Genomic DNA, 1,067,231 nt, shown 5'->3' with positions numbered 1-1,067,231 from the left:
TGCGTGGTAATGGACGACGAAACCTACGTCAAAGCCGACTACAAGCAGCTTCCGGGACAGGAGTTTTATACGGCAAAAGGAAGGGGAAAGGTAGCATATATTTTCAAGCACATGAAACTGTCAAAGTTCGCGAAGAAATATATGGTTTTTCAAGCCATCTGTACCTGTGGCTTGAAAAGCAGCATTTTCATAGCTTCCGGGACTGTCAACCAAGAAATTTACGTGAAAGAGTGTTTGAATAAACGTCTGCTGCCTTTCCTGAAGAAACACGGTTGTTCCGTACTGTTTTGGCCGGATTTGGCATCTTGCCATTACGGTAAAATTGCCATGGAGTGGTACGCCGCCAACAACGTGCAGGTGGTTCCCAAGGACAAGAACCCTCCCAACACGCCAGAGCTCCGCCCAATTGAGAAATACTGGGCTATTGTCAAGCGGAACCTAAAGAAGACCAAAAAATTGCTAAGGACGAGCAGCAGTGCAAGGCAAACTGGCTTTCTGCGGCGAAGAAGGTGGACTTCATACTAATAAAACTTGAAAAAGAAATTTAATTTGATTTTTTAAATAAACGATTTCACTGATTTACACGCGTTTTCCCTTGACCAAATTTTGACCGTATCACTCTTTATTCCGATTTCCACATATTGGGCCCGAAGCAAAAATTGTTCCTGATTGACAAAACAGCTTATACCCAATAAACGGGTTCGGCAAATAGTAACTTTTATTTAGATCAGTGGTTTTATAAGTGGTCCCTATCGCCTTCTTGGGGGCGTTTAGTGCTGGCTGAAATTTGACGGGCGTTGTAAGGGATCAGGTGGGCGGTAAAGTCGTAATTCACATTTTCACGAAACAACGTGGATTTGAAATAACAACGAGTTAGTTGAATGAAATTATTGAAACATCAGGTTCAGGACTTAAATATCTATAAATTTACAGAGCTGCAAGTAAATTTTTGTTCCAGCATCTCAATTTTTTTTTTAAATGTATCCAAAAGATTTTTTAAATTGTAACAGATTTTGTACACGCTTAACATGTTGGAAAAAATTATTTTGCTTGATCAATGCTTGATAATTTTTAAAATGTATTGTCTCAAAAAATCTGCTAAACTGAAAAAAACCTTCGAAAAAATCTGCGCCTTCTGTGATTTGATGATAGATTTTTTGGAAAGAAAATATGACAGAATTTTTTAAGATAAGAGAATTGTTATTCTAAGCATTTATTTGTTCGTCTTCATTTCAATCGATTCAAAAAATCAATAGTGCCATTTGCAATGGATAAACTTTTAATCTATTTGGTTATCACTAACATAAGTTATAAGAATCTAATTTAAACTTTAAGATCCGTGAAGGCTGCATAACTTTGAACAGGACTCAAATTCAGATATTAAGAAATAATACAATTTTTTACGTTATTCATCGGCTAAACAGTAATTAATTTGTTTTCTATAATGCAAATTAATGGTGAATATAGAATACTGTTTACCACAATTTAAGTTTAAAGAACTAATCAATTAGTTTAAGTTATTGTCCCGGAAACTTCACTTAGAATACTGAAGGTTTGAAGCAATTTGAGGCCCTTGGAGTCAAAAGGGTATAAGTACATAGAAGCTAATTTCGAGAAAACACGGTTTTTAGTTGTTATGTTTGGCAATTTTCCATATATTTTTCGAAAATTTGCATTTTTCTTTCGAATGAAATAGCGTGCAGATAAAATTTAAAAAAAATCTGAAAAAAATCACGAAATTTAGTTTGAAATATGAAGAATCGTTTGACATTATTAAATAAAAATCGACCATTTTTACACTTAAAATACCCCTTTGGCTCTGAGGGCTTCATATAAATTTAAAAGAATTTTGAGTTAAGTCTTACAACAACAAAGCCTATTGGTTTTTCAACGATCCAGATTATCATTTTTTTAGGATTTCTAAAAAATTGCCCAGGGGGGCGTTGAGCTCGGAAATTGTGCATAAGGGGGCGGTGAGTGAAAAAAGTTTGAAAACCACTGATTTAGATGAATTGTACAGTTTTGTTCAGCTCAATAGATCGATTCACTCACTGCCTGGCCTCACTGTTTTTGACACTTCGCGATTCCTGTTTTGATTCCTTATTTTCCAATTCTACACGCTGAGGAAGCAAAGCAAACATTACGGGCCTCATTGAATTCTCATTCACACGTTTTTAGCAAAAGTTCTCAGCTCAATTTTGGGATAAAGGGGGATAAAAAAAAGAAAATTAGATGTTTTAAATATCAAATAATGAACAATCAATAATTTTGTTTGTTAATCCAGCTGAAATCCAGCTGGTAAGTCCATTTATTAACTTAAAAATTAACTGACCGGACACTCGATTTCGATTTTGGGCGCTGCTCGAAAGTTAACGGAAATGTCGATACCAGTACAATTTTCATGCTCGAATTGCTGCCGCGCAATGTCGCCAATAGGAGGCTTCTAGCCAAAAACTGAGAGGAATTTTGTACTTTAAGTCTCATGTCAGTGTGATTAGTGGTTTATCTGACGTTATTTTTATTCCTCGAACATATCATATCGTACAAATTTATAATAGTGAAGCCTTTTCTTTCGGAATGTTTTCCGGAGAATTTTTTTATACTATATTCTTCTGTCCCTGAATAGTGTTGTCGTATAAGTATGTGGATTTGTTTTACAACTTCCGGTCAAAATAATACAAGAAATTTCCGGACAATCGATTCGGCACATTCAAATTCTTTAGAAGTTTGCACATTAGGACATTTGATGGGATTTTTTGTTTCAGGTGGACGCGCTTTCCCAGAATATTCAATGCAAAGTGGGTTGGTCCAGAACAAATTTGTTAAAGAAGGGTTTTGAAAACATTTTAAAACATTTTAATAAACAAACCTCCTTTTCGAATTTTTTTTACGAATTTTCAATTTTCTGTTAATTTCCAAAGAGATAAACATGAGAAACCAAAAACTGCGCTAAATTTAATTCACAAAATGGAACTTGGTTTTTTGCTATCCTTAAACTGCCGCAGCCTTAAGCTGTGCCGCAGCCCGTGGCTTAGAGGATAGCCTTCCAGTCTTCTAAGCCAGCGGGTATGAGATCGAGTCCCGGTCACGGCACACATAGTACACTTTCTGTGGTTTGGTGGTTTTAGCATTTGTAAGATGCTAGCCATCATATCCTTGAAAGATGTACGCTTAGAATTAAGAAAAAGGGAATCTCTTCGAGGAAACATCAAGTTTCATTGAAATCCTGTATGTGTTTGTGTTCGTTTTAAAAAAAACTGAGTTTTGAGTTAAATTTCTTGATTGTGCAGCTACACGAAAAATTTCGCCGCACCCCATTTCACGTTCGTAAAATTTTGTAAACAGGACGTGCGAACTGTCACCACAAAAGGGAGAATACGTCATCGTGAATCGACCCATCCAGGTCAACTCCACCTCGCTACGAGGTAAGCTTTACCTTTTTATCTAGGTAAACTGAACTTTTTCATTCAGCTCAATTCAGGAGAATTCTACCTCGCTAAGAGGTAAGATTTACCTTTTTTGGATTCACCTTTTTCTCGGTGAATTGTACCTTTTTCCAGGTCGATTCAGGTAAGCTATACCTGAGGCTGGGTCATTCGGCCGAAAGTCATGAGGCCGAAAGCCATTCGGCCGAAGGTCATTCAGCCGATGAACGTTAGGCCGAATGGGCTATCTGGCCGAACAGGCCACTAGGCCGAATGGGTTATTCGGCCGACGGTTATCCAGCCGAATGCTGTTAGGCCGAAAGGACGCAAGGCCGAAAGGATATTCGGCCGAATGATCACTAGGCCGAAAGGTCGTAAAGCCGAATGGTTATTAGGCCGAATGGTCATTAGGCCGAATGGTCATTAGGCCGAATGGTTATTAGAAGCATCTTTCGGCCTATCGGCCTTCGGCCGAATGTCCGGCCCCCGCTTTACCTCACTGTGAGGTGAGTTTCACCTCGAAAAGATAGAAGTCCACGAGCGTTCACCTTGCTATCTCGGTAAATTTTACCTTTCTATTATTTTTCGTGTAATTGTTTTTCTTCAAATTTCAGTGTTGCGTGTTTAATTGAACTGCTTGCAATGCTAAAAGTATCACTCGGTTATATCATAGAGAACAGACGTACAAGCTCAATCAAAAAATCTTTAAAAAAAAGTTTGTAAAGTTTCAAATGCTGACATCCAAATAATATGTTGAAAATTGGCTTGAAACAGTGCCATCTATTGCGCCGTTCAAAAGTTACAAATCAAATTTTTAAGTGACCAGTTTTCGAAAAGGCGTGATTGTATATGAACTCATTAATAATTAAACTAATGGCGCTTTAAAATAGACGGGTGTAATTTATTGCTAGATAAATGCAATAGGAGTTCCCTTTGGTTGGATAGAATTTCACTTCCTTTATTTTTGCACTACTGAGGCAATCAAAATTACTTACAGTTTTCGAATAAGTTTTTTCACTTATTGGATGGTTATCGTGATCGGCTATATCCAGTCAAATAAGAACATTCTTGACGATCAGGGGTACCTATCAGAACTGATTCTTGATATCTCAAAGCGGGTTGCTTTCAAGTATCGCGTTTGCATCCCATTGTTCCAAATTTGATACTTCTATATTGAAAGAAATAGCGTTTAACTTTTAAGATATTTCTCCGTTATTCAACGTGTCGAAAGTGTCACCAAACTTCAACAGGGATTTTCTTCAAATATGCCAAACAGTAAATACGACCTGTTCAAAACTGACCAAAATTTTGTTTTTTTTTTCTAAGTTTGGTTTTGACAGTTGTCTTTGGTGTGTTTGAAGACATCTGGTGGCTCAGCCAAAAATTAAAATTGGTTCAAAATGGACGTTGGAAATTTTATGCAAGTTCCGTACGCTAGCTTGTACGTCTGTTCTCTGTGTTCTATGCAAAGATACTAAGTTACGATGTTTGATAATTTTTTTTATTTGAGACGTTTTAACCATCTTTTGGTTATTCGCGTTTGATAAAGTTGTTCAGCAGAAAGTTGCATTAAGTTTGAGAAAAATACACTTGGGAACTTTTCTGAAACTCATGCACTCACAAACTACAGTACGTATCATGAAATTTGAACTTTAATCTTTTAGCATAACATTATTGGTATGTATTCAAATAAATAGATCGCTATTCGTTCAAAGCTCTTCATAGTTGTAACTGAACATTGTGTGAAAAAAAAGATTTTATCGTTTTGGTTGATATTTATCGGTGAAAACAAAGTCAGTTCCAAAAAACTTCTTAACGCTTTAGTAGTTCAATAAATTAAAAAAAAAAATAAAGTGACCAAATTAGAATGGGAGATTTACAAAATTTTCTGTCACTTTTATGCAGGTACACTAGAAAAACTTGCAATTGCTTCGCCGTGGGTTTTCCTGATGGCTGTCTAACTTACTTGAGTCAGATTTTGAATCGTTTTTATATAGCAGCATGCTTCCTGCATTCTTGGTGACGTCGTGAAGTCGGTTTCTGTCGTCGTGTTTGGGGACGTCGTTTTTAAATTTTTGGCGGGTCTCGTAGTTTTTTGATTATTGAACTGCAATTTTAGAAATCTTTAGATTTGTTTATGTTTTGTTTTATGTTCACTGTATTTCCTTTATTGAGTCTAATATCTACCGATAATAACAATAAGCGGTGTTCGAAAATCGTCTAACATTATCAAAAACTTTCTCTAACATTTTCGTTTCAGGAGCTTCACGTGCAACATGCACGCATTCGGACTAAGTCGTGAACTTTGCCACGAGTTTCTCATGAAACAGTGCGTGATTGCTAACCTCAACTCAGGTAGAAAATAATAGTGTTGTTAAAAGTATTTTGCTTAAAATTTCTTATTTTCCTTTCTATTACCCAGAGCAACAGCGGCTGCTGATCGACAACGTTAACCGGATGTACCGGGAAACGGATCCTTGGCGTGAAAACTAGCTGGAATGCTGTTTGTACCGACCACAGCACAGATAAGATATAGCAAATCCCTAGCAAATAGGTAACACCAAAATGAACGAATCGATGGCTGTTGAACCAAAATGAGCAAATTTATAATAAGTACCGTGTTTCAGTATTTCTCAGCTATCGAATTTCTCTGCATACAATTTAAAGAACCAAACCAGTTGTTTCTACTAAACTCTTCTAAGCATATAGGCACGTTAATCGATTGTTTTCATTATGCGTACTTTAGAATCTCAACTTGTTACTACGCTCCATCATGACACGAGTTTTAATCTTTGAAGATGCGAGACGGAATCGGTAATTGAAGCTTTATTAAGGATATTTAAAAACAACAAAAAAGAGGCAAAAGTGACAAACAAGTTTGTGATATATTTTGTGATTTTTAGCCTGAAAAAGTGTGTCTGTTGACGTTGTTGAGTTGTTATGAGGGCATCGGACACATGATAACAACAACAAATAAAAAAACCATAAATACCAAAACCTTAGCAACATAAAACATTTAGTAATTTTTTACACTAAACATTGTTTCGGCTTAGCCGTAATCGTCGATCGATTTGAAGCTATAGCAACAAAAATGAAATGATAAATGCCTACAACAATGATTATAGTATTTTCTACTCATTCCAATACAAGCATTAGATTTACTAAGCAACAAAGTATTATACCAACCAAGCATCTATAGAATTAAGACGATACACCAAAAAACATTGAACAAGCAGAACCGAGTGATAGTAAACTAAGGATGACCGGTAAGAGTAAGGATCTATGGAAGACCAATCGGATAGAAAAGGGATAAGCTCCCGGATTTGGAAGTTCAACCGGAATGAGACAATAAGAAAAAAAGATCTACAGACGATTGGTAAGCAATAGCAATGCTTTTGAAAGCAAACAAAATCTTGAATATAGAGGTTTAACTTATTTTAAATTGAAAATTATGAATCAAAATAAAAAAAATCTATTGTATTTTAAATTCTGAAAGAGAATCATGTTATCGGAAACGAAGTGATTGAAAGCACGAAGAAAGGGTGGTGTTCTGTAAAAGTTTCAGCAGATCGGCACCATTCGAGCTGTATACATAGGTACATACTACTGATTGAAAATTGTTAAATTTTACATCTTTGTTACCATTTCAGAGAGAGAAGTCTTGACCATGAGTATAGAAATGAATAAAATAAACACATTATAAGACCATATTTAACGTTTGTTTTTATTGTTTCTCCGTATTCGAAAAATAACTCGTTTTGATGCCTCCCAAGTAAGATGAATTCATTTCTTTAACTTATCTTACTTGGAATAATGGAACCCAAATTGTTATTTAATTTAATGTATGAAGTAGACAGTCATGACACTTTTTCGAAAACTTCAATAACACCAAACTCAGAACTGAAACGCAAAAACTAGGGTAGAGTATAAAGGTCAATTTAATTATAGGAATGGCCCTTGCCCAGAGATTTGATGAATCGATACTTTGAACTTACTGCATGCAGTTTTTTAGGAACCTCATTGATAAATTTTCCCGTGTTGAAAATGATAAAAATATCCAAATTTGTTTAACAATGTCTAAATATTGAGTATTGTTGAACACACATTTAAGTTCTTTTTATGGAATACTCATTCAAGATAAAATATCTTTTAAAACTGGGTTGAATGAAAAAATTTATAGAAAAATAGGATTTAGTGAGTTACAAAACTGAAATTTACACAAATTTATTTACAAATAAAGTAAGTTATATTTTTGGATAAATTCATGAATTAAAATAAATAATTCTAGTTCATTCCAGAAGCTGTTAAAAAATAAATTTATAAATAAAATTACTGGAAAAAGGAGCTATTTTTCCACGAGCTTGTACTGCTCTCAAGTGATTTTTATCCGTTCCGTCCGTAATTTTGATAATTCAAATCACACAAAATGAACGGTAAAAGAGGAAAAAAAATTTCAACATTTTTTTTTATCGATGTAAAAAATATTATGAAAAAAGTGTAAATTTTGAAAAATTTCAAAAACTTACTGATTGAAAATTTATGGGTTGATCTGGAAGCTAGTAAATGCAGCTTCATTGTGTAGAAAATTACAATCTAAATATGCAACTGCAAAAACTGCAAAAAAGTTGTGAAATTACGACATGTGATAAAAAAATCAAGTTTTGCTACAGGTTGCATACCCAGTTTTTTTCAATACCACAACATCGCAAAATACCGTTCAGAATCAAGTTTTTGAACATGAATAAACAGACTGTAATTTATTCTTTGGAATCAAAAGACTGTTGAAAAGTGTTACTAGCGTTGCTAGAGTGTTACTAGAGTTGCGAAAGAGAATTTGTTTATATAAGAAAAAATCGATCAAAAACAGACGCAAAAAATTAATTTGCGTCACAATAAAAGGAACTCCAAGTTGGATTAAGTACTTCGTTGAGAAGTTTAACATTTATAATCAACATTCACAATTCACGTGTGAAGAGGAAGTCTTTTGGTACCGGAACACTTTCGGAACTAGATTTAGAACTCGCGATTAGCTTTAATTTAACATAAAAACGACACCTTTATTTTCGATCTTAATGACTATAAAACCCCAATCGAACCGAAAATACAGGTGTCTTTTTTTAAGTTAAGTTAAAACTAATCGCGAGTTCTAAATCTAGTTCCTAAAGTGCTCCGGTTCCAAAACATTTGGTCCTTCGAACGGGATGACCGTCCGGAAAGTAGTTCCGGAGCATAAAAACGGACTTTAAGTGAAGACCGCCGATCGGCGAGCAGCAGAAGTGTGAATCATTTTGCACTCAGAAAATCGCCATACCAGTTGGCTCTTAAGAACTTAAGTAGGGGAAAGCTGCACAAGACGCACCAGCGGGGTGAGATGGCCCATGCCAATCTTTCTCAAAAATACACTGGCTTCTAATGATGTTTTTCTTCATGTTTATGGTGGTAAACAAGGTTTTTCATCATTTATTGCATGAAAAGTCCATTTAAATGAATTTAGTTCTTAAAAACAGAAGGATTAAAGAACCAACATGAAACTTGTTGTTTTTCATGGATAATACATGAGGTTTTATGGTAAACCTGCCTGCGCAATCTGATGAAACTACAGCTCATCGTTTTTCCACTTGTACGCACTTTCGGGAGACTATAAATATTTTGTTGTGTTTTACTAACTTCTCACAAATTTTAACTAAAATCAATCATAGGTGTGTTCAACGAAACCCAATCGAAATCAATTGAAATGGATTGACAGTTGATCAGCTGTTTTTTTCAATTGACTTCGATCGATTTCTATTAGGCTGTTGATTGAACACCCCTTCACTAATACTAACGCACTGGCGCAAGGTTTTCAGATGTAATTTTCTTTATCAGCTTCGTTCAGAATTCAAAAAGGCGTTTACTCAAGGCAAATTGTAATGAATCCATCATTTTGGCCATCTCAATGGCAATTCTTTCCCGTATACAAGCAAGCAAGCAAATTTCAGATTAGAAAGTTTGTTGTTCGACTCGAACTATGTTAGAATACTAAAATGGAATTTGTTTAGAATAATGAGGAATTTTTAGGGAAAAGAAAAGCACAAAAGCGAAAAATTGTTGCTATAGGAAAAAAATTATTATTTTTAAAACATGCAATCATGATATTTTGAAATAAAATACAGTGGATCGATAAATTTTATATTTTATTTGACATTTTATCGTATTTCACAACATAGACCAAATTGTAGGAAATATTGTTAGGTGACTCTAGTAAAACTAAATGATTTACACACAAATTTCACTTCCTATTTATTTACATAGTATAGTTGGTCACTTTCTATTTGATTATTTTAAAAATCCAAGACCGACTGACAGATGTATTGTGAAAATGAAGTCCTAACAGAATAGCACAGAACAGCGACGCCACATCGACCGACATCTCTTTCAACACCACGGACCAGCACGACTAGCACAGCACCACCGACTCAGGATACCTGGCACAGCAATACCGACTCAGCATGACTGGCACAGCACCACAGACCCAGCATGTCTGACACCTCCAGACCAGCGCGTCTAGCACAGCACCACCAATCCAGAATACCTGGCACAGCCATACCGACTCAGAATGACTGGCACAACACCACCGATCCAGCATGGCTGACATAGCACCACCGATCAGCACCACTGACTCCGCACGACTAGCACTGCACCACCGACTCAGCGCACGACAGAAAACACCGCACCGAATGACACCGCTTTCATTTCTTCTAATAATTTTTTCACAACAAACCAAATCAGCTGTTTTTGACAGAAAACAACTGCATTTGTGTTAGTGTAATAGAAATCGATAGAAACGAATCCTGCCTCCGAGCTTGATCGTTTTCGATTGGTTTCGATCGATTTCGATTGGCTTCAATGAACGTCAATTGGATTAGTTTCAACCAAAACATTGGCTGAGTGAACAACCATTTACCAATCGAAATCGATTAAAACCAATTTCAATTGGCTATTGAACGGCCTCATATCAACATTAGGGCAACATGCTTACAGGACCACGTGTTTTACGCTCAAATTTTGAATGGTATTAACTTTTGTGAAATTCGAATATCAAAACAAAATGCCATTCTTTTTATTTGTTGACTCCCAAATTACGATCACAATGCATAATTCTAACAAATTTCGTCCTTGTTCGAGTACAATACTCGATTCGAAAAAGATAACCGCCGCCATATTTGCCGCAATATTATGGCGTATTTTTTTTTTTGATTCCGGATTTGGCTCTGGAACCGTTCGAATAAAAAAACGACTTTCGAGTTTCGAGTTATTCCATACGTAGGTGTGCGTGAGAACGAGTGCACTGTTTACATGCAGCTGTCATTTTGTTCTCCCTTCTGGATGTCTTCACTCGGTTCTTCACATCCGGATTGCCTTTTTTCGTGTCCGGTTTGCACTGGACAGTAGATAGTACGATTTTGCTTGGCTGAGAAGTTCAAAATCGCGGCAATAATCATTTTTCGTTCATCATTTCAACTGTTTTGCTTTCAGCCTAGTTTGCCTTTGGATTGCCTCCAGGTGAAAAAAAAATACGGTATTAGTCAAGAAATTTAGCTTCGTTGCCTAAACACTCAGGATGCGTTTCCTGTTGGATACATTCTGATTGTATAATGGGATAGCGCCTCTCGCAACTGCTTCGCCTGGCTGGTATGCAATCTCGATCAGCGCTCCAATCAGCTAAGCTAACCGAGTCGCATCATTCAGAATCATCGGTTTAGCAAACATCGCATATCGGAGATGAGTGAGATACAAACTGATCCATTCTGAATGTCATTCACTCAGTATCCGCCTGGCTGATTAGAAATTGAAAAGACGGCGGAAGTGACCATCTTTCCATCACAAACACAACACAAATTTAAACACAAATTTAAAAATCAAACAACATTTGCTAATGATCGGTTACATGTATCACTCGCTCACTGCCTGAACCATTCACTCCTGATCCTAGCCCAACATGATTCGCCGTATGCATCGCTCAATGGTGAGATTCAAATTTAATGATAGTGCTGCACTGTTTTGACAGCTAGCATCGTGCGAGGCGATCTGTATTTTAGCGATGAATAGAACGATCGATGATCGGATAAGTCCAGTAGCAATCAATAACAAAACCCGATCGCTGTACGTTCAGTTGCGAAGTGCAATCAGGAACATTCATTGAAAATAAGTGATTTTCGGAACACTGGTTTTAACTATTAGGATATAGAAAAGTGTTTTTTGAAATGCGAAATGTTTGATAAGTTCAGCAATAATGAATAATTTTTTGCCAAAGTCTGGTTGGTGTACAAAAATACGATGAACATGTAACTAAACATTAGATGTATCAATTATTACATCTTATATATATATAAAAATGGAAGCGTTTTCTTTGTAACAACATCTCGTATGAATAGTTAGTCGGAATGAAGTGAAATTTGGTATCTAAGGGTTTTTCGGGTCAAAGATGGTTTGCATAATAGTTTTCAGAATCTCACTTTTTATAAAACGGGAGTCCCCATACAAAGTTATCTCTTTTCCACATCTTATATTTAAAAATGTAAGCGTTTTCTTTGTAACACCATCACGTATGAATGGTTGGTCGTAACTATGTGAAATTAAGAATCCGTGGGTTTTTCGGGTCAGAGATGGTTTGTACAATAGTTTCGAGATTATTAATTATTTGGAAGTGGGGCTCCTATACTAAATCAACTAGAAACGGGACAAAACTCGAACAACTTGAAGGCAATTTTCATGAAAACTGATGCACGAGCACGAAGAAGTTAAAGAACTGTAAACATTTTCCAACGATTTATTGAGTAACGGGTAAAACGAAGTTTACTGGGTCAGCTAGTTTCGTATAATCATTGTTCTTTTCTCTTCACCATTTCCATATGGTGCGTTCTGTCCACTAGGTTTGGCGTTCTACCCCGCGGTTTGTTTTCAGGCTGTTTAAGTTTTTTACAAAAATATAATCGAAATCATGTTTTTATCATATTTTTTTCTTTATGATAATACGTAAATCTGATCCCTGAATCAACATAAACTTTCAATTTGGTTCGTAGATGATTGGTATCGCTGTAAATAGCAATTATGCTTAACTGGTGCGTCTTGTACAGTATTCCCCTAATTGTTTACAAAGCGAGTGCCTTTTTTGAGACGCTTGCCTTGAGTGCACTTTTGTGCATTGTTCTGCGGAAATCAGCCATAAAAAAGGGACAAGTGGATTAAGGATACTTGAAATCAAAATAGCAGTGAAGTCGATACCTCGAGCGTATTGACCAGCAACGAAACGAAAGGACATCTTACTGCAGACCAGCAGACAACGCAACAGATTAAGAAGCAGTTTATCGAAACATAGCTGGAAGTATTGAAAAAGGCTTGATGCATGATGCTTGAATTAATAAAGATTTGAAATGTGAATTGTTTCTTTAGTTGCATGAAGTGTGTGCCCTGTCCGTAAACTAGAATTGGTCTTGGTATTCTATCGGAATTTTTACTTTGCTTTTTTTGTACACTGGATGTGCCTTCTCGCTGCTGTCAATATCGGGTTGCTTGTCTCGGAAATTCGAGTCGCAATTGGATGAAACGTAGAGTTGATCAAAAGTAAGTGCATATACCATAGTAAGTGCATATACCACAGCTAATAAGGTGCCTTTCAGAAGCTCTGAAGGTACATGTCAGATTTTTCAATCTTATTTTGATCGCCGCTGGCAAGGAATATTTAAAGAAGGTAGTGCCAAAGCAGCCCTGCTTTTATTGCTACAGACTGTGACGTCACAATCAGGAAAAATCTGTTAATTTACTAGGAAACGTGCCTTTTTCGTTGATAATTCGAAAAATCTGCTGGAAATTTTCCACTTTAAATACATGTTATTCTAGAAAGATTCTTGTTCTTAATGATCGGTAACAAAAGTTGCTTTTTCGAATAAATTTGTCTATGAAATAGACCATTGAAGTTCGAAAAAATAATGGACTTTCCCCACTTAAATTTACAAAACTTTAAAATTAGTTCAAAGTCTTCCATGAAGTTAGTGCAGTTTAAGCTCCTCATTACAATAAAGGGTGATACGGTCAAAATTGGGTCAAAGGAAAACGCGTGTGAATCGGTGAAATCGTTTAGAAAAAAATCAAATTAAATATCTTTTTCAAGTTTAATTAGTATACAATTCAGGAAAAATATTCAGTTAGGCTTTCGCTTTTCCAAATCCGAATTGCCGGGCCTTACGCTTAACCCCTGCCATCAGATTTTGTACAGCCACCTTGTCCACCTTCTTCGCCGCAGAAAGCCAGTTTGCCTTGAACTGCTGCTCGTCCTTAGCAGTTTTTTTTGGTCTTTTTTAGGTTCCGCTTGACAAAAGCCCAGTATTTCTCAATTGGGCGGAGCTCTGGCGTGTTGGGAGGGTTCTTGTCCTTGGGAACCACCTGCACGTTGTTGGCGGCGTACCACTTCATGTCAATTTTACCGTAATCCGGCCAAAAGAGTACGGAACAACCGTGTTTCTTCAGGAAAGGCAGCAGACGTTTATTCAAATAATCTTTCACGTAAATTTCTTGGTTAACAGTCCCGGAAGCTATGAAAATGCTGCTTTTCAAGCCACAGGTACAGATGGCTTGCCAAACCAGATATTTCTTCGTGAACTTTGACAGTTTCATGTGCTTGAAAATATCTGCTACCTTTTCCCTTCCTTTTGCCGTATAAAACTCCTGTCCCGGAAGCTGCTTGTAGTCGGCTTTGACGTAGGTTTCGTCGTCCATTACGACGCAGTCAAACTTCGTAAGCATCGTCGTGTACAGCCTCCAGGATCACGCTTTGGGCGTCGTATTTTGTTTATCATCGCGATTTGGAGTCACTTCCTTCTTGTAAGTCGATAATCCGGCTCGTTTTTTGGCTCGATGCACGGTTGTAGACGATACACCCAGCTTATTTGCGGCATCTCGGAGAGAGAGGTTAGGGTTTCACTTGTTACCATTCATTTAATGGTTACAATAAAAATTGTGATTTTTGGGCCAGTTTGGATGAAAACTTTGTAAATATTGTAAATAAAAATTATTGTTCGTAAATGTCTAAAATTAGGATAAAATATCTACATGTTTGTGTGGTGTCTTGTCCTAGTTTTAATAGCAATCGGCTGGTGTCACTTAGGGATTTAGTTTTTGTTTATTTATTTATTTGTTTAATGTTTAATTTTTCGTTATTTATTTATTTATTAATTTATTTATTTATTCATTTGCATATTTATTCATTTTCGCGTTTATTATTTAGTCATTTAGTTTATAGTTATTTGTTAGGTATTTGTTTGTTTATTTAATATATTATGTTATGGAATGCACGCCATAAAAAGAGATGTTAGAAAATAAGACACCAGCCCTCTATATGTCAGTTCCTGTATTGTTTCTGTCATGTTGCTGTCATCGGAGGGGATGAGAACATCACAGACGGGAAATGGGAACAGGGCTGAAATGAGAGGCAGAAAATGCATAAATAGAAGGAGCTCGCAAGACGCGAGGCTTTTTGATGAAGTTCCGGTCCGAGGTGGAGCAGCAAATGCGCGGTCACACACCCAACGTGACGATCGTTTCAAACCGTAATTGGGTGGCTCTGACCCCCTTCCCCGTTAGTAAGGATCTAGTAGAGATTCCCGTGAAAAAACAACGGCCAACTGGAAGACTTCACACCGTTATTTCCCGGTTGGTCGGTCGAGTGTGGCTTCTGTGAAGTGAACCAAGGGACAATAGTCTTCCCCCAGTGCCGCGAATCACCATCAGCCTTCTCGAGAACACACCGGTGTCCCGTGAGTGCTAAGGTCGTGCAAGTGCCAGTGCCCCAACCCGTTACAACCCCCTTCGGGGCACTTCGTGCTGTGGTGAGGCCTGGTGGGAATTCCCACCTTGAGTTCTTGTGCCGACCGAAAAGCTAGAGCCCCTCGATTGAAGTGAGACACTCGCGTGGTAACCAGTGCACGAAATCAAGCTCCCCGGACCGCGTTGTGAACGATAGGCCTACGCCCAACAGGCCGAGTAGTTGCGGGAATTGCCCGAAGAGCGATTCCGGATTCCACCCTGTTCCTGTTTTCGTCTGATCCCGTTACGTCGTTCCAGTAGACGTCCCCCAACGAGTCGACCATCGAGAAACGGCCGCAACGAGATCATCGAGATTAAAAATAAAAAGCGCAAGTACAAAACCAAACCAACCATCTTATAATTTTCCTATCGAATCAATTTAAATTAGAGAAACAAACAACGAAAGAAAAGTGGATTTAAAAGTTTCCCAAAATAAAATTATGGTCTTTTTCTATCCAAATTGTTGAGACTTTCTTTAGTTAAATGTGCATTCCCTAAAATCTAAAAATATTTCTCTGTTTTTGTTCTTATAAAGTTTCAAAAGGTTTTAAAAGTCCGCCCATTAATCATGATTTACTAGTTGTTGTTGAATATTTCTCCGGTGATCACTTTAATTTCCCCTGTTGAGCTAGCGCAGGGAAGTAGGGTCTCTATGATTCTAACACACTTGAAACTACCGGCAACTCTCTTTGTCGTCTCAGAGGCTTCCGGTTTTCGATTCCCCCCGATCCAGACTTCCTGGCTGTCGACAAACGTTCCCCAAACACTTTAATTACATTTGTAATGGTTGATTTGGCAACTTTAAGCGATTTTGCCAGTTTTGCGTGCGAGTAGCTCGGATTTTCGCGATGCGCGAGTAAAATTTTGATACGCTGCTCTTCTTCCTTGGACGGCATTTTGACAGCTGAAGAGTGATTTCCAAAATCAAAATAGGAGCAACATTCTACACTCACACACATCTTCAAAATGAGGGGTGTTCAGGTTTTTTAAATGCAAAATTGAAAGAAATACGTCAAGTTAATACTGACCAAATTTTGACCGTATCACCCTTTAAAGTTATCAGAACACAAACTTTATACAAAATCACAATCTTTATTGGCATTTTAGTAAACTGAGTTCACAATCATGTTTTGAAGCTTGTTGCCCTACATAGGAATGATATATAGTAAAACGGTCGTGTAAAAATCATGACAATCAGTTGAACACTCAATAACTATCAGCCAGACCTTTTCAAAGCTTAATTTTTCTTCATTTTTTGCACGCTTTAGCTTCAAGGTGACATTGCCTTCATAAATAAAATAAGAAAAAAAACATAACGCAATCTCCAAAGAAACAAATAACTTCAAAACATATTGAATCAATCGAAAACGCTCACTGAAGAAGGTAGTAAGTTGCTATCGAAATACCGGTATATGAAGTTCTCATTTACCGTGGTTGAATTAAAAGGAATCTTTCGATTGCTTTGATTCAGTTGAATCATTCAACCAAGTAGGCTCACAACACAACAGAGCACAATCTCATGAGATTTCGTAACCTTGGTTACGTTTAATTCAATCTCTGCTTTCTATAGTTTCTGTTAAGTCACGTGAGTTCCAATGTGCTCCGAGAACCAAATAATGCTCATCTGAATTGTGAATTTCTGCAGATATTAATATTATAAGTTGGAATTGCAGTGTCATCAAAAGAGTATTACATCTTCCGAAGCTGTTTTGATGTATCAATCCATTACAAGTCTTAAACGTCATCCAAAAATAGATAAGTTGAGTTGAATCGTCACCTGATAATTTATTTTTAATTCATTTTTGGGTATGTCATCTTTACTACACCCACCAGTTAGTATTGTTAACTTCAAGTTTATTCGACAATTACAATTAATTATTACTATTTATTAACTATTTTTTATTAGGTTTTAAAAAATTGCAAAAAATAAGCGTTGATTAAAGAGTATCATTCAACTAACAAAGCAAAAGCAAACGAGCCTTGTCTATGTGCAGAACCTCCTCGATAGAACATATTCTTGGCCCACGCTCGACATTCGATGTTTATTGCCTGTTTCACTGCAAGAAACATTTAGTAAGATTAATTTTAAGTCAATTATTTTGAAAAGTACTCCTCGTTCAAAACAGGCTTCGCAGTTTTGATGGGATTACTTACGTTTTGGACGCTCAAACTGCACCGCAATAATGGGACTCAAATAACCGGGCTGATTCAGGTACGGATAGTAGTAGCCAGGAATTCCTGGCTCTGGATGGTATGAAACGGGTCCCATTGCTTCATTATCCCAGCTATAAATGCCATTACAAGAAACCCAAATTTTGTTCCGTTTCTTTTCTGGTAATGATTTGATGTGTTCCACCAAATCATGTGGCATTTCATCGGGAAGATCTTCCACGTCATCAAATGGCTCCGGAACCCAACCGTAGATCTGAAAGTTTTGGTAATTTAGAAGTTGAAGGTAGTTTTTTTTTTGTTTACTTACTCTGTTAAGCTTTATGATGACACATGGAGACGATTGATTATATCCGAATCCATTTTCGGAAGTGCAGGGGCTCATTGCTGTTATATCAACCTTACAGACTTCCCCAGAAGCTGGCGGCTTATCGAAATCACAATTCACATGATTTTGACCACCCATTGGAAGCAGCGACAGATTTTTATAAGCTGAAATTTGTGTAACAGATCAACATATTTTAATCACTCCTCATCTCCATGATCATGACATACGTTCCAGATAACTGTTTATTCGACCCACCCAATACTTTGTCTCCGTTTTGTTTCTGGCTCGATATTTAATAAATCCTGCATCTTCCGGATCTTCCGGAATGGGCCGATATCCCATGCCAGGGTTTGTACCGATAAGAGAATCCGCGAGCTGATATTTGGGATATTGATCACTGAGTGTTGCAAACAATCCTTGAAAACAGGCCCAAGTCAAGGCACCCAAAACGATGAAGTAAACGGCGTAGAAAAGTGCCAATCGTGCTGTACAAAGCAAATGGTACAAATTAAAGAATTTAAATTTAAAACTGTTTTTTTTTTATTTTACCCCAGCTGCCTTTCGTACGATCCATTACAGTATGGGTTCGCTTATCATACAGGTATTGCCAAAAAGTCCTATCCGGTGGTTTCACCGGAAACTGGAACCCTTCCTTCGTTGCAACTTTTTCCAACATGGTTCTGTTTTTGTGTGATAACTCTGCCATAATAAAAATTATTATGAATATCCGCTGCGCTTCACTGAAGAGCTTGACTAAGAATCTTCTGCCGGAATTTCCATCACTTACCCGTTGCGTACCAAACGAATGGAAACTATCAATTGGAATCAAGATCGAGATGAGCTTTTATTAATGTCCGCGGATTAGTGTTTTTGTGTACAACGCATCGATTCGGTTGCCTACTGGGATAAACTAGTTTAACCTAACCTGAATATTCATGCTGAATTCGTTTTTCGTCGAATCGATCAATGGGTGATTTGGTTTTAATTGGTTCGATCAAGGTGTGATTGATTCGGATTAGTGGTATACACGTAGTTTCTCAACACTGATGGTAAACCTGCATGGTAACAAAGGTGATAGTTTCGAATTCAATGCGATGCGCCGTGATGAAAGCGTAAACACATGCTAGTGATAAAAACGCGAAAGAGAATTTATGAAACCAAAATGACAAAAAATATCTATTGGAAAGACTGGAACAATCATTTATTCCATATTTCAAGTAAAAAAAAGTTTCGCTAAAAAATCGTTGAATTTTCAAGCGATTTTTTGCTATTTAGGTCTTGTTAAAATAGTGAAATTTGAATATTAAAAAAATATCACAAGGTTATAACAGCGAAATTTGTGTATAGTACGCACAAATTCCCTAAAACAAATTTATTCTAGATCCTTATAAACCTTTTTTGGACGGCAAAATGGATTGCTCTGCAACTTATTTTATTTCCATTCATTCCATAACTTTTAACGGGGTTTCATTAGAATGGTCTAATCGCGTGAAGTACTTGGGACTCACACTTGATCAGAATCTTACTTTCAAAAATCACATTGAAGATATTCAATCAAAATGTAATAAATATACTAAATCTCTTTATTCTCTCATCAACAGGAAATCCAAGTTGTGTCTGCGAAATAAGATGCTGATATATAAACAGGTGTTCCGACCAGTGATAATGTATGCAGTTCCGATTTGGTCTAGCTGTTGCGCTACGAGGAAGAAAGCCATCCGGAGGATTGAGAATAAGGTGATTTTGCGGCTCCCACCTTGGCACAGCACCGAAGATCTTCATCGGATTGCGGGCATTGAATCGATCGAAGAGATGGCCAACTAAATCATCTCCAACTTCAGAGGCAAATCGATGCAGTCTTCCACCGCAGAGATTCGTTCTCTTTACAATTAAGTTAGTATTTAGGATATAGTTTAGGCTTAAGTTTATAAACAAATTTTTTTTTCTCTACAGGATATTTTCCAATAAATCTTATAATTTATTGCTCTAGCAAATTTAAATCAAATAAACAATGTTTAATATTTACTTAATTAAAGAATAGAACTGATCATCATTGATATCTTCTATTATATAAAATTCTCTTGTAACGGTGTTTGTAGTACTACTCCTCTGGAATGGCCGAAAAGATTCAAATGAAATTATTTTTAGAATATTCTGTAGCCATGCGAATCGGTTCATATCGAATAAAAATAACAAAAAGTCGAATTAATTGTCCATAATAATTAAATTTGTAGTTTTTTGAATCAAATCAAAGTCATGGCATCCATTTTTTCGAGAATTTCTTTCCTTTTGGGTGGTTTGTTTTTCGTCTCCAAGGTCCAGGCGTCGCGAGCCAACGTCGCTAGAGGATAGTAAGTAGTAACCATAGCATAGCATACTGATCAGTGAGAATATTTTGGAGCGTATTTCTCAACCAAGCATATTTTCAATGCAAGGGGTGGCGATATGAAGCCTTGATGTGATTTCCCAAGCAACCAAAAGTCGCATAGTTACTTAATCGTGTGCATTCAAAGTTCACATTTGGCTGAGTAAAAGGTACTCGAGAGCAAATAGCAATCATTTTTTGTAAGTTCTCAATTTAGACTTCTGAACGCCAAATTATATCTATTGGACACCGGGACGCACCACCCATGCCAATTCGGAAGTTCTCTTCTCTGACCACCAACGGCCGATCGTTCCTGCTGCAAGTCGTCCCGTTTATCGGTCAGGTGGTTCAGGGGGAGGCTTCCAATTGCCATGTAACGGCAAGAATTCTTTTACCTTGGATTTTTCTCCCAGTCATGCATTCCTGCCTTCTAGCCACACCTCGAATCGTTATTTGGGTTGTTTTACCCGCTATGGTGAGCAAATTCATGTTGACACCAACTTGGTGCTGCAGTATGCTGCTGATGATATTTCGGAAACCGGCTCTATCTCGTCGAATTCAAACTGGACATCGGGACGCATTACTTCTCATGCCAATTCGGAAGTTCTCTTCTCTGGTCACCAACGACCGACTGTTCCTGTTACAAGTCGTCCCGTTGTTTGGTCAGGTGGTTCAGAGGGAGGCTTCCAATTGCCATGTCACGGCAAGTATTCGTCTGCTTCGAGCACTTCACCCAGTGATGCATTTTTGCCTTCTAGCCTTGCATCAAACAGGATTCCTTGCAATGACGCAGCTTGGTGCTATTACCAAAACGTTCGGGGCCTACGCACCAAAACAGAGGACTTCTATTTGGCAACCACCGATTGCAGCTACGATGTCATCATACTGACCGAAACTGGCTTGACGGATTCAATCAATGCTGCCCAACTTTTCGGCAATAGGTATTCCGTTTTTCGTTGCGACCGCAGCTCAAGAAATAGTTCAAAAAAAAGCTTTGGTGGAGTTTTGATTGCTGTTAAACAACACCACGTGAGCAGCTTCGTCTCTACTGATAGCGGAAATGATTTGGAACAAGTCTGTGTTGCAGCGAATATCAACGGGAAAAAATTTATTTTCTGTGCCATATACGTGCCTCCTGACAAAAGCAATTGTATGCACATTTTGGAGTCCCATGTGGCCACCGTACGCGAGTTGTGCACCCGTGCTTCTCCTGGGAGTCCGTCTTGGTATGTGGCGATTATAACCAACCTCGTTTGTTGTGGGAGGCGAGTGATGCAGGTGCGATTCTCTTGAATGTTACACCCATCAGTGCTGCCGCTGCCTCATTGATCGATGGAATGAATTCACTAAATCTGAATCAATTCAACGCTATTTGCAATCATCTCGGTCGGATACTGGATCTTGTTTTTGGTTCTAGTGAGGAACTAATTTTAATTAGAAATGCTCCCGATGTACTCGTACCGATAGACTTGCATCACCCACCTATCGTCTTCGATTTACCTGCTACTATGTCTACAAATTACGATTCTCGAAAAACCTCCGAACCTAGGAATAGGCCTTTAAATTTTCGGAAGACGGACTTTTCGTTGCTCTTTCAATATTTGAACAGTGTTGACTGGGATGCAGTTTTCGGAGATTCATCAGTTGATGCTATGACAGAATCGTTCTGCAACTTGATCTGTACCTGGTTGGATTCGCACGTTCCCAGATTTAAAGCGCCTATGACACCAGCTTGGAGCACGCCCACGTTGCGGCAACTACGACGGGAAAAAAATGCTTGTCTTCGCAGACTGAGAAAAAATCGAACAGAGAATTTTCAACAACAGTTCAAAACAGCAAGCGTCGCTTACCGTAGACTAAACGCATCATTATATAAGCTCCACGTCCTACGCTTACAATCTAGTTTACGCAGTAATCCGCGAAGTTTTTGGACTTTCGTAAACTCAAAACGTAAAACGAGCTCTTTACCTACTTCCGTTTTCTACCATGATGCTGTTGGTAACTCCCCGGATACCTGTTGCAACTTATTTGCAGAGCATTTCCGATCGGTGTTTTCAGACACTGTTTCTTCCGAAACTGAGTGCAGCGAAGCCAATTATCATGTCCCAGTCGATGCTATCGAACTTAACACTTTTGTGATAAACCAAGAGCTAATTGTACACGCCGCGAGGAAATTGAAAACCTCATTCGCTCCTGGACCTGATGGAATTCCAGCTGTAATTTATTGCCGCTGCATCGAAGCTCTTTCAATGCCTCTAGCACGAATTTACAACAGATCTTTTCAGCAACGTAAATTTCCTGAAAAATGGAAAAATTCGTTTATGTTTCCAGTGTTTAAAAATGGCGATCGAAGAGACGTAAAGCAGTATCGAGGTATAACCAGTTTGTCGGCAGGTTCTAAACTTTTCGAAATCATCGTGAGTGGCGCTCTATTGCGAGCTTCATCCCAATATATTGCGGCTGACCAGCACGGGTTTATGCCTGGTAGATCGGTGAGTACAAACCTTTTGCAATACACATCGTTTTGCCTGAACCAGATGGAGTGTAAAAACCAAGTAGATGCTGTTTACACCGACATCAAGGCTGCATTTGACAGGATTGATCACAGAATATTGCTTGCCAAACTATCTAAACTTGGTGTTCATGAGAACATGGTTGTTTGGTTGGAATCCTTCCTCACAGATCGGTGTATCAGAATTCAATTTGGTGATAGCATATCCTTTCCTTTCATAAATCGGTCTGGGGTGCCTCAGGGAAGCAATCTTGGGCCTCTGCTGTTTGTATTGTTTTTCAACGATCTGATAATCAGTTTGGATGATGGAACTAAGATTGCATATGCTGATGATTTGAAAATATATGTCCCAATAAGATGCACCGAGGATTGTGCCCAGCTCCAATCGCTGCTCGATCGGTTTAGTGAATGGTGTAGACTGAATAAGTTATCGGTTAGTATCCCTAAATGCTATGTAATAACCTTCCATCGAAAAAAATCACCCATTCTACACGACTATAGCATCGATCATCAGCATCTTAAAAGGGTATTGGAAGTTGACGATCTAGGTGTTACCCTTGATGCACAGCTCACGTTCAACAGCCATCGAACTACCGTTATAAATAAAGCCAATCGACAACTTGGTTTCATTTCAAAAATAGCACGAGAATTTACTGATCCGCTGTGCTTGAAGTCGCTCTACTGTGCACTCGTCCGATCCATAATAGAACATGCTGCAATTGTCTGGGCCCCCTACCAGCTGTGTTGGATCTTACGAATAGAGCGCATACAGAAGCGTTTTTTAAGATTCGCCCTACGACATCTACCATGGCACCATCCTGAGGATCTTCCCGCTTATCCTAATCGCTGCCAGCTTCTGGGTATTGAAACACTGGAACGCCGCCGAAGGATTCAACAAGCAACATTCGTCGCTAAAGTATTGAACGGTGAGGTCCAGTCACCACACTTGCTGGAAATGATATGCTTTAGTGCGCCATTAAGGACCTTACGATCTCACTCGTTACTATCAAATCGAGTCCACCGAACATCCTACGGCTATAATGAGCCATTGAGTGCGATGATGCGAGTATTCCAGGACGCTGAACATCTGCACCAGTTCAATGAACCAGCTAGTCGTTTTATTCGTCGTGTTAGCCAGTCCAGTCTATTTAATTCTATCTGATTGATGTTTGTTCTATATTCTAATTCATTTAAACAAAATGTTCGATGAATAAATATTATAATAATATAATAATAATAATAATAATAATAATAACATGAAAAGTCCATAGAAGTATCATAGAACATTTGTGTGCGTTCTAAGCGACTTAAAGAATTTGAAAATCATATGTAACTATCGTGCTTTCTTATGAACTTCTAACGAACTTTTTAGTTCCGTGTGGAACTTCAAAAGAACTTTTAAGTTCAATGAGGAACTTCGTACGAACTTTTACGTTTCATGCAGAACTTCTTTACAGCTTTTGTGTTATTCGAGTTGTGTCGAAATTTTTCACCTCAATTTTTCATATGGCTTAGAATTTTTTATCAAAGGCATTATTAATTAGTAACAGTTTGATGTATCTTGTTGGTCTAGATATTTCACCAAAACAAAGTTGCTTTTTTCTATGTCAATGATAAACATGACAAAACTAGGTGAATGGAGGAACATAAAACCGTTAAAAGTAATTTAGGAAATGAATGTTTATTTTATATTCGTAACTTATGTATATATTTAAATTACTATATTCACAATCTTTCTACATTTCAAAGTTTTTACGTTTTCCACACCGATTCCGACTCTTCTTATTTTCTTCCTCAATGAAAGTAACGTCAACGGCAATAGCACATAAAGCTCCTTAAATATTAAATACAACAAACAGCTTGGATCGAATGGAAATTCATCGATGAAAACTGTAAACAATGTGGGCAGTGGCTTGCACCGAAGGTAGTTTCATGCGACCGGAAGCACTCAAATCATCAATATTACGTGCTCATAGATTTACGTTTCCGCTAAGAGCAACCAAAAATTATGCGTCCTTTCAACTTTTTTTTCTGATAAATTTTGAAGAATTGTGATTGTTTTCTCCCATCAAGAATCTAGAATTTACAAAATTATCGTTAGCGGTGCAGTACAAAATAAAACTCCTTAAAAAAATCCATACTTCTTCACGAGCTCAATTTGGCTTTCTTGTACTCTTATTGTAATAGATTCCGCAGCACTTCGTTGTCGGATGTTTTTTAAAAGATCTTGCTGATCAACCGCTTGGAGTTATTTTTTCCGAAATTAGAATTTTAAGAAAAAGTGAGCGCACTTATTACAAAAAGCAAAACAAAACTTTGAAAAACTTACGTTTGATTTCGAATCGTTTGAGTCTGGTTTGAAAGAAGTGAATGGATCATTTAATGAATACAAATGTTTACATTTTTTTTAATTTAGCCTACTTTGAAAAGACGATAATCATGAATCAACTTTAAATTGATGTTTAAAATCACTTCAATTTAAGCATTGCTCATGGTACAGAGGTAGCGTGTTCAGTTCTCACCACGAAGGTCCAGGTTCAAATCTACAAACATACACATTTTTAAAGTAAGTATGAAATTTATTTAAAGAAGAGGTATGTAATAGCCTTACACAGATTTAAGAAGATGATAGATTTCAAGTTAAGTATTATGTGTATAGCACCAAACCGAATAGCGACAGTAGGACTAGCGACGCTTTTTTACTAGCGAGATTCCTGTCATCCACAGGTTTGATTTTCTTTTTTCAGTCCAGTAGGCGATTTCGATGTAGTACTCGAACATTGTTTATGTTATTTACTGTTCGTTTTTCTTAGGCCATCAATCGCATGCTCCAGGTCTCCCAGGAAACTTGCGGTGCGTCGTTATTATTTTCAACGTCGCGACGTATTCGACGTGTCGCTAGTAGGCAAAGCTGCTATGATTATTAGCGCTCATATTTTGTATTTTTCCTGCATGCATAATATAAAAGTACGCGAACGCGTTATTTATTTTTTTACTTTTTCTGTTTTATTGACAGTTTCATACAAAGGCTGAGTAGCCTTCTACTCAGCTTTAATTATAGAACTTAAAAGTGTGGATAAGAACTTAAATTTTCAGCTGAATAGAATGCTATACAGCGCTCGAGCAGGGCTGAGTAAGCTTTTAAGAGTCTGTTTTAAAGAACTTCTGGTTACTAGGGTTTTTTCTAATTGATTCCTAGCTCATTTGTACAGCATATGGTTATGAATGACGCCTCGATGTGACTCAGATTGACATTTTGCCGATCAAATAAAACAAATAAATTTAGTTTTGTCAAAATCTGAAATTGAAAAGTCAGGCATCCATTTTTAGAGATTTTCTTTTCTTCGAGGGGTTTGTTTTTCGTCTCCATTGGGCGAGGCGTCGCGAGCAAACGTCATTGCAAGATAATAGTAACCAAAGCATACTTTTCATTGATCGTTGGAAAAAAATTAAAAATTAGGCGCCTGTTTCTTAACCAAGTACCTATATCTCTTATGCACGTGGGCCGATATGCAACCTAGATGTGTTTTTTTCCTTGCTTATTTGTACACAGAACATGGTAATAAATGACGCCTAGATGTGACACGGACCACACGGATTGATATTTTATCGATCGAATCAAAACCATATAAACGATTTCAAATATTAAAACCATTTTAAATTCGTGTTAATTTAAGTAGTAAATTGTTTTCCAAAAAATATGAATTTGGTTATGACGCATATGAAATAATTTTATAACACTTTGCAGACGTTTGAAAAAAAGAAATTGGGAAGCTTTACAATCAATTTCGTATAATCCAATACGCCTAGAACGCTAGACACATTAACTGAACCAGAGTTTGTCCTTTGAAATAGACTAGATAGGATTGAAGTTTTTAAAGGACTTTTTGAGTTTTTGCAAACGTAAGTTGAAGTTATCAATAAAATATTCAATTTTTTATAACACAAACTGAGGATATGCATTTTCCGGAAGAATTTTCAATTAAGAAAGTAGACAGCAAGTGCATACATTCAATTTTTACAAAAAATGTATGCATTATTTCTTCATCAAACAATTGTTGGGCTCAAAAATACAATCTGATTAAATGAACTCAACTCTTTTTTTCAAATCATTCACCAAAAAACTGTTTGCACGTTTACTGTTTGTTCAAGTACGAACTTAACATGAAAAGTGTGTTTTTGTTTTACATATTTTGGCTACATAGAAGAGACTTTTAATTCACTTTTTGTTGAAAAGTTTTTTTAGTGATTGATATTCCAGAGGCAACAGATTTTTATGATGAACTTTTAATATGACCTGAAAGTGTTAAGAGTAATATAAATTCCTGTAATTTCTGAGGTGGAATAAGTGAAAACGCGCCATTTAGCAATGAAACATCTACAATTCAAGAATTTTATCTTCAAAATGGACAGAAAGGATATCCCGAGTGTTGAATCTGAAGCGGATATTCAAAATTATTATAAAGGTATTTTGGTTGAACAGCATTCAGTGAAATTGATGTACCAAGCATTAATTTATTCCGTAGAAAAAATTACGATATATCAATGAAAGTTGATAAAACAGACAAACAAGAACAAGTATTAAATTCATTTTAAAGTCTTTTCAATGACGCATCTGAAAAATACCTATGTGTTTTCACTTGCCCTAATAAATGGGTCAAATGTATGCTTCGATATTTCTTTTTGTCAACATAACTAATATTTTTTTTGAAAATATTATTTTTTTCAGAAAAAATGAAAGTTGAACTGTGGTGATATTCGTTGCATTTGCCCCGGCGTTTCATTTTTGAAATGAACTCACGAAACCATCGGAGCCTGAACAGATTATTTCATTTAGATCTATTAAATTTTAAAAAATCTGCTTTTCAATTAAATTTTATTCAATCTTAAAAACATTACATAATCCTAAATGAAATCACAGATCACCACCAACAATGTTAAGGAAATTTTGAAATCAGACATCCCAATGCTTCAATTAGAATCTTAAAATAATGGGTGAATATATCTTAACATATGTTTTCCTCTTTTCAAAACGAATCGTTTCGTTGATTCATTGGGTTAAAGTTCAAAGGAACAAATTTGCATTTTTTGCTTGAATAAAAAGAAAGGAATTTTCCGTATACAAAATCGTCAGATTTAATGCCATGACAAGCAAGGTTGCCGAAATCACAGAAAAATCTGTAATTTCACAGAATTTTGAGCAAATTTTCGTCACAGAATCTGTGTCACAGAACACAGAGTTTTGGGAATATTCACAGATTTCACAGATTTTCTAAATTTTGTTCGTGTTTTCAAAACTTTAATTTTTGATGGCAATATAAATTTTTGATTTCTAGGTTTAGATTGGAAGAACATGATAAGATTAGTAAGGTTAATTGATTTTGCTTAAGTAAAATGTAAAAAAGACCCAATTTTTCATGAACATTCAATGAAACTTAAGGAAGAAGCGTCACAGAATACGATCACAGAATTTCGAGGTAAAATCACAGAAACTCAGAATTTTTTTTCGCCAAAACACAGAATTTTTTTCGGCAACCTTGATGACAAGTGCTGTTTGGGAACATTTTAAGTTGAAATGTGCAAAGTCTATAACTTAAGTATCAGGCGAAACTTTTTGGAAATGATTTTGGTGGAAAGATGGATTTTAATTCAAACTGCTTCGAACCATGAGGATGGTGAATAAAAAACTTTTTGAAAATGGTTAGTAAAAAATCTTTTCTTATGTGTTTCATTTCTTTAGCTCTAAATAATACACTATCCAAAACTAATTGGGAGCTGAAAGCGGTGCGTTAGGCAAAATATTCGGCAAATACTCCAAAAATTGTCCCGATTCTCAAAATTTCATTTTAAAAAAGATACATGAGCAATATATCCCAATAAATGAGAAACTTTTTATTTCGATTTAAACCTTAATGTGAACTCGAACAAAACGGAATAAATCTAATAAATGGAATATGTACAGCAAATGAAGCATACATATTATCAACATACAGTTATTTATGGAACAAGTTACATAAATTGGAATTCAAAAGACCCTTTGAGTTAAAATTCTTAGGTTAATTTTGATAGAAGTAAGCGGGACGATTCGAGTAAAGGGAAAGAAAGGAAATGTAAAGAAAACTAGGAAAAATGGAAAATAGACGCCAAGTTGAACATGGTAAGACGAAGTTTACCGGGTCTGCTAGTAATATAATATAACTTGAATGTAATGATTAAAAGGCTAATAAAGACTTATTTAAAAAAACACATGACTTGAAAATCTCAATGAATTGAATCTGGAGAAAAAAAGGTTAAAATCATTGAAATTTTCATGATAAGAAAATCACTCACTGATATTAGCAACTCAACTATGAGATCGTTTTAATGATAAAGCCGGAATAAATTTCAAATCCTTCTATTGTCACTCAGAGTTGGAACATCGCAAGGAGTGGGACAATAAAAAATAATGCGAAGAACAAATAAAGTGGAATAAATTGCACGAAAGCTTGTATGCAACTAAATTGCATACTATATCATTGCACAAAACCTATAAATCAATTAATTTTTATCAAATAATTCAATAAAATCAAGAATACAAAAACTTCCATCTTCCAAAATTTGTATTTTGGTCTTATAATCTTTCGGATATTTAAATATTTTATCGAAAATTACATAAAATACTTCAAATTTTATTTATTCCCCTCTTCGGGTTTTTTGCAAATTTTAAAGGGGGGGTGTCAAAAGAAGAAATTGATATTTGTTCCAACCTAATTTGAAAATGATCATTTGGAAAATGATTTGCTGAATTTAGTATATTCGCTTCAGTAGATGATAGAATTTTGGTTTAATCAGTTGAAAATGTTTCAATACGAATTTCAAGTCTAAGACAGAAAATGGGATGGAAATTCAATAAAGAAACTCAGTACTGCCGATTGGGCCAATTTAAGCAACTACAGTTTTTTTTAAATAGATTCAATTTTCAAAAATAGGGAGAGAAAAGGGCTTAAAATTTATAAGCAAACGGAAATTTCAAAAATAATAATGGAAAAGAGAAAAGTTTTAATAATATCCGGTTTTTACCCGGATACTGCCCGGGTTAAATTCTGAAATGTTAATCATAAAGCTTCTGTGTTCTCTCTTAGCACTGTGGCCCAGTTTTAGCGAAATTAGCTGCTTTTTAGTGTAGTAACCATTACTTGGAAGTTAACGTAATAATAAACATTATTATTGTGCAAGACGTTTATTTATAACGAAATGAGGAGATTTTTTTTTCTTTATTTTACCTGTTCTGACATCGAAAAAATAAATACTAAAATTTGAGGTGTTTTTTCTCATGTTCCTCTTAATTTTATTCGATTTTTTTTCGAATTCAGTTTACATTATATATGTTCAGATTTTGGGATGAAAATTTTGAAATTCAATATCAAGATTTTTATATTCTCAGCCTTAATGCGGCCTTGCAGGTGCGCAGGTATGAACTCCGGAAAAAAATCCACTTAGAATTATTTTTGGACATTCATCCTGAGGATTCGAATTTTTGGGGAGTTTCAAAATTTCCTAATATTTCAATTGGGGGGCAGTAGGGACAACTTTGCAAATCACTAGGGAAATGACAGATGAGTACAAATGATTAATATTATAAAAACCAATAATGTGATCCAAAATCAAAAGTTTTACAATAAATGACAAATTTAATTTTCTGCAATTTTTTTCAAGTCAGACACGTCGTTTTTTGGAAGACCGTAATTTTTTTCAGAAGGTACCTGAAAAACAGTCTTCACCTAATTTCGGGTGAAAATTTATCATCCATTGAGATGCTTCCAGATTGAAACTGGTTCATTGCGGAAAATAGGTTCCAAATAAACCAACGTGCGTTAAAACTAGACAAATCCGAACTTACTTGTCTGGATACTGCAGGTTGAAAAATCACACCGATGTGTAAAATTATGCCAAGGTGGTGCTGAAATGTTGAGCTACCAAAAAAGATCCCTTATTCAGTTATCAACTGCCTGCTGAAGAAAGTGTTTGTTCAAAAGTAGCATTATAGGATTCCAAAGCTAACGACACTTGGATAGTGCTTGGAGAAAAATTTGACGAAAGTAAGTTTAATTGAATTTTACATGTAAGTTTATTTTATCCAACTACACGACATACTTCTAGCTATATGAAGTAAAACATTCATAATTACCTAAAATTTGAAATTCGAGTAAAAATTCAGAAAATAAGTTTTCTGAAATTTATAATCAGTTGTATTTTTTTGTGTAATTTAAAAAGTGTTTTACATATGTACCATTGTTTGATTATTTTTACCATGTGATCACTGGGTGACAGCCAAAAAATAGTCTGGGGTTTCTCAGTTGATTTAGACTAATTTTTGTGTCCTGAGTTAGAATATCACATTGATGTTACTGTATCAGGTCAACTTTTTGAGATACAGTATCCTAATATTCTGACCTGATTGAACAAAACCATGGTCATTTTCGGACTCAGGGCATCAATATTAGTCTAATTCAGTTGGAATACCCTGGACTATTTTCAAAAAATCTTTTTTTGTTACTCAGTGTAATTAAATGTAGTTATTAAAAAAGCTGGTGAAATTTATTATTGTGATATTACCCAAAACGAATTTGAAAAATAGGACCTAGTTCTAAGACGCTTTATTTTCTATTAAATTTCAAATCACATTGTATTTAAGTCAACACATTCATCATAAGATGGCTTGCTAGCAGGTTTTTTTTATTTCATAGGGTGGGACTAATGTACGAAAATCTACATCTAGCCAAATCGACTATCGTTATTGTTATTTCCGACACTTTGATGAAGTTAAGATGATGCTTAAGGCAAGGCATACGCGAAAATTAGTCAAAAATAACAATAATAGATTTAAAACGATTAACATTCTGGGCACAATCATCTGTCACTCACTAAATCACATTCACACCGAAACATACCTATGATGAGAAACTCTTTACTAAAATCGCTACTACTTTTGCCGTTCTCTAGCATTCATTGTAACTATTCGGAAGTTGGAATTGACACCATTTAATCGACCAGAAGAGCGAAGTAGATGGATCCCTGACGATCTCTGTACCCGCCTCGGTAGTGAATGTTCTTGGCCCACGCTCTGCACTCGATGTTGATGGACCGTTGCACTGGAACAAAATTTAAATAAACAAAAATGTAAGTATCTACATTTGTGGCAATTTTCAAACACTGAGACTGGTTGAAACAAAAATCTTCAAACAATTATATTCTGCCATTGGTTCTGCCATATTATAAAACCCTGTTTTTTCGATTTTTTTTTAGATATTGGTGAAATAGATTTTCTACGTTCATTTCCACGTGAACTGTAAATTGGTCTTAAATTGAAAATAATCCACTAAGTGGTCTTACAATTTGAAAGTTTACATAATTAGTGAAATAAATCATTTATTAAAAAAATCATATTTCACAACTTATCCAACTATTTCTACCTCTCTAAAAAAATCAACCAAAGAAAACGAAGTGATACGACTGTAATAAAAAAAAATATTAAGTCGCAATCCGTGTAATTATTTCGTCAAAACGAAACTTACAACAGTTCGTGGAAACTAAGTGCCCTTGACGTTTTAGAAAGAAGAGCCTTAAAATGTTCATAGCTTTGTACACAGTTCAGCACACTTCAGCAGGCAAAAAGATTTCATATTGTTTCGAGTAGAAAAAACTGTCTTTTGATTTTGCGGAAAATTGAATAATCCATTCTTTTCGCAAAGAATCATGTGAGAGCTATGCAAAAGTAAGATTTACTTCTTTTTTAATCGTCTCACGTTAAATCAAACATATAACAGGAAAGGAAAAATGCCTCATTTCTATTTTATTTATCCTATATTTGACTCAGCTTTCTCATGGAGTGATTAATGAAGTGTTTCAAAATTGTTCATTTCGTAAAAATCAGTTGCTGGATTACAAACGTTGTGGAAGAATGGGGAGGGGGGGGGGGGGGGTGGTGAATTTTACAAAAGGAAAATTGGATATTTGTGCCTGCCCTATTGCAAAATTATAAATTTTTTAAACAACTGTGCCAATTTTTATCCTGATATCAGCGTTCTAAGGCTTCACAGGCAGTTGCTTAGTCGTTAAAAAACAATTTTATTTCGTTACACGATCAGCAATTGAGAAATATTTTTTCATTTTTATTCTTTGTCCTTTCCAAAATTTATATCACATCACATTAAATACATGAACTCAGCAGTTTTTTATTGAGAAATTTTCCAAAAATCAGTCCATCCTCATGGAATTCATACACAATAAAGAGTGTATTCGAACAAAAAAAAATGCTACACTTTGTTTTGTGAATATCTTTTGAATGCATGGAAGGAAATTGACGAAATTTTAAGGTGAAGCTTCCTAGTAATGTAATGTGTACGTACGTGTACAAAATTTCTGTCCATCTGTCAAGTGGTTTTTGAGATAGCGTTCAATACTGAAGTTCATTGATAATTTTTTTTTGGGCAGGATCGAGAAAAATTTAGAAAAATTCCAGTGAGAGACTAAATTAACTATTTGACCCAAGTTCACATGGTAAATCGTATAATAAGTCGTAGTGGACTCATTAGTGAGCAAAACTTTGAATAAAAGTGAAGACTTTTGATTCCATGAAGTGAGAGAAATATTAAATGTTTTTTTAAAGCTCAATCCTTAAATATGAGGCCCTTGGAGCCAAAGGGGTATAAGTGCATAAAAGCTTATTTCGAGAAAACACGGTTTTAAGTTGTTGTGTATGGCAATTTTCCATATATTTTCGAATATTTGTATTTTGCTTTGGAACATAAAAGTATGTTAATAAAATTATAAAAATCTGAAAAAAATCATCAAATATAGTTTGAAATATTAAGAATCGTTTGGCATCTTTAACTCAAAATCGACCATTTTGTCACTTATACCCCTTTGGCTCTGAGGGCCTCATATGTATAGAGGAAGTGATAAAATGTCCAATTTATCTGGTTCGTCTAGCTGACTTATAAATTGACCTGACTTAATTTCGAGAAGGTAGAAAAGCTGCCCTTCGTTAAAATAAACAGAATATGGTCAAATCGTGTGCAAAATATTTGGACTGCTTGTGAGGAGATATTTAAAAAAAATCGTTATGAACAGCAAAAGGAACACTTTAGCGGTCACCTGGAAGCTTTCCAACCAGAATTCTTATCAATAAAAAGTCTCGCCTGTATTTCCCGAAGCTAAACAAGAAAAAAAATAAAAAAAATAAAGGCTAGTACTTGAGGAGGCTAACCATCTGTGGAAACTGCAAATAACTCAGTCTTTCATAACGTTGTTTTTGTAGCGAAGGAGGACAAATAGCTAAATTTGATATAACTTCGGTCAAATTTAAAATTTTGAGTTATTTTGAAGGAATCAGCATACGTAACCAAAAAAAAGCCTTGATTTAAAAAAAAGGTGGTTCACAATATGCATTAAAGATGGAAACTTGTAGTGCAAACAAACGAACGAACATGTGGGGCGAACCACGCTTGGCCTACTAATGTGTGATGGTAGATGCAACTCTATCTGTATCTACCACTTCATAGTAGTAGGCCCGTGAGCAACAAAAAATTTGATATGTGATGATAATGCTTCTCAATAAATTTTATCCGCTCATTTTCACCATCTTTCATTTCATCTAAGCTTCTATCCATCTATAAAAAAAATCATAATCTTTAGATGTTCCTACTAAAAAGGACATCACTTTTCCCCGATAAGGTCGATAAATTATAGTAACAAACATAAATTACGGTGATTAATACATCATAAAATTTGGATTACCTTTTATTATAATAACTATTAATTTGTATAGAAAATTATCAAACTCTTAAATTTTTTCTCGAGTTTTAAAAATAACATACCTCGCATAAATTCACAATCAAATATTTGATATTCAAATTAAATAATGCCGTCATAAAACAATTTTTCGGTTTGCACCAATCCGAGATATGACAGTATAAAAATTACAAGTTTTTGAAAGAAAATCCCTTACAACTAACGAACGCCTCCAGATACAAGTTTGCGCTTTCAGATAAAAATGTGCGAATTTTATTGTAAACAAATACTTGAAGACAGTTTGATTGTATGAATTCATTCACAATAGTTAAAGCCGGAATACCCAGATCCAGAATACTGTTTTTTCGACACACCCTAAGATTTTAATTTTCAAAAATCATAATTCGCTTACAAAATGTCATATGTATATGGTGTTCTGGGTAAAGTTGCCTCAAAAACCGTTGGCTACAACTTTGTAGAAAACAGTTTGTTTCTGGAAAAAGTTTTTGATCATGCAAAAATGACACAACCTAATATTTGATTTAAGATTTTCAAAGCGCATGGTTTAATGCGGAAGCTGTTCAGGATGACGGCAAGGCAGGTGATCCTGAACAGCTTACTGCTTATCCCGACCGGTGCACAGTGGTTCAAAATCAAAAAAAGTTGGAAAATAATTAATAAACAGCTTTTTTGTCAAAGATTATAGGTGGAAAGTTGAAAAAAAAAAATAAGAAATTGAATATTTTCAAAGTTTGCTATTTTTTCTATAACTGCCAAAACTGAATTTGAGCTTTATACTAGAAAATTGAATCTTTTTCAATTATTTATAAATATTTTTGTTAAAATTTAGTATGGACCCCAACATTCCTCTAGGTTAGTTGTATCAATACTTAAACTGATGTTTTATGGTGAAGTTGCATATATATCGAAGCAAACAATGCTTGGTTTACTCTGTATAAAAACTTTAAAATTTCCATTTTTAAACCAAATAGCGTTCCACTCCAAGATATCGTATTCAAAATATAGCAGAATCTTGCAGCTGATTTTAAGATATGTTTTTGATTAGGATTTCACCTGTATAACGGTATATAATTAACCACGGCGATCGGCAGCGCAAGCTATATTTTTTTGCTTCCGAAAAATAAACAGAGTAAATCGAAAAAATGTTATCATCATATTTTGGGTTCTAAATCAAGCGAAACTTTATTATTTCATGATATTGAGGACGTTTATCATCTCCAAACTGTGAAATAGATTATAATAGGTATATCACTTAGGTAAAGACATTTATAAATTTCTAAAGATTTGTATGCTTTTTTTAAGTTGTTTGGGTTTGAGAAAAAATCGTGCTTTTAATTCTTGTGTTTAAGTTGTCGTTCATGTTTGTTCCATGGAAGGTGTAAAAAAGGTCCTAGAAAGTATTTTATTACGTCATAACGTTCCTTGAATATTGGAGATTCCACTGTGCGGAGTCTGCTTTTGGGATTAGATAGCCTTGAACGCTGCCGAAAAATCCAACAAGACGCATTCGTCACCAAGATATTGAATGGAGAAGTACATTCACAAACTTAATCAGAACGATCAACTTTAGTGCCCCATCGAGAACCTTGCGGTCCTAGATTGGCTACCAAACAAATTCACCTCAAATTAAGCTCATCCAACTCGCAAATGTTGATAGCAGCTGCTCAATTGGTTTGGCGCGAGAATGAGCATCAAGCCATCCAATGAAGGCTGGGCGCCTTTGTTAAAGCCCATTAGGTAGTAAGCGAATAGTAGCCCTTTGTCAAGCGCTGTGATAGCTAAAACTCCGTCAGAATAAGGTTCGGGTGCCTTTATAAAAACCTATAAAACGTTGTAATTGTACGGTTAAGCTAAATATAAGTGCTTTAGTTAAAACAAGTGTACTCAATCGAAGTGACATATCGATGTATCACGGCCAATATTTAGTTCACAAATTTAGTTCTTCGTGATAAAGCATGGATCACTACAAATCTGGACGTGTTAAAACGTGTCTATCTCGAAGCTATGTAAACGAAATAAAAATATTTTGTAATCAAAATGTAAGGTTTTTACTGCACTTCAAAGGAAAAATAAGAAAAAAAATATTTCGATGTTTTTTTTTTATAAAATTTCGAACTTTTCGTTTAGAGCCACTCATCAAAGTTTGGACACCCTATTCACTGACCTTAGCGGTCATTTTGTTCCACAATCTCTTCATCTCTGAGGCTTCCCGAGTCGTCCTACCATTCTTCTTCATCTTCTGTTTGACAATTGCTCAAAAATTTTCAATAGGGTGGAATTAAGGGCAGTTAGGTGGGTTGATGTCCTTTTCGACAAAATCCACCCGTTGGCCCAATACCACTGTAGTACCTCCTAGCTGTAGTGGCAGCATGCCAAATCTGGCGAAAACTTAACTGGTCTTTTGTAAAATCTAATGTACGAAAAAAAAAAAGTTTTTTAGGCACTCCTTTTTGTACATTTCGGAGTCCATGGTCTTGTTTTTCACAAAAACCGGGGGTTTTCGTCCGCAGCTGCAAATAACTTGCCAGATCAAACACTTTCTTGTCAACTTATCGGCAAAAACGAATTTGAACTTGGCGGGGACATCACCCTGACCAGTGCAGTGCACCACTTCAGTGGCATTAGGGGGAAGTGTTCCTAAATGCGCATGTTGGGTAATATGCGCATACAGCCGATTGATGATATGGCCGGAGATTCATCATATCTAATCAGTGCAGTTTGAGGGTAATACGCTTTTAACACATGGCATGAAAAAAATAAATTGTTATATAAAGTCGAAAAAATTTAAAAATTCAAACAAGATTTTTGTCAGTTTTGTTAAAATATATTGAACTTTAATTATCGTGCGTACAGATTCTGTAAACAAAAATTTTGATGGTATTCCTTTCTCATTCATCTGGAAATCAGAAATTCAGCAAATTGAAGCTTCTGGCAAAGCTGTAAATGATAAGATATTGGAATAAGAGACAGTTTCTGAATGCCCATATCAAGGCAGGTTAAATGCCTATATCAAGAAAAATAGATTAGTCTTATAAATTTTTTACTTTTTATCATTTAAACATTAAATCTACGCTCAAATCACGATCTTGCAGCGAAAAAAAGAAGAACTTCATACTGATCCGATAAAAATACGATATGAACAAAATATTACCATGAAATATGGCCATATGGCATACTTAACTATGTTTCATGCAAAAGAACTAGTGATGTACAAATTTTCACCAAAATTTCAGCCTTGACGTATGCTTAACATCCGTCCATACCATTTTCAATTAAATGAAATCATAATATTGCAAGTGTAAATGAAATATAGCTAAAAACATAAATATGCGCATTTAGCCCGCCAGTTTCGGAAATCGGCTATTTTGACTTCTTTTATTATAAAATTATTTGCACAAAAACTGCAAAAGATTTTAACAGAAAAAATGCTCTGACTTATATAAAACAGATGTCCGCTCATGTGTATATAGTTTTCGGACTCCTATCTATTGGAATATGGCAGAAAATGAGTGCTTTCCTTAATATGCGCATATAGCCCGCCTCTCCCCTATAAAATTTTTGGCCAGGAAGCTGCCCAAAATCCATCTTCGCGTACGTTTCGTCATCCATGAGGATGCATCCGTCGTACTTCGTTGGAATCTTGTTGTATAACTTCCGGGCACGTCCTTTGGCTACTAAATTCTGCTTCAATGTCCGGTTTGGTTGCTTACTGGCCCGATGGATCGTATTCCTTCGAGCAGACGAATCCTTCTGACGGTGCACCGGTCGGCGTTGAATTTCTTGGCAATGTCATAGTCCGACTACCCTGTGTTTGCTTTGATCGTTCTCAACACCTTCAAATGCAGTTTCTGATTCTTAGGTCCACTATAACGCCTGGTATGAACCTGCCGATTTATAGTATGAATCTCACGAAAACGTTTGAGAACGCAGCACACGGTTGATTTGAGCATTTTTAACGATTTCGTGATGTTTTAACCCGACCACGTCGGTTTTTAACGTGGGTGTCCATCACGTGTAACTTTTTTGGAACAAAACGAATCGTAATGAAATTTTCAGCACTGATAGAGGAAACATTTCCGAACAAAGTATTGTCAAAACATTCCAGATCCAACAACTAGGAGCGCAATGGTATAATAAACAGTGCGTCCAGATTCATGGTGATCCATGCTTTATGGTGTGAATTTATCCCTGCCCGCAGTGATTCCCATCTATCGAGATCCGATCCAAAGCTATCGGCGTCCGCCTTCTTTTGCTAAATTTTTGAAAAACCTATCCGGTACATCTATGATCGATGTTTACTCTTAGGCTCGAACTCACGGACAGCGGCTCAGGAAGCAACTGACTTACCAACTGAGCTATATCACAAGCCTGCGGCCAAACCATTACCTTTTGACATTTCATTGTATTATAATTAGAAACATTTGATGAAGCACATATAAAAAGTATTGCGATTTACTTCAGAAAACCGAACAGCCAACATAAAACAATTGTAGCAAACCAAAATTAAAGTTTATTCAAAATCAAATTGCGTCAAACCTTAAACTTAGTAAAATTTAAAATTTCCAGGACAAATACATAAGCATGAAAAAAAAATTGTCTGAATGCATAACGCCTTTCTTTATTTTGGTAAACAAAATTCTTAGCAATCGATTTGGCTATTTATGTTATAAAAATGATGACTGTTATTATTATAAAATGGCATTGAAAAGTATAATTCAAAGTATTATTTTTCGTTCAACTAATTTTAAGACTTTCATTTATGAAACATGAAAAATTTAATTGTAGATTTAATTTGAATATTAATCAAAATTTGAAATAGGTTCCGATAGCTGGACTCCGACAATTTTAGGGAATATAAAAAACCTATAGAGTTTTATCCTGGGAATCTGAAAAATTACATTTTTTAACTGATTGAATTAAAGATCATCAAATCAGAACTAAGCATTCTGTATTTTTTTCATTCAATTTCATGATCAAATCCATGACGCATTTTCAACACATGGTCTATTCGAAAGTTTTTTAAATTTTTAAAGCTTCGTTCATTTAGAAAAATGGCAGCGCGTACTTTTTTTCAGTCATGATATTGATCAGTTTTTAACACATATCTATACTTTCTTCAAATCTGTATTTTGGGTGGCTGCATCCTGCTCTTTCATTTTCCGTTTCTTTTTTGAAAGGAACTAAGGGGAATTTGGTGGATCCATCTGTATCGATATTTGCAAAACTTGATTATTCTTGTGCAACTAAGAAACGTTTTTACTGGTATGTCTGCTGACAAAAACTAAGCCAAACCATCATGAGATTGAACTTAAAGTTATCATCGTACGTTGCGAAATATACATAAAAGGGTACTTATTGTAAGCTTTTAAAAACAGCGAAAACCAAAGTATTTGTTTAGAGTTTTTTTTTCACAGGAACAGAGTCTTAGCAAATAATTATTTGTTACAAAACAACCAGCAAACACATACTTTAATCTGCTAGAGACCTTGCCACGAGCAGAAACGTTTAAGGATTCAACTGCTGTATTTGTATAAAATAGGGTTTTTCCAAGTTCTGTCGTCCATCAGAATTCGTCTGTCTAATTGCCCCGGTACCGGCTCTACAGCTTACAACCTCTGGGACTAGCAAAAATTTGTTGTTCGAGGAAAGGTTTTAATGACTCATAGCTAGGCAATACTTTCAGCTTATCGGAGAAAAATTTGCGGGACATTTCAGCGATCTACACTTAAGGGGGGGGGTAGGGTCTAACACTTTCAAAAAATCGATTTTTTTATTTTTTTATTTTCTTATTGTAAAACATTTCAAGAATGTTGTGTCAAATTTTCAAGTCAATTGAAGCAAAACTGTAGAAGTTATAGGCCTTTATCTCCTCCTATCTTATACTGCAAGAAAGCAAGAGCAGAAATTTCAAACGCGTTTTTCTCGAAAGCACATTTTTAAAGTCCGTGGACATCGTCATTTGAAAACTACTTATCCGATTCTTTTCAAATTTGGAACATATTTTTTACATATAAAATACCAGACCCCAACGTTTTTCTTTTTTGATTTTTTTACTTTGGGGAGATTTTAGAGGGTAAAAATGGCGGATTTTTTCGTGAAAAATCGTAGTTTTTACTTCAAACAGCCACAAAAATTTCATAAAAATATTTTTAAGTTAAATAAAAACGTTGGGGTCCAGAAAAACATCTATTAAAAATATTTTGCTCTGATTTTTTCACTTCAGATGATTCTGTGCTGAGATACAGTGTCCACCGCAAATCCTGTTTTCTAAAAAGCATCCTCGAAAATGCTCCGTCACCGGCTCATTTTTCAATATTTTTCTACGAAAAAATTACTAAATGCCCTTTTAACAATGCTTTGTATAATGCAAAAAATTTGAATACATTTGTTTGAACGACAGCTCTAGAAAAAAATCGTGAAAATGTTGTTTTTTTATACCCGTTAGACCCTACCCCCCCCCCCCCCCCCCCCTAAAATCCTCACTCAAAATTAAAAATTCTGGTATGAGCTTCGACTTCCGTGATGACGCTTAACCGTAGTAATCGATCATGTGCTTCACCCCAACACATGATTCGAGCTTTGCGGACATTTTTAACAGTGTTTGCATACTTCTTCACCACTCACGCATATATTTTTTATTGCATAGCCAACGGTTGTGCCAGTTATCGATTTGATAAATATGGATTTTGAAGAAAATTGTGTAGAATATATTTTTTCTTTTTCTCTTGCGTCGTTAATATCTGCGTTAATTTTAAATTAAAAAAAAAGAAGAAAGTATCCCATTTCTAAATGAACTTGGCTTTAAGACTATGCTCTTAAAAGATTTTCAAGCTTTGTCAATGATGTTTTATATAAACCAAAAAAGCTTTCAAAACCAGATCATCATTCTGTGCACTTGTAGATATTTTGTCTCAAATCTGGCTATAGTTTGGTTTTAATAATTCTTCAATGTCGTATAATAAACTTTCATTGATGGGCATTTCACGTACTCGTTGTCATTTTAATTCTTAGTTGTTTCTTGGTTTGTGAAAATGTGAATTTTAAAATGATTACACCGCCCCCCAAATTTAAAAGATGAGCTCATCGCTCCCCTAGGAGCTCTCATCGCCCCCAGAGGGCGGCAGGGACCACTTTGAAAACCACTGTCCAAAAATGACTCCTGCTTATAGAGGTTTAAAATTTTCCCTTATATAGTTTTTTGTCTAAGAAAATCATTGGACCAAGCATTTTCTCTCGCTTCTAGAAGTTTCTCGTTTATCTAGGTTCGACTGTTTCGATTTTCTTTAATTATAAGCTAAACGTTTATCCAAAAATGTCGCAAGACACGATTCAGAGCTACTGATAACCGTTAAAAAATCCTTAAAAAAAGAACTACCACCTGGAAGTTTTTTTCCTTATTCGAAATCATTTCTTTGGCATCGGTTCTCGAAAGTTTTGTACAACCACCATCTAGGTCTTATAAAATTGTCACATCATCGGATACCAACCTGTGGGACGAGCAAACTGCACCGCAACGATAGGACTCAGATATCCTGGCTGATTGAGGAAGGGATAGTAATATCCGGCAATCCCTCGGCCCGGGTAGTACTCAACGGGACCGATGGCTTCATTATCCATGGGATTCACTCCGTTACAGGACACCCAAATCTGATTCCGCTCCACCTTTGGCAGCGAGTTGATGTGCTGAACCAGATCCTGTGGCATATCGTCCGGCAAATCTTCCACATCGTCGTAGAACTCCGGCAACCAATTGTAAATCTGTATGATAGAAAGGAATTGATAATTTAAATTTTCTGATAATATTATAAATTTTTTAAACATTACCCTATTCAACTTGATGAAAATGCAGGGAGCCGATTTGTTGAAACCGTATCCATGATTAGCAGTGCAAGGTCCCATTTGGGACACATCGACAGCACAGACATTTCCAGCCGATGGAGGACTGTTAAAGTCACAGATTACCTGATTTTTGCCACCAGTTACCAGTAGCGATTGGTTCTTATATGCTGTAAATAATGAAATCTTTAAAAATTAGGCTTCATTCATCGGTTTTCAATCCAACTCACGCTGCAGGAAATCCTCGACTCGTCCTACCCAGTATTTGACTTCGGTTTTGTTCTTAGCCCGGTAGTGAATCATGCCACCCTGTTCCGGATCTTCCGGCATCGGTCGGAACCCAACGCCGGGATTGGTTCCGATGAGAGATTGTTCCAGCTGATACTTGGGATACTGGTCACTCAGCGTTGATAGAAGTCCCTCGAAGCAAACGGCAGTTAGGGCACCCAGGACGAAGTAGAAAATCACGTAGAAAATGAGAAGTTTCACTGTTGATACGAGAAAAAATGATTCGAGCAAAAAAAGGTTTCGATTATTCAATGGTCTGTTTTATTACCCATTATCTCGATGCATCAATAAGACCTCGCTTTTGCTATTGATTTTTAATGATCGGTCAATCAAAATCAACGTCGTGATAATACCGTGGAACAATCATGCTGTTTTTTGCTTTACGAAGACCTTCGTTGTCACTTTGATGAATTTTTTCTAGCATGCCACCAATTGGTTTGCAAGTACATTGACATTTCTATTTTTGACTTATGAACTTAGCGACTGATTCAACAGTTGTATCTCGGGTTCTTTAATATTAGAATTGTTTTGGCTCAGCTTTTTTTTAAAGGTATAGATTTAGGATAAAGTCCAGCATCCATCATTCTGATTCATTTCGAGCTCTACGATGATTTAAGAGTGAAACTATGAACTCTTAATCTGGTCTAGGATTTTGATATTTTTAAGACGTTTACCTTGACGTTGATATTTCAAGGCTTTATATGATTGATATTTTTTAGACGTCGAAAATATAAACCTTTAAATTTTGAAAACGATAAACGAATAATTTTAAAATTCTCGTCTTGCGTGTGATTAGATTTATCGGCTCAGATTATTTTTGCATCGTACAAATTAAAATTTCAACAGCTGAATTTCTGAAAAAAATTCATTTCAAAATTATTCTGAACAATTTTTTCTATCCTTAAAAGCATTCTCAAAAAACATCAGAATTTAGCCCTCTATTTTTACACTTTTAAGGCCTAATTCAGAAGTGTTTCAAACTTTTTAAACCAACCCCCCTCCGTCCCATGAAGGTCCAAAGATGCCAAGTGAATTTTTTTTATTAAACGTAAAATTTGAAATTTCTAATCAAATTTTGATGAACTACTGAAATGATTCAAAAGTAACAATAGTGTAACAATTTTGACTCTTAAACCTCGAAATTTTATTCCAAGACCACAATACTTCAACAGTTGATCAAAAAATTCTCACTTGTTGATAGGAATTGAGTCCCAAATATGGAATCCCAATAAAGTTAGACTCTGCTTACCAGATTGTACGGATTTTGACCAGATTTTCTCACTCTATTTGTAAAATCACACGAAAATTTCAATTGAGTCCTTAGAACTATATATCTTGTGTTCAAATCATTTTTTTAAACAAATTTGATCAAAAAAATCATAAACGATTTTTTGCGAGCCTGATGTTTCTAATGATTTTGAATCGCCTGATGTGTTTCGAAAAAATTAAAAACAGTATTCCGTGTGTTTTTCTTCTTTATTTTAATGGAATAATTCCGAAATTCGCCTGTATATTGGACGGATTTTAAAGAAAAACTTGAAAGAATATGCCCTTATTTCGCAAGGTTTTGGGATAAAATTGCCTGGATTTGCCCAGCCCAGATACTTGCGGAAAAATATATAGTAAGTATCGAGTTTGTTCTTGATTTTCAGTTTGGATCATCATTGGTATAGAATCTTGATTCCAACATTAGTGTAGCATTTCAATCTAAAATGTGATGAATTTTCCATATTCAAAACTCTGAATTTCGGAATATGAAAAAAATAATTGAAATTCATACCATTTTTAAGATTTGGATCTGAAATTTTTATCCTAAATTTATGTGCATAGTTGAAATATAAGAAAGTTTCATGAGTCCAGAATTGAGAAATCTGTAAAAATTTCGTCATTCACAATTCTATTAAAATTTTTCAAGTTCAATCACGAATAAATAATTGAAAAAAATCATAATGAAAACCATAAATTCTAATTCAAATAAAAGATTTCTGGTCAAGGGTTCTGATACAAATTTCGGTCTCAAATTCATTGGATTTCTTATCCGGAATTTAGATTCAGGTTTTGAATTTGGGTTCAAAATGCAGAATTCAAACTAGGAACTAAAATTCAAGGTTTGTATTCAGATTAAGTTCAAATTTTAGTTTTATGATTAATATTATAATATCGATGTTAAAATTTCATCAGAGATTCAAATTGCAGGAGATCTCAGTTTCATAACTTTGATTCTTGATTAAAAATTAAAATTTTAAATTCATCAAAGTCAGATAAGAAAAACAAACCTGGTGAAAATCACATGTAAACAATAAGATCTGCATTTATTTCAAAGAATTTGTTTTTTGAAAATATAGATTTTAATGGTATTGATTTTCTTTTTTGAAATCGGCACTGCAGTCCATTTTCGAAAAGATGATCGTTTTATTTCATCCAACGTTTCGAGACTAGGTTGGTCTCATCCTCAGGGAAAACTACAAAGTTGTTTATATTTTTTTGAGATAATGGATTTGAGCATAATCTGTTTTGTCCTACTTACAGATTTTAATTATGAAAACTTTAATTACAGGATTTAAAATATGAAATATAAAATATTGAATGATAATTTTTGAACTTGTTTTTTATCTTTATGTAAAAACTCAGCTGGAATTTTATCTACAAAATTTACATACATTGCCGATTCTTCAAAATCAAAGGTTCTAACTAAGTCTTAAATTTTAAACCAGTTTGCAAGAGTAGTAAATATTTGATTCGTGAACCTTATTTTTTACTTTTATTTCTGAATACTAGATACATTTTCACCCAATGCTTAAAATGGTTATGTTTATGGTTCAGAAGAATTAGCTTGTTAAGATAAGTTAGTTAAAAAAAATCTGGATGAAGGTTCAAAATCCTTTTTTTGTTTCGATTCTCGATGCAGTTGGCGCACCAGTTATTGAAAAACCTATCTGGAACAACTGTGATCGATGTTTACTCTTTGGCTCGAACTCACGGATTTCAGCTCAGGAGGCAACTTTAGAAGAATTTACCAAGCTTCATGAACAATATTGGCTACTCCTTGGACTTATTTTCAAAAATAAATAACTTTTAATGCAAAATAACTTTAACCTGAATAATTTGTGCTTAGTACATATTAGACTAGTTCACTTTTCGGCTTTTTTCGCTAATCACAACGCCACTTACAGGGTTTGATCGTCATTCATTTTCAAGTACTCTGGCAAAATTTGAGCTCATTTGAGTAAGTTTCCAGCGTGCGCTTGGAGTTTTATTGAAAAAAGTCAATTTTTCTGGAAAATTTTCGTAGATGTGTTCTAATAAGCTGTTATTAATATGAAATGATAGTTTTATAGTGCACAATGATTGGTATGACAAGCATCTGTATAGACCTGTTTTAGATAATTGACTAAATCAAACCGAAAAAAATTTAAAATTCATAAACTATCAACTTGTACAGAAAATTTACTTACAAGTTGAGAGCTTAAAATCAGCAGTAAATTGAAAAAAAATATTTTCGATATAAAATTTCCATAAAAATATAGCCTTATTTATAACCTGTAATTTGATGTATTATACTTAATTATTGCAACAGTGCAAGTAAAGTTGCCAAATAAAGTGAACAAATCCGGGCAAAATCTGGGCATTTTTCAATAAAATCCGGGAAACCGGGCCGGGCTTAACTGTTCCCATATTTTGTATTAAATATCCGGACAAACCCGGACAAAACCGGGCAATCTGGCAACCTTACAATAGTGTTTATGCACAAGCTGTATTTCTTGTTTTGCTTATTTGAAAAATGATCTTCTATATGGTCGCGATTCGACCAGACCGAACTGAACGCCATAAACTTGATTTCGAGAAAATCGAGTTCGAAGTTCACAGCCCTACCAATTGATACCATTTCATCAGATATCTTATTTAATCATTTTACCATCACATTTAGACTCTTATAAAGCCATCGAGGTTATACTGGTCGATTTCTGATTACACATCAAGCAGAAAACTGAACTTTAATAGCATTATGTTTGCACCCAGTTCACTCTGGTCGAACAAAAATGTTTAAAAAATTGTCATGCACTATCATTTGACTGGGCAATTTGTTCTAAACGTAGGAGCCTACTTATAGGCGGTTTACAAGCAGCACCCAACGAGTATGGCTGATGCTTGAAAAATGTTTTTTTTCGTTGAGCCAGAGTGAACCGAGCCATACAAATTTTGCACTTTTGAAAAGCGGAATATGTGTGATTTTAACTTACCGTTTGCGTTCTGAACGACAGTAAGCAATAAAATGAAGCATCTTTTATCGTTTAATGTCAAAAATCTTAACATTCCCTTAAGTAAATTGGAAAACAAAATTTAAGGGATTCGGTTCAGTTTGGCTGAACGAGATTTTAATAAATGTTAACAATCCGCAACATGAAATTTTTAGCTACGGGAACGTTTCTTACCATTTAATTTACTAGATATTAGTTCCTGACAAACCGAAGAACTGTTTTGAAAAGAAAAAAAACCAACACACATAAGCTTATTTCGCACAAAATCAGTTTCATGACCAAAACATGCTTTTCATCTTCACCTCAAAGCTGGCTCTCAGTTCACTTTGGCGCAACGCATTTTTGCCATTTCTACTGTCTGCAACATTGAAATTTTCTAATAAAATCAGTAAAAATAGTAAAAACGTTCTGATTTTCATTGGATAGGTAGTTTATCATGTTTCGCATCCGTTGCAATAGATAACTCAATTTTTTTCAAATTGGCGTTCAGTTCGGTCTGGTCGAATTGCGACCATATAAAGAACCTTTTTCCATGCCTGGTAACTCTGTTTCAATAATAGTGTCCTACCCAGGATTTCTCGGATTTCTGGAATTTAAAATCCCGGGAATATCCCGGGAATCACGAAGCCAATCAAAGGTGCTAAATGACTAAAATTTTACACGATCTAAATTGGAAAAATGGATTAGACTGAGCAAGGAAAATGAAAGTTCTACATTGATATATGGCTTAAACTTAAACTTTTTTCTTTAAACTGGTTAATACATTGAATTTGTTTAAAAATAAATTAAGTTCGTCGACCTACTTAGTGTAAAAGTGAAGACGACAAATAATCTATAAAAGCGCACGTTACGCAACGTTACGAAAAGAATCTAAATATTCTATTTTGAAACGCTCATCATTTAGAACTTCCGTTTCGCAAACTGTTGTTAGTAGCAAAATCATCGGCAAATAAATGACATATTTTGAAACAAAAGATAGCTCTAGAGAAATAGAGAAATTTATGAAATTTGAAGAACAACCTGAAATCTAGCTAACCTATCAACAGTAAAAAATTTTCCTCAATCATTCCAATTTTTGCAGCAAGTATCGATCAAGTTTGGCGGTTAAAGTACTTTTATAGTTAGGGGAGAATGAGGATACTTGATCCCCGGGGGTACTTGATTCCTTAGCTATATCTCGAAACTGGAATGTCTTACAAAGATCAAATGTTCTAGAAAAATGTGCCAAAATGAGCAAAATAACAATGTTTTTAGTTTAAATTTTTTTAACAAAATAATTGTTTGAGTAATTGAACTTTGTTTGAAAAATTTCACAAAATGTAACCTGAAGATCTTTTTTTCATAACTTTAAAATGTTCCTTACATGGAAAAATTATGAAAAAAATATTTGTTCCAATGTATCAATCGTTCGAGCGTAAAATGAACTTCATAATGCCATATTTTCAAAGCAATGGAAAACTCTCAACTTTTTTCAGGAAAAGTTTTCTAAAATGTTGATTATGGGTACAATTGATCCCCCCTTCCAAACGGCATATTCTTCTTCTGAATTGATCGTTATGATTGCTGATTACGAAATTACTAATATTTATTCAAAAACTAATATTTATCAAACAATTATCTGAAGAAAAGAGCAAAAATAATTAATTTTCTCTTAATTATAAAAAATAGCGCCTTTAAGTATGCAATGTTATAAGCGTTGAGACAAAGTTATAGAATTTTCTTCTTATGTCTGCTATAAATTGTGGAATGAGAACAAACATGACCAAAATAGTCAATTAACAATCTATCTTGGGGTTTTGTTTGATTTTTATACGAGGATTAGGGCTTCCTGAATAAAAGATCAAGTCTAATTCAATAGGGGATCAAGTCTCCCCTAACTTCAGAAAAATCGAAATTTTTTTACTCCCACGAAAATGCTTCTAGTTCATCAACGGGCTCAAGTATCGCTCTAATCTTTGGAGCATAGAAACTTGAAGTTACAAGCTGTCAGAAAATGTCAAAGACGACGAGTTGCTAAATTTTTCCAAAAAGATATGATGAAAATAAGAAAAGGGGATCAAGTATCCCCACTCTCCCCTACTTATTTAATTTTTGAGGCATTAATAATGTTTGAAATTTTTTTCAAAACTAACTATTATCTAAAAATAAAAAAAGACCATATAGATAAGGATTCGTATGCAGCAGAGTGTTACAATCTACGATTTCTATTTTTCTCGAGATCCCGAGAATTCCCTGGAAAAGGACCAGCAAATCACCCATAGAAGAGGTTGCAAAAATCCAATGCCTATTTCGCAAATCTCTGTGCCGAAAATGTGCTGAAATGTGCACTGTGCCGAAGACGGTATGTTTGAAAAAGCACTATTGGCACAAGGACTCGAGCTCCCAACCAAAATTATGCATGACCACTATAATCAAGTGGAACAAGAAAAACATTTTATGGGATTTTTTTCTTATTACAGTTCAAGAGAAAGATGTTTGGTGTCTTGAACAAAGTTCCATGAATTATAATGTTTTGCAATATTGTAGAATAATTTAGGCCTCTATCTTGTCACAGTTAGGTAATAATTTTCGTATCTCAGAAATATTATTAACACTCCTAAATTGTTTATCAGTCAAAATTACCGCCTTCAGCTATTGTAAAAGAATGTGTTCGGCGATTAATACGTGCAACTTAAGGGGAAGGTGCTAATAATGCTGTCTAGGGACCGTCAACAGTTTTTAAAATTTCTCCGGTCATTACCAAATAAAGAAAAAAATGTTTCCCGCTAAATTTTATTTCTGGACCACTGTGAAATGGTATTTTCATTGTTGGCAATCTGTTAATATTCACCAATTTGAAATCATACAAAAAATTGCTCTAAATTACATCAGTTAACATCAAGTGAAATTGTTCGTGTTTTTTTTGTATAAACACAGGTTTCCACACGCAAAATAATTGCAAAATATTTTTCGATTACAGGATTTTGGAAACCAAAGTGAACTAGGCCGCAAGAGCAAACGGAATTCAAATGTTCATATTTCCGTCACCCAATATGGGCAGTAGAAACAAGTGCAGTGATAGTGGTTGCGTTTTGTATCGAAATCAAAGAATAGTGAAAATAAATTAAATTTAATTATATTTTCATTGTTTTCATTTCAACCAAATAAAAAAAAACAATAATTATAATTGTTTAAGAACTATTACCTATCTATAGTTATTTATTGAATTTTACTAAAACCAATGGTGTCAAAATGTCATACGAATTTATGGTTGTGTAAGATACCCCTTGAAAATTGGCTTGGATCTTCTTTACAAGGCAAGGAGAAATTCATATTTTTTCCTTTTTATCACATTTGAATTAAAAAAAATGTAATATCGTCAACTGGGGCAACATGCAACATTTTTCAACTTCAATGGCTTCTAAAATCTTAATGCCTACAGATAATCATTCCTCTTGTACATCAAAAGTTTTAAGGTTGATGGGACACCAAATCGACTTAGTCAGAAAAATTAATGGTTTTACCAGTTATTTTTAAATTTTCAAAAACGTGCGATTTTCACCCTACTAAGAAAAAGGGGTATGTTGCAACAGACTCTGTAATTAATGAAAAATCAAATGAAAACGTTTGAAAATTAAAAGTTTGTTATGCATTTGTGATGTCATAACGCATAAAGTACCAATTACAGTAGTTTTTGGTTTTGTTGGAATTAAATTTTACATTTTTTCTATCAAAAATGATTTTAAGAATAAAGTGTTAATCTGCGGCATACATTTAGGGGTAAAAATACTACAAAATATTCTATTATCTTGAATCATGTAAATAAATCTTAGGATGGATGAAATTTTAATGTTAACAAACGCATAATGCAAACAATCATATTCCAGCATATGGAAACGCAATTTATGAGATTTAGTTCTGATTTGCATTTTGTTGCATTTTGCCCCAGCCAGATAACTGAATTATAAAAATATTTATTTTAAAAAATTTGATGATTGTCCGAAAAATATTTATACACGAACAGTGTTTGTATTATATAATGAAAGCAATATCAAGTTTTTAGGTAATTTTATTAAGCCAATCCGTCATACGAGGTAAAGTTTTTTACAGCATCGAATATTGTAAAAATTTGTACATCTATTGCTCGATTTTTTAATTTTTTATGAGAATCAAAAACTTTAAAAATCTCTTTTACGATGTTAAAAACTATGTTATCATCAATTTGTTATCATTCAATGATAACTTTATTACAGTATACTGAAATAAAAATTGAATGAGTGTTGTGGTATACAAATGTTGCATCTAACCCTGCTTTTGCATGATGCCCCGTTTGACGGTATGCTTGAAATTTAGCAACGTTGTATAGGACGCACCCTTCGTTTTTGACCTAGGTACTTACAAACTACCAAACACGCAAGCCATAAGGCTAAACTACCGTTCCACAGCGTTTTTTCACTCATATTTTTGGATAGTTTGTTTTGATGATACCTATTTCTTAAAAGTAAAGTTATTGTTTCACCAACCAATTGGTCTACGGTAGCGCATTTTTATCTTTAGATCTCAACTTCAGATCATTCGTGGAAACACTTTCTTCGAGCGCCCACGCATCGAGCCGTAGGGTTTCCTTCTGTTTGGCAGGAAGCAACTCAAATGAGCATCTCCGGTGTGGGGAGCAACTGAATCCTAGGGAACTAGAATAGAGCGGCATCATATCAGCAGCCTCGACGAATCACGCTGGGCAATAATTAATTCGCCACTATGCAACTCAGCCGGAGCTAACTAAGAGCAGTAAATGAGCGCCATATTTCACGGCACTTGACTGACATCTGCCAGGCTGCCGGAGCAAAATTAAATAGCCTCAGAGAAGGTACCGTCACATATTCATTTTATTGACTGTTGCTAGAAGAAAGTGTGTGCATTCTCAACTGAACGAAAAACCTTTACTGGAGAGCGGAAGTTGATAACGATTAAAGCGGATATTTTTCGTTTTTCATTTGACTTTAATGTTAAATACCTTAATCTGAACTACATGCGCCTAGCATAGTAAATGAGCGTCATATAATTAGAATACTAATTTTATCAAATATTACATCGAATATGTGTATAAAAATTATACACACATGAGCAGGCATCTGTTTTCTATACATTGGAGTAATTCTTATCTTGAAATCTCCTTCAGTTTTCGAGAAATACATTTTATTATAACTGATGTCAAAATTGACGAACCCCAAACCTTGCGGGCTAAATGCGCCTATTTATGTTTAAGTCAAAATTTCTGTTCTTCCTGGCAATATTTCAGGACAGAGGCAATTTACAAACATGATGGGGGCATACAAAAACACTCTCTTATTCCACTTTCTAATCATTAGGAAACCATCACAAAAGCATAAATATGTTTAACTTTTTAAGTTTATTTGAATAAGAAACAAAAACCACCCTAGCTCGTGTTTGAGCTTCTTTACGTATAATTTTTTTAAATTCAAATATAACATCAAAAGGTATCAAAACCTTGTATGATTTTTTAATTTTTTTGAGTTGTTTAATTCATAAAATTCTTTCTTGTCTTATGTTCAAAGCGTATCACCCTCAAAATGCATTGATAAGATACGTTGTCTTATGCTGTCATTTCGTCAAACGGCCGTAGGGTCATTTAACCCGCAGCCGGAGCCACAGCCCGTGGCGTAGAGGATAGCCTTCAAGTCTTCTAAGCCAGCGGGCATGAGATCTAATTCTGGTCACGGAATACGTAATACACTTTTCGTAGGTTAGTGGTTTTAGCATTTGTAAAATGCTAGCCATCATATCCTCGAAAGATGTACGCTTAAAGTTAAGAAAAAATGAATCTTTTCGAGGAAACATCAGGTCTCATTAAGATCCTGTAAGTGTTTGTGCTCGTTGTTTTAACCCGATAGGACCATTTAGGAACAATTTTCCCTACGCTTCTGTAATTTTTTTTATATCATAAATTTGTTAATTTTGAAATTATCTTTTGAGATAATTGATATCCGCAATATTGACAGACGTAGGGGAGATGGGGGCATAATGGCCACCTTAAGGAAAACGGTTGTTTAACCATAGAAAAGAGCTATAATATGGAGGTTACATTATTGTTTCGTGTTCAGACACTTGAAAAGCCTATTCCCTAACGGGCTGAAACGTGAAAAACTAGATGAAAACGTTAAAAAAGTGGAGCCACTGTGGAGGCATAATGAGAACCCCCCTGAGGCAGTATGAGCACCATTAATCAGGGCAAGATGTGCGTTTTCTGCCGGGGAATCTAGCAGCGAATTCAATTCGATGAAGTCAGGTGAGTCGTAGATTCACCAAACAAAGCAATAACAAAATAATCTAGGTCTGTTTGTAGAATACAAAGAAACAATTCACGCACGCTCATACATTATGTGCTTTGTTCGGAGGATGATGCTACTAGCCGTATAATGTAACAATAAAAAAAATCGATCATGAATTGTAAATGGAAAAAATCACCTCGAACAGAAATCTAACGCTAGTCTTTTGATAACTTCTCCGAGACCTTACCAATAGGTTAAAATGTCGGATGAAAACAAGTCAAGGTGTGGCGCTATAAATCAGTTTTAATTCGCTGCTAGATTCTACGGCAGAAAATGCTCATTATGCCTCGATAATATGGTGCTCTATATGCCCCTAGTCAACAAATTTAAGTAAAAACGTGTTTTAAAATTGATAAAAGTGAAAAATCAAAAATTTTATGATGGTAAAAATTGAGAAACAATGTGTACATCATGTTGCTGTGCGTACATTATAGATCAAGATTATTTTAAGATCATAAGAGCTTATTTCGTGGTGCTCAAAAATTATAATATTTTCGTAACTTGAGAACCAAGCTAGTTTTTTCTTAAATATCTCTGTAAAGATGATAAGGAGATTCCTTTTTTACGAAAAATTAATACTATAGGAAATACGAAACAAACCCTCATGAAAATTTATTTAAGAAAATACGTACTTTCGTAGAAAAGAGTAGTGCTCATTATGCCCTGGGTGCTCGTTATGCCCTCATCTCCCCTATTTCGAGGTCCTCCCGACGTATTTCTTTGTTTTAATGCTTCCTGACAATGTTTTCGACTATCAAAATCATAAACTTAACAGAAATAAGTTGAAATAAAGTTAGAAATTTGTTTTTAAACTGATCTTATGTAGGAGAAAGTGGGGAATTGCGGTCCACTCTGAATATCTCAGATGTGTGTTGAGATAAAAATCTCAATCCAACTGGCATCGCCGTCGCTTTGCGTAAGCATATTTTTCTTTATACGAATCACATGCTTCTTTTTTATCAAGTTAAAAAAATTCAAAAAAAAAACTCGAATAATCAAACAAGCACCCGCTAGTTATATCGATGGGGAACCTAATATTCATAACAAAAATAAACTCAAACGTTTATGATCTTAGTTTTGTCATCCTTTCACGTGGAAAAATTATTTTTGATGAAACATCAATAAGTCACACAAACTCAAACAATTTGCATATTATAGCTTGTGGGGAATCGTGGGCCTCCTATATTTATTTTCATGTTTTCATACACACTCAGAACACTTTTCATTTGCAAAATCGCTCCAGGCCACACACTTGACCATACAGCTATTGACCCTTCTTCTCCATGAATGGTAGATCTTCAAATATAATGATTCGAGATGAACTAACTCCTTTATCATTGTAACTTCTCACTGAACTCCGAGACTCTCAAATTTGGATTGATATGAAATAAATCTTGCTTAGCAGAAATTGCGTTGAACTAAAAAAAATGATTATTCTAAACTCAAAATGTTAAAAACAGAGAAGATCTGGACCATTTTATGAACATGTGAATCTCTCCGCTAATCAATATGGCACTTTTGAATAAATATACACATTTGTAAATACATTTCAAGCAATTTTACTATGATTTTAATGCATAACTTTTTCGTTATCTTCTAAGCTTTCGCATACCCTTTTTTTTCAAAAAAAATTAATGCTATGATGACAACTTTGGTTCATTTTGTTCCTGGAAATTGTCAAACTTTTAAAGATAATGGAAAGCTTGAGAGAAACATGAGAATCAATGAAACGAAGATCATAAGCCGTAAATATCATAAATTTTTCGAAAAAGCTACAACGGATGTTCCGTTGGTGAGTCATTTTATCTTTTTTTTTCAACCATGATATTCATGGCTAACGTTCTTCCTTTCATTGAGTCTCATGTTTCCTCAATCCTTTCATTATTATAGCAAAGTATTTTTTTTTTAATTTTGAGAGCGGTGTATAATTTTTTTTTTATCAATTTGCAACAGTTTAAAAATCATGGTTAAAATATAATTAAAAAAAAATTATCAAAGATCTAATTTTGATAATGATAGCACATTTTTAACATGTATGTAGTATGTATAAAAGAATAAGTGTTTAAACAGTTGAACAGTAATAAGATTTTCAATGGTTTCGAACTTTCGTGAATGTATCATCGATAGGGGGACAATTTTATGATCTGACGGGTTTGTGACAAGCTTCCTTAAATTCTCCATAAGATTACAAAATATGTTTATTTTTGCGACTTTAAAACATATGATATTTTGCAGATTTTGAAATTTATATTTTCTGAGGTTTGATATAAGCTTTTTCCGTAAAAAAAAACTATATTTGAAATCCACATAACTAATTTTTTCAACAGATATTATAACATCAACATCAAACCACATTTAATGTCAATAGCTTTTCAAACATTTTTTTTAAGTAGTATTTTAAAGTTTTTTATTTTCATTCAAAAATTAAAAATCCTTCAATAAATTTCAACATTGAATTTTAACATTTTCGATGCCGTAAAAAACTTTACCCAGTATTACGGATTGGCTCACAAACTTTTTACTGGATTTATCATTCTATTAGAACACTGATGGTGTAAAAATATTTTTCAATCAATCACCAATTCTTTTTAAAATAATCATTTTTATAACTCAGTTACCTGCCTGAGGTAAGATGCAACAAAATGCAAATCAAAGAGAAACCTTGTAAATCTCAATTCCATATGCTCGAATATGATTGTTTTGCATCACGCATTTGTCATGCAACACTGAAATTTCATTGTTCCAAACATTTATTTTTATGATTTCAGCAAGTAGATTTTTTGTAGTATTTTTTAATCCTAAATGTATACATATATCTATGTTCAGAAAAATGGTAAAAATTAGTTTCAACAGAACCAAAAATTACTGCAATTGGTGTTTAATGCGTAATGGCTTTTATGGCATCTAAAATTTATCAAAAACTATACATATACATACATATTACATGTCAGAGACGTGGCTAAGTGAAACCGTAAATGATGAAGTTATAACTATTGATGGTTATAATTTGATTAGAAATGATCGTAACAGGCATGGAGGTGGCGTCTGCGTTTATCTTAAAAACAACCTTAAATGTAGAATACTCTCGAAATCAGATACTAATGAAGAAAATTCAACCGAATTTATCCTGATTGAATTATTTCTGTATGAGATGAAGTTAATATTTGGCCTTTACTATAATCCTCCAGAAAATGACTGTTCCGAACTACTTATAACTCATGTGGAACGATTTGCTTTGACTCATAACAGTTCTTTCTTCATTGGCGACTTTAATACAGATCTTTTAAAACAATCCGTAAGAATTGAAAAGTTCAAAGATTTTTTAAATTTCTCAAACTTTAGATGTGTTAATAACGAACCAACATTTTTCCACAATACCGGCTGTTCTTTACTCGATTTGCTTGTATCAGATTCACCTGATTCCATACATAGATTTAGCCAAATTTCATTGCCAGGTATATCGAACCACGATTTGATCTTCTCTTCTCTAAATTTTCCCAAAATTGCTTTTCAAGACGGATACTGGTTCCGTGACTATAACAACTTTGATGAAAATGCTTTGTTCGAAATTTTCGCTGGAAATAATTGGAATAGATTTCAGAGTATAGACGATCCAGATATGCTTGTTGAGTTCTTCAACAAATTTCTGCTGGATATTCATGATTCATTCTTTCCTCTAAAATTCAGAAAACATCGTAGAAATAATTGGTTCACTAACGATATAAATCATGCCATGATTAATAGAAATTTGGCATATAATAATTGGAAGCGATCAAAGTCTGTTGAAGACAAAAATAAATACAAAATACTGCGTAACAGAGTGAACTCTCTAATTATTAACGCGAAAATAATGTTTGATAAAAGACGACTTAATATAGATGTGCCACCAAAGATATTTTGGAATAATTTGAAGAAGTTTGGATTGTCAAAATCTCAATCAAATGCAACCATAGCTAATTTTTCCGCAACTGAAGTTAATAACTATTTTACCTCAAATTTCACCACCAGTTCTTCGCAACTACTACATTGTCCGAATAATAGGAATGGCTTTAAGTTTAATTTTTTTCAAAATTATGAAATTATAAATGCGGTCAATTCAATTAAATCAAGTGCGGTTGGAGTGGATGGTATTCCAATTAAACTCCTTAGAATTTTATTACCGTACATTTTACCTGCCTTGAGACATATTTTCAATTCAATTATTAAAACCTTTTTTTTTTTTTTTTTCGAGTCGATGGGTGGGGTTAGAGAAACAAGAGAGATCAATAGAGGGAAAGATCACATGCGGGATATACATGGTGTTTCGATAGAAGGTCCAGCAGTTGATCGGCAGAGCTCGATTGCTCGTGTTCGCCGGTTCCATCACGTTCACCGTGGTGGAATTGGCTAACGCGCCGTTGTACCGAAGCGAAGATTGCAGGTTCAAGTCCTGTCGGTGAGCCGTTGTATCTTTTTCGAAATTTTCATGATATTTACGGCTTATGTTCTTTCGTTCTTTGATAGTTCATGTTTCTCTAATTTCTTTCATCACATATGAAAATGTGATCATTTTCAGGTACAAAGATGTACCAAGCGATTTCATAACATCAGTATTGATATTAAAACCTCTAAGTTTCCATTTCAATGGAAAAAATCTAAAGTTATTCCTTTTCCAAAAAAGGCTAGATCTCATGAATTATCAAACCTCAGGCCAATCAGTATATTGAGCGTAACTTCAAAAATATTTGAAAAATTAACAAAACATCAAATTACCGGATACTTAAATCAAAATAATATGCTGTATGAGTTTCAATCAGGATTTCGTTCTTCTCACAGCACAGAAACTGCTCTCATGAAAGTACATAATGATATTGCGCTAACTTTGGATAAAAAAGGAATAGCTATATTATTGATGATTGATTTTGCTAAAGCTTTCGACCGTGTATCACATATAAAACTATACAAACTTATTACCAAGTATAACTTTTCTTCGACTGCTGTAAAAATGATTCAATTGTACCTTCATGGCCGATCGCAAACAGTCTTTTTAAACGATTGTTTTTCTGATTTCACTAATATTGGCTCTGGAGTTCCTCAAGGATCAATTCTTGGACCTTTATTTTTCTCACTTTTTATAAATGATCTTCCATCAGTTCTACAACACTGCTCAATCCACCTTTTTGTAGACGATGTTCAAGTATATCTTTGCGAGAAAAATGATGTTAATCCTAATGAATTCCTTACGAAAATAAATGGAGATCTTGCTAAAATAAATGAATGGTCCGATTCTAACCTCCTACCTATAAATCCCTCCAAAACAAAGGCTCTGTTCTTTGGAAGACTACTACCCTTTTCAAATTTACAACCATTAGTTCTCAACAATACGGTCATCCAGTTCGTCGATTATGCTGAAAATCTAGGAATAATTTTTGATCGGGATCTCTCCTGGAACCGTCAAGTCAATGCTCAATGCTGTAAAATTTATGGTTCGATAAAAAGGTTAAATTTAACAACCCATCATTTGGACGCACAAACAAAACTAAAACTTTTCAAGACTTACGTATACCCTCTATTTTTATATGGTGATTTTCTGTATTCGAATGCCTCTGAAAGATCCTTGAACAAAATACGCATAGCCCTCAATTCCTGTGTACGATACGTTTTCAAACTATCTCGATTTTCTCGAGTGTCACACCTACAAAAATTGCTCATCGGTTGTTCATTTGAAAGTTTTTATAAATATCGCTCTTGTGTAGTAATGCATAGAATCTTGAAAACTGGTAAACCTAATTATTTGAAAACTTTGCTCACGCCACTAAGAAACTCAAGAACCAGGCATATCTTGATCCCTTCGCATAGTTCGTCTTACTATGGTAGAACATTTTTCGTCAGAGGTATTGTCAATTGGAATAATCTTCCCAACAATTAGAAAACAATTAATAATAAATCAGAGTTTAAGAAGAGGTTGCTTGAAGAATTCATGGAGTAAAACGACATAGGAAGAAAATTGATACTAGAACATATTGACGGAACGATTAGTTGTTAAGAAGAAGAAATTTAAGTTAAATATGTACCCGCAAATTGTAACAAATTAAAAGATTGAAATCTTACGTTGCAAGAATAAACAAATCTACAATCTACAATCTATACGTTTTCATTAGATTTTTCGTTAAAATCAAAGAACAATGATGCAAATTACCCCTTTTTCTAAATATAGTGAAAATCGTATGTTTTTAAAAAATTAAAAATAACTGAACAAAGCCATAATTTTTCTGATCACGTCAGTTTGATGACCCACTAACCTTAAAACTTTTGATGCATAACGGGTATGGTTATCTGTGGACGTGAGTTTCTTAGAAGCCATTGAAATTGAAAAGTGTTGCATGTTTTCCCAGTTGACGATATTTGTCAAAGAAATTTGTGCTGTTTCCATCACAGAAAACCATTCCAAAATTTCAAGGTAAAATCACAGACAGTCAGAATTTCATTTTGCAAAAACACAGTTTTTTTCTTCGGCAACCTGGAATTTAAAGTTGGTTTCTGAAGACCACAATAAACATTACCAAATTTTTCAAAAAGTATCTGATAGCAGACATGTGGTCGATTTCAAAATGGTATAGTCATCCAAATTGCTTTTAAAACAAGTTATGTTTTGGTTCTTCGAGTTTGCAAACTAGTTTACAAGTGTATTTTCAAAGCTGTGAACTTGTTTGTAGTTGTTAAATTCATCACAACTATGCAGAAAACTTCTTGAAAGTTGCTCCAATAATGACACGTCTTCCTGAATTAGGCTTCATTCGGTCCAACTGTGAAAATTCAAAACTTTTGTTCCAATTTCTCTCTCTCTCATAATCATCTTATTTAAATATAATGTTAGATATGGTTATTTGGAATCATAAGAAGTATCTATAATTATATTTATTCATAATTTTCATGATTTGTGAGGGAAATATTGGAAAAAAGCTGGAAGGTGATCCAAAATATGTACCCGATCCAAAACAGTTCCGTTACCATATTATCAGCATATAAGCATGTTTTTGTTATGAACTTTGGATTTCTCACTGATACAATTTTCGGGTGCTTGTCTTATTATGTAAGTAATTTTTTTAGCTAGTTTAATAAAATAAGCTTATGATGCATACATATTTCAACAGCATATAAAAAATATATGCTTACGCAAAGCGACGATGATTACAGTTGGATTGAGATTTTTATTTCAACACTAAGCTAAGCTGAGATAATAAGAGTGGCCCACGTACTCCAATCTCCCCTACATTTATCAGTTCTCTGGTTCATTAAATGTTTCTGAATCGGATTCCTAGCCCCTTGATTTTCGTTTCATGTCTGATATACGAAGCTCAACAAGTCCGGATTAATCCGGAAATCTGTTTTCAGCTCAAGAAGTCTTCATTAAATGCACGCAAAAGCCAAGGTCTCGAGGATTAAAAACAGAACAGCTGAACTGGACTGATGCTGACTTACTCCAACCCAACCGGGTTCGTCCCATAATCGTGTTGTTCTCCTTGTCGTACAGGAACTGGCCAAAGGTTTTTTTGACCGGCTTCATCGGGAACTCGTAGGTCGTCTCGAATCGGCCATCCTTGGTAACGGATTTTTCCGGCATTTTGGTATGGTTATCTTTCTGCCCTAGGAAAAGTACTGCTGACTGTTGCTTTTTTTTATTGCTCCCGGGTACTATCAGCTCACAAAATTTGTTCACACTTCTTCCCGAGATGTGCGGCTATCAGACTCTCGGTTAAGATAGCGCACTAATTGCACTTTGAGGTTAACTTTAATTGAATAAACACTGAGCGTCCACAAGCTGATCCACTAAGCACGCTGTCACAGACTCGGAGGGGGTGAATCACACTAAACGCCCGACGAGAAACCCCGAGAGCGCCAAACGACCCGCTATTTCTGGCAACAGCTGGAAGCGAACTACGGATACGGTGCCAGCATTTGGTTCGGAAAAGCAACACGAAGGAAAACTCATACAGTTCTTCGCGTTGCCGTTATCAGTTAATCCAAAAGATATCACTGCACCAACCGGAGCTTAATTTGTTTGACAAAAAAGCTGTAATCTGACTAGGGTACGATTTTTTCTCGCGCGATTGGGAACACCTTTTTGGAGAATCGGTGGCGTCTCGATGCGTAAGTACTAGTTGGTGCGCCAGGCGTTGTTGCTGCTAGATGCCGGAGATCCTATCCGATGGATCGATGGCTATCGATTGCGTTTCCGATGAGGCGGGTGGACCGATTTTGTTATCGCTCACTAACTCAGTACGAGGGCATTGGCGGCTCGCGTGCTGACCATGGAAGAGGCCGAACAGAAATGGATGGGATGAAACCTTCGCCGGGGGATGATTTTCTCCGTTCCATCCACCGAATGACTGACTGAAAGACTGACTTGCAATCCAACAAACGAGGCTCTGCTCTGATGATGATAATACCTACAAACGACACTCATCGTCGTCGTCGTCGTCGGATATCAGAGATGAAGTCGGTTTTAGCCGGTTTGCTGATTCTGGTCGGCAGTTGATGCGTTTCTGCCCGACCGAATCGACCGATGTAATTAACGCTGTACGATTCGTGCGAACACTGCCGATTCGGAAAGGTGTGGGGGGATTTACAACGCTTTTCACAACAGAAGAACCACCAGTTGACTATGAACGGCTTGTTTTGTTTTGAATGCCACACGGAATAAAGCAAAGATATTCATATGAAGATCAAAAACTATTTTTTTATTTATTCATAATCATATTCGGGCTTTTTTATATTTTTTCTTATCCAAGCAGAAAGGCGTTATGCGGCTTTTCCGATTTTTCCACACCATTTTAAAGAGCTGCGACTGTCAATTTCACCCAACTAGAATCTTAAATTCACTAAACTATTTTAAGAGGCACAAAACAAAATCAAACTCACTTTTAAAATAAACAGTAAAGGGCGAACACGAAATTATTGTGACACCGAAAATGCCTTGCCAGGCTCAAACCAAAATTTTAGGTTAGTTTTACTCATACATATATTTACTTCAAAAATCAAAAGGAAAATTAATCGTAGAGCCTTGAGTGTAAAATTGAACGCATTTTCGCTTGATGCCCTTCATCAAAGTTTTAACAAGGTCATCCGGTACGAGTTTTTTAGTTTTTTCCCCATTTTCTCAATTTGTCCTTCTTGTTTTGGCGGTATTCTTGCTCTTCCTTGCTTCATTATTGCACAGTACTGCTCCACCGGGCGCAGATCCGGACAGTTTGGCGGGTTCATGTCCTTTGGAACAAAATGGACAGAATAGGCCTCATACAACTCCAGAACACTTTTAGAATAGTGGCATGATGCCAAATATGGCCAAAATAGCGGGCTTCGTCGTGCTGCTGCATGAACGGCAAAAGGCGTTTCTCGAGGCTCTCAGATTTATAGATCTCGCCATTTACTGTGCCCTTTGTCACGAAATGCTCACTCCTCAGTCCGCAAGAGCAGATGACGAACGAGATATTTGGAGGCGAATTTCGACATTATCTTTTTCTTAAATTTGTCGTCCACATCGAACTTATTCTTGCCGGAGAAAAACTTCAACCCCGGAAATCGGATTTTATATACGTTTCGTCGTCCATCACATAGCAGCCATATTTTCTCAGCATCTTCTCGTAGAGCGTCTGTGCCCGAGTTTTAGTCTTCGATTGTTGCCTCTCATCACGATTTGGGAAGTTCTGTCCATTGTATGTATGTAATCCAGCCCACTTCTTTGCATTCTGGACGTAGCTCTGCGACATGCCGATCTTTTTAGCCAAATCACGACTAGAGAAGCTTGGATTTGCTTTAATCATCCGCTTCACCTTTCCCTCCGTCTTTTTGTTCTCCGGTCCGGATTTTCTTCCAGATCCTTTGCCGTGGTCCAACGTCAACCGCTCCTGGAACCGCTTCAACACTCTTAAGACGGTTGAATGGTGAATATTCAACATTTTTCCCAACTGCCGGTGGGACAGGTCAGGAAACTCCAGGTGTTTGGAGAAAATTTGTTCTCTCGATTCGCGTTGGTAAACCTCCATTTTCGTTGAATCTAAAAACAAGACTTCGAGTTTGACAGCATGTAAACAATACACATCAATGAGCAAGTGTGCAAAATTTAATTGATTTTTACCCAATGGTGAAAAATTTTTGGCCTGTTGAATGTGTCGCAATAATTCCGTGATCGCCTTTTAGGGGAGAACCCGGAATGTCTTCCAAATATCAAATGTACTAAAAAATATGTGCTAAATTGAACAAGAAAACAATACTGTTATTTTAACAAATTTTTAAAATTTGATAATTTGAGTTTGCTTGAAAAAATGTTAAACAACGTGACCAGAAGATCTTTATACATCGCTTTAAAACGTTTCCCTTGTGAAAAAATTATAATCAAAATATTCAATCGCCAATCGTTAAAGTAAAGGGTGATACGGTCAAAATTTAGTCAAGGGAAAACGCGTTCAAATCGGTGAAATCGTTTATTCAAAAAATCATATTAAATTTCTTTTTCAAGTTTAATTAGTATAAAATTCATGAAAAATGTTCAGTTAGGCTTCTACTTTTCCAAATCCGAGTTTCCGGGCCTTACGCTTAACCCCTGCCATCAGATTTTGTACAGCCACCTTGTCCACATTCTTCGCCGCAGAAAGCCAGTTTGCCTTGAACTACTGCTCGTCCTTAGCAGTTTTTTAGGTTCCGCTTGACAATAGCCCAGTATTTCTCAATTGGGCTGAGCTCTGGCGTGTTGGGAGGGTTGTTGTCCTTGGGAACCACCTGCACGTTGTTGGCGGCGTACCACTCCATGGCCTTTCTACCGTAATGGCAAGATGCCAAATCCGGCAAAACAATACGGAACAACCGTTTGTCTTCAGGAAAGGCAGCAGACGTTTATTCAAACACTCTTTCACGTAAATTTCTCGGTTGACAGTCCCGGAAGCTATGAAAATGCTGCTTTTGAAGCCACAGGTACAGATGGCTTGCCAAACCAGATATTTCTTCGCGAATTTTGACAGCTTCATGTGCTTGAATATATCTGCTACCTTTTCCCTTCCTTTTGCCGTATAAAACTCCTGTCCCGGAAGCTGCTTGTAGTCGGCTTTGACGTAGGTTTCGTCGTCCATTACCACGCAGTCAAACTTCGCGCTTTGGGCGTCGTATTTTGTTCATCATCGCGATTTGGAGTCACTACCTTCTTGTAAGTCGATAGTCCGGCTCGTGTTTTGGCTCGATGCACGGTTGTAGACGATTTGCGGCAGTAGCTCGGATTTTCACGATGCGCGATCAAAATTTTGATACGCTGCTCTTCTTCCTTGGACGGCATTTTGACAACTGAAGAGTGAATTCCAAAATCAAAATATGAGCAACATTCTACACACACACACACACCTTCAAAATGAGGGGTGCAAAATTGAAAGAAATACGTCAAGTTGATATTGACCAAATTTTGACCGTATCACCTTTATGGTATGAACCTCATAATGTCATATTTTCAAAGCAAACGTCAACTCTCGATTTTGTTTAAGGAAAAATCTTTAAGGTAGACGGTACTACTGGGTCAACTCCAACACTTTTTAACTTCAATGGCTTCTAAAAATCTAATGCCTACAGATGATCATTCCGCTTGTACATACAAAGTTTTAAGGTTCATGGAACATCAAATTTTACGCAGTTATAAAAAATATTTGTTATTTTTAAATTTACAAAAACATTCAATTTTTACTCTACTTAGAAAAAAGGGTAAGTTGCAACAAACTTTGTTTTTAATGCAAAATCGATTGAAATTGTATGGAAATTTATTGTTTATGATATATTTGTAATGTCATAAGCATTAACCACCAATCGCAGTAATTTTTGGTTTTGTTCGAATTAAATTTTACATTTTTCTGAAGAAAATGTTTTTGAAGAAAAAGTTTACGGATACTGCATACATTTAGATGTAAACAAAATTGCAAAAAAATATACTAGCTGAAATCATAGAAATTAATGTTTGGATAGGAATGGGAATTTATGTTAAAAAGTTAACCATGCAACCAAAAGTCACATATCAACTTGAATGAAGGCATTGAAAGTTACATTTTGGCTGACAAAAAAATCAACTGTCAATTCCCTTTAGTGAACTTTATGTAGGTACTCATTAATGAACTTGAAAGTTGCAAAATGTAAATGCAAAAGTGATCAATATGTACGTTGTATGTGACTTGTTTTGAACAATTCCAATAAGTGATCTATAAGTACTCATTATCGAACTCGAAAGTTGCAAAAGTTATTTAAACGCACGTTGTACGGAACTTTAGTCACATAAAGGGCACGAAAGTGCTCAAAACGGCATTTGGTAAGTCACAAAAAGTGCATTGAGGTGCTTTCAAAATTAAATCACCACTTTTAGTTTTAGTTTCAGTTAGAACAACATCTAGGCGTGGTCTTGTGGTAGCGTGTTCGATTCTCACAACGGAAGTCGAGGTTCGATCCCCAAGCCGGGTAGGTTTTTTTTCAATCAGTAATTTGGTAACTGCCAAGGGTGCAGTTGAGATAGAGAGAAATTTTTTGCTCATTTTAAAATCTTTAAGAAGCTGAATTAAAAGGCTACTGAAGACTGAATAGAAGTTCATTAAGACTTGTTTTGGATCTTGAAAGTATAAATAAGAACTTTAATTTTGAGCTGCATAGAACGTACTTCATATCAATGATGGGGCTGAGTAAGCGTTTTTGTACCTGTTTTATGGGATTTTTGGTTACTTGAGATGTCATCATCATTTTGTCATCATTAAATGATAACTTTATTACATTTTATTAAAATAAAATTGAATGAGTGCTGTGGAATACAAATGTTGCATCTGACCCTGGTGTTGCATACTTAGATTGGCGATATGCTATGGGTTCAATTGATCTCTAGATCCCAAAAATATACATTTTCCTCCTGAATGTATCGCGACCGTTGCTTAGCACAATTTGAAAGGACTCAAATAACTGTTTTTATCTAAAAATGAGAAAATTCCGCCTTGATGTATGCAAAGACTACAGGGTAGAAGACAAACTTTTAGAATTCTTTTTGTCTGACACTTACAAACAGTGAATTGAAAACAAAAATTCCAAAAAATAGTCAACGGACCTTTTATGTTTAGATTTTGCTTGATTTATGCTGATACTTAGGGCTCCTCAAATAAATATTCAAGTTTCCTTTTGAAAAGGATCAAGTTTGCTTTAATTTAAAAAAAATATCACAATGTTTAACGTCTCACGAAAATGCTTCTAGTTCATCTATGGGTTCATGTATCGTTCTAACTTTTAGAGTATATATACTTGAAATTACACGGTGTCAGAAAATGCAGAAGACGACGAGTTACTAACTTTCCCAAAAAGATATGATGAAAATAAGGAAAGAGGATCAAGTATCCCAATTCTCTCCTACTTTTTCTCACGCTCAATGTTGCTTTGAATTTGCAATTGTTGAAACAGATTTCACAGCTTTCCATTATCACTGTCAAATTGAAATAATTTTTTCGAACTAAAATTTCGAAGAACAAAATTATATACATGTGCCACAAAAAGCAAATTCAAACTTATTAAAGCTTAGGGAAAAATTGTACAAGACGCACCAGCGGATTAAAAACGTCCATGCCATTATTTTTCATTAACATGCTTACGTATTGCTTCGAATGAGGTTTTTCTTCATTTTTATTGTCGCAAATAAACTTTTCAATCATTTCTGCGGTTAAAAGTTTACTATAATGACTTTAATTCTTAGGAACGGAAGGTTAGTCAAATCTGTGTAAAACTTGTAATTTTTCATGGTAAGCGCAGTCTGATATTTAAAACTGCAGCTTTTCGTTTATCCCCTCGTATGTACTTTCGAATGACTATAATTATTTGGACATAGGTATTTTACTAAGGATCTTGTGAGTTGCAAGTCAGTTGCTTCCTGAGTCGATGTCCGTGAGTTCGAGCCCAAGAGTTAACTTTAGACTGGCCCAAATTTGTATGGGATGATTTTTACAACATTTTTTTCAACGCGGTACCCCTAAGTTGGTGCATTTAGGTGAAAAATGACTTTCTGAAAGTTTCAGGTCATTTGGCAGAAGCACGAGCTGGCGCAAAGGGCTTGAAATTTGTATGGAGATTTTCGGCAAAATGTAGGAAAAATCAACATACTTTCACTTTTTGTGTTTTATAATATGTTTTCAGTATGCTAGAAAACTCAGAGTTTCAGGAATTGTAGTTCCAACCAAGGATGGTGAGTGGCGAATCAAACGACGAACAAAAAATAATTCTCTCACTTTGTGAGGTAACCCATTCCCCGAACGCATTCGAAAAAACTACACACGATGGCACTCAGTGAGCGAACCTACCGGACTTTCCGGCCAACCTCTTTATTTCATCTAGGAGACGAACGTGTCGCCTGTCTGCCATCCTATGATTGGATCGCCAAGCGAATGTTTTGGAAGATGATTTTGCCCAGAAGAATCGGCAAACGAACATCTTCAGCCAGCGATCGGCGATTGCAATTATTTCGACCACATCCATTCGGTCGTTCTGCTTGCATATACGGTTTTGCTACAGTTTGGTTGCCTGCTTTCGGGCGCTTTTGGAAGTAGCTCGAGTGTCAGCATTAGGTAGATCCTTTTTGATTGGGAACAGTATCAATATCAACACATTTGAAATGTTGTTTGGATTAAGAAATTGATAATTCAGAAACTATTTGTATCAAAACCGCTTTAAATTTAAATATGACTCATTTTCGATTTTTTCAAATGTGTATACATCGGCTCAAGAGATGCTTCCATTTTCGTTATCGGTGAAAAAAAAATCTCTAATTATTAACTTTGAATACTTTAATACTTTTTTGTGTATCCTTCCGTTTTCAACTGTTTTCGTTATCATGTATTGTTAAATTATGAAAAAAAGTTTCAAGTCATTAAGCAAGTTCAAAGCTTCATCTAGAATGATTCGAGACAAGAAACAATTGATCATGAGCATATAATTTAAAAAAAAAAAAATTTCTTGCGTCTCAAGCCCAAGGTTTCCAAAAAAACAATTCTGTGTTTTTGATTTAAAAAAATCTTGAATTCTGTGATTTGAACCAAAACTTCTGTGATTGTTTTCTGTGACGCTTTTTCTATGAAGTTCATTGAAAAAATCAAGTGGAACATCAACAAATTGGAAATTGCTTACAGTTTTAATAGAAAAAATCAATTTACATTACTTTGTTTTCATATTTTCATGAATTATAGTCAGAAATAGAAAGTTGAGAATGCCATAAAAATTTATAATTTTGAAAATCTGAACAAAATTTAGAAAATCTGTGAATTTTATGATCTGTGACACCGATTCTGTGAGGAAATTTTGCTCAAAATTCAGTGATAATATAGATTGTTCTGAGATTTAGGAAACCTTGCTCAATCCTCTAAGTTTATACCAGGATCGACAAATCTATCAAGAGATATTTCATTCACTATTTTTTAAAACTGTTGAATTTTGTTTTGAATGTTTGGCAGGACTTTTAATAAAGAATTGGGTATATTGTCATTTTAGTGAATTTTTTTTGTCAAGGTTTTGTCATATTTTTTTTCATATTTTCAGGACTTTTTGTAGCATTATATTGTCATTTAAGTGAAAAATTGTCGTCATAGTTTCGTCATTTATTTTAAATACTTTTCATATTTTTGTCATAACTTTGTCATATTTCCATATTTGTTGAATTTTCGTCGAAGTTATTATAGATAATATAGCAAAAAGATTATTGTCATATGTTACTCATTTTGTCATATTTTTTCATAATTTTGTCATATTTTGACCACAGTTTTCAAATTTTTGTCATTGTGTTGTGAGTTATTTTCAATATTTTTGTTAATCTTTTTTTTTCAATTTTTTTTTAAATTTTGCGATAGATTGGTCATAAGTTTATCATATTTTCATAATAAAATTTTCATATATTTACCACATTTGTCAAATTTTTGTCATAGTAATGTTATATTTTTATTAAAATTTAGCCTATTTAGTTTTTGAACAAACTTTGATCCGAACTAATCTCAATTTTTATATAAAAAAAATATAACACAGGGGAACAGTATTTTTGGTACCTTTGTTTCAAAAACTGGTTTTGGAAAAATTTTGCGTCTTAAAATTCAAAAAAATTGTCGGATTTTGTCTATCACCTCTAGTTTTGGTTGAAACTCTTCCTGTTCGGCTAAAATCGATCATTGATAAATGATAAACAAACAAGCGTACATGAAAACTCAAAGATGTTTTTGAATCAATTAATTATACCTCATTGATCATTGATCATCTTTCATAAATATTCTTGTTTCAGAGATACAACACTTTGAAAAAAATTAAATTATACATTTTAAAGAAAACCCAAAAGATTTGATTACAGGTATTCCTAACATTATTCAAGGAAGTCATTGAATATTTGAACTCATTCAACAACTTTGTTAAAGACTACGAAATGATTTGACTTATGGTTATGTTTTAAATACATATATCAAAGATTCTGTCCAGTTAAAATTGTCTTTAAAACTGGGTCAAAATACCCGTTTTTGCAGATTTGGACAAAACATTCAAAAAGAAAATTTTAATAACTTTTCTCTCAGAAGTCAAGATTTCTAGCGGTCTTGAGAAAGTTGACTATTGACACCTTCATTTTCAAAATATGTATTGATAGTGTTCTATAGTACCACCAAAAAAGTACACAATCTTCATTGATGTATTTTTAACCTATTAGCAAAATTTATCTCGAAAATAAGAGCTGATAAACTAAGTTAATAATTGGAATCAATTGTGTTATCAATTACTTGACTCAAAATAGCATCTAAATAACATCCAAACTAGACCGAACTTTCATTTTTGTGATTACATCAATTTTTTTAACTTATTTATCTAACATTTAAATTTTTTATCTCTCTTGGTAATGTAATCAGTTTTCTCTTTCAAAAATATGAAAGATCATAAAAAAATATGAATATGTTGCGACGAAATCAAATGTCCACCGTGTACCGTTTGGCCGCAATTAATTTTTTTGTTAAACTCTGTGTGCGGCGATTGAAAGATATCTGAACGAACGGCGGGCCAATCATTTGCCGATCCGATTCCTTCTTTCAGTTGAACCTGTTGGATAGGATCAGCGAACGAACATCTGGAGCCAGGAAAGTCGATGATTGCATCAAAGCATGATGCAAACCTACCCGTACGCAAGCGCACATCGTTCAAAACCAGCAGCACTCACAGACAGACTCGATCAAAGTTACTCTTTTTCCCCCAGCGTTCGGTCCAGACAAAGATTCGTGAGATCCGAAAGAGCGCTTGAGTGAATCGTTAAAGAGTGTATCGCGATTGAGTGAACGAATGAATTTTGACCATCCTTGATTCAAACTATGACAAACAAGTTTGTAAAAGATTAAGATGCGATACGAGTTGATTGTGATGAGTTATTTGCAATTGAATGTGTGTTTTTTTCGCATATCATCGATACATCAAGAACGGATTATTAGTCCTACTACCCACTAAACATGAATCGATAGAGAGGTAACTCAAATCGACAGAGGGATCGTATCGATCTCTCTAACGATTTTGCATCATCTAATCGGCAGAGAGGAACACACCATACGCGTGCCTCGGGTGAGTGCCACGAAATAATCTAAGACACGCCCTCCAGAGAAACACACGAAAACAATCCGAATCGTGTTTGTATGTTTCCCTTTGAGACGCGTGTTTGCCTGCCTAAGAAGCCGGCTGCTACGATTGAAAGGGCACACGGGACACGGGAACAAAATGCGAGCACACCGTGCGAGTGTACGATTCAAACTGATTTCGCATGTACGCATTCGTATTCGTTGCCTCTAGGTATCTCGGCAGGACAAACTGAATGAGAATATGTTAAATGAGAAAATGTTATAAACATTTGAAGTTTTAATTATTATATTTCGTTTTACCACTTTCTTCTAGCCCTAGAGTTTTCAAACTAAAATTTAGTCAATCTCAAACTTCGTTCAACGATTTCGTACGTACACAGCAATCATGTCTTCTACAACAAAAATAATCAAATTAAAATATCATGGAGCTTTAATTACTTCGAGCGAAGTATTCAGGTTACTCTTGAAGTACCTTCAACTGGGGCAACATGCAACAATTTTCAACTTCAATGGCTTCTTAAAAACTTATGTTCGTAGTTAATCCTACCCCTTATGCATCAAAAGTTTTATTGATGATGAGACATCAAAATGGCCCAGTTAGAAAAAATATTGGTTTCATTAGTTGTTTTTAGATTTCTAAAAACATGCGATTTTTACCCTCCTTAGAAAATAGGGTAACTTGAAACAAACTTTGTAGTTAATGAAATATCTGTTATACACGCATGAAAATTTATAGTTCGTTATATATTTGCGATGCGACCATAACGCATGAAAACACCAATTTCAGTAATTTTTGTGTCTGTAGAAACTAATTTTGACATTTTTTTTCTGAAAGTAAGGATACTGCATACATTTAGGGGTTCAATAATCCTAGGAAATATTCTACAAGATTAAATCATAAAAACAAATACTTGGATGAATTAAATTTCAATGTTTAAAAACACGTGATGCAAAACATTCATATTCCAGCACATGGAAACGAGATTTACTAGGTGTTTCTTTGATTTGCATTTTTTTGCATTTTACCTTACACTCCTACCTAACTGAATTATAAAAAATGTTTATTTAAAAAAATTGAGTGATTTTTTGAAAAATATTTTTACACCAACAGTATTGGTGTATCATGAGGAATCTGGTAAAAGTTTGTAGGTAATATTATCAAGCCAATCCGTCATACTGGGTAAAGTTTTTTTACGGCATCGAAAAATGTTAAAATTTGTACATTCATTGTTCGATTTTTCAAATTTTATAAAATAATAAAAAAAAACTTTAAAAAACTAGCTTAAGATGCAAGAAAGTATGTTATATTCGTTTTGTAATCATTAAAAGAAACTTTATTAAAATACATTGAATTAAAAATTGATTCAGAGTGGTGTTATAGAAATGTTGCATCTAACCCCGCTGTTGCATGGTGCCCCGTTTGACGGTATTTAATTGTGAAATTTATTTTTGAAATAAATTTCTTTTCTAGATCCAACGAGACGTTAAAATCTATCACGAAGAAGATTTGCAGGAAATGAGTTTAGATGGGATGGATACAGCAATATGGGATGGGATGGATCTGTAAATATTTTTTAAACACTTGTTTTGCAGAGATCGTAGTTTTTGTAATTGTGATTGAGATGCGCTTCTGGTTCTGTTACGAAATTTTGCTCAAAATTTTTGTGATAATACAGATTTTTCGGTGATTTCAATTTTTAAATTTCAATTTTTTTTTCTATTCACAGTGTGTGGTACACGTGCTTATTTAATTAGTTGTGAGTGATCGAGGGTAAAAAAAATACTTCCTCTTTATGAATGGCATCTATAACTTATAGAAACTAGTCCAACCTTCATATATAAAAAACGAATAGACCTTATTCATAAACATCTTGATTATCATACTGCGCCTAATCAATCTTATTGGTTAAAACAATACACACCTTTCAAATTGACCGTCCGTTATCATCATGCAGTTATGAAAATTTCAGAAGAATTTTTGTCACTATCAAGCAGATAAAAACAATGAATCCCAGACACTCTTCTATGGGGGCAGCAGCTCAGCTCGGCTCAGAGTTGACGCTATACGACGCGACGCCCATCGACAAGCCCAATGATGAATGGGATTAACCGGTTCAAAACCAATCTGAACCAATCGGAACAGGTGGAATCTACCTGGAAGCAGAGTCGGCATGAAAGTGCAGAGAGCTCTAGCACGGTAGCTACACTGCTGGGCAAAAGTATTCGGCATAAGTTAAATGTAATGTAATTTAACTCTAAATTAGGATACAGTTTCACTAATTTGATCATCTCTAAATAAGTTAAATAGCTTAAGTTACTTAAATTACTTAAAGATCTACACAATTTATTACAAATGAAACTTTATAAGTAAAATGTATTAATAAACAAACCTATGATTAAAAAAAACTATTTATTAAAAAAAAAAATCACAAAGATATACGAATCCAACCGATTTTGCTTGAAAGTAAACAAAACTTCATAAAATGGCTTAGTTTCATCGGTGATCGGCATTAGCTGTTATGTGCCGAATACTTTTGTCCAACGAAAAATGTAAAATTTCATCTTCTTCTTCTTCTTCGCATCTTGTTATCGAAGCAAAGTAAAGCATTTTAAATTTCATGTGGTTAGAAAAAAAACATTTGACGGAATCTATCCCCATAAAAAAAGTTGAATATCTCAATCTGTTAAGAGTTAAATTGCATAATTGCAATAAGTCAACTTATGCCGAACACTTTTGTCCAGTAGTGCAGGTATTTGTTTGAAATGTCTACGATCCGGGACTTGATGCCGCAGCAAAATGGTACCAGCAAAGAGCAGCAGCATTTACATTTTTATTAGTGCTGTCGTGGTAATGGAGCGCAGCTTGACGTATGCTGAATGAATCAATATCGAATCAAAAATTGAAATGCTATCTGTGTGGGGAAAATAATGCAGGCAACTCGATTTGATCGTTTGTTAATACCTAATCGGTGATACGATTGTCTGTGATAATCTCAATTGTAAATTTTCAATTCTAATTTATAACAACAACGGTAACAAAAATAATCACAATCAAATGTGCCAGAACGCGGTCACAAGGGAGTTATGAGCATTTAATTAGTCAGCGGAACCACGTGTTGTTTAGTAGGATTTCATCCGAAAAGGCGTTAATTTTTGTTGACTTAATCGATTCGACGATTGCCTGGGATGTTGGAGCACGAGTCAACGGAGAGGACAACACACTGTCTGTTTTATTTGGGTCGCCAAATCGTCGTGCTGGTATTTGCAGATGATTGAAAAGCTTATAGCTTTCGGCCCCGGGATTAGTATCAATGGTAAAGCTAATACATTAAAGTTTCTAAAAGATGATACCGTAAAACGGGGTAACATTGATCCCCGGGGTAGCTTTGATCAACATGAAGCCTGAAGTTGTCTGTATAGCTGGCCTCGTGGTAAGTCTTAAGTTAAAATATTTCATAAAAAATGTATACGTTTAAAAACTTTCCTGCATGTTGAATTTCAAATTGGCAAAATTGTTTTAGAAAATTTAAATTTATGTTAAAATGTTATTTCAAAATCTTGAAACATCAATTTTTTCGAAGGCTCGCAAACAAACACCTTTCTGATGAAGGTGAAGAAGCAGCAGGTTGATTTATGTTACAGTTCAACTTTTTTCCTAAGTAAAATTATAGTTTTGGTGTAGTTTTTGTAGACGGTTGAGGTTAATTTTAGATATTTAGAACTTGGACGTTTTCCAAGAGTAAGTCGGTCTAGGACAAAAGGCTAGAAACTCTATCAAATGGTAAAGTTTGAAGGAAAAAATTAATGAGGAATAGTGCAAGGGTCTAGGGAATAGAATGAAGGCAATATTCATTTTTGTTGTAGTTAAAATTTTATAATAAATGTTAAAAAATGTAGGTGTTTTGTATCCTTTATGATCAAGACAACTCGTTAAAACCGTCAAAATAGAGACTGATCAATGTTACCCCAAAGCATCAAATTCTAAACAAAGACGAAATCGATTTTTAATTCAAATTTAAAGCAGTCTAATTAATTTCTGCAACCAAAAATAAATTTCATCAAAAATTATAATCAGACTTCAAATCGTGTTTTAAGCTTTTCATGATAATTTTTATAAATATTGCTCAAAAAATTTCGCTTTGAACGCATAAATAAAAAATAACTACAACAAAATTTTTAAGTGTAATTTTGCGCATAAAGTGAAACAATCCGGGCAAAAGCCGGGCTTTTCTAAATGAAATACGGGCAAGCGGGCCAGGCCAGACTTTTCAAATTTTGTATTTAATATCTGGGCAAACCCGGAAAAATCCGGTCAATCTGGCAAGCATAGTTTAGATGTTCTTCAAGCGTTTCAAAAAATATTTGAATACTATATATATTTATATTTAGTGGGAATTTAATTTGTCATAAGTAACACTTAAAATTAAAAAGAAACTCTAAATTGTGCAACATAATGTTGGTTTTAAGAAAAGTTTAAACCACAATTCGGATAAATATAAAATAATGGGTTTGAAATTTTTTTGTTTAAAACGAACACACACATATGGGATCTCAGTGACTCATCATGATTCTTCCACCAGCCTACAGAAAGTGTACTATTTATGCCAAGCCGAGACTCGATCTCATGACCTCTGGCTTAGAAGATTTGAATGCTATTCTCTTGGCCACGGCATGTTGCAATCTGATTTCGAATAATTTCAATTTTCTGGAATTTCAGATCTGTTGAAATTGTCTCCAGGATGACTGTTTGGACTATTTCTAATACCGTCAACTGGGACATCATGCAACACTTTTCAACTTCATTAGCTTCTTAAAACTTAACTTAATGTCAGATAATAATACTGCTTTTTCATAAAAAGTTCTAAGATTGATAGGACATCAAATTGACTTAATCAGAAAAATTATTTGTATTAGTTATTAGTTATTTTTAAATATTCAAAAAACATGCGATTATCACCCTGCTAAGAGAAAAGAGTAAGTTGCCACAAACTTTTTTTAATAAACAATCAAATGGAAGCGTTTAAAAATTTATTGTATTTGTATATTTGTGATGTCATAACGCATAGAGTACCAATTTCAGTAATTTTTGGAAAAAGCACTTAAAACTCGTTATGTTCCAATAAATTCCATTTATATTTTTTATGAAATTTATCAATGAGTTTGATCTTCTAAAATAAAATCAAATAATTTGTCATCATTTTAAGAAAAACAACGTTTATTTGACGTTGTCTAAAGATTAACATTGTCTTGTCAGTTGGAGTAAATCTCTTCAAACAACAATTTTTCATCACGATAATTATTAGAATTATTTGTGAAAGGTATTTCTCTATGAATTCTCAATCATTTTATGTTTCCTGTGCCTTCTTCTGATAGATTGGACAGTGGAAACTTACTATTTTCCATTACGCTACTGTTCTCAGCATGTCTAACAGCAAAATGATAATAAAAGTAAACGCGAGCAAATTTAAATCATGCTGAGAACACAAATATTTAAAATGTCGTTCGAGGAAATGTATTATTCAACTAAATTGACTACAATCTGAATCTCAATGGAAAATAATTTCCTTGGAAGAGATTCGTTATCCCATATTTACTATTACACTATTTATTTATTGATAACTTTATTATGTTATGTTCAAAAATTTAATAAGATAAAATACAAACAACAAAATTTTTAAGAATAATAATATAAGATATTAACGCTACAAAGTACAAGAGGTAAACAAAACAAAGACTGGTTGATGATCAACTGTTTTCTTTCAAAAGCTGTATCACTTTGGTTTTGAACATGGAACGATTGGTTATGTTTTTAATTTCAGTTGGTAAGCAGTTGTATTTTGTAGGTCCAATAAACGAAATTCTTTTTTGCCCTAATGATGTTGTGGATCGGCTTCGTTGCAAGAAATCTGACTGGCGAGTGTTATGAGTTCGCAACCCCGTAGTAAAATGGAGGTTTTGAATATTTTCAATTGAGAGTAGATTATCATAGACATTGTTTATTGTTGTTTATTGTTTATTTCTTAATCCATCGGACCAGAGGTCTAAATGGATGTGATGGGAAAAGCACAAGGCAAAAAAACCCTCCACTGATGATAGCATAGAGGATACAATAATTAACAGAATGTAAAAACTAACACTACTGATTTACAAAATAAAAGCAATACTAAGATCCATCATCAAAACAGAATACAAAACAAAAATTAACTTAGCATTGCAGCTCGTAAGCGGTTCACAAACATATCACTCGTTAAATCAAAATCGAATTCACTACATACATTGTTGAATACTGCACACATGGAACGAATAGGCTCATTCTGACCGTAGAGTGTTCGATGAAATCCTAGCCAGAGAAATTCTCGCGTTCTCAGTTGTCTAGGCACCACGTTGAAGTCGACTCTCGCAAGAATGTTTGGCGCATCGATGTCACCGAGCAACAATTTTCCAACAAACGCCGCCTTCAAGTATTCACGTCGGTTAGCGAGGGTATCCAGATTCAACCAGGAGCATCGCTGTGAATACGTAGGAGATTCTTCCGGGACTGGCCAGGGGCAAATTCGGAGTGCTGAGCGAGTAAATATATAACATATACCTATAACAGTTTGCAAATCACAGAGTTCAGATATTGGAAGAACGTTATGCGTTCTTAAAGAGTATAGCTGAAGGGTAGGGAATAACAAGGGGAGCTTTAAGATGTTTTCCAAGCATCTATTCTGAAGCGTTTGAAGTTTCTGTAAGTGGGACGAGGAGGCTCTTCCTCATATCATAATAAGGTAGTTCAATTGAGAGTGAATAAACGCAAAATAAAATTTAAAGAGAACATGTTGTGGAACAAAATTTCTCAGTTTCCAAAGAACACCGCAAAGAGGAGTACACCTAGGGCTTTTTTTACACTGATATGCGTACCGCGAAAAAAAAAACCGTGTTTATTCCCGGAAACCGTGTAAAAAAAAACCGTGCTGATTGAGGAAAACCGTGTAAAAAAAGACCATTAAATTTATGCAGCTTTGAAACTTGAAACAACATTACATGTAACTAGACACTTCAGACCTTAGACTTGACACCTGAGACCTGAGACTTGAGTCCTGAAACTTGAGACTTTAGACTTAAGACATGAGACCTGAGATCTGAGACTTGCGAACTGGTACCTTAGACTTGAGACCTGACAATTGAGACATGAGACCTGAGAACTGATACATGAGACCTGAGACATGAGACATGACACCTGAGACCTGAGACCTGAGATCTGAGACCTGAGACCTAAAACCTGAGACTTGAGACCTGAGACCTGAGACCTGAGACCTGAGACCTGAGACATTAGACATGAGACATGAGACATGAGACATGAGACATGAGACATGAGACATGAGACATGAGACATGAGACATTAGACATTAGACATTAGACATGAGACATGAGACATTAGACCTGAGACATTAGACATGTGGTTTGAGACATGAGACATTAGACATTAGACATGAGACATGAGACATTAGACATAAGACATTAGACATGAGACATGAGACATGAGACATGAGACATGAGACATGAGACATGAGATATTAGACATGAGACTTGAGACTTGAGACTTGAGACCTGAGACATGAGACATTAGACATTAGACATTAGACATTAGACATTAGACATTAGACATAAGATATTAGACATGAGACATGAGACATGAGACATTAGACATTAGACATGAGACATGAGACATGAGACATTAGACCTGAGACATTAGACATGTGACTTGAGACCTGAGACCTGAGACATTGGACATGAGACATTAGACATTAGACATAAGACATTAGACATTAGACATTAGACATTAGACATAAGACATTAGACATTAGACATTAGACATTAGACATTAGACATTAGACATGAGACATGAGTGTCTCAGGTCTCATGTCTCAAGTCTAATGTCTCATGTCTAATGTCTGAAGTCTAACGTCTCATGTCTCATGTCTAATGTCTCTGGTCTAATGTCTCAGGTCTCAGGTCTCAGGTCTCATGTCTCATGTCTCAGGTCTCAAGGGTCTCATGTTTCACGTTCTTAGTCTCAGAGCTAAGATTTTCCCAACTTAAAAAAGATTCTAAGTGTTTTCCTTTGAAAAGGACTTAGAATATTTTCTCTCAAAAACCGTGTTAATTCGTGAAAACCGTGTTAATTCCCGAAAACCGTGTAAAAAAAGCCGTGATAAAAAAAAACCGTGTAAAAAAAAACCGCGTAAAAAAACCTAGGTGTAATTTTTTTTCCAAGTGTTCAATGTGACGATTTCTTGAGAGAGTTTCATCTTAGTGAATTCCCAAGTATTTGAAACAACTAACTCTCTCAATAGTATTTCTATTCATTGCTGGGTCATTAGTACGAGGAAGCTTTTTATGCGATGAACGAAACAACCTGTATTATTATTATTATTATTATTATTTTTTTATAATATCCGGTGATGTTTCTGAATAAAAAATTGCTGTATCATCGGCAAATAAACGTGATGTGCCTAAATATAAGTTGAAGGATACATAAATCATTGACATATAAAAGGAAAAGTAATAGCCCGATATTACTCTCTTGTGGTACACTGATATCAATATTTTTTAATTCGCTTCTTGTGTTTTCAATAGCCACAAACTGCTTGCGACCTCCTAAGTAGCTACGAAGGATATTATTTGCTGTTCCTCTTATCCCGTATTTATACAATTTGGACAATAATATGATTTAGAGAGTCGAAGGCTTTTTTGAGATCCAAAAATAATACTTACTTAATGATCCCGCGCCGATCCTCCGGTGCATAGAGCCGTGGTAAAAGACCTCCACTGTAGACGATCCGGAGCCAGCGCCTTCACCTGGTCCCAGTCAAGATTCTCGTCGACAATTTGGATTTCAGCGGCTAGGCTTCGCCGCCACGAGTTTCTGGGTCTGCCTATTCTTCGATGACCTTCTGGATTCCAATCTAGCGCCTCTCTGCGAATCTCGTTTTCATCTTTTCGCAGCGTGTGCCCAATCCATCTCCACTTACCTTCCCGAATCCCGATTTCTAGCGGCCTTTGATGACACCGGCGATGTAGTTCGTCATTCGAGATCCAGTTGCCAGACCACGCGGTTTACAAATACTTGCAGTTTTCACGTCGTCACCACATATGTGCACCAAGTTTTGCACCCGTACAACAATACGGCTTTGACGTTTGAGTTGAAGATTCGGATTTTCGTTCGTAGAGAGATCTGGCGTGACTGCCAGATGTTTCGGAGACTCGAAAATGCAAAACGGGCCTTTCTGATCCGGGTTTCGATGTCTTTCCTGGTACCACCATCAGGCGTTATCTGGCTACCAAGATACTGGGAGCACTCGACTTTCTCAACTTGTTGCCCAGCTACCATGAAACTGGAGGGATTTCCTGTGTTGATCTCCATCGACTTGGTCTTTCCGACATTGACTTTGAGACCTGCTGCCTTGGAACTATCGGTGAGGTCGTCGAGTTTGCTCTGCATGTCCGGTTGTGTTTGGGCGAGCAAAACAATATCGTCAGCCAGGTCAAGGTCGTTCAGTTGCTCAATTGTTAAAGGATTCCACGGCAATCCTCGGTTAGGTGCACAGTCAATCGATCCAGTCAGAATCTCATCCATTACGATAAGAAAAAGTAGCGGTGATAAGATACATCCTTGTCTCACTCCAGCAGCTACCGGGATTGGTTTGGACAAGACACCGTCGTGCAAGACCTTGCACGAAAAAGCCTCGTATTGTGCTTCGATGAGATGGACTAGTTTCTCTGGAATTCCTCTTCGCCTTAGAGCCGCCCAGAAGTTTTCATGGTTAAGTCGGTCGAATGCTTTTTCGAAATCAACGAACACCAGCAGAAGAGAGTCCTGGTATTCGTTGATTTGTTCCTGTATGATTCGTAGCGTAGCATTCCAAAAATAATGCCCCAACAATATTTTTTGACTCTATTTTACATATGATGGAGTCAACTAATTCTGAGATGGCAATTTGAGTGCTCGAACCTGATCTAAATCCATATTGCAGTTTATAGAGTATATTGTGGTATATTGTTCTGATTTAGAAAGTCTACAATTCTATTAACAAGAAGCTTCTCGAACGCTTTACTAAAAACGCATAAGATCGAGATAGGGCGATAGTTATTGACGTCAAGCGAATCGCCAGCCTTAAAAACAGGAATAACTTTCGCAATTTTTAGACAGTTCGGGAAAACTCCTGACTCCAAAATTCGATTAAAATAAAGTATAAGTATGTACGAAAATGTTTCATGGTTATTTTTCAAGACATTTACAGGGAAACCACCTTTTTATTTTTAAGTGAAAAAATTACTAGTCGAACCTCGTTTACACTAGCGGGCCGTAAGGAGATTGTATTTTCTACCTGTTCGATTTGAGACAAATGATCATTTTCAGTATTTATTGGAATCTTTTCAGCCAGGTTTCTTTCCAATTGTGAACATTTTGTCATTTGACACATGACATTTTGGCTGGTGGAAAAGGGGCATAAGTAAATTACTTTGTGGCAAAGGGGTATAAGTGCTGTACTTATATCCCTTTGGCTCCAAACAAAATGTAATTTTCAGTTAGCAGGATTTTTTCAACGAGATCAAAATATAAGAAAGTAGTGAAATAAAATTATGATTAAAATAGCATATGATGTTTGACAGTCAAGGATTCGTTCTAGATGGTTATCTCGATTTTTTCCATTTTGTCAGACCCCTTTGACCACAAGGGCCTCATTTTTCTGTCAAAAATGTTTTTGAGGAAAAATCATAAGGGTGTTGCATTCATTAAGGGGTAAAAAATACTACAAAAAAATTTACTAGCTGAAATCATAAAAACAAATGTTTGGATGGATGAAATTGTTGAATTAGCAAACGCGTGATGCAAAACAATTATAATCCAGCACATGGAAGCGAGATTTAAAACTGCATAATTAAGTTTACTTACATATTTTTTTTATTATATTGGTAAATGAAATGAAATAATATGATGATTATTTATGTAATTTTTTAAAAAATCAAGGGATTTTATCTCCATCTCACTCACAGACATGGGACATATAACACATAGTAGAGGACGAATGGAAGCCATTGAGACGGAATATTTAACACCAGCAAGGTTTTATAAGCAAACGTGAGCTATTTTTCCATGAAAATATCCTACTTACTTACTTACTTAATGATCCCGCGCCGATCCTCCGGTGCATAGGGCCGTGGTAAAAGACCTCCACTGCTGACGATCCGGAGCCAGCGACTTCACCTGGTCCCAGTCAAGATTATCGTCGACAGTTCGGATTTCAGCGGCTAGGCTTCGCCGCCACGAGTTTCTGGGTCTGCCTCTTCTTCGATGACCTTCTGGATTCCAGTCAAGCGCCTCTCTGCAAATCTCGTTTTCATCTTTTCGCAGCGTGTGCCCAATCCATCTCCACTTACGTTCCCGAATCTCGATTTCTAGCGCCCTTTGATGACATCGGCGATGTAATTCCTCATTCGAGATCCAGTTGCCAGGCCACCAAGCGCGGATGATGTTCCGCAGGCAGCGGTTTACAAATACTTGCAGTTTTCGCGTCGTTACCGCATATGTGCACCAAGTTTCGCACCCGTACAGCAATACGGATTTGACGTTTGAGTTGAAGATTCGGATTTTTGTTCGTAGAGAGATCTGGCGTGACCGCCAGATGTTTCGGAGACTCGCAAACGCAAATCGGGCCTTTCTGATCCGGGTTTCGATGTCTTTCCTGGTACCACCATCAGGCGTTATCTGGCTACCAAGATACTGGGAGCACTCCACTTTCTCAACTTGTTGCCCAGCTACCATGAAACTGGAGGGATTTCCTGTGTTGATCTCCATCGACTTGGTCTTTCCGACATTGACTTTGAGACCTGCTGCCTTGGAACTATCGGTGAGGTCGTCGAGTTTGCTCTGCATGTCCGGTTGTGTTTGGGCGAGCAAAACAATATCGTCAGCCAGGTCAAGGTCGTTTAGTTGCTCCATTGTTAAAGGATTCCACGGCAATCCTCGGTTCGGTGCACAGTCGATCGATCCAGTCAGAATCTCATCCATTACGATGAGGAAAAGTAGCGGTGATAAGATACATCCTTGTCTCACTCCAGCAGTTACCGGGATTGGTTCGGACAAGACACCATCGTGCAAGACCTTGCACGAAAATGCCTCGTATTGTGCTTCGATGAGATGGACTAGTTTCTCTGGGACCCCCGAAAATATCCGATTAAGGATAAAAACATATAAAGAATGCTCATATTTACTCACCTTTCGGGGCATATAAACATGAAAATTTTCAAGTGAATTTAAATCAGAAATCAAACAAAAAGTTGCACAATCGAAATGCTATGATGGAACATATACCCTTTTCACGTGTTGGTACTAAAATGTCCAAAATCCCATATGAGCTCGAACATTTGTATGGCTTTAAAAGAAAAAGTTGATAGTATCAAATATCTCTATTTCTAAACGAAGACATAACTGTCGTTAACAATTTTTTAATTATCTGTTAAATTAATTCAACGTTTTTCATAGATTATTTTTAAAATTTCAGATTATATGTTTTAACGTTAACAAAAGTTACAGTCCTGCTAAGTTCTTGCAGCTTATCTCAGTCCAATCATGCGTTTGCTGTGTATCGTTTCTTTATCTTATGTCATTGATGCGCCAACCGTAGTTCAGCGCCATGTTCTGCCACTAAAATTCGACTTTTCAGGCTATCTACTTCCCCCCATCAGGTCCCCGAATTGTGTCGAATTTCGATTCGAATATCTTATCACACAATGCGGATTCCGATCATGAAGTAAAAGTTTCCTTTCGTATCGGCCTATGTAATGTACCAACCACCGGACGATTCGACATGCCAAACTGATAACGGTCGCATGAACGAAAAATTTTGTTGTTAAGTCAATGACGTAGCGCAGCCAGAGAATACTGCATAACCTTTGTGTTACGCGTAAATATTGATAAGATTGTGAATATTGTTTATCGCTGTTTTACTCTGGTGAATCTCGGCAGTGGCCTTTACTAAATTTAAGCCGCTAAATTTAAACCACTCGATTCTATTGATTTTTTTTTCTTGTTCGCTTCTAAAGTGAATGGTAGGGGTATAATTTGTCGAGCTAACATAATAATCAAAATGATTCCTTTCGAGCTTAACAATACCTAACGTAGATATGATAAAATTCAGCTGAGGTTTGGGCTCGAGCACGTTACAACGCCCCTTTATCGATATGGTGACAATCACGTGAAGTACAGCAGTGTAAAAGTCATATTTTCCTAAAACGTGACTAAATCAATGCAAAGTTTGTACGTGTGTATTTGTTTATCTCGAAAGATGACTTTGATCGAGCGTTTAGAGTTGATGATGCTAAGTCATTAGCAGCTTCTACTTCCGAAGATCGCTACGATAAACTGTTTAGCATTCATTTGATATTTATGTTGAATCTCTCATCAATAAGAAAATTGGTATAGTGCTCGCTGAGGAATTGATTGTACTTTAACTGAGAACTAAATACCCAGCTATCAGTGAATTTGAGATAAGATTCGACTCAAATTGTTTTAACTAATTGTGGAACACACGTTGAAAAATAAGTTCTTTGCGTATGATGAATGCGAGTGTTTTTAGGCAAATCGCGAACAAATAAAATTCCGCCATACGGAGCATCAGCAACAGTAGTGTTAGATATAACGTTGTATACCACCACAACACTTTTTCAATTATTATTTTTAAGTAATGTAATAAAGTTATCATTTAATAATAACAAATTAATGATGACATAGTTTCTTGATTCGTGAGATAGTTTTTTCAAGTTTTTGATTCTCATAGAAAATTCTAAAAATCGAGATAGGGGGAAGTGTTTTGGAAATGGAAATGCGCGTATTGGTTAATATGTGCATTAGGGTGTCCCAAAATTGGATAATGTCTGGAAATCCGGGGCTCACCCTTCAAATGGTAGATAAGGATGTGGAGAACGAACATTTGTATGGGGTCAACTAAAAAAACATGTTAAGAGGTTCCGCAAACGCGATCTTTGAATTAAGTACACTTTTTAAAAATTTGATTTTAAGGGGGGGGTAGGGTCTAATGGGTATAAAAAAACACCATTTTCACGATTTTTTTCTAGAGCTATCGTTCAAACAAATGTATTCAAATTTTTTGCATTATACAAAGCATAGTTAAAAGAACATTTAGTACTTTTTTCGTAGAAAAATATTGAAAAATGAGCCGGTGACGGAGCACTTTCGAGGATGCCTTTTAGAAAACAGGATTTGCGGTGGACACTGTATCTCAGCACAGAATCATCTGAAGTCAAAAAATCAGAGCAAAATATTTTTAATAGATGTTTTTCTGGACCCCAACGTTTTTATTTAACTTAAAAATATTTTTATGAAATTTTTGTGGCTGTTTGAAGTAAAAACTACGATTTCTACGAAGTAACTACGAAGTAAAAACTACGATTAAAATCTTCCCAAAGTAAAAAAATCAAAAAAGAAAAACGTTGGGGTCTGGTATTTTATATGTAGAAAATATGTTCCAAATTTGAAAAGAATCGGATAAGTAGTTTTCAAATGACGATGTCCACGGACTTTAAAAATGTGCTTTCGAGAAAAACGCGTTTGAAGTTTCTGCTCTTGCTTTCTTGCAGTATTAGATAGGAGGAGATAAAGGCCTATAACTTCTACAGTTTTGCTTCAATTGACTTGAAAATTTGACACAACATTCTTGAAATGATTTACAATAAGAAAATAAAAAAATAAAAAAATCGATTTTTTGAAAGTGTTAGACCCTACCCCCCCCTTAAATGAATTCTGGTCCAAAAATTTTCACAAAATTAATATATTTTAAACTTTTTCAAATTTTGTTTTGATCAAATATTACACGTAAAAAATAAAAAAAAAGATCCTCATTTGTTTTAAAATTTAATATCAGCAAGCTATTTTTCAGAGAAAAAACTTTTTTGTCCAAAAAATTTGTATTCAACTGACCAAAATTTGTACCTAGCGTATTTTTTTTAATATCAATGCCGTCAAAAGATGCGAATTTATGTGCAATTAAACTTTGCTCAACAAAGTATGTTGTTTGTATCATTGTGTGAATCTACGGTTCAATCCTTATTAAAAATCACAATTTAGGATAATTTTTATTTAGTTTATCAATTCGTCTTTATAAATACCTACTTGAAAATCGATACATTTGTAAAAAAAGACTTAGATGATTTAAGGGAATTTTCAGAAGGCCATATTTCAAATTTGAGCTGAATCTGATAACGGGAAGGGGATTCACTGAATCTTAAGCGTGAAAGGGATTCTGAGACATTGTGTTCTGAAAAAGCATAAAAACTGGTTTTTCATTAAATCCTTTTTTCTTTGCAGTTCGATTGCTTATTAAATTTATTCAAATTTTAACAATTTAAGACTAACATTTCATCTGAAGACTGCAACACTATTGGACTAAAACCAAGAAAGTTATGGCGGTTCGAAGCAAATGGAGAATTGTGTTTTGGTCGCGAATTTTCATATGCAACACAATGAGTAATATGTACTCATTGCGTGATAATGACAGTCAGCAAAGCCCTGTGGCACCATCATTGCCGTAGGAACAACCGGCTCATGGGGGGAGGATGGGTTTGAAGGTTGTTTGGTTACAAAAATTGTCCTATAACATTTCTTCTTGAACTTTGCTTACATAAAGAAAAGTAAAACATAAGTAGGTTCTATCTAATAATTCAGGTTTAAGTTATTTCATATTAAAAGTAATTTATTTTAAATCCCAACTTTCGGAAATATGCCCTAGGAGCTACCAATTTTTTTAATGAATTTAAAAAAAAAAGGATTTTAAAGGCTGAAATTTAAAGAATTTTTTTTTGTACGTAGGTATTTGATTAGATTTGCAAATCATAAGTAAATTTTAATATATAATTTAATATATAATATTTTAACCACACACATTATCAGTTTAAACATAGATTTAAAATAGATTTATTCTCTAGTATTGTAAATACATTATTCGTTTATTTTCATCGTAATTTTTCATGAAACATACATTCAATTCTAAATGCTACACATAATGAGTTTGGTTTTCACCTTTCATTATAAAGTTATTCTTTATCAGATTTGGCAAATATTGAGTTTAACGTTTCATATTGATATAAATTCATGAAAAAACTTTAAAAACCCCTGTTATTTTACAAATTAACGACTACTACTACTAACTAGACTTGAAAACTAATGCATTCACAAAAGCAAGACCCTTATAAAAGGGGAAGTAAAATTTTCACATCTCTGATCATAATTTGATCTGAGTCTATCAAAAATTTGGTGTAAAGTTTCCATATTACTGAGTCTGTGAAGTCTGTGGTTCCGTGCCAATGATGTAGATTGCGTTTAATTTTGAGGCATTTACTCTGAAACACTTGTAGTTTCTTCCGATGGTATAAAGCACAATTTGACCACACAGGAGAGGCATACATCAAAATTGATCGGAATGCAGCTTTAACAATAGTTTTTCATTTTTAAGGCTCAATTTGGATTTACGATTAATGAAACAATAAAGGATGTTGAAAAATTGCTCAGATTTTTCCAATGTGTATTGTAGATACATGTTTCTGAAACGTCAGTTTTTTATCCAGGACCAATCTCAAATATTTTACATCATTATTCCAGGGAAAATCATTTCCATTAATTTTCAAATATCTAGATAAAGCATGGATCACTACAAATCTGGACGCATTAAAACGGGTCTATCTCGGAGCTATATAAACGAAATAAAAATGTTTTGTACTTGAAATGTAGGATTTTTATTGCACTTTAAAGGAAAAATAATAAAAAAAATTATTCCGATGTTGTTTTGATCAATTTTCGAACTTTTGGTTGAGTATCACTCATTATAGTTTGAACACCCTATTCACTGACCTCAGCGGCCATTTTGTTCCACAATCTCTTCATCTCTGTTGCTTCCCGAGTCGTCCTACCATTCTTCCTCATCTTCTGCTTCTGCAAAATTTTTCGATAGAGCGGAATTGAGGGCAGTTGGGTGGGTTGATGTCCTTTTCGACAAAATCCACCCGTTGGCCCAATACCACTGTAGAACCTCCTAGCTGTAGTGGCAGCTTGCCAAATCTGGCGAGAACTTAACTAGTCCTTTGTGAGATCTAATGTACGAAAAAAAAAGTTTTTCAGGCATTCCTCCTTGTATATTTCGGAGTCCATGGTCTTGTTTTTCACAAAAACCGGAATTTTTCGTTCGCAGCTGCAAATACCTTGCCAGATCAAACACTTCCCAAGCAACCAAAAGTCTCATAAAACAGGTACAAAAACGCTTACTCAGCCCCATCATTGATATGAAGTACGTTCTATGCAGCTCAAAATTTAAGTTCTTATTGATACTTTCAAGTTCCAAAACAAGTCTTAATGATCTTCTATTCAGCTTCCAGCGGCCTCTTAATTCAGCTTCCAAAAAATCGCAAATGAGCAAAAAAATTTCTCTCTATCTTAACTGAACCGTTTGCTTCGGTTCATATCACCTTCTCTTGATTATTTACTGTGTTCTATACCGGTGCCGCCATGATGCCACGCGCCGGATTTCAAACTCAACAAATTGCTCAATTGCTTCTTTCCTACATTTCCTACATATATCGCATCAGAATGGTCACTCATGTACAAAATTACTTATTGAAAAAAAACTTGCTCGGCTTGGGGATCGAACCCCGACCTTCGTGGTGAGAACCGAACACGCTACCACGAGACCACGCCTAGATGTTGTTCTAACTGAAACTAAAACTCGAAGTGGTGATTTGGTTTTGAAAGCACATCAATGCACTTTTTGTGACTTATCAAATCCCGTTTGAGCTCTTTTGTGCCCTTTATGTGACTTACCAAATCCCGTATTGGGCACTTTTGTGCCTTTTATGTGACTTAAGTCCCGTATAACGTACGTATAGATCACTTTTGCAGCTTTCAAGTTCGTTAATGAGCACATATAGTTCACTAATGGGAATTGGGCAAAACAAGTCACATACAACGTACATATTAATCACTTTTGCAACTTTCAAGTTCATTAATGAGCACATAAAGTTCACTAAAGGGAATTGGGCAGTTGATTCTCTTTGTCAGCCAATATGTAACTTTCAATGCCTTCATTCAAGTAAATATGTGACTTTTGGTTGCTTGGGTTTCTTGCAAACTTATCAGCAAAAACGAATTTGAAGTTGCCGGCGACATCACCATGACCAGTGCAGTGCACCACTGCAGTGGCTTTACATAATTTTTGGCCAGAAAGCTGCCCAAAATCCATCTTCACGTACGTTTCGTCATCCATGAGGATGCATCCGTCGAACTTCGTTGGAATCTTCTTGTATAACTTGCGTGCACGTCCTTTGGCTACTAAATTCTGCTTCAATGTCCGGTTTGGTTGCTTACTGGTCCGATAGGATCGTATTCCTTCGCGTAGACGAATTCTGCTGACGGTGCATCGGTCGGCGTTGAATTTCTTGGCAATGTCATAGTCCGACTACCCTGTGTTTTCCTTGATCGTTCTCAACACCTTCAAATGCAGTTTCCGATCCTTAATTCCACTATGACGCTTGGTATGAACCTGCCGATCTATAGTACGCATCTCACGGAAACGTTTGAGAACGCTACACACGGTTGATTTGACCATTTTTAACGATTTCGCGATTTTTGAACCCGAACACGCCGGGTTTTTGACGTGGGTGTTCAAAATTTATTTTCATCTCGCGGCTTCCATCACGTGTAACTTTTTTGACACAAAACGAATCGTAATGAAATTTTCAGCACTGGTAGAAGAAACATTCCTCTACAAAGTGCTGCCAAAACATTCCAGATCCGACAACTAGGAGCACTATGGTAAAATAAATAGTGCGTCCAGATTTGTAGTGATCCATGCTTTAGCAACTTATTAGCCAGCAGCTCGTGGCCTAGAGGATAGCATCCTTGTCTTCTAAGCCAACGATTATGAGATCGAATCCCGGTCGTGACATAACCTGGCACACATAGTATGATGGAGGTTGGCGGTTTTAGCATTAGTAAAATGCAAGCCGTGTATACCTTGGAATTTGGAATTATACGCCTCAATGATGCAGCACATGCAATGTGGATGGATCTTTTCAAGAGAACTTAGATTGCACATGGAGATTAGTTATGTGTGTGCTGGTAGTGCTACCGGTAAACAACTGCAACTTCAACCAATAGAGTTTTTGCTACCCACACATACAAGTGGGGGCACAAATCTACGGTTTTTATCTGCAGCAAAGGCAAAATTCAACTAAAACTTCGTATTTTCCGTGAATGTATGCGCATTTTCTCTAAAAAAGAGTCATTTGGTATATTTTGGATCATCCGTGGAAATGATTTTGTGGATATTTAATAAAAGAATAGTCCGTAAACAAGCACAGCTAAATTTTAAAAACCTTAACCATCTATGTAAGGCACTAGCAACGGTTGCCCCAGATTTTTTGTAAGCAGAATCTGGTCTATCTTATTGAGTTTTCAACCAGCAGGATGAATTGAAGGGCATCCTTCATGAAATTTATCAATAAACTTAAGCAATATTTGGCCTGCCTCCACTAAAATCTTTATTTTTTCAGCGAACCTCACTCGCAATCCCAAACAAAACTTACAAAAAAAGTATACAAATATACTGGCTTCTTTATGATGTGCTGTAAAACAGAAAACTTTCAATAGTTTTCGTAAATTATTTGAGAAAATATCTATCTTCCATCGAGTCGAATTCATTTTACATGAAGCTGTCACTTTTGTTTGCCCAACGGCTTACTTATACAAATGCACTGAGCAAATGCCCAATAGTGCAGGGCAGGGGTGTCAAGTAGGATTGTATTCCATTTACCCGAAAACTATTGCCCAGAATGACTTTTCCCCAGAATGACAAATACCCGAAATCGAACTCCAGAATGAACCACTTCCCAGAAAAAATTTCCCCCGAATGCACCATTTACTAGAATTTTTTTTCCCAGAATGGAACATTTCCCAGATTTTTTTTTCCCCAGAATAGAACATTTACCAGAATGACACAAATCTCAGATTATTTCCTCTTGTATTTATTTTTTTAATTTTTTTGCTGTTAAATCTAATGAATTCTTGTAAATTCCATATGATTCGAAATTGATTTTTTCAAAGTGATTTTTCAAATGAAACCAATTGTTTGAAAGTCTCCAACTAAAATTATTTCAGAACCGATATTATGTTTTGTGGTTTCGGTAGGGTCAAGTGGGGTAATTATGAACAAGGGGTAATTCCGAACAAGTGCTATACGCGCTGCTGTGGGGGATGAATGGACACAATAAGTTCCAAAAGTGATAGTTTAACATCCAATTGATAACTATAAGCTGTTTCTGATCTGTTTTCAAATCCTAATGATATCATTTCAGATGTTTTAAAAAACCATTACCCCGTGAAACGGAAATCGTTTTCGACAATGTTCAATGTTTTGATTATCTCATCATAGGAAATCCAGCTGGAATGTTGTTATCAACTGTTTTACATCTAGTTTATGATGCTTTGTCTGGATTTGGAAGAAATTTTGAAAAATTTTATTCGCACTGATTTACAGATGAGTGTTCATATTTACCCCATAGTTTTCGTCCTATGGGGTAATTATGAACACATATTCTTATGTATTTACTGCCATTTCTTTCGCTTTTCGATGGTCAAATGTTTTATTCATCAACTTAGGGGGCCATTTACTAATTAACCAAGCATTTCCAGACCCTTTTCCCCTTCCTCCCCTTGTGAAAAAAAATCTTACAAAACTACCCTCTCCCCCCGTCCTTCCCCCTTCAGTAAGATCTTAATAAATTTAGGACCGCGAAGGAATCTTAGCCGGGAAGTATCAACACTCGGCATTCTATATCACAGAATGTAAGTATGTATTTTAGTTATCCACCATGGGTGCACAGATTCACCGCAGTTTCTGCTTAAGTATGCCTCACATGCCTTCTTAGATTATTAATTTCGACAAATCTCCAAACCCAATGGCTTCGTATTAACTGTTGTGGATGAATGTATTGTGTTGGTGTTGGTATATTTTGGAAGAACGAGTCAATCAGATGGGCTAGTTTATTTACAGGTATTCCGGCATCCGGTATCAGGTATACCTGGCAAGCTGGCAACTGATTGAACATTCTTCTTATATAGTCAGATATAAGAGGAAACACATCTTACCTGTTGGCCACTTATGGGATTCGAAACCCAAAAGTTTTCTTGCCGATACCGGGAATCGAACCCAGTACGCCAGGCATACCAAAACTAGACTCGCGCCAGCCTATCCGCTAGACCACATCAGCGCTCACAGAATCCACTGGTCCAAATTCAATAAATTTCTTATTTAATTGAGGTCCGCAATGTGTTAAGTGTTGAGTTTTGAATTTTTGAGGAATTGATTTTTTTTATAAAAATGAGATTCGGATTTAGAAAAAAAGCTATGCCAATTCTTTTCAGTCTTTGAAAAAAACTTTTGAACACAATTTTATCAAAACTGAAAATAAAATTTGAAAAAAAAGCTCGCGTAACCATATTTAAACAAGTCTTGATTTTATTTAAAAAAAATAGTAATAAGAACTTGTTTTTTGTTGATAGAAAAAAGGCAATCAAATGTTTTCTTAGATTAAGTGAGTGGTGCGTAAGGATAGTTTTACCGGTAATACCGAAACCGAAAACCTGTATCCCAGGAATTGTTCTCTATTACCGAATACAGGTTTTACGTCCTTCCAAAACCAGTTTTTTTTGTATTGATAAATAACAAGGTTATAAACTAGACTTGAAGAAATTTTTAATTTTAATAAAAATAAAATTCATCATTTTTAAGCAAAAAGTTTGCTGCTCGAGCTTTTATTCATTACCGCGTGAAACTTAACATTAATATGAACCTTAAATCTCTGTGGTCAACAGTAAAATATATGAAAAACCATGATAACTTTAATAGGTGAATAAGTCCACAAAACAAAGATCAAAAAGATAAATTTTCCTGTGTGTTTGGACAACGTGCTGCTATTCAAGCATTAAAATTACAGCAAATAATAATTATTTATGAGTTACATTCGGATAACAAAGATTCAAAATCTATTTTCTAGCAGTCTTATTTTAATTCTTGGTTACTTTTTTCAATCTTAATTTGTTCGAATACATTTTTTTAATTTAGTACAAAATGAAAATCTTTTGGTTGAAGATTTTCTCTTTCAGTTTTGTGAGGAAGTTACTGCAGAATTTTTTTTGATAAAATAGAGCTACTAATGTGAAATTTCGTATAGGTGATAAAAAAATTAATTAGTGTAAATATTTTTCAAAACAGTCGATCATATAGAACTGACAAGCCTTGAAAAAATGACTGTTCACTGATCCAAAAAGATTTTAATAAGTGTTTTTATGAAACCACCATCTTTAAAAAAAAATAGAATTTTCTGTATATGTATAGGTTTCAATTTCATGATATCTCGCACGTACGTGAAAAGCCTAACCCACAATATTTAGGTGAAAACTTGATGTTTGCTGCGCAGGACATTTTAAACGGATGTAAAAACTGTTGAGTTGTCTAACTCGCCTAAAATTTCTCACGTATGGAGAGGTCCTTTAAAATAAACGACGACAACGACATAAAGTAACGAAAGAAAAAGAAACCAACTAAAACGTAAAAAATGCATCTAAAAATTGAACTACCGAAACAAAAGATAGAAAAAATCAATAAAAAAGAACACTAAATTGCTATTTTTTGTGTTGCTTTACCTCTAAATTTTGACAACATTTGTTTATTTTACAAGTTTTATACATTAATTGAATTGAGTTTTTATAAAATAATCCATTTACTTATTACTGCTAATTATTTTCTTTATTTGGTGTTGAGTTAAGATTTTCTGACACCATATAAATCATATTGGACAAGTTTCGGGGTAAATATGAACAGCGTTCGGGGTAATTATGAACATAATTTTTTAAGTAAAAAATCACCATACACTGCTTACTATGGGTAAATGTAACGTATAACTACAATTACTTTTCAAAAAATTTATACCCCTTTCGTAATCCGTGTTCATAATTACCCCCTAGAGAGGGGGGTAAATATGAACAGACGGGGTAATTATGAACAGACGTCTCAAGGACATAGGTTGCGACCAAAAACAAAAAGTTGTTCTACAGAATGATGAAGAGCACGGAAACATTCATTGTTGGCAGCTTTTCAGAGTTTGCGATAAGAAATAAACATATGGTGACTGTAAGTGTGCAAAATGAAGAAATTTTGTTCATAATTACCCCACCTAGCCCTACTTGAATTAATTCAATGCCAACCATGGTCCTTTGAAAGCTGTTTTGGTATCCGACTCCTCACGCTGCGCGTTCGATAAAGAAATATTGTCCTTCACGCTGTCGCGTGGCGGACGGGGCTAAGGGATCACCCCTAGCTTTCACGCAGACCTAGGAAGCCCCGGCAGACCTAGACCAATGTAATGGGGCCGCCGCTTCCGACGGCTTTGTGCCGCCTCAGCCCCTTCATCCTCGTTGGTTGCGGCTTTGCCGCAAAAGAATAAAGTTTTGAAACCCCGTTTTTTTTTGTGACAATTCATTTTTTTTTTAAATAATTTCTAGTAAGGATAAATGTTTTCACTTTTCTGGGAAATGGTTCTTCTGGAGAAAAAAATTCTGGTAAATGGTTCATTCTAGTGAAAAAATTTCTGGGAAATGGTGAAAATTTTTTTTATACCGCAAAATTGCGTTCGAGCTGTTTTTTTCTCTTTATTATCCCGAAGAACGGAAACTTGTTCCGGATTCAATACCAGTGCCGTTGCCAACAGAGGCGAAGAATTTCACCTGGATGGCACGTTCCAAAGCAAACAACGCTCCCAAGAAGAAATGTGCCCAGAAGGCTTGCTGCGTCCAGGCGATGCCGAAAAAGAGCAGCAAATCCGAGTGCAAAAAAGGCCAACCCAAAGATTTGGTGGAATCGCCCAAACCGAATGGTTTACTTGTTCGGGAGGGTCCTATAAGTTGGTCTCCACAGCAAGAAGCGTTCAGCTGCATCGAAGCTACTCTGCTACAAGCCAGCTTCGAGCTGTGCCTTAGGGCGACGATGCTCGGTTGCGCCAAGTCCCGGATTCCCACTCTTTGCCCTATTAAAAACGGTAGTTCGAGACTACACCAGCATTGGGAGCTTGAATTTCGTTCGTTTCGACCTGTTAGCAAAACTTTCTCCCCCGACTTCCGCGATCCGAGTTCGCCGTTTTGACTTCCAAGAATTTTTTTTGTAATCTGGAAACGGAAATAGGTACTCGAACGAAGATGAGATTTGCAAGGAATAAACGTTCAAAATACCGGAACCTTCAAGCTGGGGTAACTGCAGTCTATCAGCAGCAGCAAGCATAGACCGCCCAGAATCAGCCGGTATTGCAGTAATCATCAGAGCCAGAGGCGAATCTACCAAGCAAAATAAATCTGAAATCTTCACAATTCAACATAATATATAAATTCATGCTAAAATTTTCATATTATTTAAAAGACAATGATCAACTAATGTAAATTTCATTTCAATTTTCGAAGTCAAACAAAACAAATACCAGCTGTAATGGATTTTTGACAGCTTGATGTTTTCTGTTGACACTGCCGATTTCACGCACACCAACAAAGGTGAGTGCAGAACTCGATTCATGCTCGTTTTCAGCGTGGATGGTGCAACACTTTCGGGTGGTGAAAACGAATACGGTAATAGATCCATAAAAGATAAAATTGTGCGAGAATTATTCGATTTTTTAGCTGAAAAATTCACGAAAGTTTAGTTTTATCATTGAAACAACTTTTGTTTTACGATAAAAATCGTCGAAGTAGATTTTTTAACACTTTTTCTTCTTCAAAAATTGCATAACCACAGGGGCTGAAAATTAAGATTCATAGTACTCATTTAATTTTAATTTTTGAACATTTTAACTTTTTTTCCCTAAGTTTTGAAACATAGTAAGACTATCTCATAATTATATTTGAATATATGTTTGATATTTTTTTAAATTGTTCTTATGTTATTTGAGATATTACAATTTTTCCAAGTTACCTTTTTTTTTACCAAGTTTTTTTTTCTAGAAAATCAACTCTGAATGGTTGTAACTTTTGGACCAAACTGTCAATAATTTTTCATGAAGCATAAAAAAATGACTCAATAAAAAATTGGTGGATGTTCACTTTTTTCATGTTTTAAAGCTTCTTTAAGCTGTAGCTTTTGACAACTTCTTATCAAACAGTTGCCATTAATGTGGATTGTTAGATTATTGCGGTTTAAATCACAAGAATGTAAGTTTAAACAATGATTGGCTTGGTTTTATGCCGATTGAAGTGAACCCCGTCTAAAGGCGGGTTTGGGCTTTAGCGAGTTTATTGAATAAAATAATTCCAAAATCCATTTTTTTTAATAATAATATTTTAAAGGGTATAACATTATTTTCATATCCTCCTATAACGTCTTATTACGTTTATAAGCATTTAACAGCAAGTAAAATACCCAGGTTATGTTGAGTGGTTCAAAACAAGTCACTAAGGAATTAAGTAGGACCTATTTTCGACATGGGTCAAATTGCTATCAAAACATGATTTTTTGGTTCTTCGAGCTTGCAAACTAGTTTCCAAGTATTTTTTCATAGCTGTGAACATATTTGTAGTTGTTAAACTCATCACAGATATACAGACAACTTCTTGAAAGTTGACTCCAATAATGGCACGTTCTCCTGAAATGGGCTTGATTGACCGCAACTGTGAAAATTCAAAACTTTATTATCAATTTTCTCTCCCTTACTTTCTTAATTGAATAGAATGTTAGTTACGATTAGAATCATATGAAGTAGCTTCAACTATATGTATTCAAAATTTTAATGATTAAAATGATTTATGCGTGGAATATTGGAAAAAAGCAGAAAGGTAGTCCAAAATATGTACCCGGCAGGGGTGTCAGGTGTCCTGATTTTTCAGGATTTGTCCTGATTTTTGAGAGGCCGTCCTGATTTTTCAAAAACGCTTGAATTGTCCTGATTTTTAAAAAATGACCTCCAAAACGTCCTGATTTGTCCTGATTTTCTGGAAATGTCTAAACTGTAACGAAATTTATTGTTAAATGGTGAGAAAATCAAACAAATCTGTAACAAAATCGTTTTACCAGTTTGACCGATGATAATCTTTGGTTCAAATGATATTTAAATAGAGGTTTCCGATATTAACTTCAGGCCAGTCAAGATTTTTCTCACTTTAGTTGCATACATTGAGGCGTCTTCAGCACCTGTATTTCGCCTTTAGTTATGCAATCTAAGCAGAGCTGCATGTTATTTCATCTATTTAGTGGTGTCCTGAAAAATCCTGATTTTTTTCATGGCGGTGTCCTGATTTTTGTCAAAACCACCTGACACCCCTGGTACCCGGTCCAAAATAAGTCCGTTACCACCCTACACCAATGAAGTACAATTTTACTAAGGTGGCGCAAAGGAACGCACACTATTGCACGTCGGAGAGAAAAAAGAAAAATAAACATAACCAAGCCCTGCGTCGCGAGGCGTCGTTATCAGGGAGCTTCATTTATCCTAGGCAAAATGGTCGCGAAAATGGTCGATAGTGACGTCACTTCTGACATGGTAACTATGTTTACGAAGAAAAAACTTTACTTCTACTTTTGCAACGTTTCTTTCTCATCACCTCTCTTTCCACCACATTGACCCTACACGAGTTGAAAATAAAAGTCAAAAACACTAAGGCCTTCTTAGACAATCGTTTCAAACATCTCGGTATCGAATTTTGAATACGGCGAATGCGCCAACATCACTGTTTCGAGAAAAACGCGTTTCAAGTTTGACAGCCCCATAAGCTCCCAGCTAAAATTCTATTTTGTTTTCTTTAATTCTCGAAAACCAAATATCCTTCAGATAACGTTGTACACTCAAAATGTAGATCTCCGAACGTACTTTATCACTCAGCTGATAACTCCATTTGTTTAGATTTGGCTCATTCACCGTATTCAAAATTCATTACCGATCTATTGTTTATGCTGTCCATGCTGGGAGATTTACAGTTCTTAATGTTTTGAATCAATGAAGAAATCTCTTTTGGTTTAGTCAAAAAGCATGGGTCCGGTCGTATAGCAACGTTATTTGCCAGAAAATTATCAACGGTTGAAAAAACTTCTTGTTCAATGGAACTGACATCGTTGAAAGTTGTCAAATGTGCATTAGCAAAGGGGCGTGCTATTTCTTCGCATTTCTCTCGATCGGTTAATAGAATTTTGTCATCTTTTTTAAGCGGTGGAATTGAAGTATGTTGGTTTTCAATAAGTTTTGTGAACTTCCACAATTTTGTACAGTTAAGGCTGTCCCTGTTCATATCTAAAAGATTCTTATCCCATGCGTTGTTTCTTAATTTCACGATACTCTGTTTTACCAAAGCATTAGTATAATCATATTGCGATTTAAGATATGTGTCTCTTCTAATACGTTGCCATTTCCTTCTTCTGGTGTTTCTAAGTCTGTATAACATTAAAATATCATCGGGTATAACAAGTTTGTATTTGCCTGGAACTAAACGAAGAATGTTGCGTGCATGAACCTGTTCAATTAATTCTGTGAAATATTCAATCATGTTATCTACCACAAAGGTGTTACGGAACTTAAATCAAGTTGTTGTTGGTCGATTTTAGCATCTTAATGGTGTCAGACAAATGGAATGGAAGTCAACACGAAGAAAAGTTACTCAATAACATTCACACGGAAAAAAACCTGGGGTGAAATTATGAATCCTATTCGATTCGAGATACTCGTTTCGAGTTTTAACTCGAATCGAATTAGAATCGGTATTACGTATCTCGTTCGAGTTCTAAATTCTAACGTACTAGATTTCGAGTAAACCGGGTAGTAGATTATCTCGAAACGAAGTGTCAAATTTGGAGTTTGTTAACAAAAACAAAAGTTTAATTTGCTGAATTTATTTAAAACGCCGAAAATTTTCCAATTGATATTACTTTACGAAGATAGTGCTTAAAAAAGAAACTTGACATGTTTTTCTACGGAAGCGACAGTGACGATGATTGTATGCTTGCACCTCAGAGATGTCAGCTGCGGGATAAAAGTGATCCTCTTTCTCTGAATGAAAATCAGTGAGTCTTGTTTAGCTGCTTGTATATTGGATAGAAGTAATAATTTCCATGCTTTTCAAGGTTTCGTCAGTATTTTAGAGTGAGTCGAGAAGCTTTCAAGAATATTCTTGAAACAACCGAGTTCCCGCAAACTTCCAAATCCTCAGCTATTCCTTCTACGTTGAAATTGGCAGCCACTTTAAATCTACTAGCTAGTGGATCCTATCAAACCAACGTTGGAGCAAGCTTTTTGCTTGGAATGGCGCAGCCAACCGTTTCTACGATATTTAGCGAATTAATATCTCTATTAGAAGAAACCCTCTGTGAAAAGTGGATCGGATTAAATACGCAATCCTTCAATGAAACAAAAAAGCACTACTTTGATAAATTCAAGATACCCGGTGTCATAGGGTGTATCGATGGTACCCATATACCCATTTTGAGACCTACAAAGGACGAACACATGTATTTTAATCGAAAAGGATTTCACAGTATCAACGCCATGATAGTAAGTAACTATAACACTTTTTAGTTTTTGAAAATTTTTTGCCCATGAAAAATATTTTTCAACACACAGATAACCGACCATAACTATCGCATTCTGGCCATAAATCCCCGTTTCGATGGAGCTGCTCACGACTCATTTGTGTGGGACATTAGTGCAGAACGAGAGTTTTTCGAAGAAAACTTCCGGAATGGAGAATCTAGATTATTAGGTAAGCTTACATCTCAGTTAACGTGACAATTTTATTGAAGTCATTTGATTTTCAGGTGATAGTGGATATTGCTTAGCACCTTGGCTGTTAACACCATACCGAAATGCTAATTATGGTTCAGGGGAAGAAAAGTTCAACAGTATACATTCCACTGCCAGATGCTCGGTAGAAAGAGGAATTGGTGTATTAAAATCTCGCTGGAGGTGTCTTTCGTCCGATCGTTAGCTTCGATACAGTCCGAAGAAGATCACAGCAATTATAAATGTGTGTTGTGCGTTACAAAACATGTGTATAGCTTATAATGTAGCATTTGATTTAGATTGTATGTTATTACCCGCGGACCAATTATCAGTAACAGCTGAAATGCGAAATGATCGTGTATTAGACTGAAGGGCCCAAAGAATTCGTGACGCAATCAGAGACTCTTTGCTTGACTAAAATGAAGAATGCTAGTTTTGTTGACTGCAGGGACAATATTTTACGCAGAAATAAATACGTATATTTATTAATAAGAACAACAAATAATGTATTAATTCCTTTCAGTTCGAATACTTGGATTTGTATTGGATGGAATCAAATTTTTTCAACTCCAATTCAAGCATTTGTTTTTTGATTTCCAAGCTTTCTTGCTTGATTTGTAACAGATCTTTTTGTGTTTGGTTCGATTCTTCCTTCGCTTCAACGTATCTTCGAAAAAGTTCTAGTTTATCCTTTTTTCCGATAATCCGCTTACTTGTCCTAGTTCCAGTTCCAGTATCCATGTCACGTACACGTCCAGTCTCCTCCGAAACTGAAGGAAAGCCGCCCAACTCTTCTGCCATATATTCATTAACAAAAACTTCATTTTCATCATTCGATCGAGCTTCCATGGAGGGTTCCGATATTTCATCTAACGACGGAAGACGCCTCTTCCGGCAACCAAACGATTTTGCCGACGCAATACCAGCAACAGCGGAACTTAAACCGGCAGATCTTACCACACTTTCTTCATATAAGTTCAACTGCTTGGTTTTATTTGGACCGCCTCCCGTTTTGTTTGCGCTGGTTATGTTGTGGCGAAGTTTGTTCTTGACCTTGTACTTGAAATCCGCCCACACCTAAGTTATAAAAAAAATGTATACTATTTGTACAGTTGAAAACCAAACACACAATAATCGATTTTGTTTATAATATTTTTATAACTTTTAACGGTAATCTTGAAAAAACGCATCATAAATCCTAATACTTTCAAAATTTAGAAAATCATATAACAAATAAAGTAAAACAAAAAATAATGATTTCAGATCACGGGTTTCACATCAGCAAGCACTGTTATGAATTAACTTACTTTTTTCCACTCTGTTACTCCCCGCGCAGGAGGACCTCGCTCGTTAAGTCCATTTTTCAACTCTTCCCATAATCTGTGGGAAGTCCTTTTAGCGTCATTGGTTTTTAACAGTCCTTTTGCGAGATTTGAATTCTCCTCCATGAAATCCGTCATAAATTCAATTTGATTGTTATTGACACTCATAGTTTGTCGTGGCGATTCCATTGTCCTAAAGCAAAAATAAAATGATGAGATAGGGTAAAAATACACTAAACAACAACATATTTACTTACGTATTAGATGAAAACCACAAGCAATACGTTTAAAATTGGAATTTTCTGCAAACTAACTTGTTTTCACGAAATTATCAAAACGGTCGAAAACTACATAGCTGTCGAGACTTTTGTTTTCGTTTCGAGCAAAAAAATGCTCGAACACAATGATTCATAATGCAAAAATTGACGTTTTAGTACTCGAAGATCTAGTACTCTCGAAAACGTTCCATTCGAATCGAGCTCGTTCAAGATCGGTAATGCCAAAGTCGGTCGAATCGAGCGAAACTCGATTGTTTCGAGTTCCATAATCTCGCCCCTGTTTATATTTTGAATACACCATAGGCGAGGAGACTATAGCAAGAGTTTCTTCTGTGAAGGACTTGGGCATCACCATGGACACCAAGTTGACATTCGACGAACACATCTCCGCATCGATCAGCAGAGCCTACGTGACACTCGGTTTCATACGAAGGAACACGCAGAACTTCAGAGACATCTACTGTCTGCGAACTCTGTTCTGTACACACGTGAGAAGCATACTGGAGTACGGAATACAAATTTAGGCACCGTTCTACTCAGTTCACATCAATCGCATTGAAAAAGTTCAAAAAACGGTTCCTCCGATATGCTCTCCGACGCCTACCGTGGAATGATCCTGTTTTACTACCTCGTTACGAACACCGCTGTCAATTGATTAACCTGCCAACTCTCGAGCAGCGAAGAACTCTGCTGCAACGTATGTTCGTATTCGATCTGCTAGCAAACAAAATCGACTGCAACGTACTGCTGAACCGTCTACCATTCAACGCTCCTTCACGGACTCTGCGCCACCTACCGATGTTCCGGTTACCGTTATCTCGTACTGTTTATTCTCTTAATAGTCCCTTAGTTTCATGTTGTAGACGCTTCAATGAAATAAGTGATCGCTTTGATTTTAACATTTCCAAATATGCATTTAGACTTAGAATAAGTAGGTCATAAGCAGTCTGTGCGAATAAGTGTAATTCGATGACAAGTAAATAAATAAATAAATAAAAATCTCTTTAAACCTTGCCAATTTGCTTTTGAGTAATCAGGAATTGATCTAGGGTGGACCATTTCAACGTTCGAAGAATCAATTTGAAACTGGACAGGAAGATGATCAGATGATAAATCATTCAATATCTGTGGGCACGACATGGAGTGATATCCATTTGTTAGGACTAAGTCAAGCGTTGAACATCTTCGATTGTGATCGCTAGGAATGTGGATAGGGGAAAGTGGGTGCTGGATTATGAACGACCCTATCTGAAACTCTTCAAAAAGCATTTTTCTTGCTTTATTGGATCTACTACAGTGGCGATTTCTGGCTTCGATGTATTCCTTACGTTTCACGCAGTCCTTGGAATTAGCTGTGGGATGCTGGTCACAGTTTGCGCATTTCAGCTGATCGTCAGGCAATCTTACGTTTCTGTCCTCTCGATCCACAGTCAAAGGGCAATCGGATGTTTTGTGTGAGTTTCCACATTTCACACATCTTGGTTGTCGAAAGCATGTTGAAGAACCGTGCCCAAACCACTGACAGTTTCGGCATTCAGCTGGAGCTTTTGTCTTGTTCGAATAGTAGTTCCACTGCACAATACAATTGAATACTGCCTTTCTCAGATCGTTTAGCTGAACGTTTCCCTTGCAAAAATAGAGAAGATAGAGAGCGTGGTCTTCGTTTTGCTGCTTTTTAGTGTCATTTTCAGGATCTTGGATGGAGTCACCTCAACTTCTTTGAGTGCAACCACTACATCGGAAATTTTCATTTCCGGTAAACGAGACAATACGATCTTGGTAAACTTGTCTTCTTCCAGCGTGAAGGTGAAGAAGTTTATTTTTTGTTCTTTCAAAAAAGAGATCATTTTTTTGTAGTCTTTAAATATGTACAGCTTAACTCCGGTTGATGTTCTTTTGACATTAAATATCGAAACACCTGCTTTCGAAGTTATACCCTGAGCAGCAGGTATGTTGCTTTCGGTAACCAGGGAAATCTTCTCTTTTTTTATTCTTGGAGTTTAGACTGTTGATAAATGGTGGGTCATCATCGGGGTTACTGTCGCTTAAAGTTTCAAAGCGATTTGAGGTTATTTCTCCATTGTGAATTTTTTATTTCTTCTGATGACACATTCCACGCGCTTGTACCGCTCAAAAGTGATTTTTATCCGTTCGCGTATCAAAAAATCTTAAAATTGTCTATAATTTTGATAATTCAAATCACACAAAACCAACAGAAAAAAGAGAAAAAAGTTTTTTTACACAGGTTCTAGATGATTTTAAAAATCAGTTTTATTGTTGAAAAAAGTGGTGTTTTTGACAACTTTTACAAAATCATTTATTTTAATATACGGATGATTTTTTTTGGAAATTTTTTTAGTATGTTCAGAAGCCAAAAAACACGGTTTCATTTTGTAGAAAAAAGAATTTGTTTATATCCAAGGTAGTTGGCTTGAAAAGCGACCAAAAACAGTCGCAAATGAGTGAATTCACTGTAGGGAATAAGATAAGGATAAATAATATATAGAAATAAATATATACAGGCAATAGTTTGAATTATACAATTGAAGGAATTAAGGTGAGTGTTAGTTGAGTGGATGGATTGAACTAGAGAAATTGAATATGTGGCAACATTTTCATATGTCAAAGTAATTGACCCTGCAGCTGACAGGTCTGGTCGTTACCGTCGTTGAATGGTAAGGAAATTGAAGAAAGAGGGAGAGAGAAGAGGACGAAAGCGGGTCCGATAGAAAAGAGCGTCAGTTTAAAGACGAGTTTCGAAAAGTGATGTCGGTTTTGAAAAACGGTGTGAAAAAATGATGCCGAAATGGCTAATTAAACCGGTCGATCACGACATTCACGTCACAAAAAAAATGGAAGTTTTCAATTTTACGAGAAAACTCTGACTTTTTTTAAAACAAAAAATGAGATTTTCTTTGAAAATGATAAGACGATTCTAAAACTCTAAAATTTATAGAAATCGGTTGGAATCTAGCTGAGTTACAACAGCGCGAATGAGTGAATTCACGTCACAAAATTTGATTTTTTGCTAAATTTTATATGGAAAATGTGCTCTGAAAACTGTTTTGACCTTCCAGATGGTCGGATTTTTACAAATCGAGCATAATTTAGTTGATTTTTTTAATAAGTTCATTATTTTCAAATGAAAATACAGAAAGATTGAAAAAAAATTTTTTTTTTTTTGGTGAATCTTTAAATGAAGACAGTAGTAATTTTAACATATGATCCCTCAATATGTTGCTATTCGAGTGTCAATCAAAATAAAGAAAAAGCTAGGTGCAGATACTGAAAATTTATGATTGTAAAAGTCGGAACAACAAAATATCGTTTTTGAAAGTGTACAAATTTAAAATTTGAAGACTCCAAAGAATGGTTCAGTATAACCACAGTATAACTTTATATTTCGTGACGTGAATTCAGTCAACTACCCTGTTCTGTTTGAACTGAGTGAATTCACGTCACAACTTCAAATAAACATAACTTCGTTCGTTGTTGTTCGATCGAGAAGCTACGTACATCAAATTGTAGGTAATTGTTTTCTTTACAACTCGTTTGAAAACACCAACATTCTATTTCCACAGAGAGAACAGGAAATCAAAGTTGTATGTACTAAAGTCCAAAATGGTTCATTCTAGCGTGAATTCACGTCACAAAAGTAATCAATCATAACAAAAACAACTAAAATTTTACAATGACCAAATTATATCCATTTGGAAGGAAATTCAATTTGCGACCGTTTGCTACATTTTTTTTTCATTTTCAAGTAATTTGGTTGACTTCTAGAATGATAACAGTGCAGAAAAGTCCGGAAAAGTGATTTCACGTCACGGTGGAATGTGTCTGATATGTGTTGCCAAATTGAATCTGACTAATTATAAAATCAGGAATCAAAACTATGGAACTGCAGTCTTCTGCAAATTGATTCCTGAATGAAATTCTCACATTGATATTTCAATCTTTAGTAATACATAACTTCGAGCTAAGACTGAATTTTTACTTTTAATTCGGAATCTGAATTCTGCATTCTCAGCCTTAGTTTCAAAACAACATTCAAAATTTGATGTCGTTTATTGAACCTGAATTCCAGAAAATAATTCCTATGAATTTTGTATGAACAAAAGGGCAAAATTGGATTAATAACCCTCAACCAGGAATCTCTTATTCGAACTCTAAATTTTTGGTTTAAAATTTCTACAATTATATTTATTTCTCGTATTTTTGCCACGGTCGGCGGAAACAACTTTGTTGAATGATAGAATATAAATTTAAAATGCAAATTTCAAATTCATATCTTTAAAATGGTATGCAATTTTGTAAATTTTCATTTCATGCTCCGAAATGAGTTTCGAATATGTTAATTGTATCGAATTAAAGTTTGAAAAGAAAAATCAAAATTTAGTCGGGATTTTTCCCAACCGAGCAAAGCTCGTGACTTTTGTTTCGAAATTTTCCCCAAAATCCGACCAATATTCAGGCAAATTTGAAAATTATTCAATCAAAATCCTTCCAAAAACATTCAAAAAATTGTTTTAAAAATTCAGCATAAACAGTTTTAAAAATTCAGCATAATAATAAAGACTCAATTTAAATTTTGATGAGTTTCTTAGATGGAGGCCATTGAACAGATCGAACGCCAAGCACAGCTTATAGCAGGTCAGGCCTGCCATAAATCAGTTTGATTGCCTACCTGTAGGCGATTAAATTCCGATGGATATACGGCGACAGTTAAAAACGGTTAAAAAGTTCAGAAAATAGTACGATTGTAACTATTTCTGTAAACATGATTAACACTGCAACCCTCCAAAGCTGTTCGTAAAATATCCGTTTCGGGAAAATTTTACCTGCAGTTTGTGATCGTTCCCCTGGCCGAACATGTTATCTGTAGCTGGATCCGAATGAAAAACAATCCAGAACTACGAAATTTTGTTTTGAAATTATCTGTAATTTCTGATAGCTTTGCTGCTTTTAAGTGTTAGATCTTTGGAATTTTCAAGAATAAATGACATTCAATTTTGGAGTTGCTTCGCTGTATCTTATTTCTCAATCAACCGAGACTGAAATTCTAGTTTTTTCTCGTTAATTTGATCATTATAGAACATACCGTCAACTGGGGCAACATGCAACAATTTTCAACTTCAAAGGCTTCTAAAACCTTAATGCTTACAAATAATCATACATTGTACATCAAAAGTTTTAAGATTGATGGGACACCAAATTGACGTAGTCAGAATTATTATTAGTTTTACCAGTTATTTTTAAGTTAACAAAAACATGCGATTTTCACCCTACTAAGAAAAAGGGGTAAATTGCAACAAACTTTGTAAATAATGAAAAATCAAATGAAAACGTTAGAAAATTTAAAGTTTTTGGTACATTTGTGATGTTATGACGCTTAAAGCACCAATTTCAGTAATTTTTGGTTTTGTTCGAAATGAATTTTACATTTTTTCTGTCAAAAATGTGTTTAAGAAAAGAGAGTAAATCTGCTGCATACATTAAGGGGTAAAAAATACTACAAAATATTCTTTTATCTTAAATCATGTAAATAAATCGTAGGATGGATGAAATTGTAATGTTAACAAACGCATAATTCAAAACAATCATATCCCAGCATATGGATACGTGATTTATGAGATTTAGTTCTGATTTAAATTTTGTTGCATTTTGCCCCACACGGCTAACTGAATTATAAATTGGATGAGTGTAGTGGTATACAAATGTTGCATCTAACCCTGCTTTTGCATGATGCCCCGTTTGACGGTACCAACTAGGTATCTCAAAAATGATGAAATCTTATTTTATCTCAATTTTATGAAAACCTTTTTGAATAATAAGAAACTTGGGAAAAAATCAGTGAAAAATATTTGTTTCGTCGCAGGATAATTTCGCACAAATAATTACACGTTATTACTGCATTCATTTTATTCAAATGTCTACACTTCTCGAGGTTTAAAATAATAAGGGTTGAGACAATGTAGGGTCATTCACCATTACAGTTTTTCCCGCGGAATTCAACAACAATATAACAATAAAGACAAACTAGCAACTTTGAACAATAGGAACGTTTCAAACGGTACGAGGGGTTTATCTATAAACAATTCTTTGCGTTCGCTTTAGAGTGACCAACATTGTTGAGATTGATCAATATTTTTTTTAACGAAAGACTCAAACTTACCCTGGGTTTTAGATTTCGGAAATAAAATTTATATTTTTTATTTCTTATTTCAAACTTCTCACCTTCAAACGTTATTTGTTTTGATTCTTTCACAACTAAAACCAAAAACTTTCAAGTCGAAGTTTCGATTTATTCATCTATTTGTTTACATAGCTGCTTCTGGGGGTTGTTTTTTTTCACTTTCATTTACTTAAACGAAATTGAAACAATATGTATCAGATCGATCTTCTTTCGTTAGAGGGATTCAAATTTCTGCTTGAGAACTTGTTTTGATATGATTCAGATGGGGATAGAACATCGAAAATAAAAATCTTAAATTTAAAATGTTTTTGAAGCCATAAAACTCATAAATGTTTGGAATTTCTTTAAGATTCCCAAGGACGCAATCTTTTTTTACTTTTTTTTTCTAAAACCAATTGCTTGGTGTAGTAGCGAGAACGGAAACATTATTTTTAAACTTTAAAAGGATGGCGTTTTCTTCGCAAAAGCTCACAACATCAAGATTTGTTTGATTGGTTTTTTTTTCAATAAAAATCGTACTCATAGAAGGATGCTTTCGATAGTGATGTGATTGATTGTATTCGAAAAAGTACATTTAAAGGGGTTAAAGATTGACACAGTTGATAGGTAAAATTTTGTAGGTAGTTCGATTTTATAAATATGCTGTCAGTAAAATTGGTCGATCATGTACATTGCTATATTGCCACGTTTTGTATAATACTATTGATTTGACATCTTTTCCTACCAGTTTGGCTGGTTTTGTTGATTTAAACGTTTAAATAAAACTATCTATCGTAACTTCTGTGATTGATTCTACCTCTGCTTGGTGCTTGCCGTATTAAAGGTAAAGATTTAAACTTTCTCACTCAAAAAAGATACCAACTTCTGAGATGTGGAACAATTCTGTTCCTATATTTTAAAATAGCTCCACTAGGTTCGGATTAGTACGGGTAGTTTTTGTTTGTGCTTTTTAACCGAGATATGTATTTGGAGAATGGAGACTGGCAATAAAATAAATTTGACATTTCGGTTTTCTGTAATAATTCTCTAGCTGAAAATGGCATCGAGATTTTATCTCCGCTTAGCCGAGATGTGAGGAAGCATAAATTTTACCCTAGCATTTGGTCATCATTTGCATCAACATCATCATCATCAGCAGCAGCTTCGCCGCATTTTGGCGTTTATTTATAGAGGTGGATCCAACTATTTCAATTGGCAGTAGTACAGAAAATTCTAATAAACGCGAAATTAATCTTGCCCTTGGTGTGTTCTTCCTCTGACTGGGACTTTGCTGCAAAAATTGGTTCTTCTTTTCTGCTATTTTCAAAGTTCCAATACCGAGTAGTGTGAACTTTTCCCAGTTGTTTTTATTTACAGTAATTATAGTAATAAAAATACAAGCACAACAATCTTACTTTCGTACAACACAGTGGATTTGCTCCTAACGTCTTTTGTTCTTAATTCGAATGGTTTCCTCCTTCTTTTCCTTCCGTGCTTTTTTTCACCTAGCTTATAAGGGAAGACCATGAGATCGCCTAATTCGGTTACATTCTCTCATGTTTCTTGAACTTGCTCGCTCCTGCTGTTCCTCAAAATGGCAATAATGCTAACTGTTTGTTTTAAGGATGTTGAACTTTAGAATATCGAAACACTTGATACGATTGCTTTTATATTTTTCTCGCTCTCTTTCTCTCTTTTTCATATCTATCATCATTAAAAAAATGGCCACAATTCTTAGGTAGTGCAATATGGAAAAATTCAATATGTATAGAAAAATTTGACACTATTCTTTCAATAAATATTTCTGTGCAGAAACAACGTTTGATCCCAGAAAAATACAACTGGTTTACGGGAAAAAAGCTACTGATACATGTATCCAAAAATGTAAACTGAATCTACTATACAGAGCTACATCTGTTTTTGTTGTTGTTGTTTGTTGAGGCTTCTTCTCGGAGACTTTCCAGTAAAGTTTTTGATTGATGTCAATTTTCCTTTTTTTCTCTCTCTTTATTAGTTTGATCTCGTCTCGGTGGTTGGGTTCACTATTTGTAATTCATTCTTTAGTGGGCTTTCCTATAGAAAATCAACGATATCTCGCTCTTCCTGTCTCTAACAACGCTGCTCTTCTTTTTGCTGATGAATCCTTCTTAATCGATCAGCAGCTCAAAGTGCACCGAACCGAGCCGTTCGTGTCTGTCGTGCTTGATATTGTGGGCCCAGGCCTTGCATTCGATGTTGATGATGATGCCACCTGGAATTGAAGGGACAATTTTTACAAGGAATATAAAATCAAGAAAATTGTAATGTATAAGAATGATTAGAAATTGCGAGGGAGGCTTTGCCTCCCAATTTCTCATTTCTCTTTTTTTTCATTCCTCAATTAATAAATAATAAAATAATATTAAATAATAAACAAAAATCTCATTTTTCATTCACTTTTCTAAATTTACCTGAAATCATGATTATACATTTCTTATTTCTCACATTTCGTTTCTCACATCTCATTTCTTGTTTCTAATTTATCGTTACTCGGTTCACGTTTCTAATTTCTCATTTCCCATTTCTCGTTTCTCATTTCTAGTTTTTTTTCATTTCTGAATATTCCTTTTTTCATGAATTTATGATTTTAAATTTTTCATTATTTACATCTTACTTCTCTTTTTCCGTTTATTTTTTTTCTTTTTTTCCTCATTTTTATTCTCATTTCTCATTTTTCACCTCTTATTACTCATTTCTCATATCTTTTTTTTTCTTTTCATTTTCCATTTCTTTCCATTTCTCAATTTTTATTTTCATTTCTTATTTTTTATGAATTTATGATTTTTCATTTTTTTCATTTCTCATTTCTCACATCTCATTTTTTATTTCTCATTTCTGATTTCTTATTTCGAGTTTCTCATTTCAGATTTCGAATTTCTCATATTTTATTTTTTTTTTTAATTTTTATTTCTCATTTTTCTTAAAAAAAAATTCTCAGTTCTCATTTTTCAATTTTCATTTATCATTTCTCATGTCTCATGTCTCATATATGTTGTATATCTCATTTCTCATTTATCATTTCTCATTTCTCATTTCCTATTTCTCATTCCTCATTTTTCATTTCTTATTTCTTATTTCTCATTTCTTATTTCTCATTTCTCATTGCTTTATCTCATCTCTTATTTCACATTTCTAATTTCTCATTTCTCACTTCTCATTTCTCATTTCTCATTTCTCATTTCTAATTTCCCATTTCTCATTTCTCATTTCTCATTTCTCATTTCTGATTTCTCATTTCTCACGACTCACTTCTCATGTCTCATGTCTCATATCTCATTTCTCATTTCTCATTTCTCATTTCTCATTCTCATTTCTTATTTCTTTTTTTTTCATATTTCTTATTTTTATTTCTCATTTCTCACTTCTCATTTCTCATTTCTCATTTCTCATGTCTCATTTCTCATTTCTCATTTCTCATTTCTCATTTCTCATTTCTCATTTCTCATTTCTCATTTCTCATTTCTCATTTCTCATTTCTCATTTCTCATTTCTCATTTCTCATTTCTCATTTCTCATTTCTCATTTCTCATTTCTCATTTCTCATTTCTCATTTCTCATTTCTTATTTCCCTTTTCTTATTCCTCATTTCTCATTTCAAATTTCTCAATACTCAATTCTCGTTTCTCATTTCACATTTCTCATTTCTTATATATCAATTCTCTTTTCTCACTTCTCATTTCTCACTTCAAATATCTTACTTCTCATTTCTCACTTCTCATTTCTCATCTCTCATTTCTCATTTCTCATTTCTAATTTATCATTTCTCATTTCTCATTATCATCCACAAGGATCATCGCTATTCTCTGATTTTACTTTTTTGGTTTCTAAATTTATCATTTCTATTCTGTTATATTCCAATTATAATTGCTCTTTTTTTTATTTATCTTCTTTCTTATCCAATATTTCTCATCTCACCTTTCTCATTTTTTTCATTTCTTTTTTCACATTACATACCGAATTTCTAATGTTTATTTGAATATTCTTATTTTTTATTTCTTATTTTTTATTTCTTTTTCTTTTTTGTTCCTTTTTTTCCTGGTTTCTGATGTTCGATTACAAATTTCTCATTTCATTTTTCTTGTTTGTGATTTCTCTAATTTTTAGATTTTTCTAAGTTTTGTCTTGTTTTATTTAGATTGTCTCTCTTCTTATATCTGATTTGAAATTTCGTTAGATTCTCATCTTTTATCGCTCTTTTCTCTTTTATTTCATACTTTCCACAATCTGGTTTTAATTTCTGGTTTTTCATCTCATTTGAAATCTCCCAGTTTTGTACATCTTATTTTAATGCTTCATGTTTTTTTTCCACAAATCGGTTCTTATTCTTATAGGATTTTTCTTCTTTTCTCGCTTTCTGATTCAGACTTTCAAGTGTTTTTGTTTGTCTCAGTCAATGTTTTTCAGTTTTAATTGTTTGATTCTCTATAATCATAGGTTTTATCTCATTTCGCTTGTCTATCCGTTATTTCTCAGGAAAGATTTTAAAATCGAATTTTCATCCGGATCTCTGATTTTTTTTAAATATTCACGAAGTAAATTTAACAAAATTCATAATTATAATTTCTAGGAGTTATGAATTCGGAATTTAATTTCTGAAATCAAAATTGGGAAACGAAAAAATACGAAACCAGAGTAGTGCGAATTACACAATTGGATAAGAAAAAAAACGGGTATGTAATGCGAATTGAAAATCATAGTACGATAGAAGAAATTGAGAAGATACCAGTAAAATACATGAGATCTGGACAATAAAGAATAAAAAAATAGATGTGAGAAATTAAATTTAACGAGTTATACTTGAGTAATTAAGAAGAGGATATAAATGCTAGAGATGAGAAAAATACAAGTGATAACAAAATGATGGTTAAAAATAACTAAAGTAATGAAATAAGAATAAATAAATAAAAAAAATTAACAAGAAGGAAAACTTAAAAGATAAGTGTAAATGAGAAAGATTAACTTGATTCACAAGAAGAAGAAAAAACAATGAAATTTTTGAAATCATGATCATCCGAAATTTAAAAAAAAGCAAATAAAATATTTTCAACAAATTCAATTTGATATCCCGTTCCAAATTTAGAGTTAACAAAATCTGAATTTAGTAACAAACCATTCCAATTTCAGAATAAGGATTGAAAACAGGGATTCAAACTAATAATTTGATTTGAGATATCTTGAATTTTGAATTTCACAACAAGAATATTTAAATATCTACACCCAAGAATTTATGCTTGAAGTTTTCTTCGATGATGAAATCAATGTCGTTAAGCACCTCCGTAAGCATTTCAGATTGACGGGATTTATTCGAGCTTCCTTTTTCAATAAAATCAAGTCCGGATTTTGACCGGATGTAAATATAATCGACATTATTTGGAAAATTCAACAAAAATCTCTAATTTAGTTTTGATTTTAACATTCAAAAACGGTTGAAAAAAAAACTTGTTTCATCAAAATGAACCATTTTTTCTGATGTTCTAACACATTTGGACGAAATACGAGATTTCTCGTCATTCACTTGTCGCGAATGTGCTCTTCTAAGAAGCATAACTGAAATGCTAAAATCTTATAATGGAACTTTATTCTATAAAATTAAACACAACAAATAAGTTACTCAAAAACTCTAAATTGTGAAATTTGTTCCAGTGAATTTTGAAATATAGAACTACGAACTTTGTTGTTTCTCGGCATAGATTTTTTCGCGGTCCTTAATGTGTAAAACACAAATCAAACACTCCTGAATGTGCTTCAGCAAAAAAATTTAAATTGAATATTTTTAACTTTTTCGGACATTTAAGTATGTCAAACAACTATGTTTTGAAATACGCGACGTTTCGACCAGTTTTGGTGGTCCAAAACTGGTCGAAACGTCGGGTATTTTAAAACAATGTTGTGAAATACTTATAATATCGAAAGAGCCAAAAATATTTAATGAACAATATCCGGTGGTAACATTAAACCAAAACTCAATAAATTTAAATTTCAATTGTTTTTTTTTTCTTCACATTCATCTAAATATTTTTTAAATTATTGCCTGAAATTTGCTCAGATTTGCTCTTGGCCTAACTTTTTTCGATTATATGAACGATGTTTTGTAATTGATTTTTTATAGCCGAATTATTTATTATTATTTTAAGAAGAGAAATCACCGTGAGTTTGTTTTATGAAATTAATTTGCGGCTTTATCGGTGACGGTTAAAGAGTTGAAAATGAAAGACGGATAGAATATCAGAAGAAAATTCTAAGGTGGTGAAAAGAGCGAAGAGCATTTGAAATAGAAGTTTGACCACATACTAAATTCTTTGTCCCACACCAATTAACTGTATTGAAGAAGTAGTACTCAATAGAGAAGGCACAACGTTTTTCGATACAGTTAATTATGGATGGTTCGACCGCCATGTGACCGTTGACCGTAGGCGACAACTCAATCCAGTTGGAACTTGCGCACAAAACGAAAAAAGGAAATCTACCTAGCCATTTGCTTTTATATTGCCCGGTTTTTGGAATGAAATTTCAAATGAATTGCGCGGTTTTTTGCTAGGCATGAAGACAAATGTTCAAAGTTTTTCAAAACCTTTTAACTTTAGTTAAATTGTTTTAGTATTACTTCATAGTACACCAAGGAACTCCAAATGCATATAATAATTAAAACTTCAAAATCCTTTTAATTTTAATTTCAGATACACCAAGTTGAAAAGTACTTACGAACTGGCCGCTCGAAGTGCACCGCTACCAGGGGGCTCAGATAGCCCTCGGAGTTCTCGAACGGGTAGTAGTATCCGGGGAAGCCACGTCGCGGGTAGTACTTGATTGGGCCAACGTTTTCGATATCGGCCGGATTCTCGCCCTCGCACGAAACCCAGATGGTGTTCATCTAAAACGGAAAAATAAACCATTAATTTAATTATTCCTGAATTTAAAATTTCAATTTAGGGAAAAGCCAATCTTACGGTGTGCTTCTCATTGGTCTCGATTTCTTTGATGTATTGCTGCAGATCGGTGGGCATTTTGCTGGGCAGGTTGGAAGACTCGTTGTAGAACTCCGGGATCCAGCCGTAGATCTTGTTCAGCTTCAGGAATATGCAGGGAGCGCTCTTGTGGTAGTTGTAATGGTTCTCCAGGGTGCAGGGACCGTACTGCTTGATGTCGACATCGCAAACGGTACGTGGGGGCGGGGCCTGGGTGTAGTCGCAGTTGTAGATGTTCTGGCCGCGGCCGGAGATCTGACCGGGGGTGCGGTAATCTGAAAGGGTTAGGAAAAAGGTTTTATTAATACTTTAGTTCTTCATTTAAGTCAAACGTGTGTTCAAGTGGCTCTAATTGCATATGATGCTGGGTAACGGCTTGAAATTGGGCTCGTACAAGAGATGGGTCAATAAACCGCTGCAAGTAAGGACACAAATTTCGACAATTTTTGTGCAATTTATGCCAATTTATTTGGTTTTCGCCTTTTTTTTTTAGTTTGTTTTTAATGTTTGTATTTTTTATCATATTTAATATTTTGACTAGTAAAATTTCCTTAAATACTAATAATTTGACTTTCAAGGTATGAATAACTAAGAAATATTTTGTGAAACATGATCGTTCCAGTTCATGATAAATGAAATTATGAAACTACCTGTATTTTGCCATTATATCTTGAGATTTTATCTTCCCAATTGAGCATAAATATATGATTCACCTAAGAAAAAATCAACTGAATCATAAAAATTACGTATCTTTTGTTCGAGAGCTTTTGTTGTAAATCAATGTTTTGATTTTTGAAATGTGGAAAACCTCGTGGGGGAAAAATGGTTTAAGCATATACGAAGAATTTTAAATTAGTTTTTATTAATTTTTTTTTAATTTATTAATTTGATCATTGGGATTTAAACATCTAATTCATCCCTCATAATTTGGTATGAATATTTGGAAATGCATAAGAATAATTTGTGGCATCTGAGGACATATGGGGAAAATAAACCAGTGAAAGCATTGGTATACGGACAGTTTTTTGACTTTCTGTTATTCTGAATTTCCATTATCTTTAAGTGAATATAATTTGTGAAAAGGTGTGTAAATGAGAAAAATGATTAATGATCTGCAAAGGGTTTTAATTTCCCGCACAAAATGAAGACACTTCGCTACCTTATCTATTTTTAAAGAACATTTTATGATCGTTTTGATGGTTAAGTTAGAGCTGTACACAATTTTTTTCTTAGTTACAGTAGATCTTGTGTCAGAAAATTAGATCAATAGCCACTTAGAAGTCAAATTTAAGATTATCATTCAATTATGTTTTGGGGTGTAGATATAAGTGAATGGAAACTAAAACTATAATGAAAAAGATATTTAGAGAGATATTTTTTAAAGTTATCGACCTTACATTATTCCCAGCATTTTTGATCAAAAAAATGAATCGATCAGTAAAGGTTGGAATTTCATAAAAATTAAATCTTGTTTATAAAATGGAGGCATAAATATGTGCGAACACGAATAACTCTTGCAAGGTTCATCCGATTTGCATGTAAATTGTTTTGTTGTTTTCGTCTTTGCGTGGAGAAAAACACAACGGAGAGATAATTTTGAAAATGTTTTTGTAGAATTTTTAAGTTAATTTTAAGTTTTTATTCATATCACATGGCACTCAAATTTCAGGGAGGAGGCCATGACTTGTTGGCCGCATCGGACGCGTTTTTTTCGTTCTCCGTCTGTGGGAATATTATTAAAATAATTGTTTAAAACTAACTTTCAAATGGGAAAATTCATAGAACTAAACCGCTGCGATCATTAAAGTGATTTAGTTTTTCTAGTAGAAATATTGTAGAATTCAGTGTTCTTGGAGAGAACAGGAAATGATTGTGGAATTCAAAGTAAAAATCAAAACGGTTTAAGCGCGCATGTTTTTTCCATTCCTGTTTCAATATTCACTTTCGGAGATAAAAGTGTTATCAAGTGAAAATTAATAGTTATGTGAAGTAATATCAACGTATGACCCTAGTGATATGCAGTGGATAAACTTAAAAGTAGCCTCCCTAAAAGGCGATGTTTGGCGTCAAAATTGTGTTAACAAATTGGCCTATGCAAAACTGAACTGCAAAAATGAAGTGCGAGTTTTTTTTTTCAAATTGGATGAAACTGATCTAAAGCTTTGAGATTAGTTAAAAGTAGCTCAAATAAAAATTCTATCATTGGCGTGCAGAGAACTTTCTTATGGTCGTGCCTAATATTTTTTTTATTATTTATGTTTTCGCGCACGTGCATGGGAGGCGGGTTGGATTTGAATGCTAAACTGCTGCGATAGGAAATAAATTGATACATAACTGAGGCACACGCAGACTTTTGCTTTGTGATGTGAATCTACAAAAAACTGCTGAAACCTCATGATGGCTTAAAGATAAGTATCCTTTGATTTCATTACTTTTCAATAAAAAAAATATTTTAAAAGTGATTCTTTAAAAATATAATAGCTAAACTCTAATCAAGGGGATTGGTGGGCATTGTATTATTTTTATAAAAGTTTTCCCGAGGGAAGGGAATTTGGGAACATTAATTATGTTTTTTTGTTCTTGTAATGTTTCTTTTCAAGAGTGAGCAAAGGCGCTATATCCAAGGTCAAAGACCAGAAATGATAGTGCATCGAAATCCAAAACTCTAAATTCTAACTATTATGGGAGAGTGGGGAATCATGGGCCACTTTTTTTCGTTGTTCCATAACTTCATTATTGTAAAAGATAAAATGAAAATAAAAAATGGTAAGGTTTTCTTCATTTTCAAGGTATCATAAGGTATTTTTTTTTTTAATTTTAATAAGTTATTTTCCCCTAATTCTGACTGTTTGAAAAAAAGCAATATTTTTTGGATTTTGAAAAATGGTGGGGAATCGTGGGCCAGCAAATCCAAATTGACCAAATTACATGTGAAGTTTATGAGTTGACCCAAAACTGTGATTTCCTACTTCAGTTCGTTATTTTAAAGCAATTTCAGATGATGAAATAAAAAAGAGAGCTGTGTATGATCGCAAAGAATCCAAAACATAGCTCGCGAACGTTTTGGCAAATTTCTTATATAAGATGGACAAAATATTTTTCATAACTCTTCATTTGGCATAAGAAAACTATAGGAAAACAGATAGGAAAAACGTATTTTAAGTTCTGAATGTGTAAGAAAACATAAAAATATAGGTGATTCAAGATAAGTGGCCCACGATTCCCCACAAGCTATGATTTGCTAATTGGTTGCGTTTGTGTGACTTATTGATGTTTCATCAAAAATTCCTTTTCCACTTGAAAGATCATGACAAAACTAAGATCATAAGCGTATGAGCATATTTTTGTTATGCTCTTTAGGGTCCCCATCGATGAAATTAGCGGGTGTATTTTTAATTATGAGAGTAAATTTTTCTCACTTTTTTTTAAATCTTGATAAATAAAAGAAGCATATGATGCGTATTTAAGTCAACAACACATGGAAATATATGCTCACGCAAAGCGACGACGATGACAGTTGGTTCGAGATTTTTATCTCAATACACTTCTGAGATATTAAAAGTGGCCCACGTTTCCCCATGGCCCACGATACCCCACTCTCCCCTACAAATTAAGAATAAAGAGTTGTAATGTCGCAAACCATTATTATTTCATTTGAAAAATCTTATCAAACTTCTTATCGCTGATTGTACCAAGAACAGTAAAAGTAACCTGACAATTTAGTTATTGATTGTATAGTGTTCTAGGTTTATTAACATTAAAAATCTTTAAAAAAAATTAATCTGGAAAATCCGAAGTAAAAAATAATCATTGCATAGCATAGCATAGCATAGCATAGAGTGACTACACACTACACACATCTTGCATTGGCTGATACACGAGGATATTACGATGCAAAAAGACATGGTAAAAATAATTTTGCACAAATTTGCGCCTTTTGCTCTTCGAAAATTCTTCATTGTCGACTTGAAAACTCATGATGAACTATTGTTTTTTTCTGATTTTTTTTTAACCTAATGGTTAAGAAGTATAAGATAAGATGATCGAGAATAACGTCCAGATCGTTGGTTTGGTCCACCCGAGAAATGATTCCGTCTCCAAGAACGTACTCCGCACAAAGAGGGTGTCGCTTACGTGAGAATGATACGAACGAGCATTACTGCGATTCAGAGGCAGGCAATTCATGTCACACCACTGAGCAAACACATTGAACTGCTGCTGCAGGAAATTGGTGTCCTCTTGGCTGTTTATGGTGTGAAGGAGTTTCAGGTCGTCGGCATATGCAAGTTTTTTTGCAGTCAAGGAGCGAGAGTACGTCATTAAAATATATCAAGAAAATTAGTGGTCCTAAATGACTTCCATGAGGCACACCGGAGCAGGCAAGAAAATGATTTGAAAAGGAGTCACCAATACGAACGGATAACTTTCGACCTGTTAAGTAACTGTGGAACCAGTGCAGAAGGGATCCACAGAAACCCAGACGTTCGAGCTTTGCGATAGCGATATCGATACCTTGTCGAATGCAGCAGAAAGGTCAGTATATATGGCGTCAGTTTGGGTTTTCCTAGCAAAACTGTCTTGCACAAAAGATGTGAAGGTGAGTAAGTTAGTAGTCGTGGATCGTTTAGGCGTGCAATCGTGTTGATCATTGAAAAGTTGGTGCTTGAAGAACGAATTAATGGGATCCAAGATAACCAATTCAAACAATTTGGCTATCGCGCATATAGCTGAAATTCCGCAGTAGTTGTTAACATCTCTCTTGTCATCCTTCTTGTGAACAGGAAACATTTAGGCTTCCTTCCACAGTAAGGGAAAGATTCCAACATCCAGCGATGTATGGAAAATATGCCGAATAGGAAACAGCAAAAGTGGCATAAAACGCTTCAAAAAAGTAGCAGGTATACCATCCGGGCCCATAGATGTAGAGTTTTTCAGCTTAGCTGTCGCTTTCGATATGGTTGCATCGTCGAATATGATACCGTTAAAAGAAAAACCTATAGGCATAGTGAACCTGTATATAAGAGAAGTGACATCTGAAACACAAAATTCCAATCGAGCACAGGAACTGTCAAAATCGATTCCAATCGATCCGAGCATTTTGTCGCAGAGCTTTTACCTTTCTTATTGAAAACTCAACCAAGGAAGGTATTGTGATTGTTGTTATAGTTCAAACAGATAATTTTTTAGCTGGTCATATGAATTTATGATACGGTGCAATTTGTTTCAATGTTTTGGTGAATCGTGTTTCTAGTTAAAAAACTAACTGATTATTAACGAAATTCAAGTCATTCATACTGTTTATCGCGATCCTTCGGGCATCGAGTTCAATGTTGTTTTGTTGGATTGTTCGTGCGTTCACTTTAGAGCTTGAACATCGAGCCAGAAAACAGTGCTGGGGATTTTTTTGTCCAAGATTTCGACGATGTTGCCACATATTTTATTTTAAGAGGGATCAGATGTCGCTTCTCTTATATGAAGGTTCACTATATAGGCAATATATTTCTCACAGCTCTAGCCAGTTGCTCAGGAGAAACGGATCCAGTTGTAAAAATGCTAGAGAACTTCTCGGCAAATAGATCACAAATTTCGGGATCAAAGTTCACTGTGTCGCTATTCAGGAACATGTGAGACGGAAGCCCTGATCAGCCCATATTTGATAAACGGTCTAATATGCCATTTTTTTCAAAATGGAAAAAATTGTGCCATTTGATAGCTTATACTCTATTTAATATCCCTACTTCATTCATTTTTCAAAAAATACATTGGTGAAGGCATACAACCCTAAAGAAAATTTGTCTAATGTACAATATATTTGATAAATTGTCTAATGTGCATGATGTGTTGAATCACTATAGAAAGTTTTTCTAATCTCTTCTTGTTGTGATCTTGTGGCTTGATGGTTATCGGCGTGAGCAAGTGCAACAATATTTGTATGCACATCAGGCAAATTTAGAGATATTTGTCAATTTTTGTTCACGTTATATTTGATAAAGTGGCTACTGAGATTGAAATTATTTTTTTTTATAAATTTATATAAATCTAAATTTGCAATTTAACTCAACCGCCTATGTCCTACACCTATGATGATTGTTATGCACATTAGTTTACTTTATTTGGAGTATTAGGATGCAAAAAAAAAAAAGTTAAAACATTTATTTGCGTTTTTCTCGCATTGGTGTTCATGGCACATTAAACCGTTTATCAAATATGGGCAGTGATTCTGTCCGCTGATTTTTCACTTGCTTCCAAAAAGATTTCGGACTGCTCTTGAAATTCTGTTGTAACCGATTAATATAATTCTGGTAGCAACGCTTACTGGTTTTCTAATAGCCAGAATTCAATTTACGATAATTGTCCTTAGTGTAGAGAGACTTGTGCTTGTTGTAGTTGCGTAGTGCACGCTGCTTAGCCCTCTTAAGTCTCCAAAGACTTCCAGTAACTCAGGGGGTCCGTAGATTGGTAGCCGTACTGCGTTTCGGCACATGACGATCGATGATATAATTCAGGATGTTCGCAAACGTCTCTGCAGCTGTATTGGGATCAGAGAAATCGAGCTCAGCCTCCAAATCCACGGATTGCAGGACGAGGGATATATCTTCGAAGTCAACGTTCTTAAAATCGTGATAGAAGGATGCGATTTTTTCTTCTGAGCCGTGTATTTTTGTGTTATCGAGTGAAATCACTAAGGCTGGATGATGCGGGACAGTTTTAACAAGAGGAGCAGGAGCAGATTCAATCGCCGGATTCTTGATCCCTTCGTTCACGAAGCATTTTCAATTTTGTTGATCTGTCGAAGAGTCGCGGTACTCAAGGAGTCTAAGAAGATGTTGGAGGATGCCGAGAATGAAGAACGTATTGTAATTGTATGGATATAGTTTTAGAGTTATTTTTCTGGTCATTCTTTAATAATTTTTGGTTATTTAAAAACACGGTTCTATGAGAAACATGTGTAGAATAAATGGCTAAAAACCTTATCAAATGGTTAAGTTTGATTAAAAAAACAGAACATAGGCAAAGTGGGAGGACCTAAAGAATCACATGAAGGTAAAATTTTGATATGTTTTTGAGGCCAAAAAATATTGAGAAATGTTTATAACTTTTGCCCCTAAATGTATGCAGCATAATTGTTCATCGTTTGAGTATATTTGTTTTTGAAAGAAAACGATAAAAAAAAATCAAATGAGTCCAAACATAAAGTTACTGTTATTGATGTTTCAAGCCTTCTGTACTAATTGGCATCAAAACAATAATTTTGAAGATGTTGAGATACGTAAAAACCAAAGTTACCCCGAAACATGAAATCTGGTTCAGTAACAAACATTCAGTTATAGCCACTAATGTCGTTTGAATATTTAGCTATCAAAAAAAAAGTGATCAATGTTCCCTCAGTTTTCGGTACCAAATTTCCATCCAAATGTGTTACTCTTCACACCCTTAGACTTAATTCTCAAAAGAGCGAAGAATAAACAAAGTCTAATTTTTAGTTCGTATGAATTATTTTTAGTTCTAATGAATAAAAGCAAAGAAATGAAAAAAGCCAAAAATTCACACCAAGTACCTATTTCTACAATATAAGACCAAGCCCACCGCAAGTTGCTATTTCGGTTGGTATTTTAGATGTTTTGATTGGTTGCGTTTTTAACTACTTACTTATTTTCGCACCCATTGTTGCGATCCAGGTAAATATTTGTGTTTGTTTATTTTCTGATAGCGACTACCGGCTGCGTTGCTACCGGGTTGCTACATAAACGCATCCTGTAACAACCTACTGCTCGAATGCTATTTCTCGAATCAAGTTAGCGACTGTTGGTGCGATGATAGGTTGATAGATATGTTGCTGAATGTACTCGATTCGAGGTTTAGCAACCGTTGGTGGGCATGGTCTAAGACCAAGCCCACCGCAAGTTGCTATTTCGGTCGGTATTTTAGACGCTTTGATTGGTTACGTTTTCATCTACTTACTTATTTTCGCACCCATTGTTGCGATCCAGGTTGGTATTTGTGTTTGTTTATTTTCTTATACCGACTACTGGCTGCGTTGCTACCGGGTTGCTACATAAACGCATCCTGTAACAACCTACTGCTCGAATGCTATTTCTCGAATCAAGTTAGCAACTGTTGGTGCGATGACGGGTTGATAAATATGTTGCTGAATGTACTCGATTCGAGGTTTAGCAACCATTGGTGGGCCTGGTCTAAGTGACTCAAAAACAAATTTAAAGCTTTAAAATCTCGACGAAAAAACTAGTTCTGAATTATCTAAATACGCTTGCTGTCGTAAAAATCTTTATTGACTTGAAATTACGTGGTCAGGCATGGTGTCCAAAATACACATTCACTCGAGTAGGCTCACCGAAACAGATCATTAATCTTGTCCGCTCATTCCAATCGATCTGGACGGTTGCAAATGCCATTTCCTATTTCCCATCTTTGCTGGCACCGGTACTGAATGACGTGAAAATTCAAGTGCCAATATTCGGTAGGAATCTTCCCAAATCATCATCAGCAGTTCGAAAAAAAAAAAGAAAAACACTCCTTCACATCAACGCTGATGAGAACGTTTAATTACCGTTTGGTAGTTCCTCCCGCATTTTTCCTCCGGCTAGACAACCCTGATGTTTTGGTCGTAAAATAATCCCTTTAACTCCGAATGGAGTGAAACTTACCTTCGAGGAAATCGTCCAAAGCGTCGGTCCACTGTTTGTAGTTTTTCTCCTCGGTGCCCTTGTACCAGATCAGGGTACTTTCGACGTTGTCCTCAGATGGAAGCGGACGGAAGCCCAAACCTGAAGGTAGAAAAAATGGGAAACAGTTATTAGCAGAAATTGACAGAAAACATTGATTGAAAACTGATTTTTTTTCGAGTAAAATATATATCTTCATTTTGAAAACTATTCTTCGAAAAGTAACTCGTCAGCCAAGGGTTCAAGGCGTTCAAGGCATATAGATCTTCTTCTATGCTTTTCTATGCGAAGGGGTGATGATTGATTTCTCGCGTTTATTTCTAGATAAATAAGGAATACGCGTTGTAGTGTAAACAATTGTAAATGGTTAGGTTTGTGTTATAAATTATTCTGCAAACAAGAAACTACGCTTTAAGGTGCTGTATCATGAGTTAGCTTCGCTAAATGCTACATCGTAATGTAAATAAAGGTGAGCCACGGTTTTTTTCTTTAAAGTGATTGAAGTTTATTCAGAGAACTACTGAATTATTCAATCGAAGGAAGATGACAAAAGATGCATGCTCAACTTGATATCCGACCCTAATAAATAACACACAAATAAAATTGAAAGATCTATAAAATGTCCATAATCTTGAAACCGAGATGACACACCTTATTTCAAATAAAATTTTGGTCTCATTAAGCCAAAACGCCAGATCGCTACTAATTGACGCCAGCAGGTGTCGAATTCTCCTTCATTATTACCCATATCTGTCACTCGAAACACGCGACTCGCTATCACGTGCCCGAGCTTCGAAATACTCGCAAAGGGATGGGCAAACGTTTTTCTAATTGAGTGTGAAATTGTATACTTAACCTCATTTTTGTGACATTTGATCAGCATCATCATGGGTGCTCATCAAGAGGAGAGATAACAGAAATCGAACTTCACAAACCAACACCAAGTGAGTGCAGTTGTTTCTCTATTAACTGAAGTGGATAGGCAGATTTACTGCTGCCCGGTTCCACATTATCTGGAAATGGGCTTTCAACCCATCTACATAGCTGCATTCGTTAGAAGTTGCATTTCAACCGGCACGTACGTACACTGCCGGCCAAAAGTTTGGGATCACCCACTAAAAAACATGCAAATTTTGAACGTTCATATCTCAGCCGTCATTGGACATATTGCAAATCTTCTGATCTCATTTGAAAGATAATGAGCAATAGCTATCTCGGAGGTATTTTGCCCAAATATAATGTTTTAGTTTTGAACTTAAAACTTAACCTAAAGTTATAACATTTTCAAAAAACCGCACTCAATATTCAAAGCCGATCATCTCGGGAGAGGGTGGACCAAATCTCAAAATTTGAGTGGCATTAGAATTCCTGTTCTTTACTTCTCAAAACACAATCAAAAAATTTCGAGAAAAAATTTAAGAATGTATTTTTAATTAATAAAATAGACACTTGAGTTATCGTCCAAAAGTTTGGGATCACCTCTTTGTATGGTGAGTTTGGGATCATTCTTATAAAAACATGCAAATTTATTTTATTCATATCTTTCTCATCTAACATTGTATTGCAGATCTGAGGGGTTCATTTGGAAGCTTAGGAATTGTTGTTTTTTAATAAATTCATTCAAAAATTATATTTTAAGGTGAAAACTATAAAAAAAAATCTGGGAACTTTCAAAAAAACAATCAATTTCAGGTGATTTTTTATGGTTACCACTTCAAAATATAATTTTTGAATGAATTTATTAAAAAACAACAATTCCCCAAATGAACCCTTCAGATCTGCAATACGATGTTAGATGAGAAAGATATGAATAAAATAAATTTGCATGTTTTTATAAGAATGATCCCAAACTCACCATCCAAAGAGGTGATCCCAAACTTTTGGACGATAACTCAAGTGTCTATTTTATTAATTAAAAATACATTCTTGAATTTTTTCTCAAAATTTTTTGATTGTGTTTTGAGAAGTAAAGAACAGGAATTCTAATGCCACTCAAATTTTGAGATTTGGTCCACCCTATCCCGAGATGATCGGCATTGAACATAGAGTGCGGTTTTTTGAAAATGTTATAACTTTAGGTTAAGTTTTAAGTTCAAAACTAAAACATTATATTTGGGCAAAATACCTCCGAGATAGCTATTGCTCATTATCTTTCAAATTAGATCAGAAGATTTGCAATATGTCCTAAGACGGCTGAGATATGAACGATCAAAATTTGCATGTTTTTTAGTGGGTGATCCCAAACTTTTGGCCGGTAGTGTAGGTGCGATTATTCACGCTTAGCACGCTAACATATGAGTCACAAAGGTGAGACTCGTTCAGGAATAATGCACAAATCGGTTCAAAACTATCTTGATATTGAGAATTTTACTTCAATGAAATCAAATAGTTTTTTGCTTATAATTGATAGCACATGAAGAAAATAAGGAATAAGCAAATGGCAAACATTTCCAGCTGAGTATCTTAGTTTAACAAACATTGCAGATTTCTAGTATATAACCGATAGTATAGTTCAATTATCTTCGAACCACTATTTTTTTTCTGATAAATCTGATCTGATAAAGATTCAGCCTTAACGTAAAATGTAAGTCTGACTTAGACTTTAACAAATAAATTAGCTTGCTGGAATATCGATCTCGAATTTTTATGCGATCTTTTTGTCGGCGAATTAAGGCCACTCCATTCAATGACAGGGAGCTGAATTGTTTTAAACTGTATTGAAAGATTGTCAAAAATGTAGATTTAAACGAGCCTCTAGTGTCCTGGTTGTAGCTGATTTTTTCTCGCGCTGCCTCTCCAAAGTGAGCTCCATCTGTTTTCCCAAAGATGTAACTTATACTGTGTACTTATCGGTGATTTCAATATGTCAGGCTCGGAATGGTGCCCTTCCCACGGTGCCTTACTGTTCCTAGATCCTATGCCCTTCTATTTTTCGGCTCTTTCCAACATCTTCTACACAGAAAAAAATAACTATTACGTGTCACTGAAAATTGCAACCTTTAAAATAAATCACCTGTAATTAACCAAACCTGTAATTTTCAATTGTTTTCCTTGAAAGTTAACGAAGATTGATTTATTATTACTGCAAATGTCCTGTAAAAATGTTGTACACTCAAAATTAAATGTCACGTAATCATGTTTTCGACCTGTAAAATAACGGTAAATGTCCTGCTCCTTTTTGTTACAGGACATTTGCGTAATTTTACAGGAAATAATTTTTGCTGTGTAGGGCTCTTGTAGCACCGCGACTCTTCGCCAGATCAACAGCTTCGAAAACGAAAACTGCCATATGCTAGACCTCTGCTTCATGAACGAAGGCTTCAGGATTCCGACTATAGATTAAACTCCCGCTTATCACTGTTTTATTGTTTCTCATCACCCAGTTTTAGTGGTCTCACTCGATGTCACTAAAATTTACACTATTTCCTTCTACCAGGACTTCAAAAATGTTGAAAAAGAAGTTATCATCCTCTTCCTGGGTTCCATCGAATGGGAGAACAAGCTCGTTTATTCTAATCCCAATGCTGCCGCTGCGACTTTTTCAAACATACTGAACTACATAATCAACCGCTATGTTCAGAAACGTAGGTCACCTTGCAACCCACGAGCTCCCTGGGTCACTCATCAACTGCGACAATTGAAGACGGCTAAAAATCGTGCTCTTCGGTACTTCAGCAAGCCCAAGTCTTTCTGCGCCAAAGAAGAATACCGCAAGCTGAACACGGTGTACAGAAAAAGCAGTTGGCGTTGCTACCAGAACTGTCTCCACCGGCTACAGCGCAATATAAAGATCAATCCAAGATCTTTCTGGAAGTAGGTACCTCATAAATCAGCGCAAATAATCCGGGCATCCGTCTCAAATGTTCTTGAACGGCTACACAGCGAGCACCGATCCCGAAGTATGCAATCTTTTTGCTGAGAAATTTTCCAGCGTTTCACAACTGCATGGGACCATTTCCTCAGAGCAACTGGATATGGCTCTTAGAAATATCTCAAAGTCCTTTTCAAGGCGACAGTTAAGCTCAAGACACCAGCTATCTTCTTGAACCGTTTCGTGCCACATTTGCTAACTTCTATTAGGCATATTTTTCGAGATTCGCTGGACTTCTCAATCATTCCTTCGCTTTGGAAAAAAGCTTACATGTTCCCTGTTCACAAAAAAAGAGATTAGAGAGATCTAAACAACTACCGTGGAATATCAGCTCTCAGTTCGATAGCCAAACTGTTCGATTTGGTTGTTCAGGACCCGATTTTCTCGTCCTCGAAGCAATACTTTTTCAACGATCTGCACGGATTTTTACCAAAACGATCTTCGACAACAAATCTGCTGACTTTCACATCGCTCGAGAAAGATAGCTTAGCCATGAAGTACCAAACTGAGGCCGCTTATACTGATCTGTCTGCTGCTTTCGATAAAGTAAATCACAATACTGCAGTCGCTAAACTCGAACGCTTAAGATTTTGTGGATCTCAACTGGACAAGTTTCTAAGCTACTTAACGGGACGAAAGCTATCAGTTCAAACTTTTCAAAACAATTCTCCGCTTGTTCAGGTGTGCCTCAGGGAAGTCACTTGGGATTGATAATTTTTTCCATCTATTTTAACGATGTACTCACTCTCCTTGATGACCATAAACTTGCGTATGTCGATGACCTCAAACTTTTCCACACCATGAACTACCAAGACGGCATTGATCTCTGGTAAAAGCAGTTTAACACTTTCGCTCACTGTTGGGACACCAAGTGTGTTGGTCTAACACTGGAGAACACAAGACACAGTCCGGACAAGTATTGCTTTACTCTGGCATACAAGGAGCCCTATGCGGCCCTCGTAAAATAGGAGCCGATAAACGAAACAATAATCGTAGCCAGATTAAAAACACGGTTAAGAAACCTTACTATGGTCCAGTGTTAGCATAGGAAAAGCTTTTTTAATGTCAATTGAACAGCATGCATGGTTAAGAAAATTCCGAAGGGTGACATTCAAATCCATTTAGGCGATTTAAAAGCAAAAATTGGCTACGCATAATGGGGCGCCATCGTCTAGGACAGATGAGCGAAAACGGAGAGCTGTTTGTAGAATTTTGTAGCAACAACAACATGGTGATCGGTGGATCTTCACCCATCGACCAGCACATAAGGTCACTTGGGTATCCCGAGATGGCCGAACAGAAAATCAAATTGACCACATCTGCATCAGCCGAAAATGGAGAAGGAGCCTTCTTGATGTCCGCAACAAGCGAAGCGCAGACATTGCATCTGACCATCACCTCGTCCTTGGCGAGATACGACTGAGAGTTGCGCGTGTCCAACGGCGCGAGGAGAAAGTCGGGTGTCGATACGACGTCCGCCGGTTGGAGAATCCAGAGGTGAAAAGGGCATACGTTGAACAGCTAGAATCCCGAGCCTCGGAGCTGCCGACAGACGGAACAGTCGAAGAACAGTGGTGTGGAATCAAGCCATGGTACTCTCGGTAAAGTTTGTGGAAGACGGAGTGAATGGATGTCGGATGAAACCTGGAGGATGATCGATGATCGGAGAAAGGCGAAAGTCGGAATTGAGCAGGCATGTACCGGGTCAGCCAAAGCAGCCGCCCGCTTACGATATGTGGAGCTGGAAAAGGCAGTTAAACGAGCTTGTAGACGAGACAAGAGAGCCTAGACGAATTCCCTAGCCGAACAGGGAGAAAGAGCCGCGGCCATAATTGGAGATATCCGATTATTATATGATATTTCTCGCCGCCTCAGTGGTGCAAGGACTAATGCAAGAATGCCGCTGAAAGACCGAGCAGTTCAGCTGCTGACAGATCGAACAGATCAGCTCAAGCGTTGGACTCAGCATTTTGAACAACTTTTCCGAGTCACAAATAGCGATGGCCAAGAGAACCCGCAGCTCAAGGCGCCAACAGTAAGTCGTATTAATGGCGTCAACTCGGAAGCGTACTCGCTGGCTGAAATAGAAGCGACAACCAAGGACATGAAATTCAACAAAGCGCCTGGAATCGATTGCATTCCTGCTGAAATGCTGAAAGCCGACCCTGCCTTGTCAGCACAAATGTTGCACCGTCTTTTCGCTGACATCTGGGATACTGCAACATCCCCGGCAGACTGGATGCAAGGTATCCTTGTAAAGGTCCCGAAGAAAGGAGACCTAACCGCGTGGGGTAACTGGCGTGGCATAACTTTGATCTGTACAACTCTCAAAGTCCTCTGCAGAGTGATCCTGACTAGGATCCAGGAGAAAATCGACGCTACACTCCGACGGCAACAAGCTGGATTCCGATCCGAACGATCATGTGTGGACCACATCACAACGCTACGAATCATACTGGAACAAATCAACGAATTCCAGGACTCTCTTCTGCTGGTGTTCGTTGATTTCGAAAAAGCATTTGACTGACTGAACTACAAAAACATCTGGGCTGCTCTAAGACAACGAGGGGTCCCAGAGAAACTAGTCCATTTCATCGAAGCACAGTACGAGGCATTTTCGTGCAAAGTCTTGGTGAGTGAGACAAGGATGTATTTTGTCACCGCTGCTTATTCTCATCGTAATGGATGAGATTCTGACTGAATCGATTGACTGTAGACCAAACCGAAGATTGCCGTGGAATCCTTCAACAATGGAGCAACTGAACGACCTTGACCTGGCAGACGATATTGCTGTGCTCGCCCAAACACAAGACATGCAGAGCAAATTCGACAACCTCACCGAAATCTCCAAGGCAGCAGATCTCAAAATCAATGTCGGAAAGATCAAGTCGATGGAAATCAACACAGAAAATCGTTTCAATTTCGTGGTAGCTGGACAACAGGTTGAGACAGTGGAGTGCTTTCAGTATCTTGGTAGCCAGATAACGCCTGATGGTGGTACCAAGAAGGACATCGAAACCCGGATCAGAAAAGCCCGATTTGCGTTTACTTGTCTCCGAAACATCTGGCGGTCACGCCAGATCTCTCCACTAAACTAAGTTCCGAATCTTCAACTCAAACGTCAAATCCGTATTGCTGTACGGGTGCGAAACTTGGTGCACATATGCGGTGACGACGCGAAAACTGCAAGTTTTTGTGAATTGCAACTGGCAACTGGATCTCAAACGAGGAACTTCATCGCCGGTGTCATCAAAAGGCGATAGAAATTGAGATTCGGGAACGAAAGTGGAGATGGATTGGACACACGCTGCGAAGAGATGAAAACGAGATTTGCAGAGAGGCGCTTGACTGGAATCCAGTTGGGCATCGAAGAAGAGGCAGTCCCAAAAGCTCGTGGCGGCGTAGTCTAGCCGCTGAAATCCGTTGACGAGAACCTTGGCTGGCAGCAAGTGAAGACGCTGGATCCGGTTCGTCAGCAGTGGAGATCTTTTAACTCAGCCCTATGCGTTGGTCAATCGACGCCGGACCATTAGGTAGGTAGGTAGTGGATTAATTTGAAAAAAGAGTTATATTGTCGTTCTAATGGTTTTCATTTTTTCTAGTACAATTCACACACAGTGCTTCCTGACCTGATTAGTCGATAGTGGTCGAAACGAGCCACAGCTTTTTTATGGCAAATTATCGGACGGATTCAGTGTCACGACTCAATGAGCCCTGGCTCATCATTCATCAACAAAATCATCCTTGAGCAGTGACACAGTAGAATAGGCAGTTTTGCACGTTTTGATCATTTTGTACTTGGATTATGGGTCGTGTTCTGTATTGTGCGGATTATGTTCGGTGAATAAACTTCTGAAATCTATTAAATCTCTAATGCTATACCCAATAAGCCATAACTGGACTAAATCTCCACTCTCGATTGGCAACAGTTTCCATAGTTCATTTGAATCTAGAAAATTTGGTAAGTTCCAAGTGACAAATTGGCTCGCTGATATCAGCCGCGGATCCGTCAAATTATCACACACACGCGCTCTCGCTCACTGGAGAAACCAATTGTTCAATCTGCAGTGGAGCTTCTCCTTCCTCAGGTCGCTTCCCATAAGAGTAGGCCTAGATCATGACCGATACAATTCATTCATGGCAGCAGCAGAACACATTTGTCGTTGCATAATGACAGGAAGGCAATGATTAAATTATATTGAAACGCTCGCTCCTGGACTGGCAAAATCGACAATTTAGTACCTATCTAGTGCGAACTTGAATTTGTGCCGGAGCTGCTTTAGCCGTTTAGGCGGAGATGAGCCGTGTGTCAGATTCCATAATAATGCCGGGAGCTGAGCGCGTTTGCGGGTATCGTTAGCGCACTTTTTGTGGCAATTGATCTAGATAGATGGAAATGCTCAATGAAGGAACTTGAAACGTCACTGGCCATGATAAACCGGGGAAGATAAAATGTAAATTGCAGACGCTGGAAGTAACTCAGAAGTTTACTATTTGCAATGATTCGTCGGCGATTATAACCGAATGTGAGAAAATCATGCATTGCGTTTATAAAGGTGAGAAATCATAAGAAAAATTCCGAAATTTGTCTTTTTATATCTCAGCAAGTAGGTAATCAAACAAATTCTACAATTCGGCTCATTTTCAGTTAGTTCACTTTAAAGTATTTGGTCTTTGAGCTATTTTTCTAACTATAATGGTCAGGTGAAATATTAACACGAGATATCTGTGATTTTTGATAGATTTTGTTCAAAAAGGTCACTGAGTTTATCTTTTGAGCATTATTCCCATATTTTAGGATTTAAAAAATAACTAAAAGGTATCTCAAATATTGTTTAGCTAGCCAAAAACTTAGAGATTAACGGTAAAGGTGTGATGGAGCAACAGTGAAAAACATACAAATCCAGGACGTCAATTGGTTCCCAAAATGGTTTTAAAACGTAAGAACGTTCCCCTGTGTAATTTTATGGGATTTGTTTAGTTCGAGAGAATTGTAAGTAATTGATCAAAAACTGTAAAACCATCCAAGTTATTTTTTATTATTCCTTTATTTATGTGAATTGTTAATAAAGGGTCGATAACAAGGCCGTTAAAACGGCCTCCCCTGCATGGAGATTTTTGCAAAGAAAATTTTCACCGTAGTTAATTGTGGTTAAATTACTTGCTCTTGAAAGGCGTTTAAAAATAAGTGTTGACAAGCAAGGCAGAAATTCAAAAAACAATCACATCACATTGAAATGTTTCCCATCATCATCCGGCTGAAAAACTGTTTCGATCAAATTAAGTTTCACGAAGTTATGACTGTTTATTTTTCTGGATAATATGGGCCAAATGAAACTTCACTCAGATCTCTCCCGTCGACGACAGATTGAAATTTCGGGTTTTTCAACCTTCGGATTAGGTTTGTTTGGGATTAAGGGTCGAAGTTTTCCTACTGTACAATATTTTGACAATATCATTATCATAATCAAGAAATTTGTTGTTGACATAAAATATATTTTTTTAAATTTTGTCGTCTCGAAATATGAGAAACATGTTTTTTTTTCAAAACAATCTTTCGGTTATTTGTTGTTGTTGAGTTAATGGTCGGGATTAAAGATTTTAAAAAAGATCTGATAAAAATGTAGTCCCTCAAAGCCAAAGTTGTTTAAGTGATTTTGACACTTTTAAGACATAGCAAGTAGCCCGACTTTCTTACATACCTATGTTTTCAACGAGTTTGATAATCTTAAAACTTCAATTTTAAGATCTGATGGCAGAAAAAAATATATTTATGGAAATTTTAAGTGTTTTTTAAAAGAGTTGAACTATTGGAAGTCCACATTGAGTGCAAAAATATGAAAATTATAAGTGGAAGTGAATAGGAAATTATTAAAATAACTAGTTAATTGTAAATATCCACTTATTAACCAAAAATAACATGTCATATTTAGAAACAATCTTTTTTTTCAGTTTCCTGTAGTCAATGAACGTGTTCAATTTTGTATGGCAATTTGTATGGAAATTATCATAGGAAGTTAATATGCATATGAAATTATCCAGGAAGTTCAAATAAACTTGAATTAAATTTCGTCACTATTGATTTTGCCAATTCTGAATTTCATGTTTTGCCAACATGTAAAGAAGCAAAGTATATCATGAAAAAACTTATAACCATTTCAAAATAAACAATCTAAATCTATTGAATAGTATTTTCAAATTGCAGGCTTTGCGCGTTGAAGCTTTTAATAATATCATGACATGTTTTTGCGAAAGCCTTAAAAATAAACAGTTTTTTGTTTTCGTCCTACGGTTAATCAGCTTCAAAGTTGCAGCCAGAACACATACATTTAAAATGTTTAAATGAAATTTTTGGTTTTTCTGTGCAAACTTCCCTACAAAATCAAAACACGTTGATCTAAATCGGGACTCCATGAATCACCTCTAAAATATTTAGGCTTTGAGACACACCATTTTACGACACTATATGACGTCCAAGAATTGAAACTTCTTTTAATTTGGAAATTTAGATTTGCAATTCAATTTACCTTTTGTATTAAAACTCTAAACTGGGCATAGAAATTTTCATAAAAAATATCCCTTATGTCATTGCAAATGCTATGAAGATATAAAAAATTCTCCAAAAAACCATTTTCAGTTTCAATTTTATTTCGTTTTTCTTGTTCTTCTGAATGGTCAACATCACATTTAAAAAGGTTTTGATTAATCACACAAAACCAGAAAATTTACATTTTTCTGAAGGTGCAATGAATTTCATTTTAAAGGTAGTTTTAACTTCTTTGGGTGCCCTGAATCCAAATATGCAGTTTTTCTATCAGCTTTTGTTATTGAAGTAAGTTTAAAAAAAGGTTAAAATCATTTTAAAAATTTCTACACTTTTTTGGGTGAACTTTAAACAAAAACATAACATTTGAAAATGAAATCAATTACAGGCCCCGTTCGTTTTTGGCAACATTCGATTTTGGCAACATCCAATTTTGGCACATGTGCCAAAATCGAACAGTTTTTGAACGCGACATTATCTTTTAGTTTCCTGTATGTCAGGATCAATATAATTTATACAAACACCAAATATACGTTTTAACGTTCAGTTATGGTAATAGAGTACAACAACAAAAACAATTTTTTTTAAAAATTATGAAATACTTAAAAATTACAAAAAGATGAAAAATTAAAAAAAAATCAAAAAGAAAAACAAACAAATAACTAAAAATGACAAAATAAACTTAAAAATGATGAAAAATGACAAAAACAGCAAAAATGACAAAAGAAAACAAAAATGATAAACGTAACAAAATAAGTGCAAAATGCATCAAAAACATGAGAAAAAAAATTATAAAAAAATTAAAAATGGTTGGAAGATGGCTCAAAATAGCGTTAACGAAAATAAAAATAGTTGTTTTGTAAAAATAAGAGAAATAAATTTCAGAAAAAAACCGTTCGATTTTGGCAACATTCGGTTTTGGCAACACAAAATGTTCTGGCATGTTGCCAAAAACGAACGGGGTCTGTATCAACTTTCCTCAAGACTTCAAGTAATTTTGAGTGCTGCAAAAATAGTTTTAGAAGTTCTTTATTTGTTTACTTTTACTAATTAAATGAATTTTTGAAGAAATTTTAAAGCAAATTGAATTTTAGATATTTTTAAAGGCATAAATCTAACTGTTTTGCAGGTTTCAACAAATTTGTTAAAAGAAATAAGATTTTTTTAACTTTCTGCAGCCATGTCAAAGGTACTTGTAACATGGCCATAGGAAAGGGGGGGGGGGGGTTTGGTGGTTAACACCTCCCCCTCCCCTATGAGGGTCCAAAAAGCAAGCGAGGTATTCTACTCTACACTCAAAATTTTAAATTCATAATCAAACTATTATAATAGAGCAAAGATATTCAAGGGTAATTATCTGAAATAAAAACTAATACAAAAACCTCAAAAACCCATTTAAAGTTCAAAATTCTGCTACAGTTTTTCAAAATTTTCTCACTTGTTCATAGAATAAGGTTGTCAGACTTTCGCACGTATCCGGGCTGTTTTAAATAAAAACTCCGGGCATTTGATTTCAAAATTGTCGACCAAATCCAGGCGAAACCGGGCAATTTTGTTCAAAATCTAGGAACTGCTCATCAAAAATCTAGAATAAAAAACTTAAAAAAATTTTCATGATCTTTTTTGAAACTTGCTGCAAAAATTTTGGACGCAGAAATAAAAAATAATTACAAAACAATTTTTTTTCTAAGTGTAATTTTAGAATCAGAATGAGAACAAACTCTGGCAATAACTAGGCTTTTCCAATGAAATCTGGGCAACCGGATCGGACCGGACTTTTTCCAAATTTGATATTAAATATCCGGGCCAATCCGGTTAAAACCGGGCAATTTGGCAACCTTATTTAAGAAATTCAGGTCTGAATATTAAATTTTAAATTAAACCCATTTTGAAGATTCTGGTTCCATATTACTATAACCAAAATTGTATTTCTACATATTTTTGTATTTCTAATTTAGTATCAAGTTTAGGTTTCTTGATTTCCAGTACGAATAATCATAAAAAAATATTTATGAAAAGCTGCTTTGATATCCTTGTTCGAATTCGGTTTTTCATTTCATATCGAACTTGAATCATGTTTTTTGAAAACCAGATGCATTTTCAATATTTTGTTAACAGTTTTCCGAATAGGGAAAAAGAAGAAGTTTGTTTTATATTCAAATGATTCAAATTCTAAGTTGTTAAACTTTATTCTAACACAAAATTTAAACATTCAAAGCTTCTTAGTGGCGATCGAAAATTTTAAACCAGATTCTGATTCATCATTTGAAATTCACATTTTTAATCAGATTCACAAAACTGATAAAAAATAAAACGCGAAACGTAGAGCTACGCAAATTTTTTCTTGTCAATAAGTGTACTTCTGGTGTAGGTATTCTCGCAATGATCAATCGCAATGTCAAAATGGCACTATCTGACTGTGCAACAAATTTCAACCATATAACAGAATATAACCATGTGCCATAACCTAATTATGAGATAAAATCTGAGCATGTATTATAATCAGTTCGACCATATGTCATCAATCGATCATAATCGACCATGTGACATAACGGACCATGTGACATAACGGACCATGTGACATAACGGACCATGTGACAAAATCTGACCATGCAACAAAATCAGACCATGTGACAAAATCGGATCATGTGACATACTCCGATCATGCAACATAATCGAGCATGTGACATAATCCTACCACGCAACATAATCGGACCATGTAACATAATCCGTCCATTCAAAATAATCGATCATGTGACATAATCTGATTATGCAACAAAATCGACTATGTGTAGTAATCGGACCATGTGACATAATCTGATCATGCATCATAATCGATCATGCAACATAATCTACCATGTGACATAACCCGACCATGCAACATAATTGACTATGTGACATAATCTGACCATGAACATAATCGGACGATGTGACATAATCCGATCATGCAATATAATCGATAATGTGACATAATACGATCATGCAACATAATCTACCATTTGACATTATCCGACCATGCAACATAATCTACCATGTGACATAATCTGACCATGCAACATAATCGGACCATGTGACATAATCCGATCATGCAACATAATGAACATGACATAATCCGATTATGCAACATAATTCGACTATGTGATTAGACAATGTAACATATCCTGACAACGCGACATGCGACGGATTCGGATTCCTGAAACTGAAGCCCAATGCTCGGTCCAAACTCAATTCGAACCCCAGCAAACGTCTGTTCAGTACGATGGCAAACAGCGATTAGGCGGCATCCATAAATTACGTAACGCAAAAATTGCACTTTTTTTACCCCCTCCCCCCCGTATGTCACAAATTGTAACGCTTAGACGTACCCCCCTATAAAAATTACGTAACGCTGATAATTACCCCCCCCCCCCTCCCTCATCTTCTAAGTTAAAAAAATATTTCAACATATATTTTTTAACGTTCTTAAAAACGGAATTAATATCGATCTATTCAAATCGCTTCTTAGTACTCATTGATGATAACTCTCTCATAAAGTAAATTGATTGTCTTGTTATGAGTTGCTCTTTGCTTGTAAACTGATGATCTACCTTGTTTACTTTGATTTGTTCAAGAAGCCTAAGTTGTTATGCGAAATATATTCCACAAAGTAATATTCGTCGCAAGAATCAAAATTGCATATTTTGAATAAATTGAGAAAAAATAGTAAAATTTACGTCTTAAGGTTGAATTGAGTTCTAGGAGGTAAATGTACCTAAATATAGAAATTTTTTCAACGGTTGTTTCACGGATATTTAATACACCTTTCAAGAAGTCTATTTCAGAATCTTTAAAGAAGAAAGATTACAAACCAGTTTCAATCGTGTTGAAGCTTACAAATTCTAAACTGATTTTGGTTTGCATATCATTCTGCCAAAATTGCATGACATAAAAAAGCTGCGATTAAACTGAAATTTTTAAGGAAAAAATCGTTACGTAACGATGAGCATACCTCCCCCCCCTCCCCTATGTCACAATTCGTAACGTTCACGCTGTTTATTTTTATATTGGAATTTATTTTTTTTTTGAGTTTTTTCGGTAATCATGAGTGAGAAAATTGTGTTAGAAATCCATTTAATTTCAAAAAATTTGAATTTCAAAACCCCCCTTGTCCCCCCCTCCCTGGGGGCGGGTCCTTCGCAGGAACCTGGTCGATAATGTCAAATTTTCACGACAATTTATTCTATTATATTTTTCCAGGTACCTACTGCTCGACATTTTCACAGATTGACGAATCTGTTATCCAAATCATCACCTGTGACATGCAAGCCGTTACCGAGAATCTTCCCCGTAGATCCGGATATCGTTCAACGAATAGATCGGTCACATAGAAGGTAGGTACATTGCTTTGTTTGCACTTTACCGCACAAACACTCTCTCTCGAGCATCTCACTCACGTACCGGAGCGTGCATAAGCGCATTACCAACGGTTGAATGGACCCATTCGTAAGGTATCGTACCTACTCGTCATTTTCATTCAGTCTCAGTTAACAAACACCCAACCAACAATGGCGGCAACATGTCGGTGAAATCCAGCAGGTAACTCCTACACGATTGACATTATAATATCCTAATTACACACGGCATCTGACATAAGGATCTCGGGACATCATCAACAGCTTGTGGATTTTCCCGGCACATCACAACCAAATCACAACAACAACAACAACAACGACAGCCGCAACAGATAGGCAGAGAATAGAGACAAATCTTGCCCTAAAAATAACTCAACAGCCACGTTGTTGCTGACATTAGCAGACAACGAAAAAAAAAAAACAGTTAGAACAGTGGGTGGCAACGAACGGTAAACAATTTCTAACGTGGTTCTGGTTTATTTAAAAATAAGTTAAATTAAACAAAACAAAACAAAGCTCAACTTATTAACTGATACTCACAACTGTGTACATTTTTTCAATGTCCGAACTCTAAAATCCATGGTAAAGTTTTAGGAAAATAACTACCTATTTGTAATGCCAATTAGAATCTTCCTAAAATCTTCATAATTCACCCTTTTTCGTTTAATGTTATTCTAGCAAATGGTGAGTCCCAGCATCAACTCCAGAAAACAAACAATTCTGGAATTGTTTATTTGATGTGTCTCAAAGGAATGGCGTTCGAGTCATCCCAGGCCTGGAGCAGCAAGAGAGGAAAGACAAGAGCCTAGAGGAGGTATAAACATGCAAATAAGACAACCCTCGCACACACATTACGTGCGCGATTAGCCAATTTGACCTACTCTCGAAAACACACCAAATAATGACAACAAAAACAACAAAAACGGAAAATAGAAGCGACAGAAACAGAGATGAACAGACAGCCAGCGACAAATTCAGCACCAGTTTGAATGATTTTTATCAGCAGCAGCCGTTCTCCTGGCCGCGCAGCTGTCATTAATGTTATTATCAATTAAAATACCGGGATGGGTAGAAATGTGCGGCACATAATTTCGAGGGTTAGCAACTGTTTCAATTTCGTGATCAATAGGGTGGTCCTTATTTAGTAACTTCATCGAAACCTTGTCCACACCCTCCAATCCTTATTCAATCAATGATAAAAAAATACTGGCAAAGTTTACGCTCATTCTGATAACTCTTAGGTGACCCTCAAAGACCTTCAAATTTGTGTGGATCTTCGTGAACTTTAGTGCGTGAACGTTTTAAGCTGAATAACATCTTTTTAGAACATTTTGAAATGTGTTTAATAAGGTTACCAGAATTTTACGCATGTGTCCGGACTATTTTATCTGAAAACTCTGGATAAATACGGGAAATCTATTTCTAAATATTAAACTCCGGACAATATTTGGGCAAATTTGATCAAAACCCGGGAGATTTTCAACAAAAATCAAAAATAAATTCAAAATTTTAAACTTTTTTTTTCATCAACGCACATCAGCACATTTTAGATCGTATTTTAGGCTTCCAAGAAACCGATCATGATTATTTCAATTCGCTCAAAAATTTCGTTTTTGGACGCAAAAATCATAAATTATGTAAATTTTTATTGAGTTTTTTGTTGGATTTTGGAAAAAAAAGTTAATAAATCCGGGCCGTTCCATTAGTTTGTATGACATATCCGAGCAAGTCCGGATATGGTCTTGAAATCTGGCAGCTTAATTTTGACACACGTGAAATAAATTAAAAGGATGTCAGTTTAGCTTTTATTTTTTCAAATATTTAGTAGCAAACAGTGTTTGTTATATAATTCTCAACTCAAGAATAACGCGAAACAGTAAAAAATACCCCCCCTCCACCCTCATTTGTTTTTGGTACCAAATTTGTGATCTTCCTTGTGCACAGACATACACAGACTTTTTTCCAAATAGACCAGAATTTTGGTCCTCAACACCTGGCATCCCTGGTTACGCCTATAAGGGTATTTACGGGCGATAGTATTGGCAAAAAATTGGCCTCAGCCATAACCTCAAACTTTGATGAGCTGACGGCCTCACCAGTGATGCTAGGTGTGTTACTAAAATCAACATTTGCTTGTTTTAAACTAGTTATAATATTTCTGAATTGATTAAATTTTTTAACTATCAACAGCTAAACGTTTGAATTCATTACGGGGCGTCCTTAAATGGATGAAGATAAGGGGATTTTTTTTTATTATCTGACAATTTGCGCCGGGGGTCTTCAGATTATCCCCAAAATTTAAAATTTGGTTCATTTTTGCGACTTAAAAACACATGTATTTTTTCAGATTTCTAACATTTTTATTTTTTGAGTTAGCTTCGGTTAGATTTTTTTGTAAATAAAAAATAACCATTTTTCAAAGCTACATAACTCTGTTGTTTCTCAACGGAAATTATAAAATAGCACATCAAAATGCATTAAAATTTTATCAGCTTTCCAAATAGAATAGTTGAAAAAAATTATATAATGACCTTCAACATGAAAAGTTGTAAATAAACTTTAAATGGCGTCTAAAAGTACCGTCTGCACCACCGAATATTTTGCAAAAAATACCATTGTATAGCTCGATTCATGATGCAACTTTCATCTGAAGACACCAAAGTGGGCCATTAACGCCTTGAAGAGTTATGAAAAAAATAATGACAATAAATCTCTTTTTTTGCATCGAAAACAAACAATGGTGGAACAACTGCACTCACATATGGAGATAGCAAGCACTTCTAACAAAATGGAAACAAAAGAACTTACCAAAGCAGGTAAAAAACACAACTTTTTCGTGCTTTGTAGAGTGTTTGCAGCAAAACTGACTTTAAATTTCAACCAAAATTCTGAGTATCGTATTGTTTATGTGATATTACTAATAATGGGAATGTTGCTTTTACAACCTGGTCATATACTATATAACTTAATAATTTTTCGATCAAAGATCATTGTGAAGCATAATCAATGCCAATAGTAGAAGGTTCAATCCCTGTTTTTGGGATCACAAAAATGTGATTAAAAAAATGAAATATAGACGTGCTTCACATAGTTTTTATATCGGGAGCTAAGCACTGGACACCAAAATCCTTTCCCATTGATCAAAAAAGTATGAGAAAGTGGCACAAATGTTGTAGAAATAATCAAAGAGCTCATTATGGCCAGCCCAGGCTGTAAAATGATGAAAATATGATACTTCTACCGTATTTGTTTTCTACATTCGCCCAGTTTTAAGGTTTACCATACTAGAACGAACATAATTCGTCGTCAGTGTTTTGCTACCTCGTTCTCTCACACACGAATCATCAATGTTCCACCGTCCATTTTAAATCAAATCTGGAGAATAACGGATGCAAAACTTAGCGCATAAACTTCTAAAAATGACAGTAAAATGTGCATAACTTGTTGTGACCTGGTGCAAAACTGGGTATAAACGAATACGTTATTAGATTTTTGGATATAACATGAAGTCAGTTAAGCTGCAACAATCTACCGCCCCTTCTTTCATAACAGTCCTATATACAAAAATAAGCAAGCGAGACAATCAGCTTTTTCTGTTTTGGAATATATTTTTAAATTGTGACCACCACTTTCAGCATAAACGAAAATCGTTTCTAGGTTGTCATAATATATCGTTAGACCTGAAATTGTCGAAATTGGGTTATTGGTAAGGTCGAGAGCACCATTTTTATTCATTATGGGACTGTTAATCGACCATATTTGAAACCTTTTTCGAATCTACTAGCATAACAGTCCCATACAAAATATATTTTTCTCACCAAGCTACTTTCTTAGACTTAAATTAGAACTTCTAAATGCAATTGTCAGAAAAAAAAACACACTTTTGCAAAAAAATATCATGAATTCCACATTGTAAGTTGAATCTTTTTACGATTTTTGATAGCGTTATCTTATTTTAATCGCCGCCGGGATATATTCTTATTTAGTTTTTGGCATTTCGGCGAGTTGTGAAAATTCAAGGTAGAAGATTTAGAAAGAACATGAAAGTATTATAGGTGGAAAGATCAAAGCTAGAGCGCTTTGGGTAGAAGAAATTGAATAGTTGGTGAAAATGTGAGCAGGGCTTTTGTTTGATGAACAGCTTTTGAACTACTTGCGTGATTCTTTGCCGCGCGCCGTTTTTTGCCCGGTCGGACACAATCTCATGTGTTCGACCCGTCCGTGTTTCAATGTGGGTAGGAATGCGATGGGTTTCTTCATCGCTTCCTATCAACATTGAAACGGCGCGCGGCAAAGAATTTTGAAGTATGTAGTTCAAAAGCTGTTCATCAAACAAAAGCCCTGCTCACATTTTCACCAACTATTCAATTTCTTCTACCCAAAGCGCTCTAGCTTTGATCTTTCCACCTATAATACTTTCATGTTCTTTCTAAATCTTCTACCTTGAATTTTCACAACTCGCCGAAATGCCAAAAACTAAATAAGAGGATTTTTGATAGCATCCGATAGTTTTTCGCTCAGGGAGCCATTCCTAAGAAAGTCAGACCTGCCTTCGAAAACTAGTGTGCATCATTCGACATCAAGTGAGTTAAAAAAAATGTTTTAATGATTCAAAGCAATAAACCAAAGACTATTTTGCCGAAAGAAACATTGAAAAGTAACCAAATCCGTGGTATTTAACATATGGGACTGTTATTCAGGTATATTTCATATAGGACAGCCACGAATTGATATTTTTTTTCGAAATTTCTAGAACAAAACCTCTTTTTTTAGTCTTTTATGTTGAAGCCTTATGTTGACCTAAAATGACGAAAATTCATATGGGACTGTTATGCGAGTAGGGGCAGTCTGAAAAGCACGAAAAAATAGTGTTTTTTACCAGCTTTCATAAGTTCTTTTGTTTCCATTTTGTTAGAAGTGCATATGGAGATAATATGTGAGTGCAGTTGTTCGACCATTGTTTGTTTTCGATGCGAAAAAAGAGATTTATTGTGATTATTTCTTTCATAACTCTTCAAGGTGTTAATGGCCCACTTTGGTGTCTTCAGATGAAAGTTGCATCATGAATCGAGCTATACAATGTTTTTTTTGAAAAACATTCGGTGGTGCAGACGGTACTTTTAGACGCCATTTAAAGTTTATTTACAACTTTTCATGTTGAAGGTCATTATATAATTTTTTTCAACTATTCTATTTGGAAAGCTGATAAAATTTTAATGCATTTTGATGTGCTATTTTATAATTTCCGTTGAGAAACAACAGAGTTATGTAGCTTTGAAAAATGGTTATTTTTTATTTACAAAAAAATCTAACCGAAGCTAACTCAAAAAATAAAAATGTTAGAAATCTGAAAAAATACATGTGTTTTTAAGTCGCAAAAATGAACCAAATTTTAAATTTTGGGGATAATCTGAAGACCCCCGGCGCAAACCCGTCAGATAATAAAAAAAATCCCCATAAGCCATCTTTTGCTAATAATTTTCAAGGTGAATTCAAAACATGTTACAAAAAAAAGTAAATTAATCAAAGCCACAATTATGTTGACTATGATAATAATAGCCTGCATTCTCTGATTATTTATAATATTTTCTCATAATTCGCTACATCGTTGAAGTGTGCGATAAAGACAGTTGTTATTCAGTTCAGATAAATGTTGCGTTTAATTTCATATTCTAATAATCTACGGGAAAGTTGCAAATTTTCAGTACTCATGAAAACGTTTTTCAATAAAATGCAATTAAAAAAATATAATCATTTTCCAAATATCAATGCACTTGGCAGCCCTGAACACTCAAAAAAATCAAAACACGAGCATCTGTGTGTCGCTTTTCCACAGGGCGAATTTGTCGATATTAGTACCGCAAAATCGCGTCTATCGTGCGCCCTTCTCAAAAATTGATTCTGTTCTCTCATGGTTTGAGGTTAGGGCTGAGGCCTCCTGCTAAGGTGGTGTTCGTGTAAAACTGTCAATATATCCTAATTGGCCCTACACGAATAGAAAAACTAACCCCATCTTGAATAGGCGTAACTTCAAGATGCAACGAAAATGCATCAGCAGGAAGTTTCGCCTTTTAAATTTTATCAGTTTTTTTATTGTTTTAAGCAATGTTCGGAAAATCGCTCAAGAAAAGCAATCAGGATTCGTTTCAAGCTAGAATACTTACACCTCAGAGTGTTTTGATACGCATGTGGTGAACGTATCCGTTGAATATTTGTCGAACATCAACTCTAACTAGATACATAAAAAAAATACCATGCCCCATCGGGGGCTACCGTTTCTATTCGTCACGTGGCTTTTCAAATGTGATCGACATACTTGATGATAAGTTTTGACAGTCGTTCCCACAATCATTCAATAACGCCTATCCTCGCATCATTGTTAATAATGTTCGTTATTGATAGACGATCATGAATGTCTCAGAAGGAAAATTTGAAGGAATACCAGGACCACATGTTGAAAAAAGCCGTAGCACATGCTGGACAGTTCATTACGGTTACTTAGTAATGATTTTGTTCTTCTACGCAAAGCGAAAAATAAAAAATCATATTGTAAACTTTACGCATCACTCAGAACTGATACACATCAGTTGTGATCCTAGAAGGTTGAAAACCATCAAGGAAGGCAATCACCATCTAGACGTTCGTTGCTGATAGTCTCCGTCCTTCTTTACCATATCATGTTTTGCGGGAATGTTTCAAATACAGAAGCGTCGTTGTCATGCATGATTACTTACTTACTTACTTACTTAATGATCCCGCGCCGATCCACCGGTGCATAGGGCCGTGGTAAAAGACCTCCACTGTTGACGATCCGGAGCCAGCGTCTTCACCTGGTCCCAGTCAAGATTCTCGTCGACAGTTCGGATTTCAGCGGCTAGGCTTCGCCGCCACGAGTTTCTGGGCCTGCCTCTTCTTCGATGACCTTCTGGATTCCAGTCAAGCGCCTCTCTGCAAATCTCGTTTTCATCTTTTCGCAGCGTGTGCCCAATCCATCTCCACTTACGTTCCCGAATCTCGATTTCTAGCGCCCTTTGATGACACCGGCGATGTAGTTCCTCATTCGAGATCCAGTTGCCAGGCCACCAAGCGCGGATGATGTTCCGCAGGCAGCGGTTTACAAATACTTGCAGTTTTCGCGTCGTCACCGCATATGTGCACCAAGTTTCGCACCCGTACAGCAATACGGATTTGACGTTTGAGTTGAAGATTCGGATTTTTGTTCGTAGAGAGATCTGGCGTGACCGCCAGATGTTTCGGAGACTCGCAAACGCAAATCGGGCCTTTCTGATCCGGGTTTCGATGTCTTTCCTGGTACCACCATCAGGCGTTATCTGGCTACCAAGATACTGGAAGCACTCCACTTTCTCAACTTGTTGCCCAGCTACCATGAAACTGGAGGGATTTCCTGTGTTGATCTCCATCGACTTGGTCTTTCCGACATTGACTTTGAGACCTGCTGCCTTGGAACTTTCGGTGAGGTCGTCGAGTTTGCTCTGCATATCTGGTTGTGTTTGGGCGAGCAAAACAATATCGTCAGCCAGGTCAAGGTCGTTCAGTTGCTCCATTGTTGAAGGATTCCACGGCAATCCTCGGTTCGGTGCATAGTCGATCGATCCAGTCAGAATCTCATCCATTACGATGAGGAAAAGTAGCGGTGATAAGATACATCCTTGTCTCACTCCAGCAGTTACCGGGATTGGTTCGGACAAGACACCATCGTGCAAGACCTTGCACGAAAATGCCTCGTATTGTGCTTCGATGAGATGGACTAGTTTCTCTGGGACCCCTCGTCGCCTTAGAGCCGCCCAGATGTTTTCATGATTAAGTCGGTCGAATGCTTTTTCGAAATCAACGAACACCAGCAGAAGAGAGTCCTGGAATTCGTTGATTTGTTCCAGTATGATTCGTAGCGTTGTGATGTGGTCCACACATGATCGTCCGGATCGGAATCCAGCTTGTTGCCGTCGGAGTGTAGCGTCGATTTTCTCCTGGATCCTGTTCAGGATCACTTTGCAGAGTACTTTGAGGGTTGTACAGATCAACGTTATGCCTCGCCAGTTACCGCACTCTGTCAGGTCTCCTTTCTTCGGGACCGTTACGAGGATACCCTGCATCCACTCGGCCGGGAATGTTGCAGTATCCCAGATGTCAGCGAAAAGACGGTGCAACATTTGTGCTGACAGGGCAGGGTCGGCTTTCAGCATTTCAGCAGGGATGCAATCGATCCCAGGTGCTTTGTTGGATTTCATGTTTTTGATTGCCGCTTCTATTTCAACCAGCGAGGGCGCTTCCGAGTTGACGCCATTTATGCGACTTACTGTTGGCGCTTCAAGCTGCGGGTTCTGTTGGCCATCGCTATTCGTGACTCGGAAGAGTTGTTCGAAGTGCTCAGTCCATCGTTTGAGCTGATCTGTTCGATCGGTCAATAACTGACCTGCTCGGTCTTTCAGCGGCATTCTTGCATTAGTCCTTGCACCACTGAGGCGGCGAGAAATGTCATAAAGTAATCGGATATCTCCATTGGCGGCGGCTCTTTCCCCCTCTTCGGCTAGGGAGTTTGTCCAGGCTCTCTTGTCTCGTCTACAAGCTCGTTTAACTGCCTTTTCCAGCTCCGCATATCGTAAGCGGGCGGCTGCTTTGGCTGACCCGGTACATGCCTGCTCAATTCCAACTTTCGCCTTTCTCCGATCATCGACCATCCTCCAAGTTTCATCCGACATCCATTCACTTCTTCTTGCACAAACTTTACCGAGAGTACCATGGCTCGTCGTGATAAAGGCATTCTTGATTCCACACCACTGTTCTTCGACTGTTCCGTCTGTCGGCAGCTCCGAGGCTCGGGATTCTAGCTGTTCAACGTATGCCCTTTTCACCTCTGGATTCTCCAACCGGCGGACGTCGTATCGACACCCGACTTTCTCCTCGCGCCGTTGGACACGCGCAACTCTCAGTCGTATCTCGCCAAGGACGAGGTGATGGTCAGATGCAATGTCTGCGCTTCGCTTGTTGCGGACATCAAGAAGGCTCCTTCTCCATTTTCGGCTGATGCAGATGTGGTCAATTTGATTGTTTATATAATTTGGTTGAAGAAGGAAAAATTGACTGCTTCGATTTTTTTGCTCTGAATGCAGTAACACATGGCCGAAAATGATTGATTTTCGGAACATTGGTTTTAAGTGATTTTTAGATGAAACCACGCTTATTAGGTAAAGTGCCACCGCTTACATCCGGAGAGACCGTTAACTCGATTTGTTTACATTTGGCAGTTTCGCTCTTTTGAAATGTTACACTAGAATTAATGTACGTGAGAAATGTCTAAAATAACTCTATTCGGGATGCCAGATGAATTTTTGACATTTTCTCAAGTAACATTGACAGTTTTGAAGCAGGCTACTACTTAGTCCCAGATAAGGTTTCATAAGAGGCTTAAAGAGTCTTACAAAACAATCGGTGTCTAGGGTTGATATTAGGAAAAAATGTAAATAAAAAGCAAAACATTTTTGAAGAATTTAAAACTTATTTTACTTAAACTTATACTATTTAATTAGGGCTTTTTCTTTCAGAGATCTCTAAAGAAGTAAGTAGAATCAATTTTTAGGTCTTCATCTATTATTTCAAACATTTTTTGAAAAATATTGATTACTAACAAGCGGTGAATTGATTGTAAAAACTGGTGTTTTTGCAATTGAAAACATACCTATGTTTTTTAGTAGTTCTTGAATTAAAAAAGTGATAATTTTATAAGAACTTGCATTCAAAACAAATATTAAAGATTTTTGCAAGCTAAAGTTATAAATGTCCTGTTTTTCAAAACATTGTAAAAGAGAACCAACTGGTTGAAAAAAATGGAATTCAGTCCTGTTTTCTGTTTACCAAAGTAATAAATTTAAAGGTTTTTTTTTTCTGGAATCAACGGAGTGTTTGAAATGTTTAAGAAGATTGGAAGACGATTTAAAATTATTTTGATTTTTTATAGGTTTATTCAAGTGTCGTATTTCGATTATTAAAAATGCACTTCTGAAATGCATGCTCTTATATGAGAGCTGTTTTTATGAATAAAAAAACATTATTGGATATAACAGTAATGAACAAAATTACAGAAATAGGTTTAGGGTTTATTCATGAAAAAACTAAGTACTCACAAAAGACACAGAAGAAACACAGCTGACAGATCGTTGTGAAAATAGATTTAAAAAAAAATCAACAGAGCAAGACCAATAATCTTAACCATATAACAACCAAACTATCAATCTTTTAAAAATAAGACGATTGAATGAGGCTCGTTTCTTTCCGTCTTGTTGAAATATTATAGTTGTACGTATGCTTGATTTTTATTTTTTGAAATTTCCAAGCACTAAAATATGATTTCTTCTAAAAACATTTTAACGTTCTTAAAAACACTTGCAAATATTTGAGGATATTCTATTTTCAAGATTTCAAGTTCAGGTTGAAGAAATAAATTAAATTGATCGAGAAAAATCGCAAATAATTTCGTTTATTTTTGTTTTCATTTCTCGAATATCCCTTCTCAAAATGTATGGGAAAATATGCACAAAAAGGTCTATAGGGTTTTTCGCTTAGTTCAATACTATTTGACGTTTTCTAAAAAGTTTTTTCTAGGCTTAAAATCTCCACTTAAAATCAAGCTTTGAAATCTTTACAGCTTTGCCAGAATTAATTCTTAAATGGAAGTTTTTACCCTTTTTCAAATATTTTTCAACTTCAAGGCGTCTGAGTTGTCTAATCAAACAGGAATTTGGCACAGTTTATCTTGATAAAAGGATCAGTATAAGAGTGTGGGAGCAGTGAAATGTGTGCTTTTAAAAATCTCCATATAGCTTTAGCCACCCTAGTGATAAGTTGTTAAATTGCTCTGATTAAATCACCTACCGGTGCACCGTCAGAAGGATTCGTCTGCGCGAAGGAATACAATTTTTTCGGGCCAGTAAGCAACCAAACCGGACATTTAAGCTAACGAAGTAAGACGGATGCATCCTCATGGATGATGAAAAGTACGTGAAGATGGATTTTGGGCAGCTTCCTGGCCAAAAAAATTATAAAGCCACTGGTCGGGTTAATGCCCCCGCCAAGTTCAAATTCGTTTTTGCCGATAAATTTGCAAGAAAGTGTTTGAGCTGGCAAGGTATTTGCAGCTGTGGACGAAAAACACCGGTTTTTGTGACAAACAAGACCATGACTCCAAGATGTACAAAGAGGAGTGCCTGAGAAAACGTATTCATCCGTACATTAGATCCCACAAAGGACCAGTAAAGTTTTGGCCAGATTTGGCAAGCTGCCACTACAGTTAAGAGATACTACAGACACATTCCACGCGCTTGTACCGCTCAAAAGTGATTTTTATCCGTTAGCGTATCAAAAAATCTCAAAATTGTCTAAAATTTTGATAATTCACATCACACAAAACCAACGGAAAAAAGAGAAAAAAGTTTTTTTACACATGTTTTAGATGATTTTGAAAATCAGTTTTTTTGTTGGAAAAAGTGGTGTTTTTGACAACTTTAACGAAATCTTGAATTTCAATATATGAATGATTTTTTTATAGAAATATTTTTAAAATGTTCAGAAGCCAAAAAACACGTCTTCATTTTGTAGAAAGAAGAATTTGTTTATATTCAATGTAATAGGTTTAAAAAGCGAACAAAAACAGTCGCAAATTAGTGAATTCACGTCACAAAAAAAGGGAAGTTTTTAATTTTACGAGAAAACTCTGATATTTTTTAAATAAAAAAATGAGATTTTCTTTGAAAATGACAAGACGATTCTAAAACTCTAAAATTTATAGAAATCGGTTGGGATCTAGCTGAGTTACAACAGCGCGAATGAGTGAATTCACGTCACAAAATTTGATTTTTTGTTAAATTTTATATTAAAAATGTGCTCTGAAAGCTGTTTTGACCCTCCAGATGCTCGGATTTTAACAAATCGAGCATAATTTTGTTGATTTTTTTTAATAAGTTGATTATTTTCAAATAAAAATACAAAAAGATAGAAAAAATAATAAAAAAAAATTTTTGGTGAATCTTCAAACGAAGACAGTACTAATTTTAACATATGATCCCTCAACATGTTGCTATTCAAGTGCCAATCAAAATAAGGAAAAAGTTAGGTGCAGATACTGAATATTTATGATTGTAAAAGTCGAAACAACAAAATATCGTTTTGGAAAATGTACATAAAATTGGAAGGCTCCAATGAATGGTTCAGTATAACCACAGTATAAGTTTATATTTCGTGACGTGAATTCAGTCAACTACCCTGTTCTGTTTGAACTGAGTGAATTCACGTCACAACTTTAAATAAGCATAACTTTGTTCGTTGTTGTTCAATCGAGAAGCTTTGTACATCAAATTGTGGGTAATTGTTTTCTTTACAACTCATTCGAAGACACCGATATTCTATTTCCACAGAGAGAACAGGAAATCAAAGATGTATGTACTAAAGTCCGAAATGGTTAATTCTAGCGTCAATTCACGTCACAAAAGTCATCAATCACAACAAGAACAACTTAAATTTTAAAATAACCAAATTATACTCATTTTGAAGGAAATTCAATTTGCGACCGTTTGCTACAATTTTTATCATTTTCAAGTAAATTGGTTGACTTCTAGAATGATAACAGTGCAGAAAAATCCGGAAAAGCGATTTCACGTCACGGTGGAATGTGTCTACAGTGGTATCGGGGCAACGGCGAAGATTTTGTAGATAATGACATCAACCCACCCAACTGCCCTCAATTCCGCCCTATTGAAAAAAATTAGGCAATTGTCAAGCAGAAGAGAAGGAAAATGGTAGGAAGACCAGGGATGCAACATAGATGAAGAGATGGTGGAACAAAATGGCCGCTAAGGTCAGCGAACAGGGTGTCCACACTTTGATGAGTGGTATTCGACGACAAGTTCGAAATTTCATCAAAAACACATCGGAATAATTTTTTCATTATTTTTACTTTAAAGTGCAATAAAAAAACCTACGTTTTGAGTACAAAACATGTTTCATGCTTTAGTAACAAATTTTGTTTCATGAAAATGATTTTTATTAAAACTTTCTTAAGGCCTTAAAACAGTTTTTCATTGAACAGGTTTGCAAATTTTATCAAACTGAGCGTGCCTTATCCCTAAAGCGCTGTCAATATGACTCTATTGGAAGTTTGGTGGCTTGTAACTTTCTTCGGGTGCATCAAAATAATTTTATTACTTCGGGGGCCCTCAAAAAATTCTCGAAATCTTTTATTTTGCATCATTAATTTTTTAAATGGACGACCCTGGAATCCCAGAAAAAAAAATCCCTACTCAGACCTTGAGTGTCAATTTGACACTCATTGCTTAAAACCTCTCAACCGATTTCCACAAAATTTATAGTTTTGAAAACCTCAAATATGTTTTTCAGACAATATTCAGCTACAACACTTCAATTTTCCGTTATTCAAAGTCTAAAAAAATCCGAAATAACCTGTTTCGGGAAAAAAGACTGTAAATCAGCATCGGAATGCTAAAAAAAATTTTACTTAGTGTCCAAGAAAGCTGAAGTTATCATATTTTTGTTAAGTGTCGTAGCGCTAATGTAATTACGCCAGTAGAATCGGTATAAAATTGCATTTCTAGTGAACATAAATTTATAATGGAAATCTTCCATTTATATCCTTAAAATTGAATTTAAATTTGAATTTGAATTTAAGTGCAATAACATTTGAGAAATGGCAAATTTACGAAAAGTGCGAAAAAAGCTACCTTTGAAAATTCGTCAAAAATTCAGTGTTTTGTATTTGAAAATCTAAAAACGCGAAAATTTGTCAAATTACGACAACTTTCCAATCCTGCTTCAAAAGTTTACCTGGTATGACTTGAACAATTTTGACGATTCATTGATTGAAAGGACGGGCTTGTGATATAGCTCAGTTGGCAAGTCTGTTGTCTCCTGAGACGATGTCCGCGAGTTCGAGCCCAAGATTAAAAACATCGAACACAGTTGTACCGGATAAGTTTTTCAATAACGATCCGCCAACTGCAACGTTGATAAAGTCACGAATGCCATAAACATGGTAAAACGACTGTAATCGAAACAAAAAAAAAATGATTGAAAGGACGGTTTTCACCATTTTTTTTACATTTTTTTTGGTCATGATCTTCAAAAATTTCAAAAAAATATATACTTATGTGCAACGTGTAGCTTCTAACTTTAGCTTTTCTGGACACTTAATGATTTTTTTAACATTCTGTATTTGATTTACATTTTTTCCAGAGCATGGTTTTTAGACTTTGAATAACGGAAAACTGAAAAGTCGTAGGTGAATATTGTCTGAAAAACATATTTGAGTTACACTAGAGGTTTCAAGAACTATAAATTTAACGAAAATCGGTTGAGAAACAAGAGAGATATTTTGGTTTAAGTCAGAAATGTCAAATTGACACTCTAGGGACTGTAACGGATAAAAATTTCTTGGATTGATGAAAGTTATACATAAAACAAAGTTTTTTCTTGATTTTTTTTTGGGTTCTAGCATGAATGTTTAACTCTTTTAACTTTTTTCAAAAACTTCTCGGTTTTTTTGGCGAAAAGTAAAAAAAAAGCAGCAGTAAATTATTTATTTGCCTCACCTAGGAATATTATTACGAGATCTGGTCAAGATTGCCAAAATTATGAAACAACCTTTACGATTACAGAATTTACAGCAAATTTTCATCACAGAGTCTGTGTCACAGAATACATAATATTGAAAAATAATTCACTGATTTCACAGACTTTTTAAAATGTCCACGTTTTTTCTAAACCATAATTTGTTATGTCCATATAAATTTATAATTTCTAGCTTCAAACTGGTAAGATTGTTAATTTAAACTGATTTTTCTCAAATATTATGTCATAAAGACTCAATTTTTCATGACTTTTCAATGAAATTGATAGAGATAACATCATAAAAAAACCATCACAAAATTTCTGGGTAAATCACAGAAAAACAGTTTTTTTTCGCAAAATCACAGTTTTTTTCCGGCAACCTTGCATCTGGTGTCTCGAACTTTTAGAAAGCCCAATAAAAATTATTGCATAAGAACGAAACTTTACAACGTTCGTCGCCATGGGACCCATATTCGTGTGACGGGTGTATTTCCTGGGAGGCCCCGTCACAACAAAAGCGTGTGACGCTCTCTTCCTCAAGTTAGCTGCTCAGTTTAGCCACATGTTCCAAATCTTGGATTCTCTCTCTTTTCTTAATTGCTCCGAGAAATTCTTTGGCCCGGCTGGTAAAACTACCAAAACGAGTGTGGCGACGAACGTGACAAAACGTGGATTTTTCCGAACGAAACAAAATTTCATGGGCAAGTTTCATCAGTTTCATTCGGTATTTTTAAAGAAGTCTTAAACACAACTGATAAGCTGATGATGTTTTTGAAAATAAAAATTTTACTAGTGTTTTTAGTCTTGTGTATTGCCCAAATTTGACCATATTGCCCGGATTTTGGGTTGACAGTTTGTAAAACAAATTCCTGGATCATGCAAGGTTTTAAAATAAAATTCCCGGACACGCTCGGGAAAATTTATGTCAACCTTAATTCAGAAGCCCTGTCAAAAATTAACAATGAAAACGTTGATTACTTTTTTGAGTGCCCTTTTTGTGTTTTTCTGATTAAGAACAGTCTCCTTTCCAACTCTTGTCGAATTGACTGGATTGCATTCTTCATTTATCACAAATAAAAGATTTTTCTTAACTTAGCCGTATAACTCACAGTTCTTCTATTATTTATAGAATTCATTTAGAAACCCTGTTGTAAGCTGACAATATTAAATCGATCATTCTCTCAGTTTAACTGATTTAGATGACAAATGTTTCTGGGTACTAACCTGGGTTGGTTCCGATGAGCGACTGATCCAGCTGCCACTTGGGCGTTCTCGGGTCCAGCGTTTGGAAGAATACCCACATGCAGACGGCTACAAGGGCGGCCAGGACGGCATAGAAGACCATATAAAAGACACCGATTTTAGCTGAAATTAGATTAAAAAGAATGATTTATTAATATTTTGTGAGTAAGTATTTGTTCGCAAATTTTAAAAACTGTGTGTTCCATGTGAAGATTCTTGAGAAATTTTCGAGTAGGTATGAGTTAACGTTATAAATTGAAAAGTGAACAATGTTCAGTTAACCATATCTTAAAATGCCCCATTGAAATTAAAAACATTTAATGTAATTTTTATTTCTCAGATTGGACAGTTATGGTTCATTTCAGGGGGGATGAAATTAAAAAATAAGTTTATCCTCTTTAAAATTAAACCCATACCTTCTGAAGACTAGCCATGTAAAAAAAGCTTCAGCTGTTCAAAGGAAGTGACTTTATTTTTACAGAGGACAAATGTAACGGCGTATTTTTTTGTTTATTTATCAAAATCGAAACTTTTTAACACAATTTAATGAAGTTTACGTCAATTTTTAAATCTCATGGGTAACAAATATATTGATATAGATGCATATGTATGTATAGCTCGCAGCAATTGAATTTGATATGCACTTCATAGTGATCAGTTCATGCTGCAAGTTGTTTGAAGCTTCCGCACAAATGCAGCAGACAGAATAAAGCATAAAGCCGAGGATGGGATCAAATTATGGCAGCCGGTTGTAGGTTTTTTTTTTGCTCAACACGATAAACTTTATCTTCGAGGTTACCGACAGAGAACTAACTACGGGGTAGGATCCCATTTAGCCTCTCAATTAATTCTGGCCAGTCTGTGTATCGCTTAAATGATTCATATTAGGTTTGTTCATTGGCTTAAAAACATTAAGGAAATTTAAGAGTTAATACTAATATATTAAACTCTTAAATTTTTCTAAGATGGAGGAAGGAATGTCTGTCTTTTTACAAAAAAAAAACTTATGAACCATCCTAACATGTAGAACTCTGTTTTTTTTTTCTAAGTTGTTAACGCGCCCATACAGCACCGCTGCTGCACTGACTGGGTCATGATCTCGCTTCTCCAATGGCAGCTTAGAAGCGATAGAATTAGTCTGTAGAAAAAAGTAACTCGATTCCCCCGATTATGACAGCCGTCCCGCGCGCCCGGTTCAAAGTTGGAAGGTTGATTGTGAGTTAATTCATACACTCTGTGCCGGCCGTCGTTCATCGATTCAGAGGAAGTCCGGATTCAATGGAACACGTCAATGGGTGACATAATGTCTATTCGATATCGATAGTTGACTATTTTGCTTAGCAGATACATATATTTTTCAATAAACTCTTTATGGGTTCTGTTGATACAAGTTGTTTTTTATGACTTTAATAATCTTCCCAAAGTAATAACTTATGAGTGGTCAAATATTCAATATTCAACATATTAATTTTAAGAATTATTCAAAATCAAAGATTGAGTTATTTAGACAAGCTATCCCTATTTGCTCTAAGATTATTAAAAAAAATTATCTGAATATGCTTCATAGTTCCCAGTACCCGGTAGAGATTGTCCGTCATGGTCATAGATTTGCAATATGGACAACCTTCCTTGTGTGTATAACCACCGTTCTTGTCGGAGAGTTTTACGTCCTGCACCTCTTCTTTATTTATGTACGACTACCGACAGCAAACTTTTCACATGTGTTAAATAAATTGCTTCCATGAGCACGACCAACAACAGACACTAGTGTGGCTAGATTTCTTAGAAAATTTTAAGAGTATATGAACTCCATTTTTTAGACAAGATCAAACTTAAATGAGGGTTTGATGATGGTGGAAAGATGGGAAAAGTGATAATAATCACGACTGTTTTTAACAGTTTAAAATTATGTGTACCGTCCACTAATGCATCATGCATAACTGTTGAACTTCAATGGCTTCTAAAAGCTTAATGTCCACAGATAATCATACAGCTTGTACATTAAAAGTTTAAAGGTTGATGGGAAATCCAATTGACGTAATCAGAAAAATTATTGGTATCACCAGTTATTTTTAAATTTACAAAATCATGCGATTTTCACCTTTCTAAGAGAAAGGGGTAAGTTGCAGCAAACTTTGTTTTGGATGAAATATCAAATGAAAACCTTTGGAAATTTATAGTTTTCAATCAATTTGTGATGTGATAACGCATATAGCACCAATTGCAGTTTTTTTTTGTATTTGTTCGTTGAAATTTTACATTTTATCTTTAAAAAGTGGTTTTTAAAGAAAAATACATTTATATACATTAAGGGGTGAAAAATATTACAAAAAATTCTACTAGCAGAAATCATAAAAATACCTGTTTGGATGAATGAAATTTCGAAATAAACAAGCGCTTGATGCAAAACAATCCTATTCCAGCATTTGGAAAAGAGATTTAAAAGTTGAATCTTTTATTTGCTTTTTAATGCATTATGCATTATGTATGCAATCCAGATTAGTAACTGAGTTATAAAAATAATCATTTTACAAAATTTGGCGGTTGTCCGAGAAATATTCTTACCCCAACAGTGTTTGAAAAGGATGCTTGAATATATAAAGTTTGTAGGTGATATCATTAAGCCAATCCGTCATACCGAATATGGCATTGAAAAATGTAAAAATTTGTACATCTATTCCTCGATTTTTGAAACTTTCTATGAGAATCAAAAAGCTAAAAAAAACTTTCTCACGATATGAGAAACTGTGTCATCATCATTTTGTTAGTATGAAAATGAATTTTAAGTTTCAGTATTTGATCAGGTTTTCAGCATTCAGGTAAGAATTTGATGTGATTTAATAATAATTCTTCGCCTTTATGATAAGTTAGATTTATTCTAACAAAAATGCTTCTAGTTCATCTACGAATTAATTAATGGTTCTAACTTTTGGAGCATATAAACTTGAAGTTACACGCAGTCAGAAAATGCAAAAGACGTCTCTAATGTAACATCTGACTGTAAAAAAAATTAACGTCTGGAATTAAAATCTTTTTTCTACAAGCTCTAAATTTGCAAATTAAGCGTCTCATAAATATAAAATTCGAATGTTTTGAGTAAAATCTGTTGAAAGTTTTTATCAAACGAAATTCATACATCATTTTGCTAAGATATTCTAGGATTCTAGGATCAGAGATATAATATGCTTTAAAAAATTTCAATCCATAAATTTCAGAAAATTGAAAACAGAGAATATTCAAACAACCAAAACTCCCATAAAACTGGTACGAAAAAGCTGACTCAGCCCAATCATTGATCTGAAGTACGTTCTCTGCAGCTCGAAATTTAAATTCTTATTAATACTTTAAGCCTTCAGCGTCGGTTTAATTCAGCTTATAAGCTTCGTAAAATGAGCAAAAAATACTCTCTTTGCCTCAATTTCACCCTAGGCATCAGTTTTTATCACCTTCTCTATTTTTTAATATGTTCAGTGCCTGTTGCCACTATGATACCACGCGCCAGATTCTAAACTCGACAAGTTATACTCGATAGCTTTTTTCCTGCATTTCCTAGGTATACTTATCGCATCTGATACTCAAGATATCAAATAACTTATTGAAAAAAAACTTTCCCGGCTTGGAGATCGAGCCCCAACCTTCGTGGTGGCAATCAAACACGCAACCACAAGGCTGCGATGTTATTCTTATTCAAACTAAAACTGATGATATGTTATTGCAGACGCACTTTCCCAATCAGACAGCCAGCTAGCCAGCCAAGCAAATAGCACCTCAATGCGCTTTTTGTGACACATTGAAACCCGTTTAGAGTACTTTTGTGCCCTTTTAGTGACTCAAGTCCCTTACAACGTACATATAAATCACTTTAGTCATTTTCAAGTTCATTCATAAGTAGGGTATCATTCATAAGTCTTCTACCCTAGAACCATAGCATACTTTAAGGCGCAATTTTCTAGATTCAGTTAAATACAGTATTTTTAGACCTTTTTAACAGATAATTACTCGATAAACATTAGTTATTGGTCATATATTAGTAATTTCATGAAAACCAATGATAATGATCTATTCAGTTGAAAAATTCATCTTTTTGGACTCTAGGGATCAATTATACTCATAACATACATTTTGGAAAACTTCTTCTAAAAAAATGAGGGTTTACTTTTGCTTTGAAAATTCGTCATTATGAATTTCATATTATACTTTAACGATTGACATATTGGAACAAATATTTTCATAATATTTTTTCACGTAAGAAACATTTTAAAGTGATAAAAAAAGATCTTCAAATCACATTTTGTAAAAAATTTCAAACTAAGTTCAATAACTCGAAAATAAAAAAATTTGAAATTTGTTAAGATAACAGCATTGTTTTTGTGTTCCGCACATTTTTCAGAACATTTGAAACTTGTTTGACATTCTGGTTTCGAGATATAGCGAAGGAATCAAGTATCCCCAGGGATCAAGTATCCTCACTCTCCCCTACATATAGTTCCCACAAGAAAAAACTTGGTCAATTTGAGGTCATTTTTGAATTTCTCAAACCCTGGGGATCTAAAAAGCTTCGTTTGAATGTTTAGGTAACGTTTACATGAGTAAATTTGAACTTTTAGGTTTGTATGGGAAAGTTGAATATTTAGATCGGTAAAAACAACATCATTTTTGTTTCATCTGTACAACTGAGCCTGGTTTTTGTGCCAATTTATGAATTCAGCTCAATTGAAATCCTCAAATTTACTCTCTTTTAAGCATGGAATGATATGTCAGTAACTTTAAAGAACTGTATCCCAAATAATAAAATACTAATCAGTGAATACATAGCTACCGATTATTAAAATTCAATCAAATCCCAAATTTTGAGTTGCAATAGTTTTTTCACAGCTTAATTATAAAGGATATTTTCAAATTCATTTGTTTTGGAATCTGTACATTCTAAGAAGTTTTTTTTTCTAAATTGAAGACTAGTTTTGCATCAAAAATAAAAAATCATATGTATAAAAATGGAGGCAATTTCTTTGTACCACCATAACGTATTAATGGACGGTCAGATTGAAGGTAAATTTGATATCTGAGAGTTATTCGGGTCAGAGTCGGTTTGTATAATAGTTTCGAGAATCTCACTTGGAAGAGGGGCTTCCATACAAAATCATCTCTTCTGCTTATCTTCTTATATATAAAAAATGGAGGCGCGCGTTCCTTTGTTACACCATCCCGTATAAAAGGACGATCGTAAGGAAGTAAAATTTGGTATCCGAAGGGACGATTTTCATGTAAATTGATTCACGAGCACGAAGAAATTAAGGACGTGTAGATGAAATTAAACCATTTCTTGCAATTTAATAAGTAAAAGGTAATACTAAGTTTACCGGGTCAGTTTGTTTAATAATAAATACCTTCCATTTCATAAAGTTTTTTTTTCAGTGTTGTTAAAATCACAAATGATTCCATTTTTGCTTGAATTAAGCTAAGATTTACGGATTGTAAAAATTGTCTGAAAACTGTCTCGAACCAATCTATTTAACAATACTGGTTAAAGCTTATTACTTTTCATAAATTGCATCATCATTTTATTTGGAACAGCGTTTATAGCAGTATTTTTTTTTTGAAATGCTTGCGAGAAAAGATTTCCATCATCATAGGATTTAAATTGTGATCAATTTGAACTTCCAACTAAATGCCTGAACATTAATTGAAAAAAAACGCATCATTTAAAAAAGATAAATCTGTCGCTGTGTTTATTTAATTTTTCACTGAGTCTTCGTCGAATATCTTTGATCATGGCATAGCTGTAGGAGCGGGAAAGGATATTTAATTTGGGGGTTAACCCCTCCCTCCCACATGAAGGTCCAGGAAAAGCAAGCGAGTTATTTAAAAAATTAATTTCAAATTAATTTAATTAAAATTTAATTCTACATCTAATTCTGATAGTTGAGTAAGGTTATTCAAGAACAACAATCTTGATGCAAAACTAGTGTCAAATCATTTAAAATAATCTAAGGGTTAGAATTCGGCTACAGCTTTTAAAAATGTTGAATTCCTGATTAGATAATAATTTTCCGAATATAAAAAAAGAAAACCAAAACCATCCTGAGTTTGCGTTTCATTTCAAAATTCGAATTTCTTAAATTTCAATTTTGATACAGAATTTAAAAAAAAAAAACAAATGGCGATCCAGAATTAGAAACTCAGAATTAGATTCAACTTTTGAAATTTTTAGTTTCATTTTTTATTTTCATTCCAATTCATTCATTAAAAAAACTTAAAAATTTAAATAAAAGATTCCAATTTCAGAGTACATTTTCAAATTTTTAATTCAAATTCAGAAAGTAAATGTGTTAATTAATCAATCTTCGTTGAAGAATGCATATCGCAAGTGATCGCAGACTTTTTATTTTAATTGATAATTCAATTTCAATTTTTCAATCAATGTTACTTTGTAAACACAATTCAACAAATCAGGAATATTTATTAAAATTTACTTTTATTTTGCAAGTTATGTTTTGTATTTTTTTTTCTTTCGAGGAGTTTTTTTTGGCTTGCAGTCTCATTTTTTTGGTGTTTCTTTTGTTGATTTTCTTCGGTGTTGTCTTTTTAAAATTCGCTAGTTTTACGTTTCAGTCTACTTTATTCGACTATCCTCAGAAATAAAAGCCATTTTCCGCCTGCTAGGGCCGTCTCTCTGCTCTAACTGTTAGAGCAGAGAGATGGCCCTAGCAGGCGGAAAAAATGTTTTATTTTCTGAGGATGGTCGTAAAAAGTAGACTGAAACGTTAAACTAGCGAATAATAAAAAAAAAACATCACCGAACAAGATCATCAAAAGAAACCCCGAAAAATTACATCCAGCGGTGGTCTAAATCGTCGTGAAGTTTTTTTTTAGAAAAAACGACATATTGATTTACGTTTCCAACGTCGTTTTTGCTAAATACAAGACTGCAAGCCGAAAACACTACCCGAAAAAAACATATATCCAATCAAATTTTCTACCACAAAACATCGCTATGTTTTCTTAAAAAAAACATTTTTAAATAATAATTTGAAAACATTATATAATAATTTTAAACAGAATTTTAATTGTGGAATTTATGTCTGATTGAAAAATGTTTGCTGATAAAGAAACATGTTTTATTTTAATTTAAAAAAAACTTCATAAATTTCCATATTTTTTCGATGTATTTTATATAATATTATAAAAATAAGTTTTTTTGAAGTCAAATTTCAAACTCAATTTATTTTTAATATGTGAGCACTGAGCAGGGAAAAGCGACTTAAATTTAATTAAGTTTTCTAGAATCAGATAGAACCGCGAGATTTAAAATCTCTCACTTTTACTTGTGAACTGAAATCTTTGAATTTCCTGAAGAGTTTTGTAGAAAAAGCTTGTCAGATTTTGTCATAATTTTTTTTTTTTGCAGAAATCAAAGGCCTTTGAAGAAGCTTATTTAAGTTTATATTAAATAAGCTAAATCTACCAGACTCTTGAGCAAATTGAAAGATTTCAACCATCGATGAAAATCACTTTCCATTTTTTTCTTAAGGCCTTATTAAACTAATTATAATTAAGCTTAGAATTCAAAAATATCCAGGATGTTTTTACAAAAGTATCAATTTAATACGAAAATGCATATTCATGCAATTCCATATTTTGTTGACTTATGTACGCTACATATGCTACTTTTATTTAACTAACTAAAACAAATTAACTTACAAAATAAATCAAACACACGCAAATGGCATCGGTAGGAAATCTAAAGTTCATAACAAAAATTTACTTATATGCCTATTATCTTAGTTTTTTCTTGCTTTTTCACATGGAAAAGGAATTCGTTTCTACGATTCCTCACCATTTTTGAACATAAAAAAAACTTCATTTAAGACATCCAGAACTCGTGGACAATAATTAATTGAAAATTTAAAAAAAAATGCCTTATACCACGTTTAAAACGTAAAACACCATTCCCTTTATTTTTTTCATTTCTTTTTTTTACAATAAAGAAGACATGGACCGAAAAAAAGTGGCTCATGATACCCTACCAAATAATATTTACAAAAGTTTTTTAATTTCTGTATTTATTGAGAAAAAATAGATAAAAAAATTCCAAACAACGTCAGTCGGTTTTTCCTACGACTCTTATCCGAGGTATAATAAATTAACAGTATGATCTCAATCCATTGAACACTTAAAAAGTATCAAATTATCACTGGGTCAAAAAAAGGCGAACGTTGAATATTTTCTAAAAATTTGCATAAACTTGCCGTTAAGATTTTCATATTAATCCTTCCATAAAGACAATGCTAGAAAAAAGTCACTATTTTGAAATTTATCCTAGAAATGAAATGAAGCTATTTCAAAGGGGATTTTAGACTTCTTTCGAGTCAGATCACAAAAGTAAAAATTTTGGCTCCTGGAAATTTTTGAGTGCTGAACTTAAATGTCATTAGCTGAAAATATTCAAAAATGTATCACGTGAAGGAAAGAATTCTTTAAAAAATCATGATGGCTTATCGTTAAATTAAAACTACATGAAGTGAACATGATCTCAAACAGGAAAGTTTAAAAAAAATTGCGACAATTCAAAAATAAATCATTTATAAGCATAGCAATTCGAATGGAATAAGCGTAAGTTCAAATTTAAATAATTCCAACAAAACAAAAAAAATCCTCTTCACACTTTTATTTTTCAAAAATTATCTTGAAGATTTGCCTTCGAAAGTACTAAAAAATCTATAGAAACTTAAAAAAATATACATTTTTGTTAAAATTTGGTTTCCAAAATTGAAAATTTTCAGATAATATGAAATAATGTAATTTTGAAGCGACGAATGGAGATATTTAAGATTACTCTTTCACAATTTTTTTTCCGTAATCATAATCTTGAAAACTATGCAGGATAAAAGTCTTTGAGTTAGAATTTTTTTCCCCAAAGATGTGAAAATTTTCTCATGTTTTTCATAGGAAAAATTAATTCATTCTCACGTCAGAAGCTGTATTCTGTAAACTTTCAAAAATTTTGATGAACATATTTCTATGCTATTGAAGGAGTTTTGTTTTTATCACATTTAGTTAAACCCCCTAACTTTTTACATTTTTCATAGGAAATATTTTTTTAAATTTGAAGCAAAATTCTCAAGAAATGACAATTTTTCCGGTTTTTTGCTGAAGTTCCCAGTTTTTTATGGTTTCCTGGTGAAGTAATGACATTCCAAACTTTTTCCCAATTCGCTAGAAACTCATCATCAACAAACCAAGTTTATAAAATAAAGGAAGATTCACCTCATCCAAATTTGTTTTACGAAGCTCTTCTAGACCAAACTGATGATATTTTTTCTGTAACTGGGTATCTCAGTACATTCCGCGGTGTTCCATTTGTAATAATTCTGGAAATAAGCTTACGTTAACGGAAAATTGTGTTCTAAATGCATAAAAAAGCACACAATGCTTTCCAATATCTTGGAGTTTGTTGTCAAATTCAAGTCTGAAACCCATGGGCAATATATGGGCCATATAGTGTATATTGGCAGTTTGGTGATGTTTGACTATTAATTCAAGCTTTTGAATTATTTTAAACGTTGAAAGTTCACACGGATTTTCAAGTCCAATGAAACCACTTTTTACTGCCTGCTGCGAAATTATTTGATTCAAAATCTTAAGAGCGAAAATTTGAAATAAATTTAAAGATTTTTTACAAGAAGCTTAAAATGTTATGATCTTGCTCTGTTTTATAAGTATAATTCTTTTTTCATAACATTGAAACTTGTTAAAACTCCGCGGAACACGGTTTGGCAACCTATGTTCTAGATTCTTGCAGTACATTGCATGTGGGCAAACCTTAAACCTTACATATACCCTAGAAAAGATATTCTATGTTATACTAACTAAAGTTTTTAAAATGATTTTTTTATTTTAGCGTTTCGACTGCTCAGAAAAAATTACAAAAAACTGCATCCCACAGCCAATGAGTTTCTTGATTCATATAACCTTTGCAAAATTATATAATGAAATTATTGAAAGCCCTAGAAAGCAAATACTGCCATTTTTGAACACTTTCAATGGATTCAGATTTTTTATTTTGAAATGGTTATATTTTTTAAAATTAATTTTTTAGCATGAAAAATGTTTGCAAAAAATGAAGCTTAAGAATAGGCAAAACCAAAAACAAGAGACGAACACCATTTTAGGGTTATTTGAATTTTCTGAATGAATTTATATGTAAATTTGTTGTTTTTCTCCCATACAGATTTCCATACGAATTTGAACGCTTTGCCCTGATTCAGGAATCAAACAAATCATCTCAAATTTTCCACTGATGCTTGGTGACCCAAACGGCATTGGAAAAAACATATGGGAGCAAATAGTCAATTTTTGCAGCGGTCTAGTGGACATACACTTTTTAGAAGCCACGGATGTTGAAAAGTAATGAATGTGCCCCAGTTGACGATATCTAATTTATATCCTGAATCTACGACTTGATTTTGTCATAGACTTTTTTAAAACTTAAATTGAATCTTTTATTCAATATCCATCGATAAGTTATCTGTGAAAATATTATTGCAAAATTCACTTGTAATGAAATCGAGTATCAATTACGAGTCTATTTCAAGCCACGCTACCAGGTAGCAATTTATTGTTATTTGTTTATGTCCGAGATCGAAAGAGAAGAGCTAATGTGGGGCAAGCAACCATAATAGGGGGACGTTAATTAAGTTTCGTTGTTTGTTTTAGTTCTCCGGACGTAATGGTTAAAAGTTGCATTCTGGATTTTCTCTTAATGCTTTATGTCAGTTACAGTTTCTGAGTATCTCCCATTTCAATGAACAATGATAGTATTCTTCAATACCAACCAATAAACCTTCTGAAAAAAATATACTTAAAATGCGAAAAGTTTAGAAGCATACTTATTTCGCGTTAATTGAAGAGCACACCTTATTCATTACACATGAACAGTCGCCCTACTAAATAGCGTCAAAGTTATAATTATCGATTGGCACATCCTTGTACTAATGTCAGGCGCTTTTCGCAATCTTCCATACGAATGGCAAACTAAAACAATGTTCTTCCCCCCTCGAGCCTCAGAACGCATTTCATCATCCGGACAAACACTCACTAAACTGTCAAAGCAAACATCAATCGACGAAGACGAGTCGAGGGACTGTAATCTTTTGATAAAAATTCTCCTTGAACAAACAAGCACAGTGATCGAAGTTGTAAGTCATGTGGCCACAGGCTGTAAACAGAAATCACCCCTCGAGAGGCACTTGTCCTGGTGCGGATTGTCTTAAATAATTACCGTGGATTGGATTTCCACGTCTCGAAGGCGAAATCGAAAAAGCAGAGCAAGACCAAGAACCTATTTAGAACGTGACAATTTCGCGTTCGAGTGTCTAAGCGCGTCTATCAATATCGGTCAGGCTGCAGCGCCGCTAGAGACAAATCAAGGGACGACAACGTTTATTCGTTTTGAAGTGTCCACCACAGGATGTTACGCCATTCCGATTCGACTCCTCAAACTAGATAAACTTGATTGGTTTGGTGGAAGATTATGCTTGATGACCCAGAGGATTCCTAAGCGTCTTCAATCCTATTCAGATATTTAGTGATACTTGAGAGTGGATTCGCAACATTTTGTTTAACTGAAAGGTTCGAAACGAACGGAGGGAGATTAAAGTTTTGAATCGTTTTGAATATTTCAGGATAACAAAAATGAATCGAAAACCGGTTTGAGCCGGTTTTCGCGAGCGACGAATGAGGGAATACCCAAAAAGCCAGCAGGTGTTTTTTCTGTTGCTTTTTAGCATTGATTGACGTACAAGGCAAGTCGGCAGAAAAGGTAAACAAATTTGCCTGATTATTTGTGTGTCCTATGTAAGAAGATGTTGAATTGGTCTTTGAATGGATGGTTCTTTAAAAAAATTTAAAAAAATTAACCATTGGAATCATTCAACGTCTACTTGGAGTGAACAATCAAGCCTAATGGAAAATAATTGGACCATCACAGTGAAAATTTAGTCGAAAATACCTAACAAACATTGGAAGGGTAAACCTGTCGTTTTTAGCGTGTTGTGATTTATTTTACAAGGCAGTTCAAAAATATTCCATAAACATGGACCAATGGACAATGTCCGGTCAAGAGACTTGTGTAAGTACTTAACTTGTGCTTACTTAAGTTCTACGGGACTTTTTTTTTTAAAGTCGTGCGCTTGGTTCAATAAATCATCTCGCCTGAGCTGCTTGCTTCGCTGTTCTCCAGTAAGAAACAAAAGTGATGCTTTTCCAGTTCTCAAGCTTCATAGTTAAGATACTAAGTGCAACAATACTCTCTAATACTAGTTTGGAGTAACATTTGAAGGTACCAAGTGTTCAAAGAGCGGCTTGGCTATTTTAGCACATGTAAATAGATACTAGTGTAGGGTTACCATACGTACTCTTTCAAGAGTGCATGTACTCTTTTTCGATCGAAAAATAGGCGTACTTTCTTTTTGTAAAATTTTACGAAATGTACTCTTTTTTTTATGAGAGCCATTTTATCAGAAATATGAACTTGTTTGTTTCAGTATATGGAGTGTGTTTACCACATCTTATACAAGAAATACGTAAGAAATACAACTTACAAAAACTTTGATTTCCTTATCTAAATATTCCGTATTCATGAAGGTACCATTGAATTTACAGTGAGCACAAAATAAGCGCCTTTGATTATGCAATAAATCCCCGAACAGTTATCAAAAAGAACAAAAGCTATATAGGGGAGAGTGAGGATACTTGATCCCCTTTTCTTATTTTCACCATATCTTTTTGGTAAAATTTAGCAACTCCCCGTCTTTGACATTTTCTGACAGCTTGTAACTTCAAGTTTCTATGCTCCAAAAATTAGAACGATACTTGAAGCCGTTGATGAACTAGAAGCATTTTCGTGGGAGTAAAAAAATTGCGATTTTTCTGAAGTTAGGGGAGACTTGATCCCCTATTAAAAGATACTTGATCTTTTATTCAGGAAGCCCTAATCCTTGTATAAAAATCAAACAAAACCCCAAGATAGGATGTTAATTGACTATTTTGGACATGTTTGTTCTCATTTCACAATTTATAGCAGACATAAGAAGAAAATTCTATAATTTTGTCTCAACGCTAATAACATTGCATACTTAAAGGCGCTATTTTTTATAATTAAAAGAAAATTAATTATTTTTGCTCTTTTCTTCAGACAATTTTTTGATAAATATTAGTTTTTGGATAAATATTAGTAATTTCGTAATTAGCAATCATAACGATCAATTCAGAAGAAGAATAAGCCGTTTGGAAGGGGGGATCAATTGTACCCAACTCTAGGGGATCAATTGTACCCATAATCAACATTTTAGAAAACTTTTTCTGAAAAAAGTTGAGAGTTTTCCATTACTTTGGAAACATGGCATTATGAAGTTCATATTACGCTCGAACGATTGATACATTGCAACAAATATTTTTTTCATAATTTTCCCATGTAAGGAACATTTTAAAGTGATGAAAAAAGATCTTCAAGTTACATTTTGTGAAATTTTTCAAACAAAATTCAATTACTCAAACAATTATTTTGTTAAAAAATTTTAAACTACAAGCATTGTTATTTTGCTTATTTTGGCACATTTTTCTAGAACATTTGATCTTTGTAAGACATTCCAGTTTCGAGATATAGCTAAGGAATCAAGTATCCCCAGGGATCAAGTATCCTCATTCTCCCCTACTCAAATGCTTCGTAGCGCACAAAACTAACACATTGTTTGTTCAAATAAAATATACTTAGCCGCCGACCGTGGCCTAGAGGATAGCGTTCAAGTTTTTTAAGTCAGAGGTCATGAGATCGAATCTCGGTCACGGCATACATAGTACTCTTTCTGTGGGCTAGTGGTTTTAGCATTTGTAAGATGCTAGCCATCATGTTCTTGAAAGATGTACGCTTTAATGTTAGGTAAAATTAGATCTCTTCAAAGAAACACGAAGTTTCACTGAGATCTTAAATGTGTATGTTTGTTTAAAAAAAATCTCTTTTTGAAATCAAGTATTTTATCGGGTGTTGTGTAGTTTGTCAGCACAACATCAAATATAACTTTCCCTTCAAATAATCCAAATAGGAATATTCAGTGCTAGACTTTTTTCTTTTCATTAATAAAAATAAATAAATTTGAAATTATCATATGCGCCATACCTAAGCTTTCCAGAAATTTTTCTAAGCGTATTTGGGCCAGCAAATCCGGGCATTTTTACCCAAAATCCGAGCATTGGATTTCAAAATTTTCAATCAAAGACCGGGCAATATCCGGTCATATCTGAACAAAATCCAGACTTTTCTCATGAAAATTCAAGAAAAAAAATGAATCGAGTCACATCAGCAGTGTTCAATTCATATTCATATTTGCACGTGTATTTCGAAAAATAAGTTCAAAAAAAATCATACATTATGTAACAAAAAGTTATGGTTTGGATTTTGCTTAGATTAAGGATAAATCCGGGAATTTTCCTCGATATCTGGGCAACCGGTCCGGACCGGGCTTTTCCTTTTTTTTTTTGGAAAAAGCAGGCAATCTGGAATGCTTAATGTGACATATTATTTCCAACAAATTGACAGCATTTGAATGACTTTAAATCACTCTGTTTTATTTTGATTTATTAGAGTTTTCCTTACTCTTTTGGAAAATTTTATCATTGTACTCTTTTTAGCATCTCGGGATATGGTAACTCTATACTAGTGTACATGTATCCTCTTTTCAATCAGGCTATCGTGCATTCTAACCCACCCCCATCAGAGTTCTGGAAAAGCAAGCGAGGTGTTCAACTTTACAAAAAAAAAAAATTAAATTCTCGAGTACATTTTGATAATTCACTTATGTAGGTTATTGAGGGGAACAATCTTCACTCAGAATAAAAATTATTTATTTTTGTCTTTATTAGAGAGATTTTCAGCCTTTGGCTGGTTCGTCTCTAGGAAAAAGGTTTTTTTTACAATTAATTAATTATATAAGATTCTCTCAGGAAACACAATTTTTTTTTTCTTCTTCTACTGCATCGTTCGAAAGTGCGTTCTGTTTTGATCCATCGATTTGGTAAGCATTCCTAAGGCCTGAATATTGTGAACATTGCATCAGTAAGTGCTCTACCGTTAACCTCGTATCACTTAAGCCACATATCCTTAAGATTACAACATTTCGAAAACTCCCAAGTTCATTATTTTGCTGCCATTGTCAAAATTTTCTGTAGGTAGAAATTCAGTTTTAAATATTATATTTTGAATAAGTAAAAACTCATTAAGGAGGCTCATGTTTCAATATTATCAAAATTCGGATTCTGCATCCAGTTTAGGATTCTCGATATTCAATTTAAATTATCGTTAAGAAATAAAAATGAAATGATGTGTGGAAATCCTGGTTTTGAAAAAGGTTCAAATTTGGTTTTTTTTTCATACAACATTTGATTCATGATATTCGAAATTCATATGCATTTTTAATATTTGTATAATAAATTTCTAAACATTAAAAAAAATGTGTTTAATATTCAGAACCGAAGTTCTTTAACTTATTTTGTTATGCAGAATTCAAACGTTACAAAGTTTAATAATGGCGAATCAGAATTAAAAACTAGAATCATCATTCAAAATTTACATTTCAATTCAGATTTTCTAGTCAGATTGAAAACAAACGTTTGAAATTATAAATTCGGATTGATATCCCAAAACATCCAAATTTGAAATCCGGTTTAATAATTGGGGGTTCTGAAGAAAATTATACTTCATTTTTCAAACCTCATAGTCTGATCTGGGATTGAGATAAAGATTCAAAATAGCATTAAAATCAAGACAAAAATATAAAGTTTACTATTTTGTCGAGAAATTCGGAGATCGCGATTCATAATTTTGACTGTTATTCCCATTTTCCAAATTTCAAATTATTTTCAATCAAACTCAGTATGCGCAATTATGGTTAAAATCTTTACTATAAAGTTGAATTTGAGTTTATTCTGCAAGTATTTTTGTGTGAAAAGACCTAAATTTTTTTTGAAAAAAAAACCTCTATAGGACCTTAGCTATGTAATTGATTTTGAAAAACTATTTGTTGATAATGAATCATTAATCTGTACGTTTGAAAAACTGCAATGAATTAATTGCTGTATTGTTTTACATTATCAACCTTCGTTTATGATTGAAAGAAGGGATAAGCCGGTTCGGGTCATAAAAACCCGGATTACAATTTTGGCTGCATTTTCAAAACATTTGAACAGATTTTCATAAATAAAACTATTTTGGAGTCATCTACATGTTTACTATCTTTTAGTAAAAATAAACCTAATAATTATGGTGACGTCAATAAATCGAGCCCAAAGACAAAAAAAAGATAACGTTTTTGAACTATGATTGTGACCATCTCCCGGCTCGAATAAAGAAACTTTCCTATAATAGCTAAACTCAAACTGATTTGAAGATTCATTTTATGTAAAAAATGTTTTTGCTCTATAATATCATAAGCCATAAATAGAAATATAAGAAAAACAGAAAAATTAATGTTTTTTTTAAACCAATTTTTTTTTTCTAAATAATTAGCTACTATTTTTAAATCTGTGCTGATAAATGAATTCTATTATTAAAACATTAAAACTTATGATAACTTCAACCATAATCATGATTTTTATGATGCATAATAACAGACAGTTGGACGATTTTAAAAAGATCCTCATGAGGCGGTTCTTCCTACGGCCTGACTCATATAAAAATTGGTTTTTCGCAAATTTTTCTACAAGACTATTTGCATTTTCAAATTGCACGCATTTTTTTCATTATTTTATTATTTTTAAAGTTGGTAGATTTAAAAAAAAACGTATGTGGTATTAGACTGAGTCGATTTGGAGTCATTTTTGAATTTCTCAAACCCTGGGGTCTTAAAAAAAATTGTTTTCGTTCAAAACTCATCCATGATTTTTTTGCATAATTTTTAAGTAACGTTTATGTTCAGTCCGACGAGCGAACTGTGTAACGCGGTTACATTTCTGTATATGAAAAAAAAACTATTAAAATAAAAAATAAGAGATTTTTGCGTTCAAAAAAGAATGAAATCGCGTCTTCCAACTTTGACAAGCTGCCGTTTCTCTTTCGGCTCATATTTTTTCATGAAATTTACACACAATCAAGTTTAAGTTTAAGTTTATTATTCGAAATTACGGTAGCCTCAAAGTAACATATAACTGTTGTACAAGGTCAAGGATAGTTCCTCTATTCAACTAATGCTCTACAAAATTTGAAATTTTTTTGATGACTGGAAACAAAGATACAGCTATTCCCGTAAAAAAGGAAATGTGGAATTGCTTTACTAAATTTGATTTGATATCTTTGACAATTTTCATTGAAAAATCATGAAATTTGGTACAAATATGTACAAATTTGATTTTGTGATAGAAAAACCAAGAATACATGGATTACGATATTTTCCATACAAACATCCGTCCAAAAAAGAATGAAATCGTCTGCTGGGCGATAATGAACCACATTTTCTACCCGGAACCATTTGTATCACGTTCATCGATTTTGACGAAATTTACGGCCTGTTACTTGTTCAAACATTTCTACATTTTTGGACCAAATTTCACGATTTTTCAATGAAAATTGTCAAAGATACAGCAAATTTAGTGAAGCAATTCCAAAGTTCCCTTTTTTACGGGAATAGCTGTATCTTTGTTTCCAGTCAATGTAAAGACTTCAAATTTTGTGTAGCGTAAGTTGAATAGTTGAATTAGATTGTATGAAAATTTCATGATAAAATATCAACCGTGAGAGAAATGGCAGCTTGTCAAAGTTGGAAGTGGGTGCGCAGCTTCACGCGATTTCATCCTTTTTCGAACACAACTGTATTATAAGATAAGTTCACCTTAATTGTTTATTGTTAACGGGTATAAAATCACCATTTTCTTTTTTTTTAGAGCTTTCGTTAAAACAAATGTATTCAAATTTTTTGCATTATACAAAGCATTGTTAAAAGAACATTTAGTATCTTTTTCGTAGAAAAATATTGAAAAATGAGCCGGTGACGGAGCACTTTCGAGGATGCCTTTTAGAAAACAGGATCTGCGGTAGACACTGTATCTCAGCACAGAATCATCTGAAGTCAAAAAAATCAGAGCAAAATATTTTTAATAGATGTTTTTCTGGATCCCAACGTTTTTATTTAAGTTGAAAAAAATTTTATGAAATTTTTGTGGCTGTTTGAAGTAAAAACTACGATTTTTCACGAAAAAATCCGCCATTTTTTATCTGTAAAATCTCCCCAAAGTAAAAAAAAAAATAAAAAAGAAAAACGTTGGGGTCTGGTATTTTATATGTAGAAAATATGTTCCAAATTTGAAAAGAATCGGATAAGTAGTTTTCAAATGACGATGTCCACGGACTTTAAAAATGTGCTTTCGAGAAAAACGCGTTTGAAGTTTCTGCGTGTGAAGTCTTGCAGTATTAGATAGGAAGAGATAAAAGCCTATAATTTCTACAGTTTTGCTTCAATTGACTTGAAAATTTGACACAACATTCTTGAAATGTTTTACAATACGGAAATAAAGAAAAATAGATTTTTTGAAAGTGTTAGACCCTACCCTCCCCCCCCCCCACCCCTTAATGAAGAAATCAAGCCGTTTGATAAAGTATTATAGCTCAAATATCAAATTCCTAAACGCTAGGAAAGCACCTCTTAAACCCATTTTAAACCGTTGAAAACCTTTGGAATTCTTAAAAACTCTTTTAAATACAGTTATCTATTCAAATAATTCGTAGAAGTATTATTTCTAGAAATAATCTTGTTTTTGTTGAAAACACACAAGTGGTACTATTCTTATTTCGCACCTTTTTTTTTTTTTTTCATATTTTTGGTTCTCAACGCGAATTGCAACATCCAAAAAAATAAACTTATGCTTGATTTATTGGTTGAACAATTGAAAACAAATTGTAGAAGAAAATTTTGGTGATTTTCAATCATTCATATTTTAACAGGCAAAACACATAGTGGTACTATTCTCATTTCGCTCACTGTATAAATACACCGTGTAAACACATTAAACTCGGGTACATAACTTTTGTACTTGTTTTTATTGCATTTTTGAGTGTAATAGCGATATTTGAGGAAAGTTGTGGAGATGACCGATGCGATTTATCAATCTTTTTTTTCAAAAAACGCTGTAAGGAAGCAATCTATTGCATGTTTTCTACAGAAATTTGAAAATTCTTAGAAAATATCGATTATTTTACTTACAAAACATTGTAAAAACGAATATTAAAAATAGATTAATTTTTTTTTCAATTTTCTGTATGGTGTTTAGAGTTAATTTTCTCTTTATATGAGTCTGATTGATTGGTTGTTTGTGGTTTTCTTTAACTTTAAACAAATTGGCAAGATTTTCTCAATATATATTTTTACAGCAAAAATTCTTCAGTTTAATTTGTCCTCCTTTTTTGCCTTTTCTTCAAGTTACCATTCTTTCTTTTGAAAAAAGATATCATTTAAGATTTTTGTGAAATACGATGAAAGAGTCATAAAAAACTTCTTCATTAGACCAGAGCAAAAATCAAATTCCTTTTGTTTCCCCCCACTCAAAAGTGGGAAATGAATAAAGTTCGAGATATTTTATAGAAAAATTTGATGAATTCCTGGAAAATTCAAACAGTTGTAAGATCGGAAGTAAAACTGTAGCAGATGGGAATAGAATCACCTTCCGTTTTCGAGATTTTAGATATTTCGATTTTTCGATTTTGTGCTGTATAGATTGTGTGCAAGTTTGTTGCATGCAAACTGTTAATCAATTTGTTCCATCTTATGGGAAATTTGCATCATTTTGAAGTATTCTATCCCCCCTCGTGATTTTTCAGCTTCACGGACAAAAGATGGAACTCAATTTTTTTTCCAACCTTATTAAATTTACTCAACATTTGTCGCTTCTGTAATCAAGTTTTGGAACAACATAAATATCCATAAAACCCTAGTAATGATCACTTCGAACTGTCAATGTGGAAATTTGTCAAGCTCTTTTCAGAGTTAGACAAACAGTTCGACTCATCGAGCCAAAGTTGTTGGATCAGCACCGATCTCTCTCTTTTGAACGACTGATCCGAGGAGCACTTGTTGATCGGTTAATAGCCTCTGTCATGTCGGTCGGTTCGAAAACTAAACGCGGCGCGGTCTGACTTTACAACAAATGACCGCACCCACTTGTTGAATTCTCTTCTATTTTTTTTTGCTTTTCCTCTCCGTCTGCATCATTCTTTTCTATATCGGTTCGATTGTTCATGGTATTCCACCAGCAGGTAGTTTGTCAAGCATGTGCTATATTCAAGTACACATTTGAATTAGACCGGCTAAAATTGAATTCGATGTGTGAATCTGTGAAAACATTTGAAGTAGTCCTGAGCATGTATAATTATTCAAAAGATTGAGAATCACTATACAGTCAAGGCTTTCTATGAGGATAGGAAAACAAGACGTGAGCGAGACTAATTCTATCTTATAGTTGAACTTAGAATCGTGCAATCGATTACTCATGATGATCGATAATAAAATGTTAAGTAATACTCCTGGCGGAATGCAGGATTTTTATGGTATTTGAACAATTTAAACTGCGGGCGCTTAGATTTAAGCCGTTCTAGTGGCATCGAATGGTGATAAATTCCATGCAAAACAACCATTCATGGGAGATATCTGACTGACTGGCTAGTCATGCATATTTGACCAGAGCGTGTTTTTTCTCCTGAGCTGATATCGGTCACGTCAAACAAATTGGCACTGATGGGGCACGCGATTTCCACAACCTAAGGCCTAACTTCTGTTTGTGTTCGGATGTTCAGGAACACTAGAAGAGGGTGGGAAGGGAAAACTTTACGTGATCCCGTATTGAATGACCAGGCCAAAACATTTAGATTTTGCGAAGGGGTGGCTTTCCGGATTGCCTACAACTTTGTGAACCTAAACTTATTCGGTCTCATTGATGTGTTTACAAATTGAATTAATTAACCGTTGTCTTGTTGTCGGCTGACGGAAGCTGACATTTTTCGAGCATTGTTACTTAAGAGCGATAGACACAATCGGGCTTTCTGAAACAACCATGAATGATTTCTAAATTCTTGCTATTGATGGTTTTTCCTACGGAATAAAAACTGCAGATTTTGTTTGTGGAATCAAAAAAACCTCAAACAATTCCTTTCAAGGTCATTCAAAGTTCATGGTTCAAAAACATTGGATGCATCACATTCGACAAATGCATTCTAACGAGTTGATTTCGAGGAACCCATAAATGCACCAGCTCCATTAGCAATCTCCAGAGTAATAAAAAATACATCAGCAAAAGATGCATCCTCAAACCATGACATGCGGTTGACTTGACCATAACCCGGTCAACTGTAATTGAGGGACGTCTTTCTAGATAAGACTGGCTGAGTATTTTTTTCCATTCGCTCTCTCTCTCTCCACCAGATAAGACCGGCATGAAATTGCACATCCATTCACAGGTAGGTAAGTTTCCTACAATATCTTAATTGTGGCGTTCAATTAGGCTCGTACCGATTGCCTTTTGAGACACTTTAACTCAAGCAGTCACCACAATTACCCGGTATCTTATGTCTGCCTCGGGACTTTCATTGATAACAGTATTGGAAAACTGACAAACACTGGCAATGGGGCTACCCGCAAAATGTGATTTGTGGTACGGTGGGGGGTTTTTATATTTCTAGAGAAATTGGTTTTATATTTCCTCAATTAAAACATGAAAGTGTATATGAGAGACTTCGAGGAATCATTATCTGACCTTTTTTTATAGTAGTTTTTTACCAAATCTAATATTGAAATATTTTCTAAAACGGTTTAAAAAAAAGTATCTGAAACAACTTAAACATAGATTTGCGTATTGTGTAACTTTAAATTGCTCCGCATTCGTCATAATAGTTTCTAAGTCAGGTTTTAATTTAAAGTTACGTTATGGCATTCGCGTAACTAATCCATTCGACCGTCACAAACGTCTTTATTTTTATTGTTTGAAGCTATTTGCCTGGATCTATTTTGTACCTTGAGAATTTGGCAAAAGCTTCATAAAATACAGTTTATGGATAAATATTTCCTTTCGTACTAAAATTTATGATTGGTTTTCAACATCGAGTTTAACCAGTACAATTTGGTGCAGAAGGTAAAATGGACCAACAATGTTTTTTGATTTCAAATCGAAGAAAAACTAAACAATTTCATGTGACGAGAAAACAACTAACCAGAGTAGTAAAACGAAAAAAAGCAATTTGATACAAGTTGAGTACGATACAATAATATGTTTTGCCAACAAATGACACCAAAAACTGTCCAAGTATCTGTTATTCAAGTACATGGTAGCACCAATTATTTGCAACATTTGTCGCGTGTAATGAAAATGGTTAAAATGGTTTGTTTTTTTGTTTAGATTAAAAATGACAAAAGAAAAACCAAGCGTTTTGATTTTTTAACATGTGACATTAGACTGAGTCGATTTGGGGTCATTTTTGAATTTCTCAAACCCTTGGGTCTAAAAAGCTTTGTATTGGTCCAAAACTTATCCATGATTTTTTGCAGAATTTTTGAGTAACGTTTACATGAGGAAATTTGAACTTTTAGGTTTATATGGGAAAATTGAATATTTTGTACTGAAAAATCTACATCATTTTTGTTTCTTCTATGGAACCGAGCCAGTTGATGGTTTTTGCGCCAATTTATAAAATTCCTATAGGAAATTTTCCGTTGAACAACTTTGTTGAAGATCTTAACTTCGTATCTTATTAGACAAAAAAAATATTGGCTGTTTAACAGGGGTATGTCTTTTCGCATTGATAAACGATAAATTCAATTGACATCACTGCTGGAGGCCTAGCGAGGTATTGTATGACTACTTTTCATGCAGTTCTTAGCAAGGCTCCAGTACATTTTTTCAGTACATGATTTTTCAGTACAAAATATTTAATTTTCCCATACAAACCTAAAAGTTCAAATTTACTCATGTAAACGTTACTCAAAAATTCTGCAAAAAATCATGGATGAGTTTTGGACCAATACGAATCTTTTTAGACCCCAGGGTTTGAGAAATTCAAAAATGACCCCAAATCGACTCAGTCTAACATGACATGTCACTGGCAAAATTTTTCATAATGTTTCGCTACTTCAAACACTTTAAAATTATTAAAAAAAATTGTATTTTAGATTGTTAGAAATGTAGATTTTTAAAAAAATAAACAGGACACAAAACATGACATTAACATTAAAATTGAATGAATTTTTATTTTTCCTATTTTTTTCTAAAATTTTTATCAAGTAAGACCCCAAAATACTATGCTGAAATATTTGTGTCATCGTGAATTTTTTTTAAACAAAACATACATATCTATGTATATATTTCCGTAATTCACACAGAAAATAATCATGACGACTCGGTTAGAGCAATTTTTAAAGCAACTTTTGAATATGGTTGATAAAAATCTGTTTTTTTTTTAATATTTAAACTGGATTTGTTCAATAAACTGCTTTTTGAGGGAAATAATTATGCATCCAAAGATTGTTCCATCATTTGATAAAGGTGAGTTGTTTAATTCAGTAGAATAAAGGCAGTGTGTATGTGTACAAAAAGGGTGAAAATATATGTGTATTTTTCACATTCATCGTTCCTGATTTTACATATTCATCAGAGGCAGAGAAGCCAATGCTTTTCAAATAAAATTCACATCAATTCGAATTTACATCTAACGCCTCGAAACAGGCAGAAATAATTTTGATCTACGAAGTAACGATGGTCTTGAAAATTTTTGTCAAATTCTTTCGTAAACTCAGTATTTTATCATGCATGTTATATTTTCCGCTGTCCCCGGCAAAGAGCTTCTTGAGCGAGAATACGTAAGGGGCTGTTCAGATGCTGCGTGAAAAAGTGCGATTTTTACACACTCACGGATACACATTGCAACAATCAGAGTTTTGTGCAGTTTTTGGCCAATTCGGCATCCTCTTCAATCACAACTTGCGAAATGTCCACTAGGTCCAATTCAATGAGTTTAAGTAGAAACTTTGATTTGAACCGCTCATAAAAATCAAATAAATTAAATTGTGATTCAAATCACGATTTAAATCAGTTTTATATAAATGCACACTGCTTTTGAAACAAGTTAAAAAAATGTAAACTTGCATTGCTTTTTTAAAAATGTTTATAATAATTACTGATGCACTCACAATTCCTTATTTTAAATTGCACCGAACAGATTTGAGATGTTATTTTCAACTTTAAAAAAGAATTTTCTCTACATAGCTCACCTATCTATTTGGGAATGTAAATTCAGTTTAACACGATTTTTCTTATTTTTCCTGCTTTTAGCGTGCAGACAGGGCCAGATTAAGCTATTGGGAGACCTGGGGCAATTTGTCTCGAGGAGGCCCTTGAATATGAATTTTTCTACAATTTTTTCTATATTCTACAAATAATATTTTAAACATAGAAAGGAACAGAAAATGATTTCAGTATAACGCCTTCAAATAACCATTATGTCTGCGTAGAAGGTAGTTTCTGGTATCTTCAAACAATAATTAATTATATATCCATGCACATATTGCAGAAGAGTTAATTACAGTGTCGAACAATAGAATAGGACCGCTCTAATGCAAAATTCTAACTGCCAATTCAAATATAATAATATGCGACACCTAGCGGCAAGCACTTATTGTAGTATGCCAACTTTGTATACTGCACGTTTGTTGCAATCAAAGCAACCCGTTTGTTCTACTCGACCAGAAAGCTGTCAGAGGGTGAAAAAAGTTGCGTCATAAAATAAGAGCAGCTCATCGGTTCGGCTGTTCCGGCATTTTACTGCTCTAGATTTGAAGAAAAAGTGTTGTTTTCGGTGTTGTTTGTCCATTTTCGTGTCCTGGTAAGTATTTCCCATAAAATTAATCATGTAAATCATGAAAACAAACAAAAAATAAAGATTTCCTTCCTCCTACTCTGTTTTCAGCGAAAATGCGATGGGTCGGGCATAGCACTCACGGAGGTCTAGCGAGCAATCATCCGGAATCTGTACAAGGCTGGCAAAAGCCAACGCGAGATTGCCGACTACTTAGGAAGGTCGAAAACTTTCGTTTTCAACGCGCTTCACAGTACCGGCAAACGGGAACTGACCGGCCGCCCCCGCAAAACGACGCCGAAGGACGATTCGGCAATCAAGCGGGCTTCGCAAAAGGACCCTTTCAAAGCGTCCAAGCAGATCAGAGACGAGCTGAACTTATCTGTGAGTTCCCGGACGGTTCAGCGACGGTTGGCGGAGAAGAGACTAGGAGGAAAAAGTCCCCGGAAGATGCCAATGCTGACGCCGAAGCACTTGAAGGCGCGGCTGAAGTATGCGAAGGATCACTTTGATTGGGTCGGTCCGGAAAAGGAGAAACTATGGAGAAATGTGCTGTAAGATGAGACCAAAGTGAGCCTCATCGGCTCGGACGGAGGAAATGGGTCCATCGCCCTCTCGGCTGTGCGTATATGCCCCAGTATACAAATAAAACATTCAAACATGGAGGAGGTAGCATCATGGTGTGGGGGTGCTTTTCTTGGTACGGGGTGGGTCCCTTGTACTGGATCGACCGGATTATGGACCAGCATCTCTACGCCCAGATACTTCGGGAAGTAATGCTGCCACACGCCGAGTGGGAGATACCCCTAAAGTGGCAGTTCCAGCAGGACAACGACCCCAAACATACCGCTAAAACGGTTAAAAAGTGGTTCCAGGATAATAAGGTAGACGTTATGGAGTGGCCAGCACAGTCCCCTGATCTCAATCCCATAGAGAACCTATGGGAAATAGATAAACGTAAGGTGTACACCGAAAAATCAAAAAAAACAAACAGCAGCTGTGGGAGAAAATCCAGGCGGTGTTGTACGCTATCCCGGTGAGAACGTCCCAAAAGCTGGTGGAATCGATGTCGAACCGGGTGCGAAAAGTGACGCGTAATAAGGGTTATATCACCAAGTACTAACCCTGCTAATCGATCACGGTATCAATTTCCTTTTTTTTTTTTATCAAGAATTCTAAAGCGATCCTATTTTATGTCGCGTTTTTTTAGTCAGTAAGTATGCTTAAAACGCATTTTTAAATAAAGGACAATTGTTTTCACTACGGTTGATTTTGATTTCTTCGTAGAATATAATTTACAATTTGTAAATGGTTTGATGCACTTAAATGGAATTTTTTTTCTCAAAGTTTTGTCACTCTCTGTTTTGGATTGAGCTGTGGTCCTATTCTATTGTCCGACACTGTAACTCAAAAAAAAATCTGATTAGAGCTCTTCAAAACTTAATTGGCAATTTATTCATTATCCCTATTATCAACGAAAAATATCTGTATCAGTAACAAACACAAAAATAGATAATAAAATTATTTTTATTTAATAATTCATCACTTGATATCTGCTTCCTCGAAAGTTTGTATTATTAAAATTAATTGAAATTAAGATTATTCCGGAAAATAAAATTTCCGGATAAGATTCCAATATAAAAAAAATCCCGAAAACTCGGAGAACTTTGATCACCGGGGTTTATTTGATCAACATGAAATTTTTGCAGATAATCATCATTACGTAAATCTGAAAATTAAAAAACATAAGAACTATTTCACACAATAACATTGTGTGAAATAGTTCTTCTTATTGTGGCAACAGTAACATTTGAAGACATAAATTCAGAATGGAGACTAAATGTTTTATACACAGATTCAGAGCAGTTATCATTACAAAAAAATAAGATAAAAATCCAAATGAGCCTCATACCACAGACAAACTTATACCTTAAAAAACATTTCAAGTTCTCACATAATTTCATATAGAATCACACAATGAAATTCGCAACTCAACCAATTCAGCTATGAGAATGTTTCAGTGATGGAAACCATTAGAGAATGGTCAAAAAAGATATCCTGAATACAGCATATTAACTTTATCAGAGGATTATTTTAAATAGAAGTTCATCAAAATCAATACGTATAAAACTTCTGTTAAATTAGTTGGAAAAGTTTCAATATGTGTTCTGAATACTTATGATTTTAAAATTAACATTCCATATTGCCATGTGCTATTAATTTAATCCCCAATAAACTCAAAATTTCAAATGACGTTTTTCTTCAATATTTTCGCAATTTCTTCTTCAGTTTAGATCATGGGTAGCCAAGATTTTCAAGCAGAAGCAAAGCAGAAACTTAAATTGGGCTCAAATTGTTTATATTTATATGTTTGGAAAAAACGACTTAAACTGCTGAAGTGTTTCGATTAGTAAAAAATAGAAAATTTAGGGTGTTTGTCCTCATTTTATTGTTGTTTATTATTGTTATTATTGTTATTAATTGCAAGAGTATGCTTCATATTTTTTCTGAATTTGTCGAAATATTTGAGATCATATACCTATTTTGTCAGGTATTAAAAACAAAATTTTATCCTAAAGCATAAAAGTTGTGCAATGCTTACGTTAGAAGGGCCCATAACATAGAGTGAAACTATTCATTACATTATTTCACAAGGCCTCCTTAGCTGGTAATGATTCCGATTCTCTAGTTTCGATTCTCTTTTCTTGGTTCTAGAACTTGAATTACTCGATTGAAGTAATGTTAATTTTTTTTCTTCCTCATTTCTTGAATTTTGATTTAAAAAAATGTGGTCATTTCAATCATTCATTTATCAGCATATCAATTCAAATGCGAGAAGCATTCGCCCAAATGAAAAATTCGCTCAGAAATACAAATAAAAACTGCTATCTTGAAAAAAATGATTATTTCAACCAAAAATTTATTTATCTCTTTAAAAAGTTTGTCTTACAAAATTTAAAATTTTCATATTGCAGAACAGCTAAAGAAATTTATATGGTGAATGGAATTGAATTGAAACATTTTCTTCCAAATTTGATGAAATTATGTTTACGCATTCGTCTAGTTTACATAAACTTTTAATTGGAAAAAAATTAGCCTGAGATTATTTTGGACCGAATTTGATTACCATTTTGATAGCCTAAGTAAGAAAACTTTTCAATTTTGATTTGACAATTTCACATTACGATCTTCTTTGTTATATAGAAACTGCGTTCGTTCTATCGACATCAACTCAACTCTACCTGAAAAAAATATTTCACATTTTTCTATGCGAGATCAATTTGACTTATATAGCGTATAAGGTAAGGTTGTCAGAATTTTTTCAGCACTTACCCGAGCAGGTCAAATCAGAGCTATTTTATCTTAAAACATGGCAAAATCCGGACATTTGATTTCAAAATGTCGACAAAATTCCCAGCAATATCCGGGCAGATTTGGTCTAAATCCAGGATCTTCTCAATGTTATTTTATATAAAACTTGCTCAAAAAATTTAAATTTAAACGCATAAATAATTTTTGTTTGTTTGTTTTGATAAATAAAGTGAATTAATCTGAGAAAAATCCGGGCTTTTCGAATGAAATCCGGGCAACAGGGCCGGACCGGACTTTTGTAAAATTGTACTAAATACCCTGGCAAACCCGGATGAAACCAGGCAATCTGGTAACCTTATTATAAGAGTATTAGAATATATTGACAGTTCTACATGAACACCACCTTAACCACCACCTCTTAAAAGGCCTCAACCCTAACCTTAAACCATTATAGAACAGAATCGATTTTTGAGAAAAGCGCACGATAAACGCGATTTTGCGGTACTAATATCGATAAATTCACCCTGTGGAAAAACGTACACAGATGATTGTTTTTGATTTTTTTAGGATGTTCAGGGGTGCCACGTGCACCCCTGTTGTTTGGAAAATGATTATGTTTGGAAAATGATTAGGTATATTTTTTTTTAAATTTCATTGTTATTGAAAAACCCTTTCTCGAGTAAAGATACAACTCTTTTTATCAACCAAGCAGTACACGAAAAATTATTTCAGATGTGTTAAATTCACACTAAAAATTCATTAACAAAATATGGCTGATTTTCCTCCATTTATATAGACACGCCCCGTAATGAATTCAAACGTTTAGCTGTTGATAGATAAAAAGTTAAATAGATTCTGAAAAATTAGATTTAGTTTAAAGCAAGCCATAACCTCGAAACTTGATTTGGATTCAGCCTAATCAAAGTTGCCAGATTGTTATGACAAAAATGAATATTTGGTCGCTTTTTATTTCTCGAATATTCTAACACATATTTCAACTATCAACATTTCCTATTCATTCGTTTGCAACTTTGCATACTTTCAACAGTCATGTACACGCCTTACGTATGCAAAATTTTCATTTCAGTAGATAAAGAAATTGTCAATTTTCTAAGCATGGTATCGTTGGAAATTTTGGGTGTTAAGGCAGTAGTGCGTGATAGAGAAGATGAAAATGTTTCATATTTCAGTCAATCACTACAAATTACAAGAAGTATATGCATATTTCAAAATGAATTGCTAAAGGTTGTTTTCAAATAAGTAACAATTATAAACCTAAACAAATTGGAGGGAACTTGAGGAATAAAGTCACTACTGAACATGTACATTTTAGGCTTAAACCATTACTTGAACTGAGATATGAAGAGGACTGTCCAAATCATTGTTAAATTTGCTTGAAGTTATGATTTTCATAATGATTATCAGATGAGATTTAAAAAAGAATCAGTGCGAATATTGAAAAATTTGTTTGACCGTGCTCCAGAATTCATAATCAAAACATTGAAAAATCAACCGGTTTCTCGAAGGGGTGAGAACGGCAATTTGGTCGTAGGAAAATCGCGTTTTGGGTATGTCCTTTTGATAAAATTAATCGTTTCATTCTTGTTTAGAGGTATGGGCTGAAGCCTTTCGGTATGATGGTGTTCGTGAAGAACTTTGATTATAAACTTCATTAGACTGAGTCATTTTGGGGTCATTTTTGTATTCCTCCAACCCTGGGATCAAAAAAGTCATGTTTTAGTTTAAATCTCATTCATGATTTTTTGCAGAATTTTTAAGCAATGTTTACATGAGTAAATTTGGACTTTCAGGTTTGTATGGAAAAATTGAATTCTTTGTACTGAAAAATCATCATCATTTAATTTTCTTCTGTGCAACCGAGCTTGGTAATGGTTTTTGTGCCAACTTTTAAATTCTTTAAAGGAAGTTTTCCACTGAACAACTTTGTCGAAGACCGTAACTTCGTATCTTATTATTATTGAAGTTATTAGGTTTTGAATAGCAGTGATATCAATTGAATTTATTGTTTTTCAATGCCAAAAGACACATCCCTGTTAAACAGCTAATAACTTTTTTGACTGATATGATACGAAATAACGATATTGAACAGAGTTGTTTAGCGCAAAATTTCGTTTACAAAATTTATAAATTGGCACCAAAACCATTGGCAGGCTCGGTCCCACATACAAACCCCAATGTTCAAAACGTTACTTTAAAATTCTGCAAAAAATCGTGGATGAGTTTTGAACCATAACAAAGCTTTTTCGATCCCAGGGTTTGAGAAATTAAAAAATGACTCCAAATCGACTCAGTCTAGTATTGCTTATCGATATCGATTGGGTATGTATGACGTATTTGAATGCAATTTTTTTCTATGGCCAAACTTCAAAAAGACCGAAAGCCAGCGATATTCAGCGTTAATTTTTACCACAACACTTTTTTCAATTTTATAAAAATAGATGAATGACTACCTTTTTTTTTTTTTTTCAAAATAATATTCACGTTTATCATTTCGAAATCATTTTTCAAAACTTTAGTCAGTGATCCATTTGCACCATACTGCATTGGTTCCATTTTTGGCTTCGCTTAGAACCTCCCGTTTTCGCTGGGATAGAACGGTGAACCCGCTAATGAGTGGTTTATTTTGTTTTGTGGCCATATAATGACAGGCAGCAGCTATTTGGTAGCAAAAGAAGGGATCCAATTACAGTCTCGCGCGCACAACGATTTTAGCTACATTTCAGCAGTCTTCCTACTACTAGGCCAGTGTCAAGCACCTGTTCGATTTTGGCAAGTTATGACACCGATGTCTGGCATTTTGACTTTTCCCTCGTGATTTTCGTTTGAGTTGTTACGTCGAACTCAACGATAAAACAATAAAACCATGGGACTGTTAACAAACCATTCGCAAATCCCGGATTGAGTTTATAACCGTCTTTGGGACTTAGTTGCTCATTGAGCACGACACATTCGAGATTTGTACTACAAGTTTAAACCCAATAAAGCGGAGTAATCCCGATTAGTACATTTGGTTTATTTATGTTTGACGTATAGAGGTACAACCATTTATGGCATGATTCTATGCGTTATGAGAGTTTATTCTTGATTCACACGTGAGTGCTAAACATTTTAAATTCAAAAAGTAGTTTTTCAAGAAAACTACGTTCTTAAAAATTGTTTGAATATAAAATCTAATTTGATATTACACGTTGATTGGTTGCTTTCGTTCGCAATCTTCGCGTTCCGCTCCAAATTATTGAAATGGCAAATTCGAAAGGTCGGCCGACGTATTTGTCACATGTAATGCTAAGATTATTCAAGCCAAACATCAAAACGCGCTCATGAAATGTTACACCCGCCCGATGTTTAGAGCAGCAAAATCTTGTCGGCATCAGTGTTGTGCGCGAATTCGGTTGACATTTATTGACACAACCAATAAACAGCTCATCTTCATCTGCTACTTCTGCTTCTCTGTCTGGATACTACGGGGTTATCTAGAAGGAGGGACGGAAAACTCTCCCCAGCTTCAGAAAGTCCCAGGCCGCCCTTTTTTTCACTGGATGGTTCAAACTACACGTGAGCTGCCGCGGTCAAGCCTAGTTGACTAACATCAAACTAGCAGAAGAGCCGATGGCGATTCGCTGCTAAGTGGTTGAATCAATCCCAAATTTCCGGCGACCGATTCTTCTTCTGCGGGACCCATTTGTGGTAACAAGCAATTCGATCGTCGGTGTCATTTTTCGTAACTGGGTAGACGCGATAAATTGGATTTGGCAAGGTTTTGTCCGTTCATCAGTTGTCCTCTGCGAGTGAGACATCGATTTCTTCCCGATGACAACAAGAAGGCTTTATCATGCTTTCGAAAGCAAAAAGTTTTTCCCACAATGCTGAAAGTTTAAGAAATTCCTCAGTTCGGCAAATTTAAAATATGTGTGCACTAGGTGAAGATAAGAAAGTTCAGATTATTATTTCAATCAATACATGGAACATTTGAGAAAAACTGCTTGATATTTCCAAATCGTTAGATTAAAAATTGAAAATTTGCAAACTATATTTTTTTCATAAATATTCAAAGAAAATATAAAAATTCACATTCTAATTACGTTTCAAAAGTTCATTCATATGAGTTACATCAAGTACAATAATCTCAATAAGTAGGGTAACGGACTTATTTGGACCAGAGAACCGATTTTGGACCACCTCGTCAAGCTCTCTTATTAAGCAACTTATCATATATATTTTTAACAAATATTGTTGAAACCCTGACACTTAAGGTAATGCACTTAATTTTTCATAATAAGTTGATTTATAAGAAAGCTAGACAAGGTGGTCCAAAATGGTCTCCTGGTCCAAAATAAGACCGTAATCCTATTATCTATTTATTTCCCTAGTAAAAAAACCTCAAAAAACGTTATTTTCTTACCGAAGGATTCAAAACCTCCTGAGTTTGATCATCACATATGTGTCAAATCGTGTGATTACTATGGACATTGTATCAATTTCCAGATTCACCGTTCTCCTTTAAAAAAAAAAAAAGGTTTGTGTTTTTCAAACTAAAAAAAACTGCAGGATAGAATTGTTGAATAAGAAGTGAATTCAAAAAATCCAATACTTTGTTTTGTGAATAGCTTTTGCATGCATGAATGGAAATAGATGAAATCAGCTACCTTCTACTGAAATGATTACATGCGCAAATTATTATGACGTTCTGTCAAGTGGTTTTTGAGATATCGTCCAACACAGAGGGCCATTGACAAAATATTTTGGGCAGAATCGCGAAAAATACGACTGGGAGACCCAAAAATAGCTGGAAATCAACTATTGGACCAAAGTTCATATGGCAACTCGTTCATGAAGTCCTAGACGGTCTTATAGCTGCGACATTCCAAATTTTCACTTTCCAGGAAGCGAAGATGAACCCAAGTAACTATAAGCACTAAAGCTTTGCAGTTTTATAGCTTTATACCAGTATTCAAATGCTGAATTACACAATATCAGCATCAAGTGTAATTTTGCATAAAAACAGCCCTTCGCGTGCTATGCTGCATCATATTAGAATTATACCACTCTTTTAAAATGCAACAAGCATTTTATTAGCTTTGCATAATGCTTTTGAAATGCAACATAGCTCTAGATCAGAATGACAAATGCTAAATTTTCTTAGCATCAAATTGACCTGGTAGGGGCACCTGGCAGGTTTCTAGCCAAAAAATTTTCGTTGACAAGTCTGGCCTGGATGTTCCGGAGATAAACAAGGAGAAAATTAAAAAAAATGATGTTTAGCACTTGAGGTGGCTGACGAACTGTGGAAGCTGCAAATCAGTCAGTATTATATACACAACTATTGACACAAATTTCGAATCTACTAGTGTGTTGGAAAATCCTTTAATAAAGAGGATGAATTATATTTGATTGTTTTGAAAACATTAAAAAGTTTTTGTAATGAAAATTGTGTAAAAAAGAATGAATATAAGTTTAACTGAACATTACCATAATTCGTCATTTTGAGCAATTTGCCAACATCAAACCGGTTCTAGTTGAAATCTAGATAATTGATAATCAACTGCTTTTCATTTTATTTGCAATTACCATTTTTAGTGTCTATGTTTTATTAACTGATTTTGGAAGATTTTGTCGTCCTGAGTTAAAAAGAAATTGTCTGATTTATTACATCACCTCTAGTGATAATCGATCTTTTTTATCTGAGAACTAATAAACCTATAAAGTTGTTTTTGACATTTCTCACGCACATTAATTGACATCCCACTGGCGTGTACGGACGAGACTGGGACAATTAACCTCCAAAAATTTCAGTCCAAAAATCGAGCAGTCGGCCGACGAACACGTTCGTTTTTTAGGTTGATGTTCCCAAAATGAAAAAGTGTCAGTGCGAAGCTCTGAATTATGACACGAATACTGCTAGCGTCAAATAGGTTTATATGAAAACTAAAAGCTAAATTTGAATCATTTTTTTTTCTTATTTCAATCTAAGATTTAGATCCTAAAGATGCCTGAATAATCTTCAACGTTAAAAATTCTGCAATGATAAATGGTTTAATAATTTCAAGGATTAAATTCAAAGTTAAGTTCTTTAAAGTTTCGTTATAAATTCCGTTTTTTTGTAGATTTGAGAAAAAATTAACAAAAAGAAAACTCAAATAACTTTTTTCTCAGAATTAAAATTTTTTTACGGGATTCAGGAAAATAAATCATTGAGACAAACCTTTAATATAAAAATATTTATAATGTTCTGCAGTTAGAGCAAAAAAGTGCAAACATTTATAATTTTTTCCGTATTTTTAAAGTTATTTCTAAAGCTCTCGTAGCTGATAGAGTAAAATGAATGTAAATGAATATTCGGAATCATCGCCCAAAAATTATGGAAAGTTTTTTTCGGAAATTAATGAAAGTTAGTTTGAAAAAATGTTTAAAATATTGCTACTTGTGGTATTAAGCTAGCATACAGAGCAAGTTGCTGATACTACGCTTTTCGAATTTAGTTTGAACATTTTTAAATAATCTGCAAAAGCTCAAAAATGTTTATGCATAAACGAAGTTTTTGAAACAGAAATCAAGCTTCCAATAGTTGTTGAAATAACTGTAAAAACTCCTCAACATTCAAACTAGACTCAAATGGAGATACCTCTATGCTCTCAAGATGGTGAAGAATAATTTAAATATCAGTGTATAACCAAAAAACAATCGGAAAACATAGCAGAATATATGATGTAAATCACAGATAATGTGTCAAATACTGTACAATTTAAGAAATTAATTTTTAAAATGGTATTTGTAAATGTTTCTTCGTTAAGTGTCGGTAAGCTTTTGGCAGAAATGATTTTCTCAGATAAATGAGAATTTTCTTAAATCATTTTTTCCACATCATTTTACACGAACATGCACAAATGAGATCTGAACGAATCTTGATTTTTTCTCGAAAGAGTCCATAATAATTTCTAAGGATCTTCTTTTGAATGTAGTTGGCTTGAATGTAGAATATTTTCTTCCAAATAATATCAGAAGATCAAGAAAATATTAGTTCTTAGAATTTGGTAGTCCTGGAAAAAACTTCTTGGAAAGAGCTTTTCGGGACTGTTCGAAAATTCAAACAGTTGAGTGAACGAAAATCAATCTGGAGATGATAAGACTTTTACAATTTTTGTATTCGAGATGTGTTCCAGTTTTCAATATTCGACTCTAAAAAACTAAATTTATCAATTTTTTATTTTTTCAGTTTATGGAAAATTTGAATAATTTTTCTAATACGTCATTTTTGTTTTTTTTCTGTGGAACCGAGTCTTGTACCAAGTTGTACCAAGAGTTTTTGTACCAAATTATAAATTCTTAAAGAATTTCCGCTAAAAGCTTTGTCGAAGACCTGATTTCGTATCTTATTAGGCAGAAAAGTTATTTAACTGTTGAATAGGGGTATGAACAGCAGTGATGTCAGTTCATTTGATTATTTTTCAATGCGAAAAGACATACCTCTATTCAACAGCTAATAACTTTTTTGGATAATAAGATACGAAATTACGGTTCTCGACAAAGTTGTTCAGCGGAAAATTTCATTCGAACAAGTAAACAAAAATAATTTTAATCTTTATGAACAATTTAAAAATGTGTAAACGTTATTTAGAAATTAAATATTAGGACTTTTTCGGTCTTTTTAGTATATCAAACAACTTTGTTTTGAAATACCCGACTTTTCGACCAGTTTTGGTGGTCTTTTTCAAGGAAAGAACGACAGACTGATAATTCCCTTGAAAAAAGACCACCAAAGTTTTGGAGTTTTGGTGGTCTTTTTCAAGGAAAGAACGACAGACTGATAATTCCCTTGAAAAAGACCACCAAAACTGGTCGAAAAGTCGGGTATTTCAAAACAAAGTTGTTCGATATACTAAAAAGACCGAAAAAGTAAAAATATCTAATGAAAAACATCCGGTCGTAACATAAAAACAAATCTCAAGTTATTTAAAAATTTGGCAAAAAATCATGGGTGAGTTTTGAACCAAAACGATGCAAAAATGACCCAAAATCGACTAAGTCTACTGTATCAATTAAACATCAAATGTATGGGGGTATTCTAACCTTTTTGTTTTGACCAGAATCTGAACAAGTGAAAAACAATGTGAAGATTTTTTTATGTTTACCAATACCTTATTTTTAATCATATTTCTGGTTATGCATTTTTTGTATGTTTCCATATTTAATTTAAAAGTTAATGTTTCCAACTTCAGATCGTGTGTTGCAAAATGTGTATCTTAAGCTTGACAGATTGCTGAGTTTTTATCTGGGTTTGCCAGGATATTCAATAAAAAAATATGGGAAAGTCCGATCCGGCCGGTTGCGCATTGGTCTATAACCCAGAAAAGCTAGGAAAAACTCAAATTAAGATTATCGGTCAAGGGTTTTTACTCATATATTTCACCAAGTCCCGGCATTTCAAGCAACACGAAACCATAAAGATGATAATTATAAGTTTATTCGGTTAAGAAATCTCATAAATATGCTTGGGAAAGTTGGAACAAATTTTGACATTGAATAATAAATGAATAATAAAATCACGAATGTTTTCTGCTTTGCAATAATTTTTATATTTTTACCAAGCATATTCAATTAGGTTATTTAAGAAATATTAGGTTTTTTAAATCAAGTTGAAAGTTTTTGTATGGAATTTATTCACAAAAAACGTTAAACTTTGAAAATTTTCGAATTTCAATAACAGATGTTAAAAAACTCACACAACTCCACTCTTATCCTATGTGGGATAAATTCCTACCGTTCTGAACTACAGCATATTGCAAATTGAGCTGCCTTTTTGGCCATTCTTGAAGAAGAACATTTTCGAACTTTAGGAGCACTTTTTTGACTTCTGAGCAAATAACCTTTCGGATCACGAATTAGATTAATTTCTAATTGGATCTTAAAGTTCAGCTTTTTCGAAAATTCATTCAAAAACACTCCTTTAATATTTTAATGCAATTTCCACAAAAATATCTGGTTATTTTCAGTTATAAGTTTTCAGGACATGGTTGAATCTCAAATATTCTACTGCTTTTTATCAAATCATACAACCTTTTTGCAGGTCAAAATTCTTTAAAACCAATTGAGACATTAAGAATGAATAGAAACTTTGATAGTACCTAATAAAATTGAAACACAAATAAATAGAATAGAAAAAATAAAATTAAAGTAATTTTTCTTTCATTGAAAATTGACATGAAGTGTTTGGTGATAAAAAAAACCTATTCATAGAAAAAGGTAAATTTAACGGGAAGAAAACTTTTTTGAACCATTATTTCAAAATTGAAAAAAAAAATTAAAAAAAAAACTCTAATCTTACATAAAATGTTTATATTGACTGGTCAAAAAGTAAACAATTTATAGAAAATTGAAAAAAGTGTTCAGCACCAAATCTGAAACTTATGTCAATCTTATTTGATTTAATTTTATTTGTGTTAAATTTAAGTTGATTTCAGATTCAGTTAACCATTCTAGGATATGAGACGCTTTGTAGCAAGCTGTTTGAAAATGTTAAGCCTGGGAACCACTTATTGATCTATGAAATTTTTTCAATTTTTTCCGTTAAAATTAAAAAAAAAAACATTTTTCTTGTAAATGTGGAAATATGAAGTAAGTTATTTTCAGTGAAATTATGATTATTTTGACAATTTTAGCAAGTTTCGAAGAGAAAAATGTTGAAAACATATTTTTTAGTTTTTTTGAGAATTGGATCACTGTGGGTTGCCCGAATTTCTGAGAAAAAAAATCGTATTTGGCCTGGATTTATTCACTTTATTTGCCAAGAGAGCAAACAATTTTTTTTTATTTAGGGTAAAACTGTACAAGACGCACCAGCTAAGCATAATTGCTATTTACAGCGATACCAATCATTTATGAAACAAATCTAAAGTTGACGATGATTCAAGGATGAAATTTACGTATTATCGAAAAGAAAAAGTATGATAAAAACACGATTTTGACTATATTTTTGTAAAAAACTAAAACAGCCAGAAAACAAATCGCGGGGTAGAACGCCAAAACTAGTGGACAGAACGCACCAAACAGGAAGGGTGGTAAGAAATAGAACAATGATTATACGGAATATAATTATTAAAACACCAAATGTTGAATTACATATTAATCGTATTTTTGTAAACTACCATTTCTTGGCTAAAAATCATTTAGTATTGCTAAACTCATCGAAAATTTCGCTTTTCAAAATACACTTTTTTATATCCTTATAGATAAAACGCCTTCAAGTAGGCAACGAAATTCAATTTTTTCGACTGATATAGTGATATCGCGGCAAACATGGCGGCCGATAATTTTTTCGAGTCGAATATTAGTGCACCGTTTTAACTCGAACAAGAACAAAATATGTTATAACTATGCATTGTTATCGTAATTCGGAAGTCAGCAAATAAAAAGAATGGCATTTTGTTTTGATATTCGGATTTTCTCAAAAGTTAACAGCATTCAAAATTTGAGCGTAAAACACGTGGTCTTGTGGGCATTCTGCCCCAATTTTCATATGATTGATTTTTGACAAAAAATTGTAGGAAGTTAATAAAATGCAACAAAATATTTATAGTCTTCCGAAAGTGCTCATGAGTAGTAAAACGATAAGCTGTAGTTTGATCAGATTGCGCAGGCTGTTTTAGCATAAAACCGTATATGTTACTAAAGAAAAATTACAAGTTTCACGGTGATTTAATTAATTCCTCTGTTTCTAAGAACTAAAGAAGATTTTGTGAACTTTTCATCTATTGTATGATGAAAAAGCTTGTTTGCTACAATAAATTGAAGAAAAACATCATTCGAAGCCGTAGGTTAGTGTATATTTGAGAAATAATGGCATGAGCCATTTTACCCCGCTGGTGCGTCTTGTACAGTTTTCCCCTAACTGTCCAAAACGAAAATTTTTGAACAAGTTTGATAAAAATAGCCATTACAAGTATTTGGATGCTTAAAACACGATCTAAATAATAAAATCTGCACTTGTGATGATTTTTTTTTCATAATTTTATTGAGTAATCTTCGACTTTGACCAAATTTGCCCGGGTATTATCCGGATTTTTGGTCGACAATTTTAAAATCAAATTCCTACTGAACAATTTAGCTAGTTGCGCAGGAAAAAATGTTGAAAACATACTTTTTGTCATGTTTTTCGGGAATTGGACCACTGTGGGTTGCCGGAATTCCATTGAAAAAAAGACCGATTTTTTTTCCTTCATTTGCCAAGCGAACAATAAAACAAAAATTGTGTTGTACATATTTTATTTATGCGTCCAAAACTAAAAGCTTTGAGCAAGTTCTATAAAAATAGAAATAAAAACTTTTTTGGAAGCCTAGAATATGATTAAAAATCTGCTGCGGAGTTTTGATGGAAAATTTATTTCTAATTTTTTTTTATTGATTTTTGTTGAGTAATTCCTCGGTGTTGACAAAATTTGCTAGGATATTGTCCGGTTTTTTTTATTGACAATTTTGAAATCAAATGCTCGGATTGTTCTAGGTTTCTAGATAAAATAGCGTTTATATTAATATAAAAAAATAGCCATTTTTATTAATACGAAAATGATAGCTGTATGATACTGAATTCAAGTTTTGAAATTCGAATGTAAATGAATCTTCTATTTCAAGATGAAGCTATAATTATAAGATTTACGGATTCTGTTGAAATTTTATTGTGGGAAATTTAATTCTTAGCAATCAATTAATGAAAGAATTTATGAAAGATGGGTTTAGAAATGATATTCAAAAGTTATGAAGTACAATCACTCCAATATGATTATGACTAAGTTGTCGAAGGAAAACATTTATTTTGCGTAGACAGCGAAATCCATCAATACACAACGCCACAGCTCGAATGAGTTGGGTACATAGAACGATTTTGCCGCTCCAGATATTTGTTGCTACCATTTGTCGCTTCGCGGACAGTTGTGAATGTCTGGAGAAGCAATTTGACGAAAATTGTTATTCGATAGCTACTTAGCCCTTGTAAGCCGTTAACTTGTTCTTTTTTGTAATTGAACAAGAGTTTTGATGAATCAACATTGAACTCTAAAAGTAGGTAAGCTTTATTAGATTATTTTTATTTTGGCATAAAAAAAAGTCATTTTTTTAAATCCCACATTCATTAGCTGTGAGAACTTCACTCGAGGATAAAAAAAATACTGTAACTCTGAAATCAATTGTTTGTGTAACCTGACACCTAATTCTGTCAACAACTGTTAGTAGGATGCAATTATTCTCGACAAGCAATGCTCGTAAGTAAAGCTTTCATTTCTCCTTGATAAGGTTTTTAACGAATTTGGGTCATTCGTTCTAGTTGGGAATGATCTTTAACCCATCAGGCATTTATTCAACGATCGAACTTCTTATTTTATGTAGAAGTTTGGCTTTGCAGGGAGAAGTCAGTATTATGGTCTCTTCTACAGGAGTGAGTAAAATTTCGAGTAAGATTTTAACTCAAAGAATTCAAAACAACAACACACCCAAACAAGGCTTTTGTTCAGTCGACGGTGCATTTTGCATCACGTCCCCTCGCTGCTGACTTTCAGGCAGGTACCTCGGTGAATCACCTCGCGAGCAACCTGTATCTAACACACACTTCTGATTTAACATCAGTCAGACTCAGACGGGGAGCACTTAAATGTTCATTAACAATTTCCACGAGAGCGTACCCGGGTCGTCTCTCTTTCTGCTACAACCTGCTCCTAGCTTCTAGCTAGGAGGTCAAACGATCGCGAGTTTAGGGTTGAAATTTTTACTTCCATATAGATAGGTAAATGTGTGCCAATGTGGTGGCAATGTGCTTACCCCATGAGACGGGCGTACGACCCAGAAGGGTTCCTTCCTTAGTGTTGAGGAGAAACTGGCTGAACGGGACAGGCTCGGGCTTAAACCGTATCATGCCCGGTTCCAGCTCGTTGTTGTACTGTTGTCCCTTAGACATCTTTGGGATGCTGTGTGTCCCTCCTTCGGAGTGTTGGCTTCTGCACGCAAGGAAGGTCAATCCAAAACAGAGTAAAACAATGCGGTCAAGCTAGGAAGCAGCAGCTCTCACTACACAATTTTGCACTCGGTTGAAGGCCACGACCGATAAACTTCCTAACGAAACAAGGGCCACCGATTGTGGGTTCGACCTTTTGAGGAAGAAAAAAAAACTAGCGCTCCGATACTCTCTCCACCGATCCACCTGAACGATCCGAGATCCGTCACTTAAATGAAATTAAATTTTATATAATACCGCGCCAAAATTAGATATCAGAGACAAAACTCACGATACACTCGCAGGGTGGTAGCCTTTTTTATTTCTTGTATATCACAGTGATATTCAAAAATCTTCCGCGCGCGACCGAATCAAACACACCACAAAGGGGCCAAAAAATTCTGACGACCGCAGGATAGGAAGCAAAAAAAATCGCACCCGTGGCCCAAAATATATCGGGTACCAAAAATATCAAGAAAAAATTCTGTTTCAATACTTTTGAACTTTTCGGTATTTATAACATGGGCCTGTAGTTGAGGACCAAATACCAAACTGAAAAACAGTTGGACGTTTTCCGCCCAACTAGCTGCAAGTCGTCAGAAGGGAGTTTCCTAACCGTGAAACCGTCCAAACAGGTCTTCGATCATGAAGGAACTGTATGCATTGTTGATGCTTCAACGATCGCTCGGCCCCGAAAGCAGCTCTTTTTTGTTCTGCTTCTGTCACACCAACACAGGCACTCAACTGCCAACATACTAGATACCAACAATACCATAATCAGCTAGGGTTACCAGCACCTCGAATTTTCCCCAATTTCGAATACTCCTCTTATCCTTACCTAGTACAAAAAAAAAACGAACATATGAGGAACCATACACACATGCCACCAACACCTCTTCCTGGTAACCCTAGCAACCACTGCCTGAACACACCGAAAGCCAACCTGTAAAACCAGTTTTTCCCTTCGCGCAACCATCATTACGCCTCACATCGTAAAAACACCCAACCTGACCCACAGAGAAGAAAACATCGGCGACAGAGTTCATTTGGCATTGTTGTATTCATACACACCGCTTTGGTGGAAAAGCGACACCAACACAAACAACAACATTGATGCTTGATGAAGTTCGAGGAGAAGGTCGTGTTCATCCAGTCAACCATCTAGCTAGCAACCATGCTGCGTAGGTCTACGGTTAGAGGGAAGAGTTTATCCGACAACGAACACATGAACAAACAACAACCATGAATGCGGCGGGCGGCGGTTGTTCATTTTCCTCCCATCTCCGAGCAGCAGAAAAGTTTGCTGGAGAGGCCCAGCCAGGGCCGAGCCCCACTACGCCGATAGCTTTTACCAAACTTGGACCAATCTGCCTACAGCTGACGGATATAGGCGAATGGGGTGGAGGGAGGATGAATCGGAGCTTCACAAAGTCTACGTTTGGTGGGTGCTTTCATGATAGTGGAACTGTAACTGCAAAATACTGGTCAAATTAGAATATAATCAATTCCTACTATCAAACTGCAGAAAACGAACCATTTTTTAGTCAAAAATGTATATTGGTGACAGTTTGATTTTTCAGGAAATTATTTGAAATTCAAAGAAATGTTCAAAACAATATATATATGTAGGTTAAAAATAATGGTTTCGGTAAAATTCTCGAAATTTTATCATTCAACCATCCATCAATTTTCTTACAGCTTTACAGCTAAGCTAGTCATCGTATACAAACACTGTTGGAGAAATCATATTTTTCGGACAATTGACGATTCATATTTCAATAAATATTATTATTCAGTTCAGTTAATCATATTAACACATTGCGGACCAGAAACGAGATTATATCATGTTTTCGCCAGCCGTTTGTCTACTATTCTAAGAATGCTATTTTCAATCCGATGATATTACCAGATGATGTATTACAATACCTTTTTCAAGTAGGAGTCTCTTCGATTTTCAAAAGTCACCAATAACTGAAAGGCCATCAGATGACTTGTCGCTTGTTGGGCGTCTATCACGAAAGAGATTGGGTTCCTGTGGAATCTGCGACAAACCATGTTGAAACAGATGCCATGCAATTTGAAATTTCTTGTTTGATATCGAGTTAGATGAAAGTCGAGCGTAACGAATTGTGACATAGAGGAGGCGGGAAGTATGCTCATCGTTACGTAACGACCGAATTTGTAAGCTTCAACATGATTCTAATTGGTTTGTATATTTTCTTTTTCTTCTTCTTCAAACACCAACATGGCCAATGTAGGCATCCTGGAAAATGATAAACTTGCGTTCCTCAACCTAACCTAGTAGATATCAGATAAATAGAACATGCTCTGCAGATACTACTAAGGCTTGGCCAACCATGTGATGTAAAACGCAAAAGATACATGAACAAGAGGAAGGAATGAAGCGCGGAGTTCCTTTCCATACGCTCCATACGATTCTATAGAATTCGGGTTTTAGGTGATAATGTTCAATTTGCAAAGTTGAAAACTAAAAAAACACACAAAAAAATGGATTGATCTTACTCTAAACTTTCACAGTTTGACGCTTGTTCCAATCTTTGCCACCATTAATCTTTTCCAGTTCTTATTAGTTAATGTTTGACAATTTTCACTGAACCTCAACAAAAGTTCTGGTCCCTCCAAACTATGATTTAGATTTTTTTCTTTATCTTCATGATGATGTAGAACATTTTCGGAACGACAGTCAAACACATCTTAGAACGATCGATGCTTACTTAGATCCCTCTGGTTTGTATCTTTTCCTTTCATAAATGTTATGAGAGAGGCTTTTTAAGATCTGTATTGAATATTCATGAAATAACCGTTTGAATCTATATATTAGACCCCCAAGATTTTAACATGCAAAGTTTAATAGTTTCGACGAATATTACTAAGTGAAGTATATTTTACATAACAAGTTATGCTCCTTGAGTAAAATAATTTAATCGAAGACTATCAACTAACAAGCAGAAAGAAACTCGGAATAAGACAATCAGTTTGTGTTAACAGAGAGTTATCATTATTGCATTATAAGAAGTGAACTGGACAGATATTTGGTGGAAAAATAAGGTTTAGCAATTGCTTCGGTGGCATTTACTTAGCTTGAAATCAAGCAAAAGAAAAGCTCAAAGCATTTGCTTAGTTTAGTATGAATTAACATTTGCTTAGCGGATGTGTACTAAAACTGAAGAACATAGCTTTTGCTTTGATAAATAGAGCTATCCAACAAGCAGGATCTGAGGTTTTCAAAAGTAAATCAAAATAAAATGATCAGAAAATTGAAAACAGCCACGATCTCAGAGGTGCGGGTAAGAATGATTGGAAAGTATTTTAGGCAATGCATAACAAGCTCTAAAAAGCGCAGGTTGAAATGTTCGTATGTTGATAGGACAATTCCCAATTGGTCTAGCAAGCACGGAACAGCTAGTTTACCTGAAAAAACTAAATGTTTTACCAATTAAAATTAGCTATACACTCAACGAAATCGACACATTGAGGCTATGTGTGAGCCTATATAGATTTTTGCAATTTGCCTCGCAATTAAAAAATATGTGTCCCACATATAACACAAAACATAGAATGGTTATGTGTGCCGACACATACAAGGCATATGCGGTTCAAATGTACGTTATGAAATTTTGCATTTGAAGTCTATATGTGGACCCTAATATTTAAGGAAACCTTTTGTTGTTTATTTTTCTCCTATTTTCATTGAAATTTTAAAAAAATGTTAAAATGTTATAATTTGAAAGCCAATTTTATTCAATAATTTCATTTTTGATAAATTTACATGTTTTTTTTTGTTAGAAAAAAAAATATAAATCGATTTTCAAAAACAATGCTAATCGTGGTAACTTAAACGAGCCGCTCGCAACTTCTCTTGCTAACCCGGAATCGAAATTTATGATTTTTTCTTGTAAGAACGACTTTCCGAAACTTCAGGGGCAGTGCTGAGAAGATCCAGTGATCGTGAACTGCTGACAGCTTTAAACTGTTTCCCTTTCTGAAAATTAAATTTGAGATTTGTAACAATTCTAATACAAAAAAAATTGTGCCTGTATTTACCTGCGTTGCAGTTTCCGTCCTTAGGGTGGACCTACGGGGGCTTCAATAATTTCCTACTCTCTAAGTAGTTCCTTTTAGATTTGTTGAACATATTGACTAACAAGCCTATAGTTTCTTTAATATTGACCATCGGTTCCCGCTTCCGCGAAACAGTATCCGTTAAACTTATCCCAGCGTTTCGGCGGTAGGGTCTTAGCAGCGGTATTTTCTGGTGGCAGCAAACTGGTTCCATCCGGATGAAGCTTTCTCTTCCTGGCTGAGGTGTTTTAATCCGAAAAACTATCATCACTTTCTTTTCCGATCCATTTTTACCACATAAATGAAGTGAAGTGAAAAATCGATGTCGATTGATTTTGCGTTCGCGCCATTTTGAAACAAAATATAAATATCATCGAAAAAGTTTTCGATGATTTTTAACTGCTTCAACACGCTTATTTTGAAACAATCAGCCGAATGTTTTATCCGCACATTAAGTTTATGTGTGAAAATAGTGGTTATTATTTTATTCTAATAAAATCGATAGGTTGAATAGTTCCAGAAACGTATGTGTGGGAGAAACATACGATTTAAATGTAGATTTTTTGCAGTGTACTTGAAAATAAATTTAAAAAATGTTTGTTTTGTTAAAATTTGAACATTAATGTTAATCTTAAGTTGTCCACGTCATTTATTCAGTTTGTAAAGCCTAAATCGACTAAGACGGTGTATGTCTTTGTAAAATACTCAAAAAAAATCGTAAAAAATTATTTAAATGTTATTCCAAGTTAGGGCCAGTTGGGAATTCTTCCACTATTTGACCGACCGAATATTTGATACATCTCCAGTTAGGACTCATTCCATTTCTATTCATTGCTTAAAATTAATTGAAAAAAACCTTTCTTTACTTGGGAACAAACATCTGCGTTCAATAAAAAGATAAAATGAGGGCAAAATTGACTCATAATTAACTAAAAACTGCTGGATTTTTTTTATGTAAATAATGGATAAATTGCGTAAGTAACAAATTGATTAACCCTAATTCGCTCTCGAGTGTCAATACGACATTATGTATTGGAAGTTTGAGCGCTTGTATCTTTATTCAGGCACACTAAATTAAAAAAAAAAATCTGGAACTCCCAATCACCAACTTCTGAACCGATTTGTATAAAATTTATATTTTCAAAATCAATCATGATTTTCTGACAAGGATCAGCGGATAAAGTGTTCTACTTTATTTTTTCGTAATTCAAAGTCTTAGAATAAAATATCCGAAAAACATGCTTTGTAAATAAGCTGTAGATCAGCTGATTCTTCTACAGATCATGCCGTTGAATCAGTGATCAACCAAAAAACATAAAGGGAACTAGTTCTACAGAATGTCATCGAACCGTGGGCACGTCGACAATTCGGTTCCAGGGATTGGGGTTTTCAACAGGACTCGGCGCCGACTCACAAAGCGAAAAAAACCCAACTTTGGATTGCGTAACATTTTCCAGGGTTCATTTCGAGCTCTGAGTGGCCGGCGAGTTCGTCAGACCTGAACCCTATGGACTTCGCTGTTTGAAGTATGTTGGAGGCCGAAGTCTGCTATAAGAAACATAAAGGTGAGGAGGTCCTGAAGTGACATCTCGTGGCAGCCTGGGATAAAATACCACAAGAACAGCTGCGGGCCTCATACGATGCGTTCCTCGACCATCTGCGGCGAGTGGTTAAACTCAAACGCGAACAAGTCGAACTCTACCAGTGAATTCTGAAGAAATAATTTGTTTTCAAGAGAAATTGAATTAATTTGAAATGAAAAGTTTCGTTTTGATCAATTTATATTTTTATTTCAAAGTAGCACTTCAATTGCCAGACCCTGTAAGCTGGGGGCACCATGTAATGGCAGGTTACATAAGTCGTTGATTTATAGTAGAAAAAGTAGTGGCCCAATGTTACTACCTTGTGGCACACCCACCTCTATTTGTCCCAAAGAGCTATTTATTTTATGAATGAAAACATACTGTTTCCGTCCTGTAAGGTAGCTACGAATGATGTTATTAGCAACTTCTCTTATTCCATAGCGATCCAGTTTCCTAACGAGCGTGTCAAAGTCTTTTTTGAAGTCCAGAAACAATCTTCCTTCATTTTTTTGTCTATATTTTCAATTACCGAATCTATGCGTAAAGCGTGGATCATCTCAGATCTGGATGCACTGTTTATTTTACCATAGCGCTCCTAGTTGTCGGATCTGGAATGTTTTGACTGTATTTTGTTTTGGAATGTTTCCTCAATCAGTGCTGAAAATTTCATTACGATTGTTTTTGTTTCAAAAAAGCTACATGTGATGGAACCCGCGAAACAAAAATTAATTTTGGACACCCACGTCAAAAACCCGACGTCAGGTCAGGTCAGGTTCAAACATCGCGAAATCGTTAAAATTGATCAAACCGACCGTGTGCAGCGTTCTCAAACATTTCCATGAGATGCATACTATCGATCGTCAGGATCATACCAAGCGTCATAGAGGAACTAAGGGTCGGAACCTGCAATTTGAAGGTGTTGAGAACGATCTAGGCAAACCCAGGGCAGTCTGACTATGACATCGCCAAGAAATTCAATGCCGACACCGTCAGAAGGAATACGATCTTATTCGGCCAGTAAGCAACCAAACCAGACATTAAAGCAGAATGTAGTAGCCAATAAGGTAGCTAGGTACAATAAGGTTCTAACGAAGTACGACGGCTGTATCCTCATGGATGACGAAACATACGTGAAGGTGGATTTGGTCAGCTTCCAAGCAAAAAATTTTACAAAGCCACTACTGAGGTGATGTCCCCGGCAAGTTAAAATTCGTTTTTTCCTATGAGTTTGCAAGAAAGTGTTTGATCTGGCAAGATAATTGGTGCTGCGGACGAAAAACCCCGGTTTTTGTGACAAACAAGACCATGGACTCCAAAATGTACAAGGAGGAGTGCCTGAAAAACGTTTTTTCCATACATTAGATCTCACAAAGGACCAGTAAAGTTTCGGCCAGATTTGGCAAGTTGCCACTCCTGCAAAGAGGTACTTCAGTGGTATCGAGACAACGGAGTGAATTTTGTCGAAAATGATCCTTTTCGGGAACTAAGTCGACAAACGACTTAATAAGAGAGCTGTGCTCACATTTGTACATATGTAAATAACATGAATTATAACCTAATGAGTCCTTCTCTTTTGAAGTGACCACAAAGCTAATCAGACGTGTTTGGCAAATATTCGGACAAATTTGAGAAAAACCAAGGAATTAGCAATGCATCTGCGCAAGGATGACAAGCCAAATCGTGAAGCGTATTACATTTAAAAAAGCAATATTTCCAATATTCCTAATAGATCATCAATGCCTTCGAAAACCAGGTCAAGCTTACGACGGGCATAGAAAATCAGGTATATTTTCTCAACACGGGTATTATATTAGGTAATTTCTGAAAGATAACGTATCTAGAGAAATGTTTAATTAAGCGTGCAGATACTTGAATGTAACTACATACCCTATGTATTTGCTCTTCAAATGGATCGAATGGAAAAGCACTTCAAACGAAGACAACTGTGCCGATTAAGTAACTTTGAAAATCTAACGTGTTGAAATTAAAAATGATTATAAGATAGAGGTAATTATATGACATTTTTTTTTGAGTGAGTTTTTGGATTTGCGATAAAATAACAAATATCCTTAAAATTATTAAAAACAGATTAAAATAAGCTTATACCTATAATTTTTTAAAATGTTAATTCTATGTTTGCATTCAAACGAATCCATCGCATTGTGTTCTATACAATGTGCGGATATCTCCCCCTACCAATGCAATCGCTGCTGCTAGTAGCCAGACCTTAGGGTTAAATTGAAAAGAACGCAACATAATCAACCCTTCGTTCGTCCATCCATTCGAAATTGCGTGCTAAGAATGACAACTAGCCGAAATTCCAAGGGACACAACCCAACTGGTCAAGCGAAACATGACTGGACGACCGACGACGACGCTTGGAAATGTGTAGCATAAAGCATCGGATATGACAATGTTGGTAGAAGTTGTATTCCTAACCATTTTTTTTCTGGTCCGGCCTTCCTTCGTTCGTGCGTTTTGTAGGACAAGGTGCAAGCTCAGGTAAAAACGTTCATCCAAGGAAAAGCATGAGGCCGAAGATGTGAGCACACACACACTTCTGAGTAGAGTGGTTAAATGTGTGTCACTAGGCTTGCCGCATGATTCGTGTTTACGAGGGGTGTGTTGAAGTGTGTTCACAAATGAACCACGACGGTTCATTGAATGAACCATGCGGAAAGTCGAATGAATTTTATGGAAACAATTATCCATACAACCAGTTTTCCTTGTTTTTTTTGCAGCAATTCAGGCGTATATGAGCTATAAACTTTTTTCAAACATCTCAAAAGCTAGACATGTGCAGATGGAGAACCTAGATTCGTTAGTTGAGCCAAATGAAAACAAAAAAAATTTAAGGACTTTAAATTATTGCATAAATATGATTTTAGATTACTGTAGGTAATAGACAACTAATTTCAGTACTAAATGCGGTGAGTTGTAACAGTTTGTGAGTTGTGAAAAATTTACGAAAATATATGACGATAAGAAGAAAGTAGGATCGCGTAAATTCTGTACCGCTCATTTTATTTTAAATAAAATCTTCGAGAACTCCCTTGCTCATTCGCAGTATGCGTTCAAGGGAACTTTACATTCCTTGTCGGTTGAAAAAGGACAATTTGACGGTACAGGTCATATAGACTCGGATTACTATTTTAGCTGTCTTATCAAAACTACTGAGCAGATTTTCATAAATTATACCATTTTGGAATCGTCTACATGAAAACTATTTTATCTATGAAGAAAAAAAAATTATAATTCTATTGGTGTTTTAAAATTGAGACGAAAGACAAAATGGTCAAAAAAGATTACGTTTTTGAAGAAATATCGTGACCATCCCAGTTGAAATAAAGAAATTTCACTATGACAGCTTAACTTTGGCTGATTTAAAGATTTGTTTAAAGTAAAAAAGTTTTTTGTTTCTGATGTTATATGTCATAAATCGAAATACAAAAAAAAAAAAAAATTAAAATCATTGATTTTCTTTTTGAAATTTTTTTTTCTTTTTACTGAATAATAAATTTTTATTGATTAAACTAATCTGATAAATTATTAAATCTTAAAAAACTCGAAAACCAATGAAAACTAACTTAATTTCTTTTTTGTGTGATATATTCATCACATTAAGAACCGCGAAAAACATACAACGAAAGATTTCAAAAATTCACTGAGCCGTTTTTCCACATAAAATGAGGCCCACTGAACCAAAGGGGGTCTATGTGACAAAATAATCGATTTTGAGTGAATGATGCCAAAAGGTTCTTCATATTTCAAACTATATTGGATAATTTTCTAAGATTTTTGGAATTTTATTTCCATACTTTTACGTTCGAAAGAAAATACAAATTTACGAAAAACATAGATATTGAAAATGACCAAATACAACAACTTCAAAGCGTGTTTTCTCGAAATATGCTTTTATGTACTTATACCTCTTTGGTTCCAAGGACCTCAAATGGATTTAATATGCTGATTTAGAATTTTTAAGTTAATTGAAGTATCGTATTTCTTCTTTAGAATATTATTTAAAAATAAATTGGATTATTTAAGAGAAGTTGTGCTCATAGTAACAAAAAGCGTAAAGTAAAATTCGATATACCTCGGATTTGGTCGTCAATATGTTGAAATTCTATGATTTAATACTAGAATTGTTCATCCTTTCAGTCTCTTCATCATTATCGGTTGGAATTGAATGTTATTGAACAGAAAAGCAATTTTATTTAAAAATTCCTGGATTCTCATAAAAATATTTTTTTGAATATCTTTATTATAGATATTCTCAGCTTTCAGCTGGTTAATCTCTCATATCATAATAATATGGTTATAAAGTAATTGAAAAACTTTTTTTAAAAGATTTTTTTTTCAAATTATCACCTTGAGCTCTACATCTATTTTAATTCATAACAATCAAAAGTTTTTGAATAAGAATTCAATAAAATGAGTCACCTTTGATGTGGTGTTTTACCCATTTTTTAAGGACCTTTTGACTTAAGGTTCGATAAAATGTATAGATCATATTTAAAATTTTGGTTCCGCACTCGGCAGGGTTTCAAGATTCACACCAGTCATATCGTCATTTTTTCCAGATCATTCATACAACGGAAATTTAAAGTTTTAATCCAATTTAAGATTTGACAAAATAGTTATTTATTTCAATTGCAACTGATTACGGCTCTACATTAAAGAAGTATATCAACTACACAAGATGATAGCATTTCAATGCATGTGTTTTGAATTTTGATAACTGATTTTGAAAGATTTTGGTATCATGAATTCGAATATTTTGTCAGATTTGGTCTATCATCTTTGGCTTTGGTGCTATGGAACGTGGAAATTTTTAAAAGTTATTTTTTAAATTTGTCAATAATTGATGAAAATCTGATTTTAAACTTTTTTACTATCCTTCATTTAATGAAGAATCTAGATTTTGCCTGAATATTCCAGTTTCAGAGCTGCAGTGCTTTAGAAAAATAATGAAATCTCATTTTAAGAAAATTTAATTAATTTTTTTTTAACTTTTTCTGACATCACTGAAGAGTTTTTTAACGTTTTTAATATTAAAGATTTTAATTGATTAAATAACTTTGTCGAAGACTTTTGTTGTTGACAGTTTTTTAAAAGCAAAAATTTACTAAATTATTTTTTACATCTTTTCAAATATGAGCTTTTAATCTCAAAACCAAAACTAATGCTTTAATGGAAATATAAGCATATTTGGCTTGAGCACTTCTGAATCTGTCAAATTTAGTTCTTACTTTTTTTTTTGCACTTCGTAAAAATGTGAAGTATTTTGCCTTGTGCTATCAGTAATGCCTTGTGCTAATCAGATGCTTCGTTTTACGATTTTACAATTGTTTCTAAATTTGTTTTAAAGTATTGGGAATAATGTGTCCTCCAAGAAATAAAAGAAATCAATTTTTCGCTTCATTTAATCATCGTTACAGTAGTTTTTCGATTTTATCACGCATAATTCACCGTGATAATGGTAAAACCGTGAATTTTGCGAAACTTGAAACTAAAATAGAAAAACGGCAAATGATTTCTGAATGATTTCCAAAAATATCGTGATAAAATCTAAACAATAACCGTGATTAAATGGAGCGTGAGTTTAGTAAGTATTGGAAAATCGAACAGTGATAAAATAGAAAAACTACTGTAATAGCAAATTGTTCACTATTCGCAATGAAAAGGTTGAATTTTATTTCATTTGTTTCAGATTGAATAAAATTAGGATGAGAGCTTGAATTTCTAAAGCAAACCAATTAGAGTAGAGCACCTAAATCACAGAGTTCATAATTATATTTCATTATTTGATCTCAGAATAATGTTTAGAAACAAAATTCTTCGACCACCATTCACAACGAGAAATGAATTTCAGGATGAATAAAAAACAACACGATTTCGATTTCCGAATGACTAGTCAGAAAAATATAACAGAATAATAAATAAAATATCAGAGAATTAAAATCAGTTTTAATTCATAGCGGTTATTATCAAAAACTGATCTTAAATATTTTTTTAACAAACGTAAACATAGTTGCAAAATGAGAATCATCAAAATGTTTTATGCTAACCTTGCGCTGATATGAAGAAGCTTAGGAAAAACAGATAATTGGAAAGTTTCCTAAAATGTTCTTCAACAACATGTACATTACTTTCATTTATGAAATGACGTTTATAGAGAGGGATTCCTTAATTCCTCCATAAGTCAATAATTTTTTAAACTCCCTGATAGGTGTACAAAATACGAAAATCATGTTTTATCAACATTTTCTTGCATGGAAGATTATAGAATCGCAGATTGAAATTGTATCAAAGGATATCGAAATAAATTTCTATTGAAAATGGGTTTAAAAAGTTTTGATTTATTCCTATAATTACGCAATTTTTAAATTGAAGAAGAAGGGGTAGTGTGCAGCACCCCCTCTTTCTTTTACTCATTCAAAATGATCGGTTTAACTGTAGTTGTTAAAGTTTTTTCTATTGGTTGATTTTTGAAAATTTGTAAAATAGCCCCCCCCCCCCTCAAAGAGCAAAATCTACGACCACACCTGGCGACAGCTTTGTAAGATTTAAGGAAATAATTAATTGACAAAATTTTGGCTTACTATTCTTTTAAGTAGGGTTAGTTGCCCTACTTTGGACCCTTTAAGCGGTGGTTTTTAACTAATCTCTTTTTTCTCATAAACAAAAGGGAGATTTATATCTTTCAAGAAATTTATTTATAGTTCATGATCTTATCTACAAGTTTCAATGAGAATTTTTAACATAGGTTTGGCCATTATTGAAATATTTGCAAAGATATTGATGATCAAAATTTCCATCTTTGAACCTACTGTTCCAATTTTGGTACTGTACTGGTACCTTTAATTGGGCCTATAACTAAATTTCCTATTTAATGTATGATTTATCGAAAAAAATAAACAAATTCATTAAAAGTGTAATCTTTAATAATTTATTATTATGAAAAAGTATTACACCTTTTAAACGACTAAAAATACTAACATTTCTGTTATGAATATTTTAAACACTTTTACTCCCCGTGAGCCCCATCAGCAGAACAATAGATGAAACTTTTTTATGTTTCCTAACTTGTAGTTTATTTGCGTAAAGCTAACAAAAAATGTTAGAAATGTTCAATATTGGTTCTGAATTATGCCCCAATTAAAAATTCGCACCTTTGTTGATTTGATTGGTATTCTAACAAAGTTTTTGTGATGTTAGGTCTAAAAATGGAACATCAAAGTCAAAGTATCCTTTATTTGGACCTTTTACAAATTTTCCGGGTTTTCCATTAATTTTTATTTATTTTAGGAAAAATATGTTGTCTGGTTCATATTCTGCACAGTGAAAGTAATTCCCTTTTAATCTTTGGCTTAGACACTTAAAAAATGTGATTTTTCCTTATTCCCTCTAATTCCTCAAAACGCGCCCCACTAATTTAGCTGTCTAATTCACCACTGAATAGGGGGCACATTTTAAAAATCGTTGAAAATTTTATCAGAAAGACTTTTTATGGCAAAAAGCGGTATGAAAGGATTCAGGAAGAATAAGAGTTCGTTGTGCACATAGCAGCATCTTTATCCTATGCAAGCAAAATGAATTTTTTTCAATTTTCGGCATTTTAGGACTAAAGTAGGCTCTAGGACCAAAGTAGGAGCACTCACCCTATTCAACTTTTCCTCTTTCACTAAACCGATTCAAAAATTTAACTGTGACATTTTTCATGGTTAAACTACCAAAGTTACTCGTTTATCAATAAAATTGATGGAATTGAGTTATTTGCAGGCCCGTGCGAAGGACTCGTCCATGGGGGGTTGGGGGTTTCGAAATTGAAATTTGGCTAAAAATATCAAAAAAAAAAGGCACGGTGTGGTTAGTAACAGGAGTTAAAGAAAAAAAAATACAGTAATGTTCATTTTTGCATGGGTTGAAAGACGAGCTTTTTCCAATTCATTTCCACCAAATGTTAAAATATTTGGTCGGTGACTCCCCATATTTTTTTTCAATAAATTGAATAAATATATATTTTAAGTGTTTAACAATTATACTGCCGCTCATAGCAAGTCCGTCCCATTTGCTTTTTCATCATTTTTCAGTTTATCGCTGAAAACACTTTAGTTTTATCTGTAGTTTCAAGAGAAAACTTTGTTTTCATTACTTTGTTCTGATGAACATTGAAAAAAACCTCAAGTAATTTTGTCCCATTGAACAAATGATCGCAAGTGGTGCTAGTTTTTTAATTTAAACTTTCAATAATATTAATTGAACATTCTCATCAAAATCCATTAAAAAATGTCTAAATTATTTCAAACTAGTTACAGAAAATACGTAACTAAAACAAAGAATCTTGCTTTTCAAAATATTTCCTAATATTAAAACATTAAGATCGGCTGAGAAATCTTGTGACCAGTCTTGGAGGGCTTCTGAAATCATAAAAATTATCTGTAATTATCTGAATCTATGTATGATCCCATTTGAATCCATTCTCTTTTGATTTTCTGACTGTGAAAACATTGGTGAAATTTTCAATAAATAAGATTAAAGATTAAAAAATCATTTTATACTTGAAACAACTTTAACTTTTTGTGATAACGCTAATGCGATCTGGATGTGGAACGTTTGTCATAATTTAAGCTTTAGGAAAATGAAGAAAATCTAATAGTTATTGAGTCAACATTGCCCATTTAAATTAAGCTTTAAGGTAGCTTAGAATCATTTTTCAAACTTTTCATGGACAAAAACTAGAGCAAAAGTAATTTTATTCAAAATTTAGATAAGGCTACCAAGAAGAATATGTTTTCAAAACACAAAAATTTGAACTTAAAAAACAAAGACAAATTTATTAAATATTGTTCAAATTTCCTTAAAAATTGACTATTAAGGTCGGTAAATTTATTTTGAAAAAAGTACTGCTTAACTTGGTTAATTTGTTTGCAAATTATAATAAAATGTTAACTCAATTGATCGACCTTGTCGGTAAAAGTCATGATATTTTAGTAAGAACATTTCACGATTATAAATATGAAAATTTGTTCCATTAGGAACAAATTGATGTCATGTGATGAAAACGATTCTTATTAAACTCTACTCACTAATTTCTATTATTTATTCATTTAATTTCTTTTCATCTACATAATTTTTTATAGAATTAAATTGATGATTCAAATAAACGAACTTCTCGAAATCTGCCAGACGATTTGATTTTTGCTTCAAAAATATCTCAAATGCAATTTAGTTAAAACATCTTTAAAAGTTCGTTTAATATCTATTATTTTACAAAATTGGGGAAAACGAACAAACTAGAAATAGGTTTGTAAAAGATTTTCTTTCGCAGAATTCAAAATAACTTAAAGTCTTGGGGGAAAAACCTTTGTATTCAATTTGTTTTAAATGTTTCAAAGTTTTATCAGAAAAGTGCAAAATTTTCTTATATAATTTATACATATTCTTTAAGTTGCAAAACACCTTAATAATAAAAATTAGCTCTTAAATTCGTTACACCCGATTTAAATGTGAATGTGGTGGCCTTGTATAATTTATAAGTATTTAGAAAAAATAAATAAACACAAATTAAAGTTGATGTTGAAATTTGTTGGTCTCTTGAAGAATATTTCATATCAGCATTTAATTTATTATGATATAAAAGTGTTTTATAATTATAAAAATGATTAGAAATAACGTAATGGATGGACTTGTTAAGATATTTTTTTTAAATAAAAACCAATTTCAAAGACAAGATAGGGTTTATTTGAAATTATAGATCGAAATTGAAAGTTAAAAACTAGTTTCAATTTGTAAATGTTATGTACTGTTGTAGAATAAACGTCTTAGGCCTATTTATTTAAACCTTTTGGGATGAAGTGATTTCCTGTTACTATGGTAAATTAATTTCTTACACTGAAAAAATTACTTTGAATAAATCTCCATGGGGGGTTAAACCCCTAACCCCCCCCCGTTCGCACGGTCTTGGTTATTGGAATTTATGTTAATTTTAAGACTTGTTAATGCTGTTATAATTCAAATTGAAATTTGAAATGTTGTAAACACAAGTTTGAAATCTTTGACTTATTTTTATCTTTTCGAAATTGCAGCAATTGTTAAATTTATGTTAAATTTAGCAGAAAAAGATTTTTGATAACCAGGATTATCGATTTTGGTTGATATTTTTCGGTGAAAATTAAGTCAAATCCAAACAACTTCTTTACGTTTCGGCTTACTGTTTTGTTTCGGCCATCTTCAGAAAAACTGTATTTCATAATTTTTTTTAAAAAAATAGAATATACTACAAAAAATGTTTTGTTAGAATAATCACACAATTTTCCGTCACTTTTAACTACACTAGAAGCACTTACAATTGTTTCGCCGTGTGCTTTCCTAACGGCTGTCTAACTTACTTTGAGTCAGCCGTTAGGAAAGCACACGGCGAAACAATTGTAAGTGCTTCTAGTGTAGTTAAAAGTGACGGAAAATTGTGTGATTATTCTAACAAAACATTTTTTGTATTATATTCTATATAAAAAAAAAATTATGAAATACAGTTTTTCTGAAGATGGCCGAAACAAAACAGTAAGCCGAAACGTAAAGAAGTTGTTTGGATTTGACTTAATTTTCACCGAAAAATATCAACCAAAATCGATAATAACAATTAGCGGTGATCGAAAATGGTCCCCAACCCTCGTTTAATGCAATGTTTATAATACTTTGATTGAGTTTTTAGTTGAAAATACAGCAAAGGGGGCGGTTAGTGGAAAAAAAATGGACAACTACTGCCCTAACTTCAAAGGGGTATTTATATTGAATAAATTTGATTGGTTGAGTTACAGGTATCTGATATTTAAGTAATATGATGTGTTCGCTATACTAACTGAAGGATGAAACGATTTGTATTTTGAAATGAAATGAAATGAAAGTGTTGCCATATGGTGAAGTAGGAAACTCTGTTTTTCTGTATTTCTTCAATAATCCAGCAATGAGACTCGTGTTCAAAAATTACCATTTTTTTTGTCTATGATATTTTTGCTCAAACAATGCCCGAATAAAAAAAAAATAAAAGAAATTTTTCTTAACTTTTTAATTCATTTTTAAGTTCTTTTACAACAATAATATTTTTTAAAATTCTTTTTTTTTTCGATTATAGTCGTTTTACCATCTTTGTGGCATTCGCGACTTTATCAACGTTGCAGTTGGTGGACAGTAATTGAGAAACTTATCCGGTACAACTGTGTTCGATGTTTAATCTTGGGCTCGAACTCGCGGACATCGGCTCAGGAAGCAACTAACTTGCCAACTGAGCTATATCATAAACCTTTTTTTAAATTCTGATTTCCTAAAAGTTTCCTAAAACAAAAAATTATAAATTAGTTTTATTTTAACTTTTTTATAACAAGATTTTCTTTAGAACACTTTGTTTCTCATATGCCCCTCGAATAAAGAATAACTCATGTAACATTGTAGACCAGGCTACGAGAAATATGAAAAGTTTTAGAATCATCGAACGCTGTGTTTTTTTTTAAAAATAAAAGTCTGTTACTAATTTCTGTGATTTAACTATCTAGCTCCGCGTTTAGGTGGCGTTTACTAAAATAGTTGCATTTGTTCGCTTAATAATAAAAAAATTGTTAATCTATCAATCCTTGTTACTCAAAACTGTTTGACAAGCAGTTATCAAAAGTTACAGCTAGAAGAAGCTTGAAAACATGAGAAAACCGCAAATGGACCATGGCATGGCAAATCCTTGGTAATTGTGTTCTTCGATCTAAAAAAATTATTACCAGTTAGTTGGTTCAAAGAATTAGTAGCAGTCTGGATTTATTTTTTGAGAAAAAATTCAAAGTTAGAAAGGAGAGATGAAACATAAACTGCGTCTCACGGCGGGGTTGGGAAAGTACGACAACAATTAGAAAAATATGCACAATACTTATTTTCCATATGAGTTGAAATATCTCAGTTAATTTTAAGCCAATTTTTATGAAATCTACAAAAAAAAAACACGAAATAGGACAAAAGTATTCGACACATTCTTACTTACCGCATTTATTTCAATATAGTTTTATTTAATAGTTTGTAATGTTTTTATATTTTTTATGTAAATAGATTCTGGTTAATGTTTTCAATCTTAGTGCATAAAGTTTCATATACCTACTAAACTTTTCTTCCATAAGAAGAAAAGAATACGTCAAAATAACGAAAATTGCAACAGAACACACCAAGTATCGAATACTTATGTCTATCAGTGAAGCTATGGGTCAGTGTTGATATGTTTCAAAATTTGAGAAGTACTGAAAATTCTTTAGCTCCTGTAGTTATGCAAAAATATTAAAGATTGTATAAAAAATCTCATTTGTAAAGTTTTTTCCTAGAACAAAAGTTGCTCCTTGAAATTTTCCAGCTAAAATAAAATGGGTTCTAGAAGGTTTCGTTTGATTTGGGGAGCGTAGTCTGTTAGAGCACAAAATATAAAAAAATGAGTAACTGTCTGTGGGTACACTGTTAAACATGTTTTGAATGAATATATCTACTCAAAAATGTTACTTCTTAACCTTCCTCAAATGCTGCTAGTAGTTCTTTATTCATATTGATTTTTTTGTTATAGTTGTGTTTAACATATTTGATCGATTGGATTTGAGATTAAATAATTTTTTTTACAAATAATTTAAAGAAAACTGACTCATAAAGTTACATTCAATGATTAAGATCCATTTGAGAAGAAACCAATAATTTTTAAATTATATTATCAAAAGAAATAGATAAATTTAAAATTATTTAAACGATTTGCCTACTTACTTGATGCAAATAAACAATAATTTTGCTTTTTTTATTTTTTCCCGGGATTTTAAGCCCAATGGGTTTATTCATCCCACCCCATAAGAAAATTTTGCATCATTGAAATCTGGGCGAAAAATGTAACAAAATGTGTTTGAAGATTTTTTTTGTCACTTTCTATTGTTTTTGACATGATAAAACAATGTTAAATTATTTAAAAAAAAATCAATCGTTAGATTATAATATGAACTTCATAATGCCAGTTTTTCAAAGAAATAAACTCTAAATTTATACATTCAGAATAAGTTTTCTTAAATGATCGTTTTGGGAAAAATTCACCCCTAGAGCTCAAAAAGATATTTTTTCTTGTTAATAGATCTTGATCACGATCACGAGATTGATTGTATTTATTCAATAGGTAATATTCACCTAAAAATAACTCAATAATTTGATTATGTCTAAAAATACAATTTCTACTTTAAGTTTGGTTTGACTTAAGGGTTGAAGACAAGTTTCGAGAACTCGGCTTTCCTAATACTGGTGAATAAATAGTGATATAGGATTAAAAGAGGTCTTGGACTTATCATCTTTCGATTTTTGCCAAAGTTGAGGGTCTCCCAAAAAAAAAAAAAACATATCTACTTTAATAAAGGATCAATTCTATTTTTACTTTTAAAATTTCACTTTTTTTCATCCTTCGAAAATGCTTGTAGTACATCTTCGGGATGAGGTTTCCTTCTCATTTTTTTAGATGACTTCAAATATCTAAAATTTCCCGAAAAAAAATGATGAAAACTAGAAAAAGGGATCAAGTCTCCCCATATTTATCAAATTTTTAACAGTCGCCATGGAAAGGCAATAGTCAGCGTTCACAAAATCTGTATGATTTGCATTCAAAGTACAAGAATATGACCGAAAATTTTATAACCCTGAATTACTCGAAAACGATGAAGGAATGATGATTATTGTAATGATTGCAATTGATTCGAATAATGATTATTGCAGTTTATAAAAAATTTCTATGAAATTTATGCGGATCAAAGAAGCATCTGCATTTCTCCACGCTGACAATAGTCTTTCGATGGAGACCGTTAAAAATTGAATGGATATGTGAAGTAACTTGCATTCTTTTACTTTAGGCTTCAAACCCCGAAAATGTATTCATAGAGGTTTTGATAGTATTGAAACTTGAAAAAAACTAGCTCTCTAATTTTCGTTATCAGTAATAAAATCTAATTCCTTAACCTAGGTCAACATGACCCACATGCGAGGTGTCATAAACATAACATTTTTCGGTTACTTACACCAGCTGGAGGGCGTTCGGCCAAAAATGACTCCTTCCGATGGATTCCATAGGAACAGTTGGAAGTTTTGCATGGCAGTTTTGTTGGAGGGCGTCCGGTAGTACTGCTGGAACTGATCGAACGGTTCTTCCACTGGTTTCGGCATTTTCGTTTTTTTTTTCTGTTGTTACTGATGCTGTGTTGAATGAAGGACCAGATTGCCGGATTCGATTTTCGATTCACACTCTTTTATGACGTTCCCCGGGGCCGAGCGTGACTTCCCTGCTAAATGGCCTGTTTCGCCTAGACCGAGTCAAACCTGCTGATTTCCTTTCCCCAGGATCAGAGGAAAAAAATACACACAATAATAAATTCCCCCGTAGGATCGAACACCGGGAAAGTCTTCGAGGAAAAGTTTTTCATACGGTTCCGGATAAGCGATACCACATCGACGAAAATGGGGTCGGCTGGAAAATGTGCTCTGCCAAAACCGGAGCTGGCTTTCCGGATCGGGAAAGCGAAACTGGGACATACATTTTGCAGCCTCTTACGGATGTGGAAGGGGAAAGTCTCGCCACAACATCACAACGCAACGAACGCAAGCCGCCATGCGTTTGTCTTCTTGTAAAGTTCGGTTAGTTAACATTCTATCAAGATGGCGCTCATTCGTAGGAGTGAGTTGGTGCCGCTGCGTCTGGCTTTTTGTTTATGGTTTCGGTTTCTTTATTTCTCCGGAGCGAGCAATGCTTGGGGGTTTATCCACATAAATTGCATTATTTAAATTTAATCAGACGTCCTCGCATGCATTGTTCTATCGCCCGGGTGTATGGAAATTCAGGCTTATGTGAATATGTAATTACAAAATCCAATGTCGCTTGTCATGGAGACAGCGACAATAGAAGGAGACTGTCATAATAGCATATTTTACATATGTGATATTATCTAGCAATTTTTTGTCAATTTCATTTGTTGAACTATTGTGAGAATTAACTCCAGCGATAGTCAAACTTTACCTATCAAATGTGGTATACCTCAAGGTTCCATCTTGGGGCCTTTGTTGTTCATCATGTATATAAATGATATTTTTACTCTTTCTCTGAAAGGTAAATTGCAGCTTTTTGCAGATGATGCAACTCTATCATACATAGTGGAAAACCTCGACATGCTTAAAGAACATATTACGCATGACACAAATATTCTTATAACATTTTTCAATCAAAATCATATGGCATTGAACCTCCAAAAAACAAATTTCATAATTTTTAACTTGCAAAGACAATCAGAAAAAGTTCCGATTTTTGGGAACGGTATAGAAATTGAGCAGGTCTTTAAAGTTAAATACCTTGGACTCCTAATTGATGAAAATTTGCGATGGAATGAACATATACTCCGAGTAAGCTCCAAAGTCACCTCATATATTCTTGCATTGAAAAAAGTACGACGTTTTGTTTCCGAAAAAATTGCTTGGAAAGTTTACTACGCTTACATACACCCGCACTTTACTTACATGAACAGTATATGGGGATGTGCTGCTTCTGTACATCTAAAACCTCTTTTAACACTACAAAAAAGAGCTTTGAAAATTGTTAAAAGTCTGCCAATTTTGTTTCCCACTGATCAACTTTACTCTGCAAATGTGCTTTCTCTACATACTTTGAATAAGTTTGAAAATTGTGTATTGATCTATAGGATCTTAAACAACTTAATAAAAACAAACTTTACCCCCACTTTTATTTCGGAAATCCATTCATACAACACTAGAGGCAATGTAAACTCGATTTTTTACATAAATAGAAGAAGAACAACAATGGTTTCTAATAGTTTTCTGAACAAAGGCTTAAATCTTTTTAATACATTACCTTCTAACATAAAAAATATTAGAAGTCTGACGCTTTTCAAGTCCACCCTTAAAAGATATCTTTTTAATGAAACTCAGCCTAGAAGCACCCGCCCACCTTGACGAAACCATACTGTACATAGCTGGTATGACTACTCGGGGGGTGGAGCGTTACTAGGCTTCGCCAAAAACCAATGCAAACTTAAAACGCCTAGTCCTCCCAAGAAATTCGTCATCAACCGAAGCAACGCGAATGCAAGCGCGGTAAATCTTGCGATAATATGGACTCCTGGGAGATTTGGAAACAGGAAATGGTTTCCTTGCTACGCACAACCTGGTGTGGGAATTATCTGAAATCCCTTCCCCTCCTATCCCTATCCCATATTCCCATTTCCTCATTTCCTATCCTTTATATCCTTTCCCTCATATCCTTTAAATGAGTAGTAGTAGTAGTCACTAAGCTTAGTTTTAAGATATACCTAGGACCTAAGCACTCTTGCACACACACTTCCTACTGAATACACAACTTAGAGACCGACAACAGTTTTCGAACTTATACGGTTTATGTTCACTAAATAAAGAAAAAAAAAACTATTACCGATACCGTACCGTACCGATAAAACATTATAAAATACATCAGTTCATTTTGTAGGTACACTATCTCATTAGGCTGAGTTGATTTTGGGTCATTTATGAATTTCTCAAACTCTGGGGTTTAAAAAGCTTCGGTTTGGTTTGAAACTCATCCTTGATTTTTTGCATAATTTTGAAGTAACGGTTATATGAGAAAATTTGAACTTTTAGATTAGTATGAGAAAATTTAATATTTTGTTTCTTCTGTGAAACCGAGCTTGCTTATGGTTTTTATGCCAATTTACAAATTCTCTAAGGGACATTTTCCGTTGAACAGCGCTGTCGAAGACCGTAGCTTCGAATCTTATAAGACAAAAAAGTTATTAGGTGTTGAGTGGAGGCATGTCTTTTGGCATTGAAAAACATAAAATCAATTGACATCACCGCTAGGTGCCTAGCGAAGTATTGCATGACTAATTCTCAAGCAATACTTCGCTAGGCGCAAGCAGTGATGTCTACTGAGTTTATTGTTTTTCAATGCCAAAAGACATATCCCTGTAAAACACCTAATAACTGTTTTGCCTAATTAGAAATGAACAACCAAGTTGTTTAGAGGAAAATTTCGTTTAGAAATTTTATAAATTGATACAAATACCATTAGCAGGCTCGGTTCCACAGAAGTAACAAAAATGATGTTGATTTTTTCGTACAAAATATTAAGTTTTCCTATAAAAAACTAAAAGTTCAAATTTACTCATATAAACGTTACTGAAAAATTCTGCAAAAAATCATGGATGATTTTTTAACCAAAACGAAGCTTTTTAGGCCTCAGGGTTTGAAAAATTCAGAAATGACCCCAAATCGACTCAGTCTACTCTCCCATATCTAAACTATCCTTCTTGTTTAATTAAAAAAAAATAAAATAAAATTTTTTTTGAAAATATTCATATTTATATTTTAGGAAAACAAAACTTTTTGGACCGTAGAAAAACACATTCCAATTTGAAGAAGCTATAGCTTTATGTATACCTACATATTTTGAAAAGGTATCTTTAATATCAATAGATGCTTTCTTTACCTTTTTCTGGCACATCTCAATCGAAATTTAATAATTTTACGCTAAGCTGGGAGCCATTATTTTCTGGATTCACCTCAAAAATATATTTTTCCTGATTATTTAAATTTGATAACCCATCATAGTAGAGCGAAGAAATGCTTGCTCGAAGCTCTTTAGGCACACTTCGACATGATGAAATCGTCATAAGAAGTATCATGCAACGGGAGAGTAAGATGTAACATTTGTTTACTTAAGCATTTTTTCAATTTTTAATTTTTGTAATGTAGTTTAAATATCACAAAATTATTATAAAATGCTGAAGATTTTTCTTTTACATCTTAGACCAACATTTTCACTTAAAAATAAAATAACTTTGGGAGTTTTAAAAGAACGCAGATTTAAGACATATCGCCTGACAACAATCGACAACACACAATGCAAAACTAAACACCAAATTTGACCCAGACACTTAAAACAATCCACATAGTTTTGAAGCATATTTTCGTGCCAGAAACTGTTTACAAAATACATATTCTTAAGTATTGTTGCAGATTTCTGTGATGCTTTATGCTTTGGACTGCTATGCTAAGATAGATTTCAGCTCAACTTATCTTAAAAATCAAATAACGTATATGAAGGATTTCGCGCCAAATCGACAAGAAGTTGGCTTGACCCTCTCAGAATTGAATGGAGATGTGTGTGTGTGTGTATAGTCCTCACGTAGTTAAGGCACTTGGCATACTTAGTTTTCCCAAATAAAAGACCTAGACTAACATTTGAAAAGGGCCAAACATGTCAGGTCAATTTTTTATGAAAATTTTTAGCCTTGAAATTACATGTTGGAATTACAATTCCTACACAAATGTGTAGACCACAGAGTTTAATAAAAATAACTGAAATTTTAGAAGAAAAAATATTTACAAATAATATTTTAAAATCTTACACTGAGAAAAGCGCATTTTAAAAACAAAACTCAATTTCCCAAAAACACCTTCTCAGAATTTCATGAAATTATTTTTCTTATGCCAAATGCCTACATAATGCCTACAAATCGTCCATACACTGCAACTTTTGTATATTTAAGGGAAAAAAGTATTCTAACAAAAACTTTTCAAGTCAATACTGAAATAAAATATTTTTATAAGTGTATAATTTTAAAATAAAATTTATGGTTTATTGCATTGGTGTAGTTTTTTTTTAATGAAAATAAATTAGATTACCTGAAGCTTGTTTCCGAAGTATTTGTAAAAAAAATGAATTACAAGATTAAAAAAAAATCATGAAAAAGTTATTGTTAGAAAAACTGTTTTCCCTTTAATATTACCCGGCATATAATAAATGCCATCAAATTCTGAGATGGCGTTTTTTCGGAAACTGAGTTTTACTTTTTGAAATGCATCAGTGTTGGATTAAAAAAAAAAAACATCAATATTTTGTTGTAAAATTTCAATCATTTTTACAAAAATTCAATCATATTTGGGTAGGAATTGTAATTTTCGAGCTTAAAATGTTTATATAATTTTTGCATGAAAAGTTTGGTCCTTTTCAAAAATTAGTCTAGTTTTTTTTTGGATAAACTAAGGATGCCAGGTTGCTGTACTAGGTAAGATCTTTATGCCCACAAAGATTCTTTGAATTCTGAGAGGGTCATGCCAACTGCGTGACAATTTGGCGGGAAATCCGTAAAATGATGGATTTTCGAGGTAATTGTGCAACATTATTTTCACCATACCTTGCATCGTAAAAATCTCAGATACATGAAAATTTAAACATCTGAAAAAATAGACAAGATAGCTCTTTTTATAACCAACACAACGCTGCAAAAATTTTACACAATCGTAGCTATTTCCAAAATGAAGTGCCTGATTACTAATGGACCATAGCTTTATATGCTTCATGTCTTTGACAAAGTTTCATGAATTTTTTTGTACTACAACATCGTAGAACGATGTAGGACTCTATCTTATTACAATTAGTAAATAATTTTCATTTCTCTGAAAATTTATGAACCACCCAAAAATTATTCCATTCAAAATGGCCACCTTTAGTGTTGTAAAAGTTTGTCTAAGACATCAAATGCATCAAACTTTAGGGAAAGACGCTAATAACACTAGTTTACAAAATTTAAAAAAAATCGTGAACTTGATTGACTGACCAATATTTTAAATGTTAAATCGAGCGCTGAATCCAAAAATGAAATTCAAAGAAATCTCAGTAGAACCGTTTTTGAGGTATGCTCCAAATATGAAATTTTGGAAAAATAAAAAAAGTTCTTGTACTTAGATGAAAATAACTCGGACGGCATAACAGTAATTTGAAACCCCTCTTTTGCATATTAAAGGTGAATAAATTTTCTATCGATCATCTCAACACTGTTTTTGCGAATGATCAACAGTATTGTTGATATTAGTGACTTTATGTTAGAAAAAATTATGAAAAACGCATTTTTTTTAGAAAAAACTTGGCTTCAGCAAAAGTTTCAGACTCGATGGTAACATTAAAAAAATCTATTTTTCTTTTGCGCTTAAATGTCAATTTAAAACAAAGATTTCAAATGGTTATTTATAAAAATCGGTTGAAAATTGAAGAAGTTATGGCTACTTTACCATAACAGTATTTTTTGTAGTTTTTAATAATTTAACGAACCGCAGTACACTTATCATAGTATAGAAAGAATGAAACATGATAAATCTCACTCGCTTCAAGTCAAAATTATTTATTAGCTTACCAAAACGCCACGTGCCAAATTTCAGGAAGATCTGACCATAGTGAGGGGTTGCTTGAGTCTCAAACGTGAATAAAGTTTTAAGGTATATTGCCCGGGAGGAACGAAAAATACTGGTTTTTCATCAATAACTTTTTTCATCACAAACCGATTGTTTTTGATGGTTAATTTTCTTAAAGCCTAAGTTGAGACAAATATTTCAGCCGAATACTGCAACACGATTGGACTTGAAGTAAAAATGTTATTGCAATTCAAAGGCCGCAAATTTTGTCCAACACTCAATGAGGACTTTTTACGCATTGCGTAAAATACGAGAATTTTCGACCAAAATACAATCTTGGAACCACAATAACTTTCCTGTTTCAAACCCAATCGAGTTACTGTCTTCGGGTGAAATATTTGTCTCAACTTAGGCTTTAAGAAAATCAACCATCAAAAACAATCGGTTTGTGATGAAAAAAGTTATTGATGAAAAACCAGTATTTTTCGTTCCTCCCGGGCAATATACCTTAAATTTTTATTCACGTTTGAGACTCAAGCAACATCTCTCTATGGTCAGCTCTTCCTGAAATTTGACATGTGACCTTTTGGTAAGCGAATGAATAATTTTGACTTGAAGCGAGTGAGATTTATCATGTTTCATTCTTCCTATACTATGATAAGTGTACTGCGGTTCGTTAAATTATTAAAAACTACAAAAAATACTGTTATGGTAAAGTAGCCATAACTTCTTCAAATTCCAACTGATTTTGATAAACAACCACTTAAAATCTTTGTTTTAAATTGACATTCAAGCGCAAAACAAAATCAGATTTTTAAATGTTACCATCGAGTATAAAACTTCGCTGAAACAAAATTTTCTCTAAAAAAAATGCGTTTTTTATATTTTTTTCTATCATAAAGTCACTAATATCAACAATACTGTTGATCATACGCAAAAACAGTGTTGAGATGATCGATAGAAAATTTATTCACCTTTAATATGCAAAAGTGGGGTTTCAAATTACTGTTATGCCGTCCGAGTTATTTTCATCTAAGTACAAGAACTTTTTTTATTTTTCCAAAATTTCATATTTGGAGCATACCTCAAAAACGGTTCTACTGACCTTCAATTTACTAAGTTTAAGAATGCTGTAAACTAGTGTAATTGTTTCCCGCTAAAGTTCATTTCAAGACCACTCTGCAATGCTTTGAAGTTGAAAAATGTGTCATATTACAACAGTACACACAGTTTCGTTTTCATTCAACCTTTTTTCATATCGAACGTTTGTTAGATGAATTCACTTCAATTCAGACAGAATTTCAATAACAAAATTCATTCAATTAATTTAATGGTTTAATATTTTTTTTAAAGTTTAGTGTTGATTTTGTTTTTTTGTGAGGTAAATTACTCAATTCTGAGGGTTTGAAAACTTATTCTTAAAAACTTTGACTTCGAACCTTTTGTCGATTTTTTTCTATCACCTCTAGTGATGAAGATTTAACGTTTTAATTCGAATAACATAACTGAACAGTTTTGATGTCGATCAGGGCCGGATTAAGCCATCGGGGGGCCCGGGGAAATTTTTCTCGGGGGGGGGGGGGGGGGGGGGGCCTATGATTCGATTTTTTTTTTCAAATGCTATCCCAGAGAATACAAAACATTTCAAACGTGTAAAAGAACTGGAGATGAGTTCAGCATACTGTTCTCAAATAGCCATGTTGTCCGCCTAGAAGATAGTTTTTGGTACCTTCAAATGAAAATTGTGAATTAATCACGTGCAAACATCGCGGAAGAGTTTAGAAATTTGAAATAAAATCAATGCTCTGATTTGAGCTGAAAAATGCAATGTTTTTTTCTCATTTTTGTTTCATCGGGAAATATTCACCTCATGACAATTGAGAAGTATAATGAAGATATAAAACAAAGAAGACAAAATTCAAAAAAATAAACAAAATAATCAATCTCAAATTCCATAGAGGTACACATACAAGAGTTTAAGAATTCAAGAATAAAAATCAGGTTATATTCCGAACCAGAATTCAGTGCCTCAAATCTAAATCATAAATTCAAATCAAATTTTGAAAAAAATATTAATTATTCGAAGTTACAATCAGAGCCAAAGCAGAAATTTCACCACATGTGAACTTAAAAAAAAACCTTTATGAACATGTTCATGAATATGATTCTCATCAGATTAAAAAAATGATTATCAAATTGTTATTCTAAATGTGACAAAAATTTAATTGGATGCCCTCAAAGCTCAAGGAGTGTAAGTGCAAAAATGATCGATTGAAAATAAAATCGGAATAGAGATAAAATGTTTAAATCACAGAATCATTTATCATTGAAAAAAGGAATCCAAATGAGTTTATTACCTTAAACAAAGATCTTGAGTTCTCAAAATTCAGAAAAACCATGAAAATAAATTTCAGTAACTAAAAAACACCACAAGACCTGAAAATCTCAATGAATTGAAACTGGATAAAGATAAGATTAAATACATAGAAATATTCATGTTAAGAAAATCACTCAATGATATTGGAAACTCAACTTTTAGATCGTTTTTATGATAATTTGAGAATGATCATTTGGAACATGATATACTGAATTCAGAATATTTACTTCAGTAGCTGATAAAATTTTGGGTTGAATCAATTGGAAATGTTCCAATACGAATTATAAGTCATACGCAGAATTTGGGATGGAAAGTTAATAAAGAAACTTTGTACTGTCGATCGGTCCAATTTAAGCAACTACAATTTTTTTAAGCATTTATTTTCAAAAATTGGAAGAGAAAACTGTTTAGAATGTTTAACCCAACGGAAAGTTCAATAATACCTATTGATTGAAAAGTGAAAATTTATAATAAAACCCGGTATAAACCCGGATACTGCCCGGGTAAAATTCTGAAATGTTTATCATAAAGCTTATCTGTTCTCTCTTGGCACTGTGAGCGAACATGTATCGATGAAAAAAAGAAAAATGAAGGTATTTTACCTCATATTCTTCTTTATTTTTTTTCGAATTTGGTTTACAATATTTTTGTCCAGATTTTGAGTTGAAAGTTTTGAAATTCAATACCAAAATTTTGATATTCTCAGCCCGCAATATGCGGGAGAACTTCTTCACTACTTACTTTAGGGGGCCCTCTTAACTTGAAAAACTTTTCTTGATATTATTTCACGGAGGCCCCTTGTTATATTTCAAGTTTTCATTCCGATTTTCTAGTCTTGATTTCTTTCCATGGATTTGTAGAAATTGAAATAGTATAATTTAAGTAATGTTAAACTTTTTTTTCCCTCGGGGGGCCCCCCTGAGCCGGGGGGCCCGGGGCAATTGCCCCCTTTGCCCCCCTCTTAATCCGGCCTTGATGTCGATATTTTGAGTACTTTAAAAATGATGGCCCATCAAAATTTAAAAATAATATTAGAAGTTTTTAATTTATTTCAATACGATTTCTTCCAAATTGATTGAGATTGAAAAAATTGTTATAATTTTCAAACTTAAAGAAATAGAAGCGATTTCGCAAAAACCATTTTTTACATAAGAAAAAATAATCATTTCGATTTTTGCATTTTTTCCGAGCACTTTGTTCGATATCTCACGCATACATTCAAATATCGTAATAAAAATACCATGGGCTGATTTCTTTCAATCTCTATGATATTTTTGTCCATACATTACTGAAAAATTTCTAAGCGTTTCCGAGATATTTGGATTTTGATTAGTGTTGTTTTAAAACAACACTACGCATCAAAGGGTTAAGCATAATCAGTCAATGATAATTGACAAAAGAACAGATCTATACCAAAAAACTGATTTGAATAAAATATCTACACCAAAATCAATGTAGGAATGCATTTCTTTCCTATTTTGGCTAAAGAGTTAGTTAGTCTTAAAATTGCACAGGTTTGCAAATTCTTCTAAACTGATTTTGTTTGGTTCCGGCAAACATTTTTATCCTAAACGATAACTCTTTTCGAAATCTGCTCAGTTTTTTTTGTCGAAAAGTAAAAAAAATGCTGCAGCTAATTTCTTTTTGCCTCATCCAGGTATTGACATATCAAATAAGGGTGGGTGTACCTTATTTTGCTATATTTTGTCAGGGCTTTCAAGTTTTGATTTGAGTAGGCCTAATCTTTAATTTTTAGTAAAAATTATTTTTGTAACTTAGTTCCAAATTCTTCTCTGGACTCTGTTGAAGTTTGAATTACTCATTTTTGGCTTTAATTATTTTGAAAAATTGTATGTTTTTCAAAGTGTGCTGATGTTCCTAATTCGGCACCAATTGTTTGTAATTATAAACATATGTGTTCCTAATTATGGAGATATGAGGGGAAAGTGTTTATGTTTTGTATGTTTTTTTATAGTTTTATGAAATAAATCTTAAAACTCACCGTTTCATCGTGAGTTTTATAACTTTTTCGAAATATTAACAGAAAAAACGTGCCTATTAAAATCATTGTTATAAAGAAAGTAGTGGATTAAAAAAATCATACTTTGCCTTTCTAATGGACACTGTTGAAACTTGTTTGATTTTTTTCTTCTTCTCAGCTATTTTTTTCCATTTTACATTTATTATACTTGAATAAGAAGAAAATTCAAAGTATTAGATACATTTAAGTTTGTAACGTTTTTGTTTTATTCAGTCCTTTTTTCTTGATTTTTTTCTCTCTGAAACTTGACGATATCCTATTATTTTTTCGTGAGTCTTTCTTCAATCGTCTTAAATGGCAAAAACAAGAATGTTTTCTTGATTGTATATTTTAAACTCAAACATTAGATTGAACAAGAAGATGTCGTTTGATCCACGATAGATTAATGTACTTTTTTTACTTTTTTCAACTGAAAAGTATAATGAAGTTAAAAAAAAAACTTCCATGTTATATATTAACTTTAAAGTTTATATATATCATTTTAGCATCAATCAGATTCTTGTCAGAAACATGCTATAAATGACTTCGATATAGTTTGGAACACTTTGGTTATGTTCATAATTAGGAACACACTGAAAAAAGTATTCCTAATTATGGCATAGCTTTTTTTAGTTTTAACCTAAATACACATGATATTAACATTCTAATCACAAAAGTCACGATGAAAAACAATCCGACAAATATTTTCAGAAAATTCAGTTTGAAAATTTAGTTTATTTCTTCCATAATTAAAAAGCTGTTTTGAAGCAAAATCCTAAGAATTCCGATCAATTTAGACATACTTTTAAACAATGTAGTTTGTACAAAAAATCCTTATAGTTAGATAAATAAATCATTTGTATAATTAGAGTTGAGATGATTTGTTACATAGTCAGTTGTTTTTGCAGTTAGGATAAGTGGAAAATAACGTCTCAAATAGTCTAAATCTACGGCATGTAATCATTAGGAGGAACCCATGCCAAAATTAGGAACATCCACCCTAATTGATCTAAGACATTTTGATGCATTCCACAAGTAAACTTTTTTTAAGATCGTCAAAAATAACTTAAGTTAAGTTTGATCTTGTGTTCATTTTTTATTTGGTGAAAACATTTTTGAAACTGTTTTTAAAAAGAATTCATTTATATGTAGAAAAAAAATTCTGTACAAGGCCATTGATTCGTTTTTGTGACCAATCACAATCATGTCTATAACTTAATTCCATGTTTTATATGTTATTACTTAAAGCTTTTTGGATATTGATGGAAATATTCTGTCTGAATAACAAACAATAGCTTTTTGTCTTTGAAGTGCTTCTAGTTTAATCGATAATTCTAAAAAAAACATAAAAATTAAATTTTCCAAAAAATTTTCTATTAATGCTTAATTTTTGTTGTTTTTTTTTTAAAACGGCAATGCACACAAAATATATGATTTATTGAAAGCAAATCAAGCTTTTAAGAAAGCTTTGTAGCTAAATTGAAATCCTTCATAAAAGGTTTTTATTGCAAAATGCTAAAGCCCTTTATTATTTTCTATTGGGGTTTACAGCTTACAATATCGTTTTCGGCAAAGATATGGATATAAAAAAATACAAAAAAGTCAATTCTTTGAAGTATGTTTTGCATCTTATGAAAAGTTTATTTTTATACTCAATCAATAAATGTGTATTACATATGATTTGGGTAACCGAAAGAATAACTATGTCACGTACTCAATAGAGCTGAAGTAATTCTTCGTTTTCCCGGTGGTACTTTGCTAATTTCAGCTCTTTTGGTCAAACAAGGGATGCTTAGCGAGAATAAAGTTTGCATAGGGTTGTGGTACCAGTATTTTAGGAAAAGTTAAGAAATTTTCTTTGAATCTAATATATGAATGTACATGTGAGTTTTTCTACTAATTATGTTTACAATGATCCTTTTTTCGGAGCTCGTATCTTACGGCTTCCGAATCTGTGATTACGTTATGTTAAAATGGTTATTTTAATGGTATTTTTCTATTTATTACTGATAAAGGTAGTAAAACGCTTATTCTAAGCAATAAATGATAGAAAATTATACATCTTGCAAACCATAGTGTATCACTTTCTCACCATAAACGAAATTCGGCTTCAAATTGCCAGCGACCTAATTGAATCGGTTTAAAGACTTCCGATTTCTGTTTACATCGACCATCGCTTGTTCGTATAGTCGTAAATCAGTTTCGCCAGCCATGTTTACTGATGCGATCTAGTGTGAACATAAAATGATTTGCTCCTTATAAACAGAAACTATACTTGTACGGGAATTATTGTTGATACTAGACATTCTGCTGGGTTAAACTACTGGCGAGTATGCGATAAGAGTGCCAAAGATCATTCGACGACGCGAGCTCGGTTAATTTTTCTTTCTCCCTTTTAATACTGCAGTTTGAACGTTGAATCTTAGAATATAAAGCCGTTTGATTTTATTTCTTTTTTCAAATTAGCCATTGAATTTCCTAATACAGCGCGATTTTGGTTAATGACTACTAAGCACAGATCATCATTGCTTATCAATTCGAAAACGAATCTGCTTAGCAAAAAAAATAACCGTCGCATCCGAAAGTCTGACGCCAGCAGTTTTTGCTTCTGTTCTTGAATGTGCTCCAAAATATTTTACTAGATTTATTTATTACGTCCTTCGGCACAATTTGTAATCCTATGTCGTCCATCACTTTCGGTTGCCAATAATTTCTGATGCACCAAGCGCGTTCCAAGATCGTCCCTCGAAGTGTGTTTCCTTTCTCCGGGATTTAAATCCACCGTTTTCGATCCAATATTTCGCACTCGATAGAAGTATTTTTAATGATCATTTGGCGGCAATCCAACGAATCCACAACTTTTTCACTGAAACCGAAAAGAAACCACCGATCTGGCAGAGCATTTCCCATTTTCCCTTAATTTTTCCTCTCACGCGATCATTTCCAGCAACAGGTGTAACACTTATCCGGCCGTGAAAAAATAAACATTTCAAACGTTTCCCACCATTCGAAATGCCACAAAACGTGCTACTTAATGGAAAATCAAAGATTTGGTTGATTTACAATAATTTGGGGCGCACTTTTAATATCAAACGGGATCGGCACTTTGGAAAATCCAGAACATCCGACGAACCAGCGAAGAAAAACGTTTTAATCCGCGCACGGCTAGAAGCAGACTAAGACAGTTCAAACCGCTTGACCTGGCCTCTGGTTCTGGCTCTGGACCAGTAAGCGCTGGTGATAATGATGATGGCGATGACGATGATGCTAACTGATGCTTATGAATTCCGTTGATGATTTTGTCGTTGACGGGGTACAGTGTAGGAGCGATCTGTTCCAAACGACGCGTCTACGTCCACTTGTTCAGATCATTACCGATCGGCGCCGAGGGCACTCACTACTGGTACACTACTGCAATCAGTTGTAGCAATTGCGCTCTACTCTGGAAAGAACACTTTAGCATACAATGTGGGGGAAAGGTCTGGGAGGGACAAATTAAGGAATCTGACAGTTTTGATCGATTGAACCGAAATCATTATGGTCATCATGCCCTACGGGATTGATGACACACTATATTCCGTAGTTCATCACCTATAGTTTGTAGGATTTTGTATATTCAAAAAAAAAAATATGAAAAAATGATAATTTTAAGTGACAATCATTAAAAATTAATCACATATCAATCAGATAGTTATATCTTATTCATTTGTATTAAAAAAATTCAGCTTAGGGTGTCTTAAAATGTAAGTCCCTAAAGAGAATTCAGCAATATGGACGTTAAGTGCCATTTAGAATGTGAACGATGTACGTACACATTAGAAATCACGATTAAACCCAAATTAGGGATCCCGAAATTCGTTATACCTACAATTAAAGTTCTGCTCGTGACGAACAAAAGAGTTGAGCCACACATGGTGAATACTGTTGGAGAACACACGACATCTTCAAATCAGCAGCTGAAATACCTCGGAGTTATGGTCGGCAATCGCTTAACTTTTGTTGTCAAATACTGTTGTGAAAGTTATCCATGCATTGGCCTGGATTATGCCGAACTGTTTTGGTCCAAAGAGTAACAATAGACGTCTCCTTGCGAGCATAGCACTTTCGAAACCACAATATGGAGGAGCAACCTGGAGCTCTGCCGTAGAGGTAGAGCTCAACAGATGCAGTTTACGGAGCACACATCGGCTGATAGCCATGCGTGTTTCCTGTGCATACAGGACCATATCAACAGATGCAGCTTTTGTCATCGCGGCAGGAGCAATGGAACGCATCGAAAAACGCAAGATGGACGCATAGGCTGATCCCGCGACTTTCAGACTGGGTGAATCGGAAGTATGGAGAGGTCAACTGCTACCTGACGCAGTTCCTTTCGGGTCATGGGTGCTTTAAGCAATACCTTCATCGGTTTAAGCTTATCAGCTCGCCTTATTGCGGAATGCGTAGATTCGGAGGAATCGGCAGAACGTGCTATCTTTTTCTGCCCCAGGTTCGTTTTGAGGCGTCAAGAACTTCTAAATTTGAACGCTGAAAACATTGCGAGTGAAATGTGTCACAGCGAACAGTCGTGGCGTGCTATAGTCGACAAGAGGAATCAGGAAAGATGATGGACGGAGAGCGAGATAGTCAACCAAACTTGACAAACTAATGAAAGGTCTTGGGCCTCGTATGACACTACAATTCAAAAGCAACGCGATCTTAGGTAGCGGTATAACCCTAATCTGGACTCATACGTATGGTGGGACTCAAAAGGTCTCACGTGTTCAGCTATGATCATTCCTGCAGCAAAAGGAAGCAGAGATATCAGGCGATTGTGACGGGATTCTAGCTTGGTAGTTTTGTTACCGTTATGAAGTATATACAGTTGCGTTCAAAAAAGAATGAAATCGCGTGAAGCTGCTCACCCGCTTTCAACTTTGACGAGCTGCCATTTCTTTCTCGGTTGATATTTTTCCATGAAAATTTTACACAATCTAGTTCAACTATTCAACTAACACTGTACGAAATTTGAAGTCTTTTCAATGACGGAAAACAAAGATAGAGCTATTTCTGTAAAAAAGGGAAATTTGGAGTTGCTTCACTAAACTTGCTGTATCTTCGATAATTTTCATTGAAATATTTTGAAATTTGGTCCAAAAATGTAAAAATGTTTGATCTAATACCAGGCCAAGTTTCGTCAAAATCGATGAACGTGATCAAAAGTGGTGCCGGGTAGAAAATCAGGTACATTATAGCCCAACATACGATTTCATTCTTTTTTGGACGGATGTTTGTATGGAAAACATCGTAATCCATGTATTCTTGGTTTTTCCTTCAACAAAATCAAAATTTATCACAAAGAAGGTTGTAAATTGATAGAAACTTAATTCCTGCTTTGCTTAGAAATAGAAATTGTTCCAACAGAGCTGGTATTGAAACACAAGAGCGAATAGTATACTCGCTTTAATTGTGTATCAAATTCGTTTATCGGAATAATTAGTAGGTTATTTCTGGAACTCTGTTCTTCTTACTCTGAACTCTGTTGAAACATTTTTTCTTCCGAAACAGAGCACGAATGAAGTTCCTATCAATTTACAACCTTCTTTGTGATAAATTTTGATTTTGTTGAAGGAAAAACCAAGAATACATGGATTACGATGTTTTCCATACAAACATCCGTCCAAAAAAGAATGAAATCGTATGTTGGGCTATAATGTACCTGATTTTCTACCCGGCACCACTTTTGATCACGTTCATCGATTTTGACGAAACTTGGCCTGGTATTAGATCAAACATTTTTACATTTTTGGACCAAATTTCAAAATATTTCAATGAAAATTATCGAAGATACAGCAAGTTTAGTGAAGCAACTCCAAATTTCCCTTTTTTACAGAAATAGCTCTATCTTTGTTTTCCGTCATTGAAAAGACTTCAAATTTCGTACAGTGTTAGTTGAATAGTTGAACTAGATTGTGTAAAATTTTCATGAAAAAATATCAACCGAGAAAGAAATGGCAGCTCGTCAAAGTTGAAAGCGGGTGCGCAGCTTCACGCGATTTCATTCTTTTTTGAACGCAACTGTATAATCATGCAGCAAAATGAACCACCTTAACATTCTTCACAATCAAATTATACATTAAGAACATTCGACATTGACTGCATCGACGTCGATAAGTCTGAGCGCAGAAGCACTGACAGATCACTCTAATTGTCAAAAGCAAAGCCACTTCCGCCGAATAATCACTTCTGATTTTCCAAGTGTATGGACATAAGTGACGTCTATCTAAGTCGACGAAATAAATTTAAGGAAAACCTGTCTTAAATTATCTCCGGCAATAATCGAGTTAGTACCGCCGTGAGGTACAGGTAATTTATACATGAAGCACAATAGCCTTACGAAACCTACATGAGTCATTTGTTTCTGCAGACTACCATAAGCACGTTTTCTCACAGGAAAACATTTCAAGAAACCCTATGCAACTATCCCCTGCGAGTGTCAAAAGCCAGTTCCGCGTAGTACGACGATCGTGCTATTCGGGTGATTCCTACAAAAATGAAAGCTGTTATGCGAATCCGTCATTAAGAAGTTGTTTCTACAGGTGTGAATAATCCCTCCCTATTAGTGCATTATCGCATCCGGAACACCCACCAGGCGAGTGCATGCAACAATCTGCTGGGAGCAACAGAGTGCAGTCTCTGGCAAACCAACGATCGTGCTATACAGGTAATTTCTAAAAGCGCCGTTACAATTCTGCTAGGCATAAAGAAGTGCCTCATTACACCAGAAAGCAACGCTGCATCACGATTTGCATGTCACCACGTTCAGACTACATACCAAGAGCCTGATGTGCTAAACAGGCAACTGCATGTGAGTGAAAGCCGAGAGATAAGACAGAAGAAACATCACGAGGAACAGAAGTGAATTTCATTCTGTGGCCAAAGGAGGCCATATTGTTCTGCATGAGAAGAACCAGAAGATCAAGAAAGGTAAGGGCAAATTGTGCGGATCAGAATTGGTACTAGACGAATTGAACCTATCACAGGCTAAGGCTGATGTCAAGCTGAGGCGACAAGCAACGCTTTGGGTTCTACGTTCCAATAAGAATTGCAATGCAACGCATTGGGATGTCATGCTGGAGCGACATGTCGCTTTGGAATTCCTTACAAGTCATCACTTCTCTACATCTGATAATGCTTTGAATCGTCTCCTTTCTTTCGGGTACCGTCAAAAACTTATCAGATCATGCTCGGATTGCAAGAATTGTCGGATTTCCTACTTGTCGCGCTACAAAACACCTTGGCATCAGCTTTGTCGCGCTTTCCAATGCGCTCAGCATGACAGGTCTGCGCTTTTTCCATGGAGATCAAATAAGAGCTGGTTTGTCGGGTGAACGTGTTGCGTTGCTTGTTGCCTCAGCTTGACATCAGCCTAAGTTCGCTGATCCAATAAGAATGTCAGCTGTGCGATCTCGTTAGAACGGTCCGTGGAGAATACAGACAAACTTGCCCTCATCAGAGGTAATACAGACACAGCATACATAACTCCCTATTCTAAACACTTTGCCTTAAGGGCTTTTGTATAGGTTCAGATTGCTACCTGGAGCCGTTTCACCGAGAATCTCAACATTACGTCCAATCTCCCAGACGAAGCATTCTCTTAGAAAATCCGTGTGCGTGTGGCACTCGGATCTATTCTAGCTCAATCAAGGCGGGGAAGAGAGCCCAATAGTTTTCGAGTGCGATCGGGTCGGACGGGAGTACACACGTCGCCATCGGTCGTCGGCGTTTTGCATGCAACGAGCATCTAAGGCGTCCGAAACCAGAAACATCTGCATGTGCTTTCCCTTGGTGAGCTGAAGAATCTAGGAAGATCTTGTGTGGCGGTGTATCAAGTGTATTGTGTGCAGAAGTGCATGCATGCGTTCACAAGCGGGCTTGTTGTGCCGAGAATTAAGCAAGCGTCCTTGTGTTTAAGTGTTCGTGAGATCGTGAAGGGAGAGAAGAGAGAGCATGAATGTGCCGTAACATGCGAAAGGCGAAAACATACTCCTCCACCAATACAGTCCTGCGATTTGATCATCAGCTTGGTTGTGGTTCATCCTTCTTCGCTGAGGATTAAGAGGGATAGAATCAGTGAACGGATCAGCTGTTCTAGCACTACTAGGCCAATGACGAGACGGATCGGATGCAGAGTACCTTGATCCCGTATGTTTACATCGTAGCAGTAGCGTGCTTAGGATAAAGTAAAGTGACATTAGGCTTAAGAATGTACGAACATAGGCAATCCATTGATTATATGAAATCATGCTGTTTATCATAAAATAAAACAGCTTATTTTGACCGTGTGCACCCACACGAGATTGCATGAATATGCTACATTGCGCGTCTAGTTATAAATTTTGATCGTTTATGCAATAAAATTCAAGCCATCAAGGCATATACATGGCGCACTTAATCCTTTGAGATTTCATTGTGTTCTGATTAACTTAATGATGAAACACGAAAACGTAACTCAAAATCTAGAGAGTAGGTAAATTTGATGATTCCGTAAAACGTAGTAAATGCAACGGGCTTAACAGAGAGTCGACAATAGTTTGTCAATCGCCCATGCCTTGGTAGTCAGAAATCCTGCGGGAGTGGATGCTGTGACGGGCGCGAGTTATTTTGAAAGCGTTATCTAACCGGCACACATCTCGGGGTCTTCTGTACCAGTTTGAAGTTGGCGATAGAGGAAAAGGAGAACGAGGAAAAGGGAGAAAGAGGATAATGAAGTAAGATGATCAGGAGAAAGACCAACATTGAGAAAGAGGAAATGGAAAAGGGTGAGATGTATAAGTGCATGAGCACAGCCTACCCCTTGATGTAGCATCATAGGGTGAAACCAAGGGGCACATCTGGCACACAAAGCCCAAGGTGGATTAAGTGGGACGAACCCACTCACGGCAGCAAACACCCGGCTGTTATGGTTTGAAGTCAAATTTCCATCTTATAAAAAAAAGACACGTGACTGGCAACTTTGCCAGTCTCTGATGCCCCGCCTACAAAATGACGATGGCAGGGCCTCCGCAAACATATTAAGGGTATTCGGATCAAAAAATGGTCAAACTTAATTGCTTGTATATTGATTATTTGTTTATTAAGAAATACAAAGTATTTTTATTTTTGAAGTTCAATCTGTATAAAAGACGGAAAAAAACTCTCAGTTAAGATTTCGGTCGACCTAGTCTAAATTGCAGGTCAGCTGTTGACAGATCGAACAGATCAGCTCAAGCTTTGAACTGAGCATTTTGAACAACTTTTCCGAGCCACAAATAGCAATGACCAACAGAATCCGCAACTCAAGATGCCAACAGTAAGTCGCATCAATGGCGTCAACTTGGAAGCGCCCTCGCTGGCTGAAATTGAAGCGGCAATCAAGGACATGAAAACTAAAAAAGCGCCTGGAATCGATGCATTTCTGCTGAAATGCTCAAAGCCGACCCTGCCTTGTCAGCACAAATGTTGCACCGTCTTTTCGCTGACATTTGGGATACTGCAACATTCCCGGCCGATTATGCAGTGTTCCGTTGCGATCGAAACTTCGAAACCCCCTGAACAGCAAAAAGTCAACTGGAGGCTGAGTTTTACTTGCTGTCAACTCTAGACTCCCGGCTCAACTTATCGAAGACAGTTTCTGGGACGATTTGGAGCTTCTTTGGGCCCGCATTGATCTCGTTGATCGGAAATTGTACTTATGCGTAGTGTACGTGCCTCCTGATCGCTCTTGTGACCCGCTTGTAGCTGAGTCTTTCTCGCGGTGCCTATCCAAAGTAAGCTCAATCTGCTCTCCCGAAGATGAGATACTTGTCATCGGTGAATTCAACATGCCTGGCTTGAAATGGTGTCCTTCCGATGGCGGCTTTTTGTTCCCATATCCTATGCGCTCCTATTTCTCGACTCCTTCCAACATCTTCCTGGACTCTTTGAGCACCGCGACTCTTCGCCAGATCAACAGCTTAAAAAACGAAAACGGCCGTATGCTAGACCTCTGCTTCATAAACGAAGGCTTCAGAAATCCGACTATTGATTTAGCTCCTGCTCCTCTTGTTAAAGTTGTTTCCCATCACCCAGCTTTAGTGGTCTCACTCGATGTCACTAGAGTTAACGCTCCTATAGAGGAATCCGCTCCCTTCTACCAGGACTTCAAAAACGTCGACTACGAAGCTATCTCACTCGTCCTGGATTCTATCGAATGGGAGAACGAGCTCGATATGTCTAATCCCGATGCAGCCGCTGCGACTTTTTCAAATATACTGAATTATATAATTGACCGCCATGTTCCGAAACGTAGCTTACCCTCCAACCCTCGAGCTCCCTGGGTCACTAATCAACTGCGACAACTGAAGATGGCAAAAAACCGTGCTCTTCGAAACTTCAGCAAGCACAAATCCCTCTGCACAAAGGAAGAATACCGCAAGCTGAACACGGCGTACAAAAAAAGTAGTAGGCGCTGCTACCAGAACTATCTCCACCGACTACATCGTAATTTTAAGACCAACCCGAGATCTTTCTGGAAGTACGTTAAAAATCAGCGGAAAGAATCTGGGCTTCCGTCTCAAATGTTTTTGAACGGCCACACAGCGAACACCGATCTTGAAATATGCAACCTCTTTGCTGAGAAATTTTCTAGCGTTTTCACAACTGGGTCCATTTCCTCAGAGCAACTGGATATGACTGTAGGAAATATCACACCTCTAGACTCTTCCTGAAACGGAATTGCCTTCGATGACGCAGCCATTTTAAGGGCGACAGCAAAGCTTAAAAATTCATCATCTACGGGGATACCAGCTATCTTCTTGAAACATTTCATGCAACACTTGCTGACTCCCATCAGACATATTTTTCGAGCTTCGCTGGACTTCGCAACCTTTCCCTCGCTCTGGAAAGAAGCTTACATGTTCCCTGTTTACAAAAAGGGAAATAAGAAAGATGTGAACAACTACCGCGGAATATCAGCTTTTGTTCGATAGCCAAACTGTTCGAATTGGTTGTTCTGGATCCGATTTTCTCGTCCTCAAAACAATACATTTCCAATGATCAGCACGGATTCCTGCCGAAACGATCCACGACAACAAATTTACATCGACTTTTACATCGTTCGTGCAAGATAGCTTCACCATGAAGTCACAAACTGACGCCATCTATACTGATCTGTCTGCTGCTTTCGATAAAGTAAATCACGATATTGCTATTGCTAAACTCGAACGCTTAGGATTCTGTGGTTCCCTACTGGACTGGTTTCGAAGCTATTTAACGGGACGAAGGTTATCTGTGCAAACTGAAAATAACTTTTCAAGACAATTCTCCGCTTGTTCAGGTGTGCCCCAGGGAAGCCACTTGGGACCGATAATTTTTGTCATCTATTTTAACGATGTTCTCACTCTATTGGACGGCCCAAAACTTGCGTATGCCGACGATCTCAAACTTTTCCACACCATCGATGGCCAAGACGATATCGATCTCTTGCAAAGGCAGTTCAACACCTTCGCTCACTGGTGTGACACCAACTGCTTGCCTCTGAACCACAGCAAATGTGCGGTCATTTCTTTTTCTCGCAAGCGGAACCCTCTTCACGCAGAGTACACTCTTGGGAACGAAATCATCGCCCGGGTGGACCACATCAACGATCTGGGCGTTATCCTAGACCACCGGCTGGAGTTTAAGACTCATACGAATTACATCGTCGATAAAGCGTCTAGAAGTCTTGGCTTCTTATTTCGCGTAACAAAGGAGTTTAAAGATGTGTACTGCCTAAAAAGTTTGTATTGCAGAATAGTTCGCTCTACGCTTGAATATGCATCTGCAGTTTGGTGCCCATTTTACCAGAACGGAGCTGAACGAATAGAGGCTATCCAGCGGCGTTTCATACGGTATGTCCTGCGACACTTGAACTGGTTAGATCCGTTTCGTTTACCCAGTTACGAAAACCGTTGCCGCCTAATTGATTTAGACACGCTTCAAATTCGTCGTAACGCTGCACGTGCTCTAGTCGTAGCGGATCTCCTTGCGTCGAGGATTGACGCTCCCATGCTGCTGGAGGCTATTCCTCTCAGTGTGCGACCCCGAGGATTAAGGAACCAAAATCTAAAGCTCTATGTCCCCATCCGGCTGAATAACTACGGAGCCAACAGCGCTCTTATTGGAATTTTGAGAACTTTCAACCGCTTCGCCGAGTACTTCGACTTCGACGCTTCAAGGACAACTTTCCGAAGAAAAAATTTAATGGTTTCGAGAACTTTGTAGATTTAACTAGTTTTTAACTCATTATTTTATTAAGTTATCATTAGGATCAACATGTGATCCGTTGATGTTTTTACACAAATAAACAAATTTGGGATTGGATGCAGGGTATCCTCGTAAAGGTCCCAAAGAAAGGAGACCTGACCGAGTGCGGTAACTGGCGTGACATAACTTTGATCTGTACAACTCTGTAGTACTTTGCAAAGTGATCCTGAACAGGATACAGGGAAAAATCGACGCTACACTCCGACGGCAACAAGCTGCATTTCGATCATGTGTGGACCACATCACAACGCTACGATAATACTGGAACAAATCAACGAATTCCAGGACTCTCTTCTGCTGGTGTTCGTTGATTTCGAAAAAGCATTTGACCGACTGAACCACGAAAACATCTGGGCTGCTCTAAGACGACGAGGGGTCCCAGAGAAACTAGTCCATTTAATTGAAGCACAGTACGAGGCATTTTCGTGCAAAGTCTTGCACGACGGTGTCTTGTCCGAACCAATCCCGGTAACTGCTGGAGTGAGACAACGATATATTTTGTCACCACTGCTTTTTCAACACAACAATCAACAACAGAATATCGTTCCAATTTCGTGGTAGCTGGGCAACAGGTTGAGAAAGCGGAGTGCTTCCAGTATCTTGGCAACCAGATTACGCCTGATGGTGGTATCAAGAAAGACATCGAAACCCGGTTCAGAAAAGCCCGATTTGCGCTCACGCCAGATCTCTCTATGAACAAAAATCCGAATCTTCAACTCAAACGTCAAATCCGTATTGTTGTATGGGTGCACTTGGTGCACATATGCGATGCCGTCGCGAAAACTGCGAGTTTTTGTGAATCGCTGCCTGACGAACATCATCCGCGCTTGATGGCCTGGCAACTGGGTCTCAAATGAAGAACATCGCCGGTGTAATGAAAAGGCGCTGGAAATCGAGGTTTGGGAAAGTAAATGGAGATGGATTGGGCTTACGCTGCGAAGAGATGAAACGAGATTTGCTGAGAGAGCGTTCACTAATCAACCCAATTATGATAGTGTTCTCAAAACTGACCAGCACCAACGCTGTTAAATATTAAAAAACCTCTCAACCCAACAAATGTGGCAATTGCCGTATTATATAAAAATACGTTTATGTCCCGTAGATCACCGTAAAAACTTAGACTTGGAACTCCAAATCGCGCTCCGACCGTTCAATTAATTCTTCCGAGTATCAAAATGTTTTGGTAGAAAAATTACACGTAGCTCTTCGTAATTGATGATAGTTAGTGTCTAAACATTATGGAAACAAATTCCGAATTGCACCAAACCTTCGAGCAAGGTCACCATGCCAAGCAATTGCACTGCATCTGTGTGATGCATATTTAGAAGGACAAACACATATTGAACAAGCCCACCCCCGGTTCGCGCAAATCAGTAGCGATGACAATAATTAGGTATACAACGATGATGATGATGATGATGATGATGATGGTAGTGATGCTGAATATTTTTATAATGATGATAGTCTCTGGTTCGTTTGGTTATAGTGAAGGTAACACTGCAGCTCCATCGATGATGGAGCAATTTTCCAATTGAGAAAATCTAGAGGTTTAAACGAACGTAATTTTTGACTAACACATACTCGCTACGGTCGAAAATTTGTGACTGCGATTATGATTGTGTCTGTTAGTCCAGGATTCTGAATATATTACACAAGATTTATGACTATCGATGTGGGTTAAGGAATTATGAATGGTGATAATAAAACGATGACCGAAAAGACTAACAAAACCGAAATGAAATTCTCAATAAATAATTGCATAGTTGATTCAATTAAGAGGTGGTGGCAGGAATTATTTTGTTGAGTATTTTGAAACGTTGTTCGAAACTTATTGAATTCTGTTTCAAGTTTTGCATTTCCGTACTATTATCTGAACAAATCTCGCTTTTATTTTTATTATGTTGTAATTGGTTTCTTATGTTGCCTCGATAAATCTAAAATTGAGGACATCGAGCTAGAAAGCGATTGGTGAATTACTTTATTCGAAATTTATGAAGATTTTCTACACTTTCCGACACACACAAATCATTCCCCACTTATCAGCAGTCAACTTGCGGGAAGATTATGAATTCAAATTTTAACTGCTGCTCTAGTAGGTATCATTTGGCCATTTGGTTTTTCTAAGTTGCCTGGTTGTCCGGCCGCGTTAAGGAGGAACGAATCTGCCGATGTCGCCGAGAAAGGTCGTGATTACTCGACACATTCTGCTGAAGCAAGCCAGTCAGCCAGCATCCAGAGCTCTCGGTGTCATCACGAGACAGGATGTTCTCATATATCGACAATGGGATTTTATGTATGAACAAACGCATTATATGCTTTCTCGTTCAATAGATCATATCCGCTATAAAACGCCTACGGAGCAGCCAACGTCAGAATTGGCCCCAAGATTCTGGCCCACAAATTTATCTTTGCGCTAGCTGCTCGTTGAACATCTAATCTGAATCTTGATGCGGTTCTTCATTCAGACGGATGACGAGTAGCTAGGCAGTTTATTGGGTTTGCGCTTTTCAGCCTTGTGGTGGGACAGTTTCACGGACATTGAATAATTGGAAGACAAATTTGGGTTACAGTCGTTTGAGATCACGTTTTAAAGGGAAAGTTTCAGCTTTGAATTCCTAGGAAACATTGACTAAATTGGTTATATTTCGTCCAAATTGTTAATGTTCCTTATTCCTCAATCAGTAAACTTTTTAAAACTAAAAAACTTGAATAAAAATAGAGATGTACCGAATATTCGGCGCCAAATACCGCCTAAAAACCGTTAGACCGATTATTCGGCTCACCGAATAGGTGAGCAAAGTATTGGCCGAATGCTGAATATTTATTTTTCAAATTTATACAATAACGTTATTGTCAAATTGTGCAAATGATTTTAGATGAATTGTAAAATACCAAAAAGTAATGTTGAAAAAGCTAAAAAATCATCAAAAACTGTTGGTTTCAGTAAAACGTCTGTCGTTCACTGTAGCTCAGGGTTACCATATCCCGCGACAAAAAGAGTACATTGAAATAATTTATCCAAAAAGTCAGGAGAAACGTTAAATAGTATAACCTCGCTTATCCGAGCTCTGGTTTTCTGAGCTCACGCGTTATCCCAGCCATCAGGTTGACACAAGATCCACACATTATCGAGATTTGCGTCCGGATGGTATGCAAAAGGATGTACAGTAGAATCCCGCTTAACCGACTTAGTGGGGAGAAGGACCACCTCGGATTAAACGAAATACATTGACAAACCCTTTAGCTCTGGTATTGCATATCATCCAGGCGTATAGCTCGGTTCTTATATGGATTTTATTTTTATATTAATTATCGACGGCTTAACAATGTATCGCGATGATAAAACTCATTTTTACATGAATTTTAATAAAAATGGTGGCACGGATAACCGGAGCTCGTATGAGCGGGGTTTCACAGTACATATTTCGTGCTATCTGAGCTGGCACCGAAATATTTTAATTTATCAAATACTGTTAATGTCTTGGAGGTTACGTGTCTTACACGACAAGTATAAATTTTCTTTTAAAATATTTTTGTACTATACCTGTGAATATAGTTTACAGATTGCATACTCAAAGGCTCACTGATTATTACCACTAAAATGCATGTTTATTTAAACAAAATGTTGTAAACAGTTTCCTTCGAAAAGTTGTCATAAATTTGGTGTTTCGTATCTCAAAAATGTAAAGAAGTTCGGGTTTTACACAACTTTTGAACATTTCTTGTTGGAAGATCTTAGAAAAAAAAAATCAAAAAGGTTCCATATGTGCAACAAACAGCTTCTTACTTCGATTTTTAGGCACTAAGTGATATTTCTTTTTGAGCTCTTAATAACTGATTTACAGCCTTCTCCCGAAGCATGTTTTTATCAAACAAAAAATTCTTGGACATTGAATAACTTTGAAACAAATGATTGTAGCTAAAAATTGACTGATAATCATATTTGAGTCACATTATAAGCTTTTCAAAAATATAGATTTTGAAAAAATCGAATATTCGACGGAATATCCGGCCGAATATAAGACTTTTGAAAAATTTAGAATACAAAAGTTTGCAATTCCCATCTTCTACACTTTGTCTTTGATTCAACTAAACGTTTTATTTTTCGAAGAATCTATCAAAATTTTGAATAAAATATCTGATTTGTTAACTCTTATCTTTAAATTCTGTACATCTATCAGGTCTGCTACCCTTGAATTCGAGTTCTAAACGCACTTCAGCTAATTATGAAAATTTATGCTTTGCCTTAGATGTACATTACTTGAAGTGTCAATGTAAAAGTCAAAAAGAAGCCGAGAGCAAAGAAGTAAGACTCTCTTCCGTTCCAACCATCCTACCATACGGACATAATAAAAGGTTTTCTCAAACATTGTGGATTACATAAAATGACAGTAGTCAGTTTTTGTTCAATAAAATTCGTTTTTTTTTTCATTATAACAAGTGGTCGGAGTTTTTTACATTTGGCTTTATTAATGTTTGAGTTGACTGAAGTTCGATATAACTCGAGCAATATTGGCAACATTTTTGTTAGAAAAAACCCAACTTTTCATTAAGTTACCCTCAACGTGAACCGAAAAATAATAACATCCCAGTCCGGAAATCACGGGGCAAAATCGACCCGATAACTGCTCGAAATAGCCAAATTTGGCAAAAAATCGGACAAAATTCTTAGCGGGAAGCGGTCAACAAAAAAAAAAAAAAAACAAAAAAGGAGGGAAAAGTTTGAGGCAAAGTGTGCGTCACGAGTGTCAGAGAAAAGTGACGTGGAACCTGTGGAGAAGTTTTTTTTATAACAATATTTTAATAAGTTTTCCGGAAAAGCGATCCCACAACTAGACGTATCATAATTTGGTGTCGTGGCCAGGATTGGCCCCAAAAATCGGCGGAACGAAAACTTAGAAATCCTGAGTCAGGACCCATAACCACACGTGGACCATCGGAACATTACCCAAGGATTAAATATTTTAAAGGCCGGTTCAATTACGAGTACAAGTAAGTACCACCCCAACGAATTCCCGACATTTTGCGGTGCTTTCTATGATTCTTTAATTAATTTCCCAGAAAAACTGACATCGGACAAGGTCGATATAGGATCGATCTAGCTCTACCACGTGTCTCCAATAACAAGTGATTATCCTGCTTTGGATAGATTTCCTGCTTTCTACGTTATCCATGCGTATAAAAGAATTGGTTTCCCATAAAGCTGTGGACGGACAACGATTTTAGCGAGTTTTTCAAAATACCTAACCCCATTTCCAAACACTCAACAATTTTCCGTGATATTTATCACATTCCTGGTTCCGGATTATTATAAAAATACAAGGCCTGTCTTTGGTCAGGCGCAGGTGAGTGTCTGTCCAATAATTTTCACCAAGTCACCAGTTGCTTATTGGCTTTCACATACCATTTTAGTGTTGCACAGTTCATCACGAGTCGACGTGGCGATAACTGTGGAGAAGAGGCTAACCGAAACGGAACTGAAAAGATGCAATATTATCGCATCGATTCAACGAATTGAGGATTTTCTACATAACTTCGAACCGGAACGCGACGTGAAAGAGCTACCCTTACAGATTCACACTTGGGATCTAAAAACGGAGAGCTTAGGAGAGGTACAAGTGGACTATGAAGGTATGGATGATTCTGATGCAACACGCAATAAATATGGCGGTCAATATTCCTTCGGTAAAACTTCCCACAATCTCTCTCTCCTAACTTTCGATGGTGATCGACTCACGTTTCACGATTCTTTTAACTCCCTCATACATTCCTTCACTGAAATTACTAGCATCCAAAAATTAAAATATTACGCTCGGCACTAAAAGGCGATGCATTGGCTTTGGTAGAATCGCTTACAATATATGGTGGCTTGAGAATCACTGCTGTCCAAGTATTCCAACCAATCTATATATATATATAAAAATGAATTTCTGTCTGTCTGTCTGTCTGTCTGTCTGTCTGTCTGTCTGTCTTTCTGTCTGTTCCCTATAGACTCAGAAACTACTGAACCGATTTACGTGAAACTTGGCAGGTGGGGGTATTGGAGGCCGGGGAAGGTTCCTATTATAGTTTGGGACCCCTCTCCCTAACAGGAAGGGGGGGAGGGGCCTCCCGAACAAAAGACAATTTTTTGCATAACTCGAGAATCAATCAAGCAAATGGTATCAAATTTGGCATGAGGTGGTATTTGGGAACGGGGAATTTTTTTTTTTTTAATCATATGTTTGTTTATTAAGGCATTTTACCGGGAACGGGGAATATTTTAATGAATATTAGGTACCTCTCCCTCCTCTCAATAAGATGATAGGAAGGGGAGAGGGGGGGGTACCTTACAATTTTTCATATAACTCGAAAACTAATCAAGATATTGAAACCAAATTTGGCATGGGAAGGTATTTTGATACGAGTAATATTTCAATGATTCCCTCTTTGCAGTTGAAAGGGGGAGGGGTCTCTTTCATATTTTTTACATAATTCAAAAACTAATAAAGCAAATAGAACCAAATTTGGCATGGGAGCGTATTTGGATAGGAAAAATATTTCTATGATTATTTGAGACCCCTCCCTCTTTCCAGTAGGGAGACATAAAGGGGGGAGGGGCCCTCTTTTTAAATTTTTACATAACTCAAAAACGAATCAAGCAAATGGAACCGAATTTGGCATGGGCGGGTATTTGGAAACGTGACATGTTCTAATAATTGTTTGAGACCCCTTCCATCTTCCAGCGGGGAGAAAAGGGGAGGGAGGAGTTTCATACAATTTTTACTGCATAACTCAAGAACTACAACAGCAAATGAAACCAAATTTGGCATGGAATGATATTTGGGTACGAGTAATGCTTCTATGAATATTTGGTATCCCTCACTCCTTCAAAGAAATGGATGGAAAGGGAAGGAGAGTTCTCCTTCACAATTTTCAGCATAACTGGAGAGCTGATCGAGCCAATTGAACCATTTTTGACATGTGAGGGTATTTAGATACGAAAAATGTTTCTATTATAAATTGAAGCCCCACTTTTTTTCAGCGGAAAGATAAATTTGGCATCAAAAAGTATATGAGTACGAAAAATACTTCATGAAAATTAAGCTCTCTCCTCCATTCAATGGGGAGAACGGAAGAAGGGAGGGTACTTTCTTTCAAGTTTATGCATAACTCAAGAATTTACTACGCAAATAAAACCAAATTTGGTATGGGATAGTATATCAATACGAGAAATTTTTCTATGTGAAACAATTCCTTTCTTGCAGTAGGATGATAGAATTGAAAATATAGGAAGGTAAGAGTAAAGCTTACATTTAACTTTTTTTTATACCAAATCCGAGAAAAGGACAAAAATTAACATGGAAAATCATTTTGGTATGATCCTATGATTATCTAACACACCATCCTTCTTTCTGTGAGTAGGTAAATAGGAGGAGGGAGGTGAGCCCAATACAATTTTGTTAGCATAAGTTATCAATTTATGCTAACGAAGCCAACAAATGGAAACAAATATGGCTTGGAATGGTATTTGGCTACGAGATATATTTCTATGATTGTTATAGCCCCTTATGCTTTACAGTGTAGAGAGGGGAAGAAAGGAGGGGGCTCCATATAAATTTTGTTGTAAAGCTTAAAAACTTATCAACCAATGGAACTATATTTGATATAAGAGGATTTTTGGGAACGATAAAAAAATTTATAACAATTGCTTATGAATGATGTTATAATTTGATTTAAAATTATGCCAACAAAACAATAAAAATTTGATTAATATCTGAAAATATCATTTGATTTTGAAAGGTGTAGCAACGCACACCGGGTCAGCTAGTATCTCATAAAGATAAATTACCTACCTGCAGGCTATTACATTTTCCCGAAGGCTGATGATCAAACACAGAGGGACTGGGAGGAAGCAATCTTGGAGGAAAAGGTTTATATAGGCCAGAATCGAGCCAAAAAAAAAACAAACTGTATCAGTATGAAAAAGTCACTTTTTCATACTTATTTCCATACAAACTATGAATTTTTTGCAACAGCCCATTTCAAATCCTAGAGTCACCAAAACTGGCACAGTTTCTATTGGACCCAAAAGGAATCCAATACAGTTGGTTTTTTTGGCTCAATTCTGACCTAAATAAATCAAAGTATTATCTTGAAATTAAGGCTCAATTCATTAAAAATGCTTAGAGATTCAACACATAGTTTGATTTGGTGATGAAATAGATCCATTCATTCTCAAAAAATTCCATGAATTGATTGAATTCAAACGGCATTGAATGCATTGAATTCAAAATGGCCCCTATAAGCAAATACGGTTATGCGCAGTGTTGCACATAAATTTTATTCAAAATTTGTTTGTGCGATCATTTCCCAAGCAACCAAAAGTCGGGTTTTAACTTAACTCCGAACTCCGAAGCTCACATTTGGCTGAAAAAATGTTTTACGGGAACTTCGGGTGACTCTTGTCGCGTAAAAGTTACTCAGGAACTTCTATCGCCCTTCGAAAGGATAAACTATCAATAACGGAACTTCTAAGCGCATTTAATGGAACTACTTTCAAGAAGGTCAGTAACGTTCGCGTAACATTCTAAAACGTACCATTAAGATACTTGAAAGTGTTTTAAAGAACCTTTATGGGAATTCTAAGCGACATGTCAATAATGTCTGTCAATTTCATGTCATGGTATTTGTTTTGTTTATATCTGTACTGATATTTACAAATGGAATTCAAGATTTTTTCGAATTTTTCTTATAAATGTTAAGATATTCGAAAAAAAATTTTATGATGCGAATTATTGTTATTATTCATATTGTGTACTCAATCGGTTTTTTTTCGGCGCGTAGAAGTTTCTTGACATTCTCTCAGAAGCTGAATAGCGTTCTCTACAGCCACCTAAATGAACTTGAAAGTAGCTTTAAGAACTTAAATTTTGGGCTGATTAGCATTCACTTCAGACTCAAACGAGAGCTGATTAAGCTTCTATGGAACCTTTTTAAGGGAATTCGGGTTGCTTGGGTTGACTTTACATAGGGGAACATGCCCTATTATGCGCCATCTAAGCGAATCGCTGATTTTCTATGTATTCCACGTACAAATTGTGTTAAAAATGGGTGTAATCGTTGAAGAAAAGTGTTTTCTACAAATGCCTATGATTTTTTATTACTCAAATTGCTATAGTTGCTTAAAAAACTTGATTTTTAAAAACCATATTCAAAGCCACAGAACAAAACTGTTGCAAATACGCGCCGCCGTGTATTCAATACGCGCCTAGCAGCCGAACACATCCGAAAGCAGCCGAAGACCGAAAACACACCAATACTTACAGACACTCTGACTGAAAAAAAACCAAAATGGACTAATCAAAATAAAAAAAAAACAATGGAAAAGTAGATTTTTTTGGCTGAATTAACGCTTAAAATATGGTTTTAGACTTTTTGTTCATTTTCAATGAAAATTGGCCTTTTTGAAAAATTTATGCTATTTTCATCCAACTACGATTGGCGCGTTGTTTCGCATATAAAATATAACACAAATCGATTATTTTCCACGGCAATTTTAGAGGTTCATAGTCTTCGGAAATGTTGTTATTTGATTCTTCAGCAATAAAAAGCAGCTTGGGGAATTTAAGTTCAGTGCAACAATAGGCTGTAATAAAAAAAATTCAGCTTAGATTTTTTTTGACTACAACTCCACAATCTAAAACCCGTTCAAACTCAAACTGTCCTTTAGACATGATTTTATTTTGCAGCAAATGTTGGTGGTGCATTTACCCAAAAATTGAGGGATAAAATTTTCCACAATATGCAGTTGGTTTTTTTTTCTCAAAGTTGTCACGTCAGCAATAGAATAAGTAGTTAAAAGTCCGCTTTTACCGAAAACGATGGATTGGATTTTGGAAATTCTATAGAAATAATCTTTAGAACGGAATGTTATAATTTGTATAATTGGTCGGGATTCGACCAGACCGAGCTGAACGCCTTCAGCATTTTTTTTAAAGCTGTTTCAAAAGTGCTACCATCAAGTATGGCCGCAGCACTATATTTTGATCACATTCACGAAACGGAGTATATTGAGTCTATCGAGTCGATCATGTAAATCGCCCCTAAGTTGATGTTAATTAACACCTACGACGCCTAATCGATCATTTAGTTCAAAAGCCGTAGCCTGATTGATGAATATATTAAAAAAAAACAGGTGATCAGCATCGCCGGTCTTTGGAGTATAAAAACTTGAATGATGCATTGACTCGCAAAAAACTTGTAAATCCATGTACCTCTGTGGTGTAATGAATATGGTGAATAGTTTATTTTCATTATATTTAGAACTTGACAATTTGAAACAGTTTATTGTTACAGTACGCTCAAATCTACTCATATAGAAAAAACTAATATAATAAAAAGATAGTATCCCAACGATTTGTGTATGATGACAAAACCTACGGAAAGCGAATAACATGGCAAAAAAATTCGTTTTACTTTAAACGCGCGCCATACCGACATTTTATGGAAGCTCGCCCAGCACATCATGGATGATTCCTGTCATGCGCAGTAATGTGTATCACTTATTATAGCAAAGCTTTTAAGGTTCACTTCAAATAGAATAGATGTCGTTTGGCGCTTTTTAAAAGCTTGCATATAGCACAGTGAGCCTGTTTAAAAAAAATCATTTGATTATTTTTGCTTGGATTGAAAATCATCTTTACAATGCAGCGTTTCATATTGTCTTGTGAGTTGAGAATAAGTGGCATGGGTTACAACCAAGGATAGATCACTAAAAACCGAGGATAAATTATTTTGATTTGGACTTTACATTATATTGGGCAAGTCCGAACTATAGTAGAAGAATATTCGGTGCTTGCTTTAAAATGATAGGAAAAAGAACCACTAAGTGATTTGATGAGTTATCGTAAAGAAAACTTAGAAATTGAAGCTCTCTTAAATCAATGGCGACCGTTAGAAATAAATTTATTTTGTAAGAACGTAGCCAATTTAATAAGTTTTTTTTACAGACAATGTTCACGTGTTTCGTAAACGGAAACATTCTTTGCTGTTTTCTTTTGGCAATTTAGAATTTATCGCACCTAAAATCAACTTTTTCAGTTGAGTATCAATACCAAGAAAGATTTTCGAAGCCAGACAATGAAACACTCGCCAAAGTAATTTTAAATAAAAAATATTTTTATTCACTTATCACCTGCCTCTCAATGCTGTTTTTCATTTGTTTTTGTTTTTTTTTATGTTGCTTTTTTATGTATCATTCCGAATTTTTGTAGCTTATTTCTGCTGTTACCCCTTTTTTTCGTTAGTTTATGTGGCCTTGCTTTCGTTTCTTGTTTTTTCTTCTTTGTTTAACTAATAACCTTCCTATTCAATATGCTATGTTTTTTTTGTTTTTTGTTTAATATTTAATCGTAATGATAATCCATAGTACAGTGAAATGTATAATATAATCATAAATAGTTACCTTTGTTTTGTTTCTAGTTTTTTTTCATCATTTTGTTCAGATTTTCTTTTCACTTTTATTTACGTTTCCGATTCGTTTTACTTTGTATTTTTATTCTTTGACATCTGGCTACAAGTTTGTGTTTCTGTGTGAGACATGCGGTATGTGAGAAAATTGTTGGATGTTGTATTTTTTATTTCAATAATGGTAACGTTTTTTTTCGAAAATAATAAAATCAAAAGCCAGCCACTGCAGATGGAAAGCCAACCGTAACAGAATCCCATTCTGAATTGGCTGAATTTATTTTTATATTATTGTGTGAAGTAATGAGCATTTTAGGGTTAAATGGGTTCAATGTGTGTCTTATTAAAGCATTTTTCTGTGGTTATTTATTTATCCTCAGTACATATCCACTGAAAAAAATATTTTCCATTGGAGACGGCATGTATTCGTTTGCATTTATTTATCAGTTTTAAGTGGGAACATTGGGGATAAAATATATAAATTTGCTGGGAAATTGATTTCACTTGTTTGGTTCTCTATTGATTCGAATGGCTTTTCACTGTTTCAGGTTCATTCACGGTCACTTGTTTTGCTTTATTTTCGCGGGAATTATTTCATTTCATAAACGACTGAATATCACATGCACTCTGAGTAGAGTTGGGATTTTTCTAACAGTTTTTCTTCGTGTTTAGATTTTAATATTTTTAACTCTGTCAAGAACATATTTTCAACAACTCAAAGGGCGGATTAGAAAGCTATCGAGATGGTTTTTATTTTCTCTGAGAAAATCGGTTCGCTATTTGCATTCACCTACCAGGCATTTCAGAATACTCATCGTTTGGTTTTCTTTTCTCCGAACACGTTTTGAAAGTTATGATTCCGTAGATCAGTCGCAATTAACAATTCATTTGCATAACACAAATTTGATTTTTTCTTCATTCTTTCTAAATAATTTAGCTAATGAATGGATTTTCTTTTCCGTTTCAGTCCGGATAATGAGTGAAAGTGTCTCTGTGAGTCTACTCTAGATGGTGATTCTCTACCTTATTTACTTATAGTTTTTGTTTATAGTTTTTTTTTAAATTTTCTTTTACAGGTGCTTTTCTCACTGCTCTCAAAACTAGATTCGGACTCAATTTTTTTTTATTTTCCGATTTTCAGGAAAACGGTTACAGTTTTGAATAATAATATGCATAATACGTTTACCATTGCAATTGATTTTGTTTTTGTTATCTAACTAATTAATGTATATTCTCTATCACTCGCTCCTTTTTCTCTTGATACAAAATTTACCAATACTCTATGGTAAAATTTTGTCTGCCATTAATCGCTAGGTTTTTGTTCTATATTTATAATATTTGACGTATTTTTAATCCTCAGTAATGAATGAGTTTTAGTAGTAAATTCAACTGTAAGAGCAGCGTTTTCATACCTTGCATTCGAATGTACCGTTAAGAAATTGCAGCGTTCCTAAAATTTGTTGAAGTTAACATGAAAATTAATACTAAAAAATACACAAAAAATTTTAGATTGAAATCATAAACCAAGCCATCCGTTTAAGCAAATATCGAGAGCCGAACATCGAATTCGAATAAATATCAAATATTGAAAATGAAAAAAAAAAAATCAAAAATCAGAAATAGAAAATTGAAAATTGAAAATTGAAAATTGAAAATTGAAAATTGAAAATTGAAAATTGAAAATTGAAAATTGAAAATTGAAAATTGAAAATTGAAAATTGAAAATTGAAAATTGAAAATTGAAAATTGAAAATTGAAAATTGAAAATTGAAAATTGAAAATTGAAAATTGAAAATTGAAAATTGAAAATTGAAAATTGAAAATTGAAAATTGAAAATTGAAAATTGAAAATTGAAAATTGAAAATTGAAAATTGAAAATTGAAAATTGAAAATTGAAAATTGAAAATTGAAAATTGAAAATTGAAAATTGAAAATTGAAAATTGAAAATTGAAAATTGAAAATTGAAAATTGAAAATTGAAAATTGAAAATTGAAAATTGAAAATTGAAAATTGAAAATTGAAAATTGAAAATTGAAAATTGAAAATTGAAAATTGAAAATTGAAAATTGAAAATTGAAAATTGAAACCTAAATCATCAAAAACCTTTATGAATCCATTTTTTCTACGTAAGCAGCATTCACTCGCATCCACATAACCTCTGTCAGACTCAATAATAGCTTTAAATTTACGTGCAAACTCGTTACTACCCATTGATCACTGTTCAGTCGTCGCTCGGCTTTTCTCATTTCCCAAACAACGTCGCTCATCGCTCGATTTCTAATTTGAAGTTGCAGGTTTTCAATTGAATTTTTAAAGGTTTTTTTTTATATTTTAGTTTTGCCTTTTAATTGATTGATTTGGATTAAATACTGCACCAATAGCAGGTTCTTCGTTTCATTTTAATTGTTTCCGTTGTTTTTCTTTTACAGGTTCAGGGTTGTGTTGTTTTTAAAAATGCATCCTTTAGTGAAAATATAAGGGTCCTTTCGAGTTAGTTCCTAGCTGTGTAAAATGGGAAAGATGTATGAATAGTAAAAATCTATGACAGAATGTGTATGTTTTTTTTCGTTTAATTCTTTCTTTCTTTGGAAACGAACTTGTAGGTTGAACTAAGGCATTCTCTTTGAAGAGCTTCTCCTGCTTGTTTTTTTTATTAATCATATTTTTTATCAATCATTTTTCATTTCATTTCCAAACTAGAACGTTAGTTGCATGTTTTGAGTATAATTCATTTTCAAAGTTTGTTTTTTGAGTCGTTTCGGAGGAACAATTCGTAGTTTTTTTTTGTTTTGGGTTTAGATCTCGAGAATAGTTTTATTTGAGTATTTCATTTGGTTTTGGCAATTTTATTGAATAAGTTCTGAAAGTATGAAAAGTCCAAACGGTTCGTGTCAAAACAAAATTGAAAATTTTCGATTATTTTATATCCTATGATTTAACCTAGCGCACTCCTTCTCTTTCGTTAGCGGCTTATTTATCCTTGTATCAGCATGAGTTATATTATTTACAGCTTGTGATTTAATCTTACCATACTTAGTAATTAACAGCTAGTGTGTACTTTTCAAGCACATTGAGTGACACAGTTGTCAATAGCATCAGTTGGCATTTTACCGGTGTTGCTTTTGAAAGCTTTATTAAATACAACTCTGCTTATATTACACGTTTATAGCTTCCTTGGGAGTTTAAATTCTTCACTCGACCTACACCAGGTAGGATCGGGAACACGCAGGGTTGCCATTGTATCCTTTACTTTATTGTAAAACCATTCGCACCAAAGTGCGTCGTCGATCGACTGCTTGAGTTTGCAGCTGGTTTTCTAATAGTTCTATGCATCTGTGCATTGGTTCCATGTTTTATGTTTTGTTTGTTTGTTTGTTTTTTGCTTACATTGCTTGTTTAGTTGTAAATATTAAACCGACAAGTCCGACAACACTGCTGCTGGTAACGATGTAAACGACACAGGCCCATAGTTTTGACGTTTTTGCAGTACCTTGACGAGTCTTTGCAATCTGAAACTGGAAAGAGAATCAAGGCATTAGTAATCGAAACTAATCTAGGATCAGAAAAGATTTGTTCATGTAGCACTCATTCAATCAACATGAAAACAATTGGCATAAGCCTCATTATCGGATCCTCGATGCTTATCTGAACTTTCATTTAGTTAAAGACGCAGGATTAAGTGGTGGAATAGAGTTATCTTTAAATAACTACATATCACATTAGCGATAGCTATTTGTCACTTTCCACTTCTCATATTCCCTAACTGAGAAAGTACTCATTCCTCAGTGAGTATTCTGATACTTCAACTCCTTTCTACCTGCCAACACTGCAGTGTAACTTCTAACCACAGTTTGAGTTATATTGATCCACAGTGTGAGGATGTAAACATTTGTACCGTGTACATCATCACGAGCTGTCATCAGCAATTATCGATTCCGTTGTTCGCAAATGCGAATTGATTATCACTGTGGAGAATTAAAATAAATATTTTTGGTTCTTCCGTAGGAGTAGCAAATCACCTCTGCTATCAAGTTTCATTGGAATCCTGTGTGTGTTTGTATTCGTTTTTTTATTGTTGCTCCCTCCCTGGTTTTGTTTTGATCGAGTTTGACTCCAGACACATAACCTTAACGAAGGAAAAGCTGGTAAATCTGCTCAATTTTGTTTTTGCACTTAACCACTATTGTGATGTCGTCAGCATAAGCAACCGAAGATCGTTGCCGCATAGCTGTTCTAATCGTTTAAGGAGAGGGTGAAGGTACAATACAAACAAGTGCATCGACAGAGGGTCTCTCTGTTTCACACTTCTTTTGAATGAGAAAGCTCGCGACAAATGTGTAACCGGTTGGTTACAAATCGTTTGATCTTTGTTTTCAATTTGCAGTTATTCAGCTCTAGAACATTCATGTTCTTTGTCCAGTTTGTCTCACAACAAGATAGCACCACAGTAGGCTACATTTTACTGCTGGCTGCTGTCATTTCACAGAGGAGGAAAAGGAGGAAAGAATAAGAGATAATGGAAGGCGAAAAGGAAGCTTGCTTCCGTAAAAATTGCTCTTTTCTGTACCAGGCGTCCGTGTGTGAAGTCAAGTTACTGTAAAGTGTTTGTGAAAGTCCACGGAATCCACCCGGATACCGGATTGTCTTCGTCACGGCTCGGCCCCCAGACCCCTTGTAATCTCGCGCCAAACACGTAAAGGACCAGCATCTTCTTCCTCGGGTTCTGCGGATCCCTAATTATTAAGGAAGACTTCCCTTCTCGGCCTGTCCGGATACGTGGCATTCTCGTGGGCAGGCCTATTAATAGCCAACGAAGGAAGACGCCTGCAACGCCCGCTGGCGCCGACGGTTTCGGCACCCTGTCGATACGCCCTCAAATCGATGACCCTCCTGCTTCCGAAATTGGATTTCCGGAACTACGACGTCGCGACGCAGTAACAGCAGCAGCACATTGCGGTTAGTGAATCAATTACACGCCACAAAAGACACAGAACATTGTTTTATACACACAAACAACACGCCACATATCAACATCAATAAAAATAACGTAGAAACATAAAATTTCCAGATTTGTGTATTTTATCCGTAAAGTCCTTGGTTACCTAGTAGCCAGAAGGCTCTGAGGTTCCGTACTTATAGAGTACCTGGCCTTGGCTGGTCTAGCCGCTGAATATCGATCCGTAACAAATGTCCGTTCACTAGTAATTGTGAAGTTGAAGCATCCATAATTTGCTGAAGAAGATTAACAAAACCAGAGTTGTTCCCGAGTGAGCACATTTTTTTTTTCCTTGTAGGGGAGAGCCCACTGCGACCAGTAGTTGATCTATTGTGGTAGTTACACCGCGTTACTGTATGCTATCAGGCTCACCTGCACTATAGGTTGAAGTGACAGTTGATTGCTGACTGAGCATTTTATCCCAATCGGGTATGATATCAAAGATGTATGATATAACCTTCTTAGGGCTGATATGCAACCATTTGTCTTGTGCGCTTATTAACTTTGCCCCAAGAACACGCTCTCTCCTCTTAAGGAGGGCGCAGCAGTTGCATAAGAGATGCTCTGCAGTTTCTTTTTCGAACCCGCAGAACCGACAGTCGTCGTTTTGAATAATGTTTATCCTTTTGAGATGCTGTTTTGTTGGACAGTGTCCTGTCAATAGACCAGTGTAAGTACTTAACTCGTGCTTACTTAAGTTCAACATGTTTTTGGAGAGTCGTGCGCTTGGTTCAATGAATCTTTTCGCCTGAGTTGCTCCCTCTGCTGTTCTCCAGTTGGAGACAATAGTGGTGCTTTCCCAGTTCTTGAGTTCCATATTCAAGGCACTCCTAGATACTCCGCAGAAAGGTTCAGGTCCACTTAACAGGCCCTGAGATCCTTCCCTAGCTAGCTGGTCTGCTTCTTCGTTCCCTAGGATACCGCAGTGGCCTGGAACCCAGAATAAAAATACTCTGTTCCGTATGGCCAGGTTTCTTAGTGCAACAATACACTCCCATACTAGCTTGGAGTAACATGTGAAGGTACTTAGTGCTCGAAGAGCGGCCTGACTATCAGAGAATATATAGATACTTGTGTACCTGTATCCTCTTTTCAAACAGGCTAAAGTGCACTCTAAAATTGCTTGAACTTCTGCTTGGAATACTGTTGGCCAGTTTCCCATAGGAATTGAGATCCTGAGTCTAGGTCCGAACACCCCTGCCCCAGTTCTATTATCCATTTTAGACCCATCAGTAAAGAATTTTATTGATCCGGAAGGAACCGCAGGTCCACCTGACTCCCACACGTCCCTATTATTGATAGTTACATTGTATGGTATGTCTAGGTTGAAAACGGGTTCCATCCAGTCATCGTTCTTCACAATAAGTGAGTTTATTTTAAATATCTTTAGGATTTTAAGGTGTCCTGTAAGATCCCCCTCATAGAGAGTTTTGTTTTTGGAGAGTCTCAAGGCACTACGTTCTGCCTCTAACTCAATAAATTGATGTAGTGGCAGTATATTTAGTAGTGCATTCAGAGCCTCGTTTGATGTGCTTCGCATAGCGCCAGTTATAGCTAGGGTTGCTATTCTTTGAAGCTTCGCTAGTTTCTTCCGGGCCGTAGCTTGCACAGTTTTGGTCCACCACACTAAAGAAGCATACGAGATTTTGGGTCTTATTATAGCAGTAAATATCCAATGGATAATTTTCGGCCTTAGTCCCCATTTTTTCCCTACTCCTTTGAGGCAAACCCATAGAGCTATTGTAGCCTTGGCTATTACATGCTCTATCTGCGGATTCCATGATAGCTTTGAATCTAGTATGATGCCTAAATATTTCACCTGTGATTCGAAGTTTAGCACTTCCCCGTCTAATGTTAGTGGTTAGTGAGCACATGGTTTCGAGTAGGTGCGGCCGTGTCACCCGATCGTTTGCATTCTCCAGATTGAACGAAATAAGTTTGCCTCTCCGTTTTCGAACGAAGAGCTGGGCCTCGCGGTCTTTCAGAGAGAGAGAGTATTGCTTCAAAGATTGGAGCACTTTTGACTGCCCGTCAATACTCCATGTGCTCGAAAAACTAGATCCAAACGAGCTTTTGGGAATGACTCTCTCCCAGATAAAAGAATCTTCCGCTTGTTCGCTTGCGCTGGCCGCATACATGCCATGATAGTGTTCATAAAGATGCACCTGGATTTCCTCTGGACGATCCACTATTTCGCCAGGCCCAAGTTATTGTTATCAGGCTGTGTTATTGATGTTTGTTTGCGGTTTCTTTTACCCAGTTGGAAGAGCAAAATAGACTTTCGCATGAAAATATCTGAGAATTTTTGCTGATGCAAGAGCATTTCAGCCTTGATGCGGTTGATTTCGATTTCTAACGCAGTAACGTCGAGATTTTTTCTTGCATACGATAGCCACCAGGCTATTCATGATAAAAAAAAAACGACGTTGACGAGTCTAGTATGTCCACTGTGATTGAAACTCCTCTATCACCTCCGCAGAGAAAAGGTGAGGCCGGAGCATCCAGTATCCACGACCAGGAGAATATCCAAGTCGAGGGAGGCATATCCGAAGGGTCGAAGGGAAATAGCTTCACGGTCACTGAAACAGCATATACAGTTGCGTTCAAAAAAGAATGAAATCGCGTGAAGCCGCGCACCCACTTCCAACTTTGACAAGCTGCCATTTCTCTCACGGTTGATATTTTTGTATGAAAATTTCACACAACCTAGTTCAACTATCCAACTAACGTTCTACAAAATTTGAAGTCTTTACAATGACAGAAAACGAAGTTACAGCTATTCCCGTAAAAAGGGAAATTTGGAGTTCCGTCACTAAATTTCCTGTATCTTTGATGATTTTCATTGAAAAATCTTGAAATTTGGTACAAAGATGCAAAAATGTTTGATCTAATACCAGGCTAAGTTTCGTCAAAATCGATGAACGTGATCAAAAATGGTGTCGGGTACAAAATGAGGTTCATTATCGCCAAGCAGACGATTTCATTCTTTTTTGGACGGATGTTTGTATGGAAAACATCGTAATCCATTTGTTCTTGGTTTTTCTTTCTCAAAAGCAAAATTTTTCACAAAGAATGTTGTAAAATGATAGGAACTTCATTCCTGCTTTGTTTAGAAATAAATATTTTTCCAACAGACCTGGTATTTAAACAAAAGAGCGAATAGAATACTTGTTTTAATTGTGTATCAAATTTGTTTTTCGGTACACTCAGAGGAAATCTATCTATATATATAAAAAGTAAATTCCGTTTGTTTGTTCGTTTGTATGTTTGTCTTCAATAGGCTCAGCTGCCTTAAGAGCTAGAGAGCTGAAATTTGGCATGGGTGCTCATTAGGGCCAGGAATGATGAAAAATGTTTTTAGATTTTCGGATGACCCCTTTTGAAGGCGGTCGTCCATACAACAACGGTTTTATTCCCCCGAACCAAAAGTCATGGCACCCATTTTGTGGACCGACGTTCGTTTCCGTTCGTTTTGTTGGCGGGATTATTTTCACCATCACTATGGGCAGGCTATTAGAAACGACCATCCAGAGCTCACATGTACTGGATAGCAAATCAAAGCTTGCTGAGCATTAAAAATTTGAAAGTGAAAATTTTGGCGGGTGTTTTTTGTACCTTCTACTGTTCAAAGCACATGCTACCGGTACGAGATATTTGGATACAATTTTAAGACTACATTTTGATTGAAAAATACAACTATCCTGTTAAGAATATATTGACTAGAATAGTAGTGGCTTTCAAAGTACTCTTTGCCGCCGCTGGGGGGCTTTGGGGGTCAACCATTTTCATATTTTTGGAATTCCTCATAAGAAAAAAAAAATCAGATTCAGAGTTTATGCAGTTGAAAACATGCAAAGTTTTTTTTTAAATGTCTTTATTCTAGAGATTTTCAGCTTTCAGCTGGTTCATCTCCATGCAAAGTGAGTTTTCAACATGCTTAACAAAATCATCCATATTGAAAAGTGGGATAATCTTCAACAGATATTTTCATTAAATAAGGGATAGAAAAGATAAAAAAGCAGTTAAATGTTTTGAAGATAAAACTATTAGGCCAAATCTATTCAAGCTTCCTAAGAAATGATGTTTGTCAATATTAAGTTTTCAATGTCTTAGTCATCTTGCCGTTTTTATACATCGGATTGGGTTGTAAATTGGCCGATAGGGGTTATTTGGGACAAACAATTGAATTCACTTATCCAAATTAAAGTCAGGGGTCGGTCTAAGAGGTCGTTCATATTTACTATTCACTGATTTTGCGATATTGTCGTTATTATACACCTATTTAAAAGAAATTGGTACACGATAGTTTTGAGGGACGATGAATCGATTTCAGGTATTGAATTCAGCGTAAGGGGCCGGCAATGGGGTCGTCCATATTAACCTTACAATATTTGAAATATCGTCATTATTATACATCGGATTGGGATGAAAATTTGCACACGGTAGTTTTCAGAGACGGACAATCGACTTCAGATATCAAAGATTGTATAAGAAGCCACCAAAAGAAGTTTAACTTTTTGGCAATAATTGCGTTGTTATGCGACGATCGACTCGAAATTTTTAGACGGGGTTTTTTTTTGGCACGGACAATCAATTCCTGATTTCTAATGAAGTAGCAGACGACAGAAGAGGTGTTCGTTCAATATTTTTGCAATTATAACTTAACAATTAATTCGGAAATGCATCTGGAAAATATTTGGCTATTGACTTTCATACAAACTGTTCATAACATATTCCAAGTTGAAAGCGAAACGGAGTTCGTATGGGGACAGCTAGTCTATATATATAAAAAGCAATTATCTGTATGTTTGTTTGTTTGTTTGTTTGTTTGTTTGTTTGTCCTCTATAGACTCAGCCGTCTTAAAAGCTAGAGGTCTGAAATTTGGCATGGATACTCATTAGGTCCAGGAAGGATGAAAAATGTTTTCAGATTTTTGGATGACCCCTTCTGAAGGGGGTCGTCCATACAACACAAATATGGTTTTCACGATATTGACGTTATTTTTTGTCGGATCGTGTTGAAAATTGGCACTTGAGTATTTTGAAAGACGAGAAATCGATTGCAGTTATCAAATTTAGGGTCAGGGGTCGGCCAAAGGGGTCGTCCATATTCACTGATTAATGTTTTTGCGATTTTGACGTTATTCTACATTGGATTGAGATGAAAATTTCCGCATAGGAGTTTTGAGGGACGCTCTTCTGCTTTCAGGTTTCAAATCTTGACTCAGGGGTCGGCAAAAGGTGTTATTATCTGTTCACTGTTTTTACGATATTCTCTTGATTGAGCATAGAATTGTAATGAAAATTGACACATGGGAGTTTAACAGAAAAGATAATTGATTTCAGGTGTCAAGTTTTGAATCGTGGTAAAAAAAAGGCCGTCCATGCCAGTTGCTCACTGTTTTCGCGATATTGTCGTGATCATGCATCGGATTGAGATGAAAATGTTCAGATGAGGGTTATAAACTATGAGCAATTGACTCCAGGTAGCATGTTCCGGGTCAAGGGTCGGCGAAAGGGGCGTCTATATTCACTATCACTGTTTTCAAGTTCCTGACGTTATTTTACACATAATTTGAAAAGAAAAAATGGCACAAGGGAGTTTTGAGGAACGTAAAGTTGGTTTCAATTATCGAATTTCGGGCCATGGGACAGAAAAAGAGGGTTTCATTGAAAGTTCAGTGTTTTGTGCAATAATTTTGTTAGAGGCAGTTAATTGATACCAATTTAAGTGTGAAGGTCAAGCAAAAGAGTCGTGCACATAAAGAAATAGTACATGTTTCTGCCATAATGTCTAGATTTTGCAACCGATCGAGAAGAAAACACTCTCACATAAATTTTAATAAAAAGCCAATCAACCATTTAATTTGAATTTCAAGTAATAGTAATAGTAGCAAATTTAAACACTGTTGAATTTTTTCCCCAAAATTGTCGAAAGAATGTTTCGAATTCATTTTCTAAACTCATTTTGACGTACCAATGATTTAAAGCGAAACGAAGTTCGTACGGGATCAGCTAGTCTTATTATAAATATCATAAGATACATCTTATGAACCACTTTTTTGCGTCCAAACTAATTTTCATAAGAGTCTTATGAAATTCTTTCAATTTTTATACGATGTTCTTATGAAAAATAGAAGAAACGGCATTGTGAAAAAATGATGAACACATTCATTCATTGCATCAGTTTTTTTTTCATCATCTAAAACAGTACGAAGCAATCGTCAGTTCATAGTTATTATAGTTTTCCTTCAATGTTAAATGTTATTGTTATCTCCGGAATGGTAAGTTCGATTTGATGTTTTTGGTGTGAACGTTGAATATATTAGTAAACCAAAATACATAATTTGTTTACTTTTCAGCACTTTTCAGCAAGCTGATCGGCAAAAAACGAAAGGTCAAAGATTATGATGCGGCAAAAAAAAAACTTTGATGGAGCTGTCTGTTGATGCGCTGCTGATGGTGACAATGAAGGATTTAATTTTAAACGAATTTGGCAAACAATAAAGTGAATGTTTTCAGCATGAAATATCGAGAATTTTTCTTATTAGAAAGTGATTTACTGTTTCCATAAGAATCTCTTATGAAAAGCATCAACGTCTCATTGAAGTAGGCGTTCATCTTCAGAATTCATTCGCGTCATAAGACAATCTTATGAATTTCATTAATTTTTCTTATGGCGCCACTTTATAAGAGAATCTTATGGCATACATAATAGTATTTTTCTGAGTGTATAATTAGCAGGTCATCTCGCTAAATTTGAAATACTCAGACGGCGCCACATGTATGACGTCAGAAAATTTGGCACTCAGAGAACTCGAGTGCTTGAAGGCGACAACTGAGTAAATGATGATCAGTTTGTGCGAGGCCGTCGGACTTGGTTGTTTTCGTGCAGCAAAAACGGAAAATTTACGTTTTGAATATTCATCTTAAAGGTAATTTCTAGCTATTAATCCGATATTATTTTTATTACAGGGTTCTGTGACGAAGGTGGTCCAAATGCAATTGCCATAACTAAATCTATTACGGCATAATGGGTCCCGGCCCAGGCGACAAAACCCGACGGACGAAAATTTTTTTTTAATTTTTTAAAATAAATGTGTATGCACAATATTTGGACTTTTGTTATTCCAAATTAACAAATCCATCATTTTTCTGAAAAATAATATAGGTTTTAACTATTCTAGCATGGAAAAAGCGGCCAAAACCGGTTCAGAATTATTCGCGCATTCTGAGTAACCATGGCTCAGTTGTCGCGAAAAGGGCTGTTAGCACAGAGAACAGAGTTCGAGCTGGAGCTCAACACGTGTGTGTGAATACCAACCTAAGTTTCAAACCAAATGTGTAAGTGGACTAACATACATAAGATGTCGCTACCGGTACACCTATTTTTGTTTTCATTTTTTCGACACTCTTAGAAATTAATACTCATCGCTTATCTCAAAGGAGGCCAGTGCAATGTATGACAGTAACACAAATTTTGGTGTAATACATTTTAAAACATCATGATTAAAAAAAAAATGCAAATCATATTTCAATCACACTTGAACGCTGTCATATGCCCCATATTGTTCAAACAATTTTGGCGGTGGATTGAAAGTTGAATTCCAAGTGTTAAAGAATGTGTTGGGATTTTACTATCAGTTAACAGTTGTGAACATAAATGTTACAATTGTAAACTATGGCTCGATATTCTGGTTGATGTTACCTGAGATCGATAGATGAGGACTTGTAACTCAGGGTTAGTAATCACTAGAAATGAATAAAGTTATAATTAAACATGAGTTACAAGATAACATCAACCGGAATACCGACCCATAATTAACAATTATAACATTTATGTTCACATTCTCTGTTCTAGAAAACTATTTACTGACAGACATACTTTAAAACTTTTAATTCAACTTTAAATTCAGCGCCAATATTGATTGAACAATATGGGGCATATGCTGGGACATATGACAGCGATTAAAGTATGATTGAAATATGATTTGCATTTTTTTTAATCAAGATGTTCTTAAAATTTATTACACAAAAAGTTGTGTTACTCTCATACATTGCAATGGCCTCATTTGAAATAAGCTATGAGTATTTATTTCTAAGCGTGTCGAAAAAATGGAAAAATTATTGTACTGGTAGCGACATCTTATGGATGTTAGTCCACTTACGAATTTGGTTTGAAACTTAGGTGGGTATTCTCACACACGATTTCAACAAATTTTTGTTCGGGGCCCGATGTCTGTTCTCTGTGCTGTTAGTCAGTTCTGAGTAAAAGCCGTTTAGTCAGAACTGAGTAGGTGCGGTTTTGGCGACAACTGAGTAGCCGTCACTCTGAACTGAGTAGCTGAAAGTTAGCGAGATTTCTAAAACTCTGTTCTTCTTATTTTGCACTCTGTTGGATCATTTTCTCTTCCGAATTAAAGCACGAATGAAGTTTTTATCAATTTTACAACAGTATTTGTGATAAATTTTGCTTTTGAGAAAGAAAAAACCAAGAACAAATGGATTATGATGTTTTCTATACAAACATCCGTCCAAAAAAGAATGAAATCGTCTGCTTGGCGATAATGAACCTCATTTTTTACCCGACACCATTTTTGATCACGTTCATCGATTTTGACGAAACTTGGCCTGGTATTAGATCAAACATTTTTGCATCTTTGTACCAAATTTCAAGATTTTCAATGAAAATCATCAAAGTTACAGGAAATTTAGTGACGGAACTCCAAATTTCCCTTTTTACGGGAATAGCTGTAACTTCGATTTCTGTCATTGTAAAGACTTCAAAATTTGTAGAGCGTTAGTTGGATAGTTGTACTAGATTGTGTGAAATTTTCATACAAAAATATCAACCGAGAGAGAAATGGCAGCTTGTCAAAGTTGGAAGTGGGTGCGCGGCTTCACGCGATTTCATTCTTTTTTGAACGCAACTGTACATATGCGCAGTGTTTCGAAAATCACTCAATTCTCATGAGAGACACTTAAACGTTTTCAACAGCGAAAGCAAAACCTAAATTGTCGGTTGGTGTTCGACAGCGCTGCTCCGAGAATCAAAGAAATAAAGTTTGAAGAGAGACGTTCCTTCTCCAGTTGGAATTCTCAACTGAGTGAGGAGCTACCTAATTTTCAGTTTCTTCTTTCAGTCAATAACTTTTCTTGCTCAATCACTCACTCACTCACTCGTTTACTAATCGATGATCGAATGCTGTCTGCCTGATACATCTTGCTTTGTTGTTGCTGTTGTTGGGGAGGACCAAAAAAGCCATTCAAACACGCAGGCAGTCTGTATAAACATATGTATCTGCCACTTTGGCAGAAAGTACGCCGGCAGTATGAACCGATGCAAGGCCGTATTGATTGAGTTTGAGTGAGTGAGTGAGTGGATTTTCGAATTGGATCTTGTATCAGTAAGAGTCTCAATCACTTCTGATACACCAGGTAGTGAGCTTGAGAGATCGACTTAGATGCGAATCCGCTCTCGCTTTTGAATCTTGTTTACATTGACTTCGCATTGTCGCTCTGCATTTTGAATGTTTCCAACTAGAAACCTATCTTGAGCGTTTCTTCCGAATGATTTTCGGAACACTGCATATGCGTAGCTGTTGCTCTCAGCTGTTCGCGTAGTCCTTTGCTAACGTATTTACGATCAAGACGTGCCGAAGATTGTTGTGTGATGTAGGTATGGCCTGGATTGTTTGGTCGAGAAGCTGTATTTGTTGCACTGCGGCCAAAGGATCGGCGCTGGGATTTGTTCCTGTTGCGACGCGTTGTCGTATTACGGAGAGGAAATTACCACCTATGACGTGTTCGGTACAATGTCGTAGATAATATGCCAGTGTGGAATTGAAAAAAAAATCTCTCTTTCTGAGAATAAACTGAGCTAATTGGGAAACGGGATGGTTTATTTATACTCTCTTATACTGGTGCGCTCTCTCTTGATTATGCCATTTTACTCTTCGGTCTCGCTGGTTGCTGTGTTACAATACACTGCAACTACTCCCTCTCCTAGTTCCGAGGCGCCTTTACCACACGATTGTGCTTGACGACCATTGCTTGACAGAACCGGAAGGGCTTCAGATGATGGTTCTTCTTCCGGAAGGCTCTCCATTGGATCTTCGTAGACTGAGTCATCAATCGGCTCAGGACCAGAGGTGGCTCCGTCCGCTTCGTTACCATCAAAATCTTCATAGGGATACTTCATAAATTGGTGGCTGCGACGTTTGACAGTTCCAATCTATTGAGTGTGGCATTCGTAGAGCACAAAGCTTAGCCTAGCCACGATGCGACCACGAATCCAGGACTTCCTGTTGGGTTGGCGGTAGTCCCGGACGTAGACCGTTTCGTTGATGTTGATCCTTCTTGGTACGGTTTTGATATTCGACAGTTTCTTTCTGTAGACCTGGACTTCAAGTTGTCGAATCTGATGCGCTAACATTCGCTTGAAAGGACTTTCCCCAGTCGACGTATGTGTTGTGGCTCGGTACATCTCCAGGAATGAATGTAGTTGGACACTTATCGGCCTCCTTTCAAACGAGGGGTCACTCGCCAGCTTCTTCAGTGCCACATTGACCGTCTTGATCGCGTTCTCAGCTGCTCCATTCGAACATGGTCTATACGGTGCTGTCGTCAGATGCTTGATGCCACGGAAAGAACAGAATGCCTGGAATTCTTCCGATGTAAATGCAGTGCCGTTATCCGACACCAGAGTGTTGATGAGACCGAATCGGGAAATATATTCGGCCAATTTTTCCGACGTCTCCTTGAAAGTTAACGTTCGAACGGGGTAAATTTCGAACCACTTGCTGTAGCTATCCATCAGGACTAGAAAATCGGTGCCTTGGAATGGAAAGTGATCGACATGAACTCGATTACCAGGGGCGAAAGTCAACCGCCATGGTGAAATTTGATCACTCCTCTCCGGCCGCAATTGGAGACAGAATTCGCATTTCTTCCCGATGTCCTCGATTTCCTTGTCAAATGATGGCCACCAGAAATATGACCGAGCTAGAGACTTCATCTTGACGATCCCCATGTGTACGACATGGAGTTCACTCAGCAACGATTTCCGAAGCTTCGTCGGGATGACAATGCGGAAACCCAAGGGAAGAACAACTTCCTTCACACTTAGTTCGTCTCGTCGATGGAACAGCTTCTTGATTTCGCCGTCCTCAAGGCTTTGAGGCCAGCCCGATTCCAGGTACTACACGACTCGATTTATTACCTTGTCTTTCCGGCTTTCGATTATGCCCAGACAATCATTTGGTAGGTATATCAAATTTGCAACACAAATATACGTGCAAATATACGTGTAAACATATTGTAAATATTGCAGCAAAACCAGTATATACGTATCATTTTGGAGGCCATAAAGGGACATAAGCACACATATTCTTGATTTGGATTGTTTTGTCGTAATAAAATCATGCAATGTATTTAAATACGACAAAAAATAACGGGAGTTAAATAAAAAATGAGAATTTTTTCAAAACAAAAAAAAATTTTTTTTTTGAGGGATGTTTTCCGAAGAAAAGTTCTGTGTGCGTTGAGAAGCCCGTAGCTAAACCAAAGTGTTTTAATTTAATTTAATTTTTAGTCATCATTTGGATCTATATGTGATCTGTTGATCAGAATAAATAAATATATTAAAAAAACATAATGTATTTTCTTAAAAAAAATGTCAGTGAATGTTTGAGTAAGGGCCGTGGATGTTCGACGCAACTTTGTCGCGATGCTCTCACAAGAACGTTGTACGGCACTTACGTGCATTTTCCGGATACAATTCCGGATTCTTGTAGTCAGTTGCTTCGTGTCCCTGGCCCTCCAATTGTTTCTATGCACTAGGGCACTGATTGAGCCAGAGAAATCCTCTATTGGGCGGCACTGGGGCAAGTTTGTTGGGTTACGATCTTTCGGCACGAACGGTATCTTTTTCTCCTCAAGGTACGCCAGCCAGCCAGAACGAATGACGTCCCGCGATATTTTTTGGTTATCCACCGACACTGTGATTTAACCGTCTCAATCTGCTCCTCCGTGTACTCCGGCGACCTCGTCTTCTTCCTGCAGACGATTTCTTCCATCTTGAGGGTACGATGGATCAATACGTGGGTGCAGTCATATTTCCGACCGGCGTCACGCAGGCTGGTTGCGTCCTTGTTGTCAAACAGCTTCTTTAACGATGTCTTCCTCTGCTTCGTCATTATCGTCACTGGATGATCACTTCCGACCTTCCGCTCTACGTTCAGGGAACCCAGGATACGATATACCGTACTGACAGGTTCATTTTCTTCCTTAAAATGTGTCACCGTGAACTTTTTTCCTTGCTGGAAATGCGTTTCGTAGAACCGTACAATGCGTTCGCGTAGCACGTGCTGTTTCGACGCCATCTCTGCTTTGACTTAATTCAATCTAGCAAAACTAAACACGCCTACTGTTTCTAGGGAGCCCAAAGAGCAATTTTCTTGGAGAAAGAAAATTTTACGCTCTTTATTTGAGTAAGTGAAAGGTATTGAAAACATTCTCGATTTTTATTTAACACTCGTTATGCATGGGACGCACATTCTAGGTGCATATATACGAATTGTCGTAATAAAAACATGCATAGCATTGAAATACGATAAAGCATATGCATGGGCCGCACATTGTAGGTGCAGATATACGAAAATGAGTTTAAATAACATTCATATGATATAATCTGTAAAATAATATACTACTTCTGGTTGTGTGGGTGGTCTGCTTCCGCTCCATCAATGAGCGGGTTTCGACTTCGATACAATTGAGAAAACTTATGGCTTCTTCCTCGTCTACCTCCTCGTCTTGGTCACCTGTACCTGGAAAGCGAGAAAGAAAATCTGCTACGACGTTGGATGTACCTTTGATGTGTTGGATCTCGAAATCGAAGTTGGACAAATAGACTGCCCATCTCTGCAAACGCCCTGCTGCTGTATCCGGTATGCATTTTTCCGAAAACAGACCGGTAAGTGGTTTATGATCTGTCATCAGGATGAAACACCGTAGTAAACTACCAACGCCTCCCGATCGATGACCGAATAGTTGGACTCATGCTTCTTAAAAACTCGGGAAGTTTGTCATTGATTCATCCGAATCGTTACCATCAGTTTCTAGCGGGCTAGAGCTGATAGATTTCGCAATTTTCGCTTTCCGCGTTAAAGGCATCACGGGAGGTGCCGCTGAGGCTTAATCCTGCATTTGTTGGTATTGGATTGTTGCTCAATACTTTCATTTGATCAGCATACAGTTTTTGGACAAGAAGTTTCTTGTTTTGGATGCATGGAATGCCAATGTGTACAAACAAACTCATGGCAATACAAACATGTTTGTTTCTGACCTTTGTAGCTCAGAGTGGTTTGTTTTTCCATTGATTGTAACAATAGACTGAGTCGATTTGGGGACACTTTTGAATTTCTCAAACCCTGGGGTCTGAAAAGCTTCGTCTTGGTCCAAAACTCATCCATGATTTTTTGTAGAATTTTTAAGTAATGTTTACATGAGTAAATTTGAACTTTTAGGTTTGTATGGGAAAATTGAATATTTTGTACTGAAAAATCAACTTCATCTTTGTTTCTTCTGTGGAACCGAGCCAGCTGACGATTTTTGGGCCAATTTATAAAATTCCTAAAGGAAATTTTCCGCTGAACAACCTTTTTCAAGACCGTAACTTCGTATCTTATTAAGCAAAAAAAAGTTATTAGCTGTTTGACAGAGGTATGTCTTTTCGCATTGATAAACAATTAATGCTCTGCTCCGTAGTTCCACCTCCCCGTGGTGCAGAGTGGAAACGTGTCTACAGACTCGTCACCTGTAGATGTACGGCCAAGAGAACTACACGTCACACTTTGTACAGTCAGCTACCGACGGGCTGCGTGCCGAGTGGGACAAAAACGTGCTGCGACTGGGCACCTTGGTACCAGTGCTCAGTTGCAAGAGGGAGGGGTCGTAACGTGTATCGGGTAGTCGCGACCCCGATATGCGGGACGACCAAATGTTCGAGCGAGTGTTGGTCGAATTCGCGCGTCGGGTGGTCCTAGCCCTGATTCGCGGATATGACCGACTCACGACGGGCAGAGGGGCCTTGTGCCGTAATATGTGGTGCCCATGCATTGGATGGGCCTCAGGATGGGTCTCGAAGTGTCGAGACGGAGAAAAAGTGGGATTTGTGATTATCTCCAGACTCGAAGAGAGGCGAGTTGTTCTCGTCTCGAATTGGGTCAAGAGACGGAATGAACGAGGGCTCTCGAGACACGAGGAGAGACGGGTCGAGACGCCTCAATTTGTGTCAAGAGGGGGAATGTGAGAGGGCCTCGAGTCGTGAGGAGAGGCGGGTCATGACGTCACGAATTGCGACGAGAGTCCTAATAACTTGTTTGCCTAATAAGATACGAAGTTGCAGTCTTCGACAAAGTTGTTCAGCGGAAAATTTCCTCTAGGAATTTTATAAATTGGCACAAAAACTGTCAGCTCGCTTGGTTCTACAGAAGAAACAAAAATGAAGTTGATTTTTCAGTACAAAATATTCAATTTTCCCATACAAACCTAAAAGTTCAAATTTACTCATGTAAACGTTACCTAAAAATTCTACAAAAAATCATGGATGAGTTTTGGACCAAGACGAAGCTTTTCAGACCCCAGGGTTTGAGAAATTAAAAATGACCCCAAATCGACTTAGTCTATTGTAACAACCTACCTACCTAAGGGTCCGGCGCCGATTGACCGACGCATAGGGCTGAGATAAAAGATCTCCACTGCTGGCGATCCGGAGCCAGCGTCTTCACTGGCTGCCAGTCAAGGTTCTCGTCAACTGTGCGGATCTTAGCGGCTGGACTTCGCCGCCACGAGCTTTTGGGCCTGCCTCTTCTTCGATGCCCTTCTGGATTCCAGTCAAGCGCCTCTTTGCAAATCTCGTTTTCATCTCTTCGCAGCGTGTGCCCAATCCATCTCCACTTACGTTCCCGAATCTCGATTTCCAGCGCCCTTTGATGACACCGACGATGGAGTTCAACGTTTGAGATCCAGTTGCCAGGCCACCAAGCGCGGATGATGTTCCATAGGCAGCGATTCACAAAAACTTGCAGTTTTTGCGTTGTCACCGTATATGTGCACCAAGTTTTACACCCGTACAGCAATACGGATTTGACGTTTGAGTTGAAGATTCGGATCTTAGTTCGTAGAGAGATCTGGCGTGACCGCCAGATGTTTCGGAGACTCGCAAACGCAAATCGGGCTTTTCTGATCCGAGTCTCGATGTCCTTCTTGGTACCACCATCAGGCGTAATCTGGCTACCAAGATACTGGAAGCACTCCACTGTCTCAACCTGTTGTCCAGCTACCACGAAATTGGAACGATTTTCTGTGTTGATTTCCATCGACTTGGTCTTTCCGACATTGATTTTGAGACCTGCTGCCTTGGAGCTTTCGGTGAGGTCGTCGAGTTTGCTCTGCATGTCTTGTTGTATTTGGGCGAGTAAAACAATATCGTCTGCCAGGTCAAGGTTGTTCAGTTGCTCAATTGATGAAGGATTCCATGGCAATCCTCGGTTTGGTCTACAGTCAATCAATCCAGTCAAGATCTCATCCATTACGATGAGAAAAAGCAGCGGTGACAAAATACATCCCTGTCTCACTCCAGCACCTACCGGGATTAGTTCGGACAAGACACCGTCGTGCAAGACCTTGCACGACCTTGCACGTGTGACCAACATATTTTATCTAAGTGTTGGTGAATCTCGTGTTCTAGCTTTTTTTTTTCTCAGATTTATGCTTTTATTGCCTTGAGAGCATAGGAGATGAAAACTGAAAACTGAGAAAAAAATGCTTAAATCTGAGGAAAAAAGCTTAAATCTGAGAGATGTGCTCCACACGGTTTGTATAACATTGCCGGGATCTGACCGTAGACCGTAAAGGGGATCATCCATAAATGACGTAGCATTTGGGGGGAGGGGAGGGATTTGACTTTGTGTGACGATGTGTGACGAGAGGGGGGGTAGGGGTTCAAGTAAAGCTACGTAGCTTTAATGAAATAAAAAAAATCAAAACTGTTTTGAGTAATTTTCACTTTCACGCGCCCCTTGGTTGTGCATTTTCCATACATACGCATGCAGTCGCAGATTTTATATTCTCTTCCTCTCTTTTAGACGAAAGCTTCAAGTCAGTCGCCGCTGTCGCCACGACCGACGCCCAACACGAGAGAGGCAAAAGAGAAGAAGTGAATGACGGTTTCGGTCTGAGCGATTAAATTAAAACCCGATTTTTAAAAATAGGGGGTGTGGGGGGAGGGGGGGTTATTAAAGCTACGTTATTATCTAGGGGAGGTCTATGACTTTGTGACGAAATGCTACGAGGGGAGAGGGGGGAGTATAAAAACTCAAAAAAAACCTGCGTCATTTATGGATGTTCCCTGTTTGATGTCGTGATCGTCAACAGCTTGCAGCGCTAGTGCAGGGTCATTAACCTGCACGTTTACGACGATGTCTATTTGGTTGGATTGGCAAACGTTTTCGAGCGTGAAGCAAAGTTTTTTGTCGATGAAGTTGTGAATTTCTTCAAAGTTTAACTATTTCAGCTGTAAGTGTGCAAAGTCTATTCGAAACGGGTTTTCGCGTCGACCCATCTTGAAACATTGAAACGCGGAGCGAATCTGGGTTTCCGACACAGAATTGAGTTGTCTTTAACTAACTAGCCCGTGCTCAAGAGAAAAAAATCGAAAAAAATCAGCCACCCGGCTTGAAAGTTGTGCGTCAACAAACTATTTATATGCCCAATTTTATTACATTTCACCCAATTTACCGAAACTTTGAACCATATAAGTGTGTGCTGATTTGAAGTGAAAATTGCTTCAATTTTACAAGATTAATCGGTATGACATTCAGAAGCGCACAAGATGGTTTGAGATCTTGGAGAAGACGTAAAATATATTTATGAATTTAGCAGATACTTACGACTTGAAATACAAGGTGGACCTTTGCAAACTTTCATGACGGCAGGTCGCGGTTGGTCTTTGCAGGCATTGCCTGCCGGTTTTTTCGTCCCGTACCAAACGCACTGCAGTATTCGGTACTTGATGCCCTGACTGCTGCAAGCTGCATTGCACTGTAGATGAAGAAATTCATAAGCCTCTTAAAGAACTGTTTTAGTTTTTCATAACATACCTCAGACCAGGGTTCCACCCGCCATACACCCTTGCACATTTCGTTGTAGCATTCCTGCTTGGTGACCGGTCTCTCCGTTTCCTCACACCGGTCACTGTTGCTTTCGTTGCCAAATTTACAGAACACCTCCCGCTTTTGGAGGGCCGTGTGCCACGCAAAGCACTTCGATTGCAGACAGAGAGTCCACTCGGTGCTGATCCACCGAGGACATTCGATGTTGCCGCACTTTTCGACCGTTTCCGGTATTGGAAGTCCGGCGTCTTCACAGAGGCCATTGTCGACCGTGTGACTAGAATTAATCAGTTTCACCATACAGTGGACCGACCGGAGCTGGAAGTCGCAAAAATGGAAATCAATTTTTCATAATTTTCTCAACAACCCACCTATCAGTTAAAAATCTTCATAAAGGTCACAAGACAAGTAAAGTTACTCACCCGATATCCACTTCCGTTTGCGCCACAGGTTTGTGAGCACTCAGACCAGGGCGTAGTCATCCATTCAAATTCGATTGCTTCCGTGTGTCCATCGGTTCCGTTTGTTGTGTTCTGGGAATCCAACTGATGCTGTCCCGATTCCCGGCTCCCTCTGGCATTCTTCAGCAGCTCGTAAACATTGATCACCGAGGGGGGACGCATCGGTTCGTCTTGTTCCGCCTGTTCCGCAAGTTCTCCAATTTCGGTGCCCAGATAGCCAAGTTCCTGCTCCATCAGCCACTGATGACCCTTGGAGTTGGTGAAGGTCTGAAAGGGCCATAGAAACTGCTCGCCGCGGGACCACAGGGAAAGGAAAATTTTTTGAATGGAAGAAGAAAAACAAAAAAACGTTTCAATCAGTACTCTCCTCGGCACATGTTTAATTAACGGATACGGAAAAGTTTGCCACTCAACAACAAACAGAATGGGTCGGGATTTTTGGTGGAATGTTTTTTTCTGATTTCGATCGGTTGTGGAGAGCTACTGAAAATTATGATGCTGTTGATGGTGGGTGGAATATGTATTTTTGAATGGTTTATTTGTTGGTGGGAAGTTTTCCAATTGATGAAAGCAAGGCCAATATGAATAAATCCGAATCGATCAACGCTCAAATTTTCGATTCGAGGTGCACCATTACGATAAAAAGTAATCAAAACAAAAATCTGAAGCTAAATAGTTGGAAAATCATTGCGGTACCAGAGTGCTTTATTCGTCAATTATGATATGGAAATGGCTGCTGATTGGAAATAGATCAATTTTGCAGCAGGATTTGAAGTGTGCAAATTCTGCATGGAATCAAATATTAATATTCATCAAAATTAGGATTTGTGAACTGAGTGAGTATATCTATATACAATTGAATAAAAATCACCTTCATTTCAATTAGTTAAGATTTTATTTAGCTGTTTATATCACCATAATGAGAAAATATATACTAGAACTCTGCTGAAGAATAGATTTACTGATTTTGTTTAAAAAAAAATGTTGAAACGTGAAATATGAAATTAAAAATGTCCTAGTCGGAGTACACATGTTCTTAAATGAACTTGTACAAAAACGTAAGGGAGAATGAGGATACTTGATGCTAAAATCAAATTTTCATTTAGCATATTTTGTCAATCATTCTTGAAATTATTCATATAAAAAGGCGAAGTTATTGGTGAAAAGTCCATTTATATGTATATTATTGTGATCACGCTAATAATGTTTTATCTTAAAATTTAATCAGAGTATTTGCATTTGGAATATTTTTACACGATCAACCTGATTAATACAAAATGCAAATTAACACCTAAATTTAACGCTTCATTTCATGACTTTCTTTTTCTTAAAGTTGATTTTAAACAGTCAGAAATAATGTGTACGTCAAAAAAATTTAATAAAACAATATAAAGTTCATATTTTTTTATTTTCACATTGAGCAACTTTATGAATCTAGGAAACGAAGGGTAACAGGGTTGCGTAAAAATTTGCTTCAAAATTACTATTAAATTGTGTTGGCCACTTTTTTTTAATCTTTGATGATTACTTTAAATTTATGATCGTTAGCAAAACAGATTGATTTGAACAAAAAAAATTCTACATGGATAGTCAAGCCATATCTGAACTCTCGATATCAACAAATATCACATACTTGGAGTCTCCATCTGAATTTTAGCTCTCAATCTAAATCTTATTAATTTTCAGAAACGGAAATAACATCTCTACGGTTTAAATTATGAAATTCAATTAAGAATGATAATTTATATCATGATTCCGTCATTTGATGTTTGATTTTATGTTTTTGAATTTACATCTGAACTCTGTATCTCAATACAAATCTTAATTCTAGAAATATATTTTGAATCTCTATCCTGACATATGTACATTTAAAACCTAATTCAAGCATTTTGAATCTGTATTCTGAATCTAAATAATTAAAAAAAAAATTACTTTAAAATCTTACTCTCGATTACTGAAGCTTAAAAAATTTAAACATATTGTTTGAAGGTATGAATTTGATTTAATCATAAAAACTACGTGTTTTAAAGTTCATATCATGGATAAAGCTACATTTGAAATTTGATTTTTGAACTGATAGTTTCCACCTTCATTAGATTTCAATTCTAATTTGAAACTATGATGTTGAATAGTTTCATGTGATTGTATCCTGTATCAGAAGTCATGGTTGGTATTTTGTATTTGAATTTGATATCCAATCTTGACACTAATTAATTTTTATAATTAAATCTTTGTGTCTTACAGTCATGAATAGAAGAGACAACGAAAATGATAATTACGCGGAAAAATAACTCTTTTCATTCTGATGGGCATCTACACTCGATCAGCATTGATCATACACGCCAGGTGGCTTTAAAAAGGCGTCAGATGTGGGTTCGAATTCCACTTATGGATGGAAAATAGTTCTTTTCGCATGTTTTTCAACATTAATTTTTTTTTTAAATTTTTATTTCAAAAAATTTTCAATACTGATGATAGATTCATTTCATAAACTTAGGCTGGAACAAACATCAATTTCTTCTTTTGTCACCACCCCTCCCCCCTCCTTCGAAATTTCCAAAAAACCCAAAGGGGGAATAAATAAAGTTTCAAGTATTTTATGTAAATTTTGAAAAAAAAAAACAAATAATTCCAATATCCGAAAGATTACAAGACCTACAAACAAATTGTGGAAAATGGGAGTCATTTCACCTTTTGTATTCTAGATTTTTTTGAATTTATCTTTAAAAAATTGCTTGATTTATAGGTTTTGTGTAATGATACTGTATGCAATTTTGTTGCATACAGTCTTTCGTGCAATTTATTCCAATTCATTTGATTTTCGGATTATTTTTATTATCCCCCCTTTGCGATGTTCTAACTCCGAGTGACAAAAGAAGAATTTTAAACTTGTTCCGGCCTTATTACTAATTTTAAACGAAATTTTTCAATTTTGAGAAATTTTATTTCAATATTTTGAACAAAAATTTTTGAATCCAAACCAACAATGTAATTTCAATTTGAAACTAAAAATATTTTTTTAAATTATTTTTCATCCGGAATTTCGATTCTGTAATTGTCATTTAAAACTTGTATCTTGTATTTCAATGATCACCCGAAATAATATGCATACCGTCAAACGGGGCATCATGCAAAAGCAGGGTTAGATGCAACATTTGTATACCACAACATTCATTCCATTTTTATTTCAATGTACTGTAATAAAGTTATCATTGAATGATATCAAATTGATGATGACATAGTTTTTAAAATCATGAAAGAGTTTTTTAAAGCTTTTGATTCTCATAAAAAATTAAAAAAATCGAGCATTAGATATACAAATTTTTACATTTTTTGATGCTGTAAAAAACTTTACCTCGTATGACGGATTGGCTTATTGATATCACCTACAAACTTTATATTGCTTTCATTATACAATACCAACATTGTTCGTGTATAAATATTTTTCGGACAATCATCAATTTTTTTTAAATAAATATTTTTATAATTCAGTTAGCTGACTGGGGCAAAATGCAACAAAATGCAAATCAGAACTAAATCTCATAAATCACGTTTGCATATGCTGGAATATGATTGTTTTGCATTATGCGTTTGTTAACATTCAAATTTCATTCATCCTAAGATTTATTTACACGATTCAAAACAATAGAATATTTTGTAGTATTTTTTACCCCTAAATGTATGCAGCAGATTAACACTTTTTTCTTAAAAACATTTTTGACAAAAAAATTGTAAAATTCAATTCGAACAAAACCAAAAATTAGTGCAATTGGTACTTCATGCGTTATGACATCATAAATGTATCAAAAACATTAAATTTTCTTACGTTTTAATTTGATTTTTCATTAATTACAGAGTTTGTTGCAAATTACCCCTTTTTCTTAGTAGGGTGAAAATCGCATGTTTTTGAAAATTTAAAAACAACTGGTGAAACCAATAATTTTTCTGACTACGTCAATTTGGTGTCCCATCAACCTTAAAACTTTTGATGAACAAGAGGAATGATTATCTGTAGGCATTTAGATTTTAGAAGCCATTGAAGTTGAAAAATGTTGCATGTTGCCCCAGTTTACGGTATACAGAGTTAGAATGTCAACCTTCTTAGATGTTAGTTTTTGTAATGTTTTTAGGTCTATATCTTTGTCATTGTGCATCTTGACATGCAAATCATAAATATAGGGGAAAGTGGGGATACTTGATCCCTTTTTCTTATTTTCACCATATCTTTTTGGGAAAATTTAGCAACTCGCACTTCTTTACATTTTCTAACAGCGTGTAACTACAAGTTTCAATGCTCCTATAGTTAGAGCGATACTTGAACCCGTAGATGAACTAGAAGCATTTACGTGGGAGTAAAAAAATTACGATATTTTCGAAGTTAGGGGAGACTTGATCCTTTATTCAGGGAGCCCTGATCCATGGAAAAAATCAAACAAAACCCCAAGATAGAATGTTAATTGACTATTTTGGTCATGTTTATTCTCATTTCACAATCTATAATTGTCAGAAAAAAAAATTCTAAAGCTTATTCTCAACCCTTATGACATTGCATACTTACGGGCGCATTTTTTTATAAACAGATAATTGATGGATGAATATTAGCTATTGGATAGATATTAGTAATCCCGTAATCAGCAATGACCACGATCCATTGAGAAGAAGAATATACCGGGATCATTTGTACCCAAAATCAACATTTTAGAAAACTTTTTTTGGAAAAAGTTGGGAGTTTTCCATCGCTTCGAAAATATTGTATTTTAAAGTTCATTTTACACTCGAAAGATTGATGTATTGGAAAAAAGATTTTTGTTATAATATTTCCATGTTAGGAACATTTTAAAATGATGAAAAAAGATCTTCAAGTCACATTTTGTGAAATTTTTCAAACAAAGTTCAATAACCCAAAAACTTATTTTGTTTAAAATTTTTTGAGCTTCAACCATTGCTATTTTGTTCCATTTGGCACATTTTTCTAGAACATTTGATCTTTGTACGACATTCCAGTTTGGAGATATAGCTAAGGAATCAAGTATCCCCAGGGATCAAGTATCCTCATTCTCTCCTACTGGGTTGAGAATCAAGTTTTCGTTTCATGAACGCTACCCAAAAGCCCTGACAAAAAAAAACTTTTTTATCAGACCTTGAAAGTCAATTTGACACTCCTCGCCTAAAATAACCATATCTCTCTTGCTACTCAACCGATTTGTGTGAAACTTATAAATTTAGAAACCTCGTCATGTAACTCAAACATGGTTTTCAGACAATTTTCGATTACAAAACGTCTGCTTTCCTTTATTTAAAGTCTTAGAAATAAAAACCCAAAAAGAACATGCTTCGGAAAAAAAAGATCAGCTACGAAATGATAAAAAAAAATCACTAATTGCCCAACAAAGATATATGTTGCTTAAAAAGAATTTTTTTTTTGATTTTTTCAGATCATGAACACACAAAATGTAACAAAATGTAACAAAGTTTTCAATCAATGAACCGTAAAAATTGTTTGAGTAACGGTAGATAAATTTTGAAGAGTGAATTGGAAAGTTGGTGTAACATTTTGGCGTCATTTGGTTCTCAAAATACGAAGCACTGATTTTTGACAAATTTTCAAGGTAGCCTTTTTTGAAAATCCACTTTGCTCTAGATTTTGTTCATAGAAACGCAAAATTTTCGCAATGAATTTATGTTCACCAGAAAGACAAGTCCATAACGGTTCTAGTGAAGTAATTACAGGGTGGCCACTCAAATTCAATGTTTGATTTTCCCCATTCCTCCCGACTTTTCTCCGCATGGTCACACTGAATGTCCGGTTCTCAAAAACAAAACACAAACAGTCCTAAAAGCTCTATTTACCGGTATTCTACCTCAAATAGGTGTTCATATTTTAATTTTTAAATCAACCAAAAAATAATGGCATATTTAAGAAAATCTCAATATTTAAATAATTATTCAAAACAGCGCTAAATAAGTGAACTCAAATCACAAAGTTGGTAATTTTTCAATTTTATGTGCAACCATCAGGTAGGTTTATTAACTTCAAAAACTTTGATTAAATGTTTTTTATGATCTTTGTAATACCCTTTGCCCTTGAAGAAAATAGCTTGATTTACAAAAACTGTTTTGTTTTGATTCCACCGTGTGAGTTAAGATCAGAAATTAAGTGATGTGATTCGCGTTGTTTTAATCCATTCAACTACAACAATACCAAAAAATTTCATTTCTTTCGCCTTAATAATATGGTCAAAATTCGACCAAACCGAACTAAACGCTATCAGCCATAGTTTTTAATCCAAGAAACTAACTTCCGTCAATCATTACTGTTTTTTTTGTAAACTAGAAATGAATCTCAGTGGAAATAGTATCCATATTTTATAAATAAGGCTATGATCATTTAGTTTCCGGGCACTTTATTTCAGTGATAGCTACGTTAATAGAGCTTGGATATGCAAAACTTTAGTTGTGTTGGTTATGAAAATGACTATCTTGCCTATTTTTGATAGATTTTTAAGTTAACGTGTGTTTGAGATATTTACAATGCAAAAAGACATGGTAAAAATAATTTTGCACAAACTTGCTCCTTTTAAGCATTTTGCGCCTCGAAAATTTTTCATTGTTGGCTTGGAAGCTCATGAACTGTTGGTTTTTTCTGATTTTTTTTTCGGACCAAATTGTTAAGAACTATAAGGAGCCACTCTAGGATCCGCACGAAGTTCAAACTAACCATCGGAGTGTAACCCTTGATCTTAAATATGATAAAAAGTCTATGGTTTTTGGAGATAACTGAATGCAGACTCCTTAAATAATGCAAAAAATCCATTTCCGGAAGGCAAAAAGTGTTGCCTGACTAGTAGACACCAAGTACACAACTAATAATGATCAGTTCCAAAGATCGCAATCTGTGCATCCGGTTTTTTTTCGCAATATGACAGATGTGTTCTGATGGACAACAAAATTTATGTTAAACCGGATTTAAGAAATCAAATTCTTCGAAATGCTTACTCATAAAAAGGTTCCAACCAGATTTCAGTTGCTTTTTCCAGGTGAGTTTGTGTAAAATATCATGATTTTGCAAAGAATTTGCTTCTGTGGTAAAAAAAATAAATCAATATATGACTGAAGCAAAGATATGCAAAGATAAAAAAGAGATTTTATGAAAAAGTTAGAGTATTTCTTGAAATCATTGATAATTTTTTTTTTATCTATATATATAAAAAGCAATTATCTGTATGTTTGTTTGTTTGTTTGTTTGTTTGTTTGTTTGTCCTCTATAGACTCAGCCGCCTTAAGAGCTAGAGATCTGAAATTTGGCATGGATGCTCATTAGGACCAGGAATGATGAAAAATGTTTTTAGATTTTTGGACGACCCCTTCTGAAGGGGGTCGTCCATACAAGACAAATATTGATTTAGCGATATTGACGTTATTTTTCGTCGGATTGTGATGAAAATTTGCACATGAGTGTTTTGAGAGACGAGCAATCGATTACAGTTATCAAATTTAGGGTTTGAGGTCGGCAAAAGGGGTCGTCCATATCCACTGATAAATGTTTTTGCGATATTGGCTTTATTTTACATTGGATTGTGATGAAAATTTGCACATGAGTGTTTTGAGAGACGAGCAATCGATTACAGTTATCAAATTTAGGGTCAGGGGTCGGTCAAAGGGGTCGTCCATATTCACTGATTAATGTTTTTGTGATATTGGTGTTATTATACACTGGATTGTGATGAAAATTTGCACATGAGTGTTTTGAGGGACGAGCAATCGATTTCAAGTTTCGAATTGCGGATCAGAAGTCGGCTGAAGGAGTCGTCCATACCCAAATTTAATGTTTTTGCGATATTGACGTTATTCTACATTGGATTGAGATGAAAATTGCCACATAGGAGTTTTTAGGGACGATCTTTTGCTTTCAGGTTTCAAATCTTGACTCGGGGGTCGGCAAAAGGGGTTATTATCTGTTCACTGTTTTTGTAATGAATTGTAATGAAAATTGACACATGGGAATTTAACAGAAAAGATAATTGATTTCAGGTCAGGCGTCTATATTCACTGTTCACTGTTTTCAAGTTCCTAACGTTATCTATATATATAAAAAGCAATTATCTGTATGTTTGTTTGTTTGTTTGTCCTCTATAGACTCAGCCGTCTTAAGAGCTAGAGGTCTGAAATTTGGCATGGATACTCATTAGGTCCAGGAAGGATGAAAAATGTTTTCAGATTTTTGGATGACCCCTTCTGAAAGGGGTCGTCCATACAAGACACATATTGTTTTCGCGATATTGACGTTACTTTTCGTCGGATCGTGTTGAAAATTTGCACATGAGAGTTTTGAGACACGAGCAATCGATTGCAGTTATCAAATTTAGGGTCAGGGGTCGGCCAAAGGGGTCGTCCATATTCACTGATTAATGTTTTTGTAATATTGGCTTTATTTTACATTGGATTGTGAAGAAAATTTGCACATGAGTGTTTTGAGAGACGAAAAATCGATTACAGTTATCAAATTTAGGGGCAGGGGTCGGCCAAAGGGGTCGTCCATATTCACTGATTGATGTTTTTGCGATATTGGCGTTATTATAGTTCGTATTGTGATGAAAATTAGAACATGAGTGTTTTGAGGGACGAGCAATCGATTTCAAGTGTTGAATTGTGGATCAGAAGTCGGCTGAAGGAGTCGTCCATACCCAACTTTAATGTTTTTGCGATTTTATTGTTATTCTACATAAGAGTTTTAAGGGACGCTCTTTTGCTTTCAGGTTTCAAATCTTGACTCAGGGGTCGGCAAAAGGGGTTATTATCTGTTCACTGTTTTTACGATATTCTCTTGATTGAGCATAGAATTGTAATGAAAATTGACACATGGGAGTTTAACAGAAAAGATAATTGATTTCAGGTGTCAAGTTTTGAATCGTGGTCAAAAAAAGGCCGTCCATGTTAGTTGCTCACTGTTTTCGCGATATTGTCGTGATCATGCATCGGATTGAGATGAAAATGTTCAGATGAGGGTTATAAACTATGAGCAATTGACTCCAGGTAGCATGTTCCGTGTCAAGGGTCGGCGAAAAGGGCGTCTATATTCACTTTTCACTGTTTTCAAGTTCCTGACGTTATTTTACACATAATTTTAAAAGAAAAAAATGGCACAAGGGAGTTTTGAGGAACGTAAAATTGGTTTCAATTATCGAATTTCGGGCCATGCGACAGAAAAAAGAGGGTTTCATTGAAAGTTCAGTGTTTTGTGCAATAATTTTGTTGGAGGCAGTTAATTTATACCAATTTAAGTGTGAAGGTCAAGCAAAAGAGTCGTGCACATAAACAAATACAGTAGTTTTTCGATTTTATCACGCTTAATGCACCGTTATAATGGTAAAACCGTGAATTTGGCGAAACTTGAAATAAAAATGGAAAAATGGCAAATGATTTTTGTATGATTTCCAAAAACAACGTGATAAAATCGAAACAATAATCGTGATCAAATCGAACGTGAATTAAGCGAGTATCGAAAAATCGAACAGTGATAAAATAGAAAAACTACTGTAGTACATGTTTCTGCCATAATGTCTAGATTTTGCAACCGATCGAGAAGAAAACACTCTCACATAAATTTTAATAAAAAGCCAATCAACCGTTTAATTTGAATTTCAAGTAATAGTAATAGTAGCGACTTTATACACTGTTGAATTTTTTCCCCAAAATTGTCGAAAGAATGTTTCGAATTCTTTTTCTAAACTCATTTTGACGTACCAATGATTTAAAGCGAAACGAAGTTCGTACGGGATCAGCTAGTACTTTTATAATAAATTTCATATAGTGATGTAACTGCATTGGCGGTGCAATGCTTTACAAAAATATAATAAATATATTTCTGAAAGTAAAACTAGAAAATGTGAGCTAATGCTTGTTTGTTTTTTCGTTTCTTTTCATCCGTCTTCGTGTGCAAAATAGCTTTGAGATATTACCACCCACTGCGTCCGTCTGCCAAGCAAGAATTTGTGCTGACTTCTCAAAATTCAGAAACTAGTTCACTGTTTTATTTATCATATTTTTGCCAAGCATTGCACCGCCAATGAAGTTACATCACTAGAACCGGTATGAAATAAGCTTTCTTTTGCATATAGTTTTATTGCCTAAACCTTACGTTAACGTACTCAAAATCCAGTGCAAAGCTGAGCTTAGGTGTAGGAATTGTCTTAGAAAATCCAAATTGATAAAAAGTTCGAAAAACAGCTACCTTTGAAAAGTCAAAAATTATGTACTTCGTATTTCAAAAATCTAAAGATGCCAAAATGTGACAAATTACGTCTACTTTTCAATTCACTTTTTCAAAATTTTCTACTGTAACAGGAACAGCTTTGGCGGTTGATTGATTGAAAAGTACGGGTTTTACACAACTTTTTTACATTTTTTGTGGCCATGATCTTAGAAAATTTTTAAAAATTTTTTCCATATGTGCAACATATAGCTTCTTACTTCAGCAGACACTAAGTGAAATTTTTTTTCGAGCACTTAATAACTGATTTACAACCTTTTTCCTGAAGCATGTTTTTTCTTAAAATTTTTCTTGTACTGTAAATAACATTAAAGTTATTGATTGTAGCTGAAAATTGTCTGAGAAACATATTTGAGTCAAATTATAAGCTTTTCAAAACTATAAATTTGGTAGAAATCGGTTGAGAAACAAGGGAGTTTTAGTGAAAACGGTGTTTGCCGTCATTTGACCGCTCGCGGTATGAATAGGTATACCACATACGTTATTCGAAAACCGTAACACTTAAAAAAATTTTAAAAACGCAAAAATACTTGCATTTCCAAAACAAAAATAGTCCCGTCGTTAAATTTGCGAAAAAACAATTATTTAAGGCGTAATCATCGTTCAAAGTTCAAAAACCGTCATTTGACCGCCTCCGGTACGTTTAGTGTTAAACAAAATAGATTTTTTTTTGTTTCGATTATAGTCGTTTTAACACCTTTATGTTATTCGCAACTCATATCGATGAAGCAGTTAGCGGAAAATTATTGAAAAACTTATCCGGTGCAACTGTGATCGATGTTTACTCTTGGGCACGAACTCGCGGACATCGGCTGAGAAAACAAAATAGAAGATGCAGGTTAAACGGGAGTTAACATATAAACAATATTAACCCTTTTAACACCAAACGACGATTAATCGTTGTCATGAGACCTATATTTCAAAACTAAAAAGTAAAATAAAATAAATACATTTACGTTCGCCATTTTCTGTACACATCATTGTTTCTTAAATTTTATGAATATCACTATTCCTTCGTTTATATTTGATTTTTGTAAACCTTCACAAATGTGGCGATTTGCCTGGTACTGTATTTACATATTTTATTTTATTTTTCAGTTTAGAAGTTTAGGTCTCATGACAACGATTTATCGTCGTTTGGTGTTAAAAGGGTTAATAGTGTTTAACTGAAACTGAAGTCTACAATTTTATCATTCTTGAAATGCTCGAAGTTTCGGTTTTAATTTTTCAGAACACGGTTTGAGTGTAACTTAAAAAAACAGTTATCCTAGAGCAATAGATTCGTTGAAATATATACACTGAGCAGCAAAGCCGAAAATTCCCGATTTCTTGGAGGGATTCCCGACTTTTTCCCGAAAATTTCCAATGTATTTTAAATTCCAAATTTTCCCCGTATTTCCCGACTTTCCCGTATAAGTGACCATTCTTTAATTACTGTTTTTCATATCTTAACACCTTCTTTGCTAAATAGCATCAAAACAATAATATTAAAGTTGTTGGGGTACGAAAAAATCATACTGATCGAATTTAACCCCTAACGTCTGGTTTTGTGATAAACTATCATTGTCTCCACGCATATCTTTTGAGTTTTCTGCAATCATTGGTCATGAAAGTTTCAAAACTCTTAATGAGAAAAGGATCTCTTTCTCAGTAAATCATTTTAGATATTTGGGCTTTACGAGGAAGAAACACTTTTCAAAAATGAATGAAAAACGTGATCAAAGTTCTCCCTGTTGACGGTATCATTATTATTTAGCTTTTTTTACAGACCAGCTGAAAAATCTTCCTTTTTAAATTTTATATTTTGTGTATGGGGATCGACTGAATATATTGTTTTTCCTATGGGAATTCCGGCTTGCAGTCTTTTTTTAAGCAAAAACGATTTTTGTTTTTATAAATCCAACGTTTCAATCCGTTTTGGATCTTCTTCAGGGACTGAAAATGTATTTTTATAAAGTACTAGCTGACCCGTTGTGCTTTGCTACACCTTCCAGAAATAAATGTAATTTGTAAAAATTTATTCAAATTTAGATTTTAGAGAGCATTTTTTTTAAATCAAACTTCATCATACTTCAGAACCAACAACTTTGAAATGAGAGCTGCAGCTGCAGTTCTGAATTGCAATTCAAAGATGGTATTTATTATTTTCTGAAACTTGATCTCTGAACTCGTTTTTCAAGATCTGAAATTTGTACTCTGTACCCAAAAAAACCTTTTTAAATATGGCCCTCCTTTGAAAAGATCTTTATCTTAAATTTACATGGGAGCTCTCCCATCTTTTTCAATTTTGTCCCCCACTGCTTGAAGAAGGTAGGCAAATTTAACCGGCTCGATACCCAAACAGCCCTTACCATGGTAATGAAAAATATATTAAATTAGTTATGTATTAAATACAGTGCAAATTTCTTTTTTTCTAAATAAATTTACTACGGTAAACATATAAATATATTAAAAAATATCAGTTGCATCACTTAATAAGTTCTTAGCGTTTTTTTATTTTCTCTTTGAAAGTCAAATATTCAAAAATGAAACAAATTTCTAAGTTTACATTTGTTCCGTTTATTGGGGCAAGTGTCAATGCAAAGCTTATTTACAGATGCGTCAGGCTTTAAAATGGATTTAATACGAATTCCTGTTTTTTGTTCTATCAAGTTTCACTGATATATCTGCAGTATTCCTGCAATATAAATTTAGGTTTGTTACTCCCCTTTTGGTCTTTCCAACATATTGAATCATTTTAAAGATGAATTTCTTAAAAGTTTGACGTTTGCCCTTGCCCCACCGTGTAAGTTGACAGAAGGGAATATTGTTTTTAACACTTTAAGGGTAAACTAAAAATTTTGCGTCCAGTTGAATATCAGTTCTAAAGTCTCCCTTTTCAAAAACGAAGCGGATCAAAGATCTCTTTTATGCAGCCATCCAACACAAAAACACTTTTCATGTTAAGTACGTACTTGAATTGGTATGTAAGCAAAAAGTACGATGGTTTTTCAGAATTATTTAAAATAAAAAGCTCCCATTTTCATTTCTAAATTCGTTTCAGTTGTGTTTTTGGGCCGAACTAACAATTTCTAGAAGAAAACATTATTTTTAATTTTTTTTAACAGTAAAAGTTGAACGTTTGAACATGTTCTAATGTTCCTTGAATGAAAAGTCGAATTCTACTTACATTAACACGAACTAAATATGGAAGTATTTATGCAAATCTTTCAATTGGTTTTGATTCGATTGATAAAATTCCAATCCGTGTCACATCGAGGCGTCATTTATTACCACGTGCTGTGTACAAATCAAATAAGCAAGAAAAAACACATCTAGGTTGCATATCGCCCCACGTGTTTGAGAAACAGGCGCTTTATTGTTAAATTTTCCAGCAATCAATGAACAGTGTGCTTTGGTTACTATCCTCTTGCGACGACGTTTGCTCGCCCATGGAGACGAAAAACAAACCCCTCAAAGAAAATATGCTTGGTTGAGAAATACGCGCCAAAATATTCCTGCTGATCAGTATGCTATGCCTGGGTTACTTTCCTTTTGCGACGTCGGCTTGCGACGCCTCGACCATAGAGACGAAAAACAAACCGCCCAAAGGAAAAAAAAATCTCAAGAAAATGGATGTCATGACTTTAATTTGTTTCGAAAAACTACAAATTTTGTATGGAAGCCTCTCCTTCCTTAAGTCGGATAGAGTTTTGACTATAACAGAAACCATCCCCGGTCTCAAAAACCCTCAGATGCCAGTTTTGACGATGATCGGTTCAGTAGTTTCCGAGTCTATAGGGAACAGACAGACAGACAAACATTCATTTTTATATATATAGACTAGCTGACCCGTTGTGCTTTGCTACACCTTCCGGAAATGAATGTAATTTGTAAAAATTTATTCAAATTTAGATTTTAGAGAGCATTTTTTTAAATCAATCCTCATCATACTTCAGAACCAACAACTTTGAAATGAGAGCTGCAGCTGCAGTTCTGAATTGCAATTCAAAGATGGTATATATAATTTTCTGAAACTTGATCTCTAAACTCGTTTTTCAAGATCTGAAATTTGTACTCTGTACCCAAAAAAAACCTTTTTAAATATGGTCCCTTCTTTGAAAAGCTCTTTATCTTAAATTTACATGGGAGCTCTCCCATCTTTTCAATTTTGTCCCCCACTGCTTGAAGAAGGTAGGCAAATTTAACCGGCTCGATACCTAAACAGCATATATCATGGTAATGAAAAAAATATTAAATTAGTTATGCATCAAATACAGTGCAAATTTCTTTTTTTTTTTTAAATAAATTTACTGCGGTAAAAATATAAATATTTAAAAAAAATATCAGTTGCATCACTAAATAAGTTCTCAGCGTTTTTTTTTTATTTTCTCTTTGAAAGTTAAATATTCAAAAATGTAGGCAAAAACAAATTTCTAAGTTTACATTTGTCCCGTATTTTGGGGCAAGTGTCAATGCAAAGCTTATTTACAGATGCGTCAGAGGCTTTAAAATCGAATGCTGTTCAAAGGGAATGACCTTCATTTACAAAGACATTTGAGAATTTTCAATATCCGCTGCAGTTTCAACATTCGGAATACCCCTTCTGGTCTTTCCAACATATTGAATCATTTTGAATATGAATTTCTTAAAAGTTCGACGTTTGCCTTGCCCCACCGTGTAAGTTGACAGAAGTGAATATTGTTTTTAACACTTTAAGGGTAAACTAAAAATTTCTCTTAAAAATTTTGCGTCCAGTTGAATATCAGTTCTAAAGTCTCGCTTTTCAAAAACGAAGCGGATCAAAAGTCTCTTTTATGCAGCCATGTGACACAAAAACACTTTTCATGTTTAGTACGTACTTGAATTGGTATGTAAGCAAAAAGTACGATGGTTTTTTCAGAATTATTTAACTAAAAAGCTCCCATTTTCATTTCTTAATTCGTTTCAGTTGTGTATTTGGGCCGAAGTAACAATTTCTAGAAGAAAACATAATTTTTAATTTTTTTTAACAGAAAAAGTTGAACGTTTGAACATGTTCTAATCTTCCTTGAATGAAAAGTCGAATGCTACCTACATTAACACGAACTAAATATGGAAGTATATTTGGAAATCTTTCAATTGGTTTTGATTCGATTGATAAAATACCAATCCGTGTCACATCTAGGCGTCATTTATTACCACGTGCTGTGTACAAATCAAATAAGCAAGAAAAAAACACATCTAGGTTGCAAATCGCCCCACGTGTTTGAGAAACAGGCGCCTTATTGTTAAATTTTCCAGCAATCAATGAATAGTGTGCTTTGGTTACTATCCTCTTGCGACGACGTTTGCTCGCCCATGGAAACGAAAAACAAACCCCTCAAAGAAAATATGCTTGGTTGAGAAATACCTACGCGCCAAAATATTCCTACTGATCAGTATGCTATGCCTGGGTTACTTTCCTTTTGCGACGCTGGCTCTCGACGCCTCGACCATAGAGACGAAAAACAAACCGCCCAAAGGAAAAAAAAATCTCAAGAAAATGGATGTCATGACTTTAATTTGTTTCGAAAAACTACAAATTTTGTATGGAAGCCTCTCCTTCCTTAAGTCGGATGGAGTTTTGACTATTACAGAAACCATCCCCGGCCTCAAAAACCCTCAGATGCCAGTTTTGACGATGATTGGTTCAGTAGTTTCCGAGTCTATAGGGAACAGACAGACAGACAAACATTCATTTTTATATATATAGATTTGACCGATTACAAATATGTGAAATTTACCTAAAAAGTTTCGTTTTCTTGTTGAGGTCGACTCGGCTGGTCGTTTTGAAGCTGTCTTTTAATTGTGAATAGTTTTTCATGGATAAAATCCGTTTGTCTGGTGTTTTTGGGATAGTTTTTCCTCAGCATCAGAATATGCACAGTCTTCACTTTTCACTTTTTGTTTTGTTGTTGTTAAATATCAGCTTGTTGTGTGTTTTGTTTTGGGTGGTGTTTTTTATTTTGTTTTCTGTGTTTTGGATCTTCGTTTATTGATTGTATAGTTTTGAATTTTATGGAAAAGTTATTTCCCCCTCAACCAATATCGAGCTTTGTTTGATCCCCTGAACAGAAGCCAATTCATGAAATCCGATGTGCAAAACTCACAACCTACTTCCGCACATTTCCATAGCATGAAATTGAATGAATATTTATTACTTGTGCATGAGTGGTTTTTTATTGAAATCCTAGATGTAGTTCAACTCAATCAACTGTAGAGAATATTGGCCGGTGCGCTCGTTACAAAACTACAGAGTGAAGGCAACTGGATTCCGTCATTGCATAGTAGGTGTCAATTATTCTACCGGTGCGGTGTAAAAATTTTATTTCTCAACTCAAATGAAGGATGCTATTTGAAATCTGTGCTCGTGGATTAAGCCAAAATGTGAAAAACTCCAATGAATACATTTCGGGAGGGGAAACAACTTGAAAGCTAGAAACAAACAACAATCACGGAAAAAATGAAAAACAACCAGTAAACCAATATTGGCGACAGAAAAAAAAAATATCCGAAAAAATAAGCCGAAGGTCGTAAACAATATGAATTTACATAAGACTTTTTGTTTTGAAAATGGAATTTCAAATGAGTCATGCCCGGAAGGAAGAGAGAACGGAAGGAAGTAAAGTACAACAAAAAACTGTCGATCGACAACGAATAACAATGACGGGGACATCATACATAAAAAAAAGCCCAGACTCAACCAACAGGTGGCCAAGCCCCTAACGAAAGTTAATCAAAGGAAATTATTACCTATTTGTTTCCGTTATGTGTGTTTGGTTATTTTGTTTTGGTTCAAAGTGGTTGTGAGAGTGAAGTTTTTTTTGGTAGGTATTTGTTGATGATTGTTTGATAATGTTGTTTCGGAAAACAAGATGGGATACAGAAAAAAATAAATTCAAGGTATAATATCGTGTTTGTGGGTTAATCATGAAAATGGAAGCAGTCACAGGAAGCGTCATGCTGTAGGCGTTTTAAGTGCGTAACACAGTTCATGCACTATTGCTAGAGAGTCTTTGAATATTCAGTGCAAATAAATGTATTTATTCTACAGAGTACATGCATATCTAATTTAAAATTCAATTTTCGGTCAGTCGTTAAATGTAGTTTTAATCGATATCTTTCTTCTTCCTTATTGTGTTAGAATTTACTGTTTCATAGAGAAATAAAAAAAAATACATTAAATCGAAGGCCCTTAAGGCAAAAGTGTTTTACAAATTACTAACAAGCAGTTCAGTTTTTTCGTACGTATCCGGGCTGGAAAATTTCGCAAGATCGCTTTTTGAACATCAGACACAAACCAACAATTCGATTTTATTTTCGATAAAAAAAACCATTTAATATCCGTGGAAAACTGAGCTAAATTCAAACATTGCACAATCAATTAGGCCTTAATCTCAAAAACTTCAGAGCCACAGCTTTAAGGAAAACATTTATGTTAAAAGAAATTTAAAAACCGTCAGATTTGGCCGGAGCCATCTCGGTGAGGTGTCATTTGTCCTTAACTACCCAAAATTAAGCTTTTTTTCCTTAGATGTCTTAAAAACATGAGATTTTAAGTCATAGCAATTTTTTAAACAAGCCGAAAAGGTTTGTAAATACCTACTTAAAATTATTGAAAACGAAACATTAACGGATTAAAATATGTTGAGAAACGTACTGTTTAATCTTTATGAAACTTTCACATCAAGTTAGAGAGTTTCCTAAAAACATTTGAACTGATTTGTTTTGCCAGAATTCAAAATAGAAAGAGACAAATAACATATCTCTGAGATGTCTCCTGTCAAATCTGACTGCAGATTTGAACTCCTGAGAATATTTTACATAAGATAATTATTATTTCAGATCACTAAACCTGCGGCATCAAAATTTTTAGGATTTTAGTTACAAATTTTCCCACTGTACATTGTTCGAAAAAAGAAGATGGAAACACTTCAAATATTTTTTTATCAAATCATATCAGCAGAGGTCATATAATTTTTGAAGCTTCCAATTTTTTATGTCTTCTTTTTTTTCCGAAAACACGATTTTGGACCAAAAATCAAAATGTATCGTAGCTCAATTTGAATTACCACATAAGAAGTGTATTCGAAAAAAAAAATGCAACACTTTGTTTTGTGAATAACTTTTGAATGCATGGGTGTAAATTGATGACATTTTCAGTGAAGCTACTTGATAATGTAATATTTGCATTTGCAAATTTTTGTGATGTTCTGTCAAGTAAATTTTTATATAACGTCCAATGAAGAAATTTTTCAACTTAAATTTTTGGGCAACATATGTGCCATCTATAATGCAAAATATGAACCACCGTCTTTTCAAATAAAGGCTATTTTTGAAATTTTTTTTCTGTTTCCTGATGCTTGATTCTAAAATATCTCATAATTCTGAATTTGGTCGAAGTTTTAACCAATTTAGCCAATTGTTCTCCATCGGTAAAAAAAAACATATTTGACTTTTCATCACTACACCAATATTTTTTTAGCTATAGCATGATTCCAGATCTAAATCAAACAGAGTATAAACTTTGTGAGACCTATTGAAGTGATTTGCAGAGAAAACAGTCGCATTTGGACGCAGTCTTCTTTGCATTTTTAGCCAATTTGCAATTTACACAAATCGTTAGCCTCCTCAAGTACTAATCATTAAGTTTTTCATTTTATTTCTCCATAGTTATTTTCGAAAAATACAGGCGAGGCTTGTCAACGAAAAGTTTTTGGCTGAAAACCTGCCAGATGACCGGAAAACAGTTCGTTTTGCTGTCCATTACGAAATTTTTCAAAATATCTCCCAGCTAGCAGTCCAAATATTTTGCGCACAATTTGACCACCGTTTTTTTGTTTTTGCTTTTCTTCTTTGCAAACATAAAGTCAAGCCTTTTTATTGGTCAGCTAGACGAACCAGTCAGAAAAATTTATCTTTTTTATCACTTCACCTAATGTTATTTCAGGATTGAGCTTGAAAGAAACCTCTCACATTCCTTCACTTCATGGAATCAATCGTCTTCACTTTTATTCAAATTTTAAGCTCACTATTGGATTCTTAAGGACTTCTCAAACGATTTACCTACCATGTGATTTTTGATCGAATAGTTGATTTTTTAGTCGTTTTTGGGTTTCCCACTGGGACTTTTCTGGATTTTTCTCGATCCTGCTCAAAAACTTTGTCCAATGAGCTTCAGTATTGAATGCTAAAAACCACTTGATAGATTGCTAAATTTTGTACATTTTAATCAATTTTCATCTATGCATTCAAAAGTTATTCACAGAACAAAGTGTTGCATGATTTATCGAATACACTTTTACAGTCATCTTATGACATTTCTAGAATCTTTCTATCTCGTTCGAAAGATCACGAGCAAAAATTTCTTCGTATGTATTTGGGAAAAGTATACAATTAACTGACTTAAATAAACTTTAAAATTAACAAAATAGCTACCTAAGTTATCAACCAGGCCCGTTCATAACGGCGGTTTCGGTGCTCAAATTTTGCGAGCAATTATAACTAACACTTTCGAAAATGTAGAGAAATGAATCCAACTTAGATGAAATTTCAGGGACTAGATAAGAGAAAATTGATGTTGAAAAACTTTCGAAAATTTTCAGTGAATTAGAGTGAGTTCACGCAATTTCCCTTGAGTAAACGACGAGGGAGCCTACGACAAAAAGAAAATCATGATATTTATTGACAAAATTGCAAAAACCAACAAAGTTATCAGAATTGTAATTTTGATTAGCAAATTTTTTTCATTTGGTTTGTAAACCAGTTCAGCTTTTAGAGAATCGAATTTAAAAATTTGGGACTGAAGCTTCGCTTCAGAATAAAATAAATTGGGTTTCATCATGGGGTACAACCCCGAAGATATTTTTCCCAGGAATTTACCACACCGTGGCATTCTTTACTTGACCCGAGGTTAAATGAGTCAATCATTAGACCTTATTTTCAATCCATATTCTATATACAATAGCGACTGTAAGTCACATTCAAAGATACCACATTTTTATCGGTATTATCAAATATTAAAAAAATATTTTATCGATATTGATATCCAAAAAATCAGAATAAAATTTGGAATTTTGAAGCGATTAAATACATCTAGAAGTTTTAACTGAAAATATTAACTTGATGATGGAATTCATTCATTTGATTGTGAACATTTCTAAGAAATTTTTTTGACCATGAATAGATAAGCTTCGTACCTAGGCCAGGCAACGAAATCCACATATTCCGAGGAGCAGAAACTCAACAGCTCATTTGACTCATTTAGGGCGCAGATTCCAAATATGTAATAACTTTGTTTCTATCAGTCTTGTTTTCATGAAAAATTTTAAATACATTTGAAAATAAAATTCTTTCCCGGAACTGTCCCGGAAAAAAACGACTGAATTTGTCATGTTAAAATAAGTTAATGAAGTTTTCTGTTTGTTCATTTTTCCCAATTCTGCTAAATACGAATTGAAACTTTGATATTTTTAAAGACATAGGTCATTATTATATAAAATACTCAAAAAATTTCGTTTATGATGTCAAAAATAGTTGTAATGCTAAATGTTTAATTTTTTTAACAGAAGAATTTTTTTAAGCGTTTGATTGATTGAATGAAGAATAAAAAAGATTTGAAATCAGTTTTTTTTCGTATTTTGTTTATCGGTTATAAAAGATCGATTTTACTCTCAACCAAAATATATTTTGTGAAAGGATATGAGTTTAGGACGCCAAAATTTAAAAAAAATGTTATCGAAACATAGGCACCAAAAATTCCCTTGTGTTATAGACTATTCTATAGAAGACCACAGTTTTTCATTTTTCTCTAAAAATTTTCTCAATTTCTAAGGACTCTATTCATGGGTTCCTCTTCTTACAAACAACTACCAGAGCAAGAAAAATACTACTCTTTTTTGAAATATATTCGTTTTTTGATTGGTTAAAACAATGTCCATTCATCTTATAAATTCTTCACAAATTTTCAGATCGGATGCTCGGCCAAGCGTAAGCGCAAATTTAAGCTTCCTGAACGTCACATATTTTTCGAAATAGTTTTCGCTGAATTTCATAAAACAAAAAAATAACAAAAAATAGTTTTTTAAAATTGGTTGAATTTTGTCAATTTTGTAAGTTTTGCTAATTCAGATAACTAAGTTCATTCTATTAATTCTGCCAATTTATCAGTTTTGATTGTTTTGAGATTTTCGCAAATTTTCTCAAATTTGTCAATTTTTTCAATTATGTCAGTTTAGTCAATTTTCCATGTATCTAAACTTTGTCAGTTTTAATAAATTTTTTCCATTAAGAAAGTTTTCTAAATAAGTTTATTTGAATCGTTGAATAAAAAAAAATAATAAAAATTGCGATTATGACAAGAAGGGTGAAATTACAAAATGGAAAAAATTCCAAATTTATAAAAATGACTAAATAACTAATTGAATAAAAAAAATAGTAAACTTTCCACAATTCAACAAAATGACAAAAATGCTAAAATGACAAAAATGACATAATTGACTAAAAAAATCAACATAAAAATATAAAAAAATAAATTGAAAAGAAAATTAAATTACCAAAAAATTAACAATTTGACAAAATTGACAAAGCTAAGAAAATTGGCAAAACTATCAAAACTGAACAAAATTGACTAAATTAATCAAATTGACCAAATTAACTAAATTGACACAAAAGACAAAATCGATGAATACGAATTCGTCAATTTGGCAAATACTTTCAATATGGTCAACTACGTCAATTTGTCACTTATAATAAACTTGTACATTTTGTTATTAGTGTCAAATTTTTCAATATTGTCATATTAAAATATTTTGATTTGCCAGTTTTTACTTTTATGTCATTTTTGAAAATTTTGACGAATTTTTCTAATTTGGCATATTGTGATTCGTTTTTTTGTCATTTAAATTCTTCTTATCAATTTTGTTATTTTTGTTTATTTTGTAGCTTTTGTCATTTTTGTAATATTTTCAATCTTTTTATTTTAGTCATCTTTTTAAGTTTTGTCAGTAATCAATTGTTAATTGTGTCAATTCAGCCAAAACATTTTTGATATATTAAAAAAAAGTAAAAAAATTGAGCAAAACCAAAAATTACTGCAATTGCAATCACAAATATATCAAATTCTGTGATAGTATTATAACAAGATTTTAGCTCAATCAGAAAGGAATACCATCAAGAATGCAAAAAAGTCTTACATGTAAGCTTTTATAAGCAATATGCTTGTTCTGAAGTCATTTAATTGTACGCAAAGTTGAACTGCTTTGTGCTTAGAATCAAACTTCAATAAATACATTGATTTAAATTTTCACAAGCCTTGCTTGAAAAGTTTTGGTAACAGCAAGGAAACGCAAACCTCGATCTTCCTGTAGGGAAGCGCGTACTGTATGTGTTTGTGTGTTTGTGTTCGTTTTTTAAAACCTAATGTTTTGATATCATAACATTAACTGAGTAGGATAATAATTTCTCATTTGAAATAAGCTTGAGTGAGTCATAATTCTGATATGCTCCTTTGATCGGGTACCCATCAGTCTCCGATTACTAAAAAATGTCAATAGTTGAAAATGCGTTTAAATGACGTCGTTTAACTTAATTGTGTTCAAATGAATCTCATTAACGGAACCTAGATAGACCATATGAGCAAATTTGACGAAATGATAAAAAAATCTGTAATTCCACATGAATTTGAACGCAATTTCGTAATTGAATCGTTTTCAAAACTCACATATTTTGGAAATTTTTCACAAAATTTACAGATATTCAAAATTTCGTAAATTTTTCGTATGAAATATTAAAATTTATGAGTTTTTTCATCAAATCAATTGTAAAAATAACGAAGTTTGTTGAAGTTAGACAATAAAATAGATTCATTCTTAGTCACAGAAAACTGTAATGGGGTTGTAAGTGACGAATCAAAAAATGTCAGAATTTTATTCCGTACTTTTTAATTCAAATTTTCATGTTATCTTTATTCTCTTAATCGGACATGGCCGTATTCATGGTAAAAGGTCACTAATTAAATAAATAATAATTCATTCTCTTACATCACAAATAACACCGAGGTAAAAATTTCTCAACAATCAAGATTCGATTTGGACTTTTACTCGTCATACACTTTGGCTTTAAACTTTCATTTTATCAATCAAAACCTTGTTTTTAGCAGAAAATAGCGTATTTTAAAATCTCCTACTAATGTTTACAAAGTCACGAATAAATGATTTTATGCGCCATAATGTTTTGATATAAAGAATCCACCGAATTTACGCTGTTACTTTCACCAATGATTGCTATTCGCTGGGTTTAAAAGTGTTGATGTAAGCAATTTTGTATTTAATTTTTTTCTTCAACCACTGCACAAATGGGGCAAAAATGTATAAACCGCGAAGCATTTCAATTTCTTTCCTTCCTACATAAACAAAATCTATGAAAATATACTTTCTCTTAGTGAAAATGTCCGGATAATCGATTGAATATAGTTTCAGACGCCGCAAAAGCTTATGAACGGAGCTATAGCTATAGCCTTTTTAACCCCTAATTCCCCTAAATTTTGAAAACCGTCCAAAACAATTTGATCTATGGTTTTTTTTTTCAAGAAATCAAATGAAGGCTGTTTGAGCCACCGCATGCTTTGTAAACTGGAGTTATGACTGTTTTACCTCAATCCCCCTTTATTTTTCAAATAATCCAGAAAAAGCATGGTCGGGTTTGAATATTTTGAACCAAACGATATTTATCTTATGTGTTTTTTCCAAGAAATCGAATGAAGACTGTTTGAGCCACCACGCGCATTGTTAAATGGAGTTATGGCTGTTTAACCGTTAAATACCCAACATTTTTAATATAGTTCAGAAAAAGTAACTTTAAGCAACCAAACGCAAAAATTGAGCTAAGGCTGTTTTTACACACATTTTTTAATTAATTCAGGAAAAAACAAGCTCTGAGTTGACAACTTTGAACCAATCGATACTGAATTTTGACACTTATCTTGTGTAGCTTTCTTCCGAAAAATCAAACGAAGGCTATTTCAGCTAACACACGCATCAAAAAATAAAAGTATGGCTGTTTACCCCTCCATTCCCCTTCATTTTTCAAAAAGCTAAGAAAAAGCATGTTCGGAATTAAATATATTGAATCAAATGAGAATTATTTTATGCGATTTTTTATGCGAAATCGAATGAAGAGCTATTTGAGCCACAACTACAACACGCATGGTAAAATGGAGCTACGGCTGTTTTTACTCTCATTTCCCCTACATTTTTAATATGGTTCAGAAAATGCATATTCGGACTTGAAAATTTGAACCAAATGAGACTTTACTTGTGTGTGTGTGTGTGTGTGTTTTTTTTTTTTTTGAGGAATTGAATGAAGGCTATTTCAGCCACCGCACGCATAAAAAATGGAGTAACGGACGTTTCACCCTCAATTCGCTTAATTTTTTAAATATTTTAGCCATAGCTCCATTTTCCGATGCGTGTGATGACTCAAATAGCCTACATTCAATTTCTCGGAAAAAAATCACACTAGATAGGAGTAATTTGTTCCAAAATGTTTTTGTGCGAAAAAGCTTTTTTTCTAAATTAATTGAAAAATGTTGGGAAACTCCAGTTGACAATGCGTGAGGTGGCTGGAATAGCCACCTTGATTTTTTGGAAAAATATTCACAAGATAAGTATCATTTGGTTAAAAACCTCGAATCAGAAATTGTTTTTTTCTGCATTAATGTTGCAGAATAGTGGGAAAAATTAGCCATTACTCCATTTCCCAAAGCATGCGGTTGTTAAAATAGCCTTCATTCGATTACTCAGAAATAATCACATAAGATAAGTCTCATTTGATTTAAAATTATCAAGTTCAAACAAGCTTTTCTGCAATATGTATAAAATTGAGGAGAATCAAGGTTAAATAAGTCATATCTCGATTTTCCAATGCCTTCTTTAGATTCCTCGAAAAAAAAAAACACCCAAGATAAGTTTCATTTGGTTCAAAATGTTCAAGTCCGAATATGATTTTTCTGAAATAATAGAAAAATGTAGGGGAATTGAGTGCTTCCGATGCAGAAAAGAGTTAAATTGAAAGCGTTGCATTTTAAAAATGGACAAAAATGTTAATAGGTCCGGGGCAACATCAATCACCAGCCACCGGTTAAATATAGAATCATAAACCAAAATGGAACGATATTTCATACAGTCATAACTCCACTCTCCGATGCGTGCGGTGGCTTTAACAGCCTCAATTTGATTCCTCAGAAAAATCACACCAGAGAGGTCTGCTCGAATTCCAGTCAAAATCAGTGTTTTAGTGGATATATGGGAATGAGGGCTTAAAATGAATCTCCGTTTGTAAGCTTTTACGGCGTCTAAAACTATGTCCAATCGAATCTCCGGACAATTTCACTAAAGAAAAGTATATTTATTAGAGATTAGGTTCTTGTAGGAGGGCAGATATTGGATTTCTTTGTGGTTAATACACTTTTTTCCCCATTGTGAACTTGAAAAGGTTGAGTTTTCCAACTGGGTTGAGTATTTCTTCAAATTCGTTTCAAGATGAAAAATACCCCGATGTTTCTTAAGAATAAAGAATGAAGATTCCTCAGATCCTTATATTCTCATGAGCCTATTTACTTAGCTTTGGATTCATAAGTACCCTTAATTCAATTTCATACGAATCATGAAGTTCAAGTCTTCAGTGGCCTTCATGGCAGAAAGTTCGATTTTGAGGATCGATAAGCTAACTGAACCTAAAAACCAACCAGTGGCCACCAAACGGTGATTCACTTTACCTTGAAAAATAATCCCAACATGGCCCATTGCCATGGACCGTAATTGAAGTTTGGATATTTGCAGTCGATTGCAAAACGTCCTAGCGTCGGAAATGAAGCCAAAACACCATAATGGCCACCACCAGGCGAAGGTGCCAGGGTGTGAAATTTCCATTGTCTTCCACCGATCTGTGCGGTTGTCATCCCCCCATTCTGCAGCTGCTTCTGCTCCCCACTCAATTGCTGATTGAGTCGAAGGGTCATTTGTGGATGGCAGGAATGTTGTTTCGAACTACCTCATGTCCCCTCACGTTGTCTCCACAACACATCCATTCACGGTTTGTTCGTTTGCCGGTATTTTTACAATTGGTTTCTATTTTTCCAGCTAACTAACATACATACAAACAACCCACTCCCACAAATGTCCTGCTGACTCGTTGTCCGGTGCCATTTTATTTTCGAAACGCTTAGCCGAGCTTTGGTGTCGGTTTAATTAATTGTTACGGTTTGTTGTGTTTGCTTTCCGAACCGTTTTAATTTTTTTCCTTCGTTAGGTTTTTTGCACCTCTTTGCTGCTGCCGAAACGAGAAACTGTGAAATTGGTACGATATTGGTTGGACAGTTTTTTTTTGGTTGCCAGCTTCTACCGATCTTTGAGGTTTCGGGGTGTTGATTTTCACCCCCCCAATCATGGGGAAGATACAACATACCCTATACAGTATAGGGTGTTACTACATTTACTGGGGACATTGGCGAGCTGTTTTTTTTTTTGTTATCCAGCTCAACTGTTGGTTTTGCCACATTCGCCCACTCTACGTGCTGGCGAGCAAGTGTTTTGGTGACATTGTGGTTTCACTTTTTAACGGATTTTCCACTTTCCCAACCATGAAAGAGAAAATGTTTTGTGGCTGGGGTAGGTCAAATGGGATTTTTTTCGTGCTTTCATTGTACATAAACTCATTAGTCCACGAAACTTCAACCGGTCAAGTGCACATCAGATAGAATTAATCAGAGAGATTAAAGTTTTAAAACTGCATCTAGTCAGTGATTTACATTTCATTATAATGGTAATTTAATGATACCTGCAATCAAAGCTTAAGGGGGGGGAGGGGGGGGGGGGTAGGGTCAAACACTTTCAAAAAATCGTTATATTTATTTTTTATTTTCTTATTGTAAAACATTTCAAGAATGTTGTGTCAAATTTTCAAGTCAATTGAAGCAAAACTGTAGAAGTTATAGGCCTTTATCTCCTCCTATCTAATACTGCAAGAAAGCAAGAGCAGAAACTTCAAACGCGTTTTTCTCGAAAGCACATTTTTAAAGACCGTGGACATCGTCATTTGAAAACTACTTATCCGATTCTTTTCAAATTTGGAACATATTTTCTACATATAAAATACCAGACCCCAACGTTTTGCTTTTTTGTTTACTTTGGGGAGATTTTACAGATAAAAAATGGCGGATTTTTTCGTGAAAAATCGTAGTTTTTACATCAAACTGCCACAAAAATTTCATCATTTTTTTTAAGTTAAATAAAAACGTTGGGGTCCAGAAAAACATCTATTAAAAATATTTTGCTCTAATTTTTTGACTTCAGATGATTCTGTGCTGAGATACAGTGTCCACCGCAAATCCTGTTTTCTAAAAGGCATCCTCGAAAGTGCTCCGTCCCCGGCTCATTTTTCAATATTTTTCTACAAAAAAATTACTAAATGTTCTTTTAACAATGCTTTGTATAATGCAAAAAATTTGAATACATTTGTTTGAACGATAGCTCTAGAAAAAAATCGTGAAAATTGAGTTTTTTTTACCCATTAGACCCTACCCTCCCTTAAATGTATCATCCATTTAAAATTTGTTTTCTGCAGTTAAATGAAGTTTAGCGTTTGAAATGGAATTGATCTTTCTTAAAAACTTTCTATCAAAAGCACTATTTGTTTGAACTGATAACTTCCTGGTTGATGATGAACAAGATCTTCTCTAAAACTTGTGATACTTAACACCTGGTTTTAAAACATTTTACAATCTAGTTGTTGCTCAATGCCCGTAAGGTACATAATAGATTTTTATTAATAGTCGTCATTACTTTGTCTTCCTTCGAATATATCATCATGAATCCTGATGATAAGAATAGGATGATTTTTTTTTTAATAAGCACTTATAAATTTAAACATCACAACCCACCTAAAGCTGTTTGACACCTACCCACAATTACCTGCCACTAATTGATAAAGTGCTTCCGATGCCGAAAAGAATTAAATTGAAAGCGTTGCATTTTAAAAATGGACAAAAATGTTAATGAGTGCGAGGCAACATCAATCACCAGCTTCCGGTTAAAAATAAAATCATAAACCAAAATGGAACCATATTTAATCCTAATTAAAATAGCAATCAACGCGCTTCATAGAAGCGAAAAATGAACCTGCATTGTGGTTTGCCGTTTGCAAACATTATTATTTATATTGACGTGTACATCTACAAAACATATGTTGACACATCGACACATTTGCTGGACAAGGCCGGTGACTGTCAGATGGCCACGCGTCGCGACGATTTGTGTAATAGAGCATCCGAATGGGGGCCTGTTAATTAGTTGACATAATTAGAATCGGCTTGGTCTACTGTCGATTAAAATCACTTAGTTGATAATCGATTTGAAACATATTTTCCCCCAAAAGATCAATAAGAGAGAATCACATCTAATAGCGCCTGAGACACATTTCAAATAAGTGTCATAAAATGATAAAGCTCCTTTTAAAACTACAGCTTTCAGTTGATTAAAATTCAAACTCACCTTTAGGACGTAAAGGGAATCGAATTCAAATTTGTAAATGAAGATTTGTAATTTATTGGATGTAAAAAAAAGCAAAATAAAGTACATTAAATTTATTTGACCCAGGAGAGTTGCTCTAGTAGACTGAGTCGATTCGGGGACATTTCTAAATTTCTCAAACCCTGGGGTCTAAAATGCTTTGTTTTAGTTCAAAGCTCATCCATTATATTTATACAAAGTTTTTAATTAACGTTTACATGAGTAAATTTGAACTTTTAAGTTTGTGTGGAAAAATAGGATATTTTCTACTGAAAAAAACAACAGGTTTTATGTTTACTCTGTGAAACCGAGCATGTTAATGGTTTCGCTGCTAATATATAAATTCTCTAAAGGAAATTTTCCTCTGAACAACCTTGTCAAAGACTGTAATTTAGTATCTTATTAGACAAAAAGTTAAAAACAGTTTGACAGGGGCATGTCTTTCGGCATTGAAAAACAACGAATTCTATTGACATCACTGCTGGCGCTTCGTGAAGTATTGCACAAAAAGTAGTCATGCACACGCAAAATAATTTTCACTAAAAAAAATAATTGACATCTGTAGTAAATTCTCGCCATACGTAATTTCATTTGAATTTTAAGTGATGGGTCCAGTGAATTCATTTAAGTGAACGGTCAAGTGAATTACACTATGACGTTCGAGTGAAATTTCTTTGAATTTCTAAGTAAGTTTCAAGTTAATTATTTCTCGCCACTTCGATTTCAAATACTTACATTACGCTTTTGCCATAAATTTATTGATTGGAAAATTCCATCGTTATCCCAAGGCAGATCGGTTACTGCGAATAGTGCGACTTCTAAATCTTCCCTACTGCAAACCAGATAATTTGTCCAGTTCAACCCACACGATAACACCTTTAAATAACTTTTTCTTACATCACGTTTAACACAAACTACCGCCAAGATCACCTAGTAAAGAATTGGGAAAATCAGCTTTAAACGCTGCTCTTTAGAATTTGCCATTTTGAACTCTGAAAAAAAAACCCAATTACAACCCGACATTCACTTGAAATTCAAGTGATGGGGAAGTGAATATTTTTTCTCACCTCAAATTCAAATGACGACTGAAATGAATGTGGATGAATTCACTTGAAATTTAAGTGACTGCCGAGTAAAATGTATATGTCGCACTTGAATGGAAGAAAATCACTGGATCCTTGTTTATACGTGAAAAATCATGTGTATTTCAAGAGTGAATTTGGGTTCAGTGCATTACCTCGTTAAGCACCTAGCAGTGATGTCAATTGAATTTATGTTTTTTTTAATGCCAAAAGATATACCCCTGTTAACCAACTGATAACTTTTTTGCCTAATAACTAGAGTGTCCTACCCGGGATTTCTCGGTCGGGAATTCTCGAATCCCGGGAAACGCTTAAAAAATCCCGGGAATTCCCGAAGCCAGTAAAATGTTCTAAATTACTACAAATTTACACGATCTAAATTGGAAAAAGCAATGATATTGAGCAAGGAAAATGATAGTTCTACCACTGATCATACTGACTGGACACTCGATTTCGTTTGTTGGATAATTTGTCCAACAGTACGCAAAATCGATTGCAGAGTGCGCATCGATCGATTTGAGAAATGCTATCCCAGTTAGAAAGTGCCACCCAACTTTCGAAAAAATGCAATTTCTACAATCAAATTGGGCTAAACAGGATCATTTTTCCGTTGGTTTTGCAAACCTACAAAATTTGACAAAAAAAGCCTGAAAATGGTTGAATTTGTGTTCTAAGTGTCATGTCAGTGTGATCAGTGATCTTGACGGCTTAGTCTTAAATATTTCTTTTTCTTAAATGTGGTTAACTCAAGGAATTTGATAAAAACATGTTTTCCTATCGAAAACTTAGTGTAATAGTGAAAAACGCCAAATAATCTATAAAACCAATAATGAAATAATGAAATCTTCCTCAATTATTTAAAATTTTTGAAGGTAGAATCAGACCAGTTTTTCGGTTAAAGTACTTTGTTTTTGGGTCTTTGGTTAGCTTATTGAATTTTTGACGCATTGAAAAAGTTTGAAATATATGTAAGTACTACCTTCAATTTAACAATACCTTATTGACAAGAATTCATACGCAGTAGAGAATTAAAATTCCCGGGAAAAGGATCGTCAGATTTCTCGATTCCTGAGAACGCTAAAATGGCCGGGAAATGGACACACTACTAATAAGATACCAAGTTTTGGTTGCAAAGTGTTCAGCAGAAAATTTCCTTTAGAGATTTTATAAATTGACACAAAAAAAACATTATAATGCTCGATTCCATAGACAAACAAAAAGGGTGATGGTTTTTCAGTACAAAATATTCAATTTTCCCAAACAATCCCGAAAGTTCAAATTAACTCATTTAAAAGTTAATTAAAAATTCTGCAAAAAGAACAATGGATGAGTATTGAATTAATACGAATCTTTTAGAACCCAGGGTTTGAGAAATTCAAAAATGACCACAAATCGACTCTATTGCTATAGGGATATCTTTCTGATCATCAAAATCTTGACAAAAGTTTTTCAAAAAGTATCAGTTTCTGAAAATCGGTTCGGTCGTTCATAAGCAAAGCTCGGTCGTCACGTCACGATTTTCCTGATTTCAGAACTCAATACAGCTCGATTTGAATTGAGTTTTACAGCAGTTTCTTCAAAATTCTTCAAAATTTTTGATTTACTCTCTTCTAAATTATTCATTTCTGGAAACCTTAGAAAAACTGTTTATTTAATGATGGTATTATGAATTTAAATGGAATTTTACCAAAAAACATAGTTTAGATGAACTAGAAGATGAGACTTCATTTTTAAACAGGGTGCCCTAAGCTTTGGCAAAAATTATAAAAAATCATTAAGATAAAAGTTTCATTGACTTTTTTGGCCATATTAGTTTACATTTCACAGCTTATAAGTGTCAGAAGAAAAGAATTCTAAAAGTTTGTCTATAACCCAATTTTTATTGCATATTTTAAGGCGCAATTTTCTATTATTTAGATAAAAGCACTTTTTGAATTCTTTTTTCAGGAAATGATTGGATAAATATAAGTCATTGGATGAATATTAATAATTTCGTGCTTACCGATGAAAAACATCCATACAAAAAAAAATCTGTTTAGACTCGAGGGATCAAGTGAACCCATAACTTACATTTTGGAAAACTTTTTCTTTTAAAAAGGAGGGTTTACTATTGCTTTGAAAAAAAAATGCCATATGGAAGTTCATTATAATGAATAATGATTGAAATATGGGAAGAGAAATAAATATTTTTTTGGCGAATTTTTTTTAGACTTTTTGATCTATGTAAGACATTCCTGTTCGAGATATAGCTGAGGAAACAAGTATCCCCAGGGATCAAATATCTTCCTTTTCCCCCTTCTAATTATCAAGGTTAAAGTTACTTACATTAAAACTTATTTATTTTAAATCATAATTTTTGAAAATAAGTTCAAGGAGTAGCCAATTTTCCAAGAAGTCATGAAACCATAACTAACATCCTGTGAATAAAGTTTTCAAAATTTAAATATAAGTTTTTTATAAAACAAATTCTTTTAAGGGGGGGGGTAGGGTCTAACACTTTCAAAAAATCGATTTTTTTATTTTTTTATTTTCTTATTGTAAAACATTTCAAGAATGTTGTGTCAAATTTTCAAGTCAATTGAAGCAAAACTGTAGAAGTTATAGGCCTTTAATTCCTCCGATCTAATACTGCAAGAAAGCAAGAGCAGAAACTTCAAACGCGTTTTTCTCGAAAGCACATTTTTAAAGTCCGTGGACATCGTCATTTGAAAACTACTTATCCGATTCTTTTCAAATTTGGAACATATTTTCTACATATAAAAAACCAGACCCCAACGTTTTTCTTTTTTGATTTTTTTACTTTGGGGAGATTTTACAGGTGAAAAATGGCGGATTTTTAAGTGAAAAATCGTAGTTTTTACTTCAAACAGCCACAAAAATGGCATAAAAATATTTTTAAGTTAAATAAAAACGTTGGGGTCCAGAAAAACATCTATTAAAAATATTTTGCTCTGATTTTTTGCTTTCAGATGATTCTGTGCTGAGATACAGTGTCCACCGCAAATCTTGTTTTCTAAAAGGCATCCTCGAAAGTGCTCCGTCACCGGCTCATTTTTCAATATTTTTCTACGAAAAAAATACTAAATGTTCTTTTAACAATGCTTGGTATAATGCAAAAAATTTGAATACATTTGTTTGAACGATAGCTCTAGGAAAAAATCGTGAAAATGGTGTTTTTTTTATACCCGTTAGACCCTATCCCCCCCTTAAATGAATCCAGATCGTAGATCTGTGATTGATTTTTAAGTTTTAATTTTTAATTCTGAATCAGAGTTGTGGTCGCCTTCAATGAAATTCTCATTGAATTTTAATATTGGTTAGAAAACTAAAATTCAAAACCTGAACCTTAATTCCAGGGAGGAATTCCTACGAATTTGAAACCGAAAAGTGAAATTTGGATCAGAACCCTCAACCAGATATCTCTTATTTGTTTCTGAATATATGGTTTTCAATATGAAACACATTTGCCGATGGAGAATCATATAATCGTTCATGTTTGTTTTAACAAAACTTGTTTTAAAAAAAATGTTTTGGACGCAAATTTTCATAATTCTAAGGACTCAATTTTAATTTTTGTTGGGTTTTGCAAATAGAATGAAAATATCTGGACAAAATTCGGGAATCTGGAATGCCAAATTTTGACTGAATTAATATCAACAAGTGAGACATTTTTTTAACAGATGTAGAATTGTAGACCTGGAATGAGATTTAGAGGTTTGGAGTCGAGATTGTTACTCTTGACTCTATTTAGTTGTTTACACAAATACCACGGTGTCTCTGATAGAACAACTTAATCATTCGAAAATTACTATTCAAAAGCTGGTACTTTCCCCTTGAATATTTATGAGCCCAATTTCTAAATAATCCATCACGGGGTCTGGACAAGGCTGTAGGGACGGCTAGGGGGAGGGGGGGTTGGATTTTTAAACCCCCCTTCTCTCATGAAGGTCCGCTCTTAAAATATTCAATTCTATATCAAGTTTTAATAATTGAGTAAGGTTATTCAAAAGTGACATACGAGTTTTAAACTAATACGAAAACCTCGAAAACTGATCCTAGATTCGAAACTCTGCATCAATTTCTATAAAAAATTTCCACTTGTTGACTGAATCTCAGTTCTGAATATTAAATTTTAAATGAGATGAAACTCATTTCGCAGGCTCTGGTCCCATATTGCCAAAATCATGGCTGGATATCTTTTTTATTTTTTTCTGATTCTGTGTCATGTTTAGGATTCTTGATTTTAAGTTGGAATCATCATTGAAAAAAAAAGTGATAAAAAGCTGTTTTGTAATCCAGGTTCAAATTTAATTTTGCTAATCATTTAAAATCTCATTCATGATTTAAAAAATGCATATGTATTTTCAATATTAAAAATATAATTTTGAAGTTTGAAATAAGCAAAATAAAAAAACATTCTGAATTTTTGTTTCATATTCAGAATTGAAGATCTTAGCATTGATGCGTACGAAGAATTCAAACACAACAATGTCAATCCAGAGTAATAAAATCAAAATCAGATTCATCATTCAAAATTTGTATTTTTATTTAGATTCACTTATCGGATTCAGTATAAATAATTGAAATTGTTTGTTCAGATTGAACCTCAAAATATCAGAATTTTAATTCATAATTGCAGATTCTGAAGCTAATATCGGTAACTTGAGCCGAAAGACAAAATGGCCTTAAAAAGTTCGCGTTTTTTGAACAAAGATCCTGACCATCCCGGTATAAATAATGAAATTTTACAATGTCAGCTAAACTTGGGCCGGTTAGTAAATTCATTTAAAGTAAACAAAATTTTGTTATAAAAATGTCATGAATGGAAATATAAGAAAAAATGAAAAATTATTTATTTTTCTTGAAAAACAATATGTTTTAATAAATAATTAGTTTATGTTCTTATAAATGGTTCAATTAGTTATTTAAACAATAAAAACATGAAAACTAATGGAAACTAACTTAATTTTATTTTTTTTTGTGATATTTTTATCACGAGAATCGCGAAAAACATACAATGAGAGATGTCAGAAATTCGGTGGGCCGTTTTTCAAAATAAAATGTATTAAAGATGCAGATTTCAAACATTTGAGTGAGTTGAAGTCTCGCATTCGATTTCTTATAATATCATTTTAAAATAAAATTTAACATTTCAGAGTAGTTGAGCTCAGGGTAACAACAAATTTATGTAAATAAATATACCTCAGAGATGGTTCTCAATATGTTCAAATTCTATAATTAAATACTAGATTTGGTCACCCTCTCAGTCTCGTCATTATTGATTCATCTCTATCGGTTGGAATTGAATGTTACTGAACAGAAGGACAATTTTTTTTTTCAACAAAATTCCTTGATCCTCATGAAAAAATAATTATAAAATCTTTTCAAATATTTGTTTATGAACTTTTCAAATAAACAAGCACTTATTTCAATATGAGCTCTCAATTTATCTGAATTCATATTAATCAAAAGTTTTTCAATACCAATTCAATTGAATGATTTTTCTTTGATGCAAAACACCCATTTTTAAAAACTTCTTGGCTTCAAGTTCGTTTTTTGAAGACCACTAAAATCAAAACATAAAATTTTAAGATTCATCTGATATTAAAAATTCGGACAATTTCAAAATCTTTATAACCCTAGCTGGTTAATTGTCCTTTTTTTTTGGTGGGCAGCTCTGGTAACCCTATTCAAAAATCTACAAATGAGAAATTGTAGAGCTCCTCATTTCAGGAAAAGTCAGAATATTTGACCTAAAAAATAAGTTTTATTTCAAGTATTTTGCTCTAATGGTTCCTGAGATATTGCTTCGAGAAAGTAAGGTTCGGGTTATATAGACCCTAGCCGCAAAGGATAGTTGATATTTTGATCTGGAATTGAGAATAAAAAACTGTTGTTTTGTAGCTTTTAAGATAAAAATAGCTGTCCCGGTAAACTTCGTTTTACCTTTTAATAAATAAATAGTAATAAATGTTTTATTTCATCTACATGTCCTTTACTTCATCGTGCTCGCGAATCGCTTTTTATGAAAATCTTAACAAAATTATAGCCGTACAGGCTTGTTTCCCATTTAAAGTTGATTTTGTATGGGAACCTTCCTTCCATAAAAAGTGAGACTCTTGAAACTATTATAAAAACCTTCTCTGACCCCAAAAACTCTCGGATACCAAATTTTACTTCATTCCGACCGACCGTTTATACGTGATAGTGTTACAAAGAAAATGCCTCCATTTTAATATTTAAGATATCAAAAACAGAATCAAAATTTAAATTTGGAATGCCTATAAGGTTCAAAATTATGATTCAGAATTTACTTTCAAAATTCAGATTCATATTCAGCTCGTAAATAAGTTAAACAACCAATATAAAAATATCAAAAAATTGTTTCGTTTAAATTCGTACACTTTTTGATCCAACTTGAAATTTTCAATGTTTTTATTCAATGCTAGAATTCAGCTGAAAATTTCAAACAAAAGTTACATTTTGAGTTTATTTTACAAGATTCGTATGACGAAAAAATGGATTATCTTCATGATAAGCTGATTAAGAAAAAAAATCTGCAGGGAATTCCATATTTCTTAGTGTATTGTTAATAATTTATTACAGTTTTTGTCAAAAGCCAAATTACAAAATAAAATTTTCAGTTTGGATCAAGTTAACAAGGATTTGAACTACAAAATACAAACCTCTTATTTCACCTATGAAAGTTTGTTTAAGTTTTATCAGTGGTTAAAATTTCTAAATTTGCCTTAGATTTGGTAGATTCAGCTGTTATTATCTCAGCTTTTTTTCTTTGAAATTAAATATTTTAGATTTATGTTTTCGACCGGGAAGATATTTTTGGATAATAATTTTTGGCTTTTTACGGTCTGAGATTTTAATTAAACAACTTTTTATTTGAAAAACCAAATTTTTCAAATAAAAAGTTGTTTGATTAAAATCGCAGACCGTAAAAAGCCAAAAATGATTATTAAATATTTTTTTGGAACAAACTCATTCGATACTCAAAACAAGTGATAAATCTACCAGATTCTTGAAAAATTTCAAATGTTTTATCAATTTTTGAAAGATAGTTTCCTACTTTGCCATTAAAACTCTCATTGTACAAATGTAGCTTACCATTTTAAAGGTTTGAGGACATATTTTCAAAAGTTATAATTCAATACGAAAAACTATCAGTGTAAAACACTTGATAACTTCTCAAAGTTATTTTAAATGCATGCATTGTTTGAGCAAAACTATCATATGAAAATCAGTAGCCAGTCTTTTTTTTAAGATCATGGCCACACAAAATGTAAAAAATTGGTGTAAAAGCCTAACCTTCATTCAACCGACCGATAAAGCTGTTCCAGTCACATTAGAAAATAATAAAAATGTAATATTTATGTCAAGCATTGTAACGCCAATGCATCTACATCACTAGAATCGGTATGAAATTACTTTTCTTGTGCATATTTAACTAGGTATACCTAGTTAAATTGCCTAAACCTTATGTTAACATACTCAAAATCTAGTGCAGAACTGAGTTTAGATATATGAATTGTCTCAGAAAATGCAAATTGAATAGTCGTCATAAATTCTGTGTTTCATACAGTGATGCGAATGTCATCCAAAAGACAGTCGGGATCGTGATAGTCCATAACATTTTCCAATGACATTCGGAAAGATCTCAATGACATTGACAGTCATAAAAAAAAAGTTAAACGACTGGAGAAAATGCTACTCAGTTTTGCAATGAAAGTCGCTCAAAAAAATGTCATCGGATTATTCATCTCGATAACATTTTTGACTTGTGGCAATCGAAGATTCTGTAGGTCCTTTGACTGTCAGAATGACATTTTTGAATTTTAGATTGCGCGAATGTCATGGAAAAATTCAAGAAAATGTCATGATTTGGACAATCATGAAGTTCATTGGCCACGGCCAACCTGACCGGTTCCGAAATCCAAGAAATCAAATGATCAGATTTAAACTTACGACACATTAATAGGAAGCTCTTGATCTGTACATGATGAGAACTTATAGAAAAAGTGGTTCGAAGCCATCTGGTCGGTTTCAGAATCCGAAAAATCAAAATTATCTTCCTATTTATGTGTCACCTGTTAAAATCTGATCATTTTGCTTTTCCGGATTCCGGAACCGGTCAGATTGTCCAGTCCACACGAGCAAAGTCTCACTTCCAAAATTCTCCAGAATAAAACTAGCAAGGAACCATTTTACCTGTCGCGACTTTCATTTTTTATAAGACCAAGCCCACTAATGGTTGCTAAACCACTGATAAGCTGATATAACTTCCCATGCGTAGTAGAAAAATATTCATCGCCCAGAGTTCCTGGCGCCAACTAGCTCATCATTCCCTAAGCTTCGTTTCCCGATCATGTAATGAAACCAATAGCTAAATTCCGATTTTTTCGTAAATCATTCAATTTTCATTTGACACGAAAATATTTTTTATGAAGAGTTATGTAACTCAGTTAGCTTGAATTTTAGTATCACTGTATCGGATCAATTCCATTCTTATTGAAGAAGAGGGTATGATCTTTTGAAAATTTTATCCAAAGGAGAAATTTGACGAAATTTCAGATGATCTAAAATGTATCTTCTCTAACAAAATGCCTAGACTACATCTGACTACATCGTTTACCAGAATATCCTTTTTTTAAAGAATTGCGATTTTTCCCCAATAAGATAAAGAACAGAAATCTATAACTTTTATTCATTTGCTAAAATTAATTCTTAAACTGTTAAACTTTCAATCAATTATATTATGAAATTATTTTTTTAAATTTTAATATCTATCAATTGGAATATTTTTTTTTAAATATGAAGAATTGATTTTCATATGTAGGAACGTTTCAAATTTTGTTCCTCAAATTTCAAAGCTCCATGAATCTAGTGCATTTCAACCATCGGGACCTTTTTTCACTGGGAGGAACACATAACAAAAATTTAACACCATAGCAACTTATACTTTTGCACGCATAAAAATTGAAGCAGGCTAAAAATGCTTGGTAGAAAATGAAATTTCCATATATTTTTCTACGTGTCATTCGTACACGTGGAGTAATTTTTGAATGCTAGCGCCCCATCACAACTAGTGTATTATTCACTTACTAAGACCAGGCCCACCAATGGTTGCTAAACCACGAATCGAGTACATTCAGCAACATATCTATCAAGCCATCATCGCACCAACAGTCGCTATCTTGATTCGAGAAATAGCATTCAAGCAGTAGGTTGTTACAGGATGCGTTTATGTAGCAACCCGGTAGCAACGAAGCCGGTCGTTTCTATCAGAAAATAAACAAACACAAATACCAACTTGGATGGCAACAATGGGTGCGAAAATCAGTAAGTAGATAAAAACGCAACCAATCAAAACATCTAAAATACCGACCGGAATAGCAACGCCCGGTGGGTTTAGTCTAACATTTCATTGAGATTCCTATAAATGTTACGATTATGATTCTGTGACATAAAATGTTGAATGTCATGATAACATTTGCCAGTATGAATATCATCGGAGCAACGACCGACTTTCCCGTGCTTAGCTTTACATTTTTCTCCACGATTCTCATAATCTCGATGCAAGTTGTGACATTCATTCCAAATGTTATTTGACATTTTTCCGAGGGAATTTCTCTTAGCGATGACATTCACAATATCCAAAACGGACATGACTGCGATGGTCGTACTGATGAATGTCGCTCTAGGCTTCGGACAAATGTCAAATGACATTCGGACAGTTATCATCACTGGTTTCGTATTTCAAATGTCTGAAAATGCCAAAATGTGACAAATTACGTCAGCTTTGCAATTCACTATTCTACTGTGACTGGAACAGCTTTGGCGGTTGATTAGTTCAAAAATACGGGTTTTACACCATTTTATTTCATTTTTGTAACCATGATCTTACAAAAAAAAAAATACAAAAAACATTCCATATGTGCAACATATAGCTTCTAACTTCAGCCTACTTAAGTGCAAAGTGGAATTTTTTTTTCGAGCACTCGTTAACTGATTTACAGCCTTCTTACCGAAGCTTGTGTTTAAAATAAAAATTTTTCGACTTGTAAGAGAATTTTTAGCGAAAAACGTGTTTGGCGCCATTTGAACACTCGCCATTTAAATAAGTATATACAAAGTGTAGGTATGTTTAGTGTTTAAGAACTTAACAAGTTTATTTACAAAAAAACAGATTTGAATTTAACGATGGGTTTATTTTTGTATTAAATGAATTGTTTATCAAAATCACCTATGGTGTTGAATAAAGTAAGTGATTTATAAGATTATATAATATATGTATTTCTACACAAATCATGCCATATTTGATATTCTCATTGAGAAAAACATTAGGTGCGGTTAACGTGAAAAGTACTCAAATGAGAACTATCATGCAAATTCTACCTCGTGAAGGACAAAACAAGACATGCAAAACCGAGACGAAACACAAACAGGGAACTTAAAAGCACGCATTAACATCTTCCTCTCTAAAATAACTATGAACTCGATAAAAAAACGGAGCATAATCCGCTGTTGCTGCTCATATCCGGTTTGCTAGTTTAGCCCGGTAAAACAGTCCATCTCACCTGCAGGCTGGCGAGCAGATGCTGGAAGTGGGGCATCGGCATCGTCCGGCTGCCGGAACTGGCCGCAGAAACCGCATCCGAAGCGACCGTACTGTCGGACGCGGTCATTTGCGAGTGGGATCTCATTAGCTGCTGTTTTTTAACGGTTTTAGGGGATGGTAGCATTAGCAGGGGTGGTTTTGGGAGCCATTTTCCAATTTGTGTTTGCCATCCGTTCCAGCAGCAAACCGAAGCACAGGGGTGCAGAATTTAGATTTTCGGATTGGGGTTGATTTTTTTCCATCCAACGTGTTACATAATCATAGCGTTCGGAAAAAATACACGCAAGAAATAGAGCACCAGAAAGCCGGAAGAAGATTCGATTCGCAGAGTTAGAAAGTTGTAGAAAGAAGGGAAATGGGTTAGTTACGTTATTTGGCAGCGGTTAATCCTGCCGGAAGCTCTCATACTAATGGGTAAATTCGGTTAAAGGCAGCATGTTTCTTATTATTAGCAATATTAACGCTTTGGGAATGCCCCTTCTTTTCTTACCTCGTCTTCCATGACGCTGCTTTCGGCATTCTGGACGGTATCGGCCGATGGGCGCTGTCGATTTTTCCCTCGAATTTTCTCCCGGTTCCGACGGCCGCTGTTGGGGAAAAAGAATTTTCAATTATTTTCGGTTTTAGGGAGATTCCTTGTGGGCGAGTCCATTATCATTTTTGTTTTTCAGCTATTCAAAGTTTTTTGTTATTTATTTTTGTATTTTGGATTTAACCTCTGCATACCGGGAATTTCAACTTGTACAATATATACGACTTTTACTCTTAGAAACAGAAAAATAGATAAAATTCTCGTGAAACTTGTAATTTTTTATGGATATAAATTTACATACACTGTATCAAAAATTGTCCGTACAGCACGTACCTTGAAATCCAAACAATCAAAATGTGCACTACCTCAGTCAATAAAAATACCACAATTACATCATTCGCTGCAAAAACTAGTCCTTTTTGTAGATCAGTATTAAAAATGTTTATTAATGAAACCTTAAAAAAATCAAATTCATTTTGTATAGAAAGTCCCAAAAACGACGTCAAAAAATTGTCCGTACACTGAGGCCTTTGTCAAATATTAGTCAAGTAAACAGTTATATGTCAGTCTGTCAAACGCAGAAACGTGAATTGAATCTCAGCAAAGACAATTTCCAGTGATTTGAGCGATAAATACGGTAAAATGAACTTTATTTAGCATAAATCAGTAGATTTCAACAATTAGAGGATTAAATTAACAGAAAAATGTCTACTTCTCACAAAAAAAAATACCCGTTGACATCCGGAAACTGATTGTTGACCTGAAAAATGACGGTAAAAGCTTGTCCGAAATTTATTTATTTACTAGTCTTCGAATTACGCATAGAATAGTAAAACGGCCATGATCGTCGGTTCAGTATGTCCTTCAGAACTTTAAGAAGACTAACTCCCTGGAGACTAATCGTATAAGCTGATGATTGGTTTAATCGTATTTTCGGGTCAGAATCAAACAATCATTTTTATATTTCTGTAGACGCGTTATATGACTCATAAATCTAATTATTTTTCTCCGTGAATGAATGTCAAGTTTCCGGTGCCATTTGCACTGAAAGCATACCACACCATTACATGGCCACCACCGTGCTTAACTGTCGGTCACACATTTTTCGGATCCAATTCAGTATTTGAATTACGCCATACTCTTATATGTCCGTCAGACCCCAAAATATTAAATTAGCTTTCGTCAGTGATTATAACGTTCTGCCAGAACTCTTCGGGTTCCAGGACATACTTTTGAGCGTATTCCAGCCGCTTTTTCTTATTTCAAGCGGATATAAACGGCTTCTTCAGAGCAACACGACCTCGGTATTTTTTCTCATGAAGTTTGTTCCGTACCGTTTGAGTATTAACCTGTTTGTTTCCAAAATTCTTCAGGCTGTCTGCTAGTTTCGAGGCACTGATTTTAGGATTCTGACTGATTTCCCTGACAATGATGCGATGGTGACGATCGGTAAGCTTCAGTTTGTGGCCTCTTTCTGGAGTGGTCTCCAGGAAGTTGGTTTTCTTAAAGTTCTGGAAAATATGCTGAACCGACGATCGTAGCCGTTTTACTATACCTGCAATTTCGGACAAGCTTTTACCGTCATTCTTCAGGTCAGCAATCAGTTTCCGGATGTCAACGGGTATTTTTTGTGAGAAGCAGACATTTTCTTGTTAATTTTTGTGGTTTTAATTAAGAGGAAAATGTCTGCTTCTCCCAAAAAAATACCCGTTGACATCCGGAAACACGAAAATCTACTGATTTATGCTAGATAAAGTTCATTTTACCGTATTTATCGCTCTGACCACTGGAAATGGTCTTTGCTTAGATTCAACTCACATTTCTGCGTTTGACAGACTGACATATAACTGGTTACTTGACTAATATTTGACAAAGGCCTCAGTGTACGGACAATTTTTTGACGTCGTTTTTGGGACTTTCTATACAAAATGAATTGGATTATTTTTAAGGTTTAATTCATAAACATTTTTAATACTGATCTACAAAAAGGACTAGTTTTTGCAGCGAATGATGTAATTGTAGTATTTTTATTGACTGAAGTAGTGCACATTTTGATTGTTTGGATTTCAGGGTACGTGCTGTACGGACAATTTTTTGATACAGTGTATCAGGTTTCATGGAAAACCAGCCTGCTCAGTCTGATAAAACTGCAGCTTTTTTTCCTTCGAATGACTTTGTTTTTTTCACTAACTTTCCACAAATTGTTATCAACAACAATCATATAATAAATGTGGCAAAATACGCGAAAGACCACGTGTCGACAAAGGTTCGCGCATTATGGCGCACACACATTTGGGACTCATTCAGTAGGCAATAGTGGAAGTGTTTGATTCGTAGTGCTCGCTGATCTGGGTGATTTCTGGGTGAAAATATCCGTCACCATATTTGCCGGGATCAGTCAAGAAATATGATCTGATACCTACTTGAAGGCATTTAACCTATAGGGATATAAAAATGTGTTTTTAAAATGCGAAAGTTCCGATGAGTTCAGTAATAACAAGTGATTTTTTGCCGGAGTACGATTAGTTTTCAAAAATACGATAAACATGCTAACAAACATTTGATGTTTCAGTTATTGATCCAATTGATGTTCCAATTCAGACCACCCGTTCAGACCACCCGTTTTGGCTTTTTACTGCACGATGTGTTTTGATAGAACAGTTTTTGATTTTTATAAATATATCATTCAAATCGATTTGTCTTATATTTTTTCTTTTTAAGAAGACGTAGATCTAGGGTGGTCGGATTTACCGGTTTTTTTCAAATCCGGCACGCTCTTTTTATTTAACTCAAAATTAAGTATGACCGAGGTTCAAAACATAGTTCGATTCTTTGAACTTAAAGTTAAGTACCCTTTTTCCTCCTTGCGATGGATCAAAACGGAGTTCGAACTGCGAACTCAAAATTGATCCCTTTTTTTTCCTTCGGCGAGGGATCAAAGCTGAGTTCCACCTTATGAACTAAAATTGAACTCACTTTGTTGGACTGAAAACACTTAGCGAGTTCAGTCCGAACCGGAGCAGCAACCAGCGAACACGTCGCAAAATTTTGTCGTTCCGGAACAATTACCGGAAGATATGAAATTCTGTCCGTCATTGTCATCATATGGTGAGCGGCTTGGAATGTCCGGAAACTTCCGGATGTTGTTTACTTCCCGTAGGAAGTAACATCCGGAAGTTTTCTTTGACCGGGAATGTCAAAACTTTCCACCGCTCTGTAATTGCAATGTACCGGAACAGCAACATCCGGGTACAACAAATTTTAATCATCCTTTAATGCCCTGAAAATTAGCTACCCTCGAAAAAAAGGATAAATTAGAGTTCAGCTGCCGAACTTAGTATTGAGTATGCCTATCAGAACTTAGTTTTGCTGTTGCCCAGTCAAACTCAAAGTTGAGGGAAGCCACCGAAGTGCTGTTTTGAACCAAAACTACTTAATTTTGAGTTTAAAAAAAAGAGCGTGGGTATTTCGGTATTCGTAATTTATAAAACCGATAAAACCTGTAAAACCGGTATTTTCCAAAGCATATCGAATGCATTAAAAAGTTTCGTCTAATTGCAGTAGTAATGGCATAAAATGCTCAGATAACGCAATAGATTTAGCAACAATTTCGATTGAAAAATATGGTATTGTGTCTTTAAATTATCCTTATGTCATAAATTTATCATCATTACCATGATAATCATAATATCTATCATCTTCATTTCATTATTATAATATCGCTGTTAGGTTGCAGAAATTATAGAAGTTTCATATAATTTTTAACGAATTTGTGTCCTGTACTCTGTTATACAGTATTCAGATTTAAGAACAGATTTAGTAAAAGTTTTAAAACGTCTTTCATGAAAATGATATACAAAATATTTATATTTTCATATACAAAAAGATTTAACGGTAAATTAAATTGGGCAAAACACAAAACTCTGTGAAAAAGTTTCTGGGTGACAGAATTTCAGATTTTTGTTGTCCAAAATACGAATGTTTTCCCCGCAATTTAGGTCGTGATCGTATTCAGTTTGCGTTTCAAACATTAAAACAATTAAATAGGAATATAAATTTATTCGAAATCCAGTCAAGTTCAGCAATAAATATAGTTGTTTGGATCTGATCCATACGTGTTTTATTATAATTCTGTTGCAAATTTATAAAAATATTGTTGCGGCTTTGTCTGGAAAAAGAAAATGCTTCCACAGCGTTAAAAATTAAAACAACAGATAAATCAATTTTGCATGTTTTGACCAAATTCCAATTTTTCAATGAAAAATACAGTGATTATTGTGAAGCAATCTTAAATTTCTTGCAGCTGTATCTTTTCTTCAGTCATTGTACACTTGAACAATCTTTAAATGTTGTGGAGCGTTAGTTCAATAGCTGATCTGAAATGTGTAAAGTTTCATGAAAAATTATCTTCATACAGGGAGATGGCAGCTTGTCAATGTTCTTTTGAACGCCACTATAGCTTTAATCCAAAAAGTTACATCGACAAGTTTTAGCAATAATCAAATCTAACATAAACCTTGCAGTAAGGTTTATTGAGCTTAGATTTTGAAGCTGATTGAACAAAATTTGAGTATTTGCACTCATACATATTGGGTAAAAAAAAACCTTTAGCTGTGTCAATTTTATTTTAATGCAAAAAAATACTGAAAAAATTACCGGAAATACCGGTTTTTTACCGCCTTAATAGCCGGTATTTCCGGTATTGGAAAATGGACGGTTTTACCGGTTTTACCGGTTTCGGTAAAACCGGTTAGACCACCCTACGTAGATCACATTTCTTTATGGTCTTAAGCGTCCAATTTAGTTCTTGAACGATTGGTATCGCTGAAAACATCGTTTTTGCTTAACTGGTGCGTTTTGTACAGTTTAACCCCTGCCATTGGAATAATATATTTGACATGAAAATGTGTTCTGATTCAATAAACTCCAAAATAGGTTAAAATTGTGTTCTTGAAAAATTTCTCTGTGGTGTTCTGTTCTGGAACTTATAGAATTAACAGCTTTTAAGAATAATAGTCTTTATTTGAACTTAATTGTGTTTTAACGTAAGTAGTTATTTCGTTATCTAGAGATATTTTTCTGTTCAAATCAGATTCAACACATTTTTCAATGTCCGAGGAGCTTCATAGACGCAGAGGGAGGGAGAAAATTTCTAGAGTTAGTTGAAAACGTCAATCACCCTTTTTTCCTCATATTCATGACTAAGCTTGCCAGATTGCCCGGTTTTATCCGGGTTTGCCCGGATATTTGATGCAAAATTTCGAGAAAGTCCGGTCCGGCCCGGTTGCCCGGATATCGTGAAAAAAGTCCGGATATTGCCCGGATTTTTTCACAATTTTCACAAAAAAACCACAAAAAAATCAAAGTTTTTGAGTAAGTTTTAGCAAAATCGATTCACGGTATGGAATTTTTCAACGGTTGTTTCAAATAAATTCGCTGATTTACTTTTATAAACCATTAAATATTTAAGTGTTCCAAAAGGTTTTTGGAAGTCTGCAATTACATCAATGAAATATTAGTTTTATTTTTTTTTGCATTTTTTCTTTGCTTTCATATATAATAACACCTAAGTTTTGCCCGGTTTTTGCCCGGTTTTTAGATTTGAAAAATTGAAATCCATGCCCGGATTTTGCCAGGTTTTTTTGAAAAAATGCCCGGAATTGCTAGGCCCGGATGGGGGTGGAAAAAATTCTGGCAACCTTATTCATGACCTTTTTGATGACATTTTATGGTACCGTATTTCAAAAGCTTAGCTGTCTTGCCTTAACCTGTTCTAAGCTTATTGGAATCATCACATATTTTAAACTTCAAAAAATAAATTAATAACTGTGTAATCCTTGAGAATTTTTCTCATCACTAAATGGCTTTTATCAACCTTCCAAAGCTTTTCGAAAAATATTTGTTTCGGGGAAATTTGACTTGCAGTTTTCTGGGGTTCCCCTGGCCCCTGGCGAATTTGATAATATTAGATTCATTGTGTGGGTAATTTATTCCAACTACTCATTATTTCAAATTTTAGTCAGTTTCTGATAACCTGGTAGAACATTTCATCTGTGATATTATTACCAGGTTATCAAAAACAGGTCCGAATCAAAATTTAAGAAATATAAATAACTTCTGACATCTTTGCTGTATTTAAGTGTTTTATTAATTTTTGGAATTGTCAAAAATACTTCTATCTGACGATGTTTATATGTATATTTTGGTGTCCCATGAAAGTTTTGACCGCTATCTCGAATCTCCCGGTAGGAATAAATCTTACTTAAAAAAATACAACTTTGGCTTTGCTTCGCTGTATTTCATTTCGCAATTGATCGATTTTCTAAACTTTAATTCCAGCTTTTTACCGTTAATTTGATTCTAATTTTCATAGAACATACTTTATTTCTTAAAAACCCGAGTTCTTAAGAATATTAGAATGATAATAAGAATATTTGAAGTGTGCGCACGGGGTAATATTGATCTGAACAGCTTTGAAGGGTTAAACCCTAACCATGATAAATAAGTTAAAATATTATATTTCAAAGCATAGAAATCGCAGCTTGTCCAAATTCCGTTTTTCGATACAGTTTGCATTGTTCCATTGTGTAGGTTTGAAATTTTTGAAGTTTGACTAGATTTTTTGAAATTTCTGAAGAATGTTTACTGTTACCTTCTAAAATGTACTTAAACCTTCAGACATTTGAATTTTGAAATATGAAACGTTATTTTTGGAATTTATTTCTTATTATCTACTGGATTCTGCGCATAAATGTTTACTTGTTTCTGTACCTAAGAGCATCATAATTTTGAATGAACTATTTTTTTTGTATGAAAAATACATTGAACATGAATATTGACACTGGAAGTTTATTTTTGACAACTCCTTTTTTTTTAATTTGACAAAAAGTTTAAGAATCATTATTTTTGACAAATTGGAAAAAACTTGGTTTGTTTTTGAAAATTTCAAATGTAAGAAAAAATATAATTTCAAAATCTTGAAATAAAAATTTTTCGAAGGCTCGCATACAAAAACCCTTCCTGATGAAATAAAAGCGTTTAGAAGCAGCAGGTTGATTTATGTGACAGTTTAACTTTTTTTCTTTGTAAATTTATAGTTTTGGTGTAGTTTTTGTTGTATTTTGAGGTAAATTTTTGATGTTTGAAAAATAGGGACGTTTTCCAAGCGTAAGCCATTATTGGACAAAAGGCAAGCAAGGAACCTAGCAAACGAAAAAGTTTGTAGGAAAAAATTAAGGGGAAAAGTGAGAGGGCCTAAAGAATTGAATGGAGGCAATTTTTTTTTGTAGTTAAAACTTTATAAGTAATGATTAAAAATTTAGCCCCGTATTTTATGCATTATAATTGTCCATCTTTCGATTTTAACTGTTGTTCGGCCTTAACACATTAAGGACCGTGATGTTGTTTATTTGGACCGCGAGGAAATCTTAACCAAGTAACACCGAAATTCAGCATTCTGTGTCTCATAATTCACTAGACCAAAAGTTACAAATACAGTATCTTTGAGCCACCAAAAGTAATGTGTTCAATTTTGTAGGATTTCAGGATTACTTTTATACCATTTAAGTTTGTCCTGAAATGCCTTAGTTTATCAATTACTAGCATTTCTAAATATTATGAAGGTGTTGTGTATCCTTTATGATCAAGAAAACTCGTTAAAACCATCAATATAAAGACTGATCAATGTTACCCCAAAGCATTCAATTCTAAACAAATACAAAATCGATTTTTAAATCAAATTTAAAGTAGTCTAATAAATTTCTTCAACCATGTACATATATGTATAAAATGTCACATGTATATGTCACACTTTCCTTAACAAAAAAAAATATTCGAGATATATTGAAAAAAATGTGATCAATCTTACTCCACACTCAAAATTTAAATATTTTGATGTACAGTTAAGAAAAAGAAACCTTAACTCATGATTATTAAATTGTTTGTATATTTTTCAAATTTTATTCCGCATTTGATTCTGAATTTCGTTTGCTGATCCTTCACTGATCCTTCATACTTCTTTAAATTTTGTGTATCCGTCAATTAAAATTCTTTTTTAATCTTGATTTTGAAATTAAAAACGCATTGATAAGTTTTGAAATGGGGTTTTTACAAATAAAAAGTGTTTATAATTTTTTTTTTGGTTTATTACACCATTTATTTTTAACATATTTACGTAACATAATTTATGATATATTTAGGATTCAGAGTCCAGATCTGAACGACCGCTGAGGGTAGAGTTCTTTAAAAAATTATTATTATTATTGAGGTTTTGAGATCATCTCCGATCTTGTAGGGGTTTCTTTGATCCCTTTGAATATCAAAAATATTTACTTAATCGATCAGTTAATGATTAAGATTTTTATCGCCGATATAATTGTTGATTATATTATTTTAATGGCATTGCGGCGAGATGAACTTCTAAGGTAGAAATGTTTTTAAGTAGTGAAGAATATAGCTGGATAGATGAAGCGAGTGCGCTTCGTAGAAGAAGTGGAAAGGTGGTGAAGAATGTAAGCGGAGGGCAATTTGTGTAGAAAGCTCAAAACTGATCGGGTAAACTTTTGCTAGGCTCACTGACTGACTATGTAGAGGAGGCGAAGCAGTCGCAGATCCTCTTCACAGTCAGCCTAGAGTGGCTTAGGTGTATTCTATACACACCTAAGCGAGCAAAAGAATACCCGACAGCCGCTTACAAGAGCAATGCCATTAAAATAATATAATCAACAATTATATCGGCGATAAAAATCTTAATCATAGATTTCATTGGCAAAAAAGGGGGGGAAAATGGGGATAATAAAAAATGTCTTGCGACACTTCCAGAAAGTAAGGCACGCTAGGTAGATAAGATGCGAAAAACAAAAGTAGCAAACTACCTAAGCGAGAGCCCGAAAAATCATACATCGCTAGATTCTGCACGCATTTCAGATTGCTCTTGTAAGCGGCTGTCGGGTATTCTTTTGCTCGCTTAGGTGTGTATAGAATACACCTAAGCCACTCTAGGCTGACTGTGAAGAGGATCTGCGACTGCTTCGCCTCCTCTACATAGTCAGTCAGTGAGCCTAGCAAAAGTTTACCCGATCAGTTTTGAGCTTTCTACACAAATTGCCCTCCGCTTACATTCTTCACCACCTTTCCACTTCTTCTACGAAGCGCACTCGCTTCATCTATCCAGCTATATTCTTCACTACTTAAAAACATTTCTACCTTAGAAGTTCATCTCGCCGCAATGCCATTAAAATAATATAATCAATCGATCAGTTAGGACGGAACAAATTTAAAAATCACACATTTATAAAAGGTTTCTATGTTTGTACCCAACACGAATTACTAAGAATAAGAGAAATCTTATTCAGAATATTAAATGAATTCCGAATATCGTGAATATCGTGTTTTAAAACTTGTTTTAATACCTCGGTTTTAAGTTTTCATAAAATATGGTACATTATTAGGGTGGCAATGGATGTGTGGGGAAAATTTAATGATCGAATCAAGAAATCCGACCAATCGGCCCGAATCGACTGATTGTCCCAAAAAACTGACATGTGCAGATTTGAGTTCAATCGGATTCGAATTAGATGTGCCTCTAAGCAATCAAAGTTTTAGTTCCCAAGTGTATATTCGAAACATTTTTGAATTTTATGTATAAGAAGTTAATATGAGATTTTATGATTGATTTCTAATTTAGTTTCAATATCTATATATATATAAATGAATTTCTGTCTGTCTGTCTGTTCCCTATAGACTCGAAAAGTACTGAACCGGTTTGGGTGAAACTTGTCAGATGGGGGTATTGGAGGCAAGGGAAGGTTCCTATTAGACCCCTCATTCTCTCATGAAGGGAGAGAGGGGCTCCCTAAACAAAAGACAGTTTTTTGCATGGCTTCAGAACCCATCAAGCAAATGAAATCAAATTTGGCAAGGGGTGGTATTTCGGAACAAGAAATATTTCTATGAATATTAGGTACCCCTCCTTCCTCTCAGTGGGGTGATAAGGAGGGGGGGGGGCTACTTTACAATTTTTCATATAACTCGAAAACTAATCAAGATATTGGAACGAAATTTGGCACGGAAGGTATTTGGATACGAAAAATATTTCATTGATTATTTGAGACCCCTACCTCTTTCCAGTAAAAAGGGGGAGGGGACCTCTTTCATATTTTTTTACACAACTCAACAACTAATAAAGAAAGTGGACCAAATTTGGCATGGGAGAGTATTGAAACGCAAGAAATGTTTCTAGTGTCATTTTTTACCTCTCCATTTTGAGAACCCTCTGATCTTCCTGTGGGGAAATTTTTAAGTTGGGAGGGTGCACTCATACCATTTTTTACATCAATCGAGAATTTATCCAGCAAATGGAACCAAATTTCGCTTGGTAGGATATTCAGGTATTAGAATGGGAGTAGACTCAATAGCGGCACGTTATCCAAACATACGGGAAAATTGTGCCTAAAGGGGGCTCCATTACAATTTTTCGCAAAACTCGAGAACTAATCGAGCAAATGGAAACAAATTTGATATGGGCGAACATTTGGGTACGATAAATTGTTATATGCTTATTCAAAACTCATTTCTTCTTCAATTGGGGATGAAGTCAGCAAAGAGGGGAGCTCACATTACATTATTTTGCATAAACCAAGAACTTATCAAACAAATGAAACCAAATATGACATGGGAAATCATTTGGGTACGAAAAATGGTTCTATGATTATTTAAAACACCATCTTTTTTCCAGTGAGTACATAGGAAATGGGGAGGGGGTCCAATACAATTTTCTTGGTATAGAATTAATCAAGCGAAAAAAAAATCCAATTGACATGCGAAAGTATTTGAGTACAAGATATATTTCTATGGATTTTATAGACCCTTCTGTCTTGCAGTGTGGAGAGGGGAGTTTTTGAATACGAAAAATGGGATCCCTCCTTCCAGCATTTGCGGATGATAAGGGGAAACGGGAGCTTCCATACAAGTTTTTTTTTTGGCATAAACCGAGTTTTTATGATACATACAAAAAACTTAATTTGAATAATTTCTTAAAATTTCATTTATTTTTGGATGGTGTTGCAACGCACACCGGGTCAGCTAGTAATATATAAAAGTTCTTCAGTTCAAAGAAAACAATTTCAAAATTCCACCAACGTTTCACGGTTCATTCAAGTGTAACTTACAGCAGCAATAAGTTAAGCTTAGTTATCTATCGACATATGTTTAATATTTCATTTGTTATGTTTATGATATTCGGTTTGTTCGATCTTCTGGAAAAGATGGATTCCCAAGATCGATTCAACCAAGGATCCAGGATCGATCCACCTGAAATATCGATCTCTGTTATATCGATCTATTCAATTTTGTTAAAGAGTAGTGCAGCCTGAGGGTTACTTCATGCTGGAGTTAGTAGTAAAAATGACAAGAAATCTCATACACTTGATTTTTTTTTTCAAAATACATACATTTATCCAATTAAATACTTATTTTTGTGAAATTAATTTGCGGCTTTATCGGTGAGGGTTAAAGAGTTGAAATGAAAGACTATTTCAAATGCTCTTCGCTCTTTTTACCACCTTAGCATATTCTTCTGATCTTCTATCCGTCTTTCATTTCAACTCTTTAACTCTCACCGATAAAGCCGCAAATTAATTTCACAAAAACAAATCCACGGTGATTTCTCTTCTTAAATATTAAATATTAAAATGAGAACTTAATTCTGATCAAATATCAAAAATTAACCTAAAAAATATGGGAAATGTAATAATTCAAATGTAGATCGAAAATAAACGATTAATTTTTAGCTTAGCTTAGCTTGATTGACTACTCACTTTTTTCTTTTATTTTTTTTATTGATGAAAATAAACGATTAATTTTTTTGGAAAAAGCTTTTTATTTGAGGTCTGATTCGAAAGCTGAATAGGCTCCTGCTCAGCTTCGACTCTGGAACTTAAAAACTTCGAAAAGAAACAAAATTTCGAGCTTAGTAGAAGAGTGCTACTGTTGCTTAAATCAGCGTTAAGTAAGCTTTTGAGCTACCGTTTTATGGAGAAGCTAGTTTCCATACTTTTAGTGGCTTGATGGCAACAAATATGAAAACAGTCTATCGAATGGTACAGATATTGAAATTCTGCACGAAATTGAATCTCGAAATCTCCGAAATACATAAAGAGAAAAATTCTTATCTAAGTTTATGGCATTTCGGCAAATTGAAATTCTAGTTAGAGAGCAATTAAGACAGAAAAGAAAATTGATAGGTGGAAAGGTCAAAGCTAGAGCGCTTTGGGTAGAAGAAACGAATAGATGGTGAAAAATGTGAGCAGGGCATTGTGTTATCGACAGCTTTTTACTGCTTGTGTGATTCTTTGCCCAGCAACTGCTGGTTGTTTGTAGCAAGTGACGAAGAAGCCACATTGCTACCCACAACCAGCTCAGATGGGTAGAGCACATGAGAGGGTCGAACACCGGGCCCGGTCGGACGCAACCTCATGTGTTCGACCCATCTGAGCTGGTTGTGGGTAGCAATGTGGCTTCTTCGTCACTTGCTACAAACAACCAGCAGTTGCTGGGCAAAGAATCACACAAGCAGTAAAAAGCTGTCCATAACACAATGCCCTGCTCACATTTTTCACCATCTATTCGTTTCTTCTACCCAAAGCGCTCTAGTTTTGACCTTTCCACCTATCAATTTTCTTTTCTGTCTTAATTGCTCTCTAACTAGAATTTCAATTTGCCGAAATGCCATAAACTTAGATAAGAATATATCCCAGCGGCGATCAAAATAAGATAACAAAGAGAAAAATTTAAAAGATCGTAAGCTTGAATCGAAAATAAACCGGTTTTATCGATTTTTTCAAGGCTAGAGAATCGATCCAAAAATTCGGAAATTAGAGTTCAAAAAATCGATCTCGCATGGATCGAACCAAAATCGACCAATCCTATATGATAAATATTACTGAAATTGAAAGGTATTAATGGAGAAATGTGTGTTCGGAGCTTCAAGAAACCTCAAATCACTTTTGATTGCAAAATAAGCTTTTTAAACTTTTGTTGAGATGTTCCAAACCAGGATTGATTCAGCGACAAAGAACATAGAGAAGCAAAAATTTAGCATACTTGCATTCAGTAGTTCATGTTTATATCTAATTGAATGGCTCATTCCATAACTTACCCCTTCTCATCCGTCCCGCTCTGAGAAGCCACATATGAGTGATCCCTCAGCGCATTCAAATCTCCTCCATCCCGATGCCGTCCACTGTCCTCGCTTTGGTTTTCACTTAGTCCTGGTTTCGGTTTAACAGTCAATTTCAAATCCGCATGACTCAACCCCGCATGACAGGTGTAGATTCCGTTCTCCTTAAAGGTGACATCCAATATCCGTAGCGCTCCCTTCTTCGAAATTTTGATCTTTCGCGACTTGGTCAACGGAGTTTGATCCTTGCTCCACCGAATCTTGGTCCGATTGAATCGTTTAACTGGACATTTGATTTTGATTTGTGTTCCGAAAAATACCGTTGCAGCTCCTCCGATTTTGAGGGTGATTTTGTTCTTCTTCGGATCGTGCTGGATGAAGGTTGAATTGGTACCGGCAATCGGTGGTCTCTGATCTTCCGGGGCGCAGGCTTTCGAGTTACAAGGTTTCTTATCTGGGGGCTTGCTACTTGGACACATCGTTGCTGGTCGTTCAACTTTGTGTTCCTGGGCCATGATCTGTTTGCATTCAACTCGACGTTCCTTGATGCCTCCACCACAAGGTCTGTGGATAAATTTAAGTAAAAAAAAAGTTCATATAAAATTATTTTTAGAACTGTGGAAACTTACTTCGAACATTTGCTCCATTCGGAAACTTCCCACCGCACCGGACAATCAATAATGTTACAATACTGACGATCCGGTTGTGGCTTTGTGGTGCACATGCTGTTGGGAACGATCATGGTATTTTCGCCTCCTCGGGTAACCTCATGAATGCAGGTTACTTCCCGGGTTTGAATTCCAAATCCACAGGACTTCGAACATGGCGTGAACTCGGAATAGTTCCACCGAGGTGGACAGGGAATGTCGTTACAGGTTCGTATCCGAGCTTCCGGTTTCGTTTCCGGTGAACAGAGAAAGGGTGAAACTATTTTGCCGGTATCATCCCGGACACAGTTGATGATCAGCTCCTCAACTCCACCCAAACAGGACGCACTACAGCTGGTGTAGCCTTCCTCCCGCCAGGAGTACGTTTTGCCGGGAACCGCAGCCGCTACCTTTATTCCATCTAAGTTTTGTCGATTACCGTCCCTAGATTAAAAAAAATTAAATCCAATCCTAAATCAAAAGTTTTTCAATTCTTACTTCAAATAAGACTCCTCAAAGTTCGGAGGATAAGAGCACGGTTCCATGACACAGCGTTCGACCTCGTCCAGCGGTTTGTAGGCGTGACACAGACTGTCATTTAGAATGGCCACCCGTTTGGAGAACTCCAGGAATATTTTGCACCTGAAAGGTTTCCGCCGGATGCCCTCGCCGCATGTGACACTGCACGGTGACCATTCGGTGTCCTGGATGAAACTATTGGAATTGAGGAAATAGAAAAGAATAGTATATTATTCAACTAGAATTTTAAAAAAATGGGAAAAAGTTTGGGACTGTTTCCCTATGGGTATTGGGTGAAAAGGCTGAACGAGTAGAAGTCAAATTTTGCTATCTGACAACATCTTGCAATCCAAGACTTTTGCTTAACTTTAAAATGTTGTAAATGACAAAAATCGCAAGAAATTCTCAAACCCGCGAAAGAACTAAACAAGAAGAGGTCGAATCTCGCTACTTGGCGCTATCTGGAAATTCAAACTGCCGGCTCCCACTGAACTTTAAAATTCTGTAAACGGCTTAAAATCACATCAAACCTCCACAATATGGGTATTGGAAGAAAAAGCTGAACTAGAACCCGAATTCCCATTCTGACGCCATATTGAAATCCAACATGGCAGCTTCCGATTAACTTCAAAAAGTTGTAAACGACTAAACATCGCATGAAACTCCCACGGGTATTAGGTTAAACGGCAAAACGAGAAGAAGTCAAAATTCGCTAACTAATGCCACCCAAGATGGTGATTTCCACTGATCGTTTATATGCTTTGAATGTTCGAAAATCTCATTGAAATTTCATGTGATGTTCGGTGATTTACATTTTTAAGATGGTATCCGATAGCCAAATTTTACTTTTTCTAGTTTAGCCTTTTAACCCAAAATCCATATTATGGTATTTCATGCGATTTTCAGTCATTTACAGCATTCAAAGTTCAGCGGAAGTCACCTTCTTGAATTTCAAGATGGCGTCAGATAGTGTAATTTGACTTCTTCATATTTAGCCCTGTTGAAACTCACTCGCGACGAACGACCGACTGTTTACCGCGACGACTATACGGTACTGACCGCAGGGCGAATATAAACAACAACAGAGAGTCTCAAGTGAGAACGTCAATTCGCTATTGTTTCAACAATCGATGAAGAGTGAATTCGTAGTGTTCACTGGAAGTGTTGCCAGTTGAACACTACGGAAACCAATAGAGAAGTGTTGCCAATATGGCAGATAATCCATTTATCAATATCAATCACTATTGTAACCTGACCTTTTAACATCACTTGACGTTAATAAAGATGATTACGATATCAGTTTTCCGATACAAACTTGCGTTCTTTATTTTCGATGTTACAACAAGCCCTTTAAACTTATACCCATATTATGGGATTTTCAATCAATTATCAGTAATATCAGGTTTTGAAAGAAAATATTTGAGGATGCTGTCAAATTTCGATGTACTCGTTTTCGTCGTGTGTTCATTGCGATTCCACCATCCGGGATTTCAAGATGGCGTCAAATTACGAAATTCGACTTCAACTCGTTTAGCCATTTCAAATAATATCCATATTCCGGAGTTTTCCATGCGATTGTCAGTCATTTACAGCATTTGTTTAGCCCTCTTACACAATCAGAATTGTAGTGATGGTTAACGACATATTATATAACGAAAATTTTTTGACGAAAAACGTAGTGAAAAAAAAGAAAATCTAACGCATTTTTGATTTTATAGAAAACAGAAATTATCATCTTTTTCTTTATACAAAGTCTCATTTTTGAATAATTTAAACTTTTTTATCGGTTTGAACTTTTTCACAAATATTTATTCCTACAACAGAATCATAATTTGCTTCCCTTTTTTATTCGAAACGAAAATTTTCGAAGATCTTTCTGTACCGTCAAATGGGGCATCATGCAAAAGCAGGGTTTCAACATCGTGAAGGAGTTTTTTAAAGTTTTTGATTTTCATAAAAAATTTAAAAAATCGAGCAATAGATGTACAATTTTTTACATTTTTCGATGCCGTAAAATTTTTTACCTCGTATGACGGATTGGCTGAACGATATCACCTACAAACTTTATATTGCTTTCATTATCCAATACCAACACTGTTGGTGTATGAATATTTTCGCAGAATCATAAATTTTTTTTACATAAATAAATTTATAATTCAGTTAGCTGACTGGGGCAAAATGCAACAATATGAAAATCAGAACTAAATCACATAAATCGCTTTTCCATATGCTGGGATTTGATTGTTTTGCATTATGCCTTTGTTAACATCAAAATTTCATCCATTCTTTGATTAATTCACATGATTTAAGATAATAGAATATTTTGTTGTATTTTTTACCTCTAAATGTATGCAGCAGATTAACACTTTTACCTTAAAAACATTTTTGATAGAAAAAATGTAAAATTTAATTCGAACAAACCTTAAATTACTGCAATTGGTGCTTTATGCGTTATGACATCACAAATGTATCAAACACTTTAAATTTTCAAACGTTTTCATTTGATTTTTCATTAATTACAGAGTTTGTTGCAACTTACCCCTTTTTTTTTTAGTATAGTGAAAATTGCATGTTTTTGTAAATTTAAAAGTAACTGGTAAAACAAATAATTTTTCTGACTACGTCAGTTTGGTGTCCCATCAACCTTAAAACTTTTTATGTACAATAGGTATCATTATCTGTAAGCATTTAGATTTTAGAAGCCATTGAAGTTCAAAAATGTTGCATGTTGCCCCAGTTGACGGTAGTTTATAAATGGATTTGAACCGTTTTCAAAGAAAACCCCTGTTCTTCACAAATCAATGTCACAACTCGCCATCACTTCAATTTTAAAATTTCAAGGAGCTTAAAGTGAGAAAAATATATTTTTTGTAAATCACCGTCTATTCAGCATTAGAACTTGAATAGATTTAAAATCCTTTTTTCTGTGCACATTTTCTTATAGTTTTTTTTCTACTCAAATTTAGTTCTCGAAGATCTGGTTTTTTTTTTCTACAAACGGAAAAAACTGCTTTCGAATTTGATGTTTCGTATAACATCATTGTATTATATTGTAGTAAGGTTGTCAAAAATACAATGTTTCACAGAGTTTTGAGCAAACTTCTTAAAAATTACAATTTACATTCTTAATTCTACGATTTTTTATAAGATTTCATGGATTTTCTTAATTTAATTTAGATACCACTGGGAAAAGCTTCCTAAAGCTGGTTTATGAAAATCATATGACTTTGGCAAAGTTGATTGCTTATGTCAAGTAAAATTACTTAATTTATCGATTTTAGGCATGATTTTCTTATGAAATTTCTAAAATTTCCTCCCAGATCATCACAAACTTTTTGGATTGAATCGCTGAATGACATATTAGTTTTTGTCGAAAATTCATAATTTTTGTCTAAAACTTTGTCGTGAGAAATCTAAAATCGTTCACCCATTTTTAAAGTTTACCTTTCCCAAGTTCCATCACTTTTCAAGTAATGAATAATTAACTTATTAATGGTCTTCAGTTTTTTTTCAGAACTAGCCTTTTTTCCGGATTCGAGGAAATAATTAAATTTTCAAAGCATATTCTACCACATCTTTTTTTGCTTGAAACTATACTCTTTATACTTGAATCATACTCTTTTTTAAAAACTATACCCTGTATGACGGATTGGTTGGATAATATTACCGACAAACTTTTAACTGGTTTTCTCATGCTATACCAACACTGTTGGTATAAAAATATTTTTAGAACAATCACTCAGTTTTTCACATGAATATTTTTATAATTCCGTCAGGTGTCTGGGGTTAAATGCAACAAAATGCAAATCAAAGAAACACCTTGTAAATCTCGTTTCCATGTGTTGAAATAAGAATGTTTGCATCACGCATTTGTAAACATTGAAATTTCTTTCATCCAAACATTTACTTTTATGATTTCAGCTAATAGAATTTTTCGTAATTTTATATAACCCCTAAATGTATGCAGCATCCTTATTTTCAGAAGAAATGTGAATATTAGTTTTTACAGACCAAAAAAAAATTACTGCAATTGGTGTTTTCAAACGTAAAGGCAACCACACAATACCGCGTCGGACGTCGCGTCGCGTCAGCTGTCAACGCCGTCGATCAGAACTAAAACGCTGACGCGACGCAGTCTACAATTTTTGCACCACAATATAGCGTCCACTGACAGGGAAATACTGATTAAACTCAGCAAACTCCAACACAAAATGTTTCATTAATTATTATTTTTATTTTTGAAAAACGGGAACTTACAAATCACGCTAATATTTATAATAAATGCTTTATGATTTCATCATTAAGTCAAATATATTATAATGTTAAACATAAATTTTAATGACGTTTCTAACCAATTTGTATCATCGAAAAAATAAAATGTCGATGATATGATTTATGAATCTGTTTGTGTCAATCTTTGACGAAAAATATCAAAAACAAATAGTTCAATCCCTGCTGACGCGCTTAAATTTCGATTTATTTCAAAACCAAAACGTCGACGCTGGAAAACGCTGCCGTTTAGAACAAGTTTTGCGTTTTAGTACAATGCCTTCACTGACGCGACGCACCATTGTGGTGACTCAAACGGAAAACGGCATCCTCAAAATTAAATGTCAACGCGACGCGACGATGGACGGGCTATTGTGCGGCCGCCTTAATTGGCTTTAAGGCATCGCAAATATATTAAAAACTATACATTTCCTTACGTATTCATATGATTTTTAATTAAAAACAAAGTTTGTTGCAAGTTACCCCAATTTCTGAGGAGGGTGAAAATCGCATGTTTTTAGAAAATTAAAAATAACTAAAGAAACCAATATTTTTTCTAACTACGCCAATTTGATGTCCCATCATCCTTGAAACTTTTGATGCATAAGGGGTAGGATAAACAGTGAACATAATTTTTTAAGAAGCCATTGAAGTTGAAAATAGTTGCATGTTGCCCCAGTTGACGGTATTTATAATTTATTTAAATTTTGATTGTACCGTCAACTGGGGCAACATGCAACATTTTTCAACTTCAATGGCTTCTAAAAAACTTATGTTCATAGTTAATCCTACCCCTTATGTAGCAAAAGTTTTAAAGATGATGGGACATCAAATTGGCGTAGTTAGAAAAATTATAGGTTTCTTTAGTTATTTTTAATTTTCTAAAAACATGCGATTTTCACCCTCTTTAGAAAATGGGGTAACTTGCAACAAACTTTGTTTTTAATGAAAAATCTTATGAACACGTACGAAAATTTATAGTTTTGAATATATTGGCGATGCCTTAAAGACCATTACGCATAACATCACCAATTGCAGTAGTTTTTGGGTCTGTAAAAACAAATTTTCACATTTTTTTTCTGAAAATTAGGATGCTGCATACATTTAGGGGTTAAATAATACTACGAAAAATTCTAAAAGCTGAAATCATAAAAATAAATGTTTGGATGAATGAAATATCAATGTTTACAAACGCGTGATGCAAAACATTCATATTCCAACACATGGAAACGAGATTTACCAGGTATTTCTTTGATTTGCATTTTGTTGCATTTAACCCCAGACACCTAACTGAATTCTAAAAATATTTGTTTGAAAAAATTGGGTGATTGTTCGAAAAATATTTTTACACCAACAATGTATAACATGAGAAAACCAGTCAAAACTTTGTAGGTAATTTTATCAATCAATACTGATGTTATGAAATCGCTTGGTACATCTTTGTACCTGAAAATGATCACATTTTCATATGTGATGAAAGAAATTAGAGAAACATGAACTATCAAAGAACGAAAGAACATAAGCCGTAAATATCATGAAAATTTCGAAAAAGATACAACGGCTCACCGACAGGACTCGAACCTGCAATCTCCGCTTCGGTACAACGGCGCGTTAGCCAATTCCACCACGGTGAACGTGATGGAACCGGCGAACACGAGCAATCGAGCTCTGCCGATCAACTGCTGGACCTTCTATCGAAACACCATGTATATCCCGCATGTGATCTTTCCCTCTATTGATCTCTCTTGTTTCTCTAACCCCACCCATCGACTCGGGATTTTAGCCGAGCGAGCACATGGTCGATTGCTTCGGGTTTTGCCGCAACTTACGGTCAGATGAAGAAGCAATCAGTGCCGCTCAAGGTTCCGAGCAGACCAGTTACACAGGGAGGTGTTGCTCTGTTGAAATCAATACTGATGTTATGAAATCGCTTGGTACATCTTTGTACCTGAAAATGATCACATTTTCATATGTGATGAAAGAAATTAGAGAAACATCAGCTTCTTCATCTGACCGTAAGTTGCGGCAAAACCCGAAGCAATCGACCATGTGCTCGCTCGGCTAAAATCCCGAGTCGATGGGTGGGGTTAGAGAAACAAGAGAGATCAATAGAGGGAAAGATCACATGCGGGATATACATGGTGTTTCGATAGAAGGTCCAGCAGTTGATCGGCAGAGCTCGATTGCTCGTGTTCGCCGGTTCCATCACGTTCACCGTGGTGGAATTGGCTAACGCGCCGTTGTACCGAAGCGGAGATTGCAGGTTCGAGTCCTGTCGGTGAGCCGTTGTATCTTTTTCGAAATTTTCATGATATTTACGGCTTATGTTCTTTCGTTCTTTGATAGTTCATGTTTCTCTAATTTCTTTCATCACATATGAAAATTTTATCAAGCCGATCCGTCATACTGGGTAAAGTTTTTTTCGGCATCAAAAAATGTTAAAATTTGTACATTTATTGCTCGATTTTTCAAATTTCACATAAAAATAAAAAACTTAAGAAAATTAGCTTAAGATGCGAGAAATTATGTCATCATCATTTCATTATCATTAAAAGATAAATCTGTTACAATACATTAAATTAAAAATTGATTCAATGTAGTGTTATATAAATGTTGCATCGAACCCCGCTGTTGCATGATGCCCCGTTTGACGGTATTCTTCTTCTGAATTGATCGTTATGATTGCTGATTACGAAATTACTAATATTTATCCAAAAACTAATATTTATCAAACAATTGTCTGAAGAAAAGAGCAAAAATAATTAATTATCTTTAAATTATAAAAAATAGCGCCTTTAAGTATGCAATGATATTAGCGTTGAGACAAAGTTATAGAATTTTCTTCTTATGTCTGCTATAAATTGTGAAATCAGAACAAACATGACCAAAATAGTAAATTAACATTCTATCTTGGGGTTTTGTTTGATTTTTATGCAAGGATTAGGGCTTCCTGAATAAAAGATCAAGTCTCCTTCAATAGGGGATCAAGTCTCCCCTAACTTCAGAAAAATCGCATTTTTTTTTACTCCCACGAAAATGCTTCTAGTTCATCAACGGGTTCAAGTATCGATCTACTTTTTGGAGCATAGAAACTTGAAGTTACAAGCTGTCAGAAAATGTCAAAGACGGCGAGTTGCTAATTTTTTCCAGAAAGATATGGTGAAAATAAGAAAAGGGGATCAAGTATCCCCACTCTTCCCTACATATTTCGTGTTAGCGGTAACACGAAAAATATACAGAAAAACCTCGCTTATCCAAGTTCCGGTTATCCGAGCTTCCGCGTTTTGCAAACCACCATTTTCATACAAAATTCATGAAAAAATGTGCTTTAAAGCTATTGAATCAGTGTTTTTTGCATGTTCAAAGTCAAAACTTGTGAGAAACGTCGTTAAAAAGAAAAATAAAATCCATGCAAAAATTGAACTCTGCATCTGGTTGATATGCAATACTAAAAAGAGCAAAAGGATAGGGCTTGTCAATGCATTTCGATTAATCCGAGGTTTCACTTATCCGAGGTGGTCCCTCGCCCGACTACCTCGGGTAAGCGAGGTTCTACTGTACATCCTTTTCAATAACAACTGGGCGCAAAACTCGATAAATATATGGACCTAGTGTCAACCTGATGGCTGGAATAACACGGGAGCTCAGAAAACTGAAGTTCCGATAAGCGGGGTTCTACTGTTTTATGTATCTCATGACTTTTTGAATAAATGATCTCGAAGTTCTCATTTTGGTGTTGCTGGATATGGTAACCCTTGTTAAGCCCAATACCCAATCTTCAGAGATTCATAGCATTTTTAAAGGGCTTGAGATATTCGATCCCAAGAGTAAACATCGAACACAGTTGTACCGGATAAGTTTTTCAATAACGATTCGCCAACTGCAACGTTGATAAAGTCGCAAATGCCATAAAGATGGAAAAACGACTATAATCTAAACAAAAAAATAGCATTTTTAAAGTAAATCGGAAGCCACAATCTTGGATTTCAGGAAAGCGTCGGATTGCGAAATTTGACTTCTACTCGTTGAGTCTTTTAAAGTGATACCCATCACGGAGAAAAAAGACCTCAGTTGTTCTAATAATTTCAGCTGGTTAAACCAATCATCAGAGCGTAATTGATTTTTTTCGCATCCAACTATAAATATAATAGACTGAACTACAAACTGGTGATTGACTTGACGCAATCAAAAATGAATATAATGGATTTAACTGTAATGGTATAATTGATTCAACTGTAAATATGATAGATTTAACTACAATTGTATGCTTGATCTAAGGTATTCAACTATGAATATATTTGATTGAACTACAAACTGCTGATTGGCCTTACACAATAAACTATGAATACCTATTAAAGAATCAATTGATATGGTATAATTCAATCCATTGTTAATATGATACTCTCAACTACAATTTTATGATTGATTTTATGTATTCAACCATAAATATTTAAGATTCAACTATACATTCCTGGTTGACACCCCATATTTAACTATAAATCTGTTAGATTCAATTGTAATGGCATAATTGATTGAACTGTTAATATGATAGTTTCAACTACAATTGTTTGTTTTTTTTTCTTTTTTTGAGGGGTTTTCAGCCGCAAGCTGGTTCGCCTTTGAGTTGAATGATTGATTTGAGGTATTCAACATGAAATATAATAGATTCAACTATACATTTCTGGTTGACCTGTTACATTTAACTATAAAAATGATATATTCAACTGCAGTGGTACAATTGATTCAACCGTTAACATGACGGATTCAACTACAAACGTATGTCAATGTCTTGCTGATGCCGAGAATCGAATCCAATAGGCCTGGCAATCTCAAACTAGACTTACGCCAGCCTATCTGAACTTTAGGTTAGGAAATAACGATTTCTTGTTTAAACATTGAACATTTTTGATATGTATGTATGTAGAGCTTTTACAACTTAATTTTTTTTTAAATGATAACTCCAATAAAATTATGGGTTTCAAGTTAAACGTTTGTCATGGTTCAACTTTTAAGCATCTTGTGAATATTTAAAAAAAAGGTTGGCGCAACATTTCATTGAGTAGCTCAAATTTCAGAATTTAATGCATGAAAAATGGTCAACAAATTCAAACTTACTCAACAAGAGTAATTTTAGAAATTCGATCGAGTTATTTGAGCTTTAAGGATCGACTTTCTTTCAACTTCGGGCCTTCAAGTGTTAATGTTCAAACCTTCATTTTGTTCATTTGTTTAATGTATGTTTTGCGTATCAAAGCTTTGAATTTGAGTCCCGAAAAACTTGATTCCTTATTTTATCCGTGAATATGTCAGAGCAAGACAGTAAAATTTTATTCTTTATTTGAGGTTTTAATAAGGTCGGAACAAATTTCAAGTCTTTCTTTTGTCACTTGGAGTTGAAACAACATGAAGGGGGCGAAAATAAAAATCAATCCAAAAAACCTATAGATAAATTGGAATAAATTGAACAAAACCTTGCAAAAAGTTGCATATAGCGTTAGTTGCCCTACTTTGGACCCATTAAGCGAAGGTTTTTAAATAATCAAGGTTTTCTCACGAAAGGACGGGAAATTTATATCCTTTAGGAAGTTCATTTATAAGTCATGTTCTTATCTGCAAATTTCAATGAAAATTTTCAACATGGGTTCCGCCATTATTGAGAGATTTGCAAAGATATTAATGATTTAAATTTCCAACTTTGAACCTACTGTTCCTATTTTGGTACTGGACCGGTTCCTTTCATTGGACCTAGAACTAAAACTCCTATAAAAAGTTTTATTTTTCGAAAATAATTAAACAAATTTATTGTAAATGTAAACTTAAATCAATTACTAACATAAAATAGTATTTCAGCTTTTTAATATTTAAAAAACTAAAATTTCTGTTATAAATATCACAAACACTTTTATTCCTCGTCAGCTCTATCAGCAAAACGATAGCTGAAACTTGATTGTGTTTACTTACTCATAGTTTATTTGCGTAAATCTGGCAAAAATGTTGGAAATATTCAATATTGGTTCTGAATTATGCCCCAATTAAAAATTCGCAACATTGTTTATTTGTTGGTTTTGATACAAAGATTTGGTGATGTCAGGTCTAAACATAGAACATCAAAGTCGAAAGTTTCCTATATTTGGACCCTTTGAAAATTTTCCGAGTTTTCCATTGATTTTCATGAATTTTTGGATAAATGGGTAGTATGGTTCATATTCTTCACAGTGAAAGTAATTTCCCTTTAAACTTTGGCTTGGCCATCACTTCCATCTGTACCGTTGAGCCGTCAACACGTACGCCGGAGCATCGTATCGTTGCTGTGTACCTGCAGGAACATTTTACATTATTTATTTTTTCCTTACCTGTATTTCAATCAGCACTTTTCAGTGCTAAAATTATTTTCATTTTCTTTTATTCATATTTTCTCTTTTCTTTCCAGCATGGGGAAGTCTTCGGCCGGCTCAAGGGCCGGAAGAAAACGGATTGCTGAACCTAATCCAGGGCCATCTGCCAAAAAAGTTGAAATTTCCAATTCATTCGATGTCCTTCATAACATCGGTGATGAGGAAATATTCATATTTAATTCTGATAAGAGTACTAAGAAACCTTCTTCTTCTTATACTCTTAAAAACGAAAAGATTCCACCAATAACGGTCACGATTCCTGACTTCAATGCCTTTCGAAAAGAAATCGTCACTTCCGTCAAGGATGTGAAGATTTCTTTTCAGATCGGTCGAAGGGGAACTGCTCGTATATTGGCGGAATCTTTTAATGATTTTCAAAAGGTTTTAAATTATTTGAATAATAAAAAACACCAATTTTTTACGTACGACGCTAGAAGTGATCGTCCATTTAAAGTTGTACTTCGTGGTCTCACCGGCGATCAGACACCGGATGAGATCACAAATGAATTAAATTCTTTGTTAGGTTTTTCTCCAATTCAAGTAATTCAAATGAGGAAAAGAACCAACACGAATAATACCAGTAGTGTTGGTTTTGCTCCTGAGCTTTATTTGATCCACTTTAAAAAGGATCAGGTTAATAATTTGCAAATTCTTGAAAAGGCTCGTCTTATGTTTCATTGTCGAGTCAAATTCGAACCTTTTCGTAAATCTTCTACCATTTTTTTACAAATCATTACGCAATGTCGTCGTTGTCAAGCTTTTTGTCATGGCACTAAAAATTGTAGAATGAATGCCAGATGCATGTTTTGCGGCTCATTCGATCATGAAAAATCTAAATGCCTTTTTGGTGGTGATAAGCCAAAAACAGAATTTTTTAAGTGTGCGAATTGCGCAGGTAATCACTCCTCGAATTCGCTAGATTGTCCCATCAGGGCAAAAATTATTGCTTCTAGGAAAAATCCCAAAGTTTCCAGAAAAGTTTCTTCTCCTCCTTCCTCTTTTTCGTCTTCACACGTCGGGCCGGCAAACAACCTGCCTGTTCGCATTCAGCCTCGGTCTACATTGGAATCACGGCTGGGTAATACCCGAAGTGATTTTAATGTTACCTGTGCTGAATCTGCGCCCCAGACTCGTTGTTTATCGTTCTCAGAGGTGGTTGAAAATGGGTTTCCCTCTTCAGGTTTAACTAATAAAAATGGGAAAAAACCAAGTCTCAACGTTCATGCGAAGGCTTGGGAAAATCCCCGAAATTCAAATACTTGTTCTTCTCCTTCATTTTCTGATCCTAACAATTTTGTTGATTTGGGTGAGATTACTGAGGAAAAATTAAAATTTTTGCATCAAAATTTAATGGAAATGATGCAACTTATGTTGAAAGCAAATTCAATGTTTGAAGCTTTCCAAACTTCTTTTAATTATGCTAACAAAATTATTATGACTTTACGATTCCCTCATGGATCCAAATAGATGTTTAAATATTATGAATTGGAATGCTAGATCTTTGCTGGCTAACCAAGATGAATTCTTTTTATTTTTGAAAACTCAAAACATACATATTGCTGCCATCACTGAAACTTTTTTAAAGCCAGACAATAACTTGAAAAGCAATGCTTTCTTTAAAATTTTACGAAATGATCGACTTGATCGACAAGGTGGGGGTGTAGCTATTGTCATCAATAGTCGTCTCAAATTTAGACTTCTTCCTTCTTTCAATACAAAAGTCTTAGAAACAATTGGAAGTGAATTAGAAACTTCTATGGGTAAAATTATATTAGTTGCCGCATATTTGCCTTTTCAATGCAGCGGTGAACAGAAAAATTTTTTGAAGGGAGATTTACAAAAACTCACCAGAAATAAATCTATTTTTTTATTATTGGTGACTTTAATGCAAAACACCGATCTTGGAATAATATTTCATCAAATTCAAATGGGAATATTTTATTTAATGACTGCTCTGCAGGTTATTACACTGTTGAATATCCTTATGGGCATACTTGTTTCTCTTCAATTAGAAATCCTTCCACAATTGATTTGGTTCTAACGGATTTAGGCGAGCATTGTAGTCAATTAGTTACTCATGCGGACCTCGATTCAGACCACCTTCCAGTAACTTTTTCTTTATCCCAAAGTCCCATTGAAAACCCTTTAAAATCAACTTTTAACTTTCAAAAAGCTGACTGGGAGCGATAACGTTCCACTTAATTCCACCAACGTTCCACTTAATTCAATAGAAGATATTGATTTGGCTATAGAAAATTTGACAACTTCAATAGTCAATGCTAAAGCCGCTTCAGTACCCAAAGTTAAACATAAATTTAATCAACCTTTAATTGATGATGATTTTCAGTTTTTGATACGACTGAAAATCATTCGTCGACGCCAATATCAGCGTACTATGGATCCTTATTTGAAATTTATTTATTGCGACCTTCAAAAAGAGATCAACCGTCGTTTAAATTTCATTCGTACACCCAAAATTCAGCCTCTGTGCCAATGGCGTGTAGTCAATTTCATAGCATCATTGGTACAAGAAGATAACGCGAGCGGCACTGATTCGATTTGCGCCCACCGGCATTAACCTCCCAGCGCAACCGAATTGCGTATGTCTGAATGAAACAAAATAAAAACGTTTTCGCGTCCCTCCCCATCGCATCACAAGCCGAAGAAGGATGGAAATAAATACCGGCCAACACCAGGCAGCCAGCGAACCGAGCACTGTGCGTGTGAATGTAGCAAAAGCAACAACAAAAACATTCCTTCAATTCACCGGCAAACAACACCAGCCAAGCTGCCCGGCTTTAGCAGCTGTGTATATGTAGCGTGTGTATGTAATAGCAGGCAGTAAGCAAAGCACAGTTCTCATTCAATGGGTTTCCCGTTCCTTCACTCCCGTTCCCTTTCCCGTTTCCATCTTAAAGCAAAGGAATGCATTGAAAGGAGGTCAAACGCCGGGAAGCCGCTGTTGTACGTTTTATGTGATTGATCGGTAACAGAAAGCCTATGACAAATATACCTCGTACCAGTGAATAGTACACTGGTTAGAATGTCGGACTGGCAAGACGATATAATTGGAGATGTGAGTTCGATTCTCACTACAGCGCTGTGGTTTTAATTTTTATTTTCTTGTTTCTGGGATGAATTATCCAATAGGAAGGAAATCCCATAAAATGTTTTTCTTGTTTCGCTTGAATGTAGTGGTCATCATTTTGGTTGGGAGCCGAGTCCTTATGCCAGTTACGGTTTTTCAAACATACCGTCTCCGGCACAGTGCACATTTCAGAGCATTATCGGCACAGAGATTTGCTAAAAAGGCATTGGATTTTTGCAACCTCTTCTATGGGTGTAATGAAAATTTTGCCAAAGCAGTAGAGGACATAAAACCCTACTCAAAGCCGTTTTGGAAATTAACAAAAATTTTGAAAAAGCCCCAGAAGCCAATTCCTACTTTGAAAGACGGAGATAAACTTCTTTTAACTAATGCAGAAAAAGCTCAAAAATTGGCCCAGCAATTTGAGTCTGCTCATGATTTTAATTTAAACGTTGTTAGTCCAATTGATGCTCAAATTTCCCTTGAATTTGATGATATTCTTTCTAAACAAAATGTATTTGAAAGTTCTTGTGAGACAAATATTGATGAACTTAAATTGATTCTCAAAAAATTTAAAAATATGAAAGCCCCGGGGGAAGATGGGATTTTCTATATTCTTATAAAAAAGTTGCCTGAAAGCACTTTAAATTTTTTAGTTCAAATCTTCAATAAATGTTTTCAGTTGGCTTATTTTCCCAATAAATGGAAAAATGCCAAAGTAACTCCAATTTTAAAACCTGGAAAAAGTGCTTCAGAGCCTTCAAGTTATCGACCAATTAGTTTGCTCCCTTCTTTAAGTAAACTATTTGAGAGAGTTATTTTGAATAGAATGATGGTTCACATTAATCAGAATTCTATTTTCCCTGATGAACAATTTGGTTTTCGTCATGGGCATTCTACTACACATCAACTTTTGAGTGTAACTAATATGATTAACGCTAGCAAATCTGAAGGTTATTCAACTGGTGTTGCTCTTCTTAATATTGAAAAAGCTTTTGACAGTGTTTGGCACAAGGGTTTAGTAGCTAAATTAGCTCGATTTGATTTTCCTGTATATCTCACCAAAATTATTCAAAATTATTTGACTAGCCGAACCTTACAAGTAAGCTATCAAAATTCGTGCTCTGAAAGGACACCCATTAGAGCTGGTGTCCCTCAGGGTAGTATACTTGGGCCAATTTTATACAATATTTTTACTTCTGATCTTCCTGATGTACCAGAAGGAAAGGGTAGAAGATTATTTGCTGATGATACTTTGCTTTCAGCCAAAGGTCGAAATTTACGGGTGGTACGCAGTAGATTGCAACAAAATTTAAATTCTTTTTTGAATTACTTGAAAATGTGGAAAATTTCTCCTAACGCTTCCAAAACTCAACTTATTTTATTTCCCCATAAGCCAAGAGCAAATTTTTTAAAACCTAATGAAAATCATTCCATAACTTTCAATGGGGTTTCCTTAGAATGGTCTGATCACGTGAAGTACTTGGGACTTACACTTGATCGGAATCTTACTTTTGAAAATCACATTGAAGATATTCAATCTAAATGTAATAAATACACTAAATCTCTTTATTCTCTCATCAACAGGAAATCCAAGTTGTGTCTGCGAAATAAGATGCTTATTTATAAGCAAGTCTTCCGACCAGCGATAATGTATGCAGTTCCGATTTGGTCTAGCTGCTGCGCGACGAGGAAGAAAGCCATCCAGAGGATTCAGAACAAGGTTCTGAAAATGATTTTGCGGCTTCCACCTTGGCACAGCACCGAAGATCTTCATCGGATTGCAGGCATTGAATCGATCGAAGAGATGGCCAACAAAATCATCTCCAACTTCAGAGGCAAATCGATGCAGTCTTCCATCGCAGAGATTCGTTCTCTTTACAATTAAGTTAGTTTTTAGAATATAGTTTAGGCTTAAGTTTATATATAAATATTTTTTTTCTATACAGGATATTCTCCTATAAATCAAATAATTTATTGCTCTAGCAAATTTAAATCAAATAAATAATGTTTAATATCTACTTCATTAAAGAGTTGAACTGATCATAATTGATCTGAACACTTAATATACTGTAATAATATAACTTGAATGTAATGATAAAAAGGCTAATAAAGACTTATTTAAAAAAAAAAAGGATTAATAAAGAGGAGAGTTGTGAAACGAACTAAAACGCGATCGTTTACTTCGATGACCGCTCCGCTACATGTTTTTTTTTTAATTTTTGCGTTTTTTCTGCTTATTTGCAAGCTGTGTAACCGTAGGATGGAAAAAAAAATCTCAAAAAACTGCTTTGCATTGCCAGAGAATTTATTGATTTATATAACCTTTGCAAAAACATTTCATGCTATAATTAACAGCTCTAGCAATCAAAATCCGCAATTTTTATATACTTTTCAATGGATTCAGATTTTTTATTTTAAAATGGTTATAACATTTTTCTTGAAATTCTTAGCTGCTTGTCATGTTTGCAAAAAACGAAGCTTAAGAATGGTGAAAACCAAAAATAAAGACCGACTTCATTTCAAGCTTATTTGAATTTTCTGGATGATTGAATGTGCAAAAATTTCTTCTTCCATACAAATTTCCATACAAAATTAAAACGCGTTGCGCTAACTCAAGAATCAACCAAATCATCTCAAATTTTACACTGATGCTTGGTGACCCAAAATGCATCAAAAAAACATATGGGAGCAAAAAGTCATTTTTTGCAGATGTCTAATGTGTAATCTAGCCTGAGCGTGTTCTGTTTCGACATCTTGATCGAGAACTGTCACCTTGTTTTATTACGATTTCAAAATTAAGCGCTGCGTGCCTTTATAAAACATGCGAAAAAAGCTTGCAACAAACTTTTCAGGTTGTGGTTTGTTATGAGCATTTATATTTCTTTCAAATTTGAAGTTTAAGTTGTTTAAACAACTTAAACAGCAGGGGAGAATAGAGAAACTTAATCCCTTTTACTTATTTTCATCATATCTTTAATGAAAAATTCTGCAGTGGGCCGTCTTTTGCATTTTTAACACATGCTCCTTGTTTTAAGCTCAAAATTAAGTAGTTTTGATTCAAAACAGCATTTCAGTTGCACCCCTCAACTTTGAGTTAGACTGGGCAAACGCAAAAACTAAGTTCTGACTGGCATACTCAAACCTAAGCTCGAAAGTGAGTTCCATTTTTTGAACTTTCTTTATGCCTTTATTCGTAGCTACTTAAAATGCAGTTCGGCAGCCGAACTCGCTCAGTGCTTTCCGTTCAACATACGCGAGGAGAGTTCAAATTTTAGTTCATTAGATCGATCTCAGTTTTGCTCCTTCGCCGAAGGAAAAATGGGATTAGTTCAAGTTCGCAGTTCGAACTCCGTTTTGAACCATCGCAAGGAGGAAAATGGGAACTCAAGTTTAGTTCATACAATCGAACTATGATTTGACCACGGTCAAAACAGCACTTCAGTGGCAGCCCTCAGCTTTGAGTTTGACTGGGCAATAGTAAAACTAAGTTCTGACAAGCATACTCAAAACTAAGTTCAAAAGCGAGTTCCATTTTTTAATCAGCGCATGGCAAAAATCATGCATAATCTTAAGATAAAAGTAACTTTGGCTTTTTTGGCCATATTTATTTTCTTTTCAGAGTTTATGAGTGCCAGACAAAAATAATTCAAAATGTTTGTCTTCAAGCTTAGAGTTATTGCATACTTAAAGGCGCAATTTTTCAATTCTAATTCTAATCATAGTTTGTTTTTTTAGAGAGGATTTCAACCGACATGGTCATTCTTCGTCATTCGCGCAATTTTCAAATTTTCAGATAAAAGCACTTTTTGAGTCCTTTTTATCAAGAATCAATTGGATAAATATAGGTCATTCGATAAATATTAAATTTCGTGCTTTGCAATAATCAATACCATTTAACTTGAAAAATATACCTTTTTGGACTTAAGGGATCTAGTGGACCCATAACATACATTTTAAAAAACTTTTTCATGAAAAAATGAGAATTTTCGATTTCTTTGAAAATATTGAAGTTCATATCAAACTCTAGAGATTGACATATTGGAATAAATATTTTTTGAATTTTTTTTTCGTATGGAAAACATTTCAAAGTGATGAAAAAAAAAATCTTTAAGTCACATTGTGTAAGATTTTTCAAGAAAAGTGCAATAGCTTAAAAAAAATATGATTTTTTCTAAAGTAACGAATTTGTTGTTTTGTTCTATTTGACAATTTTTTCTAAAACATTTGATCCATCTAAGACATTTCAGTTTCGAAATATCGCTGAAGAATCAAGTCTCCCCAGGGATCAAGTATCCATATTCTCCCCTATATTTTGTAAAAGCTTTGAAAGCATTCTCAGAACCACTCTCGAACAAATGGTTGAATCAAGAATCAAAGCATTTTTATGACAATTATATAACAGTTATAAAACAAGCTGCACTAAAAAAAAGCCATAATAAAACCATAATAAAACTTTCTAATGCTAGTTGGCTTATTCTGTATTCCTTGGGTGATAGAAAAATCAAACTTATACAAGTTGAACAGTGCAAATGCAGTATTTATTCATACAGTACAAAGTTAATCAAAAAATTTGATCAACTCAATTAAACTTGATAAAATTGAGAAGGTTTTTCATTCACGAACATTGTACTATAGTCTAGGGAATGGAAATTCCAAAATCATGAGTTATCATTTATTGATTTTTGATCTTATTGAAAGGTGGCTTAAAAAGTTAAATTTTTCTTATCACTTTGCATGGCCAAAGCCAAGTATAATTCTTCAATTTTGAAGTTAATTGAGACCCTCAGGATCAGAGGGGTGCAAGTGCCAAAATCATCAATTTTGAGTTCTAACAATTTTCATGTTTCAATGTACATCTGGTGCAAAACTCAAATTTTTTATAATTTTTTCGAACACTTTTTTGATTGAACTAAAACTGATTGAATTAAAAAAATATATATATAAAAAACCGTGCATCTTTACAACTTTGAAGCACGTTTTCTCGAAACTATCATTAAGGCATTTGCACCCCTCTGATCCCAAGCGCCTCAATTATTGATATGATGCTTTCATAACCATAGGGACACAAATTTCAAAATTAGAAAACAAGAAAAATGGTCAACAAATTCAAACTAACTTAACCAAAGTGAATTCTAAATTCTACCGTGAAAATTGTAAGTTACAGCTGTTTGAGCTTAAAGGATCGACTTTTTTCGATCTCGGGGGCCTTTAAGTTTTAATGTTCCATCCAGGAATAAGAGTTTTGCATCCCAAATGAGTATTGTATGCAACACAATTGCATACAATACACATTTAACAGAACTGAAAAATCGAGTTATTTCTAATCAAAAATTTTATACATAAAAATCACGAATACGAAAAGTATAAATAATCCCATCTTCCGCAGTATGTTTTGTGCTCTAGGAATTGTTTGAAAGTCCCAATAATTTATGGTAATTTTCACAACATTCCTTAAACCTTATTTCACCACCTTTTGGGATCTTCAGGTACATCAAAGGGGTGATGACAAAAATTGACATTTGAACTAGACGGAGTCTGAAAATTTTTGTATGGACTTTAAATAAAAAAGTAAAATAATCGATGGCAGATTATCTCTCCGTGATTCTTTCTACAGGAGTCTATCACATTGTCTGAAATTCAACGTTCATGTGGATTTCCGTTTTAAAAAAATAACTCAAATTATCCTTATCAGACCAGCAATCCTGGTGCATCAACCAGACAGCGCCATCATCATGCTCAAGATATAGAAAAAAGATAGAGCGAAACAGATTGAGTGCAAAATCACGGAAAAATTGCTGCGTAATATTGCATTTTAACGATGTTGGGATTCTCGTCATGTTCTTCGATCATTTCGAGTTTTCCATCATTTGGGAGGTTCAATTTTTATGTTTTTATTTTTTTTATATTGAATCTCTAAACCTACACCCATAATTAACTGGTAAACAAATGACAGTTTTTTTTTTTAATTAAAATTTCATCGTACTATTTTTTTGAAAATTGACTTTAAATGTTGAACGACCCAAACAACATATGCTGTGGTGGATTTCATCTTCCCACGCGATGTCGATGGAATACTGTACGCCACTCTCATTTGTAGCGAAATGTTCAAAATCCAATATTGGCCAATCAGTTACTGAATTGGAGGAGGATGCTGAGAGCAAAAAAAAAAAATCACTGTAACGAACACGTAGCACCAAAATTGTGAAGTATCGTAATGGATGTACCTACATTTCAGGGGACTTTTTTCTGTTACCTATCGCTAGAAATCACATGTTTCTTTTCGAAAATTTAAAAAAAAAAAAGATTCAGTTCATTGACTATCTTTCAATGTTTCAACAATATTCTTAAAAGAAATATTAGTTTTTGACATTTTTTTCACATTTCGATGCCAAAATTTCAAGATCTTAGAATTTATCCTACGAGTGATTTTTCAAAAACTTCAAATTAAAATGAAAGCAGATTGACGATTAACTTACGTGGCTTCACTCGGCACCCGTGGAGACAAAACTTTCTCCGACTTGGTTAGTCGTTCCTGTCTGAGGGGCTGCGCATAGTAGGGCTGATCGTTGTAAGTCATCAGGGTCGGATCTCTCTCCACGTGATGAGCTGAGAATTTCTCTTTCCCAACATGAACTGCCGGTTCTTGAGGATAGTCATGGCCCTCATCGGTTCCGTTGTTTGATCCAGAAGCACCAGAAGATCCTGAAGTTATACTTCCCGGGACAATTATTGAAGCTAGTCCTGGCGATGAAGATAGCAAATCCCCGTTGCATCCAATTCCTGTCGTACATTGCTGGCCAGTGGACGGTTTCGACTTGTGATCACACAGATTGCTGAAGTGCCCTCCGGAGTCTATGCACTGGACGCTGCGAATTTGAATTCCACTTCCGCAAGATACCGAGCACTGCAAAGAAAAGAAGGAAAAATGCATTAATCAAATGATTCAGACTTAATCGTTTTAACAGCTGGAAATTTGGACATCCATTTTTCCTGTTTTTTTTTTTGATAAATTTATCAATTTATTTTAATTTGTTGAATTTTTCTGACTGTGAATGTCTACTCAATGAATCATGTTTTTTTCACTCAAAACTCATTTGTATTTGCAGCACTAAATCACCAAACTACCCTCCCGGACAGCTGTCACTCGGCCATAAATCGTCAAAAGTTTTCCGAATTGTTTCACCAATCCCATCAATTACGGCTTCCGCGGGATCCAATTTTCCGAAAGTGAAATGTCACACCTCAACAAGCCCATATTTCAAAGGATCAATGAGTGTCGGGGTTTCCGCCGTTTGAGCCATATTAGAGAATAGAAGGGACCAAAAATCAACTAGTTTTAGCACCGGCACCAAAACGATTAATTTTGACTCTGCACCTTCCGAAACCCCTCTTTGCCCATATCGAAAGGGATCAATTGCCTTCAATTTCCGTAAGTTTTTTTTTTTCATTCATTTCTGTTCTCCGAAAGCGGAAACACAAATCGATTTGGCTGCAACCATCCATTGTCGGTAGATAAAATTTAACGTCGTGCATCGACGTTTTGCGATCTAATTTTTGGAAAGAAAAAAATTGTTTCAACCGAAGCACTACCTACTCTCTGGGTTTCGCTCTACGTGTTTTGGGCGAAAAAGGGGCAATGAATCAATAAATTTCTCCATTTACACCAAATTATTCAGATTAAACTCAGCGATAGCATGCACTCTGAACTAGCCTATGATGGAGCGGATACGTTTGTTTAGAATTGTAGCCTGAGTAAGGTTGCAAGATTGCCCGGTTTTATCCGGGTTGGCCCAGAAATAATGAATACAAAATTTGAAAAAAAAATCCAGGCCGGCCTAATCGCCCGGTTATCATTGAAAATACCCTGATTTTCCCGGGATTCATTCAATCTGCTTGGTTATTGCACGCATTGTTGGTCGAAAATTTTTAAATCAAATGTCCGGTCAGGATACTTGATATAAAAATTCTGGCAACCTTAAGCATGTAGCTTTACTAAAAGAGCTCAATTGATTCGATTGGTGCTTTAGAATAAGCTTAGTTCCTTTAGAAATGGGACAATTTCTTTTACTGATAGCTCATTTGCTAGTTAACGGACATTCAAAATTTTAACGTCATTTTGTTTCCTGTGAAAATTACTAAGCGACCTATATTTTTCAGAATTTTGAATGCGCGCGTTTTTGAGATATTTACAACGCAATAAAAAAAAATGCACAGTTTCCTTCAAAAACCATCGTTATCATATAGATAGCTAACAAAACCGTTGATTATTCAAAAAAAATACTGTGTTTGAGTGAAGGAAAAGTATGAAAACACTGTCAAAAATGTCCACAAAGTTCAAATCAAGCATTGTAGTGAAGCACATGATCGGCAACTACGGTTAAGGGTGATCAGGGAAGTCAAGTCTCATACCAGATTTTTTTTATTTTTAATAAGCAAAAAACTAAGTGCAGGGTGGCCACTCAAAATCGGCTATTGATTTCCCGCATTTTTTACATCTTTTTCCCGCATGGTCTCACGAAATACCCGATTTTTTAAAATAGAAAATCAAGTAAAATTCAGAATATTTTTTTAATATCAATTTTTTTCATTGGTAAATCATCTTTAATGATTTTTTTCGGTTATTTATACCAACTAAACTACAAACTATTAGATTAATATGCAGGTTTTTTTTTTAATTTTTAAAACTACGTCACTCGAGTCGAAAATGTTGAACAAATCAGATTGTTCATAAAAGAAAAGGGGTAAGGCACACCGGGGTAAGTGTGGATGTGGGGTAAGTGGGGACGATGGATGTTTAAAAAAGTTCTATGCATTTTTTTTTTTTCAAACTTTGAATGCAGAATGTTAAATTTACTTGTAATCTTTCCAAAAACATGAATCATGATGATCATAAAAAGTTCTGTAAAGTACTTGTTTGTTCTGGAATATGTATATATATTTTCTATAAAAACGTGTTTTGCGAAATAAATTACTCATAATAATCGTTGAAAGATACCTTACTAATAGTACCATGAATTTTATTCAAAGTTTTGACGGTTCGAGCAATAAAGTAACGTATTAAATCAAGAAAACAAAAATTTGATTAAAATTTCCTGAGAAATCAAAGAGAAAATCTACCGTCCCCACTTACCCCATAAAGCGGGGTAAGTGAAGACAACAGCAAAAAATTACGAGATAACTTTTCTTGCTTTGCGTCTATCAAGCTCATCTCTTGAGCGTTTGTAAACAACATGTTCTGCATCAAATTGAACGTAATTTTGCCAAAATTGAACCACTGCTTATTATTTAATGGTTTTTCAAGTTGAACTATACGAGAAACCGCCCACACTTACCCCAGTGAACCTTATATTAATTAAAATTTGTGTGATAATCGTTTACTCGCTGTATTCGTTTGTCAGTTTTTTAATTTTTTCGTTTATCAAGCTTGCCTCTCTCTGAGCATCAGATAACATCTTCAATTTTTTGCCTTGTTTTCTGCCTCTCGCTCCGTTTTGCAATAGTCAGATTCTTCTCTAATTTTTTCTTTTAAGAACTCGAGATACCTCGAGTGAGAATTGCGAGCATACTGCATTGACGATTTCGTTACGGTTATTCCTGTTGTTCAATGAAGCAAGTTTAAACTAGTCGAAACCGGTCCAACTCGGCAGGAAGATCCGTTTCGCCCTGGTAGAATTCACCGAAGTCAATTGGAAAGAGACTGGTGATCAATTGTCAATCCATTTCTACTTGTTCCGACCTATTTCGACCAAACTTCATTGAACAGACTTTCACAAAGCCAAAAATTCCCGATTTTTCGAAATATTTCCCGGTTTTTTCTCGCTATTTTCCCGTTGGATTTCAAATCACGTCTTTCCCCGCATTTCCCGCTTTTCCCGAATGGGTGGCCACCCTGTAAGTGTAGATCGCTGAAATGTTCATTAAAATTTTTTCTCTGATAAGCTGGAAGTGTTGTCTCGTTATGAGTCATGCAAAATTAATCTCAAACAACAAATTTTTGCTAGTTCCAGAGCTCGTAAGCTGTATATCCGGTACCAAGGCAATGAAACAGATGATTTTTTATGGACGACAAAATTTATGAAAAACCATATATCAAACAAATTCCAGCGTATGAATCCCATCACATATCTGCTCGTGGTAAGGTCCATAGCATATTAAATATATATTTGCTGGTTGTTTTGTGTAAAATATAATGATTTGCCAAGACTCTGTTCCTGTGAAAAAAAACAACAATTTTCAGAACGAAAACTTTGGTTTTCGCTGTTTTTGAAAGCCTAAAAGGCGTCATCTTGTATATTCCCTTCGTAACCTACGATGTATACTAACCGATTATACTTTAAGTTAAATCTCATGATGGTTTTACTTCGTTACTGTCTAGTTTTACTAGTAGAAATTCCATTGAAAACGCTTTTAATTGGCTCAAAAATAGTAAAGTTTTGTTAATTTCGAAACAGCAGAACCCACCAAATTGTCCACAGTTTCTTTTAAAAGAGAAGTATTGGACCGAAAAGTAGCAGAAATTGAAGGATGAGAATGCAACCAACTAGAATAAATATCAGACGAAGTAAAATTTGGAAAAACTGATCAGTATTATGACTGGAGAACAAAAGCAGACGAAGTAAAAATTGGAAAAACTGATCAGTATTATGACTGAAAAAAGTGTGCGCCGCCCGAAGGGAGGTACCAAGAATATACAGTGAGCGAAATAAGAATAGCACCACTATGTGTTTCGCTTGTTGAAGTATGAATGATTGAAATTCACGAAAATTTTCTTCCACAGTTTGTTGTGAATTGCTTAACGGATAAATCAAGCATAAGTTTACTTTCTTTGCACGTAGCAATTGGCGTTGAGGACCAAAAATGTGAAAAAAGGTGCGAAATAAGAATAGAACCACTTGAGTTTTTCAACAAAAACATGATTATTTTTAAAAATTTACTGTGTAAAAGTGCATAGTAATGCTACTACAAATCATTTGAACAGATAACTGCATTTTAAGGAGTTTTTCCTAATTCTAAAGGTATTAAAAGGGGGTTCTAAGAGATGCTCCTCTAGCGTTGAGGAATTTGATATTTGAGCTATAAAACTTTATAAAACTGCTTGTTTTCTTCATTAACATTCATAAGTATGATGCAAAATGATGAAACATAGATTTGAGGCTGAGTTTGAATCCAAGAAGCAAGTTGGAATTCAAAAATACTAATGTTTTTTAATAGTCAAACACTATTTCTCTAGTTTTAAGTCATAGATGGCAGCACTTTCTTGCCATTTAACCAAATTCGTGACCATTTTCGAATATCCGGGATCAATTAGGGAATGCTGGATGATTTTGTTCAAGAAATAAATACATGTACCGTGAAAACGCTTTGGAAATTCTAAGATCACTAAATCAAAAAAAAATAGAATTGCATCAAGGTCACTAAAAGTGAATACTTTGGACCGATAATCAGAATAAAGTTATACTTTGCGATGGAGCTTGATGGACCAGACGGTTAGCAGTATTATTGGTATGATTTGCAATTGAATCGGAAGTTGAGATGAGCAGGAATTTTGGCAGTTGTACATTTTTGTGCTGGGTATTCTTTTGCAAATCCGGAAAAGCTTTCTGCAGAGTGAATTTCCACAAAATTGGGATAGGAAAATACCTCAAAATGATGAATATGGGCCTAAATAAACCTGGAAAATCAACATTGAGACTAAATTTGGTTTTAACTGCAAGATAGTGCTGCCATCTACGACTTGAAATTGGAAAAAAAGTATGGTTTACTGAACATAATAAAATATTTTGATTTCCAACCCTTTTTTTCTGATTCAATATTAATCGCGAATGTTTGTTTCATCTTTTCACGTCATTTAAATGAAGAAAGTAAGTAATTTGGTGAAGAATTAAAGCTTAAATATTAAATTCCTTAACGCTAGATAAGCATCTCTTAAAACCCTCTTTTAAAACCTTCGAAAACCTTTGGAATTCTGGAAAACTCCTTAAAATGCAGTTATCTATTCAAATGATTTGTAGAAGCATTACTATTCACTTTAACACAGTTAATTTTTAAAAATAATCAGCTTAGCTTAGCTTAGCTTGATTGACTACTTACATCCACCTGAATCATTGTACCCGAAATGCTCTGTTATTTTTTTACAAAATGGAATTCATTGAAATGGTTTTTCCTGATTCTGATTGTTATTTGATGATATGAACTTTGTTAGTTTTTTTTTAAATAAATGCATTTCGAGCACCTTGATCGCAGGCGTGGCTCAGTAGAAAGAATTCCACATCGCCAATGGTTGCTACTCCGTGATTGACCGAGGCTATCAATTTTGCGCAAAGGTCAAAAGAACGATGCATGGGATTAGCGACTCACTCTCAATACACAAAACTGATACTCTCTCTTTAACCATCAATAACGGCGCCGGCCACGTCCTAGTAGTCAATTGATAGGTATGAAAAATATAGAAAGGGATGAAAGAATCAAATTTGTGCTTTAGGACCGAGGTCACCTCTGCATCCTAGCAAAAAAAAATTGTTTTGGGAGTGTGTGATGAAGGGATATGATCAGGAAACACTTTTGACAAGTGCGATGTAGTATATTTATTACCTGCTCAAACTGAAAGCCTAATTTGTTGCCATTATTTTAAGTTTTTTTTTCCATTTTCCAACACGGCTCTTTTTTAAAATAAAATATAGAAAAAATTTTTTGCCTAGATTTCCTAGAACTATCTCGTATTTCCATCCATATATACATATAAAGATTATGCAGTGCTTAATTTTAAAACATTAACTCCTCTGACCAAACTATCTGGCTTTTCTAATTGCTTTATAAAACAATAATAAATTTGTACATTTTAAGTTCCAATTTGTTATATAAAAGTTCCACAATCAGTTAGAATGTTAAAGAAATAAAAGAACAAGAAAAGGACAAATTTAAAACCTGATATAAGAAAAATTAACATCTTAGTCATTTTAACAACTTTTGAATGATCCTCTAATTTTGGCCTTTTGTTAGTTTACTCATTTGAAATTATAGATGTTTGATTGGATAAACAAACGTAATAAAATCATTGTACGCGGCGCCAAGAACTAGAAGCACATACAAATTTGAATATTTCTATCGAACCAGTTATTTCATGAGTTCTTTAACATAATAAAACTTTGAATGAACGAAATTCTCAATACATACATGTAAGGTATTCAAAACCATTTAGTTATGTTTTCAAGAAAAACAAAGTTTGAAGTTATGTTCAGAATACTTGAATATAGCAATCTCTGCATAACAGAAAAAAGACCTTTAATAAATGTATTCTTTCGTCGCCCTTTTTGATTGCTTTCAAAGGTACCAACCCTAAACAAAATTTCACATTATTTGAGTTTCAGAAGAATCCTCCTAAAAAATTGCATTCTTGAAACAGCTCCGAAATGTAAAAACCCCGTAAAACTCGGGAAAAATTATTAACCCTAACGGCGCTAGGTTTAAATTAAATCACTGATAATAAGCCACTTCTACGGAAAAACTTTTTGAATACCCATAATTAGAAATTAACCCTGAGTCGATTAATACTGCAGTCAAGCTAAAGTTTGCAAATAATCATCATTCAAAAACATAAAAAGAATACTTAGCTGAACATCCTTGACGCATCCTATGAAAGTTGGTTAATCCTGATTCACATAATTGACCACTTTTCTCAATAAATCACAATTCAGCAAAAGAAATTAACAATTGAAACCAAAAATATGAAAGGTCTTGAATTTTTTCTCACAAATTAAATACCTTAAAAATAATCATGTTTTTGTTGAAAAACTCAAGTGGTACTATTCTTATATCGCACCCTTTTTTCACATTTTTGGTCCTCAACGCCAATTGCTACGGCCAAAAAAGTAAACTTATGCTTGATTAATCCGTTGAGCAATTCACAACAAACTGTGGAAGAAAATTTCAATCATTCATACTTCAACAAGCGAAACACATAGTGGTGCTATTCTTATTTCGCTCACTGTAGTAGAAATATTTCTTACAAACATCGATAAATAATTTTTTTCAAATTTTTTCATGAATTATTATAAGACTACCTTCATTTCTTCCATAGAAAGTATTGCGATCAAACGAATGGTTTTTGAGATACACGCATTCGTAACTGTCCCATTTCTTAAATAACTAAGTTTAGACCAAGTGTGTGAAACTGATTAATAATCAAAAACAGAATGCAACCATGCAAAAATAACTTTTCCACTAATTTATTTTTTAACAGTACAAAGCAATTTGAAAGCTAACGATTAACGATTGATTTGGTTATCTATAGCTAGATTATTTCAAGAAACAAAAAATTATTGAACCAAAATGAAGCTTTTTAGACCTTGGCTATGTTATATGCATCAATGGTCCAAATCATCTCAACCTTCTGGATACACAAACACTTCAAACGCGAAAAAAAAGTCTCCTCTTGTCCACATAGTTTAAAGTGTCACTAATAAAGACAAAAAAAAATGTCCACAAAAAAATGCGACATAGCAAACAAAACAAGAAAAGAAAGAAGATGGTTAAAAAATAAAATATTTAACAAATAAGTTATAATAAAAGCGAAAAACGATTCAACAAATAAGTTATAATAAAAGCGAAGGAAAAATCGAAAAATTTCAACATATAAACATAAAAAAAAGTCTTTACTGGTCCATAACAATTCAACTCCTTATTTACGACGTGGAACCCTCCAGATTGGTGCGATTAGGCGAAAAAAATGACTTTCTGAAAGTTTCAGCTCAATTGGTTGAAGCACGAGCTCGCGCAACTGACTCCAAATTTGTAGGGAACTTCTTGGCAAAATGTATGAAAAATCAACATACTTTCCCTTTTTATGTACTATAATTTGCCTCCAGTATGCTATATATCTCAGTATTGCAAATTGTTTAGTTCACGCAATGAAAAACAAATTTGTGAAAGATTGAAACGCGATACAAGTTTACTGTATTACTTATTTCGTGTATGGTGCAGGGGCCGTTACACTAGTTTATGAAATTATAAAAAATCGCTAATTTATTGACTGACTCATGTTTCTCATGCAGAATCTAGCGCTAAATTTAACAGTGAAATTTGAAAAAAAAAACTTAAAAGAACAGGGTTAGAGCTATGCTCAAAAAATATAATTTGATAAAAAAAAGTATTTGTACTTAAATTAAATACTTCGGGCTAGATACTACGTGCAATAAATATCGTATTTTGAGCATAACTCAGACCCTGTTTTTCTATTTTTTTTTATTTCCCTTTTGAATGCATCGTCTTATCTTACATTAAAACCATGGGTTAGTCAATAAATTGCAATTTTCTAGCTTTTTTAACTAGAATAATGACCCCTGCACCATGAACAAAATATTAACAAAATGCGAAAAAATCGCAAATTCTATTGCGAATATCTCACCACTGTAAACTGGTATCGCTTTACAATCTTCCACCAACTTGAATCTCGTTGCTTGAACTATAAATTCTGCTATTCTGAGCTATTGGCATATTTGAGAACATAAAGAGTGGAAATATGTTGATTTTTCATACAGTTTGTCAAGAACCTATACACACATTTGAAGTCAATTGCTTTCTGATCCTGAATTCTCAACTTTTAAACGAATTTATTTTGATTCTGAAATCTGCATACGAATTTCGCTCATAATTCAGGTATGTTTTGATCCTGAATTTCAAATTTTTAACCAAAATTATGACTCTTAACCTTCCCGCGCCGTTCGGGTCAATATGACCCGAAGCGTACATTCAATTCATCATAACTCGTGACAAAAAAATCGGAAAAATCTGAAATTTGGAACAATTATGCAGAGCCGCAGAAAACACAATCTGTAGTACCAGATAACTTCCGGTGACCACCGGAAATGGCCCCATGAAAAAAACCGATAATATGCCGTTCGGGTCTTATTGACCCGAGCTCTTGCGCTCGTTCTTCTGGCCATAAATAATAACCGATTTTGATGATATTATATTCGTTGTTTAGGTAATTTAATCTAGTTTCTCAACATTATGAAATAAAGTCAATATGTTCTAGGAAATTACCGGTAATCGATTCCGAATGAAAAAAGTCCGAAAAAAGAGCTCTTTTTGAAATGCTTATAACTTTTGAATGATCTATTGTTTTGATCTAACTTAACAATTTTCGGAATTGTTAAGAATTTACCATTCTATAGATGTACAAATATGTAGGGGTCCAGTGGAAGGTTTGGCCGCTATTTCGGAACTTCCGGTAGAACAAATTCTTACTTCAAAAAAGTCACCCAATTTCGGCTTTGCATTGCTGTATCTCGCTTACCAATGGACCGATTCTCTAAATTAAAATTTTAGTTTTTTTTCGATAAATTTATTATTATTTTCGTACAACATAGTCGGTTCCTCAAAAATCTCAGTTGTTCAGTATATGGTAATGAAACTCACATCTTTTTTGTCATTTTTTCAAATTCCCCTCGTGTCGGTGGGTCTACGGGATTTTGTTAGCGTGATTTCTCTAAAATTTGAACTCAAAGTGGTCACTTTTTATATACCTAGAGATTCATTAGAATCTCTTCTTTCGATGGACATACTTTTTGTGTGGTGTTTTGAAAATTTGTAGCAACGTTTTTCGAATTTACTGGAAGCTGCCAGATTTCAATCAGTTTGGCCCACGTTTTCAGCAGGTTGGTGTACAAATCTCGCACCCCTCACGTAGCCGCGGGAGAAACAAATCCTTTAGCTCTCTTTTTGTCGCTCACCAAATCTACCACCCAACCCGCACCAGGAGGAACTGCCGTCTCGCCGCGTGGTTTATTGATTGATTGTGCTTATGCTGATAACGAAATGAATGTTATATTATTGTAGGTATCTTTTGAATCTTTTTTGATATTTTATCTTATATATAAAAATGGAGGCGTTTTCTTTGTAATAACATCACGTATGAATGATCGGGCGGAATGAAGTGAAATTTGGTATCCGAGGGTTTTTTGGGTCAGAGATGGTTTGTATAATACTTTCAAGAATCTCACTTTTTATGAAAGGGGGGTCCCCATACAAAGTTATCTCTTCTTCACATCTTCTTATATATAAAAATGGAGGCGTTTTCTTTGTGATAACATCACGTATGAATGGTCGGTCGGAATGAAGTGAAATTTGGTATCCGAGGGTTTTTTGGGTCAGAGATGGTTTGTATAATACTTTCAAGAATCTCACTTTTTATGAAAGGGGGGTCCCCATACAAAGTTATCTCTTCTTCACATCTTCTCTTATATATAAAAATGGAGGCGTTTTCTTTGTGATAACATCACGTATGAATGGTCGGTCGGAATGAAGTGAAATTTGGTATCCGAGGGTTTTTTGGGTCAGAGATGGTTTGTATAATACTTTCAAGAATCTCACTTTTTATGAAAGGGGGGTCCCCATACAAAATTATCTCTTCACATCTTATATATAAAAATGGAGGCGTTTTCTTTGTAATAACATCACGTATGAATGGTCGGTCGGAATGAAGTGAAATTTGGTATCCGAAGGTTTTTTGGGTCAGAGATGGTTTGTATAATACTTTCAAGAATCTCACTTTTTATGAAAGGGGGGTCCCCATACAAAGTTATCTCTTCTTCACATCTTCTTATATATAAAAATGGAGGCGTTTTCTTTGTGATAACATCACGTATGAATGGTCGGTCGGAATGAAGTGAAATTTGGTATCCGAGGGTTTTTTGGGTCAGAGATGGTTTGTATAATACTTTCAAGAATCTCACTTTTTATGAAAGGGGGTCCCAATTCAAATTAAGCTTTATTTGCTACGATTTCCATAAGATTCTATTGGCGAGCACAATGCAGTTAAGGACGTGTAGATGAAATTAAACATTTATTACGATTTATACTTTAGAAGGTAAAACGAAGTTTACCGGGTCAGCTAGTATTATATATGTACCTATACGTTTATGGATGGTATTATACATTATTCCATTATATTCAAGCACAATTTTCTGCAACTGTCTAATCTATTATTTTTATAAAAAAAAAGTTTCGATTTTAGTCGTTTTAACATCTTTATGTGATTCGCGACTTATATAAACGATAAAGTTTGTAGACAGTCATGGAAAAACTTATCAGGTAAAACTGTGGTCGATGTTTACTCTTGGCCTCAAACTCACGGATTTCAGATTTCAGATTCAGATTTCAGATTCCAGATTCAGATTTCAGATTCAAATTTAAGATTTCAGATTCCAGATTCAAATTTCAGATTCAGATTTCAGATTGAGATTTCAGATTCAGATTTCAGATTTCAGATTCATATTTCAGATTCAGATTCCAGATTCAGGTTTCAGATTCAGACTTCCTATTCAGAATTCAGATTCAGATTTCAGTTTAAAATTTCAGATTCAGATTTTTGATTAGGGTTTCTGATTAAGGTTTAATTTAGAATTTAGAATTCGTATTTATAACTTTGAGTTAAAAATTTTGAATACAGAAATGAGATTTTGAAATGTCAAATTAAGAATTTAAAATTTTTGAATGAAAATACAGAGCTTTTACAAAAATTGTCAAAAATCGTAGAAATTTCATTTTTTTTCCTCATAATGTTTTGTCCTAAACGCTTAATTCCTCAATTAAATTCTTTATTATGAACTAAAAATTTTCAATTATTAATTCCACATTTTAAATTTTAAAATTTGAGTTCTAAATTCTAAATTCAAGATTCTGAATTATTAATCTCAATTCATTTTGATTGAGGTTTCAGATTCTGAATTTTGGAATTCGGAATGCTGAATTCTGCATTTTGATTTCTGATACAGAATTCAGAAACATATGAATATATAATATAATACGAAATTTTCAGTTCTGAATACTGTCTTGTGAACCAAGGATTATGTATTCTGGACTTTTAATTATGAGTTCAGAGTTCTAAATTCTAGAAAAAAATATAATATTAGATATGATCTTCCCCAATTTTCAAGTTTCACTTGTATTTTAGATTTTAGAGGAATTGAGTGAAATAAATAAAACTTTTCAAAAATATTCGAATAAGACAAGTAGATGATACAACTGAAAGAAAGATTAAAGCACTACATTAGTTATGATAAATATTTATTAGCAATTCATTGACCTTCCAACAATAAAACATTTATTGCGTAAGTATCGGCATGAGCAAAATCAAACAAAATTCAATCTACAAACCACGCGGCACGGCGATTCCTCCTGTTTGCTGCTGGGAGGTAGGTTTGGTGAGCGACAGGAGAGCTAAAGGATTTCGTTTCTCTTGAGACTACACGGAGGGGTGCTTATTTAGTACGCCAACCGTCTGAAAATGTGTGCTGGACTGGTTGAAATCTGACAGCTTTTAGTATATTGGAAAAACTTTGTTACAAATTTTTGAAAAACTTCACAAAAAGTATACCATTCGAAAGGGCAGATTTCAATGAATCTCTGGGTATATAAAAAGTGGACAGTTTTAGTGAAAATATCCGAGAAATCACGATGACAAAACCCCGAGAACCCATCAACCCAAGGGAGAGTACAAAAATTTCAAAAAAGTTTTTAAGTTTCATTCAGAGATACTGAAAAACTAAATTGTTTTAGAAACAAAATTTGTTCTATGAATATAATAAAAAAAATATCGAAAAAAAACTAAAATTTGAATTTAGAAAATCGCTCCATTGGTAAGCGAGATACAGCAATGCAAAGCCGAAATTGGGTGACTTTTTTGAAGTAAGAATTTTTTCTACCGGTATTATGGTTACTTTACTACTGGGGACGATGCCACCAGATAAAGCTGATAAAATTCGCAAACATAAATGAAGCAACATCAATGGTGGTTGCATAATTTCGGATGACCCATTTTATTATTTTCCCCCCATAAAAACAATAATTTAAAGCGACTTACGTGCTGTGTTGCTTCGTTGATCTCGTTGGCTTCGATGCATGCAGGTTGGCAGTGGCGAGTTGAATTTCATGTCCCTGTTTTCTCCGCCTCGAACCGTCGAACTGATTCCCGTGTGTTCCACTCCGACCTGATCGGGAATTCTCTTGGGACGGATGCTCGGAAGATGCATGAATGCACCTTGCCCCGGTGCACGCTTGAGGCGCACAGCAGGATCCGCACCACCCGCTATTCACTTGTTGCAATCGGTCGACCAATGTGATGCACTTTTCTGCGTGCTTCCGTTGAGCTGTTGTTGAAATCGTTCCGATTTTCTGCTGGTGATGAGAACAGCGCGAAACGCTCTGTAAGTGCACTTCCGGCAGTCGATGAGGACCGAGCAGGTCGCCCTGTGGGTGCACTTTTGGCTGTCGATGAGGACAGAGCACTCTTTGCCTTCCTTTCCTGTTCCTTCTTCTCCAAGGATCCTCGCACAACTTCGACCCACGACAAATAACCCAGCAATCAATGCCGAGCTTCGATTTCCGTAGCAGAACCACGTTTGTTCCTCGTGCACTAATGGTCATCAAGGCCAAAGAAACGCCGAGCCGATGGGGCCACACAGGCGCACTTCCGGGAAACCTTCCGGGAAACCAACAGTGCACTTTCCTTTTCCGCTGACCGCCGAGGATGCGGTGAAATCGGTGCTTTCCGAACCAAGCTCTGCTGTGGCAAGGTCAAAATAATATTCAGGAGCTGGCCAGTGTGTCGCTCCGAAAACGTTCCGAAGAAATGACAAACTTCCACAAAACGTGGCCTTTAGCACTCAAAGCCGTAACAAGAGGCTCAAACCGGACTTTCCGGAACGGGCTTCAAACCTGCCTCAAATGGCGGTAAACTATTGGCCGATAAACGTAAGCCCGGAACAATATCTTCCGTAACAAAAAAAAAGGTCGCTTTGACCCCTTTTCTTCGTGTTTGCTAATGGCTTGGCAAACAGGTCACACCGTAACCGGGTGCTGGCTCGGTGTTCCGGTGAGCGTTATCTTGCTTCCGGCTTCTTCTCACGCTCGAAGAGATCGCCTGCCCACGAGTTGCCTCCTAGCAGCTTTGTTCCTTTTCGGCGGCCGAATTGAGCACTTTCGAGTGCCAGTATTGCCGGGATCGTGCCGCTTGCTGATGGAGCAAAATCTTCGGCGTAGCCGATCAGCGCGGAAGTTGCAGCCGTTTTTTCCCCCACCACTCTTTTTTTCACTCTTCTTCTCACGGAAGCAAGAACTTGACAGCACAAATGTTGCCAACTTTCAAGCGTCTATTTTTCTGTCCACGGATGCCAGTTTTTCACGTTCCGAATCCTTTTCTGATTTGTTTGTTTATCTTTGGCCAGGGGTGTGTGAATTCGTTCAAATCTTGATTGCACGCTTCTTATTGTTTATGGGGAAATGGGTAAATTCTAAATAGTTTGCGACTTCGCTCGAATATCGTATCTGAATAATAACGAAAAGTATTAAATGTAACACAACATTGCTGCTTTGGTAGAAATTTTCATGGATCATGACAGGGATCCATGAAAATTTCTTACCTCTCTATGAATTCGATGGAGTTTAACGACTTCTTTCCGATTCAATCTCGGAAACAATACACCTTCTAGATAGGTGTCTACAGCTCAATAAACAAACTCAATACAAACGGTACTCAAAACCAACTAATCTTGGCAAATATTCAAATACAAAAACAACTCTAAGCCATCAAATCATGGCAGATTGTGTCGGTAGACACCAGCAGATCTGGCAAATTTTCCATCGAATTCTGCGAAAAATCAACAATATTACTCTCACTTCAGCAGCTTACAAATATCCTAGATCTTATAGCCATTGTAATGAAGAATGACTGAGATCTTACGAGTAGGACTTAACAAAACAAAACTAGGCGGTACTGGTATACTGGTTAAAACGACGCAACAGAAGTCTAGGGAAAAGAGGGATTTAGTCCTCTAAGTTACGAAGAGCCCAAGATAGAGGTTTTACCGCGCCTCCAGATCGCGTTCCTTTTGAATTTTCTTGGCAACCCCTTTTGACAACTGTGCATGATCCTTAACATACGATTTTAATGCGATTTCGCATTTATAGAAGACAGTTTTACTGTCGGCACTTATTCTAAACGATGCTCTATTGTGTATTAATGGCTTTGACCGTAGTAGGTCTTTTGGCTTTTATAGGGGATGTTGGGAGATTGTTTTTTGTTTTGACGACCAATTTCTTGATCGGGAGTCTTAATCGGGACGTCTTAATCGGTTGTTGTGGTTGGTTGAAAATGGTCTTGATTGGTTAAGTCTTGATCGGGTCGTCTTGGTTGGTTGTAGGTAGTCTTCATCGGGTAGTCTTGATCGGGTGGACTTGATCGGGTAGTCTTGATCGGGTAGTCTTGATCGGGTGGACTTGATCGGGTAGTCTTGATCGGGATTGTTTATAGATGTCACTATTCGGTTCTTCTTTCATCCAGGAAGCTTGGTCGAATTATGGTCCTCCGGACTAGGAGAAAGTCAAAAGGAAACTTGCAACCTCTTTCAAGCAACACTGTGCGTTGTCCTGTTGATACTGTGCTTGTTAAGCAGTGTTCGTGTTTGTGGGACAAAATCGATGTTACTGCTCCTTCGAATGATCTCCTTCAGACGGCGCCTTCTTCCGGAGTCGTCGAGCATGGCAGATGGTGGTGGTGGTGACGATAGACGTGTTTTGCATCGACGATGAATTTGTTGACTACCTTGGGTAGCGGACGTAGATAGACTTGTTGTTGTACTCACGAGGAGTTAGCTGATAGATACTGCTCGCTGCGTTTTCCAGATGCACGATTTTTCCCGATCGGCCTAACGGTATTTCCTGCGCGGTTGCGCTTGGTTTGCAGGCTTTGGCTGTGGTCATAGCTGAAGGTCTTGTATTGATTTGGAGATTGATAGGGTTGGTGGATGATCTCCCAGTTGTGGTAGTACCGACTGGCGTGTTTTGACCTCGAGAGGATCTTGTCGACTACCTTGGGTAGCGGTCATAGCTAGATTATGATAGGCGTGTGGGTTTCGATAGTTAGCGAGAGAAAGTCGATATGGTAGTAGCGGCCGTCATGATGTCTACTCTTCACAACTTCTTCGCTTAACTGTATTCTATGGTGCTGAATCCTCTTCTTGATGTCCTGACAATCCTTTCAATTGCAGCGACGTGGTGTTTGGAGCTGCTGTACTTGACTTTCCGAACATTCCAATATCCCGAACCTGGATGGGTTCTCTGCGATGGTGTGTAGCGCCTGGCTACGGTGGCTCACCAGTACTACTATCCCCAGCGCTGCTACGCTGCTTCAAGATGACAGGATTGCATTCTGGACAATGAGTGGCGGCAATCCCACGCAAGGTTGCCAGCCCTCTCCAAATTCTGATGAACTTCCTGGCAGAGTTCTCAGAGTCCATTCAGCAGACGCTGGTCTCGCGCAAGGCCGTTGTTTCCTTCATAAACGCCTACTTCGTTGTGTTCGTCGGTGTCCTAGCGACGAATTATCATCAGCTGTGCTTCATTGAGTTGTTCGAATGGAAGAGTTCTGCATAATTTACTCCGAGTTGTTGGGGGCGAGGTTTCAAAGATGATGTTGGTCCTTCAGCCTTCTCCATTTCGTGTTTTGTGCTCCGAGTGAGCTTGTGGTCAGCGTTGTTGCTTACATAGCTTGAATATTTAATCAGGTTTGATGTCCTTCACATGGTAGCGCCCACGCTTTCCTGTGACGACATCCTCTAACATGTACAAATTCGCTCCCAGTTTCTCCTTCACGATGGCAGCGATGAACTTCGGATCCAGCTTCTTGTTTATATGGTCCGCCTTCGACGATAGTACAAACGAACGACGCCATACTAGCTCGCCTGGTTGGAACGAGACAATCCGCTTTCGTAGATCGTAGCGTTCCTTCGTTTTCTCGTGGTTCTTCTTGATTCGCTGCTGGATGAACTTGTGAATCCTGTTGATCGTGGACAACCGCATCTCCTGCGCGACCTTTGGATCATCTGACACGTTTAAGTCTTGCTGAGTGTATAGATCCGTATGCAGCAAAAGTTCCCGGCCGAAGTTGGCGAAGTGTGGGCTGACCCCAGTGGATTCGTGCTTCGCACTGTTGATAGCGGCGGTGATGGCTGCCAGATTCTTGTCCCATTCGCGGTGATCTTCCTCCAGCAAGGAACGAATACATGTAATGAGAACTCTGTTTACCCGCTCGGCGTTGTTGACCTGCGGTGCGTAGAATGCTGTCTTCATGTGGATGATGTTGTGACGGCTAAGCAGCGCTCGAAAGACTTGTGACTCGAACTGCTTCCCGTTATCCGACAGTACTATCCTCGGCCTAGAGAATTTCAGGAAGACCTTTTCCTCGAGAAATTCGACCATCTTGGTTGAATCGGCTGCCCGCATCGGGTGGGCAATGACGTATTTGGTTATCCAGTCGACGATGACCAGAAGAACTGTGTTGCCCTTCTTGGATCTTGTCAGCGGTCCGACGAAGTCGATGGATATTAACTCCCACGGCAGCTTTGCTGGCTTAAGTTTCCCCATCTGCGGCATCATTTGCTTGTTGGGAGCTTTGCTGGCTTTGCACGTAGCGCAAGCCTTCACGTAACGAGCGACGGTGTCCTGCATTTTCGGCCAATAATAGTGTTGTTGAAGTTTGTGCCATGTTTTGTAGAAACCTAAGTGCGCGGCTGATGGCGAATCGTGAAAACGACGAATCAATTCTGCTCGCTCTTCCTCTGGAACGATCTTCTTCCAACGATGACTGATGACACCCATTTCGTCTTTGACTTGGCAATTCTTGTAGAGTTCTTCGTTTGCTATTCGGAAGTCTGGATACTTTCCGCCTTGATTCTGCACCTGCGTGATGAGGTTTTTGTACCATGGATCGTGTACTTGCGTGATTGAGAAGACCAATGAACAAACTATCCTGGACAGTGCGTCTGGAACGATGTTACAGCTGCCTTTCCTGTATCGTATCTCAAAATCGAACGCGTTGAGCCTCAACAACCACCTGCTCATGAGGGCCGTAGGATTCTTCAAGGTCTTCAGGTAACTGAGGGCGGAATGGTCACAGTAGACCACAAAGCGTACTCCTTCGACGTAGCCACGGAACTTCTCAATTGCTCGTATCACGGCCAGGCATTCCTTCTCCGTTACGGTGTATTTCCTTTCCGATGAAGAGAGTTTTTGTGAAAAATAGCAGATTGGATGTTCGTCTCCGTCGATTGTCTGCGTCAACACGGCTCCAATTGCCATATCGCTGGCATCGCAAGAGATAGAAAATGTCTTCGTATAGTCCGGCATGGCTAAGACCGGAGCTGTTACTAGGGCTGACTTGAGTTTTAGAAAAGATTCCTCGGCTGCTGCTGTCCAACGAAACTTCGTTTTGGTTTTCGTAAGCTCGGTGATGGGAGCGGCAATACGGGAGAAATCGGAGATGAAACGACGGTACCACCCACACATTCCCAGAAACCGTTGGACTTCCTTTCTGGTTGTAGGTACGGGGAATTTGACAATGCACTCTACTTTCTCGTCGTCCACCTTCCAGCCTCCTTCGCTGAGAATATAACCGAGATACTTTATCTGCTGGCGACAAAACTTGGACTTCTCGGCCGGAATAGTAAGCTTAGCTCTGTGTAGTCTGGCTGCGACTTCCTTAAGAGCTGAGATGTGTTCCTCAAACGATTTCGAACATATGATGATGTCGTCTAAATAATGGAAGACGTACGGCTCCATGTCCGCGAACAAGTGAGTCATAATCCTCGCAAGACCTTGGCTGGCTGTGCAGAGCCCAAAAGGGACCACCTTAAATTGAAAGTGCCCTCGGGAAGGTACAGTAAATGCCGTCAGTGGCCTCGATTCCTTGTGAAGCGGCATTTGCCAAAAAGCATCTTTGAGATCTATCGACGATATGAATGAACAACCTCCTAGATTGTTGATAATCGAAGAAATTTGCGGGATTGGGTAGCCCTCGTTAACCATAATGGAGTTGAGATGCCTTGCATCCAAGCAGACGCGGTAATTCCCGTTCTTTTTCTTGACTGCCACGAGCGGGTTGTTCCACGGCGAAAAAACTGCCTCCTCGATAACATCCAGCGAGATCATCCTGTCTACTTCACGGTTAACCTCCTCCAGGACATATTGAGACATTGGATAATATCGCTGCTTGCGTGGCGTGGCGTTGCCCACATCTATACGGTGTTCATAAAGCTCCGTTCTTCCCAATTTCCCCTCCTCGGCTTTCGGGAATAGCTTAATTGTCTTGTTCAGTATCTGGCGTTGTTCTACCGATAGTTCCTTCATCGGCTCTGCTTCAAATTCTTGCTCAGTAATCATTGAACAGCATACTGCTTTGACTCCGAACGTTTGCCAAAAGTTCATGCCCATGATGGCGCAGTCAGGCAGACTTGGCACAAGAAGGACTGGTAAAATTTCATTCCGATTATTGTATGATATCGGTAGACGTGTGAAGTGATTGATTTTGTGTGGAGTTCCATCCGCTGTCTTGATCCCACCATTCAGTGCTTCTTTTCGCAGTCCAAGCTCTTCTACAATCTGTGCTTTACTGCCACCTAACAAAGAACAGTTCGCACCACTGTCCAACAAAGCTGTGATTTTCTTTCCTAAGATGTCCAGAACGGCGTGTGGACGATTGTCATGTCCGGGATTAATTATAATAGAGTTGATGTTTTGTAAATCGGGAGGTATTGAAGGTTGATTGATGTGTTGCGAAGAATCTGGCCCTTCATCTACCACTTCCTCGCTGCAGCGTTTTCCGCTTCGCTGTTACAAACACGACAGCTGCGTAACGTGTAACCTTTTCGACCGCATCTGTAGCAAAAGAGAATTGCCTGTGCCTTCGTGCAATCCGGAAACCTATGTCCCTCCTCATCGCAGTTCCAGCAAAGCGCTGGACGGTACGCTGTATGCTGAACAGGATCTAGATCGTACATGTTGCTGCCTGCTTGCTGAATCTGCTGGTTCTGGAGCTGTGGTTGATAGTGCTGTTGGAATTGCCGTTGAAGCTGTTGCTGTTGAGGCTGCGGCTGTTGAGGCTGCTGCTGTTGTTGCTGCTGCTGTTGTTGCTGCTGCTGCCGCGGCGCCCATTTAGCTTGCTGTTGCAACGGATGTTGTATTCGATAGTTCTCCGCTTGACTGCCTTGCCGATTCATCATGTTGTTCTGACCTGCCGAAGTTGTAGGCGGTTGCAGACGCTGATCCGGTCGCTGTAGAGAGTTTTGCTGCTGTAGCCCTGTAACGAAACGATTCGGTCTGCGCTCCAGTTGAAGCTTCATGGCACAAACTTGCTCGTACAACTGTTCGTATTTCTCCTGCCAATCGACGAAATCTTGTGAAGTCGTGTGCTCCTCTGCTTGGTGATAGGACGTAGTCGGCTGCTCCATTACCACTCGTTCTTGATTATCGGCTTCCACTGCGTGAACCCTGTTGAAACGCTGCTGTTGATGCTGCGTCGCTTGCGCACGACCTGGCGCGGGTGTAGCGAAGTTTGGTTCTAATAGAGCTGTATGGGGTATTGGAATCCTACGCTGTCTGCTTAACAATAGCCTGGTTTCATCGAAGTTGCTGCATACATCCAATAACTCCACCAGTGTTCTCGGTTGCCGTGCTGTAACAATGGTAGCGTACTCCATGTTCATGTTCTTCTTAACCATGAACATCATTTCCTCTTCGGTAAGCGGTGGCTCGATAAACCGAAATAGTGTTGAGATGTCTCGGTAGAATTTGCCAAAAGGTTCATCGGGACCTTGATATCGGAAACTAGCTTCTTGACGCAGTATTTGTGCATATCCACTCGGCAAGAACTCACGACGAATCTCTCGCTTGAATGCTGACCACGAAAGAAGAAGACCTTGGGCTAAAGCTCTGGAGTACCAATCAAGTGCATCATCCAACAGGAGGTGTTTTACTGAAGCAAGAATAGTTCGATCGCTAAGCCCTTCGGATCTGGCAAACGTCTCGACCCTGTCGAGGAAGATGTTGAGTGACGTCGTGTCCTTTTCACCCCGGAACTTGAACGGCCAGTTGTGAATCGCCTTCACCATTCGCTGCTCCTCATAACCGAAGCTTCTGCTGGAGTGTGGAGAACTGCCACCCAAATTTCGCTGCCTCCTCTGCCGATGTTGAAGATCCACACGCCGCTCGTCGATAACGTCTACGGATCTCAAACCCACTTCCGCTTCAATGTTGAAGTTCGTTGGACTCCGGACGTCCTCCTGCGCTTGCTGCCTTCCAGCTAACCCTTCGACCTGCTCTCGTGCTGGATTTTGTTGACCTGTGGCACCTCTACGCCCGATTTGGAACCGCTTGACCCCAGCTAGGATTGTCGTCTTCATTTCTGCCTTCCGCTATTTCACTGCTAGGCTCACTCAATCTGCCACTTAAGTTTCCCGAATCACTCCGTACCACTTTGTTGACAGCACTGTTTATTTCGGAAATTAACATCTCGACCAAATCGCTCAAAATCTTCCGCGCTTCTTTTACCGAAGAGACCGGCGGTATAATCGACAACCGTTGTCGGTAATGTAGCAATCTCGACCGAGTGCAAGCCATTTGCTCCGAGTTGCCATTCTGTATTGCCGAATCTACAAAACTTTTCAATTCCTGAAGCGCCATCTGACAGGCTTCAATATTTGATTCCGGAGACATCGCGTATTCAGAGCTAACGTAATTGGTTTCTCTTAATATGTCCTCTTGGACTAGTGCCTTCAATTTAACAACTTTAGCACGTCTGGTGCTAGAAGCCAAATTTGTCACATGGCGCAAGGCCAGTTCGTATGCAATTTCCTCATCATTGAGGTGAAATAATTCTATTTTAGAATTCATTTTGAATGGATCAATAACTAACCAGTAATTAAGTGTTACAACTATGGTCTAACGAAGAATGATACGATATTTTGAAAAAGAGCGGTAATAATATTCAACTAATAATGATGATTACTGATTAATAATAACAATCATCATAATCATAATAACTATAAGCATTTACACAAATAATAACGACATTTGTGAATAGCTCATTTAGAATTTATCGAACAAGCACAACTAATTAGGTTCGATTTAGTTGGGCGCCATTTATTATGGAGGCTTTTACTACTGGGGACGATGCCACCAGATAAAGCTGATAAAATTCGCAAACATAAATGAAGCAACATCAATGGTGGTTGCATAATTTCGGATGACCCATTTTATTATTTTCCCCCCATAAAAACAATAATTTAAAGCGACTTACGTGCTGTGTTGCTTCGTTGATCTCGTTGGCTTCGATGCATGCAGGTTGGCAGTGGCGAGTTGAATTTCATGTCCCTGTTTTCTCCGCCTCGAACCGTCGAACTGATTCCCGTGTGTTCCACTCCGACCTGATCGGGAATTCTCTTGGGACGGATGCTCGGAAGATGCATGAATGCACCTTGCCCCGGTGCACGCTTGAGGCGCACAGCAGGATCCGCACCACCCGCTATTCACTTGTTGCAATCGGTCGACCAATGTGATGCACTTTTCTGCGTGCTTCCGTTGAGCTGTTGTTGAAATCGTTCCGATTTTCTGCTGGTGATGAGAACAGCGCGAAACGCTCTGTAAGTGCACTTCCGGCAGTCGATGAGGACCGAGCAGGTCGCCCTGTGGGTGCACTTTTGGCTGTCGATGAGGACAGAGCACTCTTTGCCTTCCTTTCCTGTTCCTTCTTCTCCAAGGATCCTCGCACAACTTCGACCCACGACAAATAACCCAGCAATCAATGCCGAGCTTCGATTTCCGTAGCAGAACCACGTTTGTTCCTCGTGCACTAATGGTCATCAAGGCCAAAGAAACGCCGAGCCGATGGGGCCACACAGGCGCACTTCCGGGAAACCTTCCGGGAAACCAACAGTGCACTTTCCTTTTCCGCTGACCGCCGAGGATGCGGTGAAATCGGTGCTTTCCGAACCAAGCTCTGCTGTGGCAAGGTCAAAATAATATTCAGGAGCTGGCCAGTGTGTCGCTCCGAAAACGTTCCGAAGAAATGACAAACTTCCACAAAACGTGGCCTTTAGCACTCAAAGCCGTAACAAGAGGCTCAAACCGGACTTTCCGGAACGGGCTTCAAACCTGCCTCAAATGGCGGTAAACTATTGGCCGATAAACGTAAGCCCGGAACAATATCTTCCGTAACAAAAAAAAAGGTCGCTTTGACCCCTTTTCTTCGTGTTTGCTAATGGCTTGGCAAACAGGTCACACCGTAACCGGGTGCTGGCTCGGTGTTCCGGTGAGCGTTATCTTGCTTCCGGCTTCTTCTCACGCTCGAAGAGATCGCCTGCCCACGAGTTGCCTCCTAGCAGCTTTGTTCCTTTTCGGCGGCCGAATTGAGCACTTTCGAGTGCCAGTATTGCCGGGATCGTGCCGCTTGCTGATGGAGCAAAATCTTCGGCGTAGCCGATCAGCGCGGAAGTTGCAGCCGTTTTTTCCCCCACCACTCTTTTTTTCACTCTTCTTCTCACGGAAGCAAGAACTTGACAGCACAAATGTTGCCAACTTTCAAGCGTCTATTTTTCTGTCCACGGATGCCAGTTTTTCACGTTCCGAATCCTTTTCTGATTTGTTTGTTTATCTTTGGCCAGGGGTGTGTGAATTCGTTCAAATCTTGATTGCACGCTTCTTATTGTTTATGGGGAAATGGGTAAATTCTAAATAGTTTGCGACTTCGCTCGAATATCGTATCTGAATAATAACGAAAAGTATTAAATGTAACACCGGAAGTTCCGGAATAGCGGCCAAACCTTCCACTGGACCCCTACATATTTGTACATCTATAGAATGGTAAATTCTTAACAATTCCGAAAATTGTTAAGTTAGATCAAAACAATAGATCATTCAAAAGTTATAAGCATTTCAAAAAGAGCTCTTTTTTTGGACTTTTTTCATTCGGAATCGATTACCGGTAATTTCCTAGAACATATTGACTTTATTTCATAATGTTGAGAAACTAGATTAAATTACCTAAACAACGAATATAATATCATCAAAATCGGTTATTATTTATGGCCAGGGGAACGATAACAAACTGCAGGTTGAATAGACCCGAAAAAATGTTAACAGATATTTTGCGAACGGCATGGGAAGGTTAATCACGGAATTGAATTTTAAAAATATATAGGGGAGAATGGGGATACTGGATCCCTTTTTCTTACTTTCATCATATCTTGTTGGGAAAATTTATAAACTCGCCGTCTTTTGTATTTTCTGAAAACGTGTGTTTTCAAATTTCAATGCTCCAAAGTTAGAACGATACATGAACTCGTAAATAAACTAGAAACGTTTTCCTGGGACTAGTTTTTTTTGGATATTTTTTAAGTTACAGGAGACATGATCCTTAATTCTGGGTGCTCTGACCCTAGGCAAAAATCTAATAAAATCCGAAGATAAAAAGTCCGTTGACTATTTTTTGTCATATTACTTCTCATTTCACAGTAAACTTACAAACTTGTAAGTATCAGACAAAGAGAATTCTAAAAGTTTGTCTGCTACCCTGAGTCAATGCATACTTTAAGGTGCAATTTTCTAGGTTTTAGATAAATACAGTATTTTAGTCCTTCTTATCAGATAATTACTGGATAAACATTTGTTATTGGACAAATAATAATAATTTCATGATATCCAAGGATCATGATTCATTCAGAAAAATATATCTGTTTGGACCCTAGGGATCAATTTTACCCATCTATATATAAAAAAAATGGATTTCTGTCTGTCTGTTTCCTATAGACTCGGAAACTACTGGGCTGATTTGCATGAAACTTGGCAGGTGGGGGTATTTGAGGCCAGATAAGGTTCCTATTATGATTTGAGACCCCTCCCTCTCACAGGAAGGGGAGAGGGGGTCTCCGAAACAAATGACAAATTTTTGCATAACTTGAGAACCGATCATGCAGTTGAAACCAAATTTGTTATGAGAGTGTATTTGGTTACGAGAAATGTTCCTAAAATGGTTTGGTACCCCTCTCTCCTTCCAATGGAGAAATAGTTAGTGGGGAGGGGGCTCCCATACAACTTTTCGCACGGTTCGAGTACTAATCAAGCAAATGGAACCAAATTTGGCATGCGTGGGTATATGGGTAGGAAGAATATTTTGACGATAGTTTGAGACTCCTCCCTCCTTCCTGTTTTGAAATTGTGGTAATTGTTGGTTATCTAATCGACGTTTTTCAGCGAGTTTTAAAAAATAAATCGTTTTTATCAGTTGTCCAGACGTTTCGCGCTACTCTGGCTATCGCTTCTTTTCAGTGGTCACTAAAATTATAAAATTATGTTTCGAAAAACTATGTTCTACACTTACTTGTAAAAAAAACGAGCACAATCATATAGGATCTCAGTGAAACTTAATGTTTCTTTGAAGAGATCTAATTTACTTAACTCTAAGGCATACATCTTTCAAGGATATGATGGCTAGCAAAACACACAGAAAGAGTACTGAGGTTCGTTCTCATGACCTCGTGCTTAGAAGACTAACGCTATCCTCTAGGCCAGGGATGAGCAACGCGCGGCCGCATGCGGCTCTCGATAGGATCTTGTGCGGCCCGCGAAAACTTTTCATATGTTTTTCGAATTTTTTGCTCGATAGATCGTAAATAAATTATGATAATATACTAGTCCATACCTAATCTAAAGAAATTATATGTCAGTAATGTGATCAAATATGCTTTTGACTCACAATTATTCAAATGAATCACTTTTACTTTCAAGCGTTTTGAGCATTTATTGTTGTCTTATTAGCTTAGCTTAGCTTAGCTTGATTGACTACTCACATCCACCTTTAAACATTGAACCCGAAATGCTTTATTTAATTTTTGAGTATTAATATAATATTGACCAATGCCGTTGAACTTTTTCAGTATACTTTATAGAAACTCTTTATTGGTATAACAATGAAATTGAACAAAATGCATTTCGAATCCCATGATCGCAGGCGTGGCTCAGTAGAACGAATTCCACATCGCCAATGGTTGCTACTCCGTGATTGACCGAGGCCACCAATTTTGTTCAAAGGTCAAATGAATGGTGTCTGGGACTGACAGCACATTCACAATGCCCAAAACTGATGCTCTCTCTTTAATCATCAATAACGGCGCCGGCCACGTCCTAGTAGTCAATAGATAGATTGGAAAAGAGAGAAAGGGATGAAAGAAATAATTCGTGCTTTAGGACCGAGGTCACCTCTGCATCCTAGCAAATAATTTTACTGTGGGGAGTGGGTAAAAGGATGTGATCTGGAGACACTTTTGACCAGTGTGATCTGATTTTAAGCATCCTGTTCTCCTATTTTCCTAAAGAAAAAATAATTAACTAAACGTTACAATTTAAGTATAATAAAAGTGTATTTAAGAAAAAAAAACCTGAACGCGTATGCATGTCGTATCAATAACTATCATGTTGAATTTCAAGGATTCACAATGAAAAATGTGATGCTTTGAATGTCCAATGACTAATATTCTTTGGAACAGTAGTGAAAAAAATTCTTGAATTCATTTTATCCTATGATAATTTCGCTCATGTGGGTAGCAATCAAATATCTGACCACTCTAAATACAAACAATACATTTATTCTTGTTTATTTTTCTTCTTGAGTCTTTTAACCGGGCTAGATAGAAACATGGCAACCAAGTCTTTTAAGGAAAAAAAATAATGACACTTTGAACGATATATTAACGATAAACACAATCTAGCGATAATAAGGTATTTAATAAATTAGTTTCCTAACTGCAGAAATATTGAGAACTGGACCCTAGTTTTGATGCCGAGACATCTATTGGGAATCGAAGATCACAAAGCCCAACATCAGACTACCAACTATAAATATTTATTTATTACGATTATTAGAATTAGTATTTGAAAGAATGAAAAGGTATTTTTGTAGTTGTGACCGTAAGAATCTCTTTTAGGAAATTATCGTAGTGTAGCAGAAGCTTTCCCTTATTTTTGAGTCACCGTAATATTTTTCTGTCTCTGCTCTGAACGTAACAACAAAAACTAAAACTTCCATTGATAAAAACTCATATTATGAACTGCTAGATTAACTTTAAGCACACAACACGATTCAAGAACAAATTAAAAAAAAAAATTATAAACCGTCATAGCCGGCCACGGAACGATTATAATTACCTAACTCATCAATTTTGATTGTATCTCTGAGTATGCAGAAAAAAAGGTAAGCTTACTGAACTTTTCACACTGAATCGAATCAACAACACACCTTCACTAGTAAAACTTAATAATAATAAACACCCCTCCTCCAACATACAAACAAACACACACGCAAACGCACGCAAACACACACACACACACACACACACACACACACACACACACACACACACACACACACACACACACACACACACACACACACACACACACACACACACACACACACACACACAAAAGCCAAGGGCTATCGCGTTTTCAAATTTACTACTAAAACATATCAGAGCTGCACAAAGCAAAATTAAATTGATGCATCCTTCACTAGTTTTTGAACATAAATAATTGCACCATTGAAAACTAATAATGATTCATTACAACACATAGCTTTTTCATACACAGCAGACATCTTTTCTTCAACCACTAGATGTTCTAGTTGGAAATCCTATATGTAGCTTAAGCATGGAAATTATAACACTGATATTTAAGATTTTAGTATCAATCTTTTGTTTTGTTCTCATGAGAAGATTTTCTATACAAATACTTAGCTTTGATACTCCTTAAAGATTTAGAAATAGTCTTTCTCCGCTCGCCGGTAGGTCCTCTGGAGTAGCAAATTTTTTTCCGTTTGTTTTGCTACATATTCTTCGGGATGGGTCGCGATTGACGTTCGAATCTCAAGGCGTTACGTTTCGTTTTCTCTTTTCGCGTAACGCCACACCGAGGGGTATTTATTTTTGATGAAATTACTCAATGCTCAAAGAAACATGATAGATATTTTACGGATTTGGGAACACTTTTTGTGCATGTCAAAGGAACATATCGAAAGTGAAACTGTGAAAATTTGCTGCCGTAGGCTTCCAATCACAATTTTTATCACATCGAACAAGCTAGAACCCGAACTTTTCATCACTTTCGCGGCGAAATTATCATTATATTTCACAATACTACAACTTTTCACTTTTAAAGAGGTTTTTGCAGTGAAAAAAATACAATTTCTTCCCAGCTAGAGTTAAGAGCACCTTTTCCAAGCAGCGTTGCCAAAAACCCCCTTTTGAGCATTTATTGTTGTCTTATTAAAGAAAAAGTGTAATATTATTAATTAGCAAAAATTATTATTGGTTTTTTTTTCAATTCAGAAAACATTTTTTTTCATTTTTTTTTAATAATTCATAATTTAAAATTCACAATACATGAAACCGGGACAGAAGAACCAACAAAAAACTGAAAGGGTAGAGATGATTGCAGGCATTTCTAAGTCTGTTGTTCAAATACTGGCAAAAAATTACAATTTTCGCTCTTGGATATGAAGGGTTCTTATCGACATCATGAACATGAGATTTTTATCGACATGACTCAACATGAGTTCTTAACAAAAAATGTATCGTCGATTTCACTGAAAAGGTTTGGGACGACTATTTAGCGAAATTATGCCAAACATCGCTAAATTGAGTCATTTTACTATAAAATTAACAATCCATATAATCTATATATATAAAAAGCAATTATCTGTATGTTTGTTTGTTTGTTTGTTTGTTTGTTTGTCCTCTATAGACTCAGCTGTCTTAAGAGCTAGAGATCTGAAATTTGGTATGGATGCTCATTAGGACCAGGAATGATGAAAAATGTTTTTAGATTTTTGGACGACCCCTTCTGAAGGGGGTCGTCCATACAAGACAAATATTGTGTTCACGTTATTGACGTTATTTTCCATCGGATTGTGATGAAAATTTGCATATGAGTGTTTTGAGAGACGAGCAATCGATTACAGTTATCAAATTTAGGGTCAGGGGTCGGCCAAAGGGGTCGTCCATATCAACTGATTAATGTTTTTGCGATATTGGCGTCATTATACATCGGATTGTGATGAAAATTTGCACATGAGTGTTTTGAGAGACGAGCAATCGATTACAGTTGTCAAATTTAGGGTCAGGGGTCGGCCAAAGGGGTCGTCCATATCAACTGATTAATGTTTTTGCGATATTGGCGTCATTATACATCGGATTGTGATGAAAATTTGCACATGAGTGTTTTGAGAGACGAGCAATCGATTACAGTTATCAAATTTAGGGTCAGGGGTCGGCCAAAGGGGTCGTCCATATCCACTGATTTATGTTTTTGCGATATTGGCTTTATTATACATCGGATTGTGATGAAAATTTGCACATGAGTGTTTTGAGAGACGAGCAATCGATTACAGTTATCAAATTTAGGGTTTGAGGTCGGCAAAAGGGGTCGTCCATATCCACTGATCAATGTTTTTGCGATATTGGCTTTATTTTACATTGGATTGTGATGAAAATTTGCACAATCGATTACAGTTATCAAATTTAGGGTCAGGGGTCGGCCAAAGAGGTCGTCCATATGCACTGATTAATGTTTTTGCGATATTGGTGTTATTATACACTGGATTGTGATGAAAATTTTTATATGAGTGTTTTGAAAGACGAGCAATCGATTTCAAGTCTCGAATTGCGGATCAGTAGTCGGCTGAAGGAGTCGTCCATACCCAACTTTAATGTTTTTGCTATCTTGACGTCATTCTACATTGGATTGAGATGAAAATTTCCGCATAGGAGTTTTGAGGGACGCTCTTTTGCTTTCAGGTTTCAAATCTTGACTCAGGGGTCGGCAAAAGGGGTTATTATCTGTTTTTACGATATTCTCTTGATTGAGCATAGAATTGTAATGAAAATTGGCACATGGGAGTTTAACAGAAAAGATAATTGATTTCAGGTGTCAAGTTTTGAATCGTGGTCAAAAAAAAAAGGCCGTCCATGTTAGTTGCTCACTGTTTTCGCGATATTGTCGTGATCATGCATCGGATTGAGATGAAATGTTCAGATGAGGGTTATAAACTATGAGCAATTGACTCCAGATAGCATGTTCCGTGTCAAGGGTCGGCGAAAGGGGCGTCTATATTCACTGATCACTGTTTTCAAGTTCCTGACGTAATTTTACATATAATTTGAAAAGAAAAAAATGGCACAAGGGAGTTTTGAGGAACGTAAAATTGGTTTCAATTATCGAATTTCGGGCCATGAGACAGAAAAAGAGGGTTTCATTGAAAGTTCAGTGTTTTGTGCAATAACTTTGTTGGAGGCAGTTAATTGAAGTGTGAAGGTCAAGCAAAAGAGTCGTGCACACAAACAAATAGTACATGTTTCTGCCATAATGACTAGAATTTGCAACCGATCGAGAAGAAAACACTCTCACATCAATTCTAATGAAAAGCCAATCAACAGTTTAATTTGAATTTCAAGTAATAGTTATAGTAGCGACTTTAAACACTGTTGAATTTTTTCCCCAAAATTGTCGAAAGAATGTTTCGAATTCATTTTCTAAACTCATTTTGACGTACCAATGATTTGAAGCGAAACGAAGTTCGTACGGGTTCAGCTAGTTAAAAATAGATAAGCTTTAGAAATCGTATCCCAGTGGTATCTCAATTAAATTAAGATAATGCATGCATGCATGATCTATAATAAAAATAAAGTTAACATTCAAATTTTTGACGAAATATATTTGAAAATCTGTAAAATGTAATGTAAAATTATATTTTTTTTAAAATCTATGAAATTTTTAAATTTGCAACATTATGATTTTTTCTGTGATTCAAGCAACTTGCCAAACATCTCAAAGCAATGAACTTATACGAATCTTTAAATAAAAAAACACATTTTTTTCACTGTTTGTTAGAAAACAAATTACTTTTTAATAAAATAAAGGTGAGCAAATGAGGGAGAAATATAAATAAGCTTTCGATAGAATGTAAAACCCTTCCAAAGGCGATAAATTAACTTATCGCTCAATATTGATGGTGGTTTTTTAAGGAAAAGTAGCGAAGAAGTTTATCTGGGATTAGAATAATCACGATTGAGAACTAGAACTTTCGCGAAATTTATTTGTTTTGTAATTTCGACAACTTTTCTCAACGTCTAATCTTAAACGGAAATTTAAGTTAAAAACCGCGTTTTCATCGTTTGTAGCGAAAATAAATTTTGTCTTCAATAAAAATTTTAATTAAAGAAAAATTTAAATAAACGTTAAAAAAAGTCAGTCAATCAATTTTGAAAAGATTCAAGATCTAACGATAAAAAGAGAGTGATTTTCAAATAAAAAATTTTTTTTTTTCTCACTGAAACTTATCACTGTAGAAAAGCTCCAGAAGACTTGGAAGTGACTTTTTTTTAAATGTTACAATTATAATTAATGCAAAGCCTCGAAAAATTTTCAGTTTTGATAAAAAAAATAAATCAAATGATGTTTAAAAAAAAACAAATTTTTGGCAAAAAGCAAAATAATGAATTATTAAAAAAAATTTAAAAAACCTAATTAGGACTCTTTTTTTTGTTTTTTTTAAATGAATGACGTTTAGTTTTAATATATTTTGAACACTACGAATGAAGAGTTTAAAATTTTTAATAAGTGATATTTCGAGTGCGGCGAAAGATTATAAATTTGAATTGGTCCGTTGGTTCAAAAGGTTGCTCACCCCTGCTCTAGGCCATGGACGGCCCTGACGGATTGACTTAACAATTTAAAATAAACCTTGCAATTTGCTGGCTTCGTTCAAACTGTTTTTTCAGACTCAGATAATTTTGTTTTGCGTTTTTATTTATTTGTCATTATTTGGGTCTGTTTAGTTATGATAGGGTCGTAAGCAGAAAAAAAAATGAGTTTTTTTGCCTATTAACAACGTTCTAATCATCTCTTAGTTTCATTTAAAATGTTAAGACAGTTATTCCTACTTTGTAGTGTGTTACACATTCCAGAATTTCAGTATTTTCAAAGTCTAATAAATGCCCGTTTTCCAAGCAATGTCGAGCTAGAGCAGTGTTTATCTGTTTTATGATACGGTCGTTTATGTTGCTCCAAGAACTGACTAGTCTCACCAAAGTATAACTTTTAGAATTGCCCACTATCTATTTCATATATCTACAACATTAATTTTTTTATTTTTTGGGATTTTGTCTTTCGTTTTTGTAAAGATTACATTTTCAATTTAATCTAACGGTTGAAACGCAACATTAACGTCGAATTGACTCAGGTATTTTAAAAGTTTTTTCCCTAGGCTTAAACGATATGGTATTGTTGCAAAGTTTTTCTAAGTTCATTTTGTTGCACTTAAAAAAATTATAAATACGATTTTTTCGTTCCTTAATCATGCTTGCAAACAAAAATTCGTGATTTTTCAGCTTCTTCCTTGGCACAGCACTGAACATCTTCATCGGGTTGGAAACATTGAATGAATCGAAGAAGTGGCCGAAAAAACCATCACTAAGCTCAGAGGCAAATCGATGCAGTCCTCCATCGCAGAGATTCGTTCTCTGTGCTTTAGTTTAGTTTAAGGATAGTTTTTAGTTTTAGGTTTAAAATATTTGTTTCATTACAGGATGTTCTTCTACAATAAAATACTCAAAAGTGCTCAGTAAATTTAAGTCGTAGTAATAATTTTAAGTATTTAGCTCACTTTAGGACCATGAACAGTTCATTTTTGAACACGCAATTGATTGTCATAATGTAGTATAAATGTAATGATAAAAAGGTACAAATAAAGAACTACAGTAAAACGGGATGAATTGGGAAACTTTTTGAACTATTTCCGTAATACCTATGTCAAATGCTGCTCTTTAAGCACCCGATTTATTTTAGATGGTGTGCTCTGTTGAACTGAACAAAACCTTATCAAATATAAAAATAAAGTTGAAAGGGTTTTTTTCACTGTCAATTTTGAAACATTAATTTTTGTTCACCAGGAAACGTTGCTTATTTATTGAGAAACTTGGTTGTTTGTAACTGTTCAAACATTAAAAGAAATACTTTCATTTTAGCTTCCATCATTTGAAACACAAGTGATTGCATAGATTTTCGCTTTGCAGATTTTTTTTTGATTTTCCAATCCCCAAATAATCTTTTGTGTGATATTCACACTAATGTTGGTTTTACGAGATGTCGACTGTATGATTGTTATGTGTATTTATTTCCAGCAAATCAGTTCAATTATCTTTGAACAAACGAAATTTGTTTTTAAACCGACGTTTCGATGTCGTATGACATCATCTTCAGGGATTCTACAATTATTGTGATGTTCTCTTATTTCTAACTCTACTTACTTCATATTTTTATCAATTTTTGCAGTGAAACTAGTAAAGAACAGATTCAAACAGTACGATTTTTTTAAAAGCAATAGCAACGACAATTTTTTAAGTAGAGTTAGAAATAAGAGAACATCACACCCAAATTGATATAATTACACGTAAATAATTGTAGAATCCCTGAAGATGATGTCATACGACATCGAAACGTCGGTTAAAAAATTAATTTCGTTTGTTAAAAAATAATTGGACTGATTTGCCGGAAATAAATACACATTCACGCTGATTTTCGAAGAAATGTTACAGATGATGCCTAACTCCAGGGGTAAAAAAAGTCAAGAAAATTTAAGATTTATTTTTTTATAGTTCCCTGCCCAAGTTGAAAGCCAAATTCTTCTGGGTTTAATTTGAAAATAAATTTTACATAATTTTCAATGATCCAAGAGGATTCTAGCCACTGTTTTCTACAAGTCCCGATCAACTCCACGATAAGTGGGTCAAAGGAATATTTTGTTACTTTACGTGTTACGGTTTGAAGCTGTTTGAATTCATTGTGTTTATTTCTCTGGAATCATATGAGGCCCTTGGAGCCAAAGGGGTATAAGTGACAAAATGGAAAAAATCGAGATAACCATCTAGAACGAATCCTTGACTGTCAATCATCATATACTATTTTATTCATAATTTTATTCCACTATTTTGTTATGTTTAGATCTCGTTGAAAAAATCCTGCTAACTGAAATTTCCTTTTTGTTTGGAGCCAAAGGGGTATAAATGCTGCACTTATACCCCTTTGCCTCCAAAGTCCATTAAACTGATGTACTTATACCCCTTTGCCACCAACCCTAACTTGATTTTACGAAAGTAATGTTTTTTCATCGGGACCAAAAAAAATTTAAAATAAATGTAATTCACTTTTCTTTTGAATAGCTGATGATGTTTAAAAATTTACCATCAACTGTGATTCATCTGATTGAATTTAGTGATAATTCTAGTAGAAAATAAAATTAATATGTTCAATTATTTTTTCTATTTCAATAACGAATTAGCGGATCACAAATTCCTGATTTCTGGATATATGGAGTGTGTCACAGATTAAAGGCTTATAAAGTACAAAAAAAAATGTATTTGTACGAGATAATTGGGTTAATATTGAAGCGCCTATCGTTAATATACTGTAAAAAACCAACTCAGAGTTACCGCAAGTCCCATTCCAATACCCAATTGACTAGGAAAAGACGTATAAAACTCGTGGTGATTGGAATTTAGTGGAAAATACCTTTCACGAATTTTTATAAATTATTCCTGATGAAAAAACGTTGTTTGGAGAGATTTACTTGAAGTTGCCAAGACCAGGTCGATCTTTAGCCATCTCTTAACCTACTGTACCAGAGTATGTTTCTCATCAAAACAACAAAAAATATATCTATACGAAAACTAATTGACTCTTGTAGCAATGAATATTTATGGTTTCTTACCCATATTAACAAGATCAAAAAACCTGGATGTGAAAATTTGTTGGTGGCAAAGGGGTATAAGTGAATTTATTTGGTGGCAAAGGGGTATAAGTGCATGTGTTTGGAGCCAAAGGGGTATAAGTACCAAATTTAAAAAATATGTGCCGCCTCAATAAACGTCAAATAAACGTTGTTTTTTGGGAAAATGTTGTAAAATGCTTTGTTTTTGTTTAGGAAAATCATTCACATGAAAAAAATTCATAAAAAATATCTATGGAATTTACTGGAACACAACGAAGTTCAAGTGCTTTTTTCTCGAAATCAGCTTTTATGCACTTATACCCCTTTGGCTCTAAGGGCCTCATATTGAAAGAATCCTTATTTGAATATCAAACTTGCAGACACTACACATTACAATTTTTGTTTAAGTAACTAAAACTTTTTTGATAGTTTTTTCCAAGCAACATAGAGCAAATATAAATTATATTTGCTTATACGCAATGAATCAGGGAGCACTCTGGTTCTGATAGAAGAAAAAAATATGTGAAGATTGCTTGATATTTGGATCACAAAACTTTTTTTCCAATTGTGTGACTCTTTGTGCCTATCCACACCCGTTTTCGGTATTTAAAAAAGCCTTAAATTTTCTGAACCTGAATTCTGGATATCGAGACTAAATTTGTCTCGATATCCAGAATTCAGTCTGACTAATTAACTTTGATTTGAGTCATCAATATGATTTTCCCCATAACATCATGCGTATCAATATCTGCATAAAAAGGACAAGTTAATATCAAGCTTTTGAAAAAAAACTGACATTCTTCCGAGGATTTTTTTATTAACGTAGGTCGGAAAAATTAGATTATTTTTCGAATTCTCCTAACATTCTCATCTTTCAACTGAAAGCATTGTTTGGAACATGTTAACAATATTCAATTTTAACAGCTGCTTTCAAAAGTTTAATTTGTAAACTTCCTGCTGAACAAAAATTAAAATGTATTAAAAATTGTTCAAAAGAATCGTTCAAATCTTCATGTATTTTATGAAAAATACTATTTGTTAGATATATTTGTGCTGCAACTTTTTTTTTTAAACTCTAACTGAAATGCATATCATTAACACTTTGAAGAACTATGATATGAAAGAAATAATGACTATACACATCTTTGTCCTTGCAACCATGACTATTCTTGAATAATTTCCTACACATTCAGGCAAAATATTTTCGCGTATAAAAATCTGACGTTGGGTTTGACTGGAAAAAAATAGTATGGATTTATTTAGTTTTAATAACTCATGGAAAATTATCATATCTTCGGAAACCATTATTTCAGAACAGTCAATCTGTAGTTTAATTAATTTTATTGGATTTAGTTTCCAAATTTCTTATTTTGCGTTGGAACGAAAGTACTGTAAAATGAGGTAACATTGATCACCGAGGTAGCTTTGATCATTATAAAATTTTTCAACATAATCATTAATAACTAATTCTAAAGTTGAAATATCTAAAATCTTTTTTCTACGTTTAAAAACCTGTAAGTTGAGGTTCAATTGAAAAAAACATGGTTTGCTTTTGAAAATTTTAAATGTAAGTAAAAATCTTATTTCAAAATCTTGAAATATTTATCTGTTTTTTCGAAGTCTCGCAAACAAAAACACTTCCTGATGAAATCAATGCATTTAGAAGCAGGAGGTGGATTTATATGTTAGTTCAACTTTTTTCCATATTGAATTTATAGTTTTGGTGTAGTTTTTGTTATGTTCTGAGGTGAATTTTTGATTATTAAAAAATAGGTACGTTTTCCAAGATTAAGCCAGTCTAATACAGAAGGCTAGAAACCCTATCAAATAATAAAGTTTGACGGAAAAAATCAAAGGAGAAGAGTGTGAGGGCCTAGAGAATTGAATGAAGGCAAAATTTCATTTTTTTTCTTTGTAGTTAAAATTTTATAAGTAATGTTAAAAAATTTAGCCCCTCAATTTATGCAGCATCATTGTCCATCTTTCGATTTTAATTGTTGTTCGGCCTTAGCACACGAACTGCCTTAGTTTATCAATTACTAGCATTTGTAAACATTACCCTAAAGCATCAAATTCAAAACAAAGACGAAATGGTTTTTTTAAAATCAAATTTAAAATGGTCTTATAAATTACTGCAACCATGTTTTTCATGCATAGGAGTCCAGTACTGGTTTTAAAAATATGAAACAAGCCACATTCTTCTTAAAAGAAAAAATAATCGAGGATTTTGAAAAAAGTGATAAATCTTACCCCGTTTTTCGGTACTCCCAACGGTGGGTTTTGAACACTATTTCATGAGTTTTCAGCATTTGGAAAGAATCAGAAATCTGCTTATTGTAAGGTAATAAAAAAAATCCTCAGAAGTAGCTTTAAAATTGAAACTATCATTCTTTAGTTCAATCACGATCGTATTTTCTGAAACCTGTAATTTCCAGTATATTTTCTCTTCATGCACTTACTTACTAGCTGGTTTTTCATTCCCTTGCTGAATTCATTCCTAACTCATCAAAAAATATAATGACATTCAAAACGCGTTAAAGCTCTCCGCATTTCATTTGTTGGTTGTTTCAAATTAACTGCCCAGAAAATCCAGTTTCGATTATATATTTCAAGTAGATTTATGGCCGGGTCATGAAACAATCTTCGCCATTCGGAAGCTACAGCTTCGAACCAATTTGTACGATTTCCAGAAACAGAACCAGGACCACCCACCAGCTCCATGGACAAGTATCCAATTCTCATTTCTGAGGAAAAAATGAAAAAAAGAAAAACCCTTCTTTTAGGCAAACAAAATGCTGCCAGCTCCAATTGTGTAGTTGTAGAACAAATCACTAGTAAGTCGCGCCGCACCCTCGTAATGACATTCATAAAAATTCTTTACGACTTTATTTAAATTTGGGCCAATAAATTTATGACCGAACAGCAGCAGTCGCCCTTTTTATACTGAAGTAGGTTTTTGCCCAGACCAGAAAGAAGTTCCTTGGGCTGGCTGGCTGGCGCGAATGTCATCTCGTCGGGTGCCGTCCATCTCGCGAAAAAGGGTACAAATGGCTAGGTGCTTTCTTTCTGGAGAACCCCTGCCTGGAGGGATTTGTGATTTGCACTGCTCACTTTCCTGTGCCCTACTCCAGTGGGTCAGAAGGTCGACTCGATGCTGGAAAGCTAACGCTGGCCGGGTAAACAGAACGGTAATTTTCGATAACGTGAAAGTGACAGAGCGCAAAGGAATGCTTCAAGGTAAGTTAATGAAAAGTGTGTTATTTTTTTATTCGAAACTTTACATCATTTTTGAATAAAGGGATAACCTGAAACAAGTTGAGTAAGAATTCTTTTCGTTATATTTCTACCCAACTCAACGTAAGCAGATTAATGTCTTTCAATCCACAATTCACCCCGGCTTAATTCTCGCTAAATATCCTTTTTTCTTAGCAGCCCACCACACTCTCCCACACAAATAAAGCTCGATTTGAGCCCCCTCGTCATGGACGCTAACTGTTCTCATTATGTCTGGCAGCAAAACAAATAAACATTACTTAAAAACGAGTGCAAAGATTTAATAATGCTGAGAACTTTCAAAGTGATTATTAAATGCGCGGAAATGTACTGAGGGAATATAACAATATTTGTTTAAAATGAATCTTAGTGGAAAAATTTTCCTTTTAAGTGATCCATTATCGAACTTATAAAAAAACAAAACTAAGATTTCAAAAGATTTATATATAAAAAAACTAAGAATCCGACTACAACTAAATAACTAAAATTCAATTCATTGCTAAGAAAATTTGAAAAAGGAGTGAAATAAGTGGTTGGTTGATCATTGGTTTAGGTCAGGGATGAGCAACGCGCGGCCCGCGGGCCGCATGCGGCCCTCGAGAGGATCTTGTGCGGCCCGCGAAGCCTTTTCAAAATTTCATTTGTTTTTCGACTTTTTTGCTCGATAGATTGTAAATAAATTATATCTAACAATATACTTATCCATACATAACCTAAAGAAATAATATGTCAGTCACGTGATCAAATATGCATTTGACTAATAATTATTCAAATGAATAACTTTTATTTTCAAGCGTTTTGAGCATTTATTGTGGTCTTATTAAAGAAAGAGTGTAATATTATTAATTAGCAAAAAATATTATTGGTTATTTTTTCAATTCAGATTACATTTTTTTTATTATTCAAAAAGCACATTTAAATTCACAATACATGAAACCGGGACGGAAGAACAAACAAAAAACTAAAAGGGTAGAGAAGATTACAGGCATTTCTAAGTCTGTTGCTCAAATACTGGCAAAAAATAACAATTTTCGTTCTTGAATATGAAAAGGTTCTTATTGACATCATAAACAGAAGATTTTTATCGACATGACTCAACATGAGTTCTTGACAAAAAATGTATCTTCGATTTCACTGAAAAAGTTTGTGACGAATAGCAAAATTTTGTCAAACATCGCCAAATTGAGTCATTTTACTTTAAAATTAACAATCCATATAATTGAAGTTAGATAAGCTGTACAAATCGTATCCCAGTGGTATCTTAATTAAATTTAGAAAATGCATGCGATCTATAAAAAAAATAAATTTAAGAATGTAATTTTCGACGACATATATATAAAAAAATTTGTAAAATTATATTTTCTTCGAAATCTATGAAATTTTTAAATTTGCAAGATTATGATTTTTTTTTCTGTGATTTAAGAAATTTGCTAAACATCTCAATGCAATGAAGTTATACGAATCTTAAAATAAAAAAACAAAACTTTTTCACTGTTTCTAACAAACACTAACAAATTACTTTTTAATAAAATAAAGGTGAGCAAATGAAAGAGAAATAAAAATAAGCTTTCGAGACAATGTAAAACCCTTCCAAAGGCGATAAAGTAACTTATCGCTCTAGTTATTGATGGTTGTTTTTCTAAGGAAAAATAGCGAAGAAGTTAACCTGGGATTGGAAAAATCACGATTGAGAACTAGAACTTTCGCGAAACTTATTTGTTTTGTAATTTCGACTTTTATCAACGTCTTATCTTAAACGGAGTTTTAAGTTAAAAACAGATTTTTCATCGTTTGTAGCGAAAAAAAATTATGTCTTCGATAAAAATTTTAAGTAAAGAAAAATTTAAATATCTAAACGTTAAAAAAAGTCAGTCAATTAATTTTGAAATGATTCAAGATCTAACGCTAAAAAGAGGGTGATTTTCAAATAAAAAATGTTTCTTTTTTCTCACTGAAACTTGTAGAATAGCTCCAGAAGACTTGGACGTGACTTTTTTCAATTCTTACAATTACAAATACAATTAATGCAAAAGCCTCGAAAAATTTTCAGTTTTGATAAGAAAGTTAAATCAAATGATGTCAAAAAAAAAACCAATTTTGGCAAAAAGGTAAAATCAACAAAAAATATTGAATTATTCAAAAATTTTCATAAAAACTAATTAGGACTCTTTTTTTGTTATTTTAAATGAATGACGTTTAATTTTAATATATTTCGAACACTACCAATGGAGATTTTAAAATTTTTAAAAAGTGATATTCCGAGTGCGGCCCGCCGGAAAAATTATAAATTTGAATTGGCCCGTTGGTTCAAAAGGTTGCTCACCCCTGGTTTAGGTTATCTTTGTAGTACTGTATAAGTTTGGTCTTAAGAAAAATTTCTGTTGGAAGTGTTTTTAATTTCTCCACATACTAAATTCTTTGTTCCGCACCAATTAACTGTATTGAAGAAGTAGTACAGTTAGTGTTCGGACTTCGAGCGGAGTAGTCGTTTTTTATTTTTGCTGCAACGTTTCATCTAGCCTCGAGTAGCTAAGCTACTGATAAAGTGTGCTATTGTTCAACACATTAGTATATATCCAGTCGGGAAGTGCTGTGCCAATGGGATCCAAAATGGAGGATGCGCGAACTAACTCACTTAGAATCTATTTTGGACTTGGGAAATCGGAACCATCAGACTTTGAAATTTTTCAGTTTATGAAACTGAAAATGAATTTAGTGTGCGAGAAACTTTTAGCCATGTATACAGAACCAAAAGAACATAGTGTTTATCTTAAATTTAAAACTAAAGAACTTTTAAAAGAAACGTTGTCACGGTTGCCGTCGTCGATGGAGTTCTTCTACAATGATAAAAATTCTACTCCAGTGACCATTTCTGAAGCTTCTAGCATATTTAAGTACGTTAGAATTTTTAACTTGCCACCGGAAATATTGGATAAGGAGATATCGGATGTATTTTCTAAATTTGGTGTAATACAACGTATGGTCAGAGAAAAATACGGTAGCGAAACTGGTTTCCCGATATGGACAGGTGTGCGAGGCATCCACATGGAGGTTAAAAGTGAGGTTCCTGCGACGGTCCACGTTCGGAATTTTCAAGCCCGAGTATTTTATGAGGGTCTTGTGAACAAGTGTTTTACTTGTGGCAGCACAGAACACATAAAAGCGAATTGTCCGAATCGTACTTCGGTGAACAAAAGATTAACTCAACAAGCTCTAAGGTATAGCGACGTTGCAGCCGGACCAAGTCGATTGCCTACAGCCGAAGATAGTACTCTCGCGGTTGAAACGAGTGTGCGTGATCGAAACGATGATAAGAAATCGGAAAAAAGTTCACTAGCTCAGGTTATTCGGGATGTTGGAATCGGATTAAACAGTGGCAAAACACATAGCGAAGAGCAAGCGGCGGTTTCGACGGTTCAAAATGATCGCGAGCACCACAGTAGTGATTCTGCGACAGAAGACATGGAGATTGCATCTACGGCGAAAATTCCCGAGCGGACGAAACGTGGTCGGATGGAAATAAGACCGAACAACAGAAATGGATCCGAAACTTCTACCGAATCAGATTCTGGAATGATCATAGTTAAATCATCACCAAATTTCTTGGAGGCACAAAGTGCACTTACCCGCGCCAGGTCAAAATCGAAGCAACAGAAAAAGTGCTAATAGCTTTTCTCTTACTGCTCATTTGATTAGAGCATTGTGAAGAAGATTAGCTTAGTAACATACTACTTGTTTCAAGGACCAGGTTTAAAAGTTTATATAGGGGCATACCTGAATATATGGGAGGAAATAACGGTTAAAAAACGATTCTTAAAATAGACTTAGTTTGTATATCCAGGAAAAGAACACAACTGTAGATTATAATAATTGTTGAAATAAATAAATAATTTAAAAAAAAAAAAATATAGAGAAGGCACTACATTTTTTGTAGGCGACAACTCAATCCAGTTGGAACTTGCGCACAAAACGAAAATAAGAAATCTACCTAGCCATCGATCGAACGATAACGCACAATAGAAGACTTAACAGAGCAACCACATGCTATTTTTTTTGTCCGTTCGACACATGTCCATTAGGGTGTCCCAAAATTGCATAACTTCTAGGAATCTGGGGGCTCACCCTCCAAATGGTAGATTAGGATGAGCCGACTTAAAAAAATCATGTTTAGAGGTTCCGCAAGCGCGATCTTTAAAAAAAGTCCACTTTCAAAAGATTTGATTTTAAATAAATTCTGGGTCCAAAAATTTTCATAAAATTCATATATTTTATATTTTTTTAATTTTGTTTGAGTTAAAAACTACACGTAAAAAATATAAAATGAACCAAATTTGTATCAAAATGTATAACTAGCAAGCTATATTCAAGGAAAAAAAATTCTTGGTCCAAAAATTTTGAATTCAACAGACCAAAATGTGTACCAAGCGTAAAATATTTTTGATACCAATGCCATCAAAAGATGCGGATTTTTGTGCACTTAAACTTTGCTGAACAAAACATGTGGTTTGTATCAACGTGTGAACAGCTATTCACGATTTAATGCTTAACAAAAATCATAATTTAGGATATTTTTTATTTAATTTATCAAATTTGTCTTAATAAATACCCACTTTAAAATCAAAATACTTGCAAAAAAAGTCTTTGATGGTTTAAAAGAGTCATCAGAAGGCCATATGCCGAATTTGAGCAGAATCGGACAACAGGAAGGGGTTACACTGAATCTCAAGTGTGAAAGGGATTCTGAGACATTGTGTTCTAAAGAAGCATAAAAAACTGGTTTTTCATCATACATTTTTGTCTTTACCAATCGATTGCTTGATTATGTAAGTTTTATTAAAATTTGAAATAAGACTAACATTTCACCTGAAGACTGCAACTCGATTGGACTTAAAACAAGAAAGTTATGGCTGTTCAAAGATTGTATTTTGGTTACAAATTGTCCTGTAAAACGCAATGAGTAAAAAGTACTCATTGTGTGTTAAACGACAATTTGCCACAAAAATACAATCTTTGAACAGCCATAACTTTCTTGTTTTAAGTCCAATCGAGTTGCAGTCTTCAGGTGAAATGTTAGTCTTATTTCAAATTTTAATAAAACTTACATAATCAAGCAATCGATTGGTAAAGACAAAAATGTATGATGAAAAACCAGTTTTTTATGCTTCTTTAGAACACTATGTCTCAGAATCCCTTTCACACTTGAGATTCAGTGTAACCCCTTCATGTTGCCCGATTCTGCTCAAATTCGGCACATGGCCTTCTGATGACTCTTTTAAACCATCAAAGACTTTTTTTGCAAGTATTTTGATTTTAAAGTAGGTATTTATTAAGACAAATTTGATAAATTAAATAAAAAATATCCTAAATTGTGATTTTTGTTAAGCATTAAATCGTGAATAGCTGTTCACACGTTGATACAAACCACATGTTTTGTTCAGCAAAGTTTAAGTGCACAAAAATCCGCATCTTTTGATGGCATTGGTATCAAAAATATTCTACACTTGGTACACATTTCGGTCAGTTGAATTCAAAGTTTTTGGACCAAAAAATTTTTTTTCTTGTAAATAGCTTGCTAGTTTTACATTTTGATACAAATTTGGTTCATTCTATATTTTTTACGTGTAGTTTTTAACTCAAACAAAATTAAAAAAATATGATATATATAATTTTTTTGAAAATTTTTGGACCCAGAATTTATTTAAAATCAAATCTTTTGAAAGTGGACTTTTTTTAAAGATCGCGCTTGCGGAACCTCTAAACATGATTTTTTTAAGTCGGCCCCATACAAAAGTTTGTTCTGCACATCCTAATCTACCATTTGGAGGGTGAGCCCCCAGATTCCCAGAAGTTATGCAATTTTGGGACACCCTAATGTCCATTCACATGGCGGTCGAACCATCCATAATAAACTGTATCGAAAAACGTAGTGCCTTCTCTATTGGGTACTACTTCTTCTATACAGTTAGATAATTGGTGCGGGACAAAGAATTTAGTATGTGGTCAAGCTTCTATTTCAAATGCTCTTCGCTCTTTTCACCACCTTAGAATTTTCCTCTGATCTTCTATCCGTCTTTCATTTCAACTCTTTAACCCTCACCGATAAAGCCGCAAATTAATTTCATAAAACAAATTCACGGTGATTTCTCTTCTTAATAATAAAAAAAAATAACTCGGCTATAAAAAATCAATTACAAAAACATCGTTCAAGTAAGTTTTAACTGCAGTTTATTTGTTGTCAACTTTCAATATATTTGTAAACTTGAAACCATTTTTGTATCAGCTATTTAATATGTCACTAGAAACAGGAATTTTCCATAAATTATTAAATAGCTAATTTCTGATTCTTCTCTCAGTTTCCGTAACAATACAAGATATCAGGAGCAGCAGGTTGTTAGCCTAAAGTCCCAATCCCGCGATGGGGCTGCCATCTTGGACTTAGCTGGCGGGAGCCGCATTTCATAAACTCAGCCGCTCGCTGCAAGACAGACGCTGCTTGAGCCGCCCCTGACCTGGAGAACAGACGCTCGGTTGTTGTTGCACGTCGCCCCTGACCTGGGGAACAGACGCGTTCGGCCACCTTCTCAGTCTGCATGCGACCACAGCATCCACCGGGGTTGGGTACCCGATCTCCGCTTAGGTTACTCGCATCCCAGCCAGTACCACGGAGAGGTAGAGATAGGAGTTGTGAATAAGAGGTGATATGACCACTATGGAGTCTCGTGTTGCACATTATCCACCGTTTACCAGCCACGGGTGTGAAACTTGGTGCACATATGCGGTGACGACGCGAAAACTGCAAGTTTTTGTGAATCGCTGCCTACGGAACATCATCCGCGCTTGGTGGCCTGGCAACAGGATCTCAAACATTGAACTTCATCGCCGGTGTCACCAAAAGGCGCTAGAAATCGAGATTCGGGAACGTAAGTGGAGATGGATTGGGTACACGCTGCGAAGAGATGAAAACGAGATTTGCAGAGAGGCGCTTGACTGGAATCCAGATGGGCATCGAAGAAGAGGCAGGCCCAAAAGCTCGTGGCAGCGAAATCTAGCCGCTGAAATCCGCACAGTTGACGAGAACCTTGGCTGGCAGCAAGTGAAGACGCTGGCTCCAGATCGCCAGCAGTGGATATCTTTTATCTCAGCCCCATGCGTCGGTCAATCGGCGCCGGACCCTTAGGTAGGTAATTTCTGATTCCTATTTTGAAATCTGAGCAGAAAGCTAATGTACGTAATTATCATGGAATTGTTTTTAAATATCTCTTGCATTCCCAGGCTTTTAAAGGCAATTGTGAATGATTTTTTCCCTTCAAATTAAAAACCGAATAACAGCCAAACAACATGGATTTTACAAACAACTTCTTTGCATTTTTTATGGCCATGATCTTGAATATTTAAAAAAGAAAAAAAAAAGTTCCATATTGGTAACATGTAGCTTCTAACTTAAGCTTTCTCAGGAACTAAGTGATATTTTATTTTCGAGCACTGATTTACAGCCTTTTTCCTAAAGCATGTTTTCTCATAAAAAATTTCTTGGACTTTAAATAACATTAAAATAATTGATTGTAGCTGAAAATTGTCTGAAAAACATATTTGAGTTATAACGTGACTTTTCACCACATACGTTATTCGAAACACCACTACACTTAGAAAAATTATAACAATGCAAAAATACTTGCATTTTAAAAATAAAATATTCCTGTCGTTAAATTTGCGAAAAAAAAATCTAAATTATTCGTAATCATCATTTAATGTTCTTAAAACGTCATTTAACCGCCTTCGGTATGTTTAGTGTTAAGAGTAATTTCCATCTGTCGGACCGTGGTTTGGCTAGAACATTCGGTGCTGCCCATAGTACCGTGAGGAGAATTCGACTTCAGGAAGGAATCGTATCTGTGAAACTCCGGATTGTCCACGGGGGAATCACCCAAGACCGCACAGCAAAAATTATTTCCTGTAAAATTACGCAAATGTCCTGTAACAGAAAGGAGCAGGGCATTTACCGTAATTTTACTGGTCGAAAACATGATTACGTGACATTTAATTTTTAGTGTACAACTTTTTTACAGGACATTTGCTGTAATAATAAATGAATCTTCGTTAACTTTCAAGGAAAACAATTTAAAATTACAGGTTTTGTTCATTACTGTTGCAGTTTTCAGTGACACGTAATAGTCAAAAAAAAATTGTGTGCAGCTTGAGGCACCGACCCGAATGCCATCGCTGTTACTGACCGAATCAGGACCTAACGTTAGCGCGCCCAAATGCCAGAGATCTTGTCAACTGACAACTAATGGCAGTGGTGCCTTATATCCATTTCGGCTTGGGCCTGCTAAAAAGAATAAAGCTTGCTCTTTACTCTTACACAGATTTCCATAAGAATGACAGCTAATCGGAGTGAAGTTGAAGTGAAGCCTATTGCCTTCTCTGTTTAACTCATGAGAAATTGTATACCGGGTTTGCGATCTCGCCTATCGCCATATGAGCAAGCCGCGAGACGCCCTGTGAACTGACAACTACTGATAGTGCTGCCCAGTGATGTCAACCTTCCAGATTTTGTCTGGATCTTCCAGACTTTTTGGACTTTCGCCAGACATTTTTTCAGGTTTCCAGACTTCCAGACTTTAGACATTTCTTCCAGACAATTCCAGACTTTTGGTGTAGCACAGAAATTGTTCTATGGAAATATTAAAATGGAAATTTGTCTTGATGTAATATGGCAGGAAATGATTAAAATTCATGAATAATGAATTCAGAAATGTTTGAATCTTTTTAATAATGTCAAATGCTTTGATATTGACCGATCGAACAGATCAGCTCAAACGATGGACTGAGCACTTCGAACAACTCTACCGAGTCACGAATAGTGATGGCCAACTAAACCCGCAGCTTGAAGCGCCAACAGTAAGTCGCATAAATGGCGTCATCTCGGAAGCGCCCTCGCTGGCTGAAAAAGAAGCGACAATCAAAAACATGAAATCTAACAAAGCACTTGGGATCGATTGCATCCCTGCTGAAATGCTGAAAGCCGACCCTGCCCTGTCAGCACAAATGTTGCACCGTCTTTTCGCTGAAATTTGGGATCCTGCAACATTCCCGGCCGACTGGATACAGGGTATCCTCGTAAAGGTCCCGAAGAAAGGAGACCTGGCAGAGTGCGGTAACTGGCGAGGCATAACGTTGATCTGTACAACCTTCAAAGTACTCTGCAAAGTGATCCTGAATAGGATCCAGGAGAAAATCGACGCTACACCCCGAAGGCAACAAGCTGGATTTCGATCCGGACGATCATGTGTGGACCACATCACAACGCTACGAATCATACTGGAACAAATCAACGAATTCCAGGACTCTCTTTTGCTGGTGTTCGTTGATTTCGAAAAAGCATTCGACCGGCTTAACCATGAAAATATCTGGGCGGCTTTAAGGTGGTGAGGGGTCCCAGAGGAACTAGTCCATCTCATCGAAGCACAATACGAGGCATTTTCGTGCAAGGTATTGCACGATGGTGTCTTGTCCAAATAAATCCCGGTAACTGCTGGAGTGAGACAAGGATGCATCTTATCACCGCTATTTTTCCTCATCGTAATGGATGAGATTCTGACTGGATCGATCGACTGTGCACCAAACCGAGGATTGCCGTGGAATCCTTCAACAATGGAGCAACAGAACGACCTTAACCTGGCTGACGATATTGTTTTGCTCGCTCAAACACAACCGGATATGCAGAACAAACTCGACAACCTCACCGAAAGTTCCAAGGCAGCAGGACTCAAAGTCAATGTCGGAAAGACCAAGTCGATGGAGATCAACACAGCAAATCCCTCCAGTTTCATGGTAGCTGGGCAACAAGTTGAGAAAGTGGAGTGCTTCCAGTATCTTGGTAGCCAGATAACGCCTGATGGTGGTACCAAGAAGGACATCGAAACCCGGATCAGAAAGGCCCGATTTGCATTTGCGAGTCTCCGAATCATCTGGCGGTCACGCCAGATCTCTCTACGAACTAAGATCCGAATCTTCAACTCAAACGTCAAATCCGTATTGCTGTACGGGTGCGAAACTTGATGCACATATGCGGTAACGACTGGCAACTGGATCTCGAATAAGGAACTACATCGCCGGTGTCATCAAAAGGCGCTAGAAATCGAGATTCGGGAACGTAAGTGTAAGTACTATTTTCAACAAACCGGCTTTATTCCAATTTATCGCATAATATTCTACCACTAAATAAAATGTGTGATCTGCAAACCCTATTATTTGTTTTTGATAGTTTACATTCAGAGACGAACAGAAATATAAGCTTTACCATCGGAGAACGATTGCATAATACTCGTCAATCAAGTCACCTTCAACGCAGTATTTCAACAACAACTCTAGGTCAATGTAGAATATCGTTTATTGGACCTACTAAATACAATACATTGCCAAACCATATAAAAATAATAAACAATCGGCTTGCCTTCAAATCCAAATTAATACTCTATCATGCTTGTCCCACACCTCGCAAACAGAACAGAGCAGAGAACGAATTACACTTTTATCATTTCGGTTTCCGAGTGCACTGCTCAGCCGATCAACGTTCACTTATCTTTTTGCCGAGTGCGCCCGATTGCGGTTGCTCTGACGGTCGGGTGGACGCCGCTCGCTCTAAAGAAAAGAGAAGGAGCTGGCTAGGAAATTGTGCTCTAGCGACGCTGCTGTGTCGCTCAGTGTATCAAGCCAGAAAGATTTCAATGCAGGAATGTTTTCTTTAAAAAAAAGCCGCTATGCAGTGCGGAACAGTGCATCAGTCGAAGAGGTCCAATGTAGGTTTATGTATAAAATATTTTTGTACGTAGCCGGGCCGAGCAATTCCTGGCAAATTATTTGAAAAACATGTTGAAAACCGGGTAAATAATCTGAAATTTTCCATTCCAAAAACCGAGCAATATCCGGCCAAATCTGAGGAAATTCCAGACATTTATCTAGTGAAGAAAAACGACTTACATTTTTTGTCGCAACAAATCAGCAGTGTTAAATTTATGTTTGAAGCTTACGAAGGAAAGTTTTGGTTTGATTTTTGATGAAACAAACTTTCACAAATCCTATTTTCGACAAACAATTTTAAACTGAATTCGATTTTCTCATTTCATTTTCCAAATAATGTGGATAAAATTGGGCAAAATCCAAGTAGTTTTTTCACAATATCCGGGCATCCGCAAATTGCTGTACACTCAGGTTTATGTACTTTAAATATCGTACGTGGGTAGCATTAATTTACAAAAGCAGCAATTCGCAAAGTAACATTTACTAAAATTATCCAAAAATCTTTGTCTATTAAACAAACCGTGAAAATTACGCAGAGATCTGGGGCAAATTATAGTAATAAAACTGCAAAACTTTCACAAATCGTAAAATTTAGGATTTACCTTCCTTTACCGCTATGCTTTTGATATTTTTTGACCGAAGAAAGCTTTCGTAGCTAATCATTGGTCCTGGTGCAGAACATCAATCTAGAGGAACTCGCTCAGGAATGACCAGATAGGTGTTTTGGGCAAAGTTGTTAATTCAGATATTTTGATATAAAATTTAAAGTGGAGAGATTAAAAAATAACGCGATAATAACAATAACTTTTTGTAAAGTTTTTTTTTTAATTTAACCGTATCTCCTCGGATTAAGATTGTAGAACTTTGACATGTTAAGCAAAGTTGTGTGTTTTATTGAGATAAATAACTTTGTAGAAAAAACTTAAGCTCTAAAATGCTAAATAAGAAAGTTATGATTTATATCTTGCTATTGGTGGACCTGTAAACTTTATATTTCATATCAAAATATGCGCTTTATTATACAGAGCAATATTGTCGAAGACACCAACATTCTATCTTAACTACCTTTGGCGTTATTAATTTAGTTCCGTTAGATTTATGTTCTGCATTGTAAATTCCGACGCACTTCGAAACATCGATCCAGACGCAACCGATGAAGACAAACCGAGTTTTCTGTAAAGCATCTCTTTCGCCCGAGTGCGAACGAATTTATCTGCACCGAGAACGCACTTCATAAGTTTGCTTGCTTCTCTTGCCCACACTTGGGTGGACGCTTGGTCGCTCTGGAGGTAACTGAGCATTTTTTAAAGATTCTCCGTTTGGGAAGAGCACAGCGAAAAAAATACACGCTCTTACTCTGAACGGGCAAATCTGAGGAGCGATGCCAAGCATGATCTCAAAGAAACTCAAATTTGATAACCATCAACCATCATATTAGTTTTTGTTATTTTAATATTTTTTTTTGTTTTTACCTTTATCTATTTTTAAGACAGCCTTAGTTTAATTTAGAATAACATTTTTTTAACTTTTTTAATCTAGTAAATATTTGTTTTGTTGTGGATCTCTTAAAAGGATATTTCATCCACTGAGATTCACATGTAACGTTATCACCATATTTATTCTCGTCCATTCTCTCGCAACTAGCTTTAAAAAATCATTGGTTCCCAGCATGAATAGAGTTTTGTTCGCGTTTGTTATAATTTTTGTGCTGTCGACATGCTGGGAACAGAAGCGTCCATTTCCAGGGAACTCAAATGAGTTTTTTGGTGTGGGGGAGTGTGGCGGGCAACTTAAAGGTAATAAAAAAAAAAAGTGGAGATGGATTGGGCACACGCTGCGGAAAGATGAAAACGAGATTTACAGAGAGGCGCTAGATTGGCATCCAGAAGGTCATCGAAGAAGAGGCAGACCCAGAACTCGTGGCGGCGAAGCCTAGTCGCTGGAATCCGAACTGTCGACGAGAATCTTGACTGGGACCAGGTGAAGACGCTGGCTCCGGATCGTCAACAGAGGAGGTCTTTTACCACGGCCCTATGCACCGGAGGATCGGCGCGGGATCATTAAGTAAGTAAGTAAGACTTTGAGCTTGTGTTGCGTTCAGCTTTCAATAAGTCTGTTCAATGAAGTCTTGTCAAAACGGGTCGAAATAAGTAGAAATGGATTGACAGTTGATCTCCTGTCTCTTTCCAATTGACTTCGACCGATTTCTACCTGGTCGAAACGAATCCTGCTGCCGAGCTGGATTGGTTTCGACTAGTTTCAACTTGCTCCATTGAACAACGACCGGACTTGTTTCGACCAAAACATTGGCTCGTTGAATATCTATAAGTTGACAGAAACCAGTTGAAACCGATTTTCACCAACGATTGAACGAAGCCAATGATTGAAACGAATATTTGTAACACAGTGCTGCCTGATATTCTTTTGTGTTGGCCACGGCAGCGTCCGACCCCACAGTATCGAGCTAGCAAACAGCCAAATCGGACCATAAAATAGAATAGTGTGGCCAAAATCCATGCTCGGAAGCTATACGGCTTGGTGCTGACCAAGTTCGACGGGTGTTTTCTCATGGACGATGAAACGTATGTCAAAGCTGACTCCGGGCAAATTCCAGGTTAAAGATTTTACTTGGCAACGGCTCGGGGGAATGTTCCAGCCTAATTCAAATTTGTTTTTGCCGACAAATTTGCACGAAAATTTATGATGAAAGGGAATTTGTAGCTAAGGCAAAAAAATACGGAAGTTTGCGTTACAAAAAAGACAATGGCATCGAAATTATACCAAAAAGAGCGTCCCCAAAAATAATTTTCGCCGTTTATTTGATTCCACAACCATCCCGTGAAGTTATAGCCAGATTTGGCTAGCTGTCCTTACAGCAAAGTCGTTCAAAAATTGTATCCGAAAAATTTTAACCCACCCAACTGCCACCAGTTCCTCCCTATTGAGGAATAATGGGCAATCATGAAGAGAAGACTCAAGGCAAAAAGAAAGGTTGTCAAAGACATCAATCAGTTGATGACCTGGTGGATTAAGATAGCTAAAACGATGGACGAAAAAAGGTGTGCGCTGCCTAATGAGCCGTGTTACAGGAAAATTCGAGTGCATCGAAACCGTGCCGAATAATGTTATCCTTTTTTTTCTTAAAAGTATGAAGAAAACGCTAGATGTGTAAAAAAAGATCTTGAATTAAATAATTATTAACTAAAATACAGGCAATTGTTTTTGTTCCAATTCTATCTGAAGCAAACTTTTGTTAAAAATTCAATTCATGCAAAGGTGAATCAAGCTGAGCTGAAAACCTCTCAAACAAAGATAAACTATTTTAAATTATTGATTATTTCTGTTAACTTGTAATTCAATTAAAGACGAACCAAAAATATTTTGAACATCTTACAAATCTCCGGGAAAGTATTTCAACTAGTCGACAGGCAACTTGGTTTCAACCCCGCTGAATGGTTTCCGCAAAGTTTGCATGTTCAAGTAAACGCAATCTATGTAGTGCATCCAGGTAGGGTAAAATGCAACAGCAGCAGCAACTCAGAAGCAGAAAGCAGCCGATAACAACTCCACTTCGCTACAAGACTTCTGCTTTTTCCCCGCGGGAGTCATCGAAAAAGTTTAACAAACTGTGCATCAACAACCTCCCACATACATTCGCACATACACACGCACACACGAGGCCATACTCACACCAACAAACTATCAGCAAAATGTTTTGCACTTTTCAGTTGCTCACTCAGCCGGTACACACATTTCGGTGCCTTGCTTCGCCTAGTCGTCGTCATCATCAGCTTGTTGGATGCAAATTCCTGTTCAGTCGGCGAAATGTGCAGCTAACTCTCTGGATTGCACTTCAGGTTAGCAGAAAGTTTTCCGGTTCAAACTATTCGACGCTTATCCAACCGCTGCTGCCGGTTGCTGCTTCTGGAGTTGTTGTAAAGCAATAATTAATATAGTGAAGTAGGATGCCAGTTTTACACGAGGCGCGCGCAATCTGGTCCTGGAGCGTGGAAATCCTTTTGCATTTCGAGTTCCCCACTGCATTATGTAGAAATATTTTATTATTATTATTATTATTCAATTAAATTGACGCTTTAACGATATCGACCAAAACACTTTTATTATGTTTAAGTAGGTACTTTTAATTATAAAAAAATAGCTCTATACTGCTTGAATTATTAATTAGTTGAGAGAATGTTTTGATTATATATTCCTGTATTTTTACACATATCACTATCACTTTGTTGTCTGATTGTTATAGCTTCAGTTTGAATTTAAATAAATCTGACCTCGAATTTTGAAACTGGATAGATAGGAAGAGTATTGCAACTCGAGATGCCATACATCCAACCTTCGGGTAGCGGTCATATCACATCATGTCTTACAACTCCGACTCTCAGCCTCCCCGTAGTGCTGGCTGGGGTGCCAGCAACTTAAGCGGATATCGGGTACCCAACTCCGGTGGATGCCTAGGTCGCATGCAGACTGGGATAGGGGGTTCCTAAAACAGCAACATCATCACGGTACTCCTGCGAGATAGTGCACTCCAAAAATTTTATAAATTTACACGTGACAGAAACGCTTCAACACATAAATTAATCTAATCAATCAAAGATATAATTTTACATCAAATAGAATTTAAACAGCACACACACGAACATGCATCGAAAATACATAGAATCATACGAGCCGTTTAGTCCAGAAGACGTATTTTTATTTCACATTGGACAAAATTTTACATCTCATAAAATCTAAACGATTGATTCTATCAGAATTTACATTCAATTTCAATTCTTGTTTAGTGCTTCATGTCATTCAATTTACGATTATATTTATGGAGTCGTGAAAAAGTTGAAAAAAAAAATACGTGTCCAATAATTCTCAATTCGAGTGTGCCTGGCAGCCCTGCACATCATCAAAAAGGGAAACGTCAAAATAAGCGGACGTTTTGTTTCGACTCGGGTTTTCAGCCGGCGCAACTCCGGCAGTTAAAAAATTCGCAGGATAAAAAATCCGGAAACGAACATACGTCTGTGAATCCGCCGGAAAAAAGACACGCCTAAGTAGTTAGCTACCGAAGCTGGTGTGGAATCCGCCGCTACCTTTGCCACCAGAAGTTGGATACAGTTTCGCACGTAGCAATTATAATATTTATACGGCTCCAAAGTGTTTCTTGTTAAAAAATCAACGTACTGGATCAATGAAAAAATAATAATCATACGGATAACGTAATCATAGTAGCAAAGTGGAGGAAAGTATATTTTTTAAGCATTGTTAAAAAATTCATCAAATAGATATTTCCCACCAAAAGGTCGCTTCTCCTGTCGAACCAATCTTTCCGACAAGTTTTGATCACCGAATACGAGCAAACATGAAGGCTCCAGCCTCTGCGTCCTCAACTCAACTCAACTTCGGTATCATTTACCCAAAAGTGATCGATGAATTGTCGGATGCCAACATCAAAATCATCTGCATCGAATCTTGCCTAATGACATCGCGAACAATCAACGAAGATTTTAAGAAATTAAAGAGAAAAGACTTTTACCGGAAGAAGAAAATAACGCTCAAAGGCAGATCAAAATACCGATTGGGTGAGTAAAGGCAGCCACACAATACCGCGTCGTCCGTCGCGTCACGTCAGCTGTCAACGCCGTCGTTGTGTACTAAAACGCTGACGCGACGCACTCTACAATTTTCGCATCACAATATAGCGTCCACTGACAGGGCTGATAGGGAAATATTGAGAGAAAACTCGCAAACTCCAACGCAAAATGTTTCATTTATTTTTATTTTAAAAAAACGGGAACATACAAATCAAGTTAATATTTCTAAAAAACGCTTTATATGTAATTTCATCATTATCATTATAATGTTAAAAATAAATTTCAATGACGTTTTTCAACAAATGTGTATCATCGAAGAGATAAAATGACGATGATATGATTTTTGAATCTGTTTGTGTCAATCTTTGACGAAAAATATCAAATACGATTAGTTCAAACCCATGCTGACGCGCTTAAATTTTGATATTTTTCAAAACCAAAACGTCGACGCTCGAAAACGCTGCCGTTTAGAACAAGTTTTGCGTTTTAGTACAATGCCTTCGCTGACGCGACGCACCATTGTGGCGACTCAAACGGAAAATGGCATCCTCAAAATTAAATGTCAACGCGACGCGACGATCGACGCTGTATTGTGTGGCAGCCTTAAGATAATTCTTTCATATTCATTTGTGGATTGTGATTGTACTATAACGCTCCATCCCTCGATATAAAGCTGAACGATTTGTTCAAATACTGTTTGATAACGTCTGTTGTCTAATTTTTCCAACAACAATTACAGATCCATGTCCATGGGTCGAATTCTTGTCGTAACAATATCGGCACAGGATGCAGGATCAATAACATATGGGATCTGGATATGCTGATGCTGAACTACAGACTGAAAAAAATTGGAACTGAAGGAAGATTTGTTTCTACTGAAGGATGAGGCAGGGCGTGATTTGAGTAAGGTAAATACAAAAGCTTACATAATTTTTTTGTTCAACATTGTCGCTTTTCATATATAAAGTCCTATTGCTATATTTCGAAAAATTATTCATTGATTAAAATGTAAAATATGAATATTCCACCATTAATCCTAAACTCATTTTCGGTTTTAACTATAAGTAAAATTCTTCCGATGCTTGATCGGTCAAAGAAATGTATGGCCTCAAATTCCATCAACAACCATTATGTCTTAAGTTAGCTTATCTCACTAGATTCTGCACCCCACAGTGATGCAGCGGAATTCGAAAACGGTTGACATGTATTCACCCGACTACCTTTTTGATGTCACACTTGATTTTGGATCAGTGCGACCCCGTTGTTATTCGAGATTGGCGTTAAGTTCAGAACGTTCTACTGACACTGCAGCTCCAAAACGCTAATGCAATCGCTTTTATGACGGCTGCCAAGGAAAGCCAATCTGTTATTGTTATTGAGCATTGGAAGAAGTCATTATTTACATTCAAACAAATTATGATGCAAATATATAAATGTACGGATTAGCATTTTCAGGTAAATAAAAGATTCATATTTTTTTTACTTATTATTGATTACATAATATTTTACAGTCCTGTAATACTAACGAACCTGTAATTTAAACGAACCTGCAAATAATAAGCTCACTTGAAATTCAATGTAATTGGCCTGAAAAATTACGGCAAATGTCCTGCTCCTTTTTGTTACAGGATATTTGCCGTAGTTTTACAGTAAATAATTTTTGCTGTGTAACAACTAATATTCAAAATTGATTATTCAAGTTTGGGTTCTAAATTCAGTGCATCCAGAAGTTGTTACAATTTTTTATATATTTTTTAACAAATTATTTATATATTCTTTTAATGTAATCGCTAATTTTTAGAATTGAAAACTATCAAATGTAGACACGACAAGCAATGCCAAATAGTGCAATTAAAAATATAGCAAGTCTTCTTCATATTTATTTTAAATTTAAAATTACAATTTCATTTTAATTTTCCTTGTGACATTTAAAAATTCAAACTTACTCAAATTATAGCAATCGAAAAAAAAAATCAAAAATTTTAGCAAACAATAATTTTATTTACTGTAAAATAATAAAAAATTTGCTCAGATATATTCCAGTAAAAAACTTGCTTAATTGATTGCCAAGTTTCCAGCATGTCAAATTTGTGCAAAATATTATGTAAATCCAACTTCAGAGATTTAGTTTGTAACTCTGTTTTTAATTAGGTAATAAGTTCAACAGTCGATGATTAGAACTCAGTTCTAAGTATTTCGTTTTAAAGTTATTAATACGTTATTTCTTTCAATTCTTTCACTTTATAGATCAATCACGACGCTTATGCAATGGGAGACAAAACCATATTGGAAAGCATTATTGAATCTCCACCTGATGTCTTTACCAACCTTGCTAGCGAAGTACGAAGAGGCAATTTCTTACACATCTCGTCATCGATGACAGTTTTAAAATATACTAACACAGACGAATACATGTTTTAAGTTATTAATATCGATATGATACATGTAATGAGAATTCAATCAAATGTTTTTTAAGCTATTCTAGGTGTTATTGAATTGACTGTTATTATATACAATACAAATAAATGTTGCTGAAACATATGTTTTTATTATTTTTTTTGTAAATAGTCCTTGAATTTATATTTTGAAAATTTATGTCTTTTGAAATTTATGGCTCTTTATTTTTATGTCGAAGACAATGTAATTTTATGTGGATTGCGATGTTTTTATTTTGTGCGTCCTATTTGACATAAATTTATGTTTTCCAGTGTTTAGGGTTCGAAGCGTTTCTGTCTTTTTTATTGTAATTTTATGTCAAAAGTGATGCTTCAGTTTTGTGCATCCAATTTGACATAAATTTACAGAAAAAATTTAATAGTGTGTGGGGTTAGCTGCGGGGTTTGCGAGCCCGTGACTGCAAAAAAAAACACCAACAAACAATGAACAAGAAAATTCGGATGGAAATCGGCAAAGACCCTCGTGACGAAAAGGGACTACCGATTGGAAACATGGAACATGGAACTTCCGATCTCTAAATTTCAAGGGCAGTACCCACGTGCTCTCCAACGAGTTAGAACCGCAAATTCGACATCGTAGCGCTGAAGGAAGTATGCTGGAAGGGCTCCACGATACGAACGTTTCGAGATGGTCATACCATCTACCAGAGCTGCGGCAACTGGCAACATACACGAGCTTGGAACAGCTGGGGAAGATGAGAAAGCGCGTGATCGGGTGGTGACTGATCGATCCACGAATGTGCCAGTTGAGAATCAAGGGCCGGTTTTTCAACAACAGCATCTTCAACATAAATAGCCTTTACCTTGGAAGTACAGGTGACGACTAAGACGAGTTTTACGCTCAGCTGGAGCGTGAATACAACCGCTTCCCAAAACATGCTATCAAGATTGGCATCGGCGATTTCAACGCGCAGGTCGGTCAGGAGGATGAATTCAAACCGACAATTAGAAAGTTCTGTGCGGACCAGCTGACCAACGAAAACTGCTTCAAACTAATAGATTTCGCCGCCTCCAAACGAATGACCGTACATAATACCTTTTTCCAGCACCGCCTCCCATACAAGTACACCTGGAGATCACCGTACCAAATGCAATCACAGATTGATCACGTTTTGATAGACATCCGGTACTTCTTCACTCAGAAAAATCCTATTAAGTATGCCATAAGATTCTCTTATGAAGTGGCGCCATAAGAAAAAATAATGAAATTCATAAGATTGTCTTATGATGGAAATGAACTCGAAGGATGAACACCGGTTTCAATGAGGGATTGTTGTTTTTCATAAGATATTCTTATGGGAAAATAAAATTTCGCGTATAATAAAAATAATTCAAGATTGTTTTTCAAATCATTTTATTTTTGATAACTTTGGTTTAATAACATCATGGCGACAATCAGCAGCCCTTCAACACCCAGTTTTATTGCCGCCTCGGCCCTTTGACTTCGCGCTTCTTATCGGTAGCCAATCTGAAAAGTAAATAAGAATTAAAATCTATCTTTTGAGCTTACAAGTATTCTCAACCTTCATTAAAATTAAATGTCAACGAAAACTTACCATTTAGAATATCAAAATCAATTGACATTGAAGAAACTTTACAATTGGTTAGTGCTTCTGACGACGATGAAATAGATGACTGGTGGAATGAATGTGTTCATTGATTTTTCACAATGCCATTTCTTCTATTTTTCATAAGAACATCGTATAAAAATTGAAAGAATTTCATAAGACTCTTATGAAAAACTATTTTACACTCTAAAAAGCGGTTCATAAGATGCATCTTATGAAAATTATAATAAGAATTTGCCTGAGTGTTGGACATCATCGACGTTAAATCCTGTCAAGGCGCCAACAACGAGTCAGACCGTTATCTGGCGATGATGAAGATGTGCCCAAAACTCTCTTTAGTGAACAACACACAAAACCGACGCCCGCCTCAGTTGAATATCGCGTGACTGAGGTCACTTGAGGTCGCGGCAGACTACGCGCAATCGCTTGAAGCAACCCTGCCGGCAGAAGACGAGCTTAACGAAGTCCCTCTTGAGGACAGTTATGATGACATGAAGACGAACATCATCGGAGAACGACATCGAACATAGAGAACGAATTCGACGGAGCGACTGGAGTGAGGCTGATGGACGAAGAGAACGTCACGCGAGCGACAGTAGTGCAAAGCAGCAACTGTCAAAACGTTGAGAAGCGCCAACAGCGGAAGGGGCAGCGAGTATGAATTTTCCAAGAGACAAAGCGGAGCCGGAGGAGAAGCTGGAGCAGCAGCGTCGTTCTCAAGAAACATGAAAGTTCCAAGAGAAACTCAACATACTCCACAAAGGCTTCGTGCCGCAAGCCGAAATGTGCCGGGATAAGGACGGAGGCATCCTAGCGGACAATGATTAAGTGTTCAAAAGGTGGAAACAGTGCTTCGATGAACACTTGAACGGCGCACATGAAGGAGATCATGACGGTGGGGAAAGGTACATCGCCGGAGCAGCCAACGACGAGGTGGAGCCACACCCAACGATGAGTGAAGTGAAGGAAGCCATTCGCCAGTTGAATAGCAACAATCGGTTGGGAAGGATGGCCTCGCAGCTGAACTTATCAAAATGAGCCAGAATAAGTTAGTCGATTGCTAACACCGCTTTATCTGGGACACAGAACAGCTGTTGGACACCGGAGGAGTGTTGTTCGACGACATTGATGTAGTCGGCAGATAATCTGCGGAGGTGGAGGAAGTCTACCGCAAACTGAAACGCGAACCAGGAAGGATTGAGTTAATGATTAATACGTCCAAGACGAACCCAATAAACATTTTGGCTGCTTAAGAACGGCAATTCGCTGAACAAAAGCTGCGCTAAAGCGTGATTGCTGCTTCAGCTTAATGGTTGAATAAAGACAAACTATAATCTTGTTTCAGCGTTTAAAGAAGTCTCAGTGCAGCCAACGGGAGGAGTTGAAGAGTTGCTTCCATAACACTTTTCAGCCTTTGTTCAACCTTTCGCTACCATTGGAATTTGACAGACTATAAACTGTGGTAAAATTGCACTACATGATGGTGGCTTGATTGGAATGAGAGGGGAATTTTTGTTTTCCTTATGCAATGATTTTTTTTAGTGATTTCTCATATAGCAATTTTGAAATAAAGAGTAAATTTTCTCACAAATTTTACTTTTGGTGCCCAAAACTGAAAAAAAAAATCATTTCTCTCACACTTATTTAAAAAAATATCTTCGGTTGAGAAGCATGTTGGTCGCTTAAGATCGACAAATTTCCATCGCGCCGCAGACTGCATGATTGGTTCTGCGTACTGCGGCATACGACCAACAACCCGGAGGTTTGAAAGTCGGGGCAGTAAAAAACGAAAAAAAACAACACAGAGGGGAAAAAGTGGGTGCCAAATATCGGATAGACACTGGTTTTTTTTTCTTTTTTTTTTTGGTTAATCCGTCAATTGACGTTTGATGACGTTTGCTGAATAACTTCTCCAGATCAAGATGATTAAAGGCTGAAGACACGTGAATTAGTGAATTTTCGAGGCCATCTTTCAGCCAGATTGCTGATTAAAAATTGAACCACGATATTTTTCCAGCGTTTATTCAGCAAAAAGTGTTTGTTGGGAAGTATATGATGGCCCGCGGATCCGATATCAACCGAGCCCACTTTTCCAGTAATAACAAGGTAACGACCAACGGGGGGATATAGTCGAAGACATAGTAGACAATTCTTTCACGGAAAATAATAAAAAGGTAAAATTTACCGAGATAAAAAGGTGAACGCTAGTGAAAGCCAAAAAGGTAACTTTTACCTCTTCGAGGTGAAACTCACCTCACAGCTAGGTTAAGTTTACCTGAATCGAGCTGGAAAAAAAGATACAATTCACCGAGAAAAAAGGTGAATTAAAAAAAGGTAAATCTTACCTCGTAGTGAGGTGAAGTTCACCTGAATTGAGCTGAATAAAGAGGTAATATAATATATCGAAATCCTCAACAAAAGTGATAGGATTCGGGAAAAAAAAAATTCAAATTCCAAAGGAGGGTGGTACACGTCTAGATGAACAATGAAATCGCTGGTCTCGATTATGAGATTGAACGAAATTAATTCATCTGATAAAATCTAATCCAGCGTTCGATTTTGAAAGTTTTGTATTCCGTTTCGTTGTCTAAATCCATTCAAAGTGTAACGAACCACCTTGAAGAAATAAGACGTTGCGGTCGCACAACACTACCGTGCACAAGTTAGAGACACCTATCGGTGAAATTATTCAAGCTGTCGACAGCAACGCTTGGAATGGTTCCAAGTTTGACCGCTAGGTCCACGGTTCTGCTCCGGTTTGGAGCAACGGAAAACGGTTATTCCCATCCCCCATGGGTGATAACGAGACAAAACAACTGATTCCTTTATGAAATTGCAAAACTCATGCTTAAGTTGAACTAGAAAATCAATGACTCGGCCACTTTTTTAGAGAACGCCAAAACCGACAGATCGTTATCGGAAGTGATATATCGCTAATTCTCTAATATTCGATAATTAGAGGTATACTTAGGAAAGTATACCAGTTAATCCTTTCTAAGTTGCAATTTTGTGAGTCTAAATATATTAGGCGATTATCTTGAGAAGACAAGAATATTACGACGGTTATTTAGGGATTCCAGTAAGTTGGATGTAATACCTTGGAAATAATTTTATTGTTCTAAGAACCGCGTGTAACCTCACTCTTATGCGAAGAAAAATCGTGACACAGGATCACAGGTGCTACAGGATCACTAACTACGCTAGTGCAAATTTACAGCGTAAGAAAAGGTAAAACAAAAAGTACGTTTCTAGATTCTGGGAAAAGATAAAATAATAGAACTTTGACAGGTTACCCGCGTCAACGTGGGTCTAAATCCGGGGCTGAAGATCCCGTGCGAAACGCCCTACGATAGCGGCCGACAGCGGTTGTAGATTGAAGACCCCCGAGATTGGATACTGCCCGATACAACATTCCGATTAGAAAACATCCCGTAGGCGATTGTGTCGGCATCGTATCAGCGAATAGTGTCACCATCCAACGTACTCCAACGAACTCCAACTGCAGTCAACTGAACACCGGATCCGGAAGCACAAACCAGGTTAGAAATTAGATCAAAACCTTACTGTAAGCTGCACACAAATGTTAGGTGTGCAGACCTGTCCGGAGCTTCGAAGCTCAGATGCAAAACCGGTGAACCGCCGGATCACGAACTACCAGGGGAACACGCACACTGATTGACTCGCTCTCTTGATCGCCGACTGACTGACCTCCTGCACGCTCAGGACGAATGCCGCGATGTCGGTTTAATCCATTCACACATTAAGGAAAAAGCTGGAGCTCCTAACCTAACCTAACCTAACCTAACACACATCCGATAAGAAAACATAGATTGTTCCTATAACCCAAGCACTGTTTTACTCCGTAATACGCGCCTGGTGGAGAGGCAACCCTCTTTTGAAGTGAGATTTTTAAACTTGTTTATAGCTGGAAAATACGAGTGACTGGAGTGGGTTATTTTGTTTCGTACACGTTTTTTCCTTTCTACTTTCCCCGTTTCACTGTTTTACGCAGCATGAACCAAAAACCGAAGTGTTCGAGCCAAAAACGTAATACCCGCCTTGAGAGGAGTCTGTGGCCAGACCATAAACACGTGTCAGCAATCTTCCCTTCCGGATTTAGAACTTGCTATACAACAAGCAAATGATGATTTAAAAAATATTGCAGTAGACTGGCCCAAATTTGTATGGGGTGATTTTTACAACATTGTTTTCAACGCGGCACCCCCTAGATTGGTGCCTTTATGTGAAAAAATTACTTTCTGAAAGTTTCAGGTTATTTGGCAGAAGCACGAGCTGGCGCAAAGGACTTGAAATTTGTATGGAGATTTTCAGCAAAATGTATGGAAAATCGACATACCTTCACTCTTTGTTTTCTAAAATATGTTCCCAGTATGCTAGAAAGCTAAGAATTTCAGGAATTGTAGTTCAAATAATGACAAACAAGTTTGTAGAAGATTGTGACGCGATACGAGTTGACTGTGTTGAGTTATTTGCAAATGAATGTGTGATTTTTTCACATTTCATCGATATATCGTGAACGGTATATAGGTGGATTATTAGTAACTTGATCGCATTGTAACACAATGAGATAACAGATAGAAAATTTGTGTCCTCGGCATAGTTGCAACTATTTGTTATAAAATAAGCTAAAACTTTGCCAGGACACAAATTTCGTATTTTTTTATTCTCATTGTGTGACGATGCGATCAAATAAGTGCGATTATTAGCCCATACACTGTTCACGTTATATCATAGAACTGCGACAATCACACATTCAATTGCAAATAACTCATCACAATTAACCCGTATCGCGTCACAATCTTCTACAAACTTGTTTGTCATTATTTGAACTACAATTCCTGAAATTCTGAGCTTTCTAGCATACTGGGAACATATTTTAGAACACAAAGAGTGAAGGTATGGCGATTTTTCATACATTTTTCCGAAAATCTTCATACAAATTTTAAGTCCTTTGCGCCAGCTCGTGCTTCTGCCAAATGACCTGAAACTTTCAGAAAGTCATTTTTTCACCTAAAGGCACCAACCTAGGGGGTGCCGCGTGGAATATAAGTATTTTTTTTGTTATGGGCCAGTCTAATATTGCAGTTTTCCTGAAACAGAGAAAAGTGTGTCTGAATCTCAATAAAACCCACTGGATGATTATTGGTAATCGCAAAATCGGAGAGTGTTCAAACTTGTTGATTGATGGTTCTGCAATCGAAAGAGTACATCAAGTCAAATGCTTAGGAGAACAGATAGACGAAAAGTTAAATTTTATAGCTCACATTGACTACACTATTAAGAAGATTGCCATGAAATATGGAATACTTTGTCGGATAAGCAGATATATGACTTTCTGGTCGAAAATTTTTTACGTGAAATCTGTAATTATGCCACATTTTGATTATTGCGCTACGATATTGCTTCATGCATCAGATACGCAGACAAAGCGGCTGCAAAGAATACAAAACAAGATAATGCGAGTGGTGATACGATGCAAACGATATACTCCTAGTGCTCTTATGCTTGATATGTTACAATGGTTGTCAGTTAAACAGAGGATTGCTTTCAACAGCTTGATTTTCATCTTCAAAATGAAGAAAGGAATGTTACCATCTTATTTATTGGACGGTCTGCAGTACGGAATGGACATACACGGATACAATACAAGGAGAGCTCAAGACTTCAGATTACCATACACGATAAGAGAGATGACCAAACGTTCTGTGTTCTACAACGGACTGAAAATGTATAACAGCCTACCACAGAACATCAAAGAAAGTTCAAACTTGAATATTTTTAAGAGGTTGACATTAAGTCACATAAAACAGACCATATAAAAAAAAGACTTATTCTGAAAAGGATCATATAATAGTGATGAAGCATCAGATGGAAAATTGTACGGTGGTGGACATACGCGGGAGTAAAACGAATAAGTCGTACCAAATAGATAAAATAAGTAGACAATACATATTATTCTAAAGATAAACTGTTCCTCCCACTCCTAAAGATGCGTATGGGTGGAGGAAGGAACCAAATGGGCCTGTGGGACCATCACAAAAAAAAGTGGCATCCTAAAACAAGTTGCTGACATTATTTATTTATTTATTTATTTATGATGATGTATGCAATGTATGAAGGCTATCAGATGATTGTCTACTTTTCGCTTTGCGTAGAAGGTAAAAATCACTACCAGCTATCAGCAATGAAGGGCCAAGCCCGTGCGACAGGTTTTGTCTAAATTTTCCTTTTGAAACATGCCTGATTGTCAACCTATAACAAACATGATCGACAATGACGCTAAGCTTATGTTTGTTATTCAGTCAGTGAGCGACGCTCAGAACAAGTATATCGACCACCTCTGATTGGTCACGTTACGAACAGCAAAGGGAGAACACGAAATACATATGCGCTGTTCTGATAAAAAATGAGCTGTGATCAAATGACATTCTCACTCACAAATTTTCTACACGCTAAATTATTTGGAAATTAATTTATTTTGTGGCATCATATCCTTTCTACGTTTGTCTTGTAGTGAATACTTTATTTCCACATGACTGACGCATGAACTTCACGTAAAGTCTGAGTGGTTGGATTGAAATCCGTTTTGTGCAGTTTTGTTAAGAGGTTCTTTCAAGAAAATGATCAGTCGTCATGCAAACATCTGATTTTTTTTTATTCTAGCCAGTGTCAAAAGGAGTGTGAGTATATTTCAGTAGTTCAATAAGTTTAGTCAAGTTTGATGGTTTCTGAACTAGAAATGTTGAAAAAAGGCAATCATTTCACGAATTTATCACCGGCCGCCACGAATTGGAATATCATGATTGAAATTTTCAAAAAAGGAACTAGACGTAAGTATAAGATAACAGGAAAGAATAAAATTATATTGATTGACCTTTTGTTTGTATTTTTAGATACAGTTTGGTTCAAATTCCGAAGACTAGTAGAAAACATGGACCCAGGAAGTGGTCACGGCCAAGGAAATTTTTTTTTATTTATATTAAAAGTGTTAAGTGAGTATAAGTTATTAAAAAGTGAATAATTAGGGAGAAATTTTTACAACAATTGCCTTCCGAATAATAATAACACTAACACAAAGAAAAAGACACAAAAAGCGTACTCAAATGGTATTTCAATAGCTTTTAAATTCTTTACGTAATTTTCACTATCATACCGCGTTGAATTCTTATTACGGGAGCGTTTACTTGATTTATTCGTACAAGTTACGTGAAAATCAATTGGATAAAAATTATGAAGTTTTTCACGTAGCGACTACGTGCAGATTATTTTGGGTGTATGTTATCAGCTCAGTATTCAAACTTACGATTGATGAGCTTGAAACCTCTACTACGACGACTTTGGCACTACTTCTGTTACAATCAACTACGTTATAGTCAGAATCGAATAGCTGACTAGACGGTACGGATGAATCGAGCCAGATGACGGTTGCGACTTGAGATTTGTGGATTGCGTTTTATAAAAAAAAAAAAAATAAAGTGATAAAAAATGGACTCAACAGGCGGATTCGACAGTTTGGTGAATGAGTAGATATCGTAACCGAGCTTTTATAAAGCAACAAAACATTCATGGAAGTTGAGGGATAGTCACTGAACGCAGTGGAAGCTACAGAAGGGTACTAGCCTGACTGCACAGGCTAGAGAACCCCGTTGCCTACTTTAAACGCAGACCCCGATTTTAAGACACTTTGCGAAACTTTCATGTTCATAGAAAGCCGTTTAAGGTCCATTTTATAACTTTCATGTTCTGTAGCACGCTTCAAGTACACATTGAACTATTAGTTGCTAGGCAGTTACAATAGCGAATAGCGAATTGTATATGATGGCAGTATCATCATGTTTTTTCTCCCAGAGAGTTTTTAAACTCTCTTTTAAAATAAATAATTTTTTTGATTTTTTATAATGTAGATCGTATTTGATTTTATGGCATGCAAGCTTTATTTATTATTCCGTTAATTTATTATCTTCCCTACATAAAGTGACTAAGCAAGGATTTTAAATTAATGTCAGCTTCATTCTAAAATTCTATTTCAATTATTCAAATATTCTTGCAATTAACGTTTGACAAGTCAATTCCGAGACCTTTTTTAAAAAAATGCATTTCAATCGCATTGCAGTGCGCTTGTTGCATCTCGTAATATTTGTTGTGGGCGCATATCGATAATCGTTGGTATTGATCACTAAGCATTCCCAAAGTTGTTCGGATGAATGATGCACGAATGAATGAATGGCCAGCTGTAAATACTCATTGCACTTCCGCAATGAAATTTGCATTCCCATACGCATCTGCATCAATGATTCCTCTCCTGGATGTCAGCGAGGATTTTTGGCAGTTTGAATATGATTCAAATGTAGGTAGGTCGTGAACCGACATCAGTCGTCGCGTCGCGGCCCGGCTCGATACAATTTATAAGCACGATTATAGCAACGATAATAATGATATCAACACACAAATACATACCCCGCTCCACTCGCCGCTGACCCACTTGGGGCACTCCTGGACGTTGCAGGTTTCCTGACTTTTCGGACGGACGCCCCGGCAAGCCTCGTCTGGGACTTTATTTTTGGCGCCATTGCTCTCCTCGGCACAGACGACGACCCGCTCCCGGACGCCACCCCCGCACGCCTTCGAACAGGGACGCCAATCGTCGGTCACCCATCTTGGCGGGATGAAACGAGACAGAAGACAGATACGAAAAAAGGGAAAACGATTATACCTAACGATTTCGGGATGCTAGTTGCGCCATTTGCAATTCGTGTGACTGTTAAGTGGGTTCTGGAATCGATGATGATGGTGGATCGTGGATACGACATAATTGGAATAAAGTCAATTTTCAGATTCGATGATGCCTGATATTGATATACCGCAATAAATCTAGCCTTTAATTTTATTCGCTGATGATTAATTTTCAAACCGACTCACATTTATTGCGTGTTGTGGTTTGATGAATTTCCGATTCCCGATTAAGATTTAAAATTAGAGATTCAGATTTCAGATTCATACTTAGACTCAAAATTTTAAACTTATATTTAGATTTCAGATTCAGATAGCGGTTTCAAAACCAAGATTTAGAACTAAGTTTAAGAACTTAGATTCAGAACTTAGATTCAGAACTCAGTTCAGAATTTAGATTTAGAAATTAGATTCAGCTCTCAGACTCAGATTCAGAACTCATATCTGGATTTCAGATTTATTACTCAGATTTAGAACTCAGTTACAGAACAAAAAATTTTACAATCATATTGAGAATAATTTTTTTTTTTCATTTATATACTAAATTCAGATACAGAACTCAGAGCTAAAACTTTGAATCAGAACTCAAATTAGAATCTCAGATTCAGAACTTTTATGGCTCCGGTTTAGATCTCAGAATTGGATCTCAGATTCCAATTTCCAGAACTCAGATCAAGAACTCAGATTCAGAACTCAGATGCAGAACTCAAATTCAGAACTCAAGTTCTTTAAGATAAGTTAACCACCGTTAATTAATTTTGTAAATTTATTTTTCGGCATATCGGTGAAAAGTAGTTATGAAATTGATAAAGATGGATAGAGAAGTGAGAAGAAAATTTACAGATGTTGAAAAGAGCGAAAGAGCATTTTTGCGAGGAAACTTATTAACGTACACCATACTTTACCCTGCAACATTTCATTATTTAGGAGAAGTAGTACCGGGATAGAGGTGGCACTACCTTAACCTATACAATGAAATCTGGTTGGTCCGAAGTCTACATGTGGTGGACACGTATACTCCGGACGGGCCGAAAAATAAATTTACAGAACTCAAGTTCAGAACTCAGATTCAGAACTCAGATTCAGAACTCAGATTCAGAACTCAGATTCAGAACTCAGATTCAGAACTCAAATTCAGAACTCAGATTCAGATCTCAGATTCAGAACTCATATTCAGAACTCAGATTCAGAACTCAAATTCAGAACTTAGATTCAGATCTCAGATTAAGAATTCTGATTCAGAACTTAGATTCAGAACTCAGACTCAAATTGGTACCTCAAATTCATAATTCAGATTCAGATGTTACATGCAGATTTTGGATTTCAGATATACATTTTAGATTTAAGTTCCATATTACCTATTGAGATATCAGATTCAGATTTCTGTTTCTGATTTCAAATTCAGCTTACAGATACAGATTTCAGATTCCGATTTCAAAATCAGATTTCAGATTCATATTTAGAGCATTTGATTGAAAAATAGTTAAAAATTTAAATATTCTAAAAGTGTTTTCCGTGACTTTACCTCGGAAATAGTTATTCATGCGCCATTGTGCGGGCTTTTGATTTTTGCTTAGCTTAGCTTAGCTTAGCTTGATTGACTACTCACATCCATCTAAAACCATTGAATACGAAATGCTTCTCCATTAATTTTAACAAAAAAAAAATCTTATGAGACAAGAAATGATTGGTGTTTTTTTCAATACATAATATTTAATTACTTGGATCAGGTTATTGCTTCTGTTTTTTGCATTTCGAACTCCATGTTTTCAAGCGTGGCTAGTAGAACGAATTCCGCATCGCCAGTGGTTGCTACTCCGTGATTGACCGAGGCCATCAGCTTTGATCAGAGGTCAAAAGAATGGTGTCTGGGATTGGCAGCACATTCACAATGTCCAAAACTGATGCTCTCTCTTTGAACATCAATAACGGCGCCGGCCACGTCCTAGTAGTCAATAGATAGATTGAAAGAGAGAAAAGGGATTGAAAGATTTATTATTCATGCCTTAGGACCGAGGTCACCTCTGCATCCTAGCAAATAATTTTGGTTTGGAGATTTGGGTGGAAGGATATGACCAGGAGACACTTTTGACAAGTGTGATCGATAATTTGAAATTCTCTTCTACGCTACTATTATTTGTGAATGGGATTAATCTAATTTCTTTTGAACTTCTTGAACGAAACACATATCTTGCTTTCTGATGTTTTTCTATCTTACACACTTTCTATTTATAAATTGATATACTGAATGATTATTCGTAATAATTCATTAAAATTCTACAATCTGGTTGCCCTAGCCAAGTAAGAATTATTATTGTTTTATTGCTCAAATTTTTGGCCGGTTATTTGAATGTTTTGAACCATATATGGATGCTTATGAAGATTGCTCTTACGTATGATCGTAACGGAAACATTCCGAAATACCGGCATTGTGCGGGCTTTTGATTTTTCGATAAAAACTCAATTAAAGAAAATGATTCTAGACTAAAGGGTGAAATTCTCCAAAATTTACTTACTTGGGTGGGCAAAGATGTGTGTTGCATTGAACCACGGTTGGCTCAGGTCTCGATGAGGCATTGCAGAGGGACTCCTCCACATCGACTCCGGTGACCCGATTCCGGCATGTGGGCATGGCCATTTTGTAACCTGAAACAAGCGGAAGAAGCGAAAGGAAGGTAGGGTGATGAAAAACAAGCGACACGGGTATTTATTATTGAGACAGATGTCAGCATCAAACGAAACGATTGGTCCTTCCAGGAACGAAAGCCCCTCCGGCATGCTTAATTCGATGAAAACCAATCATGCCTAGTGTTTCAGGGAAGTTTTGATGTTTTGATTATGTCTTGTGTCTGCTGCCGAGATGTTGTGTCGAGGAGAAAAACCCCCGAAGCAGTCTCCGGTCTCTTTGTCAAAAGGTTTTGACAGTTGCTCGACTTTTTAAACATTTGTTAAAGTGGACACCTTCTTGAATATTTCAATCCCACACAATCGGCAGCACATGTTTGTCATACAAACGAGAAAAAGGTACAACTTTCTGTTTGCCAAGTCCGTCATTTTCCTTCGAATTCAGGATTTCGTTTTGATCGAATGTTATACGCTGTGCGTGGGCTGCAAAATTGATAGATATAAATTGAAAATTCACTTACCTCCTCCACAGGTGACGGAACATAGGGACATCGGTGCGATCTCCCACTGGTACAAAGGTTGGGTACAGGACGTACCATCACCCCCGCATACGCCGCACACGTCGATTTTCTTCGTTGAGCCTATTTTAAGGTCGCAGCCCACTCGCTGTAAACGAAATGAGAAAAAAAAACACCATGATAACATAAGTTACAATTGAATATTGGATTGGATTAACACCAACTCATGGAGAGATACTTTTTTTTACATAGATTGCCTACTTATAGGCGTACTCAATGAATAAAAACATTTTTTAGAAAAAGGTTGGGAACCGTTCCGATACCACGTGGACAAAATACTCAAATTTTTTTACGCTTACTCTCCCACCGTAGATAAGCGTGGACATTTGGTGAATTCTGTTGAATGAAAAAAACTGTCGTTGACAAGAAGCATTCTAGTGTAGATGGTCTTCAAAATTAGTACTCCTGTATATTTTAAAGCCTCTTTAAATCAATAACGATAGTAATTTCCCTTTAGTCGATATTCTTCCTCTAACTATCACAGATGACGTATTTTATAATCGCTTGACTTTTTTTTAACGGCTGGTATATAACGATAACATGCTTCATAAACACGGCCATTTTCATTTGGGCCCTTTATTTACATTGAAAGAATATTTTTTTTGCATACTTTAGGGAGTCAAAACCCTTGTGTCCCGCGGCCAAATGGTTAGAAACTATTGAAGATCCCTAAATTTATGCAAATATTTTTCTATCAATGTATCAAAACAGCACATAAGTGGATCTATGAAGCGAAATTTTCTTAAATATATATACTTTCTGGCGTCTCCTGCCCGAGCTTGAAAATACGTAAATGTACGTGTCTGTGGTTGACTGGTTAGTCGTTTTTAGCTGGTTCCGCTAGTGGCATGGGTTCAATTCTCGTCGCGGCACTGAATATTTTATTTTCATCTTGAGTTGTCCACGTTTATTTAGTCTGTAAAGCCTAAATCGGTTAAGAAAGTGTATGTCTTTCAAAAAAAAAAATTTAAAAATATGGCGAATTTGGTGGAAATCTTGAACGCCCATGGTCTCAAGAAAATGCAGTGTGGCATAGCCGATTATTGCGAGTTGAGACAGATAATCTACAACATGGGTGGCCAAAATTTTCAACAGGCGGGCCAGATTTTGGAAATGCGATATTTTGGCGTATATCATTTTTTTTTTAATATTCCGAGCAAAAATATCAAATATTAAAGCTTAGTTCTTTTAGAAATGGGACACTTTCATTTGCTAATAGCTCGTTAACTAGTTATTGGATATTAAAAATTTGAACAGCATTTTGTTGCCTGTAAAAAGTACTATTCGACCTATTTTTTTCAAAATTTAAAATTTACGCGTTTTTGAGATATGTACGATGCTTGAGAAAAAGAAAAAAAAATTTTTGCACAGATTCCTTTAAAATTCGTCATTATCAAATTGATAGCTGAAAAAACCGTTGATTATTCAAAGAATTACTGAGTTTATGTGGTGGATAAGTATGCAAACACTGTCAATAATGTCCACAAAGTTCAAATCAAGCATTGGAGTGAAGCAGATGATCGGCAACAACGGTTAAGGATCATCAAGGAATGCAAGTCTCATACCAGCATTTTTAATTTTCAATAAACGAAAAGCTAAGGGTAGATCGCTGAAATGTCCAAAACAATTTTCTCCGATAAGCTGAAAGTGTTGCCTAGTGATGACTCATTGAAATCCAACCTCAAACAGCCATTTTTTGATAGTTCCAAAGCTCTTAAGCTGTAAAACCGGTACCGAAAAAAAAACGTTCAAAAATGTGATAAAAAATAACCAAATTTGTTCATTTCGAAACAACTGTATCCACTAAAATGCTTCCAGTTTCCAGTTTCCAGAGAAGTATTGGACCAAAAAGTATCAGAAATTGAAGAAGGAAGGTGAAGCCACCTAAAATATAGATTTTACAAAGTATAAGTTGGAGAAACTGATCAATACCATGACAGAAAAAAGTGTGCGCCGGCCAATGGGAGACACCAAGAATAAAGTAGAAATTTCTTTTACAAAAAACGGTAAATATTTTTTTTCAAATTTTTTCATGAAATATCATAACATTGCCTACTTTTCCTTCATAGAAAGTATTTCGTTCAAACGAATGGTTTTTGAGATACAGGCATTTGTAACTGTCCCATTTCTAAAAGAACTAAGCTTTAAGTGTAAAAATTTCACACTAAATTAAATTGTTTTCATGGTCCTACAATCATTAAATTTATAAAAATCCTGATTATTAACTTCCGTATCATGTTGAGTTGTCTAGCTTTTCCTTAAAAAATAAGGACAAAGTAAATGATGTGATGTTTGTATCTACTGCGAGCGTCCTGAAAAATAAAACATTAACTCACTTCTAACATGAGCGTACTGCTTCACAAATGCTACTTAATCGACAGCGCTGTTTGGTTTAATTTTAGGTTAGTTTTTAGTTTTAAGTTTAAAATATTCTTGACACTACAGAATGTTCTCCTACATAAAAATGCTTGATTGCACTCAGCAAATTTAAGTCGAATAAATAAATTTTAGTGATTAATAAACTATAGGATCCTGAATGTTGATTATTGAACTGAACACCTTATTAAATGTAATAATGTACTATAAATGTAATGATGAATTGATACAAATAAAGATAAATTTAAAAAATCGACAGCGCTGCGCTTAAACTGAAAGATCGTTATTCATTTGCAAACATAGTTTTTTAGAAATTCATTTTAAAATAAATTACCTCAAAAGTTAACCAGACCTCCATCATTGATAGTTTCAAAACTGAACTAACTTCAACAATTCAAAATGCAATTTCAAATTAAATGCATCAGAATGGGGGGTAGGCTTAATAGCGGCACGTTATCCAAACATACGGGACAAAAATCGGATTTTCAAACAGTGACCGTGGCTATAGAAACATTCAATAATTCTCGGCTTCAAATTTTGACACTATCCAAACAGATTTTAAAAATTTTATGTAGGAAATGAAATTCTGATATAAGGGGTGTTTGACCTAAAAAACGCAATTTTTTTCCGGCACAGGTGAAAAGCTGGAAAATCAGTTGAAAAAAAAGAGTAAAAATTTTATCTCTAATAATGCCATGATTCTAGGAGTCCCATTTGTCATGAATGAAAATACTATGAATGTCATTTGTAAAATCGCTTAAAAACTTGGTCCTTACTAACTACTAAAACTAGACTAGTAAAATTAATAAAATGATAAAAACAGAGCAGATCTGAACCTCTTCGTTTAAAACATAACACCTTCGAGTAAGCGTGAAAAGGTTCGAATAAATATACACATGTTTAAAAACATTTAGTCTAGTTTTCTCTATCTTTTGTAATGTATACCACAGACATTACCAATTTCAAGCAATTCAAATATGATGTTAACTCATTACTTTTTCGTTATCTTCTGAAGTTTCGTAAAACTTAGTTTTATTGATCGAATCTTATGTTATGATAACATGTTTGGTTCATTTTGTTCCTGGAAATAATCAAATGTTTGAGGATGATGAAAATTTTGAGAGAAACATAAGAATCAATGAAAGGAAAATTATAAAGCCAAAATATCATGATTTTTTCGAAAAAAAAATACAAATGGTTGTCCCGTCGCTGAATCTTAAAAAAAAATTGTGATATACACGGCGTATGTTCATCAATTCATTGATTCTCATTTATCCTTAATCTTTTCATCATATTCGAAAATATTTTATTTTAGAAATTTTGAGAGCGGTTTTTAATTTTTCATTCAATTTTCACCAGTTAAAAATCATGGTTTAAATGAAAATTTTCGAAAAATTATCAGAGAATGACGACACATTTTTAACATGTAGGTATGCCTGTAATGGAATAATTTTTTTAACAGAATAATAAAAAATACGATTTTAAATGGTTTCGAACTTTTGCGAAAGTTTTATCGATATGTGGACAATTTTATTATCTGACGGGTTTGTGAAAAGCTTCATAAATTTGCCAAAGGATTTAAAAATTAATGTTTTATGCAGCTCTAAAATACATGCTTTTTTGCAGATGTTAAATTTTTTTTCTGTTGTATTTGATATAAAAATATTTGAAATCCATATTACTTTGTGATTTTTCAATGGATATAATAACATGGCACATAAAAACGCAGTTTATTTTTATAGCTTTCAAAATAAAATATACAAAAAAAAGTTAGTTGTGAAAAACCATAAATAAGCTCCAAAAACTATCAAATAGTACCTTCTGCAAAAATGAACAAATTCAAAAATTTGGTGAACGTATGGAAACACCCTGCGCTAATTGTTATATAATGTATCTATTTTCCCGTGATATCCCGTGACTAATGAAGTTTATTCTCCGATCTTAAAAGTCCAAAATATTTACTTAACTTTGATAAATAACTTGTTGAATTCATTGATTAATTTGTTTTGATATTCGGTATAATTTCATATTAAATTTTATTTTAATATCGTATTGCTCTCTCCATGAAGCCTTTACAAACCAATCAAACTAGTATCATGCATCTATTTAGGAGTTCTCTTTGCTTTAAGAGTAATGATAAGTGGTAATAAAATAACAAATATCATCACAATCACATCTGTTATTTGAAAGTACAGTTCATGTATTACTAATTAGAATATTTAAAAACAAACAGGTTTTCCGACTTTTGAATCGAATTCTCGAATGATTGGTACAGATTTTGTTAAACTTCATCTCCAAATGGTACAGAAACCAAAAAATAACCTAAACTCTTAAATAAAACTAAGACCACATTTAACATTTTCGAAAAAGCTGGCCAGTCCAGTCGCGATGGGAGATCCAACTGAAGTTTGATCGAGAGGGAAGTTCCAATCAATGGCTTAAGTTCCCAGTCGAGATGGGAGTTCCGACTAAAGTTTAATTTTGATGGAATTTCCAATCAAAAATAATGTTTTCAGTCGCGATGGGAGTTCTGACTGAAGTTTGATTATGATGGAAGTTCCAATCAAAGGATAAAGTTTCCAGTCAAGATGAGAGTTTCGACTGAGGTTTGATTGTGACGGAAGTTCCAATCAAAGGCTTATTTTCTAGTCGCAATGGGAGTTCCGACTGAAGTTTGTTTGTGATGGAATCCAATCAAAGGCTTAAATTTCCAGTCGCGATGAGAGTTCCGACTGAAAATTGATTGTGATGGAAGTTTCAATCAAAGGTTTAAGTCGTGATGGGAGTTCCGTCTGAAGTTTGATTGCTGTGGAAGTTCAAATCAAAGGCTTAAGTATCCAGTCAAGATAGGAGTTCTGACTAAAGTTTGATTGCGATGGAAGTTCCAATCAAAGGATTAGTTTCCAGACGAGATGGGAGTTCCGACTGAAGTTTGATTGTGATGGAAGTTCCAATCAAAGTCTTAAGTTTCCTGTCGCGATGTGAGTTTCGACTGAAGTTTGATTGCGAAGGAAGATCCAATCAAAGGCTTAAGTTTCCGGTCGCGTTGGGAGTTCCGACTGAAGTTTGATTGTGGAGGAAGTTCCAATCAAAGGCTTAAGTTTCCAGTCAAGCTGGGAGTTCTGACTGAAGTTTGATTGCGATAGAAGTTCTAATTAAAGGGTTAGTTTTCAGCCAAGATGTGAGTTCTGACTGAAGTTTGATTGTGATGTAAATTCCAATCAAAAGTTAATTTCAAGTCGCGATGGGAGTAACAACTGAAGTATGATTTTGATGGAAGCTACAATCAAAGGTCTCAGTTTCCAGTAGCGATGGGATTTCCAACTGAAGATTGATTGCGAAAGAAGTTTCAATCAAAGGCTAAGTTTCCAGTCACGTTGGGAGTTCTGACTGATGTTTGATTGCATTGGAAGTTCCAATCAAAGGCTTAAGTTTGATTTTGATGGAAGTTCCAATCAAAGGCTAATTTTACAATTCGCTCGCCTCCTGCGGAATTTAGTACTTCATTACATGCTAGACTCACTCGTAGATTAAGATATTCCATTTTACGACAGAAGACACTTAATGCGTTCACAAATTGAAAGTATGTAGCATTCAATTGTAAATTTCGAATTGCAATTTCACAAACCCTTTATATTGAAATCTAAGTCTTGACACTCAAAAACAGTTCGTCCTCTTTGATATGAAACCAACCATTTTAACATCAAAGTACATTCATCAAATACTTATTTAACACATCAGCAAGGTGGTAAACAAGACCGCTTAAAATTTATTTTCAAGGAAATTTATTATTCAGAATAAGGAACATCTTTTTGAACAATTTATTTATAACTTCCGGACAAAAGTATTGATTTGAATGTTTGATTCTGGTTGAATCTTTTAATTAAAATTAATTATTTTCTCAAATCTATTTTGGTGTTTATAATTTGAAAATAAAAGGTATAAATTATGTGCTCAAGTACTCAAACAAAACTGACCTTCATCAGCCACCGAGTCATCGTATATTCTCTCATAGGGTAAATGATCTTGAGCTGAACCAATTGGCTCAATTCGACGCAACTCGGAACAGTTGACCAAGCGGTATGGATTGGGGTTATATCCGAACGAATTTTTTTTTAGTTAAGCGGATAGATCTTGGTTTCTGCTTTCTAATGATGATTTGTAGAATATTTTAGAGTAAGCCCTGATAACTCTAGAGCTGTTTTACCGAAGAAAGAATTCTGATCTTGAGCAGAACCATGCTGATCTTGAGCGGAACTAAAATATGATCTTGAGCGGAACCATTTTGTACTGTCAACACATCTTTAATAGCTATCATTCCAAATCTTTGTCTAACTGTTGTTCTCAAAATATCCGTTCAAATTTATTTCTTACTAAGAAAAAATAAATTTTCACTTTGATTCACTGTATCTTATTTTGTAAGAATAGATTCTCTTGACTCAAATTTAAGTTTATTTTATCTCAAAAGTTCAATTCATAAGTATTTTTGAATGATTATTTGAATGTGCGTGTTTAGGGTCATATTGCCCCGAACAACTTTTGAAGGTTACGACAAAGTCAGTAGTACAAAAGAAGGTGCAATAAATTACAGATTTTGCAAATAAAACTGTAAAAAATTCTGATTTTTTGTACTTTTACCCCAAAATTCAGTGATGAGATTCTGTGCTGCTAATTCCTTTAATTTCATTGAAAATGTATGATAAATTGCTTCTTTTTTTATATTCTAGTTGGGAAAAATCAGCTAACATTAAAATTCTTATCAAACTTTTGAAATTCGAAGTAAGGAACTTAAATTTTATATTGACCAAAAATTATAATTTTGGAAAATTCAAAAATTCTGTGAAATCTGTGAATATTTCAAATTTCTGTATTCAATGGCACAGATTTTGTGATAAAATTTTGCTCATAATTCTATGAAATTACAGAATTTTCTTTGATTTCAGCATTCTTGCTCTAAAGAACTTATTCATAGAATAAAATTTATAATAAATTCCAGTGTCTTATGTATCTCGATAAAATTTATTTATATTTAAAAAACAAAGAAACATTAAGAATTTAGCGCAATAGACAAAATACTCATTTCCCAAACCGATTTCAACGAGTTCCAGCTCAAGTCTAAACATCAAACAGTAGGGTATCGGATAGGTTTTCAATACCAGGCCACCAACTGAATCGTTAAGTATTATAAAATATCTAACCAGGTGTGCTTTGCAACACATTTTAGAACTGAAGGAATATGTGTTAAAAATAATTTTAATTTCTGTTTATTGGTGTATCGTTTTCAATTGGAATTTCAACATCAAGAACAACCTCTTTAAACGAAAGCTGTTTTCTTAAGATCGAATAGTAATGGCAATGAAGATTGTTTCTTATTCTGGAATAATGACTTTGCTTTATTGGCTTCATAAGTTCTCGAATTATGCCGAAAAATATGTATGAAAGCCTTCCTCCACCTGACCGTCTTCCCTCTGAAAGAAAGAATCGAAAAACATGTCTCGTACCCCAAAAAATTAAACATTTTGAGTGTTATTCGAACCTAATTTTATATCTTTTCTGCTGTTGATGTTGCTTACATTCAGGGGTAAAACCTGCGTGTGAGATATAAGGCATAAGGCAGCGCACCTAGCGGTTTATTTTGGAAGCTAGTAGTTCCGCTCAAGATCAGAGATGGTTCCACTCAAGATCATATTTTACTTTTAAAAACTAAGCGATTAATTTGATATTTTGATGGAAAACTTGTTACAAAAACCCGGATAAAGCTTTTTTAAGAATTTTTCTACCAATTTAGTCATTAAGAATCAGTTTATAGCGGCCAAGGGTTACATAAATAGTCAGTATAGATTGGTGAAAATTGCACCAGAAATGCGTATGTTTTTGAAGCTTTTAATAACATTATTTCATTTAATAAATTTTAGCAAAAATGACAAAGTTTGTGTGAGAAGATCTTGAAAAAGTGTTTTTTCAACATTTCGGAAAAATTCATTAATAATCATTGCCTATATCTTAGGAAAAGTAAACGGTTCCGCTCAAGATCAGATTTTGACTAGTTCCGCTCAAGATCATTTACCCTATTCGAAAGCTCATCAATCTTGAGAGCGCATGCATCTGTTTGATATATAACATCTGTGTCATGGTCATAAGTAGGAAAATAAACAAGTTTTCTTATTTATTGTGCATTTTAAGTATTTTTTATTATTTCCAGTTGAATTTGAATTTTGAAACCCCCGTTACTCCATAGGCGGGGCCTTTCACACCGACCTGCTAGTTACCCTATTTTTGCAACATTTTGATGCTCTAATAAATCAATAACTTTCTTGCTGAAATATTATTTCTGAAAATTTGATGGTAACTCTGTGAGTGTTGCTAGTTTCTTTTCATGAAAAAATAAGGCTCTGTTTGGGGCGTTACAACCTCTGACCATACTGACTGGACTGGACACTCGATTTAGTTTTCTGGATAATTTTTCCAATAGTACGCAATATCGATTCCAGAGTGCGCATCGATCGATTCGAAGAAATGCTATCCCAGTTAGGAAATGCCACCCAACCTTGAAAAAAAACAGGCTTAACAAGTACATTTTTCCTACAGGGCATTTTTTGTCACATTTTTCAGGTACGCCATCTGCCGTTGGTATTGCGAACCTACAAAATCTGACAAAATAAATTAGACAGAAACTGGTTGAATTTTTGTTCTAAGTGTCATATCAGTGTGATCAGTGTTATAGCTATTTTCTTGTTACTCTTACTGCTTTGCCGTCTTCGGCAAAGCAAGTACCTACATTAAGTTTTCAAATTAAAAAAAAAAAAACAAAATGTTTGATAAAAATAAAGATTAGAAATTTCAGCAACTGGATCAAAATTTACCCTTGCTGCCAAAAAGCTCAAATTAATATTAAACATAACCATTCAAGCTAGATTTCCAACCTAAACTCCAGTGAACTGATGCGGTCTGCAGAGGACTAAGTTTTTTCATTATTACCACAAGAGGGCAGGTCAGAAATCGACAGCTTCTTCACTTAGAGGAAACTTCCGAAATGCGGAAATGAAAGTGCGAAAGTTTTCCCAGCAAGCATGTGTGAGCTATGTCGAGCTGGGGTTCGGGATAATAGACGATATGAATATTATCCCTGCATAATTTTACACCCCTGGATGGCTAAGGCAAAATTTCGGAACGCCAACCCTTGGGAGTAAAGTATAAAAAATTGAAAGGCTGAAGGCTCGTATTAGGCTAACTTCACTCGATTAAATTACCACTCTTTGAAGAGAGTGGAAAACTTTTGACGAACTAAAGTTTCTATCAAAGCTAGAGCAATCTGCAATTACCACCAGCATCGACAGCAGCCGAAAATGGGATGCAAATTTAAATCTGCCCAAACAAGCGAAAGCCAAACAAACGGGCCAAACTTTCCCAACGAGAAAATTTTTGGCCGGCCATAAAAGGAAAACATTTCGCACACTGTGTTTCACTTCTTTTTATCCAAGAGGGAAAAATGGCGAAAAGTTCATTGGCATCTAATGGAAAAATAGCATTACGAGCATATCGGCGAGAAGGAATACGAAAGGCATTCCAGTATTAGGAGGATGCTGATAATGGAGAAAAATAGAATAGAGGCGCCCGGCATTAATATGATGAGATCGAGAGGCGCAAAAGTTTAACCCCCAAACCAAGGTTTTGGTCCTGATTTCGGAAGCGTAACAAATAAAAATTGTTTCCTCTCAAAGGAATGTCGCTTTTCACTTAGAACTTGGACCATTTAACCAATCGTTGGAAACTTTCGGCATAAATATAGCCATAGTTTTCCGTGTGAAGGAACCCGACTATAACGAATTTAAGACGAACATAGAAAGGTTTGAAATTCAAACATTTATAATAAAAAGAAATGAAACACAGAATTTTATATAGACTGATTATTTTTAACCAAGAATGTCTTCAAGTCTAGTCTGGGCACTAGACCGCTGCAAGTTTCGTTTAGAAGATTCAAATTTATAAACTTTGACACCTTCAATTATTTGTTGTTTTTACTGTCGAAATGGGTAATAGAATCTATGGAAACGAATCATTCAGTCCTGAACAAGCGCAACGAGTTTAATTTTGAATGGAAATTTGAATGAGAAAATGGAAGAGATGCGGGTTGAGGATTATTTTCACTCAAAAATTGCCAGAGATGTTAAGAAAAATTGTTTTTTCTCTGATTCTTGAAGCCCATTTCATAGCCAAGTTTAGATCTCATTGCCCACTGGTACAGAACACCAATCTAGTGGAACTAAATTAATAGCGCCCAGGGATGAAAAGATAGACTTTTGATGTCTTCGACAACATTGCATAATTTTACAAGACGCATACTTTGAAATAAAATATGGAGTCGAGGGCACAACCACCAATAGCAAGATAAAAAACCTAACTGTTTTTTTAAGCATTTTAGAGCTTTGGTTTCTTCTACAAAGTTGTTTATCTCAACAAAATACATAACTTTGCTGAACATGTCAAAGTGCTACAATTTCATTCAAAGTTCTACAATTTCATTCTTTTCATTTTATTTATATAATGATGTACAGATTCTATTGATAAATTTAGAACGGAAAACCGGGTAAATCATCTAATTATTTCTTATTCTCAAATTCTTCAAGTTAATTGCATCAAAGAAACTAAGAAACTAATAAAGTGTCTAAAAAAAGTGATATTTGTGAACAAAATACTAGATTTTTAATCTTAAAATTGCTTCAAGTTCCACCGAGTTCCACGCAAGTTTTATTTGGTAATGATTTCTCTTAACACCAAAAATAAAATCCACATTGGATGATGGTGCGAAAATTTGCGCAATTCGATAAACTTTTCTTTGAAAATCGTTCATAAAGCTTAGTTCTTAGTGTACCTAATCGGACATCCAAAATTTTGACTGCCTGTGAAAAGTACTATCCGACCTATTTTTTTTCAAAATTTTAAATTTACGCGTTTTCGAGATATTTACGATGCAAGAAAAAATGGAAGAAAATAATTTTGCACACTTTCCTTCAAAATCCATCATTATCGAATTGATGGCTGACAAAACCGTTGATTATTCAAAGAATTAATGTGTGTGAGTGGTGCAAAAGTATGCAAACACTGTCAAAAATGTCCACAAAGTTCAAATCAAGTATTGAGGTGAAATACATGATCAACAACTATGATTAAGGGTCATCTGGAAAGTCAAGTCTCATACCAGCATTTTTAATTTGGAATAAGCGAAAAACTAAGGGTGGATCGCTGAAATGTCCAAAAAAATTTCTCCGATAAGCTGAAAGTGTTGCCTAGTAATGAGTCAATCAAACCCAACCTCAATAAACAATTTTTTGCTACTTCCAGAGCTCGTAAGCTGTACAGCCAGCACAGAGACAATGGGAAAGATGATGTTTGATTAACGACAAAACTTATGAAATACCCTATTTACAACAAATTCCAGCGTTTGAATCCTATAGTATGTCTGCTAGTGGCAAGGTCCCGAGCATATCAAAGAACGTATTTGCTAGCTGTTTTGTATAAAATTAAATAATTTGCCCAAATTCTGCTCCTGTGGAAAAAAACAACAATTTTCAAAAGGAAAACTTTGCATTTCGCTGTTTTTTAAAGCTTAAAAAGAGTAATCTTGTATGTACACTTCACAACCTCCGATCTATACTAACCAATTATACTTGAACTTCAATCTTATGATGGTTTCACTTCGTTATTGTCAGATTTTGCCAGCGGAATTTGCATTAAAAACGCTTTAAAGTGGCTCAAAAATAATCAAGTTTTGTTTATTTCGAAACAGCTATATCACTAAATTGCCCTCAGTTTCTTTTAAAAGAGAAGTATTCAACCGAAAAGTAGCAGAAATTTAAGGAGAAGGTTGTATCAATCTAAAATTCAGATTGGACGAAGTATAAGTTTGAAAAACTGATCAATATCATGAATGAAAAAAGTGTGCGCCAGCCGATGGGAGGTACCGAGAATAAAGTACATTTTTTCTTACAAAAAAAGATAAATATTTTTTTTCAAATTTTTTCAGGAATTATCATAAAATAACCTTCATTTCCTCCATAGAAAGTATTTAGATCAAACGAATGGTTTTCGAGATACACGCATTCGTAACTGTCCCATTTCTAAAAGAACTAAGCTTTATATTACACTAAATGCTTTCTACAGCGCTTCAGCAATTTCAAAACACATCAAAATGTACTAAACAGATCTTAACTTTTTTCAACTTTGTTTCGAAGACTGAAAATTGTTTTGTCTTACCTACAACGTTTCAGATTAAAAAAAACTGTTTTTTTTAAGGGTTTTATTTTTAAATTTCATTGTAACTCCTTAGAATGAAACTGTAGAACTTTAACATGTTCAGCAAAGTTATGTATTTTGTTAAGATAAACAACTTTGTAGAAGAAATTAAAGCTCTAAAATGCTTTACAAAAAAGTTAGGTTTTTTATTTTGCTATTGGTGGACTCTTTACGAGGGATTGTAGTGGAGAGCGAATTCATTGCAGTTGGAACGGTAATGATCAAAATTCCACAACTGCTTCACAAATTGCAACAATTTGCAACAATCAGCACATTTTCAATCTCTCTGAGCACTGGTTTCTCTCATTTTAACTCAAACCTTCTAATTCTCTCTAACAAATTGCCACAAATTACCACAAATTCAATCATTGGCGGCACAATTTGTGTGATCATTGACGACGATTTTTCGTTTATCTCAGTCCCCTGACTCTTTATCTTATTTCAAAGTATGCGTCTTGTAAAATTATGCAATGTTGTCGAAGACATCAAAAGTCTATCTTTTCATCCCTGGGCGCTATTAATTTAATTTCGCTAGATTGATGTTCTGTACCAGTGTGCATTGGTCTTGGACATAAGACGTGTAATATACCTTACACTTTATTGATGTAAATTTACATCACAAATGATGTAAATAAAAAAGAGCTTCACATATGACGGAATTTCCAGTGCGAGTTAAATGTTACACTTCTTAAATATTTATTTTGTGTCTTTTAAATTTGAAACGTTTGTTGAAGTTTACGGACGTGCAATATTCAACTCGCACTAAAAAATCCATCATATGTTATGCTTCTTTTCGTTACATCACATGTGTTGTAATATTAAAAATTTCTTTATGGTCTCACAAAATCTTAATCTTTACAACACTGAACCAGAAATTTCTAAAAGTTACTCGGCATGGAATGTTATAAGGACATAGCATTTGATTTTAATCAATATTACAATACACTGAACGTGATAATGTCATGTAATTGTCAAGTACAGGACCAGACAAATGTCAACAAAGTGCTTATTCAAGTCGTGCACCAAAGTATTTTGTTGAAGCAGGGATGCGCTTCTGGACGCGGCTCCACGTTACTCAACTTTGGGTACCGGATCCAGGATTCAGGGAAGGAAAAAAAGTGTGAATGTGACTACTAATAGAAAAAAAATTGCGAGATTAAAAAATCTTTGAAGCTTTATAAAATGAATTTTGTTATAATTATAGAATCATTGAATTGTTACTAAGAGATTAGAAAATCCTTTTATTGAATCATATTAAAAAATAAAAAAAAAAACAAAAAAAATTCCAATTGAAATGTTTTTCTTCATAAATTTAGTGATTCTATAGTTTGTATCATTTTTCTTTTATACGTTGCAAAAATTCACTGGCGTGTAATTTCCAACAAAGACTGAAAAATCCGCCATCCGTCAATATTTACATCACATTTGATGTGATTTTGCAGATATTTTTTTCGTAGGTGTATGATACTTTCATGATAATCATAAATTGACTCATAAGATTTTCTTAAAACATTAAAATTTTACATAATTTCAGTGTTTTTCTTTCTAAATTTTAAGATAAAGTGAGGGCCGCTAACTTTGGGGCTGTATCTCAGGATTATTTGAAGGAGCCTTTAAAGGAGGATAACTCAAAGAAAGAAATATATTACAAAAAAAAGATAGCAAATTTTATATAACACTGACAAACCACACCACAGACGAAGGTTGTTAAAAAATATTGTTTTAAAATTGGGTGTTTTTTTTATTTGTGTATCGTAAATTGGCGGAACTTTGATCATCGGGGTAATTTTGATCAACATGAAATTTTTACAGATAATAATCATCATTAACTAAGTATGCAGTTAAAATATCTGTAAACTGATTTCTAGGTTTGAAAGTCTATAAATTGAGTTTAAATAGGTTAAATTTGGTTTAAAGTTGGAAAATTTTCATATTAGGTACTTAAAATTTAATTTTAAAGTTTTAAAACCTCTTTTTTTATCGAATAGTCACAGACAAACACCTCTCCTGCAAGGCCGTGCAAATGGGAGGGGGTTTAGGGGTTTAACGCCCCCCCCCCCATGAAGATTTTTTCACGGTTAAATTTTCGAAGCAGTCATGAGAAATTACTAGATCTGTAAAGGTGCTAATGAGTATTAACAAGAAAGTCAAAAGTTTTTCTCGCCTCCGGCGAAAATAGATTTTAAATCACCCTAGGCTTATTTTTCGACATTTCATACATGTATGCCGTTCACGAATTGAAACTAATTTTTGATTGTTTATTTCGATTTGCAATTCATCAACCTTTTGCATCGACATACAAAAACCCTACCACGTCTTTAGAATGGGGTTTTATTCAGAAATATAACCAGGCAAATGCAAAATTTGAAACCAACAATTTTAACTCCAAAATTAATTCATCGAATACTAATATCATACATCAACAACTTGGAAGAAATGAATCATGACCCACGATGGTCATTAGAATAAGCAAACTTAAATCTAAAACCTGGTATCCTCTACTTTATTAATGAAAATTTTACAAAAAATTGTGCATACATGAATATTCTTCAAGAAACCAATTTCAGTCTCAGTTATATTTTGTGTTTCTTGTTCTTCAAAATGCTCAATATAGCATTTAAAAACTATTTGATAAATTACACAAGGCGATAGAATTAACATCGTTCGGAGTACAAATAAATTTAATGCTAATTTTAACTAATTTAGGTTCCCTGGATCTAAATATGCATTTTTTCTATCAGCTTTTTTTTTTAAATAACTTTTGCAAATATTTTAAAATCAATGATTAAATTTTCTTATCGTCTGATCCATTAGTTTTGTAAAAAAATGCAGAAATTTCTTAAATGATTTTAAAATATAAGGTTAGCTTAGCTTAGCTTGATGGAATTTCTTAAGGGGGGATAGGGTCTAACGGGTATAATAAAACACCATTTTCACGATTTTTTTCTAGAGCTATCGTTCAAACAAATGTATTCAAATTTTTTGCATCATACAAAGCATTGTTAAAAGAACATTTATTAATTTTTTCGTAGAAAAATATTGAAAAATGAGCCGGTGACGGAGCACTTTCGAGGATGCCTTTTAGAAAACAGGATTTGCGGTGGACACTGTATCTCAGCACAGAATCATCTGAAGTCAAAAAATCAGAGCAAAATATTTTTAATAGATGTTTTTCTGGACCCCAACGTTTTTATTTGACTTAAAAAAAATTTTATGAAATTTTTGTGGCTGTTTGAAGTAAAAACTAGGATTTTTCACGAAAAAATCCGCCATTTTTCACTTGTAAAATCTCCCCAAAGTAAAAAAAACAAAAAGAAAAACGTTGGGGTCTGGTATTTTATATGTAGAAAATATGTTCCAAATTTGAAAAGAATCGGATAAGTAGTTTTCAAATGACGATGTCCACGGACTTTAAAAATGTGTTTTCGAGAAAAACGCGTTTGAAGTTTCTGCTCTTGCTTTCTTGCAGTATCAGATAGGAGGAGATAAAGGCCTATAACTTCTACAGTTTTGCTTCAATTGACTTGAAAATTTGACACAACATTCTTGAAATGTTTTACAATAAGAAAATAAAAAAATAAAAAAATCGATTTTTTTAAAGTGTTAGACCCTACCCCCCCCTTAAATGATTTGAGCAGCGATTTGAGTCTCATAAAATAAAAAAAAAACAATGTTTATTAACTACATCCGACATTTCGGCATGTTTATTTTGCTTTTATCAAGGAATCTGGCGAGTTGGAATAAGTTTACAAAATTTTTAAATAATTATTGTATCAGCTAATCTGATTCCTTACTGCTAATTGTTTACATGTTATGAAAACAAGAAAAAATAAATAATAAATAAAGGAAAAAAACCTGCTGGAACGTCGGATGTAGAACTAAACATCGTTTTTGATTGTTTTGATCATTGAACATTTACGAAATTTCTGCTTTTTTTTTTGACAAAACAAAATCACAACATCTGAAAATAAAGGTTTAAATCAAATTTCAACTTTCCACAAGACGTCAAGTAATTTTGAGTTCTGCGAAAAAGTTATAGAGGTTTTATAAACTCCATATGACCAAAACGCAAGGTGATGGACAAAATTTGACAAAACATTCGAGCTCAGGATCCTTAAATCTACCAAATAAATTATTCAATCATAGGCACCAAAATGCTGTTACTTTATGTTATCAATTCAATAATTTTTTTAAATGATAAAATGAGTTTATCCAAAAAAATCTATATATATGGGAGAGTGGGGAATCATGGGCCACTTTTTTTCGTTGTTCCATTACTTCTTCATTATAAAAGATAAAATGAAAATAAAAAATGGTATGGTTTTATACATTTTCAAGGTATCATGAGGTATTTTTTTAAATTTTTTAAAAAGTTATTTTCCCCATATTCTGACTGTTTGAAAAAAAGCAATATTTTTTGGATTTTGAAAAATGGTGGGGAATCGTGGGCCACCAAATCCAAGTTGACCAAATAACATGCAAAGTTTATGAGTTGACCCAAAACTGTGATTTCCTAATTCAATTCATTATTTAAAAGCAATTTCAGATGATGAAATAAAAAAGAGAGCTGTGTATGATCGCATAGATTCCAAAACCTGGCTCTCGAACTTTTTGGCAAAATTTCTTATATAGGATGGACAAAATATTTTTCGTAACTCTTCATTTGGCATAAGAAAACTTTGCAGATAGATAAAACGTATTTTAAGTTCTGAATGTGTATAAAAACATAAAAATAAAGGTGACTCAAGATGTGTGGCCCACGATTCCCCACAAGCTATGATTTGCAAATTGGTTGCGTTTGTGTGGCTTATTGATGTTTCATCAAAAATTCCTTTTCCACATGAAAGATCATGACAAAACTAAGATCATGCGCGTATGAGCATATTTTTGTTATGCACTTTAGGTTCCCCATCGATGAAATTAGCGGGTGTTTTTTTAATTATGTTATTAAACTTTTCTAACTTTTTTTAGTTTGATAAATAAAAGAAGCATATGATGCGTATTTCAGTCAACAACATATAGGAATACATGCTCACGCAAAGCGACGACGATGACAGTTGGTTTGAGATTTTTATCTCAACACACATCTGAGATAATAAAAGTGGCCCACGTTTCCCCATGGCCCACGATACCCCACTCTCCCCTATAAAAAGCAATTATCTGTATGTTTGTTTGTTTTTTGTTTGTTTGTTTGTTTGTTTGTCCTCTATAGACTCAGCCGTCTTAAGAGCTAGAGATCTAAAATTTGGCATGGATGCTCATCAGGACCAGGAATGATGAAAAATGTTTTTAGATTTTTGGACGACCCCTTCTGAAGGGGGTCGTCCATACAAGACAAATATTGTTTTCACGTTATTGACGTTATTTTCCGTCGGATTGTGATGAAAATTTGCACATGAGTGTTTTGAGAGACGGGCAATCGATTACAGTTATCAAATTTAGGGTCAAGGGTTGGCCAAAGGGGTCGTCCATATCCACTGATTTATGTTTTTGCGATATTGGCGTTATTATACATCGGATTGTGATGAAAATTTGCACATGAGTGTTTTGAGAGACGAGCAATCGATTACAGTTATCCAATTTAGGGTTTGAGGTCAGCAAAAGGGGTCGTCCATATCCACTGATTAATGTTTTTTGCGATATTGGCGTTATTATACATCGGATTGTGATGAAAATTTGCACATGAGTGTTTTGAGAGACGAGCAATCGATTACAGTTATCCAATTTAGGGTTTGAGGTCAGCAAAAGGGGTCGTCCATATCCACTGATTAATGTTTTTTGCGATATTGGCGTTATTATACATCGGATTGTGATGAAAATTTGCACATGAGTGTTTTGAGAGCCGAGCAATCGATTACAGTTATCAAACTTAGGGTCAGAGGTCGGCCAAAGGGATCGTCCATATCAACTGATTAATGTTTTTGCGATATTGGCTTTATTATACACCGGATTGTGATGAAAAATTGCACATGAGTGTTTTGAGAGACAAACAATCGGCAAAAGGGGTCGTCCATATCCACTGATTAATGTTTTTGCGATATTGGCGTTATTATACATCGTATTGTGATGAAAATTAGCACATGAGTGTTTTGAGGGACGAGCAATCGATTTCAAGTTTCGAATTGCGGATCAGAAGTCGGCTGAAGGAGTCGTCCATACCCAACTTTAATGTTTTTGCGATATTGACGTTATTCTACATTGGATTGAGATGAAAATTGCCGCATAGGAGTTTTAGGGACGCTCTTTTGCTTTCAGGTTTCAAATCTGGACTCAGGGGTCGGCAAAAGGGGTTATTATCTGTTCACTGATTTTACGATATTCTCTTGATTGTGCATAGAAATGTAATGAAAATTGACACATGGGAGTTTAACAGAAAATATAATTGATTTCAGGTGTCAAGTTTTGAATCGTGGTCAAAAAAAAGGCCGTCCATGTTAGTTGCTCACTGTTTTCGCGATATTGTCGTGATCATGCATCGGATTGAGATGAAAATGTTCAGATGAGGGTTATAAACTATGAGCAATTGACTCGGCGAGAGGGGCGTCTATATTCACTGTTCACTGTTTTCAAGTTCCTGACGTTATTTTACATATAATTTAAAAAGAAAAAAATGGCACAAGGGAGTTTTGAGGAACGTAAAATTGGTTTCAATTATCGAATTTCGGGCCATGGGACAAAAAAGAGGGTTTCATCGAATGTTCAGTGTTTTGTGCAATAATTTTGTTGGAAGCAGTTAATTGATACCAATTTAAGTGTGAAGGTCAAGCAAAAGAGTCGTGCACATAAACAAATAGTACATGTTTCTGCCATAATGTCTAGATTTTGCAATCGATCGAGAAGAAAACACTCTCACATAAATTTTAATAAAAAGCTTATCAACTGTTGAATTTGAATTTCAAGTAATAGTAATAGTAGCGACTTTAAACACTGTTGAATTTTTTCCCCAAAATTGTCGAAAGAATGTTTCGAATTCATTTTCTAAACTAATTTTGACGTACCAATGATTTAAAGCGAAACGAAGTTCGTACGGGATCAGCTAGTCCTTCATAAAAATTTACCATTTTTATCTTTATATTTTCTTTGAATTTTCAAATAAATTTATCGAATTTTGAAGTAAAAATATTTAAAATTAATGAAATATTCCTCAAAAGTTTGTCTTTGTTTTTCAAATCCAAATTTTTGTGTTCCGAAAACATAATCCTCTGTTTTTGGAATTGAATTTTTAATAAAAAAAAATAGTTTCCACCCTCTGTCCTTTTCAGGACCCCAAAAGTCTAATTGATAGCGAGAAAGTATTCAGATCTTGAAATTTTTAACTTTAAACCTTAAGAATTTATAAAAGTTTCTCTTATTTTCATTATTTTAAATCATGTTTTTAATCGATCATGATTTTTACTTTCTTGTGATTTAGTTGATTTATATTTTCTTAGTGCTTCCAATATTTACAACAAAACTTAAATTTCATTATTTTTTTTTATTTTATCAGTTTCTTATTGATCATTTCACAATCTGTTATTTGTCAGTATAATTGATCATGTTGTATTTTAAATATATAATGTTCTTATTTTGAATTTCATAACTTTTTTAGCCTTTTATTTTACAACTGGTTGTTTCTTTGTTTTTAATAACAGGTAGTCTTGAAATAAAAATAAATATTTTCATCTTTTTATCGAATAAAATTCTAAAAAATATTAATCATGGTAAATTTAAAACGTGATTTGACATTTATTTAAGAATTCAGATTTCTTTTAAATCTGGCGTTATATTTTTTGTTTTCTATATCTGTGCATAAATTCTTATGTCCGAATCTTTATTCGAAATTTTGGTAAGAACTTATTTTCAAGCATATTTCTAGCTCAGAATAAGAATTTGACTTTCGTAACCACCTCAACCCCCCCCCCCCTCTCTAATGACAGGTCCTTTGCACGGGCCTGCTGTTGGGTTAATTTATCAGTGATAATTTTTGGATATTAAAAAAGGAACATTTTGCTATGAGAAATTCTGTATAGAACAAATGGCTAAGAACCCTATCAAATGGTTAAATTTGGATATAAATAGAATATAGAAAGAGTTGGAGGACCTAAGGAATTGCATGAAGGTAAAATTTCCTTTGTTTTTGAGGCTGAGAGCTGTTAAGCTGTTGAGCAATGTTTACAATTTTTACCCCTAAAGGTATTCAGTAAAATCGTCCATCTCTTGAGCATTTGAGAGTATTTTTTGAGTATTTTTGAAGTAAAACGTTGAATAATTCAATTGAGTCCAAACCAAAAATTTCTGTAAGTGATTTTTTCAGCCTTCTGTGCTAATTAGCATCATTATGATAATTTTGAATATGATGAAACCATAGTGATCAAAGTTGCCCCGAAACATTAAATCTGGTATTGCAACAAGCATTTAGTTATAACCACAAATGTAGTTTGAATATTCTGCTATCAATGATTATGAATTATATTCCTCATCTCAGCAATATTTGAAAATACATTAAAAAAAGTGATCAATGTTCCCCCAGTTACGGTTCATTTAATAAAATTTCACTGAAAGAAGATTACGCCGTAAGAGTACGTAATGGTTTTGTTTTTCGAATTGATTTTAAGGCATAGAAATTGTATTACTTCAGTCGTCAATTATATGGATTGAGCATCGGTGAACTCATACCATGAACTTTCAACTTCTCATAAAAAAAATAACTTCATATGCATGGTGTTCTTCATACTTCTTAGATTTAAGTATCATCAAGTTAATCAAAATTAACTTCCTAAATGCCAAAAGCCGAATTTTTTAAGCTTTTCCCAGTGCATTGTACATTCCGTACCAGAATTCCCAAAGCATCAAAACTTTGAAATTGGAAGTTTTTTTTCTTGATTGAAATGAGATTTCATGAGAGCCGGAGTTTTCGTCAACATCAACTGATGGCGATATTACTGACGAAATTTCATGTTGGCCAGATATCTATCAAACATATTCCAAGAGTCGGAAACAAACAAAAGAAAGGGCTGTCGATTGCCAAGGTGAAGCTCTCAATTCAAAATAAGTTTATTTTAAACACATTCTCTCATCTGTCACTTAAGGAGACGGCAGCTAATTTTATCATAAAATGGGATGATTTCTTTAACTCTCTCCTCGTCTTTTTAGCTTTAAAGAACACTTACCAACTAACCTATGATACGGAAACACCATAAAAAAGAATCAAATAGTGGGTTATAAACTAACATAATTCTTATCTCCCAACATATCACATAACAAAAATTCCTCATTTTTGATTGAAAACAAAATTCGTCAATTTTCCATACCCGATCAGTTCTGGTGATTTTTTTGCTGTGCAAATAGGACCTAAAAAAATAACACCATGGGGATAATTTAGACAAAATTAAATTTGGTAATAATTTATTTCTCTCGGAGATGTTAATAGTCCAAAAAGGCCGTTTCAGGATCCCTTGCCCTCGACTCTTTCCCCGAAGGCATCATCGATCTCGGGAGAAAGATGGTGAGAAAGGCAAAGGGTTTTCTTCATCGTTCCTGCCTCGTTCTAGCCTTGCAAAGACGACAACATGATACCAACACCAGCCCCAAAGTTTCTGGCAAGAAAATTTTGACCCAGCAGCAAGAAAGCCGGAAAAAGTCCAAAAGACTAATTTGAATATAGATTTGATTTTGTTGGCTTTTCCGCTCATGGATGAAGAAGACGAGTCCAACCGGAGACGACTGGTGAAAATGTTCCTCGTTGGCCCGGGTTTTTGGGACATTTTCTCAGTTTCTGCTTTCGGAATTGATGCATTAAGCGATTAGGATGAGAGGAAGAAAAATAACAACAACAACAACGAAGACAAATCGATGCTCAAGAAGAAAAGCCTAATCGGTGATCGTCTTGTAAATCATTTGTTTAACATATTTCTTCCGTTTATTCGCTGTCGTTTGGAAGGTTTTCCAGGGCAAACACAAACCTAATCAGATCCTCGGATAAGCAGCCATCATGAAGTGGTGATGGTTTTCATTGGCTTAACTGTTCGTGTTTTTCTTAATGGAAGGCTCCTGGAGTTGAATGATCCCTAGAAATAAATTTGAGGGTTGAAAATTGCTTAAAACTCTTCGGTGTTTTGTAGCTTAAGAAAAGTTACCAGATTGCTCGGTTTTATCCGGGTTTGCCAGGATATTCAATACAAAACTTGGGAACAGTCCGGCCCAGCCCAGTTGCTCAGATTTAATTGAAAAACGCACGGATTTTTTCCAGATTCATTCAAGTTAAACAAAAAAAAAATACAAGTTGTGTTGTTTATGCTTCCAAAACGAATTTTTTGAGCAATTTTTATAAAAATAATCATGAAAGGTTTTTTTAAAACCTAAAATACAATTCAAAATATGTAAAAAAAATTAAATGAAATTTTTTTTCAAAATTTTTTTCTCGATTTTTATTGAGTAATTTCGAGGTTCTGACAATTTTTTTAAATAAAATGCCCGGATTTTGACAAGTTTTTATATAAAATTTCCAGATTGGTCCAGCCCGGAAACGTCCTGAAAAATTCTGGCAACCTTAAGCTAAAGTGAACTTTAACATTTGGGCTTATTTTAATGTATTCTTACAAGGCATTAGGAACGGGTAAAAGGAGGGGGGTTGTTATTTTGAAGATTTTTTTCAAGTTAAATTTTCAGTTCAAGACAGGAATTTTTCGTAATTATGCCTTCCGTAGTTATGGGAAGTTACTTGATCCCAAAAGGTGTTTAAATGTGGTAGAAAATAAGCTCGCCTTGGGCGGAATGTATTCCTAACTACTCAAGGCATAAGACATTTAATTTTAAGACGTTGGATAATTTATACTAATTTTTAATCGTAAATTGAAGTTTGTAGTTAGATAGACCATCTGTTTTGAAATTCAAACCTTGAAACAAAAAATAGATTATATTTAGAACGGATTTTTGTTAAGAAGAGTAGAACCAACAGATTTCAAAATTTTAAGCTAACCATTTTAACTTCAAAATTAATTCTTCGAATACTAATTTTGCATTCGAAAAATATTCAGTAGTAACGATAGTCTACAGAATTAGCCAAAAAACTAATGCCTGAATTTTAAAGTTAATAATTACTTTGATTTAAAAAAAAAACCTCATTACAAATTTTCTGATAATTGTTAATATTTTTCAAGAAATTTATTAAACTTCAATTTTATTTTGTGTTTCTTATTCTTCTATAATATATTTATATAACTTACAAATTTCAATACATTCACCGATTTTTATTTTACTGTTTTTAAATGTGCAAATAAATTTACCTTATATCTAAAGTAAACTATTTTAATTTTTCGAGAAATTTTATTATAAGTTCTCTTTTTATTTTTTAAATCTGAATTTTTGTTTTCTGAATACGAAATCTTCATTAAATTTTAATAAAAAAAAACAGCTTTTACCTTTCATCTGTTTCAGGGCCCAATATTTTAATAAGCATCGGAAAAATATTCAGAGCTTGAAATTTTAAACTATATAATATGCATTTAAAAGTTTAGAAACGTTCCACTTGTTTTTATTATTTTAAATTATCTTGTTTGAATCGAACATAATTTTTTATTTTATCTTTTGAAAAGTAAAAAAGAAGATTACAAGCAGCAACTTTTAAGCAAAATTTCAATTAAGTGCTCTGTTTTTTTTATTATTTACACAAAACATGGAATAACATAATTTAGAATATTTTGTGAATGACTTTCCGGATATATTGTGCATTTTTGATTTTGTTATTATTTAGAGCTTAGTTGGAATTTCGAAATATAAATTTCTCGAAGCTGGACAATGAAGAAAGTTTGTGTCATTAAAGAAAACTATAGACAAAAAAGAGAAAATGTTTGAAAATTTAGCAAAATATGATTTAAAGTTCTTTTATTTATTATTTAAAAATATTTCTCACATGAAAAAATTATAGTTGAAATTATCAATTACAATATATTAATCGGTATGAATTTCAAAATGCCATACTTTCAAAGCAAGAGTAAACTCTCAATTATTTCAAGAAGAAGTTTTCCAAAATGTTTGTTATAGGTTTAATTTATCCCTAGAGCACAAAAAGATATATTTTTTTTCTGAATGGACCGTGATCATTGCTTTTACGAGTATACTAATATCTGTTAAAAAAAAACTAATGTGTATACATTCATTATCTGATCAAAAGGACTAAAATACTGTAGGGGAGAATCAGGATACTTGATCCCTGGGGATACTTGATTTCTTAGCTATATCTCGAAACTGGAATGTATTACAAAGATCAAATGTTCTAGAAAAATGTGCCAAAATAATTCAATCGTTTGAGCGTAAAATGAACTTCATAATGCCATATTTTCAAAGCAATGGAAAACTCTCAACCTTTTTCAGAAAAAGTTTTCTAAAATGTTGATTATGGGTACAATTGATCCCCTAGAGTTGAGTACAATTGATCCCCTTTCCAAACGGCATATTCTTCTTCTGAATTGATCGTTATGATTGCTGATAACGAAATTACTAATATTAATCCAAAAACTAATATTTTATCAAACAATTGTCTGAAGAAAAGAGCAAAAATAATTAACTTTCTCTTAATTATAAAAAAATAGCGCCTTTAAGTATGCAATGTTATTAGCGTTGAGACAAAGTTATAGAATTTTCTTCTTATGTCTGCTATAAGTTGTGAAATTAGACAAACATGACCAAAATAGTCAATTGACATTCTATCTTGGGGTTTTGTTTGATTTTTATACAAGGATTAGGGCTTCCTGAATAAAAGATCAAGTCTCTTTCAATAGGGGATCAAGTCTCCCCTAACTTCAGAAAAATCGCAACTTTTTTACTCCCACGAAAATGCTTCTAGCTCATCAACGGGTTCAAGTATCGTTCTAATTTTTGGAACATAGAAACTTGAAGTTACAAGCTGTCAGAAAATGTCAAAGATGGCGAGTTTTTCCAAAAAGATATGGTGAAAATAAGGAAAGGGGATCAAGTATCCCCACTCTCCCCTATATATATTGTATTTTAGCTTCCTGAAGATTTATAATAGAAACTATTTTGATAATAAGTCTAGAATCAAGCTAAAAGTAAACATTTAGTTAGTCATTCTTCATTTATTGAACTTAGTGTGGTGTCATTTTAATTTCAATTTGTTATGAAGTTAAAGCAAAAGGCTAAGCAATCTCACCACCTCTCTGAGCCATTCCAACGCACCCCTAAATTCAAAATTGGGCTCACCGACCCCTGGACAGCTCTCAACGCCCTTCTCCTGGGGTGGTAGAAACCACTTTGAAAACTACTGGTCTACATGTTCATTATCTGTTTATGAAGGAAAAAATTTATTATAATTTCGTTGATATCTGAAACTTCAGCCGAACTGAAAATAATAATGACTTAAAAAAGATGGCGTTTTTGAAAAAAAAAGATCGTTACCATCCTGGTTAAAATAATGAAATTTCACTATGTCAGCTAAACTTTTGCTTATTTTAAGATTCATTTAAAGTTAAAACCCGATTTAATACACTTGACAGTGGATTGTAGCCTTTCTTACAGCCTGTAAATTATATTTGGGTACATATAAAACAAAATGAATTATGAATTATGATTAATGAATTTCATACGCAATAAATCCAAAATGAATTTAGGAAATAAAGATTCAAAGTTTTTATTAGGATAAAAGTATTTTTATATAATCATTAATTTCATATAAATAACCTTATTTGCAACTAATTGGAGATTTTTGAATGACTAGATTCTGGAATATCATGTATGATTCCGTTTCTATGACATTATAATCTAACTCAATTTACTCCTTTTGGAGTTACAGAATATGATATCTTCAAAATGGAAGGGGTATAAAAATTAAGAATACAATTTGAAAAAAGATACCTGACCATGTATTTCTAATAATTCAACCTCTCAAGTAGAGGAAACAAATACATAAATAAAATTATTGGATAAAATTTCAATTGCTAGAGTAAAATACGATACCAAAATGTAGAAAATCGGTAGAATAAATTTTGAAAATTAATAATATTGAAAATTTTGAAAGCGTAGTATTTTTAATTTTGTTATTTTGAGATTTTTATTCTTTTTTGTTGATTTTGTCTATTTCGTTAATTTTGTTAATTTGGTCATTTTTTCCATTTTGTCAATAATGTCAATTTTATCAATTTTCATGATTTTGTCAGCATTATTAGTTAGTAAATGTTGTCAATTTAACCAATTTTCTAGATTTTGTCAATTTTGTCGATTTTAACAATTTTCATGATTTTGTCAACTTTTTCAAATTTGAAAATTCTGTCAATTTTTTCAAATTTGTCAATCTTGTCAATTTTGTCAGCTTTGTCAATTAAGTGCATTTTGTCGATTTTGTCATTGTCAATTTGGCCAATTTTCTCAATTTTGTCAATTTTCTTCGATTTTGACAAGTTTGTCAATTTTGTCAATTTGTCAATCTTGTCAATCTTGTCAATTTTGTCAATTTGGTCAATTGGGTCAATTTTGTAAATTTTGCCAGTCAATTTTGTCAATTTTTTAAATAAAGTGAATTATGTCGATTTTGTCTTTGTCAATTTTGTGAATTTTGACAATTTGGTCGTTTTGGTCAATTTGGTCAATTTTGTCAATTTTGTCGATTTTTGTCAGTTTTATCAATCTTGTCAATTTTGTCAATTCAGTGAATTTTTCGATTTTTTCATCGTCAATTTTGTCAACTCGGCCAATTTTCTCGATTTTGTCAATTTTATAAATATTATCAATTGTTATGATTTTTTCAGCTAAGTAAATTTTGTCAAATCAATGAATTAAGCCAAGTTTGTCAATTTGGTCGATTCGGTGAATTTGGTCAATTTGGTCAATTTTGTCGATTTTTGTCAGTTTTATCAATCTGGTCAATTTTATCAATTTAGTGAATTTTTTCGATTTTGTCATCGTTAATTTAGTCATTTTTTTAAATTTTGTCAGTTTTATCAATCTTGTCAATTTTGTCGATTTAGTGAATTTTGTCGATTTTGTCATCTCTTTTGTCAATTTTGTTAATTTTGTTAATTTTTTCAATTTTGTCAATTTTGTCAATTTTGTCAATTTTGTCAATTTTGTCAATTTTGTCAATTTTGTCAATTTTGTCAATTTTGTCAATTTTGTCAATTTTGTCAATTTTGTCAATTTTGTCAATTTTGTCAATTTTGTCAGTTTTGTCTATTTTTTCAATATTGTTAATTTTGTCAGTGTTCTTACCGGGTTCGCCGACTGGTTCCAAATCACTCGTAAATCCGTTTAAATGACCAAGGTGATCACACGAACAAAATCCCTCCGAAACAGTTAACGTTTTGCCTGCAATTATGGTGGGCTTAAGTCCTGGTCAATATTCGTCTATAGATTCATGCATGCAGGCTTGTGAGGTTTTTATAAACTTTCCGAATTCACACACGACGTATTTGCCGAACTTATTCCTGATCTTTATTTATTCTAAATGCAATTACACAAATTCGCTTAAACTGATTAACAACTGATATTTTATTATAATTTCTCAGACGATTTTATTCTGTCGCGATAGACGATGGTTGATAGTTCGGAGGGCACTGAACTGCCGGTTTTATTTTTGCCTTTTCTACTACTCTTCGCGTGCTCGTTAACTTGAGCGCACTATTGTCTACTATATACTACTTCAACCTACACTACTAGAGTAGACGGGATGCTCAAAAATCTAAACTATTTTGTATAACAGTCTGAGAAGTGAGATAAACGATAACAGTCAGTTTTATCAATCTTGTCAATTCAGTGCATTTTATCTGCCAATTTTCTTGATTTTGTCAATTTTATAAATTTCATCAATTTTATGATTTTTTCAACTAAGTGAATTTTGTCAAATCAATGAATTATGTCAAGTTTGTCAATTTCGTCAATTTTGTCAAATTGGTCTATTTAGTCAATTTTTTCAATTTTGTCGATTTTGTCATTTTTGTATTTGGTCAACCTGGCGAAAATGTTTTTTTTTCTGTTTCTTCAACTTTGTCAATAATGATTATTAGCTTTTTAGCTTTATATGCATGTTCCAAAAAAAATCCCAAATGCTTCAAACTCTACTATGGAGGGCTTGGTGGCGCTACTGTTTGGTTGTCATCTTCCATTGGCTTCAGCAAGTGAAAGTTCAGATTGACCTCCAAGCCGTCATCGTTTTTCTCTAGACACCAACCCCAACAACAACAACGCAACGTTAGATCTGAAGAGAGGAAGAGAAAAGGGAACAAAAAAACAAGCCCGAGAGCTTAAAGCTCGAGAGGATTCAGTAGCATTTGTTTTATTAGATTTAATTTGCTTCCACGGGCGAAATACTCTCCTGTCGTTGCTGCTTAAGAAAAAGCTTCGTAAGCACGAACGGCATGTGAGAAGATGAGAGCAGTGATGCCACATTTAAATCGGTATTTTTGAACCCAAAAAAAATCTTTTTTCGGTATGGAAATCCGAAAAATCGGTATGAAAATCGGTATTTTATGGCGATTAAAAAATTTTCGATAGTGATTCTGAAGTCTGTTGTTTAATACTTTTTCTAATAAATGCCTAATAGTACTTTGGAATTTTGTGTATCGCCGCGCTTTAATGTGATTTAATTCATCGACGTTTTTTGGCGGATTTTGGAATCAAAAACGTTTTTACCAGTGGTCCAGACGTTTCGAGCTACTATGGCTTTCGCTCCTCTTCAGTGGACACTCAAATTATATTTTAAACAATGATTTACAATATTTAAAATCTTACAAACAAAAATCCGCCGAAAAAAGTCGGTGAATTGAATCATATTATAGAATTTTGTGTGTTCGTTTTTTTTTGTTTTTATATATTTTTATTTGATTTTAAGAGTTCTTAGAAGGTTTATACTGTTTTTTTCTTCTCTATTATAATTTTTAGAAAATTTTTACAAACTTTGGATTTTCATAATTACTGCATTGATGCCAAAAACGTGTATGAGTGCATAAAAGCAAATTTCGAGAAAAAACGCATTAAACCTGTTGTGTTTGGCAATTTTCCATACGTATTCAAATAATTTGTATTTTTCTTCCGAACATAAAGGTATGAAAATAAATTTCAAAAAATCTGAAGAAATCACTAAATTAAGTTTGAAACATGAAAAATCGTCCCGTATTATTAACTCATGGATCATTTGCTTTTATACTCTTTTGGCTCTGTGGGCCCTAATTTTGAAAAAATCACATATTGAAAAGTTTTTGTGGAATTCTCTTTTTAAAAAAATCATGAAGCCTCTTTGTAATATTCTCAATCATTAAATTTCTTCATGTTATTGATTAACACATGATTCCTTGTTGGTGTAATCCTTATAGAGTGTTCTTTACAATTTTTTTTTGTTTTCAAAATTCTGAAAACTCATACATACTCAACATCATTAGAGTAATTTCCGCTGGTTATCTTGGCGCAATTATAAATATCATAGAATATTTTGTAGAAAACGACAATTTTCCAACATTCTCAAAGGAAAAATTACCTCCAAATTCCAACGGATAGTTAAAACTTTATTCGTGTTGTAGACTTATCTTTAAACTTTCGACTATCAAAAACAAAATTTCTTTCCTTTAAAATTTGAGAGTTTCAATTGAAATATTGAAAAACGTGCACTTATCATAAAAGCTTCAAATGTTTCTTACTGAGCTAACGCCAAATAATATAATAAGGTCCTCTTCAATTGAACAGAAATCCAATATTTTCGGTAGTCTCGCTTACACTGAAACATATTTTACATTTTGTATCAAAATCTCAAAAATCGGTATGAAATCGGTATGTTTTGCCAAAAATCGGTATTCGGTATATACCGATTCTTGGATAAAAATTTGCTCAAAAATCGGTATGAATACCGAAAAATCGGTAGGTGTGGCATCTATGGATGAGAGGACATACATCGTCCGCGTACCCGTGTTTTTTTCCCCTTCTCAGAGCAATCTGTGCCTTAATATAATGTTGGGCGAAGTTACTATCGCTTCCGTACCATGCAGTGTGGGCATGACGTACTCATCAACGACTTCATCAATTTCGGGGTCGTACCCCTTGGTGAAAACCATTTTTAAGTTTCATAATTCGGGGCTTCGATTCCGAAATTTTTTAAATGGATCGGTTTCAAACTGAACCATAAAAATGAAAAAAATATAACCATCAGCCGGGAAAATTTTAACTGTCTTCTTCCTCCCATACGGTTTCTGTCAGGATGACATCAAAACCTGAGTGGGAGTGAATTCTGTCTTTTCTCCCTTCCACACATCGACAGGTCCATACTTTTAGATAGCAAGCGCGTATCTATGACGTCACGTATAATTTGACGTCATATATACGATAATCTTGATTTTAGTGATTGCTGATTGTGGCTAGCCAGCCATATTGACACGTTTTTTGGAGTGATGATTTGATGATAATGACTATGAAAATTTATTTTTCAAACTATTTTGTTTTTTTTTCATTCTTTTATACATTGATACATGGAAAAAATCAAATTTTTTAAGACAAAAATCATTGTTATTGTACTTCCCAGTTTCGCAAAAACATGTGGACGATGTTTACAAAAAATCACACCAGCACAAACAAATACACTGACATCGTCTGAACTCGTCGAGCTGATTCGATAGGTACCTATAAAGGTATATCTAAGACCCATAATTAAGGATCTCCCAAATCGACCGATAACTATACCTTTCTGTAAGAAAGGCAATAAAAGGTTTAGGCCCGCTTATCTTTGTGCTTTTTGTAAATGACTTGGCAACCTGTCTTAAGTCGTCTAAGCTTCTATATGCTGATGACCTGAAATTCTACAGAGTAATCGATTCAATTGTGGATTGCACAGCGCTTCAAGAGGATATAGAAAGGTTATTGCTCTGGTGTGAAACAAATGGAATGAAAGTGAATGCTGAAAAGTGTAAATGCATAAGCTTTTTTAGAACCAGAGCTTCAGTTACCTTCGACTACTCGTTCCGCGACACTACACTAGAAAGAACAACCGTGATAAAAGATCTTGGAGTAACATTCGATCAAAAACTCTCTTTCGCTCAGCATATGGCAACAACTACAGCAAAGGCTTTCGCTTTGTTCGGTTTCCTGCGCAGAAATACTTCGAGTTTTAAAGACCCTTATGCTCTAAAGACTGTGTTCTGCTCGCTCGTACGCAGTGTCTTGGAATACGCCGCACCAGTTTGGACACCTTATCATTCCGTTCACATAGACAGAATTGAGAGGGTCCAGAAAAGATTTCTTCGTTTCGCATTGCGTCATCTGCCTTGGCGAGATCCCGTTCGATTGCCACCGTACTCCGATAGATGTGGTCTATTATCATTGACGTCGCTGAGCCAAAGGAGAATTTATCTACAACGAATGTTTGTCTATGACATCATTACGAATGCTATTGATTGTCCGCAACTGCTTTACTCTTTGAACCTACACGCTCCAACTCGACAACTTCGTTACCAGACTCTTTTCTGGCTACCAAGAAGCAGGACAGTATTCGGCCAAAATCATCCACTCCAACGATGCTGCCAAGTGTTTAATGATGTTTCTTATTTGTTCGACTTCAATGTATCCAAAGCAAAATTTAAATGTTTGATTCGTGATGTAACCTAATTTTAAGCCAACTATATAACCTAATTTAAGATACTCATGGTCTGTATGACAACATAGTCAAAGACATCAAATAAAATAAACATAAAATGGATTAAATGAGCAGGTGTCAAATTCTTGAGTGAATTAAAGTGTCGTATGTGATTTCTTATAATATGATATTAAAATTAAACGTAAAAATTTAGAAAAGTTGTACTCAGGGTAAAAATGGACTAAAACAAAAGTCGATATATCTCAGACTTGATCCTCAATATGTGAAATTCTAAGATTGAATACTAGAATTGGTCACCCTAAAAGTTTCTTCATTATTAATTTATCACTATCGGTTGATATTGAAAAATTGAACAGAGCGACAATTTTTTTCATCAAAATTCCTTGATCCTCATGAAAAAAAAGTTAAAAATCATTGAAATTTTTTTTTATTAACTTTTCAAATAACCAGTTGTAGTCTGTAAAACCAAGCTTTTTTATTATTTCATTATGATGTCTCAATCTACCTGAATTCATATTTACAAAAAGTTTTTCAATACGGCTTCAACTCAACAAAATGAGTAATCTTTGATGCGAAACACTAATTTTTAAGGACTTTTTATCATAATGGTCCTTGTCTGGAGACCATCTAGATAAAAACTAAAATTTTAAATAGTATCTGATATCAGACATTTGGAAGATTTCAAAATGATTGTGTTAGTTAAAAATGAGTTCAGTAGTTTTGATTTTACTTCATAAACAATAATCAGGGTCTTTATGCCCCTAACTGGCTCATTGTCTTTTTTGCTGGGTGATTCTAGTTACCCTATTAAAAAATCTGAAAATGAGAAAATGTAGAACTCCTAAATTTAGGAATAGTCGAACAATTTAATGTATCTTCAACCGTTCCTTAGATATCGCTTTGAGAAAGAAGAGTTTGGTATCCGGAGAATCAGTCCAGGAGAATCAATAAGATAAATTTTAGGACTTCAGCCAATAGATCTAACATTATTTCTCACCACGTAATTGATTCTTTTATTCTTAATTCATTTCTTTTCATCAGTAATGTCGATATAAAATTCTGAAATCATTAAATAAAATAAAATAAAATATTTCAATGTTTCAAGACCAGTAGCAGATCTTATATAGATTTTTCATTTTTCCAAAGATGTACTCTCTCAAATATTCAAACAAAATCAGGTCAATCGTTCACTTAAGATTTTTTGTAGTGATGACAAAGCAAAAGAGAGAAAAAAAATTGAAGAAAACTGTACAACACATAGGACAGGGCACATTTTCTAGATCCATAATATCATCCCGCTAAGAAAACTTCTCAACCGACCGACCCCACAAAATCATTCCGCTAGACCAACGAACTCTGAGAGTTGGGCTAGGCTAAGCTCCGGATCACACAACGTCCTATTCATATTTTATGTCCTTATTTGCATCGTATATTCAAGAATTTCTCATGCTCACACATGAAACCTCCATCCAACAATAGTTTGGGAAAAGCACGAAGCAGAAAAAAAATTCACCCTGAAAAATGGCAGGCAGAAATCCCTAAACGGGAGCTGATTTTCAGTTAGTGGTTTCAGCGAAAAGAGCTACCAAAAAGTTTGATTTTTTTATGGTTACTCGAAAAGCTTGAGAAAAAGACCATAATTTTAAACGTTCTATAATATTTGGTTAGTTTTTGAATAAAGGAAAATGTTAGTTATTTTGAAAAAAATCTTAAAAATTTGATTGATCAATCCAAATCACAAGTTTTCCAACCCTGCCAATAGATTTGGGATACAAAATCTCCTGGGTCTGGGTGTGTGGAAATGTAAAAGGACACAAGCTTTTTTTGCAGCTCAGCTACTGTTAGTTGTAACCCAAGAATGAATCGAATTTCTTCCTTCAGCTCCTCATCTTCCCACTATCTTGTGCTCCAAATGTTTGAAGCCGACCCGAAAAAAGAAGATTCCTTGGTGTCCCTTTTTTGCAACCATTTTCGCCAGCTATTTAGGACCCTCTTTGACATAACCTTTCACACCCACGGTACATTTTTGCTTCCCGACACATTCTTTCCCGCTCAATTTGCACAAATTTCCCATGATACAGTAGAGTGTGGGAGGGAAAAATACTTCACATACTTTTCCACGCGAGATGTGGGAAAAGTGATTTGCCGCCAGTTGGTATCCGAAAAAAAAAATGTAACGAGTGTAGAGAGTGAAAATTTTTTTATGCGCTAATGTTATTTGAACTATTTGCGGATACTTAGGTTATGATTTGTGAGTTATTTGAGGATTCATCGAAGGGTAATAGTTTTGACAGATTTTTTTTTAACTATTGAAGAAACTAAACTCTTAAACATTTTGCTACTCTTCTACCGAAACGAAAACAAAAACACGACACCCCACTCACCTGACATTTGCCCTGGATGCACATGTCTAGGCTCCCGGGCCTACACCGGGTGCCATCCTGGACCCGATTCGAGAGCTGCACTATGACGCTAGGTTCGTCATCTCCGACGACCGGCGGGAAGGATTCACTGGCTGCGGCCGAATCCGGCATGTCCTCCAGCAGATGCTGCGGGCGGCCCCTGAAATCAGACGAATAAAAATGTTAATGTCGTTGGAGTACTAGCTTTTACTGTTCATTCAAAGGATTCATGTTTCAATGTAAATGTTACAAATTGTTTTAACGAAGAACGGACAATTAAGGCAGAAACACAATACAGCGTCGTACGTCGCGTCGCGTCGTGACAGTTTTATTTATCTTATTTAAGAAGATTTTTATGTCTATGTTCTTATTTGGTTTTAGGACATATATTTTTTTAGATTTGACGGTAAAAGGATTAAATTTTTGGAAGTCTAGTTTTCGGGTTATGAAATACTATTTAACAGTTATTCCAACTTCAGTATTAACTGTTTGTGTCCAATTTTTCTGTAAACACGATTTTATATTAGCAGATTTGGTTTCTTATTAATTCTGTCGTAGAGTGTTTTAAGTAGTTAAAGTTGTAAAAGTCTCAATATGTCAATTTCAATATTGCTGTTTTTATTTAGTTTTCAAACTAATCTGTACACAAGATAAAAATAAGAGCAAACAACTTTCAATTGCCAAACTCAATTTCTTGATTCCTGGTCCAGAAATAGTATGAAATTTTCTTATTTGTTTTGGAAAGTATGTTAATTCATACATCCAATTCATACATTCAAGTTATGCAAGGTGAATTATGATATCAAATAAATGTTTAAAAATTCAGATGACACATTCCAGCGTGACGTAACGACTTTTTGACAGGTTATTTTGCCTAATTTACCAATTTTCTAATTTTTTAAGCCGAAGAGTGCCGGGCTAGCAGCGACCATGTGGTAAAAAAGTAGGGCAACATAGTTAGTTTCAAGTGAAATTAGGGTAAAATTAGTAACCAGATCAAGTCGAAAATTAACTAAAAAATGACTTTAAAAACTGAAATATAACGCTTTAAAGACAATTCTGTTTATTGAAAATCGTTTTTTGAAAGCCTCTTGGCCTTACTACTAGAAAAGCAATATGTTGGACAAAAGAGAAACATTTCAAATGAGCTTAGATATCTTAAGAATAGCGACTGCATAATCCTAATGCTCTGAGGAAACAATGGGTGGAAATCAAAAGATCGTACCCGAAGGACTAGGACAACACTAAGCCATACAAGAACTTTGAGTTTATCCATTCTCTTTGATAAAAAAAATTTACGAAATTTGAAAGTTCACCCTATACTGTAACTGTTTACACCCAAATCAGAAATTTTTCAAAGTCACTTAAACAATTAAAAAGGTCTAAAATTAAACTGAAAAAAATTCCAAGTAAATTTACAGAAAACCAAAAATTTTAAACAAAATTGTTATATGTGAGAAATCAACAAATCAGCAGATGTTCAACGAAAAGTTGAAATAATTTACTTGAAATTGTGTTCAGATTTACATTTACAGAAACAATGATTACATTTACATTTAAAATGATAGAGGATTGAAAATAGATAAACGACAAAATGTTGACAGAAGATTGACAATGACCCAAGAAGCTTAGCGAAAAATTGACTTAAGATTCAAGATAATAACACAAAAAGGCTAAAAAATTCATTGCACACTCTTTTGCATGATGCATCAATCATTAGAAAGTTTCTAGAAAAAAATGAGGTTTACAAAGGTAGGAATTCAAAAAAAATTATTCATAAATGATTTAACAAGATAATATCTTTAAAGAAAATAACAGATCCAAGAAACGTCTCAGAAATTTCTTGGAATACTGTAGAAAAACTTTCAGTAAATCTCTAAAAAGGTGCAGATATTACTGAAAATTATCGAAAAGTTCAAGTAGGATTTGAAATCTTAGATTGATATCTATGAATTTCTACCAATCTTTCAAATGATTCGAAAATGTCTCGAAAAACGGGAACTTAGAAATGAAATATATGATATTTTCGATTCACTTTTCACAAGTTTACCTTCCATTCAATACAACCAAGAGCATTAAATGCATGGAATGTTTCCTGACATTTGATTAATTGCTTTGTACATATTTTGAATGATTTTTTAGAAATTAAGTTGAGAATTATATTTTAACAAGTTCAAGCTTTAACAATCATTAAACTTCAAGTCCTGGTTAAACATGCTGTAAGAATGTCTCTTTAGGAAATATTTTATGTTTGGGAGAGTGGGGAATCATGGGCCACTTTTTTTCGATGTTCCATAACTTCTTTATTATAAAAGATAAAATGAAAATGAAAAACGGTATTGTTTTCTTCATTTTCAAGGTATCATAAGGTATTTTTTAATTTTTTAATAAGTAATTTTCCCCAAATTCTGACTGTTTGAAAAACAGCAATATTTTTGGATTTTGAAAAATTGTGGGGAATCGTGGGCCACCAAAACCAAATTGACCACATAACATGAAAGTTTATGAGTTGACCCAAAAGTGTGATTTCCTAATTTATTTCGTTATTTAAAAGCAATTTCAGATGATGAAATAAAAAAGAGAGCTGTGTATGATCGCATAGATTCCAAAACCTGGCTCGCGAACGTTTTGGCGAAATTTCTTCTATAGGATGGACAAAATTTCATTTGGCATAAGAAAACTATGCAGATAGGTAAAACGTATTTTAAGTTCTGAATGTGTATAAAAACATAAAAATATAGGTGATTCAAGATGTGTGGCCCATGATTCCCCACAAGCTATGATTTGCAAATTGATTGCGTTTGTGTGACTTATTGATGTTTCATCAAAAATTCTTTTTCCACGTGAAAGATCATGATAAAACTAAGATCATAAGCGTATGAGCCTTTTTTTTATGCACTTTAGGTTCCCCATCGATGAAATTAGCGGGTGTTTTTTAATGATTTAAGTAAATTTTTCTAACTTTTTTTTAGCTTGATAAATAAAAGAAGCATATGATGCGTATTTCAGTCAACAACATAAAGGAATATATGCTCACGCTAAGCGACGACGATGACAGTTGGTTTGAGATTTTTATCTCAACACACATCTGAGATATTAAAAGTGGCCCACGTTTCCCCATGGCCCACGATACCCCACTCTCCCCAAATAAATTTATAAATCATACATATTTTTTAAGGTGAAAATCTTTTTTTGTATAAATTCTAATCTAAAAGTGACACATCAAAACAAAAGAAATCAATAATCTTCCTTACTGAATCTGAGCCATTCTGCTAATTTACGTCCTTTGAATTTCCACAGAACTCAAAAGGAAAGAAAAGAAAAATAAACGATAAACGAATAAACTAATAATAACCTAATGAATACATACTACGTGTCGTTTGCTTAGTTGTGAGGGAATTATTTAAAAAAAAGTGATTTTAGTGACCTTTTGACTTTTGAGGGACCAGCCTCAAAAAAGTTACAAAGTTACTAAAAAGTGACAAACTTCTAGCCCTAAGAGTCCCAATAAACTATACATGTTTTTTTAAATAAAGGTTATTAATTCCATACTCAACAAGTTCATATTTTTCGACTTGCGGTTCAGAAGTTTCATTTAAAAGCAACCACAAACAACATTGATTTTCGAAATAACTTTAGCTTTTTTGTGTGAAAGTTATCATTTTCAAGCATTTTAATTGAAATCATACGAGAATTATTAGAGATACTTAAAAAGAAACAAATGATTTTCTCAAAATCAAAAATCAATATAAAATTATTCCCAAATATAAAAACTGACTTCTGCTTATGTGTATATAGATTTATACACATATTTGTTGAAATATTGTTAACATCAGTATTCTGATTTATAGAGACACTTAGCCTGATTCTGCCCTTTTCAAGGAATAATCCTTTTCCGAAATGTTTATTTATGTCTGGTTAGAACATGATTTGATGAGAACGTTTTTTTTTCAACACCAAGTTCTCAGCTTAGAGCATCTCAAATGCTGGAATCAACGCAGTTGTAAATTTTAAATTATAATTTGCATTATTAGAGATGCTAGTAAAATGTCAAATGCATCAAAAGCAACAAATTTATGTGCTTGAAATTTGAAAAATCGAAAATCAATGTTAAAAAAAAATTCTGATACAACCTTTTTAATCGAAACTTTAGAGATCAGGTTACAATAGGTATTTATATATGCTTGGATTATCCATCTGTCATGTTGGCAACACTCCACTAATGATTTCCAATCTGTTAAACTGAAAACAATTCCAGTGAACACTACAAATTCACTCTTCGTTGATTTTAGAACATTAGCGAATTGACGTTCTCACATTTGCGACTTTCTGTTATTGTTTACATTAGCCAGCACCTCCCCTCAATTCGCACGTTCAGTAACTCGAACAGTTTACGATGCTGTACGAATGAACATGTATTATGCTAACTCATCCGCTGACACTCCTAGGTTCTTCTGTGAATTGAATACAAGGGATGGTCTTCCATGATTAGAAAAGAGTTGGTGTTAGCCACCTATCTCGCCGAAGAGGTTTGTTAACCACATTCCTTCTTTGGTTGCCATACAGAGTGAAACTAGTTCAGCTTCTGTAGATGACAGACTGACCATCTAATGACGTTTCGTTGACCATAAAACCAGATTACCAAATACCTTGAAAGCATGACCAGCAATAGACTTTCTGTCATCGACATCGTTTGAGAAGTCGGCATCAGCATATCCCATTAAAACAGGGTTCTCTACTTTCTTAGTGTAGACCAGCTTTGTCTCCCTCGTATTAAGAAGATATTGTAGAATCTACTCTAGTCCTGCACAATGTGCATCGGAAGGCAGTGCTTGAAACTTGCTGATTGCGCTGACCGCGGAACAAATGTCCGGCCTCATATTGCAAACATCCTGTTAGCAGTTTCTTGAATGTATGATTGGTTGTTTCACCAACCTTCGTCTTCGTCCACTGCATATGCGGATCCATTGGATTACTGTCTAACATGCCAAAACGTAAAAGTATGCTTTCGGTGTAACCCACCTGAGAAATTTCAATGGTTAGTTTTTGACAATCTCTTGAGAAATTAATTCCCAAAAATGTGTATCTTCTTCAAGATCTTTCATTTCGAATAACCTTCCAAGTTCGGTCTTAATCCAGACCAGGTTACCCTCTTATTGCCAACGATAAGAATATTGTCAACATAGAGAGCTAGCGTTAGATCTGTAGCCCGAGATTGATAGAAGCAACAGTTACTTTTCAGCGGAATCAAACCGAGTTTCTTGACTACTTCGTCGAATTGTTGGTTCCACGAGCTGCTAGCTTGTTTCAAGCCATATACGCTTTTCTGCAGTCTTTTATCTTTTTTTTTATTTATCTTTTCCTCCAATTGACCATTGAGGAAGGCTGTTTTTAAGGTCCATTTGGTGAATGATTGAACTAGGTTCGTTAGCTAAGGAGCTAAGATTGTACGAACGCTCTCCATTTTGACAACGGGCGTAAACGTTTCATCGTAGTCATCCAGATCGCAGTGAGCAACCTTTCGTTACTAATCTTGCTTTGAATCTTCCGTCTTCTTTAATCGAAAATACCCATTTTGATGAGATCGATTTTCGTTATTTTGGTAAGCGCTCGACCGTCTTCCAGTTCCTGTTTTCGTCCAGGGCTTTTAATTCTTCGCTTATGGCATTTTACTTTGACCAGTAATCCCTTGTCTTCAAAGATCGACAGTTTGTGTAACATCGCTATTATCTGTTGCTATCTTGGCATTGTAAAATTCTGGCGTGGTTGTGACCTCACATCATCTTCGCCGTCAGTGTGACTGTCAAGATCTTGTGAGCTATCATAATCAGATCCATCAACGTTACCTACGTGATGTTCTTCAATTGAATCTTCACCTTCAACCACTATGACTTTGGACTCGTCTTCAACATTCTTGTTACCTACGAGATGCTCATCTTCGTTACCCATGAGTTTCTCAGACGCTTCTGAACTTTTCGCTGGAGGTTTGGATTCTTTTGCTGGCGTATCTTGACTTGCAGGTTGTGAAATTGTAGAATGAATAAGATCATTCCGACGATTCAGCAATTCTTGCTTATCAATAACTACGCTACGGTGTATCTCTACTGTACTTAAGGACTTGTTGTATAACCTGTAGCCGTTGTTTGCGTAGTCCGCAAAGATAAGTTTCCTTAGAAGAAACTAGTAATAGAGCATAAGGGTTACAGCCAAAGATGCGTAGATTGCTCAAGTCAGGATTCTTGCCAACCACATTTCGAATTGCCCATCAACTTTCTGTTGATTCTTCCACTCACGTCATTCTGCTGAGGAGTATACAGTACTGTTAGAACCAATTGGACGGCTTTTGCCTTGAGAAATTCTTGAAAATCTCGTCCAACGTACTCACGGCCATTATCGCATCTTGGTATAGCAAATTTTTGATTAAAAAGCGTTGTTGTCATCGCTTCAAACTCCTTAAACTTCTCAACAACCTCGCTCTTGCGTTTCATTAGGTTGATAACTGTGAAATGTGAGTGTAGTCATCCGTGAACGTCATGAAATATTGATGGCTATCAAACGTAGTTTCCGCAAACGTCAGAGTGCACTAACTCAAGCGGCCTACTCGACCTCAGTTTTTGTAGACTCTTGAACTTTGTGCTTGACTATTCTCCAGCTAAACAGCTTTCGCAAGCTTCGTACTGGTTGGAATCCCGAATTCGAAGGTCTCGACGCTAAAATCTTATCCATCTACCATCTTCAGTATCATAAGTGGGGTTACGCCAGCATTGCTTAGATGGTTAAGTCTTTTGTGCCATGTATCAAAACCTAACCGATTCTTTCCAAGCTAAGCCGTGGGGTTCTTAATATCCGAAACCAATTCCAGGGAATACAAACCATCAATTACTGTCCTTTGAGAAATGACCTCCTCAAAGTCTGTAATTATGACATTACCATCAGAAAAAGTAACCCTTTTTCCCTCAGTGGTAGCCTTTCAAACCGAAAGGAGATTTGTCCCTAGTTCAGGAATAATAAGAACACTATACAATTGAGTTTTCTTAATTTAACCATTAACCATGGTTTTAAGCGGTACAGAGCCTTTCTTATTCGCCTTTATTGACTCACCAGTCTTGGCTGTGGACAGCTCGATCGGTGTGGATAGCTTCGAGATGTCCTCCACCAATCTCTCGTCACAGACCATGTGCTCTGCGACGTAGTTCCACCTCCCCGTGGTGCAGAGTGGAAACGTGTCTACAGACTTGTCACCTGTAGATGTACGGCCAAGAGAACTACACGTCACACTTGGTACAGTCAGCTGCGACGGGCTGCGTGCCGAGTTTGGCAAAAACGTGGTGTGACTGGGCACCTTGGTACCAGTGCTCAGTTGCAGGTGGAGGGGTCGTAACGTGTATCGGGTAGTCGCGACCCCGATATGCGGGACGACCAAGTGTTCGAGCGGGTGTTGGTCGAATTCGCGCGTCGGGTGGTCCTAGCCCTGATTCGCGGATATGACCGACTCACGACGAGCAGAGGGGCCTTGTGCCGTAATATGTGGCGCCCATTGGATGGGCCTCAGTATGAGTCTCGAAGAGTCGAGACGGAGGAAAAAGTGGGATGTGTGGTTATCTCCAGACCCGAGGAGAGGCGAGTTGTTCTCGTCTCGAATTGGGTCAAGAGACGGAATGATCGAGGGCTCTCGAGACGCGAGGAGAGGTGGGTATAGACGCCTCAATTCGTGTCAAGAGGAGGAATGTGAGAGGGCCTCGAGTCACGAGGAGAGACGGGTATAGACGGCTCAAATTGTGACAAGAGGCCATATGTGGGACTCGAGTCACGAGTAGCGGCGAACGGACTGCCAACCCGTAAGTCGTGAATCGTGACAAAGAGTGGTTGGGATTGCTGGTGTAGTACGAATAAAACGAGTATTTGCCGTGGAGCGCATTGCGCGAGTATGGTCTCCCATCATGGGTAAAGCCTTCGTTGCTAGGTCCGGATGGGAATTATGGCCAGAGGCCCCAGGTGGATTTTATGGCGTTGGGGTACATAGTATCATGAGTCGTCCAATTGCACCCATGGACCCAGAGTAGCAAACTGGGGGGACGCGGTGGCTCGCCGTGCCTTGGAATGCAATCCGTAAAAAGGATTTACCACCTGGGTGATCAACTAATAAAAAAAAGACCATGTGATGAGTCACTCCGGAATTCATCACGAAGCGAGCACGCCTTTTGCCATTCTTAGTGGCCTGGTAGCAACCTTTGCCTGACCGATGGCTTTCATCTGGGTTCCACCAACCTGCGGAGGAACCAACTTAAGAATTACGCCAGCCTGCGGAGGTGCCACTTTCAAAGTTGTCCTCGACACGCTGCACCCATCTAGCCTCTGCTTCGCGTTGGGCAGCTCTACTCAGAGGAAAAAGAGTTAAATCTCCTGGACGCACGCTTCTCCTGCCTGCTTGCGCTTCACGCGAGCGCTATCTTTGTCAAGCCTGGACCTGTTCTTCTTGGCCGTCTTCAGCTTGGGACAGCAAGCCTTCTAGTGCCCCTTCTCGCCGCACCCGAAGCACCGACTGCCTCCTTTTTTCGGTGCAGTCTGCAAAGCGTGGTTTGCTATCGCTGTCTCTTCTCGATATAGCTTGATGGCTGGTGTTTTGTAGAAGCTCAGAATCCATGAACAACCGTTTGATGTCGACTTTCGACCTTGAGTTCAGCTCCTCTTGCGGCAGAACCTGGTGGTATAACCTGGTGGTTTTACTAGCAGCAACGAGTGGATCTTCCAGGTTCCGAAGATCTCCACTCGACCGTCCAACAGTAGTTCTTTCGAGACCCCGGCTGCCGTGTGAGGTAGCGCCAAATCAGCCACGGCCTGAGGTAGCTGCTGGCCTCCGAGAGTTGGTTGACCACCAACAGCTTGTTGACCACCAACTCCGCCTACTGCGATGCACCCTCCGAGCTTTGGGTTTGTCATTACAATCCAAAAATCTCGCGAGGGCTTTCATAACGTCGTATGAAACATCTCAAGAATTCACAGAAAACTGCTGCAAAAGTTATAGCTGTTTCAATATAACTTTAAAATTTTGTTGTCCAAGCTACAAATATTCTAAATGGAAAGATGTTGCGACTAGGTTATGATAGTTTTTGTATTTTTTCGTAATAAAACTCTTTGTTCAAATTTTATTTCAAACGGCGTAATGGAAGCTTACGCGAGAAATCAATTTTATATGAGAAATCGAAACAAAGCTACAGCCAGTTAACCACTGGGCCTTAAACCTGCTGTGATATCAAATAAAACCGGGTATTATTCGTATCGGAAAATGATAATACAAATAAATTTATTGTCGTCAAGCCTTACTTTTTAAAGATCAGAATAAAGAAATACAAGAAACAAACCTACCACATTGTACCAGTAAAAAAGGTAGTAGGATCTTACGTTGCAAGAATGAAATAAAAAATAATGATATTCATTATTAAGAACACTACGAATTCACTCATCATCCATTCTAAAACAAAAGCAAATTGACGTTGTTTCTCACTTGCAATTCTCTGTTATTGTTTACATTTGCCACGCGGTTTGTCAGTCCGGATCAATCGGCGTGGTTTTTTTTTGTTTCGATTATAGTCTTTTTACCATCTTTATGGCATTCGCAACTTTATCAACGTTGCAGTTGGCGGGATCGTTTTTGAAAAAACTATCCGGTACAACTGTGTTCGATGTTTACTCTTGGGCTCGAACTCGCGAACATCGGCTCAGGAGACAACAGACTTGCCAACTGAGCTATATCACAAGCCAATCGCCGTGGTGAAACGTTCGGTCGTCATGAGTGTCGTTCAACAGTGATGATACTTGACTTTAATTTTCTTTTGAATCTCATTGCATTGGTTTCATCGCTTGAATAACTGCAGAATTCGTTCCTTATATTTTGTCATCCACATAAAGCCTTCGTTTTCTTTGAATAATTACAGATATCATGCCAATTTAATTTACGGCAAAAACACGCAAAAACGGTTAATTTGTATCCGAGTTGTGCAAGGACATTCAGTTTTCAAAGATTTACTATCAATTTTTAGGGGATCAAGCTTCAGTTTTTTGAAAACTTTGAAGTTACAGAACAAAAAAAAATTAAATTGAGCTCATTTTAATCGTTATTTATATGAAACAGTTTCCCATCTGTGTTAATGTTTGATTGTTTTTATGTCTAACTGAGTTTATTTGTTCAATAAAATTCCTGATTTGTTTCCATTACGGCAGGTAGTTTGGACTATTTTGCTCTAAGTTGAAAGCTCGGTTTTGTTCAGATTGTTTGTACTCAAATGGAAAATTCTAGCAGCACCAGAAAAAAGTGGAATCACACGGATTGAAACGATTCCGGAGGGAGCATTCTCAGCGTCTGCCGGAATGGCTCCATGCTGTGTGTCTATGCTCTATAATTTGTCCGTTCATCTTCATTTGGTTGGGCGTCCTTTGGCTGTTTGGCTGCCTTGGCAAACGAAAAATATAGCGGAAACAAATGGCGGATTTCAAAGCTCGTTTTGCGATCCATTTTGCTCCGCTCGCTGAGTGCGAAACAATTTGGCGCTCGAATTGGCCTCATAGCATCGTGAGGTATAAGGGATGGTGTTTGGGAAAGAGACTCCCTCTTAACCGCCCCCACAACCCGACTAAAATCCCCCCAGAGACCTCTCCGGGAAAATGGAGTGCTGTTGGTTAACTTTTGTTGAATGATCACATTTGGTTGGGCCGCGGCAGGAAAGTTTGGAATATTTGTTTTTCTGGATGAAGCAACAGGAGATTCAGTCGTTCAGCACGGAACGTAAACTAAATAAAACACAATCATTGTTTTAGAGGTCATTTCTATATTTACACGAGCTAAAACGTTTTGCTTTGGAGTTTGATTAGCTCTCATTCAAATTTTTGTGGGTTTCTTCAGGAAACCCAATTGGAAAAGCAAGAACTGTTTGTATTTAAAAAAAAAGAATGTTTACGAATTTTATAAGATATAACTCGTTTCAAGAAAATTCGACATGTCTGAAGAAAAACATGCTTGATCAAATAAAACCGACAATATGGCACACGTACAAGAAGGGACGGGTCTTTCTCTTTCACGTTGAAGAAGTACCAACTGGACCATCCACTAATGCCGATAACAGGCAGCGAACGCCCGAGTGAAAGTATTATTTCGGTATTAAAAATTATGTGCAAACTGTTGAATGGTCTCGGAAAAACTCCCGACATCTTGGAAGCGCGCGTGGGAGCAGAAAAGAAAGCATGTGGCAGCAGAAAATCGTCATGAAAAATTGAAGCACATTTTCTAACCTTTTTCGTAGGCGCCGCCCATTCTGCCGAAAGCTGATAACAGTTATTTGGAACTTATGATTTGAATTTATCGTGAAGCCTACAGTAAGTTAAAGGCTGAAAAGACGAAAGGATATTGCGATTTAGTTACAGTTTTTTTCGAAATAAAATAAAGCATCTGGAACAAATAAGATGTGATAAAATGTTTCTTTGTAAATATATGTATATAATAGAGCTGCGAATAAATGTAATGCTACAATACCAACAAAATCCAATAACATAAACTTTCCATCTAAAAGAGGTTTATCGCATTTTGTAAAACTAAATTCATCCAAATTATCCAGAAAATAGGGTAAACGCTCTTGAGCGAAAATAGCCGAAATCTGATCTTGAAAGGAATTGTTTACATTCATGCAATGTTTGGAATGTTTGCTTAAATTTATTAAATGAAAAAATATGATTTGCAAATTGAAGAAAATTTGACTTCTAGGTGCGTTGTTTTATGCGTTTTGTCTCACACGCAGTGTTTCCTCCTGAATATATACAACACCTTCAAATTTTAGTATACCAGCTTAAAGGACAGAAAGATGTAAAATTAATTTCAAAATAAAAAAACAAAAATTACTACAATATATACCACAGCGTTCAATACCAGGCACATAAAAAGTTTGATATTCCCAAGACCACTGTGAATATTAAAATAAATGAAAAACTTGGAGTTGAACATGAAAAAGAATCAGTGTTGTCCTTTGACTTGGAAAGCCAACTTGAAAATTGGATCAGGAAGGCCGCCAGTTTATTGAAACAAAAAGAGAACAAGTAGGTATTTGATCCTATTTAAATCGAGAACATCGAAAGTTTGAAAGGGCCGGCTGCTTTTTTGAAGTAAGAAATTAATTTGACTGGATATTTTACTAACAACTTTGGAAGGTTGAGTTTTTGTTTTTACGTAAAAAAAAATATTTTTAATATAGTTCAAAGGTGGATGTGAGTAGTCGATCAAGCTAAGCTAAGCTAGCTAGCTAAGCTTACGTAAAAAAAAAAATTTTTAAACTTGAAAAAAATTGAAGATGGCAATTAACTGCAGTTTTCACAGTCATACAAATAATAGGATTGAGATCTTTCAAATGTTATCAGTACAAAATGGTTCCACTCAAGATCAAATTATAGTTCCACTCATGATCAGATTTATTTTATTGACCCTCTGCTTTGAAAAAGGAAACTACAAACTTGAAATCAGTGCGACTAAACCTCTCAAAATATGAGAATTGTAGGACCCTATCCAGTAGAATTTGAAAATCGGATAAGAATGTTTTTTTAGTTGTATGAGGTACATAGGTGTTTTGTTTTCGGTGTTTGTTGGGCAAATCTTCAGGTTCCAATATTTGTGCTAGCAGCATTTCAAATAAAATAAGAGATGATAAACGTTTGGGAACTTCAACTTCTGATTAAAAACAACACAAAATTCTTCCAAATAGTGGCAGACACGAACCAAAGTGTGAGATATTACCTCGTTGTTCAGTAATTTGAAAGTTTGCCCAGTTTGAAAAGCACTTGTAAAATGATCTAGTTGTTCCAAACTTAAGGGCTATTTTTATAAAGACGCCCTTGAAGCCAAAGGGGTATAAGTGACAAAATTGAAAATAAAACGAGATCTAGAACGAATGCTTTACTGCCAAACATCATATGCAATTTTATTCATAATATTGTTCGACTATTTTTATATGCTTTGATCGCGTTAGAAATATCCTGCTAACTGAAAGTCACATTTTGTTTGGAGCCAAAATGGTGTTGACACTAATAATTTTGCCACCGAATGATTCATTTCCAGAAAGTACCAAAGGTTTTTTTTTCATCGGGACCAAAAATGAAAAAAAAAAAAAATCAATTTTCGTTTGGAAAGTATTTGATGTTTGAAGATTCACCACCAAGAGTTAATCATTTCATTTCATTTAACGATTTTTATATTCCAAACCACAACGAATGAATAACAAATTCCAAGTTTCTGATCATAATTGTACGGAATGTGTCAGGATTTTGAGGCTAGGATCAATATGTTTTTGTAAGAGATGATTGGGTTAACTTTAAAGCCCTAATAGTAAAAATAAAACTGTTAAAAAACAACTCATGAAAAGTGGAAGTCCATTTCAATTTCCAATGTCTAACTTATAAGGCAACACAACATGCAATAATTGAAAATTAAGAGAGAAATGCCGTCCACGAAGTATTTTGATAATTGTTCTGATGAAAATTTTTGTTTGGTGCGATTGACTTCAACCTGACAAGTCAAGGTCGATCTCTAGACACTCTTGATCAACTATTCCAGAGTACCATAAAACGGGGTAACTTTGATCACCGGGATAAACTTGATCAACAATAAACTTTTCCACATTATAATCGAAAAGTCAATCTATATTTTGAATTTCTGACAACTGTTTTCTACGTTTGAAAGCCTATTAATTGAGTATCAAATAGGCAAAATTTGGTTAGTATTTTAATTTTTTCGGTTGGTAAAAATCTAATTTCAAAATCTTAAAATATTTGTTTTTTCCAAGGCCCGCAAACAAACAGCTCTCCTGATGATACCGAAAAGCATTTAGAAGCAAACGGGTTGTTTAATGTGAAAAAACAACTTTTTTTTCTTTTTTAATGAACAGTCATAGTGCTATGTTTGAAGTCATTTAATGAAAAACCTTCTATATTTAAAAAGGATGGACATTCTCCAAGAAAGAGCCCGCATTGGAAACCAATCAAATAGTTAACTTTGAAGAAAACATGAAAATGGATATAGTGGGAGAGGCTAGAGGCATTTGTGAAGGGTACATTTCCCATCACAACATCAATAAATTAATATGTTCACATATATTTGACTATTTGACTTTCAACGAAATCTTTATCATATCAACAATGCCGAATCACCTGAATATGAAAATTTGTAGGTGCAATTTGAATTTATTTGGATATAAAGAGGTATGAGTGCATGTGTTTGTAGCTAAAGGAGTACAAGTGCAAAAATTGAAAAAAAAAACATGTGTCGCCTCGATCAACGTCAGCTAAACGAGTTTTTTTTATAAAAATTATGTCAAATGACTTGTTTTCATTTCAGAAGATCATACTTATTCAAAACTTTCATAAACAATATCCATGAAATTTATTGGAGCACGACGAAGTTTAAGTGTTTTTTTTTCTTGAAATCAGCTTTTATGCACTTACACCCCTTTGGCTCCAAAGGTCTCATATAAAAATTGTGGCGCTTTTTTTGTGACTTCGAAACAGCTCTCTAATACATATATTCTTATTTAATCACAAAAAAATGTTTATTGACAGTGTGCTTATTCGAACCTAAGAATTAAGCAAAAAATGATGTTGACTGCTTTGCGGTTGTTTTGAAATTTCATTGCGGATGCATAAAGTTGTTTTTATTTTTCAGAATTTAGTTTAGTTCAGTTAATTTATATCATTTTGATAGCCCATTTTTCTCAATTTTGAGTTATAATTCTTTCAATACAGGTTATGCTATCTCAAAAAGAGATAAAAAAGTTTTAGCGTGTATACGTTCTTCTCGATTTAGTTTTAAAAGCACATTGAGCACATTTTTAAAACTGGTGCCAAAGCTCTAATGAAAACAGGAAAGTATGTGTTTTTTGAAGCTTTAGAAACACTTTAGCATCTTTTTCACAACATTCTTAAGATAGTGTTTTATTAGAGTTCTATCAAAACTTTCAGGGCTCTTTTAAAACACGCGATAATTGAAGAATTTCCTATGTTACAATAAAACCGTTTTAAAAATTGAATGCCGTGAAAAAGACTTCATAAAACAATTTTAAAATTCAAAAAAGCCGATTGGCTTAATCTGCGTTACTTGGCTCTCATACAAAATGTTGTGGGCTCTCATGCATCATCAACGCGAAATAAGACACAAATCGAATAACTTTTAATATATTTTTCAAACAAACTTACTTAATAAACAACTTTTCAATTTTAGAGACTCAAACTGGATAATGATTATTCAGATCTTTGCAAAAAAAGGCACAACTGAAAAATGTTTGAAACACAAGTCACGACGGATTAGGGATGAATCGTCCAACAGGATGAGAATACCAAAAAAAAAATGTTTGAACTGCCACCACCCAAAATCTAGGTTAAAATTTTTTGGAAATCTTAGGACTTTAAATGAACACAAATGTAATTATATGAACAAAGACAACGGAAATTGCAAACTCTATGGAGTTGTAAAAGATCGCAGAGACGGCTGAAAAACTTTTTAATGCCATTTCACTCTCGATTGATATTTGGATCGAACTTCAAGATTTTCCAATGAAAATTTAAATCATTATTCCTTAGACGCGGTCCATCTTGTCGCCAGAACGAATTTAATAGACTCCCTTCGGGCCCGAGGAAAACCACCTAACGTTCCAGTGAGAGATGTACTAGTTGTGCTAGATTTGGACTACATGTTCGAAATCTACCTTTTTCTAAAAGCTATCGATCTTCGTCTATAATTCTTTTTTATTTTCATACTAGCTGATCCCATACGAACTCCGTTTCGCTTTCAACTTGGAATATGTCATGAACAGCTTGTATGAACACGCCAATTACCAAGCATGTACTTCCGAATTCATTGTTTAGTAATAACTGCAAAAATATTGGACGAACATTTTTTCTGGCGATTGCTACTCATTTTGAAATCAGGAATAAATTGAACGTGCCAAAAAACCCCGTGTATAAATTTTGACTCGATTGTTGCACACAACGCAATTACTGCCAAAAAGTTAAACCCCTTTCGGTGGTCTCTTATACAATCTTTGATATCTGAATTCGATTACCCTTCCCTCAAAACTCCCGTGTGCAAATTTTCAAAGCAATCCATTGCATAATAACGTCAATATTGCTTAAAGCAATGAAAAAATGATTAATATGGACGACCCCTTTCGTCGACCCCTGGCAAAACATTTGACATCTGAAATCGATTGCCCGTCCCGTGAAAACTACCGTGTGCAAATTTTCATCCCAATCCGATGTATGATAACGACGATACTGCAAAAATATTGAAAGGTTAATATGGACGACCCTTACACTGAATTTAATACCTGAAATCGATTGCCCGTCCCTCAAAACTTTCGTGTTCTAATTTTCATCTGAATCAGATGGATAATAACGTAGTCTTCTTATTTTTTTTTTTTTAGAATAGTCTCTGTTCATCGTTTTCGTTTCATTTAAAAATTTATAGTTATAAGGTTTTAATTAATAGAAATTAAAAAAAAATCCTGGTATGCTAATTCATCCTTTTGCGAAAAACATTTTTTTACCAACAATCATTTCTTAGGAAGCTTGAATAGATTTGGCCTAAAAGTTTTATCTTCAAAAGATTAAACTGGTTTTTTACCAAAAGATGAAACTGGTTTTTTATCTTTTTTTCTAATGAAAATTTCTGTTGAAGATTATCCCACTTTTCAATATGAGTGATCTCCCTGTAAAATGGTATATTTAAGTTTAATTTACTTAGAAATTTCTTAAAAAACCTCCGAACTTTGTTGAAGCAGGTTGAAGCAGCACTTTGCATGTTTTCAATTGCATGTGTGTATTTTTTTTTTGCTTTTCAATTTCGCACTGTTTTATTATTAGTTTACCTTAAATGTTGAAAGTTCTGCTAATAGCTTTTTGATGATATCAAAAACAAATCATTTCGAAAGCACCATTTTTATAGTATGAAAAATGTTTTTTTAGCTCATTGACACAAACATCCCAATAAAAGATGGTAAAATCGACCACATTGGTCATCAAAGGTAACTCAAAAGTTAAAAATTTGCCAGTGAAATCGAATTGTATAAAACTCAAAACCTCAAATTTTATTATCTTATAAATATTCTAATCCCCCATTAAAATTCCAATTGAAGCGTTAAAATCGCAGCCATGAACTTATAGGTGATTCTGAATCTAAAAAAATTTCTTTCTCTATGAGTAATTCCAAAAATATAAAAATCGTTGATCCTCAAAGCTCCCCCAGCGGCGGTAAAGAGCACTTTGAAAGCCACTACTATTCAAGTCAATATATTCCTGCAGGATAGTTTTATTTTCCATTCAAAATGTAGGCTCATAATTGCATCCAAATATCTCGTACCGGTAGCATGTGCTTTGAACAGTAGAAGGTACAAAAAACACCCGCCAAAATTTTCACCTTTAAATTTTAAATGCCCAGCAAGCTTTGATTTGCTATCCAGTACATGTGAGCTCTGGATGGTCGTTTCTAATAGCCTGCCTATGGTGATGGTGAAAATAATCCCGCCAACGAAACGAACGGAAACGAAACTCGGTTCAAAAAATGGATGCCATGACTTTTGGTTCGTGGGAATAAAACCGTTGTTGTATGGACGACCGCCTTCAAAAGGGGTCATCCGAAAATCTAAAAACATTTTTCATCATTCCTGGTCCTAATGAGCATCCATGCCAAATTTCAGCTCTCTAGCTCTTAAGGCAGCTGAGCCTATTGAAGACAAACATACAAACAAACAAACGGAAATTACTTTTTATATATATAGATAGATAGATAGATTTCCCTTCCCTATCTTCTTTCTCTTTAAAATAAAAGTGTTAAGCTAAGCAAAATATTGTAAAAACAAAAAACGAGTTTGGCTCCTTAAAACCTGAAGGTATGAGCCGTTACAAATAAAGATTTACAAAAAAAAAATGAAAATTTAAACAGCGAATTTAGTGTAGCAATTCCAATTTTTCCTTTTTTACGGGAATGGCTGTATCTTTATTTCCAATCATTGTAAAGGCTTCTAATTTCTTGAAACACTAGTTAGATAGTTGAACTAAATTGTGTAAAAACTTCATGAAAAAAATATCAACCGAGCGAGAAATAGCAGCTTGTTAAATTGGGGAGAGAGTGCGTAGCATCAAGCGATTTCATTCTTTTTTAAACGCAACTGTAAGTTGTGTCATCACGAATTGATTTTTTACAATGAATGACCCTTTCTTTTTCTAAATGCATTGAAACTTAAAAAAAACGTCACCAATCGAACAATCCTTCATATTGCGTTCAAAATCGGTTGGAACTGAATGTAATTGAAAAGAACGGCAATTTTTTCATTAAAGTTTCTTGATACTCATGAACATTCAGTTATAAAATGATCGAAAACTATTTTTTATAAACTTTTCAAGTAAATAGCTCAAGTTCTTTTATTATTTCAATATGAGCTTTCAATCTTTTTTGAATGCGAATTCAACAAAATGAGTTATCTTTGGCTAAAAGCACCCATGTTTGAAGACTTTATGGCTTTAAGGTCTTTTTCGAAGACCATAAAAATCAAGGCTAAAATTTAAAAAATAGCATCTGATAGCAGACATTTGAAAGTTTTTAAAATGGTTGTGTTTATGAAAATAGGTTCAGAAGTTTTGATTTTGCAACCAAAACAATAGTCCGGGTCTATATGACCCTAACTGGCTGATTGTCCTTTTGTTTTGCTGAGTGACTCTGGTAACTCTAATTAAAAATCTAAAAATGAAAAATAGTTGATCTTCTCATTTGAGATAAAGTCGAAAAACTTCAAACTTCAAACCGTTCCTCAGGTATCGTATTTTGTACAATAGAAGAGAAAGGACAGGTAAATGAAATGTTTAACAATGTAATATTTTCACTAAATTTATTGTAGAACGAAATCTACCGGGTCAGCTAGTTTAATATGAGAACCTTCCTTTACAAAAAAAGAAATGGATTCTTGTGCATAGTTTATCATCACAGAATGGACAAACTGATTTGTGTTATAAATTTGATGGAATTACCTGACCGACTTTTTGAGTGCCAAAATATTTGAATTCAATTTGGGTTAAGAGTCTTTCTATACCCTATTCGAGATTGGGGGGGGGGGGGTCTTCTCACTGGTTTATTGAAAACCAGAAGTGGCTTGATTTTCCTATATCTCTTAGGTAGAAAAAGTGATACAATAAATAAGTATTTCCAGCCCAAAAAAAACTTGCACAAAGAGTATGGTAGGATAAAATTACGACCTTAGTGCTATCCTATTTTTAGAACATTTTGCAGTTATTTTTCCACAGAATCAAGAACAGTATTCAATTCCTTAAATTTTCATTTCTCTTCTAAAAAGTTCTGAAGATAATAGATCGACGCATTTAATAGCAGTAGTAAAAATTCCTAGCTGCTATCGAAACGTACTCTTACCTCACTTCTGGGGCAAAAGTTCGATTTTTTTTGTTTTGATTATAGTCGTTTTACCATCTTTATGGCATTCGCGACTTTATCAACGTTGGAGTTGGCGGATCGTTATTGAAAAACTTATCCGGTACAACTGTGTTCGATATTTACTCTTGGGCTCGAACTCGCGGACATCGGCTCAGGAGACAACAGACTTGCCAACTGAGCTATATCACAAGCCAGGATAAAGTAATGATATGATATGATTGTTATGATAACTAAAATTTTTGATTATCCTTGAATGATATGATATGGGGTTAAAGTTCGACTATTTAACATTCCACATTCTTGGGAAAATATTTTATATCAATCTTTGCTTACAGCAGCAGATTCTGTGTTCGCTTCTGAAACAAATCCTATACATGGGTGAACAACTTGCACGAGTTTGAAGTTTTAGACTGATTGTCCATATTCAACAGGTTCACGAAATTCAGCTTTTGTCGTATTTTAGTAAATTTTCCCGCGAGCAAGTCTTTGTAGAAAAAAAAATGCACTGATGTTTCCAGTGCATTGAAAAAAATGTTAAAACTTTCCGTTCAGATTTACTTCAGTAGATCCCAAATATCATTTGTACTTTTGACTCTTCAAGGTTTCTTGTGATTCACAGTTACTGTGCAAAACAGAGACGTTTTCTTTCTTCGTCATTTCATAGCGGTTGAAAACAACGGAACAGAAAAATTGAAACTTTCATTGAAAGCCAGAATTTTGATTGCTCAAACATGTTTGCTGTTATTATAAATATTACATCATATTTGCAAAAAAGCTGCTTTTCCTCATTTTTCGGAGTATTTTCAACTTCAACGAAAAAAATTAAGTCTGGATGTAGGCTGTCTAAAATCTAAATCATTATCAATCCACGCCAAGGTTTTGAATTTTACTATTTGTTACTCGGTTGGTGATAATCTCAAAACGTTTCTTTACTCCACCTTACACTACAGATGAGGCAGTTTTTTTAAGGTAATCACGAAAATATCTCTACATTTTTGATAAAAAAAAGAAGATGGTAACATTTCGTTTAAGTTTTTGAAAAAAATTTCTCTCTCGTTATTTGAAATTGGCTTTGCCGGTCTTGAATTTAGATAAAAAAAATTAATGGCTTTTGAAATTTCCGACGTTTCAATCAGTTCTGTTGGACTTTTCAAAAGAACAGACAGCGCATTCCTCAAAAAAAAAGAAAATAAGTCGAACCAAGCCCAATTAAATTAGGTACGTTTGATTCAAACCTACATTTAAAATATTATTCTCAAAGCAAAAGTTCTCACCTGCACGTCAGAGCACACGGCTCCGAGTAGTCGTAGTGGGGCGTCCATTTGAGAAGTGCCCCATCATAGGGCACATCGTCGTACGCCGAGCACTGATGGGCCCGGAAGTCCTGCTGCTCAGGACAAGGCTGAAAGAGAAAAAGTCGGAAATAAAAAGCTCGTATCAGTGACAAGTTTCTCGGGAAGATAACGGCCGTTTTACTGGGTAGGTTTTCCGTTTGCTTCTTACCTGCATGTTGCATATCTTGTACCGGACGGCGTCTCCTTTGCAGCCGTGAGGCGCATGACACCGCCTCAGCTGGTACGCTACCCCGCCGTCGCAAGATCGGGAACAGGTTGACCATTCGGTCCACGATGACCAACCCTGAGCTTTCGCGCGTTTCTGAAGGAACACAATTTTTCATAAATAAACGTTTCTCTATACTGTTTTTGAAAGAAGCGAATGTAGGTTTTTTGAAAAAATAAAAAAACAAACAAAATAAACCAACATTTTCGAGCTTATAAGTGTTAACAGACGATTGCTTACACTCACCTGCACCTCTTCGTCGTCTTCATCCTCCGGGTCGGCATCGGACGGCGCCCAGGAGCTCAGCGTTTCATTCAGACTTTTACTGTTCTTATTGCTATTACTATCTTTGTGGGACGCCCTCGCTAACGTTAGCAGTAAACACTGGAAGTAGGAAAAAGAGAAATAGACATAGTTTTAGAAAAATTGAAATGTTCCGATATGCGGGCATAACATGTTATTATCTGGATGTATCTTCAAATAAAAAAAGTTTGATATAAAAACGTATGGCTGAGGACGCCTTAGTTTTCAAGAACCTAAGTTCAACATCTTATGTTACCGTCGATTTGACGTAGTCTAAAAAATTATTGGTTTCACCAGTTATTTTTAAATTTACAAAAAAAACATGCGATTTTCGCCCTTCTTATATAGATATAATTTTTTTATATTTTTGTTATTTCATAAGCACCAATTGCAATAATTTTTGGTTTTGTTCGAATAAAATATTACATTTTTTCTGTCAAAAATGTTTTTAAAGTGAAAGCCTAGGGGAGCTGCATACATTTAGGGGTAAAAACCGTTTTTCCAATTTATTTGATTCTCATACCTCAACATAGCTATTCAAGTATGTACTTCAATCCTAAATATTCTGTATACTAACAAGTTAAATAATTTAATTTTCAAATACCTCATTACAAGCAAATAATAAGCCGTACGTGTCATTTCCGCAGGAAATGTCCTTTCCCGTTTTGTGCTATTGATATCCATGGTAGAAATTCAAATACTCGGTCCAATTCAATTGAAGAACTTAATAGGACGACAGACAGCATACTGTCAACATCTTTCCGCACTTGAATATTGCAGTCATACACACTAAACAAACACACAAACAGCTCTAGTGGATAATATGCCATATCTGTGACATGTCAATGGCAATTCAGTGCAGTGAAGCCTTTCGCACTCTCTTCACTTGGTAGAAAGCTGACAGATGTGCCTCGATTATAATTAACGCTACGACGACGACGACGACGACATCGTCAATGAGAGCAATTTCATGCAGAAGCACTTATTCATCGGTGTTTGTGTGCCAACATTCGAGATTGGCGTTTGCTGATGTCCTTGAAGATGGATGCACCGGACGCCGCGTTACGAAAATCGTGTTGATATATTTCAATTGATTTATTTTGATCATTTCATCATTTTGACTATTCGTGAATTTAACGCTAAGCAATACATTTTTTCCAATACTAAAAGCAACAGATCTAAAACCAAACATTCGATTTAGATAATTGTTGACATTTGGAATAGTGAAAAATTTTATAAAATGAAAAAGTGAAAGCATGAAAGATCAAGAGTATAAATTTAACAGAGTGGAAGAATGAAATAGAGAAAGTGTTAAAGAGTGACAGAGTGAAAGAGTGAAATAATGAAAGAGTGAAAGAGTGAAAGAGTGAAAAAGTGAATGAGTGAAAGAGTGAAAGAGTGAAAGAGTGAAAGAGTGAAAGAGTGAATGAGTGAAAGAGTGAAAGAGTGAAAGAGTGAAAGAGTGAAAGAGTGAAAGAGTGAAAGAGTGAAAGAGTGAAAGAGTGAAAGAGTGAAAGAGTGAAAGAGTGAAAGAGTGAAAGAGTGAAAGAGTGAAAGAGTGAAAGAGTGAAAGAGTGAAAGAGTGAAAGAGTGAAAGAGTGAAAGAGTGAAAGAGTGAAAGAGTGAAAGAGTGAAAGAGTGAAAGAGTGAAAGAGTGAAAGAGTGAAAGAGTGAAAGAGTGAAAGAGTGAAAGAGTGAAAGAGTGAAAGAGTGAAAGAGTGAAAGAGTGAAAGAGTGAAAGAGTGAAAGAGTGAAAGAGTGAAAGAGTGAAAGAGTGAAAGAGTGAAAGAGTGAATGAGTGAAAGAGTGAAAAAGTGAAAGAGTAAAAGAGTAAAAGAGTGAAAGAGTGAGTGAAAGAATGAATGAGTGAAAGAGTGAAAGAAAGGGAGAGTGAAAGAGCCAAAGAGGAAAAAAATTTGCGAGCGTACGAATAAAAGAGTGAATTGAATGAAAGATTTTCAGATCAAGGATGTGGAATATTGAACGAATGGGAGTGTTCTAGACGTAAAAAAATTACCATATCAGTCGGGTGGAATCAATATATTGTGACGATTTATCCGGGGGAAGGACGTATTTCGATTTACGCTTGAACCAACACGATAAATGAGAGGACTCTACCGGATGTTGGAACTAGAATACCGGAAATTTCAGGTAAAAGATCCGCGGAGGCGTAGTGAATTAAACGCGTGGTTTTTGTTTAGCTTTTCAATTAACACTGTCTTTTATTTTTATCCGTCATAATGACATGTCCCAACCGGTTTAACGTTTTGGTTTCTAATCGGTTCTTCTTGGACTTACGGTTTATCTTTAAATTCCGTAACACTGCCCCCCTCTAAGATCCCAGTCGTCCCGACCTGGGTAGCGTTGAAAGTTGCTAATCTGTCGATGTGTACAATCTTCTTCCTGCCAACGGTTTTCTCGCGACGTATTTCGTACACCAAATCAATTATTCGCCGAAGAACTATGTAGGAGCCTTCCCAATCTCTTTGCAATTTTGGACATCTTCCCACTTTTCGCTGAGGGTTGTACAACCACACTAAGTCCCCTTCGGCAAATTTCGGTTGATTGGATCTCAGATCGTAACGCTTTTTCATCGATTCCACTGCAATGCAGATGTTGTTTCGTGCCACTTCGCACACCGTTTGCATGGCTTCTAGCTTTTCCTGTACAAAGCTTGCAACTGGCCTGATTTCATCAGGTGAAGAACTTCTCCAAAGATCAACCGGTAGTTGTAGCTCGCGACCTAGGTTCAGAAGTGCAGGACTGAACTTAGTCACATCATGAATGGCTGATCGGTAGCTTAGCAAAGCAAGTGGAAGCAATTTGTCCCAGTTTTTCTGGTCATGGTCAACAAATTTAGCAAGGTAATCTAGAAGGGTGCGATTGAATCTTTCTGCTTGGCCATCAGATTGCGGGTGTAACGGAGTGGTCCTTGTCTTCCGAGAGCCCAGTCTATCGAGCAAGCTTTTGAAGACATCACTCTCGAAGTTGCGTCCTTGATCGGAATGGACTTGCTAGCCGCCGCCCGTGGCGTAGAGGACAGCCTTCCAGTCTTCTAAGCCAGAGGGTGTGAGATCGAATCCCGGTCACGGCATACATAGTACACTTTCGGTGGATTGGTGGTTTTAGCATTTGTAAGATGCTAGCCATCATATCCCCGAAAGATGTACGCTTAGAATTAAGAAAAAAGGAATCTCTTCGAGGAAACATCATGTTTCATTGAGATCCTGTATGTGTTTGTGTTCGTTTAAAAAAAAAAAAAAAAAAAACTCCGTAACGGCAAACGACAGACCCTAAAAGTTCTTCGGCAACAACGTCGGCGGTTTGAGATGGAATAGCTGAAGCCTTAGGCCATTTGGTAAAATAATCCGTCATTACCAAAATCCACCTGTTTCCTTTTTCGGTTACGGGAAAGGGCCCCAGCACGTCGATGCCAAGTTTTTCAAAAGGTTCTCCTACTATCGTTGGCTGCAACTCGCCCCGCGATCTTCTTGAGGGACCTTTCCGAGCTCCACACGTTTCACAGGTCATACAGAAAATTTTAACGTCTCTACTCATCCCAGACCAATAAAATCGTTGTTTCACTTTCACAAATGTTTTTGTTATGCCATAATGTCCACCAGTAAGACCACCATGTATTTATTGTAGCACACCCTTAACTTCAGTTTTTGGAACTGTAACTTGTAAGTGGTGACCAACATTGTTCATCAACTTACGGCAAATAACTTCATTTTGAATTTTCAAACAATCGAACATCGTCCAGTACGTTTTACAAAGGGGTGGAAGATGAGATATTTCTTCGAGTTTTGGTCGAAAACCCTGTGAAAGCCAGCCGTTCACAGCCTGTAAACAAGGGTCGCGTTTTTAAGCATCTCGCATGGAATCGGACTCAGCAGCGGCCAGGTTGCAAACTAAAACATCTTCGGAAGCTCGCAGCTGTTCGTCACTTGTTTCCAACTTGGCACAGTATTTGCACCCCAGCTCCCGACAAGGTCGTCTAGACAATCCATCTGCATTGCTGTGCTTCTTGCCAGGACGATGTTCACTTATAAAATCGTATTGGGAAAGTCTTTCGATCCACCTTGCAACTTGCCCTTCTGGATCCTTAAAACTCCTAAGGGGACATTCAAATATTACGTAACGCAATTTTCAAGAATTTTCAACCCTCCCTCCCCCCTACGTAACACATTAGTCTCAAAATTTCTAAGCAGAATCCACATAGCGTAACAAACTGCTATACCCCCTTCCCCCCCCTAAAAGCGTTACGTAATATTTGAATGGTCCCTAAGCCACCTAAGTGCTGCGTGGTCTGTCCGAAGTTTAAATCGTCGTCCGTAAAGATAATGGTGGAAATGTTGTATTGCTTTCGTAACTGCTACTAGTTCCTTCCTTGTTACACAATAGTTGCGTTCGGCTTTGGACAAAGTTTTGCTATAGAAGGCTATCACGCGCTCCTTCTTGGATCTGTGAAAGAACAGCACCAGTTCCACAGTAAGAGGCATCGGTATCCAAGATAAACTCGACATTTGTTTGAGGGTAAGCAAGCACAGGAGTTCTTACTAACTTGGTTTTCAAAGATTGAAAGGCATCTTCAGTTCATCCAAGTTTTGGATGAACTTCCTGTAATATGCGCAAACTCCAAGAAAACTTCGAAGTTGCTACTTATTTGAAGGAACAGTCCATTTGTCTATTGCTTTTGTTTTATCAGGGTCGGTTTCAACACCTTGGGCTGATACAATGTGTCCAAGGTATCGAACTCTTTGTTGCAAAAAATTTCATTTCTTGGGGTTCACTTTGAGGTTTGCTTCACGCAGTCTTTGGAACACTTCCGAGAGATGACAAAAGTGCTCGTCGAAGTCTTTAGAGTGAACGATTATATCGTCCATGTAGATCAAGCAAAACCTCCAGGACAACCCTTGTAGGACTAGTTCGACCAATCTTTGGAATGTGGCAGGGCTGTTACACAGGCCAAAGATCTTTCCCTGCCGAAAAGGCCGTTTTCTCGGCCACTTTGAAGATCGACTGTAGAAAACCATCTTGAGCCGCTGAGCGCATCTAACGTCAGATCATGTAGTCAGCCTTGAACGACCCGAAGTAAGCGTGCTGCTTATGCGCCACCCTAAAAGGGACAGCACCCCAAGATTGAATTGCCCGGCTGAGACTCACTTCAAGGCGAGTCCATGTAATTTATACGATTAGATAAAGGATCGAACAAGGTTGACTTCCGTATCAGCAAACCGATAGAACTCGAGGGAACCTCGAGGGGGGACTCACTCCCCAAAATTATCGAATCCTAGAAGATATTCCCAAAAACATCCGGTACGATACCACCCATACCTGAAATTATCATCATTGGACTACCAAAAACCCATCCCCGAAAGGTGAACGGTTGTGGAAGTGTAGACAGCTAAAATCATTCAAATTCAAATTTAAACACGCCACGCGTAGTGATGGAATTCATAAATGATAAAGTCAAAATTCTTGGTGGAGATTAACATCAGAAAAATATATTATTTCAATTTTCTGTATTAGCATTTTAAAGCGTTTTTATGCACAAACAAAAGTAGAGTTCATTTCATGTAAACTTTTCGGGTAAGTATTTGTTGTTTAATACATTTTCATTAATTAGGCCTAATTTTCTATTTACATTTTTCTTACAGCTAAAAATCTCTCCTACCAGTGCGTGCGAATCTCTAACTAACTAACCGTGCAGTGCTTTCGTCGACGTTCCGGTTCGTAAAATCTTGCAGTTACTGTACCGCAGAGCAAAGGCTAGAGCATGCTAGGTTGCTAGGTACGTTCTCTCTCGTTGGAGGGGTCGTCCAACTTTTTACCACATGTGGTTTTCAATTTTATAAATTTTGAAGATCATGATCATTTCGAAAAACAGCAAAATTTGAGTGCGTTTAACGCATAATTTCTCAACAATTTCAATGTTGCATCCGTCGTGGACGGCACTCTGCGGGATAAATACAAGGGCGAGGAATATGAGAAATGACTCACCGATATAGCGTTTTTCAACCAAACCTGCGATCGATTCCTGTCGTAGCTCTCCTCGATGCTGCGCTCCTGATGGGTTCGCCCGTGACGGACCCGATTCGGCGGGGTTGGCCGAAATGGATGATGATGGTGTAAATGAGCTTCTCGGGATGCTTCGCTCCCGCTCCACTCGTTTTTGACGGAACACGATGGGGCGGGTCGGAAAACTCACTTGAGCTGCGATGTTCCACAGCTACGATGGTTGATGTGCGCTTCCGGCAGGGTTGATCGACATCAACCCTTATGATGATGGAATTGGCCGGAATTGCTGATCCGTTGTGATCGGAAGTGCTGCTGCCAACTCGCTGTGAATGAAAGGCTGGCCAATACGGCAACATATTAAGCACATGCACGGGCACGGTTTCTAACGCACGTCTTTACCTGGCTCTAATTATTATTTCACACGCACTTATACGGTCCTAGCTCGCGAAGTGTAGCCTATAGATGCGGGGCTACACAACAAAAAGAATTAATAACTAAATTATTTCTGAACTACATCACTTTAAAGAAATACCTTTTGAAAAATCGAAAGGTCAGCAAACGATTCGCGAACCAAAACCACACTTCCACGCGCGATCACAAATCAGATCAAAGTGGTTGGAAGTGTGTTCCTCAGTTCAGGGAAAGCGATATCGGGCGTTGACCCCAAGCGGAACTACGTTAATCCCGAAGTCTTTAGAAATTCTTCGGGGTTTTGACGAATTTGGTTTGTCGCTCGTTCTATCGACTTTTGATTCGGGTCTTGCTTTTCCTTTCCAAATCATGTCGCCAAACAACATGAAGCCGCCATGAAACGAGTAAGCATGGCATTCAATCTTCGATGCAACGATCGACAAAGTCAGCGAATCGATCAAAGCTGCTAGTCTACTAAAAGGCGCCCGATTCAGCTGAATAAGTAGTTTCAAAATTTTCATAATGGTGCGACCGCTACATAACACCGGACTTGTTTTACGAAAATTTGGTTTTCGGAGCAAAACCAAATTTTCGTAAGGGGAAATTAAACTGAAAATTTTAATAGCTATGTACAATGGAATAAACCTAATTCTAACTAAACTACTATTTACAAAAACAAACATATCAAATATTCTTGAATCACCCCTAAGAAAAGTAAACTTTCGCATTTTGACTTCTCCCTCTGGCTTTGGCGTTGAAAAACCTCATCAACTCCCAGCTCTTTCCTTCAGAGCTTCACTCACACTTTTCTCTTTTAAACCCAAAACCGATAATCCCTACTTGATCACTCCAATCCATTTGTTGGAAAAACTTCACGTGGGTTTATTCTAACATCGTCTGTTTTTGTCACTCTTTAGTAACAAACCCAGCGAACTCAATCATACCATCTAGGCAGATTTTTCACACCGGTACATTTACCGATCAAAGAATCCCTACCCATTAAAACAAAATAATCATTCATATTAGTTTTATCCTGAACTCATCTGACCTTGTCACTCTGTAAGTAACAAGATTCAGTGATCTGAATCATACCATTTAGGCAGATTACTAACACCGGTATATTGACCGATCAACGAATCCCTGCCAAATGAAACCACTTAATTATTCAACTAGCATTAGTGTTCTAACCTCAAACATTCGTTTGATAAAATGAACACCCAGCTAGTGCACTGAGCATAAATAATTTTTCGACACTTTCATTTTGTGCTCGAAATTTGCATACCGCACAACCTTAATGAACAGCTAAAATGTCTGTTCGCAAAATCAAGCAACCCATGTTTGCGAGACGGAAGATGTCAAAACGCGAATGTAAACAAAAAAGTTATGGCGAAAATTTTTGTGTTCCGAAAAATTTAATTTTTATCTGGGAAATACTACAAGAAATTCTTGAAACTGTACGGAATATTGCAGGTAATCATAATTATAAGTGTTAATGATATTTTTTTCTTCTTTTAGAGAGCGACAACGGGTGAATTACGACTGCCGGAGAATTGCTGCCGTAACGATTTGCTGCTGGATCTGGTCGCTGCTGCTGTTAATCACAATGCTTCGGTTTCCGACCAAAAAAGATACCCTCTCCTGCAAAAGTACTTGCACTGCTTCGAGATGTGAGCCAATGCGATAGATGTTCTGGAAGCTTCCTAAAATGGCCATGGTGGATGTTCATTTTTTGAAATGTACTCGGATGTTCGCTATGACGGAAAACAACAGCTTCTTTGCGCTAGGGTGTTTTAGCAGCACTATAAGCCAGCTCCGTGTGTATTCCCATCAGTCGTGATGGACGATTAAAACCCAGAACCGAACTCCCAATCACACGACTGTTTTGAAGAATATTCTACAATCATCAACAAGCAAAGGAAACAGTATTCGGTCCTAAGGTAAATGGTTTTGAATTATTACTAATGCTCTTTTTTTTTTTTTAGGTACAGCCGGAAGAAGGTTTCTCCGAACTATTCAACTGCTACGAAGAGGGTTTAAGAGTGCCTACTATGATGGTGCTAACGACGACCGCCTGACATTCGATTTCCATCCAGTTCCGGGCCGTATGAACTGGTGCTGTTGTTGGACCTGTTGCTGGACTAGCGTCCTGATGCTTTGTCAACGCGGATAACCAACCAGGATAACCAACCAGAACGAATCTCCCAATCGCTCGACCGTTTTGAAGAACTTTCTCCAATCAACATCATGCTAAGGAATCAGTATTCGGTCCTAAGGTAAAAGTTTTGAATTTTTACTAATCCTTTTTTTTTTTTTTTTAGGTGCAGCCGGAAGAAGGGTTTCCAAGCGATTCAACCGATTCGAAGTGGATTCAAGTGCCCGCTATGATGGTGCTAACGATGACCGCCTGACATTCGATCTCCATCCGGTTCCGGGTCGTATGAACTACTGCTGTTGTTGAACCTGTTGCTGGATTAGCGACACAATGCTTTGTCAACGCTCGGCGGATTGTTGACTCCCCTGGTTGGTCCCCTGGTCGTTGCGGATTTACAACATGGACCGGAGTTGCGGATAATCGATCCAAATCGTGGCAATAAAACTATTCCCATGGTGAGCCACCGATTTGAAAAATGTCCCACACTGGACAGATTTTCGGCAAACAAACGTGCCTAAACCTAACGTGGCAGATAAGGTTTTTACCAACTCCCCGTTTAATAAACTGCCTTAAAATATTCCATTAATATATACAAAATAATTCAAAAACCAAATCAAAGAAAAAAAATTCAAACTGATAAATTAAATTCTAATAATATTTACAAAAAGTTAATTCTTCCACCTAGATTCAATAAGGACTTATGTTAGATTCAATAAGGACCCATTGTAATCATAGAAAGTAAGGGAAGAAACAAATGTAAGTGGGTACAAAAACACCACATTAATTTTAAAACTAACAATAGGTTAAGCTTGTGAACTAAAAACTAACATTATTGAAGGAAAAGAACTTGAAAGGAACAATGAGATGAGGTAAATGAAAATGTAGGCTAAGGTTAGGGAAAATGAGCGGATGCAAGATTTGTCACCTCAATCTCATTTCCTATTTATTTACAAATATGTACAGTCGCGTTCGCGTTCGGTTTCGTCTTGTTTCCAGACGGTTTAGGTTTTATCTCTTTTCTATTTCGATATGTTTTCGTGGTTTCTTTAGACATCTTGCGTTCATTCTAAGACCACTTTCCTTAATTTTAAAACATGTCGCAGCTTGCTCGACTTACTTAATTTTGCTCAACATTGTCTCGCGCCTGCTCGACTTCTGAGTCTTACCGCGATCAACGTTCGGGTTTCCCCACTGCCGAACTCACGCTTTATGCTTCCGATTTCTCGTACTCCTCATCAACGTCATTCCGACTCCGAGTTTTGTGGACTTAAGGTCATCGTTCTCGCAGTAAAATCGCGGAACTCGCTCTATTATTCATGTCGAGGGGAACGCTTAGTTAGCCGCAACATTTCTTAAAATAAGAGAAGCTATCTCAGAACTTCGCGAAGAATAATCGTTCACTAGAGTGTACGATGTTTCATATACCAGATCATTAATGTCATGGTACCTTGTCCTGCCTACTAGATAGGTTTACGTAGCTTTACTTTAAAAAAATTTTATGAGGGATCTGCAAGTTTCTTTAAGAACTTGCAGTGAAATATTCCTAGTCTTTTTCCTTCTAAATTATCTAAGTCGTAACAATGACTTCCCACCACTCGTTTGACAACTGCCTGCACGTATTTTGGGGCCAGTTTCCCACAGAATCCTTTTCCCTTGTCTGATTGCTCTGTGTTTTTCTTAAGGACCTTCTCTCCTACGGAATAGGTCGGACAGTTAGCATTGGATCTTAAATTGTAGTAGGTGGAATGTTTTTGATATGCCTTTTTCAGATTTTCTCGCACTTCTTCTAACAATTTCTCCCTCTGTTTCGGTTCCAACTGCCCACTACCCTCGGTCGTGTCCCTAAGACCTCGGTATTCGCGTCCGTCGGTCACCATGTTTCGGCCAAATAAAACAAAGTACGGTGAATAACGGGTAGCCTCGTGAATCGAATTTCGTACGGCGTTAGCTATTTCGTAGACGTTGTTCGCCCATTCCTTCTGGTCTTTTTTTATCGATGCTCGTATCGCGGTCGTGATTACCCGGTTCACTCTTTCTGCATCGTTCACCTGCGGATGGTAGTTGGGTGTCCGCCAATGAGTCACGCCGTGTTTCTGTAGAAGACTCTGGAACCTACTCGATACGAACTGAGCTCCGTTGTCGGATAAGACAACTTCCGGTACCCCAAAGAGCAAAAACAGGGAATTCTCAACAAAACTGACCAGCGATTCCGCGGTTGCCTGACGAAACGGTTGTACGATAACGAACTTACTGAATACGTCGGTCACGACCAATAAACAGGTGTTGCGTCGCTTTCCGGAAACTGGCAATGGCCCGACGTAGTCCATCGTTATGAACTGCCACGGGTACTCAGCTATCTTTTTCTGCGACGACATCGGAGGTGTTGTGTTCTGGTTAGTCGCCTTACTCGTCTGGCAGACTAAACAAGACTTGCAGTACTTTTTGATTTCGGAGGTCATCAATGGCCAAAAGTATCGCTCCCTAACTGCTGCCAAGGTCTTCTCTGCTCCAAGATGCGCCTTTCCATGTATTTGGGTTACAATTTCGATTCGTTGTGGTTTCGCAGGGTAGCTTTTCCATTGGTATCGAGGATCTTCGACTCTTCCATTGGCTTTCACGTATTTCCAAATCTCTCCGTCTATGACTCGGAAGTCGGGATATTTCGCCGGTTCTTCTTTTATTTTTTTGGCCAGCTCTCGATGCTCGTCATCAATGGGTGTTGCTGAAATGAAATTAACCGACCGTGAAAGACAGTCGGGCAGAATGTTCGCTTTCCCTTTCCTGTACTCCAGTATAATGTCGTACGACTGTATCTTCAACGCCCACCTCAATAACTTTGCGTTTCCTGACTCCGCACCCATGGTAAAAAGCCAAAGTAAGCTTCGTGCGTCCGTCACAACCCGAAACTGTGTTCCTTCGACGTAATGTCGGAAGTGTTCTATTGCTAGAAGCACCCCCAGACACTCCTTCTCCACAGCTGCATATTTTCTTTGGGTGCTGCTTAACTTCTTACTGAAGTAAGCTATCACCCTTGTCTGTCCCTCACACTCTTGCGTTAGCGCCGCGCCTACCGCATTATCTGACGCGTCCGACTCAATCGTAAAAGGTTGATTAAAATCAGGATTTCCTAATATCGGCGCAGAGACTAGAGCACCCTTCAGCTCTGTAAACGCTTTTTCCGCCGCTTCAACCCACGTAAATCTCGTCTTGGTTTTCTTCAGCAGATCTGAAATCGGAGCGACGATCTGGCTGTAATTCCTAATAAAGCGTTGATAGAATCCTGCTAAACCAAGTAAACGGCGGATATCTTTTACGCTTTTTGGTCTAGCGTAGTCGAGGATTGGAGCAATACGCGAGTTGTCTATACACACCCCGTTTTCTGTTAGTAGGTAGCCCAAATAAGTCACTTGTTTCCTACAAAATCGACTTTTATCGAGAGAAATAGTAAGATTAGCCCCAGAAAGCCTTCCTGCAACTATCTTTAGAAGTCGAACATGTTCGCTGAATGTGTTTGTGGCTACGACGATATCGTCTAAGTACACAAACACATGTGGCTCGAGGTCGAAACCAATTACTCTTGCCATGAGACGACACATTGAAAATGGGGCGTTTGTCAACCCAAAAGGGCACACCTTGAACCTCCATAATCCGGTACTCGTTCTGAACGCCGTGTAGTCCCTCGATTCTTCTTTCAGCGGTATCTGAAAGTAGGCGTCTTTCAAATCGATGACCGAGAAAAATTTCGCCTTCTCCAACTTGTGGAAAATGTCGCTCATCGATCGCATAGGATAGGAGTCTTTCCTGGTTAGGGCGTTAATTTTTCTTGAGTCCAGGCAGATTCTAAGCTTCCCATTCGATTTTCTCACAGGAACTAACGAACTAGCCCACTCGCTCGTGCATTCCTCAATCGCATCTAACTTCTTGTATCTTTCCAGCTCGATGTCCATTTCGGCTTGGATCGCAGGCGAACATCGATACAAGGGTTGACGAATTGGTTTCGCGTCTTCCTTCAGGATAATCTCGTGCTGAAGCATTGTAGTCCGGCCCAGACGATTGCCAGTTGTGACCGGAAACTGACGAATGGTTTCCACAAGTGCTGCTCGATCTCTGGTGGTTAACTCGTGCTCTGTCTCCACAGTCTCAGGTGTTGTCTTCGACGGTTCCGGAAGCTCCAATGCTGGAATATCCAAACTTTCATCTGGTTCGGTTTGCTTCAGAGCTGGTAACGTATCAACAGGACATAGGGTGATTTCGATCGAGTCAACTGTTGGTGACCTTCCATCTTCCCTTTCAGCAATTGGAACTCGTTCAAACCCGTCTCTTCCTTCGATCATGGGTTGAATGCCGAAGGACTTCCAAAAATTGTAGCCTAAAATCAATCTCCGACATACTTGCGGTACTACAAGTGTGGAAATAACCCTGGTTGTTCCCCAGAACTCGATAGGAAGCTGTACGTACCCCAAGCATTCATGGACTGTTTTGTCCGCAGTCACAATCTTAAGCGGACTCGGGTGTAATTTCAATCCGTTTCTTTCAGCTATGTCCTTGACTCCAGTTACGCTGACGCTAGCGCCCGAGTCTAACAAAGCATCGTAGTCCTGATCAAAAATTCTAACTTTAACGTGGGGACAAGTTTCTGGATGGACCCTCACCTCGCACACTTTCATAAACGGATCACTAAAGGTCTCCTCGCTGGGAACTTGATCTATTGGTGGAATGCTGTCGTTCCCTCTCTTGCATTCCCCCTTTCGTTTCCCGCACGTGGATTGCGGGGGTGACTATCGCAGAATGTTGAAGTTTTTCCCGGATTCCCACAAATGTAGCAAAAAATTCGCTTCTCCTCCTTGCACTGCCTCCACAGGTGACCTTGCTTCCGACAGTTCCAACAGTACGTCCCTGGCCTCTCTGCTGTCGCTGCATGATCGCCTTCTTTGAACGGTTGTTTCCGAGCTCCGATTTCGTTCGTATTTCGACGCCTGTCTTGAAACTTTCCTGACATTGCATTCACCTCTTCCGTCTCCGAATATTCCGAATAAGTTTGATCTGATTCCTCCGCTGCTTGAATATGGTGCAAGTTCGACGACTTCGAAGGCCCTTCGCGAAAATTTCGGAGCGCGGGATCGTTTGCATCGATCCTATACGCGTAGTACTCCAGTTTACTCAGGTTTTTAACGGTTCTACACGACAGACGAGACCTGCAATGTTGTCGCATGTTCTCAAAGATAACCTGAAACAAATCTTCTTCGCTTAGAGGCCTCGAGAGCATTTTATTCATTCGCTCCACATCCATTCTGAAAGACAGGAACGTTTCGTTTCTCTGCTGCTTTCTCTCATGGATTTTCTGGCGACTTCCCTCATCTTTACCTGGATTACCGTACACGTATCGCAGACCCTTCTCAAATTCCCTCCAAGACGTGAACTCTTCTGCGTAGCTGAGGTACCAATCGTATGGTTCTTTCCTCAGAATCGTGTGAGCTCGCTGTAGTAAGACATCTTCCGCGATTCGGTCCATTTTGGCTAACCTTCTCACCTTGTGAAGAAAATCTTCCAAAGACCTGTTGCGTGGATCCGCGTCGAACGTCAGGTGCCATTTTTCCATTCTGCGATCTGCGTTTTGAATTTCAGCATCGCTGATTACTCGTTGCCTCTGCCTTCGTCGCGTTCCTGAAGACAGTTCCTCTTCTGACGACCCGTAATCTTGTCTAGAGTTCCGCCAACCACCTTCACTCCTGCGTCCCTCGTTTCTGGCTCTGGAAAAATGTTCATCGGTTCCTGGATCCCGACTCATCCTCGAATTCCAAACATCGGATCTTCTACGGTTACGCTCACGGCTTCCTTCTCTTCCCGACTCCTCAGATTTGCTTTCCGTATCCGGCAGCCTTTGCTGGAACTCGTCGTATTGTTTCTTCCATCGATGTTCCGCATTTTTAGACGTACGATTCATCAGAGATTTCCCTGCGATTACTTTTGGGGGTTCCGGATTTGTTTTACGGTTCGACCCTTCTGCAATTCCGTCTTGAGTCGGCTTCTGATATTTTAGAAGCTGTTCTTCCAGTTCTTTGATCCTCTTTAACAATGCTGCCGTGGTTTGATCCGTTGAGCCATTTCCGTTCCCGTTTTGGTTTTGCTCCGTATGCTGCAACTTAGGGATGGTTCCAGTGTATGGTTTTACCCCTTGTGACCACACTGTTTGTACTGGAGGAGGTAATGGATATGGACCCATGGGCCAAGCCGATGGTGCAGTGTAAAAATTCGGAACCGTTACCGGAAATGGTAACGACGGAGAAGAATAGTAAGACTGTGGTATAGTCACATTCCCAAGTGAATGGTCTATACTCACAGCTGACGTTTCCCCTCCACACGTTGTCATTACCGGTACGAGAGGAGAAATATTCCCAAGTGGGGCCTGCTGATGTGTCCCAGGTGGTCTAGATTCATGTCGAGACCTAGGAGGTGAATTCTGACCAGCCGTTCCCAAACCTCTATGTTTTCCTACCGACAATGCTTTCTGTGGGTCCCTATCCGACTCTGTTTCCGAGGTAGTTTTCTTCGAAGCCCTTGTTTGCCGATATTTCCCCAGAATCAACCTGATATCGCTAGCAAGTTCCTTCACCATTTCCTTCGATGCCTGATCCGGCGCGTGACTTCTCAAAGTTCGTTGCAGGTAATGCTTCAAGCGTGAGAAGCTCACCTCATCCGACTTTTCTTCCATCTTCTGGCGCAGGTCGTTCACGTGTCCTGCGATGTGATCAAATTCCTGTTCGATCGTGTAAGGAGACGTGTAATCGCGATTGTCTTTCATATCCTCCTGAAACAATCTCCTCAACAATCTACATTTGTCGTCGTAATCACCCTCTAACGCTTTTGCTTCGCCCCGAATCAAGAGTTCGTAATTGACCTCATCGTTGGACAAATGGTCCACTCGAGGAAAACTGTCCATTTTTATTGATTACCAGCAGAAAATTGATTTAAAAACAAAAATACTTGTTTTAATCGAATAAATAAATAATAAAATATTATTAAAAAAAAATTAAATAAAACAAAACATAGAAAATATTGAAAGATAAATTTGAAATATGTATAAAAAAAAAATAATAATAAAAAAAAAATCGAAAATACAAAAAAAAATGAGCAAATTTTTGGAAGGAACACAGAAACCAACAACTATTTTATTTAGTTACTCTCCTGCTCCGAAAATTCTTGAAAGCGATCTTTTCTAAGGATTTTTAAAACTGACTGCGCGCTTTGGCGCACGGGGCTCAGTATAGTTTTCTACTATACGCAATATATTTTTGAATTTAAATGTATGAAAGCATTCCTAAGCAATGGTGATCCAAACAAATAATAAACCAGAAAATACTTGAAACGTCTATTGACCTAAACCCTAAAGGTACATAGCATTGATAAACTAAGAAATATGAAATATGAAAACAAGTCCAAAAACGAAATAAGATCCGAATTGTTCTTCATTCAACTGCAGCCTTAGAACCTGCAGTTCAGTTGAACCCGTTTTCTGCAACGAAGTGTTTAAAAGTTCCCTTAAAAACCTTTTCGTTGGGCGCCAATTTGTAGTCAGCCTTGAACGACCCGAAGTAAGCGTGCTGCTTATGCGCCACCCTAAAAGGGACAGCACCCCAAGATTGAATTGCCCGGCTGAGACTCACTTCAAGGCGAGTCCATGTAATTTATACGATTAGATAAAGGATCGAACAAGGTTGACTTCCGTATCAGCAAACCGATAGAACTCGAGGGAACCTCGGACTCACTCCCCAAAATTATCGAATCCTAGAAGATATTCCCAAAAACATCCGGTACGATACCACCCATACCTGAAATTATCATCATTGGACTACCAAAAACCCATCCCCGAAAGGTGAACGGTTGTGGAAGTGTAGACAGCTAAAATAATTCAAATTCAAATTTAAACACGCCACGCGTAGTGATGGAATTCATAAATGATAAAGTCAAAATTCTTGGTGGAGATTAACATCAGAAAAATATATTATTTCAATTTTCTGTATTAGCATTTTAAAGCGTTTTTATGCACAAACAAAAGTAGAGTTCATTTCATGTAAACTTTTCGGGTAAGTATTTGTTGTTTAATACATTTTCATTAATTAGGCCTAATTTTCTATTTACATTTTTCTTACAGCTAAAAATCTCTCCTACCAGTGCGTGCGAATCTCTAACTAACTAACCGTGCAGTGCTTTCGTCGACGTTCCGGTTCGTAAAATCTTGCAGTTACTGTACCGCAGAGCAGAGGTGCCAGGTGTCCTGATTTATCAGGATTTGTCCTGATTTTCGAGAGACTGTCCTGATTTTTCAAAAACCCTCGAGTTGTCCTGATTTTTGAAAATTTGTCCCTAAAATGTCCTGATTTGTCCTGATTTTCATAAAAACCTCGTAAATATGATCGAATTTGTAGTTAAACTATGAGAAAATCGAATAAATAGGTTATAAAATAGTTAATCCCATTTAACAGATGGTAATTTTCGGTTCAGATGATATTTAAATAGTGTTTTTCGATATGAACTACCGGCCAGCCAACAAGCTGCGTGTTGTTGTTGCATAAATCAAGGCACATGTATTGCGCCTTTATTTATGCAATCTAAGCAGAAATTCTTATAATTTACATGAATCAAGAGATGTCCTGATAAATCCTGATTTTTAACTTCGCGTTGTCCTGATTTTTGACGAAACCACCTGGCAACCCTGCCGCAGAGCAAAGGCTAGAGCATGCTAGGTTGCTAGGTACGTTCTCTCTCGTTGGAGGGGTCGTCCAACTTTTTACCACATGTGGTTTTCAATTTTATAAATTTTGAAGATCATGATCATTTCGAAAAACAGCAAAATTTGAGTGCGTTTAACGCATAATTTCTCAACAATTTCAATGTTGCATCCGTCGTGGACGGCACTCTGCGGGATAAATACAAGGGCGAGGAATATGAGAAATGACTCACCGATATAGCGTTTTTCAACCAAACCTGCGATCGATTCCTGTCGTAGCTCTCCTCGATGCTGCGCTCCTGATGGGTTCGCCCGTGACGGACCCGATTCGGCGGGGTTGGCCGAAATGGATGATGATGGTGTAAATGAGCTTCTCGGGATGCTTCGCTCCCGCTCCACTCGTTTTTGACGGAACACGATGGGGCGGGTCGGAAAACTCACTTGAGCTGCGATGTTCCACAGCTACGATGGTTGATGTGCGCTTCCGGCAGGGTTGATCGACATCAACCCTTATGATGATGGAATTGGCCGGAATTGCTGATCCGTTGTGATCGGAAGTGCTGCTGCCAACTCGCTGTGAATGAAAGGCTGGCCAATACGGCAACATATTAAGCACATGCACGGGCACGGTTTCTAACGCACGTCTTTACCTGGCTCTAATTATTATTTCACACGCACTTATACGGTCCTAGCTCGCGAAGTGTAGCCTATAGATGCGGGGCTACACAACAAAAAGAATTAATAACTAAATTATTTCTGAACTACATCACTTTAAAGAAATACCTTTTGAAAAATCGAAAGGTCAGCAAACGATTCGCGAACCAAAACCACACTTCCACGCGCGATCACAAATCAGATCAAAGTGGTTGGAAGTGTGTTCCTCAGTTCAGGGAAAGCGATATCGGGCGTTGACCCCAAGCGGAACTACGTTAATCCCGAAGTCTTTAGAAATTCTTCGGGGTTTTGACGAATTTGGTTTGTCGCTCGTTCTATCGACTTTTGATTCGGGTCTTGCTTTTCCTTTCCAAATCATGTCGCCAAACAACATGAAGCCGCCATGAAACGAGTAAGCATGGCATTCAATCTTCGATGCAACGATCGACAAAGTCAGCGAATCGATCAAAGCTGCTAGTCTACTAAAAGGCGCCCGATTCAGCTGAATAAGTAGTTTCAAAATTTTCATAATGGTGCGACCGCTACAATCAATCCTGGGAAGTGGATAAGAATCTTTTTAGTTAATTCGTTCAACTTCCTATAATCAACACAAAACCTTTGAGTTCCATCGTTTTTCCGGAATAGTACAATCGGCGAACACCAAGGACTTTGCGATGGTTGGATAATGCCATTCTCCTTCATTTCTTCGATCATTTTGTCTACGCATTCTCGTTTCGCCAATGGAATTTTCCTTGGCGGTACCTTGATTGGCGAGTGGTCGCCGGTGTTGATGCGATGTTTGACCAAAGTAGTTTTTCCGACATCTAGTGGTCCAGCACTGAACACATCGCTATTTTTAGACAGAAACTGAGCGAATTTTTGTTTTTCAGTGTCGTCGAGATTTTTGGTAGATTCCTGAAATATAGCTTGCAATTGAGGTGACTTACACAGAATCTGATCAGGATTGGTAATTACATCTGCTGTCCAGCCGTTTGCAACTTGGGTTCCCGCAGCAATGGTCTGTGCTGTCTCAGAAACGTTCATAATTCGCAAAGGAATGCATTGTTTGTTGACATTTGTCACAGCTCGAGCAACAAACAAGTTATTTTGTTCCAGCGCTCCCTCGACGATGATTGATGATGATGATTCACTCGAACAGCGACCACTTATCACAGCTTCGCTCCATGCCGGTATCTCAACATCTCCTATGACACTCACTTTATACACACTTACTTCTTCTTTATCCGTTTCTTCCGTTTTCAATTGTACTGATTTACCGTCCGAGATATGCAAAGTGTTTCTCATGAAGTCGACGACACAACCTTGTTTGGTCAAGAAATCACTTCCTATTATGCACTCTTCTGCAATGTCGACGACTCAAACGTCATGTTTCACTCGATGTTTGTCGAAATTAAAAACAACACTTGTTTCGGAATACACACGTATACCCGGTAAACTTGAATCGGCAGAGAGGTAACTCAAATCGCCAGAGAAATCGTTAACGATCTCTCTGGCGATTTTGCATCATTATATCGGTAGAGAGGAACTCACCATATGCGTGTCTCGGGCGTGAGTGCTACGAAATCTGAGTAGAAATGCTTAGCCCGCCCCAAGAGAGCGCGATCCGAATTGTGCTCGTGTGTTCCTATCGTGGTGTGTGTGTTCGGCTCAGTTCTGCCGACGCATGCCGAATGATTTCCGTTACAGTGGTGTTTGATTTGATTAAGGGCATCAAAAACGCAATGTACCAAATTAATGCTTTATTGGATTAATCCTTTCAAAAACCGTTACCCGAATTTTTTTCGTTTGTATGCTTCATACTTTTTTCCCGCAGCGTACAAAAACAGATACGTATATAAAAAACAATTAAATCTATATTTCTTGATGTAATCCGTAGTTTTCAGAAAACTTGGGGCAAGAGTGTTTAATTTAACTTTTTTTTTATACTTTATTCCATTTTCCAAATTAAAAAATTCGAAATTCAAATTTCTTTTAAAAAATCTTCTTAAATTTTTAATACCCGACTACGAATTGATTAATAGCAAATAGATATTATCAGAACAATTCAATAAAGCTTCAAAACAGGGAATTTCGATTCATACTTTCTAAATATCTAACTTTTGACTTAGATACAGCATTTTAATTCTGATTCAGATTCAGGATCCAGATTCTTGTTCGGAGTTATCGACTGTGATTCTTATTTGATGTTTCCTCGACTGTGATTCTTATTTGATGATAACAAAATTATTTGATGTTTTGGTTGTTGGATAGCAAACTCAGTCTTGAAGACCATCCAACAATCAAAATATTGTTGATATCCAGATTCTAAATTAAGATACAGAATTCAGATCTAGAATTTAGATTTAGAATTCATTTTCAGCGTTCAAATTCAAATTTTAGATAAAGGTTTCCGTGTCAGATTTCAAATTTAGAATTCAGATTCAGATTTCAGATTTATTTTTCAAAATTAAAATTCAGATTTATATTTAAAATCTCAGATTTCATTCGTCAGATTCAGATTTCAAATCCAGATTTCAGATTCAAATTTCAGATCCAGAAGTCAGAATTTAGATTTAGGATTCAGCTTTATAAGATTTTAGATTCAGATCTCTAATACAGATTTCGGTGTCTGATTACAGACTCAGGTTCAGCATAATTGAGATTTTAGATTCAGGTTTCAAATTCAGATTTGATATTTGAAAATCAGATTCAGTTTAAGATTTCAGATTCATCTTATTTCAGATTTTTGATTCAGATTTAGGAATAAGAAATTCAATTACACAATTCAGATTCAAATTTCTGTATTCCGGTTCAGATTCAGAATTGAATTCAGATTTCAGATTCAGAGTTCAGATTTAGAATTTATTTAGAAGCAAAAATCGTATTCAGATTTAATATTCAAAATACATATTCGAATTCAGAGTGGTTATTTGTATTTTAACCATAATATACGCAGGTTTATATTTTGGAATATCCTAGGATTTTTTCCAAATGGCATTCTTTGTGTTTTTTTATTGAATTTTTTGAGTTGGGGCTTGTCTTATTTGAATAAATTTGAATCTGGTTACCCATTGTTTGTTTTTTGTTGTATAAATAACTAGATCTGAATAGAAAACAATTAGCTCAAAGCCCCGGTGAAGTGGTATTTAAAAAATAGAAAGATTTTTTTAGATGTTTGTTCGTTCAACGTTAATTTTTTTGAAATGTCATATTCTTATAGCAACTCAAGCAATATGGCTGTAAAATTTCCAATAGACTCAAATAACTTAATGAGATTGAATTGAAACATTTCATTTTAAAACCATTTTTTACGAGTTTTGGTAACACCAATAGAAAGTCATATAACTGGTAAAAGTTCACCTTAATTTATTTTTAGTTGATTTTATCCAGTTGGTTTGAGAATTGAAGGTTATTAATTTTGTGATTCCAAGTAATTTGGATCATTATCATAAAAACGGAAAGGAGGATCAGAAAACATTGGAAAATCCACACTACCTTTCATGCTCAGTGGTTAATCGGAACTTTTGAAAATTTAAGCTATATAAGACTTTATCTTGATATTAGATCCAACTCTCAGTTTCAAAAGTCAGAAAAAAAGATCGTAATCAATAATATCATCAAGTACTAAAAACTTGAAAGAATATAAAAATTTTATTAAAAAGCATGCCACCTAAAATTTCGAACATTAAAGTATAGAGAAAAAATCTGAACCAATGCACAAAAATACAAAAAAAAATTTTGTACCAGATATATGATCTAAAAGAACATTCTGTCATAAGTAAATTAAAGAATATAATCACTTAAATTCAACCAAAAAAAACTCAAGATCAACGAAAATTCAGCTTTTAAATTAACGTTTTAATACAACTGAAAATCCAGATTCATAAAGCCAAATTTAGAATATTGATTCAAATTAACAATAAAATTCAGAATTAAATTTAACTGTCTGGATTACAGTTTTTCATCTTTCGATAATAAACTATAGGTTTAAGTAATTTGTGAATATTTTGAATTTTTATTTCAAATACTCAAAATAGATTTGCTTTCATTTAGTGTTTGCCTGTTAAGAGAAAAATAATCTAAATACAAGAAAGTTTAAATTCTTTTTTTTTATTTCTTTAATTCTTAGTGCAATTTGCCAATCCCGAACTGGAAATTGAAAAAAAGATAATGATGACACAAACTTCGAAGACATTTTCAAACATTATATTGATTAGAAAAGTGTTGCTGTAAAATGAAATGAATAATAACTTTTTCTGAATTGTTAATTATTTGTCAAACTCAGCTCTGTAAATTCACAATAAGATCCAATTAGTGTATTAAGTGCAAAGTCCGAAAAAAAGACATTTGAAATATTTAAAAAAAAAAATTAATTTTATATTCATTATTCGTTAAATGTTCCGGGTCCATTTATTACTTTTTTTCATTCTGACGACCATGGCTAAAGAAAACTGTAATGTATTTAAATACAGAGGTTAACCTAAATCGAAAATACAACTCCATTTATGATGACTCCAGCAAAAAAGATCCATTTTCTGTTGAAATCAATCTTCAACATTTTTAAAATACTTTATCAGATAGGAGTTTTTGAATAGGAATGATGACTAAACTAAATTGAAACTTGATATATTAAGCGTTCTTAAGTTACCGGAACTGATCATTAGCAGAACTTTATTATACGTTATCTCAACAAGAAAATAAGTTCGCTAAACAAAAGTTAGCGAAGTTTTAAGAGCAAATCGTATGAGAGTTTTTGTGTCATGTGTGTATGTGAATATTAATTTATGTATGATATTTTCCATTCCATTCGCGGTTTTTTGAAAGAACTTTAAATAATGAAATTCAAATAACGAACCATAATTCTGGATTTTTTTCTGATACAAAGGTATCCACTAGCTTTTATACACTTAAAAGGAAGGCTGACTAAGGAACAGTGCTAAAATATAAAAAAAAAATACTCAAAAATTACAGGCTTAACAAAGTTTGCCGGGTCAGCTAGTTATTTATAATATTTTTTTTTAAAATGAAAGTCATTTTGATAAAACATAATATGTCACTTACCGAATGTTGCACCTTATTTGCGATGTCCTTTGCACAACACTTTTTTTTAATTAACATCACTAAATCACAATCTCTTTTATTTAACACTACATTTTCTCAATACTTGAATGTCCTTCCTTTAAAAATTTACCGCCCGCTATCACCTGACCGCACCACACGAGGGTACGTCGGGAACTGACGATGCTTTGCTTGCACACAGTTTATTCGAAACGACAAACGAGTAACCCGGTGAGGTAATAATATGAATAATATCAAACGAGCAGCCGTCGCCCGTCGGCCCAGTTAAGTTCTTCAGAAAAATGCTCCCAAGGCGAATAAGAAGAAATATCAGACCCGCCGTGCGCGAGTGTCGCCGAAATATAACCGTTTTTTCCTAAGTCGGGATACCCAGTACTCAATTTTCTGAATTCTCTGTCGATTTTTGAGAGGACGCGCTTACTGGGTAGGAGTTCACCCGATACAGTTCGAATGAATTTCTGGCGCGATGGTGTGGGTTGCTGATTAAAGAGTGACCAAAATTTCCGACTCACTATAGTCTTTCCAGCACCACAATCAACAACCGCCTCACATGGAATCCCATTCACACTAACACGAGCGATATAACTACCACGATGTCGGTTCAAAGAGTGTACAAATAGAATTTTGGGGGGAGCATCACTAACACTTTCATCAGTTTATGCTCCTCTAAACTGGTGTGGTTTCGTTTCCCGAGTTTTTCTTCTTCCGGCGCCACTTATTTGTATCACTCCGGCGATTTTCTCTCGTTTGCGTGGCAGTAGTACGCACACCATAAACGGGCTCCTCGCTACAGTAGGAATCTTCGTCAGATTCCGAACATGAATCCTCTTCGGCGCCTTGCAGCATTCGAACAGGTCTCGATATAGCTCGCGTTGCGGTGCGAGAGAGATGGTACTGCAAAGATGATTGCAATGCGGTTACCAGCGTATTGGGAAGGCTGAAACGGACAAGATCTTGCAGGGTCGGATCACTCAGTCCGTCGAGAAAATGGTTCAATGCAATTTTATCTTGAGCCTGTGGACTGCATTCGAAATAAGCAGACACGACCAGACGACGGGTGTCGTCAGCAAACCGAGTAAGATCTTCTCCTTTTTGCTGTTGTCGTGAGCGCAATTGAGCGTGGTGCAATGCCTGATGAAGTTTCCCGCCAAAACGTTTATCTAATGCGGATTTGAGAGCTCCGAAGTCATTCTTTTGCGGTGCTGGCAGTATGCGGTAAACTTCTAGTGCCGAATCTCGCAACATTGCAGCCAGATATTTGCACTTCAAAGCATCGTTCCATTGGTTAACTTCAGCTAATCACTCCAATTTTTTGTACCATCAAACACTTCAGGAGTAAGTTTTGCACGCGCTCCAAAATCACTTTTCTGCTGGATCACACTAGTTGTAGCCATCGTTTCGTCGTTCGTAATTTCAATTGTTTCGGAGTTGCCTCCAACAGTTACGCGACGATTGTTGGCTGCTGGAGAACTTCCCGCCACAGGATTATCCGAAAACTGAAAAGCATTCAATGCGGCGTTAAATTCTCGCTGATTTTCCCAAAAGCTGACTTTAATTTTCACGTTTTCGAGTTCAAAGCCAATGTCACGAATGCCTGTCCGAAGCTCTTGCACGTTTTGAGAAAATGTCATGCTTAATTTGTCCATCTTCCTGGACAGCTTTGCAGTCAGGTCTGTGAATTTTTCAGCAAGATCCTCTTTACCCGGTCGCTGATTTCGGTTCTTGGACCATTTGGATCCGGCGAACACATCCGAAGAAGGAGTTTCGAAACGTCTCGTCCCGGGCGCTTCGTCCATAACCTCAACCCCACTTCTGACACCAGTGGGACGATTTATCCGGGGGAAGGACGTATTTCGATTTACGCTTGAACCAACACGATACATGAGAGGACTCTACCGGATGATAGAACTAGAATACCGGAAATTTCGGGTAAAAGATCCGCGGAGGCATAGTGAATTAAACGCGTGGTTTTTGTTTAGCTTTTCAATTAGCACTGTCTTTTATTTTTATCCGTCATAATGACATATCCCAACCGGTTTAACGTTTCGGTTTCTAATCGGTTCTTCTTGGACTTATGGTTTATCTTTAAATTCCGTAACAATATTGAAAGAGTAACGGGGAGAATTATTCAAAAATTCAAAACAGTAGAACTTGCAAGCTTATTTTGAGAAGTCACACATTTGTCGTGATGAAAACAGTCAGAAGAATTATGTAGATAACACTTCAACAAAATTAAAAATGGATACAATAACCAAATTTTTCTCAAAGAAAAAAAGGTCAGAAGTAAAACACCCAATCAGAAACTCGACTGAAATAAATAAATCATAACCGGGAGAGTGATAAAATAACGCAAAAACCCCGAAGCAAAAAATCAAACGCCAAAGTTTGACGCTGCCAGCGAAAACGATATCTTTCTAATTAATTGAAAGATTCAAGAAAACTTTTATCGGTTCGATTTTCTCCCCCTAACGGTGCCAATTTGTTACAGCAAAACCTCCGGAAAACTGACAAAAAGTTACTGGAAAGTTTTTTGTTGGCTTCAATATTGTTTCGGGATATTGATGGTGGAGGAAATGCTCCGAGCAAAGAGTCAAAAAACGCTGGAGTCGAGAACCCTTCCTCGTGCAATTGAACGCCCCAGAAGCCTTCACGCCTTCGAAAAATTAGTTATCTAATTGCTCAACCCACACCATGTAGGCATGCTTCCGAAAGCATTAAAGGAAGAAAAACTTCAATGGAAACCAGAAATTGAAGGCTTTCTCTGGTCAATTATACTTAAATTATTTAAAATTTCAATAGCATCCTTTGATAGTCTAATTTAGATAAATCATGTTTAGCAATCTTAAACGTATCTTACAAATTTTGTGCTCAGTATTATAAGTCAATGAAGCGATTTAGATGAGTCGATAAATGGCAAGTGTTAGCCACATTTTCGAGCCAATAAAATCCTGTTCAGATAACCTAGTAAAAAGAAAATAAAGCATTCTAAAATCCCGTCAATCACATCACGTTTTTGCCATTAATCCGATTCGATCCACACCGGTCTTCAGCATCGGCCTTAGCCATGGTTGCTCATCAGCATTAAGAGTAGAAGTAGGAGTAGGTGGTATTAGGGAGCCTAATTCCGGCCAATCTCCCAGGGTGTATTATCATCGTCGTCATCGGTTCCTCCATTCCGGATTAGCATATTTTGTCCGCACCCGAATCGACAGGCGAGGAAAGCCAATGAAAAATTCATACCGTGTTACATCATTACCACAGCCATTGGGAACATAAGATGAGAAAAAAACCCAGAATAAACGGTACAATCTAAGGAGATGAAAGCGATGGAATTTGGGAACTGCCTCATGGAGATTCATTTTGAAAACGTGAGGCCAGCATCTTTGGATTTGTTTGGACAATTTTTTGGGGAAAAGCTTTGATGGAACCTTTTTGAAGAGGTTTGGAATAAGTATAGCTGAATAGTAAATCAATTGGAAATTGCCCTGTGTAAATTTTGGAAATTTGAAGTGTTGTTATAATCTTTTGTAAAATTCTCCTGCAACTTTGAAACATTTTGCATTTAAAAATTATCAAAAAAAAACTTATCATGTTCATTTTTCAATAAAGTCTATTCCTACTCTCCCGTGTAACTTTTTTGTTTCAGTTCGTATCATCTTATGTCTTTGAAAAGACTTGTTTGTTATGGAGTTTGGATTTCAAAACCAAATTTATCGATCAATCCATACCGACAAACAACAAACATAATAAGATTTTCATGTTTCTAAGAACAAATAGGCCAACTGCACCCAAAATTCAGCCTTTACTCCAATCATGAGTTATCAATATTTCAACGTCATTGGCATAAGATGTGAACGCTAGCGGCAACAATTCGATTTTAGACTGTCGGCATTGACCTTCCAGCGCAACTGCATTGCGTATGACTGAAGGAAACCAAACAAAAATGTTTTCATGTTGGGTTGAGTGGGGTAATTTTGAACAAGGGGTCATTCTGGTTTTCTGTTAAGAAATAATTCTACCCAAGCACAAAGCTGCATGCATATTTGCCCCATAATTTTCAAGATACGGGTAATTATGAACATGTGTTTTCTTAGTGTTGGTGGATGATTCTAATTTTTTTTACAGTCAAAGTTACGATAACCGTTCAAATCTTAAAAATAAGCTTGTAAAGATTACTTTAAAAGGTTTTTAGAATTAAAAATCTGTGATTATGTGAAAAGATGCCTCCCACCTATGTAAAAATAAAAATATCCCATAACTTCTTAACAGAAATTTTTAAAATCAACAAATCTTACTAAATGCAATGCTTAGATGTGATTTCAATCTAAAAATATTTGGTCGGGATTCGACCAGACAAAATTGAACGCCATAAACTTGATTTCGAGAGAATTGAGTTCAAAGTTCACGGCCCTACCAATTGATATCATCTCATAAGATATCTCATTTGATCATTTTACCACCACATTTAGACTCTTATAAAGCCATCGAGGCTTATCTGGTCGATTTCTGATGACATAATAAGCAGAAAAATGAATTTAAGTAGCAAAATGTGTGCATCCAAAATGTTTTAAAAATTGCCATGAACTATCATTTTCATGCTCAATTTCTTCCAAACTTAGAAGCCTACTTATAGGCGCTTTACGAGCAGCACCCTACGAGAATGGCTGATGCTTGAAGAATGGTTTTTTTTCGTTGAACCAGAGTGAATCGAGCCATACAAATTTCGCACTTTTGGAATGTGGAATATTTTTAATTTTTAGTTACCGGTTGCGTGCTGAACGACAGCAAGCAATAAAATAAAGCATCTTTTATCGTTAAATGATAAAAATCCAAACATTCCCCTAAGTAAATTGGACACCAAAATTCAAGGGATTCGGTTCAGTCTGGCTGAACAAGATTTTAACCGTAACAATCCGCAACATGAAGTTTTTAGCCACGGGAACGGAAACGGGAACGTTTTTTATCATTTAATTTTTCAGATATTAGTTCTTGACGAGGCGTAGAACTGTTTTGAATCGAAAAAAACCAACACACAGAAGATTATTTCGCATAAAATCAGTTTTCGTGAACAAAACATGCTTTTCATCTTAACCTCTAATTGACACGAATGCCAAAGCGTTGGTAAAGTGTCACAAATAAACAAAAAAAAAAAAAATCTTAACCTCTAAGATGGCTCTTTGATGCACTTTGGCGTAACGCATTTTTGCCATTTTCACTGCCTTCAACATTGAAATTTACTAGTAAAATCAGAAGAAATAGGAAATTTTTCCTGATTTTCACTGGATATATAGTTTATTATGTTTCGCATTAGCTGTAATAGATAACTTTTTTTTTTTTCAAATTGGCGTTCAATTTGGTCTGGTCGAATCTCAACCATTTAATCCATTCGTTAATAAACTTTTAAACCTGTAACAAGTGGCTCGTGCAAAGTGCGGATACGTGTACATTGCAACTCTAAGTTATGAAACTTGTTTTACTTGTTTTGATGTGAAATATTCGTTTGAAATCAAACATATTTATAGAATTAGAAAGCGATTTGCTCTCTCTTTCTAATGAAATAAAAGTTTCGTTGAAAAATAAACGGTGAATGTACTGAAATTGCAGTAAAAGATTGTAAAATTCTCCCATTGAAGTGTGCATAACAAAGCAGTGCAAATTTGAAGCAAAGTGTGTGGCCGACAGGCCAAAATTCGGCAGTGCGATGTCGTCGACCTCGACGTGCTGCGCGTGTGTAAAGCCAATACGGGATGAAACAATGAAAGTCAAATGTTTCGGGACGTGTGGCTCGTTCTTGCACTTGAAATGCTGTGATGGGATAGACGAGAATGGTCTCAAATATATGGAAAAAAACCGCGGGATGAAGTTTGTGTGCAGAGATTGTCGTAATGGGCGATTGGGAAATGAAAACTTAGTTGTGAAATGCAATGAATTGATTCAATCAGTGAATGACAATTTAAATAAATGGAAAAAGGAAATTGAACTAAAGTTGAAAGAAAATGAAGAAATAGTGAAAAACATGCTAAAAACTGAAGGAGAAAATATTGTGGAGAATGTCAAAAGTGTTTTAAAAGAGAATATAACAGTGCAACCGAAAAATATAATAAATATAGAAACCCCTTCCGGTCCGAGTACTAATTTGCGATCGAGAAAAAGAGCTCGTGTGGAAAAGGATTATGTAAAAAATCCAGAAGATGATCCCGTACAAATGATGCGTGGTCGAACCCCTACTTTTGCTGATGTAATGAAAGGAAATAATCAATTCGTTACTAAAACACCTATCAAAAAAAGAGAGCCAATGGTCATAGTTAAGCCAAAAGAACCTGATCAGACATCCAGGGCAACTAAAGAAGATTTACGAGCTAAGATCGACAGGTCTGCCGTAAAAATTCAAACCGTAAGAGAAGGGAACAACGGTAGGGTGATTCTCGGCGTCAATGATGAGGCAAATTTGCAATCTGTTATCTCAAATGTACAAAATTTAATGGGAGCAAATTATGATGTTTCGATTACAAAGCCAATAAGACCTCGATTAAAAATAACAGGGTTATCTGAAAAAATGACCGCAGAGTATCTGAAAGAATGTCTTACCGAACAGAATGAATACTTGTCCATAGAAAGTTTAGAACTTGTTACTATGTTTGCTAATAAATTTAAAGATTTCACACAATATACGGCAATTATAGAAGTTGATGTGAATTCACTGGAAAGCATGTTAGAAATGGGTCGAGTAAATATTGGTTGGGACAGATGCAGAGTCGTAGAAAGTTTTAGCATTACACGTTGCTTCAAGTGTTGTGCGTATGGCCATAAAAGCATAGAATGCAAAAACAACGAAATTTGTTCCCGTTGTGCATCGAACCATAGAACGTCGGATTGTGAGTCAAATTTTAAGAGCTGTGTCAATTGCAGAAATATGAACATAGAACGAAAAATGAATTTGGACACCGATCACTTTGCGTACAGTGAAGAATGTCCAGTTTACAAAAAACTAGTAGCAAACAAACGTCGTCTCTTGAATTATGGTCCATAGCAACTAGAAGAGCAGAATAAAAATCAACCAACAGTTATTTATTTGAATTGTGGAGGAATGACAGCAAACTTTGAAGATATTCGTTTGATGGTGCAATCGATGAAACCAAAATTAGTAATGCTGACAGAAACGCATGTGACAGAAACATTAGACGTAAATCTTTTCCAGCTACCAAATTTCCGTTCCGTAATTTGCTTCTCTGATTCGAGGCACACTGGAGGAGTTATGATTTATCTCCATACAAGCATAAAATATAAGGTTCTATTGAATGCTAAAATGAATCGAAATTGGTTCCTCGGTATCGAAATTTTCTCTGGAATAACTGCAGGTCGATATGGTGTGCTGTATCATTCACCTAACGACAGTGATGCCATATTTCTAAAAGTATTAGAGGAAACTTGGTTAGAAGAATTTGTTGACTTATCTAAGTTTAACTTGATAGTCGGAGATTTCAATATAGATTGGTTAAATCTTGCAGATTCCGCAAACCTGAAAAATATGATGAATTCGTTCTATCTCAAACAGCATGTTAAGGATTATACTCGCATAACACGTACTAGCCAAACACTGATTGACATGGCGTTCTCAAACTGTGATATTCATGTTTGTGCCGTTAACGATTTTAAAATTTCTGACCATGAAACTTTATGTTTGTACATTGATAACAACAGTATTGATTGTGATGAAAAATTAATTAGGGTAAAGAGTTGGAAAAATTACTCCCCTGACAAATTACTTACGTTGTTGAGAAATCAAATAGAACCAATAAATTCGGAATGGTTGCTAGATAATCTACATAATAAAGCAAAAAGTTTAATCGACAATATTCAAAAATGTGTCAATACATTAGTGACCATTGAATTTAAAAAAGCCAAAGAATCAATAAAATGGTTTGATACTGAACTTGCCCAGATGAAAAGAAGAAGGGATAAGTCGTACCAGAAATTTTTGCAGTGTAACACTGATCGTACATGGTCACTCTATAAAGTGTACAGAAACGAGTATTCATGTAATCTGCGAAGAAAGAAGCGAGAATACATACAGCGCTCTATTGACGCGAATAAAACTAATAGTAAGGAACTATGGAAAGTTCTCAAGAAGCTCATAAAACCAGATGCACCTTTAGCTCAATCTATTGAATTTGATGGAGTAGAAGAATATGATCAGTTAAAAATCGCCAACATGTTCAATGAATATTTCATATCAAGTATTGAAGAAATAAGTAGTTCCATTGAAACAGAGCCTGAGCCCATTCAACTTACAGGATTGTATACCCGAAGCAAATTAGCCAATTTCTCACCTACAACGCTTGAATGTTTAAAGAAAATTGTCTGGACAATGGGATCATCTTCTGGTGCCGATGTAGTGAACTGCAGAATATTGAAAGATGGATTTGAAGTAATTGGTGGTAAACTATTGCAGATCATCAATGAATCTTTGTTGATGGGAAGCGTTCCACGGTCCTGGAAAGAGTCTTTGGTCGTTCCGATTGAAAAAGTAAATGGAACATCAAAAGCAGAGGAGTTTCGACCCATTAATATGCTTCCAGTTTATGAGAAGGTTTTGGAATTAGTAGTGAAGGAGCAGTTATTATGCTACATTGAAGCTAACAAAATACTGGTTGCAGAACAAAGCGGATACCGTAAAAATCACTCTTGTGAAACAGCTCTAAACCTATTACTGGCTAAATGGAAAGGAACATTGGATAAAAAAATGAAAATCATTGCCGTTTTTCTCGATTTAAAGCGAGCATTCGAAACTATTTCTCGCCAAAAACTGATTGACACGCTCTCGAAATACGGGATAACAGACACAGCTCTTAAATGGCTCCAATCCTATTTAGATGACCGATTTCAAAGAACCAAATACTCCTCTGTGATATCAAATACCAAAGAAACCACGCTTGGCGTACCTCAAGGAAGCGTTCTTGGACCACTGCTTTTTATTTTATATATAAACGACATGAAGAAAATTCTAAAACACTGTGATATTAATTTATTTGCCGATGATACTGTGATATTTATTGCTTGTGATGATGCTGGTGCTGCTGTCCATAAATTGAACTGTGATCTCGTGAATTTGAATAAATGGCTGAATTTTAAAATGTTAAAACTAAATGTCTCTAAAACTAAATGTTTGGTCGTCTCTAACAAGCATATGAACTGTGATTCAGTAAACGTTTGTATCGATGGTGAACGTCTCGATATAGTTCATGAAATAAAGTATCTCGGTGTAACAATAGATGAAAGATTAAACTTCAAAGATCACATCAACAATTCAGTGAAAAAAATTGCCAAAAAATTTGGTTTAATGTGTCGTTTACGTAAAGATTTGTCACAGTGGAGTCTAATTTATTTGTATAAAGCAATCATATCCCCGCATTTTGACTTCTGTCCGTCTATAATATGTTTCGCAAATGATCAGCAAATGGCTCGGCTACAAAGGCTTCAGAACAAAATCATGAGGTTGATTCTTAGATGCCATCGAAGGACGCCTGTTCAAAACATGCTAAGTGCTCTACAATGGCTATCAATTAGACAGCGAGTAACATACCTCACCTTGATTTTAATTTTTAAAATCGTGAACGGAATAGCACCAGAATATCTTCAAGAACGGATAGTAAGAGGAACGGACTTGCATCACTATGGAACACGTTTTGCTTGTGAAATACGATCTGCATCATTTTTATTGGCATCTTCGCAAAATTCATTGTTTTATCGAGGCATAAGACTATTTAATAATTTACCAACGGAAATCAAAAGAGAAGAGAATTTCAATAGTTTTAAGATTAAGTGTTTGGCGTTTGTAAAAGTTAATTTTAGTTTATAGTACGTGTTTAATGTGAGTAATTTATTACCAGATGATGATGAAGTCAACTGAACAAACGTCTCTGAGCCGCACATGACAAATATCAAAAGCAACGCGATCTGGGGCGCGGTAAAACCCTGAAATGGACTCATGTGTGTGTGGGAAGGGTTTAATACCCTGAAATATCCCTTTTCTCAGATGGTCCCTGTTCAAAAGTTGATAATTGAGAGCACCAAAATAAAAAGCAGATAAAAAAGGCAATGATGGACGTACATGGGAATACATTCACAAAAAAAACCAGCAACTCGAAAATCGACCAAACATGAGGAGGCTATCAAAATATCTTACAAGATAATCCAGCCCAAGATCCCATGTACGGGGGAAAGTGGAGGGCCATCATCATCATCATCATTTAAAGCATAAACAAAAAGTCATCACATAACAATTATTGTAACAGTATTCAGAAGTTGGTGGAGAGAGGGAAGGGGTGTGTGGTTGAATTTAAATTTTGCAAGTAATTCTAATGTTGCCAAAAATGCACAATGAATAAGGAAATTAATATATAACACCATCTTCCTATTAATTTTTATCACATAGATGCGAAAAAAAATCAATTGTTTGTACTAATAGAGTTGAAAATTCAAAATCAAATTAAAAAAAAAAATGATAATTTTAATAATTAATAACTACAAAAATAATCTAAAAAAACAGAAATCAACTTTGAAATCAATGTGGGTAATGCAAAGTCATATTCAAAATGATGCATCTTATCCTATGTTAAACATTTGCTAGAAAACGAATTTTAGGAAGAGACCTTTAAAATTTGAAATTAAAATTTTAGGCACCTGAGAAAATGAATGTAGAAGAATATTCACAATTAAAATGTCTAATAAACCTAGAATTTTGAAAGAGGACAAAAAAATCAGAGTACAGAAATAAAATACATTAAGAATACATCAAAATTAGAAAGTTTTTTCAATATTCAGAAAAATCGGATAATCATTAGTTTGAATCATATGCAAAATTAAATTAAGTAAATTAAATTCGAGAACTAATTAAGATAATGTCAAAAACTTATTATTATTGAAATAATATAAAAAATTAGATAAAGTTCAAAAATAAAAATCTATTTCAATTTTAATTTCCTTTATTCATTTCCAAATTAGGGAATGAATAAACATGCCAAGATTTGGTCTTGAATTTGGAAAGATTCAATCTCTTTTACATTTGTATTTTGGATTTTTCTATTAGGGAAATGTAATTTAATAATTGTTGAGCATTTAAAAGAATTTACCAAAAACACATTATGGCATTCAATTAAATAAGAAGAAAAATGAATATAATTTTATTTCAAGAATATTCATTGATGAAAGTCAGAAATTAAAAAAATTCTAAATAGTAAATTTTTTCTTGAGTTTATCTTATAAAAGACTCTTAATTTTTTTTAAATTCTTAACTATAATTTTTTTTATAATATAACATGCCAAATTAATAATTAAAAGCTAATATTGAAAACTTATAGGTTTGGAAATTTCAATGAAATATTGGAAATTGATAAGAAATAAAAAAATTAAGAAACATAGAAAATACAAATTAGTTATTTAATAAACATAGCAGATTTAAATTAAGCTTAAAGTTCTTACTTCAAATCTGTTACCGCAGTTTTCCAAGATGAATTTGAAAATCATGATCAATTCGAAATAAAATATTTTAAAAATTTGAAATGAGTTTTTAAAACACATTTGACACATTCCACCGTGACGTATTATCTAGGATTGTTCGATCTTCTGGAAAAAATCGATCCCCAGGGTCGATTCAGCTGAATGGTTCCAGGATCGATCCTCCTAAAAAATCGAAGCAAAAGAATCGATCTCTATAAGATCGATCTTTCAAATTTGTGTTAAAGAGGGGTGCTGTCTGAGGGCTGGTTCATACTGAAGTCTATTTTTTAAGCGACAGGAAAGCTCATCAATTTGAATTCAAATGTATAAGCAATAAAAGAACATGTTTAATGTATTAATTAAGGAATCTAATAATTCTAATGTAGATGTGAAATAAAAGCTATATTTTTCTAGAAATTCTTTTATTTTGAACAGCCTCTAATCGAGCTTCATCCATGAAACATGAAAGTTTCGAAAAGAACTGAAATCCTGACCTATGTTAAATGCTGTTGATACTTAATTCAAGGATAAGTAAGAATTCAAGTGGCATTTTGATTACTTCAGGTTTTCCTCAAGAGACAAATATTTAGTAAGCATTCCAGAATTGTTTTCGCACGTAGCCGGGCCGAGTAATATATCGAAAAAACCTCGCTGAAACGGGCAATCTGAGCAAATACCAAACAATAATCCAAAAATATAAGAAAAAAGTAAAGCATCAGCTATTTTTAATTGGTGTTCAAAGTAACCGCAAAAATTTGGTTTATTTTAATGAATCAAACTTTCATGAAACCGTTTTTTTTTGAAAATGTTAAAACAAAGTTCGAGATTTTTGTTTAATTTTCCAAAAAAAATGTGAATAAACCCGAGAAAAATCCGGTCAGTTTTACAATAGCCAGACATCCGGGCCGGACCAGACTTGTCTCAAAAATTTTATTGAAAAATCACATAATCTTGAAAGCTTTGATATAAAGGTTGTCTATTTGTTGGTATCGATTATAATTGTAGCATGGTAGCAGAAAAAAATGAAAGCAGGCTTTCGGATGATGCGATTATCAAAATTTTTCACGAAACGAATTCTGAAAATCGTCGGCATAAATTGAAAAAAAAATCGTCTAAAGATCGAAAGATGGGATCGAAAATTAACCAATTTAATCGATTTTTCCAGGGCTAAAGAATCGATCCAATAAATCGGTAATTTGAGTTTAAAAGATCGATCTCGCAAAGATCGATCCAAGATCGACCAATCCTAGTATTATCATTCTAATAGTCAACAAATTTACTTAAAAAAGATAAAAAATAGAAGTGAATGGTCGCAAGTTGAATTTCCTTCAAAATAAATAAAAATAAATAAAAATTTAATATTTAAATTTCATATTGGTCATTAAATAAATTTAAGTTGTTTATGTTGTGATCTTGATATGACTATTTTTGACATCACTGCATACCACTTTAATTTCCTATTTTCTTTGTGAAAATAGGATATCAATGTCTTCTAATAAGTTGCAGAGGAAACAATCACCCATAATTTGATGATCGTAACTTCTCTATTGAACTACAACGAATAAATTTCCATCTCTTTAAAGTTGTGACGTGAATTCACTCAGATTAAGCAGAACAAGATAGTGAACTGAATTCACGTCACGAAATTCCAATTTATCCTTAACCATGTTTTAAACACTTTTAATGAACACTTTTAAAAATGATAATTTGTAATTCAGACTTGTACAATCATACATTTTCAGTATCTTTTCTTAACTTTTTCCGTATTCTGTCTAGCACTTAAATAAAACAAATTATGTTTGTGACTATATGATTATTCATTTTTAAGTACTTTGACATTAAAAGTTCTCGTATTTAATTTTAACTTTAGAAGATTGATCCTAAACTTAAAAGGTGGGATAAATTCGATGGTTAAAATCATTGAATTTGTTGAGGAGTCTGGTAGATCAAACTTAATTGATTTGGGCATTAAAAAAAACTTTTTTAGAAGAGTCTTTCTTTTGAAAAAAAAACTTGTTCTATTCTCAAATCAAACCAGCCCAATCTTCCAAACTATTTTGCAAATTCATAGATTTTATCCTTTGATGAAAATAAATCAATTTTTTTCAAAAATGTAAGTAATAAAAATCAACAGATTTTCGGAACAAATTTTCTTGATACAAACTTGAACCAAATAAATGATTTGAGTATGAAATTTGGCTTTAAAAACTGCAATTTTAACACATTGCTTTTTTTTTGTTTTCCGCAGGTATGCTCAATTAAAAAGCATAATTCAAACGTTATGAATCAAGGAATAAAACCTCATTCTTCAAAATTTAACAAAAGATTTCTCGTTACCCAAATATCTATATTAAACTAACAATTTGAATTTTGTTTATTGATTCTGGAACATAAAATGCCGAATTTTAGTGTTCTTTATTTATGTTCTTTGTTTATAATGTTTAACAATACACTGGGAAAAATAATTCTGTGCAGATTTTGGAGCTGAACATATTTCCTTAACAGCAAATATTTCTCAGAAAAAATCAATTCCATAACAAAAATCCTGTGATCGATTTTTTTAAAATAAAATTTGGGTTTTAGGATATAACCAAGAACTCAAATAAACCTTTAATTTTTGATTTTGTATTGTGTTTACAAACAAATTTTGTTTAAAAATTGGATTCTGGAAATTGAATTGATAAGCAATCTCAACACATTAAGGTCCGGGAAGAAATCTATGATTAGAAAAAACGAAATTCGGCATTCTATATCTCAAAATCCCCATGACTAAATTTGACAAATTTAGCATTTTTAAGTTACGGAAAATGTTGTGTTTAATTTTGTCGAAAAATGTTTAACACTCAAATGGACTGAATGAAGTGTAGCTGTCTGTTGGCAAGCGAAAAAACTAGATATCTCTTAATTGGTCAGCAATTTCAAATTGCCAATTTGTTGAGGTAATGATCACTTAAATTCCTCAACAATGTATGTATCCGAATTTCCATACGATTTCTGACATGTACAAAAATACGATTTCCAAATCTTATTTCAGTTCAGAATTTTATGAGCCAAGTTTAAGAACCCTCATTCATGAATCTATTATTTAAATTCTGTAGTTCAGGTTTAATCTAAATTCTCTATTTCTACAATTTATTTTTAATCTGTATTGTGAATCAGCACTAAAATATGAACCTTTGGGGGCAACCCAAATTTTTGGTGGAAACCTACAATTGGTTTTTTAATTGCTTAATTTGTCAGCATTCGGCCGTGTTCTTGTCGTTTTTTCCTGGAAAATCAGCAAACGGTTTCCAAATTGCTGAACTTTCCAACAATTGGTCTAGTTTGCTGCTTACGAGGAAGAATGACCCTAACGGATTAAACTCCTATCAAAAAAGAAAAAAAAAGTCAAGTTTGCTGGAAAATCAGCAATCGAGCTGTCAAATTGGAGTCTGTTAATTTTCGCACGCTGAAGCAAGGTGAGACTCTATTTTACGATTTTTTTGTTTAGAACAATATAATTATTTTTATTTTCCTCTATATTCTAGCCATCAGATTTCAAGTCAAGGGGAAGTTTTCATTAGACAGGTAGATGTTCCATGAAAGATACTTATCAAAACTCTTTTTTCAGGTGGTGGATGATCGACATTTTGGCACAAAGCTGCCAGACGTTGGAATATAAATAAAAAACACGTTTCTGAAAATAAATAGGCCTACATCTCTTGTTGAAAAATGGGAGAAAATAATTGTTTTTATTGTTTATTATTTGCACAGCCAGTACTCAATACACGGAAAAATTGCGTTATTCATTAAATGTGTTGTGATTACACCTTCATCATAACTTATCGGTTGTTGTTCAAAAATTGTTTATTCCGAATTCAATTTTGAGTAGTTTTGGGTTGCCAATATACAGATGTGAACTTAAATTTGATTAGTCATGCTCTGTATAAAAAGTTTGCTGTTGTTGGAAAGCTTTCGACGGGGATGTCAAAGCATTCAAGTTTTTCAATTTCGCTACGGGTGTCACGGAAATTTCAATGTTTCATCGTTAGAAAGTCGAAATCATCATAAATATCTCACAAAAGGTATGCATTCTCACAATATAGCATCATTGTTTAACTTTGCTTTGCGATTTCAGAAATATTGTCCACACAGTTGCTGAATAAGGGTGTTTCCCATAATCGGTCTTTACCGCAGCCGGAAGAAGCCATCGATTGGATTTGAAGGTAGCTAGCGCTTGAAAATATGCTATCGCTATTGCTATGCTATTGGATATGCTATTCCGGAAAGCTGAAAGAGTGCTTCGGAAGGTGCAAGATTTTTTTAAAATTATTTCGAACCACTATATCAAACTTTTATTTTCAGGTTAGCATTTCCTTTGACCGGAATGATGCTCTGAAAAACAAGAGCCTATTGCTGCCGTATTTCTTCAAAGCCCCTATCCGACAGAATGTAGTCAACGAAATTTTGCAGTTGATGCACCGTCGCCGTCGGAAAACGCATCTACAGAATTCCAGCTCTCCGGAAGTCAGCTGGAGGTAAAAGCTAAAAGCACAGACAGTCTGTGCTAAAAGGTTGATTTATTCACCGGCATAAAGGTTGGTTTTATTTGGCGTATTTTTGAACATGTATTATCCTACTCGGTCGAAAACCTGAATTTTAGGTTTTCAGTGTTGTCTTAAGTTTTAATTCTATCTTTCAATTTCTGATCTCTTTTTAAACTGAATTCTCTGATGCACCCCAATTCAAGTTTTGGATCTACTGTTATATTTGGTTCCGCGTGAGACTATCACACATTTTTTTAAAAGCTTTATCTTTTATTCTAAAATCGACTTAAATATCTCATGCTATGGATTATTAATGCAATATATGCGTTTTTATTTTATCAACAGGTGAATGTATTTTCTATGGAAACAATTCGACAGGTACACCCATCCAGGGTCACTCGAGAGGATGCCAGTAGACGTACATGCGGAATGCCAGTCAAATCTCCCGGCTCAAATCTGTTTAAAGGTAGCTTAAAAAATTAAGACATTATTATTTATTTTCCAAAACTCTGTTATTCTGGCAAAGTAATTGAGATTATAACAAAGATTGCTCTATACTAATTTTGACTTCAAGTTGAGATTCAAATTTTTGATTATGATTGAATTATTTTAAATGTTGCGTTCAATTTTTTTTTTTATTTTTCGAATTCGCACATCGAATTATTGCAAATATCAAAATTCAATCCTTTTTTCAGGTATACTACATTCTCAGGTGGCTGGATCGTACCGAAGCAATTCCGTGTCGGATGTTGGGGTTGGGACTGATGAGCTCCACTTTCAAATAAACAGCAGAAAATGGCAACCGAATTCGGTCATAAAAATACACGAAACTTTGAGGAACAATCTTCGACGACAATCGCCACAAAGAACTGCAACTGACTGTCAAACAGAAGCGCCTTACTTATACCGCACGTTAGTTTGTAAGTAGTCGCCGTGTTCTTAAATTGTTAATATTATTGCCTTGAACGAGATAAATAAAGAATTTATTGTTAAAAAGACACTTTTTTCGAAGAAATTTCTTGGACCTTTACTTTTTCAGAGAAATTTCCAAAACGCATGGGCATCCCTATGTCAAAATATACAGAATTGACTAACAGGCTGAAAGCTCAAAATGAATAAAAGCTTTTTGCTAACGCTCTGCGTAAAGCGCCCAAACATAAAACTAAGTGGAGACACTTTTCCTGAAACTGTGTGGAATTTTATACAGAACAGAGTAACTTTGTTTACCGTGTAGGTCGATTCACGCATTGCCTTGCCTCACTGTTTTTGACATTTCGCGATTCCTTTTTTGATTCCTTATTTTCCAATTCTACACGCTGAGGAAGCAAAGCAAACATTTCGGTCTTCATTTAATTCTCATTCACACGTTTTTAGAAAAAGTTCTCAGCTCAATTTTGGGATAAAAAAATTAAAAAGAAAATTATATATATTTTGAATAAAATAATGAAAAATCAATCATTTTGTTTGTTAATCCAGATGGAATAAATGGACACAAACTTTAAAAGTTAAACCACAGACCACTGACTGGACACTTGATTTCGATTTTTTGGCGCTGCTCAAAAATTAACGAAAATGTCGATACCAGAAAAATTTTCATGCTCGAATTGCTGCCGCGCAATGTCGATGATAGGAGGCTTCTTGCAGAAAACTGAGAGAAATTTTGTTTTATAAGTCTCATGTCAGTGTTATTAGTGGTTAAACTATCTGACGTTATTTTTATTCCTCGAAAATATCATATCGTAAAAATTTATAATAGTATTTTCCTATATTAGATTCTTCTGTCCCTGAATAGTGTTGTCGTAAAAGTATGTGCATTTGTTTTACAGTTTCCGGTCAAAATAACACAAGAAAATTCCGGACAATCGATTCGGAACATTCGAATTATTTAGAAGTTTCCACATTTGGACATTCGATGGGATTTTTTGTTTCAAGTATATATACGCGCTTTCCCAGAATATTCAATGCAAAGTGGGTTGGTCCAGAACAAATTTGTTGAAGAAGGGTTTTGAAACATGTTGAAACATTTTAATAAACAAACCTCCTTTTCGAAATTCTTACGAATTTTCAACATTCTATTTATTTCCAAAGAGATAAACATGATAAACCAAAAAATGCGCTGAATTTAATTCACAAAATGGAACTCGGTGTTTTGCTGTCCTTAAACTGAGTTTTGAGTAAAATTTTTTGACCGTGCAGCTACACGAAAAATTTCGCCGCACCCCATAGAGTTGTTTTTGACATTTCTTACGCACACTTGCTGAGCGTGTACAGATGAGACGGGACAATTAACCTCAAAAACTTTCGGTACAAAAAACGGGCAGCCGGTCGACGCACATGGTCGTTTTTGAGGTTGATTGTCCCAAAACTGAAAAGTGTTGGTGAAGCAACCAGCATAATATCACGAACACTACCAGCGGCAAATAGGACTATTTCTCATTCGTAAAATTTTGTAAACAGGACGTGCGAACTGTCACCACAAATGGGAGAATACGTCATCGTGAATCGACCCAGATTTAGTTCCGGCCAAACGCCAGAGACACGGTTTGTTTTATTGGTGATGGACTGTGGCATTATAACTATGACAATAAACTTTCGTTCCTCTATCTAGTTCAGTTGGTACAGTTTCGGATTAAGCTGTCGGATAGCGGTAGAAAATTGTGGCGAATTCGATTCTCCTCGACGTCAATTTTTTTTTCTTTGTTCTGGATTCTGGGATGAAATATCCAATAGGATGAAAATCCCATAACATGTTTTTCTTGTTTCGCTTTAATATTTGTATATAATTGTCCTGCCTCATTTTACCCGAGAGCTTGAGTATTTATGCCAGTGACGGGAAAGCAATCATATCATCTTTGGCTCGAGGTACATGTCAGCGCATTATCGTACATTGATCCGATCAACATTGAAATTCTGCAACCTCTTCTTTGGGTGTAAAGTTTACTAAATGGCTTAAATTTGGCACTTTTTTCTGGTAGTCCAAGGCATTAACTTCATCCCTAAACCTAAGTTGACCGTGGACTTGATTAGAGAAACATAATTGATGATTTGAAATCCAATGGCAGATTACCACCGAATTAAAAAAAAATCATTTTCTGGTGAGTTGCTTTAGAAAAAAGCCCGAAAATAGCAGAGAAAAAACAGTTATGTTTTTCTTCATTCTCTGACATCCGATAAAATTTACATAAAATTGCATACCTGCTGCAGAAAATCACCTCATGAATTCCAAAAAAATACCGAGATCCTTGGTTGCCCTCAAAAGACCACTTATCTACCTTTTTGGATGGATTTATTTCCCATTAATTGCGCCATCAAGGGAAAGATTTCACCCAGGAGGAGGACATCCCCGAGAGCATCATCGCATCGCATCACATCGGTGGTGGTGGCGTTTTGATCGTTTTGTGAGCTCTTGCTTCCCAACAGCTTTCCTTACCCGTTTTTCGTTGAAGGACTCTAGGAAAGCCGAGATGCTAAAAGCGCCATTGCTGAATGGATGCTGTAGCTGTGGAGTGGATTTCGAACTCTGAAGCTGTATGAATTATTGCCATTCCATAACGGGCCCAGTGACTGAGTGGAATCGTTTGCGTGAAAGGTAGATATCTGAACTGGTTGAATCACAAGAGCCTGGGAGATTCGGAAAGTGGAAAATGCATTTCTGAATACCACTTTGATAAGCCCGAGAACATTCGCTTGTCAGAGCGAATTGCTAAAATGACACTCGAAGTATGGATGGTTTCCTCAAATGCGGTAAGAAATATGGGCAATTTCCGGTGCTCTCAAACACAATCTTCCGCCCCTTTTATCTTCGATAAAAGGTTAAATTTTCTTATTTTTTTAATCTTTGATTGAAGAATTAAATTAAATTTTTAAAATAAGATGTTAAAAAAGTTGGGTTATCCATTTTTTATATTTTCAAAGTTTGAAGAAAACTTTCGATTCATAATTCTTCGGAACATTTATGGAAAACAGTTCGATATGCTTTCAAGCGAAAATTCTCTGGATTCCTTTCCAGAGCGAGTGGTCTGCCACCAAAATCTGTCACGTCCTTCACGTTTCCGAGCTTTTATCAGCGAATGCAAGCGGAATTCGAAATGCATCCATATGCTGCTTCTTCCAGAAAATCCAGTCATCCAGAATCAATCCAACTCACCGAAGAACCACTCCTCAAATGCTCTGATGACGATGATGATGAGCATAAGGAGGATTGCGGATGATGGTGTTTTCGGTCATTCTTGGTGAGTCACACATTTGGAAGCCAAAAATAAAGACGTGAAAAAAAACGAAGGGAAAAAGTACTATCCAGGAATGACATTTGAGCTTCAGAACTTTCCGTTACGGTACGGTATACGGAAGCCCTGTTGGATGTTCATTGAAACATGGCGTTGCCGTTGCAAAAAATAACCCCTGAAAGCGTCGTATTGAAAGGTGGATTAAAGTGAAGGGAGGGAGTTGGAGGTCAGTTAAAACCAAGCGAGCTTTGTGCAGTTGAGTTTGATTTTGTTTGAATCTGAACCTTCCAGCTTTTCCTTGGAAAAAAATGACCGCTTCTATTAAGAACATCATTCGAATGACCCATTCCGATTTTAATAAAGCTTAGCTCATTTAATTGGACATTTTCTTTAGCTGATTGGTAGTTTTCTAGTTATCAGACATACAAAATTTTGACGGCAATTTGTTATCTGTAAAAAAAAACTATCCGTCATTTTTTTTAATTTTAAAATAAACGCATTTTAGTGATATTCTCGATTCAAGAGAGAGTTTTGAATATTTTTCTCAGTTTCCTTCAAAATACAACACTATCATATCGATAGCTGCCGAAACCGTTGACTATTCAAAAAATCTGTGCGTGAATGGTGAAAAAGTATGCAAACACTGTCCAAAATGTCCATAAAGTTCGAATCATGCGTTGGAATGAAGCACATGATTGGCAATGACGGTTGAGGATCAACAGGGAAGTCAAGGCTCATACCAGATTTTTAAAATTTTTAATAAGTGTAGATCGCTGAAATGTCCCGCAATTTTTCCCCCGATAAGCTAATAGTGTTACCTAGCTATGAGTTATTAAACTCAAACCTCAACAACAAATTTTTGGTAGTACCAGAGCTCGTAAACAATATAGCCGGTTACGAGGCAATGAGACAGGTAATTCCTGATGAATGACAAAACTTATGAAAAACCCTATTTTGAATAAATTCTAGCAGTTGAATTCTATAAATAACTTTGAGTTCCACGATCGCTGGCGTGGCTCAGTAAAACAAGTTCCACATTGCCAATGGTTACTACTCCTGCACAAAACTGATGCTCTCTCTGTAAACGTCAATAAAGGCGCCGGCTACGTCCGATTAGTCAATAAATAGATTAAAAAAAGAAAAAAGGATGCAAAATCAATTTTTTGCTTTAGGACCGAGGTGGGGTGAAAGCAGGGCCGGATCAAGCCATCGGGGGTCCGGGGCAATTTTTCTCGGGGGCCCTATAATTCGATTTTTTTTAAATGCTATTCCAGAGAATACAAAACCTTTTAAACGTGTGAAAGAACTGGAGATGAGTTCAGCATACTATCTTCAAATTGCCATGTTGTCTGCGAGCAAATAGTTTCTGGTAACTTCAAATAAAAATTGTTAATTAATCACTTGCACGTGCACATTGCGGAAGAGTTGATAAATTTCTCAAAAATGAAAGCTCTGATTCAAGCTGCAAAATGCAAAATTTAATTCTCATTTTTTAATACGCTTATCTTCAACTAAAATTCTCTTATTTTGAAAAATGACCGGATAGATATTTTAAATGATTTACATTTCATCATTAATCGTTTGGTTCCTGCTTCTTCGAGAAATATTTACCTAGTGACAATTAGGAAGTAACATGAAGATTTGAAACATAGTAAACAAAATTCAAATAAAATAAACAAAATAATTAAATCCGCATTCAATGGAGATACTGATATCAGAGTTTAAGAATTCAAAACTTCAAATCACGTTATATTCAGAACCAAAATTCAGTGTCTCAATTCTAAATCATAATTTCAAATAAAGCTTTGAGAAACAAAATATGCATTAAATAAAAAAAAAAGAGATTTATAGTTACGATCAGAGCAAACGCAGAAATTGCACCAAACGTGAAATTCATTTCAATGTCTTTGAAACACAAAAAAACCTTCCCATGAGATGTTTTTGAATATGATTCTCTTCAGATATTTTTTTTTATCAAATTGTTATTCTAAATGTGACAAAAGTTTCATTCAATGCCCTCAAAGCCAAAGGAGTATAAGTACAAAAATGGTCGGTTGAAAAAAAAATCAGAAAAGAGATTAAATGTTTAAAACACAGAATCAGTTATCGTTGATAAAAATCAGATATAGAATAAAAAAGAGTTTAGTACCTTAAACAAAGGTCCTGAATTTTTGACTTGAAAATCTCAATGAATTAAATCTGGAAAAAGATAGGATTAAGAACATAGAAATATTTATACTATGAAAATCACTCAATAATATTAGCAACTCAACTATCAGATCGTGTTTATGGTAATTTGATAATGATCATTTGGAAAATGATATGCTGAATTCAGGATATTTACTTCAGTGAATGATAAAATTTTAATTAAATGAGTTGAAAATGTTTCAACATGACTTTCAAGTCAAAGACAGAAATTGGGATGGAAATTCAATAAAGAAACCCTGTACTGTCGATTGGTCCAACTTAAGCAACTACAGTTTTTTTTTATTTTAATTTCAAAAATAGGGAGGGAGAAGGGTTTAGAATATAGAAACCAATGTAAATTTTAATAATAAAGATTGAAAAGTGAAAAGTTATTATAATATGCAGTGATAACCCGAATACTGCCCGAGTAAAATTCTGAAATATTTATCATAAAGTTTCTCTGTCCTCTCTTTGCACTTTAAGCCTATTTTTGCGAAATTTGCTGCTATTTTAGTGCAGTAAACCATAACTTTGAAAGCTAACAAACAATAGGTGCTGTGCAAGACGTTTGTATGTAACGAAAATGAGGAGAAGTTTTTTCTTTAATTTACCTGTTCTATACAGAATATATTTCTGATATGTTTTGATAAAAAAAAATAAAATTTGAGGTGTTTTGCCTCACATTCTTCTTAATTTTTTTAAATCGGTTCTGTCCAGATTTTGGGTTGAAATTTTTAAATTCAAAAGGAAGATTTTGATATTCTCAGCTCGCAAAATGTGGGAGAGAGAGCTCCTTCACTGCTAATTCTAGGGGGCCCCTTACTTTTTTGAGACAAAAACTATCCTAGATATAATTTCACGGGGCTCCTTTAGTTTTTATATTTCAAGTTTTCATTTCGATTTTCTAGTTTTGAATTCTTGTCATGGGTTTGTCGTAGTATGATTGAAGTAATGTTAAAACTTTTTTCCCTCGGAGGGCCCCCGGGGCCCGTGGCAATTGCCCCTTTTGCTCCCCCCCCCCCCTTTAATCCAGCCTTGGGTGAAAGGGATGAATTAGGAGACACTTTTGACAAGTGTTACAGTGAACCATAAATTTTTATATACTTTTTCTATTGATAAGTTAATTTTGAAGAAAAAAAACGCCATAAGACTTGAAGCTTGATTTGTATAATGAAGCCTTTAGTAACCAAATAGGAAAGTAACTTTAATCGATAGTTAAATCATTGAATTTGCTCAAGAGTCTAGTAGATTCAGCTTATTTGATTTTAGATTAGAACGATTTTTTTTTTTTAAGAAAGCCAGCGTTCAATAACTTTAAAAAACTTATTCCATGCTCAAATAAAAAATAAATCATTTTTTTTTTAAAGCCAAAGTGAAAGACAAAAAAATTGCTTTTGACATTGCAGTATAGATTTTCTCGGGAATTCCCAGGATCCCGAAAAAATATAGAGAAGTAAAGAACATGTGGAACTAGCACTTCTTGATATAAGTAAAGCTTATGATACAGCTCAACGTGGGCCTATCTTAGAAACGTTAGCTAAATGGGGTTTTCATGGAAAACCATACCTTTTTATTCAAGATTTTCTTCAAAACCGTTCTTTCAAAGTACTAGTCGGCCAACAATTCTCGCATCCAAAAACTCTACGCAACGGTGTTCCTCAAGGCTCTGTGCTAGCTGTAACTCTATTTCTAATAGCAATGCAAACTCTTTTTGATCGAATACCACGAGGTATACAAATCTTTGTGTATGCTGATGACATAGTGCTCCTAGTAACAGGGTCGCAAACAAGATCCATTCGGAAAAAAAATCAACATGCTGTAACATCTGTAATTGAGTGGGCGAAAGAAATTAAGTTTTCCGTTTCCGCAGAAAAATCTCAAATACTGCATATTTGCCGTAGACGACGACATAAATCTTTACCAATAGTTTCTATTGAAGGAAATGCTGTACCGGAAGTTAAAAAAGCCCGTATTTTAGGCATTACATTTACGAAAACTTTAAATTTTTCTGCGCAAATTCAAGAAACGAAAAAAAACTTAGAATCTCGTCTAAACTTATTGAAAGCTATCGGAGGCCATTCTTACGGTGGGTCACGCAAGAGCATTTTAAACCTTTTCAAAAGTATTGGGGAATCCAAGCTTTTCTACGGAATCAACACAGTGTGTCGAAAAGGAATTGATTCATTGAAACCCCTAGCCGCTAGCTACAATGCTGGTGTACGCATTGCTTCAGGTGCTCTCCGTAGTAGCCCAATTTTATCTTTACATGCAGAGTGTGGTACCTTGCCATGGAAATATCGCCTTATAGAACGTTTAGCTAAAAATGCAGTAAATTTCGTTGATAAACCTACAGGAAATAGTACTCCCGCCTCTAAAAGATCATTGGATTTCTTTAAAGATATAACAGGAAAAGAAATACCATCTATTGCCCGTTTAAAAACTGTTGGTATGAGACCATGGAATGCGACTGTTCCTCACGTTGACTGGACAATAAAAAATCAATATAAAGTTGGTGAAAATAGCAGTAAAGCAGTTCAGCTATTCAATAACCACTTGAAAAATTCGTACAATCACACTATTTCAATTTACACGGATGGGTCTATGTCTGATGGTAGTTAATTCTATGGATTAATTTGTTTTGGAAAATAATTGAATACGTTTTGAAGCCAAAAAACACTGCTTTATTTTGTAGAAAAAAGAATTTGTTTATATTCAATGTGTTTTGAAAGCAAAAGAAAAATTGCAAATGAGAGAATTCACGTCACAAAAAAGGAAACTTTTTAATTTTCCGGTAAAAATTTGGCGTTTTCTGACATAAAAAATGAGATCTTCTTTGAAAATGATAAGACAATTCTTAAACACTAAATTTTATAGAAATCGGCTGGAATCTAGCTGAGCTACAACAGTGCGAATGAGTGATTTCACGTCACAAAATTAGATTTCTTGTATAATTTTGTAAGGGGGATATGCTCTTTAAGCTGTTTTGACCCTCCAGATGGTCGGATTTTTACAAATCGAACATAATTTAGTTGATTTTTCAATAAGCTTGTTATCTTCAAATAAAAATACAAAAATACTGAGTAAAATTAATTTTTTTTTGAATCTTTAAATGGAGACTGTGAGAAACAGCAGTTATTTTAACGTATTTTTTTCGATTATGACCGTTTTCCCATTTTTATGCCATTCGCGACTTTATATCAACTTTTCCGTTGACAGACAGTTATTGAAAAACTTATCCGGTAGAACTGTGTTCGATGTTTACTCTTGGGCTCGAACTCGTTGACATCGGCTAAGGAAGCAACTAACTTGCCAACTGAGCTACATATATCACAAGCCGAATTTTAACGTATGATCCCTCAATATGTTGTTATTCAAGAAATGCCAATCAAAAATAAGGAAAAAGTTTGCTGAAGATACTGAAAATTTATAATTGTAAAAGTCGGAACAACAAAATATTGTTTTTAAAAGTGCACATAAAATTTGAAGGTTCTAACGAATGGTTCAAAATAACTTGATATTTCGTAACGTCAATTCAGTCAACTAACTTGTTCTGTTTGAAGTGAATGAATTCACGTCACAACTTTAACAAATTCGTTTGCTCGATCGAGAAGCTACGCACATCAAATTGTGGGTAATTGTTTTTTTCTACAATTCTTGTGAAGACACCGATATTCCCTTTCAACAGAGAGAAGAAGAATTCAAAGTTGTATGTACTGAAGTCAAAAATAGACAATTCTAGCGTGAATTCACGCCACGAATGTAATCGATAACAACAAAAAAGCTTAAATTTTGTAATGACTAAATTATATTCATTTTGAAGGAAATTCAATTTGCAACCATTTGCTATATTTTTTTTCCTTTTCAAGTAAATTTGTTGACTTCTAGAATGATAACTGTTCAGAAAAGTCCAAATTGACTGCTTTTTGCTGCGAAAATTTGACAAAATTGTAAAAGATTTTTCACTACTGACAGAAGTTTTCTAGTTTTCAGTTTATACATTAAATCTCGTAAATTTCTTGATTATAGCCCATTTGTTTCAATTATGTAATGTCATTTCTTTGCCCATAATTTTGTAACTTTGAGAAATTTGCAAAACGAACGTTCTCAAAGATCAGTGTTGTAAAATGGAACCTTTCAATTATTCTTGTTTTGTTTCATAACTGAAATTTGGGTTCGGGAGCTCCCGAACTTTTTTTATTCCTGGAAAATCTCGGGATGTACACACTCTTAACCCGATCCTTTTAAAATTATAGTTTGGAATTAAGCTATTAAAAGAAATGTAATTTAAATAAAGTTAAACAATACACAGAAAAATATAAAACTCCTGGTTTATACTTTTAAATGTGAAAAATAGGTTTTATTTATATTTTCAAATATTATTTGATAAATAAATAAAAAAATCAATGAATTAAGAATGATTATTATGAAATTAAAACAATTTTTTATAGAACAAAACTAGCAAATAAACTCAAATTCCTTTATACCTATATATTTGTAATTTCCAGCTTAAAAACCTGACATTGATTAATAACACTAGTTTACAGCATTTTTTTACTAAGTAAGCTGAAAATCAACTTTGATGTTTAATAGGGCGTTGAATCCAAAAATGAAATTCAAATGATTTCAATAGAACAGTTTTTGAATTATACTCCAAAAATTTAATTTTGGAAAAATTAAAAAGTATAGGAGGAGCGGGCTATATGCGCCTATCAAGCATAATACTGATTTTATCAAATATTTCATGGAAAATATGTACAAAAACTATGTACACATGAGCAGAAATCTGTTTTCTATACATCGGAGTGATTTTTGTGCTGAAATCTTCTTCAGTTTTTGAGAAATCGATTTTATTATGACTGTTGTCAAAATTGACGAATCCCAAACCGTGCGGGCTAAATGCGCCTATTTATGTGTTAGGCAAAACTTCTGTTTTTTGGCAATATTTCCATAAAATTTCATTGAAAATGTTAGAAACTGATAACTTCCATACGGCAAAGCTGAAGTTTTATAAAAATCTATTTCTTTTATTGTTTAATAGAATAAAACATGGTTGCCATATTATGAAGGCATTTCATCCATAAGAAAAACTGTATCAAATCTGTTTTGAGATCTTCAATTCTTTCTAAAAGTGTTAATTAGAGCTTAAATTCTAAGTTTGAATGATAAAAATCACATGTTTATTCTTTTAAACCTATTATTTTAGGGTAGTGGTATTTTACAAACATGATGAGGGCATACAAAAACATTCTCTTATTCTACTTTCCAATCATTATGAAACCATCATAAAAGCTTACATTTGTTTTCCTTCTAAGGTTCATTTGAATTAGAAACAAAAACCACCTAGCTTTTCGTTTTGAGCTTATTTACGTATAATTTTTTAAAGTCAAAATATTACATCAAAAAGTATCAAAACCTTGTATGAATTCTTAATTTTTTTTTTGTTGGTTCATTTATAAAACTCTTTCTTGCCTTATGTTCAAACCGTATTACGAAATATGTTGTCTTGTCAGCCATTTCGTCAAACGGCCGTAGGGTCATTTAACCCGATAGGCCCATTCAGAAAACTTTTCCCCTACTTGTATTTATATTCAATTATCTCAGATTGATTAACATAATTTTTTTTGCATATTGAAGGCAAATATATTTATTTTCAATCATCTGAACCTCATTTTTGCAAATGATCAACTTGTTTGTTGATAATAGTGAATTTATGATTAAAACAATGACATAAAAAAAGGCATTTTTTTGAGAAAATTTTGTTTTGTCGATAGTTTTAGACTTGATGGTAACATTTCAAACATTTGATTGTCCACGGGCCGTAAATGTCGATTGAAAACAAAGATTTCAAGGGGTGAGTTATAAAAATTGGTTGAAGATTGAAGAAGTTATGGCTATTTTACTAAACAGTGATATTTGCATTTTTGAAAAATTTAACGAACTACGAGGCAATTGTTTTTATGTAGGAAGAACCATGATGATAAATCTCACTCGTTCCTAGCTTAAATTGATCATTAACTTTGTTGTGTTGTGAGCCTACTTGGTTGAATGATTCAACTCAATAAAAGCAATCGAAAGATTCCTTTTAATTCAACCACGGTATTGAATTAAAATGAATCTTTCGATTGCTTTGTTTCAATCATTAACTTACCAGAAGGTCACATGCCAAATTTCAGTAAGATCTGACTATGGGGAGAGGTTGCTTGAGCCTTGTGCGTGAATGGGATTTAAATGTATTTTGCTAGAAAAAGGCAAAAATACTGGTTTTTTATTGATAACTTTTTTTTTCTTAATTGTCTGATTGCTTTATATGAATATTTTTCTTCAACCCTTAAACGAGACAAATGTATCACCCAAAGACTAAAACACGATTGGACTTAAAACAAAAAAAGTTGTTGAAGTTTAATGATTGTATTTTGGCGCAAATTGTCGTCTAAAATGCAATTTGTGAAATGTACTGCTATTACTACTTTCCATTACTGATCGATGTGTTCGTGTTAGTATAAAAGTTCAATAGATGCTGTTGTAAAAACTTAGTAAATGCAAGAGAATGTGGATTTTGCATGAATACAATTGAACTTTCATGAACATGCAATCGAACTAACTTCTCACTTGGTAAGTACCTCAAAATCATTGGGGGTCAGACTCAGAAGACACATACCACGGGGCTAGACTTTGAGGTTAGATGAAGCCGAATAGCCTCGGATAATGCGAATCAATGTCCTAAATGCCGCCTACAAAGTGCTGTGCCGAATCCAATTCCACCGCCTAACGCCACAAGCATACAGATTCATGGGAAGTCATCAGGTCGGCTTCGTGGAGGGATGGTCAACGACGGACCAGATTTTCATTAAAGCAAATCCTCCAGAAATGCCGTGAACACCAAGTCCCTACGCACCATCTATTCGTCGAATTTAAAGCCGCATATGACATGATCAACCGTGACGAGGTATGTATAATCATAGACGAGAAAGGCTTTTCTGAGAAGCTGATCAGACTGATCGAGACGAAGATGGATGGAACGCTGTACTGTGTGCGGATTTAAGGTGAATTGTCGAGTTCATTCGAGTCGCGCAGGGGGTTTCGATATTGCGATGGTCTATTCTGCATGATGTTTAACGTGGTGCTAGAAAGTATTATTCGACGAGCGGTGGGCGAAATGCGGGTCACGATTTTAAGCAGATTCAGTCAACTTATCTGCTTTCTCGACGGCATCGATATAGTCGGCGGATCATCTGCGGCAGTGGATGAGATCTATCGCAAACTGAAACGCGAAGAAGGATTGGATTGATGATCAATACGTCCAAGGCGAAGTACATGCTGGCCTGCGGATCCGAGACCGACCGAACCCGCTTGTCCAGTAATAACAAGGTCACGATCGACGGCGACGAGCTGGAGATAGTCGAAGACTTTATCTATCTCGGCTCACTGGTGACCGCAGACAATGAAACCAGCCGTGAGATCCAGCGACGAATGGTCAGTGGAAGTCGTGTCTACTATGAACTCGAGGAGGATCTGCGTACACTCGGAGTATTCGAGCGACGAGTGCTTAGAACCATCTTTGGCGGCGTGCAGGAGAACGGAGTGTGGAGGCGAAGGATGAATCACGCGACTCTACGGCGAACCCAGTATCCAGAAGGTGGTGAAGGCTGGACGGATACGCTGGGAAGGACATATTGCAAGAATGCTGGACGACTGTCCTGCATAACAGGTGATCGCTACGAATCCGGTAGGAACGTGAGGAGCAGGGGCGCAACGAACAAGGCGTTCAGACCAAGTAGAGCGTGATCTGGCGAATGTGGGATGTCCGAGAAGTTGTAAAACAGTTGCCATGGACCGAGTGAGTTTTAGGAATTATGTTCGTCAAGTTATGTCGTTAGAAGGAACACTTAGAAAATAATAATAAAGAGGAATCAACAACAAATATATTTCGATTTAGCAAGAAAAACAAAAATATCGTTATATGATTGCAGGGAATTTAGGGTAAAAACAGCCATTACTCCATTTTCCGATGCGTGCGGTGGCTTAAACAGGCTTCATTCGATTTCTAAGAAAAAATTACTCAATATAAGTCTGATTTGGTTCAAAATTGTCAGGTCCGAACTTACTTTTTTCTTATTTTATTGAGAAATCCTCTATATCTATGGTAAGGTAAAAGCAGCCATTACTCCATTTTCCAAAGAGTGAGGTAGCTCAATTAACCTTCATTACCTTGGAAAAAATCAATCCAAAATCAGCCCAAATAAGTGTTTTTCTGGATTGTTTAAGAAATATTGGGGAATTAGGGGGTCAAAAGGGCACTATATCTCTGTTCGTACGCTCGTGTGGCATCTAAAACTATGTCGAATTGATTTTCCGGACATTTTCACTAAAGAAGAGAATATTTTCATAGATTTTGTTTATATAGAAGTGAAGATATTGAATTTCTTCGCGGTTTATACACTTGTTTCCCCATTGTGCAGTGCTTGCAATCCAGAAAGTCAATCATTAATTTTAAAAACTTAAATAACTTTCACAAACAAATATATAGTTAGGATATCAGAAAGATTGTCTTATCTGTGTTATAAATGTCATAAATGTTAAAACTATGTACATCAGAAACTCAGAAAATGTTAAGTTAAAATTTCAGAAAGTAAGAAAACTAATAAGAAACAAAATCAAAAACGGTTAATGAGAAATTAAAAAATCAGGATATTTTTGAGTACTACTTTTTTTTATTCGGGAATAAGAAAATACAAATTTTTGTTAAAAAATCATGGAATTTTTTTTTGATTTCAGAAGAGTGTGGAAAATTTTCAGAAAAAAACACTGGAAGCACCTTTTGCTGCGTCGAATCCTCCGGAACGGTAAATGCTCTCCTGCCCTATTATGTTTCCGCTGTGATTGCACAAAGTCAATCCCGCAAATGCAACCGGCTCAAATCACCTACTGGGTTTTGTTTCTCTACAACTGTGGGAAAAGAGATCGTTTGCAGGACACGGGCACAGAAACTCAGGGATGATAGTTATCAATGATTGTAGTGCTGGAGCATATCGACTGCAGCCTGGCTGGCCGGTGAGGACTAGTTTTTCCACCAACATCATCTTGGCCAATGGCCATGTCAGACCCAGTTCTACTAATATTGCCCCATGGCATGACACATTGGCAGGAAAAAAAATCTGATCTGAAGCACATCCTCAACATCAAACCACATTGATTGATGCCTTTATTGGATAGGTTGACTCATTGTTAACTCAATGGTTCAACATTCATTGAGGCCCGGCATCAATCAATTATAGATATACGATGCACAAACTAGAAAATGTTTCTAGACCCTTGAATGTTATGTGCCTTCGTTCAACGTTGAGAAAATTTACTTGAAACGAAACTAAGATCACTTTCAGCTTAGTTTTCCTACAAAATCAAAATCATCAGTGAGGTGCGAATGCAATTGCTCAATTTGAATAAATTTCCGAGTTTACCCGCCGCAGGCAGATTTCCGCTGTACGAAGTTGCCGATTTCCGCGGACACTCTTACACATGCTCATTCTTAATATAGCACGGATATGAGATACGCATCAACCCACCCACCCTCTTCATATTTAGGTGAACCGTGACAGCGTTCAATTTTCGGTGAAATTTCCATGATGAAATTATGTAACGTTTTCCGGTTTCTTCTCATGTTCTGGCGTTGCGTTGTGAGTTGCTTAGCTCAAGGAAGGTAGACGGTAGGTTGATGATGATTCGTTTGAATTTTCCCATTACCCATTACATCTTGCTCTGCTAGGAGCGGTGATGAAACCTACATCACATTAACTTGGCACATACAGATAACGGCGAATCAAGATGTTGAGATCGATGAGGGTCTCGGGATGGCAGTGCCGAGGCGAAAATTCAGTATAGGAGACTACGTTTGGTGATGATAGTTTGATAATTCTAGATAAGGTTACTTCAAATCATCAAAAGCCGAATTGTTATGGCAACCAGAAAGTGTAAGAATGGTCTCTGGCCAAACGTTTAACGTGTTTCAACTGTAGGAAGATTTAAAAAAAAAAATCTAAATTCTGTTGCTGCAAATCGCTTTGTTTATTACAGCATACAAAAATAGAAGCTATAAAAATTCCACGTAAGTTGAACTGCTATAAGGCGATCGTCTTTAGCTCTAAAGTTTGTTACGAAAAACCAACATCATTTTAGTTTCTTCTGTGGAACTTAGCCTGCGACTAGTTTTTGTGCCAATTTAAAAATTCTTCAAAGGAAGTTATTCGCTGAACTACTTTGTCCAAGACCGTAACCTCGTATCTTATTACAAAAAAAGTTATTAGATGTTTAATAAGGCTATGATAATGTAGAATCCAGGCAGTGACAAACGTGTGTATTTTAGAAACTATTCGTTTGATCGAAAAACTTTCTATGGCGAAAATGTAGGGTAAAACTGTACAAAACGCACCAGCTAAGCATAATTGCTATTTATAGCGATACCAATCATTAAAGAACCAAATTGAAAGTTGACGACGATTCAAGGATGAATTTTACGTATTATCGAAAAGAAAAACTATGATAAAAACTCGATTTTGACTATATTTTTGTAAAAAAACTAAAACAGCCAGAAAACAAACCGCGGGGTAGAATGCCAAAACTAGTGGACAGAACGCACCAAACAGGAAGGGTGGTAAGAAATAGAACAATCATTATAGGGAATGTAATTATTGAAACATCAAATGTTTAATTATATGTTCATCGTATTTTTGTAAACTACCATTCTTTGGCTAAAAATCATTTTGTATTGCTAAACTCATCGAAAATTTCGCCTTTAAAAATACACTTTTTAATATCCTTAAATATAAAACGCCTTCAGGTAGGCAACGAAATTCAATTTTTTTGACTGATATAGTGATATCGCGGCAAACATGGCAGCCGATAATTTTTTCGAATCGAATATTGGTGCACCGTTTTAACTCGAACAAGGACGAAATTTGTTATAATTATGCATTGTTATCGTAATTTGGGAGTCAGCAAATAAAAAGAATGGCATTTTGTTTTGATATTCGGGTTTTCTCAAAAGTTAACAGCATTCAAAATTTGAGCGTAAAACACGTGGTCTTGCGGGCATTCTGCCCCAATTTTCATATGATTGATTTTTGATAAAATTTGTAGGAAGTTAATAAAATACAACAAAATATTAATAGTCTTCCGAAAGTGCACATGAGTGGTAAAACGATAAGCTGTAGTTTGGTCAGATTGCGCAGGCTGTTTTACCATAAAACCTTATATGCTACTTATGAAAAATAACAAGTTTCACGCTGATTTCATTAATTCGTCTGTTTCTAACAACTAAAGTAGATTTTGTGAACTTTTCATCTATTGAATGATGAAAATGCTTGATTGCTACAATAAAAATGAAGAAAAACTTCATTCGAAGCCGTAGGTTAGTGTATATTTGAAAAAGAATGACATGGGCCATCTTACCCCGCTGGTGCGTCTTGTACAGTTTTCCCCTAAGTGTTAATATGATATTTAATCTAAAAATATAAAAAAAAAACAAAATTTCTTGTTGATTACAAGAAATACTCTTACTTTATCATAAAATCTCTTTTTTCATCTTTGCACACTTTTTTCAGTAATGTATTGATCTATTATTTTTACCACATAAGAAAAACCTTTACAAAATCATGATATTTTAAACAAATTCACCTGGAAAAAGCAATTGGAATCTGGTTGGAACCTTTTCATGAGTAGGCATCTTGAAGAATTTAACCTCTTATATTCGGTTTTAACATAAATTTCTTTGTCCATTAGAACACATATGTCACATTGCGTTTAAACTGGTTGCACAGTTTGCAATCCATGGAACTGCTCATTTTTAGTTTTTTGCCAGAAGTCTACTAGACAGGCAACACTTTTTGCGTATAGGAAACGGATTTACTGCATAGTTTATGAGTTCGAAGTCGGGAGCAGTCGTGTTTTTTTCTATTCCCGTCGCGCAGTGTCGTTGTTTCGTATGGTGATAGTCGGATATAATAAAAATTTCATCTGTGTTTGGTGATAAGTGTAAAGGAAGGCTAGATTTGGTTTTAGTTAATAAGTTGAGGTTTACGCATTTTGCTCGGTTCGTGATTCGGAATTTTCAGATAGAAACAAAACCAAAAAAAAAATATTTGTTTCATTTGTTTGAAAAATCGTCGCTTTAAAAAATGTTGTTATTGATGTTGGAAGAAAAGAGGGGAAAATACGTGAGAAACTAATGAAACTTGAGAAAATGTGACCCCTGATTGATTAGTGCAAAGCGACTCGGACTGGTGCTGGCGGAACATGTGTGAACAACCACTTTAAAATGCATCGTAACAAACAAGGGAAGGGGACGAAAGCAGCAGGAGAGCAGAATATCGGTGAGAGCGTTCCATATGTTTTCTTCTTAGTAGTTTTTCTCTATCCTCCAACAAAATTATTTCAAACTCGTAGATCGTAGCAATCCCGATCCTTATAGTTGTAGGTATGTTCAAAATTCATCTGCTTCCCAACGACCAGGTTTCCTTTCGGTCATTTCTTTTAGTGGTTAATCGCAGCAATCGCTGACTTTTTAAATTTGCTACCGGTCGGAGGGATTTTTTTTTTTGGCAAGTCCGGTTATGAGTTTGATATCACGGGGTTTCGTGTACTGGTGCCGTGTGCGTGTGTGTTGCTGAATATTTTTCTGTTCTGTGAAACCTTGTAGGGTCCGTACATTGGATTAATTGATAATTTCGATTGATTCAGTGTAAGAAAACTCTAATGTTCCTAGGAGAAGATGACTGTTCAGTGGCGTGTGGGTGCATGTTGTGCCTCACGGATGCTCCAGCCAATCAATCACATTATTTTCTGTTATTGATAACATTACGCATTTTTCCAAATTAGTTATTAGTTATACCTCATCAATAAATTCTATGATTAACTTTGGTCTATACTTAACTATATATTTGGTTTTTTTTTGAGTTAATTTTTTTTTTAATTTATTTGGTCTTTAGGATTTTAACATCTGGATGTCATTCATCCCTCTTTTGAGTTAACAGTTTGACTGAGATCTTCAAGCGTAATCTTTTAGGTGGAAAAAGATAAGATGATGCGTTCGGTTTATTAATGTTGAAAATTTTTCAATTTTTCAAGTTGAAAATATTTCAATATCGTCTCCGTCCAATATCTCTAAGAGCAGATTTTCATGCTCAAATAAGATAAGGGTCGTTCAGATACCACGAGGGAGGACAGATAAATGAGATTTTTGACTCCCTCCGTGGACCTTTGACAAACTGGATGTCCACGTGGACAGATTTGAAATTGTTTTTTAATCTAATTTGACAGTCTGAAAACTCTACTTATTTCTTATACGTTATTGACATGGCTGATTGAAAAATAAAACGAATAAGCATTTCCTGATATAAGATAATTTAAAATTACTCAATTATCATATTTATCACTTGCTTTCGAGTGGCTACTAATATCTCTGGAAACTAAACTTAATCTGGAAAGCTTTGAAATTTAAAGATTTGTAATTAAAAAACTTAATATTTATTCCCATTTAGAAAATATTTTGGAAGTAAGTATGCCCACGTGGACATGACCTAAACCCCATACATTTTCATACACCCCCCCCCCCCCTCTAAGGGTTCGTCCATAAATGATGTCACGCAAAATTTGGAAAAAAAATAGACCTCCTCTCCCCCCCCCCCCCTGTCACATAATATCACAACTTCCGTCACCCCCCTTTTTGTATAACGTCACGTTTTCATAAACCTCCCCTCCCCCCGGGATAAAATTTTTAACTCTTTAGAAATTTGAATAAAAATGTATCTTTATTTTAAATTCCTCAGTTTTATTCAAAGAATTAAAAAAAAAGGTTACCAACTTTCAACAAGTTTTCAATCATTGCTTAAAACGCATTTCAATCATTAGTCCAAAGATTATGTTGATGAATTTCCATATCAATGATCGGGAAAGTCGAGGCAGTAGCTGCAGCATCAGCGACGATGTCTGAGAAACCATTCAAATCTAGTTCCTCTTCTCCAATCAATTTGCAATCCAAATCTTCTCCACAGGTTAGCATAGCCAAGCTTTCCTGTTTACGTTTTGCCACAGTTTAAGTGGGGCGGACTTTCCTGAGTATTGCAGTGGAAGTGTTCTTGTGAACTTTCTTATGCTCATAAAGTTTACGTAGTAAATTTTTATTGAATTTAGGATAAAATTATTTGTTATTGTTGCCTTATTTTTTGTAACAATATGTGATGTCACGTTCAAGCTGACCCCCCCCTCCCCCCATGTCACAAATCGTCACAAAAATCGAAACCCCCTCTCCCCCCCCCCTAATGCGTGACATCATTTATGGACGGACCCTAAGTTGTGAACGGCCCCTAACGTAACACTTGATAACATAAAATAAGATATTACACTTGATACTATATATTTTTTCTCCAACCAACATTTGGTTAAATGCAATTTTTTTTAATTTTTTTTCCAAAAACCTTATTTTGATTGTCCCCAGTTAGTTTTTAAGGTCTCACGTTTTTCTCAAAATATTCAGCTTTTCAGAAAAGATGGATTTGGTCGGTAAACAGAACTGAGGTTAAAGTTGCGGTAAGAATTATTGTATATTGGTAAGATAAGGTAAAATGTAAGATTTGGAATGCATAAAAAGGTAAGCTTGCAAAATTCAATGATTGTTGTTATATTGTATAAAAATATTAGAACAACCAATCACTTGACAACTGGGCAGGTATCTAAACGTATGCGTAATACCTGTCTTAAAAATGTTATTAATCTTATACCGGTTGCGCTGAAATAGAAGCGGCAATCAAAAACATGAAATCCAACAAAGCACCTGGGATCGATTGCATCCCTGCTGAAATGCTGAAAGCCGACCCTGCCCTATCAGCACAAATGTTGCACCGTCTTTTCGCTGACATCTGGGATACTGCAACATTCCCGGCCGACTGGATGCAGGGTATCCTCGTAAAGGTCCCGAAGAAAGGAGACCTGACAGAGTGCGGTAACTGGCGAGGCATAACGTTGATCTGTACAACCCTCAAAGTACTCTGCAAAGTGATTCTGAACAGGATCCAGGAGAAAATAGACGCCACACTCCGACGGCAACAAGCTGGATTCCGATCTCGACGATCATGTGTGGACCACATCACAACGCTCCGAATCATACTGGAACAAATCAACGAATTCCAGGACTCTCTTCTGCTGGTGTTCGTTGATTTCGAAAAAGCATTTGACCGACTTAACCATGAAAACATCTGGGCGGCTCTAAGGCGACGAGGGGTCCCAGAGAAACTAGTCCATCTCATCGAAGCACAGTATGAGGCATTTTCGTGCAAGGTCTTGCACGACGGTGTCTTGTCCGAACCAATCCCGGTAACTGCTGGAGTGAGACAAGGATGTATTCTATCACCGCTACTTTTTCTAATCGTAATGGATGAGATTCTGATTGGATCGATTGACTGTGCACCGAACCGAGGATTGCCGTGGAATCCTTCAACAATGGAGCAACTGAACGACCTTGACCTGGCTGACGATATTGTTTTGCTCGCCCAAACACAACCAGATATGCAGAGCAAACTCGACGACCTCACCGAAAGTTCCAAGGCAGCAGGTCTCAAAGTCAATGTCGGAAAGACCAAGTCGATGGAGATCAACACAGGAGATCCCTCCTGTTTCCTGGTAGCTGGGCAACAAGTTGAGAAAGTGGAGTGCTTCCAGTATCTTGGTAGCCAGATTACGCCTGATGGTGGTTCCAGAAAAGACATCGAAACACGGATCAGAAAGGCCCGATTTGCGTTTGCGAGTCTCCGAAACATCTGGCGGTCACGCCAGATCTCTCTACGAACAAAAATCCGAATCTTCAACTCAAACGTCAAATCCGTATTGCTGTACGGGTGCGAAACTTGGTGCACATATGCGGTAACGACGCGAAAACTGCAAGTATTTGTAAACCGCTGCCTGCGGAATATCATCCGCGCTTGGTGGCCTGGCAACTGGATCTCGAATGAGGAACTACATCGCCGGTGTCATCAAAAGGCGCTAGAAATCGAGATTCGGGAACGTAAGTGGAGATGGATTGGGCACACGCTGCGAAGAGATGAAAACGAGATTTGCAGAGAGGCGCTAGATTGGAATCCAGAAGGTCATCGAAGAAGAGGCAGACCCAGAAATTCGTGGCGGCGAAGTCTAGCCGCTGAAATCCGAACTGTCGACGAGAATCTTGACTGGGACCAGGTGAAGACGCTGGCTCCGGATCGTCAACAGTGGAGGTCTTTTACCACGGCCCTATGCACCGATCGGGATCGGCGCGGGATCATTAAGTAAGTAAGTAAGTAAGTAAGGTTGCGCAAGTGATTGACTAGTTCATCCAAATGATACTTACATTCACACATATCACATTCATCCCATAACAGTTCACACGAAGCCATGGGGTCGGGCATGTGGTGATTTGCGTTGAAAATCTGCCGAACTAGTTATCTAAAGAATGCAATTCAGTGCATGCGTTGACGAAACTGCGGTAAATCCGAGCACCCATGGTGCTCTACATACATACATACATCTACATACATACATACAGGAAACGGATTTACTGCATAGTTAAGGGGTCTGCATCAAGTTATCCCCAATAGTCATAGACTTGGTACCATAGTTGAGATCAAGGTTTCCACATAATAAACCGAGAAAAATCAATCAACCTTCTGTATTACTTTAAACTTTGCATACAAGAACCCTACCTCGTCTTCAGAATAGGTTGTTATTAATTTTGATGAACGACTAAAGTGAATCAAAAGTAACAATCTCGACTCAGAACTAAAATCAAATCAACTAAATATCAAAAATTTTCTCACCTGTTGATAGATATTTAAAAACTGTACTCAAAAAATGCTATCAAAAGTTATTTACAAAAGTTATTTACAAAAGAAGTTTTTACATGAATATTGGGTAGAACCCTTATTCTCGAATGTCGAATTTTCAATAAGATGAGACTCACTAAAGTTGCCTGATCGCTCGGATTTTACCCGAACGACTTTTTAAAAAAAATTATAAATTGTGTGATGACAATTGTGTATTTAACGTTTACAACAACTTGTTTTCTCCATGTTTATCAAAATAAACTGTCTGATGTGTTTCGATAAAAAAAACAACGATTTGAGTTGAATTTTCTTGATTTTAATTGAAGGATTCCTGAATTTGCTTGGATATCGCCCAGATTTTGGGTAGTTTATTTTCAAATCGAATGCCTGGCTTTTTCAAGGTTTTTTTTTTATTAAATAGCCTAGGTTTCCCTGCCCGTATAAGTGCGGATAAATATCCGGTGAGCTAAGGTTTGAATAATTTTCGATGTTCTGGTTAGAATTTTTATTCAAATCATAATTTGTAGCCTGTTAAAGGATTGTGAATTCTGTAGCCAGCTTATTGTTTTTGATTTTCAGATCGGTTCATTATTGGGACAATATCCTGTTTTGAATCTTGGTTTTGGTCCATGTTCAATAATGGTGATTCAGAATTGAAATATGAGTGATTCATCATTCAGAACTTTCATTCAGGTTCAATAATTGAATGCCGAATAATTAAGGCCGGAACAAATTTCGAATCCTTCTGTTGTCACTCGGATTTGGAACATCGCGACGGGTGCGAAATGCGAAAAACAAATAAATTGGAATAAATTGGACGATGGCTTGTATGCAACAAAATTGCATACTATATCAATGCACAAAACTTACAAATCAAGTAATTTTTTATCGAAAAAATCAATAAAATCAAGAATATAAAAGTTGAAAAAAATCTCATCTTCCAATATTTGTTATGTGGTCTTGTAATCTTTCGGATATTTGAATGTTTTATCGAAATTTACAGAAATTCATTCCCCCGAAGGGGGGGGGGGGGGGGAAATGAAGAAAGGAATATTTGTTCCAGCTTTATTGAAGTAAAAAAAAATCAAATAAGAGATATCTGGTTAAGGATTTTGCCTGTTCTGTTCATAATTGTTAGGAATTTTTGTTTGGAATTAAGATTTTTAAATCGATTTCAAATTAGAAATTGAAAATTTTCATTCGAGTCTAAAATGCAAAATTCAGTTTCGGAATTAAACTTCAAAATTGCTTAAAACAAAACACAAAACAAATATTTTTAAATCATTTCCAAAATCACGCTCTTTGAAAAAAAATCCTAATTTTTATTTTAAATTTTTTTTTTCAAAGGTTATAATAATGAAATAAATTGTTTGTGACAATCAATTGTTGATAAAATAACTTGTACTTAATCTACAGATTCTGAAAAAAATCAGCTGTAAACATATTTCATTGGTTTTTTGATAAACATTTTTTATTTTGTAGAATCTACTATGTAGATACTTCAAAAGCAAAGATTTTAACTTTAATCTGGATGTATCAAGTTCTAAAGAGTTGAAAATAAATCCGGTGTGAACTTCACACAAGTTATGTTTTCAAAGTAAGCCTTCAAGAAACCCAATTTAACATATTAGGGAAGAATAACACTTTATGTAAAACTCCGGACAAAAGAAAAATAAATACCCAATTAATTTTTTTAAGCTTAAAAAAACTGAGCACTTTTGGGACTTATTTACAAAAGCAATGACTTCAAATTAATAACTATGAATATTAAGGAACTTACTCCCGAAAAATGAGATGCTCTTATTATCACTTCCTTATACTTTTATTTTATGTATGTATTTTTTCAAAGAAAATTGTTATAGGAAAAATGTTGTTCTATCAGCTTTCGTAATTGAAATAATATTTTATAAAAGATTGAAATCATCAAAGAAATTCATGCACTTTTTTTTTGAAAAATTTATAAAACATGACACTGGAAACATATTTAAGCCTTGAACAAATATAATTGAAACAATATTCACCACACTTATTTTCTTCATATAATGAGAAGGCGACACCATCAGCATCCTCTAGCGGATAAAATGGAAGCATTAATTCGAGAAACTCGTCTAACTTATGAATAGCGTGTATTCCGACTCGACTTGATCAGGGATGCCAGTTATAATAAATGAAATTGTTTGTTTCTATTCTTGCACCATAAAAATTTTAGTAAACCAATAAATTTTATTGTTTCAAAAAATACATACATTTGGATGCGCATAAAGTGTTTTTTAAGAAAAAGATTTAAAATTCAATCGGTCAACTGCTTAACTGTGTGCTTACTAATTTTGCTTACTAATAATAGCTAAGGAAAAAAATATCTCGAAATTTACGTAGAAATATCGTTATTTTCTCTTTACTAGATGACGGGTGTCGCTTTTCAATTTGGCAAAAAATGGGGTTTTAAACGATTCGTATTAAAAGATGGTATTGTTATTGTCTCATGCTAGATTTTTCTTGTTAATATTTGAACATATTCAATCAAATGAGTTTATCATTATCAAACTATAAAGTTTGTTAGATCATTTATCAAATCCAGATCTTAGGTCAAAGGACATTATACCGAGATTTTATCCAGCAATAACATGACAATAATCTCTCTTGAATGTTTATAATTAATGAATTAATTAAAAAAATCAATGCTAACAAAGCGTTTCAGAAATGCCAGTGCTCCAAAAAAAACAAAAAGCTAACAACTAATATCCATGCCTTGGAATCATGCCTGAGAGACTTGTGACATATCTTCTGAAAAAGATGAAAGAAGTAAAGGCTGGTGGTGCGAGTTTTGAATTCATTTCTTAAATGAGCGGAATTTATTTTTTATGTGTTCCTAAACTAAACAAAAAAGTGATGAAAATATGTTCGGACGGCATCCCTGATCAGCATTTTGACAATTCCAGATTAACATTTTGAAAGGGCACAGATTGATTTTTTTTTTATTAATTGAGACAAATGTATGCAACAGAATTGTTTTTTCTTTCAAATTGAAACCAATTGTACTGAAATAAATAAAAAAAACTCTTTCGATTCGCAATGAATAATCGGAATGCTATATATTTCTAAATATTTTCCCATCATTTATTTGTGCACGTGAACGCAAAACAAGAATCTAAACAAATAAAAAATCACAGCTGAAATAGTTTCACAGAAACGATTATCAAGGAGAAAACAAAATTTAAGCACTTTTTTTTAATTAATACGAAAACTGTGTACACATTAGCATCATGTCATTTGTTATTACCAAAAAGGAAAAATTCTGTTCCCGCCATGGAATGTGACGAAGTTATATTGGTATTGGCATGTATATTGGTTTTGAAATGAAACGTTTTTATTATTTTTTACTATTGCAAAACAAATGATATTCCAAAACTCAAAAAACTGTTTAAATATAACTAGGAAAAAATAATAACAATCATTTTTGAATTTCAATTTTTTTATTACTTTATCTATATTTAAATTTCGTCTCTTAGCTAAGTTTTTAAAATTTGTATTAAGCTTCCGCTTATTTTGATTTGCCGTTTTGTATGACATATTCTGGGTAACGGATCGTTGTAAAAAACTCGAAATAAAGGCAAAGATGAAATTAAAATTTATGGAATTTGTTTTAAAGAAACTAAAAGGCGCAAATGTTTGATTGAGAATATGTAGTTTGTTTGCTTTCTTTTTAAGTGTTGGCGGAAATTTGCAATGCAAAAGTCTAAAATCTGTGCAGGCAGATTTTATGGCGAGTGTTGTAAATCAATGTATTTTTAGTTATTTATGAATTTATAATAAATAAGTCATTTATTACGAATTCTTGACCATAAAGTTTATGATTCTAATAACATTCCCTTTTCATTCTTTCTTTTTTTAAACTTTGCGCTAAACCGATAGGAATATTACATTCACGATGTTTAAGAGTATCAGCAGCGGTCAGGTGTCAAAGCTATAATAACACTCAATTTTGACACTTGCGCCTCGGTATTGAAAAAGCAAGCCAGGAGCCATATTTGAATACCGACCAACTCCTGATTTGACAGATGCTAACAAAAGGAAATAGCATCAAAAAACAACAACACCTATCGGAGCGTCACCAGTGGCTAAAATGGAAAACAGTTTAGCACTTACCGGTGCGCAAATGTACTGCTAAAGCTAAAAAAAGGACCTAGAATGTGTCCGGGGTGAACGCCTGGGATAGCACTTATCGCTGCCGATGCTTTGCCGAGGGTTTAGACAACGTTTTAAGAATTGTAAGAATATGCGCTGTTAATAATTCATATTTATTCAAATAGTAATCATTTTATTTACGCTTTTTCTATATGCTACGCCACACTTTTTGCGATTGTCAATTGAAAAATTAGGACACCTGGCATCTCTGATCAAAGCTCCGAAAAAATTCACAGTGTAATAGTTCCATTTCTGTCGCCAGATAGCGCTATTCGTGTCTCCCGATTTCTCGTTAAGTGGTGTATATCGGTTCTAGTATATCTGATTTAAGGATCACTTTGATCACTGGCATATTTGAAATTATCTTAAATATTTTCCTCTTTTTATCAAATTACATTCGTCATCAACACATTTAATTTTTTTTTGTTCTAATTCAAAATGTTACAGTGAAATTTTGCAATCATTCCTTAAGATAAAAAATAAATAACAACTTTTATGTAGGATTAATCACCGTAATTTATATTTGTAGATTTAATTGATCGGCTCAGCGGTGAAAAGTGATGTCCTTTCTAGTAGGGACATCTAAAGATTATGAAATTTTTTTATGTAGGTGGATAGAAGGTTAGATGAAATGAAAGAAATGGTATGATGAAAATTCTACCCGCTCATTTTCAACCTCTTTCATTTCATCTTACCTTCTATCCACCTACATAAAAAAATTTCATAATCTTTAGATGTCCCTACTAAAAAGGACATCACTTTTCACCACTAGGCCGATCAATTAAATCTATAAATAACAACTATCATCATTTTCCTTACAAATATTTATCTTGGATAATTTTTGAGCTGATCTGGCTTTTTTTAAATTCAGATTTTTTAAATCTGTGTTTTGAAAATATTTGTTGAAAATTTTAAAACGAGACTGCTTAGAATTTATGTTGAAGCAAATTTCAAGTTCAGAATAAGGGACATCATTTAAAAAAAAAATCAATGTCTTACCGGAGACAGCATTGATTCGAACCTTTATTATGATTTGTTTTAGAAATTTGTCATTTATTCAGCTTTAGAATTTATATTTTTTTGAGTTTGTGTGATAATCATGGATTAGAAAAGATGTAAGAAATCTAATTTCCTTGTGGATTGTGTTTTGGTATTTTTATTATTTCGGCCTAAATTTAAGTGGCAAAGGAATAAAATGCGATTTTACTTTTCTATATGATTTTTTCATTTGTTTTATGTTTCTGTTCGAAAAATATTAGCCGTTTCAGAGGTCCAAACTCAATTCCATTCGTTTGTAGTTTAAGAATAAAGAAAGAAATATCAAAACAATAATATTGCTAGTTAGTTATTAGCGTAAATCGCATTGTTCTTAAAAGGCATCTGAAAATTTTGACATTAATATCAACAAGCATCCATGAGGATGTTGTTGATTTCCCTACTTATACATTTCATGTTTCACTAAGGGGTAATATAAGCTCACTTTCAAGCACTAATTTCTATAGGGGATAGTCTTGTTCGACGGACACCCTTAACCCTTTGTTTCATAAAGTAACAAATTTGCAACAATTAATGTATGAAAAAAGTGAAAATCGATTTTTTTTTTCATGATGTACTCATCATTTTTAACTGTTAAAAATGATTTTCAAGGAAAAGTAGGCAGGTATAGGCCGCCGCAGCCCAGGCCAATACCATCACATATTGGGCACGTAAGTCGCACAGTTTCCTCCTCACTTTTAAAACTGGAACAAAGATTTGAATTCAAATTTGTAGCCAAAATATCGACGATCGATGAACGCTATAGGAGCGGATCTGTTTTGGGCGATAACACTTATGTCCGAGTAAGTGATTAATGATAAATTGTTAATCATTAGAAATATGTTTTAAGCTTTCCTATTCAATTTTAGTTCCTTGAAAAAGAATACATAGTATTTGAAACGTTGGATGAAGCACAAATAAAAGTGTTTTAATACTTTATCGATAAGACCGAAAAGCCATTACATAACCTCAAAATCCTCCCGGTCGGAAAAATTATTTGAAGGAAAAATAAAAAATCATGAAATGAAGGGTTAAGTAAAATCGCAATACATAAAATATACATAAGGCCCTTGGAGTTAAACGGGTATAAGTGAATAAAAGCTTATTTCGAGAACACACACTTTTTAAGGTAATGAGTTTGATCTCTTCCATAAATTTATCGAAAACTTATATAAAACTAGCTGACCCAGTAAACTTCGTTTTACCTTTAAACGAATAAATCGAAATAAATGTTTTATTAAACCTACACGACCTTAAATTCATTGTGATTAAATAAAACGGCTTGTGTTCCATTTAAAGCTGATTTTGTATGGTAACCAAGGTTGCCGAAAAAAAATTCTGTGTTTTGGCGAAAAAAAATCTGAGTTTCTGTGATTTTACCTTAAAATTCTGTGATGGTTTTCTGTGACGCTATTTATTTAAATTTCATTGAATTTCCACGAAAAAATGGGTCTTTTTTACATTTTACTTGAGCAAACTCAATTAACCTTACTAATCTTATCATATTCTTCCAAACTAAACCTAGAAATCTAAAATTAACATTGACATCGAAAATTAAAATTTTGAAAACACGTTCAAGATTTGAAAAATCTGTGAAATCTGTGAATATTCCCAAATTCTGTGTTCTGTGACACAGATTCTGTGATGAAAATCCGCTCAAAATTTTGTGAAATTACAGATTTTTCTGTGATTTCGGCAACCTTGATGGTAACCCCCTTTTCATAAAAAGTAAGATTCTGGAAACTGTTATACATACCATCTCTGCCCCGAAAAAACCCTCAGATTCCAAATTTCACTTCATTCCGACCGACCATTTATACGTGATGGTTTTACAAAGAAAACGCCTCCATTTTTAAAAATAAGACTTAGGTAGCCTGCCTGACTCCACGTTACAAAGGACCGAGTAATCTTAACTACTCAAACCCCTGTTGTGTACAAGTTCATTCTTTACCAGCAAACACAAACGTTATCGTAAGTCTTTAAAATTAAATTTCAGCTATTTGAAAAATTCACCAAAAACAATTTTAAATTTGAAAGTTCGTTTGGCATTATTAACCCGAAAACGATAATTTTCACATTTGTACCCCTTTGGCGCTTAGCGCCTCATATTTGGGGCCGTTCAGATACCACGTGAACAGAAAAATTAAATTTTTTACCCCCTCCTCCCCCTCCGTGGACAAGCGTGGACGTTTGGAAAACCCCCGGATGTCCACGTGGATAGATTTGAAATTGTTTTTTTTTCTAAATCTTATATAACAGTCAGAAAACACTACTTTTTGCCTTTTTGTTTTTGGAATGGCTGATAAAAAAAAACGAATTAGCATATTCTGATATAAAATAATTTGAAATTTTTGAATTATCATATTTATTACTTGCTTTCAGGTGGCTACTAATTGTTTAAACTTTAACTGGAAAGCTTTGCAATTTTAAGATTTTGATTTCAACATCTTAATATTTATTAACCTTTAGAAAATATTTTGGAAGCTAGTATGTCCACATGGACATGACTCAAACCCCTACCGCCCTCTCCGTGAACAAGTGTGGACATTTCCACACCCCCCCTCCCCCCTCTTCCTCATAAGTTGTCCACGTGATGTGTGTGAACGGCCCTTTTCTTTTTTAATCTCAGGCTTCATGCAGACGGGTAGTTAATTTGTTTGATATCGCATTAACCCTTGGAGTTTGTAAAAAAAATCATCTTCACTGTTCTCACCTCGGATCCACTTCAAACAGCTTTTATGGTCAGTTTGAGATGCTGACTGCTTTTCGATGAAAAATTTGAAATTCTTGGAGAAGCTTATGTTAACCAGTGCAATAGTTTGGAACCTGTTTGTTTTAGATTATCATTCTTATGATAGAAATTTTAAATACACAAAACTGAAATAAACAAGTATAACTTTTTTACCTAAGATTATCATTCTACATGCAAATATCAATTCTAAAAGTTGATTGACAATTCGTACTTCCGACTTTTTTAAAACAATACAGAACATTCCTTCCGGGATAGTTTCCATGAATTCGTGGGGGCTGTTGTTGTATTAGTGAGGCAAGTTTATTCTAGAGACGGCCAATTTAAGGAACTCAGAAAGGGTCAAAATTCGGCGCGGGGGCTACAATAAGGAGCATTTCAATCGAAAGTTTGATCAGGTTTATCTCAAATTATCAACCGCTTTCAAGCAAAGACATATTTTTGCTGCATTTCAGGCTAGAAAGCAATCATATTTGTCGAAGGACTTTTGAAGGTACACATTACAGGAAGACTACAATCATGGGAAATCTAGTTAACCATGCCTTAGGGGCCAAGATTGGGTACATTTACCCTTTGTCCGTTTTCATTAACCCGATCTAGCTACTTTTTTTTTTGCTTATTGCTAAAGGAATTCGCTGGTTTTCCTCCAGGTGTTCAATAAAAAGCCTAATAAATATTTCACCGTTGAAAACTACAGAAAATTTTAAATAAAATGGTGCTCCCTCTAAGTTTAAATTTACTATTATGAGACCTTGCATGCTGGAAATCAGTCACGCATTACCCCACCAATAGATTTTTGTCAAAAATTGTTGTTTCCGAAATATTGAAAGTGTCCGGCCTTTTCCTAGTCGTATATTCTTTGAAACGCAGATTCAGTACCAACCCGATACTTTCAACCGGTAGTGTGATTTGAAACGTTTGATTTGATAGGTTTACGAACAAACAACTAACACGAGCTGGGAAACCTACTCACAGTTGACTTTTGGGCGGTTGCCTTCTCATTGGTATGATATAGGTAACCTGTAGGCTGCTATAGCTGAGATATGGGTGAGTTCTTGGCAATGCTTTCAATTTTCATGATTTCGATTTTGGTTAAACCAAGAAAATAATTATTCACCGGTAGCACGGATTTCCTGGCTAGAATAATAAAGTGCTATCTATTGGAATCGGTTCAAGTTGGATCGTTTTCGTTATACTGATTTGGTATTTTCTTAGATTAAGCATAAATCGAAGTGTTGTTTCTGTTAGAAAAATTTGTTCAAAAATTCTCACCATATCAATTACTGCTTAATAGTCAACCATTCTTATTTGGTTTCAATTTTCAGTTGATTTGATATGCTCTTTTATTTATCTCACTTTTCATTTTCATCTGATCTCAGCCCGACTTCTTCTACTGATCCGATAAAGCCATCGTCTAATTATTTTATTGCCATTTTTTGTTGCTGCATCCCATTTAGCCAACAAGCGGAAAAATCAACATTCAGCCTGTCATTAGCAAAATTGCGAATGTCTTTTGGCTATTTGGAAACCGCATTTGTGGCGGCGGCCGCAAATGTCGGGGATTCGAGAAAAAAAAACCGCAAAAAGATAAAACAGCACAAATCCCTAGAGCCATTCCAACGAGAACGTGAGCGTTTATTCGAGAAAAGAGATTTTCTTCGAGTGGCATCGTAACGCGGGGCATCCTTTATCTTTCTTCCTGGGTCCAAGCCCGGATGAATGAACGAATTTTAGGTATAAAAAAGTGGGGCTTTCTTTCCCATTCAAACGGAAAGCGCTCGTCAACTCAAATCAACGACCCCTAGTTGGGTTCTCGAATCGAATCTTGTTTGCCCGAGTGTGACTTCTCGTCTCGTCTCGCTGTTTTGTGTGTATGTGTCGAAGCAAGAGTGCACGCTGTAAACGATCCTGATGAATATTTTATCAATTACTAAAAGTTATTATGATTTTATTAGCCACATTCTGATGAATATTTAATTTCCGACCAGAGCGGGTCTTTTTCTCGGGAAGCGATTGTGAACGTTGGCGGGATATCCTTTGCTGTTATGAAGGTCTGATCACAGAATTTGACGAGGAACCATTTGCAAATTGGACGTTTTCAATGATTTGAAATTTTGAGCTTGAATTTTAAATCATTCCAGAAGCAAGGACGCATGCTTTATTTGAATGAATAAACCATTCTCGATTTTTATACATGATTTTATTAAAAAACAATTTTTATGGAAAGGTAGTTTGGGATACTTGTGATTAATTAGAATCTTTTTTCTCATTTTTATTTAAAGTTATTTAAAAATGATATGTAGTTCAATTCATGAAACTTTATATCACATTTCCAATTTCTTGTAATCCCCAATTCCAAAGTACTAGAACGAATATCGAAAGTTTTGAAACTGTTTGAAAAAATCCGAAAAAATAGAAACAACTTGAGGATTTTTTGTCATCGACATCAAAATATCGAATTTCATTTTACACCTAGTGAGTCATATACCGACTAAATAGCACATTAATTTTAATTTCTCTTTGTTATCATTGAAAAGTTCATCGTCAAACATATTTCTATTTTCTTAATTTCAAATGTTTCATATAACTACCATCTATGGAGGAATATTGTTCATCAGGTTATGTCGTGAGACGGAACACCAAAAAAATAACTATCATCTACGTTCAAAGTGAGCTTTAAAGTGATGCATAAATTCAGGGGTATAACGAAAATCAAGCTGCTTTAAAAGATACCGTCAACTGATGTAACAAGCAACATTATTAACCTTCCAAAGTTTTTATGGTCAACCTGACTTGGACGCACATTCCGATCAGCTTTTTTTCTAGTCTTTATTATAGAGAGAACTTTTGTTGGTTCGTCTCTTAACCCGATCATCTTAATCATCATTCAAATATACTAAAAAAATGAGATTTTTGAGAAACCAAGTATGCTTTATGAAAAGAATAATCAAATTAACGAGAAAAAACCTAAAACATAAATCTTAAAAAATTGTTTTATAGATAATTGAGATACAGCGAAGCAAAGCCAAAATTGGTTGTAATTTTTTATAAGTAAGATGTTTGAACCCCAGCATATTTATACATCGTCGGATAGATTTATTGTTGACAATTCTAAGGATCAAAGAAACACTCGAGTTCAGCACAGCTGTCAGAAGTTATAAAATGATTTAAAAATAAAACTGTATTTCGGGATAGTTTTCATTCGGAATCAAATACCGATAACTTTATTAAACATATCTTCTTTATTTTTAAATATTAAGAAACAAGAGAAAATTACCTACACAAAGAATCTAATATCATTTAAATAGATAAACGATTGCAGCCAGGCGAACTACAAGTTAAATTTTCCCGAAACGGATATTTTGCGAACAGCTTTGGAGGGTTTATTTTAATGGATTCCAAAAAACTTATATCCATAAATAATCATACCGTTAATGCATCAAATGTCAAAAGATTTATGGGGTATAAAATTGATATAGTCAGAATTTTTTTTTTTGATTTGTTCAGTTTTTTTTAATCTTCTAAAATCATACGTTTTTCACCTTACTCAGAAAAAGAGTTTACATGCAACAAAATTGGTTTTTAATGAAAAATCCTATGCTAGTTTAACAAAAATAAATAGTTTTTGATAAATTTGTGAAAGGTTAAAAACCAAGTATTTTTATGGTTTGTTCGAATGAAATTTTGGATTGTTTTTTTTTTTTTTTGTGAAAATGCTTTTATAAAAAAAAGCATAATTATGCTGCATACATTTAGGGATAGAAAATACCACAAAAAATTCTACTATCTGAAATCATAAAATAATTTTTGGATGGATGAAATTTTTCTGTAAACAAACGCGTTATTCAAAACAATCATATTCCAGCATATGGAAACGAGATTTACAAAGTATCAATTTGATTTGCATGTTGTTGCATCTTACTCCAGACTGGTTACTGAATCGTAAAAATGTGTATTTTTAAAAATTTGTTGATTGTCTGGTAATTATTTTTATTTTTAAAGTTTAAAGTTTAAAGTTTTTTTGCGCCAGTAATTTTTAAGTTTTTGGTGCCATAGAAAAATGGTAACATTTGTTTATGATTTGGAAAATTTCTATGAGTAACAAATACTTTTAAAACTAGGTTGAGATGTCATGAACTATGCCAAAATCTTTTTGAAATCATCAAATGACAACCCGATTACATATATTATTATTGTTGAATTAGCTTATTGCCGCGATAAGTTGTTTGTTTTTATTATCGACTTTTTTCGGCGAATTAATAACAACAAAATAACTTGCCACTTGGTCCGTACGTTTCGAGCTGCTTTTGGCTTTTCACTCCTCTTCAGCGGGCCTTTCTTTAAATTTGTTTTTCTTTAATTTACAATTTTACTAGAAGTACTATTTTAAACTAACTAAATCTAGCGATCGTCTTTCTAGTTATTTGTTTACTTTTGATGTTATGTTTACATTTGTCTGTCAGTGTTTTGATCTTAGGTAAAATGGAGTGGGCTTACTTGAAATTTCTGTTTATTATCCTTAGACGAAGTTAAAAACACATTTTTTTGAAAAAAAACTTAAGATAAAATTTCAAAAGAAAAAACAGCAAATGTAGTTTATGACATAAAATGTGGAGAATGTAAAAAATCTTATGTCGGCGGAACAAGTCAGCTTTTGCATTACAGATTATAACAACACAAAAACGATGTAAAAAACAAAACGATTGGAGGATCAGGACTAGCCCAACATAGCATAGAATATGGTCATATTTTTGACTTTAAAAACACGTATATTCTTAAAAAAATCTCAAAATAAAACACAAGAATTTGTGCAGAAATGTTCCACATTAAAATTAGTCGTGACAACGGCGTTGTCAATAAACAGAAGGACTCTATAAATTTTAAGTCAGCTTACAACTCCATTTTACCTAAGATCAAAACACTGGCAGACAAATGTAAACATAACATCAAAAGTAAACAAATAACTACAAACAGTATGGGAGAGTGGGGAATCATAGGCCACTTTTTTCCGTTGTTCCATAACTTCTTTATTATAAAAGATAAAATGAAATTAAAAAATGGTACGGTTTTCTACATTTCCAAGGTATAATAAGGTATTTTTTTTAAATTTTTAATAAGTAATTTTTCCCAAATTCTGACTGTTTGAAAAAAAGCAATATTTTTTGGATTTTGAAAAATGGTGGGGAATCGTGGGCCACCAAATCCAAATTGACCAAATAACACGCAAAGTTTATGACTTGACCCAAAACTGTGATTTCTCAATTCATTTCGTTATTTAAGAACATTTTCAGATGATGAAATAAAAAAGAGAGCTGTGTATGATCGCATAGATTCTAAAACCTGGCTCGCGAACGTTTTGGCAAAATTTCTTATATGGGATGGACAAAATATTTTTCATAACTCTTCATTTGGCATAAGAAAACTTCACAGAAAGGTAAAACGTATTTTAAGTTCTGAATGTGTATAAAAACATAAAAATATAGGTGATTCAAGATGTGTGGCCCACGATTCCCCACAAGCTATGATTTGCAAATTGCTTGCGTTTGTGTGACTTGTTGATGTTTCATCAAAAATTCCTTTTCCATGCGAAAGATCATGACAAAACTAAGATCATAAGCGTATGAGCATATTTTTGTTATGCACTTTGGGTTCCCCATCGATGAAATTTTTCTAACTTTTTTTAGTCAGTCAACAGCATATAGGAATATATGCTCACGCAAAGCGACGACGATGACAGTTGGTTTGAGATTTTTATCTCAACACACATCTGAGATATTAAAAGTGCCCCACGTTTCCCCATGGCTCACGATACCCCACTCTCCCCTAGTATATACGATCGCTAGATTAAGTAAGTTTATAATAGAATATTAAAATGGTTAACTATAGAAATCTAAATTTAATTTAAGGTCCGCTGAAGAAGAGTAAAAGTAGCTCGATAGAGTAGCTCGAAACGTCCGGACCAACTGGCAAGTAATTTTGTAGTTATTTAATCGCCAAAAAAGTCGAAAATAAAAACAATAACAATAAATTATTATTTCGTCACTAATAATTTGGACATAAAAAAGTACCTACATAATTCTACAGTTCTGCATTACTGTTGTGAGCTAATGTTCTTTTATATTTTGAGTTTGATTTTTATAACCACTTGTTAACCTTGGGTTCTGGCTGATACGTAGTAGGAAAACTTTGTTTTTAAAATACATATTTTACATTTTTTCTCCAACAGGGGGCGTAAAATTGTTCATGGATACACATTAGAAATTTCACACATAACAAAGCAAACGTTAGATGTATTTTATTTTTATTCACTCTCAGGTAATTCGCCGCCAAAAGTGACAACTCAGGATTGCCAGTTGTTTTGTTTCTAACGAGCCTTTTTTTTAAATGGTTTATTTTACTCTAATGCTTGAAGTATTGTTTCTTTCTTTTGGTTTTTATTGAAGTTTCAATAGAATGAAATGGAATAATTCTAAGAAAGTATTTCATTGTCTGACTATCATTTAAATTACCGTGACTGCGGGTATTTCCGTGCACCTAAGCGATTTTTGTTTTTCAAGGCTGTGTAAAAAAAACAAATGATTGATTCAAAAGGTCACAAACCCACCATTAGTTAGGATTTTTATGTACTTTAAGGAAAAAATATCGTAGTTGATGAAATACACGAAAAAAGTTTGTAAAAATGTGTTTCGTGCACATAACGCTGTGCACTCTCTCTTGCATGTTTTTAATTCCGTGCACTTTTACACCGAATTCTGTGCACTCTGAACTTTGTTATTTATCTACAGTTTATGTTGAATAAATGAATGTGATGACTTTCAAGCTATACTCGCTAAATTTGAAATACTCAGAGCCCGGCTACCTTTTACTCAGACGTCACCACATGTATGAGGCAGCCGACGGCTGCCCGATCAGGAGGGAAAAACAAAATTATATCAAGATGAGATATTTTGATACTAATTTTTTTTTCAATCTAAATGTGTTATAATTCAGTACTCGTAGGATGTTAAAATATCTCAAATTATATCAAAAAATCTATACGATTATAGCTAAATTATATCAGTTTTTGATATGCTCCTATCAAGATTGTATCTGGTTCAGATAGCATAGTTTGATATTGGACAGAACAAATTATATCAAAATTATAACTTATCAAGATATGAGTGCTTCGAGAAAATTTTCTAGTGGAAGGTCAATAAACCACATTATTGGGCATGGATAAAACCATGTCTCATTTTTGGTTTCCCAAAAATTTAATTCAATTTTTTGAATCTGTTGAGCGAAACTCGTTAATGTAAGGTTTGAGCCGTTGACTTCGATGTCCGTGTTTCAGAAAAAGTTGTTCGTTTATCAAAATAAGATATAATCATTTTAATTTAGAACAATCCGAAAAAAAATCTTGATCATCGAATATGAGCTCAAACCCATTCAAGTTTGTCAATCAGAATGAGATATAATTCAGATTAGAGAAACTTAAATCGGAAATTTGGAGTACCTAATTATAACTGAATCAGATGTAAATATCTTGGTGAGATACGTTTGAGTTATTATTTTGATATGCTCTCCTGATCGGGTACATGATAGCATAAAATAATGTTGGATATAAATAATTTTTCGCATAGAAAAAAACATTTTTTTAGGAAAATGCACGGAATTATGTGCTGCACGGAATAACCCGCAGTCACGGTAATTCAGAACAAAAGGAGCAAAGGTGTTTACAGATGCTTTTGAATGATAGTTTCAGAGAAATTTTTAATCCTAGACAGTAAAGCACACGTACCCCTCGAAATCGTCTGAGAAAATCACACCAATCGAATGCCTTCAGTTCGTGACACCATGCTGATCTACAGGGTCCGACAAATGATGGGCTACATTGAAATAAATATATAAATTGATCCAAACAATAACTTTTTATTTCAAATCCATTCAATTTCTTTTGAAAACGTATTACTTTTTCAAAATTCACTAGTAAAGTTCGACTCGTTTGCCCTTGAGTTTAAACACTCGCCGCCGACGGTCGAGGAATGCATCGTATGAGGGCTGCAGGTGTTCTTGTGGTATTTTATCCCAGGCTGCCACGAGATATCGCTTCAAGACCTCCACACCTTCATGTTTCATAGAGCAGACTTCGGCCTCCAACATACTCCAAACAGCGAAGTCGAAACTCGAAATGAACCCTGAAAAGTGTTGCGCAATCCAAAGTTGGGTTTTCTTCGCTTTGTGAGCCGGCGCCGAGTCCTGTTGGAAAACCCAATCCCTGGAACCAAAATGTCAACGTGCCCACGGTTCGACGACATTCTGTAGAACTAGTTCCCGATGTGTATTTTGGTTGATCTTCACTCCTTCAGGGACAAAAACCAGCGGAGTCCGGCCATCACGGGTGATTCCGGCCCAAACCATCACCTATGCTGGTTTCTGTCGCCGGGTGGCCATCAGCAAGTCGGCATGGCTTCATGATCTGTCTGGAAACCAAACTCTGTCGTTCTGCTTATTCATTAACTGCTGTACGGTGGAGTGTTTCTCGTCGATAAACACGATATTCTTCAATCTTCCTCCCGCGGCCATCTTCAGCAGCGCCTTTGCTCTTTTTACCCGTTCTTGTTCCTGCTTCACCGTAAGGTCTTGAGCCTTTTGAATCTTGTAGGGCTTGGCCTGAAGTTTATCTTTCAGGATCCAACGGAGACCTTGATCTGATATATTGAGATCCTCTGCCAATTTAGTGGCACTACGACGAGGATTGCTCTTAAGGCGCTTCTTGACGATCTTCGCCATGGCAGGTGTCACCACAATAGGTCGGCGTCACCACTATACCGTTTTTGGCACTTCTGGTCTCCAAGTATCTTTTAACTGTACGGTATACAAAACTTCTGCCCACACTTATATCGGACAGCTCACGAACTATGTCCTTCTGGCGTTTGCTAGCTAGGAACAAGGCAACCACAGCGCTACGTTTCTGTTCGAGATCCATTTTCCGGATAACACCTGATTACAAAAGTAACACTTACATCCAATGATAGCTAAGACTTGAAAACAAAGCGACGAGGGGTCGTTCAATACTGTTTCGTGTGTAACGGAATAATTACTGTTGAAGTAATGTAGCAGTTCAATTGCCAGACCCTGTATACGCTTTGCCGATGACATTGACATAGTCGGCAGATCATCTTCGGCGGTAGAGGAGATCTATTGCAAACTGAAACGCAAAGCAGGAAGGATTGGGTTAATGATTAATACGTCCAAGAGGAAGTATGTGCTGACCAGCTGGTCCGAGGCCGACCGAACCCGCTTTTCCGGTAACAACAGGGTCATGATCGACGGCGACGAGCTAGAGATAGTCGAAGACTTTGTCGATCTCTGCTCACTGGTAACCGCAGACAATGACATCAGGCGTGAGATCCGGCGGCGAATGATCAGCGGAAGTCGTGTCTACTATGGACTCCACAAACAACTGTGGTCGAGAAGCCTTAGCCCTTGCACGAAGAGTAACCTGTATATGACGTTCATTAGACCGGTTGTTCTCCACGGGCACGAGCCATGGATATTACTCGAGGAGGACATGCGTACACTCGGAGTATTCGAGCGACGAGTGTTAAGAACCATCTTTGGCGGCGTACAGGAGAACGGGGTGTGGAGGCGAAGGATGAGCCACAAGCTCGACCCAGAAACCAGAGATGGTGAAGGCTGACCGGAGACGCTGAGCATGAAATGTTGCGAGAATGATGGACAACTGTTCTGCAAAACAGCTGTTCGTTGCCAATCCGGTAGGAACGAGACGAGCAGGGGCGCAACGAGCGAGGTGATTAGACCAAGTGGATGCCCGAGAAGTTGGAGAACGGTTGCCACTGACCGAGTGAATTGGAGGAATATTATTGATCAGGTTGGGTCGTGAGATGGAATACCGTGTAAATAAAAAATAAAAATCATAGTTTGGGTTGTTTTCTAGACGTCTTCATGAATCTTCATCCATCTTCCGATTCTTCCCTCGATGTAAAAAAAAGTTAATTTCATGTTATGAGAATATTCAACAAGACCGAAAGTCCTACCGCGCTATTTTCAACACCTGAGCAGAAAAAAGCTAGATCAGAATTATGCTCCACTCACAAATTCCATATCGAATTCAGCGATTTGTGGAGCGTGAATCGATACGGCAAAAATGGTATCATAAAAAATCCAGCTTCATTCCGGGGCACAATCGTACGGCAGGCAGGCAGGCAGACATTCGAACATCCACACAAATCAAGCCATGGACGCGGTGCAAATTCCTGCCGGGGTTTAACGACAACTCTGGAGGGCTTATATTGATTTTAAATTTTTAATGGAATTTAAAAGCGTTGCCACCGATTGAATCCCGGAGAAAAGCTGTCGGGTGGAAATTTGGGAGTGCTTGTTTGCTGCTGCAGAGAGTGAAGTATGGGTATAAAAATAGATGTATGGCACTTTTGGAATCAATATCAATAAAATAAGATGTAGTTGACTCCAGTAATTCATAGGTCCAGAAAAAATGTCGTGGACGAAAAGCGAATATTAAAAATGAAAATTTGTGCATTAAGATTCATTCCAATTCCACTGACCTAGAGAAAGCATTAAAACCAACAATTTTCAACAAACATGTAAAGGTCAAATGGACTCTCAACGATTTCTCCAAATAATTCGTCAAACGGTGACAAGTTGAAAAGTACAAGAAAAAAGATAGATCAGTGCTTTTCCACCAGAACAGCTAGGGGTTGAACATAAACCAAATCCGAGAAACATTGCCATCTTACATTGGGCTAATTGACTGACGGATGTCGGAGACTGACAAGTGAAGCTTGAAATGCTTTAATAACTAAGTTGGAAAGGGAAAACTCGGGGATGCGATCCAAAAAACGAGACGGTAAAACGAGCATAAATAATTCAGCTCGGCTTCAATTCAGGTGAAGTCAATCAGTGGTGGTGATGGTGGCCCGAAATGTACCTAACCTAACCTATAAGCTATGTACCTTTCGATGGCAGACGTCGATTGTACAATTGTACCGGGATTATTGGAACCATGGAATCCATTTGAGCGGGAAAAGTTTCCTGCTGCTGTACATTATTAAAAGCGGCAGCTAAGCATTTGACTTTACTGGATGCTTACTGTATTGGAGCTGCAGTTTTGGCATCAACTCAATATCAAATCGTTTCATTGAATTGTAGGTAGTAGGTATGATATTTTTCGTAGTAAAAGAGGTGTAATTTATTTTTGTTGAACGGCCAATAACGGTGCCACCGTCCACGACTTGGCAGAAAATATTAAATGGACGAGTATTAACATACTTTCATGCAATTCAGTGTTGAAAAGTGAACAATTCGACACTGAAAATACAGTGAGCGAAATACGAATAATACCACTATGTGTTTTGCTTGTTAAAATATGAATGATTGAAAATTACGAAAATTTTCTTCCACAGTTTGTTCTGAATCGCTTAACGGATAAATCAAGTTTACTTTTTTGGACGTATCAATTGGCGTTGAAGACCGAAAATGTGAAAAAAGGGGTGCGAAATGAGAATTGCATTACTTGAGTTTTTCAACAAAAACAAGATTATCTTTAAAAATTTACTGTGTAATAGTGAATAATTATGCTTCTACGGATTATTTGAATAGATAAATGCATTTGAAGGAGTTTTCCAGAATTCCAAAGGTTTTCAAAGATTTTAAAAGGGGGTTTTAAGAGATGCTCCTCTAGCAGAATTTGATATTTGAGCTGTAATTCTTTACCAAACTGCTAACTTTCTTCATTAAAATGACGCGAAATGGTAAAACAAACAATCGTTATTAATTTTGAATCAGAAAAAATTGGTTGAAAATCAAAAACTTTGATTTTATTCAGTAATCCACACTTTTTCCAGTTTCAAGTCTTAGATGGCAGCACTTTCTTGCAGTTAAAACCAAATTCAGTCTCAATATTGATTTTTTAGGTTTATTTAGGCCCATATTCATCATTTTGAGGCATTTTCCCATCGCAATTTTGTGAAAGTTCACGCTGCAGAAAGCTTTTTCGGATTTGCAAAAGAATCACCAGCACAAAAATGTACAACCGCCGAAATTCCTGCTCATCTCAACTTCCGATTCAATTGCAAATCATACCAATAATACTGCTAGCCGTCTGGTAGATCAAGCTCCATCGCAACGTATAACTTTATTCTGATAATCGATCCAAAAAATCACTTTAAGTGACATTGATGCAATTCTATTTTTTTTTTTTTGATTTAGTGATCTTAGAATTTCCGAAGCGTTTACACGATACATGTATTGATTTCTTGACCTTAATCATCCAGCACTCCCTAATTAATCCCGGATATTCGAAAATGGGCATGAATTTGGTTAAATGGCAAGATAGTGCTGCCATCTATGACTTAAAACTAGAGAAATAGTGTTGGACTACTAAGAAACATTAGTATTTTGAATTCCAACCTGCATTTTGGATTCAAACTCAGCCTCAGATCTATGTTTTATCAGTTTGCATCATACTTATGAATGTTAATGAAAAAATCAAGCAGTTTGATAAAGTTTTATAGCTCAAATATCAAATTCCTCAACGCTAGAGGAGCATCTCTTAAAACCCCCTTTTAATACCTTTGAAAACCTTTGGAATTCTGGAAATCTCCTAAAATGCAGCTATCTATTTAAATAATTCGTAGAAGCATTATTATTCACTTTTACACAGTAAATTTTTAAAAATAATCTTATTTTTGTTGAAAATCTCAAGTGGTGCTATTCTTATTTTGCACCCCTTTTTTCACATTTTTGGTCCTCAAAGCCAATTGCTACGTCCAAAAAAAGTAAACAGAACTGTGGAAGAAACTGTGGAAGAAAATTTTCGTAATTTTCAATCATTCATATTTTAACAAGCAAAACACATAGTGGTGCTATTCTTATTTCACTAAGTGTTATTTTTCAACACTGAATTCAGTGTCGAAAAGTACATTTCACGACCTACTTGATCATAAATTTTTAAACGTTGTAATTAGTTGATATGCGCTTCTTGTAGGTTTATTAATAAATTTTCAAGGGAATTTTTCGAATTTCAAAGTATTGTGTATGCTACTCGTTGCAAAACTTGACTTTTTCATCAATTAACGTTATTATCCACTTGACTCATGCTGAAAATATCCACTTTTTGCAATTGAATACATAAACAGCTATTATGGTTAAACAAGCAATCTCGGTAGTTACTCAACTTGAACAATAAGAAATTAACTGAATTTAATAAGCAGTTAAAATTCAAGCTTATTCATCATTCCAAGCTGCACCTAAATATAATTTAAGATTTTTTTTCCGAATGAATTGATTTTGAATTCCGATTGAATGATTTTGTTTTTAACTATCGGTGTTTCTTTTTTTCCAAATACTACGTTCACAATTCAGTCTCTACTCCAATAATGAACTTCCTTGGAGGTTAACCGGTATAAGATGCTGTGCCGCACCGGCATTAACAAGCTTTCTAAAAACTGACATTGTCCTCATCGCGCAACCGCATTGCATTTGTCTGAAAGAAACCTTATAAAACATATCTCATATATTCTATCACAAGACAGGGCATGATGGAAACAATCAGCCAGTAAGAATATTAAACCGGCATTAGAAAAAAATATACTTTCTTTTCAACCGTCGCACAATATGGGGAAAAAAAGTGCATAAACCGCGAAGAAATTCAATATCTTCCGTCCTATATAGAGATATAGTGCCTTTTAAACCCCAAATTCCCTTTTATTTTGTAAACAATCCAGAAAAACAATGATTTGGACAAGAAAATTTTGAACAAAAATAGACCTATATTATGTGATTTTTTTTCCGAGAAATCCTATGAAGGCTGTTTGAGCCACCGCACTCATCAGGAAATGGAGTTATGACTGTTTTAGCCTCAATTCCCCTACATTTTTTTTCAATTAATCGAGAAAACAGCATGTTCAGACTTATAAAATTTGAAACAAACAAGACCTATCTTGTGTGATTTTTCCGAAAAATCAAATGAAGGATGTTTCAGCCACCGCACGCATTTGAAAATGGAATTATGGCTGTTTTTCCCCTCCATTCTCCTACATTTTTCATTGCGTGCGATGGCTCAAGTAGCCTTCATTTGATTCCTCGGAAAAAATCACACAAGAAAGTACCCATTTGATCCAAAATTGTTCTGAGCGAACAAGCTTTTTTCTCAATTACCTAATTGAAAAATGTTGAAAATTTGAAGGTAAAACAGTAACTCCAGTTTGCGATGCGTACGGTGGTTTAACCCTTTCCTTCCCAAGGTAGCACAGGTGATCCGAAACTTCGCATAGCTCGCATTTGAACTGGGTGCTTTGGATAAACACCATTTTCTCATCGAATGTGCAAGTATGAATGAAAAATCATTGCACTAAATTTGAAGAAAATCGATTCTCTAGTTTTGCTCGGCAAATCAAAAGCTGCGAAAAAGTTGCATTTTTTTTTAAATTTGAATCAAATCGTCATTTGATGTTCGATAACTTCACAAGTTTTCATAATTATCCTCAAATAAAAATACTGACGTGCATAAAATTGCTTGTGTAAGCAAAATCAAATGATTGCTTAGATTTCCACTAAAACATATAAATTTTCGAATAAGTAGGTAAAGTGGATCACAGGTGTTTTTTATCAATACAGATGAAAATCATTCCGTCAAAAGTTTCTTCTCTTCAGCATAGGTATTTCATCTACTGAAATGACCACATGTCTCAGAATATTTGCAAAAGCTCGTGTTTTTTTTCGAAAAACGGCATGTTTTGTTTCTCTGGCAATAAGTGTCATGGCGGCCATTGTTCAAGGCAAAACTGAAAATTTCAAAAATTTCAATACTTTGACTTTCGAGGGCTGAATATACACAAGAAATATTTCACAAAAAAGGGTCGTTTTATTTTGTGATCAAAAAGGTGATGGAATTCCCTGTATTTTGGCCGTTATTTCTTATTTTTAATTTGCACCCTCTGTGTTGTTATCTTCCCATTGGAGCATATATGATCCACCTCAAAACCTAAATTTATCAACTGGATCATAAAAGTAGACAAAATCATTACATTTTTTATTCTAGAACTTTAGTTGTTAATCAATATTTCTATTTTTAAAACGTGAAAAACTTCGTGGGAAGGAAAGGGTAAAATAACCTTCATTTGATTCCTCAACAAAAAAAAAAAAAAAAAAAAAAAAAAAACACACAATATAGGTCTCATTTGGTTCAGAATTTACAAGTTAGAACTTTTTATTTTTCTGAATTTATTGAAAAAGGTAGAGGAATAGTGGGTAAACCCAGCCAAAGCTCCATTTTTCAATGCGTGTGGTGGCTCAAATAGTCTTAATTCGATTCCATAGATTATTTCTCACATAACATAAGTCCCATGTGATTAAAAACTATAGAGTCCGAACAAAACATCATCAACAACATCAAAAGTCGCCATATATAAACAAGCGGGTTAAACTGTGCTGCTCTTTGTCGTTCAAAAGATAGTTGAAATCAGAACAAACGGTCTCAAATCAGTTCCTTAAATCTGTAATGTATTACTTACGGTTCCTGTGAACTGGAGTTTATACAAATCAACGCTGGAGTGCGGTATTATTCGGTTCAGGAAATTCGTTCAATCACTACCGGAATTTCTTAGAATCTCGATCTGTAGCGGGAAACGCGAGGTAAACTGGTCAGAGTTTACACCAACACGAAGCCCGTTTAGGGCTGCTCGTTGTGCGAGATGCAGGTCCCGGCAACGATACAGGATTTGTCTATGTATCGTGTGACCAACATCTTTTAACTAAGTGTTGGTGAATCTCGTTTTTAAGCTTTTTTCCTCAGATTTAAGCTTTTTTTGCCTTGAGAGCATAGGAGATGAAAGCTCAAATCTGAAGAAAAAAGCTTAAATCTGCCAAAAAAGGGGAAATTTGAGGGGAAATCTGAGAGATGTGCTCCATACGGTTCGTATAACATTGCCGGGAAGTGGCGAGATGACGTCGGTTACATGCAGTGTGTGTGTCCAGGTAATCTCACCAGAAAACGATCGTGTCTACTGCTTTGGTGGCTGCCACCAAATCCTGCATAAAAAATGTTCGGAGCTCAATTCTGCTGCCTGCAAGGCGATACACGAGAACCCAGGATTAAAGTATATGTGCTTCGACTGCAGAAAAAAGCTTAGTTGTATAAACGAAGTCAACAAAAAGTGTGAGTACTTTGCCGAGAAAGTGGAGTCATTGAGTACCCAATTTGATGATCTTAAACGCGAACTCTCTGATCAACTCAAGCATCAGCTATCTGAGTTAGAAAGATCTCTCCTTGATCGCATTGAACTGGTTGTGGAAAGTATGTTGAGAAATCGCTCTGAGTTACGCAGTCAATCTCAGCACACAGATTCAAAACAAACAGATGTACGACACAAAAAAACTTTCGCTGAAGTTGTCGAAAACGGTACTGCTAATGCTGATTCAATTTTAACCACCCCGTCTATAACAATCAACGAAGAGCGTCAACACAGGTCAGGAAAACGCAGTACAAATGTTGTTAAAACGCCAAACATATCGAATCCCTCCGCTGTTAAAACACCAAACGTATCGAATAGGCCTCTTCTCCAGGTTCCATCGCAAAGTGCAACCACAAGAAGAACAAATTCTAAAAGGTTTGATAGAATTAGTCAGACGATACTGTTCAAACCAAAACATGCTGAAGATCCCAACGAGATTCAAAACTGCATTAAAAAACATCTAGATCCTATCGAATATGCTGTTAAAGAATTTCACCTGCGAGATAATAGAAACATAGCTTTTCGATGTGAAACCAGTGAATTTGCCGAAAAACTTTCTACCTTCGCGAAACAAACTCTCGCCGATAAATTTGAAATAGATACGCTAAAGCCGCTTAAACCTCGATTAAAGATTCTTGGTTTCTCCAAAGAAGTTGATGAGAGTACATTGCCAGAAATGATAAAAAAACAAAACACGGTTCCCCATAATGCTGAGCTAGAAATAATTCGCCTACAGAAAAGCTACCGAAAAACGGATCATCTTATGTCAGCGGTTATTGAAATCGACGCAGCCACATTTGAATATCTCATGAAACTGAAATTCGTTAATGTTGGGTGGGATCGATGTCGTGTTGTCGAAGAAGTTAATGTCCAGCGCTGCTACAACTGCTCCAGCTATGGTCACAAGTCTATCACGTGCCAGAACAAAGCTTGTTGTCCAAAATGTGCTGGTGCTCATTTAGCTAAAGAATGTGAAAGTGATATTTTAAACTGCATCAACTGTTTGAAAAAATCCCAAACTCAGTCTGATGATATTTTTGATACTTGGAACCACTCGGCATGGAGTTTCGATTGTCCTATTTATAAGGAGCGATTGAAGATAGCCAAACGACAAATAGATTACGCAACGTAGCAATCATGGTCCTGTTACTCTTCACCACACTACAATGTGGCTCTACCGCATCAGCCAATGCCAACCTGCCATTCTTCGGTACCTCTTCCTGTTTCTCCAGGTAAGCTAAAGAATGGTATATGTCCAGTCGAAGTATTTTTAGATCCTACACATCCTGAAAGCAGTTCTGATAATTTTCAGACACATATGAACACTGACTTGGAAACTCTAACACCTGATGATGATGAACCTACAAGCCGCATAGTTTTTTGTCCAGGTAAATTACAAACGGGTATATGTCCCGCCAAAGCCTTCAAAGATATTGCTCCGCCTTCTGAAGAATTGATCTTCCAGAAACCTACGCTACCTTCCTCGCTTGAAGATGGTCCATCGAGATCCGTTTTTTGTGATGCTGTACCCGCTCCTGTTCCGCCAGTGAAAATCTACTACCAGAACGTTCGAGGACTGCGTACCAAGCTTGAAGATTTTTTTCTTGCCACCGCTGACATCGAATACGACGTTATTGTACTAACTGAGACTTGGTTAAATGATGAGATTCCAAACGCACAGCTATTTGGAAACCGCTACGAAGTTTACAGACGGGATCGTGACCCATAAGGACCGGTAAAAAAAGAGGTGGTGGAGTTTTGATCGCCGTTCTTAAGAAATTTACTTCCTGGAAGGTGTCTGCGCCTATTGATGACGAAGTTGAACACTTGTGGGTGTCAATTCAATGTTCGCCGAGAAATATTTGCATTGGAGTTGTATATATAAGTCCCGATTTAGCTGCTTCTTGTATCCTGATAAAAAAGCATATTGATTCAGCCCTTGCTGTCTGCAACTCGATCTCTTCGGCCGACTACAACATGCTTTTTGGTGATTATAACCAGCGAGAAATAACGTGGACTCAATCAACCGTTTTGCATGGTGCGTGCCCCAGTCCGAACAGTTTATCGTTCTCCCTCTCCAATAGCCTTCTCATCGATGGAATTGCACAACTTAATTTTCAACAAATGATTACCGCAAAGAATTCTCACGGGCATACGCTAGATTTGCTTTTTGTAAATGAAAGTACTCTCACCGATATCAACATAGAGCAAGTTCTCGAACCATTGATTTGTGTTGACGAATTTCACCCAACTTTTCAAGTCCTTTTGAAATGTTCACCGGTGATACAATTTGTTGATGAACTGAATATCCAAGAGTTTTGCAGCACTAAACGATGCCTTAAATGAAGTCGATTGGTCGGTCATGTCTGAAATTTCCGATGTCGACTTAATGCTTGAGTTTTTCACTGAGACAGTACTACAACTTTTTCGTCAGTATGTTCCAGCCCTGCACCGTAAGCGAAGTCCTCCTTGGTCTAACAGATGCTTGCAAATTTTGAAAACCCGTCGTTCGAAAGCGCTTAGAAAATTCTCATTGCACCGAAACAGCTTCACAAAAACGGTTTACATTGCAGCCTGCCGGGAATATCGTGGATACAACCGCTTCCTATACAACGCTTACTTAAAACGCACTGAAGAGAAACTTAAAGGCTTCTGGAGTTTTGTCAGAAGCAAACGAAACGAGTCAGGCTTACCTCAATCCATGTATTTAGATGGATGCCAAGCCACCAGTTCTATGACAGACATAAGCAACATGTTCGTTGATCATTTTTCGAGTGCCTTTACTAATGCTACAGCAACATCTGAAGAATTGAACCTAGCAATTTTGAACTGCCCTCAAGATATTATGCGTTTGCACTGTCCCACCTTTTCGCTAGAAGATGTGAAAAATGCAGCTTCGAAATTGAAGTGCTCGACCTCACCTGGACCAGATGGAATTCCAACAATTGTTTTGAAAAGATGTGCTCACTCTTTAAGTCTTCCGGTTTCGATGATTTTCAACAAATCTACGTCCATGTCAACTTTTCCCACGAAATGGAAACATTCTGTTATGTTTCCCGTCTACAAGAAAGGTGATAAACGGGAAATATCCAATTACCGAGGAATCACATCTCTAAGTGCTGGCTCGAAACTTTTCGAGATTTTGATCAGCGATTTTATGTTTCAGAGTGTCAAACAATATTTATCTACTGATCAACATGGTTTTTATCCTGGTCGTTCAACAAACACAAATCTGGTTGAATTCACTTCATACTGTATTCGAAACATGGAGAAAGGAATACAAATCGACACAGTTTACACCGACCTTAAGGCTGCCTTTGATCGAGTGAATCATCGCATCCTGTTAGCCAAGCTGAGTGGATTAGGGGCTACGCCTTCCTTCGTACAATGGATGAAATCATATTTGATGAATCGAAGGCTCAAAGTCAGAATTGGAAATACTGAATCCACATCGTTCAGTAACGTTTCCGGTTTTCCACAAGGTAGCAACATGGGTCCACTATTATTTGCAGTGTATTTCAATGATGTGTGCTTCGTGCTGCCCCCAAAATGCAGATTATTATATGCAGATGACTTGAAAATTTTTTTGGAAATCAATTCTGTTGAGGACTGCAAAAAATTACAAGCAAATTATAAGCACCACAAAATGCTCCGTTATATCGTTTACTCGTTGCAAGACGCCGTTGAACTGGTGCTATACTATTGGAAATTGCTGCTTGGAACGTGTGACATCAATCAAAGATCTTGGTGTCCTGCTAGACGCTAAAATGACATTTGTGAACCACTATGAAAGCACTATTGCTAAAGCAAACAGGAACCTAGGCTTCATCATGAGGATTGGTAAGGAAATTAAAGATCCTTATTGTTTGAAAGTGCTGTTCTGCTCACTTGTGCGGTCACATCTCGAGAACTGCGTCATAGTTTGGTGCCCATTTGCTGCAAATTGGATAAACCGTTTGGAAGCCATTCAGAGGAAATTTACTCGTTTTGCTCTTCGTTTTCTGCCATGGCAAAACCCATTACAGCTACCACCATATCGATCCCGATGCGACTTATTAGGAATGCAAACTCTGGACCAGAGAAGGAATCTGCTAAAAACTATGTTCGTTGCAAAGATCTTACTGGGTGAAATCGACGCTCCTGCTATATTGGAAAAAGTCAACCTGAATGTTATCCCGAGAACTCTTCGATCCAGAGAACCACTGCGGTTAAACTTTCAACGAACGGGCTACGGACAATACGAACCAATCCGAGCAATGTGCTCAACTTTTAACGAATATTATGAATGCTTTGATTATAATCTATCATCTTCCGTTATTCGTTCCCAAATTCTACATGAAATTTAAATATCGATTTACCTGTTTTTGATTTGTATAGTATTAGTTACATAGTTTTTAAGTTTTCATGTAGACCTCGTTGTCAGATGAATAAACAATAATAACAAGTTTTTCTGCAATATGTAAAAGAATTAGGGGAGTTAAGGTTGAAGAAGCCCTGAATTCAATTTTCCAATGCCTGTGGTGGCTCAAACAGCCATCATTCGATTCCTCGAAAATAGGCCATTCATTCGATAGATTCATATTTTTGAAGTCCGAACTTGGCTTTTTTTTCTAAATTAATTGAAAAATGTAGGGGAATCGATTGTCAAAACTGCCAAAGCTACATTTTCCGATGCGTACGGTGGCTGGTACAGTTTTCATTGAATTGCTAGGAAAAATTCACAAAAGAAAAGTTTTATTGGGTTCAAAATTTCCAAGCCCGAAATTGCTTTTTCTGAACTATTTGAAAAATATTGTGGGACGAAGGGTAAAACAAACGTAACTCCATTTTCGATGCGTACGTTGGCTCAAACAGCCTTCATTCGATTTCTCTGAAAAAATCACACAAGGTAAGTCTCATTAAATTCAAAACTTTCAAGTTCGAACTTGCTTTTTCTCAATTAGTTGACAAATATAGGGGAATTGAGGCTAAAATCAGCCTTTATTTTCCAAAGCGTGTGGTACCACAAATAACCTTCATTTGATTTCTCGGAAAAAAATCACACAAGATTGGTTTATTTTTGTTTTAATTTTTCTAGTTTCTAAATAGTGAGAAATTAGGGGTTGAAATTGCACTATCTTTCCGTTTGTAAGCTCATGCGGTGTCTGAAACCATGTCCAATCGTTTCTCTGGACATTTTCACTCCAGGAAAGTATATTTTGTCCACTTCCCGGCAATGTTATTCAAACCGTGTGGAGCACATCTCTCAGATTTCCCCTTTTTTCCCTCGTTTTGACAGATTTAAGCTTTTTTCCTCGGATTTAAGCTTTCGTCTCCTATGCTCTCAAGGCAAAAAAAGCTTAAATCTGAGGAAAAAAAAGCTTAAAAACGAGATTCACGAGCACATATTCAAAAGATGTTGGTCACACGATACATAGACAAATCGTGTAACGTTGCAGGGATCTGATTTTTTCAGATGGGGTTTGTGTATGTATGTATGCGTGGAGATAATCCACCATGATTGCACAGATTCACCGCAGTTTCGCCAACGTATGCGCTGAATTGCATTTTTTAGATCATGAGTTCGGCTAATCTTCAATGCAAACCACCACATACCCGACACCAAGGCTTCGTGTGAACTGTCATGTAAATTAATGTGTTTTGTGAACGCGTGAGTCTTATTCGAAGAACGAGACACTTAGTTTTGCAACAGTATAAGATTCATCACATTTTCAGTGTTATGAACCTACGACAGGTATTCTGCACTCGTGTATATACATTTTTTTCCCCGTTGTGCGACGGCAAAAAGCACAGTCAAGATGGGCAACAAAGGGCGAACACAAAATTCTTGCTACACCGAAAATGTCATGCCAATTTTCTTATAATATTTGGAATCAAACCTAAATTTTAGGGTAGTTTTATACATATATTTACTTCTCAAATCAACAGAAAAGATAATAAATGGAGCTTGAAGTGTGAAGTTGATCGCATTGTAACGTATTCGGCAACATTTTGACGAATTCATCCCTCCCATCTTCCCCAAGATTGCGTGTACTTACAGGCTTTCACAATGCTACGATGTGCCTTTTTTCGGTGGCTGATCCACCTGTTCTTCGCCACTGATGCGGCGATGGAAAGCGGACGGATTCGGCACCGGTCCACCGGGATATTCACCACTGATTCGGCTAATGGATGCCTCCAATTCGGCTCCTGAACCGCCGGGATTTCTTCGCGAGCAGCTTTCTCGCACACCAGAAACCAAAGAAACAGCTCGATTCACGCTCACCAATTTCAGCCGGCTGTCAGTTTGCTTTTTTTCACGCTCAGTATTTTTGCGTCAATTTTGATTTAATTTTTTATTCGTGCTTTTTATTTTCTGATATGGGAATGTGTTTTTTACTACTATGTTGCCAATATCGCAAGTATCATATCAAGTCAAATATTACAATACAAATCAAATGTAACAGCATTCTCGCTTAATGCCCTCCATCAAAGTCTTTACAGTGTCATCCGGTACCAGTTTTTTAGTTTTTTTTTTTCATTTTCTGAACATGTCTTTGACTGTCTTTTTGCTCTTCCGAAGTTCCCGCTTCATTATCGCCCAGTACTGCTCCACCGGGCGCAGCTCCGGACAGTTTGGCAGGTTCATGTCCTTTGGAATAAAATGGACAGAATTGGCCTCATACCACTTCAGGACACTTTTAGAATAGTGAAATGATGCCAAATCTGGCCAAGATAGCGGAGTTTCCTCGTGCTGCTGCAAGAACGGAAAAAGGGACTTCTCGAGGCACTCAGATTTGTAGATCTCGCCATTTACTGTGCCCTTTGTCACGAAGGCTCTTTCCTCAGTCCGCAAAAGCAAATGGCCTGCCAAACGAAATATTTGGAGACGAACTTCGACATTTTCTTCTTATTAAATTAGTCGTCCATCGCAACTTGCTCTTGCCGGTGAAAAATTCCAACCCCGGAATTTGCTTAAAATCGGCTTTTATATGCGTTTGGTCACGGATTGCACATTTAAACTTAAATTTAGTAACATGATAGTCAAACAAGTGAGAAACAGCATTGAAAACTTCACAACATCGAAAGAGGGGGTGAATCTGTCCGAAGACTCTCCTGCTTCTTCTCACTCAAAACTTGTAATCCTAGCTTTGGACTATATAAAAAACGTTATGAACATTTCAGAAAAGCTCCACTGTTCAGTATATGAAACCGGATTTTCTTGTGATACCATATATTTAAAAATAATACAATTTGGTAGTCAAACTACTTTTCCTCTGGTAGAAAATGTGACGAAATAGGAAAAAAAATCACAGACCCTTTTTAAAACTTTCCCATGAACTTCCTGCTAACAACGTCACGGGCTACTTCAAAAACCAAAAAGCCGTTGAATCACTGTCACCACCTACAAAAATAGAGAGACACCCCGAAAGGAAGAGCGACAAAACACTTTGCCTGTGGAAAATTGGCAGAAACGAGCAAAATCCTGTATGAATGCAAATTATCACTTTCCATCCGATTCTTGGTCCGAGGTAGAGATAGGTAGGTAATCCTACTGCTCCACCTAGCTAACGAAAACTAAAAGCGAATCGAAAAAAAAAAGAATGGTGACAGTGGCCATTGAGCGCGGAGGGACGGAATAGACGCCACGTGGTCTCGTTTGGCTTTCGATAGTTGGATTAGGTCCTCCGGTCGAGATAACAACGAGCCTTCTCCGGGCCACCGGGGCAAACCACAAAGATCGGATCGGATCCTATCTGATGGAAATGGGAGAATATGTGAGAAGGCTAACCTGGCAGTTGTTCTCGGTTCCGCCAGGAGGATTTGGCTTAAGGCCTTCCATGAGGCTGTGATGTTATCTTTCCATGGAGCAAGCTGATGTTGCCTAGTTTTGCCTGCCTAGTTAGAGCAAATTTTCATTTTTTGATAAACACGCAATATGGGATTATGGTTGGAATAAATTGCGTTGCCTTTGCCTTGCCTTAGTAAAGGTCTTCCAAAGTCGTATTGAGACTTAAAACGGAGTTGGCTTAGGGATATTTTCTTCGCAAAAATATCTCCGGATAAACAATCGTTTAGTTTAGGGACAAATCATTTTGAACTCTTCTATGAATGAATATATTTATAATATCCAATCAAATTTAAAAATAAAACAGACAAAAGCTCAAATAGTGCCTTCAAACAGTGAATATCAAGTCATGAGAGTGTGTCACTTTAAAGACATCTTACGCTATCACCTAGCATGTAACTAAGCAACCAAGTTAGCCCCGCAACTAGTCATTCATATAAGGTATCGATTGTATCATTGTTTTTTTAATTCTAAAAAAATAATTATTCTATTAACAAAAAACAACGTTTATTCTCAATATTGTGAAAGAAAACAAGAAAATAAGCTATCCAAACTGGGGATGCTGATTTCACACCATTTATTTTCCCATTGAACTTCAAGTGGCTCTCCAAAACAAAATGCCCCTTGAATAATAGATGCGCCCCTTAAGAGGGTTCTCTCTCGCATTCGTCGCCAGCATTTTTTTCCGTTTCAGTTTTTTTCTGTTCTTACTCCCTGGCCGAATTGTCTTTTCTTTTTTCCGCAACGGGATGGTTTTTCTTGGCGTTTAGCGTCTGGAACTCTCCTCACTAAACCAAAAGACAGTAGCAGCAGCAACAGCCAATCTTTACCTCCTACTAGAAGGTGTCGAGGGAATTATTTTTAAATGAAGCTTCTTCTAAACGCGTATGAATTTGCAATGCAACTTGAGAAGATTGAATTTTGTTTTCTTCTTTTTCATGTTCCCACCTTTTCAACTTCTCGATTCGATTGGCGCAACTCCTTCACAGGTGTCTGTTTGATTTCGATTCTGATTCTGTGCTGAGCATCAAATGAAAAAAAGGAAAAATCACACCAGAGAAAGCTTTTGTAGAGAAAATTGAATCTTTCATTATTGATGCGGTGAGCAGCTGATAGAGTGCGACACTCAGCTTCAGACACCTACCTTAACTTACCATTTTCACTTGCGTCGAGATGCTTATTGTTGACTAGTTAAATTGAAATTGTAAATGGATTAGCCGAGGGAATCTGGGATGAGAATGAATTTTACTTCTTGTTTATAACCAGATGCCTGAGAACAGTCCCTTTGAGAGAGATTGTTTTGAATAGAATATTCGTATGGAATGAGCTAGGAGGATTTTTTTTAGATAAATGCACAGGAGCCTGCATTTAATTTATGCGTTAAGGTTATTTCAGCTGATTTCCATCAAAAGGTGTTTTGTTTGACTTTCTAAAAACTTTTGACATAAAACTGCTTTTAAGGATTTTTACTTTTGATAAATATGCTAGATTTTTTCTTAGTTCTAAATATTTCATTTCACTTAAAGACTTCTGTTTCCAAAAAACCTTTTTTAATTTCTTTTTCTTTGATTAGATTTTTCAAAATTTGTTAAACCAACTAATTTGAAATAAGAAAGTGAACTTTGCTAGAGCAAAACATGAAAAAAGGTATTTGGGTATACGAAGGAAAAAACTTACTTGAACCTATTTGTTCAAGTCGATGATATTTATGTATTTTGAATTGAAAAATATCACAACTCCTTATGATTTGCTTAAAAATTTTAAAAAGTAGTTCACTTGTACATTCTAACTTCAGTAGCTCTAAACTCGAATCCCCACCAGGCACGTGCTTAGTCCTTGCCATGTTCTTGAGCACGCCAAGAGATGCTCTTGATTGTTGCTAAGTGTTAGCGCTTAAGCATTTTTCTTACTTGTTGTAAGACGTGGCTTACAAGTTTGATAGCATCGAGCGGGAGAAAAAGAGAGCGGCAAAAAAAACATATCCACAAGATCTACGAGAACACTAAAGCTTACACATCAAAGTTCCAGATCCGGTTGGAAAAGTTGTCGTCTGTCATTGTGCTCCAGAACCATGTCCTGTCTTGTGCCCTCCTATAAGGGTATATACTGGCTGCTCAATTTTCCAACCATAATCTAGTTTGAGGCAAGATCGGAAAGCCACATCCTTTTGCCTGTGGAGAAGCAAAACCAGCTAGAGAAACATCATCATCATCATTAATACCCTATCTTCCTGTCCTGTCCGTGTCCTGTGAGTTTCTTTTCTTTAAGATCCTTGCAAAAACTCGGACAGCTTTTGGTTACTTTGAATTCCACCCAGCGACGGACAACTTTAGCCCGGTTGCTGGAAACGATTATTCAAATCTGATGCGTTACACAACAGCTATCTAACTAGCATGTTTGCTGAAGTTCATGCACGAGCTCACGATGGTGTCGAGAACGAAAAGTTTTCTGATCCATTTTAAGGGTAGTTTACAATTTAACAACAACTTTGTTGTAAAATGAAACTCATGTGTGCGAAACAAGTTCAAACATAAGTTCAACCGAGCGTTGTCCTGCAGCAAATTACCGTAACTAGTTGTGTTGGAACATTGTTGAAATTGTGTTCCCCAAAGGTCAACAGTGGCAGCATCTGTTGTCCGAAATGATTTTCAAAGTATGTTTAAATGAAGTTCATGAGCCACTGAAATATCAATTCATAAGCTAACAGTTAATCCTCTCTCATCATATGCATCTTTTTGGGCATGATCCGAAGGTAGCGGAAGCAATCGATAAATAATAGGGGAGAATGAGGATACTTGATCCCTGGGGATACTTGATTCCTTAGCTATATCTCGAAACTGGAATGTCTTACAAAGATCAAATATTCTAGAAAAATGTGCCAAAATGAGCAAAATAACAATGCTTGTAGTTTAAATTTTTTTAACAAAATAATTGTTTGAGTAATTGAACTTTGTTTGAAAAATTTCACAAAATGTAACTTGAAGATCTTTTTTCATCACCTTAAAATGTTCCTTGCATGGGAAAATTATGAAAAAAAATATTTGTTCCAATGTATCAATCGTTCGAGCATAAAATGAACTTCATAATGCCATATTTTCAAAGCAATGGAAAACTCTCAACTTTTTTCAGAAAAAGTTTTCTAAAATGTTGATTATGGGTACAATTGATCCCCTAGAGTTGGGTACAATTGATCCCCCTTCCAAACGGCATATTCTTCTTCTGAATTGATCGTTATGATTGCTGATTACGAAATTACTAATATTTATCCAAAAACTAATATTTATTAAACAATTTTCTGAAGAAAAGAGCAAAAATAATTAATTTTCTCTTAATTATAAAAAATAGCGCCTTTAAGTATGCAATATTATTAGCGTTGAGACAAAGTTATAGAATTTTCTTCTTATATCTGCTATAAATTGTGAAATGAGAACAAACATGACCAAAATAGTCAATTAACATTCTATCTTGGGGTTTTGTTTGATTTTTATACAAGGATTAAGGCTTCCTGAATATAAGATCAAGTCTCCTTCAATAGGGGATCAAGTCTCCCTTAACTTCAGAAAAATCTCAATTTTTTTACTCCCACGAAAATGCTTCTAGTTCATCAATGAGTTCAAGTATCGTTCTAATTTTTGGAGCATAGAAACTTGAAGTTACAAGCTGTCAGAAAATGTCAAAGACGGCGAGTTGCTAAATTTTTCCAAAAAGATATGGTGAAAATAAGAAAAGGGGATCAAGTATCCCCACTCTCCCCTAATCCCCTCATATTATTTGGCCAAAGCTTGTTGGCAATTCAGAGAACCGAATGTTACATTATTCACATTTTAACTTTGCTCGGTTGCTGTGAACCCAACGCATCAGCTAATGATGGTGAGATAGTTTTGGATAAACTATGTTTGTTTGTTTGGTCAGATTATGGTCGTTAAAATCACTTTGAAAATTGAAACTTTGATATTGGTTGGGACTGGTTGATTAGGCTGGAACAAATATAGATTTCTTCTTTTGTCCCCCCTCACCCCTTCGAAATATCAAAAAAAAACCCGAAGGGGAAAATAAATAAAGTTTTTTTTATGTAAATTTCGAAAAAAAATCAGGTATCCGAAAGGAATAAAGACCAAATAACAAATTTTATGATTTTATTGAATTTTTTAAATAAAAAATTACTTGACATATAGGTTTCGTGCAATGATATTGTATGCAATTTTGTTGTATACAAGCTTTTGTGCAATAAAGTCAAATTTATTTGTTTTTCGCATTACTTTTTATCGTCCTCCCCCTCGCGATGTTCAACTCCGAGGGACAAAAGATGAATTAGAAATTTGTTCCGGCCTAATTGTGAAGAAAATAGATTCTAAAAGAGTGTGTATGATGAGTATCTTTTGCTTGTGTGCTATCAGTTTCCGGGTTGTAAGTCAATATTTAAAATCTTGTTTTTCAAAGCCTTTGAAAAACTATGACAAAAAAAGAAGAATGACCAAAAATAATCTATGGATAATCGATCTTTCAATTTGGCTGGAGTTTTGAATGAAGTATCATAATCTTTTTTTGCTCAAGAAAGTACGTGTAACTTATTTACCGCATCAAGAATCGTTCTAGTTTTGAATCATAAAAAATGGAGAGTACATTCCTTAAAAAACCGATAAGGATGACGAGTTGCTTTTTTTTTCAGATATGATGAACATATGAAAATAGGATCAAGTCTGCTCATCCTCTCCCTACTAATAAAAAAAATGCCATACACAAATTTTCAAATTATCCTTATGCTTTCTCGGCTGACGAACCAGCTGTTCGGAACTTGTTTCGCAGTTCATAAGGCCTTTTCAAATCCTTCTTTTGTCACTAGGAGTTGGAACATCGCGAGGGTGGAGGGGGCAGTAAAAAATAATGCGAAAAACAAATAAATTGAACTAAATTGCACAAAAACTTGTATGCAACAAAATTGCATACAATATCATTGCACAAAACCTATATATCAAGTAATTTTTTATTAAAAAATTCAATAAAATCAAGGATACAAAAGCTGAAACAACTTTCATCCTTTAAAATTTGTTTTTTGGTTTTTATTCTTTTCGGATACCTGAATTTTTTTTTCGAAATTTACATGTAAAACTTCAAACTTTATTTATTTCCCCCTTCGGGTTTTTTTGGATATTTCGAAGGAGGGGGGGGGGGGAGGGTGACAAAAGGAGAAATCTATGTACAATAGTTCCAGCCTAATTAAAATTCCATTAGAACTTAAATAAAAAAAAAACAATTAGGATAAATCAATGTCTCAACTCCATTTCAAATGAAGTCAAATTCTATTCTTGAAAACATGAAAATATAAAAAAAATCCTTGTTTGTATTTGTTCTTCCTCACAAATATGGAGCATGTCTACTGTCCAAGTGATCCGGTAGAGATGTGTTTTGGTATTTTTCTGCTTTTTTTTCAGTCGTCTTTTCCAGACAAACCTAATGTATTTTACTGCAACATTTTCCCGCAAACTAAAGTCGTTTGCCGGAATCTTCCGTCAATCATAACTGCTATTTGTGATGGATGACTCTCAAACCTATCCGTACCTAAATATGTGTGGTCCCGGGGATTTCGTTTTGTTTTCGATAGTGAAATCTTGCTTCCTCTCGCTATCAACTCTCTATATCGTGTTGTAGGATTTTTCGGTTATCGGATATATTGTGAGGATTGATTGTCAGAGTGTTTCATGTTTGAAGATATCTTTTTGAAACTCATTGCAAATGCAAATACATTTTTTTCTGTATTTTAGCTAACTTATCCAAGGCATCAGTTATGTACACTTTTCTAAAGTTCATTAAACTTGAAAAACTGATTTTGAAACCCATCAAAAGATAAAAACTTGGAACACCTTAGTGACAAATCGCAAGATGCGGACAAAGCTTTCGGTGTCGATTTTATATCCGAAGAGCAGACGCAGCAGCAACTGTCTGTTTGGTTGTGAAAAGCATCATCATCGCCACAATCATCGTACCCGGTTGATATGACAGAAGCACATCGATCAGTGAACTTTGGACACATCCATCAAACTGTGCTAAGCGGGAAAACTAGTAGAAAAGTGTACACAGCATTTTAGTGGCCAGTTGTGGGAGTTGTTTTCCTTCGTCTTTTTATCTTCCGATGGAGTGGGTGGGACACCCGAAAATTGTCGTAACAAACAACAGCATTCAAAGTTCAACAGCAGACACAAAACGAAACCTCCCGTGGAGTTCGTCTACTGGAGTGGAAAGGTAGGGTTGAACGAGGCAGAAGGGGAAAATGATACTGCTTTATTTACCAAAAACGGTGGGCTAGATTGGAGTAAATCAATCAAGCTCGAGATAACCGCAAACATTTTCCAGACAAAATCGATGAGGATTCCACGAATCCAGTTTAACGGTTTGGGTTAGACTGGGCCATCCGTCGTTGGCGTTGTTTTCGAAATCAATAGTCTAATGGTCTTTTTTTGGATTGCCAAAACAAGTTAAAGCTTCAGAATAAAAATGAAATAAGTCATTTCCTTTTTTTGCTTAAGATTAAATACAGTTTTTAGGCAGATGCGAAGTAACAAATTTTTTTTTCTTGTTGGGGAGAAAATCCATTAGGGAGCATTTGGTTGATCTATTGTGGCATTACCCCGCCTTACTATTTTTAATTTTCTATGCTACTAGTTACCCATGCACTTTTGGTTGAAGTTGCAGTTGTTTACCGGTAGCACTACGAGCACATACATAACTAGGTAGGATCTCCAAGTGCAACCTAAGTTCCCTTGGAAGGATCTATCCATATGCACATTTTTATTAGTTGATCACCCAGGTGGTAAATTCATTTTACGGATTGCATTCCAAGGCACGGCGAGCCACCGCGTCCCCTCAGTATGCTACTCTGGGTCCATGGGTGCAATTAGTCAACTCATGATACTATGTACCCATACGCCATAAAGTCCATCTGGGGCCTCTGGTCATAATTCCCATGCGGACCTGCATCGTGCTTAAGCGCTCATCGGCTAACTCAATTTCAAGTCAAAACTGCAGCATATATACCCTGCCACTTGTTACGATTCAAGACTAAGGACCTCTCCTCCGACGACTCGAGGTCCGACCTATACTCGTAGCTTGAGGCTCGCTTTGTTTTCACGATTATCGTTCGAAACCACTGCAAGAAACCAATGACCACTTGGTTTGGCTCGAGGCCATCTCCACTTTGCCCGTCCGTGTGTCGAATCGAGAGCAGCTTATCCAAGACTCGCACCTGTCACAGCACACGTACGGACAGGCTTCCGAAAAGTACTGGCGAACGACAGTATTCTTGCAAACGTCGCACATGCACCTCGATGAAAGCTTCCCGAATATTTCTTCCCCGACAGTTTTAAAAGGAGCGGTCGTGCGATGTACAGCGAGGCCTTGTTTTACCTCATGCGAGAGTTGGTTCGTGGGTATGAAAATTTTTTAAGCTTCGTGACAGTTTTGGAAATATCTTCGTGACAGTTTTCAATACGTTGAATTTCGCATGACAGTACTACTTACTCCGTCCGACTGTAGCCGGGATTCGCTCGGGCCGAGTTAATTTCGAACGATCGTATGAATTTTCCTTTTGCTTGAAGCTACTGTGGGTGGTGATTACCCCAATCACCCTCCCCTTCCCTTTTCGCCTAACCTGCACCGGCACCACACATCGCGTTATGCGCCGATCGTATGCTGCTGCTAGTTGCGAATAGATGGCTGGTTCGATCTATTCGAACCGAGCAGCAGCGCATACGATCGGGCATGGGTACGGTATGGGCACGACAGTCACCCGTGACAGTCCTGCAAAAAATGTAACGCCCTGCAGCCGACAGTTGGGATGAAATTATTTTCGAAACAGGAGGCATGAAGGGATGAAAACCGAACTGTAGGTTGGGCTCGCTACAGCTTAAGGCACAACATTTATGGCAACGCATGCTTTGAGCCGATTGTTCAGATACAGCCTGGGTTCTCGCACGTGTGCGATGTAGCCGAAGCATTCCGATTCGTTACCGACGGTACAGCAGCGAACCGAGTGGTAAGGAAACTGAGACAGTTTGTTTGGCAAGAAAAAAGCTGTCATAGCTAAGCTGTACTTTTCGGAAGCCTTCGTACGGGTCTCTAACGCTTGCGACTCAGACGAATCCCGACGGTGATGTCGTCTTACCCGACTCGAGTGTCTCATCCGATGGCGACGTGAGACCACTCTACCCGAGAGTACTCCGCGACGTGAATACTCTTCCCCCTACGAGTTCGACTGAAGTGAAGAAAGTCTTGTCTTATCCCCACAGCCTCCACCGCAGAGAGCGCGTTCGACTCGGATACTCCGCGACGTTAACGTTGGAGGTATCCTACACACAGACGCGTGACGTACCAGGCAGCTCGGCATACGCAGAAGGTAAGGTCACACTACTCACATGCTCCCCGACGAACGAGTCTACACCGGTTGCGGACTGGTGCTGGTTCCAACTCCTCTGCAGGGCAGTCATGATCCGGGTGAACCCACCGCTGAACACGCGCCATGTATTGGCATCCTCACACATGCTCCGCACGATGTTGTTGGCTGTAGTGTCTGGTCCGCAGGCGGCAAGCGTGTTAGCGCGTACCCCTTCGAACCTTGGACAGTTGAACACTACTTGCTCTGGTGTCTCTACTGTGTCACCGCATGTTGAACAGAATGGCGAGGTCACGTGTCCAAACCGATGGTGGTACTGCAAGAAACATCCGTAACCAGTCAAGAACTGTGTCATGCAAAAATCCTCCTCTCCATATCTTCGATCCATCCAGGATCCGATGTTAGGGATCAAGCGATGGGTCCACCGGCCACGTTCCGAGCTGTCTCACTGGTGATACCAGTTGGACATCGAGGCCTCTCTGACATGTTTCCGCACATCGGGCATGTGCCTGTGCTCGAAGCAGAAGACATCTTCCTCTAGCAAGACCGAGATGGGCATGACCCCGCCATCATCATCAGCAGCTACCGAGGACACCGTCTGGTATGCGCTGATTACTCGCAGGTTCATCAGCCGCTGTTTACTGCAGAGCTTTTGCAGGTTACACAGCCTGTTCAAGGCTGCCGCTCCGTACCGCAAAATGGAAGAGGTCACACTCGTCAGGACCCTCCTTCTGCTGCAGCGGATCGCCGAGTTTTACAACATGCCCCGTGAGAGGGCTGCTGTTGCCATTGCCGCTCTTTTACAGGCGTAGTCGACGTGGGCAGTAAAGCTCAGCCGGTCGTTGATCATGACGATTGCACACGGTCCAGCTGCAATCGTCCCTGATTGTGCTGAAATCAGGTTGGTGCTCGGTACCATATCGGTCTTGTAGTGAGCCAGACACAAGCTCTTGGAGCGCATCCAACTTTCCGCCTTCTCAATCGCTACTGTGGCGAGTAGCTGGACCTCTTCAGTTGTTAGGCTCGATGCCAAGAGAACCACGTCGTCAGCGAATCCCACAAGTCTCACTCCCGTAAGAAAGAGGAAGTATCAGCAGTTCGTCGTAGACAATGTTCCACAATACCGGGCCTTGTGGAACCCCTGCCGAGACACTCACTGTTTCCAGTCCCTCGCTAGTCATATACTGTAGTTGGAGGTTACGGAAGTAACACTCCACCATCCTACAGGTATATGCCGAATCTTCATATAAATGAGCGACGACGCAATCGCTGCCCAACTAACGCTGTTGAAGGCATTCTTCACGTCAAGGATGACCACTGCGCTAGACCAGTCTCCTCTCATCTTCTTTAGTCTGGCTTCGTCTGCCCCTTCGATAAAACTTCGAATTTCATCCACCGTACTGCGACCTTTCCGAAAACCGTTCGCACTATCGGTGTAGAGCTGGATCCTTCTTTAGCACCTTTCCAGCAGCATCCCGGAGACATATCGGGCGATATGCTGATGTGTCTCCTGGTGGCTTGCCCGGTTTTGACAGGAGCACCAATCGCTGCCGCTTCCACACTTCTGGGAAGACCATATCATCCAGGTACTGTTGCAGTGATGACCGGAACATCTCAGGATATTTCATGAGCGTGGCCTACACTGCTACATTAGGGATGCCATCCGAACCCGGAGCTTTGTTCAACTGAAGGGACTAAACGGTGTCGCGCAGTTCCTCCAGAGAAATCTGCTTCTCTTCCCTCGAATTTCAGTCTGTAACTTCCCCGTTTTGAGGGAACAGCTCGTTGACGAACTCTCGCAGTTTGTTCGGACACGATTCCTGTGGCGCACCTCCGCTCCACGTCTTGGCCATAACCATCCTGTAAGCGTCGCTCCAGGGGTTGTCATTGGCGTCCTCGCATAGTCCTCGCGGACAGGTTTTCCAAGTTCCGCTTCAAATTTAATATTCGACAAAGACGTTCCGGTCGAATTGTGTTGTCTTCCAGAGGCGTGCTTCTGTTTTCGTACTAGTTCTTCTTGCCTACGTACTTGTGCCCACACGATAACTAATCGCAAAGTGATCGCTATCGGTGAACGCATCGCTTACCCTCCAGTCGCTCGTCCAGCCCGGACTACTGAAGGTGACGTCAATGATGGACTCGCTCCCATTCCTGTGGTAGGTCCTTATATCGCCTACATTCCCCAGGTCTACGTTCAGCTTTGCTAGGACTTTCAGTAGAATCTGGTCCCTGGGGTTTGTAAGGCGACCACCTCATTCTACGACCCACGCGTTGAAATCCCCGCCTATGACAACGGAGTTCCTGCCCGTGAGAACTTCAACGTTTTTTTCCAGCTACAGACGGAGATCTCATTGACCTTGGCTATCATGAAGCCTTTCTCCAGCAGACACCACCTCTTGTATGGAGTATCTTCCTGTAACCCAATTTATCGCTTACCCAATTACTGCCATCCGAGGTCCTGCGATACGGTTCTGCCACAATGGCTACGTCCAACTTTTCCTCAAATGACATCTGCCGCAACAGGTGGTGTGCTGAGTGGGAGTGGTGGAGGTTGAGCTGAACCGCTTCTATCCCCATGAAGCTGCTGTCGTCGCCTTTTGAAAGGCGACGGAACCTAAGGTAGTCAGTCTTGTGCCTCTACCGCAGTGGAGACACTTTGCATCTTTGGTGCAACTAGCCGCTTGATGGCCGGCTTCATCGCACCGCCAACACAAGCCACTCCTATTAGTGCCCTTGCAGGCGAATGATATCTGCCCATACTACACACAATGGAAACACCATTCCGGTTACTGGGGGTGGCTATCTGGAAGATAGACTTGCCCACCTTTAGCCGCCCTCACTTGAGTGCAGCGTCTGCTGCCGCAACCGGAAGTTCGTTGAGGTCGTCGTTGAGGTTTTTAACTCTGACGGTAACCGTGGTGCGAAGGGCTCGGATTTCCGCAATCTCGCCGACTATCTCTTGGGTAAGTGCACTGTACACCGAGCTTTTCACCGTAGAGCCACGTCGGAGTTCGACGATCATTTCGCTGGAACATGTTCGGTGAATTCTCCTGATATCCCTTCCTAGGCCCACCAGCCTATCGCTCGTCCTCATGTCATTGTCTGCGATCACCAGTGAGTCGGGTAGACAAAGTTAAGACTTCCTCCAGGTCGTCCAGCCATTGATCGTGACCTTGTAATTACTGGATAAGTGGGCTCGGTCGGTCTCGGATCCGCAAGCCAGCATATACTACATCTTGGACGTATTAATCATTAACCGATTCCTTATGGCTTCGAGCTTGAGTTTGCGGTAGATCTCCTTCACCGCCGCAGATGATCTGCCGACTATATCAATGTCGTCATCAAATCTGATAATTTGACGCGTGATTCAAATGTACTCGACAATAGACCTGAAATCCGCACACAGCACTGTATTCCATCCATCTTAGCCTCGATCAGTCTGGTCAGCTTCCAGATGAGGCCGTTCTCGTCCATGATTTCTTATTGTTCGTCACGCTCGATCGTGTCGTATGCAGCTTTAAAGTCGATGAACAGATTGTGCGTAGGGACTGTATGTTTACGGAATTTTGAAGGGTTTGCCGTAGTGTCCCACTATGAAGCCGACCTGATGTCTACGATGCTGTATGCTTGTAGCTGCGTTGAGGACAGTTATTGCTCGGTAGTTTTCACAGTCCACAGTTGGGGTGCTTCCATTGCTTCGGTAACTGTTCTGTATCTCAGATCCGGACCATCAACCGGTGTAGGCAATCGGCCAACTTGTCCGGGCCCATTATGATGAGTTCAGTTGCGATGCCATCAGGCGATTTGTTGCTAATCAGCTGGCAAATGGCTTCCTTAACTTCATTCATCATTGGGAGTGGCTCCTCTACGTGGTTGACAACGCCAGCGATGATACAACTCTAACAAAAAAGGATATGTTTTTTTAATACATTTTTTTACAGTTATTTGAATTGACCTGGCTTTTGAAATTTTTGAACTCACTCTAGCTTTTATGCAAGGCAAGCCAAATAAATCGTGCTGTATGTCAATCGATTCTAGACCTTACAGCAAGTTAGCAGACAACCAACTTGTCCTTGCATGGGCTGCATGTGCTGCATTTGACAGCTGTTCGACTTGTGATGGTAGACCCATTACAATGACAATGACATGCTAACGTAGTGACATGTCATCACATGGATTTGGGTTGGTACGCAAATATCCGAATATTAGGCAACGAATCCGTGTCTATCATCCATATGCAATTTGTAGCGAATGTGTTGCGGTTTTCGACTGTCATAAGAATGATCTGTTAAAATGAGTAAGGATAATGGTTGGAACATATCGATTTAAAATTTTCCTGGAACAAAAAAAATTGAGTTGTACTTTAATTAATAATTCTGAAAGGAGAATATGAAAAATAAAAATTTAAAAAAAAACCTCTTTGAATATATGCAGGTACATGTGCAAATTTTCACCTCACACTGCTCGAACGAGCGCTGATTGGTGCGCTGTGTGTGGGTGTATGATGGTCAGATCCTTTCGAATTGCGGAGAAGCCAGAAAATCCAGCGCTGGAAGAACTTGCTGGCTTGACTCGTTTGGGCCAACGAAAGCGGCGGCTAAAACGAGGCCAGATTAATCAAACTTATGTAAATATTTGACGGTTTTATCTGATTGAGTATAAATAGCGAGAATGTTCGGTTCTACCAAAAATGGCAGGGAGGTTACAGGGAACATGGCGCTTTCGCTCGTCAGAAAGTTGGTGGAGGGTTCGTTCATCCAATCCCCCTTTCGGGGAGCTTTTTTGAAGGCCCAGGAGAATCAAACGGAAGGAAGCCGGGACCGTTTATCCAAATTTCAGATTTACTTATTGATGGAATATGGAAACGATCGTTAGCTGTAATTGTTGATGTTTGTCGAATTAATTAATGTTTCTGGTCGTTCTCCTTGCCTTTGGGTCGAGCTTTGATTACTCTTAGGGGAAGTTGAGGGTGGAAATCGACCCGTTGTTGGTGTTCAAGCATTGAAAGAGTAATTTGTGTTTCGATGCGGGAATTTTGACCAGATGCTCATGTAAGTTGATGCTGATGTTATCATGGGACCATCAATTCGACAAAATACGTAGACGTTCTTCCGATTCCCAAAACCCAAATGCGCGCCATATTGCAATAAACACCAAGGCGAAAATGAGCTATGGGAAGTCAAGGTGCAGGAATAAAATCGTCATACTGTTGTGGTTTATTCACGTCTAATGGGATATAAATGGGAAATTTATCGTCTAACGGAGGTTGTTATTTGTTGGGGGCAGCAAGAAAGTCGTTAGATCAATAAATTAAGTGTCTAGTCAATCACTACCCCCATGAATTTTGTAAGGCAATAGGTATTGATTTGTTGAGTCGTCCTAGAGAATTCCAACCTAAGCCATGAATGAATTCTCTATACTGTTAACAAAATGAACAACATAGAAAAGAAAAAACACAACTGACAAAGCTCAAAGCAATAACGCTCCGCTAATTTCCTCAAAAAATCAATCGATTACAAAGAACCTTCAAACTTGAACGCCCCACCAAATCGCGATTGAAAAACTCGATTCAGCAAGTTACAATAAGACTGCCGGAAAATCTGTATACACATAATAGAGAGCAACTTCTGAAAACAGTCTAGACAATCAACAACCAACAAGCAGTTTTTGCTACTTTCCAGCGCTAAAGTGTCTGGTCTGCAAAACTATTTACTTGAAGAAGCGTTTTAATCTGATTAGCGCGCAAACTTTTGTCCGGGATACTTTCAGTTGGAAAGCCATTATGGCATGGCTGCGGCTGGAGCCATTCAAGCCAAACGTTGGAAGGAAGAGTATGTTTTTGTTTTTTTTTTCAAGTTTAAATTGAAAAATTGCTCATTCGTGCCAGCTGAAACAAAAGGTTGAAGACATCAGAATCTACATATGTATGTTTTTTAACATTTCCAGCAACTTACTCTGAATCAGTTCATTGTAAGGAAAATTCATAGAAGAAAATAAAATAAGGCCGGAACAAATTTCAAATCCTTCTTTTGTCACTAGGAGTTGGAACATCGCGAGGGGGGGACATAAAAAGTAATGCGAAAAACAAATAAATTGGAATAAATTTCACGAAAGCTTGTATGCAACGAAATTGCATACTATACCGTTGCACTAAACCTATAATTCAAGTAATTTTTTATCGAATGATTCAATCAAATCTAGAAAACAAAAGGGTCTTGGGTACCCATCGAATCAATTCTAACGATGTCTGTATATTTGTGTGTATAAGTGTGAATTTTTGTGCAATTTGTTCTTGGCGTTTTTGCAAATAAAAACCGGGCTGCACATATAAATTATTTTTTTCTTGAAAAAATTGATTTTATTCTCTGTAAAAGAAAAAAAAAACAGAATAGTTTGAAATTTTCTTTTTCCTAGTTCATTTGATAAAAATGATTACTCCAAAAAACGTATCCATTTGGCTTGCTAGCATCATCCAGCAATCACTAATCAAGATGATCAAAAATATGACGTCATACTTTTATGACGTTATTGGCACAATAGGCGATGGGTGCGCTAACATAAGTTTACATTAAATAAATATCGTGAAAATTGACAATACCGGCAATATTGTCAAAATTTTAAATTTGAAATTTTTTATCATTACTACTCGATCAAAGTTTTTATACCAGTTCAGCTTTCGGGCAAACCAGTTTAAAAAATTTGAGCTGAAGCTCCATTGCTTATGATTCATAAGATAGGAAAAAAAAACCTATTTTTCAGTTTTTCTGTCAGGTCGGGTAGTCAGCCGATTATTGTTCTGACTAAAAGGTCATTTATGGGAGTTTTTGCAGGACATCAGCCGATTAATCAGCCGACTTCGTAGGTTTACCAAATAAACTGATTATCAAATAATCTATTTAATCAGGTAATTTATATGGTGACAAGGTAACCCTACGAAAAACGACTAAACAGGGATCGTGGAATTAGTTTTCATGACTTTCTACCACGCAATCCTTTTCTTTGATGATGTTCAAGTCCCAAGCATTATTCTCTCAATTCTTCTCGTTTTTGGATTGATTTTTTTCGGTGATTCAATGAATTAACTGCCGTGTAGTTTACGTTTCGGTTTACTTATTTTATTTCAACCATCTTCAGAACTAATTTTATAAAAAATAAACGGAAAAAAAATGTTTTAATTAATTAATATAAACTTTCTCATCTTTCCTATCTACTATCTTTCGCTTACACTAATAGCTTTTTTACACCCGCTGGGGCGGTCACATTGATGCTGCTGCTGCTGCGGCTCGCTGTCGACTGAATGTGTTTCGTTTTGCGATGTAGTTCCATTTCCTCTTTTTCCCGCAGCTTTTTCCACAGTCCGTTGTACACGCTCGAGATGCCTTTTGTGTCCTGTTGGATGTTAACTGCACGATTCTCTCGCATGTTTATGTGCAGTTTTTCAGCTATCCGACGGTGTGTTGTATTTGGGATTCGTTCGAGAATTCTCGTTTTCGAGAAATCAAACACATGACCGGGGCCGTTTTCCAACGCATGCTGAGCTAGGCCTGTAGCTTTCTGTTTTAGACGCACGGTGGTTTTTTTTTTTTTAAATATGTCTTTATTTGTATCAAATCATGATTACACTTATATTACATTATTGCATTAAACTAGGTGTTCAGCTCAATAATGAACTGTTCATAGCCCTATAAGTAACTAGATTATAAAAATTTATTTATAAGATTTAAATTTGCTGAGCGCAATCAAGTTTTTAATGTAGGAGAACATCCTGTAATAGCAAAAATATTTTATACTTAAAACTAAACACTATCTTAAAATTAAACTAAACATAAAGAGAACGAATCTCTGCGATGGAAGACTGCATCGATTTGCCTCTGAAGTTGGAGATGATGTTGTTGGCCATCTCTTCGATAGATTCAATGCCTGCAATCCGATGAAGATCTTCGGTGCTGTGCCAAGGTGGAAGCCGCAAAATCATTTTCAGAACTTTGTTCTGAATCCTCTGGATGGCTTTCTTCCTCGTCGCGCAGCAGCTAGACCAAATCGGAACTGCATACATTATCGCTGGTCGGAAAACTTGTTTGTAGATGAGCATCTTATTTCGCAGACACAACCGGGATTTCCTGTTGATGAGAGAATAAAGAGATTTAGTGTATTTATTACATTTAGATTGAATATCTTCAATGTGATTTTTAAAAGTAAGATTCCGATCAAGTGTAAGTCCCAAGTACTTCACGTGATGAGACCATTCTAATGAAACCCCATTAAAAGTTATGGAATGATTTTCATTAGGTTTTAAAAAATTTGCTCTTGGCTTATGGGGAAATAAAATAAGTTGAGTTTTGGAAGCGTTAGGAGAAATTTTCCACATTTTCAAGTAATTCAAAAAGGAATTTAAATTTTGTTGCAATCTACTGCGTACCACCCGTAAATTTCGACCTTTTGCTGAAAGCAAAGTATCATCAGCAAATAATCTTCTACCTTTTCCTTCTGGTACATCAGGAAGATCAGAAGTAAAAATATTGTATAAAATTGGCCCAAGTATACTGCCTTGAGGGACACCAGCTCTAATGAGTGTCCTTTCAGAGCATGAATTTTGATAGCTTACTTGTAAGGTTCGGCTAGTCAAATAATTTTGAATAATTTTGGTGAGATATACAGGAAAATCAAATCGAGCTAATTTAGCTACTAAACCTTTGTGCCAAACACTGTCAAAAGCTTTTTCAATATCAAGAAGAGCAACACCAGTTGAATAACCTTCAGATTTGCTAGCATTAATCATATTAGTTACACTCAAAAGTTGATGTGTAGTAGAATGTCCATGACGAAAACCAAATTGTTCTTCAGGGAAAATAGAATTCTGATTAATGTGAATCATCATTCTATTCAAAATAACTCTCTCAAATAGTTTACTTAAAGATGGAAGCAAACTAATTGGTCGATAACTTGAAGGCTCTGAAGCACTTTTTCCAGGTTTCAAAATTGGAGTCACTTTGGCATTTTTCCATTTATTGGGAAAATAGGCCAAGTGAAAACATTTGTTGAAAATTTTAACTAAAAAATTTAAAGTGCTTTCAGGCAACTTTTTAAGAAGAATATAGAAAATCCCATCTTCCCCTGGAGCTTTCATATTTTTAAATTTTTTGAAAATCAATTTAAGTTCATCAATATTTGTCTCACAAGAACTTTCAAACACATTTTGCTTAGAAAGAATATCATCAAATTCTAGGGAAATTTGAGCATCAATTGGACTTACAACGTTTAAATTAAAATCATGAGCAGACTCAAATTGTTGGGCTAATTTTTGAGCCTTTTCTGAATTAGTTAAAAGAAGTTTATCCCCATCTTTCAAAGTAGGAATTGGCTTCTGGGGCTTTTTCAAAATTTTAGTTAATTTCCAAAATGGCTTTGAGTAGGGTTTTATATCCTCTACTGCTTTAGCAAAATTTTCATTACGAATGAAATTTAAACGACGTTTGATCTCTTTTTGAAGGTCGCAATAAATTAATTTCAAATAAGGTTCTCTAGTACGTTGATATTGGCGTCGACGAATGTTTTTCAGTCGTATCAAAAACTGAAGATCATCATCGATCAAAGGTTGATTGAATTTATGTTTAACTTTAGGTATTGAAGCGGCTTTAGCATTAACTATTGCAGTTGTCAAATTTTCTACAGCCAAATCAATATCTTCTATTGAATTCAGAGGAACGTTTACATCCAAATTACGTTCAATAAAATTCATATATCGCTCCCAGTTAGCCTTTTGAAAGTTAAAAGTTGATTTTAAAGGGTTTTCAATGGGACTTTGGGATAAAGAAAATGTTACTGGAAGGTGGTCTGAATCGAGGTCCGCATGAGTAACTAATTGACTACAATGCTCGCCTAAATCCGTTAGAACCAAATCAATTGTGGAGGGATTTCTAATTGAAGAAAAACAAGTATGCCCATTAGGATATTCAACAGTATAATAACCTGCAGAGCAGTCATTAAACAAAATATTCCCATTAGAATTTGATGAAATATTATTCCAAGATCGGTGTTTTGCATTAAAGTCACCAATAATAAAAAATTTAGATTTATTTCTGGTGAGTTTTTGCAAATCTCCCTTCAAAAAATTTTTCTGTTCGCCGCTGCATTGAAAAGGCAAATATGCGACAACAATAATAATTTTCCCCATAGAAGTTTCTAATTCAATTCCAATTGTTTCTAAGACTTTTGTATTGAAAGAAGGAAGAAGTCTAAATTTGAGACGACTATTGATGACAATAGCTACACCCCCACCTTGTCGATCAAGTCGATCATTTCGTAAAATTTTAAAGAAAGCATTGCTTTTCAAGTTATTGTCTGGCTTTAAAAAAGTTTCAGTGATGGCAGCAATATGTATGTTTTGAGTTTTCAAAAATAAAAAGAATTCATCTTGATTAGCCAGCAAAGATCTAGCATTCCAATCCATAATATTTAAACATCTATTTGGATCCATGAGGGAATCGTAAAGTCATAATAATTTTGTTAGCATAATTAAAAGAAGTTTGGAAAGCTTCAAACATTGAATTTGCTTTCAACATAAGTTGCATCATTTCCATTAAATTTTGATGCAAAAATTTTAATTTTTCCTCAGTAATCTCACCCAAATCAACAAAATTGTTAGAATCAGAAGAGGAAGGAGAAGAAAAAGTATTTGAATTTCGGGGATTTTCCCAAGCCTTCGCATGAACGTTGAGACTTGGTTTTTTCCCATTTTTATTAGTTAAACCTGAAGAGGGCAACCCATTTTCAACCACCTCTGAGAACGATAAACAACGAGTCTGTGGCGCAGAATCAGCCCAGGTAACATTAAAATCACTTCGGGTATTACCCAGCCGTGATTCCAATGTAGGCCGAGGCTGACTGCGAACAGGCAGGTTGTTTGCCGGTCTGACGTGTGAAGACGAAAAAGAGGAAGGAGGAGAAGAAACTTTTCTGGAAACTTTAGGGTTTTTCCTAGAAGCAACAATTTTTGCCCTAACGGGACAATCTAGAGAATTCGAGGAATGATTACCTGCGCAATTCGCACACTTAAAAAATTCTGTTTTTGGCTTATCACCACCAAAAAGGCATTTAGATTTTTCATGATCGAATGAGCCGCAAAACATGCATCTGGCATTCATTCTACAATTTTTAGTGCCATGACAAAAAGCTTGACAACGACGACATTGCGTAATATTTTGTAAAAAATTGGTATGGGATTTACGAAAAGGTTCAAATTTTACTCGACAATGAAACATAAGACGAGCCTTTTCCAAAATTTGCAAATTATTGACCTGATCCTTTTTAAAATGGATCAAATAAAGCTCAGGAGCAAAACCAACACTACTGGTATTATTCGTGTTGGTTCTTTTCCTCATTTGAATTACTTGAATTGGAGAAAAACCTAACAAAGAATTTAATTCAGCTGTGATCTCATCCGGTGTCTGATCGCCGGTGAGACCACGAAGTACAACTTTAAATGGACGATCACTTCTAGTGTCGTAAGTAAAAAATTGATGTTTTTTATTATTCAAATAATTTAAAATTTTTTGAAAATCATTAAAAGATTCTGCCAATATACGAGCAGTTCCCCTTCGACCGATCTGAAAAGAAATCTTCACATCCTTAACGGAAGTGACGATTTCTTTTCGAAAGGCATTGAAGTCAGGAATCGTGACCGTTATTGGTGGAATCTTTTCGTTTTTAAGAGTATAAGAAGAAGAAGGTTTCTTAGTACTCTTATCAGAATTAAATATGAATATTTCCTCATCACCGATGTTATGAAGGACATCGAATGAGTTGGAAATTTCAACTTTTTTGGGCGATGGACCTGAATTAGTTTCGGCAATACGCTTTCTACCAGCCCTTGAGCCAGCCGATGACTTCCCCATGCTGGAAAGAAAAGAGAAAATATGAATAAAAGAAAATGAAAATAATTTTAGCACTGAAAAGTGCTGATTGAAAAACAGGTAAGGAAAAAATAAATAAATAATGTAAAATGTTCCTGCAGGTACACAGCAACGATACGATGCTCCGGCGTACGTGTTGACGGCTCAACGGTACAGATGGAAGTGACGCACGGTGGTTTCGTGTTGTTTAATGCGTTTGGCAAGAGTTTGCGACGTTTGTCCGATGTACTCATTTCCGCAAGCGCATGTGATGGCATAAACGACATTTGTTTGTTGCATGATCGGAATTGGGTCTTTTAAGTTTCGTAAAGATGTTGGACTTGATTTTGTCGCACGGCTTAGGAGCTGCAATCAAATTGTGTTTGCGCAAGATTTTCGCAACTTTCTCGGTCAGACATGGTATGTACGGCAACGACATGAAACGGCTACCGTCGGGTATGTGTTGCTTGTTTTCGAGGGTGTTATATAAATTGTGCACTCTTCTTTGTACAATGCTGTCTATCATGTTTTGCGGATAATTGTTATTTCTTAGTATCGACTTGACTGTGGTGATGCTGGTTTTCCTATTTTCGGCATCCGACAGTTTCAAAGCACGATCGATCAGCGCGTAAGCGGTGTTGATTTTGTGTGTGTATGGGCTTTCCGAGAAGTAATCTAGGTAGCGCCCATCTGGTTGTTTGGGGTACCAAGTCTTCTCAATTTTTCCATCTTTCCTTAGCAACGTCATATCTAGGAAACGGATTGTTTGCTCATTTTTTATTATAATTCTTCATTAGACAATTGATTGGACTATTTTTTCCATAATCAGTTCGAGCAGAGGTTAAAATAAACAGATTTCTGGTTCTCAACTGCCGACATGAACAATAAAAGTTAAACTGATTTAGTAGATAAGTAGACTGAACACGCTGATTAATTATGTCGTTTACAAAAGAGATTGCAGCAAATTCTCTTCTAACACTTAATGGTTCAAAATTTATTAGTAAACAGCGTGATTCGTAGTTTGGTAATTGGCTCTGAGACCATCCTAGATTTCGTAAAGCAAATAGAACAACATTTTCTTAGGTGATGGAAAGAATTGGAGACAGAGCTATCAAAGAACGAAAGAACATAAGCCGTAAATATCATGAATTTTTCGAAAAAGATACAACGGCTCACCGGCAGGACTTGAACCTGCAATCTCCGCTTCAAGTTCAAGTCCTGCCGGTGAGCCGTTGTATCTTTTTCGAAAAATTTCATGATATTTTCGGCTTATGTTCTTTCCTTCTTTGATAGCTCATGTCTCTAATTCTTTCCATCACCTAAGAAAATGTGATTATTTTCAGGTACAAAGATGTACCAATCGATTTCATAACATCAGTATTGGAATAGAACAAATTGTTTTCGAATGGATTTTAAACGGTTTTTATGAGAAATTTGAAAAGGGGACCACACAACGCTACAGTACTCAAGTATCGATCGGACATAAGCTGTGTACAATGTTTTTAGTGTATATGGGTCTCGAAAATTATAACTAAAACGTTTTATAAAACCAAGCATACTATTTGATTTCCGAATTACTGAGTTATAGTGATCTGCAAAGGTAAGTTTTGAGTCCAATATAATACCTAGATCTCTTATCTTATTGGTTCTCTCCACAGGCTCATTTCCTAATGTAACAATTTCATATGACGGATATTTTTTCCTTGTAAATACAATATTTGAGCATTTTTTCACGTTTAGTTCTTGAAGACTTTTACTACACCATTTGTAAAATATATTTATTTCATTTTTGAAATATCGTCTGCATATATAAGCACGTTTAGCTGATTCAGTAGATAAGTAATGTCATTGACGTATAAGATAAATAATAAGGGACCGAGATGGGAGCCTTGAGGCACACCAGATGTAACGGATATACTTTTCGAAAGTGAACCATTGAATCTAACAATTTGTGTACGGTTTGTCAAATACGACTCAATCCATTTCAGCAGTTGAACACTGAATCCGTTTTTATGTAGTTTAAAAATTAACAAAGGGATATCGATTCTATCAAAAGCTTTACTGAAGTCCGTGAATAGAGCCTGAACAGAATTTCAATGATCCATGGAGTGGACATTATAAGAAACAAATTCAAGTAAATTAGTCGTTGTAGATCTTCCTTTAACAAATCCATGTTGTTTTTCAGTTATGAGTGATTTTAATTGATTATATATTTTTTCATTCACTATTGCTTCAAAAAGTTTCGGTATGCACGGGGGATAACATTGCTATACCCCGGTTATTTTTTAATGTCAGACTTTTTCCCGACTTGAAAATAGGAATAAGAAAAGATTCTTTCCATACTTGAGGAAAAACACCGGATTTTAACGATGAGTTGAACAGAAGTAACAAGGGCATACTAAGTTCATTTACATGAATTTTTAAAAGTAATGAGTAGAACCTTAGTAGATCTTGATTGTTTTTTCATCTTGTTTTAACATATTGTATCTCATTCCATCTTATTCAACCTTATTTATCCTTACTTCATCATATTTTGTCTTAGTTTATTCAATTTTATCTTGTTTTATCTTGTTCTTGTGATGTTTTGATTTTTTTTGTCATGTTTTGTCTAGGCTGAATTGGTTTATTATGATTAATTAGTTTCATTCATTTTTCATCTGTTTGATCGTACAAGTCTTGTGTTTTTTATAACCTTGATCAAGTTTTTTTCGCCTTGTTCTGTCTTGTTCATATTATTTTATAACAGGGCCGGAGGAAGAACTGATTCAATTGGGGAGAGGGTTTGTGACTGAGTTATCTATAATTTCTTGTTCAAAAGTTCACGAATACAAAAAAAAATTAAAACAAATTACGTTTGTAGCTATATGATTATTCATGTTTAAGTACTTTGGCATTAAAATTATCTTATTAAATCGAAATTTCAGAAAATTGGTCCAAATCCTCAAAGGTGAGCTAAGTTTGCTTTCATCGATTGTTAAAATCTTTGAATTTGCTAAAGTGTCTGGTAGACCAAACTTTGTTTATTTGGACATAAATTAAGCTTTATAGGAATATTCTCCTTTCCATTTTTAAAACAACATTCATTCTATACTCAAATCAAACAAGAGCATTCGTCCAAACTATTTTGCAAATTCAATGATTTTTACCTTCGATAAAAATAGTTCAAATTTTCAAAAAAAAAAGAAGTGATGAAAATCATTCGATTTTCGGATCAAATTTTATTGATGCAAACTCGAATCAAATAAATAATTTAAGTATGAAATTTAGCTTAAAAAACTGCAAAAAACATTGCAGACCAAATACAAGATATCTCGTTTTTTCGCTTACCGCTAGTGTGCCTCATTAAAAAGCATGAATCAAACGTTATGAATCTAATAATGAAACCTCATTCTACAAAATTAAACACAACACTTCCTGTTACTTAAATTTATTTTTTAAATTGGCAAAATTTTGTTTATTGTTTTCTAAAACATAAAATGCTGAATTTTCGTGTCTTCAATGTGTTAAAAATATTGAACAATACACTGCACAGTGGTGCAGAACATCAATCTAGCTGTACGAAATTAATAGCACCCAGGGATGAAGAGATAGACATTTGATGTCTTCAGCAACATTGTTCAGTTTTACAAGGAGCATATTCTAGTATCAAAATTTTTGCCGAGGGGTCCACCGATAGCGAGAAAAAAATGCTAACTTTTTTGTTTTTCAAATTAGGGCTTTGATGTCTTCGACAAAGTTGTTTATCTGATCAAAATACATAAGTTTGTTGAATATGTCAAAGTCCTGTCACATCATCCTCAGGAGTTACAGTCAAAGTAAAAAAATCTCTTTAAAAAACAGTTTTTTGAACCTGACACGTTGTAGATTGGATAAAATGGTTCGCTGTCTTTGAAACAAAGTTGTAACAAGCCATGATCTACAATTGTCTCATACATTATTATGGGTTTAGAAGTTGCTGAAGCTCTATAGAAAGCATTTTGTGTATTTTATTGGCAATTTTGGAAGGCTCGTAAATCGAAAAGTGCACATTTTCGCAACATCCCCTTTTTTGTGATTATTTTTGATGATAAGCCTAACCATTTCCATCTGAAATTAGCGCGGAAGTCGGTGGAAATAGTAGAGTTTTGAATGATTGAAAATACACATTTTATGTAAAAATTACCTATTTTACTTATAGAAAAAACGTTAAAACATTTAATTTATTAATAAAGTGTTTCAGTTTTCTTTTAAATATATTTTGTTTTATTAAAAGTCATTTAAATTCGATGTTGCAAATCTTTTAAACCCCAAAAAAATGAATTGAATTTATCTGTTAAATTTGGTAGAGCACTAAATTAGTATTTAAATAATAGAATTTTGCCATTACAATATAACTGCTTTAACTGGTTCCAAGTAATGTATCCAAGTAACCAATCTTACAAGCAATTCGCTTTTGTCTTTTCTCTGAATCATAAGTTTTAATCGAATTTAAATGCCTTTTAATAAAACAAAATATATAAAAGAAAACTGCAACATTTTATTTATCAATTAAATTTTTTAACGTTTTTTCTATAAGTAAAATAGGTAATTTTTACATAAAATGTGTATTTTCAATCATTCAAATCTCTACTAGTTCCACCGATTTCCGCGCTAATTTCAGATGGAAATGGTTCCGCTTATCATCAAAAATAATCACAAAAAAGGGGATGTTGCGAAAATGTGCACTTTTCGATTTACGAGCCTTCCAAAATTGCCAATAAAATACACTAAATGCTTTCTATAGAGCTTCAGCAACTTCTTAACTCATCATAATGTATGAGACAATTGTAGATCATGGCTTGTTACAACTTTGTTTCAAAGACAGCGAACCATTTTATCCAATCTACAACGTGTCAGGTTCAAAAAACTGTTTTTTAAAGAGATTTTTTTTACTTTGACTGTAACTCCTGAGGATGATGTGACAGGACTTTGACATATTCAACAAACTTATGTATTTTGATCAGATAAACAACTTTGTTGAAGACATCAAAGCCCTAATTTGAAAAACAAAAAAGTTAGCATTTTTTTCTCGCTATCGGTGGACCCCTCGGCAAAAATTTTGATACTAGAATATGCTCCTTGTAAAACTGAACAATGTTGCTGAAGACATCAAATGTCTATCTCTTCATCCCTGGGCGCTATTAATTTCGTACAGCTAGATTGATGTTCTGCACCACTGTGCACTGGGAATGTATAGAGTTTTGAGCAGATTTTTAGGTGAAGTTGTTTCTTTAACAGGGAATATTTTTCATAAAGAATCACTTCCATAATGAAAATCCTTTAGATTTTTTTTAAATAAAATTTGGGGTATTCGGATAAAATCTATAACTTACATTTTACATCTTATTTGTGATTTCCAATTGAATTGTGTTTAAAAACTATTTTTTTAAATTGATAAAAGAAGAAATCTATGACGAGAAACACCGATATTTGGTTTTCTATATCTCAGAAACTCCTGGAATAAATTTAACAAATTTAGCATTTTTAGGTATCCGCAAATTTGCTTGCTTAGATGCTGCTGTCCTGCTGCTGTTGAGCTAAAGAAGTCATAAAAATCCTGCAAAAAATACTCTTTTTAGTCCTTTAAGTCTTGAAATAAAATATTGACTTCAATATTCATGATAACAAGCTATTTATCAATCAATTTATTTAATGAATGGATAATAATTAACTTCACTGATAAGGTTCCATTTTTATTATAATTTTTAGAAAATAATTAAAATATATTAAAATAAGACGACAGCCTTTGATAAATTATAAGTAACAACGATGAATCACGTTTTTCGCTTATACGGTACCAATTTAACTAATACACACTCCAAAATTAAGCTTGCCAGATTGCCAGATTTTATACAGATATGCTTGAGTATAAAATATAAAATTGAGGAACAGTCCGTCTCGGTGACCCGAATTTTATTGGAAAATGCCCGTATCTTTTCACTTAATTTGCAAAAATAAACCAAAAATTCGAATCGAGTAACTAAACTTTTGTTTTTATTTTGGCGTCCAAAAACGCAATGTTATGGACAAGTTTTATAAAAAAAAAACATGAAAGATTTTATGGAAGTTCAAATATATTTTTTTTTTATTAAAAACTAGCTGACCCGGTAAACTTCGTTTTACCTTCTAATGTTTAAATCGTAATAAATGTTTAACTTCATTTACGCATCCTTAACTTCATCGTGCTCGCGAATCGATTCTTATGAAAATCGAAACAAACAAAGTTGAATTTGTATTGGGACCACCTTCCATAAAAAGTGAGATTCTTGAAACTATTATACAAACCATCTCTGACCCAAAAAACCCGCAGACACCAAATTTCACTTCATTCCGACCGACCATTCATTCGTGATGTTGTTACAAAGAAAACGCCTTCATTTTTATATATAAGATCTGTAGATGTGATTTAAGAAAAAAAATTACGTTTAACGTTTTATTTTCTTGAGTTTTTATTGCATGAGATCTGGATTTTCGCCCATATGAGCCTGGATATTGTCCGGTTTTTGAGTTGAAAATCTTGAAATCAGCTGCCCGGACTTTGTCAGGTTTTGAGTTTAAATAGCCCGGATTTGACCAGACCGCATACGCGAGGAATAAAATCTGGAAACCTTACTTTAAAGTCTTTGGTTTTGTGATTGATTCAAACCACAAAATTCAGTGACGCAAAATATAAGAAAAGAATAATTAAAGTGCATTCACATCACGAAGTTTTAGAAATACATTGAAAATCATAATTTTAAGGTTACAATTTTAAACGATTACGTACTCACTGAGAAATATTTATCAATAAGTGTGAAAAGTAGAGTGTTACAATTTATCCTTTATCTTTTTGGTTTATGACTTCTTGACGAACAGCTGAAGTCAAACGTCAATAATTGGTATCAAAACTTGAGTCGAAACGTTTGCTCATCTGTTTGTTGAACTGCCAACAAATAAACAATTTAGTTATCAAAACCAGATTTCGAAACTACTGTTGCTGCCGAATGGGAAAAAAACTTTCCTGCTCACATCCTCCCGTCCGATGTATCCGATTTCACAGAGATAAGATCAAAATTTTCCGATACCAGTCGTCGGGTGCAGGTTCTCCGGTCATGTGGAAAAGCGAGAAAAACTTTGTATCTGATAAATGTTTTGGCAAACTTTCACCCCGATAGCATCGCTCTAGCTCAGTTCAGTTCAGCTCAGTCTTGACAACCCCCAAAATGATTGCCTTTCTTTGCAAATCCCCATCTGAATCCGGAGTTTTCATCGTTTACATCGGATAATCCGGGGCACCATCCGGTGGCTGCCGAAAGTTTTCCTTCTTGCAAAAAAGTTGCCCATCTTTCTTAGAACGGGACCCTGGTGCAGTCTCGAAGTTCTCTCGACACGAGTTGGCTGTTTTGCGAAGAAATGCACAAGATGCATAACAGGGTGACATACACTATTCTATCTTAGACTTTTACCTCTCAACGTTCCAGATCGTGCAACATCCAACTCTTGCACCGGGGCATCCTATAGTCAATAAAAGTGGTGTAAAGGATCAGGACTCAGGACAAACTACCATCCAGTTTGTGTTAGTTAACCGGCTTTGGCCATGCGAGGATGAATGCATGAAAGCCCACCGTCGTAAATACAGAACGTCTCGCTCTTCTTCTCCATAACCCTCTCCCACTCACTGAGGACAAAGTTAGAGTTGATGAAGCTCGGGAGAAATCTATCCCATTTCCCATGAGGATTTTTTTCTTGGTCCTATGGCGTCGTTATATCAGCAAAGAGGTCCCAGCTTAGACTTTTTCAATGAATAAAATTAAAGTCAACCTTGGTGGGTGATCACCGGTCTTTTTTTTGCGGTTAGTAAGAACTTAAGCACTGCATCTTGCATATATGAAACAAAGTACACGTGCTGAGCATAGCATTGGCGTTGGTAGGATTGATGAAAAAGGTGATTAATGAAACTAGTAAAATTCGTAGTTTCAGATAGGAAGAAACGTGAGGAACAAAAATTTGATATGCTTCTAAATAAATTCTATCCGCTCATTTTCAATATCTTTCATTTCATCTAACAAAAAAAATCATAATCTTTAGATGTCCCTACTAAAAAAAAGGCCATTACTTCACCGCTAGGCCGATGAATTAAAATCTACGGAAACAATAACTTTCCACTTTGCAAAAAAAATTTTGGTCCTGCTTCTCTGGACAGAAAAAAAATCGAAGAGACCCTACTTTTTCTTTGATCAGTCTGCAATTATTGTTGATTCAAATTGAGTTCATTTTCAATTGTTGTATTTGTTTAATTGTAAATCACTTCTGCTGAATGTTATTAAAATGAATCTGCTATGCGCTGTCATGGTGTACATAAATAGTGATAAGAGCTGATGCTGTGTTAAAAATTGATTGTTTTCCTGTCGATAGTTGAGTTCTAATAAAAATTTTAAAACGTATGTCTTTTAGAAAAAAATCTTAAATAAATCCCATCTATGTACATCTTTTTTCACTATACTTACACTATAAATGTATAACAATATGATTTATTTAATTAGGTACTTCTACAAGTGTGCACTTACTGATAATTATATAGGGGAAAGTGAGGTATCGTGGGCCATCTAGAGCCAGATGTGTTTTGAGATAAAAATCTCAATCCTACTCACATTCGTCGCTCTGCGTAGGCATATATTTCCATACATGGTTAAACTAAGGTTGCCAGAATTTTTTCAGCACGTATCTGGGCCGGTCAAACCGAGCAATTTTTATATAAAAACCTGGCAAATCAGGCCGGGCGATCAGGCCGGGCTGGACTGTTCTCAAATTTAGTATTAAATATCAGGGCAAACCCGGATAAAACCGGGCAATCTGGCAACCTTAGGTTAAACTGTGTACGCACCATATGCTTCTCTTATTTAGCTAGCTAAAAATGGTGGTACATAATTAATCAATCACCCGAAAATTGCATAGGTTGGAAACCTAAAATTAATAACAAACATATACTTCAATGCTTACGATCTTTGTTTTGTCTTGCACTTTCACAAAAAAGAGGAATTTCCATGAACAATCAATAAATCATCTCGCAATCAAATCAATAAACGCAATCAATTTACAAATCATTGCTTGTGTGTACCATGTGCCACATAATGGAAAGTTTCTTTAGCCCAGAGTTGTAATTTTTCCGATAATCATTTGATATTGATACTCACTGTAGTGAGTATCAATTCAGCAGCACAATAAAATTCGCTGTGACGCTCAATGATTTCGGTATCAAATGAAATTCGCTGGTCATTATATCGAAAAAATAACACTTTCTTTTAGTGAAATCTTCATCACCCATGTAAAAATTTTAGGTTTATTATGGACAGCAAAACTTCGTTAGGACTATAGCATTAAGCTGAAGCGCATTCTATATCATCACCAGAACTCTAATAAAGCTATTAGAAACGTATTCATGACCAATTTTTTTAACTTCGATAAAATCATAATGCTTTAAAATTTTGATCTCTAAAGCTTTTATAAAACATGCTAGCAATTTTGTTTTTTTTATTCGGTGAGTTCTTTTTTTTTATTTTTTTTTTTTTTCAGCAACTAGATGGTTAATGAATGATGATTGCATTTTTGAGATATGATCTGGTAAATTTAATAGCAAAAAAACCATTGTTCCAACCATATTATTAGATTTTTTTCCCACTGCTAGTCCAGATCTAAGATAAAATATGTATGGAATAGTATCTTAAAATAAATGCGTCTCGTTTAATTCGATGGTCACTCATGACACATTCCACCGTGACGTGAAATCGCTTTTCCGGACTTTTCTGCACTGTTATCATTCTAGAAGTCAACCAATTTACTTGAAAAAAGTTGTAGCAAACGGTCGCAAATTGAATTTCCTTCAAACTGAATATAATTTGGTCATTGTAAAATTTAAATTGTTTTTGTTGTGATTGATTACTTTTGTGACGTGAATTCACGCTAGAATTAACCATTTTGGACTTTAGTACATACATCTTTAATTTCCTGTTCTCTCTGTGGAAAGCCCACGAGCTTCTCGATTGAACAACAACGAACGAAGTTATGCTCATTTGAAGTTGTGACGTGAATTCACTCAGTTCAAAAAGAACAGGGTAGTTGACTGAATTCTCGTCACGAAATATAAAGTCATACTGTGGTTATACTGAAACATTTTTTGGAGCCTTCAAATTTCATGTACACTTTCAAAAACAATATTCTGTTGTTCCGATTTTTACAATCATAAATTTTCAGTATTGTGTGGGTGAAGCTCAACATAATAAACGGAGTGCGAATATAGAATGACTTCTATATGCAACGGCGCTCATATGGATGCTGTCTATCGCTGTAGCCTACCATAGTTGTTAGGCATCGCTGATATAACAGGGCTCGTCTGAACCTAGGCATCGATGAGATGATGGTAATATCACTTTGGCATTATGTGGTTTCCACAAGTATCTGAACCTAACTTTTCCTTATTTTGATTGACACATGAATAGCAACATATTGAGAGATCATATGTTAAAATTACTACTGTCTTCATTTAGAGTAAATCAATTGTTGAATGATTTTGAGGGCGTCATTATGAGCCCTTCGATTTTGCAACCAACATGGCGTTAGTCAATTCAATGCTAAGTAGCTTTATGATGGTCAATAAAAGGCTGATAAGTTTCATATAAATAGCTAAAACTTGACGTTTTTTTTGCACAAGCCTTAAGCTTAGGATAAATTCCTCATTTCTATGTTGTTAACCATCAGTACAGTAAATGAGGACAGACATTTTGAATAAAAGAGGATTGGTTGTGAATGACCCGTGGAATAAACACTGAATAAATGCCATCTTGAAATCCAAGATGACGGTTTTCGCTGAACTTAAAAATGTTGTAAATGACAAAAAAAACCAACAATATTGGTATTGGGTGAAAGGGCTAAACTAGAAGCAGTCAATTTTTTCCTTTCTGACGCCATCTTAGAATCCAAGATGGCAGCTTCAGCTCTACTTTAAATGCTGTGAATGACTTAAAAGCGCATGAATCCTTCACAATATAGGTACAGTAATACCTCGATATAAAGCAACCTCTTTTTGAAGCAACCTCGATATAACGTAACCCAATATAAAGCAACTTTTGCCTCTATATTACGTAACTTTTAAAAATGTTTCTAATTTGAATAAATATGTTTAGTTTCAATATTTTTTTGCCATAAAAATATAATAATGTTGTTTATGAGCCATGCGGTAAATACTCAGAGGCATAAAGAGCGAATGAGCGCATGCGTTGAAAATGTAACTCCAGTACTTTCAGTATTGTGATAGTCGCTCGATCGGTATAGTTCAGTCGGAGAATTAACAATAAGACGCTTATCAAATAAGAAAGTTAAAAAGCAGAAGCGATCTAGTCTACCGCTAGATAAAAAAGTAAAAATACTTAAAGATCTTGATAAAGGAGTGCCAGTTTCCGATATCATGAGATAATTCAAAATTGACTCCGCTTCCACCATCTATACCATCAAATATTCTAAACAAAATATTCTAGCTCAATTTAGTGAATACCAAGGCAATCTAGGTAAGATAAACATACAGTGAACTCATGTAACTACAACTCAAGCCTATGTTGTTCAATTGCAGTTAATCGTAAGCGCTTTAAGCAGTCTAAGCATCCGGCGGTAGATGAAGCTTTGTACTTATGGTTTCTTCAAAAACGGCAGCTCCATATTCCAGTGAATCAGCAAATGCTGCAGATGCAGGCGCAAGTATTTTATAACAAAATAGTAGGAGAGGGAGACTTTGGAAGTCGGGGATACATCGACAAATTCAGGAAAAGGTTCGGTATCCGCCTTCTGGGATTCAGTTCCCGCAGAAGCTATCCGGAAGTCTTGGAAATTGTTTAAAACCCTTCTTTTTTTTTTATTAGTTGATCACCCAGGTGGTAAATCCTTTTTACGGATTGCATTCCAAGGCACGGCGAGCCACCGCGTCCCCCCAGTTTGCTACTCTGGGTCCATGGGTGCAATTGGACGACTCATGATACTATGTACCCCTACGCCATAAAATCCACCTGGGGCCACTGGCCATAATTCCCATTCGGACCTGCAACGAAGGCTGTACCCAGGGACGGGAGACCATACTCGCGCAATGCGCTCCACGGCAAATACTCGTTTTATACGTCCTACACCAGCAATTATCGTCCACTCTTTGTCACGATTCACGACTTATGGGTTGGCAGTCCGTTCGCCGCTACTCGTGACTCGAGTCCCACACATTCGGTCTCTTGTCACAATTTGAGCCGTCTTGGCCCGTCTCTCCTCGTGACTCAAGACCTCCTCACATTCCTCCTCTTGACACGAATTGAGGCGTCTTTACCCACCTCTCCTCGTGTCTCGAGAGCCCTCGATCGTTCCGTCTCTTGACCCAATTCGAGAAGAGAACAACTCGTCTCTCCTCGGGTCTGGAGATAACCACACATATCCTTTTTTCTCCATCTCGACTCTTCGAGACACAACCTGAGGACCATCCACTGGGTGCCACATGTCACGGCACAAGGCCCCTCTGTCTGTCGTGAGTCAATCGTACCCGCGAATTGGGGCCAGGAACCTGCCCAAAAGGCAGATCGATCGAAACTCGCCAAACATTTGGTCGTTCCGCATATCAGGGTCGCGACTACCCGATACACGTTACGACCCCTCCCTCTTGCAACTGAGCACTGGTACCAGGGTGCCCAGTCGCACCACGTTTTTGCCACACTCGGCACGCAGCCCGTCGGTAGCTGACTGTACCAAGTGTGACCCACAATATGGTGGGTAAATGGGCTAAACGAAGAGAAGTTAAATTTGGCTATCTGACGCTAAGGCTATGATCATTTAGTATCCGGGCACTTTTTTTCGGTGATAGCTACGTTAATAGAGCTCGGACATGCAAAACTTCAGTAGCGTTGTTTTGGTTATGAAAAGGACTATCTTGCCTATTTTTGATAGATTTTTAAGTAAACGTGTGTTTGAGATATTAACGATGCAAAAAGACATGGTAAAAATAATGTTGCACAAATTTGCTCCTTTTACGCATTTTGCGCCTCGAAAATTCTTCATTGTTGACTTGAAAGCTCATGAACTGTTGATTTTTTTTTTCGGACCAAATAGTTAAGAAGTATGAGGAGCCACTTCAGGATCCACACGAAGTTCAAACCAACCATCGGAGTGCAACTTTTGATCTTAAATATGGTAAATAGTCTATGGTTATTGGGTATAACTGAATGCAGACTCCTTAAATAATGCAAAACATCCATTTCCGGCAGGCAAAAAGTGTTGCCTGACTAGTAGACACCAAGTAAATAACTAATAATGATCAGTTCCAAAGATCGCAATCTGTGCATCCGGTTTTTTGCGCAATGTGACAGATGTGTTCCTATGGACAAAAAAATTAATGTTAAAACCGGATTTCAGAGATCAAATTCTTCGAGATGCCTCACTCATGAAAATGTTCCAACCAGATACCAGTTGCTTTTTCTAGATGAGTTTGTGTAAAATATCATGATTTTGCGAAAGTTTTGCTTCTGTGGTAAAAAAAATAAATCAATACATGGCTGAAAAAAGTGTGCAAAGATAAAAAAGAGAGTTTATGAAAAAGTTAGAGTATTTCTTGAAATAATTGATAAATATTTTTTTTTTATATTTTTACATTAAATGTCATATGACACCTTCATTTCTTCCATAAACAGTTTTTTGATCAAATGAATAGTTTTTAAAATACACACGTTTGTAACTGCCCGGATACTAAATGATCATAGCCTTACTCAAGATGTTGGCTTTAAAATGCTGTATATTGTCAAAAATTTTATTAAAATTAAATAATTTATCGGAAAAATGTATAGTATTATAGAATTTTAGAGAGTAATTGCAAAAAAAAAATTAAGAAAAATTGGAAAAACGAGGAATAACCAATTAAAAAAATTAACGAGGTAAAACATAATAAAAACAAGATACAAAAAGACTAATAAGATTTAACAAGACCCATCTTTAAAAATCAAAACATAACAAGATAAGTCAATATCGGAATATGAAAAGAAAAAGATAAAAAATGACAAAACTAGATAAAACATAATAAAATAAGGTAGAATAGAATCAAACTGAAATATCACAAAATAAAGCAACACAAAATAAAACTATACAAAGCGAAAACCAACAATAGAAAAACAAAAAAAAAGGTGATGTAGGTTAAACGAGATAAAAGTAAATTAAAGTTTTAATTATTAAGACCAACCAGAAAACAGCATGATACATAACTGAAACTGGTTAGAAGTAAACATAATCAGATCAAAGAAAATTCAAGATAATGAGAAAAAATGTACAAAATAAAACGATACAAAACAATAGAAAAAAAAAACACGGAACACAATAAAACAGGATTTTTTAAAATAAAACAAGATGGAACAGGATAAAACAACCAAAATAAAAACAAACACGATGTCAAATAAAACAAAAAATAAGAGTGAACAAGTCCAAACAATATATAACAAAATAAAATTTAATAAAGAATATCAAACTAGACGAAACAAGTTCAATAATTGTAAAAAATTCGTTCGGAGATTAAATGCAAGATAAAACAAGATTAACAAGACTTATCTAGGAAAAACAATAATTTATTTGTAGAGAAGGTAAAACAAAATAAATTTAACTTATTTGAAAAAAAAAAACAAGTTGAAACTAGGAGTAAATGAATTAAACATTAAGGCCAGTCTTAAATGGAGGCTTCTGTAAATTTCTTAATGCTAATATTTTTTTTTCAATACAATTTTCTATTTGTTATTTTTTATGTCTTTAAATTTTGTATTACACCCCGATCGTGTTTGTCTACAGTCTATATTATGATGTTCCACGAAACACGAAAATCCAGTTTTTCATGAATTTTTCTTAAACCCTAAACTATGACAAATATTTCATACCAAGACTGCGTTTCGATTCAAGTTAAAACACAAAAGTGACTAAGCTTTAAAAAATAGTTATCTTTTTTCCGGGTGATATTCATTATTAATGAGAGACACTGCTTCGAACATTTTGACGCAGCATCAACCGTGATGAATATCACCCTGAAAAAAGTTACCCCATATTTGAAGTTTAATATCTTTTTTATCATAAGTCGAATCGAAATGCAGTCTTCGGATGAAATATATGTCATAGTTTAGGCTTTGAGAAAACCGTTTTCAAAAAAAAATCGGCCGAAGGGGACCAAAGTTGTTTATGAAAAACTTTATAACAATTCACAAGCTTGAAATTGCTCATACAAATTCGGGCCAGTGTAGTGAACATCCACTAGTGAAAAAATGATATAAGGCTCAATTTTTTCAATTAAAAAATTGTTTCTGGGGAAAAAATTATGAAATGATACGCATTGACGTGAACTACGAATTTCTAAAACTCTTTCTTAGAAGAAATTTAAAACTAAAACTCGCGTTCTTTAAAACAAAACCTTTTAACCGTTAATTTCCGTTGTTTTAATTTCCTATTTTGTTGAATTAAACGAATGTGGGAGAGTCGACGAACGTACACCGAAAAAATTGTTTATCGCTTACTTGCATTATTATAATACTATTTTAAGTTGAACATACATACATATATTATATTGTATTTTATTTTATTCATAAAAGTATTCTCTACAGGCATCATTTCCAAAAATCAAGTGTAGAGTTTCTTCAGATAAATTCAAGTGTATATAAAACAATGGATGAGCAAAAAAATCCCATAATTTGGTCCATGTCTCAAACACAAAGACTTGTCAAAAATAACCATTGCTTGAAATGGATCCTGTTAATTCAAATATTTTCAATTGAGTGTTTCTAACTTTTAAAAGCATATTAACTTCGATAATTTGAAGGTTTTTTTTTTTAAATTACCGTCAGAAATATTAAACTATTAGGGTAAATGTACCCGACCTTGGCACCTAAGGCATGGTTTACCCTTTTTTTCAACATTCCAACCTTCCTGTTGAGTGCACCATAGAACATCCTTTGAAGAATTTACTTGCTAACTTGCTTAGAGTTCAACAAAAATATGTTTTCTCTATAAAACTTTCATTAATGTGAGCAAAATGCATGCAAAGTATTCACTGCGGTGCTCCAATTACTTGGCCGCCGTACCAATTGTTTGCCGTTTCGATGATCCGATTCTTGGCCACCAGCAATGTGCAATAGATCTTTACCAACAATGCTCAATTGACAGTTAACAAAATCGTTGGCTATTCTGAATATAAGGCCACTGACAGAATGACGTCAGCTGAGTTCTATGCAACGATGGAACACCGAGCTTCACTCATACACTCATCAAAGGCTTTTGAAAACATTGATGAGATTTGGTTGGAAGGGAAGCACAAAATATGCTTTCATTTCAAAAAGTCGGATGTCCAGAATTTCCGCAATTTTTTTTTAAATTTTTAAAACTTTAAACTTTTTACTCATTTAAACAAAGTGATGATTTAAAACACCTCAGGTTGTTTCAGAATATTTGTGTATGAACAAGAATCATTGGTTTATGAATGATAACCAAACCTTCATCAGGGGGACAGATTAAAAACGAATTATGTCCGCGAGTGGTTTGAACTTTTTTAACACCAAATAATAAAAAGGAAGATTTTTGAAACAGAAAACTGGGGCTAAAATATCAATGTAAAAATAAAATTGATCGTAAATTCTTAAACTTTCAATATTCTGCTAGATCAAAATAGCTCATTAGTTTATCTTCATACCATTGATAAATTTGTGACCACACACAAGTATGAATCAATTAAAGATTTTTCAATCGTTCAAAATTGTTGGGAGTCCGTATGAATATAAAAGTTTCAAAAATTATTTTATTAATTTTTATTAAAGATTTTTTTCAGAGAGTTGGTTTATCGCAAGCCGTTCATTATTTTGCGATTTATTTGGGAAAAGTGTAGAGGATAAGTTACAACATTTTGAAAACAAACAGATCTACAAAAATTTCATTATGAATTTTCAAAAAAGGTGGTGAAAATGACACTTTTCCTAGAAATTATAAAACACTCAAACAGAATAATTGCTACCAAGTTCATATTTCAAAAGTTTTTGGAAATTCTTCATTTGTGTACAAACTTACTTAAATTAAAAAAAAAATCGCAAAAACTTATACAGCACAGGACAAAATAGAGTACGCACGCGATAGGTTCATTATAAATTCCTTGTATCTTTTGTAACATTAGGAAAATGAACTCAATAAATTCAGATAAATTGTAGTAATTTTGATTTTCTGAAGACTGGGGAAAAATTTTGGGTTTCGTTGTATTAAAAGTCAGTTATCGCTTGGACAAAATAGGTTCTTCTTATTATAAGTCGGAAAAAAATTTAAATAAGTGCAAACTTTTCAAAATCTGGTTTAATTATTTTTGGTAATCATTGTAAAAGCGCGATTTAAACCGACGAATTAGTGAAAAAGCAATTTGCACGAACCGCAGAGAAGGGGACCAGAGTTCATTTTAGAGTAACATAATATTCGTAAAGCGGTACGTCGCGCTTTTACGATTTGTATTATTTGAGGGGAAGGAGTTGCGTTACCGTAAAACGGAGTAAATTGATCACCGGGGTAGCTTTGATTAACATGAAATTTTTCGACATAATTATCAATAACTAATTCTTAAGTTAAAATATCTCAAAACTTTTCTCTACGTTTTAAAACCTATAAATTGGGAAAAATTTGAATTGTTTTTGAAAATTTTAAATGTAAGTAAAAATGTTATTTCAAAATCCTGAAATATCCATTCCCGAAAGCTCGCAAACAAACACCCTTCCTGATAAAATCAAAGCATTTAGAAGCTTCAGTTTGATTTGTCTTTGAGTGTCTAGGAAAAAAGCCTAGAAACCCTTTAAAATGGTAAAGTTTGAAGGAAAAAATTAAAAGCGAGGGCCTAGAGAGTTGAATGAAAGCAAAATTTCAGTTTTTTTGTAGTTAAAATTTGATAAGTTATGTTAAACAATTAAGCCCCTCAATTTATGCAGCATCATTGTCCATCTTTCGATTTTAGTTGAGGCCCTCAGAATCAGAGGGGGGCACATCAAAAATCATCAATTTTGAGTTAAGTATACCTAACGATTTTTTATGTTTCAATGTTAATCTGGTGCAAACATATATTTTATAATTTTTTTTTAATTTTTTGATCACTGCTCGATTTAGAACAATATATGAAAAATCGAACACCTTCACAACTTTGAAGTACGTTTTCTCGTAACTATCATATAGACACTTGCACCCCTCTGATCCCTAACGCCTCCATTGATGTTCGGCCTAAACTTATTAAGAAACGCGATGTTTGTTTGTTTTTATTTTTCGATCGCGGAGAAACACTGAAATTCAGCATTCTATATCTGAGAATTCCCTGGACCAAAAGTGGCAAATTTAGTAACGTTAAACCACCGAAAATGATGTGTTCACTTTTATAGAGTTTCATGAATAATTTTATATCATTTGAGTTTGTTCCGAACTGCCTTCGCAATTGATAAACTAGCATTTGTAAATATAATTAAGGTGTTTTGTATCCTTTATGATAAAAAAAACTCGTTTAAACTGTCAAAATAGAGGCTGATCAATGTTACGACGAAATCGATTTTTAAATCAAATTAAAAGTAGTCCAATAAATTTCTGCAACTATGTTGACGTCCAAAGGAGTTCAGTACTGGTTTCAAAAATATGAAACACGCAAAATCCCCTTAACAGAAAAATTTATCGAATCACGGTATGTTTTTTTTATGGATGCCGGCTTAGTTGACTTGTATTAATGTATCAGAGAACAAAAGTACAACTCATTTCGATACTTCGATACAGGCACCTACATTTAAATTGACCAGAGACACAAATTCGAAGCGGCTCTTGACAACTAAATTATTTGATAAATCTTGTAAAATCATTTTAGAGCTCGAAGTTTTTTTCATTTAGAATTTCAAAGATTTTATCAATTTGGATAAAATTAAAAAAAAAAAGTCTTCACCTATGCCACCATCACTGTCATCTTTTTTTCTTAAAATCCTTTGTGATCTTATCAACCACAGCACACAACCGCGAGAACAAATGTGCCTGTTCAAACAAGAAAGCTCAAGATGATAAAGTGTGTGTGCGGTCCCGGCTCAAAACCTGTCCGCACTAGATAAGTCTCTGTTTATCTTGGCGTTGGAAACTGTTTTTGGTTTCCCGGAAAAAAACGTGATGGCGGGGAGGAAACAGAAAAAAAACTTAAGAAAATTCAAACAAACTCTATGTTGGCACTAGCTAGGTACACGCCATAAGAAGTAGTGAGGTCTTCTTCTAGGGGTTTTTGCTCGTTTCTTTTTTCTTCTGTGGCTGCCGGATGAAAAGTGGTTTCGTGGCCGTGGAAAGCCTTAGAGCAAAAGTGGTCCTTTTTCCGGCTGGAGCGATGAAAATGTTAGATGAAGTGATAAGTTGAACATGTGTATGAGAGACTCACAAAATTTATGCATAGGTACCCAGTTGAAAATTATCAACCGCCATCAACAAATTGATAGAAATATGCTGATGATTTGGATCTTTCCCAAAATTTTAACTTGAAATATTAGAAAAAATATAAATAGATATTTCACTCTCTATTTAAAATTCATTTACAAAACTAAAAGATTTGATTGGTCATACAATTTTATACAACGAATACATATAGGAAATCTGTAAAATTATGAATACTTACTAGCAGCAGTAATATCTCCTTGAAATCCATTTTTATCAACTTTGATTGTCTACCATTTTTTAATTGATTATCTGTGAAGAAAGAAATAAGAAAAAAACATTTGTTAGTTTCTAAAATTGATATTTGCGATCAGTTTGACTAAGAGGATTTTGGCCAAGATAAGTAACAGGAGACCACAACTGAGGGCATCTCAGTCAATAGCTTAAAACTTTAATTCCGAATAAATCACATATATGAAGCCTTAACATATTTCACGTTCAACTAAGTTTAGTAATCAATCACATTTGACGAAGAACAATTCAATATGGAAAATTAATCAACCAGACTGAGATTGGAGAACATTTACCCTATCAGTTCTTATAGCCATATATTAAAAATCAGTTAAATCTGGACTCAACTTTCTGTTTAGTAAAAACTTCTCAGAGTAGAATTTTTTTTTTCATTTCCAACATTTCTAAACTTTGAACCTATTGAATAAAAGTCACCTTTCAGAATCAGAGTAACACCGAAGAGATTTTTTTCAAACAGTTTTTTAGCTTTTCAATAAACCCAACATAAACAAATTAAACAACCTCGGCGCACCGAAGAAAAGTTCAAATTTCCAGCATCTCGTTTAGTCTCTTGCTCGAAAATAAATTATGCACTTGCAAGTTCGTTCTGGAAAGCTGCGATTCCCCAGGATTCAGATTCTTCCCCATCTCCAAGAAATTCCCAACAAGCAACTTTTAAATTCAGACACAAAATTCAGATAGACAGTTAGTTAACTCCAAACGAGGGGGAAATTTTGGGGTAGACCTGGGAGATAAACGAGCTCCTAAGAGAGTTCCATTGAACTGGAAATTAGCATAATCAAAGCAGTGAGTGTGGTGAAAGTTTTTCAGCTGTGTGTCTGTATATACACACACGTTGTTTCGCCACTTTTCACCTTCCCCAACTCGACTGTGCCTTCATTAAACTTGGTTCCTCTTTCGTGTTGTCGAATGATGAAACAAATTTTCGGCGGACAGACAAGCAGACAGACGGCGGGAATAGAATTTGTCGTTTAGCAGACAATTTTCAACTTTCTTTGGGTCCCCCGAATTTTTTTTCTCGGGTAGAAGCAAAGGAATGGGAAAAAATTTAGAGGGGAAAAATTGAAATACACTGGTTCGTAATTGTGTTCCTTATTTTGGGACGATAAATTTAAACTTTGGTGTTGTTTTTGATTGCGATTGACATAAATTCAGATGAAGATAAATATAATTTAAATAAAGATAAGGTAGGTTATGCAATTCAGTGTTGAAAACTGTATCGAAAAGGGCTTTTTATGCTATTCAGTGTCCGTGATGCGAATGTCATCCAAAAGACAGTCGAGATCGTAACAGTCGCATAACATATTCCAATGACATTCGAAGAGCTCTCATTAACGGTCATCCAAAATAATGTTACATGACTGGAGAAAATGTTGTTCAGTTTCGCAATAACAGACGCTCAAAAAAATGTCATCCACTTCTCAATAACATTTTTGACTTGTAACATTCGAAGATTCTGGTGGTCCTCTGTCTAACTGTCGGAATGACATTTTTGAATTTTATATTGCGTAAATGTCATTAAAAAATTAAACAAATGTCATGGTTTTGACGGTCATGAAGTTCATTGGCCACGGCCAATCTAACCGGCTCCGGAATCCAAAAAATTAAAAATGATCAGATTTTAACTTGCGACACATGAATAGAAAGCTTTTGATCTGTACATGATGGGAATTGATAGGAGAAGTGGTTCGAGGCCATCTGGCAGTGACCAGGGCCAATCTGACCGATTCCAGAATACGAAAATCTAAAAAGATCCTATTTTACGGATTCCGGAACCGGCCAGATTGTCTAGTCCACATGGGCAAACTCTCATTTTCAAAACCCTCCTAAATAAAACTAGCAATGAACTATTTTTACTGTCGCGACATTCACTTTAATAACGTTTCATTGAGATTCCTACACTCAGAGGAAATCTGATTGTAAATTTCATAAGATACATCTTATGAACCACTTTTTAGCGTCCAAACTAATTTTTAATAAGAGTCTTATGAAATTCTTTTAATATTCATACGAAGTTTTTATGAAAAATAGAAGAAGCGGCATTGTGAAAAAATAACGAACACATTAGTTCCATCAGTCATTTTCTCGTCGTCGTACCAAGCACTAACCAGTTGTGGAGCCATTAGTTTTTCTCAAAGTTGAAAGTGATTTTGTTATTCTACATGGTAAGTTTATTTTTTTGTGAACGTTCAAATTATTTGTTAACGTAAACACATGTTTTTACGTTTACTTTTCAGCATGTTGACCGGCGAAAAGAATAAGTTCAATGGACCGAGGATAAGTTCAATGAAAAATAAAATATAAATGAAATTCACGGCCGCATGAACAGGGTGACCCTCCCCATGAGGATCCATCAAAGCCAAGCGAGGCTTAATACTCTAAACTAAAAATTGGTTGTCCTAAATCATATTTTGTTGATAGAGTAAGGTTATTCGATAGTAACAATCTCGACTCAGAACTGATGTCAAAGCATCGAAAACTAATCCCAGGTTCTGATTTCAGCTACAGTTTTTCTAAAAATAAATTCACGTATTGATAGTAATAGTCTGCATGTATGAATGTCTGTTCCCTATAGACTCAAAAACTACTGAACCGATTTGCGTGAAACTTGGCTGGAGGGGTCTTTGAAAACCGGGGATATATTTAATTACGAGAAATATTCCTAAAATGGTTTGGCTTCCCTCCCTCCTTCCAATGTGAAAATTTGAAGCGGAAAAGGGGGTAAAATATTTTAAAGACGTTTTGAGACTCCTCCTCCTAATCAAGCAAATGGAACCAAATTTGACATGGGTGGGTATTTTTGTACGAGAAATGTTTCTAAGATTATTTGGGACTCCACTCTCTTCAATTGGGGAGAAACAACGAGGGGAGGGTTTTTTCCATTCAATTTAATGCATAATTCGATAACAAATCCTGCAAATGAATCTAAATTTCACAAAGGGCGGTATAAGGCTAAGTGTCAAGTTTGAGACCCATTTTTCTCCAACGGGAAGAGAGGAACGAGGAGGAAAGTTTTCATACAATATTTTTGGATCATTCCAGGACTTATTATTCAAATAAAATAGCAGAGGGTATTTGAGAAGACTTTTAACCTATGATTGTTTAAGGATAGGAAGGGGGAAGAAGAGCTCCCATATATTTTTTTTTAATTACTCGAGTGCTTATCTAGCAAAATACCATTTATCGGGAAGAGTATTTAAACACAAGAAATATTTCTTAGATGATTTGGTTCCCCTCACCGGATAGAAAAGAAAAGAGTGGAGTCATACTTTTGTTAAGATAAACTCAAGGAAGTTTAACCAAATTTTACTGGAAAGAGAAATGATTCTATGGTCATTTAAAAAACGCTTTACACCAACCAGGGGGGGGATAAAGAAGAGAGAAAAATTTGTTCTGCACAATTTTTTGTATAACTTGAGAATTTATCCATCAAATGGAGCCCAATTAGAAAAAAGTACTCGATTACGAAAAATGATTCTATTTTCTTTAAAGGAGAGATTCCATAAAGTTCACAGCTTGGAATGGGGGGGGGGGGGGGTTATCACATAATTTTAAAACTTTTCAAGCTTAAAAACCAATTTTTACATGAGAGGTTTTTTTTAAAGATCTTCTTCTTCCAGATGAAAAAAGGGGAAGAAGGAAAGTATGTATAGCTCAAAAATTGTTGTTATGGCAGTTCGTGGACCCTCCCTACATTGCAGGGGAGGAAGGAAAATAAAAACGAATTCTTATTATTAAACTTAAAACCAAACAGTTCATCACTTAGTAGGCTTGCGTTGAACTGACATCACGTCTCTAATTTTCGTCCGATTTTTTCTCCCTATAACGAGAAGTAAAAACGTTGAAAATTCATACGTAACTGAAAAAGTATCGGAAATAACTAGTTCCCTAGCAGCTCCTATCATCCGGTTTTGAAGGCCGTCGGTGCCGCTTGGGGCAAGCCAAGGTGATTAGCCCGATTTATTACCGGGCAACCAAGGAATCAACGTGGTACGAAACATCCGACTCCCAACTGGTTCTGGTACCCTGGAAGTACGGCCGTTGGACTTGCGGCTCCCACGAGTGGGCAGCGGGAAAGACCTTCCCGAATCCAATCCGAGAACGAAGTGCGTGTACGATCCATCCGAACCCAACCCAACTCGAGGACGAGGTACGTGTAGGATCAAAGTTGAAGGTAATCGTTGCAATCGTAAGTTAACATTTCATTTTCCCATTTCCCTGTTTTTCTTTTTTCTTTGTTTCCCGCTATAACAATTGGTATTAATTTTGTGATTGCGAACTGGCGAATATTTTCGCCGGTTGGCCAAATATGGATGTTGAAGGGAAGGAGCTAGAAGATGTTGCTTTTTCAGCCTCTTCATTAGCCCTAGCCAGCGATGAAGAGGTTCCGGATCTTCCTGAGTCTTCTGACTCTGTGAACGGTTGCTTCATCCCGGTTAAAAGCCGGAAAAGAAACCGTTATGAAAGGAATGCTCATTCACCGTTGCTTTTTGCAGGTCCGCAGCTTGTAGAAAAAGGTGCCTCACAAATATCTATTTCTTTGGGAGCTTATCCAAAAGCGAACCAAAACCTTATGGGTCCTTTAGGGCAAAAATCATCGAAAGAAAATCTATCTTCATTTGTAGAAACCTGCGACAATAAAACACCGCGCATTCGTCAGTATCCTCTAGGCGAGGGTAAAAAATATGTGGTTTATTTTCGTCCAAAAGCGGGAAACATGTTGAACCGTATTAAAATTGCCAAAGATTTGGATAGACGTCACACGGGTATAGAAACAGTTCGACGAATTAATAACAACAAAATTGCTGTTGTCGTTAACAATGCCAAAAGTGCTAACAGCATTGTTATGGACACTTTATTTTCTTCAATTTATCGTGTTTGGATCCCTGCTCATATTGTCGAAATTGACGAAGTGGTGACAGAGGATTCTCTTAGCATGGAAGATCTTGTGGGTGTTAAAGGTTTCTTCCGAAAACCAGGGCTTCCATCTATCGATGTTATTGAATACCGACAATTGCACACAGTAAATATAGAAGGGGAAAAGAGATCATTTATACCTTCATCATCATTTCGTTTGACTGTCAAAGGTTCAGCTCTACCAGATTTCATTATGGTCGGAAAACTGCGCTTACCAGTTCGTTTGTTTCGACCAAAAGTAATGAACTGCTCAAACTGTCAGCAGCTTGGACATACAGCGAGCCATTGTAGTAATAAACCTAAATGCTCAAAGTGCGGTGGACTTCATGAGAATAATCAATGTGATCAATTAACTGACAAATGTTTCCACTGTGGAGGGAGTCAACATATTCTGGTGGAATGCCCCAAGTATTTGGAACGTTCTACCAAGCTAAAACAAAGCTTGATGAAACGTTTCAAACGATCGTTTGCAGATATCGTTAAAACCGCAGAGCAAAATCGTTACGAGGTTTTAACCGATGACTCAGGCGAGGAGGATAGCGCAGGATCAGTAGAGGACAATTATATTTCCCAGGAAAGACAACGAGCTCAGAAGAGAAAAATAATTTCCAAAAATGTGGTCCCCAAAAAGATTACCCGAAATCTAAATGATAAAACCAACAGACTTCCATCTAACCAAACTATTCCCCCAACTTACAATAATCCTCGATACAACAAAGAATTTCCAACCCCTGAATTTTTCTTCTTCAAAACTCCAGAAAACCTCATCCAGATTTTCCCAATCCATTCCTTCTTCACCTTTAAATTCGACTGAACTTATAAGACTTTCGTCTTTGATCGAGTTGATATCAGAGTTTTTTGATCTTCCAGATTCTATCACTAGAATTTTTAAACACCTGTTTCCCTTAGTGCAAATTATTTGCACGTGTATCGCTTCGAAGTGGCCACTTTTAAGCGAGATAATTGATTTTAATGCTTAATCAAAGAACATCTATACCGGGAATAAAAATTCTTCAATGGAATTGCAGGAGTTTTATGCCCCGTTGCGACTCATTCCAACATCTTATAGCAAACCTTGACTGCGACGCATTTGCTCTCTCAGAAACATGGCTTTCTCGTGAGACAAAAGTCAACATTCGAGGGTTTAACATCGTTAAGTTAGATAGAGCAGATTCTTATGGTGGCGTATTAATTGGTATAAAGTCGCAACATACCTTTTATAGAGCTCAGGTTCCATTTATTCCCGGTTTAGAAGTTGTTGCGTATCAAGTCCAAATCAGAGGGGAAGACTTTTGCATAGCATCCGTTTACATTAGCCCCAGTGCAAGTATTTCTAAAAAACAGTTTTCTGATGTTATTGAATCACTGCCTGAACCAAGACTTCTTCTTGGGGACTTTAATTCTCATGGCACAGAATGGGGCGAAGCAGAGGATGATTCTAGAGCTTATCTGATATATGATATTTGTGACACTTATCATATGACAATTTTAAATACTGGTGAGATAACGAGAATACCGAAACCTCCGACTAGACCTAGTCGAATAGACCTTTCACTCTGCTCGACAACGTTAGCTCTAGATTGTACCTGGGAAGTATTACAAGATCCTCATGGAAGTGATCATTTACCGATACTGGTCGTAATCCATAAACAAACTCAACGGGACAGTCCAACTGAGACAGCGTATGATCTAACACGTAACATCGATTGGAAGAAATACACGGAGTGTGTTTCTGAGCGATTGAATGGGGTAGGTGAAATGGGTCCTTTCGATGAGTATACTTTCCTCGCTTCTTCTATTTATGATAGCGCAGTGCAAGCTCAAACAAAACTTTTGCGTTCCACAGTAAAGAGAAGACCATCTGCACCTTGGTGGGATAATGAATGTACCGATATTTATAAATCTAAAACCGAAGCCTTTAGGATATTCCGGAAGTATGGCTCCATAGTAGATTTCAATCGATATCAAGCTCTGGAACGTCGAATCAAACGTGTATGTTCTAATAAAAAACAGGGTTATTGGAGACATTTTGTTGAAGGTTTGACGCCAGATACAGCAATGAGCACGCTTTGGAGAACGGCAAGGAACTTACGAAATCACGTTCCACTTCCAAATAATGCAGTTGAACATTCGGAGAGGTGGGCCCATCACTTTGTTAAAAAAGTTTGCCCAGACTCAGTTCAACCTAGCATGAGGTTATACGATTCAGTTGATGATGTAAGAGATTCTGAGTTTTCAATTACTGAATTCTCGATAGCATTATTCTCGTGTAATAACAGCTCTCCTGGACTAGATGGAATTAAATTCAGTTTACTGAAAAATTTGCCAGATATTGCCAAGAAACGCGTGCTGAAATTATTTAACAGGCTTTTAGAACAAAACCTCGTTCCAACGGAATGGAGGCAAGTTAAAATGATAGCGATTCAGAAACCTGGTAAACCCGCTTCGGATCATAACTCCTATCGACCAATTTCAATGCTCTCTTGTTTAAGGAAGCTTATGGAGAAAATGATCTTGAATAGATTGAATGCCTGGGCTGAAATCAATAAACTCCTATCACCCACACAATTCGGGTTTCGTAGAGGTAAAGGTACTCTAGATTGCCTAGGTTTATTGACAACAGAGGCACAGATAGCATTCGAAAGCAAAAAAGAAATGGCTTCGGTTTTCTTAGATATCAAAGGCGCTTTTGACAATGTTGCAATATCTGTTCTTTCTGAGAAGCTGAATCAATGTGGTCTCTCTCCAAGACTTAACAACTTTCTAACTAATTTACTTTCTGAAAAGTGCATGCACTTTAACTATGGAACATCAAATATAAGCCGAATAAGTTACATGGGTGTTCCACAGGGTTCATGCCTTAGCCCTTTCCTTTACAATATGTACATTAGTAACATCGATGATTGTGTCAAAAGATCTTGTAAACTTTTGCAACTAGCTGACGATGCTGTTGTTTCAATAATTGGATCAAAAGATATGCAAACGCCCCTTCAAGATACTCTGAATTGTCTATCCAACTGGGCATTGCAACTCGGCATTGAATTTTCTGCAGAAAAAACCAAACTAGTGGTTTTTTCTCGGAAACATAAACCATCTTCACTTAAACTTTATCTCTTGGGCGAGGTTGTAACTCAAGCATTCTCTCATAAATATCTTGGAGTCTACTTCGACTCCAAATGCAAATGGAGAACCCATATTGATTATTTAAACCAGAAATGTCAACCGAGAATAAACTTCTTAAGAACTATAACTGGGACATGGTGGGGAGCACATCCCGAATCTTTGATTCGTTTGTTCAAAACCACTGTGTTATCAGTTATAGAATATGGTAGTTTTTGCTTTAAAGATGCTGCTGAAACGCGCTTAAATAAATTGGAGAGGATTCAATACAAATGCATTCGTATATCACTTGGCAGTATGCATTCAACGCATGTGAAAAGTTTGGAGGTATTGGCAGGAGTACTTCCCCTGAAATGTCGATTTCTTGAGCTTTCTCTAAGGTTTCTGATCCGTTCAAAAATTAAAAACATTCAAATTATAAACAACTTTGAAAAATTGCTTGGCTTCAAACAGCAATCAAGGTTTGTTAGAGTTTATCACCGATTTTTGTCATTAAACATAACACCATTCGATTACACTGATCATAGTAATACCATAGCTACGGAAAGAGAGCACGTTTTCTTTGACCTTTCTATGAGAAATGAAATTAATAATATACCAGAACACATGAAACGGTCAGTCATACCCGGTCTATTTAGTAATAAATACAGTCAAATCGATCCACGTTGCATGTTCTACACTGATGGCTCAAGTATTGATGGAGGAATCGGATTCGGGATTGTGAATACTATGTATAACGAATTCCACAAACTTGCGGAGCCAGCTTCAGTATATGTTGCTGAGTTAGCTGCAATCAATCGAGCTCTGGAGCTTATCGAAGAGTTGCCAGCGAATCACTTTTTTATTTTCACTGACAGTCTTAGTTCGATCGAATCCATTAAGAACATCAATTTTGTGAACCGTCAAGCGTATTTCGTTCTACAGATACGTAAAAGGCTGACAGTTCTAGGGTTAAAGCTGTTAAGGGACTCGCTAGTATGGGTTCCCGCACATTTCATTGCTGGGAACGAACTTGCCGATGAATTGGCAAAAAAAGGAGCAACACATGGTACCATTTTTGAACGTTTTATTGCATACCAGGAGTACTTTGCAATCGCCCATGAAATGGCTATGAGCGAATGGCAGAGTTCATGGGACGAAAGCGATAAAGGAAGGTTTCATTATTCAATTCACCCTAAAGTTAAAACAAAAGCTTGGTTCAAGGGATTGGACTTGACAAGAGATTTTATCCGTGTGATGTCTCGGATTATGTCGAATCATTACAGATCAAATGTACATCATTTTCGTATAAATATGTCGGACACAAACATTTGCGGTTGTGAAAATTCTTATGACGACATCGACCATGTCATGTGGGTTTGTCCTCAACATATGAATGCCAGATCGAAGTTTTTAGCTTCCCTCCAACATTATGGGAAAAATACGGATACACTAATTCGGGATTTTTTGGCCCGACAGGACCTTGAGTACATGAAGCTGTTGTACGATTTCATAAAATCAAGCAAAATTCAATTGTGATGAGCATTTCTGACGCAATTCAGGTCGTCGATTGAAGGAAATCCACAAAACAATTTCTTCAACTCTGGAACTTCAGCATCTATATTATCAAAAAGTTAATTCCTATTGAACAAACCTTTCCTCATCCTTTCCTTCTTTCTTTCCTATCAAATCTTGTTTGCTTGCGTTTGTACGATTGCTTAAGCTTTGTTCTACGAGTTTCATCACTGTTCTACATCAGCCGATCGAGGACAGCTTTCCACGGCAAGTTGGAACGCCTAACGTTAGAAGCGGTCCTATTGGAGGTTGGCGATAAATGGAAGAGTGGATCGAATCGTTAACCAAGAAAAGGTTTCCCATCTAAAAGATGTAAAATATCACTCGGCTCCTTAGGCCTTACTGCAAATGAGCCTTCGAAAGAAAAATAAATGATTGAATAAAAAAAAAAAAAAAAAAACCAAACAGTTTCAGATCAAGTTTGAAAAAAAAAATCCTTTCAGAGAATCTAATCTTCTTTGTATTCCAGTAATAGTTTGATGCGAAAGCTCTCGTTGTAAAGATATCGGGTCACCTCGTTTGATATAAAACCGTTATCTCGACTAAGAAGGATTTTATTTCCGAATTTATAATTTCGTCTGGTTTTTGAGACAATTTCTCGTAAAAATCAATCACAATCTTAATATAATATTTCTAGTTCTCGAAATATTCAAGATTAAATATTTATTTGCATCCATCTGTATCAAAACTTGGGATCTAGAAGAAACATTCTTGACTTCTTGTCAATTTTGAGGTGAATTTACAAAATCTAATAATCCTTTGACATTTTGACGATTTTGTTTTAGTGAAACTCAACATGTAATCATTCTGATTCTCGTTAATGCGTATGTAATGTAATGTACTTTAAGTATTCGTAAATAGTCTTACAAATATGGTTTATCCAAACAAGTGTGTTCAAAACCTTAAGATGATTCGACCTACGACAAAAAGTTATGAAGCTTGAAAGAAAGGTATTTCCGGAGAAAATATTTATAAGCTTTTTTTTTTGCTGTTAGTTTAAGATAGAAATGTAGGAACGGTTTAAAGACTAGGGGTGAGCGGATCTATCTCAAAATTCAAGGATTTGTATTGAAGACAAAAGTGAGTATGTCGGGCAAGTTCGATAAATTTTCGATAAGATTTTTTTTCCCTATATCTACTTGCCATGGAATGATCCAAATATGAAAAATCGAGCACCTTGGCAATTATGATGTGCGAATTCTGTAAACATTCTATATTTATAGTGCTTTCTCTCTTCTTAACCTTAGCGGCAAAATTGACATTTCTCCTAATTTTTTATGGATTTTGGTCCAAAAGCATAAAACTATCCCTTTGTAAAAATTCAGAAAAGTAGAAAAAGTGCCACGTTATGATGTCACGAATTCAATCGCCATTTTTTAGATAAGAATGTGTTCAGCAATAATATCTATTTAGATTCGATTAATAGCGTTTTTAATTCTGAGTTTTCGTGAATTTCCGGTTCGGTGGTTTGCTTGAGCAAATTAGTATTCAGAGGCGAATCAGCCTGTGGCCGAAAACCTCTCAAATAATTAAGTGAAGTGTATAACAGCTTGATCTGCTAGAATATTCAGTTTCACGGAGAATATTGTCGCATATTGTGCAAAACATTGTACGTTAGTTGGTATTAAAGCTTTCATGGACATATGTATTTATTGAGGTTTTTGTGGCGAACTAAAGTCGGCATTTTTGTTTCTGAAAATCTACGAATTGATTCCAAGGGTTTTTACAGTTCTCTGTATGAAACATGGAATCTAAAATTGAATTCGCTTATAACATTTCGGTTAGAAAAATTATCTCTAAAGTGCAATCTTTCCAAGCTCAATTGCAATGGCCATTTAAATATATGTACTTTTATTGAGCAATTCATTCGCCAGTAAATAAGCATAAGAGTCCAAAGTTCACTGTAAAAAAATCTCGACATTGTCTGGTTGTTCAGATTTTGGTGAAATCTGTTACACACCCCCATGAACAACCGACACAGAACAAGCAAGTCAATAACCGACCTTACACCGTACCACCTCAATAGACTGTTCGAAGTTGCAGTAGGTTTATTTATTTCTTTCCCACATTTTTTGGGTTTCGCAAGTGGGAAGGAATGTGTTTATCGTACTTCTGGCGACAGACCGCAGTCTGAAATCAGGTGCTTTTCCAATAGGGATTGTAACTTTGGAACTCGGTTGAAATATTCAGGATTTTCTAAGAATAAATTCATGGAACTAAAATTTTATTTTAAAAAAATAACAGAATAGATAATGAAACATTCGAAAAGGAACACAGCCTGAACCAATCCTTAAAGTTAGCCTTCGTGTTGACATCAATTACTAACTTTCAAAAAAGTATCATCAAAACTCCCATAGCTAGTATTTTTTGTTCCATAAACCCTACCCTCCATGTTGCTCAAACGTTCTGCTTGAACCAGAAGAAAAGACACTGTTTCTAGGTCGGGAAACTTCTCGGTAAGAAAGTGCAAAGCTTCCCTCGTTACGAATGAATTGCCAACGACAGGTAAAGTGGCACGTTTTTCCTTCCATGCATGGACAATCCACGGTTCTCTTTTTTTCCCCATCCACCCACTTCATCCATCACCCATTGGTTCCATTTCAGCGGAAAATACTCCCGATGCGATATGGAGGAGGGAAAACAGTTTACTACTGCTACTACTCGCGAAAGGAACCGGCACACCGGTTAGAGGAAGAAAAAAAACTCCCCAAGAAAGATAGCAAAACGGCTTACAACGAGCTTGGAAATGGGATATAAACAATTTTAAAAGAATCGGGTCGAAAGAAGATTGTAACTGGGGAGTGAAAAAACGTCTGGTTTGCTTGCCGCCGCCGGATTGATACAATCACGTGGAATGTTTAAGTACCAGAAACGAAAATAATCTCCTTAGCTATGTTTATGAATGGCTTTATTTTTGTGTACACTTTTGCGGGCAGATTGTATGGAAACTACAGGCGAGCTATCGAAATTTCATGTATTTAAAGCATAGAGATGTTTTTTTCGTCTCCATTTTTTTAAATACTTAAACTATATTTTTCCAACGTATGAAAACCAAATTGCAAAATTTAGCTAGGGCATTTTTTACGATCGTAAAGTTTTTCGGCGGGTTAAACATTTAGAAGATTGTTTCAATTTTCCATTTAGGAAAATGTATTTTTGTAAGCAGTGACTGCCAAAAAAATACGTTAAGTCCAGTTTGTAGCTATTTTATCCGAAAAAATACCTTCTCACAGTCACAAGAACTTTCCATTGACATATTTAATGGTTAGTACTGGCCTTAAATGTTTATACCAATATCAGATAACTCTGTAAACGAAAAATAATGAACAAGTATTTTTTCCAAGAGTGCTAAAATATAGTGTACACTCGGGTAGCCGTTTTTCTCTACTTGATTGAAACCTAGCTCTCACCCCACAATTTTGATCCAAGCAAAGATTTAAGAAGCGATCCCCAAAAACTTTTAGTTTGTATGAAACTTGGACCAAATTTATATAGAATAAGTGATAGTTCAAAAAAATATTTTGGCAACACTGTAAAATAACACAAACTTGTGTGTGTTAATACTTTAAGTTGAAAAACAACTTTTCTACATTGTGGAGCATTTTGACGCAAGTGAAAAAAATTTAAGTAATTAAAGTTTTGCTTTCACTTTTTCACATATTTTAATACAAAATTAAAAGAAATCTAACAGCATCATAAGAGTCCCGGGGATTTTTAAATATTTTTTTCTTTTACAATATTGGTAAACCTTTTAAAATTTAAAACTACAGTCCTCAAGTAGACTGAGTAGATTTGAGGTTATTTTTGAAATTTTCAAACCCTGGCCTGGGGTCTAAAATGCTACGTTTTGGTTTATGTTTTTTTGCAGAATTTTTAAGAAACGTTTACATGAGTTAATTTGAACTTTCAGGTTTGTATGGGAAAATTGAATATTTTGTACTGAAAAATGAACATCTTACTTCGTATCTTATTAGGCAAAACAAATTGATAAGATGTTGAATGGGGGAATTAGAGCGCCCCAAATGACCCGACTCTTGACAAAGTTATGCACTGTATTCTAATATTGATCCTAGGTGCAGTGTATTGTCTTATATATAACACAGCAACCAGCGAGACCGACCGAGGCGACGAAGAGTAAAATGGCATAATCGAGAGAGAGCGGCACCAGTATGAGAGAGTATAAATAAAGCATCCCGCTTCCCAATTAGCTCATCCTGGCAAAAAAAAAAAAAAAAAACCAATTAGCTCAGTTTAATTCTCATCGTTCAATAAAGCAGTCACTAGTTGTAGTAAACAACGCTCGTGTTTTTATTTGGTACACCACAAATTGGCGACGAAAGGGATTTTCGAAATGAACGTCAAGCCTCCAGAGTTTAATATTGGCGATTCATGGTCCCTATACGAGGAACGGCTAAGGAGATTCTTCGTGGCCTATGGAGTCGAGGAGGAAGCAGACGAGCGCCGCTCGGCATTTTTGCTCACAGCGGTGTCAATGGAGGTTTACCAGACGATTCGGAACCTGTGTTTTCCGGACAAGCCGGAAACAAAGCAGTTCGACGAACTTTGTTCGTTGATGCGCCAACGATTTACCCCAACGTTGGTGACTTTCCACGAGCGGACGAGATTCATCGAAGCGCGTCAAGGCGACGGCGAACCGGTGATAGAGTGGTCGACGCGTCTCAAGAAGTTGGCCGCTGACTGCGAATTTGGGAACGACCTTCCGGTTTTTCTCAAAAACATTTTTGTGGTGGGTCTGAAACGTGGCCCAGTATATGAACGAGTGTGCGAGAAGGATCCTGACTCAAATTTGGAAGCCCTGGTTAAGGTGGCGATGAAAAAGGAGTCAACGTTGCGCCAGCGGGAGTCCTTGGAGGTTAACAAGTTCCAATCAGACCAAGGAAACAAGCTGAAGAAACCGGCGAGCCCCAATTTCCGTTGTTATGCGTGCGGAAAGGGGGATCATAATTTCCGAAAGTGCCAGTACAAGTCCTATGTGTGTAAGGTGTGCGACAAGAAGGGGCATCTAGCCAAAGTTTGCCCGAATAGGAAAGATGCAACGAAAGAGGACCGGAAACCGAAAGTTCACCATTTGGCGCTGAACAAGTTGGATGCGCCCCCTCCCGTGGTTATTCCTGTCCGTGTGGGCGGACATTTGGTCGAGTTCGAACTGGACACTGGGAGTCCGGTTAAGGCCATCTCAAATGCGCTGTACAGTCAATATTTCAAATCAGTGCATCTTGAGACTGGCGGAAAGGAGCAGTTCGTCTGTTACAACGGGTCCTGTTTCCAAGCAACAGGAAAGTTCGAGGTGGAGATGAAATTCGAAGGCCACAAGTCCAGGGAGGAAATTTTCGTCTTCGAGGGTGACCGGCAACCACTGCTGGGGCGTCAGACGATGCAGCCTTTGGGACTGAGGATCAACTTTTGCCATTTGACGGAGAGCATGAAAGAGTTTAAAGCTCCGTTGAATGTGCTGCTGACCAAATACCAAGAAATTTTCGAGGGTGAATTAGGCTGTTATCGATACGGCAAAGTTCACCTACCATTGAAGGATGGAGCTGTCCCCAAGTTTTTCAAGCCGCGCAGGGTACCGTTGGCTTTCAAGGAGAAGGTCGAAGACGAACTGGATCGATTGGAGAACATCGGCATTATCTCCAAGGTGCCATCAACCGAAGCGGAATGGGGCACCCCCCTCGTCCCAGTTTTGAAGAAGGATTCATCGATACGTTTGTGTGCAGATTATCGGCTGACCTTTAACCCGTGGTTGAAGGACGAATTTTTATTTTATTTATTTCGCCAAACATCGTAGGCTACATATGTATTCTTAAAACTAGTAGTACAATCTTAATATTACTTTAAATACTACAATATTAGGTTCTTAAGTGCCTGTTGCCGTAAAAAGCACTTTTTAGCTGCTGTTTAGACATAGTAAAATCTATGTTCTGGTAGTTTTTATTATAATTCTTCATTAGACAATTGATTGGACTATTTTTACCATAATCAGTTCGAGCAGAGGTTAAAATAAACAGATTTCTAGTTCTCAACTGGCGACTCGGACAATAAAAGTTTAACTGATTTAGTAGATAAGTAGACTGAACACGCTGATTAATTATGTCGTTTACAAAGGAGATTGCAGCAAATTCTCTTCTAACAGTTAATGGTTCAATATTTATTAGTAAACAGCGTGATTCGTAGCTTGGTATTTGGCCCTGAGACCATCCTAGATTTCGTAAAGCAAATAGAACAAATTGTTTCTGAATGGATTCTAAACGGTTTTTATGAGAAATTTGAAAGGGGGACCACACAACGCTACAGTACTCAAGTATGGATCGGACATAAGCTGTGTACAATGTTTTTACTGTATATGGGTCTTGAAAATTATAACTAAAACGTTTTATAAAGCCAAGCATACTATTTGATTTTTGAATCACTGAGTTATAGTGATCTACAAAGGTAAGTTTTGAGTCCAATATAACACCTAGATCTCTGATCTTATTGATTCTCTCCACAGGCTCATTTCCTAATGTAACAATTTCATATGACGGATATTTTTTCCTTGTAAATACAATATGTGAACATTTTTTCACGTTTAGTTCAAGTAGACTTTTACTGCACCATTTGTAAAAAATATTTATTTCATTTTGAAACACCCTGAAATCTTCTTCGTTATTGACTATCATATAGAGCTTCATATCGTCTGCATATATAAGCACGTTTAGCTGGTTCAGTAAATAAGTAATGTCATTGACGTATAATATAAATAATAAGGGACCGAGATGGGAGCCTTGAGGCACACCAGATGTAACGGAGATGCTTTTCGAAAGTGAACCATTGAATCTAACAATTTGTTTACGGTTTGTCAAATACGACTCAATCCATTTCAGCAGTTGTGCACTGAATCCGTTTTTATGTAGTTTTAAAATTAACAAAGGGATGTCGATTCTATCAAAAGCTTTACTGAAGTCCGTGTATAGAGCCTGAACGGAATTTCCTTGATCCATGGAGTGGATGTTATAAGAAACGAATTCAAGTAAATTAGTCGCTGTAGATCGTCCTTTAACAAATCCATGTTGCTTTTCAGTTATGAGTGTTTTTATTTGATTATATATTTTTTGATTCACTATTGCTTCAAAAAGTTTCGGTATGCACGATAAGATTGCTATACCCCGGTAATTTTTAATGTCAGACTTTTTCCCCGACTTGAAAATAGGTACAAGAAAAGATTCTTTCCATACTTGAGGAAAAACACCGGATTTCAACGATGAGTTGAACAATAGAAACAAGGGCATACTTAGTTCATTTACAAGATTTTTTAGAAGTAATGGAGGAATTCCATCAGGCCCGGGCCCTTTGGAACTATCCAGGGAGCAAATTGATTTATGTATTTCCTCAAGGGTGATTGAATCTACCACAGTCAATGATGCTGAGTTGGAAATATAATCGAAAAACGCAGTGTCGCGATCGGCTTCCGAAAAACTGGTGTAAACGCTTTGGAAGAAATTGGCAAACAAATTACATATTTCGTGGGAATTATTACCGTTTGCGCTGTCCAAGTGCATACGAGATGGAAAATTATTACTTTTCAATTTGGAACTTACATACTTAAAGAAGCTTCTTGGGTTAGATTTAATGTTTTCCTCTGTTTTCCTATTATATTCTTCGAAGGAGGTATTAATGCATATGGCTAGTTGGTTGCATGCTTCTTGATATTCTAAACTGTTAGCTAGCGATGGTGTCTTTTTCCAGTTTTTATGCGCTTTCTGCTTTTTATTTCTAAGATGCTTTAGCTCTTTTGAAAACCATGGCGGATTTCTGTTATTATTCGTTCGTCGCTTTATTTTTATTGGGACATATTTACTTAAGATATTACCAAGAATGTTATAAAAAATAGCTACCTGATTGACAGTTTGGTTTTCGCTTTGAAATGATGATTGCCAATCAACTGATTGTAATTTAGTTTTAATCATCGTGTAATTTGCATGGAAAAAGTCAAGGGTCTCCTCATATTCGTATTCTGGTATTCCTTTGTTGTTAGAACATATAATTGAAAATTCGATAGCTGTATGAAAGATCTCATTTTTCCAAATTGGATTAGTAGCTTCCAAAATACAAAAGTCATCAGTCAAGTTTGAAAACAGTAAATCGAGATAGCGATTGCAGGCATTTTTCACATGATTTATTTGATTAAGACATAAGGTAGCAAGATTATCGAAGAGGAATTGTAATGTTTCATTATCTCCAAAAATCGGTAAGAGGATTGCCTCATTATCTTCATCAGGTAAAAATTGCAAATTCGATTGATTAAAATCGCCATACAGGTGAATTTTGAATTCGGGTTGGAAGCTTTTGAATATTTCTGTTATGCTCAGTAGAAACTTTTGGAAATAATCTTTACTGGCATATTCTGGAGGAAAGTAGATCGATCCAAAAATATGGGTTTCCTTGAAGATTTGAGCTTTTGCCCACACCTGCTCAAATTCTTTGTGCTTAGTTATTTCAATAAGCTCAGAATCGAAAGCAGAGCTTATTGCTACTACAACGCCTCCGCCTGATTTCTTGTCAGACAAATTGAAATTTCGGTCATCTCTGTAGACGTTGTAACGCGATCCAAAAATTTCCTCGCTTTTTATACTATCATCCCAGCTTGTTTCGGTTCCTAAAATGATAGTATAATTACTTGCTACTAAATTTTTATGAATTGTGTTTAGTTTAGATGCGCTTCGCATTCTGTTAAAGTTTTGGCAATATGCCACAATTTCTTTATTATTAATAACTTGATGATCGCGAGAACGAATGGTAACATGATCCGCATGGTTTATATTTACAGAAGAGCTAGTGCTTATATAGGCACGCGTCGGTTCGGCAGAAAATATGGGTTGTTATACATTACCGGGTTGAAATATAATGCCGATGGGTCGTGGTGACAGCACGGTGCAACTAGAGGTGCGGTGAATGGCTGATTGAAGGTAGCGTATGGATGAGCAGGTGGTACTGTCGTCATCGCGTTACTATTCTGGTATGTTGATGAGTTCGGAAGGTGTGAAGAGACCGGGGGTGGCGCAGGAATATTTGAAGGCTTTTTTCGATGCCGTGGCACATTTGGTGAAGCAGAACTAGGGCCGGGGTTCAATGTTTCTCCCCGTTGAAAGTTGATGAAGGTCGGGATCTTCGCTTTCGGAGTTGATTTTCTATTAAAAGCGACTTTTGCGGCAGCCAGTAGCTCTTTATCAGTAGTGGCTCTTGCTTTTGATGAATTTTTTACGGGGGATTGTTTTCGTGACTGCTTCTGTTGTTTTTTCGATAGGAAGATTTCTTTTTGTCGTTGTTTATGCTGCTGTTTTTTATGCTGTTTTCGCCTGGCTTTGTCCGCGGCCTTGACTTGAGCCGCACGCTTCCTTTTCCTTTCGTCGTATTCGTCCCAGTACTGTTGAGGTTTCCAAAGCATTTTGTTTCCGATTCGTCTCCAGCCGCTAGACGAAGTAGATGGATTCCTCGGCTAGAGTTGGTCCTGAGTGGTGTTGATGATCGGCCGGTTTGGCTTTCACAGCGTCGTGAATGGACCGTAATTCATCAATAAGGTCCTCGTTTACACCTGGATTCCTCACTGTAGCTCTTAACGCGTTCAGTTCTACCGCGATGGACTGGAGCGTAGGAGTGAGCTCCTGTTCAAAATTTATATAGCAGCTACGGTGTTGTTCACCTATTTCCAGTCTTAGACTATCAAGATCAGCTTGTATGTCTATTGGTGATTGACTGGCTGCTAAAATTGTTGATACTGCCTGGCTGAAGTCAGCTTTCAACGAACGACTATCCTCGTTGCAGGACTGGACAATTTCATGTATTGTCGCCGTATGGGACAGTTCCATTTTTTTAAGCGATGACAGCTCTTTTTTCAGACCGTTTATTTGATTTGAGAGCGTATCTATACCCTCAATCAAGGTCTCCAGGCATGAAAATTTCACTAATTGTGAACTAATTCTCTCCTGGGAGCTGTTTTGGAGTTTAAGTTGCTCCATTATTTCATTCTGTCGAGACATTAATCTTGACAGATCTATTTGGTCCTTTATTGAATGCTGACAGTCATAGCAGACTGGCAGCATAAATCGCCTTATAGACTCCTCGCAATTCCGCTGCACTCCGATGCAGGCGGCGTGGAATCTTCGATGACAGGGACCAGTACACGTCCAAAGGTGGACGCCCTTTCCCGATAATTGATGACATTTTCGCAGCGCTGCAAGGTGGTAAGCATTTTTCCAAGCTGGACCTGAAGAATGCCTACAACCAACTGGAAGTGGATGAAGAAGCAAGGCATCTGTTGGCGTGGAGTACTCATCGTGGTGTGTACTACGTGAATCGATTGCCGTTTGGGACCAAAACGGCGTGTGCAGTGTTTCAAGCTACCCTAGAACGAGTCCTGCAAGGTTGTCGAGGAACGATAATTTACCTGGATGACGTGCTGGTAACTGGACGAACAGTGAAAGAACATTTAGAGAACCTGGAACAAGTGCTTAGTAAGTTGAAAGAAACAGGTTTTGTGCTTAATAAGACCAAGTGCGAGTTTTTCAAAAGTGGTGTGAGTTATCTTGGACATTACATCGACAGTGATGGTCTACATAAAGATCCTGAAAAAGTGAAATCAATAATCCAGTTGGGAGTTCCAAAAGACATCAAGGAGGTTCGTGCCTTTGTGGGACTGGTCAACTATTATGCCAAGTTTTGTCCCAGTTTGGCACAACATCTGAAGCCTTTGTACCGGTTGCTGCAAGAAGAGGTGAAGTTCCGTTGGTCCAAGGAGTGCCAGGAGGCATTCAAAGCGGCGAAGCAGCTTTTGGCGGATGACACGGTCCTGGCCCATTATGACCGTAATCTGCCGATTAAACTCTACAGTGATGCATCGAAGGAAGGCATTGGAGCAGTGATCGTACACGTCTTCCCAGACGGCAAGGAGCGACCGGTTTCTTTTGCTTCCCGAGTTTTTAAGAAGCACGAGTCCAACTATTCGGTCATCGATCGGGAGGCGCTGGCGATTTACTACGGTGTCCAGAGATTCAGCAGCTATCTCTCTGGGCGTCGTTTCATCCTGATGACAGATCACAAACCACTGACCGGTCTGTTTTCGGAAAAAGGCATACCGGAAACCGCAGCAGGGCGTTTGCAGAGATGGGCAGTCTATCTGTCCAACTTCGATTTCGAGATCCAACACATCAAAGGTACATCCAACGTCGTAGCAGATTTTCTTTCTCGATTTCCATGCACAGGTAACCAAGACGAGAAGGTAGACGAGGAAGAAGCCATCAGTTTTCTCAACTTCATCGAAGTCGAAACCCGCTCATTGGTGGAGCGGAAGCAGATCATAATCGAAAGCCGAAGGGACAAGGTCATTAGTCGAGTCGTGGAGTACCTGAAATCGGGCTGGCCTCAAAACCTTGAGGACGGCGAAATCAAGAAGCTGTTCCAGCGACGAGACGAACTAAGCGTGGAGGAAGGCGTCCTTCTCTGGGGTTTCCGCATCGTCATCCCGGCGAAGCTTCGGAAACCGTTGCTGAGTGAACTTCATGTCGTACACATGGGGATCGTCAAGATGAAGTCCCTAGCACGGTCATATTTCTGGTGGCCATCATTAGACAAGGAAATCGAGGACATCGGGAAGAAATGCGAATTTTGTCTCCAACTGCGGCCGGAGAGGAGTGATCCAATTTCACCGTGGCGGTTGACATCTGCACCGGGTGATCGAGTTCATGTCGATCACTTTTCGTTCCAAGATTTTCTAGTCCTGGTGGATAGCTACAGCAAGTGGTTGGAAGTTTACCCCGTTCGAACATTAACTTCCAAGGAGACGTCGGAAAAGTTGGCCGAATATATTTCCCGATTTGGTCTGATCAGCACTCTGGTGTCGGATAACGGCACTGCCTTTACATCGGAAGAATTCCAGGCATTCTGTTCTTCCCGTGGCATTAAGCACCTGACGACAGCACCGTATAGCCCGTGTTCGAATGGAGCAGCCGAGAACGCGGTCAAGACGGTCAAGGCGGCACTGAAGAAGCTGGCGAGTGACCCCTCGTTTGCAAAGAAGCCGATAAGTGTCCAACTACATTCATTCCTGGAGATGTACCGAGCCACAACACACACGTCGACTGGGGAAAGTCCTTTCAAGCGAATGTTTGGAAGGGAAATGCGCATCAGATTGGACAACTTGAAATCCAGGTCTACAATCCGGCAGAAAGAAACTGTCGAATACCAAAACCGTACCAAGAAGGATGTCAGCTTCAACATCAATGAAACGGTCTACGTCCGGGACTACCGCCAACCCAACAAGAAGTCCTGGATTCGTGGTCGCATCGTGGCTAGGCTAGGCTCTGTGCTCTACGAATGCCACACTCAAGAGATGGGAACTGTCAAACGTCGCAGCCACCAAATAATGAAGTACCCCTACGACGATTTTGATGGTAACGAAGCTGACGGAGCCACCCCTGGTCCTGAGCCGATTGACGACTCAATCTACGAAGATCCAATGGAGAACCTACCGGAAGAAGAACCATCATCTGAAGCCTTTCCGGTTCCGTCAAGCGTTGGTCGTCATCAACCGGATGGTACCCACTTCCATCTGTACCGTTGAGCCGTCAACACGTACGCCGGAGCATCGTATCGTTGCTGTGTACCTGCAGGAACATTTTACATTATTTATTTTTTTCTTACCTGTATTTCAATCAGCACTTTTCAGTGCTAAAATTATTTTCATTTTCTTTTATTCATATTTTCTCTTTTCTTTCCAGCATGGGGAAGTCATCGGCTGGCTCAAGAGCCGGTAGGAAACGGATTGCCGAGCCTAATTCAGGTCCATCGCCCAAAAAAGTTGAAATTTCCAACTCATTCGATGTCCTTCATAACATCGGTGACGAGGAAATATTCATATTTAATTCTGATAAGAGTACAAAGAAACCTTCTTCTTCTTATACTCTTAAAAACGAAAAGATTCCACCAATAACGGTCACGATTCCTGACTTCAATGCCTTTCGAAAAGAAATCGTCACTTCCGTCAAGGATGTGAAGATTTCTTTTCAGATCGGTCGAAGGGGAACAGCTCGTATATTGGCGGAATCTTTTAATGATTTTCAAAAGGTTTTAAATTATTTGAACAATAAAAAACACCAATTTTTTACGTACGACACTAGAAGTGATCGTCCATTTAAAGTTGTACTTCGTGGTCTCACTGGCGATCAAACACCGGATGAGATCACAACTGAATTAAATTCTTTGTTAGGTTTTTCTCCAATTCAAGTAATTCAAATGAGGAAAAGAACCAACACGAATAATACCAGTAGTGTTGGTTTTGCTCCTGAACTTTATTTGATCCATTTTAAAAAGGATCAGGTTAATAATTTGCAAATTCTTGAAAAGGCTCGTCTTATGTTTCATTGTCGAGTCAAATTCGAACCTTTTCGTAAATCTTCTACCAATTTTCTTCAAAATATTACGCAATGTCGTCGTTGTCAAGCTTTTTGTCATGGCACTAAAAATTGTAGAATGAATGCCAGATGCATGTTTTGCGGCTCATTCGATCATGAAAAATCTAAATGCCTTTTTGGTGGTGATAAGCCAAAAACAGAATTTTTTAAGTGTGCGAATTGCGCAGGTAATCATTCCTCGAATTCGCTAGACTGTCCCGTTAGGGCAAAAATTGTTGCTTCTAGGAAAAATCCCAAAGTTTCCAGAAAAGTTTCTTCTCCTCCTTCCTCTTTTTCGTCTTCACACATCAGACCGGCAAACAACCTGCCTGTTCGCAGTCAGCCTCGGCCTACATTGGAATCACGGCTGGGTAATACCCGAAGTAATTTTAATGTTACCTGGGCTGATTCTGCGCCACAGACTCGTTGTTTATCGTTCTCAGAGGTGGTTGAAAATGGGTTGCCCTCTTCAGGTTTAACTAATAAAAATGGGAAAAAACCAAGTCTCAAAGTTCATGCGAAGGCTTGGGAAAATCCCCGAAATTCAAATACTTTTTCTTCTCCTTCCTCTTCTGATTCTAACAATTTTGTTGATTTGGGTGAGATTACTGAGGAAAAATTAAAATTTTTGCATCAAAATTTAATGGAAATGATGCAACTTATGTTGAAAGCTAATTCAATGTATGAAGCTTTCCAAACTTCTTTTAATTATGCTAACAAAATTATTATGACTTTACGATTCCCTCATGGATCCAAATAGATGTTTAAATATTATGAATTGGAACGCTAGATCTTTGCTGGCTAACCAAGACGAGTTCTTTTTATTTTTGAAAACTCAAAACATACATATTGCTGCCATCACTGAAACTTTTTTAAAGCCAGACAATAACTTGAAAAGCAATGCTTTCTTTAAAATTTTACGAAATGATCGACTTGATCGACAAGGTGGGGGTGTAGCTATTGTCATCAATAGTCGTCTCAAATTTAGACTTCTTCCTTCTTTCAATACAAAAGTCTTAGAAACAATTGGAATTGAATTAGAAACTTCTATGGGGAAAATAATAATTGTTGCCGCATACTTGCCTTTTCAATGCAGCGGTGAACAGAAAAATTTTTTGAAGGGAGATTTACAAAAACTCACCAGAAATAAATCTAAATTTTTTATTATTGGTGACTTTAATGCAAAACACCGATCTTGGAATAATATTTCATCAAATTCTAATGGGAATATTTTGTTTAATGACTGCTCTGCAGGTTATTATACTGTTGAATATCCTAATGGGCATACTTGTTTTTCTTCAATTAGAAATCCTTCCACAATTGATTTGGTTCTAACGGATTTAGGCGAGCATTGTAGTCAATTAGTTACTCATGCGGACCTCGATTCAGACCACCTTCCAGTAACATTTTCTTTATCCCAAAGTCCCATTGAAAACCCTTTAAAATCAACTTTTAATTTTCAAAAAGCTGACTGGGAGCGATATAGGAATTTTATTGAACGTAATTTAGATGTAAACGTTCCACTGAATTCAATTGAAGATATTGATTTGGCTGTAGAAAATTTGACAACTTCAATAGTCAATGCTAAAGCCGCTTCAATACCTAAAGTTAAACATAAATTTAATCAACCTTTAATTGATGATGATCTTCAGTTTTTGATACGACTGAAAAACATTCGTCGACGCCAATATCAACGTACTAGGGATCCTTATTTAAAATTTATTTATTGCGACCTTCAAAAAGAGATCAAACGTCGTTTAAATTTCATTCGTAATGAAAATTTTGCTAAAGCAGTAGAGGACATAAAACCCTACTCAAAGCCATTTTGGAAATTAACAAAAATTCTGAAAAAGCCCCAGAAGCCAATTCCTACTTTGAAAGATGGGGATAAACTTCTTTTAACTAATTCAGAAAAAGCTCAAAAATTAGCCCAACAATTTGAGTCTGCTCATGATTTTAATTTAAACGTTGTTAGTCCTATTGACGCTCAAATTTCCCTAGAATTTGATGATATTCTTTCAAAGCAAAATGTGTTTGAAAGTTCTTGTGAGACAAATATTGATGAACTTAAATTGATTTTCAAAAAATTTAAAAATATGAAAGCTCCGGGGGAAGATGGGATTTTCTATATTCTTATTAAAAAGTTGCCTGAAAGTACTTTAAATTTTTTAGTTAAAATCTTCAACAAATGTTTTCACTTGGCTTATTTTCCCAATAAATGGAAAAATGCCAAAGTAACTCCAATTTTGAAACCTGGAAAAAGTGCTTCAGAGCCTTCAAGTTATCGACCAATTAGTTTGCTTCCTTCTTTAAGTAAACTATTTGAGAGAGTTATTTTGAATAGAATGATGATTCACATTAATCAGAATTCTATTTTCCCTGATGAACAATTTGGTTTTCGTCATGGGCATTCTACTACACATCAACTTTTGAGTGTAACTAATATGATTAACGCTAGCAAATCTGAAGGTTACTCAACTGGTGTTGCTCTTCTTGATATTGAAAAAGCTTTTGACAGTGTTTGGCACAAAGGTTTAGTAGCTAAATTAGCTCGATTTGATTTTCCTGTATATCTCACCAAAATTATTCAAAATTATTTGACTAGCCGAACCTTACAAGTAAGTTATCAAGATTCATGCTCTGAAAGGACACCCATTAGAGCTGGTGTCCCTCAGGGTAGTATACTTGGGCCAATTTTATATAATATTTTTACTTCTGATCTTCCTGATGTACCAGAAGGAAAAGGTAGAAGATTATTTGCTGACGATACTTTGCTTTCAGCCAAAGGTCGGAATTTACGGGTGGTTCGCAGTAGATTGCAACAGAATTTAAATTCCTTTTTGAATTACTTGAAAATGTGGAAAATTTCTCCTAACGCTTCCAAAACTCAACTTATTTTATTTCCCCATAAGCCAAGAGCAAATTTTTTAAAACCTAATGAAAATCATTCCATAACTTTTAATGGGGTTTCTTTAGAATGGTCTGATCACGTGAAGTACTTGGGACTCACACTTGATCGGAATCTTACTTTTAAAAATCACATTGAAGATATTCAATCTAAATGTAATAAATACACTAAATCTCTTTATTCTCTCATCAACAGGAAATCCAGGTTGTGTCTGCGAAATAAGATGTTAATCTACAAACAGGTCTTTCGACCAGCGATAATGTATGCAGTTCCGATTTGGTCTAGCTGCTGCGCGACGAGGAAGAAAGCCATCCAGAGGATTCAGAACAAGGTTCTGAAAATGATTTTGCGGCTTCCACCTTGGCACAGCACCGAAGATCTTCATCGGATTGCAGGCATTGAATCGATCGGAGAGATGGCCAACAACATCATCTCCAACTTCAGAGGCAAATCGATGCAGTCTTCCATCGCAGAGATTCGTTCTCTTTACAATTAAGTTAGTATTTAGGATTTAGGATTAAGTTTATACATTTTTTTTTTGCTCAACAGGATATTCTCCTATAAATCAAATTATTTATTGCTTAAGCAAATTTAAATCAAATAAACAATGTTTAAAATTAACTGTATCAAAGAGTTGAACTGATCATAATTGATCTGAACACTTTAATTTAACTTTAATAATGTAACTTAAATGTAATGATTAAAAGACTAATAAAGACATATTTAAAAAAAAAAAACCGGATGGTACCTATGTTACGAGATACAATCGAGTGGTGAAACCGCCTCGGAACTAGGAGAGGGAGTAGTTGCAGTGTATTGTCTTATATATAACACAGCAACCAGCGAGACCGACCGAGGCGACGAAGAGTAAAATGGCATAATCGAGAGAGAGCGGCACCAGTATGAGAGAGTATAAATAAAGCATCCCGTTTCCCAATTAGCTCAGTTTAATTCTCATCGTTCAATAAAGCAGTCACTAGTTGTAGTAAACAACGCTCGTGTTTTTATTTGGTACACCACACTAGGCCTAGTACAAGATCTTATGCCAAATTCGGGCCAGATTGGATCTGACTTTTTAAGGGTGATATTCATTATTAATTTGGCCTCGCGTCAAACATTATGACGCTTCAATAACAGTGATGATTATCACCCTTAATAAAGTTAGCCCATTTCTGAGGCCTAATTACTTCTATATTTTAACTCTTATTGAAATGCAGTCCTCCGAAGAAATATTTGTCATAGTTTGAGCTTTTAGAAAAACCGTATTCCAAAGAAATAGGCCAGAGGAAACGAAATTTATGGATGAAATACTGGTTCTGATGTTTTTCCGAACAAAATGTTTCAAAATCCCAAACAAACTTAAGGCTCGTTGAGCGGCCCCTTCCCGTGCTCCGATCTGACCCAAATTTGGTATGAGATCTTGTACTAGGCCTAGGATCAATTTTAGACAGCAGCGCATAATATTTCACAAGTTTGAATTTTCCCATACAAATTTAAGGCAGTCTTGGGGTATGTTTTTTGACATCGAAAAATAATAAATAAAATTGAGAACATTGCTGGGTGCCTAGCGAGGAATCCGCGATGCCAGGTAAATGTTTGACGTTTTGTAGTTAGGAAAAAAGGTAAACAAAAGCGTGTACATTTTCGATGAATTTAAAACTCATTTTACTACGGATTTTTACTTCAGAGATCTCTTAAAAAGTAAGTAGAATCAACTTTTAGGTCTTCTTCTAGTGTTTTAAATATTTTTTTGAAAAAATATTGATAGCTACTAAGCGAAAAATTGAGTTTCAAAAACTGGTGTTTTCCTGGCGATTGAAAACACACCTAAGTATTTCAAAAGGTTTTGAATGAAAAAGTGATATTTTCACAAAAACAATCATTAAAAATTGATGGAGATATTTGTAAGCTTAACTAACGAAAGTTCTGTTTTGGTAAGCATTCTAACAAGGAAAAAACCTGGTTAAAAAAAACTGGAATTTTATCCTGTTTTCTGTTAATCAAAGTAACAAATTTGATGTTTTTTTCTAGAATCAATGGAGTGTTTGAGTTGTTTTTTGTTTGGAAGAAGATTTATAATGATTTAGGTTTTTTATAGATTAATTTACGAGTGATATTTCATTTATGAAAAATGCACTTCTGGAATGTCTGCTCCTATGTGAGAGCTGTTTGCACATTTTTGGAAAATTTTTGTAGAAAAATCGAATGTATTTCCGTCGGCGTGTCTAGCAAGTACCTTTTCATGACAAAATTTTGCCCAATAATTATTAAAAAATAACATTAGGAGCTAATTCCCTTTAAATTATATGCCTGTTCCTAAAAACTTCCAAAATTCTCTAAACTCTTGTATGGAGCACTTTGTAGCGCTACTGTTTGGTTAATATCTAGGATTGCATGACTTTTCTCATACAATGCTTCGCGAGGCACAAGCACTGATCTCAATTGAATTTATTGTTTTCAACGCCAAAAGACATACCCCTGTTAAAAAGCTAATAACTTTTAGAAAATTTATAATTTTGCAAAAAATTCATAAGCAGACTCGGTTGATGTTGATTTTTCAGTACAAAATATTGAATTTTCCCATATAAACCTTTAAGTTCAAATTTACTCATGTAAACGTTTCTTAAAAAAATTGCAAAATATCATGAATGAGTTTTGAACCAATACGAAGCTTTTTAGATCCCAGGGTTAAAAAAAATTATAAACGTTTATAAAAAATACTACAAAAAACCATGGATTAGATTCGAATTAAAACAAAGCATTTTAGACCTCAGAGCTTGAGAAATTTAAAAATGACCTCAAATCGACTCAATCTAGTCCTTTAATGCTGTCAGGTATTAAACATAACTGTTAAGTATACATTTTAAAAGTTCAGATTTACATAAAAATATAAAAAAATTTACTATGTAAAAGTATTGATCAAAACATAAAATTTATAACATGTGGTAGCTCAAACCATTAGACATAATTTGAAAACTGGCAAGGCTTGGCATAGTATGTCTTCCGAAATCAAAATCTTTGCAGGGTCTAGGTTAGAAAAATACAAATTCGCTGTAGCATTGTTGCAGCATTTTATTACGATTCGACAAAAAACTGAGCACTTTTTGAGAAGAGCTGTGATCGTAAATGTAAGAAAAAACAAAATCAACAAAACTAATTTATTAAAGACTAGCTGACCCGGTATGCATTGCTACACCTTGCGAAAATAAATTTAATTTGTGAAAATTTATTCAATGTTAGATTTTTGTAAGCATTTTTTTTTAAATCAAACCTCATCATGGTTAAGAACCAACAACTTTGAAATGAGAGATGCAGCTGAAGTTCCGAATTGCAATTTTAAGATGTTATATATTATTTACTGAAGCTTGATTTCTAAACCCTTTTTGTTCAAGATCTGAAATTTGTACTCTGTTTTTAAAGCTTCATAATGACTCAAATAATGTCAATATTTCTGAATTTTCCACCTTTTTTCCCAAAGTGGGAAGTTACGAACTTCCATAAATCATTTGTCACATTTTTTTAGTAATACCAAATATCCGTACACAAAATAACCCTCTATTAAAATATAGTCCCTTCTTTGAAAAGCTCTTTATCTTAAACTTACATGGGAGCTCCCTTATCTTTTCCAATTTTGTCCCCCACTGCTTGAAGAAGGTAGGCTGATTAACCCGGCTCGAGTTTACATAAATGTCTAATTGAAAGGATAAGATTCGCATATTGGAATTTATTGCACATTGCAATGGAATTTTGAAAACCGATCAAAAGCGTGAATCGAGACAGTTTATTGAGTATATTCCTAAAATTCTGTATTATGAGCACTTCCAGCCTCTGATTAGCTTTAGATGATGTATTTTTTGGAGTTTAAAAAAATAAGCTATTGAAATTTGAAAATAAAAACGATAAAAAGGAATTTTAATCAACATTTTCAAACAGTTTTTTTCACCACCCTTCGAACCAGTTTGAATATCTAATCCTTTTTGCGCCAAAATTATATTAAAAAAATGTTTCGCTATATCCCATACTCGTGGATATGAGACATTATAACTTCAAGTTTTTCCAAACAACACTTATGCACATAACCATTTGCTGTATAAATGAGCTAAGGATCAAGGAGAAAAAATCCCATAAAGGCTTCATATCGCCACCCCTTGTATTGAAAATATGCTTGGTTGAGAAATACGCGCCAAAATATTCCCACTGATCAGTATGCTATGCCATGGCTACTATTCTCTCACGACGTTGGCTCGCGACGCCTCGATCATGGAGACGAAAAACAAACCGCCCAAAGGAAAAAAAATCTCGAGAAAATGGATGTCAAGACTTTAATTTGTTTAAAAAACACTACAAATTTTGTATGGAAGCCCCCCCCTCCCTTAAGGGGGGGGTAGGGTCTAACGGGTATAAAAAAAACACCATTTTCACGATTTTTTTCTAGAGCTATCGTTCAAACAAATGTATTAAATTTTTTTGCATTATACAAAGCATTGTTAAAAGAACATTTAGTAATTTTTTCGTAGAAAAATATTGAAAAATGAGCCGGTGACGGAGCACTTTCGAGGATGCCTTTTAGAAAAACAGGATTTGCGGTGGACACTGTATCTCAGCACAGAATCATCTGAAGTCAAAAAATCAGAGCAAAATATTTTTAATAGATGTTTTTCTGGACCCCAACGTTTTTATTTAACTTAAAAAATGTTTTATGAAATTTTTGTGGCTGTTTGAAGTAAAAACTACGATTTTTCACGTAAAATTCCGCCATTTTTCACCTGTAAAATCTCCCCAAAGTAAAAAAAACAAAAAATAAAAACGTTGGGGTCTGGTATTTTATATGTAGAAAACATGTTCCAAATTTGAAAAGAATCGGATAAGTAGTTTTCAAATGACGATGTCCACGAACTTTAAAAATGTGCTTTCGAGAAAAACGCGTTTGAAGTTTCTGCTCTTGCTTTCTTGCAGTATTAGATAGGAGGAGATAAAGGCCTATAATTTCTACAGTTTTGCTCCAATTGACTTGAAAATTGGACACAACATTCTTGAAATGTTTTACAATAAGAAAATAAAAAAATAAAAAAATCGATTTTTTGAAAGTGTTAGACCCTACCCCCCCCTTAAGTCGGATGGGGTTTTAACTATTATAGAAACCATCTCCGGCCCCAAAAATCTTCAGATGCCAATTTTTTCGATGATCGGTTAAGCAGTTTCTGAGTTTATAGAGAACAGACAGACAGACAAACATTCATTTTTATATATTATATAGATAATGCGATTGACATGCCACAAAAAAGGCTATTTGAGGAACTTCTTGGAACTTCAAGTCCATAGAAGGCTTTTTGAGGAACCTTTTGTAACTTACATGCTCACATTCGTGAAAATTCGGTACCAAATCCCCTCGGAACCTTTGTTCAGCGAAATTCGAACTTTGGAGGCACGAATTTAAGTAGATATGAGACTTTTGGTTGCTTGGGTTGCTATATTAGCCATAATCCTTTTCATGGCAACGGACAATTTTTGGTTAAAAATCATATTTATGTTCGTATTGACGCGTAATTTTTCTGCATATACGTACCAGAGTTTCAAGTTATTGAATAGTAAACAAATGTTGTAAAATTTTTATAGTTATTCTATGTGTTCAAAAAAGTTCGAAAATTTTTAGAGTTTCATATGATCTATTTTCTTGAGGCCCTTCAAACTCCTCAAAATTAAAAGAAGAGTCCGTTCGAAAGTTCACAACGCTCCAAAAACTGTGGAGACCATTTCAAAAACCAATGGTTTGAAATAACCAAAAACAATCCGAAAAAATGGCCGATTATGTGATAGAAAGTACAAATAACACAAAGCAATAAAATTTACATTTTGAAAAAGACATACACCGTCTTAGCCGATTTAGGCTTTACAGGCTGAACAAGTGACGTGGACAACTAAAGGGGGGCGTAGGGTCTAACGGGTAAAAAAAAACACCATTTTCACGATTTTTTTTAGAGCTATCGTTCAAACAAATGCATTAAAATTTTTTGCATTATACAAAGCATTGTTAAAAGAATATTTAGTAATTTTTTCGTAAAAAAATATTGAAAAATGAGCCGGTGACGGAGCACTTTCGAGGATGCCTTTTAGAAAACAGGATTTGCGGTGGACACTGTATCTTAGCACAGAATCATCTGAAGTAAAAATAATCAGAGCAAAATATTTTTAATAGACGTTTTTCTAGACCCCAACGTTTTTATTTAACTTAAAAGAATTTTTTATTAAATTTTTGTGGCTGTTTGAAGTAAAAACTACGATTTTTCACGAAAAAATCCGCCATTTTTTAATCTGTAAAATCTCCCCAAAGTAAAAAAAAAGAAAAGAAAAAAGAAGGGGGCTGGTATTTTATATGTAGAAAATATGTTCCAAATTTGAAAAGAATCGGTTAAGGAGTTTTCAAATGACGATGTCCACGGACTTTAAAAATGTGCTTTCGAGAAAAACGCGTTTGAAGTTTCTGCCCTTGCTTTCTTGCAGTATTAGATAGGAGAAGATAAAGGCCTATAATTTCTACAGTTTTGCTCCAATTGACTTGAAAATTTGACACAACATTCTTGAAATGTTTTACAATAAGAAAATAAAAAAAATCTATTTTTTAAAGTGTTAGACCCCCCCCCCCCTAAAGATTAACATATAAAATCCAGTACCGAGATGGGAATCGAACCCATGCCATCAGTGGACCAGCGATTACCGTCTTACCACACTAACCACTCCACCGCCGAGGTGCAAAGGCTTTAAGATCAAATTTTCAATAATATGATTTGCAGCATTTTTTTTAACTTTTCGAACTGAGCACTTTCTGAGAAGAGCTGTAATCGCATAAGAAAAAGATCCGTGCCGGAACCCAACAAAATCAACAAAACTATTTTTTTATAGATAAGGCACGCTCAGTTTGTTGAAATTTGTAAACCTGTTCAATGCAAAACTGTTTCAAAGACTTAAACAAATTCTGATCAACAATCGTAAAAAAAACAAAAAAACTTACCTGACCACTGCACTGGTCGGAAATTTAATCAGACCAATTTAACATTTGAGGTTTTTTTTCTTAATTTCTGTTTTCCAGCCCTGGATCTGAGTATGCCCACAAAAAACAACAAAGCTGTTTTCGGAGCATTTCCATATAACATCTGGTATTTGGCCTCATGATGGTCCTGAAACTGTTAATGGATGACAATGTTCCAATCACCCAAAACAGTTGGAATGAATAGTCAACATATGATTTAAAAGCTACAAATTATAATTGTTGAAAAATAAACAGTAAAAGAGGAATCAAATACAAAAAATATATAAAAAAAACCTCATTCCTCCTCTCCTCGTATTTCTCGTATTCAGATACTCACCTATGCACCAATTTGATTACATTTGAATGAACAGCTTTCGTTTTATGTGAAAAATTAAAAAGGAGTCCCCATTCTATCTTCCCACTGGAAGGAGAGGGAATACGAAAGGTTCAAGGAAACATATATCGTACCCAAATACCTTCCCATGCCTTTTTTGATTCCTTTTGTGTGATCGGTTCTGGGATTTTTCCAAAATTTGTCCTTCGTATGGGAGGCTCCCTCCCTCTATCCTGTGAAGGGGAGGGGTTTCAAATCTACCAAGTTTCACGCAAATCGGTTCAGTAGTTTCTGAGTCTATAGGGTACAGACAGACAGACATACAGAAATCCATTATCCCCCAGTAGAAATATCCCCATACATATTGAATAGGAATTCAAACTAAAAGATCTTAAACTTTTTCGCCTAGTCCAATAAAACATGTCTTCAAAAAAGTTGTTTCTTAACACATACTCTAAGCTTCAATGAAGTTTATAGATTTTCACAGCGTTTTCAGAATTTATTATGATTTATTACGGAAATTTTTGGTTTTTTTTATCAATTTGTCAATTTTAAGGCATTTGAGGGTCGCCGAAATTTTAGCCGACAGCAAAATCAACAATATTGAGCACAGAGTATGTTAAGGAGTTTTTAAAAAAAAATTGGATTAGAACCTTGAATCAATTCAAAAATATCTGAGAAAAACTTAGTTAACACTTGAAAACATGATCTAGTCTAATACCGTTTTGATTCTTATGGCAATTTCAAGTTAACAATTAGAAAACAATATAAAACCAAAAAAAAAACTAAAGCTTAGTTCTTTTAGAAATGGGACACTTACGAATGCGTGTATCTCAAAAATCATTCGTTTGATCGAAATACTTTCTATGAAGAAAATGAAGGTAATGTTATGATATTTCATGAAAAAATTTCAAAAAAATTATTTATCGATTTTTGTTAGAGAAATTTCTATTTTATTGTTGGTATCTCCCATTGGCCGGCGCACACTTTTTTCAGTCATGGTTTTGATCAGTTTTTCCAACTTATACTTCGTCAAATCTATATTTTAGGTGGCTTCACCCTCCTTCTTCAATTTCTGATACTTTTCGGTCCAATACTTCTCTTTTAAAAGAGACTGGAAGCATTTTAGTGGATAAAGTTGTTTCGAAATGAATAAATTTGATTATTTTTGACCACATTTTTGAACGTTTTTAATGGAATTTCTTCTGGCAAAATCTGACAATAACGAAGTAAAACCATAATAAGATTGAATTTGAAGTAAAATCGGTTAGTATAAATCGTAGGTTGTGGATGGTACATACAAGATTACTCTTTTTAGGCTTTTAAAAACAGCGAAAATCAAAGTTTCGTTTTGAAAATTTTTGTTTTTTTTTCGCAGGACCAGAATTTGGCAAATCATTATAATTTTATACAAAATAACCAGCAAATACATACTTTAATATACTCGGGATCTTGCAACGAGCAGACATGATATAGGATTCAAACGCTGGAATTTGTTTAAAATAGGGTATTTCGTAAGTTTAGTCGTTCATCAGAAATCATCTGTCCCATAGCCTCGGTACCGGCTTTACAGCTTACGAGCTCTGGAACTAGCAAAAAATGGTTGTTTGAGGTTGGGTTTCAATGAGTCATCACTAGGCAACACTTTCAGCTTATCGGAGAAAATTATTTTGGACATTTCAGCGATCTACCCTTAGTTTTTCGCTCATTGATAATTAAAAATGCTGGTATGAGACTTGGTTTCCCTGATGACCCTCAACCGTAGTTGCCGATCATGCGCTTCACTTCAATGCTTGATTTGAACTTTGTGGACATTAATGACAGTGTTTGCATACTTAACCACCACAAAACTCAGTAATTCTTTGAATAATCAACGGTTTTGTCAGCTAACAATTTGATAATGACGAATTTTTGAGGAAACAGTGCAAAATAATTTTATTCTTTTTCTCTTGCATCGTACATATCTCAAAAACGCGTAAATTTTAAATTTTGAAAAAAATAGGTCGAATAGTACTTTTTACAGGCAACAAAATGCTGTCAAAATTTTGAATATCCGATAACTAGGAAACGAGCTATTAGCAAATGAAAGTGTCCCATTTCTAAAAGAACTAAGCTTTATATTCATTCCTACATACTCTTAAACAATATTTTTTATGAATTTATGGAAAAAATATATATCAAATTTGAAAGACATTACTCTCTAGAGCCACCATGCTAAGAATTGATCCATTATTGAATCATCAATTAAACGTATAATTTCAAAGATAACTCAATTTAACAGCTCCCTGAATAATTATTTGACAGGCCAGATTCCTATAAAAAAAGAAAAAAGCCATATTTTTCAGAGCTCTTTAATTAAATGATTTGGAAATATATCTTCCATAATTCAACTGTATTTTGTTCAATCAATCAAGACACCTACGTTACTCACAAATGTCCTATTTTCATAATTTAATACAGATCTTTTATAACGTCACGTAAATTTATTTTCTAAACAAAATCCAGTACAAATATAAAAATTTGAAAACTTAATGTGATATTTTCCGAATTATATTGAATAAAAACTGTCATCAAAACAGAGATTTTTCGAGCATTTTTGACCGAAAAGTGGGGAGTTACAAAAGTCAAAAACATTTGCTTAACCTTGAGGTTAAAACTATAAAAATTTAGTCGGTTAAGGTTATAACTATTTATTATTACAATTAATACTTTATCAAATCTACTGAATCATGAATAATCTTATTTCGTGAGTGTCTGAAAAGAGATTGTCTGTTAAAACTTAATTGATTGGTTAAATGAGATTTACTGACTGTATGTTTTGATTCAGAGCCTCAAGATTGGTAAAAAATACACATAAAGTCTTTTTGTGAAATCGACTACCTAAATGAAAAAAATAAGCTCAAAACATTGATTAATTGAGAACAACTTTATATAAAATATTGGTTAACCGTCCGAATATTCTTAAAAATCACCCCTGAAATCCTTGCCAAAAAATAAATTCTTCCGAAATTCAGGATACCTCGTAAAACAACTTCTTTCCTTTTTCAAATTTCTAAGAATCCCGTTTGTTTTCATTTGGGTTTTCCATTCATTGCTTTCAATTAGAATTTTGTGACCAATTCGTACCTCCAGCTAGCCTGGATCCCACTAAATCGGAAACAAAGTGTTTAAAATTATGTTTCTGTTTGGCGATCCTCCTGCGACAACGGTTGCTTTTTGGCTGCCAATTCTCGAACGGAGTTAAACCACACTAGGTAGCAAATTTCGCCGCTTGAGTTGAAGCCAAAGTTTTGTTTGTTGGGATTTCCGGAACTCAGCACTCGGTGGAGCAAAGCCGGAACCAAACGAAAAATGGGGCCATTTTGCATCAGGGGTAACGAGACCGAAACCACTTCCAGCTTCAGATTGGTTGGGCTGTGCCGGAAAATTTCTGCAGAATCGAAATATGAATCTACACCTTGTATATTGTTAGTCTCTCCTCTTAAAGTTGAAAGCAAGACACGGGACAGCTTTTGCCCAAATTGAATTAAATATTAATTATAAGCACGCCGTTTTTGGACTCGATGATTGAATTAGTAGCTCATAATTTGAATGGAATGCTCTGCTAATTGGGTTTTAGGCAGCTTTTTGAACGAATGAAAAGAAGTTTTCGAGGCAGTGAAAAATGTATTGGCTCGGACGTTTTCTTGAACACACCGCGAATTGAAATTACGAGATGAAACGGAATGGCCCAATGAAATAAGACTGATGGAGTTTTTTTTGCTCAGAATTCAAATATTTGTTCGTTTTTTGCCTTGACTTTATTTAACAGACGTTGAGATTATGAAAAATGGCATATGGAAACGTGGTAGTTTGATGACTATGCTAAGGATTGCGTGTTACCTTTCATCAGTTCAGAACCTACAAAATATCAAACTCTACCATTGTTATATCACAAATTTTATATCCACATGTGATATTCATTCATGGCACAGGTTAACTGCCTATTGCTAAAACAAAACCTCAGAACTTTTGTTACCTACCCTATAGAAAGTAAGCATGCAGGCATAAAAAACCAAATATTCTGTAAAAGGTTTAACCCCACACTACTCCCCCATTTCAATCGGAAAACCAAAGATAAACCCTTTTAACAGTACACAATCTGTTTGTACTGCCATATGTTCCGAACATTACGCAAATATTTTCACTTACCCATCACATAACACCTACTTTCCTATCCCTTCTCGAAAGGTTTCCCTTCAATGCTCTGTTGCTATAAGAAATTCTATCCAAGGGGTTGTTGCAGTAATGCTCCACAAACAATGTATTCAATCCAAACATTTTCATACAACATTGATAGACATCGAAAAAGAATAAGCGAGCCAGGAAAGGGGGTGGAACGTTTTGAGCCCATTCTAGAAGGGGAAAGTGTGTTGAGGCATCGAGCATTTTTTGGGCAAACTGGGCCTCGAAACTAGGGACGAAAAAATTTTGTACTCGGAAAAGTTTGGGCACAAGGGTTTAGCTCGTAAATATAATTTACCTTTTTGAATATATCAGTCTATGGAGCCACCATACTGAGAGTTGAGTCATGATTAAATCAAATTCTTATTCAATTTACCATTAGATATCAAAAACAAGCTCAATTTCAATAGGTTCTTTGAACGATGGAGTGTGGCCTTAACGGAGGGTATAAGAGGGTTAAAAAAGGAGACATTTTAAAGTATACAATCTGTACTTTACTTTCCCAAAATTGTTTTTTCTAAAAATATTATACTCTTGTATCGACTTGATCAAAGACGAAAAATTACAACATTTGGATGTTCTGATTTGAAATTTCCAGAATATTGTTGGTGGTAATCTACGTGCTCATTTTAGATCATGTGTTTAAAGATTGAAATTAAATTACTTACAATTGAAAAGTAGATTCTAAATCTTGAATATACAAAAAAAAATTAGCTCTGCTGTGACGATTTAATGAATCATTAGTTGAACATTTTCATGAAAACATCCCAAAAAACCTTAAAATAATTATATTCAATAGTAAAAATCAATCGACTGGTTGAGTAATGAATAAATTGATTTTCGGCGATTTCAGTCACGTGACTGAAATCGCCGAAAATCAATTTATTCAATAATTAGGCCGGAACAAATATCATTTTCTTCTTTGGTCACCCACCCCCCCCCCCCCCCCCTCCCTTCGAAATATCCGAAAAACCCGAAGGGGGAAATAAATAAAGTTTGAAGTATTTTAGGGAAATTTAGGAAAATTTATCAAATGTCAGAAAGATAACATGAGCAAAATACAAATTGTGGAAGTTGAGAGTTTTATAACCTTTTGTATGCTTGATTTTATTGCATTTTTCGACAAAAAAATTACTTGAATTATGGGTATTGTGCAATGATATAGTATGTAATTTTATTGCATGCAAGCTATCATGCAATTTATTCCAATTTATTAGTTTTTTGCATTATGTTTTATTGCCCTCCCCCCTTGCGATGATTCACCTCCGAGTGACAAAAGAAGGATTTGAAATTTGTTCCGGCCTTATATTGTTTCGAGAAAAGTAAGAAAAAAAAATCTAAAAATAAAAGGCACAGTTTTCACGTTTGATCGGATAACTTTTTCTAATGCCTACTAATGATGATATTTTCCTGAACACAGTAACTGTTTTGAAAGGTTGTTTTACTTTCAGATTAAATGTTTTAATGGCTCTCAGAAAAAAACTGATAATTTTTGTGGTTGATTCGCCACCTACCGCCGTTATTGTGCAACTACAAAACGGGCCTCGAGTCGGTACAGGCGTGGTCAGGCCGTGAGTTGTCAGGAGGAGAGTTTTACGATACGAGGTCGGATCTCGAGTCGCAAGCAAAGACATCAGGCCCAGCGTTGCCAAATCTACGAATTTTAAGCATTCCTACGGAACTACGGATCGATGCTCGGAGTCAACAGTTACCTCGTGTCAGGGTTGCCAAAATTTTTCTTTGCAAATATCAGGGACCAATGAAATAAAAATTTGGATACGTTAAAGTAACGGAAATTTTCCTCAAACTTTTTTTTCAATTATCGATCCGCATTTTCACTTTAGCAATGTTATCTAATGCAGTTCCTTACTACCCATTTTTCATCACATTCGCAACAATCAGGCTTATTTTAAAAAATCAGGGAAATCCAATGGCTTATCAGGTCGTCAGGATGAGCTTCGTAAAATCAGGCAATTTCGAAAAATCAGGCATATTGGCATCTCTACCTTGAGTCATTATCGAGAAGTCAGTTCTCCAGCCGTTAAAGGAGAAATCGGATTTTGAGTCGTGCAGAGGAGAGGCATATGTTCACGTGAACCTCGAGTTGATGCGAGGAGGGGTCAGATCTCAAATCGTAAGAGGAGAGTCAGGCCTCGAGTCGCCAAGTGCATAATTTGTGAGAGAACGTGTCATTGCGAGCAAATGTCGGTTCTCAACAAAGATGCTTGATGTGCCTTATTTTTCCGGATTAGCCTGATTTTTAGATGCTCAGCCTGACAACATGATAAGTCAAAGTTATTCCCTGATTTTTGAAAATAAGCCTGATTTTCCCTGATTTTTGTGAACGTGATGGAGATAGGTGGTATTAAAAGGAAGAATAATCGTAGCCAGATTCAGAACACGGGTTAGAAACCTTACAATGGTCCAGTGTTATGCGGCAACTGACGTTGCCGATTTGCAGGGGAAAGAGCAGTTTTACAGTCAACTGAACAGCGTGGTGGAGAGAATTCCGAAGGATGGCATTCAAATCCATTTGGGCGACTTCAACGCAAAGATTGGCTCCGATAATCAGGACTTTGAGCGCATCATGGGGCGCCATGGCCTAGGACAGATGAGCGAAAACGGAGAGCTGTTTGTAGAATTTTGTGGCAACAACAACATGGTGATCGGTGGATCGCTCTTCCCCCATCGACAAGCACATAAGGTCACTTGGGTATCTCGAGATGGCCGAACAGGGAATCAAATTGACCACATCTGCATCAGCCGAAAATGGAGAAGCAGCCTTTTTGATGTCCGCAACAAACGAAGCGCAGACATTGCATCTGACCATCATCTCGTCCATGGCGAGATACGACTGAGAGTTGCGCGTGTGCAACGGCGCGAGGAGAAAGTCGGATGTCGATACGACGTCCGCCGGTTGGAGAATCCAGAGGTGAAAAGGGCATACGTTGAACAGCTAGAATCCCGAGCCTCGGAGCTGCCGACAGACGGAACAGTCGAAGAACAGTGGTGTGGAATCAAGAATGCCTTTATCACGACGAGCCATGGTACTCTCGGTAAAGTTTGTGGAAGAAGAAGTTAATGGATGTCGGATGAAACTTGGAGGATGGTCGATGATCGGAGAAAGGCGAAAGTCGGAATTGAGCAGGCATGTACCGGGTCAGCCAAAGCAGCCGCCCGCTTACGATATGCGGAGCTGGAAAATGTAGTTAAACGAGCTTGTAGACGAGACAAGAGAGCCTGAACAAACTCCCTAGCCGAAGAGGGGGAAAGAGCCGCCGCCAATGGAGATATCCGATTACTTTATGACATTTCTCGCCGCCTCAGTGGTGCAAGGACTAATGCAAGAATGCCGCTGAAAGACCGAGCAGGTCAGTTATTGACCGATCGAACAGATCAGCTCGAACGATGGACTGAGCACTTCGAACAACTCTTCCGAGTTACGAATAGCGATGGCCAACAGAACCCGCAGCTTGAAGCGCCAACAGTAAGTCGCATAAATGGCGTCAACTCGGAAGCGCCCTCGCTGGCTGAAATAGAAGCGGCAATCAAAAACATGAAATCCAACAAAGCACCTGGGATCAATTGCATCCCTGCTGAAATGCTGAAAGCCGACCCTGCCCTGTCAGCACAAATGTTGCACCGTCTTTTCGCTGACATCTGGGATACTGCAACATTCCCGGACGACTGGATGCAGGGTATCCTCGTAAAGGTCTCGAAGAAAGGAGACCTGACAGAGTGCGGAAACTGGCGAGGCATAACGTTGATCTGTACAACCCTCAAAGAACTCTGCAAACTGTCGACGAGAATCTTGACTGGGACCAGGTGAAGACGCTGGCTCCGGATCGTCAACAGTGGAGGTCTTTTACCACGGCCCTATGCACCGGAGGATCGGCGCGAATTCATTAAGTACGTAAGTAAAAACAGCATAAGATACCACTGAAGGAGGTCTAAATGTGAGGCGACGACCAAAAAAGTTCCTCACTTTGACAGACAGTTTCGTTACTCTGATGTATCCTTCTTTTTTATTTCAAAGTTCCTGAATTTCAAAAAAAGAAATGTTGGCAACCCTGCTATCACCACCCATCTGTAGTGAATAAAGCTAGATAAATAACTTTAAAGAAAAACAAATCTGAAAATGTATAATGTTGACATCCCTATTCCTGCATATTCCCTTCGGTTTACAAAGAGAGGGAGCACGAGAAACAAACGGACTCACTGGGACTGGAAGCAGAGATCCCAATGTGTCTGATTTTTCAGTCATTGCCTGATTTTTCGAGGCTCTGCCTGACAACCTGATAAGCCATTGAATTTCCCTGATTTTTGAAAATATGCCTGATTGTTGCGAATATCATGAAAAATGGGTAGTGAGGAACTGGAGTAGGTAGCATGGCTGAATTGAAAAAGTAAAAATGTGGCTGAATCAAAGCATTCGAAACACACCCGTTAATTCTTATTTAAAAAAATAGATCTTTCGATTGCTTAAATCATAAGAATTATTCAACCAAGTAGGCTCCCAACACAAAGTGAAATGTGGAGCGATTTTGCCTGATTTTTATTTCGCCGGTTCCCTGATTTTTGAAAAAAAAAATGTTGGCAACCCAGACTAGAATGTGCTCTTTCGAAAGTACATTATGTTGAATATGTTGAAAAGGAGAAGAAGGGACGAGTCTATTTCAGAAGAGAGAAGAAAAATTAATGTATGGTGAGAACGAGAAACTTGTTTTGAAATCAGTTTACAGACTAATTTTGTGTGCAACGGATCGCGTCAGTTTCGCGCAAATATAAGTTCGAAAAATTAAAAAGAAAATAGCGACGGTTTTCATTCGGTCTCGACAATGGTGTGTTCGGTTCGATGAGCGTACCAGTGTTGTTTTTTCATAAGTCTTAGCGTTAAATTTAGTTGAAATTAGCACGCCGATCATGCAACGGGTGGTGTTTTTTTTTTTAAAGAAAGGAGCCTGTTTGAAGTAGATTTAGAAATGTTTGGACCAGATGGAGTTAAGAAAAGTATGTGAGGAAGTTTCAAAGGGTTGAAACTTCTGCGTTGAGTCATGTGTATTTGATGATGCGAATTTAAAAAGATAAACGGTATGTTTCATTTTCTTCTTTATTGCCGCTTTCTGGAAATGAAATAAAAAGATTATAAAGATGATTTCTAGAATAGTTTTAAAAATTCATAATAAATTGAGAAAAAAATGAACGATCGTTTGAGTAAGGATAGTTGACTTTTTTTTAATCCCTCAAGAAAAGCCAATTTAGTATCGGAATAAAAGGAAATCAAGCATCTAACAAGGAACAAGTCCTTAAATGGAGCAGTTCCGAAAAATTGATATGTGGAACAAACCCCTGAATGGGGCAGCCGGGAAACTTCTTGATGAGACAAACCTCTGAGTGGGGCAGTCTAGATATTTTGATTTGTGGAACAAACCCCCGAGTGGGGTCCAAATAAATGAATGAAAGAGACAGACTCCTGAGTGGGGCTGCCCGGAAAATTTTCTTCATGGGACAAACCTCTGAGTGGGAGTCCAGAAATTAAGATGTGCGAGAGAAATCGGGATTGCCCCCTCTGTGTGGGGCAATCCCGATGATTTCATGGAAGAGAAAAACCCCTGAATGGGGCAGTCCAGATAGTCTGATGTACAGGACAAACCTCGGATAATTTTCTTCATGGGACAAACTCCTGAGTGGGCAGTTAAGATAATTTGATTTGTGGGACAAAAATCTGCTTGGGGCAGACAGAAAAAATTGGTGTTAAATGGGGAACGAAAAGGAAAATAGGGAGAGAGATTTAAAATAAAAAAGAGAAGGAAAGATAAAAGAAAAAATAAGTAAAAAAAGGAATAGGAGTGAAAAAAAACGGATAAAGTAATGATGAGAAATATAAAATAAAATGTGGTTCAAGTTTGGAAAATAAAGTAAAATTATTAATAAAAAAAAGGGATTTGAAAATCACGAATAAAAAATAATCAATGATAAAAGGTGGTATTGAAAGAAGGAGTTTTACTGAGAGTGGAAACGGATCTCAAAAGCGAAAATGAAAAGATTGGGAGATAACAATAAAAGAACAGAAAATCAACGAAAGGAAAATTTTGTTAATTACAAGATGCGAGGAATGAGAAAAAAAGTACAGGATGAGATTTAAAAAAAAAAATGAAACAAAAGCTGGGTGCTGAGACGACAAAAATGATGACAGAATTTTAAAATCAGAAAATAATTCGAAATTATTTGAGGAGAGTCTGAAAAGGAAAGTAGAAGACATAAAGATAAGATGAGAAGACAAGAAGAATGGAAATTGAGAAATAAGATGGAAAAGATAAATCGATGAGAAAATGAAACGACTCAGAAAAAGGTAGCTAAGAGGTGGGAGGGATGACGTAAAAAGGATTAGAGGATAAAATATTGAGACGGGATGAATAGATTAATTCATTGACTTTGCTGAGCTCACCACCCATGGATTCGGGATTCAGCCGAGCACGCACATGGCCGATTGTTTCGAGCTACTTACTGTGAAATGAAGACCAAATACAGGCGCGGTTAAAATCCCGAGTAGATGGGGCGTCATCAGTGATGTCAACCTTCCAGATATTGTCTGGATCTTCCAGACTTTTTGGCCTTCAGATTATTTTTTAAGGTTTACAGACTTCCAGAGTTTTTTGAAAGTCTTAAGTATGATATTTAGTATGCTGCGAGTTTTCATGAAGTTTTTTTTCTTGATTTTTGTTGAATATTTCCTAGGTTTTGACCAAATTTGCCCGGATATTGCTGGATTTTCGGTAGACCATTTTAAAATTAAAAGCACGGGTTTTCCAGGTTTTTAGATTTGAAAACAACTAATGAAAAAAAATCTGACATGTTTTAGATATAAAAGATTTCTTTCATCTGAGAAGTGTGCTTGAACTGCTGAAAGTTAAAAGTTCAAGTTATTTGAGCAATAATTTCTGCCAATGTTCCGAAAATCACTCAATTCTTATGATTTTTTCTCTCAACACACAATGGGGAAAAAGTGTATAAACCGCGAAGAAATTCAATATTTTCCCTTCTACATGAATCAAATCTATAAAAATATATTTTCCTTTAGTGAAAACATCCGGATAAACGATTGGACATAGTTTAAGACGCCGCAAAAGCTTGCTAACGGAGATATAAAGCTTTTTGAACCCCTCATTTTCTATATTTGGTTAATAATCCAGAAAAAAACACTTATTTGGCCTAGATATTTTTTTGACGTATCTTATGTGAATTTTTCCCAAGAATCAAATAAAGGTTATTTTAGCTACTACTCGTTTGAGAGAATGGAGTTATGACTGATTTTACCCTCAACTTCCCAACATTTTTTAACTAATTCAGCAAAAAGCTTGTCTACACAGAAAAAAAATTAGAACAAATGAGTACCATCTGGTGTAATTTTTTCCGAGGAATCGAATCGCAAAATAGAGTTATGGTTGTTTTACCCTTAATTCCCCTACAGTTATAAACAGTTCTGAAAAAGCATGTTAGGATTTCAAATTTAAAACTAAATGAGACTTATCTTGTGTGGGTTTTTCGTTTTTTTAGGAATCGTATGAAGGCTGTTTGTAAAAACGGTCATTACTCCATTTCCGGATGCTTGTGGTGGCTCAAATAGCCTTCGTTCGATTCCTTGAAAAAAAAACACACACAAAATAAGTCTCATTGATTAAAAATTTTGAGTTCGAACATGCGCTTTTTCTGAACTATATAAAAAGAATTAGGGGAATTGAGAGTAAAACAACCATAAGCCAAATTTTCCGATGCGAGTGGTGGCTCAAACAGCTTTCATTGGATTCCTCTAGAAAAAAAAACACACAATATAGATCTTGTTTGGTTCAAAATTTTCAAGTCCTAACTAACTTTTTTTTTATAATAAACTGAAAATTAAAGAGGAATTGAGAGTAAAATCAGTCAAAAATCCATTTTCCAAGGCGCGCGGTGGCTTAAAAACTCTTCATTCAATATCTCGGGAAAAAAAATCACACAAGACAGGACTATTTTTGTGAAAAAATTTCCTGCCCAAATCAGTGTTTTTCTGGATTGTATACAAAATATACGGGAATCAGGGGTTATCAGGCTCTATATCTCCGTCTCCAATTGATTCTCGACACAATGAATTCTCAACATTTTAACTAAAGGAAAGTATATTTCATAGACTTGATTCAAATAGGAGCAAGATATTGAATTTTTTCGTGGTTGAAAAACTTTCTTCCCATTGTGCAATGGGGCAAAGATTTTGTTTGACAGCGCAGCTCCGAGTATCAAAGAAATGAGATTCTAAAGAGAGGCGTTCCTCCTCCAGTTGGGATTCTCAATTGAGTGGAAAGCTTCCTGATTTTTTTCAATTTCTTGTTTCGCTCAATCTTTTATTTTGCTCACTCACTCGAAGAACCAACCCGATTCGGCTGGCCCAAATGAAACATAAACAATCCAAACTCACACATCAACACAATAGAAGGTGACATCAGAATCCAACTCCAAATTCAATAACCACACAGAAAAAAAGTTATTAAGAAATGATCACTAGGAGGCAGACATTTTAAAAAAGTGGTTAGTTTCTGTTAAGCCTAATGTTAAACTCATTATTTATTCTGGTATGTAAAAAACAATTTTACAACAAGAAAAACAAATTAAAAATTATAGCTTTTTGAAAATGTAGTATAGGTTTGGAAAAATCCATCATCAATCAAGCCATTAAAATTCCAACAGACACAAACAGTACACACTGTAATTCGAACAAGTTCAAATGTAAAACAAAAATTGTTCATTTGATTATAATTAATTATAGATTTTCCGTGATCATGGCCGATACCTTGGGCATTGTGTAAATGTGCTGTTTTTAATAATATTTTAACTGTCTGAGAAGCCGAAATGTCATAAGTTAGTTTATGAACAACTTTAGTCTAGCGCTAGCCAGAAAAAAATGAGTAGGGGAGAATGAGGATACTTGATCCCTGGGGATACTTGATTCCTTAGCCACATCTCGAAATTGGAATGTCTTACAAAGATCAAATGTTCTAGAAAAATATACCAAAATGAGCAAAATAACAATGCTTGTAGTTTAAAAAATTTTAACAAAATAATTGATTGAGTAATTGAACTTTGTTTGAAAAATTTCACAAAATGTAACTTGAAGATCTTTTTTCATCACTTTAAAATGTTCCTTACATGGGAAAATTATGAAAAAAATATTTGTTCCAATGTATCAATCGTTCGACCGTAAAATGAACTTCATAATGCCATATTTTCAAAGCAATGGAAAACTCTCAACTTTTTTCAGAAAAACAGTTTTCTAAAATGTTGATTATGGGTACAATTGATCCCCTAGAGTTGGGTACAATTGATCCCCCTTCCAAACGGCATATTCTTCTTCTGAATTGATCGGTATGATTGCTGATTACGAAATTACTAATATTTATCCAAAAACTAATATTTATCAAACAATTGTCTGAAGAAAAGATCAAAAATAATTAAATTTCTCTTAATTATAAAAAATAGCGCCTTTAAGTATGCAATCTTATTAGCGTTGAGACAAAGTTATAGAATTTTCTTCTTATGTCTGCTATAAATTGTGAAATGAGAACAAATATGACCAAAATAGTCAATTAACATGTTATCTTGGGGTTTTGTTTGATTTTTATACAAGGATTAGGGCTTCCTGAATAAAAGATCAAGTCTTCTTCAATAGGGGATCAAGTCTCCCCTAACTTCAGAAAAATCGCAATTTTTTTACTCCCACGAAAATGCTTCTACTTCATCAACGGGTTCAAGTATCGATCTAATTTTTGGAGCATAGAAACTTGAAGTTACACGCTGTCAGAAAATGTCAAAGATGGCGAGTTGCTAAATTTTTCCAGAAAGATATGGTGAAAATAAGAAAACGGGATCAAGTATCCCCACTCTCCCCTATAGCTGATTTTTGCTATAACAAGTGCTAAACAAGTTCATGCTTATCCAGTTTCGACTATACCCCGAAAAGTGCCCAATTTTTTCGTATCCATCGTCTTCGCTAGAAGAGGTGATCCAAAATAGAAGACCTGAAGCAAGCAGGGCAGGGGCATTGAATAAACAATCTTTTCTCCTCTCTCCGGTAAGCACCGCTCAGGGAGCTTTTTTGCCACACCGATTCCAGAACCCCTAAATATGTAACTTTTTCCCATGGTCTTCTCGATGGTGGTTTGCCTCGAATATTGCTTCATATTTTATTGCTATCGATTGGTAGCCACCATCAGTTCAGTTTTGTTGGTTCGACAAAGTTTCGGGTTTCATATATTTTTTCTTCCTTCTCTTAGGGGTGAAGTTTGAAGTTTGACTGTTGCTCGGCTCCAGCTGAGGGGCGTTTGGAAAAGTAAAAGTATGGATACGTACACGTGGAAGTTTCTTTTACTTGGGCTAGAGTTTTCTTCGACTTCTTCCCTTCGCCAAGGGGATTCCACAAGTTAGCCGATTCAGTGGAGAAAAGGCAGTTTTACTTCCAGACATTTGGGTGAATGTATTATCGGCTATTGAGAACCTCTCTACTTCCATCAACCCCAACTTCTGTACACTTATTTTGTTTTGTTTTTCGGTTAACCAGATTTGCTTTTCCACCCCATAACAACCCTTCGGACGGTAAGAATCATTTATAAACATATTTACAACATTACGCTATTTGAGATCATCATTTTTGATAACGGGTCGAGCTTTCTTTTCGTCGTTCGAATACCGGCGGCGGCTTATCGGAGAAAACCGTTTCCAACCACAAACAAATTGTTCCCGAAGCTATTCCAATTGGCTCTTGTTTCAATTATGTTATCGTAAATTAGTGAACCGGATGATTCCGATAAAAGCCAACACAGAGATTCGGATTCAATTGAATGGTTTTCCGCCTGGAGGCAATATGCGTCCAACAGTTGATTAATTATTTTTCGGGAGAATTCTGTTTTTACTGGTTCAAAAAGAAATGTGAGTAGTTTTAAAAAGCATGTGTAGCGTAATTTTTTAACATTATGTTAATAAGGGAGTTTAATCAAGACTACCTAGGTAACACAGATTAAACCAAAAAATTTTTTTTTTGTTTTGATTATAGTCGTTTTACCATCATTATGGCATTCGCGACTTTATCAACGGTGCAGTTGGCGGATCGTTATTGAAAAACTTATCCGGTACAACTGTGTTCGATGTTTACTCTTGGACTCGAACTCGCGGACATCGGCTCAGGAGACAACAGACTTGCCAACAGAGCTATATCACAAGCCCAAACCAAAAATATAAATTACTGCTAATGTACTGCTATTGATGTACATTACTCCCGATGTCTGTGAGTTAGAGCCCAAAAGTAAACATCGATCATTGTTGTACCGGATGAGTCTTTCAAGGACTGCTAGCCATCTGCATTGTTGATATATTTAAGTCGCGAATGATACAAAAATTGTGAAATAACTATAATCGAAAAGAAAAAAAAAGTGCATCATTCGCTTTTCGTACGCTTTTCACATGCAGGTCTAAATACCAAATCGTAATAAACATCACTTACTATGAAGAGAAGCAATGTGGTTTTGTGTTAAGTTGAAATTACAAGTATGAGTATCAAATTTAAGTTTGAAACGAACATTTAGACAAAAGAAATAAAAAATTTAATCAAATATAAAAAATGCAAAACAGTTTTTCAAATTGAAAAATGACTCGTATGAAAGTTTTCTGAGTCTCTCTTTAGAGTCTTTTGCGACTATTTTGAGACCCTATCAAAATTATTTTAAGACTGATTCGATACTCTTTGTAGACTTATCTCAGAACAACCTTCAAAGCTCTTTTCTAAGTCATTAGACGCTCTTGTAGGACTCTTGAAGCTCTTCTGTACCTTTTTTCAAACTCATTGAGGGCTCTTTTAGGACTCGTGAGATTGGTCTGAGGCTGTTTTTAAATTGATCTTAATCTTTTTTGAATAGGACTTGTTTAGACTCTCCGAGGGAATTTTGAGGCTCTATGGAGCCTTTTTTGAGACTCATTGGAGTTTCTTTTGACTTTATTTGACATTTTTGAGCTTGTTTTGAAGCTATTTTCACATTTTTCTAAGACTCTAAAAAACAATTTAAACCGAAAAAGTAAATGAAAATCAAATGATTTTTCCAAGCAATATCGCTAAGCAATTTTGCTAGAAACCAAGCGTCTCCACCAAAATGCACTGCTAGGCTAGGGTTGCCATCCGTCCCGCAAAAGCGGGACATGTCCCGCTTTTTTGTTGAACGTCCCGCCGTCCCGCTTTTTCCTCAAAATGTCCTGCTTTTTTTGTTGAAAAACTTTTAAAAAGTTTACTGACTTCCACATCAAAAAATTAAACTTTAGCATCAATTTAAATTCATTGATACAACTAAGAAAATCTGTTAAATGCGTCTTTTTTCTCAAAATAAGCAGAATTTTTCATAGTTTATATAAGACAATACTGAATAACTCAGTTCAGTTAAGTGTTCTTGGATCACATTTAACCAATGTTATGTAAATTTTAACTTTAATGCTTGCTTCCAAATGATTACAGTAGGGAACAGCATTTTTTGTTGCTTATGTTTCAGTTATTGTTTTTGGATGATTTCGGCGTCCTTTAGTTATTTGACGTGTGAGAATTTTGAAATTGACCTATTTTTGGTAAAACAGATCATTGATAGCTGACGAACCAACAAACCTACTTAAAAAACAAAAACTGATTTAGAATCCTTTGAATATCCTCCATCTTTTCAAGGATTGAGATTTTGTCTAGATATTCTATATTCTTAGACACATCACTTTAAAAATATTAAATTCTACAATTTTTAGAAATTTTAAACGATAACATTTCTGACACTGCTGAAAAAGTGAATATTTGATATTAAAGATTTTAACTTACTTGGGAACTTTGTTGAAAGCTGCAAAACGATTGGACTTATTGTTTAAGAAACATCTAAGATTTAATTTGGGTAAATATTTCCTTAAAAATGTTGTCAAAATTCAATTTTTTTAAGAATTGGGAAAAAATAAACAATACGAAAACTTCTATAACTTTTTTCTGTGAAGTAAAAATGATTCGCGGTCTTGGAGAAAGGTGATCATTGAATTAAAACCTTCAATTTCCAACACTTTATAATATTCTACAGTTTTGCCAAAAAAGTGCACAAATTGATTAAATGAGTTTTTATCTATTTTTCAAAGTTATCTGGATAACAAGAGCTGTTAGAAAAAATCTAATTGTTTAATTAAAATCTTAGTTTAATTGCCTTTTATCATACACAACCTTTTTCGACTCAATTGTGCAAAATATACAATGATGGAAGTTTTCTCGAGTTTTCGAATTTTTTAAACAAATTTGAAATGTATTTGTTATTACTCAAATATTTTTACATTGTATCAAATTCGCCGTCCACATAGAGGACCTGAAATTTTCTCTCTCTAACAACGTATTAATTCGCGTACATTGCAAAAAACCGTGATAAAAGAAGCCGTGTTAAAAATACACAGCAAAATAAATGCGCGTAGAAAAACCTCAGTGTACTTTCTATGAATATCTTTGGCTGATGGTATACGTATAAGTTTGGCTATACAATTAAGCTTCTTTTTTTAAAAATTTTTGAAATGTCCCGCTTTTTTTCGAAAAATGTCCCGCTTTTTTTCTGAAAGTATCTGGCAAGCCTATGCTAGGCAGAATTTCGAAAGAAGGAAAAAGAGTTTAGGCCTAAACAGTATTATGTAAACACTACACGACACACATCAATCACACATCAATAAAACAAAATCGATAATTGTAATGAAAAAGCGAATATTTTTGCAATGATCGACTGATTGGGATAACTGGAAAGGGAGTCACACGCTGTTCGTTGTTCGGGATTTATTTTGTATCTTTACTGCGGAGATTGGCCGCGAATCCAATCGATTTCTGTCTCTTTTGATCCAGGTGAGGGGTTTGGTCTTGTCCGATGATTAGCGCCCCTAGCTTGCTTTCGTAACGAACAGCTAACTCTCTTTTCCACGGATTTCTCCCGGTTTTGTCTCGACTTCGGGGCGGCCCTTAGGGGTCGAAGTACGGATCCCTTTTTAGAGTCCCTTCCGCTTCTTTCCCAAAATCGGAAATCAAAAGGAACTCGCGACCGAGTCTCATCAGCTGGGCAAGATAAGAAAAGGTAGGTGGTCTTCCAAACGGAAGTGGCGCTTAAGCCACCTGCTTAAAACCGGAAGCATGTCGGGCCTCTCGTTATATTTTTTTCAAGATTGTTCGAGATTTTTCTGACTGATATGAGACTATTTCAAAACTTTTCTGAGACTCTTCTGGGATTTTTAAGATTCTTATTTTTCAAACTCTTTTTGGACTTTCCCAGAGGAGATCGAAAATCATTTGAGCCCATTCTTAGGAGATTTCTTCGACTTCCTTATAAATCTTTTGAGGTTGTTTTTAAGCGAACTTCACACTCTTTGGAGACATAACTAAAGACTCTATCGAGACGCTCTTAAGACTCTTCGGTGTCTATTGTTGGGCTCTATCAATACTCTTCTGAAAATTCGAAGACTTGTTTGTAGCAATCTAAATGTGATTAACTTTTGAATAAAAAACAAACCTTGATTATTTAAGTTCATTGGAAAAAAAATATCTACAAATATTTTTTTTTGTTTTTTTTATATCAGTTTACAAAATTTTACGAAGGAAAACTGACGTTCATATAAGTTTTCTTTATAAAAAAACACATAACAGTAGTGTCATATGTCTTTTGAGGCATGAATTCATTTGTAACATTTTTTTTTTCAATTATGATTTATCTTTTTAACGCCATTCAATTGATGTGGGACAAAGGGTCTAGAACGCACCTTTGAAGCTTTCCATAAAATATGCTCTTGGCTCATTTTCAACATCTTTCAATTTTCTTCTATTAAGCATCTGCTTTGTCTATCCGTCATTTCATTTCAATCTTTAATTCTTCTATCAAGAATTTTCGTAGTATCAAGTTCACCGCAATGCCATTAAACTTTCATAAAAATAATTATGATTTATGTATGGGAGAGTGGGGAATCATGGGCCACTTTTTATCGTTGTTCCATAACTTCTTTACTATAAAAGATAAAATGAAAATAAAAAATTGTATGGTTTTCTACATTTTCAAGGTTTCATAAGGTATTTTTTTAAATTTTAATAAATTTTCTTCCCCAAATTCTGCTCGTTTGAAAAAAAGCAATATTTTTTGGATTTTGAAAAATGGTGGGGAATCGTGGGCCGCCAAATCCAAATTGACCAAATACCATGTAAAGTTTATGAGTTGACCGAAAACTGTTATTTCATAATTCATTTCGTTATTTTAAAGCAATTTCAGATGATGAAATAAAAAAGAGAGCTTTGTATGATCGCATAGATTCCAAAACCTGGCTCGCGAGCGTTTTGGCAAAATTTCTTATATATGATGGACAAAATATTTTTCATAACTCTTCATTTGGCATAAGAAAACTTCACAGATAGGAAAAACGTATTTTAAGTTCTGAATTTGTATAAAAACATAAAAATATAGGTGATTCAAGATGTGTGGCCCACGATTCCCCACAAGCTATGATTTGCAAATTGGTTGCGTTTGCGTGAATTATTGATGTTTCATCAAAAATTCCTTTTCCACGTGAAAGATCATGACAAAACTAAGATCATAAGCGTATGAGAATATTTTTGTTATGCACTTTAGGTTCCCCATCGATGAAATTAGCGGGTGTTTTTTAAATTATGTAAGTAAATTTTTCTAACTTTTTTTAGCTTGATAAATGAAAGAAGTATATGATGCGTATTTCAGTCAACAACATATAGAAATATATGCTCACGCAAAGCGACAGCGATGACAGTTGGTTTGAGATTTTTATCTCAACACACATCTGAAATATTAAAAGTGGCCCACGTTTAAATATTTTGATCTATCTAAATCTCACAAATATCACAAAACATTTCAGAGCCCCTTATATTGAAGGTTCTAATGATTTTTTGCATCCATGTGGATGACCACAGTAAGTTAAGATTTTTGTTTTTAAATATAAAAATTAATAATTTATCTAAGCATTTTAAACTGAATAAGAGATAAAACAGGAAAAAATGCTTATGTCAATTTTGAATTCAAATCATGTTGATTCGTGATTTTGAGGCTTCAATTTTTAAACAAACTAAAATTTCACTGAATTGCAGTTCCCTTTTGAATCAATCCTGGGTTTTCAAAAACAGGAGCTGCTGCCAGCAGTAGCCGGCTGGAGACAAAGTATAAAAACTTTGTGTTTTATGGGATTTTTCATCGAAAATTATTCAAGGAAAATTTAAGAAGTTTTAGAGAGACATTGCATTGCAACTAACAATGTGGCTCTTTAGAACATTTAAATTTTGAAAAATTTTAAATGATTTTTTTTTTGAAAAAATATCAATTTGGTGGCCTCAGAAATCCTTGATCTACGGATTTTTCGGATGATATACAGTTAGGTCTAAGATAAGGTTGCCAGAAATTTTTCTGCCCTCATCTGGGCCGCACAAATCCAAGCAATTTTATCTAAAAACCTGGCAAAATCATTTCAAAACTCATCGACAGATTTTAAATAGCATTTTAGGTTTCCAAAAAACCTTTAATTTAATTATTATTGGCAACACTGTTGCCAAAATCGAATGTTGCCAAAATCGAACGGTTTTTTTCTCAACATTTTATTCAGTTATTTTTACAAAATTACTATTATTATTATCAAAAACGATAGTTTTAGTCAATTTCCGACCATTGATAGTTATTTTTTATTTTTTTCCATCACGATTTTGATGCATTTTGTATTTTTCTTGTTTTATTTATAATGTTTGTTTTCATATGTCATATTGCTGTTTTTGTCATTCTTCTTCGATTTTTAGTTGTTTTTTTGTCATTCTTAGTCTTTTGTTTGAATTTGTTTTTAAACTTTTTAAATCTTTCATATTTTTGTCATTTTTGAGTACTTTATAAAATTTTTAAAAAACTTTTGTTTTTATTGTCGCATTTTAACACTATTTCAGAACACAAAAACGTATTAATGATTTGACAATGGTTGTTAAAAATGACGACGAAATTTCTAAAGTTCTCGAAGTAATCAATAAATATTCCAATGACGCAGGAATTAAACTAAATTTCAAGAAATCAGGGTTTTTAAGATTAAACAGTTGATCTTTGGGTCCTCAGATTATCGCAGAAAAAAATTCATTAAAGGTATTAGGATTAACTATAACAAGTGATATGAAGCAGATGATAGACACAAACTTTAATATGATAATTGCTAATGTGAAATCAACCATACATTTGTACAATTCGCGGAGATTGAATTTAATTGAAAAAGTGTTCATAGTAAATACTTTCTTACTCTCTAAAGTGTGGTATATAGCCCAAATTTTACCACCTACTAACAAGCATTTAGCTGAACTCAAAATGATAGTTGGCAACTTTATTTGGAGTCACCATAGACTATTTAGAGTGGAAAGGAATCAACTTTATTTAGATAGAGATAGAGGAGGATTGCAAATGTTAGACCCTGAAGTGCAATGTCAAGCTTTATTCATTCGGAATATTTTGTTTAAAAATGAAGAACCGATTCATCACTATTTCATGAAAAACACAAATTTAAAAAAAATTTCATTCAATTGTAAAAAATGGATTAGCAATGCCTTTGAAATTCAAAATCAGGATGATTTAAAGACAAACAGATTGATATACAAATTCTTACTCAAGAAAAAAGACATAAAAATTAGAATAGAACAAAAATTTGTAAATGTGCAATGGACAAATATTTGGAAAAACATAGGAAAAAATTACCTAACCTCTAAAGCAAAATCTATGTTATTTGAAGTTTATAATGATGTGTATCCAAACAAAGTAAAACTGTATAACCATAATGTTGCTAATGTAGATAGTTATTATTGTGACTTTTGTCAGCAGATAGATTCTAATTTGCATAGGATACTCCCATGTACAAATTCTTATATAATATGGAATTGGATCTCAAGAGTAATAAGATATAGACTAAAAATAATCGTAAATGATCCAGAAGAGATTTTATACCAAGACATAAATGATAATAGTTTTAAAGAAAAAACAGCTCTATGGCTAGTTGCCGAAGCTATAAATTACAATATGATCAATTATAAAAATCCTAGCTTGTTTATGTTTCAAAAACATATAAGAGAATTTAGATGGAATAATAGGAAAGTCTGTAAGAAAGTTTTTGATTCAAGTATCAATATTTGTTAAAGTAACGAAATAGAAGTTAGAAGTTAGAATTTAAGTTAGAGTTTAAGTGTGAATGCTTTTTCTTATGTAGTCAATAAAGTTTAAACTTTGAAAAAAAAAATGCTGTTTGTCTGAAATATATTAGTCCTATTATAACGAAAACTAAAAGGTAATGTTGTTTCTAAAACCCGTTCATGTGCCAAAATCGGATGTTGCCAAAATCGAATGTTGCCAAAATCGAATGTTGCCAAAAACGATATTCGAATATTTGATCCCAGATAGGCAAGTTTAACCGAACTTGTCCGGATTTTCAAAGAAAAAAATTGAGAATTGCCGCTCTCCGGTTGCACGCAAGAAAAAAACCCGGTTTTCTCCCAGATTTTTCACAATTTTCCGGGATTTTCCCGGATATTACCTGGTTTTGAGTTTAAAATTTAGAAACCTTATTCCCGGATTTACCCGGCCTGGATACGCACAGACAAAGAAAATTGGAAAGCTTACTCAATAAACATCGGGTAAAAAAGTGAAAAGATACATTGAATTCAAATACAAAATTTCAAAACTAAGATTTTTTTTAAAATAAATTTTTATTCAAAACAAAACTTAGAATTGAAAATAACAAATCGAAGTTTAACAGCTTTTCAAACTCGAATTGGTATTGAGAATAAACGAGAATTCCAATTCTTAACATCTATTCTTATTCAATCCAACGTACAATACTGAAGAATCACATGTGAGTGAATTGACATAGAATGAGGTTTTTGAATTTTCCAGATGCAGAAAATTCTAAAACACTATTTGATGTCATGAATTTTGAAAATTCTAAATTTGGTATGACACTTGTAGCCAGTTATCACGGGCATAACTTTTTAAGGTTAAAATTTTCGGCTACAATTTTGTCAGTTGAATGAATATTATCTCATACTTTTGGATTTTTGAAAAGATTAGCTAAATCTGGGAGAAAGTAATAAAAATGCTTGGTAATTTTCTTTGTTATTTTAAAACCTTTGCTTTGCATAAGAATTATAAAAATTCTACTCATGTTAATATGTTCATTTCTTTCACTTTAAGATCTTGCAAACTATTCATTTAAGCTTGATATAAGTTCTCAATTTTCTTGACCCGATATATGCCAACGCTTTTAAATTAATATAAAATGTTAGAATATTTGACGATTCAGAAGTGATTCCATGTAATTTTGTTTATTTTTTTGTTTATTGAAAATAATATCATCTGACATAGGTGTCTTAATGATCTATTTGTATTTGTTAAGGATCTATTTGTACACAAAATTATGTATAGGCATTCTTAGTTTCGTACTTGTACGCTTAAATCAGATTCAATCCGACGTCTAAAAATTGAAATGGATACAATAAAGTCAAAGTGTGTAAACTGGCGTAAAAAGCATGTTATTGCGGAACGTAGAGGGCCGTCGCTGCCATAGCGCGTGCTTCTTGATTCCAGAGAGAGAGCCAATTTCGATTGCGAAGAGTTCGTTCTGGTGCAAAGATGTTACATCGGGAAAGTAGCCATGCGCAATTGATTTCGTTCCGTAAAATCTTTGCCACGAATAGAGATTGGCCGATGGAATGACGATTCGATAGCGTCTGGAGACCAAGCAGGGCACAACGATGAGCATACGGTGGCAGGTTTAAAGGATTCTCCCAGGGTAGCTCACGAAGAGCATAACGCACAAATCGTCGTTGAATTGCCTCAAAACGCGTAATCCAAGCAGCTTCGAAAGGCCACCATACCAGGTTCGCCGATTCCAGTATTGATCGAACCAGGCAGCAATATAGAGTTCGCAAGCAGATCGGATCGGTGAATTCTTTACTCAAACGTATGATGAATCCCAGCATGCGGTTTGCCTTTTCAAGTACCACAGAGTAATGACGTTTAAAAGTCATACGACTGTCCAATAAGACGCCAAGATCCTTTATTTCCTCCACACGATGCAACTGCTCACTGCTCACCCAGTATATTGTAATTATACAAGAACGGATGTTTCCCGCGCCCAAATGTTATAATACAGCACTTCGAAACGTTCAAAACCAATAAATTACAGGCACACCAACTCACTACTATGTCCAGGAAGCGTTGCAAAGCGTAACAATCAGTTAGACTGTTTATAACTAAATATATTTTTAGATCGTCCGCATACTGGAGAACGCCACAACCCATGAGTACCAAATTTATATCATTACAAAACAGCGTAAACAATAATGGACCCAGATTGCTGCCTTGTGGTACGCCAGAGTTTGGAATGAAATCAAAGGATTCAGCAGAACCAATTTTAACAGCTAATCGGCGATTCGTTAGGTAACTTTTTATCCATGCACACAGTCTTTCGGAAAATCCTAAGCGTTGCAATTTTATCAGGAGGATTTCATGGTTCACTGAATCGAATGCAGCTGATATATCTGTGTAAATAGCATCGATTTGTTTGCCGCCATCCATTTTCGATATACAGAAGGATGTAAAAACTGTTAGATTTGAAGTTACCGATCCTTTAGGGAAAAATACATGCTGATTCTCAGAGATCGAGTTCCGACAAGCTGAGAACATAACATCGTTGACGATCCTCTCGAATACTTTTGAGCATGCAGCTAGCGATGTGACACCTCTGTAATTAAGAGCATCTTGTTTGTCGCCTTTTTTGTGGACTGGACTCATATGCGATTTTTTTCCAGATGGAAGGGAATTTGGTTAATTAATAGTAATCAGATAATGATTTTAAAAATATCCCAGAGTTCGAAAAAACTGTAATCATTTTAAAGTTAATTTCATAAAACTTGTGTTCATTGATCATTATATTATATTTTGTTTTTTTTTTTAATTAAAGCCAAAAGCAAAAAATCTGTGTTGTGGCTCTTAAAACTATCAAATTTCTGAAATTTTTCGCTCTTCTGACTCAAAAAGTTACCGATCCCTGCCATGTAAATAAGGACAGTCAATTAAATAATTTTGGGATTGATTATAAATGACCGGTGGCATAAAACTATAAGCTGAAGTCGAATTAATTTGCCTGGTGCCATCTTGAAGACCAAGATGACGGTTCCCACTTAACTTTAAAATGCTGTAAATCATTGAAAATCGCACGAAATCCCAAAAATATTGGTACTAATTGAGTGAAAGTAAGAAGCAAACTTCTCAGTTTGTGTTTTATTGGAGTTTTAATAGAGCAGTCAGATCTACTTCTAAACAACTAAACAGTATCTAAAATATTTATAAACTGGTGGTTGAATCAAGAGTCCAAGGTTTTCCATGACTATAATAAAACAGTAATTCAACGAGCTACACAAATAGAAACCACTGCAAAACTTTCTAATGTTAGCTGGTTTATTCTATATTATTCGAGAACTCAATTTCTAAGTTTAATTTCACCAATTAAAATCTAATTTTTTTTACAATTATTATTGTAGAATATGTATAATGGAATAAAAATTCAAATTGATTACCCTTAGCTTAAGCTTAGCTGCACTGTTCGTCATCAGCGGACATCTCTGCCCAGGCACTTGGAAAGTTTGATCCGAAAGCGGAAACTCGGAACATAAACACACTAATACGGCAACATGCACATTACGGAATATTATTAGACCATTATGGAAGCTTGAAGGGAGATCGATCCCCTCAAAACCGGATAACAGATGAAGGGACGAAAAACAACAACAAACGGGAATGAGACGAGGGCCAAAGATCAATTTATGAAAATGTCGAAACATGTGCCGGCTGCCGGCCAAAATGGCAGCCCGTCTCAGGTTCTGATCAGCAGCAACATCGGCGTATCAGGGGAGATGTGTGGCCTTTCCCGGCATTGTGGGTTGTTTTTAAACACACAAATCTGGGCCCCGTATAATGGTTTGGTTCTGGCGCGGCCTAGCTTAGCTTAGCGTATCCTGCCATGGATGGATATAGATGGTTTCCGGGCGACCGGGATTTTGCTGGATTTAATGGTGGTAATACATGCAATCACGACGGTCGTGGTTTTTGTTCGGTTCTGTTACAGAGTGGGTGGGTGGCATGCCGTCATCGGCACATGCCGTTACAGATTTTCTACTGACTAAGTGACATTTCTGGCTAGAGAGCGTTGCGGCTTCATCGAAGCTGATGAGCAGCGGTGTGATGGTGATTTTGCTCGGTAATACTTATCGTTACACAAAGGTAGAACTTTTTGAAATCGTAGCATGGATGCTTTTCCTTGCTACATGTCAAAACAAGCGTTGGAATTGATTTTTTAAATATATGGGATGGGAATTAAAAGTAAAGCTTACTTCAAATATAATTGGAACAAAACCAATTGCTTGTGTTTCAGTTATTTATTACTGAATTCATTATCTTTTTTTATACAAATGTAGCGTTTTCTTCATACTTATAAGAAGAAAAAAATACACATAAAATTATTCTTCACGTTTTGGAAGGAATTTCTCGATTTTTTCCTGTAACACGGCCCATCAGGCGGGGCACAGCTTCTTCGTCCATCGAATCCAGGTCTTCCACCAGGACTTGTCTGCAAACCATTCTTTAACGACTTTACAGCTTGTCAAATCTGGCCAATATATTACGGGATGATCGTGAGATCAAATAAACGGCAATATTCGTTTTGATATAGTTTTTTTTGATAAAGTTCCGACCAAGGTTGCCGAAGAAAAAAATTCTGTGCTTTGACGAAAAAAACATATGTCTTTCTGTGATGCTTTTTACAAATATTTTATTTAAAAGTCATGTTAACAAGCGTCTTTTTTACGTTTTACTTAAGAAAAATCAATTGCTATCATCCATTTTTATCATATTTTTCCAATTCAAAGATAAATATACAAAATTTGTATTGACACGAAACATTGTATTTTGAAAAAAAAGTCCCTGATTTTAAAATTCTGTGAAATCTATGAATATTCTAAAAATTCTATTGTCTGTAATATAGATTCTGTGACGAAAATTCGCTCAAAATTCTGTGAAATTGTAGATTTTTCTGTGATTTCAGCAATCTTGGTTCCGACTCCATTGTCTTATTTGTAACGAACACTTTCTTTTTTTTTGCGAAAGCTGTGCCAAACCATAAATTTTCGTGCAAATTTGTCGTTCATCAGAAGACACTCGTCTAACTTTTTCAGCACCAGGTCGGAAGCACGGAATTGGCCACACTATTTTGTTTTGTGGTCCGATTTGGCTGTTTGCTAGCTCGATATGACTTGATTCCTTTCCGGACTCGAATTCTCCTCACGGTACTATGGGCAGCACCGAATTTTCTGGCCATTTCACTGTCCGACAGATTGGAATTCCTTATAATCGTCTTCAAAATCTTACCACGCAGTTTTCGGTCGACAGTTCGACTCCGACGATTGGCTTGAGGCTTCCAAATCGTCGTCAATGTTTCCTCTTACCGTTTGATAACGCGACATATGGTATTTCTGGGCAATTTCAGCTGTTTAGCTAGCCGCAGACCATGACTGTGCACATTTTTTTCTTTCCTTTCGGCTTCCATGTTGATTGTTAGCAAAGTACAGTCAATTTTCGAAATGTCAAAAATACATACGTGAAGCCGACAAAATTCCTGACACGTGGGCGCCAAAAACTTCTAAATTCGTCAACCCGAAGCACTACAATTTGAGCAAAAGTTTGTAACAATTCTGAATGAAGAATATTTTAAGGGTCACATAAAATTTTTATTTCTGTTTAAAGCTTCATAAAACTTATATCAGGATCAAAATTTACCTTTTTAGAATAGTGACTTCCTCATTTAAAACTTTTTCTTAAATTCAAGATAGGTTGAACTGGGATATTACATACAACATCTACGTGAAGATCACTTCCCTATCATCAACTAATAAAATGGCCTTGCTTCGACCAGACCGAATTGAATTCCATAAGAAAATTTGAAAACTGCAGATCTTGAAACTCATGTTATTCTTATGCGAAACCGAAAAAAAACTGAAATAATTCACTAGGATGTGTTTCTTGGATTTTAAACTGTTCATTATGTTTTACAGATTTAATGTATAGTTGAAAATATTTGTATATTGCACACAAGTGACTCGGAAAAATGCTAATGGCGTTCAGTTTCAGTTTGGTCGAACCCCGACTAAATATAACTTCGCAACCCGGAGATATTGCATTGAATAGAAAATGGCTTTTAAAAATTAATCCTTTTCTATTCCTTATTTCCCAGAGTTAACCCGAAGAAACATATTAAAAAATGTTTTGTATATGTTCAAAGCTAAATGAGTGCAGAACTAACAAGGTTATAATTTGTCACCATTCAAAGCAAGTTTGAAACAATTATCTTTCGTTTTTTGTAATGTTAGATAGCTTGGCACTTAACTAAATTTTGTGAAGTGGTTTCCTACTATTTAGTCGATATAAATCTAGATAAAACTGAAATCAACTATGCAGCAGTTAATTTAGAGGTACTTAGATTTTATGTAGGAACATTTCTTAATAGATGAAGCCTATGATATACATAAGTATTGGAAATCCAAGAAAAGAATTACGAACGGTGAATGGCATTTGCTTATAAGGTCTTGCTTACAAGAAACAAATCATTCATATGTTGCTGTAACAATATTTTCGAGAGGCTTCGTCCAGTGTTCATCAAATCTCGGTAAACACCAATTCTATTTTTCTGCCAATTTTTAAAAACGTGTCTTACAAAAAAAAAGAATAAAAAGATATTAAAAACCATTTCCTCGGATATTAAAACCTGGCATGGAGTATTATAGAGCTTTTTTGTTTTGGGGACATGCTCTTTAATAAAAGGTAGCCTTAAAAATAGCCAAAAATAGTTTTGCAATCACTCGATATCAGGGTAAAACATGAAAGTCTATCATTCATTTTCCAATTTGGAAAAGAGCTTCAGTGCTACAAATTTCGAAGTGGACAGCTTTATGACACCTTTAAAAGATTGAATTTAATCCTGCCTTTTTTGAGGTATTTTTCCTGGTTTCTAGGGTGTTTTGTTATGAAAGTAGCTTGAAAGTAAACTTAATTGCGGGTTTATCGATTATTTGTTTATAAAAAAAAAATCTAGGTATCTTTCTTTTTTAAATACAATATGTAAAAAAGACAGGGATAAAACACTACGTTAACCCTTCCATGCATTTTTTTTTCTAAAATTAGAATAGCTGTTATTGATTCAATGGAATAATAACATTTTAGTTCACATCTGAACAAGTTTGTAGTCGTTATTTTGAGTATTATAAAAGTTATGGCCCATCGAAGTTGAAAAATAAATTTAAAAATTCTTAATGGGTTTCAATACGATTTTTCAAATTTCTTCCAATTGATGTTAATTAGGTACAAGAAGGTGTTTGAGATTGATTTAGAACGAAAAATTTGTAAGAATTTGTATATCTAAATAATAACAGCCATTTTCCATTAAATTTAGATAGATGACATAAATATCAAAATTAGCAAAAATTAAAATTAAAAAAAAATACCAAATTGATGAAATTGACATAAATGACAAAACTCATTAATTTGAAAATATTTGCATAGTTGACAAATTGGTCAAATTAACGCAAAATCTACAAAATGGAAGAGATGGACAAAAATGACTTTTTTGACAGAGTTTCAAATGTCAATTTTGATAATTTTTGGAAATTTGATAATTTTTGTGGATTTTTTAAAAATTTATTTATTTTCTTATTCCAATTTTTTCCATTGTTTAAAATTCTGTCAATTTGGTCAATAATATCAGTTTTATGATTTTTTAATGCAGCCAATTTTGTCAATTTGGCGACTTTTTAATTTAGCAAATTTTGAAAATGTAACCAATTTGTATATTTAGTTATTTTTGCCAATTTTTAATTTACTCTATTTTGCAATTTTAGTTAATATTGTCAGTTTCGTAATTTATGTAGTTTATTAACAATTTGTCTATTTTTATCAATTTGTTCAACTTTGTCATAAATGTCAATTTGTCATTGGTTATTTTGTAATTTTTGTCAATTTGTCAAATAGTTAAATTTTATCATATACGGCCATTTATCAATTTTGTGAGAAGTAAGCGATAGCTTGTTGGTATCGCATCGCATTTCTGATCCGTCGCACACAAAAAACGCTGTCATAATTATGTCATCTGCCGAAACTATGCGTTTTGGACCTATAGTCTTTTCAGGACAAGTAGCCAAAATTACAATAGACTGAGTCGATTTGGGATCACTTTTGAATTTCTCAAACCTTGGGGTCTTAAAAGCTTCGTTTTGGTTCAAAACTGGTAACCGTTCGTTACAAAATCTTTGTTTTTTTTTGTTGGTGCCGTTTAAATAATTGAGTGAACGTTCACATTGCTGAAATTTGTTAGTTTTGTTGTGAATATTGTTATTAGTTTAGTTTGGGAATTGTAATTTTAATTAATCGTCAACACACCGAAAATTGTCAACACACTGTACACATAACATAAGTGGGACTTAGGAAAAATGTCGGAGTAAGGAAAAAGGTGTGGAACATGGGTGTGGGAACTATTCAACCCTGCTTCAAAAACTCCCCATTTTGAATTTTAAAATTGGCGGTTTTCCCTGGCCATATTCGGCCATTTGAATCTAGGCGGCGAGTGTGACAATACGTTATAGTGGAGTTGTGAGTTTATTGTAAAAAGTTGTTTGAAGGTGGAAATCTTTTGGAAGTAGCAGGCTGTCGAAGCTATCCAGATATGCCTTGCGAAAAGCAACAGTGATATGCAAGAAATTGCTGCGACGTGTATGCAATTTGGTAATATTTTCTGTACGTCCACAGGACATTTTTGTTCTTATTTAAAATCCAAACTCACCCGTCACGCTCCTACGGCCTAACGAACTCCCCGTTCGTTACGTCTAACCCGTAAAGGATCGTCGATATCCTCTGGTCTGCGGGCCATAACCACTGAGGAGGATTCCCGCGGACCGAAAAGGGTCCTAATTCCCAAGGAGGGCCTCTCTCGGCTTGACCAATCGGGCCAGCCTGGGTCAGTCGATAAAGTCCATGAGAGAAGCGCCTAGCGAAGCCAGAACTCCACGCGATAAGATCCCAAAGTTAAACCGGATTAGTCATTCCCACCCATCGTTCCGGTGCATTGAATTCCGTCGGTGCACATCAGAGGGGCATAGGAGCTGACGAGCTCGCCATTTTGTACGAAGCAGAGTCATCGTAGTCGTCAGGAGCAGCGGTACGTACCAAGAAAAGTTTGCGCAAACACACCCCACACACATACACTTTACAATAAACACCTTTAATTTGAAATAGTTTTGGTTTTTTTCATTTCCTTCAATAAATTTACTTAATTTCAGGTGAACCTTCGAAAATCCGCGAAGTCCTCTCAGTTATCCAGTAGCAGGCAGACCCTCAGACCCAGCTCGAGGGGTCTCTCGTTCCTGAGATTGAAGTCGAGAAGTAGAAAAATAAATAAATGTATTAAACTCATCCATGATTTTTTGCAGAATTTTTAAGTTACCTTTACACGAGTAAATTTGAACTTTTAGGTGTGAACGTTGAGGTGTGAAAATTGAATATTTTGTACTGAAAAATCAATATCATTTTTGTTTTTTTTTGTGGAACCGAGCCTGCTTATGGATTTTGTGCCAATTTATAAATTCTTTAAAAGAAATTTTCCACTGAACAACTGTGTCGAATACCATAATTTCGTATCTTTTTAGACAAAAAAGTTATTGGCTGTTTAACAGATGTATGTCTTTTGGCATTGATAAACAATAAATTGACACCACCGCTAGGTGCCTAGTTGGCACCTTTTCATGCAATACTTCGTGGGGCACAAGCAGTGATGTCAAATGAATTTATTGTTTATCAATGCCAAAAGACATACACTTGTCAAACAGCTAATAACTTTTTTGTCTCAAAAGATACGAAGTTATAATATTCAACAAATTTGTTCAGCGGAAAATTTTCTTTTAAAATTTATAAATTGGCACAAAGCCCATCAGGAAGCTCGTTCCACAAAAGAAACAAAAATTATTTTGATTTTTCAGTACAAAATATTCAATTTTCCCATACAAACCTTAAAGTTCAAACTTACTCATGTAAAAGATATTTAAAATTTAAAATGGATGATTTTTGGATCAAAACGAAGCTTTTAAGACCCCAAAGTTTGAGAAATTCAAAAATGACACCAAATCGACTCAGTCTAACATTACATGGGCTCTAAAATAAACTTCATGAAAAAAAAGATTAAATCACCTATCAGTGAGATTAAAAGAAAAAAAAAATATTTTTTAATATCCATTTAAGAGCTATAATGTCTGAGAAAACCGTTTTAAACTTATGACTTTTTCTAAAAAACTATTTTCTATTTTAAAATTTTCCACCATAACTTTTTTGCAAGTGCTTTTTGATATAAAATATGTTCTTGAGAGTTTAAGGAACAGTGAAGTTACACACTTTGCTGAAGACACTGTTGAGAAATTTCGAAGCTCGAACGAGATATCTTGGAAAAACTTAACAAAAATAGTCATTTTTAACTGGTTATACCTACCGAGTTCAGACGAGTTTGGTCACCTTTTATATAGTTCAGAGTGCAATCAGAAACTAATCACCTTTCAAACAATATACAATTCAAAATGGACAAATGGTGTCTTCTTGGTTTTTATACTTATTTGAGCCCATCTATTTTATAAAACACATTCTTTAAGTGCTGTATGTATTCGCTAGCACCAGCATGACCCTGAATCGACGCAGTCTATTAACCATTTAATGATTATAATTTAAGTGGCATGCTCGGCGGAATGAAAACTAGAGAGAATTCTATTTATTACAGAAAAATGAAAGAAAGGTGGATAGAAAGGCATTAGTGCGCCAATAGGAGAAAGTTTGATAGGTGTTGAAATTTCAGGCTCGAGGGCATGTTGATGAAATGCTCCCATGAATTGTTCCGCCTTTGCTATACACTAGCTAACTATGCATGAAAAACTGAGAAACGCGGAATAGATAAAATGTGAATATCGACAAGTTGCAACTATTCACAGCGAAAATCTGAAAAATGGCAAGGTCGCTAGAACAGTTCTCGCATAAGCAAAGCTCAGTAGGGTAACGGACTTATTTTAGACCAGAGAACCTATTTTGGACCATCTAGTCTAGCTCTCTTATGAAGTTACATATCATGAAATTTTTTAACAGATATAGTTGAAGCCCGGGCACTTGATGTTGTGTAATTTTTTTTTTCAAAATTAGTTGCTTCACAATAGAGCTAGACAAGGAGGTCAAAAATAGGTCCCCTGGTCAAAAAATATCCATTACCCTGGACCCACGGGTTGTTACGTTTTTGCTCGTTTGAAGTGTGTCTTAAACTACGCTTTCACACCACTGGGCTCGCTATATATGGGAATTCTGTTTCTCAGTTTTTCATGCGTAATTAGCTAGTGTAGAGCAAAGGCGTTATAATTCATGGGAGCTTTTCATCAACATACCTTCTAGCCTAAAATTTCAACAACTATCAAAATTTCTCCTATTGGTGCACTATTGCCTGTCTATCCATCTTTCTTACATCCCAGCAAACATGAAATCGCATTAAAAATGATAACTCAAGTCATTAAAAACGTTGCTGCGAATCGTAATTCCAACTAACGCAAGTAAAAGGTCGTAAAAATCGTTACTCGAAATCGGATTTAATGGTTTAAATCGGATATGATTGAAAGCCCGCCATGTTTGCAGATTTTGAAGACTATTTCGCTCCTTCGCTTTCTCCCGCGTGGGTCAAGTGAGAGAACAGCTTTGTTGTCCTCTCAGCGACCAGCAGTGCAACCAGATTGCTAAAAGTCAGATGATGTATTTGCAAGACTTGCCCAAAGACAGAGGCAGCAAATATTGTCGCTGGCAGCGGTTTGCATGCGTTGAGGGGAAAAAAATTGTGCTCTCTTGCATTCTTTCATTATGTATGAATATACTGTCGAAATCGTATACTCCTATCGTTTTAGCCAGAAGTTGGAAATTTGTATGTATATTGCCTCCTCTTTGGTAGGTAAATGCTGTTTTTTCGAGTTTCATACGATCATTCTATAATGTACATGAATAGTATAACAAAGTTGCTGAGAAATATACCTACAAAAATGTTTGCTTGGATGTTTTTATAATAAATTAAATATAATATAATAAAATAAATTCTCTCTAGTTTTCATTCCACCGAGCATGCCACTTAAATTAAAATCATAAAATAAATTACGGCGATTAAAATCATATAATATTATACATTTTATTCTCTTTTATGTTTTGGTTTTGGTCAATTTTATAAAAAATATGTGTGCTGTATTTTTATTGAAACAAATTCAGTTATTTCCCTTTACTTATAGACAATGTTCGGAAAATCGCTCAAGAAAAGCAATCAGGATCAGGGAAACAAATCGAACTGATCCGATAATGATAACTGGTTTATCACTTGTGTAACACTTAGCGATAAATTTTAAAAACTGATGACTTCTCATCCCTTTCCAATGCCGATCAAGATAACTTGTTCGAACTTTGCTCTAGTGAACATCAGATTTATTGATGTGCGCCCCGTGCAATTGTTGGTATTTTTTATGGTGCGTCTACCGGTTGAGTCGGCCCGGCACCTTGTGCATCAAGCAATTGTTGGTGTCCTCCTTGAGTGCCAGCAAATTGTTGTTGCTTATCCTTAACGTTACAAGAGACGATAAATTTGAATCGGAAAGCACAACTTATCGGGAGCAAAATTGAAGTTGATAAGCGCTAGGTAAAGTGTTCTTGAGGATGAAAATCTCTCTCAAGGGTGTTTTGATCGGCAAATTCTATCGGAGGATAACGATTTTTGGATTCCCTGATCAGGATTCGTTTCAAGCTAGAATACCTACACCTCCGAGTGCTGTGATACGCACGTGGTGAAAGTATCCGTTGAATGTTTGTCGAACATCAACACTAACTAGATACATAAAAATACACAATGCCCCATCGGGGGCTACCGTTGCTATTCGTCACGTGGCTTATCAACGGTGATCGACATACTTCATGATAACTTTTGAACGTCGTTCCCACAATCATTCAATAACGCCTATACTCGCATCATTGCCGATAATGTTCGTTATTGATAGACGATCATGAATGTCTCAGAAGGAAAATCTGAAGGAATACCAGGACCACATGTTGAAAAAAGCCGTAGCACATGCTGGACAGTTCATTACGGTTACTTAGTAATGATTTTGTTCTTCTACGCAAAGCGAAAAATTAAAAAAAAACCATATTGTGACCTTTATGCATCGCTCAGAACTGATACATATCAGTTGTGATCCTAGAAGGTTGAAAACCATCAAGGAAGGCAATCACCATCGAGACGTTCGTTGGTGATAGTCTGCGTCCTTCTTTACCACATCATGTTTTTCGGGAATGTTTGAAATACAGAAGCGTCGTTGTCTTGCATGATTGTTTATATAATTTGGTTGAAGAAGGAAACATTGACTGCTTCGATTTTTTGGCTCTGAATGCAGTAAAGCATGGCTGATCGAAAATGATTGATTTTCGGAACATGTTAAACGCTTGAAAATGTCTGTCGCCTTTTTTCATTCCGGCTGCTGTATAATATTCTTATACAGGAAGCTATCTTGGGCGTAGGTTCCGTAAACTATTACCTTGGAATCAAACTTTGTCAAAAATGTCGTATACAGCTTCCGAGATTCTGGTTTTGCCGTAAGGTTTTGCTGATCATTGCGATTTGGAGTCACTCCCTTCTTAATGGTTGGCAGTCTGGATCTTTTTTTTTATCTGTGATTTTAAGCTTGTTTGGTTATTCATCCCATGACAGTACGGATCATTTCTTAGCTTCATGCACGGTTGTAGACGTTATTCCCAACTTATTTGCGACATCTCGACCGGAGAGGTTGGGGTTGCGCTAGAAAGATCTCGCATACACCTTCATTTCGGGCATTAGCACGTAGGACGTATTTGACATTTTTAACCAAAAATTTCAAGTAAAATTTTGCCCCTTAAGTTTTATGGTATAGTTCGCAAAGCAGCCATGAAATATTTCGCTAGCACCAGCTTGACCCTGAATCGACTCAGTCTATTGTATACATTTGATATCCTTTAATTCATTCGTTTTGATATATACTATATAAACAATTATTTTTACTGAAATATGTTCAGTTATTTTCCTTAATAGAGAGCATTTGATTCTCATTCAATAGAGGAATCAAAAGTCCAAATTTATTACCGATTGTGCCGTCAACTAGCCAAACTTCATTCATTATTCATGATGCCATAAATCAACAAACCAATGTAGATCGCTATCTGTTTCTTCCGAAACTTAGGCACAAAGAGCCCCACTCGGGTAATTAGTACAATCCTTTCCTAATTAAATTTAGGCCTCGTCATTCCAAACCAAACGGAACGCGGCTTGTCTCGAGAAAAATCAATATTTTCAATTTATCACCGACACCGGTTCTCAGTTCCTGTGTGAATTATTAAGAGAGAAAGCTAACGACTACAAACACACTTCCTCCTTCGATTGTTCTGTGCCCTTAAACCGAACTCTGGCGCCACCATTCGTCGAGAACACAAAAGTCAAAGAGATCCATTAGCATCCGAAACAAACGAACGGATCCGTAAATTAGTGCGCTAGTGATTTAACTTGGACTAGGAATTGAACCTCCAAACGCCTCCACCATCTCCTTCAGCCCACTTTCACCTGAAGGAAAAATGATTGTTCCCGAGCTCATCAGGCACCTCTATTCAATTTCCCACTCAACAGGCGACCTTGATTCATTCCATTGTTTGCCGGAGCTTTGAATGAATTGTGTATGATGTGCGTATGAATGTGTGTTAATGTATGATGACAGCAAGTCAGAACTCGTGTATCGAATGGATGAATGACTAAAGCTTTCCCTCGCATCGCCTCCTGGAATTGTGTTGACGAAGCGTGTCACCACAGATTAAACAATTCTATGGATCCGAAAGCTGGTCTGACACATTTGTTTCACGAATTCACCGACTGGATTATCTTGATGTTGTTAGACCAGGAAGAACAGAATGGTGACGATGCGACGACGAAAACGAAATTCGGTTTCATTGCGTGATGATGAACGCCAAAAGTGTTACGATTTTACAAACAGCCCGCTTAAGAGGTGTTAACAAAGTGATCTTTTACGATTAATGTCGTTAAGAAGTTGAATCCAGCATTAAATTGAGTCGATTTGAGGTCATTTTGAAATTTCTCAGATCCTGGTGTCTAAAAAGCTTCGTTTTGAACCAAAACTTACCATGATTTTTTGCAGAATTTTGAAGTAACGATTACATGAGTAAATTTGAACTTCTAGGTTTGTATGGAAAAATTGAATGTTTTGCACTAAAAAATTAACACCACTTTTGTTTCTCCTCTGGAACCGAGCCTGCTAATGGTTTTTGTGCCATTTTTTAATTTTTTCTGAGGAAATTTTCCGCTAAACAACTTTGTCGGAGTCCATAATTTCGTAAATATCTTGTTAGTCAAAAAAGTTATAAGCTGTTTAACAGGGGTATATCTTTAGGCAATGATGAACTATAAATTCAATTGACATCACTGCTGGTGCCTTACGAAGGTTTCATGCAAAGTAGTCATGCAATACCTCGCTAGGTACCGCGCAGGGATGTCAATTGAAATTATCGTTTATCAATGCCAAAAGATATACCCCTATTAAACTACTAATAAATTTTTTGCCTCATAGTTACGAAGTAACGGTCTTCGACAAAGTTGTTTAGAGGAAAATTTCCTTTGGATAATTTATAAATTGACACGACAACCATTAACAGGCTTGATTTCAGAGAAGAAACAAAAATTATATTAATTTTTCAGTACAAAATATGCAATATCTTTAAATGCATATATCTTTAAAAGATCACAGAGATTTTTGTGATTTTATCCCAAGCTTCAGCTAAATAGAACATCAGAACTTCGAAATCATCATGTTTTCTAGAGAAGACTACGGCCTTCAATATATTCTAGACAGCCAATTTGGCTTTTTTGTCAATTTTTGTATTTTTTGTAAATTTTGTAATTTTTGAAGTTTTTGTAATTTTGTTATTTCGGTAATTTTTGTAAATTTTGTAATTTTGCAATTTTTGTAATTTTTGTAATTTTTGTAATTTTTGTAATTTTTGTAATTTTTGTAATTTTTGTAATTTTTGTAATTTTTGTAATTTTTGTAATTTTTGTAATTTTTGTAATTTTTGTAATTTTTGTAATTTTTGTAATTTTTGTAATTTTTGTAATTTTTGTAATTTTTGTAATTTTTGTAATTTTTGTAATTTTTGTAATTTTTAATTTTGTAATTTTTGTAATTTTTGTAATTTTTGTAATTTTTGTAATTTTTGTAATTTTTGTAATTTTTGTAATTTTTGTCATTTTTGTCATTTTTGTCATTTTTGTCATTTTTGTCATTTTTGTCATTTTTGTCATTTTTGTCATTTTTGTCATTTTTGTCATTTTTGTCATTTTTGTCATTTTTGTCATTTTTGTCATTTTTGTCATTTTTGTCATTTTTGTCATTTTTGTCATTTTTGTCATTTTTGTCATTTTTGTCATTTTTGTCATTTTTGTCATTTTTGTCATTTTTGTCATTTTTGTCATTTTTGTCATTTTTGTCATTTTTGTCATTTTTGTCATTTTTGTCATTTTTGTCATTTTTGTCATTTTTGTCATTTTTGTCATTTTTGTCATTTTTGTCATTTTTGTCATTTTTGTCATTTTTGTCATTTTTGTCATTTTTGTCATTTTTGTCATTTTTGTCATTTTTGTCATTTTTGTCATTTTTGTCATTTTTGTCATTTTTGTCATTTTTGTCATTTTTGTCATTTTTGTCATTTTTGTCATTTTTGTCATTTTTGTCATTTTTGTCATTTTTGTCATTTTTGTCATTTTTGTCATTTTTGTCATTTTTGTCATTTTTGTCATTTTTGTCATTTTTGTCATTTTTGTCATTTTTGTCATTTTTGTCATTTTTGTCATTTTTGTCATTTTTGTCATTTTTGTCATTTTTGTCATTTTTGTCATTTTTGTCATTTTTGTCATTTTTGTCATTTTTGTCATTTTTGTCATTTTTGTCATTTTTGTCATTTTTGTCATTTTTGTCATTTTTGTCATTTTTGTCATTGTTGTCATTTTTGTCATTTTTGTCATTTTTGTCATTTTTGTCATTTTTGTCATTTTTGTAATTTTTGTAATTTTTGTAATTTTTGTAATTTTTGTAATTTTTGTAATTTTTGTAATTTTTGTAATTTTTGTAATTTTTCTAATTTTTGTAATTTTTGTAATTTTTGTAATTTTTGTAATTTTTGTAATTTTTGTAATTTTTGTAATTTTTGCAGTTTTTGTAATTTTTGTAATTTTTGTAATTTTTGTAATTTTTTTAATTTTTGTAATTTTTGTAATTTTTGTAATTTTTGTAATTTTTGAAATTTTTGTAATTTTTGTAATTTTTGTAATTTTTGTAATTTTTGTATTTTTTGTAATTTTTGTAACTTTTGTCAATTTTGTAATTTTTGTAATTTTTGTAATTTTTGTAATTTTTGTAATTTTTGTAATTTTTGTTATTTTTGTAATTTTTGTAATTTTTGTCATTTTTGTCATTTTTGTCATTTTTGTAATTTTTGTAATTTTTGTAATTTTTGTAATTTTTGTAATTTTTGTAATTTTTGTAATTTTTGTTATTTTTGTAATTTTTGTAATTTTTGTAATTTTTGTAATTTTTGTAATTTTTGTAATTTTTGTAATTTTTGTAATTTTTGTAATTTTTGTAATTTTTGTAATTTTTGTAATTTTTGTAATTTTTGTAATTTTTGTAATTTTTGTAATTTTTGTAATTTTTGTAATTTTTGTAATTTTTGTAATTTTTGTAATTTTTGTAATTTTTGTAATTTTTGTAATTTTTGTAATTTTTGTAATTTTTGTAATTTTTGTAGTTTTTGTAATTTTTGTAATTTTTGTAATTTTTGTTATCTTTGTAATTTTTGTAATTTTTGTAATTTTTGTAATTTTTGTAATTTTTGTAATTTTTGTAATTTTTGTAATTTTTGTAATTTTTGTAATTTTTGTAATTTTTGTAATTTTTGTAATTTTTTGTATTTTTTTGTAATTTTTGTAATTTTTGTAAGTTTTGTAATTTTTGTAATGTTTGTAATTTTTGTAATTTTCGTATTTTTTGTAATTTTTTGTAATTTTTGTAATTTTTGTAATTTTTGTAATTTTTGTAATTTTTGTAATTTTTGTAATTTTTGTAATTTTTGTAATTTTTGTAATTTTTGTAATTTTTGTAATTTTTGTAATTTTTGTAATTTTTGTAATTTTTGTAATTTTTGTCATTTTTGTAATTTTTGTAATTTTTGTAATTTTTGTAATTTTTGTAATTTTTGTAATTTTTGTAATTTTTGTAATTTTTGTAATTTTTGTAATTTTTGTAATTTTTGTAATTTTTGTAATTTTTGTAATTTTTGTAATTTTTGTAATTTTTGTAATTTTTGTAATTTTTGTAATTTTTGTAATTTTTGTAATTTTTCTAATTTTTGTAATTTTTGTAATTTTTGTAATTTTTGTAATTTTTGTAATTTTTGTAATTTTTGTAATTTTTGTAATTTTTGTAATTTTTGTAATTTTTGTAATTTTTGTAACTTTTGTAATTTTTATTTTTTGTAATTTTTGTAATTTTTGTAATTTTTGTAATTTTTGTAATTTTTGTAATTTTTGTAATTTTTGTTATTTTTATTTTTTGTAATTTTTGTAATTTTTGTAATTTTTGTAATTTTTGTAATTTTTGTCATTTTTGTCATTTTTGTCATTTTTGTCATTTTTGTCATTTTTGTCATTTTTGTCATTTTTGTCATTTTTGTCATTTTTGTCATTTTTGTCATTTTTGTCATTTTTGTCATTTTTGTCATTTTTGTCATTTTTGTCATTTTTGTCATTTTTGTCATTTTTGTCATTTTTGTCATTTTTGTCATTTTTGTCATTTTTGTCATTTTTGTCATTTTTGTCATTTTTGTCATTTTTGTCATTTTTGTCATTTTTGTCATTTTTGTCATTTTTGTCATTTTTGTCATTTTTGTCATTTTTGTCATTTTTGTCATTTTTGTCATTTTTGTCATTTTTGTCATTTTTGTCATTTTTGTCATTTTTGTCATTTTTGTCATTTTTGTCATTTTTGTCATTTTTGTCATTTTTGTCATTTTTGTCATTTTTGTCATTTTTGTCATTTTTGTCATTTTTGTCATTTTTGTCATTTTTGTCATTTTTGTCATTTTTGTCATTTTTGTCATTTTTGTCATTTTTGTCATTTTTGTCATTTTTGTCATTTTTGTCATTTTTGTCATTTTTGTCATTTTTGTCATTTTTGTCATTTTTGTCATTTTTGCAATTTTTGTCATTTTTGTCATTTTTGTCATTTTTGTCATTTTTGTCATTTTTGTCATTTTTGTCATTTTTGTCATTTTTGTCATTTTTGTCATTTTTGTCATTTTTGTCATTTTTGTCATTTTTGTCATTTTTGTCATTTTTGTCATTTTTGTCATTTTTGTCATTTTTGTCATTTTTGTCATTTTTGTCATTTTTGTCATTTTTGTCATTTTTGTCATTTTTGTCATTTTTGTCATTTTTGTCATTTTTGTCATTTTTGTCATTTTTGTCATTTTTGTCATTTTTGTCATTTTTGTCATTTTTGCCATTTTTGTCATTTTTGTCATTTTTGTCATTTTTGTCATTTTTGTCATTTTTGTCATTTTTGTCATTTTTGTCATTTTTGTCATTTTTGTCATTTTTGTCATTTTTGTCATTTTTGTCATTTTTGTCATTTTTGTCATTTTTGTCATTTTTGTCATTTTTGTCATTTTTGTCATTTTTGTCATTTTTGTCATTTTTGTCATTTTTGTCATTTTTGTCATTTTTGCAATTTTTGTCATTTTTGTCATTTTTGTCATTTTTGTCATTTTTGTCATTTTTGTCATTTTTGTCATTTTTGTCATTTTTGTCATTTTTGTCATTTTTGTCATTTTTGTCATTTTTGTCATTTTTGTCATTTTTGTCATTTTTGTCATTTTTGTCATTTTTGTCATTTTTGTCATTTTTGTCATTTTTGTCATTTTTGTCATTTTTGTCATTTTTGTCATTTTTGTCATTTTTGTCATTTTTGTCATTTTTGTCATTTTTGTCATTTCTGTCATTTTTGTCATTTTTGTCATTTTTGTCATTTTTGTCATTTTTGTCATTTTTGTCATTTTTGTCATTTTTGTCATTTTTGTCATTTTTGTCATTTTTGTCATTTTTGTCATTTTTGTCATTTTTGTCATTTTTGTCATTTTTGTCATTTTTGTCATTTTTGTCATTTTTGTCATTTTTGTCATTTTTGTCATTTTTGTCACTTTTGTCATTTTTGTCATTTTTGTCATTTTTGTCATTTTTGTCATTTTTGTCATTTTTGTCATTTTTGTCATTTTTGTCATTTTTGTCATTTTTGTCATTTTTGTCATTTTTGTCATTTTTGTCATTTTTGTCATTTTTGTCATTTCTGTCATTTTTGTCATTTTTGTCATTTTTGTCATTTTTGTCATTTTTGTCATTTTTGTCATTTTTGTCATTTTTGTCATTTTTGTCATTTTTGTCATTTTTGTCATTTTTGTCATTTTTGTCATTGTTGTCATTTTTGTCATTTTTGTCATTTTCGTCATTTTTGTCATTTTTGTCATTTTTGTCATTTTTGTCATTTTTGTCATTTTTGTCATTTTTGTCATTTTTGTCATTTTTGTCATTTTTGTCATTTTTGTCATTTTTGTCATTTTTGTCATTTTTGTCATTTTTGTCATTTTTGTCATTTTTGTCATTTTTGTCATTTTTGTCATTTTTGTCATTTTTGTCATTTTTGTCATTTTTGTCATTTTTGTCATTTTTGTCATTTTTGTCATTTTTGTCATTTTTGTCATTTTTGTCATTTTTGTCATTTTTGTCATTTTTGTCATTTTTGTCATTTTTGTCATTTTTGTCATTTTTGTCATTTTTGTCATTTTTGTCATTTTTGTCATTTTTGTCATTTTTTTCATTTTTTTCATTTTTGTCATTTTTGTTATTTTTATTTTTTGTAATTTTTGTAATTTTTGTCATTTTTGTCATTTTTGTCATTTTTGTCATTTTTGTCATTTTTGTCATTTTTGTCATTTTTGTCACTTTTGTCATTTTTGTCATTTTTGTCATTTTTGTCATTTTTGTCATTTTTGTCATTTTTGTCATTTTTGTCATTTTTGTCATTTTTGTCATTTTTGTCATTTTTGTCATTTTTGTCATTTTTGTCATTTTTGTCATTTTTGTCATTTTTGTCATTTTTGTCACTTTTGTCATTTTTGTCATTTTTGTCATTTTTGTCATTTTTGTCATTTTTGTCATTTTTGTCATTTTTGTCATTTTTGTCATTTTTGTCATTTTTGTCATTTTTGTCATTTTTGTCATTTTTGTCATTTTTGTCATTTTTGTCATTTTTGTCATTTTTGTCATTTTTGTCATTTTTGTCATTTTTGTCATTTTTGTCATTTTTGTCATTTTTGTCATTTTTGTCATTTTTGTCATTTTTGTCACTTTTGTCATTTTTGTCATTTTTGTCATTTTTGTCATTTTTGTCATTTTTGTCATTTTTGTCATTTTTGTCATTTTTGTCATTTTTGTCATTTTTGTCATTTTTGTCATTTTTGTCATTTTTGTCATTTTTGTCATTTTTGTCATTTTTGTCACTTTTGTCATTTTTGTCATTTTTGTCATTTTTGTCATTTTTGTCATTTTTGTCATTTTTGTCATTTTTGTCATTTTTGTCATTTTTGTCATTTTTGTCATTTTTGTCATTTTTGTCATTTTTGTCATTTTTGTCATTTTTGTCATTTTTTTCATTTTTTTCATTTTTGTCATTTTTGTCATTTTTGTCATTTTTGTCATTTTTGTCATTTTTGTCATTTTTGTCATTTTTGTCATTTTTGTCATTTTTGTCATTTTTGTCATTTTTGTCACTTTTGTCATTTTTGTCATTTTTGTCATTTTTGTCATTTTTGTCATTTTTGTCATTTTTGTCATTTTTGTCATTTTTGTCATTTTTGTCATTTTTGTCATTTTTGTCATTTTTGTCATTTTTGTCATTTTTGTCATTTTTGTCATTTTTGTCATTTTTGTCATTTTTGTCATTTTTGTCATTTTTGTCATTTTTGTCATTTTTGTCATTTTTGTCATTTTTGTCATTTTTGTCATTTTTGTCATTTTTGTCATTTTTGTCATTTTTGTCATTTTTGTCATTTTTGTCATTTTTGTCATTTTTGTCATTTTTGTCATTTTTGTCATTTTTGTCATTTTTGTCATTTTTGTCATTTTTGTCATTTTTGTCATTTTTGTCATTTTTGTCATTTTTGTCATTTTTGTCATTTTTGTCATTTTTGTCATTTTTGTCATTTTTGTCATTTTTGTCATTTTTGTCATTTTTGTCATTTTTTTCATTTTTTTCATTTTTGTCATTTTTGTCATTTTTGTCATTTTTGTCATTTTTGTCATTTTTGTCATTTTTGTCATTTTTGTCATTTTTGTCATTTTTGTCATTTTTGTCATTTTTGTCACTTTTGTCATTTTTGTCATTTTTGTCATTTTTGTCATTTTTGTCATTTTTGTCATTTTTGTCATTTTTGTCATTTTTGTCATTTTTGTCATTTCTGTCATTTTTGTCATTTTTGTCATTTTTGTCATTTTTGTCATTTTTGTCATTTTTGTCATTTTTGTCATTTTTGTCATTTTTGTCATTTTTGTCATTTTTGTCATTTTTGTCATTTTTGTCATTGTTGTCATTTTTGTCATTTTTGTCATTTTCGTCATTTTTGTCATTTTTGTCATTTTTGTCATTTTTGTCATTTTTGTCATTTTTGTCATTTTTGTCATTTTTGTCATTTTTGTCATTTTTGTCATTTTTGTCATTTTTGTCATTTTTGTCATTTTTGTCATTTTTGTCATTTTTGTCATTTTTGTCATTTTTGTCATTTTTGTCATTTTTGTCATTTTTGTCATTTTTGTCATTTTTGTCATTTTTGTCATTTTTGTCATTTTTGTCATTTTTGTCATTTTTGTCATTTTTGTCATTTTTGTCATTTTTGTCATTTTTGTCATTTTTGTCATTTTTGTCATTTTTGTCATTTTTGTCATTTTTGTCATTTTTTTCATTTTTTTCATTTTTGTCATTTTTGTCATTTTTGTCATTTTTGTCATTTTTGTCATTTTTGTCATTTTTGTCATTTTTGTCATTTTTGTCATTTTTGTCATTTTTGTCATTTTTGTCATTTTTGTCACTTTTGTCATTTTTGTCATTTTTGTCATTTTTGTCATTTTTGTCATTTTTGTCATTTTTGTCATTTTTGTCATTTTTGTCATTTTTGTCATTTTTGTCATTTTTGTCATTTTTGTCATTTTTGTCATTTTTGTCATTTTTGTCATTTTTGTCATTTTTGTCATTTTTGTCATTTTTGTCATTTTTGTCATTTTTGTCATTTTTGTCATTTTTGTCATTTTTGTCATTTTTGTCATTTTTGTCATTTTTGTCATTTTTGTCATTTTTGTCATTTTTGTCATTTTTGTCATTTTTGTCATTTTTGTCATTTTTGTCATTTTTGTCATTTTTGTCATTTTTGTCATTTTTGTCATTTTTGTCATTTTTGTCATTTTTGTCATTTTTGTTATTTATACCATTTTTTCGTTTTGGTCATTTTTGTCAATTTTGTCGATATTATCCTTTTTGTCATTTTAGTGAATAATAATTTAAAAATGAATTTTAGAGTACAGAATTGAGAACTTTGAAACAAGAATTTAAATTTTTAAATCTCAAGCCGAGAATTTAGAACTGAGTTCTAACAATTGATGTTGGATTCTAGGTTTTAAATTATAAATTGAGAATTCAATAATTAGTTATTCAAAATTGATTATTCTAAAATTTAGTTTTGAATTGAGATTTTCAAATTGAAGATTAGATAAATAAATTCAGGAATTTTAATAGAGAATCGATAGCTTCGGAATAGAATTTAGTATCGGAAGTATAGAAACGGTAATTGAAAATTTATGTTTGCAATCCTGGTTTACTTAAGCGAAGAGTTCAATTCCATTATTTTGAGTACAGATTTAAAAATTCATGTGCAATTCATCATGGATTTCATTTACTCGATTCACATTGTTTTTATTTCATCCCTCTTAAATCACCCCGTTCAAAAACACATGTCAAAGGCAAATGGCAAAGCCCTTAATAATCGCTTCAATCAAAACCAAACAAAAACAACTGATAACTAATGAACATAATTGACCCCGATTACCCGGTATTGATAGCACAAAGCCATTTGTCCGAATCTCAGCTCAATGACGTATCACATTTCCAAACGCAGCTTAACTGTTATTAAATCAATCAAAAATGCCATGCCTCGAAAAGTGGGGTTCAGTCAGATCAGCTAGGTGTGAGGATGATTTCCACTTCACCTTTCCTCCCTTCAGGTTTGTTGTCGTCCATATAATCATATTACAGGTTCTAGTTTGTTTGAAACTCTTCACAATACTTTTTAATAAATAAGAATATACCATCAAATATTACAATTTTTATCAACAATTACGTGATTTAAGGATGACTCGTTTTGCCTTACTACTTTTACCCCAGCATGTTCGAAAACGAACACATACGTAACGGGCGCGAAATGGCGGTATTAGGGAAGGATAGCACCCTCCAGCTAGCTAAATACGATTTGGCTTCGGGCCACTCGCTGCCCCCCGCAAACTTAGTCATACACATTAAATCAGAACCCACACGATAAAACCCCTCATTTTCATTCGCTCTTATCACAAATCGGTACGGAATTAATTTGACCGGGAATTATGCAACATTAATCATTAGCGGCACGCCATCTCGCTCGGATATATGAGAGGTGCCCCGCGCGGAGTACAAAATCGGTACTAGCTCTTGAACTGTGGTTCGCCAACTCAGGGCACGGATATCAACAAACTAGCAGTTTCGAAGTGCATGCCAATCGGGATAAGGAACGGTGATTTTTAAATTAATAAAATTAAAATATCCTTTTGAAATAATAACTGAAAAAAAAATTTTAAAAGATGTTTGTCGTAAAAAAATCTTTAAAAATACTCCATCAATTGCTTGAAACTGGTCCACATAAATTTCGCTTCTTACACAATATGCGAAGAAAACAGAATTAGAGAAGCGTTTCACCTAATTGATAATCACTGCAAGGAATACTTAGCTATCACTTGCGCAATCGAATAGCGTAAATGTAGCATACTTAATAGATGGAATCATTAAATGTAACTGCGACTTAGCCCTCATCCGTTCCAGAAATTTTTAGCCGTTACAGTCACTGGAGTGTCAATTTGACACTCCTGACTAAAACCAATACATTAGAATATAGTTAGAAGCTTTACGTTGCATATAAGAATATGATTATTTTTTTGAATTTTTTATTGACAATAAACCGTTAAAAATGTTTAAGTCACCAGATAAACTTTGAAAAGAGGATTGAAAAATTTACGTAAGTTAGCACATTTCTGCATTTTTAGATTTTCAAAATACGAAACACAGTTTTATAAACTAAGTTTTTACGCTGTAACCTACTACTGCGGAACCAGGCTATAATCGATTTACCCATCAATGACATCAAGACGTCGAGAACTTACAACTTCAAATGCTAAACATTTTATGTCCATGAGGTGTAGCGTCGGGACGAATTGAAGCGCTAAAGTGGATAAACCAACTAATGTTAAATATAAATGAGCGTGTAATTTCGATACCGGCAGGTCACAGCGATTCAAAACTTTTTTGTTAAAGATTGTAAGCAAAAAAATTGAAAAAAATAGAAAAAGAAATTTAATTTTATATCTGTAGTTGCCAAAACGGGTTTTGAGCTTTATATTTGAAAATTGTATACTTTTTAATTATCAATTAATATTTTTGTTCAAACTAGTAATGGGCTTCGAAATTCCTCTAGGTTAGTTGCATGAATACTTAAATATAAATATTTAAAAGTTTAAGTTGTTTGTGTTGTGATCGATTACTTTTGTGATGTGAATTCACACTAGAATTGACCATTTTTTACTTCAGAACATACCACTTTGATTTCCTGTTCTCTCTGTGGAAATAGGATGTTAGTGTCTTTAAATAAAATGAAGAGAAAATAATTTCCCACAATTTGAGTTTCAAAGCTTCTCAATTGAACAATAACGATCAAAGTTATGTTTCTTTAAAGTTTTGAATTCACTCTTTAAAACAGTACTGTACTGTACTGTACGGTAGTGTACTGAATTCACGTCACGAAAATTTCAAGTTATTCTGAAAAATTCTTTAGAGCTTTTCTTTGTAGAGAAATGAATCCAACTGTGTTAGATGAAATTTCAGGGACTAGATAAATAGAAATAAGGCGGTGCCAAACACCGAAATTGGCTGGATATCCAAATAAGGCAAACGCATCATTTCTCATCATGACTGACAACCCGTGAAGGATATGAGAAGGTTGGTCTCCTGTAGTAGAATGTTAATACATGGGCCCCGGAGAGGCGCAAGATGTGGGTTCAAGTCTCACCGGGAGACAAGGCGAAATTTTTTTTCGCATGTTTTTCAACATCGATTTTCTCTTATCTAGTCCCTGAAATTTCATCTTACACAGTTGGATTCATTTCTCTACAAAAAAAAGTTTCGCTAACTGAATGTTTGAGTCAAGCAAGACCCATCTCTGGGTCACAGTTAAAAAAAAACAAAACAAAACAAAATTCTTTAGAGCCTTCATATTTTATGTATAGGGTCCGGCAAATGTAGTGCTAAATTGAAATAAACATATAAATTGATCAAAACAACAACAAACAATTTCAAATTCATTAAATTTCCTTGAAAACAAATTATTTTTTTCAAAATTCACTGGTAAAGTTCGACTTGTCTGCCCTTAACCACCCTTAAACACAGACGGTCGAGGAATGCGTCGTATGAGGTCCGCAGGTGTTCTTGTGGTATTTTATCCCAGGCTGCCACAAGATGTCGCTTCAGGACCTCCACACCTTCATGTTTCTTAGAGCAGACTTCGGCCTCCAACATACTTCAAGCAGCGAAGTCCACAGGGTTCAGGTCTGGCGAACTCGCCGGCCACTCGGATCTCGAAATGAACCGTGGAAAATGTTGCGCAATCTGCGCAGTCCTGTTGGAAAACCCAATCTCTTGAACCAAAATGTCGACGTGCCCACGGTTTGACGACATTCTGTAGAACTAGTTCCCGATATGTATTTTCGTTGATCTTCGCTCCTTCAGGGACACAAACCAGCGGAGTCTGGCCATCACGGGTGATTCCGGCCCAAACCATCACCGATGCTGGTTTCTGTCGCCGGGTGGCCGTCAGCAAGTCGGCATGGCTTCGTGATCTGTCTAGCAACCAAACTCTGTCGTTCTGCTTATTCACGAACTGCTGTACGGTGAAGAGTTCTCTTCGGTATACACGGTATTCTTCAACCTTCCTTCCGCAGCCCTCTTCAGCAGCGCCTTCGCTCTTTTTAGCCGTTCTTGTTTCCGCTTCACAGTATGGACTTGAACCTTTTGGATCTTGTAGAGCTTGGTCTGAAGTAGAGATGTACCGAATAGTGGTATTCGGCGAACGGCCGAATACCGAATATTGACCTTTTCAACTATTCGGCCAAACGAATATTCGGCCGAATATTCGGCCGAATATTCGGTCGAATATTCTATAGAGTTTTCAATGAAAAAACCTAAAGCGATTATTTTAATGCTTTCTATTTCTTCCATATTAATGCCTCCATGTTTTTAGTCGATTATTTTCAACCAGATGATATTATCGGATGATGTATTACAAGATATTTTTTAAGTGGGGGTCTTTCGATTTATAAAATGAATAACCAATAACTGAAAAGACATCACATGACTAGTCGCTTCGAGGGCGATTATCACCAATGCGATAGTGTTCCTGTGAAATCTGTGATAAAACATGTCGAAACAGGTGCCAAGCTATTTGAAATTGCTTCTCTGATGTTGAATTAGATGATGGTCGAATTTGAGCAAGATATCTTTAAAATAGTTGTTGAAAAGATTGATTATCTTTAACCTTAAGCATACCATACTTATCCAGACGGTCAGGCAACCAGAACGATTTTTTAAAAAATAAAAATTAGAAAGGGCAAAATATATGTATGAAATTTTTGAAAAATTTAACACAAAACCTAAATAATTTAAAATAGGAATCTGAGTTTTTTATTTGATTCAGCAAATAATCTGAATAAACCAGAGCAAACCTCGGGAAATATTTAACAATATCTGAACATTCCGACCAGATTTGACTTAACTGGGTGCTTTACTGGATTTATGGACAAGCCTGAATATATCCAGAAAATTTGGGATACACTATAATCAAAGTATAAAGCGATACCGTCCAGCATTTTCCTGTACGAAATACAGTGAAATATACGCGGAAACACCTTAGATGTTGTGCTGAAACCATAAGTTTTTAATGATTGTGTAGCTTTTACAACATTACATTGAGATAATTTATGAATTATCAAAAATTATTTGAAAAATTTACAAGTCTGTAGTAGATACTCGGCCTATTCGGCCTATTCGGCCGAATACTTAGCTCAACTATTCGGTGAGCCGAATATTCGGCTTAACGGTTTTTCTGCGATATTCGGCGCCGAATATTCGGTCGACCGAATATTCGGTACATCTCTAGTCTGAAGTTTATCTTTCAGGATTCAACGGAGACCTTGATCTGATATATTGAGATCCTCTGCCAATTTAGTGGCACTACGACGAGGATTTCTCTTAAGGCGTTTCTTGACGATCTTCGCCATGGCAAGTGTCACCACAGTAGGTCGGCGTCCCCCACCATACTGTTTTTTGGCACTTCCTGTCTCCAGGTATATTTTAACAGTACGGTATACAAAACTTCTGCACACACTTATATCGGACAGCTCACGAACTATGTCCTTCTGCCGTTTGCCAGCTAGGAACAAGGCAACCACAGCGCTACGTTTCTGTTCCTGATTACAAAAGTTACACTTACATCCAATGATAGCTAAGACTTAATGTAAACAAAGCGACGAGGGTTCGTTCAATTCTATTTCGTGTGCAACGAAATAATTACTGTTGAAGTAATGTAGCAGTTCAATTGACGAACCATGTACACTTTGAAAAGTGATACTGTGTTATTCTGTCTTGTAGAATCATAAATTTTCAGTATATTTTCCTAACTTTTCCTTTTGACTGGCACTTGAATAGCAAAACTTTGAGGAATCATACGTAAAAAATATTGTTTCTCAAGGTCTTTATTTGATGATTCACCAAAAAAAAAATTTTGTTTTTTATTTGAAAATTACGAACAAATTAAAAAATAGACTGAATAATGTTCGATTTTTAAAAATCCGACCATCTGGAGGGTCAAAATAGCTTTCAAAGCACAAGGATTGAAATCGAAAAAATGCTACATTTTGTTTCGTGAATAAATTTTGAAGGTATGAATGATGAAATGATGAAATTTTCAGCCTAGCTACCTAATAATGAAAAGTGTACGTGTACAAAATTTGGTGACAATCTGCTTAGTCGTTTTAGAGATATCGATCAATACTGAAGTTCATTAACAAAATTTTTTGGGCAGGATCGAGAAAAATCCAGGAAAGTCTGACTAAGAGACAAAAAAAAAGTGGGAAACCAACTATTCGACGAAAGTTCACATGGTTAATCGTTTAAGAAGGCCTGACTTCATTTCTACAAGGTAGAAAAGCTGCCCACCGGTGAATGAACAAAATACGGATTTTTTTTGTTTATCACTGCGATAGATAGTGAATTAATTAATCGACTTTTTTCGGCGAGTTTTCGAATGATCAAAACTTTTTTACCAGTTGTCTATACGTTTCAAACTACTATGGCATTATCTCCTCTTCAGTGGACAAATTTACTGGCCTCCGTCTATTCAAGATTAATTAATTCTAGAAAGCAAAACGTACTCTCTAGTGATCACCTGGAAAGTTTCCAGTCAGAAACTTTTCGTTGATTAGTATGTATTTGCCGGAGATAAACAAGAAGAAAAAATTGAAAAATTTGGTACCTAGTACCTACTTGAGAATGCTGCAAATCATTCAATGTTTCATAACTATTGACGAAATGAATGGATAAAAACACAAAAAACTGCCTCTAAATGCGACTGATTACTGCAAAGAACTTCAATAGCTCCCAAAAAGTTTATACTCTGTTTTATATGGATCTGGAATTGTGCCATTTCGCAAAAACTGTAAAGAAGTGATGAAAATAAAATATGTTGATTTTTTGCCTAAGGAGGACAACCAGCTAAATTCGATAAAACTTCAATCAAATAAAAAAACCTTTGATTTATTTTGAAGGTCAAGCTTCAGGAATCAGAAAACGTAATAAAAAAGAGCACTGGTTTGATAAAATTGTGATTCATAGAATTTATTATAGATGGCGCACGTGTTGCCCAAAAATTAAAGTCGAAAAACTTCTTTGCCATTTTTTCAATTTAGTTATTTTTAAATTTTGATATATAGTTTTAAGTCAAGTTTAAGAGAAGTTTGTGATTTTCTTTTCCAATTTTGTCCATTCGGCAGAAAAGGTGGATTTGGACAATTTTGGTCAGTTTCATCCAATTGATCAATTGTTTCATCAATTTTTTCAATATGTTATGTAATTTTTTTAAAATATTTTTTGTCATTTGTGTAATTTTTGACTTTCATGTCATTTTTGTCATTTTTCTCATTTTGTATTCTTTGTCAATTTTGTCAATTTTGTCAATTTTGTCAATTTTGTCAATTTTGTCAATTTTGTCAATTTTGTCAATTTTGTCAATTTTGTCAATTTTGTCAATTTTGTCAATTTTGTCAATTTTGTCAATTTTGTCAATTTTGTCAATTTTGTCAATTTTGTCAATTTTGTCAATTTTGTCAATTTTGTCAATTTTGTCAATTCTGTCAATTTTGTCAATTTTGTCAATTTTGTCAATTTTGTCAATTTTGTCAATTTTGTCAATTTTGTCAATTTTGTCAATTTTGTCAATTTTGTCAATTTTGTCAATTTTGTCAATTTTGTCAATTTTGTCAATTTTGTCAATTTTGTCAATTTTGTCAATTTTGTCAATTTTGTCAATTTTGTCAATTTTGTCAATTTTGTCAATTTTGTCAATTTTGTCAATTTTGTCAATTTTGTCAATTTTGTCAATTTTGTCAATTTTGTCAATTTTGTCAATTTTGTCAATTTTGTCAATTTTGTCAATTTTGTCAATTTTGTCAATTTTGTCAATTTTGTCAATTTTGTCAATTTTGTCAATTTTGTCAATTTTGTCAATTTTGTCAATTTTGTCAATTTTGTCAATTTTGTCAATTTTGTCAATTTTGTCAATTTTGTCAATTTTGTCAATTTTGTCAATTTTGTCAATTTTGTCAATTTTCTCAATTTTGTCATTTTTGTCATTTTTGTCAATTTTGTCAATTTTGTCAATTTTGTCAATTTTGTCAATTTTGTCAATTTTGTCAATTTTGTCAATTTTGTCAATTTTGTCAATTTTGTCAATTTTGTCAATTTTGTCAATTTTGTCAATATTGTCAATTTTGTCAATTTTGTCAATTTTGTCAATTTTGTCAATTTTGTCAATTTGGTCAATTTTGTCAATTTGGTCAATTTTGTCAATTTTGTCAATTTGGTTGATTTTGTCAATATCCTCAATTCAGGCATTTTTTCAATTTTGTCATTTTTGTCAGGTTTTTAATTTTGTCTATTTTGACAGATTTTTCTGTTTCATAAATTTCGACAATATGTTTTGTCAATTTTCTTAACAACTAATTTTAATAACAACTTATACTCGGGAATGTTTAAAATATGTATTTTCGATATTCAACAACTTGTCATGATAAATGCTACTACTGAATTGATGAATTGATCTCTGTATGACATTGATTTTTTTTCAATAAGGTTTTATTTTCGCTACCCAGCATGAGATCAGCAGCGGTATCGATTATTTCAAAAGAACGCACGGCCAAATGTAAACAAATCGAGTTGTCAGCTGGGTGAAAAAGTATCGTCCAAAGACGTAATGTATACAGCTCAATTTTTTTGTCACCCCGAAATTTCCAAAAAAACCCGAAGGGATAAATAAAGTTTGAAATATTTTTTTTGTAAATTTTGAAAAAAAAAAATCAAAAATCCGAAAGATTACAAGACGAAAAATCAAATTTTGGAAGATGGGAGTTATTTCACCTTTTGCACTTTTGATTTAATTGATTTATTTGATGAAAAATAACTTGATTTACAGATTTGGTGCAATGATGTAATATGCAATTTTGTTGCACACAAACATTAGTGCAATTTTTTCCAATTTATTTGTTTTTCGCATTATTTTTTTATTATCCCCCCCCCCCCCCTTCCCCTCGCGATGTTCCAACAGGATTTGATTAGACGTTCCGAAACTTCAAAGGCGTTTTTCTCGTTCCGAGTTTACTGTCAGTTTCGCCCTTATGAAATGTTATGCTAGATTTGTTTACATTTGGTGCGTTTGCCCTTTTCCAAATTTACTACAAAATTTTCTGACAGATTCCCGCTTGCGTCGTCGCCCTTCTTATATTTTAGCACAAAACGATCGCGGTTTGGGTACAGGCTAAAAGTTTGAGTCAATGCTACTAAATGAAGAAATTTTGTGCGTATGATTCGGACGATGCACACCAACTCAATTTCTCTCATGCTAAATGGCATGACCACGAACGACATAATCGGAGTATCGAAGCCCGCTATCGCTGCAGAAGTATGGGATGGGGGATTCAATACCCATCGATTGAATATGATAAGTTCGGGGTCGTACTAGTACCCCTTTATGAAAATCCATATTAAGTTTGGAGTTTCGGCTCCAAAATTTTAGAAACAGGTTCGGTTAAAACTAAACTGGTACAAACATTTTTTTTAATTTAGCTTGTAGAAATCTTTGAATCCCTCCTATTCCTTCCTCCTACTCCTTTTGATGTCATGATGACATCATGAGTGGGAGTGAAGGCTGTTAATTTTACCACTACACACAGCGAGCGCGCCCATCGTGTCTTTGAAGTCATGTATATTTTGGCGTCATATATACGATAACCTTAGTTTGACGTCATATATGTATACGATAACCTCAATTAGTGATTGCTGGATGTGGCTAGCAAGCCAAATAGACACGTTTTTTGGAGTGATCATTTTATGATAATTTGTATGAAGCTTTTTTTTCAAACTATTTTGGTTTTTTTTTGTCTTCTTTTAATACATTGAAGAGGGAAAAAATCATTTATTTTTATTGTACTGCCCAGTTTCGCAAAAACATGTGGAGCAAAGTTTACAAAAAACCACACTAATACACACAAATACACAGACATCGTATGAACTCGTCGAGCTGATTCGATAGGTACCTATAAAGGTTTATCTAAGACCCATAATTAATGATCTCCCAAATCGACTGATAACTATACATTTCTCATAATTATATAAAACATGTAAAAACATGTTTTTGATGGTTTTGTTTCATTTGAACTATCAAAATTATTGACAAGTTTGAGATTTTTGAGCGGAACAAGCGTGTGGAATGTGTCTTAAACTGATGTTTGATGGTGAATATGCATTAGACTGCCACAAATTTGTATGGGAAATTAAAATCCTTTGAAATGTTATGCGCTGCAGGCTAAAATTGATCCTAGGCCTAGAACAAGATCTCATGCTAAGTTTGGGTGAGATCGGATCACGGTAGGGGACGCTCAACCAGATTTTCATCATTTTTAAGGTTATAATGTAGGCTTTTGAATATGGTTTTTCTTAAAGCCTACATTAAGACAAATATTTCATCTGAAGACTGCTTTTCGATAAGAGTTAAGATAAAAAAAGTTATTAGGCTTCATGAGGCTGTGTTTCGTTTTTTGGAAATCCAAAGATGCAAAAATGTGCCTTATAACATCAACTTTTCAATTCTCTTTACAAAATTTATCTGGCTGGACTTTGAGCTGAGCTACAGTCTTTTTTCCGAAGCATGTTTTTTCGGATTTCATTTCTCAGACTTTGAATAACGGAAAACTGAAGTATTGTAGGTAAACAAACATATTCGAGTAACATTATGAGGTTTTCTTGAGGTTTTTCCTTAAGCTTTCAGGAAGCGTCCATAAAAAAGTTATGATACAAAATTCATGATTACAAGAATGCGTTGATTGTCCCCTATTTTTTTTTTTTTTTTTGATGCACCCAAAAACAGTTACAGGCCGCCAAACTTACATTAGTGTCATATTGACCCTTATGAACAGATTAGGGTTTACAGTTCTTTCAGGCTCTTGAAGACGATGTATAAAAATAGGTATACAATTAGAAATTGATAACCTATATTTACAGAAGAGTATTACAAGAAGCTCGAATTGAAATCAAAAATTTTTACTAAAAATTCTCCCCAGTAAGACTCCGCGTCTACACATGATGGGAATAATGCATGCCCGTTAGTCCTAACCATAACATGACAAAATACCTCCGGAACCTTTAGAAGCCACCAGAAAGCAGCTGCAATTTGTAGTGCACCAGCCAAATGCGCCCTTTGCCAGGATTTGATTGAACTCAACCACGCTGCTGTACATTTTGTATGCCTAAGACTCTCTCTCGCTGTCTGACACACACATGCTCACAAAGGGCATGTTCTCAAGATCAACCGAAGAAGGATGCACTTCCACTCGGCCAAATCTGATGAGGAAACACGTAAGAAGGGGGGGGGGGGGGGTCTTAACAATATGTTAGGGAAATAATCATTTTGTGCTGCCACGTGTGCGTGTCCGTGGGCCGCCCGTTAATGATAAGCCCTGTCGACAACCTAACAGCTTGATAAAGGACTCGAGCGAGCGAGGGGTCCCTCAAGAGCTGCTCGATTATCCTTTGGCGGTTGTGCTGAGCTGAGTTGAGAATGCAATAAAGGTTCTCTGGAGCAATCTTGCTGCATGTTGCTGATGGTGTTTTCATTCGCCCGCAGGCTAATAGAATTAGACGTTTCGTGTTTGTCGTTCGCCGAGATCGAGTACAAGTGGTAATTTTAACGCAGTTTTGACAGGCTCGAGATGTAATGAATGGGTTTGCGTAAACCACCCATTTGACTTGGCGTGTCGTGCGAGTGACCAGCAATTAATCCCACTTGGAATGACGTCATCGACGAGCAGTTGTTGGATGCTCAAAGTTATAGTACAAACTTTGGAATTATGCTAATCAAACGTTCTGTCAATACTTATAATCGTTTAGGATCAAAACTTAAAAAGAGAAAAATAAAAAAAGTAATTCCGAAAAGCAATATTTAAATTTATCATCCAAACTTTAGAAGAATTTTTTGGCATAAACAATTTGAATCAGCTTTTAACTAACCATTTTATGCATTTATTAGTCGAAATTCTTTGTGACCTTGTCCTTGTATTCAATAATTAAAAACTAAAATCAACCAGAAACAAATTTAATTTCCATAATCACATTTTGCAGTTTTTCTTATTCCCTGTATCGAAATCGAAGCTCCATTCTTTCCGACTGCAATGAATCTGAATCGACGTATGAGTTGCATTTAAAAAAAAAAATTGCGAATGAATTCAAATCACGCTTGCATGAAACCACGCACACCTGTCGGGGCAGTTTGCATAACTGGCACGAGGATAATGCAAGCCCCAGTGCATTTGCCACCGGGTGGTGCAGGTAGGATCAAAAAAGGACCCCCTCCCTACCCTTTTAACGTTGTTGTCAACAGCCCAGCTCGTGCCTGCTAGCTGTTTGATTTGTTTGGCACAGTTTTTGAGTCACACCGGTCGTCTCTGCCAGCTAAGTTTTGTGCATTTGATTAGAGTTGACCTACTACTCCACCAAATGGAGGTCCCCCGGTTTTGCAGTTATACCTACTGCACGAAATTCAATTCAATTATGTTAACCTTGTACTGGTTGAGTTTTTCTCTCTCTGGTAGGAAAAGAATGATTGCCAACATTGGAACTGGTTCAACATACATACACGTTGCACAATGTTGGAAAAAGTTTATAATTTTAGAGTATCGCTAAACTTTCTCTGCTTGTGCAGGGAAGTACGCTAAACACTTCTACAGAAGTGGTGTTGAATGTAGAACACCAAAATTCAAAAGCAAAATTAGATGAGCGCGAAAGGTCAGTTGACATGCATACACCCAAAATTCAGGCTTTACTCCAATCATGAGTTCTCGGTATTACAGCATAATTGGCATCAGAAAAGAACAGAAAAAGTAGTAAAAGCTAAAAAAACATTGCCTTATTTCAATCTACCGACAAACAACATCCGGCCAAGTTTCCCGACTTTAGCAGCTGTGCGTGTGTATGTAACTGGATGCCTTACATACATACGCAAAGTAAAAAACCTTTTCTCGTTTTCAGTCATTCCCTATCTCGATCCTTGAACAAGACTAAGGACTTCCTTGAAAGGATGATGGAATAAACTACCAACCAAACGCCAGAAATGTAGTAGAGACACTATGAAAATTATCCCTTATCTTCCATCCGGCTCAGGTAGTACACTGCTTAAGATGTGGGATTGGCTAGACGATGTAAAAATGGAGTAGTGAATTCGATTCTCACTTCCTGACAGCACTTTTATTTATGGCTGGCGAACGGTAGACAATGTACAACTCGAGACCCCAACACCCAACCTACGGGTAGTAGTCATATCACCTCGTGTCTTACTACTCCGATTCTCTACCTCCTCGTGGTGCAAGCTAGGGTGCGAGAAACCTTAGCGGAGATCGGGTACCCAACCCCGGTAGATGCTTTGGTCGCATGCAGACTGAGATAGGGGCAGCGTGCGGAGTACAACAACGTCCTGGTGGGGTTCGGGACAAAAAAAAGCGATATCACGACGGTCCTCCTGCGAGACAGTGGGGTCAGGTGCGGGCCATAAGCAACACAAGCAACGAACAACAAATTTCGGATGGAAATCGGCCAAGACCCACGCGACGAAAAGGGACTATTGATTGGAAACTAGGAACTTGGAACTGCCGATCTCTAAATTTTGTGGGCGGTACCCACGCGCGCTCCAATGAATTGAAGAGCCGCAAATTCGACATCGTAGCGCTGCAGGAGGTATGCTGGAAGGGCTCCACGGTATGAACGTACCCAGATGGTCGTGCCGACTACCAGAGCTGCGGCATAACACACGAGCTTGAATCAGCTTTTATTGTGATGGGAAAGATGCATAAGCGCGTGATCAGGTGGTGGCCGATCAACCCATGAATGAGCCGGTTGAGGATCAAGGGTCGCTTCTTCAACATCAGCATCATCAACGTGCACAGCTCTCACCTCGGAAGTACCGGTGACGACAAAGACGAATTTTACGCGCAGCTGGAGCGTGAATAAGACCGTTGCCCAGAACATGATATCAAAGTCGTCATCGGGGATTTTAATGCTCAGGTCGGCTAGGAGGAGGAATTCAAACCGACAATTGGAAGGTTCAGTGCACACCAGCTGACCAACGAAAACGGCCTCCGACTTATAGATTTCGCCGCCTCCAAACGATTGGCCGTACGTAGTACCTTTTTCCAGCACCGCCTCCCACAATAGTACACCTGGAGATCACCGTACCAAACGCAATCACAGATCTACCAAGTTTTGATCAACAGCCGGCACTTCTCGGACATCATCGACGTCAGATCCTGTCGAGGCGCCAACATCGAGTCAGACCATTATCTGGTAATGGTGAAGATGCGCCAAAAACTCTCCGTAGTGAACCACACACGAAACCGACACACGCCTCGGTTAAATATCGCAGAACTGAAGCCTACGAGGTCGCGGCAGACTATGCGCAATCGATCAAAGCAGCGCTGCCGGCAGAGGGCGAGCTTGATGAAGCCCCTCTCGAGAACTGCTGGGATACCATCAAGACAGCCATCAACAGTGCTGCGGAGAATCGGTTATGTGGAGCGAACTCGATGGAACGACTGATTCGACGGGGAGTGTAGAAGGGTGATGGACGAAGAGAATGCCGCGCGGGCGGCAGTAGTACAAAGAGGCACCCGTCGAAATGTGCAAAATCACCGACGCGAAAGAGGCAGCGATTCCGAATTTTCCAAGAGAAAAAGCGCCGCCTGGAGGAGGAGGAGCTCAAGGAGCTGGAGCAGCTGCATCGTTCCCAAGAAACACGAAAGTTCTTTCAGAAACTCAACGCATCCCGTAAAGGCTTTATACCGCAAGCCGAAACGTACTGGGATAAGGACGGAGGCATCCTGACGGACAATCGTGATGTCATCAAAAGGTGGAAGCAGCACTTCGATGAACACCTGAACGGCGCACATGCAGGAGACCAAGATGGTAGTGGAAGGTACATCGCCGACACAGCGAACAGCGATGTTGTGCCACTCCCAACGATGAGTGAAGTTAAGGAAGCCATTCACCAGCTGCATAGTTACAAGTCGGCTGGGAAGGATGGTATCGCAGCTGAACTCATCAAAATGGGCCCGGACAAGTTGGCCGATTGCCTACACCGGCACCGGTTGATAGTCCGGATCTGGGACATGGAACAACTACCGGAGGGGTGGAAGGAGGGTGTAATATGCCCCATCTACAAAAAGGGCGACAAATTGGACTGTGAGAACTACCGAGCGATCACTGTCCTCAATGCCGCCTACAAAGTGTTGTCCTGAATCCTACTCCGCCGCCTAACGCCACAAGCAAACAGATTCGTGGGAAGTCATCAGGCCGACTTCATGGAGGGACGGTCTACGACGGACCAGATATTCACATTAAAGCAAATGCCGTGAACACCAAGGCCCTACGCACCATCTATTCATCGAATTCAAAGCCGCATACGACACGACCGACCGTGACGAGCTATTGAATCATGGAATCATGGACGAGAACGGCTTTTCCGGGAAGCTGATCAGACTGATCAAGGCGACGATGGATGGAACGCAGTGCTGTGTGCGGATTTCGGGTGAATTGTCGAGTTCGTTCGAATCGCGCAGGGGTCTTTGGCAAGGTGATGGTCTATCCTGCATGATGTTCAACGTGGCGCTAGAAGGTGTTATTCGACGAGCGGTGGGCGAAATGCGGGGCACGATTTTCAACAGATCCAGTCTGCTTTGCCGATGACATTGATATAGTCGGCAGATCATCTGCGGCGGTGGAAGACATCTACCGCAAACTGAAACGCGAAGCAGGAAGGATTGGGTTGATGATTTATACGTCCAAGGCGAAGTACATTCTGGCCTGCGGATCCGTGACCGACCGAACCCGCTTGTCCAGTAATAACAAGGTCACGATCGACGGCGACGAGCTGGAGATTGTCGAAGACTTTGTCTATCTCGGCTCACTGGTGACCGCAGACAATGACACCAGCCGTGAGATCCGGAGGCGAATTAGTCGAAGTCGTGCCTACTATGGACTCCACATGCAACTGCGGTCGAGAAGACTTAGCCCTCGCACGAAGTGTAACCTGTATATGACGCTCATTAGACCGGTTGTTCTCTTCGGGCACGAGACATGGATATTGCTCGAGGAGGACCTGCGTACACTCGGAGTATTCGAGCGACGAGTGTTAAGAACCATCTTTGGCGGCGTACAGGAGAACGGAGTGTGGAGGCGAAGGATGAACCACGAGCTCGCGCGACTCTACGGCGAACCTAGTATCCAAAAGGTGGTGATGGCTGGCCGGATACGCTGGGCAAGACACGTTGCGAGAATGCCGGACGACTGTCCTGCAAAACAGGTGTTCGCTACGAATCCGGTAGGAACAAGACGAGCGGGGACGCAACGAGCGAGGTGGTTAGACTAAGTGGAGCGTGATCTGGCGAACGTGGGGTGCCCGAGGAATTGGAGAACGGTTGCCATGGACCGAGTGAATTATAGGAATTATGTTCGTCAAGTTTTGTCGTGAGACGGTATACTATGTAAATAAAAATAAATACAGAAAATATTACATTGTGAAAAATTTCACAGTTTGTAAAAATACTTGTTCAAAAACGTTAATTTAGCTTCAAAATTTTGGAATCGCTTGAAGAGTTTTTGTTATTCCAATAGTTTGATACTTAATTAACGTTTAATTACAAGTGTTTTTGCAAAATGCGAAATTTTACACAACTCATTGTTTCTTTTTTTTTGGCAACGATCTAAATTTATGTCAATAAAGATGCTTTTCTTATGTGCGTCCAATTTATCATAAATTTACATCATCGATGATATAATATTATGTCGGATCTGTCTTTCTTTTTATGTCTGACAGTTTGTGGCTTCAAGCGTTTCTGTCTTTCTTCGTGTAATTTTATGTCAAAAGAGATGCTTCAATTTTGAGCATCCCATTTGACATAAAATTCCACCAAAAAATTAATAGTGTGTAGTTTATTCTTGTTTACACTCGTGAACCTGTATATTTTCTTCCCTCTTTACTGAAAATTAAAAAAGACGAGTCATTCATTCGGCAGTTTTGCACGATTCTTTTCTAGAAAAATACTTCTGCGACAGTAAATATCGTTGATAAGTATAAAGAAAAAATGTTTTAGGAGAAGAACAAAAAATAACAAATTCATTCTGATCGAACAGGATTTTTTTATGTCTCCAGCATTTTTAAAGTTGGAAATATTCTAGATTAAACATATACTTCTTTATAGAGTAAGAGTTTTTACAGTGCAGTGATTTGGATTAAGTAATGTTCGTATGAAAGCGCTCTAAAAAGCAATTTTAAACATTCTTTAAAGTAAATTTGTCCTTCAAGCATCTTATTTCAATAAGTGATTACCATCATATAAACAATACAGCTTACATAAAAAAAAGAGTTGAATATGTTTTGTTTAGTATTTAATATCTACATTTGATGAAATATAATTTCTTCACTTATCCCTAATCCGTTCTTTAGTGACAATATAACACTATTGGAAGCTTGGCTTATTATGGAACCTCAAAGAATTCTTGAAATTTTTAATTTTGCATCAATACTTTTTTATGGGTGCACTTTGAAACCTCACGGAAAAGACTTTTTAACCAGACCTTGTGTGTCAATTTAACACTCTTAGCATAAAACAGCTCTCCTGATTTTCTGCCGATTTTTTCAAAACTTATGGTTTTGGAAACCTCGTAACGTAACTCAAACATGCTCTCAATGCAATTTTCAGTTACAACACTTCAGTTTTCCATCATTCGAAGTCAAGAAAAAAAAGCATGCCTCGGAAAAAGACTGTTGATCAGCAACGCAATGCTAAAAAAAATAACTTAGTTTCCAAGAAAGCTGAAGTAAGAAGCTATACGTTGCACATAAGGATATATTTGGTATTTGAAGTTTTGCGAGATCGTGCAACAACAAAAATGTAATAAAGTGGTGAAAATCATACTTCTCAATCAATGAACCGTAAAAATTGTTTCAATCATACTAAATCAATTTTGAAAAGAGGATTGGAAAGTTGACGTTATTTGGCACATTTTTGCATCTTTAAATTTAAAAAAATACGAAACACAGAATTTCTGACGGATTTTCAAAGTTAGCTGTTTTTCGATCTTTTTGCGAATTTGCAATTTCTCAGATTTTTATGCGCTTAAATTCAACCTTGCACTGGAATTTGAGAATATTCACGCAAGATTTTTGCAATCAATTTACATATATTAATCAGAAAGGAAATTCAGCCAGAAAATCTTCAATTTCCAGTGTCATAGTCCCAAAAATGGGGATATTTTCACCCATTTCAGGTTCCAAGTCTGATTTTTGTTAAGTATCGCAGAGCTAATGAAATTGCACCTCTAGAATCGGAATAACATTACCTTTCTGGAGGATAAAAATCCAGTGCAAAATTGAATTTAAGTCTTAGAAAATTCGAGAAATTGCAAATTGCCAAAAGGTTAAAAAAACAGCTACCTTTGATAATTCGACGCTCCATGACAGTCCAGTTACAATAACGGGTAAAAACTTCAAGGACGGATGAGGGTTGAAGGATGTTTTATTACTAACTAATAATAACTAACATTTAAGCTTCCCGCATGTCGTGATATTTTATGTCTTAACGTTTTTCAGATTTAGTCCATAGTAATTGACATTAAAGAACGAGTAGTATTCTCTAGATTTTCTGCATAAAAAAGGATCCTACCCCTTCTGTGTTTTAAGTAGCAGCAGTAATAAGATCCCCAACGTCCCTTCTGATTGATTTATAATGTGAATGAACCAGCTCAGAAGTCAATTCCAGGAAACTTGAAAATCCCAACCCAGCCAGGGAGGCCCTCTAGGGAGAAAAAATCCGACCAGAGTTCGTGAACGACTCCCGGCTGGACCTTCTTGCCCGGCCAAAGGCAAGTGTGATTGATCGGGGTGAATTTGCCTTATCAATCAAGCTTTCATCAAGTCAAATCGGTCCGGGCACGCATCTCCAATTTTCCAACAACATTTACCCCAAAAAGACGACGACGACGGGAGGCGTTTCTTTCGTTCGCTCCAATTTGGCGGAACATTTTCTGCGAACTTCTCTGGTTTTCTTGCTGAGCGACCGGAAAAGTCAAAGTCAGACATGGAACCTTGAACGGGTGCAAAAATCCCCATTTCTGGGACTCTGGAACTGGAAACTGAGGATTTCCTGGGTGTATTTGCATTTGCGGTGTCTGACCTTGTTCGATTGATTTGCAATTTAGTTAAATTTAAGTCTTGTGCATTAAAAAAAATCAATCTAAAAATTTATGTCAAACCAATTTTTCAAATAGGACCTCATTTTTAAAGTAAGACCTTTAATTTTATTTTTCTAAGAGTTGGAAAAATCTATGAAAAACTTCAAGCATCGAAGAAGGTCAAACTTTTCAGGACACCATTTTAAACGGCTTCCATCACCAGCAAACGTGCAAAAGAGCAACAGAAAGATCCTACAAATTCATCAGACTCAAAGTCTGTTCCATTTGGAGGCAAATAAAAGTCCACGGCCCCGTTTGGAATGCCGTTTTTCTCTTTCTTTTTGTGTGGATGTGAGTAGAAAATCTGATGCCACCCCCACCAACAGTTTTTTTTTTTGGCTAGAAAGGCTTGTTTCACTGGAGTGGCACGGCATTCAAGAGGTTCCGTTCTCTAACTGGTTCGGTAATGAAGAAGGATCCTCCAAATCAATCTTGTTCTTGATTGGAGCCTGAAGATTAGATTTATCAACGATTGCAGGAGGTTTAGCTGATTGAATCTTTAAAGAGCCAGGGAGGCTAGCTGGGAATGGATCGGTGATTGATTCCGGGATTTATCAGACGCTCGAGACGCTATGTGGTAAAACCTCGAATAGAGATTTGAGATGGTAGATAGCACTTAATTGGTGTTTAAAGTTGGATTCGGGTTAATTTTGGTTTGAATAGTATGAAATTAAGCTATGATTTTTTTAATGTCTACTTAGATATCTAAAAACATAAATACATATAATTACAAAAGAATTTAGAATATGATAAAAAGGATTCAAAATTGAGGATTGAATGGTATTTTTTATTTTTTGTTATGAAAATTTCTTAATTTTGATTTTATATTTGATTTCAAACTTTTTTTTGATCGAATGAAGCAATTTATCTTGGTTTTTGTGTGTTAGTTGTTTATGATTTCGTTTATGTTACCTGTTGAAAATTTTCGGTTTCATCGTATGGTTGCAGTATATCTGAGCGATGTTAACTTACCTGAAAAGAAATATAGGAGAACAATTAACTCGTGTTTTAAATTTTTCGCAGTTATGAAAATATTTAAAAAAAATTCTGTTGTGGTTTATCGAAATGAAAGGTATGTTTATTTGTGGAAACGTTTGTAATAAATTTTATCTATAGCCACAGAACATCTAACGAGGTAAGCATTTTATATTCCTTAAGATTTTATTTCATTTTACACCTCAAATTCAATTCAATTTTAAAAAGACACGATTTAAGTTCAAATTTGAAAATAGTAACAGACCCCGTTCGTTTTTGGCAACATTCGATATTGGCAACACAAAATGTGCGGGCGCTTCCTTAGCCAATTCCGTCTTTTTCTACCAGTAGGCCTAATCAAAGTAAACAATCTGCAGCAGCTGTCTGAAAATCTACGCTTCCAAATCCATTCCGTCTTTTTCCATAGGAAGGCCAAATCAAAACTAACAATCAGCCGCATCAGCCTTAAAAAACTGCGCTTCTTTATCCATTTTCGTCTTTTTCCACCGGAAATTCAAACAAAAACAAACAATCAGCAGCAGCTGTCTTAAAAATCTACACTTCCAAAGCCAATTCCGTCTCTTTCTACCGGATGACCAAATCATAGCAAACAATCAGCAGAAGCTGCCTGAAAATCTGCGCTTCCAAATCCACTCCATCTTTTTTCGCCGGAAGGCCAAATCAAAACTAATAATCAGCAGCAGCAGCCTTATAAATCTGCACTTCAAAAGCTTATTCCGTCTATTTCGACCGGATGGCCAAATCATAGCAAACAATCAGCCGCAACAGACCTGAAGATCTGCGCTTCTAAAGTCATTCCGTCTTTTGCCACCGGAAAACCAAATCATATCAAACAATCAGAAGCAGCAAAGTCTTAGAAATCTGCGCTTCTTTAGCCATTTCTGTCCTTTTCACCGGAAATCCAAACGAAAACAAACAATCACCCAGCAGCAGCCTTAAAAATCTGCGCTTTCTATGCCAATTCCATCTCTTTCTACCGGTTGGCCTAATCAAAGTAAACAATCAGCATAAGCTGCCTGAAAATCTGCGCTTCTGAATCCATTCCGTTTATTCCACCGAAAGGCCAATTCAAAACTAACAATCAGCAGCATCAGCCTTAAAAATCCGCGCATATTTAGTCGATTCCTTTTTTTCCACCGGATGGCCAAATCGTAATAAACAATCAGCCGCAACATTCCTTAAAATCTACGCTTCCAAAACCACTCCGTCTTTTTCCACCGGATGGCCAAATTATAGCAAACAATTAGCCGCAACAGTCCTAAAGATCTGCGCTTCTAAAGCCTTTTTTGCTTTATCCACCGGAACGGCAAATCTTAACAAACAATCAGAAGCAGCAATGCCTTAGAAATCTGAGCATCTTTAGCCTTTTCCGTCTTTTTCCAACGGAAATCCAAACGAAAACAAACAATCAGAAGCAACAGCCTTAAAAATCCGCGCTTCCGTAGCAAATTCCCTCTTTTTCCACCGGAAGGCCAAAGCAATGGGAACAATCAGCCGCAACATTCCTTAAAATCTGCGCTTCCAAAGCCATTCCGTCTTTATCAACCGGAAACATAACAAACAACCAGCAGGAGCAGCCTTTAAAATCTGTACTTCTAAAGCAAATTCCGTCTTTTTCCACCGGATGGCCAAATCATAGCAAACAATCAACAGAAGCTGCCTGAAAATCTGCGCCTCCAAATCCATTCTGTCTTTTTCCACTGGAAGGCAAAATCAAAACAAACAATCAGCAGCAGCAGCTTTAAAAATCTGCGCTTCCAAAGCCATTCAGTCTTTTTTCAGTGGCCGAATCAGCAACAATTTTGTTCTTAGCAGCAGCCTTTAAAATCTGTGCCATTCCGTCTTTCATACCGGAGGCCGAATCAGAAATAATTTTTTGTAGCAGCAGCCTTGACATTCTGCGCTCTATGTCTATATTCTACCAACCACGCCATTGTGGTGGTGATTTTACGATTCTTTTGAGCCTCAATTCAGAGAAACACTCAGACACGTCCTACGCTCAAAATAATCGATCAATGACTGACTTTGTTTTGTTTGTTTTGCCTAGTGTTGCCAAAATAACAAACATTGCAATTGACAGTAATTTTATTTAATTTATCTTCAGTGTTGCCGAATACACTGAATCATCTCCTACACTAACGTTCCTCCAAACTTGAAGACACTTTGATTTAAAAAAAAATAGAGATTTCTTCTCAAATTTAATTGTATTTTTGACAATTTTCATTGAAAATCATTGAAATTATTCCAAGAGATGTAAAAATGTTAATCTAGTACCCAGACCAGTTTCATAATAATCGATCGACGCAATCAAAAATGGAGTTGGACAGTTGCTTTGGGAAGAATGACAGCTCCAAACACATTTTGCGCTCTATTCATCTCCATTCACGTATTTTAAACTTCATGAATTTAGTTGATCTCAAACTTTAAATTAAACGTCAACATTCAATTCCATCATTGAATTTTAACCGAACGACAATAGTCACTTCAAGGCAAAATGAAAAAGTTCAAATCTTCTGTTGGTTACTTTCGAAACAAACAAAAACAATCATGGTTCCGCCTAATTCTTGAACTTCTTTCATGCCGAAATAAATAAGCCGAAACCATTCCACTCTTTTCTATTTCGAAATATCGGTGCTGTCTCCAATAATGAGTGGTCCTGCTGGAAACAAATGAAACTTTGAGCTATGGATTGAGTTTGTTGAAAGAAATCTGGCCATAGTAGTTCCGGAGAAGAATAACTCGGGAAAAGTTTTACTTCAAAAACAGGCTCAAAATAATTGCTCAAACCCACAATCGATTACTGGGAAATCTACAGACGTTGCCTAGGGTGGACGCCTGGTTTTTGGAAAACGTCACCATTTGGCGCGCATAAAAAAATTTGTGGATGAAGAGGAAAATCGCAAACGAGGGTGGGAAAACTTTTCCGATTTGTTCAACGACGGGCTTCATTCCGCCCCAACTGCTAGGGTTGGGGAAAATAAAAAAAATAAACCAAAGGTTGCCGAAAATGAAAAATCCCCGATCCACGGTTCGCAAATTTTGAGCCGGGCCAAACATTAATAAATTTATGATGGATCATTTTTTCCCCGGCCACGATGACGAAGCGATTACCGAAACGTTCATTCATCCACCCACACACCGCTTCAACCTGCCAATTGCAAGTATTGATGAAGAATAATAATAATAACAAACAACTCAAACGAGGGCCTTGCTCTCTCCGATTTCCGGTGCTGTGATTTCCGGTCGACATCTGTTGGGTCACAGGCTTTGCCTTGGATTAGTTAGGATGGGCACTGGCAGTGATTTCGAGCGAAAATTAAATCCGGAACGGGCTTTCACTAAGGCTAAGCTTTGGATCGGTTAGGTTGCATTCTTAAAGCACCATCATTTCATCATTGTTGAGGAATTTGTGCTTGATAGAAATCCTTAGGTCGTCTGTGGGCGAAATTCCTTTTTTTTATGGCGTGTGAAAAAGTTATTGCGATTTATTTTAAGGGGTTATTGGACAATCATGAATCTGTTAAGAACTTACACATTTTATTCCAATAAAACTGTAGTACTGGTAATGAAATAAAATTTTATGATCTCTAGTCTAAGGGCCAAAGATATAACAGGATTCGAGTGTTTCAAATTTGAATTGAAATTTTAAGTGAATTCTACGTAGAGTTATCCTGTATGGCTAAAGTTAACAGGAATTTACTACAAGGTGCGGTTTGGTGGAGAAAAAACTCTTAGAATTTCTGTTGAACTAATTTTGTTGGTGTTTTCACCCCTAAATTTACGCATTCCTCTCATGTTTTTTCTCGAATATATTCTTTCATGACGCAAAGGTAAACATTTGGGATCGTACAAAACTATTGTGTTTTATAACGATGTTACATGTTTTCTCCGTGCATTAACACTACCTTAAGGCAACTCCCTATCGTTCCTGGTCTCTGAAAACCGCCTAGTCAACAGCAAGCTTGCAAAAAATCAACTCAACGAGTAAAAATCGGCTCATACGAACGTGAGTGTGAGGCGGAACAGAAAAAAATCCACCCCAGCCTGAGCGAGTTTAAAATAAAATCAAGATTCCTTTTTGAACCTTACTCACCAAGCACCGCATACTCGCTCCGAAAAAAATCGCTCAAGTGGTGAGTAGAGTCAAATTAGATGACTAGAAAATCTGCTCAGCACAGCACATGTGATTTTTTCTTCGGTGGTGAGTTGAGCAGACTAGCAAGGAGCCTGAGTCTGATGGGAAAAAAATCCGTAGAGTAAAAATAGGTAAAATCCGCTCACAGGTAGGCTGATTTTAAATCCTTGAGTCGGGAAGAGTCTCTTGGATTTGACTCGCTTGAGTATTTTATTTTGACTCGCTTGAGTATTTTTTTGACTCGCTTGAGTGTTTTTGTTTTGACTCCGATTCTTTTCGGCTAGCTTGATTTTTTTAGATTTTGACTCAAGGTTTTTCTGGCTTGCTGGAGTCGTTTGATTTTGACTGGCCTGGTCGTACTTGTGGAGTGGACTGGTAGAGATGATTGATTCCTTTACCTGTATTATACAGGCTGTATATACCGGGACAAGCGTTGGGTGTCTGGTTTGAACCAAATTTGTTCTATTCGCGCTGTTTGCTTGCGTCGCTGATTGTAGTGCGCTATATAAATTACAAGAGAGTTTTCAATTTCTATCTGTAAATATTATTCATTTAGAAATTGTTTTGAAAAATGACGGCATAAGCCAATTAAGTTTGTAATCATACAAGAAACAATACGTTAACGCAATTATTTATTATGGTCCATTTTAAATTTTCAAAAATACTTAACATTTTGAATGATCATTGCGTTTGGAATTTTAAAACTTTAACTCTAAATAAAGAATTCACTTTCAAAAATTCAAAATTCGATTATTTTAATACAAATTTTATGATTGACAATAAAAATTTTAAAATTCATAACTAAAAGTCAAAAATAAGCATTCAAAATGCAAAATTCACAATTCCAAATTCCATATTTAAAATTCAAACTTCAGCCATCAAATTTTCAAATTATAAATTCAAAATTCTAGAAAAAAAATTCAAATCGCAAAATTTAAAATGCAAACATCAAAATTCAAAATTGAACCTACAAAATGCAAAATTATAAATTCCAAATTCCAGATTGAAAATTCAAAATTATACTGCAAAAAATATAATTCAAAAATTAAAATTACAAATTGAAAACACAATATTTGAAATTAATCATTCAAAATTCTATTTTCAAAAATCAGAATTTAAAATGCAAAATCTTAAATTTAAAATTCAAAATCCATATTTAGAAATTCAAAGTTCAAATTTAAGTACTTAAATTCAAAACTTTCAAAATTCTATAATTAATATTTTACATTCAATATGTTATATTCAAAATTCAAAATTTTATATTTAACATTCATAATTCTTTTTTCAAAATACGAAATTTACAATCGAAGTTCTTTATTGAAAATTCAAAATAACATATTCCAAATTCAATAATTACAGTTATAGTTTTTCGATTTTATCACTGTTAGATTTTATCAATATAACCAAGCTAAGATAAACTAAGCTATCACTGTTCGATTTTATCAATACTCGCCAAATTCACGCTCGATTTTTTCACGGTTATTGATTTGATTTTATCACGCTTTTTAAGAAATCGTTCAGAAACCATTTCCAGGACCTTAGTTTTTTTTCAAATTCATATGAAAAACAAAGGATTATCTGTCCATAATCGATTTCGAGAAACACACTTTAAAAGTTTAAGTTAAGCAAATTTCAAAATGTTTTTCGACAAGGTAAACTTTTTAGTTAATCAAAGGTGTGAAGATTCAAATAATAAAAATTGAAATTTGCAGAAGAAATTTTTTTTGATGCATTTTTCATTGAACTCTTTTTCAAAATTGACATAAGAGATATCGACTGTTAAATTTCCATAAAAACTAAATAATTCACTTTAGTTAGATGAAGACTATAAAATTGATATTCAACATGTTTTTATTTCAAGAAAATATCTTAAAATTGCTAAAGAGATGAATAATTTGAACTGAAATCGATCCTTTGTGTTTAGTAATCTTACATTACATCTTATGATCAAAATTTTTTATACAAATCCTTTCCACCACTGAAAACATAATAAATTATTGATTAAAGACATTAAAAATAATCATTTCCACTTTAATTTTTATTTTCGCCAAATTCACGGACTCAACAGATGTCAGAGTAACTTGGTAGCAAGAGTGCGTTCATGTTTTGGGTCGCCAATGAAAGGCGAACCCAAAGAGAGAGGAAATAAAACGGGCCTACCGATAGTCCTGGGGTCGTGAACGATGTTATGGGTGAAGAGCCCAATTACAAGGAGGTCTCCCTCATTTGAAGTTCGACTACGAAACGAGTGTGGTCAAGGTGCGACAGAAAGTTTATAGTTTACACGTGCTCTAGGTAGTATTAACCCTTGTAAGTTGAATCAGCTTTTAGTTTTATGTAAGTTAGTAAAAGCAATTTATAATTTTATATAGGCTTCTTTGACGAAGTACGTAGACAGTCAAAGATTAGAAAATTGCATAAAAAAGGAAACAACTAAAAGGTAAATATGAAAACCAACAAATAAATTCTGTATTGTGTGAGATTTTACAATTCATTTTTTGTAAATTCGAAGGTTTTCCTTCGAGAAAGGGAGTAGCCATCCGGGGCATAATTGACATCCCTGGTTGGAAAGCACCTAAACGGTCACTTGGTCGTGCGACGTTGCAAGGTCTATCGAGCGATATCGATAAGTGCACGTGAAACCGCGGCAAACCCACCCGGCTTGTCGTCGAAAAAGGTGTAGGACCACATACCCACCCACTTCATCGCGGATAGCCGATATCAGAACCACCGCAATTGATCGAGTCGAACTTACTGCCCTCTGCCGTTCCCGGGCGTCAACATCGGCTTGACCCTTTCAAAGCCGAATTACACAAACATCGAAAGCACCTTTGTAAGCACTTGCAGAAGAAATTAGGTTAGATAGATTTAAGGAATCTTACACATGAATGTACAACTTACTAGAGCGTCCGTTTCCAGGCCACTTGCCTGTTCCCAGGAACCGGAAAATCTGGTGGCCTGTTTGCCGGGAATTCCCGGGATCCCGGGAAATATTCAAAAACATGAAAAATGTATGCACTTCGATTCAAATTAGCTTATCGAACCTTTCGTGCATACAAGCCCATAGTTTATTCAAAATGTTTTTTCAAATTTATTTTTAATCAAATAAACCAAACTTTTTTCAATGATGATAAATTAAAAAATAGTCAAACGAACTATAAAATAACCTGAATCAGTCCAATGAAGAATTCATTCATGCAATTAGGGGTTAATTGTTTGTTGTTTCATCGACTTATTTCGGCGAGAAATAAAACAAATTTTACCTAAGATCAGAACACTGACAGAAATTATAAATAAAACACCAAAAACACACAACAGATAACAAACAGTAGTTAGACGCAATGAGTTTGTATGAAAACATTTTCAAATCGAACCAGAGGAATAATTTCGTACATGTCGGGAATTCCCGGGAATAAAATTATGATTCTCGAGAATCGAGAATTCCCGAGTTTTTCGAATTCCCGGGAAATCCCAGGACGGACACTCTACAACTAACCTCCCACACAAACTTAACATTAAACCTGAAAGCGAATTTCACTCGAGTGGTCCATTATGAAAAACCGAGATTTCCTTGTTTCCTCTAGCGAGGAAAACCTACAAAGGACACCTCGCTACCCTGTAGGATGTTGCTGTTTGTTGTAGGATCATTCATTAGGTTTGGGTTTGTCTTCTCTTTCGTCTATAACGTGTTCTTGCGATCAAGGCTCGCTCTGAGGTCTGTGGTGGGTACTGGTATTTCTATAGGGAAAAATTGCTACTCCACGGTACTTTCGGGTACCTGGCGCATGGAGTGAAGGATCGTTAAGGAATTGCCACCTACTACCTTCCCCCCGTTACAGTTTTTCGAATGGTTATTTATTCATACGGCACCACAAACTTTGTCAACGAAACCATTTCGATGTAACAAAGTAAGTAACAAACTCATAGATCCGATGTATAAGTAGCATTCAACCTATACCTATAGGTTCAACCTATAAGTAGCACTCAACAAACCTCAGGGAACTTTTCGTTCTGAAATACTTGCCCAGGTGTGCGGAGACGCCGGGCGTACACCCAATCAAAAAGCAGAGAAGGCTCCGCCAGGGTGAGAGCAAGAGAAGAAAATCAGCACATTAAGTGTAGGGGAGCAGTGCTAAAGCAACACAGTTGGTTTGGTTCTTTCCCTACAAGAAAAGTAGAAAAAGAAGCAATGTCGTTTCGTGCTATTTGCCTACTGCGGTAGGAAGAGAAGGAAAAAAAACTGCACTTCAGTTGTGTGTTTCGGAATTTCTCCTTCTCACACAGCAGTGCTGCTGTTGGAGCACCAGTTTTGCTCGGAACTTTTCATTGGCTGTACTCGGAAACGAGTGTAAAGATGGTAGAATGATAGAAACTTTCTTATAAATCTATCCTCGGCCTTGTACAACTCATATTCGACTACTGGTCAAGATATTTTTTTCATTTACCATTCATAATCGATTCATTTTGTTGTTGCATCATTCAGCCAGTAGCATCATCCGCCAAATAAAGCACCAGAAACATAATGTTAATATGAGTGTGTGTGAATACACATACATTTTATTGTTGTTGATATATTTGATGGATGCGACAACTTACCCTTTTTTGCAATGTGTATCGATAATGAATGGTGAACAAGAAAAAATTGCCTCGACCAGAAATCGAACTCGAGTCCTCTTAATACCTCTTCGACAACTATCCATCATGCCAAACGGTCAGATGATATTAGCAAGCTGTAGCTCTATAATTAAGTTGACTACATCGAGAGCAATTCGCTACTGTATTCTATGGCAGAAAACGTTCATCGTGCCCCGATTAATGGTGCTTACACTGCCCCAGTGAGTTCTCAACTTGCCCCTCACAGTGATTTATTTTCAGCTTTTGGCAAACGTTTTGAAAATGCATTTTTCTACGTTACTATCAACTTATAAATTTTTCAACCCGATACGAAAAGAACTTCCATAGTGCCTGAACACGATCCAGTGATCACTTATTATAAGTATATTGTATGGATGCGGGGTTAAACCACCTTTCATGAGGATCCAAGAAAGCATGCCAGGTATTCTACTCTACGCTCATAATTCTGAATTCCGAGTAAAATCATGATAATAGAGTTAATCAAGGTAAATTAAGATTAACAATCTAGACAGAAAACTAATGCCAAAACCTTAAAAACCCATCGTTATTTCAAAATTTTACTACACTCGTTCTCTATTTGGGGCGACTGTTCAGTTTACTTTCAGTGGGTTGATTCTCGGCTTTCAGTCTCAAGTTTTAAAGTAAAAACGACTTTGTTTTAACAAATCCACAAATTCGATCCTTATAGGATCTTCATCAGGGACTAAAATTTATCACAAAATTAAGTTTACTTCTGCTGAATCTAACTGGGTTTTACCGAAAAAGTTGTGGTCTTTTTGTCCAGTTTGATACGGCGTATCGTATCGTGTACACAGTGCAAGTATTTTGTCCAAAAAGAGTGTGACAAGATTTTTTAACTGTAAGTCACACATAAAATTATAACATACACAAAAATCCAACACATTTTACAATAGTTTGAAACAGAAACCGACAGCAGTTAGCGATACGCCGTATCAAACCGAATAAAAAGAACGACAGCTTTTCAGTAAGAATGACTTAGATTCAGTAGACGTAAACCTAAATTTGTAATAAATTTTAGTCTCTGATGAAGATCCTATAAGGGTCGAAACGTTGGATATGTAAAAATAAAGTCGGTTTTAGTTTAAAACTTTTGACTGAAAGCCGAGAATCAACCCACTAAAAGCTACAGTCTTTCAAAATATTCACATTTGTCATGTTCTCAAAAATAATTTGGTCTGAATAACAAATTTTAAATTGAATTAAACCCATTACGGAGGTTCTGATGACAAAATTCCTATAACCAAAATTGGAACCATATTTTGCATGTGAGGGTATTTAGATACAAGAAATGTTTCAATGATTATTTGACACCCCACCCTTCTTCCAATGGGAAGATAGAATGGAATCAAATTGGCTTGGGAGGGTCGAAAAATGGGTCTATGAATATTTGGTACTCCTGCTTCCTTCCAGTGAGGAAATAGAAAGTGAGGAGGGGGCTCCTATACAATATTTAGCATAACTGGAAAACTAATCAAGCAAATGGGTCCAAATTTGGCATGGGTAGGTATTGAATACGAGAAATGTTCCTATGATGTTTTTCAAAAACCTTCCGATCTTCCATCGGGGAAATTTTGAGGGGCTTCCATACATTTTTTTTATCACTCGAGAACCTATCATGGAACCAAACTTGTTTTAAGAAGGTATTTGGATACGAGAAATGGTTTTATGCTTATTTGAAAGAGATAAAGTTAGGGAAGAGAGGAACTCCCATACAATTGTTTAAGATATGACAAGAACTTTCAATCCCTGAGAAAAAAGGAAATCAATGGCAAGAGCTTATCTGAATAATGAAACCAAATATGACATAGGAACAATCATAGAATCTAGCAAATGGAACAGAATTCGGTATGGGGGTATATTTGAAGACACGAAATGTTTCAATCATTCCCACCCCTCCTTCCAATTAGGAGGAAGGTAAGAAGGTAGGAGGCCGGGGCTCCCATAAAAATTTAAAAGTATAACTCGAGATTTTATAGAGCAAGGAATTCAAATTTGGCATGAGAGGGTATTTGAGGTCAAGAAATGTTTCTCCGGTGGTTTAAGGCCCCTCCTTCTATTCAATGGGACGATAAGAAGTGAGAAGGGGCTCAATCATAATTTTTTTCAAAAACTATTTCGATAACTTATTGAGAAGATGGAACCAAATTAGTATGGGAGCATATTTGTGTACAGGAAATGTTTCTTCGATGGTTTGTGACCGGAGAGGAGATATATAGTGGGGAGATGGTCACTCATTTTTTGAATACCTCACGAGAACTTATCGAAAATGAACCAAATACGAAATGGGATCGTATTTCTTTACAAGACGTGTTGTTCTGATGTTATGAGGCTCCTCCCTTCTTTCATTAGGGATGTGCGAATGGAAAAGGAGGTCACTCTTACAATTGTTATGATAACTCTGGAACTAATAGGTGAAATGGAGCCAAACATCCCTCCTTACAGTAAAGAAATAGAAAGAAGCATGAGGTTACCATTGATTTTTTTGGAGTTTGAGACCCCTTGAAATTTTTAAACTATTTTTTTTGCCAATTCTATGAAAATATACTTTACATTACGTCAAATGTCCGGAGAATCGATATAACATAGTTTCAGAAGCCGCACGAGCTTACGAACGGAAATAGAGTCCCTTAATCTCCCCTTATTCCTGTCTATTTTGAAAACAATCCAGAAGAACACTGATTTGGCCTATAAAAATTGAACAAAAATAGGCCCATCATGTGTGTGTGTTTTTTTTTGAAGAATCGAATAAAAGCTATTTGAGCCACGGCACGCATTGAAAACTGAAGAAATGACCGTTTTACCCCAAATTTCTAAAAGTTTTCAATATAGTTCAGTAAAAGCTTATTCTAGCTAGAAGATTTTGAACCAAATAAGACCAATTTTGAGTATTTTTTTTTCAGAGGAATAAGCTGCATAAAACTATAGCTAATTTACCCCTGTTTACCCTTTATTTTTCAAATAATTATGAAAACAATAAGTTCGGTCTTGAAAATTTTGAACCAAATGAGACCTATCTTGAGTGATTTTTTTTTTCGAGGAATCGAATTAAGTTAATCCGGGAAAATCCGAAAATGGAGTTTTTGTCGGTTTCCTTCTCCATTTTTCAAATATTTCAGAATAAAAACATGTTCGAAACTGAAATTTTTATCCAAATGAGACTGCATGCATTAGAAAATGGAATGATTGCTGTTTTATTTACAATTCCCCTACATTTTCCAATTAATTCAAGAAAAAAAATCAGATTTTAAAAATTTTAAGCCAAATGAGACCCATATAGTGCGATTATTTTTCATTCCAAGGAATCAAATGAAGACTATTTGAGCCACTGCACGCCTAGGAAAATGGAGTAATGGCTTTTTAACCCTCAATTCCTCTTCATTTTTCAAATATTCAAGCCATAACTTCATTTTCGAAGTATCCGGTGGCTCAAATAGCCTTTGTTAGGTTCCTCAGAAAAATCCACAAAAGTTTCATTTGCTTCAAAATTTTCCAGTCCAAACAAGCTTTTTCTGAACCATATTCAGAGAGTTGGTAATTTGAGGGTAAAACGGCGATTATCTACTTCAGTTTCCAATGCGTGCTTTGGCTCAAATAGCCTTCATTCTATTTCTTGGGAAAATTCACACAAGATCAGTTTTATTTGGTACAAAAATTTAAGTCCAAAAAAGCCTTTTTTCTGAATTTATTTAAAAATGCAGGGGTACTGAAGGTATGAACAGCCGTAACTCCATTTCACGATGCGTGCAGTGGTTTATATAGCCTTTATTTGATTTCTCCTAAATAATCACACAAAATAGGTCTATTTTTGTTCAATTTTTTAGTCCAGATCAGTATTTTTCTGGATCGTTAACAAAATACTGGGGAATTATGGGTTAGGCACAATATCTCCGTTCGTTAGCTCGTGTGGTCTCATAAACAATGTTCAATCGATTTTCTAGACATTTTCACAAAAAGAGAGTTTATTTTCATAGATTTGGTTCGTGTAGGAGGGAGGATGGTTCAAATATCTATATATATAAAAATGAATTTCTGTCTGTCTGTCTGTCTGTCTGTCTGTTCCCTATAGACTCGAAAACTACTGAACCGATTTACGTGAAACTTGACAGGTGGGGGTAAGGGGCCAGGGAAGGTTCCTATTATGGTTTGAGACCCCTCCCTCTAACAGGAAGGGGGGAGGGGCCTCCCAAACAAAAGACAATTTTTTGCATAACTCGAGAACCAATCAAGCAAATGGTATCAAATTTGGCATGGGGTGGTATTTGGGAATGGAGAATATTTCAATGAATATAAGGTACCCCTCCCTCCTCTCAGTGGGGTGATAGAAAGGGGGGAGGGGGGCTACCTTACAATTTTTCATGTAACTCGAAAACTATTCACGATATTGGAACCAAATTTGGCATGGGAAGGTATTTTGATACGAAAAATATTCCAATAATTATTTGAGACCCCTCCCTTTTTGCAGTGGAAAGGGGGAGGGGCCTCTTTATTATTTTTTTACATAACTCAAAAACTTATAAAGCAAATGGAACCAAATTTGTCATGGGAAGGTATTAGGATACGAAAAATATTTCTATAATTATTTGAAACCCCTCCCTCTTTTCAGTAGGGAATACTCCCTTCAGGGGGAGGGGCCCTTTTTTAATTTTTAAATAACTCAAATACTAATCAAGCAAATGGAACCAAATTTGGCATGGAACGATATTTGGGTACGAGAAATGCTTCTTTGAATATTTGGTATCCCTTAATCCTTCAAAAAGGTGGATGAAAAGGGGGAGGATAGGTATCCCTTACAATTTTCAGTATAACTGGAGATCTGATCGAGTAAATTTGAACCATGTTTGGCATGTGAGGCTATTTGGATACGAGAAATGTTTTTATTATAAATTGAAGCCCCACCTTTTTTCAGCGGACAGATATAAAGGGGAAAGGGGAGGGGGGCTACCATACTTTTCTGAGTACAAAAAATCTTATATATAAAAATGGAAGCGTTTTCTTTGTAATAACATCACGTATAAACGGTTGATCAGAATGAAGAAAAATTTGGTATCCGCGGGTTTTTTGGGTCAGAGATGGTTTGTATAATAGTTTCAAGAATCTCACTTTTATGGAAGGGGGGTCCCCATACTAAATCAATTTTAAATGGGTAAGTCATACAATTTAGTACGATTTCCAAAAAATTCGATTCGCGAGCACGATGAAGCTAAGGACGTGTGAATGAAACAAAACATTTATTAAGATTTATTTATTTAAAGGTAAAACGAAGTTTACCGGGTCAGCTAGTTTAAAATAAAAGGTCAAAGAAATAGACGAAAACTTTTCAATTTTGTGATTTTTTTTTGTAATTGTGGGACCTGGAATGATCTTTTTTCAATTAATTAACTCTATGTTTTAAAATCTTTCCCAGCTTCCTATGTCTCCTGTAGAAAAAAAAAAGAAAAATTTAGAAGGGCTTACGATCTCTAAACCATGTACATAATTTTATTTTCGAATTTTCAGAAATTTTCAGATATAAGTGTAAAATTCTGGAAGAAGTGAAACGCTTCTTTTCGATGAGATGGGAAAATAACCTTAATTTAAATGTGAACTTCAAAACTAGCGAAGAGTGAATTTGTTTCCACCGAATAACCTTGAAGTTCTCCACAGTGAAGGTGGTGGTAATATTTTTTTCTTAATAGCTCGTATCATCTTAATTATTTCAAATTTAAGGACCACCTTTTTAAAGGTGATAGAGAAAATCTGTCAAGAGATTTAATTATAGAGTACATTTATTTACACATTCGAGTTATACAACAAAGGTTCCAAAATTCTGTTCCTCTGTGTTAACCTCCTTATCGTTGATTTTGAAATTTCTGTTGTTTTATTGTTCACCAATTCTGTCAGTTGTGATTTAGTCTTAATTAATTTCCAAAGACTTTTTTTGGTTTCGTCTTACCTTTCTTAACCATTTGATTCATTCCAATATTCATACGATTTTGTCCTCCACATTCCTTCCACATTCTTGCCCGCAAAAAACTTTTTCTCAAAGTTAATTGATCAAATTGCATGCCTCTATCAGTGAAAGCGAATTGCGAAAAAAACTCTTCGAACGCCTTTTAATAGCTTTCGATTACCCTCATTAAAAATTCCAAACATCTTCCCAAATCGTCAATTCGCAGTTATGGGCAACAAATTATGATCCCCTTCTCGTTTTGCACCACACCTACTGCAGCCAGCTTCACGCTTTATTCGAGAAACGTGCACGTCCAACTTTAATCGACCGAATATGACAAAATGACCGCGGAAATGGAAAATCAATAAACCAATCGGAACTGTCAATTGCGAGCTCAGGGAGAGAGGGAAAAATGAAGACGGTTTGACAGTTTCGTGAACATCCTTAACCAATACAAACTCCCTCCCCCGATGATATTTTTTTGCCACCGAATAAACAAGGAAACGACCAATTGTGTCACCAGGAGCAGACTTTTTCCCAAAGGATCATTCAAGGAGCATTTTATTCTGTTATGGTTTTTTTCCTCCTCTTGTTGACTTCTTTTTCATCCTTCGATCGGTCGTTTCCGCTTCACTGCTGCTGGGCTCATCACTAACAGCAGCAGTCCGAAATTTCAACTTCCGGGAATTGGGGGCAAACTCGAGTTACACCATGGCAATATGCGGGAAAAATCACACCGGAAAGTTATATTTTCCGGAATGGCGTTGTTTTTGAAAGATTGGGAAAGTTTAGGCTGTTATTGGGAAAAAAATACTTCTGTTAACGTGTTTGAGTTCCTTGGAAACAAAAAATCTAGAATGGCATCAGTTTACGCCTAAATGTATGTTATCGAACATTTAAAAATTCCTAGAACTGCGTACAGTGTTTGTTCAAATAAAAAACGGTGGAAAATTGAGCTATTTTGCGTAGCAAAACTTGATATCAAACAACGATGTTGATTCATACAATATAAGTTTTAGAATTGATTGATGCCCCTCAGCTGAGAACAATGTTTCACTTGAACTGTTGGATCGGAATCACAGCAAAATCGATATCTCTACTGACCATCTGGCCATATCGCTTGTTAAGGCGCTTTCATTGACATGGGCCGGAACAATGAATTTTTAATACGGCCAGTTTCCGTTTGCTGTTATCCATAATTTACTTTTCCGCCTCAATTGATTTGAGCATATAAGGTTGCTCCCCTAGAGGACGGGAAGAGAAAAAACCAACGGTACGAGGTCTGATTCATCATCCTATCAGCATCAAACTCGATCAATCACGACGATTTAACCGATCATGCAGAATGCAGTTTTTTATTCATACCCTCGGGCATCGGGATGCGACCTGCAGCTTAGTTAGTCGGGATGACGGAATGAGATGGCTTCATTCATGAGATGACGAGACGAGATGAGATGTGTGAGTGGTGAAGGAAAAGGTGTAGGGTATTGTTGAAAATCTCTGGCACTTTGTTTTCAGTCAATTTATCGGATAAAAAGTTGCCCTTCGTCAGCTCCGATGTTTTGCCACACGCGGCCAGAGATTTATGCACATCAATTCATCCATCCATTCATTCTGGTGAGAAACAATTATGTATGAAAGCTGAGCAGCAGAAGAGTGTTGGTAGTTTCGATGATGGTTCAGCCATTGAAGAGGTTAAAAATAAACCTGATAGGTAAAAAAATCTGTCCTCTACCACAAATTCAATGATTTAAAAAAGTTTTTAACCTGAAAATTCATAAAATTTTTAAAAATACACAAATGTGTCATACATTATTTAAGGTGTCAATCATATGGTAACTCATTTCCAGTTGAAAATTAACATACATAAATTGAAAATACTACATGAGGGCAGTAAAGAGAATGAAATGAAAATTTTTTTGCAGGATTATATGTATTTAATGTTTATAGGTAAGACTAATGATAATTTTGAAATTATTTAACAAATCGTATAAAAAACCGTTTGAACATTGTATCACTTTAAAAATATGAACTATAAAATAAAGAGCTAAATAATAAAAAAAAATCGTGATGAATTTCCCAATTCAAATCTTTATTTAAAATCTTGAAACTTGAATTACAAGACAACATTAAAATAAAGATTCGGATAGCTGCTAGAAATTAATAAAGAAAAACGGATTGCATTTTGAATTTGTATTTGATTTATGATCTCCGATTTCTAGTACACTAGTGACGAATCACTAACTCCAATTAACAAGTTCGAAGTTGAAAAAAATCAGAGCAAACAGTCAAAGCTCAAATAGTGATTGAGTTTGTGAAAGTCTGTCGCCACAAACTCAATCACTAGTTAGAATAAATATCCAGAGTTTGAGCTAATGAATTATAATCGAATATTAACGCAGTCGATTTGTTGAATGAAAAAACAAAATTGCTTTACTAAATCAAAAATAACTTTCAAAAGATGAAAATTTAGTTTGAATAGTCCTCTAGAATTAGATCTCATAATAACAGAAAAAAAGTAGTCCAAATCTGACTCAATTTTTTACACCAAGAAAAAAGTTTCAATCTTTTAGTTGCTTTGTTACAAAAACACACTATAAATACTAAACTCAGTACGAAAGAATTGTTATCGTGAGGGAAAATTTGTGAATGTATTTCTCTATCTAAGACTTTAAAAGCTTAAATTTTGTATCTCAGTTAACGAGTAGCTATGCAAATTTGGCTTTTTCAAAATCCAAGTTGATATTCAAATTTCTCAAAGTCTTAACGAACACCACATTTGAATCATTAAAAATATCTTTTGACAGTGTTAGGTTCAACAAGTTTTGAAGAACATATTTGAATTATGAATATGCCATTCGGAGTTAATTTTGTCCGCTTAGAAGATATTTCATAGCTCGCAAATCTTTCGACATTTTTTACCATTCTCAATGTTGGAAAATTTATCAGGCTACCCAAGTAACAATTTAAATTTTATTCCAACCTCAACAGCTCGCTTAAGACTATTTCCTAAAGCTACTTGATAAGCCAAAGGGCATTCTATGATTTGGCACAACTGCTTTAAAGCTAACACATGGACTAGTTGGGCCCGTTTTGTTAACGTCTTTAAGGGGGGAGTAGGGTCTAACACATTCAAAAAATCTATTTTTTTATTTTTTTATTTTCTTATTGTAAAACATTTCAAGAATGTTGTGTAATATTTTCAAGTCAATCGAAGCAAAACTGTAGAAATTATAGGCATTTATCTCCTCTTTTCTAATACTGCAAGAGAGAAGAGAGAGCAGAAACTTCAAACGCGTTTTTCACGAAAGCACATTTTTAAAGTCAGTGGACATCGTCATTTGAAAACTACTTCACCGATCCTTTTCAAATTTGGAACTTATTTTCTACATATTAAATACCAAACCTAAACGTTTTTCTTTTTTTTTTTTTTTATTTTGGGGAGATTTTACAGATGAAAAACGGCGGATTTTTTTGTGAAAAATCGTAGTTTTTACTTCAAACAGCCACAAAAATTTCATAAATTTTTTTTATGTTAAATAAAATCGTTGGGGTCCAGAAAAACATCTGTTAAAAATATTTTGCTATGATTTTTTGACTTCAGATGATTCTGTGCTGAGATACAGTGTCCACCGCAAATCCTGTTTTCTAAAAGGCATTCTCGAAATTGCTCCGTCACCGCCTCATTTTTCAAAATTTTTCTACGAAAACATTACTAAATGTTCTTTTAAAAATGCTTTGTATATTGCAAAAAATTTGAATACATTTGATTGAACGATAGTTCTAAAAAAAAATTCGTGAAAATGGTGTTTTTTTTACCCGTTAAACCCTACTTAAAGCTAACTTCCCCCTTAAAGCTAATTCTATAAGCTATAATAAAACATCCAACAGAATAGTTTCATTCGACCTCATAGTTTTAAAATGGTTTTAAGAGAGCCGGAATCATAGCTTCGTTTGACGTTTCTCTAAATGGATCACACGCTCATGATTGATTTATCCATTTTTAAATAGGAGAAGTTTGTCGCAATAAATGAGAGCATTTCGATTTGTTGCTTGGCAAAATGCATTTAGGCAACTTTTTGTTTTGTTTCCTTTTGATTATGATTGAAGATGGTATATTATCTTCGAATAATAAGTAGGTATTGTTATCAAATTATTTCAGACTGTTTCGGAGTAGAAAAATTTTCTGTCATTAAAAGCCTGCCCTAAAAAGCCCAAAAAATAACCCACATAAATGAGGATTACAACCAAACGTTTTCTTACCCTCATCCGCATTTAGATTTCATTACCCTAATCAGCACTAGGAGTGTCAATTTGACACTCCAAGCTAAAACCGTCATAACTCTTTTTATATCTAACCGATTACTATGAAATTTATATCACTAAAAACCTTGTAATGTCAGTAAATATGTTAAGAACATTATATAAGGTACACCGGGGTAAGTGTGGACGCGGGGTAAGTGTGGACGATGGCTATAAAAACAATTCTGTGCACTATTTTTTCAAACTTTTGATGCAGAATGTTCAATTTACTTGTAATCTATCCAATAACTGTGAAAAAGATACGATTCAGACAATAACGGATGTTTACAGCGACTTTTTCGGAATTTTCTATTTTCAACTACGATGTCGAGTTGATGTGCATCTTTTTCAATTGCAAATTTCTCCTAAACTAGCTGGCTCTCGATGAAAAACTCTACATTGAAACAATCTTTACATTCCAAACAACCAGTTAGGAAAAGAAACGGCGGTTAAAAATTAAGAAAAAAGAGTTCATTTACAAAAAACTAAAATTTTGTCTCCAACCCCTACCTGGGGTAAGTGTGGACGGCTTTAAAAAGACTTGATGTTTACACATTTTTTCAATTTTCTGTCCTTCATCCTTTATGAGTTGTATTATTTAACGATATTTAGCATTCGGATCATGAAAATTTGAGTAAAGTACTTATTTGTTCTGTGTTTTTGATAAAATCGGATCTCGTGTGTTGTAACATAAATTACACACTATAATTATAGTATCATGAACTTTTTTCAAAATTTTGGACGATTCGAGCAATAAAGTAACGTATTCAACCAAGAAAACACAAATTTTTTGAAAATTTCGTGAGAAATCAAAGGGAAAATCTACCGTCCACACTTACCCCATAAAGCGGGGTAAGTGAAGACACCAGCCGTCCATAATGATTTGCGTGATAACTTTTTTCGCTTTGCTGCTATCGAGCTCATCTTTTCAGCTTTTGTCAATTTATCGAAATTCCTCCACTGCTGATTTTTAATGATTTTTTAAAGTTGAACTATACGAAAACCCGTCCACACTTACCTCGGTGTACCTTATATAGCTAAAGCTACTAGTTTTCTCGTTATCAGCATGAAAGAAAAAAAAAATCCGAAAAACATGCCTCAGGAAAACTGCTGTTGTTCATATATTACACGTCCAAAAAATATTTGCCTTCTGCATATGAAAGCTGAAGTTAATGTCTGCATCTTGAAGCCAAGAAATATTTTTTTTTTAATTTTTTAATGAAATGGTCACAAAAAAGTTGTCTGAAAAACCTACTTTTCATTAGATTGCAAGTAAATACTGTTTGAGCGGTGGTAGAGCTTTGGTAAAAATATCATTACAAATTTTATTCTAATTCTGACATTTTGTTGTCTTTAGATTTTTTATGCAACAAAAATTGAATTTACTGGAATTTTGCAAAGTTGACTACTTTGCGCGATTTTTTCACAAGTTGAAATGCCATCTGTTTATGTGGTCCACCGTCAGGTTGTACCCGGATTTTCAGTGCTTTCTCGCCGTTTGAAGCAATCAAAACTATATCCATTGAAAAGGGAATTTAATCTACATTCTAGTGAGGTGCAACAATTTACGCTATGAGATTTCACAAAAATATGAAAATTATAAACGTAAAATAATTCCTGAATTTCTAGAACCACAAGCAGCACGTCCAGCAAAACGTGTTTGTTTGCTCTCCGAGTAGGTACGGTGGGTGGTGATTTGGGCAGAGAGCGAAGCCGACAGACGAAATAATGATGCGTGTCGTGACTAGCAAACGCGAACCTCTATGAATAGAAAATTTCCAACCAAGAAACGTACGACACGCATCATTATTTCGTCTGTCGGCTTCGCTCTCTGACCAAATCAAAGTTGTTTCAAAAGCGATTACCTATATGCTGCAAAATCCAGGTTTTTTCCAACGAAATCATGGCAACCAGGCTGGACCATACTTTTCTCAAACTTTGTGTCAAATATCCTGGAAAGTCCGGGTAAATATCATTCCCAGCAATATGGCTTCAGTAATTTCGATTGAATTTCACAATCAACATGGTGTTTAGTAAGTTAATGTTGAAAATTTAAATCAGTTGAAAAACATGTTCTTAATTATTTTATGCCAGTTAAAAAAATGTTATAATAAACCATTTCAATAAATAGTTTTAAAATAGTTTGAGGAGACCTTGAATCACAGCTTCGTTTGACGTTTCTCTAAATGCAATACACGCTCATTAAATGTTTGTGCAGACCATTTCGGATGGTAGGAAAAGACCTTTCTTATCGACGATCAAAATAGAAAAGACATTTCATTTTATTCATGCTGAACATTACAATTTTTGGCGCCCTGATTCTCCATATTATTCTTCATCTTATTTCACAAATTATGACAAAATGGCAACACTTTACAACTAAATTATGGCAAGATATCGAGGGGTTTTGATGAACTTTCTAAACTATTCGAAATTAAGGTGACCAATCTACACGAGATTGATCATTAAGGATTTATCCATTTTTGAGTAAGAGTCGAAGTTTGTCGCAATAAATCAGAACAATTCTATTTGTTGCCGAAAGGTATTCATGCAACTATTTGTTTAGTTTCCTTTTGACTATGACGATGATCCTAGCTTTCAATTAATTTTTAGAAAATTTAAAATTTTTGTGACAAATATTTTCAACATTCAAGGCAGCTTCCTTTTATTTGAGTATACTTACTCATCACTCACAGAGATTATTATCAGACTTCAGCAACCTATCAACGGACACCTGCCAGCCAAGTGGTTCCATTTCTTAATTAAACACCTTTCCCAAAATTGATAGCAGTCTATCAATAACAATTTAATTTCAATGTAATGCGTACCGTAAATAACCCATCAAGCCAGGTCCCAATTTATTTGCACCTTCACGGGAAGCACTTTATATCGTTACGTTGCTCCTTTTTTTCGGGGGGAGATTACTCCATTCATTTCCCATCAGAACATCGAGGGCAGAAGAAAAGAGAACCGGATCCAATACCAACAGCAGCTGGTTGATTTATGCAACCTTGACCAAAAGGAGACCCGGTAATCGATTCCGGGTTCACGCTCAGGAGTGCCCCGATGATGGGTCGAAACCGAAAACCATCGACAATTGGTCAAAGGAGAAGGGTTGGGAAACTACTACTACTATAAGCCCACCTTTTCAACCCCTTCTGGCAAATGGCAGAAGGGTGGCCACCTCAGGTTGAGCGGGATGATTTATCGTATCGCCGCAATGTTTAATTACCTTATTCACACCATCCTACTAGCAAACTGACTGTTGAAAGCTGCTGGCTTGCTCATTTGCCAATAATGGTGATGGGCCCATATTGGTGATCAATCGGTTGGCTTTTGGTGAAAACCGAGCAACCTAAACTCACCGATGGGGTTTGTTCCCGTTAGGTTGATAAAATTGTGGCTTGTTGTCTTTTTAGGATAAGAATGCCTTTTATTCTCCAACTTCATTGCAACTCCAATCTTCAACCAATCAACGTTAAAATATTAGGGTAACATTTTAATTCATTTATATGCCTTTAAGTAAGAGGCCATGAAAAATTTAAAAGAAAATTATATCTGTCTACAAGTTAGAAAAAATCAAAAACATAAATGTGGAAAATCAATGTATCAAACCCAATTAAATACACTTAACAGTGGATTGTTGCCTTTCTTACAGTCTTTAAATTATATTTGGATACATATGAAACGAAAAAATAAACAAGTGATATATTTATAAATTCTGAATACGGATTGAAAAATTTCGAACGAAGTAGACCCAAAATGAATTTCATAAATTGTCAATTTTGTCAGTTTTCAATTTGTCAATTTTGTCAATTTTGTCAATTTTGTCAACTTTGTCAATTTTATCAATTTTGTCAATTTTGCCAATTTTGTCAATTTTGTCAATTTCGTCAATTCTGTCAATTTTGTAAATTTTGTTAATTTTGTCAATATTGTCAATTTTGTCAATTTTGTCATTTTTTTCAATTTTGTCAATTTTGTCAATTTTGCCTATTTTGTCAATTTTGTCAATTTTGTCAATTTTGTCAATTATGTCAATTTTGTCAATTTTGTCAATTTTGTTAATTTTGTCAATTTTGTCAATTTTGTAAATTTTGGTCAATTTTGTCAATTTGGTCAATTTTGTCAATTTTATCAATGTTGTCAATTCGTCAATTTGTCAATTTTGTCAATTTTGCAAATTTTGTCAATTTAGTTAATTTTCTCAATTTTATCAATTTTATCAATTTTATCAATTTTGTCAATTCTGTCCATTTTGTCCATTTTGTCAATTGTGTCAATTGATATTGACATTATTAATTTTGTAAATTCAATTTTGTCATTTTTGTCCATTTTGTATATTCAACTTTGTCAATTTGGCCAAAATGGCAATTTGGGCAGTTTTTTTTATTTAATCTTTTTTTTCAATTTGCATTGTCAATTTTGTCAATTTTATCATTTTTTCGGTTTTGTCATCTTTGTCAATGATATAAATTTTGTCAATTTTGTCAATTTTTATCGATTTTTTAGTTTTTATTAATTATGTCGCTTTGGTCAATTTCGTTAATTTAGACAATTTTGTCATTTTCTTCAATTTCGTCGATTTTGTTAATTCATTCTTTTTCGTCAATTCCGCCAATCATGTGTAGATTGATAAGAGACATGATGGTGAAAAAACACATTTGAACTTAGTGAACTTTGGGAATGCTGAAAAACGCTCATATTTGAGTTAATTCATAGGAAAACAACATTTGCATTGATGCAAAAACTTATACTCGACAATATTTAAAATATGTATTTTTGATATTTGTCTTCAAAACATTGTCAGGAGTTGAGTTGATCCCGGTATCAAATTATTTGTTTCTAAAAAGATTCTATTTTCCCTACCCTGCATGAGAGCAGATTGGTATCGATTTTAGAAAAGGGCAAATACTGTTTCGAGAAAATTGCGTTTAAAGTTTCACAGCTCCATAAGCTAGTTCTTAGATTGTACTTTTTCACCCATTTGATAACTCGTACCCTTTGGTGAAAATTGGTGAACACTAGACTGCCCCAAATATGTATGGGAAATTAAAAACCTGTGAAATGTTATAAGCTTCAGGCTAAAATTGATCCTGGGCCTAGTACAAGATCTCATGCCACGGGAAGGGGTCGCTCAACAAGCCTGAAGTTTGTATGGGATTTTGAGACATTTTGTTTGAGAGGAACATGAAAAACCAGTTTTTCGTCAATAACTTTTGTGTCCTCCGACCGATTTCTTTCAAAAACGGGTTTTCTCAAAGCCTAAACTATGACAAATATTTCATCCGAAGGTTGCATTTCAATTAGAGTTAAGCTTAGCTTAGCTTAGCTTAGCTTGATTGACTACTCACATCCACCTTAAACTATGGAACCCGAAAATGCTTCATATTTAGTATAAAGATATTTAAGTAAACAAAAATATAATGAAACCATTTTCTTTTTTAAATCACATTACTTTTAACGCATTTCGAACTCCATAATCGCAGGCATGGCTCAGTAGAACGAAATCCACATCGTCAATGGTTGCTACTCCGTGATTGACCGAGGCCATCAGTTTTGATCAGAGGTCAAAAGAATGGTGTCTGGGATTGACAACACATTCACAATGTCCAAAACTGATGCTCTCTCTCTAAACATCAATAACGGCGCCGGCCACGTCCTAGTAGTCAATAGATAGTAATGAAAAATAGAGAAAGGGATGAAAGAAATAATTTGTGCTTTAGGACCGAGGTTACTGTGCGGACCTGTCCGGAGGTCTGCACCCCGGAAGCAACACCGGCGAGCCACTCGATCTCGAACTACCGAGGGAACGACGCGCTACCTGGCTAGCTGGCTTGCTAGCCGATTGACTGGCTCGCTGCACGCTTGTGACGAATGACGTGGTATCGGTTTAATCCATTCACACATCCCCCTCCTATTCCAAACAAAATAATTTAATATAATTAACAAGAAACTGTTTTAAAATCGTTTCTGTTTATTAGGTTTTCAAAAAAAAAAAATTTAAATCGACAACAAGTTTGTTTTTGTTTTAGGGAACTCGTTTAGTTGGCTTCTGTCATGCATCCTATCAATGGAATGATGTGAAGTAGATACAAACAACTTGCGCTACAATGCGTGACCGGTTTTTTCTATCTCATTTCCACCTCTCTTTCAATTTCTGTTGAACGAAATCATCCTAAACACTTCGATGAAATAGGATCTCTATTTAATCATCAACTAGCTTTCGACTAGTGAATCATTTCTCAAGCTGTTCTCCCAACCCGCTTGATTTTCAAATTAATTTATAAAAAGTCTTCTCGACCCGATTTTTTCAAATTTAAAATCGTGCTCTCGACTCGCTTTAAATTTCAATCGTATTTCAATCGATCTTTTAAAGCGGTTTCAAAAATATAAAATTTGTTGCTCCAATTCCTACTCTTCACTTAATGGTCGCACGTCGATTCGTTGGTTCAATTCATTTGAAATTAAAACATATTTGAGGTTTCATTACGATGCCCATTATCATCGCTCTTAGCTATCCCTCCTGTGTTTCAATTATTTTTTCTTAAACTGTCCTACCGACTCGCTTACTTTCTTATTATTATTTTCTCAAGCTGTGCTTCCAACCCGCTTGGTTAACAATCAAGTAAAGAACATCAACTGTCCTCCTAACTCGCCTTCAAATTTCAAACTTAACTCGCATGAAATTTCTTATGATGCTTTCATACTCTTCTCTCAATCTGCCATTCAATTTCAAGTTGTCCTCTCAACTCGCTCGAAATTTCTAACGATACGCTTAGGCTGTCCTCTCAACTCGCCTGTCAAATTCAAGCTGTCCACTCAATTCGCTAGAAATTTATATCAATACTGTTAGGCTGTCCTCTCAACTCGCCTTTTAATTTCAAGCTGTCCTCTCAAGTCGCTTAAAATTCCTATCGATACTTTCAGGCTGTCCTCTCAACTCGCCTTTCAATTTCAAGCTGTCCTCTCAACTCGCTTAAAATTTCTATCGATACTTTCAGGCTGTCCTCTCAACTCGCCTTCCAATTTCAAGCTGTCCTCTCAATTCGCTTGAAATTTTTATCGATACGTTCAGGCTGTCCTCTCAACTCGCCTTCCAATTTCAAGCTGTCCTCTCAATTCGCTTGAAATTTTTATCGATACGTTCAGGCTGTCCTCTCAACTCGCCTTCCAATTTTAAGCTGTCCTCTCAACCCGCTTGAAATTGTGAACGTGATCAAGCTGTCCTCGCGACCCGCTTGGAATTTCATTTTTATATCATGTTGTCTTCTCAACTTCAATGCTGAATTCATCAATTCCAGTTTCGGCTTTATTTCACAACCCGCTAACTTGCCAAAACAGATATTTACTAAATTGTTCGTATTCTCTTTTTTCCACTTCAATCTTGACAGTCCTCGGAAATCATCTAACAGCGTTGCTTTTTTCCGAATAACTCATTTTATCACTGTGTTTTTCACTATGGGTTATTCACAAACTTATTGATTATCAAGCAAGTTTGATGAAAATACATTAATCGTGAAACGATGACCACGTTTGTTTACATTTTCGGTTAGAATTTCTCAAAATAATGTTCTCGTTTTTAATGTTTAAGAGACATTACCTGCCACGGTCGCCAAATGTGCGGACCTGTCCGGAGGTCTGCACCCCGGAAGCAACACCGGCGAGCCACTCGATCTCGAACTACCGAGGGAACGACGCGCTACCTGGCTAGCTGGCTTGCTAGCCGATTGACTGGCTCGCTGCACGCTTGTGACGAATGACGTGGTATCGGTTTAATCCATTCACACAGTTACCTCTGCATCCTAGCAAATAATTTTGTTTGGGAGGGTGGGTAAAAGGAAATGATCTGGGGACACTTCTGACAAGTGATATGATCTGTTGTTTTGAATCCTAATCTTCCTTGCTCCTATTGTTTTATTAAAGCTTGTTACAAAATAATATTACCAGATAACAATGTTATAATTATTTAAGTGCCTTTCATATATGTATCTTTTTTTCTCATAAAGCTGTGACACGCAACTTGGATCAATGAAAAAGAACAATTTACATTTTTCTTATTTAAAACTGCTCCTATCAAAACACATTAAAATGTATGAGATTCTAGAGCATTCATTTCTGATACTAACTTTTCTGGATTTGACAATAATAATACGTTGGATTTCAAACCAAAATTTTGAAAACTTCTAGATCAATGCCAATATTAAACTAATTCAGTTGTTTCTACTTTGTTTTCACTTGATATTTATGCAAAATATAGAAATCTTTTCTGACAAACTAGTTCAATATATACGTAGAGAAATCGGGTTAATTTAGAACAATATAATTTTCCTGTTCTACGTACTCGTGGAAGATGAATCACAAATATCACTGTATTAAATTTCGATTCGTATGTGTTTATAGATTATTTCAGATCCTTAAATTTTGCTTTCAGAATTTTCATTCTACTCAGATATCGACATCTTGCTAGATTTTTATGGTTATTTTTACAATTGATTTCCATTTAACTCCGATAGAAATTGAAAAAAGATAAATAAAATTCGACTTGAATATTTTTCAGAATTAAAAGATGTTAATAGTGTTAATTAGTTAACAATATCAGGTACGAGGAACTGACTTCTGTGGCAAACACATTATAAGCAAACTATACTGTTAATATAAGTTAGTTTGAAAGAAGACACACGAAGTTTTATATATTTCATGATGGCTCTGCATTTTTCAGCCAAAAAACATTGAATTGTGATTATGATGAAATCGAAATTGATAATTTCTGGGAAATAATTGATATTCTTCATAGCTTGATGCGCCCGAAAGATAGATACCAAAATAAATGAAAAATGGTAATCTTGCCTACTTTGCGGCGTTTATGAAACTAATGTATAACACTTTTAACTTATTTATTTTTTTTTTACGATTATGGCTACTCTGCCTGTTTGGAACGAAACATAACGAAAGCTTTCATCGCTTCGAAAATCGATAAGTTTAACCTATTTTACACCTTGGACACAAACCTTATTTGCATTATTTTTGGCCATGTTGTATGCAAGTTAAATGCATGTATGACCCTTTATGTTGGGACTATTTCCACGAGAACGCGCTTTTTGTTTGTAAATCAAAATTTTTAAATCAACAACACAATATAAAATAATATTTAGAAAAAAAAACGTATAGGTACTTATCTCAAAAGGGAAATCCTGAAAAACTTGAATTGGAGAAATTATCGAACTAAAACAGATGAAAACACAACGCGGTTCAAAGCTTCGATTAGAAGCAAAACTGGCGCACTCTGTAGTTGAGAAACGTAAAAATTTCGAAGATTTTCTCCATTCCTTTCCACCATAACACAACACGCCTTCCGAACACCAAAACATTGAAAAAAAAAACTCTTTTAACTTCCACTTCACTAAACTTTTTGTAAATACTTTATGATGATTATCAACTTCAGCACTTCGCGGATCGATTTCTGATTAAATGAACAATTAAAATCAGCCTCTACTTTTAAAAATGTACATAACCACTCATGCTGAAAAAAAACCCATGACTTTCGTCTGACAGTGGTGCCACTTCTCGTTGCATTTCAATAAGAGTTAAGATAAAAAAAAAAGTTATTAAGCTTCAAAAATTGGCTAACTTTTTTAAGGCTGATATTCATCACTGTTTTAATGAGGCGACTAAATGTCCGACCAGAACACTCAATGTGAAATGCATGCCGTTTCGTCAAATAATGACCGATTTTAACCATTGTTGTTGCGCTCGATTGCAATTTTTATTTTTTTCTAATATTTGAGTTTGAGTTTGGAAGAATTAAGGGCGCAAAAATGCTTGACAATTTAAATAAAAATTGCATAACCACAGGGGCTTAGGAACATGACTGGACGATTTGTGATGCCAATCAAAAGATAAATTTTCGAAAAACAGGTCCATTTAAAGTCTTTTCACGTTTTTCAATAATTTTAGCTGTAGTTAAAACTAAGTACATCATTTGGTTTAGAGTGTTTTTTATTACAAAAAATAATGAGGTTGACACGTGAAGTGATTTCCTAGTATGTTTTGAACTAAAAAATTATTATATTTCAAAAACTTTTTTTTTTATTCATAGAGTAACTAACAAAACTCAAATTTTATGCACAACATTTGATCAAATTATTTTTTGTTGGAGATTTGAATTTTTTTCGATGTGCCTCACCTTTTTTCAATAAATATTGCAGTTGTTCTTCATTTTTGGCTATTTTTCCATTAAATTCCGAAATCAATCCAACAACTCTGAAAGAAATCGGTCGGAGGAGACAAAAGTTATTGACGAAAAACTGGTTTTTCATGTTCCTCTCAAACAAAATGTCTCAAAATCCCATACAAACTTCAGGCTCGTTGAGCGACCCCTTCCCGTAATCCGATCCAGCCCAAATTTGGCATGAGATCTTGTACTAGGCCCAGGATCAATTTTAGCCTGCAGCGTATAACTTTTTCAAAAGTAGGGTCATTTGGGGCAGTCTAGTGGACACTTAATGATATTTATTATGAAATGTTTTTCATACTATTTTGTTTTTTTTTCTTTTATAGATTGAAGAGGATAAAAATCGAGCTGATTCGATACCTATGCAGGTATATCTAAGACCCATAATTAATGATCTTCGAAATCGACCGATCTGTAAGAAAGGCAAAAACGATACCCAGTACGGTTTTTTGGGAGCCATTGAGGCCATTTTATTAGTTGAAATTTTCCTATTTTCATTTGCAATTGTTGAAAATGGATTTTTTTTTAGATATAAGTAAGCTGGAGCCTAAACAAAATGATTGGTATGAAATTCCTTTGATGTTTGCAGTTTTAAAGCAAGAACTCGCCCGAATTATATCCGGAATCCCAACGCGGGCCGGTTGATGAAATAGGACCCACTTGAACTTGTGAAACTGTTGAAAGCAGTTGAATATTTTGCCACTGATACTTCGGTACTTCTCCCGGAGTTGAGGGTGCTGATGGTCAGGATGAGAGCGATGATGCTGATGACGATGGTACTTGAGCCTAGTTATTTCCGCACTTCAAACAAAACAAACAAATAGAAGAAGAAACTGAGCCAACGCCAGCAACAGAAAACAAACAAAAAATGCACAAGTGGAAAATCTGATTTCATGACCAAGCTGACAGACCGAAATTCCACTTGAGTTAAAGTGCAACTGTGTAGGATGAATAAGCTACGAATGGCTGGCTGGCTTTGGTTTGGCAACTCGGAGAGGAAACGAGTTTGTTGAATGGGCTTTGGGAAGTAATGCCATCATATTTCTAAGCTATTTTTTTTAAATAATCAATCTGTTATTGAATACACCTATAACCAAATTTTAATACGATTGATTAAAATCTTCCTTTAAACGGTTCTAATATTTTTCTGGGATAAGGATCTTTGGCATTATTAAAAAAAATCATTTGGCAACACTTACCGATGCTCTTCAACGTTTCGAACAACTAAAAAAATATTATAAGTGTTAAGGGTGCAGAAGAACTAAAGAAAGAAAGGTGAGCAAAAAAAGAGTGCACAGCTAAAACTTGTAGGTACTCCTACTCCGGGTTCTTTCATCTCTGGCATCGTAGAATTCAATTTGGAATTCAGTGTCGGGGAATAAGTTTTAAATTAATTCGTTGAATAAAATATTATTTGATTTTCTCTTTCCAACGCCGGGGTCCGGAAGCAAGGCCGTAAAGTATCCTCGTCTTCTATTCATCACCGGAGATTTTCTCGCCCACTCGTACTACTATCTATCCACCCTCAACCCTACACTCTAGCTTCCTACTTCTGTCAATGTTTCATTCAAGTTTCTGCTTCTGCTTCAGTGTGCAGCGAGCGAGCGGATGGATGATGATGGAAAAAATGATGCACTTCTTTATTTCTACTTCACCCATTCTCTTCGGGATCCGGATCTGTTGGAAAATTTGATGAATGTTTAAATGGGTGAACAAGTTGGAATTTGTCGGTTGTCAACTTTTTGTGTTTTGTTATTTTCTTCGTTTTAAGTTTCCCGAACTATACCTCTCTTCATCTCTGAGTGCAGTACTTTTGATACCACTTGACTTTATGGAGCTTTGGGTTCTAAATAGTGTCGTGTTTGATTTAAATCAAAGATGATTAAAACGACTCGGAAATAATGAAAAGAGAGTTGAAGCATAGTGTTTGTTTCACAAGAAATAAAGGTAATTGAACAAATAGTTTAATTTATCAAAGAATTTTGTATATAAAATCGTCTGAAAGATTTATCTTGAATTTCGAAGAAAAAAAAATTCTTTATGATCATGATCTTTTGATTAAGGTCTGTTGATACTTAAGGTTTCGGCCTATTTAAGATCCTTAAGCCTAGTCCACACTAGTAGACGGTTCGTCTCGAGACGGTCTCAGCGTCTCCCATTTTCTTCGGGAGACACTGAGACCGTCTCCATGATGGCTCTAGATATGGTGGTCTCACTTTGGCAAAAAGTAGACGAGGGTTGGATGCGGAGGAGGAGCTGAAATTTGACAGCTGGCTGTTCGGCTGGCTGCTGGCTGGCTGGGATGCCAGGTGCTCTGATTTTTTGTAAAACACGAAGTTTTGCCAATCATCAAGATATTGCTTAGACAAGGATTCCGCCTTGATTAAATATAATTCAGAGAATCGAAACAAAATCTTCCGGCTGAGCTACTTATGACAAATTTATGCTTATTCAACACTTTTTTCTTTCAAGAGCAATCTATAGAAGCAGCAGAAAGTCATCGAATCGGATGGTAACATGGCGAGGCGTTACATTCCATCGTCCGAGAAGCGGCTAGCCCTCCTGCAGGAACATCCGATCTTCATCGAGATGAAAAAGCTGCTTCAGGAGGACCCCCGTCTGTTGCCATGGTTGCTCCAGAAGATCCAATCGAGTAATCCGGATCTGATGGGTAGCATTTGGGAAAAACAGATGAAGATTTTGGCACTTTTAAACGAGGGAACCGATGAGCTGAAATAGGAAAATAGGCGCAACGTTAGGCGCAACGTTAGGCGCAACGTTAGGCGCCTGAGCAGCATAATGATAAGTCCGATGAGTGGGTTGGGAAATCAGTTCGATCCACTGCAGACTGTTGATTGTCCGGAATGGATTGAGCCCCTGAAGGATTCTGCAGGTGATGCTGTCCAATTTCTAGTCATCCTCAAGTGCAGCAAAGCTCCAGCTCAGCGCTGCTCGTGGGTGGTGGTGAAGGTATGATTAACTGAATATGTTAATATTAAAAAAGGCTCAAGCAGTATTTACATGATGCAACAGTTATTTGAAAATAAAATTTCGAATCATAAAATCGTTGATCATTTAATCATGAAAATTATCAATAGCAGAATTTATAGCATTCCTTTAGCAGAACCGATTAACTTTTATTTTCATCCAACACTTTTCGATTAAAGGGAAACAAAATAGCTCTTTGGATAAGATAACAAGAATAAGAAGCAAGCAACATCCGGTTTAGGGTTTTGGTTGTTTGTTCCACCATTTAAGATCCTTTCTATCATAACGGTCAATAAAAAGTTTTTCTTTTTCGGAACATTCGGATAGACCGAACTGTATTGTAATTTTATTAAAAAAAAGTGTTTAGAATACAAATTAATTCTTTGAATATACTCATATCTTTGCTTTTTTCCGAAAACTCAAGTTAAATATAATAAAATAAACTAAACCCCAGTACGGTTTTAAATCTTTTGATCTTTCGTTTACGATTTGCTTGTGTACATACACACACTTTTTTTGCCATCTGATTTTTCATCTCTAACACCTGGCATCCCTGGACCCCTTTTTTCGTAAACACTACAGCCAGCTGTCAAAACTTTTTTCAATATGGCGGAATGGCGATTTGGCATATGAGATCACCATACTAGAGCCATCATGACCGTCTCAGGTTTCCAACAACAACAACAGACAACAAAGTTCGTTTCATAACAAAAATCGCAGTTAATGTTGCCTAGTGTGGACTAGGCTTTAGCCGTTCCCACATTGCTGCCGATTGCAACAATATTTGTTTTGGTTCTTCACATGCTTTGTATCCAATTCACAATCGAGAACAATAGATCAAAGATTACTGAGGACAGGTGATGATGATAAACGCGGTACAAATGTTTACACCATCACACGGTTAATAGAGACTACTCAAATTGGGTTCGTAGTAGCACAATAGTGTTGCCAGATATTCTGAGTAAGAGATCGTTCTGAAATTTGGCATGTGACTTTCTGGTAAGCTAATAATTAATTTTGACTTGGAGCGAGTGAGATTTATCATGTTTAATGCTTGTTATACTATGATAAGTACACCGCGGTTCGTTAAATTTAAAAAAAATGTAAAAAATTACTGTTATGGTAAAGTAACAATAACTTCTTTAATTTTCAACCGATTTTGATTTATAACCACTTGAAATCTTTGTTTTGAACTGATATTTAAGTTCAAAAGAAAATCTGAATTTTTAAATGTTACCTTGGAGTCTAAAGCTTTCGCCGAAAATTTTTTTTCTCTAAAATAATGCTAAATGCTTAATAAGTTTTCTATCATAAAGTCACGAATATTAACAATGCTGTGGATCATACGCAAAAATAAAGTTGTGATGATCGATAGAGAATTGATTGCATTATGCAAAAAATAGTTTTCGAAATAATCTTATGCAGTCCGAGATATTTGAATTTCAGTACAAGTAATTTTTTACGTTTTTCCAACATTTCAAATTTGGAGCATTACTCATGAACTGGTCTATTTAGATTCTTAGGAATTTAATTTTCGAATTCAGCGCCCAATTATACATTAAAAATAAAGGTCAGCCAATAAAGTTCCAGATTTTTTTTTTAAATTTTACTAGAGTTATTTTTATCAATACTCTAAATAAATTATAATTATCTATCTTTATATGGTCGGGATTCGACCAGACCGAACTGTACGCCGTGAACTGGATTTCGAGATAATTGAGTTTAAAGATCACAGGCCTACCAATCAGCACCATTTTATAAGATATCTCATTTAATCATTCTGCCAAAAAATTTAGACTTTTTTCAAGCCACTGAGGCTATATTGGTTGATAAATGATACCCAGTGTAGTAGAAAATTGGATTTGAATAACGATACGTTTGCACTCAGTTCTCTCTGATCGAACCAAATTGTTAAAAAATCTGCCTTGCTCTATAATTTGACTGGGCAATTTGTTCTAAACCTAGGAGCCTACTAATAGGCGCTTTATAGTCAGCACCCAACGAGTATGGCAGATGTTAGAAAAATTGCATTTTTCGTTGAGCAAGAGTGAACCAAGCCATATAAATTTTCCTCCTTCTAAATAAGGAAAAAAAATTATTTTAACTTACCGGTCGTGTTCTAAACGATGGTAAGCAACGAAAATAAGCTTCTGTTATCATCAAAAGTAAAAAAATCCTACCAAACCATTAAGAGAAATGGAAAAGAAAATTCAAAGGCTCAGTTCAGTCTGGCTAAACAAAAATTTATACAAATGCCGACGATCCGCAACATGAAGTTTTTGGTCACTAGAGCGTAATTCATCATAGAAATAATCAGTTTTCAGTTTTTAAGCAGCCGAAAAACAGTTTTGAATCGGAAAACCGAACAAACTGCAGATTATTCTGTACAAAACAAATTTTCTTAAGCTAAACTTGCTTTTCATTTTTCCCTCAAAGGTGGCTCTCAGTTTACTTTGGCGCAGCGCATTTTTTCCAATTTCACTGTCTGCAGCATTGATTTTTTTCAATAAAATCTTTTTAATTTAGAAAAAAAATCCTGATTTTCAAAGAGAAGGTAGTTTTACATGTTTTGCATCCGCTGCAATAGATAACTCAATTTTTTTTTTCAATTTGGCGTTCAGTTCGGTCTGGTTGAATCCCGCCCACATATAAAAATGCATTTCTATCTGTCATTCTGTCTGCCTTCCCTATAGACTCGAAAACTATTGAACCGATTTTTGTGAAACTTAGCAGAAGGAGTCTTTGAGGGACGGGAAAGATTCCTAAAGTAGTTTGAAACCCCTCCCACTCTCTGGAAGGGGGGGGGGGGTCTTCTTTAACAAAATAAACATGTTAAAATAACTCGAGAACCGATCGTGAAAATGGTACTAAATTATGTATAGGTGTGTATTTGGATACTGAAAATGTTCCTAAAACTGTTTGGTACCCCTCTCTCCTTTCAATGGAAAATAGTAAGCAGCATGGGTGGCTCCCAAACAAATTTTCGCCCAATTTGAGAACTAATCATGCAAACGGAACCAAATTTGGCATGCGAAAATATAAGGGTAGGTAAAATAACTTGAGAACTTATTCAACAAATGGAACCAAATTTGAAAGAAAACGTATTCGAGTACGAAAAATGTTTCTACTATTTAAAAGGAGAGATTGCACACAGGAAAGAGCCGGTAAGGGGAAAGGTCCAATTGCATAGTTTTTAATACTTTTTAGTCGATAAAACCCATTTTTTACAAGAGAGGTTTTTTCGATTCAACACCTTTCACTCTTTGAGAGGAGAAACAAAAAGAAAGCTCTTATGTAAAGAAATCGAAAATTCACTTATAATGAATTTTTTTTCACACAATTTATTGATTATAAGAGCGTTGCTTTGCTACACTGGGTCAGCTTGTTTTAAATAAAATAAAATGGAAAAATTTAAAATACATAGAAACGGTAATACTCCATTCATTCTTAAAACTTTTGAAATATGTTTATGTCGTTAAAAAATTGAAACTAAATTTATTCTCTTTGGAAGTTTAAAAAAATCATGGATTTTTGGTGACAAAAGAAGAATTTTACACTAAGTACTTAGTATTTAGTACTTAGAACTAAATATTTTAGAATGCTGGTACAATATTTCATCGTTTTAAAGTGAATAGTAATATTTTGGAGTAACATAAAATTTAATAATTTGGATATCTTTCAAAACAATTGATTTTGATCTTGAATCTTAAGCAAACATGAAGAAAGTAATTTAATTCCGAAATTTTGACCTAATCCGTTTAAAGAAACGGATTACGTCAATATTTTTAAAGTAAAGACTTTTAGCCTTAGGCTGGCTTGTCTCTGAAAAAAAGTTTATAATTGTTTACAATTCATCAAACAAATACGATTCTTTAAAGAAACATAATATTTTTTCTTCTTCTACTGCGTAATTTGAAAGAGTATACCATAATGACACGCTAATGCGGTAGGCCTCTCTGGGTCCTTGGAGTTCAGGACATTCGATCTGTGTTCCACTGTTTGCCTCACATTGCATAAGTCACATCCTTGCTGGTTCTTCGAAGGCATAAGTATTCAAGGTTGCGGAAAAAATTCTTCGTTTTGTGAAAAAATATTCTGATTTCCTGTGATTCTACCCAAATATTCTGTGATGTTGTTCTAGTTCATTTTATCAAGAATAACATGACCAATTGGGTGTTTTTTACATTTTGGTTCAGAAAAATCAACAACACACATTCTGTGATGCAAATTTGCTGAAAATTTTGAGTAAATACAGATTTTTCTGCGATTTTGGCAACCTTAAACATAATGCCGATGAGTATGCCTCGTATGCATAATCCGAGACCTCGATAATTATACTTGTTGCTTGCCCGATCTTTCCATTTTCTTGGATCTCCTTTGATTTTCGCTAGGTTCAGGTCCCTATGTGTTCTCTATTCCGATATCCATGTAATCCGTTTTCGAAAAACGAACTTAATTCACCTTACATATTGTGTCAATCTAAGAACAACAAAAATATGGATCAATTATCTCTTGCTGTTTATGTGATTGATCCTTCAAAAACCAAATCCAAAATTCCAAACAGTGCAGAGCTGTGATTAAAAATTAATAGATCGGGCGTTGACGTTTAATGTGTCACATAACACGTCCATCGGGCAAAAGCCATTTATTTGAAAGTCAGGATCAATTTCAGCATCGTAACTGTCAATCACCGAGGTCATCAGGTCGAATTTATCTCACACCGCCGCCGGCCGCATGGAATGGAAAGTTCATTCAAAATCAGCCGTAATTCCGAGAGCTGTGATTACTTATGCTGGTGTTAGGGTCCACGACATAATGAAGCCTATTTTCCTCTATGTCGATGCGCAAAGTTGTCACATATTTGTGTGGAGAACATTCAGGAGCGCTGCCTGTATGATGGATGCGGAAGAAATGCACTGATCCGCCAAACATGTCCGGGGCGTCCTCCGAGGCCAATCACCGGGCCCAGAAAATCCGTGGATGGCAGCGGCCGCGCACATTTTCAGTGGTCAAATAGCACCGGTGACCATATATTCCAGCCTCAAATCAGCATTACATGGCGACCGTTACAAGTGGGCCACCGGGGACTTATCAGAGGGAGCGACACATTTAGTGACACTAAGTCTAGTTTTGGCGAAATTGAAGCAATGAGGCAGGAGTGAAGCCATGCTGGAAACATTCCGGCTGACCGCTAATCTAGCAACGGATTTACCATTCGCTGGTCAACGGTATAAACTATGCAACATACTTCGAGGGACATCGGATACGTGAAGATGGGTAGATGTACCGCATAAATACCGGTCGTGCTTGACTTGAATGATTCTTGCGTTCAGTCGTTCTCATTCACACCTCGAGGAGTTTTCCCTATAAAGTTACCCCTCCCTCAAACAAGAACGTCACGAATGAGGAACCTTTTTGGTTTTTCACTTCCGGCTTTCAACGCTACACGACAAATCCGCTGCCACTTCAGTAACATGAAGCTCATTGATTTGGTAATGAGCGCACTAATTCTACCGCAATCCCTACTAATGTGTCTTCCTTTGGCGCGGGAAGCATTTTGGTGATTTGTTCGGATTAGAAGATTTGCTGCCCACCCAACACTAGACTACAAAAAGCTGGTCGTTTAGGTCCTCCTGTAATAAGCGCCCGTAGGGGAGATTAGATCAGTGTTCTTTAGGAAATGCTACCAGTTCAAACATTTTATTATTCCTAACAAAATTTTACTGTTTTGTAACGTTTTTTAACTCAATTTTTGTCAGAAGTTCCTTCCAAATCATTTTATGTGGAGCTCTTAATTAGTTATTATGAATTTGCTTTTGAAATCCAAATATGTTTGAAAAACACTGAAACTGACAAAAACTACCTTCCAAGGGACGAAAATGGAACATGTTGACGAAAGCTGGTGATGCAAAAAATTGGATGAGCTCATTTAGCTACCCAGATGCTTTAAGGACGAACCATTTTTGAACTGTACCCAGCAAGAGTGTTATTGAATAGAACATTGAATGATAGGTCACCAGGCGTAGGATCCGGAATATTTAAAATTGAATAAGGAAATGAAAAGTGGATCTTTAAAGCTTCATTATCATGTTTCATGCAAGTATAAATGCTTTTTACTGCCGAAAATAGCAATCAAAATCTTAAAGCGATTTCTTTAGTCCTACCCAAATAAGCGCAACGAGTTTAAATTTCGTATGGAAATTACTATGAATTTTAATCAAAAACTCAAAAGGTATGTACTACAAGTTCAAAAAAATATTTTTGGATTGTAAATATACCCTGATTCTTGAGGTACATTTCATATGAAAAAAACCACACACCTCACATGTACCCCAGAAAAAATACGCAATGTTATGTTTTATTTATTTTTTATTTAAGCTTTTTGACTGCTTATTGAAAGCTGTTTAGCAATAGCTAAAAATATTAATCGTTGAAATCGTTGAAAAATATAACTTCAGCAAAAACATTTCAATGAATTATTGAAAGCTTCTTCCATAGCATTCAAATTTTCCACCAAAATTAAACGCCTTGAACTTAATAAAGAATCAGCAAAATAATTTCAAAATGAAAAAATGACAAAAATGACAAAAATGACAAAAATGACAAAAATGACAAAAATGACAAAAATGACAAAAATGACAAAAATGACAAAAATGACAAAAATGACAAAAATGACAAAAATGACAAAAATGACAAAAATGACAAAAATGACAAAAATGACAAAAATGACAAAAATGGCAAAAATGACAAAAATGACAAAAATGACAAAAATGACAAAAATTACAAAAATTACAGAAACGACAAAAATGTCAAAAATGACAAAATGACAGAAATGACAAAAATTACAAAAATTACAAAAATTACAAAAATTACAAAAATTACAAAAATTACAAAAATTACAAAAATTACAAAAATTACAAAAATTACAAAAATTACAAAAATTACAAAAATTACAAAAATTAAAAAAATTACAAAAATTACAAAAATGAAAAAAAAATGACAAAAATGACAAAAATGACAAATATGACAAAAATGACAAAAATGACAAAAAAACAAAAATGACAAAAATGACAAAAATGACAAAAATGGCAAAAATGACAAAAATGACAAAAATGACAAAAATGACAAAAATGACAAAAATGACAAAAATGACAAAAATGACAAAAATGACAAAAATGACAAAAATGACAAAAATGACAAAAATGACAAAAATGACAAAAATGACAAAAATGACAAAATGACAAAAATGACAAAAATGACAAAAATGACAAAAATGACAAAAATGACAAAAATGACAAAACTGACAAAAATGACAGAAAAGACAGAAAAGACTAAAATGACAGAAATGATTGAAATGATAAAAATAACAAAATTAACAAAATTAACAAAATTAACAAAATTAACAAAATTAACAAAATTAACAAAATTAACAAAATTAACAAAACTAACAAAATTAACAAAATTAACAAAATTAACAAAATTAACAAAATTAACAAAATTAACAAAATAAACAAAATTAACAAAATTTACAAAATTAACAAAATTTACTAAATTTACTAAATTAACAAAATTATCAAAATTAACAAAATTAACAATATTAGCAAAATTATCAAAATTAACAAAATTAACAAAATTAACAAAATTTAGAAAATTAACAAAATTACCAAAATTAACAAAATTTACATAATTAACAAAATTTACAAAATTAACAAAATTAACAAAATTAACAAAATTATCAAAATTAAAACAATTAACGAAATAAATAAAATTAACAAAATTTACAAAATTAAAAAAATTAAAAAAATTAACAAAATAAACGAAATTACCAAAATTTTAAAAATTTATAAAATTGACAAAATGAAAAAAATTAACTAAATTAACATTACTAACAAAACTAACAAAGTAAACAAAAATTTACCAAATTATCAAAACTGACAAAATTCACAAAACTGAAGAAAATATCAAACATATTGAAATGACAAAAAAACCAAAATTATAAAAATTGCATTAATCACAGAATAGACGACATTGTCGAGATTGACAAAATTTTTGAAATCAACAAAACTAACAAAATTGGCAATTTTGACAAAATTGTTTAACTTCGTAATGTTCATCAATTCTATTACTTTCGTTATTTATAGTTTGATCAATTTTGTCAATTTTGTAATGTAAAATATATAAATTTAAATGTTCTTGTCAATTTTGTCAAATAGGTAAATTTTGTCGATGTGGTAACTTAAAAAAAAATCTATGTTTCCAAATAAAGTTGGTCTAAACAATATTTTCATTTATCATTTTTGTTGTTTTTTCACTATTTTTGTCAAATTTGTAATTGAAGTCATTTTTTTCATCTTAGAGTTTTGTCAATTTTTTCATTTATTTTTATTTTGTCAATTTTGTCATTTTGGGAAGTTTTGCTACTTTTGACAATTTAATTTTGTCAAAATTTCCAAGTTAACAAAATAGTTTTAAAGTATTAACATTTTTAAAATTCCCTTTAATTCTTATTTAAACAAGGGAATCTTTCGATTGCTTTGATTCAGTAGAATTATTCAACCAAGTAGGTTCACAACACATATTAGAGAGAAAATGTGGGGCGATTTAAAAAAAAAAGGTCATCATTATGAGCGAAATTCTGTTACTTTAACGTAGCCTGATTTTGCCTGATTTATATTTCATCTTCCCTGATTTTTGAAAAAAAAAATGTTGGCAACCCTGTATGTCAACCTTATAACATTAGAATTTTATGCGATATTTTTAACAGATAATAGTTACCGTATGGTTAAACTGTTCAAACTGCAATTTTACTCTCCTCAAGCGCACACATAATATTTTTAATGAATTTTGATGAAACTATCCATCAATTAAAAATTCTTTTAGTTTAGCAGATACCAGCTCAGTTCAAATGATCGGTGACTAATAATTGCCCACGGTCTCATAGATCAGAAATATTCAGTCCATGACATGGTCGTCGTCAACATGCGAATATTTAAGACGCGCTTTTTGTAGAGTATTTCATGAACTTTCAAGGGAATTTTTCGAATGTATGTAAAATTGTGTATGCAACTCATTGCCTAACTTAATTTTTTTTCCAGCACTTGACGTAATTATCCGACTCGGTGGGCCTCATTGGATAAATTTACAACAAGTGCTGAAATAATCTGCATTTTGCAACTTATTGCATAAATAACTGTAAGTGCCTACTTTGATGCGTGTTACCAAATTTAGTTCTCAATTTTTAAAAGCCAAATTTTCATTGTTTGAAATGGAGAATCTCAATGAAAAACAATGCCTTTCCCCCCATTTTGTCTTTCTTTAGCGAACGCAAAACTTTCAATTAATGTCCTTACACAAAAGGGAATTTTTCTCAAAATGCACTTTCCTAGCAGAACTTAGAACCGCTTAGAACACCCTTTCCAAAGCTGGGAACATAATGATGATGACAGTTTTGCGGGATCATTCCTCCAGCTTACACCAGAAAAACCTCAGCTGGAGCCCCGTTCGTCCTTTTTCGACTAGTTAGGAAAGGTTTGAAATTTGGCACTTTGTCCCCGTCCTCGTGTCATTTGATTTATGTTCCGCACAAGCTTTTACTCCTTTCGCGTACCGAAAGCGACATTACTTATCCGAACGGATTCGAAAGTGTTTCAACTTTCCTGCTGAAGAAGCTCCGTCGTAGAAAGCAAGTTACATGAAACACTTCAAGAGGAACATTCCGGTGCTCTCGAGGTGTGAAATATCGTTCTTGCCCAAAAACCTTTGTCATGTTTTTGGCTGGGCGTCGTCTTCGGTTCTGAAGAAAACCGTCGCTCTGTCAGTTTCTAGTTAAACACTGTCAGGGACATTGAAGTCGGTCTTTTGGTGAAGATTTTCGTTAGACTCTCGTTAGCTTGACACGTCTTTGAAGAATATTTTGTCATAACGAGAGAATCATTTGATTTCTGAGTAAAAGATGTAATTTAAAACCAGATGTTATCGCTTCTAAAACAGTTATGCCTTCAAATGAGCCACATGAACTCGTAGTTACTGAACCGTTTTATGAAATTGAACATTTCACTTGGATTGACAAAAGTTGGCAAGCCACCACGGTAGCCATTCATCTGTCGTTCATATTAATTCTGTATACAAAACCCACAGTGCCAAAAATGTCAAAACACTCCCTCATTCAATCTTTCCAGCTGCCTGTCTCTGCTTCATTCTGCCCTGTTTCTATCTAACCAAGCACAAGCGCCAGTCTTTTCGCAGTTGACATTCCGGGGCAACCCATCTAGTTATGATGTATGCAAATATGTTGAAAATATGCTGCCAACACAGTGATTTGCATAACCATATGAACTCATTCCAGTCGGATGAATTGATTTGACAGATGGATGATGGGCACGGGGCCGGGGGAGAATGGTCACTAAACAAGAACCAACTCGTCATGTGGAATTCATGTGCGCTTCATGATATGTGTGCTCGATGGGATGGATGCTGTCGGTGATTTTTGATTCAGAAATTTTGGCTTTGGCGAAGAATAATATTTAGATGGTATTTCAATGAATTTTTGCAATTGTATGCACTTTAACGGAAGGTAAATCATTCAATAATTAAGGAAAGAGTGTTTAAAATTGTCAAATTGTGTAAATGCTCAAAATACTATTAAGTTCCTAGTGAATTAAAAATCATTAGATATAATATGCTATCAGAAACCAAATCATGTCAAACGAAGTCAAACTTCAACAAGTTCAAGTGTAAGTTTTGTTTGTGTCTTGTAAAGTTTTTATAAACTACATCACGAATCACAATTCATAAAATATTTTTCAGTGTTTGCAAGCGTCAGATAACACTTCCATCGAGGTTTTTGAAATTTGTCGCGAGTAGAAGTAGGTTTCAGTATTCTTTCGCAGTGACTGTGACTATGTGGAAAGTTTTCCCCAAAAAGCCTTAATGTGCCGACAGCGCCACAAGCCACAAGCCAAGTGAGAGGTCAACTTCTACTTGACGCAGTTCCTTTCGGGTAATGGGTGCTTTAAGCAATACCTTCATCGGTTTAAGCTTATCAGCTCACCTTATTGCCCGGAATGCGTAGAGACGGAGGAATCGGCAGAACATGCTTTCTTTGGCTGCCCCACCCAGGTTCAATTCAAGGCGTCAACAACTTCAAAATTTGAACGCTGAAAACATAGTGTGTGAAATGTATCGCGACGAACAGTCGTGGCGTGCTATAGTCGACGAAATCTCGCGAATTATGTGCGATCTGATAAGAATCAGGGAAGAGGATGAACGGAGAGAGCGAGATAGTCAACCAAATTTGACAAGCTAATGGAAGGTATTGGGCCTCGTATGACACTTCAATTCAAAAGCAACGCGATCTTTGGGCGCGGTATAACCCTAATCTGGACTCATACGTGTGGTGAGACTTAAAAGGTCTCACGTACTCAGCTACAATCTTTCCTGCAGCAAAAGGAAGCGGAGATACCATTCGGGGTGGTCACTTTTCGAGGTCTTCCGTACCAGTCTGAAGTTGGCGATAGAGGAAAAGGAGAAGGAGGAAAAAGGAGAAAGAGGATAAAGGAGAAAGACCAAAATTGAGAAAGAGGAAAAGGGTGAGATGTATAAGTGCATGAGCACAGCCTACCCCTTGATGTACTATGATAGGGTGAAACCAAGGGGCACATCTGGCACACGAAGCCCAAGGTGGTTTTAGTGGGACGAACCCACTCACGGCAGCAAACACCCGGCTGTTATAGTTTGAAGTCAAGCTTCAGCACTCTACAACCGTAGTAGCCGAGGCTGTTGGGAATCAATTCGAACCACAGCGACGCCCCGACGCAAAGACGAGCGCGAAGAGAGTAACGACCTGATTGCTCTGGTCAAGGCCCATGTCACTGGCCTATGTCGAAAGAGGCGACTAAGGCGTCTTAAACCCAGCAACCCCCCTCTGGATGACGACAATGGCAAACGGAACTGGATTACCCTACTGGACCTATTGGAAAGAAACAACCCAAGGTGCCCAAGGTGTGCTGCTCATGGGAGCGCTAAAACGGTCCCATGCATAAGACCGTGCTTATGAGGTGGAAGGCTGGCGGGTTGTAAATGTGTCAGTCGATAACGGTAGCCTGTGGGGCACCGGGACAAACCCCACAGTATTGCAGTCCTTGCTGCGCTAAAGCAGGGCACTGGCGCAGTCGACCGTATATTTCCCTAGCTACTCGTGGGATTCACTAATGATTCAAAATACTAAAACTAATGATAAGAGAAAGAAGGAGGAGAGTGCGGAGAAGGGTGCAAGCCCTAATCCGTTCGGTGGCAGGAGTCTACGGTGATCTCCAGTTCGGCAGCTTGCTGTCCAACTGGTAGAAACCCAAAAGAGTGCCTGTCAGCTCTCCACAGAAGAAGGAAGTTCCCGTGCCGAAGGCAATGAAGGACGCGATGACAGAAATGAAGACTTTAACTAGCTAAGTTTTGAGCAAGCAAAACATTCATGAGGAGGTCAAGGACAAGCTTGTAAAGGCTATGGCTCTTTTTACAGAGGCAAGCAAAGCAGTCCTATAGATAGTAAGAGTACTAAATGGCAACACTACTAGTAGAGGAACAGAGGCGGAGAAACCCTCTAAGGCGAATGTCAGTCGCCCGAAACGGATCGATGCCTTCGTTCAAACGATGAGGAATGAGCTCATTGCTCCGAAAAGCTCTAAGAGTGTAAAGAGGAAACGAGAGTCACCAGGTGATCCAAGATCTGGCACCCTAAAGAAGAGGGCCCGAGACCCGATGGTTCGACAGGAACTGGAAGGCAAGGACGACAGACCCAACGAGGGAGCGCCCTCCGAATGGCAAACAGTGACGCGTAAACACCGTAAGGAGAGAGCTACGGAAACAAACCCCAAGCCCAAAAAGCAGCGAAGCCGGTTAAGGAAAAAAGGTGAAGCTATCGTAGTTAAGGCGCCAGAGGGTACGTACGCGGACGTGCTTCGTCAGATGCGGACCGACGACAAGCTTGCTGGACTAGGTGAAAACGTGAGGAGGGCCCGTCGTACTCGTTACGGTGAGATGATCCTCGAGTTGAAACGAAGTTCAGCAACAAAGTGTGCATCTTTCAAGGTGCTAGCGGAGGAAGTTCTAGGAGAGAAATCTCGACGAAATTACGACAGAAGATGAAGTCAGGACAGCGCTAGTCGATCAGTGTAAGATCGGCAAAGATCAGATCTCGATCCGATTGAGACGGGGTCCTCCCAAATCAGGAACACAGGTTGCAATTGTGAGGCTTCCAGTTGCAGTGGTAGCAGCCAACGCAGCACTCGAGTGCAGGCGGCTAAAGGTGGGATGGTCAGTTTGTCAGATAACCATCTCCCAGCAACCAGAGGTATGCTTTCGATGCATGGAGTCACATGTCGTTTGACTGCAATAGAGTTGACAGACGAGGATTATGCTGGGGGTGCGGAGAATCCAGTCACATAGCGGCTAGCTGCAGTAAGCCGGCGAAGTGTCTCATTTGCACTGGTGACCATGTAACTGGCAACCCAAGGTACTCTGCCTACCAAAAGGCGCTAGCAGCGATACCAACGGCTTGGAAGTAATCCAAATCAACCTCAACCACTGTCACGAAGCACAACAGCTTCTGCCACAGATGGCGGTGGAATAGGAGCTAGACATAGCGTTAGTAGCAGTATCATAGAGCCTTGAATGGCATAAATTGGGTGAATGATAGTGCCAATCTGGCCGCAATAGGGGTGACAGGAAAATTTCCCATACAAGAAGTGGTCACATCGAACGAGGAAGGCTTCGTGATAGCCAAAGTCAATGGGATCTTCTTCTCTAGCTGCTACGCTCCACCGAGGTGGACCTTGGAGAAGTTTTGCGCTACGATGGATAAGATAGTCCAGTTGCTCACAGGCCGAAGCCCCGTTATTATCGTGGGGGATTTCAATACGTGGGCCCAAGAATGGGGTAGTTCCCTTACGAACACCAGAGGACAGATGTAGCATTTACAGTTTGAGCACCACTGTAGGAACACTCAGAGCTAGGTTGAGAAGAACAAAAGATTCCCTCGTTATCTATTGGATAAAATTTGTGAATCCACTAGATGAAAAGACATAAAAGAGATCGCAATTGGCCGCGCGTGATCATTACGTTTTGGTTTTTTATACCGTCGTGTTGGTGATGCGGACACGCACCGAAGCCGAGCTCTTCATTTTGAAGTGGAGGTTCACCACAATCAGCAGAATGATGATCGATAGTGATCGTGATTGCTGGATATTCCAGATGAGACCGTTTAACGGGATCGGTTGTTTTCACAGCCACCAGAATATATCAGAAAGAGCTCGGAAAGAAAGCGATCACGATCATCTTCAGCACAACGATCAGCTAGACGATGTTCTTGCGGAAAGGCCGAGTAAGTTCGCTGAAGTTGTTGATGTTGATGTTGATGTTAATGTGGATCGCGATCATCTCCAGGAAACCATCGGCCTTTTATTCTTTCCGCTGGATTTCGTCGTTTGGGACTCGGACTCGAATGGAAGAGAACGATGCCGTCAAGTTAAGGGCTGATGCCAAAATTCAGTACTCACGAAATGTGTTGAGGCAATTTAGCCAGCTAGTTATAAGTGTTTTTTTTTTTTGCAATACACCGTTGTTATATCTTGATATTTTCTGAAGTTTTTTCGTGAGAAGTTTTATGCTGAGCAAGTGTCCATCAAGAACATGCTGCGGACCCATGACTTCCCGCTAGCAGCCGGGCAAGGAAAGGATTGTTGGCAAATTCCTCACGGAATTTGGCGCGAGAGCCAACATTTTGCTCTGGACCTTGCTATCGAAAAAATCATCTTCTTTCCGACCATAAAACGTTACACAGAGTCTACTTGAAGAAATTGCAAGGCTGAATGTGGACCTGGCGAACGTAGGTAATACTAGAACCTACCATAGAGAAAGAAGTGAATCCATTATAGATATCATATTTGCTAGTCCCAGATGGACAAGTAATTGGAGGGTGAGCGAGGATTACACTCATAGTGACCACTTTGCGATCCGTTATCGTGTGGGTAAAAGTGCACAGTCAGTCAGAGGAGAGGTAATGACAGGTGAACGACGCTGGAGGACAAAACAATTTGACCGGAATGTCTTTGTCGAGGTTTTGAAATGGGAGTAAAACCTGTCAAACTTGTCGGTGGAAAACCTGACGAAAGTACTCACACGTGCTTGTGACGCAGCAATGACGAGGAGAACTAATCGCAGAAACCCACATCCACCAGTTTATTGGAAATCGCGATTTTGCGTGCCAGCTGTCTTCGCGCTAGGCGAAACATGCAGAGAGCACGAACTCAAATGGAGAGAGACGAGCGTAGGCCGCTTTTCAAAAATGCGAAAAGAAACCTATGCAAGGCAATTAAAGAGAGTAAAAAAGCATGTTTAACGAAACTTTGTCTTGATGCAAATGACCGACCATGGGGCGATGCCTACAGGATAGTTATGGCAAAAAACAAAAGCGGTAGCACACCACCTGAAATGTGCCCCAACAAACTGAGGGAAATAACGAGAGAGCTGTTCCCTCATCATGATATCAATAGCTGGCCGCATGTCCCGTACGACGGGGATACAAGCGAGGAGGAATAAATATCGTTGGAACAACTGCGCGACATCGCCAAATCCCTTCAACTGGAAAAGGCTTCGGGTCCAGATGAAATCCCGAGCATTGCAGTTAAGGCGCCGATTATAGAATTTCGTGGCCTTAACTGCAATGCCTTAACTGCAAATTTGTATAGAGGAAAGGATGTTTCCAGATATTTGGAAACGGCAGAAGCTGGTTCTGCTGCCCAAACCAGGAAAGCCATTGGAGAACCCATCGGCATACAGCCCAATATGCCTACTGGATACGGTTGGAAAGATTCTGGAAAAGACGATCTTGAATTGTATCCAGCGGTACACCGAGGGCGATGGCGGAGTGTCCAACAATCAATTCGGCTTTCGAGGGCGATGCACAGTGGACGTCATTCGAACTGTCATCGAAACGGCTGATAAAGCCAGACTCAAGAAGAGAAGAGGGGATCGTTTTTGTGCTGTAGTAACGTTGGACGTGCGCAACGCCTTCAACAGTGTCAGCTGGGCAGCGATTGCTTCTTCGCTTATAAAAATGAGGATACCGAAATATCTATAGTGGAAAGCTATTTCCAGACCCGATACTGGATCGATACTGGGCCCGGTCCAGTGGAATATTATGTACGATGAGATGCTGACATTGAGCCTGCCACAGGGAGTAAAGTTGGTTGGTTTTGCGGACGACGTCGTGCAACCAACGATGGGTTACTCAACAGAAATCGTCCATCCAACAGCTTCAGAGGTCCAGTTGGCTCACCACAAAACCGAGATGGTCCTGATATCAAACCCGATTTCACCGCAAACAGGGAGGATTACAGTTGGATCATGCACTCTCGAATCAAAGCGTGAGCTTAAATATTTGGGTGTGATGAATGAGGAACGGTTCAACTTTAAAATCCACGTTGAGTATGTGTACGGTCGTACTCACGAGAATAATGGCGAACAACTCGAGGATACGAAGTAGTCAGCAAAGGATAATTTCAAATTAAGTTTCGTTAATCCTTCGGTATGGAGGGGCGGCCTAGAAATCTGGTCTTAACATCCAGTGTAACCCGCAAAAGCTGAACAGTATACAAAGGCAAATGAATTTGCGGGTTACAGTGCATACCGCATCGTTTCGTCGAAGTCTGCATGCGTTGTAGCGGGAATCGTGCTCATCTCGGTTTTGTTGGTGGAGGACTCCTATTGCTACGAAAATAGAGGCACGCAAAACGTGAGAACACGAGTCAGAGATAGCTCCATGGCCAACTGTGGGACAGCTCAGAAAAAGGAAGGTGGACCGATCGTTTGATTACAAACATCAAGGAGGGGATGGAGAGAAAGCATGGCGAAGTTGATTTCTACATGATGTAATTCCTGACTGGTCATGGATGCTTCATGAAGTATCACCACAGGTTCGGACATGCGGCCTCGCCGGTCTGCTTAACATGCGGTGACGTGGACGAGTCACCCGAACACGTGGTATTCTATTGTCCAAGGTTTGAAGAGGACGTGCCAACATATTCGCCGCCTGTGGACCAGAAACTACAGCAGACAACATGTTGCAGAAGATGTGTGATGACATCAACACATGGCAAGCAGTCAGTGATGGGCTCGCCCGGATTATGACTGCTTTGCAAAGGAGTTGGAGACTGACGCAAATTGCGATTGATGTATGATAACGTAACTTAACTATACTAAGCTTAATGAGTCCGAAGCTATCAAAAGAACTAAATACGCTAAAAAATCAGCTTAGGCGATCGGGCCACTATGTGAAGATTATCTCGGGCGCTCAGGATGATGTTTAATTTAAATATGAACTTTTAAGCGAGTGTTGCGTGAATAAGACCCAACTCCGAAGTATTGCCTTAGGGCAGTTACCGGTGTAGGAAATGGTCTGAGAACCCAGGTGGAGTTAAGAGCGTATGTATTTACGAATGAGTTTATAACGAGTCAACCCATTGGTTCCATGTAGACACGGCACTCGACGTGCATTGGGACCGATTCGTAAAACTCCATCTTCTCAAAAAAATGCCAAGCAAACATGAAATCGTGTCAGAAATGATAACTTACGTCGTTTACAATGGTATTGCGAATCGCAATTCCAAGTGCAAAGTGAAAAGATCGTTCAAAACGACGAATGAAGTCAGTTTAAATCGGATATTATGGAAATTTCGCAATGTTTGTAAATTTTTAAATGGTTTTCCCCTGCTTTGGCACTTCAAAACCAGCATTGCATCCAGATGACTGAACATCAAATGGGAATTTAGTAATATTGACCAATGAAAGAAGTGAAAAATTTTGTCGCTGGCAACGATTTGAAGTTCATGAGAGCCAAATCTTGCGTTCTCTTGCATTCGTCCTATAGGTACATTCATATGTCCAATATCGACCAATTGTACAGTTTTCGTCGTTTCGAGAGAAATATAATTTATGCATGTATATTGCCTCCATTTTGGTAGGTAAATGCCGTTTTTTAAACTTTCATACGATAATTTTACAATATATATATGGAACTTATATCAAAACAGCATAAGAATATAGCAACAAAAATGTTTGCTGGGTGGCTTAGTATATCTCACCCAAAAGAGGATATAAAATTAGGCAAACTTTAAAATTGAAACTTCGAGTGTTATTTAAAAAAAGAATCGAGAAATGCTTCCTTTCGATGCTGTTTTTTGTTTGTTTGCAAAAGTACAGTATTTTCGGAATATGTTCGGGACATTGGCATGGTCATCTATTTGTTAAGAAGTGCTTTTTGTCGGTCAATTATTGAATTTTCAAACGAACTATTTGAATGAAAATGTAATTGTTTATCATTGAATCGCCTTTTGATTTCGAGAAAAAAAAAGTGTCAATCATATCTACTTTGGTATATTCCCAATCGTATGTTTATTTCATTAGATGTTAATTGAATAATCACTGTTATATTTATACGTTGATTTTTTTTTAAATTTATTATCGTCTTATATAGCATTTTAAATACTTACCCTATGTATTTTTTTGTATGCAATTAAAATTTTTCATCAGCATTTTAGAAACACTTTTAATGTTTTTTTTTGTTTTATAAAGGGTGATACGGTCAAAATTTGGTCAATATCAACTTGGCGTATTTCTTTCAATTTTGCATTTAAGAAACCTGAACACCCCTTATTTTGAAGGTGTATGTGTAGAATGTTGCTCTTATTTCGATTTTGGAATTCACTCTTCAGTTGTCAAAATGCTGCCCAAGGTAGAAGAGCAGCGTATCAAAATTTTGCTCGCGTATCGCGAAAATCCAAGCTACTCGCACGCAAAGCTGGCCAAATCGCTAAAAGTTGCCAAATCACCCGTTACAAATGTAATTAAAGTGTTTGGAGAACGTTTGTCGACAGCCAGGAAGTCTGGATCGGAGGGAAATCGAAAACGGGAAGCCACTGAGACGACAAAGAGAGTTGCCGGTAGTTTCAAGTAAAACCCTAACCTCTCTCTCCGAGATGCCACAAATAAGCTGGGTGTATCGTCTTCAACCGTGCATCGAGCTAAAAAACGAGCCGGACTATCGACTTAAAAGATGGTAGTGATTCTAAATCGCGATGATAAACAAAATACGACGGCGAAAGCGCGATCCCGGAGGCTGTACACGACGATGCTGACGATGTTTGACTGCGTGGAAATGGACGACGAAACCTACGTAAAAGCCGACTACAAGCAGCTTCCGGGACAGGAGTTTTATACGGCAAAAGGAAGGGGAAAGGTAGCAGATATTTTAATGTACATGAAACTGTCGAAGTTTGCGTAGAAATATCTGGTTTGGCAAGCCATCTGTACCTGTGGCTTGAAAAGCAGCATTTCCATAGCTTCCGGGACTGTCAACCAAGAAATTTACGTGAAAGAGTGTTTGAATAAACGTCTGCTGCCTTTCCTGAAGAAACACGGTTGTTCCGTACTGCTTTGGCCGGATTTGGCATCTTGCCATTACGGTAAAAAGAAGTGGTACGCCGCCAACAACGTGCAGGTGGCTCCCAAGGACAAGAACCCTCCCAACACTCAAGAGCTCCACCCAATTGAGAAATACTGGGCTATTGTCAAGCGGATCCTAAAGAAGACCAAAAAAACTGCTAAGGACGAGCAGCAGTTCAAGGCAAACTGGCTTTCTGCGGCGAAGAAGGTGGACAAGGTGGCTGTACAAAACTTGATGGCAGGAATTAAGCGTAAGGCCCGGAAATTCGGATTTGGAAAAGCGGAAGCCTAACTGAATATTTTTCCTGAATTTTATACTAAGCTTGCCAGATTGCCCGATTTTATCAGGGTTTGCCCGGATATTTGATGCAAAATTTCGAGAAAGTCCGGTCCGGCCCGATTGCCCGGATATCGTGAAAAACGTCCGGATATTGCCCGGATTTTTTCACAATTTTCGCAAAGAAACCAAAAAAATCAAAGTTTTTGAGTAAGTTTCAGCAAAATTGATTATCGGTATGGAAATTTTCAAAGGTTGTTTCAAATAATTTCGCTGATTTACTTTTATAAAACTTTAAATATTCAAGTGTTCCAAAAATTTGTTGGATGTATGCAATCACCTTAATAAAATATTAATTTCGATTTTTTTTGCATTTTTTCTTTGCTATTATATGTAATAACTCCTAAATATTGCCCGGTTTTTGCCCGGTTTTTGGATTTGAAAAATTTAAATCCATGCCCGGATTTCGCCAGGTTTTTTTGAAAAAATGCCCGGAATTGCTAGGCCCGGATTGGAATGGAAAAAATTCTGGCAACCTTATTTTATACTAATTAAACTTGAAAAAGAAATTTAATTTGATTTTTTAAATAAACGATTTCACCGATTTACACGCGTTTTTCCTTAACCAAATTTTGACCGTATCACCCTTTAACTGTTAATATGCTAGTTCATCAAACGACATTTAAACTGTTTTAAATATTATCGGTCCCCTACATCTGACTCGAAAATATTTTGTGTTCTGAAGCAGTTTGTTGAGGTTTGTGGAATAAAAAACTCTTGTGACACTTTCGCATGTATTTTTTTTCTAAAAAATTCATATGCTTTAATTCCAGCTGAGAAAATATTCAATAATATTTTACCTGCATTCAAACTTTGAAGGCGACCAATATGACGTGAATTAGTTGTTGTGGTAGTCAGTCGCTCATTCAATATCGAAACTGTGCCTGGTATCGAGTATCATCGAGTCACATCTAACCTAAATTCTTACTTTGAGGTTTGTATAGGAACAATAATCAGTTTTTTCTGATAATCAATTTGATTTTTGAATTTTTGAATTTGCTGTTGAACTGCGCCATATAACTATTTTGTAATCTATATATATAAAAATGAATTTCTGTCTGTCTGTCTGTCTGTCTGTCTGTTCCCTATAGACTCGGAATCTACTGAACCGATTTGCGTGAAACTTGGCAGGTGGGGGTATTGGAGGCAGGGGAAGGTTCCTATTGTGGTTTGAGACCCCTCCCTCTCTCATGAAGGGGGGGAGGGGCCTCCCAAACAAAAGACAATTTTTTGCATAACTCGAGAACCCATCAAGCAAATGGTATCATATTTGGCATGGGGTGGTATTTGGGAACGAGGAATATTTCAATGAATATTTGACACCCCTCCCTCCTTTCAGTGGCGTGATAGGAAGGGGGGAGGGGGGCTACCTTACAATTTTTCATATAACTCGAGAACTAATCAAGATATCTGATCCAAATTTGGCATGGGAAGGTATTTGGATACGAAAAATATTTCAATGATTATTTGAGACCCCTCCCTCTTTCCAGTTGAAAGGGGGAGGGGCCTCTTTCATATTTTTTTATATAGTTCAAAAACTAATAAAGCAAATGGAACCAAATTTGGCATGGGAGGGTATTTGGATACGAAAAATATTTCTATGATTATTTGAGACCCCTCCCTCTTTCCAGTAGGGATATATAAAGGGGGGAAGGGCCTCTTTTATAGTTTTCAACATAACTAAGAAAGTAATTAAGCAAATGGAACCAAACTTGGCATGGGCGGGTATTTGGGAACGTGACATGTTCTAATGATTGTTTGAGACCCCTTCCTTCTTACAGCGGGGAGGAAGGAAAGAGGGAGGGGAATTTCATACAATTTTTACTGCATAACTCAAGAACTACAACAGCAAATGGAACCAAATTTGGCATGGAACGATATTTGGGTACGAGAAATGTTTCTTTGAATATTTGGTATCCCTCACTCTTTCGAAGAGGTGGATGAAAAGGGGGAGGCGAGGTCTCCCTTACAATTTTCAGTATAACTGGAGAGCTGTTCAAGCAAATTGAACCATATTTGACATGTGAGTGTATTTGGATACGAGAAATGTTTCTATTATAAATTGAAGCCGTACCTTTTAAGCGGTAAGATATAAAGGAAGAAGGGGGGGGTGTTTCCAGTTTTTTTTGCATAACTCGAGAATTAATCGAGCAAATGAAACCAAATTTCATCATAATCATCAAAAAGTATTTGAGTACGAAAAATACTTTTATAAGTATTAAGTTATCACCCCTCTATTGAAAGAAGAGAACGGAAAGGGGGATGGTACTTCCTTTTAAGTTTATACATAACTCAAAAATTTACTACTTAAATAAAACCAAATTTGGCATGGCATGGAATATAGGAAGGGAAGAGGGAAGCTTACATTTAACTTTTGTTTTAAAAAATCCGAGAAATTTACAATACTTAACATGGAAAATCATTTTGGTATGACTCTATGAGTATTTGACACATCATCCTCCTTTCAGTGAGAAGGTACATGGGAGGAGGGAGGTGAGCCCAATACAATTTTGTTAGCATATGTTCTCAATTTATGCTTACGAAGCCAACAAATGGAAACAAATATGGCATGGAAAGGTACTTGGTTACGAGATAAGTTTCTACGTATGTTATAGACTCTTATGCTTTACAGTGTTTAGAGAGGGAAAGAAAGAAAGGGGCTCCATACATTTTTTGTTGTAAAGCTTAAATACTTATCAACCAATGGAACTATATTTGATATAAGAGGATTTTTGGGAACGAAAAAAATGTTTATTAAAGATTACAATCTCCATTCAGCAGGGGGTGAAGGGAAGGACAGGGGGGGGGGGCTCTCTAATCAGTTTTTTAGCATAAATTCAGAACATATCAAGCAAAATCAACCATACTTTATAAGTTAGATTATTTGCGAACGATTAATTTGGAACCCTTCTTTTTAGGGTGAAACTTAAGGAAACAGATGAAAATTATCAGATCTTTAAAACAAATTTATAAATCAAGATTCAGAATATAACTTATGGTTTGTGTTGCAATTTGAAACTCCAGCTGAAGCTCTCATTTTATAGTGGTTGCTTATTAATTTCGTCTTAATTTGATTTAAAATAATACTTAAAACAATAAAAATTTGAATGACTTCTGAAAATATCATTTGATTCTGAAAGGTGTAGCAAAGCACACCGGGTCAGCTAGTACTTTATAAATGGTTTAAATGAAATTTTCTCATGAACAAATTCGCTTGGTTAACAAAGTTATTGCATGACGACTTGACAATTTTTTGTGCCGCGAAAAATACCAATTTAGGGTCATCAAAGTTGTTCAGTTCAATTTGTTTACTGTTACCTGTTACTGTTTACCTTAGGAATGGTTAGATGGCTCAGTTAGCAGTTGAAAAGTTATGATTATTTCATGGGAAAAAAATAAAATTATCGTAGCAAAAATTTAATTATGGCCGGAGAAACTTAAAAACGGAAAAGTAGTTAACCTTCAGCATAGAAGCTGTGCTAATTTTATTAGCTGCCTGTATAACTGGTTTATTAATTTTTGCTTAATAGTCTTACCAATTTATGTAATTCGTTCACGTCGAGAAAATTCATGCAAAGCAAATAGAATCTGAGGTTGTCTTAAATATAGATTTTCACAAATTTTACCTGATTTTCATCACAGAATTTTTGAACCCGTAATTTTGGAAACATTCACTGATTTCACAGATTTTTTTTTATTATGTGCGTTTTTCCGAAGTTATTTTAGATCTCTAACCATGGGATTGGAAAATCGTCGAAAGATTGTTAATTTTAATTAATTTATTCAAATAAAATGTATAAAAACTAAAGTTTTCAAGACTTTTAATTGAAATTACAGGAATTCCTTCACAAAAAAACCATTGCAGATTGTCTGGTTTGAATTACAAAAAGTTTTATTTTTTTTCTTCTCTAAAACGCAATTTTTACGGCAACCTTTGTATGAGCTTGGTATAATGTGTACTGTTCCAGACATCAGTTTTACTTAATATCTATTACAATATTGTTTGGATTGCATTCTGTGAATTGGCATTGCGAAAAATGAATAACCTATTGCATTTTCAAAAAAATTTTCTCTAAGATTTAAATTTAATTTCAGCATAAATGTATTATTTTATTTTTCCCCACTACAATTGCAAATTACTATGCAAACGTCTAAAAAGCTTTTTTTGTAGATTTAAATATAAACATTTTTATCTGATTGGTTTTTGTTGGATATTTTTCTATCGTTTAACTTTTTATTTTAAAGTAAAATATTCATTATTATTAAAACAAGTGGGAAAAATTAAGTTTTTTTCAGGAAAAGGAAATAAACAAATCCTCATCAATTTCAAAAGCTCGTACAATAATGTACGGTTTCGAGAATCCCCAGAACAGACCGCGTCTTTCTTGCCACCAGTAATGTTGATATTATAGACCCGGTAGCAAGAAAAAATCGCAAACCCATCAAAATGTATCCACCTTCTGACGATGACGGGGGACGGCCACATGTTGGCACAGATATTTACCATGGCCGACAGCACTTTCACCATGTGCGGTTAACGATCTCTATTGCTGTTTCTCTCTGGAGCCACCCGCGCTCGTTTAGCCACATTCTGGCTACAAGAAATAAAAGGATGTTTTACAAACATTATCCGAACCACATCGCACGGCCCGCGGACTTGTTTACATGCTTTTTAATAAGCTTCTGGTGTAGTTACAGTCGTGTAGCAAGATATGTATATCGGTACCACGCTTAAATTTATCTGCCCGCGGTGTAAAGAAGCAAAAAAAAAGACAACAACACATCATGGAAAAGCTTTTTAACCCTTTTTTTTTATCGATGGTGACTGTAGATCATCATCATCCGGGAGATGGAAAAAATGAGAGTGATAATAAGGAAGAATTGAAAAAGGGGTAGCCTTTGAGTCTTTTACCATAAGTGCACAGAAACATGAAAAATTGGCATTATTACTAAGGGGTAAACATATCCCTGTTTTTTTTTTAAATTACTAAGAGCAAGTTCACTGGTGTTGGAAAAAGTGGTAGAAATTTTGTCACTATTACCATATTTTGAAAATTTTGCCATGCAAAAACATTTTCAAGATCTCTGGCATTCAAGTTTTTTAACAACCCGTGTTGTATTTTCGCATGCTGTGATGCAAAAATAACAATATTTCTATCACATACGGCTGAAATTGAAACAGTGATGTAAAAAAATACAACGCCTATAGATCTTGAAAACACTTTTGCATGGCAAAATTTTCAAAATGTCAAAACTTCAACCACTTTTTCCTAACACCAGTGAACTTGCTTTAATGAACAGAAAAACATTTTTGTTGCAATTCGGAAATTGTTTTAAAAACTAACAGTGTGTTTTTTGTTTAGACCAAACCTAAAATGCGTTAGAAAAACTTATATTTAAGTTTTATTTTTTGTGTCAAAAAAGTTTGCATCTCACTTCCACAAACCCTAATGTTGAAAGCTTAAATCACGCCTCAAATTTTATACGAAGTACAAACAAGTGGCAAAGTTTGGGATCATGCAGTTAAAAGCTATGAGTCCTACAAACTTTGATTGAATTTTTAAACGATGTATGTCTTCCCTTCATTCATACCTTCAGACGAACCAAAACACTCGCATTAAAACCACCTTAAACCGCACAAAATTGGTAGCTCCTAGGTTCGTCAACAAATTTTTACGGCCAAATTGCCATCGTTGGATAAACCTCACCAGCACAAAGCTCCTGGATGCTACCCTCTCCCCCCTTTAAATAGATCCTTAACTTCAAATGAGAAAAGGAGTATACCCAGTACCCATTTCAAAAACGCGCTCTGAATTGCTCATCCTCTTCACACCTCTCGCTTGGCACACATGTGGTTCTAAGCCATAAATGGGATGTTTATCAACCCTCGTTTTAAGTAAGAAGGTGCTAGACAACCGCCATCATAACAGGGAACCGAAAAACATTAAACAACTCAAAAAAAAAAAAACATCTGAAGAAGTCAACGACATAACATAAGTACTCCGAACATGAATGCGCGTGGAATGTTAAAGGTGTTGTCGTTGATGGAGTTCATGACGACGATGTTGCTGATGATGATTATGATAACGATGATGGTGTTTACGAGGAGACTGTAATTAATTTCAAGTGGGAAAGTACACATCTTAAGGTTGCACCCTGAATTAGAAGGAAGATCGTTATTTTGCAGCCTTAGACGAGGGGTGGGTGTTTTAGATTTCAATTCAAAGTTCACAGAATGAGTTGAAATTTGTGTTTAAAACTTCGAAATTGAAACAATCGAAGTTATTTGGATTTTCAAGAAGATTTTCAACGAATCTGGTGGTTATTCAAAGATAAGCTACTTGTCAATAATGCCATCTTGAATAGCACAATCCGGCCTCTTAAGGCTATGATCATTTAGTATCCGGGCAGTTACAAACGTGTGTATTTTAAAAACTATTCTTTTGATCGAAAAACTTTCTATGGAAGAAATGAAGGTGTTAATATGAAATTTAAACTAAAAATATTTAAAAAAAAAATGATCAATGATTTCAAGAAATACTCTAACTTTTTCATAAAATCTCTTTTTTATCTTTGCACACTTTTTTCAGTCATGTTTTGATTTATTTTTTTTACAACAGAACCAAAACCTTTGCAAAATCATGATATTTTACACAAACTCACCTGGAAAAAGCAATTGGAATCTGGTTGGAACCTTTTCATGAGTTGGTATCTCGAAGAAATTGATCTCTTAAATCTGGTTTTAACATAATTTTTTTTGTCCATCAGAACACATCTGTCATATTGCGTAAAAACCGGATGCACAGAGTGCGATCTTTGGATCTGATCATTATTAGTTATTTACTTGGTGTCTACTAGTCAGGCAAAACTTTTCGCCTCTGCCGGAAATGGATTTTTTGCATTATGTAGGGAGTCTTCATTCAGTTATCCCAAATAACCATAAACTTTTCACCATATTTAAGATCAAGAGTTGCACTCCGATAGTGTATTTGAACTTCGTGTGGATCCTAGAGTGGCTCCTTATACTTATTAACCATTTGGTACGAAAAAAAATCAGAAAAAAATCAACAGTTCATGAACTTTCGAGTCAACAATGAAGAATTTTCGAGGCACAAAATGCGCAAAAGGAGCAAATTTGTGCAAAATTATTTTTATCATGTCTTTTTGCATAGTAAATATCTCATACACACGTGCATTCAAAAATCTATCAAAAATAGGCAAGATAGTCCTTTTCATAACCAACACAACGCTGCTAAATTTTTGCATATCCGAGCTATATTAACGCATCTATCACCAAAATAAAGTGGCCGGATACTAAATGATCATAGCCTTAGTAAAGCTTATCTTAACGCTTTTGAACGCACTCGGCATCTCGTATTCAATATGGCACTTTATCAATGATTTTTTCAATTACCGGAACAACATTTCTACGCATGATAAAAATTACACTCGGAAAGCCATTTCCTCAGGCTGATGCACAGTGATCCGTAATTCAAAACAAACTTGGTCTACATTTTATTTTGGAATTTGGTGTAGGGTAAGTGTGACCGATCTTGGCTCCTAAGGCATGGTTGATCCGTTTTCCCAAGATTGTATCCTCCTTATTGTGACTCCCGCTCTAAATGGTGACCTTTTCAAAGTTCCTAAAATTGGCCGCCTCGAAAAAACACGCGCCTAATTTGTTCAAATTATGCTGAAAAGATGCTCAACAATAATGTATTGTAGGGGAACTGGGGGTAAGCCCGGCTCCCTAAGGAAAACGATCATTTTGCACTGAAAGCAAATTTTTGTATGTTTCCTTCACAAAATCGTTGCTTAGATTGTCTTCAATAAGATATCTACGCTGTCAAAGATTCCAAACCCTTATTTTATAAATATAGTATTGATCAGTGTCCGGCATCGCTAACTGAAAAATTAGCGGCGCTAATTAAATCGCTAACTCATTCAAATTTAGCGATCGCTAATTAAAACCGCTAAATGAGCGGAAAAAGTTATCGCTTCAAGCTTAAAGCGATAATCGCTAATCGCTAACTGTTGATAGACAAAAACGTAAACAGGATGGCAACAGCATGGATTATGGTTGCATCTCAATTCGTTTGCTCAAATACTTTAAAAACATAGTGCCGACTGTTTATTGTGCCCAGTCTGTTGAAATATCTTTAACCAGATTTCACTTTTTTTTTCAAACTTTCAAAATAGTAATGCAAAATTCTCGATCATGATAGGAGCATTGTCAAACGTGTATCTATAAAAAAAACTAAATGAAAGAAAAATGCTAATTCATTCTGTGGTGATACTATCTTATATTTATTTTACCTGATTTGAAATACTTGTAAAAACTGCTTTGTGAAAAAAAAATATCTCATCCAGTTAACAAGTTGTAAAAAGCGGATTTTTCCAGCATTTATTATTCGAGACTTGCCGTGTGAGATAGTAATGTGAGATCTAAAAAAACCTAGAAATTTGGAATAGCTTTTGAAAATCCATCGATTAACCTAGAAAAAAACATTTCAACAAATCACCGCATGTGGACGACCATGCTAAAGTCATGAAAAATATTGATCAAGTAGGCCGTTTACTGTACTTTTGCAAGCAAAAAACAGTATCTAAAAATGGACCTTCTAGCTTTGAATTATATAAATGATGTTTAAAATAGTTTAGTACTGTTTAAAAATATTTATTGAATTGTTTGTCTGAGAATGTTGAGAAAAGAAGTACTCAAAGAGAAAAAAAAAGTTAATCTGTATGAGGCACTTCTGCCCTGAGACCATTCGAAGGGACCATTTTCACTTGGAGCGCATATTGATGTAAGAATGATGCCCGAAGTTCTCCTTTACTTGTCAAATGACAAAAAGTCTACTTCTATCAGTAATAATTTACGAATTTGAAACAAGTAAATGGAAGTTAGCGTTCTTCATTTAGCGGAACCAAAAAATAGCGGAACTTTTTGATTCGCTAGCTCAATCAAAATTTAGCGGCAAAATTAAACCGCTAACAAAAAGTTATCGGACTAACTAGCGATTAGCGGATTAGCGTTTTTGTGCCGAACACTGGTATTGATTATAAAAACGATGACAAAAACAGTATTCATAAACCAGTGGGGTTAAGACCGGCACTTTAAATTGGTCATTAATTTTCTCAACGTAAACTGAACTGATTTACATCCAAAAACCACTCAATGAAAGATATTATTATTCTGTACAATGCAGCTAAGTATGGCATTTATCAGTTAACTGGCTCCGAAGATTTTACCGAAACAAGTTCCAAAATATATAATCAAGAAACTAGACATTTTGTATACCTAACACCCGACACATAAAATCACACTTAAAATCAGTGATAAGCGCAAGTTATGTTAAATGTTTTAGGAAGCCGTCAACATTTTTGATGGACAGTTTAGTGGGAGGGAGTTGGGAGAGGGGGGGGGGGGGGGGGGGGTGTTACAAATCTTGGGTTTAAACATTTTTTTTTAAAGAATTTTTTTGGATGCTTGTCCAGGTTCTTAATTGCCAATATCTCGAACTTATGGAATTACTTTGGTCTAAGACATGCGTGGCCGACCAACTTTTTGTGACCCGCGAAGCTCATTTCGGATAAGCCATGTTCTAAGAATTGATCGGTTTCCTTGGTCTGCGTATATCATTTGGAAAAAATATATTTGAATCTACTCTTATTAAAATCAAAACAACAATCTGAAAATCTCTTTTTGGAGTGATATAAACCAAAGAAGTAAAAGTGTATAAAACTAATTTCGAGAAAACAAGCTTTTAAATTGTTGTTTTTGGTCATTTTCTATACATTTTTTCAACATTTGCAATTTTCTTTCGGACGTAAAAGCATGCAAATATAATTTAAAAAATCTAAAAAATTCAACATGGAGGATCGTTTGGCATTATTTGCTCAAAATAGATCATTTTTGCATTTATACCCCTTTGGCTCTCATATAATTTTACAAAAAAGGTTACCGTCACTGTATGAAAACAAATACAATTACAATTTTTAATTCATCAAAATTGTACGGTATTTGACACATTATCTGTAAATTTCATCACACATTTTTCAATGTTTCCCGATTGAGTTTGGCTGACTACATATCATTGGTATGAAGAGCATTCGAATGGACTCTAGTTTCAATATTGAAAAGTTTGGATAGCCTCAGAAAGATAGTAAAATCATAACAAATTCGTTTGAAAATCGTAAAAAATTGCCAAAGCATTCTAATATCATAATTCAAATAATACTTCTTCAAAAACTTCAACCATTCGTAACATGAATTCTATTTCAACAACTTCGTTGATCCATCCAAATTTAATAACTTCTGTAGATTATGTTAAATATCGAAAGTTTGATCAGTAATATTTTCCAATTTGTTGTTGTTAGCAAAGCTTTAACAAAAAGAGTGTATCATTGAAAATAAACCAATTTGAATATATAGTTCAATTGGCATCTTGCGCTGTGTTTATGGACATCAATAATTCAAAACTAGGCCGAATTTACTGTTGGGTAGTAAATTTCAACTAGAACCGGTTTACTACTGACATATCTCTCAGAAGAACGATTTTTTTAGCAAAATGTTGACTTGAAAAAGGTGCGATGATTATAAAAGACTCAAGTTCGTATAAATCCTGTTTAAAGAAGAGCTTCTAAATTCACCTGTCAAATCGAGATATTGAAAACTTTGGAAAGAGTTGGATTGAGTTGAGGTTGAGGTCCGAAAAATCATTATTATTAATGATTTAACTAGAGTTCGTTGAAAAAATTATTCTTTTAAAAGTCAAAAGCTTGGGAACTTTTTTTTTTAATTTTTTTTACAAAAACTCCAGCCAATATCAATAGCAACTCAATAGCAAAAAAAAAACACGAAAAAAATGTCCATCAAAAGTTATCAGCATATTTTAAATCGTATGTTAGGCTTCCACAAAACCAGTGATGATTATATTTATAGAGCTCACTAAAATTCTCGTTTTGGATGAATAAATAAATAACTTTTACAATAAAATAAGATTTTTTTTTGATAGATATAATGCATTTTTATTATTATTATTATTATTATTATTATAAAGTTTTATTCATCGAACATTTTGTTTTAATGAATTATCTATACTAAGGATCTATACAAAAAAATTAGATAACATGAAACAATGAAGACTGGCGTACTCGGTTGATGAATCGGCTAGAAGGCTCCCCCAATTGATGTAGATGCTCAGCAATCTGGAACGCACGCATCATTGCACTGACTGGTTCATTATGGCCGTAGGATGTTCGGTGGGTTCGATTCGATAGCAAAGAGTGATGACGTAAAGTCCTCGAAGGAGCATTAAAGTTGATCAATCCTAGCAGGTTTGGCGACTGAATTTCTCCATTCAGTATTTTTGCGATGAATGATGCCTGTTGAGTTTTTCGGCGGCATTCCAATGTTTCTAATCCCAGAAGCTGGCACCGGTCGGAATATGCGGGAAGGTTTTCAATTTTCAACAATTGCAGCATGTTCTGTAACTGACCGGACAAGTGCGCAGTAGAGTGACTTCAAGCACAATGGGTCTCTGGACTCTCGTGCTACTTTGGAGATGAAGCCAAGCTGACGATTCGCCTTTCTTATAACTGAAGTTCGTTGACTATCGAACGTAAGCTGAGCATCGAGGATAACTCCAAGGTCGTCAACTTCGAATACCCTGTCAAGGAGCTGGTTATCGATGTTATAATCATATAAAATTGGCGTTTTCTTTCTATGGAATGTTATAACGGAGCACTTGGAGACGCTGACTGATAGCTTATTAAGTCTACACCATTCACCAAAGTGATCTAGTAAAGATTGAAGGTGTGCACAATCGACAGTGGATTCAACTGGAACGAATAGTTTCAAATCATCAGCATATCCTATTTTGGTTCCAATTTCCAAGCTAAGGATCAAGTCGTTGAAAAACAGAACAAACAGTAAAGGTCCCAAATTGCTCCCTTGCGGCACGCCAGATCGGTTAGTAAATGGGAATGATATGCTATCACCAAATTTAATCCTAATACACCGCTCAGTGAGGAATGATTTCAACCAAGAGATCATGTTGTCATGAATACCTAGCTTAGCTAGCTTAGCGAGTAAGATTCCGTGATCAATCGTATCGAAGGCCGCTTTGATATCGGTGTATATAGCATCGACCTGTTTTTTGCTTTCCATTTGGTTCAGACAAAACGAAGTGTACTCTAAAAGATTGGTACTCACCGATCTGCCAGGCATAAACCCATGCTGTTCAGCGGCAATATAATGTGAGGAAGCGCGTAAGAGGGCTTAACTTACAACAATTTCGAAAAGCTTGGATCCTGCCGATAAACTCGTAATGCCTCGATATTGCTTCACATTTCGTCGTTCGCCATTTTTGAAGACAGGAAACATGAAGGAATTTTTCCAATAGTCCGGGAATTTACGTTGTTGAAATGATCGGTTATAGATTTGGGCTAGCGGCAACGAGAGAGCTTCGATGCATCGACTGTAAATAACAGCCGGAATTCCCTCAGGTCCAGGAGCAAAAGAGCTTTTCAGTTTCCTTGCGGCATTTTCGATGAGCCTTTGATCTATCTCGAAGGTGTTGAAATCTATTGAATCCGCCGGGACGTGAAACGTGGCATCAAAGCACTCAGTTTCGGAAGAGGCAGTGTCCAGGAAGACCGCCCGAAAATGCTCAGCAAATAAATTGCAACACGTATCTGGAGAATCAGCAACAGCATCGTTGTAAAAGACTGAGGTAGGTAGGGAGCTCGATTTTCGTTTCGAATTTACGAAAGTCCAGAAACTTCGAGGGTTCTTACGTAAAATCTGGTTTACGTACACGCAGAACATGGTGTTTGTACAGTAATGCATTGAGTCTGCGGTAGGCTGTGCTTGCTGCTTTGAACTGTTGTTGAGAGTCAACCGTTCGATTTTTCCGAAGCCTTCGTAAACATGCATTTTTTTCGCGTCGAAGTTGTCGCAAACTGGGCGTGCTCCAAGCAGGTGTAACAGGACGTTTAAATCTGGGAACATGCGAATTCAACCAAGTGTCGTGCCGTGATTTAATATCCGAACTATCACGTCTGGAAACTTCCGCGGTTGTTCTGAACCAGTGCGCCTTTAGGGATTGGCCCTAACACTGTTCAAGAACTGTAAAAGCAGCGAAAAGTCCGTCTTCCGAAAATTTAACGGTCTACACCTACGATCCAAAGTGTTTGGCGAGGAGTTACTTGCCAACACAGCAGCTGGTAAATCGAATGCGACAGGCGGGTGGTGCAAATCTACAGGTACCAGAATGTCAGGGGCATTTCTTATTTCAATTTGCTCGTCACTCAGGCCAAAAAACAAATCAAGTGTCCGTCCGAGATGATTTTTTGATTACGTGTCCATTTGCCTTACCAAACTTTTTGTTAGGCCAGTGCACGTAATGTGGAATCGTTTGCTGCAAATTCCTCTGCAAGCCATATGCTCGATTCCAGTAATTTCCTCGTTGCATTTCGAGCAGTTAGATTAATGCTCCACGCTAGATGTCGCTTCGGTTGGAAAAAATCACGAAGGGTTGTTTATATAAACGCCCTCGGTAAACAAAACGTTCTTACAACACTTTAACGCGATATTTCACTCTTTCCTTCTTATGTCACGCAAGTACTCGATAATTACCGAGTTCTATTGAGAGTGATTCAAAAGAAGGACTGAATATTAATAATTAAAACAATTGAAAACACATAAAAACGGGTTATTTAGAAAACCTCTGAACAAATTGCTACACAAAATAAACAGAGTTGCCAATTATTACTACAAGATACATTCAACAAAATCCAGACCACCGAGCCGAATTGGACTTTTCCCAAATTTTGTATTAAACATCCGGGCAAACCCGGATAAAACAGGGCAACCTGTCAAGCTTTATCTTTACTCGATTTGACCTAGGCAAATGTTTTTATAGCGTTTTCAAAAATCTGTTATTATTTTTTTCGAATACTCCAGAACAATTTGTTTTTTTTTGACCGCCAGCCAATGTCATTTCTGAAATTTGGCCCGCTTGTTGAAAATGTTAGTGACCCATGGTCTAAGATATAAACACATGGAATGACCAAATTTTTAGCTTCATTTAATACCCTTACTCACACTATAATTAACAAAGGCATCGAGCCCATGACTGCAGCCCACAGTGTGTAGGTAGACCAATTCTGGAAAAATTTTGAATTAGCTGTGTCTGTTATTTAGGATAGGACCTAGTTAAGTTTATTTCAGAATTCAAGTTTCAAGTTTAGTAACACCTAACTGTTTACAAAGTATGCCAGGTAGACTGAGTCGATTTGGGGTCATTTTTGAATTCCTCAAACCCTGGGGTCAAAAAAGCTTCGTCTTGGTTCAAAACTTATCCATGATTTTTTGCATAATTTTTAAGATACATTTACATGAGTAAATTTAAACTTTTGGATTTGTATGGGATAATTGAATATTTTGTACTGAAAAATCAATATAATTTTTGTTTCTACTGTAGAACCGAGCCAGCTGATGGTTTTTGTTCAAATTTATAATTTTCCTTTATGAAATTTTCCGCTTAACAACTTTGTTGAAGACCGTAAATTCGTACCTTATTAGGCAAAATCAGCTGTTAAACAGGGGTATGTCTTTCGCATTGATAAACAATAAATTCAATTGACATCCCTGCTGGAGCCTCGCGATGTATTGCATGAAAAGAAGTCATGCAATACCTCAATTGGCACCCAGCAGTGATGTTAATTGAATTTATTGTTTTTCAATGCGAAAAGACATACCCCTGTTTAACAGCTAATAACTTTTTTGCCAAATAAGGTACGAAGTTACGGTCTTCAACAAAGTTGTTCATGCTTTTTTATCATAAATCGAATTGAAATTCAGTCTTCTGATGAAATATTTTTCATAGTTTAGGCTTTAAGAAAATCTGTTTTCAAAAGAAATCGGCCGAAGGGGACCAAAGTTATTCATGAAAAACTGGCTTTTATGTTTCTCCCGAACAAAATGTCTAAAAAACCCATACAAACTTTAGACTTGTTGAGCGACCCCTTCCCGTGATCCGATCTGGCCCAAATTTTGCATGAGACCTTATACTAGGCCTAGGATCAATTTAAGCCTGCAGCGCATAACATTTCACAAGTTTGAAATTTCCCATACAAATTTTGGGCAGTCTACTGCACATCCAATTGCGGATATCGAATCCCGCTCGCCTGTGGAACTCGATCACCTCCTTCGCAACCTCGTATGCTCCTTCAGCCGTATCGAAACTGTCCACGTAGTCGTCCACGTAATACCGCTTCTTCACTGCCTTCGCCCCACGTGGAAATTCCGCTTCTTGATCGGTCGCGTTCAAATTCTTCACGTACTGTGAGTGCGCTGAAGAGCCCGCAGCGCCGAATATTGCCTCATGGGACACCATAGTCCTCATCGGCAACTCTGGAGAATCTTTTTAAAATTGATCATCTATTAGGTGATAATACCCACCTATGAAAAGTTTGATGTATGAACCTTAAACGTTGAAATTTGATTACCACATTCTTTTTTAAAATCTGCCCTTTTCGATTTTAGTTTAAATGAAAGAAACTTAATGTGTGTATGTATAGTTCTCACGTAGTTAAGGCACTCCCAAAAAAAACGATCAAAACCAACATTTTGAGAAGGGCCAAGCTTTTCAGAATATTTAGAAAAAAATATTGACAAAAAATGTTTTCAAATCCTTCATCGAAAAATACATTTTATAACCTAAAACTCAATGTTTCGAAAAATGACAAAAAATTTAAGCAAGACAAAACACAACTAAACTAGATGAGACAAAACAGGATAAAATATGCCAAATATAGTAAATCAAAATAAATCAAGTTGAGAAAATTAAAACATGATAAAACAAAACAAAAATTATAAAATGAAATCATTTTTAAATAGTCTATATGTTTGTTATGGAAATTGGACCCCAGACAAAATGGTCCCAAAAAGTTGGTGGTTTTGAGCAAACACCGTGAGGGTCTTTGTTTATATAGTCTAGTCATTCTTTCTGTTTCAGCAGTTATGAAGATTTTTAAGAAGCAAAAAAATTTGATAAGCTTCGAAAAGCATTTCATTATAAATTGGTGAACAGTGTTGCAATCAATCATGATAAGCGATTCACGAATTTTAAACAATCAAATAATTTTGTAATCCATGTAGAATCACGAGAAGATGACTACGGAAGGTTTTCGTACTCAAATGGATCAAATAAAAAAAAGGTTTTTCTTGGGTTTTTAAAGAATTGCCATGTATTTCCTAAATTGCTCCTAGCGTTTTGATTTTACAACTGTTTCTAAATTTTTACTGACACTGATTTCAAAATTGATCCTCTTCAACTAAACGCATAAAAATAACTGGATGAAAATTCAACATCCGTTGTTAAAACTTCGATTTTTCATCTCGTTTTGAAAAAAAAATATAAAAGAAATCGATTTTTTTATGTTTCTGGACTATGGAAAAGGAAACGTTTTCATTGAGGTAAAATTAATTTAATCAAATCTGCAATGTTTTGTACATTTTTTCATCTTTTTATCAAAGATGATTATTTTAAGATTTTAAGATTAAGATGATTTAAGATCTTTTCTTAAAACCTGATAAAACATCAACAAACGCTAATAATCAAAGGTTTGAAGAACCTCTTAGCTGAATGAAACTATGATTTCAAAGTAGTCGAAGATTCCTTTGAATTCAGCTACAGTATTTGAAAGACCCAAATACTAGTATTTCACTAGCTACTTGCTAGCATCCTCAGTGGGTTATCGACTCAAGAGTCGATAACCCACTGTGGATGCTAGCAAGTAGCTAGTGAAATACTAGTATTTGGGTCTTTCAAATACTGTAGCTGAATTCAAAGGAATCTTCGACTACTTTGAAATCATCAACAAACGGTAAGACAGTACTCGTTCGGTAATTGGACGTTCCTGGGACCGACTTCTTAAATTGTATCAAGGGTGTCTTGACAGAGACATTATTTTGATCAAAAGTGTTGACTTAAGACACTATTTTTCAGTTTGAATAAAAAAAAGTTAAAAAAAAAAATGGATCCAATTTATTTTTAAGAGCTACAAATATTTCATAACTAAAATATGAACACAACAGTATTGTCTGATTACATTGACATGCATTAAGAAACCATCATTTAACGAAAACCAAACTGGCTTTGAATTCCCCAAAACGTCCGATTACCATGCGTGAGCCAGTACTGTATGTCAATTTTTGAAAGCAGGAACCAGATTTTTCTCACGAATTGTACCTAACGCATCTTCCCGCTAAAACACCGTCATAAACGCACAAATCACATCCGGTTCCCGGCATCGCAGAATACGACAACGAGCAACAATAAGGGCTCCCGGAGGCGTATTTCCACATTGCTCCTTCGAGCCTCGTTCCCGAAAATGTAGGTAACAGATGAAAAAAAGAAGCCAGAGATTGTAATAAAAATAAAACAACGTTTCCGCCTATTCTCGCTCAGAATGTACTTCTAAATACAAAAGAAACCCCGAAACGAACGGAGTTTATTGTAGCTACGTACATATTCATGGCTACGTTTGTTCCGCTAAAAGTCGAAGCTAATCTTGTTATAATATCACAATAATTCACTCACCCTCTCCCTCCAAAAAGTGGAACCTCTCTTGGAATAGGTACAGTGACGGATGAATGGACGGACCGACGAAACGCCGAGGTGGTTGAGCGTGGGTGGTCTCGAAAAATCTGACGGAAGGAAGTCTGAGGCAGTAGCTTGTACGCAGTGCTTTGTGTGGGATTTTCTCGGGCCGGTTTTTTCTGATCATTCACTCGCTTTCTTTCGGTACAAACTTGTTTGCTTCCGCCAGTCGGAAGGTGCCACTGAATTAAGCTAAGTGAGATTTATGGATACAGAATTTGTAAGAATTATCTGACAGCTTCGCTGATATACTTGGTTTGCACTTAGAAGCTGAAAGAATAACAGATCATTTGAATGAGGATGAGGCTCAATTTTAAATATATTTACAGCCCTGCACAACCGGTAGCTCAGGGCATGATGAATCTAGAATAAGGTTGCCTGAAATTTTTCCACTCCCATCCGGGCCTAGCAATTCCGGGCATTTTTTCAAAAAAGCCTGGCGAAATCCGGGCATGGATTTCAATTTTTCTAATCCAAAAACCGGGCAAAAACCGGGCAAAATTTAGGTGTTATTATATATAATAGCAAAGAAAAAATGCAAAAAAAAAAATAATATTCTATTGATGTAATTGCAGACTTCCAAAAACTTTTTGGAACACTTAAATATTTAAAGGTTTTATTAGAAACAATCGTTGAAAATTTCCATACCGTTTATCGATTTTGCTGAAACTTACTCAAAAACTTTGATTTTTTTTGGTTTCTTGGTGAAAATTGCTAAAAAATCCGGGCAATATCCGGACTTTTTTCATGATATCCGGGCAACCGGGCCGGACCGGACTTTCTCAAAATTTTGCATCAAATATCCAGGTAAACCCGGATAAAACCGGGCAATCTGGCAAGCTTAATCTAGAATGGTAGTCTCACTTTGCCAAGAAGTAGACGAGGATTGTATGAGTTGGGGGGGGGGGGGGGGGGGGACTGGGAGTTGAACTTAAACTCAGCTGAAATTTGACAGCTTGTTATGATGCCAGATGCTCTGATTTTTTTTTGTTAACACGTTCGTCGCCACGGCACCCATATTCGGGTGACGAGTGTATTTCCTGCATGCTCGAACTTATTTAACCAATTACGTTTGAAAAATAACCATAATTGACCTTTTTCCGCGTTATGTCACTTTATGACTTCCCTTTGAGAACCCATAAAATGACTTTCCGATGAGAAGTTCAAATATGGTTATTTTTCAACCGTAAGGGGTAGCACTCTAGAAGTAGGAAAAGGGTTTTTTTGAACCGTAATTCGGAAAGCAGTTTGACAAATTTTAAAATTTACAAAATTGAAGATAAAATTCAGAAAAAAATACGAGTTTTCAATTTTCGTTTTATTGTTTTATCTTGTTAGTTTAACGCACGCCTATTGACGGTTTGTTTTAATGGTTTTAAAATTAAATCTAATTACAAAATTAAAAAAAAAAAAAATGAAAATAGTGATAGACGGTGAATCAAAATATATGAATATTTGAAGTAATCGGAACCTTTTTTGTTCCTTTGGTCAACATATGCATCACCTCCGTACACTTGCCCGCTGCCGGAACACCAAAATAAGCCGACCATGTTCCAATTTTGTGCACCTTCTTATCCTTGAACGACACTCCCGTCTCAATGAAGTTCCATTGAATGCGCATCTGGTCCTGCTCGTCTTTCCGATAACACTAGTTTACAGCATTTTTGAACTCAGTAAACTGAAAGTCATTTCCAATGTGAAATCCTGAATCCGAAAATGAAATTCAAAAAAATCTCAGTAGAACCGTTTTTGAGTTATGCTCCAAATATGAAATTTCGAAAAAATCAAAAAAGTTGTTGTACTTAGATTAAAATATCTCGAACAGCATAACAGTAATTTGAAATCCCTCTTTTGCATATTGAAGGTGAATAAGTTGTCTATTGATCATCTTAACACTGTTTTTGCGTTTGACCAACAGTATTGCTGATATTAGTGACTTTATGAGAAAAAAACATTATGAAAAACGCATTTTTTTAGAGAAAATTTTGTTTTAATGAAAGTTTTTGACTCGATGGTAGCATTTAAAAAATCTGATATTCTTTTGCGCTTAAATGTCGATTTAAAACAAAGATTTCAAGAGGTTATTAAAGTCGGTTGAAAATTGTAGAAGTTATGGCTACTTTACCATAACTCAAATTTTTGGAGTTACATTGCATTACACTTATCATAGTATAGGAAGAATGAATTCCTGTTTACATACTTTGTTTTCTGAATCTCGGCAGCGGCTTCCGAATGATCCTGTTTCGCATCCCGCTTGAGGCGGACCTTCCGGTGTGCCATGATGGTGATCTCCTCCGACGGGATCTTTTCAGAATGGCGTATTTCTTAATTTTCGACTGGTTTTCAAAAACAAAAACAAATAGTTACACAAATGAAATGCAAGAAATCGTTTACAAGAAAAATTACCAGTTCCTTTTTTCCTGGGAGGTTCCTGTTGAGGCAGCACAGATTCTATGTTCATCCGAAAAATTAAAACGCGTTCTGCTTGCTCCACGGTAACTTTCAAAATGGCGAAGAAAAAACGTCAAGTTTTTCAACCGTTTTGTGGTTAATACCTGAGAAATACCAAAATGGTTAAAAATTCGCATAGAAAAATTCTTAAAAAAATAACCGTATTGATAGTTTTGGAGTAAAAATCAGAGAATGATTATTCTATAACCATAAATGGTTAAATAAAAACGAGCGTGTGGGGGCCACGTCACATCAAAAGCCGTGTGACGCTCTCTTACTTGAGTTAACCGCTCAGCTTCGCCACACGTTTCAAATATGGGAGTATTCCCTCTTTGCATTCTCTCTCTGAAAATTTCTTTGGGCCCGGCTAGTAAAACTACCAAAATGAGCGTGGCGACGAACGTGTTAAACACGAAATTTTGCCAATCATGAAGATATTGCGCAGACAAAGATTTCGCCTTGATTTTTGAAAAAAATTCTGCTGGCTGAGTTCCGGGCTGGTAAGCAAAGCTGGCAGACGTTGGACCAATAGGGCGTCGTACACAAATTACGTAACGCAAAAAATCTAGAATTTAGGTTTAGATAAGAGCAAAACATAAAATTGCATTAAAATGATAATTCAAGTCAACAAAAACGTTTTTGTGAATCGTAATTCCAACTAACGCGAATAAAAGGTCGTGAAAATCGTTACTCGAAGTCGGATTAAATGGTTTAAATCGGATATGATAAAAAGTCCGCCATGTTTGCAGATTTTGAAGACGACTTCTTTCCTTTGCTTTCTTCCGCATGGGTCAAGTGAGAGCTTTGTTGTTCTCTCTGCGACCAGCAGTGCAACCAGATTGTTGAAAATCAGATGGTGTATTTGCAAGAATTGCCAAATGACAGAGGCAGCTCTCTTGCATTCTTTCAATATGTATGAATAAGGTGTCGAATATCGTCCAAATCGTATACTCTTATCGCTTTAGCCAGAAGTTGAAAATATGTATGTATATTGCCTCTACTTTGGTAGGTAAATGCTGTTTTTTTTTTCGAGTTTCATGCGATCATTCTATAATGTATATGAGACGTATAACAAAGTTGTTAAGAAATATATCTACAAAAATGTTTGCTGGGTAAATTTGAAATATTTGCTAACCATTGTGATTTTACTTCAGGTGTTGTGATTTTTGAACTCAATGCAAAGCGACGGTTCAATAATTTACATCGGATCGGATGTAAAATTATATGTTTGAAGGTCGTCAATCAAATGTTTGACTTACACGAAAAATGAGCGAATGAACAAAAAAATTAAAACTAGTTATAAACTGCACCCGCTTTGAAATGTTGATTCATTTCGTCTAGATAATGACGATAACAGTTCAACAAAACCAACAAATAACTTATTTACCAGAGAACAACACGCAAAATGGTTTGCATTTACACAATCCAACATGTCACTTCTAGCGCGTAGCTTCCGTACTAGAGCATTTGATCCGAAATTTGAGGGTTTCGGGGGACCAATCATAGTCATCATTTCAAACAATTTCCATGGAGCATCGACATAACACCCGGCTTCTGTCTAGATGAATTCGTAGTTTGACTCTCTGTTTCATACTGTCGGAGGCTTTCTGAAAATCACAAATGGCACCTCCAACTGAGGCACATTCAACTGAAACAACAAAAGCTCTGACTCTTTTCAAATGTTCTATCACTTTCATTCTTACTCGTTTAGGCAAACGTGAATCGTATCTGTCGTTTTTTCCTCATTCGATGTGTTACTTTCATCCGTTGGATACACCATAAATACAGAGTTGGTAGAAAATGGGCCCAATAAACACTCCTGGCCACTATTTCATGAGGATTCAATGGACCACTGTGTGCTAAATTGCTTAATTTGATGAAAAAATGTGTAATTTGAAGGTAGAGCTTTTAATATAGAATAGCAATTGAGAAAAGTCCATCTTTAAGATTGAGAAATTATGGTTGAATCAAGCATAATTATTGATTGTAGACTATCATCGAGCCCATTGTTCGTTCGGCTCCATTGAAGCCTATGATGAGTAAAAAACGAGTTTCATCTACCGTCGTTGGCTGGCCGGGAATTCGCACACACATATTTCGACCGAAGACCAACCCAACGAGGGCACAAATCGAGGGTCCCCTTTCCCATTGCCAGGTTAAAATCGAGTGCGAGCCCCAGTCGCCATAAATCACGTCCTTATCTGGCTCAGGGAGTCGCTCGAGCCTAAGCCGGCACATATTTAAAAGTTGATCCTTGGCGCATGGTTGGCGTAGGTTTCATTTCGTTCAGGGGCCAAAGTCATGGTAAAAGGCATTGTGTAACTCTTACGCCATTTTTCCTTCAGTTAGCTTTCCCGCAACCATCCATGGGGAGGGCGATTTCTGCACCGAGATCAATACACAATCGGTTTGAATGACGCACCGTTACAATTTCGAGCATCCCTAAACCGTAAATGCTGCTGGATTTTTGGGAAAAATGAGATAGAAATCGAGAACCAAACCCTTCCAAACTAGAAGGTATTTACATTTCTATCGAAGCCACACAAGTCGGGGTTTTGTTTTGGCTAGCAAGTTTAATTTTCTGGAGCGGGGGGTTTTATGGTTGAAAGATTTGATGTGCGAAATTGTAATGCAATCAGCTAACTGTGTGAGCTACAGCAATTTGAGAATCATGTTCGTCATCGCCAACCAACCACCGTTTATGCAAATAAATATAAGCGTTTAGAGTTAGCATTGTGGATTTGAATATCTGGTGAACTAGCTCAGTGGAGATTATTTCATTCAGATTGCTTCAATATCCTTCATTCGAACCCCACTTCCATCTGTACCGTTGAGCCACACGTTGTTGTGTACCTGCCGGAAAGTTTTACAGTATTTATGTTATTTTCTTACCTGTTTTTCAATCAACACTTTTCAGTGCTAAATTATTTGTCGGCTCAAGAGCCGGAAGAAAAAGATTAGCTGAAGCTAATTCAGGTCCATCGCCCAAAAAAGTTGAAATCTTCAATTCATTCGATGTCCTTCATAACATCGGTGATAAGAAAATATTGATATTTAATTCTGATAAGAGTACTACGAAACCTTCTTCTTCTATACTCTTTAAAATAAAAAAGTTCCACCAATTACGGTCACAACTCCTGACTTCAATGCCTTCCAGGAAGAAATCCTCACTTTCGTCAAGGATGTGAAGATTTCTTTTCAGATCTGTCGGAGGGGAACTGCTCGTATATTGGTGGAATCTTTAAAAGATATTCAAAAAAATTTAAATTACGTTAAATTTTTACTTACGACACTAAAAGTGATCGTCATTTTAAAGTTTTACTTCGTGGTCTCACCGGCAATCAGACACCGGATGAAATCACAACGGAATTAAATTCTTTGTTAGGTTTTTTCTCCGATTCAATTAATTCAAATGAGAAAAAGTGTTAGTTTTGCTGCTGAGCTTTATTTGATCCGTTCAAAAAGGATCAGGTTAATAATTTGCAAATTCTTGAAAAGGCTCGTCTTATGTTTCATTGTCGAGTCAAGTTTGAACCGTTTCGAAAACCTTCTACCAATTTTCTTCAAAATATCACACAATGTCGTCGTTGTCAAGCTTTTTGTCACGGCACTAAAAATTGTATAATGAATGCCAGATGCATGCTTGCGGTTATTCGATCATGAAAAATCTGTATGCCTTTGTGAAAGTGATAAACCACAAATAGAATTCTTCAAGTGTGCGAATTGCGCAGATCATCATTCCTCCAATTCCATTGACTGTCAAGTTAGGGCAATAATTATTGCTTCAAGGAAAAATCCTAAAGGTGTTGGAAAATTTTCATCTCTTCCTTCCTCTTTTTCGTCTTCATACGTCAGGCCGGCAAACAATCTGTCTGATCGCGGTCAGCCTCGGCCTACATTAGAATCACGGCATGGTCATGCTCGAAGTGATTTTAATGTTACCTGTGCTGATTGCGCCACAGACTCGTTGTTTAACGTTCTCAGAGGTGGTTGAAAATGGGTTGCCTTCTTCGGGTATAATTAATGGGAAAAAACCAAGTCTCATCGTACAAGACTTGGGAAAGTCCCAGAAATTCAAATACCATTTCTTCTCCTTCATTCTCTCATTATGATTTGGATGAGATAACCGAGGAAAAATTAAAATTTTTGCATCAAAATTTAATGGAAATGATGCAACTTATGTTGAAAGCAAATTCAATGTTTGAAGCTTTCCAAACTTCTTTTAATTATGCTAACAAAATTATTATGACTTTACGATTCCCTCATGGATCCAAATAGATGTTTAAATATTATGAATTGGAACGCTAGATCTGTGCTGGCTAACCAAGATGAATTCTTTTTATTTTTGAAAACTCAAAGCATACATATTGCTGCCATCACTGAAACTTTTTTAAAGCCAGACAATAACTTGAAAAGCAATGCTTTCTCGGAAATTTTGCGAAACGATCGACTTGATCGACAAGGTGGGGGTGTAGCTATTGTCATCAATAGTCGTCTCAAATTTAGACTTCTTCCTTCTTTCAATACCAAAGTCTTAGAAACAATTGGAATTGAATTAGAAACTTCTATAGGGAAAATTATAATTGTTGCCGCATACTTGCCTTTCCAATGAAGCGGTAAACAGACAATTTTTTTGAAAGGAGATTTACAAAAACTCGCCAGAATTAAATCTATTTTTTTTATTATTGGTGACTTTAATGCAAAACACCTATCTTGGAATAATATTTCATCAAATTCTAATGGGAATATTTCATTTAATGACTGCTCTGCAGGTTATTATACTGTTGAATATCCTAATGGGCATACTTGTTTTTCTTCAATTAGAAATCCCTCCACAATTGATTTGGTTCTAACGGATTTAGGCGAGCATTGTAGTCAATTAGTTACTCATGCGGACCTTGATTCAGACCACCTTCCAGTAACTTTTTCTTTATCCCAAAATCCCATTAAAAAACCTTTAAAATCAACATTTAACTTTCAAAAAGCTGACTGGGAGCGGTAAAGGAATTTTATTGAACGTAATTTAGATGTTAACGTTCCACTAAACTCAATATTTAGAAGATATTGATTTGGCTGTAGAAAATTTTGCAAAAGCAATAGAGAACATTAACCCTACTCAAAGCCATTTTAGAAATTAACTAAAATTCTGAAAAGCCCCAGAAGCCAATTCCTACTTTGAACGATGGAGATAAACTTCTTTTAACTAATGCAGAAAAAGCTCAAAAATTAGCCCTACAATTTGAGTTTGCTCATGATTTTAATTTAAACGTGGTTTGTCCAATTGATGCTGGAATTTCACTCGAATTTAATGATATTCTTTCTTAGCAAAATGTGTTTGAAAATTCTTGTGAGACAAATATTGATGAACATAAATTGATTTTCAAAAAATATGAAAGCGCCGGGGGAAAAAAGTTGCCAGGAAGCACTTGAAATTTTTTTGTTAAAATCTTCAATAAATGTTTTCACTTGGCTTATTTTCCCAATATATGTAAAAATGCTTCCTTCTTTAAGTAAACTATTTGAGAGAGTTATTTTGTATAGAATGATGATTCACATTGATCAGAATTCTATTTTCCCTGATGAACAATTTGGTTTTCGTCATGGACATTCTACTACACATCAACTTTTGAGTGTAACTTATATGATTAACGCTAGCAAATCTGAAAGTTATTCAACTGGTGCTGCTCTTCTAGATATTGAAAAAGCATTTGACAGTGTTTGGCACAAAGGTTTAGTAGCTAAATTAGCTCGATTTGATTTTCCCGTATATCTCACTAAAATTATTCAAAATTATTTGACTAGCCGAACCTTACAAGTAAGCTATCAAAATTCATGCTCTGAAAGGACACCCATTAGAGCTGGTGTCCTTCAAGGCAGTATACTTGGGCCAATTTTATATTATATTTTGACTTCTGATCTACACAGTAAACGAAAATTACCGAGTTCGGTAATTTTTTTTACCGAAATCCTAACATGTGTAAATCGGTAAACTGTTCGGTAATTTTATCGGTAAAAAATAAACGAACATCGGTAAATTAAGAATCGATTTACTGATGTTCATTTATTTTTTACCGAAAAAATTACCGAAAAGTTTAACGATTTACACATGTTAGGATTTCGGTAAAAAAATTACCGAACTCGGTAATTTTCGTTTACTGTGTACCTAATGTTTCTGAAGGAAAAGATAGAAGATTATTTGCTGACGACACTTTGTTTTCAGCCAAAGGAAGGAATTTACGCAACATGGAATTTACTGCAACAAAATTTGAATTCCTTTATGAATTAATTGAAAATGTGGAAAATTTTTCCTAACGGTTCTAAAACTCAACTTGTTTTATTTCCCCATAAGCCAAGAGCCCCATTAACTTTTAATGGGGTTTCATTAGAATGGTCTGATCATGTGAAATGCTTGGGACTCACATTTGATCAGAACCTTACTTATAAAAATCATATTGAAGATATTCAATCTAAATGTAATAAATACACTCTAAACCCCTTCTTCTCTCTTCAACGGGAAATCCAAATTGGTCTAGCTGCTGCGCGACGAGGAAGAAAGCCATTCAGAGGATTCAGAACAAGGTTCTGAAAATGACATTGCGGCTTCCACCTTGGCACAGCACCGAAGATCTTCATCGGATTGCGGGCATTGAATCGATAGAAGAGATGGCCAACAAAATCATCTCTAACTTTAAAAGCAAATCGAAGCAGTCTTCTGAAAATATTTTTTGAAAGCATAGATCTTGGCGTATTTTTTTTTTCGGTGAAGAGGGAGAAAGAGCCGCCGCCAATGGAGATATCCGAGTACTTTATGACATTTTTCGCCGCCTTAGTGGTGCAAGGACTAATGCAAGAATGCCGCTGAAAGACCGAGCAGGTCAGTTATTGACCGATCGAACAGATCAGCTTAAACGATGGACTGAGCACTTCGAACAACTCTTCCGAGTCACGAATAGCGATGGCCAACAAAATCCGCAGCTCGAAGCGCCAACAGTAAAGCGCATAAATGGCGTCAACTCGGAAGCGCCCTCGCTGGCTGAAATAGAAGCGGCAATCAAAAACATGAAATCCAACAAAGCACCTGGGATCGATTGCATCCCTGCTGAAATGCTGAAAGCCGACCCTGCCCTGTCAAATGTTGCACCGTCTTTTCGCTGACATCTGGGATACTGCAACATTCCCGGCCGACTGGATGCAGAGTATCCTCGTAAAGGTCCCGAAGAAAGGAGACCTGACAGATTGCGGTAACTGGCATAACGTTGATCTGTACAACCCTCAAAGTAATCTGCAAAGTGATCCTGAACAGGATCACGGCAACAAGCTGGATTCCGACGGCAACAAGCTGGATTCCGATCCGGACGATCATGTGTGGACCACATCACAACACTACGAATCATACTGGAACAAATCAACAAATTCCAGGACTCTCTTCTGCTGGTGTTCGTTGATTTCGAAAAACCATTCTGCCGACTTAACCATGAAAACATCTGGGCGGCTCTAAGGCGAAGAGGAGTACCGGAGAAACTAGTCCATCTCATCGAAGCACAATACAAGGCATTTTCGTGCAAGGTCTTGCACGACGGTGTCTTGTCCGAACCAATCCCGGTAACTGCTGGAGTGAGACAAGGATGTATCTTACCGCTACTTTTTCTAATCGCAATGGATGAGATTCTGAATGGATCGATCGACTGTGCACCGAATCGAGGATTGCCGTGGTTTCCTTCAACAATGGAGCAACTGAACGACCTTGACCTGGCTGACGATATTGTTTTGCTCGCCCAAACACAACCGGATATGCAGAGCAAACTCGACGACCTTACCGAAAGTTCCAAGGCAGCAGGTCTCAAAGTCAATGTCGGAAAGACCAAGTCGATCGAGATCAACACAGGAAATCCCTCCAGTTTCATGGTAGCTGGGCAACAAGTTGAGAAAGTGGAGTGCTTTCTGTATCTTGGTAGCCAGATATCGCCTGATGGTGGTATGGTACCAGTAAAGACATCGAAACCCGGATCAGAAAGGCCCGTTTTGCGTTTGCGAGTCTCCGAAACATCTGGCGATTACGCCAGATCTCTCTACGAACGAAAATCCGAATCTTCAACTCAAACGTCAAATACTGCTGCCTGCGGAATATCATCCGCGCTTGGTGGCCTGGCAACTGGATCTCGAATGAGGAACTACATCGCCGGTGTCATCAAAGAGCGCTAGAAATGGAGATTCGGGAACGTAAGTGAAGATGGATTGGGCACACACTGCGGAAAGATGAAAACGAGATTTGCATAGAGGCGCTAGATTGGAATCCAGAAGGTCATCGAAGAAGAGGCAGACCCAGAAACTCGTGGCAGCGAAGCCTAGCCGCTGAAATCCCAACTGTCGACGAGAATCTTGACTGGGACCAGTTAAAGACGCTGGCTCCGGATCGTCAACAGTGGAGGTCTTTTACCACGACCCTATGCACCGGAGGATCGGCGCGGGATCATTAGGTAAGTAAGAATCATAATGAACTACTTTGTAGTTTAAGATTTGGTGAATTATCCATTTTTCATCAGTGTCTGATGACATATCGCAAATCATCTGTCATTTAATTCTTCAAGTTACTATTAGTTGTTGTTCAATTTGTTGGCTTTTTCACATTATATATCTCAGAAGGTAGCAAAAGGCTGATTGGACTGGAACGATTCCTGTTAAATATCGCATAAAAACCAGCAACAGAGCGAACGAACATAAAATGTTCTTCCTTGTTTCTTACTAATTTGCACAGGCTGCCAGTCATGTTCGTTGGTTTCCTTTTCTCATTCCTCAGAATACTGTGAACCAGACAAAAGCGAATAAAGGGTTGTCTTAATTCCACTAAAAAGTGCTACTTTTCATTCCGGAACAGCCCATCTGAAGCATCGCTCATCAACAAGATGAATTTCTCAATGATTGTGTTGTCTACTCATATTTGGAAGTTGTTTTTAACGTTATAAGTACAGTGGTAAAATTTCTACAAGCAAAAATTGTTCGTATTTATATTATTGTTTAAATGAACTGTAGCCACAAACAGCTTAAAGGGTTTTTTTTGTGTTTATTAACTCACCCTTTAAATATTCATAAAAACCGACCACCCCTAATCTATGCCAACAATCCGTGGGAACTGCATTTGTGTATGTTGTTCAGAAGATTTAAACCTAAAGAGGAAGAGGCCTCTGAAAGGCTACAAACAAGGCTGAAGGATAGACTTCCAAGTTCAATTCCAACAGCAACAGCAACGAAGAGGAAATATTTTCAACCACCATCCAGTACCTAGTAGGTACGAGCATTCTTGTCATTCCCGAGGGATGCCAAGTTGGTGGAATGGATTTTTTTTTCTCTTTGGCTTGCGCTAGTTTCTCGTTCGCTGGAAGTGTGGAGGAATAGTTGAACGAACATATTTCTACAGAAGGATTGGAAGTTATGGCATCGGGCAGCGGAAGATCATCATAAACAATGGCTCCGGTTTGGCTACCGTTTGTCTGAGCCAGGAACAACCGGCCAGAAGAACTTCCAACTTCCAGCTTCAGCAGCTGATGTTCAGGGCTACTGCTGGTACTGGTCCAAAATCTTTGCCCAGAAATGAGATGTTTTCCAGCTTCGGAATGTTGATGAGGGTAGCTTGACGTGAGATAAGCTAGGTATATGTGGGGAGCTTGCGGGAAGACCAGTTGCCAACTTGAGTATCAGCTAATTGAATACCTTTAATAATTGAAAAGTCTTGATTTTAATGCACGTCTTGTTTATCATAAATAGGATTTAAAATAATTATTACTGGTAATACTAGGCAACAATCACATTTTTCCAAGAGGCAAAGAATTGGAGAACTAAGTTTTAATAGTTTTGGAGCGCAAACATGCAATTCAAATTCAAATAGCATATTCTCTCAGCTCTTCGTTATGAATATCTATTCAAAACTGAATCTCTGATTGGATAAGAATAATAAATTCAATCTAAATCAGCTTTTATTTTTTATGTTGGTTTATCAGTTTATCAGTTATCAAAAATCGATTTAAATCAAACCTCATCAATTTTGAAATTTCCATACTCTAAATCACAAAAGAAAAAGCTAAAAGACAAAATCTGACGAATGATTTGAGTTCAAGGCGCCAACATTTTCCAAAGTCAGGTATCAAAACGTAGGTTTGAATTCCGTACCCCTATGTAAACGATATTTTTTCTGCTACGTTTTGATAGCTGAATTCCGCTAGTTTTTTATTTCGCTAACCGAGAAACGCTCAATTTATTGTTTGTTGATTTGATCATAGGCAAAATAGATAATCGTCTCGTTAAAATTCGAGCTCCAAACAGCACATCTGATCAGGTTAACATTTTTTTTCCGGAAATATTGTTTCCAGAATTGTGGAACAACTGACTCAAGCTCCTAAATTTTTTTGAATATTTTCTATATTGTTTCATAAGTTTCCAAGAGTATTGAAAAACAATTAAATATATCAGCGCTTTCGAAATTGTGGACATAACAACAAGAAAAAGGAAGATGAGTTAGGTAAACCGGGTGATGTGTATCAAATGAATGATCAATAATGGAAAAATAGGGTCCGGATTCTTTCAACTCAAGAAAACTCAAGAAAAATTTGGTCTGATTGCTGATTCCAGTAGAGGATCCTTGATTCCACAGTGGAAAATATCCATTCTTTTGTATTAAATGTATGAATTTGAACTGCAAATTAAGAGAAACTGTCCATTTGTATCTTTAATCGAATAATATTCATCCTTATAAAATTGCATATTGAAACAGGTTAACTTTTCATCGCTTTTTTCGGTTTATCGTTGGAGTGCAAATTTATTTCCTTTTCTTAAACTCCTTTTTCAGTACTGCCTTTTTTAAAAACAATTTAGAGATACTAAAAAGCTATCATAGATGAATCCTTATTACAATACTCATTTTAAATTTCTAGAAATTCATAAATACAGTTCACAGTCCTTAGACGGTCATGTTATATTGATAAAAATCGTTAAAAACTTACACTATTTTGTATTAAAATGACTAGTTATCGTTGATAAGGAATGATACTTTGAAATCGCAAAATATTGCAAGCGAATGTTTTTTGCTTTTATTTACTTTATATGATGATTTACTTACTTCATATGAAGTGAAGATAATACAAGGCGAAAAATTTTACATTTTTCCGAGGTGCAAAGAACTTTAGAACTGAATAAAGACTAATTTTCAATCGATTTTTGCAGCAGGTCGTTCAAAATAACTTTGGAAAATGGCTAAAAATTCATTTAATCAACTAGTGCATTTTTTTTCGTAAAACTGTAGAAAATTTCAAAGATTCGGAAATTAAAGGTTTTAATTCAATGATCAACTTTCCCCGAGATCGCGAGTAAGTTTTTTTCTGGGAGAAAAATTACTGAAGTTTTGTTATTGTTTATTTTTTGCAATTTTGCAAAACCCGGCAATTTCGATTAAATTTTTAAGAAATTTTGACCCAATGAATTCTTCGATATTTCTAAAACCATAAGTCCAATCGTTTCGCAATCTTCAAGAAATTTCTTAATGGATTAAAATCCTCAATAATAGATAATCGAAGACTTTCTGCATCGGTGTCAGAAATAGATGCAATGTTAAATTTCTGAAAATTCTAGAATTTATTATTTCTAAAGCTGTGGGAAAGCAGAACAAATTTTTATAACTTTGAGTTTGACTGTTCAATTTTTATAATTGATTACAAAAGCTGAATACATTGACTCGAATTGGTGGAATTAAATCGAAAATGTATTTAAAACAATTGATTATTCAAAACATTACTTTGTGCTCTTTAAGCAATAAAGCTCTAAAGATTTTGTAAATGTGAGGTAAAGGAGAGCAAAGAATCAAAGAGTTTTCATAAAGGCAACAATCATAGAATAACAATTTGGAAAAAAAATGTGTCTAAATATTCTAATATATTTCATTTTTATTTTAAATTACATTCAACCATTTAAGACCTTTTGCAAACTCTTTGATTCAACAGGGATCACGGTTAGGAAAAAGAGCTAGTTTATCAAGGAAGAGATGTGAATGGTATTGATTTGCCTTCAATATTTTACACGATCCATTTTTGTAGGACATTTATCAAATGCATCATAGGTTTAGGAGTTTCCTTAGGAAATGCCTAGGAGCATAGGACGTGTAGGAAAATCATGATCGTACCATTTACCAGAATAGATCCTGATCTCTGACTCCTTCCTTGGATACTTGAATATGAATTCGCAGACGTATAGACGGTTTCCACAGTTGGTGATACTAGCTTGTCTTTGGTTCTGACAATTTCAAATTTTATTTTTTTGGAGTATGCAAGAGCGAGAGGTTACTAGTTGAACTTAACGAGTATCTTACTAACAATCCTTCTCTTTTCCCATAGACTACTAGGACGTGGCCGGCGCCGTTATTAATCATATAAATCATTTAAAAAAGGGAGAGAATCAGTTTTGTACAATGAGGTTGGCTGCTAATCCCAAGCACCATTCTTTTGGACTTTGTGCAAAATTGATGGCCTCGATTTATCACGGCCATTTCTAATTAATTTTCTAGAATCTATTTTAATTTAAAAAAAAACTGTAAATGAAGCATTTCAAGTTCAATGATTTAAGGTGGATATAAGTAGTCAATAAAGCTAAGCTATAAAGCTAAGCTAAATATTGTTTCCAGAATTGTTATTTCCCCTGAATTAATGCAACACCAAAAGGCTTCCTTGAATATTGATGACGGAAAAGATAAAAAAAAATATTGGTCATGATAGAAAATTAAACTAAAGTTATTGTATTTTCAAAATTTATTCGAAATTTCTGCAGTCTAATCACGAAACATACCCTCTAAATCTAACCGTAGTTTCGAAGACCTGAATTGGACAGAAATATTAGAGGAAAAATTATTCCCATCTATTCAATTTTTCAGTTCACTATTCCATTTTTTCTGTTAGCGCATACAAAACATTCAGTTGTTTCATATTTCATTGGGAAGCTTGTTCCAATGAAATCCTTCACGCTTAATTTAAAATATAGATCTGAAATTTTTTATCACATTTCCCAAAGCTAAGAATCTTTGAAATAATATAACAGGTCGAAATATGTATAACCTTAGGACATGAGAAATGAGACACGCACGAGACATGAGATATTTACCTCACTTATCGTTCATATCCGACAAATTAGCGTAATTCACTGTACAACGTGCATGTACAGTTTTTTTACGCACAAACATGCATTTTTAGAATCATCAAATTTTTGCTGTTATTTGCCTATGTTTTAGCCCTGCACGAGCCCTTCAGTTTTTATTTGAAGACCTTTTTTGACATTGAGGTCCCATTTTAAAAATGTGATTTCATGTGTTTTACATAAAATTTTGCTAAACATCCAAAAATGATGATTTTTTGGCTTTCACTAGCATAAGAACATCCATTAAAGCTTTCATTTGAAATATTTATTTTGGTTGAAACCTAAAAGGCCAGCGTCGAAAGAAAAATAGAGAAAAAAAATCAAATACAGTGAGCGAAATAAGAATAGCACCACTATGAGTTTTGCTTGTTAAAATATGAATTATTGAAAATTATCAAAAAAAAATTCTACAGTTTGTTTTAACCTGTTTGACGGATGAATCAAGCATAAGTTTACTTTTTTTTGGATGAAGCAATTGACGTTGAAGATAGAGTGTCCATTTTCCGGCCATTTTCCCATTCCCGGGATCCGGGAAATCTGGTGGCCTGTTTCCCGGGAATTCCCGGGATCCCGGGAAATATTCCAAAGCATGTAAAATATATACACTTTGATTCAAATATACATAGCTTATCGAACATTCCGTGCATACAAGCCCATAATTTGATCAAAATATATTTTTCATAATGTTTTTTTAACTTATTTTAATCAAATAAATCAAACTTTTTCCAACAATGATAAATTAAAAACAGTAAAATCTCATATATAAAAATGGAAGCATTTTCTTTGTAACAACATCACGTATGAATGGTCAGTCGGAATGAAGTGAAATTTGGTATCCGAGAGTTTTTTGGGTCAGAGATGGTTTGTATAATTGTTTCAAGAATCTCACTTTTTATGAAAGGGGGGTCCCCATACAAAGTTATCTCTTCACATCTTATATATAAAAATTGAGGCTTTTTTTTGTAACAACATCACGTATGAATGGTCGGTCGGAATCAAGTGAAATTTGGTATCCGAGGGTTTTTTGGGTCAGAGATGTTTTGTATAATATCTAATAGTTTCAAGTATCTCACTTTTTATGAAAGGTGGTCCCAATACAAATTCAACTTTATTTGTAACGATTTCCAAAAGAATCTATTCGTGAGCACGATGCAGTTAAGGGCGTGTAGATGAAATTAAATATTTATTACCGGGTCAGCTAGTAAACTAGAAAATAACCTGAATAAGTCAAATGAAGAATTCATTCAGGCAATTAGGGGTTAATAAAAAATATTTTTCAGCACACTTAACAAATTTACTCTTAATATGAAATTTTTCATTTCTGAGTTTTGAAATTCATCTGGCTTTCAAAGCCAGAGGAAAACAAGTGCATAAATGTTACTTCAGAGAAAGCACAATCTGTCTACCTGCTGCGATTTTTCATATATTTTTCGAAGTGTTGTGGGATTTCGTTCTATGAAAACGGTGTGGAAATACATATAATCATTCTAAACTTATCTAATTAAATGAAAAAAATTGAAGCAGATGACTGCAAAATGTCTACTGCCACAGAAATCGGCATATTCTCAATGAGTTTTGTGTGACTACATTTTCAAAATGAACATTAAGAATGGTTTCGGAGCCGATCAGGCTTTTCCAGAGAAATGATTTCATACATTTCGGGAATTCCCGGGAATGAAACTATGATTCCCGGGAAATCCCGGGACGGACGCTCTAGTTGAAGACTTAAAATATGAAAAGAGTGCAAAATAAGAATAGTTCCACTTATGTTTTTCTACACAAATCATCTTAAAATTTACTTTCTTAAAGTTTTGATCTTCTACGAGTTTAATTCTAACAAATAAGAAGTTCTTGTACAATTTTTTTGAATAGATTACTGCACTGCGTTTTCTTGTATTTTAAAGGTTCTAAAAGAGGTTTTTAAGAAATTTTCATCCAATGCTAAGGAATTTGACAATTGAGTTATAATACTTTATCAAACTGCTTAATTTCTTCATTTATCCGTTGTACAGTTTAAAATACTGTAGACGAAAATTTTTAAGATTTTCAATCATTCACATTTTTACAAGAAAAACTCATAGTTGTACTATTCTTATTTCGCTCACTATGGCTATAACATGCAAATCACAGATTCGAATATTTAAAACTAGGCCTTGTTCAATTACTTAGAGTTTCAAGTTCTATTTAAAGGAACTTTATTATTCTTGTGAAGATGAGATGCAGAATGTAGAAAATAAAAATAAAAGTTATAAAAATAAATATAAGGTAAGAGCGCAGTTTTGAAAGGCTGCTGCTTTGTGAATTTTGATAGGATTCCAGTTCCAGTAAATAAGATGGACTGAAATAGCACAGATTAGAAAGGTTTGTTTTGAAAGGATGTCAGTTCCGGTTAATAAAACGGACTTTCAAGGTTTCCGGAAAAATACAGTGTTTTTGATGAAAAAAAAGTCTGACATTCTGTGATTTTACCTAGAAATTCTGTAATAGTTTTCTGTGATGGAAAAAGAATAAGTTTGCTTTGATAAGTTGTGAGGAACGAGTCTTTTCCACATTTCACTTTAGAAAAATCAATTAACATCACCAATCTTTGCATGACAACAAATTTATAAAGCAAAAATTTACGTCGACATGAAATTTTTACTTTTGGAAACACGCACAAAATTTAAAAAAATAAACTGAGAAAATGAAAATTGACGATATGTATTTGTGTTCGTTAAAAAAAAACACTTCAAAAACCCTCGAAAATTAGATCATTCAATTTCATTTGTTTTTACTTTTTGTATATGAGCATGAATCACTCAACTGAATATTTTGTACTACACCGCTTACCAACCATAACACCTTCCGGCACTGCTTTTTGCGAACTGTTGCTGCACCGACTTCATTCAGGGAAAAAATATAAAAATGTATCTCCTTTTGAGGCACTTCCATCCTTTCAGAGCTTTAACAGCAGACACAATGAAGTGAAAAAAGAGTACTCACTCGTCATCTGAAATTTTTCGCCACCATCTTCTTTTGTACGGTATGTATGTACTTGGGTTTGTGAATCAGTCAGCAGCATTTTTTTTATCGTAAAACGCACCGAGCAGCAAAATGTGTGGTGGTAAAATTTTAAAACCAATTTCTCGGGGACGAGCTGCGGTAAATCAGAGGATTCACCCGCTCTTCGAGGTCTTCACGGTCACAAACGAGTGTATACACACAATTGAAGCAGCAAAAGGATTTCATTCCTTCTCTGACTCTGACACCACCCACGATCTTCCCATCTTGTTTGCAAGTACCTTCCCAATGGAATGAATGGGGAAAATGAAATTTTATTTGTCGTGAAATCACGTTTGTGGATTTGATTGCTCCGAAATTACCGACAAAATGGTACATTTTAACCGAAAAGACGCAGCCAGCAGCAGCAACGTTATTGGGTGCGGTGGTAGTTTGTTTTTTTCTTGAATCAAGTCTGCTGCAGATGGGTTGCGTTGCGTTTTTCTTTTATCGAAAGCAGTCTCCCCGCTTTCGGTTATAGCATTTTTGGGGGGATTTATTTGGCCGTGTTAACAAGTGCTTACGGAATACGCGTCGCGGGCACAGTTTGTTAACCTTGGGGTTGAATAATTTGGCGGCCATATCGGGCGGTTGTTGAGTCATCTTCACGTTTTTCGTTGAACTTACCTGGAAAAAAATGAAAAAAAAGCGTTAGATTTTTTTTTGAAGAATTTGTTTTGGTATTTGGAAATTTATCTATATTTATAAGAGGAAGAATGACCATGTTGGTAAAAATCCTCTCTTAATAAATTCTAGATTTCTCATATTTGGTTCGCAATGGGTTAAGATATGTTTGTGAGTGAAAATGGATGCATGGACAAATTATCACTGATATTATCTTCATAGAATATTTAAAAAAGACCTTAAATATTTTGAAGCGTGGCCTAACCTATGCAAAATGAGCGCTCAATAGGACATAACTTAGGGATGCCTTAACTCGCTCAAACTTAATTTTCACTATCTAGCAGTTTGGTTGCCACGCATCATCCGGCAACCTTGTTTGTTGAAAATATAGGTTGTCTTATTATGTCTAAGCACGATTCCGAGTGACGTTTAAACAGCTGATTTCTACTGTGTGTTGTTGTTTACTGTTCAACTTTACACGCTGTGTACTCCAGTTTTCAGAATTTTCGTGAAAATATATGCATTTTCCCGGTAAAGCGTCAAAATATCGCGCTCAAAGGGTGTACTTCCTCCGATATTTCGCTAAGTCAGTTGGCGAAAATGGAAGAAGAAAGCATTACTCTTGAAGAAGTAAGCATTGGTCCGAAATGCGATTCGGAAGTATGTAGAGTATGACAGCTACGTGGACGAAAAAAAAAATACCGATACCGTGTCCGGTGAACAAAACTTTGGACCAGAAACTCATGGGTGGTTACCCGATCGGGAGAGAAAACTGAGATGCTTTTTTTTCTATCTGGATTAATTATAATTTAGTACTCGATAGATTTTAAAATATTACAAATTATGTTAAATTTATATGCAAAAAAATCCCATTCCGTCTTGCTTATTGCTTGCCTTTGACATCTAGTCTACCTTAGATTGTTGGGAAGTGGATGTTTATTTTCATACTGTTTCTAAATATACAGATCGATACGGATAGTTTGTTGGACGGTCCTTTTTCAAACGCGCATAGACAATTTGGCGCAATTTGGCTACAGGAATTTACCTGATGTATTGGAATTTTGAATCAGTTTTCATGAAAATCGTTTTCAAGTTGCTCGAGTTTTGTCCCGTTTCTAGTTGATTTTGTATAGGAGCCCCCCTTCCATAAAAAGTGAGATTCTTGAAACTATTATACAAACCATCTCTGATCCGAAAAACCCTCGGACACCAAACTTCTCTTAATTCCGATCGACCATTCATACGCAGGGAATCCAAAAATCGTTGACCACCGATAGAATTTTCCGATCAAAACACCCGTGAAAGAGAATTTCATCAGCAAGAACACTATACTTGCGCTTATCAACTTCAATTTTGCTCTCGATAAGTTATGCATTCCGATTGAAATTTATCGTCTCTTGTAACATTTAGGATAAGTTCTCGCTTCCGGACGAGAAAAATTTCACATTATTTTGCATGAAGTTAGGGGCGCGGAGAGTCAGAATGAACGTAAATAGCTAGAAAAAGCACTCTCTGTGCGTTTGTTCTTTCGATCGCTTCCACTTTTGTCGGAGAGTAGGGGAGAGGCGGGTAATATGCGCATATTAAGGAAAACACTCATTTTCTCCCATATTCCGATAGATAGGAGCCTGAAAACTATATGCACATGAGCGGACATCTGTTTTCTATACGTAAGAGCAATTTTTCTGTTAAAATCTCTAACACTTTTTGTGAAAATAATTTTATAATAAAAGAAGTCAAAATAGCCGATTTCCGAAACCGGCGGGCTAAATGCGCATATTTATGTTTTAAGCTATATTTCATTTACACTTGCAATATTTTGAAATTATTTAATTGAAAATGGTAGAAACGTATGTTAGGCATACGTCAAGGCTGAAATTTTGGTGAAATTTTTTACATCACTAGTTCTTTTGCATGAAACATAGTTAAGTATGCCATATGGCCATATTTCATGGTAATATTTTGCTCTTATTGTATTTTTATCGGATCAGTATGAAGTTCTTCTTTTTTCGCTGTAAGATCGTGATTTGAGCGTAGATTTAATGTTTAAATGATAGGAAGTAAAAAATTTATAAGAATAATCTATTTTTCTTGATATAGGCATTTAACCTGCCTTGATATGGGCATTCAGAACCTGTCTCGTATTCCAATATCTTATCATCTACAACTTTGCCAAAAGCTTCAATTTGTTGAATTTCCGATTTCCAGATGAATAAGAAAGAAAAACCATTAAAATTTTTGTTCACAGAATCTGTACGCACGATAATTAAAATTCAATATATTATATCAAAACTGACAAAAATCTTGTTTGAATTTTTAAATTTTTTCGACTTTATATAACAATTTAATTTTTTCATGCCATGTGTTAAAAGCGTACTACCCTCAAACTGCACTGATTAGATATGATGAATCTCTAGCCATATCGTCAATCGGCTGTATGCGCATATTACCTAACATGCGCATTTAGGAACACTTCCCCCTAATCTCAGATCTAGAACTGACCGAGATAAAATAATTTTGGACGAGTTATCTTGATCGGCATTGGCAAGGGATGAGAAGTCATCGCGTTCTCATATTTATCGCTAAGTGTTACACAAGTGATCAGTTATCGTTATAAGATCTGCTCGATTTGCTTCCCTGTTCATACGTGATGGTGTTATAAAAAAAACGCCTCCATTTTTATGCATAAGATACCTACACAGGTTCATAGGAAGAACCAACATATGGGGGGAGGGAGTTTTGGTGACTTATTTTTACCAATGAAATTGTATGAAATTGAAGCTTAAGAGAAGACACGAATGCAACAAGGATGGTAAAGTGTCATAAATAAAACCTTAAAAAGAAGTAACTTTAGAAAAATGGCCCTTAGCCTAGAGGGTGAGCTAATTTTTTTTTAATGAAACCCCTAGAAACAAAATATTAGATTTGCTTTTACCGATGGTTAATTTTTGAATTTGTTTAAAAATCTCGTAGACCAAAATTATTTGACTTGAGCATAAAATAAGTTCATTTCAGAGTAGCCTTCAATTTCTTAATAAAACTTATTCTATACTTAAATCAAACAAACACAATCTTCAAAACTCTTTTGCAAATTCCGAGATTCTAACCTTTCATGAAAATCATTAAAATTTTCCAAAAAAAATAGTAAGAGTTAAAAAATTTTCGAATCAAATTTGCTTGATGCAAACTTAAACTAAATTTATGATTTAAGTTTGAAATTTGGCTTTTAAAAAAGCTGCAATATTGAAAATGTTAAACAATACATCGAAAAAAAAATGTGCAGACTTTTTAGGTGGAGATCAGGTACATGTTTCTTAAACAGGACATATTTTTCATAGAGAATCAATTCCATACTAAAAGTCCAGTGGATGATTTTTTTTATATAATTGGAGTTATTTTGCATGAATCAAAACTTAGAAAATTAAATCAAATTCTACTTTATATTTGTGATTTTCAGCTGAATTGTGTGTACAACCTTATTCTGATTTAAAAGTTTGAAACTTGAATCGACAAGCAAATTTTTAAATTATGTTCTCTTGAATTTCTCAACAATTGTAAGTTGATTGAAAAACTCATTCACTAGCTTAATCTTTTTTCTGAATTTAAAAATTTGAATTCTTAACCTAAATTCAAAAATTGAACTTTGATTCTATTGTCGAATTTCTATACGATTTCCGGAATGTACTAAAAAATACGATTTCCGAATATAAATTCGAGATCAAAATTTCATGAGCCAAATCTTAGAGCCCTCATTCATGAATCTATTATTGCTGGTAGTGCTGGTTTAATCTAAATTCATTATTTGAATTATTTATTTCTAATCTGTTTTGTGGTTCTGATTTAGGGGTTGACTAATTACGTAAGCACATAGGGGGAAGGGCGTAAGACTCTTATGAAAATTGATTTTCATAAGAGTCTTACGAAATTCTTCTAATTTTCAAAATAAGTTCTTATGAAAAATAGAAGAAGCGGCATTGTGAAAAAAAAATGAACACATTCATTCCATCAGTCATTATTTTTCATTGTCATAACTTACACATCAAACAGTAATGAAGCCATTATAGTTTTCCTAAAAGTTAAGTGATTATCTTACTCTAAATAGTAAGTCATAAGACAATGTTATAAATTTAAATGATTTTTCAGAGAATCTAATGGCAAACTTCATAGTATTTTCTGAGTGTAGAACTAGGTTTTAATTTTTTAACTACCATTTTGATGGTTATTTTTGATGTTATGTTATCAATCTTTTCATTTCTTTGAATTAATAAAAAAAAATTGCTGGTTGTATAAAATTTAAAGAGATCCAATTCAAACCAATATGCCACCAAAAACACAAAATAAAATCATTGAAAAAGGTCGTCCCTTTTCGCTTTTCATCATACTAATCTTTTCAATTGGGAAATTTACAGAAACATAAAAAAAATAGTAGCGCGTTGTGACATCACGATTTGAATCCGTTATATTTCGAATGACTACTTAAAGAAATCATCTTTAAAAATCAATAGGTGCGCTGTAAATAATGATAATAATTTATAGACAGTTTTTTCAGTGATAGAAACTACCAACTTTAAATTTTACGAACGATTTATCAAAAAAAATCCTAAAACTTTATCGTTTACCACTGAAATGAGTCTGAGGTTTTAGGTTATTTGACAACGTAATTGTCGTTAAACATTTTTGCACCAATTCCAGTGGTATGGAATGTATTCTTTTTCAGATTTTATAATATTCAGGTCAAAAACATAAAAAAATTTTATGGTACCTTGTGCTTACCTGATATTTAACATTTATTTGTTGTTTTGTATAAATTGTGCTTTTTGAATTTAGTAAATATGCTTTGCTTTTGAAACAGAGATGTATGTTTGGATTGTTTTTTTTTTTTATTATTTTCAAGCTATTTTTGAAAAAAAAACGTGTCAATTTCTCAAATAATACAAAACGTAAGATCTTACTAGGGGGAAGGAGGGGTGGGGGTATTGGAAAATCTTACTTTGTCTTACCAGGGGGGGAAGAAGGGTTAAAAATTTCCAAAATCGTGCTTACGTAATTAGTGAACGGCCCCTTATTATAAAACAAATTTTTTTCTTTTTTCATATTGAAAATGCATTTGATTTTCGAAAAACATCATTCAAATTTGATATGAAATGCAAAACCGAATTCGAACAAGGATTTCAAAGCAGCTTTTCATTCTTTATTTCTTATGACTGACTATTCGAACTGAAAATCAAGAATCCTAAACTTGATACAAAATAAGAAATACAAAAATTTATAGAAATACAATTTTGGTTAAAGGAATATGGAATTAGAACCTCCAAAATGGGTTTAATTTAAAATTTAATATTCAGACCTGAATTTCAATGAAAAGGTTGCCAATTTGCCCGGTTTTAACCGGATTGGTCCGGATATTTATTATAAAATTTGACAAAAGTTCAGTCCGACCCGGTTGCCCAGATTTTATTGAACAAGCCCAGATTTATCCCGGGTTTGTTCTCATTCTCATTCTTAAATCAAACTAGAAAAAAAACAAATTGTGTTGTAATTTTGTTTTAATTTACGAGTCCAAAATTTATGCAGCAAGTTTTAAAAAATTATAATGAAAGGTTTTTTAAATTTTTCTTTCTAGATTTTTGACAAACAATTTTTAGGTTTTGCCCAAAAGTACCCAGTTTTGCCTGGATTCGGTCGACAATTTTAAAATCAAATGCCTGGATTTGGCCAGGTTTTTGTATAAAACAGCCCGGATTTGTCTTGTCCGGATACGGTCTTGCCCGAAATCGATTGAAAATTTTTGAGCCCATACCAAATCGTATTTGAGAAAAGATGTGAAACCTTCAGATTACATAAACAACTTTATAAAACACTGAACAGCATGGTCAAAACCATCGCGAATCAGTTTTTGCTGGAGTTTATGAGCAAAATTCAATCACTGGCCTACGATTGACTGGAACGTAATTTTTTACTGACTCACTTTAAAAGAAGACTATAGAAGACAAATAAGTGAAAATTATTTGCTCCTAAATTCTGTTTAAAATGTTCATTTGTTATGTTTACTTTTTAGAATTATTCACCTTTAAATAAAAAAACAGATTTAGGTCCTAAATATAATTTATTTTCATCGGAACCACTCAAATTTTAAAGACAAAGACCACACATTCATTAAATACACTAGTTTCAATAAAGAGTTAAACTTGTCCTTTCCAATTTTTCATTTCTAACAGATATTCAGTTTTTGACTAAAACATTTTTCATATCGCTTTCTATTCTTAAATCTCATTTATCTGATTTCTTTCTTTAATGGGACATACGACGAATCGTCATCTACATTGCTTCTTTTTCATTTTTATTATTATGATCAATATCCACCGACAGAAAATTATATAATATTTTAACCATTTTTCTCTATAAACATTCTTACCCTATCTTTTCTATTCTCGCTGCATTGCACTTTGACATTCTGTAGTAATTGTAGTCGTTTCGATTGCATAAGGTAGTGTTCAGTCTCCCGATATTGAAAGCGTAATGTTTTTCTCTATTTGTGAATCAAATCATTGCATAAAACAAAAAGCTATTTTCAAAACGTTATAATCGAAACAAAAATAAAAAAAAAAATGTTCAAAACGCCCTTCGGTTATAAATCTGTTTTTTTATTCATGCACATTCGAGCACTTTTTCAAATGTCGGGTCATTTGGGGCAGACCTGACATTTGAAAAAGTTATGCGTTGTAGGCTTTTAATGATCCTAGGCCTAGTACAAGGTTGTCGTGATTTTACGAATCTCAGTTCAGATATTCACTTAGGCACGTCTGTCGCTCACAAGAATAGATCAATGACTGACTTTGTTTTGTTTGTTTGCCTAGTGTTGTCAAAATAGCAAACGTTGCCATAGAAATTTATCTTAATTTATTTATCTTCAGTGTTGCCGAATACAACTATTGTTCTATTTTATTTTTAATTAAATTTGATTTATTTTCTGCATATCCTTCATCTCATCCCTACATTCCTGCTCTATTCCTCTATTCTCAATTTTAACTTTCAACGTGTCGACTTTTGTTTTTTTCCCTTTATAACAAAATTTTATCTACCAAATATCCTTAATTTTTTCCATATTCCACATCTTTATTCTCCATCTAAGAATTTTATTTCTGTTTATCCTTCAGCTCATATGTTCATTCCATCTCAACTCTATTCTTAATCAAATCATTAATTTAGAGACTTTTGTTTTTCTAAAATACAAAATTTTATAGACCAAATATCCTTCATCTCAATTCTACATTCTATTTTCAGCAAAAGCTTTTCAAATCTTTTTTTTCTACATATCCTTCATCCCATCCGAAAATATCCTTCACAAAAGCCTTCCAAATTTTTGATTTTCCTGTCGCTCTGCTTTTATTTACCAGAGCCAGAACAATCCGCTTAAAATACATTCGTAGCAACAGCTTTTTTAAACTGTGCTTTTCTTGTCACTCTGGCTCTATTTACCAGAGCCGGAATAATTCGATAGTATTCTTAGAAAGAGCCTACCTAACCAAAAGGCTTATTTAAAACAAACAATCAGCAGCAGTAGCCTTAAAAATCCAAATCAAAATAAAATCAGAACCAGCAGCCCTTAAAATCTGTGATTTTTAAGCCAATTTTGTCTTGTCACCAAATGGCCAAATCAAAACAAACAATCAGGAATAGCAGCCTTAAAAATCTGTACTTTCTTACCGACCTTCTTTTTTTCACCGGAAGGCCAAATTGAAGCAGGCAATCAACAATAGCAGCATTAAAAATTTGCGCTTCCAAAGCCAATTCCATCTTTTTCACCGAAAGACCAAATCAAAGCAAATAATCAGCAAAAGCTGCCTGAAAATCTGCGTTTCAAAATCCATTCCGCCTTTTTCCACCGGAAAACCAAATCAAAACAAACATGACAGAACAATTCCGTCTTATTCCACCGGAAGGCCAAATCAAAACAATCAGCAGCAGCAGCCTTAAATGGAAATTTGTCATTGTTTAGGCTTTCAGAAAAACCGTTTTAAAAGAATTCGCCCGAAAGAGACCAAAGTCATTCAAGAAAAACTGGATTATCATGTTCCTCTCGAAACAAATTTCCCAAAATCCCATACAAACTTTAGGCTCGTTGAGCACATGTATTTGAATCCGTTTGGCGATCTTTAAAATATTTAGTCTGATTGATCCACTCTCTAAAAAAATATTTTCAATGAATATTTGATGTTTTCTTCGAACATATAATTTTTTCATCATGAGATTATAATTAATGATCCTTCAACTTCCAATATGCTTTTTGTTTTACAATTACTATTTTATAGTATTAATGGCACTCATACTTTATACTTGAAGTTTTTGAAGCTGAAATGACCAGCGTAACGGAAGCATCACAGGGACCATTTTGCCCCGCTTGTCAGAAAACCATCCTATTAATTAAGTTTACTACATACAAAATTTCAAAAAAAAAATATCGGGTCTTTTTGATATTCATGAAAACATTCAAAAACCTTACTTCTCACTTTCGGCATTAATCTTTTGAAGTCTCGAGCTTTTTTTAACTCAATTTATATGCCAAAGCAAATTTGAGCATATGGTGTTCAAAAACTCGTATTTTCCTTACTTTTATCTAAGTTTGTAAAAAAAGAACAAAAATTATTGAGAAACAACTTTAAAGACTGCTGTATTCAATATTTCAAAAGAAATTCCACTTGAAGCAATGCCTTTTTTCAAGTAAAAAAAAATTAAAAACAGCACTCGAAGTGACTACTTAGTGTTTTTTTTTTTATTCTAGCCATAAAATCTAAGGAAATAATCAGAAGGTGAATCACAAATGACTTCCGGTTCAAAATGAAGAAATTTCTCTATCCCAAGAAAAAAGGTACCCAGGAACTGCTACAGATAATAGCAGGTCGGATTAAGCAAGGCGCGGCATAGAGCAAGGTGGGCACTGTGCAGGTTAGAGAAAAAATAAAACCGAAATCTTCCAGGACCAGCTTCAATCTTTTTTCTTTTATTTCTTTCTGGTTTGTTTTTTTTTTTCATTGGAGAGGACCCATCCAGACAGGATTTCCACCGATAAGAGATTGTGTGTTCTTGAATCTTGGGGCATGCGATTTTTTTCTGTCTTTCCTGGTCATGCTCTTGCCATTTCCATCAACATTGTACTCATCATCAGCATTAACATCATCACGATGATCGTCAGTCTCATCGTCATCATCATCATCATTGGGGTACTTCATTTGTCAATTGCCTCCTCCTCAACCATACTTTTAGATCCACATTTTATTGTCTGAAGCTGAAAAAGCAAAAAAAAAAGTTAATCCAGAACACGCTTACGGAGTCATTCAATTTCGATTTCTCTTCGATGTGCCTCGGAAAAAACGTGGACAGTTTAAAGGATGCCCCTTGCCGAAAGGAAAGAATAAAAAAGAAGAAGGATCGACTAAGGACAAACTGCTTTTAAGGTCCTTGGAAAGGGACTGTTGGAATGTTGGTTTTATTGGATGTTCACCATGTAGACGTTCTTGAACATGATTTTGCCTGCTGGCTCCCCTAGTTGATTATCGACTTGAAGGAGACTGAAAAAAAAGAAGAATCATCCAAATTTGTTGCTTGAACAACATCATCATCATTTACGTTTGCTGATAGACGCAGGATGAGACAAATTAAAGCCTGAAATCTCATTTTCTGGCTGTGATTTTTATCTGTTTTCACAATTTGTTGTGATTGTGTACTTGTCAGTCAGCTGCAGAAAAGTGCTCTGGGGGAAAATATGAGGTGAGCTTTTCTTTATCGTTGAGAATGGTTTCAATTGGATTTTATGCTGATTTTAATGCTTGTTAAGTATGAAGAATTTTGATGTTGTTTTACGTTGAAAAATCAGACTGTTGGATTTATTTCAAGAAACAGTGCAGTGTATAAAAACCATGTTTATCACATTGATGAATGAATCGTTATTCCGTAGAACAAGTGGATCATAACAGATTTTGTATCTACATCAATGAAGTCCTTTGGTAGTGTATCGGAACAACAAGAAACGAGCAACCCAAAGCCAAAGTAAAAAGTTTATAAACTCGAGCGCGTAATCGTAATTTATTGCTCGTGTCGCGTTCCGAAAACCGCACAGGATAATTGAGTTGCCAGCGACGAAAATGCCATGCCGTCTGTTTTCCAACAAATCGACCGGCAGCGTTTGTATCTATACTCCCGAAGTCAAGGCTTTCCCGGTAGAATTTTCCCGGGAAATACTTCAAAAGAAAACAAAAATCCAAACGACACGAATAGGACAGCAGAGAAAAATAAAAAAAAATACGTCCCGATTAGAATGTCTCCTACATAGCTTAGACAGTGTTTTCGTTTTTTTTTGCTTCAATCTGTCGCATTGCTTTTTCACTTTCTATCCAGTAGCAAAGAAGGTGATCCACTGACATATTTTACACAACTTGAGCGAAGCATGAAGATATTTTCCGCGTTACTTCACGCGGAAAATGGAAGATAAAATATTGCCGAGCTTTTGCTTTTGTTTTGTGCGGCTGTAGCTAGCTTCGAGAATCGTAGGTTTGTAACGATGAAAATAAAATGTTCAGTGAAATGTCTTCATCCTCTGTTTTGAATCCGTAGTGGTATGTTCAAATGTTGGATATAATTGTTCTAGAAGTAAGCTATTTTGGTGATTTTTAACCTTAGTAGATCTTAACTATTATTTAGTTTGTGGCTTTTAGAAGAGTGATGTAGAGTTGTTTCCGAGTTTTTAATATACAATATATTAAAAAATTCCTGTAACGATTTCATTGTTTAACTTATGGCTAAATCTCATAGGTAAGTTACTTACGTTTAGTAATTTTCTCTATTTCTACTCCTGCTCTTCTAAATTCTGTATGCGGCTTAATAAGATGTTCCTAAATAGTGATTGCAAGATAATGATTTCGTTTGTTTACATTTTTTTTTTTAAGGTAACCTCACTTGTATGCTACTGACTGGTAACTATAGCAACGATCTTCTAAAAGCCGACGCCTTTGACGCCGTTTTGGTTCTGTTACTGCTGGACGCTGGTTGCGGTTAAATAACTTGCACAGTGGAAGCCTGATGTGAAATCATCATAAATATTCATTTGATATCAACTTTTAAACAATATGTAATCTTACTTTGATCGCGGATTGCTCGAAAGACGTAGTACTTATATCACAACGTTGTGCAATCCTTTCCACTTGCCTATTCGGAGTATTTTACAAATTATTTATTAATTTAATTCTTTTGGTTTTTTGTCTTTTCAGATGCGGTTACCTTTCACGTGACGTGGTCTAACTAGTCATCCAAGAATGGCCTTAAATTCGTATCAAAAAATAACTGCTCAATAAATCTGGCGCTCTATCTTCACAAAATGCTTCTATCAGTTGTCGCTTATTCTTCTTTTAGAGAAATCTCTCCGAACTACTTCCTGACAACTTTAAAGGTTCTTTCGCACAGCCTTTGCTATCTGTTCCTAGCCATCTACACGGAAAAAATATCAAAATTTCATATGATGGAGGCGCGCCGTGACACTCCCCCCCGTAAACCGGTGCCTGGTTTACTTATGCATCGCGCCGTACATCAAGTATTGCAAGCTTCACAGCCGGACGCTCATAAACTCCATGTGCGGTTTGCACTACTGCTTCCCTTACTTCACCGTCTTTGCCAGGAATAGCCGAAATCACTCTACCGAGTGGCCAGCAGTTGCGTGGAAGGTTGGGGTCAACAACTAGGGCCACATCATCCACCTTGATCGATTTAATTGGTGTGGTCCATTTCGTTCTCCTGGTGAGATCGGGTAAGTAATCTCGAATCCAGCGTTTCCAGAAAACGTTTGCCTCAATTTGCGATGTTTGCCAAGTATTTCTCAAAGCTTGGTTGCTGTCATTGAAAGAAGTCGCCGGTTTCAACCCGTTTGATGATCCCAGAAGGAAGTGGTTAGGAGTCAACACAGAAGAAATTTCGTTGTCCATTGTTAAATGTGTCAGTGGTCTGGAGTTGACAACATTTTCGATCTCTATCAACAGGTTTTTAAGAACTTCATCTGTGAGCTGATGCCGTGGCTTTATCTGGTTGAGATTTCTTTTTACCGTTTGGATCATTCTCTCCCATGATCCACCCATATGCGGCGAGGCGGGAGGAATGAATGACCAGGTTGTATTAGGGCTCGATATTTCTTGGATGACTAAATTTTGATCCATAGACTCAAGTGCAGTTAAAAGTTCCTTACTTGCTCCTACCATGTTGGTACCACGATCACTAAAAATTTCTATGGGAACACCTCTTCTCCCCATGAAATTCCTCAAGGCCATAATACATGATTGTGCAGAAAGTGAGTAAGCTATTTCAATGTGAATCGCCCGCACCGTTAAGCAAGTTATGAGTACGCCCCAACGTTTTTCAGAACTACGCCTCACCGTGACGTTAATTGGACCAAAGTAATCGATTCCAACAAAGGAGAATGGTCTGGAAAAGGCTGCCAATCTTGATTCAGGTAGATCGCTCATCGGAGGGGGTTGTGGAATGGTTCGTAAGTTTTTACAGATTTGACATGCAGCTCGTACCTGCCAGAGAACACTAGCAAATCGGGGTACTATTCGAAAACGTTGTCTTAGCTCGTTCAACACGGTGCGATGATTGCGGTGGTAGAAACGTACATGGTAATGGTGAACTATGAGGCTCGTTATAGGACTCTTTTTCGGAAGGATTATGGGATGTATGGCATCCATGCTAGCCATTTTGCATGCTCCAATACGCGTTCTGGCTCTTAGCACCTTTTTTTCATCTAGAAACGGCCAGAATTCGTAAATCGAACTTGATTTTGGTATGAGTTCGTGGGAAGCGCTGTTATCTGACAAAATTGCGATTTCTTCAGAGAACTTTTCGAGTTGTGCTTGTTTGAAAAGAACTAGTTCTGCCTTGTGAATTTCTTGGCCAGAGAGAGGACCGACTACGAGAGGTTTTTTGTGTGCTTGATTATAACGATTGATGAGGTATCTTCGAACCCATGCTGCTGTTCGTCTTAGTTGATTCCAACTTCTGAATCGCGTCGCTTCAAATAGTTCAACTGGTACTTGGCGAACATGTTTGTGATGGTAAATGGATGCTCTTAATTCTTCGTGTGTCGGTTTGGTAACTACTCGCTCGATTGGCCACGTTGGTTCGTCTTCTTTTAAGAATTCTGGGCCATTCAGCCAGCGGCTATCGTTTGTCAACTCTGGTGACCTTTGATATTTGGTACCTTCATCCGCCACGTTTTCATCTGTTGGTGTCCATCTCCATTCTGACATTTGGGTTAAATCCAGTATCTCGCTGACACGATGTCCGACATAGTTAGAGTAACGTCGATGATCCGATCGAATCCAACACAACACATCTCTGGAATCGCTCCAAAAGAACCGCTGATTGACATTCAAACTCCATGCCTTGCATATCGAATTGGCTAGCCGTGCCCCAATAAGTGCAGCTTCGAGTTCCATTCTAGGGATCGATAGGAACTTTAGTGGAGCTACGCGAGATTTAGCTGCGACGATAACGCATTCTATCCTGTCATGTTGTTTGAAACGTAGGTAGACTACCGCTGCGTACCCAAGTTCACTGGCGTCGACGAACGTGTGAAGTTGAATGTTAACATCTAATCCAGATGAGACCTCGGAGCGAAAACACCTAGGGATACGTATTTCTTGGACCTTCGGTAAAACCGCTATCCACTCAAACCAACGCTCGAAAATGTTTTCAGGAATCTGTTCATCCCACCCGATTGAAGTTCTCCAGGTCTGTTGTAGAATGATCTTCAGATGGATTAATAAATTTGACAGGAATCCTAGAGGGTCAAATACGGACATGAGCGTCCGAAGTACTTCCCGTTTTGTTGGAATGCGCTGGCCTGCAAGAAGCTCGTCATCGTGCCTTTTTGATAAACGGTAAGTAAAACAGTCTGTTGAGGTACACCACCACATGCCTAGAACCTTCTCCGTAGGCAGCTCAGAACCAAGATTCAAACTTTTGTCCGGGGTGTTCGGTTGATTCAAAGCAGCTAATACTTCTGAGGAGTTAGATATCCAATTTCGCATTTCAAATCCGGCTTGTCCATGAACGAAACGCACTTCGTTTGCTAATCGAATCGCCTCCGCTTCACTTTCTACACTCAACAACATATCATCCACGTAATGGTTTTCAATTATCGCTTCTGCTGCTTGGGGGTACTGTCCTGCGTATTCTCCGGCGTTGACGTTCTTGACATATTGTGCAATACTCGGAGAACAGCATGCTCCGAAGGTGAGAACTTGCATAACATATGTGCTAGGACTTGGATCATTTGGGTCTTCCTTCCAAAGAAATCTTTGAAAGTGTTGATCTTCTTCGGACACCATAACCTGATGAAACATCTCTCTCAGATCACCACATACGGCTATGCGATGCTGACGAAATCTAATCAGAACATCGACCAGTGACGCATTTTGGTCTGGACCTTTTAAGAGAAGCGAATTCAGGGCGATTCCATGGCTCTTAGCTGCTGCGTCCCACACGATGCGAATTTTATTTGGCTTGTTGATGTTCACCACTGGAAAAATAGGTAGATACCACATTTTTTGGTCATCTCTTTCAATTTCGTCCTTGTTGAGTTTCCGGATGTAGCCTTTCGAAACATAATCTTTAATTTTATCATGAAGAACAGTGGCTAGAGAGGCATCCTTCTTCATTCTAGCTTCAAGACATTCGTAACGACGCAGAGCTTGCGATTTACTATTCGGTAATCTAAATTTATCGTACTTCCAAAGAAGCGGGCCTTCGAAACGTCCATCACCTCTTCGCTTGAAGCTCTTTAAAATCTCCCGAGCTCTACGGTCATCATTCGATTCGATAAGCGTCGTTGACTTTGTAATCCCCAGTCCGTCTAAAGAAAAATATTCGCGCATGGCCTGATTGAGTGCGGCATTTTGAGAGCCAGTACACTGGCACATATGCACGCCATGGTAACCAAGAAATTTTTGATTATGCATATCGCATCCGCCATAGACGATCCATCCTAGACGAGTCTTGTTAGCGACTGGCTCCTGCATCTTGCCCTCGCGCCCTCTCAAAACATACCCGAGATTTGCGTTATCGCTTCCAATAAGTATGCGCGGTTGGACGTTGTGGTAAGAGTCCACTGGGATCCCTCGCAGATGATGGTATCTTTTGGCCAATTCTTGCATGTCTAGAGACTGGTGGAATAAACCTAAATTTGAGACGGTATGCACTTCGGGGAGACGATACTTTTTGTGCCCCGACATAGTGCCCGATATATCCAATGTTAACCTTTCTGAATCCAATTCATCACGAGTTTTGTCGCCCGTCCAATGAAGATACAGTGGTTCTGTTCTCCCAGTCACCCCCAATTCTGCAGCTAACGCGCTTTCCATCAATGTTACAGATGAGCCGTCATCTAGGAAGGCATATGTCCTGACAGTTTTGCAAGGTCCGTGAAGCAAAACAGGAATGACACGAAATAGTACCTGGTTCGACCTATTATAGTGACTATTGCTGTCGAAAGACACGACGGGACCATCCTTTGGCACGGTAACATTTTGGAATTTATGAAGCAAGGGGTGATGTTTGTAAACGCATCCCTCTTGGCCACATAACCTTTGGGATTTGCATGTTGTCCTGGCATGTTTCCCTAGACATCTTTTGCAGAAACCGAATTCATGGATTGCAGCCCAGCGACCCTTATAACTGAATTCACAAAAACGCTTACACCTTTCCAATGAAACGCAGTTACCTTTGCAAATTTTACAGGATCTATCTGTCTCTACTGTTGACCGAAAATGTTGCTTTGGTTTTTCCTTTGGTTCTTTAATTTGGTGATACTGCAAACTATAACTCCTAGATTCCATCAACTGGTCAGCATCGATCTCAGAATGCACATTCAAATAAGTTGCCCCCCTTTTGGCACCTTTAGCCACGCTTGCAAAGGAGGCTATGGGTGAAATGGTCTCAGCGAAATCATACAACCAATCGCAGAATGTGGTTAGTCTTACGTCAACGATGGATCTTCGGTACCTGACCCAGTCAACTTGATATTCGATTGGCAGCTTTTCCACTAGTTCACGCAGCAGTGCAACATTATATGTGTACTCGTGCAGTTTGCACGCATCAATAGTAGCACACAAATTCTTCACTGAAAGTGCAAATTCCACCATGGTTTCCAAACGATCAGCTCGAGGAGAAGGAGTGGTTTGAATTCTAGAAATTAAGTTATGCACGATGATCTCAGGATTGCCAAATAACATCTTTAAGGTTGAAATGATGCTACCAACATTCGATGGATTCATCAACATACATTTAACCGCGTCGTGTGCTTTACCCCGCAGGCATTTCTGGAGTCGGATCAAATTTTCCTCTGATGTAAATCTGCACATGGTTGATGTGGTTTGTATGTTGCATAAAACAGCGGCCATTCTTCCGGAACACCAGTGAAGATAGGTAGCTCTTGAGATACGGCTTTTCGAGCAGCTACCTGACTGTTAGTAAGGTCACCTTCGAGATCAACTTCAGCCTGGGCATTTCCAACCACAGAGCGGAATCCGTGGTGTTGCGGTGTGGAGCGATGTCGAGGGGTAAACTGTCCATGAACTGAATACAAGGGAAATCTAGCAGCATCCTGCCGAATCCGTCCATCAGCTGCTGTCAGGTTAACGTATGTGTCATCTGGAATCCTTCGCTGATATCGATTCTCGAAGAGCTGTTGAGAAGTCCTCGGCTGCAACTGTGCCTGATGATTAAAGATCGTTGCATGATTCGGGGTGTGATGTTTTTGATGCTCCTGCGGTAAGTTTTTCTTTGGACTCTGGAACATAGACGGACGTTGCTGACGTTCTTCCACTCTCGAGTGAGGATCCGCCGTGTGAGAGTCGTAAGCCATTTCTCGCATTAAATCATAGCGCCTTTGAAGCAATTCCTTCTTCCTTGCGAACTCTTCCTCATGGAGACGTTGTTCTTCTTCCAGTTTTTGTAGCTCCAAACGAATATAGTCTCTTCCGCCAGGCCGCGATAGACTCGGAGCGTTCTGCTTTTTCGATTGATCCACGGAACCTAAAATCTGGTGGCTTCGATGATCGGTTGATGGCATAACACGAAAACTGTCGGTTGCGGCTGTAGTGTAGACTGGTTCATTTGAAACTGAAGCCATTGGTCGGAACAAGTTACTATAAGAGGCAGCAGGGGGTTCACGCATTTCACTTGACACGCCGCCCGGAAGGGAAGTACTCATAGTATAGACATTTGAAGATTGGGGAGCATTGAGCGAATATATATTTCCGTAGGGAGCGAGCGTATACGCGGGGGCTATGGTGATTGCGGGGGTGGTTACTAACGAAGGCATTGCACTAACAATTGTGTTGGTCAGAGGGACCTTAAAATATGTTGACTCTACGGTACTATTTCTATTGCTTACTGACAATAATGAAAGCCTTTCTGCTAACTGAGGATTTGATCGTGGTACATGGGTTTCATTTCTCGTACTTACGATGTGTTCGGTAATGTTTCCTGCTTCGCAATTTGGGCATTTCCAACTCATGTCTGCGATATCTTCCGTGACGCCCACGCATTGGAAGTGGTGCCACAAATCACAAAAGTCGCACTGCACCATCTCCTCCGTTTCTGGGCCGCCACACACTTGACAGGGGCTAGATGTTTCATTTCTTCGTGACTGATTGCGAGGAACCTTTGAGACATCATTGGTGCAGCCTTTGCATGTCCAGGCACGCTTGATGGCGTCGTCCGAAGCGTTGACACACTTTAAATGGAACCAAATAGCGCACCTGTTGCATTGTAGCATTCCAGCTGTAGAACCCGGGAAGATGCAAGAAACACCGATGCATGACATAGACAGTACTCCAGACACCCTTTTTGGTACTGTTCCAGTATTCCGATTCATCTCCTGTGCCGTGGTCGAAGCTTCCGACGTCATCGTAAACGAATTTTTTAATGTGGCTTTTAGAAGAGTGATGTAGAGTTGTTTCCGAGTTTTTAATATACAATATATTAAAAAATTCCTGTAACGATTTCATTGTTTAACTTATGGCTAAATCTCATAGGTAAGTTACTTACGTTTAGTAATTTTCTCTATTTCTACTCCTGCTCTTCTAAATTCTGTATGCGGCTTAATAAGATGTTCCTAAATAGTGATTGCAAGATAATGATTTCGTTTGTTTACATTTTTTTTTTTAAGGTAACCTCACTTGTATGCTACTGACTGGTAACTATAGCAACGATCTTCTAAAAGCCGACGCCTTTGACGCCGTTTTGGTTCTGTTACTGCTGGACGCTGGTTGCGGTTAAATAACTTGCACAGTGGAAGCCTGATGTGAAATCATCATAAATATTCATTTGATATCAACTTTTAAACAATATGTAATCTTACTTTGATCGCGGATTGCTCGAAAGACGTAGTACTTATATCACAACGTTGTGCAATCCTTTCCACTTGCCTATTCGGAGTATTTTACAAATTATTTATTAATTTAATTCTTTTGGTTTTTTGTCTTTTCAGATGCGGTTACCTTTCACGTGACGTGGTCTAACTAGTCATCCAAGAATGGCCTTAAATTCGTATCAAAAAATAACTGCTCAATAAATCTGGCGCTCTATCTTCACAAAATGCTTCTATCAGTTGTCGCTTATTCTTCTTTTAGAGAAATCTCTCCGAACTACTTCCTGACAACTTTAAAGGTTCTTTCGCACAGCCTTTGCTATCTGTTCCTAGCCATCTACACGGAAAAAATATCAAAATTTCATATGATGGAGGCGCGCCGTGACATAGTTGATATATGTTTTTGTTTTTGTTGGCCGTGGTTGGAGTAAAAAATAAGGTTAGAGAAAGTAATTCGTGGAAGATCATTTTACTGTGCTTACACAGTTACTATACTTAGGGTCTTGGCCTCGATTCAACTTATCAATTTGTTAAATAGTTACTGATGATCATAAAACTGATCTGTTGAATCGATCACTTTTTCAAAGGTGGACTTAATCTTGCATATTCCTCTTCAGTACAACGCCAATTACACCACGGCGATCGTGACGAAATTGGTTCCAGCATGCATACATGTCGAGCTTCATCGGTCGACTGCTGGATATTCTATTTGATAGATGCGAATCATGGCATGGAGTGTAGCAATGGAAGATTCAACTGTCGAACGATGGAGCTCGACATGTACGAATGCTGGAGCCTATTTTGACTATTACGTTCACCGTGGTGTCATTGGCCTACGCGCTGTTGTACTGAAGCGGAAGTTTCGGGCTCAAGTCCCGTCGCGTCGGTGAGCCGTTGTATCTTTTTCGAAAAATTCAAGATATTCACAGCATTCTTCAATACCTCATTCTTCTCTAATTTTTTTTCATCACCTTTGAAAAAGTGATAATTTACAGATGTACCAAGACGAACTCAGAACATGAGGTTTGAGATGCATGTCGTTCTTTGAAACATACTGCTCTCCCAGTTGATTGACTCCCTTTGAACACCCAACAGAAACTGATTGAGTAAAAGGACTCCTGATTTAGGAGTTTAGCTTCCGTGCTGTCCAAATGATTGTTACGTAAGAGCATGTCTGATGACGATTTTTTTTAGTATCATCCACAAAAACATAAATCAGCACTGCCGGTAGAGGGCGAGCTGGACGAAGCCCCATTCGAGAACTGTTGGGAAACCATCAAAAAAGCCATAAACAGCGCTGCAGAGAACGTCATAGGGCATGAACACGACAGAAAGACTGGTTCGACGAGGAGTGTAGGAGGGCGATGAACGAGGAAAACGCCGCGCGGGCGACAGTAGTGAAAGAGACATCCGTCGAAACGTGAAAAATCTCCGACAGCGTAAGAGGCAGCAAGTCCGAATTTTCCAGGAGAAAAAGCGCCGCCTGGAGGAGGAAGAGCTCGAGGAACTGGAGCAGCTGCATCGTTCCCAAGAAACATGAAAGTTCTATCAGAAACTCAACGCATCCCGCAAAGGCTTCGTGAAGCAAGCCGAAATATGCTGGGACAAGGCCGGTGGCATCCAGACGGACAATCGTGAGGTGATAAAAAGGTGGAAGTAGCACTTCGATGAACACCTGAACGGCGCACATGCAGGAGACAAAGACGGTGGGGAAGATACATCGCCGGTTTAGCCAACGACGAAGAGGAGCCACTCCCGGGGATGAGTGAAGTTAAGGAAGCCATTCGTCAGCTGAATGGCAACAAGTCGGCTGGAAAGGACGGCATCGCAGCTGAACTCATCAAAATGGGCCCGGGCAAGTTGGCCGATTGCCTACACCGGTTGATGGTCCGGATCTGGGACACAGAACAGCTACCGGAGGAGTGGAAGGAGGGACTAATATGTCCCATCTACAAGAAGGACGACAAATTGGACTATGAGAACTACCGAACTGTCCTCAATGCCGCCTACAAAGTGTTGTCCCGAATCCTACACCGCCGCCTAACGCCACAAGCAAACAGATTCGTGGGAAGTCATCAGGCCGGATTCATCAAGGGACGGACAACGATGGACCAGATCTTAAAACTACGGCAAATCCTCCAAACCGAGTATGGACCAGCCGACTGTCGTTCCCAAGCGCCGCGTGGTAGAATTCGGAGCAGACTTTTAGCCCCAGACTAAAGCCCACTTTGCCGCGCGTTACCTGTCAACGTACAACATTAGATTTCTAGTATTTATGCCAACCAAAATACTATTACTTTCTGGAAATGCGCTTTTCTTAGCACTAGCGTATTATTCCTATTAGACCAACTTTGGGGTCAATATACTGCCACCCTAATTAAAATTTAGTAGTAATAGGAAACCACATGTACTTTTTTTCATAAGAACTATTTTTCAAGCAAATCACACTCACTCCATTTTCAGTAAATTACTAATTCAAGAGAGCGAATAACTTATTACCAAAAAATAACTTTTTAACTCTAACTGGTTTTAATTATATCACATTTCTATAATTTCCTTGATATAATTATCAAATTATAATCAACTTAAGGTCTCAAAGTTTAGTGATATCTTCCAAGCAAGTGTCGTAGCGAGTCACAAGTGTACCAAGGCCAACTACACCCAAAATTCAGCCTCTGTGCCAATGGCGTGTAGTCAATTACATAGCATCATTGGCACAAGAAGATAACGCGACCGGTGCTGATTCGATTTGCTCCCACTGGCATTAATCTCCCAAGTTAACCGAATTGCGTATGTCTGAAAGAAACAAAATAAAAACGTTTTCACGTCCCTCCCTATCGCATCACAAGACGAAGAAGGATGGAAATAAGTACCGGCCAACACCAGGCAGCCAGCGAACTGAGCACTGTGCGTGTGAATGTAGCAAAAGCAACAACAAAAACATCCTTCTAATTCAATCCACCGGCACCGGCAAACCACGGCCTAGCTGTGCGTGTGTATGCAGTAAAAGCAACAAAAAAACATTGCTTCAATTCAATCCACCGGCAAACAACCACGGCCAAGCTGCCCGGCTTTAGCAGCTGTGTATATGTAGCGTGTGTATGTAATAGCAGGCAGTAAGCGAAGCACAGTTCTCACTCAATGGGTCGATTCACGATGACGTATTCTCCCTTTTGTGGTGACAGTTCGCGCGTCCTGTTTACAAAATTTTACGAACGAGAAATGGGGTGCGGCGAAATTTTTCGTGTAGCTGCACGGTCAAGAAATTTAACGCAAAACTCAGTTTAAGGATAGCAAAACATCAAGTTCCATTTTGTGAATTTAATTTAGCACATTTTTTAGTTTCTCACGTTTATCTCTCCGGAAATGAACAGAAAGTTAAAAATTCGTAAAAATTTCGAAAAGGAGGTTTGTTTATTAAAATGTTTCAACATGTTTTTAAAACTCTTTTCACCACATTTCTTCTGGACCAACTCACTTTGCATTGAATATTCTGGGGCAGCGCTTCTACTTGAAATAAAAAATCCTATCAAATAGCAAAATTTGGAGGCTTCTAAAGAATTGGAATGTTTCGAATTGATTGTCTGGAAATTTCTTGTGTTATTTTGACCAGAAGCTGTGAACAAATACACATACTTGTACAATAACACTACTCAGGGAAAGAAGAATTCAACATTGGAAAATTCTCCATTAAACATACTGTGAAAAGGGCTGAACCGTGTAGGGAACGAGAGCAACATAGGAAGGAAAAATAGGAAGAGAGGAAATACTTTAGTAGAGAGAGAAAGAGAGGGGCAGTTATAGAAGAGAAGAAATGAGTCCAGTTGAGAAATAAAGAGCCAGTCGTATGAATAGCTTTGACAAGGACAGACGGCAGCATAATTCATTTAAACAAAAAAAAAGATACAAAATGGCTATGCCACGACGGCCGGGACACGACAAACTGTTCTGAATTTTTACGATATGATATTCCGAGGCAAAAAAAATAACGTCAGATAGTTTAACTTTTAAGTTTAAATCCATTTATCCCTGTATTTCTGTTTTCAGCTGGATTAACAAACAAAATGATTGATTTCTCATTATTTGATAAGCTAAAAATATTTCATTTCTTAACAACTAACTTCCTTTTTATATTTATTTTTATCCCAAAATTGAGCTGAGAACTATTGCTAAAAACGTATGGTTGAGAATTTAATGAGGACCCAAATATTTGCTTTGTTTCCTTAGCGTGTAGAATTGGAAAATAAGGAATCAAAACAGGAATCGCGAAGTGTCAAAAACAGTGAGGCCAGGCAGTGCGTGAATCGACCTATGGGTTTCCCGTTCCCTTCACTCCCGTTCCCTTTCTCGTTTCCATCAGAAAACAAAGGAATACCTTGAAAGGAGGCCAAATGCCGGGAAGCCTCCGTCGTGCGTTTTTTTGTGATTGATCGGTGGCAGAAAGTCTATGACAAATAGCCCTCGTCCTGCATGAAGCTCAAATAGTTCACTGGTTAAGATGTCGGACTGGCAAGACGATTTAATTGGTGATATGAGTTCGAATCTCCCTACGGCGCTGTAGTTATTATTTTTATTTTCTTGTTTCTGGGATGGATTATCCAATAGGAACGAAATCACATAAAATGTTTTTCTTGTTTCGCTTGAATATAGTGGTCATGAATAATTTTCGTTGGAAGCCGAGTCCTTATGCCAGTTACGGTTTTTCAAACATACCGTCTTCGGCACAGTGCACATTTCAGAGCATTATCGGCACAGAGATTTGCTGAAAAGGCATTGGATTTCTGTTACCTCTTCTATGGGTGTAGAAATCATTAAAGAGTTGTTGAAACTATAGGCCTGATTTTTTTTAAAGTTTCTTTATGATTTGTTTACATACGTACGACGGTTTTTACCGGGTTCAAGGAACAAACGTTTCCTACGTTCCAACCCAAGAGTTATCTAGCTCAAACGGTTGAAGTGGAAACGTTTGGAGCGTTTGTTGAGTCTTGGATAAAACACTATTGGCCATCAGATGTAACCGCATGTTTACAAACGGTTCCTGAATAAGGTGGTTCATCATATTTTTATTTTTTTTTAGACAAACAGTTCGTTACAACCTCACCATCGTTCCGCTTGGTCCAGCGAACGTTCGTGTCGAGCGGTGTGTCGACAGGTTTACAATCAGCCAAGGTTTACAATCGATGACACTCTTAGTAGAGTCTCGTTTGATGGTCATTTCCAAGAAAATCTTGACCTCCAGGAGATCTTTCATCTGGAATAGCCTTACATGCTCGGTCTTGAACGTCTTTTGCGGCAATCAGGATATCATCCACGTACAGGATAGGGGTAAGTCCTCACTTGCAGGACCGGTAAACGCAGCAGTCATTCTTCAACGGACAGAAACCAAGCTTTCCCATCTCGTCGTCGAATCGGTGGTTCCAAACACGACCCGTTTGCTTCAACAGCGGCTACGTTAGCCATGTAGCGCTGTGTAGTTCCTCTTGTTCGCTAATTTTGTCCCAGGACCAGTTCAGGGGTGACGAAATCTTGTTCATCATCGTCATCATCCGAGAATTCCGCGCTGCTCTCGGCTAACCGCCCAAGCAACCAAAAGTCCCATAAAACAGGTACAAAAACGCTTACTCAGCCCCAGCATTGATATGAAGTACGTTCTATGCAGCTCAAAATTTAAATTCTTATTGATACTTTTAAGTTCCAAAATAAGTCTTAATGATGCTCTATTCAGCTTTCAGCGGCCTTTTAATTCAGCTTCCAACAAATCGCAAAATGAGCAAAAAGTATCTCTATCTCATCTGAACCCTTGGCTTCGGTTCATATCACCTTCTCTTGAATATTTACTGTTCTGTACCGGTGCCGCCACGATGCCAGGCGCCGGATTCCAAACTCGACAAATCGATACTACATCAAGGGGTAGGCTGTGCTAATGCACTTATACATCTCACCCTTTTCCTCTTTCTCAATTTTTCCTCAATTTCTCCTTGATCATCGTTCTGCTTTATCCTTCTTCCTCCTTCTCCTTTTCCTCTATCGTCAACTACAGACTGGTACGGAAGACCCCGAAACGTGTGCCGGTTAGGTAACGCTTTCATAATAACTCACGCCCGCCACAGCATCCACTATCCCGGGGACCTCGAAACGTGTGCCGGTTAGGTAACGCTTTCAAAGTAACTCGCGCAAGTCACAGCAACCACTTCCGCAGGATTTCTAACCACCAAGGCATGGCCGATTGAGAAACTACCAAGCTAGAATCCCGACACGACCACCCCGAATGGTATCTCCGCTTCCTTTTGCTGCAGGAAAGATCGTAGCTGAGTACGTGAGACCTTTTAAGTCCCACCACACGTATGAGTCCAGATTAGGGTTATAACGCGCCCTAAGATCGCGTTGCTTTTGAATTGAGGTGTCATACGAGGCCCAAGACCTTTCATTAGCTTGTCAAATTTGGTTGACTATCTCGCTCTCTCCGTTCATCATCTTTCCTGATCCTTATCAGATCGCGCATAATTTGAGAGATTTCGTCGACTATAGCACGCCATGACTGTTCGTCGCGACACATTTCACTCACTATGTTTTCAGCGTTCAAACTTTGAAGTTGTTGACGCCTTGAATTGAACCTGGGGCAGACAAAGATAGCATGTTCTGCCGATTCCTCCGTCTCTACGCATTCCGGGCAATAAGGCGAGCTGATAAGCTTAAACCGATGAAGGTATTGCTTAAAGCACCCATGACCCGAAAGTAACTGCGTCAGGTAGAAGTTGACCTCTCCATACTTCCGATTTACCCAGTCTGAAAGTCTCGGGATTAGCCTATGCGTCCATCTTGCGTTGTTCGATGCGTCTTATTGCTCCTGCCACTTGAGCATTGACGCTGCTCGTTGAATATTACGCACTCCTCTAACAGCTCTTGCTTTGTAACATTCCATATCCTCCGCCAGAGTTATGTCGATGGGAACCATGCCCGCGATGACAAAAGCTGCATCTGCTGATATGGTCCTGTACGCACAGGAAACTCGCATGGCTATCAACCGATGTGTGCTCCGTAATTTGGATCTGTTGCGCTCTACCTCTATCGCGGAGCTCCAGGCCGCTCCTCCGTATCGTAGTTTCGACAGTGCTACGCTCGCAAGGAGACGTCTCTTGCTACTCTTTGGACCATGGCAGTTCGGCATAATCCAGGCCAATGAATCTATGACTTTCGATGCACTTTCGCAACAGTATTTGACATGCGCACCAAAACTTAAGCGATGGTCGACCATTACTCCAAGGTATTTCAGCTGCTGTTTCGAAGATGTCGTGTGCCCTCCAACAGTAATCTCCATGTGCGGCACAACTCTTTTATTGGTCACGAGCAGAACTTCAGTTTTATGGTGAGCTATCTGAAGCTTTACTCCCTCCATCCAGATGCCAACCCTTTCTACGGACACAGTTGCAAGGTCTTCTACCACCTCGATTGTTGCGCCGGTAATCATGAGCACGATATCGTCAGCAAATCCGACTATCTGCACGCCTGCTGGTAGTTTCAGCGTTAACACCTCATTATACATGGCATTCCAAAGCACAGGACCGAGTATGGAACCCTGTGGAACACCCGCTGTTAGGGCAGTAGATCGTATCCCAGTTTCGGTTTCATACGTCAGGATTCGATTTTCGAAGAAGCTTCCTATTATCCTGCAGAGAGTATTGGGAACAAGCATCCTGCGAAGCTCTTTGGCAATCGCTTCCCAGCTGGCATTGTTGAAGGCATTCTTAACGTCGATCGTCACAATGGCGCAGTGACGAACACTTGTTCGCTTCTTTTTATATTCGCGCTTCGCGTACTCTGTCACCATACGGATGGCGTCCACCGTAGATCTCCCTTTCCGAAAACCGAACTGTCTGTCCGACAGTCCTCTTCCGCCTTCTGTGTAGATAATAAGTCTGTTTGATATTATCCTCTCCAGTAGCTTACCAAGGGTGTCCAGCAGGCAAATGGGTCTATATGATGATGGATGCCCTGGGGGTTTCCCGGGTTTCGGCAGTAGCACCAACTTCGCCGTTTTCCACGAATTGGGAAAAGATCCCTCGTCGAGACACTTTTGTAGCACCACTCTGAAGGTATCCGGAATGGTCTGTACCGCCACCTTCAGCACTGCATTTGGGATTCCGTCCGGACCAGGGGCCTTATTCACCGCAAGTTTCTTAGCGATAGCCACGAGTTCTTCGTTCGTTACTGGCTCGATGTCGTGGGCACCCGCGTCGTACGGGGTAAGTGGCCACTGCGTCGGGCCATGCTGCGGGAAAAGATGTGCAACGATCTCTCTCAGTTTTTCCGGACACTTTTCGGTCGGCGACCTTGGGCCACCGAATCTCGCCAGTGCAACTCTATAGGCTTGGCCCCATGGGTCATCATCTACGCTCTGGCATAACGCTCTGTAGCAGTTTTCTTTGCTTGTTTTAAAAGCTCGCTTAAGTGACACCCTGGCTGCTCGGTAAACGGCACCTCTCGTTTCTCTGTTGGCTTCATTTCTCGCCCGTTGAGCTCGTCGTCTCGCTTTTAGACAGCTAGTACGAAGCTCAGCTATTTCTGAAGTCCACCAGTAAGCCGGTCGTCGCCACCACTTCGGTGTATTTCTTCAGGGCATGGTCATGTCGCACACCGCTACCATCATTTTCGTCAGCTGCTCAGCATTATGGACCTGGGATGAGTCCTGCATGTATACAGCTTCGGTGCACACTTCCTTGTCGAACACTTTAGTCTTCCATCTCCGCTCGTGCACTGGCAGCTGCCTTACTGCCACCGGATTTCGGTTTCCTACGCTATAGCGTATCGCCTGGTGATCACTGTGGGTATAATCGTCACACACTCTCCAATTCATATCAGTTTTTAATGATGGACTCGCAAAGGTGATATCGATCACTGATGTTCTGTCTGGTAATCCATGCTTGCGATAGGTGCTGATGGATCCAGTGTTGCACAGCTCAACTTCCAGTCTTGCGAAGGACTCTAGTAGACTGTGGCCCCTAGGGTTGTTGCACCTACTACCCCAGTTTACCGCCCAGGCGTTGAAGTCTCCTCCTATTACAACAGGGACCTTTCCTGTCAGTTCGTGAGTGAGTTCGTCCAACATTGTGTTGAACTCCTCGATCGTCCATCTTGGTGGAGCGTAGCAGCTACAGAAAAAGATGCCATTAATTTTGGCAATCACGAATCCGTCCCGAGAATCTACCACTATCTCCTGGATAGGAAAATGTCCCGTGGCGTAGACAGCAGCTGAGCCAGACCTGTCCACTGCCCAATTACCGTTTCCAGACGGGATTCTGTATGGTTCTGATAAAAGCGCCACATCACACTTCTTTTCGCCTACCATTTGCTCCAGCAGAAGCTGTGCAATCTCGCTATGGTTGAGGTTTAGCTGGGTTATTTCCAGTTTTACTGGCTTGCCTTTGCCTTTACATATACCGGACAGTCCAAGCCACCAGTTTCGTGGACATTTCCATCCTCCTGCTTGCATAGCATACATTTCGGCTGTTTTTTGCATTCTCGAGAGAAGTGTCCCTCTTCACCGCATCTTCGACAGCATCGTGACCGGTCGGGTCTGTTGCAGCTTCGGGATAGATGACCAAAATCCCAGCAGTTGAAGCAGCGTTGCATCTGCTTCGGTATCCTGGGTGCGGTTCTAAAATGCCCTATTGACCACCCTACTCTTACACTTCCTACCGTCAGTAGCGTGTTGGCCGCTGTTGGTGAGAGGCGAATCGTTGCAATCTGCATTCCACCGTACGCCTTTCTTAATTTTATAGCTACCGATTCGTTGCTCATGCCAGGTATGCTGGAGAGAGCTTTCTCGAGCTCCTCTGCAGTTGTAAACTCATCAAGGTCCTTACATTCAATAAACGCGATCTGTGATAGCGCTCGGACAGTCGCTTCATCGCCTAGGGTGCTTTCGACAAGCTCCTTGAAGTCGGCGCTTTTTACCGCCGGGTCCTTTTTTAGCTCGAAGAGCAGTTCGCCTTTTTGGGTGCGTCTTGTTTTGGTGACGCTCTCACCAAGAGCAGATAACTTTGGCTCTGTGCGCAACTTCCGGAACAAGTCCGCATACGTTGTGCCTTCTTTCGCTTCCACGATAAGCGCATCACCCCTGGATATCACCCGTTGAGGTTTGGGTTTTGGGGGTGGTTCTGGTTTCATAACGACCTTTCTTTTCACGTTCTCTTTCCTATTGCGAACCATTCGCCAGCCTCCAGAACTGCTTTCACCGTCGGCATCCTCATAATCCGTGCCCCTCCTTTTTTTGGAGGAATCGTTCACGACGGGGGAGTCGCGGTCTCTTTTTGCGGTTTTTCTTGGCTTGGACTCCTTCGAAAGTCCTTGAGAAGCAACCAATTTTGCTTCCTCCAGGTCCTTCTCTGCAGCCTCGGCCTTCCGCACCAACTCCGTTCGTTCCTTGACGGCACTCTGCAGGAGCACCATCAATTTCGGCACCCAGGTCTTGATGTGCGTGTGCACGTTGTTGGTGCTTCGCACAAACTCCTGCATCTTGTCGACCATGTCGGCTGCCTCCAAAAGGCCACACTTTTTGATGCCCCTTGGTGCACCTCTTCCTGCGATTGGGACCTGCTCCTCTTGCTGGGAACTGCTGAGGTTTTGAGTGGACCCATCCGCGACCGGGCTTCTTCCCGCTTCCTTGGCAACCTCCCTGCCAATCTCCTTTCCTAGCTCCTTTACTACTTTGCTCAGTAGAGGAGACCTAAGGAGTCCTCTCTTAGCAAAGACCTCCGTCTGAGTTCTTCTGCTTTCTCCTCCTTCGTCCGAGCTAACATCAGTTGTCTCGACGTTCTTTCTGTTTTTAGTGTTGTTGTTTATGTTCAAGTTTAGTCCCACGAGTAGCTAGGGAAATATACGGTCCACTGCGCCAGTGCCCTGCTTTAGCGCAGCAAGGACTTCATTACTGTGGGGTGCGTCCTGGTGCCCCACAGGCTACCGTTTGCGACTGACACATTTTTGACCCGCCAGCCTTCCACCTCATCAGCTCTGTCTTTCGCATAGAGGCGTTTTCACGCCCTCATGAGCGGCACACTTTGGGTAATCTTGGGTCGTTGTATCCAATAGGTTCCGTTAGAAAAGTCCGAGTTCGTTGCGTATGTCTTCATCCGTAGGGGGGTTTCGTCGATTCCGTTTGCATAGTCCATTTCCGTAGCATGTGTCTTTATAAGAGGAGTTTCTATCAGTTCCGTTTGCATAATCCATTTCCGTTGCATATGTTATCGTTGGAAGAGAGGATGGTTCCGATTTGTTCCGGGTGCATAATCCGAGTTCGTTGCGTAGGTCAGGGGGGAGTTTTGCTGCATTTAGTCGCCTCTTACGACATGGGTCAGCGACCCCGGGGTAGTATTCTAATGCCGCTACCCCACAGCCAACGACAAATCGCTCAATTGCTCCTTTCCTACATTTCCTACATATATCGCATCAGAATGGTAACTCAATTACTAAATTAGTTATTGAAAAAAAAAACTTGCCCGCCTTGGGGATCGAAACCCGACCTTCGTGGTGAGAATCGAACACGCTACCACTAGACAAAAGAAGAAATTTATATTTGTTCCAGCTTTATTTGACTTACCAAATCCCGTTTTGAGCACTTTTGTGCTCTTTTTGTGACTTAAGTCCCATACAACGTACGTATAGATCACTTTTGCAACTTTCAAGTTCGTTAATGAGTACATATTGTTCACTCATGGGAATTGTGCAAAACAAGTCACATACAACGTACATATTAATCACTTTTGCAACTTTCAAGTTCATTAATGAGTACATAAAGCATACTAAAGGGAATTGGGCAGTTGATTCTCTTTGTCAGCCAATATGTAACTTTCAATGCCTTCATTCTAGTATATATGTGACTTTTGGTTGCTTGGGGGCTCAGATGTTTTTTTCAGTCACTGGAACATCAGCTGACGGCTCGCATGGCTCACGAATGCATTGAGATTGGTTATCTGCTCGAATGTGGTTTTGTTAATCTAGCACATTGGCCTAGCCGCATAGTGGCTAGCCGCTCAAATGTGAGTTCAGACTCGGGTGGACTCTCAGCAAGTTTCTGGATAGATGATGGTGATGAATCAACTCGCTCTTGTATAGACTCCATCACGCATTTCATCGAAGAAATACGTTACGGGGAATCCGATGCATCTGCTCAATCCATTCTTAAGTCTATACCCTTGTACACGTAACCAACGAAAACGAGTCGCATAGACTTGGAATCGAGCTTCTGCGGCTTTTCCTTCGGGATCTGCGCGTAGGCTGGGCACCCCAAAAATACGAAAATTTCTCAGTTTCGGCCTCCGACCGAACCACATCTCAAATGGTGTGATACGTAGCACACAAAACAACATCGCCCCACATCTTCTTTGGCAATCCGCTACCATCAAAGTTCGGTTGGCTCGCTCGCTGACTCAGTTCTGCTGCGCAGTATGCGGGACCGTGAATACAATCTGTATTCCTTTCTCACAATAATGACTTCGAAATTCGTTGCCGAGATATTAACGCCCATTGTCACATCGCAGCTTTCCCAACTTTTGACCGAAGTGTGCTGTTGCCATAGCCTCATATTGCTTGAAGCGCTCGAACACACTTTGTGCTTCATGATATAGACGACCATGAAGTGGGTATAATCGTCTATGAAGGTGTCGAAATACCAAAATCAATCGAACGTCGACACCTTCATATACCCACACGTCGGAATGCACGAGCTCAAGTGGTCTACCCGACCGAGGGAGCTCAACATTGTTGGATTTGATGGCTGTTTGTTTTCTGGTAACCCCAGAAAAGCAACCTCTTTAAGCCATCAACGCCTTTTATCGATGACTCCGAAAACGAGATTCAGTAGCATGGGGTGGTCGAAGTTGCTGGCGAATTGCTTCCAGCTGTGTTTCAGCATGCTAACAGCAGTGCAAAACCAGAGCACGAGAGTAATCCTCTAGCTAGCACCTCCATTCAATTCTTCCAGGTCCTTCCTCCAGATGGGAATTCGGACGTTCGCACTGCCCGGTTGCGGATCAAGGGACTTCTCCCGGCCGTCGGACTTTGGCTCACGCGTGCTAACCTCAGCCTGACTCGTGATGGCATCGAGAGTAACCCTCTCGATTCACGAACCTTCTCTGTCTCGACCGCTGGTGGCACCTCCTGACTGGCCTGGGATATCTCGCTGCCTTGTGGTTACCTTATTTTTTACCGTGCCTTATTTTTGTGGCTTTAACCAATGTTCGGAGATTCGCTCAAGAAAAGCAATCAGGATTCGTTTCAAGCTAGAAAACATATACCTCCGACTGCTGTGATACGCACTTGGTGATAGTTTCCGTTGCATATTTCTCGAACATCCTAAGTAACCATTAGCACTAAAGCTTTGCATTTTTTTAGCTTTATATCAGCATTTAAGTGCTAAATTACACTATATCAGCACATCAAGTGCAATTTTGGATTACAACAGCCCTTCGAGTGTTATGCTGTATCATATAAGAATCATAAGAATAACTCTTTCTAAATTCAACTAGCATTTTATCAGTTTTGCACTATACTTTTGAAATGCAACATAGCTCTAAATTGGAATGACAAGCTTCCTTTAACGCTTTTAAGCACAATGTAAGTGCCATTAGGCCAAAACACATTTGCATTGATTGATGCTGAATAAATACAAAATCAGGGCACCGGTTGGCTGCAATTTGATTCAAATTGGGCTTTTTTCCAAAGATTTAAAGTGGACCTGAAGGTTCACAAGCAGAGTTACTGAAAAATGTCCTAGCCATGAATGTCATGAGTTCAATTCAAGGTCGTCTGCAGGCGAAAAATAAAAAAAAAAAAACATGTCGAAAATTCAACTCAAGAGATCCCCTTAATAAACATAAAGTATCGAGAGAGTTTTCAAAATTCTACAAAAACATTAATATTTTTTCATTGACTTATACCTATGGTTTTTACCTATTATAAAAAGTTCCATCTATATTCCATCATAGTTAGCATAATCAAATTTCTGACCCTTTCAGTTCAGGTATTAATTTCATGTCGCATCCTGTTCTATAAAAATTGGGCCAAGAATATTAGCTTATCTTTTCCCTTCGAAAGCAATCAATCGTTCCCAGAATTACTTCCGATGGCTCAACTTGCAGTTAACCCAAACAAATATCTCTTTCACGACCTTCCTCAGCGCGGAAGTAATTAGAGTATTACGATATCCTAAATGGATTACTTACGATCAGCCGTTCTCAGATAGCTCCGCTAAGGAACGACAGAGGCTAACTAATTCAATCTGCTTATGCTAGTCCATCGACTCCGAGAGCGGCAGCCATAAATCAGCCCCTGAATGATAGGCGCAAAAACATTGCCTTTTCACGCACTTGCCAAGGTTAATCTTCGATCTCATAAACTCCCCGCCAATTGCTATTTCATGAAACACATTTGATCGACCCGGTGCCGCGAGCCACAGAAGAAATTGTAGGACCAAAAAAAAAAAGTCAAACAACAATCATCAAAAGCGAGAAAAACAACAACAAAAACAGGGTACCATTAACTTGGCAAAAACCGAGATGAAAGTTTCTCTCATTGCGGCAAGATCATTAATAAGATTGCCACCGGCGGCGTCGGCGGAAGCGCACGAAATTGCGACAATTCGAAACAGATACCGACTGAAGACGGAGGACGAACGGAGGAAAACACCTCACTTTATTTCTGTTTTCCTGACCATTGAATGTGGATGGCAACCGGCAAGTAGGACAAAAGTAAATAAGTGGCAGGGAAGAGTCATATTTTCTTAGCCGGCAGCCGCGGAAAAACGCACGGAAGCTTCGGTAAACAAAATTAATGCTTCAGCCATAAAGTTGGAAAGACATTCCGAAGAAGATTAATTGATATTTTATTTCCTGATACTTGGCGCTCTGCGGAGGAGAGAGAGGAAATTCGGACGCTTGAGGCGCGTCCACAATTGTTCTGTCTGACGCGCTCGGGAGATTCTAGCTCAGGAGCTTTTAATGTTACTTTGAGGGTGTGTGGGAAAATTCAGGTGGTGGGAAAATGTGCGGGAAAGGAGCGATTTCGCCATTTGACGGGCGATAAGCAGGAAGTGATTTGGACTGAGATTTCCTTTTCGTTAGAGCTTTTGTTTTTTCGAGGTTATGGTGGAAGGACCAAATTTTGGTTTCACTTGTGAAAATTCATTGCTTTCACGGAAATATTTGAGTTGAAATGCAACGTCGTTGGACGGAAAAGGACTTTTTGCTCTAAAAACGGCATGAAGGTTTAGTTTATGATAACAAACCGCTTTAGTTCTACGATTAGCTTTATCGTTTAGGAAACAATTTTTTTATTCTTCCTCAAAAATTTCAAAACTAATAGGCTTAATTACAGTTCTTTATCGGTTGCAACCATTTAACCTACTTTTATATTTGTTGTCGTTTTTTTTTTCTAAAAACCGTCTTTAGACGTGTTGTATGTTTGTTCTTTTCTACCTCGTAAACTAAAAAAAAAATCCAGAAAATTGGGAAGTTTAAGACCTAACTGCCAATAGCCATTTTAGATCGATTTCAGACTTTAGAAAAAAGAATAGGTCCATTTCCAGTTTTCTCTTGTTAATGTTTTTTTAAATGTAGGTTTTGACAACTGCTTCTCAAACAGTTGCCATTATTATGGATTGTAAGATAACATATTTCGAATCATTCTGTGATTAAGTGGGTTGAAATAAGTATTGACTTTGATTCAATAACGATTGTAGTAAACCCCGTCTGAAAGCGGGTTTTAGGGGGCTAATGAAATTCAATTTTTGATTATTTTTTTCATAAAGTTAGAAATTATGAATGTTTTTATAACATAGAAAGGCATCAACACTTTTTCACATCAATTTTCCGTTGCCTTTTAAACAATATTTATATAAAAATAAAAAATTAAATCATTGAAATAGAGGGAATTGATTTGTTTCTTTTCTCGTTATTACCTTTAGATAAATTTCAGTTATAAATGTCTTAATACACTTTTAATTGCACGTCCCGATTTGATCAAAAAATCATTGATACAATGAAACTAAATAGATAATTTTTATATAAAAATGCACTTAAATTCGATAAAATAGTTATTGTGAGTGATTGAAGTCGTGACGAGACAATGTGCCTCTTTTGAAATTTTATGTTCTGAAAATTTCACACTTCAGTTTCGTACGATCTCAACAAAAATTTAACGAAATAAGTTATGAATTGAAGTGATGTATGAAAAAATACTTTTAAAACCGTGCATTTTTGTTTATAAATAACTAGCTGATCCCGTACGAACTTCGTTTCGCTTTAAATCATTGGTACGTCAAAATGAGTTTAGAAAATGAATTCCAAACATTCTTTCGACAATTTTGGGGAAAAAATTAAACAGTGTTTAAAGTCGCTACTATTACTATTACTTGAAATTCAAATTAAACGGTTGATTGGCTTTTTATCAAAAATTTATGTGAGAGCGTTTTCTTCTCGATCGATTGCAAAATCTAGACATTATGGCAGAAACATGTACTATTTGTTTATGTGCACGACTCTTTTGCTTGACCTTCAAACTTAAATTGGTATCAATTAACTGCCTCCAACAAAATTATTGCACAAAACACTGAACTTTCAATGAAACCCTCATTTTCTGTCCCATGGCCCGAAATTCGATAATTGAAACCAATTTTACGTTCCTCAAAACTACCTTGTGCCATTTTTTTTTTCAAATTATATGTAAAATAACGTCAGGAACTTGCAAACAGTGAACAGTGAATATAGACGCCCCTTTCGCCGACCCTTGACACGGAACATGCTACCTGGAGTCAATTGCTCATAGTTTATAACCCTCATCTGAACATTTTCATCTCAATCCGATGCATGATCACGACAATATCGCGAAAACAGTGAGCAACTAACATGGACGGCCTTTTTTTTGACCACGATTCAAAACTTGACACCTGAAATCAATTATCTTTTCTGTTAAACTACCATGTGTCAATTTTCATTACAATTCTATTCTATTCTATTCTATTCTATTCCATGCTCAATCAAGAGAATATCGTAAAAACAGTGAACAGATAATAACCCCTTTCGCCGACCCCTGAGGCAAGATTTGAAACCTGAAAGCAAAAGAGCGTCCCTCAAAACTCCTATGCGGAAATTTTCATCTCAATCCAATGTAGAATAATGTCAAAATCGCAAAAACATTAAAGTTGGGTATGGACGACTCCTTCAACCGACTTCTGATCCGCAATTCGAAACTTGAAATCGATTGCTCGTCCCTCAAAACACTCATGTGCTAATTTTCATCACAATACGATCTATAATAACGCCAATATCGCAAAAACATTAATCAGTTAATATGGACGACCCCTTTGGCCGACCCCTGATCCTAAATTTGATAACTGTAATCGATCGCTCGTCTCTCAAAACACTCACGTGGAAATTTTCATCACAATCCAATGTAAAATAAAGCCAATATCGCAAAAACATTGATCAGTGGATATGGACGACCCCTTTGGCCGATCCCTGACCCTAAATTTGATAACTGTAATCGATTGCTCGTCTCTCAAAACACTCATGTGCAAATTTTCATCACAATCCAATGTAAAATAAAGCCAATATCGCAAAAACATTAATCAGTGGATATGGACGACCCCTTTGGCCGACCCCTGACCCTAAATTTGATAACTGTAATCGATTGCTCGTCTCTCAAAACACTCATGTGCAAATTTTCATCACAATCCGATGTATAATAACGCCAATATCGCAAAAACATTATTCAGTGAATATGGACGACCCCTTTGGCCGACCCCTGACCCTAAATTTGATAACTGTAATCGATCGCTCGTCTCTCAAAACACTCACGTGGAAATTTTCATCACAATCCAATGTAAAATAAAGCCAATATCGCAAAAACATTAATCAGTGGATATGGACGACCCCTTTGGCTGACCCCTCACCCTAAATTTGATAACTGTAATCGATTGCTCGTCTCTCAAAACACTCATGTGCAAAATTTCATAACAATCCGACGGAAAATAACGTCAATAACGCGAAAACAATATTTGTCTTGTATGGACGACCCCCTTCGGAAGGGGTCATCCAAAAATCTATAACATTTTTCATCATTCCTGGTCCTAATGAGCATCCATGCCAAATTTCAGATCTCTAGCTCTTAAGACGGCTGAGTCTATAGAGGACAAACAAACAAACAAACAAACAAACAAACATACAGATAATTGCTTTTTATATATATAGATGAAAAATAGGAACTGCAGTAATGCTGGGTTGTCGCCTGGAATTAATTTTGATCAGGATTGTTCGATCTTCAGGGAAAGATTGAAAATTAACCGATCTTATACTTTTTTTCCTGCCGGAAAATCGAAAAGTCTGAGCTGAAAAGATCCATCTGTGGGTAATGACTGTGGTTTACCTTACATATATTTTATCAAATGAAACAATGAAAACAAATCATTGTTTTAATGTAAGTTGCCAAAGTTTTCAAACGGGTAAATGAATTTAAAAAATACTAATTATAGAACTTTCATTTGTGTATCATAACTCAGATTTTGAATCCATTATCAGCCATTATTGAACTATTAGTTATGAAACTCGAAAATATAATCATTTTGAAATTTTATGATTGTGATCGTTTTAAATTGAAATATCTCAAAGCCATTCATCATAATATTAAAAATTATATTAGGAATTTTGTAGCCGAGCTCAGCTGAATTAGAAAATCCGAATTGTTCCAATATTATTTCCAAATCAATCGCACAATGATTATTAAAATTTAAAGTTATATGTTATCCCGCTTAAGATTTTTCAAAAAGCTGATTATTAGAATTGCAATTGATTGAGACTCTACATTTAAGAATATTATCAACTACATAAATACATAAAATAACAGCGGTTTTGGTTCAGGTAGCCAGATTTTTTTTAGCACGTCACGGTGTGTTTCTTAGAAGGACTTAAAGAGAAAAAATACAGTAACGCTAGTTTTTGCAATAGAAATTTAAAAAAAATGTTTTGCCATTCAAAACATTTTTTTTTAGTTTCTATTTGAATTCTTCAAAAAATAAATGTATTTTTAGTGTTTAATAATTTCAGAGGTGTAAATTCTCATAGTTTTGACTGCTTTTAAATTTAATTTGTAACTGCTTTTAAATTTAATTTGTAACTCAACAATATGATCAAAAATTTTGAAATATTTTCAAATAAAAAAAAATCATTTTAAGTAAAATGTTCGTATGGAAATAAGTTTTTCAGAAAATTCAAATCACTTTTCTTTTGGCGTTGATATTTTTTAATTTTTTTTTTCAGAATGACAAAAACTTGAATAAAAAAAAAATTCAAAGAAAAATTTTTTTATTTCATTGCACTGGAATAATTAAACAGATAAAAAGTTCAAGATATGAACTACAAATAATAAAAAAAAACATAACGTATGGGGACTCACCGATCAAAATTTCAATGAAAAGGATTCAGAAAAGGCTAAATTTTCTATTTCTGAAAAAAAAAAATGTAACTGATTTTTCCTTTAAACATCTTCTATAAACACACTGTGAAGTATCCGGGCAACTTTTTATAAAACCTGGAAAACCCTGATTTTTGATTTCTGAACTGACGACCACAATCCGGGCAATATCCGGGCAACTTAAGTCAAAACTCAGGAATTACTAAAAAAAACTCAAGAAACAAAAGTTTAAATAGAAATTTTTTTTATCAATATTCATTGACATACTGTAGATCTTGGTTTAAGGCTTTAAAAAGATTCCTGAATATTTTTGCAAAACTTGTCCAAAAATTTAGTTGTGGTGGGATAAATAAAAAAATTTCAACACAATTTGTTTTTTTTTTTAATTTGTAAATGAGTGAATAAATCAGGGCAAAATACGGGCTTTATCAATTAATTCCAGGCAAATCGGGCCCGGCCGGACTTTTCCCAAACTTTGGGCAAATCCGGATTAAACCGAGCAATCTGGTCACCCTAAGTTTTGGTGCATATGTTTTAATAGTTAAAAGTTTAATATTTCGAATATTCGGTTAGACTTAGTCAACCACCTCTCTTTTTGGTGCTATGGCTCACATAATTTTGAAATTCAGCAGTTTTTACTAAATTGCAGCTAAATGCGAACTGAAAACTGATTTTATATCTATTTATCATCCTTTATTTCGAAAAGGATCAAGATTTTGCTTTACTTTCTAAATTCAGAGATTAGTTTGGGAAAATGTTATTCGACAATTTGATGAAAATCAATCTAAAATGATACAACTTTTTTAAATCTGGCATCACTAAAGGTCTTTTTTTTATTTAACTTTTAATTTATTTAAAATCTAAGTAGGAGACTGCAAAATGATTAGTTTTCGAAAAAATCTTGGGTTGTCTAAACCGTCCATTTCTCAATACCAGAAATACTTTTGGACGATAAAAACCCGGTATTTTCGGTCATTTGGCATTTCAATAAAACTGACACAGGTGGACGTTTTTTTAACCAAATATGTTTGAGTACAAATACTCAAATTTTGTTTAACAAGCTTCAAAACCAAAGCTAACTGCAAGGTTCATGTTGACTTGATTATTGCTAAAAATTTTCGATGTAAGTTTAAGAATTCAAACTATAGTAGCGATCAGTAAAGGATTGACAAGCTGCCATCCCTCACTTAGATGATATTTTTTCATTAAATTTTTCACAAATTTCCTGTACAAGTTTACAATGATTGGAAAAATGATACACCCATAGGAAATTTAAGATTGCTTCACAACAATTACTTTTTTTTCATTGGAAAAAACTGGAATTTGGTCAAAAGATGTAAACATGTTTTATCACAAAAAAACAGGAAAAGTTTTATCAAAACGTTCTAAGGGGGCTAGGCTTTCACAAATTTAAAATTTTTAAATCAAAGATGTTAAAAATTGATAAAAAGAAATTCTACTTTGTTTTAAAACATAAATTGTTTCAACAGAGTCAGCATTTCGACAAATGTTTGAATTTTTGTTTGATTTTTTTAATAATTTTTTTGCCGATTGATGGAACTCTGTTGTTTTTGTATTAAACGCTGTTTAAGCGTTTTTCCAGACAAAGCAGTAACATAGTAGTAACAAATGAATTAAAAATGTTAAATTTTCATCTTTTATTTTGAAATTTTTCAATATACATATCAATAGGGAAATCAATTTTTGAAAATGGTAAAAACCAATCACCACCCTCCCTTTCCAAAAAAGTGAGCTCTCGGACCGCGCGTGCTTTGTATCAACATCTAGAAAAGATGGTAGATATTTATTGCGAAGCGGAATTTAAAGGGAATTTTTTGCAGAACAACTTTGTTGAAGACCGTAGCTTCGTATTTTATAAAGGCAAAAAAGTTTTTAGCAGTTGAAAGGGGTAATGTCTTTTGTAATTCAAAATCTAGCGAAGTATTGCATAACTTCTTTTTAAGCAGTACTGTGATAGGCACAAACAGTGAAGTCAGATTAAAGGGGGGGTAGGGTCTAACGGGTAAAAAAAAACACCATTTTCACGATTTTTTTAAAGCTATCGTTCAAACAAATGTATTCAAATTTTTTGCATGATACAAAGCATTGTTAAAAGAACATTTAGTAATTTTTTCGTAGAAAAATATTGAAAAATTAGCCGGTGACGAAGCACTTTCGAGGATGCCTTTTAGAAAACAGGATTTGCGGTGGACACTGTATCTCAGCACAGAATCATCTGAAGTAAAAAAATCAGAGCAAAATATTTTCAATGAAATTTTTGTGGCTGTTTGAAGTAAAAACTACGATTTTTCACGAAAAAATCCGCCATTTCTTATCTGTAAAATCTCCACAAGGTAAAAAAAAAAAAGAAAAACGTTGGGGTCTGATATTTTATATGTAGAAAATATGTTCCAAATTTGAAAAGAATCGGATAAGTAGTTTTCAAATGACGATGTCCACTAGACTGCCCCAAATTTGTATGGGAAATTTAAAACCTGTAAAATGTAATACGCTGCAGGCTAAAATTGGTCCTGGGCCTAGTACAAGATCTCATGCCAAATTTGGGCCAGATCGGACCACGGGAAGGGGTCGCTCAACGAGCCTGAAGTTTGTATGGGATTTTGAGACATTTTGTTCGAGAGAAACATGAAAAAACAGTTTTTCGTCAATAACTTTTGTCTCCCTCAACCGATTTCTTTCAAAAACGGGTTTTCTTAAAGCCTAAATTATGACAAATATTTCATCTGAAGGTTGCATTTCAATTAAAGTTAAGATAAAAAAGTTATTAAGCTTCAAAAATTGGTTAACTTTTTTAAGGGTGATATTCATCACTTTTTTTATGAGGCGAATAAAGTCCGACCAGAACACTCAATGTGAAATGCATGCCGTTTCGTCAAATAATGACCGATTTTAACCATTGTTGTTGCGCTCGATTGCACTTTTTAATGTTTTTCTTATATTTGAGTTTGGATGATATTCACTTGATAGTTCGGAAAGAAGTAAGGGCGGAAAAATGCTTGACAATTGCATAACCACAGGGGCTTAGGAACATGACTGGACGATTTGTGATGTCAATAAAAAAAACAGTTTTTCATCAATAACTTTGGTTTCCGTCGGTCGATTTCTTCCAAAAACAATGTTTCTAAAAGCCTAAATTATGAAAAATATTTCATCCGAAGACTGCATTCCGATGAGAGTTTAGAAAAAAAGTTATGAGGCTAACTTTCTACGGTGGTATTCATTACTGTTAATGAGGCGTCAATATGTTTGACCGGCCCACTCATCAACAGTGATAAATACCATCCTTTAAGAAAAACCGTTTTTGAAAGAAATCGGCCAATGGAAACCAAAGTTATTGATGAGAAACAGGTTTTTCATGTTTCTTCCGAGCAAAATGTCTCAAAATGCCATACAAAATACAGTCTCGTTGAGCGACCCCTTGCCGTAATTCGATCTGTCCCAAATTTGGCATGAGATCTTGTACTAGGACTAGCATCAAATTTAACCTAAAGCGCATAATATTGCACAGGTTTCAAATTTCCCACACAAATTTGGGGCAGTCTATTGTACATATATCCGCCTTAGGCGGGGTTTATGTTTCATCTTTTCTACCTAACACAGAATCTTTTTTTTCTCAAAAAATCTATTCAGAATTGTTGTTATTCTCAGAACCAACCGCCAACATTTTTTTTAGATCGAAAAACACATGGACCAACGCTTTATGATGCCAATGAAATGATAATTTTTCGAAAAAAGGTCCTTTTATATTTTTCTCACGTTTTTATTATATTATCTGTAGCTTTCTTTTGATACAGAATGAAGGTTAATATTGTTAATTGATTTCAACAAAGTATTTTATTCGGTTTAGAGTGAATTGTGTTTAAGTTTGAAATTTCTTTTTTTTAATGTACACATTACGTTTCAAAGAAATTTATTTGAAACTCTGTTACCGTGCATGCTTCAAAAAGAAGCAATTGCTACGATGTTGTGTATAATTTGAACTTTGTTAATTACTCTATGAATAAAAAAAAGGTTTTGAATAACTTCACGTGTCAATCTCATTATTTTTTGTAATAAAAAACACTCTAAACATCTTTTAATTTAAATTTATCTTTTAATTGGCATCACTAATCGTCCAGTCATGTTCCTAAGCCCCTGTGGTTATGCAATTGCCAGGCATTTTCCGCCCTTACTTCTTTCCAAACTATCAAGTGAATATCATCCAAATTCAAATATCAGAAAAACTTAAAAAAGTGCAATTGAGCGCAACAACAATGGTTAAAATCGGTCATTATTTGACGAAACGGCATGCATTTCACATTGAGTGTTCTGGTCGGACTTTATTCGCCTCATTAAAAAAGTGATGAATATCACCCTTAAAAAAGTTAACCAATTTTTGAAGCTTAATAACTTTTTTATCTTAACTTTAATTGAAATGCAACCTTCAGATGAAATATTTGTCATAATTTAGGCTTTAAGAAAACTCGTTTTTGAAAGAAATCGGTTGAGGGAGACAAAAGTTATTGACGAAAAACTGTTTTTTCATGTTTCTCTCGAACAAAATGTCTCAAAATCCCATACAAACTTCAGGCTCGTTGAGCGACCCCTTCCCGTGGTCCGATCTGGCCCAAATTTGGCATGAGATCTTGTACTAGGCCCAGGACCAATTTTAGCCTGCAGCGTATAACTTTTTCAAAAGTCGGGTCATTTGGGGCAGTCTAATGTCCACGGACTTTAAAAATGTACTTTCGAGAAAAACGCGTTTGAAGTTTCTGCTCTTGCTTTCTTGCAGTATTAGATAGGAGGAGATAAAGGCCTATAATTTCTACAGTTTTGCTTCAATTGACTTGAAAATTTGACACAGCATTCTTGAAATGTTTTACTGTTTTACAATAAGAAAATAAAAAAAAATCGATTTTTTGAAAGTGTTAGACCTTAACCCCCCCCCCCTTTAAAAGAACAGTTATTATAATACGTAAATTAAATATCAAACACTATGACCGATGACTGAGAAAAGTCATCCAGAAATCGAAAAGGCAAATAAACAAACAATAAATCATCTAAATATCTCTAAATTTGTTAACAAAAATGTTAGATCCTTTCATTATGTCACACTGGGTCATCTTATATATAAAATATATTATATATAAATATTCTTTGTAATACCATCACGTATAAACGGACGGTCGGAATGAAGTGAAATTTGGTATCCGAGGGTTCTTCGGGTCAGAGATGGTTTGTATAATAGTTTCAAGAATCTCAATTTGTATGGAAGGGGGGCTCCTATACAAAATCAACTAGAAACGGGACAAGCCTAGAACAACTTGAAGACGATTTTCATGAAAACTTATTCACGAGCACGAAGAAGTTAGAGAACTGTAAACATTTTCTAACGATTTATTAAGTAACGTGTAGAACGAAGTTTACCGGGTCAGCTAGTTTGGAATAAACATACAATCAAACATACATCTTTCATCTATATATCTAGATTTGACGCTTTCAGTTCTTGTTTTTTTTTTAAGGTTACCGGCAATTTGAGAAAAAAAAATCATAAAAATCTCAAACCTTTGAAATAACTGTTTTGGAACAAACAACTACAAAGTACTGCAAATATATCCCCCTACCCTAGTCACATCAAACAAACAAATCGCACCAGAAAGTCGCTTTGTCCCGCAACCGATTTTGATTTATTACCAACTTCATTAACATTCCGGCTCCACCCTCACAGAGCGATAATTCTCGACCAACCAAACACGTTGCTGCTGTGCTGGTTCAAAGGAAACAAACGATGGGATTGGTCCAGGTGCCACACACCAAACTCCTAACCTAACTATCGTGTGACGTACCAACCTATACACTTTTCTATCTCCTTCCGGTTCCTGATATTGTTCGGTGTTCGCAACTTAAGGTTTTTCCGGTGCCGGGGTACGACAAAGAATTCCGGCTAAGGAGAGAGTGTGTAAAAAGAAACCTAAAAGACCAATACCAGAATCAGGAGTACAAGTTGAACTGTCATTTGATTTCCTCAATTCGTTGGGACCGACCCGATATGAATGCCGTCAGTCGACAAACGACCTGAGCGATGGGCACAGAATGGATAGAGTCCTGTGGCGGGTAAAAATATCCTTTTCGCCGGTACTAATGGATGGAAATGAGAGCGAGGGTGTTTGGAAACCGGGGAAACAGGGGAAACAAACAGACAGCATGGTCCGGAGAAAAATACCTCCAAGTGTTCGTTTTCATTTTCCTCAATTAGAATGACATTTAGCTTAAGTGCTTCCCGATTATGGTTTGGAAGGCTTAGCATTTTTACCAGCCGGAAGTGAATGGTTCCCGATGATTGGGATGATTTTTTTGGTAAATAAATCATTATAATATAAAAAATATATAAAATATTGGAAAAGTGGTTAGTTCAAGTGATTGAAATAAACTTTATCATTTTTGTCATTTTTGTCATTTTTTTTTCATTTTTGTCATTTTTGTCATTTTTGTCATTTTTGTCATTTTTGTCATTTTTGTCATTTTTGTCATTTTTGTCATTTTTGTCATTTTTGTCATTTTTGTCATTTTTGTCATTTTTGTCATTTTTGTCATTTTTGTCATTTTTGTCATTTTTGTCATTTTTGTCATTTTTGTCGTTTTTGTCATTTTTGTCATTTTGGTCATTTTTGTCATTTTTGTCATTTTAGAATATTTATGAATATTTTTTCTAATTTTTTTTGATTTCATGGGGGAGCTTTTCACTCTTCCGTGTCTTGAATTTTTCTTTGATGCACAATGCTAATTTTTCTCAGTCGGTATTTTCATTTTTTTTTTTCGGCCGTATTTGGCGTTATATTCATAGGTATGTAAAAGGAATCTAGAAACGTGAACCTGCATCGATTGAAACATCAAACTTGATTCGATTGTCAACTGTAAAAGCACACAACTAGAATCGATGGCATTATTTTTATATCCCATCAACCAATTGTCCAATATGGGTGCGGACAAACAAAAAAAAAAAATCAATGGAAAATGTCTTCAATATTGATTGGCGAAAAGATTGGTTTGCTACTGGTGTTTTTTTTTACTTTTGCTTCCAAACTACACAATCCTGCAAAGTCAGTTGCAGTTCACCCAAAACATTCGATGGCAATAAAATAAAACGGAAGTCACTGAGAGAGCGAGAAGCAAAAAAAACCATCATTGAACCGCTTGACTTTTCTTTTTAGTGGGTAATAAGAATTTCGATTTGCCAAGTACGAGTCGGTGGCTTTTAAGAGCCACTTTTGACAGTGAAAACACGCGCGCTACATCGCTAGCGATAAATTGGAAAATCGGAAACAATATTGCAACCCATTTGAAGGGAAGGGTGAATTTGCCTTGTTCCTCTTCCAGCGAAGGCACTACTGGCATTCACAATGGAAAATGGAGCCCCAGCAACAGCCAGAAATAACTATGAAAGAAAGCAATTTTCTTGTTTTCGAAGAATGACACAACCGGATGAACTGCGGCGTGGGTGGAACGAGAATGGAAATCCTCGTTGGTTTTTTTAAATTTAATTTGCACCCTTAAAATGAAAATGAAAACACCAACAACCGGGCGGGAGAGCCGCTAATCGAAGTGTGGCGGTTGAAGAATTTTTACTAAATTGATTTATGTTTTCCGTTGTTCGACTGCAAATGAAATCGATGGACGAAGCCAATTGAATTATTTTGAATTTTTGTTTGGCAATTGAAAGGGAAGCTGGAATCGGAAAAAAATCAGTTAGAAGTAATTATTTGGGCTAGTGGAATCGAAGATAAATATTTTGTATTAGTAGCGGATCTAATCCTGAAAGGATTCGACCTTCGGAATTGAATGGAGTTAAGATTTTTCATCCGATCCAGGCAAATTTATACGCATGAGAGCGCTTAAGTTTGTGTTATTTTTTGATAGAAAAACTGCACTTTCCAAATCCATGTGATATTCAGTAGTTATTCGAAATAGAATGAATTCAGTGCAAAGCATTGATTTAAAAAATGAAACGTTGATTTTGAGCGTTTAATTTTTTTTAAATTTCATCGATCAAATAGAAACGTTTATTTTAAAAATTACACTTGAAACAAAACTGATCAAAAACAGTGAAAGCCATGTTGTCTGAAGTCGAAAAAAAATTCTTTGTCCCATTAGTAGAGTAGCCACCGAACCGGGAAAACAAGAGAATAACCGAGAATTTGAATTTTATTTGAGAAATTCTGCACCCAAGAATACTGATAGATTTTAAATTTTTCATCAAATTCAAAATAACAATGATATCAACTTTAAATTAAAAGATTTTTTTTCAAATTTTTTCACAATTAAAATTTTAGATTTCAATGTTTATATTGGAAAAATGGTTAAGAAAACCTTTAGATAAAATTCTGAATGTACAATAAACTTAGATTTAGAAAACCGAATTGAGATTTCAGTAAGTAATTCAGATTAATTCAGATTCAAAATACATGTAGAATTCAGTTTAAGCTTGAAATTTTTAGTTTAGAGTCGGACGCAAAATTTGAGTACGAAATTTTAAAGTTTGTTTAAGATTTAACGCTTAACTCATACTATGGATAAATTTTTGAATTGAAAAAAGATCAAAAACTTTAAAACCGAGGTGATAAGAATTTCAGAGATGAATTGGAACGATTTGGTTACGGTGACTTCAAATACGTGCTCAATTAGTTTTTTTTTTCTATCAGTTATGGTTTACGTCATTATTCGTTTAATAAATCTGTGCCCTTTTTTGGAAAAACTGGAGAACAATACAAAGATTTTGAACATAAAGATTTTAACTCAATGATTTTTTTTTACCCAAGACCGTGATAAATTTTTATTTTGAGAAAAAGGGTTATAGAAGTTATAGAATTCTGCAAACACTAAAATTTAGACGAATATAAAAAAATAATCAAATTGAAATTTTGGCAGCATAGTTTAAATCGTTTTGCAGTTTTGAACAGAGTTGTCAAATGAGTTAAATAATTCAAAATAAAATATCCAAAGACTTTTTTGAATGATGGCGAAAACAGCCTCCCAATAAAATTTCTTAAAATTTCTTAAAATTTTAGAATCTTATTTTATAAAAAGTTTCATTTCTGATATTAAAATATTTAGACATTGATCACCTTCAAAAATTTTCTTAGTTTCGATTATAGTCATTTTTACATCTTTATTTTATTCGCGAACTTTTCTTTCACACATAAAGGATCTCAGTGAAACTTCATGTTCCTTTGAAGAGATTTAAATTACTGAACACAAAGATGTACATCTTTCAAGAAAATGATAACTAGCATTTCACAAATGCTTAAACCACCAGCACACAGAAAGAGTACTATGTATGCCGTGACCGAGACTCGATCTCATGACCTCTGGCTTAAAGCCTTGAACGCAATCCTCTAGGCCACAGGTACGGACTTATATCAACGATGCAATCGGCGGAAATTCATTGAAAAACTAATCCGGTACTACTGTGATCGATGTTTACTCTTGGGCTCGAACTCACGGACATTCACCTTCAAGAAGCTGTATTAATTAATGGGTTATCAAAGATCGATTTTACTCAAAACTGATCAATTTCCAAAATTTCCACACGCCCCATCATCAAAACGCAAGGTGAGAAACAAAATCTGAAGAATTATTTGAATTGTGGATGATTAATCCCTCCCAAAATCAGTTATTATAATAATGCACCAAAAATGCTGGACAAGGGACAAGGGGTTGGTATTAAAATATTACTAATAAAGCAAAAATCAAGAATCATAATCAAAGTCTGTGAAATTCCTGTGACATAGAAAAAAAAAAACAAAATAATGCAATCAAAATTCAGATAGAATTTTAAATCGGTGAATGAGAACTATCAATAAAAATTTCAAACTTAAAACTCCGATTGTCAATTTAAATTTGAAGGACCGACTAAGCATTATTTTTTCTGTATAACAGTAGAATATTTGCTCTTGGATTTTATCGACTTTTTTCGGCGAGTTTTAATGTAAAAAAAACCAAAATGTACCAGTTACCCAGACGTTTCGAGCTACTCTAGCATTCGCTTCTCTTCAGTGGACACAAAAATTGTATTTTTCTTTAAATTTTCAATTTTCAATCTTCATTTTAAATTTTAGTTGGAACTTCCAAATTACTGGCAATTGTCAAAACAACTTTGATTTTGGACAGTTTGTTTTGGTTTTCATTCAGATTTGTTTGTCAGTGTCTGTGTTAATTTAGCAATGACAGGGTCTTAAGCAGTCTTAAAATTCAATGAATTCCTTTGTCTATTGATTAAATACATTAGTGTCGCCTCATAACATAATAAAACGTTTCAGTTGTTATCCTGGCGTTCTATTCAGCAACTTTTTAAAAATTATGGTGTATTCAAAATCAAACAAATGTCCATTCTCAAAATTATGTTGTGCTAAACCTGTGCTTATTAGTTTTTTAGATACAGTTGTTTTAAGTTTGATGTTTTATGGTTTTTTTTATTAAAACTGGTTAGTTTCACCGATGTTTGATTTCCTACATTGTCCACATTTAATATCATATTCAAAGTTTATGTTTTTTTTTTTTTGGAATGCTAAAGGAGCATGAGTGGATAGAGCAATTAAGCTAACTCACACAAAAAAAAAGAAAATACCCTAAAGTAGTTTAAAGTTTACTTAAAATAAACAACTATCCCTCAAACCTTGTCACATTTGTAAAAAAACAACGAACACACAAAATATACAATAGTTTGAGTGTTTCTAGTAAAAATATGACAACTAGCTGACCCGGTAAACTTCGTTTTACCATCTAATGTATTAATTGTTATGAATGTTAAATTTCATCTACACGACCTTAACTTCATCGTGCTCGCATCGATTTTTATGGAAATCGTAACAAAATTGTTTGGCTTGTGTCCCATTTACAGTTGAATTTGTATTGGGGCCACCCTCCATAAAAAGTGAGATTCTTGAAACTATTATACAAACCATCTCTGACCCAAAAAACCTTCGGATACCAAATTTCACTTTATTCCGACCGACCATTCATACGTGATGGTGTTACAAAGAAAACGCCTCCATTTTTATATAAATAAGATTTTGTAACCATTCCATACTGCGCTAGTCTGGGAGAAAAACTATCAAGGTGTTTCCCAGCAAACATAAAATCGTATTGAAAATGATAGCTCAAGTCATTAAAAATGTTACTGTGAATCGTAATTCCAACTAACGCAAATAAAAGGTCGTAAAAATCGTTACTCGAAGTCGGATAAATGTTTTAAATCGGATATGATCAAAAGCCCGCCATGTTTGCCGATGTTGAGACAATTTCGTTCCTTTTTTTCCTCCCGCGTGGGTCAAGTGAGAGAACAGCTTTGTTGCTCTCTATGCGACCATCAGTGCAACCAGATTGCAAAAAATCAGATGGTGTATTTGCGAGATGCCGAAAATTGTAAATAATTCATTTTGCTGGCATAGAATAAAGATATTCCTATGCACACAATGAGCCCTTATTCTTCCTGAATCCTATCATATCATTTTTTGTTATTAAAAGTCTTTCTGATAAATTTTTCAACGATTTCAAAAATGAACCTTCTCATCAGTGGTAAATCAGACAGCTTTATTAGTAGGGCGCGTATTAAGAAATTGGAGTGTTAAGGAAAAATCACGATTTTTTACTGTCCAAGCCAAAGTTTGAAGGAAAATGACTTTCACTGTGAAGAATATCAATAATTCTACCTATTTTTCCTAAAATAAATAAAAATCAATGGAAAACTCGGAAAATTTGGAAAGGGTCCAATTATAGGAAACTTTCGACTTTGATGTTCCATGTTTAGACCTGACATCACCAATACTTTGTATCAATACCAACAAATCAACGAAGGTGCGAATTTACAATTGGGGCATAATTCAGAATCAATATTGAATATTTCTAACATTTCTTGTCAGCTTTAAAAAAAAACTACAAGTAAGTAAACACAAACAAGTTTCAGCTATTGTTCCGCTGATAGAGCTGACGAAGAATAAACATGTTTGTGATATTCATAACAGAAATTTAAGTTTTTTTAATGTTAAAAAGCTGTTATACTTTTGTATGATAATAATTGATTGAAGATTGTATTTTCAATGAATTTTTTTTTAAATATTTTCGAAAAATCATACTTTTATAGGAATTTTTGTTCTAGGTCCAATGAAAGGAACCGATCCAGTACCAAAATAGGAACAGTAGGTTCAAAGTTGGAAATGTTGATCATCCATATCTTTGCAAATCTCTCAATAACGGCAAAACCTAAGTTGAAAATTTTCATTGAAACTTGCAGATAAGATCATGACGTATGAATGAATTTCCCGAAAGATGTAAATTTCCCGTCCATTTATGAGAAAAACATGATTGTTTTAAAACCATCGCTTAAAGGGTCCAAAGTAGGGCAACCAACCCTATGTATATTGCCTCCACTTTCATAGGTAAATGCTGTGTTTTCGTGTTTCATACGATCAATCTATAATGTAGGGGAACATGCCCTATTATGCGCCACCTAAGCGAATCGCTGATTTTCTATGTATTCCACGTACAAATTGTGTTAAAAATGGGTGTAATGGTTGAAGAAAAGTGTTTTCTACAAATGCCTATGATTTTTTATTACTCAAATTGCTATAGTTGCTTCAAAAACTTGATTTTTAAAAATCATATTCAAAGCCACAGAACAAAACTGTGTTGCAAATAAGCGCCGCTGTGTATTCAATACGCGCCTAGCAGCCGAACACACCCGAAAGCAGTCGAAGACCGAAAACACACCAATACTTACAGACACTTTGACTGAAAAGAATGGACTAATCAAAATTTAAAAAAATGGAAAAGTAGATTTTTTGGGCTGAATTAACGCTCAAAATATGGTTCTAGACTTTTTGTTCATTTTCAATGAAAATTGGCCCTTTTGAAAAAATTATGCTTTTTTCAGCCTACTACGATTGGCGCGTTATAAGGAGCGCGTGGGCCGTGATAGAACATTCCCAATAAAAGCATACCTTTGCGAGTTCAGTATGATTTTTTAGCATTAAATTATAGTTTAGATTCTCCTCTATCGATGTGTCAGAAAATATTGTCTTATTCGTTTTTCTCTGCTTGGTGACACCTTACTGAAAGTGTTTTAAAATTTAGATTGAAATGAAGAAAAACCCAAATTGTGAAATGATCACGACACAGGGGCATTTTAAGGAAAAATTCATACTTGCCATGGCGTATCACAGCATTTAAAACAAATTGGTAATATTTTGCAGGCTTAAAATGTTTCAGAATCTTCAAAACAAGGGTGGCGCGTATTAGCCCCATGGGGCGTTATATGAACTTTTCCACTATATGAAACGTATATCCAGGCGGCGGCAACGTTACACGATTTGTCTATGTATCGTGTGACCAACATTTTTTAAATAAGTGGTCGTGAATCTCGTTTTTAAACTTTTTTTTCCTCAGATTTAAGCTTTTTTGCCTTGAGAGCATAGGATATGAAAGCTTAAATCTGAGAAAAAAGCTTAAATCTGTCAAAAAAGGGGAAATCTGAGGGATGTGCTCCATACGATTTGAATAGAATTGCCGCCGCCTGCGTACAACAAAGTTGTTGAGAAATATACCTACAAAAATGTTTGCTGGGTTGGAGCCATTCGAAATCAATGTCGCGTTACAACCGTTAGACAAGGTGAAGAATATGATTTTCACCAAAACGAAAAATAAAATTACAAAGAACAAAAACATAAACGTTGTATATGAAATTTGATGTGGACAATGTAGGGAATCAAACATCGGTGAAACTAACCAGTTTTAAGAAAAACGCATAAAACATCATGAAACAACTGTATTTACAAAACAAATAAGCACAAGTTTAGCACAACATAATCTTGAGAATAGACATTTCTTCGATTTTGAAAACACCAAAATTTTGGAAATAGTTGCTGGATAGAACACCAGGATAACAACCGAAACTTTTTACATTAAGTTAAGAGGCGACCCTGTCATTGGTAAATTAACACAGACACTGACAAACAAATTTGAATGAAAAATAAAAAACGCTGACAAAAATCAAAATGAAAATAGTTTAGATGATGGCCAGTAATTTGTAAGTTCCAACTAAAAGTTTAAATAAGGATTGAATGTTTAAAGAAAAATATAATTTTAGTGTCCATTGAAGAGGAGCGAATGCCAGAGTAGCTCGAAACGTCTGGACAACTGGTAAATTTTGGTTTTTTGATGTTCAAACTCGCCGAAAAAAGTCGATAAAATCCAAGAGCAAATCGGTATCGATTTTTGAAAAGGGACCAAGACCTCTGTTTTGAAAAAAAAAAACGCGTTCGCAGATTCAGAAAATATAATCAATTGCCTTTTTCGCTGTATCTTATCATTTTCCTAACTTAGTACCTAAAATTGCGCGATAGGTGAATATAGGTTTTCCTTAATTGTAACGAAAAAAATGGATTTTTGGCCCTTTTGATTGCTCATTTTGATGACTCGCCAAAATGCAAGCGCCCTTTAAAAGCCCAGAATGACTGTTCGCCCTTTGGTTCACTCACCTTAACAGCACATTTCTGACAAATTTCGGATTGAAAACACACCCAAGTTAATTCAATGTTATTACTATCACCAATTCACTGATATTTGCGATATTTAGCCATGCAAAACTGATTTCAAGAAAATAGAATGTCTTTTTATGTTCCCAAAATGACTATTGGCCCTATTGTTTTCGAGGAAATTTGAAAGGGGAAAATCCTTTTGGAAAGAAAAAAAAAAACAAAAATGATGGTTGGATCCTGGTATCATAAGGTGAGAGGGCCAACCCAAATTGGATTCACATAAAAAATGCTATTCGCCTTATTTAATAAAGTGAAATTTTACGATACTAAAACAAGAAAAGTAAAAAGAAGTTCATATTTTCGAAAGTTATTCAAAGTATTCAAAAATCAATACAGAAATATTCTACAGTTATACAAGGTTGCCAGATTGCCCGGGTTCATCCGAGTTAGCCCGGATACTTAATACAACATTTCGGAGCAGTCCAGCCCGGCCCGGTTGTCCGAACTTCATTGAAAAATGCACGGACTTTACCCGGATTTATTCACTTAATTTAGCAAATCAAAAAAAAAAAAACAAGTTGTGTTATAAGATTTTTTTTTATTTTGCCTCCGAAAAAAAATGTTTTTAAATGATGGTAAAAATGAAAAGTGGAAAGTTTTTCAAAGCCTAATAAACTATGTAAAATCTGTAAATAAATTTTGATAAAATATTTTTTTCAAATTTTTTTCTTGATTTTTGTCGGGTAATTTCTGGGTTTTGACAAAATTTTCCCGGATATTGCTCGAATTGTGGGTCGACCATTTTAAAATCAAATGCCCGGATTTTGCCAGGTTTTTATATAAAATTGCTTGGATTTGTCCGGCCACGATGCGTGTTATAAAATTCTGGCAACCTTAAGTTATACAGCTAATGCTTAGTCTGTCCTGCTGGATTCTTACTTTAACACTATAATAAAGGGTATTCGGATCAAAAAGTGGTCAACTTGAATTCGCCGTATTTTTTTCTCATCTTTAATTTAAAAAAAAGAACACCCCTCATTTTGAAGGTGTATATTTAGAATAATGCTTCTATTTGGTTGTCGACATTAGATCTTTAGTTTTCAAAATGGCGTCCAAGCAAGAAGAGCTACGAATCAGAATTTTGTACATGCATCGTGAACATTCAAACTACACGCACGCAGAAATAGCAAAATCGTTATATGTGGCGAAATCAACCGTCACCCAAGTAATAAAAATGTTCGGGGACAAATTTCGACAACTAGGAAGCCGGGATCTTAAGGAAATCATATTCCGGGAGCCACAGTGACGAACAGAGGAGTGGCTAGCACTTTCGAGCGAAACTCCAATCTCTCCGTTCGAGATGTCGCCAATAAGTTGGGAATATCGTCTACAACCGTGCATGAAGCTTAGCAACGAACCGGACTATTGACTCATAAGCAGGTAGTGACTGCTAATCGCAATGAAAAGCAAAACCTTACGGCAAAAAAACGAGATATCGGAAGCTGTATACGACATTGTTGACAAAGTTTGATTACCATGCAATGGACGACGAAACCCACGCCAAGGTAGACTTCAGAAGCTTCCGGGACAAGAATTTTATACAGCAACCGTAAGGGGAAAGGTGGCATACATTTTCGAGCATATTGAACTTTCAAAGTTTGCTAAGATATATCTCGATTGGGATGCTATCTGTACCTGAGCTTGAGCTTGAGCTTGAGCTTAGATAAACCGTACATTTCAGTAGTTGCTACTCCGTGATTGACAAGAACCACCAAAATTGTACATAGATCCAAATAAATGGGGCTTGGGATTAGCTTACCATTTTCTGTGTACACGTTTCGAAGATTCCTTATCCTTTATGGTCAATAACGGCGCCGGCCACGTCCTTACGGTTCATCGGGGAAAGGGAAGGATTGTTAGTTCGACTTCCGTTGCTACTAGAGACCGAATACACCTCTAAATCTCCACGGTCGTCACAGGAAGGGTAGTTTGTTAGTGGGGAAGGTAAATAAGATCTGGTTTCCCTTTGGGAAGGGATGTGATCAAAGCAAAGTTAAATATTGAATGATCGTCGCGTCGCACACTATCGAGTACATCGCGTTTTTATTTAGAGAATATACGTCCTAACGTGGCATTGTCATACACGTAAAATGTACTTAGCACCGGTGCGACTCTCCGAATTGTACCGCACGCTTAAGACGAGCAGAGCAAAGCGTCCTAACCTGGCACTGTCATACAAGTACAATGCCCTTGGCACAAGTGCAACTTACCGAATTTAACCGCGCACTTATAACGAGAAGAGCAAAGCGTCCTTACGTGCAGGCTTCGGATTCATTTGAGAGCAAAGCACCCACGGAGCTAAAATCTGCTCCCACTCTTTAAGCGGCAAGAAGGAATGAAAAGGAGTGACCATTGCCTCGAAGATTTAATGCTCCTTGGGAGTTCTTTTCGCCTCTCGCTCTGCTCTTAAAAGATAAATGAGCGCTCTTCGGGAGTAGCTTCGGGAGACCGCTTTAAAGCAAACGTTATGAGCTGGGAATCTGGCTGGCTCGTGTTCGTTTGTTTTGGTTTGCGCCGGCGGTGTCATTTGGAAATGATTTAATATGAATAGCAAGAGGTAGGACGTGTCCCTGCTAATTATTTTGTTGAGTAGAGTGGCTCAAATAAGCAGTTGTGTGAAGTTGACATGCAAAATTAAAGTCCAATAGCACTAGAAGGGATCGCGTAACTAGCCTCAAGTTTGTAAAGAAATTTAAAATATTTTGTTCGGGTTGCTATTATTTTATCAATAACCGTCAAACGGGGCATCATGCAACAGCAGGGTTAGAACACTTTATATTGAACACCATCCTAGGGATTCAACACATTTGTGGCCAATAAATAATAACGAAAGGTTTCTCTGATAAAATTTTGATAGCGTAGCTTAAGCTTATTTCTCAGCTTCGAATTGATATATTTTTTTCGCGGGAATATGTTTTGAAATTATTATTTAAGCCTTTTTATTCAAAATTACTTCTGTCCCAATAATTAAACACAATGATTTAAATATTGAACAGGCAGTGTTCTAACTATTGAACACGTAAACATTAAATATCATTGCATATATTTAGGGGTATTTCGCTTGATAGTATGCCTTGCAGGGGCGATTTTGGTTGAGCTAGCAACCAAGAAGCAGTTTGTTTATATATCCAAACACCAACCGATGTTTGTTCAGTAACTGATATATGCATTTCTTTACGAAACGATCTTTAAATTTTTAAACGTTTTCATTTGATTTTTCATTAAAAACAAAGTTTGTTGCCACTTAACTAGACTTTTTTTAGAAGCCAATAATTTTTCTGACTATGTAATCTTGATGTCCCATCAACCCAAAGCCATTTGATTTACAAGCAGAATGATTATCTGTAGACGTTAAGTATTCAAAAGCCATTAAAGTTGAAAAGTGTGCATGATGCCCTTGTTGACGGTATTTTTTTCAATACCGACCGATTTCTTTGTAAAAAATATTATCTGAAGGCCTAAACTGCGACAATCGTTTTACATGAACATTGAATGTAAATTAGAGTAATAATGTTAACTTTGTTCAGGTTCAACAATAGTCTAGAATTCGTTGTGCTTACATCGTCGCACAGCCACCCCCATCAGCCAGCCAGCAGCTGTGAGCTACTTAAAGCAATCAAATAAATTCTGAATCGTCTTTCGCAATGTGATTTCTCCCAGGGAGGCCTCTTTGGGAGGAGCGCAGAGCCTCTGAGGGAGCAAAGAGTGACTGGCGCTCTTAGCGATACGAGGCGGTACGAGAAGCGAGAAAGAGCGATTTTCGACTGCCAGGAGTTTGTGAGTTCCTCCTCAATGAGTGGTACTGCTCTGCCTCTAATGAGGCGCGCCTCAGGATTCGTCCGAAGCCTGCTTACGTGTCATTGTTATACACGTACAATGCGTTTAGCACCAGTGCAATTTACCGAAGATAATCGCGCGCTTAAAACTCGAAGAGCAAGAACGTCTTAACGTGGCATTGTCTTACATGTGCAATGCACTTGGCACCGGTGCAACTCACTGAATTTTATCACGCGTTTAAAACTCGAAGAGCAAGAACGACCTAACGAACAAAAACGTTCTAACGCATTATGTTAACGGGGAGGGAAAGAGAAAAAGAAAAAAAAAACGCATCTGATCGCGGCTCGCTTGCCTGATGTAACTCTTTTTCCAAAAAAAAAAAAAACACACACACAAACACACACACACACACACACACACACACACACACACACACACACACACACACACACACACACACACACACACACACACACACACACACACACACACACACACACACACACACACACACACACACACACACACACACACACACACACACACACACACACACACACACACACACACACACACACACACACACACACACACACACACACACACACAACGAACCGACCCTACTGACTCCATGATTCCTAATTTCCTGAATTCGGTATTTATTAAGCATATATTTATTGTCACATTGTTAAGACTTCATTTGATGGCTTTGAAAACTAAGGTCATGAACCGTTTGTCTTAGAATATTCAAGCAATTTAGATATGATTACTTGATGCTTCTGTCTCAACAAAACTTTTTTTTTGCGAACAGAAATTGTCTATTTTTAAGCAAGCGAGTGTAAGCAAGCCTGTAATCCAAAATACTATAACTGTTGAGAGGTGGACTTTGAAGATGTAGATTAATATGTCTAATTTGAAATAGTTAAATTGCAATGGTTTATCTTATCTAAAACAAAGAAAAACAAAAAACATCTAAGAGTCGACGTGACTACTAGACAGTCAACAAACAACCAAGTATTCAGTGACTATTATCTGACCCTCCAACCATCTAGTCACAAACATTGTTAAGTGCTTTGCAATTCCAACTGACAATAAATTTTAAATGAAAGTGTGAAGTTTATTTTTATTAATTGGTCTTAATTTCGCTCTTGAATGCTAAACCATTCAACATCCTATTCACAAATAGAATAACATTAACATCCAGACGCTCATTGTCCTCTCTCTTCCGAACCAAAATACACATTTTAAAAACTGGAAACTATCAACGGGATGCTATCTGTACCTGAGGCTTGTAAAAAGGCGTTTACTGCCTTTCTTGAAGAAACATGACTTGCCTGTGCTGTTTTGGCCGGACTTGGCATTCTGTCATTATGAAAAAAGGCCATGGTGTAGTATGCCGCTAACAACATTCAGGTTGTGCCCAAGGATAGGAACCCTCCCAACACACCAAAACTTTACCATAATCGAAAAATATTGGACGATTGTTAAGTAAAACCGAAAGAAGACCCGATAAACTGTAAGCAGCGAGAAGCAGTTTAAAGCAAACTGGCGTCCTGCGCCGAAGAGAGTTGATAAAGTGCTGTACAAAATCTGAAGGCAGGCGTCAAACGAAAGACTCGCCAATTTAGAATTGGTCAACCGGAATTTTAACTGAGCATTTTTTCCGTCTTTTATACATATTGTACTTTATAATGAAAGATACTCTAATTTTTTAATAAACAAATACTCAATTTACAGGCAAATTAGTCTGACTACTTTTTGATCCGAACACCCTTTACAAAAGTTTTCGAACAAAATTTTTCAAGCATACCAATAATTTTTGCAAAACGATTTTGAATATATTTTCGTACAAAAACTTAAAAGCCAAAAAACAAACCGCGGGATACAACGCCAAAACAAGTGGACAGACCATATGGAAAGGCAGGTGAGAAAAGAACAATGATTAAACGAAATGTAATATGTTTCACATCAAATGTTTGATTACACGTTCATCGTATTTTTGTAAACCAACCATACTTTGGCAAAAAATCATTTATTGTTGCTAAACTCATCGAAAATTTCGCTTTCCAAGATACACTTCTCTATATCCATTTAGGTAAAACGCCTTCAGGTAGGCAACGAAATTAATTTTCCTGGCTGATATCGCGGCAAACATGGCGGCGGATCTCTTCCGAGTCGAATATTGGTGCACCTTTTTAACTCGAACAAGAATGAAATTTGTTAGAATTATGCCTTGTCATCGGAATTTGGGAGTCAGCAAATAAAAAGAAGGGCATTTTGTTTTGATATTCGGGTTTTTTTTTCAATAGTTATTAGCATTCAAAATGGGAACGTAAGACACCTGGTCTTGTGGGCATTCTGACTCAATTTTGATATGATTGATTTTAGTTAAAATATTTGAGAAGTTAGTGAATTACTACAAAATATTTATAGTCTTCCGAAAGTGCATACGAGTGGATAAAACGATAAGCTGTAGTTTCATCAGATCGCGTTGGTTTACCATAAAACCTTACATGTTACTCATGAAAAATAACAAGTTTCATGTTGATTCCATTAACCCTTCTTTTTTTTTTTAAATATGTCTTTATTTGTACCAATTCATCATTACATTTATATTACATTATTACATTAAATTAGGTGTTCAGTTCAATGATGAACTGTCCAGAGCCCTATAGTTTATTATTCACTATAATTTATTTATTTGAATTAATTTTGCTGAGTACAATCAAGTATTTTTATGTAGGACAACATCCTGTAATGTCAAAAAATATTTTAAACTTACTACTAAAAACTAAAACTATCCTAAATTAAAACAAATTATAGAGAGAATGAATCTCTGCGATGGAAGACTGCATCGATTTGCCTCTGAAGTTGGAGATGATTTTGTTGGCCATCTCTTCGATCGATTCAATGCCCGCAATCCGATGAAGATCTTCGGTGCTGTGCCAAGGTAGAAGCCGCAACATCATTTTCAGAACCTTGTTCTGAATCCTCTGGATGGCTTTCTTCCTCGTCGCGCAGTAGCTAGACCAAATCGGAACTGCATACATTATCGCTGGTCGGAATACCTGTTTGTAGATTAACATCTTATTTCGCAGACACAACCTGGATTTCCTGTTGATGAGAGAATAAAGAGATTTAGTATATTTATTACACTTAGATTGAATATCTTCAATGTGATTCTTAAAAGAAAGATTCCGATCAAGTGTGAGTCCCAAGTACTTCACGTGATCAGACCATTCTAAAGAAACCCCATTAAAAGTTATGGAATGATTTTCATTAGGTTTTAAAAAATTTGCTCTTGGCTTATGGGGAAATAAAATAAGTTGAGTTTTGGAAGCGTTAGGAGAAATTTTCCACATTTTCAAGTAATTCAAAAAGGAATTTAAATTTTGTTGCAATCTACTGCGTACCACCCGTAAATTTCGACCTTTGGCTGAAAGCAAAGTATCGTCAGCAAACAATCTTCTACCTTTTCCTTCTGGGACATCAGGAAGATCAGAAGTAAAAATATTGTATAAAATAGGCCCAAGTATACTACCCTGAGGGACACCAGCTCTAATGGGTGTCCTTTCAGAGCATGAATTTTGATAGCTTACTTGTAAGGTTCGGCTAGTCAAATAATTTTGAATAATTTTGGTGAGATATACAGGAAAATCAAATCGAGCTTATTTAGCTACTAAACCTTTGTGCCAAACACTGTCAAAAGCTTTTTCAATATCAAGAAGAGCAACACCAGTTGAATAACCCTCAGATTTGCTAGCGTTAATCATATTAGTTACACTCAAAAGTTGATGTGTAGTAGAATGTCCATGACGAAAACCAAATTGTTCATCAGGGAAAATAGAATTCTGATTAATGTGAATCATCATTCTATTCAAAATAACTCTCTCAAATAGTTTACTTAAAGATGGAAGCAAACTAATTGGTCGATAACTTGAAGGCTCTGAAGCACTTTTTCCAGGTTTCAAAATTGGAGTTACTTTGGCATTTTTCCATTTATTGGGAAAATAAGCCAAGTGAAAACATTTATTGAAGATTTTAACTAAAAAATTTAAAGTGCTTTCAGGCAACTTTTTAATAAGAATATAGAAAATCCCATCTTCCCCCGGGGCTTTCATATTTTTAAATTTTTTGAAAATCAATTTAAGTTCATCAATATTTGTCTCACAAGAACTTTCAAACACAATTTGCTTAGAAAGAATATCATCAAATTCTAGGGAAATTTGAGCATCAATTGGACTTACAACGTTTAAATTAAAATCATGAGCAGACTCAAATTGTTAGGCTAATTTTTGAGCCTTTTCTGAATTAGTTAAAAGAAGTTTATCCCCATCTTTCAAAGTAGGAATTGGCTTCTGGGGCTTTTTCAAAATTTTAGTTAATTTCCAAAATGGCTTTGAGTAGGGTTTTATATCCTCTACTGCTTTAGCAAAATTTTCATTACGAATGAAATTTAATCGACGTTTGATCTCTTTTTGAAGGTCGCAATAAATTAATTTCAAATAAGGATCTCTAGTACGTTGATATTGGCGTCGACGAATGTTTTTCAGTCGTATCAAAAACTGAAGATCATCATCGATCAAAGGTTGATTGAATTTATGTTTAACTTTAGGTATTGAAGCGGCTTTAGCATTGACTATTGCAGTTGTCAAATTTTCTACAGCCAAATCAATATCTTCTATTGAATTCAGAGGAACGTTTACATCCAAATTACGTTCAATAAAATTCATATATCGCTCCCAGTTAGCCTTTTGAAAGTTAAAAGTTGATTTTAAAGGGTTTTCAATGGGACTTTGGGATAAAGAAAATGTTACTGGAAGGTGGTTTGAATCGAGGTCCAGTTAACGAAAGTCAACACATTATTTAAATCAACACCTCGGACTTAAAACAAACAACATCATCCGATCGACAAGCTATCAAAACAAGGTTAATGGGATCGAGCCAACGGACTCATAAAATTGTTATCGTCGCCTCCGATGTAAAACAAAGCATAGAAATAGATTGATTAACAGAACCCGTCCCACTCATGAATACAACACGTCGCATCAAGAAAGTTCGACTCTACCTTGAAGGACAACATTGGCGATAAGCGGCAGTATAAATATGGAGCATCCAGAACTCAACACGAGATTCTTACTCAGTTCGAGATTCCAGACGGTCAACAGTCGCAGTGCATAGTGAAAGTGATAGTACTAAGTTAGTCTTAAGTTGTAATATGAAATAAATATTTTTTAAAAAGTCTTTCCTAGACAACAATAATTTAACTGGCGCCCGAATAGGGACCCGAGTGTGCTACAAGTGAAAGTTTAGTGTCAAAACCAAACCTATCTAGATTCACCACGTTAGAGTGTCGTGGACGTGAAAGGAACACCGGTTGAGAAAAAAATAAGTATCATCCGAACTTTACACTTAGTTTTCCTATCGCAAAGTGCAGCCGTATAGAGTGATCCCCAGTATCGAATCAAAAAAGGACTTAATCATCTATACCGAGAAGAAAACAGGCACACGAAGGTTCCACTCGAACTGGTTTTAGTTGTTTACCCAAACAACTGTTCGAGATAAGTGAAAAAACAAGGAGGTAATAGGATCATCCCCGAACACGCGCTTCAAACAACCCAGGACGTTCCCTGTTAGAAGGCAGAACACAGTGGTTAAGAAAAGATCCCGCAATCTTGAGGTGTCCCCTTGAGATGTTCTTTCTCATGTTAGTAAATAAATAAAATTTTTTTTTGAAAAAATAACACTACACAATACAAAAGAAGTGAATAATTAAAAAAGTGTATTTTACATCAGTGTCAAAAAACAAATAACAAAAAATCTGGAAGATTTAAGTAACTTATTCAATAAAATAAATTTAAACATGTCGCAATCTCAACTTCAAGAGATTATTACAAGATTAACGGCTTTGGAAGCAACTGCTACTCCAATTCCGGATGTGGATCTTAAAGACCCACAACTTTATCTGACAAGAACAGATGGATCCCCAATCGATCCATCATCAATCGAAAAAATTCCCGATATTGTTAAAGATCTACCAGTATTTACTGGAGATCCAAACGAAATTAGCATATGGTTAAATGATGCTGAAGGATTAATCGACATGTACAAACCAAATACCAGAAGTTCAGTGGATGAAAGGAATAGATTCCACGTAATTTGCAAAGCCATTAGGAGAAAAATCCGAGGCGAAGCAAATGATGCACTAGTAGCATCTAATGTAAACATTAACTTCGAGAGTATAAAAAGAACACTGATGACTTACTATGGAGAAAAGAGGGACATTGGTACCTTAGATTACCAATTAATGAACTGTTCCCAAAGGAACAAAACATTAGAAGTTTACTATGACGAAGTCAATAGACTTCTATCGCTAATAGCAAATCAGATAAAAACTGATCCGAAATTTAGACACCCTGAAGCCTGCAAGGCTATGATAGAAACTTACAACGATAAAGCCATAGACGCTTTTGTAAGAGGTTTAGACGGAGACGTTAGCCGATTCTTAAAAAATTATAGACCGGATTCGCTTGCCAGCGCATACGCTTATTGTATCTCATTTCAGAACGTTGAATACAGGAAGCAGTTCACAAGATCCAGGATCCAAGAAACCGCGCATGGAACGAGAAACTTAATACCATTGCCACCAAGGATTCCACCGAGACAGCCGCAAAGACCGCTGCCTCCAATACCGAATTATTTCAGAAATAATACTTTTAATAAACCTAATTATCAACCATTTAATCGTGATTTCAATCGATTTAATAACTTTAATAACTTTAATAACAGACCGAATCTACCACCCAGACCACCCAAACCTATGGATAAACCCGAACCTATGGAGGTAGATGAGTCTATAAGAACAAAACAAATTAACTACGGAAATCGACCGAATAACCCTTTTCAAAAATTTGCCCCAAAGCGACCACGAATTAATAATATTCAAACGATTAATAAACGAAAAATAAAACAAGACCAGAAATATGTCGATTGTTGGGAAAAACAAGAAAAATTAAACGAACCTGTTGAAAATGCAGAGTTCAATTTTTTAGGATAGATTCCTCTCTCCCTTACTTTCTATTTCATGGAAATAAGGAAAAACCATTGAAAGTACTAGTGGACACAGGATCTAACAAGAATTTCATACACCCGAAATTTACGAAGATTTACCATAAAATAAAAAATCCTTTTCATGTTTCATCAGTCGGAGGAAATATTTTCATTGATCGATACTCCCAAGGTAAATTCTTTCTACCTTATAGCCAAGAAATTATTAAATTTTACCACATGCAAGAATTGAAAACTTTTGACGCAGTTATAGGGCATGATACTTTAAAACTAATTGGCGCAATTATTGATATTCCAAGAGAAAAAATTCTACTTCCCGGAAATCACACCATCAAACTTCTGCAACATAAATTACAAGAAGTTAATCAAATTACTATTAGAGATCAACATCTTAATAGGAATGAACAAGAACAGCTTAAAGATTTGTTGAAAAATTATCAAGACTTATTCCAACCACCAGATGAGAAATTACCATTTACAACCAAAATAGAAGCAAACATTAGAACAACCGATGAAAATCCAGTATATAGTAAAACTTATCCCTATCCTCAAGCTCTAAAATCGGAAGTCGATAAACAAATTGATCAACTATTGAAAAACGGGATAATAAGACAATCAAAATCTCCATATAACTCACCTGTATGGATAGTTCCAAAAAAATTAGATGCTTCTAATGAAAAGAAATATAGAATGGTAATTGATTATCGAAAAATTAATTCAAAAACTATTAGTGACAGATACCCAATTCCAGAAACCTCTACAGTTTTAGCAAATCTTGGTAACAACAAATATTTTACGACATTAGATTTAGCATCTGGATTTCACCAGATACCTATGGCAAATAAAGACATTGAAAAAACCGCATTTTCCGTCAATAATGGAAAATACGAATTTATTCGAATGCCATTTGGATTAAAAAACGCTCCTGCCATTTTTCAAAGAGTAATGGACGACGTTTTACGAGAACATATTGGAAAAATTTGTCATGTATACATTGATGACATTATAATTTTTGGAAAAACACTTGAAGAACACCTGCGAAACATGAAAACTATTTTTAATACACTAAGAGAAGCTAATTTTAGAATTCAACCTGACAAATCTGAATTTATTAAAAGAGAAGTTGAATTTTTAGGATTTATAGTATCAGAAGAAGGATTAAAACCCAATGTTAAAAAAATTGAAAGTATTCAAAAATATCCCGAACCTACAAATTTGAAAGACCTTAGAGCCTTTCTAGGACTATCAGGATATTACAGACGTTTCGTCAAGGATTATGCAAAAACTGCAAAACCCTTAACAAAACTTTTAAGAGGAGAGGATGGCCATAGCCAAATTTCTAAACATCAATCAAAAAATCATAAGATTAAATTCGATGAAGAAGCGAAATTAGCATTCCAAACATTAAAAGACGTTTTATCATCAGATGATGTTCTTTCATTTCCTGATTTCAAATTACCTTTTATATTAACAACAGATGCATCAGATAAAGCAGTTGGTGCAGTTTTATCACAACAATTTCATAACGGAGAAAGACCTATAACATTTATATCAAGAACATTAACTCAAACAGAAGAAAATTATGCTACAAACGAAAAAGAAATGCTTGCAGTAGTATGGGCTCTACAAACCCTTAGAAACTTTATTTATGGAACTAAAATAAAAATTTACACAGATCACCTTCCTTTAACTTTCACGTTATCACCAAAGAATAATAATGCAAAGTTAAAAAGATGGAAAGCATTTTTGGAAGAACATGATTACGAAATGCATTACAAACCAGGAAAATCAAATGTAGTAGCAGACGCTCTTTCAAGAATTCAAATTAATTCACTTACTCCAACAATGCATTCCTCAGATGACGACGATTCAGCGTATATACCTTCAACAGAATCCCCGAACAATGTGTTTAGAAATCAACTCATTTTTAAGATATCACAGCCTGCCTCATATGAACACTCGAATCCATTCCCCGGATTTAATAGACACGTATTTACTGAACCATACTTCTCAGCAGAGTTTTTAAAAGATAAAATGAAAAGATTTTTAATACCAGGTATCTTAAACGGAATATTAACAACTGAACCAATAATGGCAACAATACAAGAAATCTATAAAGAAAACTTTAATCCAAAAGTAATAAGAGCTAGGTTTTCACAAGTACAAGTTCAAGACCTAAATGATGAAGAAAGACAAATAGAAGAAATAAAAAGAATTCATAATTTTGCACATATGAATGCAAAAGAAAATGCATCACAACTCATAGAAGAATACTATTTTCCCAAACTAGCTAAAATAACCAAAAATACCGTAAAAAATTGTGAAATTTGTAAAACAGAAAAATACGAAAGACACCCACATAAATACATACCAACAAAAACACCTGTACCACAATACCCAGGAGATATTGTACATTTTGATATTTTTGTCTATAACCAAGGAAACCTTTTTATAACATCAATAGATAAATTTTCAAAATTTCTAAAAATAAGACCTATCAAATCAAAATCTATACAACATGTACAAGATGCTTTAATGGAACTAATATATGACTGGGATGTACCAGCTAATATTGTAATGGATAATGAGAGTACATTCGTATCACACGTAATAGAGCAAAGAATAAGAAATTTAGGAATTAATATATTTAAAACACCAGTAAACAGATCAGAAACAAATGGTCAGATAGAAAGATGTCACTCAACATTGAGAGAAATAGCAAGATGTTTAAAAATACTTAACCCAGATGTATCAATAACAACATTAATGCAAATGAGCACACACAGATATAATAACTGTATACACTCCTTTATAAAAAACACACCTAGGAATATTTTTCAGGGAAATAATAAAAGAAACTTGCCAATAGAAGAATTTAATAAGTTGAGAGAAAAAGATCAAGAAAAAGTTCTTGAAATCCATAAACAAAAGGATAATAACACACAAGAAAGTCAATATCAATCGTATGAACCAAATAGTTACGCTTATGAGAAATCAAAAGATATTTCAAAAAGAAAAAGCAGATACAAAACTGTACAAGTAAAAGAAAATCATCACACTTACATAATTGACACAAATGGAAGAAAAATTCACAAAACAAATCTAAGAAAAACAAATAATTAGTTATTTTTATTTCTCTTTTCAGACTCGCCATCTGCGTGTCTACAGTAAATTCAGCAGTTCAGATACATGATTTAACAAATAATCCATTAGCAGTCATACCATTAGGGAAAGCAAAGATAAAAACCAATTTCATCAGAATTCTACATCCAATAGACCTTATACAGTTAGAAAACACGATTGAAATTATAAATCAAACTATACAAGAAAAACCACAAAAGAATCCATTGTATGAACTAATTCAAATTAAAAACAAAAGATTGTATGAAACATTCACAAAATTAAAACCAATACCACTAAGAAGAAAACGTTGGGACTCGATAGGACACGTATGGAAGTGGATAGCCGGAAACCCCGATGCAGAGGACCTGAGAACCATCAACAGCACCATGAACGCCCTTATCGAAAACAACAATAAGCAGATTATGATCAATCAAGAAGTGGGAAAACGCATCAAACAAATATCAAACATCGCCAACAACGTACTCAATATCGAAAGTGAACGCCTCAGGAATAAATCAATTGAAACTAGCCAATTGATAATACTTTCCAACCTGGATTCCTTACAAAATCTAATAGAATCATTAGCAGACGCAATTCTACTAGCCAAACACGGAATACCAAGTAGCAAACTGTTAACCATAAACGACTTTCAAAAGATTGCCAAATTCCTGCAAAAAAATAACATATACGTATATTCATTCGAAGAACTATTATCGCAATCATCGGCACAAGTTACAATGAACAAAACACATATCACCTACATATTAAAAATACCTCGTATGTCACCATATACATATGAGTATGATTATATTGATTCAATTGTCAAGAGGAATAAACGAATCTTCATTAAACAAAACTATATAGTAAGAAACGCTTCACACATCTACGAAGTAACAACACCATGTGAAATGCAAGACGAAAACTACATATGTGATCTAAGAGACCTAAAGGACCCATCATATTGTGTGACTCTACTAATAAAAGGCCAACACACAAATTGTACCTATGAAAAGGTATACTCCAATGGAATCATCAAAAGAATTAATGACGCAACTATACTCATTAATAATGCTATAACAACGGTCACATCAAATTGCAGCAACCTTAAGGGGGGGGTAGGGTCTAACACTTTCAAAAAATCGATTTTTTAATTTTTTTTATTTTCTTATTGTAAAACATTTCAAGAATGTTGTGTCAAATTTTCAAGTCAATTGAAGCAAAACTGTAGAAGTTATAGGCCTTTATCTCCTCCTATCTAATACTGCAAGAAAGCAAGAGCCGAAACTTCAAACGCGTTTTTCTCGAAAGCACATTTTTAAAGTCCGTGGACATCGTCATTTGAAAACTACTTATCCGATTCTTTTCAAATTTGGAACATATTTTCTACATATAAAATACCAGACCCCAACGTTTTTCTTTTTCGATTTTTTTACCTTGGGGAGATTTTACAGGTGAAAAATGGCGGATTTTTAAGTGAAAAATCGTAGTTTTTACTTCAAACAGCCACAAAAATTTCATAAAAATTTTTTTAAGTTAAATAAAAACGTTGGGGTCCAGAAAAACATCTGTTAAAAATATTTTGCTCTGATTTTTTGACTTCAGAAGATTCTGTGCTGAGATACAGTGTCCACCGCGAATCCTGTTTTCTAAAAGGCATCCTCGAAAGTGCTCCGCCACCGGCTTATTTTTCAATATTTTTCTACGAAAAAATTACTAAATTTTCTTTTAACAATGCTTTGTATAATGCAAAAAATTTGAATACATTTGTTTGAACGATAACTCTAGAAAAAAATCGTGAAAATTGTGTTTTTTTATACCCGTTAGACCCTACCCCCCCCCTTAATCAAATATTGAACGGATCTTTCCTGATACAATTCGAAAGATGCAGCATCCAAATTAATGGAGAAACATTTAGCAATTACGAAATGATTATGCCAACAAAAGCATATCATCCCACAACAGGATTAATTGCATTCGAAACAAATATGATAGATGTTCCACCAACCGAATATTTACAAAACCTAACTTTGGAACATAGATCTAAACTTCAGTTGATGAACCTCGCAAACGAATCACTATCATGGAAAATCAATCTATTTGGATCACTCAGTTTCATAACTATCGGAATAATAGTAGCCATAATATGTACCTACGCCTTTCTTACCAGAAGATCAACAAAAATCAATATAAAAATGCCAGCGATATCAAATAACAAAGTCTCACTGCAAGAAATAAAAAAATCATCATCCATACCCGACGACATTTCAGAAGCAGAAAAAAAGGAAATAGAGACATTTATAAATATGCCAACACCGTTCCGCACACTCAATCATCTTTGAGGACAAAGATATTTAAGCCAGGGGGAGTTAACGAAAGTCAACACATTATTTAAATCAACACCTCGGACTTAAAACAAACAACATCATCCGATCGACAAGCTATCAAAACAAGGTTAATGGGATCGAGCCAACGGACTCATAAAATTGTTATCGTCGCCTCCGATGTAAAACAAAGCATAGAAATAGATTGATTAACAGAACCCGTCCCACTCATGAATACAACACGTCGCATCAAGAAAGTTCGACTCTACCTTGAAGGACAACATTGGCGATAAGCGGCAGTATAAATATGGAGCATCCAGAACTCAACACGAGATTCTTACTCAGTTCGAGATTCCAGACGGTCAACAGTCCTAGACAACAATAATTTAACTGTCCGCATGAGTAACTAATTGACTACAATGCTCGCCTAAATCCGTTACAACCAAATCAATTGTGGAGGGATTTCTAATTGAAGAAAAACAAGTATGCCCATTAGGATATTCAACAGTATAATAACCTGCAGAGCAGTCATTAAACAAAATATTCCCATTTGAATTTGATGAAATATTATTCCAAGATCGGTGTTTTGCATTAAAGTCACCAATAATAAAAAATTTAGATTTATTTCTGGTGAGTTTTTGTAAATCTCCCTTCAAAAAAATTTTCTGTTCACCGCTACATTGAAAAGTCAAATATGCGGCAACAATTATAATTTTCCCCATAGAAGTTTCTAATTCAATTCCAATTGTTTCTAAGACTTTTGTATTGAAAGAAGGAAGAAGTCTAAATTTGAGACGACTATTGATGACAATAGCTACACCCCCACCTTGTCGATCAAGTCGATCATTTCGTAAAATTTTAAAGAAAGCATTGCTTTTCAAGTCATTGTCTGGCTTTAAAAAAGTTTCAGTGATGGCAGCAATATGTATGTTTTGAGTTTTCAAAAATAAAAAGAACTCGTCTTGGTTAGCCAGCAAAGATCTAGCGTTCCAATTCATAATATTTAAACATCTATTTGGATCCATGAGGGAATCGTAAAGTCATAATAATTTTGTTAGCATAATTAAAAGAAGTTTGGAAAGCTTCAAACATTGAATTTGCTTTCAACATAAGTTGCATCATTTCCATTAAATTTTGATGCAAAAATTTTAATTTTTCCTCAGTAATCTCACCCAAATCAACAAAATTGTTAGAATCAGAAGAGGAAGGAGTCAGGAAGGAATCAGTGAAATGAAGAAAGACCTTGACATTGTAGACAAATACCTCCAAAATAATTTGTTAACACTAAACACTGCTAAAACTAAGTTTATAGTTTTTAGGGGAATTAAAACTAAACTGCCTCCCCATCCACCTTTGATCCACAAGCAAAACGAAATAGAAGAGGTCTCCAACTTTAAATATTTAGGTGTTCACTTAGATAACCGTTTATCCTGGAAGCTTCATATATCTAACCTTATAAAAAACTGTGCTCCTATCTGTGGAATCATTCGTAAATTTTCATATTTCATGCCAAGACATGTCTTACTGAAACTATATAATAGTTTTGTACACAGTAGATATACGTACGCTATAAGTGCCTGGGGACACACAAATGTATCCAATCTATCGATATTGAAGGTCCAACAGAACAGATGTTTAAAATCTATATTTAAACTTCCTCTCATGTACCCTAGCTTAGAATTATATAAACTGTCAGGTCATAATATCCTACCAATAAGCTGCTTGAGAGACTTGCAAACGTTAATCGTTATGCACCGAATTGTAAAAACTAAAAACATCCACCACAATTTTAATGTACAACATGTAACACATAGCCACAACACCAGGTTTATTGATAGGTTATTTGTTGAAAATTCTTCTACAAGAGTTGGAGAAAGAAGATTAGCCACAACAGGCCCAACTTTGTACAATCGTCTGAGTAGAGACATAAGGAATAGCGAAAGCGTACCCATATTCAAAGCCCGTGTAAAAAAATTCTTCAGAAATAATCTAGAGCGGCTAATGTAATGTAATGTAAGCTAAATTATACTAAAATCTAATCTTTGTTAACTTAAATAGGAACCTTTTAGAGGAACGCAAGTTCGTTAAGGTTTTCTCTGAAATGTTATCTTCTTCAAATAAATATCTAAGTAATAAGTAAGGAGAAGAAAAAGTATTTGAATTTCGGGGATTTTCCCAAGCCTTCGCATGAACGTTGAGACTTGGTTTTTTCCCATTTTTATTAGTTAAACCTGAAGAGGGCAACCCATTTTCAACCACCTCTGAGAACGATAAACAACGAGTCTGTGGCGCAGAATCAGCCCAGGTAACATTAAAATCACTTCGGGTATTACCCAGCCGTGATTCCAATGTAGGCCGGGGCTGACTGCGAACAGGCAGGTTGTTTGCCGGTCTGACGTGTGTAGACGAAAAAGAGGAAGGAGGAGAAGAAACTTTTCTGGAAACTTTGGGGTTTTTCCTAGAAGCAACAATTTTTGCCCTAACGGGACAATCTAGAGAATTCGAGGAATGATTACCTGCGCAATTCGCACACTTAAAAAATTCTGTTTTTGGCTTATCACCACCAAAAAGGCATTTAGATTTTTCATGATCGAATGAGCCGCAAAACATGCATCTGGCATTCATTCTACAATTTTTAGTGCCATGACATTGGTAAAAAATTGGTATGGGATTTACGAAAAGGTTCAAATTTTACTCGACAATGAAACATAAGACGAGCCTTTTCCAAAATTTTCAAATTATTAACCTGATCCTTTTTAAAATGGATCAAATAAAGTTCAGGAGCAAAACCAACACTACTGGTATTATTCGTGTTGGTTCTTTTCCTCATTTGAATTACTTGAATTGGAGAAAAACCTAACAAAGAATTTAATTCAGCTGTGATCTCATCCGGTGTCTGATCGCCAGTGAGACCACGAAGTACAACTTTAAATGGACGATCACTTCTAGTGTCGTACGTAAAAAATTGGTGTTTTTTATTATTCAAATAATTTAAAACCTTTTGAAAATCATTAAAAGATTCCGCCAATATGCGAGCAGTTCCCCTTCGACCGATCTGAAAAGAAATCTTCACATCCTTGACGGAAGTGACGATTTCTTTTCGAAAGGCATTGAAGTCAGGAATCGTGACCGTTATTGGTGGAATCTTTTCGTTTTTAAGAGTATAAGAAGAAGAAGAAGGTTTCTTAGTACTCTTATCAGAATTAAATATGAATATTTCCTCATCACCGATGTTATGAAGGACATCGAATGAATTGGAAATTTCAACTTTTTTGGCAGATGGCCCTGGATTAGGTTCAGCAATCCGTTTTCTTCCGGCCCTTGAGCCGGCCGATGACTTCCCCATGCTGGAAAGAAAAGAGAAAATATGAATAAAAGAAAATGAAATTAATTTTAGCACTGAAAAGTGCTGATTGAAATACAGGTAAGGAAAAAATAAATAATGTAAAATGTTCCTGCAGGTACACAGCAACGATACGATGCTCCGGCGTACGTGTTGACGGCTCAACGGTACAGATGGAAGTGACCATTAACCCTTCTGTTTCTAAGAACTAAAGTCGTTTTAATGAACTTTTCATGTAATAAATTATGAAAAACATTGTTTGCTACAATAACAATGAAGAAAAACATCATTAGGAGCCTTACGTTAGTATATTTTTGAGAAAGATTGACATGTGCCATCTTACCCCGCTGGTGCGTCTTGTACAGTTTTCCCCTTCATATAATTATTTGTACTGCCAATAAATCCTGTAGCAGGTATTCAAGTTTTTTTTCATTTCAAACAGCAAATTTAAATTAAATTTGCTTCGTTGGATTGCATTAGACGACAATGCAGTCAATTTATTCGTTTGTCCGCTTTGTTTTGCCAATCAAGGAGTTATTCCATCCTATCGAGATAACCTTTTCAGTGACAAGGCAGAAAAAAAAGTACCGAAAAAACTTCCTTCGCCAATGGCCAACAACAGCAGACGGACATCGCGCGCGCCTTCGAATGCACTCAACTCCATCCGGAAGTCAATTAAATTATCTTATTTTCAATTTATCTGAACATCTCCGGCTTTTTGACTTCCCCATCGGACCAACTCAATCGAACAGTCATCCAATTCACTTAAGCTGGGAAATGCATCGGGAAAACTATATGCTTTTTACAACGAGCAGCCAGTCAGCTAGCCGCTGCTGCTATTTCTGTCCCTATAGTTCGATGGTGATGCTTTCTCGCCCACAGAACTAGACTAAAATAAGACAGAGAGAGAGGAAGGTAGTTGCACATTGCCCACAACAAATACCAGGAAATCGTACAAAGCAAAGTGGAAAACTGCATCCATCTTGAAGCACCGGCAAGCAAGGATCATCCCTGGGAGCCCTTTGCCAGGAGGCAGGGAAGTTGTGGCGCAATGAGGCTTCCGGTGGACGATAGCAAATGCACTGTTTCTCTGAAACGTCCAGACTTCATTTATAACAATCAATGTACAAATAACCTTTCAGCAATGGTTTGAGCACAAACAGAGTTGAAAAGAGCCCAGTCTGCTAGTGTGGTTGTTTGATTGGGGTTTCTCGCGCTTTCATTGTGGCACAGTGAGGTTTTCTCTTAAAAAGATGTGTATTAGAAACAATTTAGTTCGAAGTGGATAACAAAAATAATGATTTTTTTTTAAGACGATTGCAGTTATCATTATCATTTGTTCTATTTTGTAACCATTGCCCATGGCTAAAAAATAATGAAAGCACCAGAAATCTCAAAGATATTTTAGTGATTTTTAGCGGTTTTTCAAACTGTCAACTTTATTTAAAATGATATTTTATTAGGTCTTTGACTTATCTCTATTAAATTCGGAGGTATCTATAAATGCTTTTGATTCGGTTTAAAATAAAGCAATACAAAACAAATTTAGAAACGCTGCGTTATCGACTAGACATCAGACCAAATATTTTTTGTTAAAAAACTAAGACTATTGTGAAGCCCAGGGTTGACAAAAATATTTTTTTCAAAAATCAGGGAACTGATGAAATAACAATCAGGTAAAATTTTGCAACGTTGAAGTAACGGAAATTTCGCTTAAAGTGATGACCTTTTTGCCTTTCTTATAGAAAGGTATAGTTATCGGTCGATTTGGGAGATCAATAATTATGGGTCATAGATATACCTTTAAAGGTACCTATCGAATCAGCTCGACGAGTTCTGACGATGTCTGTGTATTTGTGTGTATTAGTGTGATTTTTTGTAAACTTTGTTCCACGCGTTTTTGTGGAACTAGGCAGTACAATTAAAATGATTTTTATCTTAAAACTAGCTGACCTGGTGTGCTTTGCTGCACCTTTTAAAAATCAATAAATTGTGTGAACATAGTTTCATTATAAATAAATTTTCGATATCTTTCAATGAGAGCTTCCACATCACATGTTTTTCAATGCTTGTTTTGAAATCTGATATTAAGTACTCGATTTTATTTGCTTTTCTACCCAGTAATGTGAGGAGGGTCCACGAACTGCCATAAAAACATTTTTCGTAATCAAATAACATCATATTTCACATATGGCTCTATTTGCATTATATGTTTTCTAGCTTCACATACTTTTCTTTTTCCCGTTTCTCCTCTGAAGAAAAAGAGAGGTCATGAAGCTTAGAAAGACCTCCCATGTAAAATATGGTTTCAATTGCTTAAAAAGTTTTTAAAACTATGCGATAAAAGCTGCCCCATTCCTGGGTCTGTACTATATGGATTTTTTCTTTAAAAAAAAAAATAGGAACATTTTTTGTGCTCGAATACTTTTTCTTTCAAATTTGGTTCCATTTGTTGAATAAGTTCTCAAGTATTACAAAAATTGAGCGGAACTATTTTACCATCTCTAAACCCCACTGGAAGATTAAAAGGGTTTTTAATAATCATAGAATCATTTCTCGTATTCTTATACTTTCCCCTGCAAAATTTGGTTAAATTAATTTGATGAGCTCTAGAATTTGTCAAAACAAACGTACTTTTCTTTCCATCCCGTGAGGGGAACAAAATCATCAAGAATTCAACATATTGGATTTAAATACTCTTCACAATTTGTAACCATTTGCTAAATTAGCAATCGAGTTATTAAAAAAAATGTATTTGAGCTCCCCTTCCCCTTCCCTATTGAATCAGTGAAAGGAGGTAGAAACTTTAAACTATCATAGAAAAAAAATTCTTCTCAAATACCCTTTGCTATTCAATTTGAATAATAAGTTCTCGAGTGATCCAAAAGTATTGTATGAAAACCTCCCTCCTCTTTCCCCTCTTACCGATGGAGAGAGTGAGGGGTCTCAAAACATAAAAATAACATTTCTCGTACTTGAATATACTTCCCTGTTAAATTTTGTTTTTTTTTTTTGTTCGATTAGCTCTCGAGTAATGCATAAAACTGTAAGGGAGCCCTCTTTTCCGCATCTTATCCCTCCAGTGAAAAGACAGATGGGCCTCAAACATTGTATAAACTTGACTCGTAACCTTATACCTTGCGATGTATTTCGATGTAATTGGTCCTTTCACGAAAAACATTTTTCACATCCATAATTTTTTAGGAAGCTTGAATAGATTTCGCCCTAAATTTTTTTCTTCAAAAGATGAAACTTTTTTTTTATCTTCCCTATCCTCTATCCAATGAAAATTTCTGTTGGAGATTATCCCACTTTTCAAGATGGATAATCTTCTTGTACATTGGTTTGTTTTAATTTTATTTATTCATAAATTTCTAAAAAAAAACTTCCAAACTTTGTTGAACCATGATAAAAACTTACTTTGTATGTTTCCAATTATATGTGTGTATTTTTTTCGTAGTAATTTTGAAATTTTGTCTGGAGGGTATCCAGGCAAGCTTTTTCGTGAAACTCGACTGTTCTCGTCCAGGGAGGTAGATGTAGGATCATCTTTAAGATCTTGTTTTGGATGTGTTGGAGTCGTAACCTATGGGTTCGAGCACAACTTTTCCACACTGGCACAGCATACTCAATAGTAGGGTAGATGATTTGCTAATATACAGCCTACATGTTCTCCAGACTCAGATTGGATGTTCTGCATATCAACGGGTACAGGGACCGGATTAATAAATTACATTTGTAGATGATTTTATCAACGTGTGCTCTGAACATCATATGACTTTCCAAGGTGTAAACTACTTCATTGGACCAATCGATAGTGGAGAGACCAAATCGAATTTTGACGTTGTCAGCTGGCATGGATTTTGAGGATCTCGAGTCCGGAAATATGATGGTTTGAGTGTTAGTTGCATTTATGACCATTTTTCCAACTTTTATAGTATTCTGTCAGAGCGTCTAGGCCTTCTTGGAGACTGTTTGTCAGAGTGCGGATGATTCGACCTTTGTACATTATAGCTGTATCGTCCGCGAATTGAGAAAACACGCCACCACCAGGTAGCGATGGGATGTCAGCGGTGTATATATTATACATCATAGGTCCCAAAATGCTTCCTTGAGAGACACCAGCCACAATGTTGTATTTCTCTGAACAAGCCCCATGAAGAGAGACTCTGAATGCTCGACCAGAGTGATAACTTTTGATTATCTTAATTAGATAGTCAGGGAAATTGTGTCGCTTCATTTTAAAGATCAATCCCTCATGCCACTCATTGTCAAAGGCTTTTTCGATGTCCAAAAGTGCCATTGCTGTTGTTTGAGAAACTGACTTGTTGTGCCGGATTTTGTTATAGACTCGGGCGAGCATCAGCTCATCAGAATTGTTGACCTACCCCTTTGAAACCCAAACTGTCCTTCAGGTAAGATACCGTTTGTAACGACAATCGTCAAAATCCGGGTTTGTACGGCATTCTCGAAAAGCTTAGATAAAGGGGAGACTAGATTTAATGGTCGACAGCTTTTTGGGATGAAAGGATCTTTCCCAGGTTTCAAAACTGGAATCACTTTAGCCAACTTCCATTCTGAAAGAAAGTTAGGAAAGTTCCCAGCACAGGTTAAATATTTTGGCAAGGAAAGCGAATGAAACAGGGCTTAAATCTTTGAGTTCGATGTTGAATGTATTGTCGAAACCAGGGCCCTTCATATTCTTAGAAACTTTTACAGATCCCATTAATTCTTCCGCAGTGACTCGAGATTCCTGAGGAACTGAGCTGTGACATTGGTCGATGAAGAAAACCCCTTCAGCAACGTACCGTTCGAGAGGACTAAAGATGTGTTGTCCTAGGTTGTGCGACGAGACAAACTGTTGCCCCAATGCATTTGCTTTTTCTAAAGGGGATACTAAAAGATGACTTTCCCCAGAGACTCTAGATGACACCACAGGAGGGACTGGTTTAGGTTTCTTTTTAAGTAAACTTTGTAAGTTTTCAAAAGAGCTAAGAGCACGGGTGGATTTGACTATTTTTTGGTTGGAACTGGTTGATACGAAGATCTCCGATCCTCACCTGGATAGTTTTTGTAAGGTTACGAGTCATGGTCTTTTTATGAGGGTACCAGATCTCTGATACTGACGCCGATAAATATTACGCAATCTGATAAGGTGTTTCGTTGTGCTTTCGATTTGGAGAGAGGTACTCACCTGGGCCTGTTCTGTTGGGACATAATAACAAATTCCGAAGGGTGACCATCAAACCCGCCTGGAAACTTCAACGCAGAAATTGCCTTCAACAATCAGGACCTTGAGCGCACCATGGGGCACCATGGTCTATTTAGAAGCTTTATTGATGTCCGCAACAAACGAAGCGCAGGACATGGCACCTCGTTCTTGGTTAGATACGACTGAGAGTTGCGCGTGTCCAACGGCGCGAGGATAAAGTCGAGGTTGATACGATGTCCACCGGTCGGAGATTCCAGAGGTGAAAAATGCATACGTTGAAAAGCTAGAATCCCGAGCCTCGGAATTGCCGACAGATCGAACAATCGAAGAACAGTGGTGTGTGTGTGGTGATCTGATAAAGCTGCAACACACTGTTGGTATAACCCTTTGTTCATAGAGCTGTAAGCTCCCACATAATAAGCCATAGCAAGAGGAACGCTTGCACCGTGCTGAAGCCAACTCCAGCATTCGCGTGTAGACCACCAAGAATGCCTTTATCACGACGAGTCATGGTACCTACTCTAGGTTTGGTAAAGTTTGTGGAAGAAGAAGTGAATGGATGTCGGATTAAACCTGGCCATGAACTGAACTGCCATGTACTGGGTCAGCCAAAGCAGCCGCCCGCTTACGATATGCGGAGCTGGAAAAGGCGGAGCTTGTAGACGAGACAAGAGAGCCTGGACAAACTTCCTAGCCGAGAAAGGAGAAAGAGCAGCCACCAATGGAGATATCCGATTGATATATGACATTTCTCGCCACCTTAGTGGTGCAAGTTCTACTGCAAGAATGCCGCTAAAAAACCGAGCAGGTCAGTTATTGACCAATCAAACAAATCAGCTCAAGCGTTGGACTGAGTACTTCGAACAACTCTTCCGAGTCACGAATAGCGAAGGCCAACAGAATCTGCAGCTCGAAGCGCCAACGGTAAGTCGCATTAATAGTGTCACCTCGAAAGCGCCCTCGCTGGCTGAAGTTCGATTGCATTCCTGAAGTGATGCTCAAAGCTTACCCTGCCTTGTTAGCACAAATGTTGCACCGTATTTTCGCTATCATTTGGGATACTACAATCTATCCTCGTAAAGGTCCCGATATAAGGAGACCTGACCGAGTGCTGTAACTATCGAGGCATAACTTTGATCTTTTTTTTAATTAGTCGATCACCCAGTTTGTAAATCCTTTTTACGGATTGCATTTCAAGTCACGGCGAGCCACCGCGTATTCCCAGTATGCTACTCTGGCTCCATAGGTGCAATTGGTTGACTCTAGATACAGTGTACCCAAGGTGGAGTTTAGGGCGTATGTATGTATATACGGATGAGTATATAACGACCCATTGTTCCCATGTAGACACTGCACTCGACGTGCATTGAGACCAATTCGTAAAATTCCTTCTTCGAATTCACTACATGGGTAACTGTAGTGACTGCGACCTGTCTTCCTCATTTTTGAAACTCGCGAAACCCTACACGTTTATTTAAAGTCAGACGACACCAATTCGGAGGACAACTTTATTTTCTCGACCAACTACCATTACGTTAATTTTCCGAATGAATCTTCCTTTCTTCAATCCTTGAACTGTGATTGTCTATCTCTCTTTCTCGTTCATCTCTTTTTCTTCAACCCTTGAACTGTGATTATCTATCTCTCTTTCTCGTTCATCTCTTTTTCTTCAACACGCGCTTAGATTATTTTCCAATACTCATGCGGTGTGTAGCTCTATGTTAATTTCAGGGAAGATATTAATTAATGTTGAGTATCCTGCTATGGTATATCATCTTACATCCTACAGTAACTAAAAAAACATACAGTGTACCCCTAGGCCATAAAGTCTACCTGGAGCCTCTGGTAGTAATTCCCATCCGGACCTGCATCGAAGGCTGTACCTGAGACCAAGTCCGAGCTTAAGCGCTCATTAGCTTACTTACTTTCAAGCACAAACTCCAGCATATATACAATTGCTCTTGTTACGATTCAAGACTAAGGACCTCTCCTCTGACAGCTCGAGGTGTGGCCTTTACTCGTAACTCGAGGCTCGCTTGGTTTCCACGACTAGCGCGCGCTCCGCCTCTGTTCGAGACCACTGCAAGAGACCAATAACCTGTTCTTTAAGATCTTGGCTCCGCTTGGTTTGGCTCGAGGCCCTCTCCTCTCTTCACATCCGTGTGCCGAATCGAGAGCAGCTTTACGCTTGCGACTCAGAGGAATCCCGACGGTTATGTCATCCTGCGACGTGAGACAACTCTACCCGATAGTATTCCGCGACGTGAATACTCTTCCCCCTACGGGTTCCCCTGCGATGAAGGTCATGTCTTATCCCCACAGCCTCCATACTAGAGGGTTCGACTCGGATACTCTACGACGGTAACGGTGGAGGATTCCTACACACACACACCCGCAACGTACCAGGCAGCTCGGCAGAAGGTATAGTCTTATCTTTGTGTGCTTTACTGACAGGCTCGGACGCACACTGCTCATATGCTCCCCGACGAAGGAGTCACTCTACACCGATCGCGGACTGGTGCTGGTTCCAACTCCTCTGCAGGACAGTCATGATCCGGGTGAACCTATCGTTGACCACGCGCAAAGTATTGGCATCCTCACACATCCTCCGCTCGATATTGTCGGCTGTCGTGTCTGGTACGCAAGCGGCAAGCATGTTAGCACGTACCCCTTCGAACTTAGGACAGTTGAACACTACGTGCTCTGGGGTCTCAACTGTGTCACCGCAGGTTGCACAGAATGATGAGGTTACGTGACCAGTTTAGAGCTGTGGACATCGAGGCCTCTCTGACATGTTTCGGCACATCAGACTTGTACCTGTGCTCGTTGCAGAAGAAATCTTCCGTAAGCAAAACCAAGATGGGCATGACCCCAGCCACAACATCAGAAGCTACCGAAGACACCGTTCGGTATACGCTGAACTCGCAGGTTCAGATTTTTGCAGATTACATTACCTGCTCAAGGCTGCCTTCCTGGCTGCCGCTCCGTACCGCAAAACGGACGAAGTCACACTCGGAAGGACCCTTATTCTGCTGCAGTGGATCGCTGAGTTGTTCGACATGGCACGTGAAAAGGCTGTTGTTGCCATTGCCGCTCTTTTACAGGCGTAGTCGACGTGGACCGTGAAGCTCAGCCGGTCGTCGATCATCACCCCCAGGTACTTGATCGCACGCTGATTGTGCCTGATTGTGCTGAAATCAGGTTGGTGATCTGCATCATCTCGGTCTTGTGGTGAGCCAGAAGCAAGCTCTTGGAGGCATAACTTTGATCTGTGCACCTCTTAAAGTACACTTAAAGTGATCCAGGAGAAGATTGACGCTACACTCCGATGGCAACAAGCTGGATTCCGATCCGGACGATCATGGGTGGCCCATATCACAACGCTATGAATCATATTGGTACAAATCAACGAATTCCTATGTAAATAAATAAATAATAACCATGAAAACATCTGGACAACTCTAAGGTGAAGAGGAGTTGAAGAGAAACTGGTCCATCTCATCGAAGCACAGTACGAGGCATTTTCGTTCAGGGTATTGCACGACGGTGTCTTATCCGTTCCAATCCTGGTAACTGCTGGAGTGAGACAAGGATGTATTTTATCACTGCTGCATTTTCACATCGTAATGGATGAGGTCTTGACTGGATCGATTAACTGAAAATCAAACCGAGGATTACCGTGAAGCAGCTGAACAACCTTGACTTGGCTGACGATATTGCTTTGCTCGCCCAAAGACAACAAGAGCAGAGCAAACTCGTCGAACTTACCGAAGGCTCAAAGGCAGCAGGTTTCAAAGTCAATGTCGGAAAGACCAAGTCGATGGAAATCAACATAGAAAATCGTTCCAATTTCGTAGCAGGTTGAGAAAGTGGAATCCTTCCAGTATCTTGGCAGCCAGATTACATTTGATGGTGGTACCAAGAAAGACATCGAAACCCGGATCAGAAAGGCCCGATTTGCGTTTGTTAGTCTCTGAAATACCTGGTGGTCACGCCAGATATCTCCACAACGAAAATTCGAATCTTTAACTCAAACGTCAAATCCGTATTGTTGTACGGGTGCAAAACTTGGTGCACATATGCGGTGACGACGCGAAAACTGCAAGTATTTGTAAATCGCTGCCCGAGGAATATCATCCGCGCTTTGTGGCCTGGCAATTGTACCTCAAACGTGGAACTACATCGCCAGTGTCATCAAAATGCGCTAGAAATCGAGATTTGCGCACGTAAGTGGAGATGGATTAAGAACATGCTGCGAAGAGATGAAACGAGATTTACAGAGAGGCGCTTGACTGGAATCCGCTGGTTACGGAGCAGTCTAGATGCTGAAATCCGCACATTTGACGAAATCCTTGGCTGGCAGCAAGTGAAGACGCTGGCTCCGGATCGCCAGCAGTGGAGATCTTTTATATCAGTCCTCTGCGTTGGTCAATCGGCGCCGGACCCTTAGGTTGGTGAGGAAGAGCTAGCTTCGATGCTTCCATCCCAGTGTTGCCACAAATTAGTTTTTTTTATAACTTGTATATATGTATTCAGTGCATTCTTCATCTCATCTCAACAAAAGTTACTCAAAACTTTTGTTGAAAAGGATTAATTTCTACCGTTATAATGTGACAATCAAATGTAATTTGATCAAACAGCTCGAAACAAATAAAGCTCTTGAAACGTGAATTGCAAAAATAATCACATTGTCTACCGTGCTGCAGTTAGCATTGAATCTATTTTTCCCCCTACTGACCCGGCTTTCAAACGAAAATGGTGTCCAGCAAGTCGGACCATCACCGGTGTCCCAGAGTTGTTTAGTGGCCCGTAGATTTCAGCATTGATCAATACAAAACCTCATCCTTCTTCTTCCGGCTGACCGCCAAACCATCACCTCTTCTGTGATATCTTGTTGTGTTTGTGTGATTGTATGTGCAGAGTGCTTTTCTATCTCTCGCTTTCGCTTGATTTGTGGAGGGATTGGATGGGAAAATAGCAAAGATATCCTGCCGAGCTTACTCGAGAATTATCCACACGTGTATGTTTCTATTTGTACATTGCTGAAAGCAACAATCAATTTTATTGATTTTTTGTAGCCGTCGCTCTTCTCCAAGCCCCCTCATTTCTTTACTGGAAAATTGATCGATTATGGTCTGGGAAACCGAACACATGCCGCTGGCTGTCCCTAGTATTTTGAAGATGCAATCTTTAGACCAACACTTGAAAATGTATGAATCATTATTGCTCTCTTGACCCAATGTTGATGGTATCAAAGCAAAGAAAATGCATTTGCAAATATTTGAAGCGACAAATGGAAACAAAACTGTAGTTGAAGGTCGAGTAATAATTCCGTCATCAGATGTGAATTGAAAACAAATAACCGATCAACAGCTGTTGGTGATCAGGTTTTGAAAGATGATCCTATTTGAAAGAGAATTTATGAATACAAATATGAAATTGAAATTAAAGAAGGCAATATTTGTCTCAAACCTCATATCTAAACTAAGTTCATTCTAATAACTTATTACATGAGTAAAAAATATAAAAAATCTTCTCCTTAAACTTTTTCAAATTCTTATGAACTACTAATTTTTAAACCCACCTTAACATTAAAGCATTAAAGTCACTTTGAAAATGGATTGATTATTGTACTACAAAATAGTGCTAGATAATTCTAAGCAAATCCATTCAAATTTCAGAGCAGTCAATTCCATCATGACATTCCCTAGAACATCTCTGATGGGAAGAGGAAGACTGTTATACCCATAATCGATTTTTTTTAACCACAGCGATGTTCAAGAACGTGGAAAATTGGCCAAAACAAATTGGATTTCTTAACGAGTGGGGAACCGGGGCTTCTGGAGGTGACCTCACTACCATCACCGGTAAGCTTTCCTCTTTCTTGGTCTTCGGACCTCGGTCAATGATTACTTACGTGAGAACCTTTCTCGGATGGCGGACATGCTTTGTAAGGTGGGTGGTTGTTGCTGCCGGTTAGAGTCACGAAACATGAACATAACGATGTTTTATCGTATCTATACCTACCTGACAGGTGTATCGAGAACGAGAAAAGCTGCTGACCGGTCAGTCAGTCGATGGCAATGGTGGTTGTGTACATGCTTTCGATAGTCTTATGCAAAATCGTGGGCAGCAAAAACAAAATCATGTTGTTGGTGTATACAATTTCCTTTTATTCCTTTTTTTAATGAATTCATCACCCTTCTTGCTGCATAGCAAATTTTAATACAAACAATGTTGGTAAACTGAAACTAAATTGATGAAATTCAATTCAGTAACAGGCAACCAATTGTTTTTTTTTTTGTATTTGGAGGATCCACTTATTCTACCTTTGGATTTAAATGGTTTGAAAATCGTGTAATCGTTGAAATTGGTCAAATTAACCGTTTGATTGTCTTGAACATTTCCATGAGAAGTAGACTATGCCGGTTCAAGTAAGTTTTTCTACTGAATTAAGTGTTATATCTGGCAAGGAATTCGTAGCTGTGAACAAAAATCGATATTTTAGAGATAAACAAGGTTCCTGCCTTAACTTGTCTCTACACCCAAAACTCAGATTTTACTCCAATCATGAATTCTCAATATTTCAACGTCATTGGCACAAGATGTGAACGACAGCGGTGATGATTCGAATTGGGACCGCTGGGATTAATCTCTCGGCGCAACAAAATTGCGGTTGACTGAAGAAAGCAAAATAAAATAGTTTTGATGACCTTTCCTATGGATGGAAACAATAATGAATGAGTTGATACGCTTTGTCAATACTGCGCGTTTTCATGTAAGGCGGCAATTAGGAAACAACAACCATAGAAGAGGTCGCAAAAATTCAATGCCTATTTAGCAAATCTCTGTACCGAATCTGCCCTGAGAAGTGTGCTGTACCACAGACGATATGATTGGAAAAGCACTACTGGCATAAAGACTGGAGCTCTCAAGCAACAATTTGCCTGGCCACTGCATTCAAGCAAAACAAGAAAAATATTTTGTGGGATTTTAATCCTATTGGATAATTCATCAAAAAAAAAACTAGTAAGAATCGAACTCACTGCAACAGCTTTTCCCGGCTTGCCAGTTCTTTATCTTACCCAGTGCACCATCGGATTCGGTAAGCAAACGAAAGTTTAGTGTCTTACTATATCTGCCCCCGCCGACTGCCACAAAACGTACTGCATTGGCCGTCTGCCGTTTGGCTGGTATTTTTTTCATCCTCTTTTTCTTTGATAGGAAAGGCATGAGATTGGGTGGGAATGGGAAAATAGAAACTGTTTTCTATTGCCGGCAGGTTTTCACACGCACAGCTCATCTTGGCTGGTGGTTTTTTGCCGTCGGTTGTAAACAAAGAATTTTTTTTTCTTATTCCGGTTAACATACGCACAGCTCTTGGCACATCATTCGGCAATAACCTTACTGGCTGATTGTTTCAATCCTGATTTGTTTTGTGATAGGTATGAGATATGTTTTATTTTGTTTTTTTTTTTTTCAAACATATTCAATGCGATTGCGTTGGGAGGACAATTCCAGTTATAAGAAAGCTTGTTAATGCCGGTCCGACATAGAATTTTATACCAATAATTTCACTTCCAAAGAAGTTCATTATTGGGGTAGCGAGTCTTATTAGTTGGTGTAGAGAGAGGAAAAAAACAGGCTGAGCGTGTTTATGTAAGCAGGCAGTAGGAAACCAAAAATCAATTCTTGCATCATTTTGCACGATAGCTCGATTTTTTATGCCAGGTGACGGGAAAGTTATTATGTCACCTTTGGCGCAATTCACATTTCAGCGTATTTTTGGCACATGGTTAGCTCTGATCGGCGTTGAAATTTTGCAACCTCTGTTTTGGGTGTACCCTTAGGTCGTTTTTTTACACGAGTTGTAGTTTAAATAATTCTTTCTTCAGTACATTATTTAAATCTAACAAAGGATTTGACAAATTTTGGCATGCAAGCACTACAGCAGACAAGTAATGAGGTGGTACCGTAAAAAATTGTATTTTCAGTAAAGACTTTCAAACCCATCAAACTACTCTCAATCCTTCCCATTTTAAAAATATTGGATAGTGAACAAGCAGAAATTGAAGAAGAATAGAAAAGTGTCTCGGAAGATGAAGGTTAGCCTCCAGGGTGTAATGTTAATAGACGAGTGGTATTCGAGGGAAGATTGTGGTTTCAGTTGATTTGCTATACCACATATGTATATTTCAGAGTATTTCAAATTGTTCTAAATCTGCATCCAGGCCCACGCGAATTTCCTTTAAATGCGGGAAGTTTTAGAAATTCAAATTCAAACAATAACAAAAATACACAAAAAAATCAGATATAAATAAGATTCCTATAATTATTATCCAACTCATGACCATCACGAAAACTTTGAAAAATTATGAACTTCACTGAGTTCAAAATTATTTAGAATAAAAGTTTCAAATCAAAAAGAGTTTAAGCAGTCTAGTTTACAAATACTTTCAATGTTTCAAAGAATTGAAAGCTTCGGAGGTAAGAGTCAGTGCACAGAAATACAAAAAAAACAAACACCAGATTTAAAAAGAAATTAAATCTTTTTTGAAAACCAATTCAAACCAAGACAGCAATTAACCGTATACAAATATTTCTAAGCAAAATGATAGTTGTTATTTTCTTTTAGATTTTTTGTATATATTTCAAATTAAAGGGTTGATTGGAAAATTTTACGGTTATGTCTTCTAATTTGAAAATATATTTATTCACGATTTTAAGTATGTATTCTCGACAAGGAAAAATTTTCGAACCTAAGAGAATTCATTCAATAAACATAGGGAAGATGAGGACATAACGAGCACCCAGGGCAGAATAAGCACGAAACAATGATGTAATTCATATATTACAGCTGTTCTCTATGGTTAAATAAGCATTTTCCTTAAGGTGGCCATTATGCCCTCATCTCCCCTAGGTGATGATTGAAAGAAGAAAATATTTATTTGATTTCCACAGTGCCAACGATGAAAATTTTAGAAAATATTTTCAAATTTTTTCAGTTTTAAAAAAAAAGTAGCTAGAAGAGTTTATTTTTAAGTTTACGATAATTACTTCAAATATTTATAAAACAACATATTCAAATCATCATTGAAATTTTTAACTGACAGATTGCAGGTTGAGATATTTGATTTCTTGTATGATCAATAAGAAACTGCTCAAAAAGAAGATAGAAATAAGGAATTCCAAGTTTTTTTTGTCAATATCAAAAGCATAAAGCATTCGAATTTAGCTTAAAAGTTGCTACTTGAAAACCATTTTTAACCTTTCATGGATTAATTAAAAAATAAAGAAAAACTCAAAAAAATACAGGCACCGTTTTTATTAAATTTAAATTTTAAATTAAAAAAAATAAACCGTCAATTAAAGGCCTACAAAAGCGCAAAAGATACAAAAAAATTGTAGGCTTTCAAGAAGATTATGTTTTCAGGTTACAAAAATCCGGAACATAAAAACAACAACAATTTTATGAAAAAAAACGAGAAATTTAAAAGCGGGACTTGATAATTTGGTTAACATATGTGAACATAAAAAAAACTGTAGCTACAAAATTCGGGAAATTTATTCAAAATGAAAACAAAATATGCTGATGAAAAAGTGTTTTTTTTAAACATTTTAGAAGGAAAACGTCTTCCAATTAAAAACTTATTTACAGCATTCAACTGACAACTCAAGGTACCATCATTTTTGATACCTGTTCATGATTGATATGAAAGAATTTGGCATCTGAACTAGAACCATTTGTTAGATTTTGTTAATAACATTTAGTTTTTGTGATATGGGATGAGTAGGCGTTGTCTAAATGACATCGCACGTGTTTTTTTTCGGGTCTGTGAAAATTTTACTAAATATATAGTTTTAATAGTGATTTTTTGTTAAATTGTGCGAAAAAATGTTCAACGATTAGCTGGAGGACAACTGAAACACTGACCAGTGGAAGTGATTTAAACGGGCTTGAGGGAGGATAGTTTTATTAAATTTACTTTGTGCAGGTGGTTTGTTTTTTTTTTGCCCAACTGAAGTGATATTTTACAAGCTTCTCCGGAAAATAGGAGGTTGAGTGTTCCAAAAATGGTCCATGGTATTGAAAATTTGTGATTGTGGTATAAAAATGTGTTGAATTCGGCATTTATATGTTGATTTTTCAAAATTATGATCCCGTGTTATGATGGGCTGGGAAAGTAAATTCCTAAGTTTTAGCACCAGTCATACCAATCTCGGCATGCTGCGATAGAATAGGTTCGAAGCACTGTGAACAGCATAAAAATTACTAGAGCCTTTTTTGGTATAACAATAAGTACCCTTTCATTATAGGGGTACAAGAGTAAGTACATGGTAACAAGGTAAGATGTAAAACATCATTGAAAATGTAAAAATATTTATCTTTTGATTAAATATATTAAAAATAGCTTAACTCTATTATGGGGTTTCGTGGGGGGGTTGGACAGGACATCAAACGAACAGAATACTGATATACAATGGATTGTGGGTTCAAGCCAGCCGGAGTATCTCGGCAAATTTGGAATATTGAGTAGGTTACTTAGGTACCTTTTCAGGATTCTTTATTTGTTTCGAACAGTTTGAAGGGAGTAAGATGAGCCAAACCTGTCCCAAACCAGTGGTAACGGACCCCTTGATTGTGCTGCAATTATTGTTATGAGTTAAGCATGAACAATATTTGAATTTGCGATTGAGACTTCCCGTACCGACACGGGTCGAAAGACCTATCAGCCACTGGTGGGTTCTCTTACATACATACATACATACATACAACATTTAGTTTTTGTGATATGGTGTTTAAAAGTTTTAAAATGAATCAGATTTAAATTAAATCAATCATTACCTAATCAATGATGAATGATGAACTACAAACCTTCCTTGAAGATAATGTTTAATCTGAATTTGATAAATATCCTCCATTCAAACAAGGAATACTATATGGCTTTAATAGTCTTATTTTAGAGATAAAACCAAAGCAATTAAAAGTTCGGATAACATTCCTCTATCAAGTTTGATCAGCTCAATCTTGTGTTTTTGAACGACTTCTTAACAGCTTGATTTTTATGTAATCAATCGAACTTTAAAGTTTCTAATAGCTGTTAAGGACTGCTGTGCAACTTATTTTGTTATCCTGATAGTTCACAAAAAGTTCCCAAGATAGCTTGAATAACCGCTTTACAGCTTAAGAAAAACTAAAACGAAACCTTCCAAAAAATTGCTTGTGAAAAATCTTCTTTCTCTAAGATGATGGTTTTTAAAAGGTAAACTGTACAATTTTTAAAAATTTCTACAGATAAGTATTTCAGACATTACTAAAAAAAAAGTTCAAGTAAAGGTTTCATTACATTTAACGAATTTGTTGAAGAGTGCGAAACGATTTGGTTTTTACGTTAAAATATTTAACATACACTTGGTTAGAAACTTTTTTATAAAATTCGTTAAAATTTCCATATTTTACAAAACTGTGAAAAGTAAACAAAATGTGTTTTCACAAAATTAAAAATTACTTGCGGTCTGGGGGAAAGTTGATGATTGATAGTATATCTTTATGTAGTTTTAAAAAAACAGAAATTTCTGAAATTATATTAACTCATTTTCAAAAGTTGTTTTTAAGACAAAAGCTGGTAGAAGAAAAATTAGTTGCATATTTAATTGAGCTTATTAGATTAAGCATGTTCATAAAAAATAAGCTCTAAAATTCTTTGCACAGCGAAAAAATATGAGTTTTTTTGCCTTGTGTAATTTATAAAAACTTTTTGGAATGTATAGTTGGAAATTTCCAATAACCAGAAACATTGAACAAAATTGAGGTTGAAATTGGTTTCTTGAGGAATATTTCATATCAGCAAAAAAAAATTTGTTATGACACAAACGATTTGTTTTATAATGAATACGAAACCAAGTATTAATTTTTTTGCTAAGTCTTCAGAAAACACAAAGCTACAAGCTTATTGATGTGTAAAGTTAGTGTTTGATGACTGAATTTTTAAGTTTAAAGTAACAGTTCGAAATTTAAAATGAAAAATTAGTTTTAATGTCGTATAATGGAATAGATTTGGACAAGAATGAGGATGGACAAAATTCCAACATGTTTTTAACACATATTTTGAAAAAAACTCGACCGTTCTTCATTTTCCTGGATGTTTATTCAATAACCATCTTGTCAGATGAATATTTGATTGCAAATACCTGCATTCTAATAATAAATAAGTTAGTTTATTATTTCAAGCTATGATTTAAACTTTTTTTTCAGAAATGCAAAAAAATACCTAATTATAAATAAAAATCGATAAATCAAAATTTATTTTGTGCTATGGTTTTGGGTTTCATATAAATAAGATTTGTCAATATACTTTTTCAAAAATATGCAAAAAGCCAATATTTAGTGAAAATGCGATTCCGTGCACCTATAGTGAAGATCCATGCATATAACACATTTATTTTCGAATTTATAAAAAAGTAAAGTTATACTTTACCACAAGCATGCAAAAATTTGATTTTGGATGAATGGCGGTGAATCCGTGCACCCATGATAAATTCTACAATGCTTTTCAACCTAAAATATCAAGTTTAATTTATCAATGACATGTTGGAAAACTTCAGACTGATGGGTGCTAGAAAATTGAAGTGAACTCGATCACCCATAGTCAATACCCATAACTTTTTAACATGATTATGAGAACATAAGATTGATAATGTTCTGGTAATTATTTGAAATACTCAATTTATGACATACAAGCAATCGTCAACTATGCCAAACTGAGGTGATTCCATGCACCCATGGGGAAAAAAATATTTCCATTTAATAATAAAATTACTATCTAAATAATATTGAAAAGAAAAACTTAAAAATATTATGTCATGATCGATTTCCCCTTTATCAGTTACTAGCTGATTCCGTACGAACTCCGTTTCGCTTTCAACTATTAATACTCAAAGATAAGTTTGCTTTTGAATTATGAAGTCTATTCATTTTCACTACAATACTGCATAACACATTCAACAGTATTAAGGATGACCCTTTAACTTGTTCTTCAGCTTAAAATTATAAATTCAAGATTCATTAACTGTCTAATAGAACACCTGTGGATGAGCCTCGATCGGTTGCAATGCAACACCACCCGAGCAGACTTTGATGCCCAAATTGATAGCAAATTTAAACCATAATGAGGTGTCAACAGCAAGTTGATAGCATCTTTTGCTGGTAAATTTTGAACGAGAGCAAAACTAGGCATAATTGAGGTTTCATATAGTTTCATTTGACAGCAAGCTAGAACCACATTTAGGTATCAACATTAAAGAGGAAGCAAAATTTGTGTAGAATTTATTTCAAAGCAAAACTAGGTGTATAACTGAAGTATCCATTTTGTCTCATCTATACAAACCTGCGACATAAATTATAGTATAATTTGCTGTACAACTAACCGAATTTATCATCATTAAAGCATTCTAAATTGTGAAAAAATATAGAAATCTGAAATCAACTTAAGCGTAACCTGATAGAGAATTTATTCATTTATTTCTACAAAAAAAAACTAAATTTGATGGCAAAATCAGGCAGTTATAAGCTATCCATAATTCTTTAGAATGCAATTTCTCTTTATGTCAATGGTTCAATGACAAGCACTGCTGGTTACTCAAATCAAATCTTAATTTGAAAATTAAGAGTTGGAATTTCTTTTGATTTATAACTCCTATCACAAAATTATCGTTTTATCGAAGACAAAAAAAGTTTCACCGATTTATTGTATCAAAACTCAAGAAATCTAAATTCCGAGAAAATCCTAATTCTACAAAACTCAATCGACCAACTTGGCCATTCAACCCTCATACCAGCAAAACATTCTTTTTAGTTTCGTACAAAAACTACTGATTCAGTAGAATACTGAATTTTCGAGAACAGTTTTATGAAAATGTATTTGTTTTTTTTTTTTTGCAAAGCTCCTTGCACACATGAATCAAAATCCAATAACACATATTTCATGGATAGATAAATAGCTATTACTGTCTTCAATATTTTTGTGAATATAGGGGAGATGGGGGCATAATGGCCACCTTAAGGAAAACGGTTATTTAACCATAGAAAATAGCTATAATATGGAGGTTACATTATTGTTTCGTGTTCAGACACTTGAAAAGCCTATTCCCTAACGGGCTGAAACGTGGAAAACTAGATGAAAACGTAAAAAAATGCATTTTAAAAAATTTTGCCAAAAGCTGAAAACCAGCCACTGTGGAGGCATAATGAGAACCCCCCCTGAGGCAGTATGAGCACCATTAATCAGGGCAAGATGTGCGTTTTCTGCCGGGGAATCTAGCAGCAAATTCAATTCGATGAAGTCAGGTGAGTCGTAGATTCATCAAACAAAGCAATAACAAAATAATCTAGGTCTGTTTGTAGAATACAAACAATTCACTCACGCTCATACATTATGTGCTTTGTTCGGAGGATGATGCTACTAGCCGTATAATGTAACAATAAAAAACCGACCATGAATTGTAAAAGGGAAAAATCATCTCGAACAGAAATCTAACGCTAGTCTTTTGACTACCTCTCCGACACCTTACCAATAGGCTAAATCGTCGGATGAAAACTAGTCAAGGTGTGGCGCTATAAATCAATTTTAATTTGCTGCTAGATTCTACGACAGAAAATGCTCATTATGCCTAGATAATATGGTGCTCTATATGCCTCTAGTCAACAAATTTAAGTAAAAACGTGTTTTAAAATTGATAAAAGTGAAAAATCAAAAATTTTATGATGGTAAAAATTGAGAAACAATGTGTACATCATGTTGCAGTGCGTACATTATAGATCAAGGTTATTTTAAGATCATAAGAGCTTATTTCGTTGTGCTCGAAAATTATAATATTTTCGTAACTTGAGAACCAAGCTAGTTTTTTTTAAATATCTCTGTAAAGATGATAAGGAGATTCCTTTTTTTGTGAAAAATTAATACTATAGGAAGTACAAAACAAATCCTCATGAAAATTTATTTTAGAAAATACGTACTTTCGTAGAAAAGAGTGGTGCTCATTATGCCCTGGGTGCTCATTATGCCCTCATCTCCCCTATAACCCAAAAATATAGACATGTTCCCGAGATAATTTGATTTAAGTTGGTGTTGTTTTAAAATACCATGTATTAAAAAGTAAAAAGATTTCTATTAAAGCAAGTTCACTCGTGTTAGGAAAAAGTGGTAGAAATTTCGACACTTGTAGCACATTTTGAACATTCTAGGGGAGATGGGGGCATAATGGTCACCTTAAGGAAAACGCTTATTTAATTATAGAGAACAGCTGTAATATGTGAATTACATCATTGTTTTGTTTGACGGATGATGCTTTGATGCTATTAGCCGTATAATGTAACAATAAAAAAAATCAATCATGAATGGTATGTGCAAAAAAAATCCTCTCGAACAGGAATCGAACTCGAGTCTACTGATTACCTCTCCGACACCTTACCAATAGGCCAAATCGACAGACGAAATAAGCCAAGCTGTAGCTCTATTATTCAGTTGACTTCATCGAGTTGAATTCGCTGCTAGATTCCCCGGCAGAAAATGCTCATTATGCCTTCATTGAAAGTGCTCTGTTCGCCTCTAGTGAACAAATTAAAGTAAAAACCCGTTTTAAAATTGATTAATGTGAAAAATCAAAAATTTTATGTTGTTGAAAATTGAGAAAGACTGTGTAGATTATGTTGCAGTGCATACATTTCAGATCAAGATGATTTAAAGGTCATAAAAGCTTATTTGGTGGTGCTCAAAAATTATAATATTTTCGTCACTTGAGAACCTTGCTGGTTATTATTTAATATTTCTGAAAAGATGAAAAGGATATTTTTTTTTGGTGAAAAATTAATACTAGCGGTAAAACGAAACAAATCCTCATGAAAATTTGTTTAAGAAAATACGTAGGGGAGAGTGGGGTATCGTGGGCCATGGGGAAACGTAGGCCACTTTTAATATCTCAGATGTGTGTTGAGATAAAAATCTCGAATCAACTGTCATCGTATTCGCTTTGCGTGAGTAGGGGAGATGGGGGCATAATGGCCACCTTAAGGAAAACGCTTATTTAACCATAGAGAACAGCTGTAATATGTGAATTACATCATTGTTTCGTGTTCAGACACTCAAATAGTCTATTGCCTAATTGGATGAAACTTGAAAAAGTAGATAAAAACGTTTAAAAATGCATTTTAAAAATTTTTGCCGAAAGCTGAAAACCAGTCACTGTAGAGGCATAATGAGAAACCCCCCGAGGCAGTATGAGCACCATTAATGAAGGCATAATGAGCGTTTTCTGCCGGAGATTCTAGCAGCAAATTCGACTCGATGAAGTCAACTGAGTAATAGAGCTACAGCTTGACTTGTATCGTCTGACGATTTGGCCTATTGGTAAGATGTCGGAGGGGTATTCAGTAGGCTCGAGTTCGGTTCCTGGTCGAGGTGATTTTTTTTTCATTTATCATTCATGATCATGATTGCACTGAACGGTGAGGCGTAGATTTATCAAACAAAGCTATAACAAAATAATCTATGTCTGTTTGTAGAATTCAAAGAATTAACACATGCTCATACATTATGTTTCGGTGTTTTGTTTGACGGATGATGCTTTGATGCTATTAGCCGTGTAATATAACAATAAAAAAAATTAATCATGAATGGTATGTGCAAAAGAAAATCCCCTCGAACAGGAATCGAACTCGAGTCTACTGATTACCTCTCCGTCACCTTACTAATAGGCCAAATCGACAGACGAAACAAGCTAAGCTGTAGCTCTATTATTCAGTTGACTTCATCGAGTTGAATTCGCTGCTAGATTCCCCGGTAGAAAATGCTCATTATGCCTTCATTGAAAGTGCTCTGTTCGCCTCTAGTGAACAAATTAAAGTAAAAAAACCGTTTTAAAATTGATTAAAGTGAAAAATAATAAATTTTATTATGTTGAAAATTGAGAAACAATGTGTAGATCATGTTGCAGTGCATACATTACAGATCAAGATGATTTAAAGGTCATAAAAGCTTATTTGGTGGTGCTCAAAAATTATAATATTTTCGTCACTTAAGAACCTAGCTGGTTTTTATTTAATATTTCTGTAAAGATGAAAAGGATATTTCTTTTTCGGTGAAAAATTAATACTATGGGTAGTACGAAACAAGTCCTTATGAAAATTTGTTTAAGAAAATACGTACTTATGTAGAAAAAAGGAGTGCTCATTATGCCCTGGGTGCTCGTTATGCCCTCATCTCCCCTACCATGCGAAAATGTTTTCAAGATCTTTGGCCGCTGTATTTTTTTTACAACACTGTGTCTATTTCAGCCGTATATGATAGAAATCGAACTGTTTCTGCATCATAGCATGCGAAAATAGAACACGTGTTGTAAAATAAACTTGACGGCCGCAGAGCTTGAGCATGTTTTTGTATGGTAAAGTTTTCAAAATGTTCTACAAGTGTCAAAATTTCTTCCACTTTTCCCAACACGAATGAACTTGCTCTTTGTAGGTATTGTCTTATATTTCCTGACAAATATAAGGTTTAAAAATTTACAGTTATTTTAATACGTAATTAGGATACTATTAAATATTAATAATTAATTAAACCATAACATCTTTTTATACAAAGTTATCGGAAACGCAACAAACAAAACAAACTGCCAGCACTGACTGTCAAGGGTAAACAAAAAACAACATTCAGCTCATTCGGTTCATTCTATTTTTACTTACGTCTGCAATAATTAGTTAATAAGTTAACTTAATTCTGTGCAATTAAGGTGTGTGAGGTTGTTCGTAAATCTATCCGAAATGGTGAACGTAAAATTTGGATTAAGGGTAAGTTATAGTTTGTTGACTTTCAAATTCGTAAACGGAAGGGTAAAGTGTTTTTTTTTATTCCTATTCTATGTGGATGCGAACGTCAACCATTCCCGATTATCAACGTGCAGCAGGACAAACGGTGTAGCAACCAACAGCCTTTGTGAAGTAGCCAAATGCAGAAAGAATGGAATCATCCGGAACATGTCAACAATATCTTTTGAAACTGCCGGAAGGAAGATGATTTGTTTTGGAGCGCTCCAGATTGTAGCAAACATCCTGCTGAAACCAGCAACTGTATGAGCGATTCCTTATTCACGCTGGGAGCAGGTTTCGGCGCAATAAGTAAGTAATTCGCAACATCCGGAACCATCGGATACTCTATGAAGTGACGTTTGCAACTCATAAAGCCCAGTAAGATTAGGCGAAAGTTGTATTTTTTTATCAACTGCTGCATCGAATTGCAAGTCTGTTTAGAGGCGACCCTATATCGGTTCCGGAAAAACTAACACAACCTCTACCTAGTGTAGACTAGGCTTGACAGTAGTGCAACATAATGTTAAATAATTTGTGGCCGTAATGATGAAGCGCAACTCACTTGAATGCTCCTACGAAAGGAAAACTTATATCTTTTTATATAACGTTTTAAAGAAATTGATAGCTCTCAGTAGATTCAAACAAAACTCATTTTAACAATGTAAACGGCTTGATAATATCTTACTTTCTATCTTGATTATCTCAACTTCTACATGCATTGCAGTGGATTGAATTCTTATGTTCTATTAAATAGCTTGCTTAAAATGTAATTTCATACACTTTGATTCTTTTTTCATCTTACACATATTTTTGTTGCCTACTTTAAGGCGATTTTTATAAAGCTATTTTTTTTTCAACCGGTAAGCCCAGAAATGTAACGCATGTTAAGTTGCATAAGTGGAGGCAGTTAAAATTACGATTAAGTACTTACATATGTATATGGAAGCCACATGCCAAATTTAAATTACCGATCAAAAAAAAACTATTTGAGTTGAATTCTTTTTCCTCTCTGAACTAGGAAATTATTGTTTGTAACATAAAATACATTATAAAGTATTCTATTGAGGCCCTCAGGATCAGAGGGGTGCAAGTGCCAAATTCATAAATTTTAGTTAAGTGTACCTATCGATTATTCAACTGCTCGTATTCGAAAAAGATATTAACACTAGAAAGACCGCACCAGTCAAAATGACTGGTGGGACACTTTGTTTGTTGAAATCTTTAAAACATTACGCTCTAAAAATTCGCAAAAAATACGACTTTTCATGAATTTTGAATCTCTACAAAACTGTTTATTTTTTATTTTTCTAGCTCTTTGATTGAGCGAGAAAAATTTCGCCATGGACATTCGGACCGTGACCAGTCAAAATGACTGGTAAAATTCACAAACCTATAACTCAAACAAGATAAAAATTTTTCGCTTGTTTTTGGTTTTATTTGCTATCTACATTCAAGACAAAGAGCCTTAGTTGATTTATGGTGGGCAGGAGTGTGTCATTAGCTATGAAATTATTGATTTTCGATGCGAAGTCATGGAAATTTGTAGAAAAAGTTCTCGGATCGACCGCTGTGTGGCACTTCAAGCACTTGACTCCCAATTTTTTTGGTCTGTTTTGTTGCTCAACTATAATCGAACTTTCTGTCAAAATTTGGCGAAATTTCATCAAGATTTGTAAAAGTTATGTTAGTTTTAATACATGTCCATTCGAGTAATCGAGTAATTTTAGGTGATAAATATGTTTTATACTGAACTAGTATGAGTAAAATAATTATGAATTGTGTACTTATTTATTCAAATTTGAAGACCTTATGTCTATGAAACTGAACAATTTAAATGATTTTTTTTTATATTTGATTATTCTTCATACGTTGGTTATCCACCATGGGTGCACGGATTCACCGCAGTTTCTGCCCAAGTATGTATTCACCTGCATTCTTAGATTATTAGGATTGACAAATTTCCAATTCAAGTTCCCTTACAGGTATTCCGGCACCCGTGTATAAAGCTGGCAACTGATTGAACATTCTTATTATAAGAGGAAACACATCTTACCTGTCGGCAACTTACGGGGTTTGAACCCTAGAGTTTTCTTGCCGATACCGGGAATCGAACCCAGTACACCTGGCATACCTAGACTAGACTCACGCCAGTCTATCTGATAGACCACATTGGCGCTACGGTTTTTTAACATGGGTGCACGGAATGGCCGTTGTTAATTATATAGAAATAAATAGTTTTCAACTTGATTCAGAACACAACATATTTTTGAGTTAGATATGATAGGCATTAGAAATGCAACATTAGTCAATCGAAAAACTTTTAAGGAAAAACAAATCAATGTGTACATTTGACCATGTTGATTCATTATTTTTATTTCCACTGTTTTCCGTCGCACGACATAACTTGATGCATATAATTCCTAAAATTCACTCGATCCATGATAACCGTTTTCCAATTTCTTGTATGTTGATCAGATCTTATCAGATAAATATACGATGGCAAAAACCTGTTTTTTAATAAGAAATAAATAAATTTATTATTTCAAGATATAATTGAAATATTTCTTTTCCAGGAATGAAAAAACGGAACTTAAAATAAAAATCGTTATTTAAATAATGATGTCTCAACATGAAAGACATGATTTCGACTTTGGTTTAGTTAAGATTTGTAATAATGCTTTTTAAAAAATTGCAAAAAGTCCAATATTTGATTAAAACGCGGTGAATCCGTGCACCCATAGTGAAAAACCATGTATATAACACAAATTTTCATTTGAATCTTTAAAAGTCTTTATTCTTTACCTTTAACATGCAAAAAAATTGATTTTGGATTAATGGCGGTGAATCCGTGCACCCATGGTAAATTGCTCTACTTATATAAAAAATATGTTTCAAAACCTACAATATCAGGTATAATTTATAGGCATCGGGTTGAAAAACTTCAGAGCGATGGATGCTAGAAAACATCTACTAAAACAAAACTGAAGTGAAACCGTGCACCCATGGTCAATAATCATAGCCATCTAACATGATTTTATTATTAGATTGATAATGTGTTTCAATTTTTTGATAATTATTTGACATATTCATTTTATGACATACACGCATTCGTCAACTATGCCAAACTGAGGTGATTCCGGGCACCCATGGTGAAAAAATATTTCAATTTTATAACAAAAATGTTATGGAATTAATAACAAAATAATTTTAAAAAAAAAATTTAAAAATATTTTGATAGAAAAAATTTCCCCTTTACCAGTCATTTTGACTGGTCACGGTCCGAATAGGTATATTCAATTTGCCGGTCCTTCTAGTGTTAAAAATCGAGCACCTTAACTACTTTGAATCACATTTTCTCGAAACTATCATTTAGGCGCTTGCTCCCCTCCTGATCCCAAGCGCCTCAATTGTAAATGTGATTCTTCTCACCATTCACTCACCATAATCAAAACTTATGTATATCATCTTATAAGTTATACTGTGATAAGTGGAGAAGATAAATTCATTATAGTTCAAGTTGAGCATCAAATATAAACTTACTTTAAAATTGAAACAACTTTACAGCAAAAGTTGATTCTAGTAAACTGAAAACGATGCAAATTATTAGTGTTTAACTTTTGACCCACTACCCAACTTTTCAGTGAGGGATGTGTTATCTGTGATAGATTTGGACTACGTGTTCGAAATTTATCTTTTTCTAAAAGCTATCGATCTTCGTCCAGAACTCTTTTTAATTTCCCATTTCTCTTTCTATCTTTTTACCCTCAAATCCTTTATTTCAAATAAAGAAATATTAAAAAAAAAAAACTTTTGACCCATATAACGAGACTCAATTTTTTTTTAAATGTATTTCAATGTAAAAGGGTTAACACATTTAGTGTCTACTTGCAGGCGTTTAATATTATCAGCTTTTAATGAAATATTTCAATCTCAAACGATTAGATGTAGGGTAAAACTGTACAAAACGCACCAGCTAAGCATAATTGTTATTTATGGCGATACCAATCATTTAAGAACCAAATTGAAAGTTGACGACGATTCAAGGATGAAATTTACGTATTATCGAAAAGAAAAAATAACATATAAACTCGATTTTGACTATTTTTTTGTAAAAAAACTAAAACAGCCAGAAAACAAACCGCGGGGTAGAATGCCAGAACTAGTGGACAAAACGCACCAATAAGGAAGGGTGGTAAGAAAATGAACAATGATTATACGGAATGTAATTATTGAAACACCAAATGTTTAATTTCCTTGTCATCGGATTTTTGTAAACTACCATTATTTGGCTAAAAATCATTTAGTATTGTTAAACTCATCGAAAATTTCGCTTTTCAAAATACACTTTTTAATATCCTTATATTTAAAACGCCTTCAAGTAGGCAACGAAATTCAATTTTTTTGACTGATATAGCGATATCGCGGCAAACATGGCGGCCGATTATTTTTTCGAATCGAATATTGGTGCACCGTTTTAACTCGAACAAGGACGAAATTTGTTATAATTATGCATTGTTATCGTAATTTGGGAGTCAGCAAATAAAAAGAATGTTATTTTGTTTAGATATTCGGGTTTTCTCAAAAGTTATCAGCATTCAAAATTTGAGCGTAAAACACGTGGTCTTGTGGGCATTCTGCCCCAATTTTCATATGATTGATTTTTGATAAAATTTGTAGGAAGTTAACAAAATACAACAAAATATTTATAGTCTTCCGAAAGTGCACATGAGTGGTAAAACGATAAGCTGTAGTTTGGTCAGATTGCGCAGGCTGTTTTACTATAATACCTTATATGTTACTTATGAAAAATTACAAGTTTCACGCTGATTCAATTAATTCCTCTGTTTCTAAGAACTAAAGTAGATTTTGTGAACTTTTCATTTATTGAATGATGAAAAAGCTTGTTTGCTACAATAAAAATGAAGAAAAACATCATTGGAAGCCGTAGGTAAGTGTATATTTGAGAAAGAATGACATGGGCCATCTTACCCCGCCGGTGCGTCTTGTACAGTTTTCCCCTATACTAATGTAGAATACTTTCGCCTTGGATGATAGGTAGGTAAAATTTAAAAAAAAAACGTTCTAAACGTCATCTATACAAAGGCGATTGAATATTTATTTTTTGCCAGAAATGATGTCATCGTCGAATAGATGCGAAAGCATTATAATTCGATTGAGAAAATTTGTTTGGTTAAATTTTCTTTGAACAAATTCGGAGAAAGCCGAAATTGGAACTCCGATGGAAGGCATCCAGCAGCGGTGTTTTTAATGTGTTCTAAGATATTTAAAAATTTATTTTTTTATTAGAAGTAATTCCATTTACCAAACTGACGTTTATGCCAAAATGATTCAAAATTTAGCTATCATGCTTTGAGTGCCACATTTGCTCTTATATTGATTAAATTAAAGTAGTACACAGCACAAAACAATCGTAAAATTTGAATAAACGGATAGCAAAATAATTTAACATTTTGCTTGTATTGAGATCTTAACGATGCCTTGTTTTGCTTTCGTTTTCTTAAAGTTTTGAAAGCATAATGATGCCAAATTATGCTATTTTTCGAAAATTCAGTGATGCCTTATATTACCATCATTATGCTATCCAAGCTCTCAAAAAACGAGGTGTAGTTAAGGTCTCAGTTTTAGCAAAATTAGGTATCACTTTGCTAACCAAGTATGAAAATCTTTGCTCTCATTTTTGCTGTGTACCACCTTATGTCAAGCAAAATGAGAGCAAGTTTGGCTCTCAAGGCGTGATAGCAAAATTTGCTATAATTTTGCCATAAATGTCTGCTCGGGCATACTATTGTTGTAAAAACATTGATTTGTTGGTATCAATATTGGAAAACATTCAATATGTACAACCCTTTTGGCCGAAAATTGGATACATGAAATCAATGTCCTGGCCTTCAAAAACCTCGTGAACAATTCTCAATTTGGTGGTCATCTCAATTTGGTGCATATTCATGACAATATTGCAATAATAGCGAACAACTGAAACGGATGACCTCTGACACAAAACCTGAAATTTTTTGCCCTTCCTTGAAAACTTCAATTTGCAAATTGTCAACTCAATCCTATATATTACAACGACACTATCATTGAAACAGTGAACACATAATATGTACGGCCCCTTACCCGAAATTGGACAATCGAGATGAATTGTTCGTCACAAATACTCCTATGTGCAAAATTTCATGTCAATTCGATGCATACTAACGAAAAAATCGCGTAGTCGTTAAACAAAAAAATTATGGACGACCCCCTTTTCCGACCTTCGATCCAAAATCGGACACATAAAATCAATAGCCCTTCTCTTAAAACTCTCATGAGCAAAATTTCATCACAGTCTGATGCATTTTCACGACAATATCGCAAAACGGTTAACAGTTGATATGGACGACCCCTTTATTCAACCGCTGACCCAAAACTTGAAACCGGAAATCATTTAAAATTCTTTTAAAATTAACTGCGCAAAGTTTCATGTCAATCCATTGTATAATAACTACAATTTCGCGTTTTAAAATAAATACAGTATTTTTGTACATTTTTTTCAGATAAATTCTGGATTGACATTAGTTATTGGATAAATATTAGTAATTTCGTGATAATCAATGATAACGATAAATTCAGAATAAAAATATATCTTATTGGACTCCAGTGATCAATCAAACCCATAACATACATTTGGAAAACATTTTCTTTAAAAAAATGAGAGTTTACAATTGCTTTGAGAATATGGCATTAAGAAGTTCATATTATATTTTAACGGTTGACATATTTTAACAAATATTTTAATTTTAATTTGTTTTAGTGGAAAACATTTGGAAGTGATAAAAAATATCTTCAATCACATTTTGTGAAGTTTCTCGAACAAAGTTCAATAACTCGAAAAATAAAATTTCTTCAATTTTTGGAGATGAAAGCATTGATGTTTTGTTATGTTTGGCACATTTTTCTAGAACAATTGATCTACATAAGACAGGCCAGTGCGAAGGACCCGTCCATGGGGGGGGGGGGGGGAGGGGAGGGGGGGGTTCGAAATTGAAATTTTACTAAAAATAAAAACAACACCAAAAATGCACAAAAAATACGGTTGAATAAAAAAAAATTCAAAATTACGTAACTCCATGTTTTGTTTTTCAACATAAACACACAAACATAAAGCACTTCAAAGTCATTTAAATTTTGCTTTAACGTTGCTACTCGTTATCATTTTTTAATCTTTTCATAGATTAACTACAAAATCGTGAACGATTCAAAAAAGATGATTGAAAAAAATAAGAATAAGTGAAAGGTTTATAAACTTTAAAATGCATAACAGATAATTTAATATTTCAAGCACTGAATATTTTTCCGCAGTTTATTAAAGTACTGAGTCCTGACAAGGACAATAGCTCGAGAATCAGTTTTTCTTAATGAAAATTGATGACATTTTGTTTCCAGAAAACAAAAATTCAGAATTGAAAAAAAAAAAACAACGACAAACTTATTAATAAATATCTCAATAAATTAAAATTGTTCACTCACTATTTATTCGAAAATTTCTTAAAACTATACAATAAAATTTGTTGAAGTTACTTAAAAATTATGATTTTTATTAATTTCGAATTTCCTGAAATTTCCTGAATTTTCTAAATTGTTACACAGATTTTGTCAATCGCCTCTAGTTTGGTGATAGAGAGTTTATAAGTTTAAAGATGAATAAGTGTTGAGTGAATTCAATAATTGATAACTAATAAACGAAAACTAGCTATGAATTCGATTACTTCACTTGACTAAGAAGGAAAAATATTTTGATTATGATGAAGAGGACAAATCTAAAAATAATAAGTTTTAAAAATTCGAGTTTTAAAAATTCGAGAAATGTCATAACAATACCAAGGTTTCATTTAATTAAACTTATTTGATGAAGAATTATTTAATTTATGCTTTAAAATATCCAAATTGAAATTTTGCAGAAACTTTTTTTAAAAATTTGTTGAAACTCCCTAATTGAACAGCAAACTTGTCTTACTTTTTTCGTAGAAGTCAAAATAACTTGCCGTCTTAGAAAGCTTAATAATTAAATTTAAACCTTTTTTTTTTGTAAAGTTTAAATTGTCTTGAAAATTCCGATTTTTCTTATAATATTTCACACATTTAAAAGTTATATTGAAAAAAGCTGATAGAAAGAAAACAAAAACTGCATATTTGGATTTCATAAATTTAATGAAAACTTAGCTATAAAGTTCTTTCCGCTTTGGAAATATGTGAGTTTTGTGGCCTTGTGTAATTCATAAAAAAAAAACCTTTTGAATGTGGAGTTGAGCATTACAAGAACAAGAAACACAAAACAAAGATGAAGCTTATATTTATTTCTTGAAGAAATTTTTTATTAGCAGAGAAAATGTAATGAGATTTTTTTTATAATCAAAGTGATAAAAAATAAAATTTAAGCTTAAGTTTTTTGGCTAATTTTTATGATTATTGTAAGTATTAAACGCCTGTCACATTTCTACCTATTTGTTGACATTTAAAATATGTATTCGATGAATGAACTTTGTTAGCTTCAAATTCTGAATTTGGTTGGATACACTTCTTAATAAAAACCCTTTCTAAAAACAACCCATATTTTGTGTCAAGATTTGAGTTTCAATACAGGTGGTCTATTCAAATAAAATCAGAAATTTACAGTTAATATAATTAATATTAATTTAGAAACGTCTTAAAATGAAATGTCTTAGGCCTTGAGTGATTTAGGATTAAATTCCGCCGGAGGCGAGCAAATTTTCTGACATGTACGGTAAATTCCTTTCTTGAACTGAAAATTTTACTTGAAAAAAAACTCCATGGGGGAGGGGTTAAACCCCTAAACACCCCCCCCCCCGTCCGCACGGTCTTGACATAAGACATCCTGGTTTCGAGATATAGCGAAAGAAATAGGTATCCTCATTCTCTTCTATAGTTTTTTATTGTTGAAAAGTACCGTTTGATTTTGGCTACACAAAATGTTCGTTTGTGTTGCTAAAATCGAACGAGATCTGTACTTCTATCTACACAAGGGATCTCATCCGATTGGTTAATGAAAACTTTCCAACTTTCATTTTTTATTTATTGTCCTGATTACAGAGAGTATTGTAAAATCTTTTATAAAAACAAAAAATCATCTACTTCCAAATATTTTAAAATTCCAAAGTAAAAAAATATTTTAAAACAAGTCAAATTTGTAAAACAAAGAATAGCAGAAAAGTTTGTAGTTTTTTGTCTCACAAATATTCATCAGTATATTCCAAGAATCGAACACAAAGTCGTTCATTTCCGCAGTATGAAAAGAGGAGTTTTTATTGCTATTGCTTCACAACTCACTTCTGCCGCCTCACAAGCTGCGTTGTTGTGAATTGCACATTTTTCCAGCCCATTCACCGCGTGCCGTGGCATGTGCATGAGAAATTGATTTCCATTCAATTCCATCGAGAACTAAGACCGCCACCAGTTTGCATTGAGGATTTGAAATAAACAAAAAAAAATGAACAGAAAAAATAAGCATAAAACAGTATTGACGCGTTAGCCTGGATCATGTCGAAGAGAAATCGAGGCAGCAACTTCCTTCCGTCTTATAGAAATTGGAAGAGAACTCCGCCTTGTTCGCAATAAAACCGAAAAGAAGATGCAGAGAGGAAAAAAAATGTTCTGAGCAATGTTTCCGGGGAAGATTTTCACCAGCCCGGGAATGGAAAACGACTGGATCGGAAATGTTCCCCGGTCTTTGGGTGAATGGGAAAATGTATAATTTTTTGTTTGCATACATTTTTTTTGCTCTCCTCTATAATAGGAAAATAGTTTATCTGAGATTTTGTCTGCTTATTTTGGCTTTCCGAACGAAAGAGTTTTAAGGTTTTTTATAACACTTTTTTTCTCTCGAATTTCGAAGAACGTGAACCGAAATCTTCCGGAGGGCCCAGATGATGGTTAAGGAAGAAAAGTGTATCCAAAGTGCTTTATTTATATTTCGGATTCGAAGAAGACGCTCGCTGCTCCTCAATGGCCCCTTAGAGAAAGATGCCAATTTAGTTTTGCGTTTATGCTTCTTTTTGCACTTTTGAATTTGTGCTCCTTTAAATATGTTTTGCATGCACCTTTTGATCTGATCTGAATAGAAGAAAGCATGAATAGTGAAGGCGTAGGTAGTAGAAGGTAAGTGAAAACTTCCTTTTTCGCCCTGGGAAGAAAGCTTTTAGCGGAAGAGCTTTCAAACCGTTCATGGAATGAATGCGGGACTAATTTGAGAGCTGCTTGTCGAAGTCGGTACCTGGTTGTTGGTACTCGAACATGTTTGAAGAAATGGAATATTTTTTAATCTATCGTTGAATTTTCGAAAGTAGTTTTGAAATCACATGTTTAATCTTTATCTTGAAGGTTTGGACATAAAACCATCAAATTGGCAATTTTTTTCAGCTTTTTTCTTTTATTCTTCATTTAGAAAAAAAAACTAAGAAAACGAGCATTCCATTCCAAGTTTTCCGTGTTCATTTTGGCTCACAATCAGGCTCTTTAATCTCTTGACAGCCTGCCCGGAATCTGTGGGCGTATTTCATTCAGTTTTATCGCTCATCTCATCAATGCGGAAAATGAAGCACTGAAGCACAGTACTTTACAGATAGGATGAGAAAAGCTTCGAATGGAACAGAATGAGATGTAGCAAGAATGATTTCATGCTGTGGTGTTGCTGCTGAGGGAATGAATGAATCGCAAACGCGTTGGCGTTCAAATTGGTTGATAGAGTGGCAAATTTATCAAGGACTATATAACTGTGCCTCTTATAAAGAAGCGATTTTCTAGAAAAAAAAACCCAAAATTGAAATGTTCTCTGAGGATAATTTTATCTTAAAAATAACTCAAATAGATAGCTTCTCATCACCAAGAATAACGTCGAGAGATGAAAGATGATTTAAGGAAAAAATATTCCAGAACAAGATGACATCATCAAAGGTAAGTTTCAATAGCAAATTGACAAAACACAAATATTTCTTTTGGCATAGAGCCTTTAAAAGTTTTCTTCCTAAATATTCAGCGATGGATATAAAATGATTTCAATAAAATTCTAGAGAAAATTTTTATGAGAAAAACCTATATTTTAACCGGATTTGCAGGAAGATCGGAAACCCAGCTGGAAAAAAAAGTTTCGTCTAGTTTTGTCCGGGAAAATATTGAAAATTACGACAGCGGTAGCGGTTTAATATTGGCGCTAAGTTTTGATTGAGCTCGCGAATTAAAAAGTTCTGCTTATTTTTGGTTCCGCTAATAGAAGACTTCATAATTTCTCGAATTATTACGGATATAATATTCTTCTTGTCAAGTCAAGGTGACATTGGGTATCATTCTGACCCCAATATGCGCTGCATGCGAAAATTAGAGTCAGAGGAAATGGGTATTTTGGGTAATTTTTTCCTCTTTTAGCACTTCTTTTCGTAACATTCACAGAAAAAATAAAAAACAATATAATTGGTGTAAATCAATACGAAACTTTTCTTAACACTCTTAAATGAGCTGTTTGCTTTAAAATTGTTGAGACATTTATTTTTCACAATACAGTCTTTTTAAAGGATTCTACAGTTCCGTTTGTATGAAATTAAGATAGAATAACAATAAAATAAATTGACTGTTATGTTGTTAATAGTTCATTTCAGCCTTCGTTTTAAATTCGGTTAGATATTGTAAGAATGTCCACGTTTCTCAATTTTATATGTTTAAAAAAGGATAAACTGGTTAATCATTTAAAATGGAGGAAAATTAAAAAAACATGATCAAAAAAAAAAACAATTGAAATAAATTTCACAAAAGAATTCGTGCATCAAAATTACATACTATCTTCTTAGCCCATAGGGGAGATGGGGGCATAATGGCCACCTTAAGGAAATCGGTTATTTAACCATAGAAAATAGCTATAATATGGAAGTTACATTATTGTTTCGTGTTCAGACACTTGAAAAGCCTATTCCCTAACGGGCTGAAACGTGAAAAACTAGATGAAAACGTTAAAAAATGCATTTAAAAAAAAATTGCCAAAAGCTGAAAACCAGCCACTGTGGAGGCATAATGAGAACCCCCCCTGAGGCAGTATGAGCACCATTAATCAGAGCAAGATGTGCGTTTTTGCCGGGGAATCTAGCAGCGAATTCAATCCGATGAAGTTAGGTGAGTCGTAGATTCATCAAACAAAGCAATAACAAAATAATCTAGGTCTGTTTGTAGAATACAAACAATTCACGCACGCTCATACATTAAGTGCTTTGTTCGGAGGATGATGCTACTAGCCGTATAATGTAACAATAAAAAAATCGATCATGAATTGTGAATGGAAAAAAATCACCTCGAACAGAAATCTAACTCTAGTCTTTTGATTACCTCTCCGACACCTTACCAATAGGCTAAATTGTCGGATGAAAACTAGTCAAGGTGTGGCGCTATAAATCAATTTTAATTCGCTGCTAGACTCTACGGCAGAAAATGCTCATTATGCCTCGATAATATGGTGCTCTATATGCCCCTAGTCAACAAATTTAAGTAAAAACGTGTTTTAAAATTGATAAAAGTGAAAAATCAAAAATTTTATGATGGTAAAAATTGAGAAACAATGTGTACATCATGTTGCAGTGCGTACATTATAGATCAAGGTTATTTTAAGATCATAAGAGCTTATTTCGTGGTGCTCAAAAATTATAATATTTTCGTAACTTGAGAACCAAGCTAGTTTTTTTTAAATATCTCTGTAAAGATGATAAGGAGATTCCTTTTTTTGTGAAAAATTAATACTATAGGAAGTACGAAACAAATCCTCATGAAAATTTATTTAAGAAAATACGCACTTTCGTAGAAAAGCGTAGTTCTCATTATGCCTCGGGTGCTCGTTATGCCCCCATCTCCCCTAAACGGATAAATCGATCAAATTTTAAACGATATTTAAAAAAATGGAAACAGAAATTAAGCACTTTTTTTTAATTTGCGAATATTTTTTTTAAGTTTTTAGATCAAGAGGTGATAAAAATCACATTGTCAACAGATTGTGTTTTGTTCATATTAACAAATGAACTAATCTAACTTCCAATAAAATACTTAAAATTAAATGATTCCTATTTGTATTTATTATTTATTTACCTTTATATTATTAAGCCAGAACAAATATCAAATTTTTTTTTTAAACTCCCCCCCCCCCTCCTCCCATCCATTCCCCTTCAATTTTCCGATCATCCCAAAGGGGGAAACAAATTCAGTTTAAGGTAGTCTATTGAAAAATTCAATAAATTACTCGGAAATTCTAACAATTACAAGAGCGTAAATCAAACTGTAAAAGACGGTTATTGAATCTTCTCTAGGATTCAATTTTTTTTAATTTAAGGTCTAAAATAATTCACTTTTTCGATTTTGTGCACGGTAAATTGTATGCAAGTTCATTGCATGCAAGGTTTCCTTGATTTTTTTTCCAATTTATTAAAATTTGGATTATTTTTAATTTACCCCCTTCGTGATGTTTCAAGTCCAGGTGACAAAAGATTGAAATTTGTTCTGGCCTTATACAGGGAGACAATAGAAAAATTTATATGTTTGTTCCAGCCTTAATGTTGATCAACAGTTAGCGATCCGCGATTAGCGCTTTAAGCTTGAAGCGATTACTTTTTCGGCACATTTAGTGTAAAAACAAAAGTAAAAACTAACGATCGCTAACTTTGAATGAGTTAGCGATTTAACTGCCGGCGCTTATTTTTCAGTTAGTGATGCCGAACACTGTTAGACGTTCTTTGCATGGAATTTTAATGAAATATCAGTTATTTTTTATAACGAGGAAAAGTTCTGTTTTTTGTTTGTTGAGGAAAAGTTTAAATTCGCTTTCCACATTGTTCTAGACATCTTGCTAGCGAATTAGGTGAAATTAGTGAAATATGAGCTTGCATGCAATATGTAATAATGCTGGGCATGAAACGTAACGACTTTCATCCGGAAAACCGTAACGCAAACATAAAAGTAGAAAAATTTAAAAAAAAAACGTCAAAGGCTTTCAAAACGAACAGTTAAAAGGCGTAGTAAACGAAAATTAATTTTCAAACTTTTAAAAGTCTGTGAGTTTTTTGGGAATTCTTAAGGTGTCCGAAAGTAAAAATCAGGCAGATAAGTTTTGTCAGTAGGACAAAAGTTTTCCAGCACTTCTGAAAACAGGAAAAACGTAAGAATACTACGATTAATTTATTGTCGCTGAATCCCCAAACCGAAATTTTCGTCAACATCAGGAACGCCGACGTCTCTGATGACATTTCATGTTGACCAGACATCTAGCAAACACCTTCCCAGTGTCGGATACAAACGAAAACAAGGGTTGCCGATTGCCGAGGTGTTTGATGAATTTTTCATGGTCGCTGTTTGATAATGTTGCCAATCACCCACGCAAAAATTAGGATTTCAACCGCATTGACAATATTTCCACGAAGTATCCAGATTCTTTCTTCACAATAGCTCAACATAAATCGATAAAAGGTACACATGATGATTTAGATGTGAATATTTTCTGATAGAAGAAGTTATAAATGACGGTAACAAAGTTAAATTCATTCAAAACACATTGAAAAGGGTTTTTTTTTATTATATTTTATTCTTTTTCATTGAACTGTATCATTGTATTCGTAAAACATCACCAATTTGTTCCTTATACTGAAACTTTTACCTAAAAATGATCTGGATTTTTAAGGTGTTTTTTGTTCAATCTTACCTAGTTGGCACAAAGAAAGTAGTTTGTCTGAAATTAGGTATGTTATGCAATTGGGCAAAAGGTAGTTATTGGTGAACACCGAGATATAATATGCATACTTTATTGCGTTGTTTCGTGGATCTGCGACTCACCGTTTAGTGCAAAATGCATCGATCGTGAATGATATTTAAAAAAAAATGCCACGAGCAGGATTCAGTTCAGTTGACTCATCGAGTTGAATTCGCTGCCAGGTCCTACGGTAGAAAACTCTCATCGTGCCCTGATTAATTGTGCTTCAGAGGGGGTTCTTATTACGCCCCTACATTGACTGATTTTCACCTTCACCTTTAAATATTATCACAGCTATGTTTGATAACAATTGGAAATTAGAACACTAGTCTTATAGACTATTTATATTTAATGGTTTTGATGATATTAATGACTTTAAATCACGTATTGATACAGAAACTAAAAAAATATCATCGAAAAATAATATCAAACTTCAGTAGTTACAAACAAAACAATAGTTGCTCATCAGACCGGTGCAAGCTCTGTATGGATATTTTAAATTTTCAAATTTGTACACCTCCCACAATATTTTATGGTTATTTTTTCAATAAAAAAATTGGAAACGATTCATCCAGTCCTGAATTAGCTCAACGAGTATAAATTTTGTATGGAAATTTGTATGAGAAAACAAAATTTTGAATTCAAAAATTGCCAGAGATGTAGTAACATTTCCAAAAAAAATTATAATATATTAAAACAACATTCTTTAGTTCTTGTAGTACAATTCATGAGAATAAAGCACAAATCTTACTAATACCTCAGAAAGCACATTTGATGTTGCTCAAAAAATGTTTTGTTCAAATTATTTTAAATTAAAAATTTCCAGATTTATCCTAAATCGAAGCAAAATCCAAATCAAAACTACTCTTTTCTCTACACAGAATTTACATAAATTGAACATCTTGAATTTACATGAGAATTTACGTGTATTTTTGTCAGATTTTCCCGGTTATTGTCCAGTTTTTTAATTGAAAATTTTAAAATCCAATGACCGGATTTTGACAGGTTTTTGGGTAAAATGCCCGGATTTGCCAGGCCTGAATACGCTCAGAAAAATTTCTGGAAGGCTTAGGTATGACGTACATATATGATAATTATCAATTTTGTCATTTTTTTTGTAATGAAAAAAGAAAAGTCATAGACTTTATATTCCTATTTGGATTATTCGAAGAATATGATGTTATACCGACAAACCACACCAAACCCGATAAAATACTTGATTTTAAGAAACAGAATTTAGGCTCGATTATTTATTTGAACATCCAACATGTTAGATTTGTGCGCGACATAGCTTTCGAGTATATTGCTTACACTGCCGGCCAAAAGTTTGGGATCACCCACTAAAAAACATGCAAATTTTGATCGTTCATATCTCAGCCGTCTTAGGACATATTGAAAATCTTCTGATCTCATTTGAAAGATAATGAGCAATAGCTATCTCGGAGGTATTTTGCCCAAATTTAATGTTTTAGTTTTGAACTTAAAACTTAACCTAAAGTTTTACCATTTTCAAAAAATCGCACTCAATATTCAAAGCCGATCATCTCGGGATAGGGTGGACCAAATCTTAAAGTTTGAGTGGCATTAGAATCCCTAATCTTTACTTCTCAAAACACAATCAAAAAATTTTGTGAAAAAATTCAAAAACGTATTTTTAATTAATAAAATAGACACTTGAGTTATCGTCCAAAAGTTTGGGATCACCTCTTTGTATGGTGAGTTTGGGATCATTCTTATAAAAACATGCAAATTTGTTTTATTCATATCTTTCTCATCTCACATCGTATTGCAGATCTGAAGGGTTCATTTGGAAGCTTAGGAATTGTTGGTTTTAAATAAATTCATTCAAAAATTATATTTCAAGGTGAGAACTATAAAAAAAATCTGAGAACTTTCAAAAAAACAATTAAATTCAGGTGATTTTTTTATGGTTATCACTTCAAAATATAATTTTTGAATGAATTTATTAAAAAACAACAATTCCTTGGCTTCCAAAAGAACCCTTCAGATCTGCAATACGATTTGAGATGAGAAAGATATGAATAAAACAAATTTGCATGTTTTTATAAGAATGATCCCAAACTCACCATACAAAGAGGTGATCCCAAACTTTTGGACGATAACTCAAGTGTCTATTTTATTAATTAAAAATACGTTTTTGAATTTTTGCACAAAATTTTTTGATTGTGTTTTGAGAAGTAAAGAACAGGAATTCTAATGCCACTCAAATTTTGAGATTTGGTCCACCCTATCCCGAGATGATCGGCTTTGAATATTGAGGGCGATTTTTTGAAAATGGTATAACTTTAGGTTAAGTTTTAAGTTCAAAACTAAAACATTAAATTTGGGCAAAATACCTCCGAGATAGTTATTGCTCATTATCTTTCAAATGAGATCAGAAGATTTTCAATATGTCCTAAGACGGCTGAGATATGAACGATCAAAATTTGCATGTTTTTTAGTGGGTGATCCCAAACTTTTGGCCGGCAGTGTATGTGCTTTTTGTTAACTGTTCGGATGTTCATTGCATACTCAAAGGCGATTTTTTCGCTCACTATAAATTACGATCAAAGATGTTTTCATGAATACGGGATATTTAGGAGAAGTATTGAAAGTTTTTGTATGTTGTATTTCTTCCATATTTCTTCTATATATAAGATGTGGTAAACGCAGTTAATTTACTGAAACGAACAAGTTCATTTTTCTGATTAAATGGCTCTAATAAAAAAACAGTACATTTCACAAAATTTCACAAAAAGAAGATACGCCAATTTTTTTTTATCAAAAAAGAGTACATGTACTCTTAAAAGAGTACGTATGGTAACCCTAGTCTATGCATACTTGTGTGGTGACCGAGAATTTTATTATTTTCGAAGATTTACTTTCGCGCACAACCGACAATTCTTCGCAAATGACGCCTAAAGAAGACCGTTATTTTTTGCATTCGGTAGAGTTCCCTTTTCACTCACACGCTCACAGAACTAAACAAATCGCATAAGCTCAATTCAATGATTCGCGCTGAATCTGATGAATGGGCTCATTAAAAATACCCCAGTTCATTCGTTCAGTGATTTCAGTGATGCCAGAATATTTGAATAATAATAATAAGCTTAATTATAAAGTATCATAAATTGTTACTAGAATTTATACAAATATTTTTTTTATAAATTACTTTTCCATTACCTATACCCACCACAACTTGTTTTTTAAGATCTATGTTTTACTAACTGTAATCAACATTGATATACAGACCCTGTTCGTTTTTAGCAACATTCGATTTTGGTAACTTCTATTTTGGCAACATCCGATTTTGACATATGTGCCAATATCGAACGGTTTTTAGAAACAACATTTCCTTTTAGTTTTCGTTATAACAGGACCAATTTGATTTTGACAAACACCATAAATACGTATTTATGTTCTGAAATGGCAATAAAATGCAACAATAAAAACAAAAGTTTTTTTTTAAAGTTCTATAAAGTACTCAAAAATGATAAAAAGATGAAAAATTCGAAAAGTTAAAAAAAAACAAATTCAAACAAAAGACTGAAAATTACAAAAAACAACTAAAAAATTATGAAGAATGACAAAGAAAAGCAGAAAAAGAAGAATGACAAATGAAAACAAACATTATAAACAAAACAAGAAAAGTGCAAAATGCATAAAAAACATGATAAAAAAAATTAGAAATGAATACAATTTGTTGGAAATGGACTAAAAATATCGTTTTTGATAAAAATAAAAGTTATTTTTTTTAAAAAACTGAAAAAAAAGTTGAGAAAAAAAACCGTTCGATTTTGGCAACATTCGATTTTGGCAACATTCGATTTTGGCAACACAAAATGTACGGGCGTGTTGCCAAAATCGAACGGGGTCTGTATTTAGGAAAACAAATCAAGTGAGTAAATGTTTATTTTTAATGCATTGAACGCTTTAGGAAAGTTTGTTACAGGCATCAATGAATTCGCTTAGTCCAGAAGATTAGACTCGTTTTCAAAAACAAAATGAGTTGTGAATTATATCAATAGAAAAGTTTCAATAAAAAAAATTAAAAAAATATCAAAAAAAAATGATAAACGGTAGGGTCAAAAGGATTGAAAATGTTAGATCACACTAATGAAAAGTGTCTCCTGATCATATCTTTCAACCCATATTCCCAAAAGAAAAATTATCTGCTAGGATGCGTAACCTTGGTCCTAAAGCGCAAAATTATTTCCTCTCCGTTTTTTAACTATCTATTAACTACTAAGACTTGGTCGGCGTCGTTATTGTTGAAAAAAAAAAAAGAGAGTGAGCATCAGTTCTGTGCATTGAGAGTGATATGTCGAATGATTTACCAAATGCTGTGTTAATATAAACCGGCTTAAAAAAAATTGTTTCCAACCGACGGAAAACAACTACCAGCCTATATGAGCTGTGCGTGTGTATGTAAATCGGCCGGTAATAAAGCTTGCTTCATTTAGAATTGAAACTAATTTTTACTCTTATTTGTGGCGCTCCTGGTGAACGGATTTGGAAGTTCATGGCACCAACGTGTCGGGAATTTTGTCAGCTTCACGTATGTAGATATGTATTTTTGACATTCCGCAAATCGACTGTACTTTAAACACAGTTAACAGGGAAACTGAAAGTAGGGAAAAAATTCTGCACAGTTTTATAGAAAATCCAATGTGGTCTGCATCTAGGCTAGCTAAACAGCAGAAATACCGTATGGCGCGTTGTCCAACGGTATGAGCATATGGTACGGTATGGTATAAGGAAACGTTGACAACGATTCGGAAGCCTCAAGCCAATCGTTGGAGTGGAACTGTTGACCGGAAACTGCGTTGTTGGATTTGAAGACGATTAAGAGGAATTCCAATCTGTAGGACCGTGATATGGCCAGAAAATACGGTGCTGCCCATAGTACCTTAAGGAGTATTCAACTCCGGGATGAAATCAAGTCGAATCGAGCTCGCAAACAGCCAAATCGGACCATAAAACAGAATAGTGGGGCCAAAATTCGTGCTCGGAAGCTAAACGGCCAGGTGCTGGCCAAGTTCGACGGGTATCTTCTGATGGACGGTGAAACCTATGTCAAGGCTGACTTCGGGCAAATACTAGGTCAAAAATTTTCTTGGCAACGGCTCGGGCAGGAGACTGTTCTAGCCAAATTTAAATTAGTTTTTGCCGACAAATTTGCACGAAAATTTATGATTTGGCAGGGCATTTCCAGTAAGGCAAAAAAAACGAAAATTTTCGTTACAAAAAGACAATGGCGTCGGAACTATACCAAAAAGAGTGTTTCCAAAACTGAATCCACGACCATCCCGTGATGTTTTGGCCAGATTTGGCAAGCTGTCATTTTAGCAAAAACGCTCAAGAATGATATGCAGAAAAAGGGGTCCAGTTTTTTTCGAAAAATATTAACCCACCCAACTGCCCCCAGACAGTGGCAGGAGAACTATGACAATAAATTTTCATTTGTTAACTCATCTGGTGGACTGGGTAAGATATCAGACTGGCAAGTCGAGATGAGATGTTGCAGTGAGTTCGATTCTCACTATATTTTTTTGGAAGAATTATCCTATAGGATGAAAAAAATAAAATAGTCATGCATCATTCAGCCAAGGAGCTCTAGTCAGTATGCCAGTTGTGCTTTTCTAGTCATATCATCTTTGGTACAATACACTTTTCAGCGAATTTTTAGCACAGAGATTTGCTAAATTGATTTATGAAACCTCTTCTAAATATGGGTGTACATACGCTGCGAAAAGATGTGAACGAGATCTATAGAGGAGTAGAATCCAGAAGGACATCTAAGGAGAGACAGACCCAAAAGCTCGTGGTGGTGAAGCCTAGCCATCGATATCCTAACTGTCGACGAGAATCTTGGCTGGGACCAAGTGAAGACGTTGGCTCCGGATCGTCAACACTGAAGGACTTTTACCATGGCAACGGCTAGAAAGTAAGTAATAGTTTCTTCAAGATCTTAAATTTAAATAAATGATTGAATGAACGTAAAATACATTGCTTTTTATGACATTCACATCATGTCAATTTGGATCCATATAAATTATCATTCAAATTGAATAATTATGAAAATATCAGTAAATACTAGAGCTTCTTATCCTCACATTTGTATTTAAAAAAATGAAATAGAAAAACACTTTTCATATCTACGAATGAATGCAAATCCTACCTCAGCGTGCAGCATGCTTATTCAGGATAAATATCCCGGCGCTCATTGTTGTTTATTTGAGCCGTCTGTCTGTTTGTCTTCCGTTCGGAATGCTGTCTCCAGCAGCTGATTTTTCCTCCCCCTTTCAAAATTCATCAGTAGACACAATAAATCCTTGATTGCATAATTACTTCAATTAAAACACCACCTAGGCAGAATCCGGCCAATTAAACAAGAAAACCTGGAGAAAAGTGCTCCACAAACCTATGATGATGGCGAGGGCGAGCAAGCAAGCAGGACGCTCGAGCTTCAAGTCAGTCGTCTAGTCAAGGAAACACAATTATCCTTTCCTCGTTTCCGCATCATCACTTTTCCGGCTCGGTCATGAGAGAGTCAGCTCGCTGCCTTGCCTTAACCATATAATTAGCTCTCCTCTTCCGGTTTTGCTTCGGTTCCATGCTTCGTCATCGTCAGCCTTATCGTCAGGAGGCCCCCTCAAATTGTTCCCGGTTTTGATTTCCCGTTCAGTGTTTTGTTTTTGTTGTCGTTTCTCCCCAGCAGCTGATTATTTCTGCTGGCACCAAACGCGACCGACACAGGGACGTCTCGTTTTAGTCGTTTTCTTCACTTAGCACGCTTCTGCTTGACAATTTTCCGAACAAGTGGCTCCCGGATTGGAGAATGCTGGGAAAATTGTGGGTGTTTGTATGTGCATCGTTGTCGTTTTTGTGAGGATGGGGGGTGTTTGTTTTAAGAGTCTTCTAGATTTCCTGTTTGTTGACGACAGGTGATAGGTATGGTTTTTCTAGTGAACATATCGCTGTGCTTATCAAAGATTGAATACGTATTTGTTTTAAGTTTTAACAAGAATATTCTGGTTAAATTTAACAAAAATTTAATCGTATGTTGAACAAATATACGTGTTTAGTGAGTACTTAGCAACAGTATAATGAGCACTCAAGGGTTAACTCTTAATGACTCTGTTTCCAATCTAAATAAGAAATGCAAATCAGATAATGATGATCAGATAATCACATGACAAATGGTAGAAAATCCTTCTAGGGACTAATCTTTTATTTGAAAAACCTAAATAATAGAAAATAAAATTCTGTACAACGTAATAAATTTAAGCTTGTTATTTAAGCAGTTATTTTCGTCATTTTGTCATTTTTGTCATTTTTGTAATTTTTGTATTTTTTTTTATTTTTGTGATTTTTGTCATTTTTGCCATTTTTGTCATTTTTGTCATTTTTGTCATTTTTGTCATTTTTGTCATTTTTGTCATTTTTGTCATTTTTGTCATTTTTGTCATTTTTGTCATTTTTGTCATTTTTGTCATTTTTGTCATTTTTGTCATTTTTGTCATTTTTGTCATTTTTGTCATTTTTGTCATTTTTGTCATTTTTGTCATTTTTGTCATTTTTGTCATTTTTGTCATTTTTGTCATTTTTGTCATTTTTGTCATTTTTGTCATTTTTGTCATTTTTGTCATTTTTGTCATTTTTGTCATTTTTGTCATTTTTGTCATTTTTGTCATTTTTGTCATTTTTGTCATTTTTGTCATTTTTGTCATTTTTGTCATTTTTGTCATTTTTGTCATTTTTGTCATTTTTGTCATTTTTGTCATTTTTGTCATTTTTGTCTTTGTTATCATTTTTGTCATTTTTTATCATTTTTGTCATTTTTTATCATTTTTGTCATTTTTTTATCATTTATGTCATTTTCGACATTTTTGTCATTTTTTTTGTATTTATTCTAAAAATTCTGCAAAAATATTGGGACACCTCAAAACACATCAAATTAACCTGAAATTTTCAAAATTTTTTTTTCATTCAACCAAAATGGATTGAAATATGTTTTTGTTACAATTTTCTTCAAGCCAAAGAATTTACTTAAATATTGAATATATTTGAAAGAAGTTCTAGCATAAAGGTCTCTTTTTCTCAAAGCAAAAGTTGTTCCTAAATTATGCCCTTCGAGAACAAAGTCTTCCACCAATAGGAAAACAAACACCACAAACTTCCTTCCGCTTCCGACTTTTCACCAGTCAGTTAGCTAACAAAGTACGACATACACGAGCCCACCAAGAACACACTTATACACGTACACACCCGCAAAAAGAAAGCGCAAATACAGTGACAGACGCACACAAACGACACACACTTCCCTGGCACCTACATAATTCACCGAGCTGGTTTTCGGTTCCGGTTCGAGTGGATCCAACATATCCGGGATCCACTTTTCGAAGGTATCGAACTCTTTTCTATAGAAAGTATTTTTTTTTTCGATTCTTTTCGCCTTGGCTTGAATTCCCGGTCCTCTCCATTAGTCACAATGCGGAACGGGACAAAAGTTGTAAGTAACATGAGGAAAATGAGGATCCTTCTGGGTGGAAGATTCCATTGCAGAGAGCACAGTGAAAAATGGTATGGTTTGTTTTCCTAAGCCGTATATCTTTTCCTTAGTGATGATGCTTTGTAAAAAATTGCGATTTGCAATCAATCAGTGAATCGATGATTTTTTCATAATTGCGTTCCAAAAATCAATATCTTTCGAGATAAAAACGTAAAAATATTAAATTGCTCCTTGACCTGCAAGGTATCCGTAGGGCAGGTTTTTGCTAATTTCATCAACTTTCAATGGATTTTCTCCTGATCGGGAAGGCAAGAGGCAGTTCCACAATGTACACTGCCGGCCAAAAGTTAGGGATCATACGCGAAAAAACATGCAAATTTTGATCGTTCATATCTCAGCCAACTTAGGACATATTACAAATCTTCCGATCTTATTTGAAAGATAATGAGCAATAGATATTTCGGAGGTATTTTGCCCAGAAATAATGTTTTAGTTTTGCACCTAAAACTTAACCTAAAGTTAGAACATTTTCAAAAAATCGCACTCAATATTCAAAGCCGATCATCTCGCGATAGGGTGGACAAAATTTCAAAATTTGAGTTGCATTAGAATCCTTATTCTATACTTCTTAAAACACAATCAAAAAACTTTGTGCTAAAATTTATAAATGTACTTTTAATTAATAAAATAGACACTTAAGTTATCGTCCAAAAGTTTGGGATCACCCCTAATATAGTGTATCGGCCAAAATTTTGGGCCGTTTGGGGCGTTCATATCTTTCTCATCTAACATCGTATTGCAGATCTAAAGGGTACATTTTAAAGCTTAAGAATTGTCGTTTTTTTTATAAATTCATACAAAAATTATATCTTAAAGTGATAACCATAAAAAATGTAACTGAAATCTATTTTTTTTAATTCAAACTTATGATTCTGATTTTTTTATGGTTATGGATTTCAAATATAATTTTTTAATGAATTTATGAAAAATCAACAATTCCTAAGCTTTCAAATGCACCCTTTAGATCTGCAATACGATGTTAGATGAGAAAGATATTTTTTTTTTGTTTCGATTATAGTCGTTTTACCATTTTTATGGCATTCGCGACTTTATCAACGTTGCAGTTGGCGGATCGTTATTGAAGAACTTATCCGGTACAACTGTGTTCGATGTTTACTCTTGGGCTCGAACTCGCGGACATCGGCTCAGGAGACAACAGACTTGCCAACTGAGCTATATCGCAAGCCCATGAGAAAGATATGAATGAGATAAATTTGCATGTTTTTAAAAGAATGGTTCCAAACTTTTGCCCGATACACCATACTGAGGGGTGATCCCAAACTTTTGGATGATAACTTAAGTGTCTATTTTATTAATTAAAATTACATTCTTAAATTTTTGCACAAAATTTTTTGATTGTGTTATGAGAAGTATAGAATAAGGATTCTAATGCAACTCAAATTTTGAAATATGGTCCACCCTATCGCGAGATGATCGGCTTTGAATATTGAGTGCGATTTTTTGAAAATCTTCTAACTTTAGGTTAAGTATTAGGTGCAAAACTAAAACATTATTTCTGGGCAAAATACCTCAAAAATAGCTATTGCTCATTGTCTTTCAAATAAGATCGGAAGATTTGCAATATGTTCTAAGACGGCTGAGATATGAACGATCAAAATTTGCATGTTTTTTAGCGGGTGATCCCAAACTTTTGGCCGGCAGTGTATACAAGTGAATGATGCAAGACAAATATTGTATTATTATTTGTATGCAAGATCTAATTTTTTTTTGCTAGTCTTAATACTATCTGATTGAGATATAATCTTGATATAATGCTATCAAGCGGTGATATTATATAGTTATGCTTGCATGGACTTTTGGTTATAATTTGAGAAATTTGAACATAATATGAGTACTAAATTATGTCTTATTTTGATAGGGAAAAATATGAATATCAAAATATCTCATCTTGATATAATTTTGTTTTCCTCTTCTGGTCGGGTACACAGATGATATACATAAACTAATCGCCTTATGTAACCATCATTTTATATTAACCTCCTTATGTGGTTAGGGCTATATGACCTGAACTGTACTTTCTTGAAGCGATATCTCAGGAATGATTAAAGCTAAATATATGATATTTTCTGACTTTTCTTAAAGGACAAGCTCTATACAATCTATGCAATTCAATGTGAAATCATGTAATGATTGCAAAAATATTTAACACTAAATATGGACGACCCCTTTTGCTGTCGTCTGATACTAAATTTGAAATCAAAGATCGTACATGCGTACCAAAAAAAACTCCCGAATATGAATTGTTGAAACTTATGGTTTCTTAACGGCGTTCGGAACAGCAGCAAACGATTTCTGCTGCCACGAGCAGAATCAAAACATTGTTTGTTTTGGTTCCTCTTGCTATGTCCAATTCGCAATTGAAAACAATAGATCAATGATTGCTGGTGACAGGTGATGATGATGATGAACGCGGTACAAATGTTTACATCATCACACGGTTAAGCGAGACTATTCAAACTGGGTTCGTGATAACAGTGTTGCCAGATATTCTAGGTAAGAGTATCAAAGTACTCATTGAGAAATTGTTAAAACAAATTATATAAAGTGGGATCTTTATGACCTTTTGTATTCTTGATTTTATTGAATTTTTCGATAAACCATTGCTTGATTTTTAGTTTTTGTGCAGTGATGGGATATGCAAACTTGTTGCATTCAAGCTTTCGTGCAATTTATTCCAATTGATTATTTTTTTAGCTTTTTTTATGAATCTGATGTTCCAACTACGAGCGACAAAAGAAGGATTTGAAATTTGTTCCAGCCTAATATCGACTATTATTTCGTTTGAAGCATATTTTGAAATAATGAAGCAATTATTCGATCCAAAGGACCCCCGAGTATGGATTTCCATCTCGGTTCATAGTTACAGAACAACGAAGTTATTGCAAAAAATATTGAGCTGTAAACATTGACGACCCTTCGTCGGTTTATTCAACAAAATTCGGTACCTGGAATCGACTGTCCGTCACTCAAAAGTCCCGTGCACAACTTTTCAAACCAATCGATTGCTAAATGAAGTCGACATCGCAAAAACAGTGAACTGTTGAAATGGATGACCCCTTTTGCTGACCTATTATACAAAAATTGATAACTGGAAACGATTGCTCGTGTCTAAAAATCCCCGTGTTCGAATTTTAATTTCAATCCAATGTATAATAAAATCGCAAAACACTAAACAGTTAATATGTACGACCCCTTTTGCCAATCAATTACACAAAATTTGATACTTGAAAAAGATTGTCCGTGCTTAAGATCTCCTGTTTTCTAATTTTCTTTCAAATCCAATGCATAATAACGTTAATATAACAAAAATATTGAACAGGTAATATAGGCGACCCCTTTTTGCGATCCCTGATTCAAAATTTGACAACTGAAATCAATAAATCTTCCCTTAAAACTCTCATGTGCAAATTTGCATGACAATTCAATGTGTATTAGAGTCAATATCACGAAAAAAGCGAAAAGTTCATATGGACGACGCCTTTGGTAGTCCTTAGGCCGACACCTCACCTGAAATTAGATAATAAAAATCAATGGCTCTTCTTCTCAGTCTGATGAATAATAACGTCAATATCGCTAAAACAGTATTTGTGCTGTATGGACGACCCCCTTGAAAAGAGGATATCCGAAAATCTGTGAACATTTTTCATCATTCCTGATCCTAATCAGCGCTCATGCCTAATTTTAGATCTGTAGGTCTTAAGACGGCTGTGTCTATAGAGGACAAACAAACAAACAAACAAATAAACATACAGAAATTGATTTTTATACATACATAGATTTTCATGATGATCAAGAAACTTTGATAAAAAAAATTGCCTTTCTGTTCAATTACATTCAATTCCAACCGATAGTGATGGATTAATAATGAAGAGACTAATAGGATGACCAATTTTAGTCTTAATTGATAGAATTTCAACGCATTGAGGACTGAATCTAAGGTTTATCGAGTTTAACTTCAAGGTTTTTGTTACCCTGAGCATAACTACTAAGAAATGTTAAATTTAAATAATATTGTAAAAAATCAAGTTCGACACTTTAACAAACTCAAGAATTTGATATTTGCACATTTAATCAATTTTATGTTGAAATACGGTTCAGAGAATTTCTGAAATTTCTTGATGATTGTTTTTCGAGGTTCCTCATGTGATAAAAATATCACAAAATAATAAAAAATTAGTGTTGCTATTGGTTTTAATGTTTTTTTACATTAATTTATTTATCAGCCATTTTTATAAATAAAAGATAATTATTCAGTAAAAAAAACAATGGTGTTCAAGAAGAGAATAAATTATTATCCCTTTTTTTCTTATATTTCTTACCAAGACATATGATATCAGATATCAAACACATTTTTATGAGTACAGTTTAGAAACTTGGGGGCGTTGGAATGGTTCAAAAGGGGCGGTGAAGTCATATTAAAATTCATAATGTCACAATAACGAAACAACGACAAATTAAAATGACAACGAGTAAGTTTAATGGACAACAATGGAATTGAACTCAATACAAAATTATAGTAAGTTTTAAGACAATTTTTTGTAATTTCACCAAGCTACTTGCTTTTTAATTGTCAGATATTTTGTCTACGATCTGCATATTGTTATCAGTGTTTTTGGTTTTTAAGTTTTGAGCGTGTAGTAATTGTATTAATACAAGCCAAAATTAAGTATCTAGAATTAAGAGTGTAAACGTCAAACACACACACACGTGAACAATATAAACAAGGATCGGAAAAAAAAACGAAATCTGTGGAACGAAACAAATTAAGCACCAGCATTCGTCATTGTGATTTGCTGAACGTCGTGGAGTATCCGTCCGTCGCTTAAGGAGTGTATCGAATATTAACTATAAACATGTTTGGGCCTTCTACTTACTAACGCGTGAATGCGCACAATTGTGCTCACCTGTATGTAGCATCTTGATCTGTCAATAGTGAACCAGTGCTTTGTTTACGATTGAAACATTCTTTTCACCCAAAATGACGCGAATTAAAAAAGCAGTTAAAATTCGTGTGTTGGATGGGAGAGAAGGGCATCTCGATGAATGAAGTGGCGAAACGTTTCGGCATTCATCCGGCTAGCGTAAAATTCATCATCCACAAGTTCGGGGACTATACGGTCGATGATTTGCAGGAAGAGGCAGAAAACCAGGACCATCTGACCCGTAAGGTAATCAACCTCATCAACCGGAATCGATCGATGTCCGTACGGGATTTGGCAAAAAATAAGCTGTGACTTCAACAGGAATGGTACAGCGGATCAAGAAGCGGAACAACAGAAGCAGAACGTGTCCAAACAAACGGCTGAACAAAAATCACGAGCCAAAACCAGAGTCCGGAAGCTGTATTATCGGATTTTGCAGAAGCCAGATGCGTGCATTCTCATGGATGATGAAACTTATGTAAAAGAGGATTCCAGTACTCTTCCGTGACCACAATTCTACACTGCAGCTATTGGGGAGGATGTCAGTGACCACGAGAAGTCGATTGAGGTGGAAAAATTTGGCCAGAAAGTGCTTGTGTGGCAGGCAATCTGCTCCTGTCGATTGAAGTCTGCGAGTTTCTTTACAAAAGGAACAATAAATGCCGATATCTACCAAAAGGAGGGTTTTTGGAGAAAAGGTTGCTGCCACTATATAATAAACATACGACTCCACCATTGTTCTGGCCGGATTTGGCGTCAGCGCACTACGCTAAATCTACTCTTAGATGGTTTGAGGATCACGATGTAGATTTAGTTGAGAAAGATATTAACCCACCAAACTGCCCCCAGCTTCGCCCCATAGAACGATATTGGGCTATCGTCAAGAGGGTTTTCAAGAAGGATGGTAAGACCAACAGGACCATGGCGGTTTTCAAGAAAAATTGGAATGCTGCGGCCAAGAAACGTGATTAATGAGTTGTACAAAACCTTATGAAACGCGTCAAGTCGAAAGTCAGAGAATATAACCAATAATTACTTTTTCACTTGAATTTTTTTATAAACTGTAAGAATATGTAAGCTTTTTAAACACTTTCGATCTGTTTCTTTTTTTTTGAATCATCAACAAAATCAATGCAATGAAAAAAAAATGTGTTTATAACTTATTTTTGATACATTCCTTAGTTTATTTAAGTTTTACAAAAAGTTCACTATTTACTTTACGCAATTTTTTTACAAATTGAAATTTCATTTGTTTTTTTGTGATCCACCGTCAGGTTGTACCCGGATTTTCAGTGCTTTTACTTTGTTTGGACCAATAAAAAGTATATTCATTGTAAAGCTAATTTTATCTACATTCTAGTGAGATCTCACGCTGTGAGATTTCAAAAAAATAAAAAAATTATACCTAAACGTAAAATCATTCCTGAATTTCTAGAACCACCAGCAGCGCGTCCAGCAAAACGTTTTTGTTTGCTCTTCGAGTAAGTACGGTGGGTGGTGATTCGGGCAGAGCGCAAAGCCGAGAGCCGAAATAATGATGCGTGTCGTACGTTTCTTGGTTGGAAATTCGTCTATTGGCTTCGCTCTCTGACCAAATCACCACCCGGAGAGCAAACAAAAACGTTTTGCTGGACGCGCTGCTTGTGGTTCTAGAAATCTAATGAAAAGTAGGTTTTTCAGACCACTTTTTTTAACTTTTTGTGACCATTTCATGAAAAAAAAAATTTTAAAAAATATTTCTTGGCTTCATGATGTAGACATTAACTTCAGCTTTATATGCATGAAGCATATATTTTTTGGACGTTTAATATATGAACTACAGCACTTTTCCTGAGGCATGTTTTTTTCGGATTTTTTTTCTTTCATGCTGAATAACGATAAAACTATAAGTTTTAGCTATATATAATGTTTTAAACATATTTTACTGACAAAACAAGGTTTCTATTGATATGAAGTTCAAAATAATTCAAACGAATTAAATAGATTTTACTTTTGGAGTGTCAAAATGACACTCTAACTCGGAAAAGGGAGTTTTTTATGTCCAGGCTTCCAGGGTTCGTCCATAAATAAAGTAAAGAACTTTTGAATTCATATAGGGTCCCGGTTTTTCTTTTTTGAAGCTTCTGAAAAAGTAACAAGCATTCAAATTTGCAATAGTGTCAAAATGACACTCTAATGCGGATGAGGGTTAAGTAGAGGTCTCTCTGATTTTCAAAATGTCACCAATAGTTAGAAGGACATCAGATGAATTCTCGCTTCTAGGACGTTTATCACCAAAGAGAAAGGGGTCTTGTGCAATCTGGGAGAAAATATGTCAAAAGAGGTGCCAAGCTATTTGAAATTGCCTATTTCATATTGTATCAGATGAATATCAAGTTTTGGCTAGATGTCTTCAAAACAGTTGCCAAAAAATGATGATGTTTAACAAGGTTGGTTCTGGACTAAATTTTGAAAAATTTGTAAAAATGAGCTTATCCCAACAGAATTTAAGCATTATTCTCAAACTTCAAGAGGAAAATGAAAGTAAATTACTTAGAATTGAATGTTTTCATCGAATCAGAGCAGCAATATTAAAATTCGAAAAAAAAAAATATTCAGCCTATTTGGCCTATTCGGCCGAATACTTGGCTCAATTATTCGGTGAGCCGAATATTCGACTTAACGGTGTTTTGGCGGTGTTCGGCGCCGAATATTCGGCCGACCGAATATTCGGTACATCTCTAATTTAAAATTATTTGACTAAATTTTTAGTGTTGCCATACAACATAATGAATAAAGCTTTTGGATTTAAAGATTCCATTCAGCATTTTGCTTTTTTTTTACATTAATTTTTTGAAAGAGGGGCATTGAGCTCGAAAAAACAACCAAAGGGTGGTGTGTGCGAAAACCACTAATTTAAATGAATCTTTAAATCAGCCAAAGTTTAGCTGACAGAGTTAAGTTTCATTATTTCTACCGGAATGGCCACGATCTTTGTTCAAAAAAGGCTTTTTTTGCCATTTTCTCCTTTGGCTCAATTTTCGGACAGAATTATAGTGTTTTATTTTCTTCGTAAATAGATAGTGGTCATGTAGACGATTCCAAAATGGTATGATTTTTGAAAATCGGTTCAGAAGTTTTGAACATACAGCCTAACCGGCTAATTGTCCCTTTTTTACCGTAAAGGAAGGTAACAATAGCCTCCTAGAAAACATCTACGAAACTTTTCGAAAGAAATTGACGTTTATCACTAAATGTCTTAGCGATCGCTGAAAACATACTGAAATGAGTACAAATTTGGTCAAAGTACTTGAAAATAAATGTGGATCAATCCCTATAAGTGGAATTGTGATCAGCAAAAAAAAGCCTGAACTAGTCTTATGAATAAGTTATAAATTGTTATAACCAATCCTCACCATATAAGAACTTGAATGCGTATCTTGGTCAAACCTATTGGCACATTTGATGGATTTATTTTTGCAATTTTCAATTCATTGGGATGTTTCATCCCTAACATTTGGTGGACCATAAATATTTGGCACAGCGTAAAATTCAACAAATTTATAGCTTTAGTAGATTTTCTGTGCACATGAACCTGTATTGTTTCCAGAGAATGTTTGCCCTTGCAACTTTCCTTCATGCAACGTTTAACCTCAAACAACAAAAAGGGAGAAAAAAAAAACTTTAAATTTCAACAACTTTTTCAAGTGTGTAGCGGAAACAGAAGACGCTTTGGCATTCCTACGACTGTCGGAACAGAAGAAAAGCTACTGACTCAAGTGCCAATCCAAACGTTCAACTTTAACGTCCAAGTGAGCAAAAGAATTCACTCCTTGCTCAAGTTTTTCCCTGTGTGCTGGCTGACTGCTTCAGGTATTCTTCGAGCTCGGGTTAAACGATCCATCCATCGCTCGCTTTTCTTTTTCTTTTTCTTTCGTGATGGTTCGTCAGCAGTCGAAACAATAGTTATAAGGACATCGCTCTGTCTAAGTGAAGTCTACAGCCAGGCTTACTCAATGAGCACCCCGAGCCAACGGCGGCTTTCGACGGATAAGAAGAAGAAGAAGTGAGGGGGAGGAGTCACATTCTTGTGTTCTTCTTACGTTTCAACAGCAGCTTGCTGGAGCCAAGTTTTCTTTTCGAGGTAAAGGCTCATGTTCTTCGAAAACAAAACAAAGTGAATCATGAGCTGGATACCAGAAAAAAAGGACTGTAAAGGAAATTCTATAGCGTGTAATTTGAAACCTCTTCCATTGACTCGGTTTGCTTAATTCTTTTCGTGTTTTCCCTTCAGTTTTCTGCCTGCCGGGTAGGGTTGGAAAATTCTGCACCCGAAGACGCAAGCACTTGTATTGTGTTGGTTTTCGTTCGGATTTTATTCGAGAAATTAAGCACAATGCAAAGAGCAATAAAACATCATGGGAAATCAGGCACACAATTCTTCTTTCACCAAGGGTAGTGATCCCCAATTAATTTTTGTTACAGCTCAATGTTCCCTTGAATCAGTGACTGCATCGAGAATGTACTTCAGTCCCATTCATATTCAAATTTTTTCCTATTGTGGGAGCTTTCTTTTATACTTAAGGGGGGGGTAGGGTCTAACACTTTCAAAAAATCGATTTTTTTATTTTTTTATTTTCTTATTGTAAAACATTTCAAGAATGTTGTGTCAAATTTTCTAGACAATTGAAGCAAAACTGTAGAAGTTATAGGCCTTTATCTCCTCCTATCTAGCACTGCAAGAAAGCAAGAGCAGAAACTTCAAACGCGTTTTTCTCGAAAGCACATTTTTAAAGTCCGTGGACATCGTCATTTGAAAACTAATTATCCGATTCTTTTCAAATTTGGAACATAGTTTCTACATATAAAATACCAGACCCCAACGTTTTTCTTTTTTGATTTTTTTACTTTGAGGAGATTTTACAGGTGAAAAATGGCGAATTTTTAAGTGAAAAATCGTAGTTTTTACTTCAAACAGCAACAAAATTTTCATAAAAATATTTTTAAGTTAAATAAAAACGTTGGGGTCCAGAAAAACATCTATTAAAAATATTTTGCTCTGATTTTTTGAATTCAGATGATTCTGTGCTGAGATACAGTGTCCACCGCAAATCCTGTTTTCTAAAAGGCATCCTCGAAAATGCTCCGTCACCGGCTCATTTTTCAATATTTTTCTACGAAAAAATTACTAAATGTTCTTTTAACAATGCTTTGTATAATGCAAAAAATTTGAATACATTTGTTTGAACGATAGCTCTAGAAAAAAATCGTGAAAATGGTGTTTTTTTTATACCCGTTAGACCCTACCCCCCCCTTAATGGAGATGAGATTTATTCAAATGTGAGCTTTAAGAACAGCTGCCCATGAACTCAAAAAAATTATAAAATTTGTCTTATGGGTTATCGAAAAGCAACAACGATTGATAAATCTTTTACAATCAAAGAATAAAAGTCTTACGATCTTAAAGGTTAGTAAAAATATTCAATAAAAATCTACAAACTTGTATACAAATAGTTGACATGTTTTTATTTCTAGATATAAACTTCCTAACATGCGTATGCAAATATCAGGTATCAGAAAAAAGTTAGCGGCACGTTATCCAAACAAAAAGGAAAATTGTGCCTAGCCTTTTTTTTTGCAGATTTCATTGTATACCTGAGAAATCTGAAAACCTATAAAAAGGATAAGAAAATAAATTCAATGTATAAAACATGGCATGTAGCCTACCCTCATGGATATTCTTGACAAAATATGGCATAATGCCTATTCACACAGGGATTTTTAAGCGATCGTATGGGGTAAAGAATAATAGAATATTAGTTCAGTTTAAATTCTTCGAATTAGATTCAATTATTACATGATACGCAGGTTAGAGAAAAGTTGCAATACGAACGAGAGACAGTTACATATAAGTTAAACAGAATCTTAAAAATCATAAATTTTATGAGAAGATTTGATTTTGCAATGATCAGAGAATGCTTTTACCAGGATGCTAAAGTAAGGGCTTGTAAAAGATCTGATTTAAGTTGGCTTCTAGCCTGCCCACATAGGGATTTCAAGCATTTGCGCTTCTTAAAATTACATTTGAAATGATTTTTTTCTTTTCAACTTTCTTGCTTAAATTCAGACATACAAATGAAATGTAGTCAGACAAAAAGAACAATCACACTAGGTGGAAGGAAAATATAGGTAGTACCTACTACCTTGAAATCATAGTTAAACCAAACAGGAGATTCATTATACAAAGTTTTCTATTTTTTTCCAAACCAGCTAGTGCTCTGGTCAGATAACTACTATGAGTTTCTTTAAAGTGGAATTTATGCAGCTATAAAGAGTGCAAAAGCAGGGTAATTTAGATACATAGTACATAGTACATAGTATATAGTATATAGTATATAGTACATAGTACATGCGATTGCACGAAACTAGTGAAGTAAATTCTAGAACCAGGACTGGCGTATGACTACGAAACATCAGAAAATAAAATGAGAGGAGATTCAACTCTTCTAAATGGTATATTTTACCACTTTCTAAAGCAGTGGTTTTCAAACTTTTTTCACTCACCGCCCCCTTTTGCAACATTTTCGAGCTCAACGCCCCCCTGGGCAAATTTTTAGATAATCTATAAAACAAATTATTTAGATCGTTGTTTAACCGTTAGCTTTTGGCTTGATGTTGTTGTTAGACTTAACTCAAAATTCATTCAAATTTATATGAGGCCTTCCGAGCCAAAGGGGTTGGGGTATCATACATAAGCGTTAAAATAGTGAATTTTGATTTAATAATGTCACACGATTCTACATATTTCAAACTATATTTCGTGAATTTTTCAGATTTTTAGAATTTTATTAACATTCTGTTTCGTTCAAAAGAAAAATGCAAATTTTATAAAAATGTATGGAAAATGCCAAAGATAACAACTAAGAAGCGTTTTCTCAAAATTAGCTTTAATGCACATTGACCCTTTTGGGTCCAACACTAAATTCTGTGTAAAGTTTTCTGGATAATTACTTAAACTGATTGATTAGTTTTTTTTATATGAAATCATATACCAGAAATTTTCATACCATTCCCAGAACGCAAAAATATCGTGAAGTCCTAAAATGTTTTTTTTTTTTTAATTATTGTGTTTATATTGCTAACAGAAATTTATCAAAATAATCCATAGAAATTATTTTGTTGTTTTATTTCCAAAAATTTGGAACCTGAACATAAATCAACATCAGGGCAGAAAAGCAACCAAAACAACAGGGCAAGCCTCCGGATTTTTTGTCCGAATTTGGTCGGCAAACTTTTAGATTTAGGTCGGAAAACTGTTAGATTTTGGTAGGAAATCTAACCAATTTCGGTTTTGAAGCAACCCGGTTGTTTTGACAGCTCACTCGCGAAAACGTAGCGTCGTCAGAAAAGTTGTGTCACCAGGGCACTGAATTCATCCAAAATCGGTTGGATTTTTAGTCTGTTTTCGGATCGATTTACGGGCTGAACAGACCGAAATCCGTACGATTTTTGTTCGATTTTCCGATCTGGGACATATTGGGTGAAACAGGAATAAGTGTCGACATGCAATATTAGTCTTGACTTCCAACTAGATACAATGAGAAATTTGAAAGCCTTTCGACTATTTAAATCGAAAACATATTTTTTAAAGGCGGTATAGAGTATCAAACTCGCGGCCAAGATGTCAAAATTATACATACACATACATATTTTTGAACATTTGTTCCTTAAAACGTCATTTATACAGCTTGCATGATTGAAGTACCAGGTCTGTTTTTTTTTAAATTAAATATCTATTTCTGTAAGGCCATTTACTTCCACAAGAGAGTGTTGCTAAACTGAAGATAGATGGCACTGAACACTTCTGTTCAAGGAAAAATACGAAGACTTTATTTGATGGCACAAATATGACTGATGTAATTTAAGTAGGTAGATCAATTTTATAAAAGATTTCAACGTGACTAATCTTAAAAGATTGTCAAAAAAAAAATCCCATTGGGCTGTAAGCGATGTGTACATAAAGAAATTTATTTAAGAATCACGTGTGTAAAGATTTTATTAAAAGAGTTACCAGGAAAGCAAAGAGATTTGTTAAATATTAGAAACCATTGAAATTTTCAATTAAAAATCAGCTCATCTCTCAAACGAAGACACCGGACCAGGTCACACTTGCATGTTTAAATTCCTAGATAAAAAGAAATACAATAATTTTACTGACAGAATAGGGTAGAAAATCATAAAGCATTATCAGAAAACACCAGAAATAGGCTTGGTAGACCGAAACAACGGTACAACTGCCGAGCATTCGGAGGTTTTTGATACCTTTAAGTAGCTTACAACGTACAACGAACCACATTCATCAATCGAAAACGCTCACTGAAGAAAACAGTAAGTTGCTATCGAAATACCGGTATCTGAACTTTTTTTTACCGTGGTTTAATTAGAGGAAAACTTCGGATTACTTTGTTCCAGAATTATTACATTTTTTTCTTACCATATGATAATGCAATTCTCAAGCGATTTCACACTTACCTGAAAAGATAGAAAAAAAACAATTCAGTTTAAGGTATAGTAATTATAATTTTGCACTTAGTTAAATATAAGTTTAGAAAAATTTGAAAGTCAATTGACAGATGAGAACACTACAATGTTCAAGATAATGATAGATATAAGTAAGTTAGATGTAATGTAAGTTGCCTGTTGCCTCCATGCACAATGCACAGTGCATTTGACATTTGGTTTCATGATTAAAAATATAAAGAAACTAGCTGCCCGGGCAAATTTTGTAGAGCCTTTGAATTTTCACAAAAATAAAGAAGGGGAGGATGGAAATATTTTTGATCCCCTGAACTTATTTTCATAACAACTTTTCGGAAATACTTGCAACTTGCCGTCTTTGGCTTTTCCTGGCAGCGTGAAGTTTCAAGTTTATATGCTCCAAAAGTTAAAACGATGCACGAACTCGTAGATGAACTAGAACCTTTTTCTTGAGACTAAAAATATTGTGATGTATTTTAAGTTACAGGATACTTGATCCTTCACTAGAGGAGACTTGATCCCTCATTCTGGGTGCCCTGACTCTGGGTAAAAATCTAGTAAAATTCGAAGATTAATGGTCCGTTGACAAGTTTTTACCATATAAGTTCTCTTTTCACAGTTTATAAGTATCAGACAAAGAGAATTCTAACAGTTTGTCTCAGGGGACTGAGATAAACGGAGAATCATCGTCATCATGATTGAATTTGTGGTAATTTGTTGCATTTGTTAGAGAGAATTAGAAGGTTTAAGTTGAAATGAGAGAAACCGGTGCTCAGAGAGAGTGAAAATGTGCTAATTGTTGCAAATTGTTGCGATTTGTTAAGGGGCCGTTCACTAATTACGTAAGCACGATTTTGGAAATTTTCAACCCTCCCTCCCCCCCTGGTAAGACAAAGTAAGATTTTTCAAAACCCCCCCTCCCCCCTAGTAAGATCTTACGTTTTTTATTCTTTGAGAAATTGACACTTTTTTTTAGGTTTTATCTTTGGCACTTTACCAGCATTATGGCATTATGGTAGAGAAATTGACACGTTTTTTCAAAAATAGCTTGAAAATATTAAAAATGTGACATACATACTTCAAAGCAAACCACTTTTTAAGTAAAATTTAAAAAAAACTGAATTTGAAAAGCGCAATCTATACAAAACAACAGATGAAATGTCATAAACGATTAAAGAGATCATTATTCATGACATGTTTGGGGTAGCAATAATTTTCAATAAATTTCCACAATCGAATAAACGATATAAAATTTAAATTCCGATTTCAAAAAGAGAGATCAGGTAAGCACAATGTACCCTAAAAAATTGTTATGTGTTTTACCTGAAAATCATAAATATCATTCTATACTACTAGAATTGGTGCAAAAATGTTTAACGACAATCACGTTGTCAACTAACCTAAAAGCTCAGACTCATTCAGTGGTAAGCGATAAAGTTTTAGGATTTGTTTAGTAAATCTTTTGTAAAATGTAGAATTGGTAGTGTCTATCACTGAAAAAACTGTCTAGAAATTCATTATTTAAAGTACCTTATATTGATTTTTAAAGATTTTTTCTGAATGAAGTCATTTTCGAAATATGATGGATTCAAGTCGTGGTGTCACAACGCGTTATTTTCCTTGTTGTTTCTATAAATTTCTCAATTGAGAAGATTGTTATGATGAAAAGCGGAAAGCGACGATCTTTTTTAATAATGTGATTTAGTGTTTTTAGTTAAGTTGATAATTGATTCACTATAAATTTTATAGAACCTGTAATTTTTTTATTAATTCAAAGACATCAAAAGATAAATAACATAACATCAAAATTAACCAACAAATAGGTAGAGAGTAAAATAAGACCTGAGTAATATGGTTTTGTATGGCTGTGGCTGTGATGAATTTTTAATGTTATATTTCTTACGTAAGATTTTTGGAAACCCTCCCTACCCCCCTAGTAAGAGATCGTAAGCAAATGTGAAACCCCCCCACCCCCCCTATGTGCTTACGTAATTAGTGAACAGCCCCTAAGCAGTTGTTGAATTTTGATCATTACCATTTCAAATGCAAAGAATTCTCTCTCCCACACCCACTGCAACCCCTTGGTTTGTCTACTACCATATTTTCATTGCATACTTTAGGGCGCAATTTTCTTGTTATCAGATAAATGCTGTATTTTTAGTCTTTTAGCGTCTTTTAGCGTCTTTTAGAGTTTAGCTGATCCCATACGAACTTCGTTTCGCTTTCAACTTGGAATGTATCTTGAACAGTTTGTATGAAATCATTTTCCAAACATTTTTCAAATGCACTTCCGAATTAGTTGTTCAGCTAGAATTGCAAAAATATTGGACGATCAATTTTTCTGTCGTCTGCTGCTACATTCGAAATAAAGAATCAATTAACCGTGCCAAAAAATCCCCATGTATAAGTTTAGACTCGATCGCTGCATATCAACGCAATTATTGACAAGAAGTTAAACCCCTATCGGTGGCCTCTTATGCAATCTTTGAAATCTGAAATCGATTTCCGAAAAAAAGTAGTTCTGATTTGTTACCTTCAATTAAAACATTTTTTTTTGTTTACTCCCCCAAGTGGGGTGAATAGGAACAATGGCTTATAAATCGAGGAACACGTTAATTTGTGCTTCCATCTTATTGAAAGTGAATTAAAGTGTTGTTTTCCATTTTGCAAGTTTTTTCTTTATTCCTTATCCCTGTAATCATTTTCACTTATATTCGAAGAAGTTTTAGTTGTAGTACCTGTGTGGGTCATAATATCAGGCGACGACTCCTATCGCCCATTACCTTAGCTCGTTAGCTGTTGCTAGTGTAACAGAGCGCTCCTGAAGGCATTCAACGAGGAATGAGTACAACAGTCAGTATTGGCACTATGTGGTTTCCACATTTGGCGATTCTCTCAGGCGATCCTTTTTGGAAGTATTTTCTGTGTTCATATACATCGACTTGACATTAACTTTACGACCTGCCGCCTTGAAGCTTTTGGTGAGGTCGTCGAGTTTGCTCTGCATGTCTTGTTGTGTTTGGGCGAGCAAACTAATATCGTCTGCGAGGTCAAGGTCGTTTAGCTGCTCCATTGTCGAAGGATTCCACGGCAATCCTCGGTTTGGTCTACAGGCCGTCGATTTAGTCAAGATTCCACCCATTACGATGACTAAGAGTAGCCTTGATGAGATACATCCTTGTCTCACTCCAGCAGTTACCGGTATTGGATCAGCCAAGACAACGTCGTGCAAGACCTTGCACGAAAATGCCTCGCATTGTGCTTCGATGAGAAGGACTAGTGTGTAGCGTCGCTTTTCTCCTGGATCCTGTTCAGGATCACTTTGCAGAGTACTTTGAGGGTTGTACTGATCAATCTCGCCTCGCCTTGACTCGCCAGTTAGCGCACTCTGTCAGGTCTCCTTTCTTCGAGACCTTTACAAGGATACCCTGCATCCAGTCGGCCGGGAATGTTGCAGTATCCCAGATGTCAGCGAAAACACGGTGCAACATTTGTGCTGACAAGGCAGGGCCGACTTTCAGCATTTCAGCAAGGATGCAATCGATCGTGAGCGCTTTGTTGGATTTCATGTCTTTGATTGCCACTTGTATTTCAGCCAGCGGTTGACGCCATTAATGCGACTTACTGTTGGCGCTTCGAGCTGCGAGTTCTGTTGCCAATCGCTATTCGTGACTCGGTAGAGTTGTTCGAAGTGCTCAGTCCATCGTTTGAGCTGATCTGTTCGATCGTTCAATAACTGACCTGGTCGGTCTTTAAGCGGCATTCTAGCATTCAACATGATACTTCTTAAACGACATGAACTTTCGCCTCCAGATTAAAAACCTAACTAGGAAATGATTTTTTTGTGGAAATGTTAAAGCAATTAATCTCACTAGCTTCATCGCCAAAAGGTTCTGATTCCTTTCCCCACCCAAAAAGAACGTGAACAAAAGTTTTTAATTTCTATTAACACGATCCCTTATGCCACATGAGAACGTAATTGCTGAGTGAGAACGACACCAAACGGTGTATAACTCAATCCTGGAGCAGACACAAAAAAAAATCGCGTGTCCGACAAGAATCTGATCTATTTGGATATCCGCTGTAGCACTCTTGCTGAAGTACCTGAACTATTAGCTTAGATGCTAAGTTAAACTTTCCCAATAGTTGCTCGGATAGTTGCTGTTCCTCAATGAGATATAGTCATATCGTATAACAGGTAGTTCACCTACTTCTGACTTTCACACTCGAAACAAATTACTCAAAGAGAGCCTCTTCATCAGCACACCAAAGACCAGAAGCAGAAAACATGGAACGAAATGTGGGTAGGGTGCTAACGTTATTGCGTGGTTTGCGCTGATGTGCTACAACAACTTCCATGCTTCCTGATTTCGCTAATTGCATAATTGTTTGACTGTTTAGGCAACTTAATTATGAATATTCATACAGGCGGAGCTGTTTTGAGAGCTCAATGGTGTGTGCTGTTTGGATTTGGTCTTTTTTTCGGCAAGGGCATGGAAGATGGATTGAATGGAGTGATTTCTGTCTTTTTGCTGTTTTCGGCTCAGGCAACCCTCCGATGGTATTGATGCTTATGCTAATTGAGATATTAAAATGGCGATGAGCTAAGCCATGTTTGTAACAGTTGTCGTTTTAGTGTATGAAGAAAATTGCAAAAAACGAAACTGACATAAATGACAAAAATGAAAAAATTCTAAATTGACAAAAATGTCGGAAATGACTTAAAAGAAAAAAAAAATTACAAAAATTACAAAAAAAAAAACAAAAATGGTGAAAATGACAAAATTGACAAAAATGACCAAATTCTAAGTTGGCAACAGTGACAAAAATTGCAGCAATGAAAAATATGGCAATAATGACAAAAATGACAAAAATGACAAAAATGACAAAAATTACAAAAATGACAAAAATGACAAAAATGACAAAAATGACAAAAATGACAAAAATGACAAAAATGACAAAAATGACAAAAATGACAAAAATGACAAAAATGACAAAAATGACAAAAATGACAAAAATGACAAAAATGACAAAAATGACAAAAATGACAAAAATGACAAAAATGACAAAAATGACAAAAATGACAAAAATGACAAAAATGACAAAAATGACAAAAATGACAAAAATGACAAAAATAAAAAAAATATAAAATTATCAAAAATAACATAATTTAAAAAATTAAAAAAATTAAAAAAATTTCAAAAATCACAAAAAATTACAAAAATTACAAAAAAAAACATAAATTACAAAAATTACAAAAATTACAAAAGTTACAAAAATTACAAAAATGACAAAAATGAAAATTTACCAAAATTACAAAAAAAAATACTAAAATAACAAAAATGACAAAAATGACAAAAATGACAAAAATGACAAAAATGACAAAAATGACAAAAATGACAAAATTGACAAAAATGACAAAAATGACAAAAATGACAAAAATGACAAAAATGACAAAAATGACAAAAATGACAAAAATGACAAAAATGACAAAAATGACAAAAATGACAAAAATGACAAAAATGACAAAAATGACAAAAATGACAAAAATGACAAAAATGACAAAAATGACAAAAATGACAAAAATGACAAAAATGACAAAAATGACAAAAATGACAAAAATGACAAAAATGACAAAAATGACAAAAATGACAAAAATGACAAAAATGACAAAAATGACAAAAATGACAAAAATTACAAAAATTACAAAAACGACAAAAATTACAAAAATTACAAAAATTACAAAAATTACAAAAATTACAAAAATTACAAAAATTACAAAAATTACAAAAATTACAAAAATTACAAAAATTACAAAAATTACAAAAATTACAAAAATGACAAAAATGACAAAAATGACAAAAATGACAAAAATGACAAAAATGACAAAAATGACAAAAATGACAAAAATGACAAAAATGACAAAAATGACAAAAATGACAAAAATGACAAAAATGACAAAAATTACAAAAATTACAAAAACGACAAAAATGACAAAAATTACAAAAATTACAAAAATTACAAAAATTACAAAAATTACAAAAATGACAAAAATGACAAAAATGACAAAAATGACAAAAATGACAAAAATGACAAAAATGACAAAAATGACAAAAATGACAAAAATGACAAAAATGACAAAAATGACAAAAATGACAAAAATGACAAAAATGACAAAAATGACAAAAATGACAAAAATGACAAGAATGACAAAAATGACAAAAATGACAAAAATGACAAAAATGACAAAAATGACAAAAATGACAAAAATGACAAAAATGACAAAAATGACAAAAATGACAAAAATGACAAAAATGACAAAAATGACAAAAATGACAAAAATGACAAAAATGACAAAAATGACAAAAATGACAAAAATGACAAAAATGACAAAAATATATAAAATTATCAAAAATAACATAATTTAAAAAATTAAAAAAATTAAAAAAATTTCAAAAATCACAAAAAATTACAAAAATTACAAAAAAAAACATAAATTACAAAAATTACAAAAATTACAAAAGTTACAAAAATTACAAAAATGACAAAAATGAAAATTTACAAAAATTACAAAAAAATATTACTAAAATAACAAAAATGACAAAAATGACAAAAATGACAAAATTGACAAAAATGACAAAAATGACAAAAATGACAAAAATGACAAAAATGACAAAAATGACAAAAATGACAAAAATGACAAAAATGACAAAAATGACAAAAATGACAAAAATGACAAAAATGACAAAAATGACAAAAATGACAAAAATGACAAAAATGACAAAAATGACAAAAATGACAAAAATGACAAAAATGACAAAAATGACAAAAATGACAAAAATGACAAAAATGACAAAAATGACAAAAATGACAAAAATGACAAAAATGACAAAAATGACAAAAATGACAAAAATGACAAAAATGACAAAAATGACAAAAATGACGAAAATGACAAAAATGACAAAAATGACAAAAATGACAAAAATGACAAAAATGACAAAAATGACAAAAATGACAAAAATGACAAAAATTACAAAAATTACAAAAACGACAAAAATGACAAAAATTACAAAAATTACAAAAATGACAAAAATTACAAAAATGACAAAAATGACAAAAATGACAAAAATGACAAAAATGACAAAAATGACAAAAATGACAAAAATGACAAAAATGACAAAAATGACAAAAATGACAAAAATGACAAAAATGACAAAAATGACAAAAATGACAAAAATGACAAAAATGACAAAAATGACAAAAATGACAAAAATGACAAAAATGACAAAAATGACAAAAATGACAAAAATGACAAAAATGACAAAAATGACAAAAATGACAAAAATGACAAAAATGACAAAAATGACAAAAATGACAAAAATGACAAAAATGACAAAAATGACAAAAATGACAAAAATGACAAAAATGACAAAAATGACAAAAATAAAAAATATATAAAATTATCAAAAATAACATAATTTAAAAAATTAAAAAAATTAAAAAAATATCAAAAATCACAAAAAATTACAAAAATTACAAAAAAAAACATAAATTACAAAAATTACAAAAATTACAAAAGTTACAAAAATTACAAAAATGACAAAAATGAAAATTTACAAAAATTACAAAAAAAAAATACTTAAATAACAAAAATGACAAAAATGACAAAAATGACAAAAATGACAAAATTGACAAAAATGACAAAAATGACAAAAATGACAAAAATGACAAAAATGACAAAAATGACAAAAATGACAAAAATGACAAAAATGACAAAAATAAAAAAAATATAAAATTATCAAAAATAACATAATTTAAAAAATTAAAAAAATTACAAAAAATTCAAAAATCACAAAAAATTACAAAAATTACAAAAAAAAACAAAACGACAAAAATGACAAAAATTACAAAAATTACAAAAATGACAAAAATTACAAAAATGACAAAAATGACAAAAATGACAAAAATGACAAAAATGACAAAAATGACAAAAATGACAAAAATGACAAAAATGACAAAAATGACAAAAATGACAAAAATGACAAAAATGACAAAAATGACAAAAATGACAAAAATGACAAAAATGACAAAAATGACAAAAATGACAAAAATGACAAAAATGACAAAAATGACAAAAATGACAAAAATGACAAAAATGACAAAAATGACAAAAATGACAAAAATGACAAAAATGACAAAAATGACAAAAATGACAAAAATGACAAAAATGACAAAAATGACAAAAATGACAAAAATGACAAAAATGACAAAAATGACAAAAATGACAAAAATAAAAAATATATAAAATTATCAAAAATAACATAATTTAAAAAATTAAAAAAATTAAAAAAATATCAAAAATCACAAAAAATTACAAAAATTACAAAAAAAAACATAAATTACAAAAATTACAAAAATTACAAAAGTTACAAAAATTACAAAAATGACAAAAATGAAAATTTACAAAAATTACAAAAAAAAAAATACTAAAATAACAAAAATGACAAAAATGACAAAAATGACAAAAATGACAAAATTGACAAAAATGACAAAAATGACAAAAATGACAAAAATGACAAAAATGACAAAAATGACAAAAATGACAAAAATGACAAAAATGACAAAAATGACAAAAATGACAAAAATGACAAAAATGACAAAAATAAAAAAAATATAAAATTATCAAAAATAACATAATTTAAAAAATTAAAAAAATTACAAAAATTTCAAAAATCACAAAAAATTACAAAAATTACAAAAAAAAACATAAATTACAAAAATTACAAAAATTACAAAAGTTACAAAAATTACAAAAATGACAAAAATGAAAATTTACAAAAATTACAAAAAATACAAAAAAATACTAAAATAACAAAAATGACAAAAATGACAAAAATGACAAAAATGACAAAAATGACAAAAATGACAAAAATGACAAAAATGACAAAAATGACAAAAATGACAAAAATGACAAAAATGACAAAAATGACATAAATGACAAAAATGACAAAAATGACAAAAATGACAAAAATGACAAAAATGACAAAAATGACAAAAATGACAAAAATGACAAAAATGACAAAAATGACAAAAATGACAAAAATGACAAAAATGACAAAAATGACAAAAATGACAAAAATGACAAAAATGACAAAAATGACAAAAATGACAAAAATGACAAAAATGACAAAAATGACAAAAATGACAAAAATGACAAAAATGACAAAAATGACAAAAATGACAAAAATGACAAAAATGACAAAAATGACAAAAATGACAAAAATGACAAAAATGACAAAAATGACAAAAATGACAAAAATGACAAAAATGACAAAAATGACAAAAATGACAAAAATGACAAAAATGACAAAAATGACAAAAATTACAAAAATGACAAAAATGACAAAAATGACAAAAATGACAAAAATGACAAAAATGACAAAAATGACAAAAATGACAAAAATGACAAAAATGACAAAAATGACAAAAATGACAAAAATGACAAAAATGACAAAAATGACAAAAATGACAAAAATGACAAAAATGACAAAAATGACAAAAATGACAAAAATGACAAAAATGACAAAAATGACAAAAATGACAAAAATGACAAAAATGACAAAAATTACAAAAATTACAAAAATTACAAAAATTACAAAAATTACAAAAATTACAAAAAATACAAAAATTACAAAAATTACAAAAATTACAAAAATTACAAAAATTACAAAAATTACAAAAATTACAAAAATTACAAAAATTACAAAAATTACAAAAATTACAAAAATTACAAAAATTACAAAAATTACAAAAATTACAAAAATTACAAAAATTACAAAAACTACAAAAATTACAAAAATTACAAAAATTACAAAAATTACAAAAATTACAAAAATTACAAAAATTACAAAAGTTACAAAAATTACAAAAATTACAAAAATTACAAAAATTACAAAAATTACAAAAATTACAAAAATTACAAAAATTACAAAAATTACAAAAATTACAAAAATTACAAAAATTACAAAAATTACAAAAATTACAAAAATTACAAAAATTACAAAAATTACAAAAATTACAAAAATTACAAAAATTACAAAAATTACAAAAATTACAAAAATTACAATAATTACAAAAGTTACAAAAATTACAAAAATACAAAAATTACAAAAATTACAAAAATTACAAAAATTACAAAAATTACAAAAATTACAAAAATTACAAAAATTACAAAAATTACAAAAATTACAAAAATTACAAAAATTACAAAAATTACAAAAAATACAAAAATTACAAAAATTACAAAAATTACAAAAATTACAAAAATTACAAAAATTACAAAAATTACAAAAATTACAAAAATTACAAAAATTACAAAAATTATAAAAATTACAAAAATTACAAAAATTACAAAAATGACAAAAATTACAAAAATTACAAAAATTACAAAAATTACAAAAATTACAAAAATTACAAAAATTACAAAAATTACAAAAATTACAAAAATTACAAAAATTACAAAAATTACAAAAATTACAAAAATTACAAAAATTACAAAAATTACAAAAATTACAAAAATTACAAAAATAACAAAAATTACAAAAATTACAAAATTACAAAAATTACAAAAATGACAAAAATGACAAAAGTTACAAAAATTACAAAAATTACAAAAATTACAAAAATTACAAAAATTACAAAAATTAAAAAATGATGAAAATGATGAAAATGACAAAAATAACAAAAATTACAAAAATTACAAAAATAACAAAAATTACAAAAATTACAAAAATTACAAAAATTACAAAAATTACAAAAATTACAAAAATTACAAAAATTACAAAAATTACAAAAATTACAAAAATTACAAAAATTACAAAAATTACAAAAATTACAAAAATTACAAAAATTACAAAAATTACAAAAATTACAAAAATTACAAAAATTACAAAAATTACAAAAATTACAAAAATTACAAAAATTACAAAAATTACAAAAATTACAAAATTGACAAAAATGACAAAAATTGTTAAAATTAAAAAATTACAAAAATTACAAAAATTACAAAAATTACAAAAATTACAAAAATTACAAAAATTACAAAAATTACAAAAATTACAAAAATTACAAAAATTACAAAAATTACAAAAATTACAAAAATTACAAAAATTACAAAAATTACAAAAATTACAAAAATTACAAAAATTACAAAAATTACAAAAATTACAAAAATTACAAAAATTACAAAAATTACAAAAATTACAAAAATTACAAAAATTACAGAAATTACAAAAATTACAAAAATTACAAAAATTACAAAAATTACAAAAATTACAAAAATTACCAAAATTACAAAAATAACAAAAATTACAAAAATTACAAAAATTACAAAAATTACAAAAATTACAAAAATTACAAAAATTACAAAAATTACAAAAATTACAAAAATTACAAAAATTACAAAAATTACAAAAATTATAAAAACTACAAAAATTACAAAAATTACAAAAAATACAAAAATTACAAAAATTACAAAAATTACAAAATTTTAAAATTTCAAAAATTACAAAAATTACAAAAATTAAAAAATTTCAAAAATTACAAAAATTACAAAAATTACAAAAATTACAAAAATTACAAAAATTACAAAAATTACAAAAATTACAAAAATTACAAAAATTACAAAAATTACAAAAATTACAAAAATTACAAAAATTACAAAAATTACAAAAATTACAAAAATTACAAAAATTACAAAAATTACAAAAATTACAAAAATTACAAAAATTACAAAAATTACAAAAATTACAAAAATTACAAAAATTACAAAAATTACAAAAATTACAAAAATTACAAAAATTACAAAAATTACAAAAATTACTAAAATAACATAAAAAAAAATTACAAAATTTTAAAAAAATTCAAGAACTACAAATATTACAAAAATTTCAAAATTTACAAACTTGTCAAAAATTTAAAAAAAATACAAAAATAACAGAATTTACAAAAATTAACATAAATGATTAAAATAACAAAATTTAAAAAAATTGCAAAAATGACAAAAATTACAAAAAATTACAAAATTAAAAAATTCAGAAAAGTACCAAAATTACAAAAACAACAAAAGTTACAAAAATTACAAAAATTTCAAAAATTACAAAAATTACAAAAATTACAAAAATTACAAAAATTACAAAAATTACAAAAATTTCAAAAAATTACAAAAACAGCAAAAATTACAAAAATTACATAAATGACCAAAATTACAAAAGTCGCAAACATTACAAAAAATACAAAAATAACATATATTACAAAAATTACTTAAATTTAGATGAAAATGACAAAATTTACAAAAAATACAAAAATAACATATGTTACAAAAATTACTTAATTTTAGAAAATGACAAAAATGATGTAAATGACAAAATTTACAAAAGTTACAAAAATTGCAAATATTACAAAAATATAAAAAAATACAAAAATTACAAAAATTGCAAAAATTACAAAAATGTCAAAAATAACTAAAAATTTCAAAAACTACAAAAATTACAATATTTACAAAAATTTGAAATATTTCTAAAATGACAAAAATGATAAAATGTAAAAAATTGTAAAAATAGATATCAAAACCACATGAATTTCATTCATGTTTCATAGAATAAAAATAAATTTTAGAAATGAATGTTTTTCAGTTTTTGTCTTGTTTTTTTATTAAAAAAAATTGGTTTTAAAACTTAATAGAAGGATTGTCAATTCTCTGTAAGTTAATTTTTTTAAAGCTTCCAGCTGATCTCAATAAAATGCGTATCGTTAATTATAATTATTTAACGGGACAAGGTCAGCTTTGGGTTCCATCAATGATTACATCACTCTTGGTTCAATTTGATTGATCCGGGCCCTATCCACTTACTGCTCAGTGATGCTTCATTTTTTCAGCTCGTCTCGACCCTCAACGGAAATGTTTTTCGGTGCAAATACAACGGAAAAAAGTTACCGGATGATGCCCGAGGCAGAAAACATGCAGAGCAAAAAGCAAACATTTTTCGCCGGCTAGAACAACATCCTGATGCGCGCATATTTATCCAATCACAGTCAATTATGCTGCAATCTTTTCTGTGCTGCTGCAATATTTACAGGCCAGAGCTGAACGTGAAAAGCTCACCACACCAGCTTACCACCCACCGAAATCGTATTTCGTTATCTCTCCAGGGGATTTCCAGTCAGAGTTTCGTTCATTCGGTAATCTTTGCAGTAGTTTTTGTACCCATTCCCCCGGAAAAAGGATAACGATAATCAGCATCATCATCATCATCCTCACTGACAGCGCAATTTGTCCGAAAGGTGGGGTTCCTGGTTGAGTTTTCTGATGCTGGGGATGGGTAAGTTCTGTCAGTTGGGGGTTTCTCTCATATGAGCTTCTACTCAAGCAGATGAAACAAGTAGAACACAGGTATGACGGGTTATTCGAAAATGAGCTCTAGGCAATCAATGAAAGCAGTACAGTAGATTATTCCGAAATAGTTAATTTTTCTCTTCCAAAACTCCATGCAACTTAATAAATTATGAAAATAACTTCGATTTGGAAAGAAATACGCTGAAAAATAATTGTCGAACATCTCTATAAAATGGTGCTTAAACTTTGACATTCTTCCACGTGGTTACAAGAGTCAGTTCCCTCTCAATTCCCATAGGTCAGCCCAAAATACCAAAATTCTTCGGTTCGGACTTTCATTGACGGACATAAAATGTAGGACTTCAACGAGCTGTTGATGCTGCCAATCCACAATGAATGGTCCAGTAAAGGGGGAAGAGAAAAACACTAACGAGACAAGCCATCCAGCCAGCTACCGAGCAAATCAATGCTGTAACATTCCGAGCACGTTTCGCGAATAGCATATAATTTAGCATTTATCATCGATTCCCGCTGCACATATTAAACATTGAGGTTGCTGAAATTTGGATTGGAAAGGATTGGTAACTAGCGGAAGGTAGTTTGGAAATGGTTTGTTAAGTTTTAACCCTAATCCGTCTTTGATTTTTTTTACCTGTAAGAGTTCTTGGAGAGACAATTTGACACTCTAAACTACTATTAAAATCGCTTTATCATATTTTTGTAAAGTATCGCAGCGCTTTTGTAATTACACCACTAGAACTGAGTATGAAACTGTTTTCTGATGAATGTTATTTTATTCCGAAAATTTCGCGTAAGTATACTCAAAATACAGTGCAAAGTTGAATTGAGGTTTAAAATTCGGGGTTTACCCGAAGATTTTTTCCAAGTAAAATTTCCATCGTAGTATCAGGAAATTACTTGATCTTGAATGGTACCGTCAACTGGGGCAACATGCAACAATTTTCAACTTCAATGGCTTCTAAAAAACTTATGTTCACAGTTAATCGTATCCTTTATGCATCAAAAGTTTTAAGGATGCTGGGGCATCAAATTGGCGTAGTTAAAAAAAATATTGGTTTCCTCAGTTATTTTTAATTTTCTAAAAACATGCGATTTTCACACTCCTTAGAAAATGGGGTAACTTGCAACAAACTTTGTTGTTTATGAAAAAGCTTATGAACACGTACGAAAATTCATAGCTTTTAATATATTTGCGATGCCTTAAAGACCATTACGCATGACAACACCAATTGCAGTAGTTTTTGGGTCTGTAAAAACAAATTTTCACATTTTTTCTGAAAATAAGGATGCTGCATACATTTAGGGGTTAAATAATACTACGAAAAATTCTACAAGATGAAATCATAAAAATAAACGTTTGGATGACTGGAATTTCAATGTTTACAAACGCGTGATGCAAAACATTCATATTCCAGCACATGGAAACGAGATTTACAAGGTATTTCTTTGATTTGCATTTTGTTGAATTTAACCCCAGACACCTAACTGAATTTTAAAAATATTCATTTAAAAAAATTGGGGGATTGTTCGAAAAATATTTTTACACTAACAATGTTGGTATAACATGAGGAAACCTGTAAAAAGTTTGTAGGTAATTTTATCAAGCCGATCCGTCATACTGGGTAAAGTTTTTTTCGGCATCAAAAAATGTAAAAATTTGTACATTTATTGCTCGATTTTTCAAATTTTACATAAAAATAAAAAACTTAAGACAACTAGCTTAAAATGCGAGAAATTATGTCATCATCATTTTGTTATCATTAAAAGATAACTCTATTACAATACATTAAATTAAAAATTGATTCAATGTAGTGTTATATAAATGTTGCATCGAACCCCGCTGTTGCATGATGCCCCGTTTGACGGTAATTAATAAGTGTTAACAAGCATGTCAGAAATTTCAAAATGAGTCTTAAATTACCGTAGGCTTGAAACTTTTCATTTTACGACACAACATATATGCCGTTCACGAATTGAAACTAATTTTTCTTTGTAAATTTCGATGTGCAATTCAATCAACCTTTTGTATTGATACTTTAAACTTGTCATTTTACAAAAACAATTATGAAGCGTAACTAAATAGAATAAAGAATTCTTATTTAATTCATCAAAAAGTTGGGAGCCATGCATCAGGTATTTTCCTCTCAAGATGATTATCAGAATGAACAAAACAAAATCCAAAACCTAGTAACCTCTTATTCATAACTACAAATTTTGATCAACAAAAAATTGAGCCGATAAGAAATATTTTTCAAGAAACCAATTTCAGTCTCTTTTTTAATGTTATGTTTCTCGTTCTTCTAAATGCTCAACATCACATTTAAAAAAGTTTTGATAAATTACACAAGGCCACACAATTTACATGCTTCCAAGGAGAAAATAATTCAAAAGCTAATTTTGGTGCCCCGGATCTAAACATGAATTTTTTCTATCAGCTTTTGTTTTTCAACTTCTGTTAAAAATTTCAAAATCATTTAAGAGATCACATCATTTTTGACAAAACTTAAAAACAAAAACATAACATTTGAAAAAATGTTTTAAATCAATTTTTAACATTCCTCAATACTTCAAGCAATTTAAAGTTCTGCGAAAAAAGTTATTGTGGTTTTCAATTTGTATACTTTTCCTCATTTTTAACGAGCTTTTAACCAAATTGAATTTTAGTTATTTTTAAAGCAAAATTCTTATCATTTTCCAGGTTTTAACCATTTTTTTTAAATTCACTTTTATAGCTTTAATCTGTAATTTCAGAATAACTTGTAATGATATCTCTTATAAATTAAAAAAAACTGAATTTAACTTTTCAGAATCATATTTTTTCTTTGGAGAAGATTTGTAATTTAATCAGTTATTAATGATTGATTTCATTTTACACTGATACATTTTAAAGCTTTAAAGTTCCATATAATAAAAATAAAAGTGATAGTCGGAATTTTCCAAAAAATTGAGTTCATGATGCTTAAATCTGCCAAAACAATCATTATGTCATAAGTACCAAAATGCCGTTCCTTTGAGTTTTCAATTTATTTCTATTCATAAGTTTTTAAAATACCTAAACGAGTTTATTGAAGAAAAAAAACATCATAAACGTCAAAAAACTTATATTTTTTATCTTTATATTTTATATTTATTTTCAAAAAACTGCACTGAACTTTTCTAATTTTCTGAAATATTTTCAATGAGTTTGTTTTAATTTTTTAATTCTGAATTTTTGTGTTAAATCATAATTTTCTTGGAAGCCTTTGTAATATAATTTTTAATAAAGAAAAACATATTTTTTAGTAGGTGATGAAAAGAATTAAAGAAACATGAGCTATCAAAGAACGAAAAAACATAAGCCGTAAATATCATGAATTTTTCGAAAAAGATTCAACGGCTCACCGGCAGGACTCGAACCTGCAATCTCCGCTTCAGTACAACGGCGCGTTAGCCAATTTCACCACGGTGAACATGATGAAATCGGCCAACACGAAAAACATAGTTTTCACCTTCTGTCCTTTTCAGAACCCGATATTTCAACAGCGACAGAATATCTAGAACTTCGAATTTTTAACTTCACATTTTTTTTTTTTTTTTTTTTTTTTTTTTTTTTTTTTTTTTTTTTTTTTTTTTTTTTTTTTTTTTTTGGCTCGGTGGCAACCCTGCCGTTGTGATGTGGATATTTTTTGTTCGGATAGAAAGTTGTATTTTTCAGAAGTTGTGTGGTGTTTAAAAGTGGAATGGTGTTGCGTAACAATTAACAGAGTGTTTTTCAACAAGCGTATAGCGAGGGTTGCTGGTGTTTTGAGTGCTAAGTGTAGTTTTTAATGGTTACAAATCGCGTGCATAAATTTTCTTCAGTCCATTTTCCATTTCGTTCCTTGTACCTGATCTAATCGTGCTGCCATCCTACTTATATGAAACGTTACACTGGCAAAAAGGTGGTGTGAGTCTCGGATGAAGGGAAATAATTATGGTAACCCTTGCTGCGTTACGTTTTTGAAACCAAGTGCTTCCAACAAAACATACAGCAATTGAAATATGAGGAGAACTAACATTGGGAATTTTGCTCTGCGAATTTTGAAATATCCGAGATATTATCAAAAATACACTGGATTGCAAGATAAGTATTATTCATTGATATATAATTTTTTGAAGTGTATACTTAATTCAAATTTTTCTATTGAAATTTTCTTCTGATTCATCATAAAGTTAACTCACAATTACTTTTACTATATTAACATGTTTTTTTCATGAGAAATTACTACACGGAAAAAAATTGAGTGGTTATCTCAAAGACGCTGTCATGATAATTTTACCATTTCAGTGCTATAGTTTTTTCAACCACGAAAAGTTTAACATCGATTTTGTAAAAGTGCGCATGAAACAATATTGAAATTACTATGTACCTGGTAATTTTCGATAACTCTCAATGTTTGTTGTCGAAAATACTATGGTCATGATAATTTCACCATAATTTCTATTACAACTAGCGTCCGCATAGTAATTTAGACATTGTGGCACCAATTCATATCAACAAAATACTACGAACATGGTACTTTTGAGAACAAAACATTATTGACTCAAAAACATCAGTGCGTATGATAATTTTACCATGCAAAACATTCTTGTTGTTTACACTAATTCAGGATCATTAATCATCAAACCCGTGAGAAAAAAAAACTAATTTTCAGCTGCTTTAATGTTTCACAACTTTGAAAATCATTCCAGAGCATCGGGAGAACACACTAACATCGACCGACGTGTGTCGGAAGTGTGAATTTTAATGTTTCAAATAATGTCATAATGCATGCATGCAAATAAACAAACAAACATACATAGTAATTTTACTATTTAAATCAAGCTCCTCGCTCCTCCTAATATTTATCATAACACATACTAGTTTCATCATGAAACATATTAATTTTACTATGGACGAAGTAAAACAATGCATCATTTCATTGACAATTTTACTAAAACGCAGTCGAATTTACTATGCGCAGCCAAATTGAGCACATAGTAAAATAGCTATGCGTAAGGTATTATAAACAACAAAACATATTTGACTCAAAAATATGGTTGCCTGTTGTTTTGTTTGTTTGTTTGTTGTTGAATTATAGAGACTTTAAACTGAAAGTTCATTCATCTCTTAGTTAACTAAACTTTATCGAGCATGTCGATTTCTTTAAGAAATGTGATCACTAAGTTTTCCATTTCTGTGTCGTTGCACAACATAGTTCTTATAGATGTTGGTAGCTGCAATCTTTCTCTTATATCGTCATATTGACGACAATTCAGCATGAGATGTTCCACGTCCAGTCGCATGTCGCATATCTCGCATTCAGGTGGGTGATGTACATTTGCATCGATGTAGTGTGGGTGTGTTATTCTTGTGTGACCCACTCGTAGGCGTGACAAAATTTCTTGTTCCTTCCGATGTGGTCGATCCCGAAACCTTGATGTAGTGTCTTTGATTTTTCGACAGAAAAGAAGACGTTCGTTGCACCATATTTGTTGCCAGGCATGTGAGATTGATGATAAAATCATTTTTCTTGCATCCATTGCCGGTATCTCTTTACTCCAGAGACGACCAGTTCTTCCTCGCAAAGCTAAACTATCAGCATGTTCATTTCCTTTAATGCCCTTGTGGCCTGGAATCCAACAAAATGTTAGGTTTCTAACATTTTGGTTATCGATAAATTGTACCCAAGGATGAGATGATTTGCCATTTTCCAATGATTTCAAAACACTTGCTGAATCGGTAAAGATTATTGCAGGATCAGTGCTCTTAGTTACCTGTTCTACAGCGATGCACAATGCTGCTGCCTCAGCAGAGAAGATTGAGCATGCAATAGGAAGACGATAGTAAAGTTGCTTTTGTGGACCTAATATTCCGAGACCAACACCATTTTCGGCTTTTGAGCCATCTGTGTAGTACGTAGAGTATGTGCTATAGAGGGAGTAGAGTTCGTTGAAGAATGCTTGGGCTTTCGTAGGAGGGTCTAATGCCTTCAATTTTTTCTTGATACTCCAATCTATTTTTGGAGATTTCTTGTACCACTCTCTATCACTTGGCCTCTTAGATTGTAGGATAGTTGGTAACGGAACTCCAGCAATATTTTGCAGACGTTCCTTGGCAATTTCGATGAGAGGTGTTGCATTGCCTGCATTCAGTTCTAAGAAATGAATTGCTTTGAAAGCAATAGTTTTTGTAACCACCATATCGAAAGGTAGTATTCCAGCTTCTGAGAAAACTGATAATGTGGGTGAGCTTGGTAGCAATCCAGATGAAGACTTAAAAATAGTGTTGTAACAAGGTCCAAGTGCGTGTATTAGTTCGTTGGTTGACCGACTCGTTAATTCAATACCGTATAAAAGTTTACTCGTTACTAAACTGTTATTGACTCTAAATAAGGTTTGTCTATTATTAACAGTATGTCTTCTGCTGAGTGTTTTTATCAACTGAACTCGAGATTGTACTTCTGTTTTAATTCGTTGAAAGTGGTTCATAAAAGATAATTTGCGGTCAATAGTAACTCCCAGAATTTTTAGTGTTTTGCGATATGACAATTGTGTTTCACCAACCGATACCGTCCTAGACCATGGAATATGGCGATGATTGCAGATGTGCGAGATGAAGCATTTTTCCAATGCCATATCGAATCCGACTGACTGACACCATTTGGCAACTGATCTAACAGCAGCTTGTAAACGTATGCGCAGCCGACCAGGGGTACGTCCAGTCACGACAAGTAAGATGTCATCGGCGTAGACAAATACGTGAACATTTTTTGGAACTGCGCTAAAGACTGATTGCATGGCTACCAGGAACAAACTCACGGCAAGGACAGATCCTTGTGGGACACCATTTTCTTCTTCAAACTCTGCTGAGAGTATACTCCCAATGGCAACGCTGAAGCTTCTATTTTTCAGAAATTCCTGAATGAAAGCAGCAAGTTTACCAGTGATCCCCCATTGCTGTAGTTGAATCAGTACCCCACGTCTCCAGACGCGGTTGTACGCCTTAGATAGGTCCAGTGTAGCTAGATCGACGTGCAGGTTATCTTTCAAGGCTTGATCCAATAACTCTGCTAGATTGCCGAAGTAACAACCGGGGCCTTTTCCTTTACGGAAAGCAAATTGTCGTTCGTCTAATAATTATTATAGGTTATTAATTATAATTTATTATCCTTTAAGAAGGTCATGAGACGTCGGTTAGCCATTCTCTCCATAGTTTTGGCCATACAGCTAGTCAAACTGATTGGACGAAAACCTGAGGGTTGTTTGGTATCACCACCAGGCTTTGGGATAGGTATCACTGTACTTTTCCGCCAACTGTCAGGATATTCACCACTAGCCCAAAGTCGATTATATCCATTCAATAATTCTTGTTTTATTCGTAATGGTAAACGCTTGATCATAGGGTAGGCTATTTGGTCTGGGCCACAAGATTTGCCGCGCACTTTGTCGAGTGAGTACGAAAGTTCTTCCATGGAAAAAGGTGCGTTGTACGGTTGGGTCATTGAGGATTCTGACGCAAAGATAATCGGGTATTGTTCGATGGTTTTTTTCTTTTCAGCGAAAGGCTTTGGATAAATATCCGTTGACGAAATTTTGTGGAAATAACAGCCTAGTTCATTACTGATGTTTGTTGGATCATTTACTTTCCTTCCATTTATGTTAAGGCAAAAACCATTAACTCTTCTCAACCCTCTCAAGGAGTTGATACGACGCCATATTTCCGTAGGTGTGGATTGTGAACTAATTCCGTCCAGAAATTCTTGCCACGAATTTTCCTTGGTTTTTTTGACTATATTTCGACATGACCTCCTAGCTATTCTCCATTTATTTAATTTACTTTCATAATTAGGATCACTAGCATCAGAACGTTTGAATTCCCTCAGTGCCTTTCTACGAAGCTTGACAGCTGATTTTGTTGCTTCATTCCACCATGGAACTGCCCGCCTACCAGGGGTACTCGAGGTTTGAGGAATGTGTTTTTTCGCTGCTTCCAGAATCAGTTCACTAAGCTCTTCGGGTGTATATTGCTTGTTGGCATCTACCAGCTCTATGAGCTCAGATTCGAATTCAGGCCAATTTGCACTTTCGAACAACCAGCGTGAACGTCTACCAGTCTGGGGCACGTAATTATTACTTAATATTTCGATTGGGTGATGATCACTTCCGCCTGGGTCATCGTGAAGGGACCAACCTACATGTTCGATCATGCTGCTTGAGCAAATTGATAAGTCTATAGCAGATGATATGTTACCACGGAAAAATGTTTTGCTGCCGTCGTTTAGTATTACCAAGTCATTATTTTCGCATACTCTAACGATAGCCTTTCCTCTAGCGTCGTCACGGTCACATCCCCACACAGAGTGGTGTGCATTGAAATCTCCGAGGATTAGGAACGGTGGTTCTAGTTGTTCTATGAGGTCAATGAAGTCTTTTTCGAAATTTGGATGTTGCTCGTTTGTGATGTATAAATTGACAACCGTGAATGTGAATCTCCCTTCGATTCGTGTAGCCAAAGCCAATAGGGGCGTTTCAATGGTAAGTGGTGTGTGTGGCTCAGAAGTGAGCACACCCGTTGCAATATTTCTGTATAAATTATTCCCGTTCGTCGTGCGCCACGAGTATCGTCCACGGAGAACACTGTGCATGTTGCTTTGTGAGTTTGGCCGAAGATGAATTTCCTGGATTGCCAGAATTGTGGGTGGATTGTCGTTGACCAGAATCGTTAGATCATCCAAGTTATTATAGAAACCATTCATGTTCCACTGCAGAGCTATTCGTTGACACGTGTGTTTGGGGTTACCAGATGGTAAGTCTATAGGCCGCACAGTATGAACCCTATCGGGTTCAGTTTCGTCGTGCCTTATATTATGGCACAAGGAGGACGAGCCTGGACAGCCTTTGTGTTGACTGCGGATAGTATCCACACGCGGGCTACCGCGGGTGGCCTCGACCGCCGAGCTAGGGTAACCAGGTAAAAGATGTGAGTCGTATTGAGGCAATTCTTTAGAGAGATGTCCATGTCCATTGCGATGTTCTAACGTTGTGGGTGGTTCGTTGTGTCGTTGCGTTATTGATGCTGTTATCATTTTGGGTCTCAGAGTTCGTTGCAAAGTCGTATTACCGTTGACACCATTCTGGGATTTTCTTTTGTCAGACATTATGACTCCATGGGGGAATGGTCCCCCAAAGCATTCCTTCGTCTGATAATTTTTCCAGGTTTTGTCGATTTTTCTGTTGTGGGTGGTGTCAGTGTTCTTTTTTGACTTCTATTCCTCGTTAAGGCCTGTGGTTTGCTGATAGGGTTACTGTCTTTTCTAGATAAGCGAGTAGATTGATTTTTAGAGTATGCGGTAGATGTTTTGGGAGAAGAGGCGGGAGAAATATCTGAACTACTGTTACAAGGACTTATCTGCTGTTCGAGGTTCAAGAGTTCTGGATTCGGATGGTTTGATGTTTCAATAGATGTGATCGAATCCGGTAACTTCGGTTTTGAACTTGTGTTCCTAACGTTATTCTCTCTCAATAATTCACGAAGACTACGCAATTCAGCTCTTACCACTTTTAATTCTTCCCTTAACAGTTGTATAATTCGATCCTTTTCATCTGCATCACTTACGAGCCTTTGTTGAACAATACTGGAATGTGAAGTACCTCTATTTGATTCGCGGTATAAGTTCCGAGCTTCTAAAAATGAAATGCCTCGATCAATTTTAATTTTGATGATCCCTTCTTCTTCCTTATATTTGGGACAGCTGCGAGCAATAGGTGAGTGACTTCCGTTACAATGTTTGCAAAACGCTACATTAGCGCATGGGAGGTCTTTTACTAACTCGTGTTCTTTTGAACACCTCAGACATATAGTTGATTTTGATGGGCATTTATTTTTACCATGGCCGTATTCCGCACAGTTAAAGCATATCATGGGGGAAGGATAGAAAGTTCGAACTTTCACCCTAAGTAAGCCGAATTTGATATAATCAGGGAGTTTCAATGCATTAAACGTTAATATCAACAGCGGGGTGTTTTTCCGGCCTTCATCCGTTTTCTTGGTTATCCTTTTAACCTTGGTAACGCCTTCAGATTTAAGTTGTGTTTCGAGAAACTGTTCCTCCTCATTGATTGTATCTATGTCGTACACTATACCTTGAACGTAACTTAAGGTTGGATGGGGGATAATCTCGATAGGAGTTCCATCTGTTAAACAACTTATTTCTGTGAGCTGCTGGTATATCCTTTTAGAGTTTGTGCGCAATAAGTATTTTGTACCTCTGGCCTGTTTTGTAGCTTGTACTTTTTTGGCCGCTTCATAGCCAACTGCAAGTTTCACGGTATTTGCTATGAGAAAAGGTTTCAGTGGAAGGTCAGGTTCTGGATCATCGGGTTTACTCTTATCGGATTTTTTTGCCTGCATTAACAGGGGACGCATTTCACCAAGATCGTCAGGCCCAAGCATCCAACTTGGTAAGTTGGTTGTAGGTCTGCTTCCTCCATCCGGAGGGTCCGAGTTAGCCTCCTCCATGGGTTTTGTAGTGTTAGGGTTCCAGTGTTTTCTCAATTAGTTCCGATCCAATAGGTTATGTAAGTTGTATACAGACTGAGCCACTTGCATACAAGTTTAACGATGTTATTGTTTCTGTTTCGACCACACGTGATAAAATATTGGATTTTTAATCCGAGATTAACGAATTGGACGGTCCAATGCCGTAGCAAAAGAAGTATAACGGTCAAGGTGGGGTTTAAATCTTTCGATTTCAACACTTGACCGGATTTTTAGAGCTATTTTTCCACTTAAAACGCGTTTGATTTTAACCGATGTTTACAAACGATTGTAAACAACCGAGATTCAAAACAAAACTCGTTGCCTGTTGTTCATTTAAACCACGGATTTAGTAATTTTACTATGCTTTTTTTTTTGTGTGTAAGCATTCAATTGATAGAATCACTCGAAATCAAAGCAAAGTAAACAAATTGAAAACACTTACTACATATGTTATATAAAAAAAAAATTTATTCAAACTGTAGAATATTCAAAGTTTTATTAAATCCTACAAAAAACAAACTTATTTCAACTTTTTCTATCGGAATCATCAGTACTGTGAGCATTTAAAATTGATTTGAAAACCTTCATGAGTAATGACTTGCTTAAAATGGTGTTCATGTGTCCAATTAGTTTTTCAGTTGTGTTAAGTAACATTGATATCATCAGAATTTATATGATGGTAAGAAAAATTTCCAATTGTTTTTTTTAATTAATTGTTTTTTAATGATGATTAAATTCTTAGGCAGATAAGAGCAAGGCAGTCAATTAAGATAATGATTTGTTATTAATTTTATTTAGTTTTTCATGGCTTTTTTTCCAAACAGAGGATGGAATTAGTGATGTTCTGTCTCTATTCATCTTAATCTCTTACAATGCAGGGAACTTAATATCAATTTAGCATATCTTATAAATTGCACAGGCATTATACTTTTCAGCAGCTCAATACAACGGATTAAGGAGCCGATTACTTAAATTCAATTCATGCACAGATCGTATTGTTTATATCATCAAATTGTTATGTTTATGTCATATTAATATCTCATATGAATTGCGTAAACAAAATATTCTAATTCATAGTTAGATCATATTTTCATATCACTGAATCAACCATATAATCAAAACATAATTCCTTTCAGCAGCTCGATCCAACGGATTACGAAGTTCTCTTATTTTAGACAATATAATGCAACATTATTTTTGAAAAATCGTTGAAATTCTCAAATTAAAATTTTATTACAAAATTATATAAATTTCATATATTGAAAATAATAATAATATTCATATTTATCATGCACTGAATCGATTACAACGGAACATTACAGATTCTTTAAATTCTTCGCTTTATCATGTTGATGTTAATGAAAAAATTGAGTTGGTTTTCATCTAATTCTGGTGGATTGAAGAATTATTTTTCATGTCTTTGCTTTTCAGGCTTTTTAATTATAAGGTTGATGTACAAGTTTTTTTTTTATCAAGAATATTACTCCTCTTACAATTAGCCGACTTAATTGATATATGTTTTCTACTTATAAGTTCTTCTGTGAGTTGTCCCTGAAGGAGGTTTATATCATGATTTTATTGGTAGTTGATCTATAGTCTTTCAGAAACCAAAAGAATCCCGAATTTATGGAGAACTGCAGCAACAAAAAAGATTTTGAATACCAAAATAAACTGTTTTCGTTTGTTTACAGGTTTGGCATTTGCATCATTATGCAAGACCTTTTTAATATGCATGTTGATTCTTTGTTTCAGGATCTTCAGACACAACAACAACTTAATTTAAAGTAAGTTAACCAGACTGGAGAATTCACTAATTCTAGCTACTATTATTATTATTCGTTAATACTCCTTACATTCGTTTAATATTTAAAAATAATACAAACTCGTTTATTTTCAATTTATTTTCTTAAATAACAGTTGACACTCATAGCAACATGATATATTAAATTTGAATTGTTATATTTCGGACAGCTCCATATTCTCCCAGCAAAACTTTTATTCTGCTTTTTTTCATTTCTCTTCAGATTTACTTTAGAAAACATCATTTAATCAAATGTAGATAGGTCTTCAAGCGTACTTTGGCATCCAGCTGAAAACTTCATTTGTTCACATTTGGAACATGTGACCTTTGCGAAGCTCAAATTCCAATTTTTAATCAAATATGTTTACTGTTTTTCTAGGAATCAAAAGCCTCATGCTTGGATGGACCCAGTTTAACCAAGTTTTAAAAAATTTCAGTATATCGTTTTTAACTTCATGTCTTCATACCGTTGAACAATATAATTGTTGTTTGTTAATGTCAACAGTTTATAATAGTTGTGAGTATGTTATGAAACTAACTGCTACGGATTAACATTTTAGGAAACACGAATGATGGTTTATTAAAATCATCGATATCATCATCTGATTCAAGCTATATGCCAGTTTCATACCCGTCAGCAATATGATATAACATTATTTACTATTCCAGTTTTCAACAAAAATTGCATAGAAGTGCCTGAACATCAGTTGCTAGCAAGTTATTCTACACTGTACCTGCACTATTTTCACCATTTTACCATTTTTTTTCATAAATCAATTATGTTTAAATGTACAAAAATTTCAAGCGGAAGAAAAGTTATTGCTTTCTAAACATATAATACAGCTTTTAAAATAAGATATTTTCAGTTTTCAGTCATCATAGTGTGAATTGCTTACGTTTTGAACTATCTTTTTTCGTTATATTTGTTAAATTATTGATTTGTACTTAACACAGGTGGTTGGAGTTCACCAATGCAATTAATTCACTTTTTTTTATTAAGGTCAAAAAAAAAAATCATTCATCGAAATATACGCAGATGTAAATACATAATTTTTATGGATTTTTATATTGTTTTATTATATGAATTATATTTTATGAGCATACATTATTCTATGATATATTTTACAATATTTCTTTTTAATATATATATTAACATTACCTTAATCATATTATATTACATGTTTATGTTATATTATATTATATTATATTATATTACATTTTATCATATTATATTATATTATTATATTACATTTTCATATTATATTTCATCTGCATCAAATGAATGGGTGGGGGCATCAGGGTACCCTTCTTTTGCAAAAGGAGCGGGTAGCAGTATGTGCTTGTTACCTGTTTCGAATACTGGACGTTTCTCAATTTATGTCAAGGGAATTTGGCATGGTTGAGAAAAAGAAAGTATTTGATTACTTTTTGTAAAATAAGGACGCACTCTTTTTTCGGAAGCCTTGGAGGCGGGATTATAATTTGTATGCTATTTTGGTTAGTCAACAATGCGGTTATAGCTTCTTGAGACTTTTTCCCCTTCTATTCCTGGATACCGTAAGTGCCTCTGCTTACGATTCTATTCCCTTGGAAGTCTCTTTGAGTGGCTATGATTGTTTTGCGTGGTAACCAAGATGGTCGTACGGGTTATTTTTTTGGCCATGACCGCGGCGCTGCCGCAAACCCAAGGTGGATACATACATACATACATACATACAACTTCGAATTTTTAACTTCACATCCTTGTCTAAAAATTTTTAAACTTTACATTATATAAAATCCTGTTTTTATAATCGATCATAATTTTTAATTATTCTACGAATATGATATGAATAGGAAAGTTGAATTCTAATGCGCAAAGTTTATTAAATTTGTTTTATCTTTGTGCTTTCAATGTTTACAACAAAACTTGGAATTCATTATTTTTATTTTTATTTTTTCAGCATATAATTGATCATTCACGAGATCATCCATTTCCCAATTTGTGCTTTGTCAGTATAATTGAACATGTTGTATCATGAACATGTAAAGTAGTTATTTTCAACTTCAGAAAAGAGCATTTAAAGCCTTTTATTTTGATGACTAGAAGAATACTAATTTAGAAAAAGGTTTTATGTTTGATTTTGATTTCTGGCTAATGCGAATCAAAATGTAGAATAAAGCTTCGGACATAAGAATTAAGGCATGGAAATGGAATTCATAAAATATAACATAACGGTTTTTTTTTTTGAAAATTAAAGTTTATTTTATCTGTCAAATTAGGTATTTTTTGAGTTTGTGTGATAATCATGAGTAAGCAAATGGTGTTAGAAATCAATTGCTTCTTTAAAAAGTATTTTTTGTATTGTTATTATTTTTGGCTCAATTAAAATTACGAAATCTTCAAAATAAATCCGAATTTTATTATATATTTGCGGTTTCTACTAGTTGAGGAGATAAGGGCATAACGAGTACCCAGGGCATAATAAGCACTACTCTTTTCTACGTATTTTCTTAAATAAATTTTCATGAGGATTTGTTTCATACTTCCTATAACATTAATTTTTCACAAAAACAGGAATATCGTTATCATCTTTACAGAGATATTTAAAAAACAGCTAGGTTCTCAAGTAACGATAATATTAAAATTTTTGAGCATCACGAAATAAGCTCTTATGATCTTAAAATCACCTTGATCTATAATGTACGCACCGCAACACGATGTACACATTGTTTCTCCATTTTGCCATCATAAAATTTTTGATTTTTCACTTTTATCAATTTTAAAACTCGTTTTTACTTAAATTTGTTGACTAGGGGCATATAGAGCACCATATCATCCTCCAAACAAAGCACATAATGTATGAGCGTGCGTGAATTGTTTGTATTCTACAAACAGACCTAGATTATTTTGTAATGGCTTTGTTTGATAAATCTACGACTCACCTGACTTCATCGAGTTGAATTCGCTGCCAGATTTCCCAGCAGAAAACGCACATCTTGCCCTGATCAATGGGGCTCATACTGCCTCAGGGGGGGTTCTCATTATGCCCCTACAGTGACTGGTTTTCAGCTTTAGGCAAAAATCTTTAAAATGCATTCTTAACGTTTTCATCTAGTTTTTCACGTTTCTGCCCGTTAGGAAATAGGCTTTTCAAGTATCTGAACACGTAACAATAATGTAATCTCCATATTAAAGCTATTTTCTATGGTTAAATAAGCGTTTTCCTTAAGGTGGCCATTATGCCCTTATCTCCCCTTCATGATTCTGAACTGGCTTTGTAAATATTTTATTCAAATTTGGAATTTTGAATTAAAACTATGAAACTGTGATCCCATGTAATTTGAATCCTAAATAAAATTCGCACATTGATATGTTTATCTCGATTGTAAAACTAAACTTCAATCCAGCAAACATAAAATTGCAATATAAATGAAAGCTAAAATCGTTAACAATGTTGATGCGAATCGCAATTCCTACCAAATAAGTAAACGATCGTGTAAATTGCTCGATTTAAGTCGGATATAATAAAAAGTCCGCCATGTTTGCCAATGTGTTACCTCGCGCGGGATTCAAGTTGGAAAACACCCTTGTTGTTCTCTCTGCGATAAGCAGTGCAACCAAATTGCTAAAAATCAGATGGTTCATTTGGAAAAAATGTCCAATGAGAGAAGCAGCAAATATTGAGAGCAAAACTTGCGCTCTCTCGCATACTTTCAGGATGTACGAATAAGGTGTTGAATATTGCTCAATTTGTAGAATTCTTTTTGCTTAAGCCAGAAGTTAAAAATATAAGTGTATATTGCCTCCACTTTGGTTGGTAAATGCTGTTTTTTCGAATTTTATGCAATGATTCTATAATTTATATGAAACGTTTGACAAATTTGGTTGAGAAATATACATACAAAAGTGTTTTCTGGGAAACTAAACCTGAATTTGAAATTTTTATTAGAATTCTGGATTTGAATCCTACCTTTTGAATCTGAGTTTTGAATCTGAATCACGAATCTAACTACGAATTTTTAATCACAGTTTCAGATAGTAATTTCTGATAACTTTTATTTTTTAATTAGGTAATAACAATCAAAATTTGTAACCATAAATCTCTTAGGGTTGTTACCTCTGCAGATAGAATCCATGCTCAATAGCATTCAATTGTTGCGGCCACTGTTGATAGTTTCTGGCGGGATGGATAGTTTGTAGTATACGTCCGGTGGTTCTAAAGATGATAACGAAGCTGTCTCTATTACAGCATCGGGATGTTTTTTACCAACTTTCGATTTTGCTGGCCAATAGTCTGCGTATGTTTCTGCGACTCCCATATCTTCCTCCTCGCCTTCTTCTTCTCCGGGCGCTTGGTTGAGTTGGTAGTTGAATGGCGTAGTTAACGGCTTGCCGTGAATTTGCCGTCACCAGTGCCATCAAGTGTTCTAGCATGATCTGGTTGCTAGTCATCTGGTTCAGGTTGTTGGCTGATGCGTTTACACCAAAGCCGAGAGATGCAGCCATACCCACACTGCCGCTAGCACTGGGCTGTTTCGTAATGGTAGGCTGTTTGATCATTTCATAGCCGCCGGTGGTGACCGATTTCGTGACTAGACCACTGGGTATTTTACCGATGGATTTCGATGACACATTTGATGCCGCCGCCATACCACTCAAGTTTGGTACAGTTGTATTGTTCTTAAGCTTGGCAACCGTAGCCAGATCCAACATCCAACGGCAGTCCGCGAACGGCGTAGGATGACTCCATCGACGGGGAGCTTCTGAGTAGTGTGCGTCCGATCCCTTGATCGAAGCTACAAAGATAAGGCAACATCTTCTACGTAGCGGAGGTCAGGGTGCGCCGCGAACGTGTGTAGGATACCCCAATGTCGGGGGGTATCCGAGTAGTGCCGCTTCCTAAGAGGGAAACTGCGGGGATAAGACTTGACCTTTCTCGTAGCGGATCTCGAGGGAAGAGGGTTAACCACTGTCGGGGGATACCCACGGGTAGAGAGGCTCTCGATGCCGGGCGAGCCTCTCGAGTCGGTGTAGGATGTTGTCACCGTCGGGAAACATCCGAGTCGTAGCGTTCCAAGTCCCGTACGTGTGCCGTAACAGGCGCGAGTCCAGGACAAGCTGCTCTCGATCTGGCACACAACGGGCAGGAAAATCCGCGGGCCAAAAATCCGAGAGTTGCCAGCCAAGGGGTTAAAGAAGACCAGACATCGGTCGGAGTAGACTGACCCCATCGACGGGGGGCTGTCGAGTAGAGTGCGTCCGACCCCTCGGTTTGAAGCTACAAAGATAAGACAATACCTTCTGCGTAGCGGATGCCGTGAGTGCGCCGCGTTCGTGCGTAGGATGCTCCATTTTCGGGAAGTATCTGAGTAGGGCGGTTCTCAACGACAGAAGCTGCGGGGATAAGACTTGACCTTCTTCGCAGTGGAAATCGTTGGGAAAGGGTTATTCCACGTTCGGGGAATATCCACGGGTAGAGAGGCTCTCGACGCCGGGTGAGCCATTCGAGTCGGAGTAGGATGACGTCTTCGTCGGGAATCATCCGAGTCGTTGCGTTAAGTCCCGCGCGTGTGCCGTGACAGGCGCGAGTCTAGGATAAGCTGCTCTCGATCAGGCACACGACGGGCAAGGTGGCAAACCTCTAACCCTTAAGATAAGAGGTCGGGCCTCGAGTCGTTAGAGGAGAGGTCAGGCCTCGAACCTTAAGGTGGAGAGTTTTGTGTGGTTAACCCCGAGTCTTTATGATGAGGGTCGGGTCTCGAGTCGTAAGAGGAGGGATCAGGCCCCCTTATCAACAAGAGGAGGGGTACAAGTGGTCACCTCAAGTCATTGCGAGGAGAGGTCAGATTTCAAGTCGTTAGAGGAGAGATCGGGCCTTGAATCGTGCAGAGGAGAGGTATCCTCAAGTCGATGCAAGGAGGGGTCGGATCTCGAGTCGTTAGAGGAGAGATCAGGCCTCAAGTCGCGAAGAGGAGAGGTTTGCGTGGAAATCTCGAGTCACTGCGAGGAAATGTCGGTTCTCAAGTCGTTAGAGGAGAGTTCAGGCGTCGAGTCGTAAGGAGGAGAGGTTTTGCTTAAAGTGGTCTCGTTAATGAGTATTGCCTTGGAGCGCATTAGCGCGAATAGACCTCCCACTATTAAAGCTTAGTGTACTAAACAGTTTATGGCGTAGGGGTACTTAGTATTATGAGTCGTCCAATTGCACCCATGAACCCAGAGTAGCAAACTGGGGGGACTCGGTCGCTCGCCGTGCCTTGGAATGCAATCCGTAAAAAGGATTTACCACCTGGGTGATCAACTAAAAAAAAACCGTAGCCAGATCTTTTCCACCACCCGGTACTTCAATCTCATCAGGGTCTTCATCTTCGTCGAAATCGGAACCAAAAGAATCGATATTCTCCTCGTCATCTTCAAAACCGTATGATTATTTCTTTGTAGCATGCGTGCTCTCCTCCGTGTGATACGCCCACTTCCGGTGCACACCATGGAGTGCTTGGACTTCTCCGGATGATATCTGCTTCGTGACCCACGCTCTGTTGATGCGCCTGGAGTTCTTTAAGCTTTCTGGAACTTGCTGGCTGGCTCGAATTCGCCGTCGCATCGATTCCGCACCTTCGTGCCGGTCCGCTACTTGGGGCATTCACCACCCCCCACTGTCCACCGAACCGCGGAACGCCTAGCAGAAACAGCACCAATACTCAACCCCGACCGCTCATTGAAGATCCGTGGCACTTGTTTCCTCCTCCCAGTGACCTGACCTCTTTTCTTCGAAGAACCAAATTTCCACCCTAGTGGCACCACGCTGCCCAAACGAACCCACACGCACTCCTGTAACTCGACTCGACATTCTCGACATTCAATCGTACACTTCCGCTAGCCCGAAGAATGAGCCCGGGACCTAACCTTCTATTCCCGGATAATTTGAACTCCGAGAAAAATCAACTTTTCTGGGCAACGTCGAAAGGTCACTCTTTTTCTTCGCTTTTAAAACACGAACCAGCTTCCGAGGCAGTTGTACGCTGATATTCCGGCACGAATGGAGCTTGATTTTCCGCTCGAGAGAGATTTTGCTGAATCGAAAATTCCCAGCCGCCTATCGAAAACACACCAATCCTCCTTTCTTTCACTCGCCGCGTGGAATCTTGGCGTTTTCCCGCGATTTCGAGGAGGCCGACTTGAAGTCGGTTGTTTGGCCGCAATTTTTCTTGCCGGGTTCTTGTTCCGACACACGGTCATGTTCCTTTGACCAATGTTACAGCACTGTGATTCGCATTTACCCATTTTTGAGTGCATTAGTCGTATTTACACACATTTAAACTAAGGGGCCATTCAAATATTACGTAACGCGTTTAGGGGGGGGGGGAGGGGGTGTAAGAGTTTGTTACGCTTTGTGAATTTAGGATAGAAAATATGAGATGAATGTGTTACGTAGGGGGGTGGGGGGGTTGAGAATGGTCGAAAATTGCGTTACGTAATATTTGAACGGCCCCTAAGTATCGTTACAATGTTTAACCATTATTTAAAACTATTCAATTATGCAGTTTTTGCAGTGTATCCCCCAACAATTTTTAAATTAATTTTGTAAATTTTTCAATTATTATTTAATAAGTAAATAAACGGTCGAAAAACAAACTGCCTGTTATAATCTTTAGATAAAATCACGAAAATAAAAATGTGTTTTATGCAAGGCATGTGCCATTTGACAGCATTTATTGATAGAAGACTAGGTGACGTGGCTGAAGCATCTACTTATGAATAAATTGTATTTTAAAATAAATTGAAATCAGTTTTAATTTGGCTGTCGTTAACACTGTTCTTCCTAATTTCACTGTAAATGAAATAGCGTACAACGGATAAAGAATCAATCAGCCCAATAAACTTTTTTGTAGGTATATTTCTCAACCAACTTTGTTTTACGTTTCATATACATTATAGAATCATCGCATAAAACTCAAAATAAAAACAGCATTTACCTATCAAAGTGAAGGCAAAGTAACCACCTATTTTTACCTTCTGCCTTAAACCATAAGAATTATCAATTTAAGCAATCTAGTTGCACTTTTATCGCAGATAGAACAACAAGACTGTTTTCTCACTTGAATCCCGCGCGGGAGAACAAATTGGCAAACATGGCACACTTTTTATCATATCCGATTTATACCGACTTTAAGAAACGATTTCTACGATCGTTCACTTATTTGGTGAGAATTGCGATACGCATTAACATTTGAGCTATCATTTCTAATGCGATTTTATGTTTGCTGGGAGAAGGCGTTTTAAAGTTATTTCAATACTTTTTTCAAGATATAATGTACTTTCTGCACTTAAGATATAGCGATAGCCATTTACTTTAAATTAAAGTTAAAAAAAAACTTTTGAAGATTAATTTTAAGACAATACGATACATTTGATTGCTTAGGTGATGTTTCAATTGTTTTTACTATAATTTTATTAAATTAAGAAAAGTGTCCTTACAAGTCTGAGAATGTCACGAAAAAGCGCTTGGAACGCATTATTATCGATTGGGGAATAACAACCGAAAGGACCCACAAATCTTCCAAAGTAATAGCCCTTCGTAGCAATTAAAGTTTTGGTGTGATATAAATAAACTTCAGAAACCCATCTATCAGGAGCAAAACATCTGTGATCAAACGTAGAAGCAGCAGCAAAGGAAGAACATTTCCCTCTGTTGGACGCTTTCGGTGCGTCCACTCACTGTCTATATCTAGATTTATGTCTATTTGAAAGTGACGTTCAAAATGTAGGCTTCAAACAATGTGAGAAACGTGCACTTGTTCGGCAAATAAAACGCTGACACCCAAGTTAGAAAATTGTTTAAAATAACTATAATTTAAAAAAAAATCTTCTACCATCAAGATGTTTCATAGAATTAATTGTACATCAGTTAAGAAATGTTCATTTCTAGGATTGAACTTCCCAAGTTTTGTGGGTGTATATTCCAATCATTCTTACTTCGGCATCAGTTCTCTTATCTCTGACTCCGTTACATGTTTCAAAGGGAAATGTTCAATCGGATTTCCTCCTAAATCTACAGGTTCGACCTAGAGGAGCTAGCATAGGGCTAGACCTAAAATTCCATCAGAAGACTGGAATCGAATGCATGGGTCTAACTCTTCTCAATGACTTACATATATGTATGTTTGTTTTTGGGTTCTATGGAGCATTCCAATCTCAACCGATGGATGCTAAAACGCCAAAATCTGTTCAATCTAAGGGTCAGAGCTCTATCGTTACTTTGACGTTAAACCATAAAACCAAACAATGGAAAAGAAGGAGAAGAGTGGGTGCCTGTCAGTCTCATATCTATTTGGGCAGCGTATACACGTTGAAGGTTGCGTGAGTTCTCCCACATCGTGATGTTACTCGTATGGAACCAAAATTCCGTCAGGATCTTCACAGACTCAGCCCAAATAAACGATCAAAACGTCAGACAAACTTATCCACAACACATCGAGACTGTATGATTTTGTTCCCAAGAAAAAAAGCGATAGTGACGCATGGAGCCCGCCATAAATGCGGGGGAGGGTTTTGTTTGCGAGACGGATTTCATGTGTGCCTCGACGACGACGATAGACAAGAATAGACAAAATTGTGCCAATAAAGACATATTGAAGGAAGGCCTGTGATCAAACATATTGGCTTTGGCAAATCGATAAAGCAAGTTTTTTCGGCATTGGTTTGAGGGAAACAAGTGACAAAGTTGTGGAATTTAAGATTCTACAATAAAAATGCATAAGTTGATCTACACTAGGATATCCATCCTATTGCAATTTTATAATTTCTAAGCTCATTGTTGGAATCAATATCAATTTACCGTACCTAGTTGAAGTAGAAAACTGAATTTTTAGAACTACGTTTCAGTCTCTGTTTTCAAAACACTTTCGCTTATTAGTCTGCTTATATTTTTATCAAATTCGTTTTCTCCCCAAATTTTTTGTTTAATAAACGGTTGACAAACAGAAATTTTTTCTTTAATTTAACCTCGGTATTATAAAAGTTCAGATACCGGTATTTCGATAACAACTAACTATCTTCTTCAGTGAGCGTTTTCAAAGAAGATAGTAAGTTGTTATCGAAATACCGGTATCTGAACTTTTATAATACCGTGGTTGAAGTAAAGAGAATCTTTCGATTGCTTTGATTCATTAGAATTATTCATCCAAGTAGGCTCACAACCATGGTCGTAGGGAGGAGGTGGTTTTGAGGGTGAATTTGGTTGTGTTTGAGAGTAACAATATAAATTCAAAACTTAAACCAAAACCTCGAAATCTTATCCCAGATCCACAATTCTACTACAGTTAAAAAAAATCACCCTTGCTGAGAGAAATTCAGAATCGAATATCGAATTTTAACTTAGTCTGCCAGATTGCTCACATTTTAAACAAATTTTTTGACTCTATTTTCAATAGATTCAAAAATTTTGCATCCGAAGTTTTCGAGCAAATTTCATCAAAACTATCATGATCGATGTTTTTGAAGCTTTAAATTCAATTATAAACATTGAAACCAGATGTGATCAGATTTGAGTTATTTAATCTTATTGGATCATCTTTTGGACAAACTCCTGATTCAAATCCAGGTTTTGCATTTCCATTTCAAACAGGTTGCGGGGCTTGTGATAAAGCTTAGTTGGCAAGTCAGTTGCTTCCTGAGCCGATGTCCGTGAGTTCGAGCCCAAGAGTAAACATCGATCACAGTTGTACCGGATAAGTTTTTCAATGACTGTCCGTCAACTGCATCGTTGATATAAGTCGCGAATGACATAAAGATGTTAAGACGACCATTATCGAAAAAAAAAATTCGGAATATAAAAGTATTTAAAATTGAAAAAACCCATTTTTAAGATTTGGATTTGAAATTTTCACAAATCATTCTTATATAAAACTAGCTGTCCCGACGTGCTTTGCTCCCCCTTCCATGGGAAAATTTGAGTTTATCAGATTTATTTTAATTTAAATAAACTAAATTTGAACCCGAGCTACTTGATTGTCTTGAGTCAAAACATAACTTAAAGGTTTGAAGGGATCTTCAATGAAATAATAAATTCCTTCGCCTCTTTTTCAAGCGAGAGGATATTTTCAATACTGGCAAATTTGCAAATAATCATGAAATGTGCCAAACTTGATGAAAACACATATACATTGGCTCTGTTAAAACATGCATTCTTTTTACCACCTACCATCCTTGTTACATTCGTGTCTGCTTAATAACATGTATGTTAAATTTATGGATTAAATATGAGAATCTTCATGCATTAAAAAAGGAAACGTCTATAAATATAATATATTATCTAATTTTGTAAAAAAAATGTTGTTTCAATATTGCCATATAAATAAATCATAGTTAACTATGTCAAAACGCTTATGTTTGTCAGTTTTTAACAAAAAAAAAAGCATCGAAGATTTTATCATATTTTTGTTTATCTTGTGTGAACGCCCCCACCCCCCCCCCCCCACCACCCTGTGTGTAATATTTTTAAGAATTTTATTTTTTTTTATATTTATTTTATTTCTTCAAGTCGAAGCGGTTTGAAAGTATTTTAGAAACCATCTCCGACAATCATTCAATTCTATATACAGACCCCGTTAATTTTTGGCAACTTTCGATTTTGGTAACATTCGATTTAAACAACATTCGATGTCGGCACATGTACCGAAACCGAACAGTTTTTTTTTTGGATAACATTGCCTTATAGTTTTCGTTATAATTTAAACAAAACACATAAATACGTTTTAACGTTCTTAAAGGGTTGTAAAATGATGAATTGATGAAAATTTTGCATAATTGAAAACATAAAAAAAAATAAAACACTTAAAATTGACAAAATATAACTAAAAAATGATGAAGATTGACAGAAAAAAGCAAATATGACAAAAAATAACAAGTTTTATAAACAAAACGAGAAAAGCGCTCAATGCTTCAAAAATAAAAACAAAAATATAATACAAAATTATTTAAAAAAATCTCTAAAATTTACTAATAATTGCACCCATGATAACGATAACAGTTTTTGTAGTTATAAGTGAAAAAATAGTTGAGGAAAAAACCTTTCGATGTTGGCAACAAAAAATGTTCGGATGTCTTGCCAAAATCGAACGGGGTCTGTATATAGCAGTGATTGAAATCCTCACCAATTTTCTCATCAGAGGCATTCAAAATACACACTTTGAGGCCTCGCATAGCTATACAGGAGACGATACATATACATTCATTCAAACCTCCCCCCATGAGGAGGATCTGCTCTGAGAGACACTATCCGTTTGCTGCCCCGAACGAACTCTCTCAACGTTCGGTTGCTACATGATGCATGAAGAAGACGAGGCACACATACTCATTTACGTTGTTGAATTTGAATAACTCGAGCCGACCGCAAAGGTTGAGGCAACAACAAAAACAACCGAACTTATTGCGTTGCACGGCCCGCAACGTATGGTGAAAGAGGGGGGAAGAAAAAGAAATGAAAAAACTAGCTGCCTGCGTGCGGTTGCTGTGCAATAATAGCAATAGCAGAAAAACCTCACGCATTCGATCCAGGCACAAACGAGGAGACTCGGGTTTGCTCTGTCTTTTGAATTCGGTTCCCTCAAGGTTGTGACAGGAGATGAGTGAGAGCCATTCGTTTGGTTTTTTACATCATCGGTTTTGTCGTTTTCGCTGCCTCAAAGCAACCTTTGCTTCCGAGTAAAGCGTTGAGCGAGAGATGGTTGATCAACTCATGCTCAGCAAAATTCAATCACTGGTATATAGATTGGAACTAAGGAAAATTTTACAATGGTGATCTAGAATTGAGAAATCTGGACAGTTTCAAGATTCGCAATTTTCATTTGAATTCTTAAATTGAATATGGAATAAATAATAAAAAAAGAATTTATATTGAAAGCCCAAAACTCAGATTTTGTTTATTGGTTCGTAATAAATAAAAATACTAACCTGAGACTTCAATTCTTTTTCAAACTCGTAATTTAAATATTGAATTCAAGTTCAAAAGGTAAAATTCAGATTCGGAATTAAAAATAAAAACTTAGGGCCAGAGAAGTTCAAAGTTAATTAATATATTTAAGATGAATATACCTATCAATTTGAGAATTTTATTAAGGATTCAAATTGCAAGAAATCGCAGTTTCGAGTTTTAAATTCAATCAAAATCAGTCTGAAAAAACAAACAAGAAGGAACCACCAATATAGAATAAAACTTGAATTTTTGAAGATTGCGTTTTTTTGAAAATTCTAAATTTAAATTATGAAAAATTATTCACATGATTTTAATTATGAACAATAAATTCAATGATGATTTTTTGTTCATACCTAACCTTAAAGAGAAAACCCAACTGGAAATATATTTTATTGACTTGTTGCCTTCAAAAACAAACTTTCAATCTTAAATCTATAAAGAGCTTTAAATTTTAATCAAGTTTACAAGATCAGAAAAAAAATCTGCTTTGATCCGCAAACTTTATCTTTTTCATTTATATCTAAATATTCGATACATTCTTACTAATGTTTGAAATAGTTCGGAATAGGATTAAAAGAATTAGATTATTTCTTGCCTACTCAAATAAATAAAAAAAGTTTTACTTTAAATTGGATTCTTCCAAATTCCTTTATTGATTTTTTCTTATACATAAAAAATGGCAATTTCTTGGACTTATTTCTGAAAGTTATTCTGCAATATTCTGATTTTGCACCCTTATTCTGTGATGATTTTCTGTGATTAAGTTTCTATAAATTTATTTGTAACGCCATTTACAATATTACTAAATTGGATTTGAAAATTTCTAAACATCATTAGTGCGAATCCAAAATCAAAAGAGACATATTTTTTTATTTCTTTTGAAAGCTATTAAAAAATTGGAAAATCTGTAAAATTTATGAAAATTTAAAAAAAAAATTGTTATGTGACACTGGTTATATAATGACATCATGCTGAAAATTCTGTGTCAATCTAAAATTGACACATTTTCAGTGAATTCGGTAATAAATTGAAGGTGTATGTGGTATTTTTCAGTGGTTGAGATAATGAAAACTTTGAAAGTACAACTCTAACAAAGAAGCAGTTAGCGGTTGAAATGTTTGTGATAATTAATATTGAAAAACAAACCGCACTCTAACCTTTTTCAATACCATCATAAAGAGTCCATCGTTTCTTAGAAACTGTAGGACATTTTTGGCTATTCATCTGGGATTTTCTTTTTGATAAGGAGATATTTGGAGGACAATGACAATCAAACGTTATTCCTGAATTTTAATCACACAATCTTAACTCCAAATATAAACTAAAAATCATTGCGAACATAATTTGAAATTCGTTATTTGAAATTTGGTTGATTAGAATAACAAACAAGAATGAAAAATTGAAAGATATATAGAGAAGAAAAAATGAGGTCTGAAAATAAAGACATTGAGAGTTCTAGGTTTTAAAAAAAACCCAAAACTGAGTATACGGGCTGATTTTCTATTCATCATTCATGTGTAGTTTGAAACAAATGTATCAAAATTGATTTAACTTTTCAAAAATGGTTTTTATTTTTAATTTTCTGAATCATATTTCATAGCTTTGAATTTACACTCAAGAAAATGTGTCATGATCAAAATTACTCAGAACAATCCTAACAAAAAACAAAATAGCATTTCATCATAGTTGATTACAATTATTTATTTAAGGTGCACGTATCCGGGCAGGACTTGAAAAAAATCGGGTATTTGATTGAAAAATGTCGACCAATAATCCGGGCAACATCCAGGTAAATTTTATCAAAACCTAGGAATTACTCATCACAAATTAAGAAAAAAAAACTTGAAATATAGTTTCTGCAGATTTTAAATCACATTTTTGGCTTCCAAAAAACCTATCAAGATTATTTTTTTGAAACTTGCTCAAAAAAATTGTTTTGGAGACATAAATAAAAAAAATTACAAGAGCTTGGGAACACTGTCCGTGTTGTATGCAAGGTTGCCGAAAAAAATTCTGTGTTTTGACGAAAAAAAATTCTGACTTTCTGTGATTTTGCCCAAAAATTCTGTGCCGATTTTCTGTGATGCTTTTTCCATTAATTTCATTCAAAAGTCATGTCGAATTGCGTCTTTTTTACATTTTACTTAAGAAAAATCAATAAACGTTACCAAATTTGTTATATTTCTCCAATTCAAAGATAATTATCAAAAATTTAAATTAACATAAAAAAAATAATTTTGAAAAAACATCCAAAATTTTAAAATTCTGTGAAATCTGTGAATATTTCAAAAATTCTGTGTTCTGTGACACAGGTTCTGTGATGAAATTTGGCTCAAAATTCTGTGAAATTATAGATTTTTCTGTGATTTCGGCAACCTTGGTTGTATGTAGCAAATTTTTTTCTCGCGCTGAAGTTTTTGAAATCTAATCGAAAAATAAGATCTTGAACTTGTTTTACTTCAATAAATTGACTGTTGTTAAGTTACCAACTCGTGAAATTAAAGTGTGAAGTGAAATGTAGTGTTTAAATGAACAAAAAGTAACAAAACTCTAAGCAACAGAAAAGCTGGGGCTAGCACTACGCTTTCCGAAATAATCATAGATTTTTGGCTCCTGGTTCCAGCTACCCGAGTGTTTCATTCAATAGTATTGGAAAGAACATGTTCAGCTTAAATTCAGGATAAGTACTCTGTTTACATTTTTTGTTTTCGTCTTAGTTTAAATGTTTAACAAATATTTTATTTTTTAAAGTTTGTAATCGGAGCTCAAAACTTGAAGGCGAGCAAAAATAGAAATGAAATATTTCAATTCATCGAAAGGTTGCACAAAAGGTTATATGCAGATAAAGTTTTTTTAGCATATCTTTGGGCGTATTCCCGTCGCGCTTGGTTTTGGTGAGCACCATAATCAACCGAAATCCACCGCAATATAAAACCATTACATAAATTCATAAAAACTCGAACATGTCTATGTTAAAAAGTGCTATACAATCAAATTTTATTTTGAGCTATTTGTGCAGTTTAACAGTATGTTTTTAAAATTTTATAAATTCATTGGAATCTGTTATACTGAACCATTTATTTAAAAAAAAAACGATCTTAAAAGTGCCTAAGAATATTTTCCTTGCAGCTGAGTATTCAGCTGTAAAAGAGCGTGCCTGAATCAAAAAAAAAGTACATTAATGCTTTATATAACTTTTTGCTGTTATACATTTTTTTGTAATTGTAAATGTTAATATTGTGAATATTTCCTTAAAAAAGATCACAAAATGTTCCAATCTCGGCAAAATTAATTTTAACGGCAAGCGGAGAATGGTATAAAATTCGCAGGGAGGAATCATCCCAGAAGATTATAGTCCCCTACAAAAGGTATCAAATTCTCTTAAGATTGCATTCAAGATATGTTGCAAGAGTCCATCTATCAAATATACCACTCTAGAAACTTTTTCATTAGAAGGAAATTTTGTTTTTGCATATCTTGAGGCGTTTAAATACTAGAATCCGTGAAAAGTTCTAACGATTGATTTTTTTCGAGAGTATCAACAAATAGTTTTTTATAATATTGCATGTTTAAATATTAACATACAAAAGGTAATCTAATTTGGTAAAAAGCTTCAAAATATTATTTAAATGTTGCCTATTAGAAAATCATTGAAATATACATCTGATTAAAACTTGCATACTTAACAGATATGTTGATCATGATCAACTATAATCTAGTTAGGCTGGAACAAATTTCAAATTTTTTTTTTGTCACTCGGACCTGGATCACTGTTAACTTATTTCTTCTTATTTTGAATTTACTCGACATCGTATTAACCCTTCGTTTCATAAAGTTACAAATATGCAACAATTAATTTAAACTGTTCTAAACTTCACATTTAGCTAAAAAGTCAATTTATTTTTCGATGGGAATAATATTTCTAATTTCAAGATCACGTTCAATTAAAAAAAAATATTTTTAGTGTTTAAAGGAACAAAACAAACCCACTTGAATCTGAAAAATATGGAATGTGGAAAAAGCCTAATTTTTCAAATTTTTGGCCTAGTGTAATTCATATTGAGAATTTTTTTCGACTCAAAAAAAATATTTTCGTATTCCCACTAAAGTAATTTACATAATAAACAAAATTTGAGATTTTTTTTTTGTTTTTTCTCTGATATAATGGGTTTTCAATAACTGTTGCAAATTTGCAACACCATGCAACGGTAGTACCCTAGCTAGTTATATGGGTTCCATAGTGTGTTTTCGAAACTTGCATCGTTAAACAGTGTATTTGTTTCCCGATGACAGTGTTTTCGTTATTAATGATTTATTATCATGTTAAGGCCGTATTAAGAGGGGGGGGGGATGGGAAAAATTGCGCCCCCCCCCCCTGAATAAAGAGGGCCCCCGTGGTGAAAAAAATAAAAGTTTTGTTCAAAACCGTTATCAAAACTAGAAAAATATTATTAAAAGTTCAAAATTTATCAAATTTTAAACTAGGACGGGTCCGAATAATTAACTTATTTAGGATTTGTAATTCAGCGTATGTAAAACACATTATTCTGATTTTTTTTCCACGGCCCATTGGTATAACAAATACATATTTTGAATAAAAAAAATTGCCGGATGCCTTCATAACTTGCAAAATAAGCATACACCAATTTTCAAAAGTTCTATATTATTGAACGTAATTCAAACTCAAGTACGGGGCTTTATCCAGAGAGTTTAAAAATCTAAAAACAAACAACGAATACGCTTTTTTATTTTTCCACTTGAAAATTCAGTACTATCTGCCAACATTCGACAACCGAGGTTTGAAGTATTGTTTTGCTTTTTTTTCTTAGAGATGAATGAATGATTTGATTGAAAATTACAATGCTCATTATTTTTTACTAAAGCATGAGCCGTGTCTTATTATCAATCGACGAAAAATGCTCTTTATTTATACTATTCAATCTTTTCCTGGAAGCTCTGGAAGTGGATTTTAAATTGAAACTTTTTGTTCTTGAATTTAGTTATATTTTTATTTCTTTTTTATTCTTAAACTGATTTCAAGTTTGAATTCTAATTTTAGAATCATGTTCCAAATTCTAATGCTCATTCAGAAGAAATTTTTATTGTTCTTTTAATTTTGCCAACAAATGATATTTAATAGTTTAATGTAATTTGTAATTGGATCATTCCTTCAAAACTAAATTGAAACTTTGCTCTTCAATACTCAAGTTTGTTTATTAAAACTGGCATATAGTTATGGTATGATTTAAGATTTAGAATCTTTATCAGAACCAATTTAAATACGTTTTCGGAATTGATTTGTGTTGATTTGTTCAAGGTTATGTTCAGAAAAGTTGTATAGGTAAGAAGCTTTCCATTTTGCCGCCGGTCGTGGCCTAGAGGATAGCGTTCCAGTCATCTAAGCCAGAGTCCATGAGATCGAATCCCGATCCCGGCACATATAGTGCTCTTTCCGTGGTCTGGTGGTAAGATGCTAGCCATAAAATCCTTGAAAGATGTACGCCTTAGAGTTAAGGAAATTAGATCTCTTCAAAGAAACATGAAGTTTCACTGAGATCCTATATGTGTGTGTTCGTTTTTTTTAGCACCTTCAAGCAAACGTAAGGAATAATTTCCTCAGTAGGTGGTATATTATCGCATAACTACTCCTAGCTAATTTCTCGAGAGTCTTTGTAGTCTAGTGGATAAGCTGGTGCAAGTCTGGTTCCGATGTGCCAGGCTGGGTTCGATTCCAGGTATCGGCGAGACAACTTTTGGGTTCGAATCCCATAAGAAGCCGACAGGTAAGATGTGTTTCCTCTTATAACTGATTATATGAATGTTTAATCAGCTGCCAGCTGGCCAGGTATATACACGGATGCGGAATACCTCTAAGTAACCTGATTGACTCGTTCTTCCAAAATATACCTACATACGAAGCCATGGGGTCGGTCCAAGAATGCATGTGAGCACATACTTAGGCAGAAACTGCGGTGAATCCGTGCACCCATGGTGGAAAACCAACATACATACTTCCAGCTAAATTCTTAACTTTCCGGTGTCCAGAAATCTATATTTGCGAAGTTCCTGTGCGAAAACTATGATTAGTGCAAAAGAAATTAGGAATATGCATTTATTTCCAGTTGTCGAGTGTGAAGAAAAAAAGGTGTAACCGTTTCATGTTGTTGCAAATTTGCAACAATTAATATTTTTGCTAAATAACCGAAATATGTGAAAATAATATTTTTTCCTTATTTTTCCCTTCATGTATTCATCATTGCACACAATTGAGAATTTTTTCGAGAAAAAAATAAAAAATCATGAAATGAAGGGTTAAATTCGTGTGCCGACTTTTGCATATTGATAAGCATCTTTAGAAATAACGTATGAGAAAACTATTATACCAAGTTTTAAGTTTTCTTAAGATTTTTTTTAGATTTCAGTTAATTGAACAATCAGTGTGTTAAATGTGACAGGAAATTTGTAAGAGGTTGTAATTTTTGTTTTTTCATTTGATTTTATTTATGGTTCTTTTGCTACCTATCAAAGAAAATAATTGTGTGAGGATACTTTTTATCCTTTTAAATAGGAATTTGACCCATGCTACCTCGAAGCAGTGAGAATACGAGAATGTCGAGATAATTGCAATATTTGTATGAATATATGATGCAGCATATTTGAAATCATTAGATTAGTTTAGGGGAGAATGAGGATACTTGATCCCTGGGGATACTTGATTCCTTAGCTATATCTCGAAACTGGAATGTCTTACAAAGATCAAATGTTCTAGAAAAATGTGCCAAAATGAGCAATATAACAATGCTTGTAGTTTGAAAAATTTTAACAAAATAATTGTTTGAGTAATTGAACTTTGTTTGAAAAATTTCACAAAATGTAACTTGAAGATCTTTTTTCATCACTTTGAAATGTTTCTTACATGAGAAAATTATGAAAAAAATATTTATTCCAATGTATCAATCGTTCGAGCATAAAATGAACTTCATAATGCCATATTTTCAAAGCAATGGAAAACTCTCGACTTTTTTCAGAAAAAGTTTTCTAAAATGTTGATTATGGGTACAATTGATCCCCTAGAATTGGGTACAATTGATCCCCTTTCCAAACGGCATATTCTTCTTCTGAATTGATCGTTATGATTGCTGATTACGAAATTACTAATATTTATCCAAAAACTAATATTTAACAAACAATTGTCCGAAAAAAAGAGCAAAAATAATTAATTTTCTCTTAATTATAAAAAATAGCGCCTTTAAGTATGCAATGATATTAGCGTTGAGACAAAGTTATAGAATTTTCTTCTTATGTCTGCTATAAATTGTAAAATGAGAACAAACATGACCAAAATAGTCAATTAACATTCTATCTTGGGGTTTTGTTTGATTTTTATACAAGGATTAGGGCTTCCTGAATAAAAGATCAAGTCTCCTTCAATAGGGGATCAAGTCTCCCCTAACTTCAGAAAAATCGCAATTTTTTTACTCCCACGAAAATGCTTCTAGTTCATCAACGGGTTCAAGTATCGTTCTAATTTTTTGAGCACAGAAACTTGAAGTTACAAGCTGTCAGAAAATGTCAAAGACGGCGAGTTGCTAATTTTTTCCAAAAAGATATGGTGAAAATAAGAAAAGGGGATCAAGTATCCCCACTCTCCCCTATAGTTAATTGAATTGGCAAACAAGCCTGAGTGAAAAATAGCCAATTTATCAAAGAACCTATCAACTTCATAAAATCTATCAGGTTTCCATTTTCGTTTCCCTACCAGTTTTTTTAAACTATTCTTTTTACTAGCCCTTTTTACGGCTTTCTTGACCTGATTAAGTACAGATTATAAGAAGCTGTGGAATATTTTTTGAACGATTTTTATTATATTTTTGATAACTTTAACCATGACGATATTATTACATAAATTTTAAATCATAACTTTAACATATAGCTTATATTTTATCACAAATAAGGTAGGTTTTGAACTTCGAGAAGTCATTTCAAATTTATAACACAAAGTTTTATGGTATGGAGGCTGATTAGCTAGATTTTCTATAAAAATCAACTGTTATTTGAGGAGAATAATGGAAATATTTAAAATTTATAAATCATACTTATATTCTTATTTTAGTATAGTTGTGGAAACTCATAAGTATAATAGAAACAACAGATAGGAAAAGACCCGATATTTAATAAATACTATAAAATGAATTAGTAGATAGTTTAATCAATTTTATTAAGTTGCAAAGAAATTGTTTCGAGTTTTGATCGGGAACTCTTGTTAAAATAAATGCTTTTGAGTTTAATTGATTAATAATGTTCAATGGTTCAATGGTTAATTTTTTCTTCTAAAATTCAAATTATATTCCAAAAATTCCACAAAATTCTTCATAATTAAATTTTCAAAGTTATAATGTTAACAAAAATAATTTAAAAATGAATTTCCAAATGCCTCTTAGTCAGTGTTAGGAGTTTCAGTAGGAAACATTAGGAGCATAGGAGGTGTAGGACAAACTTACAACCCGCAATGCTGGCCTAGCATCTCCCAGGGTTTACCCTCCCTAAATTAACTAACAATTTTCCAAAACCTCCTTACGTTTATGGGTGGGTCGTAGAGATCTCTGCATCTACCTGTAAAGTAAACGTTGACTAACATACCTTCCCTCTTCCTTACACAGTCCGCAGGGTTCGGCCAGGGCACCTTCAACATTCTGTGGGGACTGATCTTCCATTTTAAGAGATTTGATAATCTAAGGCAACGAAATGGTGGAATCAGCCTCTTTTGAAATTAGGAGTCAGGAAATGTACCACCATCTCTAAAGAACAAGTGGTACAATTTCAAATGACTGTAATTTCATAAAACGGAGACTTGCTGGGTAGCGCCAACCGAAGTTTTAGGCGACTGTTCATGCGAATGCGAATAAATAAAAAAAATTACAACACAATTTTTTAAAGTTTAATTTAATGAAAATAAACCCGGGTAAATCCGGGCTTTTCCAACAAAATTTGGCAACCGGGCCAGACCGGACTTAGTTATAATTATCATGCTACATTGCGCATGCGCATTGCGTTTTGTCCTTGCTGTCAATTTTCAGGGTGGCATTCCATGAGAAGTCAATATTTTGCAGAATAAAAAAACATAACATTCCAGTACCAATTCCAAACATGAGAAAAAAACTCTCTACACGTTAATTAAAATTATGAAAAAAATATCACCATTTAGGCTCCCTTAATCTTCAAAATAACGCAATAACGGGTGGAAATTGATGCATGAGAAAAATTTCATGACCGGATTTTGAGAACAAACTATACACATATTATTGGTTTAAAAAACTGAACTGTGCGACATTTTTAGCTCAATCGAACTTCATTTAGGGGCGCTTTAAAGAACACAAAGTGTCGGTTTTTTAATCTCAAATATTACCAAATGTCTTAAATTAAAAAAAAAACGTCAAAATGTGGTGTTATCTCTGAAAACAAATTTTTATTTTAGAGTTTCAAAAATCACGAAAGGGATCAAAAGAAATTCGGAAAATCTAAATTTAAATTTTAATAAAAAATTAATTAGACATTCATGAAGCGTCGAGATCTGGTGTTATTTCGATTAAAATTTTTTGGTCTGAAACCTTTCTGAGAATTTTTTTTCGGAAAATTGACTAAGTTTCATAAGGTTTACAGAAAACCGGTCGTTTTTCGAAAATACCTAGAAACTTCATTTTTGAGCAAAAAACATTGTTTTCGAGCTTACAACACATCTTGACTTTCCATGTATTGGGCATCAAAATTAAAATATTGATTTTCCGGATTTCCTTTGGTCCTCCATTTGGTGATTTTTGTGATTCAAGAAATCAAAACTTTGAGTGCCTTGAGGCATTTCCAAATTAAGATCGATTGATCTGAAATTATGCATAGGTCAGTTTTCTGGGCGAATATACAAAATGTATAAACTCGACATGATTATTTGGCTGCCATTCTAATGTAAATAATATGGAAATCAAGAATTAAATATAGGAAAATTCAAAATACAAATGAAATTCTTTATTCAACATCAAAAAGTGCTCGCTTGCTCCAATTAAAAAAAAAACATTAGGATATATCTACTGAATCTAAAAACAAAAGACTTATTTTAATTGAGCATTTTTTGTGAAATTTTTATTCTAAATTTGATGTTGCTACAGACATAAGAGAAATAAAAAAAACATAATTAACTTTAATTTTTATCATTTCATGTTTAAAAAAATCATTTCTAAACCAACTCAAACATATTTTTGTGATTAAGCAAAGAAATTATTGCATACTTATTTCTAAACTTATTACAGTGTCATAGAATTGACTTAGATCAGGCCTTATTGGATTTCATAAGGTTTAAATAATTCTTTTATTTCACGAAAGATGAAGAGATAAAGCAAATATAGAGATGTTGAAAATTAAACTTCCTTAATCTCGATCAAAAGATGAAAGATATTTATCTAACATTTTCTGGTTTCATTCATACCTAGAACTGCTACTGAGAAGTGCCGATTTTTAAGCCTCATTGAAAAATACTTACAAAGCTGAATCACGTTATTTCTAAGAACTGCTATAGTTAATGAAATGCTTGATTCTTATAAACAGGTAAGAAAACATCAGTTTTAAAATTTTTTTTATAAAAGAAAAGTAAACCGTGGACCGAAAATGGTTGTAAATAAATAGTTTGAGTCAGTATTCTTACCCATGATCTTACCCAGATAAACCCTCAAACACATAAAAAATTGGTTTGGCCATATTTCAGTCATCGTATGACATACTGCATGTCTTTTGATCTCATTCGAAACATCGACTCATTAAATTCAAACCTGATTATCTCATGGTGGAATGGTGCAAATTTGAAATCTTTAGGTGTTTAAAAATTTGCCGCCGATCGTGGCCTAGAGGATAGCGTTCATGTCTTCTAAGCCATAGTTCATGAGTTCGAATCTCGATCACGGCACCCATAGTACTATTTTTGTGGTCTGGTGGTTTTAGCATTTGTGAGATGCTAGCCATCATATCCTTGAAAGATGTATGCCTTAGAGTTAAGTAAATTAGATCTCTTCAAAGAAAAATGAAGTTTCACTGAGATCCTATATGTGTGTGTTCGTTTATTTTTTAAATGTATGGGAGAGTGGGGAATCATGGGCCACTTGTTTTTTGTTGTTCCATAACTTCTATATTATAAAAGATAATATGAAAATAAAAATGGTATGGGTTTATACATTTTCAAGGTATTTTTTAAATTTTTAAATAAGTTATTTTCCCCAAATTCTGACTGTTTGAAAATCAAAGCAATATTTTTTGGATTTTGAAAAATGGTGGGGAATCGTGGGCCACCAAATACAAATTGACCAAATAACATGCATAGTTTATGAGTTGACTCAAAACTGTGATTTCCTAATGATTTTCGTTATTTTTAAGCAATTTCAGATGATGAAATAAAAAAGAGAGCTGTGTATGATCGCATAAATTCCAAAACCTGGCTCGCGAACGTTTTGGCAAAATTTCTTATATAGGATGGACAAAATATTTTTCATAACTCTTCATTTGGCATAAGAAAACTTTACAGATAGGTAAAACGTATTTTAAGTTCTGAATGTGTATAAAAACATAAAAATATAGGTGATTCAAGATGTGTGGCCCACGATTCCCCACAAGCTATGATTTGCAAATTGGTTAATGTAGTATATACAGTTGAAGAACAGTTAAAGAAAAATAATTAATAAAAAAAAAAGCTTAAACATTAATAATTTAAAGAATTAATATTTATCACTGTAACAGCTTATTCAAAAAATACGCAATTGATACGGGATTGATTATTTGCCATGTAGTATGTAGAAGCGAGTAGATGAATTCGGCAACACGATGCGATCGTGCTGTTCTGACAACTGAAGGAGAACGCAAATGTTCGAATCCGTTAATTGTTCAACCGTTAAACGTCTTCGATTGGCTTGAGTGAAAGAAAGGCATGATCTCTCTCTCTCACTCAAATACGAATGACACAACGCGGGATGATTGGTGACTTCAGATCAGTTTGTTGGAATATTTTGCGGAGAATAGGTGGGTTAATGGAACTCGCATTTTGTGCCTTTTTGACGGGCACAAAATGAAAAAAATTTAAATCACTACAGTTAAGTTTGTGTGATTTATTGATGTTTCATCAAAAATTCCTTTTCCACGTGAAAGATCATGACAAAACTAAGATCATAAGCGTAAGAGCATATTTTTGTTATGCACTTTAGGTTCCCCATCGATGAAATTAGCGGGTGTTTTTTTTAATTATGTAAGTAAATTTTTCTAACTTTTAAAAGCTTGATAAATAAAAGAAGCAAATGATGCGTATTTCAGTCAACAACATATAGGAATATATGCTCACGCAAAGCGACGACGGTGACAGATGGTTTGAGATTTTTATCTAATCACACATCTGAGATATTAAAAGTGGCCCATGTTTCCCCATGGCCCACGATACCCCACTCTCCCCTACTTTAAACAAATAAAATATCCGCTTAAATTATTGACTCAAAATTGAGACCATCAGTTAGGTATGGTGTATTGGTCATGTGATTTCTGACGTTTTTTGATACGTGGGGCAAGCCATTCCTGAACATTGGCTTCCTGTTTTTATCTTCAATAGAAACTCTAAAATGTACCCAGTAGATTTGAAAGCTCAAAAATAAATTTTAGCCGGTAGCTCGTTTTCTTCTCTCCGAATGGTACACTGAATTTATCCTCACGCACTGAATCTATCACCAGCTGGGGTGCAATTGACTTGCCATATATCGGAATAAAATAGAACTAGAAATGTGAAGGCAGCCTCAAATGTTTGGTCTCGTATGTTTCTAGTTGGTTCCCTCAAAGGTCGAATCACGCACGTGTGTATCCTTAAGCAATCGAGTTGGTTGCCCTAGGGGTTACCCCGGAAAGCAGGCAAAACGTGGCACCTCCTGGACTGCCGATGACCTACCCGATATGGTGAAATATTAATTTGATGTCTAACTCTCGAGTCGATTGCTCATCGAATGTCCTGCCTGTCTGTCTTGCTGCCATACGTTTATCGGAAAGATGTAGGCTTCAAACTTTTGCCAGTCCGTCCGGATGGGTTTTTGATCTCTTCTTTGAGTGAACCGGTCGGTAGTTTTACTCAAGAGTGAGCAAATATTTGGAAGTTGTTTTTTTTGCTGCTGTCCCATCTACTTTTGCTTGTCTTGTCTGCCCCCTAAAGGATTGAATGAAACGAAGAGAGGTTGAAGAATGGTGGCTCCAGAGAGGGTCATCAATTGGGGTCGTTCGGCTGAGAGTTGACTTTTCTTGATGCGGTCCAATCGAGGCAGTTGAGGTGACCCAAGGACTTTGTGACTACACGAAATCGATTGCTTAGAGTGTTTTCATGTGTTGATTTGTTGGCAGTTTGGCACAGAACCAGACAGTGTCTGAATTCAACCAATCAGTTTTAATTGAAAAAAAGTTCATACAATAGGTACATGGCTTCAGTGGAAAATCAGATTATTATTGAACAATGTTTGTGAAAAACGAAAGTCAATTTCAGCTTCCGGCAGAGTGGCACACAACTGATTCCATCAATTATTCGATCGATAGAAATTCGATTGACTGCAACTGGTCCGCAATAAAAAAAGCACCGAAATTGAACCAAAGTACCGCTGCAATCGATCGCTCGAAATGAGTAGGGAAACGAGAAAAAGTGCATCCTGTTCACTATCCACAGCACTTAAAAAGAGCAATTACGTCAAATTGACTATCCTGGTGAAATCCTTTGATGGTAACGAAACAAACATTTCCTCGTGTGGTTTTTCTGGTAAACGAAACGTGAACCGATGCTGATGGAATGAGTTGAGCACTTCAGTTTGACTCCGGAGCGATTTCATCACGTTTGTCAGCTTCGCAAAGTGCTTCGACGGAAGAACACATTGAAATTTTCGTTGCGAACTGCAATTTAAGGTATAATTTTTATTGGAAAAGTACTTAAATTAAAACTCTTAACATTAAACTTTGAATTTGTTCTGAAACTGCAACCCTTAGAAATCATGAATAAAAAATGTTTTATAATCATCTAAGTTCAGAGTTTTCTGTAAATTAACAAATCTTCATTTCAAAATAAGAATAAATGCATTGCAACAAATATAACTTTTTTGTTTTACATTTTATCTTCTAGGTGTCTTTGAAGAACTTTCACAGAATAATGAGCTCTATTAGAAAATGTTACGATTTTTTTTATTATCCCCCCTATAAGCGAGATAAAAAAAATCTAACTTCTACACCGTAGGTTGAATCTCATTGCTGTCCTGGATAAACTTATTTAAAATGCAAATTTTTGAAACTTCGTCTTGAACAAAGAGTTTTTAAAACATTAATCTTTTGAGTTCCAGTGTTAAATTCGAAAAAAAGCTTTAAAATCAGTTTTTTATCATAATCTTTTGCTGGTTTTAAAAAAAAAACTTTGAAACAATCTACAACATTGTACATGTTTTATTATGGTTTTATTATGGCTTTTTCTTGTTGTTTAGGATTCAGATAGTTTTGAAAATGCTAATAATGCTTTTATTAAACATACTGTTTTAGTTGCTTATGAATGCTCTGTTTTAACTTTAATAAAACACAAACTTAGAAATTAACTCCAAGCTTTCTTTTGCATGTTTTAAAATAGCACTCAATGCTTGATTATTTAACCGCCATAAAACTTAGTGAAGGTTCTTGATCAAGATGTCAAAACAGGACAGGCTCAGATTAGATTTGCACATATTTTAATTGGAATTCCCATCTTAACACATTTTTGATAAGTTCTGTGTGTTGGTTTTGAGTTAGAATATAAAAATATAAAAATCTTTGAAAACTTCAAATTACCGGAAGTGTAATGAATATCTTTACAATATGAGTATTGAGTGAAAGGGCCCAAATAGAAGGAACAAAATTGTTGCTCGACGCCATCATCAATTCAAGATGGCGGCTTCCACTTTTATTTTCTGAAGAGTTTGAAAATTTCCTCGAAGATTAAAGATCATGTAATTAGTTTTTTTCAAATTCATCTCCATGTGATTTGATAGAAAAAAATCAAACAGTAACTCAAGGTCATGTTCAATATTTTGTTTCAGCAATGTCAAATCCTTAGAAACATATAGAATTGTTGCATCATCCGCGTAAAGCTGTAATTTTCCTTTCAGTGGCAGCGAAAATATATTGTTGATATAAATTATGAATAACAATGGCCCAAGGATGGATCCTTGTGGGACTCCGTGCTTAATCGTTTGAAGTGAACTAGTCGTATTGTTGATTTTTACTGATTGTTGCCTATCGTGTAAATACGATTGCATGAACAGTTGAGCAGCATAGGAAAAACCTATTTCGGAGAGTTTTTTGATCAGTAATTTATGGTGAACTGAATCAAACGCTTTTTTCACATCTATAAAAACACATGCTACAACTTTGCCGTTGTCCATTCCACTAGAGATTCCATCTATTAGGTTGACAGCAGCAGATAGAGTATTAGATTTCGGGACAAAACCAAATTGGTTAGGGTGGATGATATTATTCGTAACACAGAACTCCTGTATCTGTACATATAGTGTTTTTTCAATAGGTTTCGAAAACGCATTAAGTACTGATATGGGGCGGTAATTTCCAAGAACCGTTTTATCAGCCGTTTTATAAACTGGAATTACTTTTGCAAGCTTCATGATATTTGGAAAATTACTGTTTCTTATGCAGTCGTTAATCAAGGTCGTATATTTCGATAAATAAAGGTTTTTATATTTTTTCATAAACCTGGTGGATATTTTGTCCAAGCCAGTGGCTGCATTGCTATCAAGCTCATCAATGAATTTTGATACTTGATCTTGCAGAACAAAAGAAAAATTAAAAGTTAAATGTGAAATATCGCCGTTCATAGCCAGTGATTCTAATGGTTCAGGTATTGAATCACAAACATCCAGATAAAAGTTATTAAACGAGTTGGATACAATTGTTTCATCTGAAACCAAATTCCATTTATGTTGATGGTATACTTTGATGATTCACTTTTCCTTGTTTTATTAAAAATCAATTCGTTTATTTGATTCCACATAATTTTGGGATTATTCAAATTGTTCTGAATTTTAGAATCATAGTAATGTTTTTTAGAAAGTTTTATTTTATTGCTCACCATATTTCTTATCCGCTTGTATTCGTTTTCAATAGTAATATCGAGTTTGACAGCGTCAAAAAGTTTTCGTTTCTTCAAAATTAGCTTCAAAATCTCCTGGGTAATATAAGGTTTTTTTGATTTACATTTTTGAGCCGTAATTGATTTTGTGTTGCGCTCAATAACGTTTTTGAAGTGGTCAATGAATCCTTCCAGGTTATCAACATGGTCCACAGAAAGATCATTATCAGATATATTATCATAATTGATTATTGTTTTGATAGGCAAATTTTGTTGAATGGTTGATACTTGCTGATTCATGGATAATATTATCGTTTTATGATCCGATAAGTCGGGATCTCTTTCGAGCAGAGTAAAATGAAAAGTATTTGTACACAAGTCGGTTAGCACATGATCAATGATAGTAGATATAGTATTAGATACTCTTGTTGCATATTTTTTTTCTATAGGGTTCAAAATCATAAAGCCATTACCCTGAGCGGTGCTACAATAGCTGAGAACTGTTGAATCGTGTGTGTCGAGAAGATTGATATTAAAATCTCCAAAAACTAAACATTTGGGGTGGCTTTGCAGCACCGTATCGAGATGGTTCAGATAAGAAGGGACACTTCTTCCAGGGTTATATGTTCCAAAAAGATTGATTTTGAATTCTGGCAAGTGTACAATAAGAAAATCAGACTCATGTTCATGTTCCATATAAATAGTATGAGCATTCAGATTATCGTTAACAAAAATAGATACTCCACCACCTCTTGCTTCATCACGGGTGCAGTGAAATGATTGAAATCCAGCTATGTTACAAATTTCATTTGCGTATAACCACGTTTCCGAAAAAATAATCGCATCGATTTTTTTGTTCAAAGCATGTAAGAATCCTTCAAATAATTCTATTTTATGTCTACAGCTGCGTATGTTCATGTACAAAATATTCAAAGTAGGGTAAATGTACCCGACCTTGGCACCTAAGGCATGGTTTACCCTTTTTTTCAACATTCCAACCTTCCTGTTGAGCGCACCATATAACATCCTTTGAAGAATTTACTTGCTAACTTGCTTAGAGTTCAACAAAAATATGTTTTCTCCATGGAACTTTCATAAATGTGAGTAAAATGCATGCAAAGTACTCACTGCGGTGCTCCAATTACTTGGCCGCCGTACCAATTGTTTGCCGTTTCGATGATCCGATTCTTGGCCTCCAGCAAAGTGCAATAGATCTTTACCAACAATGCTCAATTGACAGTTAACAGAATCGTTGGCTATTCTGAATATAAGGCCACTGACAGAATGACGTCAGCTGAGCGTAAAGTTCTATGCGACGTTGGAACACCAGGCGCCACTCATACAACAAAAAGGCTTTTGAAAACTTTGATGAAATTTGGTTGAAAGGGAAGCACAAAATAAGCTTTCATTTCAAAAAGTCGGAAGTCCAGAAATTCCGCAACTTGATTGCGAAACATAGGGTTATTTTTACTACCAAACAACTGTCTTCATATTGTGGAGTTTGGCTTCATAAAGTAAGAAATTGAAAAATTCCTTGAATGGTATTTTAAAAATTTGCCCTTTTGAATTTGTTAGCTGAGATTATGAGCTTCTAGCAAGAGCCATCTCGAATGCCGGGGCGTTGCGCAGTGGTTTGACACGCCAAATAGATGTTAGAATGTAAACCTTGCTAAAACATTTTTTTTAATTCGACTCACATCAAATATTTTAAGGAATAATTGGAAACCAAACGAAATTTTCCTGAACTTCCAACTTCTGTTTCCATGAACAAAATTAGAACAAAAATCCAAAAAATTAAATCTGAGTAGGTATATGGTTCCCAAGCAATAGAAAACGATTCCAAAACTCAATTAATTATGAATTTTATATACTAAAGTCATAAATTGCCATCGATCTAACAATTTTTAGATAAGAAAAACATCTTAAGTCTTGTGAGATGCTTAATTTAATTCAGTTTTTTTTTAATATTTCGAACCACTGTGTTCTGTAGGAGACCACGTGGCTTTTGCTCGGCAAACTGCAATGCAAATGCTGTTCGCACGCATACCAATGTAGGGGAAAAGTTCATATAACGCCCCATGTGGCTAATACGCGCCACCCTTGTTTTGAAGAATCTGAATCATTTTAAGCCTGCAAAATATTACCAATTTGTTCTAAATGCTGTGATTGGCCATGGCAAATATGAATTTTTCCTTAGAATGCTCCTGTGTCTTGATAATTTCACAATTTAGGTTTTTCTTCATTTCGATCTAAATTTTAAAACGCTTTCAATAAGGTGTCACCAAGCAGAGAAAAGCGAATAAGACATTATTTTCTGACACATCGATAGAGGAGAATCTAAACTACGATTTAATGCTAAAAAATTATACCGAACTCGCTATGGTATGCTTTTTATGGGTATGTTTTATCACGGCCCATGCGCTCGTTATAACGCGCCAATCGTAGTAGGCTGAAAATAGCATTAATTTTTCAAAAAGGCCAATTTTCATTGAAAATGAACAAAAAGTCTAAAACCTTATTTTGAGCGTTAATTCAGCCCAAAAAATCTACTTTTATTTTTTTTTTAATTCTGATTAGTCCATTTTGATTTTATTTTCATTCAAAGTGTCTGTAAGTATTGGTGTGTTTTCGGTCTTCGGCTGCTTTCGGGTGTGTTCGGCGCATATTGAATACACGGCGGCGCGTATTTGCAACACAGTTTTGTTCTGTGGCTTTGAATAAGGTTTTTAAAAATCAAGTTTTTGAAGCAACTATAGCAATTTGAGTAATAAAAAATCATAGGCATTTGTAGAAAACAATTTTCTTCAACAATTGCACCCATTTTTAACACAATTTGTACGTGGAATACATAGAAAATCAGCGATTCGCTTAGGTGGCGCATAATAGGGCATGTTCCCCTACCTTCGATTCATGGTTCCCAAATAGCGATTTTTGCATTTTCAATGCTTGGATATGACTTTAAGTTAGTCGAATCACTTATGTTCTCCAACTTATTTCGAAACTAAAGTTGATAGAAACGATCTTATCATACAACCCAATTAGTATGAAAACATTTGTGCGTAGTTTTAAATGAAGTTTTAGGGAAAACATCAGCCCAAAAATACCTCTTTAATGAACATGTATTTTTTCCAACTTCCAACACTGGTGGTGTATTTCGATTGAAGTTGCATGCCAAGAAAAGGAACAAAATTAGTTTTAAATTTTTATTCAAAACCTAAATTAATATTCTTTCTTTAGTCTTTCTAGTATTTTTTTTATTTTTGCCGAGTTTAACTGTAAGCATGAGTATTTATTGCAAATTTTTCAAATGAATGTCCGCGTTTGAAATCGCATGTGAATTTAACAGTTGCACTAGAAAGGTTAGTTCATTTGATTTTCATACGGTGATTTCCAACATAATTTCCTCGGATGCAGATCGAAAAAAATTAAATTCTTTATTAAAGTACAAACAATCAAAAAATTCGGTATGCAGAGATTTGAAACAAATTAGTCTCTTCGCAATGAAAATATATTCAAAATTTTTTAAGCTCAATTTGGACCTGAAAAACATGAAAAGACATATTGGCATGCCAAGAAAAGGACCATGCCAAAATAGGGCTCACTTACCCTATGCGATGGAATATTACTCATTACGGTATTACAAGCTACTAAGTTTTGCGGGAAATTGTTCATAATATTGATTATCAATAAAGCTGTAGAGAACCGGTCTGGTAGAAACAACAACAACAACAACAGCAGCAGCAGCAGAAATTTTATAGGTTTGAAATGAATGATTTGATGAGGTTTGGGGGTAAGGGTAAGGGAAGGGAATTATCGGGAACGGGAAAGGCATTGGCAGCAATGATATACTTAACAGACACATGGCATGTGCTTCATCGTCTTCGGCTGGAATCCGCAGCAGCTTTATGCAGATAGTGCGGGATGTCGTCCAAAGAACGCACTTCGATCGGCGTCGGCTCACTTCGGTGTCGCAGAAAAAAAGTCCCTCTCGAGTACCATGCAGAGTGTTTACCGGCAGCGACAATCCCACGGGTGGCACGATGAATTTTGTAGAAGGCAGGACTGAACCTTTGCTGTACGTATATTCTTCGGCGAGCTCCTTTCTCTTGGCTATGGTCGTATAAAGTCATTCCAGCGGTGCTTTTTAGAAATGTGTTTTTGGAGTTCCCGTCGGTGAAGCGCAGCACGATCGGTGAGATGCTATTCACATCATTCGTTTTCATGCGAGTGCAAAACAGAATTTTTTTTGGATCAATCGGCAATTTATTTATTTTTTTTTTATTTTATTTTTTTTTTTTTTTTATTTTTTTATTTTTTTTTTATTTATTTATTTATTTATTTTTTTTTTTTTTTTTATTTATTTGAGTCAAACTATGTAGACTACAATACTTAAAACTACTTAAAACTAATGTAAGCTATTGTTTTGTTGTTCTATGAAGTTGTTTTTGAATGCCTTTTTTAATTGTGTTTTGTTCATCGCTACGTCTAAAATTTCACTTTGTAAATTGTATTTGTACATCATTTGATTAATAGGTTGATGTTTTGCATAGTCTTTGTCGTAAAGTTTAATGTAGAACAAATGTTTATTTCTCAATGGACGGGAGGGTGCGTAAAAATTTAGTTTTGAAAGTAATTCAGGACTGTCTATTCTTTGTGTAACAACATCATTTACAAATGCAATTTGGGAAAATTCTCTGCGTTTACTGAGAGGTTCTATATCAATAAGCTTACAACGAGATTCATACGATGGAAGAGGAAAAGTGGTCCAATTGATTTTACGTAGCGCATATAACAAAAATTGTTTTTGAACTGATTCGAGACGTTGCTCGTGAATATTTGAATAAGGATTCCATATGATGCTACAATACTCCAATATCGAACGAACATAGGATATATAAAGAGATTTTATGGTGTATGGGTCTTGAAAGTGTTTGCTGAAACGTTTTACAAATCCTAGCATGCAATTTGCTTTATTGATGATATTGTTCTGATGTTCTACAAACGTGAGTTTTGAATCCAATATGACGCCGAGATCCCTTACAATTTTGCATTTTTGTACTGGTTGATTGCCTAATTTTGTTTCAATGATAGGATAACTTTGCTTTCTGCTAAATGATATAGAGTTGCATTTTTTAACATTCAATTGAAGTAAACTTTTGTTGCACCATTCAAAGAAAACATTGATTTCGTTTTGAAATGTTTCAGCATCTTCGGTTGTTTTTATTTTCAGAAATAGTTTAATATCGTCGGCGTATATTAGGTATTCAATCCGTTTTAGAATAAAGGAAATGTCGTTAACGAACAGTATGAAAAGGAGAGGTCCTAAATGAGACCCCTGAGGCACACCAGAGGTCACAGCTACAGATTTGGATAATTCGTTTTGGAAACGAACGATTTGTGTTCGATCAGTTAAGTATGATTGTAACCAGGAGAGAAGATTTGGATGAAAGCCAATTTTTTTTAATTTGAAGATTAAAAGGGGTATGTCAATGCGATCAAAGGCTTTGCTAAAGTCGGTATAAATAGCCTCAACATGAAAGCCTTTGCTCATAGAATCGATAACGTATGTAACGAATTCGAGAAGATTTGATGCTGTAGAGCGTCCTTTGAAGAAACCATGTTGTTTGCTCGTTATAATATTTTTTACTTGTTGATAAATTTTTTCATTTATTATTGATTCAAAGAGTTTTGGGATGCAAGACAAAATAGCTATTCCTCTATAATTTCGGACATCTGATTTTTTCCCGGACTTGAAAATCGGAATTAAAAAAGATTTTTTCCAAAATTTGGGTACTTTACTATAATTTAATGACATATTAAAAAGAATCAGAAGAGGCTCTGTCAATTCGGCCGCCAAGTTTTTAAGGAAACATGGGGGAAGTCCATCAGGCCCTGCTGCTTTGGAAGCATCAAGTTTTCTAAGTCCTTCGGAAACATTATTGTAATCAATTTCATTGACCTGAATGTCACACGCTAAATCTGGAATGACTGAAAAGTATTCCCTATCTCGGTCAGCCTCAGTGAAAGAAGTATACACTTCCTGAAAAAAAGTTGCGAATAAGTTAGAATTTGAAGAGCGTGGTAAGCTTTTCTATTATTGTTTGTGTGTGTTCATCTTTTTCGGTCTGGCTCACATTCGAGATAACGACATCAGCATCATATCTCATCTGCTCCAACCACTCGATCTTGCGGGTGCTTTCAGCTAATTGCATGCGAACAGCGGTTAATTGGGGTTGATCGGGGGAATTTTGTTTCACTTCTACTGAACTTTTTGTTGTTTGTAGTTCTAGGCGAAGTGAATCCAGCTGGGTGGTAAACATATGCTGAGTTTTTTTATCAGCTTCAATTCCTCATTTAGTGTACCAAGAGATCGACGTACGTTTTCGGTGATATCTACAACTTTCGCCAATGATTCCTGGAACGCATCCATTACCGTTTTGCGAACTTCCAACAGCAGACTTTCGGAGTTAGGACTAGCGAGACGTGAGATGGCCTTCATCTGTTCGGTGTTCTTGCGGCGATGACAATAGACTTAAGAATCTCGGGGTAGCAGAAAATCCAACTTGTTTTTTCCGAAAAATACGGGTTGTCTGACGATAGTAGTAACAGGATATTTGATAAAGTTGAACAGGATCGGTTCCGTTTTACGACGAATATTTTCACAGAATTATTCTTGTTAAAAACCACTTGAAATTAACTGTTTACTTAGCAGTAGTTATAACGTGACCGTATAAAGCGAGCGCACACACACATCTTGGTATTGGTATTGGTATTGGGTAAAAGGGCTAAACGTGAAGAAGTCGAATTTCGCTATCCGATGCCATCTTGAAATCTAAGATGGCGGCTTTCGCTTAACTTTAAATGCTGTAAATGACAAAAAGTCGTATTAAACCGCCACTATATGGCTATGGAGTGAAAGGGCTAAACAAGAAGAAGTCGAATTTTTCCTTTCCGACGTCATCTTAAAATCCAAGATGGAGGCTCCCGCTGAACTTTGAAATGTTGCAAATTACTGAAAATCAAACATCCTACTAAACATCCATATTATGGGGCTTTCAAACGATTTTCAGTGACAGCATTTCAACGTTCTGCGGAAGCCGCCATCTTGTATTTCAAGATGGCGTCGGAAAGAAAAAAATCCGACTTCTTCTAGCTTAGCCCTTTCACCCAATACCCCCAAATAGCGTTGGTTTAATGCGACTTTTTGTCATTTACAGCATTTGAACGGAAGCCGCCGTCTTGGATTTCAAGATGGCATCAGGCAACGAAATTTGACTTCAACTCATGGTTTATTCTACGGGTCATTCACAACCAATACTTTGTCATTCATAAAGTCTGTCCACATTTACTGTTCTAATGATCAATAACTCAGATATTAGGAACTCACTCTAGGCGTGTAATTGGTTGGCTTGCGAGAGAAACGTCAAACTTTTCATGTGGTCATCATTTAACCATTCTAAAACTAATTAGTCATTTATCTTACCATAAAAAAGCTATTAAGCATTGAATTGACTAACGCCATGTTGGTTGCAAAATTGAAGGGCACAAAATGACGCCATGTTGATGGATTCACAATGCAAATATTTGAAAGTACTTTTTCAGGTCTATTTTCCATCAATTCCATCATGATTGATCATCAGATTTGACGAGGCGCATTTATTTTGAGATATTATTTCATACATATTTTACCTAAAATCTTGACTGGCAGAAGAAAGATGCTCATAATATGGTTAAAACATTGGTGTTTTATCTATTAATTTAACCAGACCATATTTCAATAATGCAATTATAATTCATCAACCATCATGGTTGCTGGAAAAAAATAAAAAAACTTCGAGTACTCACAGAATAAAAAAACAGAAATTTATAACATGTTTAATAAAAGCTTTTTAAAATCATTGGTGACCAAATGATTGGTCATGATGACGTTTTAAGAAAAGGCCCAAAAGCCAGATTTTATTTCTTTATTAGAGTTCTGGTGATGTTTTAGAATGCGCTTTAGCTTTTTATGAAGATTAATGCTATAGTCGTTACGAAATTTGCTGACCATAATAAAGCTTAAATTTTTACTTGGGATTTTTCCTCGACAGCCATTTCGTCAAAAGGCTGTAAGCGCATTGAACACTCTAAGCAACCAAAAGTCACATACTTACTTAAACGCGTGCCTCCAAAGCTAGAATTTCGCTGAACAAAGTTTTTAAAGTGAATTGGTACCGAATAGTCTCGAATGCGAGCATGAAATTTCCAAAAAGTTCTTCAAATAGCCTTTTTTGTGACATGTCAATCGGATCCATTGAGTATAAAAGTTACAAATTCGGTCTCAAATAGCCTTCCATGGACTTGAAGTTCCAAAAAGTTCCTTAAATTGCCTCTTTTGTGACATGTCAATTACATCTGTACGTTAGGCGCAGCGATTAGGAACCCTGTTTTTCCTGATCTCCACAGATTAAGTACTCAAAATAATTGAATGAAAAGCATTGGAATGAACCTGAGAATATAAGTCTAGATCAACAACTCGGTAAATTTTGATTCCAGGGTCTGGGACATCTTTGTTTTAAAAGATTCAACCATCTTTACTAAATCTCCGATAGCCGCAGAATATTAAAATATGTAGTGGAGAATGAGGATACTAGATCCCTCGGGATACTTGATTCCTTCGCTATATCTCGAATTGGAGAGTCTTAAAAACTAAAAATGTTCCTGAAGAATGTGCAAAACAGTACAAAGCAACAATGCTGTTATTTAAAATATTTAAAAAAAATTATTATTTGATTTATTGAACTTTGTTTGAAAAATGTATCAAATCGTGATATGAAGATCTTTTTTTATCACTTCAAAATGCTTCTCACATGAAAAAAATTATAAAAAATAATTATTCCAATATGTTAGTCTCTGGAGTAGGTATCAAATGAACTTCTTAATGTCATATTTTCAAAGCAGTAGGGTAAATGATCTTGAGCGGAACTAAATGACTCAATTCGACGCAACTCGAAACAGTTGATCAAGCGGTATGGCTGTGGGTTATATCCGAACAAAAAAATTTTCAGTTCAGCGATCTTGGTTTCTGCTTTCTAATGATGATTTTTAGAATATTTTAGAGTAAATCCTAATAACTCTAGAGCTGTTTTACTGGAGTAGGAATTCTGATCTTGAGCGGAACCACGCTGATCTTGAGCGGAACTAAAATACGATCTTGAGCGGAACCATTTTCTACTGTCAACATCTTTTATAGCTCTCATTTCCCTAATACTTGTGTAACTGTGAAACTTCAATTAAATTTCATCTTTGAAGATTTTAAAGTTAAAAAATCAATGTTTTTACGTAAAAAAGGGAACTTAGCGTTCCAAAGTTGTTCTCAAAATATCCGTTCAAATTTATTGCTTGCTTAACCTTCCAAAGCTGTTCGCAAAATCTGCGTTTCGGGGAAATTTGACTTGTAATTTGTTGTTATTCCCGTGGCTGCAAATGTTGACCGATTTTTATGATATTGGATTCATTGTGTAGGTTTTTTTTTCTAGTTTCTAAATATTTTGAAAGGAAGTGAATTTGTTCTACTAGGTTGTCTGTAGTTGGCTCCGAATGAAAAAAGTCCCAAAAAACAATTTTATTTTTAAATTGCTTATAATTTCTGACAATTTTGCAGTATTTGGGTGCTTTTTTAATTTCTAGAATTGTTAAGAATACATCTATCCGACGATGTATAAATATGTGGGGGTCCAATGAATTTTTTGACCGCTATTCTGGATTTTCGGGTAGAAAAAAAAACTAACTCAAAACAAAGACATCCAATTTTGTCTTTGCATCGCTGTATCTCAGTTCTTAATGAATTGATATTTCAAACTTAAATTTTAGTTTTTTGTCGTTAATTTGACTAACATTTTCATTGATCATATTTGGTCTCTCAAAAACGTCAGTTCTTCAGTATGTTGTAATTATGATTAAGATGCGTGAATCTGCGCTTCGGGTCATATTGACCCGAACGACTTTTGAAAGTAACGACAGAGTCAGAAATACATAAGAAGATGCCTTTAATTACAGATTTTGCAAAAAAAAAACTGTACATTTCTCTAAATCAATGTTTTTGAGAAAAAAAAACGATTTTTTGTCATTTCTCATCCCCTTAAATCCTTTAATTACATTGGAAATCCATGATAAAGTGGATCATTTTTAAATTTAGTTGGGAAAAATCAGTTTACGTTGAGAATCTTTTCATACCTTGCTAATTCAAAGTAAGAAAACTAAATTTAATATTGACCAAAAAAAATTATAATTATGGAAAACCGATCAAAGTTCAAAAATTCTGTGAAATCTGTGATGAAAGTTTCCTCAAAATTCTGTGAAAAACAGATTTTTCTGTGATTTCGGCAATCTTGCTCTAAGCAACTCATTCATAGAATAAAGTTTATTATAAATTCCAGTTTCTTATGAATCAAGATTAAATTTATTTATTTTTAAAATTTATGTAAACTTTAATTATTTAGCTCAATTGATAAAACAATCATTTCTCAAACCGACTTCCAGTTAGAGCTCAAGTGTAAAATCAAACACAAGGGAATTGGATAGAAATTCAATACCTGGCCACCAATTGAATCGTGGAGTATTATAAAATAGCTAACCCGGTGTGCTTTGCTACACTTTGTAAAACTGAAGGAATGTGTGTTAAAAACAATTTAAATTTTTGCTTATTAGGTAGAATATCGTTTTCAATTGGAATTTGAACATATAAAACAACCTATTCAAATAAAAGCTACTTCTTAAAGTACGAATAGTAATGGCAATGAAGACTGATTCTTATTCTGAAATAATGACTTAACTTTATTGGCTTCATTAGTTCTCGAATTATGCCAAAAAATATGTATGAAAGCCTTCCTCCTCCTTCCTGTCGACCCTCTGAAAGAAAGAATCAAAAACACATTTCTTGTACCCCAAAAATTCAAACTTTTTGTGTGCCTAGCTTGGTACGCTATGACACCAATTAATTAATTTTTGTTCTATCCGAATTTAATTATACATCGTTTCTTTCTTAAAAGCTGATATAATAAGGAAAATACAAAGGTGCTGCATATATTCAGGGGTTAAAATCACGTGTGAGACATTAGGCATAAGACAGCGCACCTAGCGGTTTATTTCGGAAGCTAGTAGTTCCGCTCAAGATCAAAGATGGTTCCACTCAAGATCATATTTTACTTTTAAAAACTACGCTATTAATTGATATTCTGATGGAAAACTTGTTACAAAAACCCGAATAATGCTTTTTTTATGAGTTTTTCTACCATTTTAATCATTGAGAATCACTTTACAACGGTCAAGGGTGACATAAATTGACGTTCAAAGTCAGCGTAGATTGATGAAAATTGCAGCAGAAATGCGTATGTTTTTAAATCTTCTAATAACATTATTTCCGTTAATAAACTTTTGCAAAAATGTTAATGCTTGTTTGAAAAGATTTTGAAAAATTGTTTTTTCAACATTTTGATAAGATTCATAAACAATCATTAAACGTGGTAAAGTGTCTATAATAAGAGAAAGAAAAACAAAAATAAACAATCATTGCCTGTATCTTAGGAAAAATAAATGGTTCCGCTCAAGACCAGATTTCGACTAGTTCCGCTCAAGATCATTTACCCTAATAAACTTTGATTTTTTTTAAAATGAAGTTCACCAAAATGTTTGTCATAGAGTGTAATGAATCCCTAGAGTCCATAAAGATGTATTTTTTCTGAATGGACCGTGATCATTGATTATCATGAAATTACAAATATCTGTCCAATAACCAATATTTATCCAGAAATTATCTGCTTAAAGGACTAAAAATACTGTATTTATCTTGAAACTAGAAAAATGTGCCTTTAAGTATGCATTGACTCTAAGGTAGTAGACCAACTTTTGGAAATCTGTTTGTCTGACTTACAAACTGTGAAATAAAAACTAATATGGCAAAAAGTAGTCAACGAACCTTTTATCTTCGTATTTTCCCAAAAAATATGATGAAAATAAGAAAAGGGGATCAAGTACCCCTATTCTCCCCTATTTAGTGCTATTGGGAATTTCTCATTTCATGACTTCTTAATCGATAGTATAGTACCTGAGGATGCAGTTTTCTCTTAAGCTTTTTTTCAGGCCCGGATGCTATAACAGTTACATTCCTCAAACTTTTCACTTTTTCTATTTTAACAACTGCCTGTTATTTAAAATGCCCATGTTTATGGTTGAAGTAATTTCAAAAAGATCTTTTCATAAAGTGCCTATCGTTAAAGCTTGCCTTGCCCTCGAGAAACGTTCGTCTTCTACTTCTTTCCCAAAAAAATGAGAAAAAGATATCAAATAAATCCTCAACTGTGGTCAAAAGTCTCACATTTTTTGAATACCCGACCATGGGGCTATTTTTTCCACCCGCTGCTGTTTGGAAGCTCTCGCTCTCGTAAAGTCCTCCGGCAATCCTGTTGAATCAAATTGATGTTCCGGATAAGATATACACGCGTCCTAGTCCGAGGATCCGACCGAGTCGCTCGATTCGGTGGACTTCCCCCCAGAGGGTTTTCCCCCACGACCAAGCCCCTAGAAAACGGTCCGATCTTCCGAGGTGTGCTTTACGGTCCCGAAGCAACAATAAACTCCTAAATAGCTCCCGAAAAGTGGAAGAAGACAGAAAAAAAAATAACAAATTCAAAGACAAGAACCCAGCTGGGGAAGTTTCGAAGCCGAATTTCCCGAAGAAAAAAACAAAATGTTGGGAAAAATGACCCGCCAGCAGAATTGGAACGATTAACTTGGTCCTGGAATTTTTGCCACCAACCCAACCGAATCGATGTTGCCCTCGTAAATGGGGTCGTCATCTTTCTTCTTTCGATGCCGGTCGTTTTTTTTCCTGCTCCTTCTCCTTCAGTTGCTTTCGGTGGAACACTAATAGATTGGAAGAGAATACGGACTCATAATTTATGTAAAACTTAAGTCTTGTGGGACGATGGATCGCTTAAAGCGTCAAATGGCGAGGAGCCCTTCTGTTCTGTCAAAGATTGGCCAATCAATAAACGTTGTCTCCGATGAGTTAAAATGTAAAATTAAACACATTGGATTGTTGTCAAGATGGTAAAACAGCAAACTAGAATTTAAATGTTTAAACTAAAACGTAATTCATTTCGAATAGGAGTTCCTATTTTTCTAAAATTTATACCAACTAAAATACGAAATGATAAAAACCTCATAAAAGAGGTTTTTTCTAGTAATAACATACAATTTGAAGCCAGTCGTATATATTTCAGACATTATTCGCAGTCCTAACCCTATATTGCAATGCAAACTACCAGGCAAGTAAACTGTTTTACAATTTTTATCTCTTACTGCCAGATTTATGCTTTTCAAGAAAAATATACTATTAACTTTAATAAATAGAGCGAGGTTTATATGATTAATCATGAAAGGTTTTTTGGAAGCCTAAAGTACGATTTAAAATCTTTCAAGGGGTTTTAACTTATGCCCCGGATGTTGCCCTGATTTTTGGTCGTTAACTTGTACGTATTTTGCCAGGCTTTAATATAAAATTGCCAAATTTGTCCAGCCCGGATACGTGCTAAAAAATTGGTCACCAAAAATCCAGACTATATCCGAGCTAGTTTTGTCAAAAAACAGAAATAACTCAACAAAAATTAAGAGAAAAAGGAAAAAAATCATCAATACCCTTCGATAGATTTAAAATTGTATTTTAGGCTTTCAAAAAACCTTTCATGATTTTTTTTATAAAACTTGTTCAAATAAATTCGTTTTGGAGGCATAGATAGAAAAGGATAACAACACAATTTATTTTGCTTTTATTTGATTTGCCAGATAAAGTGGATGAATCTGGGAAAAATTCGGGCAGTTTTCAATTGAATCCGGGATGTTTCCAAATTTTATATTAAATGCCCAGGTAAACCCGGATAAAATCGGGCAATCTTGCAACCTTGCTCAATAATAGCCAGAATGTCTAGTTTTATCCAGACTTACCCGGATATTCGAAACAAAATTTGGGAAAAGTGTGGTCCAGTCCGGAGGCCTTTATTTGGTAAAAAGTGCCCGGGTCTTTCCCGGAATTATTCACTTTATTTGCTAAATGAATTAAAAAACTCAAATTAAGTTATTATGATTATGGTCCAGAACAAAATGCTCGAGTGAGTTTTATCAAAATGAGTATGAATCATATTTTGGGAGTCTAAAACACGATAGAGTATACAGCATCTGCTGATGTGTTTTTATTAAAAAAAATCATTTGATTTTCTTTTGATTTTCATTGGATACTTCCTGAGTTTTGTCCAAATTTGTCTGGAGATTGCCCGGATTTCGAATTGAGAATTTAGAAATCAATGGTTTGCGATGTCATTTTAATTCTAGATATAATTTCGAAAAGAAATGCCTGGATTTTGCCAGGTTTTCTGGTAAAATTGCTTGAATTTTCTCGGCCCAGATACGTGAGTGAAACATTCTGGCAACCTTACTTTATAATGAGACGTTAAAAAGGAAAAGAGACTTTTATTCGGGAAATATATTTTTAATCATTTACAGTTATGTACCTGTCATTTAAATTACGATTCATATGAGGGAAAACAACTTGACATAATTTGGGCACAAATTTCTTCCCTTTTCTCAACTTTGCACCAGTGCCAGTTTTTTTATAGGTAGGTTTACATACATTTAAATATTCTGGCAAAAAGGTTGGAATTCTCGTAAAAGTTGGAGAAATGCCGGCTGATTTGGCCTTATCAGTTTCACCATTTTAAGCAGCAGTTAAATTATTTGACACACATATTTTAAAGAATATTTCTCGTTTCTATTTGACCTGAATTTTCATAAGCTGTAACTTTTTCCAGATAGACTTCTTTTAAATAAAGAAGTATAAACTTTGAGTGAACAATAGTTATTAAGAGCGTTATTTTATTATAGGTTTATTTTTTCTAAGCTAAAAACTAAATGAAATAAATTCTAAACTGTCTTGTTTACAAATATAAGATAAGAATTTCAGAAACACCAGACATGAAATTCTCGAGTAAATTTCAGACCAGGTTAAAACCTGATCAAGATTGAAAATTGTTGAACAAAATTTGAAAAAATGTTGATTATTGATTATCTTAAGTTAAGTTTCTCTTTAATTTTTAATTGTAGGGTCTATAAAACAACATGTTCAATGCATCATTGAAAGCTTGAGCTGACAATGCACAATGGTTCCTTGAATTATGAATACTGATAGAAATAAAAAAGGAATTCCAGTTTTGTTGAAAATATTGAAATCACGAATCGTATATTACATAATTTACTTATCATTGCACATTGTAATTTAGCTTTACAGCTGCTACTTTGAATCATTTTGTGAACTTTTCATAGATAAGTTTAAAAATTATTATCGATTCAAGAAAGCAGATTTAAACAATAAAAAACAGTGAAAAATTGTGCGAGTTGTGCAGTCAAATGTTTTAAGCCACAAATATTTTGTCGCCGTCTTTTGAAATATTAGCCCGATATTATTTAGTCTTAGAAAAAACAAAATACGGAAACTATGTTTTTCTTATCAAAAATTAAGATAATAGACTTTCAAGAAGTCAAGGCTAGTGAACGGTAGACAATGTGCAACTCGAGACCCCATACACCCAACTTTCGGGTAGTGGTCATATCACCTTTTGTCTGCAACTCCGATTCTCTACCTCCCCGTGGTGCTAGCTGGGGTGCGAGCAACCTTAGCGGAGATCGGGTACCCAACCCAACCCGTCTGTTCTCCATGTCAGGGGCGGCGTGCGGAGTGCAACAACGTCCTGGTGGTGTTCGGGACCCAAAACAGCAACATCACAACGGCCCTCCTGCGAGATAGTGGGGTTAGCTACGGGCCTTGCGAGCCTGTGACTACAAAAAACATAAGCAACGAACAACAAATTTCGGATGGAAATCGGCAAAGACCCACGCGACGAAAAGGGACAAGCGATTGGAAACTTGGAACATGGAACTGCCGATCTCTAAATTTTGTGGGCAGTACCCACGTGCTCTCCAACGAATTGAAGAGCCGCAAATTCGACATCGTAGCGCTGCAGGAGGTATGCTGGAAGGGCTCCACGGTACGAACGTATCCAGATGGTCGTGCCATCTACCAGAGCTGCGGCAACACACACGAGCTTGGAACAGCTTTTATAGTGATGGGAAAGATGCAAAAGCGCGTGATCGGGTGGTGGCCGATCAACTCACGAATGTGCCGGTTGAGAATCAAGGGCCGGTTCTTCAACATCAGCATCATCAACGTGCACAGCCCTCACCTCGGAAGTACCGGTGACGACAAAGACGAATTTTACGCGCAGCTGGAGCGTGAATACGACCGTTGCCCAAAACATGATATCAAGATCGTCATCGGGGATTTCAATGCTCAGGTCGGCCAGGAGGAGGAATTCAAACCGACAATTGGAAGGTTCAGTGCACACCAGCTGACCAACGAAAACGGCCTCAGACTTATTGATTTCGCCGCCTCTAATAGAATGGCTGTACGTAGTACCTTTTTCCAGCACCGCCTCCCACACAAGTACACCTGGAGATCACCGTACCAAACTCAATCACAGATCGACCACGTTTTGATTGACAGCCGGCACTTCTCGGATATCATCGGCGTCAGATCCTGTCGGGGCGCCAACATCGAGTCGGACCATTATCTAGTGATGGTAAAGATGCGCCCAAAACTCTCCGTAGTGAACAACACGCGAAACCGGCGCCCGCCTCGGTTAAATATCGCGCGACTGAAGCAACCTGAGGTCGCGGCAGACAACGCGCAATCGGTCGAAGCAGCGCTGCCGGCAGAGGGCGAGCTTGGCGAAGCCCCTCTCGAGGACTGTTGGGATACCATCAAAACAGCCATCAACAGTGCTGCGGAGAACGTCATCGGTTACGTGGAGCGATCTCGACGGAACGACTGGTTCGACGAGGAGTGTAGGAGGGTGATGGATGAAGAGAATGCCGCGCGGGCGGCAGTAGTGCAGAGAGGCACCCGTCGAAATGTGGAAAATCACCGACAGCGGAAGAGGCAGCGAGTCCGACTTTTCCAGGAGAAAAAGCGCCGCCTGGAGGAGGAGGAGCTCGAGGAGCTGGAGCAGCTGCATCGTTCCCAAGAAACACGTAAGTTCTATCAGAAACTCAACGCATCCCGCAAAGGCTCCGTGCCGCAAGCCGAAATGTGCCGGGATAAGGACGGAGGCATCCTGACGGACCATCGTGAGGTGATCAAAAGGTGGAAGCAGCACTTCGATGAACACCTGAACGGCGCACATGCAGGAGATCAAGACGGTGGGGAAAGGTACATCGCCGGCGTAGCCAACGACGAAGAGGAGCCACTCCCAACGATGAGTGAAGTTAAGGAAGCCATTCGCCAGCTGAATAGAAACAAGTCGGCTGGGAAGGATGGCATCGCAGCTGAACTCATCAAAATGGGCCCGGACAGGTTGGCCGATTGCCTACACCGGTTGATAATCCGGATCTGGGACATAGAACAGCTACCGGAGGAGTGGAAGGAGGGGGTAATATGCCCCATCTACAAGAAGGGCGACAAATTCGACTGTGAGAACTACCGAGCGATCACTGTCCTCAACGCCGCCTTCTAAGTGTTGTCCCGAATCCTACTCCGCCGCCTAACTCCACAAGCAAACAGATTCGTGGGAAGTCATCAGGCCGGCTTCATGGAGGGACGGTCAACGACTGACCAGATATTTACATTACGGCAAATCCTCCAAAAATGCCGGGAACACCAAATCCCTACGCACCATCTATTCATCGACTTCAAAGCCGCATACGACACGATCGACCGTAACGAGTTATGGAAAATCGTGGACGAGAACGGCTTTTCCGGGAAGCTGATCAGACTGATCAAGGCGACGATGGATGGAACGCAGTGCTGTGTGCGGATTTCGGGTGAATTGTCGAGTTCATTCGAATCTCGCAGGGGGCTTCGACAAGGTGAAGGTCTATCCTGCATGATGTTCAACGTGGCGCTAGAAGGTGTTATTCGACGAGCTGTGGGCGAAATGCGGGGCACGATTTTCAACAGATCCAGTCAACTTATCTGCTTTGCCGATGACATTGATATAGTCGGCAGATCATCTGCGGCGGTGGGGGATATCTACCGCAAACTGAAACGCGAAGCAGGAAGGATTGGGTTGATGATTAATACGTCCAAGACGAAGTACATGCTGGCCTGCGGATCCGAGACCGACCGAACCCGTTTGTCCAGTAATAACAAGGTCACGATCGACGGCGACGAGCTGGAGATAGTCGAAGACTTTGTCTATCTCGGCTCACTGGTGACCGCAGACAATGACACCAGCCGTGAGATCCGGAGGCGAATTATAAGCGGAAGTCGTGCCTGCGCAACTGCAACTGCGGTCAAGAAGACTTAGCCCTCGCACGAAGTGTAACCTGTATATGACGCTTATTAGACCGGTTGTTCTCTACGGGCACGAGACATGGATATTGCTCGAGGAGGACCTGCGTACACTCGGAGTATTTGAGCGACGAGTGTTAAGAACCATCTTTGGCGGCGTACAGAAGAACGGAGTGTGGAGGCGAAGGATGAACCACGAGCTCGCGCGACTCTACGGCGAACCCAGTATCCAGAAGGTGGTGAAAGCTGGTCGGATACGCTGGGCGGGACATGTTGCGAGAATGCCGGATGACTGTCCTGCAAAACAGGTGTTCGCTACGAATCCGGTAGGAACAAGACGAGCGGGGGCGCAAAGAGCGAGGTGGTTAGACCAAGTGGAGCGTGATCTGGCGAACGTAGGGTGCCCGAGAAATTGGAGATCGGTTGCTATGAACCAAGTGAATTTTAGGAATTATTTTTTTTTTTTTGTTTCGATTATAGTCGTTTTAACATCTTTATGTCATTCGCGACTTATATCAACGATGTAGTTGGCGGACAAGTCATTGAAAAACTTATCCGGTACAACTGTGATCGATGTTTACTCTTGGGCTCGAACTCACGGACATCGGCTCAGGAAGCAATCGACTTGCCAACTGAGCTATATCACAAGCCCCATTTTATTAATTATGTTCGTCAAGTTATGTCGTAAGACGGAATACTATGTAAATAAAAATAGACTTTCAAGAAGGTTATATTTTTACCACCAAACCAAAGATAGAATATCAAAGACAAACTTATTTAAAATATTTAAAATTTTAAAAGGATTGACTTTAAAATTTGGTATTTAAACAAAACCTTTCTATAAAATTCACTCATATATTAAAACAAAATATGAAAATGGAAATGATATTTTTTTATCCTCTCAGAAGGAAATTTTTCAATAAAAATATCTTTACATTCTAAAATCTAAATTTAAGAATTTAATTGATTACTGAAGGAAACAGAATTTTAGAGTCAATGTTTTCTAACATTTGGTAGATTTTAGCGTCCTGATGCTAAATCAAGGGTAAAATCAGCCATAACTCCATATTTCAAAGCGTGTAGCAACTAAAATAGCCTTAATTCTAGTCCTTAAAAAAGACAGACAAGATAGATATATTTTTGTTCAAAGTTTTCTAGGTCAGTGTTTTTCTGAACTGTTCACAAAATAAAGGGAAATGAGGGGTTTAAAATGTACTTATATCTCCGTTTGTGAACTCGTGTTGTGTCTGGAACTATGTCCAAGCGATTAACTAATGGAAAGAATATTCTCATAAAATTCCTTACACTGAATAAAAAATATCTTTTCAGTAAGAGTATTCTTATTAAAAATGTTGGAAAACAACCACTTAAACAACGTATTTGTTTCTTCCTAAACCCCGTTCTTCAATTCGTACATTTATCCGTATAATTTTCACAAATCCGTTGCCGGTTCATGAGAATGACGCTTTTTCGTCTTCAAAAGGGGTCGTCTTTATGAACTGTTATCGTTTTCAGATATTGACGTTATTATGCATCGGATCGGGATCAAAAATTCCTCATCAGGATTTAAGAGACGGATGTATAAATCAGCACTCGGGGTTTTTGAGGTAAGAAAAATTGATCTCTATAGTGGAACAGGAGATAAAAAATAATGCATAGGATCGATAAGGAAAATTTGTGCACAGTTATTTATTAGGAATCATGGGTATTCAATTTCGCATAGCCATTAGAGCGTCCCAAATGACCCGGCATTTGAAAAAGTTATGCGCTGCAGGCTTAAATTGATCCTAGGCCTAGTACAAAGTCTCATGCTAAATTTGGGCCAGATCGAATCACGGAAAGGGGTCGCTCAACGAGCCTAAAGTTTGTATGGGAATCGATTGCCCGTCTTTTAAACTTCCCGGATGCCAATTTTCATCTAAATCTAGTAAATAATATTGTCAAAATCTCAAAAACAGTGATTATTTAATTTGGACGACCCATTTTTTCGACCCCTGCTAAAAAATTGAATGTATTGAATCAATTGCTCGTCCCTAAAAAACTTCCGAGTGCCAATTTTCATCTCAATCCAATGTACAATAATGTCAATGTCGCTGAAACAGTGAACAGTTAATATGGATGACCCCTTTTGCCGACCCTTTACTCAAAATTTGATACTTGAAATTAAATTCCCATCCCCCAAAACACCTATGTGCCAATTTTCATTTTAATCCGATATATAATAAAGTCGATATCACTAAAACAATATTTGTGTTGTATGGACGACCCTCTTCATAAGGAGTCATCCGAAAATCTGAAAATATTTTTCATCAATCCTGGTCGTAATGAGCACTCATGCCAAATTTCAACTCTCTAGGTCGTAAGGCGGCTGAGCCTATTGAAGACAAACACACAAACTGTTTGTTCAAACAAACGGAAATCGCATATGGGCTATCTTACCCTGCTGGTGCGTTTCGCACATTTTTCCCTTAATCACCTTAGAATAGCCTGGCCATCAGACAGACATATGTGAAAAACTATCCTTCAAAATAAAAGAAAAAACAGGCACCAGTACACCGATTGCTCAATACGTAACAGACTGAAAACTTTTAACACTTTTTTCATTCTAGACCTGAAGTTCTTATAAAATCTCTTCCTGTCAGCAGAAGACTTTTATACTCTGAAGATATGTCAATTTCATTTTCGAGCATGGACAGTAGACCGCTGCAAAAAATGACTTTTTGCTCCCATATGTTTTTTCGATGCCTTTTGGGTCACCAAGCATCAGTGTAAAATTTGAGATGATTTGGTTGATTACTGAGTTAGCGCAACGCGTTTCAATTTTGTATGGAAATTTGTATGGAAGAAGAAATTTTCGCACATTAAATCATCCAGAAAATTCAAATAAGCTTGAAATGAAGTCGGTCTTTAATTTTTAATTTTGACTATTCTTAAGCTTCATTTTTTGCTTACATGACAAGCAGCTAAGAATTTCATGTAAAAAGTTATAACCATTACAAAATAAAAAATATGAATCCATTGAAAAGTATTCAAAAATGGCAGACTTTGCTTGCTAGAGCTGTTATTAATTGCATGAAATGTTTTTGCAAAGGCTTTATTAGTTAATAAATTCTCTAGCAATGCAAATCACTTTTTTGAGATTTTTTATTTCCTTCCTAATATTACACAGCTTTCAAACAAGCAGTCTAAAACGATATAATTAAAAAATGAATTTTGAAAAGAAAAAAATTTATAAAACATTGAATAACTTTTCTGAGGAACAAGATAGGTTTGTGCTTTGTTCACATGAAGTGTACTGCAAGAATCAACAAAAATTTTTCATCCAAAGTTATATTTTTTGGAACTTTCAGAACATCTCAGGCGATTTTTGAATGAAAAATTTCGTTTCCCCATACAAATTTCCATACAAAATTAAAACTCGTTGCGCTAATTCAGGACTGGATGTATCGCTTCCAAAATTTTTATTGCTATTTCTGGTAGCAAAAACTACCAAAAAAAGTTATGGGAGGTGTAAAAATTTAAGAATTTGAAATTTCCATACAAAGTTTGCAGCGGTCTAATGGACAGCCTTTTAACGGATATGTGATAGACCAACTGATTTCAATATCATATAAAAACACCAAGAATATTCCCACCCAGTTCAAACACACCGCATCGTCAATTCAAAATCACGAATGGTTGCCATGATAGATTGTAGAAGATGAAGAATTTTTAATTTAAGCAAACTTCCAACCATCAGAAATAATGACTCAAATCCAACGAGTGGATAAACACACTCAACTCAATCACACTCACCTAACCACACGTTCGCTCACTTGCAGACTTTGGTTTCTATTCGCTCGTTCGTTGGCTGGTTTTTGTCATAGGGGAACCCACAAATCAAACAACCATTTCCGGTGAAAATTACGCCTTCGCGTCTGGCCTGAAACCGGGAACTTCCTCCCAGGGAAAAGTACTCCACAGATTTCCCACATTTCGGAAAAACATCAACGGCGGCGGCTTTCGTAAATAGGAAATGGCTGTTTCCTACTCCTAACAACCCAATTTACCCTTTGCGCCATTTTCGCCAATTCTGGAATCGTCAAGCCGAAATCGTCAGGGAAAGTCGGTCGCTGTCGCTCGCTTTTGCCGTCAGCCAGTGGGGAAAAGTTTCGGGTGGCAATGGCACGTCACAACGTTCATCCGTTCCGGTAAAACAGCTTCCCCATCACTCTCATACCTTTTTTCACATTGCCCAGACCCACTCCAAATCTGTCTCGATACGCCTGTCGACTGTGTCTCGGGTTCGTTAGATCCTTGTCAGTTCCAAGACATATCTTTTCCCGAGTATTGACTCTTCGAATTCTCGTCGTCGTCGTCGTCGTTTTCTGGGTTGAATTTTTGAGCGCAACAAACTAGACACCCAACCAGTGGAATGTTTGAAAGTTAAGAATAAGGAATGGAAGGATCCATCTTCAAGTTTGGCGCAAACAGGAAAATTCGATAACTAATCATGACAGTGATTTTTAGGTTCTACCCCACCCCTCCAAACCCTCAACCAGTAAGCAGTCGTCTCACCTTTATCGTGTCGACCAATTTCAGATAATACAACAATTTCCCAGCTCTCCGCATCAGTTGCTGTTCGTGTCTTATCAGCTTTACATCCAATTGATGGCATTGTAGGAGGTTTGAGGTGTCTTCCCGAAATCAACGTTTTTTGGGAAGGTTTTCATGTAAGTTCGGCAGTCATGCTGGGAATAGGAAATTCTTTAACGGTATTTTATTTATTTATTTATTAATTCATGTAACGTAAGATACACATCTTTTAAGTTGTTACAATTTGGTTGATTCTGTTGGATCTACTAATACTAATCGTTCCATTTCTGCTCCTAATTTTATCTATGTCGTTGTTACTCCATGTATTCTTCCAGCAAACATCTTTTGAACTCTGATTTCCTTGTAATTAATTTTAAACTTGTGGGAAGATTGTTCCAATTAACAATACCTCGAACGAAGAATGATTTCCCGTAATAAGAAGAACTATGCGGAGGAATTAAAATATTTCGAGTGCGTGAATTTCTTAGAGAAGAGAGCAATGTTTTTAGGTAAACTGGCTTTCCTGAGCTGAGAATTTTATGCATTATCATGCATGATCGATACTTGTAAAAGTTATCAAAAGAACAGCCAATGAGAAGTTTCTGTAGATGGGAAACTCGAGAAAACCGTGATAAATTGAAGGTATATCTTACACAGGAATTAAGGGCTACTCGTAGTTTACTTAAAGATCTTTCTGAAGCGTTCAAGTAGAACGTGTCGGAAATCAATTTTCTGAAGAATGGCCGAAGATGCATTATACAATAACAAGAAACTTCAAGAACTGGAACAGCTAACTTTAAAAAACGTGTATCCTTTTGTGGAACTTAAGTTCTTAAGATTTTTTTCACTTCATCATTAGTCCTTCATTTGAACTCTCATAATTTTGTCCTACAACAATTAGACTTAAATGTGTATGATTGAGAACCTTCATTAAACAAAAATAAATAAACGATTCAATACTTAAATTATAAATATAGGCACTTTTTGCTTGTTCTTAAGTTCACATAAAATCACTTTTTAGAAGATTTATCCCTATAAAATCAAATTTGTTATTAATGCAACAATTTTCAAAAAGCATATTTTTCAGCACAAGTCAAACATTTATCCAACAAGGCTTGCCGTTATAAATAATTATGAAAAATGAAGATAAAATCGAGTTTTGCAACGAGTCGCTTACACAATTTTAAGAAAAAGCCGAAAATATTCCTTAAACCCAATTTTTTCACTGAAAATAACGGTTTGCAGTTTTTGTTCGAAACCAAAATAGTGTCGAAAATAAGCATTTTTCAAAATTGTTTTGGAAACTGTATCAAAAAGTCCTACTTTTCTAAACTGTTTTTTTTTTCTATAGGAAAAGCAGGCATTTTTAAAACTACGTAACATTAAATCAACATTTCAGTGCAAGTTGTAAAGATGTGGTTTTTGCAAAACCGCACTAAAATATCAATTTTTTGAAACTGAGTTTGATGGCATATAAACTCGCTATTTCCTAATCAAAACAGTGTCAAAAAGTGTTTCTATTCAGCACTGTTTCAATCCTGAAGTGAAAACTACAATCTTTTTTTTCATGTTCAAAAACTTGATTCTGATGAGTATTTTGCAGTATTGTAAAAAGTTGTGTATTTCATCATTTATTTATGACTTGTGCTGAAAATTTCTTTTTTTATTATCTTGTTGTATTCATTACTATTTTTGCATTTTGCGAAGTTTAAAATCAAAAGCTGAAAATTTCTGATGATTCGATAATCCAAGAACTTTTATATGGTTCATTGAACGTTATCCATTCGGATATATTGTTTCATATGTTCAGCTACATTGTAGATTAAAATAATTATTATTAAAATGTAGATAAATCCCATTGAAAAAAATCATCTGCGGACTCAAAATGTAAAAAAACCCTTAATATTTTTAAGTTTATGCTTGACATTTCATATGATAGATGAAGTGAACCTGGTTTCTTTTATTCTAAAATATTGTGTATTTTATTAAGATTTACAAGTTTTCTGAAAACATCAACACAAAATTTTAAAATGATATTAAAATAGGAACTTCATATAAATGACCCATTCCAGCGTGACGTTACAACGTTTGCAAAACAATTATTTTGAATATTGTTTGTAGAGTTTACAGAACAAATCGCACATAAAAAAATATATCTACCTTCTAAGGTCCAAATTTAATTTGCTACAATTTGAAATCAAACTTATTTTTATTGAACAAATAGTTAATAAAGTATAAGCAAAAGAATCGTGACGTAACAACGCGCCTTTTTTCCACTTTTTAGTTTTTTTTTATAAAACCGCATTTTTCTGCTCTTCCATTGGATCAAATTTCATGAAAATTGCAGAAAAGTATCTAATAATTACAATCACAAAGACTGTTTTTGATTTTTTTCAAATGTTGCTTTAAATTTATTTTAGAATGATTCCGTTTCGTGACGTCACAACGCGCCATTTTTTTTTTTAAAGCACGGTTTTGCAAAACGTTGTAACGTCACGAAATTTCATGGTCAGTAACATGAAATAAATCAAAGTATTATCTTGAAGTTTATGCTTAATTTACTAAAAATGCTTAAAATTTCAACAAATAATGTGATTTGTTGATGAAATCGATCCGTTTCTTCCCAAAAAATTAAAGCATTGAATTTAATTGGCACATATAAGCAGATGAGGTTTGCAACACTGCGCACATCAATGTTATTTGAAATTTATTTGTGCAATCATGTGAATATTAATTACAAAAAAAAAACAAATACCAATAAATAATTCTTCGTGGAACCGTTGAAACATGTTTCTAAATCTTTTCAATATTTAGTTGCAAAGGAAAGCAGGAAAGGAAAAATAAATGATAATTTCAAAAGCCCTATTGAAAATTAGTTAATGGACAATAGAGTGCCTAGATCAGTCGACTAATGAAAATCTTATAAATTGCAAGTAAAATTAGATCCTAGGATTAACACTGTGACAGCGAGCCGATGTGCTACGGTTGGTGGCCTACACGAGAATCCTGTGCCAGCGCGCACAGCGACACAAGTATGTTACTCGAGGTAATATGCGGTGGAGACGTACATGGATATATTGATAGGAGATCTTACTTACAGTATGATGCATGTTTATGGCATCACCACATCTCCCTTTTTCTTTAAATAAATTAGTTTTAGTTATTGTGAGCCCGATCAAAGGTATAATGTATATGATGCAATGTGAACATTCATTAACGACCGGCATATGATTTTTTTTAATTGGCACACTTTTATTGCGTCTTATGATAACCAGCTGATTAATCTTTTATTGTTCTGTTTTTTTTTCATGTCAAGACTCGAATCGGATTTCGAACCCATTTTCACTGTGCACCCTTTTCCGAAGATTTGAACTAATACTTCAAATCACTTACAATTCAAGTTTAAATAACAGCGCTGAGGTATTTATCTTTTCATTGACTAACTACGAATGAGTGATGTACCACCAGATATCTAATTGATATATTTTTTCATAAGATGAGACTTTCGTTCAAGCATCCGTTCTCTCATCTCTCTTTTTTTCCTTTTTAAATAAAGTACAACGCCCGAAAAAATAAGCCGTCATCAATCCAAGGATTCTTCCAGTACCTTCATTAAATAGCTCGATATTTCCTTTTATATATATTAAGTTTACCTTCTTTCCATGTATGCATTTATTTGATTTAAATCTAAATAACTTGCAAAGTCAGGGATAAACTTCACGCAAAACTTATGAAAAGTAATCCTGTCAATCAATTTTACTCAAAACTTTCTGAGTAAATTTTTGTTTTTTTTTCTACAAGCTTATTCCGAGTTCACATGTTGGATTATTTCACTCAAAACTGTTTCTGAGCAAACCTCTTATGTAGCTTCACTCAAAGCTAATTCTGAATTAACATAAAATTCTTTTTTTTTATTCAGCTCTGAGTAATTTCTTTTCTTCAATGTAACCTTGTATTGAATACATTTAAAATTCCAGATAAACAAAAAACATCAAAGTTTGAATACACCTGATGTACAATATTCAGCTAACAGAATCATCAGTCCAACCGTTTCTTTTTTTCAAGACTGAGATTTGCTCTCTCGAGAACCTATAATAATCTACGTTCCGTAAAAATCTATTCTCTACGTCATTTAACGTTTATTGACTTTCATGTATTCTCTTCGATCTTTAAACAACGGGTTAAATCTGATTAACTTGATGGAATGTATTCTTTTCGAACTTTAAACGTTGGGTTAAATCCGATTGAAATGATGAAATGAGAAATTAAGAAAATTCATACCTAAGATGCTACGATATATTTATCAGTTTATTTTATTCCAAATAAACCAATTACATAATAACCCCATACTAAATGTTAAATGAATTCAAAATTCAATCATAAATCCGTTTCATTTCAAGTTCATATCTCTATGACGCATTTATTAGGTCAAAATAACAATCAAAATTGACCATTAGTTAATTTGCTTCAAATTTATTTTAGTAGAGGCAATCCAGAGGTTTTGATGTACTACGTTCAATGCTGAAATCTCCTATTTAGTATAAAACCTTCGAATCAGAGATTCATTACGAATTGACGTTGTTCGAAATTTCTTTAGTATTGATGTTATTATTAACGCGTAAATTAGTTTTTGAATGAAGTGCATTTTTCGAACCAAATGTATGTTTTTATATCTGTAAATAAATTGTACTTATGTTATAGGAGTTATCACCTGATACTTATTCAAATCAACCAGAAACCCACGGGTCAGGCAATACAATCCTCAACGAATTCCAAGTAAAGGCTTGGGCGGTTCTTCATCAAGAAATTTTTTTAAACTACAACGTACAACATGTCATTACCAGTGAAGATGAAAACTTGATTTGTCTAATGCTCTAAGATTCTTATCAAATTTTACTCTCTGTAAATTTTGGAAAAACCTTACACACCACGGGATCTATTCTTTTAAAAATACATTTTTCTTTTAAATTTTATTCATGTTTATGTGAAAACGGTTTCTGAGCAATCTTTTTTTATTTTGGATTCCCAAGTAACATTTCAAGTTTTATAGCAGTCTACAAGACCAAGTTTAGGTTTCATGAGAGGTTTAAAGAGTCTTACAAAGCATTCGGTGTTACTTGGGTTTTTTAATTGAAATCTGATTTTAAGAAAATTCCTCTATCAAGGTTTAAGCAACACTCTCTCTTTTCTATAAACTAACAATGTTTCCTCCTTTTTTTCCTTTCCTCTCTCAAAACCAATTCTGAGAATACTCAATATTTTTACTCAAAACCATTTCTGAGCAAATTTCTTAGCCATATTTGAAAAAAAAAACTTTTTCTTTTCCCATGATTTCTCATTTCTTCTCTTCATTACTCTCAAAACCAATTCTGAGAATACTCAATTTTTTACTCAAAACCATTTCTGAGCAAACTATAAAATTTCTTAGCCATATTTGATAAACCTTTTTCTTTTATCATGATTACTCATTTCTTCTTCTTCATTACTCTCAAAACCAATTCTGAGAATACTCAATATTTTTACTCAAAACCATTTCTGAGCAAACCATAATACAACTATCTCTTTTTCCTTAACTACTTTCCTCTTCTTACTCTCAAAACCAATTCTGAGGATACTCAAATCGATCATTTTACTCAAAACCATTTCTGAGTAAACTATTGGTTTCCAATTTTACTTCGGAACTGTATCATTTATCAATAATCAAACGAATCATCATTTATCTCAAAAACGAATAGCAATAAATACTTTTTTCATTGTTGTCATGGTTTCCTTTTTATTATACAATTCAATATAGAAAAAAATCAAATAAAAACAGATTTCGCCTGGCATGAAGCAGAGAACACAAAGACATCCGGAATGATGAAGACAAAAAAATCGTGGATTACTATTATTATACGCTGCAAGAGGAATTTTGTTGGAGGCATCTTTATGCCATTTACTGCTACCTATATTGCTAGGTTCGCCATTCTTCGAATATTGGAAACATCATAGTTCTATACGCATAAATCTTAAACAATTGAATGAACAAGTAAAATAATACTTGGCAAGTTTCTGTTATAAAGGTCATAAAATTGATAATGATAACGGTTATGCAAAGTACTTATTATCTAGTCCATAAACCCTTTTAGGCTTGTATATATTCTGAAATATTTTGAATTTTGTATAGATTTTGAATATCGTACATATGTAGGTACATTACAATTAGAAATGAATGTATATAATCTTCGACTGAACTCACCATACGATCTTATTTCACTTCAACGCGTTTACGTGACATCTCATCGTTTTGATTTTGTCCTTTTTTTTACCAGCACCACAATATTATTTCATCTATTTATTTTTATTAATATGAGTTTTTATTTATTATGAACATATTAATCATTTGGCTCGTCCATACATGTATTCATAATAATTTGAACATTTTAAAACAATACTATTATTTAAAAAAAACTGTAATCAAGCATACTCGATCTGTCCAAACTGATAAGTTTCCTATTAACTATGGCAATCATTCAAAAATAAACAAACTATTTTTCGAAACATTTCGCATCATGAACAAAAATGTCAACTAATCATCGCTTTCAAGAACTCCGCTACTCCAAAAATGTCAGTATCACTCTGTATAATATCAATATACACGTCCGATGCCATTTGGTACACGTCAAACAAATTTTTTTATTTAAAACTGATTCTAAATAAACTTAACTTAGATTTCTATAACAAAGAAATATTTTTTTATTTTGAAAATTATTCAAAACGCTTTAAACTGAACCTCATGTTTCTCTTCTCCACTCAAACCATCAACTTGAATGTTTTTTTTCACTCAAAACCAGTTCTGCGTAAACTTCTTTTTTTTCTCAACAATGCTCAAAATCATTTCTTAGCAATTGAAGCCAATCATCTCAAGCATTTTTCTAATGGTTTCTTTAATAATTCTCGATCTTATAAATCTGTATCTTTATTGAATAATACTGCAAGAACCCAGGGTTAAATTGTCCATGACTATCGTTTTCCAGCCTCTAATATCATACATAAATTCTAAAGAAATTGAATACTGTACAGTCATGCGTTTTCTATGTACATTCATCATATATGTTCAACAGCTACCTAGCTACGCCTCGTTGTCAATTCATTCAACGAAATATAATTAAAAGAATATCATATCATTATTCCAAGAACTCTTCGCCTTTTAATGTACACAGATATCTTACTCCATCTTGATCATGAACCAACAAATGCGCTTTAGCCGCAAAATACGCCACGTACATATTGCCTGATATATTTTCCATTTATAAGACATAAAATTTCAACACAAATTCATTCGTACAAATATAAATCTAAGTTCCACTGTTTCCTAGAAAAACAGCATAACACCAAAAATATGCACAACGCTGTAGATTCATATCGTCATCCGTTGCTCTGAAAAAAAACAACACACCTATTGAAGTATCGTTGCACACTTTTCCTCCTACTGTGTCGCCGCCCTGAAAAAACTTAAAGCTAATCGAGCACCCGCATCTATGTGGGCACTCCGATAGCAGACAGGTTTTACGATGTACCTACCCAAAGCCGTCTCTCTCTCTCTCCCTTGCCAGAACACAGCCAGTGCACTGTGTCGGCTGTTTTGACGATCATACGATCGCGCGGCGCTAATCCACCGTTAATTCTGCAACCAAACCGTGAAGTTCGCTGGCTCACTGTTGTCTGTATTCAAATCAATACAGTGACGCCTGAGAACACCGTTCTCCGAATACGCGTACTCATTTCCTTTTATTTAGCGTTGACAACTCGGTAAAGAAATTTTACATACCTGATCAACTCCATACAAAGACAAAAACCAATTCAACCTTTGTCAGGGAAGTTACCAATACCCTTTACTTCAATTTGCTGAAATAACTCCCAATAAGATCATTTTCTTTACACGACATCATCACTGTAACCCATCTTTCATCACTGTGAAACCCTGAACCTTTTTCACAAATTAACACGTATTCCCATATATTTTCTCAATCTTTTTTTTTTCACAATGATGGAAACTCTTCGAAATAATTTATCCACCAGCCTCACTATCACTTTTTATTAAACCATTTCCTCAAATTCTCATCCATGAGGCACACAAAGCTAATCAATTGCCGATTTTAGTTTCAACTTCCACACGCGTCGGTGCATTTCCCGAATTATTTCTCGACCAAAGACCCATTCCGAACACAGATTTAAACTCTTCCAGCACGCGTCGGGTACTTTTTTTTCGTCGCCACTTGTGACAGCGAGCCGATGTGCTACGGTTGGTGGCCTACACGAGAATCCTGTGCCAGCGCGCACAGCGACACAAGTATGTTACTCGAGGTAATATGCGGTGGAGGCGTACATGGATATATTGATAGGAGATCTTACTTACGATTGTAATTTTAATGGCATGTGCGGCGGAATGAAAAACTAGAGAGAATTTATTTTTTAGAATTTGAAAGAAAGGTGGATAGACAGGCATTAGTGCGCCAATAGGAAAGCTTGATAGGTGTTGAAATTTTAGGCTAGAGGGCATGTTGATGAAAAGCTCCCATGAATTGCTCCCGCCTTTGCTCTGCATTAGCTAACTATTTATACATGAGAAACCCAGAAAGAGAATTCCCATGTATAGCGAGCCCAATGGTTTGAGAGCGTGTTTTTACGCACACTTCAAACGAGGTGCACACTTCGTTTGGGCTCGCTATACATGGGAATTCTCTTTCTGGGTTTCTCATGTATAGTTAGCTAATGCAGAGCAAAGGCGGGAGCAATTCATGGGAGCTTTTCATCAACATGCCCTCTAGCCTAAAATTTCAACACCTATCAAGCTTTCCTATTGGCGCACTAATGCCTGTCTATCCACCTTTCTTTCAAATTCTAAAAAATAAATTCTCTCTAGTTTTTCATTCCGCCGCACATGCCATTAAAATTACAATCATACAAATTACGGCGATTAAAATCATATAACGATCTTACTTACAGTATGATGCATGTTTATGGCATCACCACAAACACAAAGTTCAGTTCTAAATTTGGGGGATCGGAAAAGCAAAATTTTCATTCAAATCAGATATAAGTACCTGTGATTCACAAATATTGCTTTAAAAAATCTACAAGGATTCCATATTTATGATTGTTTATTCTCGAACCAAGTGTTCAACAAGCGTAAGATTTATATTTTTTTATTAGAGACTTTTTTAAATTTTTTTATCGAAGCTCATTGTTATGTAAAACTAGAAATACTATACTTGTGCTGGAGTAAGAATTCATGAACGTGTCCGAAACAAGTAAATCAAATTTCGTGACGTCACAACGCACTGTTACCCGGGTGCAACTCACAACCTTCTGAGCCGATTTTCATTCTGAAAAATGCATTGAATTCCTCTCAAAAAGTACGAAGAGATCCCCAATTTTTGACAATATGTGACGTTTAACGGAACCATAAACTGGTAAATAATAGGATATACGCTTAAAAATAGATACCTTTTTACCATTTCCAGAGTGTGATGTTGCTTTTTATAATCATTTTGCAATTATTTTGTTTATATAGCTAGTTTTCTGACAAATTTATGTGTCAAATAAAGAATAATTGCTTAAATCAGTTTATTTTGATACTTAAGTTGTTAAATTTCAACGAAAACACACTAAAAAAAAGGAACTGAATATATTTTGATGGAAAACCAAGCTCAAGAAATCACCTTTCTTATGCTGAACAAATCATTTTTGAATGATGAAAAATAAAAATCGGTTTGCTAGTAGAGGGGTGCTTGGAATGGGTCAAATCATACAAAACTTCAAGAACAAGAAGTCATTTTTTTCTCGAATTAATTATCTTAAGGCTCTGGATGAAATTTATGTAGGCTAGTATGTTTTCAAATGGTTGTTCCCTGAACTGCCGTAGGAAGCATAATTGTCACATGTTACATTCTGAAATTTCCTGCCTGAGGACTTATTTCAAATTTTTTGTTTGCCGTATTTTATAGAAACATCAAGTTCACTATAAAAAACATGTTGTTATAAAAAAATAAAAATTTTCATCGCTACGAGGCGGTAGACACCAAAATACCATACATATCAAAATGTAACATGTGACAATTATGCTTCCAGCGGCAATGAAGAAGTCGATATATTTTCCGAAAAGCAAGACAAAATACTGAACAGGTCACAATCACAAAAATACTAGCTGAAGAGAATATCTAAATTTATCTTCAAATATATTGAGGATCCTTAGGTTAAGATATAAGAAAATTCAAAATTATGGATTATGAATTCATTCTTTTGATTGGCGTACACTGCCGGCCAAAAGTTTGGGATCACCCGCTAAAAAACATTCAAATTTCGATCGTTCATATCCCACCCGTCTTAGGACATATTGCAAATCTTCTTATCTCATTTGAAAAATAATGAGCAATAGCTATTTCGGAGGTTTTTGCCCAGAAATAATGTTTTAGTTTTGCACCTAAAACTAAACCTAAAGTTAGAACATTTTCAAAAAATCGCACTCAATATTCAATGCCGATCATCTCGCGATAGGGTGAACCCAATTTCAAAATTTGAGTTGCATTAGAATCCGTATTCTATACTTCTCAAAACACAATCAAAAAATTTTGTGCAAAAATTTAAGAATGTACTATTAATTAATAAAATAGACACTTAAGTTATCGTCCAAAAGTTTGGGATCACCCCTAGTATGGTGTATCGGCCAAAAGTTTGGGATCATTCTTTTAAAAACATGCAAATTTATCTCATTCATATCTTTCTCATCTAACATCGTATTGCTTAGAAATTGTTGTTTTTTTTTATAAATTCATACCAAAATTACATTTTATAGTGATAACCATAAAAAATTTACCTGTAATCAATTGTTTTTTTTTTTTTTTGAAAACTTACACTTATGATACTAATTTTTTTATGGTTATGGATTTTAAAATATGTTTTTTTTATTGAATTTATGATTGAATTTATGAAAAAATAACAATTTCTAAGCTTTCAAATGCACCTTTCAGATCTGCGATACGATGTCAGATGAGAAAGATATGAATGAGATAAATTTGCATGTTTTTAAAAGAATGATCCCAAACTTTTGGCCGATACACCATACTGAGGGGTGATCCCAAACTTTTGGACGATAACTTAAGTGTCTATTTTATTAATTAATAGTACATTCTTGGATTTTGCACAAAATTTTTTGATTGTGTTTTGAGAAGTATAGAATACGGATTCTAATGCAACTCAAATTTTGAAATTTGGTTCTCCCTATCGCGAGATGATCGGCATTGAATATTGAGTGCGATTTTTTGAAAATGTTCTAACTTTAGGTTTAGTTTTAGGTGCAAAACTAAAACATTATTTCTGGGCAAAAAAAACTTCCGAAATAGCTTTTGCTCATTATTTTTCAAATGAGACCAGAAGATTTGCGATATGTCTTAAGACGGCTGAGATATGAACGATCAAAATTTGCATGTTTTTTAGCGGGTGATCCCAAAGTTTTGGCCGGCAGTGAATATTTTCAGTGAATGTTTTGCCGCAATGCCGTATTTATTGTCAATATGCTGTAGAAATGAGACTTAATGGTTATCAAATAATTTTACGACCGAGATTTTTGTTTTTAAATGACTTTTCGGTCTTATCCAGAAATCATTAAAACACTTCAATTTGTGTTTCATCCAACGTTTAAAATATCATGTATTCTTTTCAAGGAAAATTATTTGATAAAACGTATGGCTTTTTTGTTCGATTATAGTAGTTTTAGCATCTTTATGTCATTGATATATGTTGCGAAAACGTATGGCTCTTTTTCATAATCATATTGGCAATGAATTTATCATGTGAAACATTTTTTTCTATACTTAAATCAAATTTAAATTTGGATTTTTCTAATAAATTTTACATACTTTCTCGATTGAGCACTCACATAACTCGAAATCTTGTTTCCTCAATTTTTTTTAGATCTTTTACTATAAGGTTGCCAGATTGCCCGGTTTTATCCGAGTTTGCCAGGATATTTATTTAATTAAAAATTTTGGAACAGTCCGACTCGGCCCGTTTGTCCGGTTTTCATTTAAAATATGCCTGGATTTTGCTCGGATTTTGCACAGAGTTTTCCGTTTTATTTGGCACATTCTGCAAAAAAAAACAATTTCGTTTTAATTTTTTTTATTTTTGCATTTTAAATGAAATTTTTAAAATACTCTTGGAAGGTTTTTTTTTTGGAAATCTTAAATGCGATTTGAATCGGTCGACATATTTTGATGGTTTTTTTTTTCAAGTGTTGGTTGATTATTGTTGAGTAGTTTCTAGGTTTAGAAAAAAAAATTGCCTGATATTGCCCTGATTTTGGTTGTAGTTTATAAGGAAGGGAACCTATAAAAATAATCTTGTTAAAGACATCATCAAGAACAAAAAAAAAAAATTACCAGGAAAAAAAATTAAGAACTCATTTTAGCTCAATCATTTTCTGACAAATGAAGAAAGTTTTTCCATTTTTCAAATAATCTCCCAATAGTTTAAAAGATTTCTGTAATGTTAAACTTGTTGTATTTTGATGCATTTTGTGACTGAAATAAAAAAAAATCAAATCGCTTGTAGTGATTCTTCAAAATAATAATATTTTTTTTTACTTTGAAATATCAAAAACATTTTTATTTTGTATTTAACGTTTGTAAGCCGTTTAGATTTTTATTTTGTTAACCTAAGAAAATAAGCAAACGAGAGCAGAAATAAAACATTGAATGAGCAAAGATAAACATAATTTAAAGCAGCGTCTCAAACCAAGCAACTCACGGACCAAGGGCTCGAACTCACGGACATCGGCTCAGGAAGCAACTGACTTGCAAACTGAGCTATATCACAAGCCTGGAGGGGTTATAGTTTTCCTGAGTTTGTATGTAGGTAGTTCATTTCATAGTGTTGTAATCAACAAAATTCTGCAAAATAAAAAAACACAAATGATATGTCTCAATTTCAGTAGAAATTTAATAATAAATTTGAAATTAATATCAAGTTTGCGAAACAATTTGTGTCTTGTAAACGTTACGGGATGTTCGAACATCAAGTTTTACGAAAACACGCTTTGAAAAATGCGTGTCCCGTGATGTTCATGCATATTTCAAGAACATTTAGTTTTAGTTTTTAAAAATAGTTATAGAAACCTGCACTTTGCATCAATTATGTGTAAATAAATGAATCACTTGGCATTTTCGAATGGAAAGGAACCAGGCAACAAAATACACATTTTTACGAGGTGTAAAAAATTCAAAAGCTGAGTTTGAATAATTTGGGGCGCTGATTTCAAATATGCCAGATATCAGTTCCTTTTAAAATTCTGTATTTTTTATTTTGACAATCTAAAAATGCGAAAATGTGCCAAATTACATCAACATTCCAGTCATGGTTTGATTTCAACAATTTTGACGGTTGATTGATTGAAAAGTATGGATTTTTTCACCAACTTTTAAATGGTTTTTTACATGGTCGTGGTCCTAAAAAATTTCAAAAAAAAAACGCAACCTTTTGTGCAACGTATAGCTTCCGTAGCTGATCAACAGTCTTTTTCCGAAGAATTTATTTTCGGATTTTTTCTTAGACTTTGAATAACAGAGAACTGAAATGCTGTATCTGAATATAGTCTGAAAAACAAATTTGAGTTACATTACAAGGATTCCAAAACTATAAATCATGTAAAAAGCGGTTGATAAACAAGAGAGATATCAGGGGCAGATGAGGATTAAGAAAAAAGTCATTCATTAAAAAAAACATTAAATCGTTTAGTGTAAACTTACTCTGTGTTAAAACTCTTTAAAATCAGTTAATATTGTTGTAATTGTGTATTTTTCGCATATATTCTGTATAGTGCTCATCCCTTTTCGAGTCTTTTGGGGTGAATGTGAAATTTCGTTTGTGTAATGTCTCAACAAAATTCACCATCCACAAATCAGGTGCGAATAAAGCAGCATTTGAGAGCAATTTGTGTGGAGGCTTAGGATGAATCACGAGCACGCGGTACCCTAGGGGCAAAAATTATCCCGATTCACCCCACTTTACGGCACGTGTTAATAATTTGATTAAAATTGCTTGAATTTGTATATATAAAATGTATCGAATTTTATGTTAGTTTTGTAAAAACCTCTCATCCGCAATGTTTCAAAATGGTGGGTGACTCAGTGAAATAAGTTATATAGTTATGCGGAAATTAATAAAAACTGTTCAAAATTGTTCAAGTGGCCTTTAATATACTGATTTTGTATGGGAGTCTTCCGTTCCTCGTCTTCTTTGTCTAAACTTGGCTGTCAATAAATTGCTTTTAAAGTAGCTTGAAAAAAGTTTGTGTTGCATCGATTTTATTCATGATTTATGTATGGGAGCCCCCGTCTAAATAGTGGGATACGTAACTCATTAGTTCAAATTATCTTTTCGTATCGAAACTTGTTTGTTTGTGTGTCGTGTTATTTATCTTCGCGATTAAAGATTAAATCTGAGTACAATCTGAGTACCAGTTTTTGCAGATTGATTGATTATTTTTTAAACATTTGCATCAATAATTCTGTAGCCTAATGTAGTTAATGATATTGGTACTTCTACCTTTTCGGCTATATGGGTCAAATTTTTAAAATCACCAGAAAGAAAATTTCTATGATTGATTTTGTCAAAAACGAAAGATCATTAAGATTTCAAGTATTCGGACCTTTATTGTATTCTTGTGTGCTAGGTACTCAGTCATTTTTTGTTTTTTTTTTTGTATCTTTAATAATTTTTTTTCTTGGGTGAATCATTTCATGACGATAACCTACAAAAGACACACATATTTTTACATTGATATCAAAATTCAAAAGCATTGTTTTGATTTTATTCTGAAAATTTGCATTCCGCCTGTTTGACTTCAAGGACTTTAAAATAACAGCTGAACGCTTTGGGACCGATACTGAATTTACATTTTTATTGGATCAAGATATCGATAGCTGAGGCAGCTAACAGCATGTGACCGATTTCATAAATAGGTTTCGCAAACATAATCCTCACTTATCTGGAAATACATTTTCCATTTCCATAATAGATAATGGCATGGGAGTAAGAAGGAGGTCGAAAAGCTACAAGAACATCATCACAAAAGATTGTTTGCTTTCTGGCTATGAATATCTACCATTCCATTTGAAGTAAGGCAATGGAAACATTTCTTCAACTTACGTATGATTTTTGCCCACACGGGCGAAAAAGTTACCAAGCTGATAGCATGAATAATAGAACTTTTTCACCGTGAAGATTTTTCCTTTATTTTTGGGGAAACGCACCTTTAAGTAAATGAACGAACACGTTCGCATCATTTACTCGCCATTTTTGGAGCAGAGAACTTCCCCAAATAACGACTGATGGCCTTAAGTTTCCCCAAGTGATTGATAGGACTCACCCTTGGCTGAATTTTTTGCTCGCTCCCCATTCCCGAAACGAATGCTCCTCATCGAATGAATATTCTACGCACTCTCGAACTGTTGAATTTGCCCTAGGCCATGGAGGCGTGCAAGTCGTTGTATGAGGAAATCGACATTTTGCTAGATGTTTTTCTTCTGCAAGCGAGAACCCTCCTCATTCAAATGTCTTTCCCTCCCCTTTTCATACTTTAAGATGAGGGCAAGAAAAAAAAAGGCGCCAACAAAATACAAACATCCTTTTTAGCGGATTTTCTTATCCCTCGGAAAATCCGTGCCAACCTCCGACATTCTTTCCGGTTGTGCACGTCCCGAAGATTTTTCTTCATCCTCGCACGCTCCGGAAATGTTCCAATCACTACTTCCTCAAAACCCAAAGCCAACAACAGCAACTTTCAGAGAACAGCAACACGAAACTTCCCGTAAACCTACCCGGTACAATACAACCGAAAGCGCAGTGCGGAAGTCAAATTTGTGTTTGTTCAACAATCGTGAGCACCCCCAACAATTTTCCTTTTCGCCTCACAACAATCCTCCTCCTGATATTCCTATGAAGAATGGCGGCTAGGCTGACGTTTCGGCGTTTCGGCTGAACAACACGTTTGTTGGTTGAGGCTTTCGGATTGTTTTCGGTTTCTTTTTTCTCTCGAGCCACCCTCCGTCATCGAGGGCAAATTTGCATAAAAATAAAATCGATGTTCCTGAGTTAAGCGTTATTGAGGTAGCGAAAGTTGCCATCCGACCTCGAAACGCCTCGTATTGGTTGAAAATTGGAAATCTATCAGTTTATCCGATGTGGTGGTTGGAGAAAAACCGTTTAACTTGTGTGTTCTAAACACTAGCCCGTTAGGTGAAATTTGATTTAGGGTTTGTTTTGGGGTTAAAAAAAGTTGGTTCAGGTAACTCCAAAGATCATGTCAAAATTTTGAACCTTATACTTGCACATATTTAGCATAAGCAGATAACTGAATAATAAAAAGAAACTTTAGAGTAGAAAGGCAATGCAGGGAATAAAACAAAAAATATGTTAATAAGCGCAAATTAATACTAAAAATACAGTCAATAAAAAGACCGTCACGTTTTCGAAGATTGGAGTGAGCCTCTACATAGAAGGATCCTTAAAATTGGCTGAAATTTCGTACCATGATATTCGTTTAACCATCATTACACTCAAGTCCGGAAACCCAAGTAACCATAAGCATTAAGCCATAACCCTTAATCAGCATTAAATCAACATTTCTAATGCAAGACCCGAACAGTACTTAAGTACGGGGTTTTTCACCTACCTTATCAGCATCAAGAGTGGTCAAAATGGTAAAGGCGCAAGGAAAGATAAAGGGGGCTGTGGGATCCTCAGTTCGAGACTTATTGAAGGTAATTCATATTTCAATTATAATCACTTCTCATTTCATAGAACCCTTCATTAAGCAGGCACAATCTTTCATTCAGCAGGTTGATTGATGTTGTAGATAATGATCTTATTTTTGAATTTCCGTTTCACATCAATCATGATCAATCAATTAAAAATTTTAAAGATGTTCTAAGTATGAACTGTTGATGCTTTTATACGGCTGGCGAAAAATGACGTTTTATGGTGCTTTAGTTCAGCATTTGTAACGCTTATTAAAGGCTATATTGTGATATCATTTATTCAGCCCGCTATTTCACCTTTTTAGCATTAAATCTGCATTAGATACGCATATTGTGCAAAACAAGTATTAATTAAGAGTTATATATGGGAATAAAGTGTTGCTTAAGGGCAATGTTTTAGTGCTTATGGTTACTTAGGAAGGCATTTCCTTTGTGACACGGACTTCACTTGGTACCATATTTGCCAGGATGCGCTTTAAGTTCACGACTGAAGAAAGACCACCGTTTACGCGTTTGAATATTGAATTCTTTTTGTAAGATTGATTGAGGAGCTCAGTGCTGACATCATCAATAGGAAGAGATATTTGAGAGTTATAACTGACCAGGGGCTATCAGATGGAACATTCTCTGAAAGCTTGTACCTATTAATATTAGATTCTCACAGAACGGTTTATCGACATTTTATATCAACCATAGCTTCTACAATCAGTTCAGATGAGATTCCCAAGCAACCAAAAGTCTCATATCTACTTAAACTCGTGCCTCCAAGGTTCGAATTTCGCTGAACAAAGGTTCCAAAGGGAATTTGTACCGAATTTTCTCGAATATGAGCACGAAAGTTACAAAAAGTTCCTCAAATAGCCTTTTATGGACTTGAAGTTCCAAAAAGCTCCTCAAATAGCTTTTTTGTGACATGTCAATCCCATCCACACAGTATAAAAGTTACAAATTAGGTCTCGAATAGCCTTATGTGAACTTCGAGTTCCAAGAAGTTCCTCAAAGAGCCTTCTGTGAACTTAAAGTTCCAAAAAGTTCCTCAAACAGCCTTTTTGTGACATGTCAATCGCACTCACACAGTATAAAAGTTACAAATTAGGTCTCGAACAGCCTTCTGTGAACATCAAGTTCCAAGAAGTTCCTCAAATAGCCTTCTGTGAACTTCAAGTTCCAAGAAGTTTCTCAAATAGCCTTTTTTTGTGACATGGCAATCGCATCCATACAGTATAAAAGTTACAAATTAGGTCTCAAATATCCTTCTGTGAACTTCAAGTTCCAAAAAGTTCCTCAAATAGCCTTTTTTGAAACTTGTATAATTTATTTTGAAACTTCAACTCAGAACAACTTAAGGCTAACTCGCAAATGATTGTTTTTGAAAAGAGTAAATATTTTGACTTTATAAAATTTCGTTCAATTGTATTTAATTACCACGAATTTATCACACATAGAAAGTCAGTTGAAGCAATTCATTAATTAAATATCAAGATAAACTCAAGAATTTGTATAATTTCATGCTGAATGGTTATAAACATGGAATTCCATTTTTTTAAACCGATATTATTTTATCCGATGATTGATTTATATGCCGTTTCGTAATGTTTCTTCAACATGCGTCTTTGCTGCTGGCCGCTGGCTGCCCTTGCGGGTATTCTAGGAAGCTTATAACCACTTCGAATTTTAGCTGCCGGTAAGGCAACATCTAGGCATGGCCCCGTGGCAGCGTGTATGGCTATCATCTCGGAGGATCGGGTTCAAATCTGGTACCAGGACTAATTTTTTCCATCAGGTTGTTTGATTGCTTGAGTAAGCGAATCAAATAATTGTGTAGCAGAACTGGTGTGCGTGCTGGCATGTATCGAAGAAAGTTAAAAACAAAGCAATTAAGTAAGATCGATTGAGCGAGGTGATGGGAGGAATATAGATGGATGCCGAACCGGAAACCGGCAGCACCACATAAGCTGGTGGTGACCAAAGTTAGAGAGAAGATGAGAATTATTTTTTGTTTTTGCTGATTAAACGTTTACTTGGGGCTGAATAGAAGGCCGTTCAAATCTATAATGGAACTTCAAAGTTTCAATAAGAACTTAAATTTTGGGCTGAATAAAACGAACTTCAGCACATTGATTATGCTGATTAAGCTGTGTTCGATCTTTTTAACGAGACTTTAGGTTGCTTGGGTTTTTATAAATAACCAATTAAAATCTTTGTTTTGATTTGAGATTTAAGGATCCGTAGAACATTTTAGTCAACCCAGAGTCTTAAACCGTCTGTTGGAAACGCAGGTTTCAGTCGTGAAATAGGGTTATCTTTATTCAGGTTTGTTCGTTAAGTCCTTAAACGACTACCCATTACATTAGTGATCTTTTTCATTTTTCTTTTTCATTTTCTGGCTGTTATGAGAGGGATTTCAAGTTATAAGTTGCGCAACAGTTGAAAAAATGTAGCTGTGTGCCGTAGGAAGAAAAAAGTCGTGGCAAGCATGATGTCGTTCATTCAACTTGGTCATGACATTGTAAGCACATGTCGCTGACCAAAAATCAGTATCGCATGACATAGACATGCATAGTAGTATCATAGTCGGCTGACATTGGCTGTCTGACACTGATAATTTGCAGCTCTGGCGATAGCTATTTATTTATCACTTTCTATTTCGCATATTCCCCAACCGGAAAAGTACTCATTTCTCAATTGGTAGTCGTTTAAGGACTTTACAAACAAACCTGAATAAATAAAAATCTATTCCACCACTGAAACCTGCGCTTTAAACAGGTTACTGGCCAAGACACATATGGAAAATTGGAAAACGAGTTAGTGAGAGGGGTACTCTCAAGTTTATTTGACTTGCTATTAGCAAGTTCTGCAGCAGCCAGTGCAGAGGGGCAAGCCAGCCCAGAGACGAGCCAAAGAATCACCGCAAAGGTCGGTTAACTGATGGAGGACCGCCAGCGCAGAGACCAGCCAGTGAGATGTCCCAGTCCAGCACGGAGGTTCCGCCACAGGTCGGGTTCGGGGAGGTTTGTTGACCGAGATGATAACTCTCGAAGCCGTCGCGAGTCAGGCTGTGGTTAGCAAGCGTGAGCTGACGTCCGACGGCCGAGAGGAGTCTCAGCCGGGCTGCGCAGTGGTGGACAGCTGGAGCAACATCCTGGATTAATTGGGCGGTGCTGATAGTTGAGAGGATTACTCTCGTGCTTTGGTTGTGCGGTGCGGTCAGCATACAGGAGCTGATCCAGGCACCAACACAGAGTGTCGGCAACGCAGAGGCCATGAGATGCTCCAGGTTGGCCAGAACGTGCCACTGGAGTTCGAAGCCGGGAAGTCGGTTTCCGAGAGGGCTATTCTCGATGCCGACTCGAGGCGTGCTGCGGTTAGCAGCGTGAGTTCATTTCCGACGATCGGGAGGAAGACTCTCGGAATCTGTAACCAGGATTGGTCAGGTCCGAATGCTCCAGATGGAGGATTAGCCTGGAATGGAAATCGGAAGAAGCTGTATTTTGGGCGACAATTAGTTGCCAGCAATGTATCAGAGTCAGATTAGACGCATGCTGCTGAATACTGCCCATCAACTGTTCGAAGCGATCGAAGTGAAAGGCCATGAAGCTGCAAATCGAGAGAATCATTCTCGTGCTTTGAAGCTGCGCTGCGGTTAGCATGCGTGAATTTATCATCGTTTGTTGGAAGGAATTTCTAGAGCTTTGTAGGAGATGGTTTGTGCGACGGTTAGTTGTCAGCATCTTCAGCAACCAGAAAGCAACATGCAAGGAACCCTGTTCTTTCGCGTACTGAGGTTATCAGCCACCGGAATCACCGAATCATCTATTCCGGTGCCAGTCAGCGTATTTTGCGAGACGAGAACGACTGCGAGATTATCGATAGCGAAGATGACTATGATGATCGTCAACAAGCTTAAAGGCCAGGGGGACTGCTTTTTCCGGAAGACCTCCATCGACAAGGGAATGGCAGCCATGAAAGTGACCGAGAGTCTGGCTGGACGAAGTGAGGTTATCACTGAGCAGCCGTTCAACGATTTGATCGGTTGTTTGCAGTCATCAGAATATCAGTGCTGCGGTGAGCGTACATAAATAGCTAATAACAGGCCAGCCCGACGGATAGGCATTGGCTAGGCCTGTAGCGTGTTTGCGATACCTTCGACGTATGACCAATACGGCGTTGGTATACCGCAGAAAAGCAAAATCGGATTTATTTCGAGAAACTTATGTCGTGGTCAACGAAACGTTAGCAGGCGGTCTGTCTAGACTCGATTGGAACCTTGTGCTATGCGGTGAAGGAAGGTTTGTGGTTAACAAACTTCCTGAATGAATTGAATTTGTTAGCATAGCGCTCATTTCACCATGATGGAGTACAACATACAATGCATCCAGTGCCTAGAGAAGGCGCGGACCCATCAGCGGATGAAGCAACTGGATGTGAAGTATTTATGCATTTATCAGAAAGATTTTGAAAGGCGACAATCTAGACTGTGGATCAGCCAGCTTATGCGTTCATATAGGCGTTACCGAGGACGGCACACGAAGCTGTTCAACATTCTCAATTTGCAAATTGAGGGGAGGTGTTAGGTCTTACGGTTTTCGGAACTGTTGCACGCGATCCGGATTCCAATCAACATAGGAAATCTGCTGACTCGTTGACGGGACCAACGCAGTTTTTTTTAGTTCCACATGCTTTGAGTCAACTCGCAATTGAAACAATAGCGGCGACGATTGCTGATGTCAGAAATGATGATGTTTACATTCCAAATGTTGACATCATGTTGCATGCACGCGGAACAAAGCCTATTAAAACTGTGGTTAGCAGTTACACTGCAGTGTTAGCAGAAGAAAATGAGTAGTAATCTCATTATACTCATTAGGAAATGAGTAGTTTCCTGGTTAGGGAATCGTTTTGAGTAATAGTGACAAATAGCCTTAAACGCGCCAGAACTAAATTTTACTTCGGAAATCCGGACTTCCGACTTCCGACAAAGACAAGTGAAGTACTAGATTATCGGAAGTCTGTGTTTTGTAGCCAGTTCACCAACGACGTTTCTAAACGTTTTATTATAATTTTCAATGTCACTTATGCAGAAGGTAGATATTTAATGACTTGCCGATTGGTAACGAATAAATATTAACTGTATTACACCATTAAACCTGCGTATTCAACACCGTCGATTAAATAAAACATTCTCTAAAATAAGTGATCTTTTCGTTTTTTTTTTTATTGAAAACTCACAAACACTCAGAAATTTAGGAAGCTTCGTATTCATCATTAAGAAAAAATTGGCCATTATTTGGCCCTGTTAGGTTTGTAAGTTTTGTGAGTCTTTTTAAAGTTTTGATTGGGATTATTTACAAAGTTTATCGTTTTAATATTATTCAAAAACTAGTATTTATGATGTTATAGCTAATATAGCTTTAAAACAATTTCCCTCTAAAGCGTATTCATCCTATCGCGAAGAACATTTTAAACCATAATATTTTAAAAAGTTTGAATAAATTAAACCTTATATTTTTAGCTTCAAATGATTACGATGTTATTTTATCTTTTCCATGTGTTATTTCATGAAAATGCAGTATCTTCAGCTTTTTTTTTTTAAATATATCTTTATTCGTACCAATTCATCATTACATTTATATTACATTAATACATTAAATTAGGTGTTCGGTTCAATAATGAACTTTCAGAGCCCTATAGTTAAAAAATCAATAAAATTTATTTATTTGACTTAAATTTGCTGAGCGCAATCTAGCATTTTTATAAAGGAGAACGTCTTGTAGAGAAAAAAATATTTTAAACTTAAAACTAAAAACTAAAGCTATCCTAAAATTAAACTAATTGTATAGAGAACGAATCTCTGCGATGGAAGACTGCATCGATTTGCCTCTGAAGTTGGAGATGATTTTGTTGGCCATCTCTCCGATCGATTCAATGCCCGCAATCCGATGAAGATCTTCGGTGCTGTGCCAAGGTGGAAGCCGCAAAATCATTTTCAGAACCTTGTTCTGAATCCTCTGGATGGCCTTCTTCCTCGTCGCGCAGCAGCTAGACCAAATCGGAACTGCATACATTATCGCTGGTCGGAATATTTGCTTGTAAATAAGCATCTTATTCTTCAGGCACAGTCGGGATTTCCTGTTGATGAGAGAATAAAGAGATTTAGTGTATTTATTACATTTAGATTGAATATCTTCAATGTGATTTTTAAAAGTAAGATTCCGGTCAAGTGTAAGTCCCAAGTACTTCACGTGATCAGTGATCAGACCATTCTAATGAAACCCCATTAAAAGTTATGGAATGATTTTCATTAGGTTTTAAAAAATTTGCTCTTGGCTTATGGGGGAATAAAACAAGTTGAGTTTTGGAAGCGTTAGGAGAAATTTTCCACATTTTCAAGTAATTCAAAAAGGAATTTAAACTTTGTTGCAATCTACTGCGTACCACCCGTAAATTCCGACCTTTGGCTGAAAGCAAAGTATCATCAGCAAATAATCTTCTACCTTTTCCTTCTGGTACATCAGGAAGATCAGAAGTAAAAATATTGTATAAAATTGGCCCAAGTATACTACCCTGAGGGACACCAGCTCTAATGGGTGTCCTTGCAGAGCATGAATTTTGATAGCTTACTTGTAAGGTTCGGCTAGTCAAATAATTTTGAATAATTTTGGTGAGATATACAGGAAAATCAAATCGAGCTAATTTAGCTACTAAACCTTTGTGCCAAACACTGTCAAAAGCTTTTTCAATATCAAGAAGAGCAACACCAGTTGAATAACCTTCAGATTTGCTAGCGTTAATCATATTAGTTACACTCAAAAGTTGATGTGTAGTAGAATGTCCATGACGAAAACCAAATTGTTCATCAGGGAAAATAGAATTCTGATTAATGTGAATCATCATTCTATTTAAAATAACTCTCTCAAATAGTTTACTTAAAGAAGGAAGCAAACTAATTGGTCGATAACTTGAAGGCTCTGAAGCACTTTTTCCAGGTTTCAAAATTGGAGTTACTTTGGTATTTTTCCATTTACTGGGAAAAAAAGCCAAGTGAAAACATTTATTGAAGATTTTAACTAAAAAATTTAAAGTGCTTTCAGGCAACTTTTTAATAAGAATATAGAAAATCCCATCTTCCCCTGGAGCTTTGATATTTTTAAATTTTTTGAAAATCAATTTAAGTTCATCAATATTTGTCTCACAAGAACTTTCAAACACATTTTGCTTAGAAAGAATATCATCCAATTCTAGGGAAATTTGAGCATCAATTGGACTTACAACGTTTAAATTAAAATCATGAGCAGACTCAAATTGTTGGGCTAATTTTTGAGCTTTTTCTGAATTAGTTAAAAGAAGTTTATCCCCATCTTTCAAAGTAGGAATTGGCTTCTGGGGCTTTTTCAAAATTTTAGTTAATTTCCAAAATGGCTTTGAGTAGGGTTTTATGTCCTCTACTGCTTTAGCAAAATTTTCATTACGAATGAAATTTAAACGACGTTTGATCTCTTTTTGAAGGTCGCAATAAATAAATTTCAAAAAAGGATCCCTAGTACGTTGATATTGGCGTCGACGAATGTTTTTCAGTCGTATCAAAAACTGAAGATCATCATCAATTAAAGGTTGATTGAATTTATGTTTAACTGTATTGAAGCGGCTTTAGCATTGACTATTGAAGTTGTCAAATTTTCTACAGCCAAATCAATATCTTCTCTTGAATTCAATGGAACGTTTACATCTAAATTACGTTCAATAAAATTTCTATATCGCTCCCAGTCAGCTTTTTGAAAGTTAAAAGTTGTTTTTAAAGGGTTTTCAATGGGACTTTGGGATAAAGAAAATGTTACTGGAAGGTGGTCTGAATCAAGGTCCGCATGAGTAACTAATTGACTACAATGCTCGCCTAAATCCGTTAGAACCAAATCAATTGTGGAGGGATTTCTAATTGAAGAAAAACAAGTATGCCCATTAGGATATTCAACAGTATAATAACCTGCAGAGCAGTCATTAAACAAAATATTCCCATTAGAATTTGATGAAATATTATTCCAAGATCGGTGTTTTGCATTAAAGTCACCAATAATAAAAAAATTCGATCTATTTCTGGTGAGTTTTTGTAAATCTCCCTTCAAAAAATTTTTCTGTTCACCGCTGCATTGAAAAGGCAAATATGCGGCAACAATTGTAATTTTCCCCATAGAAGTTTCTAATTCAATTCCAATTGTTTCTAAGACTTTTGTATTGAAAAAAGGAAGAAGTCTAAATTTGAGACGACTATTGATGACAATAGCTACACCCCCACCTTGTCGATCAAGTCGATCATTTCGCAAAATTTTAAAGAAAGCATTGCTTTTCAAGTTATTGTCTGGCTTTAAAAAAGTTTCAGTGATGGCAGCAATATGTATGTTTTGAGTTTTCAAAAATAAAAAGAATTCATCTTGGTTAGCCAGCAAAGATCTAGCGTTCCAATTCATAATATTTAAACATCTATTTGGATCCATGAGGGAATCGCAAAGTCATAATAATTTTGTTAGCATAATTAAAAGAAGTTTGGAAAGCTTCAAACATTGAATTTGCTTTCAACATAAGTTGCATCATTTCCATTAAATTTTGATGCAAAATTTTTAATTTTTCCTCAGTAATCTCACCCAAATCAACAAAATTGTTAGGATCAGAAAATGAAAGAGAAGAACAAGTATTTGAATTTCGGGGATTTTCCCAAGCCTTCGCATGAACGTTGAGACTTGGTTTTTTCCCATTTTTATTAGTTATGCCTGGAGAGGGCAACCCATTTTCAACCACCTCTGAGAACGATAAACAACGAGTCTGTGGCGCAGATTCAGCACAGGTAACATTAAAATCACTTCGGGTATTACCCAGCCGTGATTCCAATGTAGGCCGAGGCTGACTGCGAACAGGCAGTTTGTTTGCCGGTCTGACGTGTGTAGACGAAAAAGAGGAAGGAGGAGAAGAAACTTTTCTGGAAACTTTGGGGTTTTTCCTAGAAGCAACAATTTTTGCCCTAACGGGACAATCTAGAGAATTCGAGGAATGATTACCTGCGCAATTCGCACACTTAAAAAATTCTGTTTTTGGCTTATCACCACCAAAAAGGCATTTAGATTTTTCATGATCGAATGAGCCGCAAAGCATGCATCTGGCATTCATTCTACAATTTTTAGTGCCGTGACAAAAAGCTTGACAACGACGACATTGCGTAATATTTTGAAGGAAATTGATTGAAGATTTTCGAAAAGGTTCGAATTTGACTCGACAATGAAACATAAGACGAGCCTTTTCAAGAATTTGCAAATTATTAACTTGATCCTTTTTAAAATGAATCAAATAAAGTTCAGGAGCAAAACCAACACTACTGGTATTATTCGTGTTGGTTCTTTTCCTCATTTGAATTACTTGAATGGGAGAAAAACCTAACAAAGAATTTAATTCAGCTGTGATCTCATCCGGTGTCTGATCGCCGGTGAGACCACGAAGTACAACTTTAAAGGGACGATCACTTCTAGTGTCGTACGTAAAAAATTGGTGTTTTTTATTATTCAAATAATTTAAAATTTTTAGAAAATCATTAAAAGATTCCGCCAATATACGAGCAGTTCCCCTTCGACCGATCTGAAAAGAAATCTTCACAGCCTTAACGGAAGTGACGATTTCTTTTCGAAAGGCATTGAAGTCAGGAATCGTGACCGTTATTGGTGGAATCTTTTCGTTTTTAAGAGTATAAGAAGAAGAAGGTTTCTTAGTACTCTTATCAGAATTAAATATGAATCACCGATGTTATGAAGGACATCGAATGAGTTGGAAATTTCAACTTTTTTGGGCGATGGACCTGAATTAGATTCGGCAATCCGTTTCCTACCGGCCCTTGAGCCGGCCGATGACTCCCCCATGCTGGAAAGAAAAGAGAAAATATGAATAAAAGAAAATGAAAATAATTTAAGCACTGAAAAGTGCTGATTGAAATACAGGTAAGGAAAAAATAAATAATGTAAAATGATCCTGCAGGTACACAGCAACGATACGATGCTCCGGCGTACGTGTTGACGGCTCAACGGTACAGATGGAAGTGAGTATCTTCAGCTTGTTAACATATGCCAACGACCTCTTTTAAGGATTATGGATTATCCCACTTTTCAATATGAATGATCTCCCTATAGAATAATATATTCATAGAAATATGATCATTTATCATCAAATTAGTGATCAATTTATGATCAAATGATCGAATTGATCACTATTGCATTAAGTCATTGATGAAAAACCAGCGCTACCTTTTCCGTTGCGACACATGAGGAGCAAAACCTTGTTGCAAAAAGAAATCGTTTGATGTGACGCAACGCGAGAAGATCACTCGTAAAATAACAAAACGCTCTAAAATTGAATATCAACAACAACAAGGTTTTTGCCAAATCATTATAAACGCTCTCACAAAATTCCGTTCAATACCGCCGTTGAACAGAGCAGAAATCTTTAATCCCGTAAAGAATTTTAAATATGCTGGTTCGTCGCCAGACGTGACGCATCGAAGGAAAAAGGCTTCATCCTGTAAACTACTGCATGGAAAAAACTTTTAATTTTTTGCAAATTAAAAGTTAAATTGTGAAAAGTCCGATGTCTAGTAAAATATGAATACCTAAAAATTATTACAAAAATAAATAATAAAGTTTTTCCAAATGATGTCCCAGCAAACATGAAATCGCATTAAAAGTGGTAACTCAAGTCATTAAAAACGTTACTGCGAATCGTAATTCCAACTAACGCAAGTAAAATGTCAAAAAATCGTTACTCGAAGTCGTATTAAGTGGTTTAAATCGGATATGATAAAAAGTCCGCCATGTTTGCAGATTTTGAAGACGATTACGTTCCTTTTTTTTTCTCCCGCGTGGATTAAAAGAGAGAACAGCTTTGTTGTTCGTAAGTTTCGTAACACATTCATAATTTTTCATCCTGTATCAAGCCTAAATAAAATAGACCGTCCTAAAAGAAAACATCTTCTAGAGTAGATCTGAGTCGTCTTGATGCAGTTTTTATATCATTTTGCATTGAATTTATGAATGTCTTGTGCAATTAATAGTATCTTAAAATTAACTCCCTGATAACTCCAATATAGTTGATTCCAGTTTAAACACCTTTGCTGATTCCTTAAAACTATCATAGAATATTAATTTGAACTATGATACGTCTAAATGTCCACATAGAGAATCCTAGAAACGGTACTGTTGCGGGAAACTATTGATTTTCAATTCAACTGGGATTGCATCTTCCGGCTTGTCTATAGTCGTCATTCTTCTTAAATGCAGATTTATTTATTCTTGAGATCATGTCATGGTAAAGTTTTTTTTCCAGTTGATAACTTCAATAAGGCAGGAACAAACATCAATTTCTTCTTTTTTAACCTTCCCTTCCACCCTTCCGAAGTTTTCAAAAAACCTAAAAGGGAGAATTAATAAAGTTTAGCATTATTTAGAAATTTTGAAAAAAATATTAAACATATGAAAGATTACAATAGCGAAAAACAAACTGTGGAAATGGGAGTTTTATCACTTTTTGTATTCTTGATTTTATTGAATTTATAGATAAAAAAAATTCTTGTTTGATAAGTTTTATGCAATGATACCTGTCGGATTCTGTTAGGATTCTTCGATTGCAATTCACATCCGTTACCGCCAAAATTCGTTAATCGACTGACGAACAATCGTTTTTTCTTTTTTTTTCTTTTTTCAACCGTTTTCTATAAGGCCTTTTGTATGCTCAGCCAATAACATTCAATTGGTTGTATAATATTGATCATAATGTTTAACCATTATTAAAACTATTCAATTCTGCTATGTTCATCTGTATCCCACAATCTCCTTCACCCCTACTCTTGAAAGGGTTGCAATTTTTAAAATATTCAGACTGCTACTTATGAAAAAATAAACTGGTTATTCCATATAATGAGATCTCTGATCTCATTATTTCAAAGTTAATGTGCTTCAAAAGATCTCTCGCGAATTCTTTCTTTTTCTATTTTTTAAGGCCATGTCCGATTTTTTTAACTTGAGAAGTTTAAAAATAATCAATTAAATCTAAAATTTGGCTTTTAGAACAAGTGTTTTCTTTCTTTACAAATACCTAGTTAAAATCAAAAGATATCAAATTGGTAACTTCTTCAAAAAGGAAATATTTTGTGTAATGTCGGAAGAAAAAAAGATTTTTATTTGCAATATTCAATTTTTCACATAGAGTATGGTGGGGTAAAAGTACGACCTTAGTGCTATCCTATTTTTAGAAAATTTTGCAGTTGTTTTTCCAAAAAACCATGAACAACATTGGATTCCTTAGACTTTTATCACTCTTCTAAAAAATTACGAAGATAATCGATCGACGCATTTAATAGCAGTAGTGAAAATGCCTAACTGCTATCGAAACGTACTCTTACCCCACCTCTGGGGCAAAAGTTCGAATGATGTGGGGTAAAAGTACGACCATTCAGAATTGCAAAATTCTGCATAAAGTCAAGAGGAAAATTATTTGATATCAATCTTTGCTTACAGCAGTAACATCTGTGTCCGCTTCTGATACAAATCCTATACATGGATGAACAACCTGCGCGAATTTAGAGTTTTTCACTAATTGTACATATTCAACAGGGTTACGAAATCCAGTTCACCGTATTTGAGCAATTTTTCGCGCGAGCAAGTCTTCGTAGAAACAAAAATATACGCTGATGTTCCCAGTGAATTTTAGAAAGAAGTTAAAACTTTACGTTCAGATGTACTTCAGTAGACCCTGTATATTATTCGTACTTTTGCCCCATTTGCAGTTCGTACTTTTGCCCCTTCAAGGTTTCTAGTGATTCACTATTTATTGTGCAGTACAGAGCCATATTAATTAAATTCTTTCTTCGGCGTTTGATTGTGGTTGAAAACAACTAAACAGACGCATTGAGACTTTTATTGAAAGCCAAAACTTTGATTGCTCAAACATGTTTGCCGTTATTTTAAATATTACATCATTTGGGCAAAAAAGCTGCTTTACCTCATTTTTCGGAGTATTTTCAATTTTTCGAAATAAAAATTATGTCTGGATGAAGGCAGTCTAAATCACTATCAATCCACGTCAGAGTTTTAAATTTTACTGTTCTCGGTTTGTGATAATCTCAAAACGTACTTTTACCCGACTCGTACTTTTACCCCACCTTACTCTATATTTGGTTTTTTCCAAATATATTTTCATCTTGGAAATTTTATAATTTAAATTCAAATGTTTTAATTTTTTTTATCAGAAATATTGAATTTGAACTAAGTAAATTTTACTTTGGTGAACATAAATATTAATTTTAATAGCATGTTATGAGTTTTAATTTGCTTCTTGAAGTCTCACAATGTAGAAGTAGGAGAATATTTAATTTTAATATTTATTTTCAAGAATCGCCAAGTCGAATTTTGAATACAAATTTTATATTTTAAATTCAATCGATAAATGAAATGAATTCTCCATTTCAAACTAGAATTTATAGATAAATAAAAAATTTTAATTTCATGTTTCTGTGTTTATCCTCCTGTTTCTTAAAAATTAAAAAAAAGTGTTAGCTAAGCAAACCATTGTAACGACAAAAAAGACTTTGGCTCCTTGAAGCCTAGAGATATGGCTCGTTTTAAATAAAGATATCATTTAGAAAAAAATATTAATTTTTTTTTCTCAAACAACTGAATTTTAAATTCATATATTTTGGAAAGTGATTCTTGCTAGATCAAAACTTAGATTCTAGCAAGATCAAAATCTTCATCCCTCCTCGCACAAAAAGCATGTCATTACAAATTTTGGTTATAAGTTTATAAGCGTTTGTTTCTGATAGGATTGAAACATACTTCATTCCATGAATAAACTTTTTTTGTGTGCATTTGGTATGCAAGTTTCAATTTTAATCAGTGTTGTTTAACTTCATTATTTTTCTATTTCAACTTCTTGAGCATTTAATATGTTATTCTGAATTTCTTCTCACCAGGTGCCTTTCTAATTATTGTCATTTTTTCTAGAATTGATTTTCAGTATGCCATGTATGTATTTTATTTAGTTTAATTTTTTTTTATCTACAATATCATCGCTGATTTGATTTTCCTCTTTTCATATTATGGATTTTTTTTTTATTGAACCATTTTATAATTAAAGTGATGTTTACAAAAATTTGTTAAAATTCTCACTATTCTTTTAAACTTTGCTGTTTATGCAATTATTATTTTTCATTTATCAGACTTTCATTAAATCAAATATTTGATTGCGTTTTTTAATGCTTTTCAGTTTTCTTTAATGCTTTTTGCAACATTTTTGTTTCTTTTATGTTGTTAATTTTTTGTTATTTTCCTTTAAATTTAATTTTTCATTGTGAATTAATTTTTTTTATTTTGATTTAAAAGTTCATTGTAAATTTTTTTTTAATCTAAACATTTATCTTTAAAACAATTATTCGGAGATATTTGTTTTCATTATTTTTAAATTACTTTTTTTCATCATCTTCAATGCATTTTAAGATTAATTGTTCTTTTTTTCTTTTAAGTTCACATTTCGTTCAAATTTTCAATGCCTTTAAAGTTTTTATAGCTTGTTTTTGCTCATCTTCATCATTCATTCATTGCACAATCGATATATTATAGAGTATAGTTTTTTTTATATTTTTTTTAATATCATTTTTTTTATTATTGTTTCTTCTATTGAAACAATTGCGGCTTTAAATTTAAATTGAATCAATAATCATAATCATATTTTCAATATTCATAATAATTTTTTTTTTTTAACTTCAATCATTATATCCCTTTTTTATTATTGAGTATTTTCTATCCTTTCTTCTGTGGTCTTTATTTTGTTTACGTTTTGAACAAATTGAAAAAAAAAATTCTCAACTTTATCTATAAATTCTTTTTTTCGAAACAATCTCAAATGTTTTTATTTCCATTTTTTTATTTTTCAAACAGTATTTTATACCAATTCATGAATTTTTCTGAATAGTTGTTGTCAGGAATCTTAGAAACTTTTCCATTTATCTCATTCGCAATTGTGTTTTTTTTCTTTTTCTTTTCTTTTTTTTCAAGAACTTTTCCTTCTCATCGAAATTCTACATTTCATAAAATTATTTAACTCCGCCTTCTCATCGAAGTCAAATATTTTCTTATAAGAACTTCGCCCTCCCATCGAAGTCCGTTTAATTTTTTTTCTTTCATTTACCATTTCTTTTTTCAGGTCATTCTTTTTTTTCTTTGTGAAACTTCGCCTTCCCATCGAAGCCTTAATACTCAATTTTTTTTCTTGAAAATCTTTTATTAGGATCTTCGCCTTCCCATCGAAGTCCTGATTTTGAAATCAACGTCTTATATAATTTTTTTTTATTATCATTTAACTGTCTATATTTTTTTTTTGGAAATTAGCTTCTAAGATTCCTTTTCTGCTATTCATATACATTTTCTTGCACTTTCTCTTTTGTTTCGAAAGTGAAACTATTTCTATTCTCTTCACATTCACTTTGGACATTTCACTTTCAATCCGGAAATACTCACCTAATCTGGGGAGCAACGACCTACCGACTGCGCCATTGTCGGATTCTGTTAGGATTCTTCGATTGCAATTCACATCCATTACCGCCAAAATTCGTTAATCGACTGACGAACAATCGTTTTTCATTTTTTTTCTTTTTTCAACCTTTTTCTATAAGGCCTTTTGCACGCTCAGCCAATAACATTCAATTGGTTGTATAATATTGATCATAATGTTTAACCATTATTAAAACTATTCAATTCTGCTATGTTCATCTGTATCCTACAATACCTAGTGTGCAATTTTGTGTCATACAAGCTTTCCTGCATTTTTTCCAATTCATTGGTTTATGGCATTATGTTTTATCATGCCTGTTCCAACTCCAATTGACAGAAGAAGTATTTGAAATTTGTTTTGGTCTAATCTACACTGCAAAAAATCCACATATTGGGGATATGTGTTAGCCTTATAGATTTTTGCAATGTGACTCCCATTTGAAAATAACGTGTCCCCACATATAGAAAACAAAATTATGACTTCTATATGCGTCACATAAAGTTTATAAAATCCCACACATAAATATTATAAGCTCACATTGCACTCAAACATCTGCCAACATCTAGGCGTTTACTTGCATGCCGACTCGAAGGCGTTTTATTTCGTTCGAAATAGTTTTTCGGAGGGAAATTAAAAAAAAATTGAGATGTTGGCTATCGAAACATTTATTGTCGATAAAAAAAAATATAAATATACTAAGCCTAATAAGTACATAAATCTGGAACGTTTATTTCTGGTCGACCCGTTTGTTCTACATATCGACGGTTTTGTTCGTCACCAGACTCCTAATTCTGCAAAAATAAAAACCATTTTCAAGGATGCTAAAAAATCATCCGAATGATCAATTTACCTTCAATATTATCCAGCTGACATCCTTGCCTCCTATAGCAGAAGTCAAGGGCCATCTTCCTGTGGGGGAGAACAAAAAAGATCAATGATCGATGCTTAATTTAAATACAATAATACTTACCAAATTAAAATGTTTTAATTGTCGCTTAAACGGCACATCAACTTTTTCTTCGGGGTGGACATTTTGAACACATGGAAATTTTCAAAGATGAAAATCATAGAATGTACGTGTCCATATCATATAAACTTCATATTTCGAACATGAAGTTTATGTGTGGCATATGATGTTTATATGAAGTATATGAAATATAAGCGTAGAGCTATTTCGAAGACGTATGTGGAAAGGAAACATACATGCTAAGTGTGGATTTTTTGCAGTGTAGGTCGAATAGGTGTGCAGGTATATTCAATTTGCCGGTGTTTCTAAAGTTAGATCCGAAAAAAGGCTAGTCTGGGTGCTGGATGCTGGATGCAACGAGAAAATTCGAATAAGAAATCATCTTGAGGCACATCGTTTTTTTTTTTTAAAAATGGAGTTTTGTTATTGAATTATTAATACATTGATAAAACCTCGATTTATAGTGAAAAAATAACGTATTGTTCCAAAAACATCTTTTTGTAGCACTCTAAATTAATGATTTCAAAATTTATTGTTCTTCATTTTGTCGTTGAAAGGATATTTGGACATTTCTGCAATTAATGGCAATTTTTCTTTAACCTACGAGAGAGAGAGTGAGGGTAACGGCAGATTGAATAATTGATGAGAGCAGCTTCGTAATCCGGAAACCCTAACAACAATGCAGCAACAACAGAAATAAGAAGAAACAAAACACAACCGGTAAAAGTAATGGTGACCCCATTCTGTCCCGTTTAAAAAAAAACCGGGACTGCAAATGAATGGTGCTGTACCATCGAGTGAGCGAAAAAATCCTGATGTTCAGGTGTATTGTATTTTCACTTCTGTTGACATCTCGGTTCTACGCCATCACAAATTCCTCCTTACTCGGCCGAGTCCATTTACCACCGAGGGAAAAATAAAACAAATACTGAACTACAATGATGTGGGGGCGGGTGTGGGGTGGGAAAATCCACGGAAGGTCGCCGTCGTTGCCGTTGAAGGGTTGTGACGGCTGATGGTTGGATGGTGGTTTGCCATTCTGTCAACTACTTTGTGACATTGGCTTTTCCTTCGTGGTTTTTGGAAAATGGGTGTGGGAGAAAGCTTTTGATTGCAATTTGAATAAGAGTTTTCCCGGATACGGCGAAAAAACCACCTGAAGGCAGGCGCGTTTGTTCCGATTCGAGTTTACCTTCTTTGAGCGGAAAGAATGGTTTATATTGTGTAAGAGCAGTTTTTCTGATGGGGTTTGAATATTAGATTGAATATCTTAGGATTAGGCTTGGAAACAAGAGAAATTGTTTATGCGAGACGTGAATCGAAACGAAATAACATTAATTTTAAGACTTTCGATGATTTCGAAAAGCCGATTATAGGATCTATTTACAGTTCTTTAAGAACACTATCTTACCAAAAGGCCTCAGCACTAGCCTAAAAGACGTTCCCAAAATTTTTCCTAAGGCAAGTTGCCGTGTTTGTCCCTTCGAGAAACCGGTAGAGTCTTCAATATATCGATTCTAAATGCTACCCAGTGGAATCAGGTTAAATATTTTTCCAATATTCGCAATGATTTTTTTTAGCATCTGAAAATCATTATTATTTTGAAAGCAAAGTTAACAATGTTTTAAAAAGTCCTCGTCATATCTCAGCTCAAGTAATAAATTTAACGTAAAATGTATACATGTTCAGTAGTGATTTCATTCCTCAAGTCCGTTTTCGATTTCAGGTTTGTAAATGACTTGATTGAATCATGATATGAAACATTTTAGTAAACATGAAAACTTAGGCTGGCAGATTTTATGAGGTTTTAATTCCTATTGAAATGAATTTTTTTTTCACAAAGTTTCAAACAATTTCAATATAGCTGAATGTCAGTTGGAACATCTGAGAAGTTTTTTATGTCATTAAAAATAATCTTTTTCTTTCCATTGAAGTAATTCAAAGGTTTTTGACAGTTTAACAGTTGAAGAATGAATATGTTATGAGTTATGCCCAGTCATTTGATCAATTTACTAGCATACAATTTACAGTTGAATTGATCTAAAATCTAAATGATTTCATGTCACCCTAACCTAATTTGCTTCAGTACCGCCATCTGATAAAAATAAAAAGGGTTTTAATAAATACGACAGATGGCAGATTTGTATCTCTCTAGCGGAAAACTACGCAGGAGGTGCTTAAAGAAATCCATTATTACGCATTCCACAACACGACGGCATCTTGAAAACTTACCCAGATAACCAGAAATCGTAAAGTAGTGTTCATTGTAGATTGTATAAGCCTCCAGTTTAAATTGGAATTGTATAAAAATCATGTTGTAGCTAAACCAAGTTATATTTTATCGTTTATGGTTTATATAGTTCATTATATACGATAACATCTTGTTAATCGTATAGAAAGATCAATACAATTGTTTTGAATCGCAGTGGAATTGTGTAAAGCTTAATATTTAATCCCACTGTACAATAAAGCAATCTTTCATGCTTGCGATCTATGATGATATTTTATTTCCATGAAAGGTCGTACAGTAATTGTGAGAACATCGTATAATGGATTTTAAACAATCTATTCGTACATGTCATTCAAAGTCGCTTATTAAGAGAAACTTAATCGGTAAATAATTGTTAATAATGCAATTCCTATGCTTAGTAATATCGTAATCACTAATCATCTTATGGCAGCAATTTCAAAAATTGGAAATCCTTGACGAATTTTGTTGCAAAAATGAAGGCAGTTTTAATTAGGAAAAAATTATAAAAATGAAAAAAGTGGCACATACAGTCGGCATGTGCAAAAACACAGGCGACGCTTCAAAAAATCCGGTTTTGTGATAAACGATTCCAGATAACCAGAAATCGTAAAGTAGTGTTCATTGTAAATTGTATAAGCATCCAGTTTAGATTGGAATTGTATAATTATCATGTTGTAGCTAAACCAAGTTATATTTTATCGTTTATGGTTTGTAAAGTTCATTATATACGATAGCATTTTGTTAATCGTATAGAAAGATCAATAAAGTTGTTTTGAATCGCAGTAGAATTGTGTAAAGCTCAATATTAAATCCCACTGTACAATTAAGCAATCATTCATGCTTGCGATCTATGATGATGATTTTATTTCCATGGAAGGTCGTACAGGAATTGTAAGAACATCGTATAATGGAATTTAAACAATCTGCTGATTGTCGAATTGTTTAACAGTACAGTAAATAGCTAGCTAAGATCGCACAGCACTGAATACAATGATTGATTGTGATAGAATCGTCTATGAGATAGGTTAAAGTTGTATATCAAAAAATGGCATCTATAAATAGATTTGGAGTCCGGAATGATGCAGTCAGTGGTATTTTATACGATCAACCGATTTTTAAACGGCACTCTCAACTGTACATGAACAAATTTGCTTGTTTGCATCAACATGAAATGGCGCCGAGGAAGTATCGAAGGACAGGGATCGGAACGTTGTGAGTTCGAGACTGAGGGAAGGTATAGATGAAGTTGTATACGGTTCAATTTTTTTTTGCAGTAAATATTAAATTCTATTGTATTTATGTTCACGGCGATTCATAGTAAAATCGTAATAAGGGAAAATATAATTGCTTTGGGATACAGTAACAATAAATTGTATTAAATGGTGAAGAAAGTTGTACAAACCTCAGGCTACCTGCAAATGGAAATTGTAATCAAATTGTAAGACAGGCAATACAAAGTTGTAAGTTGTATAATTCTTAGATTTTGTGCAAAGCAAAGTTGCTATCAAATTGTTGAAAATGCAATACAAAGTTATATATTTTCAAGGTGAGCAAAGTTTGGTCCGTATATTGCCTCCACTTTGGTACGTACAGGCTCATATAGAATATTCTATACAACTTTTCCAGATTGTACAAAAGTGTGTATATCTCAGAAACAACTGAAATATACTGAAAATGTTCACTGGGTAGTAACAAGCTGTCACAAACATTCTGGGACGTTGCTACGGTTTCATTGGTGCGTTGAACGTTCGCCACCACGACGGCGTCGTGTTACGTCACAATCGTTCATAAACAACTGTATGGATACAACGTACTAACACTAAAGTTTCCGGTTGTCCCCACCTAAAGATAAACCACATGGACTTCGATCCACTGCAACTCTCTGAGGCCAGTACAAACTGACAACACATAAGCCCTTACCTCTTATAGTTGTATTACATGCTACAGCTTCAATTCCTCCTGATAATGGGAGGTGGATTCTATAAAAGGAGGGGCGCTTATTGATCCCCAAAAGCACTCATCCATAAGAATCGTTGTTAAAATCGTAGAATGAGATGTTTGATTGAGAAAAAAGCCATGTTTCAGAAAGGGCAAAAATATCGCAACAAGTTTCATGAAGAAGAAATTTGAACGGAATGAGACTACGACAATTCCACAGTAAAATAGTGATATCTCCAACCTATGGGCGTAAATTAGCCATCGAGAGAGATAAACACTGAAATGAGGGGCCAAGTTTGCATCAATTGCTTTAAAAATGTCTTTAAATAGGAAGCATTGAAATGACAATGCCTCTTATTGATTCTGATACGTTGAAAAACGTAAAAACTCCATTAAGGATATCTGACAACTCGAAAAGTCCAGATTGGGAGGTTGATTCTGGTAAAATTACGTTGGGGTTGAAGCTACGAGAAGTTCCCGCTACTTCGGGTTTATTCTGCGTAGAAATATTCATTTGGAATCTTGGAGGAGATGGTTTTTCTTTCTGTTAAGTTGGCGGTTTTTGCCTAACGGCGACTGTAGGGCTGAATGTTGGAATTTTGATTGGGTGTCTGGTGATCGTAGGTGATGGTTTTGGTCGTTTACGCGAGTTAGCTTTGAATATTACTGGTAGTTCTTCGTCAGCTGTGTCCGTGTCTACATTGTCTACTAGAAACGCAGAAAAAATATTACTTGTATGAGGTTGCATCGGAGGCGCCGCGCTCTTTAATATGGCGGCATAGGACCATTTTGAGCGTTCCTTTAAAGAGCGCTTTTGATTATCCCAGCGACTCTTGAATGCCTTGCACGAGGAGATTTCATGGGGTGAGCCCCCGCAATAGACACATTTCTGTTCTATTGCTGAGCACGCTCCATCCCCATGGTTCTTCCCGCATTTGGGGCACCGCCGCTTTGCGAGGCACAAAGAGTCGCACGGGTAGCCTTAAAACTCCGTCAGTCAATCAAGACGTAGTGAGGGAGGGCGGTACCCGCAAATGTCACACGAAATGAGGCCGAAGAGGAGTACTTTTTAACTCCATTAACGACGGAGGCAGTTTGGAGTTGGCGACAATCCAAGATATCGACCGGAGTCGAATCAAGGTTCCTAAACTTACCAACGCCGTTGGATTTAACGCACTCCGCCTCTAGGCTCATCTCAGTGATCACGCCCTCGATCTCTACGTTTCGAGAAAGGATGTAGACTTGTAGACGTGATACTCTAGGTCAGGGATTTTCAGACCATTTGTTCGGCGGAGCACATTTTAAAACCAAAAATTTTGGCGGAGCTCCTACATTTTTTAAAGAATGAAAAACCCGAGTTTTGAAAATTTGTAATATTCATCGTTTAAATAAGATGTGTCTTGTCATCGTTTTCAATGAAATCAGTAATGAATAGCTACTCTTTGAATAGTCTTGTTTTTGTTAACAAAATATGTGTCATCAAAAATTAATGATTTCAATAGAACAAATACGCTTTCTTCGATTTTTCAAGCTGTAACAAGTTTGGTTACATTTGCGTCAGTTGTAGCTTGACGTCTTGTTCCGCGTTCAGTCGGGATCGGTATTTTGTCTTCATTGCGAGATATGTGGTAAATCCAGACTCACATAGATAAGTTGTGGAAAACGGCAGAAGAAAAAGTTTTGTTTTATCGGACAAAATTTGAAATTCATTTTTCAGTTGACACTAATACTCCAACGACTTTTTGGATACGAATCTTTCCTGAAGTTTTGAATCCGATGTCATATCTATCAAGCATTCATATTCATGCGATGTTGATGATTCTGGTTTCCTTGACATAAAAAAGGCTGTTAAACGCATTTAAAAGCTTCGATGTTTTTATAATTTTGTGATATGCTTTGGGGAATTTTGCTGGAAGCTGTTCAACAAATCCCGCGGCAAAACATTGTAATTGTAATTGTAAATGACTTCATTAGACACGTCGGCCTGTTTGTTTAAGTTTACACCAAGGAATACAAAAATAAATTTATCGACGAAAAGTGTAGTGGTTGTCATAATTCTTGAAAATTTTCGGAAGATAATTTCGAGGTTATTTCTGATTGTAGGTATGCTTCATAAATTTGGAAAGCTGTCCAGGTTGCGCTTTTTTAGCGATTCTGCCAAGAATTTGCAAAGCCAAATTATTGTAGCTCAAAAACGCTTTTAAACGATCTTAATTAAAACAGGCGAGAAAACGTTTTTCTACGAGATCTTCGGTATGAAGCAACATTCCACGCTACCCATCTCTTCGCACAACGTCTTGAATAACCTTGAAGTTTTCGGTCGAGCTCTAATAAAGTTGATTATTTTTACGCTTTCGTTCAAGACTTTCTTCAAAGATTATGATAGTTTCTTCATAGCTAGTGCATGTCGATGAAGGATATAATGACTACTACACCGAAAGTTTTGGTCTTTTCTTTGATCTTGGCAACGACGCCAGCATCAATGCAATTTCCCCATGGAATATTGTTGTTCGTAACATAATCATCAATCAGCTTGAAAGTTTCAGCCCCGTCGTGGAAGTTGGTAAAGGTTTGCAAAGGAACAAATTTTATTCGAAACATTCAGAACCTTGATAGCGAACAAATATCATCAAATTGCTAGTCATACTACATCTGTGGATTCGTCAAGCTGCAAGTCGAATTTTGAAGTTTTCAATCGAGAAACTAAAATGCTTCCAACATCTTCAACCATGTCACAAATTCACCGAGAAACCGTATTGTCAGACATGGGAATCGATTTATCAATTCCACTGTTTTATTATCAATCATGATACGGACGACTTCTTGAATAAAGGGTTTTAATTAAGTTTTCAGCAAAAGTATGCGCTTCTCCAGCTTTTCCAATCGGTAGCTCACTAAGTGCGGCGCAAGAACTGCCTTTTCATTGAATGTTTTGCACGCTGAGTCCTGCAACACAACGTTTTCGATCAAAGCAGTGCATGCCAACAATCCATTTTTTACCAACAGGGATTTAGCCGCCAGTAAAAGCAAAGCAAACAAAATTTATTCGTTCGTACTATATGCCCTGTGAAGATTTTTTTCTCATGCTTCGATTTAAATTAAACGATAAAAAAAATATCAGAGTATTTCAAAGTTGGTTTAAGATTTTCGTTGCGTACGTCGCGGAGCACTTTCAAAAGCTTCGCGGAGCACCAAGTGCTCCGCGGAGCACGATCTGAAAACCCCTGCTCTAGGTTAACGAATTTGCTGGCCACAATCTCATTTGCGGCTTTCCAGTTAGCCACAACAATGCGCAGCTTGTTCGGACGTAATTTCGTAACATTGGTTACCTGGCCACCTCGCCAGATCTTTGGTGATCTGTACCACATTAAGCTGTTTACCATTCGCTTTGGGTCGGATGAAAACCACCCATGGCCCAGAGGAAGATGAGCACTCTGTCGGAGCCGGGTGACTCTACTCTCGACTGGAGATAATGCAACATTGTCATCCATCCGAGAACGATTTGCATCTGAAGGACCAGCATCCACTGAATCTTCCAGATGCTTCTCATCTTCATAGGTGACATTCGCATCTCCCCCAGTTGGAGGGAATAACCCCCCGCGCCCGCCTTCGCTCATATTTCTAAACGGGAACACGAATGCCCTCCGTGTTACGAAATACGATAGAAAAAGAAAAGTGAAAAAAGAATAAAAAAGAACTCACAAATATTCATTTTTGTCATAACTTCTAGTTTTCATGAATTAGAGCTAAATGTCTAATCTCAATAGAGCCACCAATTTTTTTCTTAGTTGCGATCTAGAAAAATCTCTTATGTCTCTTTGGAGTCTTTTATAGTTTTCCAACATTTTCTGGTCCATATTGTAGAATAGGGATATAAACAGAACCGGGTTCTCAAAATTGATAATACAGAATCCATTTTATTTTATTTATATTTCGACGGTGTTTAAATCAACAAAAAACACTGAACCGAACGTTTAATTTTGTAAATTTATAGTAAGAGAAGGAAAATCATGAGAGTGCAAATATTTTAAGTGAAATAACTTGTTAGTCCTTCAAAGCAGATTTCCAAATGAACAGTAAATTCATAGGTACTTTTGTTTACAAACTGTTATCTGCAGTGTTTTGTTATGATTCTTTTTCAACCTATTAGAAAACTTACTGATCGAAAATCCATCCATCGTATCAGGCACCAGGGTTGACTTACCTATAAGAAAAAAAAGAGAAAGATTACTGTCAAATTATCAATTAATTGTAACCGGATATATGCACAAGAACCTTTATCAGAAAATTGATTTATTTTCCCGCTCAAAACAATAAAAACCACGACGATACGCGATTAAACGACCAACGGACCCATTTAAGCCAAACTGTAGCTGACAGCATTGTGGAGCACATTTCAAATGCAAATCAAATTCAAGGTTCGTTTTAATCATATCCTGGGGCATTGATGGGCGGCACAAAAGCCGCGGAAACCAATTCCCCAAAATCCACCTGAAAATCTGTCAAAACCAAAAACACACGTACGAAAATTAACCAGGTCGCAAAAGGCTTCAAAAACATGATTCACCTGAACATCCCCCTTCCGACCTCTTTTTAGTGCATCCCTATTCCCTAGGACGAAAATAACATCGACCTGAAACTGGTTGGAGCGCTTCGCAAAACCCGTTTGCACCTAATTTATTTAGCGGTTTAGAATTTTGGTTCGACAATGGCCCGAAATATGCCTTCACTCTCTCGGAAATATAGACGCCCTTTTTTGTTTTGTTATTGTAGTTGATGTTGATATTTTTACCTGGCCATCCCCAGACCCCAAGTACACCTGCTCATGTTGCCCCACACATAGCTTGGGTTCCTGCTTCGGGTGAGAAAATTTGCGCTTTACGAGCCCCAGGGCCAAAGTCGGAGCTCATAAACCGCGAAAATTTTCATTGTCCAAATGAGAATAATCGCAGTAAGGGTTCGTAAAAGTCTCGCAAAACGAGTATTAAAAATGGAACATTGAATGGGTTTTGATAATTGAAGTATGGCCTTTCGGTTTACAGGTTTTTTTTCTCAACTTTTTGTTGCTTTCGGGTTGTAACAACGACGCTCGAAACTGCCGAGATGAATAAATAAGTATGATTACTAATGGCAAATGGCTGGCTGGCTGGCTGGACCCGAACTGAGTAAATTTGCTGGCTGAGTTGATCTGCATAAATTGAGTTATTACAAGCAAACTTTATAGACTTTAATTTAGAACTTGGTAACATGGGGGGTCATAATGGTGGGAGTAAAGGTGGTGACTCTTAAAGCGAACAACTAAACACGATTCGAACACTCGACTCTGAATAATTTGTCGAATTGAAGCTTAGCACTCTATCGACATAAATGTTTGATGATTTGAATTCAATCCTGCATAATGAGTTTGAAAGACAAGAAGAGCTTTCCACTAAGTTTGCACTTGTTACTCATTCAAATTAAAGGCATTCCAAACATTATTTTGCTGAAAGAGTACCAAGAAGTAAACATCGTTAATATTAAGGAAAATCTAAATTCAAAACCGATGTTTAATTAATTTTAAATTAAAATTTTGAATCTGAAATCTGACTTTGAATCCTGACTCTTAAGCAGAATTACCTCACCGTTAGATTTTTTTTAATTTTTCATAATGGCTATGTGGTTTAGCTATAGGTGAGACAATAAAAAACTTTAGTATTAGTATTAGGCGTCCAAATGTAGAAATAGAAACTTATTATATTTGGGACGCAAATAAGTTTGTTTATTATTTAGAACTCATAGTGTCGCTGTACTGGGCGTCCAGAAGAAAAGGCGTGAATAAAAGGGTGCTTTGATTGTGATTTTTAAATAACATGGAACGTTGCATGTCGTCGATGAATGGCGACTTCAACGTCGAGACGCTCATGAACGTTTGTGACGTAGCAATTAAAACTTTGAGAAAACTGATTCTCACACTCGTGCAAGGGTAGTCTTGTCCCCTCCTATAGATAAACCACATGGGATTGCCATAGGGCAAGGCGCAGGATGCAGAACGCAAGGACCCAAGAAGAGAAAACTGAGCATAGGCCACCCTTCACAAGCGCGAGATCGGCCTATCCAGGCATGGAAAGCTGGATGCACTCCAAGTGCCTGCGCCTAGCCCACCACCACTGAGATGGTGCTAATCACCAACCTGATCTATCCCCAAACGGGTACATTGCCGTTGGACCATGCAATATTGTGTCCAAGCGCGCAATCAAGTACCTAGGGGTGATGATAGATGACAGGCTCAGGCTGTGGGGTAGCGGCATTAGAATACTACCCCGGGGTCGCTGACCCATGTCGTAAGAGGCGACTAAATGCAGCAAAACTTCCCCCTGACCTACGCAAACGAACTCGGATTATGCGCCTGGAACAAATCGGAACCATCCCCTCTTCTAACGATAACATATGAAACGGAAATGGATTATGCAAACGGAACTAATAGAAACCCCTCTTTTTTTTGTAGCGGCCCACCCTCTTATAAAGACACGTGCTACGGAAATGGACTATGCAAACGGAACTGACGGAACCCCCCTATGGATGAAGAAATACGCAATGAACTCGGACTTTTCTAACGGAACCTATTGGATACAACAACCCAAGATTACCCAAAGTGTGCCGCTCATGGGGGTGTGAAAACGCCTCTATGCGAAAGACGGTGCTGATGAGGTGGAAGGCTGACGGGTCGAAAATGTGTCAGTCGCAAACGGTGGCCTGTGGGGCACCAGGACGCACCCTACAGTAATGAAGTCCTTGCTGCGCTAAAGCAGGGCACTGGAGCAGTGGACCGTATATTTCCCTAGCTTCTCGTGGGACTAAACATGAACATAAACAACAACACCAAAAACAGAAAGAACGTCGAGACAACTGATGTTAGCTCGGACGAAGGAGGAGAAAGTAGAAGAACGCTAAGAGAGGACTCCTTAGGTCTCCTCTACTGAGCAAAGTAGTAAAGGAGCTAGGAAAGAAGATTGGCAGGGAGGTTGCCAAGGAAGCGGGAAGAAGCCTGGTCGCGGATGGGTCCATTGATAACCTCAGCAGTTCCCAACAAGAGACGCAGGTCCCAGTCGCAGGAAGAGGTGCACCGAGGGGCATCAAAAAATGTGGCCTTTTGGAGGCAGCCGACATGGTCGACAAGATGCAGGAGTTTGTGCGAAGCATCAACAACGTGCACACGCACATCAAGACCTGGGTGCCGAAATTGAAGGTGCTCCTGCAGAGTGCCGTCAAGGAAAGAACGGAGCTGGTGCGGAAGGCCGAGCCTGGAGGAAGCAAAATTGCTCTCAAGGACTTTCGAAGGAGTCCAAGCCAAAAAAAAACCGCAAAAAGAGATCGCGACTCCCCCGTCGTGAACAATTTCTCAAAAAAAGGAGGGGTACGGACTATGAGGATGCCGACGGTGAATGCAGTGCTGGAGGCTGGCGAATGGTTCGCAATAGGAAGGAGAACGTGAAAAGAAAGGTCGTTATGAAGCCAGAACCACCCCCAAAACCCAAACCTCAACGGATGATGTACAGGGGTGATGCCTTATCGTGGAAGTCAAAGAAGGCACAACGTATGCGGACTTGTTCTGGAAGCTACGCGCAGAGCCAAAGTTATCTGCTCTTGGTGAAAGCGTCACCAAAACAAGACGCACCCAAAAAGGCGAACTGCTTGTAGGGAATAAAGTGAGGATAAATAGCTATGTGAAATATATGGAAAAAATGAACTGCTGGGAGAATGGCAACACTTGTTCAAGAATAAGCAGGTTCCTGTTGATGTACTCAGCAACTATCGGTTTTTGAGAGCGTTTGTTTCTATTAGAGAGAAACAGTGTGTAGAGTTTTGAAAAAAGAGAATTGATCGGGAACCGAAAGGAAAAGACGAATCAGTTAACAGAATAATTTCGAGAGAGATGGATCGCGTTTTGGTATCGTGCGAAAAAAGTGTGATTTGCGTAGAAGAAAATGGCGAAGTTAGTGGAAGAATAGAATTTGGAAAGAAAGGAGTGAGAAAATGTTGAAGTCTAGAATAGAAATTAGGTCGGTCGGTCTCGACACTGCTCTTCAAGCTAAAAAAGACCCGGCGGTAAAGAGCGCCGACTTCAAGGAGCTTGTCGAAAGCACCCTAGGCGATGAAGCAACTGTCCGAGCGCTATCACGGGTCGCGTCCATTGAATGTAAGGACTTGGATGAGTTTACCACTGCAGAGGAGCTCGAGAAAGCTCTCTCCAGCATACCTGGCATGAGTAACAAATCAGTAGCTATAAAAATAAGAAAGGCGTACGGTGGAATGCAGATTGCAACGATTTTCCTCTCATCAACAGCGGCCAACACGCTACTGACGGTAGGGAGTGCAAGAGTTGGGTGGTCAATAGGGCATTTTAGAACCGCACCCAGGATACCGAAGCAGATGCTTCAATTGCTGGGATTTTGGTCATCTATCCCGAAGCTGTAACGGACCTGACCGGACACGATGCTGTCGAAGATGCGGTGAAGAGGGACACTTCGCTCGAGAATGCAAAAAACAGCCGAAATGTATGCTATGCAAGCAGGCAGATGACAATGTCCACGAAACTGGTGGCTTGGACTGCCCGGTATTTTTTTTTTTATTAGTTGTTAACCCAGGTGGTAAATCCATTTTACGGATTGCATTCCAAGGCACGGCGAGCCACCGCGTCCCCCCAGTTTGCTACTCTGGGTCCATGGGTGCAATTGGACGACTCATGATACAATGCTAAGGAACACTGTACCCCCTACGCCATAAAGTCCACCTGGGGCCACTGACCTTTGTTCCCACCTCGAACTGTTTGACACACTTTGCTTCAATAGTGGGAGGTCATTTCGCGCTAGTGCGCTCCAAGGCAATACTCGTTTCCGAACCCTCTGATAGCATAGCCTCATTCTAACACAACTCGATGCGCGACCCCTCCTCTGACGAGTTAGGACCCGACATCTCATCGTGTGAATGAGGTCCCCACGTAGCGCAACTACTAACTTTGTGAATCCAGTCCAAGATCCAGAAACACAAAGCGAGTTGTCGACGGCACTTTCTCTGTTCAAACACGCGGGTAGGGGGGGTAAGCCCCCTAGGCCACGTGTAGGACTCAGACTCCTCCGAACTCACAAATAGTGTTGACTTAAGTCACCACTCAGCGCAACTACCCGATCTTCAAGTCGGGCGCTTGACCACCCAAAGCGCAGATCGAGCTATAGAACGCCCTCATCAGGTCACACTCGCGGTTCGGGTGCAACAATTCCCGAAACGCGTGTCGAACCCTGACACCTCCGGCAAAATGTGCCTCTCAGACACTGACGTGTAAACACGTCCCTAAGTGATCGGCCCACCATTGGCCACCACTTTGCGCATCTACTCATTTTGCGAGACGGGTCTATACCCACCGAAGCGCAAAACAAGTTGGCGATCGCTCTCCCTCCGGTCGCATCCGCATATCAGGGTCATGACCCCCCGACAGCGTGTTGGACCATCACGCTCACACCCAAGTACTGGTACCTAAGTACCCGGGTGCACCACTTCTTCCGCGCGGGTTTGGCGGGACCCGTCGACGGCCTCTAGTGGGTTTGGTGTAGTTCTCTTGGCCGTACATCTGCAATACGCCGGACTTGCAGACACGTTTCCACTCTGCACCACGGGGAGGTGGAACTACGTCGCAGAGCCTGCCCGGTATGTACAAAGGCAAAGGCATGCCAGTTAAACTGGAAATAATCCAGCTAAACCTCAACCATAGCGAGATTGCACAGCTTCTGCTGGAGCAAACGGAAGGCGAAAGGAAGTGTGATGTGGCGCTTCTATCAGAACCATATAGAATTCCGTCTGGAAACGGTAATTGGACAGCGGACAGGTCTGGCTTAGCCGCTGTCTACGCCACGGGACGTTTTCCTATTCAGGAGATAGTGGTAGATTCTCGGGACGGATTCGTGATTGCCAAAATTAACGGCATCTTTTTCTGCAGCTGCTACGCTCCACCAAGATGGACGCTTGGGCGGTTAACTGGGGTAGTAGGTGCAACAACCCTCGGGGCCACAGTCTACTAGAGTCCCTCGTAAGACTGGAGGTTGAGCTGGGCAATACTGGATCCATCAGCACCTATCGCAAGCATGGAATACCAGACAGAACGTCATTGATTGATATCACCTATGCAAGTCCATCATTAAAAACTGACACGAATTGGAGAGTGTATGACGATTATACACGCAGCGATTACCAGGCGATACGCTATAGCGTAGGAGACCGAAATCAGGTGGCAGTAAGGCAACTGCCAGTCCATGAGCGGAGATGGAAGACTAAAGTTTTCGATTAGGAAGTGTGCATCGAATCTTTATTTATGCAGGAAGCATCGCAGGCCCATAATGCTGAGCAGCTGACGAAAATGATGGTAGCGGTGTGCGACATGACTATGCCCAGAAGGAATACACCGAAGTGGTGGCGACGACCAGCTTACTGGTGGAACTAGCTGAGCTTAGTACTAGCTGTCTAAAAGCCAGGCGACGAGTTCAACGGACGAGAAACGAAGCCGATAGAGAAACGAGAGGTGCCGTTTACCGAGCAGCCAGGGTGGCACTTAAGCGAGCTATTAAAGCAAGCAAAGAAAACTGCTACAGGGCGTTATGCCAGAGCGTAGATGATAACCCATGGCGCCAAGCCTATAAAGTTGCACTGGCGAGATTTGGTGGGCCAAGGTCGCCGACCCAAAAGTTTTCAGAAAAACTGAGAGAGATCGTTGCACATCTTTTCCTGCAGCATGGCCCGACGCAGTTGCCACTTACCCCGTACGACGCGGGTGCCCACGACATCGAGCCAGTGACGAACGAGGAACTTGTGACTATTGCTTAGCAACTTGCAATGACTAAAACTCTTGGTCAGGACGGAATCTCAAATGCAGTACTGAAGGTGGCGGTTCAGACCATTCCGGATACTTTAAGAGTGGTGCTACAAAAGTGTCTCGACGAGGGATCGTTTTCCAATTCGTGGAAAACGGCCAAGTTGGTGCTACTACCGAAACCTGGGTAACGCCCAAGGCTTCCATCATCATACAGACCCATTTGTCTGCTGCACACCCTGGGTAAGTTACTGGAGAGGATGCGTGTTCCCAATACTCTCTGCAGGATAATAGGAAGCTTCTTCGAAAATCGAGTTCTGACGTACGAAACCGAAACTGGGTTACGATTTACTGCCCTAACAACGGGTGTTCCACAGGGTTCCATACTTGGACCTGTGCTTTGGAATTCCATGTATAATGAGGTGTTAACGCTGAAACTACCAGCAGGCGTGCAGATACTCGGATTTGCTGAAGATATCGTACTCATGACCATCGGTGAAACAATCGAGGAGGTAGAAGACCTTGTAACGGTGTCCGTAGACAGGGTTGGCATCTGGATGGATGGAGTTAAGCTTCAGATAGCTCACCATAAAACCGAAGTTCTGCTCGTGACCAATAAAAGAGTTGTGCCGCACATGGAGATTACTGTTGGAGGGCACACGAAATTTTCGAAACAGCAGCTGAAATACCTTGGAGTAATAGTCGACAATCGCTTAAGTTTTGGTGCGCATGTTGAATACTATTGTGAAAGTGCATCGAAAGTCATAGATTCATTGGCCTGGATTATGCCGAACTACCATGGTCCAAAGAGTTGCAAGAGACGTCTCCTTGAGAGCGTGGCACTGTCGAAACTACGATACGGAGGAGCGGCCTGGAGCTCCGTGATAGAAGTAGAGCGCAACAGATTCAAAAATGCGGAGCACACATCGGCTGATAGCCATGCGAATTTCCTGTGCATAAAGGACGATATCAGATGCACCTTTTGTCATCCCGGGATGATTCCCATCGACAAAATTCTGGCAGAAGTTATGGAGTGTTACAAAGCCAGAGCTGTTAAAGGAGTGTGTAAAATTCAACGAGCAGCGTCAATGCTCAATTGGCTCAAGAAGCTATGGGACGCATCGAACTACGCAAGATGGACGCATAGGCTAATCCTGCGACTTTCAAACTGGGTAAATCGGAAGCATGGAGAGGTCAACTTCTACCTGATGCAATTCCTTTCGGGTCATGGGTGCTTTAAGCAGTACCTTCATCGGTTTAAGCTTATCAGCTCGCCTTATTGCCCGGAATGCGCAGATACAGAGGAATCGGCAGAACATGCTATCTTTGTCTGTCCCAGGTTCATTTCTAGCCGTCAACAACTTGAAAATTTGAACGCTGAAAACATTGTGAGTGAAATGTGTCACGACGAACAGTCGTGGCGTGCTACAGTCGACGAAATCTCGCAAATCATCCGCGATCTGATAATAATCAGGAAAGATGATGAACGGAGAGAGCAAGATAGTCAACCAAATTTGACAAGCTAATGGAAGATTTTGGGCCTCGTATAACATTACAATTCAAAAGCAACGCGATCTTAGGGCGCGGTATAACTCTAATCTGGACTCATACGTGTGGTGGGACTTAAAAGGTCTCACGTACCCAGCTACGATCTTTCCTGCAGCAAAGGGAAGCGGAGAAACCATTCGGGGTGGTCGTGACGGGATTCTAGGTTGGTAATGTCGCAATCGGCCATGCCTTGGTGGTTAGAAATCCTGCGAAAGTGGATGCTGTGACGATCGCGAGTTAGCCATTTTTTTATCTGGGCAAAATTTTAGAAAATTTAACATTCAGTGCATCATAGCAAAATTTAGTTTATTTTTGCCATGAAAGTCTACTCGGGATATCATTTATTTCATAACACTAGATTTACTCAATTCTAATTCTTAAATCAAAATTCAGAGTTTAATAAAACAATGCAATTTCTTCAAGCTTTAGCCAGTTGATTTGACTTAAAGTTATTTCTTCCAGATTTTCCACCACCCTAATTTATCAACTCAAAACGAATAGCGGAAAAGGAAACCAGACGAAAATGTTCGCCGAAGCTTTCGATATCTACGCCTGGGCACACGTGGCGCTGGGCAAGTTAAAACAAATGTGTACACTCATCATCAATGGCGCTCGGCTCGCTGAAACGGAAATGCGAGAGTGTGCTTGGAACATTGATTGGTTTTCCGGTTTCCGCTTTTTGCTGCTGCTGCTACTCTGGAACAGACCATTTGGTGAACCGGGTCAGGTTGGGTTCCACGCGTATCAGTCAGCAATCGGCAGGATGATGGCGTGCGTGTTCGATCGGCGTTTTTTGGTGGATGAATAATCGAATGAATTTGATTCGACATTGATTAAACTAACCTGAGCTAATCGATCGAACGTTTAGATATGGAAGTTGAGAAAGCAAGCAAACAGAAGCGCTGATTTTGACTTGAATTGGGTCAGGGAGGATTTAAGGAAGTTTGTTTTACAGTCGTTGAAGGCTTTTAAGCCAAGATGATTGCATAAAATATCCTTACCATTGGCTTTATAAGTTGTTGTTATTTTTGTTTCGATTATAGTCGTTTTAACATCTTTATGTCATCCGCGACTTATATCAACGATGTAGTTGGCGGACAGTCATTGAAAAACTTATCCAGTACAACTATGATCGATGTTTACTCTTGGGCTCAAACTCACGGACATCGGCTCAGTATGCAACTGACTTGCCAACTGAGCTTTATTACAAGCCACATACGTTGTTCAAGGAGTATTTTCTTATTATCAATTGATGGGAAATTGTAGTAAACTGTTGTTTTATGTTGAAATTATGAAAATGTAATTGATACTTGCAACATAAAAAAAGAGATTTGTATTTCAATTCAACTAACATCGTATCTATCTAGTAGCATAACATTTTTCACCGTTGTCGTATTACGTCCAACGTTTCGTCCAAGATGTGTATATAGAAGGTAATACCGTATATGAAATTCCCGATTACGCCATTTCGGCCTTTTGGGTTCTGCAACTGCAAAACTCATGGAGTTTGTTGAACAACTGAGCAAATATTCAAATGTTTGTGAACAAACTGATTGAGCGCCCCGCGCACTCCTCGCCTACTTAGAGCACCTGTATCCGTGGTCTATTCTTGGGTCTAATTTATACAGGAATTCGACCAAAGAAATTAGAATCAATCCAGTGAAAAAACAGGCAACTCCACTCGTGTTCCATTAAATGTCAAACGGTTTAGAATTCCGTCAAATTGGATCCAAATTTCATCAGTTTTGGATCAACCCTTATACAAGTTCTAAAAAAAAGTTGAGTTGAAACTGGTCTAATGGACCACCATTGCGATTGCTTTGGTTGGAATTTGGGTCTAAGCCGGCTGTTTATACTACGGGTATAGGTGCTCTTACTGTGAAAGTCAGAGAAATTTGTGTTTCTTAAAATCTTGGTTTCACACAACCTGAAAAAGTGGAAATGGTTTAGATCTTGCGTTAAAAATCACTTGAAATTGAGATGATTATTATGTTCTACCGCATCGTTCAAACTTCTCTCTTTCCATCTAGTTAGCCAACTCTGCACTATTGCAGTACACTAATCAGTGACATAATTTTCCAACCATAATTCGCCAGCCGTTTTCTACAAACTACAGATATAAGCTCTGCACCCTCGAATAAACTACTGACCTTTCATACTAACAAGTCCCATTTCCTATCGATACCGCAATGAAATCGAAGGTTTTCTGACTTCTCCAACAAACCAACTGACGATTCCAAAAACGTGAAGCGGTGGCGGACGGAGGGTGGAAGCGCTCCAATTCGATCGATTCCGGCCAAACCGGAACTGATGATGAAGCAAACTCGACTGCGCTGCTTGTTTTCCCAGTTTCCTTTTTCTTTTTTCGTTTGTTCGTTGTTTCATTTTTGCACTGTTGCTAAAGTCTCAACATGCGGAAAACCGGTAAACTCTCGCTTATCGTGTGGGGCGGTTCAAAAAACCCCCAAACGTGGCCTGTCAGCTGGTATCCGTGTTTTTCCTGTGTTGTGTTTTTCATCCGCTGCCGGCGTGGGAAATGAACCCGATATGATGGCGGGTGTGGGTGTTTGGGTTCTTGGATTTTCTCCCTGCCAACTCGCGGTTCGGCGTTATCCCATTGCTGCTTCCATATTCCGAATAACAAACAAAACAGGCAACGTGCCGGTCGTGATTGGCATGTATTCGAATGATTGCATAATGAAAAGCATGAACTTGAGAAAGTGAGCTGTAGAATTTTATAAAACTTTAGAATTTTATCACACCACTTAGATACCGATGAACTGATAATCCAAAAAGTTACAACAAAAATGTTATACATACCTATTTAGACTGCATTTCAATAATAGTTTAAAAAGATTTAAAAAAGTTATTATTTAGATTTAAAAAATGAACAAACACTAATTAGTCGGAGCATATTGAAGCCTCATTTACAGTGATGAATACCATTCTTAAAAAAGTCCATTACCATCTTTATGGTGAAATGCAGTCTTCGCATGAAATATTTTTCAAAATTTGGCCTTAAGAAAAACCGTATTCAAAAGAAATCGGCAGGAAGAAACCCAATTTTTAAATGAAAAACTGGTTTGTCATGTTTTCCCGAACAAAATGTCTTAAAATTCCGTACAAATTTCAAACTCGTAGAGCGACCCCTTCCCGTGATCCGATCTGTCCCGAATTTGGCATGAGATCTTGTACTAGGCATCTGATCAATTTAAATCTGCACCGCATAACTTTTATGTGGTTCAATTGTCTTAAAAACAGTTCTTTCTATTGATTTCACAGATATGTTGGAGAAAGGTTTCCTAAATGGGCCTATCGGGTTAAATGCGCCTACGGCCGTTTGACGAAATGACTGACAAGACAACATATTTAATCAGGGTGAGGGTGATACGCTTTGAACATAAGACAAGAAAAAAAATTATGAATGAACCAACTCAAAACAATGTAAAAATTCATATAAGGTTTTGATACCTTGTCACCTGCTCCAACAGCAGCATGCGACATGGTTTTGTTACGCAGCCTTGGAATGGGTCTTATCCCCCAAAATTGGATAAAATGTTACAGTAGGAAAAGCTAGAGTCATGCATTGTATTACAGAACACTTAACAACAGGTACAACAGAACATGAGCAACGAGACCAATTGTAGCCAGGAGTCAATTGGTTATGAACTTCTCGGTCCAAGCTCAGTAATCTAAATCTGTACCAACCAACCATCCTACTTCCATCACGGAAGCACGATCAAATCTGTTATACAGAAAAGATTGACAAGCACCTAGATACCGAATAATCCATCCCTGGTCTAGGCACTCATGATAGCCGATCCAATCTCACTAATACAGCATTCGACGTTGAAGATGACTAGTTTAACAAAACCAATCATCACGAAACGTAGCAGCATCAGTTGAAGGTTCAACATCAAGGAGACATTGTGCTACCAGAACCCTAGCCATCTCACTTTCAGCTGTATTTAAATAGATAGTTTTGTTCGAAGTGGTATTTTTTTACAAAGTGCACGACGGGTTGATGAGCAAGCGGTTCTACTTACATCAGGTTGGTAGTGCAAGAAAGAAACCTAGACAGTGCGTTAATTACTGTTTCTAATCAACCCACAGCCCTGTATGGATTATTTGCTCGTCTTGACATTCGGAGTAATGGCGAGATAATCAAATTAAGCTGCTAGGAGAGAGATCGGTAAGAAGTTCTAGCCAGTCGCAGTCGGACATTAACTAATGTATAAATTATGGTTTCATCACACAGGCCTATTATGTTTGAACATAAGTGTGATGGAACGAAGGTGGTTGGTGCGGTGCGGATTATAAATGGAGTCTCGGCCATCGCAAACTCCGAAGTGGTGGTTACAAAAAGGAGACACAGTGAGCGATCCCCACTCGCCCCCAGGGGCTTGAGTTAGGGACTGCCTGTGTCTCAGCCATACGATGGCCAACGCAGATGGACCAGAACCAGTCGGGACTGGTACAAACGCTGAGGAATGCATCCGGATGCAGCACATCAAGCTGTTCGCCGAGGGATACACTAGCATACACTACACTGACACTCACACAGATCTAAGGTAAGGTAGTTATAAGAGAGGGTGGGAAAATTGGGGAAAATCGGGGGGAAAATTTAGTCAATATAAGTTTTTAAAGCCACTTTGCAGATTTATTTCTTTGTGATGCTGAAGCATTGTATCCATCTTTTGGGACGCGGGTAGATGATCGTTTTAGTTTTTTTATGTTGAATCGCGAACCTGTCCGTGAAGCCGAAGACGGGCCGATGCCCCTTCCAGCAGGACTTTCTTTCTGATAAATATTTTAAAAACTGATTTTGGCTCCTTTAAACCCAGTGTATGAGCCGTTTGAAATAAATACATTGTAAAAAATATTTTGTCCTCTGGCTGAGTTTCTTTTGGCCAGTTTACAACCTTTTGATGTAATATTTTGACTTTTAAAAATTATACGTAAAGAAGCTCAAAACAAAAAGTTGGATGGTTTTTGTTTCTTTTTCAAATGAACCTTAGAAGTAAAACAAATTTAAGCTTTTATGATGGTTTCATAATGATGGGAAAGTGGAATAAGATAGTGTTTTTGTATGCCCTCATCAAGTTTGCAAATTGCCGCTACCCTTAAATAACAGGTTAAAAGGAATACATATATGATTTTTATCATAAAAACTTCTAATCTAAGCTCTAATCAACGTTTTAAGAGCGAATTGAAGATCTCAAAACAGATTTGACAAAATTTATCTAAGGAATGAAATTCCTCCAAATTATGGCAACCCTTAATTTAGTTTATTCCATAAAGATATAAAAGCTTTAGATTTTTATAAAACTTCAGCTTTGTCGTATGAAAGTGATTATTTTTTAGCATTTACAAAGAAATTATACGGAAATATTCCCAAAAACACAGAAATTTTGCCTAAAACATAAATAGGCGCGTTTAGCCCGCACGGTTTGAGGTTCGGCAATTTTGACAACAGTCATAATAAAATCGATTTCTCAAAAACGGAAGGAGATTACTCCAATGTAAAGAAAACAGATGTCTGCACATGTGTATATGTAGTTTTAGTAGGGAAGGAGCGAGATATATGCGCCTATTAAGCAGAATATTGATTTAATCAAATATTACATCGAATATGCGTACAAAAACTATATACACATGAGCAGACATCTGTTTTCTATACATTGGAGTAATTTTTTTTGTTGAAATCTCCTTCCGTTTTTGAGGAATTGATTTTATTATAACTGTTGTCAAAATTGCCGAACCTCAAACCGTGCGGGCTAAACGCGCCTATTTATGTTTAAGGTAAAATTTTTGTTTTTTTGGCAATACTTCCGTATAATTTCATTGGAAATGCTAGAAACTGATAACATTCAGACGAAAAATCTGAAGTTTTATAAAAATCTATGTCTTTTATAACTTTATAGAATAAACAAAATTTAGAGTTGCCATCATATGGAGGAATTTCATTCCTAAGATGAATTTTATCAAATCTTTTTTGAGATCTTCGATTTGCTCTTAAGATGTTATTTAGAGCTTCGATTTGAAGTTTTAATGATAAAAATCATATATTTATTCTTTTTAACCTGTTATTTTAGGGTAGTGGCATTTTACAAACATGCTGGGGGCATAGAAAAACACTTTCTTATTCCACTTTCCCATCATTATGAAACCATCATGAAAGCTTAAATTTGAACCGGTGTCCACTTTGCTCACGATTTGAGTCCTGTAATTCGGTTATTTCCTCTGTAGATAGTTTTTTTTTTATCATAAAAACACGACGTTTGGTCAATTTTCTGTCTGCTGGTCGAGTCAGACAGTAAAAATTGACATTTTTTCATCAATCGAAAGGTTCGAATTGCGCTTAATTAAACACCTCACATCCCTTACCTTCATGAATTAATTATTCTAACGTATTCAAATTTTACCTCACTGCTTGACCCTCTAGAGCATTTACACGGACTTGCCCGGATATTTGATACAAAATTTGGGGACAATCCGGTCGAGCGCGATTGCCCGATTTTTTGACTTTATTATCAAACAAGAAAAATAACGTTTAAATATACAGATTTGATTTTTTCGTCCAAAACCGATATTTTTTGTGAAGATTTTTTTTAAAAATATTCATGAAATGGTTATTAGAGAGCCTAAAATACCATTTGAAATCTGCTGATGTGTTTCGATGAAAAAAAAGTTTCAAGTCTTTACTTTCTTCATTTTTATTGAATAATTTCAGGGATTTGCCCAGATATTGCCCGCTTTTTGGGATGAAAATTTTGATGAAAAAAATCCCGGATTTTGCTAGCCATTTTGCAAATTTTATGTATCTGTAACTATATGTATAGATTTCAGACTCACTAGCTCACTTGTCGATTAGTTATGCCTTTGAAGCAACAACTTCGTGAAATTCAGCAAACCGTACGTAAATTTATAAAAAAAAACGTAAGTTCACCATTAGATAAATGGTTTATAAATTTGAATTCCATGTCCAAAATAAGATTTTTTTTTTCTTCAAACTGGGTCAAATTAGAACATTTCGAAAAATTTAAATCATTTGGACCGTTTAAGATTATAAATATTATAAATTTACTGTAAACTGGGGGAACTTTGATCACCGGGGTAATTTTGATCAACATGAAATTTTTCCACATAATCATCAATAACTCAGTCTATAGATTAAATATCCTAAAACTGATTTCAGCGTTTGAAAATCCATAGCTTGAATTTCAAATAGGCAAGATTTGGTTGCTATTTGGAAATATTTGCTGTTAGTAAAAATTTAATTTCAAAATAAGAGAATATCTATTTTTCGAAGGCTTGAAAACAACACCTCTACTGATGAAACCAAAGCATCTCGTTTGCTTAATGTGAAATTTAAACTTTTTCCCTTTGTGTATGTATAGTTTTGGTGCAATTTTTCAGAGTCATTTATTGGTAATTTTTCATATTTAAAAATCAAGGACATTTTCTAAGAGTAAGCTCGTATAGGACAAATGGCCAGCAACCCTATCAAATGGTTAACTTTGAAGAAAAGGAAAAAGAAAATGGGAATAGTGGAAGAGCCAGGGGGTTTTATGAAGGCAGAATTTCATTTGTATTTTGTAGCTTAAAATATTAATCATTTTTGATCAGTTTTGCCCCTTAATGTATGCAGCATCATTGTACATTTTTGATTGTAAATGTTTTTTGAAAAAAAAAAACGTAAAAAAGCAGTTTGGTATCAACAAAAAATTGTGCTTCTACGTCTTCTTATCAAAATGGCAACAAAATAATAGATTTTAAGATGTTGGGGTACGTTAAAACCATGCTTATCAATGTTACCCCGAAACACGAAATCAGGTTTTGTGATAAACATTTGGTTGAAACCACTATTGTCGTTTGAATATTCCGCTATTATTCGTCATGTTTTATGCTCCTTTCCTCAGTAAGTGTTTTAAAACTTTTAGGTGATACGAAGAAGCCACCCTTTCCAAATTATTCAAAAATGATTAACAAAATTGATCAAAGTTACCCCAGTTTACGGTACTTAAAATAGAATATCAATATTTGTAGATCTGTTTCGATGATTTCAGCAGAATTTTTACTGATGTTTTGCGGCTCTTTTTAAATATTTTGGAGCAATGTTGGCCTACTTTTTAACATCAGTTGTTTACTTCGAGCAGTTGACCATTTGCTTGACGAAGGCAAACAAAACTGTTTCATGAACTTAAATAGTAAAATTATGGGGAGAATGAGGATTATTTAACCCTAGGGTGACTTGATAGCTATATCTCGAAACCGAAATGTTTAAGAAAGATCAAATTCCTAGAAATTGCCAATAAGAACAAGACAACTAAGCTGATGTCTAGAAAAAAAATAAATTTTTTTGTGAGGTATTGAACATATGTAATTTGAAAAATTCAACAATATATGAATTAAAGATAGTTTTTTACCACTTTCACATGATTTCCTCATAAAAAAATAATAGCAGTGTTCGGCACAAAAGTGCTAATCCGCTAATCGCTAGTTAGTCCGCTAACTTTTCGTTAGCGGTTTAATTTTGCCCCTAAGCTTTGATTGATCTAGCGAATTAAATAGTTCCGCTTTTTTTTTGGGTTCCGCTAATTGAAGGCCGCTTACTCCAAACTATTTGTAACAATCTCTCGAATTATTAGAGATAAAATAAAAATTTTGTCATCAATTAAGTTAAGGTGACATTGGGGTACAATCCGATTGCTTAATTGGATTGATTAGGAGAATGCGTACTCGAGTTAGAGGAAAGATCTTTCCAGTCTATTTTTTTTTTCAGTTTTAGCACTGTTTTTCGCAACATATACAGGAGAAGATAACAAAAAAAAGTGTTGAATAAAATAAAACTATTTTTAACATCCCCTAACCAGATTTTGTGATAAAGTGGTTTAGATATCTACTTTTCACCATAGGGGAGATGAGGGCATAACGAGCACCCGGGGCATAATGAGCACTACTCTTTTCTACGAAAGTACGTATTTTCTGAAATGAATTTTCATGAGGATTTGTTTCGTACTTCCTATAGTATTAATTTTTCACAAAAAAAAGTAATCTCCTTATCATCTTTACAGAGATATTTAAAAAAAACTGGCTTGGTTCTCAAGTTACGAAAATATTATAATTTTTGAGCACCACGAAATAAGCTCTTATGATCTTAAAATAACCTTGATCTATATAGACGCACTGCAACATGATGTACACATTGTTTCTCAATTTTTGCCATAATAAAATTTTTGATTTTTCACTTTAATCAATTTTAAAACACGTTTTTACTTAAATTTGTTGACTAGGGGCATATAGAGCACCATATTATCGAGGCATAATGAGCATTTTCTGCCGTAGAATCTAGCAGCGAATTAAAATTGATTTATAGCGCCACACCTTGACTAGTTTTCATCCGACGATTTAGCCTATTGGTAAGGTGTCGGAGAGGTAATCAAAAGACTAGCGTTAGATTTCTGTTCGAGGTGATTTTTTTCCATTTACAATTCATGATCGATTTTTTTTATTGTTACATTATACGGCTAGTAGCATTATCCTCCGAACAAAGCACATAATGTATGAGCGTGCGTGAATTGTTTGTATTCTATAAACAGACCTAGATTATTTTGTTATTGCTTTGTTTGATGAATCTACGACTCACCTGACTTCATCGAATTGAATTCGCTGCTAGATTCCCCGGCAGAAAACGCACATCTTGCCCTGATTAATGGTGCTCATACTGCCTCAGGGGGGGTTCTCATTATGCCTCCACAGTGGCTGGTTTTCAGCTTTTGGCAAAAAATTTTAAAATGCATTTTTTAACGTTTTCATCTAGTTTTTCACGTTTCAGCCTGTTAGGGAATAGGCATTTCAAGAGTCTGAACACGAAACAATAATGTAACCTCCATAGTATAGCTATTTTCTATGGTTAAATAAACGTTTTCCTTAAGGTGGCCATAATGCCTCATCTCCCCTACAGTTTTTTAGAGATATTACAGATCAGTTCATTTAAAATAAGATAAAATCATTATAGAACGAATTGATATTGTTAAGTTGTAAATAATTCATTGTAGTCTTCATTTAAAGTTCAAATAGAATTTTATGAATGTTTACGTTTGACAATGCTCCTGCAAGTTTGAAAAAGAGGAAAACAGGTTAATGCTTTTTAAAGAGGATATTTAATGTAAAATAATGCAAAAAACGACAAAATGGAATGATATCACTAGCATACTATCTACTTTGTACAAAAATGATAAACCGAGTAAATTTTAAACCAAAAAAGAAAGATATAGCTGACATCTTATTTATTCTGTTTTTTTGTCTTTCGAAAATTCTGTTTTTTTATTTGTAGAACACAGAGAGCTGATCAAATTCTCATTTTTGACTGTTTTGGTTTTGCTTATGTAAACTCGATCAATTTATCGAATTTGAAATGAAAAACTTGAAACTTTATTTACTATCCCTTTGGGAGTTGGAAAAATCGAAGGGAGGAAGGGTGTGTCAAAAGTAGAATTTAATATTGGTTCCTTCCTTAATGTCGGTCAACAGTCAGCGATTAGCGCTTTAAACATTAAGCGATAACTTTTTTGGCACATTTAGTGAATTTGATTAGCGATCGCTAACTTTGACTGAGATAGCGATTTTATTAGCGGTGCTAATTTTTTAGTTAG

At 35.5% G+C, this 1,067,231-nt stretch overlaps 7 protein-coding genes and 1 non-coding gene across 17 annotated transcripts in view; 3 read left to right on the top strand and 5 right to left on the bottom strand.

Annotated features, from left to right (window-relative positions):
- Positions 1-7,135, top strand: part of LOC129747112 (uncharacterized protein KIAA0513) — a 65,084-nt gene extending 57,949 nt beyond the window's left edge. Inside the window, exons 8-9 of the mRNA XM_055741145.1 lie at positions 5,686-5,780; positions 5,848-7,135. Of these exons, the coding sequence (XP_055597120.1) occupies positions 5,686-5,780; positions 5,848-5,918 (166 nt within the window). The 3' untranslated portion in view covers positions 5,919-7,135. The remainder of the gene's footprint in view (positions 1-5,685; positions 5,781-5,847) is intronic.
- Positions 7,136-17,195: 10,060 nt separating this feature from the next.
- On the bottom strand, positions 17,196-18,656 carry LOC129749734 (sodium/potassium-transporting ATPase subunit beta-1-like). 2 transcript variants are annotated; one of them, XM_055744791.1, is made up of 6 exons: positions 18,551-18,656; positions 18,313-18,462; positions 17,991-18,248; positions 17,746-17,927; positions 17,421-17,691; positions 17,196-17,323 (listed from the first exon to the last, which is right to left on the bottom strand). In XM_055744791.1, exons 2-6 carry the CDS (start codon positions 18,437-18,439, stop codon positions 17,214-17,216), a joined length of 948 nt encoding a protein of 315 aa, XP_055600766.1. In that variant the 5' UTR covers positions 18,440-18,462; positions 18,551-18,656; the 3' UTR covers positions 17,196-17,213. The 2 variants fall into 2 exon arrangements, with proteins under 2 accessions (XP_055600766.1, XP_055600765.1); XM_055744790.1 differs by having other exon boundaries at positions 18,313-18,649.
- Positions 18,657-31,261: 12,605 nt separating this feature from the next.
- Positions 31,262-61,524, bottom strand: LOC129746259 (sodium/potassium-transporting ATPase subunit beta-1-like). The gene is made up of 5 exons (XM_055739839.1): positions 60,607-61,524; positions 42,500-42,757; positions 42,258-42,439; positions 41,921-42,191; positions 31,262-31,771 (listed from the first exon to the last, which is right to left on the bottom strand). Exons 1-5 carry the CDS (start codon positions 60,746-60,748, stop codon positions 31,662-31,664), a joined length of 963 nt encoding a protein of 320 aa, XP_055595814.1. The 5' UTR covers positions 60,749-61,524; the 3' UTR covers positions 31,262-31,661.
- A 37,271-nt stretch (positions 61,525-98,795) lies between these two features.
- On the top strand, positions 98,796-101,735 carry LOC129742364 (putative nuclease HARBI1). Its single transcript, XM_055734257.1, has 4 exons — positions 98,796-98,896; positions 98,957-99,383; positions 99,453-99,591; positions 101,515-101,735. The coding sequence occupies exons 1-4, from the start codon at positions 98,796-98,798 to the stop codon at positions 101,733-101,735; spliced, it is 888 nt and encodes a 295-aa protein (XP_055590232.1).
- Positions 101,736-107,495: 5,760 nt separating this feature from the next.
- Positions 107,496-228,480, bottom strand: LOC129744301 (sodium/potassium-transporting ATPase subunit beta-2-like). Of its 4 annotated transcripts, none has more exons than XM_055736764.1 (7): positions 228,327-228,480; positions 214,678-214,986; positions 153,739-153,879; positions 123,057-123,176; positions 114,373-114,665; positions 114,128-114,296; positions 107,496-109,637 (listed from the first exon to the last, which is right to left on the bottom strand). In XM_055736764.1, the coding sequence occupies exons 2-7, from the start codon at positions 214,820-214,822 to the stop codon at positions 109,534-109,536; spliced, it is 972 nt and encodes a 323-aa protein (XP_055592739.1). In that variant the 5' UTR covers positions 214,823-214,986; positions 228,327-228,480; the 3' UTR covers positions 107,496-109,533. The 4 variants fall into 4 exon arrangements, with proteins under 4 accessions (XP_055592739.1, XP_055592740.1, XP_055592741.1 ...); XM_055736765.1 differs by having other exon boundaries at positions 228,310-228,461; XM_055736766.1 differs by having other exon boundaries at positions 228,251-228,364.
- On the top strand, positions 202,210-202,311 carry LOC129750211 (U6 spliceosomal RNA). Its single transcript, XR_008738343.1, has one exon. It is a non-coding gene; the product is annotated as a U6 spliceosomal RNA (small nuclear RNA).
- Positions 228,481-251,316: 22,836 nt separating the features above from the next.
- On the bottom strand, positions 251,317-1,048,392 carry LOC129745268 (protein madd-4). 5 transcript variants are annotated; one of them, XM_055738232.1, is made up of 19 exons: positions 1,048,348-1,048,392; positions 608,414-608,484; positions 474,010-474,153; positions 473,713-473,865; positions 473,484-473,611; positions 452,724-452,901; positions 418,053-418,197; positions 417,423-417,552; positions 414,634-414,832; positions 347,285-347,712; positions 327,033-327,248; positions 326,517-326,978; positions 325,867-326,451; positions 312,669-312,765; positions 312,138-312,269; positions 271,592-271,915; positions 271,158-271,487; positions 270,948-271,098; positions 251,317-252,514 (listed from the first exon to the last, which is right to left on the bottom strand). In XM_055738232.1, the coding sequence occupies exons 1-19, from the start codon at positions 1,048,364-1,048,366 to the stop codon at positions 252,396-252,398; spliced, it is 4,011 nt and encodes a 1,336-aa protein (XP_055594207.1). In that variant the 5' UTR covers positions 1,048,367-1,048,392; the 3' UTR covers positions 251,317-252,395. The 5 variants fall into 5 exon arrangements, with proteins under 5 accessions (XP_055594207.1, XP_055594210.1, XP_055594208.1 ...); XM_055738235.1 differs by having other exon boundaries at positions 271,592-271,897; XM_055738233.1 differs by having other exon boundaries at positions 312,138-312,266.
- Positions 361,380-371,391, bottom strand: LOC129745270 (uncharacterized). Of its 2 annotated transcripts, none has more exons than XM_055738238.1 (2): positions 369,937-371,159; positions 361,380-362,132 (listed from the first exon to the last, which is right to left on the bottom strand). In XM_055738238.1, exons 1-2 carry the CDS (start codon positions 370,497-370,499, stop codon positions 362,099-362,101), a joined length of 597 nt encoding a protein of 198 aa, XP_055594213.1. In that variant the 5' UTR covers positions 370,500-371,159; the 3' UTR covers positions 361,380-362,098. The 2 variants fall into 2 exon arrangements, with proteins under 2 accessions (XP_055594213.1, XP_055594216.1); XM_055738241.1 differs by having other exon boundaries at positions 361,958-362,005; positions 369,937-371,391.
- Positions 1,048,393-1,067,231: the final 18,839 nt, after the last annotated feature.

This window comes from Uranotaenia lowii, chromosome 2, assembly GCF_029784155.1.
Source record: "Uranotaenia lowii strain MFRU-FL chromosome 2, ASM2978415v1, whole genome shotgun sequence".
Classification (NCBI taxonomy): Eukaryota; Metazoa; Arthropoda; class Insecta; order Diptera; family Culicidae; genus Uranotaenia; species Uranotaenia lowii.
This window is presented reverse-complemented; position numbering and strand designations above follow the sequence as displayed.

Excerpts from the sequence above, each read along its gene's own strand:
- LOC129749734 (XM_055744790.1), bottom strand. The coding sequence starts at position 18,469 with ATGGCAGAGTTATCACACAAAAACAGAACCATGTTGGAAAAAGTTGCA. Across the intron at positions 17,692-17,745 it reads TCATCATAAAGCTTAACAGA|ATCTACGGTTGGGTTCCGGA; the intron begins GTAAGTAAACAA and ends CAAAACTTTCAG. Across the intron at positions 17,324-17,420 it reads GCAGTTTGAGCGTCCAAAAC|TGAAACAGGCAATAAACATC; the intron begins GTAAGTAATCCC and ends TGTTTCTTGCAG.
- LOC129746259 (XM_055739839.1), bottom strand. The coding sequence starts at position 60,748 with ATGCCGGAAAAATCCGTTACCAAGGATGGCCGATTCGAGACGACCTAC. Across the intron at positions 42,192-42,257 it reads TTTTCATCAAGTTGAATAGG|ATTTACAATTGGTTGCCGGA; the intron begins GTAATGTTTAAA and ends TCTATCATACAG. Across the intron at positions 31,772-41,920 it reads GCAGTTTGCTCGTCCCACAG|TGCAACGGTCCATCAACATC; the intron begins GTTGGTATCCGA and ends ATTTTGTTCCAG.
- LOC129742364 (XM_055734257.1), top strand. The coding sequence starts at position 98,796 with ATGTTTTTCTACGGAAGCGACAGTGACGATGATTGTATGCTTGCACCT. Across the intron at positions 99,384-99,452 it reads ACAGTATCAACGCCATGATA|ATAACCGACCATAACTATCG; the intron begins GTAAGTAACTAT and ends TTCAACACACAG. Across the intron at positions 99,592-101,514 it reads TGGAGAATCTAGATTATTAG|GCGAGGAGACTATAGCAAGA; the intron begins GTAAGCTTACAT and ends AATACACCATAG.
- LOC129744301 (XM_055736764.1), bottom strand. The coding sequence starts at position 214,822 with ATGCCGAAACCAGTGGAAGAACCGTTCGATCAGTTCCAGCAGTACTAC. Across the intron at positions 153,880-214,677 it reads CCGAACGCCCTCCAGCTGGT|CTAAAATCGGTGTCTTTTAT; the intron begins GTAAGTAACCGA and ends ATCTAATTTCAG. Across the intron at positions 109,638-114,127 it reads GCACTTCGAGCGGCCAGTTC|GTGGCATCATCATCAACATC; the intron begins GTAAGTACTTTT and ends CTTCAATTCCAG.
- LOC129745270 (XM_055738238.1), bottom strand. The coding sequence starts at position 370,499 with ATGACCATTAGTGCACGAGGAACAAACGTGGTTCTGCTACGGAAATCG. Across the intron at positions 362,133-369,936 it reads TCAACGAAGCAACACAGCAC|ATACGATATTCGAGCGAAGT; the intron begins GTAAGTCGCTTT and ends GTTATTATTCAG.
- LOC129745268 (XM_055738232.1), bottom strand. Across the intron at positions 474,154-608,413 it reads AGGAGATATTACTGCTGCTA|TGTTTACTGCTAACGTTAGC; the intron begins GTAAGTATTCAT and ends TCCTACTTCCAG. Across the intron at positions 414,833-417,422 it reads ACACATCTTTGCCCACCCAA|ATGGGTGACCGACGATTGGC; the intron begins GTAAGTAAATTT and ends CATCCCGCCAAG.